Source organism: Marmota flaviventris, chromosome 9, assembly GCF_047511675.1.
Source record: "Marmota flaviventris isolate mMarFla1 chromosome 9, mMarFla1.hap1, whole genome shotgun sequence".
NCBI lineage: Eukaryota > Metazoa > Chordata > Mammalia > Rodentia > Sciuridae > Marmota > Marmota flaviventris.
The window spans coordinates 26,408,522-27,561,954 of record NC_092506.1 but is presented as its reverse complement, the minus strand read 5'-3'; positions in this window follow the sequence as shown (position 1 = coordinate 27,561,954).

The window sequence follows — 1,153,433 nt, the reverse complement described above, 5'->3', positions numbered from 1 at the left end:
AAGACTAAAACAGCTCTTGAAAACAAAATGTCTAAAAACTGTGGTTCTGATATATTTGTATAAATTTTGTTCCTTACTGCACTTTCCAAAAACTGAAAGAAATAATCTGTAGACACATTGCCTCATATATTATATAAGAAAGTTGATGGGGAACTCAAATCAGCAGAGCCAATTGTACTTCAAGGGAAATGTCAGTACAATAAAAAAGAAGGGCTAACAACAAACTCTAAATATTTTAAATAAAAAGGTATTGGAAGTATGTATGCATTGTTTGCTTTCATGTTTCCTAGTGGTTCCATTTTAAATTTATTTTTAATTATACATCAAAAACATAAAAACTACTTTTTAAGAAGTATGTTTACTGTTTTAATACATAGACATTGTATAATGTTTAAATCAGGTTAAGCATATGTATCTCTGCATTTATCATTTCTTTATGTTGAAAACTTTCAAAATTGTACCTTCTAGCTTTTTGCAATATACATTAAATGATTGTTATCTATAATCACCCTCCTGTGTAATAGCACATACTTGCCTTTCCTATGCAATGGTAGTTTTGTACCCATGGAACAACCTTCCCCTAAGTCCACCCTTGCCAACCTCCCTGTCCCCTGTTACCACCATTCTCCTTTGCTCTTCCATGAGGTTGGACTTCACATATGAGTCAGATTGTGGAGCCCTCACACTTTTGTACCTGGCTTATTTGACTTGACACAATGATTTCCATGTGTTGTTGTTACCGCTGTTGACCGGTGACGAGTCCTTGCTTCCCCAATGTTGAAGAATAACACCAAAGAAGCAGGCCGAGGCAAGGTCAGAGTAGAAATTAGAAGTTTATTAAAGGACAGCAGAAAAGACTTCTCCCGGAGGAAGAAGGGGACCCAAGAGGTGGAATCCGTGGAAGTGCGGTTGTTTCCCCTTTTTATAGTTTTGGTGATGGAATGTAGGTTGGAAGGCCTGAGGGGTGGGACACAGGTGGGCCAAAGAAGTAATCTGGTCAGGAAGGACTTCTGAGTCAGCACCTTTTTGCTGGGGGCTGTTCATTAACATTTCTTTGAGGTGGACTTTGGCCTAGGGCCTTTTCGGGACTTCATTAACATTCCATGAGTTGTCCTGTGTTTTCCCTGAGTCATTCCCCGCATGGCCTCCAATTTAGATTTCACTCGATATTAGACCCGATTTACCTAACTACACTGACTACCTAACTTTAAATCTGGCTTCATTGTCACACATGAAAAGGTTTTTCTTATTGCTGACTAGCGTTTTATATGTTTGTGCACCATATTTTCTTTACTCATTTATTAGTTGATGGACACTTAGGTGGATTCCATTTCTTGGCCATTGTGTGCAGTGTGGTGCTGGACAGAGGAGTGCAGATATCTCTTCAGCATCCTGGTTTCATTTTCTCTGGATACGTACCCAGTATTACTGGATCATGTGGCAGTTCTATTTTTAATGTTTTTAGGACCCTGGATGCTGTCTTTCATAACAAGTCTACTAACCTCTTCACATTCTTCTCAGCACTTGTTGTCTGAAGAGAGATACCTGAAGACTAAAGTCTTTTTTGTATGATAAGCATTCTTTCTGGAGTGAGACATTATCTGATTATAGTGTTAAATTGTAATTCCCTAATGGTTATTGATGTTGAGATTCTTATTTCTTTTTACATATCTGTTGGCTGTATTTCTTTTTAGGTCTGTTGACCATTTTTTTAGTGGGTTAGTCATTTTATTCTTATTGTTTTTGCTACTGAGTTTTTTGATTTCCTTTTATATCCAGATATCAGCCCCTTGTCAAGTATATATTTTACATTGTTTTTAACATATCATGTTTTAACAATATTTGAAATTGATCAAATACTAATAATGTTATACTTTTAATATTACAGTTTACAGAATTCAGCAATCATATTAAAAGCCTTAAGATTAATATGCTTCAGTTTACACAGAATCAGTAATTTTCTATTTAAATGAACTTAATTATAGATTATTTTATCACTTGGTCCACCCAATAAAGCAAAATAGTTTGTATCCCTATGGATAATTCACCTTCTGAACTTGTATCAAAAATGGAAAAAAAAGTTATCTGAGAATGGGCAATTCTCTAATGGACCCTGGGGTTAAATAAAAATGAAAATATAGAGTTCAGAAGTGTCAGGGGCTGAGATTGTGGCTCAGTGGTAGAGCACTCTTCTAGCATGTGCAAGGCCTTGGGTTCAATCCTCAGCACCACATAAAAATAAATAGTAAAATAAAGGTATTGTGTCCAACTACAACTAAAAACAACAACAAAAAAAAAAAACAGAAAGAAAACTGAGTTAAAAAAAAAGAAGTGTCCTGACAATTTTTGTCTCCATTATTATTTGAAAAACTCCCCTCAAATACCTTAAAAATGAGTTTGCAATGACTTTGGGAGTGATGATTGTAGGATATTAAGAACCCATTTCAGTACTAAAAGGCATACAAATATTTAAAATTTCTCTTATTTGCTCAACTTTACTCCTCCGTATTTCCTCTTTCCCTCCATTCCTCCCTTTCCCACTTCCCTTCCCTTCTATTCATATATAGATTTTAAACTGGTACTTCACATATATACATGAATGTAAATATCACATATACATTGCATAGCACAATTTAATCAATTTCACTCCATTATATAGCCCATACCTGAATCATGATGTCAAAATAATTCCCAATACTATATGTAACTATAATGGACTAAAAATCATTTTTAAAATATCCCCTTTGCCTGAAGACTAATTAAATAATCTCAAAGGGAATTTTTAATACTTTATGTAAAACCTACTTTCAGATAAAAAATGGTGGAATTTTAAAACAATAAAATGGGGTTACTATTTAGTGTATTGGTACAGTTTTTCACCCATTAGTTAAATCTTTTAAAAATTCTGAAAGAAGGAAAGCAACCTATGGTATTCTTGACAATCTAACATGCACCAAAATTCATATTTCATGTTTCATGCATTACCTAATGTAATTTTGGGTGTAAATTGCATGAACCAAAGGCTCACCATTTGTGTGAGGAAGAAGAATAAGCATTTTACACCCATAATATCATTTTACACACAAAATAGCATTTAATTATCACAGTAGCCTTGTGCAATGGGTGCACCATTTCATTCTCACTTTCTAACTGAGAATATTTACATTAAGACGTGTAAATATGAAACAATTTTCTTAAGGAGACATAGGCTTGGACTTTGTATGACTCACTATATTGTCTGTTTAAATATGTGCTTAAATTATAATTATAATGTATATTATAATATATATAATATATAAACATATTTATATATATACGTATAACATATATATTGTAATAGGTATTTGTTGTATATATATGTGTGTGTGTGTATATATATATATATATATATATATATATATAATAGGTATTTGTTACTTTCTTTAATAGTGAGTAAATGAAGTCTCTCAAAAAGGCAAGAATACGAATTAGTTTCGTAGCAATCTATAATAGTTCACCCTAATTAAATGCAGATTTTTGTTTGATACTTAAGTTGCTCCATACCTCCCAATTTATACCATCCACATTCTTGGTCTATATTTTTCCATTACTTTTACACTTAGTAAACTGTTAAAAAATTTAACTCAATTTTAGAAAAGTATCAATAAACTTCCAGACAATTGAAGTGAATCTTTTCATAAAAGATTTGTCTTTAATAAAAAAGAGGACAAATCACAAAACGTCTTACACAAGAGACTTTCAAAAAAATGTTATTGGAGAATAACCTGTTTCAGGAGATTTTTGACCCATCTATTCATAAAATTCTTATTTCCATTAAAAATGAGATGTGAAGTACACAGAAATAATAAATTCAAGGCACTTTAAAATTTGTGCATAATAAAACATTGTTATATCCACTGAGTATCAAAATAGAGATGAGCTTACACATTTAAAATTTTTTGACAGGGTTAAAATAAAATACATTTTAGATAAAATAAATTTAGGGATATAATTAATTAGATTTATCTTAATTGACTTCTATCAACTAGGTGATTTACATTATACTTCTTTCCCTTACTGCCTAAGAAAATTTCTATCAGACTGATAGAGGAATTCCAAATTAGGACAAAAGTTTCAGGAAACAGAAGAAAGACAAAAAGAGTTCTTGACTTCTAATTCCTTCCCTGCCTCATTTTTATTATCATGTTATATATATATTGAATACATCTCTTAAATTTTAGCATTTCAGGTACAAATTGTTTTAGGTAAATATCACTAAGAGAAGAAATATCTAAAGTGCATGTAAAATGGATAGTGGCTGTGATGATTAATTTTGTGTGTCAACTGGGCCTAGATACAAAGTGTTCAGGTACTCGGCAAAACATTATTCTGTGTCTTGAGGGTTTTTGGACCAGGACAGCATTTGAACATACATATGTGCAAAGCAGACTGCCCTCCCTAATACTTTTGGTTCTCATTTAATCAACTGAAGACCTGAATAGAAGAAAAAGGCTTCCACTTCCTTGCATAACAGAGAGCTCCTGCCTGACAACCTTGAGCTGGACATTTGTTTCTTCCTATGTACTTTGTTTCAGTCAGCTTTTGCATTACTGTGACCAAAATACCCAAGAAGAACAATTTAGAAAATAGAGAAAGTTTATTTGGGGATCATGGTTTCAGTCCATAAATGACCAGCTCTATTGCTCTGGGCCCAAGGTAAGGCAGAGCATCCCAAGGGAAGAGCTCAGTAGAGGAAAGCTGATAAAGTCATTCCCAGATCAGAAAGAAGAGAAAGAGAAGAAGATGTCTCACTAAAAACAACCCTGCCAGTGAGGCACCTCCAGGGCCTCCAGTCACGCCTCACCTACCTACAGTTGTCAACCTGTCAGTCCATGTAAACTAGGGGGGACCGATTTGATTACAACTCTCAGAGTCTAATTATTACCTCTTAATATTCTTGTATTTAAAGGATATTGTGTGGAACAAGTCATATCCAAACCATAAGTTTGAGTCAGATTTGTTCTATTATGATCCATAAGACCTGACAAGAACAATTTTAGAGGAGAAAAATTGGTGCTCCTTAGCTTCAGAGATCTCAGTCCATAGACATCAGAATCCATTGCTTGTGGAATGGGGTGAGGCAGAATATTGGGTGGAGGGGTATGGCAGAAGAAAAGAATCTCAGGGCTGGGGAATCAGGAAGCAGCGAGAAGAGTCTGTTCATCAGGGACAAAATATAAACCCAAAGCCAAATCCCCAGTGACCCACCTCCCTTCATGCCTGTAGTTACCACACAGTTAATCTCTATCAGTGAAATACTGCACTGATGAGGTTAAGGCTCTAATAATCCAATCATTTTACCTCTGAACTTTCTTGTGCAAGCTTTTGGGGGAACTCCTCATATCTAAACCATTACAGTAATATACTCAGGTGAAAATATCAATGATTTTGTGAGTTTGTTTGGGGGGGATCATGAGCTTTGTAGCTTTTGGACCGAAATTTGTACATCGTTTTTCTAGGTTCTCAGGGTTTCAGACTCACACTGGGCCTGCATCAATAGTTCTCATGAAACTTTATCTTGCCAATTGAGTGTCCTTAGAATTTTCAACTTCCATAGTGACTTGAAGCAGTTCCTTAAAAACTAATCACTTTACAAATACACACACACACATACTTTGGAGAACCCTGACGAATGCAGGGACCATGTTCAGATTTCTTTTTCTTTTTTTAAAATATGCTTGTAAATCTCTGATAGTGCTTCATTAAATGTATTCTTTCCATAAATATTCTCTATACTAATATACATTTTCTCTACATAAATTATATGCTTAAAAGTATAAATGAATGGGTATTCTATGTAAATTCATAAAGGTGTAAAGCATCCTGGTATATAATAGGCAATTAATATTTTTTGATATTGTTAAGCAAATTATGCACATAATATTTTTCCTGGTACTGAAATCATTCTTGATTATATCCTTTTTATTACAAAGAAGAAGAGAGAGGGAAGGAAGGAAGGAAGGAGGAAAGAAAGGAGGGGAGAAAATAAGGAACAAAGGAATTAAGAAAGAAAGGGAAGACTGAAAATTTAGTTTATTTTGAAAGTGACCTCAGCCAATTCCCAGAAAACAGCTGGAAGGGATCCAACTTCATTTTAGAGATAAGGAAAAATATAAGGCTTAAGTAACTTGTCCCCAATCACAAGCCTTTGGTGGGGTGCATCTGTGGTCAATATCCAGAAGGCCTAAGGTTGCTCCATACTCCAATTAGACAGGCCACATTCTGGTTATTCACTTGAAGATCTCATAGAGTTTCTATTTGCTTGGTTGTTCTGTTTCTTTTTCACTCACTTTTGCCGGATTTGGGACCATGGCAACAGCTGCTACAGTGATGCTCCTTGCTTGCCAGTTCTCTGGGATGGCTGGCCATGCACATGATGGTTGATTATCCTGTTGGCACCGTTTTTGTGCTTCTAACATCTCTGCCATATGGTTGTGTTTTCCCATTGGAAAATCTGACTAGTTCGTAAACTTTTTTCCTCAAGAGCAGAGACCGTGACTCCTGCTTCTTTGAACATATATTTTGGCCTGAGGATACTACACCCAGGAGCAAAAGCTTAATAGACATGATGATGATTCAGGCCCCTCCTCTCACCCTACTGTGTACTTAGTGCATATGGCTCCAGTATTAGCTGTGTATTGGGTGTACCAAAAACTCAGTTGCTTAAAACAATGCAAATATATGATCTTACAGTTCTGGAGGCCAGAAGTATCAAAGTGGCTCTGGCTGGGCTAAAATCCAGTAATCAGCAGGGCTGTATTTCTTCAATTTGTATTCTTTCCTTTTCCATTCTCCAGAGCCTGACATCCCCTCCCCTTCAGTCTTCAAAGTCAGCAATGGTAGGTGGAATCCTTGTCACCTTCCTTCATCTCTCTCCTGTGACTCTTAACTCTTCTTCTTCTCTCATTCGCTTGTAAAGAATCCACTGATTACTTGAGCCCACTGGATAACCTTGGATATTCTCCTTATTTTAATGTTAATTAAGGAGCAACCTTAATTACATCTGTGATTGTAATTCACCCTTGCTATATAATGTGACGTATTCACAAGTTCTGAGGATTAGAAGGACTTTTGGAGTGCCTTCTGCTTTTCACAGTTACTTGTATCCTTTGGTAGTGGTTTATTTACCTGTAAGTCTCTACTAATCAACCATTAGCTTTCTGAACAATCTTTCTCTCCTACTATTTTTATACACTTGATCCTAACATGGTTCCTACAGTTAAAAAAATGTTAAATACATTTTTATGAAAACATGGAAGCATGAATAAATATTCTGCTCAAAGATATATATTTACCTAGAAAAAGATGCATTCCACATAAAAACATTGCTTTATTAACTCAATAATTATTCTGAAGTTTTGCCCACATAGCAAGATCTCTTCTAGACTCTTGGACACAAGTGATAGAAATCCTTGAATTTAGATTGCTGTGTTTGATGAAAGATAACAAATAGTTAACAAAAATAAATAGTCCATGTATGTTATGCAGGAAGGTGAGGAGGGTGAGGTCTCAGAACAGGAAATGACTATAAATGAGTATGGGGTTTCTTTTCAGGGTTTTGAAAATGATTTAAAATTAGTTTATGTTCTAAAAAAATGATGTGTGATCTTAAAACAGATAGACTATGAGGTAATTAATTTAATCTCAATAAACTTGATTATTAAAAAGGAAGAGAGAAATGTGCTTAGAGATGTATGACCAGGGGAGTTGATTGGTGCATTTGTCATTTTCACTGGGGAGCACCTACTGGATCTTATTAAGAGATCAAATGTTCTGTGGAAGTTATCAAAGCATAGATATCTAAGGTATTTGCATTCTGGCCTGCAACAAAAAACTGTGAATTGTCTCTGAGTCTAGACTGCATAAGGTCAAATTTGGACCAATAGTAAGTATGCAGTGAGATCGAAGAAGAAAAAGTTGATTAGATGTGGAAAAGTTAGGGGCAGAAAAAATGAGGGACAGAACTTAAGGGTCTTGGATGCCACTATAAGGAATCAGACTTCACTCAAGTTGAAATGAGATAAAATGGAAGATTTTGAGCTTAGGAGTGGCCTTATTTTGCCTAGATTTTTAAGGGATCTTATGACTACTCAGTGAATAATTATCTGCCAATGACTGGGGTAGACAGAGAAGCCGGAAGAGCAAATCAGAGTTCTTAGGATACTCCTGGTAGGAGAATCAAGTGGTTGGAACTAGGGATGTAGGAGGAGATGTAGTGAGATGTTATCTGAGTTTCTGTATATGTGCTTGTAATTTAATATTAAAGAAGCATTTTTCTTTTTTTATAGGAATAACATTATCCTGACTTCACCTTAGAAGTTGGATGTGATTTTTCCAGTCTACTCTTCATTTGTCCTTGGGCAATGTCCTCACCTAACTTGGTCTTTGTTCTCTAAAACAGTAGTGGTTCACTTATGAAACCATCGAAGTTTGAAAAAAAATGAGATAAACATGAAAACATAAAATTCATCAACCTTGATAAAACATCATTTATTTTAGGTAGTAGATCAATCTGTGAAATAAACTCTCAGGATAACCTGAAGAAAAACAACAAAACTCAACTAAACTTTGAGGTCTTAAATAGCAATCTATCTGAACTCTAGCATGAAAAAAAAAGCATAAATTCTTGCATTCATTTGAAAAAGTACTATTTAAGTTTATAACTTCAATTCTTTAAAATTTTAAAACTGATATTTATTTCTTCATATTCTATGGGGGAAAACCTTTAGAAAGATCAGTAGATGTATAGTCAGGCAGAATTATAATTGCTAATTATAATTCTTAGAAAAATGAATTGGCTGTATTGGAGTTTTTTAAACTTTAAATATAAATATTACTTATAATTAGAAATTCATTCTGAAATGTGCATTAAAAAGTTCCATTTGGGTGACTTTGATAATATCCTGATAGTGTGTGTATCCTCATAAAACTCAAATGTTGAAGTCCTAATCCCTAAAGTGATGTGTTCTGAGCTTGGGAGGTAATTAAATCATGAGAATCAAGCTCTGATGAATGGGATTAGCATTCTTATGAATTAGACATAAGGAAAATCTCCACAGATTCCACCACCTGAGGGAGTCAGTGAGAAGCAAGCTCTATGATCCTGGAAACAGGTCTCTAGGAAACTCATAGTCAAACATGTCAGTTCTTTGCCTGTCAGCTTCCTAGCCTTAGGATCAGTGGAAAAGAAATTTCTGTTATTATAAATTACTCAACCTGTGATATCCTGTTACAGAAACCTGAATGAAGGAACACACCTGAAGAAAGGAGAATATGTTTTTTTCATTGAGTGAGAGGTTTGACCAAGGGTATATATGCCTACAAATATATATATATTCTTCAAAATGAAATGAGTTAATACTTTGAATTATTGTATATAATATTCTGATACACATATATTTTAGGTCTCATAACAAACTATTGAGATCCAGAAAAACACAAGAATCAATATAGTAATATTATATTTGAGTGCTTCATTCCAACCATACATTTTTTACATTAGTCATTTTTATTTGTTCTTTTTAGTTATACATAATAGCAGACTATATTTTGACATTTTGTACAAATATGGAGTATAAATTTCCATTCTTGAGGTTGCACATGATGTGGAGGTACACTGGTAGTGTATTCACATGTGAACATAGGAAAGTTATTTCCAATTCATTCTATTCTTTCCTATCCCCATTCCCACTATTTTCCCTTCCTTCCCTTTTGTCTAATCCAATGAACTTCTACTGTTCCCTTCCCGTAATTTGTGTGTTAGTATCCACCTATCAAAGAGAACATATTGCACTAAAATATAAGCCGACCATATTATATTTACTATGATCTGTAGGTAACACTACTTACTCAAGTGAAGTAATGAAGATAATTGAAATTTTAAAGATACTTAAAGCTGCACCTGTGTAGTTAGATTTGTATTTTGTATAAGAAAAAAATGATAATTTATAAAAGGCTGTCATCATAATATATGCAATTAATTTTATATTTAATTTAAATAATTTTAAATTTAATTAAAATATTTTATAAAAACTGTTATGATAAAAAATAAACTTGTGGCAACATTTCTGTAAAACTCAGAGTAAGATATAGACTGAGTGCATCAAAAGGGGAAAAGTGAGAACCAAAAGATAGATGTTAGATTTTAACTCAAGTCTCCTTCAAAATCTACATCTGAATTAGAATATTCACACCTGCATCTTTGATTAACTTTCCTGATTCTAACAAGAAGGATTTTGGTTTTACTTTCATTTTTTCACTCAGCAGCTATTCATTGAGGTCATGATGTTTTTCAGACACTTATTTAGGGGCAGCCAAAGTAAGACTAATAAAGATGTCAGTGTAGGAAGGAAGCATCTGAATAAAAAAAAAAGTATGTTAACATGAAAAATTTATATATATAGGGCCATCTATTTTGATATAATATTAGATTAGCCTTAAATGAACCTTGATTTATAGCAAACTCTACCAAAACACTGTGATATTTGTCTATAAAATGATATGGGTTTTGTTTTTATTTATTGCACTGACATTTTAATCATTTTATTCTTCCTCTCCATTTTGCCTATAAATTGACCTCCCGACTCAGGCAATGGTGCATTGCCTGTAACCCCAGCCAGTCAGGAGGCTGAGGCAGGAATCACAGGTTTGAGGCCATCCTGGGTTCAATCTCCAGGGACAGCATTCACCCCCTCCCTGCTCCCCACTGGCCTTGCCAGCCTTCCATTTAAAGAAAATAAACTTCTTAAAAGTAAGAAGTAGCAAAAATGAGATAGACATGAGACTACATTTAAAAAAAAAGAAAAAAAAAATAAGGCAGCATAACTTAAAGTAATAGAAAAAGTAATGAAATTTTTAATGAGAAATTTTGATGACTACACCCTGCATATTTCAGAGATACAAAATATATAGCATTTGGGGGTATATAACGTTGACTGAGTAGAATATGACTGATCCAGTTCCTTCTCCTTGTATTGTGAAACTGCTTTTCTGGCTTTGGCTTCTCTGTGCTTTGCAGAAGATGGAAAATGCTTCTAGACGGTAAACTAGAGAAATTGTAGGTTTCTCGTCATTTGCTGCCCTTCACCCCAGAATTATTTCCCTCTACCACATGATATATGGTGTCTGAAAGACTTGCTTTGCATAGTTTGTATGGATTTCTACTTATTAGAGTAGGAGGGTGATTATCATTGCATATCTTTTTTCATGATTATCATTGCAAATCTCTCCACTGTATTTTAGCACAAAACATCAGTAGAATGACATTGATGTACACTTTACCAAATTGTGTCTAATTCATATAACATATGCTAAATGTCATATAGTATGACACAAATACATATGTATATTACACTATGTATCATAAATGTATAGTATATGCATTTATTATATATTTATATATACACTACAACCAGTAAAACTTGATAATATAATTAAATATTGATGCAACCACAACACAGTGCACACTGTAATTCCAGTTACTCGGGAGGTTAAGGGGAGAAGATTCTGAGTTTGATGCCAGCCTGGGCAACCTACCAAGACACGATTTCAAAAAACTGACAAACAAAAATATTAAGGTAGACAGGTAGTGAAGCAAAGAATTTTGAATTAGTTTCTATCTCTTGTAGATTCTAACACTATTTGTACTACTAAACACTGGTTAGATTTTAATTCTTGTGCATCAAATATTTTAGTTTCTTCCCAATATTCTCCTAACAGAATTAGAAAGTTTAACCCTGGTGAACTCTAAATCATCCTGAGATTGATCCAGCCAGTAGAATGTGGACTGAAATACCCTGTATTTTTTTTTCTTTTCTTTTCTTTCTTTCTTTCTTTTTCTTTTCTTTCTTTTTTTTTTTTGAGAGAGAGAGAGAGAGAGAAAATTTTTTTTAATATTTATTTTTTTAGTTTTCAGTGGACACATCTTTATTTTATTTATATGTGATGCTGAGGATCGAACCCAGTGCCCAGCATATGCCAGGCGAGCGCATTACCACTTGAGCCACATCCCCAGCCCAACCCTGTACTATTTCTATGAATGAGTTTTAAAAGCAATACATTTTTGCCTTGTCTCTCTCCTTCATAATTGCTAAATTTCTCCTATACAAATTGCTTTGTTAGGTCCCAATCCCTAGTGAAGATGACATGGAGCTGATTTTCTCTAATACAGATGTATAGTAATTCAGAGAGGAAATCGTTTTTAGTTTTTCTAAGCTATGCACATTATGTGCCCATCAGTGCAATATAATCTAGTCTATCCTAATTTATGTAGAATGCAGATTTAATCAGCCTGATAAGTTATTTAGGCTCAGATTCATCAACTGCAAATTTTAATTTTATCTACATATAGCCAATATGTATTTATCACATAAAATATTGTTTGATAATTTCTTACCTGTATGGATTCAAGAACAATTGTTAATTACTGCATGGGTATGGAACATCCTAAACCATATTTAATTCTTAATTTTAGCATTTTAATTTATGCTGTTAACTTTGAGTATGTAAGTTTAATTTTTGAAAAACCTTGGAATTTAATTAATTATAATTCCTACCTAGTAAGTGCCTTATATATTTCCTCTGAAATTTTCCCCCATATATTTATCATTATTCAACCATAAAGTGCACAGAATTATCACACACTCATTATTCACTTTTTGTTCACTTACCTTACTTACTTCTAAATTTTCTGTGCCTCCTGGAAAACTGTAAAACCTATTTTTGCAAAGATTAAATAGATAAGAACCTATTTTTACAAATATTAATGTTTTAATATCCAGAAATATAGATATGACAATTTTTCATTACAAAATATATTTATGTATGATTATTATCTGAATACATACAAAATATAATTCACATGAAACTTTGGGCATATTTTGCAACCCATAAGAAAATATAAGCTTCTTTTTAGAAAGTACTTTCTTATTCATTTAATTCCAATCTTTCTTTCATCTATCTATCTATCTATCTATCTATCTATCTATCTATCTATCTATCTATAGTTGTTGATGGACCTTTATTTTACTCATTTATTTACATGCAATGCTGAGAATTGAACCCAATGCCTCACACATGTGAGGCAAGTGCTCTGCCACTAAGCCACAACCTCAGCCTCTAACCTTTTTTTCAGAGACCAGAAAGGTACTTGTAATTAAATTATAGGACAAGAGCCAGACACAGTGGCACACACCTGTAATCTCAGCAGCTGGGGAGGCTGAGAGAGGAGAATGGCAAGTTCAATGCCAGCCTCACCAATGGCAAGACTCTAAGCAACTTGGTGAGACCCTGTCTCTAAATAAAATACAAAAAAAAAAAAAAAAGGGCTGGGATGTGGCTCAGTGGTTGAGTGCCCTTGAGTTCAATCCATATTACTAAAAAAAAAAAAAAAAATTACAAGACTAGAAAAACAATTCTGAAACCATGCTGTTTAGATAATGTCTTGTGCAATACAGACATATCTACGACAAGACATATTAGAGCATTCAACACACCAACAAGCTTTGTGACTTTTCATTGGGGTGCAGTGGACAACATTTTCTGAAATTATTTGACATTGGTGTCATTTTGTTAGTAGAAAATCTTGCAGAAGTTGCACTCCCTGGATCTTCTTTCATAAATTCAGCACTTGGACCCATGGCAAGGGATTTCTGAAAGAAAACAGTACTTGTTTGCCATTGAACAAATTAAGCCCAGGCACCTTGAGAGGAGCATGTTCTTTAATGCAGGTGGACCCCTCAGAAGTGAGGTGGGTGGGACCTGACATGTGAAGGACTGGTAAGATTTATATGAGGTTTTCTGTCCAAACTGAACAAACTGATCAGAAGTTATATCCTTGCAGCTTCCCTTGAATTAAAACTAATACTTTCATCTATGTGCATTGTACAATGAAAAGAAAATCACCCCCATAGCTTCAAAGAATATTTACATCCAATAATGACACTAATTTCGTTTCAAACAATATATTAATGATTCCTTAAATCTTGTTTTGAAATCTTGTAATGACACCAGTCTGTCTTGTGAATGAACAAATGTAGTTTGTTTTCTGTATGCAAACCTGGCTTTTGGTGTTACCCTTTTATTATTCACATCAGATAAACAAAATCCCATCAGTTTTTATAACTTCTGCCTAAAATATCTCTGGCTTATCGAGCAATTGAGATAAATGAGTTTCATTCTCTTTTTTCCTGAGCTGGGTAGGTGGACATTTATAATATTGTTTTTCCTTTCAGATACAATTCATTAAAGAGGTATACCCAAGTTAGAAGGAAAATTTTTGACTCTTTCCTTTGTATCTTGACTTTGGTTTCTATTGTAAGCTAAAGTACTGATTCTGTTTTTGATTATAGGAACTGAAGGTGTCTGATATTTAATATGTATTTTTTTTGCCCCAACAAAGCCAGTGTTTATGGCTTTCTTGAAAGAAAAGACAACATCAGATCTCATGTGTATTTTTCAAATTAATTTTGTTCTGGTCCTTGTTAAGCTTTACTGCTTTTCAGCAACTGTTGATATGATTTCCCTTTTTGTAGTCACATCACTTTATTTTCCTTCCTTCCCAAAGTTTGTTTTGTATACTTGGTCAGATAAAAAAAAATAGCAAAAGAAAATTACTGAATTTCTACAGGAAACAGAAGTCTAAGGTCTAGTTCATATTTAATTACATTTTTTTTTGGGGGGGAGGAACCAGTGGATTGGACCCAGGGATGCTTTACCACTGAACCTAGGCCCCAACCTCTTTATTTTTTTGAGACAGCATCTTGCTGAGTAGCTGAACCTGGCTGTGAACTTGCAATTCTCCTGTCTCTGCCTCCCTAGCCCCTGGGATTGCAGGTGTGAACCATGGTGCCAGAAATGATGTTCTTACCTTCTCAGCCTGCAGTTTTATAGAACGGGAAAGTCGGGCTCAGAAAAGTCATAGAATTACTCCAACCTCACCAAATAAATCATATCAGTATTTTAAAACTATAGGTCACACTTTTTCTCCTAATAATTATATTCCTTTACAAAAAGAGAATAGGGTAATGTATACAGCCTCAGTCCTTTATGACTCATCTGCCAAGAAAAAAAAAAAAAAAAAAAAAAACCTCTCCAATGGAAAGACTTCCTATCAGCCTAAAATTACCCAGCCAAATATATGGCCCATTTGAGTGTTCTCTTGAGACTGCTAATCATTCGGTTCCTTGTGTGTGAAAACTGCCTTAAACCAACCTAAGTGAAGACTGAAAAATGTAATCCGTGAAAGAGCCACCATCAGGGAGAATACAATTTCATGAATGTAGAATCCATCGTGTAATATTCCAAATCATTGTTTTGTTTGACTGGATGTAGCTTTATTAAATTTTACACATAAATGAGAAGGGATGCTAAACTGTAGGAAAGAACCAGAAAAAAAATAGGCAGGGACAGATCAGAAAAATAGGAAAGTTATCACAAAGTGTTAAAACTCATTCAGGCTACAAATATTGTAGGTCAAATCTTTAATTTTATTCAGGGGCAAACTGTTTCAGAGAGGTTGAACAACTAACTATCATGAGGTCAAGTAGCAAGGTGGAAACAGAACCCAGGTGACTCCATTCCTTGCCCCCTCCTCTCACTCTGAATGCTGTTGCTTTAGAACAAACACAGATGGACTTAAGACACGAAAGAAAACCATTTGTCCTAACCTTCAGGTATTCATGATAAAGAGCCTTCCAAGGATAAAGAGAACTGAGAAATGGAATATTCAGACCTTGGTAGATTTTTAAATGTCATTTAATAGAATATCACTATTCTTCCTGTAGAAGTGCATGCACACTCTCTCTTTGAGGCCTTTTTTACCCCAAGAAATACAAATATATTTTAGCAATAGTAAACATACTCTCTGGAAACATTTGCAATCTTTAATGATAAAAGTTCTATAGAATAACTAGCTATAAATAAACAAAATTGTAGTGTAGTTCAAGATTTGTTTAAATTTAAATTTTTTTATATCAAGAACCAATTCATTAGTAAAACTAAGTATGATATTAATATTAGATGTAAACAATCTACTTAACAATCTACTCCGCACCAATTTCTATAGTAGAACTGATCTATGAATTTTATGTTTGTATGTATCAAATATTTAAAATATAATTTGAAAAACAGAATAAGTTACATGTATCTCAATAAGCAATAACTTCTCACTTTGTTTTGGTACCAGAGATTGAACTCAGAGGCACTCAAGCACTGAGCCAAATCCCCAGCCCTATTTTGTTTTTTATTTAGAGACAAGGTCTCATTGAGTTGCTTAATGTCTCACAATTGCTGAGGCTGACTTTAAGCTAGTGATCCTCCTGTCTCAGCCTCCTGAGCCTCTGGGATTACAGGCATGTGCCACCACGCCTGGCCATGATTTCTTACTTTAAAAAAATATATATAATTCTTCATTTTAATTGACACACAAGTAATGTACATATTTATGGGGTGCAGTGTGACCTTTCAATACATGAAAATACCATGTCATTGTCATCTTAGGCACTTAATATTTCTTTGTGAATTTTTTAGTTTTTAAACAGCATTTGTAAGTTTTTGATTTACAACTCATGCTATTCAGAACATGTGTAGTGTGTTGCTTAATTGTTCTTGGCATTTTCTTAGTGAGCCGAGCAGTCAAACAATAATTTTGAATATATAATATGTACTTAGCACTGTTAGAGATGCCATAGATAAAATTAATGTACAAGATGATCAAAATTCCTGTTCTCAAAGTGTTTATATATTTATGTGTGTGTACTATACAGGCAGGGGGTAGGTAAAGTGAGAAAAAAAAAAAAAGATAGTAGAATCCAAACAAGAATATATCCTCTGCAAACACAAGTTCTATGTGGATGCCACATGCACATTTTTACACACATGCAAATGTGTGTATATACATGCATGTATCTATGCATGAATATATCACTACCAAAATAAGGCATTTGTTACAGCATTTTATTTGCTTTCAAAACGTTTGATACGTCACCAGGCAGATGGTCCTCAATTCTTATCTTCCTGAAAGGAAGATGTCAGTCAGGAGACAAAAAGCAAGTATAGTAAACAAGCACAACAGGTTTACTTAAATAGAAACACAAGAAATTTTACTCCAGAGAACTTGGATCTGTTTATGCCAAGTGAGGGGGTAACCCCTGAATTCTGCATTGTAGGCTTTTATGACCTGATTGGAGTCCTCCCACCCAACGAATTATTCATTTAGGAGGTGTAGTCATTTCCTGCCTAAGTTTAGTATGGCTGTGAAAATTTCACCATGTTGATAATGTTCCAGGACAGGATGTACCTCAGTTCTCCAGACAGACAGGGAGCTGCAAAAAGGCAGTCCTTGAGAGTGAGATAGATACAAACCAGAATTTCCTTTCCCCATCTCCCTTCTCGTGTTTTTCTGCTACCTATTCTAACAGAAAGGCTGAAGAAATACCTATCTGTAAATACTGCTATTAAATTTTCTGATCTACTGATACTTTTTTAGGAAACCACAGGTGATGATTTCAGCAGCCTGTATCACCAAATCAGGTAATTCAGGGGGAAAAAAAAAAAAAAAACCTGAAGAGTCTCACATCTGCCAAGACTCATCCGTCTGCCTGTTGCAGCCAGAATATGAATGCAAATCTCATTTTTCTTCTTCCTTTCAAATTTCCTGACTCCAGGCAGCAAGTACCAGGGTAGGGGAGGGAGACACATTCATAATCCACTGAAGGAGACATATATGTCCACCCGATGATTTCAGCATCCTCTGCAGTATGTCCCCTTACATGTTCCTAGTTCCATGAGATACACCAATAGTAGAGAGACTTCTTTGTCACCAATTCTCCAGTCATATTTTCTTTCTCAAACTCTATCCTGTAGGCAAATGGTCAGCCACAGCACATAGATTGGTACAGGTCCCGATCTCTTGTCATTTTTTCTTCCATAAAAACCAAAATTGGTTACCAGATAGAGTGCTTAATTTTTACCCACTAGACATTTTTTAGTACTATCTGTCAAAGCTACTTCTAAATGGGAATGCTTTTCTGCAGCAGTTTATCAGCAAGTGATATCCGTGTTTTTGTTGAACTGTCTATAATCACAACTGGATATTTTCTTCCTTGAAAGGAAAGAGAGGTGGACTGGATCCAATGAATCCCTAGTAGATCCAAGATTATGATCTTCTGCTGTATGAAATAAAAAGTTTTAAAATCATCCTGCTACCTACTCTCAGCAGATATGGCAGACAGGGAAAGCAGATGTTGAAGAGAATACTGAGTGGAGACATGCATGTGTCAGGACTAGCATATGTGCTTAACTCTACATTCTACTGCGTCTACCTTGAATCGCAAGGAAGGCTGGGAACAGTAGGGAAACACTGGGCTCAGTAAGAAAAGGAAAGTATGTTGATAACCGAGTCAATATTCCACTTTCCAGGTACCAATGAATATAAAACTCTGCTTCCCAGAACTGAATAATTCAGTCTCTCCCTAAGGATTCACTAAACCCAGTAGAGAGCATTGGCTATATACTTCATGCAATTTTGAGTATCCACGTGGTACAGAGTCCTTCTCCTCCCAAGTTTTTCTGTCATCTCATGATAATGACCAATGCAGAATAAAACAAAGAAAACATAAAACCTAAAAAATGGCCCTTTAACCTGTAATTAATAAATGAATAAGTACAGTGTTTAAAATTTTGCTCAAACAGTAAACCAAACCAAAAATTACATAACTTCAATTTTAAATAAATGTAATAAAAATAAACTGGAGTCTATGAGATTCACTTAAAATGGAGGTCATCAAAAAAGTCATAGCTTTAATTCATGTTTATATAAGTAAATGAACAAAATGACAACTATAAAAGTCAAGATGTTTAAAAATCAGTAGTATAAGATAAAAGCATATTAGATATTAATAAGAAGCTAAGCAATATAGAAATAAACATATTACACTCATGTGATCTCAAAATAAAATAGACAAATCATTAATTCTTAACAAGCTCTATAACATTATATAAAATGAAAAATTATGAGCAAATGGAACTCTTGTGTATTTTAAAAATGATCATGGTCTGTTTTGCACATGTTACAAGTAAATTTCCAAATCAGAACAATCTGCATCATTTGTCTAAGAAATTTCATTATGTTGAAATTCAGTCTTAGTTATAGAAAGCTTAAGCATATAAATTTCTGTACAAAACAATTATGAAGGAATAACTGCATGTTGAAATAAATGAAACCATCTGTAGTTGCATATCATAAGACTTTGAATGTGGAAAATAAAAAAAATAACTGTTGAAAATATTATACAGTACAGATGTTCATTAAGGCAGAAGTACATAAAATTAATGAATCAAAATAAATGTTCTTTTTTATGCAACCAATAGTAAATTATACAATACAGTAGAAGATAAATTACTGGCAATAATAAAAATTAAAAAAAAAATATTTACTGATAAAGCCAATTTGAATCATACAAAAGCCAAAATTTCAAAACTTAAAAATATAACATGACCTAGCTTAACCTTTAGAAATAAAATTTAGAAGAGTAAATAGTGAGAAATTGATTAGTGATAAAATGTATCCTATAACTTAGAAAATAAACCTAGGGAGAAAACAATGTATTTGTAGCAAAATAGGTGTTTTACCTCTATAAGTAGCATGACCATATCATTAATCATCTAATTGGAAAGTTTTGTTTAATAATCATGTTGAAATGATGAGAGGGTCTGACATTTTAAAGAGAAGAAAGTCAAGCTGGCATCATACTCCTTGATGATGCTGAAACTCCATCAAATGAACAAGAGATGGTATGAATCTGGGATTTAATAGAGAAAAAAAAAAAAACCTTTGCATGAAGTAGCTACTGAAAAAACATCATTAAAACAGAGGAGATTGAGTAATGTCAATCTCCTGTGTCATTGTTAATGAAACTATCAAAGGGCGAATTTGCACTAATTCAAATATGACTGGGATTGCCAAGGGGGTGATTTAGTTGTAGAGTACTTGCCTATCATGCATGAGGCCCTGGGTTCAACCCCAGTATGAGGGTGAAGATAGAAAGAGAAAAGAGAAAAAAATAAGGAAAAGAAAGGAAAGATGGGAGGTAGAAGAGGAAGGGTGAAAGGAGAGGGGTAGAATGGAATAAAATGACAGGAAAAACTTTATTAAGTGTACTGGGAAAGGTCATAAGCTATGAATACATTCATATGCAAATCTAAGTGTTCAAAAAACATAATCATGATTCTGGTGCTTATCTACAATGGATAGTATGCCATAAACTAAAAATATAATATATCTTATGAAGTATGAAGAGAGAAGAGGAAGGAAAAAAAGAAAGTAGGATAGCTTAGAAATCACTTCATCTATAACTAAGCCAGTTCCAGTGTTTCAAGGGCTCCTAGCTGACGGTCTCCAGGGGCAACTTCCCCCTTCAGTCTTATTTGCATCAAAGATGAGTCTTTTTAAAACATATTTTAGCTTGTAGGTAAAATTGTGCATATTAATGGGAAAACTTGTAATGTCTTGATAAGTGTATACAATCTATAATGTTTAAATTGGGTTAAAGGTATCTATATCCTCAAACACATCATTGCTTTCTTTCTTTTTTGGCATGGAGGATACCAGTGATTAACATTGGGGGCACTCAGCCACTAAGCCACATTTCCAGTTCTACTTTGTATTTTATTTAGAGACAGGGTCTCACTGAGTTGCTTATTGCCTCACTTTTGCTGAGGCTGGCTTGAACTCAGGATCCTCCTGCCTCTGATTCCCCAGCTGCTGGGATTAGAGGTGTGGTTCCTGGCCACATTATTTCTTTTTGGTGAAATTTTCAAAACCATTTCTTGTGGCCATTTGAAATATACAGTATGTTATTGTCATCTATAGTGACCCCGCAGTGGAATGCACACCACAACTGCTTACTCCCATTCATATAGCTTAGCACCGGTAGATTAACTTTCCTGCATGTCCTATCCTATTCTCTATGGAAGATAACTTCTTATTTTCAAGTTCTGTGACAACAATATTTTCAGATTCAGCATACAAGAAGATGAGTCTTAGACCCCATCTGGTGTTCAAGCAGTTTTTTTTTTTTTTTTTTTTTTTTTTGGTGGCATTCTTACAAGATCTATTGTGGGAGCAGATGGATGGCATGGGCCAGATGCAGCCAGGGGGTCAGATGACCAACTGTGCAGACAGTTGGTCTGGCCTGGTTTCCATCTGTATAGTTATTCCAAGTTTGGAGAAATACTTCCCCTATGATGTCCAGGTCAGTTAATAAATGTTCCCCATCCCTTAGGGAATTTAAATTTTTTCTGTATTATTATTATTATTATTATTATTAGGACTGAACCCAGGGGTGTTCTACCATTCAGCTTCATCATCAGTCCTTTTTTATTTAGAGAGAGGGTCTACCTAAATATTATCCCAAATATGATGAAATTTATTTCAGTGAGTTGATATGATAGATTGATAGATCCATAAAAGAATTATTATAATGGGGAGTGGAGAGGGAGAGAGAGAGAGAGAGAGAGAGAGAGAGAGGAATGGAGGGAGAGAGAAACAATCTATTTGTGTCACAATAACAAATTCCCTAAGACTTGGTAATTTGTTCAGAGGACTTTCTGTTTCACATGTGGCTGGGAAGTCCCAGATCAAGTATCAAGTTGATAGTGAAAGCTGGATTCTCCTTAGTGAGAAATTGTCCTCACATAGTGGAAGGTGAAAGGGCAAGGTAACCTAAACAGTGTTTGAAACCTCATTTTTAAGAACCTTAATCTCCTTCATAAGGGAGGTGCTCCCGTAGAAGAATCCACTATTAAAGGCCCCACCTCTTGATGTTATTACTTTGGTAACACCTGAGTTCTGTGTATTGGGGGGGGGCATATTAGGAGAGAGAGAGAGAGAGAGAGAGAGAGAGAGAGAGAGAGAGATGATAGATAAATCTATAACATTATATTTCTCTAGTTATATTTATTGATGTCTTATAATAAGGTTCCTATTGGTTTCTCATTTAAAGACTACTGATTCAAAATGGAATCCTGAATTACATTATCTTTATATCTGTGAAGTGTCCATGCACTTTAGAACCTCATTTTCCTTCCTCTATTTAGATAGCAATAATACCAGTAAGAATGAGAATTACCTCAGTGCATGTAAGTACTCATATGTGGACAAATAAAATCATTGCTCAAAAATGTTTGACACGTAGTTGGTGTTCAATATTTGGTTGTGAATTAAAGTGCCTATGATTTAATGTTCCATAGCACTGAAGACAAAGTGTTGTTTTAACATTATTTCAGCTTCCTTCACTTACAACAGCACTCATTTCCCTGGCCAGCATTCTACATTCTAAGGCATTCTGCAACTTACTGGCAACTGACCAAATGGGAAATATAATTCATGAATAATACAATTGTCCTTTACAGATTAACCCTATGGAAAGTAGAAAATGTCATTTTTAGTGTCCTGTTGTTTTTTTTTTTTTTTTCTTCACATTTCTCATCAAAAGCATTGCTTATTTGCAGTGTGTTTAACCAGGTGTGGAAATATGAGTAATTATTTTAGCAGCTTTGGCCTTGCTTCATCATTCTGTCACTTTTTCTGTTCCAATCATCTGACTTAGTGGCAGCTGTCATGTTAGAGTTGCTGAATGGCTCCCCATCATGAAGTGCCATCTTAGAATCTCAAGCAGAAATGCTGTCAGCCGAGTTGATTATGAAAAATTTACGGTTTTGACAAGATACAAACAGCATGACTTGTCCAAAGGAAACATATGTCCTACTACCTCAGAAAATCTACTGGCCAAATGGCAGCCCATAGAAAAATAGCTAGTATAACCCCACCTTACTAATAATGAAACAAAAGGAATTGAACATTAAGTCAAATTTTATCTACAACGTTAATATATTTTACAATATCTGGAAAGAGCAATGTAATGGTACTGTTTAATGTTGGAAAGGTATGGTGAAACTGAAGCTGTCATTAGGCTGCTGTTGGAACTCATGAACTCATTCTAACAAACAATTTAGCAATATGTACCAATATGTATTTATAGGTTTTTATATATTCATGTCTACAATCCTGGCAAATGTAATGCATGAATGCAAAATAACAACAGATGAGTTAAATCGGATATTAGACCATACAGAATTTTATAAATTGTGAGTCAAAGGTGGAGCAATAGAAATTGTCCAAATTGATTTATACATTATAGCTTGAAATTTTTAAATGAACCTTGTCAACATGTGGGAAGCTCCACCAACATTTCTAAATGAAATGTTCATTCCACAATAGACAAAGACTGGGGTAGAGGATGATATTTTTTGAAATATTGGGTGATAATTTTATAAATTCATGAAAATACTAAATCCACAGATATAAAAAAATTGCATCATATTCCAATAAGTGTAATATAGGGAAAAATACTGAGAGATACAAAATAGTTAAGATACTAAAATACAAAGATAAATGTACAATTTTTAAATCAGCCAGAGCAAAACGACATTCTTCATGTATGAAAATAATGATAAATTATTAGCTAAATTTTCATCAGAAAGCAAGCAAAAAAATACCACGTATTTACAAATGATAAAATTGAACAGATTATAAAAATCCCAGTGAATTATTTCCTTCTCTTTATATACTCCATCTGGTTCTTCCCTTCTACACTAACCAAGCAATGTCTTGTGATTTGCCTTAACCAAACTTTATAAGCAAATGTATTATATACAAAGGCTTGTAAAAGTACTTGTACTAGTAGCTTTACCCTCATGTTATTCTTCAAATACTGACACTTGTGAAGGTCTAGCACAGCTCTCTAGATGATAAATTATATGCATGAAGAAAAAGATAGCCCATTAGACACTTTGTCATTGCAAACTAGAAAATATACTGAGCCTCTAGCTGACCTAAGATAGATTCAAAGATCTAGTAAGTTAACACATAGAATCAGAAGATATATAGAGAAACTATAGAATCATCAGCTAAACTGTGACTGGTCAGCGTGCTTGTTGCTATAAAAGCACTGAAAAAAAGTATTATCAAAGTTTGGAAAAACCAAGGCAAGCACAGCATTAGCAGAGGATAAAAAGTTCAGGAAGAAACAGATACAGTGTGGTGGAAGTACATACATTATCACTGCAATGTTCAGCACTACTATGTTAACATGTAAAAACATCAAAATTCCTACCCTCAGAGAATTTTTGTATATAGGATTTATACTTCATGTATTTATAAATTATTTTAAAATAATTTTCACATAGAACATTGAAAATTTGAGTCAGGACTTTCTGGGTTGGAAACTAAAATGGCTTCTCACCTCCAGTCATCTCAAACAGCCTGGTTCCTGGCTTAGAAATTTGAAAGTCCAGTAGCATTTTTAAAATGTAAATATCTCTATAATACTGACTCTATGAAATATGGGGCTTATATTTATCAACTAATAGTTTACACCATTTGACAAAAAACTCTTCTATACTTCTCTTTGAGACAAGATATCTTGATACTAGAAGATGGCAGGCTGATGTGGGACTTCTCATAATATTTTTAGAAAAAAATAATTCTGCGGGGGGCATTGAGTCTCTGCCAGGTATAACCTTAAATATTGAGAGTCCTTAAGAAAAAATCTTATGTCTACATTCTTTATTTAATCTTTGGTATTAGGTTTCTTTTTGACACTCTTATACCAAGTACTGGTGTTGACTTTTTAACATTTGGTAATTTGGGATATTTATTTCTTAATACCTTTGCTGCTTTAGAGGAGAAAAGAATTTAGAAACCAGTACATACATGTTGAATGTACTCTTGCTGTTAGGGTGTCATTTCTTTAGAATCATCACAGTAGTAGTATAATCCAGTTTGTATTTCATAAAAAGTACACTGTAATTGCCATCATGGACATACAAAATATACAAAGTATTTAAATGATTGTAAATAATTATAAGCAAAAAAAGTGTTGGTGATTTTTGTTTTCCTTTTCATGATGAGTTCTACATTTCTGCCATGTTCACCTCCACAAGGAAAATAGCTTCTATGAACCTAATGCTCCTCAGTCTAGTGTAATCTTTTAAAAATATTATGGCATTGAAATTAGTAAAAAATGATATAGAATTAAAAGTATCCAGGAATACATGGGGATCAACTAAAATATTTATCTAGAAATAAAAATATCAGGAAGGAAATTCTGCAAGAGTATAGAATTTTCTTGAGTAACTAAAAATAAAATGGTCATTTTATTTAATTTATTTTTTTTTAGATATACATGACAGTAGAATATATTCTGACATATTATACATACATGGAGTACAACTTCCCATTCTTGTGGTTGTACATGATGTGCAGTTTCACTTCTCATATATCCGTACATGAACATAGGAAAGTTATGTCTAATTCATTCTACTGTCTTTCCTACTCCCAAAGCTCCTTCCCTTCATTCCACTTTGCTTAATCCAATGAACTTTCATGCTGCTTACAGATCTTGTTATCCCACTCCTTGATATATACCCAAAAGACTTAAAATTTGTGTATTATAGTGATGCAGCTGCATCAATGTTTATAGAAGCTCAATCCACAATAGCCAAACTATGGAACCAATCCAGGTGTGCTTCACCAGAGGAATAGATAAAGAAAATGTGGTATATATACACAATTAAATATTGCTCATCTATAAAGAAGAATGAAATTGTGGCATTTGCAGGTAAATGGAAGGAACTGAAGACTATCATGCTAAGTGAAATAAGTCAATTCACCCAAACCAAAGGTTGAATGTTCTCTCTGATATGTGAATGCTAAAAGGATCATTTTAATAGCAAAACATTAATTAAAAATATGATTGAGGTATCTATGAAAATAAAGCAATCATGTAAATCAGGGGTGTATGCACATTTACACACATGCACACATGCACACATACTGCTTTTTGTATATCTGAAGAATGACAACTGGCCCTACAAAAAACACAGTAAGGTATCTAGCTAGGTTCCTGAAACTGACAGTCACCAATGGGATGGTAAGGCATAGTTTTCAGGAAACTGGCTGCTTTTTGAGTGAGTTGCTAAAAAGCATATTTGCTCTGAAGAAACAGTTGTTGAAATTTGAAAAAACTAACATGATAAAGTACATTTTTTTTTTTACCTTTTTGTAATTCAGATTGTTAGATTTTCCTAAATTATATTGAAGGCAATAAAAATTGACTCTAAGTAAAGTCATTATCCTTTTAAATGAAAATTACATAGCTCTAGAATTGAGATACTTGCAAGACTTGCAATTTCCAGAAAAGATTCACCTTTGACTAAATAAAGCTAAGGGAGACACTACATTTAGTCTCAAAATTACATTATGCCATCTCCCTCAAAATGGGTAGGTTTCAAAGTGTGTGAAATTTCTTCTTTACCTATAATTATTTGTATTAGTTGTTAAGTATGTATATAGGCATGCATGTATAATATTTATAAAAAATTATAAAGATAGATAGATATAATTAAAAAATTAGTCAATAACACTTAAGGAGAACTTCCTAACATGGTAGAGGAAATTTTTCCATGTACCACTTGTATATTTAGATACCTAGAAATCAGAAGCATGGATATAACTTTGTTCAGGACTATCTTTTCAAGGATATTGATGTTGGAAGATAAAAGCAGTGTCTCTGTTTAGACCAGGGGTCAATAAGCCATTTTGTCCATCTATGTATCCATCAATCAGATCTATTTATAATCTATCTTTCTTTCATGGAAGTTTGTTCAGATAGTTGGAAGGTTGACTTGCAATCTATAATAAAAGATTAAGGTTTCCATAGCTTGGGGTTAGTTTGGCAACCCAGTCAGGATTGGTAGAACTTTGCAATTTCTTGTTACTTGAATATTTAGTTGAACTCATTTGTGTAGAACCTATTATTAACTTCTAATATGTGCACTAATAAGATTAGTAGTATTTCAATAGGTAAATTTTACTATTGTATGCCTTATACATATTGGCAGGCATAAATTATTTTATATACACAGAATGGCTTGCACCACCATGCCTGGCTAGAATTGTCTTTTAATGTTGAGGTTATTTACCCTACTTGAAAATAGTCTGACCCTGAATAAGAGTAATTTACAATTAAAACTAAACAATAATATATAATGAACATGCATTTTTTTTATTTTTCTAAACATTTATTAAATTCTGTTTTGTATTGAGGTTTTCAAAAGTTTCTTTGTTGAACCAGACACTTTGCTGGCAAAGTAGTCAGTTTAATCCAAGATCTGGTTTTACTAAGATGTGATATGCCCTATAAAGAATTTCAGCAATGGTGTTATGGTGTTTTTGTTTGTGTGTGAGAAAGACATAAGTTTCCTATTGGTTAACAATGGGATACTTTTATTAGGTATCCATAAAAATAGTTATAAAAAATCAAATATTTTATTATAAAAATCTACGTAGAAATAAGCCAGGTACACGGTGCATTACTATAATCCCAGCTGCTTGGGAAGGTGAGGTAGGAGGATTATAAATTTCAGTCCAGCCTCAGCTACTTGGTGAGACCCTGTCTCCATAAAAAGGGGTGGGTGACTAGGGATGGATCTCAGTTGTTAAATGCTCCTGGACAATCCCTAGGACCATTAGTAACAAGAAAAATGAAAGATCAGAACACTCATTACTATATGCCCTTATCCTATGAGGCTCAGTTTTCAAACCTGTAAACTGAAGTGGCAAGTTTGGACACTATATCATTATATATTCAGTTAAATTACTGCTATATCAGAATTTCCTGAAGAAGACTAAGCACACAGAAATACAAGCCAGCCAAAAGTGGGTTAAAATTCAATGATATTGGGGATGGGATGGTGGCTTAGAGGTAGAGCTCTTGCCTAGCATGTGGAGACACTGGGTTAGATCCTCAGCACCACATTAAAATGAAATAAAGATATTGTGTCCACCTATAACTAAAAAATAAATTAAAAAAATTCAATGACATTTAAATAGTGATCTTTTCTACAGAAAGTGATAAAGTTCACTTATTGTCCTGAAATATTCATGTATTATAAGCAGAGGATATTATTTTGATGTATTCCAAAAGAAGTTTTGAGAAGGACAATGTTTTCTTAGACCCTAAGAGGTATTGTCTAATTATTGACAAAGGCAATTTGACTGTATTTGTGAATATATGACACCAAAATTGTTTCAATCATTTTAATTTGTATTCTCAGAGCCAAGCCCAAAGTTTTTGTTTTGTATTTAATTGTAAGTGTTTTAGTGTCTTGGCTCAATTATCAGCGGTGCTCCTTCAGGAAACTGCTTGAGTGGAAAGATCAATGCCTAGATATGCTCAGTGGGGATGGGAAGAGACCACACTTTTAACTACACATCATCAAAAACTAAAAAGAGTCTTTAGAAACGGGTAGGATCCTATAAAGAGGAACAGGGATGTTTTTGAAGACAAATCTCTTGAAAGACAGTATGCCTGGTAGAATCAAGTTCAGAGCTGCTAGATTTCAATGGAATGACTATCTCAGAATTGAAATGTGAGATTTATCTTAAAAAAAAAAACCTGTATTTTTTTCATGAATAGAAAAAAGAAAATGCCTCATTTCAATTAGAGCAATGTAAAATTCCTCCCTTAAAAAATATCACTGGTGAACTTAGAGTGAACAATTCATTTGATTTCTGAAATTAATTAAAATAAAAAAGAGACTTTGGCTGTTTTTAGTCAGTGTGTTTTGGGATCCATGCTAAGGGGTATATGTGAAATAAGAAGAAAATTTCTTTCAGAATTTATCATCTTTTGATGATGGAAATATGCAGAAAACATGGCACCATAGCAAATGAGAGCACAGGATTTGGACTCAGACATGGAAGTAATTTTTGACTCTGTCATTTAGTAGTCCTGTCTTTGAAAGTGTATTAAAACTGTGTAACCTCATGTCTTTAAATCTCTAAGATGTGTATAAAATAATAATGACTTTATATATTGAGATTATTGTATGTGTTATTTGAGAAAAGTTTATGTAATAGAACTTTCACAGAATCTTGTTGTAGGAAAATGTTCAGAAACAAGAGTAAACTCAACAAAAAATACCATTCATATAACAGAGACAATTAGAATAGAATATGAAATAGAAGAAGAACTCTTTTGAATTCTCACAATGATCCCAAAAGGTTTTGTTTTGCAAAAATTTGCTATCAGTCAAAATTACCTGCTAAATGTTGTGTTGGCATAGGTACTGACTTTAAATGGTAAGTATGATTGATGGAGTCCCTGCTTTCCAGAAATTAACAATTGAGAATTTTTATATGCAAATAAAGCACAGAGAGCATTTCTGTAAAGGAGATTTTGGTAATGGAGTCTGGAAAAACACCTAATTTTGAGGCTGAAATTTGAAAGAAAAAATATAATGGTATTGAAGTTTACTCTAGGGTAGCTGAGTGATATTCTAGACTGAAAACTTAAGTATATGTAGATGAGAAAGAAGTGTGGTCTCATTTGAAGAATCTATTGTATTGGAAAAAGAAGGCATACATCAGGAATGAAGAAAAAGACAGACTAATCCTCTGGTCTATTTTATGTTAGTTGTGCAGACTGTATCTCCACACAACTTACATCATATGTGTTTTGAATGTGTAATTAGGGAATTTTTATTTTCAAGTAAACTTATGTTCAAGCATCTTCAATAATAGGAACATTTTATATATCTTTAGTGTCACAGTTAACTTTGCTGGAAACGAACAAGATAAACAGGAAAAAAATATAAAAGAGAAACTTACTGTGAAACACAAATTAAAGAAGCCTTTTACCTAGCCCATTTTGGAACATAAATTTCTTAAAAAAGTAACACACAATGCACAGTCTTGAAGAAAAGAAATTAAAGCAGACTCATAGGAACTAATATATTGGACAGCAAAAGTTACAAGACAAGTAGATGGCACAGAACTTCTGCTTCCTGTTAACAGAAATGAACTAAGTTTGCTATAAACAACTATGAAACTAATAAGGATAATTCTTTTCAAAGATGGGATCATAATTATGACAGATGTGTGATAATTTATAGAAGGAAATGCACACTTACTCTGAATTTCTACCTGGTGGTACTTCCTAAATATCAACCTAAGGAAGGGGAGTCCAAGGACAGAGTAATTGTCTTGCTGAACTAAAGAGAAGCAAATAGGAATTTGAGCTGCTGTGATAATTAGTAATAGTGAGAGAGTGTTTCAGAAAGGAATATGCTGTAGGGTCAGAGGGTTGCAGAGCTCTGCATGGAGTTTATCACAGGAGCACACGCAAAGTCTTGGCTACGCATGAGCAGAGGGAGAGTGCAAAGCCAAAGAGAGGGCACCTGGTGTAGGACTATGAGTGCAAGATAACTATTAGAGATCACTCGTGCTTGGAAACTTTAGATCCATACCTCCAAATGAGGGGAGATTTTATGATGATTCTTGAGCCTATTTGCAACAAAAAGAGGACATGGCTTTGCAGTGAAAGGCATTACTGATTCTTTACTGATCATAAGGTTTATGACCAGCACTCCTCTAACAAGACAGATTAACAAGAGAAAAGCATATTTAAAAAAAATTTAATGTGATATGGAAGCCTTCAAAAAAAAAAATCCCTAAATTCAGGGGGAAAGTATCTATCTATATATATATATATATATATATATATATATATATATATTGCTTATATTCCATGAATAATGTAGAAATACCATATTTCTACAACTAGGTAGAAATATGATTAGCAAAAAGAGGTGTGATCTATTGGTAATAGACTGAAGCCTTGCAAAGCCTCTCTGTTCAGAATTTTCTTGATCTCTCTGTGTAGTGTTCTCTGTGTAGTGATCTCTCTGTGCAGCATCCCTCTGCAATGATGGTCGTACAATCTACTTCCAGGCAATGTAGGTCAGAACATATCTCTCTGGCTAATTCTCAAAGAAAAAAAAATAGGGGAAAGTCACAGTGACCTTGTTTTTGAGGCTTTCCCTTCTCATTCAGCTCAAAATACCTTGGGTATAATTTTCTGAGTCATTTGTAAGGATTATACACAAAAGTAAGGACAACAACAGAATGAAATTTATCTGAAATTCCATAAAGCCAAGTTTGAAAACATCAAGAGAATTTACATATAGTAATTTATCTGTCTCCCAGAACAAAACTTAATACCCTTCAAAAGCAGATATCATATTTCAGGCTCCTTACAGAATGTCATTCATAACATCCAGCATTTAATAAAACACAAAATAAACATTAGACCCACACTTATAATCAAAGAGGATGAGGAATCATTCTACAGAAGTTAAATGCAATATTCATAGATATTACAATTAGCTTTGTCAGCTATTATGAATACGAACAAGGGCATAAGGAAATAGATGTACATAATGACTCTATAAACTATGAAAGTAAATCAACTGGAAATTGTAGAATAAAAGATTACAACAACTAAAATGAAAAAAAAAATTCAGCATGGGATAACGATTCAATTGAAAAGTAAGAAAGAAAATATGAGAGAAACAGACAAACCAGAGGAAATTTCCAATATAAAAAATATATAGAAGAATGGATGAAATATAATTAAGTACAGTCATCCCTTGGTGTTCACATAAGACTGATTCTAGGATCATCATGGACACAAATGTCCATGAATGCTCAAGTGCCTTATAAAAAACAATGTAGTATTTATATGAAACATGTGCAAATTATCTCATATACTTTAAATAATCTCTAGATTGTTTATAATTCCTAGTATAATATAAATTCCATGTGAAGAGTTTTTAAACTGTATTGTTTAGGAAATGGTAACCAGAACAAAAGGTCTGTACATGTTTACAATATTCTCAACATTTTTTCTCAAATATTTTTAGTCTGCCTTTGAGTGAGTCTGTTGATGAAGAACCCACAAATATAGGCCAACTATATTAATTATCTTGGTCATCATTAAGTTTAATCAGAGTCCTAGTAGATGGATAAATAATAATTGTGCAGAAAAAAATGTATTTAAAATTTTCTTATTTTAAAACAAGTGTATTATAGTTATTTTCAGGATTTTGCAAGAGAAACTGGACATCATTAAAACAAAAGTAGAAATGTCTAAAAATCTTCTGTAGAAAACACAAAAACATACTTTGTTAAATTTATAATGTACATTATTTCATTGTAGTCAAATAGAATCATTTCAATAGTATATTGCTGTATTTTAAAATAAAATTGAAACTCTAATTTTATCTAAAGTGCTTAGAAGTCATTGTTCTGGACTTTATGACATGGAAAAGCTGGACACAGTAAAAATAAAAAAATGTTTATGGATGCTTGGAGATTTGAGTCCATATGGCCAATTGCCTCAATGAAATTCAGAGACACAGGCTAATCTAGAAAGATGCAAGTAAAATATTACATAGCATAGACTGTTAGAACAAAACAACTTCAATATTCATAGATTTCTAGAGATAGCATGTGGACTAATCTGAGACAGCATGTGGACTAATCTAGGGGGTAGTCTTCAGTTCCATGTGTTTTATACCTAGGAACTTCCAAGATTCTTACAGCAAATATCCAAGAAGAATTCCCATGTGAATCTCACAGAAGTAGAAAAGATTCATAATTCTGAAATAAGCTCATATAATGAAAATCGCATGAGAAAAGGTTATGTACCAGGGGGAAGAACCTTGCAACACCCTTAACTCCAGTTGAAAAATATCATTCCTTTAACTCCTAACCTCAAATAGCTCCCACAAAATGGGGAAGAATATTCAACAAGTGTCAGGGCTTCAGAGAAAAAACTGATAATGCTACAGTCATAGAAAGAAGATAACAGATACCTCAGCCAATGGAAAAACACTTGTGAATATTACATAGCTAACACATTGGCCCACTAAAACACATTTAATCATAAAATTAGGGAATGTTCCTCCCTCATCCATACTTGTAAAGTGTGGATGGTTTTATAAGTACACAAGATAACTCTTGTTTTATAATAGAAGGTTAAAAAAAGCCACAAGATAAAGACTTACTTCAATAATACTGAGGCATAAAAGAACAAGGAATAAGATAAAAAAGCAAACTAGAAAAATTCAATACGATCATTAAAGCAGTTCAACTTCTAGCTAGACTACTATCAATCCTTACTCACAATCTGGATTTCCTTAGTTTTTCATTACAAATATGATATATTTGACTCAACAGAAATTATAATGCATACAAAATAGAAAAGAAAAGCACAGTTTGAAAAGAGAAACACAAATTAGAACAATAGTAATGTGTAGGAGAGATGTAGGATTATCAGTAGGAGATTTTAATAGTATGTTAGATGCTATGTTGGAAAAAGTTGACAGAATGAAAAAAATAGTAAATAACATAAGCAGAAGGAGAATTCTAAGACAGAATATAAAGTAAATATTAGTAATCTGAAACAGAATAAAAAATGATTTCAATATATTATTCAACACTAGACCAGACACAGCTGAGGAAAGAATCAATGATCTTCAAGATAGTTCAATAGAAACTTTTCAAACTTAAATACAAAAACAAAGGAGAATGAAACAATGTTTTAGCAAAACATGAATGATGATAAGTGTAGATGTTCTGACTGTGAAAATAGACAGGGAAGCGTTCCCCATAAGCACACTTGGGGGGGTATGGGAGGATAGGGGGGTTGGGGGAATGGAGGGTTAACTGAAGCCCTGATTCCCACAAATGGAATGCCCAGCAGTTTCCACCTGAGGCTATTGAGATAACTATGCGGGTACTCTACCTGGTTTCCATAGTATCATCCTTGGGTGTGAGAGGCTTTGTGTTTGTATTAACCTGGACCTTATTTCAGGTAGCTAAGGCTCAGGGTTAAAGGAATACTGGTTAGAGTGTAGTCAGGTGTGATGGGTAATATGTAACCTTTTTTGAGTTATTAAACTCAGCAAGAGGGAGGAACAGACCCTTTACTTCTACACTTCTTCTTCACCACTTCATTTTTTCCCGCTCCATCCTCTCTGCATGCTTGTATTTTTGTGTCTGTTCTTTGTGTGCCTCCTCATAGGTATTCCTCCACAGGTGTTCCTTTACAGACAATTTTAAATGTGCAATGCATGAATATTTTGAATGCTATAGGAGAATGATGGAAGACAGTGTTTGAGGTAATGTTTGAAGTAAAATGGCTGAAATGTCCCAAAACTAATAACAAAGAAATAGCCACAGATTCAGAGAGCTTAGAGAAAAACTAGCAGGACAAATATCAAAATGCTTTCTTGCTATCTTAAAGCCCACCCCATGCTTAAGTGTATCATAATCAAGTTGTAGAAGATAAGAGAAAAAAAGAAAATCTTGAAATGATGTTGGAAAAGAGCTCAATCAACTAATGGGAGACCAAGTATGAAGATTATAAGAAACTCTTCAGAATCCATGCAAGCAAGAAGAGCATAAAATAAAATAATTGCAATATTAAGAAAGAAATAAAGAAAAAAAAAAACTAAAATTCGGTATTCATGAAATTTTTTTTCAAAGTTGAAAAAGAAATAAAGACTTTCTCAAACAAAAACAGAGGAATTTTATTATCAGTAGATCTGTCTTGCAAGAATTATAAAAAAGTTATTCAATAACAAGAATAATTAAAAAAGATCATCAGAATGAAACTACTTTTAAAAGAAGAATGTTAGAAAAGGAATAAATAAGAGTAAAATGAAATCTATAAGTTTTTGTATTCTTCATTGATCAAAAAAATAACTTGTGTTTAAAGTAATAATAGTAAAAATGTATTAAGGGATCATAACCTATGGATGAGTGGGATGAATGACATTTTCAAAGGAGATGGGAGAAAATGATTTGGAATGGTCTGTTAGAAGGTAGCCCCACCTGATGTGAAGCAGTACAGTATATATGAACAGGGACCTAAATTATTTTGAAATATATACTATGTAATAGAGGCCAGTCACTAGATTTTGTGTTAAAAGTAAACATAACTGATATGCGGAGAGAAGAAAAAGAAGAAGCCCTATCTAATTATATCTATGAATGTGAGCCTATTTGGAGAAAGTCTTTTTGCAATACAATCAAGTCAAGATGAAAATATTAGGGTGGGCTCTCATTCATGATGACAGGCATCCTTATAAGAAGAGAAGACAGAGACACATAGGGAGACAAGACAGAAACACATAGGGAGAACATGGCCATTGGAAAAGGGAAATAGAGAGTTGAAGTGGTTCATCCATAAGCCGTAGGATACCAGGAGGTACCAGAAGATGAAACAGTCAAGCAACTTCTTCCAGATGCTTCAGAGGGAGCCCCACCATGGTAACACCATGGTTTCACACATCACACCTACAGACCTGTGAGAGAATACATCATTGTTGTCTTAGCCACTTAGTTTATGATAGTTTGCTATAATAGCCCTAGGAAGCAAGTAAATATAGAAATCATTAAAAAGTGTGCCCTCTAACAATGCCGGCAGAGAACAGAATATTTTTACTATAAAATAATAATAAAATATTATTTTAATAGAATAAGGGAGGAATCTGGATTATTAATTAAACTGCAATGTCCCCAAATGTTGAGAAATTAAATAATACACTTTTATATAATTTTAAAGCAATTAAGAAATCTCAGGAGAAGTTAGAATAAATATATGTTGGATTAAATAAGAATGAAAACAGTTCATTAAATGTGTGGAAGGCAGCAACAGCATTTTTGGAGGTAATGTTTTTAACTATTTAAAAATATATGAAAGAAAAAAACACAGCCAAAGTCATATGCATACAGACACACAGACACACACACACACACACACAATACAAAACTAGAAAAAGAAGGGCAATTAATTTGAGGCTAAAACAAATAAAAGAGAAAGAATACTAAAATCAAAGTAGGCATCGATGCCATTGAAAACAAGAAAATCTTTTAAAACCAGTTGTGACAAAAGATCGATGATATTGGTGTATGTGTACTCAGGTTAATCAGTTCAAGAATGAAAGAAAAACAAACAAAACAAAGAAGAATGAGAGACAGGTGACTTACATGTCTATTTTGGAAGTGCAAAGTGCTAGACACTCTGGGAGCGCCATTGACAGTTTCTCACAAAGCTAAAGGCAGTCTTAACCCATAGTTTCCAGCAGCTGTGTCTTAGGCATTGTGTAGTTTACCTGAAAAATACATCCACACAAAACCCTAAGCATAGGTGGTGTACCAGGTTACCTATATTTGCCCCAAATTGCATGAAACTAGGTGTTCTTCATTAGGATAATGAATAAATGCATTTCATGTAACTATTCAGCACTAAAAAAACCCAGCCAACTCTTAAAAACACATGGATAAATCCCAAATCCACATGGCTAAGTGATCAAGCCAGTCTAAAAATATTGTATACTGTCTCATTACATTTATATGGAATTTGGAAAAAGCAAATTTTAGGAGTAGTAAACAGATCACTGGTTATTAGACATGTCAGTGCTTAGAGGTTTAATTTGTGAAGCACAGGATATTTGGGAGTTTGGTAAAACATTCTGTATGATCATTTACAGTATATTGATGAGTCTGTGCATTTGTCAAAATCCATAGAGCTTTACTGCACAGAGTTGTCCTTAAAGTATGCAAAAATAAAAATTATTTAGGAGGTTGGGAAACCCCAGTATTGAATACACACTGTGACAAATCATCACCACCATATCACAAAAGTGTTAAATAACCTCACTGAATGACTTGGAAATAGGACCAAAGGGCATAAGAACTGTACCTAATTACTGTTCTCTAGTTCATGAAGTGGTTTCTTGTGGTGTCATAGGTTATCAAAACTGTCAAGGTCATCAAAAAGAAGGGCAGTCTGATAAACTGTCAGAGCCAAAAGGGGCTGAAAGGAAACATGAGAACAAAATGTACATTCTGTAATGGATACCTGAACAGCAAGAGATATCATGAAACATGAATGATGTATCAATTTTAGTTACCACCAATGGGTCAGTATTGGTTCTTACACTGTGACCACACTATCAGGTGTTGAAGGGAACTGGGTGTGAAATTGTAAAAACTCTCTCTGTATCACCTTTGTCTTATTCTGTAAATCTAACGCATTTCTGAAATTAAAAAAAAAAATGTTTAGGATAAAATGTCATTTAGGAAAATATATGTTGTAATTTGTAAAATATAACATAAAAAGCAAGATGGCTGGATGGCTGAATGCCTGTGCTTTTGTGCAGCCATATACATATATGTGTGTGTATGTCTTTAAATGTGAAGAAAAAATGCTGGACGAATAGGCCATTAAAACGCTGTAACTTATTTTAACAAAAAAAAATTGATAACTTTCTTATTTCAAAATATTAAAGAAAAATTAAGCCATAGATTACTTAAATAATTAATTTGGCAGGCTCTGTGTCATTCTATATCAGTTTTATTTAAGTCTGAACATGAATAATTCTCAAACCTATTTTTCCTCTGTGAATAATATAAACAATGACACATGCATTAATGTTGCACCAAAGTCCTTCTGCCTTGCAGCCTGCTCCATCACCCAACAGGCCCCTGCATTTGGAATTATTTTCTAATAGATTGCTACTTTCTCCAAACATTTTATGGAAAGATTTATAATGAAATGAGAAGTTCAGTGTTTTAATGATACCTGGTAGTGTGGTATGAACAGGAGCTGAGAGGATGAATTATTTTCAAAGATTGAAGACCAATTTTAGGTCACAGATAATATTTCTAATAATGGATATGACTTTCTAGTGAAGACAGGTGCTTAATCTCAAACTTCAGTACATTGTTTAAGTAGGTAAAGCATTATCCATTTTATATCATATACTTACATAAAACCATCCAGAGTTTATTGTAATTCACCATGACAAATAAAGGTCACTGTTCTGTATTTACTTATGTATACAGAAATTATCTGTCTATAAAGAATTTATATCTAGCTCCTCATAACTGGAATCCTGCATATGAAGACCAAGTCTTACAAACAGACCAAATTATAAATCTCAGCAAGACTTGCAGCTATGGTGTTTGTCAGGATGCCATTAATTGTTTCCCTTTTAATTTCTTGAAACTCCTTTATGAGTATTGTTTTTAACAGAAGGATTTCAAAAATCCAATACTGTCACATTATGATTCTGAGAAATGGCTTAGAAGTCTTGAATATTTATTAAATTTCATTCACATCCAATGTTGTAAAAGGACTGGTACCCCTGAGGCTGGTCACCTCAAGCCTCAATCCCATATAATTCTCTCTCTCATTCTGATAAATATTTAGTGTAGATATCCCAAAAAGAAAGAAGAAAGAACTAAACAGATTGCCATCGTCACATTATATGATATAGCTCATTATTTAATGATGACTCCAGGTCATTGTTCTGGGAAATATTAAGCACTTTGTAATTTGGAATATTATGACTTACTACTAAGTGGTTCTCAGAGATTTTGGGGTATGGGAAAAACAGAGTCCTTTTAAGATGTGTACAGATCACAGGACATTTTTTTTGGTCTCCCTAGTGTAGAATATCAGGAATAATTTCCATCTATTTTTTGACACCATAATCTTTATCATAACTGGCTAGAAAAAATTGAGCTTCTGGAGAGTTCAAACTTTCTAAACCCCAAGTCAACATCTTTGAATAATTCCCTGTTGGTCTAAAATTATCATATCAGAATGTAGGGTAGTATTATTTTCATACAATGACAAGCTAGAGAGATATGAGTAAGACATGCAAATGATTTTTTAAAAAACCCTCAAGTCAATTAACTTAATTAGGAAGAAACATAAATTTTATAGGAACATATATGTGAAGAACTGAAAAAAATACTCTTCCTCAGGGCAGTTCAAGATTAGTAGTAATGCCCAAAGCACGTTACCATATTTTAGTGTTTATACTTAATTCAGTGTTTATTCCTCTGTATTCACATGCTTCAACAGCCTTCCTACTTAGAACTATGAGGCATACAATAAGTATGGTTTTGGGATGTATTATGCACAACTCTTTCTGAAAGTGTGAGAAAAATATACAAATGAAACCAAGATGATCTTGCATACAGGCAAAACTATCTATGTAACTCTTTTTCCCTTTATGGTATCTCTGGATATCCACTCTTTCCCAAAATATTTCTCAAGGTGTGCATGTTCCTTAAAACCTTTGAAATTATTTGAGTCGTTTCCCTTGAATTCTCTTAAGACAGAGGCAAAAACCAGGCTTAATTTATTACTCTGAAGACTGGGACCTAATTTATAACTCTGAAGTTCACTGGAGATTTTAAGATACAGCAGTCTCAGCTCACTGGCTACTGAATGAAAGCTTCTTTCCTATTTTTTAGAAACAAACATTATATTACAATTGTGTTTAGCCCAGCTGGGGAAGCCTAATGTAGCTTGAAATAAGTTTTGTTATGATGAAGTAGTGATTCTGAGTTGGAATGCCTGATCTTGCTAGCTATGGTGCTTACAGAGCCTAGTGCCATCATGGGAGAAGAAATCTGAAATAAAGGCATGCATTGTAGAGGATTATAAATACTGCTTCAACTGCAACCTCAAGGTTTTGGTTTAATTTATATGTGGCTTTGTATCTGCCCAGAACTTTACTTTTCTCCAGTATTGCTAGCTTGAGCTTCTTTGGTTTCCATAGTGATAGTCCCAGGGACATTCTCTTCTACTAGTTGTTTGGCTTCCTATTGTTGATTTCTGTTCTAACTCTGCATCATAAAACCATTTTCTGCTGAATATCCCTGAAAAGCATTAAGGAATCTATTTGAAGAATCAGTTTGTCAGTCTTGTCTATTTCCTAAACACAATAAGGTTTGAGCTTCTAAAATTCAGTGATTCTTCTAAAAGCATCAGGATATTTTCTTAAGAGCAGACATTCTCAGGTATTTTCCAAATAAATATTTAAAAAAAGAAATATTAAAACCAGATATTGTTAAATGACCTCAGAGGCAATGGGAAAAAAATGACCTGTAATAAGTAGGTAAAGTTTTGATTAGTGATTATTGATCAGCTCTTTATATCATTTAAAATAATGTTATTTTTAAAAAATAGAGTTAATAAGTTTAAAAACAAAACAAAACAAAAATACCATGGAGGCTATTGTGTGGGGCACAGTAGGAATGAATAGGACAGACTGCAATGGAATTTAAACAGTCAAGGCTATTTCTAGTCCAATATGTTACTCAGAAGCTCCATGACCTTGAGCAACTCAGTTAATCTTTCTGGGTAAATTCTTTCTTAGCACCAGTCCAATGTGTTTTAAGTACATTGCATGCAGTCTATAAGTACTATTTTTCCCTATTTTTAAATGATGAAACTAAGGTCCAAAGAGTCTAAATGTCATCTAGGATCACACAATTGATGGAGTGCTTATTCCTGTCTGTAAGCTTTTAAAGGAGTTCTATGCTAAATCCAGTCTCTTCACCAAAAGAATGTGTGTCTTTTGAAGGGAAAGACTCAAGTGTAGAAAATAGTAGAATGAGGTTAAGTAACTCCTGAGGGTAACTGAGGTAGGTGTTGGCATCATTTAGACTTATGCCTTATATGTTTTTCTCAAATACACAATAATATTATCAGAATGTTTAAATATTAGATGTTAAGTATTCTGAAAATATTGTTTAATAGTATATTATTTTTTCTATATATGACATATTACTATGCTATTGTTTGTGTGTGTGTGTGTGTGTGTGTATATATATATATATATATATAGAGAGAGAGAGAGAGAGAGAGAGAGAGAGAGAGAGAGAGGTGGGGGAGGAGAAAGACTCTATATTTGGTCCAGACTAACCTCTTCAAACTCCTGGGCACAAGAAGAACTCCTACCTCATCCTTCAGTGTAGCTGGGCCTACAGATATACCCCACTGTATCTAATTCCTGACTATGATATTTGAAAGTGGAATCTTCATGAGACAATGAAGGCTAAATGGAGCATAAGGGATTGAAATATTAATCCAAAGCGACAGGTAGCTCTTTAAGAAGGCAAGGAAAGATCAGAGCAAGGATGTTCTGTCTTTCCATGTGAAATTCTGCATCACCTCAGGACCCTTTAGAGAGTCCCCACCCCCAAGTATTTTACCAAATGTGACTGCCTAATCTTGAACTTCCCAGCCTCCAAAACTGTGAGCTGAATGACATTTAATTCTTTATATAATCAGACAGTCTTGTAGTTTTTAGTTATAGCAACAGAAAAAAGACTAAGACAGCCAGTGTTTATTTTCAATAATATATGATTATTCACTAATCATGAAGCATTTATTTAAAAATCCACTTTTCCTAGACATTGTTGGTGTGAATTACCAAATGCTTATTTACTCAAAACAACCAGAGGAAAATCAGCAAAATGACAGGAGAAATTCCTTACCTATAAATAATAAACTTGAATGTAAATAAATTAAATTCCTCAATTAAAATTCTAAAAATGCTCATTTATATATCTATGGTGTAGGTCACATACCTTTTACTCCCCCCTCACAATTTCATACCTCATCTTCACTCTGGCCATTTTTGTGGTCACCAATTTCACTGAGCCATGATCTGAGCATCTTGCCTTAACTGAACAGCCCTTTTCTGCCCCAGGTGGTTTCTGATTCTTTATTCTGGGACAGACATCTGTGGGAACCTGCCAGCATTCACACATTTAACAGTTTAGGATCAGTGGAAGACTATGTTTTATCTTTGCTGTAATTACTTCACCAAATATACTACATGCATGCAATCCCTTGACTTGGTCTCTGGAAACCAAAGAAAAAGCATAAAGTTAAAAGGACCAGATACTATAATTTTGTGCATTCATCCTGATTTCTACATATGTTGGAAGGATCGTAGCCTAATTATATTTTCAAAATTTGTACATACACTTTTATTCTTCAATGAATTTGATTCAGAAGTACTTTTGAAGTAATCAATGGCAAGTCATTATTTACACAGTCTCTTTAATTGTCTGATGCATATTAGAGTAAAATATATTATAAACATGAAAAACAAGTTTTTAGAGTTATGCTTGTACTTTTTTATATATTAAATTGAAAACTAAAGGAGAATATGAAATAGAAACCAGTCTATGGATTCATAAAACCTTCCTTATTTATTGCAGGAAAGAGAAAGATAGAGAAATTATGGCCTACTTTTCAGAATTTTGTGATCTCTGTACTTTTCTGAATGGCCCTGAGCCTCAGATAAGTATTTCTAACTTAGCAACTCAGGGAAGGTTACAGAAATTGCTTTTTACCCAAAGGTAAGGCAAGGATAGGCAGAGTCAAAGGTGGTGGGAACAGGTAGGCAATGATCTATTCCCCTTTATTACTTTTCATAGGGAAGAAATTGAGGATCCAAGGCCATATCCAAAAGGAATTTTCCTGATTCTGAAAACTGAAGGGCCAGTTTGTCTCAATATTTTTAAAACATAAAGGAGAGTATGAATTTCTTTCAACAAAATGTGCTTAAAGTGCAAAATTTTTTAGACATTTCATATTTTCAGTTTTTAAAAATAACCTGCCTGCTATGAGAATGAGGATTATTTTATAATTTCACTAATACTACAAATATTCATTTTATTACTAATTATAATAACAGTAACAGAAACTGTATCCAACTTTTAATAAAGGTTATGGAGCATAGCTGTATATTTTAAACATTCATATATACTTTTAAATTCCTAGTTTCTAATTAATTTTCACATACTTTTCAGCTTAGATATGTTTTTATCTCTGTTTTAACACTATAGTGTATAAATGGGATTCTTATAAGCACATAAATTGAATTTACAGTGATAAATTATCTCTTTTAGGCATGAGAAAACTGAGTACAGAAATTTCAAGTTATATATCTTAGTTTATTGTGCTACTATAACTAAGTACAAAGAAAGAAAGAAAGAAAGGAAGGAAGGAAGGAAGGAAGGAAGGAAGGAAGGAAGGAAGGAAGGAAGGAAGGAAGAAAACCGGAGGCTTATTCACAGAACAATTTCCTCACAAATCTGGAAACCCAGAAGTACACAGTCAAGGTGCAAGCAGATTGTTGTCTGTTGAGGATCCAACTAAAGGTTTATTGGCAGATGCTTTTCACCATGTTTTCTCATGGTGCAAAGAGCAATGAACCTCCTCAGGTCTCTTTCAGAAGGGAATTCATTCATTCATTCATGAGGGCTTCACATTCATTACCCAATCACCTCCCAAAATTCTCTCCTTCTAATACAAGAACTTGGAGGGTCAGGATTTCAATGTGTGAATTTTAGGGAGATACAAATTGTAACATTATGAAATACATATTTCATTTTCATCTCCAGTTTCTGGCATACGAGTTTTAAAATCTTGGGAATCTACAAAGAGGTAGGCATATTTTGTAGAGTAATGAGTTGAAGGGTGGATGAAAATCTTTAGATAGTCTCATGTATCTCTGTAAAGCACCAATTAAGGGGCTGAGGTTTTGGCTTAGTGGTGGAGTGCTTGCTTAGAATGTATGAGGCATTGAGTTCAATTCTCAGCAACCCATATAAATAAATAAAGGTCCATTGACAACTAAAAGGGAAAAAAAAGTAAAAACACCAATTAAAGTAATAATAAATTGAAGCAAGTCCAAAGGAATCAAGGAATTGGAATAGCAGGAGGGAGAAGGGGAGGGAAAGAGGAAATACTGAAGAAATAGGAAATACTGAAGTTCCATACCCATTCTCCCATACCTCACCCTATGCAGTGTTTGTGTTTTTGTTTTTGTTTGTTTGTTTGTTTTTTGTTTTGTACCAGTGCTAGGGATGCTTAACCATCAAGAAACTTCCCCAGGCCTTTTTTTGTATTTAATTTTTATTTTGAGACAGGGTCTTTCTGTGTTGCTTAGGGCTTCCTTAAATTGCTGAGGCTGGTTTTGTACTTGTAATCTTCCTGCCTCAGCCTCCTGAGTCACTAAGATTACAGGCATATGCCATTGTGCTTGGACTCATCTAGATTTTTTTTAAAGATATGTTATTGTTTTTTTTTTTTTTTTACTAAAGGATATTATAAAAGATAAAGTCAATAAATGGCACTAAAACACAGAGTGAAGGAATCAGTCTGGGGTCAAAAGAATCCATGACATATTTCAAAATGATTAGAAGAGAGTAAAATTCCCAATACTTAAAAATGACTAATGGTTGAAGAAACAGAAATGCTTATTACCCAGACTTGATCACTACACACTGTACACATAGATTGAATTAAAATAATGTATTCCATAAAAAAAGATACATAAGTTCTTTGCAATAAATATTTTTTACCTTTGAAATAAAACTTAACTTTAGAATGTATTCCAACCTATAATTAGTTCTGTTCAGTTAAATTAGTATAGTTGCTTTTATTTTATCTAATTGGAATTAATTTTTCTAATCTTTCATTTCAGTATGTGGCAAGACCAACATGTCAGTTAAATCAATATTTTTTCTACCTGTGTAAGATTTGGTTGGTATTGTTCCCGTGGATTCTAACTATCAGTGCAATGTTGTGTCATGTTATCTATTATACCTCTCCCTGTCAAAATGTGTTCTTAACTTTTAATCAGATCTCTGTGAATCAGGAAATGTTACTACCTCATCTCCTTACCAATGTGTGTCCCAAGGACATTCTGGTTATCTAAGTGGTTCACACATTCTTAATCGTTATGGGGAACAATTTATGGGGCACATTTGACATGTAAAAAAAAAAAAACTATGCCATTATTTCCTGATTATTGTTGGGACAGATAAGAATTGTATAAACCTTATTTCAAGCTCACCTAGGTAAACATACCATATTAGCATTTATAATTGACCCCTTGACATGCTGAATTAAGAAAATATGGGGCTATTTAGTTTTCTGTGCCACATATAGGCACAAATACCTAATCTCCTTTGCTTTGTTTCCCTCAGTCCAGGTTAGGCTTTCTGCCCTTGTCACATTCACAATGGGTCTTAGATATAATCATGCACTTGCTACCATAATTTTTTGCTGGAGTAAAGCAGCATATATGTGAAATTAAATAATTAATTTACATAAAACAGCATTGTCTTCATAGTCTTTGTAATTTCATGACATCTAGTAGGCTTTTGATTCTTAAACTATATATAATTTAGCCTCACTAAAAGAACAGTAATAATGAGAGTAAATTTCTTTAAGAGGATCTAGATATAATGAACTCATATGATAATGTGTTTTCTTTGTTATAATTTACGCATTATCATTTTCTCTGAATTAGTGCATCAATCAACAAAACCTACCTAAGCTTAAAATTGTCTGTGTTTTAACATACATAAAATCTTCTTCTCATTAGATCAAAGTCTAGTACAATATGACTAAGGAGGTAACTAAGTTTTTCAGTATGAGAGGAAAACTCAAATTTGTTTAATGTTAAAAACCTGGAATATTTTAATGTCTCATAACTTACGCATAAGAATGGCAGTGGAAATTCAGTGTGAGGAGTTGAAGTCATTGTATTTATTGAAGAATTTTGTTATAGTTGTAAAATTATAGCCTGTGAGCTTTGAGGAGTAATAGCTCATCAAAGGAACCAAAGGGTCATGTGTGCCCCCATGGATAAAAATGATCATTGAGTGCTGGATAGTAAGAAATCTTTGTACTGTAACACGGTGATTTGTGTGCCTGGAGGACTATGTATACTCATAAGCTACAAAACTATATTTTCTTTACGCCTAAATGGGGAAGATGCAGAGAATATATATTTTTTTAAATATCAAAAGTGCGCCATTTGCTTTCTGCTCGCTGTCTTGATGGCTCTGTATACATTGTCCAGCAGCCGCACCTAGAGGTTGGAGCTGGGCTGCGTGCGGAGCCCTGTCCTCCGAAGGCTGGACTGCAGCCTCGAGCGCCTCGGTGGCCTGTTTGCCGCTGCACCTTCGGGCAAAGCCTGCTCTGGGGTCGTTCTGCACCCCCCTGCCAGGGGACCCGTGCTCCAGAGGAGGGGGACGGAGAGCCGCAGTGGCAGCCGCTTGGGCCCCAGGGGCCAGGCACCGGGCTGAAAAGCGCGGAGGCCAGGGCGGCTCTGCTATGGTCGCAGACGAGCGCAGCGCCCGTCAGCGCAGCCCAGAGACGGAGGCGATGGCGGCAGGGTTTCATTTCTAGAAATCTGGACTGGAAACAGAAGCAGCAGTTTGTATAATCCCAAGAACTTGCTTATGCCAGGAAGCTGTAAGGGCAACATGAATATCATTGAGGAGATCTAACATGGTGGCAGGCGCAGAGAGATCAAGTCTCCGACATCTTCAACTGCACGGGCATAGGGAGCCGTAAACTGTCTAAATGCTGTTTGCTCAGGATCACTAGGCAATGCTGAGCTGACGTGGATCTGGGGTGTACAGGCTGGGCCCCTCAGAACACACACACAGAGCCCAAATTGGAGGCAATTAAGCTTTGGTTCACCTGCTTCGTGTGACTCAGCACTAACGATCCCACTGAAATAATTGGTCGGCCCTTAGGAACTTACAGAGGTAAAAGCCAACCGAGCCTTCATAGGCAGTGGCCACAGGACTGAAATGGGGATTGGGAGAGACAGTCAGGACCCACCCGTTGCATTTGTCACCCGGCAAAGGGAACGAACGGTCACCATTTGCATGGGAAACCACCATGGCAGAGAAATGGCGTCAGGGGCGGAGGAGATAACTGCATTGAAACCAGCGCGACAGGTGTGTAATCCCCTAGTCATCTCTCTCCACACAGCGGGGAAACCTTAAGGGCCACTCCCAGCTCTCCTGTGAACGCAATAACCAGACCGAGGGAATCAGGAGTGGCGCGGGACTCGCGGCGCGGAACTCCTGGCTACCACTCCCACCAGTGCTGACAACTGAGGTCTCTTGCACCAGCTACTGGGGGCGTGGCTACAGGAGGGCAAGCAAATTCGCTGGGGGATCTCAGCCCCAAACTCTACAAACTTAGGGTCTGAGGGAGGCAAACAGGGAGAGTGAGCCCAGGAGTTCATGAAAACAGGGCTCCCAGGAGCAGCAGAACTGGCGTGTAGCCAGTATTGTGGTGAGCGCCACAGGTGAGCACGGCCTGGCTTGAGGAAACACAAGACAAGGCCCTAGACACTCAAGATTGGAGACCCGCCCAGTCTAGGAGAAAGAGCTGCTGCACAGTGAATGGTTCCCACCTATTGAGAGGAGAAGCTTGGCCCAGTGGGCACAGCTCCACCTACTGGAAGAGAAGTTAATAGAACTCTAGGACTCCATTTATTATTATTATTATTATCATTTTTTTTTCTTTTTCTTTTTTTTTCTTCTTTTTCTTTCATTTTCAATTTTTATTTGTTGTTGTTCTTTAACTTTTTTTCCAATGTTTCTAATTTTTTTAATTTTTTTATTTTATTATTATTTTTTTAAATTTTAATTTTCATTTTTTTATTATCATTATTATTTTTGTTAAAATTTTTTTTCTCGTCTTTTCTTTCTTTCTTTATTATCTAATCTTTGTTATTTTTGTTTCTTTTGTCTTTTCAATTTTCTTATTCCCCCTTCCTTGAATTCTACCTGACTACTCTCATTCTCTTTAGTGACTTCTTCCCTTCCCTTCTAATATCTTTCTTCCCAAGCATCAAATAAATCTATAAGAGTAAACAGAAACTCAGCAGTCAAACAGAACAAGAAGTAACATGAGCAGCATAAAAAAGCAAGGAAGAAAAGGAGTACAAACAATGAAGGACAGCCTAAATATTCAGGAGGACCTAGAGTAAGCAGAAAAATGGTCATATAAAGAACTCAAGGAATACCTTAGACAAATGGAATGGAACCTTAAAGAAGATACGAGACAGCAAATCCAAACAGTGAAAGAACACTTTGAAAATGAATTACATAAACAGATAAAAGAAGAAGTTAAGCATCTTTATCAGGAGATAGAGATTATAAAAAAAAAAAACAAACAATAATTCTAGAAATGAAAGAAACGATAAACCAAATTAAAAACTCAATTGAGAGTATCACCAACAGAGTGGAGCAAGTAGAAGCCAGAACATCAGATAATGAAGACAAAATATATCATCTTGAAAAGAGCCTAGCCAACTCAGAAAGGCTGGTTAAAAACCATGAGAAAAACATCCAAGAGATATGGGATAACATAAAAAAACCAAACCTACGAGTCATCGGGATAGAAGACGGTACAGAGATTCAAACCAAGGGAATGAGTAGCCTGCTAAATGAAATAATTACAGAAAACTTTCCAGAAATAAAAAAGGAAACGGATATACAAATTGTAGATGCATACAGGACACCGAGCACACAAAATCACAGTAGACCAACGCCAAGACACATTGTTATGAAGATATCCAATATACAGAACAAAGAGAAAATATTAAAAGCTACAAGAGAAAGGAGGCAGATTACATTCAGGGGTAAACCAATAAGGTTAACAACGGATTTTTCATCACAGACGCTGAAAGCGAGAAGATCCTGGAACAACGTATTTCAAACACTGAAAGACAATGGATGCCAACCAAGAATTCTGTATCCAGCAAAATTAAGCTTCAGGTACGACAACGAAATAAAAATCTTTCATGATAAACAAAAGCTAAAAGAATTTGCAGCCAGAAAACCAGCATTGCAAAGCATCTTGAGCAAAACACTACACGAGGAAGAAATGAAAAACAATAACCAAAACCATCAGTGGGAAGTGCCTCTATAAAGACAGAGGGCGGGGGGAAAGCTAACCATGGAGAAACAAACTAAATTAAAAAAAAAAAAAGAAGATAAATAATCAAACATGGCTGGAAGTACAAACCATATAACAATAGCAACTCTAAACGTTAATGGCTTAAACTCTCCAATAAAGCGACATAGGCTGGAAACATGGATTAAAAAAACAAATCCAACAATATGCTGCCTCCAGGAGACACATCTGATTGGAAAAGACATACACAGGCTGAAGGTGAAAGGTTGGGAAAAAATATACCACGCACACGGTCCTCGTAAGCAAGCAGGGGTGGCCATCCTCATATCAAATAAAATTGACTTCAAGACTAAATTAATCAAAAGGGATAAGGAAGGACATTATATACTGTTAAAAGGAACCATTCACCAACAAGACATAACAATTATCAATATTTATGCACCAAATAATGGTGCTGCGACATTCATAAAACAAATTCTCCTCAAGTTCAAGAATCAAATAGACCACAACACAATAATTATGGGTGACTTCAACACACCTCTCTCACAATTGGACAGATCCTCCAAACAAAAGCTGAATAAAGAAACTATAGAACTCAATATCACAATCAACAACCTAGACTTAACTGACATATATAGAATATATCAACCATCATCAAGTGGATATACTTTTTTCTCAGCAGTACATGGATCCTTCTCAAAAATAGACCATATATTATGCCATAGGGCAACCCTCAGTAAATATACAGGGGTGGATATAATACCATGCATTTTATCTGATCATAATGGAATGAAACTGGAAATCAATGATAAAAGAAGGAAGGAAAAATCCTACATCACATGGAAAATGAACAATATGTTACTGAATGATCAATGGGTTACAGAAGACATAAAGGAGGAAATCCAAAAATTCTTAGAGATAAATGAAAATACAGACACAACATTTCGGAATCTATGGGACACAATGAAAGCAGTTTTAAGAGGGAAATTCATCGCTTGGAGGTCATTCCTCAAAAAAAGGAAAAACCAACAAATAAATGAGCTCACACTTCATCTCAAAGCCCTAGAAAAGGAAGAGCAAAACAACAGCAAATGTAGCAGAAGGAAAGAATTATTTAAAATCAGAGCGGAAATCAACGAAATTGAAACAAAAGAAACCATTGAAAAAATTAACAAAACTAAAAGTAAGTTCTTTGAAAAAATAAATAAGATTGACAGACCCTTAGCCATGCTAAAGAAGAGAAGAAGAGAGAGAACTCAAATTACTAACATACGGGATGAAAAAGGCAATATCACAACAGACGCTACAGAAATACAGAAGACAATTAGAAATTATTTTGAAAACCTATATTCCAATAAAATAGAAGACAGTGAAGACATCGATAAATATCTTAAGTCATATGATTGGCCCAGACTGAGTCAGGAGGATACTCAAAACTTAAACAGAACAATAACAATAGATGAAATAGAAGAAGCAATCAAAAGACTTCCAACCAAGAAAAGCCCAGGACCGGATGGGTATACAGCAGAGTTTTACAAAACCTTTAAGGAAGAATTAATACCAATACTTTTCAAGTTATTTCAGGAAATAGAAAAAGAAGGAGCTCTGCCAAATTCATTCTATGAGGCCAACATCACCCTGATTCCGAAACCAGACAAAGACACCTCAAAGAAAGAAAACTACAGACCAATATCTCTGATGAACCTAGATGCAAAAATCCTCAATAAAATTCTGGCGAATCGGATACAAAGGCACATCAAAAAAATTGTGCACCATGATCAAGTAGGATTCATCCCTGGGATGCAAGGATGGTTCAATATATGGAAATCAATAAATGTTATTCACCACATCAATAGACTTAAAAATAAGAACCATATGATCATCTCAATAAATGCAGAAAAAGCATTCGACAAAGTACAGCATCCCTTTATGTTCAAAACATTAGAAAAACTAGGGATAACAGGAACTTACCTCGACATTGTAAAAGCTATCTATCCTAAGCCTCAGGCTAGCATCATTCTCAATGGAGAAAAATTGAAGGCATTCCCCTTAAAATCTGGAACAAGACAGGGATGCCCTCTATCACCACTTCTATTCAATATAGTTCTCGAAACACTGGCCAGAGCAATTAGACAAACGAAAGAAATTAAAGGCATAAAAATAGGAAAGGAAGAACTTAAATTATCACTATTTGCAGATGACATGATTCTATACCTAGAAGACCCAAAAGGGTCGACAAAAAAACTACTAGAACTAATAAATGAATTTAGCAAAGTGGCAGGATATAAAATCAACACGCATAAATCAAAGGCATTTCTGTATATCAGCGACAAAACTTCTGAAACGGAAATGAGGAAAAACACTCCATTCGCAATATCCTCAAAAAAAATAAAATACTTGGGAATCAACCTAACAAAAGAGGTGAAAGATTTATACAATGAAAACTACAAAACCCTAAAAAGAGAAGTAGAAGAAGATCTTAGAAGATGGAAAAATATACCCTGTTCATGGATAGGCAGAACTAACATCATCAAAATGGCGATATTACCAAAAGTTCTCTATAGGTTTAATGCAATGCCAATCAAAATCCCAACGGCATTTCTTGTAGAAATGGATAAAGCAATCATGAAATACATATGGAAAAATAAAAGACCCAGAATAGCAAAAGCAATTCTAAGCAGGAAGTGCGAATCAGGCGGTATAGCGATACCAGACTTAAAACTATATTACAGAGCAATAGTAACAAAAACAGCATGGTATTGGTACCAAAACAGGTGGGTGGACCAATTGTACAGAATAGAGGACACAGAGACTAATCCACAAAGCTACAACTATCTTATATTTGATAAAGGAGCTAAAAGCATGCAATGGAGGGAGGATAGCATCTTCAACAAATGGTGCTGGGAAAACTGGAAATCCATATGCAACAAAATGAAACTGAATCCCCTCCTCTCGCCATGCACAAAAGTTAACTCAAAGTGGATCAAGGAGCTAGATATCAAATCAGAGACTCTGCGTCTGATAGAAGAAAAAGTTGGCGCCGATCTACATATTGTAGGGTCAGCCTCCAAATTCCTTAATAGGACACCCATAGCACAAAAGTTGATAACAAGAATCAACAAATGGGACTTACTTAAACTGAAAAGTTTTCTCTGAGCAAGAGAAACAATAAAAGAGGTAAATAGGGAGCCTACATCATGGGAACAAATTTTTACTCCTCACACTTCAGATAGAGCCCTAATATCCAGAGTATACAAATAACTCAAAAAATTAAACAATAAGAAAACAAATAACCCAATCAACAAATGGGCCAAAGACCTGAACAGACACTTCTCAGAGGAGGACATACAATCAATCAACAAGTACATGAAAAAATGCTCACCATCTCTAGCAGTCAGAGAAATGCAAATCAAAACCACCCTAAGATACCATCTCACTCCAGTAAGATTGGCAGCCATTATGAAGTCAAACAACAACAAGTGCTGGAGAGGATGTGGGGAAAAGGGTACTCTTGTACATTGCTGGTGGGACTGCAAACTGGTGCGGCCAATCTGGAAAGCAGTATGGAGATTCCTGGGAAAGCTGGGAATGGAACCACCATTTGACCCAGCTATTGCCCTTCTTGGACTATTCCCTGAAGACCTTAAAAGAGTGTACTACAGGGATACTGATACATCGATGTTCATAGCAGCACAATTCACAATTGCTAGACTATGGAACCAACCCAGATGCCCTTCAATAGATGAATGGATAAAAAAAAATGTGGCATTTATACACCATGGAGTATTACGCAGCACTAAAAAATGACAAAATCATAGAATTTGCAGGGAAATGGATGGCACTAGAGCAGATTATGCTTAGTGAAGCTAGCCAATCCCTAAAAAACAAATACCAAATGTCTTCTTTGATATAATGAGAGCAACTAAGAACAGAGCAGGGAGGAAGAGCAGGAAGAAAAGATTAACATTAAACAGATACATGAGGTGGGATGGAAAGGGAGAGAAAAGGGAAATTGCATGGTAATGGAGGGAGTCCCTCCTTGTTATACAAAATTACATATAAGAGGTTGTGAGGGGAATGGGAAAATAAACAAGGAGAGAAATGAATTACAGTGGATGGGGTAGAGAGAGAAGATGGGAGGGGAGGGAGGGGGGATAGTAGAGGATAGGAAAGGTAGCAGAATACAACAGTTACTAATAGGGCATTATGTAAAAATGTGGATGTGTAACCGATGTGATTCTGCAATCTGTATTTGGGGTAAAATTGGGAGTTCATAACCAACTTGAATCTAATGTATGAAATATGATATGTCAATAGCTTTATAATGTTTTGAACAACCAATAAAAAATAAATAAATAAATAAATAAATATCAAAAGTGCTTTCATAAGATCAAGTTAAAAAATATAATTCATTAATGTTTATGGATGAAAGGTAAGAGGGAATGAGATAAGCATAGGAATGGACTGCATGAACATGGGATGATTACCATTTCCTAGCCATTGATATATGAGACAATACTTTAGGTTACCAAACACTAGAAGGTGGAAAAAAAATTAAAATTACTATTTTGGACCACAAATGATGAAGTAAGGTTGAGCAAAAATAGATTCAACTAAATCTAAGCTCTGCTTTGATCTTTGTATTCTCTGATCCAAATAATTTTGTTAAGCAATTCCAATTCTGATTGAATATTAACACCTCTTGATTCCATATACCCTTGTGTAACTATCATCATTTTGTCATGCATTTTAATATTGTATGCATAATTTAAATTTTATAAAGCATTACAGTTATGTTTTATATAGTATGCATAAAATTCTGTCTGTGAGACATAGATTTAGTTTCTATACTATTATTATTTATTTATTTATTGTTTATTTGAAAATGGACACAACACCTTTATCTTATTTTTCTGTGGTGCTGAGCATCAAACCTAGTGCCTCACAAGTTGGATGCAAGCATTCTACTACTGAGCTACAACCCTAGCCCATAGGTTTTTATTTTATTCTTTATTTCCTTCTGAAAATGCATGTTACTGTTTGAAGTAACTTTCCATCATTTACTCTAGGGTTTCTGTCTAAAAAAAAATTCACTTAGTCTTGCTTCATATGAAAATATCTTCATTTCTTTTTTCTATGGAAGCTGTAGTATCTGAGCATACCATTCTAAGCTGGTAGTTATATTCTTTCATTGATTTAAGGATTTCAGTACATCACCTTCTGTCTTCCCACATTTCTGTTAAAATGTCAGCTGTCAATCTTATTTTTCCTTATTGATATAATGTGTCTTGGTTTCTATCAATCTTTTAGTATTTTATGCTTATCTGATTTTTAAATCTTTTTACTAGAATATGTTTAAGACAGATGACCTTTGTATCTTCCTCATCTTTGCTATGTTCACTGGCTCTAAATACTAATATCTTCGTTTTTGTTCATAAACAAAAACCACATGTCTCAAACTCAAATCTATTCTTTAATTTTTATTTATATCATCTCTCTCTCCTTTCTCATTCTTCTTCCTTTTCTTCATGTTTCATCTCGTGTATTTTCCATTAATCTTTGTTCTGTTTGTTTTGTTTCAATAATTCAGCGTTCTTTGTGTCTAACCTGCTATTAAATACATAGAGTAAAATATTCATTTTGAATATTGCATTTTTCAATTTTAGAGAGTCTGTTGCAATGTCTTCAAAGCTGAAACATGTTAGTGGAATTGTGTCTTCTATTTTTCTTCTGTTTCCATATATATGTCACATGTTATTCAGAAAGTTCTTTTCTTCAACATATCTCCAACATATGACTCATATGTTTTTCACTTTTTCCTATTTATTATGAATATCTGTACCTACAAGTTATATTTTATTATATATCTGACATCATGTACAACAATCAATGCTAACTTTTCTTGCAAACAAATTAAGAGAGCTTACTGTCATCAATCAGAGCAGAAATTGTGTTTAAGTATTATTAAGTTGCAAGTGTAGTAAGATTCAATCTATGTATAATTTCCCCTTGCTATGGGGTAGTGCTCCACCCACAGTTTGGATTGTGATTTTGGTGATTCATAGACTTGTTAGCCATAAAATTGTAACAAATCAAGCCCAAATGTTCCAGGGTACTCTGTTATTAGAAACAGTTTAGTGATATTAACAATTTATTCTGAGATGATCTTCTAAAGTTTATTTGGTTTACTGAAAATTATGACAGATTATATAGTACTTTCAGTTGGAAAAATACTATCTGTGCTGTTGTAAGGTACTTTGTAAGCACAGATCCAATTTTGCTAATTAGAGAATATTTTTATTTCTACTTTCTTTCACATTGAAATGTGTAAATATCTTAGTCTAACATTTTCATGGATACTGAATTTTGCTTTTATCTATAATTTATTTATTCGACATATACCCATATAATATAAAACTCATTAGATAACTAATCTCTATTGATTATTTTGAATATTCTACTAAAATTATTATTACAAAACTGGCTTCCAATCTCTATAAAATTCTAGAATAAAAAATCAATCCATCAAATTATAAAGAGGAACTATTTTAAAAGATTGTTTCCACAATTAGGTATATTTTAAGTTTTCAAAATAAGAAGTATAATCATTTGGTTTTCTATAATTTATTTTTTACCTCCTACATTGACTTATATGCATGAATTTTAATGATGTATTTTAAAAATTCTCTTTAATTAGATTTCCAAAGCTAAAGTTTCTGGTCCTCTACTTTGTGAATATTAAAGCATTAAGATCTCCAACAAATTTTGAAATAAAATTAACACAGAAAGAGACTCATTTTCAAGGAGGATTTCTTTCTAAGCCATTGCAATAGGAAGAAAATATCAGAAGTGATTCAGAACTCAACCATACTGAAAGTGCCAGAGTTTTTAAGATTTGAGATGAGGAGGATCATATGACATCTGTGTTTGCTGCTTGACCTTATTCAAAAGAAAAATAATTGTTTCTAAGTCAGACCTTTATGACAGGAGCTAATTTTACCACTTATAGCATGGAACTCACAAAAGTTAGTCTTTCTCCTTTCACAAAGACTAGTAGAAAGGGCACTATATTCCTTAAAGGTAAAATTTTCAAGAGATGGATTCCACATTCTTGAGAAAGACGATTCTCTTTAAATAGCATGGCAAAGTTCATAAAAAAATTATATCTCAAAACTTTAGAAAAATAATTTTCATTTTTATGTCTTCTAAAAGTTTGTTAGAAAAGGGATAACAGGAGTACAAACGCAAGAAGAATCATGTCTAAAATTGGTTAACCTTTAAGAAAAAAAGGTTATCCTAGTTACCATGTTGTCAAAATGATGCAGTAAATCATCCTAGTTACAAATAGTTTTTTTTTGTTCATTCATAATATTTATAACTAATGTTTGCTAGTAAATATTTTTTATCACAAATTGATAGCTGTTATGGTTTAAATGTGAGATGTCCCCTAAAAGCTCATGTTAAGATAATAAAAAAAGTGTTTAGAAATGAAGTGATTGGGTTACAGTTAAAGAAACTGCTTTGAACTATATGAGGAATTTTAACATATTCATAGAGAAGAAAGGGATGTGGAAAAAAATAGCATTACCAGGAAAACAATTAAAAAGCCAGAAAAAAAAGTTTGGTTAACTTTAATCCTTCCTGAAGCTCATTGTGTTGGTTGTGTGTTTGTTTTAACTTGTTTTATTTTACTGCCAGAGTAGGTTGACCTACTCAATGAAGCAACTTCTCAATCCCCACCACCATGTCATAATTTTAGTAGTAGTATGCTTTCTGCAAACATAAGGGTCATAAATAGAATATTAGTATAATATACTCTGATATATCCATGTTTCACATTATTTGCACAAGAAAATAAGTGTTACTAAAACTGGGTTTCAAAAAAGGAAAATATTTTTCCATGAAACTTTTTCTGCCTTTGTTTTTTTCCCGAGAGAGATAACATTAAAATTATGGATGAAGTATTTGATGAAAAATGATGTGTAGCTTGGCTTTATTATGTAATCTCAAATAAGTAAACTATTCAATGTCTAAAATTTATATTTAATGAGCGGCCAGATGAAATTTTCCAAGGTTACTTTTATAACACATAATAATGTTTTCTTTCCACAAGCTATCTCATATAATGGCATATGCTCTTAATCACTGCAGTTTTTAACTGAGGCAGAAAAATAGCTTCAATTTAGTAGAATTTAAAGGGCATCAAATGATGATGGAACATCTCTAGTTCATCCAAGTCTGTTTGGCTTGTGGAAACTCAATGCATAGAACAGGTTTAAAGCAAATTTCATACTCATTAGAAAAATAGAAACACCGCATTTACAGGTTGATCAACAAGAAAATAATGTAAAATAAGGTCCCTGAGAAATAACCTCATGTGTAGTTCTCAAAAATTGTATTACAGTTAACAATACCACATACTATTCATAAACTTAAATGACCATCAATGATTCTTATTCTTGAAGATGCAGTCTTTTCATTCTTCTTATTTTGGGAATAGAAAGATGTCCCTTAAAGGGCCATTTTCCAGTGCATAGTGATGGAATAGGGCAGCCAGCCATGATCAGTGGTGCTTCATTCCCCTCTTCTAATGATTTAACATTATGCTTGAAGTGAAGTGCACTTTTAAATTAGCAGGATATCAGACAGGTTCCACTCGATAGCTGTAGCTGTCCTAAACTGGTCAGCAGGTGCTATCATCTGTGTCCCATGATGTTCCACTGCTGTGAGATTATCACTGAAGATGGGGCTAAGCAAACCCTAACACTGCACATTTCAGCATCTCATTTTAAAACACTTAATTGATAGTGTCTGAAGGTTCATAGCAACATGTATGCAGTTGCTAACAATTTCCTCACAGTGTACACTCATTAGTGTCCCAGGGATTCTGTCTGATGAATATCTCATAATTTCTGACTGTCTGAAAGTTCTGTCTTCTCTCCCAGCAAATGGTGCAAATGACAGTCAATAGCTAATTAGAAAGATCACCTTTGTTTTACAAAATGCAAACTACCTAAAATCTTGACAACTTCATCATCTTTGGCAATGGGAAGTAAGTTTAAGAAGTCAAGATCAGGTGTGAAGTCAGTAATGCCTGAAGTACTGGTAACTGATATTAAATTTTTTTCAACTAACTTATTTCTTTGAAACTTGACAATATATACAATAGTATAAATGAATTGATTTCATTGTTTGCTAATATTTTCCTCTACTTTTTTCATTATATGTCTTCTAAATCCAATAGACTATATGTTATTAAATTGTTGGCAATATAAGGAGGAATTTTTTGTGTATTTGTTTTTATTGTTGCTTTAGTGTTTTATGTGTGTACATTAAAAATCACACCCATGTCTATAAAAAGGCCATTTTTCGAAATCATTTCATTATTTTCTTACTATTTAATTATATTGGAATAGGATTGCTATTTTTTTTTTCAAATATGCTGACACTGTCTTAAGAATAAGACCTTTTCCCAAGTATTCTCAATGGAAAATGGACAGAATATTTACATAAATAGGCTAACAATATTTTTATAATTACCCAAGTTAGTGTTAATTACCAACATTATACAGATAAAAACTAAGATTAAGACAGAATAAATAATCTTTCAAAGTCAAAAAGCTGATAAAAGATTATCTTTGATTCTAAACTTAATTGATCTGACTACCAAACCCATGATGTTAATCACTGTGCTGTATCATGTGTGTCCAGATATACTGAGAAATAAGAGATATGAAGAGGATGATCAACATTGGTATTAGAATTCAACAAAACTAGAATGAGTGAATAATAGTATATTATCTCATTTCTGATTCTCTATTAAATGTAAGATAGGCAGTCAAAGTATGATAGTGTAGAATAATAGGACTTTCAATGTAGAATCATTCTAAGGAATCAATCACAACTTCCTTTTCACAGATAAAGTAAAATTCCAGAATGGTGACTAGATGATCAACTTTAGTTTTCTAGTTGTATTGTTTCTCAATTCAAAATGAATACCTAGATTTTTTTTTCTGATAATGAGGATGTGAGAAACTTCCTTCTGCCATCCTAAATGGCTAGTTTTTTCTTAAGAAAGCACAATTATATCCTTAAAGGAAACACAAAAATAGCACTATATAGAAGAGCAAAGTGCAAAATAAGTTATTCAATTAAAAAAATGTTATTTGCTCTTTGATTAACTACTTCACATTAAATAACTATTAATTTGAACAAAACATGTAACCTTTCATATACTGGACAACAGAATGTATAAGATAATCTCAGAGAAAACAGAAATAAGCAAAGTGATATTCCTGTCCTGTTGCCTCTGACATTCTGTCTTGGAAATAGTTTCCTGGCTGTAGTTCAGGGTGCCTAGCAGCCTAAGCACATAATGTTAGTATTAATGAATTGAGTTATGTTGATATTCTGAGATTTACAAGACAAGGTACCAAAACAAAATAACAAACAAACTAATAAACCAAAAAAGACAAAATACAGATCTAAGCAGGTAAGAAGTTTCTGAAATCAAACCAGGAAGTCATGTGAGCCAAACATTAATATGCAGTAGCATAGTGAAAGACCTCAGATTTAGGGAAAGTAGATTATCAAAGTGATAAACTGGAATTCCAGAGGTTATACAAAAACAAAAAATGTCAATTTTCTGCAATCTCTTCTAGAAGACTGAAGCAGAATGAACACTTTCTAACTCATTCTATGAGTCCAACATTATGCTCAAGAAAATAGAACAAGAAAATACTACTATTCAATAATATCTCTTACTACACACCAATACTAGAAACAATAAAAATACAGACTAATATATTTCTTATATAAATGCAGAAAAAATCCTTTAAATGTTTAGAAAATTCGTCAATCATGGTGATACACACCTGTAATCTTATCTATAAAGTCTGAAGGCTGATACCATGGTAAGTTTGAGATCAGGCTGGACAACTTGTCTCCAAATAAAATGAAAAAGGGATGGGGGTATAACTCAACGACAGGAGACTGCTGGATTCAATCCTCAAGAATGAAGAAAAAATATTAGAAAAACAAACCCAACAATATATAAATATAATTATGGCTGAGTGAGGTGGCAACTTCGAAGTAATCCCAACTTCACAAAAGACCAGTGCAGGAGAATCCCAAATTGAAGACCAATCTAGGCAACTTACCAAGATACTATTGAAAATAATAATAATAATAATAATAATAATAATAATAATAATAATAATGGATGGGGGTGTAGCTCAATGGTAGAGCACCGTTGAGTTCAATTTCCAGTAGCTTCGGGGCAGAAAAAAATAAATTACGAGCCCAAACCAGTGGATTTCTACAATGTAAGCAGGGCTAAATTGGCATTCAAAAATCAACTACTATAATCCCTTACATCAACAAACCAAAGGGGAAAAACATTCACCTCACAATATCAATAGATAAAGAATTCAACAAAATTCACATCCATGTTTGATGAGAACACTCTGTTAACAAGATTAAGAGTGGAACTTCCTCAATTTGATTAAAAATAACTAATCAAAGATCTACTAGAAAACTTAATAATGTGCAACTAGAAGTTTTCCCACTAAGATCAGAATCTCCGTAATGATGTTTCCTCTTAGTGAAATATTTCAACATCCTTTTTAAAGTCCCAACTAATGCAATAAGGATAGAAAAGAAAATAGAAGACACATTAACTATGGAGAAAAATGGAAAACTGTCTTTTTACTTAAATGTTATGACCATATAGAAAATCATAAAGTATGGACAAAAATTCTGGAACTCAGTAATTATAGCAAGGTGGCAGGAAACATAGTTACTATGCAAAAGTACTGGAGATTAAAATAGAGCAAATTATATTCCATCCATGAATGATTATGTTAAAATGAACCCACTGTTATCTATTATCTAAAGTGCACTAAAGAAATCATCATCAACAACAACAACAACAACAACAAGACAACTGCTTTCTCATATAAGAAATGAACAAGTACATATTGGATCTAAATACATCATATTATTTACAATTAGAAAACTCCTAAAATTTTATACTTAGGTATAACTTTAACAAAATTTTGAAAATTGATATAAGGAAACTACAGAATTCAGATGAAAGAAGGAAAAACTGAATCTTCATGGATATGAAGTGTCTACATTTTCAACATGTGATTTATTCACAACTTGATCTGTATATTTTGTGCTATCCCATCACATTCTCCTCAAGTTTCATTTGTATATTCTAAAGTTTACATGAAAAGGCAAAGCCAACATGATATTGAAGAAGGGTCAAATTGGAGGGCTAACACCGTCAAACTGTTAAGACTTATTATGAACAAATGACCCCCACAAATGACCCCCACAGATATAGTCAACAGAAGTTTAACAAAGTCAAAAGGGCACTGAAGCAAAAACTTCTCCTCAAATGATGCTAGAACAACTGGACTTCTTCATGATGAAAAAGTCTAGATGCAGAATATATGTCTTCACAAAAATAAACTAGAAATAAATGACAGTCTTAAATGTGAAATAAAATTACAAAGCTCCTAGAAGATAATATAAAAGAAATTGTAGATGAGCCTCAATTGATAATAAGTTTTAGTTACAACTCAAAGGCATCACCCATGAAAATTGAATTGATAATCTGGACTTTACTAAAATAAAAAGGAAAATTCTACTCAGTGAAAGACACTGTCAAGGGAATGAGAAGAAAACAACAAAGAGAAAATATTTGCAAAATATATATATTCGACAAAGGCTATTATCCAAAATGGGTAAAGAATTCTTAGAACTTAACAATAAGAACACAAAAACTCAATTTTAAAAACTGCTGGCTGGAGTGCAAAATGGTATAAAGACTTTGAAAGACACTTGGCCCAATCTATTTGCAAACTAAACATGCCTTCACCATAAGTTCTGTGGTATTATCAAATGAATTCAAAACTTGTGCCCACATAAAAACTGAACAAAGATGCTTAGAGGAATTTTACTCATAATTTACAAAATTAGAAGCAAACAAGATGTTCTTTAGTTGATGAATGGGTAAACTGGGACACCTAGAGAATGGCATAGTATTACTTCTACAAAGATATGAGCTATTAAGTTATTAAAAACATAGAGAAACTTAAATTCATAGTTATTAAATGAAAAAAGGTAATACTCTATGATTCCAAATGGATTCCATTTCACAAAGGCAACACTCTGGAGACACCTTAAAAAAGATTGTTGCCAAAGATGAAGACGGAGAGAAAAAAAAAAGTGAAAAGCACAGAGGATTTTTAGGACAATGAAACAACTCTGAATGATACCATGATAGAAAGTATGTGTAATTCATTGCACTTTATTTTAAACCTATATAAATAAACAACATTCAGTAGACCCTAATGTCAACTATGAACATCTGGTGAAAATGATGTATCAGTGTAGGTTCATTAATTGTAACAAATGTGCAACACTGGTGGAAATGTTTTTCATGAGGCAGGCTATGCATGTGTGGGGGCTGGTGTTACATGGACCATCTTCATTTGCTTAAGGATAAACATAATTGTCAAAATATTCTTGCTTAACCTATCTCTAACTGCATTTCAGTATACTACTTAACCTGTTCCCTGACACGTCATTCTCTTGCTCCAATGCATCTTTCACCATTTAGATTGTTCTCTATTTTTTTTGTATAGAATGCATCACAAAAAGGTATTTTTTTAAAAAAAAAAATCTGAGAATTTTTAAATTAAAAAAAATAGACATTTTTGAGGGTTATAATATGCCTATAATTTTGGTCTTTAAGAAAGGAATAACTTTTGCAATGTTTTCAAGAAACATTTTGGGGAATTCTAGCATGAATTTAATTAACCAATGTAACTCTACAGTATTGTGCCTATGATTGGAAAACAGTTTGTAGTATTAAAAAATTCCAGTGGTTTGCTTGATCTTCTTCCCAATCTGCTCAACAACCTGGTATAAAATGAACCAGATATTAAAATACATTAAAATGCAAGAGCAGAAATAGATACCTTATTCTCCTTCATTCCCGCAGGCAATAACTCTTCCTCTTTGACCTACCCCACAGTGCATGCATGTCACTTTTAAGCTGCTTAAAAACCCACTGATTTTTCCATCATTAAATTATTCTTCAACCAGAACTTTCTGAAGTACACATGAGAACTCTCTATGAGGCAACAGGAGAGCATTTAATTGGCTTTTAGGTATTGCAATAAATTGCCTTTAAGATATTTCAAATGCTAAAAGAAGATGCTAAAGACATTTAGAAAAAGCTTTGGGTTTAGAGTAAAAATTGAATATCTCAGCTAGATGAAAATGTTGTTAACTATTGCATTGCAATGAAAGTACCCACATGATCTATTAGCTAAGTATTGCTTTTTTTTCTTTCCAGATGTAGCCAGGCTCTCAAGTAAGGCTAGAAAAGCAAAATCTAGCATAGAGCATAAGTACTCAGTATTTGACTAAAAACATAACCTGGACCTTATTTAATTTCTTTTACTCAGACTTTGTTTATTCTTGGAGGATTTTGGTGATTTCCTTGATGTCAGCACCTCAAAGATTTGGGATATGGCAATGGAGACATGACTGTTTTCCCTCAGGCACAGACATCTTTTCAAGATGCTGCTGCTTAGGCTTCCAACAGACCACAAAGAAACCCTCATCAGATTGTAAATGGCATGAAGTTCTTATAGTTCCTTCCCTTGTCCTAGTAGTAAAACCTATTTTCAGATGTTTTGTTTACGTGTACAAGCATACCCACCCACACACTCACTAAAAGCTTATTGCATTGGAAATAGATGCAGTATTTCTATAGTATAAATCTTGGAACAGTTTCCTTTAGTATTGCACAAGGCTGGTTTGTGTAAACTTACTGCACAGGCCCAAAGTCAGTGTCACTGATTCCAAGATCTATGAGAACAAGGCCTTTGGCCACATAAATCTTCTTAAGCCTTTCAGATAAATCTACTTTTTTGTTTCATCCTGTGAGATAAGAAAATGTTTTTAACCTTTTAAATAATTGTAACAAATCAGGGTAATATTTTGTGAAATTTAAAATTCGAAATTTAATATCAATATTTTTGACTAGAAAAAAAATATACACTTAATATTTTACATGAACATGGTACAATGGTAAGCTCAAATAGCTGGGATAAAGATTGTATCATATAGAACCTAAAACATGCAGCACTTGGTCCTACAGAGGAAAAGATTACTGATATGTCCTTGAAATATAGAATTGACTTTTACTTAATGAAGATAAAGTTAACATTAAATGAAAAAAAGAAACAGTGTCTTCTGGAGTTACATGATTCTGACTATCAAAGAGAACCAGAGAGAAACTTTGGCACATGATAATGAAAATTAGAATCAAAACAAATGTGGTAAAAAATCCACAGGGAGCATTAAGCAAAAATAATAGCATAGGGAATGCAACTGGGTTAGCTGTTGGAAAGATGTCTAGAGGCCATTCAGATAACAAAGATAATGACAACTTTATCCTGTGTTAGGAAAACACCATATGGGTCTTGAGATTTTAAATAAATATAATGATTGAAGGGAGAAAACAGTTAGTCTCTCATATTAGACTGTAGTCATCTTTTTTTTTTGGTAAGCACTAGAGCAGCCTAGGAATGAGGGAGAGTTCTGGAAGATGGAAAGTGCATAATCTTTACTGCCTTAGAAATTTCAGCATATCTAAAGAGCAGATGAAGGAGGTTTCACCTAATTCCAAAATTACATAAATTCTCAAAAGATATTTCAAGATCAGAAATAGAAATCATGTGTAAATATATATGCATATATATTTATACATACATACATATATATGTGTGTATATATATGTATACACACACACACACACATACCTTAATAACCAAAGTGATAAAATGAGGCCGTTCCTAGGGTTGTAGCACCTGGAAGAGTCTTCCTTGCCATGTTAAAATACATTTTTGGATATGCCTAAGCCCAATAACTAAGGGAAGCAAGAAATGGTGAATTGAACACTGTCTTGATAATAGGACACCTTCCAAACTTCATGGCACTTGGAAGTTTCATACCATAGGCAAGCAAATGCGGACAGTTTGCCTCTAGTGCAAACCGTGAGGAATGCATCATCTGCAGAAATGTAAAACAGTAATAAAAAACTGTTGAAGTTAGAGTGTCTTTATTATCTCCAGGTGCCAATACGTAAAAAAAAAAAAAAAAAAAAAAAACTGATCAAATACTGCTCTTCCCAAATATCTCTTCTTGTTCTTAGTCATTTGCTCTGGCTTTTATTGAATTACAAATATGCTTTAAAGAGGCTTTAATCTGTAATGTATCCTGTAGTAAATTATGCCTTCTAATAGAAATTATTAACATAAGAAACCTCAGTGCAACATCTGCACTCACATGGATTTACTTTAAGAGTGAGAGAGCTGGCTTCAGACAGTTTGTCTCCAATCTCTGTAGTTTTATATAGTCCTACTACTATTACACAAATGGTAATCAATTATACTGAAAAAATAAACAATATGACCACAGTGAGTCTAAAAACAAGAAATAGAACTTTAATTATTCAACTGAAGTCATTCTGGTGGATAACTTGGAATTATATTTGGTTGTAAAATTTGAAACAGAAACACAATGGAAACTACCCATGATAGGTTATTGATTTTTTGTTTCCTAGGTATGCATTTGTGATGATCTTTTAAATACTTTACTGAATTTTAATAACATTAATAAAATTCTAATTGTTTTATTTTTGAAATTTGCTTATTTAAAAGTGAAGACCACTGGAGACCCATTTCTCCTGTACAGTAATAAAAAACACTCACAAAATTAACTATATTAATTTTTCCTGAACTTTGGAAGCTACCCAGTCTTGGTAAATTTATAGGGGTACAAAAAAAAAAGGCCGAATCAGTTCAGTAAGTATGGAGACGTTTGTGACATTTAACTTGAATCTAGTCATACCCTTCTCTTTCTGTCCATGAACACGTTGAAAACAAGTAGCCTCAAAAACACGGTGATGTGAAAGCAAGGAGAATTGTAGTAATTGCGTTGAAGATTGCATTTGATGTTCTTCCAAGATTTGTATATACAAAGCCTGTCATGATTTGACCTGTCTTCCACTTCTTAGAAAGTCCCATTCACAGAATATTACCATTATCTGATTGATGCAGAGTTCACTTTCCATGGGAAAAACCCTAGCTCTGGAAAGTTTGTTGAAAAGAATCAGTCGTAATTGTTTAAATTTGCAGTGGCTGGAGGCTCTGAAACCAGTGAAGAAGATAAGAGTCTGAAAAAGTAATAATAATAAATGATGGTGATGATGATGATGATGCTAATAATAATAATTGGGAAATACAATGCTGATTTTTGTAAGTTTTGAGAATTCCTGACATATTCCTGAAGGCACATTCATGTACCACACATGCCTAGGATCTGAGAGAGGCCCATTCTCCCAACTAGCCTACCTTGAGGTCCTGAAGGAAAATGAAGGCAAATGCAGAGGTGTATACTGCCTGAGTTGTGATATGATATGCCCAATGTACACATGCAGGCATCGCCAAACAATGGGAAAAATGACTGATTTAGGCATTTAAAGCAATATATGAGTGATTCATTATTAGTTATTTTTAAGCTAAAGAAGTGGAGACTTCAGTGGCTATCTACTAATACAAATATAGTGTCTAGGAAGATTATTCAACTAAGAAGGAGCAGAAAAAGGGACAAGAACTCAAATCCTTGAGAGAGCAGAGAAATTCAGACTTGATATACTCTAAATGACTCATTTTTTTACCCTAAATTACAAGCTAAGCAAAGAAAAAACAAATAATCATTAATAAAAAAATAAAATTCAGACAATAGAAAAATGTTGCTGAGAGAGTGTAGATATTGGATTTACCAGATAAAATCACTTTAAATTAGCTATTTAACATGCTTTTGAATAACCATTGAACAATTGAATTATCTGGACAATAACTAAACAAGACTCACCCCTCTTTTCACCAGCCAGGAATCTGTGTCCAAAGATTAGGAAAAAGTATAAGATCATTGTGTAACTAATCAGTAGTATCAATAAAAAGAAAGACAAAATATAACATGAGAAATGTAAAATATAACATGAAAAGTTTTCATTTGGAAGAGAACAGTAATGGAAACAAACAACACACTAGAGGGTCTCAATGACAAATCTCGACTTGGTGAAGATGGAGAATTTGTATATGAATTGACTGAGACTATTCATTTTGAAGATCAGAAAGGAAAAATAAATAATTAATAGCAACAAGGAAAGCTGAAAGGATCTTCAGAGACCTGAGGAATACAAAGGGTTGGAGTTTCAGAAGGAGAAAAGAGTAAAAATAATATTTGAAGAAATGATGGCCTAAAATATCATACATCTCCTTATAACACTGGGTGTGCACATCCAAGAAGCTCAACAAACTCGAGGAAGAATAATCTCAAATCTCAAAGAGCTTACACCTGGACACATCCCAATCAAACTGCTGAAAGAGAAAGACCATGAAAAACCTTGAAAGAAGCAAGAGAAAAAAATATATTTATTACGTAAGGGCTCAGTGGAATTACCTGTTGATGTTTCTGTAGAAATCAAGAAGCCCCAAAGATTGTAGAACAACATAGTCAATTTTGGAAGAAAAAGACAGTCCAAACAATAATTCTATATTCAGCAAAACTATCTTTCACAAATGGACAGATCTGGATTCTATCAAGATATACCTGGCCCACCCTCCTAAGATTTTCCCCTTATAACCGAGAAACCCTAAACAGAACACAACAAAGAAGCATACAAAATCTCTGAAATCTTTGTAATTACCTCGCTGAGCAACAAAACAACTGTATGAGTTTTCTGTCCTTCCTATTGTCTCTTTATGTACTGGAGATAGCCCTGCAGATGATACCCACCCCAAACTGATATCAGGCACAGGGAAAATCAACAACTTCCATATGCTTACCTTATTTATTGAGGTGTCTCTTCAAATATTTAGCTCATTTTTTGATTGCTGTGATTTTTTTTTTTTTATGTTGGGCCTCAACAGTTCTTCATACTTTTCCTACTACTATTATTTAACTATAAATTTGTTTTGTAATTATAGTATCTTTGTTATTATTATTTTATAGTGCATGTTTTTATTACCAATAAAATCTAACTTTTTTGTGTGTGTGTGTCACAGATCATGATTTTGGTGCTGCAGTTGAAAGTTGAATTCGTCCTATGTTTTCTTCTAGATGTTTCAGTTTTATATTTAGATCTTTTAATCATTTTTACTTAAGTTTCTGAAAGATCTAAGATTTGTGTCTAAGTTACTTACTTATTTCTTATTAATATAAAATAAATTTTTCACTATTTGGCAAAATGAATTTCTTTGTTGAGTTGCCTTTATAAGTCTATTTATGAGCGTTCTTTTCATTTGCATTGATCTCTTTCTCTGACTAATACAACACAACCTCAGTTTCCGAACCTTTATAACAACATTCAGAATTGATGTGTGTGTCTTGTAACATTGTATTTTTTCCCAGTGGTGTTGACTATTTCAGATTATTTGTTTTTCATATAATATTTGGAAATAGTCCATAAGTATCAACAAAATATCTTTTTTTTTTTGTATTGGGAATTGAATGAAGGGGTGCTTCAATTGGGGAATTGCCTTATTTCACTCAGCATGATATTCTCCAGTTCCAACCACTGTCCTACATCCTTGATCCTTTTACGTGTGTGTGTGTGTGTGTGTGTGTGTGTATTTAGAGACAGGCTCTCGATAACTTACTAAGAGCATCAAGGAGTTACTGAGGCTGGCTTTGAAGTCACATTCCTCCTGCCTCAGCCTCCCAAACTGGTGGGATTACTGGCATGTGACACAACACCTAGCTCAAGAAAACATCATGCTAAAATTTGAATTTGAATCGTGTTGAATCTGCCAACCAAATTGGGAAGCCTTGTCATTTTTACAAAATTATACCCTCTAATTCATGATGGACTGTATCATTATTTATTTAACACTTCTTTCACTACCTACAATGCATGTCTTGTAGCTTTCTGTCCGTAGGTCTTAAACACATTACATGAATGCCTAAGAATTTCATTCCATATTGTTATAAAGTATATTGTTGGACAATAAAATTTCTGTTTTTAATTAATTCTAATCAGTTATACATGAGTCTAGAATTTTGTTGTTGTTGTTGTTGTTACAGGGTGTTGAACTCAGGGCATTCAACCATTGATCCACATCCCAAGCCTTACATTGAATTTTATTTAGAAACAGGGTCTCACTGATTTGCTTAGTGTCTCAACATTGCTGAGCCTGGCTTTGAACTCACTATCCTCCTCCCTCAGCCTTCAAAGCTGCTGGTATAAGAGAATGCATTTTGATACATCATACATAAATGGAGTATAACTTCTCATTCTTCTGATTGTAATGGCGTGGAATTACACAAGTCCGGTAATGATATATGTACATAGGGTAATAATGTCTGATTCATTCTACTATCCTTCTTAAACCCATACTCTTCCCCCTCCCTTCACTAAATTCTGTCCAATCCAAAGTATCTCTACTCTTCCCTAGCAACCCCCTATCCCCTTATTGTGAATTAGTATCTGCATATCAGAGAAAACATTCAGCTTTTGTTTTGGGGGGAATTGCCTTATTTCACTCAGCATGATATTCTCCAGTTCTATCCATTTACCTGCAAATGCCATAATTTCATTCTTCTTTGAGGCTGAGTAATATTCCATTCCACATTTTCTTTATTCATTCATCTTGAAGGGCATCTAGGTTGGTTCCATAGTTTGGCTATTATGAATTGAGCTGCTATAAACGTTGATATGGCTATGTCACTGTAGTATGCTTATTTTAAGTCCTTTGGGTATAAACTGAGGCGTGGGATAACTGGATCAAATGGTGGTTCCATTCTTTCAACATAGATAATTTTGTCATTTGTAAAGAAAGACATTTTTGTTTATTTTCCCATATATATATATATATATATATATATATATATATATATATATATAACCTCTATTGTACTACCTAGGATTATATATATATATATATATATATATATATATATATATATATTTCCTATATCATTGGACAAAACAAATCTTTCAGTACAGGTTTTACTTGGAGTAATGATAGAAGACACTCTTAGCATTTTTTAGTTTTTATTGATCCCTAGTTGTTTTATCATAAATTGAAATTGTCAATGCTTTATCTGCATCAATTGATATGGTTATATGGCTTTTTGTTTTGGCCTCCCTATTGATATTTTGGGTTAAATTAATGGTTTTTTTTCAAATGCTGATTGAGCACTGAGTACCTGGAAAAAAATAACTGATTTCGAAGACTTTTTTCTCACTTTTATGTCCTTTAATATGAATCACATTTAATACCTAAATCGCTTTTGTTGACTTTCTATTAGCTACATCTTTTTCAGCTTCAGCTTCATATATATCTTTTATATAATATGCTGTTATATTCAGTAGGATGGAGACTAGGAAAAATTAAAATTAAAAAAAATAAGCATGTCCAGAAATGCTTATTCAGATGATGTCAAACAGTAGGATTCTTTTTCTTTTCCTTTTTTTTTTTTTTGATACATATTCTGTGGATTATGCCTGATTAGATAATAGTATTACCCCTCTAAATTCCAATACATGGGAAAATGTAAAAGAGTTCTTAAAACACTGATTGCTAATAACCATTTTTATAAATTTCTGAATTTCTAATAGGAATTAAAATATTCTTCTTCATTATTTGTTTCCTTATTAACAATCAAATATAAATAAGACAATCTTTTGCAGTCACAATACATTCTGTAGGCAATTTCTTTGTTCTTTCAGTAAATGGAATATGATTAATTTTACAGGATGTTTTTCCAAATGAATCTTTATACATTTTGTATCTCTGGTCTCCTGTTTAATATATTTTGATACCGCCTCTGCAGTATTCTATATCCAGGATTACCTCTATTGTACTACCTAGGATTACATATCAATCTAATGCAATTAATTATTTCTTTATAGGATGAAGTTTTATGTGTCTCTATATTTTGTGTTTTCTAACATTATTTTTTGAAACTTTTTTGGGGGGTGGGGGGTACAAGGGATTGAACTGAGGAGCACACAACCACCGAGCACATCCCCAGCCCTATTGTATTTTATTTAGAGACAGGGTCTCACTGAATTGCTTAGGTCCTCACCATACCTGAGGCTGGCTTTGAACTCTCAATCCTCTGGCCTCAGTCTCCGGAGCCAGTGGGATTACAGGTGTGAGCCACCACACCGGGCTAGGAGTGCTGTATTTTGTCCAGTGCTTTTTCTGCATCTATTGTGATAATCATATGATTCTTGTCTTTAAGTATATTGACGTTTTAAATTACATTTATTGATTTAGAAAAAGCAATCATGAAATTTATTTGGAAAAAAAGAGACCTAGAATAGACAAAGCAATCTGTAGCAAGAAAAGTGAATCAGGAGACATCACAATATTAGACATTAAATCATACAACTGAACAATAGTTAAAAAACAAACATACAAACAAAAAAACCATAAAATTGACAACAAAACAGATATGTAGACCAATGATACAGAGTAGAAGACACAGAGACAAACTCACATCCATATATTTATCTCATTCTAGATAAAGGCACAAAAACATACATTGGAGACAAGATAGCGTCTTCAACAAATGCTTCTGGGAAAACTGGAAATTGATATGTACCAATATGAAATGAAAACGCTATCTCTGACCCTGCCCAAAACTCAACTCAAAGGGGATCAAAGACTTAGGCAATAGAACAGAGAGCCTGAACCTAGTAGTAGAAAAAGTAGGCCCAAACATTCACCTTGTCGGTGTAGAAACTGACTTCCTCAACAAGGCTCCTAAAGTGCAAGAAGTGAAATCAAGAATCAATAAATGGGATGGATTCAAACTATTTTTTCATAAAAGGAAACAATTAATAATGTGAAGAGAGAACTTATAGAATGGGGGGAAATCTAGACATTAATCTCAAGGATATATAAAGAACTCAAAAATCTTAACACCAAAGCACAAATAACCCAATCAATAAATGGGCTAAAGAACTGAACAGACACTTCATGGATGAAGAAATACAATTGATCAACAAATACATGAAAAAGTGTTCAACATTTCCAGAAATTAGAGAAATTCAAATTAAAATTACTCTAAAATTTTATTTCACTCCAGTCAGTATGGCAATTATGAAGAATGAAAGCAACAATAACTGTCGGTGAGGATGTAGGGAAAAGTGTTCACTCATACATTGCTGGTGGGACTGCAAATTTTGGCAACCACTATGAAAAGCAGTATGGGAGATTCCTCAGAAAACATGTAATGAAACCACCATTCATCCCAGCTATCTCATTCCTTGGTTTATGCCCAAAGGATCAACATGCTACAATGACACAGCCACATCAGTGTGTATAGCAGCTCAAGTCATAATAGCTAAACTATGGAACCAAATTATGTGCTCTTTAATAAATGAACAGATAAAGATAAAGAAAGTGTTGTACACATACACAATGCAATATTACTCACACGTAAAAAAAGAATAACATTATGGCATTTGAAGATAAATGGATGGAGCTGGAGAATATCATCCTAAATAAAGTAAATTAATCCTCTAAATCCAAAGAAAGAATGTTTTCTGTGATATACGGATACTAACTCACAATAAGCAGGGGTGGTTAGGGAATAATAGAGGTACTTTGGATTAAACAGAGGGAAGTGAAGGAAAGGGAAGGGGTATGGAATTAGTAGAATGAATCACACATTATTGCCCTCTTTACATATATGATTACATGACTGGTGTGATTCTACATCATGTACAATCAGAAGAAAGAGAAGTTATGGTCTATTTATGTACAATGTTTCAAAATGTACTCTGATGCCATACATAACTAATTAGAACAAATAAAATAAATTAAAATTACCTGACAAATGCAATTAAGAATGTTTCCATTTAACATTTAGTACCTTTTATCTCTATGCCTAGTGACATTTTATTTTGTAGTTTATGAGTGCTGTTTTAATACAGATAATTATCATTATAATACAGTAGACTTTTATTTCATATTCAGGATCTAAAATTTAACTAAACTTTTGTTTTCTTACTCCATATTTTCAAGTCCCATACAGGGTACTCAGTATTAGAGAATTATTACAGTGGTATGGAATGACATATGATGATATTTCTGTTACTATGAAAAAAAGGCATTTTAAAGACTATATACATACTCACACAGATGCCTACATTATATATTGAAATATATATATTGAAAAATATATATATATATTGAAAAATATATATGTTGAATATATATATAGATAGATAGATAGATAGATAGATAGATAGATAGATAGATAGATATTGGAAAAAGGAGTGAGAAAGAGAGAGAAAGAGATTTAGTGCCTTCGTATCCATCTGTTACAGTTTATACATGAGGTGTTTCCTAAAACGCTCACAAGTTAGGCAATGAGGAAGCATTCAGAAATGAAATTAGATTATGAGAACTCTAACTTAACCAATGGATCAATCCATTCAATGGTTTAGATCTGAATGGATTACTCTGTGGCAGGTTGGGTGTGACTTGAGGAAGGAGGTAATTAGGAGTGTGCAGTTGGGTATTGTATTTTGTCTATGGTTCCTCTCCCTCTCCCCTTGGCTGAGTTGAGAGCACAATCCTCTGACTCACCTTCCACCATGTTGCTCCCTCACACCTCGGGCCCAGAGCAGTGGAGTCCAGTGACCACTGACAGAACCATGCATGATCCCAAAATGAGTGTTTATTCCTCCAAGTTGTTCTAATCAGTGACTTTATTCACAGTGTCAAAAAGCTAACTAACACTCCATCCTATGATAAAATATCCCTATTCATTCACATTTTTAGAGGAAAAGCATGCTGTAGGAAAAGAGGAAAATTGCATTCTCTCCCCTTGGTGTGTTTTCATTGTAATTAGATTTTTCTAGGAATGTGATGTGTGAAATATTTCCATTTTTAGGTTTAGAAGGCTTTTATTTAATCTGCCACTACTTAAAGCATAGGGAAATGATCGAAACCATTAGAATGAAATTATCTGTATCGAATGCATTTTATGTTTACCTTAAAAGTCTCATTTTTGATCAATTAAAATGTCTCACCTGCTACTGAACTACATTTGGTATCTGTAAACTGTCATTCTTTTTTTAACCAGAGGAGAAACTATTATTTTCTCATCCTAGGCTGGGTATGCCTTAACATATTTTTAATTTAAATTCCTTTTATCTACTATTATATGTTGGAAAATAATAAATTACAAAAGAAAACCTCTTCAAACATCCCACTCCATCATATTCTTATTCCAAAGCTCCATGGAATGCTTCCCTCTGCCAAAAGTTGTCCTTTAAAACTGAATTCCAATTCCACCAACTCATTTTCTGAGCACTCTCTCATTGTATGTTTGGACTTGTTGATTGTAGAGTGGAAAAATTTGAAGGTGTTCCAAACATTCTACATTTCTTCTATCTTCCCCACTAACTTTTCTCTCCTCTTACTTTTCCTATTTGCCATTCGGGAGATAAAGTTGGTACTTGACTACTTTCTGTATTTTCTCAATCTTTTTTTCCCTATTATTCTTTAAAAGATAGCTATAATCCTTGTGTTCCACCAATAATTACAGGCCCATCTGCTGAGCTTCATGTGTTCACAGCTTGAAATATCCCTCCTGCATTTGTAGACAAAGTGGTGAGAGGTTAAGGATGGTTTATCATATCTGCATCCATCTTAAAGGTCAGGAACATACAGAGGTCAGAGAGGATCAGACAGCAAGTTAGAAGCTACTAGCAAGGTTGTATGTCTAGACCAACAGCCGTGGTGAGGAAACTCATAAAAGTCATGAAATTTCCTGTGATGTGATTCGTCAACATTTAATATTCTTTCAGAAAAAAAAAAAAAACCAACTTGTGCTAATCATAGTCCTTGATTTATGGACATAGATAATTTTGTCATTTGTAAAGACAAATGACCCTCCCTCCTTTCCCTTCATTCTTCTTCGTCTAACCAATTAACTTCTATACTTCCCCTCCCTACCCTTCCTTGTTATGAATTATCATCCACGTATGAGAGAGAACATGTGGCCTTTGTTTTTTAGGATTGGTTTATTTCAATTAGCATGATAGTCTCCATCTTCATCCATTTAGTGGCAAATATCATAAAGTCATTCTTCTTTATGGCTGGGTAATATTCCATTGTGTATATATACTATTTTTTCTTTATCCATTTGTCTATTGAAGGGCTCCTAGGTTGGTTCCATAGCTTGGCAATTGTGAATTGAGCTGCTATAAACCTTAATATGGCTGTGCCACTGTAGTATGCTGATTTTAATTCCTTTGGGTGTAAGACAGTTAAAATGTGGTTCCATTCCAAATTTTCTAAAGAATCCCCATACTGCTTTCCAGAGTGGTTGCACCAGATTACAGTCCCACTGGCAATGTATGAGTGAACTTTTTACCCACATCCTCACCAACATCTATTTTTACTTTTATTTTTGATGATTGCCATTCTGACTGGAATGAAATGGAGGCTCAGTGTAAGTTTTGTTTGTTTGTTTAATGAACATAAGTATTAGTTTTATTTGTTCTAAATAGTTATACATGATAGCAGAATGCATTTCAATTCATTGTATACAATGGAGCACAACTTTTCATTTCTGTGGTTGTGAACAATGTAGAGTCGCATCATATGTGCTGTCATACATATACCTAGGGTAATCAGGTTCACCTCATTCCACCATCTTTCCTGCCTCTGCCCTCCCTCCTTTTTGCCCAATCAAAATTCATTCATTCTCACCATGTCCCCCACCATTATGGATCAGCACACACTCATCAGAGAGAACATTTGGCCTTTGGTTTTTTGGGATTGTCTTACTTCACTTAGCATGATATTCTCCAGTTCCATCTATTTGCCTGCAAATGCCCTATTTTATTTCCTCTTAGTGCTGAGTACTATTCCATTATGTATATATAGCAAAGTTTCTTTATGCATTCTTCTGTTAAAGTGCATCTAAGTTGGTTCCACAGTTTAGCTATTGTGAATTTTTGAGCTGTTATAAACTTTGATGTGGCTGTGTCACTGTAATATGCCGATTTTAAGTCCTTTGGGTATAAGCCAAAAAGTGGGATAACTTGGCCAACTTGTGGTTTCATTCCAAGTTTTCTAAGGAATATCCATACTACTTTCCAGAGTGATTGCACTAGTTTACAGTCCCACCAGCAATGCATGAATGAACCTTTTCCTGCACATCTTCACCAAAATTTATTGCCACTTTTATTCTTGATAATTGCCATTCTGACTGGAGTGAGATGGAGTTTCAGTGTAGGTTTAATTTGCATTTAGGTTTAATTTGCATTTCTCTAATTTCTAGAAATGTTGAACATTTTTTTTTCATATATTTGTGACCATTTGTATTTTTTCTTCTGTGAAGTGCCTATTCAGTTCTTTTGCCCATTTATTGATTGTTAGTTTGTTTTTCTGGTGTTAAGTGTTTTGAGTTCTTTATGTATCCTGGAGATTAATGCTCTATATAAGGTGCAGATGGTAAAGATTTTCTCCCATTCTGTAGTCTCTCTGTTCATGTTATTGATTGTTTCTTTTACTGTGAAGAAACATTTTAGTTTGAATCCATCCCATTTATTGATTCTTGATTTTACTTCTTGTGCTTTAGGAGTCTTATTGAAGAAGTCTGTTCCTGAAACTATATGATGGAGAGTAGGTGGTACTTTGACATTATGTTGGAATTGCTCAAGAGGATCCCCATCTTTAATGCTTCATTAGGAAGATTTTTTAGGACTCAACTGATAGACATACTCAACTATATTTGCAGAGCAATTCAGAGAAGGACAAAGGCACCTAGCAAGAATTCTGGAAGATAGCAAGTGGAAGCTTTGAAGTATTCTCTCCTGTGGCGGTACACAGGACTTGTTCATCCTGCCAACTTTGAATGGTAACAACATGTATGAAATGTAGTCTGCCAGGAAGTTTTTAGAAACTCAGTGCCAGAGTTTTTATTGTCACCTAGACAACCTCTGCCTAGCATGAGCCAAAGTCCAGAATCTCAAAAAGAAAGCAGGTCTTTCACATAAATCACAGTCTCAGCAGAGTGAACCACTCATAATGTAGGGAAAGTTTTATGCCAATATAGGGAGCTATTTACAATTCATACTCTCAAAATGCTGCAGAGGAAATTTTATTAGTTTTTATTTTCTTTGTCTTGCAGTAAGAAAAGTTTATTTCAGAAAATAGGAAGTATGGTGTACTGAAATATAGCGGGGCTTTGTTGTCAAACTGACTTGGTCTTGACTCAAAGATTCTTCAGTTCCTCACTTTGTAAGCATGGACAATTTAGCTCACCAACCTTATTCTGCTCTAAGTCTCAATTTTTGTAAAAGTTATTAACTTAGGAATATTATGAGAATTAAATAAAAGCAAATGCAGGTGATTATACCTCATATCTGGTATTAAAGGGAAGTTTCCCTATATTATTCTACTTTGGTTTACTTTAGTTTGCCATTCTAAAAAAATTTGTCATTAATTTTATTTTATCATCAGGGAGAAAATAGGAGGCAAGAAAATCAAATGAAATAATAAATAGAATCAAATAACATTACTGTATAAATTGAATTGTGGAAAACATTTTAAAGCCTTAGTATTCAATACTTAATTTTAAAAAATTTTAAAACCATTAATGCTGTATAAAATGAATTGTGGAAAACATTTTAAAGCCTTAAAATTCAATAGTTAATTTTTTAAAAATAGTAAAACCATTAATGCATTTGCCCATTAGGTCTGATATATGAGAAATAGAATCTTTGCCATTTAATAGCATTGCTGGAATGGCAACATTGTTAGAAATCAGATTTGAATTTGAAAATTCTCAAAATATCAAAAACCAACTATTTGGTGGAACAACTGTCTATTGAATATCCCACCAAAGATGTGATTTGAAATTGAAATTTGAAAAGAAAAAAAATGATAGGAAAAAATCTGAACGTTTAGTAATTTGTTATTGCCCATTTTTGAGGTGAAATATTATATCCTTCTAAAAGTTCTTTTATAATTAAATGTAGATTTTCATCTTGTTTGAGTACACCACATCTACTAGAGCTGTACTTGTCAGAGAGTTGTTAATAACTGAACTGAAGAAAGGAAAAAAACATGCCAAGTCACCCCTGGCGATAGGGAGTCCTCTGAGGGCTCCATTCAGTTATTTACATCTTGCTCAGTTGGACTGAATTTGATGAATTCATAGCCTGAGATATTTGAGTGCAAGCTGCTGTAGATAATATTTCAGAATTGTTCCGTTCAAGTTCTTTAATTAACCTATTTAGCAGCATGAAATCCAAAATAGTCTATTCTGGAAATAATTATAATTTTGATCTCTGCAAGAGCTTTCTATATTTATTTTTATTTTTCTATTGTAGATACGTTTTCTTTCATTTAATTAATTTGTTTGAAAGCTGCCACTATGTGGACACCTACATTTCTTACTAAATTTGGAGGATGTGTGGGGTTGCTGGGACTGCACTAGTACTGTAGCAGAACTTACCCATAAATACAACCAAAAGAACAGAAATCAATATAAAAAAGGTGAATCGGCTCTGTTTGGCTGCAGAGTGAACAACAATTATAACATATATTGTGTATATTTCTATTATATATATATCACAGTCTATACATGCTACATTTTTCCTGCATATGTATAGTTATGATACATTTTTATTCCTTAATTTACACAGTAAGAGATTAACAAGAATAACCAATTGCTGAGAGCCATAGCTGAGTCCCGAATGATGCATGGCATTTTTGCCAGAACGGAGTGGTTGAGAGGTGACACCAGCAAGCCATTAAACTGATAATGGTTATGTTAAGCTGTGTATATTAGACCCCCGCTGTCCGCCTCAACCTGCTAATTTGGAGTTTTCTCTACTTTGGAGTTCTTGCAGGGATTCCCGGAGAGTTCCCATTGGTTGGGGAAGTGCTGGAGGCGGGATTTCCGATTGGTGTGTGGTTCCTGGAGGAGCCGCGTGGCGTTCGTTCGGGAGAATTCCCAGGGAGCATGTGTGGAGTGTGCTGGTGGAGTTCAGAAATAAAGTTTGTTCCTGCTTCAGTGGCTTGTGATTTGTGCCCAGCCAGACTGTCGCAATCAATAATGAAATAAAACAAGGTAAATAAATTACTGTGAATTCCATCATATTCTCTCTCTCTCTCTCTCTTCTTCTCTTTCTCTCTCAAAATACCTCCTTATACTGTACTTATTCTTGTGATGATGATGTGGGATGACATGATATCCATGGGAGGAGATGTAAAAGACATAGGCCTTATGACAGAGCTTTAGGCTGACATGGAAGTATTCTTAAACACAGTCTTGCAGTGCTAAGATGATTTATCTGATAATGGGGATGGCTTCTGAATGGCTGGAAGGCAGATCACATGTGTAGTGTGGATGTGCTGCACAAAGGGACTATTTATGTCTTGGGCAGGATGTAGCAGGACAGCGCTAGATATCATCCTGCTACTCAGAATGAAGCTTATGAACCATTAATTTCTGGAATATTCCATTAAATATTTCCAGACCAGAGTTGAGTGTAGGGACTTGAAACCACAATAAGCAAATCTGTGGTTAAGGGAAGAATCTCTGTACTATGATCTTGTCCTTATTACTCTATACTTTTTTCATTTTTATAAATGAATTATTGGCCATGTTGTATATAATACCCAGACTCTGAGATGGCCCCCAGATATGTCTGCTGTCTAGCATTTATACAGTTGTGTTCTGCTCTTGCAGTGTTATCAATAACATAAAGCAGAAGTAAGGTCACTGCTTTCTAAAATAGCTTACTTTTAGGCATGTGCTCAGTCTGTCTTTCTGCTATGGTATCACTCACTCTAGGAGAGGCCCTCATGGGAAAAATTAAGAGCTTCCTGCCAACTACCTTATGAATGAGCTTGGAAACAGAATTTTCAGCCCCAGCAAATCTTCAGACTGATGCCCCTGCCAACAACTTTTTTGCAAGTTCATAAGAGACCTTGAGCCAAAAGCATCGACCAAGATGCTCCTGAATACCTACAAAATATGGAAAATTATTTAAGAAAAAGAAATAAACTGATAAATAAACTCTCAAAGGTTTGCATCATTTACATTTTCAACAAGTTGCTATAAAGTGAGAGAAGTATGAATATGTATTCTTGAGTACCTGTGAGATTATTTTAGTCTTCTGCTAAGATCAGAAGACTTCACAAGAATAATTTTAGAGGAGAAAAAGTTTATTTGATGCTCAAAATTCCCAAAATATCAGTTCTTAGATGGCTAACTTCATTGCTCTGGGTCTGAGGTAGGCAGAACATCATGGTAGAATGATTTGGAGGAAGAAAGCAGCTCAGGACATAGCAATCAGGAAGCAGAGAGAACTCCACTAACCAGGTACAAAATCTAAACCACTAAGATACACCTCCAGTGACCTTCATGCTCCAGCCACAACCTATCTGCCTATAATTAATGTCCAGTTAATCCATATCACTGGATTAATACACTGGCTTGATTAAGGATCTCATAATCCAATTATTTCAACTCTGAAAATTCTTGTATTATCTAATACATGAGTTGGGAGAACACTTCATATCTAAATCATGACAGTGGTATAATCTCTTCTTTGACACAATTCAGGAATTTCCTTTGCTTATTTATTTTATACTTGAAAACACATGGAAAATCTTTGACTCTTTATCTACTCAATTATATATAATGTCCCAATATAACAAATGTGAATTACACATTTAATTTTTTAATTGTGGTTTAGCAATTAAACCACATGCTATTTCTCTTCCAAAATATAATTTCAGTGTGTATTTAGGAGACTAGAACATAGTTTCCACTGCTTAGGAAAAACTATCTCACTGGAACATACTGGTGGATGTTGCTTCATAAATAGCAACTTTACAATATGAAACATTTTGATGTACACTGCTTACCAACATCTTAATACCCAAGATTCATTTTACCGATCACTGCATAGTGCTTGTTCTGACTCATAACATCTATGAGAAACTGTGATTTATCAGTTCAATACACTTCACAAATCATGCAGTTTTATGGGGTAATAGCTGACCATATGTATATGTCTTATATCCATAAATACACATAAACATGAGTATCTCTCTGTCTCTATTCTCTCTCTCTCTCTCTCTCTCTCTCTCTCTCTCTCTCCACACACACACACACACACACACACACACACACACACTTCAAGGGGTTCCCATACTGGTATATGTGAGTATTGGAATAATAAGTTCAAAACTGAAGAGCTAGCCATATTATATGAAATTAGGTGAAAGTACAATGCAATGGCTTAGATGGGAGTTTTACTGAGAATCAGTTTGTAAGCCAGACTCTTCTTTTTACAGTGTCAATATCAATAAATGTCAAAATTACACATTAAATATTAAGAAAAAACTGAAGATTTTAGCCTTAAGAATACATAAAAATATATCAATCTTATTGATGACAGTACAAAAAGGCAAGCTAAGAAAAATTACAGCTAAGAATTTTCTTAGGACTTTATCTTTCCTGCTTTGAATTACTAACACACTTGATTATAGGACAAAGACAGACTTATCTGGCCTCAAAAATAGCAATTTGTGTTTCATAGGGCCTTCAGAATTCTAACACCAGGATTAGATTAAATGAATTGGGAAAGCTATACTAGGCACCTTAGTGACTATTACATAGATGGCAAATTTCATTACAGATACCTTCAGGGAAATAGAAAATTAAGTTCTGATTACAGAAAGCATATAAAATCAAACAGTTCTTGACTGTTTGCTTGTGGATCAAGAAAGAAAATGGACTTTAATCAATCAAAGTTGCTTTGTTTCATAGTTCAAGACAAATGTGTTAAAACCAATAGAAACACAACTCAGGCTGCAGTGAAATCATTGAGGGTATTAGAGTCATCCACACTAGGTAACTCACAGACACTCCAGAGACTAAGGAAGACCAACCAAACCTTGAAGGACTCAAAAGATTTAGCTAGTTAATTTCTTGGCCATAATTATTCTGTCTCATATAAAGTGCTTACATAAAATTATCTTCCAAACATGCAGAATAACCTCTAATAGAACAGTATATTGAAAATTAATGTCACTAAATGTAACAAGATAAACATGCCATATATGCATCTATAATTGGCAGTTATAGATATGAATAATGATATTGGAGTGAGGAATCCCCCACAGCAACAGACATGGAACTAAAAACTTTAAATAACTAGTTGCCTGATCATTTACTCTTTCCTTAAATGGAACTGATACTGACATAAATTGCAAATATATGTTTTTAGCTTTCATCAATTCATAAGACGCATGATTTTTTTGATAAGCTAAATAAAATTGTGTATTACCCAATTCCAACATTGAAGTTATTTTTTGAATCTGTCCTATCCTATTTTAATGCAGATATAAAGCCTTGGCTTGTAACATAGTTTTCAATATTGTGAACCTTTTGTCCAATGTTTTTTCTGTATGTCTCATTCATATTTTTACCTTATCTTCAAACTCATCACTTTTCCTCTATGAATCATATTCATTTCTATATTAGTAAAAGTTCAAGTTGTTTTTTCAAAGAAATCATTTATTGATAAATGTTCTTAGATCTTTAACGACAGAAAATCACCTTTATTAGTTTTTCACATGTAATTCTGCATAACTCTTTTGCTGGAACAATATGGGAAATGTGCATATAAAAGTGCAATGCTAAAAATTTTGACAGAGAATCACTATTCAGGTCAAGAAGGAATATTTTGAAAATCCCATAAATTACCTCATGTTTGTGTCCACTTATGAAACTACCTACAGGAAACACTGCCCTGGCATGTGATACCATTTGCTAGTTTTTGAAATTTACATAAATCTAATGATGAATTTATTATTCATCTTGATTTATCTTATTTGACATTCCTGAGAGTCATGCATCTTGTTTTATGAGCATAAACTTGTTAATTTTCACTCTCAATATTGAAGAACATTTCATCATGTAAATACACTACAATTGCTTTATTCAGTCATTTTTGATGGACATTTTACTATGTCCTCATTTTGACGCTTTCATAGAATGATCACCCTTTATATAGATATTTATGGCTCACATTTTATTGGAATACAAATAGAACAAAATTGTTTATGATAGTATATGAACTTTTTTTACATTTTAGTAGAATATTGGCTGACAGATTTTATTTTATACTCTCTACTAACAGAAGAAAGAAGTCTTTGGGCCATAGTTTCAGTTGAGTTAGAATTGTCAGTTTTGTCAGATGTGGCCGTGCTTTGGAATGTTAGATAGTATAGCAATTATACCATTCATTGTTTTTATTTATAAGAAATATTATTGAATGCCCTTTCATGTGGTTACTGGCCTTTTTGATAAACTCTGGTGAAATATTTTTTCAATAGATTTTGTCCTATCAAATGGGCCTTGTGTATTTTTTTCTTGTATGATGTCTTTTATATTTTAAATATACTAAGGTAGTCTAAATATACTAAATCAGAAATTTGACCCTTCTCATATTCTAAATATGAGTACTTTTTGTTTATATATAGTGCAAATACCTTCTCCAATTCTCTTGCTTTCTTTTCTACTTCTCAAATGGCATTTTTTGATACAAGTTTTTAATACAGCTCAATTTATCAAGTTTGTACTGTCATGATTAAGAAATATTTGCCTACATTGAGATCTTTTTTTTCATATATTTTATTTTTGCCCTTACTTAACCTCTAGATACATATGTAAATTATTTTTAGCATGATGCAAAGTTTTCAGAAATATTATGTATACAGTTGTATAATATATGTATTATATGTAAACTATACATGTGTACATGTGTAGATAGATAGACATTTCTTTCTAAAATGTTCTTTTCTCCTTGGTGCTTTAAGGTGTCTATTGCCATAAATCAGGTGATCAACAATGTTCAGGTCTTTTGCCTAACTTTTCTAATCCAGTGGTCAGTTTTTCTCTCTATGTGCTATTACTTACTGCATACATGTCTTTACAAAAGGCGTAAGTGATGCTGGTATCTTACCTAATAGAATTATCTTTTTCTCTTTGCTAAGTCAAAATTCCAATTTTCTTCAAGTACACTACAGTTATGTGCTTCTTAACTTCATGACCTCCTTTCTACCTCCAGGATATGAAAATGATAGTCTAAGGGCATTCTTGCCAATTATAGCTTCTTTTCTGGAGAAAATGACCAAGAAACTCGAACATATTTTAGTCACAGAAGAAATCTTTCCTTTGAAGTCCTCTTTGCAAAAGGTTAAATATTTTATTTTAAAGGCTTTTTAAAGCTAGATATTTATTTATAGTATTAAGAATTTTAATTGTTGCCATTATAAAATAATAATTATTCCTTTTCTTTAAGGATATTGTAGAAATTGCTTTATTTGTGTCTTTAGTTTGATGAGGTCATTTTTAATTATAATTTATTTTTAAATTTAATTATAATTTATTTTTAGAAACACTGTTTTTGTGGGGCGTGAGTGGGTAAAGGGGTATCTTTCAATGCTGGATGATGTGAAAATTTTGTCTTTACATTTAGTGTCATGAAACATTCTCCATGATTTTGTTTTTAGTCACCTCACCTTCTGAATCCAATTTTCAATTCTAGATAATGTTCTCTCATTGTGGTCTCTTGCCATTAATTTTGTTGTGGCTCACAGAGCAATAGCAATCTTGGCTAATATGGGTTGTGCAGACAGTTGAATAATGGTTACCTAAAGATATCAGGTCCTCATCCCTGAACCTGCAAATGATACTCTATGAGGAAAAAAGGGTTTTTAGGTGTGACTAAATGAAAGATCTTGATAAGGGGATAGTACCCTGAATCATCTGGGTGGGCCCCAAATGTAATCACAAATAAGAGAGGCAGGGGAATATATGAAACAGAAATGAAGGTAGAGACACCAGAGGGGAAAGTGTTGGAAAGATGGGGCAGAGGAAAATTTTAAAATGCTATTCTTGTCTGGACTGAGAAGACCACAGGCCAAGGAGTGCTGGCAGCCACCATAAGCAGGAAGAGGTAGGTGTGGTGTCTTTCTTAGAACCTCAGATAGGGTTGTGGCCTGAGAGTTTGGACCTGGCAACACTGATTTTAAACTCCTGAGTCCGAGAGTTGTAAGAGCATGAATTTCTCATGATAGCAGCCTCCGGGTTAGTAGTAGGTTGTGTTAACGGTGACAGGAAACTATTACCTTTTCTTACTTGGTTCTGATTTTACCATTCTCAGTTTTTCTGTGATAATAATCCTGGCTTATTCTCGTCTTTTCGAGATTTGTCATGATTTCAGATCAACCAACCTTTTTTTGCCTTCTAGCATTTTAACATTACTGTGTGTTTCTAATGAGTATAGCTTGAAAGAAAGACAGGATGTAAAGTTAGTCTATTTCCTTTTTTCCCATTTTGTGCTTAATCATATGCATGAAAAAAAGAAAAGATATTCTTTCCTTTCTATTATTTTTATTGTGAAACATTTGAGATTTCTTTTGTGTGTGTGTGTGAATTTGGATGTCTATGTATGTGTGTATGAGATTAATCAAACATCATGAACATTTTGTGACATGTTTGTGCTTTTCTCCATTTCCTAAACAAAAAGTAGCTATAATATTCTCCTGATCTTGGGACAAGAATGAAAATAAAGTTACTATTAGCTTAGACGAAAAGAAAAAAAAAGAAAAGAAAAAGAAATTAAAAAAAAAGATTCTGTTTAAGAACATGACAATCATTGTTTTTAAATGATAATAATTATTATAATTATTGATTTTATAGCAAAACCCTCTACTGTAACAATGTGCTTATTCTTTATTTTGTTCAGAGACTAGAGCACATTTATTATATAGGTTATCTTTAGTTTCATGTATGTCCATAATGTGGGTACTATTTTCCAATTTATAAATGAATAAATTGAGATTCAGAGTCTAACTTCCCAGAGACAAAATCACTTTAAGCAATCAACCTGCTCTTCTCCATTTTGAGTACAAAGTATTAAAATGTAATTTTATTGATTCTTTCTATTTAATCTAATAACCTGTGTTATTTTGGCCTAACAACTCTGTCCTCTACTAGGATCTACCAAAGTTCTTACAATATCCCATTTCTTAAAAAAAAAAATACAAGTTCCCTATAGAATATTTATTTTCTCTTCTTTCTTTATAAATGTAGTGAGATACAGGCTATTAAATAAAATGCTGTCTCCAGCTGTTAGCTTCTGGGAATTATAAGGCAAATGTATTCTTTAGAAAAAAAATGACATATAGTTGAAATAAAGTAACAACATTTTAGAATGAGATGTGAAATATAGTTAATTCACAACTTAGACATGTGGATTGGAAGTTCAATAGCATTTCATGAATCCTTTTTTCACACTGGTCCCTCTCACCTACTTTCAATGGTCATAGACCATGAGCTGTTTCAAGCCTGAAGCATAAATAAGCCTCAATTTTAAAGAAAGAGTAAGAATACAATATTTTTCCAGGTACTTTGTTTTAGGGTATTATATAGATTAATGGATAAGAAGATCTAGATAAAGATTTTTTTTCTCTTTTATCAACAGATCTCTCTTTTTTTTATGTGAATAGATAATTGATGAGGAAGAAGAGATCTAACAAAATGTCCCCAGGACAGAGAACCCAGCACAGTCCTTTGCTCACTGAGGACATGATAATCCAATTATTTTAAGCAAGACAACTGGAACAAATATACACTGCTAGCCAAATCATTGTCCAACATTCTTAATATTCTACAAGCAAAGGCATAAGAAGAAATGAAAAACAAAAGTGTGTGTGTGTGTGTGTGTGTGTGTATGCACATGTATCTGTAAAATCATACACCATAAGTTATTGAGTCACACCTTATTTGTAGAATGTCCTACAGATTCAGAAATAATAAAATGAGCCATCTACTATACAATCAATTTAATCATAGTTAGTATATTTGCTATAGTAGAACTTCTGGGGTAGGTATAATAGTATCTAATAAACAAATTATCTTTCTGAGTCCAGAATTATATGTGGAAATGAATGTATAGAGAAAAAACACCTTGTACTTAATAGAAAAAACAATATTAAGGAAAATAAGAATAATTGTTTTCACAATGAGAATTATCATGATTATAAAATTATTTAAAACTTCTTATGGCGTACATGTAGGAATTTTATCAAATGCTATTCATGGGTTGCTTCCACAATTTGCTCTAGTTCTTAGCATAGTATTATGAATAAATAGCACATGCTCTGAAATTAAAATATCTTTGTGAACCATGACTTGATCATTTGCTATGAATTTTTCATATTTATAAAAGGTATTTAGCATCCTATGCATCAGTTTTCATATCTGTAAAATGGTACTATACTAACACTATAATCTTAGAATTTTTGGTACATTTATCATGTAAAATGATTAGAAGTGCATTTGGAATTTGTTATTATTCAATTACTATTTTTGTTGTTGCTCTTTTTATAGTTATATGCTATATAAATAGGGATTGATACTTTAATTTTACAGATGAGACTGAGAGATCTTCAGTGATTCACTCAGTGTCTAATTGACCCAAAGTTTCACAGTGAAGAGAAAGGAAAAGAGTAATATAACTTTCTCAGTCTGATATAAAAGTCCTGCTCCCTGACTGTGGTACACTGTCTCCCTATGATGTCAGGTAGAGTACACATATGACACTATATGAATGTATGGAACTCTGGAACTCACTACTACATAACTATTGGACTCTGCAGATAGATTTTTATCTTCTGTAAACTGATGGATATGACAAAGAAATTAGTCTTATTTTTTCTCAGTGTCATGGAATACTACTTTGAATGTAGTCAAGCAACTCTAATTAGTCTGTTAAATTTAAATCTGTGTATGCATTTTGAAGTAGTTTTACATACTTCTGGATAATCATCAGTACAGGTGTTTTTACCAAAGGTCTTCTCCTGCTCAGGCTATAGCTGCTTTGCTATATCCTGCAACAGTGTAGGAAAAAGGAATATAGCTTGCTTCCCTGGGAATCACGAAAGCAACTGTAATTGATGTCCAAATTGGGTAATTTTCACCCATTCAATGTAAAGAAAGGAAAAATGAAGGGGAATTGTTGCTACTTGAAGTTATTTCTTTCTTGAACGGAAAGCAGGGAGAAGAGATCCTTACTCTAATTCTCTTTTGTAGAGAACCCAAATTAGACTTAAAAAGAAAAGTGTTTCTTTTCTCTGTAGGTAGCTCCTTAGTTTTATTGTTGGCACTTGCTCTCCCTTTACTGTGAAGTCACTCATTAGTTGGTAAACTGGGGCTTATTACAGACATATCAAGTGAGAGCAGAAACCCAAACCATCAGCCAGGAACCGGCAAACAGGAGTGTGTCAAGAGACTTTGCAGAAACATGATTCCCTGAGGCACAGGGAGGTTGGCTACAAACTTCAGAGTGCAGCATCATTCTGAATTTACTTTTGTTCCCCCTCTTTGCCTATTCAAAATAATTTTTAGGTACCTCAAAGCATCCTGGTACAAGAGCATACTTATCATTATCCCATTTCCAAAGAGAGAGTTGGAGAGAACACTCAAGAGAGCAAGAGTGCCCACAGACTCTAGTCATGAACTTAAAAACAGGATCTATGAAAAAGAGCCATGGGGTACATCTTGATGATATAAATGAAGCTGCTCCTTATAAAATGGAAACTGGATGATACTTTTTATTTTTTAGTAGATTAGATTTATATTAGTATAATCAATTTCTAAACTGTTAGATGTAAATATATAGTTTTGAGAGCCTATGATGAGGACCAGAGCTGCTACATGAAATACAGCTTCTGAAAAGCTGAAATACTTCTTCAAAAGTAGGGAATGCCACAACTGTCTCCTCATTCCACCTAAATAAGTATAAAAACTCTATATCCTCTTTTTGTTAATAACCCTCCACAAATGCCCTTATTTCATTTTCTGGATGCCAATCAAACAAAAATGTTAATATAGTAATGGATACCTTGTCATATTTAGGAAAAGAAAATATTAAAATATGTCTTTTCTCTGATTTGGGGGCTTTGCTCATTTACTACAATCATAGGTCAGGTGAAAAGTAATTTATAAAAATTCCTCTGTTAGGCAGTATCCTAGAGCCTAAGCATATTTATTAGTAAATAAAAACAAATGCACTTGTGACACAATAGTAGATCTATATAACAGATAATCACAGACAATAAATAATAGACATAAAATAGCAAAATTACATAGTTATTGATAGAAATAAAACTTCAGAGGGAAAATACATCAGGAAAATTATAATCATGGGAAGGGCGGTTGAGAGGGTATAGAAATGTTAGAAATTCAGAAAAATCCTCATTAAGAAGGCAGCATTTGAATATAACCTTGAAACTCATGACAGAATTAGTCATGATACTACCTGGGATATATAATTGTTAAAGATAGAAGGAATATCCAGCACAAAACACCTAAAAGCCACAAATAATGTTCCTGAAACATGGTCTCCTGTGTTGTTGATGTTCAAGATAAGAAACAAAAGTAATAGTTGAATAGAGCTAGAGAAAACAAGAGAAAGACAGTATAATGCTAATGATATGGGGCTGCTGACCTTTGTGGCAATTTTTATGGAACTTGGAAATGGAGAGTCATTGTTGTGTTTTGATGAACAGAACATCAATTTTTGACCTACACTTTTTCAGTATGTCAGGATGCTGTGCATGTTGTGGACGCTGGCCAACTAGGTAAGTAAGCTGGTGATAAAAGGTCCAAGTCAAAAATATCTTTTGAAAGAAGATAAGAAAAAAGTTTCTCATACATCAGAGAGAAAACAAGGGACATCCTGAGGTTTTAGTTGCTAGTAATTACATGGTTGAGGTGAAGGACTTGAGAAACCTGAGTGTAGACCAGGATTTGAAAGGTAGAATTAGGAGTTAAATTTTAAATGAGTTATATTCAAAATGTGTATTATATACCTAACTGAAAAATTGAGTTCGTATTTTACATATGACTGAACTTTGTGAGGGAGCTGAGATACATATTTAATAACCTTTAAGCATACTAATGGCATTTCAATATGTGATAATGGATTATATTAATGGGAAATTGAGTAAAGATGGATGTGAAACCAAACACTAAAGTTTGGGTCAGTACAGCTGAAGATGTTAGAGAGACTTGGTGAAACCAGCAAGAGGAAAACCAAAAGAGCCTGCTGACCTTCATGTCAAAGAAAGAAAGAATATGGAAGTTGAAAGTGATTAGTTATGCTAGTTAGTGCCAGTAAGTCCAACAGAAATTTAGAAAATTCTTCTCTGCAAATTAAAGATAAACAGAAAACCAGAAACAAACACACAAAAACTAATAAAATGATTTTCCCAAAATTATGAAAGGGAAAGAAACTTGGAAAAATAAAAGTAATTGATTTTACCATATATAGATTGTATTTCCTTGTTTTTCTTACTTAATGTTGTCATTTTTATTCTAATTTTTTTAATAAAGGAATGTATACATTCTGTAGTAGCTTTCAAATTAAATTGCCTATCCTGCTAGATGTATCTGTGTTAATAAAAAACATAAATATTCAACAAAGTGTGTGTGGGGGGGAAAGGTTCAACATCCCTGCAGATCAAGGAAATGCCAGTCTACACAACATAGAGATTTCATCTGGCTCCAGTCAGAAATCATCAAGAATACAAATAATAATAAATGCTGGCAAGGATAAAGGGAAAAGGGTGCACCCATACAGTATTAGTAGGACTGCAAATTAGTACAACCACTCCAGAAAGCAGTATGAAGATTCCTCAAAAGACTGGGCATAGAAATCCCATATAACACTGCTCTCCTACTCTTTGGTATATATCCAAAAGAACTAAAATCAGCATAGCATAGTGATACAGCCACATCAGTGTTTACAGCAATACAACTCACAATAACCAAATTATGGGACCTGTCCAGGTACATTTCAACAGATGAATGGCTAAAGAAAGCATGGTATATATACATAATGAAGTTTTACTCAGCCATAAAGAAGGAATTATGGCATTTGCTTGTAAAAGGATGAAATAGAGAACTTCGTGCTAAATGAAATAAGCTAGACTCACAAAGTCAAGGGTCAAAAGTTTGCTCTCATATGTGGAAACTAGATTGATATAGTGCAAAAAAAAGGAGCAGGGGGAATTCCATGAAGATAGGGAGGAGTAGTGGAGTAAAACAGAGCATTGATGGGGAGGGAGAAGGGATAGAAAAAGAAAAGAATGGTGGAATGAAATTGTCCAAACAATGCTATATACACATATGAATATACCCCAGAAAATTTAACCTTTATATACATCTGTAAAGCAATAAACAAACAAACAAAAACAACAACAAAAACTACTAATAAATACAAGGAAGACCAGTAGAATAGAGAAAGGGGAAAGAGGGAGGGAGAAAGAGAGAGAGAAGGGAAATATTGGGGATTAAGTGGAGTAAATTATATTCCATGCTTGTATGATTATGTCTAAAAAAATCCCAATACTATGTAAAATTTAATGCACTAATATTTTTAAAAATATCTGTATTTTGTTTACTCATTTTTATGTGGTATTGAGAATCGAACCCAGTGCCTCACAGGTGTGAGGTAAGCGCTCTGCTACTGAGCCACAACTCCAGCCAAAATGCAATAATATTTTTTAAAAACTGCTTGAATGTTTTCTTACGTCAGTTGGTTTCTTCTCAGGATATTTCTAAATATTTTAACCTTTTTCATATGCCTTCCAACACTTTAACAACTCATCTCTCACTGCCTTCATTATATTTTATGGATAAGCCCACACAAAGTTACATTTTGCTCTATATAACGTATTTGGTCTGTCTCTAAATTCTAAGCCATTGCAAAAACTGCTATTTTCACAGCCTGCTTAACACTTACCTATTAGTCAGAATGTATGTCATGACTTCCTCCTAGAAGCCTCTATCACATGTCTGAAACCACAGGAAAACTTTATTTTCCAGGAATTGTGCCAGATGGCAAAATTCCTCCTAAACTCTCAAGATAGAAAGAATTCAACTCTATTTTCTTTAGTGGAATAGGGATCCCACTGAACCATCCTCACAAGATAATATATGTTCGTTGTTCTTTGTTTTTAGGTAACCCTAAAACAGAGGATACTTTTAATGAAACTCAGAGTAATTTAATATTTAAAAAGAAATTGTAGAGGTGATAATAATGGGAGTTCTTTCACGTATTTTGTTACAAAATGAAGAGAAAAAACTATCACTGTTGCCACCAATACAGATGAATCACAGGAGGGGACTTCCTCCTCCTAGTGTGTCCAATTATACTCTCATCACTTGGTCTCAATACAATGTAAAAATAGATGCTTTTCTTGTTCATCTTTGCATCTTGAGAGATGAACACCCTTTCTTAAATACATGAGTAGCTTAATAAATATGTGTTAAGTGGATGACTGAAACTAATAAATATATTACATCTGAAATGCAAACCAGACTCTCAGAGTTTTGCAGACCATACACTTTCACATTCAGATCACAGAGTTCACGTTGGGGATGACATTTAGACCAGGGATGAGCAGTGCTGTCCTTGATGCTGGAGTTCTGCTGACAAGAATGCCTTGTGATGCCACTCTTGGCTGCTTTCAGTGCAATAAACATTGCATGCAGGTAGGTTGGACTGTGCTGGCAGAGGATACACAGAGAAATGTTACTTCCACAGCAAAGTAATTCCACAGCAATTCCAGGAGCCTGAGAAGGTGCTCCAGTGTTTTTCTCTCCTAAGCATCAGAACACAATAAAACTAGTACTATCCAAATTCATACTCTCAGGGAACAAGTCTACATTAACTTTTTGACATATGTCTTTGGAAAATCCAGCAGTATTTATTTCTCATTCGTGTAGAGGAATACAATAATTTTGAAAGCATGTGCAAATAGATGTAGGATCTAGATTTTAAATATTCATTTATACATAATAATTTTCATGATATATTTATCATCTCAATATTATTATGGTTCTGTACATGGAATCATGGCTATTTAAGAGTACTAAATTAATTCATATCAATAAAATTCAATGTATAATTTAGTTATAATTAAAACATAGATATAGGACACAAATTCTATAAATTAAATTTTCACCATTTTTGTTAAGAAAAAAAAGAACTTATTTACCTTAAGGGGAAAAACCACTGGTGGTAAATAGAATAAAGTAATTATTTTGTGTGACCTCAGATAATTGTGATAGAACTATAGCTACTTTAATTTGTATTTCTGGACTTACTTATTTTCTAATTATTTTAAATCAAAGTGCATTATTTTCAAACTAAATGAAAAATTGTTCTTAAGTTGAAATTTAAGGAAAATTTTTTTAACCTCAAATTTAAAATAAAATGTTTAAGAATTTCACTAGGGATTTCAAAAGAATCTATCCTTTTAGTCTTTTTTTTTTTTTAGCCGTAATACTTAAAGTAATTGTATGGGTTACCAAACACATCTTGCCTTCACTTCTCTCTACAGAGTAGTTAAGGCTGAATAACAAAATGGCTTTATGAATTAACATGAAATTGCTACAAATTCCAAAAATGTCCTTTCCTATTATCTCCTGGAGACATCTGCCAATATTTATCTTTTAATAGGCTAAGCCATCAGCCGCAGTAAATAAAATATCAGATTTCAACTCATACCATTTTTACAGAATTGACGGGACACTTAGGGATAAGATATCCCTGGGACTATTAAGTCAAATACCCTTAATTATGCATTTGTTTCTCCACAAAAATTAATGGGTGGCAAAATTGGCAGAACAAAAATGATATTCCTCAGGTCCCCCAACCCTGCCTCATTATCCAACTACTACTTTACTGATATCTGTGAAATGCTTAATTGAAAGCAATTCCATATTGATCAAGATTACAGTTTGTAGAAGGAAGGCAAAACTCAAGGTCAGTTGTTGTCATTCAACTAAAAGAAAAAAAAAAAGCTGTTGCTCATATTTAAGCAACACACTTTCTATGACCTCAGTAAAACTGACTGCTGTGTTACTAGTTATTAAGTGAATCACAGTGCCCAGTAGCCTTTGACTTAACTGTATAAACTCAAGGAGATTACTTAAGCTTTGTGAACCATATCTACAAAATCTGTAGAAAGGGTTTGTAAATATATTGCATACAAATTGATATGATAATCTTAAGATAACATTGTAAGTTATTTGATACAATGTAGAACACTCATAGGCTTCAATATATAATTGTTTGATCATTTGTGAACATTAAGAGAAACCAAGCCAAACAGCAATCACCCAGAAATTAATCAATTTATAAAAGCAATATTACTTTGTTCTATAAAATGATGAGCATTTCAATTAAATTCTGAACTGACATCAGCCTTTTTGACATACTTGTGGATACAGGCAGATAAGGATTCTGATATGCTCATAGTAGTCCTGACCCTCCTACTCAAAGATGTAAAATTTCTAAAAGGGGTTTCCTTCTCTGTGCATATATAAATGATGGTTGTGAGCAGAGCTTGCTAATACAAAATATAGAAAAGTAGAAGAAGAAGAGAATGGCCTTACAATAAAAGAAGTGGAATAAAATCCTACCCACCAGGTTCATTACTTTTTTGAAAACTAGATTTTATTTGAAAGTTAAGGATAAGGGTACCAACTTCTCATAGTTTTGAGGATGATTTATTGAGTCAATTATATGGGATAAGTAACTATCACAGACTTTGTTATAAATAAGTTAATAACTTAGCTCTCACTAAAACTCTACCTTCTCTCCGCATTAAAAAATTATTGATTCCAAATTAAAATTGTCTTCAGCTACTAGTAAAAAATTATACAAATTTATGAAAAAGACACAGTTGATTATATATGTTTTTTTCATGTAAAAAATTAATAACTTCAGTATGAAGAATTTCTGAATACATGGAAGAAAGATTTGTCTAAGTGTTCATGCTTTCCAATAAGTTAATTCTAATTTTTATTTATTAGGGATCCTAGGGCAATAGAAACAAAATTCAGTAATTTATTAAGCATTGATAAGATTAATATCAAGAATTTCAAGTCCCCCTGATTTCACATGAAGCAGTCATTGCTTACAGGATATAAACCTGTATGTACTGTTTCAGTAAAATAAAATAGAAGCTTATCTATTCAAAGCCATTTTTGAAGAGCTTTTAGTGAGATAGTACTTTCATCTATATAGTACTTTTCACAATATACAACAGATTTTTTTCAGAACCTTAAATGTAGTTGTTTTCTAACATATAGATAATGAAATGGCTAATATAGAAAAAAGAGTAAATTTAATCTCATAGTAGAAAAATCAAGAACACTTTGAATTATTCCCCTTCTTGTTGTTTTGGCATTCCCAATTGCATATAAATATGACTATTTTAAAGGGATCATGATGATGCTAAGTCCTAGCTTTTATTCAATATGAATAATAATATGCATTGTAAATATCTACTATGCCACTAATTAGCTCTGTGACCCTGAGTGGGTGACCACTTTGTGCCTCAACCTCAGCACCTTTTTCAAGAGAAACTATGCCACAGATGGTGGTGCATGCTTGTAGTCCTAGTGACTCCAGAGACTGAGGCAGGATGATAGCACGTTTCAAGCCAGCCTAAGCAAATTAGTGAGGCCCTAAGCAATCTAGTGAGATCTTGTCTTAAAATGAAAGGGGTGGGGGATGTGGCTCAATGGTTAAGTGCCTCCTGGGTTCAATACCCTGTACCAAAAAAAAAAAAAAAAAGAAATTTTTAAAGAGGTAGTAATATTATATTAATGTGAGTGTTTGAGGGTTGAATTATTTAGCACTTAGCATTATAACAGTGTGTGGCACAAGACTATTCAATATGTTTTTTTCAATACTTTTTTTTTTCTTATAAACTCAACTCTTTACACAAAAAGTCAGTTTAAGAGTAGTTAAGCATTTAAGTATGAAAAAATATTTTATTTGACAATTTATACACAGTAGGATATATATCACAAGAGTACAATTAGATAAATTTTGACAAATGTTTAATTAACCCTTGAAGTTTCCCTTATTATCCTTCCCAGACTCAATTATTGAACAAACACAGACTTTATTTCTATCATCAGGGACGACTTTTATTTTTTCCAGAATTACATGTGAAAGATGTCTCCATTTTCATTTATGCTTCTTTAGCTTCAAAGACTATTTGTAAGTTTTACCCATTGCTGAGTACTCCATTTTGGGGGAGCAATACCATAGCCAGTTTATCTACTTTTTTGTTAGTGTACCATTGAGTTGTTTGGGTTAAAAACAAATAAACTGCTGTACAACCTTTGTGTAAATATGATTTCATTTCCTTTGGATAAATACTTAGGAATATAATTGCTGGATTATGGGGTAAGTATCTGTTTAAGTTTTTAATACCAAACAGTTTTTACCAAAGTGTTGGATGACCCTTCCCCACAGGGGAGCAAAGAAAGGTACTGACTGCCTTTGTTCTGGACTATGTATATCTTATCAATAGATATAGAAATGCCTTTGCTATGGCTGGGACAAAGAACAGATTTTTTTTTTTACTATTTGTATATTAAAGAAAATTTCTCCCTCCAGTGCAAACCTCTCACTGTCATTATTTAAGATTCAAGTTCCCCTAATATTGAGGTCATAAACACTATATATATTTATGTCACCTGAGCTTGTGAGACTTGTGGCTCAGGGACCCTTCACAAATTCAAATCTGTGCATGTCCACTGGCACTTCTGTAAATAATTAGTCACCCTTGGGCTCCCTCCCAGCTGTCTTACATCCATGAAATGGTGGTATACTTAGTTTTGCCTTTAAAGTAGGATAACATCTCAAATCCTTAACATTTGAGCATTTGTCAAATGTCCTCAAGTTCTTGACCATTTGATAATAAGTGTTCCAAGTTGAAAGAGATTGGGATTGCTAGAAAAGAAAACATGTAGGCTTCATAAGCACATACTGGGCCAGATATCAAACTTTTGACCAGTTCTTGAAAGATGCTGTTGTGGGGGTGCATGACATGTGTTGAAAGAGAATGGCAGTAGCTGAACCCCTCCTGTAATATATCACATCAACTTCTGATCCATTTAGACATGAAACTAAATGTTTTCAAATTGTAGTTTTGACCTTTCATTTGTGTGTATGTGTGGTTGTGTTATATTTGCTATTGCTTTTCATTTCCATTTTTGTTTCTCAATGTTTCTGAATACTATAAGGAAATTTGAATCTCTCAAAGAGATTTATTTATGTTACAGAAAAAAAATATTCTTTTTTGGAATAGCAATTAAAAAACTGGTCTATAAACTCACACTGTTCTAGTTTGGGTTTATAAGGTTGATTAGATGACCTACTGGTGAATGGGCCTGGGTAATGCTATTGTGTTTCCACTGTTTAGTACTATTTATGTTGATGTTTTACATCCTTGACTGGAATGTTTATAAAATCAAGAAGGGATTTATTTGCTCACAGACTGTGCCATTCAGAGAACTGTGGTGAATAAGTCACTCCTCAATCTGTCTCCCTGTCCTCATTCAGGAGGTCCAATGCAACCAGCATGGTATCCTAAGAAAGAATTGAGCACACCCTTGATGAAGGACTTAGGTGCATCATTGGCAGTAAGAGATGCAGTATTACAAAGCCATGTCATGACAAAACCTGTTTGGTCAGCTTTAAAACTGGGGTCTAACAGCATAGAACCATCAGTTGAATCCAGTGGTGGACTCCACAGTCCCAGTAGTTGTTGCTTTTGTGACTGTAAAGATAATGTGACTATAATTGAATCTGTTGCAAAAAGGATGACAGTTGGATATACTGTGTCAGACATGATAGCACTTTGTTTTTCATCTCAAAATCAACTAGGAACCAGGACCAATTTGCACTCATGTGGCAAGGCCTCTAATACCCATTTGCAATATTCTCCAAGGGTCTACAAATTGCAGCATGCCAGTTGTGGCTTGATCATGGTTTACTGTGAATGTCTCTATATTCTTATGGACAATATTTTTTATTATATAGATGATGTTCTAGTGATTGGAAAGCCAGCTGCCTCATTTCCAAAACTCTTGACAGCAGTATCATTTCATAAACCAAAGTAGTTGATGAAACCTGACAAAATTCAAGAGGTACTCAGCAGTTTTGAAAACTACATGAGTGGACTAAAAACTCTCAGTTTGTCTGGCATTCAAGGTAAATCATGTTCTTGTCATTCTACAACATTACCAGAATGGCGATTCAACACTCTTTTTGATATTTTTGCTTTTAGAGAATGTATGTACCTAACTTTTTTTTTTTTTTTTTTTTTTTTGATATTGAGGATTGAACTCAGGGGCATTCAACCACGGAGCCACACCCCCAGCCCAATTTTGTATTTTATTAGAGACAGGGTCTCACTGAGTTGCTTAGCACCTCACCATTGCTGAGGCTGGCTTTGAACTCATGATCCTCCTGCCTCTCTGGAGCCACTGGGATTACTGGAGTGTTCCACGCCCACTTATGTACATAATTTGAGCATTGTACTAATTTTCTTATATAGAATTACCTTTGAATCATCATCCCTTGTGACAGGTTACATTGGAAACCACTCAACAAGGTGTAGTTGGATGTTTACCTCTGGAAATATATAATCCTAATGATTAAACTGAACATAATGATTTTGTGACTAAAGATTTTGCTTATTGGAGCCAAAGGTATCAGCCTCCACTCTGAGGGCCTTTGGGGTTTGGCCTCATCACCACCCTGATGTGGCTTTGAGGTATCTCCTTTTTGGAAAACATTTTTTAAATGGTTATTTTTCTCCTGTTGAAATGAATGCCTGTCTCAAGAGACCTCTTGCCTCTAGCAGGATATTTCCATTTTTTTAAGAGAGAGAGAGAATTTTTAATATTTATTTTTAGGTGGACACAACGTTTTTATTTGTATGCGGGGCTGAGGATTGAACCCAGCGCAGAGCACATGCCAGGCGAGCGCGCTACCACTTGAGCCACATCCCCAGCCCTGGGTATTACCATTTTGTATTGGCTTAATTCAGACTGAATGACTTCGGAGTTGGGAAGCATCCACCAGTGTACTTGTCTAGTGAAAATAATGAACAGAGTTGACCTGACTCTAAAAGCATTTTGGTTTTACATGAGAAATTAGCAGTGTTCTTTTTGGGTAAACTTTGCCCTCTTTCCAGTGCATGAAAAAAAAAAATGCTGGATCCATGGGGCTCTGGATACACAGAAGTTTCTCAAATACCTTGGGTTGTTTTACTGACAGTTCATCTAAACTGAAATGCCATGGTATCCACTGGGACGATGCATCTGTTCAAACTCAGCATTGACTATGCACAACTGAAAATGGATGTGCTAGGAGGGCAGGAGGCAAAGCTATTCCCATAGCTCTGGTAACTGATCTCCTAGATGAATCTTTTTTTATATATATTTGTTTTTAATCTGGGGCTATTGACAATTAACTGTCTGTTTGATTCATCACTTGAAAACTACACTGGCAAATTCATTATACCATTCTTTATCTGTGCTTATCTGTTCCAATTATTTTCATTATTATTTAGTCATTATAATTTCTCTTTATCATTTTAACATTATTTTTCTTTTTTGGATAATGTTTTTATATTGTTGGCTAAGAAAGTTTCGCTTATCCCAAATTGCAGCAATAACATCTTATGTGCCTCTAGAAGCTGTATTGCTTTAGATATTATGTTTTGTTCTATGATGCATATCAAAGTAATCTTGCTTTATAATACAAGATGAGGATCATAGGTTTTGGTTTTTATTTGCTTGTGGGTTTTATATTTTTAATATGGTATCATCTGAAAACTATTGATGAAAGACATTGTTTCCTCCAGTGAATTGCTTTTATGACCTCAAGAAAAAACAATATGGTATATGTGTAAAAGCTAAAAATTAAAGGAAGATATTATTTTACTGATGTAGGATTTCTTAATAAAGACATAAAAAGAGCTAACCACAAAATATTGTGTTTGTATTGTGAAGGAAAACAAAATTTAAAGCTTACACTATTCAAAATTACATTGAAGAGGATAAAAATATGAGTCATGAATTGGAGAAGATGATTTTCAGCATACAAATTGATATAGAATAAGTATATATATATATAAGTATACATACGTACATATAGTTCCAAAAATAAATGAAAATAATATAAGTGTCTTAAAGAAAATGTTCAGAAGGTATTAGCAAGTCATTTATAGAAGAAAAAGCCCTTGTGGTCAATAACTATTTGAAGAAATGTTTCACTTTATTAATAACAAGAGCATAGCTGACTACAACATATTACTGATCATATGAATTATTTCATATGATCATATGAATTATTTACAAACTTGATATCTACATAAGTGACTTTGAAAAAAAAATGACATTGTTTTAAAATTCTGAATATTTCAATAGCTTTGGGGATACATGGAAGTTGGTGGAGAAAGTCTAAACAGCAATTCTCAACTCCTATATAGCACGAAAATGAAGCAGAGAAGGAACAGATGACCAGAGAGGTGGGTGGAAAATTAAACACTCTAAATCTCAATATTGGACAGATTGAAAATTGGACGGGCTTGGAATTTGGTTACCAGAGTAGGAAAGAATGAGATACTTGACCCTGAACTCTGACTAGTGTAAGATCAAGGGGGAGGGCTAATAATGAAAAAGAACTCTGGAGAGGAAAAGGCCATAAGCTCACTTAGTCTCTCTTTTCCTTGTTGTATTACCTACTCTTACCTCAATCCCCCCCCCCAATTTTTTCTTCTTTTTCTCTGTTATTATTTATTAGATCTGTGTACTCTGCACTCACTTTGTCTCTCCTATATTTCTAACCCCTAAGTAGTATAATTCTTTCATAATTCATTTAACAACCTGTTCAAGAACATCACTACAATTTCATATCTGGATTACACAAACTGTGGAGAACATTTTCAATATTTTTTCCTAAGTTTATTAATACATGCTTTTGCTGTTAAGTGACTGCAGTGAACAGGGTTTAGTATCTTCCCTCAAAGTGTTTCTGGATACTGCACATAGCAGAAGACAGTCTTTGAGTGGGGACATCAATACTCAGACATTTGCCCAGCCTGATGCACATGTCTGAGTATTGAAAAAAGAAACAAGAGAAGAAAAGCTCACTAAATAGTTACTCTCACCAAAATAAGAGATAACTATACCAGCAGATTGTAGAACATATAAAGAATATAAAAAAGCAAGGAAACAAGCCACCCTCAAAGACCACAATGTTTCAACAATTGATCCCATTGACATCATAATGAAGGAAATGTCAGATAAAGAACTTAGAAATTTCACAATTTAAAATGGTCACTGAACTGAAGGACAACTTGAGGCACAGATCAAGAGAGAAAATACAGGATTTAAAAGGTCAGTGAAGTAAAAAGAGATTCTGAAAAATCCAACAAATTCTGGAAATGAAAGAACCAATCAAATTAAAAATATAGTTGAAAGTATCACCAATGGATTAGACCACTCAGAAGTCCAATTGTGAGGCCTCAAAGACAAAATAAAGTAAAAATAAAAATATTAAAGCACTATGACCAGAATATTCAAGAAATCTGAGATAACTGTAAGAGACCAGATCTAACAATCATTGGCATAGACGAAGGGACCAAAATACGAACTAAAGAAATGCACAACTTTATCAATGAAACCATTTCATCATAACAACAGAAAAACATTCAAATCTTAAGAATTGAATGTAAATACAAATATAAGAAACACATAAAACCTCAAATAGACAAGATAAAAAAGGATTTTTTCCCAAACATTAAACTTAAAATACCTAATATACAGAATAAAGAGAATTTTTTTAACCTACAAGAGAAAAAATGGCATGTCACATTTATAATAAGCCAGTTTGGATTTCAACTGATTTCTCCATCAAGCCTCTGAAAGCCAGAAAGGCATAGAATAATATATACTAAGCCCTGAAAGACAGCAGATGCCAGTTATGATTACTATATCCAACAAAAATATTCTTTAGAATTGAAGGTGAAATAAAAACCTTCCATGATAAGTAGAAACAAAAATAATCCATAACCACTAAGCCTGTGCTAACAAAACATACTCAATGAAACATTTCATGAAGAAGAAAAAAATAAACATAGAACAAACAAAGGGATAAATGGCATGGAAGAATGTTAAATTGCAAAGTGTCAAGTCTGAATTGAATGTTAGAAATAAATCAAAATGGCAGAAAATAAAAATCATATAATAACATTGAATATAAATGTTCTTATCTCTCCATTGAAAAGTCATATTGGCCAATTGGATTTTTTTTTTTTTTTTTAAAAAGCAGGACCCAACCATATGTTGCTTTCAAGAGACTCACCTTACAAGCAAGACATCCACAGACTGAAAATGAAAGTTTGGGAAAAGGTATACCATGCAATGAAAACCCAAATCAAACAAGGGTAGCTACTCTCATATCAGACAAAGTAGACTTTAAGTCAAAAGGAAACATTAGAGACAAAGAATATCATTTCATACTAATTAATCCCAACAAAATATAATGTTTGCAAATACTTATGCCCCAAACTATGGTTGTAACTCCATACATACAAAACATTTTCTCAATATAAAGAATCAAATGCAAGAATACGAGGTAATTTCAACATATCTTTTTCACTATTGCACCATTAAACAATTCCTCCAGACATAAAATAAGTAAATAATCTTCTGGGAAAAAAATAATCAAATGAACCTAACAGAAATATTTAAATATTTCATGTATCAATAACATAATTTACTTTCATCTCAAATGCAAATGGAACTTTCTCTAAAACTGATCATAATTTAGAGCACAAAGAAAATCTTAGCAAATAAAATAAAATGGAGACAATTACTTGCATCCTGTGAGATAATATTAGAATGAAATTAGAAACCAATGACAAGATAAATGGGAGAAACCACCCTAACACCTGGAGATTAAATAACATGCTTTTGAATGAGGAATGAATTACTGAAGAAATCAGATAAGAAATTTTAAAAAGTTTTTAGAAACAAATGAGAATGAGACACAGCATTTGAAAATCTCTGGGACAGTATAATGGCAGTTCTAAGGGGAAAGTTTATGGCTTGCATTCCTATATTGACAAATAAAAAGATAACAAATAAATGATGTAGCATTATACCCCCAGGCCATAGAAAAAGAATAAACTAATACAAAAATCGTAGAATACAGCAAATAATTCAGAACAGAGCTGAAATTAATAAATTTGAAAATAAATAAAGCAATATAAAGAATCAATGAAACAAAGAGTTGGTTCTTTGCTAAGAAAAACAAGATTGATAAGCCCTCAGGCAAACTAATCACAGGCATGTCAATGTTCATACCTGCTCAATTCACAATAGCTAAAATATGAAACCAATGTAGATGCCCTTTGACAGATGAGTGGATAAAGAATATGTGGTACATATGCACAATGGAATATTACTCGGCCTTAAAGAAGAGTGAAATTATGGCATTTGCAGGTAAATGAATGGAGCTGGAGAATGTCATGCTAAGCAAAATAATCTAAACCTCCCAAACCAATGGCCAAATATTTTCTCTGAGAAGTGGATGCTGATCCATAATGGGGGAATGTGTAGGAAAAAAACAAAGGAATTCTGAATTGTGCAGAGGGGAGTGAGGAGAAGGGAGGTAGTATATGGATGGGAAGGACAGTGGAATGAGATGGACGTCATTTCCCTATATGTATGTATGATTACATTACTGCTGTGACTCTGCATCATGTACAGCCAGAGGAATAAGAAGTGGTGCTCCATTTATGTACAATGTGTCAAAATGTATTCTACTGTCATGTATAACTAATTATAACAAATTTAAAATAAAAACTACATTGAGATTTCCTCTCACTCCCTTTCAAGTGGCGATTTAGTACAGCCCCTCTGGAAAGCAGTATGAACATTCATCAAAAGACTAGGAATAAATTCACCCATGACCCAACTGTCCCCTTCCTTGGTATTTATCCCAGAGAAGTAAAATCAGCATATTATACTAACACAGGTATATAGATATTTGTAATAATGTAATTCACTATAGCCAAGTTATGAAATATGACCAAGTGCCTAAGAGTAGATGAATGGCTAAAGAAAATGTGGTATATAGAGACAATGGAGTTTTAGCCAGAAAGAAGAATGAAACTGTGACATTTGCTAGTTAGGATGGAAATTGAGAACACCATACAAAGTGAAATAAATCATACTAAGTGAAATTCAAGGGTCAAATATTTTGTGACATTTGTGGAAGCTATGGCAAAATATGGGAGAAATGTGGGTATTCATTGGAAATGGGAAATGTCTCAGTTCAATGCGGTAGATAGGGATTGAAAGCCAGAGAGGAGGAATGGGGAAAGGAAAGATCTAAGGAACAAAATGGACCAAATCACGCTATGTTTTTAATATAAATATACCATGGAGATTTCCACTTTCATTCAAATCTATGAAGTACCAATTGAAAACAATGAATAATTAGAGGGGAGACCAGTAAAGTAGAGGAAAGGGAACAGGAAAGGGAGGATGGAAGGGAAAGAGGAGGTACTGGGGAGTGAAGTGGAGCAAAATTATTTTTCATGTATGTATAATTATGTCCAGACAAACCACACTATTATATATAATTATAATGCACTAATCAAAAATACATAAATAAATATATTCTCATTATTCTGCTTTTAATTATATACCAAAAAATTTCTGGTATTTTTTTACTGAGGTATTTATAAGAATAGCTGTAATATCATTATTCATAATGACAATGGATACGAATTTATACAAATTTCCATTGATAGGAGAATTTAACAAATTTTGATCCATTCCCAACAGAATATTACATAGCAGTGAATATTTTTTTAATTAAGCCTCTATGTAAATTTGGGATGATTCTTAATGTCATAAGGCAATATAGAAAAGCAAATAACTAATGGCTACATTAATTTTTAAAAAGCAAAATGAAGACATATACAGGTATATAAAAACACATTAGAAGACAAGTGAATGAAAAATAAATTAATAACTGGCATTACGTTTTGTAAGCAAATAAGAAAAAGAGACACATATCCAATGAAAAGTATAGGTAATGATTTTGTTTCAGGCACAAAAATCACACCAATATTCATAATAATATTTTAAAATAATTATGTAAATAAATACATACTTTAACATATAAAATATGTGGACAATATTCACATGAAAACATTAAAGTATATGTTTTATTTAGTTATGGTGGCCCATTATTATCTAAGGTTAATAATTTTTTGAGATGTTTGGACATGACCATTGCGAAAAAACAATAGACAAACGAAAAACACACATAATAAAAGCATGTGTCAAACACAAAGACAGTAGATATTGCTTTAGCAAAATTCCGATTCATATACTCTTTCCTGTTCTGTATTGTTGAAAAATTTTAGAAAACTGTAAATGGCCTGTATATGGAACATCAGAAGATGCTTGCTAAGTTCCTGCACCTAATCTGGGTGTGAACTTCCATTGAAGTCATTGTTTTCATGAAACATGCACTGAAGTATCTCACCATGATTCCCCATGAGAGTAAGAAATGATTTTTATTTTGTCAGTCACCATATGCTGTTTTATCCTGGCTGTTTGAACACCATGTATCTCCACACCCTCTGCAGGAACAACTTTAGAAACTGTTTAAGTCATAATGATATTCCTAGATGTCAGAGTTGGGGACAATGCTGTCATTTCTAACAAGGGAAAGAGGTAAGGACACTAAGGAAGATTACAGCAATGTGAAAGTGTATGCCTTGTGTTGCATCCATTTATTAGTAGCAAATCCTGGCAAGTAAACAACAGGAAAAAAGAGGAATACCCAAATAGATAGTGACAAGTCCATCAAAGGAAGGAAAAAAAAAAATGAATCACACACAGCAGGTTCAATCAGGTTAATTAGAATCTGGGTTGCACTTTGGACCTGGGAATACTCATCAACAGGCTGTCATCTGAAGAAGGATCATCCTCACTTAGTCTAAGGAGCTTGGCTGGTGTGTAGCATTTGGATAGATCCTCTCACAACAGCTCTCTGGGATGAAACTCTCAGAGAGTTGCAATTTAGCAGGCTGCTTCCACATAAGCTGAAAAATGCCAGGAGCTCCTGTTCTTCCAGTGTTGGAAACATTCATGGTGGACATAGGTGTGGGAGTCCCAGAGAAGAAAACAGAGAGTGGGGAGAACATCGGGGAAATTATAGACAGAACAAAATGAAAAACAAATGGAATGAGTTATAAAAGTAGTCTCAAGGAGGACAGAGGCCAAAGGAACACAAGAAGGACACTGTAGGAAAGTTTCAATAACCCAAATCACAATATATATTAAACACAGCAAAGGTCTTTGAGATAGAACCCTGGCTTCACTTTTGGGAATGAAATCTAGTGACGCTTTTATTCTTTTTCTTTTGGAATGTGTGTGTGTGTGTGTGTGTGTTTAAAATATTTTTCTTTACACAATACCTTTGTTTTATTTATTTGTTTTTATTTTTATGTGGTGCTGAGGATTGAACCCAGTGCCTTGCACGTGCTAAGCAAATACTGTACCACTGAGCTATAACCCCAGCCCCACTTTTACTCTTGATTGAATTCATATCCAAAATTGTGCCTTAGTTTCTTTTTTTTCCCCTCTTGGTGCTGGGGATTGAATCCAGGGCCTTGTGCATGCAAGGCAAGCACTCTACCAACTGAGTTATATCCATAGCTCTGTTAGTTTCTTTTTTTCCCCTTCATTTCTTCCTCTTTCACTTTTTACTCTTTTTCTCCTTCACCTTCTTTTCCTTTTGTGTCCTTCCTCATCCCTCCTCATCCTTCTTAATATATTCACAGTTTATAAGAATTGCCTGTGCACCAAAAACACTTCCTTAGACTTCAAGAATCACGCATTTCAATTCAACCATAAACAAATGATAGGGAACTTGGTGGTATGCACTGATCTTTGTGCACATAAACGTCACACATATGGTCCAATTGTTTGCACCTGTCCTGAAGAGGCACAATAAACACAGAAATACGATTTAAAAAAAAATAGAAAAGGAAAATGAACAAACAGGTTACCATTGCACTGAGAATAAGAAGAGAAGCGGGGAAAAAAATATTTTTACTCTCATAGACACAGAGGATTTATTTTGAATTGCTGTGGATTTATTGCATAGTTTGAATTGTTCATTTTCTTCTCCTTTTAATTTGATTAGATATTTTATGCTCACCTATTCAATCCACTAAGCCAAAATTACAATTAACACTCACTCACACACACACAAAACAAACAAACAAACAAACAAACAAAAAAACGCACACATAAAGTCTTATGAAATGAGAAGATACATGGAAGAAAGTTTGATTTTTTACTCATTTTCTAGTTTCCCATGTATGGTAAATATATATGCTCCATTTCATAAGTTAGACATAGAATTCTAGTGTTTCTCCAAAATAACATTGCTTATTTCTACACTATAAAATGGCTGTTTTGATCTAAAATTTAAATTTGTAAGACACAGAACAGACCACAGATAGCTAATGGTAATTGAAATTCAGTAGTTGTAGTGCAGCTTGTACCATTAATATTTTTGTAGAAATATAACTCTTTAGGGAAAACTGCAGTCCTCTCTCCTCCCACAGCGGTTCTCTGTTTCACAGGAATATTTTCTCTTAATACTTCAAAAATTTTAGGCATTCTTTCCCAATATCAATAATTTTATTTTAAAATACAAACCACAAAATTTTAAATACCTTCTCTTTGTTTCCTTCACTAGCTTTTTATAACATAGCTCTTGACTAAAAGTTTCATATTTATATCTCTTTTCCAATTATTTCCCCATCATCACATTATATGTTTTGATAATGATAATATTCATTATTTTTATTAAATTGTAAAATTTATTAAATTTTTCTATATTAATTTAATTAGCCACTTATAAGTTGGTTGCAGATATATTATGAATAGATATGATGATATTTTATGTCTGCATTTTAATATTTGCATTTTGTCATTCATATACTAGATTTTAAAAATACTCCATCATGATATTCCCCTAAACTCTTCAATAAACATGAAAATGTTTTTTTTTAATATGATTGATTATAACATTTAGTAGATTGCTTCCTATTTATTTAATTGAAGTCATTCCTCATAGAGATCACAATCCACCTGTTCCAACCACTGCATTAAATTCAAAGAGAAGTTATTACATACCTAAAATAAGAATTGGATATTAGAATAAATGGAGTAATCAGAATATATGAATGAATCATGCAAGAAAGAATTAGGTCCACTCAGCAGAGCAAGAACGTAAGTAAATTTTTCCAGAAGACACAGAAAAGAAAACCCACTAAATGAAGAGTGGTAAAAATTGGGCATCTTCCTTCTACAATGTATCAAACAGTATACTGTTTTTTTTTTTTTTTCCCTGCAGAGAACCATCAGGAATGATGCAAAAAAAAAAAAAAGTTCTCGTTCTTACAAAAAGTTTGAAATGTGTCACTTTCTTTACATCTGCAATGATTTTCTTTTTCATATATAGAACTAAAGCTCCTCATTGAGCTTTCCGATTAGTTTGCGAGATAGATAAGTTATCAAACTGTGGGAAGTGCAATGACAGGTGAGTACCCAGTGCTTGGGGGGCAGAAATGGAAAATAGCTATCCTCAGCCTGAGAGTGTTGGGGGTTTGTGTATAGACAGCTAAAAGGAAGCTGCTGAATGGATGGCCCCTTATATTAAAATCTGAAAAGTGAGCAGTTCACCCCTGGAACAAAGTGGGAGAAAGCTTTTCCAGGCAGCGATGTCTCCAGTCAGGACCCTGCACCTCTCCCTGAGCTGCTGTGGGTGAAGGGCACCCGATGCATCCGTGGAAAAATGGTAAAAGTCAGTGGGGCTCATGACAAGCTTGGACAATATAAACTGTCACATAATTGATGAAAATCCTTTGTTGGATGAAGCTGACCAGATCAAGTAAGGTGTGACTAATGTGATGTGATGCTGGAAAAGTGGCAGGAAAATAAGACATCCACCCTGGGAAAGGGGTGGAAAGTGGCTTTCCATCATTTTTGGAAATATGACATCCCTTCTCAAGTCGCTGAATTCTCATTATCTACCTGACAGTCTTCCAGCACTAATGCACCTGTTGAACGAATGTGAAGGGGGACTTGTTCTAAGGACAAAAGAGACTGTCACTTATCAGAGAAAAGCCAAACAAATGGTCTGAAGCCATTAGAGAAGGTTGTGCCTCTGTATAAATATGTTCTGCAGAAAGGCTGCACTTTCACAAAATGTCTAAGCGGCAGAGGGCCTTACGTGATTTACTTCACAATGAGATGAGTCAAGTAAATGATCATTTTGGTAAGCATAACAGAGACTGCAGCATTTTAATCCATTGCTATGTGCTTGAGACAAATTAGGAATAATAACACAGAATGCTGAATTACAAATGTGAACATGTTCCACTAGCTTGTTACATGCATACCTTTCCTGTCTTCAACAAAGCACTGAATTATCCAGAGTTTCAAATATGATGCTTTGTGATTGATTCAAAATTGAAACTAAGAAGTGGAAAAGTTTTATTAGTGACCTTTCCTCATCAAGTGTGACTTTGAGGAGATGCACATACCTGATAGGATAAAAAGGGTGCATGTTCAGACCTACAGGGAAATGAGAGATATGGTCAAAAATAGATGAAATAAATTTCAATCTAAAAAATTTCATATTGAATCACACATAGGAAATCTTTGCAACTGTTAACAAAATGCACACAGCTATTTATGGAACAAACAGGTTTTAAAAGAAATATAAGACATGCACCTAAAGCTGCCATTATCAGAAGTAATACAAGCTGTCAGATAACTAGAAACAGGTAAGAATAATTACATATCTTCATAGAACAAGATTTGGAGAACATTTTGTATTCACAATGGAGCACCCTCAATCAATAACAAAATCAAATTTTAAGAAAGTCCCAAAATGAGCAATTTCATAATTATAGCATAAGTAATATACTTATTTCAATAGTCTTTGCTAAATAAGAATAGAAAAAAATAACATTTCCTTAGAGCAGAAGCTAGGGCACATAAAAATGTAATTTGCAAGCATATAATTTGCAAAAAGATACAAATAGTATGGACAGTTTAAATAACATTTCATGTTGTGAAGGCTGTAAAAATGCACTTTCAGAGTTTGAATGCTAATTTAACCACAACTCTAAGAAAAGACAGTATACAATAATTCAAACTTCTAAGTACTTCTAAGTACTACTCTAGCATAGCTTTCTTCACAAAAAATAACTTCTTTTAAAAAGTATCCTAAGGTCCCAGCATTGGGTGCAGACACAGGACACAAATTGAAAAATAAATAAATAAATAAACCAACAAACAAATAACCTGTAAACAGATTCAAAAGGTCTGGGTGGACTAGAGGGAGAGGAGCCTGGGAGCAGAGTAAAGGTTGGGGGGAAAGTTCTAGGGACTGAGTTAGAGTGGATTGGATTCCATGTTTCGTGATTAAGTCAAAAGAAAAGAAAAGGTACCTTATGGTACATCTGAATAGCAGATTACTTAATGGTCTTTAAAATTAGTAGAAATAACTGGAAAGGAATTTGATATTCTGAGTCTTTCAGATGTCAGAAATTTCACGTATTACTTGTCATCTATAAACATTATTTATTCCATGTGTCATTGGAGGAAGTGATCACATTGTCTTTATTCTATATAGAAGAATGTTCATCCTACATTGTTTAGCCAAAAAATAATTTACTGCATGGATCATACCCAGTGCTGTGAATTGAAGAGGGCTGGGTTTCATTCTAGCTTTGCCACTTTCTAGTTGCTTCTTTGTGATTAAGTTTAGTCTATAGTGATGGGCACCTACCTTGAAAGTGGTTGAAAATTTAGTCTTCATAAAGTATGTGAGACAGTTCCGGATGTTAGTTCCTCCCAAAATATTGGCTATTTTATTTTTTGTTTTAAATTGTCTTAAGTCTCACAGCTAGTGAATACCAAGGTAAAAAGTCAGAGCCAAAATCTGACTAGTATATCACTGAAGTCTATTTTCTTTCCAGAATGTCACACTCCTCCTTCCCCAGAGGGAATTAGGATGTGATTAGAAAAGAGATAGCCCAAAGATGCTGGTTAATAATATTCCCATATTATTGTGTATATCAAAGCAAGCCCAGAAAGGAATTGAAAAGAACAATAAATGGCTTAGGAATTATAGTTAAAGTTAGTGGAATACAAGGTATTTTTTAAAATAGGTTGGTGGGTCAAATATTTAAGCTCGGGTGTTTTCAGATGGATGTAATATTGTCCTAAGACATACTAAGCCATGCCAATCTTTTGCACTATTTCAGAGACAACAGATTAAGTTCTTATGAGCATGACAGCAGACTTTAAGTTGTGTCTCTTTTTATTCCAATGTGCAGTGTGATACAATTCAGGTTCTGCCCTTTCTTGCTCATTCACTCTTGGAATGATTCTACTAAGTCATTGCTGACTTAATGTGTTATATAAAACTTAATTTCTGCCTGGTTTATATTGTACATACTTTATTCTACTGTCCATTTTGAGGTAGAAATTCTGCCCAAATCTCTCTCCTTCCTTCCTTCCTTCCTTCCCTCCCTCCCTCCCTCCTTCCTTCCTTCCTTCCTTTTTTTTCTTTCTTCTAATTTGTTATACAGCACAGCAGAATTCATTTCAATTCAGTAATACACTTATAAAGCATATTTTTTTCATGTCTGGTTGTACACAAAGTAGAGTCACACCATTTGTGTCTCCATACATGTACTTGGTGTAATGATGTCCATCTCATTCCACTGTTTTTCCTATCTCCTTGTCCCCTCTGTTTCCCTCCCTCCCCTTTGTCGTATCTAAAGTTTCCTCCCATGCTTCCCCTCACCCTGTCCCCATATGGATCAGCACCCTCATATCAGTGAAAACATTTGGCATTTGTTTTGGGGGGATTGTCTTACTTCACTTGGTATAATATTCTCCAGCTCTATCCATTTACCTGCAAATATCATAATTTTATTCTCTTTTAATGCAGAGTAATATCCCATTGTGTATATGTACCATATATATATATATTTTATCCATTCACCTACTGAAGGGCATCTAGTATGGTTCCACAATTTAACTGTTGTGAATTGTGCTGCTATAAACACTGATGTGGCTATGTCTCTGTAGTATGCTATTTTAAGTCCTTTGGGTATAAACCAAGAAGTGGGTAGCTGGGTCAAATATGCTTCTATTCTAAGTTTTCCAAGGAATCTCCATACGGCTTTCCAAATAGTTGCACCAATTTGCAATCCCAATATATTTTTATAAAAGGAATTATTTTTGTAATAATTTTTATAAGAAGAATTGCTAGGATATTCACATCATGCTCCTTCATCTCCTAAAGTGTCAACTGCAGTTTATCCAAATTCTTTAGATTCCTGAAGGTGCAGAATGAATAGGCAATACTTCTATTGTCTTATTTTCAATATCCCTACACAAGATAAATTTGCACTGCTTTGTCTCATCTGTCATTTTAGACCTCTCTAGCATGAAACCTAAGTTCCCTGTGCCCAGCTGATAATCAAGTAATCACATGCCAGTTGAGGCCCAGTTTCAACTCTCTCTCATTCTCACAGTGTTTGTAGTGCACTGTACCCAAGAGATGAGTCTAGCCTAAAGACATCAATGTTTTGACATAGAGTCATTATCATTTTTTCAGAGACACATATAGAGTTTAAAAGAAAGAGCATCCTTAAAAGAACTTAAACACGTTTAATGTTTATAAGAAATCATTAGCATCAACTATATATATATATATATATATATATATATATGATATATATATATATGATATATAATATATAATATATATCTATAGCTATGTTATATATACATATATATGACTGTTTTATTTACATGTATAAGATACAGCTATAAGGTATGTCATTTTATATTTACCATATATTATATGATCTATGTATGAGTATGTGCATCTATATATGTTTATTTTCAATAGCTCTTGTAGAGAAGCATAGGGTGCAATGTGAACAGGAAAAAAATTTATCCTACATGTAGGATGTGACATTATAATCCATTTTATCAGCTTATCTTAATGTTTCTGAGTCTGTTCTACTTCTTTTAATGACAAAATCATTATTGCTTCTGCTACAGGTTTAAAATTCTCATCACAGTGTGTGCCAAATTCTATCTAAGTCTCATACAATCTAAATTATCAAAGTCCAGTTTTGCTATTTTTCATAATAGTGAGAGGGGAAAAAATCCCACAGTTTACTCTTTTTTTTCCAGATTCCAAATTGGGCATTTCAATATCCATAAGGATGAAAAATAGCCAATATTCTTCCAATCTTCAAAAGTTGTACATGAGTCAGTGAGGGAAAAAAGTGAGATCTATGGTATCCATTTATTACATCACACTTTCTTATTTTAATAGTTATTTATAAAGGACATTCCTCTAATGGGGGGTTTGCACAATTTTCTTTTTGAAAAAGACATGGACACTGCTAACTATTGTCATTATAACCACTTATTTTTAAGTACTGGGCTATTTTCCTTCAGTGTCACTTAAAGAAAAATACAGGTAATTCCCATATCCAGTTCAGTTGTGGATGTTGTTACAATAAAACCACTATTTCTCCTAGATATTCTTCCTGTGAAGATTAATAGTCATATCAAACAAATGTCACAAGGTGTTTGTGACAAACATAAAGTGAAAAGATGCATTTTCTCTGGAAATGTGAATGAGATTTCTTGAAATGTTAATTTTGCCATGACATTAAAGACCTCCCCAATATTATCTGCTCTAGTCTTCCTGTCTATCTTTGTCTCCCTGGTATACCCCAATAAAACTCTTAGTCCCCCTATCATGTTCCATTTATTAAGCACTAAATGCATATTTTTCTCTTCTACCTTCATCTACTCTTACTCTCTGGGAAGGCCTGCTCCTTCCTCATTATTTACACTGATACCCACATTTTTTTACATTCTCATAGCTCCTCGTTAAAGCATCTCTATTTCTCCGCTCTGCCTTGCAAACACAATAGGGAAAGTGTCAGAACTTGCTGACGATTTTCTTCCTCAATATCTGCCAGAATCCTCTGTTCTTCTTTCTTAGACACAGGTAACATTTACTACAAATTGTCTTTCATACCTTATCATTGAAATTCATGTTATGGATTCATTTTCCTAGAGTTGTTAGCCTTTTATTTAATCTCATTTAAACAATGGGAGAAAGTGAGGTTCAAAGAGGGCTATTTAGTTATTCTCATACCTTTAGGTAGTTTGTGAGAAAGCTCAAACAGGTATCTGTTCACACCACTCATAGTCCACTTAACTCTGCATGGAATTTTGCTCTATTTTCTCTATCACCCATATAAGATATTAATTATTACCTTTTTCCCTTTAGTTTTCCCAATGGGTCTTGTTTGTTTCCCACATTTGTGTCCATTATGATTGATTGAAATATATACCTAGAATTTGTGGAGTAGCTAGAAAATCAACATGCATCCTAATTTTGGATTGCAGGTTGTGTTTTACTACTGTGTGTTATTAAGGTAAAATATAGCAGGCCAAAGAGGTTCAGAAAAAGAGGGAATTTCTTCAAATTTCTATTTATATCTTGATGACATGTTTCTACAAGACAATTAGGAATTATAAAATGAATTGGACAAATAAAGACAGGAAGCATTAACTAGGTGATTTTCCAATACCTAAGGGGTATTGTAGAAGGAAATTGTTCTGTTTTATAATACAGAAATACAAAATTCTGGAAGAAGAATGTGTCAGTTTCTCATATCTTTGCAGAAGCCTAATTGTATTAAAAAAATAAGCATCTGGCTACCAAATTTACAGTCTGCATAAAAGATAACCAAATACATTTCTTCCACTGAGACTTTTTCATAACTACCTGATATTACATTATCCTTTTTTTTGCATGAAATTTTTGTCAGGTAAGGAGAATGATTCAAATAATAAAAAAATCAATATGGGATATCATATCTTAAGTTTTCAAAAGTGCTATTTCTTTACAACCTCAGGAGATAGATACATATTACTTAGCAGTTGTCAATGTCTTGTGTACTAGATTCTATGAGTATAGGAACAAAAAATTATGCAGTAAAAATCACTTAATATTCATACAACAAGTGACAAGTGTATTTAGCAGAAATCACCTACACAAAATTTAAATGTCGGTTAACCCTAAGTCCTTGAAACAACATAAAATTCAATTAAAATTAAAATTTAAGGAGTTGGAGGTATGGCTTGGTGGTATGGTACTTTTATATCGTGAATGGTGTCATGGGTTTGATCCCTAACATCACAAGAAATACAAAATTAGTTTAAGTGAGATTAAAGAAAAATAAAACTTATCTCCTATAGCTGAATATTTTATCATATTCATAATATAAACTGCAATGCAGAAAACATTAAAATTCAAAAATCCAATATATTTTCTGGAGGTTTTCAATTTGTATATAAAACAATTGTCACTGATGAAAAATAATTAATTAGGAGACTTTTATTTAGAAAAAAAAATGTTGCAGTGTTTTCTGTTGTACAGAGGCTTAGATTTGAAGAAACAACATGGTATATAGTTATATATATAATATGTAAAAAGTCATAATTAATGGTGAAAATAGGGAGTTTTTTCTCCAAGATCATGAAACACTATTCATCATGTTGGAAGACCTAGACACAGCAATTAGGTATTAAAAAAAAAAAAAAAAAAAAGGTTTATCTCTGTTTCCAGAAAACCCAGGTGCCCTTTACCACTGAACTATATCCTCATCCCTTTTTATTTTACTATTTGAGACAGGGCCTCACTGACTTGCCCAGGATGACCTTGGACTTGTTATTTCCCATGCCTCAGCCTCTTGAGTTGCTGGGATTATGTGCTACCATGCCAAGCATGAAGCTTATAGTCTAAACAATGAAAACAGTTTTTTTTTTTAAAAAAAATCTTAGTCAAATTTTATTATCATTATTAATTTTCATTAAAGAAATATAAAATTTTATCATAATTAATGGTTAGAACTTATAATTAAAGTTATTTGAGGGAAAATAGCATTAACTGACACTGGGACTTGCTGTAAGTAATTAGTAATTTGAATTAGTAATTAGCAATTTTACTAATATTTATTCAAATTCTATGCTTACCTCTTAAAATCAACTTAAGATGTTTTTATTAATGCATATTAAAATGTAGTTTCTCATTTACTCAACATTACTTAGGGAAGTAGATTTTACTATGTCCTAATTTACCAGTAAATTATGGTTTGCCATTTAAAACATGAAATGTGTCTATTTAAATCATGGAGTTTACTTGCTTGTTTTAAACCCTAAAGTCATATGCCTCTTTCATATTAAATACATGCAGAATTTAATACCTTGTTCCTGAAAGAATTTGGTTTTTAAAGTTTCTTTTTATTAATTTAAGCCTCCTTTCATCTCAAAGTGACATCTTCTTACTTTCCTACACACAATTTATTTCTACTATACTAAGACACATACAATAGTCCCTGTCTTGTTTCTCCAACACCACACTGTCTTCATATTATCCACTCTTCCTGGATGTGAAAGCTAAGCTTTAATTTTGTGCAAGCTAGCTACTATGGAATTCAGAACTATAGATGCCAAGCACTAGCCCTTTTGAATAGTTTGAAAATCATGTATTTATGTAGCTTCTCATTGCTGTGAAAAATACTGAAAAGAAAAAAATATTAAAGGAGGAAGATTTATGTTAGCTCATGGAATCAGAAGGTGTAATTTATGGTTGGCCAGTTCCCTTGCTTTGGGTCTGAGGCAAGACAGAACATCATGACGATAAGTTACACTTCAGAACATAGCTGAATTGGAAACCAAGCCTGAAACATATGAGTCTTTATGGACATTTTGTTTTGCAAACTGTAGCAATATACAATATATAAATTGGATCCTAAGTCTTTGACCAAAAAAAATTTAAAAAAGTTTTAAACTGAAGCATAAAACTAAACAACAAAAATAAATTGTAACAAGAAAATTTCTTCTAATTTTAATTTTTTAATGAGAAATTTAATCCCAATGTATTATGTTGTCTTCAGGAACATATTTTCTTTAGAATACCCAAGAAATAAAACATTCAATTTTATACAATTATCATTTCTATTGATTTTCTATCAACATATTTATCAAATATACACAATTTTCTATTAATATTTTTTCAAACATTTATATTTAATAATTAAAAACTAGACTATATAGTTGTATGTAATATAAATTTCATAGTACTTGAAATTTGGGGTAGTTACTACCTGATTATGAATTTTAGCAGTAGTATGAAGAATATTCTCTTTCCTTAAAATTCACAATACTTTTATTTCACTGTCATTGAGATTTCTTCCTACATGAAAAGGACTGAAAAAAAAATGAAATAAGACAGAATAAAAGGCAAATGTAACTTTGAAACAATAAAAGTTTGAGTATCTATTTAACTGACAAGGGTATATAAATGTCAACATGACTTTCAGATAGATCAGTTCTAGTTCAAACATCTTGACAATTTTTTTTTTTTTTTTTACTTTGAAAAATATTGGAGATTCTAGGAAGCTGTTCCCTTGATTTTGGAAAGGATGTTGTGGGGGAAGTAATGATAAAATTGTGTATGCATAAGAAAGAGGCTCCACTATGTATCAATTAAAAAAAAAAAAAAAAAAAAAAACAAGTTCTTTTGGGGAGTCTTTTCTCTGGTTTTATGTTGTAATAAATAGTGTCTCTGCTAGAGGTGACATTTATAGCTCCTTAGAGATCTGCCAATATGGAAGAGTGAGTGGCTGTTGGACAAACTGTATGTCTTTTTCCATATTTTGTTCATACTGGCTTTCAGATCAATTGAATCTGACTGAAAGTCATAAAAATAACCCTATTAAAACAAGATATTCTGTTGTAATAGTTTCATATTTGCATTCTGATTAAATCTGTAGTAAATTCAACCCTCAATTAATACAAAGGTGACTAGTCAATTTCAAAATATTAAAAAATTTGGCTGCAATTCAATTTTCAATGGTAAGTATAAAATTATTGCTTCTGAAGTGAATCCCAAGCATTTTACATTTCTGGTTAATTCTGATTACTACTGATTAGTTTGAAGATATCAAAAGGCATTTATATTTATAGCAGTTCCTTCAAAATAATTAGTTATGCCTAAAATTCACTAATTATTAAGTCATAGGCATCTCCTCTAGTATTCTTAGGTGGATCTAGCTTTTTTTCTGAAGTAACACACTCAATCAAATATATCTCTCATTGTATCCATCACAACCATCCTTAGATGAGTTTCTAGTTCAAAATAACTGAGAAAATCATCTTTGATGACTAAATAGTAATAAAAGGGGCTGTGGGAAGACAAAGAAGTGATCTATTTCTTAATGTCTAATGAGTTATATTTTGTAATTTTAAGTGAAAGTTCTGATTCTTCAATGGGAGCATTTCTTTAATGGTTTCTAGCATTTACTCTTGTTTTTGACTGTACTAAATATGCTTCTCTAATGAATTAATTAAGTTGACCTTTCTCTAAACAAAAGTTTCCTGAAAGATAGACATGCAGCTTATAATACACAGCGGAGGAGAAATATTCATAATATCTCTTTATATATAAGCTAAATCAAAATAGACAGAAAAAATGACCATATACTGAAGGTTAAGTTTTTAACAAAATCATAGAGAAGAGTGATTTGACAATGAGCATTATAGCCACACATTAGTTGTACATAAATTGTACTTTTTTTAAAAAAAAAATGTAGTTGTAGATGGACAGAATGCCTTTATTTTGTTTATTTGTATGTGGTGCTGAGGATTGTACCCAGTGCCTCACGCATGCTAGGCAAGCACTCTGCCACTGAGCTACTGCCCCAGCCTCCACCCCCCATTTATTTTGGTACCAGGAATTTAACCCAGGGGCTTTTATTTTGGTACCAGTAATTTTTATTTATTTTGGTACCAGGAATTTAACCCAGGGGTTAAATTACTGAGCCAGATCCCCAGCCCTTTTTTTGTATCTTATTTAGATCCTTTCCAGAAAAAGAATAAATGTTAATCCTCATCTTAAATTAACATGAACTTAATGTGCACAGCATTTTTTACTGCTTTCAATTAAATATTTGTACATAGGCTTGTTTAATGTATTTGCCACCACTCAAACATTACTTCCATAAGGAACTTGACCACACCCATATTTTAAGTGATGTACATATAGCATGTCCATTACAGTCCATGATAAGCATGCTATTATTTATTCAATAAGGTCAAACAATTTTTTATTTTATAATCAGTTACAAAATGATAGATATGACTGCATGGATGGTGTGATTATTTATCATTGCTAGCCTGTCACATATTTTAATGAATTTTGCCAAATGTGAACTAATACTGGTTCTCTACATTGGGAATTTTCATTCTCCTTTTTTCTTCTCACTACTGAAATCAATTTCTTTCCCAAGTACCGATTTTCTACATGGGAATGAAATTCTTGTAGTTTACCCAATGTGCATTGTCTTCCTAATCTGTGCTAATAGAAACCAAATTATTATATGTTCTGACAACACACTCAACTAAAAACCCTGTTTCCAACCACTCATACAGATATTCCCAATGAAAGCAGAGTAAAAGTGATGGACACTTCTAATGTATTCTTGAAGGAAAGATTTGTCTGGGAAGCATATTTTTGTTTTTCTTTTTCTTCTTCATCCTGCTAGGAATATAATTGCATAGTTCTTTGCCCAGTGACTTTATATTAATCTCTATTTACTCTAGAGGAAAAAACAGGTCTAGTAAGGGCAGAAGAGGAAAATACTGGGTTTGATTCAATACTCAAATTCCTACTGTTTACCATGTGTGGTGAAAGAAAAATCAGACCTTTTATACACTATAAATTAGAATTTCATCATTTTTTTGATTAACACAGATTCTAACTGATATACACTATAGTATCCCTGAGGTATTTTTCTTTTGCTTTGGCTTGTCAATATCTTAAGTCAAGAAACCATTACAAATATATTCTTCCAATCACATTACCAATTACAGAATTTTACTATTCTTTCATGCTGCTCACTTGAGAATGATACTGAAAGATAGTATATATCAATCATTAATCTCTAGGATATATAAAGAACTCAAAAAAATTACCAAAAAAAACCCCAAATAACCCAATCAACAAAAGGGCTAAGGAACTGAACAGATACTTCACAAAAGAAGAAATACAATTGATCAACAGATATATGAAAAAGTGTTCAACCTCTCTAGCAATTAAAGAAAAGCAAATCAAAACTACTCTAGGATTTCATCTCTCTCCTGTCAGAATGGCAATCATCAAGAATACAGGCAACAATAATGTTGGCATGGATTCGGTGAAAAAGGTACACTCATACATTGTTGGTGGGACTGCAAATTGGTGCAACCACTATGGAAAGCAGTATGGAGATTCCTCAGAAAATTGGGAATGAACCACCATTTGATCCAGCTATCCCACTCCTTGGTTGATCAACAAAGGACGTAAAATCAGCATACTATAGTGATACAGCCACATCAATGCTTACAACAGCTCAATTCACAATGGCTATACTATGGAACCAACCTAGGTGACCCTCAATAGATGAGTGGATAAATAAAATGTGGTATATACACTCAATGGAATATCACTCAGCTTTAAAGAAGAGTAAAATTATGGCATTTGCCAGTAAGTGGTTGGAATTGGAGAATATCCAGCTAAGAAAAATAATCCAATTCCAAAAAACCAAAGGCCAACTGTTTTCTCTAATATATGAATGCTAATTCACAATAAGGCGGGGGGCACTAGGGAAGAATGACGTCACCTTAGATTAGGTAGAGGGAAGTGATGAGAGGGAGGGGAGAGGATGTAGGGATAGAAAAGTTAGTAGAATGAAACAGACATTATTACTGTATGTATATATGTGACTACCTGACCAATATGATTCTGCAACATGTACACTCAGAAAAATGAGAAATTATATCCCATCTATGTATGATATATCAGAGTGCATAAATACTTTCTATTGTCATGTATAACTAATTAAAACAAGTAAAAAAATATAAAGTAGATCTTCTGTTTTTTTTTTTTTTTTTTGTTGTTGTTGTTGTTGTTTTGGTGACATAACTAGTTTCCTGTTTAGTGTGACTTTTTCATTCAAGACCATTCGTCCTACTTACATTATTCTTTGTTCCTGCCCATCATCTTTCCTAGTGATGTCCATATCTACAAATGAAACACTGACTCTGACCTCTACGTTACATGTGTGCTTATTTCTATTGACTGTATTTCTGTAAAACTTGTTTAAGTGGAAATATATAATATATATAGAATGGTGATATATACCATCCTAACCATTATAAGTCACAGACCAGTGTCATTAATTATGTTCAAATTATGGTTCAGCTATGAGCACATCACTTTACAGAGTTTTTTTCTATTACCAAAGTAAAAATATATCTCCATTAAACATTAAATCCCATATCAACAGGAAATGAAATCAGTATGACAATAGATGTCTTCACTCCCTTGTTCATTAAAGCAATATTAATAAAAACCAAGATATAGAAACAACTTAAGTGTTTATCAATGGATGAATGAATAAAGAAAATGTGGTGCATATAAAAATGAAATGACAGTGCGAGTGAGCCTGGAGGACATTATGGTAAGTGAAATACATTAGACACAGGAAGACAAACAATGCATGGACACACTCATATGTTGTTTCCATAAAGTTGAGTTCCTACAACCAGAGAGGAGAATGGAGGCTACCAGGGACTAGGGTAGATGGGGTGGGGGGATAGTACAGTTTGGAATATATCACTCAAAGCATAATTCCAGTTAGATAGGAGGAATAAATCCAAGAAATCTGTTGTACAGCATGGTTATCACAGATAATGATGATATAGCCTATTTTTGAAAAAATGCAAAATGGGATGGATGTTAGGAATTGCCTTCAGAAAAAAAATTTTACTATGTAAGGCGATGCATTTGCTAATTAGCTAGTTTTAACTGTTTTGAAATGTGCACATACTCCTGCATGTACTCCAAGACATTACACTGTGATAAAACCTTAACTTCTATCTGCTAATTTAAATTTTTAAATTAAAAACTCCTATTTCCCCTGATACTCCTCTCCAAAGTCTTTAGCAACCATCACAGTATTTTTCTATGTATGCTTTCAAGTACATTAAATTACCTCACCTAAATGGAGTTGCACAGTGTTAATCCTTCCAAGACTGGGTTGTTTCACTTAGCATAATGTTCTCAAGATTCATTCATGTTATTGAATGTGTTAGAATTTTCTTTTTTTTTTTTTAAAAAAAAAAAGCCTGAACAGAATCCATTGTGCATCTATAGCATATCCTTTTTATCCATTCATCTAAGCATAGACACTTGGGTTCCTTCCACTTTTCGGGCTTTATAAATACTGCTGCTATGTCCATGGGTTTCTATCTCAAAGAGCACCACAAACTCATTTAGTTATTATTGGACCCTTCTGATGGATCCATTAAAATTTTTATTTTCAAATATGACATCCCTATCATTCTAGTTCTTGTGTCCAAGTTCTTAAGGTAAAACTACATATACATATACATATATATACATATATACATATATATATATATATATATATATATATATATATATATATGTGTGTGTGTGTGTGTGTGTGTGTGTGTGTGTATATATATATATATATATATATATATATATATGATCACCTAGAACTTCTATGATAATTGTTTTTCTTTTCTAATGATACTTCACAATTCAAGGTTCTTGCTTGTGGAGACTACATATACCTAGCAAATGTCAAAGTTGCTCATTTATTCCTTACCATTTCTTCTTACACCTAAATCTTAAAAATGAGATCACATGTTACTAGAGTAATAAATATTTGGTGTGCAATGAATTGATGAGGTTTGAATAAGGTCGTTGAGATGGTGTAAAGAGCTTGAATATTCAATATCGTATCAACAAGGTGAAATATAAGGCCCAGTGTTTTCCCCAGAGAAAATAACATTCAGATAATCACAAAAACTATTTCTATGGTGGATATCTATGTGCTATCCATTTGAAGAAAATCACATATTAGAAAAAAAAAATAATGAAGTCTACTTAAACCTCCCAAGAATTGGAGTCTTTTTTTGTTAAATCATTTTGCTTAGTTTTGCTATCTTACCTGAAGAGTGATAATTCAGTAAAAATGATAGACAGCAAGTCACACATTCAATACTAGAATTTTTGTCAGTTATTTTACTGTTATTTTTACTTTCCCTTCAAACAGGATGAACTGTGAATGTATCCTCAGCAAATCTGGTTTCAAACACAGAGGAATTCAATCAAGTCTAGGTTCAGGGGGATCACCTTGCAAAAATAATAGAAGTTGAATTTTGAGAAAAAAAATACAGAAAGAAGAAAAGTGTTTGGAGAGGCCTAAATAAAAAGACAGGTGAATCTATGAGGTCTCCAACCAAACTAGCTAGGAACAGATTCAATTTATATGTCACCAAAGAAAGAAAAATTTGCATTGACGCTAGTACTGGTTGCAAACTGCATGGAATTATAATGCAACACTCAGTAGATGAGATAATATGAATTTTCACCATCAGCAATTTTCCATTTTCCATAAAATGTTTTCAGAGTCATATCACTTTAAAAAACACTATTTCTAAAATAAATCTTTAGAGGTAAACGTATATGAATATGTCATCTGCATCTAATCAACCAAAAGTAACTTATTTTTCCCCTCTCAAACGCTCTTTTCATCATTTCTCCTCTTTTATTTTTTTCTGGTACAAAACGCATTAATTGCTGCTTATCTAAACTCTCTTTTGAGATTTTCCAAGCATTTAGTATCTGGAAACTCACAGCCCTCCAATTTGTAAAAGAATATATAAAAATATCCTTAAATAATGATCTTATTATACTACTACAAAATTCAAAATACAGTGCAAAACTTCATTATTTTAATAGTTGTTTCAACAAGTATTTTTAATGCGTACCAAGTGCTAAGCATTGTGCTAGGTGTGTGAAAATAAACAGAGCTAAGAATCTTCAGAATTTTATCTCACTGTATGTGTGTGTGTGTGTGTGTGTATATATATCCAATTTTATCACTAGCATCTAGTCAACCTTTAATCTGTACTCATTATCCCATAACTGTCTAGAACAGAGGTCAGCAAACTTTTCCTTGTAGAAAGACAGATAGTAAATGCTTTATCCTTTGTGAGTATTCAATATTGATCACAACCAGGAACTCTGTCATTGTAGCACAAAGCAGTCATAAACAACTAAAATATGAGTGGGTGCATGACACGTGTGTTCCAATAAGATTTTATTTGGGGAAAAAAATAGGCAGCAAACTAGATTTGACCCAAAAGCCAAAATGTTTTGACCTTTGGTCTGGTACATAAAATGATATCATGTTCATTGGTTACCATATTCAAGTTGCAACTGAAATTCTTTTTGTCCAGGAATGGTTTGGATCACCCTTCACATTCCCTCAGTACACAGTATGCTTGACACTTGTATTTCTCATTAGAAAGGCCACAGTTTTACATCATGATTCTAATCTATATTACCTAGAAATTTCAATACAAAGGATATAAAAATTTCAAGAGTATTAATCTGTGTGCCTTGTTCTAAAAGTTGGGCATCCACTTTTTCTTAAGTGGTTTCCTCATCATGGTCAGAACTGGCAGGATTGACTATTTGACAATTTTATAGATTTGTACTCTTAAAATTACATTCTGGTACACATTTCCTGAGGTTTCAAGACAGGTTACAAGTCAATAAGATGGAAAAGCCAATTCACATCTCTCTTGTACAATAAAGTGGGTGGATCGTACTATTCAGGTTTCATTTCCAGAATGCTTTGCTGTCTTGAACATTTCTGATTATGAAACCATGGCAAATTGGTTTTCTCCCTAATTGGTGCTCAAACTCCCAAAGTATATCAATATCATTAACCAAATCAATTAAATACCTTCATGAACATAGCTTCCCTTCTAGGACCTGACTAATTTATAAATGATCTTCTTATTCCTTTCTGTTAATGATTCAGCCCCATTATTAGTTCTTCTCTTTTGAGAAAAAAACCCATTTCCAAAGTTAGATGTTCAGTTGATGAAAAGAAAATTAGGGAAGCAAATAATTATTATGTAGATTAAAGACATCATTAAAGGAACACATGTGATCAGGATACTTTGTGAGTGGAAAAATAATAGAGCCATTGTAAATGCTAATGTATTCATGAATGTTAATTTGGTAATGTGCAGGGTGGTTTTTATTCTACTTTGATAAGCCTTCTTCAGTGATACCTTTGGTTCTGATCACATAGCTGCTAGGATTTAGAGTAAAGTTAAATTTTCCCTGTGTGGGGACAATCTTTGTGTGAAGCTGAAGGCTGGGAAAATGGATGCATATGCAAATGAACCTCATTTTAGTTGAGAAAAATCCACTTTGAAATAGCTTGAAAGGTATAATGTGAGGCATGGATACTGACAAAAGTTTTCTGATGCTCTCTTCCAATCTTAACAAGATTTACAATGCAGAGATAATGGTCTTCTTAATAAACAGTGGAGATTTTTTATCTCTAAATTACTAAATTCATTATCTTCTGATGCAAATATTCAGATGATTTTTAAGTTACGCTTAACCATTTTTAGACATTAAGAGAATTCCTGGTGCATTTTACCTAGCAGATAATAGTTACATATCTTACAATAAATGAACATGAATTTCCTTCCTCTCATTCTTTCCTTTAAATTTTATAATATAGGAAACATATCATTTTATGTACCATACAATGTTAAACCTTCATATTATTCATATCTTTATCATTAAACATCTAAGTAATAAAAACATTAAAAACGGGCATGTATATTGAGTGTTTATTGAAGTATCAGTGTAGGAGAGAGGAATTTCTAAGTGCCTAATATGGGTGAAAATCTTAATCTACATAACTTTGGAATGGGTAGTATTTTCATATCTATTTTACATGAGGAAACTGAGGAGAGTTTCTTTTATGCTTTCTAGATCTTATAGCTGAGAAATATCCCAGACTTTAATCCTATTAGCTAAATCCATAGCCCATGGAAAATAAATGTGAAATAAGAATCAAAATTGCAAATGATATGTCATACACTTAGAATGATTAGTAGATGAATTTATCAGATCACTTGTAAACATGAAGAATATTTCAAAGAGATTGAGTTTTTTTCCTCTCATATCCTTTTTGTCACCTGGGATCTGTTCAAGACTGAAAAACAACCTTGAAGATGATTCCTAAGAGTGCAATAAAGTGTGGGGAGATGACATGATTTACTTTCTCCCTTTTATAAATGCTGTAGGTGATAGTATGGAAGATGTAACTGGCTGGGCATAATAAGTATAATATATGATGGGTTAACTCAGTGTATTGGAAACTACCTTTGAAAACTGATGTTAAATTCACCATATTGGTTAAACGTGACTTCCACACCTTATCTGGTATAGTGCTGATAGCTTCAATAACAACACTTGCTGTTTTAGTGATTGAAATAATTTGAATGCTTATTATTAAAAAGTGTTTTGGTTAATATTTCTCAGATGTTGAGCTCAAATGGAAAAAAGAAAAAAACTGCCTACGAGTATTTTTTCCAATCTAAATGACTCATTAAGTACTAGTTATGTAAACATCACTATCCAATGTTTGTCATCCACAATCTCTACTGTCCATATAGCTACCAGGAGACACAGGTGGCTATTGAATATGAAAATGTCACTAATTTGATTAAGAAACTCAATTTAAAGTGTGTTTAACTTTAATAAGTTAAAAATTAAAAAAATAGCCACAGATACCTAGCAGTTACTTATTTGAACAGCATACAAATGGAATTTTCTTCTGACCATAATCATCTTACAGAAATTTAAAAGCAATATGAAAGTTAAGACTTTAAAAAAAAAAAAAAAAAAAAAAAAAAAGACTTTCAAATTCAAAAATACTCATTACAGTAAACTATCAATTGCACTTCAAGATATTTCAAAAAGAACATGAAAGCTCTGATCTTTTCTTTCATGAGAAGACTAATTCACATTTTTTTCTGGCACTTTTTTTACAAGAGAGAGCAAATTAGAAACAATAGAAACAATTCAAATCTCTATCAATAGGTAAATACATCATGTTATGCATATAATAGAATATTCAACCATGAAAAGAAATGAACTACTTCATTCAAAAATACCACTTAAATTTATCTAAAAAATAAGAATTGTAGAGGAAAATTCAAACAGTTATTCAAATTTTTAGAAAAACAAACTATAGAGACAAAAAGCTGCTCAGTGCTTTTCTAGTGGTAGTGAATTCACTGAATAGAGAAGCAAGAAAAGATTGTGAAGTCATGGATATTCTCTATAACTTGACTCTGGAAGTAATTGCATGACTCAATGTATGTGTTAAAATAACCAAATTGTATACTTAAAATTTACATACATTTTATATATAAATTATTTTTAAATAAAGCTGATTAAAACCAAGTAGAATAATAAATATTTAGATCAAATTATCAATCAACTTGCCCTAATTGACATGTATAAATCACTCTCAGCTACAGCAATAGAATACATTTTTTAAAATCGTCAGGAGGACATAAGACATTTACCTAGATCAATAATATAGTATGTTATGGGAAAAGTCTTAAAAATGCTGTATAATTGAATTCATACAGAATATGTTCTCCAACTGAAATAGAAATAAGTCAAAAATCAATGGTACCAATTTTAAGGAAAGAAACAGTACACATTTTTAGAAATCCTTCAATGTATAGGAAATCCTTAGAAAGATACAAAAATCTACCTTAATTAGTGAGAAAATTTAGAAAAGTCACTAATTATAAGGTCAATATACAAAAGTCAACAAAGAAAATAATATAAAAATAAAAATCACATACAAAAAATAAAGGTGGAATATAAAAACCATAAAACTTTTAGAAGAGTCAAAAAAAAAAAAAAAAACAAAAACAAAACTCCAGACTTTATCGAGGTTCTTAAAATGAAAACAAAAACACGATGTTTAATCTATAAATTATTGTTAGAAAACATATTTGTTATGAAAATGACCCTGTTAAAAAGGTATCAAAAGTAAAGTCATAGATTAAGAAAATATTTTCAAATAAAATAAAACTTAAGGACTTGTATCTAGAACATCTGAAGAATTCTCAAAAACTAAACAATAAAAAATAGCCTGAGTGGGAGGGAAATGGACAAAAGATATGAAGAGTTTTTTTTTATTCTCATAATGATTGCTTTTATTTATTTTTAGCTTTATTTATTTTATTTGTTCTAACTAGTTATACATGATAATAGATATTTTACTGAATAGTATAGACAACAAATTCCACATGCTGATAAAGATGTAGAGTAGCATCTGCATTATGCATCTAACACAATAGCATGTCATGAGATGAAAGTATTCTAGATCTTGGCCAGTGAATTAGTTACATGGGTAAAATGTATGTGTCAAAACTCATTCACTGTATCCTTAAAAAAATACGAATTAAAATTGTTTATTGTGTATAAATTATACTTACAAGAAAAGTGAAAGTTTGATTTTGACAATGAATTGGATGTGAATATTAGCTGTAGTATTAAGAAATCAAATAAACGTATGTGTTTGTATTTCTGGGAGAATTCTGGACTATAGAAAACACTTAATAATTATCTATATATATATATCAGGAATAAATATAATTTCTTCCTCTTAACTCCTAACTTCCTTCCCTTTTTAAAGTGAGGGTAAGCTACAAGATTTTTAAAGAGAGGGTAAGCTACAATTACTTTAATTGTTTACAAATCTTCCTTTACCACTGAGATGGTAGTGGTAAACAAACAAACAAAAAACAAACAAACAAACAAAACACTTTCTGATATACATAGTGAATTCTACTAAGGCAGTTTTGGGTCAGAAAAATCTATCAATTTGAAGCTTAATTTTTCTAATGAGATCAACTTTATTCCCCAAACAGTCTCTTATCATCCATCTGTGTGAGAATAAAATATGCTGTCCTATTTCTCCTTAAGTTCTTTTTACCAGTAGTAGAGTGAATTTCAAATTCTTTCTTACTTCAGATATTTCCTTATTATAATTGAGCTTAATTACTTGAATAATTATTATTTGGATTATCATTTTCATAATTTATAATAATAGATCACACAAATTTTCTAGTATGTGAGTTGGATTTAGAGGTTAAATTATACCTAGGTTATCAATAATCTCTTCTGGACTTTAAATTATATTCAAGACTGTGAAAAAAAGTGGAATAATTCTTAGGGGATAGAGGAGCAATTCTAGATTTGCCACTAGATTTTATTCATGTCACTTCATATATCTAGTCTTGTTTTTCTTTGTTCATGTAAATGTCTGATTTTCTTTATCTTAAGAAGCATAGGAGGATGGCAGACATTTTGGTAAATCCTCTGCAATTCATTGAAAATTCATAGAGAATATGTATTTTCAAAAGAAAGTTTCTGGACTTACATTCAATAGCAGCTATTGAATAATTACAGGTGAAATGTACTGAAATAGACTGAATATTCAATTGAGGTGGGCTTAGAACAGTGAGGATAGTATGTGTTTGTTGACTAAAGCCTTTACTTTGGATAACTGTTTAAAGTGATTACTAAGGAGAGAACAGTTAAAACCCATTAGTCTAGAGATATTCTAAAGCCCTTGAGAGAAAAAAAATATATAAAATTTGGTACTTAATTCAAATAAAAAAGAGATATCTGCAGTTATTAATGAATCACTTTGGACATTTCATGCAAAGTGGAACAAATGACACACAGGAAATCAGAGATTAAAATGGGAGAATCATCTCTTACAAACCCCAAGCTATTTCAATCTCAAGATCTTGGTTTATTGATGGAGAATTAAGACTTAGGAAGGCCAATAACTTGTAGTCTATTCTAGTTATTACCTATCGATCAGTTACAACATGACAGCATGTACTGGATATATGGGATATAAATGTAAACAGAAATAATGGCTACCTTCAAAAAGCTAATGCTCTTAAATTCTGCTCTCTCAAAGAAGATTCATCTAAAGTTGTGGATGCTGTTGCATTCCTGATTTTACAACTAGGAGTCATTCTTACCTTTCCTTAAAATCCCCTCAAGCATTAAACCCACTTGATGACACACTCATATCTGATTAACAACATTTCCCAGAATTCTGGAGCTAATTTTCAGAATTAGAAACCAGTCTGGACCATGGAAACTTAGAAAATTTTGGCAATACCTTGACAAACAACATCAGAGAATAAAATTTATATCAAGTTTACTAAGCTTGAAACATTCTTCATCTGAGTATCTTTTCTGATCTCCAAACCTCCACTTGCCTCCTGATAATAACACTAAAGACTAAACCAAAGTATAGACAGGGTGAGGGCAGAGACAGTTTTAAGAATCACCTTCAAAATTTCTTTTGAATATTTTATGTTATAATCTGTGTAGTTATCAACAGAGTCACAATAAGCATAAAGAAAGAAGAGAGTTTTGACTGTTTCATGTACTTCAGTACCAACATAAGTAAATCATACTTAAGAAAAGTCGACTACTAAGGTAAGGTATATATGTTAGTCTATGCATGGATGGGAAAATTTATCAGCAAGTGCTTCACATTTGACTTTTTTTATAGTGAAGTTGGTATATCAGATAATATGAAATTGCAACCCTAAGGGAAGTATTTAGCCAATGCAACTCAATTAAATTCTCTTTGAAAATCTACACACAAAAAAGTTCAACTCTGATTTTTAAATTTCACTTAGTTCTACCAAAACATAAGGTTTAAAATGCTAAAAACTGTGAAAGATTAAACAACACTTCAAAGCAATAATGAGCAAGGATTTTATCTCATACCTATTGCAGGTTTAAGTAAACAGAAAATACATACAATAATAGAGAAAAAAAAAAAAGTGCTGCCAAAACCCAGAGCTTAATTTTCTGTCTTGAGGGGAATTTTAAGCAAAGATAAAAAAGTAATAATTATCTTTTAGCAGAATTCCTGGAACATAAGAGCAGCTAACTAAAATGATGCTACATTTAAAGTGACAATGAAAGACAGGAATTATTGTAAAAAAAAAAGGAGTTTTTTGGGGATTTAACTTAGAATTGCATCTTAGACATCATATCAAAAACTTCAGCAAAATGAGAGGAAAGCATGATTTTTTAAAAATCTAAACTTCATTTCTAAAAGCTTGAAAACTGACATAAATAAATAGATAAATGGATGGATGGATAGATAGATAGATAGATAGATAGATAGATAGATAGATAGATATCATAATGGACACTCTAGAAATGAAGCATCCTTATTTTTTTTTTTTTCTGAAGAACTCATTTTAATGTGGATCTGTGGGACAATACCTTATTAAAAAATTCTGCTATTTGTGCAATACCAAATCACTGTCTTATTTGATTTAAAGGTGTATCTTACTGATTCTGGAATGCAATGGTATTCAAATATTAAGTAACAAAACAAAAAAAAAATTACTGTAGTCTAATGTTTATTCTATTTTAAAAACATAACAATCATGTTGATATTGTAGCATATGCACTATATTTTGTTTTCGTTGAACACTGAGAAAAATCTTTACTTGAAAAGGATGAAAGATCTGTAAATACAAAACTTGTCCAGAATGATGCACCCATGTGGAGCTCTGTCACTCCTCCTTTCTCACTTTCCCCAGGTGTAAGAGTTGGGTCATCCTCACTGTGCTTCCAATGAATCATACTAATGGGATTGTTTCCTGTCCATCAGACTCTTTCAAGGAAGGCTATTGGACTTTCAGTTCTGACACTTGGCAATATTCTTCATATACAGCTACTGCTAAAAGTTTTTTACTTGAAAGTGATAGAACCCAATTCAAGGTGACTTAAACAAATTATTTTCACACAATGTGATATTTTTGGTTTGATCCATGTAGAATATATTTCATCGGATTTTTTTAAACACTTCCAGCTTTGTGCTGACTTATTTTTCAGGAAGGATCTTTTAGCCTCCATATGACAGATGCCAGCTCCAGTGGGCTAGAGTTACTCACACACACACACACACACACACACACACCCAAAAAAAAAACAACTTTGTATTTTTATCCTAGCATTCCAGGAGAATGGAAATGGTAATACACAGTAAAAGATCTAATTTATGCCTACCTCTTTACCAATCACTGAACCAAGGGGTCACAGTGTGCTTGTTTGGCTTGGGCCTAAGCCTCGTGTTCTGCTCCTTAAATAACACTGATCAAAGAAATCTAAACTCTCTCAGGGTGCCAATTTTACCTACTAACTTCATAAAACAAATGTTAATATCTCTTCTTACAGAAAGCTTCCTGACGTTGATTTATGTACTAAACTAGAGAAAGCAGTTGAAATTAGTACAATGTATAGATAACAACTAGCTCAAAAATACCAAGAGAAAAATAGAGAAAATACCTTCTATTTTTGACATGATATATTAATATATTTGGATATTTACTCTAAAAATTAAACCTAAAATTAAAAATGCAATAATAATATAGGCATGTTTTGTCTGTTTATTTGAATGTAAAACTTTAAAATCATAAAATCATGAAGGCCAATATCCACAAGTATATTGCATCATTTGCATAGTACATTCTCACCCTCATTGGCAGGAGAGCCATTTGAAAAATTTTCCCCATTATGAAATTGTGCATCAGAATAAACTGTGAGGCTATTTTCTCCTAGCTCTAGACTATCTTTTATCTCTATATCTCATCTCCTACCCTGAAAAATTGCAGTTGTAATGAACCCATAAGATATTGGTAGTATGTCACAGCTGTCATTTCTATGAGCCATTTTGTTATAGAAAAATGTTGGTAACCAGCTCTAGAAATAATATATTACATGGCCCTTTATATGACAATTATGAAGACTAATGAGAAATATTTTATAGGATAATAATACTAAATTTAAAGAAATAGTAGCCTAATACATAGAATATACATTTTGATTACAAACATATGACATTCTTAAAGAAAGGTAATTTAAATTAGGCTACAGATATTAAGGGTGGTTTTACCTGCCAATTTACTTTTGTTAAAATTTAATGTGGTCCCCACAATATACCATCATTCTTTTTAACATCTTTATCATTATTACATACACACAGCAGTGGTAATTTTTCTCTTTTCTACATAAACATATATATACATGATAAAATTAAATTGATAAACAACATGGATTGTAAACTGCTTTGTTCATCTAAGTTGCATTTAATGGTTATACAGGAAACAGTCAATCCCATAATGATAATAATGTTTAAGAGAGCAGATTAGCCAAAAATTCTTTTACAGTAGAAAGATTTTTTTGTCACTGGACCTATTAACACTGGGCTATTTTATCATGTTCAATCACAAAATAAGAGTATTATCCCATGAAGTATGATTTCCTAAATGAAAGCAGGAAATTAGAATGACTATTTTTGCTGGTAAAATGTTTGCTGAATGGTTAATGCCCAGTATCTGGGAGGTGAAAGTCCACACCATTACTCAAACTTGATTGTTTGCTTTTCATTAAAATTATAGCTATTAGAAAACTTGGCTAATTGCAATCATGCCTTGAATTTCCTTGAAAATGGCCAATTCTTGGAACTTGCCAAGTTAGTGAGGGTGATGCGGAACAATGTATAAATTTAGATGAATTACTTTTTTCAAATATCCCTTGCGTTTATCATCCATGAAGGCTAGCAATACCATAACAGCTCAAAAAAGTGTAAAAGCTGTCCTGTCTTTTGTTTTTAATATATACAGAAAGATTTGTAACACTAATTTATATTTGATGTATCTGTGAGTCAATAAATTATTAATTTTTCTCCACCTGGGTAAGGAATTGTTGCCATTGTACAGACTTAAAACCAAAATATATTCAGTGACCCAAGAGTCATCAAAGGGCAGAGTATCTGATGCTAAGGATGGTTTCAGTAAGTGTGAATTATGCTAACTCAGCCCTTCCATTTTCATAGACATCCTAGTTAAGGGATAAAAATCAGTAGTCTTTGAATGAGTTTCATCATGTTTGATGATGATACTGTCATCAGTAAAGTGTATGAACAGTCAGTCATGGTGAATTTAGCAAGGGACTGAGCACAGGTAGGTTACTGCTTCATATACGTGGGATATGCCAGCATGCCCAGGTTTGTCTCTATATTGTAGATTGTAGATTCATTTTAATAAGAAACTTTGCTGGTTATGCCAAGCCTGGGGAGTGCTGCTTCCCTGCCACAAAACATAAATAATAGCTGAACTTAGAGGGTCATGAGCTCAGATACAATGAAAATGTGCATCTCTAGCACAATATGTGAAGGGTGTAACAATATCGCATTAGAACAATGGAGAATGTAGAACCACCATAGGTCATCCAGAAATTCCAATAAACATGAACAGAGTTTGCTAAAATTTAGTAGTGAAGGATTTTTGGAAGATTGCTAAAGGAAATAATCCATTGTATTCCAATGGAGTGCCTACTATATTGCAATTTGGACATATTCTAGAACCTTTTTATTTTTGAAGGCTATTTGAACTAGACTTAGTTGTAATGAAATAAATGGAGTTAATTAAAATTTATAAATGAGGAATATAATATTTCCAGAATCCATCATCCAAACAGATATTAGGTTTATAAGTAAAATTAAAATATCATAGATTCTAAGAGGAACAATAATTATCTCTTGACATTTTAGAAGCTAGAATAGCCTGTGCCTGATCTAATGATGCCCAGGAGTTTATTCAAGGTCATGAGGTCTTAAATATTGGACAAAACTATATATCACCCCTTTTTGTGAGATCAGTTGTGTTAATGTCTCTGCAATAAGCACATCAAATGAATCTCCTTGGGCAAAAAAATGACATGAAAGGGACACCATATCCGTTTTTCTGCAGAATTTTAGGTTAGGTTAGGATCTCGCCTGTAAAATTGAGTTTTGATAATAAAGATATTGTGATACGTTATGGCTATAACAATGCAAATGACAACTGAAAGACACTGAGAAAGGCACCAAAATGAAACATATTAGCCAAATCTCTAATAGCAAAATAAATATCAGTTGATGATTAAATTGACTCACTAATTTTTTTTAAAATATAGGTGGACACAAGATCTTTATTTTATTTTTATGTGGTGCTGAGGATCAAACCCAGTGCCTTATGCATGGTAGGCGAGCGCTCTACCTCTGAGCCACAACCCCAGCCCAAATTGACTCACTAATTTAAATAATAGTAGACTTTAGAAACATAATGGTGGTATCATGTGTGAAAGCTGCAATAATCCACTATGAGTTTCCATTACTTCTTTCCAGGTAAAACAACAGGACAAATAAACAGTGGGGATAATAATGCCTTTTTTGTCTTGTTTGCATTCTTGAAGGTCCTGTTTCAATTTTGTCCATATGTGCATATTCTATAGCTATTGTAACATGACCATAACTTAATGACTTAAAACAATATGCTTCTGTCACATTATAGTTTTGCAATTCACAATTCCAAAGTCAGACGCACTAGGCTAACATCAAGGTGTTTAGAGGAATATAGCCCCTTCTGGAGATTCTAGAAAAGAATAATTTTCTTTGCTTTTCCCACAGTCGGCAGAATATCTTCCTTTGCACATGGTTCTTTTTGTGAGTCTTAAAACCAGCAATTCTGAGTCAAGTTTTGTCACTTCACATTGACCTGACTTCTTCTACACCCACCTTCACATTTATGAATCATTGTGAATATGTTGATATACATAAACAATCCAGAATAACATGACTCTCTTAATGTCAGCTGATTAGCAAATTTCTATTGCTTTAGTTCTCCTACATTTGCAACATAATATACTCAGAATTTCTAGGGTTAAGATGTGGACATATTTAGGGGACCATTTTTCCACCTACCATAGGCCATATAAAGTATTCTAATGAAGGAAGCTCATGGAATCACACTTTATGGAGATGATTTTAAATGCCAAGCACTCCATTTAATTTTAATATGCTGTTTATCATATCATAAAGCCCATATTTGCTCTCAGGGTAATGGGTTCCATGAATATGCAGAATTTAGGCAAATCAATAATTCTGATGGTTAATGTGAGACATTCCTGTTTATTCTCATTTCACGTTTGACAACTTCTTGAAGACCATAGGTGATAGCTTCTTTCAATGTAGAGACAGAGGTATAACTGTGATTTTAAGACCCAGTGTTGATTAAGAAAATGAAGGTTTAACATCTCATGTATTTAAGGAGCTGTTAAATATGGAACCTGTATTTTGAGATACAAAGCAGTGTTCTTTTATCTTTCTGTTGTACAAATGATTGTAGCACATTTAAAATTTCCAATTGAATCACATTACTTACTTTTTTAATAGAGGTATTTCCCTCTCACTCTATTAAGGTTTTTATAAATTAATTTATCATTTCCCCCTCCCCCCCGCCTTTTGCGGTTACAGAATATACTGCAGGCGTGGCTCCTTGTTCTCTTGTTTCTACTTAAAAGTCTCTTCCTTAAAAAGACCCAAGTTAGTGTCATGATTAGGCACCTTCTCTGTGGCAATGTTTGCTTTATTGGGTCTGAGGACCCTGGACTTGATTCAGGTTTAAATTAGCCTCAAAATATGGGTTGTGGCATGACATTTTTTTTTTTCTTTCATCCTGAGCATTAGAAGCATCAAAGACATTTTGTTGGGTCCTTTCTAGCTATTTCTTTTCTGGAGTGTAGACCTCAGCATGTTATATGATGACTTTCTTCCTCTGTACTAGTGAAACCTGATGGACCTGTGTATAACACACCGATTTTCAGTGTCTCCCTAGAGTGCTATGTAGAATGACCCCAAGGCCTAATTCAAACGACAAATGACAACATACTGAAGGTGCATAAGGTGCAATTTCCACTATTTTGTTCACTCTATTTGTGTAAGAAAAAGCCCATTTTTGCACTTCTGTTCTATATTACACTAGTAGAGATCTAGAGGTATTTTTTAATGTTTCTTCTTTATGATTTAATAAATATAACTGAATATGGAATCTTTGCCAAACAAATGCTCACTAAATATCTGTGGAATTGAACAAGCATTTGGGCATAGTATTGAAAAAAAAAACAAAAACCTTCTGGATTTTAGAGTTGCTGGAATATGAATGTTACGAAAAGAGAATTTTGAGGAGAAAAATCTCACAAAGAATAAAATTAAAGAAGTGATTTCCAAAAATTGTGGGGCACATGAGCTATTTTTAGTGCTTTCATAGGAAGCTCTGCTCCCATATGTAGATTAAGGAAGGTTCTGTTCTTCTCACATTTCATAATGGAATGTGCCACCACCATCCTCCGTTCTCTTTTCTTTTGTCTCACTCAGGTAGGACAATGTAGTGAGAGATGGAGAAGACATTTTGGATTCAGAAATAAAGATAGTAAGTGGAGCATGATAGAGAAAAAAATAAAAGTAAAGAGGAGGAAACATGGCTTAGATCCCTATACCTTATTTCTTCAAACTACTTTATGGTCAGAATGTTGTGCACAGAAGTTCACTTTAATTTTTTAAGTTAATTTTATGTCCTTATTTTATCATCCAGAATAATTATATTTTGATGACCTTCTTAAACAAATTTCAAAGACATAATATAATCAACTTTTTTTAAGAATTTGATGTTTTGTTTTTTAAAGATTTTTTTAGTTGTAGATGGACCTTTATTTTATTCATTTACTTTTATGTGGTGCTGAGGATTGAACACAGTGCCTCAAACATGTTAGACAAGTGCTTTACCACTGAGCTACAGCCTCTTTGTAAATATTACCTTCTCTAAACCCTCTTCTATATAGAAGGCAAGATTTTCTGATTAAAAGGCAAAACTGACCATGTTTAATGACAGTGAGTGCCTGTCTACAGATGGAGGATTTCACCTGCAGCATCTGGCCCTGCCCTTCCTCCCACTTTATCACAAGTGCTCACATGGTCCCACCCTGCAGTCCAGCTCACAGACTTTCTCTTACATTGTTAGGGGAGCAGAACTGGTCTATACTCTCAGTGCTCTTGTGCATATACTCTGTAAGCATGCTTATTCTTTCTCTCCCTTCTCTTTGCTTGCTTCCACTTCCCCGTCATTCCTCCCCTTAAGCATTATCTTTCCTGAAAAGGGATTTTTGAACACTTTCCCTTCTTAAAAAGTTGAACACACATTCCTACATTGCGACTTTAGTGTTTGTTTGGATCCTGGCACACCTTTAATGAAGCAATCTTGTCTTTATTTTCTGCATCTATTTGATCTTAACTACATGATGTACCACCATGACCCCATAAAATGTCCGAGAGAGTGTAGTTACTTATTAAAAAATAGACTGAAAGAATGTTTGCATGGAAGTGTAAAATGCTTGTAAATACATTATATTCTTTATTAAAGTAATGCACTGAACTTTTATTCATCATTTTGGTGGAATCTATCACTGATCAAAGGGTGCTATTTGGGCATGAAAAACAAAAGTAAAGGGACAAATTGCTTTTGATTGTTGAAAACAATCTGCTTTTTTTCAGTATTCTAATTTCAGCAAAAGTCTATAAGACTTTCTATGAGAGAACATATAAGTTACCTTGTTCCAGCCAACATCTCTTGGGAGCAGTGTAATTTGCTTGGCCAATTGGTTGTGTGACCACAACTGAAAAACAGATAAACTGGGAGCTTAAGGAACTGTGGCTTTGGGGATCTACATGATAAACCACTGCAGAATGGATAGGAATTTGAGCCAATAACAATAGCAGTGGATACACATATTTGTGTAGGTCTCCATGGCACTATTATGCTATTGGGAAAAATATTCCTAGAATTAAAAATGAAAACTTTCAGCTTCTAAGAACAGTAACAATAATGAGATTTTTAAAAATTTTATTATATCTTATTCCTGTATTTGAATTTTGAGCCATTAACATGAACATATTTTTTATTAAACCTTCCAGCAAGAATAATCTGGGGACATTTTACACTTGTATGGGACCAGAACATTTCGGTGCATGTTTGTATCTTTATTTTTTCTCAGCTTTGCTAAAGTAAAATTAACAAATAAACATTGTATGTATACGTATATATAGACCATATAGTGTTTGCATATATTGTATATATAATCAGTATACTGTATATACATTATGTGTATATATATATATATATATATATATATATATATATATATATATATATATAAATTTGTGCACATATATGTCTATTTGAATATATATTTAAGGTGTGCAATATACTGTTCTGAAATAAGCATACATTGTGAAATGGATGTGTCAGTGAAGCTAATTAACCCATCCATAAGCTCACATAGTTGCCACTTTATGTATGTTTGTGTGTGTGGTGAAATATTAATTACATTTTTTATTGCCAAATTTGAAGCATACAATATTGTTAACTATATTCATCATGCTATTCATTTGATCTTCAGAAAATATTCATCTTCTCTAACTGAAACTTTCTCCATGTAGCCAACAATTCCCCATTTCTCTCAACCCTCTGCCCCTGGAATTCACCTTTCTACTCTTTGCTTTTGAATTCAACATTTTTAGAGTCTATGTGTGTTTGAATCAGTGCAATATTTGTCTTTCTATATTTGGGTTATTTCTCTTCATCTCTTCCATATTTACAAATTAAATTATTATTATATCACAGATTATAAAAATCCTTTCCTGAGGCCTAATAATATTTCATTGTGTGATAAATGTGTGTGTGTGTGTGTACATGCATATACCTCATATTTTCTTTACCCATTCATGGCTGCACCAATTTATATTCTCATTTATCCAAGAGTTGAAATTTCTCTTCCTCGTCACCAACAGTAATATCTCATTGTGGTTTTGATTTGCATTTCTCCAATGCTTAGTTTGTTGAGCATTTTCTTTCTCTTTTAAATATTTTTTTTAGTTATACATGAACACAATATATTTATTTTGTTTATTTATTTTTATGTGGTGCTGAACATTGAACCCAGGGTCTCACACATGCGAGGCAAGTGCTCTACCACTAAGCCACAATTCCAGCCCCTTGTTGAGCATTTTCTATATATTTCTTGGCCATTGTTTCTTTTGAAAAATTTCTTTTCAGGTACTTTGCCCATTTCAAAGGGCAAAGTTTATCATTTTATTTAATACATATAAAATGTGCACATGAATATCGAGTTCCTTTATTGTACAGTCTGGATTTGGAATTTGGACACAGAAGATGGGATTTGGACTCAGAAGACTAAGTGATGTCTTGAAGTTTCTGGAGAAACTTTGTGAACAAATTTAGCACAGTAAGATTCTTGCACATTGGCTGGTGACAAGTGGCCCATGCCTGTAATCCCAGTAGCTCAGGAGGTGAGGCAGGGGAATAAAGAGTTCAAATCCAGTCTCAGCAATTTAGTGAGGGTTTAAGGAAATTAATTAGAACTTATCTCAAATTTAAAAAGAAAAATTTTTAAAAAGGGGGGGCACTGGGGATATAGATCAGTGGTTAAACGATGCTGGGTTCAATCCCTAGTTAAAAACAACAACAACAACAACAACAAAACCATAAAACAAAATCAAAACAAATAAACCAGCAAAAAAAAAAAAAAAGGTTGTTGCATGCTAGCAGCACTTTCAGCTCCCAAACATTAGAGATAAAGAAATTCTGAAAGCTACTAGGCAATATGTGCACTATTCTCTTATTGCTATAAACAATGTCAAGCATCAAGATTGGGCCCTTAAATCTGTTCTACACACTATTGTCAATGCCTCTGGGTTTTCAACACTTTTGACTAATTTAGGCTTATCAGTCTGACTCAAGCTGAATGAAATTCTCATTTTTGGTGATTTGGGGCTTCACAGAGGTTTGAAAAGATTTATTTTGAATTGGATTATTTGTTTTCTTGCTATTCAGTTGTGTAAATTCTTTATATAATGTGAATATTAACATTTCATAAAATATATGATGTGTAAATATTTTCTCCAATCCAGAGGTTATTTCCTAGATCTGTGCATTATTTCCTTTACTTGACAGAAAGTTTTTATTTAGAAGCAATCTCATATGTCTATATATGCTTTTATTGTTATGTGTAGAAAAGAAAAAAAATATCATTGCCCTGATCAATGTCAATGGGATTTTCCATATCTTTTTGTCTAGTAGTTTTACAATTGCCAATTGCAGGTTTGCTTTTGTTTTTGTTTTTGCTTTTTTGGAACTGAGAGTTGAACCCAGGGATGCTTTACCACTTAGTCACATCTCCAGAACCCCCCACCCCCATCTTTTTAATTTTTTTTCTAATTATGAGACAGGGTCTTGTTAAATTGTTTGGAGCCTCAGTAATTTACAGAGACTAGCTTTGAAGTCACAATCCTCTTGCCTCAACTTCCTGGGCCTCTGTAAATCTCTTACTCTATGGATATTTAGTGTCTCAACACCAATGTTTTAGAGACTCTGCTCATTATGTGTTTTTGACAATATTCTTAAATATCAGTTGAAGTCTATAGGTGGATTATTTATGGGCTGTTCATTATTTTCCATTGTTCACTATGTTTTGGTTTAAAGTTATATATAAAGATGAATACACAATATTATGTCTTATATATTTATATATAATGTTAATAGTATAAACAATAATGTAATAATATAAATAATGCTATTTCAGATGACTGGTTCAATAGCCACTTTTGCTCTTTTTTGGTTACTCTTTGTGTGAAATACCTTTTCCCATCTATTCAGTTCCGATTCTGTGTGTCCTTAGGGATAAAGAGAATGTTTGTAAGCAGCATAGACTTGGATTCTTCCTATTGTTTTTCTTGTTTGTATCTATTCAACCCATTTATATTTAAAGTAATTATTGGATGTAATGGGTCTCAGTGAAGCTCTCTTTACCTTTAATCTACCTGGGGTACCTTTGCTTCATGAATCTGGACATCCATTTTCCTTTCCAGATTTGAAAAATTTTGTCATTTCCTTAATATATTTTGTTCTCCTTTGTTTTTCTCTGTTTGGGAACTTTGATAATGTGTATTTTATTTGCTTGATGTTGCCATATCATTTCAACAGGTTATCTTCAGTTGTTTACATTATTTTTTTCCACTTTGTTCTTCAGAATAGATAATTTCAAATGACCTTCTTTGAGTTCACTGATTCTTCTACTTGGTCAAGCTCTCTATACTTTTTTTATTTTATTTAGTGTTCTTTACTTTCAGAATTGGTTTGTGTGTCTTTCATAGCTTGAATTTGTTGAATTCTAATTTTGACCATGATCTATTTTCCTCATTTCACTTAATTGCTATTCACATTCTCTCATAGCTTACTGAGCATCTTTAGGATGATTACTTACAGTTTGGGTTGAACCATTTTGTAGATCTGCATTAAATTAGAGTCAGTTACTAGACTTTGCTTCTTTGATTATGTCATCTTCCTTTTATAATTGGTCATCCTTGTGGCTTTGCATTGTTGTCTGTGTACTTTAAAAAGAAGTATCCTCTTCTATTCTTTATAGGACGAACTTAGACGGGAAACTTCTTCCTTATTCTACTTGTACAGATGTTCTGAGTAAGCCAGCTGGTGGTATCACAGAAAGCCATAACCTTCTCAGATGATTAATGTATTTGATAGATTAATAATCCAAAGAGACCAATGGGTTTTCACTGGGGGAAGGTGAGGCATGGTTGGAAGTGGTTGCTCACTGCGGGTGTGGTCATGGAAGATATCTATCGCTGACCCCTTCTTCTTTCTTTGTCTCTATTTATTGCCATAAACTGAGCACTTTTCCTAAGCCATGACCTTCCACCGTGATGTACTGCCTCACCTTGGGCCCAAAGCAAAATCACACACGACCATGGACTGAACCTCTGAAATTTTGAACCTAAAATAAACTTTTCCCCGTCTAAGTTGTTCTTGTCAGGTATTTTGGCCATAGCAATAACAAACATACTAATAAAGATGCACAGGGACAAACCTTACATTGTTTTAGGCCTTGAACCTGAATCTACAAAGACCACACTGGGAATTTGGGGTCATGGCTGGTTCTTGGCCCCCACAGCCACTGTGCTAACGGGAGAGGTCTGACGCCTGTGCCTATAGGGGCTGACTTGGGACAGAGCTTGGCCTGGAGCCTGAGTCCTTAGAAGCCATGGGATGGGTCTATGGTTACAAGGCATGGAAAAGCTGAGTGTTCACTTCGCTCTCCTTACACCAAGATTGTCTTCCTCTGCATTGCAGTGTGCAGGCTGAGAGAAGGCTGAAGTAGATAATGTAAAACTGTCCTTGCTCCTTCAAGGGGTATTTTCTGTGGTAAACCTAGATTTGTAATACCTTATTTAGATTTCTTAGCTCTTGTGAAAGTGCTTATATGTGTGGAAGTTTGTTCACATTGATGTGCATATGAAGGGGCAATGGCTTGAAAATTCTATTCTGCTACCATGTTGGTCATTAGTTCACATGATTTGATCTTTAAAATCAGAGTAAAACTTATGTGTCTCAATATTATTTTTAATTTCATAATCTCCCAAGTACTTGGTGACTTCCAGTGTTCCAATGGTGAGCTTTGTCCTCTAGTCATAGCTTGGCTGGGCTTTTCACCTTCCTGTTTAAACCTTTAACAGATTTAAGTGTAATTCTGTTTGTGTGTGCATGTGTGTGTGTGTGTGTTGAATGGTGTGAGACTAAAGTATAAACTCAGATGGAAAGCTGTCCTCCTTTAAAATATTAAAATTGATAATAAACACCAATTTTATATGTATATGATATATTACAAAAAAGACATACCATACAAATTGAGAGAGTGAGTTTTCTTCTCAGAAGCTGCTTTTTCTTGCTGTTGTTATACCCAGCTACCCTGTAGATTTTGTCTCATAGGCATATTTATAATATGAGTTTTGACTTTCAAACATTTTGATTCTTCATCTCTGACTTCCTCAATATATAGCCAAACTTATAACTGTTAAAGAGTACATTTGTGTTTGTTCTGAGGAAAGAATAAAGCCAATACTCTCTGAAAGTCTGGGGGGGAAAAACTCATAAAATGAAAGGACATTAAAGAAAATATATTAAAATGCAATAATCCTAGCATAGTAAATTTATTTATTTTTCTTTCTATTCTGTACTGTGTACATTTCATATGAGGATATTAACATGTATTCACAGGCATTTGCAATGTGACATACCTGTCAATTACTGAAAAATTCCATGCAGGAACCTTCATTCCAAATATTATGTGCATTATAGAATAATTGTTGCACAGTCCATATTATAACAATATACTTATCAATAACGTTGGATCTTTTAGTCATAATGCCAAGTATATAATGGAGGTAATTTGATTTAAAAAACACCTAAACCAATGTGAATCTGTAATTATAGTACAGCTGATCTCTCTTTCACACACTCAGAATATAGATAAACATGTGTACATGTATAAAAGCTGAGGAATGCAGTGAGCATAAGTTCTTCTCTTAGTCAACTTTTTGTTTTTGGAATAAAGTACTAGGAAAACAAATTTAGAAGGAAAGATTTATTTAGGCTCAGGGTTTCAGAGACTTTTGTCCATGTTTGAGCAGCTCCAAAGCAGAAACATCTGACAGAAGGGGACAGCAGATGAAAGCTGCTCACCCTCACCTCATGGTAGCTGTGAAGCAGAAAGAGAGAAAGGAAGAGACTGGCAACAGAATAGAACCTTGCAGAGCATGCACCCAGTGACCTGTTTCTTCTAAGTAGGCCCTTATCCCCACAGTTTCTAAATCCTCCCAATAATATTAGTCCTTCAGTGGATTAAGCCACTGACATCAGGCTACCATCACTTCCTAAAAGCCCCAGCTGTGAATCAAGCCTTCAACACATAAACCTTCCAGGGACATTCCAGATTCAAACCATAACACCTTCCAGTTGGATTTAATTAATGAATTTGTTAGGAATTAGTCTTTTCAAATGAGACATAAGTGAGCATAATTCAGAAAAAGTGTATCTATTGAGAGTTTATGAAAAAATATATGTATTTATATATTCATAAACACATGTATATGCACATATGCACAGAATATATAATCTACACATTTGTGCACACATGCACTGACATACACAGAAGCATAAACATGCATACCTACAGATCCATGTATATGACTGTAACAAAGATGGAGGTACAGGTGGAGCATTTATAGAGAGATGATGTGTTTTGACAAAATAAAAATAATGTAAATCCATAAATGGGAGAAAAAAAGCACAAGGAAATTGGAAGCCCTGTCAGTTTTAATCATATTCATAACTCCCAACAGGTAATGAAATGATAATAAGAAAGCAAGGGAGGAACATATTAAAGAGCGAAGAAGCATGAAGGTCATCACTAGTACAAAAAACGAATTTTCCATATACGAAAATAGCAATTATTGTATAATATACACAATACACATAAAATTAAACATCATATGGTTGAGACAGAATTGTTTTGTTAGTGAAATCAATAATATACATAAACTGAAATTAAATGTTACAATTTTGAATATTCTAAGTCAAAAAGGTATAGTCTATGTCATAAAAAAAGATTAAAAAAATGAAACAAAGTGATTAGGAAACGTATAAATAAGTATATGGGCAAAGATATACCAGGAAAACAGATACAATGAGAAAAAATTAGGAAAACAGGTGGTTTTTGTTCCTAATAGAACAAAGAGATTTGCAGCTTCAAATTTCTACTTTCAGTAGGCACGCCTGCTGTGTGACAAAGTCCTGGTTCACTGATGACACACATGGCTCAGCCAAAGCCAGCAGCAGCCACCAGACATGTAAATGAGGCATCTCAGGAATCCCAAGAACTATGGCCCAACAGCATCACAAATGCTGTCTTAGCAAGCACTACCAAAACTGTTGGCCTGGGAATTGGGCAAATATAAAATTGATGCTACTTCAGTCTATAAATTTTAGAGAAATGGGATAAACAGTTATTGATAATGGGCACAGTGATTCCTTTTCAACCCCCATAAAGGGTGAAAAGGAGTGATTTCTAACCTTTCTGTAGTTTTGAAATGATATGAAGATAAAAGGCAAATAACAATAATCAGAAAGCATATCTGATTTCTCCCTCTCACTGCCACTGACCCTTCCCACATCCTAAGACCCACTGGTAATCATACTGAATATCCTCCTTTCTGTCCCCTGAGAAACTGTCTACATAGGGAATCAGGTGTGTGTAGGTTTGTGTGTGTGTGTGTGTGCACGCACACACAGAAAAAAAGTTCTTTTGCAGGGACTTGGAGGAATAGATGAATAATCTATACAGGAAAGCGGGTATGTGAATGAATAAGGATTTCCTTTAAGTCTTAAAAAAAAGTAAATATTATAAATCAATAACTGAAGGAAACTTTAACTGATAGGGTAGAAAAAATACGTAAATATAATAGCATAAAGGTTAATGAAAACTTGCAAATTTTTGAGAAGCTTGAGCATCATTTTTTAAATTAATTTTATTATTTAACGAAAATAGATATAAAGTAGAAAGGAAAAGGAGAAGGCAAAGGAGACAAAGTCAGGTCCCCCAAACTCAAGCCCATCCCATATAATACATATAAGGTTAAATGCTGGGGCTGGGGATGTGGCTCAAGTGGTGACATGCTCGCCTGGCATGCATGGGGTGCTGGGTTTGATCCTCAGCACCACATAAAATAAAATAGAGATGTTGTGTCCACCAAAAACTGAAGGATAAATATTGGAAAATTCTCTCTCTCTCTTCTCTCTCTTTAAAAACAAAAATGGTTAAATGATGAATGATCCTCGATATTCTTGAATGAAACAGGGTCTTTAGCGGTGCCCTATGCCTTTCTATGAACTCTGTAGAGTATTTGAGTAAATTTTAAAAGCATCTGCAATTGTTTTTTTCTCTCCATAGAATTAGAGTATATATATATATATATATATATATATATATATATATATATATATATATATATTTTTTTTTTTTTTTTTTAACTTCTGCAGTCTGAAAATTTCCTGGTGAATGTCAGCAGACACTTGAACATCATCAAACGTGAAGCAAGCAGAAGGTTGATTAGTGGATAAACATTATAAATTACTCATTTGCTGATAAATTCTGCAACAACCAGGAGAAGAAGTCCAGCCAGCATGCTAGAGGTTGAAAGGCCATGTGGTCATGCTCTCCCATAAATCCTGTCAAGGACATAAAAATCCTCAAACCAAACCAACTACAGTAGATGTACAACAAGCTCAACGAAGATTAGCTAGTCTTGTTAGAATCAGAACAACTACCCAGCTGATACCATTCCCAATTGCTAACCTGTAGAATTATAAGTTTAAAAGATTTTGATTTAAGTCATTCAGTTTTAAGATGGTTTGCTACATAGCAAATAGTGAAGTGATGTAATAACCAAAAATACATTAAATATGCAGCATACTCACAAAGATGTAGAGTGATTTCCTGCTTTAGTATTCTAAGGACACAATCTTCTATGATCTATAATTATTTTAGTCATTATAATTTCAATCATATAAAGTGTACCCAAGTCATATGGAAAATTCAGGACCACTGGCCCAGTTTTAAAAGCAGGAAATATCTAATCCAACATAAATATCTATAAAGCCTCATAATCACTTTATTCTCATACTGAAATAACTTCACAACTTAAGCATGGCTTTGCAAAAGGGATCTAGAAAATTGCATGTCAAAATGATAAATTTGTCAATTTGTCCAGCTTTTTATTGTTATGGGCATGACAGTGATGATAAAATGAAGAAGTGGGAGAAAAACTTTATCCCTGAAAGTCTTATCTAAGATGAGCATGGTGCACCTGCTCCTCATTTTCATTTTTTAAGTACTTTTCTGAATTATTGTAATTTTTCTTTCCCATGTTCAGATCTTTTATTCTTTCCTCCCTTATCCCTTCTCTCCCTCTAACTCTCTTTCTTTGTTTCTTCTTTCTTCTCTTCTTCCACCCTTCTATGTCTTCTTCTATGTTTTTAATTCATTTTATGAGTCTACAAGCACAGATTCTATCTGTCATCATGAACTGGTTCACTTATACTTTTTTTCTATATAGCTTATTGGAGGTTAAGCTCATTATCTTCTGTCAGAGCGCTTAGAGAGTACCTTCTTCATATATAGCGAACATCAATTTTTGGAAAAAATAAAAATGCTCCACTTTTAAATAGGAAATGTCATTATTAAAAAGTATATTAATTGAATCTTGAATTAATGAAAGGGAGGATGGAATAATGGGGAGATTATTCCTTCAAATTACTTTTGAAAATATGCTCAATTTTATGGTTTTTATAGGATGTTTTTACTTTACTCAAGTGTTATTCATTGTTTTTTTAAAACTTATTTAGAAAAGAGTTATTAAATGATTATTTAATTACACATCTTGAACTAAGTATTGGAGATACAAATATTAAAAGTAACAGTAAAACAAAATACTTCTACTCTTCCCTCTTAGAAGGTAGATTAGGAGATGGATAATCCAGTGTATGTGCTGGATAGAGGGGAACACAGAAAAAGAAAGTGCTAACTTTTAACTGTTTGGGTAGCATCTAAAGATTTGTAAAGATCACCTTTTCTGCTTTTTTTTTTTTTTGACGGATGGCAGGGGACTATCAAGTCCAAGAAAGACATCAGTTTAAATTAAATTTAGAAGCAGAGATTGTATTCTATATATCTGGAATTTTAACAAGAGATGAGAGTTTTCTTTTGTATTATGGCATCTTGAGAGCTTTGCTCTTATGAATGAAAAGATAAAATGTATCTTCCCATGACAATTAAATGGAACTATAGATTGGAGTGTTCAGAAGAGACCTGAAGGGGAGGTATGGAGAATGTGAAATAAGGTTTGCTCCTAGAAAGCTAGAGTGACAATCACTGATCCCTGATGTTCCGTGTACTTCAAATTCTTAACGCATTTAAAAACGTTAACTCATTATCCACACTGAATCATTCCACAACAGAATTGAATGACAAAAAGAGGTTAAATCTTAGTCTTGGGAGATATATAGTAGGGGCTGGAATATTGAGCCAAGATCCACTGAAGATTTCGCACAGAGGCTATAAAAACCACGATTACAAAAAGGAGACAACGGAAAGACTCCTGAGTATTCTACTTGAGGTGTAGCACAGAGCAAGTACAGGTACCTGGGAAATTTGTACAGAGCTGCAGTACTTCATTCTTGGGTATTTTTGTTTGTTTTTCACTAATTAATAAACCATCTCTTTCCTTCTCTAAAATTCAGAACGATTTCATTTTTCTGTTTAAATATGTGGTAGTCTATATGGAACAGAAATCAAGTAGCTGTAAAAGACTGAAATATTCTATCACACATTTTCAACATATTATGCACAAGACAATAAGTATGATAAGAAATAACACATTCTAATGTTCCAGAAACCACAGATAAACAACACTCCATTTTTCCTTTGTAATTCTCTTTGTCTTTTCCAATGTTTTAGCATTTTAATATGATCCGAGAATTTTAGACTTGGTAACAAATATATTTTTGACTGTGAGTTCACATTTGTGACTTTCACTTAACATCTCGATTTCATTGGCAACTTTAAGAAACATTTCTTAAACAGAAATATTTAATACTTTGATGATACATAATGCAGTCATCACCTAGCATGGCATTAAACAGAAGTAATTCACAAGGTCAACTCTGTTTTCATAGCACAGTATGATGAGACACCACAGATGCAAACAAAAGAGCCTTACAAAAGTTTGTATAATTTATAGCAACCTTTCATGTTCAATGCTAACATTCAAATACTATCAAATACTGTATAGAAGTTCTAATAAACTAAAAAGTTTTAAAAAATTCCTTGCAGTTTATTTTTTACAGCAGATTATCTAGCTCATTGCAACTTTTTTGAGGGGAAACTTTTGCCATATGTATAATACATTCATTTTAATTCATAAGATAGAACAGAATATAATGAACCTAAAAGTAAAATGACCTTGGTAAAACACAACTAATTACAAGATCACTATCTTAAATGCTTTGTCACAAATGTAATATAAAAATATGATTAGTAACATTTGTAAATATCAAATATTATTATACACTAATAAATGCCTTGAAAGAGAATAAGATCAGGAATGTCTGCCTTAGTAATCAAGTATGGATGGAGAGTATGTAATTAAAATACACACACACACACACACAATCTATAATATTTGCAAAAACATCAAAGTGATTCCCCAAAGCCTTTGCAACATTAACCTTGACCAGATGTTGGACTTGAGCTACTGACCCTTTATATTCTACAAACAACTTTCAACTTCATAAGCTCAGATGAACTTGAATTACCCTTTACAAGGGAATTTCCTTGGTTTCCATAAGAGTTTTCCTTAGAAAGTGACAGCTGCCATATTCATGGTTATTTACATTTTTAAATGTTAAGTGGAAGGAAATATCACATCAAATTATGGAATATTAATAGATCTCAAAGATAAACTGGAATAAAACTTATACTTCTCTTGGGAATATCAAACCTATGTTTGCTCAGATTCTTCACTTATTAGAAACCTAATATATTCATATTAAGCTTTTATACAGCATAAAAATTATGTTAAATTCCTCTCCATCCTTAACCACAAATCCTGAAATTCATCCTAGTCCAGGGAATAGATAATCTCTATTTTTCTGATTAGGTTCAAGGACTGGATGACATGAGTTGTTAGAATATCCCCAATAATACCATCTAACAAAGAGATAAAACAATTCTATCAGACACATTACATCAAGGAGAAAATATAAACATATCTAATTAAGAGACCAAAATTTTATTTTACTATGTGTAGACTTTTGTCATTTCTGAACTCTATTGTAAAACATATTTTAACCAACTATCCAGCCAAATTAGTTTTCTTTACCAAATAATTTTATATTAAATTTCTTATTCTTCCAGATGATTTTTTTCCCTCTTTGGTTTGATGTTCCACAAGCATGCTGCTGCATGTCTTAGTTTGAAAAGTCTCACAGCAAAACAGATAAGAAATTTTTTGCTCATTAGAATAAAACTGGTTTATATTACCTAACAACAACTGGTGAAATGTATTGCTTAGTAATTTTGAAAGCAAAATTACTTATAAAAATTACAATAGCTTTCAAAATTAGAAAAAAAAAGTTAAGTGTTTTATTTCATATGTATTTAATGATTACCTGATTGATTTTTTATGAGAAGTTAGAATTTTTTTTAAAAAAAGGAAAATTACCTCAGAAAAATATATCTCCTTTGTCATTGCTAAAAACAGGCTGACTGTTCACTTCATTTTTTTTTCTAACAGCCAAATTAAAGTGCAAAACCAAATGTTGCAATCATCCTATCCATAAAATTAAAACAAACAAATTGAGCTAAAATGTTTGACTTCTTCATACTTTTTTATATCTAGGTTTGCCAAGAGTAGGTAATATAAAATACAGATGGATTTTATGATTTAAAAAAGTTGGTTTTTTTTCTACACTGTACAATTTAGGTTCTTAAAAAAACCCAGATATTTACTCTTTCTACAGGTTCACAAGAGTGTTTTATGTATTATTCTGACAGCCACAACAAAAGAATCATTCTTTTTGTTAGCTCTCCCTATAAATTGCATTAGTTCTGAGCAGTAATAAAGGGAAACAGTATGAAACATAAAATATCCTTTCTGTAGAAACTCTTATATAGCAACAAGACCAAAAGTTCCTTCCTTGAATTTCAGAGTAAGTTGGAATAAAATAGGCTATCTAAAGACACTTTTATCTACTTTTTTAGTTATTACTTGATCATTGTGTTTTAGGCACTCTTCCAGCAACAGTGAAATCAGTACACAAAAATATAAAAGCTATTATACACAGTTTTAGGCAGTAGACATGAAATTAAAGACATAGGTATGTATGTCAGATGGTGGTAAGTGCTGCCGAAAAGAAATCATAAAGCAGGGTGAAAAGGAAAGCAAGTGCCCTTGAGTGGGGTAAGGCTACTTTATAAGGAGTGTTAATGAATAGTTGCCCTGAATGGTTCAAACTGGCAAGGGATACTTTATGGTAGACTACAGCAATCCTGGAGACAAGTTAAACTCTGCTTCACTGAATCAAAAGGGAGGAGAAAGACTCAGCTCTAGGGTGAGTGGGTAGAAGAGAACCAGAGGGCAGTTGGTCAATGTGGTCCTTCCTTACATTTTTACAAACAGGCTCCCAGCCCATGGAAGTTAAGTTCCTACCTTTTCAGCACTTGGAGATAGGGGCTTTGTGTTTCTAGATGATCAATTTCCAAGAGGAAGGCCTGTAGCTAACAGGTTCTGCAGGAAGACATTCCTGATATGTAGAACGAGAAAGAAGGAGATAGAAGATTTGCTTTTCGTAGAGGCTCAGGAGGTATTCACTATGGAAAGTTGTCTAAGGGTGAGTGATCTAGGAAAAGGGAGGTCAGCAAACTTCTATAAGGAAGAAAGAAGATGAAAATGTAGTCAAGCTGAGGGGAGTGTTCATATCTCCTGGTCAATAGACTCTTTCTCCACATGACAGATAAAGATAACTTGGAAGAAGTGTAGGGGACTCAGTCTGGTGTGACTTCTTAGCACCATATGCACCCAGAGGAAGGATAAGTTGTACCCCATTTGTGTACAATGTATCAAAATGCATTCTACTGTCACATAAAACTAATTATAACAAATTAAAAATATATATTTATTTTTTTCAATAAAGTATTGATTAAAGTTGTTTTTACAAAAGAATAATAATAATAATAAAAAGACCAGACTACAGATGTATTTTGAAGGTAGAACTTGTGGGGTTTCTCTAAAGATGGCATGTGGAATGTGAGGAGAGAATAAAAATGTTTACAGTGGTTTTGGATGGTAAAATAGAAGGCTTCAATTTACTCTTACTGAAAATATAAAGATAATTGATGATAAAATTCTGTATGGGAAAGATGAGAAAGAAAAACAAATCTATATATTTAGAAACACAAAATGTTCCATAGTCTAAAACTCTGGGTCTCCTCCAAAAGTTGTATGTGGGGAGTAATACCAAATCCTCCTATCAGGAGTGAGGGCCTTGAAAAGCAATTAGGTATTGGTGTCCTTATAAAATAGGTCCAAGGAAGTTTGTTCGCCCACTTCTCCATGTGAGGACATAGCCAGAGGTGTCTCTGTATGAGAAAGTGGGCCCACACCAGTCACTTGGATCAGCTGGAGTCTTGAACTTGAACTTTACTACCTTTAGAATGGTGAGTTATTGTGGGAACCATATTTTGTTATATCTGACTGAGAGGACTCAGGGGAAAAATGAACATATTAATCACAAAGAAAAAATAACAACAGTGGAAAAATTCCAAGAGATTTTCTGTGTAGCCCCTTATTAATTGCTAATTACTTCTTTTTTTATATAAACAATATCTTCTTTTGTTTCCTCTTAAGCAAAAGTTCAATTCCATGGCCTTCATTATCTAATTTTACTCAAAATTTGTGCCCTTCATTTGGAGAGCTAATCAGAACATCTCTTACAGATTAATTACAGAATGTAAATTTTGTGTGTGTGTCAAATAAGCCATGAGAAATTCATTCTGCACAGGCAGAGGAAAGAATTGTGACTTCAAGAGTTAAGTAGACTTTACATTAATGAAATTGTTATGTTGATTTTGTGTGAATATTGGTGATTATTTATATTAAATAAAAGGAAAAGGAACAGAAACAGAAGATTAATAAACTAGAGTGAAGAAACACTGACTAAGGAAACACATCTCTGAGCCACTAACAAGTTTTAAATCTACCCTGCTAGAAGATGAACTGTTCCATTTATTCCTTGGTTAATACTTTTAGTGACTTAGGAAGTCACCTCTCCTGAAGGATTAGTATTGTAAAGTATATATCTTACAATTATTTTTTAAATGGAGAAACTACATTCCTCCGAGTAAGATGTATATTTCTTTCTGTATATGATAAATACTTTGCATATTGCTTAATACAATGATGGAGTTACAATGGAATCTAGTATTTTTAGAGGAGAATATTTTCCATTAGTACATCCAAATTTGTCTAGCCAATGCTAGATATTAATGAATAAAAGTAAAGACTAGATTTTTTTTTAACTTAACCTTGATCCTGGTTGCTATTCAGTGGGCTTTATAATTTTACGTATTTACATACACACACATTTACTTTATGTTTGTAATGGTCATAGATGTCTATTAAAACAATCTTAATGAATAAAGTCAATGAAAGATGCACAGCTAAACACAATTTAAAATCTCTATGAAGGTCCATAACCAAAAAAATCTGTTAATATTTTAGCACCTAATCTTATTTTTTTTGTCACTTCTTTTGCTCATTTGGTATTTTTAAACTTGATTTTGTTTTCAATATTTTTGCACTTTCTGTTACCTGTGTTTCTATCAGGAAGTAGGCTCTTACAAATCTACAAATTCAACCTAGAATAGTAAAGTGTTATGGATATTTTCACATCCTCACCATTGCCTTCAATGTCAGGTCCAAGAGATCCACTCAATACTTGTCAATTATTGACTTAAATAATTCATATGAGTGTGTAATAACGATCTCGATTTTTAGAGTAAACATCTTAATTGAACATTTTGCTAATTATAAAATGATATTATTATTATCTGGGTCAAAAGTTGAGATTTACATGTATGCATAAACTCCTATTTCTTGAATATCACTACTCTTTTTTTCTATATTCAGTTTAATGTGAAAAACTTAGCATGAGATTACTCCCTTTAAGTACTCTCCACTTTCATGGTGGTTTTGATTTTCTTAACATGATATTTGCAGCCAGATTACTTTCATAAAATTACTTACATAATGTAATATACTTTGTTAGTAATTTTTCACTGACATCCTGTTTTGTAAGTACACATATGACTCGGCTAAATTAAATTTTGCATCATTCCTTTTTTTTCAAAACTTAATAATAATTGCTTTATGACAGATTAACAGAGTTATTCTGATTTTTTCTTAATGTGCTGTGTCTTTGAACATTTTCTTTTCATGAAGATTATTGAAGGAGGGATTTACCTGAGCTGTTTCACATCTAAGATTGTTTCTTCTATTGAACAAGAGCTGGATTAATTTAGAAATATTATTTTTATAAGAACTCTGTATATGTGGCTTTATTTACTTTTGATCACATTACATTATGTGGGAAAAAAATCAGAAGACAGGGAGGTATTCATTCATATAGGTAAATTGATTTTATTTTGTATACATTCAACATATTTCTTTCTCTGTACTTTCTTCCTATATATTATATTTATGTGTGTATGCATATGTATGTGTGCATATTTCTACACTTTGAAAGTTCAGAATTACCAAGTTATATTTAACATGGTATTCTGTATTATTACTCATATATATTTTGCTTTTTTTTCGTGACCCTGAGAGGGCATGATCCTATGACCAACTGATATTGAAAATGTGGCCATATGATTCTGTTTCATGAGTGAAATGTGATGGGAAATGATGTATGAAACAGCTGAGCCAAACCATTTAGTGTTATTAAGAAATTTGGTTCAACTTCTTGCTTCCATATTTTTGTGCACATTACCACCAAATCATCTGTGTTAAACAGTATCCTGAAAGGAGAAGACTCAGGGCGTTAATATGAACCCACCCTGCAACCCAGAGAAATTATACAGGTGTAACACATATGCTAACAGCAACATAGGGCCTGAGGAGGGGAATGCGTGTTATAGAATCGTGAGCCCTTGAAATTGTTATAAAAGCATAATTTTGAAAAGAGCAATTTATAGGTTAGAGATTAAGCCTTTTAATATCTTGGCATTACATAGAGGGGCCTCTTAAATCACCAGAATCAGACTTTAATTACATTGGCGAAGATTTCTTCAAATTTCCCTTTAATTGTTGGTTTTTATTTCCATGAATATTTATGTTGGTGTTTTCAGTGATATACATGTGGAATGTATATTTTCTGCCTTCCATAGACCTCATCCTCTGTAGTATCTCTTTTCTAACTTTATCAGTGCCTTAAAAAATAGATGTTAAAATTTAGTCCTCCATTTGTGTGTAAACATTCTTAATGAAGTCATGTTCTATACTTCTCTATTATTATATCAATATTAACAATTCATTTGCTTGATATTTGTAAAATATTTTAAATATTTTATCTTGTTTTAATCCCCATTAATTTCTGCCTATAAATACTTATCTCAGTTTCTTTTCTCCCTTCACTTTTCTAAAACTTATGCTTTTCTGAGTGTATTGATAAAATGGTTTTACTGTGTAAAATGCATCATACAACCTATTATGATCAATTTTTGCTTCTTGAATGCTTGTTCTCTAGATTTTGCACTGAACATTTTGAGACAATCTTAGATTTTAAAAAAATGAACTTATTTTTATTTATCCCTGTAGAAAGTTAATGGATACTTCACTTCTGGCTATCTATTTTCTATTGTAAGAATATCTTTAAATATTAATCCAGATGACTATTTATAGTTCAGTACTTATTAATTTTAAGATATTCTCAAGCCATCTGACTTTGGTTTTTATGTGGATGCCCAGTAGCAATAACTTCACCCACATTCAAAGTGAAGTTACATTGGGATAATCCAAGCAATCTGTGTCTCTTTTGTAAAACATTCACATGGTTAAATCTATTTCAGTAGGGATGCTGCCTCACAAACTCTATTAAACCAGCTGTCCTACAGCCAGTGACTTCCATTTTGAAAAATCTAGTGGATCCATCAACTAGAAGGATGCTTGATTTTTCTGCCACCCAGGGAGTAGTTAGTTAGTACTTCAAAATTAACACAATGCGGTTCCTTGGTGTCTGTGGTAGCACAACCTCTTCTTGATTTACATTTACTTCTCTGACCATGCATTTTCACTTTCATCTTGTGTCCTTTATTAAGTATCAGATTCCACTACACTTATGCTGTGATTACTCTACTCAGTAGATTAATTTCTCCCTAAGCTTCTGGTGCTAAATAAAACCAAGGGCTCTCAAATTTAGGGAGTACTTATTTGGTGAGATATCTCAAATTCAGCATGTCTAAAATTGCATTATATTTTCAGGTAACATCAATATATCTGCAACATGCATATTAAAATATTAAAATAGATAGCTCCAACCTATCCAGTTACTAATACCAGATATTTGGAAGTTATATGAAACTATGTACTCTTTATGTTCCACTTAAATGAATCTTCTTGACCAGAAAATAATTCCACTTTTTCTTTTATCTGTATATTATTGTTTCTTAAATTTAAACATTACTTCCTCTAGTTCTATGGTAACTAATATATAAATTATCAAATATAATGAATGGGTCATATTGATGTTTAACAAATATTTTCATTTATCTATAATGTTTAATATGATAAGAATCAGATGAATCTGCATGGATGGCAGAAAGATCAAGCATACTTCTAGTTGATGGGTCCATTAAATTTTCAACATGGAAGTCACTGGCTGTAGGACAGCAGTTTTGATAGAATGTGTGAGGCAGCATCCCTCACACATGGAAACCCATAAAGAACTTGTAGCTTCTAGAAAAATTTAACAATTCATATATGAATTGAATATCATCATTAGGTCAAGATTTTGAGGAAAAAAAATGAGATCAAGGTTACAACTGCATAATTACTAAAGATAAGGAACATAAAATGTCATCTACACTCCTGGTTCTTGTTTTCTTCATTTTCTTGTTGCATTATTCATCAGGAAATCATGTTTGCTTTAGTTTTTTGTATAAAATGAATAAGAGGCTGGATATGAAGGCGGAAATTTCTAGAGAAAAATGAATATTTATCAAATGTCTCCAACATATTTATTCAATACAGTATAAATAGGTGAATACCATTGATTCTAATAATATATTAGGATATATAGGATCAATCTTTTTATTCATATAAGGAAATTTGTTTTATATTTGCTAATTAGCATTCTCCACTATACATCTTATTAGTCATGGATTAAAGATATGTAAAAACATCCAAACTTAATTTTTTAACTTCTAGAATTATTCAATTTTGATGGACATAGGTATATATATATATATATATATATATATATATATATATATATATATATATAAAATATATATATTTCCTGAAATCTATATTCAATAAGCAACAACTTCAATATATTTCATTTGATTTTACATATTTTACAAACCATAGTTGAACACCCTTCTCTGCCTTGTATAATTTAATCAAATAAAATATTTTATAAATTAATTCTGGGGACTGCATTTTTAATATGTGTCAACCAAGCAGGGATACCAATTACAATGTTAAACAGATGAATGAATAAAAGTAAACACAAGATAAATAATTCAATGTTCATTTTTTAGAATATTTTCTTTAATGATGAGCAGAGAAAAACACTTGGAAATCCAGGGAACATAATGGATTGGAGAAAAATCAATGTTATAGTTTATTCATGGATTTGGTAAATTGTGCTTCCAGGGAAAGTAGAACAGGAATGATTGAAGTGGAATTAGTATTTCATTATGACACATTTTACTAAACCTCTTGAGTTCTTATGATTTTGCATTTCATCTGTTGCTTGTTTTATATACTAATTTGGGAACTGTAACAAATCAGAATTTAATATTCATAAAGTGTTTTATAATTAGTGATGACCCAGTGTGTCAAGTCAATGTTATTTTACTTGATTTTAACATATGTATGGATGGTCAAGCCCAGTAACTGGTATTATTATAACAAAGAATCTTTTTTTTACTTACTCAATTTAAACTCCTATTTACTCAATTCAGTCAAATCAGGTAATACATAGAGGAAAAATAATCACCAAGCTATTGAGAAACTATTAACAAATTGGCATCCTTCAAAAATATGTTGTGAATAAATTTTTTCTTCAAAAAATATCTGAATTTAATGTTGATTAGACTGAGAAATATTGAAAAGTCTTGAACACCTGAATTACAAAATATTTTTCTTTTTGTTCTTATTGTTTGACAGTTAAACAAAAACCCTACTGAAAAATTAAGTAGAAGTGTGACATTACAGAGGTAGCTTCCTGTCCTTAGACCTTACCTCCTTGGTGATAAAATGAAATGCTTTGACTCAAGGAACATTTCCCAATATGGTCTTAACATACTAGTCATGAAAAGCACTCTGATTAAAAAAAAAAAATTTCTTGTCAAACTAATTGTAAAGGTCTAAAAGTTCTACGTTAATTACCTTCTTGGATAATCCCAACATAGTTTTTTTTTTTTTTTTTTTTTAATTCAGTCTGTATTTCATTCAATGACTAGTGATTAAGTGCTATTAACTATTTCTAAATGTGGTTGGACACTAAAATTTATGTTGCCATAATAAAAGGCTGCAATATACTAAATCATAAAACAAAACACAATAGCATTAAGAAACTTTTAAACTATACCTCTGTCATGAGAGGTTACTGCAGACTCAGTCTGAGGCACAGTTAGATTCAATCAAATATATTTAATTGATGCTAATCACACTTCAGACACATCCTAATTCTAAGTCCTGAGTCTGCACCCAAGAGTCCAAGACTCTCACTTGTGATATGTCTTAAGTCTAGGTCGCTGGAAATGGGGCTAGATAAGTCTGGTTCAGGAGGGACAACAGCGATAGAGGCCTCAGTCTCTCTGTCCAGGTCCATTAGTCCCACTGCCCCTCAGAAATCTGGGTTTTTAAGTTCTAGTTCAGTTGTGTTTGCAGCTGAAAACTGGGTTAGGTCTAGGGTTTATGTCCCAGGTGTAGATCTTACATAAATAAAATAAGTCTATCTAAGTTCTACAGTTATCTAAGTTTTGCATTTCATATTACATCATAGGCACATTACTTATAGTCCTTTATTTAACAGACACACTGATTAATATATTCAACAGTCAATAATTCTATAATATTTCTCATATTCATATCAACCTCATCAAGCATTCTTTTAATTTTTTTTTTATTTATTAAACTATGTTTTCTGATCCTGGTGATTGAAGTCAAGAGTATGCTCCCACTAAGATCATCTCCAGACATTTTTAATTTTTCATTTTTAAAGAAGGCTGTACTAAGTTGCCCAGGATGGCCTTGAACTTGTGATCCTCCTGCTTCAGCTTCCTGAGTAACTGAGATAACAGAAGTGATCTTCAATATGCAGCTGCATTTTTTAAACTTATTTGATCATAGATGATGTTTTGCATCATGGAATACTTCTCTAGGTTTCCTACAGTAGAAAATATAATGGGAAATACTGTATACTCTGTAAACCCCACCTTTGCTCAAAATGCTAACTTTAGTAGTATTGAAGCTTTTCTCTTCTCATATTTGTACTGCATGATATTGAAACCAGAGTTTTGAGATGAAACTAGATTCCCTGCTTTACCAATTTACTTCTGGTTTTTTTGATCTCACAAATTTAAAGAATTAAATTCATGGAAAATAATGGAAGGGAAGAATAAACCAAAAAGTATTTATTTAAGTGAGAAGACATAGAATTTTTCTTATGCAGGAGGGGCCAGATAGCAGGGGAACCCATTTTGGTGTGCTAGCTTATGGCTTTGTATGGTTTTGGTGTATGAGCATGAATCAAAATCTATGTTAAACAGGCATTGGAAAAGTATGAAAGTTTATGGTTGTGCCCTTCAGACTGAATTTTAATCCTTCCTGCAATTCTCATTTGTGATCATCCCCAACTTCCATTTTTTTCCATAGTCTGAGACCAAGGAGTTACCTGGAATTTTCACACAGATGAGCATAGGATCTTTTACATTTGAAATAGGTCTTGATGGTACCCATTAATGTGTGTATGATTAGCCTCCAGGTATGGTCTGTGCCTTTGAATAAGACCTCAACTGGGGCCCATGGCTTCTGATTGCTGGTCAATGACTATTATTATTATTCAATATGAATGGTACTATATATATATATATATATATATATATATATATATATATATATATATATATATATGTATATATATATATATATATGTATATGTATATATATATATATATATATATATATATATATATATATGTGTGTGTGTGTGTGTATCTTTTTGTACCTTTTCCTTTAGAAAAAGAGAATCATGCCAATCACAGATATAAGTGCCAAATTTGTGGGGTTTTTTTTCCTAGTAGAATAACTTATCTAACTCTCTTTGATCTGTCACCAAAAGCCACATCATTATTCATAGTCCAACATCACTATTCATAAGAAAACAGTCATAGAATACATATGTGATCTGATTTCTTAAGTTTTAAACTCTTTTGCCCTATACTTATAGGGTCCCTTTTAAAATTATTTATTATTTATGCCATAATTTATTCTTCTATATCTTGTTCATCATAAGATATATATATATATATATATATATATATATATATATATATATATATATATATATATATATATATATATATAAAATACACACACACACACACACACTTAAATTCCTCTAGCAATTCCCTGTGACTCAGCAGGCTCCATCATTTTGGATAGTAAAAGTAATAGATAATATGTGCCATTGCTATATCAAGTAGGCTAATACAGTAACTGATCCAATCTTTTTCACAATTTCAAAATTCAGATTAAATAAAGAAATTACCTACATGTACTTGGTATGAAAATTTGTGTGGATTTGACAAATCATATGGAATTCTTACTATATGGTAATTGTTCAAATGGTGATAGTTATGGTGGTGATGGTAATGAATATGTGGGGTTTGAATCACTTGACATAGATCAACATTACTTGGACTCTCTTTATTCCAGGAAGCCCATTAGTTTCATATGATAAAAATTACTTTGGGCAAGTACCTATGACAAAGGTACTGAAAAAGAATAGATTATGGTCAGGCAATGGTCTCAAATTAAGGTCTTATTCAAAAATAGAGCCCCTTTAGGAGGTTAGCCATAGAAATAATAATGCACACCATTAAGACCCATTTCAGATACATAAAACCATAGGCTTACCTGTGTGAACACTCCAACCCATTCTTTTTGTAGCAGAGAGGAGGTAGGGGGATTAGAAGGTGGGAGTGAACCCAAATGGAAGTTACAGAAAGAATTACAGCTCAAGCTAAATAACTTTGATATTTTTTGAATGCCTGTTTAACATAGATTTTGATCCATGCACCTACATATGATACCACACCAAAATGGATTTCCCTGCTTTCTGGCCCTGTCTAGTTATTCCATGATTTGCTACTACATTTTCAATACTAAATGTTATATACAGTTGAAACAACAACAACAACAACAACAAAAACAATGTTGCCTACAGAAAAAAGAAATGATTAATAATATGTATTTAAAAAGGACATGTACTGATGTAACAGGGCAGCCACTTTGCATATAAAAAATATTAAGGGGAACAGTGCCTAAAAGTATCATAAATGATTCAACTTTCAAAGGTGTGAATTATCCTCACTTCAACATGAAGTTGTTTGTTCCCTGATTGTCATTCACCATGAACTATACACATTTGATATTGCCTAGTTCTACACGGCAAGTCAAAACATCATTCTAAGTAAGTCAGAGACAGTATCTAATATGTGGAGATATCATATCATAGACATAAAAATAAGATGGGAGCCAGGTGCGGTGGCACACTCCTGTAATCCCAGTGCTCAGGAGGCTGAGGCCTGAGGCTCACAGTTCCAAGCTTGCCTCAGCAAAAGTGAGGTACTAAGTAACTCTGTCAGACCCTGTCTGTAAATAAAAAAAAAATGCAAATAGGACTGGGGGTATGTGGCTCAGTGGTTGAGAGCCCCTGAGTTTAATCCCTAGTATTCTTCTCCCAAAAAAGGATGAAAGCTAAACATAGTTTAAAGTTTATTTTTAACTTTGTAGAAACCAAGAGGATAGGGTATATAAGAACACGTTGACAAGTGTCCATTTGAGCTTTATTTTAACGATTCGTGTAACTTCAGCCAAGATAGAGGAATGTTATGATTTGGATATGAAGTGTCCCCTAAAAGCTCATGTGTGAGACAATACAAGACAGTTCAGAGGAGAAATGATTCGGTTGTGAGAGTCCTAACCTAATCAGGGAATCCCTGATGGGTTTAACTGGGTGGTGACTGGAGGTAAGTGGGGTGTGGCTGGAGGCAGTGGCTAATTGGGGGAATATATTTTATATCTGGAGAGTGTAGCCTCTCTCTCTGCTTCCTCTGCCACATTCTTCCGCCAAGTTGTTCCTGTCTCACTTGGAGCCATGAGGAATGGAGCCAACTATCTATGGGTTTTGACCTCTCAAACCATGACCCCTCAAATAGACACTTTCTCCTGTACAGTTGTGTTGGTCAGGTCATTTAGTCTCAGCAGGGACAAAACTGACTAAAACAAGGAATTATATTATAATGGGAAAGTGATTTAAGTAGAAAATACCTTAGGGTGGTTAACAAAAGGTGTATGGGGTTGAGGAATAGGTTTAGAGTAGAAAACAGGTACTATTTGTGTTGAGCATATGTAATGAAAGGAAAATATTTGTGTTGTTTTTTTTTTCATTACATTTTTCTCCATGTTTGTATTAAGTTCATAAATATATGAACCTTCTAGGAGCTTTTCCTAGCATCCAGTACTCTATAAATATTATATAGCTATCAATATTAATGCTGTTCTTGCAAGTAATAGACTATTTTTTGGTTTATCATGATGAAAAATAAAGTAAATATCTTTAAAACTAAGTAAGCTCCAAAATAACTGATTCAGATTGGTGTTTTCCTTTTTATTTTTCTAAATAATTGAGGAAAGAATAAATGTTTGTCAATGAAATTCTTTAACTGCCCATTTAATTATATGCATTTCCTACTGAGTAAATTCTATATAATGTGTGAGCAATTTAGTTTTAAGTTTCTTAAAACTGAATAAGCTGCAACTGGTAGTGACTTGGATCAGTTTCAAAAAATCTTTTTGAATACCACATGGGAATTGATAATGAGACCAGAAACTAAATATTTAATTAAGATTATGTAAAAAGACCCTAATAAAGATAACAAAGTGATGACCACACTCTCCTAGGAGATTCTTCTCAATTTCCTTAATTATTTCTGTCTCCAGAAGAGAATGTTAATATTTTCTTCTGAACTTTATAACATGCACAAAGGCGAGTGTCCTTTTATTAGTATGGTTTAAAGGACAGCATAATCATATGCTGCAGTTTGTAAAAGAAAGCTAAATCAGGGGTTGGGGGATGCTACCAAATGACAAATTGCTTAGCATGTGGAAGGCCCTGGGCTCAATCCCCAGTAGCACACATTCCAAGAACAACAAGCTAAATCGAATTCCTGAAGAAACAAATGTACTTTTCGGTGTAACTTCTTGTCAGTATCTTTTCACAAGGGTTTTTCCCAGATGCTTAGTTCTGTGGATTATTGACGGGTGATATATTGTCTCTTTGCCATCTGGGAATATTTGAAAGCAGGACAAGTGTGGGCTTATAGTAGGAAGTTGAAATAACATAGGTCTCGTAATTCTTATATCCAGATGAGAACTTTAACTGAGAATTCCTAGGAGTATTCTCTCAAAATTTGGCATTTGGGGGAGAATTACTTCTTCATTTAAGATCAATAGCATTTCCACTTCCCCAGACTTCTGGGATTTTTGGAAGAGGTCCTCAACTAAATTCAGACTGAGGTATCTTTAATGGCATTTGATGCTTGACTTTTTCCTCAAAGTATTTGATAAATATTATGCATTGCAAAATAAAAGCTATAGTTCCCACTGATTGTCTACCTTCCCTCAGTTCTTAACTCGTGCTTTTTCTCTCAATCCTGATTCCCACTTTTTCTCCATAGTTTTTATATTTCACTCTACTTTGGTCTTTTAGGAATCAATTGTCTTTCTGAGATGCCTATATCTATTCAAACTCATTGGTTTTGTCCCATGGATAATATCCATTCATTGATTTCTATAGAATGCAAAGGACTTTGTTTTTATTTCATGTAAGTAAATTTCTTTCTTTAATTTTTAACTGACGTATCTATATCCTATTGCTTTTAAGAGCCCATAGAACTCTTTATTTTCCAACTAAGTCACATCCCCATTATATTGAGATAGAACCAACCTCATGCTTCTGTGGTTTGATCTACCTCTTGACAGTTGAGTTATTTATTGTTCATCATTCCATTAGACAGAAAATTAAGTCCCCAAATCACTTAAACATTTCCATCATCATTATTAACATCATATCTTCTAATATTAAGTACAGTCATGGATATTTTATTGAACTTCACAGATGTTGCATTATTTTGCAAATGTAAGGTTTGTGGCAACCCTGAATTGGGCATAACTATTGGCACTATTTTACTAACAGCATGTGCTCACCACATGTCTCTAACTAATGTTGCTAATTCTCACAGTATTTTAAAATTTTTCATTTATATTATATTCATAGTGATTTGCAACTAGTGATCTTGATGCTACTATTATAATTGTGTAGGAGCTTCAAGAACTGTGTTTGTATAAGATAATGCCATTAATTGATAAATGTCTGTTCTGACTGCTCCTTTTCCCTTGCTCTCATCTGTCCTCTCTTCCCTATTATCCAAGACACAATAATATTTAAAGTAGGCTAATTAATAACTTATAATGGTCTCCAAGTTTTTAAATGAAAGGTTCGCACATTTTCCGCTTTAAATCAAATGCTAGAAATGATTGAACTCAATGAGGAAGTTTTGTCATATATCAAAATAGGCTAAAATAAAGCATCTTCCAGGAAACTACTCACCAAGTTGTAAACACCAAGACAAAGTTCTTGCAGGAAATTAAAAATTAAAACACACCTGGGCGCAGTGTCTTACTCCTGTGATTCCATCAGTTTAGGAGACTGAGGCAAGAGGATTGCTAGTTCAAACCCAGCCTCAGTAAAAGAGAAGTGCTAAGCAACTCAGTGAGACCCTGTCTCTAAATAAAACAGGGCTGGGTATGTTGCTCAGTGTTTGAGTGGCCCTGAGTTCATTCCTAGTACCACAGAAAAGCACACAGAGTGAAATAGTCATTTCTAATGTGGAGACAGTTTTAGTGGTCTGGTTGGAACATTAAACTTTACCTAATCCAGACTAAGGTGTTTTCTTTCTTCAATTCCAAGAATGCTGAGCAAGATGAGGAAGTTGTAGAAGAATATTTACAAGCCATCAGAAGTTTAAGGTAGAAAAGTCTCCACATTGTATAAGTGGAAAATGAAGCAGCAAGTGCTGATGTAGAAGCTACAGGTTGATAATTGATGATTTTGGAAAACAGAAGATTTTCAGTGGAGGTAGAACAGGTTCATACTGGAAGAAGATGCCTTCTAGAACTTTTACAGATAGAGACAAGAAGTCAATGCCTGACTTCAAAGCCTCAAGCAGGCTACCTCTCTACTTGTGGGCTAAGGCAACTGGTAAATTTACTTTGAATTCTATGCTTATTTATCATTCTGAAATCTTTGAACCCTTAAGAATTATACTGTTTACTCTTGCCTGTGCTCCATAAATGAACCAACAAAGTGTGCATGACAGTGCATCTGTTTATTACATTATTTACTGTATAGTTAAAGTGCACTGTTAAGAACTACTGCTTAGAGAAAAAAGATTTCTTTCCAAATGCTACTGTTCATTGATAATGTTTTAGGGTATCCATTAGTTCTGAAGGAGATATACAATGAGATTAATGTCATTTTCATTCCTGACAACATATTTGTTCTTTGGTTCATGCAACAAGGAATATTTTTCACTTTCAGTCTTTTTTTTTAAGAAATATGCTTTATAAAGCTGTAGTTGACATTATTAGTGATTCATTTGATTGGTCTGTGCAGATAAAGTTGAAAACCTTCTGGATAGGATTCACCCCTTAGATCTCTTTGAGATCATTTGTGATTCATGAGAAGAGGTCCACATATCTACATCAGGAGGAATTTGGAGGAAGTTGATTGCAGCTCTCATAAATGACTTGAGGGGTTGAAGCCTTTAGTGAAGGAGTGACTGCGGAGTGGTGGAAATGGCAACAGAACTTAAATTGGCATTGAAGCCTTGAAGATGTGTTTGAATTGTTGCAATATCATTGCAGAATGAGGAGTTCCTTATGAATGAGACAAGAACATGGTTTCTTGAGACTTAACCTACTCTTGTTGCCCAAGAAATAAAATTAAGAATCAATAAGTGGGATGATATCAAACTGAAAAGTTGCTTCACAGCAATTGAAATAATCAAGAATTTGAAGAGACAGCCTAGAGAATGAGAAAAAAAATCTTTGCACCTGCACCTCAGATAGAGCATTAATCTCCAAGATATAGAAAGAACTAAAAAAACTTACACCCCCCCCCCCATAAAACAAAGAAAACCCAAATAACCCAATCAATAAATGGGCAAAGGAACTGAATGGGCATTTCACAGAAGAAATACAAATGGTCGACAAATATATGAAAATAAAAGTTCAACATCTCTAGCAATCAGAGAAATGCTAATTAAAATGCTAATTATAGGCATGCAGGAGGACATGCCTATAATCCTGGCATCTCAGAAGGCTGAGGCAGGAGAATTGCAAGTTTAAAGGCAGCCTCAACAAAAGTGAGGTGCTAAGCAACTCAATGAGACCCTGTCTCTAACTAAAATACAAAATAGGGCTGGGGATGTTGCTCAGTGGTCAAGTGCCCCTGAATTCAATCCCTGGTACCCCAAAGACAAAACAAAACAATACAAACTACATTGAGATTTTATCTCATTCCAGTCCAAGTGGCAATAAATTAATAAATAAATAAATAAACAAACAAACAAATAAATAAATAAATAAGAATACAAGTAACAATAAATACTGGAGAGGATGTGGAGAAAAGGGTGCAGTCATTGGTGGTGGGACTGCAAATTGGTAAAACCACTCTAGAAAGCAGTGATTGGAGATTCCTCAGAAAATCTGGAATGGAATAACCATTTGATCCAGTAATCCTACTCCTCAGTATATGGCCAAAGGACTTAAAATCAGTAAACTACAGTGACACAGCTGCATCAACGTTCATAGCAGCATAATTCACAACAGCTAAGCTATGGAACAAATTTAGGTGCCCTTCAACAGATAAATTAATAAAGAAAATGTGGTATATAAACAGAGCTGAATATTACTTGGCCTTAATAGAAGAATCACTTTATAACTTTTACTATGGATTTGTCTGAAGACCATTATGCTAGATGAAATGAACCAATACCAAAAAATCCAAAAGTCATGTGGTTTCTAACTGATAACAAAAGGGAGAGAGTGAAAGAATAGAAGTTCATTGGATTCAATAAAGGAAAATGAAGGGAAGGGAAGGGGAATGAGAATAAAAAAGACAGTATAATGGATCTGACACAACTTTCCTAGGTACAAATGTGAATACATCACAATGAATCTCCACATCATGTACAATCACAGGAATCTAATTAGATATGTCAACATACTCTACTGGCAAGAATATCTAAAAAGAAGAAGTAAAATTAAAAAATAATAATGATAAATTTAAAAAACAAACAAAGAAGACCATAAGCTACAAATTATCTCATAAGTTTTGCCTCTATTTTCCATTCATCTCTGTATATTTTAGTTATCTTATGATTATTATGGCATATTTGTTGTTTAGGAAATCATTGTTCAACCTTATTAATTTCTCAAAACATTTATTTTATTGACTTCTCTTGTAGTTTGCAACTGGAATGCTCCCCCCTCACCCCAATATAGTTTATACGTTGAAGGCTTGGTTTTGTGCTAGTGGTGCTATTGTGAAGTGGTTGAGTGTTTGGGAGGTGGGGCTAAGTGAGCAATGTAGGTCATGAGGACATGATATGAAGAGTTTATTTTATTTTGTGTTCCCTGTCTCCCTCTCCCTACCCCCCACCCTCTCTCTCTCACTAATTCCTGGCCACTATGGACTGAGGAGCTTTGCTTCACCATGGCTTCCCTGCCATGGAAGTTCTGCCTCCCCACAGGTCCCTGGAGCTAAGCGATTATTGACTGATTCCTCTTAAACTCTCAGTTCAAATAAATCATTCCCACTTTCAGTTGATTTTCTCAGGTATTTTGTCACAGTAACAGAAAGCTAACACAACTTCTGAATCCTTTCTATTAAGTTGGATAATATGTCTTATATGATTTCTTTCATTTTACAAGTACTGAGGCTTGATTTATGGCCTACTATTGGTCTATTTTAAAGAATATTTCTTATGTACCTGAGATATATGTATGGCATGTTATAATTGATTATAGTATTCCAGAGGTATATGTTAGCTTCAGTTGTTTTATGAATTTTGTAATTATTCTATTTTCCTGATAATTTTATGGCTATTTTTACTATTCATTGCTGACAGAAAGGGGGAATACTGATATCTTGACTATTATTATTAAATTTTGTAATTTTAAAATTTGTATCAGTCTTTATCTTATGAATTTTAGCTATATTGCATAAGTACTTATAATTGTTGTACATTTCTATTGTATTCAACCTTTTATTATTATAAAACATCCCATTATCTGTAGTAATATTTATATTAAATTTTCTTTTTTGATCTTAGTACAGCTATTCCAGCTTCTTTATAATGACTGTCTGCATGAAATGTCTTTGCATATTTTTATTTTATATACTTATAACTTTTAATCTGGAATAAGCATCCTATAGACACCCTAGATATCTTGAGTGCTTCAAGCCAATAATGCAAAGTACAGTTATTAGAAAAGCATAGCTATAGATGTGAACAGGCAAGCCTTTGTGACCCTCAGTGGAAACCTATCCTCCATGTAATATTTAAGGAAAAAAAAGAGAATAGCATACATGCTTGTTTGCTGTTATTTCAGTAAAATTGTACAATCCTGTCTCTGTATGCACAGAAAATTGGTTTCAAGATGCCTGCAAATACCAAAATCTGTAGATCTTCAAAGCCCTTATGTGAAAGAATGACTCATTTGCGTACACATCTTTCTAAATGATTTAAATCATTTATAGATAATTCAACACTTCATATACAGTAAATGTAGCATAAAAGTTTGTTATATTGTATTATTTACAAAATAACAAGAAACATGTCTGCACATGTTAAGTACAAATGTATTTTTTCTTCACATTTTCAATCTGCAGTAGGTTGAATCTGTGAATACAGAGGCTGCATACATTGTGGGCTAACTGCATGTTTATGGGTTCAGGGAGAACTGAAGTATGATCACCAAAAGAAACAAGAGTTTAAATCCTATAACATTTCAACACTTATTTTCAAGATATAAATTAAAGACAATGTGTAGTAGGGTCAATGATGAAAAATAAGCTAATAAATCACAAAAGAATCTAGATGGAGGGGTAAATTGATCCAATTTAGAAAAATAAATCTTTGTACCTAAACAATGGATAGAAAACAGGAATTCTTAGGACAACATTGTCCATATGAACCATAAGCTAGGAATAACTTCAGTGTCCATCAGCATTAGGATGATTACATTCGGTATCTTAAAAGATGGAAAATAGTACTTAGCAAAATAAATAAAATAATTATAGCCTATGAAAAATGGGTAAAAATTATATGTTATATAAGTCCATTTACAAAAGCTTTGAGATTAAAATGTGAATATCAACATTTATCAATAAAGAAATTAGGGGGATTTAAAGAGTTTGCCATTAACTTTGTAGGCATGGAGAAGAAATTTTCATTGAGAAAGGTGAATATCAAGGGTGGGGTGATATTCCACAGTTCTGACAATATGAGAATACTGTTTTCTGAACTGAATTTTAATTGCCTTGGTGTTTCATTTATATATATATATAAAGAATTTGGTGCTCTGAAAAATAAAATACAGCATCAGTTAGAGCATTCTACATGCTTGCTTCTTCCGGATTTATGAATGATGGTGTCTGCATAGGCCCAAGCAGTTAGCGAAGCCAAGTGTCACATGTCACTTTCAAAGCACCATAAAATCTATGTAAGCTATTGTTTATATTACCACGTACCTAAACTCAACACATCCTGTCCAGAAGAAAAAAAAAATTGGATTTTTGAAAACTGTTTCTCAAATTTCATGAGGTTAAAATGTCCTTTTATTTTTCAGATACTTCAGTGTAAGTATCAAAAGAAGGAAGGCATTACGAAAAGAGAGATTGGTCATCTAAAAGATTCACAATTTTTATGTTTATTTTCTAAGATAGTGATCACTAAAGAGAGCATCATTCATCATTAAATCCCTATATTCAGATGGCATCAGATATACATATGACTAAAGCTAGAGTGAAAATTTTGTGTATGCTGTTTAGTACTTTGGAACATTTGATTATAATAGGCTGTATTGAGGTGATTTCTATTTGTGGTACTATAGGCTTACTGTCACTGAATGTCCATTTCACACGAGAAGGGAAGTTTTCTCCTAGTATATTATTGAAAAAGTTTTCTATGCCTTTCTTCTTTTTCTGTATTATAAGATTGTAAAAATTCAAATATTTGTCTTTCAATACTTTATCAAATGTCTAGGAGGCTGTCTTCATTCTTATTTATTATTATTTTGTGTCTGACTGGAATATTTCATAACACCAGTCTTCAAGTTCAGATATTCTTTCTTTTATTTGATCTAGCCTATTGTTGAGATGATCAGTTATATTTTTATGTGACTTATTGCATTCTTCATTTTCAAGATTTATGCTTTATTCATTTTCAGATCTCCATCTCTTTGCTGAATTTTAATTCATATCATGAATTGATTTCCTAGTTTTGCTGAACTGCCTATGTTCTCATATTTTCTTGAGTTTTTTTATTGTTATTATCCTGAATTATTCATCAGGCATTTTTTTCAGTGTTCTTTTCTTTTTCTTTCTTTTTCTTTTTTGGTGGTGGTATATTGATAAAGAGCTACTGTGTTCCTCTGGAAGTGCCATATTGCCTTGCTCACACCTGGCAATAGAGCTAAGGTTAGGGTCATGGGAGTGCTTACTTGTTGCCCCAGTAAAAGTGCAAGGGTCCCAGTAGTGCCAGGTGATGCTACCGGTGGCAGAGGAAGGAACACAGCATGGGAAGGTGGGCCATAATTTAAAAAAAAAAAGAAAGACACCCTGGCATCTCAGGTCCTGGGGTAAGCAACCAAATCCCCCTGCCATGCTCAATCACTAGGTGGCTGTAGTTCAGTGCACAGCTTGGCTAAGGTGCCAAAGTTCTGGTTGTGCTGAGGGACTTATGAGGCTATAATCCTTGTTTTCAAGTGTGGTGAAATATTTCTGGGACCACAGGGATGGAGATGTGGAGCCATTCATCTCCTTGGGAAACATGAATTCTTATTGTGGTTTCTTTCTCAAGATGGTTCCATGTTGCCATAGGTTTTGCCCTGGGAATTTCGGGGGTAGGTAGTATGAATTCATTCTCTCAAGCAAAGCTACTATTAAAACTCCAAGTATAATCCTCACACAGTCTCAGGTCTCTGATACTGTGGATTCTCAGTGAGCTAGGTATTCTGTATCCAGGGAAACAAAGTCTTCTGGGGCTCTCTTATCTTCCATTACCCCTGCATCAGGGATGCTCCCTACGACCAGGTTTGCATTTGATAGTACACTTGATTTTCTCCATTTTGCTAGGTTTTAGTGTTATCACTTAGGCACTCACATCAAAACATAACTGGTGATGTGTTGTTTTGTTTCTTTTAATATGAACAAGGAGGTGAATTTTTGGTCTCTTGGTAGAACCATCTTTTTCTTCTTTGCTAACTCTCTTGCAGTAAGTTCTATTGTACATCAAAGTGATCAGTATTCTTATTATCTCTAATTTTGGCACACAGAACTTTTTTCCCCTTAGTATTATTTAAATTATTGTTGCATTTTGATCACATATAATAAGGGATTAATTATTATATAGTCATATCTGCACATAACAAAATTTGTTCAAATCCATTCCTCATTTTCTCCCCTTTCTCTCTCTCCTCCTACCTCCCATGGATTCCTTCTTCTACTTACTGGTTTCCTTTGTTCTTGAGGTCTCTATTATCTTTTTCTCTTTAGCTTCCATATATAAGAAAAAAAAGCCCACAAATTTTGACTTTGAGTTTGGCTTATTTCACTTAATATCATATTCTACAGTTGCATCCATATTCCTACAAAAGACATAATTTTGTTCTTTTTATGGCTGAGTTGAACTCTGTGTGTGTATGTGTGTGTGTGTGTGTTATAAATAAATAAATAAATATATAGAGAGACAGATAGATAGATAGATAGATAGATAGATAGATACCTAGGCTGGTTCTATAACTTGACTATTGTGAATTTTGTACTCCTTTACAAAAATACCTACATGAGAAAGAAGACATGCACAAATACTTCTGGGAAAACTGGGCATCCATTTATGAAAGAACGAAACTAGATCCATATCTTTCATCCTACACAAAGATGAACTCACAGTGTATCAAAGACCTAAGAGTCAGTCAGAAACCGCAACTGCTGGAAGAACTCACAGGATCAACACTCTAACATATAGTGCAGGTGTAAACTTCCTTAATAAGACTCCTATATCTTAGGATATAAAAGCAATGATTAATAAATAGGATAGTTTCAAATAGAAAAGCTTCTACACAGCAAAGGAAACAAGAGTGTGATGAAAACTTAGCAAATGGGAACGTTTCTTTGCCAGCTACTCTTCTGACAGAGGGTTAATATCCAGACTAACAAAGAACTCAAACACTCAACTTACAAAACAAATAATACAATAAATACCAGGGTAAATGAACTAAATAGACGTTTCTCTAAAGAACATATACTAATTGCCAACTAATATAGGGGAAACATGTTCAATATCTTTAGTAATCAGGAAAGTGGAATTTAAAATTGCACTGAGATTTTATCTAACTGTATTTAGACTGGCAATCATCAAGTATACAAATAGTAAATGCTGGTGAGGATGTTTGGAAAACAGATCTCATATACTTTTTTGGGGAATGTAAATTAGTGCAATCACTATGGAAATCTATATGGAGATTATTCAAAAGACTAAGGATGGAACCCCCATATGACCCAGCTATTACCACACCTAGGAATTTATCTAAAGGAATTAAAGTCAGCATACTATAATGATACATAATACATATATAATAGAACCTTGAAAAACTAGACATTATTTATACTTTTTTCATAACAGTTATCTATTTTTAATAATCTCTCTTTTAAAGATGAGAAATCAACTCACAGAGGTAAATCAATTGCCCAAAGCTACATAGCCGATACTTAATAGCAATGATGTTTAAAATAAGCAGTCTCATTCGTTATCATAACTGCCATACCAAACTGGCTGAAAGTGTTATAAATCTTGCAGCATCCATTTTGTTTAAAGATTTGAGGAAAACACATTACTTTTGTACTAAAATAAGCAAAGACATACTATGGAGCAGAATGTAAAAAAAAATACGTGAATTTTTAATACGAAGAAAGGGACTTCAAACAACGTTTCTTCTATATGATTTGCTTCAAGTTATGGCACTTGATCTCAGAGGGTACGCATTCACTATCCTGTGCCAATTGAAGCATTTCCATGAAAAACACGAAAATTACTACATTGCATGAAGTTTCTCCTTGCTGTTTGCTGAGACTATTAATATTTATAACATTCTGTTAGACATGTGGTTAAACCAAACTCTTGATAACATATAAAAATATATTGAAGGAACACAAATATACAAAGACAGTTGCATGCAGGATTTTGCATTATCCAAAGTGGTGTGGTTTCATGTACTCTGCCAAATTATCAGTAATTTTGGAGGTTTCACTGGACTTAAAAGGAGTCACTGCCACTAAGAAAATGCCAGGGTTCCAGACTCCAATCACATTTCCATATGCAGAGCACTGAAGATACCATCATTTCTAAACTTTTTTAAATGGAAAACATTTTATTTATGGGAAACACGCTGTGCTGAAACTATACACATGTTCTAAGTAAGAGTTCATCATTTTCATTGTAAATGTCTTTGATCACATATTTCTGAGTTTTACTCACATCACTCCAAGTGTGTTTACCATAAGTAAAGGAGAGGAACTTAATTAATAATAACTATTCTGAATTCTCTCAGTGATTTCTAAAATGTCTTTGTTCTCTGTATAGCACTATCTAGATAGAGATACCCGTGTATACCTAAGTGGTATATACACAGGTATATCTATCTAGATAGTGCTATACAGAGAATTTTGCCTAGGTATAGGTATCCATAATGGATTGATTTCAAAGGCCCTCACAGATGCAAACACATGAAGGTGTTCTTATATGCAATGACAAAGTATTTGACAAAGTAGTGTCTTATATGCAATGACAAAGTATTTATGCATTACTTAGGCATATCCTCCTGTACACTTCAAATCATTTCTAGTTACTGATAATATACAATTCCATGCAAATAATATGTAACTCATGATTATATGCTATGTTTAGGGAATGATGGCAAGAAAAAATATGAGCGCATTAAGTATAGATTAAACTATTGCAGGACCAATTGATACATGAGGCTAATGATTCTCAAAACGGTGAAACAGAATTGGTGGAATGATGGCAGGCTGCACCAGGGTGTGTCTATATGTCACTCCATTTAAGTAGATTCATTTCTAAACTTTTTAAAATGGAAAACATTTTATTCTTGTGCAATGAATTCAAGCTTTGTTTTTTGGAAACTTCTGGAAATTTTTGGAAATGAATATGTTTGTGCATTCAGAGGGGCCACTATTTTAATAAGATAGATGTCTTAAACACTGATTTTCAATTTTCTTACTTAAAAATATATGTGTTTCATATATATTTCATATACATTTTAAGAAAACTGAAAGTCATGATCAAATTTGTCCTGTTTAATACATATATAATCTTTTTAAATATATATATATTTGACATAGAATTTATATAGTAAAACTTAAAAAATAAGTATTTGCTTGTTGTATGAATTCCTTAGGTAAGTTTAATTACTATATATTTATAAGCAAGTTCAATTATACAAATGGAATGTCTTACATTACTATCACAAAATTTATGAGTGTTCATCATTAGCATCCAGAAGTACCTATGTGACCTGATTCAGTGATTCTTTAGTTACCCCACATGACCCAGACAATACCAAAAATTGACATATTAGACCACACTGACACAGCTGGTATCATCCCATTTTAAAAAATACTAATAATGCAATTTAAGCAACTTGAAAATTACTGGAAGACATAGAGAGTTCAAAGGATAACTTTGAAACCATGACAAACTGATTGCAAGATCTCTATTCTTTCAATAAATTCAATAATGCAAGGAGAAAGGAGGAATTGTCTTTGTTTTCTTGAGTGATGAGTCTGTCATAAAGTGTTATTCATTATGAGTCAAAACACCTATCACTGAGACAACAATTACACATGTGCTGAAGTATGCAGTTTTGTCTGAAACTGTCCATAAGGATTATTGGCTTCCAAAGCAATAAAGAAGAATAACAAGAAGAAAACACATGGGTTCATTTGACACTTGTAGATTCAGTGGGTTTCATATTGTGGTATCATAGCTCATGAATCTACATTTACATTTTCTAGATTTTTTATATTACAGACACCAAACTAATAGTTTCACAAATCATTTGGGGAAGTTTGGAACATTGTGGCAACTTTAGGACAAATTAGATAGAAAACAGTGAGTCAGATACTTGGAGATTATTTTATTTAATTAAAACATTGAGCAATTTGTTTATTTTGAAGACCTGTCATTGATCCTTACATTAGTTGATATGTAATAATTCACTGAAATCACTCTCTTTCTACTATGTATATACTTTCATACCCAGATTCTATTGCAAAAGAAATAGATGCTTTGATTTTTGAAAGTATGAATGGGTTTTCCAGTCTATTTAGGTATTTTTTGTGAATTATTTTCATAAGCTCAGATTAAACATGCTTCAGGATTGGTTTTAGTAGCCATATTATACTTGGACATTTTGACATGACTTCACAGAAAGTGTATTTCTCTGGCCTTGGACTTTGAATATGTCATGTGATTTTTGTTGACCATTGAATGTGGATGAAAGAGACTTTATTCCACTTACAAAGGTGCCGCTTACAAAGAAAACAGTAGGTCAGAAGGACAGCTCAAATATACTTACTGGTGAAAAGTCATCTTATACTAATTTTCACAGTGATAATAACAAGAATGAGTTTTATAGGTAATCTTTGTATTTTAGAAAATATTCTCATGTAAAGTCTCTCATTTACTCTTTGAAACACTTCTCTAGGGCAGAATGGGAAAGTTCATTGTTCTCATTTTAAAGATGAAGAAGAAGTTGAGGCTCAGGATGGTGAATCAATGTACCAATTGTCATAGGATCCTGAAGCACAAAAGTCTATCTTCAACTCATCCTTATAGTCATCATATGTAGAAGAGTAAATTCAGGGACTAACTTAAGCCATAAAAGATTTATATTTGGTTCAAACAATAACTATAAATTAATGTGGGTTGTATACCAGGGACTATTACTTAAATGTTAAGTTACTTTAAATATTTATTGTTGATATATATGAAGAAAAACTATGCATCTTTTAACATGCAGGTTAGCATTCTAAGTTATTCATGTTCAATCTGGGTAGAAATATATAGAAATGTGCCAAACTAATTTCATATGAGATAAATGTTACAAAAGTCTTGCAATAGAAATGGCCTGAATGTAAGATAATATTATTAGTTAAACCAGCTCTGTCCTTTTAGAGCCACTGGATTTTTGGATACTACAAGGATGAGAAAATGTTTCAAAAACAAATAAATATTTAAATTTTAATATTTCATTTATGACAATATTTTTTTTTGTATGGAGTGGGAGAGGAAATAGAAATTCTAGTATTTAAATGTCACAATGTACACTTTTGCAGACTGAATTTTCCTAAAATCCCGGAGTTATGGTATATGTTAGAAAATTCTTTAAGATGTAAAATTAAGCTGGGAATCGAGAAAGATGACACATGAAGTCTCGAATCCAATAGACATTGTACAGAAGACACAAAATTTCTGTTGGCTTCTCTACCAGGTCTGACTTTGTAAGTTCACAGTTATTGCCTAATTCAAGTTAAATTTTACTTGTTTAAATCTTTTGACTGGATTAGTTCAACACCCCCCAGATACATTCTTCCCCATCCTTTCCTCCATTACTTCCTTCCTCCCTGTATCTTTTCTTCTTTCTTTCCTTCTGTCTTTTCTTTCTTATATTTCCTCAGTTTTTCCCTCCTCTTCCTTGTCTTTCTCCTTTCCCTCCCCACCTTTCTTCTTGCAAAGTCATAGGTAAAAATCCCAAATATTAAAACAAAACTGCTTCATTGAAGTATGATTGATATGCAAAGTAATGAGCTTATAAAATGCATACCCGCTTGATGCATTTGGACATGTGAACCATGGTTTTACTACACAAGTGAAAATTTCCTTTTGTATTTTGTTCTTGTTTTTATTTTGTTTTTACTTTTGCATGTGTATATGTTTGTTCTGTGGTAAGAATCCTCACATCAGGAGATTTACTCTTTTAACAACTAGATAAGTGGAAGTGGATAATATCATTTTGCTTACTATAGGTGAAATGTTTTATAATGTATGTCCAGAATTCTTTTTCTTTTTCTTTTTTTTTTTTTTTGGACCAGGGATTGAACTCAGGGCACTTGACCACTGAGCCATATCATATTCCCAGCCCTTTTTTATTTGGAGACAGGGTCTCACCGATTTGCTTAGTGCCTCATCATTGCTGAAGCTGGATTTGAACTCACAATCCTCCTGCCTCAGCCTCCTGAGCTGATGGGATTCTAGGCATACGCCACTGCGCCCGGCTCAGAATTTATTCTTTTTATGTAACTCTCTATTTCCTCTAACCACGAGTTCCTGGCAGCCAGTAATATATCCTCTGCTTCTATGCATTTGCCTACTATTACCACTTCAATTTAAGCAGAATAATAGATAATTTAACATTTCAATACAGTTTTATGTGACTTAGTATAATGCTCTTCAGATTCATCCATATTGTCTCCAATACCAAATTTACCTTCTCTTTTTAACATGAGTAGTACTCCACTGCATACATATGCCCTATATTTTTTATCCATTCATTGTTGATGGCCACCTGGGTCAACTTCATATACTGGCAATTATAAATGCTTGAATAAACATAGGTTTTTGAAATGTTGATTTCAATTCTTTTAGAATTCAACTGCAGTTTCTAGACATTCAGTAGTCCCAATTTTTTGAGACTTTACACTGCTTTGTGTAGCTGTAGTGTCATTTGAAATCCCACCACAATAATACAAATGTTCCAATTTGTCCACATCATTACCCACATAGTTACCTTTGCTTTTTGTAATAATAGCTATTCTAACAGATGTGAGGTAATATTTCATAACAGTTTTGGTGTGGATCCCTGATGATGAGTATACTGACCACATTTTCATATACTTGGTGATCATTTTATATCTGTTTTGGAGAACTATCTGTCCAAGTTAAGCTTCCTATATTTTTTTTTTTATTTTACTTATTTGGTGTTGAGTGTTAGAGGTTCTTTCCATATTTTGGATACTAACCCTTGTCACATATATGGTTTGCAAATATTTTCTACCATTTACAGGTTGACTTTTCATTTTGCTGATTATTTTCCTTGCTGTCCAAAATTTTTAAAATTTGGTGTAGTCCACTTGTCTATTTTTGCTTGATGTCTGTGTTGTTTAATCTTATCTGATAAATAATCAATGTCAAGATTTTTCACCATATATTTTTTCTAGAAGCTGTGGATTTTAAAGTTTTATTTTAAAATTCTTCTGCCTAATTATTGTGAGTCAGATTTCCAGGACTCTGTGACAGATAAATGCTGAGAATGGGCAACCTTGTCTTGTCTTGTTACTTATCTTAGAAAGAAAAATTTCCATTGTTCTGTTAATTATAAAATTATCTATGACTTTATAACGTCAAAGTTGACTTCTGCACTAGTTGGTTTAGCAGTTTTACAACAAAGGGGTGTTGAGCTTTAATACTTTTTTTCTGCATCTATTGAGATAACCAGAAATAAGGTCATTGAAAATATTCTTGCCTAAAAACCATCAATGTTATCTTATTTTCCTGGAATAAATATGGAATTATAGATCACAATATCATCAAGACTTTTATTGGAAGACTCCATTAATTCCAATAAATTTAGATATATGTATATTTGTTTTGCTCTAGGTTCTTCTATAAGTAGACCTTTATCATGAGGTAAAGCATGAAGCATGATTACATTATTTGGGAGCTCACATAAATAATGATAGGGAAATGAGAATATATTAGAGGAAAGGCATAAAGAAACTGGTGTGTTTTCTAAGAGGCTGTTAGTGTAGCTAACTGTTGTCCAGTAACTTTGTAGATTTCTCCCTAAAACCGTTGAATATAGTATGAAATTAGCAGCATGTTATCTGGTCCCTGGGTGAGCAAGCTGAGCTATTTATCTATCATCTCCCAATGCATCATTTGTGGAAAGCTGCTTCTAGCTTTAAATCTTTAGTAGTTCCTCAATGCTAGTGTCACAAAAAAACAGCCTTTGAAGGAAAGAGAGAGAGAGCGAGCGAGAGAGAGAGAATACTGACGAGCTCATGCTCCATATGCTATGATCTTGTCCTGACCGTTGATCATTTCCTACATTCTGCACTTTGAATCCTTGTAGGCCTCCATCATTTTTAGAATTCCTTTCCACAAAGTACATTCTTAGAAAATGTATCTATACCAAAAGACAGTATTTTCTGAGAGTGCTACTATTCCATGGCATGCTTCTTTCCATCACCAAGAGACAAAGTGATTTTCAACTCCTTATTCCACCATGATGCAGAAGTTCTCTACACTTAATTTTTTAAATGTTTTTTAGTTGTCAATAGACCTTTATTTTATTATTTATATGTGGTGCTGAAAATCAAAACCAGTGCCTTGCACATGATAGGCAAGTGCTCTACCACTGAGCTACCTACCACCCCAGCCCCATGCACTAAAATTTAATTTGGACATAATACAACAAAAAAGCTTAAGAACACTCTTAAAGGTAAGAAATAGAAGGTGATCTGAGGATTTTATTACTTGAGGAATAAAACAGCAGTGAGTTCCTTGAGTTTCCTTACAATGTAGAAACCTACGCTACATTGGGAACCACTAAAATAATACATAAAAATAACTTTTAAAAAAGCATGATCCCTTAGTAACTAAAATATCAGGAAAAAGGTGATGTAAAAGCAAAACCACCACAGATATTTTCTGGAAATACCTACTGTACTCCATGCAAACCTCAATGTGAAAAGCATCTTTACCCATGCAATTGTATTAAGCTGTGAGGGAAGTAGATCTTCCATCCAACCCACTCTCTCTCCTACTTTGTGATCACAGGTCTCATGTTCTAATTCCTCTGCCAGGTATTATCAACAGGCCAAATGTGGATCAGAACCTCTACATACTGCCTAGAATATTGAGGTGGCAGTCCAATTCTTCTTCTAGTGAGGTGTGTATATCAGGGGTAGTAGGAGTACTTAGTTAGCATACAGCTCCTCTATCTATCACCACTGGGTGGAAGCTAGAAATGTTTGCTTTCCCCCAAGGTAATATCATCTAGGTGCTTGTATGAGCTGAACCTTTACCTGCCCTATCTAGAAGCTGCAGTATTGAAGAAGACACTGCAAGCTGGATCCAGTAAGCATTCCATTCCCCTTATTCTTGGTGTCAAAAAGCTAATTAGACAGCTGTGCATGCACAGATTCAAGAGTCTGAGTTAATTACAAATTGGATAGACTCAAGAAAATCCATTTCAAGGCATCCCAAATTAAACTTCTTAAAAACTGGAGACCAAGAAAAAAGTTTTGGAAGCAGCCAAAGATAAACAATATCTTAACTATAGGGACATAAAATTAGAATGACAGCAGATTTCTAATCTGAAACCATGAAGTCCAGAAGGGAGAGGCACAATGTTTTTAGAGCTCAAAGAAAAGTTCTATCTATTGCATATATTATATTGGACAAAAATATCCCTTCAGGAATTCAGGAGGAATCAAGACATTCTCAGATGAAGAAACAAAAATAAGAGAATTTGCTTCTAGCAGACTAACCTTAACGAATGGATAAAGAAAGTTTATAAAAAATCCACCCTTTTATTCAATTTAGAAAATTCTGTGTACCCCTAATGTATCCTGGTAAGTGTCATATGTCATTATGATTTATCATGAAACTCTCTGAATGTGTGTAATATCTTAAGCACAGATACTCTGACTGAAAATATTGTGCCCCAAATGAGCTAAGCCATACCTTTACAAGTAGGACCTCAGTGTTCTTTGATAAAGCTCTCTTGAAACAGTGTGTCCTTATGTGCTAATTCTTTTGTAGCTGTTTTTGACCAGTATGAAATGAATAGTCCCAAAATTAATATTAAAGCAATAATTAGCATTTTGGGTTGTAACTACCTAAATGATGTTTTCTATCTCCAGTGGGCTTCTTCATATCTCTGTGCTCAGCTTCAGGTTGGTTTTAATGCTCTTCTTTTTTCCTTTGCATGCCTGGGATTTTGATTGGGGAAAATGGGCTAAGTCATCTTTAGCTCTATGATTTCTTATCCCCTGTCAGACTACTCTGAACCTATTCATGCAATTGTTTCTGGATAACCATTCAGTTGCTGTGGCAACCACTCAGTGTCTAGGTGAATTACTACCATCTTTGAGATGGTAGATATTGTATTAGCATTACTCCAGAGGGAGGGCAGGATAAAGAAATGTTCTAACATTATTCAGAATCATATTTTTGTTCTTTAAGTCATTATTCTGTGTTATTTTGTTATTGAAGTGTATCCTTACCTACCCTGACTCATATTTACATGTAATTGGTTCCAAATACATGTTTATTGGATGAATATTATTTTTCTATTAACTTATTTATAAGTGCAGTCCAGGAAATCTGAGCTATTCAAAATATGTAGACATTTCATGAAACACTTGTCCCTAAGGACCAAAAACAAATAAACAAACAAAAATGTTATGAGCCAACAAGAATAGTCATTAGCAACAAACAACAAAATCACTTAACACCAAATTAAATCAAGACAGATATTAAGGAACTTCCTAGGAGTCACCCCCAAAAGAAGCCATATTGTTCTACCTAATTTTGCAAAGACAGGTTTGGGGTCTAGAAGAATCACATAACACATGAATGAAGAACATATAGAAGAACACATGAAGGGAAGATAAAATAGCATCTCAGTAAGAATACAAAATCATAATCCCTTAGTCTACTATCAAAGGGGCATATGCCATTTGCTCAGGAACATGTGCACTGGTTAAAGAGGGGCATTTTGAGGACTATAGAATTCAGGGTCAAAGATGACACTGACATCAAGACAAGCATTAAGTATGGTGCCAAGATTAATCTAGGATTTTATATATTTCTAGGAGATACCTCTCAGTATTCCCACTACTGCTCTTATCCTCAAACAATCCACTCTGATATCAGTTATTTTATAAATATGAATTACATAATATGATTCTTCTGTTTAGCATTTATCTCTCAATACTTTAAACATATTACCTCACTACCTTCTGAAGTTCATAATTGGTATTGTGAAATCAGCAATCATTTATCGTATTTCCTCAAACTTCACCTGTGTAATTTGTCATTTTTATCTTCATTGGTTTCAGGATTTTCTATTGTCTTGAATATTCAGCAGTTTCATCATGAGTCTTTTAAATATGTTTCTTTTCTTATTTATTCTGCTCAAGATTAACTTTTTTAAATGCATAACTTTATACATATTTAAAAAGTTGGTTGAATTTTGAGGATACTCATATAAGTATTTTTCAGCCATTAGTCACTCTTTTTCATTATAAAACATTATGGATTTCTTGATATTGTCCTAAATTTTTTAACAGTTTTATTCAGTTTCTTCATTTTTCTTCTGTTTTCTGTCTCTCAAAGTACAGGGTTTTTTTTAATGTGTTTATTAGTGAATTATAGTTTTACATTGTAGTGGGGTTCATTTTGACCTATTCGCAGGTACATATGACGAGATTATATTTTTATTCTTATGTTTTTATAAATATAATTTTAAATTATATTTATAAAAATATAATTGTTCATTCAAAAAATGAATGTTTAATTACATAATTACATTAATTCTTTCTGTTAGATTTAGAAAAATATTAAATCTCAATTATTGTATTTTTCAGTTTTAAAATTGCTACTTTTGCCCTTTCCAATAAATCTTATTTCTTTACTGAGATTTCATATATGTCTGTTCATTATTAGCATATTTTCCTTCCTTTCATTTGGGTGTAATTATAATAGATGTTTAATATTCTTTCCCACTCAGCTCAGCATTTGGGCTAAATCAGGATTGCTCTATATTGATTTTCTCTTAAGAATGGGTCATGTTGTTTTGGTACTTCATTTGTTGAATAATTTTGCATTGATCCTAAACATTTTATATATTCAACTCAAGTCCCTAGAATCTGTTTTATTCATCTAAGTAGATTTAAATTTTCTGTTTGTTGTTTATTTTCAGGCATAAGTTGTTGGACTCACACTGCAATCTGTTTCTAGAGTCAAATTTCAGCTCATCTCTTTTATCCTTCCCTGGGATGCTTTGCCTTTGCATTGTGCATGTGTAGTTTGGGGTAACCAGACATTAGTCCATTAGTCATGGTTCATACACACTTTTTTTTTTTCATACCAGGGATTGAACCCAAGGGTGCTTAACCACTGAGCAACATCACCAGCCAGTTTTCTTTCTTGGTTTTTTTTTTTTTTTTTTTTTTCACTGTTTGTGATGGAAGTAACATTCTGGATTTAAGAGTAACTTAAATTTATAATATTTACTCCAACTAGTCTTTAGCACTGATAGCATTCCTCTTGCTTGCTTTCTTTATTTCTTAATGGGTAAATTAGGATAGGACTTAAATTTATGAAATAGATAACTTGAGGAAAGAAATGTGTTCAGTTTTCTCATTAGGAATACACTGAGTAACTCCACTCAAATATATGCAAGTAGTATTTCAGAGAAATAGTTATTTATACACATTTACACATACCCAAATCATTTAGTCAATGAAAGTACACTGTTTTGTTCATTAAAAAAAATAAATTTTTAATTACATAATAATGAATTAATGTTTATTCACATAATTATCATACCTCCTCTGCCCTGTATGTACAGTGAGCCATGATACTCTGCATCCATTTGTTCTGTGACAAGTGATGTTTTCGTACAGGGTGTTTACTGCTTCGCACTTTGAAATCCAGCTCTGGGTGACAAAGCTCAACTGCTTTTTTTCAGTACATTTTTCAAAAAGGGTCTCACTACGTTGCTCAGGGCCTAAATAAATTGCTGGGGCTGGCTTTGAACTTGAGATCTTACTGTCTCAGCCTTCTGAGCCTCCGGGATTATAGGCATGCACCACAGCACCCAGTTTACTTCTTAAATACATTGTTTTACTGTTCCATTTGCTCATTCCCAACCAAAGTGGTCTTCTTTAAACCTTCTTAGATAATTGCAATTTAAGGATATTTTACTTGTTACATTTTCTACATCAGCTCTCTGATTCGATCTTTCTATCTAAGTAGCTCTTGTTTTTCATTATGCTATTATTTCATATATCTCTCTTACATCCCTTATATAAATATCCATCCTCCAGAAACGAATTTTCCATGGGCTATTTGGTTGCTATCATGTGTTTTTTTTTCATTTTTCTATTTTTATTTATTACTATGTGAAACCATTTTATAAATTTATTTATATTTAAAAATATCACTTTTCTTCCTCTATAATTTAAAATCTTAGACCCACATTCAATCCACTTACGATTTTTACTGTACGCTCACAGTAGAGAACAATAACTTTGACACATTAGGGATAATTCATAGACAAATTACAAATTACAAATTAACTTTGAGGAAAACTTGATAAGGGAAAGCGTTTTTGAATGAACAAAAGAGTGTACTTTCATTGACTATAGGATTGTATATGTGTAAATGTGTACAAATAACTATTTCTCTGAAACACTACTTGCATATGTTTGAGTGGAAATATCCAATGTATTTCTAATGGGAAAACTGAACATATTTCTTTCCTCAAGTTATCTGTTTCGTAAGTTTAAGTCCTATTTTAATTTATCCCATTAAGAAATAAAGAAGGAAAGCAAGAGGAATGCTATCAGTGTTAAAGACTAGTTGGAATAAATATTATAAAATTGGAGCAAATGTTACTCTCAAATACAGAATGGTGCTTGGATCACACACAGCGAACTCACTCCAAAGGTATTAGGAGAACAACTGGGATAATATATTCTGAACAATGGTGTTTAATGTTTAATTATGTGATCATCGTACCTCCTTGCCCTGTACAGTGAGCCATAATACTCTGCATTCATTTTTTTCTGTGACAAGTGATCTTTTGGTACAGGGTGTTTACTTCTTAGCACTCTGAAATCCAGCTCTGGATGACAAAGCTCATCTGATTTCTTTCCTGTCCTTCCATCATATTTACTAGTTTACATATAAATGGTTTGCGCCAGACAAGTTCTTATTTGAATCTGAATTGTGCTGACACCAGAAATATTTGCAAATATTTCTTGACATGTCATCAAGCATCTTGTCAATTTGTACCTTCCAAATTTATATACATACAGACATTCCAAATGCTGTCCTCGGTGCAAGTAAAATGCCAAATTTACTTTGCAAAAGGGATTTGTCAACAAGATCTATGTGAGGGCTGAATACTGTTCACAACCTGGAGTGATTTTCGTCTTTTAAAATTTTTCATTGCTTTCTGTACTAATCTCACATAAATATTACTTTAAATGAATTGTAATTACACAAAATAAGATATTTATCATTTAAGAAGATATGAGGAAATCTTTATTTAGAAACCATATTTTATCTCAAAAGTCGAAGTAGAAAAATCATCAAATCAGATATTAAAGTATACATAATTTCTTACCCATTCTTTTAAAAATGGTATTTAAGATAACTAATATCTTCTTATGTCTGTTTTACTATTAAGAATTTTTTTCTACCTTTCAAATAGATTCTATGTGAATCTCTAATAACTTATTTTTATCTTTAGTTCTTCAATAGTATAGCTATAATGCACATATATTTAATGGCTCCAGGTAATAGTGAACTATACTTTTAAATTTGTTTGTTTGGAGAGATTCTCCTCTAAGAAAATTAAATAATTATAATCCCCATTTTACAGAAGATATATATATATATATATATATATATATATATATATATATATATAGATATAAAAGAAAATAGAAAGAAGATAAAATATTTAAATGAAAAGCACATTTAAATTGGATTCTTAAAAATAACAGATTTTGTTTATGATTTATTGTTCATCTGTACAAATAATAATTTTTTTCTGAAATGGTACTTGCATATGTTTGAGGGGAACTACTCATTTGCCCCACGGTTCAATTCACTGATCCATTTGGAGGTATACTGATTTTTTGAAAAAGGCTTATAAAATTAATGGAAAAAATATACTAAAACATTTATATTATTTTCCAACATTAAGATTCTCCATAGTGACCAGATACCATATCCAGTTACTCAGGAATCACACATAGATGATTTTCATTGTTAAATTACTGTTGATCGATAATTTTGTATCTCCCAACATGTGAAGTTATGAATTGAATTATTTTTCTCTCAGATTTATAGATTGAAGACTTCATTTTTAGTGCCTCACAACATGACCAAATGGAAAATGGGGCTGGTATAGATGGAAGTTTGTAAGAAGAACTTATACTGGAGTAGGATGAGTCCCTAATAAATTGTGACTACTGTCCTTACCAAAAAAGGAGTATAAGAAAACATATTTGCACAAAGAGAAAACACCATGTTAATTGGACTTTTGCAGCTTCAAGCCAAGTAGCTATCAGAATCTAGAAGTGGCTTGGAATCTTTACCTAACACCTTCAGAAGAAGCATGTCTACCAACAACTTGGGTCAACTTGAGTAACCTAGAGCTGTATTTCCCAGAAATTACTTTCCTTCATGTATGTTGTCTGAGAATTTTTCTTGGGATATAGAAGGTGGAAGTGAAATAACACAACACTTTTTCTTGGGATATACAAGGTGGAAGTTAAATAACAGAACACTTCTGTGGTTGCACTAATTATCAACCATGAAATCCATGGACAGAGATGCCAGTGAATTATTGCACATCCTAATTTTTTTTTTTTTTAACTGCAGGGTCCACCACCAGATGCAGTAGCTGCAGCTTCTGCAGACTTCTCTCCAAATCTTCCTTCCTGGTTTCATTGTGGAAAGTAGATGAGCTTGGTTTGCCACATTTCTTTTTAAGTTCTGACATTTTCACCTATATCATCACTTCAAGAAAACTGGTTGCTGACTTTTTCCCTCAATTTGGGACCCTTACTTTCCCACACCTTCACCCACAATTATGCAGGTGTACATAATTGTATAATGTTCACTACAACTCTGCTTCTGTGATGGATAACTTTTGAGGCATGATTTATCTACTCAGTAAAATAAAGATGTCAGTTAAGCTGGTATTTTCACCCAATGATATCTCAGGTTGAAGGAATTTGCAAGGAGCAACTCAGTGACTCTCACTCTGAAGTGGGTAAAAATAGTGAAAAAAATCATGCTTACATGCTGTACCAGAACAGAGTAGCTATTATTTTTATCTATTTTATATGCTGAGTTTCTCTTATGATTTCCAGAGAACCAAGTGATCTCTGCAACAGACTGCCCTATTGGAAACCACAGTACAAGATATCTATTGTTCTTCCATTTAACTCAAAATCTTGTGCAATATGCATCCACTAAATTCCAAATAGTGTCTTCAAAACTCCTCCAACTACCATGATAGTCTCCATAGTTTTGTTTTCTTTATTGTTTTACATAAATACCCTTTCTGGGAAAGTCTATCTATTGACATTTTGGTTTTCTTGCATACCTCATCAATAGTGACATTTCATTCTACTGCCTTGATGATCTCTCCTAAGATTATATATATATATATATATATATATATATATATATATATATATATATATATACACACATATATATATGATTATATAGTATAAATATATATGATTACATATATATTATGTATATTAAACAACCTACAGATGATCATCGTACTTATCAAAAAACATAAACTCAAATGACAGTTACATAATTATTATCATATTACATCCAGACATTCACAGAATTCCTGTACACACTCTTCTATTATTGAAATCAATGTTGCTCCATTACTTAGGAAATACATAGAGTATCTTCCTTGTCTTTTCCCTTATTCTTCCCTTCCTTTTGTTCAAATGATCCACTTGATCATAAAGCCCTTTAAATTGCATTTGCTAGCTCTCTTAGCCCACTCATCTTTATCCTTAATGCTGTATCCTTAATTCTATGTCTTTATTAAGGATTTTATAATTTTTATTATCAAGTTTGAGATATAATTCACATAACATAAATGTCATCTATTTATAGTGCATGGTTTGATGTTTTTAAATATATCCATAGATCTATTAATCACCAGAGTAAATTTTGGACATTTATTCCCTCATAAACACCATATATATACCCTTTATCTATCACTCACCTATTATATCATCTTCTCCAGTCCTAAGCAAAAATAACTTTCATTTGTCATTATACATACTTTACTATGAACTTCTGTATTAGTGGAATTATGCAATATGTTGAGTTTTGTGACAGGTTTCTTTCAATTAGCATATTTCCAAGATTCTTGTAATTTGTAGTATGTACAAGCATTTCATTCTCTTTTGACAACAAGATAATATTCTAATCCATGGTGATCCCATTGTCCACTCATTTTTTGATGAATATTTGGGTAATTCTATAATTTGGATATTAATGCTTAAATATACACATTTATAACAGCTTTTGTGTGGGCAAAGGTATTCATTTCTCCTGAGTACATATGTAAGAGTGCAACTGGGTTACACAACAAGTTTACACCTAATTTTTCAACATACTGTCATATTCTTCTGTTAAGTGGATGCACTATGTTAATCTCTCACTCATCATTTCTAACTTGGATTATGCTGATAGATCTCCAGCCTTTAATCTCATCACCATTCCCTCATCCTACATTTCTAATCCATCATTAACCATTGTGTTCAGTTTAACCCAGAAACTGTTTTACTATTACTGCATAAAACCTACAGAATTCCTATTATGGTCAAGTTAAATGTAAACTAAATTTCAAAGCCTTAGAATAATTTTTTACATGAATACCTTTTTACATTTTGTATCTTTTTTTAAATGTAAACTTATTTTTGGTAATATTAAACAAATAATTTGTGGAAAGGTGCCATGCTTGTTATATACCTTCATTCTTTCACACTTGGTGATTGTTCAATCCTGTTTTCCCACTTTCTACAGTATTTTTAACTAATTACTAATACCTCCAAATTTATCTGTTTATTAATTATATGTACCATAATATGATCTAGGTCAGCATCCCTGAACAAAGGACTTTTGCTTAATTCTAATTTTTGGTGTCTGTGAAATATCTTTAAACTATACTGAAAATTCATTGACTCATAGACTCTGTATTTTACCTCAGACAGATGGAAAGAATGTTATAATTATGTGTTGAGTAAATAAATGAATGAAAAAGATATTATTTAGTTGTATCAACGTAAGAATTTTTTAATCATTCTAATTGATAAAACTACAATTTTTGCAGATGTCTATACTAAAATAAATATAATGTATAAGGAAAATAAGAACAGAGATATTTGAATAATTATACCATTTGGACAAAATAATTATTAAGGTTTGTACTCTGTTATATTGATCTCATCTCAAAGTATTATTTACTAAATGTAGGGGAATTGGGAGCAACATGAATTCAGCTCAATAAACTGTGGCACCAACATTTGATATACTGAAGTTTGGATAATGGTTTGGAAGTTTAGAATTTGTGTGTGGCTATTTTCAGGAAGAGCTGCCAACACTGTGTGAATGTTGGATGAATTCCCAGAAGGCAGTAAAGGAGTTCCATGAAACAAAAATAAATAAATAAGCATTTGACACCTGTGTATTCCAAAATAGCCAGCTCTGAAAAGTTCCTGAATTAGTCATCACTGAAGAAAGACAATTGTCTTTTATCAAGACAAACATAACTGGATACATGGTACTACAGTGTGAAGTCTCCATATTGTTAATATAGGTAAGCTGACATGTCAATAACCAACTACAACAAAGATTGCAGGCTGCCAGTCCCTCAAAATGAGGTCAACACTTTAAGTGAGACTTAAAGGATTTTAAAGGGAAGGAGGTGGAGAAAATGAGAAGGGATACAAATCATAATGCATTTTAATTATTTGTCTTGGTTTCAAACTCTGTATTGACTGATAAAAATAAACATTTACAAAAATGCTTAGTTTTAGATGGTCCAACTTAGGGACTTGTGCATGTGAGGCAAGCATTCTACCTACTGAGCTACATCCCCAGCTCATCAGTCCTTGATGGTCAATTTTAAAGTTCACATTATTTCACTGTTTCCATTTAAGTGCATTGAAAATCTCTCATGAATGGAATTTGGTCTAACATACAAATGAATGTATCTATGGTCAAAATCACATAGCTATAATACCAGCTTTGAAAATATGAAAATATGGTTTTATGTACTTCATTCTCACACTATCTATACTATATGGTTTCCAAATACAAAACAACTGCAATCTCTTATACTACATATTGCATTCTAGAAATTCTTTTTTTTTCATAATTTTGAAGTTAACTTTGTTATATGGTTTGTGATAAATAACATTTTTTATGTTAAGAAATATATCAATTAATAATTAAATCTTAATGCTGGTCTTTTATTTTAACCCAATAGCAACAAATTTTTAATTGCATGTAGTTGAATTATCTATTCATTTGAGAATTTGTAAATGATAATATATATTATTTTAAAAATTTTGGCTAGGGTGTATCTTAATTCTAACCAATTTTCCATTTTGTTTATCTATTAAAGTGTGAAAGAAACAGAGGGTTGTGGAATGTGATAAACATTATCCAAAGTGGATGTATGAAGACACGAATTGGGTGTCAAAATACTTTATATACAAACAGAGATATGAAAAATTGTGGTATATATGTGTAATAAGAATTATAATGCATTCCGCTGTCATTGTTTTTAATCAATGAAAAAAAATTAAAAATAATAAAAAAGAAACAGAGGGTTACTAGTCCAATATTTTAGGGTTTTTTTCAATGGAAAAAAAAGTAATATTATTTAGCAGATAATTTTAGGGTTTAAAAAGCAAACCAGGAAAGTAATATAATTTCTAATTTTCTGTTTCTTTTGACCATGTTAGCTCTCATGGTTGATACAATAAGGGAATCTATAAACTCTTGGTTTTTATTTTTTCTACTCTTTTTGTAGAAAGCTTCAACTATTTTGCCATTTAATGTATGTTGTGGAAAAAAATGGTAAGCTTGAAAAAACATTTTCAATTAAGTCCCTGAATTAATGGCTAAGACATACATTGTAGAAACTCAATACTGTACTCAAATGTACTCAAACCTTGACAATGAGACCAAGCTTCAACAATGCAGCAAGGATTTGAACAACATTCAGAAGCTATAAAGGCCTTTGTATGCAATGTCTTTTTATAATGTGCCTAATTTATGCTTTCACTAAAGTGTGTTATTAAAATAGTAATATTGGCACACTAAGGTTGATGGACCTTGCTCTATTTTGGTAATAATATTATCATGTTAAAAACATACTAAAAAGCTTTCATGATTGTGTTTAAAATAAATTCAGCTGTACTCTAACTTTCTAAGAATAACTTCATAAGTGATATCTACATTCTCATGCTTTGCAAAGCAACAAATTGAGCATCTTAGAACAGCAGTTATCTTTTGAGGATAAAATATTTGCCAACCTCAGCTTCATGGGTTATTTTTCAAAATGATGAAATGATAGCATCTAACTAAAATCCCCATGCCAATATTGACTGAATCAAAGCAATCCCAATATTTCATCCTCTTGCTAACCTCAGTTTGTTGTAGTTTAAAGGGAAATCATAATTTTTCCTGAGACTTGTAACCTGTGTGGACCATTGAGAAACATGAGCACCTGTTACTTTCCAGGGAGATCTGCCAAATTGTCCATTCTTAGCTTCTGCTTTGAAGTTCATTTTAGTAAAAATTATGATTTTCTTGAGTCCAAAAGCCAAGCTACATATTTAAAATAATTTCTAATTCATATCACAGGTTTGAAAGGTAAAAGTTATTAATATCATTTAATAAATAATTAAGGTAAGATTCAGAAAGAAGTGCTCGAAGTAGGACAATAGAAATCAATATAAACCAACAAGTTATAATTAAGTAAGTATGTGTATTACAAATTATTATTAATATTTATCAGAATTAACATACTAAACAAAAAGGGTTTACCATATGTCTGATAGTATCCTAAAAACATTCTGCCCATGTCAAATGTTGCCCCTTTTCAGAAAATAAAACGGAAGTACAAAGTGTACAAATATCCTTAGAGAGCTATTTTTGACAAATAGGCTAAAACCTAGATATTCTGTATGCCAAATATGTGCTTTTACCATACTAACAGTTCCCAGGACTTAACTGAATTGAATTTTAATTGCATCTCAGGACCAAAGCCTTACCCAAACCCTGGCCTGTGGCTAAAAGACAAAGAACTTGCCAACCACCACATGTTTGGACCTGTGTGATTCTACCACAATTTGCTTGTCAGAGAGCAGCTCTAAGAATAAATACTGTCTAACTCATGGGTATCCTTGTCATATTGGTTAGATTCACCTATTCAAGGAACTTAAGAGACCGCTTTTCCAAGCCCATCAAAAATTACTGGAATCTCTATCCTCTTGAACATCTATGATTATTTGATGTAGCTCATATTTTATGCTCTTCTGGGTGAGTAAGGGAAGTGACTTTTATTCACTCATCAAGAGGAGCATAAAATATGAGCTAGTGAACTAAATGGGTTTTCTTTATGAATATATGAGAGAAGAAAACATCTGCAACTTCTGCTAGAAATGTGCTTGCCTAATATTTGAAGTTTTATAATGTTCAATTGGTATCTGATTGGCATAACTTTCTCTTAATTTTCATCTGTAGTGGTACATATTTAGACAAAAATTTAAATTCAGGCAAAACTGACATTCAGAATTCTTTACTATGACAGAAACATCTAATGCAGGTCACACTGATCACTTTCCACAATGATGACATGTCACTTCCATGATTAGGTTATAGAGACTAGCTTCCAATTGTTCATGGTGGCACCTGTTAAAATCCCAGAGACTCAGGATGCTAAGTCAGGAGGACAATTTTGAGGACAGCTTTGGCAACCTAGACTCTGTCTCAAAATTAAAAAAGGATCCTAAGGTATGGCTGAGTGGTACAGCACCCCTATTTATATCCTTGGTGCCACAGAAGGAAAATAAAACAACTTTTACTTCCATCTTGTTAGCATTCTCTTATTTACTGACATCCTCCTTTCTTGCTCTGGTGAATACTGCAGCCATACTCTGTTGAAAGATGGTTTAGGTAGAGGTCTGTGTTTCTAAGGACTGAAGAATGAATGTGGACAACACTCATGGAGAACTAAGTCCTTAGTCTAACAATCAATAAAGAATCAAATTTGTCCAAAAAGCATATAAATAGTTAGGAGTACATTCTCCTTAATTGAGGCTTGACCTAGCTGCAGACTTGTAACATGACTCAGAGCACTAGATCCCATCTCCACCTGGACGATTGACAAAGAGTATAAGATTGAAGAAAATTATTTATTGTTTTAAGCCAGTAAGTTTCAGGGCACTTATTATATAGCAGTAGCCAACTAAAGAATGTAGGTCAACAAATGGACTTCATTTGGATTCATCCATCTCTATGAAGATGGATGGAAGCTGGGTAAAGTGCTGAGCTATGGAAATGCCTCACTTTCTGTAGAAAATGTGTAATGCAAAGCATGTAAGTGACCTTCTTATTTTTCATGTTTTGTGCACGATATCTAGAACACTCATATAAAAAATTAAACATAGTAAATAGAAACAAACTCACAGATAACTAACTAGTTATTGAAATTATTTGACCTAGACATTAAAACAAGTATAAATGGTGAATAATTCACATAAATATATGAATAGACTTGGGGAAGGAATTAAGTATTTCAGGAAAGAAAAATGACATTCATCCCTCATGATTTAGTCAGATTTTTTGTTGCTGTGACCAAAAGACATGACAATAACAACATAGAGGAGGAAAAGTTTAAGTTGACTCACCTTCACAGGTCACAGTCCATAAATGACAGAGTCCATTGCTCTGGGTCCAAGATGAGACAGGACATCATGGAAGAAGGGCATGGGGGAGGTATGCACCCAGTTAATCCAAATCAGTGGATTAAGCCACTGATCAGGTACAATGCTCACGACCTAGTCATTTCACCTGTGAATGTTCTTGCACTGTCACCCACATGAGCTTTTAAGGGACACTAAATATCCAAACTATAACATCTCATAAAATTGATGTTTGATTTTAGATTTATGAAAAGTCATGAAATTAATAAAAGATAATAAGATATGTTATTTGTCCTCACAGTGTCATTTTAAGTTCAGGTGCATTTGATCTTACAGATATTTATTTTTTATTTTTTTAATTAAAACATGTTCATATGGAAGTCATACTTTTTAGGTTAACTGAACAAAAGTTTCTGGATTATGCACTGGGAAATTGGATCTTAATACTTGCTCTTGAATCCGTTATGTACTCAATAGTTGAAACTCACAACTATTCCTAGATGTATGGGTAGAAATATGTGCTAATTTGTTCATTTTGACATCTCTTGGTATGTTCTTCAAATACTATCAGTGATTAGCTTTCTTTTACATTTAACGTCTGATTAATGTTTAAATAAAATTTTCTAACTCTATTGCAGCAAAGTATATTTCATGTTGCAGTTCATTTAGCAAGTTAATAACTCATGAATTGAATGATTTATAGAACATGAATCATAATTTTAATATGGTTGGCTTTATGGTTGAAACCATTCTCTGTTCGTTCAACCCTTCAAAATAGGGTAGAATATGTTTTGTCAGAAAGTACCTGATGGAGAAATAATTGGAATATGATTTTCTTTCTTACTTGAAAAAAAATGTTGAGGATTGAAAAGAAAAGCACTAAAATTAAAATATAATGGAAAAAGAAAAGTAAATCCTAAATTTATTTGGGTAGATATTGTCATATTTCTGGGAAATTCATGAAGCCAAAGATGATAAAAGGTTTTCTTTTGAACAAGCATCTCTTACATTAGGCAGTCTCTAGGAGAAAAGAAGTTTGATCCTAGATGAGGGAAAAAAAACCTCAAATAATATTACTAAAACACCATTAATGATATTTGTGGAATGTGGAAAATATCTGAGATATTGAAACATGGCAATATCCGAGATATTGAAACCTTGTTATCATCAACCTACATTTTATAGATCAATGACCTTAGTATTACAAAAATGCAAAATTTGGACATGATTTGTATGATACTTGTACCTGTGAGTTTTTGAAGGAGGAAACAGTGATCCACAGGTCACAATCTATTAAGAAGTCAAGTAAATCACCCTTGAGACTTATCATAAGTCAGGTAGAAAAAATAGATGAAAATATAACTGGGCAGCAGGAATATTTACATGAGGGCTTTTTTGATTTAGTGCAGGAAAATGGTAGAAAATTGCAGTAGACATACAGAAAACTGAATGCAGTTTTAAAGGGCTGAACCTCAGCAACATTGTTACCAGCTCACACAGTTCTCAAGTGACAGGTTGTAAGGACCAACTGACAACTATTTACTATTGAGCAATTTTTAACTATATATTAGGTAAACATAAAAATGGACTTTTCCTTATACAAGAGAATTGGAAGAATATATCATACAGCAAATTCAAGATAAAAATAAGTTTGATTCGCTTGAAGATAGGCTTTTTACAAGGATGATATATTATTTCTTTATTTCTGTGAAACAATTTATCTCTAATAGCAGTGGATCAAAACTACACACAGTTAATATCTCACCCATTATTTGCATCAGAACCCCACTCAGAGGTTAACTGCATCATTTCTTCTAGGGTTGGGTTGTCCAATTAGAAGCCACTGTCTAAATATAAACTTCAAGGGAACAACATTCTTTCTAGTATATCTGTCCCCAATATTTTATTGCACCTACTAATATAAAAAAAAATATTTTTTGTTCATTTGAAATTCAAATGCAACTGGGCATCTGCATTTGGGTTTGGTTATTGTTTTCTAAGACTGGCAAATCAACCTCTGGGTCTAACTCATGACAACAATCAAGGGTTCAGAGCACAGTGAAACTTCCTCTTGAAAACTTGCTGCCTGCAGACTGTGATGCAACTGTCAGAATTCATGTCATAGGAAATTACTGGAAGTGGAACTTGATTTCCAATTTGGGTATTGACATAGGACACCTTAGCCCTTTGCCAGATGGGCCTATAACAGATGATTGTTAGCAGGTACATGTGGAAAGTCTTTTGCTAGGAGCCCTCTAATCAACTACACAGCTTCACAAGGGAACTTGGATGACTACAGGAAATATTCAAAGATAATTTTAAGTGCTTATTTTAAGATGATTTCATAGTATCATGATACTATTTTCTGAAGAAATAACAAGTAGAATGTTAAACTCTTCTCTGAGTATTGTGCTTTACAAGGAGGATTTATAAAATGGGTATATCCCTATTGGCAAAACAAACAAACAAACAAACCAAAACACAAAATTATAAAATATATGATCTCTTATTTGGAAGAGTGGAAGTTCTTTGCCAGTTTCTCTAAGGATTAAAAACCTAAAGGTAACATGATAAGTATTCTCCATTCTCTCATAGGCTGTAACATGGAAAAGAGACTAAAAGATTAATATGAATTTTGAAATGTGGTTAAAAATAAGGAGATAGAAATTTCCAATGGAATATTTAGATTTGAAAAGTAGAAAATTTTTCTAATAAATGCACTCAAATTAAAACGTGATATAAAGAGAAATAATACTATTGAAATTGATACTGGCAGATAAAAAATATGTGGTATAGCCAGGCTCAGTGTTGCATCCCTGTAATCATAGAAGCTCTGGAGGCTGAGGAAGGAGGATCACACCTTCTAAGCCAGCCTCAGAAACTTAGTGAGACCCTGTCTCAAAATAAAATATTAAAAAAGGGGTGGGTATGTGTCTCAGTGGCTAAGCACCCTGGGTTCAATCCCCAGTACCAAAAAAAAAAAATGTGTTCTGTACATAATGAAGTGTTACTCAGCCATAAGAAGAATGATTTTTTGACATTTGCCAGTAAATGGATGGATTTGGAGACTACCATGCTAAGTGAAGTAAGCCAGTTCCTAAAAGCCAAAACCCAAATGGTTTCTCTCATACAAAACTAACCTACAATAAGATGATGCAGTGAGGTGAAGAATAGAAGTTCAGTTAATTACACAATTGGGAATGGAAGGAAGAAGGGAAGGGACATAAGAAAGAAAATACAGTGGAATAAATCTGACAAAATTTTCTCATGTACCTATACAAAATTACAGAAAATCCCACCATGATGTACAACTCCAAAAATGGAATACTAACTAGAACAAGATATATTCAATGCTTGAGTAATTGTATCAAAATGGATTCTGCTGTCATGTATAAATAAATAGTACCAAAGACTTATGTAAATTAATTATTTCATAAAGTTTCTATAGATATTTAGTTATTAAAGCAATGTTTGGACTACATACTTTTCAACACATTTTAAAACTTTGAGAGTCTTTCATTCTAGATGATATTCATAGCAGACCACAAAAACAAAAAATCAATAAGAATTATAATAAGGAAGAAAAGCCTTAGAGAGATAAAATAAAATCCCCAATTAAAAGAAAAAGAAAAGTAATACCCATTCTTATGGATTACACATTTTAGAAAATGGGCAAAAGAATAATGAAATAAAACTATTTGGTTTAAAGCATGAATAAATAAAATATGTATATAGAATATATATATATATATATATATATATATATATATATATATACATACATACACACATATTTTCTTTATTCATTCATCTACTGAGGCGTATCCAGGTTGGCTCCACAATTTAGCTATTGTGAATTGTGCTGCTATAAATATTGATTTGGCTGTATCAAACAAAACAGTTTTTTTAAAAAAACATAATGCAGGAGGATTGCAAGTTCGAAGCCAGCCTCAGCCAAAGCAAGGTGCTAAGCAGCTCCATGAGACCCTGTCTCTAAGCAAAATACAAAATAGGGCTTGGGATGTGGTTCAGTGGTCAAGTACCCCTGAATTTAATCCCTGGTACCCAAAACAAAACATAAGTTTACAGAGGTGATATCAGTAAGATGGTGGAGTAGCACATTCCAGTTCTCACTCTTTAAGAGAAGCATCAATTTAAACAACTGAACATGCCTTAATATCTCTTCACAAGGTCTAAGGGAGTCAAGTCAGTGATGGTGGCAGTTTCAGGGAGCACAGAAATAAGTAAAGATACATGAAAAGGTAGGACTTTTTACACTGCCCATGTCTCCCCTCTCAGCCCTGGGTAGTAGTACACCACTGAAAGTCTCCCAATATGGTAGCAGGAGAGTGAAAAGAGCCTCCATTCTGCCATGAAATGCAACACTGGGCTCATGTAGTAGAACATAGCAAGAGACCAGCCCCCATGGCCCAATCTCCAGCCCACTCCCACAGGCTCAGTCTCCTGGTCCAGCCAACACTGAGCTGATCTCATAGCCTTGATTCCAGGCTGGTGTACCAACAGACTAGACTCCACCAGCAGGTGCTCAAGGTTCCACACAGCCCCAGAACCATTCTGACTCCAGAAGACCCAAGCTTCATGTCTACCCAGGCACCAGGTTAGCCTCTGCAGTCCTAGATTCCAAATCACCACATGTAGGACTGTGCCTCCAGTCCCACCTTAATGTCAGTCTAACTGCCATTAGCTACAGGTTACAGAAATGCCCCAGCTAATAAACCTGGGAACCCAGGTTCCCGTCTAGCCCCTTTGGACCCACACAATGAAATCGGTATACTGACACACTAGTTACACTCCCATGTTAGTTGCAACATAATTCTAAATAGCTAATATGTAGAATTAACCTAAGAATCCAGTAGTATTAATGAATAAAGAAAATGTGATATGTGGAATACACTTTGGCCTTCAAAAAGGAAATTTTGTCATTTGTGAAAATATGGACAGAATTAGAATATATTATGTTCTTTGTAATGAGCCATAAGCTATAAATAGAAAAGGTCACATGATTTCACTTATATATGGAATATTAAAAAAAATAAACTCAGAGAAACAAAAAATGTATTAGATATCAGGGCCTGAGGACAGGGTGGTGGGGCATGGATAGGGGAGATACTGGACAAAGGATACAAACTTTAAGTTAGGAGAAATAAGTGTAAGTAAGAGATCATTTATACAACATGGTTACTGTAGATAATAATAATGTATTATAGTCATAAAATATTAATATTAATGTATTATAGTGTAATTAATTTACTACATTATAGTGTAAAATAATAATCATAATAATGTATTACAGACCTAAAAAAGTGGATTTTAAGTTTTCTTACTACAAACAAGCATGTGAGTTTAAGAAAAGAAATGTTTAGTTATTTCAATAAAAGAAAACACATTGAATATTTAAACATGTTTTTTATTTCTATTACTACTACTAAAATCCTCAATATTATATAGTTTTCATTATTTGAAGGCCTTAAATGTTCCTGTTAATAATTTCACTTCATTTTGTCCATTCTTTGATTATGTCATCACAATTTTACATTTCAGTTCTTATTTCTACAAGTAGAATAAGAAGGTAATTCATTAAATTTTTAAATACGTTTGGTCTAATATATTTTTAATAATATTTGTGAACATGAAAAATGCCCAACACATTTTCTAATTGAGAGAGAGCATTTATAAATGTTAACATTTATAACTGCAGATTAATTTACAATAATGTAGTTCATGATGCCCAATTATTAACCAATGGTATGCACAATGAATGGGATGATTTCTTATAAGAAAAACTTTTTCTTCTGATTTCAAGTAAACAATGTTTCATTGCAGATCTCATGTTAAAGTTTAGAAAGTTGAAAACTATGGAGTATTTCTGCCAAATGTACTTTATACATAAGCGATGAAATTTAAAAAAAAAAAATGACACCCTTCATATATTTCTGACCTTCAAACCTTTGGGACACAGGGAGGTGAAGTGTTGCTCACTTGTAATCTCAGTGACACGGGTGTTTGAGGTAGAAGGACTATAATTCAAAGTGTTGGGAATGGAGCTCAGGGTGGAAAGCTCCATCGTTCAATACTTATTTCAACCAAAAAAAAAAAAAAAAAAAAAAGAAAGTGTGGACCAATTTCAATTTCTTACCCTGAAAGGAATGAATGTGCAGTCATGGCTGGGAACCCAAAGGATGAAAACAATTCCTTTAGTGGTAAAGTTAGCAATATCTTAGGCCATAAGTGTATGAAAATCACACACACACACACACACACACACAGTATGAAGAAACCTAAACTTCACTTAATCTAAACTCAGTGCCCATCTTCATCCCAACTTTCCGTTACTGGGATCCCAGATATGTCTAGAGACATTTCTGAACCACTTACCAGGAAGAAAATTGGATAAAGGGAAGATTAGAATGGCAAGAATTTTATCAAGTCTTGCCTAAAATATTTTGTTTTTAAAATTTTATTTAAAAAAAATCTGTACATGTGAGAACATTGCTTAGGCATCTCCCAAATCACCAGAAAATAACTAAACAAGTCAGTAATCCCCAAATTTTGCTTCTACTTCAAATATTGTGTGGTCAATGCTGTGGCCAAATTAGTCAACAAATGCTGCTTTACTGAAAGTAATTTCTACAGTATATAAGATAAAGTTGGAAGAAAATAAGGACAATACCAGATACAGATAGGTGCTGGATTCACAATGAAGGGAGTAGCTACTTCTAGTGAGAATCAATTCTGCAAACTATAGATAGGAGAAAAGTAATGGTGGAAATGTACTTAATTCAATTTATATCAACTGAAAGTAGGAAAACTATTATCCATAAGAAATATTTACAATCAAAACTGGATTTGATCTAGTGCCTAAGTCTTTGATCCACTTTGAGCTGATTTTTGTGCAGGGTGAGAGATACAGGTTTAATTTCATTTTGCTACATATGGATTTACAGTTTTGCCAGCACCATTTGTTGAATAGGCTATCTTTTCTCCAGTGAATATTTTTGGCACCCTTGTCTAGTATGAGACTACTGTATTTATGTGGGTTTGTCTCTGTGTCCTCTATTTTGTACCATTGGTCTACAAGTCTATTTTGGTGTCAATGCCATGTCATTCTGTTACTACAGCTCTGTAGTATAGTTTAAGGTCTGGTATTGTGATGCCTCCTGCTTCACTTTTCTTGCTAAGAATTCCTTTAGCTACTCTGGATCTCTTATTTATTCCAAATAAATTTCATGATTGCCTTTTCTATTTCTATGAAGAATCTTATTGGGAATTTATTAAGAATTGCATTAAATCTATATAACGCTTTTGATAGTATGGCCATTTTGACAATATTAATTCTGACTATCCAGGAGCATGGGCGATCTTTACATCTTCTGTATTTTCTTCAATTATTTTCTTTAGTGTTTTTTAGATTTCATTGTAGAGGTCTTTCACCTCTTTTGTTAGATTGATTTCCAGGTATTTTATTTTTTTTTAGAACAGAGATCCTACACACCTAATAGAAGAAAAAATAGGCCCAAATCTTCACCATGTCAGCCTAGGATCTGACTTCCTTAACAAGACTCTTAGACAGCAAAAAGTAAAGTCAAGTATCAATAAATGGGATGGATTCAAATTAAAAGCTTCTTCTCAACAAAGAAAATAATAACAGAGAAGAGAACCCACAGATTGGAAGAAAATCTTTACCACATGCACCTCCCATAAAGCGTTAATCTGTAGGATATATAAAGAACTCAAAAAAACTTAACACCAAAAAAAAAAAAAAAAACTAATAACCCAGTCAATATATAGAGTAAGGAATCGAACAGACACTTCACAGAAGAAGAAATACAATTGATCAACAAATATATAAAAAAGTGTTCCACATCTCTACAGTTAGAGAAATGAAAACCAAAAATACTCTTAAGATTTCATCTCACTCCTGTCAGAATGGAAATCATCAAAAATATAGGCAACAATAAATGTCAGCAAGGATGTGGTGAAAAAGGTACACTCAAGCACTGCTGTTGGGACTGCAAATTGGTACAACCACTATGGAAAACAGTACGGAGATTCCTCAGAGAACTGGGAATGGAACCACTATTTGACCCAGCTAACCCACTGCTTGGTTTATACCCAAAGGACTTAAAATCAGCACACTATGCAGCCACATCAATGTTTATAGCAGCTCAATTCACAATAGCTAATCTATGGATCAATAGATAAATGGATAAAGAAAATGTGGTATATATACTCAATGGAATATTACTGAGCTTTAAAGAAGAGTAAAATTATGGTATTTGCCAGTAAATTGTTGAAGTTGGGAGAATATCATGCTAAGTGAAATAAGCCAATCCAAAAACACTAAAGGCCAATAGTTTTCTCTAATATGAGGATGCTAATTCACAAGAAGGCAGGGGGCACTAGGGAAAAATAGCATTACCTTAGATTATGTAGAGGCAAGTGATGGGAGGGGAAGGGAGGGGATGTGGGGATAGGAAAGACAGTAGAATGAAACAGATATTATTACTGTATGTATACATGTGACCATATGACCAATGTGATTCTGCAACATGTACACTCAGAAAAAAATGAGAAATTAAATCCCTATATGTATGATATATTATAGTTCATAAATGTATTCCACTGCCATGTATAACTAATTGAAACAAAAAAAACTGAATTTGGTGAAACAGCACAAATAGATATCATACAATCATGTGTGGTTTGACAATTTCTTATGAGATAAAGTGATCATGATGGAGATTTATGACATAGAGGAAGACCAATTTAAATCTTTTACAATCCCATAGGAGACATTAACTTCCATCTATTCAGGAGATTTTTCTGTCACCAGTATCATGGGAAAAAATCGATTTTCTTTAGAGGAAATATGGTGTTCATTTGTGGATTACTTGTTAATAATTAGATAAGTATGGGAATACCCTCCTGTAGAGTAATAATGATTGCTGACATTGATAAATGATTACTGCAAGTTAGGAAATGAGTAGGGCCTTATTTATGTATAATCTTTTCTAATACTTTAAATAATATTATGAGAACCATGATTATTACTTGAATTTATAAATGATGAGGACACAAACAGGATTGCTTTACAACTTACACATTTTCAAATTATGATTTAAAAGTTTATCATAATTTCCCTGGGAATTTCATTTTAGATTGCACAAAAGAAAATATAGCAAATTCAATGTCATCACAAATGAAGTTGACATTTATATTAGACTTTCCATGTACTCTTATGGAAACAACTTATTTCTGGTCTTAACGGTGAGATTTCATGGTGGTAATCACATTTACTCTTTTAGGTTGAAAGGTTTTCTTATAATGAGTCAGCTCCCTTTCTGTGGCCCGGCTCCCTGTTATTATGCTCCTAGGCCCAGTTTAGAAAACAGAAGCACTGTGAAGACTGAGTCTAACTCCTTTAGATCTGTTTAACCCCATTCTTCACTGGGTCTTCTGTTTATTTTCTTCTTTACATAAATGTCATATTAAAACCATGAAAAATAAGGTCCTGAAACACTCCATTGCATGGAGCTGAGAACAGGAACATCATGATTGAAATAATAACTTAATCTCTACCTTGAAATTAGTCTTCCCTGAATAGGCTTTTTAGTTGTCAATTTTAATACCTATCTCCATGATGTGGAAACAAATTTTCTGTATAACTACCTCATTAATCAATGTGTTTAAACTAGTATTCACAATCTTCATCTATATGAATTGCAGTCATGCTTTACCTAAAAGAGCAGATTAGAATGACCTAGTGTTCAAATAATGTTCGAAAACAGAATTATCCTATCATATTTTTAAACTGACAATGAAAATGTTTAAAATTCTACTTTCCTTTTATTCCTGAAAAGTAAAAGATGAAAATCTTCATGAACTGAGAACACATTAAAAAATCACAAATCCTGAGCTAAGATGAAGCATAATTTCAATAAATAAAAGCATTTTGGATGTTGAAAATGTCAGAACAAACAATGGAAAGATAAACTTTGAAGAAAACATTTGAGAAGTTGTTAGTGCATTCAAATATTTATTTTGTTTCTTAAGGCATATATGGTAATAAGACTGTAAGATTTTGTTGAAATCTTAGCTTAGTTTTTCTCTTGACCTTGGGTTCACAGTATATACTTTAGCCCCATGTCGCTTACATGACTCACTGAGTTTAAAAAAAGATTGTCAAGCAAGTTCTTGTACTCAGTTGCACAAATCTTTCAGAGTAACTAGCAAGTCACTAAAATAACCTCTGTTTACAAAAGAAAACATTAATACAGATTTCAGTGAATATTTAATTTCTATTTTTCTTGATATATGTCAAATTGCAAACTGTATTCTCCATCTCTACCGCTAATTCTTATATTTTATACAGACACTTCAAGATATGACTTTCACTCCTACAACTTTAAGATTTCAGTTTCTCCATTCATGTTACCCTGTAACTCAGTCTAAGCAATTTTATGACTCAATGCATTTATCTCCTAACTAAAAATAGATTTTATCCATTCTTCAAAAGCACAATACACATAACTCCTTTCTTCTACCTGTGTGAAGACTAGTTTTCTTTACTTCTTGTCTTACTAACAGTCGATTCCCCCTCAGAGCTTGCTGTTTTGTCTTAAATGTATTTAATTAAGTAACATCCTCTAACAAATGAGGCCATCTCCTTGAGTGACTAGTGGGTGGGTGCCTGCCTTTACAAATGTCAAAGAACTAGAAAGCCATGGAACAGAGCACCTTCAGTCCAAAGGCAATGAGCAGTTGAATTAGAAAATAATTAAAGGATGAAGTGTATTTTCTTGAAAACAGTACTTTTTTTTTTTTTCAATTTAATCTTGTTACCAAACTTGAAAGCTCACAGATAATGATTAATTTGTTTTTGATTTAAACCAATTGGTTTCATGGTATAAAACACTCTCCTGAAACATAATGGAAGATGGTTCTTTGATTATTATTCAATGATTATTTTAACTTACTACATTTATCCTTTTCTTTTTATACCAAACCATGGGTAAAATATTTCACAAATACTATAAAGTAGTTTAATTCATTTGTTATGAGATATTTTTAATGTGTGAATTTTTTATTCTTATGAGTTTTTTATAATGAATAATACAAAGAATGCAACTTGAATTCGGAAAAAGGAATTTAATTAATTATCTTCACTTCATGAATATTAGAAAGATGACATACCAACACTATAAAATAAGTAAGTACTCTCAATCTTTCTGAATAATGTGTTCGACAGGCAACTTTAATCATATGAACATAAGCACACACAAGAACATACATTTAGTTGTGTAAATGTTGTGAGCATAGCTCAACTTCTCTGAGCTTCAATTTTCTTATGTAAAAATTCCAAGGACCACAGGAAAAAAATGGAAGGCTTGACAGAATTTTAGAATATAATATTCAAAAACATGGAAAATACATCTAATTAGCAATTCTCTGTCTGAAAAAGAACACAGGTAGAACCAATACATAATACAGCTATCTTCACACCAGATGATTGCTAAATTGCATCATATACAGATAGCAACAACAATATTATATAATAAAACCCAAACCCTCTCTTTGCAAAATTATTAGTGATTAATTATCATATAATTTGTGTATGATTCATGCAATTAAAATATTGGTCATATACTTTTTTATAAAATGTAATAAAAAAGTGATTTATATGCTATCAAATCAAGAAAATTATGATTCTAAAATACTAAGATTCTAAGACATATAGTATCCTATGTTAGACTTGAAGTGATCAAGAGCAGGTCTTAAATAGCAAAAATAGCTTTTAAAAACATGCTCAACAGCTAATACTACTACAACTAGCACTGCCAATAATATTAATGTAGTTAAAATGCATCAACTATGTGATATTTACATAGCATTCCCTTTACTTGCAGTGATTCATTTAATACTAAAATACTTTTTGTAATTTTTTCTAATAAAAATGAAGAGTTTGGGACAGTGGTGTGACACAGGAGCCTGAGGCAGGAGGATCACAAGTTCAAAACCAGCCTCTGCAATTTAGTGAGGCTCTAAGCAACATTGTGAGAACCTAAGTCAAAATTTAAATTAAAAAAAAAAAAAAGGCAGGGGATGAAGCTGAGTGGTAAAGCTTTTGGTTCAATCCCTAGTACCATTCCCCCCACAAGATGAAGAAATTAAAACAAAAATCTTTGAAGAAAATTGGTCCATGTCTCTCAGTAGTAATGCTTGCTAGAGTCATTGCCTCTAGTCAACCAGTAAGTTGTAATGCCATGTTTTATGATAGATGGGAGTCTTTAACAATAGCAATAACAACAAAATATATGTATTTTAAAAATTACATTTGTTTACTATTGCTCTCATAACAATTAACTATAAATTTAGCACCTTAAAACCTACACATTCACTCCTTTTCAGTTCTGAAGGTCAGAAGTCCAATAAAACTAGGCTGTTAGCAAAATGCTATGGGACTGTGTTCTTCTCTGAAGGCTCTAAGAAAGAATCTCTTTCCTTGCAATTCAGAAGATGGTTTTCTATAAGTCTGAGGTCTCTACACTTTCATTGCTGCCCTGGGGCCACACACAGATTCTTGAGACTGTGCTCCATTTTTGCATGGAGCCACATGAATCTCAGAGGCAGCACATCCACTGTCATGGTTCTGTTGCCCTTTAGTTCCCAGATGGCTCTCCAATCTGAAAAACAGCATTAGACCTCTGTCATCACCATTTCCTAGGGAAAATTATAAAGTTTTTTGTTGTAAAATACATGTCAGTTAATTAACAAACATTTAGAACATAAAATATTGAATTGTTTAATGCTTATAGTGAGTTTTCAGAAAATATCTTACTTAATCTAACACTTAGCAGTGTTAGGTGCTGGCAATTTGGTTCAGTGAAGGTAAAGAAAGCATTTGCATTTGCATTGAAAATGCAGAGGGCCAGTGGGAGGGGGAGAGGAAGAGGGAGAGGGAGTGGGAGTAGGAGTGGGAGAGGGAGAGAAGGTAGTATGAGAAATACATAAGCATTTTATTTTCTTGCAGACAACACTCATGCCCTTGAGTCTGAAAATGGTTTTGGATATTGTATTTTCTTTAGTAATAAAAATACAATACAATTTTTTGTAGGGACTTAACTTTCAGAAAGAAAGTCATTTACAAATAGAGACTTTGACTGGGATGCTTGTAATTTTTACGTGACAAATTCAGTTTAAATGAAGAGCTTGCTGTTGACCTGTAATGATTGTATCATACAAATTACCTTCATTCAATCAAATAAGATGATTTGGGGAAAATAGTTTTGTTGGGTACCTCTGAGAGTAGTTTCTATCAATACCTGAGCATGAAACAGGGCTCCAGAGTCACAACATAAGAAAACATGTTGTTCTCATGATTAATTCAGACTTTTAGGCAGTACATTTAATACCAACCACTTCAATTGAGCTAGTCACAATGGAGGTTTGTGGGAATATCAGGGAAAAAGGATTTTTAGGAAAATGATGGTGGAAGTTTGTAGTCATATTAAAGGGCTGAAAAGGTAAACAACTTTTTATCATAAAAGTCCCTATCTCTCAATGAAAACAAACAAACAAACAAACAAACAAACAAACAAAAAACAGGAGAGTAAAAGGTAGGCACCTAAAACATATTACTCTGTAACTAGCTATATTTAGGTTCAGGTGTAAGAACAAAACACAACAAAATGTTAAAAGAAGTATAACGGGTGTTCCATAGCACACTATACATACATGGTAAATGAGAGTAGTTTCTTATATATACAGAAGCTACTACCAATTAAGAAACAAAATCATCCAATCTGTGTTGAGTTCAGAAGCTTGACAGTCAAACAATTCTATGATTTTACATCTGGCATTACCTGTGAGTTGCAATCATGTGATGATAGTTACAGATAAACAACTGACAAAGTACTTAGGTGCCCTGAAAACAAAGCATCTGACAATGGACCACATTAATAGGAATTCAAGCTTTACACCGTAGCTACTAGTATTGCAGATCACATAAGGCAACCGCATCTATTCATTTTTTATCCACATCTTTTCCTTTGGGAAAGGAATGAAAGAAATGAGTCCATTTCTAAGAGTAAATTTTGCCTTCATTGAGATGGCCTAAGCATGTTCCCAGAAATGGAGTGGTTTCACAGAATAAAGTAAGGAGGAATTAGAAAAAAAAAATGGAGAACTATATTACAGGTTGTTGTCTATCTAGAAACTACTGAAAAACAGAATTTTTTATAAGGTCAGATTAAAATAACATTAGTTGTTCAAGTCTAAGAAAGCCATACATTTATAACTCTTTGTGAGAGGAAAAAAATCAAGACAATCATCAATGTATACTGTGTGCTGAATAAGACTAAATACCATTACATATACCCATTACAATTCAAGTGAACTTACCAGTGTATTTTACATTGACAGCCCCATGCTTGAACATGGGCTCTAACTATTGCATCCAGCAGACTTCTCTCATTTGATGGAGCAAGGATATCCAAATCCAGAAAATCATCATATCAAAGAGCATGGGGGCCATTGACTTTAATACCTTCCCTGTTCCCACCTCCACAGAACTGCAGGCAAACTAAGGACATTAGAGACCCATCTAGAGGGGTTGCTAATACCAACACTTGAAGTCTTTTCACTAAAGGTGAAGGGGGGAGAATATGCAGTGACTCTATGAGAGTTGAGTTCCACCTTTGATTTCCATCAGTAGTGTTTTAAGCCTATCTCAAAACTCACTGGCACAGAACTTGGGGCATATCAAAACCACATTCTGGTATTAGCCAATTTTGTCTTAGCATTCAGAAAGATTCAAATTAAAGACAGTAGGATAATAATAGCCTACTATTACACAGATCTTAGCAACAGTTATTAAGTATAGGCACATTCAGTAGTAAAAGTAAAAAGAAAAAAATAAAGATTATTGTCTTGGGTGCTCAGGTAGAATTTTTAACTCAAGGGAATAATCTCTATTCTGGCTAGCATGTAAAGAGAAGAAAACAAGAAGGGCAACTGTATGTCCACTACTGAAGGGAAAATGCTCAAAAGAGATCTCAGAGTTTTAGGAATTATAAGAGCAAGGAATTCAGAAAAACCTACAAGCATTTCCCCAGTTAGGAAATACATGGCAAATGCTTTAATGTTGATAAATTGAGGGACTTTCAGAGGTGGAAACTGGTAAATTATTTGCATAATAACTTTTCATCAGGCTAATCTATATTTCCCTTTTTCCTGATAGATGGCAGTGCTAATTATTCATTGATTCCCATGGAAATGTCTCACTTCTATTTGCTGATAAAGCAATACAGGTTTCAGTATTGCTGATAAGCACTCTACTTTTATTTTTCCCATTATGCATTCAGATATATTAACCAACCCAGGAATATGCATCATTTTTTTTCTCTTGATTCTCCTGATTCTCTGTAATGAGGAGAGACCTGATTTGAAAACTTAAGATTTTCATATTCTGTATTCTATATTCACTACCTGTGGACCTTCTTGGGGAAAACCATCTAAGTGATTACAATGTGCCTTTTAAAAGAAAAGTGGAGCCTAGAGAATGAAAGTCTCAGTGTGCTGAAAAAGCACTCTGGTGGGAAACAAGCTAATGAATGAGGACCTTATAACTAACAGAAAATGATATTGGCTTCATCCAAGAAAGAGAACCAATACAAAAGGATAAGCCATGGTCATATTCTAGACAATATTCTTTGTTCAGGTCTCAATTGAAAGGAGTAACACTTGTTATAAAATAATTAGAAAAACAAGGTGAAGTTTGAAAAATGAAACATTTACCTTTCTAATACTCCCAGATTTTCACTAACCAAGGAAGGCTAATTTGATAAAGATGATTGAACATTGTATATGTTTGCATGAGATCTTAGCTACTAATCCCAGTAGTTCCCAACCCTGAAACTATTTTGATTTTGTACTTAGGTATTATTTATTGTGAACCATGTTTTTTTCTGTAATTGATCTATGCTCCTCAAGTTAACTTTCCTTTCATTATTCTTTTCCCTTTCCTATCTTTCTTTCTTTCTTCTATGCTAAAGGATAAGTCCAGAGTTTTGTCTGTCTTTATGATAGATCTAAAATTCCCTAAGTGTTCTGGGTTCTTTTATAATTTTCTCATTTGTAAGAAAGAAGGACAGAAAAGAAAAACAAAAAGAGAAAATGAGAAAAATTGTCCCACTACATGAATCTGTAATTACTAAAAATGTAAATGTCTGCTGGTATTCTCTGAAAACAGAAAGTAACACAAAATTCATACCTTGACCTTGGTATAATTCCTTTCCTCACAAGGTTATAAAACTTCAATGGACAATTTGCAATATGGTCTCTAAGGTATAACATTTAGTGTTACTTGCTTTTCACCATTGGCTGCAAAGTGTTACAGTTTGGAGTCAGTTTATTTTCAAGATAAATCAACCCAATACAAAAAGAGGTGGAAGGGAAAGAAAGGAAGAAGAAAATAAAGGAAAATAAAAGGCTTAGAAAATTTCTGGGTGTAGGGTAGTATTGTAGACAGTGGATTCAGGCTTTCATGAATAGACAAAATACATGAAGGAACAATTGTATGATAATGTTCTAGTTACTCTGGTTTGTGTCCTGTCATCTGAAGAGATTTCTTAGTAACTGAAATTGGCTGTAGCCTCTCCAACAGCTCCAAATTTTGAAAAAAAAAAAAAAATCTAGCTTAATTTATCTGGTATTCCTTTTCTTATTGTATGTATGATAATGTTTATTTAGGACAAAGGTGACCCACTTTAGACTTCTAATGCTATGGTGATTTATAAAATATGGTAAGCTTATTTTTTCTTTAGAGTTAAACCTGTGCAAACAAACCAATTAGTAGCAATTACTAGAGCTGCAATTCTTGGTTATAGATTTAATATGAATATATACTACTAAATGTATGTTTGGTGTCTGTTATAGAACAACATTTTTTAATAGAGGGTTTTTCACTGCAGTAAGAACTAAAATATCTCATAAAAATGATAGCTGCTTTGTAAGAAACTTTCCACCTGCATACTCAGGTATCATTAATTCATTATAAAGCTCAGGGAAGAACGACAAAAACCTCTAAAGGTAGTAGATAATCTTATTTATAGAGTGGCAGTGACTACTGCTAAAATACAGCAGGTTTCAAATGTAAAATTCCAGTTTTAGTCCAAAAAGAAACTTATGTTCATTTATGACAAAAGAACCAAACACTTACATCTGTTAAGCAACAGATTCTTCCACAGAGAAATATCCATGAGAAGTAAAAATATAATCAGCCATACATTCAGAACTGGAGTGGGTTTTAAATATGAGAGCTGGTGGTACAGGGCTTAAATGTTTCATAATACTAGGCAATAACATAAGAATGAATGCCATCTATTTTGTGATTCAGTGGATGCTTGTTTCCCCAGTTTCTTGACTGTATGTCATGCCTGTGTGGTCTCTGGATGGGTAAGGTATTGCTATAGTATAACAATGCATTTACAGCTAACTAGTTACAATCACAGAAGTCTTCGGGGGGTGGGGAAACAGTAACAAATTGCTTGTGAAAAGTACTAAACTACTCCAATCTGATTCATAAAGAGTTTTTCTTTAACTTGCTGCAAGGAGGCATATTTACAGAAATGTACAAAATCGGTTCTAAGTGCATTTCCAACAGTTCCTGACACTAGCTATTACAAAGCAGTCACAATGATTAGTAGGCTAAGTTCAGTCACACTTCCTCTTGCATCGCTTTCAAATTGCTCTTGAGGCCTTGCTTATTCTCAGGACAGCATTGCCAATACAGTTTAGCTAAGTGTGAGGCCTGTCAGTTACCTCTGCTCAGTTTTGCTAAATGTTAGGAAAGTAATTACTCCCCAGAGGCTGGAGCATGCCCTATGCAATATGTGCTGAGTAGTCTGTCCAGAAATTCTGATAGACTCAAGCCTGGTCACCTGCCAACTCAAACAGTAGGAGGATTCTTGTCTCCTAAAATATTATATGTAATCAAAAACCAAGAATGAGTTTCTACACACCTTCCTTCGATTTTAGAATTTAAAAGCAGTGCGGTCCTTGAACAGCTTAGTTTACATTCCAAGAGAGACCTGAAAAAATACTGACTAAAATTGATCTTTTAAATTTTCCTAGGTAATCCAGGATATTGGAGATAAGAAATTTCAAGTGGCAGCAGTCATGTAGTTTAATTGGATTATTTTTGTCTAATAGGATTCTATCAATAGAACTTAATATGACCTGCCACCTATAGATTTCAAAGTTTAACCTCTGATAGCATATAAACAGATCAAATAAATTGGTCAAAACTTAGAAAACATAGCAATAAAATGCATATTCTCCCTGAAACTGTATAATACACAGCACAAAATCAAATGAAAGGCAAAAATAATTATCTGAAAATCAGTGAATGTGTTTGACTTTTTAGGTAGTATATGATGCAATATTCCCCATCAATTGTTGACAAACTAATTTTTTAAAAAAATATTAATACAGCACATAGGTTTGTATCAATAATATAATTGCTTACTAAATAATTTTGTTATTTTAATGTTACTTTGTTTAAAGTTAGTTACATAAGATGCCTTCTAAGAATAATACTATATACACATAATTGAAGAAAAGGAATCTTTGTGATGAAAATAAAGGCCTTAGTTATTATCTTTCTTGGTATCATTAATGAAGTCTAAGTAAAGTAAAAATGAAAACTCTCATGAACATTTTTGGAAAATGTAGCACTCAACTTAAAAATACTTAAAAATATTACAAAATATTGGAAAGACATTTTGATCCTATAAACTTATAAAGCATTAGTGGGAATTGCATGTCACGTGTTAACAAGAATAAAGTATCTAGAAATTAATCGTACTTTTTATTCACTTTCATAGCAAGTAAAAACTAGGCTTATGTGATTAAAAGCCATTTATTCAATTAAGATGTATTGAAATTTAACTGAATATGAACTGTTATAGGTCCAGAGGTGACAGCACTGGCAATGGATAGAAGGTTCCTGCTCTTACATATCTTTCTATTCACAGGAAAGCACATATATGCTACAATCGTATTCCCTCTGCAAAATATTACAGTCTTCTACTCTTATGCTATTTCCCATATTGTGCTAAGCGATTGAGGATTTTCAGCAGAAGATTCTATTGGTAGGAGGTGGAAGGATGTCTACCTAGAAGTGCCATCTTTTGAAGGAAGAATTGTTGAGCAACTTTTCAGGGACTTTTTTTGACTAGTACTATTTCCCTATAATGATATGAAATACTATAAAATACTGCCTTGTAGAAAAAGATGAAACATTGAAGCAATATTTTAAAGCACCTATGCTTTAATATATTCAATTATCTCCCTCTTCTTCAAACAGTCTTTGTAATTGAGTTACACTGACTATTTTTTTCATTCATCGATTATGGCAAGTAATACTCATCAATGATAGGAGAAAATTCTCGGCTTTAAGCTGTCGACATATGGTGTTCCCTGATGATAATTATGGGTTCAAGATTAGACATGATTTTTTTGTGAGCACAATCAGACTTTAGAATATGGTTTATATTCTTCAATTAAATCGACACTCCTGTGCTCCACTAGATGTAAAGAGAGAATGTAGATCTTTGATGCTGGTGGCCATTTTTAAATCAAAGCAGACAGTCTAAGGGAAGAACCCAAATTGTCAATAGGTTCTTCAGTACTTAATATCATATTACATGTGAAGAATGAATTTTTTCAGTTAATACCACATTAAGTTGGATTTGTTAAAACCCAGTTCTTTATGACTGAAAATCAACTTATTTGTTATGGCATTTGAAATAAATGGAATTTACAAAAGAAATATATTAGTTAAATCAGTGATGTCATGATCTAACAAATTCTAATCCACTATGGTATATCACATTATATCCTGTTCTCATATTTATCAAATAATGAGTTATTCAGCTCTCTGACAAATCACTAAAAATATATGATCACCTTGCCATTTAGGAAACCTTAACAAATGAAGAATTTTTTTGGAGAATTCAATGGAGATCTAATTAATAACTCAAATATCAAGCATTTTAATTTTTTTAACTTCTTATAAATAATCATGCAGATTATGGTTAATTTTGACTCCATATTCTAATACTCTTTTCTCTTCCTATGAATAATAGACTTGAAAATGTGTTTTAGGTTATATATTTTTTGAAAATGACAGAAATTTTTTGTACATTCATTAAAACATATATATTATATAATATATAATATAATTATGTATATATACACATATATTTGCACAATTAGGAACTTAAGGAAGGAAATTTAGTTAAAAGGAAGAAGAAGGCAGAATGAATAAATTGATTCAAAAGACTTTATCCAACACCTAGTGGTCAGAAACATATCATAGGATCATTAAACCTTGTGATTCATTCTGGAAAAGTTGATCAGATGAGAAACTGATAGGCAATATTAAACATAAAGGAAAATTAAAAGTCAAAATTATTGTAATTATGGGTTTAATTTAAGAGGGATTAAATTTTAGAAAGTTAAATTGATAAGGAGTAAGTGTTGGGTTACATTTCTAGAATAAGGAGAAACAATAGGACTATTCTTAATACAAGGAAATGTGTTTGTTTAATGGGATTGCAAATTATTTTACTTATCAGGTAAAATAATAATAATGTGAGACAACAATTTTGGGGGGTGGGCAAGGGATTGGGGATTGGAGCCAAGAGTGCTCTACCACTCAGTGAGGAGCTGTAACCCTAAGCCTTTTTAATTTAATTTTGTTTGAAGACAGAGTCTTACTAAGTTGCGGAGGCTGGACTTGAACTTTTGGTTCTCCTGCCTCTGTATCCCCATTTGCTGCAATTAATAGACATGTCTTCCTGCACCTGGATTTCCACATTTATAAATATATAAAACAAATCTCACAGCTATGCATAACTATGATTCACTTATTAAAAATTTAATTGAAAAATTCATGTGAGCTAAGAACAAAGGTGCATTTTTCAGAAATGGAAAAGGGGATGTATCTGAGGCTGGATCATTGCATAGTTAAATCTTTGTAGTTCTGATAGTGCTATCAGTGTATCTCAACACTGATATTATAATAAAAGAGTCACTTAAAAGTGAAATTCATTACTAACATGAAGGGAAATAACTTTTATTAGGGAATCTTAGAAAATATTTGGAAGAACATTGTACATATGGTAATCAAAAGAGAATTTGTAATCCAGTGGCTTGGAGGTACGTGAAAGGATGAGCTCAAACTTCTGGAAAAATTCTTAGATTTCACAGACAAATTCTGTTTCCTTCTGATGTTTTAATAGTAATTTAAAATTATTACCAACTATTTGTTAACTAATGCTTTCTTATCTGTTTTTGGTCACACCACTATAGAGGAGGGTATAGTAGATAGGCCATTTTGCATATTTTTTTTTTTTTTGTTAAAGTGTAGACTGTGGTGCAATAATATAGGTCAAGTTACTGATGTTCCTTTTTCCTCTATAGCATTCCAAGCATGAGTAGTTCAGATTTAAATAATTGCTCCAAGAATCAAAAATCATTTATTTCTATTTTTTAATATTTTGCCTTGCAAAACTTCACTCACATTATTAAATTTATGCTCTACCTCTTGTCATCATACCTGACTTGAGAACAATATGTGAGCCCTTAGAAGATCCAACACTGGAAGCCAATGTTATATGAAAACACATTTCTTTTACTAGAATGGCTTAATGTTAGGTGTGTTTCTTATATTTCCAGTTGAAAGGATTTAGGTTTTCAGTCATTTTCAATTTTGAAGCCCCTAACGCTGAAACATTATGTTTTTTTTTATACTCAAAATATAACCCAGGCCACTAGCCTGATTACTATAATACAGTCAAGTATTTAAAATTACAGTGACACAACAATATCCCTAGAATATCCCATAAATATCATGTGCTTCATTGTTGTGTCATTTGCTCCTTGTTCATGCTTGGAATGCCCTCTTCTTCACACTTACTTTTCACTTCTTATTTTTAAATCATCATGTCACTTGACCTCAGAAATCAGTTTCTTCATGAGTCTTTCTCTGTTTTCCTCAAAGAAAGTGCATTTTTAGTATCTTCCCTCAGTAACAACTTGGAAGCATATGGATCATTACATCTTCTAGAGCATGCTATGATTACCTGGTGATCACCCTCTCCCAGAGTCAATGCCTGCTAAAACTACTGAACACATAAACCAGGTAATGAGAATTGGAGGATTGAACTTGTCAATGGGACCTTCTAAACTGGCTTGATGGGGAGCGGGGATCTTGATTTGGAAATAAAAAGATTACAATTGAGTTTGTCTTCATAACTTGCCAGTTCCCCAAACCTAAAACCATCATGTTATCTGAGCTTACATTTTCATAACAGGAAGATTTATTATGGGAATTAACAACCTTGGTTTCTCTTTCTGAAATTTACTCATTCTGCACTATGAATTATGAATCTAAATAATTCTATTTATATGTAACATCATTGTTATTATGCACCTATAAAATATTCTCATATGATTGTTCAATTTGAATAATATCAGTATTTTAAATCCCATAAGGCAATTTATGGTATTAAAAAAAAGTATCCATAAAGATTCTCAAAATTGAATTTATTTATTTTATTAGTATTTGATAACTATGACAATATGAAAAATAATTGTAAATAACATAAAGACACTGAAAAACTCTTACAAGATGAAAATCACACAAACTTTCATCTTAAAATTATAGTCATTTGAACTTGTTCAATCATGAAAAGAATATAGAGATTTTTAAATGTCTTCTTTTTTAACATTTGAGCTAATTGGATAAACTTATTATTTTAAACTGCCATTAAATTACCATTACTATTATGCCAAGAAATTAAATTTTTTTCCTACTCTATAGTAAAAATTAAAAATTTTAACAGTGCCTTTAAAATAGAAATTGTAGATGGATAAATACATGGTTGAATTACTTGCTTAAAATTATATAGCTAGCACATAATACAGGCAATACAGGTCCCCTGAACTCAGTGAGATACTTTCTGTGACCTTAACAACTAATCCCAAACTAGGATTCCAACTGAAAGGTTATTCTTTAAAAAAATATATATATCTAATTCTACTCATCACTGTAAAGCTAATTTCTGAATAATTGATACCAACTGGCAGCCAGTGCCAGAAAAAGAAATAAGAGAAGTCACACGTAAAGATTTATGAACCAAGATTTTCAGAACTATTTTTAGTGGAAAATGGGCAGCCTATCCCTGAATTTCCTTTTGCTCTTTGAAGAGAAAGGTTTGTAAACACTTTATTATAATCACTACAAGTTTCTTTTTCAAATGTTATTTTGCTTTTCTAATACATTCCTTTTTGAAAACGGTGGAACATCGAATGAACTAGTCTGCCTTCCTGACAGAGTAGACAATGTAGTCAACTGTGTATTAGCTTTATTGTTCTACTGTATTTTGAGTTATTGTTCTATATTTAGAGTTTGGGGAAATTGAATGAATATTTTTTGAAATAAATTATTGGTTCAAATGGAAACATATAGATTACATATATTTGTACAAAAAAGTACACATAAATCACCCACATACTACAATTTCCAGTCATTCCCCTTTAATAAAAATTCTGAGCTCATAACAAAAATTGTTAAATATTTTCCCTTAAAACAGAATTGGTAAAATTTTTCCTGTAGTCCAGAATTGAAGGACTATTTATCTCAATATCAAGATCAATGTGTTGTTTCTTTATGGAACAGTTAGTCTTGACAGTCTTTATTTCTTTCGACAAGTATTTATTGATCCTCTACTAGTACTCTAGGTGCTTTGGCAATATCAGTGAACAAAGATGCTTGACTAACTGACTGCTCATCCCAAATGGAACAAGCCAACCAGAAATAAGCAGTATATAAAATGCATAATACATTAGAAAAGTATATAAAAAGTTATAGGTAATATGTGCATGTATAAATGAATAAAGTTAAGGCACAGTACCATAGTTGTATTCAGTTGAGGTGAATTAAGAGTATTGGACAGGTGGTTAGATTCAGCATCAATGAGAAGACAGGGCATGAGGGAAGAATAGAAGGAGGTAATAAAGTAAGTCAAATAAATATTGTTCTGTGAGAACAGCAGAGTAAAATCCCTGTGGTAGGAATACTTGTAAATATAATGGCACAGTCAGAATTACAAGGGGAGTGGAGTGAACCAGAGGAGGTTACTAATATACAAGGCCAGAAATCAAAGTGTGTGGGGGAGCTTTCTAAACCATTGGAAGGACTTTGGCATATACTTCAATTTAATTGGAAACCAATGCATGGCTTTAAAGAGACAAATGAAATGCTATGGCTTCCTTTCAAAAAGGCCTATTCTGGACTGCCATACTGAGAATGAGCTGTGGGGGAACAGTAAGATAAAGAGGGCATTGGTTAGGAGACTGCTGGAGTATTCCAGGCACAGACACATGAGAGGACAGGAGAGAGTGCAACTAGGCAGGAGGATACTCCCCTGGTTTTTTAGCTGACTTGTTCTCCTGGGTTTAGGAGTGACTGTATGTTAACTGTTACTACCTTTTACTTTAGAAAAGGCAAAAGCGTTTCATGCACTAGACAGGAACACTGCCTTCTTTAAGTAATGCACTCCTGAAGAGATGGACTGTAAAAGAGATGAAAGCTAAATAAATACACATGCAAACTTAGGTAACTAAGTTTAACTCAAAAATCAGTTTGATAAGGAGGATTTTTCCATCTGGACTCTCTATGTTAATCATTCAGTATCATAACCAACCATAGTGTCTCAGAAAGGATAATCACACACTGGTTCCCTATGTTTAATATTAGATTCATGGCTTATTTCTACAAGAGCTTAATGATTTAATAAATCCATGTAAAAAAGAAAAGAACGTATAAATGAATAGTTTGTTAAATAAGATGCTTCTTTTTCTTGACATTCATTTTCATTGACTATTTCTGAAAATTGATAGATACAGTATAATTAATGGAAGTCTCCCAGTAAACCATTACTTTATGCTGTGTTGATGTGACTGGAATAAAATTGGTATTTATATAATTATTTCTAGTTTTGCTCTAATTCTAGGAACCAAAGATGACATTACAAGGATTACAAAGTAAATTCAACAAGTGTTGATAGAATATTGACTATGTGCCAACCCCATGCTTAATTAGTTAATGGCATGGTCCATTATGGCATGATTGTCTCTATATGCATGGTCACTGATGTACCATACACATACCAGGGATTTACTGAACAATTTTTGAGAGCATTAGCTAATAAATAAATTTAAAACAATCTAAAACTATGGATATAACACTCAGAGCCTATAAGTCTCTTTTTTTTTTAGGGAAATTCAACAGCCTAACTTGTCTCATGTGACATGATCTGTTTTCAGAATGACTGACTCTTATCTCCAGAGAACCAAATTACATAAAAGACTGAAGCAAAGTCAGCTCAGGCAAAAAAGAAAATCATATGTGCCCAACTGCTTGAGTGAGATGGAGCTACTGCAGCAATCTAGCCTCTTCTAAAAGAAAGGAAATTATATAATGAACACCAAGGACCTGAAATGCTGAATATTATTATTTTAAGGAATTGGAGATTTCAGGATACATGCTTCCTTTCTCTGGTAACTGTAAGACTTTATGATAATATTTATTTTTATAATATCATCAATAAAATCCAAAGATAAAATGACTTCATTAGAAGACTATGATTTCAAAAGTATCAAATATTCATTTTAATACTTTTTAATATGCAATGTAAAGCAGCATTTATCAAAATAACAGTCAGAAAAATAAAGAAAATAACACATGGAATAAAAGTAATTTTAAAATAGACATTATCTGTTACTTTTCAACAGAGCTATATGAATAAATTAATGACAGTTTAGGCAGCTCTTTAAAAGTCATTAAACATTAATATCACCTTGATGGTATGTTATAGAGCAGTTGAAACTGATCCATATTTATGGAAGCTCTCTCATTTCAAGAAGTTTGAATCACGGGAAAAGTTTCTGACAGATTCTTTGATGTTTTTTTTCTATCACAAGGGGAAAACAAATAAATATTTTAAAAACATCAATGGGTGTGTTTGTATGTGTGTGTGTTTCTGGGCAAAATTTCCAAAGATTTTGATCAATGACTTCAATAGCATAATCTTTTATTCAGAACTTTTAACACCAATTTTGAAACACATGTCATGGTTTAGATATTAGTTGTCCCCCAAAAGCTTTTGTGTGAGACAATGTAAAAAGGTTTAAAGGATAAATGCTTGGATTAATTAATCCGCTAATATTTGGATTAGGACAACCTTAACCCAATCAGTCAATTAATCCTATAATGGGATTATCAAGTGGAAACTTAAGTTGGGTAGGGCGGGGCTGGAGGAGATGGATCATTGAAGGCATGGTTTGGGGGTATATGTTTTATATCTGGTAAGTGGAGTCTCTATCTCTCTGTGTTTCATGATCATCATGTGAGCCACTTTCCCCACCACACTCTTACACCATAGTGTTTGGCCTCATCTCAAGCCCTGAGGAATGAACCTGGCTGTCTGTGGACTGAGACCTCTGAAATTGGAAGCTCCCAAATAAACTTTTTCTCCTCTAAAATTGTTTTTGTCATGTCTGTTAGTCACAGCAGCGAAAAACATGACTAAAACAGTACACTTTATGATTTCTATTCTATTGTGGGAAAGTAAATAACCAAAGACAATGTCAGAAAGCCAATGAGTGAAAGAAATAGAAAATGAAGACTGACTGCTAAGTATACTTGATACAACCAGGTGGGAAAAGACACTCAGCTGTATGCAGCAGCAAATCTCATGTATGTAAGAAAATAAAGGTCACTAACTAGATTTAGTATATAGAATTGAGCAAGTCGCTATTTCTTTTTTATTAGCACTAATTGTGTACTGGAAGTAAATCTAAGCCCTGAAAGTTCAGATTAATTGATTTCTAATTTTTTAACATGGACAATCATTCTCAGCAATTTATTCTTTACCCTCAATACCAGAGTTTGGAGAGAGAATCAAAGAATAATTACTACCCAACTTCTTCACTTTCCATTTCCCCTTCCCTTCCTGTCCCTGTTTCTCCTCTTTTTCTTTCTCCTCCAATCACCTTCCCTTCTGTACTTTGTATCTTCTTATCTCCACTTTCATGTTCATTGCTTTCTTTCTAATCATTCAGTAATTTATGTTTTAAAAACTACTTTCACACATCATGTATGATTTCTAATGTGTGGGGAAAAAAAGGTGCATGAATGATGGAAATGTACCTGGATAAAAGAGGTGAAGACAGAAGTAGTGAACAGTCATTCTCTGAACTACCTGAAAATCAACAACATACTGAGATGGAGAAAATTTTGCCAAGCCCTTTGTAAGAACTGCAACCACATCAATAATATCAGTGCATAGATACTCTTCGTTTTACATAGTCCACATTCCTTCCTCCACTAAGAATTTTTCATAGAGTTTAAATCATAGAAAAGTGACTTGTATGTGGTGAATAAATAGATAAATACATAGATAAATACATAGATAGATAGATAGATAGACTGAAGAGATGTTTAAACTCAAGTTGCCAAAGACAATAAATTTATTAAAGGCGATTATGTTCTCATTGTTGCAATAATCAAGGGTAGTATAGTAGGAAAGAAACTTCTGATTTCATAAGCATATGGAGTTTCATGGAATAGACAATAAACTTTTATGTTATAAAAGATAAGCAGATAAGCAGGAAAATGATTACAATGTGATAAGAGCTTTACATGTTAGGTAGTGCTTAACTGTGGAGGGATTAAGTGATCTTGGAAGAACAATGTAAAATACCCTCTCAATTATGAGAGATGTTGCAAAATATTAAACTTCATGGATTATTGACTCATTGGCATTAATAAATTTCCAAAAATTATTTATCCAATATCAAGTACCAATACAGTACCTAAATTGATCTTCACATTAAAATCTCATAGTGATACTCAGAGACATTTTAACAACACTCACAGAGGAAAGAAATGGATGGAACTGATACTAGGTCGCAACCAAAAGAAGAAGTAATAAGTTGATGCACTTTCATTATGCATATGTGTATACATAAGATATGCACACACACAAACAATAGACATTATATGTATGTTACATATACACATATGTACATAAATATGTGTATATTCTATATGCAGTTAATTACTCATAACATCTAATTTATATTTTCAGGCAAATTTGTGATTATTATCATGGTAATGGTTACCTATGCATAATTATGGAAGAGCATACAATAAGTGAGAGTACTTGCTTCAGCTTGAGATGCCCTACATCATTTTACTCCAGTTCTGCATTTAAAAATATGCATAATGAAAATAGAAGACTGGAAGAGTCTTGTGGAATGAACTGAAATTGAGTTTTGATTTGGATAGACAGTAGTTGAAAAGTAGAATTCATCAGTAAAGTTTACAGCTTCAGTTTCTTGGATTCAAATCCAAAGCAGGTTTTAAAGTTTGTGTATGTGAGTGTGAGTGTGTGTGTGTGTGTGTGTGTGTGTCTGTGTGTGTGTGAGAGAGAGTGAGAGAGAGAGAGATGTCTCATAAAAAAAGCATAATTTAAAATAATTTAATTCTTTGAAGTACTCGGCTATGCACATTAACAAATATTCTCAATTAAAAACTCTACAAAACATCTGCAGAATCAATTTATTGCTAAGCTCTTCTTATAACTCTATTATATTTTTGTCTGTAAAATTACTGTTGTGGTTTTTAAACTAGCCTTATCAGTGGACATTGTTTTAATGAGACTGGAGCTTCATACATTTTACAATCAGCCTCTAGGTGTTATAAATAACCATGTAGTGTGGGGTTCTCATGAGAAGTGTCTCCTGTAATTGAAGAGTAGAATGAATTTGGTGACCTCTTCCTCTTACTGGCAGAAAACAAGACCCATTACACCTCCTACTCTTTACTTTCCCATGGAATCTTTATTGCACCTTTTAATTTTTTTTTCTCTGAATGAAATTAAGAACTTACAAAAGGTAATTCCGGGATAGCTGCAGAAAATGCAATGAGATGTCATAGAGTCTTCCCTTTAAATTGGGTATATTTTATTCTAAAATTCCTCCATACTTCAATACTGTATAACTATATGGCAGAGCAATAATTTGGATCAATGTAAAGAAAATTAAATATATAGCCGAAAAAATGAAAATGTATATCTATCATTATAACTTTCTAAATTTATAATCTTATTATGTAAGTAAACTAGTTATTAGTTTTGTGAAGATGTATCTCAACCTGTATATTTTCCTTTCCTTTTTTTTGTGTGTGTATGTGTGTGTGTGGGGGGGATCTGACCTCTCATTTTTCATAAATAAAATTGCTTTTACCATTGTTTTTCAGTCATTTCATTGTTGCTTATGGATACTGCTGCACAATGTTAGAATATAGAATAGAAGATCTACAGCAGAGGGTCTGGGGATGTAGCTCAGTTGGAAGAGTGCTTGCCTTACATGCACAAGACCCTGGGTACAGGATCTGTATCTCAAGATACTTATTATCTTTAACCATACAGAGGGTAAAGATACAATCTCATACATGGAATATCAGTTGTCAATGATGAAAAGAAGCTACAAAACTTTGTAATTTAAAACAAACATCTTGGATAGTTTATGTGTATCATGGACTGAGGAATGGCTCAGCTCAGAGGTTCTGGCTGAAGGTCACTCACAAGATTGAAATTGAAACAGTGTTTGAGTATAGACCTCCGAAGATAAAGAGGAATCCATGATTTTAAAATTTTCCATCCACGAAAGTCAGGAAACTTCATTTGTATAGTATTGCATTGGTCACATGTTTAATTTAGCAAGGGAAGGGAATGTAGAAGGGTCTGAATCCCAGGAGGCAAGGGACATTGGTGTCATCTTGGAATCAGTCTGTCACACATGAAGACATGATGTATTGTGAAGGGATATTAAAATGATAAAGACTAAGACCCTGTGAACACAAAATCTATGTAGAGAAGTGACTCAAATTTTCTTTTTTTTTTTTAAAGGCATGTGATACATACACACACACACAATACTCACACTCAAATTTAGTATAGCAAAATTTATCAGAGTAAATATTGTTCTTCACAGGCAGGAAACTTATTATCATATTTTATGTCTATGCCAGGAAACAGTAATTTTGGCCCAAAGACCAAATCTAGCCCACTGCCTTATTATGAAAATATAGAATTATTGGAATATAGCCATGCATGTCTGTTTATGCTTTTGTGCTACAACAGTAGAGATGAAAAACTGTGAAGGAGATTGCATGGTCAGAAAACCTAAAATATATTCTACCTGGCCCTTTACAAAAAAAAAAAAAGTTTATGGATCCCTGGTCTATTCTATATATTGCCTGACATTCCCCAGGTTTGAATTTATCACTGAATAAACTTGGAACTATATAACAGTGTGACCTAAACCATCAGTCTTAGTCTCCCTAGCTCCACAGAAAATACCCCTGGTTACAAAATATGTCATTCTCTAGGCAGATCCCACACTCACAAAACAAATTATTTTCAAGTCCCAAGAACAAAGAGTATTTCAATATTTCAGAGATGTGGAAAACCCTGATTAAGAACAAAAACAAAAACATAAAATACTCAGTTCCAGTAAAACCAGTGTCTCCTTTCGTTATCTAATAAATATTGTTACAAAGATGAGATAAAACTGTCTGGAACATAGTCTGTCTTCAATGACTGTTAGATTCTTGTAAGATTTGACATTTTGTTTGTAACTATTTTTTCATATCATAAACATAATCAATTTAGCATAAAGGTATCTACTCCATCTCTGTTGTTTGGTGTATGTGAGCATTTTCTTACCAACTTGATTCCTTTGGGGATGAAATGAGGTCTTTGAAAACTATTCAAAATAAGCCTTAGTGGAGCATTCTTTACACAGTTGTTTAAAAAAAAAGCCTCTTGAATAATTGTAATCAAACAGAATATAATAGAAGTTATTATCTCAATTACTTCACAGGCATACAGTAATTCAGGTGGTTATTTATATAAATGTCTCCAAAATAATTATTGACATGGACCATTGAAAAATAATCGAACACTAAGCACTTTTACACTTTCCACTTTCTTTGACACTAGGGGAGTTGCAAAACTAAACTATGCAAATCCTAAAATGAATGAATGAAGATAGAGATTCTCTCTTACAGAGTTTAATTTCCACAGCTAACATTTCCCCTGATTTTTAGTTCAGCATAAGCACATAAAAATACTCAGGATTCTTTCAGTGAAAATATGCCAGTTAAAAGTCAAGATAACAAGGTATCAAATGCATCATATTATGTTACAGAATAATATAGAAAGAGGAGTTCTAACTATATTTCCCTAATGGGAATAATTATGTTTTCAAACAGATGAGTATTAATTCTTCCATGTCAGGAAGTTAAACAAAAATGAACAAGTTATCATAATCTATAGCCAGAATAAAATTAATAGCAAGAATACTCTGGAACACTTGTCATTCAAGAGATCATTTACTCAAAGGAAAAGATTTTTCTACTGAAAGTGAATGTCACATTCACTGAGGCAGTTTGATTATTTGGGTTCATATAACATTTGTTCACTACCGACACTATTCCAGGCATTTTATGTAGTCATTTAACTTAATCATCTCAAATTTTTTGAAGTGGATATTATCCCATTTTATAACCAAGGAAATGGAATCCAAGAGCATGAGTCGCCTAGAGGGAGACATCTTATCAATAATACAGCCAGATTTCACACTCAGGCCTTCAGCTCTGAGTGCACTAGTCTTTCCTCTTCTATTTTATGTCTTCAGAATAGGTAATATACCTCCTACCAGGATGCATAGGGAAGAGTGATACAGATATTTTTCAGAGTGTAATGTACATAATAAAAGGCAGCTCCAAATTTGGATACCTAGTCTTTACTCAAAATATTTTTATTTCATCAGTCTGCACAAATCCAGACACACCTGCATTTTCAGTTAGCAACCCTGATCATTCAGACTAGTTTTTCTATATTCCATTTCATCCTCACCAAAGGAAGGTGATATTATGGAGGAAAAGCAGCCTTGGCTACTGGCTTTTAAATAAGAAAAGTACACTACTTGTAGTGTGATGAAATATAAAACAACATATTGTATATTAAATGTAAATGCTGGTTATTCAAATTTAATGATTTTGTCTTGACTGATTAAAAATTATAATTGTTATGCTTTATGAATGTAAGAACAATTGTATGTTCCCTAACTCGGAGAAGTAGGCTTTTAGGAAGAAATGATCAATTACTCTATTTTTTTATTTGGTTAATATTCTCATGAAATGCAAAAATCCCTTTATCTATAGGGGACACTTCATCTTTAAGTATTTTAATTGGCATGTAAAATTGTCCCTATTTAGTGGGGCCATGTTACTTTCTGTTACATGTATATATTATGTAATATTCAAATGAAAATAAGCAAAACTATTTCCTAAAACATTTGTCATTCCCTTATAGGGAAAACATTCAAATCTTTTCTTACAGCTATTTCAAAGAGAACACCAGGATTTATTTCTCCTATCTATCTGTAGCTTAGTGTCCATTGACTGACATTTCCCTATGTCTCTTCCCTCCTGCTTTCACCAGGCTGTAGTAACTATTACTCTCTTTTCAACTTATATGAGATCAACTTTCTAGATTCCACATAGGAGTCAGAAGGTATTCATTGATCTTTCTTTCCATGCCTACCTTATTTTACTCAACATTATTACCTCCAGTTCTGACCAGCATGGCAAATGGGAGGATTTCATTTTTTATGGCTGAACAATATTCCATTTCGTATATATAGGCAACACTTTATCTGTTCATCAATTAGTCGGCACAAAAGTTTCGGAAGTATACTGATTTCATTTCCTTTGAATATACACCAATTATTGGCTTGCAACGTCAGTCATGCAGTAGTCCTGCTTTTAATTTATGAGAAATTTTCATTTTTTCATGGCAGCAGCATTGATTTATGTTCTCACAGCAGTGTGCATGTTCCCTTTCTGCACATCGCAGCACTTACGCATGTCTTCTACATGTGTGTTTTTATATCATCAATAGTGAATAAAAGTTATATCTCATTGTTTTTTTATTGATTTTAAATTATATAAAATAAATGACAGTGGAATGCATTACAATTCTTATTACACATATATACCACAATTTTGACACCCAATATCTCATTGTTTAGATTTGCATTTCTCTGATGACCACTGATGTTGGCCATTTTCACATGTACATGTTGATCAATTGTATGTCTTCTGAGAAATGTCTGTTTAGGTCTACTGTGGATTTTTTATTATATTATCATTTTTTGGGAGTAGTAGGGCTTGAACTCTGGGTCACTCAACCACTGAGCCACATCCCCAGCCTTATTTTGTATTTCAGTTAGAGACAGGGTCTCACTGAATATCTTAGTGCCTTACTTTTGCTGAGGCTGACTTTGAACTCGCGATTCTCCTGTCTCAGCCTCCCCAGGCAATGGGATTATAGGCATGCACCACTACACTCAGCTTATATTCTCATTATTGCTATTATTTATTTTTGGTATTGATTTTTTTACTTCATTATAAATTCTGGGTATTAATCCCTTGCCGAATGTATAGTTTGCAAATATATTTTCTTATTTTGTACATTGTCTCCTTATACTTCTGATTTTCTTGCTTGTAATAACTTTTCATTTGGATGGAATTTCATTGTCTGTTCTTTCCCTGTGCTTTTGGGTTGTTATTAAGTACTACTTGTCAATTTTCATGTCCTAAAGTATTTCTACTATGTTTTCTTCTAGCACTTTAATAGTTTCTGGCCTTGTATTTAAATATTTAATCAATTTTGAGTTGATTTCTGTATGTTGCGGGATGTAGGCATCTCTCTCTTTTTTTAATGTGTTATTTTTATATTTTATTTTATTGGTCGTTCAACACATTACAAAGCATCTCTCTTTATTCTTCTGCATGTGGATATTTGATTTTCCAACTCTATTTATTGCACAGACTGTCATTTTTCCAATTCCTGTTGTGACACCTTTATTAAATATCAGTCATTTCTTGACATGACAGTTTGCTTCGCACCTTTCTCTTATGCTCTGTTGGTGTGTGTGTGTGTGTGTGTGTATTATGCTGCTTCGATTACTGTAGCTCTGTAGTACATTTTTGAAGCTGTTAATGAACTTAATATTTTTGTGCCAATTGAGTTTATATTCATTATAGACCTTATACTTCTTTCTAAAATATTACATGGACTGTGTCATGATTATCAGAATACTTTAAATTTCTTATATAGGAAAAAACATTCAAAACAAGTTTTTAAATTCATGTTCATTTATTCTTATTTATTTACTTATTGGTGCTGGTGATCCAACCCAGGGCCTTTCTTCCATGGATCTTAACATTTAGACTCCATTTATCTATTTTAAAATATTTTTTTAAAATTATTTTATTGGTTTTAATTAGTTAGGCATAACAGTGGAATGCTTTTGGATAGAAATATAGAAGAATAGGATATAACTTATTCTAATTAGGACCCCATTCTTGTGAGTGGGCATAATGGTGTGTTTCACTTAGGTATTTTCATATGAGTACAGAGGAATATTATGTTTGATTGATTGTACTATCTTTCCTATTCAGATATCCCCTAACTTCCTTCTGTTTTCCTTTGTCCAATCTATTAAACTTCTCTTCTTCTTATTCCTCGTCTTTATTGTGTTTTAGCTTCCACATATCAGCAAAAATATTTGACCTTTAGCTTTTTGGCCTTTATCACTTAGTATGATATACTCCAGATTTGTCCAATTACTGGCAGATGTCAAAAAGTTATTCTTCTTTATGGCTGAGTAATATTTCATTGGGTATATGTACCACAATTTTTGTATCATTTCATCTGTTGATGGACATCTAGATTGGTTCCATAACTTAGCTAATGTAAATTGTGCTGCTATAAACTTGATGCGGCTCCATCACTGTAGTATACTGATTTTAAATCCTTTCAATAGACGCTGAGGAGTGATGTAACTGGGTCAAATGGAGGTTTCATTCCTAGTGTTTTGAGGAATATTCATACTGCTTTCCGAAGGGGTTGCAACAATTTGTAGTCCTGTCAACAATAATATGAACATTCTTTTTTGTACATCCTTAGAAAATATTTTTTGTTATTTTCTCTGTGAAGTTTTAATTTTCATTCCTCTAATTGCTAGAGATATTGAAATTTTTAAAATATATTTGTGGATTGTTCATATGTTTTAGGATAGGCAGAATCATCATTATCAAAATGACCATACTACAAAAATTGCTATACAGATTCAATATAATTCCCATAAAAATTCCAGTGATGTACTTCATAAAAATAGAAATAGCAATTATAAAATTCATTTGAAAAAACAAGAGGCACAGAATAGTCAAAGCAATCCTTAGTGAGAAATATGAAGTAGGAGGAGTTGCAATACCAGATCTTAAATTATACTGCCAAGCTATAGTAACAAAACAACATGATATTGACACTAAAATAGGCAAGAAGACTAATGAAACAGAATAGAAGACACAAAGAAAAAAATTCCACAAAACTGCAGTCATTTCATACTAGACAAAGGTGCCAAAAACACATACTGGAAAAAAAGATACTTCTTCAACAAATGGTGCTGGGAAAACTGGAAATCCAAATGTAACAGAATGAAAGTAAATCCCTATCACTCACCCTGCACAAAAATTAACTCTAAATGGATCTTATACCTAGGAAGTACACCAGAAACCCTGCACATACTAGAAGAGAAGACACGAATGGTGTTACACTATGTATAATCAGAGACATGAAAAATTGTGGTCTATATGATATGTGAAATGAAATGCATTCTGTTATCATGGAGAATAAATTAAAAAAAAAGAAAGAAAGGGTAGGGTCAACATTTCAACATATTGGCACAGGAACTGGCTTCCTGAACAAGATTCTTAAAGTACAAGAAATAAAATAAAGTAAAATAAATGAAAGAAATGGCAACAAACTAAAAGGCTTCTTCACAGCAAAGAAACAATCAAGAGTGTGAAGAAACCTACAGAGTGGGAGAAAATCTTTGACACCTGCACATCTGATAGGTCATTAATTTTCAGGATATACAAACAAATCAAAAAATTAAACACCAAATAAGTAAATAAATAAATAACCCAATCAGTAGAAGGAGACAGAAACTGAAAAGACTCTTCTCAGAAGAAGAAATATGAAGGATCAACAAATTATTTTATTTCCTATAGGGAGGCAATTCATTAAGGACACCATTAGTAGAATATTTTATTTGAAAGAAAGATCCTGAGAAATAAAACTATAGTTTCATCTGAAAATAAGTTCATCATTTGGAAACATTAGACATGCATTTATGAAAAGAACTTGCTAGAATACCAGATCAGAGTTAAGAGTAATACTTATGAAATATGTTTATGCAAACAAAAGACAGCAAAGTAAAATATTGAGAGTAATTATTTTCAATAAGAAATATTTGAATGATTTTTAAATTTTGCATTTAATAACATTTTCAGCATTATTCTCTAAATAAGGACTTTTTCTTAATTTCTGTCTGAATAAAATATCCTTCTTAATTCAACCCAAACCATATTGCATCCTCTAATAATAGACTCATTTTATAACCTTCTCTAATTCAGAACATTTTAACTCACTTCTCATATATCCCTTCATACATTTTCAATTTTAATTTGATCTTTCAAAGCATAATAAACTGTTCCAGTTCAAACCAACCAATAGAATAAAATTTATTTAGTATGATTTAAGAGCTATGGTTTGTGCCTCAAATGTACCTATGCTGGAAATATGATTTCCAGGGTGGCAATATTGAGGGGGCAGAACCTTCAAGAATTAGGGTAAGTGGAAGAACATTAGGTACATCATCTAATCACCTTATGAACATATTAATGCTGCTTAATGGAAGTGAGTGTGTCTTGTAGTGGTGAATTAACTTCTAGAACAGCAGGTTGATATAAAAATGAGTCCTGATTCCTTTCTTCCCAGATGCTCCTTCTGCACATGGCTGGCTTCATCCTGCTTGTCTACCACAGGGTATGAAGCAGAGATTTCTCACCATGATTCCAATGCCTGCTACCAGGTTCGTGAGCAAAATTAATTTCTTTATTTTATATGTAACTTAGTCTCAGATATTTTGCTTTAGTGTAACAACATAATGTAAAAACAAGTGAAAGATATCTTTTATTTCCTGTGAATTAAATTGAATTCAATTCAATCATACCAGTCCTGACATAGTAAGTCTCACTGTGATCACTAATAAGTTCATATATATTATACAACATGTAATTCAAGGGACCTGAATTTAATCATTCTGTTTTGTTAATTTGGAACCAAGCTATTACTGTGATTATTAAACCAAATCCTAATAGATTTTTTTAAAGAGAGATAGAGAGAGAATTTTCTAATATTTATTTATTTATTTTAGTTTTCGGTGGACTCAACATTTTATTTTATTTTTATGTGATGCTGAGGATCGAACCCAGTGCCTCGCACATGCCAGGCAAGTGCACTAGTGCTTGAGCCACATCCCCAGCCCAAACCAAATCTTAATATTATGCATACATTACCATTAATAGAATAAGAAGCTTAATCTTTTGGTACTTTATCATAAATCCTCTTTTATAATTTTTTTAGGTTTTCTACAACTGAAGCTCTCTTTTTTGTAAAAGTCTTTATTCACAGAATTAACTCTTCTATATTCTCAACTACCTATGATTGCATGATACAATAATTATAGCCTTTTGTGTGGCAGACACTAGGCTAAGTACTTAACAGTATGTAATTCAATAAAAAAGAAAAGGAAAAGCATAACCTTCTCTAGAAGCTGCAAAAGAAAGAAAAACCTAAAATCAGAAAATATTGTAGATTAGGTGAATTACTAAGTACATACCAAAATAATTATAAAGAAGTATGGAGGTGAAAAGATAAAGAGAGAAGAATGTTGAAAATGAGGAAGTAAAAAATAACATTTTTCCATTATCTTTCTCAAAATCACCCCAAAGCAACCAGAGAAATGAGAAAATGCACAAATGTATTAAGAGACAGTGAAATTATTAAACTGAATTTTTTTATAAGTTGAAATTGAAATAAAATACCTCCAGAAAAATGTTCCAAGAAGGATATTTCTAGTTCCACATGATTTTGTTTGTGAGTTTTATAAAAAAAAAAAATTTTCATGAAATACTAATGAAGATTTTCTAGAAATATTTCAAGCCTAGTAAAAAGGAGATAACTGACAAAGTAGATTGAATTGATTAATTTCCCTGCCCAAAATAACCATAAAATGTACAAAAAATATATAAAACTATCCCCTATCATTACTGATGAGGCACAGTATGTAGGGTTGACATCCCTGGGAGAAGAAAAAGACAAGGTGAGGAGCTCCTTGTTTGCCCTAGCACTTTCCCTATGGACAATGCAAGTTTGGAGGAATAAAGAAGAAAGCAACAGGTTTATATAAGGAGACAGAGACTGAAATTTTGTATGTGAAAAGACCTAAAAAATAGGAGATAGAGAAGTACAACCCCAAACCTGTGCATTATCCCTATAACCTTTGGCTACTTATGCATAAGGCAAAGCTCTTAGCAACCTAGTAGAATATAGAAACTGTTTAGCTAATCAAACATATGCAATTTTAAGCAGCTATATTTTCCTGAGGGAAATATTGGAGTTAAAACTCTGCCAAGGAGTAGCTGGCTCACCACATTAGGCTTTTAGATGAGAGTACAGAAGTTCTATTCTCTGAAGGTAAAGAGGCAAGGTCACCTATCCAACTGTTCAGGTGTGATGGCAGAAGTCCAAGGTGTATATGACTTCAGTCAAATGATAATAAAAGTAATGACTAAAGTCTAGAGACAATATATATATATATATATATATATATATATATATATATATATATATATATATATATATATATATATTTAATGTAGAATGCACAGAAAAAAAGTTTGAAAACTTGAAGTTAAAAAGTATGAGTAAAAGAGTAAAACTGGGGCTAAGAAAGTGGCAGTTGTTAAAGATATTAATGTTGTTAAAGACATTAGTGTCACTAAAGAAATGCTAAAGACTTTTCCGAGAGAGAGAGAGAGAGAGAGAGAGAGAGAGAGAGAGAGAGAGAGAGCGCAATAATAACAAAACCTAAAATAAAACTTTGAGGAGATCAGAACACTGATCTTTACTCAAGAGAAAATGTGTTCTATTTGTAAGAGAACATAATGCAGTTCTTTAAAACCTCCATGTAACAATGTTGTCACATAGTAAGAAAAGGAACTAATAGTGAAAAATGAAAAGGGAATAATACACAAAAGAAATATGTAGCTTATTTAAGTGTTGGGTTTTTATGAGGTTGTTTAAAATAATTATGAATAATAGAGTAGGTGTTATGGTTTGGATGTAAAGAGGTGTACCCCAAAAGCTCATGTGTGAGAGTCAGAGTGACAACATTCACAGGTGAAATGACCGGGTAATGAGAGCCCTCACCCAACAAAGGAATTAATCCCCTGAAAGGAATTAACTGGTAACAGACGGGGTGTGGCTGGAGGAATTGGGCAGAGGGGGCATGCCTTTGGAGATATATTTTGTATCTGATGAGTGGAGTCTCTGTTTTCTGATCATCATGTGAACCACTTCCTTACATTGCACACTTCTACTATGATGTTCTGCCTCACCTTGAGCCCCAAGGAATGGAGCTGGCTGTCTATTGACTGAGACTTCTCAAATGTGAGCCCCAAATAAACTTTTCCTCCTTAAAAGTGTTCTTTTTGGGTATTTTAGTCACAACAGTGAAAAAGCTCTCTGAAATAGCAGTTGGTACCAAGAAGTAAGGTGGTTGCTATTACTAATGTGACCATGTGGTTCAGAAGCTTTTTGGTGCCGTTTGAAATTTATGGGAGGAATTTTGACATGTTTATCAATGAAAGCTGTAAATATTTTTAGATTGTTGTGAGCTGAGTTTAGTGGCCAATTCTGGTGGGAGCTCAGAAGACCAGAGTGTCAAAGGACCGTGAACATTGGAGAGAGGGTTCAAGAGGGTTCGGAGAAGGACCAGAATGCCAAAAAGACTATGGACAATGAAGACAGGACTCAAGAGTGTTCAGAGAAGAAGGAATCTATTGAAAATTGTACTAGAGGGCACTCGTGTTATGTTTTGGCTGAGAAGTTGTCTGAATTTTGCCCATGTGTAAGAAATTTCTAGGCAAAAGAGCTTGTGGCTTCCAGCCAAGTCTATTGTGGTATTTCGGAGTAGAATGCACAGAAGAAAGATTTGAAAACTTGAACTTGAAATGTGTGAGTAAAACTGGGGCTAAGAAAGTGGCAGTTGTTAAAGACATTAGTGTCACTAAAGAAATGCTAAAGACTTTTCAGAGAGACAGTAAGACACATGATATCTCAAGAACTGGCAAGATCAAACCCATTTCCCAGACTTAAGGGAGTAAAAGTAAAAAAAATCTCTTCCGAAGAGATCTGTGAGTCACCTTTCTTACACAAAAAGGCCTGGGAAGTGTTTTCAATGTGTTCAGCCATCAAGGACTCTCTGAGTCCCTGAAGGCTTGGGTATAGCTCCACATGGTGGCAGAACTTGGTTTCAACCATGTGTTGCAGGTTCTGCAGGAATGCAGAATGTTGGAGTGAGGGAGTCATGAAAGTGCCCACTGATATCTCAAAGGAAGGTCTGAGAGGTCAGGCAAAGTCCCCCAGGAACAGATACCTTGTGGGCTCCACTGAGAGGAGCAGTGCTTGCAGATGTGAGGAGGAAGCTGAAGCTGTGGAGACCCCTGAAATTAACAATTAACAGTACCTTGGATTGTTGCCCAGGAAAGCTGTAGGCATCAATTAGAGACAAGCCAACAGAAGGGCTACTTGGTCTGCAACTAACAAGGCCACAGAGGCAAAGCTACACAGCCCCCAGGAGAGGACATCATGATGCCATGTCCTCCAGTTGCTGGACACAGAACTACAGGACTTATTTGCCCAGCTGGATTTTGGTCTTGCTTTTGGTCCATCCCTTCATTCTCTGCCCCTATTTCTCTGAAAGAAAATGTTTACTCTGTATGTTTATATATATATATATAGGATACTTGTAAATTGCTTTGGATTTTTTTTTCAGAGGTGACTTTGGACTTAAATTTTTGAGTATTTTTGTCTGGTGCTGTGGCACACGCCTATGATCCCAGCAGCTGAGGAGGTGGAGGCAGGAGGATTGCAGCCTCAGCGAAAGTAAGGTGGTAAGCAACTCAGTGAGACCCCCTCTCTAAATAAAATACAAAATAGGGCTGGGATTGTGACCCAGTGGTCAAGTGTTTCTGAGTTTAATCCCTGGTACCCACTGGAAAATCAAAACAATAAACACTTTTGAGCATTTTTGAAAGTGTTGAGACCATGTGGACTCTTGGAAATGAACAAATATATTTTGCATTGTGAGACTGTCATAAGCTTTTGGAGGCCAGGGGTGGAATATTATGGTTTGAATGGGAGGTGTCCCCCAAAAGCTCATGTGTGAGACAATGCCAGAACATTCAAAGGTAACGTGATTGAGTTTTGAAGGCCTTAACTCAATCAGTGAATCATTTCCCTGATGGGACTAACTCATCCATAATTTAAGGCAGATAGTGTATGGCTGGAGGAGGTGAGTCAATGGGGACATGACTTTGGGGTATATATTTTGTATTTGATGAATGGACTCTCTCTCTCTCTCTCTCTCTCTCTCTCTCTCTCTCTCTCTCTCATCACTATGTGAACAGCTTTCGTCCACCACACTTTTCTGTCATGATGTTCTGCCTCACCTCTGTCTCTGAGGAATGAGGCCTTGATGTCAATGGACTGAGACTTCTGGCACCATCAGCCTCCAAATAACATGTTCCTCTTCTAACTTTGTTCTTGTCAGATAGTTTAGTCACAACAGCAAAAAAGCTAACTATAAAACAGTAGGAAAATAGTGGGAAGTTGGATAAATTCACCACAGATTGTCAGTGTATATATTTTTAAAATGCAGTTAGGAATTCTATATATTAAAGATAAGTATAACTAAAATTAAAAATCAATAGATGCATTTGATAGGAAACTAACCAAGGTTTAAAAAATAATAAACTTATTGGACTCAAGTTAGTCATCATAGAGGTCAATTAGAGGAGATAACATGGGAAAAATGGGTTAGAACTAGGGCACTGGATTTTACTGTGATTAAGAAAGGCGTATTCAGCAAAAAGTTGTAATAGTAAAATCAGTTAATACAAATGTAAACAAACAGTGCAATAAAAAGAGAAAAATAATTGGTAGAAGACACAAAGGGTAATGTTTGAGATGATTATTTTTAATTATAAATAAAATGTAAAGTGCTAAACATGAGATTTAACATTGACACCAGGGGTTTAACTTTGGCCCAAGAGAGTGAGAAATAAATAAATCAAGTAGAAGCCTAACTTCCAGTAGCTCATAGAACATATCGTGTCTAAACTCAAAGTAGCATTTAAAGAATATGAACTTGTAAATTACAATTTAAACTGTGGGAGTGTGAATAATGATGGAGAGGATAGAGTGTTCTCTATTATGAGCAATGGATGATTTCTTAATGCCAAACCTAAGAATGAAGATGTCATGATGAGAACTGGTTAAAAACAGAATGGAAGAAGCCTAGTTTTGGACAGGCTGATTGATTTTAAAAAGCCAGCAGAATTATTAGCTGGTTAATTATTAGTTTTGTCTTATATTAAAGATTTAGTAGATATCTTCTTATGGTAAAAGTTTATCAAGAAGAAACTAAATATTTGAAGTAAAACACAGACCAAAAGCTAAGGGTGACTTATTAGAAAATATGACTTTGAACTGGAAATAAATCAGCAGAGTAAAAATAAAATAAAATAAGAGTTAGGTAGAAAAGAGGAGACTCAGATATTATAGATATAGAGTAGCATTTGAAGTGTGCATTTTTTTTTCTCCTTAGATCTGAAGGTAGAGAGATACAAGCTAATTTATAGTATAGAAGAAAAGTTCAGAGTCAGCAAAGTGAATAATTGTGTGTGTCTTAATATTGGATAATGAGCTCAGATGGTCTCATGAGGGTGGACATGTTTGGGCAGAGAAAGAAAGGAGAAGTAAATTCCCCAAAGAGAATGTTTCTCGCTATGTATGGAATAACAATGGATACATCAATTGATTCTCTAAAGCTGGGGTGGATGAAGTCAGCCAGGTCTAAGAGGAGTAAGTAGGTGTTCTGCAGCACATCTTTGGCTAATTGACTAGGGGAGAAGCAGGGAATAAACAAAATGATTGTCAAATTCCAGTGAAAGCATGTTCCTGGAATAAAATAGCTTTGCCATTTAGCACTAAAATAAAAGTACTGTTTTGTGGCACTATACAGGTGAGTTTTACCATCCAGGAATTAAAAAGTAGACTTAGTTTACCACAAAGACGCCATTGTTTGAATTCAAAGTTAACTATTTCTTTCCTCTTCCCCAAAGTAAATTTTTCACTGTCAGACTATAATATATAATTGTCCTAGTCATATTATTGATGAAATATTTTTGAAATTATTTTATGTGCTAGTGACATCTGAGAACAAAATACTTGTCACTTAAATAACACTGTTCTATAAATATGTAGATATTATGACATATAAACAATCACAAAAGGAGAAAGTCATAAAATTACATGAAAAGAAAAGCTTTACACCAATATAAAAATAAAACTTTTGTTTTAAAAAAAGGAATGGGGGGCAAATTAGCTACGCAATACCTAGATTTACAACAACTAAATAAATAAATAAATAAATAAAACTTTTTTTTACTTACATCATAAGTTCTACAGCCTTTGCTGTAGATATATTTAAAAGGAAATTTCTTTAAGCATTTATAAAAGTTAATCACAATTATTGTGAGCATTCTAGAATTGTTTCCTTGTTTTTTAAACGTTTTCTTATAATTAAAATGAAAAGAGAAATTTAAAGATTCAAAAGTATAGCAGTTAAGTTAAAAGATGTTTTGAAATTTAATGTAATTTCTTTATTATTTGTTTGGCTTTCTCATGAGAAAGATGTTTCTGAAATATATATCTTTGCAATTTAACTATATTAATTACATTGAAGCCCATTGACTGGAATCCTAACAGACATACCTTTGAACAATGTATCAAGTGTGATGAGTACAATCAATCCTCAATTTACATGACTTTATACTGTTTGCAAACTGTGATGAGCCATTTCAAAAAGTCTGTTAGATAGTGTTTTGTGATGGGAAATAAAAAATACCAACAAGGATTCATTAATGAATTAGTAATGAAGTTAAGTTATTGGTAGCTGCTGATCTTATATTTGGCTTATCTTTATATAATTAATATTTTAACTTTATTTTACATGGAATGAGCAAGTTACAATTGCTAATACATACAAAAATTAGGGAATATAAAGTAGAAAATAAAGTAAGGATGGTTCAATTAATTTCTAATTATTTGGCTTTTAGATATTTTGAGAAAATTGTATATTTCAAATACACTTTTTTTTCAACACATACTTTGTGATATCTTGTCCTGGAATACAATAATGCAAGAGCAAGAGAGGATGCAGTCCAAAATCCCTAGTGAATGGGGGGAAGCCACCGCTCTTGCCAAACCATGTATGTACTATGTTTTCTATACCTACATTCCAATGATAAAACTTAGTTTATAAATTCAGTTCATTGAGAGACAATAACTATCAAAAAGCTAAATCAATTTAAACAATGTGATATGATGTTATGATGTAAATTATATGAATATAGTTTTTTCCTTTTCTTTCAAACAATCTTATTGTACTTCTAACTTTTCACTTCAAGGAAGCATGCTAAGTTTTATCTCGGGTATATCCAAAATACCCATATCACTAATCCTGCATTTGGGAAATCGTATTAAGAAAAATAGTGTGTCAATTGAGCACCACCCCTACAATATCTGATATCCTTGAGGACTGTTAAATAACTAACAGGGGCATCACATGTATAGCATGGATACATAGATAAAAAAAAAAGTGACTCACATCCCCAAACAGGATGAGACCTGTGTGACATTTCAATATAGAACTCACAACTCAGTATTAGAGTAGCTGGTACAAATATCCATGAGACACATCTCTAACTCAAGCAAAGATTTATTGACAGAGAGTATCTTCTAGGCTGCTCTTCTGTATGGTGCAGCCATGACCTGCTGAAAAAACTTCTTAACTATATAGTCATGTACAATTAAGTAGTCATTCCAGTTAAAAAACCCATCCGGTCCTATGATTGTTACTTGTCTTTGTTGTGATTTCTGTATACTGTGGCTCTTTGGGGCAGGCTTAACAAGAAGGTCATGCCTGGGTGGACTTTTCAAAATGGAGTTACTTTGGCCTAAGGACCTAACACTCAGCATGGTGCATAATTTTAAATATGTGTATTGTATATTTCTGGAATTTTGCATGTAATAATTTCAAACTGCCACTGACCATATGTAGCTAGAAGTGAGGAAAGAAAAGTGTAAATAAGGGATGACTACTGTAATTTCCCAAGTTGATTAAAATTTGAATACCATCTTAATAATGTCTGAATGTTACTATCTGAGACAACAGAAGAGTTGTGCTGTATTTCTATTCATCCCTGTTAGACTTGAATTTCTCAAAACATTGTTTCATATTTTCATGTATATTTCAAAATCCTCATTTATTTTGCAATTGACTCCTGTTAATTGTTTTTAATATAAATAATTTTAGCAATTTGTATTCAGTTTTCAACAATATCTGACTCAAATTTTGCTCACAAATAACATGGAAAGCCTGAACGGAGAAATAACTAACAATGAGCTTTGAAGCAGTAAAAAAAAAAAAAAAAAAAAAAAAAAAAAAAGTCTTATGCTAAAGAAAAACCTAGGACCAGATGGATTCATAGCTAAATTCTACTAGACCTTCATGGAAGAACTAATGTCAATGCTACTCTAATTATTTATGGAATTATAAAAGGAAAAATACTTCCAAACTTACTCTATAAAACCTGTATAGTTCCCATACCCAAAACAAGATGAAAGCATTTTGAAAAAATCAAACTAGAGACAATTTCTCTGACGCATAGTGTAAGCACAAATGAGCAAGGTGGGAAGTGAGAAGCAGACCACAGTGCAGCAAGCTCTTCTTTACTCATTGGGAGAGTCAATTGGCCTGACTCATTTTCCAGGTGGAAAATAGTGGTCTGAAACAAAGGTTATATAGTGTTCATTTAGGGTAGGACAGGAGGGTAGTTCTTGGGGTTCATTATATTGGAGTTGGCTGATCCATTAGTGTGGAACAGATTGTTAATAGGGAATTTTATGGGGGCTTATTGTATTGGGGTCACTTGACCCTTTAGGGTGTCAGGAGCCAGTCAAATGCAAGTTCCTGTTGTGTTCCTTCCCTCTAGCTGAGGCCTGGGTTTTTAAAGGACACAACCTTCAATTTTACCCAGACAAGGCGGGTTGGGCAACAGCTGCAGATGGGGAAATGTCCTGAGACTTATTTCCATATTCTTCAATATGGATGTGAAAACTGTCATGATATATTATCAACTATCTTCTAAATCACATTTAAAATGTTATATGTCATGATCAAGTGGGTTTCATTCCAGGGATGAACGGATGGTTCAATATTCACAAATCAATGCATGTGATAAACCACTTAAATAAAATCAAGGACAAAATGATCATCTCCACATTATTATCTTCGAAGATGTAGATAAAAAAACCTTCAAAATTCAACTCCTATTCATGGCAAAACCCCTGAAGAAAATATAGTTGTAGAAACTTAGCATTAGAAAAGTTACATATGACAAACCCTAAGCCTACATCATACTGAATGGAGAAAAACTGAAAACATTTCTTTCTAAAATTAGAATAAGACATGAATACCTACTCTCTCCAATCCTTTCAATATAGTAACTGAAATTTTAGCCCGAGCAATTATGCTAGAGGAAGAAATTAAAGGCATAATCCATGATAACATAAAAAATATAAAATACTTGGTATAAATCTAACTAAAGAGATGAAAGACCTCTAAAAGGAACATTTCAGACCACTTGGGGAAGAAAATAAAATAGATAAGGAAACCATAAAATAGAAAGACCATCCATATTTGTGGATAGGAAGAATCAATATTGTTAATATGGCCACAATATCAAAAGATATCTAGCGATTCAATACAACTTCCTTCAAAATGTCAATGATATTTTCTCATATAGAAAAAAGTATACTAAAATCTATAAGGAAGGACAAAATATGCAGAATAATTAAAATACATCTGAGAAAAAAAAAAGTAATGCCAGAGGCATCAGAATACCCAACTTCAAATTACACTAAAGAGCCATAGTAACAAAAACAGCTTCGTACTGTTATGAAATAGGCAGGTAGACCAATGGAACAGAATAAAAGACACTGGGACAAAACCTTGTCTGGGCAATGCTACCAAAAACTTACAGTGGAAAAAAAAGAAACCCTCTTTAACAAATGGTGTTGGAAAAACTGGATATCCATATGTAAAAGACTGAAAATAAATCCCTCAGACTGTTAAAAATTCAAGTCAAAATGTATCAAAAACCATTAAATAATACCAGGAATTTTGCAACTCCTAAAAATGAACGTAGGGGAAACTCTCTAATATATTGGCACAAGCAACAACTCTTTGAATAGGACTGCCATAGCCCAGAAAATACTATAAAGAAACAATAGATAGGATGCCATCAAATTAAAACTCTGCATAGCAAAGAACATACAAAATGGGAGAAAATATTTGTCAGCTTTTCTCCTGACAGAGGAATAATATCTAGAATATATGAAGAATATACACACAAAGGAACTCAGAGCCAAAGGGGGAAAAACAATAAATGGGAAAATGAACTCAACAAACACTACTGAAAAGAAAATTTATAATAGCCAACAATTTTATATAAAAAATGTTCAATATCTCTAACCAACAGGTAAATACAAATCAATACTACACTGAGATTTCATCAAACTGGAGTTAAAATGGTAATCATACAAATAATTGTAAATGTTGGTGAAAATGTGGGGGAAAACAAAAATTATACACTGTTGGTGGGAACATAAATTAGTATAGCCACAGTAGAAATCAGTATTTAGGTTCCTCAGACTACCAAGAATAGAACCACATTTTCCCCAAAAGAACTGATGTCAGCATACTATAGCTGTAAACACGTAACTGGGTTTATATTAGCACAATTCACAATAACCAACTTACTGAACCTGACTGAGTGTCCATCAACAGATGAACAGATAAAATGTATGCACAATGGAGTTTAATTCACAAAGAAGAAAAATAAACTTGATTTTTCCCCCACTAGGAAAAAGGGTAGAAGCAGAGTGTATCATGTTGAGTGAAATGAGCCACACTTAAGTCAAGGGTTATGTTTTCCCTCATATGAGGAAGAGGCATGGGAGGGAAGTAATCTCATTTAGCTAGAAGGGAGAGGAGCAAGTGGGGGAAAGGAATCAGGGAGAGAGAGAAGGGGAGGGGAAGGGAAGATGTTGTGGAATGAAATGGATCAAAATGTGTTATCTGCCTGCAGGGGGATGCCACAATGAAAACTGCTATTCTGTATAATGATTATGCACTATTTAAAATAACAATAATAATAATAGTCATTAGATTTGTCTAGTTCTACCCAATGAACAGCACTCACTCACTGACACACCACAGATGACTCTGACTGAGCATTTCAGCTTGGATCAAAGGATAAAGGTGTACAGCTTTTAGGCTATCTATAGGATAGACAGGGACCCGATTTCTTCATTTCATCATTTGTAAATGTGCGTGTTTCTATGTCCCTGTGCTCTTCTACATCCTCCGCCTTCCTGCAGTGTATTTGAAGTCTCTGCCTTGGGGTGTGCTTTTCACTGTGGCAACAAAGTCAAGGTAACTGCAGATTACTTTAGTGACTTCCACACATGTTTGAGCTCACCACCTGGCAATCTCCTTATCATCTGGGAAATCCCTAATATTATTTTCAGAACAGGAAAGACAACTTCCCTGTCCCAGTGACCTTCTCTTGTCTGGTTCTGGCTTCTTGATATTTCTGCAAACCACGTAATCTCAGAAGACTGAGCTGATTTTTTTCAACCTCTTGTCTCCTGGTATTTCATCTTAATTCCATGGCATTGGAAATTAGCTCCACTAATTTTCTGGTATGTCTGTCAACTGCATAAGACTGACAGTGAATTTGCCTGTCCTTTTTCCCACTCAGAGATTTTCATCCCTTAATCTTAATGGGTCCTATTTTTTTTTTTTTTTTTATGGGAGAATCACCGACTTTTGTCAATTACACTTCAAAGGAAACACTAAAATTTTTGAGAAAGGTGCTTAAGTTTTGCAAGAAATATATACTTACAACTCTAAGCTATTTATATTCATGCCTAAAGAAAGGTAGGTTAGGTCCATTATAAGGTATGTGTTAGCAAGAAAAATATCGTAAAATTCCTGTCAGCACAGAACTTTTTCACGTAAGCCCTTCAGTGGGTTCTGGGTCATAATGGGCACAGAACCTAGTGCTGCTAGAAGCCATGACAGAATTGGGTCAGGTCATTTTAGGCAGGAGTTTCGACAAAAGTGTTGTATACATATTCTGAGTTTCTCACCCTAGTCAACCATGTCAAATATGATCCTGAGTATTAGCTCTATATCATGAGTGGACGTTGCCTAGTGGATGGAGTTAATGCTGAAACTAGGGCATAAAAGGAATTGCTGCTTCCTTCTTGTTCTCTTGAATCAACTTGGTGGTTGAGTTCTCCAAATTTGATTATTCCAGCCAAGGTCCTGTACATAACCGCAGAAGTGAGCCATCCCACAATATTTATTTTAAATTACAAATCCTCAGACACTGTGAAGTAATAAATAATTATTATTGCTTCAAGTCACTAATTTGGGGAAATTGTTTGTTAACTAATAAATTAGTAGATAACTAATATGTTACAAAATGTATGTTTAATGCCAGATGTCTTACATCATCAATATGTATACCTTCTTTTGTATTACAGAACAACATCCTACCAATGTAAAAATAAAGTTATAACTTTATTTTACTTATTTTGATGTTATTTTACAACTTTTTGCATACATTTTGCCCAAGTCCATGTACAGCAACTCACCAATGAGGTGTCAAACTCTAGAAGTAATTTTTGGAGAAAGTGTAACTATTTCTTTTAGCTACAGGAATATGAAAGATTCATGTTTTAACTACAACATATACATGTCTTAAAGCCTTGCTGTTTGAAAATTATAGACCACAAATATGCAAATATACACCAGTTAATGTTTTAGAATAAGGCAAATAACCAGTAAAATATTTAACAATAAATGATTTATAGTTAAAAGATAAAAAGTCAGCAATAGAAATTAAGACAAAGTCAAGATGATGCAGTATTAAGAAGATATTTTTGAATAAAGCATAACCTCTGGTTATGTGATTGTAAATGTGCTAACTCATTATATTATTGCAATAGGGACTCAATACCTTCAATAATAAAAACAGAATTTAAGAATACTAAGTCTGTGTCCTTCAATAACTTATTAAATTATTAATATGTTCTTAGCTGCATACAAAAAAGAAAATCTCTTCAATTTTGTGTATTTTAAAAAATTCTCCTTTAAAAAATGTGGTTGACTTATGAATGAGAACTTTTAGAGACCACAAGCACTGGAATTTGAAAATCCTGATTCATACAGATTATACCAGGCCACTGTTCGACAGAAAGAGGACACTTATTTCTTGTCTTTATTTACATTTTTTCCTTTTTTATATTTATAGGAAGCATCCATCCAGCATCAAATACTTCTTCCCTCTCTTAATATTTTTGAAGAAATTCTCACAAAGCCATGTGACCAGTCTTGGGTTACACTCAGCCTGGTCACAAGACTTTAAAATCAATATGGAGATATTATAAATGAAGAGAAAGCCTTAAGGATTTCACAGGTTAGCCTAATTGTTTCTACAGGGATCATGGCAAGAGTGTGGAATTTGAGATCAGTTATTCCAGATTCCATCTTGCCCCTTTCACCTGTGAGAACTTGAAAATAAAATGTTGTAGGCTTTAGCTTCCTGATATGTAAAATAAACATTATTATAACACATTTTTAAAAGATTAGATGGGGCATAGGTGGAAATGTGGAACTCCATAGAACACTTATCAAATGAGGTTATTTGTCAATATTATGTCTTGGGTCTATTATATTGGCTCATTTTATGATAGTGTTCATATTTCATATTTGACCTAAGCATCCATATTGTAACAAAATGGCAATTTAACCCTCAGACTATACTTAGGTTAATCACATTAAAAACATAATTACCTGAAAATATGGATCATTGGATGGAATTCATGGGCTGCTTTATAACATGTAGAGTCAAAATATTTAGTAAAACTGAAAAATCAATTACTCCAATTCTCCTTGACTCTAAGGTCAAACTTGAAAAATGGGGCTGCTATTTTCAGGACTTGGCTCTATGGATTACAATAAACTGAAGAACCACAATAAACTGAAAAATCACAACACCTAAATAAAGTGAAGAGTTTAAGTGTAGTAATATCTAATGGAAAGTTTATTAAGAGCACAATGCTATGCTTTTGAGTGTCTAATAAAATAGTTTATTTTCTACTACTTTTGTCTTCTTCCAGTCAATGTTGAACACTGTGAACTATTTTAAATTTTGGTGCCTGATGAGTTTAGCCCTATTATTTCTCTGTATATATGGTTTCCATAAACATAATAAGCTGATAGCACATATGCATATTTTGGCATATATTTTCTTCAGTTTTCCTAACAGTTTTCCACTGTTCACTTTTATGTAGATAGAAATGATTGGTTAAAGCATGATGTATTTTTAGGGGATTTTGATGCAATCTTTCACAATGCCTGTCAGAATGTTGCTGAATCCTTCATATCACAGGAATTAAAACAATCCTTAATATTGTGGCAAAATATTAAAACTACAATTCTTTTCTATGATTATTCATCTAAATTCATATATAAAATTTCTTAAGTGCTGAGCAGAAACTGCTATTACAGGTATGTTTAGGTTTGACATTTAAGTAAAAAACAAGTGTAATTTTTAAAATGTATTGAAAGAGTAGCAGTGAACTTATTTTAAAATGAGTTTAAAGCCTATTTATGGACTTCCTTAACAATGCCAATTTTGGGTAGGTTTTGTTATGTGTTTTCTGATATTGTGAATAACACTGCTTTGGACTTACACTTCTATTTAAGCATTTTTTATATATGAAAGCTACAATTTTTATATTGAATTTTAATATATTCATATTTCTATCTTTTTACCTTTATTTAATTAATTAATTAATTTTTATGTGGTGCTGAAGATCAAACTCAGCACCTTTCATGTGCTAGTTGAACCGCTCTACTTCTGAACGACAACCCCAGCCCCCATTTCTATTTCTTTTGATTTTTAATGTTTATCTATATAATAGCAATACAATTCCACCAAGTGTGTTTCAAATGCTCTATGGTCTTAATGCCTGGTCAACTCAAAATATGTTCATTAAAAACCCTACTCTTCAAGGTGATAATATTAGGAGACAGAGCCTTGGAGTGGTGATTATATCATGGTAGCTAAGCCCTCTGAACAGAATTAGTGCCCTTATGAAAGAAGCCTCCAAGAGTGACCTTACCCTTTCCACCATATAAAGATACTGTTAGAAGCCACTGTCTATGAGAAGGCAACTCCTTTCCAGACATCAAATCTCTCACAATGCCTTGAATTTGAAATTACCAGACTTCAGAATTGAGAGACAACAATTAGTTTTTATGACATATCTACTCTATGGCATGATGTTACAGCAGCCCAAACAGTCTAAGACAGTTGTCAGACTCATGGCAGACCCTGTTGAAAGGATGCACATTTTAAATATTATTTTTTTGTTTACTATGGTAAAGCACTTGAGGGATATGGGAGCTTATTTCTTGCAATAAATCATAGCTTTCTAAAAGGAAATTATTCACTGCTTCCCTGTAGTTTCTTTCTCTAAGCTGTTTATGTTAAATCCCCAAATGTAATGATTAACTCAAACTTAGAGATTTAGAGAGGAGTCAATAATGAAAATTTGGGAGAGAAGGAGAAGGGACATTGTGGAAAGTAATAATTTTAGATGGACTTAACTGATAGAAATGATACTTTTAGATTAGAAGTTAAGAGTGTTTATTCCAATCTCAGTAAGATATAGATTCTTCTACTCCTTCACTGAGCAAAATTTTAATGGAGACCACATGTCAAGTTTTGAAACAATAGCCCTTTAAAATGTTAGACTGAATCTTTTGCTTCTAATCTTACATGGCACATAAAATTTTTATTTATTTATCTATTTAAATTTTCTTTCATTCAGGAATTTCCATTCATGGTATATTCAGAGTTCAGATTTATGATGAGTCTTTGGAGAAAAGCAATGGATGTGACAGTCATCTTGACATTAATGAACTTATGATTAACTTTCTCACATAGACCATAGACTATAAAAGACTATAATAAATACCCTTAAGCATTTTGCCCTTAAGTATTCAATAGAATTTATCTATCTGCATTGTTATTATAAGTAGCAAGAGGTAGCTGGGCTTTATTAGGAATATTAACAATAATGGTTAATATATTTATGAATAAACTAATATTTCAGTTGTTATATTAAAGGTTTTATCATTTGATAACTCAATATTATCAGATGTTGTCATTTATTATTATGTTCATAGAAAAGGATCATTGAATGAATAATATGAGTATGTCCTTTTACTTAGAAATTTATTTTAATAGCATAGGAGGGAAAGCAAGAGTGATCACACCAAGATGGAATTAAAAGTAGCTAAACTTAAGAAGGGATCAGGACAAACAACTGGAATGTGGAAAAAGAGTAAGGGAAATTATGTAGGGAATGAATGGTAGATTTCTGATCTATACAAGTAGGTAGTGATTTTCCCATTAACCAAGAGAATAGTAGTAAAATGGTATCTGAGAGTTTAGAGGTGAAAAATAATGACCGAATTGTGGACTTGTAAAGTTTGAAGTTCACATAAGACAAACAGATAAAGAAGGCAAGTAGGCATTTGGATATTCAAACATGAGAAGCAGAAAAGATAGTTGGATTAAGATCAGAGGTTCTTTGAGTCTTTGGTATATGAAATTGTATGAACATAGAAAAAGTATTACATGAGGTTGTTTAACCCATGCGTTTTTAAATATGCATACTTATTCAAATTCAGAGGTAAAGAGATAATATTTTAAATTGTTTATGTATCATGCATAGTATTTCAATGATTGTAAAAATGTACCAAGGAGAATGTGATGTGGGATACATAAATATAATAATTAGTATTACGTTTTCCCAGTTTTTTTTTTTTCTATGAAAAACATAGCATCTTGCTCTAGTGAGTGATTTCATCTTTGGATAGATAAATTATTTCTTTAACATGTTTCCTAAATGGAAGAAAAATAGTTCATTTTATATTCAACAGAAGAGCAATAATTAGAACCTAGCTCTATGACAAAATGATAGGTAGATTATTTGATTGGATTGTGGATCTTCCTAAAAGATTTACATGATCAATTATGGCATGCACACTTTTCAAAACAATCATTTTACCACCTTCATTTTACTTACTTTAAGGAGTATATAATCACATGTAATATGTGGCATATACCAAATGAAGGGATATAGAAACTACTTTAGAAGAAGACATAATCTGCCTCAATGTAAAACCTTGAATAAGACAGGAAGAGGTAATGTTTACCAGCAAAGGATGTTCATTTTTATCCCAGTAATTTCTATTTATTTTTCTTTAAAATGTATTCAAAATCTGTTGACTTAACCTCATCTTATGCTACAACCTTGTTCAGGCCATCACCACCTTTCTTCCAAACAGTTCAAATTTTTTTTCCTAAAAGTTGCTTATGGTTCTTGCCTGCTCCTTTAGGCTGGATCTCCATGAAGTGGCCAGAAGGATCCCTGTAAAATGCAAGCCAGTTGATGCCATTATCTACTCAAAACTTTCCAAAACTAAGAACTTACTTCCAAGTTCTACAAGGACCTTCTGTGTCTAGACTATCATTACTATTCTACTCATCTCAGGTGACTTTTCTTGTTACTTTTGCTTCAGTACAATTCGCCATTTCTCTGTGAGATCTTCCCCAAGAACTCTAACTGTTCCAATACCTTGCCTCCTTTCTTGTTTTACGGTTCTCAGAAAATGACAGCATGTTCTGACATAAGAGGTCCCTTATTTATTATTATTATTATTATTATTATTATTATTATTATTATTATTATTATAGCTTTATTCACACACCAAAATTCACTTCCTTCATCTATACACTTTGAAGGACTTTGGTATTTTCAGTTTTTCAACTCATCACCACAATCTAATAAAAAAAGATTACAGGGAGAATCCTAGGCAGCACGTAAGCTGTTCTTGTCTCTATAGAGTTAGATTTTGTGGAGATATGGTATGAACAGAATAATATAAAGTCTTTTGTGACTAGCTTATTTCACATAGCACAAAGTTTTCAATGTACATCCATGTTGGGACACATCACCTTTTCTTCATTTATGAACAGTATATAATATTACATTGTATGTATTTATTATATTTTTTGTATCTGTTCATCAGAGCATATTCATTTGGGTTGTCTGCACTTTTTGTTTCATGGATAGTGCTATTATAATGTTTGCATACATATTTTTGAGTGGCTATCAGAATATGTGTGGTACTTATCTCCATCAATAAGAATTGATGGACAGATTTTAACAGATTTATTTACCTATTAATTCCCATTAATAAGAAAACTGCCATCAATAAGAATTGATGGACAGATAAGAGGACAGATTTTATCAGATTTATTTACCTATGAATTCCCATTAATAAGAAAACTGCCTATAACCCAATAAGAACACAACAGCATTTATTCAGTTTTACAAAATGACTGGAGATAAAAAGGGCAGAGTTCTGTAAAGATGCAACAATAAGTTACATGCAATTTAACATAATTGCAGTTGGATTGCAGGCAGGTGAAAGAGAAAGTTGTCCATTTAGTAGGATCATAAATTTACTGATGTATTGTTCTTTATGGTTTTATTTATTCATTGTAGTTATATACAATATTAGGGTTCATTTTGACATAAATACATTGCATAGAATATAATTTGTTCCTGTGATTGCAGGAACCTAGGAGGGAGGCTGAAGGAGATTCATTAACTTACCCAAACTTACATGTCTTAGAAGAGATAGAGCCATATTTTTAGCCTATGTGTTCTGGCTCTAATATCTAGACTCTTAGTCAAAAATTTAGATGGACCACTTTAGTAGATATCACATCATATTCGCCTAAAAATATTGGTGAATTTTCGTAATTTCTCCCCTGTCCATTTGCCCCTAGATGTCTACATTTCTATTTGGTATATGCATTAACACTTATGACTTTCAGCAGAGTATACAATGTTCATGAATCCTGAGTCTCCTTCCTCCTGCAGAGTTTCTCAGCTAAGAAGTATTATGAAACTAAATATAACTTATTTTCTTTGATATTCCACTAGCACCACAAACCAAGCATACCAGAAGTCAAATTCACTACCTCTCACTTAGCGTATGTACCATTACCAATATCTCTATTTTTAGTTATTAATGACAGAAAAAATATATTTGTCCAAAATAGAAAAACTAGAATTGCATTTGCCTTCTGTATTCTCACAACGTCTTCTAAACCTTCTATTGATCAAACTCTATAGCTTTTGCTTTTTGAATAATTCTCAGGTTTATCTCTATTCATTATACATTAATCTCTTGATTCTTAATAATTGGGTCAGTACAATAATAAAGATAATAAATTTGCAGCTTCTAGTAGTACCTTCATTTCATACACAATACCACAAACAGGATAATTTTTTTTTAAAATGTATCATCATAGTTATATTCTATTGTAATCTCTTGGGGGAATTCCAAATAACTTTCATGACCACTTCCACATATGCCATTCCTCAGCCTACCACTTCCACATATGCCATTCCTCAGCCTCACTCTTGCATCACATTTAAGTTTATGATGTTTATCATAATAAATGAAATAAGGATTATTAAGGAAGTCGCATAGTTTGAGTCAACTATGATTTGCCACAGACTAATTTTTTATGGCTTTAAATTATACATTTGATTGGGAGAAGATGGCGGCGAGGGGAGTGCATTGCCCCCATGTGCTGCGTCACTGTGTGGGAGTATGACAAGTCAGGATGGCTAAAGGCTATCTTGTTAAGAATTTAGAGCAATAGTGGGGTGGTCCAGAACCTGGAGGAAGGATTTCCATCGCACGAGGATCGGCTACGGGAACTCAAACGCGAGAGATTTGTTGCACGGAGGGTAACACTGCTTATTCAGCAAATCGCCCCGCGGCTAGAGTCTGCAGCGTGCGCTGGGAAACGAGGAGGAGATAGTGGCGCAGGGATACAGCGCTGCAGTTTCTGCCAGCCGTGCAAGCACCGTACTCAGTGCTGAATTCTGGGTTCGAGACGGGGGAAGGAAGCGGTCCATTTCGGTTCTCCACACCGGTCTGACCACAGAGGAGGCCAGCGGCCACCATCTTGGAGAGCTGACGTCACCATCCCTGTTTTCGACTGACCGCAGCTCATTCAGCCATAGAACAGGTAATTTCAGGCTGCCATTCGCCTGCGGCTTGCAGACAGATTACTCAGGCTCAGTGCCTGAGTGCTTCTTGGAGCCTGCTCTTATCAGAGCATACACCGAGCACGGAGCAGCTGAGTTCCGGCTCCCGGAACTGCTCTGGCCCAGGGCCAAGGAGCCCGCGGAAACTGCTTCTCGGTCCGGGTCCTGCTGAGGGCCGGTCAGGACTCACCCATTGCTTTGGTTACCCGGCAAAGGGAACGAAATGCTGCCATTCGCATAGGATACCAACATGGCAGAGATCTGATGTCATCAGAAAGCGGCGGAGGAGAGAACTTCATCAATACCAGTGGCGACAGAAACAGTTGGTCTCCTGGTAGGGAGGGTGAGGCACAGACACCCGAGTCTCTCTCGATTTGTCGTCAAGCCAGAGGGGAGCAGCCGGGCCGCCGCCCGCGCCCGGAGCAGGCCCAGCGGCTCATCAGCGTGGTGATCGCGTGACCCCAATTGGAGAGGGGGCGGAGCGGAGCCGCCACCCGCGCCCGCAAGGTGGGCAGACCCGCGACCCAGTGGTACACGGGTGTGGTAGGATGGGCAGGGCAGAGCCGCCGCCCGCACCTGCAAGGTAAGCAGACCTGCGACAGACTGGCGGGTCAGGCCCAGCGGCCTGCCAGCGTGGTACACACGTCACCCCAACTGGAGTAGGGGCAGAGCAGAGCCTTTGCCCGCGCCCTGATCAGGCCCCGCCGGTGTGGTGGTCACGTGACCCCAATTGGAGTGGGGGCAGAGCGGAACCGCCACCCGTGCCTGCAGGGTGAGCAGACCTGCGACCAACCTGCAGATCATCCCCAGCGGTCTGCAGGCATGGTAGGAGGGGCAGGGCAGAGCCGCCGCCCGCGCCTGCAAGGTAGGCAGACCTGCGACAGACCGGTGGATCAGGCCCAGGAGCCTGCCGGCGTGGTACACACGTCACCCCAATTGTAGCAGGGGCAGAGCAGAGCCGCCACCCATGCCCGAAAGGTGGGCAGACCTGCGACCGACCAGCGGGACAGGCCAAGTGGCCTGCCGGTGCGACAGACACGTCACCCCATTTGGAGTAGGGGCAGAGCAGAGCCGCCCCCGCGCCTGCAGGGTAGGCAGACCTGCAACCGACCGGCGGATCAGGCCCGGTGGCCTGTCAGCGTGGTACACTCGTCACCCCAATTGGAGTAGGGGCAGAACAGAGCCGCCGCCCGCGCCCGAAACAGGCCCAGTGACCTGTCAGGGTGGTAGTCACGACACCCCAATTGGAGTAAGGAGAGAGCAGAGCCGCCGCCCACGCCTGCAAGGTAGGCAGACCGCCGCCCGACCCTGCAAGGGAGACTTTTCAACTATACAAGAGCAATATAAATATATAGGAGAAAAAAACATTTCAAAAACACAACAGTTTCACCAAGCAGAAAGAAATGCAAGCAGTATGAAAAGACAAGGAAAGAAAGGACCACAAGCAATGCAGGTCAACTCAACTTTAGAAGAGGTAACAGTTGCAGCAGATGGAATGTCATGTCAGATAAAGAATTCAGTATATACATGCTTCAGATAATCTGGAGTATCAAGGAAGACATTAGACAGCAAAATCAGACAATGAAAGAACACTTCGACAATGAATTACACAAACAAATCCAGGAAGCAAAGGATCAACTATACAGGGAGATAGAGGTTATAAAAAACAAACAAACAGAAATCCTAGAAATGCAGGAATCAATAAACCAACTTAAAATCTCAATGGAGAATACTACCAGCAGAGTAGAACACTTAGAAGATAGAACATCAGACAATGAAGACAAAGTATTTCAACTGGAAAAGAACATAGACAGCTCAGCAAGACTGTTAAGAAATTATGAGCAGAACATTCAAGAAATATGGGATAACATTAAGAGACCAAACTTAAGAGTCATTGGGATACAGGAAGGTACAGAACTCTAAACCAAAGGAATGAGCAATCTATTCAATGAAATAATACGAGAAAACTTCCCAGACTTGAAGAATGAGACAGAATCCCAAGTCCTAGAATCCTACAGGACGCTGAATGTGCAAAATCATAAGAGATCCACACCTAGACACATTATAATGAAGATGCCCAACATACAGAATAAGGAGAGAATTTTAAAAGATACAAGAGAAAGGAAGCAGATTACATTTAGGGGTAAGCCAATCAGGATAACAGCTGATCTTTCAACACAGACTCTGAAAGTTAGAAGATCCTGGAATAACATATTTCAAACACTGAAAGAAAATGGGTTCCAACCAAGAATTGTGTATCCAGCGAAATTAAGCTTTAGGATGGAAGATGAAATTAAAACCTTCCACGATAAACAAAAGTTTAAAGAATTTGCAGCTAGAAAACCATCTCTTCAAAACATCCTCGGCAAAACATTACAGGAAGAGGAAATGGAAAATAACAATGAAAACCAACAGTGGGAGGTAGGTCAGTAAAGGGGGGGATAATCAAAGAGGAAAACAAACCATGTTTAGTAACAGAAATAAACAAATATGGCTGGAAGAACAACCCATATCTCAATAATAACCCTAAATGTTAATGGCTTAAACTCACCAATTAAGAGACACAGGCTAGTAGAATGGATCACAAAACAAGACCTAACAATATGCTGCCTACAGGAGACGCATTTGATAGGAAAAGACATACATAGGCTGAAGGTGAAAGGTTGGGAAAAATCATATCACTCATATGGACTTCGGAAACAAGCAGGAGTGTCCATACTCATATCAAAAAAAAATAGATTTCAAGCCAAAGTTAATCAAAAGGGATAAAGAGGGACACTACATACTGCTCAAGGGAACCATACACCAACAAGACATAACAATAATAAATATATATGCCCCAAACAATGGTGCAGCTATGTTCATCAAACAAACTCTTCTCAAGTTCAAGAGTCTAATAGACCACCATACAATAATCATGGGAGACTTCAACACACCTCTCTCGCCACTGGACAGATCTTCCAAACAAAAGTTGAATAAGGAAACTATAGAACTCAATAACACAATTAATAACCTAGACTTAATTGACATATATAGAATATACCACCCAATATCAAGCAGTTACACTTTTTTCTCAGCAGCACATGGATCCTTCTCAAAAATAGATCATATATTATGTCACAGGGCAACTCTTAGACAATATAAAGGAGTAGAGATAATACCATGCATCCTATCTGATCATAATGGAATGGAACTGAAAATCAACGATAAAAGAAGGAAGGAAAAAGAATACATCACTTGGAGAATGAACAATAGGTTACTGAATGATCAATGGGTTATAGAAGACATCAAGGAGGAAATTAAAAAATTCTTAGAGATTAGTGAAAACACTGACACAACATATTGGAATCTATGGGACACATTGAAAGCAGTTCTAAGAGGAAAATTCATTGCCTGGAGTTCATTCCTTAAAAAAAGAAAAAACCAACAAATAAATGATCTCATACTTCATCTCAAAATCCTAGAAAAAGAAGAGCAAAACAACAGCAAAAGAAGTAGAAGGCAAGAAATAATTAAAATCAGAGCTGAAATTAATGAAATCGAAACAAAAGAAACAATTAGAAAAATTGACAAAACTAAAAGTTGGTTCTTTGAAAAAATAAACAAAATCGACAGACCCTTAGCCATGCTAGCGAAGAGAAGAAGACAGAGAACTCAAATTACTAGCATACGGGATGAAAAAGGCAATATCACAACAGACACTTCAGAAATACAGAGGATAATCAAAAATTATTTTGAATCCTTATACTCCAATAAATTAGAAGATGGTGAAGGCATAGATAAATTTCTTAAGTCATATGATCTGCCCAGATTGAGTCAGGAGGATATAGACAACCTAAACAGACCAATATCAATTGAGGAAATAGAAGAAACCATCAAAAGACTAACAACTAAGAAAAGCCCAGGACTGGATGGGTATACAGCAGAGTTTTACAAAACCTTTAAAGAGGAACTAATACCAATACTTTTCAAGCTACTTCAGGAAATAGAAAAAGAGGGAGAACTTCCAAATTCATTCTATGAGGCCAACATCACCCTGATACCTAAACCAGACAAAGACACTTCAAAGAAAGAAAACTACAGACCAATATCTCTAATGAACCTAGATGCAAAAATCCTCAATAAAATTCTGGCGAATCGGATACAAAAACGTATCAAAAAAATTGTGCACCATGATCAAGTAGGATTCATCCCTGGGATGCAAGGCTGGTTCAATATATGGAAATCAATAAATGTTATTCACCACATCAATAGACTTAAAAATAAGAACCATATGATCATCTCGTTAGATGCAGAAAAAGCATTCGACAAAGTACAGCATCCCTTTATGTTCAAAACTCTAGAAAAACTAGGGATAACAGGAACATACCTCAATATTGTAAAAGCAATCTATGCTAAGCCTCAGGCTAGCATCATTCTGAATGGAGAAAAATTGAAGGCATTCCCTCTAAAATCTGGAACAAGACAGGGATGCCCTCTCTCTCCACTTCTGTTCAACATAGTTCTCGAAACACTGGCCACAGCAATTAGACAGACGAAATAAATTAAAGGCATAAAAATAGGAAAAGAAGAACTTAAATTATCACTATTTGCAGGTGACATGATTCTATACCTAGCAGACCCAAAAGGGTCTACAAAGAAACTATTAGAGCTAATAAATGAATTCAGCAAAGTGGCAGGATATAAAATCAACACGCATAAATCAAAGGCATTCCTGTATATCAGCGACAAATCCTCTGAAATGGAAATGAGGACAACCACTCCATTCACAATATCTTCAAAAAAAAAAATAAAATACTTGGGAATCAACCTAACAAAAGAGGTGAAAAACTTATACAATGAAAACTACAGAACCCTAAATAGAGAAATAGAAGAAGATCTTAGAAGATGGAAAAATATACCCTGTTCATGGATAGGCAGAACTAACATCATCAAAATGGCGATATTACCAAAAGTTCTCTATAGGTTTAATGCAATGCCAATCAAAATCCCAACAGCATTTCTTGTAGAAATAGAGAAAGCAATCATGAAATTCATATGGAAAAATAAAAGACCCAGAATAGCTAAAACAATGCTAAGCAGGAAGTGTGATTCAGGCGGTAAAGCGATACCAGACTTCAAACTATACTACAGAGCAATAGTAACAAAAACAGCATGGTACTGGTACCAAAACAGGCGGGTGGACCAATGGCACAGAATAGAGGACACAGAAACCAATCCACAAAACTACAACTACCTTATATTTGATAAAGGGGCTAAAAGCATGCAATGGAGGAAGGATAGCATCTTCAACAAATGGTGCTGGGAAAACTGGAAATCCATATGCAACAAATTGAAACTGAATCCCTTTCTCTCGCCATGCACAAAAGTTAATTCAAAATGGATCAAGGAGCTTGATATCAAATCAGAGACAGAAGAAAAAGTTGATAGAAGAAAAAGTTGGCTACGATCTACATACTGTGGGGTCAGGCTCCAAATTCCTCAATAGGACACCCATAGCACAAAAGTTAATAACTAGAATCAACAAATGGGACTTACTCAAACTAAAAAGTTTTTTCTCAGCAAAAGAAACAATAAGAGAGGTAAATAGGGAGCCTACACCCTGGGAACAAATCTTTACTCCTCATACTTCAGATAGAGCCCTAATATCCAGAGTATACAAAGAACTCAAAAAATTAGACAATAAGAGAACAAACAACCCAATCAACAAATGGGCCAAGGACCTGAACAGACACTTCTCAGAGGAGGACATACAGTCAATCAACAAGTACATGAAAAAATGCTCACCATCTCTAGCAGTCAGAGAAATGCAAATCAAAACCACCCTAAGATACCATCTCACCCCAGTAAGATTGGCAGCCATTATGAAGTCAAACAACAACAAGTGCTGGCGAGGATGTGGGGAAAAGGGTACACTTGTACATTGCTGGTGGGACTGCAAATTGGTGCAGCCAATTTGGAAAGCAGTATGGAGGTTTCTTGGGAAGCTGGGAATGGAGCCACCATTTGACCCAGCTATTCCTCTTCTCGGTCTATTCCCTAAAGACCTAAAAAGAGCATGCTACAGGGACACTGCTACATCGATGTTCATAGCAGCACAATTCACAATAGCAAGACTGTGGAACCAACCTAGATGCCCTTCAATAGACAAATGGATAAAAGTAATGTGGCATTTATACACAATGGAGTATTACTCTGCATTAAAAAAATGACAAAATCATAGAATTTGCAGGGAAATGGATGGCATTAGAGCAGATTATGCTAAGTGAAGCTAGCCAATCCCTAAAAAACAAATGCCAAATGTCTTCTTTGATATAAGGAGAGTAACTAAGAACAGAGTAGGGGATGAAGAGCAGGAGAAGATTAACATTAAACAGGGATGAGAGGTGGGAGGGAAAGGGAGAGAGAAGGGAAATTGCATGGAAATGGAAGGAGACCCTCAGGGTTATACAAAAGTACATACAAGAGGAAGTGAGGGGAAAGGGAAAAATAATACAAGGGGGAGAAATGAATGACAGTAGAGGGGGTAGAGAGAGAAGAGGGGAGGGGAGGGGAGGGGAGGGGAGGGGGGATAGTAGAGGATAGGAAAGGCAGCAGAACACAACAGACACTAGTATGGCAATATGTAAATCAATGGATGTGTAACTGATGTAATTCTGCAATCTGTATATGGGGTAAAAATGGGAATTCATAACCCACTTGAATCAAAGTGTGAAATATGATATATCAAGAAATTTATAATGTTTTGAACAACCAACAATAAAAAATTAAAAAAAATAAAATAAATTATACATTTGATTAAAATTTTAAATTTGAAAATTCAGGAAATATACTATTCCTCTAGAAATTTAACCTGGGCTCTAGAATTCACTTATTCAGAAGTTTATCTTTAAAAAACTTATGTAATTCAATCTCATGGCTTTGTCTTTTATTGCACCTTTTTATAAGATATTGTTTAATAGGCTATCAATTTATTGAGGGAAGATGCCATATATTATTTAAGCTGGTATCCTAAGGACTTAACATTATGCCTGCAATACAGTAGACAAAAACACATAATTGCTTGTTAAATGAATTTAATGTTGATTCATACAGGTATTGAGAAATTCTCACTTACTGTGAAGATAAGTACTTTGTTTACACATAACTGGATAATAAGTTAAGTCTGGAAAAGAACTCTTCATCATTGGATTTCTGCTCTAGGAATTACAAACTGTGTTTTAGGTTAGCCCATAAAGAGGAGGCTAGCAAAACATCATTATTCCTTGTCATGTGTTAACAACAGTTACACTCTTTGTTATCTTCTTCTTGGAAGTAGTAGTGCTTCTTAAAATATTCTTAAGTCTAGAGAGTTTTACAGTAACTTTATTTCAGGAAACACTGCTTATAAAGTGCTCAAATAGAAATAGTTGACTTAATCTTGTGGTAGAAATTAAGGCATGAGCTCCTCTAATAACTGTGGGAAATGCAATTATCAAATTGTAGCATTGTTCATGCAGAGAATAACTGAGTGCTTCTATATTTATTTAAAAAAACTAGTATAGATTATACATAAGTGACTATGTATAATCTATACACAGAGTGAATTTTCTTTTCAGTGTTATGTAACTGGCATACAAATTTCCCCCTGTGTGTGTCACTGAAAATGCTCCAAGGCTGAAGAATTTCATAGCTGTAATTATTTCCCAAAGTTTTATTTCTTATATAATTTCTTTGTTAAAATCCCAGTGTATAATTCTGTGATAAAGGATCTAACATAAATCTTTAGATCATTCCCTAAAACTCATATTTCAAGATTCAGTACTTAATAAGTGAAAATGGACAAGTTATTTCTTTTGTCTGTGCTTTGCTCTTTTCATCTGTAACTAGGGATTACTACTACTACTACTACTACTAATAATAATAATAACAATAACAATAACTATAGTATGCAATTATCTGAGGCTTAAAAGTATGAATCATATCAATCATTGAGGAGTTTAAACATACTACTTTTGTAAATGGGTCAACTACGTTAGTTATCATTGAGGTTCACCATCACTCTATATTCCATATTTGCTGGTGCTCCTCATTGTAAGTAAGTATAGTAACCAAGAGATTACTTCTAATAAAAATACGTATCTGCATTAATACTGTCTTTATGCCAAAGAATTCCACAAATGTATTAGTTAAATGCAAAAATTAAGAAGAAAAACCTGCATGGAATAGGTAGATCTTTAAATGGGCTTTCATATCTAAATGACATCTTCTTAGAAGAATGTTGTTGTCTCTATCTCTCTTTTTCCATCTCTCTCTCTCTCTCTCTCTCTCTCTCTATCTCTCTCTCTCTCTCTCTCTCTCCCTCTCTCTCTCTCTCCCCTTGCCCTCCTCCCAACTTTCTTTCTGTGCTCTGATCTCAACACAATCCAATCTCCTCTGTGCATGGGTCAGAGTGTGGGAAATGCATGTAGGTACACTTCATAGGTACATGCAAATGGATCATCAATGTAAATGAAGCACATCAGAGTTCATCTGCTTTATAAGTTGGTTTTACTTAGATTTCGTTTTTCTTTTCACCAGGTTCCTCATTTAATTTAAAAAAAAATGAAAATCATGGGAAACCTTGGAAAGAAATCTTCTAATTAAACTTACAAAAAAACCCTTTTCTAATCTATGCATATTTCTTGAAAACTACAAATAATTTATTCCTTACATGTCAGATGGGTTTCCTCAGTCACACATAAGTTAGTTTCTGTGACTAATTTTAATGTCCAGAAAACAAAGTATTTCCACTAAATTGCAGCCACATTTCTTATGTTCATGTCACATGGTCTGCTTTTGCAGTAACCCTATATAAACTTTTGCACAAAGTAAATTTACCTGATACAATAGAATATGCTGGATGTTTGAGCCCAGGAGATTGAAACATGACTAGCATGACTGTAGAAATAAAATTATTTCATGGTTACATAGTATAATTAAATCCTTTTTTAAAAAATTAAGCTTAAATTTAACTAGTATTCCATTTTCATCCTGTTTTCTGTGTACTGTTTAATAAAATATTTCCTAATTATCAACTATTTGTCTCAAGCACACACACACACACATTTTTGTTGTCTTATAGTAGAGTTAGTGGGTAATTAGTTTTTTTTTCACATGGTTATTTCTTTTTGTGATAAAGAAAATTTCCAATGCTATTTTTCTGTCTTCTCTGTTAATATATGCATCATCAACTATAAAGAAACATCCCACTAAGAAGTGCACAAATCAACAACCAGTTTGTGACTATAGTTATGAAGTTGAATTTTATACTCTAGCCATGGAATTAATGCCATCCCCTACCAAAAAGGAAATCTTTGCTTGGTAAAATTTGCAATTAGCAGTTTGGTTGTAAGAGCTTCTTTCCATGCTCATACAATTTTGTTTTGATTTTGTGATTTTTGTGTAGAAATCTTGAATTTGACACTACCATTAAGAATTGGGAGCTAAAATTTATCTCTACAAGTTGCCAACAGAACCAATCAACAGAGTAAATGCAGACACAGCATCGATCTTATTAACTGGTATAAGACATCTGTTACCTGGGACTCTTTTCCAAGGCAATTGCAAAGTAAACAAGACTCCAACCAAACCTACTTTGACATTGACTACCTACCTAAATGAAGACCTGATTTATGCATATGTGCAAAAATATTAGTTTTGCAGACATTGCCAAATCAACCATCTGAAAGAAAGAGCCCCATCATCCAGGAAACATTTGAAAGAGGCCCAAGAGTCTAAAATTAGAATCACATGTTAAAAAAGGACAGAAATAAAAGTGTGATCACTAACCCTTTGAGATAACAAAAAACAATCAAATCACAAATCCATGATTTTTATAGGAATATCTCTATGGTATCGGATAGAGAACATCCAAGAATTATCAAAAGTAATATCAATAACATAAAGAATAAGGAAGTAAATATAGCTCTACTAGAAAAAAATAGGAAATAAAGGCAAGAAGGGTACTAGAAAAAAGTTTTCAAAATTTAACCAACTTCACTCATAATCAAAAATAACATTACTTATAATACTGGAAACAAAACAGAAATAATTTAAGTATGGGTGAGCGTGATTTATTATGCATATTCAAATGTGTGTCCTATGTGAATTATAATTATGACAGTATTTCTTTCTCAAACTTGGAATAATGTTCTCAAATCTAACTACACAGTGAAATTAATATAGCTTCATAAATATTATCTATTATAGTACATTATATCATATAATTTTACACCATATTAATCTTACTCTAGGATAGTTGTGTATATCACAGCTTTTCCTTTGCCTCAAATTAGTAATTATTCTCAGGTTTTGTTAGGCATCTTGAAAAATGACTACTTGCTTTATTATTATTAATTATTATTGGTATCATTGCTATTTTATTGTGATAATGACATGTAACATAAATTCTCTTACTAAAGTTTTAAGTCTGTCCTACCATAGGCCACAACCTAGATAAATCTTTAGTATATTATGGTGAGAGACTATCCATCTCTGCTGATAATTATCATTTTGGCTGGTTTCTGATTAATTAATATTTATTTATGCTTACATTCCCTCTGTTTTTCATAAAGACTTCATGAAAATATCAATAATCAAACTCGTTTAGCATGTGAAGCCACGTTTCATTTTGGCTGATGTTCAATGTTTGCATGTCATAATAAATAGCTCTGCCAAAAATGTTACAGCCTGGAAGGTATATTTTTAGATTGTTCATCCAAGGAGATTTTAAAACAAAGTCAAACAAGTTCTGGATACATTCATCTGTGTTTTCTCACCACATAATAAGAGTGCAAAGAGCAAAGGGAACTGATCTTTTAGCTCTGGGCAACATGTGGTTATCACTAGAGTATACAGTCTGAAGATTGAAGTGGGCTTCAACTTGTCACTGTCCCTCTGCCTGCTGTTTAGCACAATAAAGGGCTAGAAAGGCAGCAGTAAAAAGTACAGCCCTGGATAATAGAGGAAAACATACTGTTCTCTTTATGTCTGTTAATAGGGCATGACAATTGTTCCCAAACTGCCTGGAAGCCATTGTTCCCTGCTACTCAGCAGTGCTGCATTGAAGCAAAGACAGACACAGTTACTTAACTAATGCAAGCAAAGCTTTTGCCCCACCCTGGAGATGCCAAATGCTCAGAGCAGTCTTGGGTTTCAGAAAGTATAAGGGATTTTTTTTTTTTTAAGGCAGGCAAACAAAATGGCTTATTTTAACTCAATTTATTTGAAGTAGATCATTCTGCTTACACTTGAAAAAGAGGTTTCGTTTTAGATACTGTAATTGCTGTATGAAATGATGCAAGACAAGGGCTTTGTTTCTTATAAAGGGGAATGCACATTTATCAAAACATTCAATAATTAATATCACTTAATAGAAATGTGTAGTTTTCTATGTTCTTGTTGAATTTTCATTTAGTTACAAAATTCTCATAGTAATATTGTATTATGTGTGTGTATGAGTGTGTGTGTACATATATTACTATCTATTTTACAAGAAAAAAAAAAGAAAACTCAGGCAAACTAAATAATTTGCCTACCAATATAGAGATAATAATGAACACATTAAGGGTTCAGCTCACGAAAAGCATTCAGAAGGAGAGCAAGATGCTTCTACTAGATTTCATTATTATTTTTTCCAATTATTTAATTTTGTAAAAATAAAAATAACATAAGGTGTAATGCTGTACCCATTTTCAGCATACCATTCAGTAGCATTAAATATATCTATAATGTTGTATAATCATGACCAATATCATGTCCTTAATGCTTTCTATCTTATAAAAGTGAAAATCTAAACCACTAATGAATAATTCCCCATTCACTCCACCCTCCTGCCACTGGAAACCACCATTCTGCTGTTTCTGTGGTTTTTAACTATTCTAAGTACTTCAAATTAATGGAAGTATATATAATTTCTGTATTTTTTTCTGCTTTTTGTTGACTGACTGAATGGAATAGAATATACAGCCTAGAAATAACATCATGTGTATATCTCCTTAGCACAACATAGTCAAACTTCATCCACGTCATAGCATATATTAGTACTTAATTCTTTTTTAAGGCTTCCTAATGTTCCATTGGATGCACACATCCATTTATCCATCCATGGACAGCTTGGATTTGTTCCATGGCTTAGTAATGCAAGCAATTCAACAATAAACACGACTGTACCAATATCTGTACTCTGCTTTTGATTTGGGGGAGGCACAAACCCAGTGCTGAATCCTATGGTAAATTTATTTTTATTTTTTGAGATCCCACTATATCCCATTCAGTATCTGTGCTGTTTTACATTCTCCCTAGCAGTGCACAAACTTTTCAATTTCTCTGTGTCATTATCAAAGCTTATATTCTATTTATTTTATAGTAGTCATTTTAATGAAAGGGAGGTGGTATCTCCTTTGTGGTGTGAATTTGCATTTTCCTAATGGTTACTGATGTGGAGCAATCTTTTCAAATGCCTATAGACCTTCTGATATGTCTTCCTTAAAAATGTCTATTCATGTCTTTTATTCAGTTTGTTTTGTTTTGTGTTACTGTTAAGTTTTAGGAGTTCCTTCTACACACTGGACAATGATAATTGATTTACAGATATTCTGTCCATTTGTGTTGGTTGCCTTGTCACCCTCTTCATAATGATGTTCAATGACAATTTTCATGGCATTCAGGTTGCAGATTTTTTCTTATTTGAGCCCTTGGTATTATACACAAGAAATTATTGCCAAAGCCAATGCCATATATCTTTTACCCACTATATCCTTACCAGAGTTTTTGTAGGTTTAATTTTTAGGTTTTTATCTTTGTTTTGGGGGGAATAAATTTGTACATGCTTTTAGGAAGAGTTCAAGTTTAATATTTATATAGTTAGTTATCCCAGTCCTATTCGTTTAAAACACTATGTTTTCTCTTTTGAATGGTATTGGTTTGCTTTTCCAAAATCTTTTGTAGATATACACATGATATTATTTTTAGGCTCTCTATTCTATTCCATCAGTTTATATTTCCATATTTATGCCAGTACAACACTATTTCAATGTGTACAGCTTTGGAATATGTTTTGAATCTCAAAGTGTGAATCTTCCAATTTTTTTTTTCAAAAAATTGATTTTGCTCTTCAGAATCTTTGAGATTTCATTTAAATTTGGATCATTTGAAAAAAAAGACACATGAACTTGAGTCTTTAACTACCTTGATTAATTTCTGAGTATTATATTATTTTCATTTTTAGAATCTAGGGATCAAACTTAAAGGTGCTTTAACACTGAACTACATCCCAATCCCTTTTTAAAGGTCTAACTAAGTTGCCTAGGGCCTTGCTAAGTTGCTGAGGCTGACCTCAAATGTGCAATTCTCCTGCTTCAACCTCCCAAGCTGCTAGGATTACAGGCAGGTACCACCATGCCAGGTGTACTATATTCTTTTTGATGCTACTGTAAATAAAATTGACTTCATACTTTCCCTTAAGAATTGTTCCTTGTTAGTATATATACCCAGCCAATTTTTAACATATTAACATTTCATCTTGCTATTTTGCTTAACTCATTTATTATTTAATGTCTTTTTTTAAACCATAATTCGGGTTCTAATGGAGATTGCTTTGAATCTGTAGATCAATTTGATTAGTAATGATGTCTTAGCATATTGTCATTCAGTCTATAACATGGAGTGTATTTCCTTTCACTTACGTATTCTTTGTTTTTTCACCAATATTTTATAGTTTTTTTTATAAGTTCATAATAGTTAGATTTGTTTTGACACAATCATACATACATAAAATTTAATTTGCTCCATTTCAGTCCCCACTGTTTCCTCTTTCTCTTCTCTTCTTTCTCCCCCTATTCCCCTTCCTATACTGGACTTCCTTCTATTTATTTCCTCATTTTATTAATTGGTACTTTATATATATATATATGTGTATGTATAAATATATGTTTCTTTTTTCTGTTTTTAAAATTTTTGTTGTATGAGTCTTCCACATTCTGGTTAGGCTATTTTGATGTCATTCTAAGTGGAATTGTTTTTAAAACTTCCTTTTCAGATTGCTTATTATTACTATACAAAAACACTGATTTATTTATTTTTTCTTTTTTAGAGAGAGAGAATTTTTTAATATTTATTTTTTTAGGTTTTTTGGCGGACACAACATCTTTATTTGTATGTGGTGCTGAGAATCGAAGCCAGCTCTGCGCGCATGCCAGGCAAGCACGTGTACCGCTTGAGCCATATTCCCAGTCCCACTGATTTATTTTTTCAACTGGTGGCAGTATCCTAACCCTCTGATTAATCCATGTATTATTTCTAACAATTTTGGTTTGTGAAATCTTTAGTGTTTTATACACAAATGGTTTATTATCTGTAAGTAACATTAATTTTGCTTCTTTCTTTTTAATGTGGATTTTAAAATATATTGTTCTTTCCCAGGTGCTCTGGCTAGAACTTGCAGCAACCTTGTCTTGTTATTTTTCTAAGGAAAAATCCTTTAGTCTTTCCCATTGAGAATGATGTTTCTTTGGATTATTCATGCATGGGTTTCATTAGGTCAAGACAGATCTTTCTATTCCTTCTGTGTTGGTCATTTTTATTATGTAAGGGTATAGAAACATATCAGTTTTATTTCCTGCATTAATTGAGATAATCAGATGTTTCCTCCATAAAAATATTCAGAAGGAGCTGTATAATTTTTATTATTGGAAAAGTTAGAGAAGAATCTATATGAACTAGTAGCATGAGTTCCTGTTAGAAGTTTGTTAGGCTTCATCAGTTAAGCTGTCACTTTAAAGTTTTTCTTATTTAGGAGGCTTAATCAATAAATCAATCTATTTATTGTGATAGATTTATTGAGATTTTCTTTTTCTGAATGATTTTCTCTAAATCTAAAAGTTGTGGGGGTTACTAAAAATTTTTCCATGTCATTAAAATTATTCATTTGTTAGCCAGTAATTTCTTATTGCACTTGCTTACAATTTTTTTTTAAGTTATGGAAAATCGCTATAAAGGGCCTTAGATTTTTTACTGATTTTAGTATTTGGGTTATCTCTTTTGTTTCAACCAAACTTGGTAAAGGCTTGTCAATTTTGTTAAACTTTTAAAAACTTTTAGATGTTATTAATTTTTCTGCATTTCTATCCACTGTTTATTCATTAATAGCTTTCCTAATATTTATTATTTTTTTTCTTTCTTCTAGCTTTGGACATAATTTATTCTGTCAAATTTTTTATTTTTAAATATTTTAATTGAGTATTTATTGTTTTTTAATGTGAACATTTAAAGTTACAGAATGTTCTCTTAACACTTACTTGTCTCATTTCAGTAGAATCTTTCCAGGGCAGTTGTTAAGGAAGTAGCAGAAAAGAAAAAAAAAAGTGCCTAGAAAAAGCATGGGAAACATGAATAATCAGAAAAAAAGTTTTAAGAGATCAGAGACTCTTCCAAGACTTCAGTGTTGACAGGCTGATGACATTTCTTTTCTGTCATGGTTCTTGGCCAAACAGTGCCTCCTCTCCTTCGTGATGTTTTTTCCAGTGCCAACTGGCTGGAAAAGAGACACATCCCATTTTCACATTGTTTTCAATAAAATACAGGGGTTCAATCAAAACAGACAGTAAACCAATGGTACAGAATAGAGGACACAGAGACTAACCCACAAAATTACAATTATTTTATATTAGACAAAGGTGGCAAAAACATGCATTGGAGAAAAGATAGACTCTTCAAATAATGGTGATGGGAAAACTGGAAATCCATATGCAGCAAAATGAAATTAAACCCCTATCTCTCACCATGCACAAAACTCAACTCAAAGTGGATCAAACACCTAGTAATTAAACCAGAGACCCTTCCTCTAATAGAACATATAGTAGGCTCTAATCTTCATCATGTTGGATTAGGCCCCAACATCCTTAATAAGACTTCTATAGTGCAAGAATTAAAATCAAGAATCAACGAATGGGATGGTTTCAAACTAAAGAAGTTTCTTCACAGTAAAATAAACAATATGTGAGGTGAATAGAGAGCCTATATCTTGGGAGCAAATTTTTGCCCCTCACTCATCAGATAGAGCACTAATCTCTGGGTATATAAAGAATTAAAAAAGCTAAGCACTAAAAAAAAAAAAAAAAAAACCCAAATAACCCAATCAATAAATGGGCCAAGGACCTGAACAGACAATTCTCAGAAGAAGATACACAATCAATCAACAAATATATGGAAAAATGCTCATCATCTCTAGCAATTAGAGAAATGCAAATCAAAACTACTCTAAGCTATCATCTCACTCCAGTCAGAATGGCTGCTGTTATGAAGACAAACAACAATAAGTATTTGTGAGGATGTGGGGGAAAAGGCATACTTATACATTGCTGTGGGACTGCAATTTAGTGCAGCCAATATGGAAAATAGTATGGAGATTCATTGAGAAACTGGGAATGGAACCACCATTTGACCCAGCTATTCCTGTCCTCAATCTATACCCAAAGGACTTAAAAACAGCATACTACAGGGACACAGCTACATTAATGTTTATAGAAGCACAATTTATAATAGCTAAACCATGGAGCCAACCTAGATGCCCTTCAGTAGATGAATGGATTAAAAAATGTGGTGTATATACATAATGGAGTATTACTCAGCAACAAAGAATAAAATCATGGCATTTTCAGGTAAACAGAGGGAGTTGGAAGAGATAATGCTAAGTGAAGTTAGCCAATTCAAAAAAAAAAAAAATCGGAATGTTTTCTCTGATATAAGGAGGCTGATTCATAGTGGGGTAGAGAGGGGGAGCAGGGGAGGAATAGATGAACTATAGATAGGGCAGTGGGGTGGGAGAGAAAGAGAGAGACATGGGGTTAGAAATGATGGTGAAATGTGATGGAAATCATTATCCAAAATACATGTATGAAGACACTAATTGGTGTGATATACTATGTATACAACCAGAGATATGAAAAATTGTGCTCTATATTTGTAATAAAATAATAATGCATTATGCTGTCATATTTTAAAAAAAAGATTAAAAAAATATAGAGGTGTTCAATAAACTTCAGGAGCAGTGTAATATTATTAGCATTAGCTGGCTTTGTCTGCTTCTATGACCAGCATCTCAAGGAGCAATTGTCCAGGCATACTTGCAAGAAAGTAACTTTCTGCTGATTACACTAATGTACATTGTCCTTTCATTTCACCATACATGACTTTTTAAGAATAATTTCTTACATGGAAGGCCTGTTTTTTTTTTTTTTGTTGTTGTTGTTGTTGTTTGTTTGTTTTTTTTGCTGTGGGGGGTGGGTACTGGGGATTGATCTCAGGGGCACCTGACCACTAAGCCACATCCCCAGCCTTATTTTGTATTTTCTTTAGAGACAGGTCTCACTGAGTTGCTTAGTGCCACACCATTACTGAGGCTGGCTTTGAACTCATTATCCTCCTGCCTCAGTCTTCTGAGCAGCTGGGACTATAGGTATGGGTCACTGTGCCCAGCTGTTCTTTCTCTCTCTTTCCTTCTCTGTAAGAATATCTTAATTTCTTCCTCTCACTTACAAGACACTTTTGCTGGATGGAGGATTCTTCATTCATAGATTTTTTTTTTCCCTTAAGCACTCTTAATATATCAGCCAACTGACTTCTGGGCTCCAAAATTGCTGTTGAGAAATCTAATAATCATATGTGATTAGTTATGTCTCTTGCTGTTTTTGGCTTTTTCTATTTGTTTTATCTTCAAAATTGGACTTCTTATGTTTCTTAGTGTGAGTCTCTGTTGCTTAGAATTTATTAAACTTCTTGCATGCTAATATTATATATTCTAAAATGTCTAATTGAAAAATTAGGGCCGGGGTTGTGTCTCAGAGGTAGAGCACTTGCCTATCATGTGTGAGGCACTGGGTTTGATACTCAGCACCACATTAAAATAAAACATAAAATTATTGTCTCCATCTACAAATAAAAAACAAATGTTAAAAAAAGAAAAATTAATATTCTTTAAAACTAAGAAAACAGGTACAGTGTTTATATGTTATTTTCTTAAATAGGAAAATAAAATCTATTATTTGTACATAATTTTGAGGTGAAATGTTTTAGTGAACTGTATTTGGATGGTTAAAGTAATATTTCTAATGAACTGTTGAGTTATATCCATTCTCTATTAGGAAAAGCAATTTTGCAAAAGCTCTGTCAAACAATACAATAATATAAATATGTTTTAGTTATAAAAAGTTTCAGTAATGTGGATATGACACATTCACAAATTCTTAACTACTGCTCTTATTCTCTTTAAATTGTAAGAAATAAATTAGTCTAATGTACTATTTATGAAAATGGAAACTGGAACTATTATACATTCAATTAAATTTAAAACATCTTTCTATGTTTCTTGCAAAAAAATAACTTGCCTCACATGACAAACATGTTCAGCAGGGTTTGTGGCATGTACCTGTAGTTTATCCTGCTTTGCAGTAGGAGGTAGGGAGATCACTTGTGCACCGGAATTCAAGACTTCACTGGGTATCCCAGAATGATAAAAGGGAAAAAATCATAAGTTCAAATAAACAAACTAGTATATGCCAATGATGGACTCTATCAGTTTTTTTTTTTTTTTTTTTTTTTTTAATGAACCTTAGTAAGTCATAGTCTCTAGTTAACCAATCTCTAGTCTGAGTGGTTCTATGAAGACATTTTCTAGAAGTGATTAAAGTCCCTAATCAATTGACTTTTGTAAGGGATATTACTGTGGACCTGATTCAATCAAGTAAAAGACTTTAAGATTAAAATGTAAACTTTCAAAAGAATTTCACCTGTAGATAATAACTTCAACTTATGTAGGAGAGTTTTATTCTATCCTTTACGGCCAGATTTAGAACTTCAGTTTGCCTTGCAAGAACCCACAATCATGTAGTCTGATTATATGTAATGCATCGGCTAAAACACATACAGATATATCATATATATATGTACACACAACCTACATGTATATATCCTGCTTATTCCATTTATATAAGAGTTATAAGGTAAATTTGAATTTCATTCATAGATGATGATGCTGGACACACATACAGCCTTATTTGGACATTTTCATGTATCTTCTTGGGAACTATAATTTTAAGGTTTCTATGTTGAATTACTTAATTTAAAATTTAAAATGTAATTTATGTATAACAAAATCTATCTGTTTTAATATGCAGTTCTGTGCGTTTTTACAAATGCATATAGACAGTGTATCACCACCATAATCAAGATTAAAAGAATTATATAATTCTTCTGAGTCTTTCATGTACTTTGTAAACAAATCTGCCTTATACTCCCACCTAGCCCTTGGCTAAAGACTTATTTGTTTTTTATCCCTATACTTTTAATTGTTGGAGAATCTCATATGGTAGAGGTAATCATATAATATATAATTTGAGTCTTCCTTTTTCACTTGACATTCTTTAACATTCATAATTTTGCTTATATCAGCAGATTATTCATCTTATTGCTGGAGAGTATCTCATTGAAGGGATCAAATAGTTTTTTTTTTTTTTCTTTTCTGGGAGTTGAAAGGCATTTAAGATTATTTCCAGGATATTTTTGTGATTAATAATTTTATAGTTTCATGCAAACATAACTTTTCATTACACTTTGGTAAGTATCTATGAATGGAAGACCATGTGTCAAAGTTATGTTTATTAGAAATTGTCTTTTTTTATTGATTTCAATTTTTATTGTCTATTTTAAATATATTTTTTTTTTAATTTTTATTGTTGGTTGTTCAAAACATTACATAGTTCTTGATATATCATATTTCACACTTTGATTCAAGTGGGTTATGAACTCCCATTTTTACCCCGTATACAGATTGCAGAATCACATCAGTTACACATCCATTGATTTACATATTGCCATACTAGTGTCTGTTGTATTCTGCTGCCTTTCCTATCCTCTACTATCCCCCCAAACTTTTCAAGTTTTCTTTAAAATGTTGCTGTCACTGCAGCAAAATGTGAGGGTTTAAATAGTTTATCATGTTTAGCAGTGTTTGCCATTATAAAGATTTATTTTTTTCCAATTTTGTTCATTTATATAGATGTATATGTAATAGTACATAATTTGGTTTCAATTTGCATTATACAAATAATGAATGATCTTTGGCAACTTTAAATATACTTATTTGTTATCTGCATAGTTTCTTTGGTGAAATATTATTTTAAATGATATCATTATCTATTTTATTGGAATGTTTGTTTTCTAATTATTAAGTTTTAAAAGTTATTCAAAAATATATATTCTTGATGCATAAACCTTACAGGATATATTTTAATTTACAAATATTTTGTCCTAGTACAGAGTTTTGTCTTTTGGGAGTCTTAACAGTTAACATAAGATCAGAAGTTTATTATTTAGTTGAAGTTCAATTCATCAATTTGGATTTTTGAGGCAATTCCTTGTAGGGTATATAAGAAATCTTTTAATTTTTGCTAGATCATTAAGATAGCCCCTCTTTCAATTCTGATATTGTTCATTTATATCTTTGTTGATTTCCCTTGCTTAATCCAACTAGACTTATCAATGTTACTGATCTTTTTGAAGAACTAGCTTTTCTTTTCATTGATTTTTTTTAGTATTTTTTTCCTTGTTTAAATGCTATTGATTTCATTCACTTACTTTTATGATACCCTTCCCTACCTTTGCTTTATGTTCAATTTACTCTTCTATTTCTTGTTTCCAAAGTAGAAAATTACATTAGTTTTTAGAACATTCTCCATGTCTCATGCATGCATTTAGTGCAATATACTTCACTCTATGCATTGCTTTAGCTGCATTCCACAAATGTTGACATATTGTGTTTTTATTCTCCTACATGGAACAGTATCTTGTATCTTGAATATTTTCTGTGTCTTTGGTTTCCTCCAGTTTGGGGTCTGCCTAGGCTTTGCACTTTTGCTATGCATCTTCCTCCCTGTCCTCTTAGCTTCTGGGATCTAGGGTTTTTTGTTTGTCAGTAATATAGGGATTAAAAATCTTGGCCATTATTTCTTCAATTTCTTCTGTGCTGTTTTCTCTCTTATTCCAGTTATGCATAGGCTTTCCTGTCTGAAGTTGTCTTAAAACAATTATTTTATACTTTTTATGTTTATTATTATTTTTTGTGAGGCATCTCCATAGTGAGGCATGGCCAAGTTTCCTTCTCACAGTTCTGATGGTATCTTTTCAGGTAATGTTCTTTCCCTTGCAGACTGCTTTGTGCTCTCTAAGGGATACATATCAGCTAGGATTTCCCAGAAAGAAACTGTTGTACTCTTTCTCCATCCAAGGCCATCGAAGGTGATTTCTTAACCCATCCAAGCTGTACACACACTAGTTGTAGTTCCTGGAGGAAAAAAGCCCACTCAAGTTTGAAAAGTTCCCTGTGGCTGTTGCCACATTCTTATCCTTCAGCAGTTCTTCCAAAGTTCTAGTTTAAAGTTTCCATTGCCTTTGTGTGTGGCATGTGAAAGCTTTCGTTTCATTTAATATGGTGCTAAGATTCCATTTCTTTCTGTAGGTACTTGTTTCTCTCCAGTTTTGGGTATGGTTTTCTATCCTGTTTTGGGAGACAGAACCCTAGAATGATATCCATAATTCCTGTCCTTCTTGTGCATATACCTTATATAATGCTGGAGCTAGCAAAATAATGAAATTTGTCTTGTGGTCCAGTAACATGATATGTACAAATGAATTTAAAAAGGGGATTTTATTTGGATGAATCTGATCTAAACACATGAGCCCTTTAAACACACATCTAGCATTCAGAGGCAGGGAAGTAGAACAGAGAAAAGAAGTCAACCTTAGGAGTTTCTGTGTGGGTGGGGCTGAGGTTAATGGAGTGCATGATGAGCAATGCCAATGGGCTGCAAGAGTGGAGGGTGGCTCCTGATTGACAGCCTGCAAGAGAACAGGGGCTATTCCTTGAACCTCAACATTTGGATTCTACAAAAAACTCATAAAGAACAATGATTGCTCAGAAACTGACTTCTCACTCCTGAGTGAAGAACTCAGTCTGGTCAGCATCTTAATTTCTGTCTCGTGATACCTTCACAGACAACTCAGGTGCACCTATAAACACTGCCTTGAATAACTGCAAAACAAAAGTCATTGTTCTTTAATTCATCAAATTTGTGGTCATTTTTCATATAGCAATAGAAAAATTAATATACCCATCTTCTTCATTCTCATAGGTTTACTTAATTTGCTGCCTGTGTAGGATTTTTATTGTTGTTCATATTGTTGTGGTTTTAAGATGTAAACTTATTTATCTTCATCCATGCCCAAACTAGATCCTAAAATGTCTTGCCCTTTCATATAGCCTCTAATGTTTTCTTCAGTATCTTAATGTTTTAAATTTTATCAACATACTTATAGTGCCATTTTATATATTCATTTTGAAATATTATTGTTTATTTCATTTTATGTCATTTTCATTGCTTCATTTCACCTTATTATGGGTAATAGTGTCTTATTCTTCATGTATCTAGTAATTTTTATTTCATGACTAAAATTTATACTTTTTATAACTTTGTGTGGAATTTTATTGTATTCTTTTGAAGATATTTGGAGTTTTTCCATATTTTCATAAAACTTAAATGGGATTTTTTAAAGCTTATTTTTTTAAAATAAAATCATAAGTAGAATACCATTTTTTCTAGAGTTAACTTCTCATCACTTGCAAAATATCTTTCTTCTGGCTCTTGTATTCAATGAGGTGCTTTTAGTTGACTACAAGAAACAAAACTGAACTTAAGCTCTCAGTTAATTCTAAGAATTTTTGTTTCACAGTTCCCTAGAAAAATTTATTTTACTTACAGTTCTACCTTGAATGTCCTGTTGGCTCTCAGCCTACGGAGGTTCAGATTAATATTCAGGCAAAGATGCAAGAGCTCTTTGGGGATACAGTTCTTTTGCTGATATTCTGTCCTGCAAATTCTAGCCACATTGAAATCTAGAAAATCTCAAAACATCAATAAAACAACAACAACAGCAGTGGCAATAACAGCAACAACAATAAAACAGCAACCCATCACTTACAAGACCATCTCAATGACATTAACCATGTGGTATTTTTGTTGTTGTTATTTGTAATAGTGATTGAACCCATAGGTGCTTAATCATTGAGCCTAATGTCCAGCCCTTTTTACATTTTATTTTGAAAAAAAAGATATCACTATTTTGTTTCCAGCCTCACTAAGTTATTGAGGCTGGCTTTGAAATTTCGATCCTGAAGGCTTAGCCTCCTGAGCCTCTGGGATTACAGGTTTGGGGGACTACCCAGAAACCACGCAATTAAAGATCCAGCAAGGCTATCAACCTGTCCTGCCTAATTGAAGGTAAAAGAAAATTTTTCTGATTGAAAGCAAGTTACTTCATGTAGCACTTCAAGTCCATATATACAAACACAAGCAAATAAATCAAAACAAAATTAAAGAAACATAACACAGCAGTAAAGGTAATATTTAGTTACATAAATATTTACAGTATAAATCCATATTTCTTATTTTTTCTTCTATTCAATGATTTAAAATTTAATTGTGTCAAGTAAAATGTATGTAATGGGTTAATTTACTTTTAATGTTTATGTGGAGTGTATTTCAACAATAATGAGGTTGACAAAGCTTTATTGGATGGAAGAAATAACTCAGAAAGTAACCTAAATTTGCAGGCACAAATGAAAAATAACAGAAATTATGAATGCAAAAGTCAATGTCACAAAATCTTTAAGTATATACTTGCTCTTTTATTCTAGTGAGTCTTTAAAAAAGACAAAAATTCACACAAGGTAATAATTAAGCAATGTGGTGCTGGATTTGTAAGATTCATAAACGTAAAAAGTGTAATAATACCACAAAAGAAGGAAGTGGGGTGGATCTCTGTGAGTAACAACTCTGGACCCTAGCACAAATTACTCTGCATGAATTCAAATCTTATAAAGGTATTTATCAAAACCCTAGAGTAATCAGTATATGAATAACTGAAAACATTAGAAAAATATTAAGGAAACCACACACAAAAACAATAACAGAGGACGAGATATGTAGGAAACTAAGCTAAAGAGACAGATGTACATGGAACTGTATTGATCACAATGTTTAATGAGACTGTATTAAACAAACCATCAAAAGACAGAGAGGCTGAGTAAATATATGATACAACTATGCTGTTAGAGATTTACTTAAGAATTAAGATGCAGATATATTGATAGAAAATTGGGGAAAAAAAGCCTCTTACTACAACCACCATAAAGGTGGGCACCTATATGGAATCTAAAACAATCAAGCAAAATACATCTGCATTTATAAATATATATGCATATGTATAAATAAATTAAACTGGTGATAAAAAGAACATTTAAAATTATAGAGAATCTAATCAAGAATCTATGGGAGTGATACAAAATACATATCAACTAAGAGAATGCCACAATACATGAAGCAAAAACTAAAAAAAAAAAGAAAGAAAAAGAAAAATTGACAAATGAGAAAATAAAAATAATTACTGGAGACTTTAATTCCTTATTTTAAATACTGAATATATCAAATACCAAAACTAGGCAGAAGATCAGCAAGGTATTTGGAGACAAAATTATACTCAAAATAGACTTGAAAGTCTACACAAGAATAATGAAATATGTTTACCTCAAGAACACATGAATCATTTTCCGGGATGAAACATATATTATTTCTTCAAAAGACAATTCTAAAAAAATTTACATGGACAGAAAGAATTAAGAGTATGTTCCTTACAAAATTAAATCTAATTAGAAATAAATTTCAACCTAGATGCCCTTCAATAGATGAATGGATGGGGAAACATTGGTATATATACACAATGAAAAATTACTCAGCATTAAAAGGGAATAAAATCATAGCATTTGCAGGTAAATGGATGGAGTTGGAGAAGATAATGCTAAATGAAGCAAGCCAATCCCTAAAAACCAAAGGTCTAAGGTTTTCTTTGATAAAAGGATGCTGACTCATAATAAGAATGGAGAGGGGGAGCATGGGAGGAATGGAGGAACTTTAGATAGGGCAAAGGAGTAGCAATGATGGCGGAATGAGTTAGACATCATTACCCTAAGTACATGTATGAAGACACCAATGGTGTGAAAACATTTTGTGTACAATGACTTGAAAAACAGTCCTTTATATGTGTAATATGAAATAAATTGCATTCTGCCATCATGTATAACAAATTAGAGTAAATTAATAATCTAATAAAAAAGGAAAAATACAAAGATACAAAGATTAAAACATGAAGATATGAACTATTAAAACAATCCTCTAGCTAACACAGTACTTCCATAGAATTATGTAGTTGTACAAAAAGACCAAAAATCAATATCCTAGCTTTGTAACAAAAGATATTGTAAAAAGAGCAAACTGAATTTAAAGCAAGTAGAAATAAGAGCAAAAATTAGTAAGCTAGACAATGAAAGAGAAATTATTTCAATTAAAAATTAGTACTTTGGAAATAATTAACAATACTGACCATCATTTAGTTGGATATTTATAAGCCAGACTAAGGGGGGAAAGTAGAAAATACATTGGTAAGATAATTAATGTGAAAAGGGGCTATTATTATAGACTTTTGAAAATAAAAATAATTTAAAGAATATTAACAACAGTTGGATTCTGATAAATTAGACAACTTAGATAAATTGAACTAATTACTTGAAATAAACTACACAAACTGACCCAATAAGAAACAGAGAATCTATGTAGATCAAAAACATTTAAGGATCCGAATTCATCCATAAAGAATTCAGGCCCAGAAAAATATACTGAAGAACCTACTGAACATTTAAAGAATGATTAATAATTTACAAAACCTTGGGGAAAAAAAAAAAAAAAAAAAAACTAGAGAATAGCCTTCTATGAATTACATACTTAGCCAGGTTGCAATGAATCCCTGGCCTTCAAGTGTATGCAAAAATGGAGATGAATGTTCATAGCACAACTATTCACAATTATGTAAAGATGGAAACCATCCAAGTACCTATTCACAGACGAATGGATTAATAAAATGTGGTATATCCATGCAATGGTGTATTATTTGGCCTTACAGAAGAAGGCACAGATGCATGTTTCAATTTTGATGAACTTTGAAACACTTATGCAAAGTGAAAGAAGGCAGTCAGATAGAATCATGTTGTATGATTCCATTGGTATGAAGTGCTCATAGTAGGCAAATGAATAGAGAAAGTAGATTAGTGATTGTTTATGGTGGGTGGATTGGGTGGAGGAGATAAGTGGATAGGGAGATAATAACTTAAACATGCTCCTTATGATGACTGAGGTGTTATAAAACTTATTGTGGTGATGTTTACATATGCACAACAAACTAAAAGCCAGGGAATCATGCATTTAATGACTTCATTGTTTAGTAAATGAATTAAATCTTAATAAAGTTGTTTATTTTTTTCACCTGTAATTAGCTTGGTTTATTTGTGTAAAATCAATTCAAGTAAAATACACAAATGCTGTTTGCATTCCTGCAACACAAGACGCTGTACTGTAAACTTGGAGAAATATGAAGAAATATCACATATTAACCCTGCCTTAAGAGGGAACATTCTGAGGCATTAAGAAAGTCAAATATTTAGAATTTAAAAAAATCAATAAAATAATTTTTTTTAAAACACAGTCAAAGTGATATTACTGAACAACATATAACTGATTACCTGATGGATTATAAAGGCAATCTTTATTTTAGTAATTGGGTGGGGGGAAACCACTTGATTAGGAGGCAGAGGGAGATAAGATAAATTGCAGACAGTAAAGCTGTTTAAATTTTAGACAGTAAAGGTGTTTAAATATGGACCATTTTATTCTTTTGTCTGAAGATATCTAGTTTTCCCAATAACATTTGTCAATGAGACTGTGATTTTCCTGAGGTATACTCATGACTCTCTTGATGAAGAGCACTGGCCCATGTGTACATGGGTTTATTTCTGGATTTTGTATTCTGAACCCTTGGTCTATTGTTGGTTTGTGTGCAAAAATATTACTGTGTATATTACTGTAGCTTTGAAATATGATTTAAAATCATGAAATGTGATTTGTGCTGTGTTCTTCCTGCACAAATTCCATTGTTTTTTCAGAGTTTTTATTATATGAATTTTAGGATTGCTTTTTCCCCCTAATTCTGTTTTTTTTTAAGTCTTTGAAATTTTGATAAAAATTGCATTAACATTCTAGATTGCTTTAGGCATAATATACATTTTACCAGTACTTAGATTTCCAATCCATGAACACAAAATATATATTCCCATTTATTTGAATACTTTCAAATTTCATTCATCAATGATTTATAGAGTTTGATGAACAAGAGATTCACCTCCATGGTTTCTCAAAAGACTAGGCATAGAACCACCTTGTAACCTAGATTCACCATACCTTAGTATTTATCCTAAAGAATTAAAGTCAGCTAGGCATCATGGCACACACCTGTAATCCCAGTGGTTCCTGGAGGTGAGGCAGGAGGATTTTGAGTTCAAAGCCAGCCTCAGTAACTTAGTGAGACCCTAAGCAACTCAGGAGAACTTGACTCTAAACAAAATATTAAAGGGGGTAAGGATGTAGTTCAGGAGTTATGTACCCCTGGGTTCAATTCCTGATGCAAAAAAAAAAAAAAAGAATTGAAATCACATACTGTAGTAATACATGCATACACATGATTAGAGCAGCACACTTCACAATAACCAAGCTTTGGAACCAGCCTAGGTGTCTGCCAATGGATGAATGGATAAAGAAAATGTGGCATATATACACAATAGAGTTTTAGTCAGCCATAAAGAAATGTGAAATTACGGCATCTGCAGGAAAATGGATGGAACTTGAAAACATGTTAAGCAAAGTAGGCCTGACTCAGAAAGTCGAGGATTGCATGTTTTCTTTCATATGTGGGAGCCAGAGAGGAAAAAGGAATACAAAGGCGAGGAAATATCATGAAAATCAAGGGAAGATCAATAAAGTAGAGGAAAGGGCCAAGGGGAAGCATGGAAGGGAAAAGGAGAATACTGGGGAAAATACTGGTCAATTTTTATGGCTGTATTGTGTTCATGTATGAATACCTGACAACAAATTCCACCATTATGTATAATTACAATGCATGATAAAAGTATGAAAAAAGAGTTTTACTTCTACATTGAATTTATTGCTATGTATGTTGTTGCTTTTGATGCTTATGGAAATTGGGTTAATTTTACTGACATCTTTTTTCAGATAATTCATTGTTATTGTACAGAAACAACTGAAATTGGGTGCTTATTTTACACCATAACAAAAATTAATTCACAATTAATTAAATAATTATTTAAATATAAAGCCTATAACTGTAAAACTTAGAAGAAAATACAGGAAAAAACCTTCTTCACTTGGACCTTGACAAAAGACATTTTGGAGATGACATCAAAAAAACAGACAATAAAAACAAATTAGGAGCTGTATTTGTGGCTTAGTGGTAAAGTGCTTGCCTAGCACGTGTGAGGCACTAGGTTTTATCCTCAGCACCACATAAAAATAAAAAAAAATAAAGGTATTGTATCCATCTACAACTAAAAATATATATTTAAAATAAAAACAAAGTAGATAAGCAGTATCATATCAAAATAAAAACCTTTTGCACAGCAAAGAAAAATATTAATGATATCAAATGGCAACCTATAGAAAAATACACAGCTAACAAAAAGTTAATGTCCAAAACATGTAAGCTATTTACACAACACAATAGCAAAATAATAATATAATGATCTGATTTCAGAATTGGAAGAAACTGAATCAACATATCTCCAAAGCAAACATTACAAATGATGACATGTGAGAAGGTGGTACTCAACAATAATTATTAGGGGAATAAATATCAAACCACAAAGAAACATCACTTCACACATTTGAGTACAACTATTATAAGAATTTAAAAAAAGATACATGTTTGGTCAAGATTGAAGAAAAATGATGGTGTACGTTCTGCGTAGGAGTGAAAATTGGAGAAGCCATTATGGAAATAGAATGGAACAACACCAAAATATAAAAAAATAAGACTTTCTTATATTTCAGCAATACTACTTCTTCACAACCCCAAAATAAAAAAAAATAAGACTATCTTATGTTTCAGCAATACCACTTGGTACTACATTCCCAAACAACAGGAATCATGATCTCAAAGACATATCTGCACACCCCTGATAATTACAGCATTATTCACAGTAACTCAAACAGTGAAGTCACCTAAATATTCAGTAATGGACAAACTATTGAAACTCACAGAAGCAGAAAGGAAAATGGTAATTTCCAAGAGCTTGAATAAGGAGAAACAGACATAATACTTAAAGATTAATAATTTTAATTATACAAAATGAAAAATGTGCAGCATGAATAGTTCATTAAAATACATAAACAATATCATATTCGATGATTAAAAATTGCTAAGAGAATATATCTTTTGATAAATGTTCTTATCACAAATTTTGAAATGTGATTTTCCCAATTTCAATTGGTTAGGAACAACATTTGACTGTATTTTTAACCATTGTCAAAATTTTGGCTCAGAATAAAATGGTGCATGTATATTCTAGCCAGTTTAACAGGGGTTCAAATCTATGATAGAAATAATTCATCATAGTCATTAGGGCTTCACCATGTAAGTGTTTACAATGAATATGCTTCACTTGAACATATTTGTTAATCTATTTGTATAATGTTCATCTGTAAATTAGAGTTGACTTTATTATTTTTCTTACTGCTTGATTATTAAATAATAAAGTATATTCAAAAATATATGTGTATTTTAGACCTCTTTCATCCTTATTCTAACTTTACTTTTGTATTCTCAGAAGCCCTTAAAGCAAATTCTGACCTAAGGATTTTAGTTATGGAGAATTCTTATTTTTTCAAAATTTAATTACACAAAACTCATGAACTATATGTCCTAGTACTGTGATAATAGAAGCACAAAATGTTCACCTAAATTTCCAGGTAGGATGCTTGCCTTTACATCATATAAATAAGTTGAAAACAAGAACTGGTAAAGGAATCTAAGTAAAATGATTTAGATCACATTCTTGTTCTTCTTCTGCTCAAATTGCTTAACATCCAAACTCCACTATCCTAGTACAAACAGAAAGTGATGTGTTGAACTGAAAGTAGGGGTTTCTGCTCGGTTTAGATAAGCACCTCAAAGGTTGTATGCTTATCATGACTATCTGCCACTCTTGAGACAGCAAAATTACTTTGGATATCTTGCCAGACCAGCTTTTCTTATGATATATATATTTTTCTCTTTCTAAAGTCTTCAGGATAAAAGCACAATAAAAAAGCATCAATCTCTCTTCTTCTGATCCAACCAGAGTCAGAAATTCTACAAATTCAAGGTCATGGGTACTTTAGAGGTTAATGGAAGATTATAAATTTTCTGAATTCATCAAAGCAACCACTCTGTTCATACAGTAGATTTTCAAATTAGGTTGCTGTTTAATTATCAAAAATATCCCGTACTGTGAATTTCTAGAAATACTTTAGTTTTATGAGGAAGAATAAAACTAAAGTATTTCTCAGTACCAAACATTTATTCTTCTTTCATATATATATATATATATATATATATATATATATATACTTTCATATATATATATATATATATATATATATATATATATATATATATATATGTTGTGTGTGTAGGGGTTAAATAATATGAAAGAGAATTTCAAAGTTATTTCTAATTAACAAGGAAACAAGACCTGCAAAAAATTTTCGTAATCATGAATATTTTAAAATATGTTTTCCCCTCTCTCCTTCTCCCGCCTCCCCCACACAATAATTTTAACATTTATACATAGCTGGAAATATGATATTTTCAATACTGTGATTTTTAGTCATTAATTCAAAATACAAAATCTTGATACAATGGTTTTGTAATAGTTCATGCCATCCCAAATTATAAATTAAATCAGAAGTAAATTTTTTATTCCCTCTACTGACATTCATTTGTCCCCCTTGTATTATTTTTCCCTTTCCCCTCACTTCCTCTTGTATGTACTTTTGTATAACCCTGAGGGTCTCCTTCCATTTCCATGCAATTTCCCTTCTCTCTCCCTTTCCCTCCCACCTCTCATCCCTGTTTAATATTAATCTTCTTCTCATGCTCTTCGACCCTACTCTGTTCTTAGTTACTCTCCTTATATCAAAGAAGACATTTGGCATTTGTTTTTTAGGGATTGGCTAGCTTCACTTAGCATAATCTGCTCTAATGCCATCCATTTCCCTGTAAATTCTATGATTTTGTCATTTTTTAATGCAGAGTAATACTCCATTGTGTATAAATGCCACATTTTTTTTATCCATTCATCTATTGAAGGGCATCTAGGTTGGTTCCACAGTCTTGCTATTGTGAATTGTGCTGCTATGAACATCGATGTAGCAGTGTCCCTGTAGCATGCTCTTTTTAGGACTTTAGGGAATAGACCGAGAAGGGGAATAGCTGGGTCAAATGGTGGCTCCATTCCCAGCTTTCCAAGAAATCTCCATACTGCTTTCCAAATTGGCTGCACCAATTTGCAGTCCCACCAGCAATGTACAAGTGTACCCTTTTCCCCACATCCTCGCCAGCACTTGTTGTTGTTTGACTTCATAATGGCTGCCAATCTAACTGGAGTGAGATGGTATCTTAGGGTGGTTTTGATTTGCATTTCTCTGACTGCTAGAGATGGTGAGCATTTTTTCATGTACTTGTTGATTGATTGTATGTCCTCCTCTGAGAAGTGTCTGTTCAGGTCCTTGGCCCATTTGTTGATTGGGTTGTTTGTTCTCTTATTGTCTAATTTTTTGAGTTCTTTGTATAATCTGGATATTAGGGCTCTATCTGAAGTGTGAGGAGTAAAGATTTGTTCCCAGGATGTAGGCTCTCTATTTACCTCTCTTATTGTTTCTTTTGCTGAGAAAAAACTTTTTAGTTTGAGTAAGTCCCATTTGTTGATTCTAGTTATTAACTTTTGTGCTATGGGTGTCCTATTGAGGAATTTGGAGCCCGACCCCACCGAATGTAGATCGTAGCCAACTTTTTCTTCTATCAACTTTTTCTTCTGTCTCTGATTTGATATCAAGCTCCTTGATCCATTTTGAATTCACTTTTGTGCATGGCGAGAGAAAGGGATTCAGTTTCATTTTGTTGCATATGGATTTCCAGTTTTCCCAGCACCATTTGTTGAAGATGCTATCCTTCCTCCATTGCATGCTTTTAGCCCCTTTATCAAATATAAGGTAGTTGTAGTTTTGTGGATTGGTTTCTGTGTCCTCTATTCTGTACCATTGGTCCACCCGCCGATGTGATTCTGCAATCTGTATATGGGGTAAAAATGGGAGCTCATAACCCACTTGAATCAAAGTGTGAAATATGATATATCAAGAACTATGTAATGTTTTGAACAGCCAACAATAAAAAATTAAAAATAAATAAATAAAAATAAATAAATAAAAATAAAAATAAAATTTTATTCCTCTATTGATCCTACATCTTTTTAGCTTATTACTGATATACAGAAAGCCCAGGTATAAATTGCTCTGAGATATTAAAAGTAAATGTGGTTTTACCTATCTTAATGTTTCTTAGTTCATTATTTCCCAAGTTTTTGATTTCTTGGATATGTCCAAAAATTGACACAGTTGCGTTAAAACAGGTGGTAAATCATAATCTAGACCTTCTATATAATTTATATTTTTCTCATGTGTACGTGGAACTATATGCTGTTTTTCAAATGCTCTAATCATTCACCTATCACTTTTCACAAAGAATGTAATATTTATTTCAAAACAGTCGTAAATGGGATAAATGTTACTCAATTTAAGTTTTTGTAGGTGTTCTAGGTATGGGGTGATGGGACACAATGTATTGAAACAAACAGCAAGGAAATTATAAGAAACTTTCTGCTAAAGAAATACGTTCTAAGGGTCCTGTGACATGTTCTTAGACGACAGAAACTCAAGAAAGGGAGCACAGTGTCCAGTTTCCTAACATGCATCATGAAGAGTTTTGCCTAGGGGATGGAAGAGAAAGCTCAAATGTAGAAGAGGGATTTGCACAACCAAGCATGAGTTAGATTTAAGGAAAGCATGGCTGGGGAAAAAAGTCTGCTGTTGAAAGCATGCAGAAAAGAAAAAAAAATATTATCAATGCGATCACCCTGAATAGTTTAATTCAGCAAAGGTTGGAGAAGCCCAGGAATATCAGGCTGGGAAACTTTTACTTTGTTCTGCAGATAATAGAGACTTGTTGACTACTTTAAAGCTCCTACATGAAGTGTAGTTATTGATTGAATGGTACCTATGGGTTTTATTCTTTGTTTCTTCCTTATTTTTTTTTTTTAATAAAGTACTGATGAAAGAATAGTGTCAAGAGAAATAAAAACACTTAGGATAAGCACACACAACCCCAGTATCAACCCCAGTAAATTTCACAACTGGATCATATTTTGGGGAACAGTTTTCTTCTTTCTCCATTATTGACCTTTGGCTTCAATCAATATAGGCCGTTGGAATTTTATGTAGTGACACCTTTTCTTTTGGCCAGATAAGCAGGTTTTTTTTTTTTCCTGAAGAATAGCCAAATCCATACCAAATTAGAAGAGTGTCATCTTGATATATTTTACCTTTAGATTTAAGAAAAGCTAACATTTAAACTTCTAAAAAGAATCTTAAGTGACAAAATATGAATCATTTATTAGATGATTCAATAAAAGTCTCTCACTTCCTTCATTGCAAATTCCTGTCAAACTTCATGACCATTCATTTTGCATGTCCTCTCACTTTAAGTTACCTGGTAAACTTAAAGGTTTAGTGAAGATTAGCTCTCTACTTTTCATTATTTAGAATGTGTTGAGCTGTGCATGGTGATGTACACTTTTAATTCCAGAAACATGGGAGGCTGAGGAAGGAGAACAGAAAATTTGATGCCAGCCTCAGCCATTTAGAGAGGATCTAAGCACCTTAGCAAACTCTATCAAAATGGAAAAGTCTGGGGATGTGGCTCACTGGTTAAGCAACTCTTGGTTCACTTTCTGGTACCAAAAATGAATGTGTGAATTACTGAATGAATTAATAAATAGAATGTCTATTTGATAAGCACTCAACCACAATTCATTCACTGGTAATGAGGAATACATAGATTCCCTTTTCACACCAAGTGTCTGTCTGTTCTGTCTGATAAGCGCAGTAGAAAGAAAAAGGGCTTTAAATCAACAATAGGATCTTGTTAAGAGATTAATAGTTATGACTATAGTTTACAAGATTACAAACTATACTTGTGTTAGTCAGCCTTTCATTGGTGGGAGCAAATTACCTGAGAAAAACAATTTACAGAAGGAAAAGTTTATTCGGAACTCATTGTTGCAGAGTTCATTCAGTTCATGGTTGGCTGACTCCATTACAGAAACATCATGGCAGAAAGGTGTAGTGAAGGAAAGAAAGGTGTTTAGCTCATGTTATATTAAGGAGAGAGAGAGAGAGAGAGAGAGAGAGAGAGAGAGAGAGAGAGAGAGAGAGAGAGAGAGAGAGAGGAGTTAGGAATAAGATATATTCTGCAAAGGCATGCAAAAATTGATCTACTTTCCTCCAGCTATGCCACATGTGCCTAGGGTTACCACCCAGTAGACCATTAAAATTATTGTTATCAAATAGATAAACTATCCATAATAACTAGCATAATCAAATCATGCCACCTTTGCGTACTTCTGCATTACCTAATACATGAGCTTTTGTGAGTTATCTCATATTCAAACTATAATAACATATTTTAAATGCACTCTTATGGAAAATATCAATTGTTAATATCATATTTAATTGCCTCCATCTACGTGAAGGTAAACTTTCCTGTAATTTAGGGAATATTCTATAGATAAGACTAGGGTTGTTTCTTTGTTAAACTATATTTATTTCCTTATTGGTTATCTGGCATCTGTGTATAAGATTTCAATGTAGAATATATTTTTTGGTGTTTTGGGGATTTTATTCTCAGATATTCTCTCTAAGAAAAATAACTCAAAGGTCTGTCATAAGTATTCTAGCACATTTTTGAGGTGCTATGATTATTATTTTTGTTGTCATTGTTTTTCTGTTGTTACTATTACATCTCCCAGAGAGGTTTTTTTATAGACTCATAATACTGTCACACTTAGAGATAGAATTTATTTATTTATTTTTTTCTGATTCATACAGGGGATTCAGGCGGGATGAGGTTCAAGTATTATTTAATTTAAGGAAGATGTACTATTTATTGAAACATACGAAAACAAGTTTTTAATTTATAATCAAATCATATTGTCAGCAAGACAAATATTTTTCAATGATCAACAATTGAATTTTTTAAACTAATAACTTAATACCAGGAGTATCTTGAAAAGATGTAATCATATTTTCTTTCCCTAGCTCTTTCTCTATTAAAGGGCACCAATTTATACAGCAGAAGCTTGAATTGCAATGATATTGTCTATTCCTGGATCTGCTGTTTCTGTAAATCTGGACCATACCACATTGTTTATCTCCTCAGAAGTGACCCCATTCTTCATACTAAAAGTGACCTTTATATTTCCAAGGTTACTTTCCTTGAACAACCACAAGAAAAATGTGCTTCTTTATTTTTCACAATTTTTCAATCCTGGACAGCTTTCAGAGAACATACTCAAAAAGGTTTTAGAAGCAAACATAATCTGAGAATGCCCCATTTAATTGACAAACAGATTTTTAACCTGCTATCTCCTTCTAATTGGAAAACTGCTTTTTGTTTTTCTACTCAGGTCTTTCTGTCAATACAGTCATAAACTGACTTATTCATTTATATTTGTAAAATAGCTTCAGAGGTGGCAACTACATGATGATGTTTTACAGGAGCAAAAGTAAATTAGTCACACTATTCCTCTCCTTTGGGGGGCTTTGGGAAAGATGTTTCTTAGAAGTTTTTAGCAGGTTCCACACTTATCATTTTAACCAATTATTTTTTTTTCTTTTCCTTTCCATGCATATTAATTTAGGCACTTTTCCACTGGTTTTCAATTAACTAACTTTCACTGTAGCCAATTTGTTACTAAAAATATGAATGAAGTCCAAATTTCATGTAGTATCTTTCTCAAATCTGCAATGCCAATTTTTCTTTTCTCTTCTTTTCTTTCTTTCTTTCTTTTTTTGTTTTGTTTGTTTGTTTGCACTAGATACCAAACCCAGGGTGATCTATCATTAAACTACACCCCAGCCTTTTTTTTTTTTTTGAGACAGGTTCTTGCTAAGTTGGTGAGACTAGCCCTAAACCTGTGATTCCCCTATTTATCAGCCTTCCAAGTAGTTGGGATCAGAGCTGTGCACCACTATACCTGGCTTTTAATGTCATTCAATTTTTAATTTAGAGTTTCAACAGCATGTTGAAATTCATCCTCATTTCATTTTCTAACCCTTAAGTTATTTTTGCTTTCTTTCTCACATTAATCACAATTCTTTGAGAAAAAAAATAATGTTGTCTGCTTCTACACTATATTTCACCAAGACCTTGACCTGACTAATGCTTCTCATTTATGATTTAGGAGAGAAAATAGTGTAGTATGAGGTGATTCTTGCTTAGGACTTGAGATAATATAAAACCTATAATTTAAAACTACATATTGCAATCTCAATGAAACATGCAATTCTTTATTTTCTATACAACCAATACCTCTATCATCTGTGCATCTGTTTCATTTTTATTTATATTAATTGTTATTTATATTTTCTTCCAGCTTCCCATGAAAAAAAAGGAGCAGCAAATAATCTGCAGGTGATGTTCTATATCTCCAGAGACTATTTTTTTTCTTTTTCATAAGCAAGTAGTTTGGGTATATCAGTCAAAAAGTATAAAGGATTGGGTTACATTAACAGTAAGGCTCTGTCTACCTGTTTCAATATTATAGATCTTTCTAAACTGCTGAAGTTTTTTAGGGAACATGGTATATTGCCCATTTCTTTACCTTGAAAGTCTAAAATAATACTGTTTTCTATTTTCTAGAGTACCTCACAACCATTCCATTCTATATAGCTCCAAATTAGAGAGATGTTAGAGACTGGTTGCATGTTGGAGGCTGGCTTCCTCCCTTGCTCATCCCATTGCTAAAGGCAATACTCCATAACTTGTGAGACTGAGGGGTCCATCACTGTGACAAAGCTCTCAGCTTAGCACCCCAACCTGCTGCCTTGAAGCCCAATATTCAACACAAATGTCTAGGTGAAGCCAACTGATCATTTCAGGTCTCTAAGTCTCCAATTTTTTATGCCAAACCCGAATGACCACTAAAAGGCTCCCTGAGATAAACCTAATCTTTAGCCCACATTCAGAATTAAAAAAAAAAAAAAAAAAAAAAACTTACTGGGAAAAAAAATGTTTATATTTATAATTTGTAACAGTGAAATTATGTGAAAGAAAAATCAAAGAGATCATGGAATCCCAGAATTATGGTGGCTAGAAACAAAGCATATGAGTATCCTAAATCTGGGAGTCTCACTGCTCATGGAAACAAACAGAAAATTTTGCTGTTCAGTCTTCCTTCTTCCCTTTCTGTTGTTGAAGTCTCTGAAAACAAACTGTGAACAGTCTCTAATACTCTTAATTTCATCTTGGTGAAATCTAAGATCAGAATCTGAAGCCAGAATTTGCAAAGTTAGGAATCATGACAAATTGAGAGCTTATCATATTACTAATTAACCATTAACCTTTGTCCAAATATACAAAGACAGTGAATAAGATTTGCATATCACTATTCCTTATTCTGCATTTTGGTATAATCTTTTTAGATTTCTGTTTAGATCCATATAGTAAGAAAGATACTAAAGCAGTGACATTATTATTTAGTCCTGTGTTTTAGTAATTCTCTGTAGAATTCAGTATAAACTTGAGATATAAATATTCATCATGTGAAAGTAGATATGGTCTAATATGGTATGTAATTTTTTTTCGGTAAATTCCCAGCTCATATGTCATGAGTAGGTGCTCCCTCTCAGAATTTTTCACTCTTGGTTGTGAACTTACTGAAAAAAAAATAAATATGACTTAATATAAAGGGCTTTAAATTATATTCAGAGTTGAAAATATGTCTAGTTTTTTATTAAATTATTCTTTAAGAACAACAAATACATGGTTCTATAGATTTTAAAACACAATGGCAATCTATGAAACTAACATTCTCTGAAAGACAATTATCTATTCTTCAATAGTTTTCACTCAAATATGTAGATATAGAGTCATAAAAGTTAAAAAAGATGTGGGACATTGTTTAACATTTATTCCCATCTTTCTTTTCCAGTAGTAGACTAATGAGCATATGGTAAATTTCCCCATTAAAAATCTTGTGATATGCATGTGTTTAGGTTGTTTGTGTATGCAACCAATAATATTCTTTCATCACAAAAAAACTCCAATGTGAACTACTTGTACCACTGCATGATTCCAAAAAATTATAATCACCTTTCTACCACAATCAATGAAATATTTGCAATACAAATAAACATAATATTCACAAAGTTTAAAATTGAATGCAATCTCATTTATATAAACTAAATCATTTTATATTAGTTGTATGTATATTTAAAAGCAAGGATCTTGCCTCATGCTTTATATTGCACCTGCTCCAAACCTTTTTTGTAAAGGACCAATTTCAAAAGTAAGAAAATAGTGATAGTACTAATTTTAAAATTGATGTGCTCATTTTCACACTTCAATTAAAATTAGAGAATTCAAAGACTTAAACTCAGAGATAATCCGTCTTCCTGCCCAATACACAAGAGAAGAAGATTTACAAATTGAATTAATTGCTTGCCTTTTAATTTTTAATAATATTTTTTCTTATTACAATTTTGATTTGTTATTTTTAGTTATACATGACAGTAGAGTCATTTCTAACATTTATAGAAACATGGAGTATATCGTATTCTAATTAGGATCCAAGTCTTGTGGATGTGCATGGTTTGGAAATTTAAAATCACATCAATGTTTACTGCAGCTCAATTAACAACAGCGAAACTATGGAAGTAACCTCAGTACTCTTCAATAGACGAGTGGATAAAGAAAATATTATATATGTATTATACATGATATATATCATATATATGATGGAACATATATGCAATGGACTATATATCATAATATATATGATATATATGATGTAATATTACTCATGCATAAAGATGAATGACTTTATGGTATTTACCAGTAAATTGGTGTATCTGGATACTATCATGACAAGTTTGAAATAAGCCAATCCCCAAAAAACAAAGGCTGAATATTCTCTCTGACATATGGATGTTAACACAACAATGGGGCAGGGAAAGATTTTCAATGCATGCCTTTGACTACTATTCAGATGGGGGAAATGTGATTTCATGAGATTGCAAGGCGAGAGTTTGGGCAAAATTCTTAAATTCTGCTTTCCCATGATTCTAACTTTATTATTATTAATTTTTTGATCCAATCCATGCTCCTTTCATTTATTTTGACTTTTAAAATATAGAAAGAGCATATTCTGTTCCTAATCACTATAATCTTGAAGAGACCTTTACTTGTTTGATCTTTAATTCAAAATAAAATGGACAAAACTCAAACACTAAAATATAAATCTTGCAATTGTGTGTAATCAGGTGAGATCAGGGAAACTTTAGGCTGAAATTCCACCCAGTTTCTGGCATTTTATTTCAGAACTCCCAAATATTGGCTGATATCTGATTTAATGACTTACCTAATCCTAATACTGGATAACATCCCTATGTTCTTCTGTTGATTGAAACTAAATGTCAAAATGATAAAAACAATCAAGTCTGTCTGACTCCATTGAAATGTTAAAAATCCCATAAACCTAAAATCCACAAACAAAAGTTGTCCTTATGTTAAGGACACCAGATATTACCATTTTTATGATTATTCAATTTCCAGAATAGCAATGAATTCACATCAGAAGCCTATAAATGTTCCAATTTTATGTTTTCAAAAAAGGAAGACTGCCAAAAATCTACTACTATTTCAAATAACTTTCCTCACTTATAATTTTTTTAAATCAAAAAATTCCATATTAGTGAGCAGCCACAGTATAACATGAAAGTTGCAAGATAATAAGCCCAATGATTAAATACAGTTGGTATTCATGATTATTTTGAAATTACATTTGGTACCAATCACTAAGTTTTTAAGTTTTCATTTATGAAGACAAAGTGGCTATGAGGTGATTAGTCATTTGTGAAGCATGACTGCCTGGAAGGATTTTTATGGAGCTTGAAATTTACAGTAAGTGGAACTTAGTCATCCTTACATTCTTTTAGAATGAAAGGTGATAAATCTCAATGTGTATGTGCTATGTTGATGGGATGGCCCACTGTTCCAAGGTGGTAAATGAAATCCTTTAAGCTGTGTATTTAAATATGCATCATTCCACTGAGAAGTAGGGGGCACTGGTTATGAATCAACACGACTTCAAGATATGTGTTTCCTCTTTTATTTTTCTTTTTATCTCTTAATCTAATTCATGATATTCAACCATGTAGAAAACAACATGGCTTGAATAAGTAATATCTTATTGTCAAAATAGCTACAGGAGTAATAAAGCAGGACTGCCTTGCTCTGAATAGAATATGAGATGAAAAATAAGAAGCAAGCCTGAGTTAACTTCCTTTAGGAAATAGGGACAGATGTGTAAGAAGTAGCATGAAAAATATCACACAATTTTGCTTGAAGACACTTATATGCCCCTCACACATTTATCTTTAACTTGGAATTTTTAGAATAATATTTTCCTAAATAACTAATAGCTCTGGGCTGGGGTTGTAGCACAGTGGTAGAGCACTTGCCTAGTATGTGTGAGGCCCTGGGTTTGATTCTCAGCACCTCATATAAATAAATAAAATAAACATCCATTGAAATTAAAAAAATATTGAAAGAAAAATTTTAAAAATAGCACTGTCTATTGGCATCCTTTGTATTATACTATGAAGGATTCCTTGTTTGGATCATTCTCTTAATTAATCAATATGGCTATAGGCAAGAAGGAAGAAAATGCTCACTAATGCTAATAATCAGACTTATTTAAAAATGTGTTCCTTTAAAGAATTCAAACCAAAGGTTGATATAAACTTCATAAAATGGAAGAAGAATTAAATGACACTCAATAAAAGGCAAACTTCTTGCCATGAAGTAGTGTTAAAAAACCAATTCAGATATGTAATATAAGCAAAGATCTTCTCAATCTTTGGGCCCCATAGGTAAGTAAAAGTTTCTGCCCAAGGTGAAATACAGCCACATAGACTAAGATTATGTGGAGGGAAGAAAAATCTATACTCTGGATCTTATCATTGTTATAATTCTTTTATATTTGTTGCTGATTTTAAGAATCAAATGTATTAAAATTCAAGCTGAAAAGTGTTTGTTCAATTAAATATTTGTGTCAAGTATTTCCCAATTCCAAATCAGAACACAAGGTTTGGCAAACATGCTAATTTGTATACTTTAGAAAAAGTATTCAAAATATATTATTTGTTGGCTTTAATCTAATACATTGTCTTTACTAGACATATTTTGATTACAAAACCAAAAATATTAGCCAGATATTTTCCTTTTTCCAAACATGTTTGAAATGTTAACCGTCTGTTTCTCTAGATCAATACTAGAAAGGCTTCTCCAGAACTAAGATAATAAACTTTTACATGGTATAGTGCAAGTAATACAGACACCCAGTCAGCAGTTAATATTTAAAAACCTAAATAAGTACCATCAATTAGATATCCTTCCAAAAGCTACTTTCAAATGATTATTCAAAATATACACATCTTATCCATTCTTCTTCTACTGTATATCAAGGTTTTAAACTACTGATTCTGGTCATCTAAATAAAGGAAATGTTCCTCAGGCCCTTTTTTCTTTCTTGGACAAGGCATATCCAATGACAGACATATTCTCCATCATCTCATGTTACAGGTATCTTCCCTTTAGTTTGTAAAGCCAAGTACATTAATTGCCAATATTTTACATCTGAAACAGCTGTAATAGCTTTTAGCATATATAAATTTTCCCCGAATACTTCCTCTTCTATACCTTACTGAGATTATTCTATAAGGTGGTGAGAAAAAGGGATAATAAGATTGTAATAAAAAACTTAGTCTTAATTTCAATACCATGAGTATTTTAGGGGGATCTCTTCATATATCTGGATTACAGTTTTCTCAGTATTAACATAAACAAGTCTAGATAAACTTACACAAGTTATATATTATATGATTCTATACTTCTTTGGAAAGGTCCTTGGTTTATCACAATTATCCTGTATTCAAAAAGGGTCAAAAATTATAAACCAGGTTTCAAAATCCAATTTCATTATGTATTAGTTAAGTTCACTGTGATACATTATTGACTATTTCTAATGTAGAAAATGAAAATAGTTTCAAATGTCTTATATACCTGTTTTGTGTTTGATGTGATGGATTATAGATCAAGGCTAATTAGTATTAATTTCTTTCCCAATTTATTAAATGTTTAATATAAATCTCTTGCTCTTTTGAATCGTTCAATGACTGATTTCAAGGCACATACTAAATGAGGCACTAACCTTTTTTCAATATACAAATAATTATGTGTATGTTGAACTCCATTAGGTGTCAGCTACATATTTCTGATGTTCCTTTCCACAGTCTATTACAATAATTTATCCAGCGTCATATTTCCCCTTTCAAATTTTAAATTCTCTGACAGTAGTAGTAACCTCATGTGATTCATCTTTATATACAAAAAATGTATATTTTGCTTTATTGCACATAATAGAAACTCCATAGATACTTAAAAATAAGTAAATTCACACTATGGTAATAACCAGCATCACAACCCTATCACTCTGAGGCACTATTCTTCTTTTTTCTCCTTCTTATTCATTGTACTTTATTTAAAAAAATGACCTTCTATAGAAAACTTATCTCTATAGTATTGGAAAACATCATAAATCAACTTACAAGTAAATTTTGAAATACAATGTTTAAAATTCTATTTTAGAATTCATTTTCAAAAGTTAGTTTACATAAACCTTTTATTATTTTAAAATTATAATAATTATACTAAACAGAAGATTTCATTAGGACAAACTAATATATTTACATAACAAAATTTGACCAGTTTTGATCAATTTCATAGCCCCATATTATCTCAGAATTTAGCATATCTTGAGACAATTTAAGAAATGAATGTGTCATTCAAAAATTTATTTTCATATCCAATACATTGTAAAATCTAGTAAAATAAATAATAGGGTTTATTATTTTCCTATAGTAATAATAAATACATTGTTAATTTTTATTTTCTCTAAGGAATAATTGTATTGATATATCTTTGTGCCGTTTTATCAATCACTGTTAAATTAAATTAAGAGTGTCCTAAAGATGCTTCCTTGCATTACAAACACTAAATTAAATGCACAAACTGCTACCAAACTTGATAATTGTATAAAAAAGTAGCTAATTATTAGGCAATCATAACAGATGGATTTTCTACTATTAATGGGCTGAAAGCTACTAAAACATGTCCAAATATGGCATTTGCCAAATTGCAGCAAATCCAGTTAGGTATGCATATAATTTTGGCTCCTCTGTATGTAGTTAGGGCCTGCACCTGTAGGCAGGAGTTGTTAGAGCTGCTTTTGATTTACAGTGCTGACCAGTTTGTGAGCCTCTTTTTTCCCCTCTTTCAGTTAAATTCTGCTAAATTTAGTGTGCCAGGTTTTTATTTTAACATTTCTCTGACACACTTTCTTTCAATGTGTAACTAGGATAATAGGGGCACTTATTTTTAGTATTGCTTGAGGATGGGAAGCAATAATTCATGAAAATATTTGGCAGAGTGTCCTACAAAGAGTAAGAGCACAATGGCAGCTAAATCTTATTAAGAGAACAGAAACCAAAAGGCTTATTTGGATCCATTATCCTAAAACATAACTATTTCCAGACTTGCTTGGTAACTATGCGGTATCATGGTTCACAATATTAAAATGTTAAAAAATTAAACAATGCAACTCCTCATTCTTACCTACAAGCAATATTTACTCTGGGGTTTATAAAAAAATACAACACAGCTATGCATGAATAATTGTGAAAAATCTACTGAAGGAAGCTGTAAATTAAACAGAAGATACTGAGAGATGATTGATAGAAAAGTGAGTCATTGGATGAGTGGGAAGGACAAGAAGGACTTAGTTATACCAGATTGGAAGTTGGGCAGATCATTATGAAAAGATTGAAGAAAAACAACAAAACTAAAATGATTTGAGTTTGCGGCCCTGGCAAGTATTATAATCCTTACTATAAAATGAAAATATCTGCAGTAAAAGAGATAATTTTGTGAGGGTGATAGACACTATGAATTACTAATGATCACAGTGTAATAAGAAGTGTGGTATTGAGTTAAATTGATTTCATAATATAAGTATTGTTATGAATGTTGTGTTTAAGACTAATAAAACGGGTCATAACTTTGTCCTACATAATAAAAATGGGAAGAATAAGTGAGCAAAACAGCCCTGAATATAAATCCATTGCACTGAATGAGAGATTTTAATTATAAAGGAGTCAGAGAGCTAGTAAGAATGTATGAATGACGGTCTTGGTTCTGATCTTGAAAAGAGTTGCTGAAGCTGCAGAAGTCCAGAAATCCACACTTGGAAGATACGTGGGTTTTAATTAAAATACAATCCATGCGTGGGTTGTGTTGTCAATCCATGAATCCTAGACAACAGAATTTAACAATAGGAAGAGGATTATATATGAAACCATGATATCAAATTAATTCTGAAGAATGTGTATTGTAGGAAGACATGACATTGACATAAAGCCACAGGCATAGAGAAATCCTTCATTGGATTTGCTATATTTTTTTCCTTTAAATCACTTCAAGTTTATATTTGTATAAGCAAAGGAAAAAAGCAAACTATAAGACTTAGAATGGTTGATCAGAAATAAGTTGCGGTGTAGTCCAAAGTGTGTTGTACATTTAGGCTAGCACTGCTATAGTTATAGAATCTTACATATATCTGAAGAGACATGCTATATTCATCATATCAGAAATTATTTTAACTGAAGGATAATTATTATTTATACTTGAATGTTCTCTTAATTTTTTTTATTTCAGATTATAAGAGTTTGATTTTCATCTAAAATTTTTTCTTGCTAAGAGAAATAACTTGAAATCTCCCTTCAGATGTTACTGTGTGCTACAACATTGTTGTTGTTGTTAATAAATCATTCAGTCATACTTGATGGACAAGTATGGGTTCAGAACATTGAGACAATTTCTGTTCAAAAACTTAAAATGCCTTCTAATGTTTATATTTGATTGTTCAATAATTATAGAACAAAACGTCACTGCCAGTGTATAGTCCACAAAAACATGGCATTTAACCATTTGTTTTTAGAAGTTTGGAAAAATGGTGGTTTAAATATGTGGCTGTTGATCTGATCATCCTACACACTATTATGTTTATTTATCTACTACTGCTTGAATTTTCAAGGATGTGTAAGTTTTTTTTCATCCATAAAGCACAGGAAGATAATCTAGTTATGAATAGAGGTTATTTGAAATTAATCCAACAAGGAAATCCACAGCTGTTCTAAGTATCAACACTAGAGAAGTTCAAGAGGTTTTTGAAGGAGATGGCCCAGAAGTCAATCAAAGACACAGATGCTGCCTCTGGAAGCACACTGGATCCATCTCCATCTGGGCCCTTGGTGTGCCAAGTTTGTCTCATAAGTGGTCACAGCAGTTAGGTTCTCTGCTCCAGATGAGAGAGAAAGGCACCAAAGGGAACTATTCTCCACCCTGCAATCAACAAGAAAATGCTGTGCCAAGTGAAATTGTAATTATATATACACTGATGCGTTAATGAGCTTTGAAAATGTTCGGTTGGATAAAAGTGTCTGGATCTGTCTAAAACAACTATGTATCTGGAAATTCAATACACATTATTAATTACAAGGCTGTGTGCCAGAGTGTGTTTGCCTGTATGTGCGCTTTTGGAGCAAAACTGTGAGCATAGTACATAGATGTTACTATGTTTGCTTAGACATTTAGCTCCTTAAAATGCTTTCATCTGAATTAAGAAACACTTCAAAATGCTACCATTATATTGAAATTACCTAAGGGAAGCACCATGACTTTCATCAACTTTTAGATAGAAACTCAAATCCAACAACAACTATCTTTGAAAAATAAACTTAACTTGGAAATGTTTTCCCTTTAGTATGGATCAAATCCTAGTAATAAAGACATGCTGGGCTCTCTGCCCAGAGAGCATACAGTTCTCATAGCGAGCGTCCCTCAACTGTTTTCTGTAAATTAAATTAGTTCAAGCTGCACAATTAAAAACTAAATAAATCTCTTGGGAAACAAATAAAAGAAAATCTGAATCCTTCATAGTATAACTTACATTACTTCAGACTCTAATCAGCATTACATATATTTTTGTTAAAAATTGAGAACAAATTGTGCAACACCTCTGGAAAGCAGTGTGGAGATTACTCAAAAAAAAAAAAAAAAAAAAAAAAAACTAGGAATAAACTGCCATTTATCCCATTCCTAAGCATATATCCAAAAGATTTAAAATCAGCATACTATAGTGCAACAGCCACATCAATGCTTAGAGCAGCACAATTCACAGTAGTCAATTCCTGTATAATCCTGCATATTCATTTGATAAATAAGATTTATCATTTATTTAGCTTCATCCAATTACAACACTAACTCCAGTACCACATTTCCTTGTCTAGTATTCAAATTTTAGAATTGATAACTGTCAAGTTTTTAATATAAAATTTGCTATTTGCAAGGTTTCAGCATAAAATTATCTCTATGCAAGATCCATGGCCAAAGTTCCAGACTCATTAGAAGGAGCCTAGGTATTGGAGATCAATTAAGACACATCATTGGCTAGCCTTTAGGTAGTTCACTGAAGATCCATTAAGTGGCCAAATATTTATTTTTTAATAATTAGAATAAACTAAATTTGTCTCAATACAATCTTTATGTAAAAAATACAGTATTTTAAGTAGGAAAAAACATGGTAAAATCAGTAGATGCCATAATCTTTATTCATACAATAGGCAGAATATGCATATAATACTTATTTTTAAGATGATAAAAGAAGTACCACAGATCTAGAATAGTAGATTTCAATTGAAAGAAAAGGCCTGAAACTCAGTGAAATTCAATAGATTTCATCAACACTGCACTTGAGGCTAAAATTACTCAACTACGTTCCATTTAGCTACAACCATAATCTGTCTTGTTATGTAAAATCTGATTCATAGACATATAGAACCAGAATCAGCATTATATATATTTTTGTTAAAAATTGGGAAAAATTAGTGCAACACCTCTGGAAAGCAGTGTGGAGATTAACCCCCCCCCCAAAAAAAAATAGAAATGTAACCACCATTTATCCCACTCCTCAGCATATATACAAAGATTTAAAATCAGCATACTATAATGAAACAGCCACATCAATGCTTATAGCAGCACAATTCACAGTAAAAAAGCTATGGAACCCAAGGAGATGTCCATTAGCAGATGAATGGATAAAGAAATTGTGGTATATATACACAATGGTATCTTACTTAGCCATAAAGAAGAATGACTCTGTGACATTTGCCAGTACATGAATGGATCCAGATAATATTATGCTAAGTGAAATAAGCCAAAATATGGAAGCTATCCCACAATAAAAGTAAGGAGGAGAAGAAGAGAAGTTCAGTACATTAGACAAAGCAGAACAAAAAGAAGGAAGGGAATATAGGAATAGGAAAGACAGTACAATAAATCTAACATGAGTTTCCTATGTGCAGTATGAAATTACCTAAGTAAACTGCACCATCATGCCCAGCCACAACAATGGGGTCCCTATTAGAAAAGATAAAACATTTGCTGCTATAATTTTATCAAAATGGATTCTCTTGTCATGTATAAGTAATAAGAACAAATAAAATATTTTTTTAATTGAGAAACTCAATTAATCTTGTCCAGGTCACCTAAATGCAACACCATTTAACAAGACCTTCATGCTATTGATTACCCATTGAAATCAAAATACCACTACTCTAATATGCAGTTTCATAAGCTTCCAAAGCTTTCTATTTTATTTATATAATTGGGCTAGACTCTAGGTCTTGACACAACTGGCATACACAAAACCAGGGGGCAAAAATGAAATCACAGTGAAACAGGCATGTGGTCAATTTTGTATATAAATATGACAGGAAATATTTAGCAATATTTCTAGACCTGGGGTTCTCATAATTGTTTTCACATAAAAATCACCTAAAGAACACTTAAAATTTCCTAGTGCAGGAGCCTAACACAAAGACAATTAAATTAGGATTACTACAGGTGAGTCAGGGCTATTGGCAATTTTGAAAATCTTCCAAAGAAACGTTAGTTTTCAGCCAAAGTGAAATCCGCCACATCACAGAACATTTAGCTGGGATTCTAATTGAATTAAATTGATCTGGGTCAATGATTTTCAAATTTTTCTAGAAAATTTTTAGCTATATAAAGACACATTATCCAAAAAATCCAAAAATATAGGTGCCGCCCTTATTTCTAACAACACAAAAATATTGAAATACATTTTTTTCATAGTTAATTTTTATTCAATTATGCTGAAGTGAGATTTTCTGTATGAACAATTTACCTCTTTACCATGGAATATAAACTATGGCTGAAATTTAATTTCAAGCACTTAATCTGGAGATTGAATTGAGGTATATTGGGTGATAAGGAAGGTTTTTTAAAGTTTTTTTATACTTCTATCTAATCTTTATATAATTTATTTATTTTTTTCTTAATACAATATAGACTGCTTCCAGTACAATTTTTTTTTTATTATTTTATTTTATTTGTTCTAATTATTTGCAACAGCAGAATGCATTTTGATTCAATGTACACAAATGGAGCACAACTGTTCAATTATCTTGCTATACATGATGTACAGTTGCAGTCATATGTGCAGTCATACATGTAACTAGGGTAATGATGTTCATCTCATTCCACCATTGTTCCTACCCCTGACCCCTCCCCTCTTATCCCTCCCCTTTGCCCAATCAAAGGTTCTCCATTCTTCCCACACTCCCTCCCATTTTGGATCAGCATCCACTTATCAGAGACAACATTTAGCCTCTGTTTTGAGTGGGATTGGATTACTTTGCTTAGCATGATATTCTCCAACTCCATTTACCTGCAAATGTTCAGTGTATGTAAGTCAGTCAGCTCCATGGCACTGTAACAAAATATCTGAGCCATCATATTCATGAAGAGAAAGAATTATTTTGAAGTATTTTTCTAGAGATTCCAGTCCAAGATTGGATGGCCTCATTACTTTGGATCTTTGGCAAATTGCAGGAGTTTTTGGCAGAGTGAACTGTTCATCTCAAGAGAAATAAAGAAGGGGAGACTGAGGCTCCTTATAGGCACACACTCAGTAACATAAGGATCTCCCACAAGGTCCCACATCCCCAGGGTACAACCACTTCCCAAAAGCAATATTCTTGGAACCAAGACATTAATACTTTGGGGGGAATTTAACATCCACACTCTATAAGTATGTGAACAGAATGAATCTCAATTATTTTTATTGATTTTAGTTTATTTAAATACATTATTACAGGACTAGTGATATTTTGATATAATTTCATTTAAATTAATTAACACTTTTAAATCTTTAACATTGATTAAATCTATTACATCTTATCTCTTTGACTTTCATTATATTCAGGTGTTTTGGATAGTGTGGATTACATTAGTATCTTTCTTCTTATTATAAAATACTTTAAAATATTTTATTTGACAATTGGCTTATTTTAAATTATATCCTATGGATAATTTTTCTGTCTAAAATTACTTGAGTTAGTTCATTTGATCTATTTTTAGTTTATTTCATTTAAATTAATTTTAATAATAGATAAATTTATTTTATGGCATGGCCAATTTTTCTGTGGATTAAATTGTATTTAATTCAATTTCAATCTTTTCTCATCATAAATTGACAGATCCTGGTTTGTCTTCCACATATCTAGTGCTTTGCTGTTGATAGATTATAGGAGGATGAAAAGAGTTTACAAAATGAAATTGAGAATAGAATAGAATGGGGAAAAAAGCAGTTTGGGTCTGGTATTTTCTCAAATGAACTTAATTGAAGTGACAGCTGAGACCATTCTTTTAGCATATTTCAGTCAAAATATGCATTTTTATATCTAAGAAATAAAATACTAGCAATGATATACTCTATTCTTAGCCACATTTCAATATGAATTAGTCTCAGACCCTGTGAACTTATGTGTTTAGGTCTGAGCTTTGCTGTTTCCTTGGCATCCCAAAGCAACAAAGTGAAATTCAGATTCTTCATCCAACAGTCAATTAAAATTTGGTCTCAATCTTTCTATGTCTTTCATTACATGAACTCTGTTCCCTGCTTAGTCTGCATTCTTCACAGTCTTGCAGTATAGAGTCTATACACTTGGTCCCAAATAGTTGTTCCTAGTACTCTGCTTGAAGACTCAACACAATAGCTCATTCCAGTATCATATTTGCTATTTCATTATAATTTTACATTGGTCAACACACATGGTTACTCACACATACCACATAATTTTTAATGTTTTATAAGTGCATTATTTTAAAAATAAAGAGTGCTTTTCTTGTCATAACATAATTTTCAGGAATATTTATTGTATTATTGACTGTTAATATACCTCATGTATGTATTTAAGTACTATGAATGGAATAATTCATCAACGTCCCCCAAAATATTCTAGTTCCAGCCATTTCTTCCCAAATGCTTTAAAACAATTTAAAAACTTAGTCATGCCACCCAAAAAGTAAGTGATATAGATAGATAGTGACCTAAGCAATCTAAAGACTATATTTTTAAACCACCAGTCTCTATTATATCCATTGCAACTTAGGATAAAAATTCAAAGGAGAAATTTGATCTTCCAGCATATAGTGCAGCCATCATGCAGTGCTCAGGTTCTGGAACTCTGGTATTTACCTAGGTATAAATATGTGCACCATCATCTTTTATCTATGTTACATATAGACAATTTTTTGTTAACAAATTATTTATTTTTTTGAACCTCAGATTCTTTATCAATGATAAGTATTAATTCCTTGTCAATAATTCATAATACTAAACATCATAGAATTGTGTGATGGTATACATATAAGTTAATGAATAATATGCTTTGAACTTTGATTTTTAATATGCAATGAATGAATATTATGTGTCATAATTAGAGAATGCAATTTCATATCAATTCTTACATGAAATCTTCATAGCAATCTTAAGTAGACTTACTACTATATCAATTTGACAGATCAAAATGCTGAAGTTAACATATATGAATTATTTTTCCCACCATCAAACAAGGAGTAATTGATAGAGGTAATACATAACAGAAACCTAACTACTCTCAATATTTCTACTGAGGATCTTGCTGATTGTCAAGGTGAGACTTCAGGGTCAGAAGCACTAAAAAAATATTGGAAGATTATATAAATGTAAATCATAGGTTCAACAAAAACCTGGAGAGGGTTAGGGATATAGTTCAGTTGGTAGAGTGCTTTTCTTGCATGCACAAGGCCCTGGGTTCAATCCCCAGCACCACACACACAAATACACACACACACACACACACAAAAAAAAAACCTACAGAATTGAACTCTGTGGAACTGGCCTGCAATGTGTTTTAAACAGACCACATTGAAATACACATGCATCTTCAAGTATGAAAAACCTAGAAGTACACTAAAGGGTTTTGTGACTTGAAAAATCTGAAAAATGCAGTGTTTAACTGGGACTGGTTTAGCCTTTGAAATTCAAAGGAAAGGAGCATAAATCTCTATTTGATAGGAAGATCCAAACACACTCTCTCTCTTCTCTCTCTCTCTCTCTCTCTCTCTCTCTCTCTCTCTCTCTCTCTCCTTGAGTTGGTATGTAGTGTATCTGTATGTTGTGAAGAGGCATGTTGAATTTCTTTTATATTTAATTAATTTTTAAATTATATATGACAGCAGAATGCATTACAATTCTTATTAGAGATAAACAGCACAATGTTTCATATTTCTGGTTATATACATAGTATATTCACATCAACTCATGCCCTCATATCTGTACTTTGGATAATAATGGTCATCACATTCTACCATCATTAGTTACCCATGCCCCCTCCCTTCTCCTCCAATCCTTCTGCCCTATCTAGAGTTCATATATTCCTCCCATGCTCCTTCTCTCTATCCCACTATGAATCAGCCTCCTTATATCAAAGAAAACATTCAGCATTTGTTTTTGTTTTTTTTTTTTTTGGTATTGGATAACTTCACTTAGCATTATCTTCTGTAACTCATCCATTAACCTGCAAATGCCATGATATTATTCTCTTTTATTTCTGAGTAATATTCCATTGTGTATGTATGGCACATTTTTATTATCCATTTGTCTATTGAAGGACATCTAGGTTGGTTCCACAGTTTAGCTTTTGTGGATTGTGCTGCTATGAACATTGATGTGGCTGCATCCCTGCAGTATGCTGTTTTTAAGTCCTTTGGGTATAGAATGGGGAAAGGCACAGCTGGGTCAAATGGTGGTTCCATCCCCAATTTTCCAAAAAATCTCCATACTGCTTTCCATATTGGTTGCACCAATTTGGAGTCCCATCAGCAGTTTATGAGTGTACCTTTTTCCCCACATCCTTGCCAACACTTACTGTTGTTTGTATGCATAATACCTGCCATTCTGACTGGAGTGAGATGAAAACTTAGAATGGTTTTGATCTGCATTTCTCAAATTGCTAGAGATGATGAACATTTTTTTAATCTATTTGTTGATTGATTGCATATTCCCTTTTGAGAAGTGTCTGTTCAGGTCCTTGGCCATTTATTGATTGAGTTATTTGGTTTTTTGGTGTTTAACTTTTTGAGTTCTTTTTATACTCTAGAGATTAGTGCTCTATCTGATGTGTGAGGGGTAAAGATTTGCTCCCAAGTTGTAGGCTCCCTGTTCATCTCACAGATTATTTCTTTTGCTGAGAAGAAACTTTTTAGTTTGAGTTTATCCCATTTATTGATTCATGATTTTAATTCTTGTGCCAAAGAGTCTTATTAAGGAAGTTGGGGCCTAATCCCACAAGATGAAGATTAGGGCCTACTTTTTTCTTCTGTTAGATGAAGGTCTCTGGTATTATACCTAAGTCCTTGATCCATTTTGAGTTGAGTTTGCGCATGGAGAGAGATAGGGGTTTAATTTCATTTTCTTACATATGGATTTCCAGTTTTGCAGCACCATTTGTTGAAGAGGCTATCTTTTATCCAATGAATATCACTTTTTGGCACCTTTGTCTAATATAAGATAATTATAATTTTGTGGGTTAGTCTTTGTGTCCTCCATTCTGTACCATTGTTCTACCAGTCTGTTTTGGTGCCAATGCCAGGGCTTTTTTGTTACTATTGCTCTGTTGCATAGTTTAAATTCTGGTATAGTGATACCACCTGCTTTCCTCTTCTTGCTAAAGGTTGCTTTAGCTATTCTAGGTCTCTTCGTTTTCCAGATTAATTTCATGATTGCTTTTTCTATTTCTATGACGAATGTCATTGGGATTTTGATTGGAATTGCATTAACTCTGTATAGTGCTTTTGAAATATTAATTCTGCCTATCCATTAGGTATTCCACACAAAAGCTGAACAAAGCAAGTATAGAACTCAATAATATAATCAATAACTTAATACCTGACTGATATATATATATATATATATATATATATATATATATATATATATATATATAAATAATATTTTATCCTTCAAGGAGAAAATACAGTTTCTCTTCAGCAGCACATGGATCCTTCTCTAAAACAGACCAAATACTATGCCACAAAGCAAGTATTAGCAAATATAAAAATAAGTAGAAATACTACTCTGTATTCTATCATATCATAATGGAATGAAATTAAACATCAATGATAAAATAAGAAATAAAAGCTACTCTAACAACTGGTGACTAAATAATATGCTACTGAATAAACAATGGGTTTCAGAAAACATCAAGGAGGAGATTAAAAAAATTTTAGAGGTGAATGAGAACACAGATACAACATACTGAAATCTCTTGGACACTAGGAAAGCAGTTCTAAGAGGAAAGTTTATTGCTTTGAGCTCATTCTTTAAGAGAAGAAAAAGTCAACAAATAAATGGCTTAACGTTATATCTCAAAGCTCTAGTAAAAGAAAAACAAATCAACACCAAAAGCAGTTGAAGACAGGAAATAATTTAAATCAGAGCTGAAATCAATGAAATTGAAACAAAAGAAACAATTGAAAAAATTACAAAACAAAAAGTTGGATCTGGAAATCAGTATGGAGATTCCTGGGAAAGCTGGGAATGGAACCACCATTTGACCCAGCTATTGCCCTTCTTGGACTTTTCCCCGAAGACCTTAAAAGAGCGTACTACAGGGATACTGCTACATCGATGTTCATAGCAGCACAATTCACAATTGCTAGACTGTGGAACCAACCCAGATGCCCTTCAATAGATGAATGGATAAAAAAAATGTGGCATTTATACACCATGGAGTATTACGCAGCACTAAAAAATGACAAAATCATAGAATTTGCAGGGAAATGGATGGCACTAGAGCAGATTATGCTTAGTGAAGCTAGCCAATCCCTAAAAAACAAATACCAAATGTCTTCTTTGATATAATGAGAGCAACTAAGAACAGAGCAGGGAGGAAGAGCAGGAAGAAAAGATTAACATTAAACAGATAGATGAGGTGGGATGGAAAGGGAGAGAAAAGGGAAATTGCATGGTAATGGAGGGAGACCCTCATTGTTATACAAAATTACATATAAGAGGTTGTGAGGGGAATGGGAAAATAAACAAGGAGAGATATGAATTACAGTGGATGGGGTAGAGAGAGAAGATGGGAGGGGAGGGAGGGGGGATGGTAGAGGATAGGAAAGGTAGCAGAATACAACAGTTACTAATAGGGTATTATGTAAAAATGTGGATGTGTAACCGATGTGATTCTGCAATCTGTATTTGGGGTAAAATTGGGAGTTCATAACCAACTTGAATCTAATGTATGAAATATGATATGTCAAGAGCTTTATAATGTTTTTAACAACCAATAAAAAAATAATTTAAAAAAAAAATACATTTAAATAAAATTGATAGACCTGTAGCCATGTTAACTAAGAGCAGGAGAGACAAAACTCAAATTACTAACATTTGTGATGAAAAAGAAATTATCACAACAGACATTATGGAAATACAGAAGATAATTAGAAATTTTTTGAGAACTTGTACTCCAATAAAATAGAAAATATTGAAAGCATAGAAAAATTCCTTAAATCATAGAATTGCCCAAATTGAATCAGGATAATATACACAATTGGAAACAGATCAATTTCAAGTGATGAAATGGAAGACACCGTCAAAAATCTTCCAACCAAGAAAAGCCCGGGACCAGATGGATACACACCCAAGGTCTACAAGACCTTTATAGAAGGACTAATATTGATACTGTTCAATTTATTTCAGGAAATAGAAAAAGAGGCAGCACTTGGAAACTCATTTTATGAGGCCAATATCACAGTGGTTCCAAAACCAGGCAAAGACATATCAAAGAAAGAAAACTTCAGACCAATATCTCTCATGAACATAGATGCAAAAATTCTCAATAAAATTCTGGCAAATTGAATACAAAACACATCAAAAAGATTGTGCACCATGATCAATTGAGATTCATCCCTTGGATGCAAGGTTGGTTCAACATATGGAAATCAATAAATTTAATTTTCCACATTAATAGATTTAAAGATAAGAATCATATGATCATCTCAATAGACACAGAAAAGCATTTGACAAAATACACAACACCCCTTCAAGTTCAAAACACTAGAAAAAATAGAGATAACAGGAATATATTCAACATCATAAAGGCTATCTATGCTATGCCCCAGGCCAACATCATTTTAAATGAAGGACAATTGAAGGCATTTCCTCTAAAAACTGGAACAAGTCAGGGATGCTCTCTTTTACCACTTCTATTTAACATAGTTCTTGAAACATTGGCCAGAACAATTAGATGAAAGGAATTAAAGGGATACACATAGAAAATGAAGAACTCAAATTGGCAAATATGCTGATGATATGATTCCAAACTTAGAAGACCCTAAAAATTCCACCAGAAAACTTGTAGAATTAGTACATGAATTCAGCAAATTAGTAGGATATAAAATCAACACTCATAAATCAATGGCATATCTGTATATCAGTGACCAATCCTTAGAAAGTGAAACAAGGAAAACTACCCCATTTACAAAAGCCTCAAAAAAAAAAAAAAATACATGGGAATTTCTTTGAGTACTATTATTTCCACATCAGTTTTATTACTGTTTCGTACAACAGCTTCATGTCACAGAGGAATTTCAATGTCTGATTTTTAATAAATTTATATTCAGTCATAAGCAGATTATTTTCCCTTACATTTTTTATGCTGGCCATTTTTAGTGCACATAATGCATATTTCAAAGTTCTATAGAGAACTATTAAAATTTTGAGCTAATTCAGGTAAGCTCATCAAAAAATGAATCATGCCAAAATATTTATATGATAGCAAATAACTGTCAATATTATTTCCCATGTAATAATTAGAGTACACTAAAGATAATAGTTATAGATTATTATGTGTAGCAGATACTTTACATATAAAATACTATTTTATCACTCTAAAAGGTAAAATTTACATAACAAATAATTATTTTACCAATATAAATGACCTATTCAGTGACACAGCATTTTCATAATGTGATCAGCCTTTGGCACTGTCCAGTTCTAGAACATGGTCATCCAAACAGAAAGGTACTCAGTATCTCTTAAGCAGTTACTCCATTTAGCTCTTCCTGGAAGCCACATATATGCTTTTATCCTTATGAATTTGCATATTCTAAATATTTCATGTAAATGAAGTTAAAGACATGTGTCCTTTTGTGCCTGGCTTATATCACTTAGCAGAATGTCTTTGAGGCTCATTAATGTTGATTCATCTATCAATATTTCATTCCTTTCTATGGTTTCATAACATCCCATTGCATGGAAAAAAAAAAACTTTTTTCATTCACCAGTGCACTGCCATTTTTATTATTTCCACTTGTGGTTTATTGTGGGAGTATGAACACTTATGTACAAGTGTTTTTTTCTTTCTTTTTTTTTTTGGAACACCCCTTTTAAGTTCTTTTGAACATGTACCTATGATCAAGTGATCAAGTGGCAATTCTTTTCAAACTGCTGAGTAACTGCCTGTTTTCTGCAGTGGCTGAGCAATTTTGCTTTCATCACTGTAGAGAGCTCTTTATCCCAGGTTCCAATTTATTCACCTTCTTTCCAATACTTCTTATTATCTTATTTCATAATTATAACCATACTAGCGCTTATGAAGTGACATTTCATTCTCGTTTTGATTTGCATTTTCCTAATGATTAATATTGCTAATCATCTTTTCATATGCTTGCTTTCAATTTTGTACAGCTTCCTCCTGGAATGGAATGTTCGAGACCTTTCCCTATTTTTAAATTGGATTTTCTTACCTGCCTCTGAGCTACAAGATATCTTTTTTTACTAGAGCATTATGTTTATATATAGTTATTTGGGTTCCTTTTGATGTAATTATACATGTATGGAATTTGATTTCAATCTCTATTCTTTCTCTCCTTTCTCCTCCTCCCTCCCCCTTGAATATATCCTTGTTTCTATTGATATTCCTCTCACTTCTCTATTTCTTTATTTTTTATTGGTACTTTAGACATAGACATAAAGAAGGTATTCCCATTGGTAGGTTCACATATGTATGCAACATGGTTCTGTTCGAATTGGTCCATAATTCTTTCCCTTTTGCTTCCTTCCTCCCTCCCTGTCTTTCTCTAATTCTACTCCACTGATCTTCCCTCTATACAAGATATATGCTGGATACTAGACCCCTATTGCACTTTAATAATAATCTCAACAGGAACGTGAGAACTGACAGTGGAAATTTAAGTGTTTTTCTCAAAATCACATAGTCAGTTAGTTGCTGAACTGGGGTTTCTACTTATTCTTTTCTAATAGAATAATAAAGCCACTTAGATGTGACTGCATGAGATGTGTACCACACTCTCATGCTTTCCTAGTTACTGAGTAGCATGCTTTCAACATGCAACTGCTTTATGAGTATTCAAATATTTCTCTCTGAAACATACTTTTAAAATAAGAATAATAGAAGATGACTGTTTGAATTCCTTTCTAGTATTTAGTATGTCCAGATACCAGAAAAACTAGCCTACTTTAAAGTGTTATAAGTTAAAATAAGTAGTCCATGTAAAATCCTTAATACCATACCCAATACATGTTAAGCTATTACTGTCATTAATTTTAAAGGAAGATGGGCTTTGCATTTTTCTTTGTTTTTCCATGGATGTCAGGTAGTATAATATCTGTCTAAATATCCAGGCAGACAAAACATTCATACATAATAAATATAATTAACTTTTAATTTCCTATTATTAGTAGAATGTAAGCACTATGAGGGCAGGGAATGTTTACTATTTAGTGCACAATTATATCCTTAGCATCTATACCCTGTGCCTAACAAATGAATAAATCATGAAGGAATCCTACATATTCATGTCACTTTGGATTTTCTAGGAACTCTTTCACATATATAAATACTATTGCCTGTTAGCCCTTGTGATAGCCCTGTAAAAGTTAACTTCATTATTTTCATTTTATACTTGAAAAACTATTACTCGGACAAGTGAAGGCAGCTGCAGAAGATGCCCTGAACTTCAAGTTTTCTGATGTCTCTGCCTTCACAATTTTGTAGCCTAAAGTAAGTCTAGGCTATAGTAACTGTTCGTAATATGCTGAACCTAAATGAGAACAAGACATTATTAATTGGTAAGTTTTTGTTTTGGAAGGCCTATATCTCTCACTTCCAGTGACTATAGTTAGAGAATACATTGCTGTTGGATTATCAATACACCTAGATCACTCTTTTTGGTGAAAAATTTCACACATAATACATCAAAAGGAATCATGGGTAGCTCTAGGTTACAATGCAAAATTTGCATTAGCTTAAATGGTAAATCAAAAGTCTTTCAAGGAAATCTGTGCATTTCTTGCTTCATTCTCTCACTACTTATGTTCCTGTGACACAAGTTCATTCTCTTCTCTGATTAACATTACATTGCTAGACACTTAGAAACTATTGACTGAAGCTGAGGTTGTGGCTCAGTGGTAGAGTGCTTGCCTAGCATGTGTGAGGCATGCATTGAAGTCTCAGCATCACATATAAATAAATAAAATAAAGGTCTATCAATACTAAAAAAAAATATATATTTAAAAAAAATCATTGACTGAGATATGTTGGATATGAGGTTGTGGCTGAAAATGATTTCACTGAAGTTTGTTTCTTACATTGTTATCAGATCATAATGGAATGAAATTAGAAATCAAGGATAAAATAAGAAAAAGTTATCTCTGTCTCTTGTGTGGTTATTTCCTTCAAGTCTTTTTCCTGTAGAAAGTTTGAGCACATGGACACAGCCTGTTCCTTTTGTTTTCACTTTTTGTTTGTGAATTTGGAGAAGTTGTTCAACATCTATAAATCTTAGGCTCTCCTCATTTATAAAGAAGACAGGAGGGCTTGGTATCTGAAAAATTAATCATCATAAGTCACTTTTGAAATTTTCACACATGCCTAATTGCAGTAACCAGCAAAACACCATTAATAATAAGCACATTTTATAAGACCACAGATATTTTCTCATTGCCAGTGGGTATCATTTGTGTTCACTGATTAATGTATTAGGTAAACCTTTTTCATTAATGAGAACAAGAGAGAACAAAGCCACATTAGGGAAATGTGTCTCACAACCTCACAAAATAAGAACCTAGGTCAAACAGGCTACATTTTAAGGGAGATAGAGGTCAGATATTACTCTGGTGGCTTTAAATATTTGCTTCATTTGTACTTGAACAGGCGACTTAAGAGTTCATCAAGAAATTAATTTTGAAATTGAAGTACTATATCCACATTTGACATATATTTATCTTTTTTTTTAATTTTAAGAAGAGCTCAATATAAAAGCTCATAGATACATATATCTATGCAGTCTTATTTTGCATTGTAAAATGCCTAAATTCTTAACAAGAAATACACATTGGTATTAGAAGAAGTATGGAATATTCCCCATTGATAATGTGTGATTTTAGTTAAAAAATGGTATATAATAAAGACAGAAAATTAGGAGATCAAAGAGTGGTAATACCAAAACATGGTCATTTATTTTATTTTGTTTTAAATAGCCTTTGCTAATGAATTAACCTTTTTCTGTTAATGAATTTAATTTCTTTATGTAAGTGTTGTGTATTCCATTGTTTCACTAAAACTAGATATTTGGTAAGTGCATTAATTCCATTTTGACCCTTTTGAGTCTATGTACTTTTACCCAGCTCTTTCCTGAGGTTATTTCATGCTGTTGTTTCTAAAAGTACTTTGTTACCTGCATTGCTATAGAGTTAGTCTTGTTGGATTGCATATTAAAAAAACTTATTTTTAATACATTGTATGTTGATGGGTATTTAGCTTGTTTCCTCTTAGGGATCATGTAGGATAATGTTGTTATGATCTTTCTTGTGCATGTCTTTTCTCGAATATGTTTTCTCATATTTTAGGAAATGCTTATAAGTTCAATTTGGAGGCCATATTATGCTCTCTCTCTCACACACACACACACACAAAAAAAAAAAAAAAAAAAAACTTTAGTACGTATTTCCTGATAAACGTTCAATGTATTACTGCCATTATCTTATTTGTAGTTCCAGATGTTCCATGTGTTCACCAATATATCAAACCATCATTCACTTTGGTTTAGAAATTCTAGTGAATGAGCCCTATATTCATTATTGCATTAATTTGCATGTTCTTTGTGAGGTCAAACATCTTTTCATATGATCATGGGTCATTCAGACTTTCTGTTTTTAAATGCCCAAGATTGTTGTGCATTCCATGGTGTTTCCTCCCTCTCTCTCTGTTTCTCTGTCTCTGTCTCTTTCTGTGTGATAGGATATGGTCAATTATATCTATTGCAAGTCTTTTTATCAGTATGTCACTTGCCTTCTTTCTCTAAAATTACTGTTTTTGAAGAAAGCTCTCAATTTTAACAATGCATAGACATTTTGTTATCCTGTTGGAGAAATGTTTTTATATTCCCAAAGGATATAATGTTCTAAATGTTCTAAATTCCTTGTGTGGATCTTATTTAGCATGGGCCTTATTTAAATAAAATATTTTTTAAAAGGGCTGGGGATGTAGCCCAGGGGTTGAGTGCCCCTGAGATCAACACCTGGTACAAAAAGAAAAAAAAAAAAGTTCTAAATTTTCTTGTGCAGAACTTTTTTTAAAAAAAAACCCTTTTTAATCCCAAATATCTGAAAATGATTTTTGTGTATCATATGGAGTCAAAATTCACAATAATCCCATACAACCATCAGTATAGCATCACTTACTGAAAAGGTCATCTTTTATCCATTCAGGTTATGTCACATTTATTAGAATTCAAGTGATTGCATAACTGCTTTATGTCTTCCATGCCCGTATGAGAAACATACAATAATTCAGAATACATTATATCAATTTCTTAATGTTTTACAAAATGACTGTGTAACATTGATCAAGTCACATGATGACTCAGTTGAAGGAGAAATTATAGGCCCCCTGGTAATCAGTGAGTAAATTTAATACAGTATTGTCTTGATACAGTTTGGGCTTCTCACCGTGTCTAATATTTACTTAGTTTGTTGGTAACTGTACACAGTAGAGAATTTCATTTTCAGAGAGAAAGAAAGGCTTTAGTCAGTATGTTATCTCAACTAGAAAGCTATTGCCTTGTTTTGAAATCCCAATTATCCAGGAAGATGTTTGTAGGACAATTTAATTGGCATAACAATAACCTTTTTTTAGATTAAAATAAAGATTAAGTGGTGCTCTTCTTATACTGAATGCAATCTTATATAAATTGCACCAATTTAACTTTTAAAAATTTTGAAATTTACTCTCAAATATCCTGCAAAGTAGCAATGCAATTCTTACATTGCTACTTTTAAAAACTTTAAAATTTTCTTTTTCAAGTATTCTAAAAAACTTGTGACATAAAAGTCAATTTGTAGATTATAAAGGTGACTAATATTGGATTATTTCCTCGAATGAACTTATATTCATGTTAAGAATTTGCAAGATAGCATTTACCAATTATTTTTAATAAGTTCATGGCAAAAGGGAATTTTAGAGACTATGGGAGACATTTTCAAATCTAAATAATATATAATAAAAATGAATGAATCTTAAAATATACGTTTGATTTCTATAAGCCCAAGAGCATTGTTTGGAGTATGGAATGGGAGATAGAGGATCCTGTATGGAGATGGAGAGATAGATAAAACACAATGAATCATATACCATCTAAATTGCCATGTGGAAGAGAAATAGTAGGGTCACATGAGAAAGAGGAAATTATTGAGCTGCTTTTTAATTGGATTGGATATGTGAATAAGACTTGAATTTTTCCTGGCTTTGAGTCTGAGTTATACAAAAATTCAGTGGGAAAAAGACAAACAATAGAGAAATGCTTCTGATTTTGTAGATCCAGCAGAAAGGGGAAGAGGAAAAAAAGAGGATGATTTTGATATTAAACAAACTAAATTTGATTTATTTTTTTCTTGTGGTACTGGGGATTGAACCCAGGGACTCTCTGTCATTGAGTTATACCCTCTAATTCCCCTTGACTTTTAAATTTTGAGATAGTCTTGCTAAGTTGCTGAGGCTGACCTTCAACTTGCAGACTCCCTCTTCAATCTCCTAAATTTTGGGGATTAAAACATCCGCCATAATTCTTGGCCCAGAAATATCTTCATAAAGAATAAGATGTTTAGGTAGAAAATTTTAATAAAATATTTATTATAATTCAAGTGATTTTGTATTTGGTTTTTGTCTTGTATGCCCATATGAGAAACATACAATAAATCAGAAAATATTATATCAGTTTCTTAATACTTTAAAAAATGTTTATACATAAATCATACATATATATAATATACATATATATATATATATATATATATATATATATATATATTGTTTATTATAAACGATAATATTTGGAGATAGGAAAAATGTTAGAGTAATCATATGAGTAAAACCAAAAATTGATTTCAAGAAAAAAATTTTAAAAAACACCTTGAGTTTCAAGAGACATAGAAAGAGAGAAATCACCTTTGACCAGAATTCTGAAAGTCATCTTACATTGAAGGAAGAAGAGTGAAGGAAGGAAACAAGGACCAGCATTTCACAGAAGTCTCCTAGAGCATTTTAATTTTTAATATATATGGCTTTGAACTTTCCTACATTTACTGTAGAATCCAAGATACTTTACACTTTAAATATACTTCTTTTGGTTAGGGTATCAGATTAATTATTCAGACCAAATCATGCAAATTTTGTCTATGCTGTAGACTGAATGCTTGTTTTCTCACAAAAGTCCTAAGTTGAAGCCCTGATCTTGGAAGTGATGGGATTTGGACCTGGGATCTTTGGGAGATAATCAAGTTCTGATGAAGTCATGTGGTTGGAGCGTCCATGATGAGGTTAGATGAGATCAGACTTCTCCCCTCCTGCATACAGATTACTTACCCTACCAAGTAAGAATATAGCAAACTCAAAAGACTTTTGCAAAACAGAAAGTCCTTTACCAGTCTCCAGGTACATGGTATCTTGAACTTGAAATCACCAGCCTTTAGAAATGTGTTGTTCAAGCTACCCGGTCTATGATATTTTATTAAAGCAGCTCAAAATGACTAAGGTAGAATTGTTATTCAAAATGAGACTGCTACTATAAAAAATACTTAAGAATGAGGAGGCAGTTTTGGTACTAGAAAATGAGTAAAGGCTTGAAGAGTGTTTAAAGACATGCTAGAAGGAGTTAATAATGTCCTAAAATGATTGCCATAGAAGTCTTAGAATACTAATATAAGACTGTCCAATGTGATAACCTAAGTTGATCTTGTGAATATAAATGATTCTTTATGTATATGTGTGTGTTTCTGTGTGTATCACACATAAATATAAATGGATTTTTTTTCCTTTATTTTACACTTAATTAGATCACAGGGCAATATATATTTGTTTCTTTCTGACTGCAATTTAATTTTTATGTATTGTCAAAATGATTGATTTGCTACCCCAGACAGACACAATGTGTAAGGGAACTAAATAATTAATTGTGCATAATCAATTTGCTAAAAGTTAGATCCTAATGAGCCTCTCAAAGGAATATTTCTTTTAAAGAGATTTTAACAAATGACACCAATCAGGAGGAAATAACATTACAACTTAATCAGAAATGCTGTCTTGCCATTAAATCATTTTGAAAGACTCTCATAACACCCATAACACTATGTATTAGCTATTGCAATAAAGGGTTTTACAAGTACTGTGCGATCTTCATGGAGGAACAGACATCATAGAAAAGACAACTTTGCAATTGGGTCCAGATGACAGAGAATACTAGTTATAATTGGAAAAATTTTCTCTTGGACCAAAATTATGTTTGGGTTCTGTTGGGAACACATAGAGTACCTGAAAATAGGGTGCGATTTTTGTTTTATTTTCCTTTGTTTAATTATTTCCCTATTTTTCTTTAAAAATAACTTCACAGAATTTTCAATAAGTAAAATCAATGTACATTTTAAATCCATTCTCACACAATCTTTTTTTTTATGAAAAGCAAGAATAAGATATGCACTTGTTTTATTTTTAGATGTGTCACATACTGTTGATAATTTTATAGTTTTCCCAAATTTATCAGGTATAAGTAAGGGCCAGAGCCTAGTATTAGATCAAATAGATCATAGAAGTCACTGACTCTTTGAGAGTTTTAACCAATGATTTTACTGATCTAGATGTTAGCATTCAGTGGAAACCATTAAACTTCATAATAGAATAGCTGGAAAAAAAATGGAGAAATTTAGGGGTTTATTATTTCTTCCAGTGAACATCTGTAATGATGTGAATATGTCCCTCCCAAATTCATTTATTGGGACTTAAAACCCAAGTTTGTGGTATGAAGAGGTAGGGCACTGGTAGTTGATCAGGTCTTGAGGCCACACCCTCATCAAAGGAATTGATGCTCTCATAAAAGAAGCTTCAGAGAGGTTTTGGGCCATCCATCTCTTCTGCCATTTTGGCCCCCTTACATGATGTGAACACCTGACAAGAAGGTGCCAAATGAGATCAATAGACCTCTGTGAGAGTATCCTGTCTCTGTTATCATGGACATTTCTTCCCCCAGAGCTATGAGAAATGAGTTTCTGTTGTATACAAATCGTCCATCTAAAGATAATATGTTTTAGTGTAGAAAAAGAGTTCAGTGATTTCATTTGTACCATATTTGAAAGGATTCTTGAACTCAACATCACATAATTTTGTTTTTCAACATCAATTTATCAGGGAGTATTATTCTCATTGCTGTGGAGTTTGGCCAAGTATTTAGCATGCATTAATTATTTTACTTTGTTGTTTAATGAAATATCCTAGAAGCCTTACCCCCTTCTTTTAATGCTTCTTTGACTCCTGCCTTTTTTTTTTTTTCATACTATTTTTTTCTTAGTGAAAATGACATTTTGGATGGTAGGTGTCATATTGGTATGTTTCGGGTTTGTCTTGGCAAATCAGGCAGGAACAAGAGGTGCTTGTAGGTAGCCTGGTTTCTCTTCCATCTTTCCTCCTTTATTTTTCTTCTTTCTTATTTCTCTTTCTTCTTTGTCCCAAACATTATCCTTTGTAGGAACTAATGATTCCAGCTTGGGGAAAAGGGTACTTACACTTTTGGTGAATGAACCAAATGATATTAGCTTTCATACCTGTAAAGTGGCTATTTCTAAAAATATATGTAAAGAAGTACAAATATATTTACATGTGTGTGTGCTTATATTTACAATTATATATGTGTGTGTATAAAATATGTAAATTAGATGGTAGAGTCTTATTATATTTTCTTTTGCTAATATAATATCACCAACTGTGTGAGGTAAAAATAAAAGAGATTTATTTTATCTCAAATTTCTGGTTTAAGTTTGAAGGACCACATTTTGTAATTTGCTGGCAGAGTCCCAAGGCATTCAGGACATTACTTGGCAAAAGACATAATCTTTTGTTATAATGTCTCTCCCTCATCATATATAGACACAGGAATCCCATCCCAGGGATCCATCCACATGATTTTACATAATCTTAATCATCTCCCCCAAGCCCTACCTCTAAATATTATAAGCAAGTAACTTTCCACTCTCATAATACCTGTTGTGGTTTTGATTTCAAATATCTCCCAAAGGCTGGCATATTAAATTCTTTGTCCTTAATGTACTAGTGTTCATATGGGGAAGTGAATGAATCATCAAGTCTCTAATCTCATCTGTGGATTAATTTATTGAAGAATTCATAATTTGAATATAGTATTGAGAAGTGATGGAAACTGTAATAGGTAGGACCTAGTTGAAAGTTGTGGATCCTTGTGTATGCATTTAAATGAAAGATCTTGTACTTGTTCGTCCTTCCTTCCTCTCTTAGTCTCTCTCTCTCTCTCTCTCTCTCTCTCTCTCTCTCTCTCTCTGTGTGTGTGTTTCTCAGGCACCTGATATTGATCAGCTAAGTTCCACCACTCCCTCTCCATCTACCCTGATGCTCTGCCTTACAAGAGGCCCATACCAATGGAACTAGCTGACCATGGAATGAAAACTTTGAAACCATGAGCCAAAATAAATCTTTTCTACTTTGAGTTGTTTTTCTCAGGTATTTTATTACAGTTATGAAACTATGACTAACCTGATGTCTTACAATGGGAATTAAATTTCTACATGAGATTTTAGAAGGGACAAATCATATACAAACTGCAACAGGAACATAGGTGATAAATAAATGTCCACTAAGGTAGAATAAAACCAATAACACCCCAAGAGCCATAAATGTATCAATCACCAGGAGCTTGGTTTGTAAATTCTACAATAAAAGTGCCTAGAGCTCTTTTAAATAATAACTGTCTCCAGACCTGGGAAGGGAAAGTATAAGACCACCCAGGAACACTTAGTTCCAGAAAGTGAGGATTTGCATAGAAGAAAACGGAAATATATCAAGAAGAAAAAATAGGACAATTCCACTTTCATCAAAGACAAATAAGTTCTCAAGAAATAACAACTTTGAACCTATCATAATATAAAAACCCACTACATAAAAATATATTGTGGATGAGATTAGATATTGACAAGTGGCATCCCTACAATGTAAGTTTTTCATGTCTCTACAATTATTTTACTCTTTTGTTTCATTTTTATTGATTCTTTTAAGTTATATATTATAGTAGGATTCATTTTGACCTAATTATAAAAAACATGAAATATAATTTAGTCCTATTCATTCCCCATTACTTTTTGTCTCCTTCCCCTCTTTCCTCTCTCAATTTCTTTCCCTCTACTGCATTGATCTTTCTGATATTTAATATTTTTAAATTAGTGTTTTATGGATGCACAGCTGAGGAAAGACTGCAGTCAGTTCTACAAGGAATACAATAAACTATACAGTTTCAATTAAAAAAAGAGAGGATGGAATTTTGGAAAACCAAAGCTGCTAAGAAACGAAGAGAGTCTATCTGAGTGAAGATAAAAATGAGTTGGTTTTCTGAATGTAGATTCTTACTGCTGAAAGATGCATACCAGAGGTAGACTCATAGCTAAGGTAGATGGACAAGAGAGAGATTTCTGGTTCCCCACAAAAGACAGTGTGAAATTTGAGTCTAATCAAGTACTTTCTCTTAAATAAACAAACAAATAAAAAACAGATTTATTTTTGGAGTAGTATCAGAGTCCAGAAAGGCCACAGAGAAAACACACACACACACTCTACAGTGCAAAGAACCAAGCACATATATATTTGGTTCATTTTATCTCTTTCTCTCTCTTTCTCTCCTCTCTCTCTCTCTCTCTCTCTCTCTATATATATATATATATATATATATATATATATATATATATATATATATATATCGATTATTGATTACCAAATGAATTCTCAAAATAGTAATTTATCATTTTATTATTATTATTGTTTATATCACTTTATTTTTTATAAATACATTTTTTAGTCAGTTCATTGCCTGATGACTACTTTCTATTATTCTTTATTTTGTGTTCCTTGCGGTTTTATTATGTTATTCACCTTTTATTTTTTATAAAAGTGGAATTTTAATTAAAAAGCCAGTGTGATTCTCCAGAATTAGATGACCTCACTGATGAATCAGCAAATGCCAAAATGGGAAACATCTTCAAATAGTATAATGTATTCCTCTAATTAGCTGTCCTTGAGAGTTGACAGTTCTATTGGCTTGTTATCTTTATTTACACACAGAAATATTTGCTCCAAAATAAATCAATAAATAACTAAATTAAGTCACTTACTGCATATTCTATCCTATGTTCTGTGGAACTGAGGCTCATTTTAACCCAAGAGGTGTAAGAGCAATGTCAAGTTTTCTGCAATTAGATACATGTGTTGGGACCTAATATGCATGCATTGTTTACACACATCAGGGCATAACTGAGGAAAAGCCGAGAACAATTTGGAAATTACAGACAATTGAGAGCTGTTTGTCACTTGATGATGAAATAATTATGCCATATAGAAATTTGTTCTTCTCAATCTCAAGAAAATTGCCAAGTCTCCAACAACCTTGAAGATTTACATTATGATGGAATTATCACTGGTTTCTCTATCAAAACATGAAGATGTTTTAAATTCCAATACAGCCTATTTGTATTGAAAAATGAAACTTACTTCAAGTTAGAACAGTGTGTGTGGGTGCACATGCATGTGTGTGTGTGTGTGTGTGTGTGTGTGTGTGTGAAAAAGGGAGAGAGAGAGAGAGAGAGAGAGAGAGAGAGAGAGAGAGAGAGAGAGATGCTTTAAAAATTGTTAAGAGAATCAATTGGGGCACACCTTGTGCCAATTCAACTTTCCTCTAAAACATCCAGAAAATGTGTCTCCAATAACAGTAAACCCCGAGACTTCCTACTTGTTAATTTTAATCTTTAGATAGCTCTGATCTCTTGCACAGTATTTGCTTATAGTGAAATCTGAATTCATTGCCACTGACTTCCAACTGCTCATCTGAGTACTGATGTCAGTCACATAACATAGAAAATGTCTCATGAATAAAATACATGTTCTGAAGTTAAATTCTTTACATGGTTTTCTATGTACCTTTTTCATGCTGTCAAAACCTGGATCCTCCCCTCCTCCCTAGAAACACCGAAATGAATATGTATATATGGATTCAAGTGTGACTCTTATTAAATAAATACACAAACCATTAATAACCTCAGGGGCAATTTTCTTTTTCCTGGTCACTGTATCTTCTGAAAATGATCTTTCTTCTTAGGTCTTATTTTCCTGTTGTAACATGAGGATAACAGTAGCAAAAATACTTCAGAGGGTTGTCAGAAGGTTTAAGTGAGATAAATAGGGTTATGGAGAGATTTAAATAAGGAGTAAATGATTTTTGTCACATAACAAGAGACTTGTAAGTGTTCACTACTAGTCATTCACTCAATCAATATATAGTAAGTACGATTATTGGTATTCTACATCATGTACAACCAGAAGAATGAGAAATTATACTCCATCTATGTATGATGTAACAAAGTGCATTCTATTCTCATGTGTAACTATTAGAACAAATACTACATATATAGTAAGTACTCATAATTTATATATATATATATATATATATATATATATAGAGAGAGAGAGAGAGAGAGAGAGAGAGAGAGAGAGAGAGAAAATACTCATAATGTCACAGCCCCCATTATAGGTGGTGGAAATTCTAGAGTGATCAGATATAAAAAAAATTGTAGTCCTCACAGATATGACTTTCTCTCAGACACATTCAACAACACTTGAGCATGCACAGAGTGTAGGGGAAATCTTGGCATAGAGAACATACTTTCTCATTTTGCATACATTTGTTTTCTGAACCTTAGTGAAGAATCATGTGTATGGTTATGTGTATGTGTGTGTGTGTAAATATATATTCATATATTTAGATCATTGTCTTAATGATTAAAGTTTCTTCAGGTTATTTTATTTATACGCCATTCTCTAACAAAATAAATAGACAACTGTAGACTTTTAAAACTTAGAATTTGATTGAAACCTGAGACATTATTCTTTGGTCAGATTTCTCATATTAAAGATAAATGAACTGGGTGTGCTGGTGCATTCCTGTTATCACAGCAATTCGGGGCTGAGGCAGGAGGATTACAAGTTGGAAGCCAGCCTCAGCTACTTAGCAAGACCCTCAGCAACTTAGTGAGACCCTCTCTCAAAATAAAATGTAGAAAAGGGTTGGGAATGTGTCTCAGTGATAGAGCACCCCTGCGTTCAATATCCAATCCCCTCCCCAAAAAGAAGAAAGTGATAGGCTGGAAGTATCCCCAAAGTGTTCCCCAAAATAGAGGAAAACACCAAAATTAGAGTTCCGTTAACTCTGATGGAAGAAGAGAAATGGGAGCAATAAACTATGATGCCTGAGCTTAAACTGTGGTGTACTTCCACAAGAAGCAATGATGAAGATAGCCTTTCACCAGGACAACCTGGTGAAATGTTCTCTGAGCAGTTTGTGAGAAGGTACATTCAGTCACACCAGCACAAAATCTTCATTTCTCCATAATGATTGAAGAGATTTTTTATACCTCATTTCTGAAACACAGATATAATTGTTGCAGAAATCTCCAGAGAACCATAAATATCTGTCAGTAAAACAAAAATCAAAATAATTAGCATTAATCTCTTTATTCTTAACTTTAAAAAGAGGTTTTGAACACATAAACTAACATCAGAAAAACATTATTTTAAATGTTGTTTTTACTACTTAGTAGACAAGAGATGTCAGGAAATTATCTTCCCTGTATTTTATATTTTTTGAGAACAAAAGAACACATTTAAGTATTGTTGCAGAATTGAAAAAATAATTGATGTTTTATGCTTGATACTAACAAACGACTTGGTAAATCTCATTACTACCTTGAATACTTATTTGAATATTTGAACTTATGCTGTTTGTATGCATGCATTATCTCATGAAATCCTCACTTCATTCTTTTGGTTAGGTTTGAAAGATGTTATTTTCACATTTTATAGAAGATGTAATGGAGGCTAAAATGATTATAAATTTCTTTCCCAAGATCACTTTTTTTATTGAATGCTGTCACAACTAAATCATCCCTCAGTGTTCCCTCCAGGATCATACACTGACTCAAGTTATGTGTAGGATGCTTCCAGTTTTATTCATGCTCTTGAGCTGTACCAGAGTTGACAATCTCTTTTCTACAAAGAGGAGGTCCTTCAAAGCTGTTTAGGGGGCTTTTACAGCCTCTTGATGGATCATTCCAGTGGAGCCAAGTTTCAATTTCCCATAAGTTAGTATCACATCCCTTGAACTCTATTTCTTTAATTATTTCCTGTTTTGTAATTTTGTCTCCACAACTTCATTTTAAATCTCCTGACGAAGGAAACCAGGTTGAACATATTTTTTGGAAATATTCAATAAACATTCTCTATTTATTTACTGATCTTTCACAGCTCTAAGAAAACAAAACATTTCCTTTAGCCAGGTGATTTTCATTGCAGTTTTCTTTACTGTACAGTACACTTATAGGGAGAGTGAAGTTTAATCCCCAACTCCTCAGCCTTCCTTTTTGCTTTCTAAGGGCACTATTTCAAAGCCACCTGTGAAGAGCGACTTTTCTACTCGAATTGATGAATGTTTTCATATAGAACACACTGAGTCTCTATCTCAATACCATCTTTGTGTCCTCTAAAAAACTTTCTCACTCATAAACTGGTCACTTTCTTTTCTTTTTTCTTTCTTTTTTTTCTTTTCTTTTTTTTTTTTTTTTTTTTTGCCAGTTTCATTTTTTGGAATGGAAGTTCCCAAAGAGAAGTTTTTATGACTGTTTAAAATTGCATTCTAAGCAAAAATTGTGACATTAAATGTTTCTATTATGAATTTACCAGTATGTTTAAAGAATATAAATATAAGGATATGTGATGTGTGTATATACATGTACACACAGTATTTAGCCTTAAATGTGTGATTTATGTATATGTATATATATATATATATATATATATATATATATATATATATATATATACCATAAATGAACATATAATTATAGTATTGACAGCATTTATTAAATTATCTGTGTGTCTGGAGTCATTCAACTAATTCTTAGGTTTTGATTATATTTGTTTTAATATAAGTCTTATCTGAATATGTTTCCATTTTTATTAAGGAAAAATTATTCATTCCTTACGGTCAGAGATGGATATTCTGCTGTATCTGCACATCTTTTCTTAAAATACAAAATTATATTACCTTGGCAAATAACTGCTCACCAAAAGATCATATTTCACCTCCACAGAAATACATGCACAGCCGTTGATTTAACCACTAGTATGGTCTAAGTTTTATAATTAAAGTATTACAGCAGATAAACAGCATTTCAAGAAAGTTTATTTGATTCTAGTTTTCTATTCTTAATATTACTCTAAATAATGCCATTTAGCTACCAAAGTTGATAAAATAAATTTATTACCCAAAACAATTTATATGTTTCTGTTTTGGACAGGATGTATTTGGATTAAATATTGAAAAAATAAGAAAGGAAAATATTTTTCTGAGCACAAACAACGTATGGAGTGCTATGTGTAATAAACCACCTTCAGTTTATGATATGATTGCCTTAATCAAAAAAAAATCAAAATTCCTACATGGAAATTGTCTTACTGACAGTTATGTACAGGCAGATTCACAGGTGTGAAGCATGGGTTAGCTAAGTACGAAATGAAAGAAGAAGAAGAAAGATAAAGATTAAAGATAAGGAAAAGCAATTAGTTAGGGGTAAGGAGAAGTGTTAAGAAAGAAATGGAGAGACAATGGATGTGATGAGAGGTGTCCCAGTGTGCTTCATTCAATTAAAAAGAAGTGTGATCACATTTTCTATTAATACTTCACAGAAGAGCTATCAACGGAAAGAAGTACTAAATCTAAAGGATCTAGATTTATCTCTATCATATTTTTTCCTGAGCTTTCAACACTCCTCCCCATAACTTGCTTACATATAGCTCCCTTTCTATTTATTCCTGAACTCTTTAAAATAAACTTTAGTGCTAATTCTACAGTCCAATGCTAAATTATATATTATTACTATTGTTCTATGTTTTTTTTTTTTAATTATTCCAAATTTCACAATGAATCTGTCAATTCTTTCTGTTTAGTAACCCTTTTAAGAATCTGATATCTTACCCTTAGGGGGAAAAATATGTGTTCTGAGTTTTGATACAAGCACGTGGATTAAATATGACTTCAGACAAATTTTATTCACTGCTTGCTTTCAGAAGGAAAGCTCTATCCAGTAATCAAATATTGTATGAATTTAGGTACAAAACTATTAAAACCATCATATTATCTTTAAGAATTTGAATACTCTAAATGGATGGAGTTAGAGAAGATTATCCTAAGTGAAATTAGCCAATTCCCCCAAAAAACAAATGCCATTTTTTTTTTTTTATATAAGGAGCCTGATTTATAGTGGGATAGGGAGCGGGAGCATGGGAGGAATAGACGAACTCTAGACAGGGCAGAGGTGTTGGAGGGGAAGGGAAGGGGGCATGAGGTAATTAATGATGGTGTATTGTGATGATCATTACTATCCAAAGTACATGGATGAAGACATAAATTGGTGTGAATATACTATGTATACAACCAGAGATATGAAAAATTGAGCTTTATATATGTAATAAGAATTGTAATGCATTCTGCTGTCATATAGAAATAAAAAAATACATAAAAATAACAATAACAATAATAAAAAATAATTTGAATACTCTGTTAGAACTACTTCTTAACAAGTTATACAATCAAATTTCAAATCTGAGACATCACGGATTCTTTTTCATTATAAAATGTATACCAAACAATGTACATATAATAGGGTTATGTGAAAGTAAAAACTATGTTGCCAAAAGGTGAATTTAATATGAACTTAAAGAAATGCCATCTTTTACATAATATGTCCTTCTTTGTGACCACTTGATTTTAATTGCCAGGGAAATGTTAAAAGTAATTCAGTTTTTTTTTTTTCCATTTGTTATACAGAGATTGCTCTAAGTATTCTCACTCCTACATCCTATCTCATTGCTTTGCCTAATATTACCTGTACATATGTAAGTATATTTGTGTAACATTCACATTTCCTAAGGATAATACAAATATGAAGAAATTGCAACAGCTAGATTGTGCTTCACCATAATCCCTTAAGATAATTAAATACTGAAATATCAATCTTATGTATGGCCCATCCAAGAACACGAGATGCTGTTTGGACAGTGTGTGGAAACATAAAATGGAAAAAACTTCTAGTTTTTATCTCCTCCTTTCTTACTGTTTCAATTTGATCTAGATCTTGCATCTAATATCAGTGACTCCATAATGCGATGCTCAGAAGTTTGATGAGATAGCAGGCAGTGATGTTCAAAAAATAATAATGGCAATCAATGGATGTTCAAGGAATAGTTACTGTGGTGTCAGGGATCAGTCACCAGTTTTTCTTTTCCTTTCATTGTTCAAATTCCATTCAAAGGCTGGGGATATAGCTCAGTTGTTAAAGTCTTTGCCTCACATGCACAAGGCCCTGAGTTAAATCCTGAGAAACATACAAACACACACACAAAAATTCAATTAAATGCCCTTAAAGGCATATCTACCAAAGGAACTACATTTTGTTTATTGCTTTGTTTTCTGAAGTGGCATTATAAATATTTTTCAACAAGTATACTGTTTCTGTTAATTGACAGCTACCATCATATTTTTGTAATTTTCATAGGGTCTGTGAAAAATGCTGGCACTAATTGCTTGTAATTTTATATACTGATTTCATCCCAACAGGACATCCCCTGTCATAAACATTTCTAGGAGAGGCTTCTAATGGCATCAACTCAGCCAGCTGTTTTGGGGAGGTAATTAAAATTAATCCTGTTGAAAAAATCTATCTGTTTATATTCTTACCCCTAAAGCATAAATTCAAAATGGTATCTATATAACATTTTATAGTGCCATTAGCATGTATAGACCTTATTTCAGGAAGTGTTCCTTGGTGACCAAATATCAAAGATGTTTACAGAGTAAAATGTATGAAGTCTTCCAAGAACCACTTAAACTTAGGAAACAAAATGAAGGACAAACTATTAATCTTAGTTTTATCTAATTCAAAACAATATAGTAATATGATTACCAAAAGTAAAAGCCATACATAATAATTTAAATATTTGGAAGTTAAACGTGCTTTGGATTTGAGTAAGGTTTAGGACACCAATTACAGTAGATCTGATAAAATCTCAGGTAAAATTAGTCACAGTAATCAGTGTCGAGTTTATTGTGCAACATTGTGATCAAGAGTAGTATATGAAACAAATGGTAAAGGTGTGTCAATTTATTAAAATATTTTAATTTGACTTTATCAAATCTATATGTAAAATTACAGAAAAATAGAAACAATAGATTAATACCTAAGTGTTTTTTATTATACAGCATAACTTTAAATTCTTCAAAACATTCTTTAAATTTTTATATTACTTTTGTCTGAAAAAATCCCACACATTAAATATATACTATTAATTAATTGTCCCTTGATAACTATGGGGAACTTCTTAAAATAGATGAAAATGTATCTAGAAAAGGTTTTCAAAGCTCTTGTTTATAAGACAAAAGTTCTACAATTTACTAAAAAAAAAGTTGGGTGTTTTTAGACATTGAAAAGATAACTTCCTATAAAAACTACATTCTTATGGCAAAGGGGTGGAGAACATAGTTTGTATCTACTCTATCTTCCACATTTGAAAAATAATAAATCCTACTTGGCATCAGGAAGGTTTTACAAGATCTATGCTTTGAACTAATAGGGCCAATTCCCCCAGAGTACCCTTTCAATTCTATTTCCAATTTTACAGAGAGGATTAGCATAGATTTATCCTCTGATAGACAGATATACCTTTCAAGATGTGGTGGCTTAACATCTAACACACAGAATCAGTGCAATTGGCTGGAGCTAAAATACACTGTCAATTTATATAGTAAAGAAAAACTGTGTATTTGTTCATTTCCTTCTTATAAGAGGTCTGCTTAAACACATTATGAGACTTTTTCTTTCTCTAATTATATTTTATAAACTCAGAGGCACAAGATGTCCCCAATTGTTCTGGTGCAATCCCCCCTGTCTAAAGAAACACAAGTGGAATTAAAAAGCAGCATGGTTTTATGGCTTTGCATACTTTAATGCTGTGGAGAAGAGAGACACTGAGTACTGGGGCAGCTGGAGAGGATTCTCAGCTGCACCAAGGATCTCAGCTGAACAGTCTAACATCTGTAGTTTGAAAGTTGTGGGTCATAGAGGAAATTCATTCAATAACTATGCATGACCTAATGAACATGAAGAATTATTTCTAAGAAGATGATATAAAATAGGTTATGTGGGATGTCTGTCTAATTACTTAAAGGTCCATCACAGATTTCCATTTAGGTCAACAATGTTGTTGATAGATAAACTAAAATGTAGCAGAGAATAATTCTAATGGTATTCATTTTGGCTTGATTTAACGTGATCAGCTCACTCACCAGAATTCTGTTGTGTGCTGTTGTGTGCTCTGTACATTCAAAAAAGAAACACAAGTCTTGTTTTGTTTTTGTTTTTTCCCAGATGCTGGGTTAAGTTCAGAGTCAAAACCAATTGTTGTTGTCTCAAATTGTTTGATGTTGGAGACAGAAATAAAATTAATAATAATTTCTATCATGAAAACTTAATTGTGTTTACTTAATATATTTAGAGAACATCTAATTTAATGACACTAAGAGTCTCATAAATAATTTTTTCTTAGTCCTCACAACCAGAAATTTAAATAAGGACAGGAAGGAAATGAACACAGAATGAAATTTGGGGTTGCTGATAGTTTCAATTATGTAATAGTTTTTACTAGATTTTAGTTAAGATTTAATAAACATAAGGCACAATTTCTTTGATGGATTGTGTTATGGAAATACTGATAAATAGGAATGTGACCAAAATTAAGGAATTAAAGTGAAATAAAGTAATGCCACTTCATTTGGAAAAGACAAATTGTTGAGGTGCACAATAGCTATATAATATATGTTGGTGACTGGTAATAACAGCAGCAGAAATAAAGTGTGTTGCACAAATTCCTGAAATAGTAACATGTATATTTAGAATGATTTGGTGTTAGAATAGAGGAAGGAGAGGGAAAATTCCAAGATAAATCTAAACTGGATGATATTCTGAACTGAGAAACAAAACACAGGAATAAACAACCAGTCTGCAAACATGATGAATTCAGTGTTTGAAAATATTAAGAATAAAATATCTGGACCCAGCATATAGTAATACCACAAAAATAGTTTTCAAGTGAATATACACTAGCTGGTCCTAAGGAGCATTGAACATATGAATCTTGCCTTTAAAGATGAAGTGGCAGGAGAATATGTGGTGTAACTAGATGTAAATAAATGATGAGGAAAAAAAAGTAGTAAATACGTGTCACTTGATCTTATCCAATATTTAGTTGGCTTTCATGTTTAGAGAGTATCCCATTTTATGAAATGCTGAAGGGATACAGTAATATAACCCTTTACTTAAGAAATGAGGTGGAAAGACCCTTTCATTGTTGACTTTCTATCAGGAAATGCCTAATATTCAAATACTTGATTGGTTCCACTTTAGAATTTATTATGCAGTTAGCGACACAGAGTCCAAGGTTTTGACTTCTGTAACTACTGCGGATAAAGAGAGAAGCCTTATACTGCAGCACCCAGCCACAGTGTGATGTTGAGAAACTGTCATTATACTTCTAAGCTTTGCATATGCCCTAGAAATGCCTTAGTTCCTGATCAGTTTCCAAATAGGTTTTGCAAACTCTGATGAATTTCAGGAGCTCTTGATATTCAATACACTTCTCCTGGCCTTAAGACATTTCATTTTTCGTTTTTTGCAAGCAAGAACTTTGACAGACACAGAAAGAAGGAGAATGAAAATAATAGAAGGCTCAGAACACTACAGAAAACTCAATTGCCCACAACCAGTTACAGAAAGCAAATGGACAAATAGAACATCAATTGAGAATAGATCACACTGTTCCTAGTCCTCAGTCACCTCCTGTCTTCATCCTCCTGTGTCCCTGTTCCTAGTCCTCAGTCACCTCCCACAGCCAGTCAAAAATAATTTTATTGTTTTTTTTTTTTTTTACTCTGCCTTGATCTATATGTTATTATGAGGACCCCAATGCAAGTTTGCCAGACCAACTTCGGGTCTTGAAGTAAGATGTGAGTAAAGGCATATATGCACGCATATATCAATACGTATCTAATTCCATAGAATTATTAGATAGCACAAAGTCAAAGGGCATCATTTCTCTTAGCTTTCACACACACACTAATATTCACAATGATTGAATTAACAAAAGTTGATTTTTTTTTTTTTTTGGTACTTCTCTCTGGGTCTTTGTTCTGCTTCCTTGAGATAAATGTAGGTTTCTTATTCTTCTATTTCATTAAAAAAATTATAGTTGTAGATGAATAGAAGGCCTTTATTTTATTTATTTTTATGTGGTGCTGAGGATTGAACCCAGTGCCTCACATGTTCTAGGCAAGTACCCTGCCATTGAGCTACAACTCCAGCTTTTTTTTAATTTATTTATAGCAAATTTCAGAAGAAAAACAATTTTTTACAAGTCTGTTTATTGGGAAATTTAAATATTAATAAATAAATGGTCTTTAGTTGAAAAATAACAGCAGTATCTCAAATCACATTTTCAGCATCAGTCATGCAAGACCATGGTCCTGTCTCTTGAATATTAGAATCAATTACATTTTTCCTAAGATGAAAGGGGATTAGACATTAAACAAAATTGTTATTTCCCCATAAATTTCATTTAAAATGATTTCTTCTTGCAAACCACATTACCAAGAATCTAGGAGTATATCAGCTTCTAAAGCATCATGTGTATATGATGAACAGCAACAACTGAAAATGGATGGAGATCTGTACCTTGGTGGAGTTCAATAACTCACTGTTAGTAAAGACTAATTCATAGCTTGGAAGTGCTATGGTGTCTCCTCAAGATTTTACTTTACTTATGGATAACAGAATGAATCTTTTTCCATTATCCTATGGAAGGCCATATCTACCGTTCTACTTTCACTAAGGTAATATTTATCAGACAATTGAATAAGAAAGAGCAAATTCTTAATTTGTTTTTTTTTATTTAGGAAATTTATTTACTTTTTTAAACCAGATAATTTGTTTCACTTGTAGATATGTTTTCTTGCATTAAATTAAAAAAAATCTTAGATTTATTTAAGGTTTAGTAATAAAGTATGGACCCCCCACGCCCCCAACCTCTTCTAGGATGTGACTTTGGCTAGCTCATGGTCCTCCACCAGGACCACAGAAGCCAAGGAAGAGCAGAGATATGGGCACTCAGTATGCTTGCTCATGTATTTAAATGAGACTCTGTTAACAAGTCTGGAATTCCCTGCTGCAAAGCTTGAAATAAAACCTATTCCTCTAGAGGTCGCTAATACAGACAAAGGTATCAAAAACATAAATTGGAGAAAGAGTAGCCTTTTCAACAAATAGTGCTGGGAAAACTGGATATCCACATTTGGAAGATTGAAAATTGTTCTTTTTTATTTTATAAGGAGATTTAAAGAGTTATTATACAGTATGAGAAATTTCAGTAGTACTTTTTAGAAGAAACTACTTTCTCAGAATTTCTAATATAAGCCATTTAAGCTGAAGTTATAGTTTCAATAAGAAACAAAGAAAGAAATGGAACTGAATTCAACTAAGCAGTTGGATTTTCTGAAACTGATGGGATATGTGAAAACTTCTGCTGAAAGTCTGATTGTTCCTAAATTCCTTCTAACACTGCTTTCTAAATTTGAAACTTTAAAGAAAGAATAAAATAAACCTCATTTTCACAGTTAGATCATATTTCGCTGTTACTTCAAGCCAGGATTTTAAAAACCTTATGACCAATTCAGATCATTAATTTGTTTCAGCTTTTAGGTCATTTGAGTAAGAAAATTTTGGACATATGTCATTAACTCTAGTCTCAGGTGTCAGCCTGTTAATTGAAGTTCTCTTTCTAACCTTTGATGACAATTTGACATTCACTTGAACAGACTCGAGACAGAAAATGTTGCTCTTCAGGATTTCGTTAACTAATAGGTCTGACCCTGCAAATAATTTTGTGTTGAACATGACATAGGCATTGATGGGTTGCAAGATTTTACTTTTATTTTCTTTTTGAGAGGAGATCTTTGTTTGGAAATCTGAGCTATAATTGATTTTCTCACCAAATGTCCTGCTCTGTTGATGGAGTGGGCCAACCAAAGAGTTCCATCATTCTTACTGTGTTTGTCAAAGTAGGGTGAATTGATGCAGGAAATGATACAGACTAAAATCCTAAATGCCTGGCAGCGTGAAAGTAACAATTCTAATAGAAAGTGTTAACAAACATGGATACATATTGAAAGTTGTGTTTTATCAACATACTCATCTAAACTCACACTAAATTTAAAAATACATGTTATTATCCTGATATTTTTCAGATTAATACTAAATGTTAATTAAAACCTTAATGAATGCACTGTCCAGGGCAGAGAAGGGAAATGGATACTATTCTCAGGGATTTGAAAGTCTGTGCTCTTTGACTATGATGGTGAATTTTGTTTGAAAAAATCAAATAATTCCATATAGTCATTCATTTATTTTTTGCAGGTTTTAAAGACGACTGTTTTCATTGAAGACATTAGTGTTATAGCAAGAAAAAAATTAAAAATATATAATATATCTAACCTTTATAATCTCCTTAGAGCTGGAAGGACCTGGGATAGCACCTGATCCAATCAAATTTCTTTGAATAAGGAAAACACGGTTAGAACATTTAAAGAATTCATTTAGGAGCTACAGTTAATAAATGACACATCTGAGATTAATAAACTGAGGTACCCTTGATTCCTCTAGAGTGACTATATACAGACAGCAATACCATTTTCTAACATAATCACATGCCACGTTTGAAATAGAAAGTGGTTTAGTGAGATTTAAGGTGCCTTAGAAAGTCAATTAGGGAGCTGGTGCTATGGTGAATGCCTATAATCCTAGTGACTTAGGAGGCTGAGACAGGAGAATCGCAAGGAGGAGACTAATCTCAGCAACCTTATGAGGTCCTAAGAACTTAGGAAGACCTTGTCTCAAAATAAAACATTGAAAAAAAAAGACTTGGGTTGTGTCCCTGTAGTATGCTGTTTTTAAGTCCTTTGGATATAGTCAGAGGAGAGGGATAGCGGGTCAAATGGTGGTTCCATTACAAGTTTTCCAAGGAATCTCCATATTGCTTTCCATATTGGATGCACCAATGTTTATAATGCACAATTCACAATAGCTAAACTGTGGAACACACCTAAATAAATGTCCTTCAGTAGATTAAAAAATGTGGCATATATATACAATGGGATATTACCCAGCAATAAAAGAGAATAAAATCATGACATTTGCAGGTAAAAGGATGCAATTGTAGAATATAATGCTAAGTGAAGTTAGACAATCCCCAAAAAACAAATGGCGAATGTTTTCTCTGATATAAAGTGACTGACTCATAATGGGGTAGGGAGAGGGAGCCATGGGAGGAACAGAGAAAATCTAAATAGGGCAGAGGAGTGGGAGGGCAAGGAAGGAGGCAGGGGGTTAGCAATGACAGTGGAATGTGATGGACATCATTATCCAAAGTACATGTATGAAGACACGAATTGGTGTCAACATACTTTATATGCAAACAGAGATATGAAAATTGTGTTCTAAAAGAAAGAATTTTTAAGTTTAATAAAAATGATGACAAGAAAGTGAAAATTCATTTAGTAAAATATATCCAACAACCTAGTAGTTATAAACAACATATAGTTGATTAGAAGAAAAGTTTTTTTAAAGTGTATCCTGAACTCTCAATCTGTGTCTGTAAAAAGTTTATTTATATATATATATATATATATATATATATATATATATATATATATAGTTTTAAAAATTAAAGTCTTATGATGTTAAAAAAAGGACTTGGGATGTGGGTCAGTGGTTAGGAGACTCTGGATTCAAACCCTGGTACCAAAATTAAATAAATTAATTAATAGATAGATAAGGGGAAAGGTTAGTACTGGGGAAAGAATTGGAGTAAATTATATTGTGGCCACATATGAATATGTCACAAAGAATCCAGTATTATATATAACAACAATACATTAATAACTACATTAAAAATAAAAGAAAAAATAATATCAATTGTGATTTTTGTGTGAGTAACAAAATGGTAGATTTCTTCCAAATATATATGAGATATGGAAAGGTGGAATTTTAAAATATTCTTGACAAACTCATTTAAGAGTTGCAAACACTTTAAACCACTCTGTAGCCAGTAATAAAATACTGTAGCAAATTTTTCTTGCAGAAATGCTATAATTTGTTTTCTTTTAAATGCAATCCAGTTGCAATTTTAGTTTCCTCTAAAATCTTGCTAAATAGTACAGTTGGTTTGAAAAAGTAATGGAGGTTTCTACTGCCTCTTTCTCAGATCCTTAGCTTCTGACAGTAAAATGTTATATTAAAATTATCATTTCCAGTGAGAAATTTATTATTTGTTAATTTTCTTACAATTAAGTCAATTTTGATCAGTCTTATAAATCCAGTGCAGGATATAATTAATGTTTCAAAAGATGAAGAGGAAGCATAGGTTATAGAAGGCATTAGCTATCATTTATGAAAATTCCAACCTAATTATACATTATACTGGAAAGTTAGGTTGCTATGTAAGTGATGATTTTCTTGATAACACTGTTGAAATATCCATCAAAATTTAATCCATATCTGCCTTTTAAAAAATTTATGCTATGGAAATATTCAGATGTATGAGCCAAGATGCTCATGAAAGTAGTCACTACAGAAATATTTGTAATGCTTTGAAACAAAAGTTCATCAATAAGGAATTACTAAATAAACTGTAGCATATCAATATTATAAAATATGTAAGTCTTTACAAATATGAGGTAATACTATTTATGATTACACAGAAACTTATGCTAAAATACAAACTTACCTAACATAAAACTATACCTCAAAATACATAGTAAGTAAAGCAAATTACAATCCAGAGAAAATATAAATCAACTTATATCTTTAATATGTGTAATATATGACATGTTCAACAAATAATAGATATTTGTGAATACAGACACAAAATTATTTGCTGGTAAATTTATAGGAAGAAGAAGAGGATTAGAAGAATAATTTTCATCTTTTGACAGCTCAATATTCACATTTTGTCTAAGTAAAATAACTATATTGGTATCTTAAGGGAATTTATTTATTTTTCAAGGAAGAATTAAAACTATATTTAAGGCATCTTAAAGTTTGAAATTTGTTTCAGAGAAACCATTTTACCTGTTACTGCCAAAATAATTTACATCAGAAATTATGGAAAATAAAACATTATTGAAAAAAATCCCTTCAGCTAGTACATATTTTCTTTCTGGCTCTGAAATTGTGGTAATCTATGATTGCCTTTAGATGACCAAATTTAACATAACCAACTAAGAAAATATTCCAAAAATATTTCTTCCAGAATATAACTCTTTCAAAACCCTTCTTTTTCAAATTACCATTTCAATAGGCATCTGAGTTTCTGCTTCACTGGCTAGAGAGATTCCTTTATATCCCATTTATATATGATAATAATGCTATGGAACATCAGCTTTTCCATGTCTTCTATGAGATATTTAAGTTTCAAAGTGGTTGAATGGTTTGACTGCCTACTTCAACAAGAGGATTGATAATCACAGAAGACAAATCTATTACAGGTGAATGAGGATTTATTACTTCTTTGGAATGGCAATGTAATAGTTATGACCAAGGGGTCATTTTCATTGTGAATATCAAGTTTGGGGTTTTTGTTTCATGGCAAAACTATTGATAAGGCTGCAGTTTTCAATATTTTAAAACATGTTTTTAATTATTTCATCAATACTATAAATCAAAAATTTAAGTTAAGAAAAATTCATGATACCCTTTTTATTATAATTATTCAGTAGCATCTAAATCTCATTTTAAAATAATTTGAGCATTTTAGAGCATGATGTATACCTAGAATATCTAAATACTCCAGAGTTTTACCATATTCAAGTAATACAAAAAAGTGAAATGTTTTGAAAAATAACACAAAAGTGGCGATTTCAATTTATAAAATCATGGCAAGGCAAAGAGACCATTTTCTTTAGAAACTATCTTTCATTAATCTTGTCTTCTAATAATTTTTCATTAAACAATCTGAAATCATTGGTCACAGATGTAAGTTGTCATTGACTAACTTTGATGTCTATAAAAAATAACTCTTTTGCCCTGTTGCTTTCTAAAATATTTATTGGTGTTGAATTTATATATGATACTAAAGGATATTAAAGAGTTTTGTAAATAGGTTTGCTTTCCATCAATACTGAAACAAATTTAAGACCATGGTGTTTCTAAATAAATGTTTGTTCTCTCATTGAAAGTAATTCAATTCACAAATATGTTACAAAGATACATGCTTTTAGTCTTTATGATCCACAATTGATAGAAACATCTGTTATCAATTATCATACAATCATGGCCCAAAACTTCAAACATGAAGGTAATTTATTCTGGGAAAAATATATGAATAAATTAATATTTGGTGAGACTTGTCAGGAAGTTTATAGCTTTATCTAGTGTTTTTCCTATGATAATCTAAATAGTAAAGAACTGAGCAAAGTCCAGTCCCCACTCATAAAAAATAACAGTTTTTTATGATTTCTCTGTTTTTCACCATATATTTAAAGACCTGCACTTTATTCTTTTTTCTAATAACATCTGTATCAGTTTCTTATACTATTATAACAAATTTCTATAGACTAGGTGTTCTAAAACAACAGACAATGATTCTTTCATAGTTCTGATGACTAAAAGTCCAAAATCAATGTGTTAGCATTACCCTGCACTGTTTCAAGAGTCTTCAAGGTTGAACTCTCTGTTTTGTGTGGATAGTGAAAACAATTAAAAAAAAAAAAATCAGACCTCACTGTAGTAAGTTTCATTCTCAGATATCTGCATGAAAAAGAAAAAAAAACAAAAGATGTCACAGTAGAAAAAATAATATATTTCTGTTATACTGATCTGGCTACTGACTTGTTCCAGCAGATGCAGAATTGCTCCATTTTTTTAAACACCTTTGAAAGTCCAACATATTTGTCTAGATCCAATTGCTCTATCACATCCTTCTTGTTCCTTATGAGATTAGTAACCTTTTTTTTTTTCTCTTTTTTATACAATCAGGATGAAAGTATTTAAGATTTTTGTATTCTTATGTCAACACAATGCTCTATTATGGATACTTTTGCATTAACTCATTTAATCTTCACCAAACACACAAAAACATAAGAGCTATCATTAACTTCAGTGTGTAATGGAGTCAAGATTCCAACCCAGATACTCTGACTCAAAAAATCAGCGTCTTAGCTCGAGGTGATGCTTGGCTGGCCATGGAGATTTTAGCCTATGTCCACTTCTGACTACTGTAGCCCCTATCATTTAACATATGATGGGGTTTCTTAATTAATTTAAAACTAATTATCATCCCATTATAATGCCCCATTATGTATATTATTTGTAAAATATGATGTGTCTGATAATAAATTCTAGAATCAAACTGTTTAGGTTTAAATCCACTTCTTGCAAATTATATAAATTTGGCAATTCACTTGATCTCTCTGTATATACCCATAATAAATGTGTAGTCCTGACAAAGTACTTGACACATAGTAAATTTCATACACCTTTTAGGCATTAATACCTGAAAAAAAACATAACTGTAGGCTCAATCATTTTTCTACAGGTCTATCTGGAAAACTTGATTCAAAGATAACAAATTTTAACAGTGAATATATCCCAGAATACACATAAAAAAACTCTTAATATTGTATTTAAAACCTTTGTTGGTCATTCGACTGAAGTAAAGGTAACTTTTATTCTTATCACTATTATTATTAATTGTTATTATTATATATGTCCTTATATTCTTTAAGAATTCCAAACTTTGATACAGGGATGGTAAGTCCCTGTGTATCAACCTGAGCTGTAAGTTATCTGGTGCTAGTTTTGACATTATTACTCTTGAGCTGGATATTTTTTATATAGAGAGAGGAAAATTGAGAAAGCCACAGAGAATAAGCAGAGGACACTTTTGAGAATCACCAGAAAGAACAAGAGCTTCGCAGATTCCATTCAAATCTGACACCAGTTAGGGAGGGCAACCCACAATCACAACTACACACAGCATCTATTGACTTCAGTTCTCTGGCTCTGTCTCCCTGTAGAGCAGATTGAAGCACAAAGCTCCCACTGTCTACAAAAGGAAGTTTTGTGCTTGGATGGGCTCAGCAGGAAAAAGATGAGAAGCTGACCCTGGCCCCTGTTCTTTTCCCACATGCATTTGCCCAGGAGCTACTGTGCTAAGATATGAGAACAGCTATGCAGTTTTTAATGTGTTCATACTCAGGATGTTTAAGAAATGGCAGTTGTGATAAGAATTTTAGATTCCGCTGTATTGAATTATATTAAGCAGCCTGGAAATTGTAACTTTCATTTACTTATTGTAATAAAAGTTGATATAGATATATATGTATATTTTTTTTCAGTGATTTTGGAAATATTACATACAGCCTACTTTCAACTGCATAAAAATATAACCTATATTTTCCTAATTTAGAGTAGAATTCTCATGGTATTTTAGTTTGACTTTGGAGTATTTAATAAGTAGTTTGGATATTGTTTCGATTCTTACTCAGTTCCTACTTGGTTTCAAATCCACAAGGGAGAAAATAAACACACCTCTTTGGTAAATCCCTGTCTTAAGTTTAAATTTAAGTTTGCTTCTTTAGGTGCAAACATTGCCATAAATATTTTCCAGTCTCTAAAGGGAAGTTCCCGATTTTCAAAAATGTCTTTGGGCATATATGCATTACAAATTAGCTTTCTTCCCTATTCTATGTCCTACAATGAATAAATATTGTTGGCATTTAGATCACAGAGAAGAAAAGAAAGTTGCCATTAATTGTGAAATTTTAGTTGGATTTTGCATAGTTGATTGGACCAGATGCAATAAGAAATGCTGGACCAATGCTATAAATTAGCAGAGTTTCTGTATGCCATAATAATGCCTAGCCAGCCTGAGAACTTTTCATTTGTAATAACAGGCTCTAATCATTGAGATAATTCAAACATTTTCACATTCCTTATTTGGTGGTGTTATTATAGACAGTCAATAACAACTGACTTTAAAAAACACTGGACTGTATTTTCACAAAAATGAAAAAAAATTAATCTAAGGTGCTTTAAGCAATAGCGTTGTCATTGAAGATACATTAAATAATATTCCAAGTTTTTTTTCTTATATTTCTATGAATTCCTAAAGACCACCCTTTATTAATCAAGTCTGACTAAAATTCATGCTTTTTGCCCAGGGTGGTAATTATTAAGGGCAATTCAATCTTGGAAAGATCCAAAGAAAATTACACCACACACACACACACACACACACACACCAGACACACATGCGCGTGAAAAAATGTGTTGAAGTTTGAGCCTTTTCCTTTTCTCTCATATGATATATTTATATTTGAATTGTATTTTTCAGAATTGAAGAAATAAATTTTTGCATAAACTTATCTGTACTAATAAAGTGGTATAAGTCTAAGAATGAAAATTCAAAAAAGTATGATGTTTCCAGTATTTAATGGTAAAACACACTCACACATACACACATACACGCCATACACACAAATATTATGTACATTTTTGTTCTGACTCTGGAAGGAGACACTTTTAATCAACTTAACAAAAGAGGTGAAATCTATACAATGAAAAATACAGAATCCTAAATAAAGAAATCAAAGAAGAACCTTAGAAAATGGAAAGATCTGGTTTGCTCTTGGATAGACAGAATTAATATTATCAAAATGACCATACTACAAAAAGTACCATACAGATTTAATGCTAATCAAAATCCCAATGGTATTCCTCATAGAAATTGAAAAAACAATCATGAAATTCATCTGGAAAAAAATAAGAGACCCAGAATAACTAGATCAATCCTTAGTAGGAAGTGTGAGGCAGGTGGTATCACTATACCAGACCTTAACAATACTATAGAGCAATAGTAACAAAAACAGCATGCTATTGGCACCAATACAGACTGGTAGAACAATGGTAAAGAATAGAGGACACAGGGACTAACACACAAAATTACTATTATCTTATACTTGACAAAGGTGCCAAAAACATCCACTGGAAAAAAGATAGGCTCTACAACAGATGATGCTGGGAAAACTGGAAATCCATATGCAACAAAATGAAATTAAGCCCCTATCTCTCACCATGCACAAAACTCAACTCAAAATGAATCAAGGATTTAGGAATAAAACCAGAGACCCTGTCTCTAATAGAATAAAAAGTAAACCCTGATCTCCATCATGTGGGATTAGGCCCCAACTTCCTTAACAAGACTCTTTTGGCTCAAGAATTAAAACTAAGAATCAATAAATGGGATGGACTCAAACTAAAAAGTTTCTTCTCAGGAAAAAATAAATCTGTAACATGAATAGAGAGCCTAAATCTTGGGAGCAAATCTTTACCCCTCACACATTGGATAGAGCATTAATCTCTAGGGTATATAAAGAACTCAAAAAGTAAAAGAACAATAACAAAACCAACAAAAACAAATAACCCAATCAGTAAATGTGCCAAGGACCTGAAGAGACACTTCTCAGAAGATGTTATACAATCAATCAACAAAAATATGAAAAAAAATGTTCATCATCAATAGCAATTAGAGAACTGCAAATCAAAACCACTGTAAGATTTCATTTCACTCCCATTAGAATGGCATCTATTATGAATACAAAAACAATAAGTGTTGGTGAGGATGTGGGGGAAAAGGCACACTCATTCATTCCTAGTGGGACTGCAAATTGTTGCATCCAATTTGGAAAGCAGTATGGAAATTTCTTGGAAAATTTGGAATGGAACCACCGTTTGACCCAGCTATGCCTTTCCTTGGTCTACACCCAAAGGACTTAAAAACAGCATATTACAGGCACATAGCCACATCAATGTTTATAGCAGCACAATTCACAATAGCTAAACTGTGGAACCAACCTAGAAGCCTTCAATAGATGAATGAATAAAAAATGTGGCATATATACACAATGGAATATTACTCAGCAATGAAAGAGAATAAAATCATGGCATTTGTATGTAAATGTATGGAGTTAGAGAAGATAATGCTAAGTGATATTATCCAATGCCAAATGCTTTCGCTGATATAAGGAGGCTGATTCATAGTGGGGTAGGGAGGGAGAGTATGGGAGGAATAGAAGAACTCTGGATACAGAAGAGAGGTGGATGGGGAAAGGAGGGGACATGGGGTTAGAAATGATGGTGGAACGTGATGGTCATTATTAACTAAAGTACATGTATGAAGACACAAATTGGTGTGAATATACTTTGTATATATACAACCAGATATATGAAAAATTGTGCTCTATATGTGTAATATGAATTTTAATGCATCCCACTGTCATATACAAATAAAATTAATTAAAAACCATTTCCTGTTTTCTATATAGTTCTCTTTTTCTCCCCTGTGGCTTATTGAGAAGTATATTGCTTAATTTTAAAACATTTGGAGATTTTCCCAGGTATCTGTCTTGCATTGAATTTTACGTTATTTCACCAAAGATGTTTTTGTCAATTTAGTCTTTTGAAGATTACTTTATGGATCCTTCTATTGATAATTTTAATACATGTTTGTTTGCAATGAAAAAAATGTGGGTTATGATGCTTTTGTTGTAAAACATCTTCATCTCATTTAGATTAATTATGTTAATGTTGTGGTTGAGATATTCAGTATACTTTTAGATTTTGTTAGTTGTGCTTTCCTTTATTAAGATATGTACCTTGAATTACTTCCTTGTAACAGCAAATATAATCTTAAGTTCATTCAAACTTTTATTTCAACATTTCAAGTCTATATTCCTGGCCACAAAGACATTTAAAAGCATTATATGTAGTACATTGGTCCATTTCTTTTTCTGAAATGCTATCTTTGTGGATAATAATACATCTACCTTAAACTCTAATTTGGAAAATATTAGTACAGAAATACCAAATGTGAGACTTCTATTGTACGGCACATCATTTTCCATCCATTTACAATTTACTTTATCTTATACATTTAATGTCTTTTTTATGTAGCACATATATTAGGATTTTATAATTTTAAAAGTAATATATTTTACTTATCAGTACTTAGAACATATACATTTAGTGTAACTACTGCAATTTTGAGTTTATCATTATTTCTTTTTTTTATGATTGGCTCAATTATTTAAGTTCTCCTTTTCATCCCTAACCCTCCCCCTGTTTTTCTTACACTGTATATTACAATTGTTTGTCTACTAATATTTTATTTCTTTTTTCTTCCTCTTAATTTTTACCCTGGATTACAACATACATTTCTTACCACACACTAAATGCATCTCCTGATAATATTAGAATCTCTCTTAGAAAATATTTCCTCCATTAAAGTCTTGCAGACTTTTACATTATTATTGGCATGAATTTTAATGCTACACACATTTTAAACACCATGAGACAATACATAATTTTCTATATTCATACAATTATCCTTTCTTGCGGTTATATTTACTTAAACTCACAAGTTGAAGGGTATTTGAACTGAGTATAGAGTTCTAGGCTGTCATTTCCGATTGAGTCTTACCCCACCCTCTACACTATAAAAGTATACTTCCTTTTCCCATCCATCTCTGACTTTCATTGAAATTAATACTGTGGGCTGGAGATGTGGCTCAAGCGGTAACATGCTCGCCTAGCATTTGTGCGGCTCCGGTTGGATCCTCAGCACGACATACAAACAAAGATGTTGTGTCTGCCGAAAACTAAAAAAATAAATAAATAGTAAAATTCTCTCTCTCTCTTTAAAAAAATTTTAAAAAGAAATTAATACTGTGTCTCTGGTGTTATTGTTAATTTAAAATAATGGTATAAGCCCCACTTTCTTTATATTGCCCTAATGGAATTCAAATTTCAATTCTTTCAGAAAATTTTCTTGATTCCCAATATGTTTTACACTTTTTTGAAAATTATTCTTTTAAAAAATATTTATATTTTAGTTTTAGGTGGACACAATATCTTTATTTTTATGTAGGGTTGAGGATGGAACCCAGAGCCCCACGCATGCCAGGAAAGCACTTTACTGCTTGAGCCACATCCCCAGCTCCTGAAAAAGTATTCTTTATGTTGCATTTTGTAATTGCTTTCTGGAAATTTGATTTCACTAATCCTCTTTGATGTGTTCAATCATTTAATCCTATCTGTTGCTAAAGAGAGGCCCCTCTACCTTTCAGCCAGCTTTTCTATCTTACATAACTTGGGGTCATTTTTAAAATTTAATAAATAAGCATTAGTGCAATAGTATTAACTGAACTGTAGGAGTTAACCAATATCTTAAAATATTTTCTACTAATGTCCTTTCCTGGTCCCATGTTACCATTTACAATATTGCATTGATTCATGGCCCTTTGTCTCCTTTATTTCCACTTATTTGATAACAGATTCTTAGTTAGTCCTTGATTTTTTTTATGACTGTAAGAATCTCAAAACATACTGGTCTGTTGGTTTGTAGGATTTCTTTCCATTGGGGATTATTTTTTCATCAGTAGACTAGATTTAGGAAGACTAGACATATTATTTGGCATTACACATGTATTATTTGTATCACTTATTCTGTGGGGAGAAAATTTTTAAACATCTCTTCTTTGTTTAGTTTAGTTTATTCACATTATCAGTACAGACTCATAAACATGGTGTTTGTGCTTGGCTTAACAGACACTTTGCTATTTATTTTGTTGCTCTTTGGAAACTTTGGGAATCTGTTTATCTGTCTTCATACCTTTTAAAACTTTTGATCCCTCCTTAACTTTATTGCACTCTGAGGTGCTCCAGGCTGTCTGATACTCTCTCTGCTCCCCTTCTAGAATAAGTCATTCCTCTAGGGAGTTCTGGTTCATTTGTTGGAAGATGGTATTCAGAAACTGACTTGGATGCTACATCAGCTGTTTGCTACTGAGCTATAAGGTCTCTATGCTCTTTTAGTGGATGGAAATTAAAAATATATTTGTCAATAATAAATTTGTTTCTCACTCTACACTAATGATGATAAATATTTATTTAGGCTGATATTCCCAACTCTAATTCAGCAACACATTCCTAATTGTAGTTTTCTATACCTGTTTATTTGTAACCTTTTCACAGGCATTAAGAAACATGGCTGTTGCTATCTATAATTTGTTTTCTTGCTTGTCCAATCCTGGTATGCATGCTAAATAGTTTCATAATTCTCAATTTATATCCTGAAAGTAAACGAATTTACTAATAAGATTATAGTGAGTACATATAATAAAAAGGGATTGTGTGTGTGTGTGTGTGCACACACACACACACATGCAATACTGAGGATCAAATCCAGGTCACTGTAATGCTTAGCTACATTTTCAAACCCATTATTTAATCATTTGTTTTTATTTCAAGACAAAGTCTCACTGAGTTGCACAGATGGACCTGGAGCTTGTGATCCTTCTGTGTCAGCCTCCTGAGTCACTGGAGTTGGAGGTGTGCACCAATGTGTCTGACCAATACAAAGTGATTTTTGACAAGGATGCCAATTAATATAATGAGTACAGTACAGAAGTTTGAAAAAGAGTGGTAAATATTTGGAAAGCTATATGGGGAAAAAAGATGCATGATGCATCTACGATATACAAAATGAATATGAAAAGAATTAAAAAATAAATATGTAAGAGCTAAAAGGATAAACTGTCTAGAAGAATGTATAGAGCAAAATCTAGGTGATCTTGTGAAGGTAAAAATTTATTAGGATACATAGAGAAGAAAACATGATTTTATTAATAAGCTGAACTTTCTGAAGACTAAAAACTTTTGTTAATTGATTACAAGAGATGATGCTTCATGTAATCATGTATTTGTTAAAGACTTATATTGGAAATATATTTAAAATGTATAACTCTGTACAATAGAAAAAATCCATTTTTAAGAAGGAAAATATTTCTCTCTCTCTCTCTCTCTCTCTCTCTCTCTCTCACTCTCTCTCTCACACACACACACACACACACACACTCACACAAATTCACACTACCAAAGCACAAATGAATATATATGAATGACAGATACATAAAATATGCTCATTAGATTTAATCTTCGAAAAACTCACATTAAAACTATACTCATAACAATGTTACAAGTCAAAAAGATTAACGATTGAAAGTGTTAGTGAGTATATATATAAAATTTTAATTCTTATTCTCATGTGTTACTTGAGCTCAAGTATGAGATAATGCCAGAAGGGCTAAAGGAGAAATGATTCAGTTGTGAGTGCCTTAACCCAATCAGTGAATTCATCCCCTGATAAGATTAACTAAAGGCGGGTAGGTGGAGGTGGGGATTGGGAGCATGATTTGGGGGCATACATTTTGTATCTGGCCAGTGGAGTCTGTCTCTGCTTCTTGAATATCATGTCGTGGCTTCCTCTGGCACACTCTTCTGCCATGGTGTTCTGCCTCACCTCCAGCCCTGAGAAATGGAGCCAGCCTCCTTTGGAATGAGACTTCTGTAACTGTGAGTTTTTCAAATAAACCTTTTCTCCTTTAAATTGTTTTTTTTTTCCAGATCATTTAGTCACAGCAGTGAAAAAGCAGAGTAAAAGAGTAACTTTGGTTTATTTTAGATTGTTTATTTGTTCTAATGAGTTATACATGACAGTAAAATGCATTTTGATACATCATACATAAATGGAGTATAACTTCTCGTTCTTCTGGTTGTACATGATTTAGAGTAATACCATTTATGCAATCATACATGTATATAGGGTAATAATGTACAATTCATTCTACTATCCTTCCTCCTCCCATACCTGCTCTCGTCCCTTCACTTCCCTCTACCTAATCCAAAGTACTTTTATTTTTCCCTAGCTCCCTGCCCCTTACTGTGAATTAGTATCCACATATCAGAGAAAACATTCAGCCTTTGGTTTGGGGGGATTAGCTTATTTCACTTAGCATGATATTCTCCAGCTTCATCCATTTACCTGAAAATGCCATAATTTCATTATTTTTTTTAAGGCTGAGCAATATTCCATCTTGTATATGTATCACATTTTCATTATCCATTCATCTGTTGAAAGAAATATAGTTTGGTTCCATAGTTTGGCTATTATGAATTGAGCCACTATAAACATTTCTATGGCTGCATCATTATAATATACTGATTTTAAGTCCTTTAGATAGATATAAACCTAAGAGTGGGATATCTGGTCCATTCCAAGTTTTCTGAGGCATCTTCATACGGCTTTTAAGAGTGGTTGTACCAATTTATAGTCTCACCAACAGTGTATGAGTGTACCTTTTCCCCCACATCATCACCAACATTTATTGTTGCTTGTATTCTTGATAACTGCCATTCTGATTTAAGTGAGATTGAATCTTAGTTTTGATTTGCATTATCTAATTGCTAGAAATGTTGAATATTTTTTTCATGTATTTGTTGATCAACTGTATATATACTTCTGTAAAGTGTCTGTTCAATACCTTAGACCATTTATGGATTGAGTTATTCATTTATTTTGGTATTGAATTTTTTTAGTTCTTTTTATATCCTAGAGGTTAATGCTTTATCTGAGGTGCAGGTGCTAAAGATTTTCTTTCATTCTGTAGGCACTCTTTTTACATTAGTGATTGTTTCCTTTACTGAAAAGTAGCTGTTTAGTTTGAATAAATCTCATTTATTGATTCTTGATTTTACTTCTTATGCTTTAAGTGGCTTGTTAAGGGAATCAGTTTCTAAGCCATCATGGTAAAGATTTGGACTTACTTTTTCTTCTCTTAGTCTCAGGGTCTCTATTCTGGTGCCTAAGTCTTTGATCCACGTTGAGTTGAGTTTTGTGCAGGGTGAGTGAGAGTATTTAGTTTCATTTTGAAATTCCAGTTTGTCCAGCAACATTTGTTAAAGAGGCTATCTTTCTCCCATGAATGTTTTTGGTGCTTTTATGGAGAGGGAGAAAACTGTATTTATGTGGGTTTGTGTCTGTGTCTTTTATTCGGTACCATTAGCTACATGTCTATTTTGGTGCTAGTACCATGCTGGTTTTGTTACTATGGCTCTGTAGTATAGTTTTTGGTATTGTGATGCCTCCTGCTGCAGTTTTCTTGATATATATTGCTTTGGCTATTCTAGATCTCTTATTTTTCCAAATGAATTTCATGATTGCTTTTTATAAAAATAGGAAGAATGTCATTTTGATTTTAATAAGAATTTTGCACTAAATCTATATACTGCTATTGGTAGTATGGCCATTTTGACAATATTAATTCTGCCTGTCCAAGAGCATGGAAGATCTTTCCATCTTCTATGGTTTTTTGTTTTTTTTTCCAATTTCTTTCTTTAATGTTCTGTAGTTTTCATTGTATATGTCTTTCACCTTTTGGTTAGATTGGATTCCCATGTTGTTCTTTTCTTTTCTTTCTTTTTTGAGACTAATGTGAATGGGGTAGTTTGCCTAATTTCTCTTTTGGTTGATCTATCACTGATATATAGAATTTTTTTTTTGAATTGTGGGTACTACTTTTATATTCTGCTACTTTGCAGAATTTATTTATTAGTTCTAGAAGATTTCTGGTGGAATTATTTTGGATTTTCTAAATACAGAATTACATCATCAGCATATAGTGATAGTTTTGATATTCTTTTCCTTATTTGTATCCCTTTAATTTCTTTGGTCTGGTTAATTGCTCTGGCTAGATTTTCAAGGACATTAATGTGGTGATAGAGGACCTCATTGTCTTGTTCCGGTTTTTAGAGGGAAAGTTTTCAATTTTTCTCCATTTAGAATGATGCTGCTCTTGGGTTTAGAACTTTTACAATGTTGAGATATGTTCCAACTATCTCTAGTTTTTCTTGTGTTTTGAATATGAAGGGGTGCTCTATTTTGTTAAATGCTTTTCCCACATCTATTGAAATGATCATGTAATTCTTGTCTTTAAGTGTATTGCCGTGATGAATTACATTTATTGACTTCTGAATGTTGAACCATCTTTGGATCCCTGAAATGAACCCCACTTGATCATGGTGCACTATCTTTTTAATAAATTTTTGTATGCAATTTGCCAGAATTTTATTGAGAATTTTGGTGTCTATGTTCATCAGGGATATCGGTCTGAAAGTTTTCATTCCTTGATGTGTCTTTGTCTTGTTTTCACATCAATGTGATACTAGCCTCATAGAATGAGTTTGGAAGGTTTTCCTCCTTTGTTATTTGATAAAATACTTTGAAAAATGTTGGTGTTAATTATTGAATGTCTTGTAGAACTCCATGAGTATCTGTTCCTGAGCTATTCTTGGTTGGTAGGTGCCAGGTTTCTGTTCTCGTGACTAAAAGGCTCAGGGGTCACTCTAGTTGAACTGGGCTGACTGTGCTATACAAAATAACCACACAAGAGACACAAATACCTTTTTCTTTGGGGTCGCTGTGATGGTTCCTCTGACCTTAAGGGTCCGCAGAAAGAGAGAGAGAGCGAGAGCACCTGCTGACCCCTTTTATTGAGGAGAAGCTATTCAAATGAGGCAAGGGGTCAGGTTTCAGGGGGCTGAGTGTCTTCATGATGTCCACTGTCAGTAGGTTGACTGACACCTGGGTAGACCACACCCAAGGGCACAGTAAGAGAAGGGGACATACTCAAGGCACTTCCATGGAAGTTTCTATCCTAAACATGGCAAGGGGTTATATTACAAAGTGTCAGGGGCTAGAAGGAAATTCTCCTTCAAAGAATAGCCTGACATTTACAAGAAACAGCCCCCTGGGAGACATCCTGCCTGGGAGACATCCTGCAGCTACCTATCTTCCTGAAACATCCTGCGGTTATCAGGATCATCAGACATCCTGCAGCTGGCAGTTTTACCACCCACATCCAGCAACTGCCAATAAGAGAGCTTCCCCATCCCCAGCATATAAATACCCCTGTGTGAACAATAAAAATTTGCAGCTTGATCAGAACTCCTGTCTTGCTGTCATCCCTCATGTCTCTTGTCCCTTCATTCCTCCCCACCTAGGTTCACTGCCCTCATTGATGTGTCCTGCCGGTGGGGACATTTGGTGCCCAACATTGTGTGCTTGAGCCTTTGACTGAGGGGGAATGCCATCCTCCGGGGAGACTTAGCCAAGCGGAGCTTGTGATTGCCTTGGCAGACACCACCGAGAGACAGGTCCAGGAGGAGAGTGGGGACGACGCACAGTGAGTGACCCACCATGGGACAAGCAGTTTCGTCACATGGTTCATTTTTGTCAGGCCTTAAGGAGGCCCTCAAGACACTGGGGGGGGGGGGCGTGTTAAGAAAAATGACTTAAAATTATTCTTTTCATACATAGGAGAATTGTGTCCGTGGTTTCCCCTTGAAGGGACCATTGATGGTAAAAGATGGCTTAGAGCAGGAGACTGTTTAAAAGATTATTATGAATCCTTTGGCCCAGAAAAGGTGCCTGTTCCCACCTTTTCTTACTGAAACTTAATTAATGAAATTCTTAAAAGTTCACCCTTTGACAATGGTACCTTAAAATGTGTCAGGATTGGGGAAGAGGCTATGCAAAAGACCTCTCATCCCCCCTCGGCATGCCCTTCAGTGTCTCTTGTCCCTTCATTCCTCCCCACCTAGGTTCGGGCCCTCTTGATGTGTCCTGCTGGTCAGGACAATATTACAAAGGAACAGGTGAGCATAGCTCCACCCATGGGGCTGTAGCAAGACACACCCATGCAGGAGACAGCGACCCTCAGGCCCAAGAAGGGTGGGGAAAGCTCTGCCACATTTCTGGGACTGAGTGCCTCAGCACCCAGCCGGGGAGTGTAACCCAGTCACGTGTGAGGTTGGTCTCCCACAGGTAGGCTTTTGATGATGTCTTCTATTCGTTGCTTGAAATGGATCTGTTCAAATTGTTTATGTTCTTTTGATTTAGTTTGGGTAGGTCTTTAGAAATTGAGGATGTCTTCAAGATTTTCTATTTTACTGGAGTATAAATTTTCAAAATATTTTCTAATCATCTTCAGCATTTCATTAGCGTCCATTGTGATATTTACTTTTTCATCGTGGATTTAATAATTTGAGTTTTCTCTCTTTTTCTTCATTGGCATAGCTAAAGGTTTATCAGTTTCATTTACGTTTTTCAAAGAAACAACATTTCATCAATTTTTTGAAATGTTTCTTTTGTTTCAATTTGATTGATTTCAGCTCTGATTTTAATTATTTTCTCTCTCCTACTGCTTTTGGTGTTAATTAGTTCTTCTTCTTTTAGGGCTTTGAGATGTAATGTTAGGTCATTCATTCATTGACTTTCTATTTTTTTTTTTTTTTTTTTTAATAATTGAGCTCAACCTTTACTCTTAGCACTGCCTTCACAGTGTCCCAGATATTTTGATGTTTTGTATCATTGTTTTCATTTACCTCTAGTTTTCTTTATTGCATCCCTGATATCTTCTCCTATCCATTCATTATCCAATAGCATATTACTTTGTCTCCATGTGTTAGTGTAGCATATGTTTTTTATTTTATCATTGATTTCTAATTCATTACATTATGATCTAATAGAATGCAGGGTAGTATTTCTAATTTTTTTTGCATTTGCTAAGAATGCTTTGTGTCATAGATACGGTCTATTTTATAGAACGATTCTTTCTTTCTTTCTTTCTTTCTTTCTTTCTTTCTTTCTTTCTTTCTTTCTTTCTTTCTTTTTCACTTCCTCCTCTTGGAATAGTTTGCTGAAAATATCTGTAGGGCTTTGTTTTTAATTGTGAAGTCTTTTTACTTTTGTTTCTCATGAAAGGTTTTCATTTCAGCTTCAAATCTGAAATTTAATTTTGCTGGATATAAAATTCTTGGTTGATATCCATTTTCTTTCAGAGCTTGAAATATATTATTCTAGGACCTTATAATTCTGAAGCTCTGAGCTGAGAAATTAATTAAGATCCAAATTGGTTTACCCCTATATATAATTTGCTTTTTTTCCTCTCACTGTCTTTAAGATTTTATCTTTATTGTCTGTGTTAGTCATTTTCATTAGAATGTGTAGAGGTGTGGGTCTGAGGTAATTTTGTATATTTGGGGTCCTGTAATTCTCTTGTATTTGATTTTTTTTTCATTGTTTAGGTTTGGGAAATTTTCTTATATAATATCATTGAAAAAATTGTGCAATCCTCTGTTTTCTTCCTCTGTTCCTTCATCTATCCTGATAAATTTTAAATTTGGTCTTTTCAAGTTTTTCCATAATTCTTGGATATTCTGTTCATGGTTTCTTACCATCTTCCCTGAAGGGTCAACTCTATTTCCAAGATTATTTATTTTGTATTTGTTGCCTACTTTTCTGTCTTCCAAGTGGTCTAGCCTGTTGGTGATATTTTTATTTGAATTTTTAATTCAGTTTATTGTTTCCTCAATTTTGAGGATTTCTGCTTGGTTTCTTTTCATAATCTCTATCTCATTATTGTAGTGATCTTTCACCTCCTGAAATTTATCTCTGATTTCATTCCTTACGTCCACATTTTGTTGCAGAACAGTTTAAGTTTGTACATTCTTAACTCTTTCTCTGACATTTCTTCTACTGTGTTTTCAATGTATTCTATTATTGAAGCACCTTAGTTTATTTTCGGTACTTGTTTTCTTGTTTTCTCATGTTATTCATGTGTCTTCACATCTAGCACTGTGGATCTAAGGTTGTACAGTTTCTTTCCTATAGAGTTATAGTGTTCTTGAAGGTCTCCAGGACTTCAAGTTTAAGGGGGAGATTAATATTAACAGCACCCAAAGCAAACAATAAACCAAATAGCTCCTATTAAGATGACACACACTTCTCCCCCAGGTCATCCTGAGGGCTGAGCACTGGGACATGTGTGCTTATTGCATAGAGCTATATTCTATAGGGCAGATACAAGCACAGAGAGTTGCTGGTTGGCCACATAACTGTGCATGCTTGGCCAGGTTGGTGGAAGGAGAAGGGCTGGAATTCTGGGGATTAGAGAGCTGGAGGGCTCTGTTGAGAGCCAGACTTATGCCAGACCTGGTGGGGCCAGAGGATTGGTAGATGCCTCACTGGGAAGGGAATAAGGAACAGGGCTGATAAGAGCCCAGCAAATTCTGGCCTGAGTAGGCCCTGGGAATCTGGAGGGTGCTGGATTGGCTGGGTGAACCAAGAGCAAGATGCCCTCCCACTCTCATCCTACCTTCTGACCTGCTATTACCAGTCACATGAGTTACTTTGCACTTCACGACTCAGGGACTTGGGGAGAGCCCTGCTAGCACAGCCACCAGAAAGATCTCAGGTGTAACCAAACCTTCAGAAACCCTAACATTCAGCCTCCAGGCCCCAGTTGGTGTCCCAAGATGGAAACTGCCATACCTCAAGATAGCATTGATGGCTGTGTCTCAAGATGGCGGTGACCACTTTCAGAGATGGGATGGCAGTGACTGGAAGTGGCCTGTCTTGGTGATGGGACAGCTATGGTGGGTGGGATGGTGGCCTTGTGATTATTTTTTTTTAGTGTCTGAATTTTGAGGTGTCTGTTCATGCAGCCTTATTTTCCTGGTCAATGGCTTTAACAAAAATAAATCCTGTTTTACAGCCAGAGATTCTGCTTTCCCTGTTTAGCATGTATTCTTGGATATTTCTTTTCTAGATAATATATCAGAATAGACTAGTTCTCTGAGAAACTAATCTTTTAAGATTCTTTGTCTTTTATACAACATCTGTCTTTCTTCTCTTAGCTAGCTTACTATTTTTGGTACATGTTGATGATATTTTTGTGGAATGTTTGAAGTGTAACTTTACTTTACTAGGCTAAATAATAAGCCCCACAATTTTTTTTTTTTTTTTGTACCAAGAATAGAACTCAAGGGAATTGAGCCACATCCCCAGCCCAATTTTGTATTTTATTTGGAGACAGGGTCTCACTGACTTTCTTAGCACCTCACAGTTGCTGAGCCTGGCTTTGGACTCTGGATCCTGGATCCTCCTGCCTCAGCCTCCCTAGCTGCTAGGATTATAAGTGTGTGCCACAGCACTCAGCCCCACAATTATTTTTAAAGTAACATTTTTTTCTTCCAACATGAAAACGAAATATTTTTGAATAAAACAAATTTTTTACCACTCTCAAATTTGAAGGAATATCCACTTAGCAAATTACATACATGTATACTTGAAAATCTTCAGTTTGCAAAACAGACACACATACAGGGTTTCTATCTTTTCCAAAACTATTTAAACAAAACCAGGTAAATTCCCAAAATGTTGGTCATTAGTTTAGTACATGCTTAGATTTAAATCAAGGAAATAATAAAAAAATCATGTGATTTTTAAATTCAACATGTAATATTTAAAATGTTCCTCAATTATATTTCATTTTAATAACTATTATAGTATTGAATTAGAAATTAGTTCTAAAATTGAGTATGGTGAGCAGCTATAGTCCTGGCAAATCTGGAGGCTGAGATATAAAGGACACTTGAGAGTAGGAGATATGGACCAGCTTGGGCAATATATTGAGATCATATTTCAAAAAATATTATTTGTGTTCTCTCCTTTATCATGTCATGGGCTAACAGCATTATTAAATAAATGTACATGGTTTCCTCTAGACTACCACATGCCTTCCACCTCTGAGTCACTATCTTTGCAAACCTCCAAGACAATACTCTGTCAAACAACATTTGATTAAATGGAATGACCATCTATCTTCAAAGCATGATGATTAAAACATCCTCCATTATCAAAAGCATCATCCATTAGTAAAAGGCAGGATTATTTCAGCAGTGAAGGAAAAATCAAGTAAACGAAGTGCTACAAATTTGATTAATCAGGTTCTAATTACCTGAGACTCAGAGCACTTCAGAAAGGCAAAGAAAATATCTTAGCAGAAAAATATCAAAGCACAACCAAGGAAACGTGGGTAATACTTGATATAGTTGCATCTTCACAGTGACATTTATAGACTTTAAATGTGAGCAAACTACTGTCAACCTTTTTGTTAACACTCTGCATTTAGCAAAGACATGCAGGCTTCATCTAAGATAAAACAAGTTCCTTTTTGTTTACAGAAATACTGTCTAGGATAACAAGAACTAATTTTAGCAATAAATGTTATAAACCTTCTAGTATTTAATAACGTGATTACACAGTTCTGAAAATTCAAAGAGTTCAAAGAAGATAGTTGGGGATGTCATTCCATGCAGGGAAGAGATCCAGGAATGCTACGATAGCTGCTGACATAATTCAATTGGGAATTTTTTACCCTAGTTCCTCCATATTTTCAAAAGGACAATGTAGCTTTCAGTGTATGGTTAGTCTACATGTAAATTGATTTCCTGTAAAGATCAGCAAGTGATTAAACTTAAGCTATTCACTTAGACAGTTTCTCAAAAAAAATCTATTTAAAAACATACCAATAAATAATTAAATTTCTGGAAATTAGAGCTAACCAATGGATATATTCACAAAATGTTTGGTGTTTGGATTCACTGCTGTGTAAATTTTAAGTAGCTTTGAAAATTGCTTGTTTGGGCACATTCCCTCATGTGATCTGTCATAAAAATTAGAACATTTCTGAACTAATCTGCTGGAATGGGTGAAACACAAGGCCTAGTTGTCATCCCTCCCCATTGAGCACAACATGGCTTGGCCAAAAGCCTTCTCTGTGTGTGTCCCAAGACCACATGAGCCACTCCATCTTGCTCACCCTAACTCACTAAGTGTAGGATCATGAATAAAAAGTATTGAATGTACTACCTACAGAATGAATTCCAGATTTTATTGACAATGTCTGAGCTGACCATCAGTTAAAACCCCAGTGCTATACCACACTGCCATATATTTAATACTCCAGTGTCACTAGTTGAGACAAATACTGTTTTCCCAATGTAACTGGCACCTTCCTAACTCAGGACTTTGTTCATTTTATTACTCTTGCCTCGAAGTACCATTGCTTGAAGCCTGTGTCCCACAGAACAACCTATTTCTAACACTTGTATCCCTTCTCTTCTAGGCAGCCTTTCCCAGTTCAGGTAAAATTGCATCTGCAATCCTTTCATTCTGACCCTTTGCTTCTCTGGTGACTCCCAACCTGCTCTTCCACTGGGCTTTGTTAGCATTTATGATAAATTTATGTTGGCAAAGAGCCCTCTTATATATGAATCACAAGGCAGTTAGCACTCACAACTGTTTTGGGTTTTTTTTTTTTTCTGTAAGCACAAAATAAACATCTAACATTGTCTGAAAGAAATGCATGAATTTTATTCCTAGAATATTCTACCAATCTCCTCTACAGGGAGTAAAGAAGGCAGTAACTAAAGTATAAGTGTCATGACAATTATTGATGGCAAAAAGGTTTCCTACAAGGCTGGAGATGTCTCTGACCCAGAGAGAGAGGTCAGGAAGTTGTCAGTGCAGATTCACAAAACAGCAGGCTTCAAGCAGAGTGTTTAAATTTTTTTGCTAGGATCTTAGGGCTGAGAGGTATGGAGCAGATATCACTAAGTAACTTTCTTGTCAGAAGAGTTTTGGTGACATTTTAATAAAAGTCAACACTTGATTCACCAAGACAGTTTTTTTGTTTTTTTTTAACTTTTCTTTGTATGACAACACCAGCATTGGTGAATTTCTAAAATGGCAGAAGCCTGAAAAATCCAAATCTTCAAAATGTTATTGAGTTTAGAGAAGACACGCTTTGCCTTATGATTTAACTTAATATTCTAATTAGTTGCATACTATTATATATATATATATATATATATATATATATATATATATATATATATATATATATATATATATCTTGACCTGTTATATGGTCTTTTACACAGTTCAGTACATGGCTTGTTTTCCATATGCCAGGTGTGTTGCTGGCATGTGGAAAAGTTGCTTTGCATGCTTTTATAGGATTATTTTGTTGCTTTGAATTAATTGACTCTCTCACCAGATCAAATATTCCTATAGTAATGGGAGTGATTTAGTTAAGTGATTTTAGGCTATCCATTTATTTTCTCATAGTTATCCTTAAAAAGGCTAAATCAGTTAGAAATATTGACATGTTCTTGTACAAATGTAGCTGAAGGATAACAAAAAAAGAATGAACTACTAAGATTTTAGAATTGTATTACTATGATTTTAAAGAAGAAAAGATCCTCCCCCTGATAACAGAATATTCTTTTGTGTTAACACATATGATTCATTCCTTTTCTGATCCTCATTTTTTTATGATTATTTTTACATTTTCAAAATGAAGTAGACTTCAAGAATCATTATTGTTTGTATTTACTACAGCAGCAGCAAAGGGTTTCTATTTGATAAATATTTGTTGGTGTGTTGATACTCCCCTTTATCATAATGAAAACAAAGCAACACAAACAAAAATAAAACTCACTGTATTCTCATCTTTCTATTCTTGCCTTTCATCTAAGTAGAAGTTTATGAAGACAAAGATACAAAAAAGACTGTAAGTCTAATATATCTAAAAGGTTAAAGTGAATAAAATAAGCATAAAAATAAAAGTAAAACTATAATCCTATAAGAAATATGAATGCACGCCTTACTTTGGCACATATTATAAAAAGACTTAACTTAGAGAGGTTCAAAATTTTTGTTTCAGAAAGAAAAACATGAAAGATGATGTTAGTTAACTAAGGAGAAAAACAAAATGCGATATCCAGGTAGAAAGACAGCTAATTCCTCAGGTGCACACGAAGACACTGAATGGTATTGTATATATGCAAAATCAGAGGAAAGGTGAAGTCACCTGTGTTGTATCTGAGAAGTAGAAGCCAAACCAAGCAGGGTTTTAGAAGTCATATCAAAGTCATGGTAGGCCTGTGAGCCTAAAAGCAGAAGAAAACCAAGGATATGTTTTAAATTGGATTAGGGCATATAACACTCTAATTTGTGTAGTACAAAAGTAACTGGTTGTAGAAGATGAAAACATATGCAACTTGACTGATTAAGGCTTCAGTGGTTGTAATATAATCACTCTATGAGTAGATTCAAAACATATTTGAGAGAAAAATTAATAAATAAATAACAACAACAACAACAACAAAACCCCACATGGCTAAAGCAACAGAATGAATGTGAAAGAGTGAAGGGAAAGGAGGTGTGACAATTTGATCCTTAGCCTGCCTGTCATTGCTGAGGGCCTGAGGGGTGTAGAGGCACAGGACAACACAATCTTATTCAATGCAGGAATGCAGTTCTACAAAGGTCCCCCTAATACTCACTATGTGCTATTTACATTTTATATGCTCCCTTCTCCCTCCAAATCATGACTGACCCAGGAAACCAATGGAGTATTGACAGATGAGACAACAGTGCCCAGCTTGTCTCTCCTATTGCTCAGTCTGCAGGAAGCCATCCATCATGTTGTAAGGATGTTTGAGCAGTCCTCAAAAGCATTCCTCAAAAGAAGCCCATGTGGTGAATAACTGAGGCCTTAGGAGATCTGCCAGCACCAATTGGCAAATCATGTTAGTCAGGTCAGGTACTTTGGTAAAGAACCCTCTATCTTTCATCAAGTTTAAATGACTATAGTCATGGGCAACACTTCACTCAATCTCTTGAGAGACCTCTCAATAAAATATCCTAGTAAAGCCATTCCCAAATTCCTGGTTTAAAGAAGTTTACCTCTCTCTCTCTCTCTCTCTCATTTCCTTATGAATGTATGTATGTGTGTATACAACTGTGATACACACACACACACATAAAATTACATTTTTTTTTTCATAAAACCTCAGGTTTTGCAGTACATTGTTACATACTAATGGATAACTTAACAATGACGAAAATCTCTAAACTTGGTTTGGGGCATGCTGTCAAGCATCCCAAGAAGAGATTGTAAATCAAAAGTTGGCTAAACTCCAATTTGAGAGTTCTGTGTTTGGTATGTAAAATAAAGAATCACCTACTTATCACTAATAGTTGAGATCACCTACAGGTAGAAAATAGAATAAGGAATTAGGCCTATGAGAGAGCTTGGTGATTTATCACGTAGTTGCTGAGAGGAAGAGAAAACAAACACAAAGGTACATAGACCAGTAGTGATGAGTGAAATAGGAAGAACACAAAATGTTCAGAGGAGGAGGTGATTTAAAAGGAAGGTATGCCCAATAGGACCAAATGTCAAAAGGTCACAAAATTAAGCATCAGAAAAAAGCATTTTGAATATAAAACATGGGCTTGTGACATTTTTGAAAATTGCATTAATGAAATATTAGGGGAAGCAACTAACTGGTTCACTGGAGAAAAATGGATACAGTAGAGAAAGTCAGTAGAATATAGCTCATTTGCTATATTCAAAGGCACTGACTATGTAGTAATTCCAAATGCTTTCCAATTTGGCTTTCTGGAAGTCATGCTGAATTATTTTCATGGTTCACTTGTATAAGAAGTACAGATCAATTCACGTTTATAAGTGTGAATTGATTGATCTCTACTCATTACTCTTGAATTGGGATTTAAAATGTTGATCACTTAATATTAAAACCATCAAAATAAACAACTATAACTTCAGGAAAGCAAAGCTAATGTTAATATTTTATATTCCCCAGTGTAAGCATTTAGAAAAAAATCATCCCCAACAGATTCACAAACTTTATAATACTGGAAGAAAAATTGAGAATAATGAAAAAATCAGATATGAAATTCAAGGTGTTATTATTATTTCCCATGAATCTGGGACATGGATATATTTGATTTGAACTGAGGAGCCAAAATATCAGGAGTGAGATTTTTAAAAATACATAAAACACATTGCTGTCAGAAAAGAAATGAGCAGAAGGGCATACAACAATGAGTTATTCAAACCTAGAAATTTCACATTAATTTTATATTAAATATCTTAATTATAATGTTGAATTATAGCAGAGTGATTATATTTCTCCCTTCTTCACCCATTACTATTTTCATAAAACACTGTCAACTCACAAATCTCCATGTTACCACCTGCGACAGTACACCTGATATTGCACTGTCTTAAAAATGAGAATAAGTACTTATTTCATAATAATTTTTGTAACTTAAACACTTTTTAAAAATTTTATTTCTTTCTTTATTAAGGATATATGGAAATACATTTATTTCCTTATTAAAAGTCAAGGTCTTCATGAAGCAACTGCATAATGAAAATACACTTCTTTCTCTCAAGAGTGCAAATGAATTTCATACCTAATAAATGGCATGATAGTAATTGTTAGAAAACACAAACATAGAATTTACTCTTAACTACATATTGCATTTCATTATTCCTTGATAAGTCAGACCATATAAGTCAAAGACGTTTTTTCAAAGCACTTTATTCTCAGTCAAACCCCTAGCAACCCAAGAAAAGACATGTGCCAATTCCTTCTTTCTAACCATATTCCTTTAAAATTAAACTGAGATGATGGTGCACCATCATTTAGCTCATTCAGGGCTATTCACATTTTATATTTATAATGATTTAAGTCCTTATTATAAATATTTAAAACATGACATAATTTCTGGTCTTTGAGCCCAATATAATCAAGAATTTGTTCTAACAGTGTTTATTTATTTATTTTTAATTTTTTTAAAGTCATAGTTCTATAGGTAAGAAATCCAATTGGGCTTGGCTCTGATCCATAGTCAAGGCCTCACAAGATTAAAATCAAATTATCAGCGAAGTTCATTCTCCTTGGAGACCGGGGTCCACTTTCAAGCTCATTCCTTCATTTAATCAATTCAGTTATTTGCCAAGTGCAGCAGCCAAGTTTTCTTTTTCAGCCAGCAGCTTCTTCTGGTTCCTTTAGGCCACTGCATTTTTGACATGGCCCAACTCTATCATAAATCCATTCAAAGCATGCCCTTTCTTTTTTATCATTTAAATTTTCATGATTTTTTCTCTCATCATATGATGAAGAGGTTTTCATCATATAAAGAGATTACTCAACAAGGTAATCTGCCCATCCAATTGTTCACTCTCACATAAAACTTCAAACATGGTAGTGATATCACACCTTACCCAGAGAGAATTGAGATGAGTCACTTTTGGAAGTGATTTTAGATTCACGATGCCAGTAAAAACCAAAGTTGAGATGCTTTCAAAAAAAAAAAATTACAATGGTTTCTTCAAGTGAGGCTTGACATATCTATTATCTTACCTGTGTCTGGTATCTGTTGCCCAAAGACTTGGCCAAGTTTATAGCTGTCCCCTGTGTCATTCCTACCACAACTATCTGTCTTTAGGTAGTATTTAATTTTAATCACATTCTCTTGCTTTCCATTAGGGTAATTGTTTGTCTCTCTCCCTCCTGTAGAAGATTATTATGTCTACAATCTATCTACATAAGTGTTACGGGCTGTAAATGTATATCTTCTCCCTGGGTGACTATTATGTACATAATCTGTTACCTTTTTCCATTAAGCTAATGAATGGTTGACACTTGTGGCTAGAACAATCTGGCATCTTTAAATATCTTAAAAGTTAAAAGAAAGGGGGGAAATGGTCCACAGTCAAATCCACTGAACAGCATCTGTTTTCACATTTGCATTCAGTAAGATGTACCTCTAGCTTCTTATGCCAGTGGAAGGCATTCCACGAATTATGACTTGATTCCTCTCCAGTTTCCGTCAAAGAAAACTTGCTGATTCCATAAATTTTGTATTGGTTTGTTTTCAAACAATTACAAAAAATATATACACTAGATAAATTTTGAATAGGTTGAACTCTTATTAGTTACCATTGATTTGTACCAAAGACCAAAGTTAATCACAAATAATGGCCATAAATAATGACTGCAAGTAATGGCCACACAGCTATGCATGTTTAATAAGATGGATTCCAATCAACAGCATCACTCTGTGAAAAGACATTTTAATTCTGATCAGAGATAATTTTCAGTGTTCAACAAGAGGAGACCTAACAAAAGGAGATATTTTCAAAGAGTTTTCTTGGTCTGAGATTCAAAATCCTAGGATAACAAGTCCATTTTTTGCTTTGAAATGTGTAAAGAGAGAGGTGACTCCCTGAGATGCTCCAGATGGAACCTGGCACACAGACCTCACTCCTGTCTGTCCAGCAAATTCTGCATTTCTCCACTTTCAATCTTTACTTTCAACCAAGCAATTAAAATGGGCAATTATCCCTTAATAATATTTCTCCTTTTCTCTCTCTCTCTCTCTCTCTCTCTCTCTCTCTCTCTCTCTCTCTCTCTCTCTCTCCTCTCTCTGTGTCTGTCTCTCACACTCTTTTTTTTTTATGAGCATGAAATGAGTTGTTATATCTAAAACTAAACTCCCTGGAAATATCAGTCTAGATATATGCCCTTCGTCTTCTAAATTCAATTTCTCATGAAAGCTCATGCTTTATTATTTATATTTATTCCACAGCTGCTGCTTCAGTTCACTGCTCTATCATTTCAATCCCAAATTATATAGTTTAAGTTGATAACTGGATACTGCATCTTCAGCAGTCTCTGTTCACTTCAACCAGACTGGTCCTTATAAAATTCTCACTCTATCACGTCAGTAAAGACTCAAGGACTTATTAAGTCTTCTCACCTGGGATGAAGCCGTATTTTTTTTTTTTTTTGCTTGACTGTGAAGCCCATCTGTCCTTCGACTTTGTTTTCTCCTTCTTTTAAAACACACTATTATTGCCATCTTGTTTAGGTTCCCAGTATCTTCCTGTGAACTTTAGTTGTCTATTTGCTGTACCTTATTGTAAAATGTTATGCTGCATCATGTTCTCCATTTCAAACTTTTCCAATTCTGTTCCACTCAAAGCCTGCTCTTTCTCATCTCTATATAAAAACATCAAACAAAATCAATCTGTCATCTCTTTTAAAACACATGCATTTTGACTGTATATTTATACACCAATACATTCTCATACATTATTAACTAATAGGCTCACAAAGATTAGACCAGCTAGTGGAACATAATATTGCATTCAGCACAGAATATAGAGAATACTTGGTAAGCCCTCATATATTCACGTATTGGAATACACTAATACATACATAAAACATTTGAAACTTGGGGTAGAAATGTTTTGGTCCAGCTTGTATTGACACTGCTTCTAACTCTTTAGCATTGAGTCTGATGAGATTAAGTCAAAAGGACTTCATTTGGGATAATGAAGAGAAAATTTTAGGAGTCTTGAGGGCTATAAAAAGAAAATTGCAGTCTTATTTGATGAAAAATATTTCACAAAGGTGAAATTTCAAAGCATCAATGTCATTTTCTAACCATGGTAACGATTGAGAAATTATATCTTACTTTCCTATAGGACTTATGCTATATCAGAGACTTAAATGAGACTTAACTTCATATTTGTTACAATTTATTCACTTTTCTCGGTAATGTTATAAAAATTTTATTGTCAAGTTCCCAGATAAAGATTTTGTGCCCTAATGAAAAAAAAAAGTAAAGTAGAGATAAGAAAATGAAGGCAGCAATTTAAATATTGGCAACTAATTGTAAAGTCTGAGTTACTAAACATACCACATATTACACTTGTAATAATAATGTAACAATCACAGAAGTGGGATAGAAAAGAACTTCTTTATAACATGGTTTGGGGTACTTCATCAAATACTGCCTGAAATTTTATACATTTTCATTGCAAAAATTTTCTACATATCTAATGTGAAATCAAAACCTAAAGCTACAACTCTGCCTCAGAAAATACAACTTTTAATGTGTCCTCATGATTTTTATCTTCCTGTTTTGATTCAAAGAAATGGCTAATTGCTCATGTTTTCAAAGCACAACACATGACAAATGAAATCTTCTTTCTACTTCTTTTATCTCACCTGTTACTTCAGAATTGAATGATATAATTAGTACACAAATATTGCAAGACAAATCATTTAAATACGGCTTGATTCACAGCATCATTACAGATTCAACACAACATAATTTGTTTTCCTTAATTAAACATATCAATCCCAGGGGATTGAAAGAATGCTATTGGCAGTTGATTTATTTGTCTGTTGTTTGGTTTGGTGGTTAGTCATTTATTACCCACAGGTCACTGAGCCTGATCCAATTGTGGTGGGAAGTTGTTATTTTAAGATGGGAGTCTCTCGATTTGCATGAAAGACCTGGCTGCACGAGTACTATTCCTTCACATGAGGCATGGACATCAATATCATTAATGTAGATACTTATATTAACTCATTATTTCAATGAGTTATTATAAGAATTACAAGTATTATAAGTATTTCACGCTAGTCCATTAAACAAAAAATTTGACAGTATTTTCAAGTAAACTAGCCTCCCCAAACTGATTAGAGTATATTGACTTAGATAAAAATGTCTTGCTGCAATGATAGGGTTGGTCTAGGAAGACAGGACAAGGTAGGAATAATGTGCTTCATTTCAGCCTTCCCTATATAAGTCATTATCTATCCCTGGGATTTCCTAAACAATTCCCATTAAAATTTATACTGGTTAAAGGTGAACTATTGTATATACTTCTATTATTTAGTTGTATTCTGTCTTTTGAGTTGATTATGTACAGGTGCATTTGTTTTCTTGTGGAGATATAACCAAAAGCTCTAAAATGACAAAGTGATTAAATGATATTATTAAAGTCATTTAAATACAGTAACACATATTTGAGACTATAAGTATTTAGACTAATGTGAAGCATGTGTTACCTATTTATTTACAAATTTTGATTATATTTAATAAAATATGAATTTCCGTGTTTCTCATGTTGTGGAAGATTGATAGTAGTGGTCATACAGTAGTGGTTAATGAATAATTGCTAAAATGATATCCAATGTACCAATGTATATTGGATATTCAACATATAGGCATTCATTGATATATATATATATATATATATATATATATATATATATATATATATATATATATATATATTGTTTTGAGGTCTATATGATGTCCTATAATACATTTTTCGAATCCTGCTTTACTATTTTGAAACCAAAAATAGTTTGATAGTCTTCACTTTTTACATATACTGGTTATAAAAGTTTATCATCATCTTAATTTATGACAGGAACCAATTTCTTCTACTTCACCATCAAAAGCCCTCCCAGTTTGACTCAGCTGATAAACAAAGGACCATGTTGTTTTCATAAAAGGTATGAGGCGAGATGATAAAATAGGTTTCTCTTTTGGCCTGTCTGGTCTGGCATGTACAGATGGCTTTATTTGCATGTGTGACTGCTGTGGTTGGATATGAGATGTCCCCCAAAATCTTCTGTTAGTGCAAGAATATTCAGAGGTTTAATGATTAAATTAAAAAACCTATAACCCAATCAGTGCATCCTAGTTTGAATGCAGTCCCTCCCCTGTCCTTCTATTTATGTTTCCTTGCTCCCATGAGGGGAACAGTTTCCCTCTACCTCAACCTTTCCCCAGGATGTGCTGCCCACCTCGGGTACAGAGCAATGGATTTGAATGTCTGTGGACAATGACCACTGAAACCATGAGCCCCAGATAAATTTGCTCTCCTCTGGGCTGCTCTGGCCCTGCAGTTTGATCATAGAAACAAAAATTTAAGTGAAACAGTAACATCTTGGTAGGAGAGATGTATGAAGGCAGAGCTACATGGGCTTTATCTTGTACCCTTAGCTATCTGTAGGTTGATGTACTTATCCAGAAAATGTTTTTGTTTAAAATTAATTAAATAAATAAATAATAAACTAACAACCAAACCTGAAAATGAGGCATGAGGCATGTTGTGATATCAACGTCTCAATTTTTAATCTTTAGTCACATATAGAATATGGAAATTGCACTAAAAAACAGAAAAGGAATCTGGATTTGTTTTATTCCCATATACAAATTCTTTAGGAAGGAAAAAAAGAAAGCTGCTTTGATGTACACATGCAATATTGTGAAACAAGCTGAAAGGACAGTATGTGTTATTCTTAATTAGGTTGGAGACTGCTTTCTCTTTCTCTCTTTCTGTGTTAACTGAATATCCAAAGTACACTCAAGAGAAGCCAAAATAAGAGAATCCTATTCCTCTAGTCATCTTATTCCCTACCTATTTAGTTTTATACATTTGAGAATACAAACAAAATGAGTAACCATCTATTGATAAAAAGATCTTGTATAAGTTTTTGCTTGGCTGTAATTTAATTTCCTCTGCTCTTGAATTTCTGTAACCTTCTGCAACCTTCATTTTATGTTTGGAGTGTCTTTTATATATATATATATATATATATATATATATATATATATATATATATATATGCCAATTTCAAGTAGTCTGTTTTCTAGCAGCTCCTGATAATATTTGAAAAGCTATCTTCTTAACCTTATTGGATTTCAACTTTTGATTGTGTAGACCTGAAAAATGGGACACAAAGCCTGGGCTGACAAGTATGTGACATTTTGTTTTCAAGTCATTGAAGATGCTCCACTTGGTGGGGCAGGAGGGGGAGGGGTGTTGTTTCCAAAGGAAATATGATATTTCTTCACCTTTTTCAAAATTCCAAGAGGAAATGATGCAAATATTTCTGCTTCTGATTTAATTAAGTAGTTTTATATTTAAAAGTATGGTATGTATTCCACAATTTGATTTTTCCCTTAATTTTTATAAGAAGTAACAAGACTCTTCACCAAAACTCTTTTCTGCTCTTTTTCAGCTTTCTATCCATCTCAGAATCTAATTCAACTATATTCATTTTTAATGATCATTGTAAGGCCTCATCTCTTTGGTACCCGATAATTTTTTTAATCATGGTATATTTGGAAAAATCTTTCTACAGGACCTGAAAGTTACTGGGCAGACATTAGATCCTAGTTTTACAAAAATAGAAGTCATTCTTGTTTCAGTGAGTTGGAAGTAACAGGTTGTGCTTTAATGGTGCAGTGAGTTGTCTGATTTATCCATGAATAATTGTGAAACAAACTATCATCATTACAGTACTTTCCTTACCAGTTTGAAATGAATAAGACTACAACGTATGTAAAAGTAAAGGAATAATAATAGTCATAGAGAATAAAATTAGAAAGTGTAAGAAAGCTAAGAGTCAAGAAGACATACAAAGACGATTGAACTTAGTTTGGTAAGTAAATCAACTTATATGGAAATATTATCAATTTTCATAAGATTTCATATTACCTGCATTCTGAGCATTTGCTTAATAATATAAGCACAATCAGGAAATCATTATAAACATTCTTTCATTATGTTCAATACAAATAATCTTTTTTCTTTCTTAATTTTAAATACTTATTTAAAAAAATCAAGGAGCCTATATTTAGTTTTAAAAACCAGCTTTAAAAACAGAAAAATCTATTGAGATACAAACAAATCCATATTGAGATAATAATATCTAATTTTGGTAAGTGGTGAAGATTTCTTTGACTTAGTCTTTACCCAAACTGTACATTGTGGATGTTTTCTCAAGACTGTTCTCGGGATTATAATTGTATAGCCAGTTTCTCAAAGACAGACACTATATCCCCAACTTGATTGGCTGTTACAGAAGAAATAAGTGATTGGATCTAATTATATTATCTGGAAAAGAGCTCCATTCGATACCATTATAGTCCTTATCATCATCCTCTTTATCATCACCTCATCAACAGCAGTTATGATATCTCGTCTATGTCCTGCAAGGGGTATGAAATTTGGATTTTCTCTGTGTGTAACACCTGGCTGAGAAATAAAGCTAAAAAAGAGAAAACATTGAAGAAACCACAGGACATAAGAAGTAGTTTTAGAAAGTGGGGATGGAATGGCTCTTCGTCCTTAAGGATCAAGCTTCCACACTGGAAAGAGAGAGTGTGAGCCCATTTTCTTTATTTATATGGGGGAAGCATCAAGTTTTTCACGGAATGTTCTTTTGCCAAACAAGGTAGGAAGTAGGCTGTCAAGTATCCAATGGGTTATACCTGACTCTGGAGCTAATAAAGCTGTCTCCCTAGCTGATGGAAGACAAAGGTCAAGTGCATTGCAAAATCATGTGGGAGTGGGAGGAGCCACAAAATAGTTTGCAATGCCAAACCTAAATCTCCTTGGCCCAAGGCCAAGTGAAGGCACTCAAATAAACTCAAATAATTCACGGGCGGTGTCTCACTATGATATTTAGAGAAGAGCAGCAAAAGTTAAAATAAAATGAGCATTTATGCAAGAATAAAGGACATCATAATACTCAGGCATATACAACATAGCTAAGTCATCCACACATTTATTTAAAGGCCCAGAAAAAACTACTAGACATATCCCATTTTAAGGAAAATAATAAGAAAGTAGAGGAAATTCTCGATTTCAGGATATTCTCAGAATTAGCTTTAAGGGGTCTATTCTATTTGCAGGTTGTCACACTGGAATCCCCATATGCACGTTTCAATTAAATCAGATGCTGCCCTGTAAAAGCTGTAGTAATTGCTTCAAGTATGGAACACAGCAGCTAATTTTTTTTTTTCTGATCAGTATTTTCAGATAGTACTTAGCCTCAAGAAGATTTGATCCACCACATGCCAACTGTGAGTTGAGCATATTTTGGAAGTTCTCTATGCCTTCACTTACCTTGGCATTAATCACAACTGTGTGACGTAAGAAAACTCTTGTTAAAATGTTTAGCAAGGTAGGTGGCATATAATCATTGCTTAAGTTCCTTTATTACCATTTCCCAAATTATGCAGTCTGCACTGAGTCCTAATTTTACTCCTGTTCTCTCAGTTGAATGTTGAGACCTTAAAGGCAGTTACCACATACTTCTGCAATTTAAAAAATTATTTGTGCAATCATCATGTGTAGCCCCAATATCGTCATCTGCCTAGTTTTAAGAAAACGGCATCTCTCAATACACAGGTTTGGAATTAGGTTTGGAAAATGGTATTCAGGTTTCTGCCCCTCCCCTATGGTGAAGACCTAAACTTGAGGTAATTATCCAGGCTATGAACATTATTAACAAATGAAAGACAAAACAATGAATACAGTAAGAAAAATAAATAACATAAGGAAAGAAATTGATCTTTAATAGACAAAGTAACTGTATGGTTGACATTTGAGATATAGACAGAAAATTAATCATGGTCAGCGACTTCCCCAGACAAAGTAAATAATGTTCAGCCTGTCTACCCAACATCATGGTCTTGGGCATTATCATTTTAAAAGCAGGAGTTTCCTCAGAGGAAACAGTACTGGTATCAAGAATAGTTTCATTACACAGTAAAAAAGGTCGTTTTATATTGTGAAACTGCAGGTGTATGATAGTTGGACAGTGTCCTTCCTTCTAACAAAATGGCTGTGCCAGTTTCTCACTCTTCATTTGGATAAAAGTCCACAGTTGGTCATGTGCACATAGATGAAACATTATGAATTCAATTTTCCTCTCATGTCAAGAATTTTTCCAAAGAGCATCACTATTAATCACAAAATTACTTAAAAAAAGTCATAGACACTGGAGGATACTGATGATGCTGAACTTGCCAAAGGCTATCTATTTAATAACATGTGGTCACATGAGAACTTACAAATTTTTCTGTTAGGGTTAAGCAGTGAAAACAGCTGTTTAAGAATTTCTAGTACAAATTCTTACAAATTTGTAGTACATTCTCTACTATTGTCTCATCAAAGTTCTGGGATTATCTTTCTACTCTAAGCAACAAACATCCTACATAATCAAAAGAGCACGGGATTCAATCATTTGAGTCAAGTGAGGTAACTGCTGGTATGTTTGCTCCTATCAAACAAAGAATCAGATTAATGAGGATGTTTGATACAAGTCAAAGTCCACAACTGCTTAATATTCCTTGCATGTAAAATTAGTAGGTTCATCATTAATCACGTTTAGTTGCACCCGATTTTTTTCTGTAGAATTTAATATGCCAGTTTTATTAGTGTGACTGCTCTCAGGAGGTTTATAACAGTGATTACAACTCTGTTAATTATTCCACACATTTTGGGATAGTTTCAAAGTTAATGTAATTTTTTTAAAGCAATGTTATATGGGGGTAAAGACTAGATAATATAGTAGAAATCATGTAAATAAGTTAAGAAAATTTCACTATGAGATTTGGCTATTTAAATCCTTATATTATACCATGATTTAATTCTTCAGTTTTTATTATCTTCAAAGTGGATAATTGTTTTTGCATAATATTATCTTCCAATTGTGGATAATATTTTATATACCTTTGATTCATTTAGATGTGAAATTTAGAAAACCTTAATTAATTTAATAATCCTCATTCAGCCTCCCAAGCAGTGAGCCTTCTTAGAAGAATCAAGGAGATGATTAATTTGCAATAAAATCTATTAAAGACCTCCAAGATCACAGAGATGCAAACTTGAAGATGCAAAGTGATTGTTTCCAAAATAACTTACAGCAAAATAATAATTTCCATGTATTTATATAAAGATGAGAAATTTTTAAAAATCAGTCATTATATATTCCCAGTGAAAAGAACTCAGTAAATGTCCCAAATTCTCTTGATTTTCTCACTATCCATCAAAGTTAAGGTATGATAGTTATAAAGAAAGTTTTCTGTTGTTTGATAGCCTGGCCTCATGTTTTTGGACTTACAAGGACATGTGACAGTGAGGCCATAGTCAAGAACTGAATCAAAAATTTGAACCAAAATAATAGAATGGATGTGGTACAGTCAGGGGACAGTTATAGGATCCAGCTGTGATGTTTTAGACTGAAAAGAAATAGCATAAGCCACTTATAAAGGATGCAGAATGTATATGGAATAAGAGCAAGGAACTCTCCTGAGAAGTTAAAGCACTTAGGACAAACAAGCAGAGTTTTCATACATCACCTTCTGGTTTAAACCTAAGCAGTAGTGCCCTTGGCTAGTTCATCTTAGGTTTCATGATTACGTACTTCAGGTGAACAATGTTTATATTGGGGGACTGAAAGTTATTGTTAACAAAAGTAAAATAATAAGGATTAAAGAAATTAAACTCCACAAAACCAAATCATTGTTATATATCTCAGATTAGAATCAGGAACTGGTTCAATTTCTTTTTCATTATATTGATCCCTGATTTCTGCCTGCACTGGTGAAATTTTTATACTTCCTGAACATTATGTGTCTGCGATTAATTGTGAGAATAAAGGAAGTTATAAAAATATGTTTCCTAAATTTTGCAACAAATTACAACACAGATCTATAATGACCTGTAGATATGTGGGATGAATTTAAAGAAAATGAAGTTTATTAATGCATCCCCAATTTTGTCACAGATATGTGTCTAGGTTCCCTTCAATGATTTTGATTTAGGAAAAAAAAAAAAAAAAAAACACCTGGATATCTGTATGCAGGTAGATGAGACTACAGACTCAGTGTATATTCACTACATTCAATATAGGAAATTGAGCTTTTCAAACTAGCAGCTTAAGGACTCTCCATGTGATTAACAAAGTGAATGTTTTATGTGTGAGAATACCTGATAAATTTAAAAATTTAATCATGACTCATTCACATTATAAAACTGCAGTCCTCTCTCTCTCTCTCTCTCTCTCTCTCTCTCTCTCTCTATATATATATATATATATATATATATACACACACACACACACACACACACACACATTTGGACATTGGCCTATTTGGATATAATTCATTTCATCATTCATGTCTGATGCCTGCTGTTGGTTAAAGGCCATAAAATCTAAAATAGATGCTAAGCAAGAACTTGGCAGAGTTTGCTTATAATGCAAACATACAGCTCTTTATATGTGATGTTATTTATTTATCAACTTGAATATTTTATAAAAAGATTTCATCCTTGTTAAGTCTATGAAAAATAACAGTTGTTATTGTTTCAAATTAATAAATAAGAAGATGGGGTACAATTTCTTAAGTTACTTATTTACCACTCTAAACTATTCAAGAAGCTCCTTCCAGAGTTTTCAAATGTAAGTATTTGTGTTCACTGTGATGATTTTTGTACTCAACTCATTTAAGTATTTTAAAAGGATCCTCAGCAAGGTTAGCATTAGACAAGGAAATTAATTCAGTGCTGAAAATATAAATAGAATACTGTAATCATAAAAATAATATAAATCAGCTCTTTTTATCCAACATAAACGTTTTTAAAAGAAAAAAAAATCATCTAGCTTCTGTAATTACATTTTTATTGTGTTTTTCATTTATATCATATTCCTCTTGTAGGTAAGCATGTAATTGCAGACAGCTCTACCTTATGTATTTAAATTAAAGTCAAATAGATTCAAACTCCTAGGACTTTTTCTTTGTTTAGTAACTGAAGAGAAAATGCATTTTTATTTGGTTCTTAAGAAAAAAGAAAACTCTTTGATTGATTAAAATTATTCCCATAATTCAAAACACTGAGTAAAAAATGGTGAAAAAAAATGTTGATTAAATTTCATACACTGTGGATAATGTTTTCTACGAATAATCAAATATAGTCCTTGAAACAACCTTAAAAACATAGATTTTTAAAACTCTTAATTTTACTAGTATCAGAAATTTCAATTTAAAGACATTTAGAAAACTAAGATGTATTATTAGCTCTCAATATAGCCTGTCCAGAAGAGCTAGCTTCAGTTGTAGGTTGATCCAATGCCATGAGGCCATCACTAATGATGTAGTTTTGTTATCCATTTGCTCTGAGCTCTGTATCATCAGTCGAATGCTAAGTCTCATGCTTCCCCTACTCAAAACATGCTACATGCTTCTTTGCTTATATAAAGAAATGTCTTTCTTGTCCTGACATTCCAAGTGCTAATAAATTTATTCTGTTTGGCTTGGTGTGAATCACAGGTCCAGCCCCGATTTCATAGTTTATGCCAGAAGAGAGAAATATCATAATTGGTTGAGTCATAGAGGCCTAAGGTAGGATGTTGGAGAACGGGCAGTTCCTCAAACAAAATTTGAGTCTACTAGTTGAGAAGAATTATAAGATAGATGCTAGAATGCTGTTATAGCTTGGGTCTTTAACATCCCCAGCAAAGCTCATGGCAACATAGCAATGTACAGATGAAAAGACTGGGATTATGAGAGCTGTTATCTCTTTGGTGGACTAGTCCATTCAATGGAATGATAATTTGACTGGACGACCTGGTGGGAACTCTAAGCAGTTAGTGAATCGCTAGAGGAAGTAGGTCAATAGCCAGTACCAAATGCTGACTAACCATGTAAGTCAGCCATTTTGGACATCCCAGGTCAATTGTTGGTTGACCTGATCCTCTCACATTCTTGAAGACTATATCCTGTCCTTATCTCATACCTCCCTTACCCTCTCTGGCTTTCTCTCTCTGTTGTCTAACTGTAATGAGATGAGTAGCTCTCCTCCATCATGCCCTTCCAACAGGATGTTCTGCTTCACCTCAGAACAATGGAGTCAACCCCCCATAAACAGAGACCTCTGAAATGGTTCTGAAATAAGCTTTTCCTTCTCTGAGTTGTTCTGCTGAGGTATTTTGGTCCCTGTGATAGAAAGCTGACTAGCACAATGACAAATAGGAAATATCCACAAGAATATTATTATCCTTGCTTAAGAAATGAGAAAACTTAGATTTTAAGACATCAAGCAACTTAACAATCATTATTTAGATCTGAAGCCAGCTCTCTTTTGATGTTTTCCATGAAAAAGACCATGGGTTTTATACATTGCCATGAATAACTATATGTCATACCATTCTGTAAGTATTTTGTCTATTCTTGTTGACATTACCACACTTATTAATTGACTCATGTTAGGAAACTATCTTAAAAAATCAATAGAATTATTTTAATTTCATATTTTCTAATAAAAATTAAAATTAAAAAATTTTACAAATTTAGAAAATACAAAAGCATAGTATGAAATGGAATGTGTCCAGATTATTAAACTGTGAATTTAAATATAAATAAACATTACTTTCCATCATAACTATTCTTCAGTACCTCCAAATTATTTCCTTGTCTTTATGCTCACATCACCCTTCACATCAATAAGTGGGACCTCCCCTAATCTTGATTCTGGTCCAGCCTGTGTATAGGCCCCAACAAAAAGCATGTTGCAAAAGTGATATTCTAGAAAATCAGGCTGTAAGATCATTGTCATTGTCTACTTTCTGCTCTTTGAAAGAGCAGTCTCAGAGAGGGAAATACAAGCCACAGAGGGGGGCTACTGGAAAAATGACTTGTTCTCATTCCCAGCCAACAGCCAGTACCAAATGCTGACTAACATGTAAGTCAGCCATTTTGGACATCCCAGGTCAATTGTTGGTTGACCTGATTCTCTGACATTCACAGCTGCTTGACCATGTTTCAGGAAATATCATATGAAGCAGAAAAGCTTCCCAGCTGAGCCCAATCATTTTCCCAAATAACAGGACATAAGCAAATAGTGGCTTTCAATTCATAGATAGACATGGATAATAATGCAACAATAAAAAAAGGAAAATAAACAATATGTATGATGTGTTTTTCATATTGATTCACAATCCTTCTCATTATGCCACTGGTTAAAAAATAAGATAATTTTTTTTCTTGTGCCTGGATCTTATCTTTTTTTAAATAGTAGTTAAAATTTTCTGCTCTTTACCATGTTACTTCAAAACCCAGTTTGATCTACATTTCTTGTTCATGAACTAAGGTGAAATCTATAGAACATCCTCAGAGTATCTTCAAATTTTGATCAGTTCATAATTTATAGAATAGGTTCATATTATTGTATTGATAGTTACTTCTTTTTCAGCAACTGGACATAATCATGTAGCACTGCATTAAAATAAAGACCACCCTCTTCTGATATGTAGTTAAATAAATCACCTGAGGTCATTTTTCATAATTTTTTTAATTGCAAGGTTGGGTTTTCTTTGAAAATTTAGAGACCTTCTTGACTTCTGAGATTAAGAAATGAGACTACAAGACAAGAATCATTTTGAATATAATCCTCTGAACTAGAAAAAATGTTATAAAAAACTTTATCAATGACTATAAACACCCCAACCCTACCTTTCTTTACCACCCTTTATTTCCAGCAATGTTGCTTATGATTATGTCACATCCACATGGAACATATTTAAATTTTTTTTGAATGAAGAAATGATTCCACTTTTTCATCTTTAAGTTTTCTGATCTATCTGAACACAGTAAAGAGGACAGAGTTGAATTAGGAAAGAAGACATTAAGTACATGATGCTCTGAACACCATTAGTGGCTGATATGAGATTTATTATTTTCAGTATATTTTTCATATAAAGCACAGTATTCAGTGCACCATAGAAATTCAGATCTCAAGTCATAGTTTCCTCATATGCTAAGGAAATACTTTTTTAATTATGTAAACAAAAACTATTTTAAGAAATTCATCATAGCCATGTTAGATGAGAATGAGTGGATGTTGTTTTTTACACAGAACAATTTTTCAGCAGATAGATATTCTGTATAATATCTATCCCTTCTCTGAGCAACAGATAATAATCTCAGACTACCATTGATTAAGAACCTCTAATCCTAATTAAAGCAAATTTGCTGATCAGCATATTAAACAAACCTTCATATTATCTGAATACAAACAGCAAATAACAAAGGACCCCTAACTCAATATAAAGCACTTCAAATGTCATTGAATTTCACCTTAAAAAATGAAACAAAATTTAAAATTTCAGAAAAAGATATTTTCCTATCTTCATGTTTTTCTTACTCCCAGTTATTTTATTTACTCTACAGACTGCTTAAATTTCCTCACATTTAGCCATTAGAACATAAAAACATCTATTATTGCTGCTACCAGCTGCTCACAGGAAAGGGTGTATGTGTGTGTGTGTGTGTACACACCATCAAAATTTGTGTATATGTGTATGTACACTTTCATAGATATATATTATTCTAGCAATAAGGTTAAAAAAGCAATATCTATCCCAGTAATACTTTGTTTTAATATGATATGCTTAAAGTTAAATATTAGAGAAAAAATCTGACAGTATTCTTGTCTGATTGGCAATTTCCTGTAACAACTCTCAGTTAATCTTATATGAGATCATTTTAGTTTTTTTTTTTTTTTTTTTTGATTTCCTGAGTATTCATTTAAGATTGCTCCATAAGGATTCTTATGAAAAGCCCATTTTATCATAAGGTGTTTTGTAAGCATCAATTATGCACTCAATCTTGTGCCAGTCATGGGGTCATAAATGAATCATGCAAGACCAAACTCAGGTAAAGCAATGAAGTTTTTTTCCTTAGTACATTGCATTTAAGAAGACACCCCCCCCCCAAAAAAAATGCAACTCTTAAGTGTGGCATAAGCTGAGCTTATTATTGTTATTGCTGCTGATGTTAAATTACTTCTATGCAAAGAAATACCTGATACCCAATACCCAGATTTATGGGGAAAAAAAAACCCTCAAAAAAACAAAAACAAAAGTTATTGCCACTTCAAACATCTTCCCTGTCATTATTAATTGGTCAGGAGAAAAAAAATTAATTGTTTCTCATTTGAATTTGATGTGCTCCTATCTAATTAGCAATTAAAGAGGTTTTACAAACCTAATCAATCTTCATCCCCTTCATCTGACTGTCTCTTACATTTTTGCAAACCAGCATACAAACAAAATGAAATGTTTTCATTGAGTTGTCTAACCTAACAAGCTCTGAACATTTTTGATCTCATTTCTCTGAAAGCTTCTGTGTTTTGGTACTGACATATTGCTAATGTGAGGACATATGACTATATTCTGCTGACTACTAATTAATCTTTATAATTATATCATCTCCCATGCATAATCAAAATCAAAAATAGTGGCTAGGAAGTAAGAAATATCTTTATCTGCAGGAACGCTTCACAATCAGAAAGGACTTCAATGGAAACTGCACTGTGAGATAAGTGATTTATTTGGTAATTATTGTTATCAAATTAAAAGTCATTTAAAAGAAAAGAAATTAATTTCCAAGTGCATCTTACACAATGTGCTTCAATGAAAAATTGAGCAGCTCCGGAAAAATGGTTTTAATAGAAATAATTATATTTTAGATCACACTAAAAATGTTCATACCAGGTATCTTAAAACAAACAAACAAACAAAAACAGTAATTTATTTTTTCACAGTTTGGGAGACCAAACTCTAAAATCAAGACAAGCATAGTTGATTCCTTCTGCAAGCGTGCTCCTTGTCTTCTGGTTCTCAGTATTCTTGGCAGTCCCTAGTGTTCCCTATCTTGAAGCTACACAGCTCCACTTTCTACCTCTGTCTTTGCATGGTCTTCCTGATATTTTTTTCCTGTTTCTTAAATCTCTGGCATTTTATTCTTCTCCAAAGAGCAGCTATTGGATTTAGGGCCTACCCTAAATCCAGTATGATCTCATCCTAAGACCTTTAGCTTAATTACATCTCCAGAGACCATATTTCCAAGTAACATCTCATTCCCAGGTATCAAGGATTAGGACTTGGACATATATTTTTGTGGGCCACACTTCATCTAGCTAGATAAGTTTTGTTTATTTTTTGTTAGTAATGATAAAGAATATAAATGCAGTACTCAATTATAAAAAAAAAGGCCAGTAGAAATCAACTTGTTTCTAATATTTTATTGGTTTCATAAATTCACAAGAGGATGCTATTCAAGAGCTTCAAATCACCAGAGACAAGTATTTAAAGAGATTGTATTAAGGGAGGAAAAAAAAGATCTTGATTGGGTTTATTATGTATTTTGCTTCAATGACCTATTGCTGGTGAGAATGAGATCATTCTTAAATGTCAAAAAGCAGACAACAATAAACTATACTGGATACTAAGGAGAGGGCTTATTTTCCTTTCTTTTTCACATTACACACAAAGTACAAAGAGTTCTGTGCAGGGCAGCAAGGTTTGCAATTAAGGAACAAAAGCATAAGATTTAACTGGATGGAATGGTTAACTAGCAAGAGAAAGAGTGAACTTGCTGTCTTATTTTAGAACCACAACTCATAACCTTTTAGAAAGTTCTTTCCAACACCTGCATCCTATCTCTTTCCAATCATGTTTGATACTTAGGTTCATCCATGCAGAACTAACAGTTATTAAGGAGAGAAATGTGTGGCAGGCAAGCTTTCCGTTAAACAGGAACCTGACAAGTATACCTGAAAAATCAGATGAATGTCAGGAAAGAGATATCTATAGATGTTGGAAAATGTTTAAATTTGATTCCCATGGTGAATTCACGGTTTATTAGAACATATTCATTTTGATATATTTTGTGACTTAGACCATCCTTGTATTGGTTTCTGACTGGTTGGTTTCAGAATCCGATTGCAGTTTGAGTTATTTAGTATGCTAATTGGTTAAGAACCTGAAATTTAAGATAAAGTAACTTGTAACCTTGTATATAGAAGCAGCATGTTGAAAGATTTAAATGAGATGACTGTTAATTTATTTGGAGAAGGGGAAAAAGAGACTTTTGTCCTTTTCCAATTGGAGATTTACTATAGAAAGGACTTTGCATGAACTAGCAATTATGAGGAAAGGAAATGATAATGACCAACTGTTTAATCACAAAAAAAGAATAAATTTTCATGAAAAATTTGTGAAGGAATTGAGTCAGCCTTGCTAGTTGTTTGAGCAGGGTACAAGGTCAAGGATCAGAGATTCAAAGATCACTTGATAGATGAATAACCATCAAATGTACTATAGTGTAAACCTTTAGATTAACAACAGAGAAAATTTGTCATTGCCAGACATTATAATATATCCTAAGATTATGTCTGGTTCATCTAGGGATCCATAAGAAGGAAAATATTGTAATTTCAACTCAAGTGAATGAATCATTGAAAAGTTCTGATTATGCATGACAGTATGGTTACCATTCTGTACTAAACCTTTTTTTTTTTTTTTTGTTCACCACCTTAGCTTCTTAAGCCTGCCCTTCAAGGCCTAACTATTAATTAAACAATTATCAACAATGCCTGTGGTTCCAAGGTGCTATACAGTTGCAAAGAGGAGTAAGATAAAATCCATTTCTTTTGTATTTTGAATCTAGATAAAGGAATTTAAAAATATATAAATGCCAAGAGTTAATAATGGGGTGGCATCAAATTAAAAACCTTCTGCACAGCAAAGGAAACAATTAAGGATGTGAAAAGAGAACCCACAGAATGGGAGAAAATCTTTGTTAGGTACTCTCTGACAAAGGAGTAATATCCAGAATATATTAAGAGCTCAAAAATCTTAAAAACAAAAACAAACAAACAAAAAAAAAACCAAAGAAACAAAAAACAAAGAACACAATTAATTAATGGGCAAATTAACTAAACTGACTCTTCTCAAAAGAAGTAATACAAATGACCTACAAAGATATGAAAAAATGTTAAATATCATTAGAAATTAGGGAAATACAAATCAAACCACACAGAGATTTCATCTCACTCCAGTCAGAATGAAAGTCATCAAAAATTCAAATAATAAGGGCTGTGGTTATAGCTTAGTGGTAGAGCACTTGCCTAGTATGTGTGAGGCACAGGTTTCGATTCTCAGCACCATATAAAAATAAATAAATAAAAGTATAAAAAAATCATTTAAAAATACAAATAACAATAAATGCTAAAGAGAATGAGGAGGAAGAAGAACAATTTTATACTGTTGAATGGATTAGAAATTAATATAACTACTACAGAAATCAGCCTTGAGGTTCTTTAAAAGATGAGGCATGGAACCACCATATGACCCAGCCATACCAATCCTCAGTATTTATCCTAAAGAATTAAAGTCTTCATACTAAAGAGGTGTATCCATACCCATGTTTCTGTCAGCAAAATTCCTAAGAACTGAACCAGCATAGATGTCCCTAAATAGATGACTAGATAAAGAACATGTAGTAAATACTACATAATGCATAATGGGCTTTAATCAGTCATTAGAAAGAATGAAATTATGTCATCTACAGGAAAATGGAGGAATCTTGAGAACATTATGTTAAGGTAAACAAGTAAAAGTCATATTTTTTTCTCTCATATGTGTGACTTAGAGAGGAAAAAGAAAAATATATGTGTGGGATGGAGGGTGTCTCATAAAAATTGAAGGTAGATCAGTAAAGTAGAGGAAAGGGACCAGGGTAGGAGAAGGGGAGAAAAAGGAAAAAAAATGGGGAATGATACTTGTCAAATAATATTGTCACATTCTGTGCATGGATGAATATATACAACAAATCCTACTATTATGTACAACTATGATATACTAATAAAATATGAAAAAGTAGGAATAATTTTAAATAATTAAAACCTGCATATAACATAGGAACATCTGGGACCCCATAGCATTAGCACCATTCAAAATTTTTGTTACATTTACTTCATATTTTTGTTTTTCTTAGAGAAATAAAATACTCAGAAACAAAAGAAAAAGTTTGTTGAAAAGTAGATATTTGCATAACCACAAAATATTATCTCCCATATAGATAAGCATGAATTACAAATTTAAAAAAATGTACTTTTATTGTGGAGGAAATTAGCAGATACCACCTAACCAAAGCTGACAGAACTGGTAAAGAAACATTGACATTATATATCTCCTGATATGATATGTTGAAAGAACTTATTGTGGTTCAGGCAAAAAGAAAAAAGCACAACTTCAATGTAATTATAAGAAAACAATAGACAAATTCAGTTAATTATATTGACAGATGTTGCCTTCTTAGTTTTGGTCTCAGATAGATATTCATGTAAGATACTAACACTGGCAGAAGCTGGAGGGAAGTGGAGTTAGGAATTATCTCTATTATATTAGCAAGTATTCCATATGTCTGATATTATTTGACAATAAAACATTAAAAATGTAAATGAATAAAAAATATGGAAGATAATTCAAACAGAATATAAAGATTACCAAGTATTTCAAGAAAGGCAGATGAATTAATGGGTTTTGAGTTTCATAATGTGAGGTATTAGTTTCCTTATTAGAATATGGAATGATATTTATTTCCTTTCTAGAATATTTCCTTTCTCGAATATGTTCATGAAGTCTTACTATTTTAGCAAAGCTTGTAATGGTAAAATTATTTGGATCTAAACATGTAAAAAGAAGACTGGGAAAACATTTCAGAAAGAAGTTCAATCACTATTTCTCTGGCAAAATACAAACTCCAAAATGATAGTATAAATAAATAGACAGGATTGGAGGATGCCGATGGATTTCTTTGATGGTAGAATTAAAGCAATTAGAAGTAACTGCAGTTATATTTGTAAGAAAAGCACGGCCTGCTGTTCAGGACACTCCATAGAAACCAAAATGCTGAGTTCCCTCATTGTAACTGGATTTCTCAACTTTAACATTGACAGCATTTATATTCTCCCTTTCTGAATTCTAAGGTAGTAAAGTTGAAATGTACACTTTTCAGATTCAAGATGGATTATTGCATATTTTTGTGTACAGTTATTTTTAAGGTGCTATATATTGATAGTTTTTAGTTTTACCTGCTACTCCAGAGGCTCTGCATATATATGCAATGGCACTTTTCATGAACTCTACCAATGGTGCAAGCATCTTAATACTTGTATGAGAATATATATAATTCAGAGAAAAATCTTTCATGAATATTCCCTAAAGAAGTGGAAAAATGCTATATGAAGCAAGATATCATGGGAGGATTATATTGTGCACAGTGCTTTAGCAAGCTTTGAAATACAGTCATTAAATAGGAGGGCTATAAATTTGTTTAATGGTGAATTAAATCCAAAGTGTTTGCTGGAAAGGTTGTCATTTTATTTTGGATTTTATTTCTTAAAATACATTGATCTTGCAGAATTTGTTAATGGGTTATGAAAAGGTATTTGGACAATTGACGGATTTTTACATGATTTCTTTTTAATGCAAGTTTGGTGCTCTGTATTAATTTAAATTTTCTGATTTGAAAGGGAATGCATTGTTTTTACTGTTGTTTTCTTTTGCATTGCAGAGCAATAGATTAAAACACTCCCTGTATTCTCTTGGCATAAAATCACCAAGGAAAAATGTCTTTTCAAAAATCCCTTAGGAAAGCAAATAGGGCATTAGCATTTATAAGACCTTGTTTTTGATTATAAGACCTTGGTTTTGAACAAGAGACAATGCAAACTATATAAATAACCTTACTGAATTCTGCTATGGCCCTCAATGTGAAGTAATTGTCCTCCCATTCCACTGTTCTATTTTACTTTTTTTTTGGAGAGGAGGATATCAGGGATTGAACTCAGGGACACTCAACCACTGAGCTACATCCATAGCCCTATTTTGTATTTTATTTAGTGTTGTCAGCTGGCCGGGCTGGTGAGATGACTGGGTTCAAAGGAGCTGGCTGCAGCAATAACTAAGAAAATGGTGAAGAAACCATGCAGCACATGAACATGAGTTTCTAAAAATGAGGAAAGGATGGCTTGGTGACCCCAGTCAGCTCCAAGCTGGGCAGTTCTGGAAAGAGCAAGAGAGTGAGCACATTTGAAACGCCCCTATTTATTGGGGAGAAGACATTTGATAGAATATACCACCCAAATAAGACAAGGAGTAGGTTTCTGAAGGGAGGAGTCTTGCTTGGTGATGTCTTGTGGTCTGTAAATTGACAAGTCCCACCCATCTCAGGTGCTGTGTGGGATCACAGGTAGAGCGAAAATAAAGGCGTATTTGAGTTGCACAGCCCAATCAGTGCACAATGCCAGACCAGTCCCCTCATAGCCTCAAAAGTGCAAAGCTCACACACACATAATGCCCATGGATGGCTCATGACAATTTAGAGACAGGGTCTCATTGAGTTGCTTAGGGCCTCACTTTTGCTGAAGCTGGCTTTGAACTTGAGATCCTCCTGCCTCAGCCTCCCGAACTGCTGGGACTACAAGGGTGCACCCTATTTTACTGTTAATGAAAGTAAAATCCAGAAGAACAAGCCACTTGACCAGCATGACATTTTGTTCTCTGGTGAATTTAAAAATTGAATTTTAATTCCTTTAAAACCAAAGAAAACATTTTTTTCTTATTCCACATCTATCTTTTTATATTTAAATATCTTTCTTTAAAAATGGAAACTCTTTGACTTTAGAGTAAGAGAAACAATTGATAAATTAAAATATAGAATCTATTGACCCTTGTACATTCACCTGTACCATGTTCTTTCATTAACCATCAACTTATCAAATCCATTAAGAACACTTTCCAGAAATTATAAGTTGAGGTATCAGAAATATTTTTCCAGGCTAAATATTTATGCAGTTGTAGAGCCATTCAGATGATATGCAATACAGGTGATAAAGTTATTCTATCATATTTAAACATAAAACATATATTTGGAAAAATTACATACTGAAATGTGGAAGAAGATATACAGTTTTGTGCAGTCTTGATGACTTTTTGATTTATTTTATCTAAAAATAATATTTTACCTTAATCACATTCTTTCAATTACATGCACATATATTTCAAAGTAGCTCCATGTAGATACATGTATTGAAAAGTAGAAAAGATAAAGACATGAAAAGGGAAAAAATGTAAATCCAATATTTATAGTGTTGCAAAAGCTGAAAAACAAATGGTACTCTTCTGTATGTCACAGAAGTCTGTTATTATTTCTAGTCTTGGAAACTGCAAGCAGTCTTAATGCTTAATCTTTTCCATGTCTGAGAAAGCTATAGCAGATATGTGTGAAAATAGAACTGTCTTATCTTTGCTTTCTTAATATACATCAGGCAAATAGGATATTGCTAAATGTCATTTCTGCAGAAAATATACTCTCTTCCCCCAAAAGTAGGACTGACACTCTGGACTTGCAAGGAATTAGTTGGTATATTGAGAGGCATACAGTTTATCTTAGATAACTATGCTTACATTATTTATATTGTGAATATTCCTTTAACTATAGGTTCCTAATTGTTTCTTAACAGAAAAAAAAATACAAGTGGGTGGTAAAAATAGATTAGTTAAGAAATCTGAGGCTTCTAGCAAAGAAAATGTTCCTTGGGAATTTAATTTTAGGTTTGAAAAAGAATATGCAATATATCCATAACAGTGAAATAAGCAACACTGAATTTAGTTTTAAAAGAGAGAAATATTTCAGAAGGTACAAGATATAACTAGAAAGAGAAAGAGAAATAAAAAATAATACTTTTCAAGTGGTTCCTTTGTTCAAGAACCACACAGGGCACTTTATATTAATTAATTCATAATCATCATGATGGTTCTTAGATGAAAGTGAGATTGGTTATGTTTTGCCTAAGAAGAAATTATATTTCCATTTCCAAGAGGTTCTAACAATATAAGTAAATAATCATCTCAGGTTACAGATTACTCAATTTATAATTAGAAAAGTAAAATAACTTAGCCAGGAAATAGAAGGTAGAAATGAAGTTAGAAGCCAGACCTTGTACTTACCCACATTCTTTGAAACAATTTTTCAATTGAATAGGTTCAATTATTCAGGATTTGATGATCCTTAGCATCTGTTTTATATATATATATATATATATATATATATATATATATATATATATATATATAATTATATGTTATATAATTTATGTTACATGTTATATATATTATATATATATATATATATATATATATATATATATATATATACTTCCCACCACATTGACCTGATTTGAATACATTTCCAATTTTAAGTTAAGATATTGCATTTGTCATAGAAAAAGAAAGTATCTAGCAGAACCAAGAAGCTCATCTTCTCAAGCAAATCCATATTGCTATTGTTCTCATTGAGAAGTAAAATCAAAATGGAAAATAGTTTTTGGAAAAAAACTATATATATCAAAGAGCTATTTGTTATTCATTTATTGGCATCCTTGTTATTGGTTTAACAATTCTGATATTATTCATTTGTATACTTCCATGAATATTTAAATAAGACATTAAGTTACGTATTTAAAAAGTAAATTATCATGTAGCATAGATCTAAAAGGTCACTGCATCAAGTTTGATAGTGATTTAATAAAAAAAAATTGTTGCTTATAGTGGGTAAAAGTGCTAGTAATAACATTACGTTCTGTGAGCACTTAAAAAGAGCAGATGCTGAAGAATTTGAAATACCCTCAAGAGTCAAACGCTTGATTCCAGGCACTCCTTGTACCAACCTTATTATGCTCAGGAGTATGGTTAAGGTACCAAAGAGAACTTACTAAATGTGCTGCTTGTCTCAAAACTTGTGATAACTTGAAACACAAGACAGACAAGCAACCCTATCTCAGAATTCACTAGGAGCCACCTCTTTTATGAAATGACTGACCCTATAACTGAGCTTTCATCCTATTCACAGTAAGATGTTTGATACAGTGGTGACTCAGCTTTCAAAGATTTAAAATAAGTTAGCAGCATCATAGCATGTGGTGTAGATTAGCCAAGACATTTTAGTCCTGTGTTTTAAAATTATATAGATTGTTGAATAAATCAAAGTTCCATAAACTGTGCTGTGTATTTGAGAAAAACAGGTAGGGCAGGAGGATAACAAAGACAGCATGTTTCTTACTTAGAGAAAATAAAGAGTAGGCAAGAAACAGAACTTTTGTCACAGGTTTACTCACAATTGATATTTTCTGAAGAAAATAAAATAATTAGCTTTTTTGGGACAGACTGATGATAGGAAAGAGGATGTTGAAAGTCTAAGTGTAGGTGATTTTGGCCGGGTAATGTTAAGCCACTGAGATTCTTGAAAGAGGAATTACATAATTATAGCAATATGTTAGAAAAGTAAATATTAGTCCTATTGGATTAGAAGAAGCAATACTAGCTCTTATTTATGGAGAATTTTCTTTATTCTATATATTGTGCTAAGCATTTTATCTACAATATAATGTAAATACTCTCAATCTGTATTGTTAGTATTCTAGTCAACCAAGTCTTCTCTAAGAGGAAGAAAAACTCACCTGAAATAGCTTAAATAAACAAGTATAACTTATTGTAAGGGACATACATACAAAGGACATATGTCAGGAACCCAATAATAGGGTTTTGGTTTCATGAAGCAGAGGATTGGATTGTAAATGCACATGACTGTGCTAGACAGCTTTCTGTAGCTGTGACAAAATTCCCGAGGTAATCAATTTAAAAGAAGGACTGATTTATTGTTTTTTTCAGAGTTTCAAAGTTTGGGTCCATAGTTGACAGCCTTCATTGCTCTGGGGCCTGGGGCAAGGCAGAACTTCAATTGTGCTAGGAAGTATGTGATGAAACAAAGCTGCTCAGCTCATGGCTCCTAGGAAGCAAAAGAAAAAGGATGAGGCTGGGTCCCAATAGCTCCTTCAAGGACATGCCCCCACTAGGCCCTGCTCCCCCAAATTCTACTCCCTCCCAATAGTGCCTATGCCTGGTGACCAGGCCTTTATCACAGGCCTTTGGAAGACCAAACCATCACAATTGCCCATCTCTCAAGACTGCACATTCTGTTTCATATTTGTTTCTAATTTTTATATTTTATTTTACACACACTTAGGTATCACCTAGTATCCATTCCTTTTTAATTTTCATAAAACAACCATGAAGTAGAGACAATAGCATTATTTTTATATAGGTAAAGGAGGCACAGAGTAGTTGAGAAGCTTGCCCAAGTGTGCAGAGCTAGCATGAGAGATGCTTTGATACAGACTCAGGCATGAAATTTCATTTCCTGGTCTCAGTGACCCTGTAGGCGCCATTGCATTGGGTAATATGAACAGTAAGTAAAAATCTGCAACAGATGTTAGCAGTCACCAGATAGGCTTCATCATGTGGGCATTCCAGCCCAAATACTTGAATGAGTAGAATATTCTGGACTTTAGCATGAGGGAGTAAAGTAGGACTCGAGTAGGTGCAAAGAGGTGTGATCTAAGTCTTTCATCTATAAATTCTTTGCCAGTTTTGAGAAACTTCAAACTAATCGGTAGTAACTTTGCCCAAGGATTGCTCATAGGTTAAATATAGTTATAGTAAAAGATATCAATGTAAATAACAAAGACACTTAGCAGAAATGATGCTAGAGGTGGAACCCTTTGTAAAATCATGTATCATTATTACAAACCAGAGCAGATAGCCTGAAATAGCCCAGAAAAATGGGTACAATAAACCATGTTTACAAAGTTTGTTGAAAGCAGAGAGAGGAAGAGAAAGTACATAGATTAAAAAAAAGTTAACATCATTCCATATGTAGATATCATGTACAGTATGACATAAAGCACAGAAGTCTGGTTTTGAGTCAGATTGTCTGTGGAATTTATCCTATGCTGTTTAACCTTGGAAAGCTATTTACACTCTATACCTCTACCTACCAATTTTTATTACTAAGATCAATAATGACTTATACTTCAAAGGATTTTTGAAAGTGTAATTGTGGAGAACCTGCTTAAAAATGCATTGCTGTTAAGAAATCAAATAAATATGACCATATTTAAGTCTATGCTGATTCTGAAGTAAAGAATACAGTATATTGAAACTTTTGTTAAAGTGTCTATTGTAGCAACTGAGATTGGCCAAAGAACCTACAAAGAGATAATTTGGATATGAAATTGGATTAGATACCACATAACATAGAAGACTCCTTATGTGCTTTCTCAAAATAGTTTTTTTTTTTAAAGATGACTCTGATTTTGTACAAAATAAATAAATGAATAAAAATGGAAAATATTTATATAATCAAATATTTAACTTACCTCATTTTATCTATGACAGAGAAAATATCTTTTGCTATGTACTTCCTCAATTATGCACTAACACAATAAGATTTAACATAATTGTCTATTATTTAAAAGTAATTTTTCAATTAACTTTACAAAAAGAATATCTTCCAATATTAGTGCTGTAAATTGACTCATTTTTTTTTTGTATAATACACCCCAGTTACAATTTTAAGGTAAAATTACATTGGAAAGAGCCACAAGCACTAGAATTAGTGTTTTCTACCATTACAGACTATAATGCAGGGCATCTTTTGAATTCATGCTTTTACATTTCGTTTGAGTTTTTTTCATCTCTCTTTTCAAAGTCTGTCTGTACTTTCTTAAGGATGAACTGCAAAATGGAGATAAGACAAAGGAAGTTTTTAAATCACATGCAGAAAATAGTCTAATGTGGTTTACCATAGCTGTTGACTTCATGTCAACCTGTGGGGTGGTAGATATTGGATATGACCTGTAATCTATGTAGAGTAAGACAATTAATTATAGGTATATGTCATATACCTCCATTATATGTCAGTTCTTCTCTAGTCTTCCACTGCAGCTTAGCAAACTTTCCCAAATTTATTGGCTTAATTCAGGTCATCTCCATATTTCTTTAAATCAGGAATCTAGGCATAGCTTACTTGGATTTTCTAACTTATAATCTTTTAAAAGATTATAAAAATCGTGTCAGCCTTCAGTCTAGAGTTGCATCTAAAAGCTCAGCCCAAGAAGCATAGAATTTTAAGCTCACAAGGGTAGAAATAGACAGAATTGTTTTCCTCAAGTACTATTGGACAGAAGGCCTCAGTTTTTACAGGATACTGACTGTAGAATATCCTCAGTTCCTTGACATGTGAACCTCGTGTTCATGGCAGCATGCTCAAAATGTCAATGAAAGAAGAATTTGCCGTCGACTAAGAAGTTACAGTTCTTTGTAACTTTATCATGGATGTTATATACCAACACCACTAAGATATTTTATTTGTAGAAACAAGTTACTAGGTCTAGCCCACACACCAATAGGACATGACAGGTATCATTGGTGTCCACCTGCAGAGTTTTCTTATTGTAACTACCTTCAGTTTATTGCATTATCATTGTTGTGTGAATAAAACCTGGAAAACCCCTTATCACTAACCAGCTCATCTATAAACAAAATTTTGAAAGAAAACATTTCATTAAGATTCATACATTTTGAGGCCCAACATGGTCACCTACATCTGTAATCTCAGTAAGTAGGGACACAAGAGGATCCCAAATTAAAAGCCAGCCTCAGGAAGGGAGAGGCACTTAGCAACCTAGTGAGACTCTGTCTTTAAATAAAATACAAAATAGGACTGGGGATGTGGCTCAGTGATTGAGTGCCCCTGAGTTCAATCCCCAGCACCAAAAACTAAAAAGATTTATAAATTTTGTACATTTATACGTTTTATGTCTCTATACACATTTAGACCTCTGAGGTAGTGCTTCTGTGCTTGATAAATCTTCTACTCTCCTGCCTTGTTCAAATGAAAGCTTAACCATGCAAGATTCTATTTTGCTTTTGAGTTATGTTACATCCAGCTTGCTTCCCAGGTTGCTAATGAGGAGCTCACTTCTTCTGGAACAGAGCTCTTTGATAGCACAGCATTCATATATTACACAGAATCATCATTTAGCAGCAGGAATCACAATGATTCCCAGTGAGATCCAGAGTCTACATATGTCAAATGGCCCTCCCCATGTTTGAATGGAACTTCAGATTAGTAAACTCTGACCAGAGTTATAGAGCCAGACAGATCTGAATTAAAACCTCTGGATCAACCACTTTGCGGCATGGTGACCACAGGCATGTAACCTCATTCCAAAAGCCCCAATTTCTTAAGTGCTAATTAAAATGTTATCTTTTAAAAAATAATATTTTAATTTTATTAAAAGCTATAATTTATGTAATGCATCACCATCTTCTTGACTTGATTATGCTATGGGGATGATTTCTTTAGCTACTGACTATCTTGTTTCATTTTTTTAGACTTATTTGAGTGGTTATTATTATTTGGAGGTATACTTCAAACTTATTGCCTTTTTGTCTATTTTTTTCTGAAGGTGACCAGCAACTTAAAGGCAATTGTTACTTCTTTTATCACTTTCTTAGTATTTATTCTGTGCAATTTTGTTGACCATCTACTATGCAGTAAGTATTGGCCTGGTTACTTAAATGCACAGAAAAAATGCACGTTAACTATTCATTAACGTGTCATGAGATCAATTCTCTCTTTTACCCTAAAATTACATGATATTTCTTGGTCAGATCAAATTTTAACTTGTGTTTCAGCCTGGTAACTTGATCCTGGTCTTTCTAACCCTATTTCTTGGTTGTGATAATGCCTCTTTAAATTCCCTTTCCTAGTTGTGCAAAGCCATTTCCTATACCCCAAGTTTGACTTATTGCTCTGTTCACATCTAACACACATCAAAGAATCCCATTATCTATCAAAGAGAATGAACACTACCTGCATGATCTTTCCAAACTCCAGAACCCATTTACTTGTTGAAAAGGGTTTCAAAATGAATCCAAGATTTCGCTTACAAAATCTGAATCATTTGTTTTCTTGCAATTTATAGCTAAATTGCGGGTGAATTGTGTTCCCTTGGTTTTCACCATTAGGTAAGTGAAATGTTCATGTATTATATATCTCAGATAAATATAGTTAACAGACATCGCCAATGGTAATAAGACCAGAGCAGAGGACAGATAGAGTAGGTGAAGAAGGATTGGGTCAGAAAGATTTGGGCTGATTCAAAAGGAAATAAAATGCTAATACCTCCAGAATACTTCCTCCTCCTTGAAACCTGTTGCCAAGTTTACCTGGCTTCCAGGGAATTGTTCCTCCCAGCAAGGAGTTGTTAATTAGTACCCCTGGGTAGCTCCTTTCCAGACTTTTGGTCACCATTTTTTGGCAGTATGGAAGGTAGTGACTAGAGAAGAAAGAAACCCAAAATCTATAAAATTGGTAAGACATCCCCACTTCCTCCAGCACCGGATCTGGAACCCCTCCTCTCTGGAGGAGTCTCTCCCCCTCCCTCTCTCTTTCTATCTCTTTATCACCATCTCTGTTCTATCCCTTGAATAAAGAATTTTTTTTCTTGCATCAGGGATCATCATGTTTTTAATTTTCAACACCAGGGGAAGGAGACACAATTCTGATTTTCAAGACTGGTTTCACTAACATTAGCCAGCATGAATATTAGCTGTTGGATATATCATACAGATGTCAAGCTGGCATTGAAGAATTTTGGTTTAACATAGAGACATTTATGGTGACAAGTTAGAGAAAGGGCAGTTGGTACTGATTAGGCACACTGATAACACAAAAGTTTACCTACTGTAAAAAAGAACAACAATTAAAGTGCCTTTCAGGGGAATTAATCAGATAATTGCAAGTCATGAAATATATAAATTCATATCTGTTGGTCATTATGAATGGAAAACAATACTTCAAAAAAAATCTATTAAAGCCTAAGCAAGGGCTATGTTTATAGTCACAGTAGGATGCTACACACACCATGTTTGTTGAAATCTTCCTGTTATTCCCTGAGTTTCAGCTTAGAAAGAGCAATGTTTTGTGCATAACTTGCATTCCTGCATTACAAGATTGCTTGTGGTCTTTTTCCACTGTTCCTTCCTACAATATGCAAAATATTGTTCTGAAGTCTGCATATTTATCTCTGCTGCACACTTAGTATAGAGTAGATATTTTTTTTAAAGAGTGAAAGAAAGAAGAAAGGAAGAAGTAGCCCTCAGGGAAAGAATTTAAGTGGGTGATATTTGGATGCTCTTTCTGTGTCTCATGTTTATAATGATGTCTTACTCTTCCCATGCTCTCTCTTGCCTTAGGTACTCACTCCTCATTCCCTGCCTACTCTTTTGCCTTGATTTTATTGTCAAGGTATTGTGTGGTGCTGAATAGCATCTCAAATATCAGTGTCACAAAATAACCTGCAGCTTTCTTCATTCTAGAGACTCCTACTATCTAACAATATTTAGTTCACAGTCAGTAAAATAGGTTCGTTTTGCTAAGATTTTTTTTCCCTTATTACATGACTTTAAATGTTGACTTAGTAAATTTTGTAAGACCTCCTGTCAGTTCTAACACTTTCAATTCAATGAGTTTAGAATGACTCACATTAAAATTTAGCTGCATATTGAAAGGCTGAACCTTAAAGATAAACTTAGTAAATAAGCAAAAGTTGATTGGTCAGGTGTGATAGCATATGCCTATAATCACAGCAGGTTGGAAGTCTGAGGCAGGAAGATTACAAGTTCAAAGCCAGTTTCAGCAACTTCACAAGGGTCAAAGCAATATAGCAAGACCCTGTCTCAAAATAAAAAAAAATCAAAAAGGGTTTAGCTCAATGTTTAAGCTCCCCTACATTCAATCCCTGGTACAAAAAAAAAAAAAGAGTTGATTTGATTATAGACTAAAAATAAAGAAGTGAACAGGTAAATAAAAAACACTATATCCATAAATGTATAATACACATACAAACATACCACACACAATTAAATTTTTAAAAATTCTGAAGGGATTATGGAGACATAGATAAACTGAAATATAGAGTATGAATTAGATTATACTATGTACCAATGCTTAATTTCCTGATTTTCATAAATGTGCTTTGGTTGTTAAAAAAATAGATAAATCCTTGATTTCAGGAAATACTACCTAAAAATTTGAGGGTTAAAGAAATTATTAGTTTTCACCACAAAATTGTGATGGGAACCCAGAAAAGAATGTATCCTGGGGACTGACAATTTCAAAAGTATTGTTAAGTTGCATTCCAGTTCCTTCTGGGGATTCTTTCTTTGTAATGGTCTGGGCAATTGGTAAGTATGTATATAGTTCACTGAAATAATTTGCCCCTTTTCATCTTTACTTTAGCTCCAATAATTTCCTATTACTTGAAATCCAAAGAGAACTAGCAAATATGGTATCTATGGTTGACTTTTTAAAGTAGTTGATAGATTCCGGACATGCAAAATTATAACTACCTCTTATGTAAAATTAGAATATATGTAGTTTCACTGCCCACAGTAGCCATAACAGAGCTCACATACCACAAGTGCTGTCAACTCTGTCTAGCAAACAGAAGCCCTTGTGCCCGTTTACCTCCAGAACCATTGTGCACTGCCACAGTCTGGCTGGGCAAAATAACCAGGGGGCAAGTGACAAGGAACTTGTGAAGATTGATACAGCTAGAGCCGCTTTATTGCAGGACAGCAGAGGTATATATACTTAACTAATTAAAAACAGCTTATGTTAATTAACATAAACTAGATACAGCAGTCAACCAATTAGGAATCCTCATCATCTTAATGATTATACACAGCTTAACTTGATTGATATAATCTAGACACAGCAGTCAGTCATTAAGGAATCTATCATCTTAATGGCTTGATGGCTTTACTTCTCAAACCACTCCTCTTGGCAAAGTGCCAGGCACCATCTTGACTTGTCTGTGGCTCTCAACAGTGCACAACTTTAGAAAAACTAAACTTCAAGAGCAGTAATTCCACATTGCAATAAAACACATGGGCCCTCAAACCAGATATGTGTATGCTGGATCCATCCCTTGAAAGCTGTGTAGCCTTGGATAAATTTTTAACCTTTTGGGACTTTTGTTTATTTATTTGAAAAAGGAAAATGAGCAGCCAAGTTAATACATACAATACACTATCATATTAAGACTACCTTAAGGTTTAATTTTGAGTTTCCTAGTTGAAAGTACACTTGCAGAGTCCACTCAAAGTCCAAAGGCCACGCCATATACCTGAATCTCACACAAGAGATATATTGTCAGTAGCAGGAGGCAAACCAATAAGGCTGTTCCTCCGAGGATAGCAGCAGAATGTGAGCACTCAAGAGCAGCTTTGAAGTCCAAAAGAGGAATTTCATCATCTGCTTAGGAGTTCTGTCATAAACTGAGGTGGGGTTGAGCATTTAGCAGGCACATGTTCTTATGGGAAGGTAAGCAGCATTGCCTCAGAATGGAAACTTTGGAGCCTCTAGATAAAATGACTCCCAACTTAAAATGGCAAATCTGATGCCAATATTGATCTGATGCCAATACCAGTAGACAAGAAAAAAAAAAGAGAGAGAGAGAGAGAAACATTTTTATGTTCTCTAGTCTTTTATTAAGACAGAGAGCTCTCTTAGTATAGATGACTTTTCCATATATTAAAATCTAAAATATAGGATACTTTCTCATATAACTTTATATTTTAGATCTTAACCTCTGTTATAGGTAAGGTTTTTAAGAATTGTGGCTTTATAGTAAATGGAGGCGCCATTAACAACAAGGAAAATGGTAATGACATTTATTTCATAGGATTATTTGGAGAACGCAATGAGTTAAAATTGCAAAATTACAAATTACTCAGAAGAGTAAGTGTTCATAGTGTCTTCTGAAGTCCTCAGTCCAACTTCACAAAATCTGAAAGAAAAGATCCACTCTCACCATTGGGATTGCACCATGTCATGTTGTCCTTAAAGCATGACCTAGAGTTTTGGAAAAGAACATTTTCCCTGAAAGTCTCTTCATAGTAAAAGCTATGAAAGTCTCTTGGCTACTCACTCCACACTGAGCTAAAGCTTAGTGGTCAGCACCTCAGATACATTAGCTTTCTTCCTAAGGCATCACTAGCTCTTTAGCCCCATGGCCTCAGTTCAAACCCTGATTATCATAGATTATGTCACAAAACAGGCTTGTAGCTTTATTTCTTTGTTTAATCCTTGTTTGTTTTAACACATTGAATCTCAGACTCCTCATCTATGTCATGCAGGAATAATATTACCTGACTCAAAAAGCTGATAAGGGCCTAGAATCAATCGGCATATAGAATGTTCACAGAATGTTGATAAACAATGTGAGTTATTAGCTACTGCTTCATCTAAAACATTCCTCTCATATATCTGACAAGACTCACTTTAGTTTAAAGTTTCACAAAGGAAAGATTCTGTTTTAATGGCAACCCTAACAGTTTATGAATGCAAAGGACAAAAAAAAATCAAAATTAAAAAAATAATAATAATGGCTTCTTCAGTTTAAATGCCATCAGCTTTACTATGCAGATTGTAAAGTTGAGCCAAATCACTTTTTGGATTTACTCTCTGAAACCTCATCCTAGTTGTTCATTTTTTAAAAAAAATAAATTTATAAGAGAACTTTCTGAATTTGAATATTATACTGCAGAAGAGAGTTAAGACTTCTATCACACCTTTTTGGACACTATGCTTTTATTTCAAAGTTCACAAAACACCTTTATGGGCAGCTTCTTAACACTGCTTTTAATACTGAACAACAGTTTTACTTGCTTTTCTTGTCTTAAACACTTATTTCCCCCCTCCCAAACTCATAAAACTGGTTTTTGCATTATATCTAGGATTGAGGTTTACTACTCCACCATAATTTGTCTCTAAACAAGGAAAGTCTAACCTCATGCTCTCAGAACATTCTTGATTTAGTATCTTTATTACAAATTGTAATATTTAGTCTAGCCCTCATTTCCAGCAGGTGGAGATATAGAACAGTAATTTTGTCAGGCAACCTATTACACTAACTCTTCTTTTCAGTCCTGTGCTATAGAATATTTAATATTCTATATATCTTCAAGCAAGACTACAATTAGAAAAAGTAATATTAGAGATACTAAGGACAGGAAACCAAAATAGGCCAGTTATCTAGTCTGATCACTAACCTTTACTGTTCAGGATCTGAGAGTTTTTGAAGACCTACAGTGTGTCATACGTTATTTACAAAATTGATTCTGTTTTGTTTTGTTTTGTTCCCTGATGTCATATTTGGATAAATGCCAGTGCTGTTACTTTCTTAAGTATCTATGGAAGGCTTTTTAATTTTTTTTTCCTTATACCCTCTTCAGAACTAATTTTGAACATGTGGATTCAAAGGTGCCTCAGAAACATAAGGTCAGATAGAAAAGTGTATAAAATTCAAGTTGAACATTAGTTTTAAATATCTATATTTTGTAATTATTCTTAAGGAGACAAGAAAAAATGTCCTTGGGACAAAGCAAGGTGAAGGTGAGTAATGCAATTTTTCTTGTTGTTGTTTTGGCAAAACAGAAGCTTTCTGAATTTCCATCCCATTGTCCTTGTCTACCTATTTGGGGAGGAGGTACTTGAGCAGCAGTAGGCGGCCTCTTTCCTCTCTGGATGTGCTCCTCTCTGGATGTGGCATAAAAGAATCAACCTCTCAGCTACCCTGCTGCTTTGACAAAGCAGACTGTCCACATGGCTCCCGAAGAAATATTATTTGATCTGAACTTCCTCTCTGGAACATTTTGGCCTGAATGTTCTGTTGCCCCTTTGTTGTCTGTAAATAAACTGATGTAATTAAAAAGACAGAGAAAGGCCTATAACTAACACGGATGTTTATTGTTAGGTGGCCTGACCTTTCCTTGACAGGGTAATTGACTGCTCTTGTGCTAGCCTTTATTTTCTTTGTTTTTCTTTTTCTTTTCCTTTTTTTTTTTTAACACAGCAAACCTTAAATATTCTTTTAATTCTAAGATGACAATTATATTCTCATTTTTGCAAATGAAGTTTATTAAGGTTTTGAGGGACAAGGGACCAGAGAAAGATAGGAGCCTGGGAATCGACACTATTTCTTGACTACTTAACTGGATTAGCCAATGTACTTGGTGTGTTATATTCACTATACCACAAAATTGCAAAAACTTCTCAGGGTGATAGGTATGGCACGTGTATCACAAGTTCAGAGGAGTTTAACACTTGGCCTATTGTTGTTATCTAGCAGCTTATGATTTGGGATTTGAGTATAAATGTTCCAGGTTCTATAATCCATTCATTTTTTACTTCTCTTATAACATGTTTACACTTTAAAATAATTCAAACCATGTTTGAATTAGTTCCATGCATTTTATTGAGAACACCTAATATAATTTTTTTCTCCAATTTATAACAAGGTATTTGGGATAAAGACATATCAAAATAAAAATTTGAATTTTTTAGGTCAAGATCTAAAAATCATGTACATTCCAATATATGGACAAATCCTTTGTTATACTCCCACACATGGGTGTGCATTGACTTTGTGATTGTCATTAGTGCTCCTCTACCAAATACTTATAGGTTCTCCAACATTCCAGACAATAGAGTAATCAAAATTTTATGGGGTAAAGTTGTGTTTGACTATTCAAGATTAAGTGACCTAAGCCTTTTCCAGGTGTGAGTTTGAAAAGCATTCCCAATTCGCTCCATCTCTTTTTTGCTTTTATGGTATTGTTGACAATCACATTTAGACAACATTATTGTTTTTAGCCTGGGTCCTGAGTAACTGGACAGATCTCCTTTTTAAATCAGGTTAGATTTTGCTGTGATAATAAAACTCTCCCATATGCTGCATGGCTTACCTCAATAAAGGGTTTCTTCTCACTTATAAAAATTATCCTTGGACCCCCCTATGAATTCAGCCTCATGTTTTAACATCCTTTATGGCACCTGGATTGATGGAGAAGCTACTACCTATTAGATTGCTTGTAACCATGGAAAAAGAAAAAGAGAACATGGACAAGTGTTGACAAGTTTCCAGCTTTTCTGTTAATTTTGTTTCAGCCAATGAAATTTATATGCCCAAACCTGATTTTAAGAGATGGAGAAGTGCAATTGTGCCATCCCACCTAGAAAACAAGATGGCACCAAATATCTGAAAATGACCTAATATCAACCACAGCCTGCAGCCCACCTCCTTGTTAGATAAATAATATCCTGTAGGATTTATCTGGGAGGGCTGTGGATACTATTTATTACTGTAGCAAAATCTGGCTTAGTTGTACCCACACATTCATGTAGAGAAGTGATGAAGAAATCATGATTCACAGGACTCTAATGTCAACTGATACTAGATAAACTTTAAATTAAAATATAGTTTTTCTAAAAATATTGCATTCATGCCTTTTCATTCACAATATCACCAGAAACTTAAGCATGTCCTAAGTGGGGACCTAGGCCTTGACATATCTTTCTTTTTTCAATCTCCAAAGATTCAAATATGTACATAGAGTTGACAACCATTTAAATATGCAATTGAATATTTGGGCTGGGACAGAATTAGAGATAATGATTTGCAGTCCCACACTTTATCTATAAAAATCTATTTAAAATTTAAATTTTAGTTCTAAAATGACATCTATTCAACTCTATTTTTATATTTATGTGTGTATATATATAAATATCATATTTATAATGGGAAAATTAAATGCTGAAAAAATGTTAATTTTCGTCAATGAAATTTCAAATGTAAATATTAGTATTCCAAGATTTTGTGGTAGTGGGCTTGGGAGATTTTAATTATTTAAAAGTTTATATGAAAGAAGTATCCTCCAAAGATAGTAAAAGTGTATTTGATAAATAAAGACAATGAAAATATGTTTATTCTAAGTTAGTAAAATCTTAAATATGTAGAATATTGAAAACACTGTGGTACAACTGAAAGTGAATAAAGGCTATCATAAAGAACTGAAAAGGAATGTCTGTGGCAGACACAAAAATACAGAAGAATCTAGAATATGGTAAATGTGTTTCAAAGCATGAAAAGCAATAGAGTGTTTAATAAACAGGACTGAGAAAAAAATATTGAAAAGCCAAAGATTAATTTATTATTTTATGCCATAAACCAAAATAAATTTCTTCAGTACTCAAAATTTTAAAGGAAAACATATAAAAATAACAAACAAATGGGAATGATTATATGAGTGGATAAATACAATGTGATTTTATATATACAATTATATACATAATTTATATGTTTAAATAAATATGTGTGTATGTATAAAGACAATATGATTATATATAGTTTATATATTTACATATATTTGTATATGTATTTACATATATATGTATATGTATATATTTATATAAGGTGAAGTATTATTCAGCCACAAAGAAGAATACAATCTTGTCATTTGTAGGAAGACAGATAGAATGGGAGGACATTATGGTAATTGAAACGTGCTAGTCAAGGAAAGAGAAGTATTACATGGTTCCTCTGGTATGGGGAAGCTAGAATAACTGATCCGAGGGTAGAAAAGTGTTTGCTGGGGATTGGGAATGGTGTGGGCAGAGAGCAGGGATGTAAAAATGGGGGTTGGATATGATCAAGGCATGCTGTGTCCATGTATGGAGATATGATGCTGAACCTATTAATATGTGTAGTTAATATTTGTTAACAGTTGAAAAAAAGAAAAAAAAAAACTTCCTGGAAATGTTATCACAGAATAATAATATAAGTAGACTATTTCCAACCTTGTATAAATAAAAGTCTAACATATGCCATTATATATTACAAATGCTCATCAAAGACTATAAATGACCTAGGATATTAAAATACATTTTAGAACAAATAAAATCATAAAGTATAAATTCCCATATAAATTTATTAGAGCAAGTATAAATATTTTTAAAAGGCTAATAACTGAATAGAACATTGGTAACAGGAGCACAAGGTAATATTTTTCAATGTTTATTATATATTTAGACTTTGCCCTTTATCACCTAGGCACTGTTCACAACTCAGCAATAAACTGTACAGAGCATAAGATAATCCATGCCCTGGAGTGTATATTGTAGGAGAGTGAAAAAAGGGAAAAAAAAAATAATCAAGCTTTGTGTGCCACAGAGCTAATGCTGAATAATGAAGCAGAGCGCTGGTATTAGAACATGTGATGTGGAGTTCAGCGGTTGAGCATCCCCATGGATGGTCAGAAAAGCTTTGCTGAATATAATAACACAAATACGATGAATCATGTGGGAGAATTTCCCAGGCAGATGACACAACTGCAACGTTGAATGTGCCTAGTTAAGTTTCAGCCACTGAGTTTGAGAAAACAGTGAAAAGTCAGGGGCTTTGGAGATTTGAGAACAGAGAAGAAGTGAAAGAATAACCCGGGAGAGGAAAACAGTAAGTAAACTTCAAAAATATAGTAAAATTGCCAGGATACACTAAAGAATGGCAGTTCATAGTGGTCACAGGTTGAAAGTGAGACTCTGTTTTTTTTTTTTTTGTTGTTGTTGTTGTTGTTTTTCCCTCCCATGTTCAACAGCAGGCTCAGAGAAGGCAGAGATAAATTAAATTAGCCTTGGGGTTTTCTAGGCCAGAAAAGTAACAAGAAAAGCAAAAAGATGAATGAAGTACTTGGGGGTATACACAAGGAAATTATTCAGACCAGCAAACAAACAATGAGAAAGAGTACTGAGTGCAAGTAAAAATCATAATGATACAAATTGCCAAAATATTGACATTAACTTTTCACCAAGTCACCTAAAGTATCTTCATATTTGAAAATATTAGTAAAATATTCTAAGAGTCAGAGAAAGGAACACCTTTGTGGTGTATTAATGGATTAATATTATTGAATGAAAGCTTATAATATATATCTAAAACACTAAAATATCATTCAGATACCTTAGTACTTCTAAAGAATGTTTCTATTTTGCTAAAATAATGTTTAATATCTGTATTAGTCAGTATTTTTTTATTGTCACTGTGACCAATATATCTGACATGAAAAATGTAGAGGAAGGAAAATTTATTTGGAGCTCACAGTATCAGAGGACTCAGTCCATAGTTCATAGATTTGGGGGGATACCTCATATCTAAACCATAATAATATTCCATTTATTAGAAAACATGTTGAAATACAACTAATATGTTTTTTAAGTGTCCAATCCTAAATGACCAAAATAAATGACTTTGGTATGAACTCAATTACTTAGAATATGTTCTATATGTATGCAGCATCATTGTAGAATATTTATATTTATATATATATATATATATATACATATTTACATATATTGTATACACATATACATTTATATAATACCATTATTCATATAAATGTACAAATGCATTTTAAATATCTAGTGACAATATGAAGGTATAGCAAATAGTATAATTTAAGTTTTTAATCAATTCTATTTGATACACTCATACATATTTATTTTATATCTATATATTCATGTGTATGTGTGATGTATCTGTATTTGTGGTTATATGAACACATAATTTGCATTAATTTATATTTACATATGCATAAAAATAATCACGTACGTATTAAAATATATAAGACAAGATTAAAGAATTAATATTAATGATACATTAAAGACTAGTAAGGCAGACTTTATTCACGGAGTCTACTATCATGGTTTTTTAGAGTAGGATCAAACTCAATTCTGAATAGAACAAGTAAACAAGGTAGTTTATTGTTGGGTTAAATTTCTGTTGCTATGACAAAATACCCAAGAAAAAACAAAATAACAGAGGCATTTATTTTGACTTAAGGTTTCAGAAATTTCAGTCCATATTCACTCGGTTGTCTTGTCTTGTTTCTGGGCCTGTTGTGAAGCAGAACACCATAGTGGGGAATATGTTGTAGAGCCAAGCTGCTTACATCATGATAGAAAGCAAAGAGAGAATAAAGAGCGATGATGGCTTTGGGGATAAGATATCACATTCAAGAGCATGCCCCCAAGGACCTACTTTTTCCAAGTAGGCCTGACCTACTAAGGTTTCTACCCACTCCTAATATCCCATTAGCTGAGGACCAAACTGTCAACATGTGAACATTGTGTCACCAAAAGACCAAAACCATAACAGCAAACAATAACCAAGGAGGGAGATGAGGGATACTAGATGGAATATTATGAAGAGGAAACAATAGGGATAAGGGGAATTCTGACTAAATTAACATAAGAGGATTCTTGATGAATGCAGACCAGGGCCATTACACATCACCTGTAAGATAACCAAGGACAGAGAACCTGATCAGAAGTCAAGAGGGGTGAGACGTCCTGGTGTGGAATTCTGACTAGTAATAATTTTTACTACATTGGATACACAGGGATGAATTCAGAGACCCAAAGTTAAATCTAATTGAGTAAAGATGAGTCTGACTAAAGTTTGCCAACATGTGTTAAACTTTGTCATGCTTTATTTCCCCAGAAATTTCAATGTACACTGCAGATATACATATATATGTGTTATCATCACCTTCTTACCTCTAATCTTTATGCCTTTCATATCTCTTTTAAAATTTTAGATACTAATTTTCACATCCAGAGTAAGGGCATGTCTTCTTCAAACCTTATGGTTTCTCTTAATATTTAATAGGGAACCAGACAGAGAAATTTTTATGACCAGAATCCTATGAAAACATCATTTCAAAATATCAGACTGAAAAAAAAAAATACCTGTGATGCTAAAAACAATATTTGAGCCTTTCTTCCTTCCTGTCTTCCTTTCTTTTTAATAAAAACAAGCAAGTCAGAGGAAGCATAGACCTTCCTGACTCTTCAACTGTCAGAAACAACATGGAATGGAAGGTTGTAGCAGCAGAATTTCTTGTATAACATTAGAAAGTATATCCATGACAAGGAGAATAAAGAAAAAATATTACAAAAGCAGTAGAGAAAGAGGAATCTTAATTTATTTTGCTTTTTTATTGTTTTGTATAAAAGTTGAGAATTTTTTCATTAGCTCATTATAGTTATTCAAAATGTTGGTGTACATTTTGACATAATTGTACAAGCATTACTATAATTTGCTCCAATTAATTTTCCAGTATTTCCACTCCCCAGCCCTATTTCCTTTCTTCTACTCTACTAATCTTTCTTCCATTTATTTATAGTGATTTAAAAAAAAAAACAAATAGTGCATTATTGGTATACATAAATGTGAAATTCACTGTGGTATATTCATATATGTACATAAGAAAGTTTGGTTAGATTTATTCCACCATTCCTCTCTTAAGGATTGAAAAAATAATGATCATGAGAAGTTATAGAGTAGAAATCTCTTTTTTCTTAAAATGTTCTTTTTGGCATGAGAAAGACAGTAACAAATTGGCTCAAATACCTCAAGTTTATTGTATTCTTTAGCAAATACTGACTCTACTAGACATATGAATATTGTAGTGGGACTTATAGTTAAGTAGGTTTGGAAATGTTATGGATCAGTGAATACATTTTTTTCTCATGTAATGAGATAAATAGAAAATAATAATCCTTGTATAGTCTGATACACTGTAAGAACAAGAACACTTCAGCCTAAGGGAACAATGATGCCATTAGCTGAAAGCTACCACAAAGCTTATCTGCCCTCCTTGAAGGCTAAAGAGAACAATATTTTGGCATTTATCAATGCCTTCACAGTAATGGTTTGTAATGCTCCCTTTCACTCGATTCAAGAGGGATTTGCAGAGTAACATGCCAAAGTCAAAGAAAAAGAGTTTAAAATCTAATTAAGATTTTCTACCAGCATATTTCAGCATTAGAAATTCTTGGAAGTTCATGCATCTTAGTATATGAAAAGGGACTCAAAGACATAATAACATAATGTTTTTCATTTCTATGAAGGACTTACTTTCTAGAATCAATTATTTCTCCCAGTAAAATTTGTCTACTGCTTATGTGTTAAAACCATGTAAAAGAAAAAGTACATTCTGTTCTGTTCAAATTTGGAAAAGCTTTTACAATACTATCTCTGAGATAAAGTACAATAAAACTTGATGAATGAGTAAGAGGTCACATCTCTGTAGGAGCAATCTATGGAAAGATTTGCTATAGGTTATTGTTTTCATTTATTTCATTTTATTTTAACTGATACAAAAAATATACAAGATGTACATATTAATTGGATACCATGTGATGTTTGACACATATGTATATTGCACGATATTTAAATCAGGTGAAGCATATTTATCTCCATAAACATTTATGAATTTTAGGTGGTGAAAACTTTCAAAATTTTTGCTCTAGCTTTTGGAAATGTAAGGGACATAATTATTACCTACAGACACAATACTTTGCAATAATACCTCAGAGCTTCTTGTGCATATCTAATAGTAACTTAGTATCAATTGACCAAATTTTCCCTTTCCCTCCCACCACCTCTTACAATTGCTGGTGACTCACCACAGTATTTTCAACTTTTTTAACACAATTTTTTTTAAATTTCACGTATGAGTGAGATTATTCAGTAATTGTGTTTCTGTGCCTGATTAATTTCACTTAACATATGATCTCTTAATTTCATCCATGTTATCACAAATGACAGAATTTTGGTCCATTTTCATATACACATGGTATTCCATTGCATATGTATACCACATTTTCTTTGTGTGTTCATAAATTGATGGATATTCATGACGTTTTCATTTCTTGGCTATTGTAATAAGCCAGTGGGAATTGGCTAAATCTCTTGGGAATGTATAATTCTCTTTGACAAATTGATTTTATTTCCTTTGGACACATACCCAGTAGTGGGATTTCTGTATTATATGATTTTATTTTAATTTTTTTTGAGAAACACCATACTCATTTCCGTAATGTTTGTACCAATTTACATTCCCCAAAACTGCAGTGTTTCCTTTTTTCTGCACATCCTCCACAACACTTAAGTCAGAACACTTAAGAATCCTTTGAATATTATCCATTCTTACTTGGTGGAGATGGTATTTCCTGTGGTTTTGATTTATAGTTCCCTGATGAGTAGTGATGTTGAATTTTCTTTTTAATATAATTGTTGGCTCTTTGTATGTCTTACTTTTAGAAATGTCTTTTTAGATCTAATGCCTATTTTAAAATCAGGTTATTTGATTTTTGTTTTTGTGTGGTGATTTTTTTGTTTGTTTTTGTTTTGCATTTTGCTTTTTTGTGTTGAGCTTGGGAGTTCCTTATATATTTCTATATTCTGAATATAAACTTCTTGTCAGCTGTATACATTGCAGATATTTTCTCTGATGCTTTAGGCAATTTCTTGACTCTGTTGAGTGTTTCCTTTGCTGTGCAGAAGCTTTTTAGTATTGTTATTCTACTTTTTTTTTATTTTTGCTATCGTTTCCTGGTTTTAATTTAAAATGAAGGGAGGGATAAGATTGAAGAGAAGTTTGAATTTTGGTTGTTTGTGAATTCATCAAAATGGAAAAGAGAAACATGGAAAACAAGACCACAGGTGATTAATTTCACACTTGCTTCATGAGAGCAGATTTGGAAATGGAGATACACAGAGGACATCTCAACTGCCTTTGAATTTGCACTTTCATAAGTGAGTGCTTGACAAGAAGACTAAATGGTTCTCCAATTCTGAGGATGGCATTTTATTCAACGCTTAGTTTATAGTCTGTTTCCAGGATGAATCGAGGGGAAGCAGTACCAGCACTGTGACCACTCCAGTACACAATTTCTGGCATAGTAAAGAAATAGCAGAGGTCAGGCAAATTTGATGATTGAACTTGGACTTCTCAGAATTTGGGAGATGTAACCTTATGCCAATCTTAACTGTAAAACTGATGACTATTTATGGAGTATTTGTCCTAACATACAAAGTTTCTTCAGTGGTGTCAGTCATTTGTTGTAAAGTGGGTAGGGATTAAACTTTCACTGGCTGACATGTTTCCTTCTAACTTTTTCTGAGTTTACTATAGGGTTTTATGATAACCACAACTAACCTAAACCTGACAGTGCTCCCAGAACTGGTCAAGATGAATTACCCTTATCATAGCATTTCAAAGAATAGAACAGGGAGGGCATTTGCCTGCCTTTCCCTCCAGGAGGTCCTGTTCACATCTGTCCTGGAAGAACAAAGAAAGACCAGGAGGTAAAGAGCCAGCCTGGAGTAGCTGGAAGTCAGTTTTGTCCAAGACATTCTGCAAATGCAGCATGATACAAGGGTGGGTGCAGAAAGAGGAAAGTCAGACAGTTGCATGGAAGGCATTTTGTTGTGGGGGATTTCTGGAGAAACCATGGCAAATCAGGGACTGAGAAACAAGACTTTAAGGGTTGTTCCTCTGCTTTACTGATAGAGGGAGAAATGCAATACACTTTTCTTAATCCATGTCAAAGTTCATAACCTCACTCTCAATAACAACAACAACAACAACAACAAAAATGCATGTTCATTTAATGCAAGTTTTATATTACATGGGAGACTTCAGAAACAGGGAGAACTTTTGTGATTTTATGGGAAGCCATCTAGATGTATGGTTGGAGGACAAAAGGGTTAATCTGATGGCAATAAACTTAATGAAATTTAGCAAAACTTGTTGGCTCAGATTCTTCTTAGTGTTTCCCTGTGTTCAGGAGGAGCACATCCCTCTCTTCTAAGTATAGGGAAGAACCCTTTAGAATGAGGGTTCTAGGTTTCATGTTTATGGGGTGGTCAGCTCCGTTTCATGGTCCACTTCAGGGAAGAAGTGGGTACAGATGATCAGAATGACTTTTGTGCTTCAACTGTGTTCTCACAGGTCAACGTGTTATATTTTAGGGCAGCATGTCCTGAACCCTGTCACTAAGGTATTTATAATGTTCTTAAAGGTATAAATAACAATAAGTTCCCTGTAATTATTTTTGTTTACTAATATGTGTATTTTTTAATAACTCCATGGAGGAACTAGGTTTAGTGAAGTCCTAGGATGCCCTCAGGTTGTAAAACCACTCTCTTGAAAGATATAAAAACATATCAAAATACTGATGACTACTAAGTCAGCAAAGAGGCGTCATTCAGAAGTTTGAAAGTATTTTATTTCAAATCGGACCACAGCCAGAAATATCAATAAGGTAATCTTAGACCAATATCAGATAAAATTAATGGTAGTGCTCAATACATGATAAACTTAGCAAAATACACACTTATATAAATCCACTTATTAGATATGTTCTGTTTCCAATGTGGGAATGTAAAATCTTAGATGCAAAATTGTGAATCACTGGATCACTCTCACATACATAATTGTCCATATCCTAAATCGTACATCAACCAAAAAAGTTTCTCAATATCATTTAACTTGTAGCAAAATGTACACATAAACCTTCCTCCACTTCTCTCCTGTATTTTGTTCCCTATTAACTTTTCCCATTTTTCTAGAAAGCTAACTATTCAGATTCTACCTTTTAGGATTAATGGACCTTTAGAAAGCTTTTTTCACAGTAAATTTCAATTCTTCAACAAAATGTTCATCAGGTAAAAAATATAACTAAATATATCTTCTTTTTCAGTACTTTTCTCTGATATTTCACTTTTTAAATATTTTTAAATAAATTATGTTCCTGGTTTTTGTACCTGATTCAGAGCACTGGAAATTATAATTCCAATGAAATTACAATAGCCAATGAAATGACAAAATTAAAGAAGTGATAATGACTTTGATGAAATCTGATATGGGACCCAGTACTGAGGTGATTCTGTTATGATTAACACAGGATGTCTTAATGTTTCTATAGACTCTCAATTGGATGCTGGTTTATCAAAGTTGCCCATCTTGACCATAATTAATGTTTCTGCTAATTGGCAGTAGGAGAAATATTAAGACATGTTTATGCCCTACACCTTGTTAGGCAACTGTTTCAACCATCAAGCTGAATTTAAAAAAAAAAAAGTGCTAAAAGTCAAGGTGCTAATAAAATTCAAAGAAAAAGAAGATAGAATTCAAAGGAAAGCACCATCTGCTGCAAATTGTTATATGACCTAGTTTATATATTACTTTCTTTCCTCTTCTTCTACCTTCTCTGTGCTTTGCATTCCAATATGCAGAAGCCACACAGCTACAAGAATACCTTATACTATTTGACATGCCCACATCCTTTCCTGTGCTGCTCCTTTGCTTGCATGGCTATTAAGTTTGTAGAAACTTCCAATGATCACTCATATCTTATCTCCTTTCAATCTAAGTCCAGAGTAAAACTGGTCCCCTCTGCATTCACTCACTGTTGGTTGAGGCCATATAACTAGTCCTGATCAGTGTTCATGAGAAAATTCTAGGCATTTAATTAGAACAGAATAATTCTATATATCTGTGTAATATTTGACTAATTATGCCCCACACATTGTGGAAAGAAATGATGTAATGATTTAGTGGTGATTAAACTGGGCTTCTGATTGACAGTCCTATTCCATCCAGCTTTCTTAAGAAAGTATATGTTGAATGGAGATTCAGTAAGATCCATGCAGCTTGGAATCTGAGCAGTCAAATGGTATACCATTGATTTGAAGAATTTTTCATGCCCACAGGACATGATGTGTAAGCAAGAAATACTTTTTTATTTTTCCAATCACTAAGCGTTTTTTTTTTTTTTTTCTTGCAGAGGGGTCAATCTCTTCCTGACTTTTCTGCACTTTGAAACATGTTTCAAAAATTGTCTTTCCCTGTTATGAAAACTGATTGTCTTAGTTAGGGTCCTGGGCTATAATCCTGTGAGAACTCATTCTTTTCAGTCTTAACATATATGCCTTTTGTTGAATGATAGATAGCAACACCTTTTCATTACCTAAAATCTAATGTGAACACTCCTCCAAGTAAAAGATTGAAATATATTGTCAACACCAATGTCAATCAAAGCAACACATTCTCACTGATCCATTCAGATGTGGGACACTAACTAAATAATTGTAAATAACATAAATCTAAAAGCTAACAATTCTGAAAAAATCCTCTTTTGAATAATTTTAAGGACTTAAACTTGAAATAAAATAACTCTAGATGTACTGGATGTCATTTTGTTCCTATGAAGAGATTAACCATTTTACAATTAGGGGCAACATATGAAGTCTTACCACATTAGAGAGGAGTTCCATACCCTGGTATGTCACAAAATCTTCCTGCAATGCCATACACTAAACCCACCCTACTTTTTTGCTGTTCTAATTTGACAAACTTATCTTTTCTTAGCTTTTATATCATTTTTATTTTTAAAAATATTACCAACCAGGAGTGGTGGTTCATGCCTGTAATCCAAGCAACTAGAGAGGCTGAGGCAGGAGGATCTCCAGTTCAAAGCCAGCCTCAGCAATGTAGTAAGGCCCTAACTTAATTCAGTGAGACCCTGTCCCTAAATAAAATATAGAAAATGGCTGGGGATATGGCTCAGTGGTTGAATGTTGCTGGGACTGATCTCCAGGACCAATATATACATTATATATAACACCAGTGCACATTACCTAATTACCATTCAATTAATTCTATGAGAGATCCAAGGTGCCATTTACTATATATTTGAATATCTGCATCCCTCTCTAAACTGTATTTCTTATAGCCAGAGTCTCTATTTTTGTAGCCACAATCTTATTTTTTTGTAGAACTGCCTTCCAGTTGATGTTAATGAATGCTTACGTAATTTAACTGAAGAAATTAGGAGATGCAAATTGTGCAGGAGGTTCCAGGAAATCCTGGGCTTTAGAGGGGACCAGTAGTCAGTCAGAGGCAGAGAGGTGTCTACCAGGGTCGCAAAACAGAGGAATGGTCAAAGCAAACTGCCCCCATTTGCCAACATTGCTTGGGGCCATTCTGATGTTTTAGCAGAAACTGTAGTTGTTTCACCACTTTGAGACTGTCTAAAAGATGTCAAGAGAAACTTGCTACAATTCTGCCACTTCAAGTTTGAAGAGGCCACCGTAGGTCTTAAAGAATCATGACTTACTAGCAAAATGTAAGAAGATAAAAAAAAGAAAACATAAGGGTGACCTTATGACAAAAGAATAGAGACAACACCAGAATAGTTTTCTCTGAGAGAAGAGGACAAAAAATTAAGACATATTCTATATTTAATGAAACATCTTAAAATATTATTCATCATGAAATGCTTCAGTAATTCCTCTCTGCTCAGGTGCTTCTTGGAGATGAAGCTAATTCCTGTTGTGAGCTTGGTAAAACACTGTGAATGATGCTCTCTCATTACCTGTCACCTCAGGGACAAGGATCTCTGGAGCATGACAGAATACATCCTCCCATTCTCCACTGGAGTTGGTGTCACTTTTCTCTACCTGACCTTTTTGTGGAACTGTGAAGGCATCATTCTTGACTGACAATGATGCTGTCAGACACCTTGCCCCCAAGGACAGCACCCACTGCTCTTTGACTGTGACTAATGCTAACTTTCTTCTAACAGGAAAAAAAAAAATGCTATAAAAGAAAATATTGGCAATTACTATGGTGGAAGAGACAGAGATAGTATAACATCAACCAACATGCTTCTTCTGAATGACATCCTTCCCTTTTCTCTGTCAGGGGTTTCTTCTGTTTCTTTAAAGAAAAAGAAAACTTCAATTTACTTCTTTTTTTTTTTATTTGAAACTCTGATGTCTTTTTCAAAACATAGGCATGATGTATTTAACTTTCATTGACCTTTTGTTAAACTACATTACAACCAGACGCTTGCTAATTTATTATACCATTTCTCAAAACATGGTCCATGGAGCCTGGACAACAGATAGATTTACCTGTATCACCTGTTCAAAAATGCAAATATAGGGTCCTCACAAAACCCTCTGAGCTTTTGTGAATCTCCTTTTTAAACAGTACCCAGTAACCCAGCTGATTATTTTAAGAAATGACAATGTCTAACCACTACATTTTTATTGCCTCCTATGAATTAAGCACTGTGTTAGGTTTTGGCACATCAAAATGAATTGAGTGTTATCTTGAATAGAAATATTTTATCTGAAAATAAACATGAGATAGTCAAAAATCAGCAGTATCTTTTTGCAAAATGCCATGAAGATCAGAGCAATTAGAATTCGCTACACTCAACTTCCTCCTGTAATATCCACAGTGGAGAGTGGAACTTCAGAAAATTTGTTTTGCTGTTTAGAGATTGCATGTGTTTTAGGATCTCAGCTTATAATCACTTTTTAATATTTTTACTAACAAGTGTTAAGTAGGCATATCAATTAGGTACACTGTGTTATTTTAACATATACATAGAGTAGGCACTTGAGACAGAGCAAGAAGGGGGCCTGGTACCTCCATCAGAGTTTCCCACTAAATGCAAGCTACTTTTGAAGGATCATTTCCACCAATGTTACCAGCTACAGGAGTGGATCCTGGCTCCTTTCCAAACTTTCCAGAAACCCCACATGCACAATAGGCCTGGATTTGACTGTTGTATGACCTTTCTGGTTTGGTGGTAGTGAGCACCATTATCATCTTTTACAAATGAAGTACAGATGAACCCAACATGAATGCATGGATCACTGCATCAATCGCAAACCCTGGTGGCAACAGCAAAGAAATGACATAACCTTTTCAAAAACCCTGCCATCCTATGTAACTGCCAGTTGTGCACCTGTGTGAACCCACCCTTTCTGTTTATACTAGCTTTGTAACTCATGTCCTCACCAAGCATTCTGGAGACACTATTCTGTGCACTGTCTCCCCTGTCTCCCTTGTGTTGGATCACAAGCCCCAACAAAACCATGTCTGGATGGTATTCCTTGCCTTTCTTTCCATGATTTTCATCTCAAGTTGAGCAATAGATATCTTGTAAGAGATGGAAACACTAATAGCTGGGAGATGGACACATCAAAATGAGCAGCAACATAAAAAAAAAAAAGATCTGTACTTTCCCATTTCATGATTTCAATTCTGAATTGAGCAAATGAACCCCATGCTGATTGATAACACACTGATTAAATTACAGTACTTAGCACAGCCTCTCTTTATAATTTTTTTTTTTGATTCTTTGAGCTCCTCTCTTTCTGATCTTCACAAAACATATGGTAGGTTAACGTGAACTATAGTTATTTCACTCTGCTGTGAAGCGTTAGAACTTATTTCTTCTAAATGATTTGATACCTGTTATCCAGCCTCATTATTCTTCAGATTTTTTCACATGTCAAAATTATTCGGTACCTTTAGAGGGGTGTGGTATAACCATCCCAGATACTTGGGAGGGTGATTCAGGAGTATCTCACATTTGAAGCAAGCCTGAGGAAGCTTGGGAGACCCTGTCTCAAAATAAAACGGTTTAAAAAGGGCTGGCATGTTGCTCACTGGTAGAGTGCTTGCCTAGCATTTGTGTGGCCCTAGGATCAATCTCCAGTACTACAAAAATCTTTTAATTAAAATTTTAAAAATACTTAGATGGGCGCAGTGGTGCATGTCAGTAATCCCAGTGGCTATGGAGGCTGAAGCAAGTGGATCAAAAGTTCAAAGCCAGTCTCAGCAAAAGCTAGGCACTAAGCAACTCAATGAGACTCTGTCTTTAAATAAAATACAAAATAGGGCTAGGGATGTGGCTTAGTGGTTTAGTGTACCTGAGTTCAACCCCCAGTACCCCACCCCCCCAAAATACTTGGAATCTACATGCTTTATAAATATTTGAGATAACTTCATTTTAATTAGAATCTCATCATAAGAATAATAAATGGATACATTCCTTTACATTCTTATGCCATAATGAAGATCTTTATTGTACTAAGTGGCTGAGTTGTTTTAATCAATGTATAAGTAGCTATAACTAGTAATTTCAGTGGGTATAAGTACAGCTCTTATTCCCATTGAAGTTTTAAAGCCATGTTAAAGGGCTGGTCTGTAGTTCAGTGACAGAGTGCTTGCTTAGCACTTGTGAGGCACTGGGTTCAATCCTCAGCACCACATATAAATAAGTAAATTAAATAAAGGTATTGAATTCATCTACAACTAAAAATAAAAATAAAAAATAATAAAGACATGTTAAACCATATTAAAAAATTGAAAATTCACTTATATGACAAACTATTCAGTCAGGTATGGTGGCTTATGCCTACAGCTCCAGCAGCTCAGGAGCCTGAGGCAAGGTGATTTGGTCAGCTTTTTCACTGCTCTGACTAAAAGCTCTGACCAGAAGAATTGTAGAAGGGGAATTGTTTGAGAGCTCATGGTTTCAGAGGTCTTACTCCATAGAAAACTTGCTCCATTCCTCAAGACATAAGGTCAGGCTGAACATCATGGTGGAAGAGTGTGGCAGAGGGAAACAGCTCACAGGGTGGTCAAGAAGCAGAGAGAGAAACTCCACTCTCCAAATACAAATATATACCCCACAGACACACTCCGATTCCTTCCTCCTCTGGCCACACCCTACTACTTTAGTTACCACTCAGTTTATCCCTATCAAGGGATTAATTTACTGATTTGGTTAGTACTCTTACAACCCATTCATTTCTCCACTGAACTTTCTTGCATTGTCTCACATGTGAAATTTGGGGGGACACTACATCTCAACCATGACACAAGGTGAATGCAAATTGAGGCCAGTGGGAGCAATTTCAGGATACCCTGTGTCAAAACTAAAAAGGATTGAGGATGTAGCTCAGTGATACAGTTCCCCAGCTTTAGTCTTCAATACTGTACACACACACACACACACACAAATTTAATAAGAGTGTTTATACATAGGACGTCAGAGGTTTCACAACTATTTTTTTCAGGTTTAGATATACTAAAATCATAAAATATTCATAAAAAATTACAGAGTTAAAATAAAGCCATTCCCAGTAGATGAATTTTTAGGCATAAATAAATTATTTACCAAAGAAAACAAAAGAAGGAATCAAAAAACAACAGCAACAAACTCTTTAAACTTAGATTGCTGGGTCTTGCTCTGTTCTGCAAAGTCATATTCAATAATGACCTATGAAAAGGCAGGCTGAGCAACTGGTTGTGTTGATATTTACAGATAGTGAACTTCTCCCTGAGACATTGAAAGCAAAACAAAACCAAATATAAGTTATACAATGATAAAGTCAAGTTGAGCTATCTGGCTTAAAGGTGACATAGAGAAACAAAAAAATGAAATTTCCAAACCCATACCAGCAATACATGTTGTAATGTCATCAGTTCATAAAGGTGAATTAAAATTTTGTTGTAATTCCTCAAAAAGAAAATTCAGAACAGTAGAAATTTACATAGAAGCTTAAAATGGGTGAAATATCTTCTGATAACTCTAAATATTTTTAATAGGTCTAAACATAATATTGTTTAAATCACAACATTTTGTATAAGGAAGTTGAAAACTCTTGTCATGTCATACTGCAAAAATAATTCTTATAATATGTTTATTATTGGAATTTAGCAACTACGAATGTATCCAATTAATATAATCCCAAACCCAAAGACAATCACAACTGTCTAAATTGCTTTGGCCCAGATTATTTTTTAGTTTTCATACCTGATCATGCATGTAGAATGTTTCATCTAATGTTTTTAATATTGTCATTTCTTAAGTTTTTGTTGTGGTTGGCTTACTTTTTTCTCTGGTGATTGCCTTTGGAAGCAGGACTTATAATTTGGTAACGGAAACTTAGATCTCTGACTTTGAACCTGTCTTATGTAAACACAGGTATTTTACTGCTTTGTAGCTATGTGACTTGAACTTGTGGGACTGTTCTGAATATTAGTTCAAATGTAATCAATTTTTCTTTTAAATTACTAACACTTAAATTATTAACTTTTAAAAGTAGGGTTTTGTTTGTTTGTTTGTTTTACATAGGAAGCCCTCAGTAAATGTTATCAATTGACTTAGCATGCTGATGCACATTTGTAATTCCAGCCATTCAGGCAACTGGGGCAGGCAGAAGACAACAAGTTGGAGGTCAGTCTGGGAAAGTTAGAGAGACCTTATTTCAAAAGAAAAAAATAAAAATAATAGGCTGGTGATGTAGCTGAGTAGTAGAATAACCCTGGGCTCCAACGTTAGTAAAAATAAATAAATAAAAGGGGAAAAAATCAACATTAGAAAAACATGTACTTAGCCTGACAGTTTTCATATATAATCATCTGAAGACTGATGTTTCTATTAATTTCATTAAAATAACTAAATTTGTCACAATAATAGCTTATAGATATTGTCATATGCATTAGACATCCTAATTCAAACACTGACCTAATTTTCTTTGAATACTCATTGATTTCAGTTTCTGGTGTTCTTTGTGGTTTGACATCTATGAACTCCAGAAGGCTTTGGTCAAGGATGTACAATTATTATGTTTTTACTTTATCCTTTTGTGGCTTAAAAAAAAAAAAAAAAAAAACTATTGATTGGATTCCACTGAGTACTGATTTATTAGTTAATAAAAGATTCCTTAGTAGTTTTTGGGTCACTGAGGTTCTCCATGCACTATGTCATGAATTAGGAAAAACTAGAGGTTTTACTGTTCATACAGAAATAGGCAAGAAAAAAAAAACTTAATAATGTTATTTTATGAAAAACAAATTTACTGCAATCGAAGTTAAAATAAATTGACCCCCACACCTGACTTTTTAAAGTATATAATCGTAGACAAATAATGCATCACCCTAGTTTTAGGTTTCATGCATAATTTACATGGGTCATAGTACTTGTTTACTCTAATTACTAGAGCACACTCAAAATCCAACCATTTGGATGAAATATAAATGGGACAATATTAATTAATTTTATTTATCCTGGAAGGTTTTATTGTGTAAATATTACACGTGTTACTGGTTTTATAAGATGGTTTTTAGTATCTCCATTTATAAATTTAAAAGGAAAGATTGAAGAAGTTATCTATTTGTATGGAGTAGGTCTTTAATCTTTGGTTTTTCTTTGAGGTGTGAGCTCTTTTCAGAATTACTTGCAAGAAGTGTATTATAAGTAAAGTTTACTTATTTTTTTATTAATTTGAAATCAATATCCAGGACTTTAATTTTATTTTTTATTTGGATTAGTTTATATTAATTATTATGTTTAAGTTGAAGAATATAATTACTTTAAATTTATTTATTTATTCTAATTTGTTATATATGACAAAAGAATGCATTTAAATTCATAGTACACATATAGAGTACAATTTTTCATGTCTGTACACAAAGTATAGTTATGTCTTCATACATGCACTTGGGGTAATTATGTCCATCTAATTCCACCATCTTTCCTAGACCCTGCCCCATCCCTTCTCCTCCCTTCCCTTTTTCCTATATAAAGTTCCTCCATTCCTCCCATCTCTCCCCCTCCAATCCCCATTATGGATCAGCATCCTCATATCAGAGAAAACATTTGGCATTTGGATTTTGGGCATTGGCTTACTTCACTTAGCATAATATTCTCCAACACCACTCATTTACCTGCAAATTCCATGATTTCATTCACTTTTAATGCATTGTGTATATAAACCACAGTTTCTTTATCCATTCATCTATTGAAGGACAACTAGGTTGGATCCACTATTTAGCAATTGTGAATTGTGCTGCTATAAACATTGACATGGCTGCATTACTATAATAAACTGTTTTTAAGTAGTTTGGGTATAAAGCTAGAAGTGGGGTAGCTGGGTCAAATGGTGGTTCCATCCCAAGTTTTCCAAGGACTCTCCATACTACTTTCCATATTGGTTACACAAATTTGCAGTCCCACAAGTAATGTATGAGTGTGCCTTTTCCCCCACAACCTCACCAATACGTATTATTGTTTGTCTTCTTAATGGCTGCCATTCTGACTGAAATGAGGTTAAATCTTAGAGTAGTTTTTATTTGCATTTCTCTAATTGCTAGAGATGTTGAATATTTTTTCATATATTTGTGGATTGATTACATATCATCTTCTGAGATGTGTCTGTTTAGTTCCTTGGCTCATTTTTTGATTGGGTTATTATTATTATTATTATTATTATTATTATTGTTAAGATTTTTGAGTTCTTTATATATTCTAGAGATTAGTGCTCTATCTGATGTGTGTGGGGCAAAAATTTGCTCCCATTCTGTAGGTTCTCTATTCACCTCACTGATGTTTCTTTTGGTGAGAAGAAGTTTTTTAGCTTGAATCCATCTCATTTATTGATTCTTGATTTTATTGCTTGTGCTATAGGAGTCTTATTAGGTGTGTCAGGGCCTATATTCAGACTCTAATTTACACAAGACTATCAGTATTTTTATGTGCTTCATGTGGCTATCTTTCATGATGCCCAACATTGGACACCACTGATTTAGAACTGTAGACTTTGGTGAAGAAAACACAGACCCTCCATTATTGGTTTCATCCCTTGCTGGTTGATTGAGTTAAAAATTCCATATTACCCAACAATAATTTTATAATTTTAATCATTCCTCCAACATACACAAACTAAAATATTTTCCTTCATCAATTGTAAAAGTTACACATAAGTATATAGGATTATAGAATAAAGGCAAAATTATTTCTTTTCAATTACTAGAGATATTAGGATGACTAAATGTTTATTGATGGTGTTTCCTCAACTGTTGTGATGCTTTCTCTATTTCTTTCTTATTTGTAAGGCATAATTACAAATTTATGTATTTTCATATACCATATATTGCATATTAGATGCTTTAGATTGTTTTTCCATGCTACTCAAATCCCTTTGTAAGTCACTTTCTCTCCTGAACCACTATGGTATATCTATTCTAACCCTGATTTCAGATACCATTTATACCTTTTTTAGCCTCAACAAAATGTATCAATTGCTCTGAAATGATTTCTACTTATAGGATCTCTTGTGAATGACTATAGTAAATACTTCAAAGTTGAAATTCTTTGTCCTAGGAAAATCAAATATAAAAGGTTTCACAGGCTGAGGTAAAACCAACATGCAGTTCTATGAAGAAGATGGCCTTTTACTCTACTCTGACGCACTCATCAAAGTTCTGATTTCTGTAGCATACTTTATTTAAACCATCTTTGAACTGTTGATACATCCATACTCAATATTTTCTTTGTGTAATTAAAAAGCATCAAAAATAATATTTTATCCAATTATGCAAGTCTAGAGAATTTGGAATACATCCTGTAAATCCATTTATAGTTATCACAGCCCAGTGTAAGTCAGACATGAGGCTGACAGGTTTCCCAGGCTGCTCACAATGGGATGTGTTGTGATGTGTGATAGATTAAATGGTGGGGGGATGAAACTTGTGTGAACTATCTCTATGTAAGGATTCTAATGACAGAAAAATGATTAGGAATGTCTATGCAGAATAAAAGTGCAGTTGATACAGAGTTATGGATTGGTTCTCACTTGGTTAGGGTGGCTGGTAGACATAAACTTTTCAACCAGTCAGTCTATACTGAGAGGGCACAGAGTTCAAATGATAAAAACAGAGAATTCTATTCTTTATTGGGATTTTGAAAAGGATTTAATTTCTTTTTATATAAAATTTTTATTTATATATGACAGCAGAATGAATTACAATTCTTATTACATACATAGAGCACAATTTTTCATATCTCTCATTGAATACACAGTATATTCATTCCAATTTGTGTCTTCATACTTGTACTTTGGATAGTAATGAACATCACCTTCCAACCTCATTAATTACCCCAAGCCCCCTGCCTTCCCCTCCAACACCTCTGCCCTTTCTAGAGTTTGTCTATTCCTCCCATGCTCCCACTCCCTATCCCACTATGAATCAGCCTCCTTAAATCAAATAAAACATTCGGCATTTGGATTTTTTGGGATTGACTAAATTCACTTAGCATTTTCTTCTCCAATACCATCCATTTACTTGCAAATGCCTTGATTTTATTCTTTTTTATTGCTGAGTAGTATTCCATTGTGTATATATGCCACTTTTTTATCCATTCATTTATTGAAGGGCATATAGTTTGCTTCCACAGTTCAGCAATTATAAATTGTGCTGCTATAAACATTGATGTGGCTGTGTCCCTGTAGTCTGCTGCTAGAGGATGCAGAGACTAAACCACAAAACTACAATTATATTATATTAGACAAAGGTGTCAAGAAGATGCATTGGAGAAAAGACAGCCTCTTTAACAAATGGTGCTGGGAAAACTGGAAATCCTTATGCAACATAATGAAATTAAACCCCTATCTCTCACCATGCACAAAACTCAACTCAAAATGGATCAAGGACTTAGGAATAAAACCAGAGACACCGTGTTTAATATAAGAAAAAGTAGGCCCTAATCTCCATCTTGTGGGATTAGGCCCCAACTTCCTTAATAAGATTCCTGTGTCACAAGAATTAAAATCAAGAATCAATAAATGGGATGGACTCAAACTAAAAAGCTTCTTCTCAGAAAAAGAAACAATTTGTGAGGTGAATAGAGAGCCTACATCCTGGAAGCAAATCTTTACCCCTCACACATCAGGTAGAGCACTAATCACTAGAGTACATAAAGAACTCAAAATGTTAAACACCAAAAAAACCAAAAATAACCCAATCAATAAATGGGCCAAAGACCTGAAGAGATACTTCTCAGAAGATGATATACAATCAATCAACAAATATATGAAAAAATGTTCATCATCACTAGCAATTAGAGAAATGCAAATCAAAACCATTCTAAGATTTCATCTCACTCCAGTCAGAATGGCAGCTATTATGCACACAAACAACAGTAAGTGTTGAGGAGGATATGGGGAAAGAGGTACACTCGTACAGTGCTGGTGGAACTGCAAATTGGTGTAGCCAATCTGGAAAGCAGTATGAAGATTTCTTGGAAAAATTGGGAAAGGAACCACCATTTGATCCAGCTGTTCCTCTCCTCAATCTATACCCAAAGGATTTAAAAACGGATTTAATTTCTCTTATTTGATATACCATAAATCTACATTTGCGGTAGAGATAATTAGTATTAATTGTGGGGGAAGACAGTAAATGGAATGGATTTAGAATCTGAAATCTAGCTTGGCCTTGTATTAAATAGATGATATTATGAAAGAGATCTCACTGCCTTTCACGGTGTAAGCCTTGGTTTTTGCATCAGAAAAAAGAATAACAATAGTTTATTCACTGCCTACCCTGAAAGGTTTTTAGTAAAGCTCAAAATCAAATTTACACAGAAAGCTAAAAGACAATTAATTAGGAATTATTTAAATAAAGTGTGGTCCTTTTAAACATCATGATTTAGAAAATTATTTAATCACAAGAGACACTAAAGTAATTATTATAGACAAATGAGATTTGTAAAATATGTTCTCACTTCCTACTTTATTTTTAGAGAAAGAAAAATGAGTAATGCCTACACTTATAACAGTTACATCAGATATTAATAGTGGTTATTGGTGACTATTTTTTCATCTTTTATGTTTTTTCTTCCCTTAATAAATTTCAATAAATTAGAAAAATATATTTAAAAATAGAGAAACAGCTTAAGGGAATAGTGTAGTGAAATCAGAAACATTTTCAATCATATATAGTCATTAGCATCATAATGACATCTTGATCAATTAATCAGCTATGGTATGGTTTTCTCATAGGATAATAATGGAGCTGAAAAATTACTACAACTCAATGACATCATAGCTATGGTAACATTGTAACATTGTTGTGCAACACATTGCTCCCATGATTGTGGTGATCCTAGTATGCACATACCTACTGTGTGGTCAGTTGCATAAATTACACAAAATACATAATCCTTGATAAAACTAAGAAATGACTGTTACTGGATTGAGTATTCCCTCTACTCAATTGTCCTATACTATACTATTTATTGTTTATTTTGGAGTGTTCTCACTTATATAAAATTAATTTACTATAAAAGAATACACTGTATTATACAAGCAGTAGCTTCATATATCTTGTGTTTACTGAATCTCCTGATTGACCTAAACCACATAGGCTTGATGTTTGAATAATATAAAAATCACCTAACAGCATTTTGCAGAAATACCTCATTTTAAGTGATACATGACTGTAGGATCAATTGATAGTTGACATACAGCATGGCAGAGCAGTTGAGAGAATAGATTTCGTACAACAATAATGAAATTAATGCATCAAGAAAACAGAAAGAAAATAAAATAGACCCCCACTATATGCCGTACATGATAATTAGTTCCATCAGAATCACAGACCAAAATAAAACCTTCTAAACAAACAAACAAAAGCTTTCAAAATACAATATAGGAAAGTATATCCATGTTATCAGAGTAAAGGAAGTTTTATTAAAAAAAATTATTTTTAACTATCTTAAAAGAAACAGAGAACATAGCATCTGAAGCAACAAGGTGCTTTTATATAGGTAACATATAGACATCTCAGCTATCTCTAAGCATAAAGAGAAAGCACTATTAAAAGAAGTCAAAGAACACTGAAAGGCTCTGCCCATTGATGTCCAGTCATGTAACTAATCGGATATATTAAAATTAATATTAACATTGATTAATAGATTAATTAATGGTGGTTAGCAGTAAAAACCTAACTCCAGATGAGTTTCAGAAAGCAAGGCTGGGTTGTGGCTCATCAGTAGAATGCTTGCCTAACACATGCGAGGACCTGGGTTGAATTCTCAGCACCACCTATAAATAAATAAATAAATAAAATAAAAGTATTGGGTCCAACTGCAACTAAAAAATAAATATTTTTTTAAAAGAAAACAGGGAAAACAATGGAATGCTAACATGACAAGGAGATACGTGATTGTTTGGCATTATCAAAAAAAGTAGAAGACACACATACTTCATGACTCATAAAATAGATATAAACTTAATAATTACACACAAATGTACCCAATGATACATGAACTAAAATGTTTATAGCAACTCTTTCCATAATTGTTGAACACTCTAGAGAGTCTGCTGCCTACCAACAGAGGAAGGATGAATGTTTCCTGAAATGTTATGCAGCAATACAGTTTTTTTCCACAGTCTTTGGGAAAAAAAATAAAATTATACATTCACGAAGTATATTGTAGCTTAAATATTATTTCTAGAAAAATACAGATAGAAATAATGTATCATTAAAAGTTTATCAATTAAGAATATTCTATTATTTATCATTATGCATGGCAAAAGTTATTTGAACTACATGTGGGAAGATATTCTAAAACATCAAATATGTTTGTGATAAATGATATCCATAATAATATGACTAATATATATATATATAATATATAATATATATAATATATATATAATATATATATATTATATAATATATATATATAATATATATATATATAATATATATATATATATATATATCATATGCAATATAAATTACAAATATCTGCTCATAAAGACTAGCTCAATGATAAACCTCTTCCTTCAAGGATCATACATATTCTGTCAATCAGTTCATCATTTATCCTAAACTTAAAATTAATTCAAGATGGAGTAAAACAGAATGGATTATTTCTGTTTTAAACAATTTATATTTAAAACAATTGCTTTTTCCTTCTTTACTTCATCAGGTTATTTCATGGAAGTTGAATTGAAAGTTATGACTGAATAGTATTGCTCAAAAAGTACCCTTCCCTTTTCTCCCTGTAGCTTTCAGGGAAAGACCCTGCAAAACAAGTCCAAGAGTATTCAATTAATTATTTTTTATGCATAGGGGAGATCAAGGGGAAATTAGCAGAAGTAATTATTAAAAGAATAGGTAACAAATGATTTAATTTTTTCATATATACTCTTTACTTTTCTCCTCTTTTATAATATTACCTTTCATTTACCTTTGTAAGTGTTGGCATTTCTCAAACAATCCTTAAATATACTTTCATTGTACACTTCTATTATTTTATTTCTGGATTGCAGCAGTTTGTTATTGCCTGAAATAGAAATAGAACTAAATAGTCTTTCATTGACTCCTTTCTTCTCCATCCTCCTTTTTAAGTTTGAAGAGAAACTGCAAGGCTAAGTTTAATAATAATTCGAATTTCAAAATTAAACTGCTTAAATTGTTTGGGAAGAGGAACAAGTTTACCCTTTTAAAGCACTCAAGAATAAAAATAAATAAATAAAGAGGAATTGAACTAACATTAAATTTGCAAGGGAAATACCCCTGTGGAAGAGAGCTGCAGATGTTTCAAAGAAATGGGATACATGACAGGGTAGAATACTTCAATTTTAGTTACATTCATTGATGTGTGAGGTTTCAGTGAAGTGGGACTGAAAGCTAATTAAGCATAGTTCTGGTAGAAAATTTCATAAATTGTCACGACTTTGCTGAATACTCATATGCTCACATGATAGTACAAATGAGTTTGTGATTGTTCTAAAGGGAAAAAATATTTATTATGTGATATCCTTATTGAATATTAATGCTGATTTTTAAGGGTTTATGAATTCACAAATAACTTAAAACTTTTAATCTAAGAAGTTTGAAGATAGATGAAAAATTTCTATGGTATATCACAGGCAGGAAGAGTGGTTTGAGAGTAATTCAATGACCCATAGGTGACATAAAATTAAAAATGGTGGAAGGTTGATTTGGAATTGATTGTTCATACTCTTATATTTGGTTCATAAAAGAAAATAAAATAATTGGTTGATTTTTCCCCTCAAATTTGGTTAATAAATTATTTTAAATAGTTGATAAATTTGAAAGATAAATATTTCATATTTTCATCTTGTCAATGAAATGGAGAGGTGAAATCCAAAGTGCATTGCAAACAATATTTATAAAGACTGGCATTGCTGTTCCATAGATATTGTACACAGTGACATTTATATTTGTAGGCAGGTGAAGTTTAAACATTTTTAAGTGGTATTCTACATTAACTATGTAGTTTAAACCTTGATAACTGTTTAGAATTATACAGACCTAAATATACATATTTGGAAAATTTACTTGCATTCTTTATTTATCAGATTTATTTTCAATATAATTATGTATTATACTAGTGTGCTACTTCATTAAATTATTGGGAAGAATATATAAAATAATGTATGGAAATATACACATTCATTGTTAACACTATTTTTTTTTAACTGGGGATGGACCTAGGAGTGTTTTACCACTGAGCTACATCCCCAGTCCTTTTTAGTTCTTATTTTAAAACAAGGTCTTGTGACATTGCTTAGGACCTCTATAATTTGCTGAGACTGGCCTCAAACTTGTGATCCTCCTGCCTCTGATTCCCAAATTGCTGGGATTACAGGTGTATACCACAGTATCTAACTTTCCTTCTTATTAATAGTCTTCAGTCAGATTAAACATTATATAACTAGTGTTTGTGGGAGGACTAGAATGTAGATAGAACAGATAATGGATAATTTTATCTTTGGCTTAAATGCCACTAAAGAAAAATTATGTATAGATAGAGATAAAATGACAGACAGAAATCATCACTGAGGTCTACTGTAAAAGCCATAAGGTGAGCTAATAATATCAATTATAGGTTTACTTTTAGTAGCATGCAAGTTCTTAAAGAGGATTTTTTTTTTTTACCAGAAAATAATTAAAGTGAAAATAAATATTATTCCAGGAACAGAATTAGCATAATACATTTTATGGAATTCTGAGTTTCTGCATCCACACTTCAATTAGTGTGTTATTAATTTTTAAAATAAAGGTGTAAAGCAAAGTGAAACACAATGTAACACCTTTCACAAATACATAATGTGGTCCATATATACAGAATTCCTTCCATTTCTTACTTTTATGAGCATGTCATTGTTGAGACAGGTTAATGAATACTCATTCTCTTTTATAAAGAAAGGCATTTTAATAACTAAAATATAGGATTTCAACTGTAGTTGTGTGTCTACCTATTTATTTATGCAGTTTTTATTTTCTTTTAAATCTTTTCTACTAATGTAGATGTGTTGTTTACATTCAGCCATTACATCCTAATTTACTGATTGCTAGAAATTTATGCCAATAGAGAGGGGGATAAAAGAAGAGAGCATAATTTGTATTTGTCATAAAATAATTTAGAAACTAGTATAGAACACAGACCCATAAACAAATTATTTTAATGTATTCTTTAAATAATATTAATGATATTTTATATTTCTTGAGAATTTCTGTGCAGATATAAATTTTTTATTATATACTACTCTTTGACATATCTATCTCAGTTAAGACTTAAAACCATTAATTGGTAGGTATTTTTAGAACTTAAAAAATTACTATATATCTATCTGTAATGTATTTGTAGAAAGATAAGTTCTTCTAATTCGGTTTTCCGTCTTGAGTATCAAAAACAGGCTCTTTCAACCTTGGTATAGGTGATTATGAACTCCCTATACTTCATGAATTGCACACATTGTCTCATCTTTGTTTAAGATAAATATGGTTATTAAAGAAAAGAGAAGATTAAAAAACTACTTTGATGTAGTTTAGAGGGAGAATAGCAAAGTGCTCTTGTGTGGAAGAAGAAGAAAAAAAAACAAAAACAGTTGAGAAAGACTTGAAAAAGTGGGAACATGGAGCTTGAAACTTGAGGACAATTAACTGAACATTCTCAATTTTTTTTGTTAGTATTTTTTCTTTTCTGAATAGGGTAATGGGTAAATTTAGGGGTAACTCATATTGGAAGTCAGAAAATTTTATTTGCATCAGCACACTGAAGAATATCCTTCCGGCTGTGCTGAGCTATTACATGAGTGAGACAATAGAAAAAGTAGTCTTGGAATTCCAAAAGGATAGAATTAGAAAAGAACGCACAATGCAAGTATGCATCAGGAAAATAATTATCCCCTCAACTTTTTTATTCCTGGCTTTAATCCATACACAAACAATTTCGTCACAGATGATTATATGGTCTACAATGAACCACAGATTACATGAATACCTGTCAAATGTCAATTTTGATTTTCAGTTTTATTTTGCATTTACCTAAGAAAACTATTTACTTATACCCTTTTAATAATTAACAAAAAGTAATGGATAGTACCAGAGATAAAAATGTTTTCAAATTTATTCCTAAGGATGATGTTTGGGGCTTTTTTCCTCCTGTATTCTTGTAGGTTGCATCTTACCCCTGAACATATCTGTTGCTAGTGCCATTTTGCCAATTACAGGGGATCATGAAGGTAAGGATAAAGCCAGGCATATTGTACTCATAATCATCTGGACTCTATCTCCTCAGTCCTTTTTCCATGACATTCTTCTTTTCATGCCTACCTTGCCATTTTATTCATTCATTCAGCAATTAATGAGTAGTCCAGTGTTTGTTCATACAATGATTACTGAATAGCTCTCTTCTGGTGACATCACAGCCAGGGTGGTAGATGAAGGTCATGCCCTTCTGAGGTAGGATCAATTACAGAAGACAGACATTTGACAAACTGTTTCAAATTGCCAGTTGTGGTTGTGTTCTCTAGACACCAAGAAGTGAGATGATCAGTTTTGAATGGTAAACACTGCTCAATTCAGTTTATCACAGGATTTTTACCTAATTTTCATGCATTGTGTTCATTTATAAAAATGTGACAAATTTAGTGCTAAGTTCTCATTACAGGGAGATGCAACCTCAAGTAATTTTTTTTTTTTTTTTGTAAAAGAGAATTAAATACCAAGTTACTGGGTGTCAAGTGTTTGCACAAAGGTGACCTCAGTTTTAAATAGTGGTTTGTTAAATTTATATTAGTCTTTTTGAGATTTATAAATACACGTGAATATAAATGAGCATCCTATTTGGATTTATATTCCTGTTTTCACTGACAGAGAAGGATCCTAGCATTTTTGTCCCTTATGGGGAAAAAAGAAGCAGACGCATTAATGATCATTGAAAAATACTGAAAGCAGGAAAAGCACATCTTCCTTTGATCTCTTCAGTCATTTCCAAAATAAGATTGTACAGTCATGTTGTTACTCTGAACTATGTTAAAACATGGTATTGAAATGAAGGAAACACTTGCCATCCCAAAAGATCCCTGGGGTGTCCCACTTTTTAAGGTTTATTTGTATTTGTTAAAAAAAAGGACAGAGACTTGAATTCAAGGAAAGAATAAAGGCCCCCAACTATGAGTTATTGTGGAAATACTGCCCAATTAGTGAACATCTCATTCACTCCACTTCAAAAAGGAAATTCCTCCCGGAGGAGGCTATGTGATATAAGAAACTGCTTTTCTTTTATGAGAGGGAAGTAGGAGAACCTAAATAGAATAACTTAATTATGTTATTTATCTACTTCTTCCCTTTCTCTTTTTCTCCCTCTCCTATATCCCCTCATTGCCTTCTTTCCTTTTCCCCTTCTCTTCCTCCCTTCCATTGGACCCTAGTATGTGGGTAAAAACACACACATAGGAGCAATAGATCATTTATTGATCTATTATTTGATACTTGTTTTTTTTATTGCTATTGAATAATGGACCTATTCCCCAAAACTCAGAACTTCTGTCACAGAGGTATATAGGTACCAAGATGTAAACAAGAAACCTATTACTTGAAGCCACAGGAATGAAGGATGGGCTCCTTTAAAGATGGTACCGTAGAGAAGGCGGACTGTGACTGGATTCTTGTAATGATCTAATGGGTATCCATCCAGTGGGACCATGATGTGTGGAAGTCCAGAGCTTCTCATGAAAGCTCTTCAAATGTTTGTGGCATGGTTATTACATGCAAACACTGCTTTTCATGTTTAGATCCAATTTTCATGGAATCCAGAACACTTAAGAAATATGGCTGATTTTATGCTCAAAGCTGTGGAATGTATTTCTGTTTCCAATGGGCTAAATATTTCTATGGATTCTACAACCCTTTGTGTTCCACACATGGGCGATCCTGAAGCTGTTAAAGTCTTGAACTTCACAAATAGCAGCCTCCTTAAGTAGAATTTGATGAATTGGAACAAGAAAGTAGAACAGCCTAGGAGAAGAAACTTTATTCAACTTGGTTATTTATATTTACCATATGCCTAATTATAAATAAAAACAAAAGCCTATCAGTGGTTTGATTTCTTAGAGAAGAATGATGAAAATATAGAAATGTCAACTAACATAGACATTTAACTTTGAAAATAAATAATCCTGTTGACTAAAATATTAAAAAAAATTAGTATTGAAACATAAGTGAGACAAATGAGTAATATTTACATTCAGATGAACTCAGGAGCTCAAGGATTAAACAATATTAATTAGATTGGGTAGCAGTTATTTGAGTTGAAATTCATACCTTACTTTGGAACCATGTTTAAAATTATTCCAATGTTTCTTGAGTAATAAAATGAAATTTTCTGAGTATGCAACACTTTATTTAGATTATTTTAATTTTCCCCAATCCAAATTTTAAAGTGCATTTATTAAGAAATTGCATTTGTTACTGTATATCTAATATGGAAATAACATTTATTTAACTGTTATAAGAATTTGGATATACTCACTCAAGCTGGAAAATGAAGCCATTAGGCTTGTGGAAAGTAATCTGAAATTTAAGGCCTCAATAGCTTCATGTTTATTAATTCCACCTTTATAAAGATGGAGTTGGATCTCTTACTAGTAAGCAAGCAGTCTTGGTTTTCTTCTCAAAACCTATTTGTTTGAAATATTAACTATAGAAAATATAATTCTCCATGGTAGGCAAAATCCCCTTTCTTTCACAAAGTCAAACCATAAAGACTGATCTCATCATTCAAGCCCATGCCCTACCTAGTCCAATACCAGGCTGATTTCAGTTACTGTTCTTATTGTGATGCTAAGCCTTTCAAACAGAGGAAAGTGTACTGCACTGTGATTGGTTTTCTCAAAGTGTGATCCCAAGGTTGCAGTAGCAACAATTCCTTTTGACTTAAGAGAAATGTAAATTTTGGAAACTCCTGTCAGACCTACTGCAGCAGACACTCATTCTGACTCATCTTAGAGTTCAATAGCCACTTCTCCACTCCATTTAGCAGACCTGTGCCCTTTCCCATCATTGACAAATGAGCCTCTCACATTTCCTTTCCCCTCATTTTGTTGAACTTCTCCTGTACAGCATTCAAAGCTACTCTCCTAAAGCACACTGATTTTTCTCAACATTTCAGGGAATAAAGTGTAGTTTCTCTGCAAAAAAAAAAAAAAAAAAAAAAAAAAAAAAAAAATATATATATATACATATATATATATATATATATATATATATATATATATATATATATATATTTGACTCCTTTTACACCTGCATTTTATAAAGATAGGGTGGCTACATCAAAAATATGCACATAAATATCTCAAGGGCAAACTACCTATCTAAAGACGTTTTTATTTTGCTTTAGTTTACAGCCAAGATATCAGCATCCTTTTAGTGTTATTTGCCAAAAGATCTGGCAATGCAACAAATTCATTTCTCTGAGTGTTCCCATTTGATACACTTAAAAAGCAAAAGGGGGAAAGAATAGAAGTGCCTGTGTGAGCACATTTCCTCAGTAGCTGATGTTAATGTTTAATTCACTTCTGGGGGAAAATGATGACAAACACGAGCCTCTAATTTAGTAGAGGCACAGCTGCTTTTAATATTATACAATTAAGATCTTGTCAACAAAATATGATTAGCGTAGTTTCTTTTTGAGAAAAAAATTATAACAAGAAAATGTAGAAAACAGTGAATGTGTCTGAAACATGGGTGACACAGTGTGGTTCAGTTGGAAAATGCATGACCTCATATGATGTACTTGTGAAAAGAACGTGAGTTCATGACAGTAGTTATTTTTATTTTTTATTTATTTTGCCCACACATGTTTAGCTTTTGTTATGTGGTGATGATTCTTAAATGAGTAAGTAAAAGAAGGCATAAACACACAAATTGGGATTTGGAGATCTACATGAATCATTCCCAATATTTATATAGATGATCTGTTTCTTCATCTGTGAAGAAGGGTGGAAAAGTGAGAGACTGAATATATAAATCAACAATGGCCAGCTCACATGTGAACATAGGATTCTGACCCACAGTCCATCACATTAGTTCAAGAAGTCAAACCACAATCTGTGTAGCAGTGTGATCAAGTTAGGCTGAATCAACTGGCCAGGACTTCATCACCCATTGGTTTCTCTAATTTGTGCCTCCCCTTAAGTAACAACCAACCAGAAAAAGACAAATATAATCTCATAACCAGTCACACAGGATGTCTTGCTTATATTTAGCCTATCTTCATTTTCTCCAGGGCAACAACGTTCAATCAGGACATACCTAAACTGTGCCCTATTTTTCCAATAAAAAACTCTTACTCTCCTTGATATGGCCTATAAGTCTGCATTCTCCCCAAAATTCTTCAGTTGAACATTGATCCCCATTGTGATAGAGTTAAGAAGTGGGAACCTTTGGAAGATGATTAGGTCATGAGGTCTCTCCCTTCATGAAGGAGATAAATGTTCTTACAAAAGAGACTGTAGGGAGCTTACTAACACGCATTTCTAATCCTTTCACCTTGTGAAAATACATTGAGAATGTGTTATCTTTGAAACAGACAGTAAAATGATGCCAGATATCTCATATGTTAATGCCTTGATCTTGACATCCCAGCATCCAGAACAGGGAACAATAAATTTCTGTTTTGAATGACTATTTTATACTTATACCCAGTATAAGACATTTTGTTATAGAAGCTGGAATGGCCTGAGACACTCTTTTGCCTGTCATTGAGTCTCTGCCAAATGCAAATCATGGCAGGAAACTCTCTTGCTTTAAAAAAATAACATTTATTCATTCTAATTATGGTGATTCTTATTTCCAATCAAGCAATTATATAATAGTTAACATGTTTTCAACACCATATTTCTATGAAATTCTAGAAACTTTGACCTCCAATGAAAAATTTCATAAATGTAAATGCCATTTTTCAACCCCGGATAATAAAAAACTGAAAGCTCTTAATGAAGATGCTATAAGAGCAACATTTAAAAAATAATAAGTACTAATTGGAGATTTAAAAGAAACATTGGTTTGGTCACACAGAATAAAGAATCACAAAGTTCAGGGGGAATTACTTAACAGGATATTGTAGCATATTTCAAGTTGTTTTTAAGTGATTATTTGTACTCATTGAATCAGCCAACCAAAGTGTTCAAACCCCTCATTATTCATTGCAAGAGAGGAAAGCTCTAAAGAATGCAGCCAGGGCAGATCTTAGGGCAATGTGTCCAGAGACACCAGATAATGAGTAAGCCTCTGGTGTATACCACTGACATTCCAAAGATGTGGTAGTAAAAAGGGTCTGATGGGAAAGTCTACCCTGGGCACAGAGTCTAAAGGGGTATTCATAGAGTACTTAAAAAACAAAAACCAAATTGAGGGAAAACTGCTCTAGTTTTGATTATAACCATGCACTTGCAGGTGAAACAATGTCAAGGTTTAAAAAATTCCAAATAATAGGGGAGCTTGGATATTTGCTGGTCTAAATTGAAAATGATATCTGTGGTTAACACTGAAATTGAGTTTAGCAATATGTATGTGAACTACATATTAAGATGCTTTTATTTATCTTTAGCAAAATCAAATTTTCCTAAAAGTAACACTGGATAGAAGTTATTTTGCTAACTTAACATACACAGGCTCAACCAGGTTCATTTCTTTCAGGCATAAGGTCATAATTGTGAAGTTCTTCATCCTCATTTTCTGTATGTATTTCATATCTTGAACTACATGCTTGTACATGTCATTATGTTTAAATAAGAGATTCAAAATAAGAAAAGAGAACCTAAAGATTTTCAAGATGAAACAAGAGAATGAGATTCACTTCAGTTCTGTCATTCCATGTTATCACTTAGTGTTTTTGTTTATGTTAAAATTTAAAACATTTAAATGAAGTGTGAAAAATAAAAAGAAATATTTTTCTCTGGTAAGTGTTTGAGGGTTGACAGATAAAAAGCAGAAGGCTTAGATAAATTTGAGTTAAGATAAAAATTTTAGTATGATGTGTCACATGTACTATTTACGAAATACTTACAATGACAACAATATTTTTTATGTTCAGAAGTTCAAATATAACTGATTATAGGGCATTTTTATTTGCTATATCTGTAGTATGAATAGGACTTCTCTTCAGAAATAACATAGTTTGCTGAATTAAAAAATTTGTAAAGTGAAAACAAAATAGAATAATGTTTAAATATTGAATTGTCTATGATTTGAACACTGAACAATGTATAAATGTATTGAGACATCATATCATATTCCTTCCTCTGCCCCCCCAAACCAAGGAAAATATTAGGGAAATAAAATGTATTATCACCAGTGCAATTACTATTTATAACACTGAACCTATTGCATGTATTTTAGTTTTATTAAAATTCACTTATTTCTCAACAATTATTTCATAAAATATTATAAAGCTATAACCAAAAAAAATCAAACTTCAAAATCATGTATATATACTGTTATTGGGAAATACTCACAAAAATATGACTGATTTTTAATGGAGGAACAAAGATAAACAGGGGATCAAGGGTAAACTTTTCAACAAATGATGCTGAAAAACCTGAACATCTGTATTTTAATATGAATCCAGTATCTTACCTTTGGCCTATTACATAAACTTACTGCAAATGCATCATAAGACTCAAATGCAAAGCACACAATTATAACATTCAAAAATAATGTAGAATAGAAGCTAGCTAGGTGACTTGGGGTGTCATGCTGTTTTAGATTTTAAAAAGGCAGAATTCATGAAGGAAACAACTGAGAAGTTGGCCAGTCACTGAAATAAAAAAAAAAAAAAAAAGATATGATCTACAGAAAATAATGCCAATCATATGAGAAAGCAAGCCAAACAGACTCTGAAAAAATTGTTGAAAAAGACACAACTGATAAAAGTGTGGTATTCAAAATATGTAAAGAATCTTTCAAACTCACCAGTTAAAAATAAACAACTCATTTAAAAAGGGGGCTATAGACCTGAATGTACACCTCACCAAAGAATATATTCAAATAGGAAGTAAGCAAGGAAAAGTTTTCTAACATATATGTGGTTAGGGAACTGCAAATGAAAATAAGGAAATAGTGCTCTATCCCATTTAGCGTTGTCCAACTCCAAGATACTGACACCAAATTCTGGTTAGAGTGTTGAATAGCAAGAACTCTCATTAATTCCTAAAGGTAATGCAAAATGCAAGAGCAATTTTGGAAGATAACTTACATTTCTTGACAAAACTAAGCATACTATTACCATACAATCCAACAGTCTCACTCTTTGGTACCTACACCAAAACCTACAGTCAGAGATTAATAGCAGCCTTGTTTACAATTGTCAGCACTTGGAACCAACCAAAATGTCCTTCATTATATGAGTGGATAAATAAACTGTGTTACATCCAGGAAAAGTAATGTTATTCAGTGTTAATAAGAAATGAGCTATCAAGTCATAAAAAACCATGGAGAATGTAAATGCACACAAGTAAATAAAACAAGCAAATCTGAAAACTGTATATAATTTGTGTGATTATGACCATAGGGCATCTGGAAAAAAGCCAGCTATGGAGACACTAAAAAGATGATTTGTTGCCAGGGCTTAGGGGAGAAGGAGAGATGAATAGGCAGAAAGAGCACAGGATACATTAAGGACAGTGAACTTCTGTGTATGGTGAATATATGTCATTATGTCTTTGTACAAATCAAGAGTGAACTCTAAAGTAAGCTAGGATTTTGGTGATGATGATGATTCTGTATAGATTCATCACTTGTAACAAATGTACTACTTTGTACATAGCAGAGGAATTGTATATATATGGGGGAAGCAGGGGTACATAGGAGCTCTGTATTTTTCACTCTGTTTCATTGTTAACATAAAAGTATTCTAAAAATAAGTTAATTAATTTTAAACCTATCAAATACTAAGAGTTGGAGTTTTCTTTTGTCTTTGTAATTTGTATTAAAAATTGTAATTTTTAATTTATTTAACAGGCACAGTTTTCTATGTTAAGTTCAATAAAGAAATTTTAACATTCTGAATTTTTGTGGTAATTATTGTTCAATACAATTTATGATGATTATAGAAAATAATTATTCATATAGAGAAAGTGTATTATGTGAATGTGACTTAAATGACAAATACACCAACTTCCTGTTGGCTTTTATAATGTTCCTATAACAAAAGACTACATAAGAAATAATATTTACCTACAAGTGAATTCATACATAAGAGCTTTTTTTATATGCCAGGAACTACAGGAAGAAACATAGATTAACACTACCACAGATAGTTCAGTTCTATCTGCTTATGTCAACTTAATATCACTTGGGTAACTGATGATTTGCTTCAGAAAGGGAACTCTTTTGAAATGCTTTTTGTAATATTCTTACTTACCTTAATGTTCATTGATCTCACAATAAAGCTTCCCCCCCCCAACATATTATAGCCATATATTTACTTCTGATATAAAATAAAGAAAATATTTTCAAAGGACAATGTTTTCATATTCTCCCACTCTCTAATCTGGATCACCTCTTTCTTGAAGATTTTACTGCCCTTTCTTAGAACAATCAATATTTCTCCTGCCTGCTCTCCATACTTTGTATATTTCTGTTGATAAGATCATATTATGAAACAATTATGTGTTTGTATCTTCTCCTTGTTAAAACAAAATAGCATCTTAAGTTAAACAACATATATGTAGCCAAATGTGGTCACTCATGCCTGTTATCCCAGCAACCCAGAAAGCTGAGGAGGAGGATCACCAGATCAAAGCCAGTCTCAACAATGGTGAAGCACTAAGCAACTCAATGAGACCCTGTCTCTAACAAAAATACAAAATAGGCCTGGGGATGTGGCTCAGTGATCCAGTGACCCTGAATTTAATCCCTACTACCAAAAATAAATAGATAGATAAATAGATAGATATGTATGTCCATGGGGCTAGATAATAGTACTGATCTTGCAGATAGATGACTGAATATTTCTACTACTTCATATTAATAACTAGACAAAGAATCATGTTAAATTAGACTTAATAATTCACAATCAGGACTCAAATAACTCTTCAGGAAAGTTTGTAAAGAAACAGAGCTAACTTATTGGTCCTATTCAGTGCTGAAGTGCTAGCTCTTCCACCTTTCACAATTATGTGTTCTTTTTTTTTTAAGTGCTAAACACTTTACAATTAACCTAATGAGACACATTCTTTGCATTTATGTTTCATGTTCTCCAGAAACTTCAATTAGGATGCCTGGTCATGTTCCTTAATATGTTTTGATGTATTTTGGACCAGCATAATCAATTTATTAAGGATCTTTGTGAAAACAAAAAAAAAAGTTGAAACATTAGAAATCTTAATATATTTGCAGAAGCACCTCCTTTTGGAACAGAGGTTGCTGCTTATTAGTTGAGCATTTACTTGGCATGCTTGAGAGACTGAGTTCAAACCTCAGCACACCATTCCCAGCACTCTATCCTCAGTGCCAAATGCAGAAATAAATAAAATCCTGTAATATTCCCTCATTGCAAAAAAAAAAAAAAAAAAAAAAAAAGAATTGGAGTCTGAGTCATATTTTTAGTGTATTTAGATTGCTCTACATGTACATATAGATTATACATACATATAGTATATGCAATTATGAACTTAGTCTAGGAAAGAGAAAAGACTTGAATTCCCAGTGTCCTCATTGTCTAAAATACCTAGTGGGTTGTGTATGAAATCTATAAAAACCACTAACTCCTCCTTTACTTGTATATATTAATTTACTTTAAAAATCAATTATCCCCATATTTCTCTTTATTAGCAATTAAAACATAAATATATAGTGGATGTCTTTCAAATCCCAAGAAATAAGTTATTATATGATGCAAAGAATGAAAGGAAACTAAGTTTTATGTACCATATAGGTAGACAGCACCACACTAAACATTTTACATGGCTACCCCATTTAAACTGCAGGTCAATCCTGTGAGAAAAGTAAATTTATATCCACTTTTTACATAAAGAAACTGAAACTAAATTATAATTTATTGGGTTATATATCAGCACAGTCAGTAGCTGAAAGAATTCAAAGTTTCAAAGGATAATGTGAATAAAAGACAAAAGTATGTTTCTCATATGAATATTAAATGGGCATATTTAATGATATGATTTACTTCTTTATAAAATGAGATATTCTAAGATGCTACAATGGGTTCAAAGAAGAATAAGAATTAAAGATTGCTAAGAGCCAAGTATATGATGCATGGCATTTTTGGTCTAAAGGTGACACCAGCTAGCCATTGAGATGATATAGTTATGTTAAGATTTGCATTCATATGGATATTGGACTCCTGCTGTTCACCTAGGCTGGCTACGGGACTCCTGGAGAGTTCCCATTGGTTGGGGAAGTACAGTAGGAGGGAGTTCCAGGGGAGGAGCTCTCTCTGCGGGTCCGGGAGGAGGCCGCGTGGGTGGAAAAAATCTTCCCGGGCGGTACCGGACATTGGCGGCAGTTTCAAAAAATAAACTTTGTTCCTGCTTGAGTGGCTCGTGATTTTGTGCCCAGCCAGACTGCGGCAAAAGATCCCCATACAAAGGCAATAAGGAACAATGAAATAAATTTACAAATAAATGCAAAACTAGCCAATATCCACAGGGCAATAATCAATCATTTTCAACTAGACACAATTTGTTTGCATTTATATATAAAAATAATAATTTGAATTTTTGCCAGTTTTACATAGCTTACAAAGTTGTAAAATAGCTCAATGACAATGAAATTTTCAAGATGTATAATTTTCAGAAACCCTGCAAGATAGTCTAAAATATAATCCACTTTTTATTGAAAAGGTACCAAGCAATATTTGCCCATTTTAAATAGATGACATTTATTCTAGCACTCTAAAAGTGTTGAACAGCCTACCCTCAATTCAGTTGGAATGTCTATCTATTTCTAAACTAATATATTCATGGTATTTATTTTTTCCTCTGAATTCCATTTCTCCTGATGTAGATGGTGAAAGTCTTAATTAGGGTATTTTTAGTTAATTCAGAACAGTTAACTGAGATGAAAAGGATGACTCCTATGTTATACAAGTTATTGTATCTATTTTCACACCAAAAAAAATCATTACATTAACATTTCCATCCTTTTGGTTTTGCTTTCTCACACTACAGAAGGTGTGTACTGAAAATACTGAAAGCATGAAAATTTTGGGCTTGGATAGTCCCTGCTTGGTTAAAAGCTCACTCTTCATTATGGGTCAGTCACTAACATGTTATATGAAATTATTTTCATCTTTGATCATATTGATTATGATATTTGTAAAAGGATACAGAATTATATTTGCATATCTGTATAGATATTCTCCAAGTTCAAATGGTAAAATCATTGATTTACAGATTCTTTCATAGGAGTTGTGCCCATTTGGTCATCATTTTGTCTGTTATTACATTTTACTGTTATTACACAAAATAAACAATGACTCAAGCTTTTTAAACCACTTTACCTAATATAGGTGCCTTGGCTTTCTAAATTTCACATACTTATCATTGACCAATTTGCAATTGCTTATATAAATTATTGTAAAATAATAATAATTATAAATGATTCATATAAATAGAATAATTTATAATAACGCAAAACAATTGTATGGCACTTACCATTTGCTAGTTATCTGTCTTAAAGCTTTCCGTGTATTGACTATTTACTCTGTCAGAGCAGCATTATAGAATAATGCCATTTTACTACTAAGTAAACAGGAACACAATGAGAAATTATGCAAGGCCACGAAATTGTTCTCTATTACTTTAAATGTGGATTTTTTTTTATTTTAAAGTTTTCCAGCATTTATAATAGTTATTTTTCTAAGTGTCACATCTCCATAAGGCATTATACCAATTCCAGGACTAATTGTTTATTTATTTCTGTAGTATACTTTCACTGAATGTAGAATTTTATATTGACAGACTTTTTGTTCAGTTTTTAAATATGTCATCCTTTGTGTTCTTATTTCTATTAAACTTGAGAATTCAGTTCTCAGTTTTATTGTTGCTTCAACAAAGGTAAGTTTGTTTTTCTAGTTATTTTAGATTTTTAGCTAACACTGACTTATCTTTTATTGGATTCTCTTTTCTTTGATGAATTCTCAGATTTAAAAAAAAGTATTTTGTTGTGTGATATAGATTGATTATGTATTTAAAATAATTATGGAGGTTGCTGCAGATTTCTCATCAGGAGAGAGAACATTGATCATTAGCTACAGATGGAAGCTGATCATCTCAATCCCTTAGCAACTGAATAGAGACAGAAATGGGTTGTAGTCTGGGCACAAGGGCATGTCTGCTTGAGGAAAATTGAGAAAAATCAATGAGCCACATTACTAAATTTTTAATGTAATTTTGTGTACTTTTAGTGCCTTAAATTTTTTCCACGTTATAAAGAAACAAAGGAAAAAATATGCTTTGGATAATATTGTCATAATTGATGAAGCAAGCTCTTACCTTGCCTAGTTCATGTGTGCATATAAGAATTGCCGTAAATATATTCTATGATAGATACTTATCAGGTTTCCTTCTCTTCCTCTCTTTGGTAACACCTTGATAGAAATATTTTATGCAGAGATATACATTTTGCTTATGTAATGATGTCTTATGGTAAATTCTAAGAAGTGAAATCCTCATACATGGTTCACACCTAAATTTGATGGTAATAAAGTCAGGAAAGTTTTCAAAAATAGGTTTTCTTATTCAATACTGGATATTGTCAATTTTAGTCTTTAACAAGAGCATTTGGAAATATATTGTTTTCCACCCTATTGTTAACATTGTTATTTTTATACCTTAAATTTGGAGACCACAAATATCTTTTCATGGGTTGATGTGCAAATTCTTTCATGAATATTTTCAACTTATTTTTGTCCTGTTTTCCACAAGACTATTTTCTTTATTCTTATTGAACTTAAAGTTTTAGCAAGACCATTAATTTTTCTCTGTACACTAGTTTTCTTTTTTTTTTTAAATACATGATTCTGTGCTCTAAATCTGACTCAAACTTAGATGAAATCAAATTTAATTGTTTCCTATTACTTAGGAACTTAAATGGTACGTTTAGAAAGCCTTTCCTTTATCTAATTTAATATATATACTCACTTGTTCTTAATTGATTTCAACTTTGAAATCTTGATCTATAAGTGTTGTTTTCAAATACTCATCTGACTATCAATTTTCAAGAACATTTGTACACATTGTTCAACATTTTCGTCATATGCAACACATTCTTACGTGGGCATTTTTTTCCTCTTTTCTCATCAATGTTACAAATTTACTTGCTTTAGCCCCACAGAAACTGTGGCATTATTCAGTAATATTAGCACTATTTATTTATATTATTTTGTTCATCATTGTAATAAATCCAAAAAATTCTATAAGCCCTAATCATATAAAATTTAAAAATATTTGTCAATAAATACAGAATGATTACATTTTATTGTGTTTAATGTAATGCAATTTGATAATTGCAATAATTAATATTTTATTTACACATATTATGCTGTTCTTCTGGGTTTTGTTAGATTGATTTTAGGTTTTGTAGATTCATATTGCTTACTAACTTCTTCATATTTATTTCTTCTTAATATAAAAATTCTAAGTATTTTAAAATCTGTGCTAAGATCTCCTATAACAAAACCACCTCTATTCTGTTTATTTTTCCCATGTTTTTCTTTCTTCTTATTATATTCTGAGAAATATAATTTTAATTATTCAGAAAATCCAATATCTTTTCATAAGAACTCTGAACAAATTAAGTAAAGAAAGAAAATATCTTGACATAAGATATGCATAATATAAAAAGCCAAGATATAACATATCATGGAGTGGGAAAAATTTGAGTTTCTTCTCTAAGGTTTCAAACAAGACAGAAATGCTCACTTCCACCATTTTATTCACTATGTGTGGGAAGTCCATATTGGAATACTTAGGCAAGAAAGAGAAATAAAATAATCCAAATTGGAAAAGTTAAAGTCACATTGCTACTTTTTATAGATAACATGGTCTTATATATAGAAAAAAAAAATACCCCAAACTCCAGCAAAAGTCTATTAGATCTAACAAAATTAGCAAGTATGTAGAACACAAATTGACATACAAGTATATTTCTTCTATTATTATGCAGTGTTATTTATCTTATACAATTTTTTTTGTATTTGTGCATTCATTCATTTTGTTTGGATTTCTTTGTCTATTATCAAAAATTCCCATCTGCAAAATTAGCAAGACATTTGTTTTTGAAAAGCCATTGCTTTGCTTGTGATTTTTTTTTCCCATATATGTTTTTAAAAGCTCAATTATATTAAGGTCACTGTGGTTCATGTCCATGCTGAGTCATAGTATTCCGCTGTCTAAAGAGTTTGTGACCTAATCTTTTGAAATATAGTACACACTTATTGGAAATTTGCCTAGAAAACCAAATTGAAAAATACCTCAAGTATATGAGGCATATGCCCCTTAGAACCACATTCTAGTTAGAATAAATTTATAAATGGATTTTAGAGTTTCAAAAACCTTAGACTCTTTCTGAATTCTGAATTAGACAAAGATACCAGCATTTCTCAATGCAAAAGGTTTTGGACCAGTTAATTGGGGGAAGTGATATAGAAGAATTGGATTAGTTCAACAAGGTCTGTTTGTTCAGATAAATCTAGGCTTTGGCATTATGGCCTTCATAATAAGAGTGCTATTTTCCTTCTGGTTTAGGGAGAATATTGTCCTTTGGGTAATCTCATCTCTTGAAAAAAAGCAGAGGTTCAGAGTACTCTCTTCTGTTTTTTAAGTGACTTTACTTGAAATAATCTTTATGCCAAGGCAGCTTCTTTCAGGAAGCATATTCTGACACTCTTCTGCATCATAGCATTTATACCCTTTCAAGATGGCTTCTTTTACTCAATATTGTATTTCTGAGATTCACGACATTGATATTATTGTGTGTTGTAAATCATTCATTAATGTTGTTGCATAGTTTCCCATTCAGTGAATATCTATCCAAGCAATGCTAGGCATTAAAATAGTTTCTAACCTTGGACCATTATAAATGTTGCTGATAAAAGCATGCTGGAATATATTTCTTCTGGTGAACATGTGCACAATTGAATTTATATGCTGTGGTATCATATGTATTCAGTTTTAGAAAAAGCTGCCAAACACATTTTAGATTAGTTTTTCTATATTCTTACTAGAAATCTATGATAATTCTGGTTGCTCCATGTAATTGTAACATTTTATACCTATCATTTAAAATAGTTATAATAGTTACTATTCAGTGAATAGACAATTTGCATAGATTATCAATAATTCTCATAATAACCTTGCAAAGTAGAATACAATTTTCACTTGGCTGATGATGAAATTTATGTCAATAAAGTTAATAAATTACTCAAGGAAGGTCAAATGGCAGATATCAGTGCAAGGACTCCAAATGAGTTCTCCCTGATCATAATGTTTCATAATCTCAATATTATCATAATTCTATTAGTAGAGAAATTAGCAAGATAAAGTCTGTGACAGCCATCTGTAAACCTTAAAATTGGCTAGTCATTGTTGCTTCAATTGTTATAGTTTCCTACATATTTTACATGTTATCTACATAGCAACCTTGTGGAGAGGGTTTTATTAATTGAACAAATTAGAGTAATGATATTTAGTAAAGATAAGGAACATTCATGTCCATATCAAATAAAATCTCTAGGTAAGAATACATGAAGTATAAAACATAAGCCAGTTGAAGACAGGGTCTTTTCTGGTTCACACTGCATTCCCAGGACTTGGTAGAGTTCTGGTAATTGATGAAAAATTGCATGAATAAATGAAAAACTAGCCTAAACAGGATTACATGAAAATATTTTACAAACTATTAAGTTGTTAACTTGACCTTCAGTTGTCTGCCCCTAATCTTCAAGGAAAAAAAAAATATATGTATCCCTCCTTGAGAAGGTGTTTACTGGTTTTATCCAGTTTTTTTTTTTAAATAAAATTGTTTTCAAAATGTAGAAAATAATATCTTTCCTTCTGCTAGAAAAATATACTCTGAAGTTGAAGTGACATATTTTAATCTAAAAGTATGACAAATCATCTGGGAAAGTCTGTTCTCTTACCACTCATTCAATAAATATCTCTGTTTTTTAGGTGCTAAAGACCATACCATGTGCTAGAGATAACTGATGGAAAAGGAAAAAAAAAATATTCCTCATAATTATAAACAATATTACTACCGTTCTATGTTCTCCTTGGAACTTGGTTTACTAATTTATAAATTGGAATGATAATAATATTTCTTCATTACAGCATTTTGATGATTAAATGAGATGGTATTTCCACACGGCAAAACATACAGCTGCTTCGGAAACAGACTGACTAATATTTTGAACATTTCTGAAAGACTTTTAGCATTCATTAGTATCAATATATAAAGTGTGAAAGATGGTGTTTTAGGCATAGCATTATATTTTAGTTGTGATGTGTCACCCTATCATCCTTAGAAATATTCATTGATATCCACTTGCACTCGCTGATTAAATTAAACAATTAATCTTCAAACAAAAATCCCATGTAACTTCTATGATGGTTTATCCAACTACTTGTTTATACATTTTTTAAAAGATAATGTCAATAGAAAAAATTTTGGACAAATTTAGTGGGAATTAATGGAGCGAGGAACTATTCATAAATCGAATGAGTGGAGACTGATGAGCTTCACTGAGCACAGTGAGTTTTTACTGCCTACAAATAGCAGTAAGTTGGAGAAACCCTTGGACTGGCAGAACTAGGTATCTCTCTTATTTGTGCATGATGTGGGAAGTTGTTGCCTCTGTTTCGTAGAAATGCAGCTGTATGTTACAAAGATATACTTGCATTAGGCTTTCAGTTTGTTATATAATATTAGTTTGCAGTTACTACCTAGGGACCCAAGGTAGAGATGCAGCCTTAGGCCAAATTTAATTTAAAAAGAAATTGGTCATCTGTGGAATAAAATGCCACATTTTGACATTATGAACGTTTGCACACATCCTACTCACATGCCATCTATCTAAAAATGAGTATTTCCTAAGGGCTCACTTTCTTTGTTTATCAGATAGTCCCCAATTATAACCATTAGGACTCCCTGCTTTGTGAACATTTTTTTTTTCCCATTTCATTTTTCAAGAACATTGTTAAACCTCGAGTTTTTGCAAGCAGAACACTCCAGGACACAGAGCAGTCATTTTTTGCCCCATCTGCACTCTAAAAACATTGTTTTTCTTTCTAGGGAAAACAGGGGCTCAGGGAGGTGAACGGAAGCAGAGGGATGATTCTGCACAGCCTGAGGTAGGAGTCACAGTGGAGTTCCTGTTTTTTTTTTTTTTTTTTTTTTTTCTGATGAACTTTAGAGGCTTCTACCTTGGCCTTCCTTCAGTTTTAACACTGAGAAGCCAATGTCCTCAGAGTACATTGATAGTTGTTAGAGCACAGTGTAGCCAAACTCTACCAGGCAGAAACCTGTTACAATGCTAACTTCATTATGAATGAGTAGGATCCGTTCACTCATCAGTCATCTAAGAAAGTTCTTGTTGGTGCCAGGCTTTGTGCTAACATTTGGCCTCACCATTGTAAAATAAGAGATAACTCATAGCCTGTAATACTACAGAATCCTGTACCCATGGGTGGTGTTACCAAGAGACAACTTTGTATTTTTTTTTTTTTGAAGAGTTCTGAAAGGCCTTTATATTTCGATCTTATATATCTTCAACTTCCCAAAGGTAGCAGTCAGAATATTCTCTTTCTGAAGAAAACTTGTTTTCAGATCTGTTCTTCATTTCCTTAACTGATTTCCTATCCATCTCAAATCTCTTTCGCATGGTTTTAGTTCTCTTTATAAGCCTTTATTTGTTCCATTTTTTCTTGAAATTGTTCTTATTTCTCATAATAGTTCTTCACAACATATAGTACTTGTGGGATCACAATAAAATTATTGAATAATTTTCCTTTAAAGTTTATTGCATTTTCCTTGACACTTCTTCATATGAATTCTTATCACATGATCTTGAAAATGGTTTAGCTAAGAATGTTTCCCTGAGGTTTGCTGATTCCTTTGTTTCTTTCTCTTTTCCCCATTTATGTTGTATTACTTCTAATCCATTTAAATAAAATAATTAAGATTATGTGAACCACCAAAATCCATTCCTTGTATAAACACTTGTTGACTACATATTTAAAATATTTTCTTACTCCTGCAAGGTAGGCGGGCCTGCGACCCACCTGCAGAAGAGGAGCAGCAGCCTGCTGAGAGGCAGAGCCGCCCCCTCCCCCCGCGCCTGCAAGGTAGACGGAACTGTGACCACCAACAGAACAGGCCAGACCTGCAACCGACAGACAGAACAGGCCCAGTGGCCTGAGGAAGGGTAGAGCCGCCCCCCCCCGCGCCTGCAAGGTAGGCGGACCTGCGACCCACTGGCAGAACAGCCCCAGAGGCCTGCAGAGGGGCAGTGCCGCTGCCTGCGCCTGCAAAGTAGGCAGAACTGCGACCACCGACAGAACAAGCCTAGCGGCCCGCAGAGGGACAGAGCCGCCGCCCGCGCCTGCAAGGTAGGCAGACATGCTACCGACCGGCAGAGCAGGCCCAGCGGCCTGCCGACATGGTAGGCACATTGCCCCAATTGGAGGAGGGGCAGAGCAGCCGCCCGCGCCTGTGAGGGAGACTTTGCAACTATACAAGACCAATATAAATATATAGGGGGAAAATTCAATAGCACAACAGTTTCACCAAGTAGAAAGGAACGCGAACAGTATGAAGAGACAAGGAAAGAAAGGACCACAAGCAATGCAGGTCAACTCAACGTTAGAAGAGGTAATAGCTTCAGCAGATGGAATGTCAGATAAAGAATTCAGGATATACATGCTTCAGATGATCTGGAGTCTCAAGGAAGACATCAGACAGCAAAATCAGACAATGAAAGATCACTTCAACAATGAATTACATAAACAAATCCAAGAAGCAAAAGATCAACTATACAGGGAGATAGAGGTTATAAAAAACAAACAAACAGAAATCCTAGAAATGCAGGAAGCAATAAACCAACTTAAAAACTCAATTGAGAATACTACCAGCAGAGTAGAACACTTAGAAGATAGAACATCAGACAATGAAGATAAAGTATTTCAACTTGAAAAGAACATAGACAGCTCAGCAAGACTGTTAAGAAACCATGAGCAGAACATCCAAGAAATATGGGATAACATCAAGAGACCAAATTTAAGACTCATTGGGATACAGGAAGGGACAGAGTTTCAAACCAAAGGAATGAGCAATCTATTCAATGAAATAATACGAGAAAACTTCCCAGACTTGAAGAATGAGACAGAATCCCAAATCCTAGAAGCCTACAGGACGCCGAATGTGCAAAATCATAAGAGACCCACACCTAGACACATTATAATGAAGATGCCCAACATACAGAATAAGGAGAGAATTTTAAAAGCTACAAGAGAAAGGAAGCAGATCACATTTAGGGGTAAGCCAATTAGGATAACAGCTGATCTTTCAACACAGACTCTGAAAGCTAGAAGATCCTGGAATAACATATTTCAAAGACTGAAATAAAATGGGTTCCAACCAAGAATTGTGTTTCCAGCGAAATTAAGCTTCAAGATGGAAGATGAAATTAAAACCTTCCACGATAAAAAAAAGTTAAAAGAATTTGCAGCTAGAAAACCATCTCTTCAAAACATCCTTGGCAAAACATTACAGGAAGAGGAAATGGAAAATAACAATGAAAACCAACAGTGGGAGGTAGGACAGTAAAGGGGGGAAAATAATCAAAGAGGAAAACAAACCATGTTTAGTAACATAAATAAACAAATATGGCTGGAAGAACAACCCATATCTCAATAATAACCCTAAATGTTAATGGCTTAAACTCACCAATTAAGAGACACAGGCTAGTAGAATGGAACACAAAACAAGACCCAACAATATGCTGCCTACAGGAGATGCATTTGATAGGAAAAAACATACATAGGCTGAAGGTGAAAGGTTGGGAAAAATCATATCACTCATATGGACTTCGGAAACAAGCAGGAGTGTCCATACTCATATCAAAAAAAATAGATTTCAAGCCAAAGTTAATCAAAAGGGATAAAGAGGGACACTACATACTGCTCAAGGGAACCATACACCAACAAGACATAACAATCATAAATATATATGCCCCAAACAATGGTGCAGCTATGTTCATCAAACAAACTCTTCTCAAGTTCAAGAGTCTAATAGACCACCATACAATAATCATGGGAGACTTCAACACACCTCTCTCACCACTGGACAGATCTTCCAAACAAAAGGTGAATAAGGAAACTATAGAACTCAATAACACAATTAATAACCTAGACTTAATTGACATATATAGAATATACCACCCAACATCAAGCAGTTACACTTTTTTCTCAGCAGCACATGGATCCTTCTCAAAAATAGATCATATATTATGTCACAGGGAAACTCTTAGACAATATAAAGGAGTAGAGATAATACCATGCATCCTATCTGATCATAATGGAATGGAACTGAAAATCAATGATAAAAGAAGGAAGGAAAAAGAATACATCACTTGGAGAATGAACAATAGGTTACTGAATGATCAATGGGTTATAGAAGACATCAAGAAGGAAATCAAAAAATTCTTAGAGATAAATGAAAACACAGACACAACATATCGGAATCTATGGGACACATTGAAAGCAGTTCTAAGAGGAAAATTCATTGCTTGGAGTTCATTCCTTAAAAAAAGAAAAAACCAACAAATAAACGATCTCATACTTCATCTCAAAATCCTGGAAAATGAAGAGCAAAACAACAGCAAAAGAAGTAGAAGGCAAGAAATAATTAAAATCAGAGCTGAAATTAATGAAATCGAAACAAAAGAAACAATTGAAAAAATTGACAAAACTAAAAGTTGGTTCTTTGAAAAAATAAACAAAATCGACAGACCCTTAGTGATGCTAGCGAAGAGAAGAAGAGAGAGAACTCAAATTACTAGCATACGGGATGAAAAAGGCAATATCACAACAGACACTTCAGAAATACAGAAGATAATCAAAAACTATTTTGAATCCTTATACTCCAATAAATTAGAAGATAGTGAAGGCATAGATAAATTTCTTAAGTCATATGATCTGCCCAGATTGAGTCAGGAGGATATAGACAACCTAAACAGACCAATATCAATTGAGGAAATAGAAGAAACCATAAAAAGACTACCAACTAAGAAAAGCCCAGGTCCAGATGGGTATACAGCAGAATTTTACAAAACCTTTAAAGAAGAACTAATACCAATACTTTTCAAGCTACTTCAGGAAATAGAAAAGGAGGGAGAACTTCCAAATTCATTCTATGAGGCCAACATCACCCTGATACCTAAACCAGACAAAGACACTTCAAAGAAAGAAAACTACAGACCAATATCTCTAATGAACCTAGATGCAAAAATCCTCAATAAAATTCTGGCGAATCGGATACAAAAACATATCAAAAAAATTGTACACCATGATCAAGTAGGATTCATCCCTGGGATGCAAGGCTGGTTCAATATACGGAAATCAATAAATGTTATTCACCACGTCAATAGACTTAAAAATAAGAACCATATGATCATCTCGATAGATGCGGAAAAAGCATTCGACAAAGTACAGCATCCCTTTATGTTCAAAACTCTAGAAAAACTAGGGATAACAGGAACATACCTCAATATTGTAAAAGCAATCTATGCTAAGCCTCAGGCTAGCATCATTCTGAATGGAGAAAAACTGAAGGCATTCCCTCTAAAATCTGGAACAAGACAGGGATGCCCTCTCTCTCCACTTCTGTTCAACATAGTTCTCGAAACACTGGCCAGAGCAATTAGACAGACGAAAGAAATTAAAGGCATAAAAATAGGAAAAGAAGAACTTAAATTATCACTATTTGCAGATGATATGATTCTATACCTAGCAGACCCAAAAGGCTCTACAAAGAAACTATTAGAGCTAATAAATGAATTCAGCAAAGTGGCAGGATATAAAATCAACACACATAAATCAAAGGCATTCCTGTATATCAGCGACAAATCCTCTGAATTGGAAATGAGGACAACCACTCCATTCAAAATATCTTGAAAAAAATAAAATACTTGGGAATCAACCTAACAAAAGAGGTGAAAGACTTATACAATGAAAACTACAGAACCCTAAAGAGAGAAATAGAAGAAGATCTTAGAAGATGGAAAAATATACCCTGTTCATGGATAGGCAGAACTAACATCATCAAAATGGCGATATTACCAAAAGTTCTCTATAGGTTTAATGCAATGCCAATCAAAATCCCATCGGCATTTCTTGTAGAAATAGAGAAAGCAATCATGAAATTCATATGGAAAAATAAAAGACCCAGAATAGCAAAAACAATGCTAAGCAGGAAGTGTGAATCAGGCGGTATAGCGATACCAGACTTCAAACTATACTACAGAGCAATAGTAACAAAAACAGCATGGTACTGGTACCAAAACAGGCGGGTGGACCAATGGTACAGAATAGAGGACACAGAAACCAATCCACAAAACTACAACTATCTTATATTTGATAAAGGGGCTAAAAGCATGCAATGGAGGAAGGATAGCATCTTCAACAAATGGTGCTGGGAAAACTGGAAATCCATATGCAACAAAATGAAACTGAATCCCTTTCTCTCACCATGCACAAAAGTGAATTCAAAATGGATCAAGGAGCTTGATATCAAATCAGAGACGCGCCGTCTGATAGAAGAAAAAGTTGGCTACGATCTACAGTCGGTGGGGTCTGGCTCCAAATTCCTCAATAGGACACCCATAGCACAAAAGTTAATAACTAGAATCAACAAATGGGACTTACTCAAACTAAAAAGTTTTTTCTCAGCAAAAGAAACAATAAGAGAGGTAAATAGGGAGCCTACACCCTGGGAACAAATCTTTACTCCTCACACTTCAGATAGAGCCCTAATATCCAGAGTATACAAAGAACTCAAAAAATTAGACAATAAGAAAACAAACAACCCAATCAACAAATGGGCCAAGGACCTGAACAGACACTTCTCAGAGGAGGACATACAGTCAATCAACAAGTACATGAAAAAATGCTCAACATCTCTAGCTGTCAGAGAAATGCAAATCAAAACCACCCTAAGATACCATCTCACTCCAGTAAGATTGTCAGCCATTAGGAAGTCAAACAACAACAAGTGCTGGCGAGGATGTGGGGAAAAGGGTACACTTGTACATTGCTGGTGGGACTGCAGATTGGTGCAGCCAATTTGGAAAGCAGTATGGAGATTTCTTGGAAAGCTGGGAATGGAGCCACCATTTGACCCAGCTATTCCCCTTCTTGGTCTATTCCCTAAAGACCTAAAAAGAGCATGCTACAGGGACACTGCTACATCGATGTTCATAGCAGCACAGTTCACAATAGCAAGACTGTGGAACCAACCTAGATGCCCTTCAATAGACGAATGGATTAAAAAAAATGTGGCATTTATACACAATGGAGTATTACTCTGCATTAAAAAATGACAAAATCATAGAATTTACAGGGAAATGGATGGCATTAGAGCAGATTATGCTAAGTGAAGCTAGCCAATCCCTAAAAAACAAATGCCAAATGTCTTCTTTGATATAAGGAGAGTAACTAAGAACAGTGTAGGGACGAAGAACAGGAGAAGAAGATTAACATTTAACAGGGATGAGAGGTGGGAGGGAAAGGGAGAGAGAAGGGAAATTGCATGGTAATGGAAGGAGACCCTCAGGGTTATACAGTGGAGGAGGTAGAGAGAGAGGAGGGGAGGGGAGGGGAGAGGTGGGGAGGGGGGAGGGTGGAGGATGGGAAAGGCAGTGGAGCACAACAGACACTAGTATGGCAATTTGTAAATCAATGGATGTGTAACTGATGTGATTCTGCAATCTGTGTATGGGGTGAAGGTGGGAGTTCATAACCCACTTGAATCAAAGTGTGGAATATGAAATGTCAAGAAATTTGTAATGTTTTGAACAACCCACAATAAAAAAAAAAAAAAAAAAAAAAAAAAAGAAACCCTGCAAGATAGTCTAAAATATAATCCACTTTTTATTGAAAAGGTACCAAGCAATATTTGCCCATTTTAAATAGATGACATTTATTCTAGCACTCTAAAAGTGTTGAACAGCCTACCCTCAATTCAGTTGGAATGTCTATCTATTTCTAAACTAATATATTCATGGTATTTATTTTTTCCTCTGAATTCCATTTCTCCTGATGTAGATGGTGAAAGTCTTAATTAGGGTATTTTTAGTTAATTCAGAACAGTTAACTGAGATGAAAAGGATGACTCCTATGTTATACAAGTTATTGTATCTATTTTCACACCAAAAAAAATCATTACATTAACATTTCCATCCTTTTGGTTTTGCTTTCTCACACTACAGAAGGTGTGTACTGAAAATACTGAAAGCATGAAAATTTTGGGCTTGGATAGTCCCTGCTTGGTTAAAAGCTCACTCTTCATTATGGGTCAGTCACTAACATGTTATATGAAATTATTTTCATCTTTGATCATATTGATTATGATATTTGTAAAAGGATACAGAATTATATTTGCATATCTGTATAGATATTCTCCAAGTTCAAATGGTAAAATCATTGATTTACAGATTCTTGCATAGGAGTTGTGCCCATTTGGTCATCATTTTGTCTGTTATTACATTTTACTGTTATTACACAAAATAAACAATGACTCAAGCTTTTTAAACCACTTTACCTAATATAGGTGCCTTGGCTTTCTAAATTTCACATACTTATCATTGACCAATTTGCAATTGCTTATATAAATTATTGTAAAATAATAATAATTATAAATGATTCATATAAATAGAATAATTTATAATAACGCAAAACAATTGTATGGCACTTACCATTTGCTAGTTATCTGTCTTAAAGCTTTCCGTGTATTGACTATTTACTCTGTCAGAGCAGCATTATAGAATAATGCCATTTTACTACTAAGTAAACAGGAACACAATGAGAAATTATGCAAGGCCACGAAATTGTTCTCTATTACTTTAAATGTGGATTTTTTTTATTTTAAAGTTTTCCAGCATTTATAATAGTTATTTTTCTAAGTGTCACATCTCCATAAGGCATTATACCAATTCCAGGACTAATTGTTTATTTATTTCTGTAGTATACTTTCACTGAATGTAGAATTTTATATTGACAGACTTTTTGTTCAGTTTTTAAATATGTCATCCTTTGTGTTCTTATTTCTATTAAACTTGAGAATTCAGTTCTCAGTTTTATTGTTGCTTCAACAAAGGTAAGTTTGTTTTTCTAGTTATTTTAGATTTTTAGCTAACACTGACTTATCTTTTATTGGATTCTCTTTTCTTTGATGAATTCTCAGATTTAAAAAAAAGTATTTTGTTGTGTGATATAGATTGATTATGTATTTAAAATAATTATGGAGGTTGCTGCAGATTTCTCATCAGGAGAGAGAACATTGATCATTAGCTACAGATGGAAGCTGATCATCTCAATCCCTTAGCAACTGAATAGAGACAGAAATGGGTTGTAGTCTGGGCACAAGGGCATGTCTGCTTGAGGAAAATTGAGAAAAATCAATGAGCCACATTACTAAATTTTTAATGTAATTTTGTGTACTTTTAGTGCCTTAAATTTTTTCCACGTTATAAAGAAACAAAGGAAAAAATATGCTTTGGATAATATTGTCATAATTGATGAAGCAAGCTCTTACCTTGCCTAGTTCATGTGTGCATATAAGAATTGCCGTAAATATATTCTATGATAGATACTTATCAGGTTTCCTTCTCTTCCTCTCTTTGGTAACACCTTGATAGAAATATTTTATGCAGAGATATACATTTTGCTTATGTAATGATGTCTTATGGTAAATTCTAAGAAGTGAAATCCTCATACATGGTTCACACCTAAATTTGATGGTAATAAAGTCAGGAAAGTTTTCAAAAATAGGTTTTCTTATTCAATACTGGATATTGTCAATTTTAGTCTTTAACAAGAGCATTTGGAAATATATTGTTTTCCACCCTATTGTTAACATTGTTATTTTTATACCTTAAATTTGGAGACCACAAATATCTTTTCATGGGTTGATGTGCAAATTCTTTCATGAATATTTTCAACTTATTTTTGTCCTGTTTTCCACAAGACTATTTTCTTTATTCTTATTGAACTTAAAGTTTTAGCAAGACCATTAATTTTTCTCTGTACACTAGTTTTCTTTTTTTTTTTAAATACATGATTCTGTGCTCTAAATCTGACTCAAACTTAGATGAAATCAAATTTAATTGTTTCCTATTACTTAGGAACTTAAATGGTACGTTTAGAAAGCCTTTCCTTTATCTAATTTAATATATATACTCACTTGTTCTTAATTGATTTCAACTTTGAAATCTTGATCTATAAGTGTTGTTTTCAAATACTCATCTGACTATCAATTTTCAAGAACATTTGTACATATTGTTCAACATTTTCGTCATATGCAACACATTCTTACGTGGGCATTTTTTTCCTCTTTTCTCATCAATGTTACAAATTTACTTGCTTTAGCCCCACAGAAACTGTGGCATTATTCAGTAATATTAGCACTATTTATTTATATTATTTTGTTCATCATTGTAATAAATCCAAAAAATTCTATAAGCCCTAATCATATAAAATTTAAAAATATTTGTCAATAAATACAGAATGATTACATTTTATTGTGTTTAATGTAATGCAATTTGATAATTGCAATAATTAATATTTTATTTACACATATTATGCTGTTCTTCTGGGTTTTGTTAGATTGATTTTAGGTTTTGTAGATTCATATTGCTTACTAACTTCTTCATATTTATTTCTTCTTAATATAAAAATTCTAAGTATTTTAAAATCTGTGCTAAGATCTCCTATAACAAAACCACCTCTATTCTGTTTATTTTTCCCATGTTTTTCTTTCTTCTTATTATATTCTGAGAAATATAATTTTAATTATTCAGAAAATCCAATATCTTTTCATAAGAACTCTGAACAAATTAAGTAAAGAAAGAAAATATCTTGACATAAGATATGCATAATATAAAAAGCCAAGATATAACATATCATGGAGTGGGAAAAATTTGAGTTTCTTCTCTAAGGTTTCAAACAAGACAGAAATGCTCACTTCCACCATTTTATTCACTATGTGTGGGAAGTCCATATTGGAATACTTAGGCAAGAAAGAGAAATAAAATAATCCAAATTGGAAAAGTTAAAGTCACATTGCTACTTTTTATAGATAACATGGTCTTATATATAGAAAAAAAAATACCCCAAACTCCAGCAAAAGTCTATTAGATCTAACAAAATTAGCAAGTATGTAGAACACAAATTGACATACAAGTATATTTCTTCTATTATTATGCAGTGTTATTTATCTTATACAATTTTTTTTGTATTTGTGCATTCATTCATTTTGTTTGGATTTCTTTGTCTATTATCAAAAATTCCCATCTGCAAAATTAGCAAGACATTTGTTTTTGAAAAGCCATTGCTTTGCTTGTGATTTTTTTTTCCCATATATGTTTTTAAAAGCTCAATTATATTAAGGTCACTGTGGTTCATGTCCATGCTGAGTCATAGTATTCCGCTGTCTAAAGAGTTTGTGACCTAATCTTTTGAAATATAGTACACACTTATTGGAAATTTGCCTAGAAAACCAAATTGAAAAATACCTCAAGTATATGAGGCATATGCCCCTTAGAACCACATTCTAGTTAGAATAAATTTATAAATGGATTTTAGAGTTTCAAAAACCTTAGACTCTTTCTGAATTCTGAATTAGACAAAGATACCAGCATTTCTCAATGCAAAAGGTTTTGGACCAGTTAATTGGGGGAAGTGATATAGAAGAATTGGATTAGTTCAACAAGGTCTGTTTGTTCAGATAAATCTAGGCTTTGGCATTATGGCCTTCATAATAAGAGTGCTATTTTCCTTCTGGTTTAGGGAGAATATTGTCCTTTGGGTAATCTCATCTCTTGAAAAAAAGCAGAGGTTCAGAGTACTCTCTTCTGTTTTTTAAGTGACTTTACTTGAAATAATCTTTATGCCAAGGCAGCTTCTTTCAGGAAGCATATTCTGACACTCTTCTGCATCATAGCATTTATACCCTTTCAAGATGGCTTCTTTTACTCAATATTGTATTTCTGAGATTCACGACATTGATATTATTGTGTGTTGTAAATCATTCATTAATGTTGTTGCATAGTTTCCCATTCAGTGAATATCTATCCAAGCAATGCTAGGCATTAAAATAGTTTCTAACCTTGGACCATTATAAATGTTGCTGATAAAAGCATGCTGGAATATATTTCTTCTGGTGAACATGTGCACAATTGAATTTATATGCTGTGGTATCATATGTATTCAGTTTTAGAAAAAGCTGCCAAACACATTTTAGATTAGTTTTTCTATATTCTTACTAGAAATCTATGATAATTCTGGTTGCTCCATGTAATTGTAACATTTTATACCTATCATTTAAAATAGTTATAATAGTTACTATTCAGTGAATAGACAATTTGCATAGATTATCAATAATTCTCATAATAACCTTGCAAAGTAGAATACAATTTTCACTTGGCTGATGATGAAATTTATGTCAATAAAGTTAATAAATTACTCAAGGAAGGTCAAATGGCAGATATCAGTGCAAGGACTCCAAATGAGTTCTCCCTGATCATAATGTTTCATAATCTCAATATTATCATAATTCTATTAGTAGAGAAATTAGCAAGATAAAGTCTGTGACAGCCATCTGTAAACCTTAAAATTGGCTAGTCATTGTTGCTTCAATTGTTATAGTTTCCTACATATTTTACATGTTATCTACATAGCAACCTTGTGGAGAGGGTTTTATTAATTGAACAAATTAGAGTAATGATATTTAGTAAAGATAAGGAACATTCATGTCCATATCAAATAAAATCTCTAGGTAAGAATACATGAAGTATAAAACATAAGCCAGTTGAAGACAGGGTCTTTTCTGGTTCACACTGCATTCCCAGGACTTGGTAGAGTTCTGGTAATTGATGAAAAATTGCATGAATAAATGAAAAACTAGCCTAAACAGGATTACATGAAAATATTTTACAAACTATTAAGTTGTTAACTTGACCTTCAGTTGTCTGCCCCTAATCTTCAAGGAAAAAAAAAATATATGTATCCCTCCTTGAGAAGGTGTTTACTGGTTTTATCCAGTTTTTTTTTTTAAATAAAATTGTTTTCAAAATGTAGAAAATAATATCTTTCCTTCTGCTAGAAAAATATACTCTGAAGTTGAAGTGACATATTTTAATCTAAAAGTATGACAAATCATCTGGGAAAGTCTGTTCTCTTACCACTCATTCAATAAATATCTCTGTTTTTTAGGTGCTAAAGACCATACCATGTGCTAGAGATAACTGATGGAAAAGGAAAAAAAAAATATTCCTCATAATTATAAACAATATTACTACCGTTCTATGTTCTCCTTGGAACTTGGTTTACTAATTTATAAATTGGAATGATAATAATATTTCTTCATTACAGCATTTTGATGATTAAATGAGATGGTATTTCCACACGGCAAAACATACAGCTGCTTCGGAAACAGACTGACTAATATTTTGAACATTTCTGAAAGACTTTTAGCATTCATTAGTATCAATATATAAAGTGTGAAAGATGGTGTTTTAGGCATAGCATTATATTTTAGTTGTGATGTGTCACCCTATCATCCTTAGAAATATTCATTGATATCCACTTGCACTCGCTGATTAAATTAAACAATTAATCTTCAAACAAAAATCCCATGTAACTTCTATGATGGTTTATCCAACTACTTGTTTATACATTTTTTAAAAGATAATGTCAATAGAAAAAATTTTGGACAAATTTAGTGGGAATTAATGGAGCGAGGAACTATTCATAAATCGAATGAGTGGAGACTGATGAGCTTCACTGAGCACAGTGAGTTTTTACTGCCTACAAATAGCAGTAAGTTGGAGAAACCCTTGGACTGGCAGAACTAGGTATCTCTCTTATTTGTGCATGATGTGGGAAGTTGTTGCCTCTGTTTCGTAGAAATGCAGCTGTATGTTACAAAGATATACTTGCATTAGGCTTTCAGTTTGTTATATAATATTAGTTTGCAGTTACTACCTAGGGACCCAAGGTAGAGATGCAGCCTTAGGCCAAATTTAATTTAAAAAGAAATTGGTCATCTGTGGAATAAAATGCCACATTTTGACATTATGAACGTTTGCACACATCCTACTCACATGCCATCTATCTAAAAATGAGTATTTCCTAAGGGCTCACTTTCTTTGTTTATCAGATAGTCCCCAATTATAACCATTAGGACTCCCTGCTTTGTGAACATTTTTTTTTTCCCATTTCATTTTTCAAGAACATTGTTAAACCTCGAGTTTTTGCAAGCAGAACACTCCAGGACACAGAGCAGTCATTTTTTGCCCCATCTGCACTCTAAAAACATTGTTTTTCTTTCTAGGGAAAACAGGGGCTCAGGGAGGTGAACGGAAGCAGAGGGATGATTCTGCACAGCCTGAGGTAGGAGTCACAGTGGAGTTCCTGTTTTTTTTTTTTTTTTTTTTTTTTCTGATGAACTTTAGAGGCTTCTACCTTGGCCTTCCTTCAGTTTTAACACTGAGAAGCCAATGTCCTCAGAGTACATTGATAGTTGTTAGAGCACAGTGTAGCCAAACTCTACCAGGCAGAAACCTGTTACAATGCTAACTTCATTATGAATGAGTAGGATCCGTTCACTCATCAGTCATCTAAGAAAGTTCTTGTTGGTGCCAGGCTTTGTGCTAACATTTGGCCTCACCATTGTAAAATAAGAGATAACTCATAGCCTGTAATACTACAGAATCCTGTACCCATGGGTGGTGTTACCAAGAGACAACTTTGTATTTTTTTTTTTTTGAAGAGTTCTGAAAGGCCTTTATATTTCGATCTTATATATCTTCAACTTCCCAAAGGTAGCAGTCAGAATATTCTCTTTCTGAAGAAAACTTGTTTTCAGATCTGTTCTTCATTTCCTTAACTGATTTCCTATCCATCTCAAATCTCTTTCGCATGGTTTTAGTTCTCTTTATAAGCCTTTATTTGTTCCATTTTTTCTTGAAATTGTTCTTATTTCTCATAATAGTTCTTCACAACATATAGTACTTGTGGGATCACAATAAAATTATTGAATAATTTTCCTTTAAAGTTTATTGCATTTTCCTTGACACTTCTTCATATGAATTCTTATCACATGATCTTGAAAATGGTTTAGCTAAGAATGTTTCCCTGAGGTTTGCTGATTCCTTTGTTTCTTTCTCTTTTCCCCATTTATGTTGTATTACTTCTAATCCATTTAAATAAAATAATTAAGATTATGTGAACCACCAAAATCCATTCCTTGTATAAACACTTGTTGACTACATATTTAAAATATTTTCTTACTCCTGCAAGGTAGGCGGGCCTGCGACCCACCTGCAGAAGAGGAGCAGCAGCCTGCTGAGAGGCAGAGCCGCCCCCTCCCCCCGCGCCTGCAAGGTAGACGGAACTGTGACCACCAACAGAACAGGCCAGACCTGCAACCGACAGACAGAACAGGCCCAGTGGCCTGAGGAAGGGTAGAGCCGCCCCCCCCCGCGCCTGCAAGGTAGGCGGACCTGCGACCCACTGGCAGAACAGCCCCAGAGGCCTGCAGAGGGGCAGTGCCGCTGCCTGCGCCTGCAAAGTAGGCAGAACTGCGACCACCGACAGAACAAGCCTAGCGGCCCGCAGAGGGACAGAGCCGCCGCCCGCGCCTGCAAGGTAGGCAGACATGCTACCGACCGGCAGAGCAGGCCCAGCGGCCTGCCGACATGGTAGGCACATTGCCCCAATTGGAGGAGGGGCAGAGCAGCCGCCCGCGCCTGTGAGGGAGACTTTGCAACTATACAAGACCAATATAAATATATAGGGGGAAAATTCAATAGCACAACAGTTTCACCAAGTAGAAAGGAACGCGAACAGTATGAAGAGACAAGGAAAGAAAGGACCACAAGCAATGCAGGTCAACTCAACGTTAGAAGAGGTAATAGCTTCAGCAGATGGAATGTCAGATAAAGAATTCAGGATATACATGCTTCAGATGATCTGGAGTCTCAAGGAAGACATCAGACAGCAAAATCAGACAATGAAAGATCACTTCAACAATGAATTACATAAACAAATCCAAGAAGCAAAAGATCAACTATACAGGGAGATAGAGGTTATAAAAAACAAACAAACAGAAATCCTAGAAATGCAGGAAGCAATAAACCAACTTAAAAACTCAATTGAGAATACTACCAGCAGAGTAGAACACTTAGAAGATAGAACATCAGACAATGAAGATAAAGTATTTCAACTTGAAAAGAACATAGACAGCTCAGCAAGACTGTTAAGAAACCATGAGCAGAACATCCAAGAAATATGGGATAACATCAAGAGACCAAATTTAAGACTCATTGGGATACAGGAAGGGACAGAGTTTCAAACCAAAGGAATGAGCAATCTATTCAATGAAATAATACGAGAAAACTTCCCAGACTTGAAGAATGAGACAGAATCCCAAATCCTAGAAGCCTACAGGACGCCGAATGTGCAAAATCATAAGAGACCCACACCTAGACACATTATAATGAAGATGCCCAACATACAGAATAAGGAGAGAATTTTAAAAGCTACAAGAGAAAGGAAGCAGATCACATTTAGGGGTAAGCCAATTAGGATAACAGCTGATCTTTCAACACAGACTCTGAAAGCTAGAAGATCCTGGAATAACATATTTCAAAGACTGAAATAAAATGGGTTCCAACCAAGAATTGTGTTTCCAGCGAAATTAAGCTTCAAGATGGAAGATGAAATTAAAACCTTCCACGATAAAAAAAAGTTAAAAGAATTTGCAGCTAGAAAACCATCTCTTCAAAACATCCTTGGCAAAACATTACAGGAAGAGGAAATGGAAAATAACAATGAAAACCAACAGTGGGAGGTAGGACAGTAAAGGGGGGAAAATAATCAAAGAGGAAAACAAACCATGTTTAGTAACATAAATAAACAAATATGGCTGGAAGAACAACCCATATCTCAATAATAACCCTAAATGTTAATGGCTTAAACTCACCAATTAAGAGACACAGGCTAGTAGAATGGAACACAAAACAAGACCCAACAATATGCTGCCTACAGGAGATGCATTTGATAGGAAAAAACATACATAGGCTGAAGGTGAAAGGTTGGGAAAAATCATATCACTCATATGGACTTCGGAAACAAGCAGGAGTGTCCATACTCATATCAAAAAAAATAGATTTCAAGCCAAAGTTAATCAAAAGGGATAAAGAGGGACACTACATACTGCTCAAGGGAACCATACACCAACAAGACATAACAATCATAAATATATATGCCCCAAACAATGGTGCAGCTATGTTCATCAAACAAACTCTTCTCAAGTTCAAGAGTCTAATAGACCACCATACAATAATCATGGGAGACTTCAACACACCTCTCTCACCACTGGACAGATCTTCCAAACAAAAGGTGAATAAGGAAACTATAGAACTCAATAACACAATTAATAACCTAGACTTAATTGACATATATAGAATATACCACCCAACATCAAGCAGTTACACTTTTTTCTCAGCAGCACATGGATCCTTCTCAAAAATAGATCATATATTATGTCACAGGGAAACTCTTAGACAATATAAAGGAGTAGAGATAATACCATGCATCCTATCTGATCATAATGGAATGGAACTGAAAATCAATGATAAAAGAAGGAAGGAAAAAGAATACATCACTTGGAGAATGAACAATAGGTTACTGAATGATCAATGGGTTATAGAAGACATCAAGAAGGAAATCAAAAAATTCTTAGAGATAAATGAAAACACAGACACAACATATCGGAATCTATGGGACACATTGAAAGCAGTTCTAAGAGGAAAATTCATTGCTTGGAGTTCATTCCTTAAAAAAAGAAAAAACCAACAAATAAACGATCTCATACTTCATCTCAAAATCCTGGAAAATGAAGAGCAAAACAACAGCAAAAGAAGTAGAAGGCAAGAAATAATTAAAATCAGAGCTGAAATTAATGAAATCGAAACAAAAGAAACAATTGAAAAAATTGACAAAACTAAAAGTTGGTTCTTTGAAAAAATACACAAAATCGACAGACCCTTAGCCATGCTAGCGAAGAGAAGAAGAGAGAGAACTCAAATTACTAGCATACGGGATGAAAAAGGCAATATCACAACAGACACTTCAGATATACAGAAGATAATCAAAAATTATTTTGAATCCTTATACTCCAATAAATTAGAAGATAGTGAAGGCATCGATAAATTTCTTAAGTCATATGATCTGCCCAGATTGAGTCAGGAGGATATAGACAACCTAAACAGAACAATATCAATTGAGGAAATAGAAGAAACCATCAAAAGACTACCAACTAAGAAAAGCCCAAGACCGGATGGGTATACAGCAGAGTTTTACAAAACCTTTAAAGAGGAACTAATACCAATACTTTTCAAGCTACTTCAGGAAATAGAAAAAGAGGGAGAACTTCCAAATTCATTCTACGAGGCCAACATCACCCTGATACCTAAACCAGACAAAGACACTTCAAAGAAAGAAAACTACAGACCAATATCTCTAATGAACCTAGATGCAAAAATCCTCAATAAAATTCTTGCGAATCGGATACAAAAACGTATCAAAAAAATTGTGCACCATGATCAAGTAGGATTCATCCCTGGGATGCAAGGCTGGTTCAATATACGGAAATCAATAAATGTTATTCACCACATCAATAGACTTAAAAATAAGAACCATATGATCATCTCGTTAGATGCAGAAAAAGCACTCGACAAAGTACAGCATCCCTTTATGTTCAAAACTCTAGAAAAACTAGGGATAACAGGAACATACCTCAATATTGTAAAAGCAATCTATGCTAAGCCTCAGGCTAGCATCATTCTGAATGGAGAAAAATTGAAGGCATTCCCTCTAAAATCTGGAACAAGACAGGGATGCCCTCTCTCACCACTTCTGTTCAACATAGTTCTCGAAACACTGGCCAGAGCAATTAGACAGACGAAAGAAATTAAAGGCATCAAAATAGGAAAAGAAGAACTTAAATTATCACTATTTGCAGATGATATGATTCTATACCTAGCAGACCCAAAAGGGTCTGCAAAGAAACTATTAGAGCTAATAAATGAATTCAGCAAAATGGCAGGATATAAAATCAACACGCATTAGGCATTCCTGTATATCAGCAACAAATCCTCTGAAATGGAAATGAGGACAACCACTCCATTCACAATATCTTCAAAAAAATAAAATACTTGGGAATCAACCTAACAAAAGAGGTGAAAGACTTATACAATGAAAACTACAGAAGCCTAAAGAGAGAAATAGAAGAAGATCTTAGAAGATGGAAAAATATACCCTGTTCATGGATAGGCAGAACTAACATCATCAAAATGGCAATATTACCAAAAGTTCTCTATAGGTTTAATGCAATGCCAATCAAAATCCCAATGGCATTTCTTGTAGAAATAGAGAAAGCAATCATGAAATTCATATGGAAAAATAAACGACCCAGAATAGCAAAAACAATGCTAAGCAGGAAGTGTGAATCAGGCGGTATAGAGATACCAGACTTCAAACTATACTACAGAGCAATAGTAACAAAAACAGCATGGTACTGGTACCAAAACAGGCGGGTGGACCAATGGTACAGAATAGAGGACACAGAAACCAATCCACAAAACTACAACTATCTTATATTTGATAAAGGGGCTAAAAGCATGCAATGGAGGAAGGATAGCATCTTCAACAAATGGTGCTGGGAAAACTGGAAATCCATATGCAACAAAATGAAACTGAATCCCTTTCTCTCGCCATGCACAAAAGTTAATTCAAAATGGATCAAGGAGCTTTATATCAAATCAGAGACACAGCCGTCTGATAGAAGAAAAAGTTGACTACGATCTACATACTGTGGGGTCGGGCTCCAAATTCCTCAATAGGACACCCATAGCACAAAAGTTAATAACTAGAATCAACAAATGGGACTTACTCAAACTAAAAAGTTTTTTCTCAGCAAAAGAAACAATAAGAGAGGTAAATAGAGAGCCTACATCCTGGGAACAAATCTTTACTCCTCACACTTCAGATAGAGCCCTAATATCCAAAGTATACAAAGAACTCAAAAAATTAGACAATAAGAGAACAAACAACCCAATCAACAAATGGGCCAAGGACCTGAACAGACACTTCTCAGAGGAGGACATGCAATCAATCAACAAGTACATGAAAAAATGCTCACCATCTCTAGCAGTCAGAGAAATGCAAATCAAAACCACCCTAAGATACCATCTCACTCCAGTTAGATTGGCAGCCATTATGAAGTCAAACAACAACAAGTGCTGGCGAGGATGTGGGGAAAAGGGTATACTTGTACATTGCTGGTGGGACTGCAAATTGGTGCAGCCAATTTGGAAAGCAGTATGGAGATTTCTTGGAAAGCTGGGAATGGAGCCACCATTTGACCCAGCTATTCCCCTTCTCGGTCGGTCTATTCCCTAAAGACCTAAAAAGAGCATGCTACAGGGACACTGCTACATCTATGTTCATAGCAGCACAATTCACAATAGCAATACTGTGGAACCAACCTAGATGCCCTTCAATAGATGAATGGATAAAAAAAAAATGTGGCATTTATACACAATGGAGTATTACTCTGCATTAAAAAATGACAAAATCATAGAATTTACAGGGAAATGGATGGCATTAGAGCAGATTATGCTAAGTGAAGCTAGCCAATCCCTAAAAATCAAATGCCAAATGTCTTCTTTGATATAAGGAGAGTAACTAAGAACAGAGTAGGGTCGAAGAGCATGAGAAGAAGATTAACATTAAACAGGGATGAGAGGTGGGAGGGAAAGGGAGAGAGAAGGGAAATTGCATGGAAATGGAAGGAGACCCTCAGAGTTATACAAAAGTACATACAAGAGGAAGTGAGGGGAAAGGGAAAAATAATAAAAGGGGGACAAATGAATGTCAGTAGAGGGGGCAGAGAGAGAAGAGGGGAGGGGAGGGGAGGGGAGGGGGGATAGTAGAGGATAGGAAAGGCAGCAGAACACAACAGACACTAGTATGGCAATATGTAAATCAATGGATGTGTAACTGATGTGATTCTGCAATCTGTATATGGGGTAAAAATGGGAGCTCATAACCCACTTGAATCAAAGTGTGAAATATGATATATCAAGAACTATGTAATGTTTTGAACAGCCAACAATAAAAAATTTAAAAAAATAATAAAAAAATAAAATAAAATATTTTCTTAAAACTACCTACATGGTTAAAAACACAAGTCATTAAACATTAAGTTCAATATAAATAAAGTATAATAAAAATACTATAAATTATTTTGTCAGTTACCATTTTCAAAACATATCTAAAATATTACTTCATATAAATCTTCTAACATACCTACAATATAATAAATTTTATAAACAGAAAATAAAGGGTCCAAAAAATTTAGGTAACTTTTCTAAAAACATAGCAGTAACCAGTTATAAAATTTATTCTTCTTACTGTGTAGTAAGTATAATTTCCATTGTATATGAGATACTGGAGTTTAAAGCAATGCTCTTTTAAAATTAATACTTGCCTAGTTTCTAGCTTAATAATAATTGGTATAATTTCTGATTAGTTCGCCCTTTGTTCTGTTATGGGGAGATTGCAATAAATCACCAAATTGATCTTAAAGCAGGAGATGGAACCTTTATTCACCAGCTGGCAGTCCGGATCCAACAGCTGGTAGGTCAAGGGGCAGGCTACAAGTCTACACTCTTTGACACCCTCCTGGGGTTTTAGTATACCTTTTATAGTCCAAAACCATATTAATCACAAGTGGCTATTACTATGAATTGAAACCATAAATAAATGTCATGAGATCTAAAATCATGAGCAGAAGGCAGAGTAGGTCAAAATATCCCTGGTTGAGTACAAATTAAAGAACGGTTACTAAGCTCTAGACAATCAATCTTTGATAGGGTACATTGTTCAAGAAAAATGGGAAACAATGAGAGAATAATTTCACATTGTATAAGACTTACCATTTTGTGTTGCGAAACATGCTATGCTAAGCAACAACTGATGGGTACTGAGGTGGGGCTTTCCCCTGGGAGATGCAATTTTTATATGACGTGGAGTGTCAGGGCAAAATGGATTCGATTTGGTCATTGACCATATAGCCTGGCCCATAACAGTTCCATCATAGCCAAGAGAGAAAACCTCTCTTGTTGTGTATTATACATTGGGAGATATTCTGGACTAAAATTCTGTCACAGTTAATTAATATTATTTTCAGAAAAAATAATAATATTTTCAGAACAAAATATGACACAAAATTCCAGATATCTAAAGACACAACTTATTTAGGTTCACATCTGGAATGTTGCCTCAAAACTCATGTGTTGAAACATGGTCCCCCAAAATGCAAAAAGGTTCAGAGGTCGGGGTGGCAATGAGTGAATCATGAGGACTCTGACCTCCTCAGTGGATTAACAATTTATTTAATGGATTAATAGCTTGAATGCACCTAATGGAAAGTGGAATACTATAGGTAGGTGGATCATGGCTAGAGAAAGTGGGTCACTGGGGGAATGTCCATGGGGACACTGTTTGCCATTTGCCTCCCTTATCTATGTATTCTCTCTCTCTCTCTCTCTCTCTCTCTCTCTCTCTCTCTCTCTCTCTCTCTGTTTCTCTCTCTTTCTTTCTCTCTATCTCTCTCTCCTCTTCCCTCTCTCTCCTCTCTCTCTTTCTCCTTCCTGGCTGCCATTCTTCCTGGCTGCCATGAGCTGAGCACCTTTCTTCTGCAGCTTTGCCGTCCCTTCTACCATTTTTTTCTGCCAGGCAACCATGGACTGAATGTTCAGAAATCATGAGCCAAAATAAATCTTTCCTGCCATGAGTTGTTCTTACCAGGTATTGTATTTTAGTCATAGCAATGAAAAGCTGGCTAACACACAACTCCATGCTTTACTAACAGTCTTGGTATCAATAAATACTAAGGTTTTGTTCATATGAACAATTAGCACATAGATGTAGTGTCTAATGTATGAATATTTTGGGGTACGCACTATAAAATTTTGTTACTAGGTGAAATGAAATTGTGTAGGAATTTCTATGGGAAATAAAAAAATTCACAAGGATTTTCAGTCAAAATTTTGTTAATGGAGTAAAATTTTGAAGAACTTTCTATATGAAAAAAAAAAATACACAAGGATCTTAAATCAACCATTCAATTCCATAGGACCTGGAGTTAAACTGAAATATTCTAACTGATTATGAGTGCAGTAATTTACACAATATTTCCTCTTTCACATAGAGGACAACTTAAACACAATTGAGTCAAAGGAAAAATATGAAGAATAAATACAACTGTTTTTCAAAATTCATAAGAAATAATAAATAACAGGTATCAACATTGGAAATTTTGTAATCTTTATTATTTTAAGTATTAGGGTAAAACCTCTATCTTAGTCCTGTTAGTGGTCAACATGCAACAGTGGATCTGTCTTAAGTGTCCTGACATCCACCCAGGCTATGGGATCACTTTGATCCAGCACTATCATAACCCAAGCAGCTGAGCTCCAAGTTTCTCATCCCTCAATCACATAAAATTCATTTAGCTACTCACTCCATTTAACAGTGCAGAATTTTTAATACTGTGCATATTAAGTAGGTAAGCCTTTTTAACTTAATACTCAAAAGCTTCGAATAAATGATTTAAAAATAGTTGAAATGCATGGTGTTAATTTTAAAATGACTAAAATGTGAAGTCCAGGCTTTTTTGTGCAATGAAATATATAAGAAAAATGTCTGATAAAATTTCAAATATGTTTGAAACTTCTCGTAATTACAATTTAATTGTTACTTCTTAATTTTTTTCTCTAAAACAGATATGTTTCTGTTGTACTGAAAACATATTTGGAGAGATATGTGAAGGTAAAGTTATAATATGCACATGCAAATTATTTTTATGTGGGTATGATATTTTCATTCATGCTTAATTGTAAATATTTTTAAAAATCTCTTACTGAAATAAAATTAGCAAACATAATAGTCTACTCTTATAGAATGTGTATATAATTCAAGATCCCCATTTTATAGTTGAAACCAAGGATGGTAACCAACCTTATAATTCAATGTAATTTTCATCTTAACTGAGCATTTGTCAGACATTGTTGCCATAACTTTTTGAGTTTGAGGTAAAATAACAAAACTAACATCTTTGGGTCTAATTTTAAGTAAGATTAGGATCAATTGAACATAAACATTGCAATTCTCTATCAGTCTAGTAATTGAGGAACTACTAAGTGACTGATGAGTGGGTAGCATATACAATATGGATACTCTGGACAAAGGGATGATTCACATAATGGGTGCAATGTAAGAAGATCACCATGCTCTCCATAAAAGACATGAAATTTAAAAAATGTTCAATACTAGAATTTTCCAGTTAATATTTTCAGACCATAGTTGACCAAGAATATCCCAAACCTCAGAAACTGAATATATGAATAATGGTATAATGTACCTAAACTAAGATTAATTGGAATACCTAATATTGTATCATGAACTCTATTTTTTTTGTTTGCTGTCATCACTAAAAACATTTTGTAAAAGGATTAAATAACAAAGCAAATATTTAAAAAAATACTTCAAATTCATTTTTGACATTAGCCATAAGATTTCCATCACAGTTTTCAAGAAATAAGTGGCAGAGGCTAGACTATTACTAACTAAAAATTTTAACCTTGCATGCATAGTTTTTGTTTTGCACAGAATGCTTAATAGAGAAGCCAAGAAGTCTTCTAGTGAATTTGGGAAGATTCTGCCTTCCAGCTAAACAAGCTCATGATTGAAATTAGAATGCTTAAGAGGATTCAAGAGGTCTGGCTGTGATTCTCTTTGAATTTAAGAAATCATTTGGAACATAGCCACCAAAACTCAAAGAAAGTTTAACCATCCAATTCATGCACTGAGCTCATTTGGAAGTTATGTATGAGTTCAGTTTACATTCATTCCCCAAACAACAGTTTTTATTTCTCATTTCTTTGTTATTTATGTTCCTCTGTTTTTGACCAAAACCTTTCTAAGCAAGAAGAGATCAGCTTATATAAGGAATCAACATCATGCTTGGAGATTTTACAGTCTCTGAAGTACAGTAAGAATAGCAGACTTGGTTCCAGGCCCTATGGCAAGAGGATGAGGAAGGCATATGCTGCAGTGGAAGAACTCGCTGCTTCTGCCATTTTTTTCACTCTACTGCACAAATTTCCTGGCAAAGAATTTACACAAAAAGAGAAGAAGAGAAAGAATCCATTACATAGAAATTTTCTGTGTGCTCTTAGAAGGTGCATCAAAATCTGCATGCATTATCTCCTATTATTCTTGTGGCTACAAAGTTTCATTAAATGAGTAATAGATGACATTTTAGGAAATTTCTTGGCAACTCTAAGACATGTGAGACAAAGGGAATTAAGACCCAAAACAGTGATAAATTTAACAAGGTAGCAAGGGCTGATAAATAAAATCAACATCTAAGCCAAACCTGTGAAATATCATTTTTTGTCTCTGTCATTAAATGGGCTATTTGATAGGAGCTCTCAGAAATCTCCAAACAAAGTCATTAAATGCAAAACCCCACTGAGATTGAAAAGTAACTGTTCTCAAACTAATGCTATTATGCAGGCTCAAATGCCTTAATGAAATTAGGCACAAAAGAATGAATTTGTGCTATTATTGGATTCGGATTATGGTCCAAAAACACTAGACCAATGCTAATGTCAATGTTCATGATTGTTGAGGAATGAACAATGCTTAGTTACACTCACTGAGAAATTTCAGGGACTCGAAAGTATCACCTCGTTGCTCTTCCTTCTTCAGTTACATAACTTTTAAGTTATTCAGACATGTTTTTTCAGTGGCCAGAGTGTCCTTGTACCCACTTTTGATTATTCACTCTCAGCTACACTGAGATGACTCATGTATTTCCATTCACTTTTCCGTTTTCTTATTCTACCCAAAAGCAATCATAATGGCAATCTCCTGATTTTTCCATACCTTTAAAAAATGCACAAGCCTTCCATAATTGTAATAAGGGCTAAAGCATAGTTTTGAATTACCACAATTTCCAGAAGCTGAAATAGTCCAATCAGGACTGAATAAGAAAGAACAACATAAAAGTGTTAGTCTCAATAAAACTTGATGACAAGAAATCATGATGAACTTCAGAACACGGGCGGCTTGGTTACCTTGAGATCAGGAGTACATAGAGATAAAAGGGACATGGAAGGAAGTTCTCAATAGATCCTATAAACTAATATAGTGCCAAAAGATAGACCCTTCTGAAAGAAAGAGCTCCATCATGAGTGCAAACTCAGGTCCTTTTGTGAAGCTGGTGAGTGGTTCAAAATCTAATCAGTGAAAATAAGAAAATCCTTACAGATTTTATGCTGCTAGTGAGTGCAAAAACTCATGTTTGTGAACATAAAACAATATATAGGAGATTTTATACAATTGCTTTGGTCTAAGTTCTTATGATTCTCACAAGTATCCATTAGATATTTTTTTTAAATGACAAGTATCTATGCATGAGGAAATAATATTAAAAATAGAAGCCAAATTTATTATGGTAAAAACACTTGAGTCAAGGGTGAGAGAGACTCAGGTAATTATAGAGGGTTATAGTTACATAAATTATTATCAAAAAATTCAAATCCCAAAATAAGAAAGGAAACTCTAAGTAGAGCTATTTTAGCAAAATATTAAAGAAATGTGTAAATAGGCTTCATAATCATACCAAAAAAATTTCCAAATAAGAGTGTTCCTTTACAGACTTTTTCACAGAAATATTTTCCTAGATCTTATGGGATCATACAGTCACAGTTATCCTAAAGCTATTCCAGAGCCTAAAAAAGAAAAATCTTTAAAATTCCTTTGATGAAATTAGCACAGTCTTCTTTCTGAAACCTGGTAAACACTGGATTAAAAAATAGAGTGCTACAAATCAATCCCAATATAAATAGCAATTAAAACTCATAACTGTAACTTATTGAGTAGAACATAAACAGGGAATCAATATATACATAGTGAGTGAGTAGAATTTTTTTCAAGACTGCAAGTATGATTTGATGAGGGTGCCTTTTAATATAATACATTACATCAATATATCAAAGGAGGAAAGGCTTTGACAGATACTGGAAAGGCATTTCACAAAAATAAAAACAATCCCTGTTAATTCAATAAGAATAAATAGAAATTTCTATAATGGGCTTAAAAGAAAAAATATTACTCCAAAAATCAGTGTTTTACTTCTTGGATACATACTGAAAGAATTTTTCCTAAAGTTAGATGAAAGAAAAGGAAGCACATAGTTGTTTCTATAGTTGAAAGTATAATCAATGTAACTAGATAAAGGAAAACACAGAAGTTAGAAAGGAACAGACAAAACCATCTTTTATTTCAGATATTATGATGGTTTCTATGTGAAATGGCTAACATGATCTAATGAAGAAATACTGAAAATAATAACAGAATTTAATAAAGTAGTAGTGTGATAGAATGCTCATGTTGTAAGCGAAAACTAAGCTTTTCACATTCTAAAATTGTTACAGCGAAAAGTGAAAAAGACATTTATGATATAAATAAATTATTTAAGTGCAAACTTCATATAAACAGCCCAAATAGTGCACAAAAAAATCAAAACGATACTAAACGACATAAAACAGAATTGAACAATGGAAAAAATGTCTCACATTTTTGGGGGATTTAAAGGCTCAGCAAAAAAAAAATATCAATTCCACTTATATTGGTATATAAATTTAATATGATTATTATCATGTAAAAATTTTTCTCCAGAGGAAAATTCTCATGGAAAATTGATAGAATTGACATGACATAAAATAATGAGCAAATAAATCATTGGGGTACTATCCAAATTCAGTGTTGGAATATACATTTGTATAATTAAGGCAGAGTGGCATCAGGGATGGTTTTAACATTTAGTGACTGAATAGAAAAAAAATCATGCAGAATAATAAAGAGGTGACCATGTATGTGGAAGTTTTATATGGTTTGGATGAGCGATGTTCCTTTAAGCCTTATGTATTTACAGCTTAGTTCCCAGTGCAGCCATGTTCAGAGGTGGGGATTTTGGAAAGTGATTGGATCCTGAGGGAGCTGACTCCATCAGTGGATTAATCCATTGATAGATTGGTAACTTCAGGACATTGCTGAGAGGTGATGGCAGCTGTAGTAGGCAGGGCCTATTTGGAGGAATTGAATCACTGGGGGCATTCTCTGGAAGGCTATAGCTTTTCCCTGGCTTTTCATCTTCTCTCTCTCTCTCTCTTTCTTTCTTTTTTTTCCCAACTGCCAAAAAGTGAACAGCTTTGCTTTGCCTTGCCCTCTGCCATGATGTTCTACCTTAACATCAGGCCCAAAGCAATGGAGCCAGATGATCTAATAATAACTAACACACATTTTCTCACTGAGCCTGTCCGGAAGTACATGTTTCCATATTCTCACCCAGCATCTTTTCACATCATCAGAATTTGAGTTAATATTTTTTCTACTCCAAAACTGGGGATGTGGCTCAGTGGTAGGGTGCATGGTTAGCATGCATGAGACCCTCCCTGGGTTCAATCTCCAGAAACACACACATACACACATACATACACAGCTTTCTCAGTTTTTCTACTCTAATATCTTTGTATCTTTTTTAAAATTTCTAGAACTCCAAGCATTATATTGCTTTGTAAGATTATCCCAAGTAGGAAGAAAGGTATCGTAATGGGAATTATTACTTTCTTGCCTCTCTTGTTTTTTTTTTTTTTTTTTTTTTTTTATGAAAAGATAAATTTTCAAAGAAACTACTGAAGATTTCCTTTATGGGGCATTGAACAGAAGTAAGTCACATGTCCATTCCTAAATAAATTATTGAAAGAATAATTGGATCACTTTGCAATTTTTCTCTCAATCCTGATTCATTCTCTGGGACAGACTGTATGGCCACCAGACATGAGGGTCTATCAATGAATAAAGTCAGTATGTTACTTGTTTGGTCGACTGCCAGCAATGCCTCTGTAGCACAGGATCATATATCTAACAGGGATGATTTTAACTACTTAAAAATCTCAGGGCAAATCATATTAACACCATTTATGCAATCACAAAGAGAAAAGAGTTAAGTGGCTATCTTTTCCTCTATTCCAAATTTTACTGTTTAAAACTCCATAATCTGAAAATTTAATGTTTTACAAAATTTCCTTAAGCAAATATTTTAAATCCACTACAAGGTGAGTGTTAAGTGAGAGATTTTTGTCAATTTCTTTCTCTTATGCACTTGTTCCCTAGAATTGCCTCTGGGTTGTAGTAGATGTTCAAAATTATTTGTTAATTATGTTGAATGATGACATAGATATTTATCATATCCATGGTATATTTTTCATATGAAAAGGAAAGTAAAAAAAAAACAGGGCTTAAATATTTGAAAAATAAAATACATGCCCCATGAATTTTTATAGCCAAATATGGAGTATTTGTATATATTTTGCTCCTCAACTTGTTATGCTTTCGTCTCTGAAAAACTGCTCCAGAAACAGATGAGACATCCCACCTAGACTCATGAAAGCATTTAGCTTGTCCTGATGTGTAGACTGAGATGTGGGCGTATCAATGAAGACAGTGAAAGTGATGACATCTCTAATACACATTTTGCTTCTTTTTCTTCCTCTCCCTGTATAGTCCTGCTGAGACATTCTTTTCATATATTATTTATATCAGCAGTGCCATATTTGTAAACACATGAGAAAACTTGATGCATCCTTTGGGATAGTGTTACACTAAGCCTAGAGTTTTACATTTTTAAAAGTAGTAAAAGACCCCAGACAACAATTTAGAGAAAAAGGCGGGGATGTACAATATCAAAATCAATCTACTACGTTCTAGGTCTGCTCATTCATTAGGGAACTAGAGACATTTCTCCTGGATTTTCTGATGTATAATGGAAATGTAAAAAAATCACATCAAAGTTCATTTTGCATGTTGGGAATTGAAAACCCAAAGCAAAAATTGTTAGTGTTGTGGTACCGATCATTTTCTTGCTGCTGTTGGAAACATCACTGTTTCTACTATAGCTAATTTATAGATAATTAAAAATATCCTTAAGAATGTATTAAAGTAAAAATAATTAATAATCATCAGTGGGTTGGCATCTCTCCTGGGATATATGCTATAGCAAAGGCTGCAGTGAGTGAGAACCACCAGAAACTTGAAGAAATTCAGGACCCTGTTAATCTATTTGAATACTTGCAAAGTACAAGAACATGACTCTGAGTTTCCTTTCTCTGGGAAGATTTGCAACTGTAGAAACAAAACAAGAACTAGGAAAGTACTAGCCTTTGTAAAGTTGTAATTGGAGTTTGTCCAGTTATAAGAGAATGATTCTTCTATTTCTTTCAGAGTAATGTGATGGAGAACATGGTCCTCAGGTGAATAAAGGCCTGGGATGGAGGCGCTGGACAAAGTGGAGCTGTGAGCCAAGAAACCAAGTGATGATTACACCCTACAGCACGAGGTAATGTTGACAGCAAAATTTATGAGACCCAGATAAATCAGGAAGTATTTCATTTTCTATGTCATTAGAGTATTTGAATCTGAAGATCCTCTTTCAACTATTTTTATTCCACTCACTAATCTTATATATCTTTTTTTAAAAGACTTTCAGAATTAAAAGCTATAATCTAAGGTTAGATTTGTTATCTTCTAGGTGAACTGCCCCAGAGTGTAGCCAAAAGCCACACACAGTACTTATATTTTACGTTTAAATTACTTAAAACTAAAAATTTAATTCTTCAGCTCTGCTAACCATATTTCAAGAGCTAAATAGCCACACATGGCTCCTGGATACTCTTTTGGACAGTCCACTAACAGATCACTTCCAGGGAATATTCTGTGGGGCTGTGCTGCACGTTATGCATTTCAATCTCTATATCAAATATGTTTAAAATTTTCTCATAGAGATATTAGAATGAGGATGCTCTTCTACAGTGAGCACCAGGCATCCTTTTCAAATAAACAGGGGTCATTTTTAGTCTTTTTTATACTTATTGCAAATCCATTAAAATATTCTCTCCAAATGTGCTTAGATTTCTTCCCCTCATAATAAAACCATATGGGTTCAGATGTCATTATCCCAAGACTCTGATAATGCCCTCAATTTCTGGATCAAAAATCATCACTCTTACTATATCTCTACCTCTCTCAGTGTCTCTATAAATTGAATATATCCAACACAGTCACCTGGCATTTATGGTCTTCTGCAACCAATTTCTTGTTTGATGTTTCTGCCTTTTCTATTTTTGTGCTTCTACACAACTCATTGATTCTAAGTTAATTGCTAGTGTCTTTCAGTGCATCAGCCTGACTTCTCTTTTTAAATGCAATTCTGTGATCGTGCATACTAAAAAGTCTATCAATTATGTCATTAAATATTATCAAATGCCAATCCTATACAAGGCACTAGAATATGGATAGCATCCTTTTCCAATCAACACATAAGAAACCAATAAAATTCTAAGACTTAGCATTCTCATTTAAGTTATTCCTGCTCTGGCCCATTCTGTAAACTTTAATGGTACATAGAATAAGTACCCATCATTTTATAATTTTTGTATGCTATTCCATACATCATATAAATACTTGAATCTTTAATTCTCATTTTTAAAAATCTAATTGAAAACATCTGGATGTTGCAAGAGATCTTTTATATTTAAACCTCTGTGTCTCTTCACCTGGCATCTTACAACCATTTACTTCCTTTGGTCAATAAACTTGTTCTACTATTTACAATGTTGAGTTTAATTTACCATGAATGAATTGAAATTTTACTCAGCCAACAAATTTCTTTGGCATTTAATCATAATTGATAATTCGTGATAATACTTAAATATGGAAAATGTTCCTATAGTATTTTTTGAGGGGGGTGGGGGGCAGAAATACTATTGGTAACTGATTTGACAGATAATGCATCTGTGATATTGTCATTTCTCTCTTAACCATTTCCCTATAATCCAACATCATCAGTGCACTGCTCTTCTGGTAGCTTAAACAAAAATAAAATGAAAAGATCCCACCAGTCTTTGCTTATGGAGAAAGCACCCAGTCAGAGCTCACTGAGGGAACACTTCCTGAAGTTTCCTATACTCTCTGAAGAAAGGAGGCATTAGGGAAGTTATCTGTAGGATTTCTTTACAAACTCACCTGAAATCTGATCTCAACTCTGCCAGTCTTCCACTTCTAGAAATGGAATAAGAGGAGAGGTAGGAGAAAGCTAGTTGTATTGCTGTTAGTATAGTAATTCCTCTAGCTAAAATTCATGAGTATGCCTTTATATGGAATTCTAGCTGTAAGAATGTAGCAGATATAATTTTAATATGGCTGGATGATATTACAACCTTGATTAAGTTACATTTTGTAGCGAAAGGAATTTTGCAGATTTGCAGATGTAATTACATTCCTTTAGTTGACTTCAAAATGTAGTGGTTATATCTTAAGCAGGTGGACTTCGCCAACCACGTGAGCATTTTTAAAACAGAGTATTCTCTGAATGGCAGGAGAAATCCAAGAGATTTGAAGCAGGAGGGATTTGCGCCTGGCTGAGAAGACCATATGGCAAGATTTAAGCAAAGTCTGTAGCATCTGATAGAATCCCTGGCAATAATGAAACACTTCTACCCTACAACTAAATAACCGAATTGTGCCAATAATCTGAAAGAGATTCAAGGTAAGTTATTCCACAGGGCTGAGAGCTTCCAAAAAGAGCTAAGCCCATCCAAAATATTGCTTTTCTTAGCCCTTAAGCAGAGCACCACCCAAGTTTACCCAGACATCTTACTTACAGAACTGTGAGGTAATAAGTAGACCTTGTTTTAAGTCACTAAAACTAGTGGTAGTTTGTTCTGCAACAGGAAAAATTAATATAATACTGTATTCAACCCTAGTACTCCTATGACTAGCAAATATTTATACTGATGTTTACTAAACACCAGAACTCTTTCACACATTGCACAAATGATAATCAATCGTCATAAAACCCATGCAAAGGTACTATCATCTTTCCAAATACAGATGAAGAAATTGAGGTACATAACAAGTGATTCCCTAAAGTCACAAAGGTCATAAGTGGTGGAGCTGGCCTTGAAACACAGGTGATCTGATGACAGATGCTGTCCTCTAAGTGACACATTATATGAACATATTTTAACAATAATATTGGACTTACATACCGTACATTTATCTAAGATAATTTGCATCTGGTTACTTTAATTAAAGTAGTAAACTCACAGATGTTTGGTTGCTACCCTGACTGAATTCATTCATTCAGCAAATATTTGCTCAGTGATTCAGTTGCTAATATATGAAAAACAAAACAACCTTCAAAGCATCAAGGATAAAATGTTAAACAAAACAAACACAGATACTCTTGCTTAAATTGGAAATCTAATAAAGGAAAGAAGCAACACATAAGAACATTAATGCTATGGACTATTTTTTCATTTTTTGTCATATAATTGCCAGCTCAGTTTCCCAAACCAACTTCCTTTTGCCCTTTATCCACAATAATAACAGTCCTTTGTTGCTGTTCTATGGAACATTTTTTTCCTTTACCTTTTAATTTTGTTTGTGGATATTATTTTGCTTTTTGTCCTTTTTTAAAGAGAGAGAGAGACAGAGACAGAGAGAGAGAATTTTTTCAATTTTTTTTTTTAGTTTTTGGCAGACACAACATCTTTATTTTATTTTTTATGTGGTGTTGAGGATCAAACCCAGTGCCCTGTGCATGCCAGGCGAGCATGAGCCAGATCCCCAACCCATTTTTGCTTTGTCTTTAGATAAAGACAAACAATTTGGTTATTGTTATCTTCTAAGTACCTAGAAGAGGAGTTGGAATATTTTATTGTAAATAGATATTTTCTAGAGTAAATAACATAGTACCAATGAATAAATAAACAAATTACCCCTACATCACTGATTAGGCAACAAACAAATGCTTATTAGCATTTAAGAATGCATATATTTTCAGATTAGAAACAATAAACTTCATATCAAAGTGATTTGCAGTTGGCCTCTTCTGGATACCTTGTAGAATGTTGCGAAATTCTAGTATTTCTAACATATGATTAAGGAAACATCAGATAAGCTGACATATCAATTATTCAAAAAATTGATAAATTATACAACAGATGTGAGAGTAGATAACAGAATCCAATTCCAAAGAATGAAAATTTACTAGGCAAGTCAGGAGGCCACTTTAAACTTTAAGGGATTGGCTGTGTCTGGGGCACAGAATTTTTGAAGGTTCAGTCTGTGCTGGTTAGGAAAAAGCAGCTGAGATAAGGAGATAGCAGGTGAACAATGTCTAATGGCCACACTTGAACTGGTGTGGAGGCTGGAACTCAGAGGTGTCTGATACACAGAATTCATCTTTCCTGCACTTCCCAATTCTTCCCTACAGACATTTTCTTTGAGCGGAGGTATCAGGGTTTGAACTCAGGGCCACTTGACCACTGAGCCACATGCCCAGACCATTTTTGTATTTTATTTAGAGACAGGGTCTCAAAGAATTACTGAGGACATCGCCATTTCTGAGTCTGGCTTTGAACTCTGGATCCTCCTGCTCAGCCTCCTTAGCTGCTGGGATTGCAGGCGTGTGCCACTGTGCCTGGCCCCTACAGACTTTTACTGAATAAGAAAAGGGAATTTTTTCAAGATGGAGAATGGAAAAAGATAAGGAGGTTCATGGTCCCTAGATCCCAAAGCACTGAAAAAAAGACATTAAAATCATTCAAAAGACATCAGAACTTGCAATTATCAAAATGTTTTAATTTCAGTCAGACCCACTGCAATTTCAAACTAAGAGGAGATAGACAAACCCTCATCCTAGTTAGCTGACAATAGATAAAAAAAAAAAGTTCTTTTTTATTCCCCTGGAGGAAAACTGTTTTGTACTATAGATTTTATCATTTATTTTTATACAAAATTTACATTATAAAAATGCTAAAAATTATGAGAAATGAAAGGAAGGAGGAAAAATAAACCACATTTAAGGGAATCCACCAGTAATCAGCAAATTAGAACTGTAAATAAAGAGTTCGTATGAAATAGCTATGAAAGAAGAGAAATAATTTAAAGGAATGTATGAAGAAAGTGACAGGAAAGATGACATAATAAAGTACAAAAACATAAATCAACTGAACATCTGCCTACAATGAAGAATTTGTTGAATGCAATTAATAGCAGAAATAATAAGAATGACAAAGCCGAGGTAAATTCTGAGTGACAACAGATCAGTGAAAATTCCCCAGACTCCAGAGATGGTTAAAAAAAAAAAAATAAAGACTTAAGAGTAAATTAAATATCACAGATATTTTTGATACAGGCATTTATTGCTATGAATTTTCTTAGCACTGATAACATTACTGGATGTCTGAAAAGTGTGCAATTATTATCTGTCAATCAAAAAATATCAGAGACAGAGTCCTTTGGGACAAGTTTTTCCTTTAATTTTGATTCACAGGTGTTAATTGTACATAGCATGAGGTTAAGTGCGATACTTCAACACATGCATACAGCATGCAGTGATCCAACCAGCCTCCCTTTACCTACCCACCCTCCCCCTATCCAACCACTGGTAATTACTAGTCTACATTCAGATTGATGTTTTTAAGCTTCCACCACATATGGGACATAATATGTAGTACTTGTATTTCTATGTCTAGTTTATTTTACTTAACATAATGTTTTCTATGTCCAACTATTTTACTGCAAATGACAGGATTTGAATTTTCTTTATGGCTGAATAGTATTCCATCTTGTTTATATAGCACATTCTTTTGTTTTTTCCATTTATCTCTTAATGGGTAACTAGATTCCATGTCTCAGCTATTGTGAATAGTGTCACAATAAACACAGATAGGCTGATTTCCTTTCTTTCAGGTATATAGCCAGAAGTAGGGTACCATGATCATATGGTAGATCAGTCTGTAGTTTTTTGAGGAATCTCCATACTGTTCTTCCTATAGTATGTTTACATTAACTTGCATTGCTGCCAACAGAATATGAGCTCCTTTTTACCATACCCTTGCTACTATTTGGTGTTTTTCTTTCTGTTTTTGTTCTTTTTTTGATGACACTTCTAACTGGGTGATATGATATATGGAACCAACCTAGGTGCCCTTCAACAGATGAATAGATAAAGAATATGTGGTATAGACACACAATGGAATATTACTCAGCCATAAAGAAAAAAGTGAAATTATAGCATTTGCTGATAATGGATGGAACTAGAGATTATTATACTAAATGGAATAAGCCAATCCTCAAAAACAAGAGGTCAAATATTCTCTCTAATATGTGGATGCTGGCACACAATAAGGGGGGCAGAGATTTGGAAAGACAGCAGAATGAATTGGACATAACGTTCCTATATTCATTGTGGTAATAATATTGTGTGGAACACACACACAAATGGAGTCTAAGAAATACAAAAGTGAAAGGGAAAATAATAAAAACTTGACAGTCAAAAATTTCCCCAATTTGATGAAAGATATCAACAGTTTCAAGAAGCTTAATTAATCACAAGTAAAATAATTACAAAGTAAACCACCTCTAATAGCTAATCTGCTGAAAAAGAAAAGTAAAGGGATGAATTAAAATAAAATAAAGAAAATCACATATGAGGGATGTCAATAAAAATTAAAATGGACTGTGTATGAACACTGGGCGCAAGATGTTGTTTTAAAATATGAAAGAAAAATTCATCCTAGAGTTAATTATGAAGTAATATAATCAACAATATTAAAGACGAAGGAAGATCTTCTCAGACAAACCAAAACAGTGGGTCATTTAACATATGTGGAAGTAAAATAAACAATTATAGGAGCAGAAGGTGAGTTGGAAATCCATCAAGTAGATACCCTACACTGCTGATAGTTCCAAACTGCCTCTATACTATGTGGGGGTTTTTTTGTACATATATAACTACAATAAAGTTTAATTTGTAAATTAGGCAGAGTAAGGGATTAACAGTAACTCTTATAATAAAATCAAATACATAACAATACAAGTTATGTGAAGATGGTCTCTCTTTATTTAAAGAGCCAATGTAAATATCAGTATTTTTGAACTGTGGTCGACATGAGTCACTGAAACCATGCAAAGAGAAACCACAGATAAGAAGGAACCATGTTATTTTAACTTCCGTGCACATGATCTACAAATAATTCACAGTGGACTATGGTGATTCAAGGGGTTCATTTTAATTTTTAGACTGGCCATGAAAAGGACAATTAAAAAGCTATATTAAAGAATGATTGAACAACTAAAATACAAAAACCATTAAAATGATAAAACAATAAAGCTAGCTGAATCTAAAAAAAATTAAAGAGAATAAAAAAGATAAAACACATAATTGAAAAAGAACAGGGAGATGAAATTAATCCCAACCATATTAATAATTACATTAAATGCAAAGATACTTAACACTTCTATTATAAGCCAGAGACATAAACAAAAAAAGCAAGACTTAATGCAATGCTCTTTTTAAGATCACAGGATCACTTTAAATATAAAGTCACGGAATGATTTAAGGTAGCCAAAAAAAAAATAATAATGATAATACAAGTGCTTAATTTCAATATAAGAAATATCATATGGTTATATGAATAATCAGATAAACAGATGGTTTAAATATTTTATATTGATGAAGGGATTAAGAAACTAAATGCTATAAAATCATAAATATGTATATAAATGGGTCTTAATGTGAAAAACTCAAATTTATTCAGCAGTCCTGCATTCTTTCCTGAAAGATTTGAAGAGAAAGTCATGCTCTTACTTTTAACTTTTAATTCATGATCTTAACTCTTTCCAGCTGCTAGAAGCTCTACATACCCTTTGTCTCATAGCTCTCTTGCCCCATCTTTCAGGGCAACAGTGGTGGACTGAGTCTCTTTCACATCACATTGAACAGTTTGATTCTTTATCTGACTACCTCTTTCACTTTTGTAGATCCTTTGGCTTACATTGGGTCAATCAGGATAATCTTTTCAAGTGAACAGCAACCTTAATTACATCTAAAATTTCAACCTCACTTTCCCAAGTACATCACGTATTTGCAAGTTTTGGGTATTTGGATATGAACCTCTTTGAAAGGAACTTATCCTGTCTATCAACCAATATTAACACATGCATCTTAGCCAAATTTATAAAACATCGCTCCCAACAATGGAGACTTGTATTTTATATAGGCACAAATAACAGTGAGTAAAAGTAGATCATTGGTGGAGTGATAAAACATACATGAAAGATTTCAGTAATCAAAACATAACTAAACTGAAATCCAGTAAAAAGAAAAGATGTAGACACCCCCTCATCAATACTTGAAATGTAGAAAGCTACCTACTTCTAATTAATTCACGATTCATGTTTATTTTCTAAAAGTTTTTTTTTTTTTTCTTTTTCTACTGGGGATTGAACTCAGGATCTCACACATACTAAGCAAATGCTCTACCACTGAGCTACATCCAGAGCTAAAGTACATATTTAATGAACTGTTCTATCAAAACTTTTGCCATTTTTTTAAAAAAATTAGGTTGTTTGATTATTTTCAGTGTTGAGTGCAATTTATTATTACATTCTGGATGCAAGTTATTTTTTCAGACAGGTGATTTCAAAATGCTTCCTCTGGCTTTTATTTTTATCTCTCAGTATGGTGTTTCACAGAACTAAAAGTTTTTCATCTTCAGAATTTCCAACTGCTAGCATGTTTCTCTTCTGTGAGCCTTGTCCTTGGTGTCATATTGAGGAATTCTTTGCTGAACTGTACTTCAAAAACTTATTTCCTTATATTTTCATTTATACTATTTGTTGCCTGGCATTTTAACCTTGCATTAAGTTTCTGAAGCTCTGTTCAATTCCTGGTTGGGTGAGGGTTTTATCATGAGTGTGTGCCGGTTTGTCAAATGCTTTCCTGCAACTATTAATGTGATGTCTTTTTCTTCTTTGGTCTGATAATACAGCAATTACATTAAATGATTTTCCAATGTTGAGTCACTCATTCATTCCAGGAATAAAACTGAATTGATTGTGTTATTATGCATTTTTACATATTGGTGTGTTCTTTTTCCTAACATTTTATTAGGATGTTTGCATCAGTATTCATGAGGAATATGTACTTTAATTTTATTATAATGACTGCATCAGATTTTGGCATTAGCATAATACTGGGTTCAGAAAAAAAAGCAGAAAGCATTCTCTCTTCTATACTCAAGAAAAGATTCTGCCAAATTTGTGGGGTTTTTTTTTCCTTAAATACTTTGTAAAAATTGCCACTAATAATCATGGGCTGTGAAACTTCCTTGGAAGGTTTTTTTTTAACTAGATTTAGTTTCTTTACCTTTTTTACATTCTTTACTTTGTTTTCTTAAGTGAGATTTGGTCTTACATTTACAGTCATGAAATTGTTTCATTTCATTAAAATTTTTAAATTAATGTGCCCGTTTTTGTTGTTTTTTGTATCATCTCATTGTACTTTTGCACTCTGCAAATTCTATAGACATAAAGAAGCAGGAAAACCTAGTTAATTAATAAAATTTAATCAATTAATTAAATCTAGCTTTTCTAAAAGACAATTCAACTGCCAATGACCAAGTTGCTTGAATGATCACATAGAAACTTTGAAATACCTATCATAGCCATGTTTCATGTGGAGAACACCTTTACAATAAATGGAAAAGGTGAAAACACCTACAATAAAAGAGATGTGGATAGTCTGCATTGAATAGGCTTCACACTAGAGAACAGAGTGAAAAAGAACTGAAAAATGCAAAATAAGAAATGAAATGTAACTAAAGTTCTCAACAGCGGAATGAACTTGGCAGAGAAAGAGAGATCATGAGAAATTATCCAATATAAGGAAATTAGGAAGGGAACAAAAGAAAGAAAGATCATTAAAGAGAGCCTAACAGGTTTGTGCAAAAATACTAAAACTTCTAAAATTTTGTCACTTTGCATCTCAGAATCAGAAGAGAGATTGGTGCAAAAATATAAGGAGGAAATAATGTTTGGATGCCTTCCCAGTTGGTGAAAGACATGCATTACAGATTCAGCAAATTCCAAAGATAATGTACTCAAAGAAAAACACATGAAGCAGGTTATTTGGAAAGATGAATAGAATTTTTAAAGCTCTATTAAAAAAAAAAAAAAACAAGAAAAAGAAAGAAAACACAATTTGCAGTATTTCTAAGGCAAAAATTTGTAGTTCTCATAGACTTTTGGAAACTTCTTTGGGTCACTTGCAAGTATGCACAATTATTTTGGGAACTTGGCGCTTATATCAGATCCATCCACCATGAGAGAAAGAAAGGCTTTTGTGAATCAAACATTCCTCCACATTTTCCAAGTGCAAGAGAAATATTTCTATTGTTAATGAATTGATAAATTTAATATAATTCTGTTGCTGATAAAATTTATGTATGCATCCGTATACATACCTGTACACATTTGTATTGAACATCTTGGCTAAAAAAAATGAATTTAAAAAGGGCTGTCCTCAGACTTTGTAGCTCTTTTCCCAGTCCTCTCATCAGCAAGCAGAGACTTATTTCAGAAGCAAGTATTGTGTGTGTGTGTGTGTGTGTGTGTGTGCGTGTGCATTTAACTTACAGTTTCATTACTTGAACCAATCTTTGGACAACAACAGAAAATAAAATATAAAGAAGAAAAAAAAAACTAATAGATCATTAACTTCTCATAGTACAATCTGTTTTTCAAAGTTTGCTTTTCCCTCTAAATGCCACTCAGCAGTCTGCTTTTTAGCATCTTCATGCCACTGTTTTTGTTGTTGTTGTTGTTTTCATACCCCATTGGAATCAAATGTATGATATGTCAAGATCATTGTAATGTTTTGAGCAACTAATAAAAATAAATTTAAATAATGTTGAAATTTTTGTTGAAATCAGTGGAGGGAATGATTGTGTAGGGAATTTATCCTGTCTCACCTGGTACTGTAACAATCCCATGCATTTTTAACACAAATACTGGTATTATTCAAATCTGGAAGTTCTGTTAGGGCATGTGCCAGTCCTATCATATTAAATATATATATAGTCATGTTCACCTCGGGTTTGATAAAGTTTTCTTATCTACGTTTAAAAGAAGTTAAAAGCACAGTTTGCTTAACAATTAAAAAGAAAAAGCTAATGCTCTGAGTTTATATGAATTCACTATTACTGTGGGTCATAGTTTGTATTTAATTAGCTTTTTTATTAGTATTCAAATAATTGTTAGTCTTTGCTCAAAAATGTATATGTCGGGGCTGGGGTTGTGGCTCAGCAATAGAGTGCTTGCCTAGCATGTGTGGGGTGCTGTTCCATCCTCACCACATATAAAAATAAATAAATAAAATGAAGGTTTTCTGTCCAACTACAATTTTATATATATATATATATATATATATATATATATATATATATATATATATATATATATACATATATATATATATATATATATATATATATATATATATATATATACACAGATATATTTTTGTTTGTTTTAATGTGTATATCACCAATTGGTATAAACCCAAATTAATTTGCAGATTTGAGGAATCGGCCTGCCTCTTTCATGCATAACCATGTGACCTATGCACATAAATGTTGTCCTTTTTTGTTTTGTTTTCCATTGTTCTTCCCTTTTCCATCTCCCATTCCATTCATTTCATTTTCTCCTGGTTGGGGCTTGAATATGGAAAAAACCCTCCAAAGCTGGTTTTATCTTTAAATTAAATGGTGCAACATCTGATGCCTGAACATAGTAAGTAAGAATCCCTCAGAGAAACGCCTACTTGGTTGGATACAAGATTCTTTTCTTTTCTTTGTTTCCAACTCTCCAGTGCTTATTTACTGATGGATGTTTTCAGAATGAAAGTAATTTCACTCTTTGCTATTTCACCTACTTCTAGTTAGACTTTGATCCAAAAATGACCTGAAAGTTTCTTCCCTTCTGTTTGGATCTTCATTGTGTACTTGTGAATCCCACATTTTAATTTTATTCAACAGAGATGTTTGGTTTAAAAACTATCTGTCCACTGAAGTAAACTGGAATTCTTTCAACCAAGGCTCATTAGGAACAAAGTTAATTTGTTAGAGGACTCGATGCTCATCAATACCCATCAACCATATGAAGTGTGCCTCCCTTAGGGGACAACAGAATCATTTAATAATGTATACCCAAGAAACATCTCTTTTCATTATGCAACCTATTTTTAACTGATCAAAAATATAATGCAAGACATAGTTATGCCACAGGGTTTTCTATCTTCTAAAAATTCTGAGTTTGTAAAACCCTATGCCTTTGAAAAGATGTTCCAAATATACTTATTTTTATGTCTTTTTTAGCTTTGAAATGCTCTTTTTATTCACATTTCTCAATGATAATTTAATATTCAGTTTAAAGTATAATTTACTAATAAGTACTAATGTCAAGACTACAATTGTTAGTGAGCTCTATTACTGAGGATGTATTAAATCAAGTGAGAAAGGAAACAAATTAATGAATCTAATTGTTCTCCACTCCAGGCAGTAATGTTCAGAGGTTAACAAATCAAGCAAGATTTTTACAGAGACTGAAAAAAACTAACTTTGAAAGCAATCCCAAGCAGACTGCTTCTTGACATCTGAAGAACCCAGGGGCCACTTTCAATTACTAGAAGACCCTCTCCTATCTCATCATCTAATAGATTTTTAGTTCTCATTTCTGTCAAGATATTCTGATGCCATGATTATAATTTTATGGCTTAAATCTTTACTAATGCTCACTCTCATTTATTATAAACTTTATTAAGGTTAACAAACACATCCTCCTATGATTTCTAATGTAGCTGTCATTAATTAACAACAAGATTAATTAAAGGACATATAAAAAAAAAAAACAAGAGCATTCTGCATTCCATAACCACACAGAACAAGAGAATTTACTGACTTCAAATGATTCTAAGTTGCAAAGCCTTAAAGTCCAGTGGCCATTCCATACTGTTAAATACTAAAGATAAAACCCAAACTATTGACACTCATTTCAGAATAGAGAAAATGTTTTATTAATTCACTTCTTACAATTCTTAAAATATGACTATTTGACTGCATGCAGCATATATTAATTTTGTAGTATATAATTTATGAATGGCTAAGAATGCAATATCTTTACAAGGAAGATTCAAGAACTCTTTGATTGTTTTACTGAATCTCTACATGTATAAGGGAAAACTAAGGTGCAAGAATAGAAAGAAATGCCTATGGAGTTTTTATTGTTTGGCTCATGTATTAGATTCATGGATTGGGCAGTGGAGGAGTGGTTAGGGTAAAATGATTAGCTTAGGAGATCTGTGACTCATCAGTGGATTAATTCTCTGGATGGATTAATAATTAGAATGAACCTCTGGGTGGTAACTGCATGCACATGACATATGGCTGTAGGAAGTAGGCAAGGTCTGTACTTGGAGATTATATCTTGTCTATGGCCCTTTCTTTCTCTCTCTCCCTCTCTCTGTCCCTCTCTCTCCTTTCTGGGTTCCATGCTTTCCTTCACCACAACCTTCCTCCACGATGTTCTACCTCATCTCAGTTTCCATCCATGAAGCTGGATAGTCATGGACTCAATGTCTAAAACTATGAGCCCCCAATGTACCTTTCCTCCTTTAAGTCATTCTTGTAATGTATTTTGTCTCAGTGATAAACAAGGTACTAATGAATGAATAAAAGGAGAGAGTTGTGGGCAAGACACACAAATATTCAAAAAGTTAAACTTTAAATTTTTATAGGTCAAAAAGACTTCAGTATCCAACAGATAACTTCATTTTTAAAGAATATTTTATATTTTATATGTTTTCTCATTTTTCAAGTTTTTATAATATTACAAAAAGTTTAAATCATTATTAAACATGTTATAATTACATAAACTTCACCATTTAAAAAAACTTGTCTTAAAGAAGGGATAGAATTGTGTCTAGGAGATCATGGTCATTGAATTTTTGGATTTTCCATTTTACACATGCTCATTATTAATAATTCTTAACATTTATTTCAATCTGAATCATTTTATGCACAATTATAGATATAGAAAAATAAAAAAGATGGAGTTCATAAAGATTCTTATGTCAAGTCTAAAATAAGCTCCATGTATATTAAAGTTCCATAGTAAGTCTGAACTTTTCATTGATTTGTTTATTGTTTTATTCTTTTTGACCATTGTTTATTGAGGTTCTTTTCATGTATGAATAACTCGATACAGCTGGGGATAGAAAGTGAGAAAAATTTAATCCAGGTCTCCAGTTCAACAGTAAAATTGTTCAGTAAGAACAAATTAAAATATAAAATTAGGAGAGATTCAAATAAAAGACTCTTTATTCAGAGAGTATGTATGAAAGATTTTAACTAAAATGAAAATGGAAAAAAAAAACATAGTATGGGTATTTTCAAACAAAGTGGAATTGGGGCTATGAGAGAATGAGTAGAACATCATGTCACCTCATCAGCAGTAATGATGGCTGGTGAGAATAAAATCTGAGTCATAAGAATGAAGAGAGAGAAAAATTGAGAGAGACTGAGAGAGAGCATCAGGTAGACATCATCTGACAGTGGGTCAATGGAGAGAAACTGCCATACCTAGGTGTGAAGGGAATCAAAGAAGATTAAAGAGTTTACTTAAATATTCTAAATATGGAAGTAAAAAATATAAGCGAGTTGTAAAAGTTAGTTCCCTGACTAGGGTGATATGGGAATAAAAAAGCAAGGAGGAGAAGAATCCAGTAGCAAAGGAACTGAACTAAAATGGAATACGCAATGATCGCATTTACTAATTTGTTTAAAATTATTTGGGTATATGTACATATACTCTTTTTAAGGTTTTTAAAGTTTTTTTTTTTCTTAGAAATAAGCTTCCAGATAAAAGATATAAAGTAATTAATGTAAAATATTTTATTTCATTGATTTTTTCTTTACCTCCTTCCATTTTTCCTTCAGGCTTATTTCCAAAAACCCAATCAACTTGGGGTAATGACTAACCAACTTTCATATGTGTGATTTCTTATTTGTGTGTGTGTGTGTGTGTATATATATATATATATATATATATATATATATATATATATTCAATTAAAATATTTTATTTATTTTTATGATTTTAGCTTTTAGTACAGGGAATAAAATCAGGCTTTAATCTCAAAGTCTTTATATTAATGTATAATGTCATCTTAGTTTAAGAATCTCAGGGATTTAGGGTTTTTCTTACCATTTTTACATTCATTTAGTCAGTGTACAGTTATTTATTGAATAGCCACCACCCCTAATACTAGGATATTAAAGTTTAAGATATCTTTAAATAGATGCTAAGTAAATATAGAAAGCAAAACAAACTATTATAACTACTACTCTTTGGTCATAACATTAAAAAATGCAGATTTTTAACTATTCAAGGAAAAAAAGACTATATTTTTAATAATCCAAAGTGAAAAATAGCCAAATTCCATAATGTGTCCTTGTGCATCAGTGTGACTTAAAAATATTCCTTATTGTATATAGACATTTTTAAATTCATATGGTCAGTGTGGACAAGCATTTAATATGGGAGTTCTGGAACAACAGATGTGTGTCTAATTGCTTCCATAAACTGAAATGTTTTTACTCTACTCCTGCCACTGAGCAACACAGGAGATATCCTTCAGCAAAGGGCAGGAGCAGAAAAACAATAAAAGAAGCTTTATGCATTTATACTATGATGGGTGGCTGCATATCCCCCTTGGACTTCATAAAGTTCACATTTATCAGAGCAAAATCTTAAAAAAAGAAGTTCAACCGTTATATGGCCACTTGAAATTTAAATATACACATATTTGTAAACACTATTTCTGAAGGAGATTCACTTTCTCTGGTATTGTGATCCTTTCAAAAGGAAAAAAAATATTAACTGATTCAACATGGAGAGGAAACAACAGTGTTTCTTTATTAAGAAATTTTCTCATATTTTTCAGCTTCTATTTACTGAGCAAGTTATATGTGCCAAGTACTGTGCTAGCTTCTAGGGACACAGTGGTATAAAGGAAAAGCAGTACTCCCCTCAAAGACTTCTCTGGCTTACTTCTAGGTAAGGAGAAAGACACCTCTATCATACAATTAGTATGTCAGAAGGAAACATTTGATTTATCCAGGGGTCATCCATATGTCTGCCCTGTCTTAGAGTAACACTGTCTGACCTGAGTTTAACCTCAGCAAGTGAGACTACTCAATTCGTTTTTGTTGCTCAAAATTAAAGAATCCCAAAAGTGTTACATAAAGTTTAGGCTTCAACTTACCATCCATCTTTGGGTGCAAGCATCCTTCTGTGGTCTACGTATGACATTAGAAACTACAATAAGAGAATGTGGTGAGGAATGTAAGGCACAAACTTGGCCTAAGAACTTTCATACCTAAGTACGACCTGTTTCCTGATCATATCCTGAAAAGTCTATTTCATCAGGTAGAACATATATATTATTTCCTTCATCTCTAGGTACCCAGTACTTAGACACTCAAAAAAAAAGTGTATTAAGTGATGAATTAATATCTTTTAAGAGTTGTTAGGGTGACCACCATCTTATTATGTTTGATTTTCTTTTTTTTTCCACATATAACTAAAAACATACAATATTTTTTCTTTCTTTGTCTGGCCTACTTTACTCAGGAAAATAGTCTCCAAGTATCTATGTTGTGGCAAAAGACAAAATGTCTTTCTTTTTAAGACTAAATAATATTCTCTGTGTATGTGTATGCTCTTTACCTACTGTTCACTAGATGGACATTAAGTTTGTGACCATGTCTTGGCTGCTATGAATAAATGGTTCAATGAACAAGAGAATGTAGATACCCTCATGAGGTAGAAATGTCATTTCCTTTAATTAAATATCCAGAAGAGGGATTTCTGGGTCATACTGTGGTGGGGGGATGGGAGAATGGAGAGATATATGTCAAAGGATCCACAGGTATGTAGGAAGAGTCTAAAGATACAATCACTATACAACCTGAAAACTGCAGCTCAAAAATTATTTATATTAAGCATATTTGTTAAATAAGTTTATTTTAGCTGCTTTTGTCACACAAACAAGTAACAATGTGCTATTATAGGTACGTTAATTATTTTATTATGATAACCATTTTGTCATGTATAAGTATCCCATCATACCATAGTGTGAACTTTCCGTAATAAAACCTTCTTTTTGAAAAGTCATTAGGGTGGTACATTGGTATCACTAAGCTCATTAAAAAAAAAAAAATCTAATGTTGTTGACCACCTATCTCTTTCAGTAATGTAACTCGATTATCTAAGTCTTTCCTATAGAGCCATCCTGTAAGAGCAAGGCCCTGCCTCCATCTCTGCTGGACAAAATATATAAGAAGCAAAGCTACTAAGACCCTATTCCCACCATATTCAGAGAAGTTCATTTTCAGCTTGACGGCTGTTAGAACAGGGTGTTACACAAAGCGAAGTCTGCAGAACCACACTGATCTGTGACTTGTTTGTCTTCAGTCCGTGCACAGTAAAAATAGAGAAATTGAAAGTCTGTTAATTATCCAGAAAGTTCATGTTTGGGTGATTTTAGAGACAGCAGATACCTTCTACAATGGCAGGTAGGACAGAGCTCGGGGATAGAGTTTATGCCTCTGCTTTGTAGAGACAGTTGGACACTCAGATGAAAGGAGAGAATGCAGGGAAGGAAGGTGGGGGCTGAGTGGCAGGCAGGGAGAAAGGGAGTCAATTTCCTGCTTCTTTCAAATTGCCTTAGAGACTAAGAATTTAAGCATCCCAGCAAAGTGGCAAAGTTATTCATGTGTCCTCTTCCTGAGGCATATGAAAGAACATGATCAACACCCCTGATCAATTGATTTGGCAGAACTTTCTAGCTTTCATCTAATGGGCTTAAATCTCCTTGTTGGGGTTCATTTCAACCCACTTGAACTTTCTGAACTACTGCCCACTAAATACACATGCATTTTCCTCTCGTAGTTTATTTTTTACCACCCCTTTTCCAGATGACATACCCCTTTCCCACTATCCATTATATTAACTTATGTTTATAACTGCAGTGTTTAAAAATATGCTAACATTGCTATGAAATGATAAGACAATTATCCGGGTCTCCTTCCAGCCCTCCATTCTGTATTTCCATCAATCATTAAGCCCTGTCAAGTTTATCTCCTAAATATTTCTCGAAAGTATCCATACATCTTAATGACGTTAGCTAATTCTCTTTTTCATGCTTCCAATTTCTAAGTTGATCTCTTAAAAGTGATTATCTTGCTCCTGAATTTTCTCTCTCTGTTAAGACTAGCTGTTCAATCCTCCCTCTACTCAGTGGCATTCCCAAACCTGCAAGGTACAACTGCAATAATTGACTATTATGAAAATTATATCTTCAGTCCTTGGTACTGAAGAACAGTGCCCTGGGTTGTGGGTGGTTGTCAGAAAGTGAGCAAACAATGTGGAGGATGTCATTTTGGAAACAATTTTTGAAACAACTGCAGGACCCAATGTAGGTTTTCATAAATCTGTGGTAAGAATTGCATGTATAAATTAAAATGTTTAATATGATATTTTGAGGCTTTCTGTGACCTAGATACTTCTCCATTGTCATTTCCCACCATTTCCTGATGCAAAATTCAATTTCTTGTGACTTCTGTACTTCTCCATGTCCACGTGCTCTCTACTCACCCTATAATATTTATCTCCAGGCTCTCAGCACTTATTCAATCAAGAGTCTTTTCCTTCATATATAAAAAAATGCCCTTTTCTTTTCTCTCCCCATCTGGATTAGATAAAACCTTATTTTGTATCTGTAGGACTCGGTATTTTTCTATGCTCTTATTATTCCACATTGCTTGACAATTTTTATTTTGGGGTTTGTTTCTTATTTCTGATCTCTGTATACAGGGTTCAATGCACTCAATAAATATTTTTTAAAAGGATTAATATGCTCACAGGTTCACCATATAACATTCTATAGCCAATGAATTAGAGTTTCAATTTCAGAGATATATAAAACAATCTCAGAGAAATTAAATAATGAAAAAGAACCCCAGGTAGCTCATTAGATTGTGCATAAACTACATCTTTTTCCAGTTTTATTGCATAGTGTTAAGATGCATATTCTGTTAATTGGTTCCATAGTTTTAAGGCCAATTAGTATCTTTGCTTCTTAAACTTTCTTACTCAATGGGTTGGCTGGGAGATATAACTTTGATCCTTTAAGCTTGCAAAATAATAAACACTCTTTTCATGAAGGTAGTGCAGCAAGTGTTTTCAGCAGCTTCCTTTTCAGACCTTCTCAGGTGTAATGCATGCCTCTGTGAAATGCTATCCTCTGAAGCCATGAAGGAACAAACAGATCATTGTGTTTGAACCTGCATCAGACATCTAACCTCCCCTGAGCCAATCAATTTAATTTTCTTTGAGTTTGGAATCCAGATAAAAGAGGCTAGAAAGTTTAGATTTTATTAAAGAGGTCTTCAGATTCCCTTCTGCTTGACTAATTTTTAGGTAGGTTCCTTCCCATAGACTCCTGATAAGACAGTCTATGGGACTTTTCTTAAAGCAGTAACATGTCATTGTACATTTTCTCAGATATGTGTAGATTTCTTCCCAGGCTTTTGCTAGTTTTACAATCCACTAACATTTCCATCATATATGTGGGAGCCATTCCTTTGAGTTGTGATTATCAAGAAATACAGTATCCTATATTCCATTTTCCACAGAAGAGAGTAGCCTAACTTCAGTGAGCACCAATTAGCAGATATAGTCTAATTACTGAAGGATGGGGGGAAACATCAACTCAGGAATAGTGCATTAGTGCATTGGGCTCAACATGCTACTTTCATCTACTTCTCTTTAATATCTTCCAGTGGTTTTCTACTAGTGCATTCTAACTCTTAGAAATCTTTCAACAGAATTCACTTCAATCTCTCTCTCTCTCTCTCTCTCTCTCTCTCTCTCTCTCTCTCTCTCTCTTTCTCTCCTTTCTCATTAAAATGATCTTAAAAAATTATCTCTTGTCTGTTTAACATAGGCTTCCAAGTGGACTGATCACCTTCATATGTAAGGTGATAATTTGGGATGAGGAGGTAAGGAAACTGAAGTATTTACAAAAAAAAATAGATGTAAGATAATGCATATATTGCATTAAAGGAAGAGAAAGAGAGAAAAATAAAAAAGAAATGAAGGAAAGAAGGAAGAGTTGCTTCAATTTCTGATAGTTTTTCTAATACCTGTCAACCTTCAGGATACGTTCCTGCAGTTGGAATAGGTAAAACATTCCTGTATTCCTGGGTTTATAAAAATAATTTTCATATAGGTTTCTGTTATTAATAACTAACACAATCTTGAGTTAAAAGGTGGTTTATTCAATAGGGAAACATGTCACTTCGGTGTGTTGACTGCGTGTTAACATTTTTCAGCTGATGTGTAAAAAATCAAGGAATGGAGTTATTGTGGGAACATGGATGGCATTTTGTCAAGGGTTTTCTGTAATATGCCTTTTTCATTTTGAGAAACAGTGAATTCTGGAGGACATCTTGTCATCACCTCTAATTGCTACTTCCATCATGTGGAAGTGATAAGAAGCATAATGTGATTACAGAGTCCACAGCGCTGCGGGTATGTGTCACTTTGCTTTTCTAGCAAACAACACTGACTCAAAGCAAAGTTTTTTTTTTTTTTTTTTTCTTTAAAGGATTGGGTAAAAAAAAAATACAAGCCCATATAAAATTAAAAGCAGTGGCAAAACAGTGCATTCATTCATTGTATCTTCCCATTGAAAATTGCAAGCCTTATATATTTTCTCCAGGAAGGATTAGGACTTGTGAAAAAGGTGAGGTTGGAACTAAGGATGAGATGGGGGAGGTAAATTAAAATAGCCAGTAAACATATTCAAACAAGTCAGAGAAGATGAAACTTGACAACGTAGGCATTCATCTTCTCATGAAGTCAAAGTAAAGCACATTGCAGTTGGTGAAAGTAATGATGAAAATGAAAGAATTTCCTTGGACAGTTTGAATATTAACTTGTTATTAAATATATGTTTTTAGGTATATTAGATATCTGGCTTGCAGATATTTTCTCTTATTCTGTGGGTTGCCTTGATGTGTTATGTATTTTCTTTTTGCCACGGAAAATGTTTCTTCTGTTATATAGAGCTGTTTAGTTTGTAGTCCATTGGTATATGTTGCTTTTGTTGCCTATGATTTGGTGCCATAGCTGAGAAAGCTTACAAGATCAAACTCTTGAAAGACATATTTGTTTTCTTCTAGGAGTATGATGCTTTCAAACTTGTATTTAAGACTGAAATCCACTTTAATTTTTTTTATTTGCATGTGATATAAGATAAGGGTACTATTTCATTTTTTTTTGCATGTGGATATGCAGCTTCTTCAATATCATTAATCGAAGAGACAATCATTTCTCCACTGTATATTCTTGGCAGCCTTGTTGATAATCACTTAACCTTATATGCATGCATTTTTTTCCAAGCCCCTATATTCTGTTCCATTTGCCTATATATCTGTTTTATGCCAGTACCTTACTATTTTATTACTATAATTTTGTAGTATATTTTGAAATCAGGTAGCACAATACCTGCAACTTTTGAGTTCTTTTGGCTCAAAATTGCTATTTGAAGTCATGTGTGGCTCTATAGCTCAACATCAATTTTTTTTTTCTAAAAAAAGATCCATTTATTAACGGGCAAAGAAACTTAATAAAATTCTTCCCAAAACATACAGTAATGACCAAAAGGTACATGAAATGTGGTCAAAATCACCAATTATAAAGAAAATTCAAAATCAAATAACAATGAAACATCATCTCTTGTCTGTTAACATTGCTCTTAATAAGACAGATGACAAAGATCCCTAGTGTTGGTGAGGATGGTAGAAGAGAGAACCTTATATAAACATTGTTGGTAGAAATGTAAGTTGTTGGAATCACTATTGAAACCATTATGGCTAGTCCTCAAAAAAAATGAAAACAGATGTATGAACTTATGTAGAATCTCACTGTGAAATGATTTTCTGTGAAAATGTGGCAGAGGTTTTCTATATTATTGCATTCTTTGCAGTATTATCTACAATAGCCAAGTCATGGAAGCAAACTAAATGGATAAAAAAAAACGTGGCATATATGTATAACAGAATATCTCACCTTATAAAAAGGAAATTCTTTCATTTGTGACAACGTAGATGAACCAAGGAGACATTATGCTGAGTGAAATAGGCCAAACACTCAGAGAACTCACTACATAAGACTTTGTATGTGAAAATCTAAAGTAGTCAAACTCTTATAAGCAGGAAGTAGAATGAAGATTGCCAGTGCCTGGGGGATCAGGAAACAGTGAGGTATTCACCAAAGAGTAAAAATTCTCAGTTAAGCAAGACAAAGAAGTCCTAGATATTTGTTACACAATGTAATTTTTATTATTAACAATATTACATAATTAAAATTTTTAATACCAAGATAGATCTTGGTATTCTTATCCTCATCGTCATCATCATCATCATTATCAAAATAAAAAATGAAGTGAGTTAAAGATAACTTTTGGAAGTGATTTTTATTTATTGCATAACTTGTGGTGATGGTTTCATTGGTATATACTTATATACAAACTCATCAAATTCCATAAATATGTACAGCTTTTTGTATGTCAGTTATATCTCCATAAAGTGAAATGAGAGTAGAATCTAATCAAAAACACAGACAATTGATGGAATTAATAAAAGGTTTAAAACCAGTAATCAGAAAGTGTAATTTTAAACACAATACATTTGCTGTACACATCACATTGGCAAATAAAAAATAAGTAGTTTGATAATGTCAAGATAAAAACATGGTAATAGAGTGCAAATGGACCTAGGTTTTTTTGAAGGAAGTTTATTTATTTTTTTTTTAATTTTCAAGATACAAACCATTTTACCAAAAAGTTACATTGATGGTCATTTGTTCAATAATAATAATAATAATAATAATAATAATAATATCATTTCATGTGTAGAACATATTTAAAATTAATTCACATCAGCTTTGTTTGTTCCCAAACTTTTGGAATCACTCAACATTTTTATTAGCAGTATTCTTGGTGAAACCCTTGAATTTCTGTTCCATGTAAATTATGGGGTATTGAAAGAAATTATAGTATTATAATGAAAGTGATCTACATAAACTGACAGAAGGATTTGGGGGACATATTGCAAAGTGTAGTATATAGTAAAGCAGCAAATTATAGACCAGGATGGTTACTCTTATTTTTTCCTATAAAATAAGAAAATAACAGACACAGAATTCTCATCAGAATGAAATCATTTATACTCTTAGAGTATTTATTTTATAAGTTGTTTTAATTAATTAAAAATTACCTATATGATTCTAAAACGGTAAATGTGATCATCTGGATAAAATGGATAATTTGCTAAGACAATCTATTTTAAAAAGTGACTTAAAATGAGGTAGAAAAATCAGTAGGGCAATATTCATAGAAGTTGAAAATGTAAAAGCAGATTTAAAATCTCCCCAAAGAAAAATCTACCAAACATTAAAAAAAAAAAAAACAATTATTGGATTTTTTGCTTAAACTATCACAGAATATAGAAATTAAATAAAAAGAAAATAACCAACTTCTATAACAAACTTTTGGAAGTGATTTATTTATGGCATAGCTTGTGCTGATGCTTTCATTGATATATACTTATATCCAAACTCATCAAATTCTACAAATTAAATATGTACAGCTTTTTGTCAATTATATCTCCATAAAGTGAGAGTAGAATCTAATTAAAAACACAAATAATGGATGGAATTAATAAAAGGTTTTGCACTTAGAATTGAAATAAAAATAGACTAAACTCAAATACTAATTTAGACACAAAAAAAATCTAAATAAAATATTTCCATCCTGATCCTAAAGGTTTATTAAAAGAACAACACATAATTTAAAATAATACATATTTTATATCAGAAATGTATAGATAACTGCACATTAAAATGATTGGCAAAATTTCCCTAAACTGAAAGGTTAAATAAGATAATTTATGTCATCTTGATAGGTATTATAGATGATAAATTGATAACGTTTTAATAACAACTTGATTAAAATAAAAACCTCATAGCCAAGTAGTATAATATGTATTTTTTAAATCTGATAAAATTAGATATAATTTTCCAAAAAAGTAAAAGCAACAATGCTCAGACACATAAAACAAATACCCATCAAGATTCATGTACTTCATTATATAATGAGGTAGTAACAAGTGAGATATTATGGCCATGTTACAAAGAATTATGATCTGAGCATATATAAGAAATGCGAGAAAAAGTGTTGATAGATACAAAACTGGTTTATGTATGACAGAGCCATAAATTCTTTTGGTTATCTGCTTTACCAGAGGCAAATTATTTGCATCTTTACTGGACCCAAAAGTCTGCAAATTAACACGAAATCTGAGTCCTTAATAAATAGTAAACTGAAGCTAAGCTAACCACATTTTCCTAGACAATCATTGGGTGGCATTTGACCCTTCCAAAATAATATGCTGCCACTCTTATGTCTTATTTTAAAATTTCAGAATATTTCTTCTTTGTTTTTATTTTGAATAATGTAGAGTATCAGCTAGAAACACCCAGAAGTTATGTTTGCAACACATATAAACATTTTAACTGATGTTGGGATCATTAATTTTCTAGTATCCTTCCTTATTACACTGAAATTTTGGATATTAAATTCTACATGGCGTAGGCTGATGCTCATTCACATATGTATATATACCTAATGCCTGGTACAGTGCTGAGTACACTTTTAGAACCCATTTTACTTACATACATCCCCTAGGAAAAGATTAGATCTTTTTAGTGGGAACATTGTGTATACAACTTTAAGGATGGCCTTTTCATAAAAGGTGTGATTCATAAATAAATTGAAGAAATGAATAAGCTAAGGGATAAATTTTACCACTAATGCATTTAAAAGTATGCTGCACAGAGTACAGTAATTTTTAAGCTTAAGAAGAATTTCAGCGTTGAGCCAGAAGGTAATAAGCAAAGATGATTCTGAGAGAAAGAGAAAAAAAAAAAAAAAAAAAAAAAACTGCCATAAGCTAATATAACAAGAAATACAAGTAAAGTGCCCTAAAAAGGGAGGAATGAAATCCAGAAGTGGCCAGTGAATAAGTCCCACTCTGCTTCTTACTGATATTCTTAAATTCCTTCATTGCATGCAACAAGAAGATATTTAAAAAAGGCATTGGTAGCTGTGCCGAATGTCTACTTAGCTTATTTAAATCCATCAAGTCTTTCTTGAAGTTGCAAACTTCACTTAGCCACATTCCTCTGCCACTAGGCTCATCTTCCTTAGCCACTTCCTTCTTTAGGCATTGAGTTATCTACCATCCACTATCATCCGCAGTTAGTGGAGCATGGATACAAACAAAAAGCAATGTATTCTTTTCCTCCAGTGTCTTCTCAAATCCAAATTTTGGGCTGTTTCTTCCTTGTGTCTTGAGTAAAATCTCTCATTTGGGGGATATTTTTGGATAATGAAAATTCTTTCACAATAACTTTAGTCTTTAAAACAGTTTTAATCCAGCAACTAAAAATTAATTACCCAAACCTGACTCTTTTCTTCTCCCTCAGCCTTGCTTTGCCTGGAGCTGAGAGGACTACAGTTGAGTGGGAAGTCCTGGCTGACTTCTGTTTTTCTGACATGTACTTTTCCACCTTTGTCAAAAGGCTGCCTTTGCTCCTTCAGGGTGGCGTGGAGTAAAGGAGGAAATGAGAGGGCCAAGGAGCCCATGATTAGAAGGGTTGCAATTTGACATCACTACTGTTTGGATGAGAAGGTGTTCTTTCTTTGATCCATGCTTTCTTGAGTTTTGTGGGGAGAAAATAATTTCTCCATTCCTTGACATTACTCATTTGCAAAATTTCCGTTTCAAATAGACCCAATAAAGACTTCATATGGAGGAATTCTAATATGACTCCTGGGAAACTCACATTCCTTTGGTCTTTAAAGCATGGGTTTTCTTGTTGTGGTCCTCAGTATCACTTGGCTGTCTGAGCAGCTAGTTTTAAGCATTTCTTTTACGTATGTACTTCTCAGGCACAAGTCAATTGCAGGTCCCTTTGACTCTTCAAATTTAAGAGACAAATATTATTTATCTCCCTGGACAGAAATTTGAAAATAATGTAAAGGAAACCTGAAGTTTGGGGAAAGAAATCCTATCTTCATAGTAGAGATAAAAATTCTACATAAATACAACATCTTTTTCCAAACCAGTTGTCATTCCTGACTTCTCCTAATGCAGTCCTTCTGTAATCATGAGATAATGGTTACACTAAGCCAGGTTTTACAACAATACAACCTTTTGTGCTGAGTAATTCTTGTTATGGATGGTCATCCTGTGCATTATAGCATGTGTAAAATATCATTGGCCTCTGACCAATAGATGCCAGGAGCAACCTTTCTCCACTATTCAAATCATGACCACCATAAATATTTCCAGTCATCCTCAATATCCCTCTAGTGGGGGGAAAATGCTGTTGGTTGAGAATCACCAGGCCAAGAGAATATATGAGAAGCACCTGTTTTCCAAGTTCCATGTTGAAGGCTGTGTGCTTGATTTAGAAGGTGTACTGTGCACCAATGAATGCTTCATTCTCTGACTTTGTGCTTCAATAGAGAAATACTGTGAAAATCTCATCTTATAGCCTTCTATATATGATAACTATGTTTTCTTCATCAAGCTCTATTTCCAGTGATGTTTTATTTGCTCCACGATATTTCTGTGCTCTAAAGACTGTTGCTGTGGGTAATTGCCCTTTGGCCTGCACCTTCTTGCTGCTCAGCCAGTAGCCACTGGCCATATAGATCTGACTTCAGAAGCAGGAGCTGTCATGTACTAAAACCCAAGTATTTTTTAGTTTGTAAAAAATAGTATTTCTTTGAAGCTGCAATTTTAAATGGTTCTAAAATGTGGGCCATCCACAGGGAGGAAAAGCCCTTTCACACTCACATGCAACATCCTCAAATTGTGGGTTTATTTTTATAAATATAGTTACCTCTAATGCAGTCATACATGAAATGATAACTATGGCATTAAAAAAAAACTATTTTAAAATATCAGGAAACACATCCATTAAACCTGTTCTGTCCTATAAGACTTCATATTTAGACTTGTTGCTACAGGGTAATAAGACATTGCAATAATTATAAGAGATTTATATTATTATTATAAGGTATTTCATATATATATGAAATCCATAATTATTTCTATTATTGAAAAATATAATATATGTGGCATTGACATTGATGGTGGGTATTTGTTAGTGCTCCTTTGCAAAGTTAAACTCTCAAACCTATGATTAAGTAAGAATATTGCTCATTAAAATGCTTATCTAGATTAAACTATTGTTGTATTTTGACATAGTCAAAGGATGTAAGTCTAATTAGAATTTAATTTTTTTAAATGTGGTTTTTAATGGAATCTGACCTGTGATTGCTAATCTGAATCGTTATGCATTAATCTAGATCATCAATGTGCTAATGGCTAATTGTCAAACAATGGCAGTATCATGACTCTTTCAGAAATATAAAGTGAACCTATATTAAAAATGTAAGTCAATAATTAATGAGGAAACAATTACAACCAGTTCAAAGAACAATCCCAAGATGTACACATGCACAGAACATAAGAAATTCTAAGTTACACTATAAGCATATATACACTACAGTGAGTTCCACCTTTATGTATATCTATACAGCACCAATTAAATATATATATATATATATATATATATATATATATATATATATATATATATATATATATTATATCAATAGAGTTAGAAGAAGGGGAATAGGGAGGCAAAAGAGGAGAAGGAAAGTAGGGGAGGCATTGGGGAAAGAAAGAAAGTAAATTAAATTCCATACATGTGTTATGTCAAAGTGAATCCAAATATTATGTACAACTATAATGTATCAATAAAAGTAACAAAATTGAATAAAAAAGAAATTCTGAATTAAATTTACAAATGCATTTTTCTAAAATGGTCCATCCACCAGCCAATAAGTAATTGTATTTCACTAGACACAATTAGCATTATTTGCATTATTTTCATTTTTCTACATTTTACATATTTTGAAAATATGTCAAAGACAATGAAATACATAGATAAAGTGAATGGTCAATCTAGGAAAGATATCACATTTTTCTCCATTTTGAAGACTTCCAAACTTTTTCCTGACATTATCGGAAACTAAATACTCTACTTGGAGTTTTATATTAATCATTTAGTGAAGTTTTAAATTTTTGTTTATTTCAATAAATGCTTAAATATAAGAAACAGTTGGTTTAATTACATTGGTCCGCATGGAAAATAATCTGTTTTTTTCCTATAAAATTGAATAAGTCATTAATTTTTAAAGAAATGCCATACTACAACATTATAGTAAGCTGCTTATTCCTTTGGAGTGGAAATGCAATATAAAATATGATTAAAAGCAAAATATTAAGAATGTTTAAGATGGCATAGCATATTAACAAATACAAGAATAAATTCTTTACATGGGTGATACTATTTAATAATTTTAAATTAGAGGGGGCAACAAGTTTTATTTTCACAGTGAAATTTGAACATCTTAAATATCCTAAGAGATGTCATAATTTTATATGTTTTCAGAACTTATGAAAAATAAATATAAGCAACTATGTAAATGAAAAAAAAAGATGCTACAAGTGTACAAAGGTTTATGTCTCCTGAGAAATCTTGAGTTTAAGCAAGTGCTTCTACTTTTTCATCCTTTTCAAGATGTCGAAATTGACAGTACACAGAAAAAGTGGCTTTGCTTCTCTTAATGAAGAATATAGTGATGCCAAGTCCTTAGGCCAGAAGTTAAAAAAACATAACAAGAGCAAAGCAGTTTCAGATTTACATGAGCTGAAAGGAAAATTCAGAGCGTGGCATTCCTGGTCAAGATCGTCCCGGTAGCGGTAGTGTAGCAATATGTGCAGTGAGGGCACCCCCTAGTGGCCAGATGCTAACGTGGCTTTTTAGATGGCAACCATAAATACATATAGAGACGAAAATAGGAATTTATGAGAAAGCCATCAAAATAGAAGCAATAAACAGAATGTTATATTTACAAATAGCAATATCAGTAAAAAAGAAGAAAAAATATCAGCTTTCTGCGCTGCACCCCACTGCCCAAGCCTTTCCCACTGAGGTACACAGAACACCTATGCAATGTTCTGTTTTGCTTTCTTTGAACTTTTCTCCCAATAGTGACAATAGTCATATACTAATACTTTATCCTTGTTTCCTCAACTTTATACAGTATTCAACTTCTGTTTTAAAGTATTTGAATTAATCCAGACAAAAAGTAATTTTGAGGTGTGACATTCTTTTCTTCACTCCTTTCTCCTTAGAGTTACTGTTTGGATTTGTTTTAATTTTCTCTGCCCTAAGCTTGCTGTAATGTCTTATGGTGTTCTTTCCTGAGAGTTTATACAACATTATCCACTTTCTCAGATACTTTCTACAGGGAGAAGGAAAATATTACAGCACTCTTTACGTTTGGAAGGCTGCTCTTAACAGAAGAAGAAAGACCACCATGTCCATTGTACCCACAAATGGTCTACCTTCATGTTTCCCTAGAAAGACTAATAACTACATTGGGTGCCTTTTATTATAATTTACTTCTGCATTGTATGCATGTGTACCAATACCATGCCATCTGCCATCTGTTTTCTGTCATCCATAACTCCTGATTTTGTTTTATTAGTTTTATTTTTGTAATTTCATTTGGGGTTTGAAACAGAAGCTTGGGCAAATAAAATATACCTTGAATTTAATTTCAATTTTTATTAACTTGTCAATGAGAAATCAACATTGTATTGAATTCAAAAGTTTGAATATCACAGATTACTTAAAATAGTCTAGTCAATGTTTTTAATAATTGATTACCCTGAGTCCAAATAAAAATTTTTAAAGGATTATAAAACTGAATAATTACAGAACTTTAATGTAGGATCAATAAACTTGTCCTTGAGGAGTCAAACAAAGTAGGAAGCATATAATAAATATTTGCCATACAATATATTTTTCATACACTTTTAGATGTGTTTTCCTTAATCACCTCTTCTTACCATTCTAATTTTGTCAATTCAGTCACCTGATAGAAAGCACAGTGTGACAAATGGAAATTAGATTATTACAATATCCTAATTTGTCTGTTACAAAGTCGCTTGACCATAAGAACGTATTGAGAGGAAATGTGTAGGGCTTATACCAGTGAGATATCTCAAAATTTTACCTCCATTTCCTTAATTATAAATACCAATTGATCTGATTTTTAGATAGGATAATTTTTTATCAACTCTTCTTTATTATTTCATGTGGGATACTAATTATATAAGTTATCAAACCAGTTTTTGTTGCTATTCCTTTAAGAACTACTTGAATATGGGCAGGAATGAAAGAGAATAGAATTAATAATATAAATAATAGTTTTGCTAATTATCACATAAAATAAATATATTATTGCTATATTCATCATTGCTAACATCCTTTGGCTTCCATTTATTTGAAATAAAGCAAAAGATTACCAAGTAATGATAATATTATCAAAAACCCACTATAATAATTCATTGTGGTCCTTTACAAACTTCAAAAGAGAATGTTCAGTTAAAGTATAAAGCAAAATTTATGTGAAGTACCTACAGGAAGATTACTGAAATTTGATTTTTTTTCCTGCAAAACTTTGTTCTACAACCTTGTCCCCAAGCATTTCTTCAAGTGATAAAATGAAGAGAATTTTATTCACTGGTTTTTGTGGTATTTAGCCTATATTTAAGGTATATATTAATGACATAATTTTTGCAACTGGCACTTCAAGTTTCAAGTTTGCAGGTATTTTCAAATCTTCAAATACAGCTATCAAGTTTGCCTACTTCTCTTTTTAGTTGTCATTTGTTTAAGATATTTTGTTAGTTAATGTTATTCTGCATTTATGTAATTGAAATAATCAAGTTTCTCTCCTTATCTGGTATTCCTATCATAGGAAGATTTTATATATTGATATATTTTTAAAATCAATCAACTTCAGCTTGGAATAACAATGCTTTTATTTTTTCATGACTATAGATTTTTTTTAAAGCAAATATTTTACTATTTAATAACTCCTTTTTTTCTCCAATATAATTGTTTCATTTGATTATAAAAGTCAATTTTTCTATTTAACCTTTTAAGATATATAATCGTGGAAGTAAATTCTTGGTACTCAATGCATATCTCATCCTTAGGACACATTGTTATTGTTTTTTTTTTTTTTTTTTTTTTTTTTTTTTTGGTAAAATGTGAATCACAGATCTAGTATTTCTGAAACACCATTAATACTCAAAACCATACATCTCCTCTTCACCCCAGATATGGCTTATTTTCTCCAAAGGATTATCAGTTTTCATGGTAATCTCTGTCAATTATGAAATGATGTCAATTCCTCAATGAAATATTTAGTAATTAAATCTACATAAAAGGGAATGGACTAAAGTACTTTATGACCAATTCATTATAAATTCAAAAATGAAATCCAAAATATAGAATGCAATAATTTTATATTTTGAAATCTAGATTTAAACTTTGACTTCTTTATTCAAGTTATATCAATGGTACTTGTAATACTCAAATTTTCTGCTTAATTCTTTTAAAGTGATATTTGGAAACATTAGCAACAAAATATTGCGGGGTTTTTTTCTACTGACATGAGGCTTTAAATGTTATGTTTGTTTTTCAATAATGAGATAATCCATTTGTATTTTTTTCCTAAATTTCCCCCTAAATGTCTCTACTGTGTTATTACTTACCTTCATGTATTTTAGGAATTAAGTTTAAAGATCCATTATTAATTTTCTTTTTTCCCCTGATATAAACATTACAGTATTTAATTTAATTTTGATTACTTCCTGAAGTTTATGCGGCATTACAATGTTGTAATATACACAACGTTGCATAAGTAAACTTGGACTTCATATTTCAAATGTGTGGGAAGTCCTCATTGCTATATTGTTAGTTGAACATTTGATTTGTGCTCTAGGGTTGCTTTGTAGAGCAACAAGTATTCTAAATTAATTTTTCCTGAGATATAGTATATCATATTCTTCACTGCTGGGCTCTCAATAAAATATAAACATTTTCAAATCTTCAAAATATAAATGCAAATTTCCATAAATTTATTTTCTTCTTTTTTTTTAGTTATACATAACATTAGGATTCATTTTGATATTATTATGCAAGCATTGGCTATAATTTGCTCCAATTCAGTCCCCAGTACTTCCCCTTCCCCTTCCTTCCTCCCTCCCCCTGTTCCCTTTCCTCTCTCTACTGATCTTTATTCTATTTACTTATATATGTTTTAATAGTGCCTTGTGGATATAAATAATGGTGAGATTCACTGTGGCATATTCATATGTGTGCATAGGAAAGTGAGATCAGTTAAAATTCCAAAATGAAGAAAATGCCTGATTAGAATTTGGAGTAAATCCTGAAATTTTGTTGGGAATTGTAATCACCATTTCCCTTCTCTTAGAGTCTCCACCACTGATAATAATAGCCCATCTTTATCTTCCTACCTTTGTAATTAAGGCTGCATGCTTTTTTCCCAATTGAAAAATCTACTGGACATCTTCACATTCAAATAGATAGTGTAAATCTAATCCTAAGAGCCCTGCTGGGCAGATAAATATAACATTACAACACAGAAAAAGAGCCTATCAAAATTTTGCAAAAGATAAATCTGTCATTTCTTTCTCTCCCCTTATATTCTTCTTTTTTTTCTGTTTCAAGGGACCTTCTACTCCTTTTCCCAGTCACCCTCTGTGCTGCATCTCTATGCAGCTTTACTATAGCCTACTTTGGCTTCCAGAATCTGTTCTGTCCCTAATCACCTCCTTATACAAAATGATTTGATTCTGTCAAAACTTGTCTAATTTCCATACTAGTGACTAAATGGAATCTAACAATGTATTGATATTTGTACTAACACACCTTCTTTAATCTGTCGTCCACTGGTCATTACCAATTACAAAGAGCGATCATGTCCTGAAGAACAATATTCGGTTAGTAACATTTACCAATTCACATTCAGAGACTCTTTCACTCAAAGACAAAAATGAGCATCAGCTATCTTAAAAGCAATCTCATGTTATAATGAGACTAACTTAGACTTAACTTTGTGACTTATTAGGTATTTGGCATTGCTATTTAGAATCAAGTTCTTTCTTTTTCCTTTTCTCTTTTGTTATTGTTCTTTGATTGGTTGGTTGGTTGGTTGGCTGGCTGGCTTAGCAGAGAATGACTTTCATTTTCGTTGTCTGTAACTATTTGAATTGCTGGACACCAATGTTTTCCTGAATGCCTGGACACATCATTGCATTATTTTCCCCGTGAAAAATTTAGGTCAATGAACCCAGACTTGAGTTTGTTGGCTCAGAGTTTGCATTCCGGCCTATTTCAGTAGTTCAGTTTGACAGCTTGGCTAGAAGTAGAGAAAAGTAGACTACCAAACAAGGTCAGAAGTATTTATCTGAAGACTATAAATTTCAAAAGGTGCTTAGCCTTCCTAAATGGCAAATGCCTAAGACACATATGCTTTCATCATTTACCACTGATGAAACAAAGTGTTTCTCTTCCATTTCTTGGGACAGTGTTTCCTCATCTTTAATTTACAGCAGTGCGTTAAATTATCTTTGATACATCTTCCAGCTATAAAATATGACCTTTTCATTTTTCTGGAATGTGCTTAGTCCTGTACATCAAATAATCCAATTCTTGTTTACCTTTTGTCCTAAAAGACTAACATTTTGCTCTATGCAGCCACATCTCCAGTGAAAAAAGCAAGTGTGGCAAGAGAGAGAAATTGAGATCTTCAATTTCTCCATGATAAACTTTTCTCAGCCAGAATGAAGTCATCTCGTGATTTTCTACATGTCTCTACCTGTCCATATCCATGCTGTTTGAAGCCAATATTTTAGTTTCATAATAAAATCAATTATTTTCCTAGGAACTGTCAACTTCTTATTTGCTCCATAGAATAATTGTTTTAAAGGATCAACTCTTCTAGTTTTGTAGAACATTCAAAATACCACAGAAGACAATATACACTTTTGTTTTTTAAAGTTTTTTTTTTTTATTTTTACTACCAGATATTGTTTTTTATTGCTATTATTATTGTTTTGTTTTCGTTAATAAATACCTCAGGTAAATTCCACATTTGAATTTATTGCTTTGCAATAAGAAGACTGAGCTACTCATTCTTCCTTTAAGGTATTGTTACTTCTTAAATTGTAAACTCAAGGTCTTAAGAAAAAAATCCATCTGTCTTTTTCCAAAACCTGTCAATTCAACTTATCTCCAAAATTTTCCCTTTTCTTCATAATGCCTACTATAATGCTTACTTTGGTATGTCTGATTGCTTTCTTGCATCACCTTTAGTCATATTTCATGTTGATGATGTTGATAGTGATCACTTCCTATATAAAAATGGAAAGAGAAAAAACTCACAACAGAACAATTCTTCTTCGATCTGCAGCCAATAATTGGAATACTTTTGTATTTGTAGCTTCATAATTTTAAATTTTGAAACAGGGCTTTCTTTCTTAATAGCTTCATGCCAGGCTCATCTGTCCAAAGTTGTTATTTCCCTGTAGTCTGCCTAACTGACAAATGTTATAAAACTATCATCTGGCAGGTGTGTACCTCTACAATTGAAAGAGGATGAATAGAATTATACTTAATATATATAAGTATTTGTTTATTTATTTACTTGACAACTGTTACCAAAATAAGGTCATGTTATAGTTTAGATATTAGGTGTCTCCAAAAGTTCACATGTGAGAAAATGCAGGAAATTTCTGAGTAAAATAACTGGGTTATGAAAGTCTTAATAAATGAATTGATCCTCTGATAGGGATTAATGGGTGGTAACTGTAGGCAGATAGGGTCTGCCTTTAGGAGGTGAGTCCTTGGGGACATATCTTTGGAGTATTTATTTTGTCCCTGTTGAATGGAGAACTCTTGTTCTGCTTCTGGTTGACAATGTCCTGAGCCACTTTCCCCCTTCACACTTTTTTCTCCAGATGTGCTGCCACAAAATGGGCCCAGAGCAATGGAGCTGGCTGTCTATAGATTAAGACTGCTGAAACTGTGAGATCCAAAAGATTTTCCTCTTCTAAAATAGTTCTTATCAGGTCTTTTGGTTGCAGCAGCAATAAAGTTGACAAAAACAGGTCATTTCTGTGTAATTGTGTTTTAGTTAATAAAAGCTGGTGACACATTGCATATGCAAGTTATGGAATGAGCCTTTACGTTATGGAAGGAATGATTAATATCACAAAGTAATTCACTGTGGGGTTTCATTAAAAAGCAACTAGTGCTTTTAAAATGATACTTTCATTTGAGTCAATTGATAACAAAACTCAGGCACTCCAAGATCACATTAACTGGGGTTCTCTCTCACTATACTTGCTCCAACTGTATTGTAATACCTATAAGTGAAAACACACACACACACACACACACACTTTAAGTAAAGGTAAAAAAGAAAAAAAAAGGTATCATACAAAGGCCAACAATGATTTAATTGTAACAAATGTTTATCAAAGGAAACCAATTTTCATATTATTTTTGAAATCATTTTGTTGAAATGTTAAGATTAATGATAATTAATTTTCCTGTTTGTATAAGCTGTGTTGCTACTAGAAACTGAGAGAATATTTGAATCAGGGATGAAGTAAAAGTGTGTGACATGATCATATCTCTTAATTATTTTTATGAATAGGTATAGCATTATACCTCAATTAAATTATGCACCTCAATTAAACCTCATACTCAGGAAAGGAACTTGGAGGAATCTGATGTTAAAAAAATGAAAAAAAAAATTAAAAAGTGTTCCAGGTTTCAACAAATGAAAATTTGTGAAGTTGAAGATATTTTCAAAATGAGTAATTTTTAAGGAATAATTTATTTAATAAGTTCCCTAAATGTTTCTTCATAAAAATAATTTATTTTACACAAAGTGATGCATGATAGAGCCTCATTCCCACCTTACTGGTAATTTTTAAATAATGAAATTTGTTAAAATTCAGGACTTTGTTGAAAACCATCTGGCAAGTGTATCTCCCATATTGGCCAAATCATTCAGAATAAAGACATCTCTTTTCATGAAAGTACTGGAGAAAGGTTTAAAATTTAAAATATGATATAGTTAATTCCACAAACCTAAACCTTTTTAAGAGTTTGTTTGAAACTCATATCTAAATGAAGAAACATTTAGGGAACTTATTAAATAAATTATTAAATAATAATTATTAAATAACTTATTAAATAAATTATTCCTTAAAAATTACTCCTTAAAAATTACTCCTTAAAATTACTCAATATGAATAACATTATTATACAGTGGGACTTAGAGTTAAGGATATCGAGTTCATCATCACTGTTATGCCATTAGACCCTGAAGGAAATCATCTTAAAATCGCTCTTCTTTCCACACATGTTGTATGATGATTATATCAGTCTGTATATATGACAGATAGTTATGATGACCATCAGACATTGGTCAGTAAACCAATTTGAAACCATTTGAAAGTACAAATAGCATGTCCAAAAGAGGGTTCAAAACAAGGAAAACGATGTATATAGATGCTTAAAGTAGAAGCCACCACCAGCCATTTATTTAAATCTCCTACAGAAAGATCTTCATGTCTTAAAGATGCAGAGCAGCCATTAACCATTAACTTGAATGTCTAAACTTCAGAGACATTCATTAAGATATTAAGAAAAAGAGAGTCCTCAAATTTCCCAATAATCTTACATTATTCACAATATGTATACAAATAAAATATGAGGTGGTGGGTTTCCTAGGTAGGCACACTTTTGGACTATCAGAATTTAATCATAATCCACGGACAGCATAGATTTTTAGAAATATGCACCAACTTAATGGTACCTACCTTGACAGAGAAAAAATTCAAAACAGTATTATGCCAGGAACAACAGATGAGAAAGCTGATATATTCATGCGGCTATGACTTTCTACTCTTGTTTCCTGTTTACTTATAAATTAAATGTCTTCCCTGAAAGTATGTATTGTCCTGGATGGCAACCTCAATTGGTTAGAACAGGTTGCCTCAGAAACCGGAGATAAGAGTTTCATGAGCAGTGTCAGATGGCCTTTCACTATTCCATAGTGGGTTTGGGTCAGAATAATGTCAAGCACAGATCGAGGGAAGCAGTTCAACTCAGGAGCTTGACAGTGCAGGTCCTTGGTACCTACAGAGTGTACTCTGGAACAACACAGATGAAATCTCTTACTATTCCACCCTTGTACTTTGTATACATCTCGATAGGCTCTCATTGAGGCTTGTGTTCTACTAGCATTCTGAATAAAGGTCATTGAATAATGTATATTCCTCATATACTTTATACTAACATCAATTTGTTCAGAGTTATTCCTGATTTATCACTGAGCTTATTTTACCTTATATAATTGTATTAGCTTATATGTGTATATATCTAGTTTATATATTTCTGCATGCATATCTTGATTCTTTATGCAGCTTTCCTTCTATATAGTCACTCTGAATATTACGTACATGACACAGTACATATATTTATTTTGTATGTGAATATTTATAATTAATCCTGTATGTATATATATTTACCATTATAACTAAGAATCAATGGATGTGCATATATAAATTGATGATGATATGTTAAGGTATAATAAAATATATTATGAATAAAATAAACTTTAAAAATAAATGCATGCTCTGTAATTTTTCTCTCCATCTTTGCCAAACATATATATTATAAAGAACTCATTTTTAAATAGGACATTACTGGCTCATCATCTCTGGTGATAGAAAATTTCAATTGCATAATATGTCTTTATAAGGTAATACCGTCTCCAAAATATTCATGAGATATATATATATATATATATATATATAGTCATCTCATAAGAGAAAATAAAAATAAAATTAGTACATTTTTTGTGTTAATTTCAGCAATTCACAAAACATGATGAATGATCAGAAATCATAATTTCTGTTCATGTATCAGTTATGCACTTTAAGTTGCAAGAAACTCAACCCATTCAGGACCTTCCCAGTATTGTCATGGCCTTTTGGGACAATGTGTTTGGTTTTTTTTTTTTTTTTTGTATTTGAGTACTGAAAACAATCATACTTCGTACAACATATTTCTTTTCATTATAAAGTTTTATTTCAATTAGTGGGATCCTTTGAGCCTTATACATGAAGCAAACTGATGGAAGTTAATGCAGTAGTTAGGAGCCAAGTAAAAGTCAGTGCTGACTTGAATGCATGATAGAGTTTCATCATGTGTATTTCAAAACATCACCTGTGTCTACATAGCCCCAAAGTCCCTAAAAACCTGGATGCCTAATTAGGAGGCAAAACTAAACTCAATTCTTCTCAGAAACAGAGTGCCTTAAGTCTTAGTTTTGAAGCTATCTGAATATCACATCATGTCTCTATCTTTGTCATTCTATTGTATTAATGACACCTAATATTTTACTCTGTGACAGTTAGGAACTGGGTTATGTACCTGTAAACTGAACTCTCAAAAGAGGCAGTTAAGTGTAAACTGAGTGTGTGTCAAGAATAATCTTCATGTAAGCATTTACCATTTACTCTTTTTGTAAATCAGAAATATGTAAGTGGCTGGAGTCTGACATTGCTTCAACAGCTTCATAAACATGACAGATCTGGTCTGTGCAAGAATCCTGGCCTTTCTGTCATGAAAATGGATAATGCCACTTAGGCTATTATGGCCACATTCTAGAAAACAGGCAGAAGAAAAAGTGGATGGGCTAGAGGTTTTCCTGAGCATCCCCAACCTTCAACTTGTGTTAATATCTTATTACCCACACCATTCTGCAAAGAGACCAGGGAAATAGGATTTTTTAACTGGACGTGTCATCATCTCCAATAATTTGTACCACAATGGCAGTGGTGGTCATGGGAGATCTCCTAGTTGAAGGGAGAAAATGATGTTTTAGAAAATTAGGCTTCTCTACCATGAAGCTAAGTCTAATAGAAGACACTAATAAAGTGGCCACAGGTGGGATAAGAACAAGGCCTGTCTTTTTCCTACTTTCTTCCTCTAATCAGAAAAGAAAAGTTATAATCCCCAATGCATTATTTTCTAAAAACCTCCTATTTCTTCACCAAGATTTCAAGAAAAGACAGGAGGCATCAATCAAGTTTCTATTTGCTTTATCCTGCACTTGCATTTGAAGGTCTCCATTCAACTGTCTACTTGAACATATTTTAGTTCAGTTTGAACTAAATAAATTTTTCTGTGTTGATCTAACATGCAACTGATGAATGTTTTACAAGGGTAATAGAATAATAAGAGAATTCAAAATTTCAAAGAAAGTCTTCATAAAAACTGAAGCATAGTTCAGTAACATTTAAAATCTTTTAGGCAGGGGAATAGCATAGTGCTAAAATATCCTGTGCTTCTGCTCAAACCTGTGTCCATTGCTTCTAATTTTAGTCAAGTCTACTTTTCTACCAGTGGAAGTGATTCAGTGAATCTGATTTTCTTTTCTTCTCTATTTTTTTCCCTTATTGCCAAGGATTGAACCCAGGGACACTGAACTACATTCTCAATCCTTTCTATTTTTTTTTTTTTTTTTTTGAGACAGGTTCTCACTAAATTGTTTAGGGCTTACATAAGTTGCTGAGGCTGGTTTTGAACTTGGAATCCTCCTTCATCAGCCCCCTGAGATACTAGGCTTATAGGTGTGTACCACCATGCCTCATTTGTGAATCTGCATTTTTAAAAGAAAACATTCTTCCTATCTCTTTCTCATTCTTCTTAATATTTCAGTATTTTCTAAAATACATTCATGCAAATATCATGCTCAATAATGTGAGGATCATTTAAGGAGGCTCCTGAGATTTACAGTCAAATTTTTGAGAAATCCTCTCCATAGAGTTTCAAAATCTTTATTTTTATTTTGATCATTCTAAATAATCGTTTAGGGAAAGATCCATTCAGGCCAGGCACTATGTAATTCACAAGGCTGAGGTGGGAGGATCACAGTTTGAGGCCAGCCTGGGCAACTTAACAACACCTTATTTATATGCCTTTACTCTTGATTGATCTCTTCCTCTCTAAAGACAAAATCTAACAAGATAGCTTCATTGCTTATCAGTGGTGTTTTTGTGTTAAGTACTTAAATATTTTCCACTCAATTCTGGCTTGAGTGAAAGCCACACATTGCAAAGTTTTCCTAACCAAAGTATATGACACTTCCAAAGGAAGGTTGCCCCCAAAGGCAACCCTGTAGTGCCTCATTCACTCCTGGATCCTTTGTTCCTTTTCAGTACACACACTCTGATGTCCCAAATAAATCTGAGGCCCTGTACCCTCATGGTGCACTTCTCCCAACTGTAAGTCAGGTTTGGGAGAATAAGTTGAATGAATCATCACAAATATTTTTCAATAAAATAAGAACAGAAGTGTCACTATAGCATAAAAATTACATGTAGATTTACTAATCTTTGGGGTCTTCGTGGTTGAAATGTATTTCTGAAGGAAAAAGAAAATCAGTATTAAACTACATTTGATATATTTCTTTGCTAAAAGCCACAACTTCCAGTATTCTAGAGAGGGATGATTTATAACTATTACATCCAGCAAAATGTTCTTTTTGGCCCTGAAATCTGATAATTTGGTTTTACATGGTGACTATGCTTCCAGAAATAAAATTTCTGTCCATCACCATTGTTCTTATCAAGGATAACCCAAGAAGTGCGGCAGAAAGCACAGTTCATTTCACTACTTTACTCATGTGTGATAATTGCAGAGTTTTGGAAAAGTATTAGATAAAAAAAAAAAAAAGAAGAATGAAGACCTTAAACCTGTTTTAGGTAGAAATGAGCAGAGAACCTTGGTTTTCTATCTTGGGAACACTTTTCTTGGTATACTCTGTATAATATATTTCCTTTTGGCCTTGCAGATGTATTTTTGAATTTATCAGCCTGAAAACATTTCACTGCCTTGCAAATGTTTTATCAGCCTGCTTTCGTCTCCACCTCAGAATACAATACAGATTGTAAGTGAAAAATGGAGAATGAGAATATAGCATTCATTTTTAAATTTTTAATTATATTTCATTTGGGAGGGGAATCTTTTGGGTTAGGTCATGGTTGTTTGGCTGAATAGGAATGTTTTGACACAAAAGGATTTTCTTTAAGATAGGTGCCTTACTGTGAGAAAAGCAATAACTTTAGGCCCTCAAATAAGCATTATCAAGAAACTAGTTGAGTACGGAATGAACAAAGGGATAATTTTCCTTATGTTATTGTAACAGCCCTGTTGACAGACCCAAAGATGACCTGAAACTGCCAAGAAAAATGTATAATTTTATTTCTAAAGTGGGTTTGTTTCTTAAAGAAGAATCAGTTTGTAACTCATATTGCAATTAAAAAAAATATTCCCTTCCAAAAAAGGGAACTACTCTCTTTCCATTGAGCCATAGAATCCTCATAATTTGAGTACTGAGAGCAGAAAATTAACTCCACAAAGCATGTATAGATCAGTTCCAGTATGAGGAAGTGTAATATATAAACATAGGTAGGAAAGATTCCTCAAGTGCTTATGTTGATAAGAATTTACTAGAAAAATTTTATGATAATTAAAATATTTGAAAACATTGATAAAGTCTCAGTACTCAGTACCTTATAAATGTCATCTGACCCAAGGTTAAAACTATTTTTAAGAAGTAAAATAATCTAGTATTAGACAATGATATCCTGCCAAAGACTTATAAAAGTTAAGTAGAGTACAAGGCACAGACCAATACCAGCAAAACTTGGAAAACCAACACAGATAAATAACTCAGGACCAAAAAGAATGTTTAGAACAACATTTTTTTTGTGTGCCAATTCTAACTGATGAAAAATTAAATATATATTATTGATTACTATATTGGAAATTCCTGAATATTCGTTTTATATAATTTTAATTTCAGAATAAGCCTAAAGTCTGCTTTAGTTAATTATTTGTTTGTTTATATGTAAAGATGTGCATGAATATGTGTCTTATTTAGACTCATATTAGGAAAACACCACTATGATTATATAGAGAAGCACATAACAGCTAATGGAAGTTGTATACTATTGCATTCAAGATCTGAGGCCAGGGAGGGAAAAACAAAGACAAAAAATGCTATAAAAAATCCTTCTTGATCTGTATGTTTTAGTACATGGTTTGATTTTTAATGTGTGTTGAGCAGGTGTCTTCCAGCCTTAGTAGTATGCCTTATTGGCAAGTTACCTGGAAGTCCCTTTGTCTTGAGAAGGAATACAGCACAGTGTCTAGCAAATTACATACATGTTTTTTGTAAAGAATTTTTTGTTAGGGCTGTGGATGTGTCTCAGGGGTAAAGTTCTTGCCTGGCATGATGCATGAGATCCTGGGTTCAAATCTCCAAGCACCAAATAAACAAACAAATAAATAAATAAAATGAATATTTTATTAAAAGAGAGTCACCTCCACCATTTTTATTTTATTTTATTTTATCTTTTTGATACTAGGGATTGCATTAAGGGGCACTAGACTACTAGGCGACATCCCCAGCCCTATTTTGTATGATATTTAGAGACAGTATCTCACTGAGTTGCTTAGTGCCTCACCATTGCTGAAGCTGAAATTAATTTTATTATAGTTTAGTTGTAGATGAACATAATAACTTTATTTATTTTTTATTTTTTTAATGTGGTGCCAGGGATCAGACCCAGTGCCTCATAAAGTACTAGGCAAGCGCTCTACCCTACCTCCAAAAGCCACCCATTTTTAAGTTGAGTAGATGCACTAGAGCTGTTTAATGTGCTGAGCATAAAATAGTTAATATTTGACCCTTTGGAGAAAAAGTTGCCAATGTCTAGCATAGCAAATTTTAACAGTCTTTGGTCAGGCCTGTTCACGAGGAGCTATATGCTCTAGGTTGGGCCATGTGTTTTCATGCCTAGTTTGATAATTCCCACATTTTCTATGTTAAATAACTGAACTTCCTCTTCTATTAAGGAAGTATTTTCCCAGGAATCAGAACATTTTCTTAGTATTCCATATGTAGAATTCTCTAGTAACACTAAAACTTGTTCAATCTCTAGTACTTGTGGCAATTGAGGTGACAGACAGAGGCTTATATGAGACTCAGGTCCTACTCACCTAGCATTTGGTCAAGAAGAGGATCCTAGGCTCAAGATATATCCCTTCTCTTGATGCCATGGAATTCTCACTCTGTTGAAGACATGAGTTAAAGTACGAAAGCCCAGACCAAACCCTCTAAAATCTTTTCTCGGGACCAGCAGCATGAATATTCCCTACACCAGTGGTTCCAACTGGGGTGACACAATCCTCTAACTTATGTTTTTAAATTTCTAGAGACATTTTAGATTGTCATGATTGATTAGGGGAATGCTACTCGTATTCAGTGGGTAGAAGCCAAGGATGCTTCTAAAACAACCTACTAGGCACAAGCTCGTCATCCTAAACAACAAGAACAAATAATGATAGCTTCTACTTCATGTATAATGAGACTATGTTTCAATAAGCCCTTCATAAATCAAAAATATTGCAATTAACTAACTCATTTAATATGCCTAACCTAACAAACATCATAGTTTAGTGTCGCAGCACATGGTAGAGTACTCCTGAGAACTGTTGCTTACTGCCACTGCCCAGTTTCCCAAAAGAGTATCATACCTCATAAAACTAACCAAAGGAAATACCAAAACTAAAAATTCAATCTGCACTGTCTTCTGAATGATGCCAGTTTTAAACCATAACAAAATCAAAATATCTTAAAATACCACCCATAGTTGGGAACTGTCTGTACATTGTTCAAAATGTTAATGATGCTAAAATCAAGAGAACCTCTATAAGAATCTTTTTTAGAAATGTAAAAGACAAGGCCTATCCCAGACCAGAAAAATAAAAATCTGAATGGTGAGAGGATCCAAGTAGACTTAACAGAGATGCCCTTTTCCAAAGAGGAAAACCAGGGGAAATACAAATATTTTTAGGAGAGTAGCAGGGAGAATACTAGACCTTAGGAAGGAATGATGTGAACCCTAAGTAAAGAGGAGACTCCAGATGGCAGCCTAGAGAGAAGATCAAAATTTACTACAACTTGTGTCCCCAGTGCCTTAACATGGCAGAGTTCATGTTGCTGAGGAAAGTTAAGTGGGAAAGCCTCAGAGGCCTTCATTACTGTTGCAGCCAAGCAACATAAATGAAAATGAGTTCTGTTGTTTGAAAGTGAGTTCAAAAAGACTTTGAACCTAGTTAGGGAAGCTGCCTGGGTTCCTTTCAAATGTTTTTCTCTAGAGAAGTTCATACCCCCTCAACAACCTCCAGAGCCCAAGGTGCTATTATGGTGCCATCTTCAGAAGAGATATGCTATTAGAGTCTATATTATCCTAGTGACCAGAACAGAATCCTGGAATCTCTGATGCAATCACTAGCTGTAGTATCATTGGTGTTTGCCTCTGCAGAGCATGAGGACAGATCCCACTGTAGTACATAGCCTCAACATGAGCCTGTTACCATCATAGACCTTGGCATCACTGTGCATAATACTGTGGAACCTGAGTGCAGGCTCTTGAACATAATGTGGGCCTAGCATCACAGCTGCCACATCCAGAGGCCCCAGAAACATTGGTAACACCAGAGCTCACCTCTGTTGGGAATTTAGGCGTAGACTGTCAAACTCCAGGATTTTCCCTCTAAGACACAGAATACATTGCTACCTGGGCATGCCACAAGACTATCAGAGCTTCCTATATTTGTGCCATAAGTAGACAGGTAAGGTCTGTGTAGAAGAATTTAAGTATTTTTGGTATTAGTGTTTCAAAATTTTTTCACTGGCATTGTCTTCTGTGTTGAAGGGAATGCCATTCTTATGGTATTTAATATTGCATATTTTGATCCAATTTTATGTATTGAAATGTATTAATTTGCTATAGTCTGATTATCTTTAAAGAAGAATTAAGACCAATTAAACCAGAAAAAAAGAGGGATTGTTTCCAAATTATTTGTAAGATGCAAATATCAATATGGTTTCAAAACCAAATAGGGTTCTAAACATTAATGCATGCTGTATTTTGTCAAATGCTTTCTCTGCATCTATTAAGATAATCATGGGTTTTTGTCTTCAATTCTATTTATCTGATGAATTACATTTACTAATTTCTGTATGTTGAACCAATCTTGCATGCATGGGATAAAACCCACTGGATCATGGTGTAGCATTTTTTAATTTTTTTTTGTATGCAATTTGTTAGTATTTTATTGAGAATGTTTGCATCAGTATTCATCAGAGATCTTGGTCTGAAGTTTTTGTTCCTTGATGTGTCTTTGTTTGGTTTTGGTATCAGAGTGATACTAGCTTTGTATAATGTCTTACACATAATTCCCTTCTTTCTATTTCATGAAATAATTTTAGGAGGATTGGTATTAGTTTTTCTGGTAGAACTCAGCTGTGAATTCATCCACTCCTGGACCTTACTTTGTTGGTAGGCTTTTGATGGCTTCTTCTATTTTATGAATTAAAAATTATCTGTTTAAATTTTCTATATCCTCCTGGTTTAATTGGGATAGGTAATATATCTCTATAAATATGTTGATATCCTTTTGATTTTTTTTTAGCTTTTTGGAGTATACTTTTTCAAAATAGATTCTGGTTATCATCTATATTTCAGTAGTGTCTCTGGTGATATTTCCATTTTCACCATAGTTTTAACAATTGGAAATTTTTCTCTTTATTTTAGTAAGCTTGGCTAAGTTTTTTCAATTTTTTGTTTATTTTTTAAAGAACCAACTTTTCATTTCATTGATTTTTTGAAATGCTTTTTTAGTCTCAATTTCATTGAGTTCAGCTTTGATTTTATTTTTTCCTGCCTTCTATTGATTTTGTTGTTGATTTGTTCTTCATTTTGGAGGGCCTTAAGATGTAATGTTAGATTTATTTGTGTGTGTATGTGTGTGTGTGTGTGTGTGTGTGTGATTTTTGATTCTTTTAATGAATGAGCTCAATGCTATAAACTTTCTTCTTAGAACTGCCTTCATAGTGTCTCAGAGATTTTGATAGGCTATAACACCATTCTTATTTTCTTGTAGGTCTTTAAAGTTTTACCTCTGATTTCTTCTGCTATCCATTCATCATTCAATAGTAAATAATTTAGTATCCAGGTGTTAGAGTAGTTTCTGCTTTTTGTCTTATTGAATTCTAATTTCATTCCGATATGATCTGATAGAATGCAGGATATTATCTCTATTATTATTTTTTTATTTGTTAAGAGTTGCATTGTGGTCTAAAATGACAAGAACCACATGATTACCTCAATAAATGCACAGAAAACATTTGACAAATATAGAATCTATTCATGTTAGAACACTAGAAAAACTAAGTATGGAAAATGAACATACCTCAAAATTGTAAATGCTACATATGACAAACTAAAGGATAATATCATTCTAAATGGAGTAAACGTGAAAGCATTTCCTCTAAAAACAGAAACAAGACAAGAATGTTTACTTTCACCATTTCTATTCAACATAGTCCTTAAAATCCTAACCAGAGCACTTAGACAAAAGAAATAAATTAAAGGGATAAGAATAGAAAAAGGAGAGCTCCAGCTATTTGTTTGTCAATGACATGATTCTATATTTAGAAGACCCATTAATCTCTACCAATAAACTTCTAGAAAGCATAAAAGAATTCAGCAAAGTAGCAGGATACAAAATTAATACCCATAAATCAATTTTATTCCCATACTTCAATGATGAATCAACTGAATGAGAAATTAGGAAAAGCATCCCATTCACAATAGCCTCAAAAATACAATACAATATAAACAATACAGTACTTAGGACTGAATGCAACAAAAGAAGTGAAAGATCTATATTGAAAACTACAGAACACTAAAGAAATAAATTGAAGTAGCATTAAAGGATGGAAAGACATTCCATATTCTTGGGTAGGCAGAATTAATATTGTCAATATGACCACACTACTAAAAGAATTGTGCAGACTCAATGCAGTTTCCACCAAATTTCCAATAGCGTTCTTTACAGAAAAAAGAAAAAAAAATTATAAAATATATATTGAAAAATAAGAGAAACAGAATAGCCAAAGTAATTCTTAGCAAAAAAGTAATAAATAAATAAATAAATGGTGGAATAAATAATAAAGCAGGAGGCATCACAATGCCAGACCTTAAATTATACTACAGAGCGTTAGTAACAAAAACAGCATGGTGTCTGGCACCAAAACAGACATGACATGTGGACCAATGGTGCAAAGTAAATGCCACAGAAACAAACCCACATAAATACAGATATTGTGTCCTAGACAAAGGCACCAAAAACATATACTGGAAAAAACATTGACTCTAAAAAATTGTGCTGGGAAAACTGAAAATCCATATGTAATAAAATAAAAATCAACCACTATATCTCACCATGTACAAAAAAATCAACTAAAAGTGGATCAAAGATCTAGGAATTAAATGAGAAACCCTACACAAAGTAAAACAAAATGCAGACCCCACACTTCACATATTGGCTCAGGAATTGATTTCCTCAACAAGAGTCCTAAAGTGCAGAAAGAAAAATCAATAATCAATAAATGGGATGTCATCAAACTGAAAAGCTTTTTCATGGCAAAGGAAACAATCAAGAATGTAAATCAATGGATGTGTAACTGATATGATTCTGCAATCTGTATACGGGGTAAAAATGGGAGTTCATAACCCACTTGAATCAAAGTGTGAAATATGATATATCAAGAACTATGTAGTGTTTTGAACAACCAACAATAAAAAATTAAAAAAAAAAGAATATGAAGAGAGAGTCAGCAGAATGGAAGAAAATCTTTGCATCTGCACTTCAGATAGTGGAGGATATATAAAGAACTCAAAAACAAACCCACCAAAAAAAAAAGCAAATAATCTGATCCATAAATGGGCAAAAGAACTGAACAGACACTTCTCAAAACAAGAAATATGGATTGTTAACAAATATAGGAAAAAAATGTTCAACTTGTCTAGCAACTACAGAAATGAAACTTAAAATTACACTGAGATTATACCTCACTAAAGTCAGAATGGCAATTATCAAGAATACAAATAGCAATAAATTTTGGTGAGGATATGGGGAAAAATGTACACTCATACATTGGTGGTGGGACTGCAAATTGTTGCAGCCATTCTGGTAAGCAGTATGGAGATAAAAAAAAATAAGAATGGAAGTACTTTTCGAACTAATTACACTACTCCTTGGTATATATCCAAAAGAGTTAAAATAAACAAGCTATAGTGACAAAGCCACATCAATGTTTATAGCAGCACAATCACAATACATAACCTGTGGAACCAAACTAGGTGCCTTTCAAAAGATGAATGGATAAAGAATTTTGTTATATATATACAATGGCATATTACTTTGCCATAAAGAAGAATGGCATCAGAACATTTACTACTAAATGTGTGGATCTGGAAACTATCATGTTAAGTAAAATAAGTAAATCTCAAAAAAATCAAAAATTAGAAGATATCATTGATATGCAAAAGCTACACCATACTAAATGGAGAAGTTCATTAGGTTGGACAAAGGGGAATGAAAGGAAGTGAGGGTATGTAGAAATTGGAAAGACAGTAGAAGAATGAATCTGATATAATTTTTCTTTACACACAAATGAAAAAAACCTAAGTGAATACCACTATGGTAGACACACACAAGAATGGGGTCCTAATTGGAATAAGATATAAACTATGCATGTATAATTTATCAAAGTGTATTCTATTTTCATGTAAAACTAAAAAGAAGCAATAAAAATAAAATTATTTATGAACAAAAAGAAAATAATAGGAACACATCAATGACAGTAAAACTACAGCCCAATAGCCTTGACGAATATAGGTGTGAAATATTTCTTAAATATTTTCATATTGAAGGCAAGAAAACATCAAATTCAGGAAAGTAATAGGATATAAAATCATCAGACAAATATCAAGCATGTCTATATACCATAATAAACTTACTGAGAAAGTAATCAGAAAAGCAATTCCATTCACGTGATCTTTAAAAATTACCTGGCAATAAATATAGGTGAGAAAGTAAAGGACCTGTACATGGAAAATTACAGAACATTAAAAATAAATTGTAGAAGATACTAGACAAAGTAAAGATTTCCCATGTTCATGGATAGGCCTAATTAATATTGCTAAAGTTGTCATATTACCAAAGTGATTAAATGGAATCCCCATGAAGCTACCAATAATTCTCATCTCAGAACTAGGAAAAAATTGTAACATTTATATTAACGAACAAAAGAATTTGAATAGCCAAAGCAATCCTGAACAAATAAAGAAGTACTATAATACCCAATTTCAAGTTATCCTGCAGATAAAAATATAGCAAGGTTTTGGCATAAAACACATAGATCAATGGAATGAACAGAGAAAAAAATCACACAGCTACAGTCACCTGATTCTTGATCAGTTGCTAAAAATATAAATTGGAGAAAAGAGAGCCTCTTTAATAAATGGTATATCTACATATGGTTCTCTAGGAAGGAAGAAACTAGATACCTATCTCTTACTCTGTACAAAAGCTAAGTCAAAATTTATCATAGACCTAGGTATAAGATTAGAAAATTTGCTACAGCCAGAAGAAAACCTTTCAACATATACACATTTCTGAACAGAACTCCAACAGCTCATGAAACAATACCAAAAATCAATAAATGAGGAGGCATCAAATCAAAAAATAGTTTTGCACAGCAAAGGGAACAGTAGCCTAAGGATATAGCCTTTGATATGGCAGAAATATTTGTCTGTACTCTTCTGAGAGGATTACTATCCAGAATATGTAAATAACTACAAAAACTCAAAAAGAAAAGAACAAAAAAAAAACCATTCAATTATGAACCAAAAAAAAATAGACACTTCTCAAAAAAAAAAACACAAGTTGCCAAAAATTTTATGAAATAGTGTTCAGCATCCTTAAATATCAGAAAAAATGTGAATCAAAAAACTACAGTGAGATTCTATTTCACCCCAATAAAAATAACAATAATGAAGGACACTAATAACAATAAATGTTACCAAGGATGCAGGGGGAAAAGGAACTTTTGCACACTATTGAATGAAAAAGAGTGAAGCTACTTTGGGAGTCAGTATGAATGTTTCTCACAAAACTAAAAATGTAACTACCACATGACCTGCTATACCACTCCTTGGCATTAACCCAGAAGAATTAGAGTCAGTTTTCTTTACCAATACATGCAAATCCATGTTTATTACAGCACAATTTACAGTGTCCAAGTTATGAAAATAGCTTAGGGGTCCATCAGCAGGTGAATGAATAAATAGAATATTGTGTGTATACACATGATGGACTTTTTTAAAGCTAAAAGTAAGAATAAAGTTATGCCATTTTTAGGAAAACAGATGAAACTGGAGGTTATTTCATATATAATATTTGTATTTCTAAATCTGGGTTATTTCATTTCATATTAAATGAAATAACCCAGATTCAGGAATACAAATATTATATTTCTCTCATATGTGGAAGATAGACAAAAGAAAAAAACTGGAAGACCATTGTATGTAAAAGGAAGATTATTGGGGTAAAGGAAGGGGGAAGGAAAGAGGTGAATACCTAATATATCAGATGAAGAATTTAATAAAATTGTTTTAAGCATGTGTTAATGTCACAATGAAATTAACCATTCTATACAATTAAAAGTCACCAACAAAAAATTTCCCCAAAGTCAATTGGTCCATAAATTATATCTTTGAATTTTGTGAGATAAAATAAACAAACATAAAATTCAACATTTAATATTTTCTAGGGTACAATTATAAAGAATTTGGCACACCCAAAATGTGCAACCATCACTGAAAAGCCCACAACTTCCCTGTCACTCCATTAAAAAAAAAAACACATCTGTGAACAGTTTCTACTCCCTTCATCCCCATTTTAATATCAATCTGTTTTCTATCTTCATGCATTTGCCTATTCTAAACATGAAATTCAAACAATATGTAATGCTTTGTAAATGCAGAAAAAAAAATTTTTTTCAATTAGCATACTCTTTTCAAAGTTTATACGTACATTAACTTGGATCAGTATGCATCATTCATTTTTATGATGGGATACTATATCATTGTATGGAAGTACCAGATTTGTTTATGCATTTATATGTTGATAGCCATTTGGGTTATTCCTCCATTTTGGCCATAATAAAAAGTGCTTCTATGAAAAAAAAATGTTCACACTACATAAAGTGGTGTATGATTCAATGTAATTCCTCTTAAAATACCAAAGACATTCTTCACTGAAATCTGAAAATTAATTATATTATTCAGTTTAAACCAAAGAAGACCCAGTAGAGTCAAAGAAATATTGAGAAGAAAGGACAAAAATGAAGGCATCATAATACCTGAGTTTAAGATATATTTCAAAGCCATAATAACCAAACCAATAAAGAACTGGGACAAAAATCCATGCACAAACCCATACATGGTACTGAGTAGATAAAATCCAGAAAATAATATAAATATATTCAACAACATTTTTTTTTTTTATTTTCCTGTGCTGGGATTGAACCAAAGTCTTGAACATGCTAGGTAAAAGCTCTTCCACTGGATTGCAACCTAAGGTTGAGGCAATGAACTTGTGACAAAGGCACCAAGGTCATACTTTGAAAAAAAGAAAAGTCTGTGCAATGGGCAATACTGGGCAACCTGGATATCCATATTCTCAATAATTAAAGCAGATTTCTACTCTTACACATAAATCTATTCACAATGGATCCAAGATCTAAATCTAAGATCTGAAACTATAAAACTATTAGAAGAAAACATACTGGAATCACTTCAAGATATTAGAGTGGGCAAGGACTTTTGGATAAGATCACAACAGCACCAGCAACAAACCAATTACATCATTCTGAAAAGGTTCTGTACACAGACGGAAACAGTTCACACAGTGGAGGTACAAACTGCAGAACAAAAGAAAATTTTTTCAAAGTATCCAAGAAACAGGGATTAATATTGAGAATATAAAAGGAATTCCAACAACTCAACAACAACAAAAATTATATTAAAAATAGGCAAATAATTTCAAGATATTTATGAAAAGAAGGCATACAAATGTACAACAATTATGTGTAAAATTAGTCAATATCCTTAATAATCAGAAAAATGAAAACTGAGACCACATTGAGATAGTATCTCACTCCTGCTAAAGTGGATATTATCCAAAAGACAAAAAGTGCTGGTGGGAATGAAAAGAAAGAAGACCTCTTATATATTGGTGGCAATAATAATCAATAGAACCTCTGTGGAAAACAGTATGATTCTTTCTAAGCAAACAAGTAAGTAAAGAACTACAGTATAATCCAGAAATCCCTCTACTAGGAGTATATACAAATGAAAAGAGATAAAATCAAAGATTTACCTAATTTCCCATGACTATTGCAGTTCTATTCTAATAGTCAAGATACAGAATTGATTAAGTCATTCTGTGAAAGATGAAGGGATTAAAATAGGTGATATAAAACACAATGGAATGTTATGCAGTCATAAAGATTAATAAAATCCAGTCATTTGTGGCCACATGGATTAAATTGGAGGATAATCTATGTTAAGAAAAATTTGTAAGGCTATATCATTTGTGGAAAGCAAAAGAGTTGATTTTTTTAAAAAGAAAGAAAAAAAATAGTGGTTATTACAGATTAGGGAGTGCAACAGGAGAGAGGATAGAAAGAGGATAGATAATGAGTATCAGGATACAGTTACATAGGAGAAATTAGTTCTAGTAGTTGAATAAAACCTTAGAAGATGAAAAGTTCTCCCTGTCCAAACAGGCAGAATTAATATTATCAAATGACCATACTGTCAAGAGTATTATATGGATTTAATGTAATTTCTTTTAAATTTCAAAGACATTCTACATAGAAATAGAAAAAGCAGTCATAAAATTCATTTGGAAAAATAAAAGAACCCAAATAGCCAAAGCAATCCTCAGCTAGAAAAGTAAATCAGGAGGCATCACAATACCAGACCTTAAATTATACTACAGACCTGTAGTAACAAAAATGGCATGGTATTGTCACCAAAACATACATGAAGACCAATGGTACAGAATAGAAGACTCAAAGAAAAATTCAAATAAATAGAGTTATCTCATACTAGACAAAGGCCCCATAAACATACATTAGAGAAAAGATATCCTCTTCACCAAATGGCTCTGGGAAAACTAGAAACCCATATGCAACAAAATGAATTTAAACCCCTATTTCACCCTGCACAAAACTCAACTCAAAGTGGATCAAGGACATCAGCATTAGACCACACACCCTGAACCTACTAGAAGAAAAAGTAGGCCCAAATCTCCATCATGTCAGCTTAGGAACTGAATTCCTCAATAAGACTCCTAAAGTGCAAGAAGTAAAATCAATAATCAATAAGAAAGATTGTATAAAACTAAAAAGCTTCTTCTCATCAAAGGAAACAACCAAGAACATGATGACAGAGCCTAGAACGAAAGAACATCTTTGCTTCCTGCACCTCAGATAGTGCATTAATCTGCAGGATATATAAAGAACTCAAAAAGCTAAACACTCATAAAAACAAATAACCCAATCAAGAGATAGACAAACAAAATGATCAGACACTTCAGAGAAGAAGAAATATATGAAAAAAATGTTCAAAATATCTAACACTTAAAGAAATGTAAATCAAAGCTATAGAAATTCCACCTCACTCCAGTCAGAATGGCAATTATCAAGAATATAAGTAACAATAAATTTTGTTGAGGATATGGGGGAAAGTGTGCACTCACACGTTGCTGGTGGGGCTACAAATTGTTGCATCCACTCTGGTAAGCAGCATGGAGATTCCTTAGAAAACTTGGAATGGAATCCCCATTTGACCCAGTTATCTATCCCTTCAGCATATACCAAAGTGACTTAATATCAGTCTACTATAGTGTCTTGGTCACATCAGTGTTTATAACAGTACAATTCACAATATCTAAGCTATGAAACCAAACTGGGTTCCCTTTAACAGATGACTAGATAATGGAAATGTGATATATAAACACAATGGAAAATTACTCAGTCATAGAAAGAAAGAAATTATGGTGTTTACTGGTAATGAATGGATCTGGAGACTATTATGCTAAGTGACATAAGCCAATCTTGAAAAAAACTGAATGTTCTCTCTGATATGCAGAAGCTTAAAACACAACAAAGGGATGGGGGAGAATATAATTTCATTGGGTTAGACAAAGAGGAATGAAGACAAGGAAGTGGGGATAGAAATAGGAAAGACAGTAGAATGAAGTGGACATGACTTTCCTATGTTCATGTATGAATACATGACCAGTGTATTCCGCATAATGTGCAACTTCAAAAATGGGAACTTACACTCCATGTATGTATGGTATGTCACAATACATTTTACTCTCATGTATAACTAAAACTAGAAATTAGTTCTAGTCTTTTATCACAGAATAACATGACTGTAATGAACAGTGATTTATTGTACATTGCAAAATAACTAGAAAAGAAGAATCTGAAATTCCCCAATACAAAAAAATATATATATTGGGTGTCTGGGAATATGGTGGTGCTAATGATCCTGAATGGATAATTCCACATTAATTTTTTGTAGCAGATCACTCTATTCATATCCTGTAAATATATAAAATTATTATGGGTCATTTAAAAGTCAAAAAGTTAAAGTTACATTGTATCCAGTTCAAATTAAAAAATACTTTACAAATATACCAGTTGGATCAAGAAAACAGAAAGGTCTGAGTTTGTAGAAAAAACCTGCAATGTCCATTTGACCTTTTGGAAGCACTGCTAGAAGGTCAGGTGGGGGTGGAGGTCTTGCCCTATCAAAGGGGATGCTTTCTGCAACAGACCTCTTGCACTCTTATGGCACTTTCTGAGACTGATGTTTGTTGTTATGTTTCCCAACACTGGTTTGTTCCCTATTGGTTTATTCCTTTTATAATAGAATCAGAAATAAAATATGTGTCTCCTATTTCCATTTTTTTTTCCTATACAGTGAGTATACAGCATGGCAAATTCAATTTAGAGGAAAATTTTTGAAGGATCTTTGAAAGGTTATATCAATAAAGCTCAGAATTCCTAATCAGCCATCAAGTGGTTTAAAACATTATGATTGTCCTAAAACGAACCCTCCTGGTTGCCTTGACTCATATCCTGAATTTTATGAAATGGGAAAAAGAAAACATTTCATAGACAAAATGCATCATAGCTTTTTTAGAGGATTTCATTATCTGAACAGGGCACAGAGAGGCTTCTGGGACTGGACTCTCCTAACATGACTCATTTACTGATGATATCAAATGTTTTTCTCAGACTCGAAACTGCTGCTGAATAAAATAAATTAAATCAATTTTTTAAAATAGTCATAAATAGTTTAATTTATTAAACTATTTAAAACAAAAATCTGTGCTTAGGTTTATTCCTGTTTGGCTCATGTATGTACAGCTTAAGGAATATTCTATTTTGAAAATCAAAAACTTTGGAAATGTATTTATCTCATCCACAAGGAGCATATTTCTGGAGGCAATAGGAAAATTATAGGGACCGATACAATGATTCCAAGGGGCTGTGATGGTTTGGATCTTGTTTTGTTATGGAATTTTGTGCTAGGGCATGAAACCCAGTGCTTACATATGCTAGGCAAGCATTGGGCCACTGAGCTGTACTCCAGTCTGCACCTTGAATCTTATTTATTCCCCAAAGGTCCATGTCTTTCTTAAAGCTGTGGTCCTGGAGTGGCACTATTGGAAGGTAGTAGAGACTCTAACAGGAGACTCTAAGAGGTCTAAGTGGAGAAGGTCTTTAGGTTATCAGAGGCTTAACCTACAGGGAATAGTAGGAACCTGCCCCCCTCTTCTCTTTTGTCTCTTTTTCTTTTGCTACCTGGTGATGCTGTCTGGGGTTCTGTTCTACCATATGGCCCATTATGTGCTGCCTCACTCAAAAAAATAGAGCCAATTGATCATGGGTTGAAACTTTTATATATATATATATATATATATATATATATATATATATATATATATATTATTTTTGGTACTGAAGACTGAACCCAGGAGTGCTCAACCACTGAGCCACATCCCCAGCTCTTTTTATATATTTTATTTAGAGACAAGGTCTCCCTGAGTTGCCAAGTGCCTCAGTAAGTTGCTGAGGCTGGCTTTGAACTCAAAATCCTCCTGCCTCAGCCCCAAAATGCTGGGATTACAGGCGTGTGCCACTGTACCTGGCCCACAATCATATTTTTGAGACCCATTATATATTTGGCACCCTTAGCTTTCTTAGTCTCATGTGTATACATGACTCAATTTACTTCATCCATCCCCCGAGGGAATGCAGTCATTTGGTACTTTCATTCCTGACCCAATTTCTGAATTTTGTTTTTATATTTACCCAAAGTAAAAGTTATACAAAAATATTAATTGAGAATCTTCAGCAGGTCAAACAGTGTGCTATTAAATACTGGAAATAACAGAATATTTATGTGTTTCTCTATGGCTGACAAGTTTCACGTGTTTATGAGGGTTTTTTTTTTAAATTTTAATACCTAAAAATATGTTCCCTATTTCTACAGCAATTTTAAAAGAGGAGATTTCAAACTTAACAAGAAAGTACATACTATATATATTTTTTGAATTAATTTATGCATGAAAACTTGGAGGATATCATAGAGGTTTTATCAGAATTTTAGGGTCTTGAGATTATCAAGTATAGACAGTCACCCTTTTTCAACCTCATGATGAAGCTGATTCATTTGGAACTCTCACCAGAAGTTTTATTTATTTATTTGGTACCTGAGATTGAACCCAGGGGCTTTTAACCATTGAGCCACATTTCTAGCCCTTTTAGTGTTTTCTTTAAAGACAGGGTCTTGCTAAGTTGCTTAGGGCCTTGCTCAGTTGCTGAGGCTGGCTTTGAACTTGTAATCCTCTGCATCAGCCTCCTAAGCCTCTAGAATTACAGGCACCTGTGACTATGCCTGGCCAGAACTTTTTGCTATGTTGCTTAATCAGTTGTTTATAAGTATATTTCAGAGATAATGTGTATTCCATTAATCTCTGGAAGCAGCATACACGGCTTGATTGTTGTTCAGACACTTCCCCTGCATAGATGTATTTGTTTCAAGCCTTGAGTTACTTGAAGAAGGCCTTTCTGAGTCACTGTAAATTAATGAGAGACAAACCTCTGAGATTCCCCATCTAGTGACTTTTGATTAGGTGGCACCCTTGACTTTTGACACACCTCTAAATTAATTCTTTGTTTAGACTTTTCCATCAATTTCCAGCAGAGATCCTGGTTACTAGTAGATATAGTGATGAACACATTCTTTACTGAGAGATAATAAGTGCTGGTTTTGTCAGATGGATTTCTTTTTAATTAGGCCAAAGCCTATCTCCTCCATTTTGATTTAACTAGGTAGGTCATAGCCTAAAAATATATGTATATGTATGTGTGAGCACACACACATATAATATTTAAAAACACTGAATGCTGCCCTCTCATTCCCAGCCTCATGATTCCAGTTTCTAGGCAAGAATTTTCAGTATAAGATGAATTAAATTTAAATGTAAGTGTATATTTTTTTAGAATCTTAAGGTCAGACATAATTTTATTTCTGTTTATTTAAATAAATTGTTAACGTATCTTGACATAGGCTTTGTTATTGTTTCAGTCAGTTTTTTACATCACTAAGTCTAAAATATCTGATAAGAACAAGTTTAGAGGAACCAAAGTTTATTTAACAGTCAAGGTTTCAGAGATGTCAGTACATAGAACAAAGAACATTATGGTGATAGAGTGTGGTAGGAGAAAGCAGCTGAAGACATGACCAGAAAGCAGAGAGAGAGAGAGAGAGAGAGAGAGAGAGAGAGAGAGATCTCTGATCAACAAGGACAAAATCTATACCCCAGAAGCTCATCCCCAGACCCACATCCTTCAACCACACAACCTCTGTAACAGTTACCATCCAGTAAATTCCTTCCAGGGTATCAATGCATTGATTAGGTTAAAAGTCTCATTACCCAGTCATTTTACCTCTAAACTTTCTTACCTTGTCTCCTAGGTGACCTTCTGAGAGACACCTCATATCTAAACCATAAAGGTAATAGATATTGTCATTCAGAGAACTTGAAAACTAGCATGTAGTGGACAAGAAGACATAATTAATATAACAATTGTAAATGTATATGAAATGGCTTTGTCCTTTATCCAAGTAAACAGGAGCTGACGTCAAGAAATCCCTATGATTTGTGTTCACATTAAGAATTGGAAGTTGGTGCTGATGACTCATATACAATGGATTGCACATTGTTATTTTTCAAATGACTTTATTTCTTTTGTCTGTCCTTTCCTCTGATTACACATCAGGAAGGATTGTTAGGCAGATTATTTTAAGATGCTGAATAATATTCCATTGTGTATATATATATATATATATATATATATATATATATATATATATATATATATCACATTTTCTTTATCCATTTATCTGTTTAAAGGCCCATTGGTTAGTTCCATAGGTTAATGTCTTGCTGCTGCTGAGGATGGCTTTGAACTTGTGATCCTCCTGCTCAGCCTCCCGAATCTCTGTGTTTACAGGTGTGCACGACAGAGCTTGGCTCCAAATTTTAAATTAAAAAATAGAAATCAAGAAAGCAAAATAAAAAGAACAAAAGAATAAATTATAAAATGATGGTATTTTTTCTTACTATAATTACAAAAAAATAATAAATTCTGAATGTAATATCTATATCATCAAGAAAAAAAATAACAAAACAGGCAGAACCTTGAAACTTGAAACAAAATCAACTCCCATTATGAAAAAGAAAAGTAATAGCAATGGTTCCCACCAACTATGAACAGCACTACCTCATCTCAGTCTCTCTTTTTTCATCTCTTTATTAAATGTTCTTCCCCATGTTTCCATTGAAGTTGATCACATCAAAGTCAACAATGGCTTGGTTTCAGAATTCAAAAGTGAAATATTTGTTCTTATCACACTTGAACTCAGTTTCAAACACCACTGAGAACTTCATTTTAAATCAGAATTGTCTGGCATGGCATACCTAACAGTCTTGTTTACTTCTCACTTGGCCACAAATTCTCTTTCTCCTTTCCTGACTTCTCCTCCGCTTCCAGCTCTCTGCACTGTCAGTATGTCTCAGAGCACAGCCTGCATGTAATTTTTTTTTTTTTACCACTAGCTCTACTCTATTCTATGTGACATTATTTAGATTCATGGTTTCAAATGCCATCTAAACTATTGATTTTCCAAAATAGATTTCTGAACTACAGATTGATATCTTTAACTGCCAACTCGAAGTCTCTATTTGAATATTTAATGGTATCTCAAACACTATATGAATGAAGCAGAAGTTTTGATTTCCTCCTTAAAAGAAGCCTTCCTAGTCCACCACTGCCCTTAATGATATCATCATTCATCCAGTTGCAGAGGACAAGGACCTAGGAATAATTCTTGCTTTGTATTTTTCTTTGTATTAATTTCCAAATGAACTTGTCAACTTCTAAAATTTACTCCCTTTTTCAATCACTTCTCAAATATCTACCACTGTTACTCTAGATCTATATCTTGCCTGGGGAATCAAGTTCCTTCTCAGAACTTTTTCCCCTTTAAAAACAGACTTGATCATGTGCCAGATTCCAACATACAATTAGGATATTTTGTAAAACCTCAGGGTGATGACTACAGTTTCCTTTGTCACCTTATCTGATTACCACTTTTTCTATCCTTCTCGAAAGTTTTCATATATCTGCACACTTTCTGTTATTATCATAAGTGAAGTTCATCTTTTTTTCACGGAATATTTGCTATTATTACACTTGCACTCTTCTCCATAGATATTTTTATATACCTGGTTTCTTCTTAACTTTCAAATCTATACTCCACTATCCTCTGCCTAGAGATAATTTTGTTGACCATTTCTCTCTAAATTTACATTCTCACAAACATTCTGTTGCATAACTCTCTATCCCATGTTGAGGGAATGTAATTAAAAACAAATGTGTAATTCTACTCTAGAAAACCATTCCCCAAAGGTAGAAGAGAAGCCACATGATTTTATTATTGAATGATCATTAAACCAGAGTGTGAAGTGCATCACAGGCAATCTGCTAAGAGATTGCAGATACAGAAATAATTTTTTCCCTTCTAAATAGCCAAATGAATAGAAGCCATTACATACATATTCTCAAAATAAATAGCAACCATTCCTCGCCTCAGAGGAATTGACAGCAGCATTTGTCACACATATTTTATCCTAAAATATGGGTGTATCCTCCCCACTTGGTAGTTGTTGTGACCATCTGTGTTAACTGGGTGGTTTTATCCAACAGAAAATTAGACCTTTCATACATTTGTGATCAAAGATAGTTTTAAATTTCAAGCCAAGTGCCCACTGAGGTTCATCTCCTACACACCTCGCAAAACCAAGAGATGAAGTGTTCTTTTTTTCTTTGCGATTAATTTCACAGAGATAGTTCCTAGCTCCTTGAGAAAGACATCTCTGGGTCTTAAAGCTGTCAAGAGGCTTATTTAGCTTTTAAAAAGATTTACGTGCATTTCAAAGAAACAGAAAAGAACTTGAAATTATGATTTTCCTAAAATAAATGCCCTAAGAAAAGGACAGGAAAATATCTCTTCCCTTATTTGCAACAGGAAGAATTACGACATTTATTTTTAATTTGTATTAGAACTTATATTCATTAACATTTGGCCATTATTATTGTTTTTATTTATTTTTATGTGAGAAAAAAATTCATCTTTAACCACATTAAGAAGTAAAGAAAGAAAATATTATAATTTGTTTTAAAAATTTGAAGAAGATATTTGGTAACATGCAACACACATTCATATTATAAAACTTTGAATAAACCTGAATAAAAACAAAATTACTTTTTATATGATAAGTGGTATCTATGAAAAACCTAAATCTAATATAGACCTTCATGAAATAGTAAACAGTTCCCCTAAAATTGTGGAAAAGATCAAAATAGAAAAAAAATTTGAGATATGCAAGAAAGTATAATCATGATATTTAGTATGATAAAATGATAATTTTCCTTAAACTAATCTATAGATTCAGTGTAATTTCAATCAAAATATTACCACCTATTTATAGAAATCTATAAGTTAACTTGGAAATGCCATCAGAGTGGCAAGAATATATAATAGGCCAAATAACATTTTAAAAAAAGAAATGTTTGGAGGAATTAATTATATTAGTTGACTTCAAGAGTTACTCTAATGTTATCATGATCAAGATGATGATTTAAGTAAAAACACAGAAAAAAGTCAGTAGACAAAATAAGGAGTCTAGAATTACTTCACATAAATATGACCCAGTTATGATTTTTGACAAGTTTACCAAACTGATTCAAAGAAGAAAGACATTTTTTTTTCAGTAACTGATGGTAGAAAAACTGGATATCCATTTGTATAAAAGTAAATTTGAGCATTAATTAACCATTCATGTCACCAATATGAGATGAATCATAAACTTCAATGTAAAAATAAATTAAGTATATAGTTAAGACAATAAAGATACTGGAAGAACTTTTAGGAGATTATATCATTAAATTATGGTAAGCAGAGTTTTGTTGTATTTTTTAAGAGGACAAAGGCATACTAGAAGAAAAAAAATAATATATTTATATTCAAATGTTTAAAATATTTAAACATATTGTACTGATCAAATATTCACTATTGTCTATGCCTTACACCATCTCACCCGGTTATAACACTCCTTAGTATGTACCTAAAGGTATTAAGTTCAGCATTCTACATTGATGCAGCTATATCAATATTTATAGGAGTTCAATTCATAATAACTAAGCTATGGAACTAACCCAACAGCCCTTAAACAGATGAATGGATAAAGAAAATGTCTTATATATATACAGAGTAGAATATTATTCAGGCATAAAAAAGGATGACTTCATGACTTTTGCAAGTAAATGGATGGAACTAGAGACTATCCTGCTGAATGAAATAAGCCAATCCCCAAAAAACAAAGGTCAAATATTCCTTCTGATATGTGGATGGCAACATACAATAAGGAGGGGAGGAGAAGAATAGAAATTCAGTATTTATACAAAGGGAATGAAGAGAAGAGAGGGGTAGATAGGAATAGAAAAGACAATGGAATGGATCTAACATACTTTTTCTATGTACATATATGAATACAACACTGTGATTCTTCACATAATGTACATTACAGGACTATGATGCTAATGAAAATGACATATACATGATGTTTGTATAAATATGAAAACATACACTTTACTGTCATGTATAACTAAAAAGGACAAATAAATGTTTGTAAAAAGATAAAATAGACTGTAGCACATAGACAGTATTATTGTTTTTAGAAAACACTGATCAGCAAATAAAAATATATTATATTAGATTATTCTTTTAATTAATTACATTCCCTTTTCATGGGAATTCCAATTTCATGAGCACTGATAACTTCTATTACAAGTTTACAATGGAATTCTGATTACCTGAACGAGTTTCTTAGTTGTACTAAGTGTATAATATATATTTATTGAATTAAAAATTGAATATTATTACTTAATAATATTTAACAGCATTTACTTACATAAATTATGTGGTGTTTATTAAGTAGGAAATTGGGTATATGAAGAAAAAATACACTGGTAGGCTGGGCGCAGTGGCGCATTCATGTAATCCCAGAGGCTCAGGAGACTGAGGCAGGAGGATCATGAGTTCAAAGCCAGCCTCAGCAATGGTGAGGCAATAAGCAACTCAGTGAGACCCTGTCTCTAAATTAAATACAAAATAAGGCTGGGGATGTGGCTCAGTGGTCAAGTGCCCCTGAGTTCAACGTCCACTACCCCAAAATAACTAAATAAATAAAAGACTGAGAAAGATTTTGCAAAGTGCTTTTTAATGATTTTATTAGTACATTACAGTTCTACATAAGAGTGATATTCATTTTTTTCAAAATCATGCAAGCATGGAATATAATTTGCTCCACTTCAATCTCTACTACTTCAACTTTCACTCCCCTTCTTCTTTCCATTGCTCCCCTTTCCTCTACTGCACTAGTCTTCTTTCTATGTGTTTATTTATTTATTTATTGCTATTATTTGTGCTTCATAGATATCCATAAAGGTGATATTCACTGTGGTATATTCGTGTACATTTAATAGCACATTTGGCCAGCTGTGTTCTGCGGTTCCTTTTTCCCTTCCCTTTCTCCTTTGATTCCCCTTCCTAGATGCCACTGTTCTACTGTATGTTTTCATAAAGTCCCCTCTTTTGTCCCCTTATTTTATTCTAGCTTCTGCATATAAGAGTAACAATTAACCTTTAACACGCTGAGTCTGGCTTATTTCACTTAGCGATGACGTTCTTCAGTTCCACCCACTTACCAGAAGGTGACATAATTTCCTTCTTCATGGATAAGTAAAACTCCTCTTTTCTGTATGTACCACATTTTCTTTATCATTTCAGCTGTTGTTGGGGCACCTGTGCTGGGTCCAAACTTGGCTACTGTGAATTGCACTGCAATAAGAATTGATAATTGATATTCTATATCACTGTACTAGGCTATGTTTATTTCTTTCAGATGAATGCCAAGGAATGGGGTAGCTGGATCATATGATGGTTTCATTCTTACTCTTTTGGAGAATCTCCGTATTAATTGTCAAAGTGGTTGCAATAATTTACAGTATCCCCAACAATGTATGAATGTACTTTCTTCCCAACATCCTTGACAGTATTTCTTACTTTTATTTTTGATGATTATCATTCTAACGGGAGTATTATGAAATCTTGGTGTATATTTGAATTCCATTTCTCTGATTGCTAGAGATGTTCAACATTTTTCTTATATTTGTGAGATATTTGCATTTCTGGGTAACATGATTTTTTTTATTGGTTGTTCAAAACATTACAAAGCTCTTGACATATCATATCTGTTTAGTTCTTTGGCTCATTTATTGATTGGGTTATTTGATTTTTTTTAGTTTTAAGCTTTTTGAGTTCTTTATCTATTATGGATATCAACCCCCTACTGGAGGAATAGCTGGCAAAGATTTTTTTTCACACAGTGTAAGCTTTCTCTCCATTCTCTTAGTTGATATATTTTCAGTGCAGAATTTTTGATTTGATGCTGTCACACTTGTTGATTCTTGGTTTTATATATTGAGTTTTAGAGGTCTTGTTAAGGAAGTCAGTATCTATAGCAATATATTGGAGTGTTGGCCCTATGTTTTCTTCTAGCAATTTCCAAGTTTCTCTTCTAAATTCTTCTTTGATAAACTTTGACTTTTGTAAAGGATGAGAGAGGTCAAGTTTTAGTCATCTACATATTGATATCCAGAAATGCTCTCTTTCCTCCAACAAGTTTTTGTCACTTTTTAGCGTCAGATAACTGTATCTGTGCAGGTTTGTCATCATGTATGTTTTGATGGTAGTGCCATGAGTGGTTTTTCTTTCCTTTGTATTTACTATAGCTCTGTAGTGTAATTCGAGATAAGGTATAATGATGCCTCTATCATCAATCTTCTTTCTCAGTGTTGCTTTGACTATTCTGTCTTTTATTCTTGGATATGAATTTTAGGTTGGTTGTTCTAGTTTTGAGAAGAATGCCATTGGTATCTTCATGGGAAATGCATTGAGTCTGTAGGTTGCTATGATAGTATGGCTATTTTAATGATATCAATTCTGCCTATCCATGAATATGGGAGATATTTTTGCCTTCTAAGATCTTCTCCACTTTTACAGTGTTCTATAGTTTGCATTGTAAATAACTTTTACCTATTTGGTTAAATTTATTTGAAGGTTTGTTTAAATTGTTTTTGAGGCTATTGTGAATGCAATAGTTATCCTAATTTCTTTCTCAGCAGGTTTGTTATTGGAGAACAGGTAAAGTGTTGATTTATATATGTTGATTTTGAATATTGCTACTTTGATTAATTTGTTCATCAGTTCCAGAAGTCTTTTGATGGAGCTTCTTTGTGTCTTCTACATATAGGATCATGCCATCTGCAGAGACAATTTGACTTCTTCTTGTCCTGTTTGGATCTCTTTAACTTCCTTACCTTGCCTGATTATGCTGCTTAGAACTTCAAGAATTACATTGAATAGGAGATGTGAGAGTAGACATTTTTAACCTTTTCCTGATTTTAGAGGAACTGCTTTCAGTTTTTCTCTATTCAATATGATGTTAGCTTTGAATTTGTTGTCTATCTTTTATAATGTTGAAATAATTTCCTTCTAGCCTTACTTTCTCCAGTGGTTTTAACATGAATGAGTTCTGAATTTTGTCAAAGGATTTTTCTGCATCTCTTGAAATGATCATGTGATGCTGGTCCTTATTCTATCAATTTAACATTTAATGATTTGTACCATTTATATATTTTGAAATAAGCTTGCATTACCAGCATAAAATACTCTTGATCATGGAGTAAAAACTTCCTCCTCATACTCTTCCTCTTCTTCTTTATCTCCTTGTCCTCCTTCCCCACTTGTACTGGGAATTGAACCCAGGACACTTAGTCACTAAGCCATATCCCCAAAACTCTTTTTATTTGTTTATTTTTTTATTTTGACACAGGTCCTTTTTAAGTTGCTTTAGGATTTACTAAGTTGCTGAGGCTCTCTTTGGACTTGTAATGTTCCTACCTCAGCCACTTGAGCCACTGGGATTATATGTATGTACCACAACACCTAGAACAATATTCTTAATATGTTATTGGATGTGGCTTGCTAATATTTTATTATTTAAACTATGTTCACCAGGGATCTTAGTCTTAGTTTGTTTCTTTGATATTCCATTCCCTATTTTGGGGACAATGGTGTTACTGGCTTCATAGGATAAAATTGGAACTTTTGTCTCCATTTCCATTTAATGGAGTGGTTTGAGGAAGATTGGCTTTACTTATTTAAAGATCTGGTAGAACTTGGCTGAAAATAATTCTGGTCCTGGGATTTTCTTTGTTGGAAGACTTTCTTAATTGCTGCTTCAATCTCATTGCTTGATATTGGTCTTGATATTCTTTATTGTCTTGAATTAATTCGGGCCGGTCATATGTCTCTAAAACTTTGTTAATATTTTGTAGATTTTCCAGGTTATTGTAGTGTAATTTTTCAAAATACTTCCTAATGAGCTTCTAGATTTCTGGAATGTCTGTGTTGATATGACATTTTTCATATGTAAATTTGTAATTTCTTTACTTTTCTCTGTTTATTTTGTTAGTTTAGATAAAAGTTTATCAATATTTTTATCTCTTCAAAGAATCAAGTTGACACTTTGTGCAGGGAACAAAATTTGAGAATTTTATCCTCAATTTCACTGATTTTATCTCTGGTTTTATTATTTCCTGTCTTCCACTGATTTCAGAATTAGTTTGTTCTTATTTTCCTCAAGCCTTGAGGTGTAGCATTAGATCACTTATATGGGATCTTATTTTGTATATAGAAATTCAATGCCATAAACTTTACTTTTAGAGGTGCCTTCACACCATCCCAGAGATTTTTATATGCTGTATCTCTATTTTTTGGGGGAAAGGGGGGAGGTACCAGGGATTGAACTCAGGGGAACTCAGCCACTGAGCCACATCCCCAGCCCTATTTTATATTTTATTTAGACACAGGGTCTCACTGAATTGTCTAACTCCTAGATTTTGCTTAGACTGGCTTTGAACTCATGATCCTCCTGTCTCCTCCTCCTAAGCCACTGGGATTAGAGGTGTGTGCCACTGCACTCAGTCAAAGTATCTCTATTCTTATTTGTTTCTCAGAATTTTTAAATTTCTCTCAATCTCTATAATAACACTGAATACAAAATGATCTAAACTCCTCAATCAAATGACAGATTGACTAATTGTATCAAAATTTGTCAAAGACACAGACATATGTTGTTTACACTCACCTTACAGAGAACAACATCTACAAGTTGAAGGCAAAAAATAGCAAAAGATATGCCAGGCAAATGGAGACCAAAATCAAAGTAGACTTTGAGTCAAAATTAATTAGAAGACACAATAAAGTTCACTTCATAGTAGTTAAGGAAATCATACAACTAAAACAAGATATCATGTTTATAAATAATTGTACCCAAAACATCAGGGTATCTATGCACATAAAACAAGCCATACTCCATAAAAAGACTCAAATTGACCCCAGTACAAAAATGATGGGTAATTTCAACACACCTCTCTTACCCAAAGTTAGGTCATCCAGCCATAAACTGAGTGAATTAAAAAATTAAAATCTTCAGAATTAAAAAATACTCTTAATTAAATAGATCTAACAGACGTCCATAGAATATTTCATCCATCAGCAACTGAATTTACTTTCTTTTCAGCTACACATTGAATCTTCTCTAGAATGGATTGTATTTCAGGACACAAAGCAAGTCTTAGAAAATACAAAGGATTTCTTATAATCTATCAAATCATAATGAAATGAAATTGGTTATCAACAATATAAAAAGCAGAAACAATTTTACCACATGGAGATTGAATAGTATGCTATGATGAGTCTTTCCCCTCACATTTCCCTAACATATTTATTGGTATTCCTTTAATACATACTACTTTTTATCTGTTTTGAGATGGTTGCAGTCTAAGGGTTGACATTTTAGTGGGTGTGCAGTTTGATCTGTGTTTGAGAGAAGGGTTATTTGTCTTTATCTCCAGAGTCTTAGGAACCTATAGAGTTCTATCAAATTGTGTACTTCACATTCAATCTTCTACACTGCATTTGAAACTTACCCAATATTGCTTTAAAAGTTTCTGTGAAAAGCCCAACCCTGTAGTATTGTTTCTTTAAAGAGTAAATTTATTTCTTCAAACATTATCAATAATTAATTATTGATAGTCTTGAAAGGAAGTGTCAGAAAATATAAACTGATCTCATTGGGTGTTTTTTGAATGCAAACATGAAAAACATTATCAAATTAGAAAAAAAATGTCAAATCCATGGCATTTTTCCCATTTATTATTTCTGCATGCTTCATGTCTCTCCCTAATTTTATTGTATGCCAGAAAAAAATAAGTATTACATATTAGCTGTTCAAAGTCCACAAATTTCATTTCAACATCCTCTATGTGTAGTAGTAGCAAATTTTACATTGATTGAGGTCATGAGGGAAAAAAAATCTTATGAAGTAAACCATGTAGAAATTTTACTAATTCTGAGTAGAACTTTTCCTATTCCATTTCTTAATCTGACTCATTGGTTTATATAATTATTTTAACACCATATTTTTAGGGCTCCAAAAATGATCTACCATCATCTTTCATATTATGGAAGCTATACAACTGGAGATCATAAAATGCAGAATATGCTTTTTAGTCATATAAAATTTCTAATGGTCAAAATTCTCTGGAAGTGATATAGATGTAATGAAAAACATGAAGTCAATCATTTTATAAGTTCAAGATCCAACAGTTTTATCAAAGAATAAGTAAATCATTTATTTCAGTTCTGTCATAGTCCATGAGTCAGAATGAGTAGGTCTTCAAACAGTAAAATCTCAACTGTATTGGGTTAAATTGTGCCCTGCCAAAAAGACAGGTCCAAGTCTGAATGTGACCTGGTTTGAGAATAGGATTTTAGCAGATGCAATTAAGTGTCTATATATAATGCTTTTCTAAATTTCAATTACATATGCTATGCATTTGGTAGGTTAAATTAATAGAGGGGTAGGTTAATGAAGAAATTCTATAAGGGAAAGCATTCATGGGAAATTCAATAAGCAAAGCATGAGGCTAGACCTATTCACCCAATGTGTAACGCACAGTTATTCCATAGCCATTGGGCAACCTAGATGGATTTTGAATCTTGCTACAACTTCTAAAAGCATGCTCTCTCCAAAAGAAATTCTTGGAAAATATTATTGTTGACAAGAATATGTTACTGATAAATTATTTTGCTTTCATTATTTATCCGTAGACTAAGAACCACAGTCTCTAAGCTGATATTGAGGTGTAAGAAAATTACTGTAGTTCAAGTTCTACAGAGGCAGAAGTAGGTGAGCATTTGCATTCAAGTGAATTTTTAAATTATTAGGAAGAACTCCTAAGATAGAACCCCGAAAGAAGCAGCAGCAAAGGAAGAGGAAGAAGCCAAACAAGGATGTGATTGGAAGCAAGGCCCCATGCAAGTAGGTTTTGTCTAGTTTTACTAGAGAATATTTCTTTGTCCTAAGGCCAGAGAACTGACTTTTCACACTGCAATCTTTGTCTCACTGGCTAAAAACTGCTTCAAAAGGATGTAAGCTTTCTGTGCTTACAGGTCAAAGTAGGTCCAGTAGCCTGAGGGTAACCCAGAGGAAGAGAGCTGCAAGTGTAGACCATTAACAAATACACTGAAGCTCTGAGAACAGACTACAGAATTAGAGAAGAGGTTCAAAAGCACCTGGATAGAGAACCTCGTGTTTTGGTGACATCGGTTTTATACAAAAGCAGTAATGCATGAATAGAAAATCCAAATCAGAAACTCTCCCCAAAACTATATTTAAAATAGATACCACTGAAGCACTAATTCTTAGATTACTGAACACCTCACAATTGCATAGATTCCAGGTCAACAATCTGTTGATAAGGTCAAAATACACTAAATGTTTCCTCATTTTGCAAAAGGGTAAGTGTACATTCTTTTGAGTGATAAATAAGAGCCTACATGTCATCAAAACTGGATCAATTTGAACTTCCACCACCATCTCCCAGGGCTTAGTTTGAGAATTGTAGAAGAGGGGCAATTAACAGGATAAATGGATTTGGGACCACATTTATGATGTGCAGTTGCTTTAGTTTATGGCTTACAGAATTGTCTGGGCTGTTGCAAATTGATAATGGGAACTTATGTAGCCCTCTAAATTCATGGTTTGGCTTTCAAGTCATTCTGGAAGTAATGTCCCATGGTATACTGTTATAAACATCAGTTGGTATATAAGAATTGATGGTACAGAGTTATTTGGAGTTCCTTTTAGCAATGAGTTAGCTTCAAATTGAAAAAGAAAACCACATGAAGTTCCTTAATAATGTAGGATGAGCTTGATTGAAACATATTGCTAATATTATTAAGTGTCCCAAAGAGTAACTGAAATATCACATTGTTGATGTTCATATTGCAGTTTTTGTAGCACAGGGCTTATAAAACACTTACAAACACATTACTGTATGCAAAACATAATGCTTTTTTCTGGAACTCTGGTTTTTATGGACTTTTATGGCTAAACAATTGATATTTACCTATTGAGATTGGCTTAGAAGACCCTACAGCAGCACAGCAGAAGATAAACTATGACTATTTGCCTATAATATGAGAACAGCAAAATAGCTAAAAGCCTCTTTAAATATTCTTGGTATTAAACCAGCATGACTGCTTAAAAGTTCAACATTTTACTTTCATACTAAGCAGTCTGCATTCTTTCCTAGTTGTGATAGGCAAAAGGGACCCCAGGAGATCCTTTGAGGGAGCTATGTGTCTTCTGTTGTTATTAAATGCATCAAGGTATTTTCTTTTTACATCTCAAACTGCCTTTATCAGTGTTAAAGACACTACCTGCATTGACAGGTGCTAATTGGCATCCAATAATCTCAGATGGTCTGAAACAGACTTAATATGAAAGAGGGTTTTAAACAGTGATTTAAAAGTGAGACTAAAGATAGTTTTCGGTGTGAAGAAAGAAATGAAGAAAGAGTCTCTTTTTAAATATACTCTAATGTGAAAGCCTTTCTCAGAAAGGGTATGGTCACAGGTCCCAAAAATATTAATCAATCACTATATTTTAGAACCTAAGAGGATATATTAGAGTTAGAATAACTAGAGCCAGAATAAAGACAGTTATATTTTTCTTGGCAGAGAAAAAAAAATCATGAACAAAAACAGAACAATTTACCTAGGCACAAGTAAGCACTACACATAAAGATATGAGGCTTCCCCCAAACCCAAGGGTTGTTTGGAATACTTTTGGGAAAAGGTGGTATATTAAAGTGACCATGTGAAAGAATTAAATTCACAGAGGTAGAAGAGTTGTGAAGGTGTTTACGAAAGATGCAGTAAGGTTTAGAAAGGGGAGGTGCGAGGATATTTTTAATTTTTACATTTGAATGTAATTTTGCACATTCATTTATTTGTATTTGCTTTGGAAACAAGGGACAGTCTTGACCTAGGAAATAAAAGAGCTTCAGAGTAGCTGTAGTGAAATCAAGACTGTGAAGCCAAGCCCAGCTCTGTACCTGAGGATCTCAGGCAGTGTTAAAGATTTTTTCTTGTTGGTACTGGAAATCCATTAAATGCGTCTCAGTAGAGGAGTGACAATTACAGGCTTTTGCACCACTTCATGCCAGAACAGAGACTATCAATTACCAAAGATTCTATTCTCTCTCTCAGTAGAATGGTGGCTGGATGGGACAATTCCTGTTGTGGGCAGAGAGTGGGAGGAGAGGGGGATGGAAAGCTTTCTGAGCAGTCAATATCCCCAAAGGTTGCACAGCTTGTTCTTTTCTGCACATAAAAGGGAATGGTTAGGCCCAGTGGGTGTTACATCATAACATGCACTTTATTACTGGGTTTACACAATGCCAGATGACGGGAGAGCATTGTTTTATTGTTCTAACTGCTCATTTTAGTTCAGTGCAAGCTAAGCCTAAGGCTAATGCTTCTACTAATGCAGCTGGGGGCATTTATATGATGGAATTTTCCACATTAACTTTCAGAATTACATAAAACAAGAGGTCTTTTTCTGTGATATCCTCATATTCAAAGCATCAGAGCATAGGGAGCTACAAACATATTGATCAGGACTTTTCTTTTTTTAATGTTACTGAAGATTGAATTCAGAGGTACTTTATCCCTAACCAACATCCCAGGGCCATTTTATTCTTTATTTTGAGAAAAGTTCTCAGAAGTTGCTGAGGGTTTCTCTAAACTGCCTAGGTTGGCCTCAAACCTGTGGGCCTCTACCCTTAGCCTTTCAAGTTTTGAGAATTATAGCCATACACCACCATGCCCAACAGGACATTCTATTGCATAAGTGGGAAAGCACATATGAATGATCTACTTAAGGTACAGCATTGACCTTGTCTTTACTTCCTAGAAAGATGTGCCTGGAGAAATCACATGCATTCAAATAATTAGAAATTCTATGTTAGAAAAACCAAACAATGTTCAGTTGTGGGAGTAGCATGGGCTTTGAAAACAATAAGATCTCAGTTTACTTTACTTTTTCAATGCTTATCATAAGCATGACCTAAATAGTTATTTCCTGGAACTTCACTTTTATAGATCTTTTAGCAGAGAATTAAAAAACTTTTTAAAGTAAATTCACACTCACAAAATTGTAACCATTTAAAAGACAATATGGATGTATATTTTCCAGTATGAAATTTTTCCTATCATTCATAGTACACAGAAACATGTTCAAAATGTCACACGTGCACTTTGAAGTGTAGTACATGCATGTGTACAGACATACAACACTGGTATCGTGACTTTACAGAAGACACCCCTGAAAATTCAATGATTTCTGTCTTTGTAGTGAGGTTTGAACATTTTTCTTTTGTTTGAAATTTTATGTGACTTTCCTTTACTGCTAAATACTTGTATGTCTTAAAGAATGCCAGACTTTTGAAAAAATAATAACAAAAAGAAAACAAAACATAACCCATGAACCAGAGAGTCTCCCCTTTACTCTTTGTATCTTACCTACAGAAGGACCATTGACATGCAATTTACATTGAAGATGCTCAAAGTGATCACACATGTTTCCCAGAAAGTTCAGTTTGGCTGACTGCTAGGATAAGAACCAGAAGTCTGAAAGACTTGAATGTCCAAAATGGAAACAGCTTATGAGAGATGTTTGTGATGTGGTCACCTCATCATCACAGTGAGCACGTACTATAAATATAAGTTTAATAGTACCTGCTCACTGTGATGATAATATGAGGAAAGGTGAGGCTCACTGGACAGAAGTGAAGCCAGAATTAGACAGGCAGTCAGTATCAATAGGTAAATTGAGTCAGGTCATACCAAGGAGGGCAATTTGAGTGAGACCAGGAAGTTAAGAGAGGGATTGAAATTCTAATGCCTTCAGAGTCCTTTCTCCACCCTTATCAAGATAACCTGTCCCTGCTCCAACTTGCTGCTAAGGTAACCTGGCCCAGGGATTATCCCTCCCTACAGGGAATTATTAATGTTGCCCCCTTCAAGACCAGATCATGCCACCTTGACCCCTCCAGCCCATCTGCTTCTCATCTTTTGGCCCTCCCACCAAGTATCCCCGGGCCTAGTCATACAGGTAGGAAGGAGAGAGATAAGGGAAGAGACCAAGAAAACAAAGGAAGCTTAGGGCATATAAAAAAAGGCAGAACCCCCTCACTTCTTGGAATACTAGGATACCAGCTATGGCCCCCGTCTCCCTACCAGAAGAAGTCTATGTTACCCCTTTTAAAACAAACCCTGCTTTATATTATCGCCAAGGCAGGCTTCTCTAATGTTCAAACTTCAACAGGCGAGGGAGCAGAACTCATCGCCCATAGCCAGCAGTATCTGAAGGCAGGAATAAAACTTATAGATTTGTTAAAATGTCGAGACGGGGTGGACCCCTGGCAAATTTGATCTCAAATCCTGTATTCTGTCAATAAGACAACAGTGTATTGCTTTTCTGCTTCTCAGTTTAGCATAATATAAGAAAATATAACCCTCAGTGGCATGGGAATATGCTATGTTTAGGTAATCCTATACGATTAGTTCTGAGCAGTGTTTTTTTTTTTTTTTTCCCTCAAAAATAACACTGAATATTTGAATATCATCAATATCACCATTTTTTTTTTCTTCTAACAGGAAAAGATATTAGAATGACAAGGAATTTCTCTGCACTTGAAATTATAAACTTGCAAAACAAAACAAATAGTCACTAAATCCTATGGATTCCCCGTCACAGAAATATTTGAAAGCAGAGGTTAAAATGACTTCAACTTGGCTGTGATAGGGTCCCCAAAAGTATTGGAATATACACAAAACAAACATATACGTAAAAACACTGAGAAAATAGAGAAGATGATTTAAAAAGCAACAAAGAAATACCTGCCTTTGCCTAATATTCCTGTGCCTTTGGGATTGCTTAGATTGCATGGGTGAAATCTTCAGATGGTCTTATGTAATGAAACTTCACTCATCATTAACTAAATGAGTGTTGGGCCTAGAGTTTGTAAATGCTTTGTAGTACTTAATTCTCCTCTGGCAACCTGGTATTAATTTTAATAGCTCTAAGTTAAAGAATGAAATTTTAGAAGCTTCTGGAATTTAAATAATTATTCCAATATTTTCACACATTCAGTATGCTCTGTCTTCTTATCCAATTGGATTTGTTCTATATTTACTTATTAATGTTGGGAACAGGAGGCAAGGACCACCTCTCTTGAATGTAATTTCATAACAGTCCGTAATAGAACAGAGGGGTAGAAACATCTAGGCATTAGTGTGAGAAAAAGTAACTTTTTATTTTTGTGTATTTGATTTTTATTTTGTTTTGAGTGATCTTTGTGTAGTGCCTGAAATAAATGAAATGTAGATGAGCCATGAGATTTTCTTCTATGCCTACTTTATTTGGAGTCATTTTTCTTAATGGACAAAAAAATACACTTAATGCTTTGTGATATAACATAATAGGATCCGGTGTAAGTTCTCCATCATGTTTATACTTATTTCTGTTGATACAAAATCATGGGCCATGGTTTGTTTAGTGAGGACTCTACAGGGAATTTTTAAATGAGACTCTTATGTGAATATTTAATAGCAGTGGGTCCATGTAGCATCTTATGTCTAGGATACATTAATTTTATTATTTTTAGTTAAAAAAAGTAATAAAAGTGAGGGAGAAAGAATGCTGTGGTGGAGAGAGAAGGAGAAGTTTGTACCACTAGTCTTCCAACCAAATATGCACTATTTGTAAGTGATGGTAGAAATGAGATGCTGGTGTGTATACTGATAACTCAAGAGGAAAGAGATAAAAGGCTGAGTAAATCCTCTACTCCTCAAAAGTCTGACAGTTTATCCCTAATATATTATCAAATGATTTCAACTTATAGTGAATAAAAAAAAAAGTCTCCCAACAATAAGAACACACATGCAAATTACATACAAAGTGAAAAATAATGCTTTGGTCTCAATCATAAAACCGTAACCTCTGCTCAGTCCCCATTCCCCCAAAATACATACACACAACAATAGCCACAGCAACCATTAAAAATAGGCTTTTTTCTTGACCTGAATTTAGTAGAAGAGCAACAAGATATCAGAAGTCTATAAGCATTCTCTGAAGCAGTTGCCCCATGTGTCTTAATGTGTATATTTTAGATCTGATTTAGTGTTGTACTTAAATTGAAAAATGAGAGACTTTTCCAGTGCCTGACTACATTACCATTTTCTGATCTTGGCACTGGATGTTTTCGGATATTTTTGTGAATTCAGAGCCATCCAAATATTATGGGGCACACTTGGTTTGCCATTTGTTTCTAAATGTATCCTTTTTTCTAGTAATGTTGTTCTTCATAGGTAAAAGGCTCTTCCATCAAAGAGCACATTTGCATACCTTTCAAATCTCATCACCCTGAAGTAATCATCACTTGGTCATAAAATACAATTCCAAGCATTCAACAGCATGGAGTAGCTTGTCATTTTAAATATGTGGGAAATAAGCAAAAATATGTGTTCTGTGTCTTAAAGACTTCTTTTGAGGGGAATATATTGTTTTCTGATAGATTTCTGTGCAATCTGCCCTTTCAAGAAGTATTTGTATCTTCTGCTTTATATAAATTAAATATTCTATAATTTAATTTCTTTGTTTATGCAACACTTTATTTGCATGTATGAATTCACACTCTAAAAACATTTCCAAGTATAACATAAGCAAGCTAATACAATACTATTTGAAAGCTGGAATTTCTCATTATTTTGCAGTATGCTCTTCTATAATTTTAAACAAATATGTTATATGTAAGTACTTATCTATAGAGAGAATTCTAATAAATTCATGAAGGAACAAAAATTTTATAAAACATACACAGATATTTATTAGGAAGAGTGGACCAGCATCAATGTGGTGTTATAAACAAAAATGACTTTTCAGAGCTATTAGGGTGAGACTCTCCTAGGTTTGAATTTACCATATTTTACTTATTAGCCCTATCACTCTGAATGCCAAAACTAATTTTTATTCCATTTTCTCATACACAGCAAACTAGGTTGCACAACACACTCTTATTGAATAACAACTCTCATTTTGGTTATTAATTATGTTTGTTCTCTCCCAATTATATTTCCATACCTTTCTGATTTCTAAAGAGAATGGCAATTTGGCATGACATTACCTAATACATCGTGTTAAGTAATCTTCCAGAAGTATTACACAGACTGGTACATACTTCGCCACATTTGCTTACTCCTCCAACTGAGCATATAGGTTATTTACATTTTTTAAACATCCCTGTGATTTTTGTGACTAAAATAAGAGGTATATATATTTTTAGGTCCTCGTCTATAAGCCTTATGCATGTGATGTTCTCTGCTTTTTTTTTCCTTTTCAAGTTGGTTGTGATAACGATGATGCTAATGGTGATTTTTAAGCTCTGGTATAAAATATAGTGGAATTGCTCAATGGAAGTTATGCATTGCGATAACCAACATCAAAGAGATCTCTCAATGATTTTCACATTGGAAAAAATTTTCCAAACTGAATCAGAGTTGAACAATATGATAAGTAATGTGAAGGTGATGATAGGTGACCCCTAAAGCTAGGTCATAAAAAGATTATAAGTCCCACTTTGGTTCTCTACTTGCTTCTTTTACCAAAGAAAGTATGTGGAGAAACCTATGTGGAGGAAAAAAAAAAAAAAAAAAAAAAACTTTCAGTAGCCAGCATTTCTAGCTATGTCAGAGTCCCTTCAAAGTAGCTGCAAGTTCTTATTCTTCTTCAATTCCTTCAGACAACTGTATCCCCTGCCAATATCTGACTCTGCATGAGGAAACTCTTAACTAAAACTGACCATCCAAGATGCTCCTAAATTTTTCTTCATAAAACCTATAAGATATAATTAATTTTCTGTTGTTATTTTTGTTATTTAAGCCACTTAGATTTTTGAGTAAATAAATCTGCGGAGTAACTTATTACATAGATAGATAATATATCTGAATCTGAATCATACTTTGAAGGATAGTTTCCCAGTCATAAACAGTTGCACTGGGCTTCAATAGAAGGATATACATTTGTTATGTAATCAACTAAAATTTGATTTTACATATTGCATTAGCCTAATTAACTCAGCTAGTGTCTAGAGTGAGTGAGGCTAATGCAATGATATGTGACCCCTAAAGCTAGGTCATAAAATTCTGAATTTTGGACTTACTGATATATTGGACTGAATAATGGTTTGCTGTGAATCATGTCCTGCACCTTATAAGACATTACAACAGTGTCCTTGACTTCCTTACTCCTGATACCAATAGAAATCCCTTTCCCCAAATGATGCCAATCAAAAATGACTCTCCACATTGCCAGATTTTTCCTGAGGTAAATTTAAAAAAATAACTCAAGGTTGGAAACCACTGAACTAGAGATGGGTAGCATTAATTGAAGTAAGTTAATATAATATTGGCCAAATTACTTTATGGAGAGTTGTGACTTGGATCATGATCTCTGACTGCCTCATGGTTGTGTTTGCACTGGGAACTTCTTTTGCAAAGATGCAGGTCAAGATTTCCCGGTTGCTATGGTGATGTCCTGCCTGAGGAGGCTTTGTGTAAAGGCACAGAACTATATCAATCTGGACCTTGAGCTCCACCACCAGCTGCCTGGGATAGAGACTTCTAGACATAATAAGATAACCGCAATATCTTGCAACTGACCACGACCTTCAAGTCTGGCTGCTTTGAAGAAACTTTCCCAAAAATAAACTTTTGATAATGAAACCTATATAATAAGGGTGCTATACTAGCTCTAGGTCAATGTTTCTCTATCAGAGGATGATGTTGCACCTGGTACCAGCCTTCTATCTATAAGTGTTTTGTTGTTGTTGTTGTTTGTTTGTTTGTTTTTGACTTTCTTAATCACTTATTGCCCCTCACCAGTTTCTAATTAATGATTATACATTATTTAACGTTAGATTATTCATTTATAAATTCAAAGTTAATTAATTCTGAAACTTGAAAAATCTTTCTGAAAGACCTCTTCTTCATCATTATGAGATCATTTAGTAATATGACAGTATCTTTGGATGGAGCAATCTAAAAAGTTGTCTTTTGGTAAAGAGAAAAAAAAAAAGAAATTCCCAAACTCTGTTTATATTACTCATGGTCATAGGGGTCATGCTTAGGGAAACCTATTGGCTTGATACATTGTAGGACAATATTTGAAGAGGAAATTGTAGATTATTTTTGCACATTCTGATCGTATTCAACATGATTTAATAACTCCATTTTAGCTTTTATTTGTAGAGTTCATACTTCATTGGTAATCAAAAACCTAGGCTCAAAGTCAACTTATCTATTGTTACATCAAGGAGGATTTCCATTCTCCCCTCTCTCCAAAGTCTGTGAAATTCTAAGACTATGAAAACCCAGGAAAATGAAATCCTTCCTGTTCACCAGAAATCTTTACCACTATGGTATTTCAGAAAGGGAAATTAACATATCTCCTGTAGTCAGTCTGACTCAGTCTGGTTAGAAAGAGGCCCTTGGGGACATGAATAATTTTTAATTGTCCTTTTTCGTGACTCAATAAAGACAATAGAATGTTTTTGTTGAGATCACTAACTCTGGATTCACAGTGCCTGGACAAGTCGAAGCTCTATTGCTTACCAGTGGGAAAATTATTAACACTCCATGTGCCTCAACTTTATCATGTTTGACCTAGAGGAACAAAAAACACCCACCAAAGTTCTCAGGCTGTCAGAAATTCTCAAAAGTGCCCAGGTTTACTTCCATTTCCTTGCTTTGATCTTTAAATAGGAGAAAGCAGCATTCTTGTAAGGACTCTGTGTTGTCAGAGAGTGCTGCAGAGACAAAAGCCCTCTCACCTTGGTCTCCCAGGCTCAACTCCTGCTCTCTGACACCTCATCCTCTATCTCTCCTGCTCTCTCCCTCCATAACTGAGTAATATGCAGGCTGCATTCTACAACTTAGTTTTTCCAGTGAGATATCTGATTATGTAATTATATCATTTTTCTTCTTTTTCGGTCATATTTGAATAGAACTTAAAAATCTTAAAAGTTCTCCTTTATATTTGTGCTCATTAGTTCACTTCCAATATCCAGCACTGGTTATCTTTTGAAATTATATTTTAACTTTTAAATTAATTATTACTTTAATAGTAGAGATCTGGGGTACATGCTGTGATAATGTTGTGTATGTATAGCACTGTGTCATGTTCAATCAGGGAAGTTAACATTTCCATTTTAAACTTCATTATAAGGTACAATGTGACATTTCAACATATGTATACAGTATGTACTGATCAAATTAGGGTAATTAACATTTCTATGTCCTTACCATTACTTTGTTATTAGTGACTTTAAGTGCTCCTGTTCTAGCCATTCATAAAGTATTCAACAGATTATTATGGTGAAGTATAGTCTCCCCTCCACACATTGGAGAACACTAGAACTTAATTATTTTGTCTGGCTGTATTTTGAGTAGAACTGCTTTTGGGCTATCCCAAACTGCTTTACCTACAGGTAGTGTGAGAGAACTATCTATTGGATTTATTCCTCACCCAGTAAGGGGCCTATTGGGAGCTAGAAGCTCAATTTCACTTGTCCCCAGGGAAATACTGTATTTATTTATTTATTTATTTATCCCAGGGCTAGAATCCAGGGGCAATCAACCACTGAGTCAAATAATGCCCAGCCCTTTTTATATTTTTATTTTGATTCTGTCTCAGTCTACTAAACTTCTGGGATTATAGGCATGAGTCACTGTGCCCAGCTAAATATTTGATTCTTTTTCTTCAAGACTATTCTGTGAAATCAAGCCAAAATTTCTTTCTATAGAACTATATTTGCAAGTTATCTTACTAGTGGTCTTCAGGTGTTTGCTGATCCATCTAAGCTGAATAAACCCCTTTCTTCTCCACTTCAGCCACTTAGGTTCATTGATATCCTTCCTTATACACAAAAAGAAAAAAAGAAATATTTGGAAATCTTTCTTATGGTACCATAGTAGGGCCAGGATATAAAAGCCACACTGTTTCTTCATAATATATGACAATGACAATGTTTATTCCACCCTTCAAACTAGGATCGGAGAATGAATCCAATGTTTTTCTCCATAATTCTGAAAGTGAGCAAATTTTCAGTCAATGTAAGTGTTAACATTATTACACTTTCCTTTTGATGGCCTTTTCTCTTTTGTTCTCTTAGTAACTTGAAAGTTGGTAGCTATCTTTTAACAACACAGCTAATGCCTATCATATTTCTCTCACTGTTTCAGTAATGTTCGTCTCCCACATTATCAATCAACATAAAACATTCCGGTGGCATCAACCTCATGTCATTTCATAAGCTTAACTAGTTCTTGGCTCCTACTTTGTACAGGAATGAAGGAAAAATATTTACTGGAACAAATGTTCTTTGTGCATAGAGCAACTGATTTACTGTTGGAAGTAGACATCCATCCAAGTTCCATCTCAGAAAGAGTAGGAGAAAAGAATATAAATTCCAAGGAGTCAGCAAAAAGTACAAGAAAGTCCAGAAACTTGGCAAGAGAGGCAGGAGATGGGTTGGAGAATAAATTTTCACATAGCACAAATTTGAGTATCTCTGAGTCACTTTCTTCTGCTCTCTCTAATTTTATTTCTAAAAGAATGGGTCTATGTGGGAAGTAAAGCACTGACATTGGAATAACTTGTTAAATGCCTTAGGGTACTACAGAAAAAATTGATTTTATAGCTATAGCTGAAGTAAAAAAGAAAATCAGGAAATGAATCATCTTGTAAGATGATGGTGTGGTCTGATGAATTTACTCTTTATCTTTCTTATGCCTTATTGCTTATTTTGATATTTATACCACATTTTGCTATACAGTACCCCACATAAAAATAAATGCTTTTCAATAAAGAGAGATAATGTCACATAGCTGTGTTTTAAGGTATTTGAGATTTGGAAGCGTAATAAAATCTAACTGTATTTGAGCAATTTTAACTATGATCAAATGTACACTTCATAAGAATGAATTGTTAAAGTACAAAATGAACTTGATTTTGAAACTCCAAATCCTGATCTGACCATTAATAGAATGTGATATTAGTCAAATTCCTTAAATTCCCTTGGTTATAATTTCAGTTTCTGAAATGACAATTAAATACCTTAGAATTTTTATGTAAGGAATCTAGTACAATTAGTGGAATAATAATGACTTACTAAACTTGTAGTGATTTTAGGAATTGTAATGTCGTGTACTTTTTTATATATGATCTTTATTATATTTACCATTAACATTGTCTCATTGTGTCCATAAATAATATAGTTAAATAGTTATCCACTCAATTAGAAAGTAAATATTGTTCAAATGCTTAGTGACATAAAAAATTTTGTATACCTAATTGGAAAAATAAAATCCTTTGCTTATAGTAAAGAACATATATTTCTGTATTTTGTCTATGGAGAATTATATTTATTTTTAGAAATTGTTTTTGAGTATAGGTACTTATAATGAACCATCTATTTTTTTTTCTACTTTACCATTGAGCTTTAGGAGAAGAGGAATGTTTACATAGATAAAGCAAGGGGATTTTTGTTTGTTTGAATAATGAGTCAGTTCTGTAAGATGTTTCAATGGTAGATTGATGACACTATGTATTTGTTAAAACCTATAATACTTCACAACACAATCAGTAAATTTAATAACTTGTTTTTTAAATCTCAGAAATTGAAGAATCCATGAATGGATACAGAATGTCACTAAACCATTCAACTGTATTACAATGTACAACTTCATTGAAGGGAATGGTTAGGAAGATGCTAATGTAAGTAAGAGCATTTATAAATAAAAAAAATCATATAGATTTATATTCCAGTTAATAACATTGTTTTCCAAGAGGGAGAAGTTAATAATTCTGTCTTAGTTATAAATGTATAATATAACTGAACACTTAAGCATATGGGTGGTAGGAACTCTGTGGTAGAATTTTATAGATAAGCAAGGGGAGGGTAGAATGATTAATGAGGCAATGAACTAAAGTTGAGGACATGAGAATGAACTCATATAAGTTGTTTATATACAGACTATTTATGCATATGTGTGTATACATGGTTTAGAGTATACAGGTGAATCTTTTCCCTCTATCTGAAAATAGTGAGTTTCCAGTAGCAATAAGCACACCTAGAACCCAGATTTTGGTTTCTAACACCTTTCTCAAATAAAAGGAACCAGGGATCACTGTAAAAATGTCTGACTCTGGAAAATGGACAGGAAATTTTCAAGACGAGTCTGGGGAAGCTTCAACTCTAGACAGCAAAGAAATGCTCAATCAAGCAAATAAATAAAAATACCATGTACACAAAGACAATGACATTAGAATACTAACACAACACAGAATCCAGCTGTAGGAGCACTCATTGAACAAATCTGGGAAATTTGAGCAAGAAAAGACACAAAACAGTATTATAATTTTTGTGTAAATTACATATATTTAAGTCTAAACTGATGTAAATAAGTGGCTTATAAATTAATTAAGGAAGAATAATGGACAAATTTCTCACACAGGAGAATGCCTTTTAATTTATTTTGACAACCTTCACTCAGAGTTGTAGGCTAATTCTCTATTCCTAAAATGTGGGAGGCACATATTACTTTCAATAAGTATACAATGGAAAACGGGGGAAAGCATCACTTGGAGAATGCTGACAATATTCAGGTATCAAGGTCAACATGACTTATCCAGATATCAAGGTCAACATGGTCATTGCTAAGTTATGTATATAACATGTGTGTTTGGTTCTTTATTAAAATGATACTTTGTCTTCCTGGTCTTTCTCTTCCAAATCCACAACCCCAGTGTAGTTAGGGGAATAAAATTATTTCAGTCAAAATTGAAGAATGTTCTGTAAAATAACTGATGAGTACTCATTAAAGCTGTCAAGATCATTAAAAATAAGAAAAGCCAGTGGACTGTTACAGGATGCAATACATTTATAACAAGGTACAAAACTTAAACTAAGGCATGGCTAATGAAGAGTCATATACATAGAATCTTCTTGGATATGAAGAGACAAATTCAGAAAAAAGAAAGAAAAAGAAAGAAAGAAAGAAAGAAAGGAAGGAAGGAAGGAAGGAAGGAAGGAAGAAAGAAAGAAAGAAAGAAAGAAAGAAAGAAAGAAAGAAAGAAAGAAAGAAAGAAAGAACCATGTCACTTTTCCTTGAGACTCAATTGAAAATAATTAAAAATGCTGAGAATATAACTTCAGATCATGAAGTGCCTTGTCGTACAAAGAACTTAAGATATTCTTTTATTTTACACTGAGAAACTCATGAAAAGCATTGACATTAGACATGTGATAATAGTTAAATATAATAACAAAAGTTAATATTCCTCACAGCAAAGGTGAGGTATTATACCAAACAGGAAAAAGAAGAAATATGGTGGCCCAATTATTAAGCAATCCAGTATGAATAATGAAAGACAGGCCCTAGAAATGGGTTGGAAACTATTTTACCTGTAGAATTGGGTTTTAATGAATCCATAAGGTGAAGGAGAAGGAGAAATGAAATGTAAATTAAGATTAATGCTTAGGAAGTAGACCAAATGTTGATACAATTAAGTAACATGAGTACAGCTTTGGGTTGTGAATGGAGAAAGGGTAGAGAAAAATAGGAGTAAAACACTGGCAAGTGAACTGAGATGTTTTATTTGTGATAAAGATTTCAGAGCTATTAAGGTTGGGGGTGCATTTGAAGTACATGGAACAAATATGATGACAAGAGTCTGAACACAAAATTGAGGGCCAACACCTGAAATATGGAAATAAAAAGGAAGATATAATCCATAAACTGAGTTGAGATGAGAATGAGATAAGAGCATTAAGAACAGACGCAAAGAAAGCAAGACACTTTAAATGTTTTCAACAGTTGGCAACTGTTGCAAGAGCTGGTCAAGTTCAAACTGCTTATGGGATAGGGCCTGACAATACAGTAACACTGAATGGGCTGTTATAACTCTTAAAAAATAAAAGAACACAATTTCCTAATAAAATTTTGCTGCAACATTTATGGAAAATTCATGGTAATGATGCTTAAAAATAATGACTGAAATAGTCAACAACATCTTAATATAAAATATAAATTTATAGAATTTTTTTCAAAACATCATGTCTTTAAGATTACTCAATCAAACCACTTGAGTTTTGTGAATAGAAGTACTTTTGTTTTAATTACTTCCATTTTTTTCTGTTTATTTAAAATTCAACAGAATTTTGTTTTTTATCAACACCATCCACTTGCTGATAGTACACTGATGCCAGTCTTCATGTGGTAGGTACTGTCTCAGGCACCAGGTCTTCACCTCTCCCTGTGCATTACATTCACTAATTGGTATTTCCCATTAAAGAATGAAGGACAATTGTGGGCCTTTTAATTAATAAATTTATTTATTTATTTATTTATTTAGGTAGGTAGCAATGGATAACTGGCATAGGTAATGAGAATATTTTATATGTAAAAAAGCCATTCAATATTACCCAATTTCTAAGTTAAATTCAGCATTTCTTTCACCTGTTTTAGACTTGAAAGACACTATCTTTTAGAAATCAACATAAATGTTCTCAGTTTATGGTGTCAGCCTTTGTGCATGAGTTTTGCATAAAATATAAAGTAATTTTAAAAGGCTTCTGCATTTTTCTCCAGATAAGTGTACAGCAATAGGTCCAGAAAGGTTAAGTTTTTTTCCATATTTTAACATTGAGAAAAATACTAGATCAAATCGTAGAGTATCTTCTTGAATAGATGTAAATTCCAAAACAAAATACCAACTCACAGTGAATTAGCATACACTAATATTCTTGAAGAAAATTGAATATACATTCTCATTTGTTTTGGGGCTATTAACCCAAGTATTATCTAAATATAACCATAACAAGCAGTTTGACTTATATTTACCAAAAAAAGGAACAGCTGCCTCTGTTTTTCTCATAACAGTAAAAATACAAAATGAAATTTATTCAGAATTAAATGCATAGGAACTATTACACACTAATGCAACAATAATGATGTTGAATGTAAACAAATGATAAACATTTAAAAATGTATTCCACTTACTACTTTGGCAATTATTTTAAGATAATTATATACAGAACATGTTTTATCTTGTATTATCTGGTTATTTAGGAATTTATTTAAATCCATTGCACATAGGATACATTAAACAAGTATTTTTTTTAACAAACAAATAGTAGTTCAAGTGTCTTGTTATGCATCATGTTAGATCTAAAACTAAATTACAACCTAATAGTTTAAAATTAGTAAAGAATTTATTTCACTTTGTGGGGATTCAAATGTTTGTTGTGAGATTTCTAAATGAAATTGTAAGCATTTTTCAACTTCCCATCAAATGTTTTCTTCATCCAACAAAGGCCTAAACCATGTCATCACTAGGTTACTTTTTATAAATTATATTATTAGTTTACAATACTCACAAACATGATTTTAGGAAATTACCAATTTAAATATGGTCTGAGGGTAAAAGTTCAAGATTTTTTCTTATTTTAAATGAACCCATCATATCTAATAATTATTTAATCATGTGCACACATCTTAGCAGCTGTTCCGATTTTAAAACATTGTGAAACTATTTCAGAGCATCACCTTGAGCTTTTGTTTTATATGTTTGTTTTTATTTTTAGGAATTTACTCTTTGAAGTTTTGAGACATCAAATATTTCTGTGGTCATAGCTTTGTACCAAACCTTGTGATTGTGTTTATATGGCTGGACAAAGAATGTTATGTGTTTTCAATCTTATTAGCATTTGAACTTTAGAAAATTTCTAATTAGCTGAGGACCTTTTCCTGTCCTCTGAAATGAAGAAGTCATGCTTCATGTAACCTTTAGAGTCCTTAAAGAATAAAGTCATTACTAACCAATGCTCACACTTTACATCATTTGAAGGCTAAGGATGGTAAAGGTAAAAGCATTCCGTGGGGACAATATGAGAACAGAATGGTTGATTAACCATTTATTACTTATGGCCCGAATCTGTTTTATTTACATATGTATATAGGCATACCAAGTATATGTTTGTAAAAACAGCTTCATTAGTTAAATGTCTTGGAAAATTGTTCTAATGGAACAAGAATGTTTAGTAAGGGAAAAGACAGAAAAAAAACCCTGCTAATACATCAATGAAGAAGGGAAAATACTGGATTGCCTCCAACCACCATCTGCTGTCAGTTTCAGCTTTATCTATAAAACATATTTAAACTGCTAGGTGATGAAAAGATAATACTTCTCAGTTTAAAAACAGAATTCTGTAAAGTTTAAGTGGTGGGACCTAAAATTTAATGTTCCAAAAATGTTCAAGAAAAATTAAAAAAAAAATTGTAGAAAAATACAGGCTGGGTAAACTGTGTGCTGGAGATATTCATCTATAAATTGGGGGTGACAGAATAAAAATCTTCAGGTATTATTCTGAGGTTAAATAAGTTAATATACATAATGGACATAGAATAATATGTGTCTTATGCTAAACATTATATCGCCATGTACTTTGTCTTATTCAGGTTTCCTTAGGATTAGTCCTGCATCATGTGTCTCCACTTTCTCATGAAAAACATAACAAAATTTACTTTTGAGAGAAAGATTGAAACCATCACAACTGTGGAACACATGTATCTAAGCAACAAATACCATCTTCCAATCATGTGAACAATTTTGTTTTCTTATATACATCCATCACCAAACTAGACTCATTCTCTTATAAATTTGATTTCTTTTATGTTTCTCTGTATACCCGTCCTTCACAATTTAAACCATCTTCCAATCATTATCTTGCCTTTTCCATTGTGTATCATTTAAAGTGAATATTTTTTGTAGTTCTGGATAGCACTTATATAACCCAATATTATAGTTGCCAGTTATATTTATAGCCCAAATAGAAAATACAGAAAACTCTGAAATGAGTGGAACAGCTCTAGACAATTCAGAGCATTCAAATGAGAAGAGAAAGACATACAAGAAATTATAGAAGCATTTTCTTATAGGTATCATCATAATTGAAGTAATGTTGTGGCCACTGAATATTTGGCTATATTTTTCAAGTTTAAGAGAATTTGAATCTGCATTATATGGATAAAGAAAATGTGGTATATATACACAATGGAGTATTACTCAGCCATAAGGAAGAATGAATTATGACATTTTCTGGTAAATGGATGGAACTGGAGAATATCATTATAAGTGAAATAACACAATCACAATAGACAAAGGCCTAACATTTTCTCTGACATTCATATGCTAACTCACAATAAGGGGTGGGAGTAGGGAAGAATAGAGGTACATTGGATTAGACAAAGTAAATTAATGAAATATAAGGGGAATGGGGATAAGACAAATAGTAGAATGAACTGAAATTACTATCCGATGTGTATATATGAGTACACAATCATTGTAATTCTACATCATGTACAACCTGAAGAATGAGAAGTTATACTTCACATGTAAATAAAATGTCAAAATGCTTTCTACTCTGATGTATAGTTAATAAGAAAAAATCTATACATATACATAAAATAATTATGCTTTTATAAATTTAAATCTTAGTAGAGTCACCTTCCTTCTCCAAGCATGAATTCCCATACCAAGAAAATAAACATATACTGATTCAAAACTTCCCAGCTGTGGACCTCTTTGATTTCTGATAAAACTAATAATGAAAACTTGTGATTTTAAGGACCCAAGATGATAATGAGAAATTTGGACATTCACCTGTTTACATAATCTTGGCACACCTACTACTTATTGCTTAATTCAAGTTCAAGTGAAGAACACAAACAATAACATCACTTTGTAGATTATTTTTACTCTTATTCTTCACTTTCAATGTGATGAATCAAGTATTTAATCACAACTTTTATTAATAAATAAATTTGCCTAAGAATAACTATATTATAAATGCATTCTGTATTTACCTAATTGTGCTAAAATAAGAAGTGCATTTTGATCAATTAAAGGGATAAGAAACTGAATAGACACTTCTCAGAAGATGATATACAATCAATCAACAAATATATGAAAACCTCATAAACATCCCTAGCAATTAGAGAAATGAAAATCCAAACTACTCAACTACTCCAAGATTTCATCTCACTCCAATCAGAATGGCATCTATTAATAATACAAATATCAGTAAGTGTTGGTGAGGATGTGGGAAAAAAAAGACACATTCATACATTGCTGGTTGGGCTGTAAGTTGGTGCAACCAATATGGAAAGCAGTATAGCGATTACTTGGAAAACTTGGAATGGAACCACAATTTGACCCAGCTATCCCACTCCTTGGTTTATACCCCAAGGACTTAAAAACAGTATACTATAGTAATGCAGCCACATCAGTGTTTATAGCAGCACAATTCACAATTGCTAAATAGTGGAACCAACCTAGATACTCTTCAGTAGATGAACATCCAAAGAAACTTTGGTATATACACATAATGGAATATTACCCAGCATTAAAAGAAAATGAAATCATAACATTTGCAGGTAAATGAATAGAGCTGGATAATATTATGCTAAGTGAAGTAAGCCAATCCCCCCTCAAAAAATGCTGAATATTTTCTCTGATATGTGGATGCTAATCCATAATGGAGTTTGGGGGAGAGCATGGGTGGAATGAAGGGACTTTAGATAGGGCAAAGGGGAGGGTGGGGAAGAGACGGCACATGGATGTAGGAAAGATGGTGGAATGAGATGCTCATCATTACCCTATGAAGACATGTATGGTGTGATTCTACTTTGTGTATAAACAGTGACATGATAAATTGTGCTTTATATGTGCCCTATGAATTGAAATGCATTCTGCTATCATGTTTTAAAAACTTAAATAAATAAATTTTAAAAAGAGATGTAATTCAACAAAAAGCCTCAAGGTTTACAGGCTGAGTTTAAATCAGATTTCTCATCTCAGTTTGCACAGATCACTTTATCTGTGCCTCTGTTTTTCTGCATACATAAAAAATGGGCTTATAGTACCTGATGGGTAAGGTTGTTTTGAAGCTACAATAAGATCACCTATAAATATATAAATTTAAAAAGTACATTTTGGATTCAGTCTATAATATAACATAAGTAGGGGTAATATAGTGGAATATTTCTGGGTTTTGGAATATGATTGACAGATGGGTGAAAATTGACTTTGTCATTTTTAAATGTAAAGTCATATAAATATTTCTCAACACTGAGTTTACTTTTACCTGAAGCTGAAAATGAAAATGATAGTTATTTATTGGTTTGGGATTAAAAGTAGTATAACATTTAGCTCTGGTATATGAGAACCATATATTGACCCATTTCTACTTAGAATTCTCACATAGTTAAAAAAAAAGAATTGTCACATAGCATAACACAATTATAATACACTGGATTTAATTTCTACTTTGAATTTCTCAGAAAGCCAGTTTTTAAAAAAACAGACAAATATTTACGATTGATCTAACATACGGCTACACTTAAACATATTACTTAAAAAATCCTTAAACAGAGATTAAATTGTTTTAAATAAATGACTGCCTGATGGGACTTATCTCCATCTCCCTGGAGAAAGGCACTGTCTTACTTATTCATTTGCCTTTGTATTACTGCACAAAAATATAGTCATACTCGTCAGCAGAGTCATAATTTGATGATATAGGTGATTTCATAATAGAGTTATTGTTGTAATAAATTGAAAGCCAATAAGTATTACAAGAGATATGTGTTATTTGTTCAGAGCAAAGAAACATGTTTTTTTCCCTTAGCTGCTGTGTACACTGTCCTGCGGATTTCTGTTTTAAATTGATTGAACCAAAAAATGAGCACTTTCGTAGGCCTTCAGAATTGCAGATGATTAAATCTGAGGTTCAGAAATAATTGCTTTCAGAGAGAGAGAATTTAGTTTGTCATCTATTCAATTCCATATTTTTATTATAACCTGTTTACTTTGGTTTAGAATCAAGATAATCTTATTACCTTCACTGTTGCTGTCTGTCACTTAGCAAGTCTGGCTGGGGATAAGAACTACCAAGAATGCAATAAAAAAGGAGCCCAAATCTCCGACTTTATTGACCTGCTCTCCTTTCATAAATAAATGAGACAAGAATGAGAACTTAAAATATGTGCAATGAATAGAGGACTGAGGAAAAGGAAAATGAACATTTGTTTAGATTTTAAAATTGCCATAGTCTATGTGGAAAAAGCTTCAGGAAAAAAAAAAATGTTTGACCTGTGACAATTCATACAATGATAAGAAGCATCAATGATGAGGATGAAGGTGGCATATAATTTCTCAGTGCTTCATGGGAATGAAGAGGATGCTTAGTAGCCTATGTAGGCAATGATGGGAGCTATCCTTTAAGAAATTTGGATCACTGGTGCCAAAATTGGATTTCATGAAGTTTTGCTCATGCACTGCTGCTGTGTTCATTATTCTTGGAATATGCCAAGATCTCTGGCCTCATATATTTTTGGTCAGCAATTAAGCTTCATCCACTCATGATAAGCACGTGTGTGTGTGTGTGTGTATGTGTGTGTACGCATGTGTACAATTAACCTATTTGCACTGACAAAGACATGGTTTGAGAACTAAGTCACTTCTACCTCTGTTGTGGCAGGAAAGTCTGCTTTGAAACCAAATATCAGTAGATTTATGTAACATAAGGAAAAGACCTGAGTGTATTAAGAGGTGGTGGAAAGCTGTATGGAAATTCCTCAGAAAACTTAGAATGGAACCACCACTGGATCTGGTTATCCCACTCCTCATTATATACTCAAAGGACTTAAAATGAGCATACCCTAGTGATGCAGCCACATAAATGTTTATAGCAGCTCAATTCACAACAGATAAACTATGGAACCAAACTAGGGGCCCTTCAACTGATGAATGGATAAAGAAAATGTGCTACATATATACATTGTAGTATTATTTAGTCACAAAAATGAATGATTTTATGACTTTTTCTGGTTTATGGATGGAACTGTAGACTATTATGCTAAGTGAAATGAACCAATCCCAAAAAAACAACAGCCAATGTTCTTTCTAATATGTGTATGTTAACACATAAGGTGGGGGCAGTTAGGGGAAAAATAGAATTTCAGTGGATTAGACAAAGGGGAATGAAGAAAAGGGAGGGGGATGGGAATAGGAAACACAGTAGAATGAATCAGACATAAATTTCCTATTTTTACAAAGGAATGCACCACAGTGAAACTGCACATTGCTGCAACACAAAACTGAATCAGTCAGGGTCACTACAGGTGAATTGGACTGGTTACTAAATAACCATCCAGAGACAGAAAGTACTTTTTTCTTGGGGTTAAGTGCTGGCTCGGTGACCTCAGCTCTCACAAAGGAGGCAAGAGAGTCAGGAAAAAGAGCACACGCTCCTGAAACCCTATTTATTGGGGGGGGGGGGGAAGACACTCAAGAAATTTCCACCCAAATGAGACAAGGGATTGGGTTTCAGGGGAGTGTAGTCCTCTTCCACTAGGTGACACCCACTCCTAGAGCTGTAATTCCTTTCTAACTGTGAGTGGAAGCCAGTTCCACACCTTCATTGCTCAAGGCTAATGGTATGTGCTCAGCTCCTTCCTGTTCCTGGAAGCCCCCTACACCACATCATGTACAACCACAAGGATGAGATCCCAAGTAATACCCTATATATGGACAATATATCAAAATACATTTTACTGTCATGTATGTTTTAAAAAGAACAAATATTAAAAAGAGCAGGTGTTGATCACTTACATTAACTAAGGATGAAATCAAATTATTACCATCTGATATGCCCATTCCACTAACAATGGATTGTACTGAGGACCTAAAAATTAGTTGACCACGTGTCCCTGTTGCCCAGGAATATTCTGCTTTGTATTTAACTGTTTCAATATTCCTTTCACTCTCAAATATTCTAGACTTTGGATGCTTAAAAAATTCACCCACATAAAATTTTGTTAAAAGTGTGAAAATCATGACAAATAATTATTTGGTTTAGGTAGGAGATTTCAAGTAAATTTTTATTATTATGTATTTGAGTTTCAGTGCATTGAGAGTTTCTGTTTTTTAAATTATCTTCTACAGATACAGAGCTTATGACTCAGAAAGACTTTAAATTTCATATTACAACATATATATAAACTACATTATTACCTCCTTGAAGTTTACTCATTCTAACCTCTAACATCTCTGGCGTTTCAATCATGAATATTCATTACTTAACTAGATTTTCTACAAACAACTGTTCACCATTTCTTCTTCCAAGAAACATACATGTCTTCTGAGTTATTATTTTTTTTTCTATTTGAAATATTTTGGGGAATAATTGGGGATTGAACTCATGGACACTCGACCACTGAGCCACATCTGTAGCTCTATTTTTTTTTTTTTTTTAATTAAGAGGCAGGGTCTCACTGAGTTGCTTAGAGTTTCACTTTTGCTGAGGGTGACTTTGAACACTTGATTCTTTTGCTTCTACCTACTGAGCTGTTGCGATTACTGGTGTGAGTGACTGTGCCTGGCTTTTTTTTTTTTAATTCTTAATGTCCAATTACTAGAACATTTTTGCATAAATTTTATCTAAATACTTATTAGTACTATTATTATTATTATTATTACTATTTTACTGATCCTGAGCATCAAACCCAGGAGAACTTTACCATTGAGCAACATCCCAGTTTTTGTTAAGTCTTGCTAAGTTACTGAGGCTGTTCTCAATAGGGCAAGCCTTCTACCTCAGTCTTCCCAGTTCCCGGGCTTATGCATAGGCATGTGAGACCCTGTTTGTTGACGTATTTTTCACCCTACATGTTCACATGTCTTCTGGACAGCAGAAATTGCAATCTCAGAGGTAACTCAATTCAACATGATCAAACCAAATTTAAAAAAAAAAAAAATTAATTTTTTTTAGTTTTGTAATTAAATGTAGATACTTGCATAAGCTGGCTATGGGAGCATGTCCAAACATGCTTGTATAAATAACACCTAAAGAATCAAGAATGTATAGCTAAAATTAAATCAAATATACATAAAATATTTTCAGAAAATAGTTAGTTGGCATGAAAGAAAAGGTCCTTTCAAAGAAAGTCCCAAGGTGGTGCTGAATTTAATGAAATGGGGAAGAATTATGAGTTGTAGAATTCAGAAAAAAAAAAAAAACTTATTTAAAAAATAAGCCCACTGAGAAGTAAAAGTAAAATATACTAATATAAAAATTAAAAACATTTTTGTAAAATTAAATGAATCTAGAGGTGCAAGTATGTACCAGAACACAAAAATGTAATAAGAAATAATCAGCAGGATTAGATACAATTATAAGATATCTATCTGAATTTTAAAAAATAAATCTGTCTTGTGCAACTGAAAAGCATCATTCTATCATTCATAAAAAATTGTGATTGAGTTACCCTTGAATATCTTAAAATAATCAATGTGTATGCACCTAATTAAATAGATCACTATTTAGTACAGAATAAATAATGGTAATAGAGAAAATAAAAATACATCATTTGCCAATAATTTAATTAATCTTTTTAATCTTTTTGAGGTCCTTTTTGATGGAATTGTCTAAAAATTAATGAGGACATTTAAGACCTGGAAACATAAGTCTTTAGATTGACGTGATTAATACATTTTAAATGTGTGTTCGATGAGCACAGACTGCCACTTTTTAGTGCTTGTGTAGCATTCATAAAAATCAATATCATATTATTGAGTACTAAATAAGACTTTAATAAAGTTTCCAAACAACAATAATATCTATGAATAATTTATAATCAATATAAAAATTAATAATTAATTATAAAAAATTGCCCAATTAGGTCCCAAGTACTTCACAGAAAAATAATACCAAGCCTTTAAGAAAAGATGATATCCAATGATATCCCTAAATAATTTTGTTCTGTGATTTAATTCACTCAAAATCAGTCTCAGAGATAATAACAAATAAATTAAATAGAATTAAACAAACTTGTCTATGATTAATAATGGAAAATCAATAAATATTAACAAACATAATTCAATACCAGAGTAAAGAAAATTATATATGGCCTTATAGCACTAATTACAGAAATGCAAGGTTGGTTCAATGCAACTAAATGTTTTAAGATAATTCCTTATAAGATTTATGTCTCAAAAAAAAATCATCCCATAAAATAAACTAATGGCCATTTCCAGTAAAAATTACCTGCTATTATATTAAATTGAGTTAATTATAAATAATAATATTTTATTGAAATACATAGTTATAAATTGTTAATAAATCCAGGGTAAATAATTATGTTTCTATTTACAAATACACATCATCCAGTTGAGCATTCTTCTCAGGGAAACTATACAAGTTGATTTTTATTTTTACCCTACACTAAAATAGATTTCAAATTAAAAACTTTTAAATATTTAAAAAGTCACAAAAACTGAGTCAATTTTTGTACTGGTGTTGGACAATTACTAAGATGGAGACTTAAGTGAATAGAGACAGCTGCAGAAACAGATATATACTACATTTCCAATCATAGATTTTTTAAAAAGTCCTCAGTGAATAGACTCACTAATGATGTTATGAATTTAGATACATGGTATATTTATGGACACAGTTAAAATCTTAGAGTTGGCAGTTGCTGAGTAACAAGTGTAGGCATGAGGCAAGAGAAATTGCCCTTTCATATTATATATCTTTTGAAATCTCCTAACATTTTCCTGTAAGCACATGCTGGCTTCTGTTACAATATTTGTACTGTGTATTTTTTCCATATGTATTACACAAACTAGTGGAATGAAATCACCAAAATGTAAATTGGCACCAGCACTTGATTTTTACACCAAGTGAACATGCTTTCTGTTGCCAACACCAGCCAGTGGCTTAAAATGCCACTCAGCTGAAAGTGGTGAGCAAGGAGAGAATATTCAAAATAGGTGTATACTCACTTGCCCTTCCTCTTCTTCTTCTATATCAGTTAGCAATATATACTACCCTACAATATATGTGGAAAATTCACCCAAATTTGCGTACTTTTTACATGAAGATCATTTTAAAAATCCAAGAATAAGCACCATAAACAAATATATAAATCCATGGCTATAAAGGACATTCAGTGTTAACATGTCACTAGCAACATGTTAGTAGAAAGATAAGCACTTTCAAAGAATTAAGAATGAAGTTTAAAATGCTGGGAACATGAGAACAGCATGTAGTAGCATCAGGTTTCACTTGGTGTTATAAAAGCCTCCCTTAGGAGGGGAAGTAGCAGGTAAGGGTAGCAATACTTCTGTATCAAACCAGTGAAACAGAAAGTAAAAGAAGGCAAGGATCCCCAAAAGCCTTCCTTGTTGACATAGCATTTGTCCTAAAAAATGATGGAGTTGTTTCTGATCTCGTTTAAACTGTAAAAGCTTCAAAGACATTACTACACCCACTTTCACAAAGCAAACTTCTTTTGCAAGTAAAATGCTATACTTACGAAGGGTTTCTCTACCAAAACTGAAATATGCTTACCACCCGGGTTGCATCTTCTGCCCTTTCTCTCTACCTATCTCTCCTTCTTGTCTTCCCTCTCATCCTTGTTCCTTTCACTGAGAGTTTGATCCCAAACCAAACCATTCTCTCCTTAGGAACCCTTGAATACCTGCTATCTTTATTGTGTAAGTCAATGATGCTAAGATGTTTGCACATAAATACAGCATTAGGGTAAAAAAATCACATTGCATGTTTAAAAATTTTAAATATATATAATGTTAATATATGTAGATATTTTTATCCTTTTCTGATATTAAAATTATATCTTGACCCCCTTATTTCCTATCCAAAAAAAAATTCTTTAAATGGTCTACAATGATTTCACAGGTGATCCCATCGATATTTCTTGTATGATCTTAGTTTTTGTTTTGTTTTGTTTTGTTTTTTTTGTCTGTCTTCTGTATAATAGAAGTCAATTATGATTCTGTGAATATGTTATGCTTTTTAAATGCCATTTTCTTTTTCTGGAAAATACTGCTCAACTGGTTTCTAAAAGCCCAGTTAAAAAACCACTCCATGCATCACTATCACCAGGCAAGAACAAAACAACAATAGTTTCAGGGTATAATTACATACATCCCTCCTTTTCACTGAAAAGTTATTTGCATACAGTTACACAAAAATATATTTGAGAATTAATTATTTCCTCAGATAGGTTGCCTCAATTAGTAGCTGGAGAGAGGATGTTATAACTAAAAGCATAAGATTTTTTTGGTGAGGGCAGTCTTTTCTACATATCAAAGTACCATATATAATTAAATCACATTCTGGGACATCTTTCCACATGTACAAAATGATAATATAATCAAATTCATGTGTTTAATGTTAGGAAAAGCAATACATATAAAATGCAGGAGTTTAGTGTCTGATTTTTCTTCGAATGCCTGTTGCTAGATTGTTCCCTTCTGAAGAATAAGAAATGTATTTTATTATTTTATATGTGTATGTCTTTGACACCTTTCTTGGCACATATCAAGTAGAAGATAAATGCTGGATGTAGAATGAGAAACAGCACGATATTATTCTTTCCCGACCTCCTTCCATTACTAAATGCTGGACACCATAGATACCTGGATGTTTGAAATTTGAACTCCTTTAACCCGTTTGATTTTATGTTATGCTGAGTTGAGTTTCATGACATCTCACACTGTGAATGAGGCAAGGTTTATGCCAAGATACACAATGTCAAAACACTGTTGCTCTTTTCAATTCTAATATTACACTATCTTTTCTGACCTGAATTTCAAACAAGCTTCAGAAAAGAAAATATCTAAAGAGCTCAGATACTCCCAATCCTTCTGCAAATAGCTTTTGTATTTTTTAATACCTGGGGTGAAGAAAGTGCAAATCTTTTAGAAAATTGTATGCACTTTTGCAACAGCCTGGGAAAACATTTGGGTGGAGCCCATATCCTAGAATGTGAAACGTAGATGCATAATCTAGTCACTCCAGGCCACCAGCATGTCTATCACTCAGAATGCAAACTTGCTACCAGTAAGGGGGGACTTTTATATTAAATTTATAAATAAGAAATAAGTGCAACTGCTGTTATTTACCTAACGACTTTCCATGTGGACAGTAAGTCATATTCAACATGTCATTCACCTACCTTCCTTCTGAACTTCCTCTTTCTTCCAACTTGAAAAATCTTAGTATTAGACATTGTTTCCTCATTTTGGCTTCTAATTGAGTTATCCTATAGAATTATTATGTATTTAGGAAATTTCAGTTACCTAAAGGCAATGGCAAATTAGAAACACCATGTTATTAACAATATTTAGAATACTGAGTTATGAAATGGGTACGTAAGATGTGTACTTGAATCTCTAAAAAGTGTGTGTTCATGTTGTGATATGTGTGTATATACATATTTGCATGAGAATTTTAAATTAACTGCTGACATTTTTAATATGTTGAAGTTTATAATTTGCAGAGTGGTGTATTAATATTGTTGTTTTCAAGTAGAAATGTGTTTTACAAATACTGATGTGAGATTCTATATTTAGCAACTCTCTAATCACTGTCCATCTGGTGCTGATGCATTAAAATATTCATCTGGCCCAAAGCAGTTCATTACATTGAAATATCTATTGTGATATTTACAGAAAGGATTAAATCTGATATCACCCCAATCATTTCACATTTAAGCACCTTTTGTTAAAAAAGATGACCAATGCCTAGCCTGTTTTAGCAAATGTTTATCTTTATCTTTGACCAAATTTACTTGTGAGTATGCTCTGCTTTTCATTTTAAATGCTTTGATGTTTCTCTTTAAGGTCTTTGGGATAGAGAGGAAGAGAAGAAACATTACTGAAAAATATATCCTTGCTCTTACTTATTTTCTTTTCTTCCTTTCCCTCCCACATCTCTCCTTCTTCATTGACTCCTCTTCCTCACCCCTCCCCTTTCTGCCCCCTTCTTCTTTATTTAGGGGGAAATATGTTGTAATGATTAATAGCCGCTGGTATTGGTTGGCGTCGGTTTGAATCTTACTTCTATCAGCTTCTGTGTGACTCTTTGCCTCAGTTTCATTGTTTTTCATAATCTGCAAGTCAGGATATTAATAGTGTGTACTCCATATGGGACCTGAGATTACATGTCTACTGATCAGAGAACAAACCTTTCTCCAAGTATGTGCATAGCACACTACATTTTATTAAAATTACTGAAATTATCTGTTTTGCCTCCCTTATAATCTAGGATTTATCACTCATTTAAGAAAAGTTAAGAGTGGTTACTTAGTGATTGTGCATAAATAAAATATATAAGCACATTTGGATCATAAAACAACATAAAATTATATAAATTAAAAAAGTAAACAAAATACTATATGAGATCTCAACACTCTTGACTATTTGTTACATTGCCTAACAATATTATGAGGAGAATGCATATCTTACTATAACAGAACAAGCCTCTTAAAATTTTATTTAGAAAAGCATAAAAATATTAGAAAATGCAGATAGAGATATTTAATTTAACTGTACTGACATCTTTTCCAAACACACACACACAAAATCAGGCTATACAAATTTGACTACACCAAACATAAATTATCTGATAATAAATTGAATTACACTCACAAAAAATCGAAACTGGACTTGGGAAGGTTGAATATATATTGAAAAGGCTTTTTAATACATAAAAGTTCTGTTTTTAAAAGAATTTGGAACCCCAATAGATAAACAGGCAGACATAAATTAATACATTAATAAAAGAAGATATACAAAATACCAACAAACTAATGAAATGTTCCCAACATCACCAATAATCAAAGAAATGCTGAGTCTCTGATATAATATATTTTTTTTTACATAAGACTAACATAGCCTTTTTATAAATAGGGTTTTTATCCAGTTTTACAATAATATGGATAGGTATATGGGTGCTGTAACATCCTATGAGAGTATAAATAGGTAAAGTTTATGGAAATTTAGTAACATATCAAAAACCTAAAAAATAAATATGCTTTTAACTGAACAAATCTGTTTTTTTTTTTAATTTATTACAAGAAAGTAAGAAGACACAACCATAAAGTTGTGACTGAAAACATGTTCATCAGAGCATTGTTAGTAAAATTTGGAAATAAGAAGTATCCAATAAAACACAAATAGTAAAATAAGTCCTTTCAAGAATGTTTCAAACTAATGCTATGGAAATATATGATTGAATATGAAAATGTTCATGAAAGGGAGGAAGTATGCTATAAGTAGATGTGTAGAGAAAGATAACAAGCTTAAAAAATTAAATAACATAAGCAAGAAAGAAGCTTCCTATTTGAACATGTGTATAATTAAAAGATAAAAGGCAGGCACAGTGGACACAAGCTTCTATTCCCAGAGGCTCTGAGACTGAGGCAGGAGGATCCTGAGTTCAAAGCCAGCCTTAGCAAAAGCAAGGTTCTAAGCAACTCAGTGAGACCCTGTTTCTAAACAAAATACAAAATAGGGTTGGGGGTGTTACTCAGTTGTCAAGTGCCTCTGAGTTCAATTCTTGGTACCACCTCCTTCAAAAAAAAAAAAAAAAAAAAAAAGAACAGGAAAAACATTAGTTATACTTGTTTGGTTTCTATTGAAGTTGCAAATTTCCACTTTCCTGGAATGGATATTATCATTTTAAAATTTAAATTTTAAAAAGTCCATTTCATATTAGGTCTAAATGTGGGAGATTATTTAATTAATAAAAACAAATGTAGATATTTGTTTCTGGTGGTCCTGAATATTAATAATATTTCTGCCATAAATTATCAGTGAGATTAACTTTTACTTAGTATCTGCTCCTCAATTACCTCAACTTTAAAATGAACCCAAATTTTCAAATTCCTGTTTCAATTTGTACTTATTAATTAAGTTTCTCCCATTTTTAATACTATGAAGTAATTAACTCCATGATATTCTCCCATGGGCAAAATATTTTTAAATATATTGCTGGATATACAATGGTCACAATGAGTATATTGTACTATTTTCTTCTCAGCCTTGAAATCTACACATGTACTTGTTTTCATAAATTTCCAATAAATTGATTGTAAGGTTGCCTGTGTCTTTTGTTCTCCTTATATTTCTCAGCATTACTCATTGTTTCATTAATCTCACCTGGAACAATGTCATTTTCAACAAATTCTCACTGACTGATGTGTTTGTCACTTATATATATGTACTGCTTTTCTCAGCATGGGGCATACTTGATTCTGAATCTCCTAAGATAGGATATTGGTTTCTTCTAGATTTTCCAAGTTATAGATTCTTATATTTTGTAGTTTGTAACCATCTTATCCGTCTTCTCCCACTTTTCCCAGCTTGCACTGTCAGTTCCATGACACCTGTCATGTGCTTCTGCCCTGCAATGTATACTATTTCCATAGTAAACTCTATAGTGGCAAAGCTGATGTCAAACTTTCTTCTTATTTCTGATCCTTGTTGGTGCTTTCAAATTAGTCAGAATGCTCTGAAATTCAGTGAAAAGTGATGACAGATTAATCCAGATACCTTAGGCATGTAGCCAGAGTGAGCCAATCAGGTCTGATGGCCTTATAGATGTAGAATTATAGTACCATATACTTTTGAATTATTCATCAGTGACACTGTCACCCCTTCACATTTTGTATAAATGCACAAATGTATGTGAACAGGCTCTTTGATTGCAGAAAAACATTTTACACTTTTTTTACAACAGAAATCTTCCAATACTTTTTTAAAATAAAACTTTAGATAAATAGATAGATGTCTATAGATATCTATAGATAGATATAACTTGATAAAGTTTTAAATAGATTTGCTAATTGAAACTTCCTTGAAAAATGTTACTTTATATTTCTGTAAAATAGGCAACCAACAGAATAAAATTAAGCCTAGGATGCCACCAAAATACCCACATATAAAATAGTATGCAAATGAGTATTCTATCAGCATGCTCTTTACAGTAGTCACAAAATATTTCCTAAACACATTTGTAAGAGGTAATATTTGGAGAGGGAGAAACAATTATAAAATGTCAATCCTAGGTTGTCAACTCATTCCATAATAAATTTTATGCTCTAATTTTTTAACTTTTCTCTTCTTCAGAATTGTTATTATTAAATCTTAGATATGAGAAGTGTTAGAATATATTTATTTAGGTAACATCTGGACCAAATGAAATGAATCTGTAATAATGAAACCAAAAAGTTAATGTTGGTAGGAATACTTCAAAGCTCTTCATTTTATAGCTGACAAAACTGAAATCAGATAGATTTAGTGTCTTACCTAAGATTTTGAAGAAAGGAAATTTTGTATTGTTCCTTCTATTGTTTATTTCTTTTGTCAATAATATCTGAAAATTTTAAAGATTTTTAAAGTATTAACAAAATCAAGAAATTATAAAATCAAAAATATGTTCACACTGTGTTTTAATAAGCCTTTTTACTACTGTGACTAAAAGACTTGAGGAGAACAATTTTAGAGTAGGGAAATTTCATTTGGGAGCTCATGGTTTCAGAGATCCCAGTCCACAAACAATCTGACTCTATTTCTCAATGCTCAAGTGAGGCTAAACATCATGGCAGAAGAGTTTGGCAGAGGAAAGAGGCTCAGGATATCACACCAGAAAGCAGAGAGAGGCTAAATTCAGCTCAACAAATATACAATCCAAAGGCTTTCCTCAATGACTCTCCTCCTCCAGTTACACCCTAATTGCCTATGGTTACCATTCTGTCAAATCCTATCAGAGAATTAATTCAATGATTAATTTTCATAACCCAATCATTCATCCTCTAAGTTTTCTTGTATTGTCTCACACCTGTACTTTGGGGGGTACCTAATATCTAAACCATAACACACTCTAAAATTAATCGACACTTATTATAAGAACTAAATTATTTGAAATATTTTACAGACATGATGCCAAGATATGTGGATTATTTTTATAGGTATTTGTAGCTGTTTATTTTAAAGTCAACCTAGCTAGCTTCATTGGCCTATAAGTATAGACCCAGCTACTCAGAAGACTGAGGCAGGAGGACCCATTGAGCCCAGGAATTGAAGACCAGCCCAAATGGCACAGTATGAAATCACCTCAATAAATAAACAAATGAATGAATGGAGAGAGAGAAAGAGAGGAAGTCAATCTAGAATTAAGCAGGTATTAACTAAACAATGAATGATAACATGGCCCATTGAAAGCCAGTAGAAGAAACCATACACACACTCCCACACATGCAAACATACACACTACATAGAATGGCCTACAGAACATGGAGGAAATGAAGAATACATGTGGAAATATCTTGTGAATCATGTGCAGAGCTTAATTTGCAATGATGCTAAACACAAATAAGCACTACTATCTTCATAATGATTTGTTCTGAATGTGTTTAAAGTGTGTATCTCCTCCTTCAGGAAGGCTTGAAGACTGCATGATTTCACTATCTTTCCAAATTAGACTCCTCTATTTCTATAGTTTGGATGTCCCACAAAGGTCCATGTAGGCACTATATGAGAGGTGTGGCCTTGTGAGACACATTGGTGACATGGCCTTGAAAGAATTGGAGAGCCCTGGACTCTTCCTCTTTGCTCCCTGACTCATGATGTAAGTGTTTTTGCTCTGTCATGTATCCCTACCACAATGTGCTGCCCTGCCACAGGCCCAAAGAGAAGGGGCTAACAAATCCTGAACTGAAAACTCCAAAACCGAACCAAAATATTTTTTTCTCTTTATAACTTGATTATACTTTGTATAGTAAAAATGATTTGTAGTAAAGGGAAGCTGATGAACACAACTGCCTTTGCAAAAAGATACACATAGGTCCAAAATACATTCCTCCATTGTCTTGTACTGCTCTGTGTTTTCCATCTCCTGGTTGTCTGCACCATTAGTGTTTTACATAGCGTTTCTGTTTCAAACTGCTTTCTGTTTCCACTATAAAGTTTACATTGGCTGCAATATATTTCTAGTTCATCTTTTCCTCACAAAAGTTGACTCTAGTTTAGCAAACACACCCAAAAGGTTGAACAGAAATTGGATTATTTTAAAAATATGTATGAGAGCTTAGCAATTAGGCTTCAGACAAAGCTTCCAGCAATAAGTCCTCAAGCAATAATGCAGAGCTAGAATAAGAGGAAGCAGCTGCCAATTCTTGCAGGTGGAGAAAACTGTGTTTTGTTTTAACTCCACTTCTGCTTTGAGGATGTGACTTTGCAGGTGCGTGGTTCTGTGGCTAGAGTTACTATCCTTGTAGTAAGAAAGGGAAAACTCCCTACCCTTTCCTTCGTTTGTATCATAGCTCGTGACTCAATCTGTCATAGGCCTCTATCATTTTGCCTCATTCTACGGGCTCTGGCAAGGAGGAGTACAGATTTCCTAGCTTAGGCAAGTCTTTGGCTTTCAACAAGATACATGGAATAAGGAACTTCTCAAACATAGGCTGTTATTATGAGTAACCATATTGAACAAAAAATGTTTACCTCATATACAGCTATTACTATTTTCAATTTGTGATGAACAATGATATATCATCATTATAAGTTATTTAAAAAAAGACAAAATTCAAAATATTGACTAATGTCCTATTATGAACCTTCATGATAACCTTGAACACAATGTAATTGTATGACAAACTTATCACCACTTTTAAAATGACATAAAACAAGAAAGATACGATTAAATTCCTGCCTGTAATGTTTATTTTCTTTTTCTATTGCCTTATTAATAATGTTGATATGTATTATCATGTAGGATTATCTAATTTCAGTACAGATGCATATAGCAAGAACAATGGTGCTTGGTATGTGCATAAATTTTAAATAGTAACAAGTTAAATATATTATTATTTTGAATATTAATTTTTCTCAACACCAATTTTCACTTTTCCTGGGCATATATGTAGGTCTGTTTCCTTATTTTTAACTGACTACAAGCAGTTATGTTTGCATCCCACTAATTTATGCTGACTAGTTCCAATTTATTTGCTATTATAGAGTAGGTCCTGTGCATAGTTTTTTTGTCTTCTATACTATATAAGTTTTTGGAAGGACCTACATCTGGAGTAGAATTTGTAATGCATAGGATGTACTCATGCTAATTTTCCAAAACCTTCCTTCTTTCCTTCTATGTAATAACATTCTGATTTTTAATCCATGTAGCAGTGTGCCCATCCAGGGATGTCTGTATTCTAGGTAAGAATCACCAGCAAAACACATAGAGAGCTTTTTGGACAGAACTTTTGGAAAATGGCCAGAACGGCATAATGATTAAGAGGATGGCTTTGGAGTCAGAGAGTCTGGATATGATTTTAGCCTGTGATACTCTTGTCAGTTTTAGACCTTGAAAAGTTATACTACTCCATATTTAATTTTTCTTATTTCTGGTATGTGTACAATAATAGCACAATATCGTCATTGGTTGAAAGATTTTATATAAAATTTTATATGCAGAACATACATAACAATTTCTAGGACTTGGCAAGCATTTCTAAAGTATAGAATTTATTCATTTGTTGTTGGTCTTTTGGGCTTCCCTTTTCCTGTTAGCCTTCAGTACAGACATGAATAGATGGATGGTTTTATTAATATTGTCATTATTTTATTGATTGCCTTTAGGAGGAGGTGAAGGCAACAGGATCCTTATCGTACACATTAAATTTTCATTGGGACATGCTTTAAATTTTACTGAAATATCATCTTAAAAAATATTATTTTATACAAGTAATTGTTGCACAAAGTTTACAGTAAACATTGAACACCACCAATCTTAAAATGAAAATAACACAGTCCTGTATTCCATCATCTACCATACCCAATCCCACTTCTTCATACTGTTTCTTTATTTTTTTTTATTTTTAGCTATTATATATTTTGGTGCTAAATATTATGCATCAACGTGGGTAGAACACAGTACCCATGTATTTGTTCAGCATATATCAAGATATTGAGGACAGATACCTTTTAGATGAGATCACTCTAATATTAGAATGCTTTCAGTAAAGCAGATTATCTTCTATACCATAGGAAGGATTTACCCAGTCATTTTAAGGTCTTAGCAGAAAAAGTTTGGTGGATCCATGCAAAAAAGGAATTCTGCCAGAAGAATGCCTTTGAACTTGAACTGCGTTGTTTCCCAATGCCTTCTGCCTATTGTCCTGTCCTGTGGATTTTGCACTTACTAAACCTCCCCAATAAGTGAGCCAAGTCCTCAAAATAAATTATGTCTGTATCTGTCTATCTATCTATCTATCTATCTATCTATCTATCTATCTATCTCTATCCACCATCTAGTTAGTGCCTGTTGGTTCTATTTCTTTGGATACCCTAATAGGTAGATAGAGACTTAGATAAATAGAATGATTTTCATATTTGGAAAATAAAGTTCTAGTTTTCTCACTGTCTTTCATTTAAGAAATAATTTATTTTCCTCATTCTCACAACATCGTTATAACATGATTTTATTTAAATCCATGTATTTAAAAAGCATTTTTAGGACTACATGTTTATTGTTCTCAGATGTATGTGTTTCTCTTAGTGTTAATTATGAGATCAATTTTAGCTTGATTGTTTCCTTCCTACTTTTCTCAAATTTACATCAATGTTAGGACATGATTCCCAGTATTTTCTTCTATCACTGCCACTGGAAACTGGATATAGTTACTACTGACTCATCATTGACAGAAGGATATATCATTTTTCTTCTTCTCTAAAACCTTCGATTTACAAATCTAGTTTAGGATAGATGCCTCTGATTGATTGAGTCTAAGTCATGCATTTATATTATACATGGAAGACCAATATCTAGCTTTACAATCAATATCATGAGACAAATACTCAATTTTACATGACTGGGCATTTCCAAAATAGTGGAAAAGGCTTCAATTTCTGAGCCATTAAAATTACTTGTCTATTATCAATTCATCCTATCACTGGCTCATATTAGGAAACCCCTTGGTTTTGATAATCAACTGCATTCATTCATCAAGATTCATGCATATTAACAGAAGGATAATTGAAAAGAATTTGAGAAACTAAATTTCAATTCTACCTTAAAGGTTTATAGAATACAGATTGATACAGACCATTGTACATAATCAAAGTTTGTTATTCATAGTGAAAGTCAGAGTCTGGTTTTAGTGTTCAGTTCACCTAGTAATTTGCCATTTAGCATCCTTTTAAAAATTATCAATATTTTATATGTCACAGTAAAAAAAGTTATAACTTAATAAGATAGACCAAAATCGTATCTTGTATTAATATATTTTCAATGCTTCATCTTAGATACTAGTTGAATATAGAGGGGGCATAATATTGGAAAAGGAAAATAATGAGGAAGTAGTGATTAAATATTTTTAATTTGCAAAAATATTTGAATTTTGAAATATTAGATTTCAAAATGTGAGCCCATTCATAATGTTCCCATTTATGTTTCTTAAAGCATCAGTTAATCATAGACTTCTCAGACAATCACATAGGTTAATGAATAAAGGAAATAGTTAATAGCAATAACCTTAATTTAGGAAAGGAAATTTCAGAAATAGAGGAAGTGTTTTATTCTTGGAAAAAGTGAGAATTTAATTTTAATGTGCATATCACAAATTTCAAATTGTTTCAAATTTAATGCTTTTCATGTATGAAAATTTTCTATTTCCTTGTAATGTAAGCCAATGGAATTGCTTACAAATGAAGAGGGAAGATTTCATAGTTAATGTTTAAAAGTTTATCAATTATTAAAAATATATAATAATTTGAAGATCTGGAATTTTATCTTAGCAGAGTGATTGCCTAGCATGCACGAGTCCCTGGGTTCAATCTTCAGCACTGCAAAAACAAACAGACAAATAAAAAAAAAGAAAAGAAAGAACCAGATCCTGTGTTAGGTCCTGGGATACACAATGAATACAACAGACAAGGTCCTGCATTTGGGCAATCAATCTATCTATAAGGGACAAGATCAAGCATTTGTAAAAGACCATTTTTCCTAGTATTTAAGGAGGATCCAATAGGTTTCTCTGTAACTCAGCTGAGTGCTGTCCTCTAGAGGCAACACTGAGAAGATGGTACTTAGTCCAGAGTAGAGGAACAGGTAAGGGAACAAGGGTTTTCCTGGGGAGGAAGTCCTGTACAAACACATAAAATTAGTATAGTGTAAACACATAAAATTAGTATTGATAAAAAATAGCACAAGGATTAAAAAGGTGTTGATTTATTTCAATCTATCTATTGATTATTTTTAAAAGTTGGATATCAAATTGGAATTTTTCATTTGTGTTTGAATATGTGTGTTTCGTTTCATTTTGTTATAAATGACAGATAACTCTACGTAACTGTACCTAGGAAGTTGTAAATTGGTATTGTGTATGTGCATTTATTTTCCTTTGAAAAAAGCATGCATGCTTTTTAAAATAAAACATGTTTTCTTCTATGGTTATGCTTCAAATATAAAATTGTGCTTAGCAATTGCAGTTTCTTAATCACTAATGAAACTGCTGAAATAGATTATTGATTTGTATAGTGAATTTACTTATTCATCTTACAAATTTTGAATATCAGTTATGAGCAGGGCAAAACTCTTGTATGGGGAATCTACTGGAATTTAACATATACACAAACTATATATTACAGAATACAAATTTGACTATGATGTAAAATTTGAACAGTTGATGCTTTTTTGAAAACATAAATTTTAATTATTTTTTTCTGAAAAGAGATGTAAAGATGTTCATAATAATCTATCATGGACAGATATGGTGTGCATTTATATTATATTAAAAAGGAAGTGTTCTAAGCAGAGACAATATGTCATATACTGAGCGTATAGATTCAGGTTGAAAAGTTAGCAGCATGTGGTGGTATTATTTCAAGTTTTAAGGTGATAAGGGTCATGTATTATAGATGAAGGACAAATATAAAAAAATAATTACCATTTAAAGGAAAGATCTTTGAGGAAAATATTTACATTCACTCAAATATTTCACAATACTACATAAGTATTGCAATTTGTACTGACAGCATCTGCTCTTTGTCCTAGACTAGAGGGTGACAAACTAGGTATAAATTTAAAAATGCAAATTTTATTGCTGCCTTTCAAAGCTAATTTTTTACATTATACCTCAAACCATGAATAAATTCTACAGATTTATACTTTCTTCCCCTTCATATGATCATTAATCCTCTTTATTTGTGAAAAGTATGCTATGTGTGTATGCTTTAAATTTCAATTCAGCTAAACTGTTGTACAGATGTTTGTTTATAATTTTGATAACAATAATGATGATGACAGTGATGACCGACCATGACAGCAACAACAATCACACTGATGATGTTGATGAAGACATAGATGATCACATGGATGATGATGACCAAAAACGACATTGATGATGATTATGATGATTATTTTCAACAGCCATTCCTGATTCTTGTGTTTACATTAGTAATTGGAGAGGAGCTAATGAAAACCAGTAATATTATTGGACAGTTTTAGAGAGTTAGTACATTAGAGAAGATACTATGGTAAATAAACTTTATAGTGATTCTTTCCATTCCAATTGCCATCATTAATTTCTTTACATAATGGCTTGTTTGTTCATGTAATAATGCATATTAGTCACAAATAAGATGCCAAAATACCCTTGGGAATAAACATAGGCAAATCTATTGCCTACACGGACCATCAATTTTGTGTCATTCATGGATGCTAGTTCTATAAAACTCAATGAAACTTTGCCAATGTGGTAGGTACTATTTATAAAAGTGGCATGAGGCTGAAAATTTTGTAAAAGTAGATTTTGTTAAGATTAATGAGCAGGGTATTAAATGACTTCATAGGAGCAAAAAGGAGAAACAGAAGAGAAGAAGCATTTCAGGAACAGGAATCAGAGAAAATAAATTATAAATGTGAAGAATTCAAATTCATTTTATGAGAATAAGAGAATGTTAGAAGATGGTTCAAGATATGGGCACACAAGCAGGTAGGCCCAATCCAAGCCGATTCAGGTCCTCTTTGTATTAAGTGAAAGAAAAATGACCAAAATATATTGTGTTGGAGTATGCCCTGATAAAATTTTCATTTGAAAAAATGCACTCACACTTGGCTGCTTTCTAAAGAATTAGTTGGAAGAACATATAGTTACTCTATAATGTCAATTTTTAAATTATTCAAACCTGGGATGCTCTATAGCCAATTACACTGTAATTCAAGTCAGAGGGACATAATCACTTTTATAATTAGTAACAGAATTAAGACAAACAACCAAAACTTAGATTATTAGTTTCAAATATTTGATTTCCATGATTCTCAGCCATGTATACATTAGATATTTCAGGTAAGTTTTCTAAACTGTCTGCTCTTGGATCATTCATGTCACATTTTACTTTTGGTATTTCTTCATGTAATTCTCTTATGTTCACCAACTGGTGCCTCCTCTTTCCAATGTCAAAGTGACCTGTTACTATTTTGAACTTCAAAGAAATTTCTACATCCCCTAAAGCTTTTCTTGCATATTTCCATGATGCAATAAATTATTCACAAAGATTATTTTTATAACAAATTGATAGTTTTCTAAGTATAGTAGAATAATTTGATAATTATTTGTTAATTTGATAGTAATAATTTGACAATCATAATATCCTCTCACTGATTCTTATTTGAGCTTTTGTATATAACAGGTAGGAAAGAAAGATAGTACTTTGAGAATTATTAAATTCTCTGTGAATACATTACATTTTATTGACTATATTACTAAAATTATTACTTTCATGTAAAACATTTTGCCATTAAATAACAACAAAAAGGGAGATGACCAATTTCTCCCAATACAGAGATCTTACCTGGCCATATTCAAAAATCATGGAAGGAAGAGAGAAAATAGATTCAGGACAGAGAGTCCTTCAACATGGAAGAGAAAAAATTTCAGATTAAATAAAATCCTTTTGTGCGTGAGAAACATTTGTTTTATGGTCAAATACAGTTTGATCATACCGTGAATAAAAACTTACAGCGACAAAATTAAATTATTCAAAAAGTCAAAATAACATTTTAAAAAATGTAAATACAGTAATATTTTAATTAAAAAAACCCCTAAACTTCAATGAATTACCATTGTGCCTAGAATAAAAACCGAATTCCTTACTAGGTATTGTAGGACCTACATGAAGAAGCCATGCCTGAGTTCCCATCCCACTCTCTAAGGCACTAACTTAGATCACTGGTTTAGCTGATGGACATTTTTTCAAACTCTTCCTACAGTCTTGGCACTTACTCTTTCCCCTCTAAAATTTCGTTTCCCACAAGTCTCATGGGTCCAAATTGCCATCATCTTCTCCTGAGCTGAACTATGAACTGCTCATGGGGCCTGACCATCTCTCCATTTCCAGTCACCCTCCAACACATCACACTGTTCTCATATTTCCTAGGACTCCTATTACTTAAAATTATCATTTTTATGCATTTTCCAATTTTCTATATTCTCCTATAAGACCCATGAAGACAGAAAATGGCTAGTTCACTATTTTACCTCCATAGTATAGAATATCACCTGTTATTTAGCAAGTACTCAATAAATATTTGTTAGATAAGGAAATAACGGAGTGACAGAAGAAACCACAGCTTTCTCAGACTTCCTCTATACCAGGACGTCAAAGCAGCCTTAGGCACACAGGATTACAGGCCTTTCTTTTATTGACAAAATTCATAACACTGATACTACTTTTCAATTTTTCATTAGATGTGTTCAGAGAAAGAAATACGAAATTTTATGGCTTTGCCTGATAAAGAAAAAATTAAATGGCTTAGAATAATAACTGTTTTTCTCTGATGGGTGTTAAATTTCTATCAATATACTTCAGACAAATTCATTTAGTAATCCATTCTTTTACAGAACTATGAAAAGCAGTTATTTTTTAAAAAGAAAGTTTGGATACTGTAAGTGTAAGAGAAGAAAGACTGAGAGAGTGAACATTGTCAGAATAATTCAAATTACCTGCTGTACTGGGTTATATTAATAAACAAACTATAGCAGTTGCAGCTGCTTGAAAATAAAAGAGTGTCATAAAAATTCTCAGGTACAAAATTTGTTGTGTCTGTTCATTCTATTTGTATTACATAGAAGTTGTAGTGGAGCCAGTGGTTCTCCAAATGCACATCCAACAGACACCAAGAGATACTTCTACACTGAGCTTGGTTGGTTATCATGACAAGAGCAACTGTTTTATATATGTCTCAGTTACTGTTTCAAGTGTGTGTGTTTATAAATTTAATATATATGTATGTGAATAAATTTATTCTTCATGATAACCCTCTACAATAACTTCTTTCTCCATTAATTGATTAGGATAAGTGACCTGCCCAATATAATTTTCAGAGCCTGATTTTGAACCCAAGTAGTCCAACTGCAGACCAACACTCTTGATCACTGTACTACAATTCTCACACAATCCCTGTCTGAAAATCAAATTATGTGTGTACAAATTCAAGTCAATTGTGGCCGATAGATTTGGGGAATTTTGTCAGTAAGTCAGAACATGAGAAACCAGAGAACTAAGGAAAATTACATTAACTTTTAAATGACTCAAAAAACTTTAATTGAATTTCACAGGGCTAGATTTTGGCTGTTTTCTCTTGAACTAATTTTGCCCAGCATAATTTAGACTTGAAAACATATTTGTCAAGTTCTCCAAAAGAGGGCTAATAACTTTACAATAGCTAATGAACTCTGCTGTACCTGTTCTTTTAGGTAAGTGCTTCATGCATGAAAGACAGGACTGTGTTCTAAACACATTTATTAATTTGGTACTTATTAAAATGCTAATGCACTTATTAGTTTTACCAAAATGCCTAGCTCTCTTTGAATACAATTTTCTTCTCTTTACAGTGAGGTATAGAATTCATCAATGCTTTTGTCTTCTTAGTGTTATCTTTCTGGGGAATTTTTCAAATCCTATTTTTGGAAATTCTATGGTTCTTGTAAGATTCTTCTCTCCTTCCATCTCCTTTTCTCTCCCATTCTGGGGATTTTAATCTTTAGGGATTTGTGCTGGGCAAGAAGGAAATTGAAAAGGAGTATTTTGTAGCATCATGGAAGTGGAAGTGGTTAACTTGCCTCTGCTGCTAGGGTCCCTGAAGCTGTCTGTTGCAAGGACTGGCTCCTTCCTCCAGATGCATAATGTACATGATACCCTTCCCCAAAGTCATTAAATCATCAAGTTTCTTCCTGCTACTTACCACCCAGGAACCTAAATGATATTGGGAAATAATTCTTATCCTAACAATCTTTAATTAGTCTCAGGCATATGAATTAATGCTTGTGGAGGTATCAACTAGAAAAAGTTACATAAACAGTCCTTTGAAAATCATCCTGATAATTTATGGGATTCAATGCAAAATAAAATTGTAGGATCTATGTTCAAAATCCACAGAAATTTCATATTTTGACAACTGTGCATTAAACTGAGTGTATCCTTAAGCACAGGGCTCTATGGGGCTTCATGGTTTATGTACTCACAAAGCTGACCCTGTATACTATTATACGCACTTAAAATAAGAATATTCCATGGCCTTTCTGATCTTTTTAAAAATGAAATTGATGGCTAATCCCGCCTATTCCCCCTTATTAATTGTAAAAAAAAGGAAAACTAGAAGAAATAATTTATTTTAAGTATTATATGTAGTTTTAGAGTAGTTAATTGACCTTGTGCTAGCTATAATCAGAATAGAAAAATTAAATGTATATCTTACTAAGGAATGAAGAAAAACATAAATATTCTAATTATCAAATGAACAACTAATCTATAGAAAAACCTATAAAATATGTTAGTATTTTTATCTTAATAAATTTTATCCATTCGAGTGCATAGATATATTTCATTTACAACTATCAAATATGATAATTTATAATGATAAAATTATTTTTAATAATATATAATCTTAAACATCTAGACCTATGATACTGAAAATGTTTAAAGATTGTCTTTATTCCCTATGCCATACTTCAAAAAACATATTCATTTTTTCTCTTTTCCCTCATTAACAGTGGAAAGAGTAAAATGGGAATTAACTGAAAAATGCAAAATGAACTGTAAGACTAAGGAAGTGTCAACATTGTGACTTCTATTATTATGGTCTAATGTCATTCTTCACATACTAAATACCCAGAATGGGGGCAGTAAGCTCAAATATTGTGATATTTAATATTTTTGTTATAGCATTTTAAATTAAGAGCTAGAGGGAAAAAAAAAAAAACTTTGTTGAGTGACTTACAAAGACCAGATAATAAGATATATTTCTTTGAACAAAGATTGTGAATTGATTATGTGTCATTATCAGCACTGTCTAGGAGTTTTATGCATGTAGTCCTGAAATATCATAAGCAACTTTCTGCCCAAAGTACCTCCATAATCTAACTTTAAGATAATCCTTTGCCTATTGAATTGGATTCACTAATGTTCATGTACATATTAATCACCTCTGAGATATTACTTTAATAATCAAAATACTTTACCCAGGAGCACTGAATTCCATGCAATGTTTTCTATTGCACTTTTATTTGCCATTTCTGTTTCTTTGTTCTTGAAATAGAGGTTTAAGCTTTTTAATTTGTACAAGTAGTTATAAAACAGCATTGCATGTTCTGATTCTCCATATGGTGAATTAATGCCAGTAGAAGTTACCATGAAAGAAGTTGAACCCATATTAATCATACAATCATACTGCTGGAAGGAAACTTCAAAGGTCACATAGTTAATTCTCTTGACTCCAAGTACACTGCCTTGAAATTAACCTAGACAAATAGGTGTCTGTCTGAGAATTTAAAGGTCAAATGGCATCATGGATATGTGAACATCTACAGCCAAGTGGAGTATGAGACGATAATTTAGATAATTCAAATGCTTTGGTTGAATCACCTGAATAAATGGCTATTTCTATTTTGACTGAAGAGGAGTTTAGTAGAATAAAGTGTTTGGAATCAGGAAGTTCACATTGAAAGATTTTGTTTAAAAATGGAGAGTCTACATGTGAAATGCCTTGCCTTAGTCAATTTCTGATCTATAACAAACCAGCCCAGATTTCAAAATGACAATTTAAAAGAATTGAAAATCACTTTAAACAGTATCAATTGAATATTCATTTGATTACATGTTAGAAATGGAAATTCTCTACTCCAGCAGTATTGTGTAAGGCAGGTTTTAATATTTGTCTCATTGACCATTTTGCCAAGTAAATAACTATCATAATATTTGATTAATTAAGAATAACTGTGAGTTATTATTTCTCCCAATTCCATCAATTCCATCGGGATACATGCCTTTGATGGGGAAGTCATTTTTTCACCTTCACTTTTACTATGATGAGATTCAGAGTCATTTCACAAAGTACCTTCAAAGCTCTTTTTCTAATGTTGAGAAAGAGACTATGAAAGTGTGTTTTTCCAAGAATGGCAGCAGAGATCTCTGCTCATCTGAGCCTTATGGAGAAGGGTAGAGAACTGTGTGTTGATTTTTTTTTTTCACACTTGCTTTACACAGCTCATGCTCACCGAGCTAGTAGAAAAGAGAAGGGAGAGAAAGTCATATTAGGACATAGTGGTGATGGGTGCCAAGTGAGTCTCCAGTGAATCTCATCCATGTGCACTGATTAGAAAGCCTTAGTGTTAAAATAGGAAGTGAATTTTGGGTGATTGAAGAGAAAAGCCTCAAAGGACATTTCTGTGCAGTTGGGGTGAGCCAAGAAAGGAGCCCTTAGTCATATCCTTAGAAGGAAAGAAAATCTCAAAAAACTATGACTCTGTGTTTATATAAACAATGTGTAAAACCTTCAAGGGAAGAATTAATGTAGGATGTGAAAGGCACGGTCAAGAGATTCCTTGGAGCAACCGAAAATAAAGTGCAGGTTTAGGCAAAAGATAAAAAGAAAAAATGTGAGTGCTTTAAGCTAGTCATATGAAAGCTGTTATGTTTTCTTCATACTAAAAAAAGTATTACCTTCTTCCTGCAGTGCAGACAGTATACTAGGCATAAAATAGAAAGACCTTTAATTTTGAGTCAGTCACTTTCCACAGTGTGAAAATTGACATGCAAACAAATAATTATTATTTAGTGCTGAGAATAATAAAGCATTTAAAATTATGAATTATCATCACCATCAGCTCACAATTCTCTCCATATATATGTATAAATATACATTATATACATATGCACATAAATTTTAAAAATTAAATAAATTATATTTTTAGTAGAAAAGGCTATGTTTCAAATGTAAAAATGTCAATATAAAAATAAATTTATGTAGTACTAGTGAATTATTGTCTTCTCATAAGCTCAGACTCCCAACTCATTTTTTATTTCTCTGCTTAAGTTGTGATAGAGCATCGTATCCACGGGATTTTCCCATCTGAGACAAGATTTTTTAAAATTTCCATGTTCAAGTTTTAAATTTTTACTCTTACAAGTAGAGCTTGCCTATAGAAATCCAATACTTTTTTAGCTCATCACATAATATTTAAAGTGATGCCCACATTATATACTTGAAACTGAAACTCATCTCAATCAGTTGAAGTTGCCAGTTGCCAGTTCAAAAACTATACACTTAAAGACAGAGTGGAAAAAAGCGGGATAACTTATATACTAATGAGAGTATTAGCATATATACTAATAAATTGACATTATAACTCTCTTTAACATTTCTAAAACCTGAGTTCAATTTTATATTTTTTAAAAATTTTCATTACAAAAAGAAAATAGAACTTTGGTGACCTAAAGCAAATGGATCAAATCTAAAGTTTTAGCAAGTTGCCTATTTCTAAAAATGTATATGCTATGTCACAAAAGGTCACTTATTTTGCCCACCTTAAATTTTTATCATGTAAAATTGAGAGTGGAATAAAAGAATTGATGTTTCAAAGATAATATTCAACATTCTTGAAAAAAGAAACTATAGAACATTTGGATCTCCTGCAGTAGGGACATAATTCAGGTGAATGAAGAGAAGTGTGTTCTTCAGGAAACCAAATTTCCAGTTGAAGGTGACAAGATCTATATAAAATTAAATAATATTTGTCCTTCCAGAAATATAAAGTAGGCATACTTTTCCCCATTCATTTCCCTAAGTAGCTTTTTTAGGTTTAGCCCAACTCAAAGCAGTGGTCATTATATTAACAGAAGAAAGAGAAGGGGGCAGAAGTGGAAGACGAATCTCAAAGTGGGAAAGGGGAACCAACACCAGGTGGGGATCTCGGGACTCAGAGAGAGTGGTGACAATTTTCCTGGGTTTTCTTTTTGTTTCATAAGATGCATGCTTGGAGATAAGGAAGTTGGCAACCCAGAAGTACTAATGGACACAGACCAAGTGAAACCTCATCAAATATCTGCTGTCTTATTGAAGAGCTAGGAAAACAAAACAAAACAATAACAGCAAAACCTTTTAGACCAGTCCAATCTCATGGAGAATAAATTTTGATTTTATTCTCCCATGCAGAGAAGCTGAAACCATTTCAGGCTTTAAATAGGATTTAAATTGAAGTTGGAGTCAGGGGAAGCTAGGTAGGCATTCATCCCTGCTCCACACTTAATAAAACTTCCCCTGTTCAGAATCAAGGGAGTCAACTGACTTCTACTCTAGCTAACAGTAACAAATTGTTCCTTCCTCTCCTCACCAGGTATTAGAAAAGTCTAGTGGAGAGCAGCACTTTCATTACCACCTGAAGTAAGGAGACATGAGCAACAATGACACCAATAGTGAGCAAGTGTGAAAATGAATGCCTATACCACATCGAAAAAAAAAAAAAAAAAAAAAAAAAACCTGCTTTCACCTTCCTGAATGTTATAGGTGGCAGAGTGGGGAAGCCGGCCTTCTGCCTTCTGTTTCCACCTGAAAATAATGAAATTGCACTTTCCTCCCTTTTCCTGATGCAGCAGTGTCAGAAACATCCATTGACCAATATGGCCATATCATTTCCCTCTCCTTGACCAGATTTGTGACACTATTTTTCTGCCTTTAGGCCCTTTACTTTAGTTTCCTAGAGCATGTACAAAAATAAATAAATAAATAAATAATAAATAAACAAAACTCATATTTGCAAATTCTATCTCTGTTCCTTTGAAATGTTTTAAAAGCTATTTGCCCATTATACAGACTTGAGGGCTATCTTTCTCAATGTCTTGGGACCTTCCCTTTGAAATGTAATCATCCAGGGACTTAACCCACCTATCCCTTAATTAGGTTCCCTGATTGGCACTTGCTCCAACTTCTAAAACTGCCTTCTGTCTTGAGGATTCTAGAAAGTCTACTTTGCCTTTGAAAAATGCCAATTAGCAACCACAGATGGTCTAAGATTCCCCAACCTGTAGTTCTTAATGACTCTCCTAGCAGTTGAGTTCAAAACACTAATTTTCTCTCTTCTGTTGCAATGACCTTATAAAGCCTTTAAGTATCTGTCACCACTGAAATTTCTGTGCAAGTTTCGCATTGAAACCAACTAAGAGTTCCTGTTTCATAGCATACTACAAAAATTAGAAGGTTTTAGACAAAAATCACTACCAAGAACAGATACTGAAAGCAAATGAAAAAAAAAAAGATAATCATCAAACACAGCAGTAAGATGACAGAAATATTAGAATTTTCTGATAAATATTTTAAAGAAACCAGGATCAAAAATACTTCAATGATCAAGTTTCTTATTTATGAGAAGAATAGCTGAAGTAAATGGAAAAAATAAAAAAGAAATACAAACTGTCAGGAAAGAAAAACAAATTTTAATCAAAGAAATGAAGAAAGGATAAGAAAAAGAAAATGTAAGAACTAAAAAATGGAATAAATGGGAAAAAAAATACAACCCTTAGTGCCTGGTGTGAGAACTAGAAAGTCCAGTGATCCATATTCAGAAAGTAGTATTTAGCTTTAAATGTAAAATTAGGATGTAAGATTCAATCAGCCATTTTTATCTTCCAAACCTGTATCCAGTCATAGCCATTTTAACTATAGTCTTCCGTTTTTGCTTCTCAATTTAAAATTAGCCAACCACATAGATTATAATCTCAAATTGCTCCTTTCAGAGCAAAGGGCAGTGCTATGTCAGAAGTAAAAACAGGCTGACTGCCTGCCCAAGTGTGCTTGCTTGCCAAATTTTGTCAGGTAGCACACCCTTCTGCCTTGCGGAATAACTTTTGAGCACATAACTGATTTCTGGCAGCACCCCAATATTTCTAAGAAGCATAGCAAAACTCATGATGAAATCTTACTCATGTAAGATTTAATAATTATGTATTAACTCATTAGCTCTCTCCATAGCTATGTGAATCCTATCTCAGTTTCACAAGTGTGGAAACTGCAGATGAGTAATTTATCACAGGTTTTACAAATAATTTTAGCTAGATCTTAAGTTTTCCAGAAATATTATCTTGGCCAATGCCGCTAGTTTTTGAAACAAGGCCTCCATTTATAATGACTTCTCTACTACAGGAATTCTAGGCCAGGTTATGTGGTTCATTTCCTCTAACATTGATAAATATGTCAAACTTCTCCTTTCTTCTAGAAAAAAGAATGTGCATTTTTATTAGCAATCAGTGAGTTGGAATTAGAAAAATGATATAGAATAAAGACACTTGTTAATTTGCTTGAAGGACATTTCAGGTGAAATGTCAGGTCGATAGCAGTAACTTAGGAACCAAGCACCAAGCAGCTTGTGCACAAAAGAAACATCAATTAAGCACCCATGAAATGACCTGTCAATCACCAGGGTCTCCTGGCCATTCCTGGATCTCAGCCAGTTCCCCTGACCAACGCATGGGAAAGGAACTCTAAAAACACCCTTTCCTGTCCCAAGCCCTTCCCTACCTGCCTTAAGCACCATAAAATTCTAGTACATTCCAGCCCCCGTGTGGTTTCTCCTCAGACCCTCTTCCTATCTGCTGTGCCAGTATGATAGAGTTTCATCCAGGAGTGACATCTCAATAAAGCCTCCTTAAGTGGCCTTTTTAAATCTGCCTCCTTTTGGTTGCCACTATTGCCTGACCTTCCTTACAAACTTATTTTGTTGATTGTCATAATGCAGATTACTTAATAAAACTCCTGGCAGGCAATAACTAAGGCATTCTTATGGTATTTCTTTTTGATAAGTCATGCATCTGTGAAGAGTGTCACACAGAAAAAATAATGAAAATAAAATATCCATTAAGAGTAAAGCCTGAATATATCCAAAATGATGCATTTATTAAGCATGGTCTAGATAGGCTAGGATAGAAAGTAAAAGAATACATTTGCATTAGTTTGTTCTAGAATTGAATTAGAATTAGATGTTACATCTTCTAAAAATTTAGGACAAAAATCACAGATACAGCCAAGATTGAGGAATCCAAGTGGATAGCCTGTCTTATTCAAAAAATAGACATGATATTAATCAAAGGAACCAGTGATTCCATTTCACTTAATTGATGAACATATTTGAACAGAATTTAGTGGACAGAATGAGGACAGCTTCATAAATTTTTTCAGTTTCTTCTGTCATATCTCTTCCTGGAGAAATAATTTTTAAAATCAATTCCACTTTTTTCTATAAATTTTTTGAAATTACATGTAAAATATATTTTTAATAGATTGACTTTTATCACAAATCCAAAAATTATATCCATAGTTTATGATTAATTACATTTTCATCAAAATTCGCATGTTATGTATTACTTTAAAATAACAAAAAGCTCTACTACTCCCAAGAGAGGAAAAAAAAAGTAAGTCAGTAGATTTCAGTAACTAGAGAGAAAATTTCCTAAGTTTTCATTTTTCACCTTTGGTGGTAAACTTATATATTGTCAACTTACATTATTAACATCTGAATATATACATAGAATAAATAAGTGAATGATATACCTTTGGTTATATTTGTAAAACAATATCAGTAAACCTATCTGTGAGTTTGAATAATTTCAGTGAATAGTACATTTAGGAGTCTATAGTTATAATTAAATTATTACATAATGTGTTCAAACCTATCCTTATAAGGGATATGGGCCTCAATGGCATTAAAATAAAACAGAATTGCCCACTTGTACTTCATAAATCTTAAAACAATTCTAGTAGAATCAGTATGTGCTCAATACTTTTTGCAAACTAGCAGAGCTATTTGAATAGCTGAAGTATATAATTTCATAGCATAAATTGTAGTGCAAACATGATCAATCAAATTTTCAAAATCATGTGCAGTTTAAGTAATTAAATGGAAAAGAAATATGACAGACTTGCATTTTTTTCTGAGTGACTACTCATAAAATAATTTTCTAATGCCTAATTTACTCTATTCCCAAGGAGAACTGCTTTGATGTTTGTCCTACGCTAATGCATAAAATTTTATGAGAAGGAACAGTATTTCAAGAATAAAATGAAATGAAATTTAAAATACAATTTAAGATACATAATAAAATATTTTTTAATACTAAAAATTTAAGAAAAATGTTCTTTCATGAAAAAAGATCAGGTAGTTTACACATCACATGAAAATGATTAAAATTTAGTCAATTTGATACATCAAGCCAGAAAACACAAATGAGATGTCCTACTTATTTTAATTCAAAGTTTCCCTTGTTATCATCATTTCCACAAATGATAAACAAATTTCAGCTTTGCACCAATCTGATATATATATCAAATTGGTGATACATGGAACACCCAAAGTATCATTTGATACTGAAACAGCATGGGGAATCTCTGATTTGATCTGCAATTGATTTAATAATACACTGGTTATGATTCAACTAGAGAGACAGAGATGAACTTCATAAAAAACTTGCCTAAAGCATAAAATGTCTCACCAAAGGTTGTGATTTTACATTCAAAGATATTTCTGGGGAAATTTTACCTGGAGGTAAGGGAAATGATTGGATTATCATTAAATTATGCATTATTTTTCAGCTCTTTGAAAAACATACCAGGAAAGTGTTGGAAGCTATAAAATCAAAGATCAATTTAACCAAAATTGGTTTGGTTACAGATAAAAGAGAAGGGTTGAAATCAGGTATAATGTCATAGACAACAAAGTATTAATTACCAAACTATTGATTATATTGATTAAATAAAATATTTTAGGTAAAACATTGATGAGGTTAAGTTACAATGTGTAATAAATTTTCAGGAACAACATAATGTTTAATATATATTTTAAAATTTCCTTTACAATAATAACACCTAACATTATCCATTCATATTGAACAGTAATAGATAAAGAGAAAATTACTAAAGAAAGTTAATTTTTGACTTTCAAGTAGGAGTAAAGGGGAAAAATTTAACATGAAGAGATTAGGAAGTCATTATGATAAAAACCACATAATATGTATGTGATAAAGAATAATATAGTAAGTTTTTTGAAATATATAGAGGGTAGTAATATTTTCAAATTTGATTGTTTTTGTATTCTTTGGAAAAATTCAAGAAGGATCATGTTTACTTATAGCCACAATAAGACAAAATTAATTTCTTATGACAGCAAAAAGGGAGACATGGAAGAGATAGCGATAAAAAATATTTTTAACTTTTCTCTTTACCTTTAACATAAAACCTCATTATAAAGTTCTAAAAGTTAAGCAATTTCCCTACATAGTTTTCCCTGCAACTTTCGTGGGGTTTTCAGTTATTCTTTTCTAACCACACGTACAACCTGATTATGTCTACTTCATTTCCAGAGCTCAGAAAATTTTCATTTACATAGCACTCTTTTATCATGCTTATTTTAGACTTTATTTTCAAATTAAATTTATTTAAACTTATATAGAAAACATAAAAACTGTACATTTTAATGGGGTATCATTTAATGAATCAATTATATTTACATTATGCTGTGCCAAATCATGTCACACGTTCAATCTCTCACCTCAAATATCCAAGACATTCCCATGATGAAAAGATTCAAAATTCTTTATTTTTGAGTTTTGAACTATACAGTACATATGTGTTAGCTAGAGTCATCCTATTGTGCAATAGCACACCAGACCTTCTTACTCCTATGTATCTGTAACTGAATATTCAGTGATCAATCTTTCCCCATCTCCATTTTCTCCCTAGTCTCTCTAACCTTCATTCTACTCACAACATCAACATTATCAACCTCAATAAATATGAGTTTGATTATATGGTACTTCTTTTCTAGGTCTTGCTCATTTCATTTAGCATACATGTCCAATATTATCAAGAATAACTGTGGCAGAACAGGCCCACGGCCTGCCGGCATGGTAGACACATCACCCCAATTGGAGGAGGGGCTGAGCCGCCACCCGCGCCTACAAGGTAGGCAAACCTGCAATCGACTGGCAGAACAGCCCCAGAAGCCCACCAGCATGGTAGACATATCACCCCAATTGGTGGAGGGGCTGAGCCATCGCCCGCTCCTGCAAGGTAGGCAGACCTGCGACCGACCAGCAGAACGGGCCCAGTGGCCTTCTGGCATGGTAGACACATCACCCCAAATGGAGGAAGGGCCCAGCTGCCGCCCGCAAGGTAGGCAGACCGCGCATCCTGGAGAAGGGGCCCAGCGGCCCGCTGGCCTAGTTGAAATATCACCCCAATTGGAGGAGGGGCAGAGCCGCCACCTGCGACTGCAAGGTAGGCAGACCTGCAACCTGGGGAACAGGCCCAGCGGCACGCCAGCGTGGTAGACAGATCACCCCTATTGGAGGAGGGGCCCAGCCATTGCCCGCAAGGTAGGCAGACCACGCGACCCAGAGAAGGGGCCCAGCGGCCCGCCGGCGTGATAGTCAGATTACCCCAATTGGAGGAGGAGCACAGCCACTACACGCGCCTGCAAGGGAGACTTTGCAAATATACAACAGCAATATAAATATATAGGGGGAAAATTCGATAACAAAACAGTTTCACCAAGCAGAAAGAAACACAAGCAGTATGAAAAGACAAGGAAAGAAAGGACCACAAGCAATGCAAGTCAAGTCAACTTTAGAAGAGGTAATAGCTGCAGTAGATGGAATGTCAGATAAAGAATTCAGGATACACATGCTTCAGATGATCTGGAGTCTCAAGGAAGACATCAGACAGCAAAATCAGACAATAAAAGATCACTTCGACAATGAATTACATAAACAAATCCAAGAAGCAAAAGATCAACTATATAGGGAGATAGAGGTTATAAAAAACAAACAAACAGAAATCCTAGAAATGCAGGAAGCAATAAACCAAATTAAAAACTCAAATGAGAATACTACCAGCAGAGTAGAACACTTAGAAGATAGAACATCAGACGATGAAGACAAAGTATTTCAACTTGAAAAGAACATATAAAGCTCAGCGAGACTGTTAAGAAACCATGAGCAGAGCATCCAAGAAATATGAGATAACATAAAGAGACCAAACTTAAGAGTCATTGGGATACAGGAAGGTATAGAGGTCCAAACCAAACGAATGAGCAATCAGTGCAAGGAAATAATACAAGAAAACTTCCCAGACTTGAAGAATGAGACAGAATCCCAAATCACAGAAGCCTACAGGACACCGAATGTGCAAAATCATAAGAGATCCACACCTAGACACATTATAATGAAGTTGCCCAACATACAGAATAAGGAGAAAATTTTAAAAGCTACAAGAGAAAGGAAGCAGATTATATTTAGGGGTAAACCAATCAGGATAACAGCTGATTTTTCAACACAGACTCTGAAAGATAGAAGATCCTGGAAAAACATATTTCAAACGCTGAAAGAAAATGCGTTCCAACCAAGAATCATGTATCCAGTGAAATTAAGCTTCAGGATGGAAGATGAAATTAAAACCTTCCACGATAAACAACAGTTAAAAGAATTTGCAGCTAGAAAACAATCTCTTCAAAACATCCTCGGCAAAACATTACAGGAAGAGGAAATGGAAAATAACAATGAAAACCAACAGTGGGAGGTAGTACAATAAAGGGAAAAAATAATCAAAGAGGAAAAACAAACCATGTTAAGTAACATAAATAAACAAATATGGCTGGAAGAACAACCCATATCTCAATAATAACCCTAAATGTTAATGACTTAAACTCAACAATTAAGAGACACAGGCTAGTAGAATGGATCCAAAAAAAAAAAAATCCAACAATATGCTGCCTACAGGAGACACATTTGATAGGAAGAGACATATATAGACTGAAGGTGAAAGGTTGGGAAAAATCATATCACTCATATGGACTTCGGAAACAAGCAGGAGTGTCCATACCCATGTCAAATAAAATAGATTTCAAGCCAAAGTTAATCAAAGGGATAAAGAGGGACACTACATACTGCTCAAGGGAAACATACACCAACAAGATATAACAATCATAAATATATATGCCCCAAACAATGGTGCAGCTATATTCATCAAACAAACTCTTCTCAAGTTCAAGAGTCTAATAGGCCACCATACAAAAATGATGGGAGACTTCAACACACCTCTCCCACCACTGGACAGATAGTCCAAACAAAAGTCGAATAAAGAAACTATAGAACTCAATAATACAATTAATAACCTAAACTTAATTGACATATATAAAATATACCACCCAACATCAAGAAGTTATACTTTTTTTCTCAGCAGCACATGGATCCTTCTCAAAAATAGATCATATATTATGTCACAGGGAAACTCTTAGACAATATAAAGGAGTAGAGCAAATACCATGCATCTTATCTGATCATAATGGAATGAAACTGAAAATCAACGATAAAAAAAGGAAGGAAAAATCATGCATCACTTGGAGAATGAACAATAGGTTACTGAATGATCAATGGGTTACAGAAGACATCAAGGAGGAAATTAAAAAATTCTTAGAGATAAATGAAAACACAGTCAAAACATATCAGAATCTATGAGACACAATACAAGCAGTTCTAAGAGGAAAATTCATTGCTTGGAGTTCATTCCTTAAAAAAAGAAAAAAACAACAAATAAATGATTTCACACTTCATCTCAAAATCCTAAAAAAAGAAGAGCAAAACAACAGCAAAAGAAGTAGAAGGCAAGAAATAATTAAAATCAGAGCTGAAATCGAAACAAAAGAAACAATTGAAAAAATTGACAAAACTAAAAGTTGGTTCTTTGAAAAAAAAAATAAGATCGACAGACCCTTAGCCATGCTAACGAAGAGGAGAGAGAACTCAAATTACTAGCATACGGGATGAAAAAGGCAATATCACAACAGACACTTCAGAAATACAGAAGATAATTAGAAATTATTTTGAATCCTTATACTCCAATAAATTAGAAGATAGTGAAGGCATCGATAAATTTCTTAAGTCATATGATCTGCCCAGATTGAGTCAGGAGGATATAGACAACCTAAACAGACCAATATCAGTTGAGGAAATAGAAGAAGCCATCAAAAGACTACCAACTAAGAACAGCCCAGGACCGGATGGGTATAGAGCAGAGTTTTACAAAACCTTTAAAGAAGAACTAATACCAATGCGTTTCAAGCTATTTCAGGAAATAGAAAAAGAGGGAGAACTTCCAAATTCATTCTACGAGGCCAACATCACCCTGATTCCTAAACCAGACAAAGACACTTCAAAGAAAGAAAACTACAGACCAATATCTCTAATGAACCTAGATACAAAAATCCTCAATAAAATTCTGGCGAATTGGATACAAAATCATATAAAAAAAAATTGTGCACCATGATCAATTAGGATTCATCCCTGGGATGCAAGGCTGGTTCAATATACGGAAATCAATAAATGTTATTCACCACATCAATAGACTCAAAGATAAGAACCATATGATCATCTCGATAGACACAGAAAAAGCATTCGACAACGTACAGCATCCCTTTATGTTCAAAACTCTAGAAAAACTAGGGATAACAAGAACATACCTCAATATTGTAAAAGCTATATATGCTAAGCCTCAGGCTAACATCATTGTGAATGGAGAAAAATTGAAGGCATTCCCTCTAAAATCTGGAACAAGACGAGGATGCCCTCTATCACTACTTCTGTTCAACATAGTTCTCAAAACACTGGCCAGAGCAATTAGACAGATGAAAGAAATTAAAGGCATAAAAATAGGAAAAGAAGAAATTAAATTATCACTATTTTCTGATGATATGATTCTATACCTAGCAGACCCAAAAGGGTCTACAAAGAAACTATTAGAGCTAATAAATGAATTCAGCAAAGTGGCAGGATATAAAATCAACACGCACAAATCAAAGGCATTCCTGAATATCAGTGACAAATCCTCTGAAATGGAAATGAGGACAACCACTCCATTCACAATACCCTGAAAAAAATAAAATACTTGGGAATTAACCTAACAAAGGAGGTGAAAGACTTATACAATGAAAACTACAAAACCCTACAGAGAGAAATAGAAGAAGATCTTAGAAGATGGAAAAATATACCTTGTTCATGGATAGGCAGAACTAACATCATCAAAATGGCAATATTACCAAAAGTTCTCTATAGGTTTAATGAAATGCCAATCAAAATCCCAACAAAATTTCTTGTAGAAATAGATAAAGCAATCATGAAATTCATATGGAAAAATAAAAGACCCAGAATAGCAAAAACAATGCTAAGCAGGAAGTGTGAGTCAGGCGGTATAGCGATACCAGACTTCAAACTGTACTACAGAGCAATAGTAACAAAAACAGCATGGTACTGGTACCAAAACAGGTGGGTGGACCAATGGTACAGAATAGAGGACACAGAAACCAATCCACAAAATTACAACTATCTTATATTTGATAAAGGGGCTAAAAGCATGCAATGGAGGAAGGATAGCATCTTCAACAAATGGTGCTGGGAAAACTGGAAATCCATATGCAACAAAATGAAACTGAATCCTTTTCTCTCGCCATGCACCAAAGTTAACTCAAAATGGATCAAGGAGCTTGATATCAAATCAGAGACATGGCGTCTGATAGAAGAAAAAGTTGGCTACAATCTACATACTGTGGGGTCGGGCTCCAAATTCCTCAATAGGACACCCATAGCATAAGAGTTAATAACTAGAATCAACAAATGGGACTTACTCAAACTAAAAAGTTTTTTCTCAGCAAAAGAAACAATAAGAGAGGTAAATAGGGAGCCTACATCCTGGGAACAAATCTTTACTCCTCACACTTCAGATAGAGCCCTAATATCCAGAGTATACAAAGAACTCAAAAAAAAAAAAAAAAAAAAAAAAAAAAAAAAAAAAAAACCAATAAGAATAACCCAATCAACAAATGGGCCAAGGACCTGAACAGACACTTCTCAGATTCTCAGAGGAGGACAGACAATCAATCAACAAGTACATGAAAAAATGCTCACCATCTCTAGCAGTCAGAAAAATGCAAATCAAAACCACCTAAGATACCATCTCACTCCAGTAAGATTGGCAGCCATTATGAAGTCAAACAACAAGTGCTGGCGAGGATGTGGGGAAAAGGGTACACTTGTACATTGCTGGTGGGACTGCAAATTGGTGTGGCCAATTTGGAAAGCAGTATGGAGATTTCTTGGAAAGCTGGGAATGGAACCACCATTTGACCCAGCTATTCCCCTTCTTGGTCTATTTCCTAAAGACCTAAAAAGAGCATACTACATGGACACTGCTACATCTATGTTCATAGCAGCACAATGCACAATAGCAAGACTGTGGAACCAACCTAGATGCCCTTCAATAGACGAATGGATAAAAAAACTATGGCATTTATACACAATGGAGTATTAAAAAATAACAAAATCTTGGAATTTGCAGGGAAATGGATGGCATTAGAGCAGATTATGCTAAGTGAAGCTAACTAATCCCTAAAAAACAAATGCCAAATGTCTTCTTTGATATAAGGAGAGTAACTAAGAACAGAGTAGGGAGGAAGAGCATGAGAAGAAGATTACCATTAAACAGGGACGAGAGGTGTTAGGGAAAGGGAGAGAGAAGGGAAATTGCATGGAAATGGAAGGAGACCCTTATGGTTATACAAAATTACATACAAGAGGAAGTGAGGGGAAAGGGGAAAAAAAAACAAGGGGGAGAAATGAATTACAGTAGATGGGGTAGAGAGAGAAGATGGGAGTGGAGGGGAGGGGAGGGGGGATAGTAGAGGATAAGAAAGGCAGCAGAATACAACAGACACTAGTATGGCAATATGTAAATCAGTGGATGTGTAACCGATTTGATTCTGCAATCTGTATATGGGGTAAAAATGGGGTTTCGTAGCCCACTTAAATCAAAGTGTGAAATATGATATGTCAAGAACTATGTAATGTTTTGAACAACCAACAATAAAAATTAAAAAAAAATTTAAAAAAAAGAATAACTGAATTTCACTCCTTTATGTGACTTAGTATTGTTACATATAAATTAAAATATTATATTAAAACACATGTTATGTATTTCCATATATATAAATTATATGTATTCCAATATGCATACATATGTGTGAATATATACACATACATAAAAAATTTTCTTTATATATTTGATGCTGGAATTTTTTTTTCATTTCTTAAATATAGTAAACAATGTTGCAATGAAAGTGAAATTGCATATATTTCCACATTTTTCTGTTGTGTTTACTTTGTATATAACTCCAGGAGTGGTATTTCTGGATACTCTAGTAGTTCTAGTTTTAATTGTTTGAGCCAGCTCCATACTGTTTTTCATAATGACAGAACTAATCTACATTTTCACCAAGTGTACAACGGTTTCTTATTCTTCAAATCCTTGTCAGTGCTTAACGTTTGTTTGCTTGATAATGTTCATCCTTATGAGGGTGAGATGTTATCTTATTGTGGTAGGTATTGACTGATGTTTAGCAATGTTAAGCATATTGTCATATTCATGTAGACCATTTGCAAGTTTTCTTTTGAGAATTGCCTATTTAATTTTATTTTCCATTTTTAAATTAGTTTATTTTTTTATTGCTATTAAGTTCTTGAAGTTTCTTACATATTCTGAATATTAAGTCCTTGTCAGACTTATATTTTTAAAATACTAGAGATTGCCTCTTTAATCTTTTTTTTTTTTCCTTCTTCTGAGCAGAAGATAGTATCTGTGATCACAATCAGATCCCATGATTCCATGTGTCTATATTTGCTTTTATGTGCTGTGCTTTTGGAGTCCTGTTCAAAAATTCCTTGTCCATTTCATTTTTCTAAAGTGATTCTTCAATGTTTTCTTTTAATAGTTTCACAGTTTTCTGTCTTACATTTAACTCTTGAATCAATTTTTAATGGATTTTTGTAACTTGTAGAGATAGTGGTCTAGATTAATTCTTCTACTAAATATGATTTCCTCACCTCAGATTTTGCTTTGTGATTACCATGATGGTTACAAAACTTCTTTTGATTATAATAAACTATTTTCAAATGAAAGTGGCTTAACAGGATTATAAAGATAAGAAAGTTTTTAGTCTTTATGCTAAATGTATGACTGATTTATACATCATGTTTAGGATATTGGATCATTCTGAATTTACATGCCTTTTTAACAATGAGTTTTGTACTTTCTTCTCATTCAGTAATTTTTCTTTCAGTTTGACTCATTTCCTTTAGCATTTGATAGGGCAGTTTTTTTGGGGGTGATTTAGTCAGCTTTTGTTTACCTGGGAATGTTTTTGTCTCTTCTTTATTTCCAAAGGGTAGCATCACTTCTTACAATATTCTGGTAGGCCATTTTCTGTTTTCAAAACTGAGAATTTTAGGCAACCTCTTCCCGGAAATTAGATGCCTCTTGAGAAGTCTGTTGCTGGACAAATTGGGTAAATCTTATGTGTTACGATTTTTTTTTTCTTGCTGTCTTGAGAATCTTGTTTTTATATTTTCCTGTGGATAATTTGAATGTAACATATCTTGAGGTAGATACCTTGGTTGAGATAATCTGTTGACCTTTGACCTAACTGTTCTGGATATAAGCCTTTTCTTAGTCATCTCTTTTGAAGACCTTTTCTTTCACTTTAGCATTCTCAAGGCCCTCTGGAATCCTAATGTCCCAAGTATTTGCTCTTTCAGTGCTGGCTTAAATCTCCTCTGGGATATTCCTCTCATCCTTTCTTGTATTTTCTTTCCTTCTTTGGTACTGGGAATTTAACTCAGGTTTGCTTGACCACTGAGTCACATCCTCAACCCTTTTAAATATTTTATTTGGAGACAGGGTCTTGCTGAGTTGTTTAGGACCTTCCTAAATTACTGAGGCTATCTTTGAACTTGCATTCCTCCTGCCACTGTCTCCCATGCTAGTAGGAGTACAGGCATGCGCCGCCACACCTGGCAACTTTCATCAAATTTTCTATTAGATGATTTATTTTTTTTTCATTGAAATTGTAGTACTCTTTATGTCCTTGATAAACTACACTTATTTTGGTTAGTGACATACTGCATCAAATATCTTTTTCCTCTATTTAAGCTATCTTTTTACTTCATTTACATTAGGTTGTGATGAACCAAAGACATTAATATTAATATAATTATATTCCCCAATCTTTTCTGTGATTAGGTTTTACTGCACATTATTAGATAAATTAATTTGTTAATAAATATTTTTAAAACATGCTTATATAATGTCCTCTGAAAGATAATTTATTTCTTTTACTTTTTTAAAATATGTTTTTAGTCATAGATGGACACAATACCTTTATTTTATTTTTATGTGGTACTGAGGATGGAGCCCAGTGTCTTTCATACGGGAGGTGAGCACTATACCACTGAACCACAACCCCAGCCCTCTTTACATTTGTCTTCAATTCAGCTGCATTGTTTTCTAGAAGCTGAATTTGTTTTGTCTTTGCTCAGAAGATTTACTAAGATGAGTGTTGGTGAGGTTTTCTTTGTATTTATTCTGCTTGTTATTTAAAGAGGTTTTCAATCTCTAGAATGATTTTTTTCATCAGTGTTGAAAAAATGATTAGCAATTTTATCTTATAATATTCCATTAGCCTCACATTCTTTTCTCATCTTCGTCCTGAATTCCACCTCCATTTTGGGTTTGTAATTTCTTCAGATTCCATGTATATTTTCTTCTTCATTTTTATCTATTTTCCCCCTCATAATTTAGATGTTTTTAGATTTTCTTATCAGCTGGCTATATATTTTCCAATCTACAATATCTTCTGGAAATTGAATTTCATAGTCAATGTCATAATTATTGATTGAATTCTGGACATTGACTATGAAATATTATATGGTAAAGAATTCTGGACATTGATTATGAAAGTTATATGGTAAACTTTAGATTCTGAATAAAGTTTTGTTTTTTTCTAGTAGGATTTATGTTTTCTTTTGGCAGGTAAGTTATGTTAAATCCTTTCCATTCATTCTGTGTTTGACCCTATTTCAAGATGAATTTCAGGCTCTGTGGTTGTTAGCATTTAGATATATGTTGTTGGCTTTCAAGAATCCTAAAACAAATATTTAAATGTTTACCCACTTTTCTGAACTGTACATATTTGTTTCATACAACATTAAGAGAAGATCAAAAACTCTGATTAGTTTCTCCGATTTCTAGCCAGGGTCTAACCTCTCAGCTAATGCTTAAGGATCAATATCTTTAGGAGAAAGCTATGCAAAATAGGTAGGGACAAGTTCAATATTCAACCTCTCTCTTTCAGGATTGTGCTTTTCAAACCTTTGCTGCCTTAAAAATCTGCCACTAGTAAGTACATATGGATTTCAATTTGAATTTCTTCTTCTAATTGTTCTCAGTGGGAAGCTTTGTCTTATAAAAGTTATTTAACTACATAAAGAAATTGAAGCATTTGGTTCCTTATTATAATTTTGAGGATCAACTTATAAAAATTCATTTTAAAATGCTGAATGAATATTATTTTGAATTATTCTGAAACCTTCGACCTATTTGTGAGCAATGACATTGCCACAGCATTTGAACTTTGTATTCATCAATGATATCATTCTCTAATTATTTATATATTTTTTACTATATCTGAATAATATTTTACAGTTTTCAACTCTAGATGTCTCAGAGGTTTTTATGATTATTTGGAGATAATTTATGTTCTCACAAATGGCTTAAATTGTGTCTTTGTTTTGACTACATTTTCTAGTTTCATAATATTGACTTTTTCTCATCAATCTTATGTATAGCCAGCTTATAAAAACTCTCTTCTGATTTTCAAAATTGCCTATAGATTATTTTGACCATGTCTAAATTATAAAATATTATGAAAAATTGTATTAATTTGTTTTCAATATATTAGGGATGTGATTTTACATGCATTTAATCAGAGATATACTCATAAACATATAAATTATATATAATAATATATTGTCATACTCTACCCATTATCACAATTCACAAAATATCTTTTTCAATCTCTTATATTCATTTTCTCACCAGCATCTTCATCATTACAAGAACCATTTTTTAAATAATATATCAGTTTTACAATGTACAAGATGTTTTCCTCTACTCAAAACAGTTGACACATGGCAGCTTATAAATCTATACATAGTACATACTTGAAAATTTATCCAAAATGCCACAAGCACCTACTCATATGTCTTTAGAATAGTTATTTTCAATAGTCTTGCATACATATTCAATAGTCTATGTTACTGTAAATAATATATACACATGTGCATGTGTATAAGCTTGCAATGAATTGCTCTTAATAGGCTTTATTATTATTTTTTTAGCTATTTTAGGTTCAATACAAGAGTAAGCAATAAGTACAGACAGTTACCATAAACCATCTTGCCTGCATTTAGATTTTGTATTATTAACATTTTGTATCATTAGTGAGATACAATTGTTAAACGTGAGGAGCCAAATTGATACATGATGAATAACCATGAAGAGTAACTAAAGTTCATATTTATCCTAGGGTTTACCTTATGTTGTGCATTCCTGAATTCTGACAAATATATAATGACTTACATCCATCATTACTATATCAGTGCAGAATATTTCACTGACATAAAAATTCCCTGTGCACTACCAATTATTTTTTTCCTTTCTCTTCCTGAACCCTTGGAAATTACTGATATTTTTTGTTGAGTACAGTGTTATTTTTTTCCAAGATGTAATATTGTTGGGATCATACAATGTGTAGCCTTTTCAAATTGACAATTTCCACAAACAATATGCATTTAAGATTTTCTCATTTCTTTTTATGCATTTTATTTCACTGTCTTTTTACTGACAAATAACATTTTCTTATTTTTGTGTGAATGTAAGTGTTCCACTCTTTGAGGTAAATACCAAGGAATGCAATTCTTAGATTATGTTATGAAAACATATTTAGTTTGGTAAGAAACTGCCAAATTCTCTTTCAAAGTGACTATACCTTTTTGCATTTACACCTGAAATAGAGTTCTTGTTGATTCACATCCTCAACAGCTTTGTTAATATAAGTGTTTGGGATGTTAGCCCTTTTAACTGGTGCATTGTGGCACTTCATTATTTTAATTTGCAATTCCCCAGAAATATATCATGTTGAATGTGTTTTCATATTTAATTTGCCATATGTATATCTTCATATCTTTGGGCCATTTTGGGGTGGTTGGTTGTTTTCTTAAGCTGAGTTTAATTCTTCTTTGTATGGTTTTATGCCAGTCTTTCTCTATACCAGTCATCAAACAAATCCTGTTTTTTTTAAAACTGGTCTTTTTTTTTTTTTTTTTAATACTAGTCCTTTTATACCAGTCATCAATCAATAGATTTAAAAATACATTCTCCTGTTTGTTTTCATTATGTTAAAGAAAGTACTATAATGTTTTAATTCCATAAATTAACTTTAAATTATTATTATTTTAAAACAAATATTCATGTTAATTTTTTAAATATTTTTTAAAGTTGTAGATGGACACAATTCTTTTATTTTATTTATTTATTTTTACATGGTTCTGAGGATTAAACACAGTGCCTCACGTGTACAAGGCAAGCACTCTATCCCTGAGCCACAATTCCAGCCCCTTTATGTTGTTATTTATTACCATTCTTTCTTTCCCTTCAGACAGTTCCTCTAGGGTTATTATTATTATTATTATTATTATTATTATTATTGAAATTAATTCTTTATAGTTTGTAGTAAACTATCCAAAGTTTGTCTATCTAATGTTTTTATATTTTAGCAGATTTTACAAACATGAAGAAGCCAACCTGAATTATTGTCTGCCATGTTTCTGAATACAAATGTTTCTGGAGATTAACAACATCTTTTCTGTCTTCCAAATCTCATGTGTATTCTAGTCTTTGGTAAATTATAATCCAGAATCATCTGAGAAAGAGAATCTTTAAAATGCAGTACTCTGTTTTTCTCTAGTCATTCCCAAGATATCTTAAAACAGATGAAGCCAAGGAAAGTGTTAGAAGAGAAGTTTAAAGAGATAAAGGACAGGACACTAGTTTGCATAACTTTCTTTTTGTGGTACTGAAAATAGAATCCAGAGGTGTTTTACCATTCAGCAACATCCCCAGTTCATTTTTTATTTTTATTTATTTATTTATTTTTTGAATCTTGAGACTGGGACATGCTATATTGCTGAAACTGGCCTTGAACTTGTGATCCTCCTGCATCAGTGATTCTCCTGAATCTCTGGGATTACAGGCATGCACTACTGTGCCCAGTTTCTGCACTATCTATGTTTCATTTTATTGTTTAGTAAAATGATAAGTAATTGGAAATTTTTAAGAGTGAAGAGATATTATTGGTATAATAATTTTCCATTCATTTATAAGCAAATAAAGACTTATCTTCACATTCTGAAAAAATGTGTTTTTCAGAAACAATTCTAAACCCCAAAGCTAATATTTTTGAGAAACTAGGTATAATAATATATATACTATTTCATATATGTTTGAATTATTTTTTTTCTATTCAGCCCGATAATATATGTACTTTACATGAAATCAACTCTTTCTTGCTAATCTGCTATAATAACTGCTAGTATATTACTACTAATAATAATGTTACTGAAAATAACAATAACCCAGTTATTATTACTACCACACATTGGCTAATATTTTCTGGTGTGTCTGTGTGTATACACACACACACACACACACACACACATATGTATTGAATTCATTTGACTTATAAACGGATATCAGTTACCAGTATTCCATGGTAAATAACAATCTTTGATGATTACACAAATGTTCTCACATGCTCATTTAATTTCAAAAATAGAAATTTTGTTCATATGCCATTCTCATTTTCACAGATTAAGAAATAAAGTGACAAATCCTATAGAAGGTGAATTTAAGACTTAGGATAGAACAACCTCACTCCTGCGTCCTAAATTACACAAAATTATATTAAAAGTTTCTTATGTATGTATTTAACATGCTAAATACAGTACATTTTCCCTTGAGATTAAAGCTCAGCATTACTGAAAGCAGATAAGATTTTTTTTTTTTTTTTGCAAAATCAGGTAAAATATACTAAGAACATTTATGTCACATCACAGCCAATATCCTACTTTCCATATGTGTTTAAAGAAGATAATGCACATTTAGGTAAAAAGATTCAATCTGAAAGTCTTGAACTTCTATATATGGTTTCAGTTTAGTAGCATTCCATTTATTTATTATTTTTCCTTAATTCTATTTTCTCTCATTTGACTTACTTTTTGCAAACGTTTAGATTGCTTAATATTGTTTAACCTCCATTGGGTTGAACACTAATCAGCGCCTAGGAAGCTAGCAGTGAGATAAGGACTGTACAGAACATGATATTAAAGGAAATGAAGACCAGAAGCTGGCCACATCTCTTATCTCCATACTTCAGGAGAAGATCAAACAGAGTGACTGTGGTCATAAAGTAAAAGTATGTACTTTAAAAAACAACTGAAGAGCTCCACCTGTGTCTTGGGTGTGAAACTTCTTCCAAACAGTCCTGCTTACATCTCTTATCTCCATACTTCAGGAGAAGATAAAAACAAGTGACTGTGGTCATAAAGTAAAAGTATGTACTTTAAAAAACAACTGAAGAGCTCCACCTGTGTCATGGGTGTGAAACTTCTTCCAAACAGTCCTGCTTTTAGGTACAGTGTGACCCTCCACTGTGCCTGGCTCACTGCCAAGACCAATGAAGAAAAATGAAGTACCCCAAATCCTCTGTTGATTCCTCCGAGTTCGAGTTCTTCATTTGGGTTGAGTAAACAGTATTCTGCAGCTTTTGAAGCCCTGAGGATGTACAGCCTCACAACTCAATTAAGTCTTCTTCAAATGATTTCCAATCATTCTCGCCCTGTTGTACAGATTATGTACCTCTCATTTTATCTATTATCAGGGTGATTGACTGATTGTTGCACCATCATCAATCTCCTACTTAAAGCTACTTAGAACTATGTTTCTTTGTTGTGTATTTCATTTTCAGTTTTAAAATTTTACACTCTTTAAAAAAAAACATTTTTCTTTCTCTGCATAATTACTCATTAAATCAAACAAACTTTCTCTTTAATCTAAGAACATGTATTTAAAAGTTACCATTATTTCATACATCCTGACTTTGGTTACAGTTGGCTGTTATTTCTCTTTACAGACACAACATAACTCTTTTCTTCTTCGTTTTTTTTTTTTTTTTAATTTCTCTTTCTTTCTTTCTATTTCTTTTTACAGACACAACATAACTCTTTTCTTCTTTTTTTTTTTTAATTCTTCCTCTCTCTCTCCCCCTCCATCCCTCTCTTCCTTCCTTCCTTTCTTCCTTCCTATATTGTAACTATTTTTCAAAAAGTTTGAGATATGACTCACATGTCACGAAACACACTCATTAAAGCATAGAATTTAATGGTTTTATTTTATTCACAGATAAGTGCAACCATATCCACAATCAACTTGAGAATAATTTTTATTAAATCAAAAGGAATCTAGTACCATTTAGCTATCAGCAGCATAACCTCCATCATCCCCCAAGTCCTCAGCAGTCATTAATCTGCCTTATGCTTATATAAATTTTCCTCTTCAGTACATTTCATATATATTTGAATTATATAGTATGTGGGCTTTTGTGGCTTTTTTCACATTTCATTTTTTCACTGTAGAACTATGCTAATGGATGAATACATTGCATGATTTCATAATATTTTATGCATTTTTCAGTTGATGAGCATTGTATTGTTCAGTTTGGGTAACATTTTATGTCTTTATTTCTTTAAAATACATGTTGTTGTTTTTAATTCATATGTAGTAATTATATCTATCTGTGGAGCATAGCATGACACTTCAATATAGTCATACAATGTGTGACAATGCAAGGTAATAGGCATATCTATAACCTCAGATATACACCATTTCATCCTCTTTCACTAGTTATTTTAAAATATTCAATCTGCTGCCATGAACCACAGTTATCCTACAACACTCTAGAACATTAGAAGTTATCTCTCCTGTTCAACTGCAGCCCTGTGTCCATTAGTTATCCTTTCTCCACCTCTCCCTACCTACTACATCCTTCTCAGACTCTGGTAATCACCATTATATTATCTGCTTTCATGAGGTTGACTTTTTATTGCCTATGTGACAATATGCAGTATTGTCTTCCTGTCCCTAAAAATGTAATAAAGTTACAAATATATTGTTTTATGTATTTCTGAAAATTTAATTATCTGAAGCATTAATGATATGCTACAGTTGATTTTTCTTCTCAGTCTCATTTCGTATTCATTATTCCATTTTTTAGGTAAGTTTTGGCTGTATAATCATGTTTTTAGACCTACGTCTTGGAAATTTTTAGATCTACTTTAAATATTAATTTCACTGTAAAGGGATTTTATTTGTCTTTGTCAGGTTACTTGTAGCATTATCAACCCCATTCTATCTTAAAGTAAATTTTCAATTTAAGACCTTTTTTTACAACAGAAAAATATGAAGAATGAGCATCATGATCATCAAAGAATACAGAGCCCTCTTCTCACAATAGGGGTAAAAAATGATAAAGATACACAAAGTTGTGAGAGAAATGTTTTCTTCTTTTAAATCATTCATTTATAATGTATTTTTTAAAATGTAGCTTGTATGTTTTTAAAGGTATTTTTATCTGGGAGGTATAAAGTGGTCCATCTATCCTATTATAGAGTATGTGGTTACTGTGAATGTTTTCAAATTTCAGCTCTTTTCAGTATAGAAACTTACATGTGTAGAAGTAAAGAAATTACTAATGGAATATTTTAGATGCATACTCAAATTACATTACTATAAGTAGCTAATTATCATAAATTTTATACTTGAAAAATGTATGCCTGTTTTACTCAGCTGTTGGTTTCTGTGACCAAAATACATGACCAGAACAACTTAGAGGGTGAAAAGTTTATTGGGATTCATGGTCTCAGACATTCAGTTCATGGTTGGCTGATTCCATTTTTCTGAGTTTGAGATGAGGCAGAACATTATGGTGGAGGAGTGAGTAGAGGAAAAAAATGTTTAGCTCATGATAGCCAGAAAGCAGAGAGAAAGAGAGCAAGAATCCAGGGACAAAAAATATCAATATCTAAGGTCCATCCCCTGTGACCTGCTTCCTCTAGCCACATCCATCTTGCCAATGATAACCACACAGTTCAGTAATCTATTAAAAGGATTACACCACTGATTAGGTCACAGCTCTCACAATCTAATCATGTCATCTCTGAATATTCCTGCGTTAACACATAAGCTTTTTAGGGGACACCTTATATCCAAACCATAACAATGAGTCCATTTAAACAAATTAATCTGGGACTTGATTTAGCTCTATTTTCAATGACATATTTATTAATTAATGGCTCACTCTCTTTTCTCATTCTCATTAACAGTATTACTAAATTTAGAAAATTCTAGAAGGAGGATTACAAATCTCTGGGCAAATCCTCAAACAAAAATTATATTTTGGCACAAAAATTTAAAAAAAAATAGTGACTTAATGAATATGTTATTACTTGTTCTCTTTTCTGGGTTTGAAAGCATTGAGTTCTTTATTTAGTTTATTAGTAAATGGAGCAAAATAATGGAATTGAGCTTTTCATATGTATAAACTAATTTAAAAATGTCACACAATTTATTGATCTATCTTAAATTATGTTAAATTATCTTAAATGTATCTTAAATTATGTTACTAGTATTAACTTGATAAAAATACTTCTTTTTAAGTTGTGACTACAAGTGAAATAAGCTTTCCTAACATATAAAAAAAAAAGAGTGCCCCAAAAAAGGTAGTAAGTCTTGATACATGTATTTAGTCACCTTGCTTTTCCCTTATATATGGAATGAGACAGGTCCAAACAGGATTTGAATTAAATTTTTCAGCCTTATTACTGTGAAAAAATATTTTTAAAAAACTGAGTGGTATCAGAATTTGTATTCGTACTTATATATTAGAAAAAAAGGATGCAACTTAAATATTATGGAAAAAATTTTCATCTTATCATTCAGTACATAATACAAGATATGCTTAGCATGGCCCAGGTTCATTATCAAGAGACTACACAAATTTGAAAATTTTTGAATTAGATTAAATTATCTAATATTGTGTATTTTATTTTATTAGCATGTACCATTCCTAATACTACTTATGCATTTTTGACTGTAGGAAGATTAGTGAAGGAATATAGTAAACTTGTTAATTAGAACATGCATTTTGAACCAGCCTTTCCTTGTCAGTCAAAACCAAGTGAACTGGACTGAGCAGCTAATAGAACCCAGCAACAGCCCAGGCTCCCTGCGTAGGTAATGAACTGCAAATGGAAAAAAACAATGAGCAAAATAAAGGACCTGTATTAACCCGAGAATCACAAAGAGTATGACTCTAATATTAACTAATATGTACTAAGAGTTGACATGGTACGTTTTCACTCCAATGTCTCCTAATTACTGTGTGGCTCCATGGCACTAAAGGAAGTTTTCCTTGATTCACTATCACTTTTGTATGTTTTTAGTGACCTTAAATGTACTTATCACTAAAAAGTGTATTACACAAAGGATTATACTTATATGAACTGAGAAACTGAAAAATATAATAAAGTTTGACTAAATAAGGAAACTTCTGTTAAGAGATTCACAAATAATTAAAACACCAAAGTTAAAAATTAAGATTGATGTGGATTTCATGTTTTATATTTCTTGAAACTTCTGCAATTATTGTAAATTTATGGGTGAAATTTATTAATTCTTCAAATACAGTTGAGTAAATTAGAAACTCAGATAAATTAAAAGGATTTCACTTAAGAAAATTCAGTATATTCCCTGTGAAAATGAGGTAGTTTGGGCATTAAAAAATAGTTTGGGCAAACTGAAATAGTTACTTATGTACCAATACATTTTATAATTAAGCAGTGAAATGAATTTTACAAGTATTTCTGCAACATAGTTATCAACTTGCTAAATTCCTAAAAACATCAAATTACCAACAAGTCAATCTGTGTCCCTGATACCATCTTAGCTTCTTAAACTCTGAGTAGGAAAATACCAACCAGTGATGAATCCTGAACATTTCTCATAAATCCTGGATATTTCCTCTTGGCATTCAAGTGAATTGCTGACTTGGCCTCACCTTCTTAGTTACTGAACTGAAAGAGATTATGACTTAAGGCAGCTGTGCTGCATGCAGACATCAAAAAAGAGACTACTGAAGAAATGTGGAATTTAGTTACTTGATCTTCATGAGATTAAGGTCTAATCCTTTCCTTTGCCAGAGTCAATGGCAGTTTTCTAAATTTTACCTTATTTTTAGAATGATATATGGCAGAGGCTGTAAAACCGCACGAAAATATCTTCCACAAAATTCCTGGTACAACTAAAACTGGAGGTCTAAAAAGAAGATTTTATTGTCATTGTATAACAGCTTAAACTCAATTTTAAGCAAGCAAAGAAAATACCTCATGATTATAACAGCATCAGGTATTGAAAACTTTTATTTTCCTATGATATCATAAGTGAAATTAAAAAATCATGCATAAAATAATTATATTTCAACTAAGCACATGAAAATTTAGTTAATAATAACTTTTTCTTTATAACAATACATATAAAGGAAACCTTGATACTACATTGAATGAGTGCCAGAAATAATAGGCTAATTGTTATAAGGACCAAAATTCTAAGTGAACAAAATAAGGCAGAAATTTGTTTTAAATATCTCAAGTTTTCAGAGTATATGCCAGAGGAAGATTGGAGCTCTGTCTCGCATAGGGTCTTAGCTCTTACTTTGTACTAAAATAAAATGTCTTTCATGTAAAAAGCTTACTCATTACTATTTATTTAAACCATATGAACTTTAAAAACTGGCATATGTAATATATTTTTCCCATAAAGCACCAATTCCCTCACTAAACAATCTGAGGAATTTATAAAATATCCAATGTAATAAAATTTTCAATTGTCAGGGAAGCAAGTAATTGACAAGAGATGAAACATACAAAAAAAATAAAATACGAAATTATTAGATAATATTCAAACACTTTATAACATGTTTCAGTCCATAGTTACTCTTGCTTTCTCTATATATCACTACATGTATGTACTTGTTACTAAACAAATGTGTATGTGTGTGTGTTTGTGTATGTGTGTGTGTGTGTGTGTGTGTGTAATATATGTAACTTACTGTAACAAAACACCTAGGGTTCTGTATGTTATTCAGAAAAGGGGTTTATTTAGTTCACAGTTCTTTAGGTTTACAGGCACAGTATCTGCATTGTCTTAGCTTTGGTGAGGACTTCAAGGAAGATAATATTATAGTGAGTGTACATGTGAAAGCAAGCAAGTATAAGGACAAGAATCAAGAGATGGAGAGAGACCTGGGACTAAAGGGAGTCCTGAGTAGAAAAAAAAAAAAAAAAGAATAGCTTCCTGCACTTCCTGCACTTACATTGATTTCAATAAAGCATGTGTGACTTTCCTACAGAGATGGAGTTGATGAAATTTATGCAATGAAGACAAGAAAAACTCATGGTCATTATAATGACAATGATGATATAAAATTTTTAAAGCAAAAATGTATATTAAAGAGCTCTGAACATTATGCCTGAGAACTAACTGGTAGCAATTACTATACACATTGCCAATGTGTTATGGTTTGGATGTGAGGTGTCCCACAAAAGCTCATGTGTGAGACAACACAATAAAGTTTAGAGGTAAAATGATTGGGTTTTGAGAGTCTTAACTTAATCAGTGAATTAATCCCCTCATAAGGATTGACTGGGTGGTAACTGAAGGTGGGTAGGGTGTGGCTGGAGGAGGTGGATGCTGAGGGAATGCTTTTGGGGTATATATTTTGTGTGTGGCAAGTAAAGTCTCTATCTGCTTCCTGATCATTGTGTCTTCCTGCATTCCTGCACCACACTCATCTGCCATGATATTCTGCCTGGTCTTGAGGTCCAAAGGATTGAGCAGCTGTCCACAGACTGAGACTCTGAAACTGTGAGCCCCAAATAATCTTTTCCTCCTCTTATTGTTCCTTTCATGTCTTTTGGTCACAACAGCAAAAAAGCTGACTAAAACACAATGAAAGAATGGAAATAATGGGGAACAATCAGAAGATAAGTTAATGAATCAGACAGTTAAATAATATCTAAAATTCCAAAGAAAAAACGTACCTGTAATTCATAAGCATAGTTTTGTTTTAGTGTTAGAAAACCATATAGATCATCAAGGCAGTAACATTTGAACACTTACTTTTTAATCATCTGGTAAAAAAAATCATCTAGGAAATCTAATAACATTGAAATAAAAATTTAATTTAACAAGAATTTCCAAGAACTCTGAAAAGTTTACAGATATTACTTAAAAAGAAAATTGTAAATTTCAATATCTTTAAGGCAACCTTAAAGGATGTTAATTGTTAATTGCTAATGTTAAATAATTGTTCTTTGAACCCTCCAAAATAATTTGGAAATTATTTTTGAGAGCACAGTTGTGTTGCTGAAAGAATAATTGTTTGAAATTGAGACATATTATTCTTTCACATTTATACGATTTCAAATGAAATATACTAATGCATTTTAAAGTAAAATAAATAAAATGACATTGCCAGTAATTTTATAAAATAAATATTTACAATCATAGCTCTCATAATGAAATGTGAGATTTATCTGTTCCCTAAGTATTAAATTAGTTATCTAAATATGTAAGTAAGTTTAAAAAGGCCCCCTAAACAATGAATTGTAAAAGCAGAAAAATTGGTTGCATTAAGAATAATTTCATCAATTACCTTCGTGTATCATAAACTGGGGTTTGTGTAAGAACAGCAGGTTATATATACCATAGAAGTCTTATAGACGACATAGTCAATGCATCCATCTGTGTAATGCTTGGTCATACAGAAAATCTACTGAGCTCATTAAAACTCTGAGGCACCATTAAGTGCTTTCTGACATACATTTTAGCTGAAATGCCAAGTGGCTGCTTTATTTAAGCGTCAATTGGATGACTATTTATCCACTCCAGACTGGATACTTTAAAGAGAAAGGATGCAAAGATATTATTATCCCTCATTATGAGCATTGTTTCGTCACTGGTATCTGTTGGGCAATCATTTATTTCATTAAAGATCCTACACATTTCCATCAGAGTCAATGGAATGAATAACTAACTAGTGTTTAAACAAGGTCACTCTCACATTACTGAATGCCTTAGCCTCATTAATGGTAATAAGAGGGAGGCCTTCAGGCCTGCATCAGCGCCAAATAGGCTTAGAGGGAAACATTCAGAGATCAACAAGTAAATTATAGCTTTTTAAAAGTTATTATTAAAGAATTCATTCTCTCTAGGAAGCAAAAGTCAAAGCAATTAAATGGCTTATTTTTATTGGATATCAAAATACACATATTCACCAGGTAATGCTACATGCAAAACTTCAAAATGAATAGTAGCTGTTTTATTTTTATTGCTGCCTGTGAGATATAGGGAAAAGAGGAATTGCTTCCTTCCCCTCCGTGTTCCAACCCTACTTATGTTTTTGCTTTTGAATTCAATGTCATATATTTGGGGCCCTGAGATACTATTAAACTTGGGTTAGCTTTGTTTCTGTCCTGAGGCTCTTCTATGTAAGTGTTGTTTTTATTTTTAAATCTAGATGTGAATTGAGCAGACACAGATGGGGGTTAATGGATTGTGAGTCCTCATTGTGTGAAACTGAAAGCTTCTTTTAATAAGGTGCCTATTAAACATTTGCCAATTGCTGAATTTTTATGATAATTTAATCGAGCTGAATGTTAATTTTACCTTAGAAGTTTAATAAATTGGTTCTCAAACAAATCCATTGCAGTCACCTGGGGTGTTTGTTAATGATACACACTTCTGGGTCTCAATAATCTGCTTTGATTTAGAATGGGTCTGGGACCAGAAATCTGCGAGTTCATCACAGAAGAACTATATTTTGAAAAACATTGTCTGAAACTTGTCATTAGTGTTTCATTATGTTTGTACTGAAACAAGCAAAAGGAAAAAGAAAATGACAGGTGATACTTTCTATTTATTTATTTAATTTTAAGATTTGTTTCTATCAGTACCTTCCTTTTCTTCTTCTTTCTTTACTATGTAGTTAATGATATATTTGCCAACAGAAGCATCACTAAACTATTTTTCCTAGGAAGCACCAGCATTCATAAAAATTGCCAAATCAACAAAATTACATATAATATTTTTGAAAGATGATTTAAAATTTATACTGTTTTTTTTTCTATGCATAAAGACACATTGAGCCTGTAGTCACCACTTTTTCATCTTTGTAAGAAGTAATTTTTTTTTTTTTGTAAAGAGGATCATTTTATTTTCCTGTTTTATCATGCATACATAGCTTCTTCTTGGTACATTCAAATACAAAACAATTTCTGATACTTAGAGAGCTCAGACTAGCTTAGACTCCTGCCTTGGCACTTAACAATTGTATGATAATCTACATTTTTGTATTTACTTCTCACTACCAGTTTTTATTTTTTAAAAAATGGAGTTTATAAGTCATCATAATATTGCTGTTAAATATCATGGAGCTATTTTATGTAAAACACTTAATGTAGCTATAAGCATATATAAATATTCAATAAACACCAAAAAAGCATTATTACAATCGCCATATATTACCTGTAATTATTAAAATGTATTTTATGACTATAATGACATTGTATGAATATATATATATATGGTGTATATATATATATATATATATATATATATATATATATATTTGAAGGAAATTATTTTTAACTGAACATATTTCTGTTAGCATAATAATCTCTCACCAACTTGAATTTTATTGAATGATTCAGCTCCTATGGAAAGGGCATATCACCTGCATTTAAGTCCAAAGCCAGACAAATAAGGCCAGGAGAATCATTGTGTAAGTAAGTAGAATTCTGACATGACAGTTAAATTCAAAACAAAAGAACTATTTGGTAGCATTACAACTTATTTGAAAGAGACTGTGAGAACAGAAAAGTCTACATTTATACCACTTAAAATGACACATGAGAAAAGCACAGTGAGGATGTATGAGGACATCAGGTGGGGGGTGTGAAAAGAGGTAGAGTGCTCTGTGGCTGTTGTGACCTCACCTGTGAGAGCTGGCAATGTGCACTGTCAGAACCCAGATCCAGATCCACTGCTCCCCTCAGAGGGATGTTTATAGAAATTTGCAAAGAAAACAAAAATATGTTAGGAATTATTGAAAACAAGAAGGTTCCATCTATTCATTTTGAAAAAGATTTTGAAGAGACAACCATCAGAGAATCCATTAATTAGAAATAAGTTTTCCCATTAGTTAACACAAATTAAACTGGGAACAATCAACATAAGTAATGTTCACATGACTTACTAATTTAACTTTCTTTCTATTCTTCTGAATAATGTCATTATTCAAACAAATATGTCTGTGATATTTTTGTGGCTGTGTCTTCTTTTCCTGAATAATATTAGGCATATATGAGTTTTTAATGTATTGTGTGCCACAGTCAATTGTAGTTTATTTAGAGTGAGACATAGCATCATTAAGTGTTAAAAACATCAATTTTGCCATCTTAGACAATGTACACTCCTAAAATCTTATAAATCTAAAAGTTCTTCAACTTCCAAATTGGGAACCTTATTAATATTAGAATAAGCAGAATTTGGCAAAACATATAAGAATGTAGTATTGGCCAAAGGGTTAAAGAATTACTCTGCACAGTGTTTAGTTAAAATTGCTAAGTTTGAGGTCAAGGAAAATGGAGGTGGGAGAAGCATTGATAAGGAGGAAGAAAGAGAGGAATCAAATTGAGTGATTTTTCTCAGGGAGTTCCTTAGTATTTTTGTACAGTTTAAACTTAATAGCCCATACTATCAAAATTTTCCTATGGTTACATGTACATAAGTATTATATGTATTACATTATATTCTATATTACAGCATGCAGAATAAATTGTATTATACTCAAACATTTCAAGCTTAGACTGATGAAGTAATTTTTATAAGATTCAAACCTAAGTTGTATAGAATAGAGCTTCACAGGTTAATTGAGTTATAGGGTTATTTCATAAATAGTACAAAAATCTGAAAAAGATAAACAAAGAAAAAGCAATGTCACCTGCCTGTGATGAGAGACATTTTAGTCTCTACAACAGGGAAATTGGTTTAACGTTAGAATGGGAGCAAAATTGAGAAGTGCTACAACAAAAGCGACTTGATTATAACACTGAGATAAAACATTTTGAATTCTTGTACCTATGAAGCTTCGATGACAATCTAGAATAATAATTTTTTTATGTTTTACTTATACAACTATTTTTATACATTTTGGAATTAGATGCAGTCCTATCAAAACCTATATAGCTAAGTGTTAAGTTGCATTATGGAATTTCACATTCATAATTAAAAAAAACAAAAATAACAATAACAGAAAGTATATTAAACTACTGCTAAGATCCTTCCACGAAGCTAAATAAAGCATAATGGTTTCAAAGCTAGAGGAGAATTACTTGGAAATTCAACTCAGAATCACAAAAAATACTTTGTTTCAGAATCTTTGTCAGTTTCTTTGCCAACAACAGACTTCAGGAAGCCCAGGCTTAATGAGAGTTCTTTACAATCTTTTCATTGTTTTTCAAAGTCAGCTGTTTTAAACACAAAACAAGGCAGAAGGTGTATGCAGAGAATTTGTGATATTTGCTAATTAAATCTTTTGTTTTCTGACTTGGTTGAAGTATTGTTTTACATAAAATGAATAACTAAACAGTTTGATTTTAATCTACTTACATTTCACAAAACTTATTTAGAAATTTTCCTACTTTCTCTGGCAAACAATGATATATCCTTTCTATCTTGCAATATACGCTTCAATTGTACAACATAATCATTATTAGAAACTGAGAACAAATTAAAGAAAGCAAGAGTGAATGGAACTGTCAATTTTTTTTGGCCCAAATTACGATTATTTATTTAGGAAAGATGATGCCTTCTTTGGTAATAGTACAATCATAATGTGAGCAAACTTTTCAATAGTTTAAATCATACTATATTAAAATGTCAATACTTAGAATGATAACCCTAAGTATAAATTCATTTAGATATGCAGATTACCAATGATAATATTAAGCCAAAGTAAAACTACCACTACTATCTAAATTAAAGCACAGCAGAGATAATAGGATAGAATACAATTTGGCTCCATATACAATAGCTCCCTATCTACTGAGCCTGTCAGCCTCTCATTCACAGTCATTTCAAAAAAGAGACATCAATTCCAAGTTTTTAGAAGACACAGTTGGTCCATTTTCCCTTTGAAAAGCCATTTTCCGTCACAAATTTAAGTCTTTTTCATCCTCTTAGAGGACATATTTGTTCCATTCTCCCTTTTGACAAATAATTCCTTCTGCTACCACTTCAAATCTTTCTAGAGCTATCTCATGTGCATCTTCAACTTTTTCTACACAAATAACACCTCCTTCCATTTTTTCTTTATATAAGCAACTTGACAACTTCACTATTTTATGAAGCTTCCCTAAATTGAAAAAAAGATTTATTGTTGACTTATAAGTAGAATATACCCATGATATAATTCAATAAACTAAAACTCTGTTAGTAAACCAAAGTTGACTTGTAAATATTAGTGGCAAACTCAATTATTTTGAAGTTTCCTTAGTCAACTTAAGCCTTATAAACCCCTTGAGTCTTTCGTGTATCTTTGTCTATCTTTTCCTGGGATATCTCCCTTTATGTGCTCATTTTTAGGTGCCCAAAGCTATGGAGAAAGCGTCTACAAAGAAATCGTGTGTGTGTGTGTGTGTGTGTGTGTCTTTTCATTGCCGACACTATTGTAAGCCACATGCCATTTTCTCTATTCATACCTGTGACCCTTATTACATGAAGAACAAGAGTCATCTCTATTCACCATCTGGAAACCATGAACTATTGTCATTTTTTATATGCCATAATCATTTTGCATAGAATTTACAGATGACTAGAAGGTATGTTTTAAAAAATCATTTTATTTCAATATTGGCAAACTACATTAAAAAAACATGTTAAAAAGATTCTGCACAATGATCAAGTGGGTTTCATTTCAGGGATACAAGACTGGTTCAACATATGCAAATCAATAAATGTAATTCATCACATAAAATCACTTAAGGACAAGAATCACATGATTATCTCAACTGATGCAGGGAAGCATTGGCAAAGTGCAACATCCATTCAGTTTTAAAACACTAGAGAAACCAGGGATGCAAGGATCTTATCTCAACCTTGTAAAGTCCTTGAACTCTGAGCCAAATTGACATGGAAAGTGTGGTATCTGGGAACTCACAGTAGCACTCCTGCTGGTTTGAGACTGCCCACTACATGTGACTTGCTATTCAGCTTTGTTTGATTCAGCTCTGCACTGGAGATGGAGTGACCTGAAGGAGCCACACAGCCACACAACCTCTCAGAGACGGGTGTGGCTTGCCAAGATGACAATCAACCTGTTTGCTTCAAGAGCCCTGCCACACCCAAGCAAGACTCCTCCCTGCTGAAACCTTATCCCTGCCTTTGATGTGCTGCTCTCCCTTAAATAAAGAACCCAAGTCATTTTCTAGTTGTTCAGTTCCAGCTCCAAAAAGGACTGGAGAATCTATCAGGTGTTGTGCTTTCCATTCCAAATCTAATTTCTGGCTCTTCGTTATTTCTTTACTAATTATTTCAGACTTTCTTTTTCTCAGGTGGTTTGCCCCTTCTGAGCAGGCACCTACACTGGCAGGGTGCTGGCCATCACTCAATAGTATAGCCTATACATATGACAAACTCAAAGCCAACATAATTCTTAAGGGAGAAAAGCTGATAGCATTTCCTCTGGAAATAGGGATAAGAGAAGGATGTCCACTCTTACCACTCCTGTTCAACATAGTCCTTGAAACTCTAGCCAAAGCAATCAGGCAAGAGAAGGTAATGAAAGGCATACACATACAAAAAGAAGAACTTAAATTAGCTCTATTTACTGATTACATGATCATACATTTAAATGACCCCCCACTAAAAAAAGAATGAAAGAAAACCCTCCACCAGAAGACTTCTAGAGATGATAAACAAATTTAGTAAAGTAGCAGTATACAAGATCAACACACATTATCAGTACACACAAATCAATTGCTTTCCTGTACTTCAAGAACAAATTTGATGAAAAATAAATTAGGAAAAACAATCCATTCACAATAACCTCAAAAAATAAAGTAATTTCATCTAAATAAAGATGGCAAAGTCCTCTACGATGAAAACTATAAAACACTGAAGAATTAAATTGAAGAAGGCCTTAGAATATGGAAAGACCTCTCATGTTCTTGGACAGGCAGAATTAATATTATTAAAATGGTCATATTATAGATTCAATGCAATCTGCATCAAATATTCAATAACATTCTTCACAGAACTAGAAAAAAAAACAATTCTAAAATTCATTTGGATAAATGAGATACTTATAATAGTCTAAGAACTACTGAGTACAAAGAGTGATCCTGGTGACACCACAATACCAGACTTCAAAATATACTAGAGCTATAGTAACAAAACAGCATGGTACTCTACAATGAAAACTATAAAACACTGAACAGATATGAAGTACCAAAACAGATATGAAGTTCAATGGAAAAGATAGAAGACACATAGTTAATAAGTACAATTATATGATACTAGACAAAGGTGCAAAAAGCATTTATTGGCGATGTGGTATATTTTTAACAAATAGTTCTGGGAAAATTGGAAATCCATTTGTAGAAAAATGGAACTTGACCTCTATCCCTCACCCTGCACAAAATCAACTCAAAGTGAATCAAAGACCTAGAAATTAGACCTAAAACTCTGCAACTGCTAGAAGAAAATGTAGGCTGAACACAACAATATGTTGGCACAAGAATCTAAAGAACAAGAAATAAAAAAATCAATATGTTGAATGGCATCAAATTAAATTAAAAAACTTATGCACAGCAAAGGAACCAATTAAGAATTAAAAGAGAAAGCATACAGAATGACAGAAAATCTTTGCCATTTGCACCTCTGACTTGGCATTAATATGAAGAATTCAAAAAACCTAATACCAAAAACAAAACTGAATGACCCAGTTAATACATGAGCAAAAGAATGAAACAGACACTTCTGAAAAGAAGAAATACAACTGGCCAACAAATATATGGAAAAAATGTTTAACATCCCTAGCAATCAGGGGCAAATCAAAATTACATTGTAATTTTATCTCACTCCAGTTAGAGTGGCAATTATTAGGACTACAAATAATAATAAGCATTGGTAAGGATGTGGGGAAAAAGGTACACTCATGTTGGTGAGACTAAAAATTAGAGCAAAATTAACAGCACAATTCATGGTAACCTAAGTATGAACCAACCAAGTTGCCCTTCAACAGATGAGTAGATAAAGAAAATGTGATATATAAACACAATGGAGTATTACTCAGTCATAAAGAAGAAGGAAATTATGGCATTTGCTGGTAAACATGTAGAAATGGTAACTATCATGCTAAATGAAACAAGCCAGATTCAGAAAGCCAAAGGTCAAATGTTTTCCATAACATGCAGAAAGATGATGGTCCAATTATGATGGAAAAAAATAGAGAAAGAAAAAGGGAAAAGAGGGGTGGGATTCCATCAGAATTAGAAGAAAGACTGGTGGACTAGCTGAAGGTGACTGAGAGGGAGGAAGAAAGGATAGGATAAGTACAGAACAGAGGAATGAATCTAACCCAACTTTCCTGTGTATATATTTGAATATACCAGAGTGGATCTCACCATCATGTATGTACATAAGACATTAGCCAAAAGGAAAATGAAACTAAAAGTAAAATAGTAGAAAAATTAATAAAGTGAAGGGAAGGGAACATGGAGAGAGAATAGTGGAGGGAAAGGGGAAATACTGTGAAATGAATTCAAGCAAATTATAGTCCATGTTTTTTTTAATTATATCAAAACTAATTCTAATAAATGAAAAGAAACAATAAAAAATTGAAAATAATCATATTATTTAAAATTTTAATAAACTATACATGTATTTTATAGTGTTCCCTGCTTTAATTTTATTTAAACACTAGATGAGAAATGTTTTTTATTACATCTAATTTGTCATCAGCTGTCCTATGACAACCTAAAGCATGTGCATCTAGATTATATTGATTCTAGAGCATAAAAATTTTTTCAAAGTTTACATTACTTCTGGATCATTTTGCCCTTTAATTATCAAGGTACAATATTTGCAAGTGTCTATAGCTCCGGATTTGTTAAAGAGAGTGCTGTTATTTGTGTAGGATAAAACTAGCTAATTTTTTTTTAAAAAAAAATTTTGGTCATCTATTTATCCATAATCATATTTAATTATGCATGCCCATTTTAAGTATCAGATAACATGACACTACTAAGAAAAACTTAATGCAAAAAAATGAAAGAATATCACCAAACTACAACCTCTGTCATAACTGTTTCTTATTATAGAATATTTTATGAGAGAAATCTCCCTGTTGAAATAACAACTGGATAGCAATTCCATATTTTCCCCCAGTAATTCTGTTAACTTTCAATGATCCTTGGGATTGAGAAATTATTTCAGTATATGATCATCTGAAGATGTATAATGTGAAATTTTATTTACATGGTAAATTTCACTATGATATTAGAGTCTGGAGTGCAACTCTCTCTTTACATTCATCTTCACATTTGTTTCATATTTACAAAATGTATATGTCTGCCTATTATTTTGTTGACTATTATGGATCGACGATGCAAGTTTAGAATGTTCATACACATAAAAGAAAAGCACCACCCCCCAAAAAAGAGAAAAGTTAAAGAGAAAACTTTGTCTTGAGATCTTTTCATACCTTCTTAAAAGATACTATATAATATATAAATTACACAATAAGAAAACTAAAGGATGATTATAATGGTGATGGTTTATTTCAGTATTTCAGCATCATTCTACCGTTTGCTTATTTTTAATCTTTTTGGCATGTTTGGGGATAATTAATTAATAAAACTGAAAGAATTTCAAAATGATAAAATAATGAAGTGTTATGGAGAAAAACATAAATTTAACCTAGTAAAGATTTCTACTTTCATGAAAGAATACATTGGACCCATATGGTAACAGAAAGATACAATGAGATTTTTCAAGTTGAAAAACACATTTCCCTTTTCTATTTTGGAATAACACACATTCAGACATTCAAATTATAAAATATTAGGAATACTCATGAAAAAGATGCCTGAAACCCTAAAATTAAATTTAAAGCACTCTATTGTATGGGGAATGTTATTGAATGCTCTATATCCTAATTCTACACTTATGCAGATTCAACATATACTTAGCCAATTACTTAATATGAGTGATTATTTTTATCTAAGAAGGACGTGAAGACAGTACATTTTGATAAGATTTTTGGATGTTTTTTGCACATTAAAGGTAAGGATTGAGAAAAAGAGGAAAGAAAACATAATTGTCAGATTGGAGAATAAAGAAGTAAGATCACTTTTTATTTCCTAATCTGAATTCTTGGCAGGAAATTTGTTGTCAAAACTTTTGTTTTGTCACCAGCAGACACCATAAAATCTATGAAATTTTGTCATAACATACTTTGGTCATTCAAAGTCAGCATGGAGTCTGATACCTTAAATTTCAAAACAAAAGTGTTGTTTCCTGCCTTAAACAAATTTACTTGGCATAGGTCTTATGACACGTAAGTTTTCCAAGAACAAACCCTGCTTGAAAGATTTGATGAATGCATAACATTATTGACAGCTGTATACAAAATATTTTTTATTTGATTCACTCAAGGTCTTAGGTGGGATACCACTTTAGCTACAACTAAATGAAGGCATTCCTGAAACAAGTATCTTCTCACTGATAGTTGGCATTGCTTTCACCAAAAAAAAGTAAAATTTTGATGAATTGATCACCTGCTCTAGTTATATACAGCTAGTGCTTCCTCTGACTACAATAGGTACTCAGAATCTCTTCACAATTATTTATTCTTTAAAAAAAATAAAGTCACATTAATATATTTATTTTATTTCACATTGTATAGTTCCTCAGGGAAGCTACAAGGACCCACTCTCCACAATTTACCCCAAACAGAAATATCAAGATATCAAGTTGTCTTTCCTCTGTATTATTTTATTTCTGTTGAAGACTTCTGCAAAAAAAAAAAAATGGCTATTAAAGGAATAATCTTTTTAAAAGTTGTCAGTCATTCCTGCTTTGTGCTGTGAATTAAATCAGTAAATATTTATAGAAATCCTACTATTCTGTTGCTCTAAATGTATGAATCAAACTAACAGATTTTATGCAGGAGCAGTAGAAGATGACATTCAAATTAATATTAGTATGAGACCTGGACATTGAAGTACTAATGGAACACACAGAAAGCATACTTTTCTGCTTGAAATGAGAGAAAAGATTATAGGAAGAATCCAGTGAACTGCTACTCTTTTCTAATGCTTACACAGAAAATAGAATATGAGAAAATGAGAATTTTGCATATGAAATGGAATAGAATTATTTTAGCTCCCTGGTCATTGTCTGGTGAGGGCAGGTCTGTGTAAGATGCTGATTATATCTAGTTTTATGTTTGTTTGTTTCTTCTTTTTCATGGTTAGGTTGAGCCCCATAAAGGCAGGAAGCACATCTTATTCACGTTTAAATCCCTTCATCTACCAAGGAATAGTCTCAAATAAGTGCAGAATTTACTGTGACCTCTCCTTTTGAATTTTTCTTATCAAACACATGCTAGAAGGCTGAACGTCCTCTTTCTGAAATTAATCTCTGAGCATCAAGCTTAAACTACTTTAAACTGCTTTCTTTTTAACAACAGTAAAGTATACGTCTGGGCTTATCTTTCATTTGGGGCTTAGTTGCTTTAGTATCATTCCTTCTTGAAAAGCTTGAAATTAAAAATGTTCCATCTACATTCTGGAAGAAAGAAGGTAAAACAAATTATTCCCTTACAGTTTTGTCATAAGTCTTACTGGATTTACAGAGGATCAAGGATCGTTGAATTTGAAGTGGAAAGATCTCAGGGACAAAAAAATTGATAAGGAAAAGTCTGCAAAATATATCATCCTGGATTCTCTAACCTCTTAGCAACTGATAAGTACACATCCAGTGACATCAAGAGTAATGACAGAATTGTAGTTTTGGATACCTCTTTTGTCTACTTTTAGTTGGTGAGATGGCAGGAATTTTGCATGCCACAAAACCTCCAAAACCTGGAATGGATCAGGGCTCAACACTTGCACTTGAGTCTCTGCATTGACATAATTATGTTGTGAGGCCATCTCTTGCACTCTTCCCTTAGTCTGCTCATATGGTGCAATGAGCACATATACAAACGTGCACTGAAGGAAAACAGGAAGAAGATAAGACCACTCATATTCTCCCCACCCCATTTTATCACATAAACCACCTATTCACCAAACCTTTAGATCATGCGTACCAATCCATGTGCTCAGTCACCAGTACAGATATTCCAGGATGCCAGTTTAGGTTCCGCATTGAATCTGCAACCAGAATCTGAAGCGATTAGTAGTCCAGGAAGAAATCAGTGAAATAATTAATATAAAACGTTTCAAGTCCCTGGCCCATCCTCAGTATCTCTTTCCATAGACATAATCGGATGAACAATTTGGGTTTATCATGATAATTACTAAATATATGTCACAGAATAAATCTTAGGTATAATGATTCTTATATAGGAATATATTTGAAAGTCACATATTCACCTACTGCTTGCATTTTTGTTTTTCATTATCTTTCAATAATGTTTTGCAGACTATTGATGCTTTCAACAGAAACACCATATATATATATATATATATATATATATATATATATATATATATATATATATATACATAAGGTTTTTTGCTGTTCATCAATTTGCTGGAGCTCACACTTTGGCCATGAGTGTTAAGATCTTTTGATGAATTCTAATTTTCTTATTTCACAAAGAAGCAGACTGAGAGGCCTTGCTAATTACTTTATAAAATAGTATGTGCAGTACTTGAACCCCGAATCTGTGAGAATCAAGTCATTGACTTTTCCACAATACATTTTATTTCAATTTATGAATGAAAAATGACTTAATGAAATAATTATTGTAATGCTTAGTAACAGAGGAATCATTCAAAGCTATTATGGTCTAAAATAAATGTTACCATTTTTACTAATGGTTCCGAACAATTTAGATGTCACACATCATTGTCCTTTATGCAGAGCAATAACATACAACTGACCAGAATTTCCTGAACATCAGGTACTTAATTAATTGTGTCCATCACTGTCTCATGTACTTAAAGAATACTCCCCTTTTGTCAGTAGTGGGAGGTGACAGAACCATTTTAAACATTTTAAAGATTTTGTGTGAGTTCTATTTATTCAATTTAGCAACTTCCCATCATATTATATTAATCAAAAGAAATTCATTCACATTCTACATGAAAGAACAGTTTGGTGGGCTTTCATAAGAGTTGGTTTGTGGTATTAGAGTCTGATTTATATTTTTCAGTAAATGTTTGATTACATATTCATGAATTTCATTTTATAATGCTCTTCCTGTTGTGAACCAATTTTCAGGATCAAACATTGTTCTGCAGCTATGAAAAGCAATTAGGTCTAAGACTGAAGTCAAATGACAAAGGAGTGAAGCAATCCTAACAAGAGGTGGCTGTCCACAAGGAGGGATACACAGAGACTTTTCAGTTTACCATATATTAATGTAAAAATTTACTGACAATAAACATATGGAAGTGAAATATTCTTCTCTTTGAACATTAAATTCAAACAAGACAATGAGTTGAAAGATTGGTTTAGAAAGGTCAAGTTTGTAAAATTAAACATAAATTGGTGTCCTCTGTTAAGTTGGCAAATTTAAAAAGTAAGTGAATACAGATACATAACTAGCCTGTTTGTTAAACACCCTAATTGTAGCTCACAAGGGCATAGTCTATATGCATTCATCATTTTCATAGCATTCTTTGTTATTTACATCAATTAATAAACATATGTTGAATCAGCGTTTTGCATTTGACCTCATGTTATGTGACTTTTAAGACACTGCTCCAGCCTACTTCCCATGTGATAGGTATATAATTGACAATGATGGTAACTGAATACATCGTTTTGTTTCCTTTAATGATGCTCCTAATTTACATAAACACTATCACTATCAGACATTCACTTCTTTGCCACTGAATGTGTGCACAAAGGCAAGTTACTTTAACTTACTCAATTTCAATTTTTCATCAATGATGCTATCTCTCTTTCTATGTTGCTGTGAGGGTTAAAGATATCTCACCTAAAAAATCTAGAACCAGGATTTCATCAGGAGATCATATATGAAATAAGGATGGTGGTATTCATTCTCCTTTTTCAGTGGTAAAATTCCACTGGTGGAAGTTATTTTTCCTCCTCAAATTGATTTTTATCTTCTTTCATAATATGTGTGCCCAGCCACAAGGGTGTGGCATTGTGGCTGAGATCTTCTCAAGGAAAAATGAACAGGACTGATGTGGACCACCTTCAACTGCTGTCATCAAAATCAAACTGCTTACCTGAATCATTGTGTCTTTTTTCTTTCTGAAGTCTGGAAAATGAATCAGAAGAAATCTCAGCTCATCATTTAGGGAAATGGTGTTCTAGAGAAGGATGGAGAAAAATTGGGGAAGAAAAACAAAGCCTTAGATGATTTATGAAGCAAAGCTTCTCCATCCATCCAAACAAGGAAGTGGAATCCTTTAATTTCCACCTATCTTTAATTTACATATCTTCTAGATCTATACCATTGATTATTTTCATGAATTTGTGACATTTGCTCATAAAATAAGATGTTAAATTAGTTATTGGAAGTTTATGAACATATTAGGGGAAAATATTTTCTATCTTCTCTTTTACTTCTCTTTGGACAATCAACATACAATGACAAAAATAATTGGTAGATTTTTTGAAAAGGCATTATATGCAAGAAATCATACTATAGTTTCTTGTAGTGCTGCTATGTGTTACTATGTGTTATACCACTCGCTCTATAATAATGCTATGCAATACACACTCTTTTAGAATAATTTTCCAAATGAATCACTGGTCATTCCAATGGTCTACAAACAATGGTTTACAAACAATGGCACTAGGAACCAGAATGTCTAAGTACAAAATCATAGTTCAGCTTTTAAACCTCTCTGTTTTTCAGCAGAGTCAATGGTAATTTGGTCAAACATTTTATACAATAAGCAATTCCAATTTAAATGACTGGTGGAAGATCCACTGTGCATTGGATATACATGATCTGAAGACACACAAAAAAAACTACCTCTAAGGCACTGTGACACATAAATTTTGTCCATGGTATGCAAGTAGGATTTCTTTGTGTCACTCCAGAAAAACAGAGCAGAATATAGGCTAAACTGAGTGCACAGGAGGTTAAAGAAGAAACACTTTCAAGAATAGTGACCACCCCCCACCAGGTATGACCCGACTTGCCCAAAGTCATGAGCTACTTTTTACTATCCACGTGTTAAAATGCTATGAATCTCCAGCAGCTTGGGAAGCTGAGGCAGAAGGATCTCAAGTTCAAAGACAGCCTCAGCAAAAGTGAGATGCTAAGCAACTCAGTGAGATCCTGTCTCTAAATAAAATACAAAATACGGCAGGGATGTGGCTCAGTTTCTGAATGTTCCTCGGTTCAATCCCTGGTATCTCACAAAAAACAAATGCTATGAATCTGTGTAAAGATTTTGAAGGAGAGAATATTAACCAAAGGGAAAACTGACTTAATCTTTTGTTGAATTTACATAATTCTAACTTGAGAAACATTAATTTTAGTTATTATCCAAACTTGTATGAGGATATTATTGAACTGTGATTATGCACAACTCCCAGCTCTGTGCCAGATAAAGAGAATACCATTTTTATTAGTTTAGTTGTATTTTCTTCCCCTGAACTAAAAAAAAAAAAAAAAAAAAAAAGCACAGCTAAAACATTTTATATGATTGTTTCTGGAAGATGAATTCAGTTAAAATACTTTCACTTTTTTCTTATTAATGTTATACTTTCTATTTGGATATGTTTAATTGTATGCTATATATGTATGCTGTACTAATACATAATTCTGTAATTGTATATGAATGTATATGATTCATTCACATGATCTGATTCACTTAATTAGGACATTAATCTGCAGACTTTGACCTACCTTTGATTTTGTATTTACTTGGAAAAACACATGCTTATTTGCAATACACTAAGTTCCTCATACTGCATACATATTAATCCAGAAGCATTTTTCTAGGATTTCCTTTGTCTTCAAAATTGTTGATATCAGAAGATCCCAGTCCTATTAAAGATGAGCACACACATGCACTAAATTATATTTTCAGAGTCAATCAAATCCTGAAATTCAGAGTTCATTTTTGTTCACACCTTTGACTGATGAACAAATAGTTGCATATAGCATAACCATATCCAGTATTATATCATTTTCAGTGTAAGAAAATATGGAATGATCTAAGAAGGCATGGGATACATACACACTAACTGTTATCATTTTGTAATAAAATTAACTATGCACTTTATTTTTTGATTGTTATGGTTCAGAGATGAGGCATACCCCAAAAGCTTATAGATAAGACAATATAAGAATTTTCAGAGGTAAAATGATTAGATTATGAGAGGTGTGACTTAATCAGTGGACTAATCCCCTGATATGCATTAACTGAGTGGTAACTCTAAGCAGGTAGGGTGTGGCTGGAGGAGTTAGGTCACTGTGGGCTTGTCTTGGGGGTTATATTTTTGTCCATGGTGAGAAGAGCTCTCTCTCTCTCTGCTTCCTGTTTGCCATGTGTTGAGCTGTTTTCTCCTCCACACCCTTCCACCATGATGTTATTCCTCTCCTGGGTCCAGCGATGAAGACAAATAAAATTTTCCTCCTCTAAACTTGTTCTTGTCAGGTATGTTGCTCAGAGCAATGAAAAAGCTGGCTAAAGAAGTGATATACTATCATTTTATAATATACAGTGGTTGTTTTGTCTTTAAATACTATGTCGTAATAGAATACGCAAAATGACATTTAGAGACTTTAAAATATTTTTCAAAGCCATAGAACATCTGTGTAACAAAAAGATATCTTTCATTACCTTACTGAAAGTTTAATGTCTACTAAGATACATTTTATAGATTTATTTATTATCATTTCTCTCATAATGAAATAACAAATTGTAGATAATTACACATTTATCGTCTGTCTTATTGTTTCCAAAAAATTAGTTATCATGAGAAATTTGTTAAATTATCAACCATAAAAGGCATATACACTCTTTCCTGATGTCCATATATGTCTTTGAACATTCATGCTACAGAAGTCTGTTTTCTAGTAAAATTGAGAAAAAGTATATATAAGGATCAAAGAGTACTGAAGATGCATTCTGTTTTTCTCTGGTAATGTGAAACGTGTTTTAAAATCTAAAACATAGATTTGAGTGAAATTTTAAGTTATGCAGACTGTCAAAGATGCCACAATAACAGCCAGCAGTAGCATATTACAGTATTACAGTTGAATTCCTTCTTTTATTTACTTTTTTGGTTTCTTCTAACACCACAATCAAGTTTGCTTTTTTATTTCCTCCTCTTCACTCACCTTTTCTCCAACACATAGAATGGAGCTTCAATTATTTTAGCAAAGTGAATTTTTCATATCGATATTGAAAAATATGACATAGGTCTATGTTTTCATGTTTAAAATTATCTTGTTTCTGTTATCTAAATTACATTTTTTACCAAAATAATCTTGAATTTATTTCATTCTAATGTACTTTATCAGGTAGAAAGTAATCAACTAAAAATAAATAAGAAAAATATCAATCCTTTTATGTGACTTTGAAATAAATGTGCAAAGGAGTCTAGAACTACATACTTATACTGCATAGAAGTGTGTAAATTTGTTCCTTAATTTTGGTGACAATTGACCTTGGTAATTATCATCATTATCATCGCACCATAAATAAATCATTTATATGACTTAAATGAAGATTATGGACTTAATAAAAACAGAATACTTTTGGGAGTGCCAGTTTTGTTTTTTTAAATATTTAAATGTACCTTAGAAGTTTTAATACATGATTTTCTTCATTCATATTATCTGCCTAAGCATTTATCAGACTCCTTTCAGTATAATCTGATAAATCTGTGGTGAAACTTATTGGTCATTAAAATGAGCTATGCTCATTGTGTTATATCAGAGTCAAGTTCTTTGGGGGGATGTTTTATTTTCAAAGTGATAGTTTAAAAAATCAATTCAAAAGTATTTGAATTTGTACAGAAAGTGTTCAAATTAGTGATAATCTGTAAACTACCTGTATTTTTTTACAATCTATTTTTTGCAATCTATTTTTAATATTTAACATTATCTGTTAGATGGAATATGTAACATACACATATTATTGCTTTGAGAAAACATTCCTAAGACACAAAGTGATCAAAATAATTATAAAGTTTAAGGTTTTAGAAAATCTGGCCTTGGTAAGACTATTTAAAGTTTTGCTCTAAACAACAAGAAACAGGTTGCAAGAAGAGAAAATTCTATAATTATTCTTAGTGTCTATGAGAATCCCATCACAGTGGGCTTCAACAAACTAGAGAATTTTTGCTATTGAGATTCAACTCATGTTTTTAAAACCATTTCTGTTAAAATAGTTAACATTTCTAGGCATGCTTAGAGTACATTTAATTTTATTACCTTTTATTCTTTAAAATCCATTAGTAGATTCACTCCTGTGACAAATGGCAACTCAGATAAAAAGTAGTCAATCTCTGGTTGGGTTTATATAATTTCATAAACTTGTGATCAGCACATATAATACAATGCAATAATTAAACTCCACACATTTTTTTTTTCAAATAGAGTTGGGTAAAGAAGAACTTCTTGATACTCTCATTCTGTTTGGGAAGATCACTTTGCCATTGATCTTTGAATATTTAATGCTGATTTTACCTTGAGAACCCTTTCAGGGTTTCTTTGAGGATTTGCTCCTGGTCCAGGATGTCTATCCTTCAACTAATCAGGTAAATAAAATTCCTATTCCTGTTTGTCCAATCCTTCTCTTGACATTTGCTCACCTCTATTTTCCATTCCAGGATCCTTCTTAAAGAAAACAAATGGGAAAAAAAGAAGAATGAATGAATGAATGAGAAGGAGAAGAAGAAGAGAAGAAGCAGCATAGGAGAAGATAAGAAGAAGGAAAAGGAGAAGAGTGGGAGACGGAGGAGGAGACAAAATGTCTCCATAGCAATCTTCTCTCCCATATGAACAAATCTTATATTTGTTGATCATTCATATTTTTTCCTTGAGAAGGGTATCTTCAGTTCCTTTGCCCATTTATGGATTGGGTTATTTATTTTTCTGGTGATAAGCTTTTTGAGTTCTTTGTATATCTTGGAAATTAAGGCCCAATCTGAAATGCAGGTGGCAAACATTTTCTCCCATTCTGTTTTTCTGTCTTCAGGGTCTTGATTATTTATTTTTCTGTGAAGAAGATTTTATTTCGATGCCATCCCATTTATTGATTTTTAATTTTATTTCTTGTGCTGTAGGAGTCTTGTTCAAGAAGTCAGTTCCTGAGCTAGTATGTTGAGATGTTCTTCTAAGTAGATGCAGGGTTTCTGGTCTAATTCCCAGGCGTTTGATACACCTTGAGTTGATTTTTGTGAGGGGGAGAGATAGGAATTAACTTTCATCCTATTACATATGGATTTTCAGTTTTCCCAGTATAATCATGCTCACCTACAAAAATGGAGTCCTAATTAGAATAAGATATACCCTATGTTTGTATAATTTTATCAAAATGGATTCCACTTTCATATATAACCAAGAGGAAACAATAAAATAAAATTTTAAAAAGCACATCTTAACGAGTTGCTCAATGAAGCAGCAACCTCTTCTTCATTCCAAGAGTGGAAGAGTTGTTAATAATGATAGTTTCTCAGATGTTTGTATATCAATTGAATAATTTGCTCACTTCTTTTAGTATTCTCCTTGGGCACCAATTTACAGTTTGGTTTTAGCTGAAAGGAAGGATATTACATGTAATGATATGATTGAATTATGTAATAATTCACTTCAAAGATCTAAGACACCCTTGTTCAAAAACCTCACAATACAGATATTTAAGAGTCCCATAATAAGATTTCATTTTAAAAATGCAATTACTATGCATTGTCTGGCACCAACATTTCAGTGTCATTTATATTGTTGTTTTGTCTTTAGTAGAAACTTTCCTTTTATTATCATAGAATTGTACACACTGATGGTGATCATAAAGTGGTTCATTTTCTTCTCATTGTGGACTCAATTTTGCCCCACAAAATATATGTTGAGTTTTCTGTGCATGTGACATTTTTTTGGAAAAAAAAAAAAGGACTTTGTAGATGTAATCCAATGAAGATGAAGTCATACTAGAGTTGGGGGGGGGCACCCACTCTGTTCCACTGTAGTCTCACAGGACATTGCTATGTAAAACCACATATGCAGAGGGAACACAGCCACAAAGGCTAAGCTTGGTTTTACAAATTGTAAGCCAAAAAATGTCATTAATGATTGCCGGTAACAACCAGAAACTAGAACATGACCCTGGCATCTTCATGATTTGGGATTTCTAGCTTCCAGAACTATGTGAATGTTTTAAGTCACTTTTTTTTTTTTGCAGTTTAATATAACAAAATTAGAAAATGAATATATTCTTCCAATTAAGCAGTTGATGTATTTTATTAAACTGCTTTTGGTATGAAGTAGCATGATTTAGATATAAATTCTTGGGATTTTTTTTCTATTTAGCTAATTTTCAAGAATCATACTTGAAAGAAAATTTTCTATCACTCATCTAGGTAATATCTAGGTCAAAGCCTCGATGCACTAGTTGTTGAGAATGTGAATAACTTTTTAGACAGAGACTGCCTTATTTTCTTATTCTTTTTGTGTAAGAGACTGAATGGTGTATAAGGCATCAATTTTGAAAGAAATAAATGTTTCTGAAAAGGAGATTATATAAATAGCTTTGAGTTAAGGAATGGAACCTGAAAGCATCTGTTATTTTTGTCTGCCTAAGACTCCTTCCCTCTTATGAATAAAAGCAACCTAATTTTTGTATAGAGAACTTCTTCGCTTTTTTTTCTGTGTACATATATTTTTTGTTGAGCTCAATCTGTTTTGAATTTTAAAAATAAGAGCAAGAGTCCAGTCTCGTTAATCATAGAACAACATTCAGTGCATAGAAATGGTTAAAAAAGAATACCTCTCTAAAGGGGCAAAGGACTTGACCAGACATTTTTCAAATGAAGACATACAAATGGCTAACAGGCACATGAAAAAAATGCTCAACATAAATAACCATTAAAGAAATGCAAATCAAATTCACAAGGTCATATTATCTTACATATATTTTTATATTTTTATCAAAAAGATAGAGTGACATCAGGCCAATCATAGAAGCATATGTCTACATGTCACTATTTCCATGGAAGTTGTATAAAACAGAGCTTAAAATTTATTTTTTCATTTCTTCATCTTATTTCATTATTTGCATTTATCTGATACTTTTAAAAGTCACTAGGAAGCTACTACCTGAGAATCTACTATTTTTTTGAAAGGCAAGTTTGAGCTTGTTTAATCTTACACATATTACCAAAGTCCAATTTACTTTTGGCAGTAGATATCTATTAGCAAGAAAGTCAATAAAAGCTGTACAGTTAAATTATAATTGTTATACTTTGGAACTAAAATATCAGGCCATTACAAAAGTGATGCCATAGTTTTCTAAGATATAGATTTTTTGATATTTAGAAGATATTTGGAAAATACAGTCATAAAGTGAAATAAGCTATAGTAGATCAATATTCAAGGTAAATAACCTTAAATCATTTGGTGTAATTGGGTTTTAGAAGTTGTAGAAACAATTAATTAAATTTAGAATTCTTACTTACTTGGCTGTTTAGATGTCTGGCTCTTATATAGCTAAGTGTTTCACTTTTAAGCCAATAAATACAAATAACTTAAATTTATTTTTTACATAGCTTGTTACACTTCATTCAATAATTGGTTTGAGTATGGAAAATAACTGGCTCAATTTATCAAAAAAGTTAGGACTAGTTTTGAATATTTAAACCTAGAAAAGTTTAACCAAAATGGCTGTGTTATTGGAAGCAAAAAGTGTATAAACACATTAAAATTGCTGATGCATATGCCTTAAACAATATAGCAGTTATCTTCCAATAACTCTGGACATTTGTAGACAAATTAAGAAAATATGCATTGAGTAAGTCCAGTTCAAAATTATTATAGTGTTGTCTATGAGTGATAATGCTCACCGATTGTTACCAGTTTCACTGAGTTCTTATACTTTTTGTCCTATGTTTCACTCATTGTTTTACATGCATTGCCAGCTATTGCTATATTGCCTTCAAGATGAGACAGCATTGTTATCCTGTTCTGAGATACATTCAGCCATTGCTGAACTTTATGAAATTGTGAATAACTGAGCCAAGGTCTGTAATTCTGAAAACTATGTTCATGTTCACTATGTTCTAGTCACTATCTTGCAATATCTTTCATATTGATTTGTTTAATACTGAAAATGGTAGAGAATTCCTTGCTGCCCTGAAGATGTATGTAATACATTTGAGCAATCTGCCATAAATATCGACTCATCAGGGTGATTAAAAAGAGCTGATGATTTGTGAAATGGAAGGAGAACAAAGCCAGAGAACAGACGCTACTCTCTACATACAAGGTGATAAAACCCAAGAAGGTATTAACTAAGGCTTGTCTATAATGAGTTAGGACATGTTCATTAAAACCTCTTCTGCTCAAGCTTAATGCCAAGTTCACCTCTAGAAGGAGGTCAAGTGGAAATAGCCAAAGGCTTTATCTCAATCCTTCAACTTTATAGCATTTACCTCTTCTTTCCAACTCCCGTCTGCTTTATTGTTGCCAAAACACAGTTCCAAGTATCACAAAGAAATGAGAGCAAGTCATCTTAAATCTCCAATAGAAAGTGGAGTGAAAGAAAAGATAGGGAGGTAGAAGGCGTTGTAGTAATGACACTTTAAAAATCAAAAAGCATTCACGGCAAAAAGATTAACCAGGAAAGATGCATGTTTCCTTGTTTTCACACTACAAATTACTGTAAGAAAAAAGTAATTTTCAAGAGTTAGACTGTGACTCTTCAATACCACTTTAGAATCCACACTGAGAATTTTTTTTTAAAATATCACATTCTCAGCATCATAACTCCAAGCTCTAATTACATAGTCATCTTAAATACATACAAAATAAGTAACCAATTCCATGCTCAATTACTCATTTTTCATGGGCAAGTGCCCAATTTTACAAGAAATAACCTCTTGAAGGTGAAAAGAATATTTTTTACAAGATAGTAGAGAGAAAATATTTCATTAACAGAGTGAAACTATAGATGATGGCCATTCTGAATATTTTCGGTATTTTTTGCCTTGTTGTTGCCTTTAGATAATTTTCCTTCATCACAATAAAGTCCATGGGCTGATGTTCTATATGATCATAAATAAATGTCACAGAAATCTCTGCCTATTTCACAGTAAACTTTAAGGCCTCTAATTAGGTATCACATGGTGGATAGTGGACCTCACTTTCTGTTCCCACACCACTAAATCTTATACTCATATGAGGACTTAGATTTTAAAGAATAGTGGTCACAAAACCATATAACATAAATGAAACATCAAGTTTAAATTAAACTCTAGTCATATAAATAATAGTTCTATTTACAAAAAGGCAAATATACATTGGAGAAAAGTACAAGTGATCTGATCTGTCTCCATGCCCCTATTCCAGGAGGGATGATTCATAACTATACATTTTATAAATTATATATTCACATAAAGATATACACACATATACATGTATTCCATATGTTTTATGGAGATAATCCTAGAACATACCATGTATAGTATTCTATAGCATTCTTTTCATATTAAAGTAAGATGTAGATAATTTTCATGATACTACCTGTGTACTTTATCCATTATTTGAAGTAACTGCATAATACTCTATTAGCTTACATGTAAAAATTTACTTCATTACTTTTATAGTAAAAAAAAAAATAAACAAAAAAGAACAACAAAAAAATCTTTTTTTTTCCTTTCATACTATGGAAGGAAAATTAAAACATAGGGTATTCTTTAATTTTAAAAATATGGAATATCAATAAGTTATATGTTTATATTATGTATACAATGACATGGTATTGGAAAAAAAAAGTTTAAAAAGGGTTGGCATTAAAATGTTCAGAATAATAGACTCTACATACACCAAAATTTCTCCCATTCAAAGTCATTTGCACTAATCATAATTTTGACATGAGCAGAAATATCTGTTTCTTAGAAATGTGAACAAAACTAATTGTTCAGTCATGAAAACCTGTAACTATATATTATTGCAATTGCACCATCACTAGGTGATCTAATATAAGTTCAAAATAGGAGAAAAAATATGATGAATAATATCTGCAGTGGGAATTAGATTTAAAAGGTAGAAATTTTAAAATACCCTCTATTCTTTGAATTGAATTTTAGACATCTTCTAGATGAACTCACCTATAAAATTCTATTGCGATTCTCCTGTTCATTCCGAAATTGTATAGCACTGTACTGTAATAATCAGATGAAAAAATCATGTATATTAGCAAACTCTGCATAAAGGGAAAATGCTATTCATTTCTTTAGTGAGAATATTATAACAGTGCTCTCTACTTTTTCCAATAAACAGAAAATATTTACTCAATTTCATGTTTCTTCAACTATTAATATAATTCGAAGATAGATAGTGGAAGCTTAAGTTCATCGTTCTTTGATTTTCCTCTATGTTAAATTGCTAATTTTAGGTTGAAAAGCGTAAAATATTTCTTTTTTATTTTTATCATGTGCTTAAATTTTTTTATAATTATTTATACATGACAGTAGAATGCATTTTATATACATAAATGGAGCATAATTTATTATTCTTCTGATTGTGCATGATGTAGAATCACACCAGTCATGTAACTCATACATGTACATAGGGCAATAGTTTCAGATTCTTTACATGTACGTAGGGTAATAGTGTCACATTCTTTCTACTATCCTAACTATTCCCATACCTGCTCCCATCATTTCATTCCCTTTTACCTAACCAAAGTAACTTTATTCTTCCCTAGCTCCCACCCCTTATTGTGAATTAGCATCTGAATATCAGAGAAAACATTTGGGCTTTGGTTCTTTGAGTTTGGCTTCTTTCACTTAGCATAATATCCTCCAGCTCCATAGCATCTCAACTTGTGAGTTGAGCTGCTATGAACATTGATGTGACATCACTGTACTATGCTGATTTTAAGTCCTTTAGGTATACACCAAGGAGTGGGATAGCTCGATCAAATAGGGGTTCCATTCCTAGTTTTCTGAGAAATATCCATAATATTTTCCATAATGGTTGCACCAATTTGCAGTCCCACCAGCAATGTATGTGTGTCCCTTTCCACCCACATACTTGCCAACATTCATGGTTGATAATTGCCATTCTGACTGGAGTGAGATGAAGTCTTAGAGTAGCTTTGATTTGCATTTCTCTAATTGTTAGAGAGATGGAACATTTTTTCATATATTTGTTGATTGATTGTATTTCTTCCTCGGTGATATGTCAGTACAGTTACTTAGCCCATTTATTGATTGAATTATTGATTTTATTGGTGTTAAGATTTTGAATTATTTATATATCCCACAGATTAATGTTCTATCTGAGGTTCATGGGCTAAACATTTTCTTCGATTCTCTAGTCTCTCTCTTCACATTATTGATTGATTCCTTTACATGGAAGAAGCTTTGTGGTTTGAATCCATCACATTTATTGATTCTTTTTTTAAATTTGTAGTTCAAGACAATACCTTTGTTGTATTTATTTATTTTTATATGGTGCTGAGATCGAACTCAGGGCCTTACACACGCTAGGCAACTGCTCTACCGCTGAGCCACAACCTCAGCCCCAACATTTATTGATTCTTGATTTTATTTCTTGCACTTTAGGAGTCAGATCTTAGGCCAACATGGTAATTTGGGCCTACTTTTTCCTCTATTAGGCACAAGGTCTCTGCCTAGTGCCTGAATCTTAGATCCACTTGAGTTGAATTTCATGCAGTGAGAGATAGGGGTTTAATTTCCTTTTGCTACATGCATATTTCCAATTTGCCCAGCACCATTTGTTGAATAGGCTATCTTTTTTACAGTGAATGTTTTGGGCACCTTTGTCTAGTATTAGATAACTCTATATATGGTTTTGTCTCTGTGTCTTCTATTCTGTATCATTGATCTATGTGTCTATTTTGGTGCCAGTACCATGCAGTTTTTGTTACTATGGCTCTGTAGTATAGTTTAAGTTTTGGTGTTGTAATGGCTCCTGCTTTATTCTTCTTGCTAATAATTGCTTTGACTATTCAGGGTTTTGTATTTTTCCAAATGAATTTTATTTGAAGAATGTCATCGATATTTTAATTGAAATTGCATTAAATCTATATAACACTTTTGATAGTATTGGAATTTTAACAATATTAATTCTGTCTATCTATGTACATAAGAATTTTTCCATCTTCTAAGGTTTCCTTCAACTTCTTTCTTTAGTGTTTTATACTTTTAATTGTAGAGGTCTGCCACAGTCTGGCTGGGCACAATTCAGGAGCCACTTGTCAAAAGAAACGAACTTTATTTTTAGTACCACACACGCCAAACAAAACAGCTCCTCAGGAAAAACCTTCAGAGCCCAACTGCCACCACCAGCTTCCCACAAGCCTCTCAACCTCCCCCACTCCTCCTGCTCTTGAGGCCAATTGGCTGGGTCATGTGGGCGGAGCCAAAAAAGTCCCCCAATGAGCAGCTCCAAGGTCTGAAAGGGCGGGGAAACAGCCCAATGAGCATCACCGCAGAGGAGCCAATCAGTTGGCAACTAGAAGTTGCTGGGGCTGCTGTGAGCCAATCATCAGCTGGCAGCTGGAAGTTTGCTGGCAGCTGGAAGTTTGCTGGGGCCCCTTTGGCTGTGGCTCTCAACAGAGGTCTTTCACCTCTTTTTTTAGATAGAGTTCAAAGTATTTTATCTTTTGAGGTTATTGTGAATGTGTTAGTATTCATAGTTACTTTCAGAAGATTCATCACTAATGTACAGAAATGCAAATGCAAATTTATGGGTATTGTTTTTATATACTGTTACTTTGCAAACTTATTTAATAGTTCTAGAAGTTTCCTGGTGGAATTTCTTGGGTCCTTTAAATATAGAATTATGTCATTGGAAATAATTTTAATTTGAGTTCTTATTTTTCTATTGGTATCCTTTTAATTTCTTCTTTATGTCTAATTTCTCTGGCTAGAGTTTCAAGGATGATGTTGAATAGAAGTGGTGAAAGAGAGTATCTTTGTGTTGTTCCAGTTTTTAGAGAGAATTATTTCAATTTTTCTCCATTTTGAATGATGTTGGCCTTTGGTTTAGCATATATAGATTTACAGAGTTTAGATATGTTCCTACTATCCCTATTTCCCTAGTTTTTCTGGAGTTTTCAACATGACGGTGTCCTGTATTTTGCCAATTGTGTTTTTCCTGCACCTATTGAGATAATCATATTATTCTTGTCTTTAAGTCTATTGATATGATGAATTACACTTGTTGATATCCATATGTTGAACCAACCTCACATACCTGGGATGAATCCCACTTGATCATGGTGCACTGTCTGTTTAATATGTTTTTGTATGAGTTTTACCTGAATATTACTGAGAATTTTTGCATCTTTATTAATTAGGGTTATTGGTCTGATAATTTCTTTCCTTGATGTGTCTTTCTCCAGTTTTGGTATCAAGGTGGTAATAGCCTCATAGAATGAGTTTGGAAGGTTTCCCTTCTTTTCTATTTCATGGAATAATTCAAGGAGTATTGGTGTTAATTCTTTCTTTCTTTTTTTTAAGTTCTTATAGAACTTGACTAAGAATCCATCTGGTCCAGGGCTTTTCTTCATTGATGGGTCTTTGATGGTGTCTTCTATTTCATTGCTTGAAATCGATCTGTTTAAACCATGTATGTCCTCCTGATTAGTTTGTGTAGTTCATACATCTCTATAAATTTGTCAGTTTCTTCAAGATTTTCTATTGTATTGAAGTATAAATTTTCAAAATCGTTTCTGATTATCTTGTGTATTTCAGTAGTGTCCATTTTGATATTTTCTTTTCCAGCATATATTTTAGTAATTTGAATTTTCTCTTTCTCTTCATTAGCATGACTATGGTTTTATATATTTTATTTATTTTTCAAAAAACAACTTTTTGTTGTGTCAATTGTTTGAATTAGATCTTTTGTTTCAATTTCATTGATTTCAGCCCTGATTTTAATTATTTTCTCTCTTCTGCTTTGGTTGTTGATTTGTTTTTCTTTTTCTAGAGTCTTGAGAGGTAATGTTGGGTCATTTATTTGTTGACTCTCTATTATTATATGAATGACCTCAATGCAATAAACTTTCACTTTGCACTGTCTTCATAGTGTCCCAGAGATTTTGATATGTTTTATCATTATTCTCATTAACCCTGAGTATTTTTTTTATTTCATCCTTGATTTCTTCTACTATCAACTCATCATTGAATAATGCATTATTTCATCTCCAGGTGTTAGAGTAGCTTCTATTTTGTTTATTTTATAATTGATTTCTTATTTCATTCTATTATGATCTGATAGATTAAAGGGCATTATCTCCATTTTATTTTATTTTATTTTTTTGTAGTCACTAAGAATACTTTGTGGCATAAAATATGGTCTATTATTGAGAAAAATCTGTGTGTTGCTGAGAAGAAAGTGTAGTTGCTTGATAATGAATGAAATCTTCTATATATGTCTGTTAAGTCTAAATTATTCATTGTATTATTGAGTTCTATAGTTTCTTTGTTCAGATTTTGTATGGAAGATTTATTCAGTGGTGAAAGAAGTGTGTTAAAGTCACCCAGTATTATTGTGTTGTGATCTATTTGATTCTTGAATGTGAGAAGGTTTTATTTGATGTACATAGATGCTCCATTATTTGGGGCATAAATGTCTTGCTGATGTATGATACCCTTATGTAGTATGTAATGTCATCCTCTGTCCTTTCTGATTAACTAGCTTGCACTCTATCTGACAAAAGGATGAAAACTCCAGCATTTTTATGTGATCAATATGAGTGATATTTCCATTCTTTCACCTTCAGCCTGTGGATGTCTTTGCCTATGAAGTGAGTCTCTTGGAGAGAGCAAACTCTTGGATCTTGTTTTTTTTTTTTTTTAATGCAATCTGCCAGTCTATGTCTTTTAATTGATAAGTTTAGGCCACTAACATTCAAGATTATATTTGAGATGTGATTTGTGTTCCCTGTTATCTTGGTTTATTTCTGGTTTTTAATTTGATTTAGTTTCTCCTTTGATTGATTATTCCTTTAGTGTAGTTCCTCCCTTTGCTGGTTTTCCCTTTTATTTTTTCATTTAATCTTCATGGAATAGTTTATTGAGAATGTTCTGTAGTGCAGGCTTTGTAGTTGTAAATTCTTTTGACTTTTGTTTTTCAGAGAAGGTTTTTCTTTTACGTTCAAATAAAAAGCTTGATTTTTCTAGATATAGAATTACTGGTTGACATTCATTTTCTTTCAAGTCTTGAAATATATTAATCCAGGACCTCCTAGTTTTGAGGGCCTCGGTTGAGAAATCAACTGAGATCCAAATTGGTTTCCTCCTGTACAGAATTTACTTTTATTTTTGCAGTCTTTACAATTCTGTCCTTATTCTGTATGTTAATCATTCTCATTATAATGTGCTTTTGTGTGAATCTGCTGTAATTTTGTATGTTTAGGGTCCTGTAAGCCTCTTGTAGTTGATTTTCCATTTTATTTTTTAGATTTGGAAAATTATCAGATATTATGTCATTGAAAAGACTGTGTATTCCTTCAGTTTGTATCTCCACTCCTTCATTTATTCTGATAAATCTTAAATTTGGTCTTGTAATATTATCCCATAATTTTTAGAAGTTCTGTTCATAACTTCTTATCATCTACTTTGCTTTTTCAACTTTATTCTAAAAAATTATATATTTTGTCTTCATTGCATGAGGCTCTATCTTCCAAGTAGTCTAATTGGTTGGAGATGCTCTACATTGAATTTTTAATTTGGTTTATTGATTCCTTCATTTTGAAGATTTCTGCTTTTTTTCAGAATCTCTGCCTCTTTATTCAAGTGATCTTTTGCTTCTTTTATTTTCTCTCTGATTTAAATTCTTATTCCATCATTTAATTCACAGATCAGTTTAATTATGTACATGCTATACTCCTTCTCTGACATTTCTTCTACTTCGTTGTCAATGGAATCTATTATTGGAGCATCTTGTTTGAGGTGTTTGTTCCATTGTTTTTTCATGCTGTTTGTGTGTTTTCCCATATAGCAGTATGGATCTGAGGCAGTACAGTTTCTACTCTGCATACTTATAGCAGCTCTGAAGATTTTTAATACCTTGCATTTAACTATTTAAAGGGGACCAATATCAATAGCACACAATTAGTACATCTGTAGTTCTGTTGCAATAAACATAAATGATGTGTTGAATTACTGTCTATAATATAAATAGTAAATTTTCTAAAAGATGTGCCATTTTAAATTGTGTATAAAGTGATAACAGAAGTGGTGCAGGATGTGATATTTATGAGAGAGGAGGGAAGATACAATTAAAAATTTATAGCAAGAATGAAAGAGGAATTGACAGAGATTCATTATTATCAGAAGAAATGAAAGAAAAGAGAATCTATGGTAACAAATAAGTGAGAGAAAAAATATACACACAGTGAAAAAAGAAAAAAAAAGAAAAAGAAAATAAATACAAGAATACACAAAAAAACTGTAAAATGAGGCTCATATATCCCAGTATTCAATAAACTTTTGAATAAAAACTACTCAGTTTCAACATGGTATAGATATTAGAGAGAAAAATAATCTCAATGGAAAGTTGAAAACTTGTTTTCATTGGTGTTTAAAAGTTTCTCAGCTTCCCTTCTCTGCTGACAGGTGTTGTTTTCTGGAGTTTGATGATAGCTCCTGTGTGGTGGGAGCCAGACAAGATGGCTGGGCAAGCTGATAGCAAGATGCCCTGGCTCTCCGCAGCCTCTCCAACCTGTGTTCCCACAGGGCAAAATGCTCCCAGTGAATCACTTTTCATGGGATTGCCAGGCCCAAAGCAGCCCACAGAGACCCAGTCACTATCTGATGGATCTAGGCTTAAGATACTTCAGGCTCAACCACATTGTGGTCCCAAGATATCAATGCTGTTCCACCTTGAAGAGAGTCCACCAGGGATAAGCTGGCAAAGAGAGCAATCAGGTGAAGAAGCAGGAAGATGGTGGCCTCTAACATTCTCAGCAGGAGTACCTCAGGTGCAGGTAATCCCACCGGCACCCTGATACTTGACTTCCAGGCCCTGGTCAGTGTCCCCTGATAGGGGTAGCTGTCCACAAAGATGGTGAGAGTGCAAACCTGCAGGCACCTTGGCTCTCTAGGACCCTTGTCAGTGTCCCAAGATGGAGGCAGCCTTGTGTAATCAAATCTGCAGACACCCTGGCAATGGATTTCCAGGTGACAGCAATAATGGTGGCAGAGGCACCCCAAGACCATATCTCTGGGTAGTGGTTCTGGCAACAGCCAAATACTTTTAAATTTTATGCATCCAAAATCATAGTCCATGAAGGATATGGAAAAAAAAACAACAACACCCAGGGAGAAAGGAGCACAGTGGTTTTCTGGGGAAGAAGGAAAACAATGGACTCTGGACTTTCACCATTTCCCTGCAATAATTGGCTTTAAACTTGCACAACTCTTCCTATGCATTCTATTATGATACTTAAGTCTTAAACCCTACAAAAATCAGACCCCTCTTATAACCAGTCACTATCTTTTTGCCTGAAAACATGTGTCATTCTTCTGCTTAATGAAGAAAGCCTCACTGATCCATCCAGGTCTGTCTCCATTGCAGTTGTATTTGCTTTCAATACAAAATGTAATTTAGCAGAAATGCCAAATTTCCCCTTAAAATAGCTCTAGTCCTAATAATGTTGATATGCACTGGTACAGTATATATACAAAATATATAGTTTTTGCTTATTAGGGACCAGTGCTATTTTTAGAATTATAACAAAAACAGCGATTTTCTTGTAATATATACATGTAAATAATGCCTTTACTGTGTTGTGGCCTATTTGAGAGAGAATGTGAATGGCCCACCACCCCAGGCAGCAGCAAGTTCTAGTCCATTGAGATAAGGGAATGAGAATGTTCCTCCTAAACCTGAGAAACTGTAAATAAAAGCACAATTATAATCAAATTAATAATCTTTGGTCACCAAACTAATGATCTAAATGTGACTGAAGAATTTGGAAATCGTAAAATATTCCACCAGACTGAGTTGGGTGTGATTTCCAGTAGGCAGGACTGGTATATGACAGAGCTTAAGTAAAATACTTACTAAATTTATTTAGTATTTGGAATAACTTGCTGGACCAATTACAAAAGTCTTCTAAACAATGAAAGACAGACTCCCAAAAATATTTAAAGGGGACTATACACAGTGTACAGGGTCAGGATTTCAGGGTTATCATTTCTGCACACTCTGTCAGACTCAGGGTCCTCAGTTTGTTTAAGAAATTGGAAATTATGTGCATGGTCATAATATTGATACTGAGTCATGTAGACTTTAGACTATAACCCATGGTATAACCATCAAGACAGAAGCTCCCAGAGAGATACATTCGACTGACCAGTTTCCTTTCCCCAACCAAGTTTATCTTAAGTATTTTCCATGCATCTCATCCTATGACACTCATGAACATTGGAGATCATGTTTATTTTTTTAAAATCAGTAAATGAGGCTGGGATTGTTGGCTGGGGCAGGAGGATCGCAATTTCAAAGTCTCTCTCAGCAATTTAGTGAGGCCCTAAGGAGCTTAGTGAAAGCCTGTTTAAAAATTAAAAAAAATAATAATAAAAAGAAACCAAAAAAGAAGCCAAAAAAGAAACCAAAAGAATATATACATAGATCAGTGATTAAGCACCCCTGGGTTCAATCCCCAATGCTATACATATATGTAGCATATATACACACACACATGTTGTATACATATATTTTTATGTATTTTTACATTGATATATAATGTAAATGTAAAAATACATATAAATATATGTATACAACACAACATTTGACCAAAAAGTTACTATTAGTACATCTGTTCAAGGTAGAGAAAACCACTGACTTCTCAAAATAATGACCAATTTTATTTTTTATTGTCAGTGGTTTTCTCTACTTTGAACACTTGGTCAGAGGTTTTCTCTTTAAATAAAAATTTTGACTGTTATGTATCAAAAGCCACAATATCTGGAAAGCAGCAAGATTCCTTATTGGTTCCCATACTATTAGTATTTGTTTTCAGAATAGCTTCAAACTTATTTTCCACAAACAAAACACCCCTTTATGATTTGCCTTACTGAAAAGCTATTTTTCTTAAAGCAACACTTCACATAAGAGAGCTTCTTAGATGACTTTTCAAAATGATATGTGAATCTTTGTATATTTTCTGGAAATTATTATTTAATAAGACAATTTTCATTATAAAAATGGCATTAATTTTGAGTACATTTATGTATGTTTCAAGGACCCAAATATGTATTATTTTGTATTGTATGTAATTTTTATAATTTAAAAACTTTCATATATATATATATTCCAAAAACTTTGGCAATTTATTCACAAAAATTCAAAACATGTTGACTTCCCCTATTCCAATAGTATTTTCCTTCTCTCATCTTGCCTTCAAAAATACTTATGAATTAGGTATTTCACTTGTATTTTGTCAATTGAAACAATGATAACAAGAAAAGATTGCTAGAATCAAGCTAGAATCACAGCTACTAGACAATGGAGGTAGTATTCTGACAAATTGGTTATCTTTCCACTATAGAAGGTTTGGTGACCAGAAACACTGAACTAAAAGAGGAGTAAAAAGCTCCAGAACACAACAAAAGGATAGTAATATCATGGAGAAGTTCAAAGAAAATTATTTTTAAGACACATCTAAATGTAGGAGGAATGCAATTTTGAAAAGCAAAATATTCCAAGAGGAGTGATCAGTAAGTGTAGGTAATGACAAGGGGAGGAGTATGGAGATGTAAGATGTCAACAAGTTAGTACTTCTGCCATTTTGGTGGCAGCATATGGGAAATGAGGCCAAAATCAGTAGATGAGGTAGAGTTATTTCATGGGAGGCTATACTGGGGAAAAGATTTGAGAGCTGGAAAGGTGGTTCAAAATTACCATGTGAGCAATCATAATAGGATTGCACATATAGTTGATATACACTCTTAGATACATTTTTTGAAGACTATTATGTTAGAGAGCAAAATATGAAATATTGCCCCATGAAAAAATATCAGAGTTGATCAGAAAACATGATGTCTTCTTTCCTCTCATATGTGGAAGACAGAGGAAATAAAAGGGGGTGGGTAAGTGTTGTCCCATGAGAATGGAAGGGAGATCCCTATAGTATAAGAAAGGGACCAGAGGGAAGGAGGGTTGGGAAGGAAAAGGAAATCTGGGGGAGTGATATTAGCCAAACTATATTGTTATATTTTGTGCATTTACAAATATGTAACAACAAATCCCACCGTTATGTACAACTATAGAGCATCAATAAAATATATGGGAAAAAGAGAAAAAAAAAAGATATTAGCTCTTCCCAGGTTGAAAGGAGGGGATTGTTGTCATTAGCCTATTAACTCTGGAGATCCACCACCTTCCTAATTGCCTCCCTCAACCTGAAATTTGCCATAAGAGTCAATGAACACAGCAGTTGTGTTTGGTTTGAAAATCCAACCTTCCTATGAAGTAGGTTATCCTGGGGAAAGACTTGAGAATGAGAATAAATAAACATGTTTGGCTGCATATTTAAATAAATGTTCTTTGATAAGTCATATGATTATTAAAGTTGGGTTTTTTTTATACTTTTGTTAGCTTCTGTCCTCTGTCTCGAATTCCATGTGTTTTCTGCCTCTGAACACCTGCTTTTTACTTCTTTTAAAATTTCCAGTGATTTAATTTATTTTCATTAGCCAGTTGACCCTAGCAGGACAGTAAACACAGTTTAAAATACAAATACATTGGAGACAGTGAGAGAATATGGAAGGTTCCTGTGGAAGGTAAATGGCTGTGCGGAAAGAAATTGAATGAACAAATGCTTAGAAAGACACTGCAAAGTGGGTAGACTAACTGTATTATTAAACTGAATCACTTTGTAATTTACACTCCTGCTTAAAATTCTTAAACAATTTGTACTCAAAGCTACAGTTTTCTGAATTATTGACAGGAGTCTTAAGGAAAAAAAATATAGCACAGATATTTTTAAATTTGTTTATTTATTTATTTTTTCTTATAAGTAAATAGAATTAGAGATGAATATAAGGGAAACCCACCTGATTATTGTTGCAATTCAACTGTGAAAAAATATCAGAGTTGATATGTAATCAAGTAATATTATTTGAGTCTATCTACAATGCTTATTGTTAACTAGTTGTCTAAGTAATTGCAATAATTGTTCCAAACCCATTTTTAGTGGATACTCCAAAATTTAATACTCATACATATTTTAGCTGATTATTGATGTTAAGGAAAATATAGATTAATAAATAAAGACCTTACATTTTCCATACATCTCTCTTTAAGTTGATATTATAATTTATATTATAATTAGTTTAAATTGATACTGTAATTAGTTCATCTTTATAAGAAGTTCATTGTTTCTGTCATGAAAGTGGTCCATTATAAAGTTGTGATTAAACTGAGCTATTACAAACAAAAATGGAATTAAATTGTATTTGACAACGCTATGTATTTTCTATAGTTTAGTAAATTATTTACAAAACAAGGCATTTGTTATTATCACTATGTTAAAGGTAATGGAATGGGCTCACAGTTAAAAATGGATTTCCAAGACCCACGGGCTGATCACAATATGAATACAAAATACTGATGCTAAAAATTTTAACAAAAGAATGAGTCAAGTCAGGGATGGCCTTTAATTTCCTTTTTTTTTTTCCATCTGCTAATACTTTATAATTGACAGTTCTCTCTGAAACTGCCAGAAGATTGTGTCAGGAAGATGAATTTATGGATTTCTATCAAGTTTCAACAACTACAATTATTGAACTACTATAATCTGCATTGACATTGAAAGCAAATTTCAGTATAATCCATAATCACGAAAAACATATCAGAGATCACTCATTTTTCTTATGCTAAAAGCAGTCCTTTCGCACTGAGATGATAAAGTTTATAGGTGGGAAGGATATAAGAGATTCTGTAATTCTGCTGCTAACCAAACATTTGATTTTGCCTGGAATAATCCTGTTCTCGTCACTATTGCTACAAACTTACAACAACCTGAATATGAAAGTAATTCATTCAAGATCTTCATTAGAACCCAGGGACATGGTATCAACTAAACATATACATCTGTTCAACTTATCAGCAAGACAAACTAGACAGTAACATTTATGATAAAAAATGCAATCCAGGAAGAACCTTCTGAATGCATAGAGACTGACAGAGGAAAAGCATTGACCTATGGAGACATGTAGGATTGTTGGAAGAAATACTTTAGGCAAATAATATTTAGAACAGTTTTCTTGAGCACATAATAAATTATGAATGAGGCAGGACTCAGAACCAGGAGAATTTCAAAAAGCTCATGTTGCAACATGGCAATACAGTATTTTTAGACAGAAAGGGGAAGCTATATGAAGAAATAGTTTGGTTATAGCTTGGCATGTGCCTTATTTTGCATGATGTGATGATGATTTGCCTTATATACTCATCAGTCCTCAGTCTCTGTTGGACTGAAACTCATCCACTATGATTGGATGAGACTCAGGTATTTTTTATTAAATGAATATACACTTATGTTAGATTGCAGTTCATTTATAAAAAAAAGTTTGGTTTCAATTTTCTGCATGGGGATTCAAAGTACAAATGCAACATTAAGTTGAGTTTAATTTAAAAGTATACATATATGTGAGTATATGATATATATATATATATATATATATATATATATATATATATATATAGAGAGAGAGAGAGAGAGAGAGAGAGAGATACAGATATATATATAGAGAGATAGATAGATAGATAGATAGATAGATAGATAGATAGATAGATGTGTGTGTGTTTAATTTAATAGTATATAGTTTTAATGGCAAAGCCATATTGAAAGTTCAGTTTCAGAAGAAAAGAGAGGGAAAAATAAATAGATCCTGATATTGAGACTAACTTTATTACAGGAAGATTACTCTAAGTTAGATATTTGTAAGACTAGTTGTGTAAGTTGTGGAATCTAGTAAAAAAAAATGAAGATACAGAAACCCTTGCTTAAAATTCAGGGTTGGGAAAGTGCTGTAGAAGGCCCTACAAATAAAGCTTTGTTCCTTCATTGGTCTCTTGTATAATTTACAGTGTTTTCATTTGTTATTTAATATTGTTCAACGTGAAAAAAATGGATGTTAACATAACATTTCTGATCAGATCTATAGTCTGCAATGTTAATTCTAAATGTAAATATAAGAACATTTAAGTCATATGTGAAGAAACCAAAGTGATACAATTAGGGATTGGGCTCTGGGGATTTGAAACAGTCATATACAGCTTCTCAGAGTTGCCAGTCCAGTTTATGGCAGTTAGGCTAGCCCTACCCATAGATCCCTTGGTTACTGACCTGCTGGGGAAACACCACCAATCCCACTTTGAGATACTCTCAAGCACAAGACTTAAGGTCTGATTCAGATCACCTGGGTTACACTCGGGTTTCCACTGAGAGGCAGGGTGTGAAGGCAGAATGTGATTCTCCTGCTTCCCACCTGCTGATAGGACCAGATGCTGCCCAGAGTTGAGGAAAGCAGAGATAGTGGCTGGGCTTGGAGTGCAGGTGGCTGAAAATCTACATTGGGTTACAGGAGGGCAGCACTGTATTTCAAATGAGACCCCACGTTTCTCCATGCCTTCAACTACTACCCCCACCTTCAGTGGATGCACTGAATGCATCCATTGGAATTCAATTACAAAGCACATGTTCAAAGGTAATGTGAAAAATTTCAAAACAGTGATACTAGAGCTTTAAAAGCAAACAGTATGCCCTTTTGAGTTCAGGGCCCTGTGTAAATGAGGAGGTTAGGTGGCCATAAAACCAGCACTGGCAAAGGTCAAGTAATATTTTATGAACATCTGAACATAGAAAATCATCATGTCAGACTGGTGACAAATGGCAGGAACTCAGAGCTGGGATACCACACATCAGAGACTATGGCTCTTATTAGAGGTTCTAATTCCTCTTTTACTACCTCTAAGTGGTTCAATAACATCTCAGCAAAATCATCTATCATATTTATATTTTCCTTACTTAGGACAAATTTTGGCATCAGAGTACTATTGCTAGGTCCAGATTCAAAGATACTTATAAAAACAATCACTTTTTGAGTTTAAACCCTGTGAAGTTAGAAGTATAGTCATCTTACTAAATCCTAAACATGCTAAGAATTTATCTATATGACCACAAAATCCAAGATTTCAGAAATTCATGTGAACTAGGCTCTATCTACATAGCTTAGTTTCTTTAATATGTTGTATATTACTGTGTTAATAGAGTACATATTCCAGAGCATATTAAAATGATGGTGAGGGACATTAATGGAAATATTTAGGAAGGTCCATTATGTTACATTTTGACAATAATTAAAAGCTCATTATAGTGATAATTTATCAAAACAATTATTTCAACAGATATTTGTTTACTTAGTTTGACAAAGTATTATAAGGAAACAGACAAATAAAATATAATCTTCAGAAATTTTATAATATTTAACTTCCATCAGTATTTGGAAGAAATTACAAATATGTTACACACGTTATGAAGTATATCAAAAGGATGCATTGATGAAGAAAGCCATCTGATATTTGAATGCCATTCTTTAGTAATTCTGATTTTTCAATTTCTTTTGTCATATCTGCTTTAAAAGTTGGTCTAATGCTGAGTTTGGGAAAACCACAGGGTATAACATGACTCATCTACATATATTTGTGACAGTGTGATGGTAATTTTCAATCAACACTGACAACTTTATCATCATGAGTAGAATAAGTGTTGGTTTCTTCAGGGTACTCCATAGATGTTACCTGTTCTCTTATCTGTCTTCCATTCTCTACTCAACCCCTCCTCTTCACACTCCTCTACTCCCTCAGTAACTGAGAGTCCCATTCAATTTGGACTTGAAATAATAGTCTCAGTTATAGGAAAACTAATCATAGCTCTGTCTATTTATCTAGTGGATATTTATCAGAATTGTTTGTTAAGTAAATTGATCTCTTTAGAAAAACAATTTTAAGAAGAAATATTTATGCACTTGCAAATACATATTCTGTGCAAGCCTGTGAACCCCACAATTATATAAAATTTAAGTTAATCAAAATTATTTTTCATTACCTATTCACAATAATGGCCCAAATTGTCCACATTTTTTCTCTTAGCTATTTTTAAACCTACAATTTAGAAAATTTATGAAAATCTAGGCAATGATAGAGTATTTTGTAATGATTATGTGTTCTGTCTTGTACATAAACTCATAAAATGAAAAATGCCTCAAACATAATTATTTGTTCCTAACAAGTTGAATTACCAAATGGGAAATGAAACTAGTAAATGCAGGCCTCTGAGATCACAAGTGATATAGAAATCTGAATTACGTTTTCATATAAAAGTTAATTATTTTCTGCTGTGATAGCATACCCCTTTAGCTACTTCAAAATATTTTTAAAAATGAGATGCTGTCAGAAATCTGAATTTTTTTAAAAAATGAAAGCTGAGTGAACACACATTTAAGAGAAGAGAATAAACTATTGTGCAATAACATGTTTTTAACATCCAGATACAAATGACAGATGACTTTGATCTCATTTCGGCATAAGGAAAGCTTTGAAGAAGTTAGGTTCCCCTACCTAATTGTACACCAAAGGTCACCGCCATACTTAAAACGACCTCACTACCTTGGCCCTCTTCTTTCTACACTGATTTTATCTAGGGATGATTTCAGTGACATTCCCACAGGCAAGTTAAGCCTTTTCAGTGTGCTGAGCATCGTTTTAGATTTCTCAAAGACTTAGGCTAAATTGTCTTGTTCTGTTTATCAGTGTAATAGTTTTTCTGGTGTGATATCTTTCACGTTATCTTTTAATTTCTTAGTGCCACAGGGTATGAGCTGTCTGTGATTGTGTCTGTCCCGAATGTCTCAGACAGAAAATACTGTGGCTCCGGCTGAGTGCAGCAAGACTTAGTTCTGCCATTTTCTGTATAACAGAGATGAGGGCAAGAGTTTATATTTTGGGGGTACTATTACAATGAGAGAATGTCACCAACTACTTCCAGAATCATATGAGTGAAAGGGAATAAAACACATTGAAAGGATTTTACTTGGTGATGATGGGTCTTACAGAAATATACAATAAAATAAATGTATTCCAAATGAGCTTTAAGTCCTTGTGGGAAGTCAGTTAGTGTGGAACTAAACTACTTAGAATGTTATCCAGTCCTTTACTCTGTAATTGTATTGAAAAGCAATGGAGAAATCAATTTCCTTTGATTTTATTTTTTTAATCTAAAAATGGTATTGGTTTTTCTTTTATAAAAAGTAATTTTTCATCATCCTCTTCTAGCAAGTTCATCAAGAGCTTTCCAGAATCATAGTAGTTGACTTATTTAATTTTCTCTATATATCCTGTTTTAAAAACCAGAAATATCTTGAAAATACATATTACTAAAGGAGGGTTAATTTTGTAATACTGATAAAAAATCATATACATATATATGTATATATACACACGCATTTATATATATATATATATATATGTGTGTGTGTATGTGTGTGTGTGTGTGTGTATACAGTAATTTTCCTTCCTAGATGTTACAAATTGAAGATGTTATTTAAAAGTGTACATTTTTTTTGTACACAACTATATATAATTTCCAAATCTGAGAGGCACGTCTTTGTCCTTTCAGGATGCTATCATAAAGTGACATTGACTAACAAACTTATAAATAACCAAAATTCATTTCTCATGCTGGGACATACAAGGTCAAGGTACTGTCAGTCCCAGGCATCAGGTGATGTCCTATTCTTCATAGGCACAGCCTCCTTCTAACTGTGGTGAACTCACATAGTGGAAAGGGCTACATTTATAAGGGCACTCATCCCATTCATGGGAATTCTTCCACCATGACAGGTTTGTGCTGTAGTTAAGAAAAACACAAACCCGAGCACCATCATTCCAAATATTGAAATGCTGAGAGATCAAAATCCCAAAAACATAATTCTGGGAAAATAATTTAAAAATTGGAGACATTTCTGTTTATTTAACAGGAGTTTATTTAAGAAACATATAAAAACTCAAACTTTACACAATAGTTGATAATTGTGTGGACTCATCTTTATAACTGAGGATAATTGAAATCCTGTACACCCCTACTCATTTGACAGGACTGATCAAAACTCTACAATGAGTTGCTTCTGAAGTTTCTCCAAGAGCTGAGATTTTGAGAAATTTTATATTTCACTAATGTAGCTGCAAAACACCAACCAAGCGAACAAACAAACAAAAAATACTTCTTCATTTATTGAGGAAGTTCCAGCTTTTTAAGCCACATGCACAGGACTTACACACAAAATTAGCATGGTGATAATGGATTTTCACGGAGTCAAATTTGCAAGAAATGCATAAAATGAATTAGAACTCTCTAAAAGTGTTTACATTATTCATACTTCTAATATTGGAAATGATTTGAAGATGAAATACATGACACAGTGAGTTATAAAAATATAATGCTGACATTTTAAAATTGAAGCAAATTAAAGACAGGGCTATAGTTGTAGCAAGGCCATGATTTTAACCTCCAGCAAGAAGACAATTCCAAACAAAACAAAAATTAACAACAGAAAAATAATGTGGGGAAAACCTCACAAAAAAAAAAAATTGAAAGAAAAGGTTGACATAAAAAAAAACATGTTAAGGGTATGTATTTTTGGCCCAAACTGAACATGTGTAACTATATTTTGAAGCTTTATACTGTGATGAATATGTGGTTTGTTTGTTTGTTTGTTTTTGTTGCTTGTTTCTCTTAGGGGATACCTCTACTCAAGAGATTGTGTTCTCATTCATTTTCTACATGGCACTGCTAGGTTTTGAATTCTTTTGATTCAATATACACTAACATGAACAATCCCTATTAAAATTTCACATTATCTGTAAAATGAGCCTATGTTGTTTTGGTAGGTATAAATTTATCATGAATGAGGTCATATACTGATCTTAAATTTATCAAAGGTAACCCTAGGGATCAAACAGCAATGGCACTGTGTAAGTTTTCACCTTTATGTCCACACAATTATTTTTAAACCCGTTGGTAACTTTGCCAGCTTCTTTAAGAAAACACAGCTTTAATTCATTAAAAGATCATAAATTTTAACAGCTGAAAGAAATGTCAGCAAAAAAATTATGTCTTTTTAAATTGGAATTTTTATTGTTGCCACATCATGGGGCCAATCCACTTATCTGAATTTTATGCCAAATGCATTGGGTTGAATGGAAAAAAAAATCTCTATTGGTAAGAACTTGAAATTCACATTTAGAAAGTATCATATTTAGATACTTTGATTACAAACAATCCCAATTCTATATTTGTGTCAGACAGATTCACTTGGAATAATTTTTTTTTTCTGAAATGTTTATCAAACTTTCAATTATACCCTTGGAGGGGATACTGGGAACCTGGTCCTTTCCTTTCTCTCTGTGCTTCTTTTCCTCTCTCATAAACTACCTACATACACATGATGTATTGACATTCTATGGGCCCAAATACAATAGGACAGAAAGAACTTACACTGGAATCATAAGTCAAAATAAATCTTTCTTATAAGTATATTTTCTCAGATATTTTGTCACAAAGACAGAAAGCTGACTAACCCACTTATAATAAAACACACCATTTCTTTATTGTGAATTCAACTTTCTACTCATCTTACATAGATTTTTTTTTCTCAGTGGGAATTGTTGTTTACAGAATTAATTATTTTTTAAAAAATTTCCATGCATAATTTTGAAATTATGCAATTGTGATTTGGGGATTTTGATCTTTATAAATTTTAAGATATAAGGATTTTGTTCTTTCAAAATTGCAACATTCTGTATCACAGCATCTGGGATTGTGTCTTTTGAGAATATCATCCGTGTTTTTTACGGCTTATCTCCTCTTAAGAGTCCTGTATATTAGTACTATTGTTTTGTCAATTAAAATTCAACATATACATTTTGGGAAGACATAAACATTTATACAATAGCAAGCCTAAATATACATTAATAAGATGTAGGACAACTACATTGTATTACATCTCTAAAATAGAATTTTATGCTAACACAGAAAATAATGAGAATGGGTTGTATTTTTTGGTAATCTATGACCAAAAGACCTAACAAGAACAACTAGAGGAGGAAAAGTTTATTTGGGGGCTTATGGTTTCAGGAGTCTCTGTCCATAGGCACCAACTCCATTACCTGGGGCTAGAGTTAAGGAAGAAAGCACCTGAGAAAATGGCACCAAGAAACAAAGAGGGAAGGAGAGAAAGCACCTCTTCATTCTCAAGGGACAAGATATATGCTTCAAAGATAAGCCCCCAGTGACCCACCTCCTCCATCTAAACCCTACTGTTAGAGTCTGTAAACAAGTCTGGATGGCGCCTGACAAAATGCCAGAGGGAGTGGTTTGAGAAGTAACAAAAGCGAGCCATTAAGTGTGGAGATTCCTTATTGGTTGACTGATGTATCTAGTTTATGCTAATTAGATAAGCTGTGTGGAATGTATAAATACTGCTCCTGTCCTGCAATAAATGGCTCCTACTACTGCTGTATCAACGTACACAAGTTATTCGTCTCACACACACACACACACACACACACACACACACACACACCCTCGGTTATTTTGCTGCAGCCGGACTGCGGCACCCTACCTGAGTAGAGTTACCATCCAGCTAAGCCCTATCAAGGGATTAACACACTGATTAGGTTAAGGCTATATAACCCAATCATTTCACTTCTAAACTGTCCTGTATTATCTCACACAGGAGCTTTGGGGAAACACCTAATATCTGAACCATAACAGGTTGTCTGTACTGATCCTCAATACTTCCTAGGATTTATAATTGAATGAAAATGCAAGCAAAGCATAGAATCTCTAAGATATTTCCAAAACAGGGAAATTATGCACATTTTATTTTATGTGCATAAATACTTTGGATGAATACCAGAAATTAGTAATGAAACTGACCAACTCTAGCTAATGGTACAGAGTCTTTTGGGATCAAGGGTAAAATGTTTTCCATATACTTTTATGAATTTAAATTTCAAATTATATAAATGTATCACATTAAAAATTTTAGTAAATTTTTTTTATACAAGGGGAATATCATTATAAAGTTGTGTAAACTATTATATGCTGCAAATGTAGGGGATTATTTTATACCTTATTAGTCATTTAGCCTACTTAATTATAAAATGTTTGAAATGACTAGGCAATAGAAATTATAGATCACATTTATTTAATTATGAATATTATACTCTATTCGCAAGAATTGTGGAAAGATACAATGCTAATAATTTTAATATACAAAGGATTTTATAAATTGTCTAGAAGAAGAATAATTTAAACATAAAAAGACAATTTATGAAGGAGGAAATGTAAATGGCTGATAAACATATGAAAATGGTGTTTCATCTCACTTGTAGACAAGATAATGAAAATCACAACAATAATATAATCTTTTTCATCTTATAAAATGACAATTATAAAGATTAATAACATTGAGTGCTAATAAATTGCAGTGAAAGAGGTAACCTCATGAATTACTCGTGGAAATTTAATTTGCTAGCATATATCAGGAGACTAAGTTGGGAAAAAGGAGTTGTATTTTCCTTTCTTCTGTTTGGATAATTAATGCATTTACATAATTGAAATAAATTCAAAGGGTATCAAGAATGAATAGTGAAAATTATAACTGGCACCATTGTTCCTTTATTACCTCTTAGATCCTCTGTCCAAAATAACTAATATCACCATTTCCTTTTAAATATATATTCCAGAAATATAAGAATAGACACAAATATATTATACAGGTACACATAGGAATATAATGTATTACTTTTCCTTTTGATAGACTGGGATTGAATGCAAAGGCACTCTGCCCATGAACTTTGTCCCCATTCCTTCTTTTTCTTTTTCTTTTTTTTATTTTAGGGCAGGATCCCACTAAGTTGCCTGAATGCCCTAGAACTTATGATCATCCTGCTTTAGCCTTCCGAGTAGGTGGTACTAGAGGCATGGGCTACCATACCAAGCCAAATATGTAATATAATTATTTTCATGTTATATATTTACTTACATAATTTTAAAAAGTTTTACACATTGATTCCCTTTCTTATACATGCAATGGCATTCCAAATATATTGTTTTACAATGATTCTGTCATTTATTAACAGCACTCATTTCTGCTGGTGGTTTGTTGGTGGCTGCATATTATTATCTATGGACATACTATAATTTATTTTCATTGTCTTTCTTGGATATTTGGTCCTATATCCTGATGATATTTCAATGAAAGTTGTATTAAAGAAATATATACATACTCAATTTATAAATGGGGAAAAACAAGAAAAAATTTACAATAGGAAGATATTCAGTCAATGGTAAAAAAATAAGAATTCTTGGTTAATATTTTGCTCAACTTATCTCCATGGATTTATAAACCTTAAAGATATATATATATATATATATATATATATATATATATATATATAGAGAGAGAGAGAGAGAGAGAGAGAGAGATTTCAATATATGAAATATATTGAATATTGATAATGACATAATATAATTTAATAAAATATGTACAATTACCATGGAAATAATTAAGAATGCTATTTCAAAAATTTCTCAATTCTTTCATTTCACTAGTTCTACTTTCAATTGTTTCATTTGCCAAAATAAAAGATATAAATCTAAAAAAAACTCCAGAAATGAATTCTTACACGTTAATAAATAATTCTGAAGAATGTTCTGAAATTACTGTTCTCAAGTCAGAAGAACAGTGACTACAAAATCTATATTAAATAACATGTGTAAATATTATACTGAAAGAAAAATTATAATATAATTCATCTAGCTATTAATCATATTAATCAATATTATATGTCATTATGTATAACTGTACTGCATATGAGTGAGTACATTAAAACATGGCCAAGAAACTATATCAGTAAGATGGCAAAATAAGTTTCTTTCATCATTCAACAGAATCTTCAATTTTGACGTTCAAGGAAGACAGTACCTTTGTGAGAGAGTCTGGGAGAACAAGGAAAAAGTTATATCAAACTATTGAAGCGAACGTTTAGGTGCAATGGGAAGTTTAAGGAGAACAGTTTAATTTTACCGGCCTCATGACTTCTTCATAGTGGTTTAGTTCAGTGTGAAGAGACTTCTTTTGACAATGATTTCTTTGATGGGAGAACATAATGAGAGGACACGATTTATGTAGGATACTGTCCAAGCATCTCATTCCTAGTTCTTCTTACCCAGAACACTGTGGTGATCAGAATGTTAGAGGGTTTGGGAATAGCTGAGAGCAATGAGAGGCAGAAACTCGGCGTAAAGAGGACTGAGAACCTAAGAAAGCTTCTGCCATAAATCCTATTGATGCTTCACAGACTTGATCAAGTTACCCAACTATGCAGCAGATAGAATGTTTCACAGGGTTCATGCAACACTTGGACACTACCAATATTTTGTGTTCCTCTTTTCTGTATGTAACTATATCCTCAAGTACATTTTCCTGGGTGGTAAGTGTTAGCATTTACATATGGCTTGAATGTAGAGAGCCCATAGGATTGGGAAAAGAAGTCTTGAGCACATTAGGACACTTTTCTAGGAAAACAAGTGAGAGTCTCTCAGCACCCTCCCTATCTTTGCAAAACAGAGGAATCATGTAGTCCTATGAGGTTCCCTACAAAAAGAAAAAAAGAGGTACGAAGTGAACACTGCAAAAGAGGTATAAGAGAGCCTAAGTAGTTGTAGCCAGGTTGATGGTAATGAATGACCTTACCCTCCTGAAGCCAGTGAAGACTGAAAGAATTAATGTCTTTCTTCAAATGCAAGAAATTCAAGGAATTCAACTTTATATATATATATATATATATATATATATATATATATATATATATATAATATTATATTATAATAATTCAAAGGAATTATTTTAAAGAAATTCATAGAGATGGAAGGAAAGAACAAAGGTAGACAACTATATGAGCCAGTAATATAGTACATTTTTGGAGCTGTTGAATATGAAGAATAAAATGAAACATGCAATAGAAAGACCAAAAAAAGACTTAATCAAATATAATAAAGAATCCATGAACTCTAGAGATTAAATTTTTTATCCAGCTCAAACAGAAAAAGAAGAGGAAGGGAAAGGAATGAAGAAATCTTAATGAGGTTTATAGAACACCATCAAGAGAGCTAACATAGATATGATGAAGGTTCTAGATAGAGAAGTGAGAGTGTGAGAGAGAAAAATCTCACTTAAACAATAATCACTGATAAATTCCAAAATCTGAGAAGAGATATGAACACACAGATATAAGAAGCTTAATAATTTCTTAGCAGGTTCAACACAAAGGATATATCACTGAGATACACTATGTATTATAATTAATCTTTCAAAATTCCATGACAATGAGAATTTTGAATACAGCAAGAGAAGAGATTCATCACATCAAAGAAAATCATCATAAGACCATTAGCATATTCTCTGTAGAAACCTCTCAGGCAATGAAAGAGTTGAATAGCCTTTTCAAAGTACTGAAAGAAAAAGAGAGAGAGAATAAAAAAAAAGGAAAAGCAAAACCTTTCAACCAAAAATACCTTACCCAATAAAACAGTCAGAAATAAAGTATATCTACAAGAATGCAGTTCTAATTTGAATAAGATAATTCCATGATGGTATAATCATATTAAAATGGATTCTATTGTCCTATATAACTACAAAGAATCAATAAAAATTAAAAAGAAAATATTTTCATAAAAAAGATAATAAATATTATCTCAGAGGGGGGAAAATTAAGGAATTTAATCTGATTTCACCTGTCTTACTAGGTAGGCTAAAGGAAATTTACCAGCTACTAAGAAAACACATTAATTTTTTAACATGAAAAAATTAAAAAAGTAGAAAATACCTAGTGATCCCATACTCAAAATTTAAAATACTCAAAAAGTACTAATGGTGCTTTTTAAATCATGTTTACCACTATATAATTTAAAACACAAAGTATTTTAAATAAGTTAATATACTCAATAATTGATACACAATATAAAATAGGTAAATAATGATTTAAAAAGCTGAGGGGAGATAATAGTATGATATATTCATACACAAAAATGAAAAACTGTTGGGCTGGGAATATAGTTCAATGCACAAGTGAGTACTTGCTTCATTTGAACAAAACTTTAGGTTCCTTCCTCAGCATTACAAATAAAAAAAATTAATTAAAATTAATTGTTGTTTAGGAGACAGTTTAGAGTGAACTATCCAAAAAAATTAAAATTCACTATTTAAAATATTATGTTCAGGAATCGATGAAAGTTTCAGGAAACTTTCAAGGTACAAAGTCCACATAAAATCAGTTGTTTTTATATACCAATTGTAAACTACATAATAAATACTTTTAGAAAACAATCCTATTTACAACCATATAAAAAATACCAAGGCGTAAATGTAGCCAAGGAAGTGAAAGATCTGTACACTGAGATCTGTAAACAATGGATGAAAGAAATTGAATAATACCCACTTTTATTAGAGCACAAGGGATATTCTCTCAGATCACAGATTTCTTGGCATAGTTTCAGAGAGAAGTCATATCATTTATCATTTCTGACCAAAATAATACAAAACTAGAAATCAACAGCAGAAATTTTTGAATATTTATAAATATAGACAAACAACATGTTCTTGAACAATCGAAGGATAAAATAAATCAAATTGAAAATTAAAAAAAAAAAATATTGTAAGACAAGTGCAATTGGAACCACCACATACCAAAACCTGAGATGCAGCAAAAGCATTTCTATGCAAGTGTTTTATGGCAATAAATGCCTACTTTAAATTTTTAAAAAATCACAAATAAATAGCTTATTATTATGTATCAAAGGACTACAAAAATTTGTGAACTAAACCGAAACATAGTAGATGGAAGAAAATAGCAATGGCAACAGCAAAACAAAAGTAAATATCAAATAATGAATAAAAGTCAATAAAACTGAGTTCCTTTTTTGATAAACTAAAGAATATTAAGAGTTACATAGAAAGAAACAACAAATTGGAGAATCCTGAAATAAATAAAATAAAAAATAAACGTGAAGACATTACAACAGATGCATCAGACATAAAAAGGATCACATTGTCTCCTATGAACACTTACATGCCAACAAACTAAATGGCCTAGAGGAGATGGCTGGATTCCTAGAAAAAATAAAACTTCCAGATTGAATTGTGAGGAAACAGAAAGTCTGAACAGACCAATAACAACAGCAATAGCAACAACAACAACAAAGTAGATTAATATGTTACTTAAAAATTAGAACTAGAGAGAATATTTTTAATACATTTTATAAGGTCAGAAACATATTGGTGCATAAGTCAAACAAAGACATGGCAAAATATGAAACTATAGGCCAATATCTCTAATGAATATTACTGTAAAAATCTCAATAAAATATTAGAAAAATAATGCCAACATTTATATATTATAACCAAGTAGGATTTGTTCTTTGTAGGCAAGAATGTTTTAACATATGCAAATCAATGAATGTTGAACATTATGCATACAGACTAGAAGAGAAAAAAAATACATGAGCCTCTCAAAGGACACAGATACAATTATTTGGCAAAGTTTGACAACAGCATGCTTTCTCACTAGAAACTGTGAATAGTTGAAGTATGGAAGGAAAGTTCTTTAACATAATAAAGGCCAAATATTAAAAACTCACATCTGGTATCATAATCAATGGGGAGAAAATTAAGTTCTTCTTATAAGGTTCAGAACAAGGGAAATATTCCCACTCTTGTTGACTCTATCCAACATACTAGCAAAAGCAATCAGGCAAGAAAAATAAACAATATTAGATTCAGAATAGAACAAATAAAATTATCTCTATTTCCCCAAGACATTACCCAAAAAGCCTGGATCTAATGAATGCATCCAGTAAAGAAACATAATACAAAATCAACATACAAATCAGTTGCACTTTTAAAAACATGTAATGATCTAGCCAAAAAATAAAAAATAAAAATATATCAAGAAGCAATCCCATTTATGATAGCATTTTAAAAAACCTATACACACTGGAATAAATGCAATCAAGAACATAAAGATCTATATAGTGGAATCTATAAAACGTTCATGAAAAAAAATACAAAAAAATGGAAAGATGTCCTGTGATTTGTGATCAGCTGTTAAAATGTCCATAGTACCCTAAGCAATTTATAGATGTGATGCAATCCCTATAAAAATCCTAATGATTGAATTCACAGAAATAGAAAAACTGCTGTTTCTAAATAGCATGTAAATGGGTATAGTTTGTTGATGATTAATGTATGATCAATCGTTTTGAAGTACCTCAGTGTTACTTTTTTTTAAAGAGAGAGAGAGGCAGAGAGAGAGAGAATTTTAATATTTATTTTTTAGTTTTTGGCGGACACAACATCTTTGTTTGTATGTGGTGCTGAGGCTCGAACCCGGGCCGCACACATGCCAGGCGAGCGTGCCACCGCTTGAGCCACATCCTCAGCCCCCTCAATGTTATTTTTTAAAAGAGAAAATGTAGAAAGCCCCTACTACCAATAATAACTTAAAAAATATACTTTTATTGAGTACCTAATATGTACTGGGAACTATACATCCACTATTGCATTTTCCAATTACCATAATTATTCATGGTCAATGCTAACTTATCACTCCCACCTTACAGTGAGGAAACTGAGGCATATGGAGGTTTAATATCTTGGCTACTGCTATATAGATAGCAAGATTAATAAATGGAGTTTTGAACTTATACATGATCTGTGATTTTTAGCTCCTAAACCAATCGACACTGTTAAAAGTTTGAAACTTGAAAATGTCATTAATAAAACACATTTATTTAGCAAGATTTATGACGATCCTGCTATCATAGCACAGAATGATATTTTCTATTTTAAAGCAATAATTCATCCAGTAAAAATAAGCATTTTTTCCAAAGACATAAACCTTTCTACTTTAGGAGCTTTTATATGTTGTCTAAAGGAATAAAGCATCCCATTTCTAAACAATCCATTAGTATTTCTGATTAATTAGCATGAAGAATAATGAGGTGACTAAGACCAGAGCACTCTTGCCTTAATTGATTGCCTGAGTTCCTGGATTAATAAAATCCAATTATTTTCTTATGTAATTGGCCCAAAGATTATTTGTATCTCCTTTTTAATAAGTGTGCTAATGATATAAGAAAGTAAACAAAACAAACTAATTGTAAATGAACACTAAGTTCAATTAAATCTTCCAGCCTGACCAAATATCTCTATGTACAGACTACTTTAGAAACTTTATTTAATCTAGAAAATGCACACCTAGTTAATTGCCCCTGCCATCCTAACATGTGTATTGATGTGGAAGCAAAAATGTATTAGAAATTTTTAAATAGAAGAAAAATATCACATCACTCTAAAATATAAGAAACACCAATTAGAAACCAATCCCTGGTATTTTGGAGACTGTATTTTAAGTAAAGGCCACAATGAGGTTGTCGCAATAGAATTTTTTTTCCTTCTATGACCTGCACATGTCAGATTACCATACCCTTAGTCCTACCCAGCTTAGATATTGTTGCACACAAACTCTATGATCACACTTACCAGATATTTGTAGAATGTTGATTCCAGAAGATTCCTGGAATCATTTGAGTGGAGGTGAGCCTTTGGCACTTTTATGCTCAGTTAGATCTTATCATCAGCCCAACATTCCCTTTTTTCAGATCATTTGATTTGCTTTCTGTTGCTCACTTAAACACCATTTCCAATGTTCTAATAGAAATCCTTCCTTAACTACAAAGTCATTTGGTTGTGACTTACATAAAGTTATAAGGATCTTACAAGACATTGAAGAATTAAAAAGGCATTATTTTAGATGGTTTAGGCACTCTAAGCAGTGCTTTTAAGATATACCTATTTAATGTATCGATATCTTAATATAATAAAATTATGTAAGAATGTACTTGAGAACCATGTCCTGAATAACTACTGTAGTTTCAAAAATCCTTCAGGATGATGGAGGTTTAATTTTTTTAGCATAAACCTCCCCACTAACATTTTGACTTAGTACATGTGGGTCTACCTGGCATCTCCACTTTCATAAACACCTATGAACAAACTCTTAGTCATCATCCAGAGTACAACTCTTTCCATATCTTTTCCAGTTTTAATAATGGTCATTTTTGCATTATCATTTCTCAGACTAAATTTTTTTTTGAAAGAGAGAGAGAATTTTTTTAATATTTATTTTTTAGTTTTCGGTGGACACCACATTTTTATTTTATTTTTATGTGGTGCTGAGGATCGAACCCAGTGCCCTGCACATGCCAGGCGAGCTCGCTACTGCTTGAGCCACATCCCCATCCTTCAGACTAAAATTTTTAATGACAAATTTGTTTGTTTGTTTGTCTCTTCCTTATTAAGGTCCAATTTACTACACAAAACTTTCAGCTATTCCTTAAAATGAATCCAGGTTCAAGCAACTTGTCACCATGACCACTATCATGGCCCCAGTCTAAGGCTCAAGCCACCCTTCTACCTCCTCTCAATTATTGTGATAGTGTCTCTATATCTCCCTTATTTGGACAAACCACACTTTCTTCTCATCAGAACAGACAAAATGATTCTGTTATAGATGGCATCTAGTCATACCACAAAATCTATCATTGCCTTGGGTCTGAAAGTCAAAGTCTTGCACCAGCTACCGGGGGCGTGGCTACCAGAGGGCAAGCAAAATTCGCTGAGGGTTCTCAGCCCCAAGCTCCACAAACTTAGGGTCTGAGGGAATGGCAAACAGGGAGAGTGTGCCCAGTCGTTCAAGAAAATAGGGCTCCCGGAAGCATAAGACCTGGCGTGTAGCCAGTATTGTGGTGAACATTACCGGTGAGCAGAGCCTGGCTTGAGGAAAAGTGGGGAAGTGACTAGACACAAGAGAAGGCCCTAGGCACTCAGGATTGGAGACCCGCCCAGTCTGGGAGGAGGAGCTGCTGCACAGTGATTGGTTCCCGTCTATTGAGAGGAGAAGCTTGGCCCGGTGGGCACAGCTCCACCTACTGGGAGAGAAGTTAATCAAACTCTAAGACTGCATTTATTAATTTTTTTTATTATTATTTGGGTTTTTTTTCATTTTCATTTTTTTTAGTTTTTAAATTTTTAATTTTTTTAAATTTAATTTCATTTTTTAAATTTTTTTAATTTTCTATGTTTTTTCTTTTGTCTTTTCATTTCTTTTCAATATCCTTATTCCCCCTTCCTTGAATTCTGCCTGCTTACTCTCATTCTCTTTAGTGACTTCTTCCCTTCCCTTCTAATAACTTTCCTCCCAAGCATCAAATAAATTTATAGGAGTAAACAGTAACTCAGCAGTCAAACAGAACAAGAGGTAACATGAGCAGCATGAAAAAGCATGGAAGAAAAGGAGTACAAACAATGCAGGACAGCCTAATTATTCAGGAGTACCTAGAGGCATCAGAAAAATGGCCAAATAAAGAACTCAAGGAACACCTTAGAAAGATGGAATGGAATCTTAAAGAGGATATGAGAAAGCAAATTCAAACAGTGAAAGAACACATTGAAAATGAATTACATAAACAGATAAAAGAAGCAAATAAGCATCTTTATCAGGAGATAGAGATTATAAAAAAATCAAACAATAATTCTAGAAATGCAGGAAACTATAAAACAAATTAAAAACTCAAATGAGAGTATCACTAACAGAGTGGAGCAAGTAGAAGCCAGAACTTCAGATAATGAAGACAAACTATATCATCTTGAAAAGAGACTATCCAACTCAGAAAGGCTGGTAAAAAATCACGAGAAAAACATCCAAGAGATGTGGGATAACATAAAAAAAAACAAACTTTCGAGTCATCGGGATAGAGGAAGGTATGGTTCAAACCAACGGAATGAGCAACCTGCTGAATGAAATAATTATAGAAAACTTTCCAGAAATAAAAAAGGAAATGGATATACAAATTGTAGATGCATACAGGACACCGAGCATACAAAATCACAGTAGACCAATGCCAAGACACATTGTTATGAAGATATCCAATATACAGAACAAAGAGAAAATTTTAAAAGCTACAAGAGAAAGGAGGCAGATTACATTCAGGGGTAAACCAATAAGGTTAACAACGGATTTGTCATCACAGACGCTGAAAGCAAGAGGATCCTGGAACAATGTATTTCAAACACTGAAAGACAATGGATGCCAACCAAGAATTTTGTATCCAGCAAAATTAAGCTTCAGGTACGACAACGAAATAAAAATCTTTCATGATAAACAAAAGTTAAAAGAAATTGCAGCCAGAAAACCAGCATTGCAAAGCATCTTGAGCAAAACACTACACGAGGAAGAAATGAAAAACAATAACCAAAACCAACAGCGGGAAGTGCCTCAGTAAAGACAGAGGGCGGGGGGAAAGCTAATCATGGAGAAAAAAACTAAATTTAAAAAAAAAGATAAATAATCAAACATGGCTGGAGGTACAAATCATATATCAATAGTAACTCTAAACGTTAACGGCTTAAACTCTCCAATAAAGAAACATAGGCTGGTAACATGGATTAAAAAAACAAATCCAAAAATATGCTGCCTCCAGGAGACACATCTGATTGGAAAAGACATACACAGGCTGAAGGAGAAAGGTTGGGAAAAAATATACCATGCACACGGTCCTCATAAGCAAGCAGGGGTGGCCATCCTCATATCGAATAAAATCGACTTCAAGACTAAGTTAATCAAAAGGGATAAAGAAGGACATTATATATTGTTAAAAGGAACCATTCACCAACAAGACATAACAATTATCAATATTTATGCACCAAATAATGGTGCTGCGACGTTCATAAAACAAACTCTCCTCAAGTTCAAGAATCAAATAGACCACAACACAATAATTATGGGTTACTTCAACACATCTCTCTTACCATTGGACAGATCCTCCAAACAAAATTTGAATAAAGAAACTATAGAACTCAATATCACAATCAATTACCTAGACTTAACTGACATATATAGAATATATCAACCATCATCAAGTGGATATACTTTTTTTCTCAGCCGCACATGGATCCTTCTCAAAAATAGACCATATATTATGCCATAGGGCAACCCTCAGTAAATATAAAGGGCTGGAGATAATACCATGCATTTTTCTGATCATAATGGAATGAAACTGGAAATCAATGATAAAAGAAGGAAGGAAGAATCCTACATCACATGGAAAATGAACAATATGTTACTGAATGATCAATGGGTTACAGAAGACATAAAGGAGGAAATCAAAAAATTCTTAGAGATAAATGAAAATACAGACACAACATATTGGAATCTATGGGACACAATGAAAGCAGTTTTAAGAGGGAAATTCATCGCCTGGAGGTCATTCCTCAAAAAAAGAAAAAAACAACAAATAAATGAGTTCACACTTCATCTCAAAGACCTAGAAAAGGAAGAGCAAAACAACAGCAAATGTAGCAGAAGGCAAGAAATAATTAAACTCAGCGGAAATCAACGAAATTGAAACAAAAGAAACTATTGAAAAAATTGACAAAACTAAAAGTTGGTTCTTCAAAAAAATAAATAAGATCGACAGACCCTTAGCCATGCTAACGAAAAGGAGAGAACTCAAATTACTAACATACGGGATGAAAAAAGGCAACATCACAACAGATACTACAGAAATACAGAAGATAATTAGGAATTATTTTGAAAACCTATATTCCAATAAAACAGAAGATAGTGAAGACATCGATAAATTTCTTAAGTCATATGATTTGCCCAGACAGAGTCAGGAGGATACACAGAATTTGAACAGACCAATATCAATGGATGAAATAAAAGAAGCAATCAAAAGACTACCAACCAAGAAAAGCCCAGGCCCGGATGGGTATACAGCGGAGTTTTACAAAACCTTTAAAGAAGAATTAATACCAATACTTTTCAAGTTATTTCAGGAAATAGAAAAAGAGGGAGCTCTTCCAAATTCATTCTATGAGGCCAACATCACCCTGATTCCGAAACAAGACAAAGACACCTCAAAGAAAGAAAACTACAGACCAATATCTCTAATGAACCTAGATGCAAAAATCCTCAATAAAATTCTGGCGAATTGGATACAAAAACACATCAAAAAATTGTGCAACATGATCAAGTAAGATTCATCCCTAGGATGCAAGGATGGTTCAATATATGGAAATCAATAAATGTTATTCACCACATCAATAGACTCAAAGATAAGAACCATATGATCATCTCGATAGACACAGAAAAAGCATTCGACAAAGTACAGCATCCCTTTATGTTCAAAATATTAGAAAAACTAGGGATAACAGGAACTTACCTCAACATTGTAAAAGCTATCTATGCTAAGCCTCAGGCTAGTATCATTCTGAATGGAGAAAAATTGAAGGCATTCCCCCTAAAATCTGGAACAAGACAGGGATGCCCTCTATCACCACTTCTATTCAATATAGTTCTCAAAACACTGGCCAGAGCAATTAGACAGACGAAAGAAATTAAAGGCATAAAAATAGGAAAAGAAGAACTTAAATTATCACTATTTGCGGCAGACATGATTCTATACTTAGAAGACCCAAAAGGGTCTACAAAGAAACTACTAGAACTAATAAATGAATTCAGCAAAGTGGCAGGATATAAAATCAACATGCATAAATCAAAGGCATTTCTGTATATCAGCGAAAAAACTTCTGAAACGGAAATGAGGGAAAACACCCCATTCACAATATCCTCAAAAAAAAAAAATAAAATACTTGGGAATCAACCTAACAAAAGAGGTGAAAGATTTATACAATGAAAACTACAGAACCCTAAAGAGAGAAATAGAAGATCTTAGAAGATGGAAAAATATACCCTGTTCAGGGATAGGCAGAACTAACATCATCAAAATGGCGATATTACCAAAAGTTCTCTATAGGTTTAATGCAATGCCAATCAAAATCCTAATGGCATATCTTGTAGAAATAGATAAAGCAATCATGAAATTCATATGGAAAAGTAAAAGACCCAGAATATCAAAAGCAACTCTAAGCAGGAAGTGTGAATCAGGTGGCATAGCGATACCAGATTTCAAACTACACTACAGTGCAATAGTAACAAAAACAGTATGGTACTGGTACCAAAAGAGGCAGGTGGACCAATGGTACAGAATAGAGGACACAGAGACTAATCCACAAAGTTACAACTATCTTATATTTGATAAAGTGGCTAAAAGCATGCAATGGAGGAAGGATAGCATCTTCAACAAATGGTGCTGGGAAAACTGGAAATTCATATGCAACAAAATGAAACTGAATCCCCTTCTCTTGCCATGCACAAAAGTTAATTCAAAATGGATCAAGGAGCTTGATATCAAATCAGAGACACAGCGTCTGATAGAAGAAAAAGTTGGCTACGATCTACATTTGGTGGGGTCGGGCTCCAAATTGCTCAATAGGACACCATAGCACAAGAGTTAATAACTAGAATCAACAAATGGGACTTACTCAAACTAAAAAGTTTTTTCTCAGCAAAAGAAACAATAAGAGAGGTAAATAGGGAGCCTACATCCTGGGAACAAATCTTTAGTCCTCACACTTCAGATAGAGCCCTAATATCCAGAGTATACAAAGAACTCAAAAAATTAGACAATAAGATAACAAATAACCCAATCAACAAATGGGCCAAGGACCTGAACAGACACTTCTCAGAGGAGGACATACAATCAATCAACAAGTACATGAAAAAATGCTCACCATCTCTAGCAGTCAGAGAAATGCAAATCAAAACCACCCTAAGATACCATCTCACCCCAATAAGATTGGCAGCCATTATGAAGTCAAACAACAACAAGTGCTGGCGAGGTTGTGGGGAAAAGTGTACTCTTCTACATTGCTGGTGGGACAATGGTGCGGCCAATTTGGAAAGCAGTATGGAGATTCCTGGGAAAGCTGGGAATGGAACCACCATTTGACCCAGCTATTGTCCTTCTTGGACTATTCCCTGAAGACCGTAAAAGAGCATACTACAGGGATACTGCCACATTGATGTTCATAGCAGCACAATTCACAATAGCTAGACTGTGGAACCAACCCAGATGCCCTTCAATAGATGAATGGATAAAAAAAAAAAATGTGGCATTTATACACATTGAAGTATTACGCAGCACTAAAAAATGACAAAATCATGGAATTTGCACGGAAATGGATGGCATTAGAGCAGATTATGCTAAGTGAAGCTAGCCAATCCCTAAAAAACAAATGCCAAATGTCTTCTTTGATATAATGAGAGCAACTAAGAAGAGAGCAGGGAGGAATAGCAGGAGGAAAAGATTAACATTAAACAGAGACATCAGGTGGGAGGGAAAGGGAGAGAAAAGGGAAACTGCATGGAAATGGAAGGAGACCCTCATTGTTATACAAAATTACATATAAGAGGTTGTGAGGGGAATGGGAAAAAAAAAACAAGGAGAGAAATGTATTACATTAGATGGGGTAGAGAGAAAAGATGGGAGGGGAGGGGAGGGGGGATAGTAGAGGATAGGAAAGGTAGCAGAATACAACAGTTACTAATATGGCATTATGTAAAAATGTGGATGTGTAACCGATGTGATTCTGCAATCTGTATTTGGGGTAAAAATGGGAGTTCATAACCCACTTGAATCTAATGTATAAAAAAAAATTAAAAAAAAATCTTGATGGTATTTTACAAATCTGGGTTATTCCGTGTTCTGGTTTTGTAACAAATAGCAGAAATAGTCAATTCATTAAGAGAAAACATTTTGGCTGACAGCTTTGCATGTCTTAGTTCATAATTGGTTGACCCTATTGCTTTTAGTTTTGTGGTGAGGTGGTGCATCTTGGCAGGAATGTGGGGCTGGGTGACACTGCTTACCTCATGATTGGGAAGGAATAAAGAACACGTTCCTATAATCCCCATCAAGAACACATGAGCCAATGACCTAAAGACCTTCCACTAGACCCCAGCTCCTAAAAGTTTCACTGTTAGCCAAGATACAGCCTGGGAAAGTTGTTTTTATAATAAGTCTTTTTAAAGCTGTTTTTTAGATATAATGTTCCATAAGCTATCCTAAGGAGCATGTGTCGGTGACTAAGAGGTGAATTTTCACTTCACAGTACTACCAAAGTCTTCATCAAGGGAGAGCTGAAGCATCATTTCTGTAACATGAAATGTGTATTCCCTCCTAAATGTGTATTTCCTGCCCCCCAAATCTGCAGCTTTCCCTAGCTTTGGGGAGTCCCAGCTTTGGAAGCAATTCCTCACAGTCTCCTTATGTGCTATAAATCAACTTCACTTTCTGTAACAACTTTTCTTGTTGTTCCATTCTATATGCTACTTTTTGAGTTGCACACCAAAATCTCCCAATAGTGAGTCCCTAGGGACTAAGACTGATTCTTTGACACATGGACATTTGAGGGAGACTTAAGATCTAAAGTACAGCATTCCAACCCTGGCTTCTAAAGATTTATATCCATCTTACCATGCAAAATGCATTCAACACATCCTGAAGAGTCATCACTCTTAATTATTGCAACACATCTCAAAAGTTGAAGTCCAAAGTCTCCTAAAAGACTCTCCTAAAAGAAAACTTCAGTGTTGATTCCATGTATGGAAAAGAAAATGTTACATGCTTCCTAGATGATTACACAAGAACAGGGTAAACATTCCTACTCCAAAAGGGAAGATTAGGGGAATAAGGAGAAGTAATTTTACCAAGTCAAAATTGAAATATAGCAGAACAAACATTAAGCCCAGTATCTGGGGCACAGTGGGGCAGAATGTGGGCTCTCAAGACCTTAAGTAGCCCCATTCCAAAGGCTTTGCTGGTTTCAATCCATAGGATCTCTCTCTTGGACAGGTTTCACCATTTTCTGAAGTTTCCCTCAGGAGGTATTGCTCATTGCTACCTTTCTGGAGTCTCAAATGCAGCCTCAGGTTCATTTTCCAATTCCATACATTGCCTCATCAGGAACTGCAGAGATTCTAACCCTGCCACATATTGCTTTGCCTGCATTACTTTCTTCTGAAATCTTAGTGGGATCCTACCAACTCCTGCATTGTAAATTCCTGCAAAACTAGCACCACATGGATGATGCCAGAAACTGCCTCTAGTAAGAGATCCATGTGGACCTTACCCACAGCTGCAGCAGCCTGAGTGGTGGGACAGCTGATCCCAGAGAAATCATTCCCTAAGTGCTTATGGATTCACATTGGGCCCAGAGTCTCTTTTCTCAAATGAAAGTCTTTGATGAAATCTTTTATTCCTGCACTTTAGAGCCTGTGGTACGTGGGGTGGATCTGCAGATTCCTGAGATGTCCTTACAGCATACTTCCATTGTTCCAGTGGAAAGCATTTAGCTTCTTTATAAGGATGCTAGTAACCACACTCTACTTCACACGTTATGAACATTACTTTTCTGGGTGAAATCCATTTTTTTCCAAACATTTCAGCTAAACTCCTTTGGCTCCCAATTCTCAAAGTACATTTAACTAAGAGCAGCCAGCAATATCCATGACACTGCCAAAATACTATGCTGCTCCCCTGAAATTTCCTTCACCAGAAAGACTGGTCTACCACCTTGATGCTCAGCTTCTTACAGAGTCTTAGGGTATGGATAAAATCCAGTCAATTCTTTCCTATGGTGTAATTAGGATGCCCTCTAGTTTGATTCCAAATATAGTTCCCATTTCCATCAGAAATGTCATTAGCATTGCTATAGTGTTCACATTCCTTTTAGCATTCTGAGTCCCACCAGAGTTGTTCCTTAAGCTCCACTTACAACATTTTAGACTTTTGCTAGCCTGCTCCTCTAAAATTTTTCAAACTTCTGAAAATCAATTCTAAATTCCCTTCCACATTGTCAGGTATGTAGTAATAACAAAGACCCTACTTCTTGGTACCAACTTTCTGTTACTATGCTTATCATTATGGCAACATGTACCTGATACAATCAACTCATAAAGGCTTATTTTGACTCACAGATCTGGAAAATTCATTCCAAGATTGGTTTTCCCTGTTGCTTTTGGATCTTTGGTGATACAGCACATTATTCAGGAGCACATGGCATAGAAAAATGACTAACTTTAAGGCTAGGAAGCAAAAGAGACAAATGAATATACCAATTTCCCATAATCTCACTTAAGAGTGTACCCCAAAGATATAAAGACCTCTCACTAGGTCCCAGCTCCTAAAGACTCCACTGCTTTACAGTAGCACCTCCCTGGGGTATAAACCTTTCACATATGGAACTTTGGGTAAGGTTTAATGCCCAAACTATGACAAAAATCTATATTTTCCCCTCTTTCATTCTCACTTCTCTGATAAAAAACTCTTAGTTAATCCCGTTGTTTCCATAACTTGGCAGCCTTCAGTTTTGGAGTCGTTGCAATTACAGCTTTCTCAATGAATTATTAGCTGACTTTCTAGTTTCCAATAAATTTAGTACCTTTACCTCTTTTGGTCCTTCAGTTAAATGTCCCCACTTTAATATGTCTTCCTCTTGTCATCCTATTTTAAATATTAACTGCCCTCATATTCTCTATCCTCTGATTATAAAGTTTTCTATAGTTTTTGTCACTAATTTGTATCTTATGTGCTTCTTTTATGCATATTAAGTAAAGAACTCCTCTAAATATTAATAATGTGAGGCTAGATATATATATATTTTTTTCATTTTGTCCTCTATAATGATAATAGTTCCTGCTACATATGTTTTTAAATGATTGTTAAGTAATTGACTGGATATGGCTATGACCAAAAAATAGATTGGTATTATGATTCTCCACTTCCTTCCAGATGTCCACACGTTTCTCTATGAATCTTTGTACTGTTCTACTGTGAGTAGTGGAATAGGAGGCATTCCATTCCTTGATTCCAAGACAGACCAGTTATTTATTTTGGCCAATAGGCTATTGGTGGAGAGTACAAATACAATTTTAAGAAGCCCTTAAATGTTCAATTTGTCATCTCTCTCATTTCCATGTTTGTAAGAGAAAAACATTCCCCAGGCTAGAGGAAAAAAAAAAACTTAGCTACACCAAGTGCAGATTGAATTATACCAAATAAACTTCCAGATATAGGAGCTAAGTAAATGCATATTTTTTAAAAAACAATAAATCTCTGAGTTTTAACCAGGCAGTAATGGCCTCTTATACAAAGGGACAAAGAACCAAATTTCTAGACGTTAAAAACAAAAGAAAGAAAGAAAGAAAAAGAAAGAGTAATGGATCTCTTTATGAATTTGAATTCTATGTAAACGAAGCAATAAAAAATAAATAATTAGTATTTTACATTTTTACTTGGTTACTGGGAAACTCAAACTATGTTAGGTCCTCAATTTTAGTTAGATATTTTAGCCTTATTTTCAGAATGCAATTTTCTCTTATAAATGGTTCATCTGTTACTTGACTATTAGTTTAATCGTTTTAGTAGGATGTTCTTTTCTTTTACATTAATCCATGTCAATTTTTTTAAATAAATAAGAGATGTGGGAATTCATAATAACAATTATTATACTGGCATACTTGTAGAATCTATATATGGATGCTAAAAGAATATTAACTACTTACAATTTAAAATATGAAAGTCAAATAAAAGTTGATTGATGTAAATGCTACATTAATTTAAGTATTTATAGAGTTACATTAATGATTAAATTAAAATCTGTTTAATTTCTCTTGTTAAAATAGTAAGTTTTAATTAATAAGACTCCCTGAGTTCACTTTTCACCTTTTTATTAATATTAAAAGTAAATTCCATGATCTATCTTCTACATCTCAATCGTGTAGATTTGAACTAAGCAGCAAAGGACATAATATCTTGCCTCAACCCTCTCATCTCTCTTGGCTATGTCTGTATGTTAAGGTGATACCAGATGAGGGGTATCAACAAAAGAAAACATATGCACTAGGGAAGAAAAGGCTTGGGCCAGTTAGTAGTCAAGCCCTGGTGAGGCTTGGCTGATTCAGAGCTAGCTCAGCAAGTTTATTATGCAGCTTTTATTATCAAAAGGTTAACTGTGGGAAAATTTCAGCAAAGCAGGCAATCTGAAGGACCCCAAACTAGTGAGACATTAGGGTCATCTTGTTTTGTTCACAATATTCTATTCCTGGGAGAAGATGCTGTACTCAAGGTCTCAACTGATCAAACTTCCCTGAAGTGAAACTCCTTTGCTCTACAGAGCCACCTGGCCAGCATTACCATGGCCAATGGGGTATCTTGACCTGCACCTTCACCCAGGCAGCTCCCTCGCTCCCAGGGAAAAATGCAGCCAAATGAAGCAGTCAACGACAAACCATGTTCTAGATCACCTCTCCTTCAATCTCTGTCATGTCTATTCTGAAGGGGTGGGACTGGGATTAGACAAGCTTGTAGTTGACTGTCTTTCATTTTGGTCTCATTTTTCCCCTGCGAGCGAGGGACTCCTCACTGCTGTAAGGGGAAATGGGCAAAGACTGCTTGGGCTGCCTCAGTCTCAGAGAGGATGGTGTAGAGCAAAGCAGGAGTTTCCACTCTCAGGAAAGTTTGATCAGTTGAGAAGTCCTTGATAAAATTCTGGTTTGGAAACAACAGGTTGCTAATTCATCTGGCAGGTGGGTGCTTCTATGAGAGAAACAAGAAAACATGAGTAGTGAGATAAAATCAACACAAAATAAATGAATACGATGATGAGAGAGACCAGCAATTTTTTTTCTTCTACTAGGAGGTGTAAGAGCTAAGAAATTATCCTAATAGACAAAAACAGATTAATGTTTTGAGAAATTCTAATTACAAGAACAGGTAGAGGATTAAACTTTGGTTTATATTATTACATTGATATTTGATCTTTGGAAAAGCCTTGAATAACTTTAACTGATTGTACTAATTATACATCCAGTTTAGTTACAACCAAACCCTTTGTCACTCATACAAACCTTCTTATCACTTAACTTGAACATTATCACTTACACAAACTTTCTTATCATTTATACAAACTTCCTCTCAGTTACACAAACCTTCTTTTCACTTACTCAGACTTTTTTTTATCTCTTACTCAGAACTTTTATTCTCTCATTCAGACCTTCTTATTACCTACTCAGACCTTTTTGTTACCTCTTTAAACCTTATCTCTTTCCCTTTTTTCCCTTCACAAGCCTTATATCTTAGTCTCTTCACAAACCTTATATCTAATTCCCATCAAAAGCCTCATATCTCTTATCCTTCACAAACCTCATCTATTTTCTATCAGGAACCTTCTTATCTGTATCCTTTCTTTAAAAATATATTTTAAAACAATCTTTATGAAACTTTTGAATTTACACAAAATAAGATGAAATTCATTGTTTTTAATGGTATTTTAATTGTAACCTCTCAAAAATTATTATATAAATTACACATGATAAAACCTTAGCTCTTAGTAATGTCATTTTAGTGAAGACACAGACACAAAACAATCTCAAACTTCCATTTACCAATTCATAAAAACACATTTAAGATTGAAATATATTACCTTAGCAGTTGATGTTCAGCACTCGAACTTTGTTAATTAATCAGATGTCTCATTTAACAAACATGGTTATGAAGATTAACCCCTAATTACTTATTTTTAACTGTAAAAACCAACATATCAGACAAATGTACTTAACAGCATGTATAAAATCAGAATTTACTTTTGGCTCAGATTAAGGAGACTTTAGCTAAGAAGGCAGGGTGGCAGAGTGCCAGAGGAGGACAAGATAGCCAACCAGAAGCAGCTTGAATTTAAAAGTCCTCTATTTTTTTTTTCCTCTTTTGGTCTCAAACCAGTTTTGAGACCAAATGTATCCCTCAGAAAGATAGAGATCTAGCAGAAACTAAGAACGCAATAGAATCCCTTTCTCTGGATTCAGAATTTCCCATGTTTTGCACCTGGCTAAAACCTTGCTCTGTAACTTCCTTTAATGCCTGTGTGGCCTCAGAAGCATCTCTCATCTGACCAGTGAAGAGAAGTTCCCCTAAGTCAGGTCCCTGTTCAGTCCCTGACTGGGGAACCTCTTCATGTCCCTGTTTGGTTGTCAATTACCATGACCCCTCACCTTTTTCAGAACTTTGGCCACTAATTAAGTGAGATAGTAGAGGAGGGTAGATGGGGGATTAAAAAAAAAAAAAAAAGACAAACAGACACAAATAGGAAGAAAAGGCCTGGGCAAGGTGAGTAGCCAAGCCCTGGTGAGGCTTGATTGAGTCAGAGCTGGCTCAGCAAGTTTATTATGTAGGTTTTATCATTTAAAGGTTAATTATGGTAAAGTTTCAGCAATACAGGCAATCTGAAGGACACAGGGCAGGGAGACATTAGGGCATTAGGATCATTTGTTTGTTCAGAATTTACTATCCCTGGGAGAAAGCGCTGAACTCAAGGCCTTGACTGATAGTAGTGGGCCTTTTCACATAGCCACTCCTGGCTGGCATTACCATAGCAATGGGGCATCTTGACCTGCACCTTCTCACAGGCAGCTCTCAACACAAATGCAGTGGGGAGAGTCAGATAGACCATGATGCAGATCATCAATCTCCATAATATCTCAATATGAAATTAAATATTTTGCTTATATGTAACTTATCATTTTTCTAACTGGTGTCTACCTCATGGTTGGTAATTATATTAGTTCTTATGATTATTAATATAATAAAATAATATTGCCACTTCAAACATTCTGATATGAATAATAAATTTCAATACAAAGAGTCTAAGTAATTTTCAGCCATATTCTTTTATCTGAAATGAATGAAAATGTTCCCAACCCACTAGTTGAAAACAGTATACAGCCAAATGTTGCTAAAATGATATATTTGCCTTTGATTTCCATAGTTAATTCACAGCAAGAAACTCATTGTGTGCATGAACACATAGACAAACACACACACACATATAAATTCACTTACCTAGAAATTAATCTTTGATAACTTTCCTTTGCCTTTTTGAACAATTGCTCTTAAGTATCCTGAATGCATATTAAGAACATACACAAAATAACTTTTATTTAAAAATTGATCTGTCATTACATTTATTATGTGAATAGGCTGGATCTGTGTAAGCATACTATAAATTCAATTCAAAAAATTTAAAAAATCATGTTTAATTAAACCAAAGGAGTGAATCCAGAAAACTGTGAAATGAGAATCAAATTATCATGCTGAGATTTTTTTCCCCCAAAGTAATAACTTATTGACTCACTGGATACCTTTAAAATAATGTACTCTTTTTTAAGTCACTCCTTTTAAATTCAGTTTAATGTTCAAAAAGGAAAGAGTAAGTCTCCTTTATTCTAAAGCTTGGCTCAGATTTTCAGAGATTCTTTCAGATTGTGGTGATCCATATTCAGCTTAGTGATTAAATATACTTGAAGATTTATGTCATACATATTCTCTGTATGATTTATGAGACTACATTTGTGAACTTTTATGGACATAAAAATGAGAGAGTGTAAAATCAGAGCTGAGTATTTGAACTGATAATAGAACAACCCACCAAAACATGATGGTCAAAAATACAATGTAAATATACAGAGGGAACAAATTAAATTGCTATGGTCCAAGTGGTAGAAAAAATTATTAATTATTTAAAATATTGGTTATACTCACAGTATCAAAACCATTCAGTATGTCTAGTCATTTCTTTTTGGAATAGAATATTAACAATTGTTGAAGTTGAGTGGCTATGATCTAATATTTTTTTCATAAAATTTTAGTTTCCATTATTGGTGGAAGAAATAAGGATGTCTCAGTGGAAAACTGTGTATGAAAAGGAAACCAAGACATTCTGATATACTGAAATACAGTCAGATGGGAAGAACAACATTGTAGAGGCAATAACCGTTTGTGACAGTAGTACAAGGTAGCTTGTCTTCTTTTTTTCATTTTTAAAATTTTAATTTGTTATATATGACAGCAGAATGCATTACAATTCATACTGCACATATAGAGCACAAGTTTTCATATCTTTGGTTGTACACAAAGTACAATCACACCATGCGTGTTTTCATACATGTACATAGGGTAATGATATCCATCTCATTTCATCATCTTTCCTATCCCCGTGCCCCCTCCCTTTTCCTCCTTCCCCTTTTCCCCTTTGCCCTATCTAGAGTTCATCTAATCCTATCATGCACCCCCCCAACCACATTATGAATCAACATTCTTAAATCAGAGAAAACATTCTGCATTTGGTTTCTTAGGATTGGCTAACTTCACTTAATGTTATATTCTACAACTTCATTCACTACCTGCAAATGCCTTGATTTTATTCTCTTTTATTGCTGAATAATATTCCAGTATATATATATATTACAGTTTCTTTATCCATTCATGTATTGAAGGATATATAGATTGGTTCTACTGTTTAGCTATTGTGAATTGTGCTGCTGTAAACATTGTTGTGGCTGTGTCCCTGTAGTATGCTGTTTTTAAATCCTTTGGGAGAGGAGAAGGATAGTTGGGTCAAATGATGGTTCCACTCCCAGCTTTTCAAAGAATCTCCATACTGCTTTCTATATTGGCTACACCAAATTGCAGTCCCACCAGCAATGCATGAGTGTGTGCTTGTCCCCACATCATTACCAACACTTATTGTTGCTTGTATTAATAGCTGCCATTCTGATGATGAAATATTAGAGTACTTTAGAGTAGTTTTGCATTTTTCTAATTGCTAGAGATGTTGAACATTTTTTTTCATATATTTGTTGATTGGATTGTATATCGTCTTCTGAGAAGTGTCTGTTCAGTTCCTGGGCACATTTATTGATTGGGTTATTTGGATTTTTGGTGTTAAGATTTTTCAGTTATTTGTATATCCTAGAGATTAGTACTCTATCTGATGTGTGGGGCAAATATTTGTACCCAAATTGTGGGGTCTCTATTCACCTCATTGATTGTTTCTTTTGGTGAGGAGAAGCATTATAATTTGAATCCATCCTATTTATTGATTCTTAATATGAATTCTTACACTATAGGAGTCATATGAAGGAAGTTGAGGTCTAATTCAACATGATGGGGATTTGGGCCTATTTTTTCTTCTAATAGATGCAGTGTCTCTGGTTTAATTCCTAGGTCCTTGATCCACTTTGAGTTGAGGTTTGTGCAGAGTGAGAGATAGGGGTTTAATTTCATTTTCTTGTATATGGATTTCCAATTTTCTCAGCACCATTTATTGAAGAGGCTATCTTTTCTCCAATGTACATTTTTGGTGCCTTTGTCTAATATAAAATAACTGTAATTTGTGGCTTAATGTCTGTGTCCTCTGTTCTTTGTCATTGGTTTACAAGTCTATTTTGGTGCCAATACCATTCTATTTTTTTTTTTACTATTTCTCTGTAGTATAGTTTAAAGTCTGGTATAATGATGCCACCGGCTTCACTCTTCTTGGTAAGGATTGCTTTAGCTATTCTGGGTCTCTTATTTTTTGAGATGAATTTCATGATTGCTTTTTCTATTTCTGTGAAAAATGTCATTGGAATTTTATTGAAAATTGCATTAAATCTATATAGTGCTTTTGTTAGTATGGTCATTTTGACAATATTAATTGTGCCTATCCAAGAACAAGGTAGATTTTTCCATCTTCTGACGTCTTCTTTAATTTCTTTCTTTAGCGTTCTGTACTTTTTGTTGTAGAGTTTTTCGCCTCTTTCATTAAGGTGATTCTCAAGTTTTTTTTTTTTTTTTTTTTTTTTGAGGCTATCATAAATGGTGTAGTTTTCCTTGTTTACCATTCAGAGGATTATTTGTCACTGATATACAAAAATGCCTTTGATTTATGGGTGTTTATTTTGTATCCTGTTACTTTGTTGAATTCATTTACCAGTTCTAGAACTTTTCTGATTGAAAATATTTGCGTCTTCTAGGTATAGAATTATATCATCTGTAGACAGTACTAATTTGAGTTCTTCTTTGCCTAGCCATATCCCTTTAATTTCTTTTGTCCATCTAATTGCTCTGGACTGTATTTCAAAAACTATGTTAAATAGAAGTGGTGAAAGAGGGCATCCCTCTCTTGTTCCAGTTTTTAGAGGGAATGCTTTCAATTTTTCTCCACTTAGAATGAGTTGGCATGGGGCTTAGCAAAGTTTTTACAATGTTGTGATATGTTCTTGTTATACCTAGTTTTTCTAGTGTTTTGAACATGAAGTGGTGCTGGATTTTGTTGAATGCTTTTTCTGCATCTGTGAGATGATCATATGGTTCTTATCTTTAAGTCTATTGATGTGATGAATTACATTTATTGATTTCCATATATTGAACCAATGGTGCCTCCCTGGGATGAACCCCACTTGATCTTGGTGTACTTTCTTTTTGACATTTAAGCTTGTCTTCTTTATTATGCTTCATTTTAACTTATTTTGGCAATGAATATGTAAAGAACTTCATTTCTCTGCTCAAGTCAAAGATACAATCATGAACAATATGTCATTCTTGCTCATCCTTGCTGAGAGCCATAGCCAAGTAGGAATGATGCATGGCATTTTTGGTTGAAAGGTGACACCAGCAAGCCATTGAGATGATAATGATTATGTTAAGATGTGCATTCAATTGGAGATTAGACCCCTGCTGTCTGTCTCAGCCTGCTACTTTGGAGCTCTTGCAGGACTCCTGGAGAATTCCCATTGGTTGGGGAAGTGCGGTAGGAGGGAATTCCGGAGGAAGGATTTCCTGTTGGTGTAGTTTGTCCTGGGAGAAGGCCGCGTGCGTGGCATTTGGGGGAGTTTTGGAAATAAAGTTTGTTCCTGCTTGAGTGGCTCATGATTTTGTGCCCAGCCAGACTGCAGCACACCCTATTGAAGAAAAATTGTCAAACGATTAGACCACTATAAGTCCTCTTTGTGGTGATTCTTGATAACAGAAGTATAATTTGTGACCAAATCCTTCCACTGTGGGGTGGAAACTTTTGAATTTCTTTCTTTCTTTCTTTCTTTCTTTCTTTCTTTCTTTCTTTCTTTCTTTCTCTCTTTCTTTCTTTTTTTAAATCTATGAACAGAACTTGCTAAGGAACTGGTTAGAACAGAGTAAATCTAGTAATTTTCTTCTTTACTAAGATGGAAAAATTGCTACTGCTATAACCTCAGGTTATCCCATTTGTGAAATGAGTAATGGCCTTATTTATATCCTTGAACTGTTGGGGATATTAAGTAATGGTACACATTGCAATAGATTGGTACACTGCCAGACATTTTAATCATGCAATATTTATTAGGTTACTATTTTACATTATGATTACAATTAGCCATAATAGAACAAACCCACAGAAGAAGGGATTGTATACAAAATATTGTGGATAAACTATGTAAAAACCTGGAAGAGTTGAACACTCAGGAGGAGTTTTCCATAATTCATGTGAATTTTTTTTTAATGCTGAAGGGAAAAGCTAATATTCTTCATAACCTGATCACAAAAACATTAATAAGCATTTTACCATGATTTTGCATTTTCTATTTTTATTTAAATCTCTATTGCATGAACTATGCAAGTTACCCCTACCTTTTTTCCCCTCATGAATAAATTCATTCCCTATATAACTTTGCTTCACATGATACAGCATAATACATTTTGGAAATATGAGGTTGCCGAAGTGGCACAGAAATATAGAGGTCTAATGCTTTCTGATCACTCAAAACCCATGTTTAAAAAAAAATAATAATAATCCTAAATACAGATGGGCTGATATTATGCTAGAAGTTATTTCTGCTGCTAAGTTTAATAAAATTTGATTGACATGCTTAGTTTTATCATGGTTTGATCACATTTTTATAACAATCCAAAATGTAGAGCAAAATTTACCACCAGTAAGTGGAATGAGAAACACAATGCTCTGTGTTCTGTGGCAGACCCTTAACAACTCCACATTCCAAGACATAATGCCTTATTATTGCAGAGACCTCACAGCTTCTTCCATGAATGTGACCTTTAGGACCTGTTCCTGTGATCCAAGCCTTTTCACTCTGCTGCTTTGCACTTTGCTCTCTCCCTGACACTCAGGCTATGATATGGTTTGCCATGAGGGCATTGGTTCTTATTCCTAAAAGCTTTTCACTGAACAAGTTGATTTTCAGAAAGATTGCAGAGGACTAAAATCCCTAAAGACTGAAAAAACTTTTTGAGAGAAGCTTGTTCTTATTAGAAAAGTATCCAGATTTTAGTGTCTACATTACTTAGCTGGTATTTTAAGACCCATTGCTTAAAGAAAAATGAGAATTTAAAGAGAAACTACTGGAAACATCTTTCTAACTACACACTTCGCTGCCTTTACTGTTTTCACTGATGCAAATAGATCAGTACCTCATCCCTCTCGTGTGAGACCAGACAAATAAAAGAAACATTGGAGTGATTTTTCAGCTTATTGTTTAGAGAATTTGCATTGATAATCTCTTATAAATATTAAATAATGTTATTGTATTTGCACATATTAAAAATAAATTAACAGTTTTTAAATATAGGAAATATTTGCAGATATAGAAATGTCTTTAGCTCCATCATATGAAAAGAAATTGATTAACAGAACAAATTTAGATCACAGATTCTAAAATAATAATGAATCTCAAATGAGTCATCTTAGACTTCTTACCTGTATAAACTTGGTAAGAGACTTTCTAACACTTGGTCTTTTCCCTAAAATTATATTAATAACTGTCAAAATATCTGAGTAGACAATTCCTCAAATAAGAAATTGTTCAACAAATACACACACAAAATGATGCTCAACTAGCATTCATCAAGGAAATATACATCAAACCACAATGAGGTACCACTTCACATCCACTAGAATGGCTTTAATTGATAACAGAAAATAGGTTTGAGTGAGGAAGTGATTAAAAGAAAAGTGGATCCATTGTATACTTTGAGTAGGAATGTGAAATCATGCAACCACCTTGAAAAACAGAACATTTAACAGAAGGACAAACACTGAGTTACCATACGACACATAAACTGTCTAGTAAAGAGACATTGAAGATTGATCTATAGTCCTCTTACATTAAAAAAAAATTATTTTCCAGATGTAACATTGCTCTATTTTAAAATGTATGAATTTTGATAACACTTAATGGGAGGTACAAAACATTATGAACCATTTCTTGGAGTTTTATTAGGCTGATTCATATAGTGTCTTCTTTGCTTCAAATTCTTCAATCTCATGCTCACCATAAATTAAATTTTGAGTGTTATTAGGCCTTAAAATAATTATTTTTAAAAGATTTTTTGGTGTAATAAGTAAAAATATTTCATTCTATGAGTTTACTGGTCATCAGTTTTATTTATTTTTTGTCTTGTTTGTTTCAGTCAAAATAGATGTCAATACATATCAATTATAAAATTTTGATTATTTTTTTTTTTTAAATTTCTATCACACAAAGCTTATTTGGGAGGTCAGTATTAACTTTTAAAAAGAGAAAACACAATTGAATTTATCACAGTGTTTTAAGCTAAACTAGCTGTTTAGGAAAAAATACTTTCATTCCTTCTTTCCCTTTAAGGAAAGTCATTTACAGTCTGTCACAGAGAGAGTTGGTATACTCCATAAGTGGAATCTGTAGCAAAGTTTGGTGGGTTTTTATGTTAGTTATCAACATAGTTTTTAGAACCATGTAAAAGTACAAATCATCCAAACTGATTCTTTACTTGTGAATAAGATATGGTGACAGGAGTTGGTCCATTTATCATTTGACTGGATTCAGTAATTGATTTTTGACCTATGACTTATGAATATGGTAGTCCCAGTCACACAGGACTATTGAATTTAAATGAATTAACATTAAGGAAAATTACAAATTCTTTTTCTCAATATCATCACACTTAAAATGATACTGTGTGGAATGCAGATATAGAACATTTAAATTATTATATAAGTTTTTGTTGAACAACATGTCTTGATAATCCAGAGTAATCATTATTAATTACTTTATAGATCTGGTGCTTTTTTGGAACCTTGAGAAAACCTTATCCAAAATAATATATTAAGACCTTGTCCCATTTAGGCAACTATTTATATTATAGTTTGCTGAACTGAGCTTTAGAGATTACAGAAATAATTGTTCAAATATATTTCCAGAGGGTTATCAGACATTCAACTACTTTCTGTTACCATCTTGTGAGCTATAAATAAAATAAAAAACTAAAATTCAGATTTTGATTGACATCAAATCCTAAAATTTTTAATAACTGTCTAATTAGCAACTTTAAAAAGGCTAAAATCTAATGGAAGGATTGATGATGACAATTTAATAACAAAACTGAGATTTAAAGTGTGAATTGTTGTCCTGAATGATTTACATATATGACTTTATCTTCAAAAATTCAATATGTCTGGCACTATCATTACACCAATTTCAGAGATGAAAAAACGAGCCAAAACTAGGGATAGTAAATTGACCAACACATTACATCTACTAATAGGTTATCTGAGGATTGTACTCGTTTTTTATTCCCTTAAGATTTAAGGTTGGTTCTATGTATGTCATTATTGTCAAAATTTTCTTGTGGAGGAAAATTTTAAAAAGGATATAAGCATAAGACCAATGTGCTTGTTAAAGGTATAACATCAAATTACATTTCATATTTAACTTGAAATATATATAATTTCATTATTATATATTTGATATGCATTCTATATTTGTTATATAATATAAATTACAAATTATATATGAAATTGATTATATATTATAAAATATATATATATATATATATATATATATATATATATATATATAAACAAATCATATAGCTTATAATAGATATACATTAGATAAGATATACCTAATGATTTTATGCTTTGATTCCTCTCAAGAAAATGGATGGCCAGTGAATTCTTTGTAATCATCTACAGTTTGTTGAGAAAAAGAAAGAGTTAAATTATATAATATATGTGTAGACTTTCTGAATAATTCTAAAGCATTACATTTAGATTGCTATAATTTATTTAATTTTTTGTTTATTTGTTTGTTTGTTTGTTTGTTTGTTGTTCAGTTTACTTTGTTTGACTGCCCAGAATATGATGGTGTAAGAAGTCAATATATTACATTCTATAAGTCTACTGGACATCAGTTTCACTTTTCTGTTTTGTTTTGTTTTGTCAAAATAACTTATAATTGAAAAATAATCACATAACAACTCAAAACATATCCTTGTTAGTTCTCATCTCATATACACACAAAACACACAGAAATTGGTCATATAATGCATTAATTTATATATGTAAACCCATGCAAAATGTACAGAAAAACATTAATTTGCCAGTGGCCCACTAGGTAATATAAATTAAGAAGTTAACATTTTCCCTGAATTATATTACACTAATTACTCAATATAAATGAATGATAGAAGTCAAATATCTTTTAGTAAACTCTCAATTATTGCCCAAATTTATATGTTATACATAATAATAAACTCTAAATTTAAGCCAATGTCATTCCTCCACGCAACCCCCAAATAATGAACCCTTCAGAATTTTCTTCCTATGTAAATAACTTAATGACAAAGTTTTTATTAGTTATGCATAAATCAGGAAAGGAGTACATATATGGTACTATTCTAAAAGTCTTTAATTTAGGAAGAGGATAAAATGACTGATGGGATTTATATTTTGATAAGGGGGTTTGCATATTGGTATTTCTCATATGATCACTAAAATGATAGAAATAAAGATATCCCATACTGTGGACTTTGATTGTATTCAATCAGCCCAAATGAAGGGAAAAATAAAAGGGAAAAATGCAGAATATGCAAGACATATAGAAAGCATAAAGTAGGGTAGTAGTTGTAAAGCATGAAAAATTACATTAAAGGTGAACACATTAAATCCTCTGATAAAAACACAATGACTATCACAAAGGAGACTCATTTGAATACTGTTAATAAGAAATACAATACATATATCAACTTTATATATAAATATGTGAATATAGCATAAATACAAGTAAAATCTTAAATTAGTAAAAAGTAATGTAGGGTATGCTAAACAAAATAATAGTGTAATTGCTTGTTAATGTCAGCTAAAATAATTTTCATAGAATAAAATATTACCTAAGGAAAGTGAATTATTTTATAGAGATAAGTCTAAATTAGACAAGAAAATGAGAAAATTTTAAAAGGTGCACAAACTCAATGACATACTCTCAAATTATTTTAAATGAAACCCAAACAAAATATTATTATAAATTGACAAATTCTATCTGTAATGTGAGATTTTTTTCATATTTCTATCTATAAGTATAAGAACAAGAAAACTAACAATGGGAATAAAAAAAACAGCAAAGATATAGCAGATTTCAAGAGCACTACTAAGAATTTTACTTGTATAGACATAATTCATGGAACATTTGTGCAAGCTAGGTTGTTGTAAAGATTATAAAGATAATAAAAGGTTTAGCATGCATAGTGAAGTTTTTTAAAACATAGTTTACATTATATATATATATATATATATATATATATATATATATATGAATTTAAAATACCTCTATGAATTTTCACCTGCCTGCCTCACTAATTTTTCTCTTGCAGCTTCTTTTTTTCTCCTGACTTAATGTTTCAAATGGATTTTTGCCAATTTTCTGGATATCTGAAATTACATTCTATTTCACATTCCTTTGTCTTTGTTATTTTATATTCCTTTGTATGGAACATTCTAGGTTAATCTTACCCTTGAATATGTTGTATTGTGCTACTATCTTATGTGAATACTTATTTTTTCCTTTTAACCAGCATGGTGCAAAAGGCTTCATGGGCATACTCTTCCAATGCCTAATTTAGGCAATACTTCCTAGTATTACTTAAATCACAACATTTCATTCTTGCTTGGCTGCATAAAATAGCTGGTTCTTATTTACCTCTATGCCTTTGATGAACTTATATTCTAACACTAATCCTGCTCCTAAATTTAGAAATGTTTACAAAATATCATTTGTACTGTCTAGAAACTTCCTATCCTTCATATTCAAACCTATACTTCCTTTTTTTCACTGTTTAAGGAATTTTTATTAAAGCAAGAATTTTATCATCCAAATTACCTTTCCTTGCTCAGTTATCAATTCTGTTACTTAAAACAGAACTGACATCCTGAGCTATTCCTCAGTAAAGATTTACAAAATTAAAGAGAGGAATGCTTTAAATTTTTGTACTTTGCTAAAAATTCTTTTTCCCAATGTCCATAAAACATTAATTTGCTTTTATATTTTACTACTTTTTGTGATTTTGTTTATTTTTTTAATTGTTGTTGTTGCAATCAAGTAATCTAGGACTAGCACTGTTTGCTAGACCTGGCATTTCCTCAGTACATAAGGTTCAAGTTTCCTTTCCTTTTTGTATTTATTTTATATTTTGCATTTTTCCATAATATTTAAATTTTTCAATGTTTATATAATTTTTCTTCCATGAAGCACCAGTTTCTTTTCGTGGGCAATTTTAAACTGTTGGAACACCAGTGACACTGTTAACTGCTTTCTGGGCAGCCTCTTTAGCAGCTACCCCTGCTATCCGCACCATTCCACAGTATAAATATGCTATGGGAGTCCCCAATCCTCAGCAACATCTTAATACACAGTCACAAGTTACCATGCAACAACAGCCTGCTATTCATGTACAAGGCCAGGAACCTTTGACTGCTTCCATGTTAGCATCTGCCCCCCTTCAAGAGCAAAAGTAAATGTTGGGTGAATGGCTGTTTCTTCTTGTTCAAGCCATGCACCCTACTCTTGCTGGTAAAATCACTGGCATGTTATTGGAGATTGATAATCCAGAACTTCTTCATAAGCTTGAGTCTCCAAAGTCTCTCCGTTCTAAGGTTGATGAAGCTGTAGCTGTACTACAAGCCTATACTTCCTTTTTAATCCAAATTCTTTTTTTTTCTTTCTTCCTCAATTCCAGGGGCAAACAACTCCCCAAAATATGCCCTCTAATGAAACTAGGTCTTATAAATTGAAAGACACTGGCCACAGTGAGCATATTCTCGCTTTTCAGAAACAGATAAGTAAAAAATGCAAGACCAATTTCTTAACAAATATAAAAAGTATGCTTAATACATATACTTAATTTGAATAAATCTTATTATTTATGTTTTGAACTTATAAAATCACAAAATGATTCATACTCTAAGTGTAATGCCTATATGTTAAATTATTCAATCATGTTGGTGGATCTTTCTTGCCCCTTGTTTCATCAATCAGCATCTGTCTACGTTCTTCTCTTTCCTCACAAAAGAGTAACAGATTAATCATGGGTCTCTGATATTTCTATTACTATTATATTGCTTACGTTGAACTGTTGTTGTGCATGATTTTAAGAAGATGATTTTAAGACGAAATACAGATGAAATTGGTAAAAGTGAAATGTCTTTTTGTTTTTAAATATTGACAAGTGGTCTGTGGCATAAAAAATATTCATTTTGTTATATTGGTGAAGATGACTTCAGGTTAAGTGGACAGAAAAATTATTTGAGAATATCTAATTAATGTTTTTAAGTATAAATTGTGCCCTTTAAATTGGCAGATTATAAATATGTAATTTAACAATAATGGTAGCTGCTATGTCTCTGTAACACTGGGACAGAGAAAAATCAGTAGCGGTTGTGAAATACTGACAAATGTATTAACTAGCTTTCTTATTATTCTTCATCCAAATAGCAATTAAGTTCATAGTCCTGTGGTAATTAATATAATTTAAATTTAGTTATCTGGGGATGTAGCTCAGTGGTAGAGTGCTTGCCTAGCATGTATGAGACCCTGGGTTCAAACACACACATACACACACACACACACACACACACACACACACACTTAGTTATCTTCAGGTGGAGATTAGAGGAATGTATATTGAATTTATTTTGCTAAGATATGAAAATATCCATCTTCTTGTTATCAATGTATTCATTCTTAAAACTCTCTTTGCCTTCAATTCTCTATCTCTAGCACAGTAATTATTTTCTTTATACAACTCTTTTCTCAAATCAAAAACCCAGGGGTTATTTGGTTTACATTTTACTTTTCTCCATAAGCTACATTTGACTCATTAGTGAATTGATGGTTTCACCTCCTAATACATACTACATTTCACAGCTTTTCCCCAAGTTCACTGCAATGACTTTAGCTCAGGATAAGAAATTTTATATCAGACTCTCAAATACTCTTTCCAAGCTACCTTGATAAATAAATATGCTTCAATTTACAATCCTCGAGTGATTTCTTATTGCACTGAATATATAATTAAAATCTTCTTGACAAAGTCAACAAAGGACTTGCAACTTTATCCTGTATTTCTTTCCCTCACTAACAACCGGAGCAGTTTCACTAGTGTTCTTTCTGGGTCTTGATAACATACAACTTGTCAAATACAGACATCAGAAAACTACTATCTGGATATTTTACTTTAAGTAACCTCCCAAAATACACAATGAACAGTTCATTTATATATCACATGAATACTACATTACCTTGTTTTACGTGATATATAAAATATGTGACTATCTGAAAATAGTATCTTCCCTCCTTAAAATGAAGATCTTCTTCACCATAAATCTTATCTGTCTTGTGGAGTGCATTATCAGGAAGGCTAGACTAATGTCTAATGTCTAGCAAAAAGACATCAAACAACTTTTTAATGAATGGAGTTTAATATTTTAAAGAACAACTACAATCTAACTTGATTAAAAAAAAATTAGTTGTAGATGGACATAATACTTTTATTTATTTATTTATTTTTATGTGGTGCTGAGGATCAAATACAGTGCCTCCCACAAGCCAAATGAGTGCACTGCCACTGAGCTACAATCTCAGCCCCTTAACTTGAATTTTGAATAAAGAAATGTAGTTTCCACAAAAAAACTGTGATTCATAAAAACTTTCTATCTCAGCTTATGCATATGTAAGTTGAAGTTAATTTTTTTTTCATTTTCTCAGTACATGAGTACTAATAAGCCTTTGGATATCACTGATGCTTTGAATCTTTCATCCTATTTCTCCTAAGCAAGGGGGGGAAAAATCATCATTCCATACAGAAAATACCACTTTACTAGATTTGGAAGCTGTTAATAAAACAGCTCTCAAACGAAAACCTGTGAAAAGTGGCAGAGAGCCTAATCATGCAGAGCAAGGTGAAAACGCATGCTCCCTAACATAGAAAGATGAGCAAAGTGTCACAACTCATTGCAGCTGAGAGCATCTGAATGACAAGGCCTCTTTCAAAGGCCTGGCACATGGTGACAAACAGGCCTGAAGATGCTGTACTTAGAGTTGCATCAGCGGTGACTGCAGTCCAAAATTTCCAATTTCCCATTCTTGCTACTACTTCTGACTTCCTATGACACTGTAATTTCTCATTGTTGAAAAAAAAAAGGCAAAAGTGCCAAAAGGAATCACATTTTTGCTAGTAAATAGTGTAAAAAAAATTAAAAAGCTGACAGCTACTATGTAGAATAAAACTTCACTTTATCTGATCAACTGATCAACTTAACCCTAAAGTTTTGATTCATGGTCAGAAGGAATCTTAGCTATTACCATTCCTTAGTTTATAGTACTATCTCCTCCTTCCAATTCACTAATCTCTAGATTCTTCAAAAGAAACTTTTTAAAACTTAGCTATAATAGTTAAAAATAATTTATAGAATCAATAGATAGTTTTGCTTATTTTATGTTACATTATTACTCTATTATTGTGACTCTAAAATACTTTCTTATATTTGAAATTGTATATACTACAATAAATTAGTATTATGGTTTAGAGATAAAGTGTCCTCCAAGAGCTCATGTGTGAGACAATACAAGATGGTTCAGAGGTGAAAAGATCAAGTTATAAGAATCTTAACTCAATCATTGAATTAAACCCTTGATGTGAATCAACTGAGTGGAAGCTGAAGGCAGGTAGGGTGTGGCCAGAGCAGGTGGAATTGGGGGCATGTCTTTGGGGTACATATTTTGTATCCAGTGAGTGGAGTCTCTCTCTGTTTCCTGATGAGATGTCCTGGGCTGCTTTCCTCCACCACACTCTTCCACCATGATGTTCAGACTCAGCTAAAGCCCCGAGGAAAGAAGCTGTCCTTCTATGGACTGAGACCTCTGAAACCATGAGCCCCCAAATAAGCTTTTCCTCCTCTAAAATTGTTCTTTTTAGGTCTTTTGGTCACAAAGTTAAAAAAAATTAAAAAAAAAAAAAAAACAGCTGAAGAGTTAACTCACCAGAACATAATTTCTATCAGTGCTGAAATGATGTTTCCTGTTTGCCAAGTAGCTGATAAGTTAGAAATAATACCTAGGACAAATGTAGCTCTCAAAGATTTACTGATAGGATAGTGTATAATTAAAACCTGTATTATTTCAAAGATCTGTTTATAGATCCCCAGCCTATCAAAACCCTTAAAGAGAGATTTTTATTTCCAGACATTTAAACAAATCCAGATTTAGCAGGAAAAAGTGAGGATTCAAAAGACCTTAAGTGAAAAACAAAAAAGAATTCTTTCAGACAGGTGCTGTGGCACACTCCTTTAATTCCAGGGGCTCGAGAGGGAGGCTGAGGCAGCGGGATCCGTGAGTTCAAAGCTGGCCTCAGAAAAAGCGAGGGTCTAAGCAACTCAGTGAGACTTTGCCTCTAAATAAAATACAAAATAGGGCTGGGGATGTGGCTCAGTGGTTGAGTGCCCCTGAGTTAAATCCTGGGTCTCCTCCCTTCAAAAAAATAATCCTTTTGTCACAGAGCTGGGGCCTTCTTAGAAACTGGGGCAATGAAAAAACCCCTCTTCAAACCCTGATTCTTGATATCAAGTCAGAAAGATTTCAGATATGTCACTCAGAGTAACATGAATGAGTTTATTGAAGGGATATGAAGTGAGGGGGACACTCTCAAGGGAGAGAGTGGGTCCTCTTAGGGTAGGAACAATATGCCTCTCATCCATTCCAATTTCACTGGGGAGATCAGAGAAGTTTCCATATAGTCCAATGCATGTCCACCTCTTGAATTTTGACTGACATCAATATGACAGTACATGTACAAAGACACCAATTGGTTTGAATATACTTTGTATATAACCTGAGATATGAAAAATTGTGCTCTATATGTGTAATAAGAATTGTGATGCATTCCACTGTCATATATATTAAAAGAAAAAGGAAAGACAATGGTAGATCTTCACGCATCCACTCTCATGGGAACTCTAGGTCCCCTTGACCTATTTTGGATTCTGAATCATAAATACTCTCAGATTATATGGTTATGAGAAACTACCCTTGTCTCCCATATTTTCAGGATCTGCTCACAAATTTCTCCTGAGTTCTTCCCTTTGACATTATCTTGGGCCTGCATTTCTCATGCAGTTAACAGGTAGCTTGCTGAGCAATGTGACATACCTGTCCACTTAGGCCAGGCAGGGCTGCAGGTAAATTACTTCTTGGAAAAGATAGCATGTAGAGATTAGCACAGTGGGCACATTTGATAAAATTATTCTCTTAACCTCCTGTTCCCACCATGGTCATCCTTTTGTTCCCTAACAATCTCATCATGAGGTATACAGTACTGCAGTTTTCTCCCAACATTTGTGGAAGAACTTTGATTAGAAAGGCCACTTGGTGTGGGAGGAATAGGTGTCAGTGGTTGTGGCCTTTGAATTAAAGATGTATTTTTTTCCCATAGAAAATGTTACATAAGAAGATAATGCACAAATAATTTCCAATTAAACAAAGAAGTCTCAGAGAAGAGATTAGATAACAGGGGTAGTGGTGTTGGAGGAATCAAGAATCAATCATAAAATGTTTGTTTGTTGATAGGAGTGGAAGCATCTACAGTAGGTGAAGCAGTTTAAAAACTGATGAATATATCAGGGAAGTAGTGATGAGCCTACTCTCTGAAGAATCTTCCTGTTATGTGAGAAAGAAGGTAATAAGGTAGAAAAAGGCATATCACAGAGCATCCTTTGCATATTCCTCACAAGTTTATGTAACAATGAGAAAAAGAACCATGCTGTGGGATGAACCTACATTACAGAAGGATACCACTAGCAGAGTTTATTATTATTATTATTATTATTATTATTATTACAAATGACAGAAAATAAATCAATTTATGCAAGGAAAAAAAAAATAACGGTTCATTATATAAATGAAAGAGGTGACATAAGTACTCCAAGACAATTGATTATATTTTTCCACTTCAATTTCCAAAATCTGCAAAATGTACGAAGTAATAATATTTACTTCACATGTCATAGGGAGAATTACATGGATTGATATAGCAATGTAGTTACACAATGGCTTAGTACAGGATGTTAGCTGTCGTTTTATTGTGTTCTTAAGAAAGATTTTCTCCAAAATTATAAAATAATTTGTTAATGCTCTGTTTTTTTAGACTCTTGTATTAAAGAAATCAAACATTTCAGTGAAGTTAAAATAAAATTTTAGCACAATTTAGGAGGGAATGATATTGAATGAAAAATATCTATAAAATGTTTAATAATTTGGCTACTTCCCTATGGTAGGATCGGCTTTCTTTAACAATAGTCTTCATAGAAACAAAGGTTGTATTTAATTTTTAAACTAGAAAATTACATACTTTATATACAGATATACGAAAAATTGTGTGTGAATGGATAATTATGATTATAATGCATTCCACTATTGTCATGTATGTACGAAATAAAAATTAAAAAATAAAATAAAATAAAAATTTTATTTTTGATTATTTTTTCCTGTTTTCATGTTCACAATCATTACTATTTACAAATACATTAGCATAGGATATAGTAAAAACAGATGAAATATACATAGTTTCCACAAATTTGGTAATATCTTGCTGTGTTCATCAAAATCAAAATAATACAGACCATAAATCTGGCAAATTTCTTTTGCACACATGCTCAAAGCACAAGTGTTAAGATTGTATTAGATGAAAGATCCGTAATCTGTCAGCTTCCCTCGCCTCAAGCACAAGGACCACAGTATTTGCATAATACAAAATTTTCTCCTTATCTTTTTTTTTTTTTTAAGAGAGAGAGAGAGAATTTTTTAATATTTATTTTTTAGTTTTCGGTGGACAAAACATCTTTATTTTCATTATTTTTTTTTAAAGAGAGAAAGAGAAAGAAAATTTTTCTTTAATATTTATTTTTTTGTTTTTTGGTGGACACAACATCTTTATTTTATTTTTATGTGGTGCTGAGGATCTAACCCAGCGCCCCGCACATGCCAGGCAAGCGTGCTACCACTTGAGCCACATCCCCAGCCCTCTCCTTATCTTTCATTTCAAAGAATGATTTCTTACAATCTGACCCAGTTGGATCTCACCCACAGATGCATGAATTCCAATCCCTACCTACTGCATCCAAAAACATGGTTAAACCTTTATTTTTTTCTTTTTTCTTTTGTTACACTTTTTAAAAAATTTTAATTTGCATTTGGTATTTTATTTTCTCTTAAAATTTTTTATTTGCGTTTGCTCTTTTATTTTCTCTTAATTATCACCTATTCTTTCTCATTTAGAAACTGTTTCTCCTCCTTCCTCTAATGTCTTTTCTAATCTATGTCTTTTCAAATCTAAATACCAGCAGATGGCTCATGGTCTCTTGCTTTGCTGCACTTTGGCCGTTCCTTCTTCTTCCACTACATTCTGATTTTCAAATCCTCCAACACCTAAGCATCTACTCTAACCTTGAACAGTTTGTATCACACTTCTAGCCTTAGCTTTTCCTTTTGCAAACAGAAATATTAGCACTCACTTCTGAGGTTTATTGTGAAGATTTAATGATGTAACCTAAAAGAGTATTTTGTACAATGTCTTGCACAAGAGAAGCAGAGCAGAAAATAATCTTCATTAACTAATAATGATAACATAGTTTCTAAATACATTTAAAATTATTCCTATGAAATTCCACTAATCCATAGAATGTACATGGAAATCTGTGAGTGAGAAATGGCTAAATCATGAATATGAGTAATTATTTTGTTGTTATAGAGATTAAAAACTTCTTTTAATTGGTTTCATTGAACCTCTCCAAGTTTCCACTCAAAACAGAGAATAACAACTGCCTGTCAAAGACTCTTGTTCCCTTACTCTTCTGCAGACAAGTTTCTGAGCACTCAACCTGAGGATACCTTTAGGGTTTATACATGCTAATGATAAGGGGCAGAGTGATATGAATGGTGGGAACATAAAGTTAACAGAAAAATTCTACAAAATGGGCCCACTGTGCTAAACCCACATGCTTCTTTTCCCAGAAGGATATCACTTGTAGCCCTGCCTAGCTTAAGTTATATCAAATTTCTCAGCAAACTATTTGTTTTCTGCAGGAGAAATGCAGGCCTGAAATAACCTTAATAAGAGGAATCCAAGTTATCCTGAAGGAGGGGGCTTTTGTGACCCTTTTCACGGACCAGATTCTGAAACTCAGGAACATTAGTATAATTTCTCCTAACAATAAAATCTAAGAATTTATGGTTAAGAATCCAATTAGAACTGGTCAGCATAAAGTTGTCATGGCAGTAGGGACTTGAAAGTTTGATGTCATCATGCTGTCAGTCAAAAGTCAAGAGGTGGGCCTGTTTGGCACCCTCTGGTAACCTCTGCAGGATACTCAATTAAAATGGAGTGCAGAAAAAGCATGTTGTCCCTCCCCTCTCTGAGAGGATTCTCTCTCTCTCTCTCTCTCTCTCTCTCTCTCTCTCTCTCTCTCCCATTTTCTTTCCTTATGCCTTCAATAAATTTGTGCCTGTTACTCTGAACCACATATCTAAAATCTTTTTTTGACTTGATCTCAAGAATCCAGGTTTGAATGGGGAGTTATTGCACTGCCTCAATTTATCAGAATGCCCTGGATCTGTAACATATCCTTTTAATTAATTTTTTTCCAAAGAATTTTTAGTTAAAGTCATATTTCTGTTTTTGTTGTTGACATTGTGTGCCTGGATGGAGATGGTTAAGAAAAAGATTTGCTTTTCCTCACCATCCTTTTCCCTTCCCATTGCTCTCTAGAAACAACTTGTGGAAAGTATTAGAACCACACTATGATAAGTGCTTGAGTTTTTGAGTGATGTCAATGCTATCTGGAATACCTCAGCACCTGGCTGTTGTTCAAATAACAGATAATCTCAATTCTGTTAAACCCACATATTTTTTGGAGTAAAATGACTTAACAATAACTAATATGCCCTCTTTCCTTCTCATGAGAACATGCCCATTTTCATGATTTTAAGTATAAGAAGGGTTTTCTCTCTAGGCAGTGAAATTGACATTAATCACTCTTATTTGATTAATATATCATAGGAGCAATTTCTTTTTGATAAATTTTCAGATGGTTATTTACAAAGTATATAACTACGTTATCTATACAATCTTAGACATTTGTACAGCTAAAGGAAGCATTGCTGTTTTCTCTCAACTTTATATCTTAGGAAATACTAAAGTAACATTTTGTCTAAAGGAGGCCACTGTGAAGTGACAGAATGTTGCTTTTATAAGAAAAATGTGCTTACATCAACTATCTATGTTTATGGTTGCTTTTCATATCACCAAGAGAGTTAAGAGCATGTCTTCAAGCCACATAGAGTGATCAGTTTGTGTAGACACAACTTGATGTGTGATATTTTGAAGAAGGTGATGTAAATGCATGTATATACACACAAAAATAAAAATACAGCCTAACAGGAAGAAAAAAAATATGTTTTGCTACAGTTTGTTCCTCATTGTATTATTATAGGACTTGTCATTGATTGAAAATATCAAAAATAAGCTAAGACAAAACAACATAAAATGAAATAGAAAAAAATAAAATAGATAAAGCAGCCATTGCATTTCTCAAATATAGAAAAAAATGCATCTCTACTCGTGTATTTAGATAATTTTTTAAAATAAATCTGCAATGTTGCTTATTAAAGTCTATTCAACAAAATTTCACAGATAATTCTATTACCATCTTTAATTCATGAAGAATGTCATTGATATTTTCAGCATATTATTATTTATGAAGGCATAAAATAGATACTGAGAATTTGCAATTCTGTTTTACTGATATGGAAATATTAATGCTAAATAGAAATTAAAAATTTAAATTTTATTGGCTTTTATTAACTTAATTGGGTATTTTTAAAACTCATTAGTTCATTTATTATTTTGTTTGTCCTAAAAGTATACTGTATGTTTTGTTTTCATTAATTTTTCAAGCACATAAACTAACTGATTGATGTAGATATTGAGTAATGCAACACTTTTAATAAATTACAATAAAATTGTAAGAATTTACTAAGTGGTTTTATCACTAGGCTAAAGTGTAGCGAAAATATAGAGGTAATAAGAACCAGTCAAACAATGAATTCCAAAAACAAACAGACAGTTTCAAAACATGGGACATACCTACAATCATATATTCTGTGAAAGATATCAAGGTCAGTTTAAAATGTGAGAGCTGTTCTGTAGTAAAAGTCAAAAAGTGTTAATATCTTAATTGGACAATGAAAAGAAAAGCTTTAACAAAGACTTGGGCATAATTGAGAATAATATAGCAATAGATGGCATTAAGGAATCATTAATAATATTTTTAACTGTGGTAATATCTTTAATGATGTCACATAATATCCTTGTTTTTAGGAATACATGCTGAAATATTTGGGAATGAATTGATGTCAACAACTTACATTTTAGTGATTCAGCAAAATATATTCAAGTGTCCATATGGGCACTCACATATACATACTTTGAGAGAAATTATAGCAATATATTAAAATTGCTGAATCTAAATGCTTGGAATTTGAGAGTATTAGTCTACTATTTTTCACATTTCTATACTTTTTAAAAAATTTTCTTCCACAATAAAACTTAAAATATACAGCTACAGTATTTAGGAGTTGAAACTACACAACTGAAAAAGAAAAAAAAAAAAAAAAAACCCTTATGAAGTAACTCACATGTGTAGTATAAAGCCAATCAAAGTTGTGTATATCGATGATCAAAATGTAATGATCAGTTCTGAAATTCTATGTTACTAAACACAGAAGCACACCTGAACTTTACAGGATGCCTCTTTGTACGTTGTCTAATGGTGAGCTAAGCCCTGCGATTGCCATTGACCTTTCTAAAGATATTGAGTTTCTTAGATTCTTAAATTCTTTTTTCATCCATCCATCTATCTATCTATCTATCTATCTATCTATCTATCTATCTATCTATCTATCTATCTATCATCTATCTATGGTTCTGGGAATAGACCCAGGGACTTTACTTGCTAGTTGAATGGTCTATACTGAGGTACAACTTAATGATCTTATTTTCATTTTCATTTCTTGTTCCAGATTGAATTATCAGAACTTCATGAAATTATCAGAACATGCACATAGTATCCTTAAGTCCTCCGTATTCTGGGGTCTTTTTATTCACATTCTCATTAACTTCAAAGATGAGGGTCTAGATTCATTACTTTTTATTATAGGTGTATTCCTGGTATAAAACACTTTAGTCTCTGAAAATAGACCCAAAGAAAAGATTTTTTATCCTTTTTGCCTTGCAAATGGTTATTCACATACTCTTTCTAAAAATAATTGGGTCCCAATGTGACTATTTGAATTTCTATGTAGGACAAGTGTTGGAAGCAAGATTGAGGATGAGAATAAATATTGAAAATCATTATTAATAAAAATGTTGAATCTAAAATAATAATGAACAAAAGTGAAAGTTGTGATTTCATTTCCTGTGACAGAACTTGCACAAAATGTAATTTAGTTTTTAAAATTATTTGTTTTTTATTTATATATGGCAGTGGAATGAATGCATTATAATTCTTACTACACATATATAGCACAATTTTTCATATCTCTGGATGTATACACAGTATATTCAAACCAATTCATGTCTTCATACCTTTACTTTGGATAATAATGATCATCATATTCCACCATCATTAATTACACCATGCCTGCCCCATTCCCCTCCAAACCCTCTTCCCTATCTAGAGTTCATCTATTCCTCCCATGCTTCGGCTCCCTATCCCACTATGAATCAGCCTCCTTATATCAAAGAAAACATTTGGCATTTGATTTTTCGGGATTGGCTAAATTCACTTAGTATTTTCTTCTCTAACTCCATCCATTTACCTGAAAATGTCCTGATTTTATTCTCTTTTATTGCTGAGTAACATTCCATTGTGTATATATGCCACAATTTTTTTAATGCATTTATCTACTGAAGGGCACCTAGGTTGGTTCCACAGTTAGCTATTGTGAATTGTCCTGCTATACACATTGATGTGACTGTGTCCCTGTAGTATGCTCTTTTTAAGTCCTTTGGGTATAGACCAAGGAGAGAGATAGCTGGGTCAAATGGTTGTAACATTCCCAATTTTTTAAAGAAATTTCCATACTGCTTTCCATTTTGGCTGCACCAATTTGCAGTTCCACCAGCAATGTATGAGTTTACCTTTTTCCCCACATCCTTACCAAGACTTATTGTTGTTTTTATGCATAATAGCTGCCATTCTGACTGGAATGAGATGAAATCTTAGAGGGGTTTGATTTGTATTTCTCTAATTGCTAGTGATGATGAACATTTTTCATGTATTTGTTTATTGATTGTATATCATCTTCTGATAAGTGTCTATTCAAGTCCTTGGTCTATTTACTGATTGGGTTATATATTTATTTATTTGTTTTTGGTGTTTGGCTTTTTGAGTTCTTATATACCCTAGAGATTAGTGCTCTATCTGATGGATAAAAATGAATTTTGGGGGAATTTTGAGGGGTAAAGATTTGCTCCCAAGATGTAGGCTGTCTATTCACCTCACAGATTGTTTCTTTTACTGAGAAGAAACTTTTTAGTTTGAGTCCATCCCATTTATTGATTCGCAGTTTTAATTCTTGAGCCAAAAAGAGTCTTGTTAAATAAGTTGGGGCCTAATCCCACATGATGGAGGTTAGGGCCTACTTTTTCTTCTATTAGATGCAGGTCTCTGGTTTTATTCCTGAGTCCTTGATCCATTTTGAGTTGAATTTTGTGCATGGTTAGAGATATGGGTTTAATTTTATTTTGTTTTATATGGATTTCCAGTTTTCCCGGCACCATTTGTTGAAGACGCTATCTTTTGTCCGATGAATGTTTTTGGCACCTTTGTCTAATATCAGATAATTGTAGTTTGTGGGTTAGTCTCTATGTCCTCTATTCTGTACCATTGATCTACAAGTCTATTTTGCTGCCAATACCATGTTGTTTTTGTTACTATTGCTCTGTAGTATATTTTGAGGTCTGATATAGTGATGCCACCATGCTTCACTCTTCCTGCTAAGGACTGCTTTAGTTATTCTGGGTCTCTTATTTTTCGAGATGAATTTTATGATTGCTTTTTCTATTCTTATGAGGAATGTCATTGGAATTTTGATCCAAATTGCATTAAATCTGAATAATGCTTTTGAAAGTATGGTCCTTTTGATAATATTAATTCTGGCTATCCAAGAACAAGGTAGATCTTTCCATCTTCTAAGGTCTTCTTTGGTTTCTTTCTTTATGGTTCTGTAATATTTCATTTTATAGATCTTCCCCCTTTTTCATTGTGTTGATTCCCAAGTTTTTTTTTTTTTCGTTATTGAAAATGGAGTGGTTTTTCTTGTTTCCCTTTCTGTGGATTTCATTGATTTATGGGTGTTGATTTATATCCTGCTACTTTGTTGAATTCATTTACTAGTTTTGGAAGTTTTCTGGTGGAACTTTTAGGGTCTTCTAGGTATAGAATCATATTGTCAGCAAATAGTGCCAATTTCAGTTCTTCTTTTCTTATGTGTATCCCTCTAATTTCTTTCCTCTGTCTAATTGCTCTGGCCAGTAGTTCCAGAACTATGTTAAATAAAAGTGGTGAAAGAGAGTATACCTGTCTTGTTCCAATTTTTAGAGGGAATGCCTTCAATTTTTCTCCATTTAGAATAATATTGGCCTGAGGTTTAGCATAGATAGTGTTTATGATGTTGAGATAAGTTCCTTTTATTCCTAGTTTTTCTAGTGTTTTGAACATAAAGGAGTGCTGTAAGTTCCTTTTATCCCTGGTTTTTCTAGTGTTTTGAACATAACGGGGTGCTGTATTTTGTCAAATGCTTTTTTTGCATCTATTGAGATGATCAGATGATTCTTTATTTAAGTCTATTGATGTGATGAATTACATTTATTGATTTTTGTATGTTGAACCAACCTTGCATCCCTGGGATGAATCCCAGTTGATCATGGTACATGATCTTTTTGATATGTTTTTGTATTTGAATTGCCAGAATTTGATTGAGCATTTTGGATGCATGTTCATTAGAGATATTGGTCTGAAGTTTTCTTTCATTGATGTGTCTTTGATTTTGAAATCAGGGTGATATTATCCTCACAGAATGAGTTTGGAAGTGCTGCCTCTTTTTCTATTTCCTGAAATAAATAGGAGAGTATTGGCATTAGTTCTTCATTAAAGGTCTTGTAGAACTCAGCTGTATATCCATCAAGATTTTTCTTGGTTGGTAGATGTTTGATGGCGTCTACTATTTTGTCACTTGACATTGATCTGTTTAAATTGTATGTATCATCCTGATTGAATTTGGGCAAATTATATGACTCTAGAAATTTTTCCATGCCTTCGATATATTCTATTTTATTGGAATGCAGGTTTTCAAAATAATTTCTAATTATCTTCTGTATTTCTGTAGTGTATGTTGTGATATTTTCTTTTTCATCATGTATTTTAGTGATTTGAGTTTTCTCTCTCCTTTTGTTTGTCAGCATAGCTAAGGGTCTGTCAATTTTATTCATTGTTTCAAAGAACCAGCTTTTTTGTTCTGTCAATTTTTTCAATTTTTTATTTTGTTTCAATTTCACTGATTTCAGCTCTGATTTTAATTATTTTCTGTCTTCTGCTGCTTTTGGTGTTGATTTGTTCTTTTTCTAGGGCTTTGAGATGTAGTGTTAAATAATTATTTGTTGACTTTTTCTTTTTTTAAGGAATAAACTCGATGCAGTGAACTTTCCTCTTAGAACTGCTTTCATAGTGTCCCAGAGATTTCGATATGTTGTGTCAGTGTTCTCATTCACCTCTAAAAACTTTTTAAATCTCCCCCTTGATGTTTTCTGCAACCCACTGTTTATTCAGTAGCATATTATTTAGTCTCCAGGTGTTGGAGTGGATTTTATTTCTTATTTTATTATTGATTTCTAATTTCATTCCATTATGATCTGATACAATGCAGGGGAGTATCTCTACTTTTTTATATTTGCTAAGAGATGATTTGTGGCACACCATATGATCTATTTTAGAGAAGGATCTATGTGCTGCTGAGAAGAAAGTATATTCTTTTGTGGAAGGATGAAATATTCTATACATGTCAGTTAATTCTAAGTTATTGATTGTATTATTGAGTTCTATAGTTTCTTTGTTCAGGGTTTGTTTGGAGGATCTATCTATTAATGAAAGAAGTGTGTTAAAGTTACCCAAAATTATTGTGTTGTGGTCTATTTGACTCTTGAACTTGAGAAGAGTTTGTTTGATGAACATAGCTGCTCCATTGTTTGGGGCATATATATTTATAACTGTTAAGAATTGGTGTATGTTTCCTTTGAGCAGTATGTAGTATCCTTATTTATCTTTTATGATTGACTTTAGTTTGAATTCTACTTTATTTGATATGAGGATGGAAACCTCTGCTTGTTTTTGCAGTCCATGTGAGTGGTATGATTTTTCCCAAACTTTCACCTTCACTCTGTGAATGTCTTTTTCTATGAGATGAGTCTGTTGGAGGCAGCATATTGGCATGTTATTGTATCTTTTTTTATCCAATCTGCTAGCCTATGTCTTTTGATTGGGGAGTTTAGCCCATTAACAATCAGGGTAATCATTGAGACACGATTTGTATTATCAGCCATTTTTTTTTGTTTAGTTTTGGTATTTAATGTGACTTGGTTTCTCCTCTGATTAGATTTCCCTTTAGTGTAATCCCTCTGTCTGCTGTTTTTCATTATTGTTTTTTATTTCCTCTTGTTGGAATATTTTGCTGAGGATGTTCTATAGTGCAGGCTTTCTAGCTGTAAATTCTTCTAACTTTTGTTTATCATGGAAGATTTTTATTTCATCATCAAATCTAAAGCTTAGTTTTCCTGGATATAAGATTCTTGGTTGGCATCCATTTTTTTTTCAGAGCTTGGTATATGTTGTTGCAGGATCTCCTAGCTTTGAGGGTCTGGGTTGAAAAATCTGCTGAGATACGAATTGGTCTCCCTGTATATGTGATCTGATTCCTCTCTCTTGTGGCTTTTAAGATTGCATCTTTATTCTGTATGCCAGGCATTTTCATTATAATGTGCCTTGGTTTATATCTGTTGTAATTTTGTACATTTGGTGTCCTGTAAGCCTCTTGTATTTGGTTTCCCAATTTGTTCTTCATGCTTGGGAAATTTTCTGATATTATCTTGTTGAAGAGATTGTGCATTCCTTTGGTTTGAAATTCTGTGCCTCCCTCTATCCCAATGACTCTTAGATTTGTTCTATTGATGCTTTCCCATAATTCTTAGATGTTCGGTTCATGATTTCTAGCTTTCTTCACTGTGTGATCAACTTTATTTTCCAGATTATACACTTTGTCTTCATTGTCTGACGTTCTTTCTTCCAAATGATCTCAACTGTTGGTTATGCTTTTTATTGAGTTTTTAATTTGATTTATTGTATCCTTCATTTCAAGGATTTCTGACTGTTTTTTTCCAGAGTCTCTATCTCTCTCTTGAAGTAATCTTTTGCTACCTGTATTTTCTCTTTTATTGCATTGTTGGAGTGATCAATTTTTGCCTGTATTTGCTCATTAAAGTCATTCTTTAATTCACAAATTATTTTAATTATGAACCTTCTGAACTCCTTCTTTGACATTTCATCAACTTTGATATCCATGGGTTCTGTATTATAGTGTCATGATTTGTTTGGAGCATTTTCCTCCCTTGTTTTTTCATGTTATCTATGTGTCTTCCTTTCTTGCAGTTTGAATAGCAGATATTGCAGTTTCTTCACTATATTCTTGCAGTACCCATGCAGATTGTCTATACCTCACCTTGATGATGGTCTTCCAGACCCTGCTGGTGGCCCTCAATGAATGCTACTGCATTCTAAGTCTGGGTCCTATGTATGTTGGAATGGGTGGATCTGGGCTGCTAGGCTTGACCTCCCCTGGTAGTCTGCTGGTCAGAAGGGGTGGTCCTGTGCCAAAGGCTAGGCTCTGGAGGTGTCTTCCCTCCTGGGAAAGTGGTGAACAGGGCCTACTGAGAGCCTTGATCCTTGTGGGCTGGTGTGGGTGTTTCTGGGCCTCTGGGCTTGACCTCCAAGGGTAGTCTGCTGGTCTGAAGGGACATAATGTAATTTATATCATATGTGCTCATAAATAAATAAATATATATATATATATATATATATATATATATATATATATATACACACATATATATATGTGTGTGTGTGTGTGTGTGTGTATTAAACATAATTAAAAGGGCCATCTTCCTTTTCTCATAATCAGGATTGGATATTATTAAGATCAGAAAATAAATACAAAATTATGAGATATATGAAATAATAAGTGGAAGAGCAAATAAACCTGCCCTCAAATAACTGTTTTAAAAAAATCATGTCACTCATAGTCATGACATAATTCCAGTAGCTAGTTTGCTTTTCTTTATAATATTTTAAAGCTTTACTGGAATTAAATAGTTAATTGATTTCAAGGACTCTTTTCTTCACTTTTCACATTAGTTCATCAATATTAAATTATGCAATTAATATTTAAAATACTTGACTTCTGTAGAATATATAGGAAGGAGAATGTGATAGTAATCCATTTTCTATTAGATAACTTTGCTGGGAAAGTGTCACTTGTTTTCAGTCATATTTTCAAAATGGAAATTGGTTCTTGTCCCTAATCTGACTTAATGGAAAGGAAGATCAAGTTCTTGACACATCTGATAGGATATCAACACAATTTGCTGGAACACTTGCCACTTGATGATGAAACTGTCAGAACTATACTAATGAGAAAGGGATGCTTTGATTAGATGCCCTGTTGAATGTTAATTATAAAGTTAGGAAAATAGAGAGTTCATATTCTGACATAAAATTCCTGGTAGGATTAAATTGATTTTTAAAGAGACAGAAAGTCAAAATGAAACAAAGTGTCATTTATCCATATTGGCCAAATAAATCTCTTCAGTATGACCTTGAAAAGTCATGTCATTTGCTAATCTCAATAAATAACATTGATCCAGAGTTCTAGTTATAATGCTTAGGACGACAGATTTAATAACTGAATCCACAATCTAAGAGCAATAGTGGCAATTTTGTGGGTGAGCAGAGATGAATAACCAGATAAAAATATCAGGGGAAAAATTACATAAGAAATATACAAAGTAGTGCAATATATTTTGTTAATACTCAAATATATGTTAACCATCTTCATGTGCTTGTAATTCTGTGCTGCAGAAGATAGAAAAGGCCTTCTTTCTATTTGTTTATATTTGCAAATATGATTGATACCTCAAATGGAACTGTCCAACAATAAAAAGAACAATGACTGCTAAAGAACAGATGTTAAGAGATTCTCCTATAAATTATGTCTATGATTTTTTTGAACTTGATTTTTATTTGATTTGCTGAAGTCATATTCTAAGTTACAAAAATATGGACTTTGACAATGGAACTTGTTTAACTGACTGTTACCTTCAAGGGACTATAATATACTTACCAGAAATTTTGCATTTGGTTTCATTAAAAAGTTATCTTGAGCCAATAACACCATTTTTATATTTTAAAAAGTAATCCAGTTTTCTACTTTCTATGGTAAGAAAATTAAAAGACAAAAATATGACCATTTTTATATGATCATCATTCAGGGAAGAAAATAAGATTACATCTATAGAAAAACTGAGGCAGTTGTCAAGTTATTTTATTTCACAAACTACTTTTCTTCCACATTTCATGCAACTGAAGATAAAGCCATTTTATTTTTATTTAATGTGAAGAAGTAAAAAATTGCATGAATGTTTAACCTTTACTTTATAATTTCAACATTAATTAATGTGAGTAATTTGATATTATTGTATTTATTTAAAATTTTTTGCATGCATGCTTGTGAATGTGTTTTTTTCCTTGTTTCCCTTGGTCATGATTGAAATTTAAAGGATTACATAATAAACTACATATAACATTTTCTATATGTCTACTGTAGCAATTTATTTTCTATATTTTACTAATAGTAATAATTTTCATAGAATGCACATAATTAACTCCATCCTCCTACAGAAATTTCACCTAGAGTAGATGATGAAACTCAGTTAATTGCAATCTGGGAGAGAATGTTCCTTAAACAGGTGCAACCTCCTGCATCTATTTTGTGACTGTGTTTATGAATAAACATAAATTTTAGGAGATCATGTTTAGTCTCATTCTATCTTGTTCTATACACAAATGATAATTTATGGGTTTTTTATCCAAGCCTTTGGTTACTGGTGTCAGGTTATTATTAGAAAAACATGTAGAAATTAAATCAAGTTACTTTGCCTGTAAGGGGTATTTCTAGGTATTTTAATTTAAGCAAATGCTCTATCAGTTTCTGCTTTTAATTTAGAAAGCAGCCTAATCAAATGTCTGCTCAAAATCACAGCTGGTAAAATGTTATTGCTCAATATATTTGGCAAATGCCCTTACTTTCCCTTGTGGCATAAGATATTTAAAGAAATTAGGATCATTATTTCATAAGGAGGCAAAAGTATTTTGAATACTTTTCAATAAAAACTATACATTGTCAATATTATAATACACTTAATATATTTAACCATATAATGCATATCTACTAGAACAGAACATATCCACTACATTATTTATTTACTCATGCTAAAAGAAGAAATTTATATATATTTTCTAATGTTATAAGTGTTTAAACAATTGCACTTACAGGAATGTAAGAAATTACAATATCACTTGTATCATCCACATGTAACTTAAAAGTAAGCAAATTATCAATTAAAAAGCAAAATAAAACAGAAGCAAAACAAAAGCATAAATGCACACAAACAAAATTGTAAAATAAGTGCAACAAATCTCAATAAGATTTTCATATTTCCTATGAAGATAAATCAGAATAGTTTCAAATTTTCAAGTTATTCAAGGAATATATTTTTTCTGATGCTTCTGTTTCATTGACTCCATAGTTTCTGTGATAAAGAAAAAATTCTCAGATGGTTCCAAAGATTTCTTGAGGAAATAAATTTGGTGGGCTTTTAGTTTTCAGATTAGATTTTGTTACGTAAAACAGTAGACTTAAAGAAAAGGTTATCCAAATGGGCCTAACCTAATCACAGATCCTATAAAAGTAGAGCTCTTCTCTGGGAAGTAGAAGCAGAAGAGAAAATCAGAGATCCATAGGATGAGAAGGATTCCACATGACACCATTTGCCTAAAATGTGGATAGGGCTATTTGGGGAGGAGTGTAAGTTTGCTCTATTAGCAGGAAACAATCAGGACCAACAGCTGTTAATTAAATGGAAACCTCAGATCTATTACAGCAAGGAACTTATTTCTCCCAATAGCAAGAAAAATTATTGGAAGCAGATTTTCCCTCAGAGCTTTCAGATGAAAGTTTATCTTGAACAACCCCAGGACACGAGCCAGTGAGTCACTTAGCTATCAACCCAGTTGAGTCCAATGACCTTCTAGCATATAAAGCTATGAGATAGAATATTGCTTTTGTTAAAGACATTAAATTTAACTCAGCACAAAACTGATATGATAGCTATGAAAATCACAGTAATACAAAGCAAATACAGCTAATATTACAATGCCATAGTGCTCTGCTGCTATGGGCCAAGGTATTGGTTTTCCAAATTATTTTTGCAAGCATTGTTTAATTTTGAGATGAAAACCTGACATGTACTCTCAATTGACACAGTAAATAAAAGTATCACCACTATGTTCCAATTACAACAATTCTGCCAGATGGAAGCAGGTTCTGTTCAATATTAATTTCCTACAAATATTAATTTCCCTGATTTTATATAACAAGTCATATTTCACTCTATTTTTCAACATGTAGCTGATACTCAATCATCTTTCTCAAAAAGTAATAATTATCATAAAGCAATATGATAAAGAGGAACTGTTTTCAATGGGTAGTTAAGGAAGGCCTACCTACAAATTTGATGGCATTGCGTATCTGGTAATCTTTCCATTTATCGCAAGGGGATAACTGACAACTGCCAATTATTGTTTCTTAAAATATGACAACAAATAATTTTTACAATAATTATGAACTTTGTGTTGACTTTGTGAATACATGCATACAACAGCTCCCGTGGTGTTATGATAGGCTTAGCTGGAAGAGGAAGTAGAGGGCAGCTCATAGGTGGAAGTATGGGTACTGGTAGAACTTAACATTCTATGCCATCCTAGAAGAGAAAAAATTTTACATGTAGCAAATTCTATATTTTGTCAGAGGGGCAAGAAAGACCTTAAAGAGATCTTCTTTGATTCTGTTCTTCAGAGTTTACTCTCAGTGGTTCTTTGCACACATATATACATATCAGAGAACTTACATTTACTGATTTATAAAACTAAATACCCTTCCCAACATGACTGTGAATGCTTCCAAGGCAAATACCGTTTGTGATTGTATTTGTTCCACCATCCTGTGTTGCAAGTTAACCATGCATATTTGTTAAATGAATAAAACCTAATTTGTGCTGTGATGTTATCTGAGGATGAGAGTTCCCTCTACTTTTTTTTTTCAGAGCAATGGAGATTGACATAAATTTGGCCATTAATACAAGTGTACAGAGTGAATGAAGATATGTAGACAAATATGGTTATATGCATTTCTTCTATCAAGTGTGTCTAATAAATATACATAAAATGTTTTTCTATATATGGAAGTAGATGGATCATACTGGAAGTTATGAATAATTGAGAAATATAAGTAGGAATCATAGATTGTTGGTATTTGATACACACATACATATTATGAATACACAATTATCAATATATGTGTATACATAAATACACATCTCTGTGTGTATTTGTTAGAAAAAGTAAACTTTTTTTTGCTAGTATCAAAGTATGTATACTAACCTACACTCAATTCTAGTTCATAACAGAATCTATTTTGGTTAACCAGTGATTGAAATTGGGTGGAAGATAGAAAGCAACTGAATAGAAAATTATTTCAATCCAAAAATATTGGAAAATAGCCAAGAATTCTCTACTTTATTTGTGGGCCAAACAGGACAGATATCAAGTTATCTCAATGAGAAAGAAAATTAAAAAGCTGAATGATTTCTGAAAATCAGATGTAAATCATTAACTGTATAGTGTTTTCATCAAAGCATTTCATTCTGTCTAAACAAGGTATTGTGTATTTCTTTCTTGTTTTTCACTTACATTTGAAATGTCTCTGATTTTTCCAAATGTTAGCCTCTCAAAAGTGCAACACTTGATAATCTTTCAAAGGGAATTTCTCGCTGAATAATCTGCTAAATATAATGCCTAGGGAAAAAATAATGCCTGTGTCCAAATTGTAGAGTAGAATACATATAAATAAGTCATCTTGTGTATTAAAGATAAGAAACACATTTCTTTGTAATTATTTTAAACATTCTATATTCCAAAACAGGCTTTATTTGCCACTGTTTTATATCAGTTTAGTCTATGATGTGTCCTGATTCCATGAGAAAACAGATCTTGGCTTTCTTGTCTTGAATTTTTCCTACATGTTGACTCTAATACTCTAGTGACCAGTACATTGTGTAAACCAAAGGCAAAACAATAGTAGTATCATTTGCAATTTTTATATTTAGATTTTGTTCAAAGAAATATTTTTGGCCTACCAAAATTATGTTCTTGGAATATACTAGATAATATGGAACATACAGAAAAGTGTGACGAGTCAATATAGCTGAGTGAGTTATGCAAAAACACATGTAGAAATATTCCATTTAGGTAAAGTCAAGTCTAACTCTACAACCCTGCACATTGCACACTGTCTGACAAATTTCAGCATTCTTAGGCTTCCCTTAGGGATGACCACAGCTTGGGGATCTTTCCTAAGATGTGATGGAGGAGCTGGTTCTGACAAGGTATCATCCATCCATGAAAGTCAACACTGAGTCATTGAGTGTCCCCATGAAATGGATCAGTTTAGTCTAACACTCTATTGCTAGTTTCAGGCAATAACTTATCCCATGAATGGGATAAGCTTTTATATGACCACTTCTGGTTTTGTTTTACTGAAACCAGCCTCTCTTCTCAGTGTCATGTTGTTAGTTGCCCAATCTTACTGCTAAAATTATTCTCTCATGTCTTCGACTTCCAATGTTTCAAATCTGTAAGTATCTTCTTTAAGTTGGAGAATTCTTTCCCTTCCTCAGGCTTGTTAGTTTCTCAAAATTCTCAGCAAGCCCACTTTAATTTTATTCCTCTGGAGTAGATTTCAATGGCCCATTAGAATCCAAATCCCAATTAGCTAAATATAGTTGGCAGTTTTCTTTGAAGAATAAGGAAAGATTTGACCTGTAAACATTACTAACTCATCTAAGAAAAAATGTAATTTAAAAATTTCCATATTAAGTCAGATGGACTGTTCAGATCCTACAACACAATCTGCTTGTATGTCTAACAACAAAATAAAATATTTTCATCCAAATATTTGTTGCCTAAAGTACTTAATGAGGGAAATATGTAGACTTTGAATGATACTGTATTCTAAGATGATAATTCCCATATTAAGCAGCACATGTAACTGGCTGGTTTGTTTCCAGATTCCTTTGATTTTACTCTAGATTCCAAATGATTCTTTGTTCTCAATTTTCTCCATATTAACTTGTTTTGGTCATTTTTCTCCTTTCTCAGTCTGGGGTCTCTTTGAATGAGCTAAAATTTTTATACAATACAGTGTATCTTAGTTAAGGTTTTCATCAGTATTCCCTTATAAATATAGTTGTAGATAAGGCTTCAATCAGTGTCCCAGTTTGGGTCAGGTAATATAGACTAGTTCTGCTAATTTTTTATTGCTCCCCTTATATCTTTAGAATAATTTTCTTTCCTCAAACTCTGAAACTCACAAGGTATAATGGAATCCCTAACTTACATTTGGCATGATAGGAAGATGAACAGAGGCCAAATCTTATGTCCTGTTAGGTGACATAACAGGTATGTTACATCCTCTGGTAGGTGACAGTTCTTATTTTCCACATTTTCTGACTTCCAACTACATGTGGGGAAAAGACAAGGTACCAATAAGTGTAGGATCTCATGAAAAGGGAAGGGATCCTCTCTATGATCTATATCCACTTCTCAAACCCCCAAGTTCTCTGTATCTTTTTTTTTTCTTTTATATTTGTTCTTTTTAGTTATACATGACAGTAGGAGTATATTTTGATGTATCAAAAAATATATATATCAATAAATAATCAATAATATATATCAATAAATATCAATAATAAAATATATATATATATATATCAAACATGGAGTATATCTTATTCTAACTAGGATCTCAGTCTTGTGGATGTACGCCATGTTCAGATTCACTATAGTGTTCATATAAGTACATAGAAAAGTTAGGTCAGATTCATTCTACTGTCTTTCCTACCTCTATCCCATCCCTTCCCCTCATTCTCCCTTGTCTAATTCAAAGGACTTCTATTTTCCCCTCCCCCACCTTTTGTATGTTAGCATCCACATATCAGAGAGACCATTAAACCTTGGATTTGGGGGTTTGGCTAATTTCCTTTAGCATAATAGTCTCCAGATCCTTCCATTTACCCACAAATGTAAAAAAAGTCATTCTTTGTATCTGAGTAATATTCTGTTGTTTATGTATACCAAATTTTCTTCATCCATGTATGTCTTGAAGGGCACCTAGGTTGGTTCCATAGCTTTGCAATTGTGAGTTGAACTGCTATAAATATTGGTGTGGCTTTGTCACTGTAGTATGCTGACTTTAACTCCTTAGGATATAAACCAAGGGGTAATATAATTGATTCAAATGGTGGTTCCATTCTTAGTCTTTTGAGAAATCTCTATACTACTTACCAAAGTGCTTGAACCAGTCTTCAGTCTAACAAGCAATGTACAAGTGTACCCCTTTCCTCACATCTTCACCAACATTTATTATTACTTTATTATTGATAATTGCCATTCCTACTGGAGTGAGATAAAATCTCAGTGTAGTTTTAATTTGCATTTCTCTAATTATTGGAGATTTTGAACTTTTTAAAAATAAATTTATTGGCCATTCATATATTTTCTGAATTTTCATATTGATTCTTGTGTGTTCTCTAGGAAAATCATCAAAAAAAATTTCACTGTTGCTATAAGAAATGTGTGAGCAATCGCTAACAGTTGTTATGAGGATAGTAACAAACTATTAGGATATATGATAAACAGTTTGATATTCCTCAATTTTTTTGTGTCTTTTGCATTTTAGAAACTTTAAGTATAATTTTGTGTTAATTTTATGGTATAATGGTGCAACAGAAGGTAGAATATTAGTATTTTAAAAAAATAGATCATTTTCCAATATTGTACAAGTAGGAAGACTTATATATTTGTGTCTTTTCTTAAAAAGAAAATCATAGTAATTAGAAACATTGTGTATGTATCTGAGTAAAATTTGTAATATTTGATAATAACAATGTAAGGCAACAGTCTTACTATGGTTTAGACATGATTAAAGTATATTCTCTAAAAGTTCATGTTTTGAAATTTAATCCCTATTGTGGGATATTAAGAGGAAGGAAATGTAATCCAACAAAATGGTGTTTGAGGTGGGGCTTTAGGGAGCCGATTAGATTAGATAAAGTCCTCAGGGTAGCCCATCATGAGTGAGAACTGGTAGGTTTAGAAGGGAGAGAAAGACCAGAAGAAACTCCATATACATGTTCAGTCCCTATCTCTGGCCATGTGATGACCTGTGCCATCTTGAGACTCTGCCAGTAAGAGGTCATCACTAGCTGCATTTTCTTAAAATTGGGTTTTCAAAACTAAACTCAATAATCTACTGAGTTTCAATTATTTTGTTATACTAATGTGAAATGAAATGATACTAGCCTCTTTTAATTGGAGGATATGCTACAAACTTCCCATTTGTCTCTACTGGCAGTTTCCACTTACTCTGCCTGTATCCAGAAACTTTTTGTGCTAAAATCCCGATTACTCATGGGTTTCTTTAAAATCACATATCCATTGTAAAAATAGTATACAATGGACTATAATGTTGCATATCAGTCTAGATTTTTGTTTAAAGAGCAGAGTTTCCCTATGGGTGTCAGGGGCTTTCACTTTGCTAGGAGACATCTTGCAATGTCTGGAGATGTATTGTTTATACAACTGTGGAAAGTGAATTGGGTAATTTTATTAGTATCTTGCAGATAGAAATCAGAGATGCTGATATACATTTCATAAAACAGAAGATGGTCCCACAACTTTAAGCAATCTCACTCAAATATCAATAGTGCTGATGTCTGAAAGTCTAGATTCAAGACTGTACATACTGAAGTGAAAGTATTTCAGGAAATAAAGTAGTTTACTTTATGGAAGATCAAAGAATATGGGCAGATTTTGTATAATTGGGGGTCACAGTCAATTTTCCCTAAAAAAATTGTTCAATATGCCTTGTTTTGAATTTTTAGTTGTTTATTTAATAAGTAGAAATTTCATAAATAAACACAAGATAGAATACAAAAGAATTTGAGACAAAACTCCTGGGTCTATTACCTTGCCTTGATGCACTTCTGAGCGGGAAAATGTCTTTGAAGTAGAAACATTTCCAGTACTGTCTTTATAGCGTTGAGGACGCACTTCAAGTTCAATAAATATTTAATCAGGATAATGGGACATTTTGAGTCTGCCTGCTAGAAAAACAATGTAGTAAGCAGTTCAGTGTTAATTAGCATTCATGGGCATTAACAATGCCTGGGGATTACACATAGCTGAGAAGTTATGACATATTTTAAAAAGTAATTTCAAAATAATACGAAAAGGTTCTCTTTGCCTTTAGCTTTTTTCTTTTTCTTTTTAATTTTTTTTCTCATAATGGTAAAGTTCAGGATATTCTGAAATGAGGTGTAGGAATTAACCATAGATAAATTACAAGAATATCTACTTTACACAGATAAAGGAACTGAATGAGAAAGAAGGACATTTCAGTTTGGATCATTGCTACAGGCTGAACCCTGGTGTAAGTTCAAGTGGATCATATACATAAAGGGGAGAGGGGAGAAATTAGCGGTAACAATATCCTGGTGTAGGGAGTCAGAGACCAAGCCAAGAGGGTAGGGATAAAGAAAAGGGGCAGACATCATATGGAAGCCAGGAGGGTTGAAGAGCATTGGTTTCAGGAGGGTAGGTATTGTTAAGTAGACATCCATGCATCTGTCATAATTGTGGGAGGGGGAATTAGTGGCATGTGACATAGGCCACTGTTCATGAGTGCAATGGATGCATCTGTGTAGCCATGAGCATGTTATGCTGGTGTCAGGGTCATCCATATTTAAGTGATTGGTAGTGCAATAGCAGCCTTGCATAGTTTGTCTTTTGTGTGGTTGAGTATGGAATACTGGACTTTGAGCAGGTGCAGAGACTCACCTGCGGTGGACAGGATAATCAAATTGATGGGAGATTATTTCTACAAAGAGGATAACTCAAACAAAGAAATAGATTATTTTGACTTTTATGGTGGGTACTTGCACATATGAAAAAGGTGAAAACTAGAATGAAGCCTGTATAATGAATTGAAATTGGGAAGTTATTGTTATGACTCAAGATTTCTGTAAACATAGGGAATACCTCAATATGTGTATGTATTAGTGGAAAAAGTTTTACAGTAAGTAAAATTCAGTTCTCATCAAACTGAAAAAAAAAAGAGAAAGGCTTTCCTAAGGGTAAAAAGCCATTGAATAAAATTAGAAAGAAAGATCAATTTATAAAATCACAATTTAACAACTATCAAATAATAATTCAGTTAACCAACATCGGTAGATTCTTAGAAAAAAAAAAGTGTGTATAGCCAGACACGGTGGCACATGCCTGTAATTCCAGTGGCTTGGGAGGCTGAAGCAGGAGGATCCTGAGTTCAAAGTCAGCCTGAGCAAAAGCAAGGCACTTAGAAACTCAGTAAGACCCTTTCTCTAAGTAAAATACAAAATACGGCAGGGGTTGTAGCTCAGTGGTTGAGTGCCCCTAAAATTTAAAAAAGTGAGCACAAGTTTAAGAAATTGGATGATTTCTTAGATATTAGTAAAGTGAAATGTAAGTGTTCATAAGTAGATGGATGGATAAATAAAATGCACCACATATATTTATATGATGGATTACTATTTATCATAAAAAAGAAGGAAATGCTTTCATTTGTATCCCATGGATGAACCAGGAAGACATTATGTTAATGTAATAAGCCATACACCAAACAACAAATACTGTGTAGTATGTTAAAACATTGATTTCATAGAAATAGACAATAGAATGGTGGTTACAACAGGCTGGGACATTTGGGCCAGGGTGATTGGGGAGATGTTGATAAAAGAATACAAAGTGTCATTTAGATGGAAGGAATAAACTGTAGAGGTCAATTGTGTGTCAGTGTCACCATGTCCATATATAATGATAATATGTTGTCTTCTTGAAAAACCCTGAAAGTGGATGCCAAGTATTCTTATTAAAAAAAAAAAGATAATTATATAAGGCAATGAATATGTTAGTTGGCTGAATTTAACCTTTTTTTCCATTTGCAAATACATATCAAACATGATGTATAATATGACAAATATATACAATTTTGCCAATTTAAGAATTAATAAGTATATTAAAATGAAATTAGATATTAACTTTCATAAAACACATACTCATAAATGCTTATTTGTTATTATAGAGAAAAAAGTAATTTTTCAAAGAAGAAACATGGAAAAGATTTCTTAAATACTAAATGTTAATACATGACAATGTAAATGGGACTTGGATCAAATAAAAATGATGTGCTACATGACAGACTGCCATTAGAAGAACACAGCATCACTCTGTTAGATTCATTCCAAAGATGCTAACATGAAAACTTACCATGAGGAAACATTATATAAAGTACAAATAGAAACATTCTACAAAGTTTTGTCTATGATTGTAAAACTAATCTCAATTTTTTTTTTTTTTTTGGTCCCAGGGATTAAACCCAGGGGTGCTCAGCATCTGAGCCACATCCCCAGCCCTTTTTTATTTTATTTTGAGACAGAGTCTCTCTAAATTGTTCTCACTTAGTTGCTAAGGTCGTTCTTGAATTTGCTAGTGTCCTGCCTAAGTCTCCTGTCTTTGCCTCCTAAACCGCTGGGGATACAAGTGTGCACCACTGAGCCTAACAACTAATCTCAATTTCAAAAGTTAGAGGAATATCAAAGTGTTCCTGATTGAAGGACAACAAAAAGAAATGACAATGAAATGTGGCCCATTTTGAAATAGATTATTTTGTTATACATTATCTATTGAGACCATGGATAAAAGTTAAATTAAGTCTTTGAATCAAAGGATAAAAATAAAATTTTCTTTCATATATTGATGATGTATTGTAGTTAAATAAGATATTTTGATTTAGATTTCTGACTTTTTATAACAATTTACATTTATTTCCAATATATATCTAATGTTCACATGTTTATACACTATGCATACATATAATATATTGTTTATTAAGAATGTTGGGAAGTTTATAAAAGCTAACTCTATTATTTTTCCTCAAAAAGTCATTAAACCCCTAAGGAGCAATAGTAGAGATAATATCCTCTATTCAAAGGAGGGAAAATATTCTGAAAAAGTTTTTTCTTCTTACTCTTTAAGAAGATTTCATTCACTTCCTTTTCATTATTATTATTATCAACACACATTAATTTTGCAAATAAGTAAGTTCATTGTGTCATTTCCATACATCCACAAATAAAGCTTTGATCGTGTACACTCTTCATTCTCCTATTCACTCCCCCACTACTCCCAAACCTCCATCTTCTTTCCCTTCTCCCAATCCCTAATAGTCTATCTTTTAATTTTAGGTCATATTTGTTTTTTGTTTTTTTTCCAGATATGAGAGAAAACAAGGGATACTTGCTCTTCTGTGTTTCTTTACTTATTTCAACATGACATCTTCTTGTTCCATTCATATTCCTCAAGTGACAGAATTTCCTTCTCCTTGATGACTGAATAATACTTCCTGATTTGTATATATGGTATTTTCTTTATCCATCAATTGACAGACACCAGGGCTGATGCCACCTATTGGCTATTGTGAATGATGCTGGAGTTGTCATGGAGATGCAAGCATTTATTTTGTATCCTGAGAATTTCCACCAGATTTAAATCATATGGAAATTCTATTTGTAGTTTTTTGAGGAACCTTTACTCTGTTTTCTATAGAGACTATACTGATTTAAATTCTCATGAATACTCCTTTTTCTAGACATCCTCAGCAGTCTTTGTTTATTTTTAGCTTTTGACAGTGGACATTCTGAGTAGGATGAGATGGAATGTCAGTGGAGTTTTGATTTGCATTTCCCTCATGGCTAAAGATATTGAGCATTTTTTTTTTCATAGGTGTATGGGCCATTTGTACTTGTACTTTTCAGAAATGTCTGTTCAGATCATTTGCCTCTTTATTAATTCAATTATTTGGGAATTGTGTTATTAAATTTTTTTTGGTCTTTATGTATTCTAGATATTAATGATACGTCAGATGGATAGTTGACAAACATTTTTCTCCCATTCTGTAGGCTGTCTCTTCACTCTATTGATTGTTTCCATTGTGTTGTGGAACCTTTTACTTTGATACAATCTCATTTGTCAACTCTTACTTTTGTTTTGTGGGTTTTTGGAATCCTATCTAGGAAATCCTGCTCTTGCCAATATCTTGAAGTGTTTACCCTGTTTTTTCCTATTATCTTAAAAATATTTCAAGTCTTATATTACAGACTTTGATCCATTTTGAATTGATTTTTGTACAGGGTAAGAGAGAAGTCTAGTTTCAGTCTCCTACTTACTAATATTATTTTTCACAGCACCATTTGTTGAAGAGTATCGCTCCCTTCTTCAATGTATATTTTGACACTTTTGTCAAGAATCAGTTGGTTGAAGATGTATGGATTTATTGCTGAGTCTTCTATTCTGTTCCACTGGTCTACAGATCTTTTTACACCAATACCACACATTGTTTTTGTTACTATGGCTCTGTAGTATGTCTTGAAATGAAGTATTCTAATGCCTCCTGCATTATTGTGCTCAGTATTGCTTTGACTATTCAGTGCCTTTTGTGTTTTCATATGAGTTTAAAATTGTTTTTTTGTCCCCTTAGCTGTATAAAGAATGTTATTGGCATTTGATGGTGATTGCATTGAATCTGCAGATTACTTTTGGTAGTTTTTTAACAATATTTTTTCATTTGTTCTTCTTAATCACACATGACAGTAGAGTATATTTTGACATATTTATATAAACATGCAGTACATCTTATTCTAATTTGGATTGTTTTAGCAATATTAATTCTCCCAATCCATGAACATGAGTGATCTTCACAACTTCTAGAGTACTCTTTAATTTCTTTCTTTACTGTTTTGTAGGTTTCATTTTATTGCTCTTTTACATCCCTGCTTAGGTTTAATCCTAGGTATCCCTGTGTATGTTGTGTGTGTGCATCTGTGTGTGTGTGTGTGTGTGTGTGTGTACTGTGAATGAATTTGCTTTGACAATTGAAGTCAGGAGCACTTACCATCATTGAGCCTCATTCCCTATGTTTTTACTTTTTGAAATTTTGAGTCAGGGTATCATTAAGTTCTTGAGGATCTCACGAAGCTGCCCAGGGTGGCACAGAACCTTCAGTCCTCCTGTCTCAGTCTACTAAGTCATTGGAGTTATAGATAAGTGCCACCACATCTAGCTAAAGTGCTATTCAATTTGACTTGCAAGCAAGGTGTTGAGGAAGTTTGCATCTATTTTTATCAGAAATATTTGTCTATAGTTATCTTGTTCATTGTGTTCTCAACAGGTTTTGATATTAGATTAATACTGATTCATTGAAAAAGTTCCTTCACTTTCTATTTTGTAGATTAGTTTGAGAAGCATTGGTGTTAGTACTTCCTTTATTTGGTAAAATTCAGTAATGAATCAATCCAGTCCTAAGCTTTCCCTCCTTGAGAGACTTTTCCTTATTGCTTCAGTTTCAGTGGTTGTTATTGGATCTATTTTTATAACCTCTTGATTCAATGTTGGTTGGTCATAAGTGCCCAGAGATTACACCATTTCTTCTAGATTTTCTATTCACTGCCATGTAGTTTTACAAAATATTCTCCAATGAGCCTTAGAATTTCAGTGGTTATCTGTTATAATATCTTATTTTCCACATCTAATTTCATATATTCATATATTCTTTCTGTTCCTTTTAGCTACTTTAGTAAAAAATTTATGAAAATTTTGTTGTTTTGTTTCTACTTCATTTATTCCTGCTTTGATAGTTACAATTTCTTCTGTGATTTTTTTCATCATTTTGTTTTTTACTTGAGATTTTCCCTTTTTAGTATTTATTATGGTAAAATTTTCTCTTACTTTTATTTTATTTTTTTTAATTTTTTAAATTTTTTTATTGTTGGTTGTTCAAAACATTACATAGTTCTTGATATATCATATTTCACACTTTGATTCAAGTGGGTTATGAACTCCCATTTTTACCCCATATGCAAATTGCAGAATCACATCAGTTACACATCCATTGATTTACATATTGCCATACTAGTGTATGTTGTATTCTGCTGGCTTTCCTATCCTCTACTATCCCCCCTCCCCTCCCCTCTCCTCCCATCTTCTCTCTCTACCCCATCTACTGTCATTCATTTCGACCCCTTGAATTATTTTCCCCTTTCCCCTCACTTCCTCTTGTATGAAATTTTGTATAACCCTGAGGGTCTCCTTCCATTTCCATGCAATTTCCCTTCTCTCTCCCTTTCCCTCCCTCCCAGTTTAATGTTAATCTTCTTCTCATGCTCTTCGTCCCTACTCTGTTCTTAGTTACTCTCCTTATATCAAAGAAGACATTTGGCATTTGTTTTTTAGGGATTGGCTAGCTTCACTTAGCATAATCTGCTCTAATGCCATCCATTTCCCTGCAAATTCTATGATTTTGTCATTTTTTAATGCAGTGTAATACTCCATTGTGTATAAATGTCACATTTTTTTTATCCATTCGTCTATTGAAGGGCATCTAGGTTGGTTCCACAGTCTTGCTATTGTGAATTGTGCTGCTATGAACATCGATGTAGCAGTGTCCCTGTAGTATGCTCTTTTTAGGTCTTTAGGGAATAGACCAAGAAGGGGAATAGCTGGGTCAAATGGTGGCTCCATTCCCAGCTTTCCAAGAAATCTCCATACTGCTTTCCAAATTGGCTTCACCAATTTGCAGTCCCACCAGAAATGTACAAGTGTACCCTTTTCCCCACATCCTCCCCAGCACTTCTTGTTGTTTGACTTCATAATGGCTGCCAATCTTACTGGAGTGAGATGGTATCTTAGGGTGGTTTTGATTTGCATTTCTCTGACTGCTAGAGATGGTGAGCATTTTTTCATGTACTTGTTGATTGATTGTATGTCCTCCTCTGAGAAGTGTCTGTTCAGGTCCTTGGCCCATTTGTTGATTGGGTTATTTGTTATCTTATTGTCTAATTTTTTGAGTTCTTTGTATACTCTGGATATTAGGGCTCTATCTGAAGTGTGAGGACTAAAGATTTGTTCCCAGGATGTAGGCTCCCTATTTACCTCTCTTATTGTTTCTTTTGCTGAGAAAAAACTTTTTAGTTTGAGTAAGTCCCATTTGTTGATTCTAGTTATTAACTTTTGTGCTATGGGTGTCCTATTGAGGAATTTGGAGCCCGACCCCACAGTATGTAGATAGTAGCCAACTTTTCTTCTATCAGACGCCATGTCTCTGATTTGATATCAAGCTCCTTGATCCATTTTGAATTCACTTTTGTGCATGGCGAGAGAAAGGGATTCAGTTTCATTTTGTTGCATATGGATTTCCAGTTTTCCCAGCACCATTTGTTGAAGATGTTATCTTTCCTCCATTGCATGCTTTTAGCCCCTTTATCAAATATAAGATAGTTGTAGTTTTTTGGATTGGTTTCTGTGTCCTCTATTCTGTACCATTGGTCCACCCACCTGTTTTGGTACCAGTACCATGCTGTTTTTGTTACTATTGCTCTGTAGTATAGTTTGAAGTCTGGTATCGCTATACCGCCTGACTCACACTTCCTTCTTAGCATTGTTTTTGCTATTCTGGGTCTTTTATTTTTCCATATGAATTTTATGATTGCTTTCTCTATTTCTACAAGAAATGCCATTGGGATTTTGATTGGCATTGCATTAAACCTATAGAGAACTTTTGGTAATATTGCCATTTTGATGATGTTAGTTCTGCCTATCCCTGAACAGGGTATATTTTTCCATCTTCTTAGATCTTCCTCTATTTCTCTCTTTAGGGTTCTGTAGTTTTCATTGTATAAGTCTTTCACCTCTTTTGTTAGGTTGATTCCCAAGTATTTTATTTTATTTTTTTTGAGGATATTGTGAATGGAGTGGTTGTCCTCATTTCCATTTCAGAGGATTTGTCACTGATATATAGGAATGCCTTTGATTTATGCGTGTTGATTTTATATCCTGCCACTGTGCTGAATTCATTTATTAGCTCTAATAGTTTCTTTGAAGACCCTTTTGGGTCTGCTAGGTATAGAATCATGTCATCAGAAAATAGTGATAATTTAAGTTCTTCTTTTCCTATTTTTATGCCTTTAATTACTTTCGTCTGTCTAATTGCTCTGGCCAGTGTTTCGAGAACTATGTTGAACAGAAGTGGTGAGAGAGGGCATCCCTGTCTTGTTCCAGATTTTAGAGGGAATGCCTTCAGTTTTTATCCATTCAGAATGATGCTAGCCTGAAGCTTAGCATAGATTGCTTTTATAATATTGAGGTATATTCCTGTTATCCCTAGTTTTTCTAGAGTTTTGAACATAAAGGGATGCTGTACTTTGTCGAATGCTTTTTCTGCATCTATCGAGATGATAATATGGTTCTTATTTTTAAGTCTATTGATGTGGTGAATAACATTTATTGATTTCCGTATATTGAACCAGCTTTGCATCCCAGGGATGAATCATACTTGATCATGGTGCACAATTTTTTGATATGTTTTTGTATCCGATTCGCCAGAAATTTATTGAGGATTTTTGCATCTAGGTTCATTAGAGATATTGGTCTGTAGTTTTCTTTCTTTGAAGTGTCTTTGTCTGATTTAGGAATCAGGGTGATGTTGGCCTCCTAGAATGAAGTTGGAAGTTCTCCCTCTTTTTCTATTTCCTGAAGTAGCTTAAAAAGTATTGGTATTAGTTCCTCTTTAAAGGTTTTGTAAAACTCTGCTGTATACCCATCCGGTCCTGGGCTTTTCTTAGTTGGTAGTCTTTTGATGGTTTCTTCTATTTCCTCAATTGATATTGGTCTGTTCAGGTTGTCTATATCCCCCTGACTCAATCTGGGCAGATCATATGACTTAAGAAATTTATCGATGCCTTCACTATCTTCTAATTCATTGGAGTATAAGGATTCAAAATAATTTCTGATTATCTTCTGTATTTCTGAAGTGTCTGTTGTGATATTGCCTTTTTCATCCCGTACACTAGTAATTTGAGTTCTCTCTCTTCTTCTCTTCGTTAGCATGGCAAAGGGTCTGTCGATTTTATTTATTTTTTCAAAGAACCAACTTTTAGTTTTGTCAATTTTTTCAATTGTTTCTTTTGTTTCGATTTCATTAATTTCAGCTCTGATTTTCATTATTTCTTGCCTTCTACTTCTTTTGCTGTTGTTTTGCTCTTCTTTTTCTAGGATTTTGAGATGAAGTATGAGATCATTTATTTGTTGGTTTTTTCTTTTTTTAAGGAATGAACTCCAAGCAATGAATTTTCCTCTTAGAACTGCTTTCAATGTGTCCCATAGATTCCGATATGTTGTGTCTGTGTTTTCATTTATCTCTAAGAATTTTTTAATTTCCTCCTTGATGTCTTCTATAACCCATTGATCATTCAGTAACCTGTTGTTCATTCTCCAAGTGATGCATGATTTTTCCTTCCTTTTTTTATCGTTGATTTTCAGTTTCATTCCATTATGATCAGATAAGATGCATGGTATTATCTCTACTCCTTTATATTGTCTAAGAGTTTCCCTGTGACATAATATATGATCTATTTTTGAGAAGTATCCATGTGCTGCTGAGAAAAAAGTGTAACTGCTTGATGTTGGGTGGTATATTCTATATATGTCAATTAAGTCTAGGTTATTAATTGTGTTATTGAGTTCTATAGTTTCCTTATTCAACTTTTGTTTGGAAGATCTGTCCAGTGGTGAGAGAGGTGTGTTGAAGTCTCCCATGATTATTGTATGGTGGTCTATTAGAATCTTGAACTTGAGAAGAGTTTGTTTGATGAACATAGCTGCACCATTGTTTGGGGCATATATATTTATGATTGTTATGTCTTGTTGGTGTATGGTTCCCTTAAGCAGTATGTAGTGTCCCTCTTTATCCCTTTTGATTAACTTTGGCTTAAAATCTATTTTATTTGATATGAGTATGGACACTCCTGCTTGTTTCCAAAGTCCATATGAGTGATATGATTTTTCCCAACCTTTCACCTTTAGCCTATGTATGTCTTTTCCTATCAAATGCATCTCCTGTAGGCAGCATATTGTTGGGTCTTGTTTTGTGATCCATTCTACTAGCCTGTGTCTCTTAATTGGTGAGTTTAAGCCATTAACATTTAGGGTTATTATTGAGATATGGGTTGTTCTTCCAGCCATATTTGTTTATTTCTGTTACTAAACATGGTTTGTTTTCCTCTTTGATCATTTTCCCCCCCTTTACTGTCCTACCTCCCACTGTTGGTTTTCATTGTTATTTTCCATTTCCTCTTCCTGTAATGCTTTGGCGAGGATGTTTTGAAGAGATGGTTTTCTAGCTGCGAATTATTTAAACTTTTGTTTATCGTGGAAGGTTTTAATTTCATCTTCCATCCTGAAGCTTAATTTCACTGGATACACAATTCTTGGTTGGAACCCATTTTCTTTCAGTGTTTGAAATATGTTATTCCAGGATCTTCTATCTTTCAGAGTCTGTGTTGAAAGATCAGCTGTTATCCTGATTGGCTTACCCCTAAATGTAATCTGCTTCCTTTCTCTTGTAGCTTTTAAAATTCTCTCCTTATTCTGTATGTTGGGCATCTTCATTATAATGTGTCTAGGTGTGGATCTCTTATGATTTTGCACATTCGGCGTCCTGTAGGCTTCTAGGATTTGGGATTCTGTCTCATTCTTCAAGTCTGGGAAGTTTTCTCGTATTATTTCATTGAATAGACTGCTCATTCCTTTGGTTTGGAGCTCTGTACCTTCCTGTATCCCAATGACTCTTAAGTTTGGTCTCTTAATGTTATCCCATATTTCTTGGATGTTCTGCTCATGGTTTCTTAACAGTCTTGCTGAGCTGTCTATGTTCTTTTCCAGTTGAAATACTTTGTCTTCATTGTCTGATGTTCTATCTTCTAAGTGTTCTACTCTGCTGGTAGTATTCTCCATTGAGTTTTTAAGTTGGTTTATTGCTTCCTGCATTTCTAGGATTTCTGTTTGTTTGTTTTTTATAACCTCTATCTCCCTGTATAGTTGATCCTTTGCTTCCTGGATTTGTTTGCGTAATTCATTGTCGAAGTGATCTTTCATTGTCTGATTTTGCTGTTTAATGTCTTCCTTGATACTCCAGATCATCTGAAGCATGTATATCCTGAATTCTTTATCTGACATTCCATCTGCTGCAGCTGTTACCTCTTCTAAAGTTGCGTTGACCTGCATTGCTTGTGGTCCTTTCTTTCTTTGTCTTTTCATACTGCTCGCGTTTCTTTCTGCTTGGTGAAACTGTTGTGTTTTTGAAAAAATTTTCCCCCTATATATTTATATTGCTCTTGTATAGTTGAAAAGTCTCTCTTGCAGGGTTGTGCGGCGGTCTGCCTACCTTTCAGGCTCGGGCGGGGGCTCTGCTCTCCCCCTCCTCCAATTGGTGTGACGTGTCTACCACGCCCGTGGACCCCTGGGCCTGTCCTGCTGGTCGGTCGCAGGTCTGCCTACCTTGCAGGTGCGGGCAGCGGCTCTGCTCTGCCCTTACTCCAATTGGGGTGACGTGTCTACCACGCTGGTGGGTTGCTGGGCTTATTCCGGGCGCGGGAGGCGGCTCTGCTCTGCCCCTACTCCAATTGGGGTGACGTGACTACCGCACCGGCGGGCCTCTAGGCCTGTCTCGGGCGCTGGCGAAAGGTCTGCTCTGCCCCTACTCCAATTGTAGTGTTGTGACTACCACACTGGCAGGTCGCTGGGCCTGTTCTGGGCGCGGGTGGCGACTCTGCTCCGCCCCTACTCCAATTGGGGTGACGTGTGTACCATTCTGGCAGGCCGCTGGGCCTGATCTGCCGGTCTGTCGCAGGTCTGCCTACCTTGCAGGTGCGGGCGGGGGCTCTGCTCTGCCCCTCCTCCAATTGGTGTGACTTGTCTACCACACCCGCGGACCGCTGGGCCTGTTCCGGGCGCGGGCGAAGGCTCTGCTCTGCCCCTACTCCAAATGGGGTGATGTGTCTGTGGCGCCGGCAGGCCACTGGGCCTGTTCCGCTGGTCGGTCGCCCGTCTGCCTACCTTTCAGGTGCGGCTGGCGGCTCTGCTCTGCCTCTACTCCAATTGGGGTGTCATGACTACCATGCCGGCAGGTCGCTGGGCCTGTTCTAGGCACGGGCGGCGGCTCTGCTCTGCCCCTCTGGCTTGATGACAAAGTGAGAGAGACTCGGGTGTTTGTGACTCACTTTCTTTACCAGGAGACCAACTGTTTCTGTCGCCGCTGGTTTCGATTAAGTTCTCTCCTCCGCCACTTTCTGATGACATCATATCTCTGCCATGTTGGTATCCCATGCGAATGGCAGCATTTCGTTCCCTTTTCCGGGTGACCAAAGCAATGGGTGAGTCCTGACCGGCCCTCACAAGCCCCGTCTCAGTCCTGTTGCCACTGCCTATGAAGGCTCGGTTGGTATTTACCTCCACAGTATTCAGCAGGACCCGGACCGAGAAGCAGTTTCCGCGGGTTCTTTATCCCTGGGCCAGAGCAGTTCCGGGAGCCGGAATTCGGCCGCTCCGGGCTCGGTGTATGTTCTGATAGGAGCAGGCTCCAAGAAGCAGTTTCCGTGGGTTATTTAGCACTGAGCCTGAGTAATTTGTCTGCGAGCCGCAGGTGAATGGAAGCCTGAAATTACCTGTTCTATTGCTGAATGAGCTGCGATCAGTCGAAAACAGGGATGGTGACATCAGCTCTCCAAGATGGTGGCCGCTGGCTTCCTCTGTGGTAGGACCGTTCTCTTACTTTTATTTTTGATGTCCCCCACAAATTTTGCTGTTGTCTTCATTTTTGTTTGATGCAATTAATTTTTAAGATATTTATCCTCCAATTTGACGACCCATTGTTTACTCAATAAAATGTTGCTAATTCTTCATGTTTCGTATAAATTTCTCAATTTCTCTTGCTGTTGATTTCTAGCTTAATTGAATTTTTATTCAATAAAATGCAAGAAATGAGTTCAATGTTTAAAAAAAGATTGTCAACACGTGATAAGTGGCCTAATATATAGTCTATTTTGTTAAAAATTTTCCTTTGATAATGAAAAGAATGTTCAACTTTTGGATGGAATGTTCTATAGATATTTTGTTAAGTTCATTTGATTTTTAATGTAATTTAATTCTTTTATGACTTATTTGTCTAGACGATCTATCCAAAGTGAAGTGTTGAAGTGCCCACTATAATTTTGTTATATTACAGTTCTACTGTCTAGATGTATTTGATTTACAAAATTGGGTGCCATGATATTCAAGACACATCTATTTATAACTTTTTGATGCTCTGTTTATTTGACCAGTGTATATGGCCTTATTTTTCTCTAATCAACTTTGTCTTAAAGTTTATTTTTTTAGAAGTACAGCTCCTCCTGCTTGCTTTAAGATTCTGTTTTCATGAAATGACATTTTGCATCCTTTTCCTTTATGCTTTTGCAGGTTTTGCAGGTTTTTAAAAATTTTGGTATGCAACATATCGTTGGGACTTGGTTTTTAATGCACCCAATCAATCTGTGTCTTTTTAATTAGAGCATTAAGACAATTTACACTCAGAGTTATTATTGAAAGGTATATTTTTGTCCTTGTCAATTTGGAATTATCTTCCAGGTGTTTTGAATATTTTCTTGTTTCTTCCTCTTTCATTTATGTTGGAAGTTTGACGGTTTACTCTATTGATTTTTTTCTCTATATATGTACTCTTTTATTGGGATTTACTCTTTCACACACTCTCATGATTCTGTTTATACAGAATTGTATTCCGGGTATACAATTCCCTTCTGTAATGCTGGTCTGTAAGGATAAATTCTTTTATTTTATGCCTCTCTAGAAAGTTCTTTATTTCTTCTTTGATTAAGAAGAATAACCTTGATGGACACAGAATCTAGATTGGCAGTTATTTTCTTTCAGAAATTAAATGCATTTTTTTCCTAAGCCATCATATCCTTCCAGAGTTTCTGCTGAGAAATTTGCCATTATTCTAATTGGTTTGCCTTTTAATGTGACTTAACGCATCAAACTTCCCCTAGCTCTGACCTCCTAGGAAAGAGTTAACAGCTGTTAGCTCATGTTACATCTTCTCTTTAAGTAGAAGTGTCTTCCAGGTTTCCAGTGGGATTGGTTTGTATCCAGAATTCATCTTAATCTCTCTCAGTTGAGCTGGGAGTATGGCTCAGAGGTTGAGCATCTGCCCAGTGTGCATAAGACTAAATTCAATCTTCATCACTTAAAGAATAAAAGAGAGACGATTATAAATAAATAACAAATATAAATATCACAAAGGAGATAAATAAGAAGTAATAAAAATAAAATTTAATGAATTAAGAAAAACAAGGACAAAAATAAATCAAGCTAACAATTCAAACAAAAAGAGAAAACAACTATAAAATTTTTAAAGAAAAATAATGATAATAATAATAATAAATAGACTAGATGGAGAAAAAAAAATGAGCCAAAAAATTCTTGGAATTGCAAGTAAGTGGACTGATTGTGAGCTATTCTAATTAATCTTGTCTCATGTCTTTTGAGGTTGGAATCTACCATGTATTATAGGCAAATACTGGGTTGCAGCTGCATTTTTTGAAATTCCTTTCAGCTCTTTCCAGCGTAATTGGGACAGAATGAAGACTGTGGCAGTGGTATAGTCTTTTCAGAGGGGTTTAGTCTATGCATCTGCAGGCATGTCAAATTCTGGGGACTTTGTGGCTGTGGTTTTCTTGTTGACTGAATTTGGTGGAAGGCCACCTGTTCCAGCCCTATATTTACTTTTGAGCATTTTAGTCAGTGAGTCCAGTGTTGCAGCTAATGCCAAACTCTGTGAAGGTGGGGGAGCAATTAAAGAATGACTTGTGTGCTAGAGGGGTTTGCAGGAAATAGGCGATCTACAAACTTCAATTCTTGTACCTTCAAATTTAACCCCTACATGAAGCCACATGACACACCTGCCACTTCCAGTCAAGGAGGACAAGTTTGCTGCAACCAGAATAAACTTCTGAATGTATTTGTGTAAGAGGCATTTCCGCATGCTGAGAGTGTGTCCTCTGGCCACTTCCCACTTAATCCATGCAATAGGGGATCCTGAGATGTGATTATGGGGATAATGTTTTTGTGTGTGGTGCTAGGGATTGAACGTGGGGCTTTGTACACAGGAGGCAAGCACTCTACCAACTGAGCTATATTCCCAGCCCATATGCCAGATATTTTAGCACTCAGAGCAGGATTGTCTCAAAAAATAGTACCCTTATCAAAATGGCTCCTGGATTTTGTACTCTGAGAGTTTGCTGAGATATGCAGGGAAATTTCTTTTCTAAATCTAATTTGTTGTACAGACTCTAAGTCACTATTTTAGCTATGTGTCTGAAAGGGCCAGCCTTCTGTACCAAAATGACTATTCCTCTGTCACCCTCAAATCTTCCTAAGGGAGAGTCCCCTTTCCCTGACTGAAGTGCAGAGTGCCTGGTGCTGGAGTATTCTGCTTCTCTTGCTTTGCTATTCTCCTAAGTCTCTGGATATCAGCAGGCTTTATTTTCTTTGCTGTCAATTCCCAGTGCTCACTCTTGGCCACTCACCTTCACATGCATTTGCCCACCTCTTGCTTTGTTTCTGTCACATGAAGAAGACTAGAGCTGGGTACCTCCATCCACCATCTTTCCAATTTCTACTGAACAACTTTCTTAACACATCTTCGAAGTCTCTAATAAAGTATTGTCACATGAAAAGTAGAAGAGTGAGAAATCAGCAAGAAGGACATAAGGGAAACAAGCTTTCTGTCCATCTATCAAGATGATTTTTCCTGTGTTCTTCCACTCCATCAGGCACTCCTTTCAGATTTATTTTCATTGTTAAAATTTTAGGTTCACAGCATGATATTCTGATATAAAAACATGTCTAAAATGTTTATTCCATTTAAACAAATGAATATATCCATCATATTCCAATTATCTTATTATAGGGGAATATTCTTAATGAAGGCCATCATGTTGGTAACCTACATTCAAATTGTGCAGGGAAAATAATTTCATCTTATTCTTGATTTTTTTTTTTTTTGGTAAATTTTAAAACTGCTTTTCAAATTATACAAAGTATTGTTTACTTTAGAATAAGATTCTATTGCTTTACTTTATCTTGTTAAGAAAATAAATGTAATTGACAGAAAAAAATATCTTTTAAAGCAAGTAGAATGGGAACTAAATTGTTTTATCCAAGTGCTGCAGGTTGTCTACTTTGCAACAAAAGATATTTCTAGTTTTAAAGAACATGTTAATATGTACTCAAAAGCAAACTCTCTTTATTGCAAAGAATGTACAATGTTTTCCAAGAAATGACAAAAATAAGACAAAAGTGCTTAAACATAGTGAGAAGTTTTAGCATCATAAAAGTAATATATATTAATCATAACTATCTAAAATATTAACCAAAGTACATGAAATTCTTTATCAAAAATGAAATAGAAGTTATAAAATAAAGGCTTCAGATACTGTGACTGATATTTAAGGGGGGGAAACAAAACACTGGTCCATAATATGTAACTCATTTGATCTCAAGAGGCTTTGCAGCTAACCCATGGTTCTTGAAAGAAAAGACTTCATATACCACCATGGCATCTTTTGAGGGACTAAGTACAGAGGAAACCTCCCCCTCCTATAGGTAAAACATGCCAGATGCCTCAAGTTTGGCTCCATCTTCTAGGAAGGACAACTCAGTAGTCCTGCCTAGTTTGGGGTTTATTGCTTCCATGACTTGAGGTATAACAGTAGTGAGGCATGGTCTCGGGTTTTAGAAGAGCTCAATTCTATGGGCAGCAATTGCTGCTAAAGTTTAATGGTTATAGTTAAAAGTCAAGGAGAGCCGTTCCTTGTACCAGAAACCAATGGGCAACATAGATTTTCTGTGATGGTTCAAAGATTCCAAGAGGCATGAAAAGATGTTACTAAATTCCTTCAGAGATGAACTCTCTGGGGCACCAATGGAATTCTTTGTGTTACATTTTAGCTTAAGTTGTAAGGGGACCCACTCAAAGTAGTTCAATTTAAACATTGTAAATAAGCTTAAATCAAACTTATATAAGGAATAGGTTTTCCTCCAAACCAGAATGAACCTAAAAATAGTTTGAGTCCTAAGAGAATCACTACATATCTGTAAGGAATGTCAGGATGGAGCCATACTTGACTTACCAAATAAGTTACAGGTAATCAAGCAAAGTATTGTGACTTTATATTCTGTGTGAAGCAATAAAAATAGATTATTCTCTTTTTGCAAACTCCTGTATCAGGATTTTTATGTTCTGAACAAGTGTGTCAAATTAATGTTCTCAAAGAAAGAGGCCATCAATGTAATGCCATATCTGGGGTCCTGTAGAATGTGTGTACAGCTAAGATGTTGCCTAAGATGACTCTTTATGATAGCAATGCTTTTGAGATACCCTGTGAATGCAGCCAACTCAGGGCATACTGTGATCCTCTGGTGATGAAGACAATCTAATCAAAAGGCTTTTGAAACCAGCACTGAATAAATATATTGCCCAAATCTGTAGTAGTAAAATGAAGTCAGTAGTTTCAAAAATATTGGCCGTGAAATTCTTGATAAGTAGTACTACAGTACCAAAATTACTAAAATGCATGAAGTGTGACTCTAATGATCTTAATAGGGGTTCAAATTAGAGTTATCAATGAAAATTCCACTCTGTATTTCTGTGGTTGGAAATAATTTTACTGCTTTCAAAAATTTTAACTACAAAAAAATTTTTGGTTATAACTTGAACATATTCAGAAAACCAAAGAATCATTTGAATTATGTTTGATTTAAGCATCTAAAATTTTATTTTAAATTTTTAAAATTATTTTTTATTTGTTCTAATTAGTTACACAAAACAACAGAATGCATTTTGATTCATTGTACACAAATGGAGCACAACTTCTCATTTCTCTCGTTGTACATGATGTAGAGTTGCACCATATGTGCATCATACATGTATCTAGGGTGATGATGTTCATCTCATTACACCGTCTTTCCTGCCCCCATACTCCCCTCCCCTCTCCCAATAAAAGTTCCTCCATTCTCCCCATGCCCCCCATTATAAATCAGCATAATTTGATATTATGTTTGATGCTATTACACACATACCAACAGAGAATGAGACTGTTTATTATTTACTTAATGTTGGATTTCTCGGCAAAAAAAGATAGGATTTCAAAGGTAGTCCAAATCTGACTTGAGAAAGCAAAAGAAAAGGGCTGTTTAAGGGCTTTCACTTGTTAAGATGTTAAGGTCATTGTGAAGGACCTCACAGAGAAGTGACTTATTTGGTTACTATCTTCTTCCAATATCAAAGTTACGAGCATGTAGGCTTTTTTGTAAGTATTCTTAGATGTGAGATAGTGCAATAAGGAAGTGGGATTATGGCTTAATTTTGTCAGCAGTCAACAATTAAAATTAAGTTCAGCCATGCATGGTGGTGCACCTGTAATCCCAGCAACTTAAGAGGCTAAGGTAGAAGTTTAGGACCAGCTTGGACAACATAGCAAGATTCTTTCTCTTGAAAAAGGAAATAATGAAAATCTCTAAAAACTCTCTATATTATCAATAAATCCTAATATGTAGGTCTAAAATATTTTTTTAAATTGAGTCTCATTCTTTAATAGTTTATCATGAATTTTTGCATTAAAATAGTTCCCATTTTAGTCGTGAATTCATCAGTCATTATATCACAAAAATAATGTGATGAATTAATGCTAAGACTATTGAATAACATGGTTCTAGAAACCTTCTGAAATAAACTTCAAATTTTTGTGTGTGAGAAAAAGTGTTCGGAGGTTTAGTGTCTTTCCTAAAAGATATGAGTTCAATGAATATTTCACCACAGAGCTAGTCAATATCTTCCACAATAATCTGTATATTTTTTCTGAAGGAGATTCTTGTGTTCAGGTACTTTTGTGTTCAGTGGAGGAGACAGACCAAAACAAAATAAACCAAAACAAAGGTGTTTTATTGGAAAGAGAAATAATGAAGCTACAAACACATGTGATTTGAGTAAAGAAGAAAGAATGCTCTATTTGCAATAGTGAGGATGTGCTTCATAGAGAAACATCTGGACTATAACTTGAATAATGAATAGAAGCCTTTGTGTCAAGACTTCTGCCCCCTGTAGAAAGTACAAAAAGCATGAATAGTTTTTCATTCTCACTATGAAAAGAAAAGGGGGGGGGGGCGTTATAACATGTTTTTCAAGCATGCAGTGCAAACTCTCCATCCCTAATGCTCTTCTCTTTTGCTGTGTGTCCTGGAATTCTTTATTATAGAGTAGGCAGCCATGAACAAAAGGTGACTTTAAATCTTCCTTGTCATATTCCCCAAAACAATAAGATTATTATCTTTGTTGAAATTCAGTTACACAAAAAAACCACAAAATTTTAGGTGAATTTATATACATTTTTACATATAGGCGCATGTTTTATGTTCTTACATTTGCATAGTGATTGTACTAAATTTATCATAAACGTTAAGTTAAAAATGTTCCATGTGGTTTCTATTCACAAGAGGTGATACCACAGCTAAATAAAAAAACAATCATGTCATTATTTGAAACCAAGAATAATCCATGAAACTGCTAAAGCTGTTGTATTTATTTGTTTTGCCCATTTTGTTCATTTATGGAGTACATGGTGAGTTTATAGCCTTAAAACAGAAATTTACTCTATGAATTCCTGTCAGATTGTTGAGAAATTTTTTTAAGATTAGCATTTTACCTTCTGGTATGTTTCCCTGCAATATCCTTTGTTAATTAATTCACTAATGAATCAATAATAATAAAAAGTATAGAAATCAAATATTATTATTATTAATAATAATAATACTGAGAATTGAATCCAAGAGTGCTTTAACTTTGAGCCACATTCCAGCCCTTTTTATTTTTTTTTTAATTTTCGGATTGGGTCTTGCTAAGTTTTTCAGGGCCTCTCTCAACTGCTGAGGCTGACTTTGAACTTGAGATCGCCCTGCCTTAGCCTCCTGAGCTGCTGGAATTACAGGCATGCATCACCATGCCAGCTCAAGATGTTTATTTCTTACTAGGTGCATGCATCATAGTGTATTACAAAGTGAAAATGAGCTGGAGAACAAGATGGTCTCTGTCCATTTTTCTCATCTTTAGCATGTTAAAATATTAAATTAAAAATTATGCTAATGAATGAAAGTATTATTTTCCTTTAAGTTAAAGTAAACTCAAATCAGTACCTGAGTTTTCTTGCTAAGCCAATATTTCCAAAGTTTTAGTTTTATACTTAAAATTCACATAGAAGTAATAAAAAATTTCCAGCCACAGAAATCTTAATTGAGGAATACATTTATGCATTCTAAGAGAATTATTAGAACATAAATATCTTTTCATTGAGCACTAAGTAAATTAGTTATTTCTGAATAAAATCATTCTGAGTGCTCCCTCATCTATTCTGAATAAATTTTTCCAGACATAGATCCTAGGCTTCAGCATGCAATAAAAAAAAATGGTTAAAGTTCAAATTTATATTAATGATTTATTGCTTCATAAAAATATTCCAAAACTTTGTACCTTAAAAAATGAAGTTTGTTACTTTATAGTTTTGTGATAACTTTAGATAATTTACCTGGTTTTGGATCCATCTACACCTTACTGTTTCTTGCTGAAGTGTTTCATGTGATTGTCATCAATTTTTTGGCTGGAATACCAGTCATCTCGAAACTCAATTGGAATCACATATACACTTCCCAGCTCCTTCACAAGTTTTCTAGCAAGCCACAGACCCACTTTCAAACTTATTACTTCATTTTCCCATGGTTTACTCTTACAGCATGGAAGCTAGTTTTCTGCAGGGTTTATAATCTATGAGAGAATTCTATAATGCAGTTTGGAAAGGTAGTCACAGAATTTTTAATAGTATAATTTTAAATGTAGCATACCATCACAGTCCACATATTCTATTCATTAGAACCAAGTCAACAGGTGTAATCCGTATTCAAGGGGAGGGAATTAAAAACAAACATGCCTACAAGGAGAGGGGATCATTTTACTGCCAACTGCAATCAAAGCTGGAATAATTCATATCCAATCTACATGTAGCACACACTGACCTCCTAAACTTCCCAGCATCTCATGTCATTATAGGATCAACTCAAAATCAGAAATTGCATCTGCTAAATAAAGTCTAGCTATGAATGAGGCTTCTTGGGTATAGCTTCATTAGTGTAAGCATTCATGTACAGTCCCATTTTAGCTATTAACTAAATGAATAACTATCAAATTCAGAAAAATACAATCTTCAGTGGTCAAACGGGCAGAGAGCAACTTCTATACACATTTGGATTCAAAAGAGGGCAATGGAGAACACTTTTGAGGGTATCTAGGATTTGTTTTAAACAGGTATGCTAAGACATGCAGTCATGGACATGAACTGTCAAGAATGAAAATGTTAATACTCTTGATTCCCTGGAAAAAGAAGACATGACATGTCATGCACACCACACAGGAAAGCAACAGCTATCAGTCTGGAGGCAGAGGGAGCAAGGGAGCATCTGTGCTGAAGTCTTTTTATTGTGGTTTCTGTGTGAAGAAGAGGTGAGGTAGTATATTTATGTTTAGAATTGTTAGTTTGGATGACAGTGGTCTTTAAATTGTGGAGGGATTAGGAAGGTGGATAATGGGCCAGAGTCCAAGAGCCATTCAAGTGAGGTACATAAGAATATGGACTCTGGATTGGTTATTTTTCACTGATTCCTAATAGATATTTTTTTTATTATCTCTAAAAATTAGCTAATTCTGAGTAAGGATGTTCCTCTAAGCTTAGAAAGATTCTAGATGTCAATTTCTCTAATTTATTAGAATACAGAAAATAATTAATAATAATACTAGTCATATCAAGACATGATTCATCTAGAGATAACCTGGGGTCATTGGTTCATAGCAACTCTGAAGTTCACTTTGTGTCCATAGAAATTTCCCTGATAAGTTCTTTGAGAATAACACTTCATTTTCCTTGACTTTGCCAGCTGGGGTTTTGGTTCTGAGCTGAGTTATTTTTTTTCTTTTTCATAAAAATTGACAAATCTCTCAGACTCAATTTTGTCAGCAGTACTTTGAGATCTAAAGGACTCTTCTTCTGTATCATCTCTATGCTACTACATCCAGGCAACGATATATAACTGCATAACTAACTTTTTGAAGAACTTTGTGTGTCTTCTCTAAACCTTTGTGTTCATTCTGTTTGACAACAAACAAACAAACAAAAATAAAGCATACTTACAAACCTTTGGTAGGGATGCACTCCTTATTTTGGAATCCTTCTGGGATAGCTTAGAAACCATGTCCTTAAGCTTCCTGATTTCCCATGTAGGATTAAGAAGACTATGGGCTCTGGAGGCTGAGGTTGGAGTATTCCGAGTTCAAAGCTAACTTCAGCAAAAGTGAGGTACTAAGCAACTCAGTGAGACCCAGTTTTTACATAAAATACAAGATAGGGCTGGGGAATGTGGCCCTATCTTGACCCAGTGGTCAAGTGCCCCTCAGTTCAATCCCCTGTACCCTCAAAAAAAGAAGACTGGCTGCACACCTTTCCTCTACTTTAAGATACTTTTATACATGACTGGATGTGCTGAGGTATCACTTTTGATATTTCTCAGGTCTAAAAGATTTTATAATCATACCCTTTGCTTTGCCTTTAGACCAAATTTCCCCAGCAGTGTATTGTATTTTATATTTGTTTAAGAGCTGTTTTAAAAATTGTTTTCGTATTGTCAGTTTTCTGAACAGGATGAGTATTTATAAAACCATCCAGCGTTTGCTCCCTCTTGTTTAACAGTCTTTCTTTCCACTGATTTCTTTCCTCTTGAATTTTACTGCAAGTGCTAGAATAAACAAGGTAATACCTTCAGTACTTTGCTCAGACATTTTCTTAGTTGATAACCCCCTTTGATAGATATGTTTAGTATCTAACACAGTTTCAGGCAATAATATTGCTGAATTTCTTCCACTAACAAACAATGTACTTTCACTTTCTTTTGAAACTTTACTTCCAGCATTCTTAAAGTTCAGTGAGGATTAAACTTTGTCTAATAATTAACTGAAAGTCCTTCAGCCTCTCTCAATTTCCTGGCTCCAAAATTATTCCAATTTTTTTTCTTTTTGGTATTTGTTCTAACAGTACCCTTCTTCTGAAATCAACATTTGTATGAGTTATCTATTGCCATGTAAAAATTTCTCCCATACTGAATAACTTACAATGACTATATTCAGTATCTCTTAGTTTCTATGGTGAGGAGTTTGAAATTTGTGTGCAGGTGGCTAGATAACTGTCATTCATTGTAACTGCTGTCCAGTTATTCTTGTGGAAGGCACAGTCAATTATAGTCTGAACTAAGACTGAAGGGCCTTCCTATAGCTCTCCAGGTAATCTGCAATATCTGGATCCATTCCCTACCCATTTCTAGGTGTCTTTCTGAAAGACTGCCTCATCATACACAGCTGGCTTCCCCAGGGAAGGTTAAAAAAGAGAAGCTGGAAACAATATTCAATTTAGTATCTCTTACACAATCATCTTTTACACTCTAATTGTTTGACATAGTAAGTTCAGTTCATAGTAAGGTCATTATATATGTTCATGAATACTACAAAACAGAATTCCCAGGGACCACTTAATTGTTACCAACAAATAAAAATGTTGCTAGTGAGATAAAATTCACGTCCATGCTCTACCTTGAATAAATTATATTTGTGTATTTATGTGTCATTTCTAGAATTTCTATACACTTAAAAAGTCTGTCATACAAGTAGAAATTTGCATAATTGTTAATTTGGACATGTAAAGTCTTTGTTTCACCAGTCTTCTCCCAGTGAGAAAGAGACAGTTAAATCAGAAGAAAAAAATAGGATTTACAGTTGCTATCACAATTTTGATTGGTGTCAAAATCTGTAGTTAAATTAGAAGTACAGTGTCCCTGTCCTCACTGAAAAGATAGAGAATGTAGGACAGCCAAACCTCTTGCCTTTGACTTTCAACAGAGAATTATCTTCAGCATCTCCTTTATGGTAGAGAGTGGATTCACTTGATATAAGAAAAATATAAGAAAACCATGCAGGACATTCAGATGGACAACTATTAAATATGTAGGTCCTGTTGGGATGATGGGAAGTGGAACATTGGAAAAGAGGCTTCCTGACTACTGTAATATTTTTTTTTTCTGTAGTGCAAGCATATCATTTGAGAACAACTCAATTTCAAATAGAACAGAGATGACCTTATTTTCCACTATGGCCATGTCAACTTTTTATATCTGGAAAGATACAAAGGTAGTGATTTCTATTCTCAAATGTATGCTAGCATTCAGTACCCATCAGATGATTTTTCTAAGTTACAACTATAAGGATTCACACATTATATAGTATTACACAGGACGCTTAGGAATATGCTCAAGACAGATGTTTTGTAGTATAATGTTTTGGTAAAAACAATACAGTGTTTATAAAGAGGCAGATTCTGGTTAAAATGTGATTTTCCGGTTTATTTTAATGTGTGGATATTTATGTATTTTGTATTAGATAAGATTGGGAGTTAAAAAGAGAAAATTATAAAGTTCCAATCAAAACCTTAAAAATTAACTTTTACTAACTTTTCTTCCTAGTCAGCTAAGCATTAATTAAGGAAATCTGTTTGCCTGCACTTTCTTCTCTAGATGCCAGGATTTTTACTAATTTGTCTGTTTAACCTTTAACCACACGATACCTGATATTTATCCTCTAATTTATTTCATTGGCCATTTCTTACTAAAATACAACATACTAAGCTTAGAGAATTTGAATCAGATGAAAATGACCACAAATTAATTTCTAGAGATGGTAAAAATTGGTAGGAATCTTTGGCATGCACTTGGAGGGCTAAAAAATTGAAAATCTTGTGGCATGGGGCACTTCACCTGCAAGGGAGCACAGATAAGTAAGCATGTAGCTCATGTTCACACATATATTTGTTGAATTAAATTTTAACTTGGGTTTAATATAACTTTAAATTTTAATTTGCTTCAGGTCCTGAATGAGCAAATGCCAACATGAAAATGTAGTTCAAGGAAGATTTTTCTAATAGTTTTTGAATACAATGAACATGATAAAGAAAAAGGGCAAGAGAAAATGAAAAATTGACATATCAATAATTGAAAAAGGAATACATATAACAGACTCCCTGGTGCTTAAATCAGTGAATGATTCATATCACGTCAGTTACAGTTGATCAAAATAATAACTCATATAAAACACCAATCTAATTGTGAAATTATCATGTTTATATGTGCCATTTGAATAGGTACAACCAAACCTCCTCCGTAGTTGTGGCTTCTGCATTTGAGGATTCAACCAAATGCAGATCCAAAATACTTTAGAAAACATTTTGTTTGCACTGAACATGTAGAGGCTTTTGTTCTTGACATTAATTTCTAAACAATACAATATAACAACTATTTACATATCATTTATATTGTATTAGATATTATAAGTCATCTTGAGATGATTTAAAATCTACAGGGGGACATGTATAAGTTGTATGCAAATAATCCCATCATGCATAAGGGATCTGAACATTTGAAGATTTTGGTATCTTCAGATATCCTGATAACAAACCCATAGATTCTGAGTGATAACTTTTATTATTTTGTGGCATGTTATAGAGTGATTAAAAGTTCAATTATGTTATATAAATGACCTAGTCAAGGAATTAACTGACAACATGGTTTTTTCTGAGAGATTCTAGCAATTAAATGGATAATGCACATAACCCATATTCTAGGTAACAGTTTTTCGATAAGCATACTGAGTTATTGTTTCCAGAGATTATCTCTCTGACAGAAATTATTGGCACCAATTGGCAGGTCTATAAAACCACATTCACTCATTAATAGACTGCTTTATTGGAATTGTCTACTGCTTAAATCGTTGAACAGAACAATGGAAAAACACACAATAGGAGTGGGTAAGATTTCAGGTGATCATGCTGTTCAGAAAACACAGAAGGCATTTTTGTATCATCACTTAGAATATTTAGAAGCATCTATTTCTGAAACTGAATGGACCTGATATACCTGGGTTGAAACTCAGCTTGAAGTGTATCCTTTAGATCATTATGACTTGGTAGGATATATTCTTTCATTCCAATAAAATGCTTAGGAAATAATATCTCCAAACTCCTGTTGAATTTTTCCCATCTCTGTTTTAAACTGAATCACTTTTTGTGGATGATCACAAAATTCTCTTCTAATTCTCCTTGGACAATTTCCAACAGCTCTTCTGTGGTATTTTCTCCTTCACTTGTTCTTGGCTTAATACAATATGCCTTGGAGTCCCAAATGATTTTAGTGTTCACAGGAAATCTTTATTTTCCCTCTGTCTTGACAGTAATTTATATGAGTACTTTCATCCTTCAGATTTTTATGTGTTATTTTCAACTGACTTTCCCTGTTTCATTCAGTCTTTTGATGAAGGCAAGTTGTCAAACTGAGTCCTTCTCATGTAAACCAGTAGAGTAAAAGTTCACTTGTTTCCAGAGCCCCATCCATTGAACTGTAATTTTCCAGTGAAACATGAAAGCATGTCTAGATATAAACACACTAGGAATGAAATTCTAACTTTGAAAAGTGCTATTCAAATTTAAGAGGCTCAAAAATGATTCATGATGTTAATAGAAACTAATTTTTGTTGAATCCCTATGGATACAGTAATGGACAGTATTTTCTACTTTATATTATTGCCTTTTTAAATGTTACTATAAGTGGCAGGCTACTTTGTCAGTGAAAACTCTAGTAAAATAATTCAGAAACTGTAATCCATTTATTTGATGCACCACCTCCCTTATCCTAAGTGGATCTTATGACACTATGTATTTTAAATGGGAATATGAGCCTGTGAGTATAAAAATGACTTACTTTCTAAGCAAATAATCTGATTTATCAGCTTATTTTACTAATGAGGTAGTATAGTCCAGAGAGGTTAAGTGATTGTTCAAAGACTACATTCTTTTGGAGAAACTCATTTGAATTCTTAACCTTCAGTTGATTTTCCTCCAGTGCTCTTTGCTGTGAACTTTTTGCTGAGATCCTTATCAGTGATGAAAATAGGTCATTATGGCACTTTATCTACATTTCAGTCATCTGGTAAACTTAACTTTCTTTGTACAGAGCAAACACAGAAAGACAGAAATTTGGAAAATGAAAGTGATATCACACACACACACACACACACACACACACATGTTTAATTCAGTCTTTTGATGAAGGCAAGTTGTTAAACCGAGTCCTTCTCATGTAAACCAATAGAGTAAAAGTTAACTTGTTTCCAGAGCCCCATTCATTGAAATGTGATATATACTTATATATACATATATATCACAATATATATGTATATATATCACAGTTCCAAAGAGACTTATTTAATAGGCCAAGTGTTTATGCATTAACTCTTATCCCAATAGAAATGAGATTGTATTTGACTGTTTTCAAGCAATACTGTGTGTGTGTATACTTTCACGTGCTTGCATATGTGTGTTGTGAATTGAACCAAGGACCTGTGGTGTGTTAAGCACATATTCCACTACATAGTCACACCTTTAGCCTCTCAAAGAATATTTCTAACTATGCCTCTTTAATATTTTTTACTCAAAGTGTGGTCCTTAGCATGACAACACTCTATGAACTATGTGTTGCTCGTCCATACCAGTACAGAAACCAAGAGAATGTATATAGAAAGTTGATCATGGAGAAAGAAATTCTGTCATTTTTGCAACTTCTATGAGTATAATCAGAATATTCCTATTATAGAATAGTGTATAGATTATTCAATTGTCAACTTCACCTAGCAAGAAATATTTAGTTGTGTGCTACTCATGAATGGGAGGGTCATTTAAGATAGAATATTTTAAAAATTGTGCTTTAGTACTCTGTATGTGTGTGTTGCTGATGATTTAACCCTCACAATCCTGTGGCCTTCACACATGCTACTCCACCATTGAGCTACATGTTCAGCCCATACACATTTTGAATTGCATTGCTTTAGAGAAATGACAATGCAGGGTGTTTGGGAGCTTCTATTGACACTGCTTGGTTGCTTGTTTACTTGGTTTGAAACCTCTGTAGTCTCACTTTCTTAATGTAGTACACAGACCAAGCGTTGGGGTATACCCTGCAGCCTTAGATACTATGGAGAGAGCTGCAGGAGGATCCTATGTTGGAGGGCAATCTTGACAACTTACCAAGAACTGTCTCAAAATCAAAAAGGTCTGGGTAGGTAGTTCAGTGGCAAACTGCCCCTGAGTTCAATCCTCAGGACCTCCACGTCAAAAAAGCACACAGTTCAGACATTTTGGTAATTATGGAAATCATTGCCTTAGTACAGAAGGTCTCATGAATGGGAGACTATGGTCTTAATTCACCTGTGAGTCTCACAGAAATTGCTTGTTCTTAAAGAATAAATTGTTAGAATGATAGAAAACTCCAACACAACTCAAGATTCTTGTTTTAATTTTCTTCCTGACTAGAGGAAGTAAAAATAATGAAAAAATACTGTATATATTTTCTAATTCTTAGGCATTAGCAGTCCTTTACTTGGAAGAAGGAACACATTGTAATAGCTGCTGTTTCATAAGCAATTTGGATAAAAGAATGGGAGGAGGAAGGCAGAGAGAATTTTCCTCAGTAATACCACACAGCACACTTTGAAATGAACTTGAAGTATGCAAGTGTCCTCTCAGACAAACTCTGAATATGTGGTCAGACCTTAGAAGATTTGTAAGGTTTGAAAGCACACTCTTGAAAATTAAGGCAATGAATAAAATATCTGATCTGCATCCAATGACTATTTCATGATCATTGTGAAATCAGTAAGGTGAGGGTAAGTGATGGAATATTGTGTTGGAACTGAAAGAATTGAAAAAAAAAATCTGCTTGGGCAGCAAGTACTTTCAAGGAGGATCTGAGAGAGCGTAACCTCAAGGAAGGAGAACCCAGAGACAAAATCCAGATTAAGAAAGTCATAAAGGCTACTTGTAAGATCCACTTAATGATCTGCTAGGCACTGTGCAAAGACATGTAAAATTTGTAGTATGTTTAATTTGTATGCCTCATTATAGTTTGAAAGGATGTTCACATTTATTTTCTCATCTCATGTGTACACTTTATTCATATATAAATATATAAATGAGATAGTATTTCCATCTTACAGATGAAGAAATTAGAGTATCAATATGAATTAAAGAAGCAATATTTAGCAGGGTGCAATGGTGCACGCCTGTAATCCCAGCAGATTGGGAGGCTGAGCCAAGAAGATTGCAAGTTCAAAGCCAGAATCCGCAACAACAAGGTGCTAAACAACTCAGTAAGACCCTGTCTTTAAATAAAATACAACATAGGGCTAGAGATGTGGCTCAGTGATTGAGGGCCGGTGAGTTCAATCCCTGTTTTTTTTTTTTTTTTTTAAAGCAGTATTTCACGTTCTTAATTTTGCTTTATTTGTTTTTTTTTTCCTATAATATCTCCAGAAAGAACATTAAAATCCTTTTAAAGTTTTCATACACTCTCTCCTTCAAAATCTAGGACACATGAAATGACAGAAATTTCACTATTCAAAAACACGTATACTAACTTTGTTATTGTTTGCGTGCATGTACTTTTGTCAAGGTGTCCTGTTTACTGTCACAGAACATTCCATCTAAAGATATTCTAAGTGTATTCAATCTATTCAATCAAAGAGCTGTGACAGTCCAGATTACATTTCAACTTGAATTTTTTATGTTATGACTATTTTTTTGATGTCTATATTTCACCACTTGAAAAATGATAACCTAAAAAAGTTCAGGGAGATTTCAAGTGTATTTTAAAAATATAGGAAATCTTATTTTGAAAACGGGAATTTGTCAAAAAGATGCATAGAAGAATAAAATTCAGCATTTCTACCTGATTAAATGCTGGTAGCATTTAATAACTGTTTTTTTTAATAAGTTCATTGGGAAGTGATAAAATGTGCATAATAAAAACCATAAAGAGTTCATTATAAAGAAATGATGAAAACTCTCCAGCTTATTTTCTGCTTTTGTGAAATGGTTATATTGGAAATAATTAATGTGTTTAAAAAGTAAATCAGGAGTACAAATGATTTGATTGAAGTAAATAAAACCTAGATGACATTTTTCAATTCCTGTGTGAGAATTTTTTGCATTACTTTCATGTCTCATGGTGGTGATATTTTTAATAGTCAGTAATTGTGTTACATTTCCAAAATTTTGTGGCTACCTGTAATCATTCCTTTGCCTACTAACTGCAGTACCTCAATGTCATTATTACACTTGTAACCATACAAGTTTGTCAAGATAGTTTGAAATCAATACATCCAACATACTAGCTATCCATAGCTATAAAAATCTAGTGACTATTTTATGATTAATATGTCAAGTTTCAAAATACATTTCCCATAATAAGATACGTGGTAGGGAATTTTATGTATTGTATTAAAGCCCTTGAATCTTTTCCCAATGAATATAAGTAGTGGATTCAGACCATTGATTTCATCCCTTCCCCATGGAAAGTCTGATTTAGGCACATTCTATAATTTCCCAGGAATATTCCTGTGATTTCTTTCTGCAGACACCTGCTGGTGATTATGACCCACATGCACTACTAGATTGAGTTGGAAGCAACACTGTGGAGTGGGAGAAGAAGAAAGAGAATAAATAACAGGTGAATAGGCAATGAGAGCTAAAAAAGAGTAGGCTGAAGTCCTGTATTTAGGTAGGCATGGTATGGAGAGTGGGAGGAATGGAAAATTTTGCTGGACAATTTCCATCTTCCATTTGGAAATCCCAGTTCATTGCTTCTACAACAAACATTGACAGGCTAATGCATGCTAAATATTATGCTAGAAAATAGAGGTCCACATTTCACAAAGCACTCTTCCTCAGCTCTTACGCCTAATCAAGCACGCATCTTATTTTATCCATCTCTATATTTTCTGTTGTCCAATTCCTCCTAATGTCTCACCCAGATCCTTATAACTACCTATTTGAAACTTTTTATTCTCCTACTGTCCGCAGCACTTTAATCTCTTCTCCAGGATAATTTTTGTTGAAAGACTGTAAGATTTAAAAATATCACCTAAGTGTTTAGACATACCCGTAATTTTATGAATGTCAAGGTCAAGGTCATACTACTTAGCTTTATATCGGAGGGATACTAAAATGTCAAATCTTCCTCTACATTTCTGAACTCTTATTTCCAGGTATTATCTTACTTCTGCTCTCCTTCCCTGGCCATGTTAAACTTAGGATCCTTACTTTAGATGACATATAAACTACACTTCTGCTTCTGTCTTCATGGCATTAATAATATTGTTCTTTTTGCCCTTAAATAGTTCTCCTTGGTGTGCCTTGATCCCTCACAAAAACTTTTTATTTTTTTTTTTACTGAAAACTAAAAATTTAATGCAGGGGTATTTTATCACTAAGCACCCTCCCAGCTAATTATATATACACATATATAATTTTGAAGCAAGGTCTCAAGATCTCACTAAATTGCTTAGGGCCTTGCTAATATTGCCAATGCTGGCCTCACACTTGTGATCCTCCTGCCTTAGTCTCTCAAGTCACTAGGAATACAGATGTGTGCAACATGGAGCTTCCAGTTAGTTTTCAAGTTAAAGCCTGTTTATTCTTTTTGCTGAATCTCCCCTGCTGCCTAACTGATCCATATTAATTGCTTTATCTCATGGACTCCATATCCATAGTTTATATGTACATGCCTCCACTATAGCTCAACGCATTGCACTGCAGTAACATGACTTCTTTGAATTCCCCTACTTTGGAATCTCCTCGCTTTTCTGTTTTTTTTTCTTTTTTTCGGGGGTGGGTGGGTGGGCGTGGGGGGTATCTAACCTTTCTGAATAATATATATAAAATGAATGAATGAAAACCTCTTACAATAGAAGCTTTAGTTTTTGTGTCTGCATGAATCAGTATCCCTGTAGCAAGAAATTATCTTTTTCCTTATATTTCTTATAAAGCAATCAACTGAGATTAATATACAGCTCTCTTTCTATGCAGAAAGGAAAAAGCCAAATCAAGTAAGTCTTTTAACATGATTTGTACACTCCCACACACATACAAGGAGAACTACCATTTGGATGAGATAATATCCCTAGGTGAAATTCTGTCAAGGTGTCTTAGGTCAAGGTGAGAGGGTACAGAAGTATCTATTTTGTGGGGAGACTAGCAAACCCACAAGTCTTTACCAACTCTTCCCTCAGTATGTCATTTATGGTAACCTGATAGCATTCTGTAACTGCCAAGAAAAATAAGAAAACAGTGACTGTCTCAAAGTACTAGAGGCAAGAGGCAAGAGAAAATTAGACCAGTTTTCTTCCAATCCATCATTTCTCCAGGTACCTCCACTTTCCATCTGCTGCACATGTCAGGTACCACCCACCTGCCCCCAAACTCCCAATGTCCACCAGAGCTAAAGTAGACATCAATCTGTTAAGGATGGAATCTATAATTCTGTTTCACTTTTCTAATTTTGCAGTGATGTATTTATTGGAGGGCAACAAGGGCCCATGCCAGGTTGTCTTGAAAGAAACAAACCAAAATGTTAATGGAGATAATGTGCTGGTGAATGAAACTTAAGAAAAGTCAAGGATTTAATTTTAATTATTTTTGGCATTATGATGAATCATAATTTTGCATAATCTTATTATGAGCTAAAAATCCATTAAGAATTAGAGTCTAGAATTTTATTTTATCTATACTGAGGCCCAAATAAATGATATTATTTAACAAGAATTACGGAACTAGTTGATGTCAGGGCTTGATTTCAGATTATTTTAGCTCGCTAAGAGCAGTTTCCACTGCACCATGTAGCTTTCTTTAAAAAGAATATGAATTCTTGAAGAAGTAATTTAAATCAGGTGAATTAAATTAGGCAAAATGATTTGAATTAAGAAAAATGGACCTAAATTTTCCAAATGTACTTGGAATCAGGTGGCTTTTAGCTTATTGAACTCTCTTTTAATAAATTCTTTAGAATGAAAAGTCATCTTCATTTCAATAATTTTAGGTAGATAAGATTATTTGTGTTAGTCAATCTATTTTTTTAATCAGAGGGGAACAGTAAAAAATTAAAGCCACTCAAAATTTATGAATAAATGTAGCCTTGTTTTTGCAAATTCAACATTTAAGGTGGCAATGGTATCAGGTGGGATGTGAATATGCATATGTTGTCCAATGTAATTATAATTTATTTGGTTAGATAATATTTTTGTGGGTCCCATTTTATGGTGAAACACAATTAGAACTTCTGAGATAGATTATTTATTCCTGCCTATTTGGTTGTTTGTTTGTTTTGATGGGAAAAAAAATAAAAAGAAATAGGGAAATTCTCAACCACTGGTTTTATTTTTTTAGATGCACAGACCTCCAGCTTTTGGTTCATTGGTGCTGATTATGTTTTACACAAATTACTGTGGAAAATGATTCTTTGATAGGTGATTGCAATCAGGATGATAATATATAATTTTGATTAATCAAGGAAGTTTGATTAATTTTAGTGTTGATCATAGCATAATCTTATGCTAGAATGAGTTGCTGTTGTTTACCGTCATTTGGGATGAGAAATATCCCATAGTGAATTGAGAACTTGTTGAAGTTTTTCAAACTCTGAACCAAGTTATCTAACATTTCTATTTATCTACTATAAATGCTTTTTCAGTAATTTCCAAAGTCTAAATCCCCAAACTCATTATAATATGTTAAAAACCAATAAGGAAGATTTTTCCCAAAACACAGTGTGTAAGACCAATCCTGTTCCCTACCTTACTTCCTCCAAAATCTTGTACCTCTAAAGTTTTGTTCAATGTCTAATGATTTGCCAGATATTCATGATATTAGGCTTATTTTTTCTATTGCTTTTTAGGTAGATAAGATTATTTACCTAATTTATGTAATAGTCTATATTCCACTGGTATGAGATATGACTTCATCTCTTGAGATATAAAAAACATATGAACCATAACCATTAATAACTGATGAAGCAATTTAGCTTGTGTTTGACCTAAATCTTTGCTAGACAATCCTTTTATTAATTCCAGGGTATAACAAGGGTCATTCTCCCCTGTAATTATTTAATCTTTTCCTATATTCTTCATTTTATATGCTACCTGATTCCCAATTAATGGACAAATCTCTTACTTTATTAAAAGTAGTTGCCTACTGGATTATTTCAAAACCAAATCCTTTCCAGTTTTCAGGCTCAAATTGAAATATCTCCCACTAGGAGATGCCTTCCTCATTAGTAATCTAAAACAGCACCCCTCCACCTGTCATCAGTGTCCATTCGCCCTCCTCTATCATTGTTCATAACTATTCTTTTCCATAATTTGCAGTGTAAATTTTATATCTGTATTCATCTTCCTCATGCAAATAGCAACTTTTGATAGAATGAAGATTTCTGTCCCATTCATGGCTCTACTTTCAGGGTCAGGGACAAGGTTGGATCTGTAATAAAAATTTAAAAAGAGACCGTGAAGGATGAACAGCTGAAGTTTGTACTACTCCTTTATGAACTCTTAGGTTTACCTAAGGCTTCTATTAAAGTATGTAGATGTTTTACTTTTCATAGTATCTGAGGATTCATTAATTTTAACCCTGCATATAAAATTTGAATCAAGATCTTCTGAAGATAATGTCCTTCATACATATATACCCTCTTTTTCATAATTCTAAAATTCTCTCTTTAGATATTTAAAATATAGGTGATGAGTACTTAAATTCGACTGCTTGGCATCCTATAGATCATTCCCTGACTTATCAGTTGGCATCCTTGCAAAAACCCCTCATTCCAGCAGCACATTTTTCAGCACCTAAATGTTGATGTCAAGAAATTAACTCACAGGTTTATTCTGAGTATTAAATAAATGTAGCTTTTGGGGTGCTTGGAATACTACCTGCCTCCTAATGAATTCACAATAAGTGTTGATATTTTTATCATTTGCTCCTTATTTTCAGTCTTTTAGGGAATTTCTCAGACTCATCTCTTTCTTTTAATTTTTACTTTCCATAAGCTGTCTTCAAATATGATATACTCTTTCTTTTTAAATACCCAGTAAGTTCTCAGAAATTCAGCCCAAACCTCATCACTGTGAAATGATCTTCTAACCTGCTATTGAACCTGGTGTCTCCACTCATGTAGACTTATCTCATGAATATGAATTGGGTATGATACATAAATTGTATTTTTAAAAGAATAATTTACTTGTAGGTTGTTTCTATTTTATTTAAATATTTTTTTTTCTTTCCCTTCATATTGAATAATAGACGTTCACAAAACAGAGCACGTGGATGTTTTTAAAATGAGAAAACAGTGTAAAAGTTAATGATGGCATATCAAGAACTATGTAATGTTTTGAACAGCCAACAATAAAAAATTAAAAGAAAAAGTTAATGATGGCAATAATTTGAGTATTAACTTATTAAATCCATTTATTATATCATTCATTAATTAATATAAACTCATAATTTAAATTATTCATTCATTTATTTAAAAAAAAAGCATGTATCTTGAGCAATGACTATATGCCAAGCATGGATATTGGCAGTGGGGCATTTTTAAAAAATGCATTGTCTGTGACCAAGTGATCTTCAAAATTTGTTAATGAAACAGTAAGTTTTAAGAAGATGGTTTTTCTCTGGTCTTCAAAATTGATACTCTACTGTCAACAACAGGATGTTTTGTGAGGAGCTCATACGAATAATGTTGAAACAAGATAAAAAAATACTTCTAAATTTTTGATGATCTGTAATTAAAATAGCACAAGTGAAATAGCCATAACTATCTTATGAGAAAAAAAAATACGTGTGAAAACTGTAGATATTGTTTCTGGTAATCATTGAAAATAATACATTTTTTAAAGAGCGAGAGAAAGAGAGAGAGAATTTTTTTAATATTTAATTTTCAGTTTTCAGTGGACACAACATGTTTATTTTATTTTATGTGGTGCTGAGGAATGAACCCAGCGCCCCATGCATGCCAGGCGAGCACATTACCACTTGAGCTACATCCCCAGCCCAATAATACATATTTTTAATATTATTTATTTTTACAGGTTAAATTAGAAAATTGATTAAGAATCGTAAAATATTTATAATATAAGTGGTTAGAAATACTATTTAAAAGTTTTACTTCCAGTTTAAATAATTTAACAGCTGCACATCAGATACATGTCAAGTCTACTTAACTATTCATGTTTAGGGAAAGTTTTCCTATTGCTGATCTCTCTTATGATTTTGTATGCTGCTTTTTTGCTGATATTGATACTTTTCAAAGATTTTACAAACTGCTTCTAATAAGCAAACGACAGATTGAATTACTTTTCCTCTAGAAAAGACTTTTATTAATTCATTTAGAAACTTATGATATAGGAAATAATTGAATTTGAAGTTCAGGCTGTTTGTTTATTTCTAAATAACAGTGCATTTATATCTCCAAAATCTTTATAAGGTTTCTATGTTGATTTTTACGATGGATGGAAATGAAATTGAGACATATATTGTATTTTCACTTCAATAATGATACACTCCCAATAATTTATCAATGAATTGATTCATAACCATTTCTTTATACTTGATAGAACTAACTTCTGGAACACTTTTCCAAAATTTGTATTTGATAATCCTTAACCTCTTTTCCAAATTGTTTTATCTTTTGAATTGGTAGTTTCTCTTTATTCCTTTCTGGAGTTTTATTGTGCTACAAATAAACAACCTTATTTACTTGTTCATATTTAGCAGATGTGGTTCTAAATGAAATGATGACCAATGCTATGTTTAAAAACTAGCATCTTTTGATCTTCATCATCCTTTATTATGATACACTTGTCAAAGGCAATCTTAAAGTAGGTGAAATGCATATTATAAAAATTTGTGTATGATATCTTGTTAAGAAAAAAATGAATATTTGTAAAGCAAATAACTGATTATAAACAAATAAATTTACTTAGAGAATTACTATTAATATACAATATAATTTTCTGGAATATCTAAAGATATTAAATGGAAAAACAACTTTAACTTCTTCTATAAATATTTTTCTGTCAACTGAACTATAGTCATCTGAATCTTCAAAGTTTCTTTCCTCTTTAACAAATCAGTGAGCATAGGTTAATCAGAATATACATTTATGAAGTTAAATCCACTCTCTTCACTTGATGTCCAGGCTTACTTTTATTCAATGGAACCTGAAAATGTGGAGTTCAGTTTCTTTTGTAGAGGAAACTACTATGTTCATTACTTCTTTGCCCCAATAGAGATCATCAACATCCTATAGCTAACAATTATAGCTTCAAAATAAACCATTAAGACCATTTGAAACTTAATCACATAGAAGTTTGAATTCCCTAACAGATACGCAATTTGTTTTCTAAAAAACCACATGAACATATGATCGGGTAATTTTATTTTTGGCATGGTCCAGAGCAAGGACTCACCACATGAGTAAAGTGAACTTGTACTTTATTCTTGAAAATGAGAATTCAGCAGAATGAAAGTGTTTATTCAAATACCATTTAATTATATCTTCAAGGAGATGGAGTGCTGTATTAAAAATAAATACTGTTATCTGAAAGACACATTATTTTCAGTTGAGAAACTTGGCTTTTGATAAAAGAAAAATAGAAAATAAAAGACATAATAATAATATTTTAAACACTAAAGCAAAATTGTTAAGATTTCATATACAAGTGGATGTATCTTTTTTCCCCACATGTTCTAATTTAGCTTGGAATTGCTGTGTTCTTGAGCAGGTGCTTTTCAAGCAAGGAAAAGGATTTAATTGGGTCTTTTACAATGTAAAAATAAAAACAAGTTTAATTGCACTCTCAGTGTAATAGTTTTATGAGTCTTGTATATATTAACTTAAAAGAGAAAATATAATTGAACACAGAAAAAATAGTCTTTATGACTAAATTATAACTGGAAAAATTGACAGATTATTATGTTAAAAAAATTAAAACACTCAGAAATGTTTTCCACCCTCCACACTGAGAAAATTCATTTTTTCAGATGAAAGTAAAATGTCCTTTACATCAGAGAATTTATTTCCAATTTATTTGAAGACAATTCCCCCTCACAAAATTTGAATCTAAGAATTTAATCAAGTACCTCTTTATTCATATAAGGTATCAATGCAAACATTTTTATCATTATAGATATGAAATCTTCCTTTGGAGAAAGAATATTTAAAAATAACTGCACAAGCTAATTTCTTTAACTTGGGTTTTATACTTAAATGATTTTGTGAACAATTCCCACAAACTTAGTGTTTAAAACAAATTGATGATCTTCTGGTTTTGAATGTCAAAAAGGTGGTTTAGATTTCACTGGGCTAAAATAAATTGGTAGGTAGGTGGGTTTCCTTCTGGATGCTCTGGGGAGGACCCACTCCCTTGCCTTTCACAGTCCCTAAAGGCCACTCATTTTCCTTGCTCTGATTTGGACTCCTTGTCCATTCCTAAGGTGAGAAATCTCTCTCTGACCCTTCAGTCATCATAGCTCCTTTGACCCAGTGATTCCCTTTCCTTTCTCCTAGTTTTATCAAATCCCCTTTCATCTAGAGTTGGAGGGGAAGGTATGGGGCAGGGGGTTAGCAATGATGGTGTAATGTGATGAACATCTTTATCCAAAGTTCATGTATGAAGACACAAATTGGCATGAACATACTTTATATACAACCAGAGATATGAAAAATTGTGCTCTATATGTGTAATAAGAATTGTACAGCATTCTGCTGTCATTTATTTTTTTAAAAAACATCAATTAAGTTTTTTTAAAAAATAAATATCCTTTATTACTTTAAGGACATCTGGATAATCCACAATAATCTCCCTATCTCAAGATCCTTGATTATCCTCCCCAAATCTCTTTTTAAAATAAATTAATATATTGACAGATTTCAGGGTCAGGAGTAGGAAAATCTTGGGTTTATATGTTTGGGGGATCATTATTCAGTTTACAGCAATTACACATATGGACAGGTTATTTAACCATCACTGAGGTTTCAATTAATTAATTTTCTTTTATGGTAATATAATGGTATAAATACAATGAGAAGAATATTGATACTTATATGGTTGGTTGTCCCTGCATTTCTCAGCTTGTGACCTAATAAAATTATAAATTTTAATGGCATATTTTGATGCCCTTATACATTTCAGATGAATTAAGTTATGAGAAATATTTTCAAGAAAGAGATAAAATATCAACAAAATTAATTATCATTAGAATTATATTAAATATTTTAAACAATTGTCAGAGATTGTTTTAAATATTGTGAACTTTTTATCCTAATTCTCTACATTTTACAGGTATCAAAAGTAAAGTTTTGAGAGATTAGTGAATTTGCTAAAAAAGAAATTATTCGGGGCTGGGATGTGGCTCAAGTGGTAGTGCGCTCTCCTGGCATGCATGCAGCCTGGGTTCGATCCTCAGCACCACATACAGATAAACATGTTGTGTCTGCCGAAAACTAAAAAATAAATAAATAAATATTAAAATTCTCTCTCTCTCTCTCTCTCTCTCTCTCTCTCTCTCTCTCTCTCTCTCTTTAAGAAAGAAAGAAAGAAAGAATGCAGGGACTAAATACAGGAGAAGCCAGAACTTGAGGGAAGAATGACTATTGAGACTAAGTTTTGAGTGAGTTTAGCATACTCTTGGTTACTCTGATATTTATCACAAGTGAAAATATTAATGATCTTTGTAAATTTGTAGTCAATGTTAAATATATTATCTGATAATTTTAATTTTGAAATGCCAAGCAAATGCCCTTAGATGTTCTTGTACTTGAATACTGCATCTCTCCAAAACTGACTTTGAATTAAAGATGGAGGAGTTACTCCTTTAAATTTATGCTTAGGAGTATTTTGCTAGAAAACTTTATATCACCTAATGAAGTAACAGTATAAATGATATAGATTTTAGTTTACTTGAGTTGTGTGTGCATATATTACCATTTCCTATGGTCTGATATTATTTAAGCATACTATTATATTTCTAGGTCTCATGTTCCTTTTTGTTGTATCAGTGATAAAACATGTTTTGAAAATGATTTGATCTTTATGAACTACATAAAGATAACAAATAGTTGCTTTTTCAAGATGATTACCTGGGTCTTTTGGTTTAATCCATCATTCATTTTAAAAACCTTTGCTAATTAAAGAATAATTAAATATATAAGAGAAGTTACTGTAATAATGCTGGAAGACAGAAGAAATAAAATATGTATAATGAAACTCACAAATAAGTTTAAAATATTATTGAAGATCAGAGATTACTACCTACCAGTTTGGGAAATTATGAACAACTCTGGGTGTGCAATAATTCTGTATTGGTCAGTCTTAAGTTTTTAAATTTCCCAGCTCATTTTAAAACTTATAACACCGTGAATTAGCTAATATAGTTAGCATCATTTGTAGACAAGAAAATTGAGGCAAAACAGAGTAAAGTAATTTATGTAATAGCACACTAAGTGACATAGTAAACAAATGACAATGCTGAGATTTCTACCTGGGAAGTTTATCTTCAGAGGTCATGATTTTAACCACTAAACTTCTGTTTCTGCACAGTCATATGAGGGGTCCTTTGAGTGATAAATAAATAGCTTTATTCATCATAATTATCAAAACCTATCACACTCACAGAAGCACTATCAGGGAAAGATGGTGTTTCTTAAGGTACTTGGTGCTTTTTGGTGTATTCCTGTCAAATGCAAATATTTGTGGATTTTTCCAGTGCTCAGCCCATGTTGAGTATCCCTGAGATAAATTTCAGCATTAAGAGTCATTGAACTCAGAATTTTTGGCTAAGTTACCTAGGAAATTAGGTGCCATTATATATTAAATTAGGTGAAAATAAAGACTACATATAATATGAATACAAAGGAGTAATTTGAATAGAAAAATATATTTATAAGGAAATGTCCTCAACTCTCATCATCACATGGACTGGTATCCTTTTTTGAAATGCATGATAAGGGTTCTGATAGCAAGAAAAATCTTCATGCAGAAATAGTTCTATCAACATTTGTGTGAAACAGAGAAAAGATCATGAGTGGTTAATGAACACAAAAAGATTTTAGAATTGGTTCCAATGTTTATCAAATATAGTGGTTTAGAATAAAAAAAAAAACAGAAAATTAGAAGTTTTGTGAAATGCCTTGATAATGGGTAGAAGTCATAGAGTGAGATGTTTGATGGTTGTGGTAGAGGAACAACCAGCAGTCATTAGGGCACAATTAGAAAGATCTAGAGTATCTATAGTTCTCCTCCTAGAGTCTCCCTGTGTAGTCTCATTTGGCCATGCATTCAGGAGAACTCATCTTTATGTTAGGTCTCTATGGTCCCCACCATATGTTCTTGACAACTTTATATTTCGGCTTATTTTATGAATGAAGCCAGATGGAACAATGGATTAGGAAGTGAACAGAAGAGATCTGTGCCATGCCTGTCTCCTTGCATTCATGGTCACTCTGTTCACATAAAAAATCCAAAGTGCCCTAAAACACAGAATTCCTATGAACTCATAATGTATACAAGTTCATCATAACTTAAAACGGACACAAGGTAAGTGCATTGCAACCATCACTGCACAATCTAAATGTCCCACAGGGCTATGTTTTCTGCTGTAAAAGAAACTTCTAATGCAGTGAGGAGACAATGACAACCTGAGAAGCAACAAAGAAGCTCTATCCTTTTCTTTCTTATTTGTGTTACATCACTGCCTTAAGCAGTCACATACACTGAAAATAATCGTATAAAAAGAAAAGGAAAGATAGAGTAGCCCATGGTTCATTTGTGTTCAGTCCTTCTTTATTCTTAATAGAGCAAAGGTAACCTATGTTGGTAGAATATATGTATATGAAGCTGTGAAAAAAAAAACACTAAAGTACTTTTGGGCAGCATTTTCATTGTTCTGATAATAGCATATTTCTTATAATTTGTGTAGGAGTTTCTATGCACACATTGCCCAATATCAGTGATTCAATACATGCATTGAATTCTCTTATATTTGCATTTGAAAGTGGCATTGCACAATATAAAGATGAATAGTAAAATTCATACTAAGATTTAAAATGTTATTTTTTTCTTTAATTACCATGACATTAAATAGAAAATAGAAAGTACCAAGGCAATTAGAGAGAGGCCACAGAGAAGTGGAAAAACTTATTTTATTTTTGTATCTTTAATAGGAGTATGGTTCTGAATTTTAAACATTTTTATTTTTGTCCTAGGCTCCACAAATTGTGTAGGTGGCTTTACATCCAGGGAAAACTGAGTGTTTACAATCCCAGGAGACTACAGACTGGTGTGGATCATTCCATGGTCATGGAGGAGCTAGAATAAACAGAATGACAAAGTCTTTACAAAAGAAAATTCCTTAGTTGTAGCAGTTTTACAGAGTCAACAATTGAATAATGCTAAGCATGGGAATTGCAAAAAAAAAATAATAATAATAACAGGATTGAGAGATGATCAAGAGCAATGGGGAAGAAGCTTCCTAGTCAACCAGCTAAAGTTTGAGATGTTTTTGTGTTTGGTTAAGTTTAACCATGGGATTATCTTTTGCCAGGAATAATTACGAGCATTGATCAGAAAACTATCTGGTTTAGTGATATGAAGCTTAATTAACTCTAGCATACATAATTGTTCAAAACAAAGTTAAAATTTAATTAATAAGTTTTAATTATCATTATCATCATTATTGTTATTATTTAACCCACAAACCAACTCAGTATTATCATTTTATGTACAAGTTTAAAGACTAGAGAGATTAATGACCTTATCTAAGACAATAAAGCCAATAGATAAGCACAACTGGCCATCAAGCCTATATTCATGAAGAAGAGCCCTTAATAACCTTGATTTCATCAACCTTCATGATCTTGTTTTGCACACCACCTTAACCAATGCTATCATAATATATTGATCTCTGTAGCTATGCCTTAGTAACTACTAAATTTTCCTCCATAACTTTCAAGCATCTCTTTACCATCCATTAATATTTCACATAACTTCTAATTTTCTGTTCTTTCTATGATTCAAAATTATTTAAAACCACCATAATTAATAAATATCTGAACCAATTCCATCATTTTTTTTCTGTCCATTAACTGCCTGCCTCATGGTATTGCTTCATTTTTGTATTCATATAGAGTTCATTTGTATCTCCCCCAAACACCATCAGACAAAATTTCAGTTCTCTTTTAAATCATAGTCATGGCTGCAGCACATTTACAACATGGCCATGTTTACTTAAATCTGCTTTCATTTATACTTAAAAATTTAAGTTTTCCCTCTGGAATCTTGACAATCTTACTTAGTCTCCTTAGTTGATTTGCTTGCTGTACTCCAGAGGCAATGATATTTTATTTACTCCTCAACATCCAAATCCCCCTCCAGCCTTCATTTTCCCACTACTCATTTTGTGATTCTAATATCAAAGGGGAAGTATGGACAGCTAAGAGAGATGTTTTGTTTCTGATGTAGTCAATCCCTATTTTCTTTTATATTAACTTATGTTTCCACTTCAACCAGATTGTTTGTATCACCAACGCATTATGACTTATTTATCAATTATTAATATCATTTTAAAAGTAATAACAACAAAACATTTAATTTCACTTTGATTCAATACCAAATTGCTACACCCTAACTGTTCCTGTCTACAAATAATTCTAAAGTTTTTTACAATTACTGCATCTCTTTTTTTCTTCTTGATCATTCAAACTATTATTAGATTCTCATCTACACTACTCCAATAAAAGAGCCCTTAAGAAGAATATCAATATCTCTGTTACAGTAAATTGAAGCTAAGTTTGTTTGTTTGGTTGTTTTCTTTTACTGGGAATTGAATCCAGGGGCGCTCAACCACTGAGCCACATTCCTCGTCTTTCCTTTTTTTTTTTTTTCTCCTTTTTTAAAATTTTGAGGTTGGTGTCTCATTAAGTTGTTCAGAGCCTTGATAATTTGTTGAGGCTGGCCTTGAATTTGCAATACCCTTGCCTCAGCCTTCCCATTTGCTAGGATTACAGATGTGCACCACTATGTCAGCTTAAAGCTGTATTTTTATATTGTACCTCAATAAATTAGCCTTTATGGTTCCCTTTGACTGGATTTATTCCTCCAAATATACCTCATTTTTTTTTTAATTTTTTATTGTGGGTTGTTCAAAACATTACAAATTTCATGACATATCATATACCACACTTTGATTCAAGTGGGTTATGAACTCCCACCTTCACCCCATACACAGATTGCAGAATCACATCAGTTACACATCCATTGATTTACAAATTGCCATACTAGTGTCTGTTGTGCTCCACTGCCTTTCCCATCCTCCACCCTCCCCCCTCCCCACCTCTCCCCTCCCCTCCCCTCCTCTCTCTCTACCTCCTCCACTGTATAACCCTGAGGGTCTCCTTCCATTACCATGCAATTTCCCTTCTCTCTCCCTTTCCCTCCCACCTCTCATCCCTGTTAAATGTTAATCTTCTTCTCCTGTTCTTCGTCCCTACACTGTTCTTAGTTACTCTCCTTATATCAAAGAAGACATTTGGCATTTGTTTTTTAGGGATTGGCTAGCTTCACTTAGCATAATCTGCTCTAATGCCATCCATTTCCCTGTAAATTCTATGATTTTGTCATTTTTTAATGCAGAGTAATACTCCATTGTGTATAAATGCCACATTTTTTTTTTATCCATTCGTCTATTGAAGGGCATCTAGGTTGGTTCCACAGTCTTGCTATTGTGAACTGTGCTGCTATGAACATCTATGTAGCAGTGTCCCTGTAGCATGCTCTTTTAGGTCTTTAGGGAATAGACCAAGAAGGGGAATAGCTGGGTCAAATGGTGGCTCCATTCCCAGCTTTCCAAGAAATCTCCATACTGCTTTCCAAATTGGCTGCACCAATCTGCAGTCCCACCAGCAATGTACAAGTGTACCCTTTTCCCCACATCCTCGCCAGCACTTGTTGTTGTTTGACTTCCTAATGGCTGCCAATCTTACTGGAGTGAGATGGTATCTTAGGGTGGTTTTGATTTGCATTTCTCTGACAGCTAGAGATGTTGAGCATTTTTTCATGTACTTGTTGATTGACTGTATGTCCTCCTCTGAGAAGTGTCTGTTCAGGTCCTTGGCCCATTTGTTGATTGGGTTGTTTGTTTTCTTATTGTCTAATTTTTTGAGTTCTTTGTATACTCTGGATATTAGGGCTCTATCTGAAGTGTGAGGACTAAAGATTTGTTCCCAGGGTGTAGGCTCCCTATTTACCTCTCTTATTGTTTCTTTTGCTGAGAAAAAACTTTTTAGTTTGAGTAAGTCCCATTTGTTGATTCTAGTTATTAACTTTTGTGCTATGGGTGTCCTATTGAGGAATTTGGAGCCCGACCCCACCGACTGTAGATCGTAGCCAACTTTTTCTTCTATCAGACGGCGCGTCTCTGATTTGATATCAAGCTCCTTGATCCATTTTGAATTCACTTTTGTGCATGGCGAGAGAAAGGGATTCAGTTTCATTTTGTTGCATATGGATTTCCAGTTTTCCCAGCACCATTTGTTGAAGATGCTATCCTTCCTCCATTGCATGCTTTTAGCCCCTTTATCAAATATAAGATAGTTGTAGTTTTGTGGATTGGTTTCTGTGTCCTCTATTCTGTACCATTGGTCCACCCGCCTGTTTTGGTACCAGTACCATGCTGTTTTTGTTACTATTGCTCTGTAGTATAGTTTGAAGTCTGGTATCGCTATACCGCCTGATTCACACTTCCTGCTTAGCATTGTTTTTGCTATTCTGGGTCTTTTATTTTTCCATATGAATTTCATGATTGCTTTCTCTATTTCTACAAGAAATGCCGTTGGGATTTTGATTGGCATTGCATTAAACCTATAGAGAACTTTTGGTAATATCGCCATTTTGATGATGTTAGTTCTGCCTATCCATGAACAGGGTATATTTTTCCATCTTCTAAGATCTTCTTCTATTTCTCTCTTTAGGGTTCTGTAGTTTTCATTGTATAAGTCTTTCACCTCTTTTGTTAGGTTGATTCCCAAGTATTTTATTTTTTTTGAAGATATTTTGAATGGAGTGGTTGTCCTCATTTCCAATTCAGAGGATTTGTCGCTGATATACAGGAATGCCTTTGATTTATGCGTGTTGATTTTATATCCTGCCACTTTGCTGAATTCATTTATTAGCTCTAATAGTTTCTTTGTAGAGCCTTTTGGGTCTGCTAGGTATAGAATCATATCATCTGCAAATAGTGATAATTTAAGTTCTTCTTTTCCTATTTTTATGCCTTTAATTTCTTTCGTCTGTCTAATTGCTCTGGCCAGTGTTTCGAGAACTATGTTGAACAGAAGTGGAGAGAGAGGGCATCCCTGTCTAGTTCCAGATTTTAGAGGGAATGCCTTCAGTTTTTCTCCATTCAGAATGATGCTAGCCTGAGGCTTAGCATAGATTGCTTTTACAATATTGAGGTATGTTCCTGTTATCCCTAGTTTTTCTAGAGTTTTGAACATAAAGGGATGCTGTACTTTGTCAAATGCTTTTTCCCCATCTATCGAGATGATCATATGGTTCTTATTTTTAAGTCTATTGATGTGGTGAATAACATTTATTGATTTCCGTATATTGAACCAGCCTTGCATCCCAGGGATGAATCCTACTTGATCATGGTGTACAATTTTTTTGATATGTTTTTGTATCCGATTCGCCAGAATTTTATTGAGGATTTTTGCATCTAGGTTCATTAGAGATATTGGTCTGTAGTTTTCTTTCTTTGAAGTGTCTTTGTCTGGTTTAGGTATCAGGGTGATGTTGGCCTCATAGAATGAATTTGGAAGTTCTCCCTCCTTTTCTATTTCCTGAAGTAGCTTGAAAAGTATTGGTATTAGTTCTTCTTTAAAGGTTTTGTAAAATTCTGCTGTATACCCATCTGGACCTGGGCTTTTCTTAGTTGGTAGTCTTTTTATGGTTTCTTCTATTTCCTCAATTGATATTGGTCTGTTTAGGTTTTCTATATCCTCCTGACTCAATCTGGGCAGATCATATGACTTAATAAATTTATCTATGCCTTCTCTATCTTCTAATTTGTTGGAGTATAAGGATTCAAAATAGTTTTTGATTATCTTCTGTATTTCTGAAGTGTCTGTTGTGATATTGCCTTTTTCATCCCGTATGCTAGTAATTTGAGTTCTCTCTCTTCTTCTCTTCGGTAGCATCGCTAAGGGTCTGTCGATTTTGTTTATTTTTTCAAAGAACCAACTTTTAGTTTTGTCAATTTTTTCAATTGTTTCTTTTGTTTCGATTTCATTAATTTCAGCTCTGATTTTAATTATTTCTTGCCTTCTACTTCTTTTGCTGTTGTTTTGCTCTTCTTTTTCAAGGATTTTGAGATGAAGTATGAGATCATTTATTTGTTGGTTTTTTCTTTTTTTAAGGAATGAACTCCAAGCAATGAATTTTCCTCTTAGAACTGCTTTCAATGTGTCCCATAGATTCCGATATGTTGTGTCTGTGTTTTCATTTATCTCTAAGAATTTTTTAATTTCCTTCTTGATGTCTTCTATAACCCATTGATCATTCAGTAACCTATTGTTCATTCTCCAAGTGATGTATGCTTTTTCCTTCCTTCTTTTATCGTTGATTTTCAGTTTCATTCCATTATGATCAGATAAGATGCATGGTATTATCTCTACTCCTTTATATTGTCTAAGAGTTGCCCTGTGACATAATATATGATCTATTTTTGAGAAGGATCCATGTGCTGCTGAGAAAAAAGTGTAACTGCTTGATGTTGGGTGGTATATTCTATATATGTCCATTAGGTCTAGGTTATTAATAGTGTTATTGAGTTCTATAGTTTCCTTATTCAACTTTTGTTTGGAAGATCTGTCCAGTGGCGAGAGAGGTGTGTTGAAGTCTCCCATGATTATTGTATGGTGGTCTATTAGACTCTTGAACTTGAGAAGAGTTTGTTTGACGAACATAGCGGCACCATTGTTTGGGGCATAAATATTTATGATTGTTATGTCTTGTTGGTGTATGGTTCCCTTAAGCAGTATGTAGTGTCCCTCTTTATCTCTTTTGATTAACTTTGGCTTGAAATCTATTTTATTTGATATGAGTATGGACACTCCTGCTTGTTTCCGAAGTCCATATGAGTGATATGATTTTTCCCAACCTTTCACCTTCAGCCTATGTAAGTCTTTTCCTATCAAATGCGTCTCCTGTAGGCAGCATATTGTTGGGTCTTGTTTTGTGATCCATTCTACTAGCCTGTGTCTCTTAATTGGTGAGTTTAAGCCATTAACATTTAGGGTTATTATTGAGATATGGGTTGTTCTTCCAGCCATATTTGTTTATTTATGTTACTAAACATGGTTTGTTTTCCTCTTTGATTATTCCCCCCCCCCTTTACTGTCCTACCTCCCACTGTTGGTTTTCATTGTTATTTTCCATTTCCTCTTCCTGTAATGCTTTGGCGAGGATGTTTTGAAGAGATGGTTTTCTAGCTGCGAATTCTTTAAACTTTTGTTTATCGTGGAAGGTTTTAATTTCATCCTCCATCCTGAAGCTTAATTTCGCTGGATACACAATTCTTGGTTGGAACCCATTTTCTTTCAGTGTTTGAAATATGTTATTCCAGGATCTTCTAGCTTTCAGAGTCTGTGTTGAAAGATCAGCTGTTATCCTGATTGGCTTACCCCTAAATGTAATCTGCTTCCTTTCTCTTGTAGCTTTTAAAATTCTCTCCTTATTCTGTATGTTGGGCATCTTCATTATAATGTGTCTAGGTGTGGATCTCTTATGATTTTGCACATTCGGCGTCCTGTAGGCTTCTAGGATTTGGGATTCTGTCTCATTCTTCAAGTCTGGGAAGTTTTCTCGTATTATTTCATTGAATAGACTGCTCATTCCTTTGGTTTGGAGCTCTGTACCTTCCTGTATCCCAATGACTCTTAAGTTTGGTCTCTTAATGTTATCCCATATTTCTTGGATGTTCTGCTCATGGTTTCTTAACAGTCTTGCTGAGCTGTCTATGTTCTTTTCCAGTTGAAATACTTTGTCTTCATTGTCTGATGTTCTATCTTCTAAGTGTTCTACTCTGCTGGTAGTATTCTCCATTGAGTTTTTAAGTTGGTTTATTGCTTCCTGCATTTCTAGGATTTCTGTTTGTTTGTTTTTTATAACCTCTATCTCCCTGTATAGTTGATCCTTTGCTTCCTGGATTTGTTTGCGTAATTCGTTGTCGAAGTGATCTTTCATTGTCTGATTTTGCTGTTTAATGTCTTCCTTGATACTCCAGATCATCTGAAGCATGTATATCCTGAATTCTTTATCTGACATTCCATCTGCTGCAGCTGTTACCTCTTCTAAAGTTGAGTTGACCTGCATTGCTTGTGGTCCTTTCTTTCCTTGTCTTTTCATACTGCTTGCGTATCTTTCCTGCAGGTGCGGGCGGCGGCTTTGCTCTCTCCTTATTCCAATTGGGGTGTCGTGGCTACCACGCCGGCAGGTCACTGGGCCTGTTCTGGGAGCTGGCGGCGGCTCTGTTCTGCCCCTGCTCCAATTGGGGTGACGAGTGTACCACGCCGGCAGGCCACCGGGCCTGATCCACCGGTCAGTTGCAGGTTTGCCTACCCTGCAGGCGCGGGCGGCAGCTCTACCCTGCCCCTACTGCAAATGGGGTGACGTGTCTGTCGTACCGGCAGGCCACTTGGCCTGTCCCGCTGGTCGGTCGCAGATCTGCCCACCTTTCGGGCACGGGTGGAGGCTCTGCTCTGCCCCTACTCCAATTGGGGTGTCGTGACTACCCCGCCTGCAGGACGCTGGGCCTGTTCCTGGCAAGGGCGGCGACTCTGCTCTGCCACTACTCCAATTAGGGTGGTGTTTGTACTACGCCGTCAGGCTCCTGGGCCTGATCCGCTGGTCTGTTGTAGGTCTGCCTACCTTGGAGGCGCGGGCGGCGGATCTGCCCTGCCCCTCCTACCACGCCTGCGGACCCCTGGGCCTGATCTGCAGGTTGATCACTGGTCTGCTCACCCTGCGGGCACGGGTGGCGGTTCCGCTCCGCCCCCACTCCAATTGGGGTCACGTGACCACCACACCGGCAGGGCCTGGTCCGGGCGTGGGAGAAGGATCTGCTCTGCCCCTACTCCAGTTGGGGTGACGTGTGTACCACACTGGCAGGCCACTGGGCCTGATCCACCAGGCTGTCACAGGTCTGTTTACCTTGCAAGTGCGAACCGCGGCTCTGCCCTGCCCCTCCTACCACGCCCATGTACCACTGGGTCGCGGGTCTGCCCACCTTGCGGTTGCGGGTGGCGGCTCCGCTCCGCCCCCTCTCCAATTGGGGTCACGCGGTCACCACGCTGGCGAGCCACTGGGCCTGCTCCGGGCGCTGGCGGCGGCCCGGCTCCTTCCCTCTCGCTCGACGACAAATTGAGGAGACTCAGGTGACTGTGCCTCACCCCCCCTACCAGGAGACCAACTGCTTATGTCACCACTGGTATTGATGAAGTTCTCTCCTCCGCCGCTTTCTGCAGACATCAGATCTCTGCCATGTTGGTATCCTATGCGAATGGCAGCATTTCGTTCCCCTTGCCGGGCAACCAAAGCACCGGGTGAGTCCTGACCGGCCCTCAGCAGGACCCGGACCGAGAAGCAGTTTCCGCGGGCTCCTAGCCCCGGGCCAGGGAAGTTCCGGGAGCCGGAACTCGGCCACTCCGTGCTCGGTGTAAGCTCCTATAAATGTAAGCTCCAAGAAGCAGTCCCCGCGGGCTCAGTTCCGGGAGCCGTAATTCGGCTGCTTAGTGCTTGTTGTATGCTCTGGTAGGCGCAGGGTCCAAGAAGCAGCCTCCGCAGGCTCAGCAGCCCTGGGCCAGGGCGGTTCCAGGAGCCGGAACTCGGCCGCCCCGCGCTGGGTATTCACTCCGATAAGATCAGGTTCTAAGAAGCACCCAGGCGCTGAGCCCTAGCAATCTGTCTGCAAGCCGCAGGCGAATTGCAGCCTGAAATTACCTGTTCTATGGCTGAATGAGCTGCGGTCAGTCGAAAACAGCAGTGGTGACGTCAGTTTACCAACATGGTGGCTGCTGGCCTCCTCTGTGGTCTGACCGGTGTGGAGAACCGAGATGGACCGCTTCCTTCCCTCATCTCGAACCCAGAATTTAGCCCTGAGTACGGTGCTTGCGCGGCTGGCAGAAACTGCAGCGCTGTAACCCTGCGTCTCTATCCCAGCGCACGCTGCAGATTCTAGCCTCGGGCCGATTTGCTGAATAAGCAGTGCGACAAACCTCTCGCGTTTGAGTCCCCGTAGCTGATCCTCGTGCGATGGAAATCCTTCCTCCAGGTTCCGGAGCACCCCACTATTGCTGGAAATTCCTAACAAGATATCCTTTAGCCGTCCTGACTTGTCATACTCCCACACAGTGAAGCAGCACACGGGGGCAATGCACTCCCCTCGCCGCCATCTTTCCCCTCCCCTCTCTTAGATTTTTAAACTCGGGTGCTCCAGCCATATGGGCGGTCCCAAAAAGCCTCATTTTTTTTTTATTGCTCATAGTTCTTTTTAGTTTTTCTATTAGGTCTTGTATCCCATTGATATATTTGTAGATCTCTCTCTCTCTCTCTCTCTCTCTCTCTCTCTCTCTCTCTCCACATACACACAAACACACACACACACACACACACACAAGAGTGTGAGTATATTGCTTATTTTCTGATGTTTCAGGTTCATCTAGTAATATTTCCTACCTGACTCTTAATATCACCCATTTCTTCAAGAAGGGCTGATTTCTTCCTTTTCCTAGAGAATGATATCAAAGATCATACTAGGGTATCATCGCCTCTGGTTGCTTTCTGCTTAGAATAAGGAAACATATGTGTGAATAGTAAGTCAGGTATATACACATGTAGTCACTACTTGGTATCCCCACATTCCACATTCAGAGATTCAACAAAGTACAGCTGAAAAATATTTTAAAAACATGTGTCTGTATCAAACATGTACAGATTTTTTTGTCACTATTCCCTATACTATACAGTATAACAACTAGTTGAATTGCATTCACATTGTATTATGTATTGAAAGTAATTTAGAGATAACTTAATGAATACAGGAAGATGTGCATAAGCTATACATAAATACTATATCATTTTATATAAGAAAGATGAGTATCTGTGGATTTAAGCTATCCATTGAAGTCCTAGAACCTATCTCCTACAGATACAAGAAACAAATGTATATACTAATGTTTCTATAAAAACAATTTAATAAATGTCAAATACATTGTATATTAATATCTTAAGCTCTAGAACTATATGGATTGTTACAGCCTACTATTATTTTTTTAATTTGTAAACACCCAATGAATCATTGAAAAACTTGGCTTCCATCCTCAGCTATTCATTAATTTAATTTTCCTTTTTTAGTATATAAGCATTATAGTATCTGAATTACTAATTAGTCTTCCTGTAGGAGAAAAGCGGTGTTATCAGCTAACCTGCATGTAAGGAATTTAGGTTTAGTTTCACAGAGTCAGTTTATTTTCAAAAATACTTATATCAGTATCTTATTCCTGCACCATTTTTATGAGATTATTTCATGCATTAGTAATACAACAGATTGTTTTCTCACATTCTGTACACCATCTTGGGTCTTAACCTTGTAAATGATTTTATTTTTTTAATTTGTTTTTTGTTTTGTGGGGTAGCAGGGATTGAACACAGGTTCACTTGACCACTGAGCCTCATCCCCAGTCCTATTTTGTATTTTATTTAGAGACAGGGTCTCACTGAGTTGCCTAGAGCCTCACTTTTGCTGAGGCTGACTTTGAACTATCAATCTTCCTGCCTCAGTCTCCTGACCACTGTACTTACAAGCATGCACCAGCATGCCTGGCTGATTTTATTTTATTTTATTTTTTTTAATTTCATGCACTCGAGTTCTCTCTTTGTGTCTTCAAGTTCAATATGTTTTGATAAATGCATGGTTTTATGCACCCATAATTAAAACATACAAACCAACTTCAGAAGCCTAAATCATGTGTTCATACCATTCTCCCACTATCCTGAAACTCTGGCACCCATTATTTTTTCCTGTCTCTATAGGTTTGTCTTTTCTTAAATGCCACTTGATTGGAATAATCAAGTATAGAGCTCGTCACATTGTCTTTCTTTACACTAACATGCATTTAATATCCAATAAACAGTATAGAGCTCGTCACATTGTCTTTCTTTACACTAACATGCATTTAATATCCATCTACATCTTTCATGGCTTGATGGATTACTTATTTTTACTGCTGAATAAGATTTCATTGTATGGATATGCCACATTTTACTTGTCCATGAATATGTCAAATTACATCTTCGTTACACTCTGTATTGGGCAGTTACAAATAAAGCTGGCAAGCTTATTTGCATGCAGATATTTGTGTGGACATAAACTTTCAAATTAGATGAACAAGTACCTAAGGGCATGATTCCTGCATCTTATGGTAAGACTATGTTTAGCTTTGTGACACACTGCCAATCTGTCCTCCCAAGTGGCTAAACCATTTATCAGTCCTACCAACAGTGAAGAAGTGTTCTTGTTTCTCTGCATTCTCACAGAAATTAGTACGGTCAGTTATTTTTACTGTGGTAAAATGCAGATCATCAAATATACCATCATAATCACTTTTTAGTGTATAGGTCAGTAATGTTAAATGTATTCACATTGTTGTGCAACCAATCAACAACACTTACCCATGTTTCAAAGCTGAAACTTTGTGCTCATTTAACAACTCTTTATTTCCACTCCTTCCAAGTCAATAGCAACCACCACACAAATTTCAATTATTGGACTGCTTTAGATATCTTGTTTCACTGCAGATAATGTCTATAGTATGTGTTACAATCTCCTCTCTCTTTTTTTTTTTTTTTTTGAAGGGGTGTGTGCTGGGGACTGAACCTAGGGCCTTATGCATGCAAGGCAAGCACTCTACCAACTGAGCTATATCCCCAGGCCCTACAATCTCCTGTTTTATGGATGAGTAATATTAATTATTGGTATATACCATATTTTTTTCCATTTATCTGCTGAAGGACACTGGGTGGCTTTTACCCTTTGATTGTTGGGAATAGTGCCTTCATGAACATAGTTGTGCAAATATCTCTAAGATCCTGCTTTCAATTCCTGTTGATATAAAGTCAAAAGTGAACTGGGTGAGTCATAAGGAAGTTACATTTTGGTTTTTAGGCATTATCATACTGTTTTCCTAACAGCTATATCATTTCAAATTCCTATCAATATGCATAAGATTACTATTCTGCCACATTCCTCCTCTAACCAGTACCTGTTATTCTGGGAATTTTCTGATTTTTTTTTTCTCTTTTTTGTTAGTAGCCATCCTAATGCACATGAGATGTTACCTCATTGTGGTTTTAATTTGCATTTCCCTAATGTTTAATCATCTTTAGCTTTTTTTCATATGCCTCTTTGTCATTTATATAATGTTTGGAAAAATGTCAATTTAAGTTATTTGCTGATTTTCTTTTCAAAATTCTTTCTTTGTTGTTATCATCAAGTTGTAGAAATCATCTGCATATAATTTGTAACTGTTTCATCACATATTTTGCCAATATTTTTCCAGTATATCTTGCTTTTCTTCCTTACTTCAAATTTAATTAATAAATAATATTTGTAGATGTTTAAATGTTGCAGCAGTATAAGGTAAGATGATTCATGTATACAATACAGAATGATCAATAAAGGGTAATTAGTACTTGAATCTCCTCAAATATTAACCATTTCTATGCATTGGAAACTTCTGCATGAATATTCATTGATTATGTGAAATTCATTAGTGTTCCCATTGTGCTGTAAAAAAAAAAAAAAAAAAAAAAAAAGGAATTGCTCCTATTCAATTGTCGTTTATTGCTCCTTATCTAATTTATTTCTGTCCCCTCTCCCTGCTGCTCTTCTCAGTCTCTATTGACCACTATTCCACTCATTTCTTCTTTAGTTTTCACAAATGCATATCTGTCTGTGTCAAGGTTATTTCATTTAACATCATTTCTTCCAGTTCTACCCATGTTGCTGCCAATGACAATATTTTATCTTGTCTTTTAACTGTCTTAACACTCTTTCACCAACCAGAAGCTTTGCATTTTAAAATGTCCAAATTACATATATATTTTTTTTTCATTTTCAGATCATTGTTTTGCATTCTGATTCATTTTTTACTTTAAAAATGTATTGCATCTTGTTATGCTAGATAAATATTTGATTTTTTCCCCTTATTAGAATTTAGACTGCATGAATCTCTACACTTGGTCCACCATCTGTCACATAGATGCACTTAATAAATAGTTGACTAACACATGAATAATTATATATGAGCATATTAATATTGAAATACAAAAACATGTTCTGAGCCAATTGTTTCCATATATTTAGCATACACTTCTAGCAATACAAATTTAGATCTATGCAAACATATTTCAAAGTATTGTACTCATAAATACATGAACTTTTATTTGTCAAGCTAAAAAATTAGTCTTCATACCATGATGTGTGTGCATCTTTAATATAAGTAATAGCTTTTTCTATATATCTGACATATACATGTATATGTGCTACTGTTCTAACAGAAGCCCAGAATCCATAACAACATAATTGTATAAGCAGAAATAAAATAGAATTTTTAAAACATTTTCTTCTGAAATATCCTCTTTAGAGATATTGCTCCAAATCATGTTTTATTATTATCCATTTCATATAAAAGAGGGTATTGTCACAGCCTTAATCTAGATCTTCCAAGATTGTAATTACAGATACCATAAAATGAGTTTTGTTGAGTGAAGGATCATGAAGTGTATATTCTTAAATCGATTGTATACAATCTGTCTCCAATTCCACACCTTTCATTGACTCTGTTTTCTTTTCAGAGTGTCAGGTCAGATGTTTACCTATACTGAGAATATTTGATATCCTGTTTATTTAGGTCACTTCACACATGTCAGAAAATGTTAGAGGTCAGTTCTGAGGATTAGGGGGAGAAAGAATTAAAATTTAGTCTGAGGCCCCAAAATCATTTCACATAATCTTAAACAGAGTGCTTAGATCTAATGCTTTGGAAATTACTATATATGAAATATCATGTATATTTTATTTAGCAAAGCAAATATATATGTATATATGTGTTTATGTTTCAGTAGTATTCTCCCCAAATTCATATCCATCCAGCACCTATGAGTGTGACACTCATTTGGAAATATGGTGTTTGTAGATGTAATTAAGATATAGCGTATTGGATTAGCGTACACCTCAAATCCAGTGCAGTGTTACTGGTGTTCTTATGAGAAGACGGACACAGACGTGTAGAGGAGAATCTCATGAGAAAGTTCAGGCAGAGATTAAAGTGATTCATCTATGAGTCATATGATCCCAAGATTTGCCAACATTAATTGGAAACATCTTTATAAAAGTCAAAGAAGGATTTTTCCTTAGAATGTTTGGATGAAACATGTCCCAACTGATATTTCGATGTTGAATTTCTAGTCCTAAGAAATGAGAGAATGTACACACACACGCACATGTTTATTTTTAAGGCTTCCAGTTTTGTTGTAATTGCAACAGTCATTCTAGGAAAGTCAGTCAGTCAGTCTGTCTCTTTATCTATCCATCCATCCATTTTTCTATCTTAGGATTAGCCTTCGTGAATTTTTTTAACCTGGGTTTTTAAATTATTAGAAAAATAATAATAGTAAATGCAATAACAACTAACAGTTTACTAACATTACAAACAACATGATTTTGCTAAAATACTTTAAAATGTGAATGTTAGCTAAAGGTAAAACTGTTAAGCACTGCTTTCATTTTTTAGTGGGTTAAACTGAATGTAGAAGATACATAATTTTAAATAACCAGCAAGAGGGACAGTATGGACTTCCATCCCAACCCCTGTTACTGTAAGGTTCAGGCTTCCAATAGTAATACTATATTTGAAGTGCAGTTTTCAAGATACTATTAAATATTCATTTTACTGTGGTATGTCTAAATATATAGCCATACTTAATATTTAGCAAAAGTTTTGTCACATTAGGCAATCTGTAAATACTTATGGATTAATAAACACTTGGAGCAATGTAGTATCTTTATATGATAAATTATTAAAAAATGCAAAGTGCAGAAGTACATTTTAAAATGGAAAGAAAAACTGATTTTATGTCATAGTGTCTGCCACCCCCAAACCAGACTCCTTTTCTAATGAAAGCAGTTGCCTCCGAAAGTACAAAAATCAACACAAACACTTATTGGGGCCTCTAAGACCCATAAACTACTCACCAAGCAGAAGAGCTTTTCTTCTAAGAATACTCAGATGGATTATAAAACAATACATTACTTCTTTTATGTTCTCATGGCCCATTAAATCTTTTTTAACTCAGTATTCTTTTGAATCAGTAGTTTTGGGGTATACCAAAGCAGTGGTACTTTCATTACACTGACTTTCATTAAAGTGAGTGTCTATCATTCAATCACTCCTATGTTCTATGGTTACCTCCATAAATAGTATTAATACCTCAGTTTAAAACCACCAAAATAATTATATCTATTTTCCCTAAAGCTAAGAATACTTTTTAATCTAGTTCTTTTAAAAAGAATATGTAATCTGAAAGGATGTTAACTTGAAAAGCAGCAAGCGGTTGATAAAGTGGTTGAATTCCTGAATATTATATTAATTTTATGTAAATGTTGCCAGTTGTGGTGATGCACCCTTGTAATCCCAGCGGCTAAGGAAGCTAAGGCAGGAGGATCTCAAGTTCAAAGCCAGCCTCAGCAAAAGCAATTTGCTAAGCACTCAGTGAGACCCTGTCTCTAAATAAAATACAAAATAGGTTTAGGGATGTGGCTAAATGGTAGAGAGTCTCTGAATTAAATCCCCAGTTCACCCCCCACTCAAAAAAAAAAAAAGAATAAAAGTGAACCCGTGGGGAATTTAACATATACATAAAATGTCTGGGTTGACTTGTCCCTTAAAATGATATTTTGAAGTCTTAACTCCAATCCCTACAGATTGGAAACTAAAGCCTTTTCACATGTAATCAATTTAAGATACAGCCATACTGGTCTAGCGTAGGCTCTAAGCCAACATGACTTTTGTTCTCATAAGAGAAAATGAAACCACATATTGGTGAATGCCGTGTGAAGATACAAAGACAGAAATACAGAGCGAAGATGGCAGCAAAGCTTGGAGTTATGCTGCCACAAGCCAAAGAATATGTGTGGCTTCCAGAGAATAGAAGAGACAAGAGTTTCCTCCTGGAGATTTCAAAGGGAGCATGGCTCCAGAAGCACCTTGACATTGAATTTCTACTGTCTAGAACTGAGGGGGAATAAATAGTGCTTTAAGCCACTCAGTTTGTAATACATAGTTAAGGTAGCCCTGAGAACCTAGATGATATCTAAAGTTTAGTTAATACTTCCAGATTCAGATGACTACATGTGTCAAGAACCTTAATGCATACAATTCTTATCATTCTAAAGAATGAGTGACCTTAAGTCCAAACAAGACTGCTTCTAGCTGTTGTGTATTGCTCATGTTTCAATCAAGGAGTGAATATTTATTATATACACGTTAAGGCCTCTGAATTGCTTTAGCTGCTATGAGAAATCAAATATAGGCCATGGAAACTTTCTTCAGAAATATTAGAAACATATAAAAAATATATTAAGTATACTGGATTTAAAAAAATATATTTATTTTTATTCTAATTTCTTATATATGACAGAAGAATGCATTACAATTCATATTACAGTTATAGAGCATAATTTTTCATATCTCTGGTTGTAAATAAAGTATTTTCACACCATTTGTGTCTTCATGCATGTACTAGGGTCATGATGTTCATCTCATTCCACCATCTTTATTACCTCCATGCCCCACTCCCTTTCACTCCCACCCCATTGTTCTATCTAGAGTTTGTCTAATCCTTCCATGCCCCCCCTCACAAGCCCATTAGGAATCAGCCTCCTAATATCAGAGAAAACATTCAGCATTTGTTTTTTTGGGAATTGGCTAACTTTACTTAGCATTGTATTCTCTAACTCCATCCATTTGCTTGCAAATGTCATGATTTTATTCTCTTTATTACTGAGTAATATATCAGTGTGTATATATACCACAGTTTCTTTACCCATTCATCTACTGAAGGACATCTAGGTTGATTCCACAATTTAGGTATTGTGAATTGTGCTTCTATAAACATTGATGTGGTTGTGTCCCTGTAAAAATGCTGTTTTAAAGTCCTTTGTGTATAAACCGAGGAATGGGATAGCTGGGTCAAATGGTGGTTCCATTTTCAGCTTTCCAAGGAATCTCCATATTGTTTTCCAAATTGCCTGCACCAATTTGCAGTCTCACCAGCAATGTATGAGTTTGCCTTTTTTCCCACATCCTTGCCAATACTTATTGTTGTTTGTGTTCTTAATAGCTGCCATTCTGACTGGAGTGAGATGAAATCTTAGAGTAGTTTTGATTTGCATTTCTCTAATTGCTAGAGATGTTGAACTTTTTTTTTATATTTGTTGATTGATTGTATATCATCTTATGAGAAGTGTCTGTTCAGTTCTTTGGCCCATTTATTGATTGGGCTATTTGTTTTCTTGGTGCTTAGCTTTTGAGTTCTTTATATACCCTAGATATTAGTGCACACACCCAAGATTTGGAACTGGAAGAAAACAAATAATATTTTTTCTCTGTCATATAAGTTGTAAAAATAGAAATTATAATCTGTTTAAAAAAATGAGAATGAAGACAACATACACAGAGGATCATAGATTAAAAAAGAAGAAGATACTTCCCAAGACCCAACTATATCCTGCTTAGATCTTCATAATCAATTCCTGATCTAGTTCAAATGAGTTTCAATAAATTGTAGCCAAATTAGTGTTAAATAATACACTGACCAAAATGAGTTGAGGATGACCTTTGTATGTTATTTGGATGTCATGATTCCTCACTCACAATGTATTTTTCAGAAAGTTATTTATTTATTTATTTTTATTCTGATTGTGAAGGTTCCATTCTGATTGTGTATGATTGGGTCCTTTTCCTATCTCTTGTCATAGCACCTAATGCTCCTGACCTCTCCCTATCATTTTACTTATGGTTTTATGATTTTTTAAATTTGACTTAATTTTTGGAGCATGTTCCAAATCTTAGTAAAATTGAACTTATGATAGAGGAACTTCTATGAACTATCTGCCTTACCTTACTCATTTTCACCAACACTAAGAAGGACTGCGCTAATTGTCAAGTGTGGAAGAAGAAACTAAGCAGCCAACCCCTGGTTTCCCCTTTTTCTTGTTATATACTGGAAGGTAGATTGTGTACTTTCCACCACACCATAAGTTTCCTAGTATCAGCCTTTTCTCTTGGAGGTGAAGCCAATTATAGGAGGAGGGAGAAGGTAAGTTCAAAACACCACTGTCTAGTGTATTATGCAACATATTTAGAAACCTCAACAGAGGACCCAAACTTGTAGAGGTAAGAGATAAATAGCCCTTGGAGACAGATGCATTAAAGGTCTTTGATTTTGTTAGTTTGCAATGACTTTGTGGTACAGTTTCTGCAGTTATAAAGCTCGTGTTCTGGTTTTCCATTGTTGCTTAATGAGCTATCCCCAAAATGTATGGAATGTATTCTTGAGATGTCACCCAGGATAGGTGAGTCTGGAAAAATGACTTCCAAGATGGCGTATTTACACATACACCTGGTTCCTCCCTGACCCATGACTTTTCTCTCTCCTTAATGTGTGATCCTTCAGAACTTCTTAACATTGCTTCAGTATCTCCCAATATGATGGGCTTCACTTAGTTATAGTGGAATCTATATGACTTATGAAAAAGAGGACTCGAAGAGATAGAGATGGAAGAGGGGAGGCTTCTCATAACAGATTCATAAGTTCCAAATTTTCCCACTGCTGTATTTTATGGTTAAGTCCACAAGACCATCCAGATTCAAAAAAGATGAAACTAGTCTCTATTTCTTGATGAGAAAGTGTAAAATCATAATGCAGAAGAATGTGGTAGTGGGGGGTGGAATATAGGGGAGCTCTATGAATGATCTATCTCCCCAGCACTTTTTCTTTTTGACACAGAGTCTAACTAATTTGCCCAGGTTGGCCTTGAAATTAAAATTTTCCTGCTTCAGCCTCCCACCATACCCAGTGTTTGAATTTATTCATTAATATGATGATGTCTCAAATTGGCTTATCTCTATAATTTAAATCAAAATTCATGTTTAAGATAGGTCATACTATATTATCCAAAATGAAGGATGACTTACCTTATTGGCTTACAAAATTTTTATATATTCTCAATTTTATTACCTAGTATACTGAGGAAATAGCTGTTCACATTCATAACAGTTATCAGTCTAAAGTTTACTCTTCTTGTGATATCTTTGACATTGATTTCAAAGGTATCTTGGCCTAATTTGATGAATTGGTATATATTCTAAGTTTTTAAGAATTTTTGAAAAATGAGTATAAATAATTTTTAAATATTTGGTACAGACATACTGGCCTGGAGTATAATTTTATGGGATACATTTGAACACAAATTCATTTTGTTTGTTTGTTTTTTAAACCAGGGATTGTACCCAGGGTGCATAAACACTGACCCATACCCTTCCTCCTTTTTTTTTTTTATTGTGAGAAGACAGGGTCTTGTTAAGTTGCTCAGAGTCTCATTGAGTTACTGAGGCTAGCTTTGAACTTGTTTTCCTCCTCCCCCAGTCTCCTGAGTTACTGGGATTACAGGTGTGCATCATTCAGACTGGATTTATTCTACTCAGGTTTTCTACTTTTTGAGTCAGCTTAAGTTGTTCTTTCTTTCTAGGATTTGCCCATGTGATCTAAGCTTTCTAAATTTTGTCAAAAACTTCCTATTATCTTTTACTTTTGTATGGCCCTTACTGGTCTTCCCATCTTCATTCATAATTTTAGTCATTTTGGTTGTCTTTCTATTCTGTCCACTAAACAAAGGTTTCTTAATTTTTTATGAGGTTCAAATAACCAATTTCTGTCTTCATGATTTTTTTCTGTTCTCTATTTCATTTACTTTCACTCTAGATTTCATCATTTTCTCAGTTCTGCTTGCTCTTAGTATACTATTTTTGGTTTCTTAAAATGGACGATTAAATTCTTGATTTGAAATCTTTCTGCACTGCCAATATAGGCATTTATGCAATACATTTCCATGAGACTCTATTTTAGCTGCATAAGTTTTGTATATTATTGTTTTCATTCATCTCAAAGTAATTCCTAGTTTCCTTGGTGATTTCTTGCTTGACCTATTCATTATTAAAAAGTTGCAACAACCCAAGCATTAAATATTAATCATTCTTTAATTTCCACATATTTTTAAACTTCCTAAATAGCCTTCTATTATACATTTATAACTTATAACTTTTAATGATTAATGCTTTCAATAAGTTTTAAATTTATGGAGGCTTATTTTCTGGCATAACTTATGGCTTATCTGAAAAATATCAATGTATGCTTGAGAAGAATATGTATTCTGCTGTCTTTGAGTGGATTATTCAATAGGTGTTTGCAACTTCCAGGTAGCCCATAGTGTTATTATAGACTTTTAATTGAATTTTGATCAGTTTAGTTTTTCATCTATTGAAGTGGGATATTGATTTTTCTGAGTACTATTTTTGAATTATTTGTTTTGTTCTTTATTTCTATACATCTCTGTTCCTTTGTATTTTGAATATCTGTTGTTACATGCATAAATTATTATGATTGCAATGTCTTCATGTTTGAATGATTTTCTTCATTATAATAGTCTCTTCTTTGACTCTAATGAAATGGTTTATCTTAAAATCTATTTTAGGTTCTATTAATGTATTAAAGTACTCTCTTTGGTTTACTCTTTGCACAATATATGTTATAGTTCCTTTCCTTTTGGCCTGTTTATAAAATTAAGTGTTTATCCTATAGACATTATGTGATTGAATGATTTTATAAAAATCTAATATATAAATCTGTATTTCATTGTAGTATTTAATCCATCTATATGTGATGTAATTACTGATAAAGCTTGGTTTTTACAACTGTCATATTTGGTATTTTCTTCCTGTGTCTTACAGGCTTTTCATTTCTGCATTCTTTAATTTTTTTCTCCTACTAAATATATATTTTTCTGGTATACTTTTTAATTTATTTTGCTATTGTTTTTGAATAACTAATTTCTCCTCCTCTAATGTTACAAGTAGCATTTAAACATTACAGTTTACTGAAATTTAATACTAAATTTTACTAATATGCAAAATTTTGCTGCATTATACTTCTGCCCTCTCCTATTTTTTTTGCTATTATTAAAATTTATCTTTATTCAAGTACATCACTGTGTTTTTAAATATATTGCATTATGAAGCTATGTTTTAAATTACATAGAAAAATTTCATCAGCAAAACATTTATACCCAGCTTTATATTCTGTATATTTTTTACTACTATTGATATTCTTTTTATATGTATGTGTGTGTATGTGTGTGTGTGTGTGTGTGTAAATAATATTCCTTTAGTGTTTTCTGTAGGCCACTTAATAATTGCTGTAAAGTTTTTTATGTATTTTTACTTCATTTGGGAATGTCTTAATTCCTTCATTTTTGAAAGATAGTTATGCTAGTTGTAGAAATCAGCTTTGATAGTAATTTTCTTTCAGTAGTTTGTATGTGCCTTTCTACTGATCTCTGGCCTCCAAGCCTTTTGTTGATAAATTATTTATTTTATCAAGGATGTCTTCCACGTGGTGAGTCACTTTTCTCTTGCTACTTTCCATATTCTTCTCCTTAACCTTTGAAATGTGAGTAAGATATGTCTAGGTGTCGATCTTCATCTTTGAGTAAAGTCCACAACAAGATCTTGTAAATAAGACATTTCAAGAGAACATTTTCATAGATGATTCTCTGGGTAGAACATTCTGGGATGTTTAAAACCATTTACCTCTCAAAAAACTGCTTTCTAGTTGGTTCTTTTCAAAGATACCAAGGTCTGAGGCCTATATCTTTTCATGATATAGCAGAACAAATTTAGACACACCAAAGCTCACTGTTCTTACTTAGAGTCAATGTTTTTCCTGAGCAAGCACTTTTTATATTATTGAAACCCTTTATTTAGTTCTTTTCCTAAAATTCTAATCACTTTTATGGAGGAAGAGATTATGGTAATCTAAATTGTTCCATTCTGTATATGCTTCTCACCCATCTTGTTGGAATTTTAATTTGGGGTTTGTCTTTGTGTATTGTATTTTATTTGGCAATAACCACTGATAGCATTAACATTGAACCTGTGGCCAAATGTAAATGCTATGAAATATAAAAATCAGAGAAGTTTCACCCCTAGACATAGAATTGCCTTGAATTTGTTTTAATTAGCATATTCTTCTGACAAATTTTAGAGCTTTTAGAATGCAAAAATATTTTATATTTCAACTGTAGTCTAAGGAAACTAAATTAAAGAGTGGTCAACATTAGAATGCAAAATCATGAAAACATTAACAGTACTGGAAAGAGCAGCAAATGATCTCTCTTTTCAGAGAAATAGCAGTTTACTTGGTCAAAAATTGCCTTAAATTTACTAATGTTAAATTAAGGAAACAAAACCTTAAAAATACTTCTGATAATTATTTCTTCACAACTTCTAATATTTTCTTCTGCACAAAGGTACTTGCACATATGTAATGCATTTGGCCCATTGTCAACCAATATTCTAATCAATACACCATGAAAGATGAGGAAATTAGTTGATGTGGGGATGGAAAGGAAAAACTTGGCCACTCAACTCACAATATTTTACCCCTTTTCTTTTTGGAAACAAACCTGCTTAAAGCACCAAGGTTGATTCTGTTCCACCATATTGTGAGTATTGTGGAGAGTAACTTCTTGGAGATAGTCATTCAGTAATGTTTGAGTGATTGTTCATTATTTACTTCAGTATTAATAATTCCAACTGATTCTAGCCCCTAAGTAACATTCTTATATATCAGTGTGAATTTTTAGTTGGCTGAGAATTTGTGTGAAGAAGTGGGGAGTTATTTAGTTATTTTCTGTGCCTTTCTAAAGACACTGCGTTTAATTTATTTATATTTTTATTTGTAATTTATGTGTATATTTTCATATAGAGAGATAGATACACATATATATTCTGTAATTAACATAAAATTAAAAGTACAGTGCAACAAACAACTAATGTTATCAGTTCATCAAAATAATAATAATTTTTAAAGTTTTCCCACAAGAAACTAAGCTTGAGAAAATAATCTGCTCTTATTAGTTATCATGGTTTTGAATATCTCACATAAACATTTCAAATCTCCAGACTCACCATTTTTACATTAAAATATAGTAATATTAATTTATCATAGTTGGGAGCAATTGAAATGAGCAACTGGCTTTGAAAATGTGTTCTGAAACTAAAAATAATCACAAATATTAGCATATTGGCAATGAGTTTGTCAACCAAAATAAAAAAAATATTAGAGTTTATCCAAAGAATAATGATATTTATTTGGAAATAGAAGAAAATTGCAATGGAAATATGCATGTCATATTAAACTATGGGCATAATCAAAGAAGTTGAGGCAAGGGTAATTTTTAATGATAAAAATGTGGAGGATTACATTACATATTTTGAAACTATAATTCTTGACCACAGTAATTAATAACATGAGTGTGTTCATCTGGGGTTGAGCAAACAGATGTCCTTGGCCAGATATCCTTGTAGAAGTACTTTCCATGTAAGATTGCAGTGATTTTTATTCAAGGTGTATTCTGGCAGAGTTTATGTTAGTTATTTTGAGGCAATATTGTATATGAAAAGCTCATGTTTTATAATTGTCCATGTTCTATAATCTCCTGTCTTTACATGATGTTGCTCTTGATAGGACTGACATAAGAAACTCCATTGTGATTCTTACAGATTAGACTTTTTTTTCCCACAGGAGTTGGTGGGTAGAATACAACTTATATAGGTAAATGAAATAGAAAGTATTTGTCAGGCCAGGCATGGTGGTACATGCCTGTAATTCCAGCTGCTTGGGAGGCTGAGACAAGAGAATCTTGGGTTCAAAGCCATCTTCAGCAATACTGAGTCACCAGGCAACTCAGTGACACCCTGTCTCTAAATAAAATACAAAATAGGGCTGAGGATGTGCCTCAGTGGTTGCATGTTTGTGAGTTCAATCCCCAGTACCCCTTACCCTGCAAAAAAATATATTTGTAAGAAACATTGATTATGCATGAATGTAGGATATTAAATGGGGAAAGTACATCTAGCTAAGTAGTAAGTGAGGCATAAATCTTAAGACTTCAACTCTTGGTTTCAATGTCTCCTTGACTATGAGAAAAAAAAAAAAGAAGTCTTATTTACCTTTGTTTTTCAAGTGCCTGACAAAGGGCAGGTAGTCAATAAATTTGGCCTAATTTAATTGACTGACTGAAGACAAATAATCAGGCTAATGAATTCTGCCTGACTCACTTTACTTACAGACTAAACTGGGTAGACAAGCAACTGTGAAAGACACTAGAGGTGAGGCCCAACTTCTGGATTCAAAGCCATCTTCAGCAAATGGGAAGAAAATAGTATATTCTGTGCTCCTCTACTGCCTATACCTCCATTTCCATTGCATATTGTATTTTAGATATTTTGATATTTTTTTAGTCAATTATTTTTGGTGTTGTTGTTGTTTGTTTGTTGCTGATTTGACTGAAAGACTTATCAAGAACATTTAGAGGAGAAAAAGATTGTTTGGAGTTCATGGTTTCAGAGTTCTCTGTCCATAAATGACTCTTGCTCTGGGCTCAAGTGAGGCAGAATATCATCACAGAAGGGAGTGGAAGAAGAAAACAGCTCAAGACATGGAACCAGGAAGCAAAGTGAGACTCCCCTCAAAAATGGCAAAATGTATGCCTCAAAAGCATGCCCCCAGAGACCAACTTCTTCTAGCCACAATGTACTTGCCTACAGTTATAAACCAGTTAATTCCTAGCAGAGGATTAATTTACTAGGTTAAGGCTCTCACAAGCCAATAATTTTTCCAGTAAATTATCTTACATCATACCATACATGAGCTTTTGGGGGACACCTTATATCTAAATATTAACAGTATTCCAGGTACTGAAGACATGGAGAAAACTTTAAAGATTCTTTTGACCTTAAGGAGTTTATATTTTTGAAGTTAAAAAATTGCACTAAGCAAAATTTTTGAGATACACATGAGAATAACAATTTATTTTGTACCACACACTGTGTACATACATTTTAACCATTTTTCTTTAGATAAAAAGCCAAGTCTGTGTGATTAGTAGTCAATACTCTATTTTATATTGAAGGAACTCAGACTGGAGTATGAAGCCTTAGAAGAGGTAAGTCAAGATTGGGAAATACATTTTCTAGAACCTTCCTTCCTTCTAATGGTAAGCACTGAATCCCATGAAGAAATTATGAAGGAACTTAGGAACAGAGAGATGAAACTGGAAAGATAGAGGTTGATAAGTTTAGTGATAGGACGGATACAATGATTCTCAAGGAAGCATGCATTTTAAAACATAATGTTTTAAAACTCAGTAGATTAACTATTGAATCATTTGCTTTAGAGGTTCCTATGTGAGGTTCCTCATTTCATCATATGCAACAATTTCCCTTTAGAGACTAGCCCACTGGGAGACCCTACTGGGGAGGAATATGGCATGGAGTCATACTGCTTCCTATGGGATTTCATGCCATAGAGTTGCTCATCAGTTTCCTGCTGGGAAAGGCTGTGGTTCCACATTATTGGCAGCATGGTTTCTTCCTTGATCCTTGGTATAGAAGATTCCTCCCTGGACTTCCTATGATAATAGCTATCCCAGGAGGGAAGGAGTCCATGGGGTGAAAGGACTATAGCCATCACATCATGTGGTTTCTGCTCTAGGATATTACAGGACCTCAGGATCCCCAGACTCTTCTAAGCAGCTATCATGCACTATCTAGTCCCCAGTGGTGTCAAAGAGGACATATTTGTGGACTTGGTGACTTCACATATAGAATCCACATACAGTGCTAAACAGAGTGTGTGGAGAAAAAGAGAAGAAACATGAGAGTTGGAAACTAAATTCTAGCTACCCATGGGGAACTACAGAAGACTTTGAAAAATTCTAATTTTAAACTTGGCCTTTCAAGTTTTCTGTGATGTTTGTAAATGAAGCGAGATTAACACATTTTACTTAATATCATATCAACTACAAACACACATGCAAAAACACACGTGTGTGTTTGCATATCACACACAGATTTGTTGCATGCAGTCATATAATTGCTAAAGGCACAACTGGTGGAAAGAATTTAGTTCACTTCACTGAGAAAATCTTACCCTAAAACCAAGAATGTGAACTGGAAAGCTATTTGTATTGCAATTTTTAAACACCTGAAGGACTACTTTCTTAATTTTTTCCTCGCTCTGGGGCCTGATATTTAAGCCTATGGGAAGGCAGAGTTTCTTGTAACTTAGGTTGTAGCATTTTACTTTCATTTCACCTCTAAATTCTAAATTACTCTTTCTTCTGATTAATTTTTAATATGTTATTTACTTGAAAATTAAGTACAGTGTAATGGAGTTGCCAAGAAGTAGGCCAAGGGAATGAGTGGATAGTAGATTTCCTGTTAACAATTCTGCATGATATATAGCATGAAAATATAATCAATTTTGATTGGAAATATTTTCTCCAGGGAAGCTAGTAAAAATGAGCTTTCCTTGCTGCTGGTAGCTATATTATTATTGAAGCTATTGAAATTGGGGTCATAAAGGTTTGACAGTATTCTTTCGGGACTTCCTCCTCATTACATCTCCAAGTCTACATATTTTTTTCCTAAATGTGTACTTACTGTATTGTTTCTGAAAATTTAAATATGTCTTTAACCAAACAAGGAGGTCTTCCTATTGCTACAGATTAGAGGCAGGGACACAGAGAAAATCTGAGAATTTACTGTATCATAATCATTTACTAATGGTCAAGATTTATCTTTGTTAGAGATAAAAATATTCACCAAACTTGAAAATTATAATACTTAACCATAACCACCACCAGGAAGGTGATCTCATGTTAGTTCTAGATATATGTCTTGCTTAAGATTATCCTTTGAGATGGACTCTCCACATTTCACCTTGTATATTTTTGCAGACTTGTTCATCATCAGCTTATCACACTCTATACAAAAAGGTATCCGTATTTTTATTTCTTTAGCACTATATGTCTTGCTGCTTGCTTTATTTCTTGAGATATCATATATAAAACCTGTCTTAAATATTAAAAGACATGGTTTCAGTATTATCATAGATAATGGCATGCTCAGTATTTTGGGATCATTTGTTTCACTTCACTGAATTCTCAGTATTCAATATTTAAAGTCAGAGGGTCATATAACATTGTCTTTTAATTTCCTTTAAAGTAGAAATATTTGTTACCAAGAGTTTTGTTGTTTAGGTTTAGCAACATATCCTGAGATGAATTTTTCTTCATACTTGTATCTTTGTGATGTATGTTATGGATTTAGCTCTTTTACAATATAAACATAGATCAGAGTAAATCGTTTAGAGATAAATGAGATCAAAATAGACAAAGCAGAACTTGATATTAGTTTTGAGTATCATGTCACTATGACTTTCCATTTTGTCAGCGCATGTCAAGGGATTTTACAAATTTCTTTGTGACAGTAATGATGCACTATACTGACTTTATTGTGGGACATTACAGCATGAGTTGATTGGATTATTATTTACTTACTTGTTGTATTTGAAATGTTTGTGTTCCCATTCATAAGTTGAAGACCCCCAATATTAAGATAACAAGGCCTTTGGGAGATGATTGTGTGGTAAGGGTAAAGTCCTCCTCAATGGGATTAGTGCTATTAAAAGAGAGAACAGAGAGCTGGCCTGATTTCTTCACCAGTTTGAAGAAACAGTGAGAAGACAATCCTGTGAGAAAGAGGGTCCTCTCCCAGCACCAAATCTTCTAATGCCTGATGTTCAACTTCCTAGCCTTCAAAACTGGTAGAAATATACATATACACTACTTATACACTCCTTGAATTGTGTTATTTTGTTATTGAAGCCCAAATAGACTAAGATAATACAATTTTCAATTACCTTGGAGGTATTAGTCAGGATATCTGTTCAGCTGCAGCTGACGCCTCTACATTACCTTACTCTCAGACATCTCAAATGTTTATATCAGTCTAAAAATACGGTTCTAGTTTTATGAATGTGGGGACCTACTTTTATATTTGGGCTTAAATGTTTAGGGGGAAAAAAAAAAAAAAAAACAGTTGTCAAATGGCCTTAAAGAACTAAAGTTTGGACCCTGGTCCAGCTCTACCATCGCCATCTGTCGCGTGCGCCCGCCGCTCCCGTTACCTGGGCAACCGTGGCGCCTCCTCCAGGAGGGCCTAGACCATCTCTCCGTGCCATTTTCAAATTGCTCTAACACTGGAGCCTGTGTCCCGAGCTGAAGGAGCCAGCGAGGGAGACGACGGCTGAAGGAGATGCGGCCGCAGGTGGTGGATGCAGAGGCCGGAGCTGAGGAACTTTAACTTTTAGAAGTGAATAAAACTGGTTTTGGAAGACAAGATGACTACAACTGCAGAAAGAAAGTATATTAATATTAGAAAAAGATTGGATCAGTTGAGATACCGCCAGACTCTGACATTGGAGCGTTTAACATTGGTGGAAAAACTCAGTGACTTAATTCATCCAACAGAAAGCCTTCGACAATCAAAATTATCTACTGTGAAAGCTGAAAAGGAAAGTGCCACTTTTGATTTTGTATTGGAACCCTATAAACTTGAAAATGCAAGATTGAGTAGGGAAAATAATGAATTAGACCTGGAATTAATGAAACAGAGACAGTACTCAGACCAACACATTAAAGAGTTTTAAACTACTTTGAAAAAGTGTGCATGTGAAACCGCTGATCTGACATTTCTAAATAACCAATATGTTCATAAACACAGACTTTTGGAGAAAGAAAGCAAAGCTAAGAATGAAAAAATTCAGCAACTTCAAGAAAAGAATTTTCATGGTGTAGTACAAACTCCAGGTGGCAAGAAAAGAAGCAGTGCTTTCAGTGTATGCAAATAGATGAACCGGTCCCTCCCTCTGAAGTTGGTGGTTATCCAGTTCCACAGCCAGATGACCCTTACATTGCAGACCTCCTGGAAGTGGCTGATAATAGGTGCATTAAATTATTCTCTGTTGGGGGCTGAGGGTGAAACTTAATGGTAGCGTGAGTGGTTAGCTTGGGCAAGGCCCTGGATTCAATCCCCAGCACCCAAAACAACAATAATAATAACTTTTTGTTGGCTTTATTGATCACTGGGTTAACTGTAAGTTTCTTAGTAGGAAGACTTGTCTTGTTAACTGTTGTATCCCCTGTAACTAGCACAGAACTTTGCACAGGCACTCAATGAGTACTTTCTGAATGAAAATAATTTTTTTTTTTTTAAGAACTAAAGTTTGGACACTAACCAAACAAATTCCCCAAATGAGTTAAGCATAATAGCTAATACAGAGCCCTTATTATTTTGTAGACTTCTAAACTTTTAGTTCACCATGGACTTTTCCATCTGTCCAGTACCCCAATTCTGTACTTTTATTTCTCAAACTTTTTTTTTACTACTCACTCCACAATTTCTCTATATTAAATGATCTCAAATATGTTTAATTGCACTAAAATGAGACTTGAAGCCCTTGCAGTGTCCCCCGATAATGTAAGATTATTATTTTTTGCTGATTCACTATGGTCCACATACAGAAGACAAGCTGATATTCTTTATAATTCTTGGGAAAGAAAATTCATTCATACATTCCTGCCTGTGTATTACCTTTCATTATGTTGAGAATGCTTTTAGACAACCCATCCAACATTAATTCTCGTTTATCTCCATCACCATACCCTTAAGACATAATCTTTTTATAAATGGTTTATTTATTCATTCTGCATCCCCATTTTCTACCTCTCAAGAATTTAATGTCATTTCAGAAGAAAATTCTCTTATTCACAGCTCTATCTTCTGCATCAGGGGGTCTCTGCTAAATATTGTATGCTCAATAAATGTATTTTGAGTAAACAAAAAAGGTTAACCAGATATCACCCCTCCCTATGCACACATGTACACACCACGCACTCACACATACACACACTTCCTTTTTCCCTGATCAAAGAAAAATAATGCTCTTAAGTGAGGAGGTTAGAAAGCAAACTGATGCCCTGTGCACAATCACAGGAAGAAGAGCCTGTCTAGATCAGATCATCTCAAGCTTTTCTCATAGCAGGTGTTTCTTTCACTGTGTCTCAAGGGAGATCTTATTCTTTACGTTCTGGTTCTGTGGAGTTTCAATGGTTATTTTGTAGACAAGACCTTAAGTATCTCTGCTTTAAGAAACATCATGAATTACAAGGACAAATGGAGGGAAGCATTATACCAAGTACACTGACAAGCTAATAGCAAAAGAGGAAAGATGGGAAATTTTTTCTTAAAGCTTAATGAAAGTAAATAGAAAATAATGTGCAAGAAATATGGAAAAAGGTAATGATAGAGATTAATCAATCCCACTATAAAATAAGAGAGAAACATAAACTTGTAATTATACTAAGTACTGAACATGTTAAAAAGATCTCAAAAATCTACCATTAAGGAAAATATCAAAGATAGGCTTCAAATTAAAAAAAAGAGTGTTGTTAATTTGTGATAAAAATAGGTAAAATAATACACATTAAAAATAATCTGCATCAATAATATAACTTAATATGCAATGAATATCTGAAATAATTAATTGAATCTGAATCTCTAAAGAATTTGTTGATGTAAGACAAATAAAGACTAGTGTTTTGTCTATTTTTAAAATATTTGGAGGTCTATCTTTTCAAAATATAAATCAAAGACTTATATGATTTTTAAAAATGGATGATCATTAATATTAAAGACAACCATTTGAGAAACAACGATTTTTGGAAAATCCACAGTATGTCATGAACTGTGCAAAATATTCAGAAAACAAAAGTAGACATGATTATTATAAGACCCATGCCCACAAAACTTTTCAAGTCTATGAAAGAAATTAAAATATATTCAAATTGGTTTATAAAACAAGGCTAGAAAAAATCATAGAAATTCCCACATGAGAGGTAAATAAAGAAAGTGATTTTGAGGTAGAACAATTGGAAGTATGAGAAGTAATGGTACAAGTTTGGGGTTAGGAGGAAGGTGGAGGTGAGGCTTCCAAAGACAAGGGATTTGTGAAGTAGTGGCATGCACATTTTTCTTTTCAATACACTTTAGAATACTACCTTATTTTAGCAACACAAAGTAATAAAAAATTTCATAAAAACATTATTTGCGAAAATAATAATAATAACACCATCACCATCACCATCACACTTAAGCAATTTCCAAAATTGTCTATAAAGGCTTCCACTATTATTGCACAGTTGACTTGGTACTCCTTCAGTACAGCGTTAGTGTTTGGATTGAACTGTTTACTACCCTGACCAAGCTTTCTTATATATTCCACAAGACTGTTATTATTGATTTCAGGAACAAGATTTATCTTTGGTGGTAGGTATTGCATTTCCTATGTCTGCCTTCAGGAAAATCATGTCCTTCTGTACTTTGTATTGAATAAGCTCCTCCACTCACCAGTCTGACAGACATCATCATAATAGAAAGCAGCTTCAGTTGTATGAAAAATGCATTTTTATAATATATGAAAATTTTGCAATATATATGAAAGGTTTGCAGATCACTGATGAAGAAACAGTGTACATTTTGCAATGAAGCCTGAGAAGTCCAATATTTTTGAAACCAGAAAGAAGCTCAGAGATTGACATTCATCTAGAATAGACATAAACTTGAGTGGTGGTAGTTTGGATGGAAATAAAAAGAGATCAGATTGTAAAGTTTCTTGACAGTCCCACTAAGAGAATTAAATTCTCTTTATTAAGCAATGGAAAAGATGGCCAATTAGAAGAATCAATCCACCAAAACTGCTTTAGGAATATTAACTTATGATGTGAAGTATGCAATGTTGGCCAGGAAGAAACTGGTAAATCAAAGACAGGGAATAACATTAGCATGTTGTCTTGACTCCAATTACTTTACATTGAAGAAATGGCAGAAGTGATAAGATCAAAAGGAATACCTGTAAAAGTCACAATAAATTAGATTTAGCAATCTCTGGAATGTAGAATGTAGAATATCTATGTAGAATATCTACAGTGTGTTTGGTAGCATTTGTTGTAGAGATGAAATGATTAGATGTTATTTTCATCTTTATCACATTGTTTTAAATCTGCATAAAGTTTAAAAAGATTATCAACAAGTTGAACATATCTAAAAATTGTGTCCAGGAGTATATTATCTATTACCATACTCTTCGAAGTGACTTATTAGGTGGTCTGTGGCCTGTGGGCAGCTAATCATTAACACTATCCTTGTACAAACTTGATGAATCCCGAAAACTACAAGTTAATAGCATTGTTCCTCTGTTTGATGTGATTTAGTGGTAATCAATGTCATTTACTAATTCATTAAAAAACCATCTTCACAGCTCATCAAAAACTAGAACTTGGGGGCTAAAACTCTGCAATCAATTAAAATAAAAAGGTACACAGCATTTTTAAAAAAAAATTCCAATAAACATGTAAACTAATAGCTAAACAGGAATGTTTGTTAAAGTTTGAAAACTCTGCCTTGACTTACTTCCACTTTTATATATTTAATCCTACACAGAGAGTAGAGAGCTATTTCTAAAAGAGTCTAAACTTCCAGTTTACATGACCTACTTCAGAAAACTTAGAATAATCATGCCAAGTTTACCTTCTAAATACCCATTCTCAGGATCTTTTAAGTTTAATCTTATTCAAAGAATTACTGTGCTACTTTTCAAGGCTGCAAGGTACTTACAATTATTTTTTTAAAAAATGAATGTCTTTGAATATTATCAGTTACAATATGACAAATGTTTACCTGGAATTAAGAATTTTTGTTGTATCCAGTGATCTTACTAAACAAATCAAAGTGTTCATTGGGAATTCAAATATAATTTTAAAAACATTTCCTCTAATTGGCTCTATGGGGTATACCACTTGTAAATACATATAAATAAATGAAAATATGTGAATATCTTCTCTTCTGGGGCCATTCATTTTTGTTGAAATTGCCAGATAAAAATATGTAAAGAAACTTGAAACAGTTATTCCAACAGCCCATATTTTACTTTTGAACTGTTGGAAGACATTCCTGTATAATCTTTGTTGCAACATATATAAAAATCTGACAACAGTTGGGTGCAATCCCAGCCGCTGGGGAGGCAAAAGCAGAAGGATCTCAGGTTCAAAGCCAGCCTCAGCCAAAGCAGGTGCTAAGCAACTCAATGAGACCCTGTCTCTAAATAAAATACAAAATAGAGCTGGGATGTGGCTCAGTGGTCAAGTGACCCTGAGTTCAATGGGGGTATCAGCACAAACAAAGAAAATCCTGACAACATTGAAAGCACTTTAGTTTCTTCCTCTTTTCTAAAACGTAGTCTAGACTAAAAAGCTAATTCTTTGGGAACTATCATAAGAGAGTTAGTGTTGACATTCACAACATTTAATGAATGTGTGTTTAAAATTTCCAAGAAGGTAATTATAAATTAATGTTCTGCTACAAGTTTGTAACATGCAACTAGATCCATAAAATTACGATAACAATTTCTTCCATACACCTACTTTAAAACTGTACTGGAGAGTAAAAAAGGAAAAGCTTATAAGTTAGCATTGTGTCCATGGCACTAAACTAATGCTATTTCTGAAACTGTTTGTTTTTGTTTTGTCTCATTTGCTTTTCTGATTAAAAAAAAATAAAGTTTCCTATACATTCTGCCATTTAATTTTCACTACAAATAAACAAGAGATGTGTTTCACTAAAACTGACTACAGAAGTGCACTCCCTGTCAGTGCCAGAAATAAATCCTCTGTTCTGTTTCATTCCCAGTAGTTCTTCTCACTTGGAAGCAATAGGGAATCTTCAGAACTCCATAACACAAAGCAGCTTGTTATGCAGCTCTCAGAACCCTTTATTTCATACCTTAAAAAAAAAAAAAAAAGTTTTCCTTTGAACAAAGTTCATGAAACCTTGAGGGTTAGAAAAAAGTAAATTTAATTTATTTCTATAAATCACACAAATGTTCCCTATTGTTAAGACAATGTTCCTAATATAATAGGTGAGTTTTATAGTCATATGGATTCTGGAGGCTAATCATAAATCAAAATCAAAAACTGTGAAAAGTTATCTTGTCTGAGTAGAGCAAGACATTTTGTAGAGGATAGCATATTATATTTGTATCAGACTTCATTAACAAAGATAATTATATAATTCTTTTATTATGTAGCTCTCAGATCAAATCCTTCACCCTAATTATTTTTATTCAGTGAGTCATTGTATTCTGTACAGTATTCAAAAATGAAGGAAGAGGATATATATATATTATATATATATATATATATATATATATATATATATATATATATATATATATACATTCAAAAGTTTTTGGTATTCTGAATTTTTAATATGAATGCTACATTTTATTGTTTCTTACTATTCAATCATTACTAGAAAAATGCAATTTGCTAGATTACATTTATTCTGCTTCCAATTTTGTCCTTCCTGTGTGGAACTCTAGAAATGGTGTTAATATTTATTAGTATCATTCAAGTTTGTTTTCATGTCTATACCATCATGAGAGCTAGCTGGAAGAATTTCTAGCACAGTTCATATGAACTCTAATGATTATTTTAAAAAGTTGAAGCAAATAAGTGTTATCTCATTGATTCCTTCCCAGTTTTTAAAATATTCACTGTTTAGGAAATGGTGATAATCTAAACAAGCAGATTATTGTTTTGTATTATTTTTATAATTATACACATAGAGTAAAATAGAAATATGCACATAAAACAAAAAAAATATTTTATGGAAATGTGCAATAAAAGCTGTGCCCCATCCATTCTTCACCTCCAGACCCATGGTAGCAATAAACATATAACAGCCTTCTCAAAAAAATTTTTTTTTTGGAGGGAGCTTCCAGGGATTGAACTCATGGGCAAATCACTGAGCCACATCTCCAGTTGTATTTTGTATTTTATTTAGAGACAGGGTCTCACTGAGTGGCTTAGTGTCTCAAGGCTGCTGAGGCAGGCTTTGAACTCATGATCCTCCTGCTTCAGCTGCCTGAGCCACTGGGATCCATAGGCTCCTTAATCCAACAACAGGTATGCACCACCACATCCGGCCTCAATTTTTATTTAGGGTTAGCCCCAGTTCCTCTTCACACATACCCCTACTCCCTTGTCTGACTTCTAGGCCAGCAATAAACAGATTGTGGGAATTGGGAATACAGACTGCTCTCCACCATTGGGATATTGCCATTGGCAACTGAAAAGTATTAGACATCATTGCTAGCAAATAAAATTTGTGTCACCCCCAATGTGAGAAACTTAAATACATTTTCTCTTTTACCATTCATAGCAACTCAACAAAGTGGATGTTATGACACCCATTTTGTAACAACTCAATCATTAGCAATAACTAAAATAAATTGATGGTTTACCATCACAAAGTTGTTAAACGTACAGGTTAAATTCATGTCCTGATCTTTCTAGCTATCATGGCCATGCTACTTAGAGAATCTATTCACCTTTTGCTCTCACTAATTTTTGACAAGAAATTTGAATTTGCATTTATTTGGTTACTACTATGCATAGTAACCATGTTTCTTCTTGCGATTGTTTAATTTTATAATATTTCCTTGAGATATAATTAGGGTAAAATAAATTTAATCTTTGATGTGTGCAATTCACTGAATTTTTAATATAGCTATGACAGTGTGTAAACATCCCCATATGTAATTTTAGACCATTTTCATAATACCCCAAAAAAGTTCAATGATCAGTAGCACTCACTACTCAATTTCTCTTTCCTCCCAGCTTCTGGTAACCACTAATCTGCTTGTTGTTCCTATGGATTTTTCTATTAGGGACATTTCATGTAAATGAAGTCATAAGATATTTGGCCTTTTGTTCTCTTTCAACATAATATGTTTAACTTTATATTTTAGAATGCATCAGAAGTCCCATCATGTTTATGATAAATCCAATTTGAAAAAGAATCATCCAATGGTTGTGTAACAGTCAATTTTCTAGAGTGTTTTCCTAAAAAAGCTTGTTCCAGACAGATATTTAATAACCAAGAAAAAGGGTATGGGTCAAATAACTTTAGAAATCCCTTGTTGAGATGAAATTCAGTTCCTGACTGCAGAACTTCTCAGAGCCTTAATTGTGCTCATACACTCAGTTCATATCAAGAGGAGATGAGCTGAATGTTTCATTGCCTAAATATATTTAATTATAGAAGTTATTTATTTATTTGGTGGAAGACCCAGAAGTAAAACTCTTTTGTGAAATATACTTTTAGATAAAATGGAATAATGAAAAGGACATTTTGTTTAGTAGGACTGTCCAAAATTCATTGCCTTTTTTGTAGTTATTAAATATGAAATGTTGCTATTAAATATGACAAGTTATTAAAACTTTGAGATAGTCTTTCATCTTTAGAAAAACAGAAATAAAAAGCCTTAATAAAAGGTAAACACACAATGTGTGTGATAAATTATGTGTTATCATATGACAGAATAGTAAGTGTGGAGTTGAAATTCACTCTGTGTTGTGGAAATTGAAGTTTATGCAGAGATGTAACAAAATCATAAAGCTTTTCAGTATAAAACATGGAGAAAAGATCTTAGAAAATTCACAGGAATTTAATTAATATTTAGTCTCTGATTTTATTAACATTCCTAATTTTAGAGGATATGAAGATTGTTGTTCATGAAATAAATTTTTGCAACATTAACCATCTGTAACCCAATAATTGAAAAGTAACTCTTCGTAATACTATAACAGTCCCAATAATTTGGTATATTATTTCATATAAAGAATATAGGGATATATCTAGAGACAGTGATTAGAAGTGGGTTAAATGCATTTTGTGCACAATTATGTAATCAACATTGCACTTTACAAATATTGTCATTAGTCCTTTGCTTTTGGAGTAAGAATTTTGTTCATATTACATTTCTGATATTGTGGGAAGATTACAGAATATTTACACTTTTAGCAATTTGCACTGTGTAGTACAGTATTGTCATCTATAAGCTAATGTTATACAGTAGCTTTTCAAAATGTTTCTTGATTGAAACTTTATTATACACACTGAAATGGAACTCCCCAACCGTCAGCCCTGGCAGCCTCCATTCTGTATTCTGCCTGTGAGTTTACCTAATTTAGTCACACCTTAGGTGAAGGACTTAAGCTTCTCTGACTCACTTTTTGCACTTAGCATAATGTTCTTGAAGTTCATACATGTTGTCATACACAGGAAGATTTTCTCCTTTTTGTGTTTGATTAACATTCCATATTATGCATGTACCACATTTTCCTTATATATTGATCCATCAAAGAATATTTGAAAGTTTCCACATCTTGGTAATGGTAAATAAAGATGGAATGAACACAGGAGTGCAAATATCATTTTGAAATAATTATGTAAATTCTTTTGGATAAATGTTCACATGTGTGAGATTGCTGAATATTATGGTAATTCTACTTTTGATTTTTTTGAAGAATCACCATACTGCTGTAATTCTTAATTTCATAGTTCCACCTACACATACAAAGTCTATTGATACTTAAAGTTTAGGGAAGAAGCCAAATGGTTGTCAGTACTGTTCATATTAAAGTGAAAAATAAAAAATAGAAAAATAATAAAATGACTAGCTACATTGTGGGGAAAGCAGCTGTATATTTCAGGAGTTATCAAAAGAAACTTTTTTCACTAAATAATGTCAGGAATTACTAAAATAGGTAGGATAATTTCCAACTGAAAATTTACATAGCCTTCATGCTTAGGGTCAAGTTCAAACATTGGAAAAATGCAGTTGAGTCATATTGCAAGGGAAGTAGATCTACCACAAATCTTGAACTAATAATAAAAAAGTAATCTCAGACAAGTTTAAGAAGGACTAAAAAGTGGAAAAGTGGACACATTTATTAAGGGGTGTGTCATTAACAATGAATGAAAACATTTAACTTCATAATGCATATATTACATGCATTGCGGATCCTCAGTATGCAGCATTCTGTGTGTTTCCTTCTCAATAAGCATAAACGTAAAGGCCAGATGGTTTGTGCTAATGCCAGGATTGCAAAATGTTATGGAAAGCAGAAGCACTTTATAATAACTAGATTAATCATTGCTTGTCTGGTGTTCATCAAAATTCCATTAATCCTTATAAATTGAACTGTTATTAATGTACATGAAATATGGTTTTACAAAAATAAATCTTTGTAATTTCTGCCATTATTGCTGTTCTCCATATTTAGGTGTCATTTTCCAGGGAGGAAAACAACCCTGTTTTCAGATCCTTAGCACAGTCCCACTTTCAGTCAGGCCATACAACTTGTTTATTTTCATTCATTTCATTACTCTGAAACACACTCACTTCTGAAAGATTACGCCGTTGGCTTTCTTGTCTCACAGAGCCTTGCATATCTTCTATATTCCACCCTCACTTCAGACTTGCAGAGGAGGCAAATCTATGATCCTCAATGACAGCGAAGCATAACCCTTTTCTTTTGATGCCCTAACTCCCTATTTCTTATTCTTATGAATTGCATTTTTTCATTTTTAACTGAGATATCACACACATACAAAACACTTCACCAATTCAAGTACACAGATGTGAATTCCCACAGACTTGGATACACTCAGGTTAATATGAATTCAAGAAATGATTATCTACAACCAAATAGATTGCTTGGCCCCCTTCTAAGTAAGCCCTGTCCTACTTCACCCCACAGGAATCATGCTCCCTATTTCTAACACAGTGTATCAGCTTTGTTTTTCTTTTAGCTTTATTGAAATGGAAACCATGAAGTGTTTTGTTTTTTTTTAATTCTGTATATTTTGAACATTATTTGATGCGATTTAATATTGCTTTGTGTGGATATGGCGTGATCAGTTTCTTTATAGTTCTTAATGTAAGTTTAATTTTTCTGCAACAGTGGCTATAAAACCAGCTATGAATACTCCTATACATGTGTTCTAGTTATGTGTATACTTAGTTATATTTCTACTGGGATAGACCAAAATATGTTCAAATTCAGTAGATAAAGGTTTTTCAAAAGGAGTTGTATCAGTAAACCTATACACAGTAACAAAGATTTTCTTTTGTTCCATGTGTTAAATAACACAGGATATTATTATTATTTTTACATTTTATTTTTGATAATTTTATAATGGCACCAAATCTGAGATGATTTCAGCAATAAAATAGATGAAATCACACTTCTATATAATCCAAAGCCTAATATTAATATCCATGACTTGGGACTAACATACCTAAATGACAAAATAGAAAAATAGGGTGACAAAAGGCATATTTCTCATGCAGAATCCAGAAAATTTACATGAACATTATGGATACTCTTCTCTCAACAAGGTAGAATACAATACTTCTCTACTTAAATGTGAGTTTCTCACAATGTCTTCCTTCCAACATGTATAGTATGAAAGAGGAGAAGAGAAAAAGGAAAGAAAAAAAAAAGACTGGCTTTACACCAAATAAATCTGGGCCAGATAAGTCAACAATCATCAATCATGTTAACATTTCACATTCTTGATAGGATATGATGAGAATGGAACTTTACTTCTCATATTTCTTTTTTTAAAAAGGAGATAACCTTAGATTAAACATGAGAAAAATCACATAAATTTCAATATATCTGTCCATTACTTCTTAAAACGTCCAAGGTCATAAAAATTGAGTTTTGAAAAATGTCAGCATCATAGAAGCATAAACAGACATTAGAGTAAATGTACTGTGATATCCTAAATCAGATCCCTGAAATGAGAAAAGTACTTTGAGTAAAAACTAATAAGATCTGAATAAAGTTTGATTTATAGTTGATATATCCATATCAGATCATTAATTGTGATAAATTCACTATACCAATGTAAAATATTGATATATAGTATTGGATAGGAAAAACAGGATATACAGTATTCTCTGTACAATATGTGTAATTTTTATAGATCTAAAACTGTTCTAAATAAACACCTATTAAAAATTATACAAGAAAATCAATACTCATAAATCAAATTCATTTCTATACATAAGTGATGAACCCACTACAAGAGAAATTAAGAAAACCACTCCGTTCACAAAACAAAACCTCCGGAATTAATCTAACAAAATAGATAAAATTCCTCTACAATGAAAATTATAGAACACTAAAGAAAGAAATTGAAGAAGACCTTAGAAGAGGGAAAGATCTCCTATGCTTTTGGATGGGCAGAATGAATATTGTCAAAATGGCCATACTACCAAAATTGTTATACAGATTTAATGCAATTCCTATTAAAATCCCAATGACATTCTTCAAAGAATTAGAAAAAGCAATCATGAAATTTATTTGGAAAAATAAGAGACCTGGAATAGCTAAAACAGTCCTTAGGAAGAAAAATGAAGCAGAAAACATCATAATACCAGACCTTAAACTATACTACAGAGAAATAGTAACAAAACCAGCATGGTATTGGCACCAAAATAGAAATGTAGACCAATGGTACAAAATAGAAGACACAGAGGGAAACACATACAAATATGGTTATCTCATACTAGAAAAAGGTGCCGAAAACATACACTGGAGAAAAATTAGCCTATTCTACAAATGGTGCTGGGAAAACTGGAAATCCATATGCAACAAAATGAAATTAAACCCCTGCCTCTCACCCTGCATAAAATTCAGCTCAAAGTGGACCAAAGACTTTGGCACTAAAACAGAGATACTATCTAACAGAAGAAAAAGAAGTTCCAAATCTTCTTCATCATGTCAGCTTAGGACCCCACTTCCTTAACAAGACTCCAAAACACAAGAAGTAGAATTAAGAATTAATAAATGGGTTCGTTTCAAACTAGAAAGCTTCTTCTCAACAAAGGAAATAATCATATGTGAAGAGAGAGACTACAGGATCAGTGAAAATCTTTACCATATGCACATCAGATATAGCACTAAAGATATAGCATATAAAGAACTAAAAAAAAAAAAAAAAACTTAACACCAAAAATAAAATTAAAATAAAAAAAAAAAGACCCAGTCAGTAAATGGGCTAAGGAAATGAACCAATACTTCACACTTCACAGAAACAAAAATACAATCAATTAGTAAACATATGAACAAATGTTCAACATCTTTAGCAATTAGAGAAATGCAAATCAAAACTAATCTATGATTTCATCTCACTCTAGTCAGAATGGCAATTATCAAGATTACAAGCAACAATAAGTATTGGCAAGGATGTGAGGAATAAGATACAGTCATACATTGCTGGTGGGACTGTGAATTGGTGCAACCACTATGGAAAGCAGTATAGAGTTCCTCAGAAAACTTAACATGGAACCACCATTTGACCCAGCTACCCCACTCCTTTGTTTATACAGTGTAGTATGCTGATTTTAAAGGAATTAAAATCAGCATACTACATTGACACAGACACATTAATGTTTATAGCAGCTCAATTCACAAAAGCTAAACTAGCCCTTCAAGAGATGAATGGATAAAGAAAATGTGGTCCATAAACACAATGGAATATTACTCATCTTTAAAGAAGAATGAAATTATGGCATTTGCATATAAATGGATGGAACTAGAGAATATCATGCTAAGTGCAATAAGCAAATCCCCCCCCCCAAAAAAAAAAGGCCAAATGTTTTCTCTAATAATGCTGATCCATAGTGAGGGTCAGGGAAGTAGAGAAGAATGAAGGATCTTTGGATTGTTTACAGAGGAGTGAGGGGAGCAGTAGGGCAGCGGAGATGAAAAGGATGGTAGAATGAGACAGACATTATTACCCTATATACATGTATGATTACACTAGTGGTGTGAATCAGCATCATGTATAGCCAGAGGAATGATAAGTTATATTCCATTTGTATAAAATGTATCGAAACGCTTTCTGCTGGCACCTGTAACCAATTAGAACAAGTAAGAGAAAAATGATACAGGAGAGTGAAAAGTCCAGGCATCTGCTGTGAGGATATGCTAAAATATATACAAATATAAAGAATTGTACCTGGACTATATAACACAAATTATTATTTAAATTTTTTTTGTTGAGTTATAGAGTTCATCTGCTTTTAGAATACAGCTGGGTAAATTTTGAGTTAGGTAGTTATTTAACTAATACTGAGACTATGATTAGAAATGTTCTTGTCACTTGCAGGTCCTTTGCAGTCATCTTTTTCCTCATTCTAGCCCTGAACCCATTGTATAAGATTTATATTATTATTATTATTATTTTAACAATTGTTTAATTCCCTCTTAATATTGTTATATAGTATGTAATCTTTTATAACAGGTTTCCTTAGAGATTAACTAATTCATTTATTTTTCTTTTGTATGTATAATGTATACCCATTCCTTTTTATCCTTAGTAGTATTTCATTATATTAAAAGCAATGGCCAGATACAAATATTACATGCACATACATGAAGAATAGAGTTAGTAAATGCCTTGTAATGCTCTTTTCTTGTTTTGGTGTCAAGGAAATTTTGACTTCATAAAATGATTTGACCTGCCCTTTTATCTTTTTCTCTGATGGAGTTTATGTGGGATTTGTGATATTTCTTTATTAACTGCATAATGGAACCACCCAGGGAAATTCTCTGGATATGGTTTGCTTTGTAGAAAGAATTTAAAACAAAATTTAATATATTTTATAAATTTATACAATTTATCTATTTCTTCTTCAATCAGATTTAAAATTCTGTGGGTTGTAAGTAATTTTTTTCTATCCTCTACATTGCGAAATATATTGGCAAAATGTTGGAATAATTAATACAGGAGAATTCCAAACTAGTATACATTATTAGTTGTATTGCACTGATTATATTGTTAATTTATGCCCCCCCACCCTTTTTTTTTTTTGTTCCCTGTGACAAGAGTTTCATCAATGTTATTGGTATTTCAGAAAAGCTATTTCCATTGTATTGATTTATATAGTCTTTCTGATTTCTTTTTTATTGTCTGTTCTTATTACTTTTTTTATTTTTAAATTTTTATTATACTGAAATTTTTCAAGTTTTACTAATTTTCTGAAATAGTTTATAATATTGATTCTAGGCATTAATTTTATTTCTTTTAAAAAATATAAACACTTCTATCAATCTCTCTGCAAACATTGCTTTACCTGAACCTCACATATTTAATTAGATATATTTTCACTTTTATCTCTTTCAGATTTTTTTTTTTAGTTTTCCTGGTGATTTTGTTTTGAAAATATGTCTTTTAAAAAATGTGTTTTTTTAAATTTTCAAATATTTAAAATTCTCCATTTTTTATTGACTTATATTATGATTCCAGTGTTGTCAGAGAACATACTCTCTATAGTTGCAATCCTTTTAAATTTAAGAGACTGAATTTTATGACCTAGTATACATTCTCCTTTGATCAATGCTCCAAGTACAGTGGGGAATGTTATGCATTCTGTAATGAACATATACAAGGTTCAATAAACAGCAAATGAGTTGAGTTGCTGGTTGATCAAGTGTTTTGTATAAATATTTCTTTTTTTGGTTTCTTGTTTCAATTATGGATTGAAGAATGATGAATTCATAGCTATAATTGTGGATTTTCTCTCTTATTTCTTTCAAGTTATTTTAGTTTTTATTTCTTATGTTTTAAACTACCTTCATTAGACTCCCACACATTTAGAATTGCCATGTCCTTTGGATGAACTGACCCTATTACTAATGCCTTAGTTAACTTTTTGTCTCTGTGACTAGTATATCCTACAGAAATAATTTAGAGGAGAAGGAAAAGTTTATTTTGGCTCTATCAGAGGCTCCGTCCATTGCTGGCTAACGCCATTGCTTTGGACCCATGTGAGGCAGAATAGCATGGCAGAAAATATCATAAAGGAAAGTTTCTCAGTTTATGACTGCCAAGAAGGAGGGGGGGGGCACAAAATGCAAATTCCAAAGGCACACTCCCAGGAATCTCCTTTCTGCATCTGGATACTACCTTTCTATCATGACCACTCTGCAAAAAAAAGTCCTTTTAAATTATTAATCAATCAAATTAATTATTGCACTGATTATGTTACAGGTCTCATAATCTGATCATATTATCTCTGAAGATTTCTGCATTGCCTTACACATGAGTTAGCAGGGAACACTCCATATCTAAATGACAACAAATTTTTCCCTAGTAGTCATCATCATTCAAAATTCCAATCTGTCTGCTATTAGTAGAGTTCCTCAAGATTTTTTTTGGGGGGGTGGGTAGTGCTTTCATGTATATTTTCCTTTTTTGTCTTTTTATTTTTTGCAGTACTGCAAAGGCATGTTCTACTACTGAGTTAAACTCTCAGACTTTTTTTATTTTTTACTTTGGGACAGTGTCTTGCTAAGTTGCAGAGGTTGGTCTGAAACTTGTGATCCTCCTGCCTCAGTCTCCCAAGTCTTTGGGATATGTTATTTCATTATTTATATTTGTTTTATTTTTATCTTTGTATTTGAGGTCAGTTCCTTATGGGCAGTATAAAATGATTAATTCTCTCTAGTTGAAATCCAAAGAATTAGAAAGAGTAAGAAAGAAGCAAAATCTTTTTTTTTTTAATTCATGTCATTGTGAATGGAACCAATGACATTTTTCTGTTTATTTCAAGAACTTACATGTATCCGTCCCCATAACTTGTTCTTCTCCCAAGTATTTCATTTAAATCACTTGGCCTTTTATTATGTTTCTCAAGTAAGACTCCTTGGAATCATCTTTGAATTTTCCCTTTTCTTCTCTTCCTCCTTCTGATACTGCTCATGATGAAAAATCAATCAAGCCTGAGTTCTGTTTCCCCAGATGTGAAGATCTAACACCTGAGAAATGCCAAGGAAAGCTTAGAAAGCAAGTTTTATTCAGAGGATAAAACAGAGACAGACTACATGGAAGAGAAGGGGTCCCAGAGCTGAGTATCCATGGAGGGAGAGATCCTGTCCCTTTTATATATCTTAGATATTTTTTTTTCTTTGTTGATGTTCTCTAGGTCTCCTCCCCTCTTGCCTACTTCCTCTGCCCCTCCTGCATTTGTGAACAATGGTCAGGGGATGAACCAAAAGATGAGAAGCAAACAAGCACGGAAAGGGCCTCTCAGGAGGTGCTTCCTTAACAGTCTTTTGGAAGGAACAATCCCCTGTCCGCAGGTAAAGGGTGGAGGAGGGCGAAGGGCCTTGGAGATGCCAGCATTTGATTTCCTTTCCTCTCCAACCAGGACCCATCTTCCTTTTGTCCCTCAGCTTCAGCTCTACTATAAACTGAATTGTATTTCCTCTAATATGTACATTTTAAAGCATAACCCCAGGTGAGTCCAAAGAGATGGCCTTTATTAGCCCCATAATGGCAAGCCCCTTGTGATGGGATTAGTGACTTTTTAAGTACAAGAAGAAAAAGCTTGTTCTCCCTTCAGTATGTGACACAGTAAGAATGAACAATCCACAAGCCAGGAAATGAAACCTCAACAGAAAATAAGCCAGTCAGCACCTTGATCTTGGTATTTTCAGTCTTCAGAACAGTTGGAAATCAATATATGTCCCTTGATCAAATCAGTGTTAGTGTAGATTCATGGGCCCAGCAATCCAGGGGAGGAATGAGAGTAGTATCATTCCTTATTACCGTAAATGATCCACGAACAAAAGTTTTGCTTTATGTTACCAAGACCTTATGTGATGCTGTCCTAAGATGTCCTAGTTTCAAAAAGAGGAAGACTTCCCTGAGGAGACAGAACAGGTTCCACTGAACAGAAGTTAAATCTGCCACCCAGTCACTATGGGCTCCTTCTGCCCCTGAATCAACAGGCACAGAAGGGGGTTGCTGGGCTGGCTAGAGTGATTTATGCTGTCTTCCAAAGGTAAGTTAGACTGCTACTTTAAAGCGGATGTGGGGGAGATTTCATCCAGAACACAGAAGATCCCTAGGAATGTCTCTTGGTACTACAATTCCTGTGATTAGACCAATGCAAAAACTATAATAACCCCATCGAGGCAGGAATACTAATAACCTAGACCTCTAAAGAATGAAGGATTCATCATATTCAACCAGATTTTTAAAAAAGTGACTAGCTGAGATGCTTGCTGATGGCAAATGGAATATAGAAAATATATGAATGAAGGTCATTATATCTACCAGCTATGACCATATGGCTAGTGGCACAAAGAAGGACTATAATTGTCATGAATACTCCCTTCTCATTTTCTTGGAATTTATCTTGTGAGCAAATAGGTACATAGAAGAATAGGTCAAGTGATTGATGGATTAATATATACATGAAAAGTAATTATAAAGATCAGCTATGACAATGTACTCAGAAGAAAGTCTGAAGTAAGAAGATTTTTTTTCTCTATGCCTAATGGTGTTTGAGGTGAAGCAAAAGTCTTCTCCTTTCAAAACTGAAATTGGTGTAGAATTTATTGTTTTTTTCTATCTTTTGGGTGCAAACTGGAATTATAAAATTATCTCTTCCGTGTCTCCAGCTTGCAGAGTATAGATCTTCAGACTCAGCCTTCACACTCTAATAGAGAAGCCAATTTCTTATAATAAGTAACTTCATACACACATGTACACACATGAGTATATGACTCCTGATTTAGTCAGCTTTTCTGTTTCTGTGACTAAATGACCTGACCAGCACAACTGTAGAGAAAGAAAGTTTATTTGAGGACTCACAGTTCCATGGGTCTCAGTCCATGGAGACCGGCTCCATTCCTTGGGGATAGAGATGAGGCTGAACTTCATAGCAGGAGAGTGTGGTGGATGAAAGAAGCTCACATCATGGTGATCAGAAAGCAAAAGAGACAGGTCTCCACCAGATACAAATATATATATATATATATATACCCAAAGCCACTCACTAGCTCCTACCTCCTCCAGACACACCCTACTACTTTAGTTGTCATTCAGTTAATCCCTATGAGTGGATTAAATCACTAACCATGTTAAGACTCTTAAGAACCTAATCATTTCTCCTCTGAACATTTTTTCATTGTCTCACATGTGAACTTTTTGGGAACACCTCAATTCCAAACCATAACAACTTCACACACACACACATAAACATACATACACACACACACACACACACACACACGTATGTTTTCCCTGGAGAACTCTGAGCAAGACACCTTCACAATCTACATGTTCTCTTATTTCAATGTTAAAAATTATGAAAACATTCAAATATCATGCACGGTGTCCATTATACCATTGTGTCTTAGTGACTCAGGTTTGAAATAATGAGTAAGATAATTGATGACTAAGGGCACAGGAAAATTATTTCATTATAATATTGAACTGAAGGATGGATCTATAAAACTTGATGGGAGGATACAATAGATGATGTATACTGAGAAGCCAAAACAAATGGTGGAGTTGGAGAGCTGGCCTTGGGAGCCTAATACCTAGCTTATTTTGGAGATACCTGGGAGTTTATGTCATCATTCCATACTTCCTTAGTTGGGTTATTGATTTGTCCTGCTTGTGTGATTTATTTTCTCATTGTAATTAAACCATTGTTGATATGATACTGAAAATACTTACAGCATTTCCTAATCCAATGAAAGACAGGAACGACCTGGAAACAATTGCCAGATGGCTGTTTCTGTTGTTTTGTTTTTATTTTCATTTTTACTTCTCAGACTCCAGCTGTCTCTAGGTCCATCTGTTTTTATTGCCTTCACCATATACTGTTCAGCATGAAGCTTACTAAAATCACACTCATGGAACTCTGCAGGTGCAAATTTGACACATTTGGCACCTGCAGATACTTGAAAAACTCACCAACAGGCATTTTCAGTTGTTTTGGGATAGAGAAAATAAAACAATTAGTGGATAACATAAACCCTAAATATTGTTATTCTTATTATTTTTTTCGAACCAAATGTCTTCCAGTATGTTTCCTACAGGACCAAATCTAAGCCAAATCTGAATTAAAATAAAATAATAACTTGTTTGGGGTTCTCTGAACACATTAAAGCACTGGAAATTCTCTTAGCTGCTTTGGTAAAGGAAACCATTCTTCTTAATGATCAGATAATTAAAATTGGCAAAATACATTTTTACAAAGCTCTTTGTAAGTAAAAATTAACTCTGAGAAAATTGTATGAGATATTTCCATCTGAAATGTGTTTTTCCAAATAAAGTTCTTTCTAAATTTCAATGCCTTCATCAACTAAGGCATTGAAATAAGCACGTGTCCCAATCACTTACTAAAAGATGAGAATACTCCAAACAATAAAAAGAGTAAGAATTGAAATTTCTTATCCAAATTGCTTTTAATTATCCACTATTCATGTTTAGCATGTTTTTTTTTTTCATTTTTTTTCAGACACAGTGTTGTAGCTGACCTTTAAAAATATACATAAATCAAGAAATGTAGAGTTAACTTCTTTGGAAATCAAGAAACCTTATTGATATTTTCTTTCATTTATTTTGTTTTATGTATCTGTAAAAACTCAACAAAATGTATGGATGAAATACATTGGGTATTTTAATAGATCCAATATTCTAAGAAGTGCTTTGGGCATTTGATCCCTCCTGGCTTAACTAAAATCATGATAACCAAATAAAATCATATGCCAAGATTTTTCTTATGATAATGTGAGTTTCTTATGTCAGATAAAACAAATCAACTTTAATGTAAACATTTATTTATACCAATATTATTTTCAGTAACCAGCCACCAATATGTAATATATGAATGTCTTAAATTTTATTGCAATAAAAATGGGAGACTGAAGAAAAAGGTGTTACTTCTTATTAGAAACAATATGTTATCACGTACCTGCTCACATATCTCCAGAAGCTTGAATTAATTTACCATGTTTTATTAATACAGCCTCTTCATATTATATACTTATCGCATTTCATGTATGTAAAAGACTTACATGGGTTATCCTTTTAAGATGCTTATTTAAGAGAGAGATACATTATAGTGTTCACTTTGCAAGTGAAGAAACTGAGGCTCAGAAGAGTTTTTCAATTTGCCTAAAGTCACACACCCAGGTAAGGATGGGATTTGATGCCTGGTGATCTTGCCAAGCAGCCCTATGCTTAAACAACTTAACAAAAACAACTTAAACAAGAAGCAATGGTGCTGAAGAACCTGATCATGAATCATTCAAATTTACAAAAGATTCATTATAAGTAATAGAAATACTAACAGAGTTTTATTTAGTAGATCTTTTCAAATGCCTTATGACAATAATATTGTTAGCACTACATGGCAGGTTACTGCCATACTGGGAGAGTTTTGACAACAAAATACTGCAGAAGGATTTTTTAATTCCATTGATATAACCTGAAACCTAGCATATAATCTAGGTACAATCTGCAATGTAATACATCAGAAAGGTCCTTAACTTTTCAGAATTTAGTATATGATCTTTTTGTGGGTATCAATGAAAATAATTTTTCAATAGCAAAAATATTCACATTTATCTCTTATTTTCCTGAATTATAGAGATTCTTTAGGTCAAAATGAGGATATTTAATGAAAAAAATAATTTAATAAAAGATAAATCGCTTGACCTGGTAAATAGGAACAAATGAGATCAAAATATGATAATAGAATTTAATTTATTGGACTCTTAAATGTCAAATATAAAAATAATGTTCAACATCATTGATTATTACAGAACTGAAATTAATGATATCATAGTAGTATAGAAGTATCTAATATCACAATTAGATACAACTATATTTCACTTTAAAATTTAACATAGTTAAATTTTAAAAAGTGATTATAGCATGCATTGAAAAGGACATGTAATAACTGAAAGTTTCAAACACCATTTACAGATTTTTAAAATGATATCATTACATTGGAAAAAAGTTCATCCATTCCTCATAATGCTAAATGCACAACTACAATATAATCCATATATAAAACTTCTAGGTAGCACTTAAGAAAAATGAAAGCATTTGTGCCGTTTACTTAGGTTATGAGAGCTGCCATAACAAAGTAAAAACAGACTCTAGAAGGCTTATCAAGAGAAATGTATTTTCTCACAATTCTGGAAGCTAGATGTCTGAGACAAGATGTATTTTCTTTTGGAGCCTCTTTATTGGCTTGTAGATGTTCATATTTACCCTGAATTTTCATGTGATTTTTCCTCTGAAATTGTTTGTACAAATTTCTCCATTTTTAAGTACACCTGTCACATAGATTGGGGCTCATATTAATGAATTTATTTTAATACCTCTAAAGATTTAATATCCAAATGCAGTCATATTCTAAGGTTCTGGAGGTTAGGGCTTAAATATATAAAATTTGTGGATACTCATCTTAGTTTCTAACACCCGAACAAAACCTTGTACATGAATGTATGCAGCAATTCTATTAGAATAAGTCAAAATGCCCATTGACAGGTAACTATATAAACAAACTGTGTTATAGCCATACAATTTAATAATATACTATTATTCAATAATAAAAGCAATAAACTATTTCAGAAGTAGAAATCAGATAAATTACAAACTGGCTTAGCTACATGAAAAAAACCCAGACTAAACTATATACATACTGTATGTTTTCTTTTATAAAACAATGTAGGAAATGCAAACTATAGTAATAGAAAAAAAAATTATGGTATCTTGGGACTCTAGATGGGGGAATAAGAAAGAAATTGCTTGGAGGCATGAGGAAACATTTAGATGTGAAAGTTGTGTACTTTATATTAATTGTGATGCATTCATGGATATCTATATAAATTTTTGAAAAATCAAATTTCATACCTTAAATCTTTGCAGCTTATTATGTAAATTACAATTCAATGAACAGTTAAACACTGCTGAAAATCGGGTTAATATATGGTAGTTCTATTGTAGAAAAATTTGTCTTGTATATAAGGCAAAATCATGTGGAGAAGATTGCATGACTAATCTGGCCCAGTGGTATCATCTCACACATCATACAGCTATTACTTTTGTGTTACATTTGTTAAAGTACTGAAGTCACCATTAGTTTCAGAAATTAAACTTTGTTCATGTTTTGGACTTGGGCATCTTTTTCTTAAATACATTTTACTCTCTCTTCTGCTCACAAGAAAGCACATTTATCCTTAAAATCCAATTCAAATATTTCCTCCTCCAAGAATTCCTCCTTTATCTATTCTGCTGAGGCTGTAATATCCAATTACCCCACACTTCGTGGCTTAAAACCATAAAAATGTGTTCTCTCATGTGGCTAGAAACTAGAAACTGAAATCAAGGTGTCAGGAGGGCTCTTCTCACTCTAGAATCCCTCAAGAAGGTCATAACCCTTTGGCTTCTTCAGCTTCTAGGGGTCTGGGGGCTTCCTTAGCTTGGGGCAGCACAACTCATATCTCTGCTTCCATGTTCAAGTGGCAGGCTTTCCCCTGTGTTTCTCTATACAGATTTCTCAAATTTTATAAGGACACCAGTGGGACTTCTACTTAATTCGCCAAAATAAATCTGCACAAACACTATTTTGAATTAGCTCACATTCTAAGATTTTGGATGGCATGAATTATTTATTTGGGGGTTAATATTCAACCAAGAATTCCACCTCCAGCCACCAAAAATTCATGTTTACCCAATGAAAACTGCACATAACACATCCCAACCTCCCCAGACTTTTAATCAATTTGAGAATTAACTCTAAATTTAAGATTTTCTAAAACATCAACTAAAAAGACCCACATTAAATCATTTAAATAATATAAAACTTTGTGGTCACATTGTGGATATGATACATCATGAACAAAAACTTCTATCCCTCTGTGGAACAGTGAACTAGAAAACAGATAATCAAATTCCAAAATATAATTGGGATGCAGACATAGGAGAGACATTTCCCATTTCAAAAGGGCAAAAATTAAAAAAAAATAATAGAAAATTGACTGTTTTAAAGCAGATCATGAATCCTGCTGGGCAAATTCCTCAAGGTTTCAGGCCTTAAGAATATTTCTCTGTGACCCAATCCACCTTGGGTCCATGGTAGTAGCTTCACTCTCTGGGTTCAGGAAGGCACATTATTCTCTCCTCTAGGCCTACAGGACTCCCAGTCCAGGGTCTGCCTATCTGACATCTGCCTCTCTCCCCAAAGTTACTTTTGCTTTTTCATAAAGGATAGGACATGTTTGTACCTAAGTAGTTTTATAAGTCCATTTGCTACCTACATAATTCCAAAATGTAACAATGTTCATTTATTTCATTCTGTCTCTCACCTCTTCCATTCAAGTGGTTGAGTTTCTGCTGACACAACATTATTAGAAAGGCTCTCAGTCTTCCACATATGTCAAAGAAATCCATGTCATTACACATGAGGGTTCTCTGCAATTTTTTTTGTGTGTGTGTGTGAATAACCCATTTATATTGATGAGTTATCTCAAGATGAGGGGATTGAATCTATTCATAGTACAAGCTCTTCTTTTAACAAAAGTTGTTTGGCCATTCCCCTCAATGAATTTCCAGAGTACATTATCTGTGATGGGAAGAAAATTGTCTAAGCAATTATTTTGATTTACAGTTTCTTCCTCAATTATCTCTTTCCTCTTGCAGTTTGGTATTAGTGCAAGGAAAGACAAGGCCACACCTTTTCCAAATTACTTAGGATCTCCTCTGTGTATATAGTTTGGAAATTCTAAACTCCACCCAATACTATAAGTTAAATCAGCCAAGTTTTCTTCCACTTATAATAAGGATTATATTTCAATCAGATTCCAATAACATGTCTTGTTTAATGTTCTGAGATCTCATCAGAAGCACCTTTACTGTTATTTATATCAACATTGTGTTGATAATATATGCCAATGTCTAACACTAAAGGAGGTCTCCAAATACTCTTTATTTAATTCCCATAACTCACCAGAATTGCGTTTAGCATACATATTTCTATCAACCATCTCCTAAAGTTAAGCTAAGTTTTTTGTTAGTGGATCTCAAAATTCTTTCAGCCTTTCAACTTATAACCCAATTCCAAAGCCACTTCCACATTTTTAGGTATTTGTTACAAAACCATCACATTTCCTATACGAAAGTCTGTATTTTTCCCAGAGGCCACAGTGAAAATTGTCTTAACTGGTGACTTAAAAATGAAGTTGATTCCTTCTTAGTTACAGAGACTGAATTATAAATTAAGGTGTCAGCAAGGCCATGCTTGTTCCCTCCAAAGTCTCTGGGAGGAACAGTGTCTTGACTCTTCCAGTCCCTGGGGACACCTGACATTCCCTGACTTGGGGCAACGTAACTATTGTCTCTGGGTTGTCTTCACAAGACTATATTATTCACTTGTGTCTCTTCGTTTCTGCATCCAAATTTCCCTTTTCTTGCGAAGGACATCATTCTTATTGGATTTAGAGCCTACCACGTAATCCAATATGACCTCATCTTAAGTAATTACATTTGCAAACATTCTATTTCCAAAAAGGGTCATATACTGATGTGCCAGATAGACATGAATTTTGGGTGGAAAATATTCAACCCACTACAAACACTAAGCAAAATTAGCTCCCCCATTTGAATGCCTCCATGATATATTGTATCAAATTATACAATATCCATGATATTTTGCTGTAACTGTATAGATATCTTTATTCTACTAAACAATAGGACTATTAATGACAATTTATTTTAAAATTCTTACCTTTTGCTATATCTTCATTATTTGGCACAGTTTCTAAGACACAATTAATAAATGGTCATGTAATGACTAACAAAGGAATGAGTGTTACATAAATTCTTGTTCACTCCAAAGTTTATATCATGGTCATGCTAAAGTTTAATTTAACAAAAGGATTTACAGTTACTAATGTTATACAGAATATATTTTGGAATCAAATATATAATCTGAATAAATTTCTTTTAAAATGTTTATAAAGTAAATGCTGATATTGCATCCAAAGTAAATGAAATTACAATGAAGAATGTGACCTATTTTATGTCTTATTGAAAATAAAAAATAGTTTTATTGACAAAATAAATAGTTTTAAGCATAGAAAACTCTTCATCAATGCACTAAGGGTAAAAAAGGGAAAAGAAAGAAGCAAAATGATGACAGTGAAAGATATGAAAAATTGTACTTTATATGTGTAACATGAATTGTAATGCATTCTGCTGTCAAATATAGCATAATAGAATAAAAAAATTTTAAAAAAGCAAAACCACCAATGTATCAAACTTCTCAAGTTTTTGAAAAATGTATTAAATTTACAATTTTATAAATTGTAAAGGTTTATTTTTTAATCTTATTTTATTTTTTTTCTAAAATTAGTGAGGAAACATGGTTATCATATATATCTTGTTCACTTATGTGTTTGCCAAGCATTTTGCTCATTCAAATGAGAAATAGATGCAAAACCAAAAGTATAAACTCTTAAAAACATCTAGATGTTCTCCTAAACTAGTCATCATCATTTCATTGAGGGATGAGAGTTTGAGGAGTAATTATATAATATAAATTAACTTTTGTTTGTATTTTCAAGATATTTTTTTAAATTTATGGGCACATAGAACAGTATATTTTTCTCTCATATATCTATCTAAGTCAATATTTGTTTCTGAGTCAGAGTATGTGAAAGCCACATTGCATTCAGTTTCAGTTCATACCCCACATTTATTACATGTGGAATCTGAGAAGATACATTCTCTTATCTTTAATTCTTCATCTGCAAAATCTATGTAACAGTTCTACTCAAATAATTTGGTTTAAGGAATGAGTCAATGAAATAGTCATTTCTAGTGCCTATCCCATAGAAGATAGTATTTTTTCTTTTCTTTTTTTTCTATTTCTTTCTGACTCATTACCAAATAGACTTACATAATAGGTATATTGTGATTACAACCAGAGATATGAAAAATTGTGCTCTATATATGTAATAAGAATTGTAATGGATTCTGCTGTCATATATAAATGAAAAAAAAAATAAAAAAGATTCTTATCAAACCCAAACCATCACTGTTTACATTCAATTTGGTTGTTAAATGTCATGCTTATCTTATGCTAAATAAGCACTGAGATTGGCACTTATATATGGCTTTGGTGACTAAATAATGGTTCATTCATAGGATGAAATATTATGCACTATTATTTCAAAAATATTGTAATGATACTGCAAAATATCTGAAAAAGTCTAAGCAGACATTTATATTATAAAAGCTAATTTCTTGGGACTGGGGTTATGACTCAGTGGTGGAGCACTTGCTTAGCACATATGAGGCACTGGGTTCAATCCTCAGCACCACATAAAAATGAATAAATAAATAAAATAAAGTTATAAAAAAGCTTTTTTCTTAATGACATCTATGTAAAAATCATGAAACATATGACTTAAGAAAATATAACCAAATTATGAAATATAAATTGTGATAGGTTCTGATGGGATTATATGGTTTTTAATAATTACTGATAAATTAACTTTCAAAATCTGAACAATTAACATGATTTTTTAAGTGCATAAAATATTTTAGATATTAAATAGAAACACTGCAGTCTAACATAAGAAGGAAGGTAATGGGGTCAAATGCATTTTTTTTCAGCAAATTCCAGGAAAATAGTGGCAAATCCTAGTAAAAATAAAATGTAATATTTATAGCTATTAATATTATCTGCACATCTATTATACTATAAAAATATTCTAAGAAATTTGCCTGTTAATTATTATAGAGATATGATGACCATATTATTCTAAACTTCATTCAACATTTTGGTTAGGTGAAACAACTCAAGAATTAAAAACTGTTCAGCAATAATTATTGGAATTAAGATTCAAACCCAGGCAGCCTGGGTTTGAAAAGCTAAATATGGCTAGAAAATAATCAATGTTTATGCTTAATAAGTTCTTGTATTGTGTATTACTTTTCTTTTAAACTAAAATAACAACAACAAAAAAATCCTGACTCATGGAATTTTAACCTTCAAAGCTTCATTCTGATAAAGAAATGAAGACAACATATACATATTCACTTACACACACATATATACACAAATATAACCAAGATGATTAATTTTCATGAATGTCTATATGCCCTTTGTGAATAATTTACAATGAATGTCTTGTTTGCTCTACAGAGAAGATGTGCATTTGTTAATTAAACCTGACTTCATTTATATGACTGCTTTTTTAAGGGTCAACATTAGCCATATAGTTTGCAATAGTCAAGACATTCAGAAATTGAGGATGATAATGTGAAAGATGTAAGGACAAAGTAAAACAAAACAGAAAGGTTCAGTATATTCAAGCATCCATTCTAGACAACTTGAGTCTAGACATTCAGGAATCATTATGTTAACCCTACAATTTCTTAATTTACATAATGTGTTTTACAAGGATCTTACATCACTAAATTCTCAGACATTTCTAGACAGGAATTCTTGCCAAAATGTAGTGAAATAATCTGAAATTTCCATTACTTTTTTTTAAAAAAGCTTCAGTTTTAATTAAAGCTATTAATACCACATGAAAGAACTTTCCTTTACTAAGTAATTAATTACCACTTAATCTTGAATCTTAAAGTGCATACAAACACAGACACACACACACACAGAGAAATACACACAATTGCCTTTTAAATACTCTAGAATTTACTCTATAAATGAGGGGACTCTCTATACAGAAATCTAGTAGTAGTCAATTCTCAAATATTAAGCATATTAAATTTAGTTCATATCATAAAATGCAATATTGAAATCAGATGCTTCATGTATTTTACGTATGTAAACAACTACTAATACGGAGAATTGGGTTGTATAAAGATTAAGAGAGTGGATTTTAAGTCTTCTCACACCTCTAAATAAGCATGGGTTTGTTTTAGTCATCTTTTTAACACTGTGATCAAAATACCTGTGAATAACAATTTAAAGAAGGAATGGTTGATATTGGCTCACATTTTCAGCCCCATGGATGGCCTTCTGTATTCTCTGGGTCTAAATTTAGAAAGAACATATTGGTGAAAGGATATGATGGTGAAAATCTTGTGGCAGGATGGAAAGAGAGAGAGAGAGAGAGAGAGAGAGAGAGAGAGAGAGAGAGAGAGAGAGATGGAGCGCCACACTAGGGACAAGATATAGTCCCAGAAAACGGGCCTTCAAGGACCAATTTCTTTCAGTTAAATTCTACCTCCAACAGTTTTCACCACCTCCCAATAGTACATTCAAATGTATCTGCCATGAACAGATTAGTCCTTGTCAGAGGATCACCACGTTAGAGCCCTAATGATACAGTCACTTACCAAGAGCCCCACCTTTGAACACTGTTGCGCTGGGGACCAGGACTGAACCCATAAGCTTTTGGAAGACCTCCCATATCCAAACCATAACTGTGACATAACACATTTGTTAATTAGGCTTATTAGCCATTCCACAATTTACATGTTTCAAAATATTATATTGTACACTCTAACTATATCAAATTCTATCAATGGAAACTTTTTAAAAAGAATCTTTATAGTCATCCTACTCTCAGTAGCACACAAAACTTCTTTCTTCTGACTATAATGTAGAATCCATTGGTCAACCTTTCTTTGTTCCTCTCCTCCTCAACTTATTGGGTGGCTATGAAATATGATAACATTATATCTCTCATTAACTATCTACATTCATTTAGCTTTCTATTTTATTTGTATATTTTTGCATATGCATGTGACAAAATCTGATCAGCTTTACTCCCCAAAATCTCACCCTACATTTCCCTCCTCTCTCCCATTTATCCCCTTTTCCTACCCAACTAGTCTCCTTTCTACTGTATGTATTTATTGAAAAGATGGAAAAAAGAATTTTGAAAGGTTTTATAAAAAAAATTATAAATATTCCAGGAGATACATGTTACCCTCATTTGAAAATTCACATTTATTTGTACATGTTTTAAAATATCACATTGTATGCCATAGATAAATAACAAATTTTATGAACTCATCAAAAATTGTGAAATTAAAAAAAAATCATGTTAGTTTGGTTTTAGAAGCATTCTTTTGAACTTTCCCCCTAGACCTGGTGGTATTACCTTATTCATTGAACAGTTATGCTTAGTGGGGCTCTAGGCAACTTACAGAGTCAATAATATTTCCAAGTGACACAGAATCAGCAAACAATTTATTATCAATTGAAAGATTGTAGCAGATTATCCATTCCCAGGGTAAGCCTTTAAAGAACAACACAGGTATTTTCACTTCAACTCTATCTTGAAAGATTAATATCAACTTCCTAAACATAGCTGCTCTGCATTATTGAAATAAAGATACTATTTATTAGGCAAATCTTTAAGTGATTTCCCTCAGACTTGTAATTGTAGGAATTATATGCTCTGAGGAAAAGGTTTTTAAACTTCTAGCCTTCATATATATATATATATATATATATATATATATATTTTTTTTTTTTTTTTTTTTTTTTTTTTTTTTTTTCTGAAATAAACTGGTTTCATGGTTTCTATTTGGTTGTATATTCAGGAGTTTATTTTATATTAACATAACATTTATCAATTTCATTAAATATGGATATAGTACAGAACGAATAAAATGTGTCATTTTTTTTCAAGAAGTAAAGAAGATCTGAAACCAGTATTCTTTTCCCACATGAGTTAGACTTACTTTATATGCACACCTATGTCATGTATTTAGCCTCTCTTTCTAATCATAAAAGATGCTCAACATCCACTTGTGCAGGGGACTGGTCAAGTACAGGATGAACAGGGATCCATGAAGTTACAGATGGATGGCGGGTGCAGGGGTGCAGGTATGGCAATAGAATAAAGGATTAGGCTAATGTGTTCTTAAGTGTGAAGTAAGAGAAACAGAATAGCAGAATATGGAAGCATGCCAGTATATTATCTCATATCAGTGAGGCATTATCACTTGCTACATGTGAATGTTGTAAAGATACTATTTGCTTCATAGCAGAAGTTCCTGGTAAGAGGTACTTTTACATCATAGGAAAGGTATAAACATGGGAGCTAAGACAACTTATTGTTTTATTGTACAAGTGTGCAACTTTGTACACAGACAAACTCAAGTGACTCTCTTAAAATTTACAAGACTTTCTCATCTGCAAACAAATCTTTATGCACATTGCTGTTATACAATCTGGATGTAATATATGAAAAGTGTTGAAGTATGTTCAATACGTGATAACTAGCATTATTTAATAAGAACAACCACTGTAATAAAATGTTACCCTTAGTCAACAGCAAACTTTGAATTCTAACCTTTTCCTTAAAGGGAAATTAAAAGAAAGAAAGAAATCAGTAATATGTCTAGTTTTAAGAAAACAAAACTCATTTTATATAATTTCACACTTACTGAATTGATTAAATAATGCAGTACTTTAGGGAATATGACATTTCATGCATCACCTAGCTCCAGGTTAAAATATAACATACTGGTTAAAACAGGCTTTATAATCAAACTTGTGTTTCATTTCCTGCTCTGACACACAGACCTGTTTAACATTGTGCAAGTTAATTAACTTTCTAAGGCTCAATGATCTCATCTCCAAAGTAAGGATAAAGACACCTACATCTTAGGGTTCTTGTGAGGCCTGAAAGGTATATTTTATACAAAGGCTTTTAACCTACTTAAATGAGTTTACACACATTATTCTTCACAACAGATTGTGAGGTAAATAATTTCACTGTCATTTGTAGAAGAAAATAGGAATCACTGAAAGATGAAGCAATTTGCTCAAGGTCATCAAACTAAGGGAGTGGACGGATGGAATCCTACCCCGGGATTTTGTTCTAGAACACTCTCACCCACTTCCTGTGTTGTCTCCCTCTGTTCTCTGTGTGGGAATATAAAATGACAAAGCCTTTTGAGAAGAGTGTGAGCAAATGTTTTAAAAACTTATAGGAAACTTGCAAAATCCCTGCATATACTTCTTTAGTTGGCGTGCTGTGCCTTTTAAATTAATCTTAGTCTTCTCCAATAAGAGGCCAAACCTCTGCATAATACAGATTGTTTTCAATTTCATTTTAGAATTCTAAGGAATAATGCAATTAACTGTAGTAAACAGTGGCTTTATTTAACCATTAGCTTTTATGTTGTCTGTAATGTGACCAATATTCATACTGATGTATATGGTATCTGGATAAAAATGGGAATTGCCAGAATATTGAAGGAAACAGAAATAAATTTGGCTTCATGACATTTGTATCTGTGGCCATGTTATACCATTGGTTGACTCTGTGAATTGAGGTGATTCACTTAATCTCTGATCCTAATTCTTTGTGTGTACAATCTGAATACCAGCTCCACAGAATTATGTCTATCAAACGAAAGAATGCATACCAGTTTGCAAAACATAAAATAAAATTGATTTTTAAAGAATGATTAGTGATAATTCCAATTTCATTTTTTAATAAATAACATAGCTTAATCACAAACAGCTATTCACATCTCTATCTTTGGGAGATGAATTTTTGTAGGTGGAATAGTTTCTTAAAGACACATAAGTCATAAAATGTACAGGATAGAATAACTTATTTTCCCCCTGAGACACATTCATCTTGTATTTGACACACTGCCGTGCCTTTTTAAACATAATAGATGGGGTATAATTTAGCTTTTTCCAATGACTCGTGGTAATATGTGAAACATGAATGACTGAAATGAATATCATATGATGATCTTATCCAACTGCGTTGGTGAAGAGTGAGCACAGCACCGCTGTGGCAGCTGATGTTTCCTTGGTATGGTGTCTTTTTTCACATTTATTTTTATTATGTAGAGTACTCATTTATAAAAACAAAAATAACATTTTACAAAGATAACCGAAATGATGCAAATTACAAATATTATTTTAGGACTTCCAAAAATGTAATCAAATAAGATAGATGTATAAAAATACAAAATTATAGCACTACAAGGTTTTTCAACATTGGTGTAAATGTTCACTGTTTATTGAAACCATTTTCCTTTGTTGTGTATATGTGTTAATTGAACTTTCCCTGATATAATTTTTTCCATTAACATATTCTCCTCACTACTTTGTAAAAAAAATTTTACGATAAATTCCTAGAAATGGTATTTATGAGAGCACAGGATAAGCATATTTTAAAAATTTATTTAGGTTTCTTTTTTATAAGGAGAGAGAGAGAGAATTTAAATATTTATTTTTTACTTTTCGGAGGATACAACATCTTTGTATGAGGTACTGAGGATCGAACCCAGGCCGCACACATGCCAGGCGAGCGCACTACCACTTGAGCCACATCCCCAGCCCCTTATTTAGATATCTATCATTAATGTTCATATTTATCTCTGAATATATTCCAGAAATTTTTTCTATATTAATACAACCAAATAGCCCTCTAGAAAACTTGAAGTATTTTATTTATATTGTCACTATTATGACGGAATGGGAGATACTTCCATTTTGGTGTAATTATTCCTTTTTCTGCTGTGAAATTTTGCATGTCTCTAACATCTTTTCTAGCATTGGCACATTTTTATGCTTTTATTAAAACATTATAGTTTTAATGTTATAATTTTACATAATAGTGGGATTCATTGTGATGTTGTCATACACGCACACAATTCTCACCATTTCATTTCCCAGATTTCCCCTTCTTCTTTATTTATTTATTTCCCTGACTCCTTTTCTCTACTCTACTGGTCTCGCTTCTATTTAATTTTTTTAATCAGTGAATTATAACAATACAAAAAGGTGGAATTTGCTTCAATATATAAACATATGCCCCTAGCATCAATTCACAATTTGGTCTTCATTTTTGCCATATTTAATGAATTTGTCACTCATCTGAACTCCTATGCCTGGATTCTCCAATAGTGAATGTAGCTTACCGTCAATTCTTCTCTTATTTTCTATAATTTATTGTAGAAAATGACATTTCAAAACAAGTGTAGGAAGATTACTACAGCGGAGTTTGTAAACTGCAAGTGGGAGTCAGGAATTCCTTCTTGAACAAGAATGGTAGGTTGTGGCCCCACGATGATTGAATGCTGTTAAATCTCCACGGAGATAGGAACTTAGCTGTCTGGATGAGGCTGCAGAAGGAAAAGTTACACAGAACTGGAGTGTGTAATGAATCCTCAAATTATCTGCACTATCAAATGTCAAGGCAGAGAGTGAATAGTCTGTGATTACTTCTATAAAAATTACAAAATTTCTCAGAAAATAGACAAAACCCTAGGTTTTGCTGTAGAAAATAAAGTACACAGCTCCTCTGGACTAAAGAGATATGTGATCTTCATATATCAATCAGCTCCAGCTAAACGTTGTTGCCTAAAGGAGTCACCAATTTAGTTTTCACCTTTACAAACAAACATGACAAATGAACAACTGATTCATTTTGAATATGTATGCTAGTTGCATTTAAAGCAAATATTTTTAGGCAATGCAAACATCATTTTCAACACATTAAGATATTTGGACTTAATAGGTGCAAGCAACTCTCTGAAATCCAGAGCAAAGGAGAAAAACATTTCTTTAAAAATGTATATATATTTTTAAATTTCTTGTAAGAAAATCCCTCTTTTAGGCTCTGAGAATATTCTGTTGCTTCTGCCTAATCACTCCCAAATATGACGTAAAAGAGCGTTTGTTTAGACATATTTAGAGTGTGCTCCTAATTCTTAATTGTATGTTTCATTACAGAAATGATAAGGCACATTGATTGTCACTTTATTTATTCCAATCTGGGAATGGAATAAAGTAGATACAAATGTGAATCATTCAGTCATCAGCATAAGTTATTCCTCTTTGTTTTTCAAAGGGTTCATTGAGTTTTCCCGTCAATATTTTATACTGCCCTAATATTGTCCTACTATAAATTTTTATAATTTTTTTCAAGATTATTTTAAAGGTAGAGTAAATATTTCCTTGACAAATTTCCATTATCAAAATAGCTAGAACTGCAAGAATGATTTGAAAAATTTGGGGATAGTAAATGATCAAAAAAACATAAAAGTTTTTGACTAATGAGACAAGAAATATTCAGGACAGCTGACCTACCATGTGTTTGACTTCCTTCTGGAAAATAACCCACTTGCACTTATTTTTGAACTGTTATTAATTTTTAACTTTGTGTCTGGAAATTATTATTATTTTCATGAGATGAATAAATTCTCAGAAGATGTTAAATAACCAAAAAATACAATAGATCCAATTGTATGAAATTGTCAAAGACATGAAATTTTGCATATTGATCCATTGGAGACTTTATTTTGATAATGCAGTTATAGATGATTTCCTGAATTACAGCCATGCATTTGTTGAAAAGTAATGCTGTTAAAAGACTGTAAAGTGATGGGAAGATGTAGGTGTGGCAAAAGCTGTCCTTGCATGACCAATTTTGATTGAAAGAAACTGAAGTTGCCCTGGCAGAACGTGTTTTTGGTCATATCTGTTTAATTTGTCAAGTAGTTATTTAATCAAGTATAAGGGCAAAGTGATGAAGGAGGTATGCTGAATGGTTCATTATTATTCTAACCACTTCCTCCTTTCTTTCAGGACACAAGTAAAGTTCCCGTCACATAATACAACCCGCATAGAATAAACACACATCACACACACCTACACACACACACACACACAAACACACACACACACACACACACACACATAAGCATATACACAGAAGAGAGAGAGAGAAGCAGAGAGAGAGTAGGAGTGAGAGACAGCGGGAGAGAAATGGAAAGACAGAAACAGAAAATGAGGGAAAGAAATAGAGATAAATGATTAGTACATTAAATTTTAATATTAGATCAGGCTTATTTTTTTCTTTAATTTTTTCCAGATATTTTAACACTTTGAAATATTAGAGAAGCAATTGCCCACTGTTATGGAGTGGATGTGAGTGTCCCACAAAAACTCACTTGTGAGAAAATGCAAGAAGGTTCAGAGGAGAACTGATTGGGTTGTGAGAGTCTTAACCCAATCAGTGAATTAATCCCTTGATAGGGATTCACTGAATGGTAACTGTACACAGATAAAGTGTGGCTGGACGAGGTGGCCATTGGGGGTGTAGCTTTGGGGTGTATATTTTGCATCTGGTGAGTGAAGTCTCTCTTTCCTTTCTGATCATCATGTGAGCTGTTTTTTTGCACCATACTCTTCCACCATGTTGTCCTGCCTCACCTTGAACTACAAAGAATGGAGCCAGTCTTCTATGGACTAAGACTTCTGAAACTGTGAGACCTCAAATAAACTTTTTCTCCCCTAAAATTGTTCTGGTCAGGTCTTTTAGTCTCAGCAGTGGAAAACTTACTAAAACACCCACCACAATTACATAGTTACTAAATTAAAACTATCCTAAGTAACTGCTAAAGTTATTGGAATGTCTAAAACAATATTCCCTACATTTAATTTTATTATAAAAATCTTCATAATATCTTTACAACTGAGAACTTCTTGTGCTGGTTTATATAACTATCCTCAAGATTAATCTCCCTCCAATACAGCTATTATTATTACAGTATTTCTCTACTCAAATGTTTTCAGATTCTCCATTGCATAGTAAATAGACTGTGAAACAATAGCATGTGATTCAAGTTTCCTATGCTGTCAGTCAAAATTATCATATTCCTGTTGACCATCACTCCTTTTTCATATTTAACATATCGCCCTTTAAGTATAATGACTTGCCATTTTGTAAATGTACACTGTTTTTGTGTGTCTGCATGTTGATACTTCTAATGAAATACTCCTATTATGTATTTCATAGCTCAGTTCAACTTTCTCTTGTAGTTAATTCTTCTGGTTCATCCTTTGAACTGAAATAATTGCCACCTTTTCTGAATTGTTCTTGTGCTTGAACTCTTCCAAATAGTATAAAGCACACATACAATAGTTTGTGATCATAACATATTCATCCTATTAGTCACATACTAGGTCATATTTTCTTATCCTTAAACGACTCCACTCCAGGTTAATACCATGAACACTTAATAAGTAGTGCATGAAGTAATGAATCAATCCTCCATTTCACAACGTTTACTCCTCAATCAGAGTGAAAGATCATTAGGTCATTGCTTCCTGATTGAGCAACCTGAGTATAAAATGCTACGTTGTACAATGGATGAAGAATAGATAGCACAGTGGTTAAAGGTGTTAGGTCTGCAGTAAGGGTTTAATTCATGATTTATCACCATAATCTGTGAGAATGTGTGTGTACATTCTTTAAGTTCATTGAGCTCAATGCCTACATTTAGAGGACATTATTATTCATGGATATTATTTGAGAAAATATATATTGTAATGTGATGATTGTGTTAGTGTATAGCAGGAGCTCAATAAGTATCAGTTGATATTATTCTGTACCGTATATTTTCCTATTTTATTTGTCACATATATTTTGCATGAATTTTATGAAATTACAGCAAGTTAGTACATTTATTTGTATAGCTGTATTTTGTAATCAAAGTGTTTATATAAATGTCTTCATTTTTACAATAGCCAAAAATATTCACTTTTAAGAAATTTATAAACACTCAAGAATTTACTGTAACAAATAAGTTGTTGTAAGATTTTATCTTTAGTAAATATCTCTTTATTAATAGGCATGTTCAGAGAGAAACACATACACCCACACACAGTTAATACAGTCATCAGAATTAAGATAATTATCGTAGTTAAGTCAATCTTGCACAAAATTAGAGAGTATAACACAAAATATAAGCTCAACCATGTATCTAAAGGCATCCTACAAAACTGCAGATATTATGTGTTACCACTGAGCTCACACTTCCCAGCTTTATCATAAAAAATATATAGAAAGAAAAGTGAGGTGTATCCTCCAGAGAAAACTGTACATTAGAAACTTCACTACTGCTACAGTATAGTATGACTATAATTATAACTAAAATATCTCTAACTAAAATCAAGGATGTTTATTCATTGATTTGTTTGTTTATGTATTTATTTGTAGTTCATGCAGTACTGGGGATTGAATCCAGGAACAATCTACCAATGAACTATACCACAGCCTATTTCTTTAAAGAAATTTGATTCTGAGACAGGGTTCTACTAAGCTTCCCAGGGAGGCTGGCCTTGAATTTGAGCTGTTCTTTGCCCAGGTTCTGAACTAGCCGGGATTACAGATGTGCTCAACCTTGCTGGCTTGTCTATTCTTATTTAAATGGAAGTTGAAATGTACTTGCCTTACAGCCTTATGTATTATAATTTTGTCTGCTTTGGACTTTTTCTTCTCAACTCTTCTCCCACTTCTCGAATCCTTCCACCATGCCATTTATTAAACATGGTCTGCCAGCTGACCTTAGGTCTCCTCTCTGCACATTCTTCTGTTGTTACTCCTATCTGTGAAATCTGAAAGTCATTGCCTCTGTACAGGCCTCTTAAGAGTGACTACTAGACTACTTTATTCCATACCACATACCTAATACAGGCTGAGGTCAGTAGGGTTTGTGAGCTGTACTTTCTTTTAATTTTTAATTTCAGAGAGCATCTTCTTATTATTTTCTTAAATCTCACTTCTCATGAAACCCATGTCATCTGGTTATTGCTAAATCCCTTTCTAAATTTTGTAGCCAAATACAATGTTCATTTATTTCTCAATGCCTGAGTCTTCCTCATTCTGTGTGTAGCTAATAATTGTTGCTTATGATGCTGTCCTCAACATTTAGTAGATAGAAGGTTAATGACACTTGAAACTTCATGTCTTTATAACCTTGTTTGAAATATTCTTTCTTCTATTCTGTTCATCCATAACATCTCATACCTGTCACCTAGATGTTTTTACTTCCAAAAAAGGTATGACATCCAAAATCCTGGTTTAAATCAGGCTTTTTTTTACTATATCCTCCTAATATGTTAACTCATTTACTTGCACACATGTCAACATGCCTTTTATCTCCCTGGATTACAAAACTTGTGGACTATGTGACTTTTCAAAGTGTTTACTACCATTCCCAGGTCTGTGATTTACTATGGATGAAGCTAAGATTCCTTCGCTCATGACCATAATTTTTCACTCAATACAAGCAAAACACACAATCCTCTCCCATTCTGTTTTGCCCACTTGGAAAATTTCTAACTACTAATATATCAAAAATTCTACTTGATTTGTAAAATTAAGTGAAAATGCTAACTTGCCTCCTTTTAAATTTGTGCCTACAAATTAGGTTTGTATGCTCAAAGGGGGCTGTCAATAACACATGTTTTTATTAGTAATTTACTTCTCCAGCATTCGAGACAACAGTTGTAAAGTTTCTCTTCTTAAGGTGTAATTCTAGGTTCACTCCCTATAATTTCTTCTAATTGTTCAGTAATGCATTCATACATGTGTTTTGAGGTCATGGTTTCTACTCACTATTTCTGAAGATTGCTTTGTATTTGATCTTTCTATTCTTATACTGAACATTGCTTATTAGTAATATCCTTCATTCATGTTTTCCTTTTTGATCTTCTCTGTCATTTACTTACATCTGTCTCTCCCTATGTCTCTCTCTCATCTCTGACATGGTGCGGAAGAGGGTGAAATATTTGTTCAGAGCATCCTCAATGGTCCAATCTGGGTTAAATATTCTATTCTCTGGGCATAATTATCTGCATTCAAATGACTCTCAAATCTACTGAGCTTTGATATTTTTGTTTCTCCCTACCTTGCATGTTGTGCATTACTACTTAGATTTTTCCGAATCACTTTGTACACTCAACTAGAGCTAAAATCAATTTCTTCTTTCAAAACTTATTTACCTTTGAAACAAAACAAAAACAATAATTCCAATAATGGAAACATAATCTCCATTTGTCCATTTCAGAAATCCAGTGCTCAACGTTGTAAATAACAGTCTTTGATGTTGTTATAACAATGTAAGTAACATCCCTGATGTCTCCTCTCTGACACTCTCAGTTCTTACACTCAGCCAAACTCCGTCACTATTGTATACTGCCACATGCTTCCAGGGCTATGGAAATAGCCTCCTAAATGGACTTTCTTTTAGTCTTGCTTACCCTTGGTACATTTTTCTAAGCAATTAGAAATGCTAGTCTAATATAAAATTTGATCAATCTAATTTTGTACTTAATAGATGCAAGACATTTGTAATGCTCTTAGTCTAAATCTCACCATTGAAAGTATTATTGGTTGTTTAACCAGCATGGGTTTATCCCATTTTCCCTACCAGCAGGGCCTGTCTTTTACTGTGTCCACTGAAAATGTCATATATCTCTTCCTCAGATATGGTTTCAGTTTAAAAATAAGTAAATAACTCAAGTTTGGCCAACCAAACCTGAAGTATGATCTATTAGAGGACATTTTGCATTTACGTTCCTGACAAAATAAGAGACGAGCAAAGATTATTGTATTAGTTTCTACTGCCTTTTCTGTCTCTGTCTTGATTCTCTTAGTCCATTCAGAAAGAAGCAGTCATTCAAAAATGTCCTTTAAAAGGAAGTACAATCATAACACTCCTCAACTCACAACCCAATTTGGCTTCGTACCTCATTCTTAAAAACAATCTAGGCTCACACAGTCATTTGTAAATTTTAAGTAACATTTGAAGTAGTATGCTCACCCATTCTTGCCCCGTTTTAACTCTTTGCTGTCATCCTGTGCTTTACTCCACCGAACTCTGCCAACACAGCATCTGTAATGGCATAGGTCATTGTGATACAGACACATTTACTATCAAAATCATTTCCGATTTCTCAATGAAGCAATCTTTTAAGTAGCCCCTTGACAAAACAGTGCTTTATTTTTACAATTTATTTTCTTTCCATGGATCTCTATAATCTTTATCATTTATAAAATAATTATTCATGAGAAAATCAAACTGAAAAAGAAACCTCCCAAATAGAGGCTGGGGAATGAATTGAACCACATGAAATCACACGTTTAGTACAAAGCTGCCCCAAATACTTTACTTATTTAAACTAATATTTCCATCTTAGCTTATAAACAGATTGTCATGTGCAGATGCTCTATCAACTTTCTACATAGAGAATCTTAAATATCTGCAGTAGAAATATTTTATTATGTTTTCCTTATAAATATGAAGTGTACAAAACTTTTTAAAAGAAATTTTTTTCTATTTCTCAATATGGTGGTTGGATTGAAGAGACCAATGTTAATAGCATAAATAACCCTTTGAAGGACCCTGAGAGATATCCACATAGAACTATCCAAAGAGGTAGGTAGGAGGGAGGTGTAGAAGGATCAACAAAATGTCTCCATTTTTCTCTGGAGGCAACCACAGACCTTTCTGTTGTAGAGGGACTGAAAAGATCAGCAGAGTATCTAAATCATGACTTTCACTGTCCTGCTGAGGTAGAAAATGGACCTCACAGCTGCTAAGGTTGAGAGGGTCTGAAGACAACCCAAGGCTAGAAGAGATGAAGAACTTTAAGTGAGTCCTTTCTGGAGGAAGACAACACCATTCAGAGCCTATGATGTTATATTAAAAATCAATAAAGTTCATTAAAAATTAATCTGGCAGTTTGAAGTTATTTACAAAGAACATTAAAATAAACATGAATAAACTATTCAATAAAATAGCACATGAGATGAAGAACTACAGCAGAGAATGTGAATTTATAAAATGAAAAATAAAATAATATGTGTGTAACTGAAAAATATAATAACTAATACTAACAATAAATTGAATGGGTTTAACAACAGAATGGGCATAGATGAAAAGAGAATCAATTAAATAAAAGACAAATTAAGAGAAAATATTAGGCAGAAAAAAAATTTTCCTGTTTGATTCATCACTACAAATACAACCATTAATACAATTCCTGAACATGTTAGATATGCTAAAAGATAAATACTACTTGTGCTTTCACAACTTTGCAATTCCTTGAATCAATATTAAAAATACTGGTTAATAATACCAGCAATACTTACTATGTTCTCAACACAGTATAAAAACTATCCTTTTAATCTAATTTATTCATATTGTATTTTTTTTTTATTTTTTTTATTTTTTAAAGAGAGAGAGAGAATATTTTAATATTTATTTATTTATTTTTTAGCTTTTCGGCAGACACAACATCTTTGTATGTGGTGCTGAGGATCGAATGGGGGCCGCACGCATGCCAGGTGAGCACGCTACCGCTTGAGCCACATCCTCAGCCCTCATATTGCATTTTTAAGATGAAATTAGTATCTTTCTTTTATAGAAGTGAACATGGAGCACAAATGTGTCTTGTTTGAAGGCACATAGTTTCTAAAGTATTAATAGCAACTCAGTTTATTTAATATACTTATTCTCAATATATAATTATTGAAAAAAAAATAAGAAGAAAGAAAGTCAGGAAAAATTTCAAGAATGAAACTAGAAGGATGCAGAACATCTAATTACTTTCCAAAATGTCTTTGCAAAACTTCCCATTTACTTATCACTGATCAAATTGTTAAAGATTTTTTTTGTGCCTGTGAAAATAAATTGTTGTTAATTTTGACTGCAGATCAGTTTGGGGCAAGGACAGAAAAAAATGGTATCTGAGGTATCTTTGCAACTTTGCCATTTGTAATACTTATTACTTATTCTAACTTTTGATCTTTTAAGTTACAAACAAATCAATGCTAAATTTTTACTGTGGATGTTTGCATTGGGAATAGACTCATTGTTCTACAAATTTTTTTGAAAAGCTAACAGATTATGTCATGTGAGCTAATGTTGAAAAGGCTTATCAAAAACAGAATGCACCTTTATAGGCACTACAGATTTCAATAAAGTATGCATAAAGAATTGTGTTAAAATCAAATAGAATATACGCAGAAATTAAGTAGTGACACTATTTTCATGGTTCTCAGCATCCCTAACTAAATTTAAAATTCCTGATATTAAAGATTCAGTGGAAATACAAACAGTTAGCATTTGTACATTTGATGTTTTCTTAAAATATTTTGCCACAAGATTTAAGATTACAAACTAATTGAAGAATGCAGAGATTCAGAAAAAATATTACATTTCTTTAGATATCCTAGGGTATCTACTTCTTTTGGGAAACAACATTGAAAAGGAAAACACAGACTTGAAACCTATAGAACTCATGCAAGGAAACATTTTGTAAATCCCTTGAAAACTTAAGGCACACCTTCTAATTTTGTTTGTCTTTCTAAAAGTCTCTTCTAACTTTCAATTTTTAAACAAGTTGTTTAAAATGTACTATGGATGAAAAAAAAGTAGAGACGTTCTCATAAAAGTATCTGTAAATCTAACAAATGGATATTATGTTCATTTTATATATTACTTCATTTTAAATATACTTTTTTAAATAGTAAAAATAGAAACATGCATACTTAAATGGAAAGGAGTCACTGAACTTTATACCCAGCTAAAACTAAATATACAAATAAATTAACATTTAATCATCCAAAAACATTTGGGAAAAAAAAAAAAAAAAACAAAAAAGAAAGAGAATTTTCTTCTTTGAGAGTTATCAGGATTTTACCTATACATAGATTTTTAAAATGTAAAAGATCATTTAATTCTGATTTGAGTCTATTAATAACATTCCAATTGTTTTTTAGTCAGCTTGTTCTCTTCTGCGACTAAGAGGACCCAGACAGAACAACTGTAGAGAAGGAAAAGTTTATTTAGGAGCTCAAGGTTTCAGAGGTCTCAATCCATAGACAGCAAACTCCATTCCTAGGTGCTAAAGTGAGGTTGAACTTCACAGCAGTAGAATGTGGTGGAGGGAAGCAGCTCACATGATGATCAAAAAGGAGATTCACTTGCTGGGGAACAAATATATACCCCATGGCCACGCCCCCAACTCCCACCTTCTGGAGCCACACCCTACCACTTTAGTTACCTCTCAGTTAATTACTATCAGGTGATTAATTCACTAATTGGGTTAAGATTCTCACAACCCAATCATTTCTCTTCTGAACCTTCTTGCATTGTCTCACATGTGAGCTTTTTGGGGACACTTCACATCCAAACCATAACAAGTCATTTAATATTTTAGTTAATAATAATTATCATTGTTGATATTTTTATGCATTTACATACTAATGTCAAGAAAAGTAACAAGGAGGATCCAACATGGCTGTGGGAGCGGAGAGATCAAGTCTCTGACCTCTCCAGCTGCGCGGGCATAGGGAGTCGTACATTGTCTAAATGCTGTTTGCTCAGGATCACTAGGCAATGCTGAGCTGACGTGGATCTGGGGCGAACAGTTTGGGCCCCTCAGAACACACACATGGAGCCCGGATCGGCTGCATTCAAGTTCACCTGCTTCTCGTGACTCAGCACTAATGATCCCGCTAAAATAACTGGTCGGCCCGTCTGAACATACAGAGGTAAAAGCCAACTGAGCCTTCATAGGCAGTGGCCACAGGACTGAAACAGGGCTTGGGAAAGTCAGTCAGGACTCACCCGTTGCATTGGTCACCCGGCAAAGGGAATGAATGGTCACCATTTGCACGGGATACTACCTTGGCAGAGAACTGACATCACGGGCAGAGGAGATAACTTCATTGAAACCAGCGCAACAGGTGTGTAATCCCCTAGCCATCTCTCTCCACACAGCGGGGAAACCTTAAGATCCCCTTCCAGCTCTCCTGTAAGGGCCCCTCCTAGCTCTCCTGTGAGCTCCATAGCCAGACCGAGGGAATCAGGAGTGGCGCGGGACTCGCGGCGCGGAACTCCTGGCTACTGCTCCCACCAGTGCTGACAACTGAGGTCTCTTGCACCAGCTACCGGGGGCGTGGCTACTGGAAGGCAAGCAAATTCGCTTGCGGTTCTCAGCCCCAAGCTCTACAAACTTAGGGTCTGAGGGAGGCAAACAGGGAGAGTGTGCCCAGGTGTTCATGAAAACAGGGCTCCCAGGAGCAGCAGACCTGGTGTGTAACCAGTATTGTGGTAAGTGTCACAGGTGAGCGGGGCCTGGCTTGAGGAAGCACAAGAGAAGGCCCTAGGCACTCATGATTGGAGACCCGCCCAGTCTGGGACGAAGAGCTGCTGCACAGTGAATGGTTCCCACCTATTGAGAGGAGAAGCTTGGCCCAGTGGGCACAGCTCCACCTACTGGAAGAGAAGTTAATCGAACCCTATGACTGCATTTATTATTTTTTTTTCTTCTTTTTCTTTCATTCTCATTTTTTTGTTGGTGTTGTTGTTCTTTAACTTTTTAAAATGTTTTTATTTTTTTAATTTTTTTATTTTATTATTATTAGTATTATTTCTTTAAATTTTAATTTTCATTTTTTTATTATTATTATTTTTTTAAATTTTTATTCTTTCTTTATTTTATATTTTTTCTTTTGTCTTTTCATTTCTTTTCAATTTTCATATCCCCCTTCCTTGAATTCTACCTGCCTACTCTCATTCTCTTTAGTGACTTCTTCCCTTCCCTTCTGATATCTTTCCTCCCAAGCATCAAATAAATCTATAAGAATAAACAGTAACTCAGCAGTCAAACAGAACAAGAAGTAACATGAGCAGCATAAAAAAGCAAGGAAGAAAAGGAGTACAAACAATGAAGGACAGCCTAAATATTCAGGAGGATCTAGAGTCATTAGAAAAATGGTCATATAAAGATCTCAAGGAATACCTTAGAAAGATGGAATGGAACCTTAAAGAGGATACGAGACAGCAAATCCAAACAGTGAAAGAACACATTGAAAGTGAATTACATAAACAGATAAAAGAAGAAGTTAAGCATCTTTTTCAGGAGGTAGAGATTATTAAAAAAAAAATCAAACAATAATTCTAGAAACAAAGGAAAGGATAAACCAAATTAAAAACTCAATTGAGAGTATCACTAACAGAATGGAGCAAGTAGAAGCCAGAACGTCAGATAATGAAGACAAAATATATCATCTTGAAAAGAGTCTAGCCAACTCAGAAAGGCTGGTAAAAAATCACGAGAAAAACATCCAAAAGATATGGGATAATATAAAAAAACCAAACTTACAAATCATCGGGATAGAGGAAGGTACAGAGATTCAAACCAAGGAAATGAGTAACCTGCTGAATGAAATAATTACAGAAAACTTTCCAGAAATAAAAAAGGAAACGGATATACAAATTGTAGATGTATACAGGACACCGAGCACACAAAATCACAGTAGACCAAGCCAAGACACATTATTATGAAGATATCCAATATACAGAACAAAGAGAAAATATTAAAAGCTACAAGAGAAAGGAGGCAGATTACATTCAGGGGTAAACCAATAAGGTTAACAATGGATTTTTCATCACAGACGCTGAAAGCTAGAAGATCCCGGAACAATGTATTTCAAACACAGAAAGACAATGGATGCCAACCAAGAATTCTGTATCCAGCAAAATTAAGCTTCAGGTATGACAATGAAATAAAAATCTTTCATGACAAACAAAAGCTAAAAGAATTTGCAGCCAGAAAACCAGCAGTGCAAAGCATCTTGAGCAAAACACTACACGAGGAAGAAATGAAAAACAATAACCAAAACCATCAGTGGGAAGTGCCTCTGTAAAGACAGAGGGCAGGGGGAAAGCTAATCATGGAGAAACAAACTAATTTAAAAAAAAAAAAAAAGATAAATAATCAAACATGGCTGGAAGTACAAACCATATATCAATATTAACTCTAAACGTTAATGGCTTAAACTCTCCAATAAAGCGACATAGGCTGGTAACATGGATTAAAAAAACAAATCCAACAATATGCTGCCTCCAGGAGACACATCTGATTGCAAAAGACATACACAGGAAGGTGAAAGGTTGGGAAAAAATATACCACGCACACGGTCCTCGTAAGCAAGCAGGGGTGGCCATCCTCATATCGAATAAAATCGACTTCAAGACTAAGTTAATCAAAAGGGATAAGGAAGGACATTATATACTGTTAAAAGGAACCATTCACCAGCAAGACACAACAATTATCAATATTTATGCACCAAATAATGGTGCTGCGACGTTCATAAAACAAATTCTCCTCAAGTTCAAGAATCAAATAGACCACAACACAATAATTATGGGTGACTTCAACACACCTCTCTCACCATTTGACAGATCCTCCAAACAAAAGTTGAATAAAGAAACTATAGAACTCAATATCACAATCAACAACCTAGACTTAACTGACATATATAGAATATATCAACCATCATCAAGTGGATATACTTTTTTCTCAGCAGCACATGGATCCTTCTCAAAAATAGACCATATATTATGCCATAGGACAACCCTCAGTAAATATACAGGGGTGGAGATAATCCCATGCATTTTATCTGATCATAATGGAATGAAACTGGAAATCAATGATAAAAGAAGGAAGGAAAAATCCTACATCACATGGAAAATGAACAATATGTTACTGAATGATCAATGGGTTACAGAAGACATAAAGGAGGAAATCAAAAAATTCTTAGAGATAAATGAAAATACAGACACAACATATCGGAATCTATGGGACACAATGAAAGGAGTTTTAAGAGGGAAATTCATCGCCTGGAGGTCATTCCTCAAAAAAAGGAAAAACCAACAAATAAATGAGCTCACACTTCATCTCAAAGCCCTAGAAAAGGAAGAGCAAAACAACAGCAAATGTAGCAGAAGGCAAGAAATAATTAAAATCAGAGCGGAAATAAATGAAATCGAAACAAAAGAAACTATTGAAAAAATTAACAAAACTAAAAGTTGGTTCTTCGAAAAAATAAATAAGATCAACAGACCCTTAGCCATGCTAACGAAGAGAAGAAGAGAGAGAACTCAAATTACTAACATACGGAATGAAAAAGGCAATATCACAACAGATGCTACAGAAATACAGAAGACAACTAGAAATTATTTTGAAAACCTATATTCCAATAAAATAGAAGATAGTGAAGACATCGATAAATTTCTTAAGTCATATGATTTGCCCAGACTGAGTCAGGAGGATAGTCACAACTTAAACAGACCTATAACAATGGATGAAGTAGAAGAAGCAATCAAAAGACTACCAACCAAGAAAAGCCCAGGACCAGATGGGTATACAGCGGAGTTTTACAAAACCTTTAAAGAAGAATTATTACCAATACTTTTCAAGTTATTTCAGGAAATAGAAAAAGAGGGAGCTCTGCCAAATTCATTCTATGAGGCCAACATCACCCTGATTCTGAAACCAGACAAAGACACCTCAAAGAAAGAAAACTACAGATCAATATCTCTGATGAACCTAGATGCAAAAATCCTCAATAAAATTCTGGTGAATCGGATACAAAGGCACATCAAAAAAATTGTGCACCATGATCAAGTAGGGTTCATACCTGGGATGCAAGGATGGTTCAATATACGGAAATCAAAAAATGTTATTCACCACATCAATAGACTTAAAGATAAGAACCATATGATCATCTCGATAGACGCAGAAAAAGCATTCGACAAAGTACAGCATCCCTTTATGTTCAAAACATTAGAAAAAACTAGGGATAACAGGAACTTACCTTGACATAGTAAAAGCTATCTATGCTAAGCCTCAGGCTAGCATCATTCTGAATGGAGAAAAATTGAAGGCATTCCCTCTAAAATCTGGAACAAGACAGGGATGCCCTCTATCACCACTTCTGTTCAATATAGTTCTCGAAACACTGGCCAGAGCAATTAGACAGACGAAAGAAATTAAAGGCATAAAAATAGGAAAAGAAGAACTTAAATTATTACTATTTGCGGTTGATATGATTCTATACCTAGAAGACCCAAAATGGTCTACAAAAAAACTACTAGAACTCATAAATGAATTCAGCAAAGTAGCAGGATATAAAATCAACACGCATAAATCAAAGGCATTCCTGTATATCAGCGACAAAACTTCTGAAACGGAAATGAGGAAAAACACTCCATTCACAATATCCTCAAAAAAAAAAAAAATAAAATACTTGGGAATCAACCTAACAAAAGAGGTGAAAGATCTATACAATGAAAACTACAGAACCCTAAAAAGAGAAGTAGAAGAAGATCTTAGAAGATGGAAAAATATACCCTGTTCATGGATAGGCAGAACTAACATCATCAAAATGGCGATATTACCAAAAGTTCTTTATAGGTTTAATGCAATGCCAATCAAAATCCCAATGGCATTTCTTGTAGAAATAGATAAGGCAATCATGAAATTCATATGGAAAAATAAAAGACCCAGAATAGCAAAAGCAATTCTAAGCAGGAAGTGTGAATCAGGCGGTATAGCGATACGAGATTTCAAACTATATTACAGAGCAATAGTAACAAAAACATCTTGGTACTGGTACCAAAACAGGCAGTTGGACCAATGGTACAGAATAGAGGACACAGAGACTAATCCACAAAGTTACAACTATCTTATATTTGATAAAGGAGCTAAAAGCATGCAATGGAGGAAGGATAGCATCTTCAACAAATGGTGCTGGGAAAACTGGAAATCCATATGCAACAAAATGAAACTGAATCCCCTCCTCTCGCCATGCACAAAAGTTAACTCAAAGTGGATCAAGGAGCTAGATATCAAATCAGGGAATCTGCGTCTGATAGAAGAAAAAGTTGGCTCCGATCTACATACTGTGGGGTCGGGCTCCAAATTCCTTAATAGGACACCCATAGCACAAGAGTTAATAACAAGAATCAACAAATGGGACTTACTTAAACCGAAAAGTTTTTTCTCAGCATGAGAAACAATGAGAGGTAAATAGGAAGCCTACATCATGGGAACTAATTTTCACTCCTCACACTTCGGATAGAGCCCTAATATCCAGAGTATACAAAGAACTCAAAAAATTAGACAATAAGATAACAAATAACCCAATCAACAAATGGGCCAAGGACCTGAACAGACACTTCTCAGAGGAGGACATACAATCAATCAACAAGTACGTGAAAAAATGCTCACCATCTCTAGCAGTCAGAGAAATGCAAATCAAAACCACCCTAAGATACCATCTCACTCCAGTAAGATTGGCAGCCATTATGAAGTCAAACAACAATAAGTACTGGCGAGGATGTGGCGAAAAGGGTACTCTTGTACATTTCTGGTGGGACTGCAAACTGGTGCGGCCAATTTGGAAAGCAGTATGGAGATTTCTGGGAAAGCTGCGAATGGAACCACCATTTGACCCAGCTATTGCCCTTCTTGGACTATTCCCTGAAGACCTTAAAAGAGTGTACTACAGGGATACTGCCACATCGATGTTTATAGCAGCACAATTCACAATTGCTAGACTGTGGAACCAACCCAGATGCCCTTCAATAGATGAATGGATAAAAAAAAATGTGGCATTTATACACCATGGAGCATTACGCAGCACTAAAAAATGACAAAATCATGGAATTTGCAGGGAAATGGATGGCACTAGAGCAGATTATGCTTAGTGAAGCTAGCCATTCTCTAAAAAACAAATACCAAATGTCTTCTTTGATATAATGAGAGCAACTAAGAACAGAGCAGGGAGGAAGAGCAGGAAGAAAAGATTAACATTAAACAGAGACATGAGGTGGGAGGGAAAGGGAGAGAAAAGGGAAATTGCATGGTAATGGAGGGAGACCCTCATTGTTATACAAAATTACATATAAGAGGTTGTGAGGGGAATGGGAAAATAAACAAGGAGAGAAATGAATTACAGTAGATGGGGTAGAGAGAGAAGATGGGAGGGGAGGGGAGGGGGGATAGTTGAGGATAGGAAAGGTAGCAGAATACAACAGTTACTAATAGGGCATTATGTAAAAATGTGGATGTGTAACCGATGTGATTCTGCAATCTGTATTTGGGGTAAAATTGGGAGTTCATAACCAACTTGAATCTAATGCATGATATATGATATGTCAAGAGCTTTGTAATATTTTGAACAACCAATAAAAAAAAAGAAAAAAAAAGAAAAGTAACAAAACTCAGTTTCACTTGTGTTTTTTGACACCCAGTTAAAAAATTTAATTAAAAACAATTATTGTTAGTAAACTGTTTGATTCTCATAAAATACATACCCTGTATGATTATTCTCAACAAGAGAATTCCTTTATTCTCTGAAACATTTTAGGTGGAGGGGGATGTTGGTGATTGAACCCAGAACTCTTTTTTTTTAATTGGTTGTTCAAAACCTTACAAAGCTCATGACATATCATCTTTCATACATTTGATTCAAGTGGGTTATGAACTCCCATTTTTACCCCAAATACAAATTGCAGAATCACATCCATTATACATTCACATTTTTACATAATGCTATATTAGTGACTGTTGTATTCTGCTACCTTTCCTATCCCCTACTATCCCCCCTTCCCTCCCCTCCCATCTTCCCTCTCTACCTCATCTGCTGTTGTTCAATTCTCTCCCTTGTTTCCCGCCCCCCCCCCATCCACATCCACAGTTTTGAGATTTAGCTCACCTTTTCATTTTGAGATAGAATCTTTCTAAGTTATTAGGATCTTGCTAAATTGCTGAGGCTTGTCTCAAACTTGCAATCCTCTGACATCAACCTCCTGACACTCTGGGATTACAGGTGGGTACCATTGTGCCTGCTGTAGAAGACATTTTTTAGAAGCTGTTACATCACAGGCATTATTTAGAAAAATCAAATATAGTAGTAAGTAAATCAGGAAAGTCCTTTCTCTCGTGGAGTTTATATTCTCTAAAGGAAAAATAGACATCAAAAACCTAAATGTTGGGCAAGGGTTGTGACACAGGGGTCGCACACTTGCCTGGAATGTGTGAGGTACTGGGTTTGATTTTCAACACTACATTAAAAAACAAAAGGGTCTATCAACAACTAAAACAAACAAACAAACAAAAAAAAATGAAATGTTGTGAAGTCATAGAAAAGTAAGGGTGTAAGTTGGGTTGGTGGATAATTTCCATGGAATTGTCTAGGTAAATTTGCAGAAGTGGCAAACAGAGATAAAACTGGTAAGAAACCCAGCACGTGAACCTGGGCACTGCCTGTGCTATGTGCAAAGAAGCTTCTCATGTTTAAGTAACAGAAGTAAAGACACTGTGGCTTGAGCAGAGAGAAAGCTCTATGGGAAACACATCAAAGAATAACAAGGGAGGCAGCAGCCAGAATGTTTTGAGACTATTGACATTTTCCAGGTGAGAAATGATGACACATGGCCCAGATGGTAATAATAGAGATGGAGCAAAGTAATTGGTATTCATAGCAGATTAATTTGTTGACTTTTAAAATCTTTAATTAAATTGAACCTCTGTAAGTGTTTGCAGCCGATATTACAATTTTAGATTCTGGTGTATCCCTTCAATTAGTTTTAATTCTTAATTAATATAATTTATTTGTGTTTCATTTAATAACTAACAACACTTACCAGGTTGGAATGAAAACCACATCTGGATCTTAATAAATCAGCAAATCTGAGACTATTGATATTTTAACTTTGCAGGCAGGGTAATGGAAATGGATGAATGTAATTTTAAAAAATTAATTTTCTTCCATATAAATTAAAAATGGCAAGTTTGGCAGCTCTTCAGATATTTGAAGCCAATAAGCTGAATAAGTTCTTTTTACAAACTGTGATTTGAAATATTTCCAAAAATGTTATTTACAAATTTGGAGTTTTCCTCCTTGAACAAAGGTTTCCAAATGCTTCTTCAAACACTCTATCATGAAATCTTTAGCTTTAGATATTTTTAGTGAAAAATGTTTTACTTGCCAGTATTATTGTCATAGTTTTATTTAATATATATCAGCATTCCATTTCTAAATTCTAATTACAAAGATGTAATTTCACATTGTATATATATAAGAAAAATGGTGCATACATATAAAATAAAACACATTTATCATGAGAAAGAAGAAAACAATGTGTGTTTGTGGTTTTAAAATTAAGTCCAAGCCTCTTTCCTCTAGCTCTTTCTTTAAGGCAAAACTTGTTTCAAAACATTTAAAATATGTTCCTATTTTAGCTTAAAACATTTTAGCTTAAGCTTTATGCATTATTATATATAATGCATATAATAATGTAAAAAATGAAGAATAAAATAATACACATTGTCCCATACTGACTTTAATTTAAAAAATATTTAATGAAATATTTAACTCAAGAAGCATATTTGCATTTTTTAAAAATCTAAGATACTTTAAAATATCTTTATGCTTTGGATATGTGGTGACCCTCAAAATCTTATGTGTAATTCAATGCAAAAATGTTCAGCGGTGAAATGATTGTGAGTGCTGTATATTAATCAGTGGATTATTAGTTTTAATTGGTCAATGGCTTTTGCCTATAGGCAAGTAGGTTATGACTGGAGGAATTAGATCACTGGAGGTATGCCTTTGGGTTTAGATTTTGTCCCTGGTGAGTGGCATCCTGGTGAGTTTCTCTCTCTCTCTCTCTCTCTCTCTCTCTCTCTCTCTCTCTCTCTCTCTCTCTATCTCTATCTCTCTCCTAAAGGACATCTATCCTGGGTGATTTTATTCTGTCATGACCTTCTGACATGAAGTTCTGCCTCATCCCAGACTCAGAGATATGCAGTTAGCCAACTGTGGACTAAATCTCTGAAACCATGAGTCAAAGTGAACTTATCCTCTTCTACGTTGTTCTTGTCAGGTGTTTTGGTCACAGCAACAAAAAGCTGACTAAAACATAAAGCTCATTTACACTTTATCTCTGCATTTTCAGTACTTTTCAGCAATTTAAATTTCATGTTGATACTTCCAATAAAATTTCAACATGGACTTTGTTGTTAAACTCATCTCAAGCTACTTTATCTAGATTTTCTCATATATTCAAAATCATATGGAACAATGTCAGTATTTCAGTCTCTGAGTTAGGACCTAACTACAGAATAATACTCTCTACTTCTCTAGAGCCTTCTAAATACTGTTCTTTCAAAACTGAACTTAGGTTCTGCCTCTATTATGACATTTTCCTTGAATCTTCTTCCATGAGTAGTATCTCTTCCTCCACCTTGTGATATTAAGATTCATGTGAGACATTATTTATTGATGACTACTCTTTTTTTGTTTGTTTGTTTTTGTATGTGTTTGTCTTTTGTGTCTAAAATGCTTTCTTTCTTGTTTTAAAATTTGTACATGTTTAGTTGGAACACATACTCTCTGTTCAATCAGAATCTATAATACTTCCCCTGGGCTTATACTGATTTTCCTTTATTTTTTTTATATTTTCTGAGCCCTGTATTTGATTTGATAAATCCATTTTCATTCATGCCTTGGAGAACAGACTGGAAATAAGTTTTCCACCTAACAAAACAGAGATGTGACTCATTTTGCTGTTTCTTACAGTTCACATTCAGTGGGATGAAGATAGTAAACTTTAGTCCTAAGAAAGGAAGTATCTTGCCCTAAGGGTAAGATAGGGAGTGGCCAGGTGTCCTTGCTTTCTGTTCCTGCTATTACATCATTGTTCATCTACCAAGCATCTATTAATGCTTCCTGTCTCTTCATAAGAACAAAAGCTTCCCTCTTTTTTCTCCACCCAAAACCCAGCATATAGTAAATATTTAATTTACAAAATATATAATGTTTCTTCTATAATATCAGATGTATTTGAAGGTGCCTGAATGTAGCCATCATTCTATGGTTCCTTTTAATCTTTGTTTGATCCCATTTTATAATCATTTCTTTAGTTTACACTGCATTTCTCTTAGTTTTAGAAGGTGGAAATAAAAGGAAAAAAAAATGTTAACTTTTTTGGGGTAGCTTTTATCATGTTAGTGCATCATCTGGATAAGTCTAAACATACAAATTCTCTCTCTCTCTCTCTCTCTCTCTCTCTCTCTCTCTCTCTCTCTCTCCCCCCTCTCTCTCTTTCTCTCTATTTTATTGGCTCTTTTTAGTAATACATGGCAGTAGAATCAATTTTGATATAATTATACAAGCATGGAATATATCATATTCAAATTAGTATCCCGTTACTATGTCTGTACATGATGGTGGATTCACTATGTTGTTTCTGTATAAATACATGGGAAAATTATTTCAGATTTATGCCAATCTTGTTCTTTTTCCTATTCCCACTCCTTTCCCTCCATTATCCATAGACTTGTCTACTGAGCTTCAATTCTTCTTCTCAACGTTCCCCTTATTATGAGTCAGCTTCCACATATCAGAGAAAACATTCAACCTTTGGCTTTTGAGGACTGGCTCATTTCACTTAGCATGATAGTTTCCAGATCCATCCATTTCCTGGCAAATGTTGTAGTCATTCTTCTTTATGGCTGAGTAATACTCTATTTTATAATCACATTTCTTTATGCATTCATCTGCTGAAGGGCACTTAGGTTGGCTCCATTGCTTGGGGAGCGTGAATTGTGCTATTCTAAATATTGATTTGGCTGGGTCACTATAGTGTGCTTATTTTAAATTATTTGGATATGTAATGAGTAGGGGAATAACTGGGTCAAATGGTAGTTTAATTCCACCTTTTCTGAGGAACCTCCGTATTACTTTCCAGAGTGGTTGCAAGAATTTGCACTCCCACCAGCAGTGTATGAGTATATCCCTTTGTCCCCACATCCTCATCAACATTTATTGTTACATGTATTCTTGATAATTGCCATTCTGACTGAAGTGAGATGGAATCTGAGTGTACTTTTAATTTGCATTTCTCTAACTGCTAGAGATGGTGAACATTTTTTCATGTTGGTTGAGCATTTATATTTCTTCTGTGAAGTGTTTGTTCAATTTCTTTGCCCATTTATTGATTGAGGTATTTGCTTTTTGGTTGTCAAGTTTTTTGAGTTTTTATATTTCCCGGAGATTAATGCTCCATCGGAGATACTGATGGCAAAGATTTTCTCCCATTTCTGTTAGCTCTTTCTTCACATTCTTGATTGCTTTCTTTGCTGTGAAGAAGTTTTTTAGTTAGGTACCATTCCATTTTTCTTTTCAAAACAGCATATATTTTTCTGTCAATTTCTGCTAGTTAGAAACATATGTATTTCACTGCAAACTTGCAATGAATGAACTTGAAGCCAAGAAACAAGGCCTCTGCTTTCCCAGCCAACTTGTATTATATCTGTGCATTTGGAACAGAAACTATATTTTCTTCCTTTCTATCCATAATGAGAAGCTGAATTGTTCTACAATGCTTTTCCATGCAGGTTATTAGTGAAGTTCAATTCAGAACTGTTAAACATGGTTTGACCATGGAATGTGGAATCATTGCATGAAGTCCCCTGAAAATGCACTAATTTTTAACAGAATGATACATTTAGCACCTCCTAAAAGAAAGATTAGGGAAAACTACTAACCCTAACCAAAAGTAATCATCATGGATACATATATCACAAATATCATAGACTCAGTATCCTTATGATCTCATCCATGCAAGTGTAACATGGTAATAATAACATGAATACAAAGCAAGTGTTTGATAAGTGCCATTATGAGCCTCTGAAACTAAAAGAACTAAGTGAACATTAAAAATGTATTAATTGTGTACACTTTTAACAATTACAAACCACCATTTAGGACCAATTCCAGTAATTGCATCTAACTCAATAAAATGGCAGGGTCTCATGTCTGCAGCACATTGTGTACTGACTCTGTGTATAATACTAACCCCTGAAGCCTGACATTGTGATAGTCCTAAAGCAGAAAATACCCAAGAAAATACTCTGAATATTTTGACTCGTAAATATACGAACTCACTTTCTGTATTTACTGTTATGTGTATGTATGTGTGTGTTTAAAACCAAATATCTTCTTTACATTTCAACCTAGGAGACAGGGCCTGCCATAGATGTTAATTGTTACTTTTCAAATATTTTGTTTAAAAACTTCTTTAAATTCAATTGCTTTCAAATATTGTTCAATGCATTATTTTAATAAAGGAGAAATTAAAATAATGGCAAGATTATTTAGTTAGAATTTCAATGAAAGACACATGATTACATATTTTAAAAAATCTATTAAAATTCACTTAAATATTTTATATTTCGTACTTGATGTTTATTATACTCTATTATCCTTCATACCATTAGAGTTCTCCTATTTTTGCCTTTATAATTTAGCTTTTGACTTAAATAATTTTAGGTGAAGATGTCATATTGTGTTGATATCAGTGACTGAAACTTGAACCAAGTAAAATTGAAAAAGATAAACAAATTGTGTCTGTAAAATTAAGAATATAATTCTTACAAACATTAAAAATCCTGAGATGATATATTACAATTTCTTTTGTGTTTCTGAAAAACTAACATGTACGTCCGGGTATGGATTTTTTAAAATATAAACAGAAAATTATGTTATTTCTTTATCCAGGATTAAATTAAATTTTACTCCATATTAAATAAAAAAATGTCATATTAAGTAAAATAATTTCTGTATTGCTTAAAATATATTTTTTCATTTTTTCCATGTCAAATGAAAATTTACATTTTTTTCTTTTACTAGTATAAATTCGTCTATAACACCCTAAAATATGATGAAAAACTAATTTAATATTATGTAATATGCATGTAACGGCCAAAATAAATGATTTATAAATACGTAGTATCTTACTATACTGTTAAATATTTACAAAACATCAGTGAATATAAGGAGAAAATGAGTTGGACAAATGATTCTTGAAGTGTGGTCCAAGACCATAAGGAAAAGCATTATATGATACTTGTCAAAATATAGTTTGCCGTGGCTCATTCAAGACTATTAAGTCAGAATCTCTGGGACAAGTGCCAGCAATATTCTTTTTAAGAAAAAAAGAAAGGTTGATTTGTAGTGCTTACCTGTTTCTATGGTATACATATTCTCATTGGCATCAAATTTGAGAGTCCAAGTTCACTGAGAGCAATGTTGGAAAGTGAAATTCTCTACTGCTTTAGGTGATTCTGACACAGTATGCAGATTGATCACTAAATTAGACAATCAATTATCCTCAACGCTCTATGTTAAATCCTGACAAAGTCATTGTACAATAAAAACACTGTAAGCCAAAAATGCATTTAATACATGTAACCTGGTAAGCTGCATAGCTTAGCAACACACCACATTGTAGAGTATCATCTGTTTAACCTGGTGATTGCATGGCTGACAGTCTGTGGGTCATTCTTGCTGCCTAGCATCAGAGGAGTATCATACTGAATATTTCTAGTCTAGAAAAAGATCAAAATTTAAAATTCAAAGTATGTATTTTTTTCTGAATATGTATCACTTTCACATCACCATAAAGACGGAAAAAAAAAAAAAAAACATGTTAAAACCATGTTGAGATGGAGACTATTCAGGGAAATGAATAAGAAGACAAGCTTGGATATCAAGAGAAGTTGAGGACTGAATAATGTCTATTCCACTTTATCAGATGACAAATTTCATCTTGGGTAAGTTGAATGTCTTCTCTATTATGTAATTATCTTCTCATAAACAAAGTCAATGAAAGTGTCATAGTGTGAGATTAAAGGACTTAATTTTAAATGAAGTGGAGTTGCACTTCACATAGAAATCCTAAATTAAACATTTAAACAATAATTGTTGAAAAAGTTATCTAAACAAATTTCTTAAGCAAGTCTATATGAGTAAGATAACTTTCCTTTTTTTTTCATTGTAGGAAAAGATATCTAGTACTTCAATAAAACAACGGTACAGACTTTCGATTGCAATCACAGACTCCATGATGTGAACATTGCTTATTTTTACCAGCAAACTAACACAACTCATTTTGTGTAAAGTCCATGAAATGAGATCAATGAGGGTATAGGTAGTTCATACCTCACAATCCTGGACCACTTTTAGGCATAATGAAATTGCAATTATTTTTATTGATATCATCACTGTTATTGGTATTATGTTGCTGTTATTATTGATCTTTGTTTATCCTCTATTTTCAGGAATGGAGAGTACAAATTTTAAAATTTATTAATGTTCAAGTACTAGAATGCTTTATGCCAAAATCATTGATACAGTTTAATCACTGTAATTTCTTCAAAATTCAAGTAACCCATAGCAGGTTTTCCCTATGTAATTTGTTAATATTATTATTGTTATTGTTAGTGGATACATTTTACATGGAATACCGAATGTGGCATGTGAAAAGAGCTTGCCAACCTTGTGTGAGACCCAGGGTTCAAATCCAAGCAACACACACACACACACACACACACACACACACAGAAGCAATTTTAGAATAAACAATCTCAGCAGTTCTTCAAAGACCCTCCTCATTTCCCTTAAAAAAAAAAGGAAGAAAGAAAGAAATTTTGTAGAGACAGCAGAGATGCAAAGCATAACACATCATCTGTTTTCTGCCCACTCCTTGAGTCAAGTTAACACATTTCTTACAAGTAGGTCAGTCCACTTTAGTTTACTGCTTTTGTGCAAAGACTGCATCTATTTTACAGTTCACATTTCCCTAGGATACCCCCTTTTCTATATTACCTCCCAACATCCCAGCTGCATGATACCTTGTACCCAAATAAATAACTTCTCTTTACTCTGACATCTTCTCTATTCTAATATGTGTGCAAATTAACCGATTCCCCCTTTAGCTTAGCTATAAAAACATATTCCCTTTAATCTTTCCTGATAAGTCAGTCCAATAATCAATTTTGGTCCTCTCATTTCACAGTTAAATTCAATAGATTCTGTAATTTAACTCTTATGAAAGATCTGACCAGGGAGAATGTAATGTATTTTTGTCAGAATTGGAAGGTTTGGGGGCCTACTTAGAGAGGCACTCAGTACTGTAAATGCATAATGAGGATTAACTGAAAGACATTGATTTTTATCTTGATATATATTCTGAAGCTCATTGATGTTTGAACACTTTTAACTCCTGTGTACCTAAAAGCAATAATACATTTTTCCTTGTCCTCTCAAGAATTAATGAAGCTTCTGATGTCTATCATCTTTGGGCAAAATCAATAAACCTCAGGTTTTTAAGTCTGCTGCAATGCTTGTCGGAGATATTGGCTATTCAGATGTTTCCATCACTGGGGTTGGTGACTGGTCATTCTGAAGAAACTGAGAGGCTGACACAAGGAGATTTCTAGATTAATTTGTATTTTATAAATACATTTATATTCATTTTATTGTATAAAGAGATAATTATAAATGTCCAGTGATGCCTTATATTCTAGATCACCAAAACACAAAAATCATAGTATCTAGTGACAAAAAGTTTCTGATCCTACTTATTTTCACAGGGATTTGTAATTCTTTTATTGTTACATATTCTATTTGAAAAGGAAAAAAATGTTTTATTAGTCATGAGACATGCACATTTCCATTTTTTCCCTGGTGGGTAAGCATCTTCCTAACTAAAACCATGGTAAGATTTAAGGCATCTTTTAAGAATAATTCTAAAAGATAGCAGTAGTAGTGATCACTACTACAGTTAAGAAGTTGTTAATTTGCTGAAAAAACAAGTGTGAGAATGCCTAATTTACAAGTAAGGTGTAGAATGGAAATAGTGCAGTCACAATGGAGCCAATGCGTTTTTGAAGTAAGACAGATCTGGATTTGATCCTTCCTAGGTGTATGATCTTGAATATATGAATTAAGACTCTGATTTTAAGCTTCTTCATTTAGAAAATGTGGATAATCTTGTTACTCTCTATATCAAATGACAAAAAAAAGAAAGAATTAGGATACTGACATGTCACTTATATATGTTCAACAAAATTAAATAGTTAATTTACCTGCTTAGTTTGTAATTTTTTTAACTCAGTAAAATATTTTATCAAATTTATGTATAGGGGCTGAGGCTGTAGCTCAGTGGTAGAGTGTTTGCCTAGCATGTGTGAGGTACTGGGTTCAATCCTCAGCACCGCATAAAAATAAATAAATAAAATAAAGGTATTGTGTCCAACTACAACTAAAAATATTTTTTTTAAAAAAATCTCTGTATAAAATAAAGACAAAAAAGTCTTCTGGACAGTCTGGTAAGAAAAATACGAGAAGATAAGTAAGATAAATATAAATCACTTACTTCACTTTCATGCTTAGATGGATCCTGAAGAGTTTTAGTTGCAATCTGGTCCTCAAGGAGATGTGACTGATACATGATCTATAGTACTGGCCACAGCCTATAGCAGCGGATGACATCACTGACTGGCTTTCTGATCTCATTTTCGACATTTTCGCCCTTATTCACCAACACAAACTATGTCTGCCTTCTTTTTGTTCCTGAAACATCTTTATTGCGTTACAATTTCTGAGATTTTACACTTGTTTCCTCTGCCTCAAACACCCTTTCATTTATTTTCATTTTTCTCCTAGAATTTCATTTTTAGAGTGACCTTCCAAAAAAAAACCTAAATGATACCTCACTACTCTCTACTCTATTATTGAACTCTATTGTTTCATTAGAGAATTGGAAAATTAAGACATTGTATCTTTTATATGAATACATTCCCTGTGCTTCTGCATTGTCTGGAATAATACAGGATCCCCAAAAAAGCTATAATTACAGAATCACATTTTCATGAATAATTGCATACTACTGGAGAAAGGTAGAGCATACAAGTCATTTATTTATTCATGTGCAATTGCGAATGCGTACATTCATATACTGGCCAATATGAATTATAATATGTCTTAATATATACTTTAGAAAAAAACATGTTATACAGGTTTTGTTCACATGTAATAAAATATTTCCTTTCTTAGTGAACATTCTAATAGGTTTATTAAAATACCTGCGTATATCCATCATTTTAACTATAGCAAATCCCCATTAATTCAGAAAGCTGCTTGTGGCCCTTCTGACTTGATCTCTCCTCCATGCCTGGTTTTACACAACCACTTTCATTCTGTCCCTATGGAAGATACTTTTCTTTATAAATATGTGCATAAGTTGGATAATATGATGTTCATTTTTTGAATTTGCTTCCTCCAAGCAACATAATATTCTTGAAATGGCTACATATTATTGTAAGTTAATAAATCATTACCTTTCATTGCTTAGTAGTGATACCACCAGTTACTGGTGGTGAGTTCTGCTTCCTCACATGTTAAATGTAGTCACTATGTGCCGCAGTCTGGCTGGGCACAAAATAACCAAGCCACCACAAAGCCTTGTAGATTCAAACAGCAACTCTTTATTCCCGAACTCTCATCGGCAATCTACACGCACGTTCTGGGAAAATACACTCCCTCCATCGGGCTCTGCGTACCAATACTCTCAGAACCCCGAGAGAACTCAACAGGAACTCCAAGGAGCAGGTGCCTGAGGCAGCAAGATACACCCTAATCCTGGAGCCACCCTAATCCCTGAGCAGGGTCACCTTTCAAACCAAAATGCCATGCGTCATTCCTACTTGGCTATGGCTCTCAGCACCTATGTTAATCTCCCTAACTATGAAATGCTTGGGTTTCTTATTATGTCTACAGTTAAGAAGTTGTTTTGCTGAGGAAAAGAAGAATGATTATGGGGCTTATTTTTTTTTTCAAGTTCCCTCCCATATTTGCTCTCCCAGTTCTCTAAAGTCTAAAAGCAGGTTTTAATATGCTCTTTCCTAATTTCTAATTATATTACAGAGGAAATTTAAGTGTGATCCTCACTTTCCATCTTCGTTTCCATCAGACATTTGCTGGAGATTTAAGTCAGGGGCACTTGACCACTAAGCCACATCCCCAGCCCTATTTTGTATTTTGTTTAGAGACAGGGTCTCACTGAGTTGCTGAGTGCCTTACTGTTGATAAGGCTGGCTTTGAACTTGTGATCCTCCTGCCTCAGCCTCCCAAGCCACTGTGATTACAGGCATGCACCACTACAATTTGCTCAGCCATTTATTTTGATTTGTTTTCACCTTGACAGTCTTCACTATTGACAGTTATTGAGCATCAATTCTGTGCAGATCACTCTGCCTGACCCTCAGAATGCAGTTATGAAGACCCATCTTTTAATACAATATCACATTCTATTTATTAAAGGATATAGAGTAGGTGGTTTAAAAGATATTTATACAAGGATACACACATTGAATGATTAATGTCAAATTCATGTAATTCAAAATAGAATGACAATGTGATCAGATAAATAATATCAATATATAACAATAGCATAAGACGTCAGATCATTTGACATTGATAAAGGATACAGAAATAATGCTGATTTGGAGACAAACATTTCTACTCTTCAAAGTTCCCCATAAGGCAATAATACCACCATATTCTTAGTATTTTGTCAGCCCTTACTCTTGCAATTCCAGATGGATTTTTGGTTTTCAGTAATCCTTTCATCTCATTTTTAATTCTGCCTGGCGTATTCATGATCACCAAGTGCAGGTATCTGATTAAATATTTCCAGAATATCTCCAAGACACAATTATACAAATAGGGTGCCTCAAGGTAAATTTTACAAAATAAATTTTCTAGTATTTCATTTCTTTCAGGAACTCTCACTGAGGTATCTTTGAAGCCTTTGAAAGGTTTTGCTCTCTGTTCATGTTATCAAGCTGAGGAACAATCTCCCAACAAATGACTCTAAGAGGACAAATCACATTGGAACAATGACAGTGGTCCTGAAGAAAGAAAGCACTTTCTGTAATAAGCAAAAATAAATGTGCAATATTCTAGAATTAATAATTACTCTGGAGGATTTTCAGTATTCTCTTAAGATAAAATTGATGTACTTTTGATTTTTTGATTTACAAAGAAATTATATTATCAAATATATGTTAGTAACATGTAGAACAAGAAAATCACAACTGAAACAATGAAACCCAAATCATTTCATTTTATGTAATTCTTGCTTGTAGCTTTTGTGAAAAGACATATGGAAGGAATTCTCTCAGCTGTGTTTCATTTACTGCTTTCCCACTAATAAAAATTATCACTTATTAATTCCTGATTCCAACTGTTTTAAGCATGTGCCTTCATATTTATCATAAATAAGAACAATGTTTTACTAATAGGTTTTTAATGAGAAGTAAATAATTGCTCCATTAAGATAAGCACGCTACCATTTACTCATGAACTTAATCCTCAACATGTCTTATAATCCATTTATAGGATTTTAAATCATGCTCACTGAGTTTATTTTATATATAGGCAATAATCTTATAAATTTAATTTCATGATCAGTGTTTACAAGACCCCACTTGCCATATTTTTTTCTGTTCTTTGGAAATTGATCCTCTAATTATGTGATAATTACTATTCAGTGATGGGGTAATTATAGAATAACTGTTAAGTCATTACTGAGTAATAACATTGTAACACCATGAAATTACAGGGTAGATAAATACATGACAGATTTTACATACTAAAGCATAGTAGAGGAAATCAAACAAGTTATATTTCATTGCATTTGTGAAAAGTGTACAACAAATTACACTAATCAGTTTTCCATGTTTATATATTGCAGAAAAATTGCTTTAAACAAAACTTTTATTACTTTTCTAATTAAAGAAACTGGTTTACTTTTATGCAAACCTTTGTAATGGAGACAGAGTATATGATCAAGAGTTTATGTTTTCTCTATAAATATCACTACTTATATTACCTTTTACATTTAAGTAAACTATATTATACAACACAAATGAGTTTTCTCAGAAACAAAAAAACTTCAGTGGTATTACTTTCAATATAGTTATCCCAGTGAATTGGAAACCAAACTAAAAAAGAACTAGCTTTATGCTTTAAATATATGTACTAAATCTACATATACCTTCCCACTTATATGAAATAAGCAAACAAACAAACCCCAGTCTGCTGTGGAAAGTCCTATTGCATTTCTTCAATAACAAGAAAAGTCTTATAAAAATATGGTATAACAAAGGAGACTTAAATTCATTATAAATAAATGTAATGAATGTTTCTAGACTAAACTGTGGTCATAAATTTGTAGCTGTGAGCAACATTACTGAGAGAATTTTAAAAATGTGCTACATATCAAGTAGAAGTATTGCAATGATGCTAAATTTACCAATCATTTTGATTACATTGCTTTTAATAAAGAGAATACAGCAGTTGTCTATTGACAATTCATATTTGCATGGGGAAAATACATGCACCATGGGACCAGTATGGGGGAAAGAAGGAGACTGAGTAACGGTAAGCTGCTAACAAAGACACTTGACATTTTTTGAATTGCATTTTAGGTCTAATTGTTTAAAGAAAATTTCTTTTAAAGTTTAGGGGAAATTCTTCACCTGTATTTCAAGTGAAGAGAGCTTTTAGTGAGAGAGCTCATTTCAAATAGTATATTTTGGTTGCATAGTGAGCACCCAGAAGAAAAATGCAGGGATTTCTTTCCAATCAGAAACAACTGTTTTCTGATTACCATAGAAATCATCATATTATACAGATTAATGTATTACTCATCTTGAGCTTGCAAGTTGCTTATGTATGACTGCCTGTCCCCATTAAAAAAAAAAAAAAAACTGAAAGATCCTGAACAAGTCTATTGGTACCAAAAGAAAAATAATGAGGAAACCTGGGGATATCGAGCATAAATAAATGCCAGCAATAAACCACAAAGTGTCTAACTGTGCATTTTCTTTAATCCAAAGTGCTTATTCATGTGTCCCAGAGCATCCCTTAACTTGACTTCAGTCCTTTCCCAGTTTCTACGCCTGAATATTCCACTCAGACTCTGGATTGCATAATTTTTCTCATTATACAGGATAGACCAATACATCCTTCAGTTTAGTTCTTAGTGTATTCATTGATAGATAAAACTGACTGTAACCTGAAGATACTGCTTGAGTTTCAGTTGTTCAAAGTGGCAGCTTTCATACCCCTTCTCCCTTAAACCCAGAGTTCTCAGAGATGAATTTCACATTGTTGTTTATAGAATAGTGAATGGCAAACTTTTACTACAAAGAGTTAGAGAATTGTGCTTTAGGCATGGCAGGCGATATATTCTCTGTTGCTGCTACTGTTGCTGCCTCCTCCTTCTTTTTTCTGTTTTGCTTCACAGCCCTTTAGATATACAAAAGGACATTTTTGGCTCCATGGACATATAGGGCAGAGTAAGTGTTATTCCCACAAGCTTGTTTCACAAACTTGTTCTGAACTATAATTTTTCTTCATTTTACAAACACAAAATCCATGTAATCATTATCTTTCAAGTTGACATCTACTATTCTCCCAGTTACCTACCTGCCCTCATCTATTTTATCATCTCACTTAATTTCCATCCCTACTATGGTCAGGGTCCCAGCTGAATTATAAATCCATAAAACATAGATGACCCATGCATCCAGCTTGCCTCTCAGTTGTGGATATACTAGTTTTTGACTTCTCCCCTCCCTTATAACATAAAACATCACCACTTCCCAACCTCACGTTCAAATGACCACTATATTAATCCCACCTTTTCAGTTTCCGCCTCACTGCCTCTATTAACCCTACTTACTAATGATTGTACAACTTTGTTTTAACTATAAACGTTTCTGCATTTGTCATTTTCCTCATATACCTGCTTTTAATATCATGATTTCTTGATAAAACTATTCCCCGTTCACATTCCCAATTCTTCTGCTCATTGAACTCTTTTTCTTCATTGTATTCTACAGAAAAAAAATGCAACCTATATTAAAATCCAGTACTCTGATTTCTCTATATTTGAAACTGGAACCAGCTTTAGAGAAATGCATAGCTAGACTGAATAAGGTTACTTCTCAAGTAACTAAAACTATCTAGATTTTAGTGTCTCTCTTCACATTGTCAACAACCCCCTCATCTCATTCTCATGAGTTTACTTATAATATCACTGAATTAAGTCTATAACATACAGTCATGAGTCCTTATCAATAAATTCTTTACCAGTTGATAACTTCTCCATAAAATCTACAAGCCATCCCATTAATAGGATGAAAAAGAAATGAATTTTTCACACATCCATCTGAGAATGGGATACTTTTCCTGATTTCACTCTTGGTGGATTCACTATTGGAGTATAGGAAAATTATTGACATTTAATGTTGATCTTATATCCTGTTTCTTTTCTGAATTTGTTTATCAGGTCTAGATTTTTTCTTGTGGAGTTTTTTGGGTCTTGCAAATATGAAATTATATCCCCTGAAACTTATACCGCCTAAAATAAAATATAGGGTCAACAACACAAAATAAGGGCAGAGGTACCTACAACTTCTATACCAAGACCCTGAAAGTTTAAGAAATAAAACCAAGAATCAATAAATGGGATAGAATCAAATTTTAAAAAGCTTCTGCAGGGCTGGGGATGTGGCTCAAGCCATAGTACGCTCGCCTGGAATGCACGGGGCGCTGGGTTCGATCCTCAGCACCACATAAAAAATAAAATAAAGATGTTGTGTCCACCAAAAACTAAAAAAAAATAAATATTAAAACTCTCTCTCTCTCTCTCTCTCTCTCTCTCTCTCTCTCTAAAAAAGAAGCTTGTGCAAAGCAAAAACAAACAAAAAAACACAATCAAGAGCATCAAGAAAGATGCTCAAAACATACCTACATACCCACCAACACACACACTACCAATTAATTAATAGTCAAAGAACTAAACAGACATTTCTTAAAAGAAGAAATGTAAATGGCCAGCAAATAAATAAATAAATAAATATAAAAATATGTGTGTGTGTATATATTTTTTTTTCAACCTCCCTAACCATCAGGGAAAATACAAATAAAACTACATTGCAATTTCATCTCACTATTGTTAGAATGGCAATCATAAAGAATATAAGTAATACTAAATGCTGGTGAGGATGTGGAGAAAATGGTACACTTATATGTTGTTAGTGGGACTACATATTAATACATCTACCTTGGAAAGCAATGTGGAGATTCTTCAAAAGGCTAGACATGGACTTACTATATAACCCAGTTCTCCTAGTCCTTGGTATTTTTATCTAAAAGAAATAAAATCAACACATTATAGTGACAGAGGCACATTAATGTTTATAATAGTGTAATTAATAATAGCCAAGTTTTGAAACCAGTCCTGATGCCTGTCAAAGATGAATCAATTGAGAAAATGTGATACATATAGACAGAAGAATGAATTATGGCAATTCGTGGTAAGTAGATAGAGCTGTAGAACATTATGAAATAAGTCTGACTCAGAAAGTAAAGGGTTAATTTTTGCTCTTCTATGTTGAAAATGGGGCAAAAATAAGGGGAGAGGGAACATAAAATTTCACAGTTACCGAGGGAATATCAGAGAATAAAGGAAGGAAATTGATAGAAGGGACAGGAAAAGGAAGGAAATACAGAATGAATTTGGCTATATATATGCCACAGTGAAGTCCATCTTTATGTAAATGTATAAAGCAGCAATTTAAAAAATCAATAAATAAATAGAAAGAAGATCTGTAGAGAAGAGGAAGAGGGTGGAAAGTTGGTGGGAAAAAATGAAGCACTGGGGACTAAAATGGAGCAAATTAATCACAAGAATTTGTGATTATGTCAAAATGAACAGTAGAACTATGTATAACTAAAATGCACTAAAAAATTAAAAATTGAAAAAAAAAGATCAACTCTAAATCCTTACTGTGCTTAAGTTTTCAGCAGAAGCTGAAACATTTGAGAATTTTCTCATAAGTGTTGTCCTTGCTCAGAATTCTAAACCACTTATTCTTCTGCATTTCCTCCTAAATTGTTGAATGTTTCTTCATACTCTGATTCACCTGCCGCTTTTAGTCTTTTTGACTTTAGTAGTGTTTGTAAAGTTTGGTTGTGGCACATTTTGTTTTGAAAGGGGTTTTTGCACTTAAACTCCAGTTCATGGATTTCCACATGAGCTCTTTGTATGTTAAGGGACCACAAGAATACCTCCTGAGGAACAAAGAAACACGTAGTTGTAGTTTAAGACATGTTTCCTCAGTTCTCATCCTTAGTATACAACTCTACTGAACAAAATCTGCCTGGGTACTCACAGATAGATATGATTTGCCAATTTTTTTTTCCAGTTCCTGGAGCAACATTTTCCACTGTTACAAAAATCAACAACATTCCTCCCTTCAATCCAAAGTCTTAGTATTGCCTTAGGAAATACAATCCTCTAGATGCTTAATAGAGATTTAAAATATTAGCATTATTGAAGCCTTTTTCATTTCCAACAATACAAAAATAGAGGACAGAAATTTTATTCTCTGTCTTTTACGTATTCCCCTTGAAGTAAAAGTGGGATGCTAGATATTGAGGTTTATGGCCTGTATTGGAAAATCTTCAATTATGATTGTGATTATGTATGTGTATGTGTGTGTGTACCAAACACTAATACTCTATGTACACAATTATGTGCAATAGATATATATGCATTATCAACTTTTAATTGACATAATGTTTAGACAATTTAGTAGAAGACAAAGTGCATCCATGTTTCAATTTTTTTCCTTCCCTTGTGTCTTGTTCTAAGCCTTTCTCCTTTGAGACTAAAATATTCCCACTCCTCAAAACCGAATGAGAAAGAGAGAGAAAGAGAGAGAGAGAGAGAGAGAGAGAGAGAGAGAGAGAGAGAGAAGAATGAGAGAGTTGAGAGATTATTTAAAAACTCAGCAACATCCACTTTCATCTTGGGATGAGAAAGTAGCACATCACCTTTACAATATATCTGATAACATGTGTCCCACAATTTCACAGAAAAAGAAGGTTCAGTAAATTTCAGAGAAACTAGCACCAGGGAAATCAAATTTTGGATCTTTGGATTTTGTACTAACTCTCAAGGTGCTATTGTAATCAAGGGGAAGGACTGGTTTCTAAATAATTCTATTCTCATTACTTGAAATAGGTGTCCATATGTTGTGAAAACAATAATGTCACATTGTTATTCTAGGGAAAACAAATATTTTCTGAGAAAAATGAAAACTTGAGAAAAGGTTTTGAAAAAACAACACTTGAAGTAGAAATAGTGTATTAAAACAAAAGAAAAAAATGACTAGAGTTTGATTACACAGATTATAATCACTAATATATATATGCAAACTCACATTAAATTTCTCATAGTAAAATGCACTTAGCTATTGTGTAAAAATCTCTTTAGTTACCTTAACTACAAGATATTGATGATAATTTTACTACCATTGTATTTGGTAATTATCTTGCTACCAGAAATATATTTAGAAATGTTTAATATCTCTTACAGTTTTTCCAAGTCATAATGCCCATTTTTAAGAAAATAGGTATGATTCCTCAAACTAAAAGGACACCATATAAGATGGAAATTATATCGTCTGCTTTTATCTTTCAAAGGCAAATTATTCACAGTAAATGTGATGTTATAAAGATAAGCAAACACTATTAAAATACTATTGATAATATTCTGATTAAAATGATATGATAATAAAATTAATATTACTTTCATGTGGCCATATGAGATTAATTTGATACTCTTGAAAATGAAATTAGCTATAGGTAGTCTTGGTTATACATGTTCTATTTTTTCTTTTTTTTTCACAATTTGTCTTGTTTTTCCAACATGGGCATTTGTTTGTTTTTTTTTTTTTAATTTTCCATTACTGCTATATGTTTTATGTATTCTTATTGTCTTTTCCCCTTAACTAAATGATTAAAAAGCTATCATTTTCATCTACATTAAAAAATAATTTAACTAAGAGCATCTTTTAACCTTTTTTTGAAATCTTAGGGATGTTTTCATTTTAATAATCTACATTTTCAATCAAATTTATATCCATCATTCACATACAGCTAATGTGAGAAGAAATTTAATGGCTCTGAGTGCTCTGGTCATAGGTTCTATGTTCTCATATAGCTTTTGTTCTTTCATATACTGTATTTTCTTCTCATTTGCAACTTAGGGTGTTTACATATTTGTTCATCATTTTACTTATTAAACAGAAATGGAAGCACTGCCTATCAATATAAATAAATATACATATGGACACATATTCACAAGCAAAATGTATTTTCCTTGTGACAATATATACTGCATATCTTTTAGATAAAATTGAAACTTATTATCCCTTTATTCAGACAGAAGTATTTTCAAGGATGATTAAGAGAAAGCTAAGAACTTCATTATTAGTATCACTTGCAACCATCCATATTTTTGCAAGATTTCAATTAATCTGATTGAGTTATTTCTGTTTGTCCGGAAAATAACCTGATTAAACTGAAGAGTATGTTTTGGATATCAACTTTTTACAGGTTTTTAAAATGAAGTATTTATGTGCAGAGAAAATGCTGTGAGACATTTTTGATGTCAGATTCTTTCCCATTGTGCAGAAAGATGAGGTAGTTTGGTCCTATTTGCATATTCTGAAATCATTGGTATAGGAGGCATTGTGAAAGTTACCAAACAGCAATTTAAAAACAATCCTACCCTTTAAGAAATATAATTAACTTGGGAAAATAGCACAGAGAAGACACTATAATCACATTGGCTTCAGATATTTATAAATCTGTAACAATTTATGATCTTTTTGATTCCCAGATTTTTAAAAATCTGGTATTGAGGCATCTAAACAATATTGAGGCATCTAACCTACTCCTTTTTATTTATTTTTATTTTGAGACAAGGTCTTCATAAGTTGCTTAGGGTCTTTCTAAGTCTCTGAGGCTGGCTTTGAACTTGCTATCCTCCTGCCTCAGCTATCTGAGCCAACAGAATTACGGGCATGTGCCACAGCACCAAACATGAATTCCTGGAAATTTTTAAGGTTATACCCACTTTATGTTATCTAATTTGTGGGTATAGAATGCTACCCAATGACTTTCCACAATGACAGGCCTGTTATCATCATAGCTAAGGTAGAAGCAGAGGTCTCTTGCCTCCTGAGCTGAGTGCTTTCAGTTACGTTGCTCTAATATATGCTTTAGAACTTAAAATAAATTCTACTGTATATAGACTTTTGTTAAGACTATTTTTATTGCTTAGAATAAGAAAATAAAAACTGACAAGTACAATTCTATGTTGTAGCACAGTAATGTATTTCTTTAATAAAGTCTTATTCTGAGAAAAAAATATTATCATTCTTATTAAAATGTTTAAAGAAAGAGTAACAGAGTAAGATAACCTAAAAGATAGACATTCTGCATTCTACTCTGCATTTTATCCTGAGTACATGGCACTTGGCAAAAGATAAATATTTGTTAAGCAGCACTGCTCATTTGTTTAAACCTCACTGACTCCTTGTGGAATTCAAAGTACTCAAGTCCTTTTACCATTAAGTATAGTTTGACTGACATACTAATACAAGATGTGCTTGTTTAATTATTTAGGCATTTTTTCTTCCACAAATTAGCAGAAAAAGTGCTGCATACGTCTTGCTACCAGTAACCTAGAAGGGTGAATTTAACATAGGTAAAAGAGATATTGCATAAATCTTGTGATCTCTTCTGCTTAATACTGAAGCGTGTTTGAAATTTTAACAACAAAAAAGGTATGCAATGGCTAAGAAACATCTATGAAGGCTAAAAGTAGCAAAATAACCTATGATTCATACCTAAAATTAGATCATGAATCAACCTGATCTTGATAATTAAACAGATATATGTGAGATTGGAAAAGAACATAGGCTTTGAAAATTCTCAATTCTAAATGCTGCTCTTCTTTTACTAGCTGCTACTTTCACTGTCTAAATTTATGTAAAGAGTTTCCATATAAAACAATGTAAATCTATTTCTTGGAAAATTTGTATAAATCTTGCATAAAGGATTTCATAATTCGATGTGGAAAAGTCATGGATTGGGGGTTATAAAAAGAGTCAGAAAGTAAAATCTGTGTCTACATTAGGCAAACTCAAAATATTTTTGCATTTTCCTTTATGAAGAATGTTTGGGGACTCTTTTGAGAGATGTAATGGTGTGGTATTGGAGTGGGAAAATTGGTCTTTCACATGGAACCTTTTTTAAAAAAAAAAAAACCCTGAGGTGTATTTGAATAAAAATAGGGGATGGGGAAGAGAGGTAAAGAAAAAGTTTTGGAAGCTTGAAATGAAGCAAATTATATTCCATGAATGAATCAGTATGTCAGAAGGAACCCCAATAGTATTTACAACTATAATGCATTGATAAAAACAGAAAAGAATTATGAAATTTAATTGATATTATGTGTGTAAACATATTTAGAATGGAAATTAATACAGAACTGGTAAATTATCTTATTTTAAAATTCATGTATACAAAATGATAGAATTTTCTAATTCAAGTAAAATTAGGACATAAATTTTGACCTGGAGGAGAAAAAAAATTTGCTTCCTTTTTCTGTCTCTCTAGTGAACTTGATATGTCACATTATTTGACATGTCTGTGTATTGTCAATTGAGTGAATGTTGCTGCTGACAAGCAATTATAAAGAGATATTTAAAAATATCCTGGTTTTTCAGAAAATCTACCTATCATAATTTTGGAGAAATGTTTAGATAAGAATTTTCTTATATATATCACTATTATTTATGTAGAAAGAAAAAACAATATTACTGTTTCATAACAAATTTAGAAACTCAGTGTTGAAATGCACTATGAAATCTTTTCAAACTCATGCTTAATTATTCCAATGCAATATGGGTCTGTGTGTTCTCAATTACTCAGTTTTATCTTAAAAATAATCTCTAATAACTTAATTTTGTTAGTTATAAGCCAGTTTATGATGGAATTACAGCATGAAGAAAGGAAATGGGGTCAAACAAAAAGAGTTTTCAAATTCTGCCTTATTTATCTAATAGTGTGTATTTCTAGAGTAACTTACTTAGCACTTTATAAAAATTTAACCTAATTTATGCTAACCTGCAGGTTAGGAGTCAAGAGTACTAAGTTTTTCACACTTAAATTTTAGTTAGTTTGGTGTGAGTTACAGCTAATATATGAATATATATACATATATATTCATGTATATTTATATACATATACATATATTAAAAGTTTCAGTAGAGCATTTTCCTAGTATGTGAGGTACTAGACTCAATTTCCAGTACACACACAAAAAATTAAAAAATAAAAGAGAAAAATGAAAGTTTTCATCCACAGTAGAAGGGGAAACAATAGACATTATGATGATGACATCATACTATTCTTTTATAATTACTAAAACATCATGGACTACATTGTAATATGTTGTAATTGATGAAAAACAAAGTTTATTTTAAAATATTCCCTATTAATATAGGCCTTAACTCTAGAAAATCAAGCAAAAAAACATGAACCTCCTCTGATTTTCTGCTCATTTAGAGCATACTAGTTTGCATTCAATTTAAAAGACCTTAAAGTTAAAATATATGAAGATTTAAATTGGAAATAAGACAAGCTAGGCCTACTGAAGGATAAGAAAGGAAGATGTCTCTATGATAATATGGTAATTGACATAATGAGAAAATTTTCCAAAGAACTATTATGTTTGAAAATAATATAGAACTGGCACTACTAAATATGTTCTTCTAAATAATTAAGTCTTTAAAAAATAAAGTCAACCAAAGAGTTAATATGATATTGAGACATTTCTGAGTTACAAATAAGCAGAGAAATGGTCCTGAGGATAATGGGTTCAACATTTACAATTAAACTTGCATTAAATATTTGCAATCAATAAGAGGCAGCTGAAAGAGTAAGCTGTATGTTTGACAGCCTCATAAAACTACCACAACAAAAGTAAACACAAATGCCAATAAAGAAAACAAACCTATATAAAATATTTCCTCCTTCAAGCCCTAAGGAACCCATTTTCACAGTAAAGCCGAAAGCAATAAAATTGACATTCATACCTAATGGAGTTTATTTGAAATAATATGAATAGGCAAGGAAATTTCAGACTATGCAATTATAATAAGAAAATTAATGACTGCTGAAGTCCATAGAGGGTTAGCAAGTGTAAATGACAATCCTTTTCTGGAGTAAAATATGATCATAGATAATTTAACTTCAACCCTCAAATTACTTTTTTTAATAGTGACATACTGCACACACAAACAAATGTAACCAGGCAAATAATGTAGCAGAAGGGCATACATGTTTTAGAACTGAGAATAAGAGGGATAGACTCACAGAAATTAAAAATACTGGAAGTAACTGACATGGATGGAAGACACTGTTTGTCATTTATAGAAAATTTAAAAATAGACAAGAGTAAAATAATGTTTTTAAAAAACAATAGTTAAGAGATAATTATAACAAAATATGCAGAGTACTAAACATAGACTCAAAAAAAAAAAAGATGAAGAAGAAATTGAGAAGGGCAAGGAAGGACACTTGTGAGGACATTTTTTTTCATAAATGATGACATGAGAATTATTTTATAATACTTTTTAAGCTACTAATTTATATTATGTATCCTTTTGCATTCATTGTGTATCTCAAGAGAGAGGTGCAAAATTATACATTTTACCTTTACCCTCAGAAGTGTGCAGATGTTGTTGAATGTGTAAAATTATTCCCAGGAGCACATTCCAAGAAAGCACAAGGTAAATTTCAACCACAATGGCCTTATTTTGGACAGTGTTTAATGCATAAATAATCAATTGAATTTGAATTACAAGTAAACATGTCTATTCTTATTAGACATGTTTTATTGCAGAGAATACTATTCACAACCACAGTCTTGACTGCCCCAAAGATTTCTTCTCTCAATGCTGTGAGTCCAGTTAATGGCCAAACAATATTATTTTTTTTTTCTGGTACTAGGGCTTGAACCCAGAGACACTCTATCATTGAGCTATATCCCCAGACAGGGTCTGGCTAGGTTGATGAGATTGTTCTCTAACTTGAGATCCTTCTATCCCAGGCTTCTAAGTCACTGATGTGGGCCACAGCACACATGTGCCCCTATACTTACTTTGTTTTTGGATCTGGGGATTTAACCCAGGAGTGCTTAACTACTGAGCCACATCCCCAGCCCCTTTTATACGTGTGTGTGTGTGTGTGTGTGTGTGTGTGATTTTATTTATTTATTTTTTAATTTGTTTTTAATTAGTTTTACAAGGCAGTAGAATGCATTTATGCACTTTGATATAGCATACATAGATGGGATATAATTTCTCATTTTTCTGAGTGTACATGTTGCAGAATCATATTGGTCATGTAGTCACATATATACATACAGTAATAATGTCTGTTTCATTCTACTCTCTTTCCTATCTCCACATCTCTTCCACTCCCCTCCCATCACTTCCCTCTAACTAATCTAAGGTAATGCTATTATTCCATAGTGCCCCCCCCGCCCGGCCTTATTGTGAATTAGCATCCACATATCAGAAAAAAAAAAAAAAAAAAAAAACATTTGGCCTTTGCTTTGGGGGGATTGGCTTATTTAACTTACTATGATATTCTCTGACTCCAACCATTTACTGGCAAATGCCATAATTTTATTCTACTTTAAAGGTGAGTAGTATTCCATTAGGTATATATACCACATTTTCATTATCCATTCATCTATTGAGGGACACCTAGGTTGGTTCCATAGTCTAGCTATTGTGAATTGAGCTGATATAAACATTGATGTGGCTGTGTCACTATAGTATGCTAATTTTAAGTCCTTTAAGTATAAACCAAGGAGTGGGATAGCTTAGTTAAATGGTGGTTCCATTCCCAATTTTCTGAGGAGTCTCCATACTGCTTTCCATAGTGGTTGCACCAATTTGCAGTCCCACCAGCAATGTCTGAGTACCTTTTTCACCACATCCTTGCCAACATTTATTGTTGCTTGTATGCTTGATGATTGCCATTCTGGCAGGAGTGAAGTGAAATCTTAGAGTAGTTTTGATTTGCATTTCTCTAATTGCTGGAGAGGTTGAACACTTTTTAAAATATTTGTTGATGAATTGTATTTCTTCTTCCCTTAAGTGTCTTCAGTTCCTTATCCCATTTATTGATTGGGTTATTTTGTTGTTGTTGTTATTGTTGTTAAGTTTTTGAGTTCTTATATATCCTAGAGATTAATGTTTTATTGGAGGTGGATGTAATAAAGATTTTCTCCCAATCTTTAGGCTCTCTGCTCTCTTTATTTTTTCCGTTGTTGAGAAAAAAAGCTTTTTAATTTGAATTTTTCCCATTTACTGATTCTTGATTTTACTTCTTGCACTTTAGGAGTCTTTAAAGAAAGTCAGATCGTAGGCTGACATGGTGAAGATTTGGGCCCATTTTTCCTTCTATTAAGTGCAGGGTCTCTGTTCTCATGCCTATGTCTTTGATCCACTTTAGTAGATTTTTGTGCACGATGAGAGATAGAGGTTTAATTTCATTTTGTTACATATGGATTTCCAGTTTTGCCAGCACTGTTTATTGAAAAGATATTTTTTTTTTCTCCAGTGAATGTTTTTGGCACCTTTGTTTAACATGATATAACCATATTTATGGGGGTTTTTCTCTGTTTCCTCTATTTTGTACCATTGGTCTACATGTCTTTTTTGGTGCCAATACTGTGCCGTTTTTATTACTATAACTCAGTAGTATAGTTTAATTATAGTTTAACTATAGTTTATAGTTTATTACTATAACTCTGTAGTATAGTATACTTCTGGTATTGTGATGCCCCCTGCTTCACTTTTCTTGCTAAGGATTGCTTTAGATATTCTGGGTCTCTTATTTTTCCAAATAAATTTCATGATTGATTTTTCTAATTCTGTGAAGAATGTCATTGAGATTTTAATAGGAATTGCATTAAATTTGTATAATGCATTTGGTATTATGGCCATTTTGACAATATTAATTCTGCCTATCTAGGAGGATGGGAGTCTTTCCATCTTCTGAGGTTTTCTTCAATTTCTTTCTTTGGTCTTCTGTAGTTTTCATTATACTGGTCTTTCACCTCTTTTGTTAGATTGATCTCCAGGTATTTTATTTTTTCTGAGGCTATTGTGAATGGAGTAGTTTTCCTAATTTCTCTTTCAGTGAATTCATTACTGATGTACACAAATGTGTTAGATTTATGGGTGTTGATTTTATTTCCTGCTACTTTTCTGAATTCATTTATTAGTTATAGAAGTTTTCTGGTGGAATTTTTTGAATCTTCTAGATATAGAATCATGTCATCAGTAAATAGTGATAGTTTGAGTTCTTCTTTACTTACTTGTTTTCCTTTAATTTCTTTCTTCTGTTTAATTTCTCTGGCTAGAGTTTCAAGGATGATGTTAAATAAAAGTGATGAAAGAGGACATCCTTGTATTTTTCCAGTTTTTAGCAGAATGCTTTCAATTTTTCTCCGTTTAGAATGATGCTGGCCTTGGGTTTCACATATATAGCATTTACAATGTTGAAGTATGTTCCTACTAACCCTAATTTTTCTAGTGTTTTGTACATGAAGGTGTGCTGTATTTTGTCAAATGCTTTTTCTGCATCTTTTGAGATAATCACATGATTCATGTTTTTAAGTCTATTAATATGATATATTACATTTATTGAGTTCTGTATGCTGAACCAACTCTGTACCCCTGGGATGAATCCCATTTGATTGGGGTGCACTATCTTTTTAATATGTTTTTGCATGCTATTTGCCAGAATTTTATTAAAGTGTTTGCATCTGTAATCATCAGGTATATTTGTCTAAAGTTTTCTTTCCTTGATGGGTCTTTGTTTAGTTTTGGTATCAGGGTGATATTAGCATCATAGAATGAGATCAGATGCATCCCCTTCTTTTCTATTTCAGAAATATTTTGAGGGGTATTGGTGTTAATTCTTCTTTGAAAGTCTTGTAGAAGTCAGCTGAGAATTCATCTGGTCCTGGGTTTTTCTTTGTTGGTATGCTTTTGATGGCATTTTCTATTTCATTACCTAAAGTTGATCTATATAAATCATGTATAACCTCCTAATTTAGTTTGGGTAGGTCATATGTCTCTAGAAATTTGTCAATGTCTTTGATATTTTATCTTTTATAGAGTATAAATTTTCAAAATAGTTTGTAATTATCTTCAGTATTTCAGACATATTTATTGTGATATTTCCTTCTTCATCTTATATTTATTAATTTGAGTTTTCTCTCTTTTTTTCTTCATTAGCATGGCCAGGGGTTTATCTATTTTATTTATTTTTTTCAAAGAACAAACTTTTTGTTGTGTCAAATTTTTCAATTGTTTCTTTTGTTTCAATTTCATTGATTTCAGCTCTTATATTAATTATTTCCAGTCTTCTACTGCTTTTGGTGTTGATTTGTTTTTCTTTTATTGGGCTTTAAGATTTAGTGTTAGGTCATTTATTTGTTGACTTTTTATTCTTTTAATGAAGGCACTCAATGCAATAAACTTTCTTCTTAGTACTGCCTTTATAGTGTCCCAGAGATTTTGATATGTTGTATCAATGTTCTTATTTACCTCTAAGAATTTTTTTATTTCATCTTTGATTTCTTCAACTATCCATTCACCACTCAATTGTGTTTTATTTAGTCTCCATTTGTTACAGTAACTTCTATTTTTTTTATTTTATTGTTGATTTCTACTTTTATTCCTTTGTGGTCTGATAGAATGCAAGATATTGTCTCTGCGTTTTTGTATTTACTAAGACTTGCTTTGTGGCATAAGATATGGTCTATTTTAGAGAAGGAGCCATGTGCTGCTGAGAAGAAAGTATATTTGCTTCTTGATGGATGATATATTCTATATATGTTTGTTAAGTCTAAATTATTTAGTTCTATAGTTTCCTTATTTAGTTTTTGTTTGGAATATCTGTCCTATAATGAGAGCGGTGTGTTAAAGTCACCCAGTATTATTATACTGTGGTCAATTTGACTCTTGAAATTTAGAAGGGTTTGTTTTATGTACATAGATGCTCCATTTTGGGGGGCATAAATATTTATAATTGTCATGTCCTGCTTATATATACTTCCCTTAAGAAGTATGAAATGTCTTTCTTTGTCTCTTCTGATTAACTTTGGTTTGAAGTCTACTTTATCTGAAATGAGAACGGAAACCCCTGCTTGTTTATACAATTCATATTAGTGATGAATTTTTTCCCATTCTTTTATCTTCAGCCAGTGAATGTATTTGCCCATGAGGTAAGTTTCTTGAAGAGCATATTGTTGGGTCTTGCTTCTTAATCCAATCTGCCAGTCTGTGTCTTTTGATTGATAAGTTTAAATAGCATGTTTGTTAAAACGATTTACAATTTAAAAAATGGTGGATGAGAGAACAGAGGTAGTGTAGAATGCAATATTTGCAAGGGAGGAAGATAGAAACTAAAAATAAAAATTCACAGGAAGAGTAGAAGAACAGCCAACAGAGATTGGCTATTGGTTGGAGAAAAGTTGGAAAGAAAATAGACAAGGGAGAGAAAGAATACAAAGAATAAAAATTAAAGACATAAGAATACAACAAAAATGCAAAACACCAATAATATATCATTGTCCTCCACACACTGATGCATAAAAAAACATCTGTTCCAAATGTGGTAGAGAGATTAGTGAATCAAAAAATAACGTAAAATAAAATAAGACTTTCTGGAAAGTCGAACTATTTCTGTCAGTGTTCAACAGTTTCTCAGCCCTGTCTTTGACATCTCTTGGGTTCACCAAACCCAGATCAGCCCTTGCAAACCCATCCTCTATCCCACTGATCTAGGCTTCAGATACCTCAGAATCAGCCACACTGCAGTCCCAAGATCTGAATGCTGCTTCTACTTGCAGAGAGACTACCAGAGATACACTCATGCAGAGGAGAAACCCTGAGATGCAGCAGCAAGACAAGGGCCACCAGCACTCTTAGCAGGAAGACCCCAGGCTCCTCCAAACCTGCACGCACCCCCATACTGGACCTGCAGGTCCCAGCTGGAGTCCCCAGACAGAGGCTCTTGTGATGATAAACCTGCTTGCACCCAGGCCCCCGGCCCTGGCTGATGTCACAAAATGGGTGCAGTCACATGCAACCAAACTTGAAGTCTCCCCCAAAGTAGTCCTCTAGGCTATGGGAGCAGCAGTAGTGGTGGTGGTTGTTGGTAGCAGGCAGTGGTTCATTAGTAGTGGTGGCTGCAGCAGCAGCTATGGCAGCATTGTCTCTAGGCGATCTCCAGGGGTCAGCAGCAGTGTGGGCTTCAGGTGCATCTAAGGCAGTAGGCAGTGTTTTTTTCCTGTGGAGGTAGCACCCAGAAAGTAGACCTCCAGGTGATCTCAGGCTGGCAGCAGCGGAATCAGAGGCAGCAGAAAAGGAAGTAGTGGTGCGGGCGGTGGTTGATTCCCTTTTATATTTTATTTAGAGGAAGGGTCTCACTAAGTTGCTTAGGGCCTTGCTAAGTTGCTGAGACTCTTTCAATTTGTAATCTTCCTGCCTCATCTTCCAAGCAACCGGGATTACAGCACTGTACCACCAAATCTGGCTGCCCTTATGTTTTTAATTAGACAAAACATGTTTTGTTTTTGTAATGTCCATTAATATGCCTTTCTTTTCATTCCCATTGCTCAAGTTCTCATTACTAATATCTTATTTTCTAAACAGGCCTCAATCCTTGACCCTAAACTCTATACTACATGTACATAAATATCCTACATGCTGACATGAATTGTTAATACATCATTATTAATACTCACCATTCATTAAACTTTTCTGTTATTCTCAGAACTAGCTATTTTCTTTTTTTTTATTTTTAATTTTTTTATTGTGGGTTGTTCAAAACATTACAAATTTCTTGACATACCATATTCCACACTTTGATTCAAGTGGGTTATGAACTCCCACCTTCACCCCATACACAGATTGCAGAATCACATCAGTTACACATCCATTGATTTACATATTGCCATACTAGTGTCTGTTGTGCTCCGCTGCCTTTCCCATCCTCCACCCTCCCCCCTCCCCACCTCTCCCCTCCCCTCCCCTCCTCTCTCTCTACCCCCCCAATGTATAACCCTGAGGGTCTCCTTCCATTACCATGCAATTTCCCTTCTCTCTCCCTTTCCCTCCCACCTCTCATCCCTGCTAAATGTTAATCTTCTTCTCCTTCTCTTCGTCCCTACTCTGATCTTAGTTACTCTCCTTATATCAAAGAAGACATTTGGCATTTGTTTTTTAGGGATTGGCTAGCTTCACTTAGCATAATCTGCTCTAATGCCATCCATTTCCCTGTAAATTCTATGATTTTGTCATTTTTTAATGCAGAGTAATACTCCATTGTGTATAAATGCCACATTTTTTTTTATCCATTCGTCTATTGAAAGGGATCTAGGTTGGTTCCACAGTCTTGCTATTGTGAACTGTGCTACTATGAACATCTATGTAGCAGTGTCCCTGTAGCATGCTCTTTTTTAGGTCTTTAGGGAATAGACCGAGAAGGGGAATAGCTGGGTCAAATGGTGGCTCCCCCAGCTTTCCAAGAAATCTCCATACTGCTTTCCAAATTGGCTGCACCAATCTGCAGTCCCACCAGCAATGTACAAGTGTACCCTTTTCCCCACATCCTCGCCAGCACTTGTTGTTGTTTGACTTCATAATGGCTGCCAATCTTACTGGAGTGAGATGGTATCTTAGGGTGGTTTTGATTTGCATTTCTCTGACAGCTAGAGATGTTGAGCATTTTTTCATGTACTTGTTGATTGACTGTATGTCCTCCTCTGAGAAGTGTCTGTTCAGGTCCTTGGCCCATTTGTTGATTGGGTTGTTTGTTCTCTTATTGTCTAATTTTTTGAGTTCTTTGTATACTCTGGATATTAGGGCTCTATCTGAAGTGTGAGGACTAAAGATTTGTTCCCAGGGTGTAGGCTCCCTATTTACCTCTCTTATTGTTTCTTTTGCTGAGAAAAAAAATTTTAGTTTGAGTAAGTCCCATTTGTTGATTCTAGTTATTAACTTTTGTGCTATGGGTGTCCTATTGAGGAATTTGGAGCCCGACCCCACCGACTGTAGATCGTAGCCAACTTTTTCTTCTATCAGACGGCGCGTCTCTGATTTGATATCAAGCTCCTTGATCCATTTTGAATTCACTTTTGTGCATGGCAAGAGAAAGGGATTCAGTTTCATTTTGTTGCATATGGATTTCCAGTTTTCCCAGCACCATTTGTTGAAGATGCTATCCTTCCTCCATTGCATGCTTTTAGCCCCTTTATCAAATATAAGATAGTTGTAGTTTTGTGGAATGGTTTCTGTGTCCTCTATTCTGTACCATTGGTCCACCCGCCTGTTTTGGTACCAGTACCATGCTGTTTTTGTTACTATTGCTCTGTAGTATAGTTTGAAGTCTGGTATCGCTATACCGCCTGATTCACACTTCCTGCTTAGCATTGTTTTTGCTATTCTGGGTCTTTTATTTTTCCATATGAATTTCATGATTGCTTTCTCTATTTCTACAAGAAATGCCGTTGGGATTTTGATTGACATTGCATTAAACCTATAGAGAACTTTTGGTAATATCGCCATTTTGATGATGTTAGTTCTGCCTATCCATGAACAGGGTATATTTTTCCATCTTCTAAGATCTTCTTCTATTTCTCTCTTTAGGGTTCTGTAGTTTTCATTGTATAAGTCTTTCACCTCTTTTGTTAGGTTGATTCCCAAGTATTTTATTTTTTTTTGAAGATATTTTGAATGGAGTGGTTGTCCTCATTTCCATTTCAGAGGATTTGTCACTGATATTCAGGAATGCCTTTGATTTATGCGTGTTGATTTTATATCCTGCCACTTTGCTGAATTCATTTATTAGCTCTAATAGTTTCTTTGTAGAGCCTTTTGGGTCTGCTAGGTATAGAATCATATCATCTGCAAATAGTGATAATTTAAGTTCTTCTTTTCCTATTTTTATGCCTTTAATTTCTTTCGTCTGTCTAATTGCTCTGGCCAGTGTTTCGAGAACTATGTTGAACAGAAGTGGAGAGAGAGGGCATCCCTGTCTTGTTCCAGATTTTAGAGGGAATGCCTTCAGTTTTTCTCCATTCAGAATGATGCTAGCCTGAGGCTTAGCATAGATTGCTTTTACAATATTGAGGTATGTTCCTGTTATCCCTAGTTTTTCTAGAGTTTTGAACATAAAGGGATGCTGTACTTTGTCGAATGCTTTTTCCGCATCTATCGAGATGATCATATGGTTCTTATTTTTAAGTCTATTGATGTGGTGAATAACATATATTGATTTCCGTATATTGAACCAGCCTTGCATCCCAGGGATGAATCCTACTTGATCATGGTGTACAATTTTTTTGATATGCTTTTGTATCCGATTCGCCAGAATTTTATTGAGGATTTTTGCATCTAGGTTCATTAGAGATATTGGTCTGTAGTTTTCTTTCTTTGAAGTGTCTTTGTCTGGTTTAGATATCAGGGTGATGTTGGCCTCATAGAATGAATTTGGAAGTTCTCCCTCCTTTTCTATTTCCTGAAGTAGCTTGAAAAGTATTGGTATTAGTTCTTCTTTAAATGTTTTGTAAAATTCTGCTGTATACCCATCCAGTCCTGGGCTTTTCTTAGTTGGTAGTCTTTTTATGGTTTCTTCTATTTCCTCAATTGATATTGGTCTGTTTAGGTTTTCTATATCCTCCTGACTCAATCTGGGCAGACCATATGACTTAAGAAATTTATCTATGCCTTCACTATCTTCTAATTTATTGGAGTATAAGGATTCAAAATAGTTTTTGATTATCTTCTGTATTTCTGAAGTGTCTGTTGTGATATTGCCTTTTTCATCCCGTATGCTAGTAATTTGAGTTCTCTCTCTTCTTCTCTTTGCTAGCATCACTAAGGGTCTGTCGATTTTGTTTATTTTTTCAAAGAACCAACTTTTAGTTTTGTCAATTTTTTCAATTGTTTCTTTTGTTTCGATTTCATTAATTTCAGCTCTGATTTTCATTATTTCTTGCCTTCTACTTCTTTTGCTGTTGTTTTGCTCTTCTTTTTCAAGGATTTTGAGATGAAGTATGAGATCATTTATTTGTTGGTTTTTTCTTTTTTTAAGGAATGAACTCCAAGCAATGAATTTTCCTCTTAGAACTGCTTTCAATGTGTCCCATAGATTCCGATATGTTGTGTCTGTGTTTTCATTTATCTCTAAGAATTTTTTAATTTCCTCCTTGATGTCTTCTATAACCCATAGATCATTCAGTAACCTATTGTTCATTCTCCAAGTGATGTATGCTTTTTCCTTCCTTCTTTTATCATTGATTTTCAGTTTCATTCCATTATGATCAGATAAGATGCATGGTATTATCTCTACTCCTTTATATTGTCTAAGAGTTGCCCTGTGAAATAATATATGATCTATTTTTGAGAAGGATCCATGTGCTGCTGAGAAAAAAGTGTAACTGCTTGATGTTGGGTGGTATACTCTATATATGTCAATTAGGTCTAGGTTATTAATAGTGTTATTGAGTTCTATAGTTTCCTTATTCAACTTTTGTTTGGAAGATCTGTCCAGTGGCGAGAGAGGTGTGTTGAAGTCTCCCATGATTATGGTATGGTGGTCTATTAGACTCTTGAACTTGAGAAGAGTTTGTTTGACGAACATAGCTGCACCATTGTTTGGGGCATAAATATTTATGATTGTTATGTCTTGTTGTTGTATGGTTCCCTTAAGCAGTATGTAGTGTCCCTCTTTATCCCTTTTGATTAACTTTGGCTTGAAAACTATTTTATTTGATATGAGTATGGACACTCCTGCTTGTTTCTGAAGTCCATATGAGTGATATGATTTTTCCCAACCTTTCACCTTCAGCCTATGTATGTCTTTTCCTATCAAATGCGTCTCCTGTAGGCAGCATATTGTTGGGTCTTGTTTTGTGATCCATTCTACTAGCCTGTGTCTCTTAATTGGTGAGTTTAAGCCATTAACTTTTAGGGTTATTATTGAGATATGGGTTGTTCTTCCAGCCATATTTGTTTATTTCTGTTACTAAACATGGTTTGTTTTCCTCTTTGATCATTTTCCCCCCCTTTACTGTCCTACCTCCCACTGTTGGTTTTCATTGTTATTTTCCATTTCCTCTTCCTGTAATGCTTTGGCGAGGATGTTTTGAAGAGATGGTTTTCCAGCTGCAAATTCTTTAAACTTTTGTTTATCGTGGAAGGTTTTAATTTCATCTTCCATCCTAAAGCTTAATTTCACTGGATACACAATTCTTGGTTGGAACCCATTTTCTTTCAGTGTTTGAAATATGTTATTCCAGGATCTTCTAGCTTTCAGAGTCTGTGTTGAAAGATCAGCTGTTATCCTGATTGGCTTACCCCTAAATGTAATCTGCTTCCTTTCTCTTGTAGCTTTTAAAATTCTCTCCTTATTCTGTATGTTGGGCATCTTCATTATAATGTGTCTAGGTGTGGATCTCTTATGATTTTGCACATTCGGCGTCCTGTAGGCTTCTAGGATTTGGGATTCTGTCTCATTCTTCAAGTCTGGGAAGTTTTCTCGTATTATTTCATTGAATAGACTGCTCATTCCTTTGGTTTGGAGCTCTGTACCTTCCTGTATCCCAATGACTCTTAAGTTTGGTCTCTTAATGTTATCCCATATTTCTTGGATGTTCTGCTCATGGTTTCTTAACAGTCTTGCTGAGCTGTCTATGTTCTTTTCCAGTTGAAATACTTTGTCTTCATTGTCTGATGTTCTATCTTCTCAGTGTTCTACTCTGCTGGTAGTATTCTCCATTGAGTTTTAAGTTGGTTTATTGCTTCCTGCATTTCTAGGATTTCTGTTTGTTTGTTTTCTATAACGTCTATCTCCCTGTATAGTTGATCCTTTGCTTCCTGGATTTGTTTGCGTAATTCATTGTCGAAGTGATCTTTCATTGTCTGATTTTGCTGTTTAATGTCTTCCTTGATACTCCAGATCATCTGAAGCATGTATATCCTGAATTCTTTATCTGACATTCCATCTGCTGTAGCTGTTACCTCTTCTAAGGTTGCGTTGACCTGCATTGCTTGTGGTCCTTTCTTTCCTTGTCTTTTCATACTGCTTGTGTATCTTTCCTGCAGGCGTGGGGGGCGGCTCTGTTCTCTCCTTATTCCAATTCGGGTGTCGTGGCTACCACGCCGGCAGGTCACTGGGCCTGTTCTGGGCACTGGCGGCGGCTCTGTTCTGCCCCTACTCCAATTGGGGTGACGAGTGTACCACGCCGGCAGGCCACCAGGCCTGATCCGCCGGTCGGTTGCAGGTTTGCCTACCCTGCAGGCGCGGGCGGCGGCTCTACTCTGCCCCTACTCCAAATGGGGTGACGTGTCTGTCTTACCGGCAGGCCACTGGGCCTGTCCCGCTGGTCGGTCGCAGATCTGCCCGCCTTTCGGGCACGGGTGGAGGCTCTGCTCTGCCCCTACTCCAATTGGGGTGTCGTGACTACCCCACCTGCAGGACGCTGGGCCTGTTCCTGGCACGGGCGGCGACTCTGCTCTGCCCGTACTCCAATTAGGGTGGTGTGTGTACCACGCCGGCAGGCTCCTGGGCCTGATCCTCCGGTCTGTTGCAGGTCTGCCTACCTTGGAGGCGCAGGCGGCGGATCTGCCCTGCCCCTCCTACCACGCCTGCGGACCCCTGGGCCTGATCTGCAGGTTGGTCACAGGTCTGCTCACCCTGCGGGCACGGGTGGCGGTTCCACTCCACCCCCACTCCAATTGGGGTCACGTGACCACCACACAGGCAGGGCCTGATCCGGGCGTGGGAGAAGGATCTGCTCTGCCCCTACTCCAGTTGGGGTGACGTGTGTACCACACTTGCAGGCCACTGGGCCTGACCCGCCAGGCTGTCACAGGTCTGTTTACCTTGCAAGCGCGAACGGCTGCTCTGCCCTGGCCCCCTACCATGCGCATGTACCACTGGGTCGCAGGTCTGCCCACCTTGCGGGTGCGGGTGGCGGCTCCGCTCAGCCCCCTCTCCAATTGGGGTCACGCGGTCACCACGCTGGCGAGCAGCTGGGCCTGCTCCGGGCGCTGGCGGCGGCCCGGCTCCTCCCCTCTGGCTCGACGACAAATTGAGGAGACTCGGGTGTCTGTGCCTCACCCCCCCTACCAGGAGACCAACTGTTTATGTCGCCGCTGGTATTGATGAAGTTCTCTCCTCCGCCGCTTTCTGATGACATCAGATCTCTGCCATGTTGGTATCCTATGCGAATGGCAGCATTTCGTTCCCCTTGCCGGGCAACCAAAGCAATGGGTGAGTCCTGACCGGCCCTCAGCAGGACCCGGACCGAGAAGCAGTTTCCGCGGGCTCCTAGCCCTGGGCCAGGGAAGTTCCGGGAGCCGGAACTCGGCCGCTCCGTGCTTGGTGTAAGCTCCTATAAGTGTAGGCTCCAAGAAGCAGTCCCCGCGGGCTCAGTTCCGGGAGCCGGAATTCGGCCGCTTAGTGCTTGGTGTATGCTCTGATAGGAGCAGGGTCCAAGAAGCAGCCTCCGCAGGCTCCGCAGCCCTGGGCAAGGGCGATTCCGGGACGGTTCCGGGAGCCGGTACTCGGCCGCCCCCCGCTCAGTGTTCGCTTCGATAAGATCAGGTTCTAAGAAGCACCCAGGCACTGAACCCTAGCAATCTGTCTGCAAGCCACAGGCGAATTGCAGCCTGAAATTACCTGTTCTGTGGCTGAATGAGCTGAGGTCAGTCGAAAACAAGGATGGTGACGTCAGCTTTCCAACATGGTGGCTGCTGGCCTCCTCTGTGGTCTGACCGGTGTGGAGAACCGAGATGGACTGCTTCCTTCCCCCGTCTCGAACCCAGAATTCAGCCCTGAGTACGGTGCTTGCACGGCTGGCAGAAACTGCAGCGCTGTATCCCTGCGTTGCTATCTCCTCGTTTCCCAGCGCGCTGCAGACTCTAGCCGCGGGGCAATTTGCTGAATAAGCAGTGTTACCCTCCGTGCGACAAACCTCTCGTGTTTGAGTCCCCGTAGCCGATCCTCGTGCGATGGAAATCCTTCCTCCAGGTTCTGGAGCACCCCACTATTGCTGGAAATTCCTAACAAAATAGCCTTTAGCCGTCCTGACTTGTCATACTCCCACACAGTGAAGCAGCACACGGGGGCAATGCACTCCCCTCGCCGCCATCTTCCTTCCGGCTTCAGAACTAGCTATTTTCAACCTTGCCTTACTTAATAATTATTTATTCCTTGATAATATCCTTAATTTATATATTTAAAAGTGAAGAAAATGGGCAAAAAATATTAGGTAAATTTTCAAATTTACCCAGTTGAGAAGTAAAAAGCTGTAACTCAGACTCATGCTCATGCTATAAGAGTCCATATCCTCTTGCCTTCATAATAAAGTAAAATGATTTTTTTTGAGGGAAGAATTTCTGGATATTCACAATTCTCTGTGAACTGGCCCCTTTATTTCGTACATCCAACTTTGTTCTTTCAGACAAACTATTCACAGTCCATGGTGTACTGGCCTCCTTTTGCCACCTGTTCATCTCACCTCAACTCTTTAGTTAAAATCCTGCCACTGGCAGGTGCACTCCTGTAATCCCAGTGGCTCAGGAGACTGAGGCAGGAGAATTGCAAGTTCAAAGCCAGCCTCAGCAAAAGCAAGGGCTAAGCACCTCAGTGAGACCCTGTCTTAAATAAAATACAAAATAGGTCTAGGGATGTGGTTCAGTGGTCGAGCACACCTCATTTCAATGCCCGGTACCCAGAAAAAAATAAATTAAATAATTTTTAAAAATAAAAAAAAAACACCTCTGTCATGTCTTAAACAAACTGAAGCCTTCCTGAGCTTGCAGGTAGGTCATTTGACTATCTTTTACTAGGAGTACCTTCATGAAGGAATTGTCTTTGACCTCCAGACCTTACACTCTTACACTGACCTTTGCTTTGATTGTACTTCCCCAAATACCACTATCTGTCCTTACTTATGCCACTAATGTGAGGTTTTCTACTGCTCCTTAAAACCTTGTATCAAATCTTATTTTTCAGGGCAGCCTTTTTTCCCCCCACAAACTGACACTGATTGGAAATTCTCCCCTAACTCTCTATTGACTCACATGGTACTTTGAGATATTACTTGGTAGGTTTTATCAAAGTTGTATGGATTGATTTAATTTAAAGAATTGTTATTTTAAATAATTTCTTCCTAACTAACCTGGAGCTGCAAAAAAATTAAGGACATTTTTTTTTCATTTTTCTAATTTAATTTTAGCCACATCAGATCGCAAAAAATAAATAAATGTGACTATTTGTTTATAAATATTTGCTGAATGGTCTGTTTCCCATGGATCTAGAAAATGTTATCCTCTAGTATAGCAATCAAATGTAGGAACTCACAAGTAGATTTTCATAATGAGAGCATCACAATGTCTGAAAACTCAGGTAACTTTAAGCAGAACCGAACTGTTCCATTGCAGGTTTAAAACTGGTATCAATTCCTTTCTAAGTAATGAAAAGTACACAGGCCTATCTAAAATGGATAGAGCTATCTATTTAGATGCCATTACATGAAGCCCAGTCTCCACACATCAGATTTTATTTATCCTGTTTTAGATAGGCCCTTCGTAGTAAGGAAACAGCATCTGCATCATTTTCTTTCTCTTTTTATCCAATTTCGTCTACAATGTATCTATCTTTGTTTCGTATATTTGAGAATATTTCCTGCTTTCCTTCTCACTGTTTTCCTTTAATTTCCTGTTTTCCTTTTCAGTTATTCGGCACTATAATCTTTATTGCATTGTAATAATTTCACTCCCAACTTGCAGGACTTACTCATAAGTTATAGGATTTGTGCACCTGACACACTTGTATGAATGCCTTTTATCCATCCTGGGTTGGCCATCTGTCTCCATCACCTGTCTTTTCCCTTTTCTTCCCCCTCTATCTCATCTGCCAGCTGGTGTTCTACTAATGTTTTCTCAACTCTTTTCTGCTGTTCTAAATAATCTATATATCTCTTCTTTGCTAGCAAATGGTCCAGCTGTGGATTTCTAAATGGCTGAAACTCTACCACAAGAGTTTGAACTAAAGGGTCTGGAGCGAAACTTGGCAACAGAACATATGTACTTGATGTGTCCTTGCATACTGCCTCAGATATACTGGGGACACTTGGACAGGGTCTCTCTCCTTGCTCCAATTTCAGTGTGTGCATGTTCTTGTGTGTTTTATCAGCTTTATTAGATAGTCACCTGAGGAAAGAAGACTTAAACACTGTTTGACTACAGTCTATCCCCTTTTTGTCCTATTTTTAATTTTTTTCTTAAAGATCTATAGATTTTCTGTGTTGATACACAGTGATCCAGAGAGCACTGCACTAATTTCAGACTTGGCTTCAGTGTTAGACAATCAAGAAATGAATTGAACCATTTTACTAAATCTCATTCACTCTAGATCTAAAGGTGTTTCATATTTCAAGAATACGATGAGGACACAAATACATTTTCATTTTTCAGGAGAAGCAGTTTACGGCCAGCTGCTGAGTTTGGAAAAGGTCAGAACTCAGGGGAAACTGTGATAAAATGTGATGAAAATATAAGTGAAGAAAGAAATGAATGGAAATCCAAAATTTTGCATCCAAATGGGAATTAAGCTAAAATAAGCATGTGTGAGAAGTTATAATTATATTGTGAATATAAAGAAGGTTGGTCGGAGATGGGCATGGTGGCACATATCTGTAATCCAAGTGGCTCAGAAGCCAGACTCAGCAATTTAGGGAGGGCCTAAGCAACTTAGCCAGATGCTTTCTAAAAAGGGCTGGATACGTGGCTCAGGGCTAAGTGACCCTGGTTCAATACTTGGTACCAAAAGCAAACAAAAAAATTGGTCAGGTGTCTTTAAAATTATGTAAAACTTTATCTGTTTTAAACAATTAGGAATCACTGAAGACTTTGGAAATATAGGCAAATTCATAATCATTTATCTCTTTCTCTGTTTCTCTTTCTTCCTTCCTGTCTTTTGATATTTAATACAATTTTACTAAGATTCTTCTAGTTTAACTTCTAGTAATCACACTTTACAGAAGTCATTTACTCTAAACAATAAACTGACAACTACACCTAAAGATATTTTCATACCAATGTAACTAATTTCACTTGGGATAAAAGGTAATATTATGTTCAAATTAAAAACAGCTGTCAGTCAAATGCTGTTTTATCATTTATTGAAATGCTTTAATATTCTAGTGTCACAAGTTTCTCTTGTCAGTCCCTTGTTGATTACTATATTGTCACTTGAAATGAAGCCAGCTGTGGCAATTAGCTTCATTTTCTCTCTGAATGATATCTCAATTGATAAGCTTATATCATCTTCTACTTCATATTTACTGGAAAAAGATTCCTTTTACCAATCAATATATGACTTATTACAATCATATCATATTATTATTTAATTGCTTTAGGTAATTTTTAATGATTTTTTCTTGAAAAAATGCATCTTTGCTTTATCCAATCTTTCATCTAAGAAATAAGTGGAATAATGATGGCATGCATCTATCTAATTATATAATCTAATCTTGCAAATATGTAATTTCAACTAAAATTTTTTAGTTGGATTTTCTGTGATAACTTCATTGTAATTGTCATTTTTAAAATGTCTTTTTTCAAAAAATCTATTTCCAGGAAGCAGGGAATCCAGAAAGCGTACTGTGTTACAACTTTATTATACAACATCTGGATATACCAGCAAAAAATAAACAATTTGTCTCATTTGCTCAGTAGTTGCAATGGGTAAAATATTGATTCAAAATATTTTGTCTTAACTTGGGGCAAATGGACTAGTCTAGCTATAGCTACAATTTAGAAAAAATGACAGGTTTCCAGAGATGTGGAGTATTATAAATTACTAGCAGGAAGAAATTTTGGTTGGTGTGTAGGACACTCTCAGAAAGAAGAAGGGGAATACATCACTAGTAAAGGATACAAAAGTATGTGAGATGTCTAGCATACACTTTTGATATTGAGATCTTCTCACCAAGGATAGAAGTAATAAGTAATTTTATCAATTAATTAATGTGCCAGAATATAGAAAGGGAGGACCTTAGTATAGAAATAAATTGTATACCAAGCATAAAATAGAAAATAAGGACTTTTTCTTCTGTTTTGTAAGTAAACTGAAGCTTAGTAAGTTACATTGGCTCTACAGCTATTATGTCAGAGTGTAGATGTCTATCCATGTCTTCTAACTCTAAATCACAGGTAAGAATATTTTAGATCAGCTGTCTCTACTCAAAAATTATGAAAATAATAATGATAAAAACATTAAGTTACTTAATTAAATGCTTTACTTGACATTTTATATATTTTATGTGGAATTTATTTCATGACTTGTGAAGATACATGCTATCCACATATTCAAGATAAGAAACCTGAGGATCAGAGAAATTGAGAATTAAACCCAGGCCTACTGATTGCAAAGACCAAGATAATAATCATTAATAAAAACTTTCAATAAGTAAAGTAAGTATCTGAATTGGATTTGAGGGCAGCTTTCCTATGAACATGAAATTTTAATAGCATCTGTCACATGTTCTTCCCTTGCCTTGAGAAAGACTGCATAGTTGGTTCATTGAATCACTGGAATTAAGTTATCTCTTTAGTCTCATTTTCTGAAAGGGCCCCGAGATGGCACCCTCCATCAGTTTTGTCAAATTTAGCTCCTTCATAAAATTTCTCACTGAAATCATGTATTAACTGAAACTTTTATGTTTACCTATTTGTCTTCTTCAACTGACTGTATGCTCTAAGACTTCTCTTAGTTCACTGTTCACATCTCTATTATCAATGACTAGCAAATAACATATACTCAATAACAATTTGATCAATGAATAATAAGAAAGGATTTATTCATTAATTAAATGATAATAAAAATAAATTAATAAAATTAATTAGTTAATAATAAAAGGAAAGTGAGAAACTGCATGATGAATTTTCATGCAATATCTTAGAAAACTTTATTTAAACTGATGATATTCAAGGTATGCAAGTGCAAGAAAAACAGAAAACCTAATTCCTTGCTGGAAATGCAGGTTGGTTAAATAGCTATAAAATAATTGGAAAGTACAAATTAGAATGTCTTGAATATCCAAGAGCTGTGACCAATATTTCTTTTTTTAAGCATATTTCTGGAGTAATAAGATAAAAAATTGTAACTACATGTAAAAACTCTGTATGCTATACTAAAATGTATATTTATGGTTGTGAAATTTGAAAATTTAAATAAGTGTAGATAAATTATATAATTAAATGGCTCACAACCAAATAAGTTACATAGACAATTATGTAGCCTTAAATGACAAAGTGCATTAAAGAATCCCATTTTTATTATCCCTTGTTTTTTCTTCATAATGAGTAAAACAAGTGAAATTATAATGTTCAAGAATATGAAGGATTAAAAATGAGAACGTATAGTCAGCTAATTATGAAATTTTGATATAATTTTAATTTTAAAAATTCCTACAATGCTTGGGAGATTGTTGTAAAAAAACACAAAATGTTAATTATATAATTCATCAATATTAATAACATGAATGTGATATAATAGTTGGGGAAAAAGACATGAAGGGAAAAATATTATTTATTTTGACTATAGGTAAGGCAATAAGATTTGTCTAAAAATTATTAAAAAACTGAAAAGCTAGAATAATACAAGAAGATTGGTGTTGGCATAAAAGGAAACATGGAGAAAATTGAACTACATGAATAAACTATGAACACATCACGTTACATAAAACAATTTAATGTGGTATATGTTATACCTTTCAAATATGTGATGAAGACAAGTATTTGACAAGTGATTGTTTAAGACAGCAAACTTTATTTTATATTGAAAACATATTCTAGGTAGATAAATTAAGTGCAGCACAAAAATAAATTCTTATGGATATGGAGCTGAGTAATTATGTATCTCTGAAAAAGTGGTACTAAATTTTTAAAGTGGAATAAATTATGGGAAAAAGTTTAAGATAATGTGAAAAAAGAAGTGACTATTATTGAATAAAAAGTTTTATAAATTATAATATGAGAAATAATATCAATAGTAAAACACATTAAAATTAAACTTCTATACACAATGTTTTGATGATAAATTAGAAAATAAATAAATAAATAAATGCTGATATGTTATTTAAAGAATAAAGATGGGAAGATAAATCAGTATAATAATGGGGATAATATTTTGGTAGCACATAACTGAAATTTTGGCCTATAAAATTTGTTACATAAAAAATAATCTATTACTCTATCTAAAAAGAACTATCTTTCTGTGCAAACTGCATTTTGGGGAGGTTACATAAGAATTAAAAGGATGTAGGCTCCCTATTCACCTCACAAATTATTTCTTTTGCTGAGAAAAAAACTTTTTTAATTTGAATATACCCCATTTGTTAATTCGTGGTTTTTTTACCCCTCACACATCAGATAGAGCTCTAATCTCTAGGGTATATAAAGAGCTGAACAAGATAAGCACCAAAAAAACAAATAATCCAATCAACAAAAGGGCCAAGGACCTGAACAGACACTTCTCAGAAGAGGATATACAATCAATCAACAAATATATGAAAAAAATGATCATCATCTCTAGCAATAAGAGAAATGCAAATTAAAACTACTCTAAGATAACATCTCACTCCAGTAAGAGTGGCAGCCATTATGAAAACAAACAACAAGTGCTGGCGAGGATGCAGGGGAAAAAGGTATACTCATACACTGCTGGTGGGACTGCAAATTGGTGCAGCCAATTTGGAAAGCAGTATGAAGATTCCTTGGAAAACTGACAATGGAGCCACCATTGGACCCAGTTATTCCTCTTCTCGGACTATACCCAAAGGACCTAAAAACAGCATACTACAGGGACACAGCCACAACAATGTTTATAGCAGCACAATTCACAATAGCTAAACTGTGGAGCCAACCTAGATGTCCTTCAGTGGATGAATGGATAAAAAAAAAATGTGACATTTATACATAATGGAATATTACTCAGCTATAAAAAAGAATAAGATCGTGGTATTTGCAGGGAAATGGATGGCATTAGAGAATATTATGCTAAGTGAAGTTAGCCAATCCCCCAAAAAAACAAATGCCGAATGTCTTCTCTGATATAAGGGGCTTGACTCAAAATGGGGTTGGGAGGGAGAGCAAGGGAGGAAGATTACCTCTCGATAGGGAATAGGGGTGGGAGAAAAAGGGAGGGAGAAGGGGAATAGCATGGATGGTGAAAGGAGACCCTCATCATTATACAAAATATATGTATGAAGATGTGAATTTGGTGTCAACATACCTTATATATAACCAGAGATATGATAAATTATTGTATAATGGTGTATTAAGAAGTGTAATGCAAAAATAAATAATTAAATAAATAAATTTAAAAATTAAAAAAGAATTAAAAGGAAACCATAATTACATAATAATAGAAAAATAGAGAAATAAATTATAACACATAAACCCATTTAAACATAATTGATCCAGAATCACTATTGTTAAGGAATAAGTATGTTTATAATGTTTTTAAAAATAAATAGTACTTATAATTTTACAGAGTATGATGAAAAACATTTTACATTACATATAATTAAATAAACTGTAGAATTGTATAAAAGTGTTAGCATTGATTCCTGTGGAGTATGGAAGCATAATATTTATTTTCTTTTTCTTGCTTGTGCTTTTCAGGTGAATTATGGGAACAACTAATTAGAAAAAAAAAGTATTTTATTCTTTAGGTAATTTCTAAGTGAACATTTATTCTTATGTTTTATCCCTAGGGACAACTTTACATTTTTGCAAGCATAGTATAAAATTATATATTGAGAAGGTTCTACCATAAATGTGTTATAGGAAGTTCACTAATAATATCTCATAATCTAAAGACCTGATCTTCAAAGTTTTTTGATTTTGGCAAATAATTGTATCTTACGCCATACGGATTGGATGCATACAATATGCTACTCCTTCTGTTAAGATTTTTGTGTGACTATTTATCTCTTTCATTACAATCAAGGTTAAGAAACATTGGCATCAATTTCCTGAATCCCTGCCAATAGAAACTACTTCACATTTGTTTCTGACTAATGTTCTTGTCACTTGGATTTAGATATTTTTCTTTCTTTAAAAGAGAGAGAGAGAGAGAGAGAGAGAGAGAGAGAGAGAGAGAGAGAGAGAGTATTGTTGAACTCAATTAGAAAACTACTTAACATGATATATGCATTAACTTGTGACTATCTTATTCAGGACAGACTTAGCTTTGTTTGATCTTTTTTTTTTTTATGTTTTTGTACTTTAAAGGCCTGACTTTTACCCTAACAGTCACCATTGTTGGAAAGAGATGAAAAGAGATTTATATTACATACAACAACAATGATAAAATTCTCTACTTTCTATAGATTATCTCATAGGAAACATATGCTTCATGAAGTACCACAGGATTAAGTCCAGATGAACTCAACCTAGATTGGAAATATTTAAATAAAAGCTGAATTCAATATACCTCTACTATGAAGGGGCATCTTTTAGCAGCACAAAGTTTTGTGGAAGACCACTGTTTTCTCACATCATTATGAGCCTGGCTGGAGCACCTTGGCTGCTGCTTCCCAGCATGGGAAGAGTAATTCTTACATCATATTTTTAACCCAGAAATAATTCAAAATTCAAAGTATGTTTCTACTAAAATTATATCATTTGGGGTCTATTATAAAGTCTAAAATCTCATTAGTTGAACCTGGATAATCAAGAAACATCTGTATGTGGAGACAAACCTCACAATTACTCCCTACAACTCAGAGTTGGTGAAAGTTTCCTTTGAGATACCATATTATAAAAACCAGAAAGGGAGGGGAAAAAAAAAAAAAAAAAACCTTTTCCCCAGGTCTTAGAACCATAGTAGTTGATATTGAAGAACTGAAAATTTAAAGACAGGGTCATAAGTTGTCTCTCACATATGGAAGCTCAAGGGAAAAATAGAAAAATAAAAAGATAGTATAAAATTAGAAGGGAGGGAGATCATTTGGATCAGGGAAGAGAATAAGAAGGAGAGACAAAAGGATCGTAAGCAAAGGTATTGAAGGTGAAACTGATCCAATGATGTTATAAGCATGTATAAACATGCTATTATAATACACATTGTTCTGTGTAACTAATGTGCACCATGAAAAATAATTAATTAAAGTCAGAGAGAGACTACAAGAAATGAATGGAGTGATTTTGTTGTTGTTGTTATAGAAGATCCAAGCAAAGGTTATTTAGAAAAGGGGAAGTGGATACAATCATAGCTCATATTACAGACATAAAATATTTTTATCTAAATAATATTGAGTTATATTTTTAAATTCACATTCAGTAGAGATATGATCAATTCTGTTATGAAAATGAAACTTTAAAATTATGCCAGGCATAATTGTATTTTATATTTTTAATACTAAGAAGTTGCATTTTAAAGCTGAAATTACTGATATACACATTTCTAGGAATATGATGGGGTTGTATCTCTGAGTTGACTACCCACCACCTTGCTAATCCAAATAAAACAACTAAATCATTCTCTGGGTTTCTCACTTTTATGTCTGTAGAAACAGTTTCAAAATACAAGTGGTGTCACAAGTAATAATTTTACAGACCAGGTAGAGATATAAAATGGAATTGGACTGAAGATTTGATAAATAACAATTTGACTTGATCCTAGTAGTAACTAGTTTTTATTTGAGGAAAAAATAAAAACCTTAAACATATATAAAGAAAAGAAACCTCAAAACAAGTATACCACCATCTTCATTTAAAGTGAAAGCTCTAGAAAAAGAGCTACGGTATGTTTTTTTTTTTTTTTTTTTTTTTTTTTTTAAGAGGATATCTCTTGAGGTTAAATAAGATGGAGGCATATTAGCACTATTATTGCCTGTTAGTTACCTGCATATTTCTAGAACTCAACCAATAATAAACTCCTGAAGCCAGTGAACAATGTAAATTGGGGACTGTTACAAAATTTAAACTCTCATTAGTTGAACCATGATAATCAGGAACCATCTGTATGTGGAGATAAACCTCACAATTACTCTCTACATCTCAGAGTTTCTGAAAGTTTCCAGATGAAATTATGTAATTTTTTTACAATACTTTAACTCACATAAAAAAGTTATACAAATTACAAAAACATTTATTTTAAATAGGATAGCACCTTTAAGATACTTTAAATGACAACTAATACAGATAATGATGGAAGAAGTCAGGCTGCTGTACTATACAGCTGTCCTTAAATCTCAGTTTGACTCTTCTACAATTACTATTATGTTTCTTCAGGAGAACAGAGATATGTGCACAAGTAAAGGAGATAAATTTTGGAGAACATATATACTTCCAAACATTTGCTTATGTTTCTTCCTCTCTCTCTTTTCTGGTGGAATGTTTTATACTGAGTTGTTCGGAACCTTATGTTAATGAAATTCATGGTGGTAGATTGTGGCATATAGCAGGATGGTTTTCAGTTATATAGTAAAGGAAACTTATTATACATTTATGGAAAGTAACCAAAAAAAATCTATGCTCATATATGAAGAAAATACCTCAGAGAAAGGAGTTTGAGGATTGCTTAGAGGAAATACTTCACATGAAAAACAATTAAATTTTATCTGGTGCTATTTTTTATTGTCAGTGAGATAATTTATTGTTATGCTAATATCATATGTATGGAATATTGAGATAAAATTGGCCAAGTCATACCATGAGGTAAGTAAAGACAGGGGGCACAAAGAAAAATAAAATGTGTTGGAAGAAAATGGAAAGCCTCCACTCTAGAGATTTTAAGCCATGAAAATGCAGACTTCCATGACAAAGAAAGAAAAAACTATTAAGAGCTATTGAATGACTAGTGTCTTTTCAAGCATACTACAAAAATGTAGGGGTTTCAAAGCACTCAGAGGATTTTAAAACTTTGAGAATTCTTACACGAAATTAGTGAAAAAGGAGTACAGTCAGAAATTTAGAAAGCATGTTTCAAATATATTAACTATCCATAAAATAAAAGAATGTGCTTGTTTCTATGGGGGCTTCACTAAATGAGAGAGTCCAGTATTTCAGAAGAAGCAAGATGATGTGTGATTTGGTGACTGAACTCAGAAATAAAGATAAAGGGCATAACAACAGCTTAGTAAAGTATACTATAAGTAATGTAATATAAGGATGAAAAAAATAATTCAGCCATCAAAAGTCATTCACACAAGCACAATAAGCGATATTAAAATGGAAATAGGAGAACTTCCTGTTTCATACACAAGCCCTGAATTAACTTGGCTTATATTAATTAACTTTATCAATGAGCTTTGTAATAGAGAACCCATCCTGAATTTCAATTATTACCTTTGTGCTCAGGGAGGATAATATGCCAACTCGGCGACATTCCATGATACTAATTACCTGGGGAAATGAGTGCAGAATGCATAGACATGGAAATTACAGCTAGCAAAATAGCTCTTATTTTTACTCCCACATAACTACAGAAAGATTTTGAGGCTGACGAAATATAAAATGTATGTTGATATCATTTCATAATGAGTGCAATTATAACATCTACTCACTTTTATAGGTATGGTAGCTCTGAATGGAAAAAAAAAAGATGACAATGAAGTTCTTTATAAGGGAATCTTATCTGATCATAATACATGAATCACATGATACTTAACAGAAAAAGAAAATGTTCAGGTCTGGTGATTTCTTTTCTTTCTTTTTTTTTTCAGGTTTTTACTCCCCATATTTTTTTTTATCATTTTATGATTTTTAAAATTTCATTTTTAATTGTATATTACCTATTCTCTACCTTCCACTTCTATTTAAATCAGATTAGTTACAGTAGCATTAATCAAACAGCACTCCAATGAAATAAAACAGATATATTTTCCATCAATATAAGTCAATTAACAAACTAAAACCCATGGTCACCCCAAAATTTTATAAGTCAGTGTCTATTCAAAACTGTTTTTTTAAAAAAATGATCAAAAGAAATCAAATAGCTCTGTTTGTCTTTTAATAAATTAGCATATGTTAACAATGTCTTTCTCCACAGAATCTTTGTAAAAAAATTTATAGAATAATTGCAAGATAATAAGAATATTATGGGCATATCACAAAAATTGGTGGAGAGTAATAAATTAAGTATCAATCTCAAGCTGCTTGGACACCATACTTTGTACTGTAGTCCAATGTCTGCTCAACCATTTTTTCTAAAATATAAATTATCATTAATTAACACTTTGCAGGATCATCTCTTATTATAGCACAGTGTTTTTCATTCTTTTATCTCAGTGAAGTACACTCATACTTTAACTTCAAAAATTAGAAGTCTAAAACTAGTGAGACAGTCTCTGATAAAACTGAATTGTGTTTCCATATAATGCATTTTTTAAGAGAGAGACAGAGAGATCGAGAGAGAGAGAGAGAGAATTTTTTAATATTTACTTTTTAGTTTTCGATGGACACAACATCTTTATTTTATTTTTATTTGGTGCTGAGGATTGAACCCAGTGCCTGGCGCATGCCAGGCGAGCCCACTACCGCTTGAGCCACATCCCCAGCCCCCATAATGCATTTCTTGATGTCCTAACCTTAGGATCTCAGTAAGTGACCTTCTTTGGAAATAGGATTGTTACAGAAGTAATTATTTATGATGAGGAACTTAAAGCTGTTTTCATAAGATTCAAAGCTGATTTATTCCTAGAATAATTCTAGTTTCTTTTATGGCAATTTGTTTTTTAAACCATTAGTATGAAGGCTGGGTTCAAAACTCAATGACAAAGCGATCACTTCATATAATTTTGAATCACAAACTGATAAAAAAAAACAGTAAGTAAATTGATGGAACTTTAGAGGAACTTTATTTTTTCAATGTATTTTACTTTATCATTTCACCAATTTCATAGATAATTGCCATTTATTTACCTTAAAAATAAGCACTTTTGGAATCATGAAAATAAAAATTATGCTGGATAGTAAAAAATGTTTTCATGATTCACATCTATTAAGAGAAGAAGGACTGGATTACAGAGAAAATCATGTAATTTTTTTATAATACTTTAACTCATATAAAAAAGTTACAAAAATTACAAAAACATTTTTTAACATAGAATATCACCTTTAAGACAGTTTAAATGACAATCAATACAGTATTGAAACAATTCTTTTTAGATTATAATGAAATACATGAATTCAATTTCGTGCTAAAGACCTGCCATGAGAAAAAAAAAGATGTCAGTGTCTTAAAAGAAAGAGATGTGAATAAAATACAGTTCTACAGATGTGAATAAAATACAGATATACATCAAGAAATAAGAACTGAGAAACACAACTGCTGTCAGAATTAACAGATATGATAATGTTTTATGTTTTAATTTAGTGTTTACTATGCAATCCAAAGTATAGTATATATTAAAAATGTCACCAAACAAATAAAACTTTCCACTTTAGAATTACACTTTTTCTAGAGTGTCATCATTGACCTTCACCGGAAAAATATTCTAAATTGCACCTGAAGCACATGCAGGTGAAAAATATCTAATTTTATTGCTTCAGTAACTCAAAAATGGAGAATGGAATTTGACCAAATATTCATTGAAAAATCCTCATTTAAGAATGAGGAGAAAAATGATGATGAATTTCAAGCTAATGCATTTGTGAAGGCTGTAAGTGGCTGAAAATAGGACTTATCAAGAAATTCCTCCTAAGCCCCTGCATTAGAGTGATGCATGAAGCTCTAACAAGTGAAAACAATTTTTATTAAACTAAATGAAAAAAAAATAAGTTCATTTGTCAATCACATCCTCTCTTTGGTCCCCTTCAAAATATATAAATCTTTTAAATATAATATTTTTCTTGAGTTTTGTTTAATAGTACAAGTTTTGCTAAGCTTTGTGATGAATAAAAATACTTTCGATAAATTGAACAACTGGGATCTTTTCATAATTAATACATTGGTATAGCACTATTCGCCAAGACTTCAAGCCTTACTTATAATATACAAGCCATTTTGTTACCTCTCTGAAATAGTAGCATATATAACTAAAGTTATTGGGCATATGGATCTTAAACATTATATATTTCTGTGTTTATACTGTGGTTTTATAAGTACTTTAAGAAATATCATTATAATTCCATATGTCAACAGTTAAGTGAAGTAGTTTTAATCACCCACAAATTCTCTCCTTCTCAAAGGCTTCTTAACTTAGTACATTACCACTCCAGACCACTCTCAGGGACAATACAAAAGTGTCTAAGACAACACTCAGGCCTTGCCAAAATTCCCAGTCTTACAGAGAATTTTCTCATCCTGGAAAGACCTATACTGGTGACTCACTTCATAATTCAAATCCAGTTTTACTGAACGTATCTCTTCCTCATTTGAACATTGAAAAAAATAGCATAACTTCTTCAACATTCATTTTATCTTTTTTCTTTACTTATATTTACTTATTTATCTTTATTTTTTGACGATAATGGGTATTAAATTCAGAGCCACAAGTATGCTAATCAAGCACACTATCACTGAGCTATATCAGGACGTTTTTTGGTTCTTGTAATAAAGAGGTGAACTCCATTTCCACATTTCTTCCTTGCCTGCCTCACTTGGATGAAGAAAGTAAGATTAAACAATGTGCAGGACTTATCTTTTCAGACTGATGAGGGTCCCACTGGCTATCTCCTTCTGTGCATCTGCAGTTTGCTCCAACTCCAGCCCCCAACCATTCCAGGAATCCCAGCACACAGAAGCTCTCTGCTTCTGTGCTGCTTTTCATCTCAGGCCTAAGTCTTGAAAGTGAACCTATCACAGGGAAGTACTTTAGTAGTGTACCTTGTGAATGATGCACTTTCTTTCATAAATTAAAAAAGTTTGTATTTGGAATCAAAGAAGAATGCTAACATTGAGCCTCTCCGATTCTAATTACAGATGTCAAAGGGAAATCAGTGAAAATAATTTAACTAAATTTATATCTAACAAATATCGATTTTTTTCAAATGTCAAAGAAAAATTGCATCTAATGGAGCTAAACACGGAGGAAGGATTATATTTGGTAAGAGACTGACAATACAAGAAAAAATACAACTCAACATCTAGGAAACAAAAGGCGGCAGGGTACTATCTCTTGTTTACTTTAAAATAAATAACTGATGCACAAAAGTATATACAAGTTAGTGAGATACCATGGAGTGTTTCAATACATGTATATATTGTGTAATGTTTAATTCAAGTTAAGTTTATTTACCTCTTAAACATTTGTTATTACTTCATGGTGAAAACTTTCAAAATTCTTTCTTTGCAGCTTTTGGAAAGTGAAGTAAATTATTGTGACATATACTTACCCTACCATGTGCTAACACAACATAACTTTTTAGTCCTAACTATATCTTAGCCCCACTAGCCAATCTTTTTGGGCACCATCCCCCTCATTTTCCCTGGTCTCAGATAAGCACCATTCTACTTTCAACTTATGTAAGATCTACATTTTTAGAGTGAGATCATGCGGTAGTTGTCTTCCTATACCTGGCTTATTTCATTTAAATAACAATATTTGGTTCTATATATGTTGTTGCAAATGACAGAATTTTCTTCTTTGTGTGATGGAGTGGTATCAATGTATATATGACTTCTTGATTAGAGTTTAAAGGACAGTTCCCAGGCCTTTTAGAAAGATATTTTGAGTTGTACATGATTTTTTGACTCTAAGGGGAAGAAAAAGAATTTACAACAGCAAGTTTTCTAAGGTTAAAACTCTAAGTAAAGGGAGAACAAGAATGTCTACTCAGGTAGAAGCCTGTAAAAAGTTTAGTCAAGCTGAGGGAATATTATCATTTTGGTCAAAAGATAAAAATGATATTTGTTTGCTAATAAAAATAGCCAGATTATCTTCAAAATATACATAAAATATTTAATCAAATTATATACTTTAACAAAGCATTTTCTGATTGTGTATGTCTCTATGTGTCTTACTTAAGCCAATTAAGATGTCCAAAATATTGTTTTGGTAAATGTCATAAAATTGAATATATTGTAATGGATTAAAACACTTCACCTTTATATCCTTGTTCTTTCTTGTTTTTCTAAAGATTGGTTGTGACTAATTTTTCTATGTCATCAAGTCACAATTATTACCAAAATAATATTGGAAATTTGTATTCTGAATATTTTGCACCCAAAGTTATTTAAATCCTGATGGTATTTATTATTTAACATTTGTGCAGTAGAGTGATAAAGATAAGATTTCCAGAACTGTTTTTAACCTATTACATGTGTGTATAGTAGTGTGTGTGTGTGTGTTTATGTATGTGAGTGAGTGTTTCAAATAGCAGCTATCAATATTATTGTTTTTTTGTTTTTGTTTTTGTTTTTTGTTTTGTTTTGTTTTAACTTTGGGTCCTAGAACTGGATAGACCTTGGTTAGGGTCACAACATTTGCTGTCCAGTGCCTAGGATATACTGAATAGTTTATGTGAACTTTCTGAGAATTATTTTCCTTATTGGAGGAATGGTGTTGATGACTATGACATGATTTAGTTTTAAGATATGGCTACAATAATATCTCCTATGTGTTGTCATATAACTCCAGTCAATCCACAAACATGTGAAAAGTTATACTGAAACTTTTGTTTACAGTGAGACAAGCTTTGGATAATTTTCTCTGCAGCAAGAGAAAATTGGAGTGATATTGAACTGTTGGGTTTGACCTATAAGTCCTAAATTTACTTTATAAATTGGAGATAGCCACTTCCACTGAGTTAAACATAACACTTGTACTTTTCTAAAACTTTAATTTTCTTTTCATTGATTATAATTTTCCAACTTCTCTGTGACTTTTTATTGCCCTTTATTGCAAGTGATTAAATTAAAATAGGCATTTTTGAAGGCTTCTGAACAATGATGAACAAAAAAAATGAACTTAAATTACATAGGATATATAAAGGAAGGTGACGCTTGCTATTGTTTGGCGTAGCTAACAAAGGTATGACAGGCTTTCAAAGTAGCAATCAGTTATTTAAGCAAGGCTACTTCAGCTGGAACTAGATTCACCCTCTAAATTTTGCAAAACACAGGTATACAAAAGAATCAAAACTTAACAACCCACATACCAACACTGAACATGGTGACATTTAACATGCATAACAATACCTTAATAACTGTTGGGGAAATTTTCAAATTGGCTTCAATGTATCTACTCCAGTTAAGAGGAGTTTTTGTTTGCCCCTTTCATTATATCTGATTGGTCTATGACTTGCTTTGACAAGTTCTAAGTTTGCACAATGTCATTTCTGACACATTTTGTTGTATTTCCTTATCTATTATATTTACTTATCTGATTATATTTTTGTCAATAAGTACTTGTTGTACATATTCATGGGGTTTTGTGTGTCATTTCACAGTTTCTACTCTTGATGTTCATGGGAACCCAGATGTCAAATAAATTTGTATGGACTAGCCTGCTGGTCAATGTCAAGGAGATCATGTGGAGCAGGAAAAGCCATCCCAGAAGAGCACATCCTAGACCAATCAGCCCCCACTGACCTGGGAGCTCATCCCAGAATCATTAGTGAGCCCATCCAAGAAATCAGCACAAGAGTCACCGTGTTGAGGCCATCCCAACTGGCTACCCCACACAATGTGACCTCAAAGAAGGTCGTTTTTACTAAATATTAGGATGGTTTATTTTGAAGTATAAGTTGACACACTGCATTAATTAATTTTAAAAATGAAAAATATATTTATGAGAGTGTTTAACACTTTAGCAAAACTTGATCTCTCAGTAAGCATTGACAATTAAAAATTTAAAAATAAAATTAGGTAGGGTGTAGACAGATAAATGAATTTGAATTTGAATTAAAAATTAGAAAACTAATTGCAAAAAGAAATCAAAATTATTTTTAGAATTACATCTAACATATACTATTATTTTTTGGAGTCCCCATTTTCACAGCATAGGGGAGTAAGAGTTGGGAAATTATTTGCTCAAAGCTTGGATCAAAAACGTATAATTTCTGGGGCTGGGGATATAGCTCCATTGGTAGAGTCCTTTTCTTGTTTACACAAGGCCGTGGATTCAATCCCCAGCACCCTAGCACCACAAAACAAAAAAGAAAAAAGAAAAAGAAAACACTTATAACTTCTGTTTAGGTCCATACTTGTCCATTTCAAATGATATCCTACAAAATTTGCCACTTTTGTTTGCTATGTTACCATAGTGAACATTTTGGACAATATTTACTATGTATTAAAACTTTAAAAATGTATTTAAGCAATCATTAATGCATATTGTAAAACATACCAACACTTCAAATAAAATATTATTATAACACTATCAAACCTACATAATTTCAATTCAAATAAAATTTTATTAAAATATATAACAAAATATAAATTCTTAGTGTTGGTGGAAAGTTATTACATGAATATCTTTAATGGAAATAATTTTACTTTTGCATCAATAGCAACTCTTTTATCTGGGTAACTAGCAATATTTTTTTTTACTAAGCTTCATTAAAGTTCAAAAAAGATAAAATGAGGTGTCTGCTATGTTTTGCTTTTATTTTGATTAACAAGTTAAGAGACACTCATTCGAGTAAAAGAAATAAGGAACATCTATAATTGTTAGGGTTTTGATATTTAAATGCAATGATATTTAGACAACTACAGTTATTTCCTAAGGTAGACTATAAAATTGTTAAATTCTCTTCTCAGATTATGATTGTCTACAAAAAAATGTTTTAATCTTATGTTTTGGTGTTTGGTAATTATCTATCTTTATTGCCTTTCTTATTTTTTTAATGGCAAAATAAAAATAAAAACTCTGTGTTTTTCAAATGACTAACACAGTTCCTAAGCAGTGTGTTGTAATTCATTATGAGATGCTGTTTAGGAAAATGTTTTTCCTTGTTCTCTAAATGTCAAATCTTGGCATAAGAAATGTAACAATTCTTTCTGATAATCATGGTGAAGTAATAAACTGTGTGCTCAGATGTCATTAGTAAAATTGAGACTTTTTCATCGCTTCCCAATTTCAAAGATTTGCCGGTTTCTCAATTCCATAGCAAAATGGCCACCTTAACTCTCTCATATTATACAACTCCAGAGAATGACTACAATACATTTAACTTTACTCCATTGAAGTGGAGTCCTGGTTAAAAGATAAAAATGGGAAAAAAAATTGTGTAAACTAAACAATTTGTCAGTCATTATTTTTATTTAGAATTTCAATTTCTGTTTCCAGAAAGATAAATGCCTATGTATTTTTGTTAATTACATATTTGTATATCTCATAGAATCATGAAATATACAAATATGTAATATAAAGGAGAACAGGAAAATGAAATCTTCACTTAAATTTTTCCTAAATGTATCCATTAAGAACTCAAATGTTGGGCTGGGGCTGTAGCTCAGTGGCATAGCGCTTGCCTAGCATATGTGAGTCACTGGATTCAATCCTTAGTACTACATAAAAAAATAAAAAAATGAAGGCATGCTTTCCACCTACAACTATAAAAAAAATTAATAAAAAAACATTAAAAAATTTTAAAAAGAACTCAGATGTGTTAGATAATGTTGTTTTATATATAAAAAAAATACACATAGAGGCAGTATCCAGAGGAAAACACAAAAGGCAATTAGTACATTTTGGAAAAATAAAAGGAAGGAGAGTTTCCGCCTTCACTCTGAGTTTACTAATGCTGAAGGGTAATGTTGGAACACTGGTGAAAGACCTAAGACAGCCAAGTGACATGGGGTTAGGTCAGGGTACAGATGCTTCCAGTATCAGAAAAGAGAATGGAGATGAATCTAGCACTATTCTGCATGGAACAACATAAAAACTTAATGAGGGAGATCATATAAGAAGGTTACTAGCAAAGGAAATGAAGAGTTTTTTGAAGAGTGTATCTTTAGGTATATAAAAACAAATGAATTCAAGAAGGCTATGCATCTTTTACAGGTAGGAACTAATCAGACATAATTTCCTCAATGGACTTTCTTGAATATGTGGATGAAAATTCAGGAGTATTTTATTGTATTTTATGCAATGATAGATATCAATGTTCCTTTTAATAATACAGGAATATTCTACCTAGTCTTATTTTACCAATCCCATGTATAGTTGTCATAAGATGGCACAATTAAAGCAATGTTTCCTTTGAAAGAGAGGCTGGGGCACAAACATAGACAGGAATATGAGCTCTGAGATTCTGGATGTGAGTTACACAGAATGGTTAACCAACTGTTAAAATTAATGGGAATAATCAGGGGTTGGATGAAATTGAGGAGTAAATCCATAAATTCACACACTGAAAATATCACCCTGATTATCAATTTTGATCTAGGTAGCAGAAAAAGGTACCAAAGACAAAGTTGGATAAGAGACAGGGCTGTATTTGAAAGAACATAGAGAAAGGATGGAATCAAATGCAACTGTTCTAAATACGACTATAGTTATTCAGCTCATTTTCCCCATTGTCTTATGATCTATTTAAGAGTTTAAAAATAAATTAAATGAATGCAATACTTTAGGTTTTGTTTACTTTCAGTGTGTTTAATTTCTATATTTTTGTTTTTAATTGAAAGGACTATAGTCAAAAGTCATGACACTAAAATAAATATAGAGAAAAATTCTTTAAAATTAGGCAGATGTCTAGAATATATCTCCAGCAACTTTGATATATATTATGGTTTAGATGTTTAGATGTGTGAGACAATGAAATAAGGTTCACAGAAGAAATGATTAGGTTACAAGAACCACAGTCTAATCAGTGAATTAATCCTCTAATTGGGATTAACTGGTAACTGAAATGGTAGGGTATGGCTGGAGGAGGCTGGAATTGGGGCATGGCTTTTGGAGGTGTCTTGTAAGTGGAGAACTCTCTCACTGCTTGCTGATCACCATGTGAGCTCTTCTCTCTGCCACACTCTTCTGCCTTGAGGCCTGCTTGACCTTGAGCCCCAAGGAATAGAGTCTGCTGTATGTTGACTTAAACCTCTGAAACCTTGAGCCTCCAAATAAGCCTTTTTTCCACTATAGTTGTGCTGGTCAGGTCTTTCAGTGGCAGCTGCAAAAAAAAAAAAAAAAAAAAAAAAAAAAAAAAAAAGCTGTCTAAAACAATGTAGCAGACATAGTATCTGCCTTTTATTTAATAAACTCTTCAGAATTGGTAGTGCAGTTTTACATAAATTATACTGAGGGGAAAAAATGTGATGTAAAGGCCCAAAGGAGAACATCAAATGCTCTTCTGATAAGCCCAAATAAATAAATAAAAATACATCTTTTCTATTCTTCCTATTTGATATGGTTTGGGCATGTGGTGTTCCCCAAAAGCTCATGTGTGAGGCAGTAAAAAACGTTTAGAAGTCAAATGATTAGGTTGTGATAGGCTTCACCTAATCAGTACATTAATCCATTGATATGGATTAACTTGGAGGTGACTGTAGGCAACAAGGATGTGACTAGGGGAGGTAGATCACAACTCAATGCTTTTGGGGTACATATTTTTGTCCCTGGTGATCAGGGCTCTCTCTCTGCTTCCTAAGTTACAATATTCTGAGATGCTTTACTCCACCATACCCATCTGCCATGATGGTCTTCTTCACCTGAGGCCCAGAGCTATGGAGTTAGCATTTACCAACTAAACCTCTGAAAATGAGAGCCAAAATAAACTCTTCCTCATCCATGTAGTTCTGGCCAGGTCTTTTCATCACAGCAATGAAAAAACTGACTAAAGCACTGGCAATGTATCATAATTCCATTATTAAAAAGATCCACTCCTTGAAGAACTATCAGGTTAATGCTTGCTAAAATATCATGTTCTTAATCTCTAATTCTCAAGTAAGTATCTATGATTTCTCTTTTGTGTGTCTTACATGATGTGCATTCCACTACACATCCATGCATATATTAATTGACCAAAATTAGTACTCTATTTTATGCTTATATTGTATTTTTCCCATAAATATATGAGCTCCTGTTTGATAATAACAAATGTGAAATAATTCATGTGTATTTCTCTTATTAATTATATTTGAATTATTTTTCTCCTAAGATTAGTGAGAAAATTATATATATATATATATATATATATATATATATATATATATATATATATATATGAAACAATTCAAAACAAAAAAATCAGTTTAAAATGATCTCATTTTTGAAATGAATTTTTCATTTTACAACAAATTTGTGGTATAGAGACTTTAAAACACAAACTATGTTAAACTACTAAATGAGTGTTGGCAGATGGGAATCAGGATATCTGGTTTTGATTTGTTTGTTTGTTTGTTTCAAAGACACGCACACAATATATATGACACTGTGAGTTTTGGGCAAAAACTTTAATTTTATCTCTTTGGAAGAGAATTTTCCTATCTGAAATCTGAGGGAGATGAACTAATTGATCTTTGTTTATTCACAAGCTGTACTTCAGAGACACTACAGATTTACACAAGATGTATCAGGTGGCAGGAAAGAAAAAAAAATCACGCTAACTGATTAGATCAGCCTAATGAAGAGCGAAGTGACATCAGTAATGTGATGTTTTCACAGTTGTGACATTCCTGCAACAAGCTGCTTTTTCCTTTTAACACACTGCTTGAATTCATGTTCCTGTAAAGATAGCAATATTATGATGGTAGAAGATACACCAACTCTAAATACTGAAAGCTTGTGAACAAATAGACTGGGAAAGTGAGAGTGCAAATGGAAATAGTAAACGAAGGCAACAAACAAAAATTATTCATTAATAGCAACTACGTATTCCACTTTTCAATCCTCACCCAAATACTATGCACACTAAAAGAGATTCTGGCAACAATTTAACCTCATACATTGTAAACAGGAGCAACATTCTCAGAAGGGCATTAAATAACAATATAAGTATTACCTGTGAACATCAGATTTTCAATGACTTTGATGTGAAATTTTGGACTTTTGTACTTTCTGTACTCATGAAATTAATCCAGAAATGAAAATTGATCGAACTTTTCTCTCCCTCTCTTATGGAGTGGTTGTTGAGAGAGGTGTCTTGTAGACTATGAGTGATGGCAAACATTGGTACTTTTATGCCTTTGGGGAGCCTACCGGTAGAGCTAATGTCCCATAGAGAAGATAATGTTCCTCAACACTGTTCAGAGGCCCATCTAGCTTGTCACTTCACTAACCTGAGAGTTATTAATTTTTTATTACATAAAGTCTACTCTTCCTCAGAAACCAATTTATTTTCCTGCTGAACTAATGCTTGAGTTTTGTTTTGTGAAGACGTGACCAACTGTAGTTTCAAATCAGTATTTTCTTAGATAGCACAAACATAATGCAAATTCTGTAACATAATTTCTATTTTTTCCAACATTGTTTAGCAATTTACAGTATAATGCATCTTAAGTTGAAGTTTCAATTAAGAGCAATGAAAAGTGAAAGGAAAATGTTATGATGTTATTATAAGTTTGAAGTCTACACACACACACACACACACACACACACACACACAGAGTGAGAGAGAGAGAAAAATATTAATGAATAAAACTAATTAAGAATTTTGAGAAGTGCAGCATTATTCTTGAGTTTTTTACACAGTGAAATTGATAATGAAGATGATGATGTTCCCCAGAAGTAAATCTGTAGAAAGCCTCAGCAGTACCTCCAAAAGCTTCAGGTATACCTCTTTGCTTATATCCAATATGGATTTTATATTGGAAAAGATCTGGGTGAGTCTAAAATTTGCCAACTTTAACAAGCTGTCCTGAAAAGATATTTAACAATCACCTTTACACATTTTGAATAAACAATATTAGAAATGTTTGCAACCAAAATGAGAATTCTTTGCTATGTAGAAGGCAAAGAAACTAAAAATTATATATAAACATTGATACTTTCTTTTATGTCACTTTCTAAATCATCTTTGAAGACCGGACTTAGAACATAAAAGAAAATCTCACTAACTTATAAATATGACAAATCTCTTTTGACTTAAATTAAGGATATGTGGCTATAATAAAGTGAATTTATCCCATAATGTTATAATTAGTACATTTTAACATACATAAAAAACCATTTTGGACATTGGTTTAAAAAATAGAATTTAAATGAATTGTCTTAAAGTAGGAGAAAATGGAGACATTCTATTTTATTGATCAGAATAAAGAGGTCTATGGAGATAAGCTCTTTTTTAGTATTAAATAATAAAATAACTAGTGATTTTTTTAGTAGATAAAAGAATATTTTGGTGTTCGCTGTATCCTCTAGAAAATATATAAAACAACTATTGATTTTTTTTTTATTAGATACATGAATATGTTGGTGTCTACTTTATCCTCTAGAAAATGCATACAGAACTATACTGTAGCATACAAAGGTACTGAATTGGTGATCTGAATCAATGGAATTTCATAGTTTGAAGACACTACCATTCAATCCATCATTCATTGTTATTGTCTCAAAAAATATTTTTTATCCCCCTATGAGGTCAATGGGATGGAAACAAGAAAAAGATTATACAGAAAAAATTATGAGTTTATAAACTCATTTTAGGCTAATTTGTAGCAAAATTGGAAGTCTGCTTATCATCTTATCATCTAAATGTATGATGATTTAGTGGCATCAGTTTTTAAGATTAAGAAGTAACAGGTCATTATCTTTCCATCACACCCAACTAGTAATTTTCCTAGAAATAAAACAGATCACCATAGCAGACAAATATCTGGCTAAGTTAAATAAACACATGCTAACAGTAATGGTAATCAGTAGCTCTGAGAGTTGTTTTATTTTGAGACTTTTCTCCCAAATCCAAATACTCTCAAAACAAACCTACATGGCAAATTTGTAAAATGTTAGTATTTCATGGCAAGAAAATAAATTTCTGAGAGTAGAAAAAAAGGATTGTTGGCGTAAAGTGATAGAGTTTAGAGATAAAAATAAGGGAATTCTCTTTCTTCCCTGTCCCTGTGGAAGCTCTAAGACAGCAGTAATGCTTTTTACTGCATGGATATTTTGTTTAAAGGTCTTGTTTGTTCCAAGTATCTGTCTGGTGCTACAGAATTTAACATGGAGTAAAGTAGATATAAATACTGCTCTCACTAATGAGAGGCAGAAATGACTCACAAAATCACATAAGTTAAAAATGAAATTCTAGGTGTGTTTTGTTTTCCAAAGAGAATAGGGTACCATAAAATCACTATGGGGAGAGTGCCTTGAGAATAATTATAACTAACATATATTGAACTTCTTCTCTGTGTGAAACACTTTTCTAAATACTACACATTTATAATATCATTGAATCCTCACAACAATCCAAATAACAGGTATTATTTCGATTACCTCAATTTTATACGTAAAAACCATTTTGAAGAAAATGGTTATGCAGCTTATTCAAGTTCACACGACTAATGAGCAGCAGTCTAATTTAGGGCTCACAAAATAAAATCTAAAGTATTTTACTTTATCATTGTGATATATAAAAAGAAGGTCATGTTTCAACACTAGGATATTCAAGATTCACTTGAAGGAGAAAAGATGATTACAGATATTATTTGAGAATTTGTAGTGGATGAGTAAGGGTCCAGAAAATATTTTTTGAGACACTACAATACTTGAAAGTTGAGTACAAGAAAAGAAGCCATAAAAAGGGACAGGCTGGATTAAAGGAAGGCTGCATTTCTAGTTGCTTCATTGCTTCTGACTCAAACACCTCAGTACTACTTTTCATGAGGTGAGTGAAAGAGAAAATTCACTGAAATTCAATATCAGACAATCTGAACCTCTTAGAGACTCAGAAATTTGGATGTATTTGACAAAGAATAAGAAAGAATATATTGGAGTAAAGCTAGTTGCGGCAGCAGAAATGGCAGTGGTACTCATTCCCTGCAGAGGAGAGGGAAAATATCAATACAGAGAGAAATACAATAAAAGAATTGGTGCAGAAAACCTGTGGGACAGAAAAGCAACCTAAACTAAGCTGATAGAATCAACACAGCAAACTTCTGTTTAAAAAAAAAAAAAAACTGCTCTGTTTTTTCAACTTACAAAAGAAATAGTTGAGGCTGGGAGACATCTTGATGAGGCCACTCTTCAGCTTGCCACTATGGGCACCAATGACCGAGGAGATCATAGCAACTATTGGCTATGATCTATAGCCAATATGGTTATTTCTATCAAGCACCTACCCTGTAGCCTAAGGTGTAAAACAGAACATAAATGAAACTGGACTAGAAAAAAATTATGTCAACACACATCTAGGATCATGCAGATTCCAATTTTGGGGAGATGGGGAGTCTGGATATCAAGTTTCCTACATGTTCTACTCATGATGCAGGTGAACCAAGTACTTGCACATCTCACTCACTGTGCTGCCCATGAATATGGGTTTCTCAGGCTTAGTCACTGAGTATAAGCATACCTGCTGTTCAGGTTTCTGACGCTATTCAGCCAGTTATATGAACCATTAGACAAAGGTAAAGTGAGTTGCGCTCCCCTCCATATCTCTGACTTAAGTCACCTAGGGTAAAAATCTCAATTTAGATCACTCTAGAATACTTTGGCAAGAGAATACTGTGCCATAAAACGGTCCACACATAAGAATGGAAGAGAAATAAATGCCCACAGATGCATAAAGCCCAACACAAGAATACAGAAAATATGGCAAAATGAGGTATATAAGACAGACAAGATAAATGTGAAAAAAAATTCATAATTCACCAGCAAATGACTCCAAAGCTATTAAACTGATTGAAATATCAAATGAAGCATTAAAAAGAAAAATTATAAACATGACTAATGAATTACAAGAGAACACATAAAAACAACTAAATGAACTTAGGAAGTCACTACAGGATGAAAACAGCAATAAGATGATATAGATATTGGAAAAGAACAACACAAAAATCTTGGAAATGAAAGAAACAGTACATCATATAAAATGCTTTGTTTTGTTTTTGTTTGATTCTTTCTCTGGTTGCTTTTTCTTTCTTCTCCCTCTAAGAGAACATATTCTCTCTCTCTCTCTCTCTCTCTCTCTCTCTCTCTCTCTCTCTCTCTCATGATAAGGGAAGGTATAGTACTTTATTTTTTTGAAAAAGCTTAATATTGTAGTAAAATCACTCAAGTTAAAAATATTAAATTAAAGGAAATGACATAATCATTGGAATAGAGTAAAATATATGAACATAAACTACAATTAGAAGCAGTATTCAAACTGAGAAACAAAAATAAGAGTATGTAGTATGATTCACATGTCCTTGTACTTATTGGATGATGATTATTATTTGATTTTGTTGATCACATGATCTTGTGTTAGATAGAGTTTTCATGTTAGTTTTGTAAAATATGGACTTTTAGTTTGTTTTTTATTCAGCATTGAACTTTTTAAACATTCTGTAATATTTTGTCTTCTCCTGATAGAGTTTTCTTTTGGAAATGCTGTATTGAGCATAAATAGACACTGAAAATTATTTGTGTGTGTGTGTGTGTGTGTGTATGTGTGTCCAAAGCACATTCTCTCTCTTAATCTTTTTGTATACATTTTTCCCTCCTTTTTTTTATTGCCACCACTTTATAGGTCTGTCCTGCTTTCTCACATTTTGAAAACTATCAACTTTCTTTTACCTTCCTGTAACATTGTATTTTTCTTAGGCCACTGTATTTTTATCATCTTTTAAAACTATTTGGTTTATATAACTTCTGTCTTCACTACTCAAGAGCCAAATAAATTTTTTTCTTAGAAGCTCATCATCTTCCCCTAAATAGACCATATTTTAAGCCACAAAATAAGAAGGGCTTAGAATAATATATACAAGCTCTGAAAGATAATGGGTGTTAACCAAGATTATGCAGCAAAATTAAGATTCAGAATTGAAAATGAAATAAAAAATTTCAATGATAAAGAGATACTAAGACATTCATAACCATAGAGCTTTGACTACAATGTATACTCAACAAAACATTTCATAAAGAAGAAATGAAAAATAACATTGAACATCTGTATAGGGATACATGACACTAGAATAGTTAAAGAAGACTGAATTAAACATCATAGATATATTAAAATGGTAGAAAATAAAAATCTCGCTATTGGTTATCTATTTTTTAGAAAATAAAAATCTCGTTATTGGTTATCTATTGTTTATCTGGAGAATGGAGTCTTTTTCTGCTTCTTGATCATGATGTGAGCCACTTTCCTCCACTACACACTTCTTCCATGATGTTCTGCCTCACCTCAAGGCCTGAGGAATGGAGCTGGCCTTCTAGGGATAGAGACTTCTGAAACCTCAGAGTTAAATTTCCTCCTCTAAAATTGTTCTTTTCAGATCCTTTAGTTACAGCAGAGAAAAAGCTGACTAAAACAGTCATAGAACAAATCTTAGCAAATACAAAATAATAGAGATAATGGAGTGAAATTAGATATCAATAATAAGATAAAAACCATAAATCACTCTAATACTTGGAAACTAAATAATGTACTTTAGAGTGATGAATAGATAGCAAAAAAAAATCAGGGAGAAATAACAAAATTTTTATTTTGGAGTATAAAAGGAGTAAAGGAAGTTGATAACACTGAGTTCACACACTAAAAAATTAGAAAAAAAACAAATAAATAATCTAACATTACACTTCAAGGTCCTAGAAAACAAAACAAAATAAAACAAAAATCAAACTAACACCAAAGCCAGTAGAAGACAGGAGATTATTAAATCAGAGTAGAAATCAATGAAAAAATGTTATAAAAAAGGCAAAGGACAAATGAAACAAAGGATAAGCAATAATGACTAAAATAGAGAAGACTCCAACAAATACAATCAGAAACGAAAAAGGAAAATACCACCACATACATCAATGAAATCCAGAAGATCATCAGAAACTATTTTGAAAATGTATTCTCTAATAGGCTAGAAAATCTTGAAGATATTGACATATTTCTAGTGAAATACTACCTATCTAAATTAAATCATGAGGACATAGAAAAGATAAATAGATCAATGTCAAGTGGTGAAATTGAAGCAGTTAAGAAGGTCTTCTAACAAAGAAAAGTCCAGGACCTGATGGATTATCAGCTTAGTTCTACCAGACATTTCCAGAAGAATTGATATCTTTTCTCTGATATGTGGAAAGCTATTTATTTTTTCAGGGGGAGGGAGGAAGGGAGGAGGTATAGAGAAAGAGAAAGGGAGAGAGAAGAAGGAGGAGGAGGAGAAGGAGGAGGAGGAGGAGGAGGGTGGAAATACAGTGGATTCCATCAAAATAGAAGAAAGATGGGTGGAATAGATTAAAGAGATTTGGGGTGGGTGGGAGAAGGGACAGGATCAGGGAAGAATAGTGTGGAATGAATCTGACCTAAGATCCCTATGTGTATATATTATGAATATACCATCATGAATCTCACCACAATGTGCATCCACAAGACACTAACTAAAACAAAACTACACTAAACTAAACTAAAAATAAATGGCAGAAATATCAGTAGAGCAGAGTGAAGGGAACAGGAGAGGGATGAAGGGGAAGGAAAGGGAAAATACTGGGGACTTTATTAGAGCAAATTATATTCTATGCTTTAATAATCATGTTGTATTGAATCATAATGTTATGCATGATTAAAAAGAAACAATAAAAAAGAAAATTAAAGGGCTTGAGGTGTAGCTCAGTGGTAAATTGCTTGCCTTGTATGTGTGAGGCACTGGGTTCAATTCTCAGCACCACATGAAAATAAATAAAATTAAGGTACATCAACAACTAAAAACAAAATTTTAAAAAGATTATGATGTTTAAAAAAATTAAAATCAAATGTATGCTGAGATTTCATCTGACTACATTAGCATAGCAGCCTTTGAGAATACTAACATTAATAAATTCAGGAGAAGAGGATTTGGAGAAAATGGACAAGTTTAAACTGTTGATGGAATTGTCAGTTCAATCACTATGGAAATGAATATAGAGGCTCCTCAAAAGTCTAGGAATGAAACCACCATATACCCATCTCTCACTTTAGCATTTATCCTGAAAAATTAAAGTCAACAATTATAATGGTACATGCATACCCATGTTTATAGCAGCAAAATTCACAACAACCAAGCTATGGAACCAGCCTAGATATCCATCAATGGATTAATGGTAAATAAAATGTGATATATAAACACAATGAAATTTTATTTTCCCTAAAGAAGAATAAAATTATGTTATTTGCAGGAAAATGGATGGAAATGAAGAACATATGTTAAGTGAAATAAGCCACACTCAGAAATGTAGAAACTAAAGAGGAAAAAGAAAAAGAAAGGTGAAGTGAGGGAATTCATGAAAATAGAAGGGAGATCACTAAAGCTGCTAAAAGGGACCATGAGGAGGGAAGAAGGGAGGTAAAGGTGAAATATTGGGGAATGATATTGACCAGATTATAATCTTATATTGTGTGCACTTGTGAATATATAATGATGAATCTCATCATCATGCGGAAGTGTAATGCACCAATTAAAAAAGAAAGAATAGCCAGAGATATAGGAAGAAATCCCAGACTTGTACTAAAATGATATTACCCAAAATGTCAAATAAGAGATTTTTAATTATCTTAAATTTAATGAAATGTTATATGTTAGTAACATAGAAAATATTTAGAATGTATGAGTTCAGTTTGGAATAGACTGAGGTTCTCACAAAATATGAGAAATTTGAAACTCAAGTATGTAAATTGTTAAAATGATTGCAATAGAGAGTAGTAGCTGGGGAGGCCCTAAGAAGAAAATAAGGACATTTTTTAAAAAATGTAATATTATTACTACTAAAATAAAAATGATCAATGATAGTAAAAACTGCAATATATAAACATGAATATGCATATCAAAAAATAAGTCTGAAAGACATCACAAAATAAGTGTTTAATTAATGTTATCACTATCTTCTTGCTAATTGCTATCTTAATGTACAGTAAAAGCAGACTATTTCATTAAAATACCCATGTACACTGAGATTTGTGATTGGTTTTAGAAATTAGATGAGAACTAAGACATAATCATTGTGGAAAAAAATAGACTTCTCCTATTTAATAGGAGAAAACATTTAAATTAGCCAACATACATTGAAAATTTAAACATATTTTAAATTTTCAATAGCATAATCAGTAAAATGATAAAAATAGATATAAACTCAGGTAAGACAGATTTGAGTGTAAGGAACTTTGTAGAACTAAATCAATGAAAGTTTCAAAGAAACAATTGTAGTTGGTCTGAAGGCTGTTGGACTTCACCAGAAGATACAGAGAAAAAATGTTTTTGCACAGCTGAACTGAGAGAGACAGGGAACATCACAGCAATTACATGTAGTGCAGATTATTTTTTCCTGTGGACTAGTAAGCTCAGAAGTAGAAGTCACAGACTTGGGAATTGAGTCTAAAAGAATAAATAGAATGACTATGTATATACTTTTTAGCTGATTTCCTGACTGAAGAAGGTATAGGAAACATTGAGTAGTAATAAGCAGAGAATAACAGACACATTTTCATTTTATAAAGATCATCTGTCAGCTTTTGAAAAGGCATGAGGTAGGTGTTGGTTCCAATGACTCAGTTAATTTCTCCTACAGTTTACCTCGTTCACCCTTAGAGATTTGTGGTGTTCTTATTTGCAGCTATCATGATAATAGGATGGTACCATAAAAACATTAATCTAGGACTTTCTCAGGTACTTTGCTCTAGTGGTTCAGGGGAAAAGATATCATGCCTCAACCCTTTTGTCCACCATAAGCATCACATAGCCTATTAAGATATAAATAATACAGCATAGGCTTGGATAGAGTTTTAAATATGATTAAAAATATTATTAAGGAACAATAATGGAGATTTGAAGTGACAAGTACAATATATAAACAATGGTCATCTTTTTATTTTCCTGCTTTACTGTTTTGCTTTGAGAGTTAAAGGGATCAATATATTATAGTAGCCTGCCCCAAGCAGTTTTTTCTACCCCATCTGTTAATCCAAATGTTAAATTGTAGAAACAGCCATAAAACGGTCCCCTTGGTAAGCCAGACTAAAGCAATAGTTTTTCAACAAAACACAAACTGTACATAATGCAACAGACATCTAATATTTATTTGGAAAAGGCAAAGCTCCAATATAGGAAGATAGCAGAAAACTAAAAAGAAGAGTCAAATTGACAAAATAAAATATATAAATTACAGAGTGTTACATTTTAGTGTTTCATTCTAAAAAATGAAAATCATCGACAATCTATCAAGACCTCTGCCCAGAAAAATTGAAAGTGGGCCAACACTTCAGAGAGGCATGATGTATACACGCAATCCATTTTCAGGTCGTTGGAACTCTACACAAAGTAGTTAAGATATAGAAAATGCTGAGGTAATTTTAAGTGAACTAACAGAACTGGTACTTGTTAGCTCATGCCTTTACTTCCAAATTACTTGGCAAGCTGAGGAAAGAGGATCAGAAGTACCAGGCCAGCCTGAGCAACCTAGAAAGACCCTGTCTCAAAAAATAAATAAATGAATAAACAAAAATAAATAAATAAGTAGAGCTGGGGGGCGTACCTCAGTGGTGAAATGCCTCTGTGTTCATCCCCCAATAACAAAGGGGGAAAAAAGTGAACTACTTGCAACAGGTGGAGATAAGGCAGAGAGGATAAGCTGCCTAGGCTTTGGTCTTCTTCATAACTGCTCCCTTTGCTACCCCTCTAAATTGACTGATTATGTTCCTGGAAACTGTTGGTACATTCTGCTCAATGAGATAAGAATTTTGATTTGGTATCGCAGGTGAGCAGCAAACTTTTGACAAAGCAAATGTAAGATCAGAGTCCTATAATAAACCATTAGTCTAATTATCAATTTTATATTTAGAAGAGTATCAAATATAATGAAAAACACCCATGAAATTACTTTCAGTGAATATATTGATGTGGTCTGCCATTTTCTGAATTTACATCTATGAACGAGAGAAATAATTGAACATTATTACATTTTGTAGCATAAAGTGTAAATGTATAGGTAATCAAATTAGTTGATTTTGATTGAGAATTTTAGAAATTAAGAATGAAAGTTCAAGGATATAATACTTACAATTAAATGATAGAACTTTTATCTTTTATGTAATGTAGAAATTCAATTTAAATTTTAATGTATGTTTTTTAAACAGCTTTTTTGCTGCTGTGACTAAAGGATCCAACCAGCACAATTGTAGGGAAGAAAAAGTTTATTTGGGGTCTCATGATTTCAGAGGTCCCAGTCCATAGACAGCAGGCTCCATTCCTCAGGACTTGAGGTGAGGCTGAATATCATGGTGGATGGGTATGGTGGAGGGAAGCAGCTCATATAATGATCAGAAAAACAGAGAGTGGGGAGGGAGTGCTCCATTATCCAAATACAAATATATACCCTGAAGCCACACCCCACTGCCCCACCTCCTCCAGCCACACCCTACCTACTTTCTGTTAATACATATCAGGGAGTTAATTCACTGATTGGTTGAAGGCTCTCATAATTCAGTGATTTCTCCTGTAAACATTCTTACATTGTCTCACACATGAGCTTTTGGGGACCTCAAAACCAAACCATAACAATGTAGGTGCTAGATATCACAGTGATTTCTTATCAAATGAGGTTGATTTTCTGAGATAAATTAAAATTTAGCTTCCAGAAGTAAGCACAAATTCTATTTGAAGAGTGTAATTACAAATATCTTTCAATGTCTCAATGAACATTAACTTTCTTCATATTATTTTTACTGCCCATGAAATATTAGAAGCTTCAGTTAATTAATTTATTTATTCATTCCTTCATTTACTCAGTCACTTGCTAAATTCTTGAATGTTCGTTTTTTGTTTTGGGTGATTTGAAAATAACTAGTTTTTTTTTTAATGAAAAGTGCTAAGAGCCAAGTATATGATGCATGGCATTTTTGGTCAAAAGGTGATGCCAGCTAGCCATTGAGATGATATGATTATGTTAAGATTTGCATTCATATGGATATTGGACTCCTGCTGTTCACCTAGGCCGGCTACGGGACTCCTGGAGAGTTCCCATTGGTTGGGGAAGTACAGTAGGAGGGAGTTCCGGGGGGAGGAGCTCTCGGCGGGTCCGGGAGGAGGCCGCGTGGGTGGAAAAAATCTTCCCGGGTGCTTACCGGACATTGGCGGCAGTTTCAAAAAATAATAAAGTTTGTTCCTGCTTGAGTGACTCGTGATTTTGTGCCCAGCCAGACTGCGGCAGAAAAGTACATTGATAACTCTGCCAAAAGAAAGATGATAACAAAATAACAGAAAGACCAAGTTAATTTAGGAAAAATGTCAGCAAGGTGGAGAATTAAAGAGTCTCTGATAATATTTCCCCACAGCAACAATAATTTGATGTCTGTTTATGGGGAGAAAAAGGTTTTAGGGAGCTTTATGATACAGGTAAAAGTTTACAAAAACCTGGAGTAGCCCAAGACTGAGGCAGACCATTATAAGATGGTAGATCCAAGCCCAGGAAGTATGTTCACTGACTGTGGTCTGAGGTCTGACTGTGAACTGGTTTCATCCCCATTTGACACTGATCCTGTCAACAGCACCATGAACCAAGGAATGTAAATGTGCCAAATATCTCATATATCAGTACTGGCTCTAAACCTTGGGTGACCTGTGACACAGTACCAGCTGACCTGTTGAAACTAAGTCAGATACATGCCAGGCTATTCCTCTGGAAATAGTCTCACCAAATACATCCTCACAGAAAATCTTTATCTCAGCTCTAGGTTCTCTCAGCTAGAAGTCCAGGAAAGAAAAATACTTCCCAAAGGAAGTTGTGGAAGAAAGGTCTATCTGAGTGCAGACCCCTCAATCTTGATCCAACTGAAGATCATGAGGTGGTTCTTTAAATTGTTTCCCATCCTTCTCTTCTTTGGTTTGGAATCAATCCTTGCCTATAAACCTATGAGTGACATGCTCATTCAAGCTCCTGGGAACAGGCCTGCCTTATGTGGACTCAACTGCAGACTTTGAAGGGATGTGTGCCTCAATTATACTTCTGTGGACCACGTTCTTGAGGCAGTCCAGTTCACCCTAGTCAGTTATCAAACCTGCTGAGGCACTGCTAACTTCAAACTCGACCACAAATTTAGCAACAGCTGTACAATCTAGATTCAGCTGCACCCAGTTGCATTCCTGGAGGCAGGCAGTCTTGTAAGATACACCCCTGTCAAACTTTCATTGTCCCCTTATTAATAACAAATATCCTGGAGAAAATTATCATCGAACTATGCAAATACTTTGCTATTATAAAATAGCTGTTTTATCTCAAACTATAATAGGACATTTTCTTGTTTCTACATTTTTTCAATAGTTGGACAAAGATGTTCTGTTTGCTTGGAATGCCATACCACATGGTTATGATTCCAGAAACACATGTGTTTTATCCCCACAATAACTACCACCACAAAAACTATGCTTTGGGTAATATTACTATCAATACTGTAAATAAAGTTGAAAATCTGATGGTGCAATGCCTTAACCAACTTATTGAATTAGTTGCCAGTGGGTACAGATTTCAAACCCAGGTTGTTAGACACAAGGGACCACTTGGTGAACTATAATTGGTGGAGAAACTCTTGAATGAATGTATGATTACAAACTATGCTAAGTGCTAAGAGGAAACAATATATGAAGATACTAGATTACAAAACTAGAGAGATGTGATCCACTAGTAAAATTTCTCTGAGCAGGGTACCATGTTAGTAAACATTAAGGCCTCAAAAATCTCTATCCTGTCCCTTTATCTGTGCATCCTTAAAAATGAAGATAACAATTATTTGTGTGATGTAGAATATCACAGATATTAAGTAAGTATAAAGATTTTAAAAATAGCATATATAAGCATTCAATTTTTTTCTTCTTCTTTTTTTTTTTTTTTTTTTTGGTACTGGGGATTGAGCTCAAGGCATTCAACCACTGAGCCTCATCCTCAGCCACATTTTTAAAATTTTATTTAAAGAAAGGGTCTCACTGATTTGCTTAGAGCCTTACTGTTTCTGAGGCTGGCTTTGAACTCGCAATCCTCCTTTCTCGTGAGTTACTGAGATTACAGGCATGCACCACCACACAGCATTCAATAATTTTTAATAGAAATGTTGAGGAATAGAAAGGGAGAAAAAAGTTTTAAAAAAAGAAGAACATAAGAATTCCAGTAAAGGGCTTAAGAATAAGAAGCAGTAGGAATTACATTATAATAATAATAATAATAATAATAATAATAATAATAATAAATCTGCATTGGTGGGGATGCCTAAACAGAGCAACAAGTAAAAGTGTTGGGGCATAAAAAATTAGTTAGGAAAGATTTTGCATCATTGCTAAGGATTTGGGTCTTTATTCTTAGACCCATCCCTTTAACAATTTTAAAACTAATCAGTTACATGGTTTGCTAACTAGTTTTGAACTATTCTGTGTTAATGTAGAATATTAAAAGGGGAAAATTCTTTTACCCTGCAGCAAATTCATGACATAACTTCTTTTATTATATTAATTATACAGCAAGGAAGCAAAGTGTAAAATGATTAAGCAATCCATTATAATCCTAAACAATCTCTATCTGTATAAACAAAGGAATTATAAAAAGTAATTAAACATATGATCACCTGAATAACCTCACCTCAGATAAAAAGTACTTATATCTCATCAATTCTAGTTTATAACTATATTATTTTAACTTAAACTATTTTAATCTTATTAATTTGTGACTTACTTAGGTATTAATAATATGACCACCATTAAAATATTGTGCCAATATTTAATATTATATTGATAGACCATATATTTTTTTCTTTTTTTCATCTTAATCATTTAGAGAATGACTTTTCTTTAATTACTTATTCGAGACTTTCTGTTGGTATTGTATCACCCTTTCTAGAACCAAGATCTAGAATATAATCAATTATGGTTACTGATCTTTAGCCCAGCAGTTCATAATTTGGTTACTAAAATTCCTTTTATTTTACTTGGAACAGGAAGATTTGAAGTGTGTTCCTTGGCTCATTGCATAGGAGCATAAAGTGGTGTGAACAAGAGGGTGACAAGGAGAGACAGCAGGATTGGCATTAGAAGCAGCAGCATCAGGAGCCGCAGCAGGGGTGACAATATTTCCAGGCACTTCACAAGCTTCTCATCATGAGTCCAACCTGTTCAAGTCTCTCCTGCCTAAAGAGGCTGGTTCTTGATTAATATCAAGTCAAGTGTTTTGTCCTTGTGAGATTTAACTTAGTAAGTCTGAGGTTACAGATGAGTTTTTCTTCTGTCTGTGAATAGTTTAACACTGTTTACACAGGGTGGTCCTTTTCCTCATAAGTGAATTTCATCCCATTAAAATTTTTTCAAATATTGAAGAAAATGGAATAAACATAAATATAATAATAGCCAAAGATAAAATAATCTCAAGTAAGTGTCAATGTAGAGGTATAAAATTCACTTCTCCTATCATAAGTGGGGTTTTGGACATGCAATACATTTTACTCGTTCAATGAAGCCATGTGCAGAAGCTATTGATATTGTCCTCTTGTATAGTGGCAGCATAAACAGAACAAATCAGCTCTTGTTGGATATGCATGAGCAGAGGTCCTGAAGCCTGCATATGGAGTTTGTAAGTAGTGACATCTCTGGCTGTGTAACCATAGACATTCCATGCAGATACTTTGATCATCAGATTCCTGAATCATCTTCTATTGTTTTTCTGTGGCCAACAACAGATACAATTTATCAATGAAAATGGGTGTTTATCATAAGGGTATGTGGAAAGTATCATCATTATATAATGCCCTAGTATCTAGAGTATCTAAATCTGTTATTATGTAATTAAAGAGAAATAGAAAAATAATTGAATAGCATGTAATGTAAAAGCAGGAATATAATATTTTAAACTTTCCTTGGGAACTTAGTATTGTCAAGATGTCTCACATAATTAGGTAAGTTAATTACATTCAATATGATCACTCCAATTAGAAATATTTTTGTTTCAAACTATCTCAAAAGTACCTGTTTTTTTCTTTTCTTTTTTTAGCTATCTAAATAAGATACTTTACTCACAAAGAAATTCTTACTATCACCAGTTTGACCAGAATGAGAACTTCAAATTCATTTGATGAACAGGATATGTAATCATGATTTGTTCAGCAAAAAAGTACTTGAAGGCAATTTATTCAGATGTGAACTGTATATATTTCCTCTTAACCCATAGAGATTAAAGTACCAAACTCAGAAATTTTCCATGGATATTAAAATACACGTGAAATGAATGTATAAATATTTACTATTTGTAAATAGTAGAAATGTAAATGATTATTGTATGGTAACTGATAAGACATTTTAAATAATTTTGCTTATTATTAGCAATGAGAAACAAATCCCTTTTAACTGATTAAAACATATTGCATCTTGATTTTTATTAGTGTTTCAATAATATTTTGTTTTCCAGGGAAAAGATTTCATGAAAATAAATTGTGTCATTTGTGCAAGTCTTTACTACTTGTGGATTTCATTCTTGCCCATTCACCAGTTTTTTACTTACTTCGAACAATATGACCAATACACGGCATGCTTTTGAGGTCATTTGCAGACTTGCAGAGAGTGATTAAAACATCTGTTCCACATTGAAGACAAATAAGAAGACATTTGGGCATCCTGCCTTCTTGCTTCAGCTTTCCTACTGTGAACAAGTGTCCTATTTGTTACCCAGTGTCCCATCATTCACATATTTACATTTTTTGTTAGATTCCTTCTATAAAGTGGTCCCCTCAGCATAGTAGAGAAATGTTGTCTAAGGGATCCTAAACTGATAAAGGCTGTGGAGACACTAATGTGTTTCATGTACTTCATTCAGGCATGAGTTATGTGCTGTTGGCTATAGGCTCAAAGAATGAATCAGCAATATATATTTGATAAGGATCCTTTAACAGAAATACATAAAAGCAAAGTTATGCATTATCATAACTTTGTTGTTATTGTCATAACAATGTTGTGAGGCTTGCAGGAACCTAACCCAGTATTTCTCCTAGCAGCAATATTTCAGTACTTGCTTGATCAGTGTTTTTGGCACTTTATAGAATACAGTTGCCAGAAATAAAACAAATCAACATCAAGGATATTCATTTCTTCTGCACAATTTTGTGTTCCTTCATAGCCCAGAATGATAAAGGAAGAAAATTCATAAAATGTACAAGAAATTTGACCTCATGAACAAAGATATTGACATAATTCAAGCAACATAAACAGTCAACCAGAATAAAAGGGAACTTTTGAGAGAGGTGCTGCAGAAGGAGGTGGATTGTTGAGAGCAGGGAGTCAATCATCTTCCTGACCGATTGTGTTACAATTTGTGCTGGAATACAGCTCAATTATAGAGCCAAGGTTCAAGTAAACATTTGCGTCTGTCTCACCTGGGTTTTTTTAGGGCAGAGATCTGACCTGACTTGTGGCAGTACTTGAGTTTTGCAAGGCTGTACAAAGATATAAATAAAATCAGCATCAGAATCAGGGTCATTATCCATATTTCAATAGCTTTTGTACTGCCTACTAAAATAATTCCACAAGTGCTCCTGAGAATCCTGGTACAGGTTGTACATGAGCTCATTAACACTTCTGGCTCATTACAGTTACCCTGAGACCTAATTTGTTGATTGTATGCTCCTTTGGCTTTGATTCTCTTTCTGTATGAATCACCATGTCTATCTACATTGTAACATGTTCACACATCACTACTGATTCTATTGGTTACCTACACTGACACAACTTTGTCTGAGAAATATCATCCTCAATCCTGGTACCCTTGCTGAATTGGACAGATGATTCTGCTACTCTCCATGTGGAACATGATTGCTCATTTTTGCAAGTATTATTGTCTCCAGCCAGACACTGTACCCATGAAAGCTTTCTAGGTGTTAAAGTTGTATGATAGTCTATGGTTATGAGAGAGTAGACTGCTCTTTTTGTTTCTTTTTTAAGTTCAATAAAAATGATAACATAAATTTGCTTCCTGAACCCCAAGTTTATAAAGTTTACAGTGAAAAAAAAATCTCAATTTACTTAAATACTCCTCTCAAAAGGGAACTTAGCAGAAATCTATGAGAACCAAACAATGAACTAAACTAATTGTCCATCACCATCCTAGAAATGAAATTTTTGCAACTCTTAATTATGATAACTTGTTTAATATCCAGAATTGATTGCATGGTATTATGGTCAGAAAGATGTAAGTTCTAAGCCTCATTGACTGTGTCTGAACATTACTTACACAGCATCACTGTTAAGTGACCTCTTGGATATCAGTTAATCTCTCCGGCATCATGTTCCATATATGTAAAATCAATGTAACTATGGTACTAAAGTCATCAAATTTCATGTATTAAATATGTACAGTTCTTGGTGTATCAATTGTATTTCTATAAAGCTGTTAAAAAATTCAACCATGTAAAATGTGAACTCAAATTAAAAAATAATAGAATAGCACCTGCAGAGGTCTGTGGGTTCAAACTGGCTAGCCTATGTACAAGAGCACTGTTTATTTAGAAATAAATTTTATTGTTCATATTTAAGATATGAAATATAATTATTTTATGATATAAAACATTATTTTATATGACATATAGATAGTAAAAAAATTATGACACAAGTGAGAAATAAATTAGCATATGCATCATCACACATAATTGCCCATTTTTGCTGTTTTTTTTTTTTTTTTGCAAGAGCAGATAAAATCTACTCATGTAGCATGAATCCCATTCTCAGTACAATCTCATTCCCTACAATGCTGATGTTATATATTAGATATCTTGATTTATTCATTTTACATATTTGCTATTTTGTGTCTCCTGACCTACATCTCAGAATTTCTTCCCCTAACCCCACCCCTATAGCCACTGTTTTGTTCTCTGGTCATGAGCAGCATTTAAATCAAAGAGGCATTATTAAACACTCATTGGGTTTTAGTTATTCATTTTTCTTCTGATCTTCTCATGCAAATTGATGTGAATTAAATTTATCCTATCAGTTTCCCAGACATGCCCAGATACGTCTTACTAGTAGACTTAGACACATATTCCATAAGCTTGCAATACCTAGCAGCTAGCACATAATAAGTGTTCAGAAGCTGTGTGCTGACTAAATGACGCTTACAGATAGATCAAAAGCATAAAAATGTATACAAAGAGTATATGTCCCCAACACATAGAAATGATTTAGTCCCAGAAAGGCAGACCTATTGCCTTCCTAATGAAACACAAATTGTGTGGCATGTCATTGTGCATTTAAATCTTTTTCTTAAATAAACAAGAAATTCTAACACTTATTGAATAGTACCCCATGGCATGCACTGTTCAACACGTGTTATCTCACTTACCATTCCTATGTGACATTCTTTTATTTTTCCTATTCCCATCTTTGAAATTGAAAAAAAAAACCTAAGAGAAAAATAATCTGCCTAGAATAATACATCTAAGATAAGGCAGAATCAGATATTGTGCATTATACATTTAGATTTAAGAGCACGACCTTACCTATTTATGAGAAGGACAAAGTGAATGAATGAATGAGAATTTTGAAAAGGTATGGGTTTTAAGACAAACTCATGGGGCTGAGACTGTTGCTCAGTGGCAGAGCACTTACCTGGCATATGAGAGGCACTGGGTTTAATACTTAGCACCACAAAAATAAGCAGATAAAATAACAACATGTTATCCAACTACAACTACAAAAACTTAAAAAAAAAAAAAGACAAACGCATATGTCAACTTGCTTGAATTTCACACAAATTTCTTTTTTAGTTAAATGACTGTGGTAAATTACATAATTTCACAGTTTATGTTTCCTTGCCTAGAAGAAGGAGACAAGCAAATAGGTCACAGGGCGTTATGAAATTAAACGGAGAAAAAAGAAGGAATGCATTTTTGTGGTGTCTGCGCCTGGTATATAAGTGCTTAAAAATAGCTGCAATTTCCAGTATTTTATTTGTTTTTACTTTTACTTGTATTCATATTTCTTATCCTAATATTTTGTTCACATAATATAAGAATATATTGCATTCATGATATATATTTATTTTAAGTGTTACCTGTTTAAAATATTTAGAAATAATTTATATACTATAGTTTGATGGTTAAAAATGTAGACTTTAATTTTTTGGAATATTAACTTACATGAAACAGTTTTTACCTAGATATTTTAGAGAAATTTGGTTCTATTTAACTCTTGTGCACATAAATGTTACAACAAGATAAATACACTATTATATTTTTTAGTTTACTTCTTCTACTTACTTTTTAAAGAGATAGAAAATATAAATCAGGTTTTTCTGAGCACTGTCTGTGGGGGAATAATAGCAAATCCTTAGGTTTTCATTTGTTATGATCCTGGCTATTGCTACAGTGGCACTTTAAATAGCATATTTTTGTAATAAATTGGCTTAAAATAGAAATAATACATTTTACTGTTTGTTACACAAAATAGAATATTTGTTTCTCCACCATTACATCTTTGATCATTTTTCCTTCATAGAGTATAGACATCAGCAAAGATGCAACAAGCCACAGCAAATAGTTCAAGACGCTTGTTTAGAGCAGAGAGACAATTGTTCCAAGATAATCTGCATGTTGCCTGCAAAAAAATAAGCAGTCTTTTCGTGGCAGAGAAATTATTATAATTATCCCTTAGTTACTTTATGGAATAATTGATAGATTTTTGAAACATGAGTTCATATACACTTAGCTGATCAACTTTTATATAAATGTATGTTCTAATTTAAATCTAAATTATGAATTGAGACTTCATTGGTAAAAACTTCAAGTTTATTTAAGCCTGCATTAAGAATTCCCATTATACCTAATCATGGACCTCCACAACCACTATCTTTTTAGATTTGTATATTAATATGTATATTGCCTTAACCCTCCATTTATATCATTATTTGTAAGATGTATTCAAATATTTTGTTTCTCCTAAGAACAACTCAGGGAAAGGATTTTTGTCTATGCTTCTAAATCTCTTCCCTAATTTGGCATATATAAAGTCTGCAATATCTATTGAAATAAAATTGATAATGTTGCAATTAGTTAATTTATGGAAAATGTAATTATATGAGTGTGAAGAAAAATTTGAAGTACTTATTTAAAAATATTGAATGTTATTCATGATATTACTGCATACATATTTTGTAATCAGCACTTTAATTTCTAATAAAAGTAGGTATGTTCTGGAAACTTATTTCATTTTCTATCTTGGTTAAGGTACAGCTGGTTTGTCATGTCACTGATTTGATAGTTTCAATGATAAATATTAGAAAGTACAGTCCAAAACAGTTTATCTTTTGTGATATGAAAATCTTCTTTTATGAGTACCTGATACTGTTGTGTAACAATATATAAGGAGATATATGTAGTTAATTTAAAGTAGTAATAATTTCTATGAAGAAAGAATGAAAAGAAGACAGGGAATAGGGGTGGGTGAAATTGTAGTGGGTTTTTATTTTGAGTAGGGTTATCAAGAAAGACCTCTATATTTCAATATGGACTTAAGTGAAGAGAGAGGAAGGGAAATCTACCACGAGAGGCAGAAGAACTTTGTAGGAAACACAAGTCTCTGAGTAAGGAAATAAGTTGGACTGTCTAGCAAATCCCAGAGTGTTCAAAGTGAGCAAGACAGGGTTAAGAGCTAAAGCAAGAAGGAGTTTAATTTGGAAATTAAATCATGAGAGGACTTGCAGCCTGAGTTAGGAAGTTGAGCTTTGTTCTAAATGTAATAAAACCACTAGAAGATTCTGTATGTTGGAGTGATATTGTAACAGTTGTCCACTTCACCTCTTGAATATAGTTCTAAGCTTATTTTTAAAAGGGCCATGTTTTCTATTTCCTCTTTTCCCTTTCCCCTTCCCTAACCTGGAGTGGAGAACAAGATTACCTTGAGTTGTCTGTGCTTCACTAGAAGAAGATGTCTGCCAGGAGATCTAGGAAGTGAATATCTCCCAAATTAACAAGTGAATCCTAACACACCATCAGGGCCCCATGGAACCCCCTACCAGAGCACCCTTGAAATATGGCCTTTGAATAGCTCCTTTACAATCCCTGCATTTTCCCCAATGGACAGAATCAAGTCTCAGGGACAGGAATTCCCTGTGTTTCTCCTTTGCTAGCAAAGAAATAAAAATTTCTTATTCCTTTTTCTCAAAACCATGTCCTCATTATTAAATTGGCATTAATTGACATTGGAGACAAGGACCGAGCTTTCGGTTACAATACAATCTTACCAAGATTTTAATAGGCTACACTGATGGCTAGACAGAGATTGAACTAGATTGAAAGAAATCAGACAACAAAGGTTACCACTAAAATTGAACATGTCACAGATGATGGGAGCTCGAACTAGGGTGGTGGCTAGATTCAAGTTATCCATTGAAATCTGTAAATCCAAAGGCAATGAAATCAGTATGCTGCTGACATGTCTTCACTCCCATCTTCATGGCAAAATTATGCATAGTGGTCAATATATGGAATTAAACTAGAGTTCATCCATGAATGAACAAAATAAGAAAATGTTGTGCATACAAAAAATGGAACACTATTCATTGTTAAGAAAAGGAAATCCTCCCATTTGTGATAACATGGATGACCCTGAAAGACATTATATTCAGTGAAATAAAATAAAAAATGGAAAGACAAATACATCATGATCTCATTTACATATAGAATCTAAAAATGTTCAAATTACAGAAGCAGAATGCAGAGTAGTAATTACCAGGCACTAGGGTTAGGGGATGGGAAATGTTGGTCAAAGGACACAAAATTTCTGTTAGAATGAATAAATTAAAGAGATCTGTTGTGTATGGTGAATATAATTAATATAATGTATTGCATACTTGAAAATCACTGAGAGTAGAATTTGTACTCTCATCAAAGAAAATATGTGAGATGACTTATGCATTAGTTTGATTTAGTCACCCCATATTGTATACATATTTCAAAATACCAACCTATATGCCATAAATGTTTAGTTGTAATTGTCAATTAAACAAATTAAAATAAAATTGATCTGATCTGTTGAAACCTTTGGATGGTTTAAGAATGAGAATGAGAGTAAAAAGAATCAAGGATGACTTGTAGTTTTGAGCATCTGGAAGAACAGTGAATGTTAAGAAAAAGACAGGAGGAGTTCATATATATAAGAAAGGGTATTTGTGTTTTGAAAAAGTTAAGACAATTTAGTGGAAATGACAATGGATATCTTAGTTTGTAAGTCTCATGACCTTGGTGAAATTATGCATGCAGTTTTATTTATATATAGTGGAGCTTCAACTTTAAAACTCCATTATATATAAATAAAACTGGATGAAATCAGAAAATAGGAAGGAAGGAAGGAAGGAAGGAAGGAAGGAAGGAAGGAAGGAAGGAAGGAGATGAGTGAGTTACTTGGAGGTTTGAGTGAGCCTGGTCTACTCCAACACTTAGGAATAAAAAAAGACTCCAAAAAACAACAACAAATAAATAAATAAATAAGGAGAAAGGGACAATATATCAGAATGATGCATACAATAATCCAATAAGAATGCCATCAAATTTATCAAAAAGCTACTGAGGAAAGCCATGGGATGGAAAATGAAAACAGAACATTGGATTTGACACATGGTCATTATTGATGACTTTGAATGGTGAGTGATGGTGACAATGCATTTGGACTAGAATCAAGTGTGAAGAGAGCAAGTTGATGCAGGAAATATTAAATGTCTTGTGCATAAGTTTTATGTAAAGGAAATATACAAATAAAACTGGTTTAAAAGAGACATGGATTGCCCAAAGGAAATAAAGTCAATATGCTGCAGACATGTCTTCACTCTCATGTTCATGGCAGAATTGTGCATAATGGACAATATTAGAAATTAAATTAGAGTTCATCAATGGATGAATAAAATAAGAAAATGCCTTGTGCCTATGAAAATTGAAATGGAAGGTGTTTTGTGCTTTGTTGTGTTTCCAGTGATTATGCTATTTTTCTAAATTTGAGACTTATTGAAAATTGAATTTTATTTCTTCAGCACCATGAATACAGGATTTCCTTTCTGTTTTACAGATGTTAACAGTTTTAGAAATTGCTCACTCTGGACCTTGCAGAATTAATTTCTTCCATTATCATTTTCCTTCTAAATCCTACACATATCCACTAAGGATGGTCTTTCCCTGCCAACCCAGGGAAGCCCTCTTTCATCATTCAAGCCATTGTAATCACTCTTTTATGTGAAAACAATTTTTGTAGTTTTCATATGTCTTAACACATAACTACATCGTATTATCAACTGCTTGCAGACTTGTTCACTGTATCTGGACCCTTGATCTTATCCAAGTCAAGTTGCCTATGTTCAAATCCAGGTTTTGATAGTACCACTTAAGATATCTTTAGCAAATCTTTTATTGTCATTTGTGCAATCTCATTTTTTACATATCCAGAGTAATAAAGATAATGGTAAACATATCTTAAACTTGTTTTAAGACTATCACAAGACAATATGTGAAGCATATTGACACAATGAAAATTTTAACATTAAACTTTATTTTTATACTTTTATTATTATATTATTACATGTTCTTAGTTCCCCAAATCCTTGATAATAAATCATAGGTAAAGGAATCAATGTAATTTGCCCATATACTCATTCAAATTACCTTTTCAGAAAGTTATTTTTGGAATCTCTATCTTCCATTCATTGCTATTGAATTTTGATATATATCAATTAACAATAACAACAAAACTGAGCCAAAAAGCAAAAAACATGTAACTTCCAGTGACACTGTATTTTATTCAATATGATGTATATTCTAAATAAAAAATAAAACTCAAATAACAGTATTTTTTTTCCCTTGAAATACAATGGCAAATAAGAGTGTCACTGGATGTTAAAAGTATTTTAGTAGAGCATCAACAACTTATTAAAGAGTGTAAACACATCCACAATTTCCAAATGTAAAAAAATCTCAAAAAATAGAAGATTGGTTCAAACTCTGATAAAATTAAAATGAGTTTCCACGTATTTATTGTTTCACAATTACAAAATGCTAGAGATATATGTCACATGTAATATATGACTGTAATATCTTTATAAAATTTATGAAACTCTTAAGTTCAAATTATATCTGGCCCTAAGGGTTACATTGTGTACCTTTATTGAGTTTGGTTATTACTCAGCTATTATTTTTTAAAATGCTTTATCAGCATGCTAATTTAAGCAATCTAGGGAAATGTCTCAAAAATGTGGGTAAAAGGAACAAATATCCAATCTTTAATTTTGAAGTTTTTAAATCTAGAATTTATTATTAGAGTCAAGAAAAGCATCTTGTGTTTTTCAAATTTCAGAAAGCAGTTATAAAAGTTTTTGTTAGAATAAAACGATAAGCCAATTTATTTTGGAGATTTGTTGAGGATAATACCCGTAAAACTCAAGACTATTCCTTTATGGGACCACTTTTTAAAGAATAAATGGTCTTAACACAAAATATACATTCTGGTGTTGATTGGAATTGAGAAAGGATTCCATATGGAAAAGATTTACTGCAGAAGCAGAGAATACCCATAGTGACAATGGCTGCTATCCTAACCCAGCAACAATTTTTATTCCCATAACTCAAGTTGTGAGGAAGGTCTTACTTTTCCTTACAACACTAAAAAAGACTTTGCCACCTGCGTCTCACTGCATATCTGTAAATAACAGATTGCACCAATTATGTTAGTGTTCTGTTGCTGTACATTAAAATAAAATACAGCAGTGGGAAAGATTTATAGGCAAATGCCTCCTTTAGACTTCTAAAGCTGATAAGCAGAGAAGTATGAATTATTAAACTGAGTAAAAGCTTTATAGAAAGGTTTGCAATCAAGCTTTGCTTGCACAAAACAAGAAACCTGTGACTAATTTCAAATAATGTTGTTTACTTAACAAAATGAGACATTTAAAGGTCAACTTTACAGGGGAAATCTGATTTCAAGGGAAGAAAATACTGTTATTTGAGTCTTATGTTTTATTTAGAATATACATCATATTGAATAAAATACAGTGTCACTGGAAGTTAAATGTTTTTTGATGATAGTCTAGAAGGACTTTAGTTATATGCTGGGCAGTGATTGAAAAAAATAAAATAAAATAAAATCTAACAGTTAAAACTTCAAATTATAAGTGATTGTTGGATAGCAAAACTTAGAGAAACACCAGTTTTTACCTTAACTTTTAGTTTAAAAAGTAATAACTTCCAAACAACTGCATTATTATTAACTTGGTATGATTACCCCATATTCTCTGCAATTTTCTCCTAGGAAAAATAAATTGAGGCAGCTTGTTAATAATGGGGATAGAAAAGGAACTCAGAATAGAGCAATCTGAGATTTCACATGGCTTCAAGAACTACATTAGCCATATTTATTAAAGGGAAAAATTTTCTCCTAACAATGCTGTATAACTTAACTATCTTGATCTAAATTTGTAGAGCAGATGGAATGACATTTTTTTAAGTACTCACATTAAAAAGTGAATAAAACTTGGCATTCCTATACTGCTTTCTCTTATCCCATTCACTACAACTTTCCTCACACCTTTAAACACCCACACAATAAAATGTATTCTGCTTTTAAGAAGTATCAAACTTCAAGTCAATCAATGTAATTATATTTTCTGAGCATCCTTAAAATCTTGCTGTCACTACGGAGAAAAGTGAAGAATGTAGATGCATTAGGGCAAAGGAGAGATTAATCATACAGATTTATATGCACAATTCATTCTGGAGCTCAAGAAAGCCCATTCTATCTTGGATGCTTTTTTCTCTTTCCTCTTTGAGGAAGAAAAAAAAAGGTTTTAATATTCACACATGAACATAAAAAATCATGAATTTTCTGATATTGTTTTCTTTATGTAATGTCACTGACCACATAGGTCTGGTGTTTATCTATGCCATTATGTTTCTTTTTGGGGGGTGGGGGTGCTGGGGATTGAACTCTGAATCACTCAAACGCTGAGACCCAGCCCCAACCTTATTTAGAGACAGGGTCTCACTGAGTTGATTAGCACCTTGATTTGACTGCCTCCTAAGCAGCTGTGATTACAGGTGTGCACCACTGTGCCCAATACCATGATGTTTCTTGATTCAAAATTTCGTGGAGTAAAAATGAAAAAAAAAAAAAAAGGATTTGTTGAGATTACTAAATTCTTAAATGAGGATTGCATTATTTTTCATACAGAAGGTAGAAAACATTACCTTAAATTATTTTTGAAATTATTTGAATTATTTTTGAAAATTTGAAATCCAGCTATTTTGCTGCAAGAAGTTCAAGGCAGGTGGAAAGATAATGTGTAAGAGAACCAAATGTTCTGTTCTACAGTCCAGGTGAGTTCCCAGACAACTGTCCACACTGATGGCTATTATTGAACCTTCTCTTCTGGAACCCAAGTAAAACTGTCACCTTGCTCACACTAGCCATACCAGCATAGAAAAATTGGTTCTTTTGATTTCAGTAGATATTTTTTATATACATTTCTTTTTTTAATGGGGGCACTTTGAGCTATAACTTTAGCCCTTTCTTTTTTATTTTTTATTTTGGGACAAGTTCTCCTTAAGTTGCTTAGGGCCTACAATGTTGCTAAGGGTGACCTGTAACTTGCTATCCTCCTGTCTCAACTTTCCAAATGGCTGAGATCACAGGTGTGAGTCACTCTGCCCAAATTAAATTCTTGAAAATAAGTAAAATAATGCTGACTTATTATTATGTAAATTTTGGGTTAGTATATTTTAGAGCAATAAATAACTCAGTTGTATATATTTAAGGCAATGAGTTGACATATTTAGATTATTTATTGCTAAATCCTTCAGAGTTGATGTGCTTTTTGGGTAAATATTTCTTTACCTGTTAAAATATATGAAATCTGTACTTCTTTTTCTTTCTTTTTTTATTTCATTATTATTTTATTTTTATATTTTTTTTTTATTAGTTGATCCTGTAATTCTTGTGCTATATTCCATGTATGCTATGGATGCCAATTTAGAAATTAAATTATTCAGATTTATTTATTTATTCATTATTTATTTTATTTATTTATTTATGTATGTATGTGGTGCTGGGGATTGAACCCAGGACCTTTTGCATGAAAAGCAAGCACTCTACAACTGAACTATATCCCAAGCCACAGATTTTTTGTCATTTTTAATACTTTCCTCCTCATTGGGTAAGTCACTAAAAGAAGAGTTGTAGTCCCCAATTTGATGAGAGACTTGTGGGTATGTTACTTCCATTAATGCTTTACAATTGTGCTAGTATGTTTATAAAAGCATTGTACTGATGATTGTGTTGTTGTTGTTTTTTTTAATTTGTTATTTCTGTATTATTTTGAGATGTCTTTTATATCTCCAAACAAGCCTGTGCACTGGGTAATATTTGGTTGGATATTTGTATAGTTTCTCTAAATTTTTTAAATCTTTGTTTTACACATCTTCTTCTATGTTTTTATTCACTGTTCCTTTTACCATTTAAAATATCTTCCTTCCACAAAGAATATAATTTTTCCTTATATTTTATTTGAACCTTTGATTTTGTAAGAAAAATTTCATTCTAATATAAATTAATTTATTTGTACTTACAATTACTATCTTACTTGTGGTTTGATTTTTCCACATGTGATATGCTATTTTCTTTCCTTTTGATTATCATGACATCTGTCATTATTAAGCTTTTATTATTAAAATTATTATTTTTTTATGATTTCATGTACAAATATGCCCTTGACTTATTAGCATCTAATATAAACAAATAAATCATCACTTCCCAGATAATTTCATGACATCAGTATATGTTGTTTATACCTTGATTTTTCTTTTGGAAATTTTCTATGTGACTGGGTTCATAAATTTTATTTCTATATTTATTTAAATCTGTTTAATTTATCATAGTTATTATCTACAAAAATATTAATTTAGATGTATTTACTCATACAGTTGCTATAGTTACTTTCTCTTCCTTTTTACATTTTCATGGGACTGCCTTTGATGATTTTTCTTCTGTGTGAAGAATATTGGTATTGCTTTAAGTATGGAATTATTGGTGATAATGTTTTTTTTTGTGTGTGTGTGTGTGCTACTAATATTTCTGCCTTCACTTGTGAATAAGGTTTCATTGGGTATAGATTTCTTAGTTGGTAGCTATTTCATATCAGTTTTAAAAATATTTTCTTCTACATTAATGGGTAGTAGGATTGACCATTGTGCTATTGCTCATTTGAAGGCGATTCATGTTTTTTCACACTCTTGAATTTAAGATACACACACACACACACACACACAGTGAAAAAATCTTTGAGATTTAGGAGTTTTTTACTATAATATCAAAAATGTAGCGATTTTGCATTTATACTATTGGAACTTTGCATACTTGACTATTCAGATTAATGTGTTGTAAATTTTTGAAAATTCTCAGTCATTATCTTTTTGATTATCAATTATTTTTAACCTTTCCAAATCTTATGAAATTCTTTTGTTATGCATTTTAACAATATCCCTTATGTCTCTTTCATATCTGTCTGTATTTCTTATCATTTTTGTTAATGTGCTTCGGCCAGGAGAGATGCTACTAACTTACCCAAGTTCACCAGTCATCTTTTCAATTTTTTCTAATATATTCCCAAATATACCTTCTATGTCTTAGTTTTATACTACTAATCTATTTTGTTTTAATTCATATTTATGAATCCCTCCATCTTATCATTCATATTCCTGACATATCAATCACAATTATATTAAAGAATAAGTCTAAATATATCAATATCTGGGCTATTTCAAAACAAATTCTGTTGTCATTTTTTTTTCCTCTTGGTCCTAATAATATTTCACTATATCAGAAACTGTGTTGTGAATGATTGTAGATGACTTGGAGGCTGCTATTTTTATCCACACAACATCTATGCAAGCCTCTTTTTTAAAAAAGTCATTTTAAGTAACTACATAATTGGCAAGGTTTGATAGAAAGCCAAGGCAATAGATATTTCCTTTATGAAATAATGCTAAGGTCTCAGAACCTATACTGATTTTTGTAAAACTCTTTATATAGGGAATATTCAATTTAAAACAAAGATTCTCAAAAAAATCTTTTAGATATGTTAATGTAGCCTATATCTGGATAATGCTTTGGTTATAAATATGACCAGTGTAAAATAAAATAAATAAAACAGGAAATGAACATGCATATGAAGGTGTCAAGGACTCCTAAAGGAGCCACATCATGAGGTGGAGAGATACATACCCAATTTTCTACAAGACACAATAAAAAAGGATCACCTTAATACACGCTAGACTAATCGAAAGGCAAGTCACTTTTCACATATGAAATCCTGCTCTATTTTAGGTCCACTCCTTTCCAATTTGCCAGATTCTAAACTCCAATTTGCTATCAGATTTGTTCAATATTCAGCATTGTAAAGTGTCTAAGCATCCATTAAGCATTTCAGCTATTTTCTACTAAGATTCTTAGTATTTGCTTCAATACATGCATATGAAGAACTGGAAAATAACTTGAGGGAAGATCCAGGCAGTGTGTCATATTCAACCTCATCTCTACCCTCTAGGATCCTGGTTCAACAAGTTTTGTTTGTTAAGAAAGCTAGGCTCAAATTCTGTTTTCTTTCTCCCTATTTTTATGAAACTACTGGCTTTTCTGCGCTACATTGACTGTCCTTTGACAAACTATATAGCCTCTTCTCTGTGCCACTTAAGATTTGGAAAAGAGAAAATTGAGGTGTACATTGGTGAACTAAACTCAATAAATTTTTTCTTCTTTCAAGGGTTGTGGCGTCTACTCTCTTGAATACTTCAGGAATCCTTGATATCTTTATATGCATGTTCATTTCCTGTTGTATTATGCACATTTCCAACTGTTCATATATAGAACCAAAGCATTAGCCAGATAAAAAGGTACATTAGCATAGCTAAACAAGAAATTTTGAGACTCTCTATTAAATTGAACACACTTATCCATATACAATTTTGCAAAAATCAGTTCAAGTACTCAAACTTTAACATTATTGTATAAACAAAATACCTTTTCCCTTGGTTTTCTATCAAATTCTAGCCAGTTATGTAGTACCTTAAAGTGACTTTTATAATTTTTTTATAATAATACATTTTTCCTTGGAAACTATTTGCAACTCTATATTTTTCCTTGTTGAATAAATTGGATTAAGGGATTATAGTATGTACTGTAATAAATTCAAGTAAAAATCCCTGTTTAATTTATTAAGACAATGTATATTTGTGGAAGGATAAAGTAATTGACTAATGGAGCAGAATAAAAGTGGCTCAAATAGACTTGTGCCATATGGAAACTTGCTATGGGGTAAAGGTGGCATGGCTTGTCATTGGCAAAATAAAGGACTGTTTAACAAAGCAGGGAATAATCCTAGAGGACTACTTACTTTAAAAAATTTGAAAAAATAAAACATAAATAAAATTACAGAAGTCAAAGCAGCAACTTATTATAGTGGAGGTAGTAGGATGGGATAAATGGAAATTTCAGTAGTTAAATATAAGTTGTTTTTTTTTTTCTTGAATCATCTAAGTCTCTCTCTGGGTGTGCAATTAAAATTGATCTTCATATAAATGAATTGATGAAAATCAAATTAAACAGTCATGAATGATCAAAATGTGATTGTTAATTTATGATTAATTTAATCTGTGCAACTAAGCTTCAAGACAATAAGATTTCAGTAATAGCTGTCATTGCGTACTCTTACCACATCCTCAACTAGCACTTTAATTACTGCAATCCTCAAACTCACATAAAGCATTTAGGATATGTATATATGTTGTAAAAACGCATACCTTAAAAATTGAAATTTGCCCTGATAGAAGATATAGGATTTCATCTTCCATGACCTCGTGAAGCACAATATAATATTGTATATTTTACTGGCAGGAAGATAGAACATACTAAGAAGTCTGTGACTGAAGTTCTCTACCTTCATATTAAATAGATAGTTATTGTCCAAAGGAAAGATTTAATTTATGTGTCAATCTTGGCAGTTTAAGATTTGATGGGTATATTCTACTGAATGGAGAATGAGGTTCTTTCTTTTCCTCCATAAACAAACACCGCACAAAAACACTGGGAAATAACATTAGTAAGAATGAAAACAGGACAATTCTCCCATGGGTTTCATAGTTAAGGATTTGTTTAAATAAAACATTCCAAGCTTTTAAAATGAGTACACAGGCATCTCAGTACTTTTTTAAAAGAAATTTCAAAACAACCCAAACTACTACATATTTAGAATTACTTTTTTTCTTGGTCCCTTTGGACTGGTAGAAAAAAATCTCAAACTCATTATATTTATAAACATCAGAAATTTGCAGCTCTGAAGTCTAGGGAAGCCAAGATAAACTTGCCAGTGAATTTTATGTTGGGCAAAGGCTTTCCCTCTGCTTCACAGATGGCAATTCTTGTTGCATCCTCACTAATTATAAGCCACTAATTCCACTCATCAGGATGGAGCCATCATGATTAATCACTTCCCACAAGGCCTCACCTCGTAACAATATCATACTGGATATTAAATTCCAATATACATATTTTGGGTGGACAACTGACTACATTTATATCATAGCAACTTACAGGTGAACTTGTAATCTCATAATCATCACAGAATTAAGATACATGAAATTTTAGAGCATTTATGTCAGGAACAACAGGTTCTTAAATCCAAAGATATGTTTACTTAATTAATTGATACTTAGTACCACAAAGTATTAAACATATTCTCTGACCATCTTTTTTTTCCTAAATAGTTCTAGAGAGAAGTTAGAAATGTTAATGCCTTAAATTTTTTTGTATATATCAATATTAGGATCATGAATATTGTTAATTTGTATCAACCAGTCAGAAGATTAAGGAGAGTAAGTCAAATCCTCAATGAGAAAATATTGAACTATATGTACACTTATGTATATAAAATACAAAATTTTGGGTAGAGAAGCTTTTAGGGTTTTAAAAAAAATCAGTAACATTTATATATCTTTCCACAATTGTTGGTAATTTTGCATTTAATCTGTTTTAGAAAGAAATATTTCTCTCTTTAAGTAAAAGAATTTCCCCAAATGATAAGCTAACCTATACTTTTTAAAAAAGAAATACATTTATTTTTGGAATTGATCCCATAGAACTTTATCAATATTTTTAATCAAGTAAAACTCTCTCAAATTTCTGAGAGTTTTGTTGTACCTACTAAGGTCTTTTCTTGTTTCATTTTTTATGTAAAATTTCTTGGGCCTTTTATCTACTCAAATCACCTCTATTTAACCAAATCTAGGAAATGAGCAATCACTTATTTATTGATCACTGAGAAATAACAGAAAACTAAAGACCACATATCACTTCTTGTCAAGGTGCCTTGATTTTGTTCCATTCTCAGTGAATTTTTGTATTTATTCATCATGTAATGACTAACAGTTGCATTTCTATCAGTGTCTTCCACATCTTTGTCTATCACCTTTGGATTTTAAACCCCAACTGAGCAACAAAAAACAGTATCCATGTCTTCTATCATTTCTGCTATATAAAGTCTTGCTTTTCTGATTATTCTTTGATGACGGAGGTAACAAATTATTAATTTTTTTTATTGTATTCATACTGAAAAGCTCTGGACTGAAGATTATTTTACATTAATTACTATTTTTCAATTATCATAAAAATAATATTTACTTACCATTTAGTATATGCTATGCAACAATACATGATTTTCAATTAAATGAAATTGCCATTTTGGTTAATAAGCTACAAATTCTTTTAATTGCAATTTATCAAAACTTTTGGATCTTTATTTTACCTATCAAACTATGGATATTAATAATATATGTGTTATTATATCACATACATAATAATAAAAAGGTATTCTTATATTTAAATCCATCTTTAGATTACAGATACTTAAAATAAAAAGCATTGATTAAAGCTTACATTGAATTTGGTATATCTTGATTTCTTAAAGTGACCATGTATCAATTCAAATATACCCATTTCCAAACAGAAACTATCATGAAGATCTTTAATTCTTGGGAAGTTAGCACATGAATCACTAATTACAAACTTTTGTACATGTTTCCCCTCTTACTTTAATCTTGTGTGGAGATTAATGGCCATCCTTGAGATACCAGATGCTTTCTATTTATCAAAGGGAAGCTAGTGGCTGGGAGTTCTCCTAAAGGATTAAGGAAAGTGCACAGGTTGAATTGCATCCTTGGTAACCTGGCAATGCCTTCCAGAAAGTGATGAGTCCTTAATAATTGAGATAACTTTTTTTTTTCATTTTGGTTAATGCATACATAAAATCTTTAGCTGCATTCTGCTCCTTTGATTATTCATCCTTATAGTCTTAGGCAACATCAAACCAACCAACAGTTCTGCCTCATAATGCTTTCATGTAAAACTATATGACAGTATTCTAGTAGCTGATTTTATTGTATTTGACAGCTCATTACAGATTTGGTGATATTTTAAAATAAATTATTCTGTTGTTCTTAAGTTCTTGTAATCACAAAAGTGGTGAATATTAGAGAAAAAAAATAATCAATATTCTATAACCAAACTTCTGCTTGGAATTTATTTATAATAATTGTGCTGTAATCATTTTAAAACCCTTTTGTCAAAAACAAGCTCCCACTCTACTAGTCTTCTCTCTACATGCCTTCTACTCTAAAAGTTTCTTTGTGTTTACTTTTTCTTCCTCTACACCTTGCTCTTGTGCGCTTACTCTCTCTCTCCCTCCCTCCTTCCCTCCCTCTCTCTCTATCTCCATCCCCCCTCCCTTTCAAAATGCAAAATTTGTCGAATTGATAAAATTAAGAACGTTTATCATTCTTTTCTTGAACTTTGACTTGAATTTTCCTTTTCACTTATCACATTAAAAGTTAAATACATTTTCTAATATCATTTCTTGAATTCCTTTTATAGATTCACCCACTCCAGTTTTTATCACAGCTATCAGCTAGACTCTCAGTATCTGAGATATGTCTTCAGTCCTTAGCAGTGCCCACACATCTATGTGGGGAATGAATAGCAGTATGGCTTTTTGCTCTACCATGCTAACCATCTCTAAGTAGATGCTCCACCAAATGGAAATCTGGAGATCTACTGCAGACATCTGCTGAAGAGCACATTACTTATCGTTGTTGACAGGGATGGAATTTACTTTGCAAGAGCTCCAAGACAGGTTCAAAGAGACACATGCATCCAGCTTGATTGTAGAAAGGCTTGTGCAGAAGGAATCCCAATAGAAGCAGTTATAGGCGATGGTCTCCAAAATTCATTCTCTCTCTGGGAACACCTCTGTATTTACATGCTATCTGAATGCCTCATAGGGTTCCCAGACATTAAAATGGCATATTTTAAATTATTCTTCTACCACCTGGGTAGAACTTAACATTAGTGAGCATGTGTATATAATCAATCATTTCACATAATGGCCTAAGGAAATGTGTTTATTAAATGATATCGGGTAAGCAAAGGTTTGCAAATACTGTCTCAGGTATGTCCCTTGATTCAAAATTTGTGTAGTGCCTCTTACTTTGAAAATTAGTTCATATGACCCATATCTCACACAGTATCTTAAGGTCTGGCTCTTTTATACCCCTTAGTGTTTTCTAAGCAACTCTAAATGTCTGATTACTCGAAATGGCCACTTAAGTCATACTCCAAGCATGGGATCAGGACATTACACTGAATCTTTAACCCAAGAACTTATTTGGTTATTCTTCTACAAAGCCATGATCTTCTTGATAGAAATTCTATGTATACTGTTTTCTTTTCACTTCCTCCCATGTACAGAAGCCATATAAATACATTGTTTTTCTCCATTCATTCCTTACATTTTTTTTCTTCCTAGCAAACTGTCAAAAGTTCCCCTGTTCAGTCCTGAAAAAAATAATTTTCACCTTTTATAAAGGAATTAGCTCAATAATTAACCCTTTCCTCTGTGTTATTTTTTTTTCCTTAATTACATTGAATAATCATATTATGTTCTCCATTCTTGTCTTAAAGAAACAGAGCCACTTTCATGCATCTCTCACCCCAGCTCTTCTACTTTTCCCTTATTTTCTTCAAAAAATGCTATTGTGTCAGTAAAATACACACACACACACACACACTATATATATATATATATATATATATATATATATATATATATATATATATATATATTAGTATGTTACTAAGTGATATTTGTATTTGCTATTGCTACTCTCTATTGACTTTATGCTGGTATATTCTAAATCTCTACTATCTCAATATTTCCATGTAATTCTGGATTCACACAGCCTGCATATTACCTGATATCTAATTATAGATGCCTAGCATATTTCTCAAATACTAAAAAAAAAAGAATGTTCTTAAGTTTTCCCTCAAATTCCCCATCCTCTCTGAATTCAGTTTTTCACTAAATAACAGCTCCCTGTATACGTGTGATCAATTTAAATATTTTAAAAGTCATCATTTTCTCCACTCCATTTATCTGCCTCATATCCAAATCCCAGTATGACCCTGTGACTAAATTGATTGATTGATTGATTGATTGGTGCTAGGGAGTGAATGAAGGGGTGCTTAACCATTGATCCACTACCCAAGCCCTTTTATAATATTTTATTTAGAGACAGGGTCTTACAGATTCAAGTTGCTGAGGCTGGTTTTGAACTCGTGATCCTCCTGTCTCAGGTTCCTGAGCCACTGGTATTGCAGACATACACCACCATGCCAGGCCTGCAACTCAATTTTTAAAACACTTTGGATCTGCCCATCTCATTCTTACCTATTGCTAATTGTCCAAGTCACAATCACTGCTTGTTTGAAGAACTGAAGTAACCTCCATAGGAGAATTCTTCTTTTAATTTTGCTCTGTGCACTCAATTATAATATTACCCACAGAGCTCTGAGGGTTATTTTTTTAAATGTAAATTAGATATCTGTCCCCAATCCTAGTTGTAAATTGTCTTCATGCCAAAATTAAAGGTGACATACAATTACATGCTACTTTTTTTTGCATTTGATTATTTTCAAAAACTCATCTGCTTATATTATAGACATAACAAAGGAAGACTTTCTTCTTCAATTTTATCATCATTATTCTAAGATTTGTAGCTTTTACCAATAATTGGGGCTTTTTGAAATACTTAAAATCTTTTGTGAAAGAAATTGCAAAATCACCTGGCAAATGTTATTTATACAAACAGGGGAAATGATTTCAGCCAATAGTGTAATTATTTAGAAACTTGTTTCTATACCTTCAAAATTCAAAAGTCATGTATTAGTTTTTACTGATCTTGATGTGATGTCATGAATATTTGCTCATACATTTTCTTATAAGATATTTATTGTTATAACAATTACATTCATATCAATGGTGTATTTTGAGTTGTATGGTGCCTAATCTGGAGGTCAGTTTTGAAAGTGATACTGTTTTTACATTATTATATCTTCCAAATGTGAGCATGGGATCTACTGTTTTTATTTGGATTCTCTTAGTATCAAGAATGCCTTGTAGTTGTCTGTGTATATCTTATACTTATTTTGTTCAGGTTATCCTTAGGTATTTTATTCTTCTTTATGCTATTATAAATGAAAGTGTTCTTAATTTCATTTTAGGATTGTTTATTTCTAGTGCATAGAAATACAATTGATTTTTTGTGTTATTATTCTTGTATTCTGCAATCTTGTTCAACTAGTACTAATAGTCTGTTAATGGATTTCTTAGGACTTTTGATACACAATATCATGCATCTGCTAATAGACAAATTTTCTTTCTTCCTTTCCAATTTTGATGTCTAATTACCCTGGATAAAACCTTAGGTACAACACAGAGTAAGTGGCAAGAATGAAAATCTTATCTTGTTCCTTATTTTAGGTAGAAAATATTTAGTCATTTACCTTTAAGTGTGAAGTTAGCTGGCGTTGGGGGAGTGAGGGGTTGTAGATGTCCTTTTTACATAAGTAAAAGAATATTAATTTGGGTATTGTTTTAGTCAAAAAGTTTTTAAATTTTACCAAATGAGATTTCTGCAACAATTATGATAATCATGTGTTTTTTTAACATTCATTCTATAGATTTTATAATACATTAAGTACTATAATACATTTGATTTTCACATGTCATCCAATCTTGTATATCTCTAATAAATCCTGCTGGATTAGAGGTGTCCACTCTTTTAGATATTGAAATTGCTTCAACATGCCAGTATGTTTTTGAGCTATGAGATATTGAGCAATAGTGATTTTTTTCTCATGTTGTGCTTATGTGCACTTGTTATCAGTGTACTTATCTCTTAGAAAATTTGGGTACTTTTGCTCATATTTTTAGAAAAGCATATGAAAAGTTCATATTAGTGACTTAAATCTGTGTTATAATTCACTAATTAAGCCATCTGGATCTGGGCTTTTCATTGTTTTAGGGCATATATTCCTCTACTCTTGGATCCATTTAAACCCAGACTCCTCTGCAGCAGAGTTTAGATTTTTAGGATAGTCTACAGCTTGTTTTGACCTCAGGAGGGTTCTTTTAATCTGCTTCCCTAACTTTTGTTTTTCTTAGAGTATCCTGGCTGGCCTAAGGACTAATCTACAGCTCGAGTAGAGAAACATGGCTCCCCTTAATTGCTTACCACCAAAACTTTGTTATTTGAATCTCTTAGATTTGAATTTCTCAAATTTTGTTCTAAACAGTCTGTTCCTTTGGAGGATCTTGTGTATTGTTATGAACTGCCTCTAGCCTGGTAATAATATCTGGGCCACTGTGTTAGAACAATGATGGATGATGTGGCCCATTTGTCTTGGACTGACATCCCTACCTCATGGTCACTGGGTGAATAGGATAGACTCTGTTGATCTCAGTTTGCCTCTTTCCACATGGAATTTCTACCCTTTCTGACAATCTAGTACTCTTGGCCTCCCCTGCCTGGAGCAGAGCCTCTGCCCAAGGAGTGGGCGCTGGGTAGAATAAGGGAATCCTTCTTTTTTACTGGAACTTAACCTATACCATATGCTAGTGCGAGTGTGTGAATGAGAAGTGCTTCAGGCCTGCTGCTTTCACAGGATATCACTGTCCTTCACTGACAGCTGGGAAAGAGGAAGCCTTTGCTTCTTAGCACAACTGCCCAGAGCTTCTGCCATGCTATACTGGGCAAGAGGACAGGTATGGCTTGAAAACCAAGAATATTTTTCATTATTCTACCAAGAGTTGATAGGTTTTCTTGAATCAATGTTACTGTACTTACTGTATAACCTCAGGACATTTTCCAGAGTGTTTATTTTTATTCTTCCCATGTTTGCAAGTTATGACAGCATTGGTGGATAAAGGGTTCAAGGAGCTACTCCTTCTGTTATGCTTTCAAATTTGAAGACTATTTTTGCTAATAAGATGCTAGATTGGTAGATATATTTATTTACCATTTTGATTATGTCAGCTCTCTTCTTTGTGAAATCCATTGATTCTGTCCATAATGAGTTTTCAGTTTCAGTGGTTCTGCTTCTCCTTCGCACATAATATGTAATTTTTTCTCTATTTTTAGCCTTCTGCATTGGAATTTACAATTTACAATGATATGCTTCCCTGTACTTTTTCTTATATTTAGTTTCTTCTGCTTCTTCGTTTTGTGTTCCTCCCATGTTTTGAGAGTGTGTCAGCCATTACCATTTCAAATACTGCTTTGCCATTCTCTTTATCTTATGTTTCTGGGCTTCCAAATCCACATGTGTTAGATCACTTCAACATGTATCCATTTTCTCTCAGGTACTTTTCAGCATTATCCATTTTTTTATGTCAATATGTTTCATTCCAGGCTTTGTTGTTTTGGTTGTTGGTTGTTGTTTATGATTTATTTTCTAGATTATTTAGTCTTTCATGCCTTCGATCTAATGAGATTTATGATTATTTTGTAAATTTCTAGTGTTCTAACATAAGAGAACTTGTGAAAATACTACATTAAGACAGTGAAGTCCAGAGAAGTGTACCCACCATTTGATAATGTATTTCCTAGAGATGTCTGCCAATTCCAACGCATAGAATAAAAAGCAAGTTCTACATAGGGGTACTGAACTAGTATTGGCGGGGTGGTATAAAATATTTCCATTTAGCATTCACCAGAAATATCGCCCTGAAAAACAGCATAATCAACTATTTTTGGTGTTTGCAAAAAGATCTTGGATATATTCTGCCTACAAATATTTACTTATATAAATTCTTCCCTCTAAAACCCATTTTCTTAAAGTTAATGCTTACTGCATGTAATTTATCAATTTATTTCATTTTAAGTATTTTTTCTCTGATGTCACAAAATAGAAAAAATCAAAATTATTTTAAATAAGAGCATACAAGTTCCTATATTACTTTATTTTACAATATAATAAAATAATATAATCATGAAGAAATTCAAATTAATTAAAAATTCTTATTCCAACTATGCTAAGTAGAAGCGTGTTTTAAAGTGAACACAACTCTAATGCAAGTCCCTAAATGGAGTAGATGTGGTTATTCTATGCCAGAAACTATAAGGGCAGCTAAAATTATGGAATATCTCTGAAACTTTTTAATAGTGTCCTACTGAGAGCATTGTATGTTGAAATATGGCACATGTTGAATCAGTGTCTCTCAGCTCTTGTTTAGTGAAAAGATGGTCTTTTCGTCTTAACCAGAGGAAAGAAGCAAACTAATGCAGATAAAAAACATCATCAATCACTGGGTGTCTGCCATATGCATTATCCCATTTAACATTCAGGGTAGTCCTGCCATGATGAGTTCACCAAATTTCCCAGACACCAAGTAAGTAAGGACATTGACAGCACAATCCTAAGGCTGTTTGGGTTGAAAGTTAATATCTACTTCCCCTGTGCTTCTAAAATCAACTAAAATAAAGAGTCCCTTCAAGAGCAGAATGTCATGCAAAGGTATTATTGGGAAATTAATTCTCAAGTTGTCAGAAGAGATTAGAAATACAATAGAGAGGGAAGGCCCTGAAAACACCTTCTATAAATCAAAGATTCAAAGAATTAACTGAGATAGAAATGTTTGAGCAAGCTTAACATTTCAATAGTTTTCTAATATGCTAAATCTAATAAATCAGAAGATAGGGCCTAAGGGAATTGAAACATACTATGAAATTACCAGAGCTATGTAGCACAACTAAGGGTTCATCCATCAATTATAGGCATATCTTTAAAAATAATATCTGGTGACACATATAGACTCAGAACTTGTGCTCAGAATTCAAAAGCCTTTCTCAGGAATTTAGCCTTGGAATTCAACCTAGATGTTAACTATAATTTGGAAGATGATTTTAAGTATCTATTTTAGTTATTGTTACAAATTATCCACTTGGAAATAAAAAAGGACTTTGTCTAAATTCAATAGAGAAAATATGAGGGTGCAGAGGGAACACTTTCTTTGCCTCTCATTCTTGAGAGTGGATGTATTACATGTCACAATTCTGCGACCACACTGGAGTAATTCAAAACTGAAATTAAGTCAATGAATCAGGCTTGGAGTAAAAGTCAATAATGCTACTTTGTGTTATCATATATGAAAGGTTTGTGCCAAAAAGTTGAAAAAATTAACACTATATGTTATTTCTGTAATTTTGGAAAATATGAAAAAAATATTCCATTCATGGAAAGTAATATAAATAAAGTAGAATTTTTAATAAATTTAAAGTTCATCAATTTATATTTTTTTTCCTTTTTGTGATTCTGGGAATTGAACCCAGGGCCTTATGCAAGTGCTATACCATTGTGCTGAACTACAATTCTATCAAGCATTTTTTATGGTATTCGAGGGCAAATCAGGACTAAAGTCTTGATTAACAGATTTATTGAAAAAATAAAAATTTTATATACACAATCTTATATAAAATTATATAAATATACATTATAAATATACATTTTATATAATTTGTATATAATTTTAATTGATTTTACCCAAGTCTTAAATATGAATAGTTCATTCATCATAATAAGAAAAGGGAATATTGGTTTTGCGGTATCTCATATAACCAAATTCTGGCTCAAAATAATTTCAGACTCTACTGGGAAGTTGGTTCTGAGTATGGAACCACCAGCCTTATTTCACATTGTCTTATTAAGCGGGATGTTGTAACCTTAAACAGGGAGTTATTATTGCTGTTGGCCAGGGCAGGTTTGGAAAAACTGATAATGACAATCTCTTTGTGAATGAGAAGCCACTGTGTTCCTTTCAGGGCTTAGTAAACTGAAATGTCAAATAGTGGAAAGGCAGCAGAATACAACATACACTAGTATGGCAGTATGTAAAAATGTGGATGTATAACCGATGTGATTCTGCAATCTGTATACGGGGTAAAAATGGGAGTTCATAACCCATTTGAATCAAATGTATGAAATATGATATGTCAAGAGCTATGTAATGTTTTGAACAACTAATAATAAAAATAAATAAATAAATAAATAAATAGTGGAATGCCATATTGAAAACTAAATGGCTGTGGGGTAATCAGTTTATATCTTTGAAAGAAATCAGTTTATTATAAATTTATTAGAGCTGTATTTCGACATTACATTAATGATAACTGAAACATGAAATTATAGATTATTCTAGATTTTGCTATAAATTAATAAATGTGACAAATGCAAACACATTTGTAATAAAAATTTTGTTAAAATCTCATGTATTCAATTTTCCCCATATTCTTAAAATAGAATGTTTTAACAGTACATGTTTGGGAATAGTTTCTAATTTTCTTCCTTTTGCATCGGGAATAAATTTTAGAACTACATTCACATTTGAGTGTATTCTAAATTAGAATAGAGTGTCTACAGTGAACCAAAACTTTCTTTAGAGAGCACCATGTTAAATACATTCTTCCATGAGAAATGTTACTTATTAAAGAACAGAGATTAATGGATAAGTAAATCAAAAGGAAGTCTGAGAATATACATTTTAGCATTTACTTGTTCATTTTATTGAGAGTAAATTTTGTGGATTAATAACATATCATGTTTGGATTATTCTGGAATTAAAAAGTGTCCAAGTGAAATGTACAATTTATTCAGTTCATTGGTATTATTTCTCCAAGGAAATGTTTATTGTTGTTGTTGTTGTTTAGTTTTATTTTGTTTTTTGGAACCTACATATGAAGCTAAATGATTGCTGTCATTTGATTCAGCTTGAGCCCTTCAGTCATGATCAATGTCCACTGAACTACAGATTCTCATCAGAGAACAAGGCCACCTGTGAAGACAAAGCATGATGAATAGTCCAGCAGTGTTACTCAAAGGAGTCCACCTTGGCATTGGTAAAGCCCAAATTAGTACAAAATCCATAGCTCATCTTTCATTAACTATCATCCCTCATAGGTCACATCTTTGACCAGATGTTTGGCAGGGAAGGAAAATTCAGAGCAATCTCTAATATTTAGCAACTATGCATTTACCCATATAAAACTTTTAACAATATTCAGGAAATAAAAGAGCTAATATAAGATTATTTTTATTTTTTTCCCATTCCCTTGGAACTCAGCTCCTAAGTAACTCCATTATAATATTAGTAATTACATGATTCATGGTACATGATTTTAACTTTCTTGGTTGTTACTTGACAAAAAAGGTGAGGTTTTTCAAAAACATTTCATTATATTTGAAGTAGTCCTTACTATAGAAATTTTTGAGCAAATTCTGGCAAAAAAAAAATACTTACATGGATTCTAGAAAATTTTCCTAGTTGATCTAGCATCATTATCCTCCATTTTCCTTTGAATAGAATCTTAGGGAAAAAAACTCAAAATAATTTTATTTTGCTTTTATATTCATTCCTTTATAAAGTCATCTGTGGATAGTTGAGTATTAAAGTGTAATTGGACTTTTGGATTATTTCTGCATAACATTCTTCTGCAAATGAACAGTGAATTCATTTCTTCGAACGTTTGGATTACTATGAATTTTTCCTTGTTTCAAGTTTTTAAAACTGTAAATGTGATTAGGACTTTTGCAAATATCAGCACAAGAAGTCAAAGGAAAACTCCTTGTTAATGTAATCTGGGAGTCTATTATTAATAAATACATTGTTCTTTCTCATATTTTCATTCTGTTCTTCCCAATTTCCACCTTCATATTTTCCAAATCAGGAAAATGGAGAGATATGTAAAATCTTGGATAATCAATTGAAATATACCTCATTTCATGTTCAGAAAATTTTCTTTCACTGAATTCAAATGGCATAAAAATAAAAATGAATAATAACTTGGCTCCATGATCCTTCTCAAATGGATTACCACTACCAGTTCTATGCATTTGTGGTAAAATTTAATAAGAAAAAAATGTATAAAGCACCCTAGTAATATTTTTATCTTAGACTGTTTTCTGTTTTTATAATATAATGACATAGACAGGGAAACTTACAAAGAATAAAAATCCATTTCCTCATAGTTTGAAAACTGAAAAGTCCAAAGCCAAGGGAGTGGCATCTAGTTAACTTGTTTTACTGCCTCATCCAGTGGTGGAGAACAGAACGTAAAAAAGGATGAGGGGGAATTCAAGTGCATGGAAGAGGAGATCGGATTTATCCTTTAATAAGGTCTACACTTCTGTGATAGCAGTATGTATGTATTTGTGAAGGTTTTGTCCTCACAACCCCATCACCTTCTATTAGGCTCAACCTTACATCACTCTCACATGGGGGATCAAATTTTAAACACAAAAACTGTTGGAAACACATTCCATCCAACACAGCCTCCAAGAAGGAATAATGCTTTTGCTCAAAGCTGTGATTCAAAGCGTAAATTTGTTTCAAGCCATTCCACATAGGTTTGATTCTAAGAGGGAGGTAGGCTTTGACAAAACACCATACAGATTCTCTAAGGTGTTCAATTAATTCTGTAGAGTTCTGATATTACATATCAGGGTTGGATATAGCAATAAGGCTTGGATTCCCATCCATTAAATCAAGGCAAGAACCTGTGCTCTTGAGAATGCTGAAAAACAGATTGGTCAAATAGAGACCAAGACAAGTGTTATGCTCTCCTGATTTTGAATTTCAATCACTGCTCATACCAAGGGTACAACTAGCCTTTCCCTGGTTACAAAACTCTTGGAGTGAGGTCCTTCACGGTATGTGATTTTCCAGCTCAATGATGCTGCCAATTACTCTCAGGAATATAACAATAGAACATATTCTCATTTCAAAAATTACTTCATTTTTAACTTACATTGAAATTCAGTTTTTTTGTTTAAAGTTTTGTGTCTGTGCTCTCTATAGTTCTAGAACAAGGACTTAATAATGATGTATATGAAAATATTTTCCTGTGTTATCAAAGTATTTTGTGAATATTTTGCTTTCCCTTTTCAACCATATATTCTGTAGGAGGTAATAAAGGAATTTGCCTTAAGTGGCTCAACAGTCTTATAAAATATATTTAGATAAATTCACTGAAAAAATAAAAATCTTTCTATTTTGTAATGACTATTTTATAAGAAAAACAATATTAAAAATATATTGGTGATTCACACTCATCCATTACAAATCATTGACACAAATGGAAAGTAGGAACCTTTCCTAATAATTAGTAATCATATCTCAAGGCTATATGTGTAACTGTATTTCCTTAATTTCATGCTTATATACAAATTTGGATTTGTTAATTGTCCTTGCATTTAGATCGGTGTTCCAAACATGTCTATGAGCTTGATAATTTGAGTCAAGCCAATCAGATATTTTATTGATTACAGATAATTTATTAATTAGTGGGTTTCAATAAACATTTGCAAACATCTAGACTCTAGAACTCTCCGCCCTCAGAGTTCACCCTCATCCATACTGGGGATGCAGGAAACATCTGGCATCAATACTAACCCAAAGAAAGCAGGGAAATGATTTATAGACAGTGGTCATGCCTTTTGGAGGTCATATAGCCAATGTAGAGTTTTAAGATATGAAATAGAGTAAGATAGAATAATTAGAACACTAGATTTTAAAAAGGTGAAGGAAATGGCAATGAAAGGATTGAGTTAGGATAAGAATACAGTATAGAACTGGTGTAATGGTATAAAATTAGAAGAGAACTGATAGGACAACATAGAATAAAACACTGCTTAAGATTTGAATGTAATAGAATAAAACCATTATCAGAATGACAATGATTGGAAGAAGAATGTATACTCTGGCTCAACCTATGAACTTTATTTAAGTTCCAGTGTAATAGTTCGAAGGTTTTAGTTGTGGGGAAAAATAAGTGAATGCAAACACGAAAGGATTCAGAGATTTGAAGAGATAACTTCAGCTGATAAAAAATAATGATTATTTAAATGATGTTGATAGGTTTTTATAACAGAAAAGAAAAAAAAACATTTTCTTAGCAAATTAAAAGAGAGAGGCAGGAAGATTGATTTGATGAAGAGGGAATGGATCACATTCTGAATCCTCTGCAAAAAAATGTTCTTTTCGTAAACTTTATTATTACTAAATATGTATATGGAATGAATATTTGTGTTTTTTCACCTTTTTGTTGTTTTAAGTTTTAGGTCCACTCTGAAATAATAATGTCAATACTACCAGTCACTACCGTTTTTCACTCCCTCTTATATCCATAATATCATCCTGGACACTTTGAGTTATTTGAACCGCAGAAAAGCAACATAAGATAGGTTTCCTTATCTTGTCATATCTTTAAGATTTCCCTTTGAGACTTGTCAGTCTCAAGGGGAAAATGATCCCTAAAATTTGGGGAAATTTACCTCATGGTCATGCATGTAACTTCTGAATGAATGAACACAGATTTGTTCACAGAAAATATTACTCTTAGGCTGTTGTCTTAACCTATCACATTCTCCTACTTTCAGAAAGTGTAATCATAAATTGCTTTAAAACTGCAAATATATGAAAATACTCAATTACAATGAAGTGCTTATCAGGTATAAAAACATTTAAAATATGAAAGTATTGCCTACTCTAAAATACCTCCTCTAATTAAATAATCTGTCCCTATTTTTCATAGATTTTCCAAGTTGATTCCAATGAATGTAAACTTTCTGGATCTGATTCAGTAATCCATGAAGCACAATATGGGAATCAAAGCTTAGCCTCACTTTTCTCCAGATGGATCACTGGATGTGAGTTTCATCTTTTTTGGCATCAAATACTTAACCCTCCAACAATCACAATGCAGATGTGCAACCAGACAATTTTAGCTGTAGCTTCATGCATAAAGTATAGCTCAATTTTTATGAAAAAGTTTAGAAGAAACATATTGGGATGTCTGTCTATTTACATTTTAATGGGATATGATTCTGGGGCTATATTTTCTATTATGTGGAACTGGTTTCTTAGCTAAGTATTGTGAATCCTGCTGACATTTTGCCTTAGTGACTCTCAATCATTTAAATAAAACATTTGAGCTTACATAATCTTCCAACATATTTAATTTTCTTCTGAAGCTCAGAAATTAGCCCCTAGAGTATAAGTGCAACATGTAAATAAGTGTTTTACAAGATGCTCAAAAGAAAGAATCAATGCCAATAAAATGAGAGAAGCATGTTTTAAAAATTTTATAACTAAGCCCTTACAGAACAGTTTTTGAGGAGCAGCCTGATAGCAACCCAGCCACTTCCCCTGCACTGTAATCCTTGAATCTGGGGGATATTTAGAGTTATGAGGTCTCTAATATTTTTTAATATGTTCCTCTCCAGTTAGAGCCTTGACTTTTTTTCTTCAAAGTGAAATAAGCCTATAAAATTCCCTTTCATGCAATCCTGCTCCCCTTTATCTAGCTAACACCTGTGAATTTTAAACATAGCTTATGCAATATGCATCTGTATAACTTCCCCAATTCAGCTGAAGTCTCCATGAGCTTGCTCTTTCCTGGTCACTTCCTGCTCACAAGAAATTTATAACCTTCAATTTGGTGTTTATCATTACCTCAAAATCTTTGTAATTTTACTTCCTGGTTATTCTTTTGAATATGTTAAATGTATTTAAGTGTTGTATTACTGTATAAATTCATGTATCCACATGTATATAAACTAAGCTATTTTAGCAAGTAATTTTGAACCATTTTCAAAAGTATAAAGGTAAATTTACTTATTTTAATTGCTCTATAGTGTACCATTGCAAGAATGTTCTTGTTTTTATATAACTGCACTTAATGAGTATTACAAATTTCAAAGTTTTTTTTTTTTTTGATCATGCAAACACCATTCTAGTACATGTCTCCTAGTTAATATAGGTGGAAACTTAATGAACAAAGTGAAATTTCCTAAATTGAAGATTATATGAATGTTCCAATTGACTAGATGCCACCATGTATTTTCTCCATGTATATAGACCAATTTACTTAGCCCAAGTAAATGAATGAGTCTATTTAGTTGCTTTAACATGTCATTAGCACAAATTGTATAGTTTGTATTTTACTTACATGTTATTTATCTTTTTGATGAGCTTTTGATATGTTCTGAGTTAAATATAAGCATTTCAAATATTTTTTTTTCCAAATTTAACTTTAAAACTACTTTATAAACAAGGTACAATGCCATAGGCCTATAATCCCAGTGCTCTGGAGGCTGAGGCAGGGGAATCACAAGTTCAAATACAGCCTCAGCAATCAAGTGAGGCCCTAAGCAACATAGGAAGACCTTGTCTCAAAAAAATATTTTAAAAATGGGGGGGGGGGGTTCAGTGGTTAAGGGGCCCTGGGCTCAATCCCTGGTACAATAAATAAATAAATAAAATAAGGAATTTTTAAAAACCTACTTCACAAGCTTCTATGACAAAAGGTTTTCTTTCTTTCTTATTTTTTATTCTATTTTGGAATAATTTTAGATTTTCTTAAGAGTTATAAAGATATTGCAGGTTTACTATATAACTTCACTGGAGCTTTCATACTGTATATGTTAACTAGAGTATGTTTTTCCAATTAACAAACTAATATTGGTCAAAGACCATTAACTAAATTATAGACTTTATTTTGATTTCACCAAATTTTCCACCAGTTCTATTTTCTTCCCCAGGATCCTGTGTTATAGTAACTCATTGTGTTATGCCTATGGCAGTCTGCAACAGTTGCTCAGTCTTTCCTTGTTTTCATAACCTTAATGCTTGTGAGCAGTAATATTCACGAGTTTTTAGAGGAAAAAGAACTGTTACACACTGTTGGTGAGAATATAAATTAGAAAATCCATTTGTGGAGAACAATATGAGTTTCTTCAAACAACTAGAAACAGAAATCTCTCTGTTGAGTATATGCCCCAAAGAAATTAAATCAGTATTTCAAGAAGATGTCTTCATTACCATGTTTATTTTATTCTAGTACTATTCACAATAAGCAAGATATGGAATTAACCTAAGTGTTCATCAATCGGATAATGTCATTATTTTTATATATCACATTATATTTTTAACAATAATAATATATTATTATAAATATTATATTATTATAAATATAATATATCAATAATATTATATATATAAATAACATTATATATATTTTATACATTTATTTGTATTGTATAATTATTGTGTATATTTGCTGTATGTACATCATATATAATAGTATTGGATATAAGAAAGGATAAAATATTATTATTTGTGAAAACTATAATGAATCTGCAGGAACTTAAGTAAAATAAATCAGGCACACAAATACCACATGATCTCTTTTACATATGGAATGTGTGATTTCACAGGAGAAAGAATAATGGTTACCAGAAGCAGGAAGTTTCAAAAGGAGAAGTTGATCAAGGTATAAGGTTGCAGTCAGACAGAAAGTGAGTTCTGGTGTTATACTGCACAGTAGAATGACTAATCATCAAAAGTGCACTGTATATTTCAAAATAGCTTGAAGAGAGGATTGTGAAGATTTTACCAAAAGAAACAATAAACATTTGAACTTATGGATATACTAATTATCCTGATTTAATCAGCATAAGGTATTCATGTATCCACACTTTACTTTGTACCATATAAATGTATAATTATTAAGTGTCAACATTTTATGGAATGAGAGAGCTCAAATTTGTCTTCCCTGAAGTTTTACTTTTCTTTTTGTGTGTGTGTGTGTGTGATTTGATTGAATAGTTTGGTTTGGAGAGAAGTACTCTTACTGTGTCACATAGGACACATGATATCTATGTAACTTAGAAGGTTTGATCCTTTGCTTAAAGTAGAATTTGTTAAATTGCTTGTCCTCAAAGTCATGATGTTAACTTTTCCATTCTCTATACTTCAGTAATCATCATCCTGTTTAATTTCTACTTTGTATTATTTTAGAAATGCTGTCTACACTTTTATAATAAAATACTAACCTAGCTTTGTTTACAACATGTGTGCAAAGGAAACAATTAGGAGCAGGAAGAGAGCGCCTATGGAATGGGGAAGAATCTTTGCCACCTGCTCCTCAGATAGGCCATTAATATCTACAACATACAAAGAATTCAAAATACTTAAAACCAAAACAACAGCAACAGCAACAACAACAACAACAAAAAACAAAATCAATAAATGGGGAAAAGAACTACGTAGATACATCTCAAGAGAAGAAATACAAATGGTTAACCAATATATGAAAAACCATTTAACACCTCTAGCAATTAGGGAAAAGAATATCAAAACAATTCATCTCACTCCAGCCCGAATAGCAATTATCAAGAACACAAACAATAATAAATGTTGGGGAGAATGTAGGGGGAAAAGTACACTTGTAACTTGTTGATGGAACTGAAAATTAGTGCAACCACTCTGGAAAGCAGTCTGGAGATTCCTCAAAAAACTAGGAATAGAAACAATGACTCAGCTATTCCACTCCTTGGTATTTACCCAAAATGTTTAAAACCAGTATACTACAGTAATGCAGACATATCAATATTTATAGCAACACTATTCACAATACCCAATCTATGGAGCCAAACTAGGTGCCCTTCAACAGATGAAAGGATAAAGGAAATGTGGCGTATATACAGAGTTGAGTATTACTCCGTCATAAAGAAGAATTAAATAAAATCATGTCATTTGCTGGTAAATGGATGGATCTGGAAACAACAATCATCCTAAGGAAATAAGCCAGTTTCAAAAACATCAAAAGTTGAATGTTGTCTCTGATATGTATAAGCTAATATAAAATAAAGGGTGGGGATAAACAAAGGAAAAAAAAGAGATAATTTCATCAAAATAGTAGAAAGATCTGTTGATTAGACAGGGGAATTAAGGAGGAAGAGGAGATGGAAAAAGGGAAGAACATTGGAATGAATCTGACCAAACTTTTATATGTGTATGCATGGATGTGGCCCGGTAGCTTCCAGCATCAAGTACAGGGTGTATCCAGACGACACTAATTTAAAAAAATAAAAAATAAAGTAAACTATAAATGAATTGTTGTAGTGACAGATGAGGGGGCATTGAAGATAGCAGGAAACAGTTTTATTTGGCTGCAGCCAGGTTCAGAGGGCACAGCTTTTGCTGTAGTCAATCAATCCCCTGAACCCCAAGTTCAGGTAGTTTCAGAATTTTATACCCAGCGTGTAAGGAGAGGGGCTCAGAAATTCACAGTCTGCAGAAGTTCACACAAAGGCAGCTTTTTCTTTAACTGTTCTGGGCAACATAACCCTTCAAGGACAACACCTGAGAAGGGGAGAATTTCTTCTCCCTTTTCTTTCCTCCCCCTGCCAGCTGTTACCATGGAGCCCAATTGGTAACTTCTCTTAGAAATGTAGACATCTCTGTGAAGCCCTAGCTTAAGGCCAGAGGCCTTGTTTACACATTTCTACAAACTAATATTCTAGGTACATGTTTGTGAAAAACAAGTAAAGGGGCATTATTCAGTACCTGCAGTGCTGATTTCTTCCCATTCAGTGGCCAAGTAAAATAGAGCAACAGGAAAATAGAAAGTTTAACTACACTGAACTTTTTTTTTTTTTTTTTTTTTGTAGAGACTCTTTTGTTTATAGTCTTAAAATCAATTATGGTGAAGATTTCTGAAGAAGCTTAGTTAAGATGTTTTGTGGAGGAAGAGATGCCACTACAGAATCAAAGAGGGATGGGTAGAATGGGAAAAAGGAGTTGGGGATGAGGGCTGTAGATTGAACTGGAGTGGGTTTGTGTTTCCTGCTTTTGTGATGATGTCAGGATGTATCAGGGTGTTGTTTATAAGTAAAAAGAATTAAAAGAAAAAAAACTACCTGGAATTAATAGTCATCACTGATTGGAGGAGCACTCCCCAGGTTTTCAAAAGAGGTTATCAATTTTCCTATAACTTAAAATTTGCAAATATATTTTCCCCATATATGAAATTTCCATAGACACATGAGTATTTCTTTCCAAAATTTCAGTTCTGCTCCACTGGACAACTCTAATGAACCTCCTGCATTATGACATAATATGTCAGCTAATACTATTTTAAAGTAAGTTTTCCTACTTTGAGGAATAAGTTCCCCATATTGTGCTTCATCAGAATTACCTTGGTTATACTTGGTAGTTTGGCCATGTATCTCATTATTAGAAGGAGCTGATAAACCTGTTTGATTTATAGGTCAACTGCAGAGAATGAATGTTTTTTATTTTTTTTTTTTATCTTGCAATTTGATATCTTTTATTTTTTGGTTCTTTTCAGTTATATATAACATTAAGACACAGTTATATATAACAGTTATATATAACTGTTATATATATTTCAGTTATATATAACATTTGTCATACTTAGAAAAGCATGGACTATAATTTGTTCTATTTCAGACCCCAGTGCTTCCCCTTTCCCTCCCCTCCACTCTCCCCTGTTTCCCTCTCTCTACTCTACTAATCTTCCTTCTATTTACTTTTTTTGTTTTTTATTGAGTCCTGTTCACAAACACACTTGCTGTCTTCCATTCTTGTCATTTTGTTAATTATTTATATTCTGTTACTACAATAATTAAAATTATATAATTTTCTACAGACTATGCAATTTTTGATTTATTAAGTAGTATTTTATATTTTGATGCTTTTGATAGTTGCACATTTAAAATGTACATATTCAAAGAATTTTCTTCTAGAGCAGAGTCATTTATTTCATATGTTAGTGTTTATGTGACACTTAGCATACTTCTTCAATATTCTTGCTAATGTTAAAGATGCTAACATATTTCTCCAAATTTTCTATTTTGAAAGTCATAATATTTGTGAAAAATTACAGCTGTGTCTCTTATGTTCTAATTTCCCTGTCTTTTTCTCATGTTATTTGTCTTATTTTGCTGACTACATCTTCAGGAAATTTTTAAACGGAAGCTGAAATGGTGGAGATTTTTGCCATGTTCCTGATTTTGAAAAAGATTCCTTTAGCACTTATATTTAGCATATCATGTAGATTTTGAAAATCTATATCAGAATGGAAATATTCCTTTCCATTGAGTTTACTAACATATCAAGTTTTTAAATTTATTATGTAAGTTGAATTTTATTAAATATTTTATCTAATAAATTTTCATTACTTCCTTCTTTTTATTCTTATTTTTATGAAAAATTATAATAAAATTTATCACTAAATAGAGTATAATTATGATGTATTCATTTCATATACATCATTGGATAGTATTTTTAATATTTATTTAGTATATTTCCACATATTCTATGTATAAGTTTTATATACAATTTCCTTTTGGAACTGTCATTATCTAACTTTGATATCCAAACTAAAATAATCTAATAAAGGAGAATTTTACTCTTCTCATTGTCTTATTACTATAGTCTTTGTAAGTTTATAATAATTACTTCTCAAGTATTATTTTAACTTTGAAGAAAATATTATTGGCTCAGTATATTTTTCTAGGTAAATGGTACCAGGCACTACATTTTTAAAGAGTTATATAGCTACTGTATTTAATATTCCTTTATCACATAGGGTTGGAATTTTTCATCTTTATTAGAAACTTGCTTAATTTTTATAACTCTTTAAGTGGAAATGCATGTATAGAATTAAGGAAAATTAATATATAGAAGCTAATATTTTTTATATTCTCCAAAATGAATATGTATAAACACACACACAGAAACTCACACAGAAATTTTAAATGTATCTTCAAAACACAGCCATGTTTAATCCCTGGAATTTTTTATTGTTTTACCTCTTATGACAGAGGACTTTCAATGTGATTATGTGGATTGTAGATATTCTCTGGGTACATATCATGTAATCACAATATTCTCAATTATGGAATGGTTCAAAATAGTAGGATATTGGACAACAGAAGCAAGACATGGAGCAATGTGGCCATGAGCCAATGAATGCCAGCCGTCTCACAGTAGCAGATGAAAAAAGGAAGGAATCAAGCATACCCCGGAGTCTCCATATGGAGCCAGCTTTGCCAATACTCTAATTTTAGCTTTTTAGTTTTATTTTGGATTTCTGACCCCCAAACCTGAAAAAACAATATGTATATTTTTAAGCTCTTATGTTGGTTGCAATGTGTTATTGGAGCAATAAAAATCAAATAATTTTTTTGATGATCAAAGTAGAGTGTTGTGGTAAAAAAAAAAATAATATTCATCTTAAGGTAAAAATATGCCTCATGTGTTTGACAAATCACCTAAAAGCAAGTGTGGCTCAAAAAGCTCAAGGAAGATTGTGTTAAGAAATAAAGTCTAAGAATAAGACAGGCAGATTTTGAAAAATTTCTGCATGAGTTATTACTCATGTTGACTTTTACTCTAAGTGAGTAAAAATACAGTAGAAAAATTTGAGTGGGAGAGGGACACAGATGACCTGTACATTATATAACAAACCTTCCAACTACCATGTTGAGAAAAACAAAACAAAACAAACAAACAAAAAAAAAAAAAAACAGTGGAAGGTCAGGAAATAGCGTGGAAATCAGTACAAAAATCACTACTTTAGTAAGAGACAGTGACCTGGACAAGAATAATTATGTTGGAGTTGCTGAGAACTAGCCAGTTTTATATACACTTCTAGTAAAATTCTTTCCTATATCATGAAGAACAGAAGATAAAAAGAATCAAGAATACCTCAATATTGTTGAACTGAGTCGGTGTAGGTCTTAGCCTAAGCAACTCCATTTTAAAACTCCATTTTAAAATAAAATCTGCAGTCTCACCAGGCAAGCCACAGAGCCCTCTGATATGTCAATCAGGCATAGCCTGATAAAAGCAAGTCACTTTCCACAACCCTGATAAGACCCAGAAGGGTATCAGGGTGGAAAACACCAGACCATATGTCCTCTCTATGATGTAAGATGTCACTAAGAAACATGTTAACAGCTGATAGGGACCCAAAAGGCAGGCAGAAGCTCCCAAAGTTTAGTATAAATAATGGAACAAATGAACATTCAGCCAGCTGATACTCATGCACACATGCCTGAGAGCCTGATGAGAACCTGGTCTGACATCCCAACTCTTCTGCCTGATCCTCTGCATTGTCTTCATGGCTCTCAAACTCTACAGCCTCCTCTTGACCCTGGTGAGAAAAGTGACTTCTCCTTATGACTTGTCTTCTCAGCCAGCCATCAACTCCACACAAGAAGAAGCCTCCATTGGTTCCTGACCAGATCACTGTGGTCTGAGTGAGTGTGCATCTGCTGAACTTGAGACTTAAGACTTAAATGACTTTAAATCTAGCACTTAAGCTCAGCATGCAGAGGGAATATCTGTAATAGGTCTGACATGCTTAAGTGTGTTTGCGGTGCTTAGACTTAACTTATAATTGTTTGTTTTGAATTGATTATGTCTATTGCAACGCCCAGCATTAAGAATTGTCATTCCTTGATTAAGAATCTAGAGAGTGAAATTGTAGTAAGTAGTTTGAGAGAATAAAACATTGGAAAGGGCAGAAGTGCATAGACTTTCTTTATTTCTCCCCTAAACTGTATATGTCACATCACTACAGTAGGGGAGCAGATTTGACAGTTCCAAACAACTGCAGAAGACACATATTTGGGGGAGAAGATGGGCATTTTATTTCTGAAAATTTACCTGTCTGATAGACCTCCAAGGAGAGTTATCAAATATACAGTGGTAGACTGTAAATGAGCAAAGTGTTCTAGACTAAATAAATATCTTTTAATCCTTAAAAGAGCATTTTATAAGTTCATCCCTGAGGTCTCCATTTCTTCTGCAGGTTAATGGGTAATGAAAACTCAGCTTATGTAATTAAAATATGAGTTGTTTTTACTACATCACAGAATCACTAATATAGTAATGGAATTTTGGTACCTAAAGGTTAAGATGTAGTATTTAGAGCTTTACAAATTTATTCTATATAATATCAGTGTTTTACAGAACAGTCTTTGAGATTACTGTTTTGAAAGAAACATTTTGTGAAAACCTGTGTCTATAATCCTGAGGGTGTTATTATTTTACAAATGAGACAATCAACACCAAAGAATTTGAGTCATTGCCCATGTTCACTTACCTGGGCTATTAATCAAGGTCACCTCTTAGTATAATTTAATCGAGAGAGAGAGAGAGAGAGAGAGAGAGAGAGAGAGAGAGAGAGAGAAGGGCAATATAGAATATAGGTGCACATAGTTTTGCTTTGCTCTTAAGATGCAGAGAAAGATACCCCAAATTCCCCAGGATTGGATATCAGAGCCATACTGGAGATTAGGAAAGTGGAGAATGTGGACACTTGTAAGCCAGTGTTCTGCTTGATTCCACTCAGTTTTGGTTTGACTGGATAGCCCAGCATATCGAAGAGAGCTTGGGAAATACTAGCATGGAAAATTTCTGTCTTACATATATAAACAGTGTGGGTTATTAGAAGCTTTTCTAGCTCAAGTTATTGCGTATATCCTTAGCTACAATATTCTGAGATGTGAGTCAACAAAGTGAATTTTAACCAATGAGATAAGGATCAAGTCATGGCAGAATGGTGGGGAATGACAACAGCAATCAGAATTTGTAAAAAATAAACAAAATCCAAAGCAAGTTTAGAGAAAATTTCTGTTTTTTTGTTTGTTTGTTTGTTTGTTTGTTTGTTTTAATAGTGCATCAAATGTGACCTGTGGTCTATGTAGAGGTGTGTGAGGGGTTAATGAATTGGGGTATTAATTGAGTTGTAGCCCTAAGTTTTTACTATTGCTAACAACCAGCTCCTCAACTGTAAATATTAAATCCTGAACATACTAAGTGAGTGATTAAGGGTTACCAAAATTTGCTATTGATAAACTAAAGTTTAGCACATTATTAATTTTTACTAGTGATTTTAATTCCATGCTTTACAAATACAATTGGCTGCCACACAATATTTGATAAGTTTATAAATCTATATCTGTTCATGTACTCCAGCAACAAAAATCCTAGTATTTTCAATTTGAATTACAGAAAACAATATCATAAAAAATATATACTACTATGTTTATATCCCAGCCTATACAGATTTTCTTATGCATTCCAGGGTAGACATTGCATTCTCCAACCATCTACTTTCTAACCCTATGAATTCACACTAGATTTTTTATTTTTTTAAAGAGAGAGAGAGAGAGAGAGAGAATTTTAATATTTATTTTTTAGTTTTCAGCAGACACAGCATTTTTGTTTTGTATGTGATGCTGAGGATTGAACCCGGGCCGCACTCATGCCAGGCGAGTGTGCTACTGCTTGAGCCACATCCCCAGCTCTCACACTAGGTTTTTAACATTCCCAGACTTTACTTTCTTCACTCTCGTGTCCATGTCACTTATAAGGAATCTACATTGAAATTATATAGATAATGAACATATAAATAATTATCCACATATGAGATTGTGAATATTAATTCATGGAGGTCCAAAATTACATGTTAGCCATAAAGACAAACTCATATGCTCCTGACATCAAAACTAGAGTATACATCTTGGTGTCAGGAACACATGAGTGAAATCCTGGCCTTACCATTTATAACCTGAGAGTTCTAGGGCTAGTAACCTAACCTAACTTGTTTAAGCATTAAGTTTATGATATGCAAATACAAGTAGAGTCACTGCTTCATAAAGTTTGTGGAATTGAAGAAGAGAAGCCATGTAAAAGTGTCAGCACATTGTACAGGAAGCATCTGGTTGATATCAGCTAAGGACACTAGTCTCCCCATGGCAGACCTGCCTGAGATTCTTTTGTAGGTGTGATCAGTGGTTACATCTAGATGTCATCTGAGGTACTTCACTGTATTACCTTCACTGAAAATTCATGAGAACAAGCTGTTAACCTGTCTCTTGCCTACCTCAGTTGATTCACATTCTTGACTAAAGATCACGTAGTTCAGATGCTCATGGGAAAAGGCTGACTGATAATCATGTACCTTTAGTTTTAAAAACAGTCAATGTCCTACCACTCTACCAGTAGACTGCCTTATGATAGATACGTCCAAGGAAAAATCATGAACTGCTATTGCAGAGGATGAGTATCCAAAATACATAAAAATCTCAAAAGACTTAAAATCCCCAATCAATATATGAGCCAAGAACTGAACAGATACTTCTTCAAAGAAGTACAAAAAAAAAGAATGGAGTTTAAAAAAAAATAAAAATAAAACTGCATATGATCCAACTATACCACTTGATAAATACCTGGAGGAATTAAAGCAGAATAATGTAGAGATACCTTTTTTTTTTTTCTTTGTAAGCCTTGTTTGATCTTTATTGCCTGATTGGAGCCATTGAAGGACCTTAAGCAGGAAAGTGACAAGATTTGATCTGCTTTTTGGAAGGATCCCCATCTCCATGTGGAAGAAACAGATGGAGGACAATGAGGAGGCGGGGCCCCCATGAAGAGTCTGTGCAGGATCCAGTGAATGATGCTGGGAACTCCACCAGGGTACTGGCAGGCAGTGGGGATGATGAGAAATGGGTAAATAGGAGAGACATTTAGGAGGCAAAGGTAATAGGACTTAGGAACTTGTTAGACCATGGAGAGGGTGAGACAGAAAGGCCTCCAGTATAGTTCCTTGGTTTCCAATTTGGATGCTCAGGTGGAAGATGGTGCATCCGGGAAGGGGAGAATGCTGCTGGAGAAGCAGGGTTGGAGGGGTGGGCAGAGGAGACAGTGGGTTCCAAGAACCCCTCTAATGACATGATGTCTGGATAGGCATTTGGATGCAGGGTTGTAGAGATACCTTTGTAACCATATTTACCATTGTATAGTTCACAAAAGCCAAGTCACAGGATTAGCCTAGCTGCCTGCCCATGGATGAATAGATCAATGTGTTAAATATGCACAATAAAGTATTATTCAGCCACAAAGAATAGAATAATTTGCAGGAAAATGGACTCAAGTGAAGATCATCATATTAAGGGAGATAAAGTCAGACCTAGGAAATTAAGAGTGAGATGATTTAGAAATTTAGAAATATTTAGCAAAAAATAAAAAAAAAAGACATGATTGTCTAAGGGAGATTTAGAGAAGAGAAAGGGTCTAGGGTGTAGCAGAATAAGAGAAAATGAAGGGTGGACATGATTAAAGTATGTTATATGAGTACAAGAATATGCCACTATGAAACAGTTTATAGATATTGTGCTCTGATAAAAATATCCCGATACCAACATTTAGTAATACTGGTATTTTTCCTTTCTTAAAATTAAATAGCAAAGAACTATGGAACAATAAAAGAAGAACATTCTTTTTATATTAATGGATAGTATAACACAATATATTTATTTGATTTATGAAAGAGTCAGAATCAAGCTAATTTTAATAATGATACTTCTGTTTTTCCTAAAGTGATGTGAAATAATTACTACCATTTAATTTCTGCAAACTTCAAGGCAGTGAATAGCTTTAGGTCTAGACATTAAGAACAAGTAGATAAAACCTAGCATTTACATGAAATGATATGAGAGCAGAATCATTGCAATTTATTTGTACAACTATTTATTTAAGAATAGATTAAATATCATGCTTAAGAATAAAAGAAGAAGTCTAAGTTAATATTCTCCAAGTAACTGAGTAGGCATAAAAGAAGGCAGGCAAACCAGCAAGAAATAAGACAAATACCATGCCAGAATCAAGAAATATAAACAAGAATGAAGAAGGGTAAAGAAAAATAGTGGTGTAAGATTCTGGATATCTCATGATATCATCATGAGTGACACAAGATATCATATTACAGCTATGAATATTAATGCAAGGACAAGACTTTCTGCTAATGGAGAAAATATATGTTATCTCTGTAATCTTTACGTGATGAAGCATAAATTTATACCGAGTTTTGTTTACTTGATATGGTGTTAGTGATAAATAGGCTATGTGAGTTTGGCTAAATGGTATGAAGACCATTCCTGCAGCAAGAAGGGAAAAGAAATAATAGGAAACATATAATTGAGATAATTACATAATTAATTATAAGAATCATGTTTTAATTTATTAAAAATTGCCATAATTATTTCTTTTAACTTTACATACTTAAGTAAAAATATAGTACTATTCAAGAAATTCTAAATCTTTTTAGAATTAGCCACTTATATCTAAGAAAGTTGCATTTTCTTTAGAATAAAATTACAAGATATTAGTAACAAGGTGAGAATTGATATTATGACTTTTATACAAATTTAATCAGGGAAAGGTTTATGCAATAAAACATTTTCGTTGAAACCACATTTTTGTTGTTTTCTAGGGACCATGCCAATTAAGTGACATACATGAAAGGGCATTTCATCAATATAAACTGATGTAAGAACTTGGTGATGGGAAAGTAATTTCTAAAAACTGAAAAATAATATGTTATAGGAATTGTTTTCCAATGAGACTTAGTTGAATTCTACCTTTGATTCACATACACTTCTACTACAGTCTTAATATTGATCTAATAATAAACATTTCAGTTAAAACAAATCACAAATCATTGGTATTATTAAATTATCAGGTGTAGAAATCTAGCAAGCTACATTATTGAATTATGCCAGGATTTAAATGTCTCTTTATCAGATTTTTATTGAATAAAGTATATGGTGTGTATACCATCCATCAAGAGTCAGCCAATGGCCTTCAAACAGGTACGATATTAATCTTTCCACTTTATATTGAGGCAAGGAGGTTTAGAAAGATTAATGGGCTCAAATCTTCCAGCACATGGGATTTGAATCTCCATAGTGTCCCTGACTACAATGATCAGGTTACTCAAACAGATTTCTCAATTCATGGCAGCAAGGATTCAAATAGCTAACTAGGCACATATAAAGTAAAATAACATCTTGACTAATTTCCTTGTTATCTATGTTTTTTTCTTCTCAAATTTGATATAATAAGTACAACCAAAAAGAAATCCTGTTATAGTAGCATTGATGTGACATGGTCCGGGTTCATTGAAGTTTGAAGGTAATTATATTTCTCAGTCTGTCTTAGTTACTGACATTGAGATTCTGAGAATCAAAGGCAGAGTCATTTTTAACAGATGTGCCCAACTCTGCAACTGTATTTTGTTTTCTGTGGACAAGCACTTCCTAAACAGCATAGGATTAGGGGTGCTATAACCTACCTTGATTTAGAGGAGATGTTCCTGGAAAGAGAGAACATATAAATGTGACCCAAAACACATATCTAAATATGACTTACAAACACCAGTGGATGAGACACATGTGGAGAGTCAAGATAGTTGTGGAGGGAAATAAGGATGAAAAAGAAAAGCACAATTTTTAGGAATATAGTTTTTAAAAAGGCAAAAAGGAGAAAGTTGGAAAGAGAACACAAAAGGAAAAAGAAAGAAGAAGGGACAGAGTATATAGGGAGGGGAGAAGCAAAATGGAGCAAGAAATGCCCAGACTATGAAATAAGCATAAGATAGAAATAGAGTTTGTAGGATGCTATGAGAAACTCAGATTGGAGAATTTGCTTTTAAAGCTGTGGGACAGAGACCTGCAACTGCAAATTGGTGCGGCCAATTTGGAAAGCAGTATGGAGATTTCTTGGAAAGCTGGGAATGGAACCACCATTTGACCCAGCTATTCCCCTTCTCAGTCTATTCCCTAAAGACCTAAAAAGAGCATACTACAGGGACACTGCTACATTGATGTTCATAGCAGCACAATTCACAATAGCAAGACTGTGGAACCAACCTAGATGCCCTTCAATAGACGAATGGATAAAAAAAAAAAATGTGGCATTTACACACAATGGAGTATTACTCTGCATTAAAAAATGACAAAATCATGGAATTTGCAGGGAAATGGATGGCATTAGAGCATATTATGCTAAGTGAAGCTGGCCAATCCCTAAAAAACAAATGCCAAATGTCTTATTTGATATAAGGGGAGTAATTAAGAACAGAGTAGGAAGGAAGAGCATGAGAAGAAGATTAACATTAAACAGGGATGAGAGGTGGGAGGGAAAGAGAGAGAGAAGGGAAATTGCATGGAAATGGAAGGAGACCCTCATGGTTATACAAAATTACATACGAGAGGAAGTGAAGGGAAAGGGAAAAAAAACAAGGGGGAGAAATGAATTACAGTAGATGGGGTAGAGAGAGAAGGGGGAGGGGAGGGGGGATAGTAGAGGATAGGAAAGGCAGCAGAATACAACAGACACTAGTATGGCAATATGTAAATCAGTGGATGTGTAACCAATGTGATTCTGCAATCTGTATATGGGGTAAAAATGGGAGTTCATAACCCACTTGAATCAAAGTGTGAAATATATGTCAAGAACTATGTAATGTTTTGAACAACCAACAATAAAAAATTAAAAAAAAATAAAAAATAAATAAAGCTGTGGGACACAACCCTTCTAAGACTGAAGACCCTGAAAGACAATGTAAAGAAGTTCAAGTTGTCGGTTTTCAATTCATAGTCAATTAAAAACAATGAAGTAGAGTAAAAATATTTCAATTACTCATGATATTCCTTGGTGAAATCAAATGAGATAATTGAAGAAAAACTCTGAGGAAAGTGACTTACGCCTAGAAAGTGCTCAATAATTGTTGAATATAATTTTATGATCTATTGTAGAGATTTGCCAGACTGTGTGGTACTAAGGAATACAGTATTTAGCCTTAGGCAATAATCTACAATTCAAACAGTGCTTTTCACACTCCTCTACATTATGACATACAATTTAACCTTCTACATCTTTCACAAAACAGGAATTAAGAGTCTTAAATTATATTTATCTTTAAATTAATCCATTCAATAACTCTATCATGTGGATGACTATCCTTAAATAAGAATATGCTTTTAAAGTATGACATTACTCTAAAACTGCAATGTTCCAATTTGGGGAAATAAATTACAAAAATCTCTGAACAGACCTAAATGGATCCTTATGTACTTCTAATGCAAATTCCTTCTAGAATGTTGAAAATTTTGTCAAGGGAAGTGAAATAAATTTCATTCTAAGAAAGTACTTCTTGATATGACTAGTACTGTTTGAGTTGTTTTTCGCATGCGGTTGAAGAAATGTCATTAGAGTAAGAATTATGCAGGTATTTTAATGACTGTTATTTTCAGCAGGATCATCGTTTCTATTTTATATGCATCAATTCAAAGACACAGGTGCAAAAACATTTGCTTGTCAATTATTAACAATCAGTGAGTGGTTCCTCAAGCACCTTTCCCTTAAAGAATTTGAGAAAAAAAAAATGGAAAGGAAAAGAAGAAACCAAAGGAGAAATTATATTTGTCTTATATTATGCATGTAATTCTAGGATAATAATGAAATCCAATTATTAATAATGTCTCAGTAAGAAAAATTTAAGTCATTTTAAAATGGAGGACTGCCCTGATTTTTTATGTCTTAAAGCCTTTCTGACTCAAGTACATGATTTATCCCATTAGAGTTCACCGAAACATATACCCTTCATGTCTAGATTGTTCTAATTCTTGTGATAACCTAAAAGAGAAAATGTTATGATTTTTACTCAACTGAAGAGAATTTCTAAGGTCACATTCTCTTATGTTCTTCTGCAAAGTTCCTAGGAACCACTTATTCTGATTGTACTTAACAATGCTTTTTTATGTGTTCTGAATTATCAGGTGCTATTTCCATTCCATGTATTCAGAAGAAGGGAAATGTGTTTGCTGGGCATTATGGGCTAATGACAGTGCTAAAACTTCAACCTGTTGATTTCTCATTCTTACAATATTTCACAGTGAGGATCTCAACCCATTTACCTAATAAGGAAACTGAGTTTGGGATTTAGTGAGTTTCCCAAGATGATTTAACTTGGAATCCATTCCATGGTCACACTTGATTTCAGCATTTTGATGCTTTCAACAGAATACCGTGAGATCATGAATTAACACAGAGTTTTATGATGTAGAATTCAAATCTCTTTGTCACATTTTATACATAACTGATGAGCCTTCTGCTCCCTCAATCTTTTTGTGTTTCTTGGTTCATTCACTGAAATCATACTCTCTCAGCTTAAAATTGGGGATTTTTTGTAGTGTGTAAAATTTATTTGGAAATATATGGCTTAATACTTACTAAAGTTTCATGCATGAAATTTAGTTTAAGAGATAATCCAGGTCAGATAATATACTATAAAATAAGCACAGTCTACAAGCATTCTGCGATCCATTTACCAATTAGGATCCAATGTTCTGCCCATCAATATGATGAGTGCTCAAAAAAGAATTTTATCAATAAAACAATCTTCTGTTGTTTGGTGTGATGAGTGTTAGAAGTGGGATATGCATGTTAGATTAGAGATATACAGATTATTTTAGATTCATAGAAAATATTTTGAAGGCATACCCCAACTGGATTCATAACAATAAAAGTTAAAGAATCCAGTGAAGCCTTCATACATAACTCTCCTGGATGTATTCCAAGTTGATCCTGACAGAGTCCTGATGGTCCTGCTATGGGGGATTTCTGGGATGCTAGATAATACCTATAAGGCAGAGAATATTGCATATGGAAATTTTTTTCTGTCTGTTGTGCAGCTCTTGAACAAAGTTTGGAAAATTATCCAAAAGCTTGTTAGAAAGGTTTCTTTAATAAATGTTTCTTTGAAGAAGAATATTTAACACTTGCTTTTTAACCTGGGGATATGGGGAGCATAGCTAAACCTCAATCATTTCAAGTATTTTTTGGTGTTTTCTATTTATCTGTCAAAAAGAACTTCAGAGAAGTTCAGGGTCAAGTTACCTTAAGGCACTTTGCAATAGTTTGTGCAATAACCCGTATCAAGCTCTGAATATATTCAGAAGCAGGAACTAACATTAAAAAATCTTTTGTACTTGGAAAAAAATTGAATTTTATTCCTTCAGCGTAAACCATCACTAAGTTTAGTATTTAACTACAAACTTAGTAATTTATTTCTTTTTTTATACTTTGTTTTTAATGGCACTCTTATTGGCATAATTCCCTATTATACGGACACACTTATACTACCTAAAGCAATTTACTGACTAAAGGATTCCTTATCACTCTCACTTCCTTACAGCAGGGTTGAGGTTTTCTAACTATGACAACATGGAGAGGGAAACATCTGTGCTGCCAATGCAGAGCACAGCAGCTCTCAGTAAGTGAAGAGAGAGCTTTCAGATATTTGAAGGATTAAATGAGTGTTTCCTACTGATGTCTGCTTAGTAGTCCTTTGGGAGGCTTGGGAGATAGTCTGGGTAAATGTAACAAAGTAAGCAGGAATTTAAGAAAAACAAGAAAAGAGGCATTTATTGTATAATGATTTTTAATATCAGTTTACAGCACCTTGAATTAGGTTTAGTAATCAGTCTTAGACGCACTAAGATACTTCTATTAGCTGCTGTAGGCTGAGCTATTGAATCATAGGACTTGGCCAAGTGGATTAGAATTAAATCACATCCATGGATCAATTTACCCAGTCTGGAATGGTTGTTACCAGTGTTAATTGATCACATTCTCAAAGCATGAATAGCTCAACTGTTTCCTGTATCACTTCAGAAAAATCCTAAACTCTTTCATATGATAAAATTAACTCTGAATTCTAGACTGTTTTCACCCTCAGTTTGTTCACCAATACGGATCTATGAACTTCCCTCTCTTTCTTACTGGGGCTCCAGCTCCCTAGCTACTTCCTGTGCTAATCCCTTAGTCATAGAGCCAGGCTGCATACAACCTTGTGCATGGTGCCCAGTGCCAACAACAGAATGCCACTGACCAACTAGGCAAACCAGATGACTATACCTGAGCCATATACCTTTCCATGGCATCACAAGAGAGTTGTGTGAATAAGCAAGTGAGTGTGTAGATAGTAAACCATTAAAGTTCTCTTAAAGTTTTGCATTCACAGTTGCAAATATATATATATATATAATATATATATATATATATATATATATTATATATATAATATATATTATATATATATATTTTATATATATTTATATTCCAAATTTTATACACTATTAATAATTTATCCAGCATGTTCATAAAATTTCCACACTAATTTAAGTGTCTTCCCCTTACCAGTCATACAAGATATTGAGTTTATAATTTTGCTTAAAAGCATTATATCGATTCTATTTACAATGATGTCTACATATTTGCCTTCACTTTTTTTAAATGATTCTCATTATGATATAGTTTGGATTACCTTTTACAAATATTTTACCTTCTACTATACTTGTACTCACTAAAACATACCCATTCCTACACACCAAATCCACATGAACCCAAAATACAACTCTGTGCTATTCTTAGTTACTCGACATTTCCTCACACCAACATACATTCTGCTTCAAGCTTGAGTATTTCTCAGTAAAAACCAAATCATTTACAAGAAATGTTGAATAAAACTGCTCATATTGTTTTAAATGACATTTTTATACTTGGAGATTTTCTATGAACATACTATAAAACAATGTTCTAATTTAAAAAAAATGATAAGAAAACATGAAACAGTCATAAAAATGTTCAAGTGTATTTCTGCTACAAAATATAACTATTGTAATTGTGATCATCTTTAACCTCTACATGTTCTTTAATCTAATCCTATGCCCAGCTAAGAGTAGCTCAATTCTTTAAAGCACCATATTTCCAAGACTTTTAAAGTAAATATGTAAAATTCTTTGGAGACTGCTTGTATACATTCATATTTACCCTTGATGATTGATTGGACATGGCTTTCCTACTGGATTCCAAGACTATCCAGTGGTCCTTTTCTTTGCCAGCATGTGTGCAATATTGTGCAGATCCATTCTAAGCTCTTTTAGATAAGAGTTATGATTAACAAGTAAAGTGAGGTCATAGCAGAATGCATATTTTCCTGGGGGCCAGAAGGCCTAAATTTGTGTCCTCACGTGTTCATTTTTGTTTGTATGACCTTCATTTTACTTGCTAGAGGTGCAGTTTCTTTGTGTGTAATTTGAAAATAATATTGGTCCTCTTACTCATTTTTATGCAGGAAAAGAATTGATCCTCTATGCCCAAATGCTATGGTTTTATAATATATAATTATATAATATGTTATAATGATTATAATATGTAATATAATATATATTCTGCAATCTCAGTATATGTTTGAAATAGGATAAATCAAAATCATCTCAGTTATATGTTCTGTTATGGTTTAGATAGTACGTGTCCTCCAAAAGCTTATGAGTGAGACAATGCAAGAAAATTTACAGGTGAAATGATTGGGTTATGAAAGCATTAACTTAATCAGTGAAATTACCCCCTGATAGAGATTAACTGGACAGACACTACAGGCAGGTAAGGTGTGGGTGAAGGACTTAAATTTACTGTGACTTAATTTTCTTGTTTGAGACGGACACATAATAATAATTTACTTAACATTTATTAATGATTTGTGAATAAGAGCATACTGGGGGCATTCCTGTGGAGTACATATTTTGTCTGTGAGTGGAGTAATATCTTTCTCCCTCTCTCTCCCTCTCTCTTCTCCCTTTCTTTGAAACTGAGATCCCCCAAATAAACTCTTCCTTATCTAATTGTTCTTGTCAGGTCCTTTGGTCACAACAGTGAAAAGGCTGACTAAAACATTCTATCAGATTGATTTCAATCAGATGGTAGCACTGAGTGCCCAATATGTGTAAGACTATGTTAAACACTTTACCTGTATGTTCTTATTCACTAATTATTAATAACCTTTAAGGAAATTATTTTGTGTCCATTTCAATAAAGAAAGCTAAGTCACAGCAAATTTAAGTAATTCACCGAAATGTTGAACCTGACTTTAAATGAGTTGAGCCATGTTTGTTTGTTTGTTTTTAAACGTAGGCAATGATGCTAAAATCTTTTAATAAGCCAAGCAGGGAAAAGGACATGATTCTTTCAAGTGAGGCAATCATTACTTTACATCCAAAAATTTTTAAAAAATAGCATGTTTTATTACTATAGAAAGGGGAAATAGTAATGAAACTAAGTTATTTTTACATAGAACCTGCAAACAAAAGGAAGGGATCTCCAGTTCAGGGATTTGTTTTATAAATGCGTATATCATAAAATCACAACTCTTAGGGGTTGTAAGATCTGTGGAAGTTACATGCCCAGTGCCTTGTATGATCAACTCATAGATCCAATCCCTTTGAAAAATTCTAGATGACTCATTTTGTGGTTTGTTTCTCTCCACAATCCATGATGAATGATGGTCATGGGCACAATAATGGCACAGGAGTGCAAGAGCGGAGACACTGGCAAAAAGTAAATAATGAATTGTATGCTATTCTTTTTATGAGATAGATTAGAATAGTCCCTATGCTCCTAATTAAGTGACGGCAGTGTCATTATAAAAAGTCATATAGTTTTATTTATTTTAAAAAGAAATCTCTTCCAAATTTTAGTAGACTATAGAAATAGCAAATATTCTCCAATACAGGAGGCCACCCTGATGCTGATGTTAAGAATTTGATTTCTACTCCATATTTTTGCAAGTTAAGCAGTAGGATATGTCACTTTGCTTTTTTATTTCAAGTTTTAAGTTTTTTGATATTAAAATTAAGTCATATAAATACAAATTGGAAACTTGTTTACTCATCCAGTCATTAAATCCCAAAATGTGACTGATTTCAAATATCATTTGATACAGAAGGAGGTGCTTCATCACATCGGTTCCCAATATCTTTTCTATGCTATTCTTTTCTGTTTTTTTTTCCTGTAACTTTTTGATCCTCATATTTCCTCCTCTTTCCATGATGTAAATAGTATGTAGCAATTATTTGCACTAGCTTATTTCTATTAGCAAACTCATCAGTTAGAAAGGAGGACTCATTTGTCCCAAAATTCTCAGAAAAGATCCTAAAACCCACTCTGCTTATATAGGTTTACACTGAGTGCCAAATGTTTGCCAGTTGTTATGACCAAGAATGGAAGACACTGATTAGCTCAATCTTAATCTCATGTTTTACACTAGGAACAAGAAATCAGTCAGTGTTTCCCAAGCCTTATAGAACCCTTCCAAAAATTAGACGCTGTTTGAAAATAGAAAATGAAGCCAATATGAGAAATATAACAGAAAAATTTACTCTTAAAATCTAACTCTTTTGGAAAGACTTCTTTACTCTTTTACCTAGCCTCATGTCCTTCTGTTTCTGAAACATAATTGTTTACTCATAAATTTCCCCATATCTGTGCCCTGTTTTTATAGAACTACAAAACAAATTATATCCTTGCTATATAATCTCTATTATTGATAACTTAGTCCATCTGGATACTATAAAAGATGCTATGGAGCATTTAACTTATAAACGAAATGAATGTATTTCTTCTAGACATGGAGGCTGAATGTACAAGTCAAGATTCCAGAAAATTAGGTATTTGGTGAGGGCCCATTCCTTGCACAAGGGACTTTCTGTTGTGTTCTTACATGGTTCAAAGAGTAGCTAGTTATCTGTGGTCTCTTTTATAGGGTATTGAAGTCAATTATGAGGGACCCATTCTCAAGAACTTATCATATCCTCAGATTCTCCATTTTCTAATACCATTATCGTATGCATTTAGAGGGATATATACAGACCACAGCTATTGGTATTTATCAAAAGAGTATTTAAATTTCATAGTTGAATTTCTCAACAAACCTCTCTTGAACAGTAAAACTGTAGCTTCCATTATTTTGATGCATTTAAATAAGGATATCTCTGGAGGACAGGTTGATCAATGGGTACTCAGTCACAGTTAGATAGGAGCAAGAAGTTCTAGTGTGTTACTATATTGAAGGATAACTAGACATAATGATAATGTCCTTTGTATTTCATAAAGTCGCAAGAAAGGATTTTTAAAAGTTTTCATCATAAAGGAACAGAATTTTTTGAGGAGATAGATAGGTTTTTTAAACTGATATCAACATTTCACAATGTGTATATGAATCAAAAACATTATGTGGTACCCCATAAATATGTACAATTTTACATTTTTTGTGTATCTGTTATAAGAAAACAGAGTGACTTCCCTTATGTGATCTAAGAATCCTCACTCTCAAGGCTGAAAATATGAAAAAATACAAAATGGTAAATAAGGATATCTCAGGAAAACAAATAAAGGCTATATAAATATTCAATTTATCTGTTGATTTACAAAGAAATTTAGAGATTTATGAGGTCCTATCTTGACATTTCAAAGAGGAAAAGTGTTTCTTACATAAGTAGTAATCAAAATGCATTCAGTATTCTCCAGTTTACAAGATAGATTACAGTGAATGTGACTAGCCTCATTATTTTCAGATTGGGAAAAGTAGACTTAAACTTGCGTAATGCCAGGTTAATAGAGGCACATGACAGCAGCTGAAATCCCTAGACCTTGAGTGCAGACATGCTGGGCCCTGGATTTTTCACGACAGAAAGTTGAGAAAGTGTTGTCAATCCTTTGCAGGTAACTGACAGGCCTGCCCACTCTGAAGGAGCTTTTAGACCTCACCAGAGCCTTGCCTCCTTCCAAGACCACAAAATGGCACTCCTTCTGGGTTAATCTCTTAAGATTCCCTTATCAAAGTTCAATCATTCTCTTAGAGGGCTCTGCCTTCCCTTCTCCAGCTCCTATATACCTCTTTTGTGAGAGGAGAGGAAGCATGCCTCAAAGCAAGCAAGAAAGGAGCTAAAACTCAGGAGGCATCTTAGAGAGTTGCTGTGAATTACACCAGATAGAAACCATAGGAGAGTATTTAGGATTACATTTGTGCTTTTTCTTCCTCCCCAAACTGAAAAATAATTGATAAATGTGTCACAAAGCATTTCCTTTCTAGTTAACAGATGGTATATCCCAATTAGATGTTAGTGCATTATGAATTGTGATAGGTCTAGTAGAAAGGAAATTTGTGGTAACTCAACCATAGAAATAAAACTAAAAATGTTTTTGAATGATATTCTCTTTTTCATTCCTGATTTGGGTGGAATCAGTGACTGAAAACAGCCTAGAATAGATACACTTGTGTATTTTCACATCCACATCCACATACATACATGCACACACACACACACACATACACACACACACACACACCAATAACATTACCAATGCATAGTAGGAAAGAGTCATATATTTCACTATATTACCAGTCATGGCACTTACTGAGAATAATGCTAAAAAGCAAATCAATAACTTATTAGGAAATAGATAAACATTACAAACATGGGTTCTAGGTATTTAAACTGTCATTATTGGAAATATGAACAGATGCCAGCTAAAGAACTTAACCATTTAACAATTTGTTCAACCCAGAGTGTCCTAAATGCAAGAAGTTGGCAGATTTTTTAGTATTAGACTATATTACAATTATTGAAAAGAAAGTCTTATAGCTGTTATGTGTCTTTTGTGTAAATTATTTAAAACATTGTTTTTTAAAAAAATATAAGATGATATAAATACATTTTACATTTATAATTAAGTCAAATATTAAAAATTTCAGTACTCTAGAAAGTCTCTTGTGATAGAAAGAGTGAAATATATATCATAATGAAACAAACTTATCACAATGCCTAAGGAAGCAGCATTCTTTACATTCCTGGGTGCTTACGACTCAAAATAAGCAACCTAAATAGTTTGTAACTAGAAAGTAGCCTTTTGTTCAATAGGATGGATTACAATGCTTTTATAAAACAAACAAACAAAAAAAAAAAACACATGTTTTTATTATCATGAAACTAAAAGTGCACTGCTGAGATTTTAAATATTGAAAATAAATTTATTTGTGAATTTACTATAAAATGATGAATTATGTCTTTCAACAAGATGTGCCAAATCCCTCAGATATGTATCCCTCAGATACATACATTATCTGAGAATGTGATCTTATTTGGAAAGGGCATGGTTGTAGATACAATTCCTTTGGGTGCAGACACACTGAAGCAGGGTTAGCTCTTAATTCAATATGGTGAGGGATCCTAAGAAGAAGAATTTGTGAAGACACAGGGAGAATAAGAACAGAGGCAGAAACTGCAGCTGTGCCTCTGCAGGCGGAAGAACTCCAAGGTCTGTGACTGCACCAGAGCTCAGGAAAAGGCATGGGACAGATTCTTCCCTAGGGCTGCCAAGAGACTGTGGTCCTACCACCATCCAGTTTAGACTTCCCATTCTCAATAACTTGAGAAAAGTTCCTGTTGTTCCAAGTCACACTTGTCATATTTTGTTATGGCAGCCCTAGGAAACTATTACAGATTTTAAAGCAAAAGAAATTTATTCTTTCACAGTTCTTGAAGCAAGCAGCCCAAATCAAAGCCTTGGAAGGTTGTGCTTCTTCTAAAGACTCAAGGGAAGAGTCCCTCAGTCCCTTTTAGTTCCTCATGGTTCCAGGCATTTCTTGGATTTTGGTATTTCAATTCTAATCTCTGTCTCCTCCTCACATGGCTGTCTGTCCTCTGTGTTTCTGCATCTGTGTGTCTGTATTCTCATCTAATAAGAACACCAATCATATTGAATTAACACCCACCCTAGCTCAGTATAACATCATCTTAATTTAATCACATGTGCAACAACTATTTCAACATAAGTCTCATGGACAGATACTGGTGGTAGGATTTCAATTTATCTTTTAAAGCAAAACAAGTTAATATTAAAGTGTAAATATGTTGTTTTCCAATGTTCAACCTAATTCCAATGTATGCTTTCCAATATCCCTTTAAAGGGCAGCATAAATGTAGAATCTAGATCATATTTCATAGGATATAAAATAAATTGCTTACTAGATTTACATTTGTTCTTTTGCTACTTGAAAGAAGAAAGACACTGCTAATTAAGCTTTAATCTGGTGTTTATCTAGCATTTAAGTCATAAACTTATTAAAGTCTTACTTTTGTACTAAATTGAATATGATTCTTTTTCATGTATTAATTTTGTGCAAACATGAAAAAAAGAAAATCAGAAGATAATTTGGTTAAAGAATTCTGAAACCCCTCTAGTTCCAAGACCTTATTCTTTGCAGCAACTCAAGACTCCAATACTGGTTTTTCCATTCAAAATTGTCCAATCAATAATACTGCTAGTCAATACTATTGAGAGATAACATTCTTATAGGAATGTTACTAAATATCTGATCATTATCTACTGTTCTTTTCTCACAACTGTTTTATTTCTGGGGGTTAATACCCAGTATTATCTTTTAATCCAGTGACAATCATTCTTTAAGTTCAAAGCTGACATCTAATGATAAGGAATGTTTGTGGAATAATAATTGTGAGAGTGATTTAAAGACTACATAACATAACAGAGACATTCCAATTCCAGAGACATTATAATGTGAAGAGAAAATGTTCTTAAGAAGTAAAGTTTCTGAACATTTTTAGTGACAGAAAAATCCAGCATTTCAAAAAGTAATCTATTCTTTAGATAATTATTTCACTTAGAAAGCTTTCCCAATTGTTGCGTTAAACTCTGACCCAGTAACTTAAAACTTCTTTTTTTTAAATCTGTCAGTTGCTACCTCACCAAAACAACTTAATAGATCTTCTACAAGAAGTCCTTCTTAATGTTTTAAACAATTGTTTAATTTCTACCCTCCTCCTCCTGAAGTCTTTTCTCCGATTAAGCATGATGATTTCTTTAAAAAGCATTCCTCAGTACAGTTACTGAGCAAGCATTTATGGCATAAATAATGCTTGACAAGTATTTTAAACATTACAGTTGCAAGTTTTTTTTTGCAGGGAGGAATACTAGGGATTGAACTCTGGGGCACTTGACCACTGAGCCACATCCCCAGCCCTATTTTGGATGTTATTTAAAGACAGGGTCTCACTGAATTGCTTTGTGCCTCACCATTGCTGAGGCTGGCTTTGAACTTGCAATCCTCCTGCCTCAGCCTCCCTAGTCGCTGGGATTACAGGCATGGGTCACCGTGCCCGGCAATGCAAATCTTGACACAAGTGCTTATACATATGTGTATGAGCATGTGCAAGCATGTGAAAAGTATTTTGCATCTTTTCAGAACAGAGGTTCTGGTTATACTGATGATAGTGGTAGGAAGGTTCAAGGTCAAAGAGGAGCAAGTTTAAAGTCCCTAATTCAGGAATGGACTCCGTGTGCTTAAGAACTAGTAGAAGAACTTATGGTACATGTTCATGATTCAGCATTTCATTCTGAGACCTGTGAGAAGCTAGCTTCTGTTAGCAAGAGGTAAGTATATGACGCTGTTTTCAGGCATCTACCTGTCCTGTTTGTGTCCTACAAAATCTCTTCAGTTGTCAACAATCTTTTAAAAAACGTGACATCCAATTCTGAATGTAGCACTTCCAGGCTTTTTCTGGACATAGCAGCACAGAATGTGATTCTCATCATCTTGCACTTACAATGTTAGAACTGTGACATAAATCTTTTTTTATTTAATTTCTTCTGGTTTGCCTCACCAGACACTTGAGATAATTTTGGATTCTGATTCTTTTATCTCTCAAAACCAAAACAGTTATCCAGTTTCCCACCACCTGCTCATGTCTTTCATTGACATTTTAAGTCATTGATTTTATATATATATATATATATATATATATATATATATATATATATATAGAGAGAGAGAGAGAGAGAGAGAGAGAGAGAGAGAAAGAGAGAATGGGATATAGGTAATAAAAAGTTTTGTCAACATTCCATAAAAGTCTGTGCTAACACTAATCAATAATCCAAGAGTTTGGGAGAAAAGACATTCAAAATTAGTAATTGATCAATTTACACTAAAAAAAATTACTCTGCTCCATCTCTTTCTCAAATAAGTTATAAGTAACCTTTACAGAATTTATCATATTGCATAATTATATTTTTTGATCACTTTATTCTCCCTCCACCACTAAAATTTGAGTCTAACAGAAACTTTAGAAAGCTTATGACTAAATGATAATAAAATGGATGATAAGGTTTGAAAAGTTTATGATTGATATGACTTGTTCTGTTTAAGAAGAGAATGTGCTATCTCAGGGAACATCTCCCTTGGCAGTTTCCCTCAGCCAGTGTTATTCAGGCTGATAGCAGAAGAATGGAATGTTACTGGTGAGGTTTATGGAGGCATGATATCCCAGTCCCTTCAGGAGATGACTCTTCAGGAAGTTAAACTGGAGGATGAGAATATAGTACTGTGTCTTCCATGCACAAAGCCATATTCCTCAGTGATTAGCTGATCAGGGCAAGATCTAGAATTCTACTATTTACACTCAACACAGACTCCTCACATGGGTCTTATTCACTTCAAAACTCCTTATCATTATGCTCAAAATGTTCCCAGAATGATGCCATGCGGTCTCAGTTTCTCTTTATGTAAACTTCCCTCTTCCCATAATTTGTTTCACAGGGATCAGACTGAGGTCTGAAGCTTCTCTCTGCCTAGTCGTTGCTTTCTTCCCTTTATATCCTTCATGGCAACTTCCTTGAAGAATCATCTTTCACATCTAATTCCATCTTGGTGTGTGTTCCTCAGAGGACTCAGTTTGATATGAATATCTTCTGAAAGACTATCAGGATCTAAACAACCATACCTCCCAGAAATTCTTACCCCAATCACCGCTAGATGGGTTAGCCTTTCCTTTAATCAATTGTCTTTCAGACACCTTTCCCATTCTTTCCTCTTAATATGACCAAATAACTTATGCATCATGCATAAGTTATATCCTTTTCCTTCCAAGCCTTTCCATTGTGGTCTTTAAAAGTAATGGTCAAAACATTTCCACCATCTCTTGACTTTAACCAAAATGAAAGCTGCTCTGAGAAAGCATTTTTTTTCCTACCAACACCCAAAGTGCTGGCCATATACATATATATTTTTTTCACATAAATAGGATGAATATTATATGTCTTGTACATTATTTTATACTTCAAAACACTAGCTTTAATAAGATGGCAATCTTACTTTAAAAAAAGAGAGAGAAAGAAAAGAAAAAAAGAAGAAAACCTGTTTCCCTAATATTTACAACAACCATAGATGCTATATTCCTCTTCTGACTGATTTCAATGAAAATTTTAATTATCAAACTAGTTCATAGTTCCTTTCCTTGTGAACTCAAGAATTTTTTTCTGAGGTCATAAATATCTTTATGAATATCCTGGTCAATACTTTGACCAATCCTCTCTTCTCAATTTATTCACCTCTTTATCATCTATCATGAATGACCTTCCCTCTGTCTCCCTAACACATCACATTTCACACACCTAATTCCAAGGGCATTTTCAGAATTTATCATCACCAAGTTCCAAATAATGTCAAATTTTTGCATGTTCGCTTTCTATTCCATCACCATGATTCCTGTCCTTCCTCTCTGTGCTTGCACTTCCACTTAAATACTTAGCATTTAATGATTTCTTCTTAATTCATGTCACTGATTCTATTGGTCAATAAATTCCTGACTTCATTTTCCATTTAATTTGTTAGTCTCGGATCCATCATGTTTACAGTGCCCAATCACATGACCTGCCAGACTGGATTCACTTTAAAACAAAATTCCAACTCTCAACACAGTGCTATCATTTTAGTGATTTCAAGAAACTTCATACTTTCTTCCAAACTTCCAAATTATCCCACTTTCTACCTCCCATCTATTGCTTCCAGTGTATCAACTCAGTTTCCCCAAACCAGGCGGATGAGGAGATTAGAAAAAAGATGAACAAACAGAAATACAGAAAGTAGGACCAGTGGCTTAGCTAACCTCTAATGCAGGAGGACTGACAATCATCATTTTACACCAAGGGATTAATTCTGAGAATGTCCCTTTAAAACAGAACTGAGATGAAAAGTTTGAACAGTTCAGTTACAGCTTGTACCCACACTTTTCCACCCTCCTTAGGTCATGAACTCCATGGCAACCATGGAATTTCCGTTTAAACAGGTCATCACCAGAAAACCAGGCCGACTTATGGGCTCCTTTGCACTGAGAAATTAACAAGGGAGGTGTCAGGTTCCATCTCATGGAAGTTCAAAGCAATGATTCATCCATGGCTTCCAACACCCATCATTCCATCTGATGATGGTATATGCTCATACTTTGACAAGATTAATAACATAGTGGGTCAACATTATCTTTCTAACCCTAATAGTGGGTCAACATTGCCTTTCTAACCCTAATTAAAAACTTAACTATGCCCATCTTTACCTTTACTTACATTTTCATGTGCAAAGAAGTATTTCTTCAAATAAAGACCATTTGCATAATGTATTACCTTTATCCCATTCCCTCTTGCCATTTTAAAACTTTTGAATATTAGATTAACCTATTTATGAGTCTATTCTTATAAATATTTTAAATGTAAGCTAATGTCTTTCACCATAACAGAAAAGCAAGTGGAAAAAAATCATTATTTGGTAGTTATATGCTCATAGGTTTACTCTCCTTCAAACAAAAGTTTCATACTGTGGTGTTTTGAATGTGTTCCCCAAAAAACATGAGTTCACAAAACAGCAGTGTTTTGTTGTTTTGGTTGGTTGTGCTGAGGGTAAAACCAAGAGTTTTGCACATTAAACAAGTGTTCTACCTTGGGGCTACAAGCCCAGCCCCTCATGAATGTTTTAATGCCACTTGTAAAGGGCTTGAGCTTCCAAGTTTGATCTCTTACTCTCTCTCTTATCCTCTTTATCTTTCCATGATAAGATGATGCAGCACCAAGACCCTTGTCATTCTAGTTCTTTGTTTTTCACATCTTAGCTTCCAGACCAGGAACCAATGAAACTCCCATTTGTTATAAATTATCCAGTCTGTAATGTTTTGTTACAGTGGCACAAAATGGGCTAACACTCATACATACTCTATGCACAATCTCACATCCCAGTAACTTCTTGACAAGCTACAAGGTAGCTTCTGTCCCAACCAATAGAATGATATGTCTCTTAATTTTACCTAGGTCTCTAGGCTGATAACCAGATGGGAATATTGGGTATATAGACAAGTATAATAGCAGCCACATTTCATTTTTCAGGGTATATGCAGTGAAGATTTTGGTTTAACACCCCAATGACACTTAAAGCAATGTGAGGTGATGGCCACATTTTTTCAAGATGAGTTTGATTATTTTCTCTGGCCAAAACTCTGTAAAGTTACTAAACTTCCAAGTTCAACTTTGTTAATTTCCCATAGTCTTTTAGTCAGCTTTTTCACTGCTGTAATTAAGGAACTCACAAGAACAATTTTAGAGGTGGAAAAGTTTATTTTAGGGCTCACAGTTTTAGAGGTTTTAGTCCATAGAAGGTCAGTTCCATTCCTCAGGGCTTCAGATGAGGCAGAAATCATGACAGAAGAATGTGGCAGAGGGAACCAGTTCACATGATGATCAGGAAGCAGAGAGAGGTCTCCACTTTCCAAATAAAAAATATATACCCCAGTAGCTACACTCCAGTTCTCACCTCCTCCAGCCACACCCTCTCACTACAGTTAACACTTAGTTAATCCCCATCAGGAATTAATTCAATGAGTGAGTTAAGACTCTCACAACCCAATCATTTCTCCTCTGAACCTTCTTGCATTGTCTTACTCATGAGCTTTTAGGGGACATCTAATATTCAAACCATAACACATAGATAGAGTAAACCAAATCATATTTTAAAGAATTCTCTTTTTGCTTCAACCTGATAGAGAATGTTTGCTTATTTTCAGCTGAGAATCCTAATTAATGGTGTTTTCATCATGCCACATCTCCTGAATTTCTTTTTAATAAGTATATTTACATAAATGTAAAAATAGCAATAATGCTTTCTGTATTCTAAAGATATCCTAAGGTAAAATTCTGCAACTAGACGTTTACTCCCTACTATCCAGATCCTATTTAAGAGGGACTTACTGAAGAGGGTTTACAGTTACTGTACTAACTGTAAGCAGGGGAACAATGACAAAGTTTTCGCCCTCCATGATGAAGAGAAAGAGGAAGGGATTCTCCCTCCTTAGAACAAGTATTTGTCAAAATGGAGATGGAATTTTCCTCTGTATTTAATAATACATTAGATATATTATTATATTATATTACACATTTAATTTATAATAATAAAAAATAACCTGATGGAATAGTTGAGGTGTTGACTATGGAACTGTGGGGAATCCTTGTCCTCACAGTCCTAGGGAGCTTATGAGAGTGCAGCATATGTATCCTGTGGAGTCTGTGTATACAAGTGAACAAAGCATTGAACAATTATTTTTTAAAAAAATGGAAAAATACATGAGAACCAACAGGCAGGGCAAAGACAGAGAGGTCAACAGTTGGCAAGCTACTTGTCTATTCCTTAGAAGAACAGGGGTGGATGAATTTCTCTTGAGTCAAATGCATGAAAGTGCAGATTCCAACTTTATTTAAAGGGCCTTGTGCTGGAAAGTGGCCCGTGGGTGACATCGGAGCCTTGTTATAAACAGAGGCTGTGGTTTGAATCTTCCATGGGAGGAACTACAGAGTATCTGTGTCACCAAGAAAATATATAGTGCATGGGATTCTGTGCCAGATATCCACCTCAAGTCCCTTCACAAAGCTGTTGTTGGAAAAACAGCAGTTGATTGCCTGTAAAAGAGGGTGCTGATAACCAGGTCATAACAGCACATGAGAGTACAACTCAGAGGCTTTTCCTTCTAGTAGTATCTCTCCTTGATGGGTTGTATATGACGCTACAGGAGTAGGAAATAAAGGGAGAGGAAGATCCCAGATTTTCCTTTCCTGCTTTGGGAGAAGAAAAGGACAAGCTTTGAATGGAATAAATAAAGCTTTGATTTAGAGTTGGCAGAATTTTTTAAATCAGTAAATTATATTTAATTTATAATACCTAAAATTATATTTTTCACATAAATATATACAAAAAATTTCATATAATTATAGTTTAATTTGTATTTAATTATAGTTCATGTGTAGTTAAATGGCCAATTATAATTAATAGGCTTTAAAATCATACTTACTATTAAAATGATATTAATATATCCAAGATGTTTAAAAATATTCTATCAATATTTTATTTATATATATATATACACACACACAGACAGTTATATATACTATAAATATAAATCTATTTTTAGTACAAAATATACAATATTGGTATAAAATCACATTATTTTTATAACTGAAAAGAGATGGGAAAAGTGTGAGATTTTCCAATGTGTTTCAAGATCAAAGTAAAGGAAAATTTATCTTACAAGGATACTCAATCATAATAACTCAGAGGCTGAGGCAGGAGAATGAAAAATTCAAGGCCTTCCTCAGCAACTTAGCAACTTATCTCAAAATAAGAATAATTTAAGAAGAAAAAAGAAAGAATGAATGAAAGTGCAGCTCACAAGTAGAGTGCCTCTGGGTTCAATCTTGAGTACCACAAAAAGTATAAATAAAACAGATTTGTTTGTAGGCAGGAATTGGGGTCTAATTAAATATATATATATATATATATATATATATATATATATATATATATATATATATATATATATCTTGATTATAGGAACATACGTATTGCTCTCAGTAGGCTAATTGCATTTATATGTCCATGTTCTACCTAACATTTATACGTGGATTTCTAGTAGACAAGTGAAATTTATATTGAAATCTGAATACTTGTTTTGTTTCCTCTAATATTTTCTCTTCAGTTTTTATTCCAAATTAATAAATAAACTGAACTCACATTTTCAAATTAGAAATATTTTTCCCTGCTTTTTGCTATTAAATGAAATGGTTAATCAAAATTTTACAATATAAAGGTATATCATGTCTATTATACCCATATCTATTATCTATTGTCTGATTCCTTCAGGTCCTTTCTTCCTATGCTTGGACATTGTCTGGGGCCATTTTTGCTTATGTTGCTAGAAGGACTACTACTGGAATCAAGAGGGTAGGTTCCACAGAAGCTATTAGTCACTCTACAACATTCAGGGTTACCCCCTGCCCCAACAAAGTGCTATTTAGTTTTCAGTAGTGCTGAGGTTGAGAAAACCTGTCTAGCAGAAGCTACCGTCAACCTGGACATAATCTTGGCTTCTATTCTTGTCTTACATGGAATGCAACATTTTCTGATATACATAGGCTAAATTGTATTATTATCCTACATAGGGCTCTTAGCTCTTCAAAAATTAATCCAATCATCTTGCTATAATCTAAAATATTTTCATGACCCTTATCTCTCCAATATCAACCAAAAATTTTCTTCCTTTTATACACCATACTCCTTTTGTAATGCCCCCCTTTTTTTAGCCTTAGATTATATCTCACACCTGCCAAGCCAAGAGAGTTAGCACATGTTCATCATTTTTTACCTAGTTGAATCTTGTCCAATCCTAACATCTTGATTTCAGAGTTATCAACTCAAATAAAATCCATTTCAGTGATTTTATCCCCTTTACTCAGTATCATAGTATTTTTCCCTCACAAGAGTTGATATTATGTATTTACTTACTTATTCTCTATCCCATGTCTTAAGTATTAGATTTTAAGCTTTAGAAAGATATTCATCAGTATCCAATAATCCAATTCAGTGACTGCCTCATAATAAATATTAATTAATTTGTATTTAATATATATTTAAATTAGGAACTGTAACAAGCATATTTTTAATCATTCAACAACTATCTGCTTATCTACATAGTATAACTTTTGTATGAGATATATGTCTCTCTAGCAATATTTTATATGGAGAATTTTCAACTCTTGCCCTGTCCTTCTTAAACTAATTTTAAGTAACAGCTTTGGAAATTTCTTAAAATAGTCAGTGAATAGGTAAAATGGTCATATTCCAAAATGCTCAGAGCCATATTTATTATAAACTGTAATCCTAAAAATGTTTAAATAAGAAGATGGTCTAGGCAGAAGTTTCTCTTAAGGATTTTCATGACTTACAGATAACTACAGAAATGTCTTTTTCTTAGTCTTGATATAATTTTGTCATAGTCTTTGTCATTTTGAGCACTGGGAGCTTCTAATGGAGTCTTCTCCTAAGACTAACAATTGGAAAGGAAGTCCTCAAACATGGTCTCATTACAGTTCATCAGGTTTCACTGAGAATCATTTTATGGGGCACAAAAGAGGAGTCTGAGAATTCTGTAGCTGTGGAAGACTGATTATATCCCCACAGTTTTAAAATCTGTACCATTGATAGATGGGGTACAATCTCTTTCTTCTGATCTATAAAAAGGCTTTCCATGACTTTGACAAATAGAATAAGTTAAAATGAATCCATGACAGTTTCCAGATATGAGCCATAAAGATTTGGCAGTGTCCACTTTCTGCGTTTTGGAACACTAGACAGCCACCAGGTAAGAAGTAAACCTGCTCTGAGACATCCATATTGAGAGAAGAGATAATTATGCCACATAGAGATGTTCTGGAGAATGACATGCCTTGTGAAGTGGGGGGACAGAGCAGAAGGTCAAAATCTCAGATATGAAATAAAGCAGAGCAGCCACCTTCAAAGTGAATCTTCCTTCACTAAGAGCTCCAGGGGCAGATGGCATTCCAGCAAGTCAGAAACAAATGACCTAGCAGAGTTCTTCTGGAACTTCTTACCCTAAAAACTATGCAGAAATAAAAACATTAAAGTGATTACTTAGAGCCACTAAGAATTAAGGTAGTTTTTAAAATAGTGATAATTAACAAAATTGTTGGTAAATAAAATTAAGAATTACTTTCAGAGAGTGGAACTTTCTTCATTCTTCTTATTTTTAAAAATTTATTTTATTTATTTATTTATTTATTTATTTTGCTTTTATACCCTTTAGCTATCTTCTTAAAGACTGTAGTTGTGAATAATCAGCCTGGAGACATTTTCATTGTGAATGCTTCCATTTCTATAAAATGGCTATTGTTTAGATCACTAATGCAAATTAAGCAGTTACTTGTAAAATGAAGATAAAGAGAATGACTGTTTTATAGTGTTTTATGATTTTTAGATGTAAAAAAAGAAGATAATGTGATAAATAGACTCACATTGTATTTGGATGTGAATTTTAAACAAAGCTAATTTTACACATAACAGTTGTTCCAGAAGGATTCTATTTACAGAGTTTCTATGGTTAGCAAGAAACTCTCTCTCCTCTATAAGCATACCCAATGAAAATATGCAGTTACAGTCATGCTTAGACAACTAATATTATCAGTAATATGCACGATGGCATATTTGTAAAATAAATAAAAAAGCTTATTTTTGAATTTTAATTTTGAGTCTGGCTAAGTGGGCAGCCATTTTTAAGTGAAGACTGCTGAAAATCAATAATTTGAATTTCTAAATGTGCATGTCAATTAAAACCTTAGCAAGAACAGAGAAAGCTTTTGAATTGATGTAGGAGTTTTATAAAAATTGCTTTGCACAGTGTTCTTCTGTGTCCTATTTACTTGAGATAAGCCTTCCAGAATGCAAGTTAAGAATAGAGATGGGTTGCCTGGATGCAAAGAAGAATAAGAAAAATAGCAACAGCATCTAAAATATAAGACTGCTGATATCACAGTATGGTGTATACAGCAGTGGCTTGTGAGAATGTGGGGGATTAGTAAACTGGGCTTTTCTCCGAGTGTCAGAATATCATCTTCAAGAAGGACATGCATGGCTTAGGTGGTTGCTGTATTATCCAAATCCATTCCTTTGGGGGAGAAAAGTTGTGGCATCGTCACAGAAGTATCATCACAGAAGTATCATCAAGGGGAAAAAATTCTTTAACCTATGAAAGCAGATTATTTTTAGATCTGTCCATGAAAAACTCTAATAAGGACACTGGTGCTTAAAATTGAGACTCTCATGTAAGTCACTTCAATACCATCCTCCCTTAAACCAGGAATAACTGTAACATTACTGAATAAATCATTTTCTGCTAAGAAGCAAAACATTTCAAGGGCTATTACAGTAGTTTAAGGTACTCAATGGCAAGGAAGAGATCAGCAAGACTGTGTCAACTGTATTTATAAAACATGATTTATACACCAAACTCAGAAAAAAAATCCAAACTTCATACTTTGTGAAATACTGTTGGATTTTTTTTTTAACTGCAAATAGGGGTATAGCTATTCACTATGAGATGTCAGGTCTGCAGTTTGAAACCCTCACCAAAGACAGGACACAGCATTTTTAATGTCAGGGGGAATTTAGTGGGAGAGTTTTGATGAGAAAGAAGTCACCCTAGTCAAGGTCTCTTTGTGGGAGACGGCCTTAGTAAATAGCAATCAAAATGTACCACCTCTCAACAGATATTAGGTCACTGGTCTAGCATGAATCATTCATCCAAGGTCTCCAAAGTCCCTGCTATCCCGGGATTGCAGTACTTCATGGTGAATAGGAAATGTATTAAAGTTCATGTCTGCTTCTTCATTTAATGTCTTATAGTTCTTTTCTTAGACAAGTTTAAGCAATATTCACTGAGAGCTGTGGAAGCAAAGCAAAAATTGCTGCTGTTCATACAATTGTTTTCTCCATGAATAAGAACATTTTCTTATCAGAAGTTGTCAATTTTATGATCTTTCAAAAGCACAATGATGTAGAAAAAATAAAATACATTTTTGGTACTGAAAGGGAAATGATAATAGCTACAACTTTTGAAATGGTGAAAAAGTAGTATTTTAGTGCATTTCTTACACTTTTATTTTTTAAGTTTGTAGTTTTACAATACGTGGCATCACTTCTTTCAAAGAAATAACTTGGCCAGATTGAGGTACAACGTCCAATGTCTCACATTTTACACACCAATCAGATTTAAACTATCAAGATCACTACTGGCTTATTGCCATTTTTGGGTACCTGGAGATCTTGGTCATCATGGGGTAAATATCAATTCCATAAAGTCACCAGTTGAATTTAGAGATCTCGCCACAGTAAGTACAGCAGGTCAGCCTTCCTTCCTACTTGGTTCAGCAGATTCTAGGGATGGGGCTAAAAGGTAGATATTTCATAAGAAATGCTACCCTGCCTTTTAGGAGATTGATCATTCATACAGTTTACCCTTGATTGAGATAGCAGAAGTCACACAACATGAGCCTTTTCCAGAAATGTTAGTACCAACAACCTTATAATAAATACTTTTATGTAGCACATCTAGAAATGTACACATAAAACTGAGGAAGAAAAAATTTTCCAAGGAAAACAAAAGTTCTATTTACATTGGGTATTTTATGAAAACAAAAGTTCTATTTACATTGAATAATTTAAACATTATGCTGAATTATATCTCCTACAGTATTTTTTTTTTTTTGTAATGTGGATTGAAGCCAAGGGTACTCTACTACTGAACTACATCTTCAATGATATTGTTCTTTTTATTTTGAGATAGGGTTTCACTAAGTTGCCAAGGCTGGCCTGAATCTCATGATCTTCTTGCCTCATTCTCCCAAGTTGCAACGACTTGGTGGCAACTTAGAACAAAGCAGCCTGTGCAGGAAAAGAACATCAATCAGATGCCAGCGGAAATGCCTGTCAATCAGCCAGATCTCCTGACTAACACTTGTCAATCAGCAGGACCCCCTGGCCAATCCTGGAGTTCAGCCAACTCCCCTGACCAACTCTAAGGGGGCAAGGGACCCTAGAAACACCTTTTCCTTTCCCAAGCCCTTCCCTTCCTGCTGAAAGCCCCATAAAAGTCCAGTCTGGTCGAGCTTCCACGCGGTTTCTCCTCAGACCCTTCCCCTGTCCCCTCTGTGGGTCTGGTCGAGTTCTGCCGGGGAGTGATATCTCAATAAAGCCTCCCCCACCTGATCTGACAGCTAGGACTAAAGACATGGAACATCACATTTGGCCTAATATAATAATTTCCAATTGAAGGATGTTGTCTTTTAAATTAGCATCTTATTTCTGTTTTTTTTTTTCATGATTCATTAGCCTACTCCCTTCTCCACATTTTAAAGTTTTACATGTAATATAATAACCTTCATAAAAGGAACATGTTTTACTTCTACTAAAATTCTACTAAAGTCTTATTTAGATAAATGAAGAAATGATGTCAACTCCTAGTGATTCAGTGAGGGCTTATATTTGTCCTAATATTTAAAGACCAGACTAGAGAAGTAATTTTATAAATTCAACTAGTGTCTCAGATTCAACTAGTGTCAGAATTCAACTGTTGGCTCAGATTAAACACACAAATATATTTAATTGACAAGTGATTTTGAACCTTTTATAGGAAACATGAGAATATTGTCATGGTGATGGTTAGTTTATAGAAGTGCAAAAGCAGGGAAAATAAGAATTTTGGCCACTCTCCCAAAGTACTGCAAAACAGGATGAAAAAGCTGAAGGCGTTTTCACTCTTTTAACAAATAAAGGATTTCCCTTTAAAGGATTGGCACCTTCAAAATTAGAACTACAAGCCTTCTCTCTCTCTCTCTCTCTCTCTTTCTGTGTGTGTATGCCTATAGATATGATAGATACAGATATAGATATAAACTAGATGATACCAGAACTCAATTCTGATGTCATATAAAGCAGAGATATAAAGATAAAATGAATGATGTTAGAACTGATTTTCTGATATCACTATGTTATAGTGCAACATTCAGATCATGATAATAATGAGAATTTTTATAAGTAATACTGTGGGAGGCCGCTCTGCCCATGTGCTGAGCATCCTCTCTCAGCCCTGAGTAAGGGGAGTGTTTGTTCTGACATTGCACACCATGCGCCGAGTGAAGCAAGTGGCCTCTACCTTCACTTGGCAAAAAAGTGTGGTATAGCCCTGTACTTGGGACAACCTCCCTTTTGGAACCCTATTCCCTGCCTTATTTGGTGGAGAACTTGTGTGTCCCTCCTGTAAAATAAAGAGATTCCAGGTGCAAGTTCTCTTGCCTTCCATCATGGAAGACGACCCTTGAGGTCACAGAGCCTGAGAAATTCGTGACCATGCATTGCATGATTTGTTCTCCTCGCCGTTTTCTTAGTTTAATGTTGCAGCTGGCTCCTTTAAACCCAATTCATCTCATCAGCAAGGTCAGCTAGCAGGATAATATGTTAGTTTCTAATGATACTGATCATAGAAGATTCATTCATCTGGTTTTGCAAGGATCTGCTGCTTAGATAAAAGTTAAGGATCAGAACATCTACAGAGCTTTCCCTACACTAATATCTCTCAAGATTCCCACTATATTTTAGTCCACACTTGCATCTTCAGGAAAATGGCAGAAAACAACTTCTTTCATAGAATTGAGCAGGTTTAGGAGACCTGAACCTACCAAGGATAAATGATGGGGATCCCATCATCCTAAAATAACAATGATCTTAGGAAAAGCCCTGTCATGCCTATGTCTGACCAGCAAAAGCCTATTTTCTAATGCATGAATGTGGATTTATTTTTGATAATATTCATTAAAATTAAAATTCAAAGCAGCAATAGCTATTCATGAAGCAAGAGGAAGGTAAGCACAAGATTAACTCCTGGAAGCAACAGCAAACTGAAGAAGCAAGGCTTTGGACAATACACAAATCAAGAATATAGGAGAAAACCCAAGGGAAGAGTTATCCATGCATTGTTTTGCATACTGATTATCAGAGCCTAGCGCCTGAGACTCAAAATGATTGTGGCATTTCTTGATATGGAACAAAGGGGTGAGCTGAAATTTGTAGCTTGTTTCCCTAATCCAGTGAAGTTCTCTGAAATCCTTACCATTGTAATTTGTAGGCGTTCTGAACAATCTTTTCCCCTTAAAACCTCCATTTTTAAGAGAATTTCCCTAGGCTTTTCTTCCCCTCAATGGGAAGAGTCACTTCCAAACTTAATGTCCCATTGGCTCAAGGGCCTTTGTATTCTGCAGAGCTGGACAACTGGCTTCTAGATGCAATTTTTTAAATCTCTAGAATCAAAAATCAGGCTGCCTGGGTGCTAAAGTTAAATTATGTTTGTTCTTTTAAATCTCTGCAAGGGATCTCTCACTCTTAGTCTATGAAAAGAGGAGAATATTAGGAGGTGAAGCAGTGTCTTCTACTGTGATATACCTGCAGGATAGATTCAACTATGACCAAACCTATTCACAATTTTCCATGAGACATCATGTAAATAAGAAATTCTATACCCTTGATGGTGCCTCTGACTCTGAGTTTAGCCTGTACATCCTATATTTATCAAGTAACATCCTATATTTCACTTTTGAAAAGATCCACCCAGGTCCAAAGTGTGATATTAGTCTACTTTAAATGAGTTTTTCACAAAGAAGGATAAAGGAACACAATGCAAAGATCACATCACACAAACTAGCAGACATGACTATTCCTATTTGGTCGAGTAATTATTTTTCTAAAATTGATCTGAAAAATAAGATAGAAACAGATTTCTGTAAGGGAAACACTAAAATTTCACTAATGTGCAATCTTTAAAAGTTCACCTTGGTTAAATAAAATAAATCATAAATATCCAATTTACTTAATTTGCTCATTTAGCTCCAATTATATGAAAAGCAGTCTGGATACTGAAGATACAGGGCAAGATAATTATAATGATTGAATCTTATATAGCTATTACATTAAGTATTTTAAGAAATATTTATATATCCTTTTATATATCTTATATATAATATTATATACATTTATATACATAAACATGGGATGTGCATTTATGTATCTTCTAAAAAATATTCTATAGAATATCCATTTAGCAAAACCATAAAAACAATAAAGAGTAAAGACACCAAAAGTATTAACAATAACATTTCTCAAATTCTTATGTAGAACTTTTCATTCTGCGTGTTAACCAAATTTCTAATAATAAACATCCTTTCATTTTAAATTAATGTGACTATAATTCTCTCAAAAATAAATCATATGTTTTTGGATTTATTTATTTACACCCATCTTTGTGGGTGGTTCATTTGAGTTTGATGATGACAGGATAACCTAGTGGCTAAGCTGGATTAAAATCTCATTTCTGCTTGTTACTGGCTATATAAATTTTGAAAATAAAATTGGCTTCACAGAACCTTTATATTTTTATTTGAGATACAGGAAAAATTAAGAACTTAAATATTGGATCTTCAGCCTATAAAAAGATAATTGGTCAAAATTTTCTCATTTAAAAATAATGGAAATAAAAATATCTAAATTATAGAGCCCTACAGAAGGTATAATAAGCTAATATACATACAGCAGTTTGTGTCCAACATATAGTAAACCATCAGTATATGTTAACTGTCATTTTTGCTGACGAGTTTTAGGATCTGTATCAATCTATCATATGTAAAATTTAAATACATATACATGCTCATTTCACAAACACATTCAGGAAATTCTAAAAAGCCCAACAACTTGATGCTAAATTTTGATATTAGAACCCTCTCCTTCAGGTTTAATTGCCAGAAGTGAATTTTCCTAGGAGGTTCTCATCTACAATGCTGTCACAGTGTGACACCAAATAGTCACCGTGATTCAGGTATGTTTAATTCCCTGTGTATCTTCTAAAAAATATCCTATAGAATATAATCATCCTATATATATGTATGTATGTATGTGTATATATATATATATATATATATATATATATATATATATATATATCATAACTCATAATCATCCTAAATATAACTCATAATCATCCTAAAATAAGAGAGGAATATTTCCTTAATCTTCAAAGAAAAGCTTTTATAACAGCAATAAGTAAGGCCATCTACTGCCCCCCACACATACCCAAAAAGAGTCTTGAACATATAGAACCTTAATAAATATTTTTCAAATGAAAGGAAGTAAAGATTCCTATCTTGGGACAGGGGATACTGGGAATTGAACTCAGGAGCACTCAAATACTGAGCCACATCCCCAGCCCTGTTTTGTATTTTACTTAAGAGACTGAATCTCACTGAGTTACTTAGTGCCTCGCTTTTGCTGAGGCTGGCATTGAACTAGCAATCCTCCTGCCTCTGCCTCCCAAGCCACTGGGATTACAGGTGCCACCGTGCTTGGCAAAGATTCCTATTTTATTCTTTATTGTTTCAGGATAAATACTCCTAATTAATTTTATAGAAAAGAAAACTTGACACCAGCAATTCACACTTGTTTGCCCAAAGTCAAACAGATATATAGGTGTCAGAGCCTGAATTTGAACTTTATTTCTCTAGTTCTAGACCCGCCCCCGCAAGATTCATGGGTCTTAGTAAAAGATCAGAGATTGTCAAACAGTATTGGTTGGACATTACTATAAGATTTTTTTATAAGGTGCACATAGTAGAATCCTTTTCTGCTCCAATAAATTTCAGGGAGAATTTATTTTAGAAGCAAGAGCATGCTCTGCTTGTTTGAATTTCAAATTAAGACCAAGGTCCTTAATTCAGAGATAATCTTTTTTTATTTATTCTATTAAAATAATATTTTATGAGATTATTTATGTTATCCTTGTAAAAGTCTATTATGATGAAAATTTTTAAAATGTATTTCAAAATACATTTCCTCATACCTTGATGCATTTATCAGAATATTAATGCTGAAAAAACTCTGTCTAAAACAATCAATTCTAAAAAAAAAGTTTAAGGAAAATGGCTTTCATATTCAATTGCCTGTCTTTACTCAAAAATACTACTTCAATCACCTGATTTTCTTTTTTTCTTTGCTTCTCATCTGCTCTCTTTTCCATATTCCCATCTCACTTCTTTATGCAGTGTCAATATACCATTCTCTCTCTCTGTTTTTTTTTTTTTTTTTTTTCTTTTAACTGTCTTTGCTCTTCCTATCTTGCATGATTAGTAAGATCTGCAAACAGGACTGAAATATAAGTGAAAATGACTTAATAAGGATTTCCTATTCGCAAAAATTTGTCTTCAGTGGTGTTTGATGATTTCTCCTGAGAAAAAGACATTCAAAGTCTTACCCTAATCATCTCAGAGCAAAACATTTCAAATTGGCCAAGCAGCTGCATAAATGAGAGCAACAAACAGACAGGAACAAAAAGATTTCCAGCAGTGGTAAACACAATGATGCTTTTATATTGGTAACACTCTGGGGACAATTTCTGCATTTTTAGCAAAGGCCATTTAAAGTGCAGGTTAACAAAGAGAAATCTAGTTCTTTTAAGACTGCATTCATGAATAAAGCCTTGGACGTATTCATCAATTTAAGATTTTTCTATTTTTAAAACAGACACAATATAGACTGTGTTACTTGAAATTCCTATGCAATACAATGAATTGTCTTAAAAGAGATTAATGAATCTGAAAGGGATTCAAGTTTTATTTCTTATAAGAAGTTCTAATTGATGTATCAGAACAAAATACCTCAAAAATATTTAACAAAATATTCTCCCCACTATTATTCTGGTGAGAAGGAAATGTCTTCCTCTCCAAGGAGTTGGTCATGTACCCCTAAATAAATCTTTAGTGTTTGCAAGAATGTTTTTAAAATTTATATTAATGATTCAAATGAATTTGCATTTTATTCCTTAGCCATACTCACATGTAATAAAACTATGTTTTAAATAATTTAGCTTATTTTCTCTGCTAATTTTTGAAAAAAAGCTTTTTGCTCAAAAAGGTGTTGTACATCATTTGGTTGCATGCATTCTTCTGGGATGCCTGCTTATACACCAGTTTAAGAAGCACAGGCTAAAGAACATTTGTTTTTCCAATTTTTTTGTTGGTGCATTATAGTTGTACATATTGATGGGTTTTTTTGTTATATATGCATATATGCACATAATATAATAATTTGGCCAATATCACTTCCCAACATTTCCTGCTTCTTCCTGATTTCCACTGCTTGCTCTTTTTCCTTTACTGATCTTGCTTTGATTTTCAGGAGATCAACCCCATCTTGTTTTTTTCCTTATTCCACTCTAGTTTCTCCCTATTAGAGAAAAAAACATAGGAATCTTAAAGTTCTGACTTTGAGTTATTTCATTCAACATAATGGTCTTTAGTTCCATCCGTTTTCTTGCAAATGCCATAATTTCATTTTTCTTTATGGGTGAATAAATTCCACTGTGTAATACATCACATTTTTTTATCCATTCATTTGTTGATGGATACCTAGGCTGATTCCATAGTTTGGCTCTTTTGAATTGTGTTGTTATAAACATGGGTATGCATGTATCACTGTGATATGATGACTTTGATTCTTCAGGGTAAATACTGATAAGTGATACAGAAAAAAGTGGTACAGAAATATTTTTAAGAAGGCAAAACCATGTTGTTATTTTAGACAGGATAAAAATTATCCTTTTTTCACTTATTGGATTGGCAAATATATCTTAAAAGGAATTCCTTCAGTTCCTCAACATTTATTTATTGAATTCTTACTGTGGTCTGCAGTCTGTGAGTCTGCTGAACAAGACAGTCAATAGAGTTGCCCTCCTGATGCTTACATTTTTATGGTGACAAAATAGATAAATGAACAAACAAAATAGCCACCCGTCCAACGCACCAAAGCCAATCATTACTGATTCTAAAAGATCATGCAGGAAATAAATGGGCTGATGAGAAAAAATGTCAGGAACAAATCAATTTGTTTAATGGAACCCTGGAAAGACCCTTTGAGTTTATAAGAAAGCCAAAACTATGGTGTTAAAGAAAAATGTTACAGCAAATTTATTTAGAGATCAAATCTGCTTTTCTTTGAGATTCATAATTCTGGGCAACCTGTTTTGCAAAATTGAATGGGATCTCCTATTGGGCAACAGCAGTTAGAACTAAGGAAATAGTGGTTTTGTAAGGTGGGACAAAGGAAACAGAACAATAGAAAACAAATTGAATTGCCTAACATGAGATTTCTTTGTGTTACTTTTTTTGTAAGGATTTAAAGCAGAGAAGACTTTCTTATTAAGGTGAGTTGGTATACTGAAATCTCTAATTCACAATAGCTAAACTGAGGAACCAACCTAGATGCCCTTCAGTAGATGAATGGATAAAAATAATGTGATATATATACACAATGGAATTTTACTCAGCAATAAAAGAGGATAAAATCATGGCACTTGCAGGTAAATGGATGGAGTTAGAGAAGATAATGCTTAGTCCCCAAAAACCAAATGCCAAATGTTTTCTCTGATATAAGCAGCTATTTCATAGTGGGGTAGGGCAGGAGAGCATAAGAGGAATAGAGGAACTCTAGATAAGGCAGAAGGGTGGGAGGGAAAAGGAGGGGGCAGGGGGTTAGCAAGGATGGTGGAATGTGATGGACATCATTATCCAAAGTACATGTATGAAGACACGAATTGGCGTCAACATCCTTTATATACAAGAGATATGAAAAAATGTGCTGTATATGTGTAATAAAAATTGTAATGCATTCTGCTGTCAAATATAAATAAAAATTTACATAATAAATAAATAAATAATAAAAATTAAAAACTCTCTTTGGTTTGGAGGTCTTCTTTAAAATTTCAGTTCGGTTATGTGACAGACAGCATTAGTGACTTTATTGGTTTGGTCTTGTTTCTTGTGGCTCAGGCAGGAGCTCAATCCAAACCAATGGCCTTCACAAATTTTTCTAACCGTTATAATGTCTGAAAGATAGGAATAATTAAAGTATGAATCCTGATCACATCTTGTAGGTAAAGAAAGAGGAACTGGAAGCCAGAGACAATTTCTAATTAGTTGATATTGGATCTCTTACTTCTTGGTTTAGAGAAAAGTCAAAAGCTGGTCTGATTATGGCTGTTGTATTCCTGATACCTAGATGAAAAACTGGGCTTCCTGTTACTTTCATTACTTAGATTTTTCACACTTCTTGAAGGAATGTCTCTAGAGATAACAGTTCTATACATTCTTTTTTTTTTTTTTTTTTTTTTTGTAGATGGACATAACACAATGCCTTTATTTTTATGTGGTGCTGAGAATTGAACCCGGGTCCTGCCCATCCTAGGCGAGCGCTCTACCACTGAGCCACAATTCCAGTCCCTCTATCCATTCTTTAGAATATTTTAGAGTATTGTAACTATCAGTCCCTCCAGCACAGATTTTACTATAAGGTACCTATTTCAGAACAACTTTATCCTTCATTTTCCCATATTCAGGTCATTATGAATGGTTTCCCAAACAAAATTTGGATAAACAAAAAACAATGTAGTTTTAGCATCCTAATAAAAGAATCATTTTTTACTCCTACTAGCAAAGAGTTAAGAATGCACATGTACATGTACACATTCCACTTCAGACAAATTTTTTAAATGAAATATCAAATGGAAGATGAATGCTCTACAAATGTTATAACACAACAACTCTGACAGAATCTAAAATTGGAATACAGGTTCCTTCTTACAGGCCACTTTCTGCTATAGTTCTTTCTCTTCACCTGCTTCCTGCAGCAGCTGACTCTGAGCAAACTTACACTTGTAAAAATCTACCTGCAGTTCCTGGGTATCCAATATGGACACTGTTTCCTAATTTAATTCAAAGATACAGAAAAATCTATTCTTACTTACTCCTATGATTTCAATAGAAAATATCTGTTCAATGTTAGCAGATACAGCACCATTAATGTCTTGATGGGAATCCAAGCTACTACTGTATTCTAATTCTGTTAAGAATTTTAGTAATGCTTTACAGCATAATGTACCATGATATTTTTCCACCTACATCTTGGGTTGAAACATTCTTTTTTTCCTTCTATAAAGCTGTAATTCTGGTATTTGTTAGCTTAGAATACCTGATAAAGAAAATCACCTTTCCAAGACGTGAAATTATTTCTAATCAGTCTCCTTTCAAGATAAATTTATGACAACCTGTAAAATGTACCATTTGGTTTAAACCAAAAGTCCAAAAGTGATTCTCATCATAATGTTATCAGTAATAATATGTATAAAAACATGATATTAAATATACCTTACAACTTACAAATTTCTCAAGGTAAAAATTTCTTCCTGGAACTATTTAAGTTCTTTTTAGTACCATGAATAAATGCTGGGTTTAAAGAAGACAGAACTGTTACCTGTTTCATTACTGTACATTTTCTAAAATGGTCTCTTCTAGGTGGGCAGTTTTACCAACTTCTACTGTCGGGTTCAGTTAGATAATTCTGTTAGTTTATTTATGTTATCCATGTAAAAGTCTATTATTATAAAAGTATCATATTACATTTTACAAAGTGTCTACAGGGGCTTCAAAAGCACATTTATGCTTCAGAGCATCTACACTAACCTGAAATTGCTTATTGGTCTGTTTTATGGTTGTTGAAACTAGTCTTATGGAGGGAAAATTATGAACACAAATTACTTTTCCAAAAAGCTGTCTACAGTTGATTGTCAGCTTGATTTGTACCTAGAAAAAAGTTAAGAAGGTGCTCTAGAATTAACTTAGTCAATATTGCTTTATGCAAATTGTGTTTCTTTAATGAAAGCTATCTACTGTATGAAGTGGGTATTTTTTTACAATAACCATATTGCAATATAATAATTTGAATCTGATATTTAAAATCCACCACTGAATAATTAGGTCAAATATTATTTTTCTGTGTTGACCACATACTTTGTTTATTTTGTCATAAAAATATATAAATTTCTTCTGTAGGGCCTAAAGAAGTACCCATGCTTATGATTTACAATTGAGTATTTTACAAAGAAGGCTCAGAAAAATTCTACAAGATGAATAGCTTCTTTTCAAAATTGCTTTTCTTTTTCCTCAGATTTTTTTATTATTTATTGAATGCAAAATGCTATATCTTATATACAACTAACACAAGCAAAAAGTTAAAATACTTTCACATATTACTTTGAAAGAGTTTTCCTCCAAAATTTTACTTAGTATTTTCCAAAAAGGAAAAAAAAAGTTGTACAATTGTCCAGTGTTAAAGTAAATAGAAAGAGTACAGTGGAAGAAAAATTCAATGTGTTTTATTCTTAATTTAAAATTAAATAACCTTATTATTATTGTTGTTATTTTTATAGTAATTTATCTTCCAGCTGGTATCTAACTCAAAATTTTTATAGAATTATAGGATTCATGAATTAAGTAAAGCCAGTTTAAGCGTTTGCTTTTAAGGAACAGATTGCAGCCAATCAAGCAACATGAGCTTAATGTCAAAATTTAATAAAAATCGCATTTAAAACCTGATTTAAATCTGATATTATGAAAATGTTCATGGTATATACTAAATTAAGTACCACGTACATGGTTTATTATTAAAATGAGAGTTTGTAAGACTTTTTACTAATATAGAGAGAAATGCAGATAAGCAAAAAAAAAAAAAAAAAAACAACAACAAACAAATTTCTGATCAGTTTATTATTTACTATTCCTGATCAGAATATTCCTGGTATATTCCCAAGGTCTTCATTTACTATTCCATAAACTAGAAAAATAAAAACACCTATATACTATTCTGAAACTGTACCTAGAATAGATTCATGCAAAGAAACTTTTTTTCTTCAAGTGTTTAAGACCCGCTAAATGACATAGATTTTCAGAATAAATTTGACTCATTTAGAAGCATACACCTGTTTCTGTAGGATCATTGAATCTGGTTTTCCAATAGAAAGACATTTATTTTTATTTATTATAATTAATTAATTAATTTTGTATAAATGAAGTTGGAAGGCAGACAGGCAGTGAAAGGAAGCAGTTTGGAAATATAAGGTGACAGGAAGCCTCCCAGAAGAGCTCTATTGCACTTATATGAAATTTTATGACACTCTAGAAATAGACTCCCATCAAATCTATTCTCCTAGCAACAGTTTTAAAATCTTCATCAATGTTTAAATCGGGCTTATTGTTTTGTTTTTCTTCTTTCTTCCTTCCTTCCTTCCTTCCTTCCTTCCTTCCTTCCTTCCTTTCTTTCTTTCTTCTACACCAGGTGCATAGAAATTCACAAACATGAATTTCTTTTAAACAGATGTTCTTCTTTTATGTACAACTATTTGCAGGGATGCTGGCCTGATACATAGCAAATGGAAAAGGACAAAGGATATCCATATAAGAGATTTAAGAAACTTCAACAAAAAATATTTTCTTATCCAAATTCTATTTTTCATGGCTTATTATGCAGAAAAAGGGAGGCAAAGGATAGGAACACCTCCAAAGAGCCCAATACTTTCTTGTGAATTCCCAACAGGCAAATTTGGAAAAAGATGAAAACCAGTTTCATATATGAAAAGAAATATGAATATAAATGAAGATACCTTTTGAATCTAAAACTAAAATTATAAACTATGCAATTGTACAGGAAGATCAACAGCATACATATTTTCCAAAATATGTGCTTCTATGAATGTTTGGAATATGGATATTTTAGTCTTTAGATGTACTTTGAGAAATATAAAGTAAATTTGCATTGAACTATTAGGGGTAGGTATATTCATTCTTAATGAAATTGGCTGATCATAAAATCGTGTAGTTCATGTTTTAATGGTAAAAGATTCCAAGAATTCACATAAAGATTGTAGAGTCAGAGATTTATTTAGGATACCTCTTGTAGAGTACTTTTGAGATCTCTTGATACAATATACATTGAGGAGATAAATGTACCTCTCTAGTTGAAATAACCAACTTCTCTGATAACGAAATTATTATAACAAGTGACCTGTAAATGACTTTTTTTTTTTTTTACTGTAAACTGAATGTTTAAGGTAAAATATCAAAAAATATCATAGCTCTGAACACCTAAACTAAAATTACTTTAAGGACTTAATTACTTGGTAGATTTTCAGTAATTACATTCTACATAAAATTTGCAAGTCCTATGATAACCTACTTGATACTTTTTGCTCTTGTTTTTTATTTAATTTTCTAGCCTCATCCATTGTTTTATTCCTTTGTTTTCAATATGTCATATTTACTGGAATCCCCTCAGTACCCTGTATATTCTCAGGAACAAGGGTTCCACCTCAACCAACCCTCTCCTATTCCTTCTCTCTCTATTTTACACACAAAAACACACAGAGAGAGACAGACAGACAGACACACACCCTTATGATATGCTATGGCCATGCCTGGCCCCTCCTTCACAGCTGATTTCAGCAAAAATAATATATAAAACCTACCATCTATTTTCTGCTTTTCTCCATTCAGTCATTGGGTATTTTGCTTTGTAACTGGAAATAATGAGATTGTGGAGAATAGGCAACAAAGGTGGGGGGGGAGTACACAATCGGTGTGACAGTATTTGTCCAATGCTAAATACGTAAGCAATTTTTGAAAAGCACAGAGAAAAGTGATTGGAGTGGGAATTGTGAGATAATTCCAGAGGAATTTTATCAGATTCTAGGATCAAACAAAGCTGCTTTGGGAGATCTGGTAATAAATTGGAACACAAAGTTTGAGAGTTGTACTCCTTACTCATACATAAAAACAAACACAGACAAATAAACGTCTTTGTAGAAGTCAACACACTTCTTGTAGCCCAAAGATTGAGAACTTCAGGCCTCCAGAGACAGGAGAGGAGAAAATCACTTTGACACTTGCAAAGCAGGAAGCTTCTGTAAATAGCTTTCCAGAAGAAAGGAAGATAAATGAGAACTGGAACACCAGTTTGAAGGCTTTCACCATGAGAAAAATGAAACTGGCAGACGTGTACACAATATAGCATTCATTTTGGAAATTACAATAAGCAACTTTTTGATGAAGAAGGAGAGTTACTCTCCTGCCTCTATTCAAATAAGGGCTTATTAGTAAATAAACCATTGGCCTACACAGATTATACATGGTTATCAAACATCAGTTTTTTCCTTGCCACTTATTTCATTTTGAGGAAGTAAATATTTAATCCTCTGATAAATCTAGAGAGTACAGCACAAACCCTATGTATCATTCAAGTTAGAATCTTTCCTTAATTTTTCCATGTGTATGTATTTCTACACACACACACACACACACACATAAATGAGCAAATACAGCCTCTGAAAATCTCTCCCATGGGAAAAAAACAGACAGTTTCTTAGAGTAGACTTTATGTCTTACTCGTGTCTGCTGCATGATCCAGTATCAAACAAAGCAATTGTCCCTTACAACAGATAAAATGACAATCCAATTGTCTGTCTCATTAGACCTTGCCAGTTTGATGTGCTCCTAAACTTAGAATTACATTGCCTCTTATATTTTACCTAAAAGTTGCATTCTTTTGACAGCATCAGCCTAAAGGCCTAACATGCTACCTTAAAAACTATACAAGTTCACAGGTATTAAAAATCACAGGTTATTTGGACATTTCTTACCTCTCTGAGCAGAGAAGAGAACTTACAATGATTCTTCAAAAAACTGATCATGAAAAGTTAAACCATAGAATTTATGCTTATTATTTTATAATATATTAGTACTCTTTCATAATGCACATTATTACAATGTCTGAATTCTCTCTATATACCATGGGTCAAATTTTGTTATTAGAATATAAATGTCTTTTTGAGCACCAACTCTTAGAGTGGCATATTTTACCTTCTAAAAGTCACATTAAAAATGAATTGCTCATTAATATATTCAACACAAAGTCTCACCAAATGTGCTCATATTATCAGATATAATACATTAAAAGGATTTTGTGGTTAAAATGGGTAAATGTTATATGCTAGATTGAATTAAGCTAAACAAGTAGTATTTTTATCATAAGCTTTCTTCAACCTTTAATATAGCAGTGGACTCCATTTAAATTGGAATGATGAAAACACTTTTTAATATTCCCAGACTTAATTTCTGAATAAATATGTTAGAATTATTATAAATGGACAGATTTTTATGAAGGCTTCCTAAATCTTTTTTGCTTTTTTTTTTTTCGTATTTTCATTCAATTGTATTGTTAAGGTATGAAAATTATTTTATGTTGTGTCAACTTGCACAGTTATCATAATAAATTTTGCAGAATTCAAGCAATGGAATCTAGTTCTCTATTAATTGTGTAGTCGTTTGTCTTCTCGACATACTTTAGGTTGACTATTTTTATGCAATATCTTTTTTTAATAGCAAATAAAAATTTTTCATTTAACTCTGAAAGCATTGTTTTAAGACGCCCCTTCACAATTTTTAGCAGCCTGTTAGTAAAGAAGACAGATTATGAGGATTAGCACTCTGGAGGGAGCACAATGACCAAAAATGGAAGCTAGAGGGTATGATAGATCACAGGATTGCAGTTGGTAAGCAAGGAATGGGTAGGACAAAAAGACTAGGAGGACAGCACAATGTGAAGAGCAAGGGAGAAGAACACAGGAGACAGAAGCAATGAGTGAGTTAGATTGTAGGCGCTTTCTTCCTGAAACTTAAGGGTCTATATTTCTTGAAGTGAGCAGAAGGTTTAGTTGCTGCTGATAAACTACTCAAGTACTGTGGTGATCAAGCAATCTCAGTGACTGCACAGAATCATTTAAATGAAGTGAGTCTCATTCTAGATTTGTCATGTGTAAGTAACATAAGGAGGTTGGATTATTATGGGTGAAATTTTTTTTTTCAGTGCTATATGTTAAGCTTTTTTACCTTGGTGCTCCATCTTTCTTTTAATATTTTAGTTATTCATCTTTTGTCTTCTTTCTATGTCTTTCAGTTATTTTCTCCAATTAAAATCTCATGTCTGGACAGATAATTTAAGATATGGCTGCAGTAGGTTTTCAATTAAGATGGCATGATATTTTACCTACATTTCTGCATTTTTTTCTGATTTTTTGACTACCATGGACAATTAGGTCAACATCTCTAGGGAAAGTCCTATAATGAATTTTGACTATAATTTCTGGGTTGTATGTGACAGATCAGTTTTTTTGTTTTAAGTGAAAATGTTGAAATATAGGATACCTTTATGAATGAAATCTATCAGGATGTCCCAAAGATTCCTTTAGTATCAAAAAATCCTTCCCTGATATGTGCTCTAGCATCAAATTATACATTGTCCATCCTTCTCTTTAAGAGGAATTTTTGCTTGGCTCAAACATAGTGTCCAAACCTTTTTACAGATTCTATACAATTCCAATTAAAATCCCAATGTAATTCCTTTTAGAAATATAAAAAGCAATTATGAAATTCATTTGTAAAAATAAGAGACCTAGAATAGCCAAGAGAATCCTTAGGAAAAAGAGTGAAGCATGAGGCATCATAATACCAGCCCTTAAACTATACTACAAAGCTATAGTAACAGAAACAGCATAATATTGGAACAAAACCAGACAGGTAGACCTATGGTACAGAATAGAAAACACAGAGACAAACCCACATAAATAGAGTTATCTGATATTAGACAAAAGTGCCAAAAACCTACATTGGAGAAAAGATAGCCTCTTCTGCAAATGGTGCTGGGAAAACTGGAAATCCATATGCAACAAAATGAAACTAAACCCCTCTCTCTCACCATGCACTAAACTCAACTCAAAGTGGGTCAAGAACCTAGGAATTAGGCCAGAGATCCTTCTCTTAAAGGAAGAAAAATTGGACCCAAATCTTAATAAAGTCAGATTAGGCCCCGACCTCCTTAACAAGACTCCTAAAGCGCAAGAAATAAAATCAAGAATTAATAAATGGGATGCACTCAAACTAAAAAGCTTCTCCTCAGCAAAAGAAACAATGAGGTGATGAGAGAGCCTACATTTTAGGAGGAAATTTTGCCACACACACATTTAGTTAGAGCACTAAACTCCAGGATATATAAAAAACTCAAAATTTAACCTAACACAGACACACACACACACACAAAAAAAAAAAAAAAAAAAAACTAATCAAAAAATCATTAAGGAACTGAACAGACATTTCTCAGAAGAAGATACACATTTGATCAACAAATATATGAAAAATGTTCAATATCTCTAGTAATTAGAGGAATACAAATCAAAACTATTCTAAGATTTCATCTCACGTCAGTCTGATTGGCAGTTATCAAGAATACAGACAACAATAAACATTGGTAAGGATGTGGGGGAAAAGGCACACTCATACATTGCTGGTGAGACTACAAATTGATGCAACCACTCTGGAAAGCAGTATGGAGATTCCTTAGAAAACTTGGAATAGAACCACTATTTGTCTCAGCTATCCCACTCCTAGGTCTATACCAAAGGACTTTAAATCAGCACACTATAGTAACACAGTCACATCAATTTTCATAACAGTTCAATTCAGAATAGCTAAACTGTGGAAGCAACTTAGATGCCCCTCAATAGATGAATGGATAAAGAAAGTATAGTATAGATGCAGAATGGAATATTACTCAGCAATAAAAGAGAATAAAATTATGGCATTTGTAGGTAAATGAATGGAGTTGGAGAATATTATGCTAAACGAAGTAAGCCCATCCCAAAAAACCAAAGGCTGACTGTTCTCTCTGATAAGTGGATACTGATCGATAATGGGATGGAGGAGGCATGGGAAAAATGTAGGAACTGTGATTGGACAAAGGGGACGAAGAGTGGGGAGGGTGTATGGAGGCAGGAAAGATGGTAGAATGTGATGGACATCCTTACCCTAGGTACTTGTATGACTACACATAAGGTGTGACGCTACATGGTGTACAACCACTGAAATGAAATGTTATGCTGCAGTTGTATACAACGAATCAAAATGCATTCTGCTATCATATATACCTAACTACAATTAATTAACTAATTAAAAAAGAGGAGCTTTTGTTTATTTATACTTGTTTAAATAAATAAAATGAGCCATAAAGAAATAATTCTGCAGTTAAGTTTCCATTTCGCCTTCTCAACATTAGAGAAAATACTCTGAGTGGTAAAAGACTAATGGAATTCAATGAGATCCAAAATCTAATCCTCCACAGGTTTTGTAGAAATGTTGCCTCATGTTAGAGTCTGTAAACAAGTCAAGATGGCGCCTGGCATTTTGCAGAGGGAGTGGTTTGTGAAGTAACGCCAGCAAGCCATTAAGTGTGGAGATTCCTTATTGGTTGACTGCTGTATCTAATTTATGTTAATTAGATAAGCTGTGTGGAATGTATAAATACCCCTCCTGTCCTACAATAAACGGCTCCCACTCCTGCTGTATCAATCTACACAAGTTGTTCGTCACCCCCCCCCAGTTATTTTGCTGCAGCCGGACTGCGGCAGCCTCATACAGTAAAAGAGACTTTACTGTATGAGATTTATTGTAGTGAAATTAAAGACCTCCAAATTAAGTAATTATTCTGTTTTATTTGGGGGGACAAATTTAAACACATAAATCCTTAAGTATAGAGAACTTTCCTGCCTGCCAACAGTCAGAGAGGTAGAGAATGGGGAGTTTTCAAGTCACTGTTGATTTCTTGGTGATGAAGAATGTTTCCATGGGCAGATCAATGAGGAAGACCTCTAGATCCTGGATGTACAAGGAAACAGATTCCCTCACAAAACTCCTTGAAAGGAACACAGTCATAGTGACACCTTGAGTTTATACCAACAGGACTCCATCATATTTCTGACCTATAGAACTAAACACGTTTGTGTTGTTTAATCTAGCTCATTTATGGTAATTTTTTATAGCAATAATAGAAAAATAATATACCTTCCAGAACCATGACCTGGTAAATATTTATTTTTTTTAAAAAAACTAAATGGAAAAGCAGTATCCTCACAACTTTCACAAATGCAAAGCAATACTCATACATCTGTGCTCCTTCATCCTCATTTCCTTAATATAATATGATATCTATTTATGCAGAACTTGTCCATCTATCTTTGAAAATGGAGTTGTCTTTATATAAATTGCCTTTTATTGTACATTAAGTGAGAGCAAATTCTTAAAGGTATAGATTGAAATTTGTTTTCATTACTTCTTTTTCTCTGAAAAAAATATAAGGAAAAAAAATAGAAATCCTAGTCAATATCTTTAATCTTCTCTCTTTTGCTTAAACATCTTTAAGCAGCAAAAGAACAATCTTTTTTTAAAAAAAAATCATTCTAATTGCCTTTATGATCCTTGTATTGGGGAAAAACCAGAAAATGTTATAAACATTTAAATATAACTAAAATATTTGATTATTTTGTAAAAGAGATATTAACCAGTATTGACAGGTTAGCTAGTCTTTTTTTCATTCAGGTTTGATTGTGATATGGATGAATAAAATTCTGAACTGAGTTTCTAGTCATCAGAAAGTTATTTGCCTTTCTAGAAATGGAAGCATCAAGAAATATTATAAATAAGTGTACTTAAAAAACATTTCCAAATATTCCTACATGTATTAGCATTTATTACCTGCCTGCTCCCTATGTAAGTACACTTATTACATAAATTCAGTTTCTCTTATTACATAAATTCAGGTCTTATAAACTTATTGGTTGCCTAATTTCTTTGAATGTTTCATTTAATGGTGAAATAATCTTAAATGGAAGGGAGCATTCGCTTTCTGTTTTCTTCTCCTGAAACAATGAATGCTTTCTATATTGTTGGATAATATTCCAAGGAAAATAAAGTAGAAACCACCTTTCAGGAAACAAAAATTTCCCTGAAACATCAAATACTGCACTACTTCAGCATTATATAGCAACTTTACATGCAATATATAAAGCCATTCCATACTGATCAGCAATCACCTATACATATGTTTGGTATGCAATCAGAATGGGGAAACACACCACATGCATATTTTATTCAACAACCTGAAGAAAACAGAACAGAAAGATCTTTCATATAAGGTTCCCAACTTGAGTATGTCATAATCATTTGAAAAATCCAAATTGTGCAGATTAAAGCATGTCCAGATTAATAATAAAGTATTTTTATTGTTTATTTTTAGTTACATATAATAATAGAATCCCTTTTGATAAAACTGAGCATGCATGTAATATATTTTATTCTAATTAGGTCCTTGGTCTTGTGGATGTATACAATGGGATTCACTGTGGTGTACTCACATAAGAACATAGGATAGGTATAGGAAAGACAGTGTAGAGAATATGGTGTTTATTCTATCTATGGTCAAGGGATCACACTTTGATTACAAGTGAAAAAAAAAAGAAATATGAAGAAAAGAAAAGCAAACTGAGTGAGCTGGAGAATTTTCTTCTAGAATTAAGAGGAACAATTAGGTAAATCTTTTTTAGAAAGCCAAATTTAAACTATGATGGCTAATTTTGGTCTCACTGGTGTTTAGAACACCATTCAAGATATCTTCAATTTCTGCAAAGGATAGCCATGTTCCACATGGTCAGCACAAAGTCTCTTCATTTGCATATGATTGAATGCAGCCTTGTCAAGTTTTAAAATATCACCATGGCTGAAAGAGGAAAATAACTCCTGTAGTTGACATATGAACATGTAAGAGATACTTGGCCATTGCTCTTACTGTGCATAAGGAAGCTCACCTGGTAAGGATAGCCAGTAATCAAAGATGGAATCCATTTTCCTAGGGAATAAGAGAGGGACAAAAACCACCAGTGTGGCAAAAACCGGATTTGAGGTTTCTGAAAAAGACATGTCAGATCAGAGTCCACAGGAAAAGAGAAACATGTGTGAACTAAAAGTCACTAATGATTTTTCTTGAAGTATATGTGTTTCCAGACTCAAGTTGAATATATAGACTCATATTCTGGTCAACCAATCTATCCTTGTTCCACTGCTTTTTAGTAACAAAGTACATGCTCTGTAGCAGATTGTTTAAAGCATAATTTTATTTATTGTAAAAACAAAGAATAAAATGTACCAGAGCATTTATCTGGGTGTCTAAACACTTGAAGAATTACCAAAATAGAATTATCCTAATTTTTTATACAAATATACTTTTACAAAAATATATCCAAGGTAACAGAGTAAGTGAAACTGGATTTTTCCTTTCTGTGTTTCATAAGTTTATTAATAGAAGAACAATTTTAAATACGTGGGCATGTGTATAATGCATTAATTTAGAGCAGGGTTTCTCCTTTAGCTATGCTGATTTCATTTGAGTTTATAGTTACTGCTCATTATGTGCAGCATCTGCTTTATTGAATAAATCAATAAATCAATTAGAACCATAGAGCATGAGCTAGCAAAAGAGAAAACTCCAAAGCTTAGGGACGTGTATATGAATTCTACCGGTTAATTCTAATGTAATTTAGTAGGAAGAGTACTAAATTGGGAGTCAGAGGACCTGAGTTCTTTATTCTAACATCTGTCATAGATTTTTCTTGACAAGTCACTTTCAACTAAAATATGAAACAGTGGTTATGTACAAAAAATTTTATTCATTTTAGGAAATACTATTTTTTCTCCTAAAGAATCAAACTCATGTCTGCTACTTGAATTTAAAAAATGCAGGACAACTCTCCTCTTTGGGGCAGGATCTAGGGGTATGCCTTCTGTTCATTGTACTTTACTCCTTCTACTACTCTCCTGTTATGATCTGGGTACTCATATCACCCAAACCTCCCATGTTAATGCTGAAATGTTCTAAGGTAAAAATGATTGGATTGTGAGAGTTGTAACCTAATAAGTTCATCCTGGTTTGAATGGACTGACTGGAAGGTAACTCTAGGAAGGTGGCAGTGTGGCTGGAAGAAGAGGGTCACTGGAGGTATGACCTGGTGGGCTTCATCTTCCCTACATCCCCTTCTCTGTGTTTCCCTGTTCAAACTGGAATGGAGCAGTGCTCTTTCCCCATGCCCTTCTGCCGTGATATTCTTGCTAAAATTGACACAGAGTAATATACTCAACCTATTATGATCTAAATTTCTGAACCCCATGAACCAAAATAAACTTTTTTCCTCAGATATTTTGGTCACAGTGATTAAAACCTGACTAACACATCATTATAAATCCTCAACCCTGATTTTTCAGCATAAAGAAACAACTGGTTTTAACCAATCTAATCCTAGATATTTGAAAATCACCATCATTTTCTAAACAATTTTGCTTATCTGACTTAAAAATGATTTGAAAAATTAAACTAAAGTGTTTGTCTATCTTATATGTTCAGTTGATGCAAATTTATTTATATACCATATTTTTGACCCATTTATCATCTACATATAGATAGAGATACCTTTGCTCCTTAATAGCAGTCCCCATATTAGAAGAAGGGAAACATTTATAATTTGTTCACCTCAAGTCTACATTTTCCTTACACTCTTCTAGACAAAGTTAGAAAAGAGATGTAAACTGAGTTCATGGTTTATCCTGGAAAATCTATTCAAAGATCCCATATTCAACTCAGTATTTCCCTGCTGATGTGACCTAGACACAATGGACACAAATTTAGTGACCACCTTGAAAACATTAAGTGAATTTGAAGATGACTGTGATATACTAATAACTGTGTGTGTATGTGTGTATGTGTGTGTGTGTGTGTGTGTGTGTGTGTGTGTGTGAATTAACTGGACTAAACTCAGAGGTACTCCACCACTGAGCTACATCCTCAGCCCTTTTTATTTTATTTTTTTTTTCATTTTGAGACAGGTTCCTGCTAAGTTGCCAAGGCTGGCCTCCAACTTGTTATCTGCCTACTTAAGCTTTCCAGATCTCTGAGAACAAATACAGTTTTGTTAACTAAATGCTGAGATGCTAATCTTAATAAGTCATTCATCTTGCTTAGTGAAAATTTTATTATACATATTTGACAGAAACTGCCATTTCTCACTTTCTTCCACAATTCTCTTCTCTTTCTTTAGCTTGGATATGTTACATAATCAAATAGGTCAAATCATTCAGTATTTATCCTTCTGTTACAACCTTATTTCAGTGAGCATAATAGCCTCTCGATTTATGCATGCTGTCCATACATATATGGTAGGATTTTATTCTTTCTTTACCTTTAATAATATTCCACTGTATTTATATACCATATTTGCCGCAGTCCGGATGCAGCAAAATAACCGGGGGGTGACGAGCAACTTGTGTACATTGATACAGTAGGAGTGGAAGCGGTTTATTGTAAGACAGGAAGGGTATATATACATTACACACAGCTTATCTTAATTAACATAAACTAGATACAGCAGTCAACCAATAAGGAATCTCCACACTTAATGGCTCGCTGGCATTACTTCACAAACCACTCCCTCTGGCAAAATGCCAGGCACCATCCTGACTTGTTTACAGACCCTAACATTTCCCCCTTTTGTTTAATTTAAATAATGAGCATAGTGGTTTTTACACAAACTCCATAAATAATCTGCTACAAGCAGAAGGGGAGGATACAAAATGCCACAATACCCAGCCAATTGATTATACCAGCAATGACACCGTTGCAAAGATACCGAGTTACAATTTGTTGTAGATTACTGTTTGCTGTCTCAGTCCAGGTAAAGCAGTGTCTCAATAGATTAACTCACAGTCCAGGTAAATCACAGTCCAGGTAAGTTCACAGTCCCTGTAAGTTCTGCAGGCAGCTAGCTTGATCCGAAGTCTCTTCCGGTTCTCAGCAACACTGGAAATTCTTCCACCCTCGTCCTCACCGACACTGGCACGAAGGCAGGAAAACCAAGAAAATCCTGTAGTATTCCAACAGGTACTAAGAAAACAACCTTCTGAACAATTTAGTACATTACCTCAAGGTTTTTTACATTTGAAATAAGCCTTAATAGTGCTCATTACTCATTAGCTTCCAGGTGTAGGAGAACCATTGTAGTTACTGGCCTTGGAAATGATCAAACTTCAGGGTCGCTGGCCTTCTGCCACCTGCAGGTCCGGGGCAGCCCCAGATGGCCCCGGGGAGAGTCTGGGGAGTGTTCTGGACTCAAACTGACACTGGGCACAGGGAGCAAGAGCCTGCGAGACTGTACCTCGGGGTCAGGTTTGGATTTGGGCTCTTGCAGTGGCATCCTGCTTCCCAGGCGGTGGTCAGGGAGAGCCAGCTGCTGCCACTTGGAAAGTCCTTGCTGCGCCATGACCGGCTCGCACACGTGGCAGCCGCCAAGCCGATTCACGCACCCTCTGGTAAAGAGAAGTATTTAGTAATAGCCTTTTGCTGCAACTTTTTTCCTGATAATCCTTCCTCTTCTGAATTTTCTTTTTCTTTCTGACTAGAGTTCCTGGGCTTTTATCAACACATGCCCTAACTGCTCTTGGTTCCATTGGGGTGCCTTCTTCCCTTAGTAATTTACTTAACACCCCCTTCCATATTTTCGTCACAAAGACAATACAATACACTGAAACAAAACAAGACACAAACATACTGCATCAATCCTCTCCATTTTCTCGAAATGGCCATTGTTCCTCTCTCCCTGTCTGGCTAGGGATGAGCAGATTTACTCCCGTCCTATCTATGCACAGGCAGCTTTTTTTTCGTCACTTACCCCCGAGTATCCCGGGGCTCCCCGTTCGGGCCACCATCTGCCGCAGTCCAGCTGCGGCAAAATAACCACAGGGTGAGGAGCAACTTGTGTACATTGATGCAGCAGGAGTGGGAGCCATTTATTGTAGGACAGGAGGGGTATATATACATTACACACAGCTTATCTTAGTTAACATAAACTAGATACAGCAGTCAACCAATAAGAAATCTCCACACTTAATGGCTCGCTGGCATTACTTCACAAACCACTCCCTCTGGCAAAATGCCAGGCACCATCCTGACTTGTTTACAGACCCTAACACATATTTTCTTCAGCCATTCAAGTCTTGATGAACATTTAGGTTGGTTCCAAATCTTGCCTATTATGAATAATACCACAGTGAACATGAGAATGTAGTTATCATTTCAAGATTCTTATTTCATAAAACTAAGATTTACTAAGTGGGATGCCATCAAATGAAAAAGTTTTAGCATAGCAAAGAGAATGATTATCATCATAAAAAGACAGACTACGTAATGAAAGAAAATCTTTGCTACCTACTCCTGTGGCAGGGGATCACCTTTAACACTGTGCAAAATTCCAGTTGGTCCACCCTCCCGCTCTCCCAGTACCATTTTTTGGAGAGACCATCCTTTCTCTCTTGTGTATACTTGGCAGTCTTCTAGCTTCCTCTCTCCTCTTAATTTAACTTCCTCTACTCTACTGGTGTTCCTTCTATTTATTTGATTTTTTTTTTTCAATTTGGTGCTTTACAGATATACATAGAGAATTTTGTGGAATTCACTCTGATATATTTATACAAGTACAAGCATAATTTTATCAAAGTAATTAGGTTTTTTCAAACTTTTCCCATTCCTCCTCCCTCTCCCTTAATCCCCTTATTCTACTCCACTGATATTCTCTCTATTTTTGTGAGGTACATCCTGCCCGCCCCCCACCATGTATTCCCTTACTTTACTATAGCTTCCACATATGGGAGAAAACTTTCAACCCTTGCCTTTCTGAATCTGGCTTACTTACTTAGCATTTTATTATCCAGGTCCATTCATTTACTGTCAGATACTGTCATTTCATTATTTATAATGACTGATTAAAACTCTGTTGTGTATGTGTATGTGTGTGTGTGTGTGTGTGTGTGTGTGTGTATATATATATATATATATATATATATATATATATATATATATTACATTTTCATGAACCATTGGTCTGCTGATGGGAAGCTGGGGGATTCCATAGCTTTGCTATTGTGAGCTCTGCTGCTATAAACATTGACGTGACTGTATCACTACAGTATACTGATTTTTAATTCTTTTGAATAAATACCAAGAAGTGGGATAGCTGGGTGGTAAGGTGATTCCATTCCTAGCCTTTGAGTAATCTCCATTTTGCTTTACAATTATTTTATCAACTCTTCATAGTTTCAAATATAGAAAGCTTTTATTTATTGGGTTAATTTTATGATTAAGGATTTTATTTTTATCAAATCTTGTATAAATGGAGTTATTTTCTTAATTTTATTATTTGATGAGTTCATTGTTAATGTTTAGAAATTCACATAATTTTGTATGTTGATTTTTGTATACCACTACTTTATCATGTTATTAGTTCTAACAGTGCCTGTGTGTGTGTGTGTGTGTGTGTGTGTGTGTGAGAGAGAGAGAGAGAGAGAGAGAGAGAGAGAGAGAGAGAGAGAGAGAAGAGATTGATTGATTTTGATTTAGGATTTTCTACCTAGAAGATCATGTCATCTATAAGAGGAATTTTTTTTTTTCTTTAACAGTTTGGATGTCTTTAATTTCTTTTCTGTCCTAATTACTTTGCCTAGAAATTTCAGTATTATGTTGAACAAAAGTAGCAAAAATAGAAGTCATTATTTTGTCCCTGATCTTAAATAAAAGTTTTGATTTTTTGCTATTGAGAATGATGTTCACAGCAGATTTTTCAGACATGGTTTCTATTATGTTGAGTTAAAGTTTTTTATGCCAAGTTTTTTGAGAGTTTTTAACAAGAAAATGAACATTTTATCGAATGCTTTACCTTCATTTTTAATATGGTCATTTAATTTTAATCCTTTGTTCTTATAGTATGGTACATCACATTAATTTATGTGTACATGTTGCCCATTCCTTGAATCACAGGAATAAATCCATCTTGTTCATAGTATATTATCCTTCTAATTGTTCCTTGAATCAGTTTGTTGGATTTTTATATCTGCATTCATTGAAGATGTTTGTCATCTGTGTTCTTTATTTGTATTATGTCTGTCTGAATTAGAGTGTGAGGGTGGTTTAGGTGTCATAAAACTAGTGGAAATGTGCTCTTTTTGCTTCAATATTTATAGACAAAATTTGAAAAGTACTGGTGTGAATTATTATTTTTTAGTATAATACCCTAGTCTGATTCCAAGACTTGCTTTGTTGAAATTTTTAAACACTAATAAAATTCCTCACTTGTTTATTTTAGATGTTCTATTTCCCTATGATTTTCAGTCTTGATAGGTTTAAAGTTTCTAGAAATGTACCCTTATCTTCTACCTTTTTAAATTTTTGTTTTGGTTTCTTCCTTCTCCCAGAAGTTTTTCAAGAGTGTGTTCTTGCATATCAACCTTCTTTTGTTGTTGTTGTTGTTTAACTTTCAAATTTTCTTCTGTTATTGATTTCTCATTTCATTCCATTTTGGTAACAAAACACAAAATAATGCATAAGTTATGTTATTCTTTCCAATCTCTCAAAGCTTTGAAGCTCTCTGCAAGACCCTTCCTTTGCCTTCTTAGGTGGCCCAGGTGCCCAAACCAGGGTGGTCCCATCATCATTCCAGCCAAGGAAAAACTCAAAATTTCAGAAAGTTGGAGGCTAGTGGCAAGCTCAATCCAATCTTTTTTGTTTGTTTGTTTGTTATTGGTGGGAGTAGGAGAGTTGCTGATACAGATGAAGTGAAATTTCCCTTCTTGCCTATTTCAGTGAGATAATTCCTGGTTTTATGCTCATCACAGGTCATCGAAACAATTGTTATGATTTTAAATTTTTAAGGCTTATTTTTTAACCTAATATGTGATTTCCTCATGGAGAATGATGTTTGCACTTGAAAAAAAAATGTTCTTACCTTTGTTGTTAAGTGGTATGTTTTATATAAACTTACATGTCTGTTAGGTCTTATTGGTGTTGAGTGTTTTTCAAATTTGGTGTTTAACATCTGAGTGTTCTACCCATTGTTTTAAATGAGCGTTTGGAATCTCTTACTATTATTGCATTGCTTTCTCTTTCTTCTTCAGTACTTTCATTTTGTTTTATATATTCAGCTGCTTGGTTGTTGAACATATGTGTATTTGTAATTGTTATATCCTCCTGATGGATTGACACTTTTTCCATTATAAAATAAGATTCTTTCTCTTTTGTGACAGTTTATGACTTGAAATCTGTTGTTTGTTTGCTTGTTTCACATAAGTGGTTATCATTTGCAAGAAATCTTTCTCCATCCCTTCAATTTTGTATGTCCTCAAGGGTAGGATAGAACTCTGTAGGTGTTATATAGCTGGGTCTGGTTTCTGTGTACTTCTAGCTCCTCTATGTTGTCTGTTGTCCTTGCTGTTTCTGTGGTTGTTGTTGTTATTTTTTCTTTCTTTTTTGAGGTAACACTTCTCTATGTTGCCCAGCATGACCTTCACCTCCTGTGCTGAATTGATCCTTTTGCTTCAGCTTCCAAATATCTGGGTCTATAAGCATGGATGATTCTACATTTGATATTTTAATTACCTTAAAATAATTACAGGTGTGCGCAGATGAACTATTTCTGTTTTTCTGTTATTTGTTTTCTGTTAGTCTCATAGTTCTTCATGATTTCCTCTCTCTGTATCTTACTTTGTGTCTTTTTGGTTTTGTATTCATATACTTTTCTTACTTCTTTCTTGCTGTGTAAGTTCTTGTGCTTAGCTTGAGTCTTATAGGAAATATCTTTAAATGGTCTATCTGAGGATGAAAATAACTTAATTTAACTCACATACAATTACTTTGTACTTTATTTCCCTCAAAATAGCTCACTTCATGTTACCGCTGTCACTATTTTTATCTATTCATGGGTGTTTCATTAACTTATTTTAGTTATAATTATTTCTAAAACTTTGTCTTTTAAATTTTGTACTCAAGTTAAGAATGACTTATCTAGTACCATCATAGCAGTGTATTCAATATTTAAATTTACCCCTCCCTACATGCTGCATGATATCTTAGTGTTCTTGTACTATTCAAGTCATCTGTTGTTTAGTGTTCTTTTGTTTCAATTCAAAGAACTACTTTGGCATTTTTGACAGAATGGCCTGGTAAAACTCCCTCAGCTTTTGTTTCTTGGAAAGACTTCACGTTTCCTTCGTTTTTTGAAGGACAGTGGGTTGAACATAGTACAATATTCTTGGTTGACTTTTTTTTTTTTCATTCAGCACTTTGAATATATCATCCCACTTCCTTCTGGCCTGCAAAGTTTTTGCTTAGAATATACTGCTAGTCTTTAGGGGGATTTTCTGGTATGTGATGGGTTTCTTTTCTCTCATTGCATTTGGAATTTTGTCTTTGTGTTTGACTTTTTATAGTTTTTTTTGAATAATATCTTAGGATTGACTCTTTTTCTTCTTCCTATTTGATCTCTTGGGCTTCATAAATCCTAATACCATTTCCATTCTCAGACTTGGGGAGATTTCAGTCTTAAAGTAAGTTTTCCAGACATTTTCCTTTCTTTTAATTCAAGCCCTTCATAATGGGTATATTGTTTCTCAAGCAGTAAGTCAATCAGATTTTTTTCACTCCTTTTTTTTTAAAATTCATTTATCGTTTTTGCAACTTTAACTGGATAATTTCAAATAACCTGTCTTTGAGTTTTCTGACTCTTCCTTTGCTTCATTAAGTCTGCTGCTGAACCCCTATCTCACATTTTTCAATCACTTGTGTTCTTCAGCTCTAGAATTTCTGTTTGGTTCTTTATGTATCTTTGTAGATACTCTTGTTTTCTTCATGGTTCCTGATTTTGTTAAGTTGTCTATCTGTGTTTTCACTGTTCTTTTTAAAAATAATTATTTTTTATTGTCAGGAAATTAAAACATCTCTATTTCTTTAGGGTCAGTTATCTAATTAAAGAATGCTACTAGTTTCTTTTTACATTTTTTCCTTTTCTTCTCATTTTCGTTCTGTTTTATTTTATTTTTTTTCTTTTTCTTTTCCGAATCCCATAATCTCTTGCTCTCTCTGCCACAAAACGAGCTAAAATGTTGGAGTAAAACTGCACTCCTCTTCTATCATCCTTGTAATTCTTTCCAAACTCTCAAAGCTGGGAAGGCCTCAACAATACCCATCCTTTGCTTTTCTTCCTAGCTGACCCAGGTGCACAAAGCAGAGTGGTTCCATCACCATTCCAGCCAAGCCAAGACTGAAGATTTTAGGAAGTTTGAGGCTGGAGGCCTGCTTACTTCTCTCTGATTTTTTTTTTCCATAGGAGTGTAGGAATTACTGATATAGATGAAGTAAAATTTTCCTTCTTGCCTATTTCAGTGAGACAATTCCTATTTTTGTGCTCCTCACAGATTCTGCAGTTTCTTAACAATAATTTTGTCTTCTCATAAACTTATTTTGTTGTCATATTATTGTTAAACCAGTGTTTCTGTAAAGGAACAGAGGCTGGGATGCCTTGTTCTTCCATTTTTCTTACTGTCAACTCCTCATGAATTCTAATGATTCCTTATATGTTGAATATTCTTGGATTCAGGACAGATGTAAATAGTGAACAGTTCTATACTAAATTACCTCCCATCTGGCTGCCTATGTATTTTATACTTAAACTTTGAAGTATCTCAAATTCCACTAATTTGATTTAAAGTAATGGTAATTTAGAAGCAGTAAGATGTTATATATGTCAGATTAGTAGGCATCAAATTTCTTTATTCTGGGATCTATTTACACTGTAAGCTTTTGCATTGTTTAATAAAAATGAAAAATAGGTGAAGAAATAAGAGGTATCAGTGCATAGAGCTATTTGCAGACAGGGGACTGGGATGAGCAGGTTTGCAACTGAATCTATTCCCTAAATAGAAAGAACTATAATAAAAGAATTAGAAAAAAAAGTAAGTTATAAAACTCAAAATGAACTTATCTGAATAAGGAAAAAAAAAGGTGAAGTTCCTCCTTGAACAACAATTTCCCAGATGATTGAGACTCTCTGAATTGTTCATTAATATATTCTCAGCAATTAACATAACACCTAGCAGGTGGAATGTCATCAAAATTTTTTTTTGTGGGTGAATGTTCCAAAACTTCGCCATTTCCACAATAAGGTTAAATGCCAGGGAGAACCACAGTCTTCTGATTGAAACACTAGTGCTCTTTTGTTTTTATTCCAATGCCTAGCACTCTAAATATCTGAGGAACAAATGAACAAATTGAGAAATATTCCACCTTGCTTTTGTGAACATGCTGTAATACAGAAAGAAGACCAGGTGATAAAAACAGCTCAGAGCAGACAGCCAGCTCTATCCTTTCCTAAGCCCTCAAATTCACTTTCTCTCACCCCAACACCCACACCCAATTCAAGCACCATAAAAATAAATAAATAATCCCCCAATTCAAAAGGCTTGTGCAGGTGTGAGAATGAGGCCTTTGACCTTGGTATTTTTATTTTAATATGTGTACTTGCAGAGGACAAAAGAAAGGCTAGAAAGCAAATAATGCAGAAAGTAGTTTAAAGAAAAATATAATTGTCGGGAAAAATAGAGCTCTCACAGAGGTGACCAAGGAGGAACCAATGTTGAGCAGCTGTTGTCAAGGGAATTCATTTGGACCACAATATCCAGGAGAGTACCGGAGCTGTTTTATGGCTAAATCCATGAAACACACACTGAAAGGTATGAAAGTAAATCGGGCATCCTTGCAGGAGTTCTACAATGTGCCCTCTGCTGCTGCCCGAGTCCAACTCACGTTACCACCCAGAAAAGGCGGCAGGATGCGGAAGAACTTGAATCATTTCCGTGCTTGATGGGGTGCGAACAATTCTCTAAGAGGAAGAGGGTTTCTTTTCTTTTTTAGCCAAAACACATCTAAGTGGGAGTTCTATGCAAAACGATCTTGCAAAAGAGAACAAAAAAGGAAAAGAAAAGGATGGCCCTTGGAAAAGAACACGCCAATTCAGAAATTCAGAACAATGATGAAGCTGTTTCAAACTGAAACACTGAGCTTGTGGGAAAGTGCAGGTTTTCTCCCAGGAAGAGCTGTCCTCCCTCTCCATCTGTGCCGATGTCCAGTCTCCCACAGGTTCTAAGTCCACGGCACTGGTTCACTGTCTGAAGCTCTAATATAAAGACTATTAAAGAAAGAAAAGAAAAGAAAAAGGAGAAGGAAGGAAATTTAGGAAACTCCAAACTTGTTTTTTTTTCCTCCAGTTTTTAATAAACTCTACCTGATATTTTGCCTTAGCTTCACCTTTTACTTAAAAAATAATAACTTTTACTCTTTTTCTTATCACTATACAATTCATATTCATAGAAAGGCAAAATGGAGTTGGGCCAAAAGTTAGCCTGCCTAAACTATTTCTTTCACTGTGCAACGTAATGCCCAATGACCCCAACTATGTAATTTTGTGTTTCTTGACCTCAGTTCCCTCTGATGTTAAGCAAGCATATTAACAATACCAAATTTATAGTATTGCATTTGGATTTAATGAGTTAATTTATAAAAGAATTTGCAACAATGCCTTCGCAAACAAGAAATGTTATGCAAATGTCAGCAATTATTGTATAAAATACAACACTACAATAACAATATTACAAAATTAGAAATAAGTAAGGAATAATAATTATACATGCAATCAAAATGAATAATAATTAAATGTAGCCATTGTAAAATTTTTCCATGTTGGTTTATACACATTTTGTAAGTCCCTCTTCCCAATATAAATGCCACTAATACTATTAATTATGGTAACTATAACACAGTCATCATCTCTTTATTAATACCATGCTAGGGGTTAAGATTCTTTATCTTAATAAATGTTCTCTAAATCCTATTAGATTGGAAATATTATTAGCTCAATTTTAGAAATACACATTAGTATTAGAGTTCTTAGTGGGCATAATTTTAAGATGATTCCCAATAACTCACACCCTTTTCTGAATTCCTTCCCTGGATTGGGGGCAGGGATATTATGAGATTATTTTCCTTTGATTAGGTTATTTTATAGGACAATGGTAAAGGAATTTTGCAGATACAATGACACAAATCAGTAGCATTAATTGAATTAAAAGAGAGATTATTGTGGATGTACATAAGGTATGTAATAACAATGCTCTCTTATTGTCCTTTAGAGAAGTAAAACTGTCATATTTTCTACAGAGCTACATGGCAGAAAGTGAGGAGCACACTCTAGGATTTGGAGGCGGGACTCACTATTACAACTGTTCAAAACTGAATTTTGCCCGCCATCAAGGGACTTGCAGGAGAAACTTAAAGTTTCACATGAGAACACATGTTTGTGAAGCTCTGAGCAAGACTTGGCTAGGCTGTGCACAGACCTCTCACTCACAGAAGTCGTCAGATATTGAATGTGTTGTTTTAAGCCACTAAACCTGTGGTAGTTGCCCAGTTCGCTAACAGTCTAGAAAAGGAATGTATGAAGATTTAAGTACGAACAGCTCAATATGAGCAAGAAATAAGAACAACTCTAGAATGCAATTCTGACTAATATCAAAACAAGTGTCTTTAATAGCTACAAGAAAGGCTTTCACTTAGATGTAATGTATATGTCTTAAATTACCATATCAATTTTGTTTGCTGAGTTTTATACTACTGCTTATGTATTTACTTCTGTCATGAACCAACAGCCTAAAATTGGATATTGTGCCTGTTTATTATTTAGGAAAAGTGTTCCAATAAATGCACTCAAACTAAATCATTTCTTGCATTTCCTCAGGAAATCCTATAGAATTCAATTCATCAAGTAGAAATTCTGAATTTAAAAGCATATGAATTTTTAAAACATTTACCCTACTTCTAAAAACATTGATATGATTGATAACCCCACTGGGATCCACATAAGCGTTGAGTTCATTTCCTCTCTAGAATATATTACATACTAAAATAAACATTGTTTTAAAACTCTTAAAAAACTAACTTACATAAGAATATAGCTTATGAGATTCAAGAAAATGTAACCATGATGAACTTTCCACTTCTACACAAAACATGCTTTAAAATAATTCTGTGACACAAAATTAAAAAACAAAAACATAATTTTGTCTCTTAAGAAGAATATACCAGTCCCACTACAAAGTATGGCAGCCAATTAAGTAACTTTGATGACTGTGGGGTATTACTACGTGCAGAAAATAAATCTGTAGGCACTCTGAAAGCACTATTAGAACAAAAAGTCTAATTTCTATGCCCATGATGTAAGAGTAGTCAATAGATTTTTCTAAAACACATTTTATCCCGCCCCTACCCTTTTGGGGCCATCTTTTATTGACTATAATTAAAGAGGAGGGACATTAGGTTGAAAATCAAGTTTAAATTAGAAAAAAAAAAAGAAGAAGCTTCAAAATAGAAACGGATTATTAACACATGTAGTACCATAAGTATAACCTAGCATGTCTTAATGAGAAATCATTTAAACCAGAGAACTAGAAGCTATTGTGGTTCACTAGGTTGAAATGAAGAATGAGAATTAAAAAATAAAAGGAAAGAAGGAGAGAGGGAGGAAGAGAGAAAACCAAAAGATGTCACATAGAATCCAATGGCAGGAAATACATCAAAAATTAATGTTGAAATAAACATATTAATTGGAAAACCACAGGTCAAAGTTACTCTTGAAGCTGTTCAAATACCTTCACTCCCCTCATCAACTCTCTTTTTGAAGAACTGTTGCCCCTACTTTCATGTACTATGTACAATTACCTCTGAACCAGAACTTTATAATTGCAGATAAAGTTTCTATGACACAATTTCAAATTCATAATAATATTGATTGGTGTGAATTAATGTGCAAAAATGTATCTGTTGTAACAGGTAGGGTCAGAAGATCAAATGTCATGGTTCAATATCCACTGGGCTACAGAGCAAGAACTCTCTCACAGAGAGCAAAAACAAAGAATTCAAAACACATAGCCACACTTCAATCAATATTGCCACTGGGGAAGGTGGTGCAGGCTTGTAATTCCAGTAGCTCAGGAGGCTGAGGCAGGAGGATCTTCAGTGCAAAGCCAGTCTTAGCAAAAGTGAGGTGTTAAACACCTCAATGAGACCCTGTCTCTAAATAAATACAAAACGGGGCTGGAGATGTGGCTCAGTGGTCAACTGTCCCTGAGTTCAATCACTGGTACAAAAAAATTAATATTGCTTTTAAATAACTTATAAACTCTGCAATTTAGCATTTAAAATGGCTTTAAAAGTTTGGGGGGAGTGTGGTGAAAGAAAACAATAAAATTAACTTAAAAAATCTATATTCACAGGAAGTTGAAAATAAATGTACAAGGAATACTGTAATTTCTCTTCCAACATCAGAAGATATTAGCATATTATACAACTATAGGGCAATATTAAATAAAACCTGACATTGGTACAATGTATAACGTTTATTCATGATTCATCAATTATACTTTCACACTTTCATAATTGTTTCTGCATATGTATAGCTTCATGTAATTTTAAAAGGGGTAGTCATGTGTAACTCCCACACCAGTCAAGAAACTCAACTATACTGTACCCACAAGACTTTCTGCTCTAATTCCATTTAGCCACAGCCATCTTCAGCACTGGATATCTTCTCTATTACTTGACAAAATGATTTCATGAGTATTACAAAAAATGTGTAATAATATAATACATATTTTGAGATTGGCTTTGTTTGTTTAGTATAGTTTTCTTAGGATTAATCTAAATGTCACTGGTAACAAGTTTGGTTCTTTATGTTATCAAGTGGCATTTCACTATGTGAATTACTAAAATATGTTTAATTATTCATGTATTGTGGCAAATCTGAGTAGTTTCCAAATTGGGGGTTTTTATAAAAAAAGCTGATTTCATATATATATAATTTTATTATATACATTTATTTTATTTTATTATATATATTCATATTTAAGTTTTGCTTAAGAATACTATTTCTATCTTGCTTGAAGTTTTAGACCACCTTTAGTTTCAGAAGAAACTTGCAACTGTTTTCAGAAGGGACTATACCATTTTATATCTCACTAGTAAGATACAAGTGTGCAAATACTTCTGCATCCTTGCCAGAACTTTCAAAATTTTATTTCATAGACATATATGGCATCTTATTGCATTTAGAATTTGTATTCCTCCAATGGGAAGTGATGCTAAATGTCTTTTTTCATGTTTGTCTACCATCCGTATACCCTCGTTGGTGAAATGTGTGTGTAGGTCTTCTGTTCATATTTATATTTGATGTCATTTATTTCATCATTGAGTTTTGATAGCCTTTTGTCTATCCTAGGTACATATTCTTCATTAAATAGAGAGAGAGATGCTTCACAAATATTTTCTCCAAGACTAAAGCTTCTAATTTCATCTTTTTAACACTGGTAACAGATCAAAACCTTTTTATATCTGATTCAATTTTATCAAATTTATCACTTTTTTTACTTTTATGGATTATGTTTTTAATGTCAAATTTAGGAACCTTTTATCTAATCCAAGGCCATGAAAATTTACTCCTAAGTTCTCAACTTCATAAACACCATCGATAAAATACTTACAACTAACTTCACACATAAGGACAAAGAATGAATGCTTTGTCTTCTAGTAGGCAAAGGCTCTCTGGTCTATTGCCTATGTCCTTAATCTACTTTGACTTGAGTTTTGTGTAGGGTGAGAGATAGGGTTAAATTGTATTCTACTAAATATGGATTTCCAATTTCTCAGCACCATTTGTTGAAGAGGCTATATTTTCTCTAGTATGGGATAACAGTATATATATGCTTGTCACTGTGTCTTCTATTCTGTCTATTCTCTACCATTGGTTTTCATGTCTGTTTTGGTACTAATACCATGCTGTTTTTGTTACTAGAGCTCTGTGTTATGATTTAATGTCTGCTATTGTGATGCCTTCTCCTTCTCTTTCTTAAGGGTTTTATATATGGCTATTCTTTATTTTTTCAGATGAATTTTATAACTGCCTTTTCTATTTCTATGAGAACATCATTGGAACCTTAATAGAAATTGCATTAAATCAATACAGTGCTTTTGGTAGTATGGCAGTTTTGACAATATTAATTCAGCCTATCCATGGGAGATCTTTCCACCTTCTAAGGTCTTTTTCAGTTTATTTCTTTAGTGTTCTGTAGTTTTCACCATAGAGGTCTTTTAACTATTTGGTAGATTCATTATCAAGTTGTTTTTTTTTTTTTTGAGACTATTGTAAATTGGATAGTTTTCTAATTTCTCTTTAAGCTCATTCATCACTGTTGTATAGGAATACAAAAGATTTATGGGTGTTAATTTTAAATCCTGCTACTTTGCTCAGTTTGTTTGAGTTCTAGAAGTTTCTAGTGGAGGTTTTTTTTTTTGTTGTTGTTGTTTTTGTTTTGGGTTTTTTTGTTTTGTTTTGTTTTGTACTGTGAATTGAACTCAGGGGCACTCCACCACTGAGCCACATACCCAGCACAATTTTATATTTTATTTAGATACAGGGTCTGATTGAGTTGCTTCATACCTCACATTTGCTGAGATTTGCTTTGAATTCAAGATCCTCCTGCCTCAGCTTCCTGAGCTGCTGGGATCACAGGAATGTGCTTCTGAGCCAGGCTTCTGGTGGAGTTTAGTGTCTTCTAAATATAGAATCATGTCATCAGCAAATAGAAGCTGTTTGAGTTCTTCTTTTCCTATTCATATTCCTTTAATTTCTTTCTTCTGTCTAATTGCTCTGGCTAGGGTTTCAATGACTATGGCCACCTCTCCATCTTGTTAATGTGGGAACCAACTGCCTCAACAAGACTTCCAAAGCACAAGAAATAAAATCAAGAATCAATAAACAGGACACTATCTAGCTAAAAAAACAGAATGTGAAGAGAGAGCTTACAGAATGGGAGAACATCTTTTCTGTCTGCACCTCAGCTAGAGCATTAATCTCCAGGATATACAAAGAAATCAAAAAATTTAACATCCAAAAAATAAATAATCCAATTAATAAAAGGGCAAAGGAAGTAAACAGGCACATCACAGATGAAATAAAATCAGTCAACAAATTTTTGAAAAAAATGTTCAATATCTCTAGCAACTAGAGAAACACAAATTAAAACTACTCTGAGATTTCATTTCACTCCAGTTATTAAAAAAAAAAGTAACAATAAATGTTAGTAAAGGATGTAAGGAAATATGGGTCACTCTTACCTTGCTGGTGGAACTGCAAGTTGGTGCAACCACTATGTAAAGCAATATGAAGTTTCTTCAGAAAACTTGGAATGGAACCACCATTTGATCCAACAATCCAACTCCTCAGTATAGACACAAAGGACCTGAAAACAGCATCTTACACTGACAAGCCACATCAATGTTTATAGCAGCTGAGTTCAAAATAGCCAAGCTATGGAACCAAACTAAGTGCCCTTCATCAGATGAATAAATAAATAAACTGTGGTATATAGATACAATAGAATGTTATTCAGCCATAAAGAATCAGAATATGGCATTTGCAGGTAAATGGAAGGAACTGGAGACTATCATGCTAAATGAAATAAGCTAGTTCCCCCAAACCAAAAGCTGAACATTTTCTCTTACATGTGTACACTAATCCACAATAAGGGGGGTGGGAAGAATAGAAGTTCATTGGATTAGACAAAGGGAAATGAAGGGAAGGCAAAAGGAATGGGAATAGGAAAGACAGTAAATTGAATTGGACATAGGTCTCTTATCTTCATGTATGAAGACACGACCACTGAACTACCACATCATGTATGATCACAAAAATGAGATCTACATTGGAATGGGTTGCACTCCATGTATATATAATGTCAAAATACACTCTACTGTCATGTATATCTAAAAAGAGAAAATTAGAAAAGAAAATGAGTGTTTTTGTCTACTATAGGGACATCCAATTCAACTAAGTACTATATATTCTCTTTCCTTCAGTAAGTTGAGAAACATAAATAAAATGAATAAAATAGATAGCTTATATCTGGAAATGACATGATTATAGAAAATTCAGTGAATCTAGTAAGCACACAAACAAATTTATAACACATTAATAAGTTCCTAAACACCTCATAGTTGAAAAACAACATGAAAAAATCAATTATATATTTATATACTCTATGATATTCTATGGGAAGAGTATAAAATATTTATAATGGAAATCAAAGAAGAACTAAACACTGGAAGAAACAGACCATGTTTGTATTTTGAAAGACACAACGTGCTTAAAATGCCATTCTTTCCTCAAATGATCTATTAGTTTATTTCAATAATTATCAATTGTCAGAAAATTTCTTTTGAGAGAGATAGCTTAGCCTAAAATCTATATGGACAGGAAATGTTCCAGTAATAGTCAGAACAATTTTTTGAGAAAACAAATATTAAGTCTCATTCTTCTCAATGCTAAGACATATTACACAACCACAATAATTAAGACTTTTCTAATGGCAGAATTATGGGCATACAGAACAGAAGAACAGAATTCAGAATCAGGAATAGATTTTTAAAAAAATATAACAAATCAATTTTTTACAAAGGAACAAAAAGCATTTGAGTAGAGGAGGGGTAGCTTTTTCAGTATTGGTTCAAGAAAAATGTATATCTTATTTTTTTTTTTTAAAGGAAGAAGTTGGGCTTGGGTTAGGGCTCAACAGTAGAGTGCTTGCCTAGCATGTGCAAGGCCCTGGGTTCAATCCTCAGCACCACATAATAATAAATAAATGAAATAAAGGTATTGTGTCCAACTACAACTAAATAATAAATATTTTAAAAATATATTTTTTGTTATACATGGACACAATATCTTTATTTTGTTTATTTATTTTTATGTGGTGCTGAGGATAGAACCTAAGATCTCACACATGCGAGGCAAGTGCTCTATCACTGAGCCACAACCCCAGCCCCCAAAATAAATATTATAAAAAAAGGAAAAAAGTTGACCTAAACTTCACATCATATACAAAAATTAACCCAAAATGGATTAAAGTTTTAAGTATAAAATGAAAAAAAAATAAATTTTCTAGATGACTTGCTTTTGATTATCAAAATCTAAAATGGCTTGCGTGAAGATGAAATTATGAAGTATGGCTAGATTACTTTGAGAGTCAGAATATTTGGGATATTTTGAACAGGTGCATCATTTCTTAAAAATTGTAGAGAATGTTAGTGAACTCCTACATAAAAGAGCAAAAATGGAATAAGTCCAGTCTTTGATACATGAATAATCTAGTCAGAGAAACTTTCTTGATTATGACTCAGGGACAATTCTCCCATTATTTTTCTCAGAATTAGATAGCATGGCAGAAATAGACCAGGGCTCAGCCTGTGAATGGCTTGCTTTGCCAAAACAGAGAAAGCTATAAAATGCCAGCTCTCCCTTGATAAAACAGCACTAGTATATTGAACAATACCTCACCAGCATTGGGAACACTTTATTTTAATATGTGCTTGCTTCTAAAGTATAGATATGGCTAAGACAAATGGGAAAATATCAAAATTCTGTTTCATATATAAAATTCAACAGTCATTTTTGATTACTTAATGGTACAAAATAGAGAAAAGATTCTTAAAGTGAGGGTTAAAATTCCAGCTGTGCCATGTGGATATTCTATGATCTTTGGCAAATTATTCATTTATTTTAGTCTTAGTTACTAATTGAAAAAAATAGATAAATATTATCTTCCCTATACATTTGTGAATAGTAGGTGTAGGGCCATGTAGGCACTTGATCAATGTAGTTATAAGTCTATAATATTTTTATCACTGGAGTTTTAAAAAATCATATTTTAGATACTTTTTTCATGAGAATCTATTAAGGGGCTACCATAAAGCTGAGTTTAATTGGCACCTTTTCTCTATCCACTTGCCCTTTAGCTGAGTGCTAATTACCCATATGCCTATATCAAGTCTCACTCTGAGACTTCAGTTTCTCCCTTTACTGCTCAAGGTATGAGAACTGACAAATATCTGACCTCCTCTCATGATCAGAAGTCTCTAATGTCATTTTCAGCTTTTGCTCAAATTAATGCACATCAGCTTTTCAAAGCATTGGAGTTCAAGCTTCTGAAAGATTTTGCTCTGATTACCACACAATGCCTGCCCCCAGTGATAGCATAGGGACCTCTCTTTACTTCTATTACTATTCACTTATTCACAATTGTTCTTTCAATCAGATGAAAGAAATTGTGTCATAACCTCTGACATATTACTTGACACTATGAACTTGACATTTTCAAATTACTAATTTGGGATAATGATTCTATCTGCTATTCAGAAAAATGTAAAACATGGGGGTATTTTATGTCATCCATTTTATAATATCATCCTTTCAAATGTTTCACAAATAATTTTACTCAGACAGGATGGATGTTATCAATTGGGTACCTGGTTTCATTCATTCATTTAACAGTTATTCATTGAGAATCAAAATTTGTTCAAGGAATGTGTCATATGTAATAATATAGCAATAGATATATAAAGATCTCTGGTTTTTATAACATGCATCTCTCTATTTATCTTTATGTATATCAATATTTTCACAGACTTCACTTCTTTAGAAAATATGAATTTATTTTCTCAATTTGTATGCATCAGAAGTTTGGACATTATACTTTGTGGTGTCATCTGAAAGCTAAAACCAAATTATTGGTTTCCTCAAGACTTCCATGATGAAAGGTCCACTTTGAAGTAGTGCTGTTGGCAGAATTCATCTCCCTAGAGGTTACAGGACTGTGGGCTTTAGTTTCTTGCTTGTTGGCGTCCCACAGTGCTTTGATTCATGGACATCTATATAATGCCTTCACTTTATTAAATAAAGCAAGGGCAGTGGAACTGCTGGCAAAGAAGAAATCACAATTACATATAGCCTCGCCACAGAGTTCCTATTCATCACTTTGCCATATTCTATTGGTTACAAGCAATTTACAGGTCCTTCTCACACTCAATAGACAAGATCAAAGGGTAGGAAATTTTAGACCACAGGAATAAATTTTAGTGGTTATTGCAATGCAAATTAGCCACAATTAATAGTATATATTTTTAAATTGCTAAAATAAAAATTTTCAATTATTCTTAACATGGTAATATACTTAACACATAAAATTTTAACATTTTTACCCATTGTGAAATGACAAATATGTCAATTAGCTTGATGGACACTTTTAACAATGTATACATAGATCAAACCATCACAATTTATTCCATTTGATAGCACTATTATCATTGGCCAATTAAAAATGAATAAGTAAACAAAGATGAGCAAGTACAAAATGTAAAAATACCAGGGGAAATGAAAACCGAGGACCATGTTAGAATCTTTCAACCACAGAATATGAAATTGAATAGAAGTTTCACAAAGTAAACAGATAATCACAATATAATTTTAGGTACATCCAGTTTAGCATTTTCAATGACCTGGTATGAAGTACTCTCACTTCATTTAACAGATGAGGCCAATAAGCCTCCTTGTATCTAAAGCACACAGTTAATAATCAAAGTTAGTGCTACAGTTACCCTTATCTGTGGTTTTATTTCCTAGGGATTCAGTTTCCGGTAGTTAACCATGGTCTGAAAATATTAAATGGAAAAGTTCATAAATAAACAATTCATAGGTTTTAAATTATGTGTCATTCTGAGTAATGTTATGAAATTATGCACAACCCATTCAAAGACCCCTTCAAAACTCATTTGAATAGAAAAGAATAATCTAGGTAATGAAATCTTATAAGTAAATCTTATAAGGATATTGAAAAGCAAAGAATGCAATAAACCAATTTCTTCCAAGCTCAAAAAATTGAGAATTAATCATAAAATGTTACCAAGGTTTAAGTACATTAATATACAAAAGTATAACATATCAAAATGAGTAGATTTATCTAAAAAATGTAACCTGTACGTAACATTTAAAAATCAATCAATGAAATTTATCATATTAACATAATAAAACACACCCTATGGTATTTCAATACACTCAGAAAAAAGCTTGACAATATTCAATTTTAGTAGTAAAAATTTTGACAAATTAACAAAAGGGGAACATCTTTGATTTGATAGAGGGCCTCTATAAAACTATCTACAGGTGACATTATATTAAATAGTGAAATACAGAACATTTTCCTGCTAATATTTTGATTAAGGAAGGAGTGTCAGCTCTCACTACTTCTACTAAACTTTATGCAGTGTTTCCTAAGCAGTTCAAAAACTCCAGAAATAGTTGTAAAGTTTAGAAACAAAGTGAATACATCTTATTTTCAGTTGATACAAATTTGTTGGTAAATAAATAAAAACCACAGAATTACTAGGATAAATATATTCACCAGGATATCAGAATGTAGTCAAATACAGAAATCTACTGTATATTTGCCAATAAACTATTGGAAAGTAATACTTCTAAAAGCTACATGTAAAATAGTATTAAAACATAAAATTCTAGAAATATTTTTAATAAAAATTGTGTAAAACCATGACTGAGAAATATGGCAGACAGCAGTTAAATAGACCTAATAAAATGAGATTCATCATGTTTATGGATTGAAAATATTCAGTATTCTTCAATTATTAACCATTAACAAAATGAATCCTAATGCAGTACTAATCAATATCTCAAGGCTTTTTACTAGAAATGATCAAGCTAATTCTAAACACTACAAGGGACCTAAAATGGCTAATAGAATATTTTTAAAGAGAAAAGTAAATTTGAGGATTTAAGCTGATTTGAAACTATATTAATTAAGACAGCTGTATTTGCATGAGAATATATATATATACATATATATATATATACATATATATATACATATATACATATATATATACATATATACATATATATATACATATATACGTATATATATACGTATATATGTATATATATCAGAGTATAGTCTAGAAATAAACTACACATTTAAAGATGATTCATTTTTACAAAGATATACACAAAAACGAATCTTTTCAATAAGTTATGCTGAATCAACTGGGCAAAGTTATTTGTAAAAAAAAATTTGGGAGGTGAGTAGACAGTTTAGTGGTACAGCAACTGCACAGCATGCGCCAGGCTCTGAGTTTGTGTCCCAGAACCATAAAAATAAATACATGAATAAACAAAAAATTTAATCATTATTCATACCTACATAAATGATTTTTTTCAAAGTAATGCTATATAAACATGAAAGTAAAACTACAAAACTTTTAGAAGTAAACTAGAGGATATTGTGACCTTGGGGTGGGCAAATAAATTTCTGGATTTAAAAAATCACTAACCTAATGAAAAATTAAGAAGAAAATATTTTGAAACACTTTTCACTGTAAAATTTTTATTCATTTAAGAAAATATAAAGTATATGAAAAGGCAAGCTTATGTTGAAAAAATAATCATGATATATATTTCACACAAAAGGCTTATATCAGCAATATTTAAATCCAATCAAATAAATTTTAAAAATTCATAATATTTTATTTTTTAATGTTCAAAAACTTGAATGACCACTTCCCAGAACATGAAATACCACGATCATTAATCATCTGAGAAATGACAATGACATTCTGCAAGTACTGGAATGGGTAAAATTTAAAAAATAATAAAAAAAATATAAGCAATGGTGTACATTGCAAAATTCATAGCACAAAAAGAACCCTCAAATTTGGGGGGTATAGTAAAATAATTTCAATATTTTGAAAAGCTACAGAATAGGATTCTATGGTGGTTGGCACTCTTTATAATAGGTTCCCAATTATCTTCACTTCCTTGAATTCACATCCTGGTGTAGTCCCCTCACTGTGAGTATACACTAGATCCAAATGAATTAAACACAGAAAAATTGATAAAATGTCATTTCCAAGAGTAGATTCCAAAAATACTGACTTCTGTCCTGCTCATTATCTCCCCCTTTCTCTCTACTGGAGTATTCACTATGAGGGAAGAAAGCTGCCCATGGAGAGACACATGAATCAAGGAACTGATGTTTCCAACACTAGCCAGAAAAAATAGAGGACCACAAGAGCCACATGAGAGACCTTATACCCTCCCTTTCTTGAGCCTTGAGATGCTTGCAGTTGTATCTAATTCCAGAATTTCAATCTCATTTCGAATATTTTGTCAGAAGCACATCAGGGTTTATTGCCCACATAAAAGTGTAATCTAATAAAAAATGATGTTTTAAACCCTTAATTTTTTACTAGTGCATTACATTATATTCATTGTGTATATTACATTCATTATGCCATATCTGAATATGCACATATCAAAATCTGATCATTCTGTGTTGGGCATGGTGGCCATGTCTGTAATCCCAGCAGGTAAAGAAGCTGAAGCAGGAGGATTGTGAGTTCAAAACCAGCCTCAGCAAAAGCAAGGTGCTAGGCAACTCAGTGAGAACTTGTTTCTAAATAAAATACAAAATAGGGCTGGAGATATGATTTAGTGGTCAAGTGCCCCTGAGTTCAATCCCTGGAACCTGACCCCTGCCAAAAAATTGACCATTCTCCTTCCTCAATACATTTCCCTCCCCTGATCCATGTGCTATACTTCACTGATCTCCCTTCTATTATTATTATTATTATTATTATTATTATTATTATTTTTATTTTATTTTATTTTATTTTAATGAGTGCATCATAATGACATACAATTGAGATTCATTGTGATATATTCATACGTGGACATTACATAATTTGGTAGATTTTTGTTCCTCATATAATTGCCCATGTCTTCCCCTGCTTCCTCCCTCTTAATCTCCTTCCCTTACTGTGTTGGTTTTTCCTCAAATTTTCATGAGATCCCTTTTATTCCTTCAGTATCTTCCCACCTCCCCACCTCCCACACACATATCCTCTACCTATGAGAGAAAACATTCAACTTTGGACTTTCCAGGTCTGTCTCATTTCAATTAGTATGATGTTCTCCAGTTAGTAAAATTGATGGCAATTTACCATGATATTATATTATTTTATATATTTTTGCGGCTGATTAAACACTATCATGTATACATACCACATTTTCTTTACCTATTCATCTGTTAACATGCACCTAGGCTGGTTACATAGCTTGGTGATTGTGAATATGCTGCTTTAATCATTTATATACATTACATGCACCACTACAGTGCGCTAGTATGCTGATTTTGCTTTCTTATTTTTATGATTTTTATATGCTGTCGTTTTATTTTGTTTTTGTTTTTTAATAAATATCAAGGATTTGGGATAGCTGGATCATATTGTTTTCTCATTCCTAGTCTTTTGAGGAATCTCCATACTGCTTTTGTACTAATTTTCAGTCTTACCAACAATAAGAAGATATAATTTTTTTCTCATATTTTCTTTAGCAATTATTGTTTGTAGTCTTTATGATCATTATTCTAACCAAAGTGAGATGACATCTCACAGTAGTTTTGATTTGCTTTCCCTGATTGCTTAGGGTGTTAAACATTTTTTCATTTTTTGGCATTTAGTGTTTCTTCTTTTGAGAAATATCTGTATGGATCTTTTGCCCTTTTTTTTGGGGGGGGGCAGGGTACCAGGGATCGAACCCAGGGGTTCTTAACCACTGAGCCACAACCCCAGCCTGTTTTTGCTTCTTTTTGAGATAGGGTCTCACTAAGTTGCTTAGGGCCTTGCTGATTTGTTGAGCCTGATTTTGAACTTGTGATCCTCTAGTCTCAACCTTCCCTTTTGCACATTTCTTGGCTGGGTTATTTTTTTTTCTGTTATTGTTGTTAATTTTTTTTAGTTCTTTATATATGCTGAAGATTAATCACCTGTTACACCGTTACAGATTTTCTCCCAGTCTGTAGGCTCCTAACCCTCTTACTTCCTTTGATGTGCAAAAACTTTTAAATCTAATGTCATTACACTTGTGGGTTCTTGGTTTTATTTCTGGAGCTTTAGGAGTATTATTAAGGGAGTTTGTGTCTGTGTCAGTATGCTGGACTCTAGACCATATGTTTTCTTCTAGCAGTTATAATATATTGGGTCTAATTCTTGGGACTTTGATCCACTTTGAATTGATTTTTGTGCAGGGTGATACTAAGAATCTTTTTTCATTCTTCTACATATGGACATTGAATATTCTTAGAAGCTTTTTTTTCCCCAAAAAGTTTATCTTCTCTCCAATCTGTTTTTAATCACCTTTGTCAGGGACCAGGTGACTATCTATATCTTTGTGTTTTTTCTCTATGTCTTCTATTTTGTACCATTGGTCTATATATCTGGTTTTATGCCAGTATCATGCAGTTTGTTACTATAGCTCTGTAGTGTAATTTAAGGTCTGGTACTGTGATACCTCCAGCTCTAATTACTCAGGATTTTTTGAGTATTGGGGGCCTTTTATTCTTCCACATGAATTTCAGTCCTGTTTTTATAGTTCTGTGATGGATTCCATTGTTATTTTGATGGACATTGCATTAAACACATAGATCACTTTTGGTAGTATGAGCATATGACCATTTTACTTCCAGGTATTTTATTTCTTTTTTCCTGAGGCTATTGTAAACAGCATTGTTTTCCTGATTTCTTTCACAGCAAATTCATTACTGGAATATAGAATAGCTTTTCAATTTTATATTGATTTGTTTCCTTATAGTTTACTGAATCTGTTCATCAGCTCTAGAAAGTTTTCTGGTTGAAATTTTTTGTGTCTATTAAGTATAAAGTTGTGTCATCAGCAAACAAGATAATTTGAATTCTTCTTTTCCTGTTTGTATCCCTTTAATTTATTTCCCTTTTCTGGGTGTTTTGGCTAGCATTTCAAGGACCATGTTGAATAAGAATGATGACAGTATGCATCCTTGTTGTGTTCCTGATTTTGGAAAAAGTGCTTTCATTTATTCTTCAGTTAATATGATGTTGACTTTGAATTCTTCATAGATAGCCTTTATGATGTTGAGGTAGGTTCCTCTTATCCATATATTTTTTCATGTTAAACTACTGTTTTAAGGTTATTTATTACATAGCAGTAGATAACTAATTCATATATGCAGCAAATGGGTTTATAAATAGGCTAGAGATTACGTGTTATTTATTACATAGCAGTAAATATGCATCTAGCTAAGGGTCCAGAGATTTTATTCCTAGAAATTTATTCCAGGACTATAAAGACATACATACCACATATACATAGAAACCTTAATTCTTTGTGCAAAACATTCACAGTTGCTTGATTCAGACAAATCAAAAGAATAGGGTGGGGGAAGCAAATCTAAAACAAGTATTCATCAAGAAGAAGATGCCTAGATAATTGTATTTATTAGTATAAAAAAGCTCAAATAACATTAGCAATATATGAAATACAAAAATGGATTAATTATAATGTATTGATTCATGAGACATCATGTATTTGTGGCAAGGATGTCTGGTATTTTTTAATCAGCAGCATCCAGTAGAACTTACATAAGCAACTCTTCCAAAGATTTGGAGGAACTTTCAGAAGAAAAATGCATGAATTTCCACTATGATATTTCCTAAATAATTATGGAACTACTCCCAACTACACTCAGAGTCAACATCTCCAATATAGTTGCTTAACCACTAATTCATATATTTATTTGTTTACAATGATCAATGGTGCCCTCCTGCCACAAGGATTTTTCATAGGAATCTAAACAATGACACATGAAAAAGCCTGATGAAAGGGTATTAGTCAATAAAGTTACAGTAACAAACTAACTACTTGTATATAATTGACATCTGTACTGAGACATACAAAGATGACTGTATGAGATTCTATAAAGGAGAATACCGAATCTAAAGCTACCCTTTCAATAATACCATAATACCACCTAAGAATCATTTAAGGATCCATCTATATTTAGTAGGACCAGAGGGGGAATGAGATTCTGCATTTATAATATTACTCCAAATGAAATTGATAATGCTTGCCTGAGGACCAAAGTTGATATGCAAATATCTAATCTGCAGTAGCTATTTTTCTTCCGAGTTTCCTCTCCAGGACTTTCTAATTCCTTTTCTAAACTATTTATATTTCACCTACTTTTCTAAGTATTGTTTTCCAGGTTGCTTATTTATCAAGTAACTTTTTCATGAATTGTAATTCTGGATCCCCTAGAAACTGTATATAGATATACTAATCAAATGAGGAGGGGTTTATGAAAAAAATAAAAATTGTGTAGACACAAATTTTCAGATCATTCCAATTTCTATTGTTATTTAAGAGTCAGCAAATGAGAAATACTTTAATTTTTGGTTTTGTACTCATGTTATTACAATAGAAAACATCACATTTACAGTCAACCTACATCCATATATTTAAGCAGCTTAATTCACCCAGGAACCAAACATCAACTACATCATAAAAGTAAAAATCAAAATAAGAAGATCTAATAAATATATACATGTATTTTCTTCTGCTTTTCATCCTTACCTATACGTGCACCCAACTGTAAAATAATTGTACTTTAATCATCACTTTAACCCTGTCTCTTGCCTCTGAATATAAAATACTGTGAAATGATCTACATTGTATTTGAATTTCCTTTTTATCATTGAACTGTGCCTTATGCCCACAAGTCCTCTGCAATCTTTATTTTCATTGCTTATAAAGAGTCTCAAGCTAGTTATATGCATTACAAGTATTGCTTTAGAAATACATATACAAAACAAGATTTTTCTTTGTCATAAAATTCAAATTAAACCTAGTGTCCTCCATTTCATTAGCTATATCTGGCAACTTTCCCCTGTGGGACTTGAGGTTATGGGCAACCAATACTAGTAAAGATAAAGCTTAACCTGGATTTGGCTATTAGAAATGTAGCTCTCTTAGAGAGCCACACACTATACTGAAGTGAACAAAGAGATCAACAGAATGAGTCTGAATTCCACAGAACTTCATATCACGAACACATGAAAGTATTCAGGAACTTTGCATGTTTTCTGATAATATAGATATATACATCCTGAAACACTGAAAAATATATTCTTTCATAACACTGTATTCTTATTAGCTGCACCCCATTTTCAAATGGCTTAGAGTAGTGTTTTAAAGCACGGGAGATCAGATAAACTTAGTAGAATTGTTTTGAGGAGACGGTGAATTCATATATGCAGCAAATGGGTTTATAAATAGGCTAGAGATTACGTGTTACATCTGTATTTTATAATATATAATATAATGTATGCATAGCAAAAATCATTGAAAGTTACTATTGAATTCACAGTAGACTTGTACTTATGGGTGAGTTAAATTATGATGCCATGCATCATCAAACTACTGATTTTCTCTAAAGCATCTGATAATATAATCCATTAAGAAAAAAATTCATGAAGTTATTTACAAAAATAGATAAATGTCTTCAACAGTATAAATATCATCTTTTGGGGGTATAGGTCCGAACAAGACATTAACAATACAGGAAAATGAGAAAAGTAAGGATTCATCTGTACTAATGAGAAGAGATGCATAAAATGGTATTTGTTTTCAAAGGAGCATAAAACAGTCATTTAAGCATAGGAGGCACAGGGTGGAACTGCATCTGTTCTCCACTGCTCTTTCCTTTTATAAGAAGCCCCACTGAAGTGGTCACAGAATGGGGAGAGTAAAGGAAGAATCAAGAGGGTGTTTAGCCTTAAAACTTGGTCCAATTGTATTCCTACTTAAAAAAAAAAAAAAAAAAAGAGGAACAGGGACAGACAGCAATCAAAAACAAAGAAGCAGCAAAATCCAAAGGCAACCTTCTTTTAAAAAAGAACAGCACTCCACTGGAAAGACATAAGTGAAATCAATTCTGAGTAGCAGCTGAATTCACTTTGTAGAATACCCAATTGAAAGCCTGGTGTGCAAATAATATCTGACAAATAAAACAAAATGATAAGCCTACTTTATCAAAACTGCCTTCTCTCCATCCAAATCTGAAGACTATATAAATTTACATGTAGCACGATAGGGGTGTGTGAGGAATTTCTGGCTTTTTAAGGTGCAGTGATAATTCTAGATGAATCTCCAATCTCTCCAGTGAAATGTCATTTGATGTCAGTCAGTCTCTCCAGTGCAGGAGCCAGGAGAGAACACATGGGGTATTTGTGCCTTGGTTCATGTGTGCTTTTCTCAAATAAATAATCTGGATTTGACACTGCTCTTCCCTGAAGCAAGAAAAAGAGGTTATTGAAAATTCTATTATTCCTGTGGCCAGTGACAGGTGTTCCCCAGATCTATGTATAATGATCATTGTAAAACATCCTGATAGAATTGTAACCACAAAACAGGAGACTGTGAAGACAAGAAAAGAATGATATTCAATCTTGAACTTTGCTTTAAAAAAATCATCCAGGTTTGAATTTATTAAGAAAGGTTACCCAGGTGCTATTTGAAAGCTCTGCCTAACAGAGTATATCAGGAGATCCAAAGCAAGTAAAATCTTGTGAACTTGTGTCTTTTGAATATTTTAATTTAAAAAATTATCTTTTCAACCTGGTAGGTGTATGAGCTTGCTAGGGCTGCTATAACAAAAATACCACAGACTGTGTGGCTGTAATTTATCACAATTTTGAATATTGTAATTCTAAGATCAAGGTGTCCATGAGGTTGCTTTCTCCTAAAGTCTATTTCTTTGGCTCACAGATGGATGCCTTCTTATTCCCTTATACCATCTTCCCTTTGTGTGTCCAAATTCTACAGCTCTAGTTAGACAGGATTCTGCCTATCCTAATAGCCTCATTTTAAATTATTGACCTCTCCAATGACTCTCTCTACGAATGCAGTCGTATTCTGAGGTACAGGGGTGAGGACATCAACATCTGAATTTGGAGGAGACTCTAATTACTCCATAGTATAAAATCTTAAAAAATGCACTTACTGTCCTGGGTTTTAAAACAAATTCTAATGATGTCATTTTCTATAGTACTTTCAAAATGATTAGTAGTAGAATTCTGCTTTCAGAAGATACTAATAATTGCAAAGGCAGAGGGAAAAATTGGCCAGCGTGTAAAGTCACTGAATTCTTTTCAGATGCTTATTTCATCCATAGATAAGGATAATCCTGTTACTGAATACCTTTGAAGCAAATGTTTCCCCCCTCAAAACGGGACATTGTAATAGATAAGCCTTAACATATACTGAATATCAGGTATTTTTGACTGGATAAGAGAAAGTGCATTTTTTTCTTCTCATAATGTATGCTTTACTGGCACTTATAAATGTGTAATTTAAACTAAAATATATATTTCCATATTACTTCTATATTCATAACAAAAAGGTTAAAAAAGCTACTGCTTATGAATAAGGTATTTTTAATAGGTTTTATATTTTTAAAGCTAGTTTAAAATTAAAGCCTGGATGAGGAAGATGGCGGCGAGGGGAGTGCATTGCCCCCTTGTGCCGCGTCACTGTGTGGGAGTATGACGAGTCAGGACGGCTAAAGGCTATCTTGTTAGGAATTTCCAGCAATAGTGGGGTGCTCCGGAACCTGAAGGAAGGATTTCCATTGCACGAGGATCGGCTATAGGGGCTCAAACGCGAGAGATTTGTCGCACGGAGGGTAACACTGCTTATTCAGCAAATCGCCCCACGGCTAGAGTCTGCAGCGTGCGCTGGGAAACGAGGAGATAGCGACGCAGGGATACAGCGCTGCAGTTTCTGCCAGCCGTGCAAGCACCATACTCAGTGCTGAATTCTGGGTTCGAGACGGGGAAGGAAGCGGTCCAGTTCGGTTCTCCACACCGGTCAGACCACAGAGGAGGCCAGCGGCCACCATCTTGGAGAGCTGACGTCACCATCCCTGTTTTCGACTGACCACAGCTCATTCAGCCATAGAACAGGTAATTTCAGGCTGCCATTTGCCTGCGGCTTGCAGACAAATTATTTAGGCTCAGTGCTAAATAACCCGCGGAAACTGCTTCTTGGAGCCTGCTCTTATCAGTGCATACACCGAGCACGGAGCGGCCGAGTTCCGGCTCCCAGAACTGCTCTGACCCAGGGCTAAGGAGCCTGCGGAAACTGCTTCTCGGTCCGGGTCCTGCTGAGTACTGTGGAGGTAAATACCAACCGAGCCTTCGTGGGCAGCAGCAACAGGACTGAGATGGGGCCTGTGAGGGCCGGTCAGGACTCACCCGTTGCTTTGGTTACCCGGCAAAGGGAACGAAATGCTGCCATTCGCATAGGATACCAACATGGCAGAGATCTCATGTCATCAGAAAGCGGCGGAGGAGAGAACTTCATCAATACCAGCGGCGACAGAAACAGTTGGTCTCCTGGTAGGGAGGGTGAGTCACAGACACCCGAGTCTCTCTCGCTTTGTCATCGAGCCAGAGGGGAGGAGCCGGGCCGCCTCCCGCGCCCGGAGCAGGCCCAGCGGCTCACCAGCGTGGTGGTCGCGTGACCCCAATTGGAGAGGGGGCGGAGCGGAGCCGCCACCCAAGCCCGCAAGGTGGGCAGACCTGCGACCCAGTGGTACACAGGCGTGGTAGGAGGGGCAGGGCAAAGCCGCCGCCTGCGCCTGCAAGGTAAGAAAGACCTGCGACAGACTGGCGGGTCAGGCCCAGCGGCCTGCCAGCGTGGTACACACGTCACCCCAACTAGAGTAGGGGCAGAGCAGAGCCTTCGCCCGTGCCCAGATCAGGCCCCGCCGGTGTGGTGGTCACGTGACCCCAATTGGAGTGGGGGCGGAGCGGTACTGCCACCCGTGCCCGCAGGGTGGGCAGACCTGCGACCAACCTGCAGATCAGGCCCAGCGGTCCGCATGCGTGGTAGGAGGGGCGGGGCAGAGCCACCGCCCACGCCTGCAAGGTAGGCAGACCTGTGACAGACCGGTGGATCAGGCCCAGCGGCCTGCTGGCGTGGTACACACGTCACTCCAATTGGAGTAGGGGCAGAGCAGAGTCGCCGCCCATGCCAGGAACAGGCCCAGTGACCTGCTGGCGTGGTACTCCCAATTGGAGTAGGGGCAGAGCAGAGCCGCCACCCATGCCTGAAAGGTGGGCAGACCTGCGACTGACCAGAGGGACAGGCCCAGTGGCCTGCCGGTGCAACAGACACGTCACCCCATTTGGAGTAGGGGCAGAGCAGAGCCGCGGCCAGTGCCCGTAAGGTAGGCAGACCTGCGACCGACCGGTGGAACAGGCCCAGCAGCCGGCCGGGGTGGTAGGCACGTCACCCCAATTGGAGAAAGAGCAGAACAGAGCCTTCGCCCGCGCCCGGAACAGGCCCAGGGTCCGTGGGTGTGGTAGACAAGTCACACCAATTGGAGGGGGGGGAGAGCAGAGCCGCCGCCCGGGCCTGCAGGGTAGGCAGACCTGCGACAGACCGGTGGATCAGGCCCAGCGGCCTGCCTGCGTGGTGCACATGTCACCCCAATTGGAGTAGGGGCAGAGCAGAGTCGCCGCCCATGCCAGGAACAGGCCCAGTGACCTGCTGGCGTGGTACTCCCAATTGGAGTAGGGGCAGAGCAGAGCCGCCACCCATGCCTGAAAGGTGGGCAGACCTGCGACTGACCAGAGGGACAGGCCCAGTGGCCTGCCGGTGCAACAGACACGTCACCCCATTTGGAGTAGGGGCAGAGCAGAGCCGCGGCCAGTGCCCGCAAGGTAGGCAGACCTGCGACTGACCGGCAGAACAGGCCCAGGGGTCCGCGGGCGTGGTTGACACCTCACACCAATTGGAGGAGGGGCAGAGCAGAGCCGCCGCCCGTGCCTGTAAGGTAGGCAGACCGCCGCCCGACCCTGCAAGGGAGACTTTTCAACTACACAAGAGCAATATAAATATATAGGGGAAAAAAAAATTTCAAAAACACAACAGTTTCACCAAGCAGAAAGAAACGCAAGCAGTATGAAAAGACAAGGAAAGAAAGGACCACAAGCAATGCAGGTCAACTCAACTTTAGAAGAGGTAACAGCTGTAGCAGATGGAATGTCAGATAAAGAATTCAGGATATACATGATTCAGATGATCTGGAGTGAAAGATCACTTCGACAATGAATTACACAAACAAATCCAGGAAGCAAAGGATCAACTATACAGGGAGATAGACGTTATAAAAAACAAACAAACAGAAATCCTAGAAATGCAGGAAGCAATAAACCAACTTAAAAACTCAATGGAGAATACTACCAGCAGAGTAGAACACTTAGAAGATAGAACATCAGACAATGAAGACAAAGTATTTCAACTGGAAAAGAACATAGACAGCTCAGCAAGACTGTTAAGAAACCATGAGCAGAACATCCAAGAAATATGGGATAACATTAAGAGACCAAACTTAAGAGTCATTGGGATACAGGAAGGTACAGAGCTCCAAACCAAAGGAATGAGCAATCTATTCAATGAAATAATACGAGAAAACTTCCCAGACTTGAAGAATGAGACAGAATCCCAAATCCTAGAAGCCTACAGGACGCCGAATGTGCAAAATCATAAGAGATCCACACCTAGACACATTATAATAAAGATGCCCAACATACAGAATAAGGAGAGAATTTTAAAAGCTACAAGAGAAAGGAAGCAGATTACATTTAGGGGTAAGCCAATCAGGATAACAGCTGATCTTTCAACACAGACTCTGAAAGCTAGAAGATCCTGGAATAACATATTTCAAACACTGAAAGAAAATGAGTTCCAACCAAGAACTGTGTATCCAGCAAAATTAAGTTTCAGGATGGAAGATGAAATTAAAACCTTCCACGATAAACAAAAGTTAAAAGAATTTGCAGCTAGAAAACCATCTCTTCAAAACATCCTCGGCAAAACATTACGGGAAGAGGAAATGGAAAATAACAATGAAAACCAAAGTGGGAGGTAGGACAGTAAAGGGGGGGAAAATAATCAAAGAGGAAAACAAACCATGTTTAGTAACAGAAATAAACAAATATGGCTGGAAGAACAACCCATATCTCAATAATAACCCTAAATGTTAATGGCTTAAACTCACCAATTAAGAGACACAGGCTAGTAGAATGGATCACAAAACAAGACCCAACAATATGCTGCCTACAGGAGACGCATTTGATAGGAAAAGACATACATAGGCTGAAGGTGAAAGGTTGGGAAAAATCATATCACTCATATGGACTTCGGAAACAAGCAGGAGTGTCCATACTCATATCAAATAAAATAGATTTCAAGCCAAAGTTAATCAAAAGGGATAAAGAGGGACACTACACACTGCTTAAGGGAACCATACACCAACAAGACATAACAATCATAAATATATATGCCCCAAACAATGGTGCAGCTATGTTCATCAAACAAACTCTTCTCAAGTTCAAGAGTCTAATAGACCACCATACAATAATCATGGGAGACTTCAACACACCTCTCTCGCCACTGGACAGATCTTCCAAACAAAAGTTGAATAAGGAAACTATAGAACTCAATAACACAATTAATAACCTAGACTTAATTGACATATATAGAATATACCACCCAACATCAAGCAGTTACACTTTTTTTCTCGGCAGCACATGGATCCTTCTCAAAAATAGATCATATATTATGTCACAGGGCAACTCTTAGACAATATAAAGGAGTAGAGATAATACCATGCATCTTATCTGATCATAATGGAATGAAACTGAAAATCAACGATAAAAGAAGGAAGGAAAAAGCATACATCACTTGGAGAATGAACAATAGGTTACTGAATGATCAATGGGTTATAGAAGACATCAAGGAGGAAATTAAAAAATTCTTAGAGATAAATGAAAACACAGACACAACATATCGGAATCTATGGGACACATTGAAAGCAGTTCTAAGAGGAAAATTCATTGCTTGGAGTTCATTCCTTAAAAAAAGAAAAAAACAACAAATAAATGATCTCATACTTCATCTCAAAATCCTAGAAAAAGAAGAGCAAAACAACAGCAAAAGAAGTAGAAGGCAAGAAATAATGAAAATCAGAGCTGAAATTAATGAAATCGAAACAAAAGAAACAATTAAAAAATTGACAAAACTAAAAGTTGGTTCTTTGAAAAAATAAACAAAATCGACAGACCCTTAGCCATGCTAGCAAAGAGAAGAAGAGAGAGAACTCAAATTACTAGCATACGGGATGAAAAAGGCAATATCACAACAGACACTTCAGAAATACAGAAGATAATCAAAAATTATTTTGAATCCTTATACTCCAAGAAATTAGAAGATAGTGAAGGATGGAAGATGAAATTAAAACCTTCCACGATAAAAAAAAAGTTAAAAGAATTTGCAGCTAGAAAACCATCTCTTCAAAACATCCTCGGAAAAACATTACAGGAAGAGGAAATGGAAAATAACAATGAAAAAATGCTCACCATCTCTAGCAGTCAGAGAAATGCAAATCAAAACCACCCTAAGATACCATCTCACTCCAGTAAGATTGGCAGCCATTATGAAGTCAAACAACAACAAGTGCTGGCGAGGATGTGGGGAAAAGGGTACACTTGTACATTGCTGATGGGACTGCAAATTGGTGCAGCCAATTTGGAAAGCAGTATGGAGATTTCTTGGAAAGCTGGGAATGGAACCACCATTTGACCCAGCTATTCCCCTTCTCGGTCTATTCCCTAAAGACCTAAAAAGAGCATGCTACAGGGACACTGCTACATCGATGTTCATAGCAGCACAATTCACAATAGCAAGCCTGTGGAACCAACCTAGATGCCCTTCAATAGACGAATGGATAAAAAAAATGTGGCATTTATACACAATGGAGTATTACTCTGCATTAAAAAATGACAAAATCATAGAATTTGCAGGGAAATGGATGGCATTAGAGCAGATTATGCTAAGTGAAGCTAGCCAATCCCTAAAAAACAAATGCCAAATGTCTTCTTTGACATAAGGAGAGTAACTAAGAACAGAGTAGGGATGAAGAGCAGGAGAAGAAGATTAACATTAAATAGGGATGAGAGGTGGGAGGGAAAGGGAGAGAGAAGGGAAATTGCATGGAAATGGAAGGAGACCCTCAGGGTTATACAAAAGTACATACAAGAGGAAGTGAGGGGAAAGGGAAAAATAATACAAGGGGGAGAAATGAATGACAGTAGAGGGGGTAGAGAGAGAAGAGGGGAGGGGAGTTGAGGGGAGAGGGGATAGTAGAGGATAGGAAAGGCAGCAGAACACAACAGACACTAGTATGGCAATATGGAAATCAATGGATGTGTAACTGATGTGATTCTGCAATCTGTATATGGGGTAAAAATGGGAGTTCATAACCCACTTGAATCAAAGTTTGAAATATGATATATCAAGAAATTTGTAATGTTTTGAACAACCAACAATAAAAAATTATAAAATAAAATAAAATAAAATATGCCATGCTGAAAAAATAAATAAATAAATAAAATTAAAGCCTGTATAGTAAGTATGCTGGTATGTAATGTAGTCACATACATTAACCTTGTATTTTAAGAATGGTTCTATGTAAAAATGATTCATATAATGTATAATTAGCCTATTTAAAATATACAAAGCTTTTAATATATTTACAGATACTTTCAGATTTCATAGCAGTCAATTTCAGTACCTGAAAAATGAAGTTATGAGAAATGTTCATGTTAGAGATTCTATCAGTACTTCATTGCTTTCTTATGACACATTCATGTTATATTGTGTGGATATACCACATTGTATTTATCAATTTATCTTATGATAGTCATTAGCGTATTTTGGTTATTATAAAAGACATTGCATAGACATTCACATACAAGTTTATATGTGGATATATGTCTTCGTTTTTGTTGGGAATATAAAGTTGAATTACTGAATCAAATGGTGATTGAGTCTGATCCTTTCAGGAAGTGCTAGATTGTTTTCCTAAGTTACTGCACCTTTTATATTCCAGCCAGCATTACTTGAAGATTTTGACTTCTGCATATATTCCCCAACATTTGTTATTATCTGACCTTTTTACATTTAAGATTACCTAATGAATATGGAGTGGTACTTCATTGTAATTTCGATTGATATTTCTCTGCTGATTAATCATATTGAGTAGTTTCAGGTATCATTTAGTAATTTGCATACCATCTTTTGAAAATTTTACTCAGACATTTTAATAGTTGTTTTTTCTCACTTTTGAATGTGAATTGTTTTTTGCATACTCTATTTTTCTTACAAGATATTACAATTTTAAAATATTTTTCAGATTTTTTCACTTTGTTGATAGTGTCCTTGAAGCATAGAAATGACTAACTTTTGAGTTCCAGTTCTTATATTTTGTTGTTGTTGTTGTTGTTGCTAATACTTATGTGCCACATCCTAGAATCCATTGCCATTGCCCATATCTGAAGTCAGGAAAATCTAACAGTTCTAATAGTTTTATACTTTTACATTTAGATAAATGGTAAAATTTGAATTAATTATTTACAGAGAGAGTGAGATAATATTATGCTTTTAGTATTTTGAATGTGATTATCCAGTTGTCTTAGTACCATTTGTTGAATAGACTGCTTTGAAGTTAGTAATGGTATGATCACCATCAGTTGACTGTAAATTGACCATGGACCCATAGATTTATCTCTGACCACTCAGTTATATTTGTTTTACTTTTATGTGTGTTGTTATGCAAACTCCAAAGTGCCTTGATTGCTCTCATCTCTTGGTAAGTTTTGAAATCAGAAATTAGGCGTCTTCCATGTTGTTTTTGTTTACCGAGTTTGCTTTGGTGATTCTGTAACCCTTGACATTCCATATGAATTTTAAATCAGCATGTAATTTTCTGTAAAGGATCCACTGGGCCTAATTTCTGAATTGATCTTGAGATTACTACTATTTTATCAATTTTACATATTCAATCTATAAAACTCAGATTTTTTTTCACTTCTTTCAACAATGTATCACAATTGTGAGAGTATGAGTTTATCATTTGTTTGTTAAATTTATTCATTAACTTTTTTTTACTATACTGTCCATGGAATTGCATTCTGAATTTTCACTTTTGTATTGCCCATTACAAATCCATAGAAATAAAAGTTATTTTTATTTATTTACCTTGTTTCAACAAGTTTAGTGATTTGTTAGATCTCATAATGTTTCACAAGGTTCTGTGAGATTTTCTAATGCATGATCATGTCATCTATGAACAGAGAGAGTCTTGCCTCATCATTCTAGTCTGGATGTATATGTTTCTTCTTCTTCTAGCTTAATTTTCCTACCTAAAGCCTTCAGCTCAGTATGGAACAGAATTGACAAAGTGAACGTTGTCATCTTGACCTCTGGAAGAAAGCATCTTTCACTATTAGGTGAGATGTTGTCGGTTGAATTTTCATAGAATTTTTTTTTTAATCAATTTAAAGAAGTTTCCTGGAATATACAGTTGTTTTTAGAGTTTTTAATGTGAAATGGTATTGAGTTTTAAAAACTTAAAATATTTTGATATGGTCAATTCTTAATTATTTTTATTTTTCCTGTTGATATAGTATATAACCCTGAAGATTTTTTGCATAGCAAAAGAACTGTTGAACTTTTAGTGTATATTTACTTGGTCCTGGTGTTTAAGATTTTAACATGGTTCTGTATGTAAAGCTGACTCTCATTGATGAACTCTGCACCTGTCTGAACACAGGATACCAATCTCCTCTTCAGGCAGAGTGAGTTTTTCACCTGGATCCTTTGGGTCATGGAGATGATCACTTGACCTTGAGTGACTTTGGGCCTAGGTTTGTTTGCAGTGGCAATGTATTCCAGTTGCTTGCACCTGATTATCTTCATAACCGGACCTAAAAAAACTGGAATCTGCTTTTCATGTCCTTTTTGGTAGCTGTATGTTACTATGGGCTGCCACTTGTAATTTTTAAGTTGTGTTCATCACATTGTGTTATATTTTTATGATGGTATGGGAAGAGATTCTGTACTGCCTCCTGGGGTTGCTGCTCAGTGGTAGATTGCTGGCCTAGCACTCAGCACCACATAAAAATAAATAAACAAAGGTACAAAGAAAACATAAAACAAGACAAAACAAAACAAAAAAATTACTCCCCCAAATGAGTCCTTTTGTCTGCATTAAATGGTGTCATTCATGCTCATGCAAAACAAAACAAAATAAATGGCTGGGAATGTTTGCTATCTTTATTTTAATGCAGTCAGCTTTGCTTTCAGATCATTCTTTGCCCAAATAGATTAAAGTCAATCCTATGAGCTGTTATTACAGTAAATGTAATGAATGTGTTCACTAAGTACAGTTAAATACTTCACTCACTGAAATGCTTATATATTTGATGTAATGAAGTCTAACCAGTTTTTCTGATTTATTTTACTTTGCTGAATTCTACCTGTTTATTTTGAAGTTTTGAGCTTGTTCTGTGTATGCAAGCTTTTTTGAAAAAAGTTCTGAGGCTTTTAATTGTGTGGATAATTTCCCTTTAAAAATAATTGAAGAAATATTTCTTCTTAATTTTTTGTTTGATTGTTTGGTTGTTTTTTGTTGTTGTTTTTTTCCAGTGCTGGGGATTGAACTCAGGGTCTGGTGCATGCTAGGCAAACACCCTACTACTGTGTTACATCCCCAGTCTTTGTCCTTGCTTTTACTATGTAATACAGGAATGTCTTCCAGTGTTTTGGTTCCTGTCCTTTCTCTATTAACTGTATGACTATTGTATTAGTATGTCTAATAATATAATTATTATAGGTTATATATTATATAATATATACTATATATTATATATCTAATAAAATAATTCAGTATTATTTTTGACATAAGCATATTAATATACCCCTAATAATTGATGAAATAAAACAAATCTCTTGAGAATTCCTGGTGTAGAGAAAGGGGAAAAAATAACATGTTTCTGGATCCACTCTTTTAGTACTTGAATTAGGATTTTGATGTCCATGCTCCTAAGAGGTCTGTAGTTTTATTTCATTGTTTTGTCTTTGTTTGGATTTTGTCAGGGTAATGCCTACCTCATAAAATCCTTTGGGAAGTGTTTCCTTTAAAAAAAAAAAAAAAACTTTTGGAGAGTTGGAGAAAAAAACACTAGTAATTATTATTTAAATATTTGTAGAATTCAACAGTGAACATTTCAGATCTGAGGCTTTACATTTGGGGACAGTATTGACTAGTAATTCAGCCTCTTGCCATAAGTTCATTCAGGCTGCTTATTTCTTCTTGTATCACTTTTGGCAGTTTGTGCTTTATACGAATTCACCAGTGTCATTCAAGTTATCCACTTCTTTGACATGCAGTTATTCTTACTGTTTTTCTGTAATCATTTGTATTTCCATAAAATTAATAGTAATGTTTCTCATTAAGTTCTTGTTCTAGTAATTCGAGAACTATTTTCCCCCTTAGTTACTCTAGCTAATTTTGAAAAATTATATTAAGGTTTTCAAAGAAATAGCCTTTGGTATCACTTTAAGAATTTTTTTCATTAATTTATTCTCCAAACTTTATTATTTATTTCCTTCATTCCGCTTCTTGAATTTTAATTTGATTTTCTATTACCTAATGATCAACTCTTAGCCAGAAGTCTTTTTTACTTTAATAATATAGGCATGTGCCTATTAATTTCCTCTTAAACACTGACTTACTAGATTCCATAAGTTTTATATGTCATGTTTTCATTTCCATTCATCTCAAAGTCTTATTTCCCTTTTAATTTCTTCAAACTCTTTAATTGTTTAGGAATATGTTGTTGAATTCCACATATTTTGAGTTTTCCAAATTTTATATTGACTTTAAATTTTATTCTGCTGGAGTTAAAAATCATACCCTGCGTTGTTTCTTTTTCTTTTCTTTCTTTCTTTTTTAATTTACTCAAGTTAATTCTAAGCTAAAATATGCTCCATCTAAGGAAATGTTCCATATTCACTGCAGAAGAATACATAAGAAGGGTGTTCTGGTACTCACCTGGTAACTCAAGCTACTCAGGAGGTACATGAGCAGGATCATGTTTGAGGACAACTGGCTGGCTTGGGTAACTTAGTGAGTTCCTGTCTCAGAAAATAAAATTTAAAAAGGCCTGGGGATGTAGCTCAGTGGAAATGTACTTGCCTAGCATGTTTGAGTCCCTGGGTTTTATCCCCAGTACTGCAAAAAAAGGAAAAAAAGAAAAAAGGAATATATATATTCTCTGGTTCTTAGGTGACCATTCTATAGATGTATGTTGGGTCTAGTTGGTTCATAATGCTGAAAAGTGTGTTCTATTAATATTCTGCCTTATTATTCTATTTTTTTTTGAAGAATGTGAATGAAAAAAATGTTTGCTCATTTCTTAAATTTGAAGTGCTCTTGGATGACATCCTTGGCCTGAGATTCTTTGTCATAGTCCTTAAGGACTACACAAATGCAACCCACCACTTTATGGTGTTTGCTCTCTTGGTCAATTTTACAGAGGCCTGCCCATTATCCTAGTTTCTTGTTGTCAGATACCTTAATTGTTATTCTATCTTTTTTTGAAACTGAAATACTAAAGTCTCTTACAGTTATTTTTGAATGTTCTACTGTTGGCTTCACTTATGTCAGGTTTCACCTCATGCCTGTTAGAATTCTAGTGTTCTTTTCTTTTTTTCCCCTTAAGATTTTGTTCTTAGAGTATTTTCAGATTAATAGAAAAATTAGAGGAATGTATCAAAATTTCCCACAAAACCCCCACCCCTACACATGTATAGCTTCCTCTAATACCAACAATAATTGACACAATTTATAAACCTACATTGACACATTCACCTAAAGTCCATAGTTTGCTTCAGGATTCACTTTTGGTATGGTACCTTCCGTGGATCTTGATGACTACCTACTAGTAAATATCCACTATTATAGTAACACATAGCATTTCAGTGCCCTAAAATTTTTCTTTGATTAGTGTATTCATCCCTCCCCTCACCACATCCCCTGGCCAACACTGATTTTTTTTTTTTTTGTCTGCATAGTTCTGCTTTTTCCATAATGTTAAATAGTGGGAATCACACAGTGTGTGGCCTTTTCACATCAGGTTCTTTTACTGATTCTCATACATGTAAAGCTCCTCACTGTCTTTTCAGAATTGGTTGCTCACTTATTTTTAGCACTGAATCCTATTTCATTGTCTGGATGTATAACAGTTTTCTACTCACCTACTGACAGACATTTTGGTTGTTTCAAATTTTGGCAATTAGAAATAAAGTCACTCTTAATATCTATTTCTGGGTTTCTATGTAGAAGTTTTCAGTTCCACATCTGTAACTCCAGTTACTCAGGAGGCCAAACAGGAGGATAACAAGTTTGATGCCAGCTTGGTAATCTTGACATGCAAGGGGCACTGAGTTTCTCACCAGTACCATTAAACAAAAACAAAAACATAAACAAAAAATAGGAATATGTAAGTAAACAGCAAGGAAAACAATTATTGGAGCATGGGATAAGTATATTATTTTTTAAGAAGCCTACAAACTGTTTTCCAAAATGGTTTTCACTTTTGCATTCTCAAAAGCAATTAATGAGAGATTTCATGTTGATACACATTCTTGTCAGCAATTTTTTTTGTTCATGTTCCAGATTTTGACCATAATAATTAGAGTAATTGTAATAATTAGAGTATAGTGCTATTTCATTTTTGTTGTTTTAATTTGCATTTTCTGATGATAAGTGATGTGGAACATATTTTATATGCTTATTTACCATGTATATTATATAAATATGTGTACACATATATGTATGTATATAAATATATGTGTGTATATACATATTTTTAATTAGTTATCAGTTCAGGTCCTTGCCCCATTTTTAATTGGATTATTTGTTTTCTGTTTGTTTAATATTTTTAATAGTTTTTGTTAAAATTATTTATCATGTGTCTTTTGTAAATATTTTCTCAGTCTATAACATCTTCCGTCTCTCTTAATGTTATCTTTCATGAGGTAGAGTTTTTGTTTTGATGAAATATGATTTATGAATTATATCTTTAATGGATTTGGCTTTTTGTGTTGTATCACAAAAGCCATCCTCATACCCAAGGTCATTATGTTTTTTTATCCACATTAATTTTTGGAACTTTTATATTTTTGCATTTGATATTTAGTTCTATCATAAAGCCGTCTGACCTCTATGAAATAAAATCTGTGCTATTCTTCTGATGTAAAGTGCAGAGATCTTATGATATGCTTGTCTCTGAGTGACACCCTCCTTTAGAAATAGAAGACTTAGTGGCTGAAGTCCAGCAGCTCTAGGTTTCCTTGGGTCATCTCTCTTGGCAAGGAACCTGTATCCCATCTTTCAGAGCAATGATGATTGAGGTCCAAGGGTTCTCAACAGTACTATAGCTCAGGTACTGTCTTCAGCCCTGAGTAGGGGCTTGGGACTAAAAGGAGACCTTGCTCTTGGATGCATTCACCTGAAACGTAGTGTCAACGACAGGTAGTAGCAGGCAGGGTGATAAGTATTGATGTCCTCACCTACTGAGGACAGAGCCTCCCAGCTGACAAAGAAGTCCTCTGTTTGATATTCATTGCATCATTCTGAACTGAAGGTTTTACCTCAACAAGATGGGGAAAAGTATTGCGGGTTTGGGTGTTATATAAATTTCATGGATTTTGTTAGAGAAGGGACTGAGGACCTCCTAATGTTTTCATGCTGAAATAAGAACCTCTTGTTTTTATTCCTTTGCTTCAGGTTTTTTAAAATGAGTTCACAATTACCTTTGATAAAGAAAATAAAGAATAAGAGTAGCAGCCATAATGATAGTAGGTCATATCTGGAGTACCATTTGCAAAGATTATGCTTATTATTTGTAATTTCATTGTTGCATTACAATTATACATAATAGTTGGGACTATTGTGACGTTCATACATGCACATAATTTGCTCAGTTTCACTCCTCAATATCTCCCCTTTCTCTTCTGTCCTCTCTCCCACTCACTCCTTTCTCTTCTGTATGGATCTTCCTTTTATTTTCATGAGATCCCCTTTTCTTCCATTTGTCTTTCTCATTTCTATATAGGAGTGAAAATATATGCCACGTGCCCTACTGCATCTGGTTTATGCTTAGTTTTTAGTATCACTATTAGATAAGTAGTTTTAACTATATTTTTACAGATAAGGAAATCAAGAGACAGAAAGTATTTTAACCGAATTGATTTTAGATTGTATGGCAGAGTCATGTAATTCACTCAAGTCTTTTGTTTAACAGCCATTTCTTACAAAAAAAAAATTCTGACTAATTAACAATACAGTAGGAAAAACGTGAATAATAAACAATTATTGTACCTAAAGTTACCACCCATTAAATAATAAAATTAGATTTTCAATCATGAGATCAGTTTTTGGAAGGTTTGCCAGAGTACTTTCACCTATAGTTGATTTATGTTTAGATGTGTGCTTCTACCTACATACTTAATATTATAAACTATTTACCTTTTTTTGGTTGTGAACAAATATTTATTTTAAAACATCACTGAAAGACCAAGAATAGTTCAGCATAATGCAGCAGATTAGGGATTGCCTGCTACTTTATCTTTAATTGAAATCAGAGTAAGCCACATTACACACTTCAAATTTGCTGGCAGATTTATACATAGTATCCTATTTATTTCCTGCCATAAGTTTGTTGTTCCCCTTATTTTAGAGAAGGGAATGGACTCCTGAAGTATGAAGCTAAGGAATGTTTCTTACAAGACCTACATTGTCATAAGGGCAGGGCCAAAACCTGTCCTATGCAGTAAAAATAATTGTTCATAGTATTAATTTAGTTAGTGTTTTCTCATTTAAATGGAGTTGAATTGAACTGAATACCGCATGTTCAAGTCATACAACTAGGGACTAGATGTAGTTATAATTCAAACTTAGATGTCTGCTTCTAAAAATTAGACATCATAGCTTGTAAAATTAATATACCTAAGTATATATCATTTTTTCATTTTTTATACTTAACAGTGAAGTTAATTTAAAACAGTGAACCAGCCACCAATTCCTAATAAATTTCAAAACTAAACTATAGGAATAAACAAACAAACAAAAGTTAACAGAAACGAAACCCAACCAAACCAAACAATCTAAGTGACAAATAAAAGAACTTATAAGCTAGGAATAGCTAGGAACAAGAAGAAGTGGTGTGTGAGTGCACAGTATGGTGGCACTATATCCCAATAATGTACTTCACATTTCAAAAACCTAGCAGAAAGAATTTTGAAAGTTCACCATCTAGAAATATCAAATGTTTGAGAAAACAAATATATTTAATCTGATTTAAATGTTACACAAAGTATGTGTGTACCAAAGCACAGCACAGTACTCTACCAACTTTTTGATGTTTTTATATATAACTGGTATATGTGTACTATCTTGCAAGTAGCAAGAAAAAGTACAAGAAGAACAATTGGTGATGCGCAAGAAATAGAGCAGAAGGGTCACAGTTGAAATCCTGATTAAATCAAGCAAAGGATAAATTTAAAAAAGAAAATTTGGAAATAGTGATAACGATTGCTAAAGTAAACTCAGATAAAGCACCAAAGTCTGTTTCTTTTTAAAGTGGCATTAAATACATCAACAGAAGTTAAGAACCACATGGATGTCTGTGTTCATTCATTCATTTTATTCATTTAGCAAATATTTATATATGGCTAAATGAATATTTGGAATGCAATGTTCCCTTTTCTAAGGACCCCATATTCCAAGGAGAATAATGACACGATACAGAATATTTAACACTCAGAGTTGAGAGCTCTAGTTATGTCTACTAACCTGACAGCAGCAAGCAAACACAGGCAGAACACATGTGGATGAGAGGGAAGCAGAGAAGGGGCATCAGTTGAGACCATGCTCAAATTGATTAGAAGAAGATGGCTGGAGGAGGGATTTTCCAGATTCAGAGAACACATTTTTAAAAGGAGCAGGCATCTAGCAGAGATTGCAGAGTAGGGCATGCATAAGTACTTTATCTGGCTGAAGCAGCAAGTTAAACACAGGTGATACATGCTGAAAAGCTAAGGAGACAAGCCCAGTGTGCAGGTATAGAGACCTGGAAATCTGAGCCATCTTGAGGAATGAGCTCAAAGCAGAGGGAATAGTGCCATCTATTGAATCTGCCACATATTTTTAACCTGTTTGAATCTTACAAATTGCATGCAGTTTGACCTTCGCAATCTTCTATAAGCCTAATGGTTTAGAATTATGTTAATTCAGTATAAGTACTTTACTTATGCCATTCTTAATGGCCCATGCTCATGTGACTGTTTTGTGAACTGTCACTTAAGAATGAAAGCATATAATGGCTGAAAACCCCATATAAAATTTCACATCAGTAGACAATTACACATCTTTTGTATAAGCTACTGAGACTGCTTGCTCTTTTTTGTTTTTCTTTTGTTTGTTTCTTATTGAAATATTTTTAAACAGTGACACAAAAATTCCTACCTTCAGAAAAATTCGTGGGAATGTTTTTAGGTACCTGCTTATTTGTAAACAGGCTCAGGCTTGAGCTTTTAAAACTGTCACGGACACCATCCACTTCCTGTAGCGTTCAGTTATGTTTGCCATCATTCCAAACTCATTTGCATTTTTTCCCTTTACTCAATTTGAAAGTGAAAATATTTCTGAAAAACTTGATATTCTTTTTATAGGGAGAAGAGGGAGAGAAAGAGCAAAAGCCAGAGAAAGAGAACTTTATCATCATAACCAGAAACCTCCATGTTGTCTCCTCTCACCTTTTCACTGCTGAATATCCTCTACCACAGCAATGATATCCATGGTATACAAATACAAAAAATAATATAAGTGGTCATTATTATTTTTATCATCACAATTATATTAATGGCACCGTGGTGGTACTAGTTATTATTATACAGAAGTGAAGCCTGATGGTTTTGGAATGAGAATGTAGACATTCTGATGGATAAGTGCACACAGGAGAAATGTCACAAGGTAGAAACCATGGAGACACTCTTGTCAATTTGCCACTGTTGAAAGCAGGTTTCTGCTAGGTGCGATGGTGCACACCTGTAATCCCAGTGGCTCCGGAGGCTGAGGCAGGAGGATCACAAGTTCAAAGCCAGTCTCAGCAAAAGTGAGGCACTAAGAGACCCTGTCTCTAAATATAATACAAAATAGGGCTGGGGATGTGATTAGCTGGTCGAGTGCCCATGTACCATCCCCAGAAAATAAAAAAAAAAAAAAAAAAAAGAAAAAGAAACAGATTTCTGCTTCACAGTTTCAAGTGGTCACCTAAGGAAACAATACATTTGACTTAATAAAAGAAATGCAATATTCTTCTCAAATTATCTTTTTCAGGGGAAGTTTACTTGTTTTGCATTGTTCTAAAAGTATGAAAAGTATATATCAGCAGAGTGGGGTTCTTAGAGTTTAGATATTATAAGGGTCCTATCCAACCTATTTATGAATGCACACAAATTTTTGTTACTAAAGTATTTATTCTCTTAATTCTCAATATTGATTGTGAAATATTCTTTGTTGATAGTTTTCCAAAGTGAAATAGTCACTAACTATAAACAAATGTTCAAGGAAGAACATTTTATTTTCTCTTAAAGTTTTCAAAGTAGGCACTTCAAAAAATTAAATTAATATTTTGATTTACATAGATTATTTTTTTTAATTTTTTTTTAGTGGTAGATGGACAAATGAATTTTTATTTATTTGTTTTTATGTGGTGCTGAGGATTAAGCCCAGGGCCCTGCATGTACTAGGCAAGTGTTCCGCTGAGTCACAACCTCAGTCCCCAACATAGATTATCTCAATGACCATTTCATTGCCTAAACAACAGATGCTAAAACCTTTTGTGTGTGTGTGCGCTCGCACGTGTGTTTTATTTAGAGACAGGATCTTGCTGAGTTGCATAGGTCCTTACTGAGTTTCTGAGGCTAGCTTTGAGCTCACGATCCTCCTGCATTGGCCTCCAAAACTGCTACAATCACAGGCATGTGCCACTGTGCCTATCAGACACTAAAATCTTTACCCAAATTAAAGGAGTAACTCCATGATCTGACTAGCACCAAGCCTTTATTTCTCATGGTTTCCAGAGACTCATCCATGTGTACTCATATGGTATTTCAACTGCCTTTAACCTCATTCTATTTATACCTCTGTCCTACTACTCAAAATTATTTTTCCAAGTGTGTGATCCTTTGTTTGCTTAGCCTCTCTCTTTTTTCTCTTCCTCTTCCTCTCTCTCTCTGTCTCTCATCCATCATGTATTTACATGTATATTAAGTGCTGATTCAAGTTTTAGTTCCTCTAGGAATCCTTTCTCCCTGTATCCAAGTTACTTTTTTCTTTTTAAATAATCATATCATTTATTGCTGGTATTTTTATCGCTTCTTGCCCATGACTTTATTCATCAATTAAAAAATTAAAAATAACAAATAATTCCCTAAGTAACAGTTTGTTAAAATATGGAGATAAAACAAGTATGGATTGTGATTTGCTCTCAACACCAGGGGAGCACTATTGTTTTTTAAATAGAAACTCAACATAGTATTTAACACAGAACCTTTAAACATATTAAACAGCAAGTACATATTATATAGCATTTTAAAAATGATTCTTCTATTATATATTCTGTATTAAAGTCTGAATGTGTTAAATATTTCAAAATAATATTGCACAATAGTTCTACAAACTGTCATGTTATAGAGATTAATTTGAATCTACTCGTAACCAAGGTATGAGTCATGGTATGCTATGCTGTGGTAACCATAAACAAGTCTAAAATATATAATAGTTCAAATTCAAATTAATTAATACCTCACTTGCAACGTTCCAAGACAGCTATTCCTGGTCAGAACATGTGAAGAGTAAGGATGGTGTGGACAGCTCCAGTTTGTGTGCACATTTAAGGAATTAGTATAATTTCAGTTTGAACGTTTTATGTTCCTACCTCGGTGGAAGAATCTTTATTCAGGTAAAGAAAATGAGATGCTTAATGGGGAAGTCTGCATGAGCAAGGCCTAAAAATGACATATAGATATCCATTCACAATCCTTGTTCAGAATTGACTCACTTAACTTCAAAAGGGAGGGTAGTGACTAGGAGGAATAGAAACACATTTTGGGAAGACAGTTAAACATGATTTAGGGATCTTTAGAAAATATCTACTATGACCGATTAATACTGTAATGCTTTATGTTATATTTCATACAGTGTGTATAACACTCTATTATAATCATTTACATATATTTTATGACTTATAAGAAAGAGAAAAGAAGTAAGAGCAGATTGACCCTGAAATCAAATTCCAGAATACCTTTATCAATAATATTAGACAGTATTTTATTTTAGAATTCATAAAAGAAACTGTAATAGTCAGCGCTCTCCAGAATAGTGGAATCAATAGAAGGTGTAGATAGAGATGCATTCATTTATTTTAAGGAATTCTCTCAGGTGGTTTCAAAGGCTGACAAGTCCCAAGATCTACAGATCAAGTCAGCAGGCTGGAGACCTAGAAGAGTCAATGGTGTAACTCTGACACAGGAAGAGAAGATACTTCAATTTGAGTCCAAAGAAGGGAAATGCCAATGCCCTGATTTGAAGACAGACAGGTTAGAGGAGTTCTTTGAGAGTCTGTCATTCTGTTCTGTTCAAAGTATCAATGACTGGATGAGGCCCACTTACTGTAGGGAAGGCCATCAACTTTTGTCTGTCCCACTTAAATGTAAATCTCACCCTTCCATAGCCAAAATAAATAAATAAATAGAACTCTCACAGAAGCACCAGTGTAATGTTTGATCAAACAGCTAGGAATCTCCTGGCATCATTGATGCATAAAGTTAGCCATCATAGACACTGGAGGATCGTGTAACAATCCACACATGTGCCAGTATTAGAGGCTGTGTGGAGTTAAGCATCTTTTATGTCTTAAATGTGCATTTACAGAAAATTAGTCAACATCATGTTAAGTAGACATGAAAACAGAAACGTCTGAATAACACAGCTGCTTTGAAAACTCAAAACTAAATAGATCTATCTATCTCTATCTATCTTTCTATCCATCCTTGTGATTATGGTTCTTTTAAATCACTCACAAATCAATGCAGGAAGAGTGAAGGAAAAAAAGCTCTAATGGTTAATAAGGTTTAAATGTCATCACTCATACTAACATAATAAAATGAATTATTTACACAAAATATTCTGAAAATCTTTTAACCAATGTTTGTGAAGAGAAATAATTTAAAAATGTCTCTAGCAAGAAAGTCACAAATGTGTTTTTCATTTTTTTTTTTAGTAAGAACAAGGTTTGTCTTGTCCAACTTGCACCTTATTTAAGGGAAAAACACATTTTGGTATGAAAAACTGCTTGTGAGTGTAAATGGAACAAGAATGAAGTTCACAAAGACATGATAACTGCTGTTATTTGCCTACAGAGTTTAAAAGAAGGCAGGCATTTTCCAAGTCAAGTGTTCATTTTAATTTTCATCAAGTGGTTATTCAATACACACAATCACAAAAGTACTTACTTTGTTGTAGTTTCTTTTTTATCACCTTACTTCCTCTTTGATGGTGAAATGAACTGGAGAGTTCTAAGTGTGATCTCCCATTTACACTTGGTAAAGTGCTCATCATGACTGTTATCTAGCATATTTCTTAATAAATCCATGAGAAAAGACATTTTTTAATTATTAGGCCAAAGTCAGAAATCAGATAAAATAATCAGGGTTAACATTAAATATCATATTTAGCTTTCAAAGAGAAATGTCATTATTAAAAAATAAGAATGATGTTTAATTGTAACTAATGTTTTAAAAGAAACCTTTTAAGGATAAAATTAACCACAAAGTTTGTGTGAAAGATTAGTATAACATAACTGTTATTAAAAGAAACAAGCAAATTATATTTCGTGCTTTCATGATTCTGTCAAAATGAACCCCAATATTGTGTATAACCATAATACACTAATGAAAAAAGAAAAAAATACAAGTATTGTTTTAGACAGAAGATTGAATCTTTGCAAAGTGGATCTGGATAGAGATTCATTGTAAAGAAGGTGTGTTAACCTATCTCATGAAATAAAGAATTACCTTCTAAAGAATTCAAGAACAGATTTTATGATAATGTAATATGATTAATATATGTGACATTCTTATTTTAGATATCACTAAAACATTTTAAATTAGCCCTGATATAATAATTAACATTTTGTATCCCATATCAGTGAGACATTTATTCGCCTTTTTTCCAGGCTGTCTTTCCAAGTAATTTGAAAATAAGCTTAGTACTTCTATCCAGGAAAAAGAACAGGTACACTTACTTTCCAATATTATGAAGATAATACTTTGGGTCCTCTAAGTCCAGAATTCTATTCTGTAATACAGCACTTTAGGGAAATGGTCTCTTTAGGGAAATGATTATTTTTCAGTATTGATATTGCTTTGTACAATAAGTTGTTATTAATTCCTAACTCAGGCAAGGAGTGTCTTCTACCCCTATCAATGATGTCAGGGCAAGTAACTTGCTAGCTTGCAGGTTAGCTTCAAAGTTCTTTATTCCTAACTGTCCAAAATCACATAGCGGTGTCAAAACTCTTTGTTTTAAAAGCAATACTTATTAAAATGTGAAAACCAGTTTTTAAGACACATACATTGAGTGAAAGTCCAATGTAACTGTTCTGTGAACTTTTCCTTGAACAATGGAGTTAGTACAGAATAAATAATTTTATGAACCTTAATATATAATTTTATAGTATTTTGTACTTGCACAATATAAAGTATGTTAGTGTGTATACCATTTAAAATAGATTAAAAGTCTTAACACTACAATAAATAGCTTGTAGAGACAGATTAACATTAATGTAATACCACTAGGATTGACTAGAGGCAAGCAAGAATGGGGGAGGAAACAGTGGGATCCCTTATCACAGAGAGTAACTGGGGAAGTGCCTTCTAGGACCATACATCAAATCCAGATTAACTCAGAGCAAACTCAATTTCAGTTTGAGCTGTTCTCTGGAATATTGGCTCTGTTGGAAGAGACATATGATACATGAAATACAGACTGTTGTCCTCTTTAGGAAAATAAAGTTCAGCGAATGTCCAGAATTTTGTAAACGTTCCAAGAAGAACAAGAAAAAAAAATAACAAAATGAGTCTCAACAATTGGCTTCTGCAAAGGTTCAAAGTACTGAGAATAAGGGGAAAGATTAAAGAGAAAACCAAATAAGGAGAATATTTTTCTCCACCAATCCTTTTCTTTACAGGGAGGCAATGCATTTTAGAAGTAAGAATCCCTGACCATTATATCCTAGATTGATATAGATTGCTGTGATCCCAATATTTTTTATGGAATTTGGCAGGGCATGCAACATATATATGGACTGATTATTCAAGTTCATTATTGCAATACTTATGCAACAGATAGAATATTGAATGAACAACTAAAAGAAGTTGTTTCATTCAATTTGTCACCTTAGTGCCTATGCTAATACTTGGCATCAGAACAGACACCATATCTTTTTCTACTGAATTAATTTACATTTGCTTTGAATAAGAGAATTTTATATGGCAATGGATGGAAATTGTTCCATTTATATCAACCCTGCCTGGAGCCAGAGGTATCTTATTTATAACAGAGATGCACATTTCACTATTGTAATAGCAAACATTGGCTTCTCTGCATACCACACAATTCTGCTAGGTAACATTGTCAGTTGAACTCACACATAACCAGATTTCCCAAAAGAAATAGAATTTCATATCCAAAGTGAGGTAAAAACAGATGTATATCACAATTTTGTGAAACTGTCTCTTTGAATATTTACAATATTTATCTATTGTTGACATTTTATACTGATTTTTTTCCTTACAAAATCCATTAGCTTACCATGCTATCAGGCAAAAAGAAAATAATAGTCTTTTGGCATTAAAAATAACTCATAATATTAAGATGAATATCATTATAGTAAGGGATAAAAATGAAGAAAAGTCACGCAGTAGAGAAGATGTCCTACAGAGAGTAAGCTTCATTGAAGACTGTGTACTCTGGGCATATAAATATTTGAGGAGTTTCTTAGTGCTATGAAGTATATATGCACACATGCAAACACACAAACATCTCAGTTAATATTTTCCAAGATGATGACACCCATCATTTTCTGTATCTTTGATTAAATGAAATCTTGTGAAGGCATGAATATCTTTCTTTTCTTAATATTAAATAATCATATTTTTTTGTAATTCTCAGTCTTTATTTTACTAAGGGATTATATTTTATTTACATTGAATACACAGGGTTTTTCACTTGAAAAGCTTGATGAGAACACTTAACAAAGCATCAGTGCCACTTATTGGTGGAAATCAATGGTTTGAGCTTGGCAGGCTCATTCTGAATTCTGTTCTATTAATTCTCCTCTTCAGAAGGAGACAGGATATGGATACACAAAGCACAGGAAGTAAGGTATGCATCTGAGGACTTCATGCAGTATAACACTTAATAATTATTTTACAAAGAAGAAACTAAGCTTTAAAGAAATTTAATATATATTCAAAATTATATCTTTGAAAATTAGATAAGCCATGATTTAAAATCCAAGTCTCATGTTCTTTTCACTGGTTCAGAACACCTCCACAAAACCTTCATTAAACACACTGTAGTCAGAAAACATGGAGTTAAGAGTCCTCAAATAAATATATATTTGATTTTGCTACACCTAAGTTACTGGTTTGTTTTTTAATTAATCATAATTTTAAGAATGCTACAGAGTAAATCTTAAGCAGTACTAAGAATTTTAATAAATTCACAGAAATATTAATATTTTAGATTTCTTCATGTGTTCCAATTGTTCACAAGGGCCATTTCATCTTTCTTCACTTCTGTATAAAAAAGTATTCTGGTTCAGAGTAGTTTCAATAATTTTATTTTTAACATTTTTCTGTTTTTTGCATTATGTTTTTGCTAATATTTGGGTAATCTGGTAAGGGGGCGGGGGCATGATTTCCTTAAGTAAAATAAAAGCAGCAACAATAAACCTAATACAACTACACACACACACACATACACACAAATAGTATGTCAACAGACTGATTTTTTTCCCTAAACAAAAGAAATTTATTTCTTACAGTTCTGTAGGTCAGAAGTCCAAGATCAAGGTGTGAGCAGATTTGGTGTCTGATAAAAGTACACTTCTTCATAGATAGCTATCTTCTCACTGTAACATCATGCAGCAGAAGATTAAGAGATCTCTATTGGGCCTATTTCAAAGCTTATTCATGGGGGTCCCCATCTTCACCATCTAATTCAGATAGATGATTCTAATAGATATACATTTTAATTCCAGTAACAATGATTATAAACAGGATAATTGCATATGAGAGACTATCTTGCAGAACCAGGGACTAGCCTGAAAGTTTTGAGTGACTTATCCAAAGGTCTCCCAGCTACTCTCACCATCATGTAACCATCATTTCAACTCTGCATATCCAAATGACTTCTTTGTAACATGGTAGTGAGCAATGGTTATCTTGTTCCTTCCCACTTTTGCAATGGAATTTCATTAATAAATACCATAAGTGGTATGAACTATGGGTGTATATATTATTATGTCTTTTCTACCTATATTAAATAATTTTACCATAAAGAAAATAATGAATGTTGGAGGTACTCATTATATTTAACCAGATTTAAACATTGAACAATGTTTATATGCATTAAAACATCACATGATCCCACTAAAAAGTTTCTAAATATCAGTTTAAAAATTAAGTTCATTTAAATTTTAAAAATACAAAAATAAAATGTAAATCAGAGTGACAGCTTAACAAAAACTTAGGAAAATTCTGGAATTGCTTCTATTGTAATTTTAAAAATATTATCTTCTAGAGGAATATAGGTTCTGAAATGTCAATATCTAAGAGCCTTACAGGGCAATATATATCCTACATATTAATACTTAGTACAGTGATGCATTTCTAACTCTTTAAGAAACTTTATAAATCATCCTTCCTAGATAATTATTCTGAATAAGCAGTCTGACTTCTCTTCAATAAAAATTTTCAGTTCCCTGCAATTATAATAAGAGATAAAACAAAGGAAAAATACTACTTCAAAATTTACAAAGGAATAAATGCTTATGGTATACATAATGAACTGCCCAAATTTTGTGAGACACTACTATAGTTTTTCTACCCATTTTATTTATAGAACATGAGAATAATAGATATTATGATGTTATCTAATCTGTGATAATGAAAGGTTTTGATTCAATTTTTGGATATAGTTCTTTATAAGCTGCATGATCCTAGTAATTTTTTTTATTATTCTTGAATATCAATTTCCTCATGTTTACAAAGAAACTTACTTCATAGAATCTCTAAAAGGAAATAAAATACTATAAAAAATAATGGTCATATTAAGTGAAAGCTGTCCCTAGTAGAATGTAGAATATCTAAGCTCTGAGTTAAGAGAGAATCAGTTAATTAACTTGCCAAAGCTCACAGCCTTATTTAGAAGAACTTCAACCCATTACCACATCTGATTCTGTCATTTCTGCTACTAGCTTTATAGATGTTATAAAACTGGCATTGTTTTAGATTCTCTTTTCAACCCTTCATTCAGTCAGAAGTGAAATTTCATTCAGGCTATACTATTTTCAAATGTGTATTCATTATTTCCCTTGTTTGCAAAGTTCTTGCTCCCACTGATTTTGATACTGGCTGGGCCTATTTGTATTAGCAACCAAACTGGTCTTGCAAAACTGTATTATCTATTTTCCAAGTAAATTTATATGTGGCTGCTAAGTTATTTTTGCTAAAGTGTAGGTTTTACACAAAGTTTCTTGTTAAGACATCATCATCATTTAAATGTGTTCACTTATATCATGTGAGAAAGTATATTTCTTGGCATTGAAGTCCATCTGAGCCTATCCCATAAAAGTACATAGTTCACCTTTGCCCACATAACTATCCCCATTTATCAAATGTACTCCCCTTGCTTTTCTCCTAGGATGGCCGTGCTTATACCAATTGCTTTATTTGTGATTCATACATAAAGTGTTTCGTTGATAGAAACACTGTTTTTCAAGGTTGAAGATAAATAATGTCTTTATTAATTTCCTCATTTCTGCAGCTGAATTTTTCACAATGCATGTATACAACACCTTATTCCTTAGTTTTTCTTTAATTTTATTTCCAACTTTGTCCCTTACTAGCTGGGTGGCCTTGGACAAATCACTTTATTTTCTGAGCTCACTTTCTGTTTAAGGTGAATATACCATACTTCATCCAATTTACAGAAAAATGGTGAGGACCAAGTGGAATAATTATGTGACATTACGTTCAAATTACACTGATGTTGTTGTTTTGGCAAGGTAATAAAGAGCTTGGATTTGGAATGATAAAGAGTCTAATGTCCAGTGTGGCTGCCCTTGTCTAACCAAGGAAGTGGAGACAAATGATGAAACCTGGGCCTGAGACCCTCTAAAGTATAGGGATTTTGCCTGTTCAAACCTGTTTCAATATTTAATGTGTTCAAAACTACAAATTGGGTGAACCAATGAAAATGCAGTTTCCATGTAATTAGTGATTATTGAGACCCAGGTTACATAAAATCGCTTTCCAGAATAATCATTAATCCCAAGGAAATCAAATTATTCATTGGTCCATCCCATTTGTGGTTCTGAACACATTAGATATTGAAACAGATATTGAGCCTGGCATGGTGGCGCATGTCTGCAATCCCAGCGGCTCAGGAGGCTGAGGCAAAACGATCAAGAGTTCAAAGCCAGCCTCAGCAAAAGCAAGGCACTAAGCAACTCAGTGAGACTCTGTCTCTACATAGAGTACAAAATAGGGCTGAGGGTGTGGCTCAGTGGTTGAGTGCCCTTGAGTTCAATCCCTGGTTCCCCACCTCCCTCCTAAAAACAAGAGTGAAAGAGATATTGAACAGGCAGAATCTCTATACATTAGAGGGTCTCAACAGTCACAGACTTGTCAACAATCATAACAATAACATAGGTTATTTCAAAAGAAATAAAAATTCCTAGCATGTTTGAGCACCTACTTTGTTTCTTCTATTTGAGTTCTAATTTACAGTTAAAAAGTTACACCAGAATTAGCACAATTTTCACACGTAGTACCTGTGGAATTTGAAATATTAAAGAATTAATATTATTCTTAAAGTTGTCTGTCTGTATGTATTTTTAGACTTAGTAAGTGTGAAGTGTGATATTGCTTTATAATGGCATTAAGATGCCACTGGACATTAGCATTGCAATTATTTTTTATGACATACTTAATATTATTTAGTTACATTTTAAATAATGAACAGACTGTAGTCTCTTAAATGATTTAAAAATTATTTGAGGTAACTAAATGGTGATAGTGGTGACTTGGTTGTTAAGGGTAGAGATAAACATGATAGAATGTTGGTCAAAATTTGGCTACCAGTGCCTACCATTTGAATATTTTACTGGGCAAAGACTCTCAATTGTGCCAACTAATGATGATATATTTCTGAGCAATCAAAGACTATGTATGAAGTCTTCTGGATCTTTCTAAAGACAGAACATAGTAATGAAAAACTTTTCACATTTGACATAATAAGAATGCTGACTAGATTTTTAAAAGGAATGAGGGTATATTTAGTAAATATAAATAGCACTAAAAGAGTAGAGCAAAATAAAGATTCCAAATAATAAAAAGTAACTCATGGTTACTTGAAAGAATAAAATGGATTTAAAATTTCCCTCATTCATTGAGAACTACATTTTGCTATCAGAGTGATTGGCAACTATCTAATAAAACATATTCACTAGGCATAATTCAACCTTAAAAATTTTAAAGAAATGTTAAAATATTTTGAAAAAAAGTAGTTTTTAATCAAAAGAAATTACAAGTTAAATATGAAATAATAATACTTCACTCAATGAAAGAAAATAAGAGCAAGGAAATAAACAAACATTTGCATAACTAAAAAATAGAGGAAGTGCTGAGATTATAATACCAATTCCTGAGTGTTATATATCATGGTCTGATCCCAATCAAAAGGAAATTTGGATATATTGAATATCTTTCTCTTGATTTTATGTTTCATTATAAACTATAAGCATTAAAACTTTGGGATACAATTTAAAATATAAGAACTAGTTTGCAATATGTTAATAATTACAATTTAAATGATAAATTTAAATACTTTATAGTAATTTTCATAATAATTATAGTTAATCATATTAACCCATTGTAGTATTAAGCATCATAATAAATTATTCATTCACCTAGAAATCAATGTGAAACAACTTAAAATAATTCCAGTTGAGATGCTATTCCCTTTGAGATTTTTTAACATGTACTTTTTAGTTGTCAATGGATCTTTTTATTTTATTTATTTATTTATTTACTTACTTACTTATTTATGCAGCACTGAGGATCAAACCCAGGGCCTCACACATGCCAGGCAAACACTCTACCACTGAGCCACAACTCCAGCCTGATATTATATTATAATAATAAATTGTGTTAGGGTTCTCTAGAAGAACAGAACCCACAGGAAGTATAATCATAATATTATACTTTATTATAATTAAATATACATATTATGTATCATAATAAAGGGTAATTTATTAGATTGGCTTATACAATTAGAAGTTGGATAGTCCATAATGGCCATCTGTAAGCTGGAGAACCAGAGGAACCAATAGCTGCATAGTCCAAAATGCTGAAGTCTCAAATCAAGAGGCAGCAACAATGTTACCCTAAGGCAGAGCCTAAAGGCTTCTGAAATTTGGTCAAAACTCCCTGAAGAATCACTGGCAGAGTCTGTTTGAAAGAGTCAAGGAGCCAGAGTCTGACTTCCTCAGGTGATCAAAGCAGCAATCAAGAACCCCCTTCAAAAAGATTTTAGCTTACATCTATTGCTGCTTGATTGTTCTTCCAACTTTCATTCCATCCAAGCCTCCAACCTATTGGACCATGTTGCCCAGGCTTAGGGAGGGTCTCTACTTAAGTTCCCTATCCCACATGCCAATCATTCTTAGACACACCCTCATTGACACACCCAAAGAATCCTCTTAATCTTCTGCATCTCTTAATCCAGTCAACTTGATAATTCAAATTAACCATTACATAAACATTTTAAAGTTTTTTTTTTAATTGAAGAGAGGTTGTCTAATTTTGCATTATTATTTTATCATAGAAGATGTACACATAGGTGAAAATATCATACTTAATTAATGTGTACCATTAACATGCCAATAAAAAAATGAAAAACATACAATCATTGATTATCACCACATAATTGAGGACTTTGTTGAAACAAATCAAGAAATATAAATGCTTTTTAATAAATATTTAATAGCCTATTTATTGTGTATTATTGCATATTTTATTCAAAATTATTGCAAGTTCATCAATAGAACACTCACATATGTGTGATTACAGTGCTCTTTAGCCATCTTTTGCTTTCATACAAATAAAGGCAGACATTATATTTATAGATTTTTAAAATTATATTAATTTTAAAGGAATATTGCCAAGCTAGGAGCACAGAGCTTATTTTATTTCAAAATTCATTAGTATGAGTCATAGCTTCAAATATGTAAACTATGGTAATGCTATTTGGAATCTTGCCACTGTCTCCAGATTTTAATTGGCAAGCCAATGTTGAGTTAGACCAAAATTCTGGAAAGTCTTCACTATAACAGTCCACCTGACTAAGCACATATAAATTATAAGATACGCATTATATAGTGATGTTTTATGAACTTTTACATGTTGTAAAACTATCAGACCTGGATGTGCTTCAATTTCTTGTCTTTGTGATCATTTACTTACACTGCAGCAAGAATTACTCTTCCCAGTTTCTGTGCTTTGTGCATAATTTCTTTGTTAATTTGGCCTTAGGTAATATGGTCATTCATATTACCTAACTTTTGTAAGTTAATCATCATACAAAATCAAGCCTGACATGCTTAGGAAGACACACAGACCTCTCTTGGTTGCTGTGATATATTTCTTTCATTCTCATTCTGAAGCAATTATATCTGATTATCAGAAATCACAATGTAATCTTGGTTAGAACTGCTATGTACCAAGAACTCTAGCAATCCAACCAAGATGGTGGTCAAAGGGTGCAAATGTTCAGTTAGAAAATAGATTTTTTTACAATATTTTTTAGTTGTAGATGGACACAATGCCTTTATTTTATTTATTTTCATTTTTATGTGGTGCTGAGGAACCCAGTGCCTCACATATGCAAAGCAAGCAAAATCCCAGCCCCAGGAATAGATTTTTTTTTAATACCTATTACAAAGCATGGCAACTACAGTTAACAAAAGTATATTTTTATAGACAAACATCATAACATCACTTTGCATCCCATAAATACAAGTCCTTATAATGTTTAACTTATAATAACAAAGATAAAAATGATTTCCGTATTTTATGTAATGCCTTAAGATTTACAAAACATTCATGCCCTCTCTGAACTAGTTCATAAAATTATCTAATAAGGTAGGTAGCATATCCATTTTAGGTTCTTTTCTTTCCTTTTCTTATGGTAGTGAAATATATATAGCATAAAATTTACTGACTTAACCATGTTCACAGTCTAATGGGTGTGTTATGTGATACTGATATGCAACCCTTAGTGCTATCTGTATCTCCAGATACCTATTCTTCTTGCAAAACTGAAACTCCATATGCAATAAACAATAACACATCCCCTACCTGCATTTCCTCAAAATCACCATTCCACCCTGACTCTTATGATTTTACTGTGAAGTACCTCATATAAGTGATATCATTTTTGTACCACTGTAACTAGTCTTTTTGTGACTGGCTTAATGTCACTTAACATGTTATCAAGATTTATCCATCTTGTAACATATGTCAGAATTTTCTGCCTGTACAAGATTGCACAATGTGATATTGTAAGCATGTGCAGTATTTTGCTTGTCTTTTCTTGTATCAGTTAGATGTTCCAGTTGCTTCCATGTGTTAGCTAATGTCAATAAGACTTCTATAAACACTGATGTACACATAGTTTTGAATCTGTACTCCCAATCATTTTCAGGATATATCTAGACATGGAATTGCTGAATCATATACTAGTAATCCTGTTTTTAATTATATGAAGAACTGACATATTATTTTACACAACTGCTATGCTACCTTACTTTTCCACCAACCATGAACAAAGATTCCAATTCCCCTGCATTCTCTCTGAGGTTTTGTTGATATTACTTTTCATAGTATCCATTCTAATGTGAGGTGGTATTTTTCAAAATAGATCTGATTTGCAATTGCCTAGTGAGTAGTGATATTAAGTATGTCTTCGTGTGCTTATTGGCTTTCTTTTTTTTTTTTTGATAAGCATGTTGGGGATTGACAATATTAAATGTTTGTTCAGCATCACTCAGAAGAAGAAATAAAAACAAACATAATCTCTTTCTTTTAATAAGAATTGTTATAATTATAAATTTACTAACACAAGAAGAAGATAATACTTTTAGCAATATTCAACCTTTGATAGTAGTCATTTTCTGGCTTCACTGTATAAAAATTACTGATTTTATAATATATGTTTTAGTCAATATCAATGAATATCTTCATATTAAAATGATATCTGAAATTCTAGTGTACATAAAAACTGAGTGAAACAAAATGTACAGGATGGAAACAAAATCAGAATACTGATATATGTACATATAAAACCAAAATGTTCTTGATAAACCTCACATTATCTTATACTAGCCCTTTAAAACCAATTGGTCATAGGTATGCAGATAGACTGATTAATAGATAGACAGACAGACTGATCTAGCCAGTGGTGAACAAGGAGAGCTGATACCTTTGGTCTTAGTGCGTCTTAAGATAATATCAGTTTTGCTTTCTTCACTGGTACACACCTGAACTATCATATGCTCAGCTGTTCTGTTTCCAGTGGACTTACTTGCTTAAACTCCATAATTCACCCAAGAAGAAACCAACATATATATCTCTTGAACATTCTCCACAACTCTAAATAGATATGCAATGCAGGAAAACAGTGTAGATCTGAACAAGATGAATATGGATTTAAAATTGCTTCTGTGTCTCTTATCTGACCATGTCTGAGTTTTCGCATTTATAAAACATAGATTGCAATAACCCTTTATTACTACTGTAAAAATTAGAATTTATAACTCAAAGTAACCTACAACAGAATCGGGTCTGTAGTAGATACTCAGTATTCATTAGCAAACAAAATTTACAAAACCTCCAGTGCATTTTAGAATCTCTATTTCCTTAGATATTTGTCTTTTTGTGCTTTATGTTTTTTGACAGTTATAATGTGCAAAATAAACATCTTCCTAAAGAACTACAAATTACTTGTCTTAAATTCTCTCACAGAGTCCAACACAAAAGATTAGACAAAATGATGGTTATCAACCTAGTTGAATTTTATCTGTTAGATTGAAGATCTGTGAGGGTGGTAACCAGTTTCTAACAGACTAGGCAACCACTAGATATTTTTTTTAGTGTATAGATTTTTTTTTTAACTAAGATTATTCTGCATCATGTTCTTTCAGTTAGAACTAAAACGAAACACTTATTTAAGATATTCATGATATCCAACTTTAATTTTTTATCAAGTAAAATCTCAATTCTATTGAGAATTCAAGAGACTATAAGGATAATAACATGATAATAATATGAAAACTATTTTTATTTCCATGGAATTTTATTTATATAATATACTTAGAAACTCTTATTTTGATTGTCTCCAACTTTTAGGAAGTAATAAAGTCCTAAGATCAAAGAAGGCAGAACTGGAATTATAACCCAATTTGTTTCCTTTTTTGCCAACCCACTGGACTGTGGGTATGTTTGTCTTCAGGGCAAACTACTGACAGGCCAAACCATAATTGGATGTGTTGCACCAAGGCAGCTTAGAAGAAAAATTCTAAATTCAGACTTTCATATGCAGGCTCATATTCAGAAGAAATGTGTAACACTAAAAATACTGATAAATAAAAATAAAAACTGTGAAAAGTCACTGAATCCATGTCATATCAAGCAAACAAGTAATATCAAGGATCAGAGTATCCATGAGAAGGACTCACCACTCTTCCTTAAGTTTGGATAATAAGAACAATAAACTCTAAATTGATTTAGATGATTTATCAATCACACCATGACATAAGGCTAAAGCTTCATCTTGTGTGGTTCCTTTTTCCCCCACATTCTACTGAGGGTGATATAGAGATGACCTAGAAGGTTTCTGCACTAATTTTTATGTACATTTGAGTTGAAGAACACTAAGCTTTGGAGAGAGATTCCAGCAGATCTTCCTTATGTTTGCATGGGGAAAGACATTGCCTTCATAACCCTGGGGTGTAAGCAAGTCTCTAGAGAAAAAGGAGACTTTACCTTTTGGTTATGTAAATAAATTTGTTTCTGACTCAGAATGAAACACTATGTCTCTACTGTCCTCTGCTCAGAAAACATTAACAAAATACCAGGCTTATCTCCTGGATTCACAACTACACAGTTGTAGGCAAAACAATTCCTAACTCATTCCAGAAACTTAATATTTAAGATTTTTAAATGATCAGGTGAGTTTACCTGTTTCTCTGTTGTGTTACAGTGATATAAGGAGTGAGTTGGAGTATTGCTTTCAGCAGTTCATAGTATATTTTCAACAATGTTATAAATTTAATCACTGCATTAATTACTATTGATATCTGTCAAGAAGATAGAATCTAACACTAGGCACTACATAGAAAAAAATGGATTAATGAGAAAGGTACTGTGATTTATTGGACTTCTATTTCTTAAAAGCTTGTTACACCTGACATTTGACACACTTGTTTTTTCCCTCTCACAAGAACTCTTTGAAGTGTGATCCATAACCTCATCTAGGAGATTTTTTTTAAAAATGGACAGAAATTAAGTTATGCAAATTACTTAAATTTGCCTAGCTAGTAGGGGCAGAAAAAAAAAATATTTTTGCCCTTAGATTCTATGTTGATCTCAGGTTATCTTACTTGACTACTTACTTCACTATTTGGTGAAGTAATTGAATTGATTCATTGAACAGCTTTAAAGAAAACACTACAGTTCTGAGTTAAAAAGGAAAACACTACATTTCTGAATTCAAAGAACCCAGCATCCTTACTAGCAAATGGAAAAAAAATCTAAAGTTGAAAAGAGAAAATTAATCTGGAACTAAAATTTTGCTGGCTTTAAACCATTTGCTTCACTTACTTCTATAGTTATTTTAAGGAATGAGTTTAAATGTAACCTTGTTTTTTCAATACATGTTGCATTTTGCTTTAAGAAATTCACTATTTGAATTTTTTGATATTGCTTTGTATTTAATCAGGTACAAAATAATTAATTATCATAGGACTGCACTGCCAGGCTTAAGATATACAAGAGAAACAGAAGATATGTAATTAAAGTTTTAAATACTTTAATGGGGCAGTCTAAGTTCTATCTATAAGAAAATGATACTCCAAGATAACTTTATTAGTTCTAATGATTTAAACATATCTACCAAGAAATAGAATTCAAACTGCAAAAATAAATATAAAATTCTTCAGTTAAAGATGTTTTAACATTCTAGACCTAAATATATAAAGCCTACTATAAACTGAAGTAAAATAGCCTGTTTATATTCTATAAACTCTATTGAGAAATATAAAAGTCAAACAATCTAAGATTGATTTTTTAAAATAAGAGACTGATTTTTTAAAATAAATTTATAACTGATCAATTTATTTAAATGTCTATCAGCTTAAAACAAAAGATCTATTTGTTTTACTAACTACATTTTTCTCTCCCCACCTATGTGACTTATAAGAGTATATTATGGATAATATTCATTTCTTGAATAATTTCAGGTATACAGATTATCCTGAATTTACTTTTAGCCAAAATATATGATAACAAAAAAGAAGCCACAAGTTTTCTTAAAGTTGAAAAAACAAAAGATAGAACCACGCAAATTGTGGAAAACGAGGTATGAAATAGATTCAGATTCAGAATGAATAATTTTCCTTTTGACATAAAGACCTGTATTTCGTATATTCCTCTTGAAGACTGTATATAGAGAGAATCAAAGCATATTTTAACTTCTGGAATGACAAATGTTGAAAACAGCAAAAAGATTTCCAAATTATTTATGTATTTATTTTAAAGAGATGGCAATATTTATTTCTCATACCATTTTTTTTCCTTATAATGTGCCAGGCACTTTGCAGTGCTGCATTCTATGCATTAGATTATTTAAAATTCACAAGAATCTAATGAAAGACACACTATTAATAACTTCATGTTTTACAACAAATAAAGAATGAGACTTGGAAAGTTCGAGGAACTTGATCAAGGCCACATAACTAATAACAGCAAACAAGAGAAAAATAAAATCATAATTTGGAAGGAGATATGTCTAAGTCAATGACCTATTTCTGTAAATACTATGCAACATTTCCTCCTTGAGGAATCAAATTCCCTAGAATGGAAAATGGACAAATATACTATATATAGGTCAATGCTTTTACATAATAATAGAATTCAAGGAGCTTCCTTCTTAAGACCTACAGTCTTCAGACAATGGTCCAACAGCACATCATTCTATTAAGAAAAGTTTATGGAGCCACAAAATAGGTTCTAAAGTTCATTTTCTACCCAGAGATTGTAAAGGAGGCAAAATGTACCTTTATTTTTATATATTTAGATAGTTATCTATTTGTTTATTGTTGAACTTGAGAATTAAATTCATGAAAGAAAAATATGCATATAAATTTAATAAAAGTTGAGATAACATGAAATCCTTCAAGAAAAAATGAAAACCCAAATGAAATTTTATAATACTAAATTAGATAAAGAATAATTAATGAGGAAAATATGGCAAGGCAAAGGGACCTAGGTAGAGCAAGTTAACTGGGTGGAGAAGTGGCCAGGAAGATACAAAGTTGAGCTTACTAAAGTTTGTTACAGACTTCCCTCACCTCAGAACCTGGTCCTTCCAGGTAAGAAGTCTCCTTTTCTTCCTTCATAAGGAGAACACGTTTCTGGTGGCAATTTCATCTTCTATTAAAAACATGAATGAAGATCAGAGTGCCCTTCTCAACCTTGCTGCTTTTCAAGTGTCTTTAACTTAAAATTGTCAACATGCCAGAGTGTCATATTTTGGGGTTGCATATTCCTAAAATTCTTTCAGAACACTCTAGTTTAATTACATTCCCACATTCTTACACATCTCAGCCATTTCCAGAATTCAAACTCTCCCAAAAATTAAATAAGACTCAGTAGTTCATCTCTATATTTTTCTTTTCATCTTCCTCTCAGATATATTTCCCTAATCTTCCACTCCAACTCTGTGATCATCTCCTCTGTGGGAAGCAATTTTATTAATATTTTTGGAGGATTTGTGCCCTTTTTCCCTTTTTAAAACTAGAATATGGCTGGTCTTTCAGGCATAACTTTTACTTTTATCCTTTTAAAATGTGGCATGTGTAAGTCTTCAAACTTTGCACCTCAGAGATAAGATTGACTTGGTTTCATGTCAAAGCATTCTTTTCCCTTTTTGCTAGGAAAATCGTTGCCTCATTTTAAGCAACTAGAAAAAGAAAAGATGGAATTAATTTAATGATGTATTTGATTTGTGCCCAAAATATAATTTTAACATATGAGTAAAATATCTTTAAAAATATCACTATTTTTTTTCTAAATTTTTAAAAACCTGTTACAAAAGTACATTCTAATTTGGAAGAACAGCATTCAAGTTTTTAGTTATTGCTGCCAGAGCTGGTCAACACAGCATAGGTGTTGGGGGGATCAGTATTGAGTTTAATAACTTTGGAAATGAGTAATACTAAAATAAATTTCAGCATTTCTGAGCTCAAATACACAACCACAACATCCTAAGTTATATTTAACTGTCATATATACCAAATGCATCTTGCAATTTTTTTCTTATAATTTAAAAACATGGATATTCCATGAAGGTAAATATCTGGGTTATCTCTTATTGACTACAATTAATAAATGGCTAAGCAGAGTGTTATGGTTTAATTTGTGCCTGTTTACTTCATGTTGAATGATTTGATTTATATTTTGATAAGTTCCCTTATTTATTTTAAGAAATAGTAGAATTGCTAGAATATAAAAGTCAACTATTAAGCTCATCTATCACTAAATTTCATTGACAAAAGCTATATATTTTTATAAGAAAATTGAAGTCACCCTGATATCAAGGTATTAAAACTTTGTCAGTATTTTAAGAACCATCTGAGATTCAACATATCCTTAAGGTAAAAATAATATTAGCAAGCATATCTTCCGCTATTCATAAAAAGAGAATACACGGTTCATCCTACATATACCTAGATGTTAATAGTACAGTCTGGTCCTTTGTAAGTTATATAAATTGTCTCAAACTCCTTATCTCAATTTCAGCAGAATGAAAATTCCTTGTAAATATTTCTAAAATTTCAGGGATGTGGAATTTTATGTTCATTTTAATGATTAATTTTTACTGAAGCTAAAATTTGTTACTTATTCTCTCTTATATTATATATTATATTATAATTAATATTATTATTAATCTCTTATTATATTTTCTTTTCTTTCTCTAAATAAACACATAAGTGAAACATCTCTTTCTTTCAACTTCTTCCAGGAGATATTGATGAATATCTAAGACTTTAGTAAGACTTGTGATCATAGAAATTGTATCATATAACTTTAAAAAAATGTTCTGGGTTCATTGTTCACATCTCAGGTGATAGTGGCAGAGCAGAACTGTTGGCATCTCACACTTATTCATCTTCCTACCTAATAATTCAGCTCCAAAGACAGAGAAATACAGTAATATCCTTCAAACATTCATATTCATTCTCTCTCTCTCTCTCTCTCTCTCTCTCTCTCTCTCTCTCTCTCTCTCCCTCTCTCTCTCCCCTCTTGCCTATCCTGTATTTATCATTCTCACTTTAGACTTGACAAGATAATTTGAAGAAGATAATTTGAAAAATTTTTTTAACAAAAATACTGCTTGATTGATATTTTTATAGTCATATAGTAGTTTATTCTCTCCTTCAAATAACAATCAAGCTTCTGGCTTCTGGTTCACAAGTCATCATTTCATCATAATATCATAGCAAAGCTGAAAAAGACTGGAAAAATGTCTGTGCTAGGATTTGCAAGAGAATTGAGGACACAGAGCAAAACACTGTCTTCAGGATTGGGGAGCAGCAAAAATATAAGTACAGAAAGAATAGCACAAGGAATCTTGGCTTATGAGCACAGAGAATCTTAAGCATGAGAATGGGTGCCAGGGTAGGAGAACCTGGAGTCTAATTGATAATTTTCCACCTTCTCAACTGTAAGAGTTAAAAACTTCAGGGTAACTCATTCGTTAGAAGGCCTTCATAATGTTGTGATATTTACCACAAAAATATCTACCAGGTTTTCATTATAAATATCAGAGAAAACTTCTTTTTTTGCCTCTGACAGCGAAAGAGGAAAGGGAACCCTGTGAAATATATCAGAGCACTGTGCTGTTCTTAACAAGGTGTATTTTACAAAGAAACTGGTTAATCACAGCCTAATCTTCTGCAGTATTAACAGAGCCCAAGTGACCCAAGAGAAGGAGAATATCAAACCCTAGTAAGTTTTACCCTTCTACATGAATGAAGGGAAATGCTCTACTCCAGTCTGATTAATCCATCCTCCCCTATGTCACTAAAAATAGGACATAATCATAACAATATAATGCTTATCTTACCACAACAATCTAGCATCATATTACTGTTTCTTTTACATAGTACTTCATGTCTAGTTATCAAAAATAAAAACAAGGCATACAAAAGGGTAAAAGAAAATAGATTGAAGACCTAGAACAATCAACCATAATAAGTATGATGAACAGAGCCATAATAAGCAAACATAGCAGGAATAATGGAATTGTCAGATGAGGAATTTAAAACAACTTCCTGGGTCACAGGAGTGATGAAAAGGGGATATTTGTGGAAAGGGCATTGCTAGGGGGTTGTTAGAATGGGTCCTTCAAGGTGTTTTTAAAGATTTCAGTGCCAGATAAAAATTTTCTTTCTCGTGATGGTGGAGTGTTTGCATGATAATGGAGTACTGAAGAGCTTAGGTCAGGCTGAGTCAGAGTGACCGTGTTCTAAAACGGAAGAATTTTTTCAAAAGAGTGTTGCTTGCATCAAGTTCTTCCTAACAAAGCCAATTTACAAAGGAGGGCCAGGGAATTAAAAGATGTTGGGAACAAGGAATGGCTGCTGAGAAACCTGAAGCTTGTGAACACAGCCAACCTAACTCAGAAGCAATATGGCTGGCAACAAAGATGACACGTGTGAGTGTATGGGGGTGAGGTGGGGAGCTGTTCAAGCCCTTTGGCCCCACATCTCACCTCCACATATTGCAGAATATTGCAGATGCTGGATATGAAACTACAGGTCTTAATATTTATCTGACAACTCACAACTGTACAGGGGAAAAAAAAAAAAAAAAAATATATATATATATATATATATATATATATATATATATATATATATATATCTGCCTTTCTGAGTATAATGGAATTAAATTAGAAATCAATAGCAGAAAGATGGAGGGAAAAATACCCAAAGTGAATTTTAATGACACTCTTTAAGTAATAACCAAGACAAGGAGAAAATCACAGGAGAAATTAAAACTATTTGGGATAAATGAAAATACTGCTTATCACAAGTTCTCTGATGCAGTGACACCAATCCTTATGACAAAATTTATAATGATGAATGCACATATTAGAAAAGAAGCGCCAAGCACAGTGGCACATGTCTGTAATCCCAGCAACTCAGAAGGTTGAGACAGGAGGATTACATGTATGAGGCCAGCCTCAGCAATTTGCCAAAGCCCTAAGCCTTGATAAATGTGTGAGACTATGTCTCAAAATAATAAATAAATAAATAAATAAATAAATAAATAAATAGGGCTGGGGACATGGTTCAGTGGTAAAGCACCTTTGGGTTCAATCCCTACTTCCTCACTCTCCTGAAAAAATGTCAATTAATGTAATCTGTCATATCATAAAGCTTAAAAAGAAAAAAAAAGACATTTATTTTTCAATAGATGCAGAAAAAGAATTTTACAAAATTAAGCACCCTTTTATTATAAAAGCTTCTCCCAATGTTGGGTCTAGAGAGGAACTTTCTCAGCTTAATAAAGAACATCTACAAAAAAGAATCCTACAGCTAATTCATACTAATGCTGAAAAACACAAATATTTCCTGTAAATGCACAGTTATGCCCTCTCAACACTTCACCACTCCTTTTCAGTGTTGTACTGGACACATGCAATAAGACAAAAAAGAAGAGGAAGGAGAAGGAGGAGAAGAAGAAAAAAGAAAAGAAAGACACACTGATTTCAAATGAAAGAATAAAGCTATATTTTCAGTGAGCAGAATACTTTATGTAGAAAATCAAAAAGAAATCAACAAAAACTTGAGGAATTAGTAGGTAATTACAGCAAAGTAGTAGCAGATCTCAATACACAAGGTTAATACAAATGCCATACAGAAGTCAGTTTTCCACATGCCAGCAATAAATAAGTGACATTAGAAATTTAAAATAAATACTAATTATATTAGGACCTCCAAATATAAAGATATTTTGATATACCCATATAGCTCTGAGGTTTATTTTATATTTATAATATATAATATGTATATATAACCTATATAACCTATGTTTATACATGTAATAAAATATACACACAATATTTATAAGAAAAACTACAAAATCTGATGAATGAAAGATAAGTAATAAATAAATGAAGAGATAGTCCATAGTCATGCATAGACTCAGATTGTTGAGTCTTCTCAGATGGATCTATTGATTCAATGCAATCCCAATCAAATTCCCAGAAAGATATGTTGTGGATATTGACAAAGCAATTCTAAAGTGTATGTGGAGAGACAAAAGATACCACAAAGACAACTCAATATTGAAGATGAACAAAATAAAAGGGCTAAAACTCCATGTTCATGGGACTCATTGTATGATAAACAAGACACTGTGGGGTTGGTGAAAGAACAAACAGACCAAGAGAACATAATAGGGAGCCTAGAAATAGACCTACATACCCATGGTTAACTGATCTTTGACAAAGAAATAAGGACACTACAATGAAGCAAAATAGACTTCAACAGATGGTGCTGGAACAACTGAATATCCACATGCAAAATGCAAAACAAAAGAATCCACACACAGACCTTACCCTCATCATAAAAATAGAATTCAAAATGGGTCATGTATCAAAGTATAAAACATAAAAATATAAACATCCTAAAAGGTAATATGAAAGAAAAATTGATGTGACCTTGAGTATGGTAATACATTTCTGTAAGTATCACCCAAAGCAGGATCCATGCAAAAATTAACTGATCAGCAAAAATTCATTAAAATAACCCTTCTCTGTGAAAAACAATATAAAGAGAATGAGATTAATTGTGTACTGGGAAAAATGTTTGCAAAATATATATTTATTGGTGGAATATTATCCAAAATATACAAAAAATACTTAAATCTTGACAGTAAGAATAAAAACAAGAGTAAACAGTGCATCAAAGGCCTAAACATACAACATGCGAAAGAAAATTTGTAGAGAAATAAGCACAGTATGAAAAGATACTCCATATGTAAATTGAAATAACAATAAAATATGACCGCACTCCTATTATAACAGCAAATATCTAAAACATTAACACCACTACATACAGGTGAGGATGTATACCAACTGCAACTTTCACTCATTGCTTATGAGAATACAAAATAATACATAGTTTGGGGAAGAGAGTTCAATAATTTCTAATAAAACTGAATATAGTCTTACCAGCAATACTACTCTCTTGAATTTACTCAAGGAAGTTGAAATTTTATTTCCACACAAAACCGCTACATAGCTGCTTTTAGAAGTTTTACTTATATTTTGCAAAGCCTATCATCCACCAAGACATTCTTCAGTAGGCGAGTGGATAGATTGTGATGTATTCAGATAATGGAAGAGTAACCAGGACTAAAAAGAAATGAACACTCAGGTCATGTGAAGACATGGAGGAACATTGAATGAACATTATTAAATGAAAGTATTCAATCTGGAAACATTGAATTCATGTAAATCCAACTATATAACACTATAAAAAAAGGCAAAACTCTAAGGACTCCATCAGCCAGGTGTTGGGGGTCAGGTGAGGCTGAACATGGGGGTTCTGAGGGCAGTGAAAATACTCTTACTGTATTGTGATGGTAAAAATATGTCATATATTTGTACAGTTTCATAGCAAGTAGGATGTACAGAGTGACTCCTCAGGTAAACAGTGTTGAAGAATTTCTATAGTGCATGTGTGAGGATAGGTAAATATATGAGAAATCTTGGTACCTTTCTCTTCATATTGTTGTGAATTTAAAACTACTCTGCAAGACTTAATAATCAACATAGGTTTTCAAAATTCCCTGTAATTTCTGGGTTTCAGGTTAAACATTTTCCTAATTCAGCAATATTTTTATAGTGATCAGTGGTCTTTCTATTATATCTCTTGTGAGGAAAATTAATTGTTTTCTTTGTTATTCAATGTGGTTTTTTTTTGCCCCGATATCATTTTGTTTATTTCTGTAGTTTTCTACTTATTAATATGTAGATGTCTTCGACTATGTGTTTTTGATCACGTATATTTTATCATGCATAACAACCAAAATTAATAGTGCCATATGAGGAGGGATCTCTGGACCTGTGAAAATATTGATTAGTGTCTCTAGGTAAAATGTCCAGATCATTAATATGCAAACCAGCTGCACATTGTCATCACACACACTAGAAGAATGTCCATGGTGACAGCTAAGGCATACTTGGAATGGAACCTCAATTTCTACACAAGGCACATAATGAATTTCCAAGACTTTTACATCTCAATTTTATGGAATAAAATTGTATATCCTACCTAGAACTATTATCCTCAGGTGTTCACTCCATGGGTTTCTCAGAGCAGTTTCCATTCCTAGCTACTCTATTAAAAAAAAAAAAAAAAACTAAAATCATGGAATTCTTCAAGGTCTCAATTCAAAACTGTGCATAGCCTGCTAAAATTTTTAACAATCCCCAATTAATCATTGTCTAACTATATCCAAGAAGTGATTCTTAAGCTCTCAACAAGGATGCATATTGAATTTCTTGTGTGTGTGTGTGTGTGTGTGTGTGTGTGTTGCTGGGGATTGAACCCAGAGCTTTGGGCATGTGAGGCAAGTACTCTACCAATTGAGCTGTTTCCCCAACCCTTGCTTATTGAGTTTCTTCAAGATCCCTGGAACTATAATAAGTCTTCTGTTGAAGTGTGTGTGTGTGTGTGTGTGTGTGTAGGGGACACAGATACAGGTTAAGATAAATCATATTACTCCCTATAACTCAAGTTACTCTTTTTAACTAAAATCTAGAGATACTTCTAAAGTCAAGACATCATCTCATTCATTGATGCTGATGCTAGTAACTAAGTCTGCATTCATCTGTTTTTTTCCCCCTCAATGAAAGTTGCAACCATAGACTTCTGATTTCTCCAGACAGTTTATGGATTGCAATTCAGTTTTATCAAGTAACACAGAATATGCTAAGCACCAAACAGGGAATCTAGTGGCTTTCATTTACTCTACCTCACTGATTTTAATGTTTTTCCCACACTTTATTCTCTCAGAAATCAGGATGGATTGTTTACTTCTTGTTTCCTGCTGTTTCCAAATTAAGCATTAGTATGTATTTGTTCTAATATATTTATATATTTAGAATTTTAGAGGCTTTACTGATGATCATGTCAGAAAAAAACAAAGGATCATTTAATAAGCAGTTTGAAAAGATAAAGTACTTGGAAATCTTACGTTTACAATTTTGCATAGAGGCTTTTGAAATTTCATGATTATTTAATTTTTATTTTTTGGTCCAAATAATATTCTTTTCAAAATCCCCATATATGAGAAGTTTTAAATCTTCACTTGGGAAAAAAATGCACTGGTTAACATTCTTCATCAGGCAATCAACTGAGGATGGTAATTTGCATTTCTGAAAACCTCAGAGAGAGCAACACTAAATTTACCAAGCTTATGCCCCAGTATATTCTCTATCCTTATAATTACCCTTTTTGATCTTTCAATTTAGAGCAGTTCTCTTAGAACAAATTTCCTTCTTTAACATTTTAGATCTCCTGCAGGTTTTTCTATCATTTCTTTCGTGATTTTTTTGTCAGTTAAGAGAATAAAAATTATCACTTAAAGTTGTCATTATAACAAGACACCCAGCAAACAAGGTACAGAATTTATTTTACAATAGGGGGAAATCATTTTCAAACTGGTTAAATCACACATACTCTTTTTGTGTGTATGCAACATGGCTACACCAGAGAAATATCTAGTTAAGTCACAAAGTGTTAATAACTCCCAGATAGACAGATACTCAGATTCTTATAACTTGAACTAGTTGCCCAAGGCCATCCTGAATTGACAGGGAAAATTCTTAACAAGTCCCATTTCCCTCTTTCTCAGGCATCAACAGGACAGGGAGAGTTGATTAAGGTGTATTGAATTCTGTTTTTGTTTTTTTTTTGGTAGATATTGATTATAATATTTATGTAATATAATCACAATAACTTAACACAATTAATTTTCAAATTTTCTAGAAATTTCAGTTCTCATTCTGGTTTAAATGAGAAAATATAATTACAGCAATAATATAATTATATATTATATTATGTTATATGTATATACATATATATGTATACATACTACAATATTTAATTTACATGATAAATGTATAATTTATAAAAAACAGAAGAGTTTTATAATTTTATTATTTTCACTTTATGGTTATGACAACCGAGTTTTGTAAAATATCAGTGTTCAAATAGTCAGTAAATGTTATTTTTATCCAGGACTATGGGCTACTAAAATGAACCCAAGGACTGACCTTTATTTTATAAGCAAATCAAACTGTGTTATGAGCATAGGAATTTTTGTTTCCTTCTTAGATTAGGCTAGATTAGGCCTTGCTCTCTCTTTATGTGGTAATGAAATCTTCCTCACTGCATCTCATAATCTTTATATCTGTTTAGATTTAAGCTCTCTACTTTGAAAACCTTGCACATTACTGGTCACCCAAACACCAGAAATTAGTTGGCATTCAATGACCCTCCTTCATCTCTTTCATATAATAGGTGAACTTTATGTTAGTTTTTTTTTTTTTTTTTTTGGCTGCTGTCCCTTTAGTATTATTATTTACCCTCAAAAAGTAAACTTTTAATGGAGAAGGTGGGTCTAGAAGAACATATTGAACTACAATAATGATAACTTAACATTGATTGATCTACTACTGTGTTTCAAGCTCTATATTAATTAATTGATATTTAATTTAAATTCATTATAACAATGTATATACCATCATCTAATGCTATGTACATGATTATAGTATTAAAAAATATTACAATTAACTTACACATTTTCCAGAAACCTCTATTCTCATTCTGGTTTAAATGACCGATTTTAGTTCTCTGGATACTATTCCAAAAATCCTTCTTCTTATCCAGTTGTATGTCTCTATCATATAATCCTTCTTCTTATCCAGTTGTATGTCTCTATTATATATTTTGACTGAATGGCATGCAGATGTGTGCGTGTGTGCGTGTATATATATATATATATATATATATATATATATATATGAAAGAAAATGTGTGTGAGAGTATGCACATATCTCTGTGTTTGTATGAATTTGTATGTGAGTCAGAGTGAGAGTTTTTCAGCCATAAACTTTTAAAATTATTTCCTTTATTAGGTGCCTATAATTATATTGAAATGCTTTTGCTGACAAGTAGACCATTGGTATTCAAAGTGTGGTTCTTGGAGCACTAGTTTCAAATCAACATTCTAGAAATATAGTGTATTAGGGTTAAACCCAAATGTACTGAACGTGAATGTCTATTTTAACAGAATTCCCAGGTAATGTTTGTATAAATTGTATTGACTATTTTGAATCATTGCAGCCATTTCTCTAACATCGGTTATCTCCATTGCTTTAATCAGTGCCTTTCTATTTCATTACCTAACATATTTAATAACATCAAATTATATTATCTTGGTGGGGTTTCTTATTTTTTAATTTTTTAATTGATTTTATTTTTTTTAAATACATGAGAGCAGAATGCATTACAATTCTTATTACACACATAGAGCAATTTTTTATATCTTTGTATATAAAGTAGTTCATGCCAATTCATGTCTTCATACATGTAGTTTGATTTTTTTTGCATTACCATTCTTATTACACATATATGCCACAATTTTTCATATCTCTGTGTATAAAGTAGGTTGACACCAAATTCGTGTCTTCATACATGTACTTTGGATAATGATGTGCGTCACATTCCACCATCCTTGTTAATCCCCTGCCTCCTCTCTTTCCCTCCCATCCCTCTTCTCTATCTAGGATTCATCTATTCCTCTCATGCTCCCCCTCCCTACCCCACTATGAGTCAGCCTCCTTATATCAGAGAAAATATTTGGCATTTGTTTTTGGGGGGTTGGCTAACTTCACTTAGCATTATCTTCTCCAATGCCATCCATTTACCTGCAAATGTGATGCTTTTATTCTCTTTTATTGCTGAGTAAAATTCCATTTTTTATAAATGCCACATTTTTTTTTGTCCATTCATCCACTGAAGGGCATCTAGGTTGACTCCACAGTTTAGCTCTTGTGAATTGTGCTGCTATAAACATTGATGAAGCTGTGTCCCTTTAGTATGCTGTTTTTAAGTCCTTTCTTAGCCAGTGATATCAAAGTCCTCCGTGATTCCCTGATTATTTGTTTATTCCATTTTGATTATTAACATGACAAACAGTATTTCTGTCACTTTACCTTAAAGAGTGAGTCTTCAGATTTCGAAGACGCTCTGCTAAGAGTACTAGATATCTGAGTCAATTCCATTTCTAATTCCTATGCATCATCCTGATCCTTTCAATCTAGATTACTTTTGTCTACCAACATGCTTCATTTGTTTACCTCGGGACAAGCTATTTATCTGTCTTTCTAACATTTCAGTAAGTCCCACTGAAATATAACAAGAAATATGTTCACATTTTGTGTAGCTTACTATTGTTATTTTTAGTTCTCTAGTTCCTGGAATATGGTAGAAGAAAAGGCCTTGGGACTCAGTTCCCGTTATGCTTTCAAACTAAATAGTCTTTGGCAAGTCACTTAACTTCTCTTAGTGCCAATCTTCAGAATTGGCATAACAATATATTTTGTTGCGAGGAGGAAATGAAGTCTGTAAAGCACCCAGAAAAACACTTTGTACACTGTTGGCTCTCCAACAAAACAGGTCTCCCCCCAAACGTTTTTTGTTTTTTTTTTTTTCCCCTCTCTCCCAATGATTTAGAACAAGAAATAAAATACCTAAGTTTCTTGCATTGCTGACTTACCCTGAACTGCTACCTCCTTGGCAAAGAAAAGGTTTTAAAGCTTCAGTTCTTTGGCTCCCATGTCTAGATTGTAAATGGCTTTTCATGGTCTAAGAACTTCTTTATTCACTGAAAGGTTTCTTCCGAGTTTTCCAGATTTCTGTGAAATGGCAGCTGTGCAAGAAATGAAAAGAAATTTTACTGAGGGACTTAATGAAAATCTGGGAATATGACCAAACAGTATGCTTAAGAGAGTAATGAGAAACTTACACATAGTTGCATTTTCTTTTATTTTCTTTTCTTTTATAGTATATTTTATCAGTTGCTAGAAACCCTAGTATGCAAGGAATTGTTTTTTTTTTTTTTTTTGAGGCAGGGGTGAGCACCTTTAATTTATTTAGCAAAAGACAATAGTTACTGAGAAGGAATTAGAAATATATAATGCCAGTGAGTTCATTCATCTGTCTTATCATTACAAACTTTAATAAATATCTGGTAAAAAAAAATTTAGATCCTGTGGACATGGAGGTCATGAAAACTTAGAGTCCCTCTCTTCAAGGAGTTTAAATTCAAGTGAAAGAAAATAGAGAACTAACAAATTAAAAGACAAAATCCATAACTCCAGGGAGTGGTAAAGATTAGAGGAAAATAAGACACAGTGATGTGGAGGATATTATAGAAAAATTGTCCAAATTCTTCAGCTCCTTCTGCATCGAGGTTCTTTGCATTACGCCTTTGCAGTTCCTTGCACATTTAGGTATGGCTTATTTTCTGACCTTTTAATTTTGGATCGGCTTTGGGATTTGTTTTGGTCCAAGAATGTGACAGAAGTGACAATGTGCCAGTTCTGCGGCTGAGTGTTGAAAGCTCTCACTGGTTTCCAGAAGCTCTTTTGGAACTAGCCTCAGCTAACTTGCTGGATAATGAGAAACATACGGCCCAAACACCAGCATCACTCCATGTAACAGCCATCCAACAACCAGATATGTGAGTTAAGCCCTCCAAGGCTAACTAGCCAACTCTGCAGCCAACTCTTTGGATGATGCTGGAAAGAAGCTAGTCAAGATCAGCTAAGCCTGCTTGGTTCAGAGCAGTAGAGATGCTCAAGGGGCCCGCAGACTTGTGGGCAATAAAGAAAAATTTCTGTTTTCATAATCTAAATTTTAGGATGGTCTATTACACTTATGTAGATAATTGATTGGGATGATATACTGGAAAACAGTGAGAAAGAGAGAGAGAAGGCGGGAGAGAGTTTGGGTGTTGGGTGCATAAATCAGAGAAGTGATGATACTTAACTGAGAAGTGAATGGCAAGAATATGTCAGCCATGCAGAGATGTGAAAGTTGTCCAGGAAGAATTTATAACAACCCCCAAGACACTTAGGAAAAATTACATGTAGTATGTAAATAAAAGAGAAGGTCGGTGTAGCATCGGAAGCCCAATTAAAGGAAGAATCAACAGAAAATGTGATGGAGGAGATAAGCAGATGTCTAATTGTGTTATTCTAGTCTTCCATGAGGAGTAGTAGACTATTTAGATTTTAGGGATATGACTTAAAGAGGACACACATATTTGAGGTCAATTAATATTCTGGGTTTTAATGAAAGCTAACTTGGGATTCTGACTTAGCTTGTGCCATTGTGCCAATAAGAAGGAAAGAATATTTCTTTGCAGTACTACAGAGACATAAAACTTCAGTGGTGCATTTAATTCCAGAGATAAAAGTCTCTATGGAGTTATAATTTCTTTTGATTAAAAAGACAGCAATTTCCAGAGGCATGCTGTGTGCTGCTCCTTCTCCCTGACTTAAAGTTTGGCATCATTAAAATGATCTGGGTGATGTGATTATGGCTGATGATGAGGTTGTTGTGAGACATGGCAGGCAGTCCCCACTGAGAGCTACACTGTCTTATTTCAGGAGGCTGCTTCTCCGTCAGCACACTGTGTCTGAACTTAGCTACCTAGATATTAATCTTCGACAATTAGAAAAGAATAATTAATGCTTTCTAAATCTGTCATATGACCTGACATCATACAGCTCGTGTGACTTAAAATCTGTATTTAACCAATGTATTTCCATTGTAAAGCTGTATGCAAAATCACAGCTGGAAATTCAGACTGAGAAGTCAACGTGGGTAGACTACAAAGCAATATGAATGCCTTGTGGTAATGGATCGTTTTGTTTTATGGTCTCAGCACATGCTCAGAGATGGAATGAACTGATAAATATGAAAATTAAAATCCCATCTTTAAAGGTTCATTTGGATATTTTGAGTGAAGTTTTCTGATCAGCTATTCAAGAAATACTTACTGAATATCCACAAAAAGCAAGGTACCAGAAGAAATAACACAAAACCCATCTCTTCTGAGCCTTGTTCAGAATAAGCATGAAAACAGGCAATTAAAAAAAAAAAAACTGTACCAAAAATATAGTCACAGAAGTACAGATGCAGGTGGCTACCAGTTTAGGGACAATTATTTTTATTCATTTGTCCCATATTTAAAGTACAACAGAATACATGTATGTATATTTCCAAATTTATGTCTATATATCTGTTAGTATGATAGTAGATATAAATTTCAGGTTTAGCAAGAGGCTACCAACCAAACCACTCTTTTTTAAAAATTAGAATATTTCACCTTTAATCAGTAATATAGAAAATTGGTTCTTCAGATCCTTGACAAAACTTAATCTCCAATTATCCACTCCTCAGTTCTTATCAAATGCTCAGCTGAGGAAAATGATAATTAGGTAAGATAGTTTAAGAGACATGAAATCTATGCCCTAATATAAATGGCCAACATTCTTTGACTTATTACATAATTGGCTTCTACAGAATATTATTCATTGCAATGATGTCTCTGAATACTAATCACCATTTCTCTTTGGAAAAGTATGGATCTCATGAATATATTAGATTGAATTATTAAGCGTTAGCAAATAAGTTGTCAACAGATGAGCCATGAAATACTTGGAAAATGTAGTTTTTCATTTGTTAGAGCTTAATCTTTTGTCATATATTTCCAAATGAATAACTTTAGTGACTAGCTAGAAGGCCCCTTTTAGTAAAACTGGTTTCAGCAGAAAATACAAAATGCCCCACTTGCCTTGCATGCTACACTATTCAATGTTAACATAATGAATATAAATTCCTCTGCTTTCTTTCTTCATTTAACATCAGTTCAGCAGACTTGATGAAAGTGTCTTAGAGCAATGGTGGCTCTCAAAGTTTAGCCTTAGATCAGCAGAATAGTGTCACTCAGGAATTTAGAAAGGCACAATTTCAGTCTCCACCTGCTAACTCAAGGTGAAGTTTACAATATGTGTACTTACAAACCCTCCCAGGGATTTCTATGCATACTAAAGTTTGACTGCCTTTTGTCAACTCAGCTGAAGAGAAGTAGTGAATATTGGAGTCATAGGAGACAGAGAAACATCAGGCAGAAAAGAATGAGAGATATAATCCAACTGAATCTCAGGAAAGCCTTCGGTACTTTTTCAAATTACAGTCCTATCAGTAATATAGGAAAATAAGGTCATGAATCCACAAAAATTAGATAGATTAAGAAATTTGGCAGATAACTATGTTTCTAGTGCATAGTTAAGATCAATTCCAGTTCCTTATCTATGATCTTCCCTTATACTGCATAGAGCTGAGCTGTTTAATTAAATTCCTCAAATAGATTTAAATTTCACCAATTCTATGCCTAACCCAATACTAGAATAAATTTTTGAATTGGCCTGTGTCCTAGCTATACAAGTCCACCTGATTATTTTGCTCCCAAGGTCAGTACATTATCCTCATGATTCAAGAACTTATCTGTTCCCAATTGACTATGTGCCTTGGAAGAGGCTGGCTGTCTCCAGACTCCTGAATATGTACCTGCCTTTTGCATATCTTCTTGATCTGACTCATTGTATCTACATAACCCTGTCTTCTTAAATTGACATATTTAAGACCCTCTGAGCTATGTTTTCCTTTGTACAGGAGAATAATTGTGGCATCCTTCTCTTGACTATCTGAGTTGCAAAAATTCAGTCAGTGATATAAGTGATTAGGTCCTTAAAAATAATTAACACAACAAGCACAACAGTACTGATGGCAATAATAATGGCATTCATCCTACCTAAATCTCCGTCCACCATACAAAAGTATGCTTGTGTATGTTCAACTAGGATAAATTTGTATCTTCCCAGTTCTTCATTGTGCTCCGAATGTTTACTTCTTGATCTATTATGACACATGACCCTGTTCGAGATAATCTTGAAAAATTAGAAAATAAAAGAGATTGATATTGAAACAAATTGAATAATTTTTTTGAATTAAAAAAAAGTTTTCAAGGGAATAAGATGAGTTGCCAGCAATAACAACTGCAAGAAAGTATGCAGGAAAGAAATGTCAGATTGACTCTAAAATAAATAAATCAGTCCTATGGTGCCATTGTTAAGGCATAAAAGCAAATACTGAGAGATAGTTTATACTATCCAATAAAAAAGAGCTCCCTGTTGTATTTTGTATCAAACATTATTCAGAAAATATTAAATTTGTACACTTTCATAAATCAACCTAGTGAGCTTTAAGAATCTCATTTATCTTTGTATAATCATCTTCTTTCACCTGTTTACAGTTCTTGAAAGAGGCAAATGCAATAGATACAAGAGAAACAAAGATCTCCCCAAACAGACGTTTTGAGGGAGTGCAAGGAAACAGTTTGTCATTCCTTTTTCACAAACCTTGTGTGTGTGTGTGTGTGTGTGTGTGGTGCAGGAGATCAAACCCACAGCTTCATACATGTGAGGGAAGCACTCTGTCACAGAGCCTCAACTATTTTCTTTCTCAGAATAAAATAAATATTTGATTGACTTTTTTAAGAATAAGTCCTTGAGTGCATGGATGGAATACATGAAATCTTAAATTTACTCCAAATTTTCTAAGATCTTCCTTCATTCAGCTATAGTTTCCTGTTTCTAATTTCTCCCTGTGTGTTATGGTTTGGATATGAGATAGCTTCCAAAAGCTCCTATTAATGCAGCAATATTCATAGGCAAAATGATTGATTGTAGGATCTCTAACCTAATCAGTCCAACCTAGTTTGAATGAACTGGGTGGTAACTGTATGCAGGTGGGGCATAACTGAAGAGGTGGGTCACTGGGCAAATGCCCTGGAAGGCTGCATCTTTCCTGTGGAAAACTTTCCTCTTTGTTTTCTCTCTCTGTCTCTCTTTCTCACTTTCTCTCACGCTAACTCTCCCTCTGTTTCTTTACCTAACCATGAGCTGAGCTGAGTTTTCTACTGCTGGAACCTTCCCCTATGATATCCAGAGCAATGGAGTCAGCCATCTATATATATGGACTAGGAACTCTGACACCATGAGCCTCAAATAAACTTTCCCTCTTCTAAATTATTCTTGTTGAGTATTTTGGTCACAGAATCACAAAAGCTAAAATACTCTCTTTTCCTAGTGAAAAATAAAATAAAACTTAACAAGTAAAAATACTTGTGACAGAATTGGTTTGAGAGATTTATGTGTTAAAAAATCGAATAGAAACTCTTTCTTACATGAAAGGCATTATAATAAAAGAGTGTTTATTTATTTATAGTACTAAAATGCTTTTTTCTTTATTAAAATTTTTTTAGAGCATCATAGTTACACATAGTACCTGGGTTCATCCCAACAAAATCATACATGCATGGAATCTGACCCAACTCTATTGCAGTCCATTCTACCCTCCTCCCACTTCTCCCCTCACCCCATTGATCCTCCCCTTGCTCATCAATTTATCCATCCTTGATTGGTGTTTTTCACATATACCTATAGGTGAAATATCCTGTGGTATATTTATATATGTGTACAAAATTATTTTGTTAACTTTATTCTGCCTTTTATTTTTGTTCCCATCCCTCTCTCCTTCCTCCCTCTGGATCTATTTTACGTTTATTTATTTATTTATTATTATTATTATTTTATGTTTGTGTGTTTGTGTGTGTGTATGTGTGTGTGTGTGTGTGTGTGTGTGTGTGTGTTTGGTGCTGGAGATTGAATCCAGGGCCTTGTGCATGAGAGGCAAACACTCTATCAACTGAGCTATATCCCCAGCCATGGATTTCCTTATTCTACTCCATTGATACTGTCTATATCTTTATGACATTTTTCTCCCCCTATTGTTTCTTCTTTTGTTTTAGTATCCACATATGGAAGAAAAAAATCAACCCTTGGTTTTCTGAGCTTGGCTTATTTCATTTAACATGATCTTCTCCAATTCCATTCATTTACCAGCAAATACTATAATTTCATTCTTATTTGTGGCTGAGTAAAACTCTATGGTGGATATATACCACACTGTCTCAATCCATTCATCTACATATGGGCATCCGGGCTGATTTCATAGTTTGACTGTTATGAATTGTGCTGCTGTAAACATTCATTGACCATTTCACTATAGTATGCTGATTTTAGATTTTGGGGGAAGTATTGAGGAGTGGGACAGCTGGATCATATGGTAATTCCATTCTTAGTTTTTTAAAGGAATTGCTATACTGATTTCCAGAGTGGTTGTACAATTTTTCATTCCTACCAACAATGGACAAGTGTACCTTTCCCCTACATTCTCACTAGTATTTATTTTTATTCTTGATTAGTATCATTCTTACTGGAGTGAGATGAAATCTCAGTGTGGTTTTGATTGCCTTTCCTTGATTCCTAAGGATATTTTACATTCTTCATATATTTGTTGGTCATTTGTATTTTTGTATTTTGATGAAGGTCTGTTGACTTGACTTCTTTTTCCACTTACAATAAAATGCCTGTTAGACAGAACCTCAGCCTCAATAAATTGTCATTGCTGCTTATGTTGAAATTCTATTCAATCAATATGAAATTCTTTAAATCATCTAAAAATATTTTTTTAAAGAATGACTTTATGATTTTTGCTGGTAAATGGATAAATATGGAGACTATCATGTTAAGCGAAATAAATCAATCCCCCAAACAAAGGTTGAATGTTCTTCTGAGATGTGAATACTCACACACAACAAAAGGAGGAGGGGGAAAATAGATGTTAAGTAGACTAAACAAATGGAAATGAAGGAAAGGTAGGAGTATAAGACAGAATGTGAAACTCCACATCATGTGCAACCACATGAATGGAAATCTAATTAGAATAAGGTATACTTTAGGTATGTATACAGGGTGAAGGTACACAGTATTGTCATGTATATCTAAAATAAAAAAAAAATAAAAATAAACAAAAAGAAGATTTTAAAAAATCATTTTTGGGCTGAGGGTATGGCTCAGTGGTAGAGTGCTCGCCTAGCATATGTGAGGCCCTGGGTTCGATCCTTAGCACCACAGAAAAAAATAAATAAATAAAATAAAGTGATTGTGTCCAACTACAACTAAAAAAAATTTTAAAAATTTAAAAATCATTTTAAATGCTGGAATCATTTTAAATGTGTTGTTAATTCTGGAAAAATTAAATAGAAATAAACTGGATTTTTCCTTAAGTTCTGAATTATGACTTGAAGCAAATTCTTGTTATGGTTTATTTGTTTATATTTCTAGGACATCAATGTAAAAAAGGCATAGACGAGATTTTGGTGGGATTTATGGAAAAGAAGATGGAGTACCACTTGTCAAAATTTCTTTAAAACAAGCAACTTAATATATTCAGACATAAATCTTTAAAATACTTAAAAGGAGAATAGAATATTTTCTATACTCTTAGAATTTTGCCAAAAAAAAAAAATCAAGAGAATACAAGTTAAATTTCATAATATCTCCTAGCTCTACAGTTCAAAGATGTTAGATGACATTGTTAATACATTTAAAAGCATCAATTGCTTCAAACAATAGAATACAGTCATATGCGTAAAAACATGGTTTAATAAAATTTGATTGGTTTCAGACCTCTGTCTTTGATAGCCATGACTGCAGTCATGAGCTGTGATGTTTTAAAAAGAATCTTTGTTGGACTATTAGAATACAGAAAATAAAAGTAACTGGGCCTAGAAAAAAACTCACACTTGCAAATAATAGTAATAGTCATTCACACATATGGAAAATGTCTAAATAGTGCTGGAAAAAGAAATTGACTTTTAAAACTCCAGATTCAGAGGCAGAGAAAGCTGATAGTTGTATAAGATCCCTTAATAATCATCTCCCAAAGACAACAATTTGAACAGTTACTCATTTATCAGACTCCCTTCACAAGATCTAGGGAAACCAAGTGAAAGACCATAGTACTTGCTTTTAAGATAACAAAAGAAAAGTTAATTGAAAAAGGAAGGAAAGAAAGAGTTATCCATGTCACTCTCCCCCCAATTCAAACACTGCAGTGTGGGGAGAAACACTTCCCATTTGGGGCCATGACAGGGAATTAAGTCTAGGCCTAAGACTGGAAATCTAGTACCAAGTCGTCTGTGGTGGAGCCCAGCGCCAGTTAGAGCCCCGTGGCCCCTACTGCCAAGCCAATACCCATAGCATGCACCCTGGAATTGTTAGGTGTCAAAGAGACACCATCATGTGACCTCATCTGTTGGGGAGCAGGGCACAAAATCTGGCACAGGACTTTTCTTAGAACTCCATATCAGGTCCAACACAAGTTGGACCTTTGGTATGATGCAGCATGAGAAACCAGGGCCTCATACAGACCAGAGCTCATAGATGAAGTCTCTGGATCTGTTCCAGCATCAAGCAGATATATTTGTGTTGGTTGGACAGACTCAAGTTTTCATCTACCTCACTGTCATCCTTAGAGTGAACCCAGGACATACTCAACTCTAAAACTGTATAGGTCCCTGTAGATGTGAGACTCAATTAAGACTCATCTTAATATCAAACCTCAGGGCAGGACTCTCTCCATCACTTATTTCCTAACCTCAGTCAACACACCTATAATCACCCCAGTGCTCACAGACAGAGGTCTAGATCTGCTGCAGCATGAGACAGACACTTGTGCCACACTGGGATGATTTGTTTTCCAAACTGTATCTCTGAACTATGGTGTGGACCTTGGTGCAACTATACAAGTTCCTGCTCCTGTGAGATTCAGCTGAGGCACAGTTTAATAACAACTCAGATGGCCAAGGTACTGTCTTTATGATACTTCCCCAAACTTGAACAACGTATTGTAGAACAAATCTTTGTTCACTGGGCACAGTACAGGGTAATCATATATGACTTTGCCTTAAACATAGTTCCAGACTGGTGACACTTAACACTGGGAAGATATAACTAGCTCTCGTCCACCTGCTGGCCTGGTAACAGAGCCTCTCTAACAGCCTTAGTACCAGCACATCTGTTGGACTTCTAGTCACCATAACTGGAGGCCCTGAGTCCACATCAATAGGTGATCAATAGCAGTGCCAGTTCTTACCCAGTGCTGTGCTAGTGTTTGTGAGCTGTGCACTCAGAGTGTGACAGCTTTGTGGATTGGGTCACCACAGATATGGCATATGAACCTAGGTTTGGTCCATTCATGATGATTCTGCCCACATCCAGGAAGAATCCTGTAGTACCTTCCTAAAGGTTGGATACTGAGGACAGGGCATGTTGGCTAACCCATGCAGAAAAGACTTTGTATTATATGTTCTTCCTAGGTACTCCCTTGGGCCATTCTGAGGAATACATGAACTGCTTATTTGGCACAAACTTGCACTTAGATTGCCCTCTAGTGACGAAACTGTGACAAAACACCAACAGACAACATGGAAAACCAAGACTTGAGCACCATCCATTACTGAACCAAGAGGAAATGACTAAAGGCTCAGAGAACATTAGATAGCCTGCTCACAATTTCTGGAAAGTCAGGCACATGCAATGCTATATTATTAAAAATGAAATAAAACCCAAATCCTAGCTGGACTCAGTGGTGCACACCTATAATCCCAACTGCTCAGGAGGCTGAGGCAGGAGGATCACGAGTTCAATGTCAGCTTCAAAAAAAAGGAAGGTGCTAAGCAACTCGGTGAGGCCCTGTCTCTAAATATAATACAAAATAGGGCTGGGGATGTGGCTCAGTGGTTGAGTGCCCTGGAGTTCAATCCTTGGTACCACCCCCCCCCAAAAAAAAAAAAAAAAAAAACACCAACAACAACAAACAAATTCTTCAATACTCAAGTGACATTGGTGACATTGCACTTCTACAAGCATCAGCAGTTTGGGGAAAGCATGAATTACCTGAATAGTAAAAATAAGATGACAGGAATTGACCAGAGATAAAGCCATGTGGGAAAACTCACGAGTGAAAAATTTGAAACAGCTCTTTCAGACATGTAGCTCAATGGAATAGGATAAAAGACACAGAAACAAACAAGCATAAAGTTAAATTATCCCATGACAAAAGTACCAATAGCATACATTTGAGAAACTGGATATTCATATATAGAAGAACAAAACTAGACACCTGTGTCTTACCTTACACAAAGATCAACTCAAAGTGGATCAAAGACTCAGGAATTAGAACAGAACTTTGCAAATAGTAGAAAACATATGCTCAACACTTCAATATATAGATGCATGTAATAATTTCCTCAGTAGAACTCTTAAGGCCCGAGAAATAAAAGCAAGAATTCATTTGAGATGGCATCATATTAAAAACCTCCTGTAAAACAAAGGAAACAAGGGTTTGAAGAGAGACTCTACCGATTGGGAGAAAATCTTAGTCAGCTACTCTTCTGACAGGGGATAAATGATCCAGAATGTATTGAAATTAAAAAAAAAAAAAAACACCAACCCCCCCCCCCATGAAACAATTAACCTAAGCCATAAATGGGCAAATGAGTTAAGTGGATATTTCTGAAAACAAGAAGTACAAATGGCCAAAAAATGAGTGATAAAATATTCAATATATTTAGCAATCAAGGAAATACAAATCAAAACTATTCTGAGATTTCATCTCACTCCAATTACAATGGCAATTATCAATAATACAAATATTAATAAATTCTGTTAAGATTTTAAATTAGTGAAATTACTATAGAAATCAGTTGTGGAGGTTCCTTAAAAAACTTGGAATAGAAATGCCTCATGACCCTATTCTAAAGGGTCATGAGTATTTATTTAGTATCCTTTAGTATTTATCTAAAACATGTAAAGTCAACTTTCTGAGTGATATGGGCATATTCATGCTTATATCAGAACAATTCATAATGGCCAAGTAATGGAATGACATTAAGTGTTCATCAACAGATGTAGTAAAAGAAAATGTGGTACATACACACAATGGAGTTTTACTCAGCCATAAAGAGGAATGAATTATATCATTTGCAGGAAAACAGATAGAACTGGAGAACATCATTCTAAGTGAAATAATCCACTCTTAGAAAGTCAAGGGTCATATGTTTTGTCTGAAATGTGCAAGTTAGAGAGTAAAAAGCTGGAAAAAGGACCTCAGACAGATAGAAGGGGGACAGATAGAAGACAAGAAAGGGGCCCAGGGGAGGGAGGATTGAAGTAAAGAGGAGGTACTACGGAATGAAATTGACAAAATTATATTGTGTGCAGATATTAACATAACACAACAGATCCTGCTATTATGCATAATCAAGATGAAAAATAAATAAGAGTAAAGTAAAAATATGTCATTTATTTTTAGGGAACTCAGTGAGCTTGACGAAAATACAGAAGAATGATTTAATATGGTAACAAAGGAATTTAACACAGAAATGGAAGCATTTTCAAAAACCCAAACAGAAATTCTTAAGCTCAAAACCACAAAAAAAGCAAAATCTAAAATTTGATAGAAGACATCAATATCAAAATAGACCACACAGAAGAATTAATAAGATAATCAGGAGAAAATTAAAAAAAATAATGAAGACTAATGAAGAAAACTTACAGGAACTTTGATACAATATTGGAAGAGCTAATCTTTGGGTTATTGTGACACAAGAGGAGCTTGAGAAGGCCAAAGTATTAGAAAATGTATTAAAGAGAAAACTTCTAAACCTTCAGAAGGATAAATATGTGTAGATACAGACAGAATAAAGGTCATGAAGCAGATTTAACAAAACCAAGTCTACTACCCAAGGTAGACAATCTCTTAAAGGTAAAAAATCAATAGAAGATTCACAAGACAGCAAGAGAAAATTAAAAACAAAAACAAAAGTAAAATATAAAGGTAACCCAATTCCCCTGAAAGCAAACTTCTAAGCAGGAAAACCAACCATGAGAGAGTGACATGAGATTCTCACAGTACCAAAGAGGGAAAAAAAATAAAACAAAAAGCTAAAAGCTGCCAACCAAGAATGCCGTACCCAACAAAGTGATCCTTTACAAATGCAGAAGAGACAGATTCCCAGAAAAAAAGAAAAATAAATCAAAAAAAAAATATATATATGTTTCAACCAGACCTGATCTATAGGAAATTCTTCCAAATGTAAGACAGAGATATTTTTAAGAACAAAACATGAAAGGGCATAAAGCTCACAGGTAATGGTAACTAGATAGAATAAATAGGAATACTCTATATTGTATATATGATGAGAAAACCATTCATTTTAAAAGACTAAAAATGAAAATAACTACATTAAAATGCTAATAAATAATATGGATACAAGGCAGAATATAACAACATTTAAAATTTGGGAGGAATCAAAGAGAAGTGCAGTGTTTTATTATCACATTTTCTCTTTTCATTGTTCTTTTCTGTATGATCTTGTTAGATCTCTATTATCTCAAATAGCTTATTATAGTCAAAAGATTTTTTGGAAGCCTCTTATAGTTGGAAAGCAAAAATCTATAACAGACAAACCAAAAATAATAAGACTGAAGACACTGTACTAGAGTAAATAATCACATAGAAAGACTAAAATATTGAGATATAAAGAAACTATAATACAACTAGAAAATGAGTTACAAAAGGACTGTAGTAATATCTTACCTATCAATAACTATCCTCAATGTAAGTGGATTAGATTCTCAAATAAAAGACAGAGTGAAGAATGGATTTTAAAATAATAAACGATAAAAGAAGGAAGGAAAAAGCATACATCACTTGGAGAATGAACAATAGGTTACTGAATGATCAATGGGTTATAGAAGACATCAAGGAGGAAATTAAAAAATTCTTAGAGATAAATGAAAACACAGACACAACATATCGGAATCTATGGGACACATTGAAAGCAGTTCTAAGAGGAAAATTCATTGCGTGGAGTTCATTCCTTAAAAAAAGAAAAAACCAACAAATAAATGATCTCATACTTCATCTCAAAATCCTAGAAAAAGAAGAGCAAAACAACAGCAAAAGAAGTAGAAGGCAAGAAATAATGAAAATCAGAGCTGAAATTAATGAAATCGAAACAAAAGAAACAATTGAAAAAATTGACAAAACTAAAAGTTGGTTATTTGAAAAAATAAACAAAATCGACAGACCCTTAGCCATGCTAGCAAAAAGAAGAAGAGAGAGAACTCAAATTACTAGCATACGGGATGAAAAAGGCAATATCACAACAGACACTTCAGAAATACAGAAGATAATCAAAAATTATTTTGAATCCTTATACTCCAAGAAATTAGAAGATAGTGAAGGCATAGACAAATTTCTTAAGTCATATGATCTGCCCAGATTGAGTCAGGAAGATATAGACAACCTAAACAGACCAATATCAATTGAGGAAATAGAAGAAACCATCAAAAGACTACCAACTAAGAAAAGCCCAGGACTGGATGGGTATACAGCAGAGTTTTACTAAACCTTTAAAGAGGAACTAATACCAATACTTTTCAAGCTACTTCAGGAAATAGAAAAAGAGGGAGAACTTCCAAATTCATTCTACGAGGCCAACATCACCCTGATACCTAAACCAGACAAAGACACTTCAAAGAAAGAAAGCTACAGACCAATATCTCTAATGAACCTAGATGCAAAAATCCTCAATAAAATTCTGGCGAATCGGCTACAAAAACATATCAAAAAAATTGTGCACCATGATCAAGTAGGATTCATCCCTGGGAAGCAAGGCTGGTTCAATATACGGAAATCAATAAATGTTATTCACCACATCAATAGACTTAAAAATAAGAACCATATGATCATCTCGATAGATGCGGAAAAAGCATTCGACAAAGTACAGCATCCCTTTATGTTCAAAACTCTAGAAAAACTAGGGATAACAGGAACATACCTCAATATTGTAAAAGCAATCTATGCTAAGCTTCAGGCTAGCATCATTCTGAATGGAGAAAAATTGAAGGCATTCCCTCTAAAATCTGGAACAAGACAGGGATGCCCTCTCTCTCCACTTCTGTTCAACATAGTTCTCGAAACACTGGCCAGAGCAATTAGACAGACGAAAGAAATTAAAGGCATAAAAATAGGAAAAGAAGAACTTAAATTATCACTATTTGCTGATGACATGATTCTATACCTAGCAGACCCAAAAGGGTCTACAAAGAAACTATTAGAGCTAATAAATGAATTCAGCAAAGTGGCAGGATATAAAATCAACACGCATAAATCAAAGGCATTCCTGTATATCAGCGACAAATCCTCTGAAATGGAAATGAGGACAACCACTCCATTCACAATATCTTCAAAAAAAATAAAATACTTGGGAATCAACCTAACAAAAGAGGTGAAAGACTTGTACAATGAAAACTACAGAACCCTAAAGAGAGAAATAGAAGAAGATCTCAGAAGATGGAAAAATATACCCTGTTCATGGATAGGCAGAGCTAGCATCATCAAAATGGTGATATTACCAAAAGTTCTCTATAGGTTTAATGCAATGCCAATCAAAATCCCAACGGCATTTCTTGTAGAAATAGAGAAAGCAATCATGAAATTCATATGGAAAAATAAAAGACCCAGAATAGCAAAAACAATGCTAAGCAGGAAGTGTGAATCAGGCGGTATAGCGATACCAGACTTCAAACTATACTCAAAAAAAAAAAAAAAAAAAAAGAAAGAAAGAAAGAGACCCCATTCCCTCTGCTCAAATTATTAGGAAAAACAAATCCAAAATAAATATAAGGGAATAACAAACATCATATCTGAAGTAAGTGAAATACATACTATACTACAGAGCAATAGTAACAAAAACAGCATGGTACTGGTACCAAAACAGGCGGGTGGACCAATGGTACAGAATAGAGGACACAGAAACCAATCCACAAAACTACAACTATCTTATATTTGATAAAGGGGCTAAAAGCATGCAAAAATATAAATGAATAAAAAAAAGGTAAGAAATTATTCCAAGCACATTCTATGAAGACAACATTGCCCTGGTACTTAAGTCAATTAAAGATGTGCACAGGTGAGTGTGTGCACAAGCACACACACACACACACACATACACACATAATTACAGACCAATTTTCTTGATGAACACAAATTCAAAAATCCTCAACTCAATACTAGCACATTTAATTCAACAACACATTAACACATTCACCATGATCATGTGAGTTTTGGCCTAAGGATAGCTCAACATAGAAAAATCAAAAAATACAATGCAGCACATTTAGAGAATGAAGGAAAAAATCCATATGATCATGTCAGTACATATGTAAAATTAATTTTGATAAAATTCTACATCCTTCCATGATAAAAATGCCTAACAAATTGGGTTAGAAGAAACATATCTCAATATAATAAGGACAATTTACTATAAGCAATAAATAGACCAAACATTATATGAATGAGTCAAAACTAAAACTTTCTTTCTCTAATCTACCACAAGATAAGGATGTTCACTTTTGCAAATTTTACTCAACAGTATAGTGGCAATTCTAGCCTGGGCAACCAGGCAACAGAAAGAAATAAAGATCATCAAATTAGAAATTCTCAATGAAAGACAAAAATTCTTAGAACTAACACATTAATTCAACACATTTATAGGATTAGAAAAGAGCATGTAAAGACAAATAGCATTATTATATGCCAATCACAAGTTATCTGAGACAGCTATCAAAAAGGAGACCCCATCCCATTTACAATATGTACAAATACGTACCTAAGAATAAATGCAACCAAAGAAGTGGAAAATTTCCATAATGTAATTCATAACATTCTAATGAAAGAAATTGCAGAGGACACATTAAAACTGAAAGATACACCATGGATTGCAAGAATCAATATAGATAATATAGCTGTATTACACAAAGCAATGTATAGAGTCAATGAAATCTCTATCAAAACATTCTCCAAAAAAAAATTAGGACAAAACTTTGAAAGTTATATGGAACTGGAAAAAAAAAAATAGCCAAAGCTATTCTGCACAAAAAGAACAAATCAGAAGGCATCATACCACCTGATTTTCAAATACACTCCAAAGTTATAGTAATCAAAACAGCACAATACTTCCATAAAGACACACAGACTCATGTTACAGAATAAAGAGCTTAGAAGTAAATCTACAGCTGATTTTTGACAACAGTGCTAAGAAATTTCATTGAAGAAAGGACAAAAATTCCAATAAATGGTTCTGGGAAAATTGAATAGCCACAGGCAGAAAAAGGAAACCAGGTTCCTATTTCCACTGGTTACCAAAATTTTACTCAAAATGAATTAAATACTTTTGTGTAAGTCCTGAAACTATGAAACTACTAGAAAAGTAATGTAAGGTAAATGATTTAGGACATTGGAATAGGCAAGGATATTTTTAGACAAGAATTCAACACAAGTACAGGAAACAAAACCAAAACCAGACTAATAGGATTACATAAAACTAAGAAACTTCTGCAGAGAAAATGAAACAGTCTACAGAGGAGAAATAATCTACACAAGGGATATAATATTTTCAAACTCTATACCTGATGAGTCAATTTGAAGAAAAAGAACTCCAAAAAGTTATTAGCAGCCAATTAAAAATGGGAGGTAGAACTTCAGAGACATTTATCAGAAGGAGACATAAAAATGACTAACAGGTACTTGAAAAAAATGCTCAAATAATAGTAATAATAATAATACTTATTATTATTATTATTATTATTATTATTATTATTAGGCACCAGGGAAATGCAAATCAAACCACAGTGAAATTCCACTAAGAATGCCTATTATTAAAAAGACAAAGGGTGAGAAATGTTGGCAAGTTTTAGAGAATAAGGAATACTTGCACATTCTTGGTGGAAATGCATATATATAAAGAACATGAAATCAGTTTATCAAAGACACATATGCATTCCATATTCATTGCAGCATTATTTCCAATGGCCAAGAAATGTCAGCAACTTAATTGTCCATCAACTGATATATGGATAAAGAAAATGTGTTACATATAGAAAATATAATACTGTCCAGCAATATGAAAATGAAATCCTGTCATCTGTGATAAAATGGATTGGATAGAACCAGAGATCATTATATTAAGTGGAATAAGTCAGGTACAGAAAGACAAGTATGAAATCATCTCACTCAGGTGGAATTTAGAAAGGTTGATATCATAGAAATTGGGAGTAGAATGATGGTCACCAGAAGATGAGTTTTATAAGGATATGCGGGGTGGGAAAAGCTGATCAATCTTCAGTAGGTTAGGCACAATAAATTTTTATTTGACTTTGCACAGTAGGTTCACCATAGATCACAATATATTTCAAAAAGCTGGAAGAAAGGATTTTCATGTTTTCCACCATGAAAATATGATAATTCTTTAAGAGGACAGATATGTTTAACCTGCTGGAAACATTACACAATGTATACAAGCATCCAGACATTGCATGGTACTCTATTTATATGTATAATTTTTGTTTTATGTATTAGCCAAAAATGAATTTAATTTTTAAAAATGAGTTATTTATTTTTATCAAAACATTCAATGTATCATAAAGTAGTAGGATATATTCTACTGTATATTTATAACAAGAATCCTTAGAAAAGGAACTGACATTTACTTTATACAGTAACTAATATTACGTATTCTATTACAAAAAAAAATCAATACATCCTCACCTAGACCTTTAGCCACCATTCATTTCCTTGTAGGGATGAAGTACCTTACACTCCACAAATATACTCCTTGGTATTTTACTCTGATTGGTTTAATTATTGTTGCAAGTATCCAAAATATTCCCTGGAAACCTCTTATAGAATCAATACAGCCATATGTTAAACCATAGTGTGGTTGTGAGCATTTCATTGCACTCCACTATAGCAGCATCTATTAGGTAGGCTCCATCCTCTACAAGGAAGCAACAATTAAAGTGGAAATTGTTGGCAGTATATAAAGTCAGATTGTATAGTTTGGTCTTCAAACTCATTTTCCTGCAAGCAGTTTTTCATAGACTTTATTTTTATGAAAATTACAAGATTTAAAAATACACTTATATATATTAAGTGAATCTAAATTGCTCTATTTCCTATATGATTTGAATTATTTCAGTGTATCTTTCAATCATCTGTTGGCTAAATCCTTGTCTAGCCGATGAATTCAAGCGAAAATTAACCCTATTTATTTAAAATAAGGTATTTTTCATATCTTAAGTAGGTTCTCCCTGGTTAATTTGTAATCTAGTTACATGTGAATCTATTATTATAGTGATACTTGGTGTATTTGACAGGAAAGCTAATGCAAATTTTCTTGGGAAGATAAATTTGGAGTATGTAAAAAGAAAGTGAGAAAGCAAGAGACAGGTGAGAGAGAAATGAAGGATGGAGACCAGGCAGAGTTCACACAAAAGTTTATTTGTTAAAGCTGACAAATATAGGCCATCCCTCTATAGAGAGGAGAGAGGTGTTCATGTTCCAAGTGTTTAGCTCTTGTGAGGTAGGGGTTTGGAGTTGGAGTTGTGGTGCTATGGGATAGGCTTGGGGGTACTTGCATCAGAGCTAGGAGGGTGGGGAATAGCATTGGATTGGCTTAGGTTGATGGAACCATAGGCCTTTCCAGAGTCAAGGGGTGGTGTCCTTCTGGGATTGGCTTTGGGTTTGGTACCATGGGGTAGGCCAGTAATGGGGGTGAGGGGAGTTTGGGTAAGAGAAAGTACAGGAAAGTGAAACTTATCTCATAAGATGGCGGTTAACATTTAAGATGGCTGCTCAGATGTTAAATGAACCCTATAGTATGTATCTCTCAAAAGTCTAGATGGTGTGAGTAAGTTCATCAACTAAAATTGTCTCCTACAACTTGAGTTTCCTCTGTTGCATTGGTCTTCATCTATTTTCAGCACCCCAGTACCTAACTTTCCTTTTATGTTTCACATAAATGTCAGCTGGAAGCTTCTCTTCATCATAAAAGAAGAAAAGATTCTGATCCAGAACTCAAATGCAAGGCTTGGTTCTTGCTCATTCAGTAGATAGAGCATTACAATTTGAGAACAAGAAATCTCTATGAAAGCATTTATGGTAACATGGAACTGACACTGTGTACAGAAGAATAGTAGTTAATTATTCCAACACCACAAGTAAATGATGGATGATTTCTTGGGTATTATGGTTTCCATCAAAAATGTTCCCCAAAGGCTCATATGCTGATGGCGTGCTCCTCAGTCCAGCAGTGTTCAGACTTGTGACTTACAGGAAGTGATTGGATCATGAGGGCTCTGATCTTTTCAATGGATTAGTCCATAGTTCATGGCATTAAAGGAAGTTAGTGATATTTTAGGAGATGGGACCTCGGTGCGGGAAATGGGTCACTGCATCCACCAGAGATATGCACCTCAAAATAGTCTTTCATAGACCTCAAAATTCCTTAGAAATGTGCTCTGGAAAATCATATCATTCTTGACTTTACTCTCTCTCTCCCCCTCTTTCTGCTGTCTGGCTACCACGGGGTAAGCAGATATTCATTGCCCTGCCCTTCAGACTTGATTTCCTATCTTGCCTCAGTCCCAAAGCAATGGAACCAATTGACCATGTGCTGAAACTTCTAAAAGCATTAGTCAAAATAAATATTACATCCTTTAAGTTGTTTTCCTTTGGTACTTTAGCATAGTGAGAAAATGCTAACACACTGGAATTCACATAATATTGCATGCTATTTTACACACAAAAGAAAAAAAATATTGCAGAATTTCAGCAGGTTAAAACAACATACATTTATTTTCTAACAATTCGACATGCCAGATATAAAGATAGGCATCTCGGAGTACTCTCATTAGGGTATTATGAATCCAAAGTCAGAGTACTAACTACCTCATGTTCCTATCTGGAGGCTTTCTGTAGGACATTATTTATTTATTTTTTCTATGGCTTAGGGTATGGTACCATGGTAATATATATATATATATATATATATATATATATATATATATATATATATGAGTTTTATGTATATATATACACACTTATTTATATATATTTATATATAAATATATACATATACTTTATATATGTATATATTTATATATATATATATATATTTTTTTTTTTCTTTATGAATATTTCTGTAGGGAGGCACGTAGGATGAGGCCATATCTTGCCTACTGTGAATAATGCCACAGTATAAAAGGGTATACAGATATCTCTTTTGTGTGCTGACTTCACTTCCTTCACATAAAGACCCAGGAGTGGGGTAGCTGGATTATATGGTTGTAGTGCTTTATGGTTTTTGAGGAATTACCATGATATTTTCCATAGTGGCTATACTAAATTTCATTCCCACCAACAAGTATATATAAGCGTTCCTTTTCTCCAGATACTTCCAAGAATTGACTTTTGTTTTGTTTCATTTTGGGTCTTGTTTTATTTATTTATTGGTACCCACGTGCCCTTTACTATTGAGCCATGTCCTCAGCCTTTTTTACTTTTTATTTTGAAACAAAGTCTCGCTAAATTGTTTATAGAGTCTTGCTAAGTTGTTGAGGCTGGTTTTGAACTTGCAATCCTCCTGCCTCAGCTTCCCAAGTTCTAGGATTATAGACATGTGCAACCACACCTGATTTTATTTTGTTTTTGATAATAGCCATTCTTATTGGAATGAGATGGAATTTCAAGAAAACAAATTAATTATATGTCTACAAACCACATAATTTTGCTACCATTTTTTCTTATTAACTCCACATATTACAGCTTTGCAATAAGAAATTGGGAGGATAAAAGTAAGAAATTTTCTATTAATTTTCAAAAGTTTCTGAATAAGTAAATCACACCACATCCTTAGAAACTTTTTTAGCTTTTACAATAAAGTAATTCACTTACCTATAATTTGATCACCTCCTGGAATAATTTAAGTCTGATTTGCTCCTTGGGGGGACCTCTGATTAATACAGGACAAGTCAATTGAAGTTTAGAATAACTAGAGAAGTAAAAGAGCTGATTTGTATTCTGTGATCAATTCTAATGAAAAAAAAGAGCACATTTATGTTATTTTATATCTGAACACACTTAAATTACTTTGAACTGAGTGACATATTCAAAGGGAAGGTACCCCCTTTAGTTTATAGATATGTAGGAATGTGTGGTATGCAAATATTCTTAGGGGATGATATTTACACACATAGCTGTTGAACCTCAGTTTCTTGATATAATTTAACTTTTTGATGTGGTCAAATAGACTTTTCACCAAAAAAAAAAAAAAATCTTCAACTGAAGATAAGAGGACAAAATACAGCTTTCAGAAATTAAAACTAGTCATATTAAAAGAACTTTATTTAACTTTTAGCTAATGGAGCTCTGTGAATAAAAAGCCTCAAAAATAGTTGAAATTATTGTCGAGATGCTAGATGTCAGTTAGAGGTTCATTGCTAGATGTGGGTTTAGACTGAAAAATATTCACATAATAAGTAGATACAGCAGCAGGAGCACTTTCTTAAAAGAAGAATGTATTTCCTTCAGTTTCTTTGGTGCTCCTAATTGGGACAGCTGTGTCAAGTTCTGGTGGTTAAGAGATACAACCCACCTTTCTATGTGAGCAAGAATGTAGGTAAGGAATGTGGTCATTAATTCTGTTACAGAAGAGCACATTATATTCTAGATAGATACTTTCTCTGCTACCTATTATAATCTAAATATCCAGGAGTTTTCAGGTCAGGTAGGGAATTTTGCAAGTACATGGGCTAATTTACATAAAGAGTAAAAGACACAAACACACACACAGAGTTGCCACTTACTGAAGAAAGTTATCTCCCTTGGGTATTTGTCAGGTGATACAGCTGGGTTGTAGAGGTCCAGATAGAGATAAACTGTGCATTCCAAGCTTTGCTACATATTAGAAAAGGTGCTGTTAAGAATTTCATTGCTAATATTGAACTCCATGCCATTTAAGTCAAAATGTCTGGGGATGGAAACCAGGAAAAAAAAAAAAAAAAAAAAAATATATATATATATATATATATATATATATATATATATATATATATATATAAAGTGTACTTGATTACAATGTACTACCATACTTGGGACCCACTGTGGTAAATGTGCAAATCTGAGTAACCATGGTAACTCCCCTGGGTATATTCTTCTTAGGATTTGCAAAACTACAGTTGCTTGTAAATAAAAATTATAGTTGATTTGAAATGGAAAATTAATCAGAGGATGGTTAATGTTCATGCCTTTAACACTTTGAAAGATATTAACATATTTTGTCAGGTGTCAGCATAGGTAAATTGCCGTGGGAAAGAAATTTCTGGAGTGTAGCATGGAGAAACTAAAAGTACCGGGTTCCATCTTCTTTACTTCATGAGCAAGTGAGGCTAGCATTTGTGAATGATCTTGTATTGGGTTATCTTTACAGTACTTGTAATATCTATATATGGAATGGGACTCATCTTAAATAAAAAGACTATTCTAAGGGTTATGATAGAGGACTTATCATACAATAATTTATTAGTTTGTTAGATGTTCAATTAACCTTTACTGAATAGAAACTACTCTCAAATCGAATTGCTTCAAATAACAACTGGTTATATAACTCATAATTCTGTTGATTGGCTATAAATATTTTTTTGTTTTTTGGTTTTTTTTAATCTGGATTAATTTAGCTAGATTACATTAGATTTTTCATGCATTTGGGGGTATCTTGTAGGATGTGTACAAACCTACCTGTGGTTGAATGTCTGTAAGACCCCTCTCACTTATCCAATATTTGGAAGGCTATTGACCAGAATGAAAGGGCTTTCTTCACTATGTGTCTGTTTTCAAACTTCAGACAATCCAAGACATATTCATGTAGATTCTACAGCTTTCAGGGAACATGTGCACATGCTGTAAAGCCCCATGAAGTCTAGGCCAAAACTGTCACATTCTCAATTCCTCCCAATTATATTGAGTGAAATAAGGCAGGTTCAAATTTAAAGGATGAAGAATACATTCTACCATTTAATTCAAAGAGTTTCACATTCACATTGCACATACATAAGCACCTAGTAATTAAAGAAACATTGCTGTCATTATTTATACTACATCATTATAGGTAAGATGTTTTTGTTCACACTTGTTATATTATTCTTGTTAGTGCAGGAATATTCAGAGGTAGAATGAACACATTGTGAGAACTATGACCTAATATGTCCATCCTAGTTTGAATAGACTGACTGAATGATAACCGTAGCAGGTGGTTTGTGACTGGAGGAGGTGGGTCACTGGGTGTATGTCTTGGAAGTATTTTTCTTACTGTGGCTCCTTCTTTGTCTCTGTCACTGTCTCTCATGAGAGAATACTACCCAATATTATGTAAGTACCTTCTTCCAAAGATCTATGTCAGGATATATAAGAAGACTGATATTAAACATTCAGAATTTATCATACCCAAGTAATATTGTTATCTCTTTCAACAAATTCCTCAGATTGTGAAATGGATGGTGGATTTCTATATTTTAATTTGTAGGTCTAAAGCTGGAAAGCAAAAAGTATTATCATATTATTAAATAAGTTTAGGAGTCTATGAATACCATTAAACCTCAGTAGTCCTCAGCTCCCTCAATTGTAACATAGATTTGATATAAATGCATATGAAACATTTATAAATAAGAACAATACATAATATGTAAAATAGATCACAAGTATATACTATGCAGAAGTAATGTTTGATGTATTTGAAGTGAAGAAGTTACTGCTTTTTAGATCAATTGAGAAGAAAAGTCTTTACTATAGATAAGAACAAGAAAGATGGGAGAAATAAATCGCTTAACTAGGTGAAGAATGCCCTCTTCAAAGACTGAACTTCAAACTGGCTATAAATTTCCTAAAATTGTGTGTAGAATTGCATTCTTAGGTATTGGTGGGAAACCAAGTAAGCGTGCGTGGTTGACTGTGCATTTTTCAAGGAAAAATGTACATCATTGTCTTCTGAGACTCAATATACTCACAGCCAAAATAATGCTAAGGTATCCCTCTTTGAAAGATTTCCTGGAAAACTTCTATGTCTAGGAGTATTGTAAATCACATTCCTCAGTTATTCTTCTCATGTAAATAATCTAAATAAATAATATCTTATAGCTGGATAAATAACAAAAACTATATTTTATATGGAAATATAAGAAGATATAAAAACAATCAATAAAAAAAGTTAGAAACTACAAGCAAGAAGAATCTATACATTTATTTTCCAAAGACATGCTCAAGAATATTTAAAATAGTATTTTTTGAAATAAACATAAACTAGAAATCACCCAAGTGATCACAAATAATGGAAATAAAATCTTATTTTATTGTATATACATTAAAATATAATTATAAACAAAAAAACCCAGATTGTCCAATGTATAAGTTTAGAAACTGATATAACCTTTGACCATAATAATTCTTTAAAGATCAAGAGAGTTGTTATCTTCTGAGAGGGATCCCTGGGGCAGGTGTTCTAGAGTGCTATCATCTTTATAATAGCCAGATTTTAAAATTGAGGGGTGTTTTTTAGGTTTATCAAGTTTAGAATATATGTTATAATTCTTGTACTATATGTGTTTTATTCTCCAAGCCTTGTTTTCTATTTTTTCCTCTTTCTTTTGGGTAGTGGGGAGGTTTAGGTTAATAAGGAATAAGACAAAATTGAAAAGAGATAACAAACTGAAAGGTAGCCCTAATTAAATTATTCATGTTAAAGGGAAAAGAGAAAATTTACTGGAAAAAATAAAAGGAATTCTAATTAAAACAATTACAAATTTGAAAGGAAGAGAAAAAAAGACACAAAGTTAATATTTGGAGAAGTAATGGCTGAGGATTTTCCAGGAGACACCTAAGCAGGAATACCCAGTTTGGGGAAATTCCATGAATTCTAAGCTGAGTACATAAATTAGGATTCCATATCTTGATACATCAAAGAGGTGCTTTATTAAGGTAATAAATAAATTAATTATGTTTTGTTGAAATGTTAGAAAAAAAAATCATGACAATCTTGGAATGGGCCAGAGTAGGTAAAACAAGTAATAACTGGCAAGTCTGAAGGACACTGGAAACGTCATTCCAAAGCACCAGAGTCACTGTTGTCGAAAGCCCCTCTAGAAAGAACCCTTAAAGAAGCTGCATCTCTCAGCAATCTGAGATAATCCCTAAGAACTTTTAAAACAGAGTTCTTAACCACTTTCTCATCTTTCTTAACTTCATACACTGCCCAAGGGTCCTTCATCCATATAGGAAAGGGAATTCTCAGAAATCTATTTTTTATTTTAGAGAAGACATTAAAATTAAAAGAGAGTGATGACAAGTTAATATTAAACACTCCAAGAAATTACTCATAATTCTACCATTTTTTGAAGATAAGGAAAGGGAATTATCTTCATGATCTTAGAAAGTTGATGTTAAAAACTTAAAAAAATGAGCCCCCAAAATGTTCTATCATTTATAAGGACAAAATGTTTTCAGTAGCAATATATACCAAAAACTGAAAAGTTGCTCCAAGATTTGAAATAAGGTATTGAAACACTTGTCTTTGAAAAAGAAGTAGTACTGAAAATATAAAAGAATTCCTTTGATTCATGAAGAAAATTCCAAATGCCAGTCTTAAAACAATGGGAAAATATTTGAAAAAAACAACTCATTTTGGAGAAGACCTAAGTATCAATACACATATAAAATACTGTCAGTCTCATCTATTAAATAATTACCAAAAAATCAAAACAAGATACTATCTTATACTTAATGGCTTGCCAAAAATAGTCAAATGATACAAATTCTGATCAAAATAAGTTGAGAATTTATGCACTGTTTGGGGAATAAAAATTGACAAAAATCTCTAAAAAGTGGAAGATTCATCAATAATGAGATGAATGAATGCTATTACACATAATCATGTCATGAATAACCATTCTGTATCAGAAATCCAGTACAATAACTATTTCCAACAATACCTGAGTAGTGAGGTTTCAGTTAATTTGCTTTGATTTTTCATTCTTCAAAATTTCCTTTAAGGTGGCTCTATTACTCTATCAATTCAAATTAGTCTCTGAAAAATATTGTCCAGTATGGTATAGCTTTGTCTATGGGCTACTTGCCTAATCAGAGTAAATTACCTATTCAAAAGAAAGAGCAATATCTAGACTGAGATAGGAGACACAACTCAGACTATTATACTACATACCAGAGGCTACAAAGTTTAAACAACAGATATTTATTACTTATGATTCTGAAAGACAGAAAATCTAAGATCAGGGTACTAGCTTTGTTGGGCTCCAATGAAAACCTCAGGCTTACAGATGATTGCCTTCTTGCTATAGCCTCATATGTTGTGGACACACACAGAGATACAGAAAGGGCATACTCTCTGCTATTTTCTTACAAGAGCACTAATCTCATCATGAGGACCCCATCCTCAGGCTTCATTTAAACTGACTCACTTCTCAAAGGCTCTGTCTTCAAATATTATTATATTGTGGATTAGGGTTTTAACATAAAATATGGTGGGAACACAATGCATAATATCACCTTAAATTTGTATAACATTCTGTAAAATGTAAAAACAAGATCAACGAAAACAATATAAGTACAATGTAAACTATACAGCACTGGATCTGGATCCTAAGATATTTTGAGAAGAAACAATTTATATTATCTAGATATTATATATCTAACCAAGATATACCATCTTGGTTCATTATATTATCTAATCATAAATAGTTCTTGAACAACTAATATGTAACCATGTGTCACACAAGGTAGTAATGAGAAATATAAATAAGGAAGAGATAGGATTTGAAGTTCTGCTTGACTATAGGTCTACTTTGACTATAGGAACAGGAGTATGAATGATACTTGGAAGCAAAAACAGTTTGGAGATCTAGTGTACAAAAGGCTGCTCAGGGTCAATTTCAGTCTCTTAATCTCCCTGCCTAGATTCACGGCACTGTTTCATATGTACTTCCTCTTTAACAGACACTTCAAAATTAGTGGTTCCCACAATCTCTAGCATTGTGTTCTTCTAGCACGACCATTTCATGTCCCTTTCCTGCACCTGATGGCCTTTAGCATTATGTGTCACCATTAAAATCAGGAACTTACAAATTTCCCCTCTCAGGTCCACTCTTCTTTCCCATGTCAACATACCTAAGCATCACCTCTAAACATTCCAGCTCTCTTAAAATCAGGTCATTATTTTAATTGTTTATTAAATATTTTAATTGTTTATAAAATATTAAAAAAAAGGTCTATGTTCCACCTGCCTTTGTCAGCACTATCCTTTCTTGAAGCCCCACTTTAACTGCCAACTATTCTAAGGCAGCTTTCCAAATTGTTTTAGACTGGAGTTAAATCCTTTCTCTGAAACCTGTAATATTTAACTGGAACACTTGAGAACCAAGACACTTTCTGTTTCTTTCACCTCCATAGAAATCTTGTTGAATAAATCATGTCCAGTTAACCAGAATCAAATAGAATCAAACAGAATTGGATTGTATAAAAAACAAATGGTTCTTTTAATATTTGAGCATCAGGCAGACCATAAGGAAAGGAATTTATTTTCTTATATTTTTTCAGATATTGTAATAGAAAAGCTGTACTGAATATTCTACAGAAAATCAGTAGAAAAGTTTGAGATGATTCAGCACTAATAGCCATATTCATGTACAGATACTAACATTGTCAAGTGAGTTTCATCTTTGACTATGAAAAAAAAGAGAATTCTTTAATTCTATTGTTAAAAAATAGGATATATTTAAAGATGGACTAATAGGCTCTGTTTATAATGGGACAACTTGTATTCAAAGTTAATTGGATATTGAAAATCCCAGCTTATATTTAATATGTACCATTTTTCAGAAATCCCAAGATAAAGCTGCTAACTATTTTAAAAATGACAAAACTATACATTTCCCAAAGCATGGATTGCAGCAATCCTCATTCTTGTAATAAAGCCTCCTTTTGAAAAATTTCATCCCTATTTAGCTTATAGACAATGCTGTTCTTTCTTGTGTAATCGACTTAAGCATACTGCGATTTAGCGCATTCATTACTTTTTAATACCTGACCATTATAGAGTAAGGAATATTTGCAAAGACACATTAAACAGAAAATTAAAGGATAGACACTTGGCATGGAAAAATTTGCTCAGTTCTTTTCCAATTCAAAGATTATACATGATATATCATCTTGGTTCATTTGTAAACAAAAGCAAAACAATAAAGTCTTTATGCCACAGACATCATTAACACTCATTTTTTCCCTCAACTTCCATTTATAAATATTTAGCTTGCAACAGCAGAATAAAAATAAGCCTTCCCATGATTACAGGCAATAGTACATGTGAATCAATAGAGTAAGCAATATTTGCTCAGCATTTTTTATACAGATTTCTTTCTAAAAGCTAGGTTCCCATTATTACTCTGCTTGCTCATTTAAAAGACTCAGACAGGTATACATACATAAGTACACAGTAACCCCTTGATCAAAAACTTTTACAAATAAACAAATCAGTTTTTTGTTGTAATAGGAACTTAAATTTGTATTCTACGAACCTTAATTTGATAAAATGAAGGTGGTAACTGGAGAGGGTTAAAGAAAAGGCACCTATCATGGTTCACTACATGTGTTTGCTTCATTAGCTTTGCTTTTTTGAGCGCTTTCCTTTCAGGGTTTTTCTGACATTAACTAAATTAATTCTCAAAAGATCTTCACGTTGTCATACCCATTGATCAGACCAGGCAACTAAGATTTGGGATGCAAATTCATTTGCCCAAGTTCCCATGGTCTGTGATAGCATACACCTAAGAAAACAAAGCCAAGATCCTCTGCGCCCCATAATCAGCAGCAAAGAAATGAGGTTCTAAATCTCCTGACTGCAAATCTCAAGCGGAACAACTGTCAGAGTTTCTGTTCAAGCTTTGCCTTCTACACTGTCCATTTAGTAAGATTCATACAGTTGCTATTGGCTAAGTTTGTCATTTCTAACATTTCAGATTCTCATGGTATACTTAAAACTATGTCGACCAAATACTGCATGAGTTTTCTTTGTCTTTCTTTACTTTACTGCCTCTCTTCCTTCCCTCTTTCCTTCCTATCTTCGTTACTTCCCTTCTTCCTCTCCCTTCTCTCTGTCATCTGTTTTGTTCAAGAATTGCCATTCCCACCCTATTCTAACTCATTCTTAGATCTTTTCCAATCATTGAATCGGATAATTTTAGAAATACAGCTCGCTCATGTTATCCAAATGAGGCACTGAGAAGACTTTTCAGTTTTTAAAATTCAGAGAGAAAACCTAAAGTTGTCAGTGTTATTTATATCCCTTTTCTACAACTGAGATTATGTAACAATGCCTGAGGGAAATCTGTATTCATTACATTCAATCTTCTTTAAATTTTTTCCTTACCATGAATATTTACTTCTAAACATCATGCAGTCAGAGGAACTTAAGCTTTTAGTGGGCTTCTAACAGGTTATTTTGTACCATTATTACTCTTTAGTTCTAAATAAATGTTTTAAAATCCAAGCCTCTGTGTGCATGTGAATATGCGCACACACACGTGTGTATGGTAGTCTATAATTTATGGTTTCATTGTTTATTTGGTGCTAGAGATTGAATAGGTCTTTGTGCAAGCACATGATCTACCACTGAGCCATATTCCCAACCTCTGTGCTTTAAAGATAAATTAGAATGTTATTAATTATATAATCCAAATCACTTTTCATTAAATAAACCCCTTTTGCCATTGAATGTTCTTCATTTTATTGATGGGGTAGGAATTCAAGGACAGGTCCAGAGGTTTTAACCTTTAACCATTTCTCAGAACACAGAAGCCTAGACAAAATAAGTCAATCACAGCCACACAAGAGCATTTATGCAACTTCATGTCTTTATAAGCTTTCAAATATTTTAAGGGATCCAGTATTTAAATATTCTTTTATACTTCCATGCAGGCTCATTATTTTGGTTTCCAAGAGTTCTTATTTTTTCAGGTTATTGATGTTCCTGATTGTTTCACTGACTGTCAAGACACTACCAATGTCAAACAAGGCACTAGGCTCCACAATGGAACAGAGTAAGTTCAGGGCAGGGACCATAGTTCCAAGGGCTCATTAGGGTACTGTGGATATCTGCCACCTCTGTGGTCAACAGTCACACAGTGGCCTGAACTTCTTTTCCTTGTTTGTAATGTGTTACTACGACTTTTGATGGCAGCCTCCCTGATGCCACCAACACTGTTGTGAGCAAACAATGGTGGTTACACCAGGAAGTCAGAAAAATGCTCAGAGAAAACAAACAAAAAAATAAATCAACGTTTTTATATAGTTTTTTTCATCTTCACAATATTAAAACTAGGCCATCAGAGTTTGTACACAGGGCCACCTATAGGCAGATGATTGACTTTTACTGGTGAGCACTAACTTTCTTAGAAATCATTCTCCAGAAGACCCCAAGACTCCATGTTCTCAACTCCAGGGTTGTGTGCCACACTAGGTCCTCATGTATAAGATATTTCCTCAGTTAACTGTAATTTAGGTTGTATCTCAAAAAACAAACTGTTATGTTACAAATAAAAGCAGTCACCACAAATGATAGAATGTTAAAGTCTCCAGTCAACATGTGAAAAAACATTTTAAGGTTCTTATATAATTAGATTTTTTCTGTGTTCTGAATTACTTTGAGTAAAAAAAATCCATTATCTTGATACTCAGTTTAAAGATGGAGATAATCCTAATCAAAGTGAGTATGTAACACAGAAAGATATTAAAATAGAACAAAATTAATATTGTTTCAGAAGTGCCAGGGAGATTTAATATCAGCGAATTGGCACTTAACCCAATGTCTAGCTCATATTAAGCACTCAACAAATTTCAAGCTGTCATTAATGTTATTGCCATCTCTGTATATACTATATCATATATAAATCAAAGGAGGATATTCACAGGATCATCTCACTGAAGGACTTCAAAAATTCAAATTTTCTTTTATAAAAGCTTTCAGAGAATTTCTTAACACTTCAAAATATTTATTTTCAATTAATATAAACATAATTTAAAACAAAGCATTTCTTTTAAAATGAGAATAAGATCAAGATGACCATCAACAACACCATTACCACATATCCTTATTGGCCTGAGAGCTATATCAGTAAAATTCAAAGGGAAAAAGTAGGCTGTTTAGTAGGAAGAGATAACAGTTTCCTTTATATTTATAAATATGTAAATTCAGTAAGATATCTGGCTAAAATTATGCAAAAATGAAAGTCTTCTTCTATTTTCCATATTTTAAAAATGAATATCCACAAAAACTGTCAAATTATAAATGTGTGTACATTAGTTTTATAGCACATATTGAGACCCTTTATGATGATTATTTTTAACACCACAGAAAATTATAAATAATTTTTAAGAAAATTGTAATTTATGCTTTTTGCTGGTAGAAAATTTAAATAGCATAAATTATCATCTCTCTCAGAATCTTAGTTTTAAAAAAATATATTTACAGCTAAAATTTTATTTACCTTACTATATATATTTAAGTAATCACAGTGAATGAATTTTCATGAATTTGCAAGAAATTTTCAAATTAATACTGTAGAGAAAATACTACATTGTGAATATTTGAAAAACATACATAAATTATAATGCAAAGTAATAAAAACCTGATAAAGGTAGAATTATGTTTAGGACATCAACAGATATTTGAATGTACACACATACACACACACATTCAGATATATGAGTGGTTTTTATGAATATAAATGAAGAGAATGTTACAATATAAGATAAACCTAGAGTTTATTTTAATAATTATGTTTACATATCAAAAATATAATGTATAACATTTCTAATACACATAGAATACCAAAATTATAATTATAGGTGCTGAATTAAAAAAAATGGTTGAAAGATGTTTCCGTTATTAGGGTCACAATAGAAAATAAATGCATCTAAAAAATTAAGATAATTCAATAGGGCTGTAACCAAAGCATTTTTTTAACAAAATTATGGACCAAGTATAGATGAATTAACTCTTAGGTGTTCTAAGAGTTGACAATCTAACATAGGCATTAATTAGTGATGAGGAGAGAAATTGCAGAAATTCTAAGAAGTCAGAGCATGCATAGCCCACTGACTACTCTTATTTGATATAAACTGTGAAGTTACAGAAGTCCAAGATACTCTTAGGTTTGATGATTCTTTAAAAATTTTCATAGACTCTCCAAAAGATGTGGTATAGACAGTCATTCACCACAGCAAGATGGTGGAGATTATAATCTGCCAATTTGTTCTAGAATGAGGCAAAACTATACATGACACTCCAAACAAAACAAAATAGATCTACTGGACCCCTTTCAATATTTCTAGGAAACTTTCAGTGAAAATGAAATGCTATTAGGTGTTATTATAATATGCTTATTGCTTATTAATTTATTGAGTTGGCTAATAATTGTTCTATTTTAATATTATCTCATTTATAAGAGATACACATAGAAGTTTTTTGTTTGTTGTTTTTTTTGTTTTTGTTTTTGTTTTTGGTACAAGAGATTGAACTCAGGGATACTCAGCCACAGAGCAACATACTCAGCTCTATTTTGTATTTTATTTAGAGACAGGGTCTCACTGAGTTGCTAGCACCTGGCTTTTGCTGAGGCTGGCTTTGAACTCTCCTATTTCAGCCTCCCAAGGTGCTGGGATTACAGGCATGCGCCACCATGCCTAGCCATATAGAAGATTTAACAATAAAAACTCATGTCTGGTTTACTTAATGTATTTCATAGGCATTCATATATAGTTTTTGACTAAAATAAAATAAATTAGGCAATATTATACAGCCTAATGGAAACATGAATACAGATAGACACAGATGTACATCTGTAAATGAGAAATGCTTTCAATCCTAGAAATCAGTTTTTACAATAATAAATTTGTTTTTCAGATCATATATACAATATTGAGATAACAGCATTCAATATCATAAACTATGAAATAAAATGAGTGCTCTGTATTTTGCAAGTTGAGAAAAAACTATCATAAACTTTCTGGAAAAAAGTGTTGAATATGAATAAAAGAGAGAAAATAAGCATATGCTTTGATTCAGTAATTCCATTTTCATTTACTTATCCTAAAGAATTTAGCAGATAGAGGACTAAAACTAATTCATTCTTTCCTTTCTTCAATCATTAATTTAATAATGATAATGAAGTATTATATGTCAGTTGCCAGACATTGAACACTACAATAAAAACTTCTGCTGAGAAGATGGTGGAAAGGACCTAGGCAGCGATTCCTAATGCCCTCATCAAACAGAAAGAAGTCAGAGAAGAAACAACAGATATGAAAGAACATTAGTACAAGTTTATACCTAGACTAGAGAATAGTGAAGAATACTCTCAATAACTTTTTCACATTCTATAAGGTTGAATGATATGTGGCTTAGCTCTGAAGTGAGCACAGCAAATAGGAGTCAGTAATATCTGTCAAGTGGACCTGATATTGGTATCAACAGAGGCCACACACTTAGCTAAACTATAATGATATCATATATATCAATACCTAGATATTAACCCAAACAAGGGTTCATAAGGCAAAAATACTCACAAAGTAGTCTCATGCTCATAGGAAAAATCAATAACCATCCCAATAGATGAGATGGCATACAAGCAATGTTAAAAACAAAGGGAAAGCACATCAAATAGTCCATTACACTTCAACAAAAATGGATTCCATTGATACCACAGTGGAGGAAATGTCTGAGAAAGAATTCAGAAAATTCATAGTTAAGATGCTCAGTGAGCTAATAGAAGACATACAGAGTAAAATTAGAGATAAGATACAGGAAGTGAAAGATCATAACAACAATGAGATAAAGGTCCTGGAAAGAACCAAACAGAAAACCTGAAAATAAAAGACTCACAAAAACCAAATAAAAAATTCAATGGAAAGCTTCACCAACAGAATAGAACACTTTGAATATATATTTTCAGGCCTTGAAGACAAAGATATAAATCATGAAGACTAAAGTTCAACATAAAGAAAACAATGTAAAGAGACCATGACCTGAATATTAAAGAAATCTGAAATAACATCAAGAGACCAAATTTAAAGATTATTGGAGTAGATGATGGCACTGAGATACATACTGAAGGGATGCACAATATTTTTAATCAGATAATATTAGAAAAAAATTTCAAACCTTTGGATTAAGATGGAAATTTAAATACAAGAGGCATATGGGATTCCAAATATACAAAAATCACAATAAATCTAATGGACATAAAATAATAAAAATGACTAATATAAATAAAGATAGAATTCTGAAAGTCACAAGATAGAAATGGCTGATGACCTTAAGATGTAAGCCAATTCTGTTTCTAACTGATTTTTCAACTCTGACCCTACACGCCAGGAGGGCTTGATATAAAATATACCAAGTTGTAAACATAATGACTGCCAACCAAGATGATTATAACCAGAAAAATCAAGCTTAATAATTGAAAATAAAATAAAAACCTTCCACAAATAATAGAAACTAAAAGAATTCACACTTGCAAAGCCTGCATTACAGAACATACTCAATAAACAGTTCCATAAAAAAGAAATGAAATATAAAAATGAAAACCTGCTTAGGGATCTATTACACTAGAAGAGGAGTCAATTATAGGATAATTAAATTTGAATTAAACACCAGAAATAAATCAAAATGGCAGGAAATACAAATCATTTCTCTATGATAACATTGAATGTAAATGGTCAAAACTCATTAATCAAAAGACATAGATTGGAAGATTGAATTAAAAAAAAAAAAAAACAAGGTCCAATGATATGTTGTTAGCAAAAGACTACCCTAAGAGGCAAAGACATGCACATACTAAAGATTAAAGGATAGGAAATGATATCCCATGCAAATTGTACATGTAAATAAGCAAAGGTAGCCATTCTCATATCAGACAAAGTGGACAAAGCAAAATCAATCAGAAGAGACTAAGAAGATCACTTCTACCAACAGAAAGGAAAGCATCCAACAGCAAGTTATTTAATGTCCCGAATAATGGTGCATCCATGAACATAAACTATTCTCAATATTGTGAATCAAACAGATAACTATACAGTAATACTGGGTGACTTCAACACACCTCCTTCACCACTAGATATATCATTCAGATATAAATTACGGAAATATTCTTTAGATCTAAAAAAATATTAATCAAGTGGACCTAACAGACATCTACAGATTGTTTCATCCATCAATGCCTGAATTGTCTCAGCAGCACATGGAAAATTTTCTAAAATAAATCATATTTTAGTTCACAAAACAAATCTTAGCAAACACATACAAAAAAATCGAGATATTTTTGCATTCCATCAGATTATAATAAAGAGAAATTTGAAATCAAAGACAAGATAAAAACAGAAAACCATTCTAATGCCTGGAGACTAAATAAGACACTTTCAAATGATGAATGAATATCAGGAGAAATCAGAAGAGAAATAAAGAAAAATTCTTATAAACTAATGAAAATAGTGATACAACATATTAAAACCTCTGGGGAAGCAAGAAGGCATTTCTAAGAAAAAAATGTATAGCACTGAGTTCATACATGAAAAGAATAGAAAGATAACAAAAAATAATCTAACATTACACATCAAGATCCATATAAAAGAAGAAAAAACCTAACACCAAAGTCAGTGGAACATAATAAATAATTAAAATCAGAGCCAAAATCGATGAAATACAAGATTTCAAAAAAAATACAAAGGATCAATGAAACAAGGAGATGGTTTCTTGAAAGGATAAACAAGATTGATAAACTATTAGCCAAATTAATCAAAATAGAGAGGGAGAAGACTAATAAATAAAATTAGAAATTAAAATGGATATATCACCAGAGACACCACAGAAATACAGAGGATTAACAAAAACTATTTTGAAAATACATAGTCCAATAAGCTACAAAATACTGAAGATATTGAGAAATCCCTAGAGACATATGACCTACATAAATTGAGCTAGGATGATACAGAGAACATAAACATATTCATACCAGTAATGAAATTGAGGCAGCTGTCAAAAGCTTTCCAAAAAAGAAAAGTCCAGGACTTGATGGATTCTCAGTTGAGTTCTACTGGACCTTTAAAGAGTCTTTCTCAAATTATTCCATAAAATATAAAAGAAGGGATCACTAACAAATTCATTTTATGAGCTAGAATCACCCAGATACGAAAAGCAGATGAAGATACATGGAGGAAAGAAAACTTCCGACCAATATCTTTGATATTCCTTGATGGATACATAGATGCAAAAATTTTGAATGAAATACTAGCAAACTGCATTAAAAAACACATTAAAATGATGTGTGCAACATGACCAAGTGGGTTTCATTCCAGGGATACAACATTTGTTCAAAATACATGAATCAATAAATGAAATTCACCACATTGATTGATTTCAGGATAAGAATCACAGGATTTTCTCAATAGATGCAGAAACAGCATTTGCAAAGCGTAACACCCACTCATCTTTAAAACATAGAGAAACTAGGGCGAGAAAAAACTTACCTCAACATTGTAATGGTTCTATATGACAAAACCAAGGCCAACATCATACTGAATGAAAAACACTGAAAGTATTTCCCCTAAAGACAAGAAAAAGACACAAATGATTATTGTCATCACTCCTATTCACCATAGTGCTTGAAACTCTAGCCAGAACAACCAGGCAAGAGAAGAAAATTAAAAGAATACAAATAAGAAAAGAAAACTTCAACTTATATCTCTGTTTGCTAATGTTATAATTCTATACTTAGAAAAAAAAAAAAAAAAAAAACTCTACCAGAAGACTTTAGAGCTGATACAAACATCATCATACAAAAATCAATCACATTCCTATACTTCAATGACAAACCTGCTGCTAAAGAAATCAGGTAAAATATTTTATTCACAATAACCTAATAAAACAAAATACTTGGAAATAAATCTTACAAAGGATTTTAAGGAACTCTTCAATAAAATATATAGAATTCTGAAGAAAGAAGTTGAGGGAAATCTTCAAAGAGGGAAAGACCTCATATGTTCTTGGATAGGTAGCTTTAATATTATAAAAATGGCCATACTATCAAAACCCTTATACCAATTCAATGCAATTTCAGTCAAAATAGCAATGAAATTCTTCACATAGCTTGAAAAAAAAGCAATTCTAAAACTTATTTGGAGAAATAAGAGACAAATAATAGCCAGAACATATGAGGAAAATGAGTGATGCTATAGGCATCACAAAACCAGACCTCAAAATGTACTTCAAACTGACACTAGGATTGCTGTATGTATACACGTGGATGTATAACCAATGTGATCCTGAAATTTGTACAGGTGGAAAATGAGAATTTATACCCTATTTGAATCAAATGTATGATATGTCAAGATCATTGTATTGTCTTGAGCAACTAATAATAAAAAAAGGCCTAGTAACAGCACCAAAACAGACATCAAAACCAATGGAAAAGAATAGAAGACATACAAATAAAAACCACATATCTACAATTATCTGATACTAGACAAAGTTGCCAAAAATATTCACTGAGAAAAGATAGTCTTTTCAACACATGGTGGTGGGAAAACTGGACATCTATAGGCAGTAGAACAAAACTATTTCCCACTCTGCATAAGTCAATTAAAGTGAATTAAAGATCTAGGAATTAGACCAGAAACTCCATAATGGCTAGAAGAAAATATGGGCTCAATATTCTAACAGGTTGGCACAGGTACCAACTGCCTTTAAAAGATTCTTAAAGCACAAGATATAAGACCAAAATCAGGAAACGGAGTGATGTCAAATTAAAAAGCTTCTGTATAGCAAAGAAAACAATCAATTAAGTGTGTGAAGATAGAGCCTACAGAATACAAGTTTTTTGCCATCTGCTCCTCATATAGCGTGTTAATTTCCAGAATATTAATGAACTCCTAAAACTTCACGCTCACACACACACACACACACACACACACACACACACACTAACCCCATTTAACCCAAATAAAATGAGCAAAAAAATAAGCTGACACTTTAATTTTTTTTTTAGTTGTTGATGAATCTTTATTTTTTTATTTATATGTGGTGCTGATAATTGAACCCAGTGCCTCACACATGCTAAGCAAGTGCTCTATGACTGGGCCACAAACTCAGCCTTAAAATGACACTTTTGAAAAGATGAAGTATATTTGGCCAACAAATATGTAAAAAAGATCAACATCTCTAGCAACCAAGGAAATGCAAATTAAATCTACATTGCAATTTCATCTCACTCCAGTCAGAATGGCAATTATCAAGAATACAAAAACATTAAGTAGTCTGGGGTTGTGGCTCAGTGGTCGAGCACTTGCCATGCACATTGGAGACCCTGGGTTCAATCCTCAGCACCACATAAAAATAAATAAATGAAATAGAGGTATAAAAATTATTTCAAAAAACAGTAGTGGTGAGAATGTAGGGGAGAAGATACACTCAGACATTGGTGGAACTGCAAGTTAGTACACTCTGGGAAGCAGTATGGAGATTTCTCAAAAATCTAGGAACAGAATTACCATATGATCCAGCTATCCCGTTCCTCCATTTCTTAGTATATATCCAAAAGATATATATATTTATATATCAAAAAATATACAGCCACATTAATGTTTATAGTAGCAAATTCACAGTAGCCAAACTGTGGAACCATTAAAGAGGTCCTTTAACCAATGGAGAAATGGATAAAGAAAAAGTAACCTTATACATGATGGAAGCTATAAGGAAGAATGAATTTATGTCATTTGATAGTAAATGGATGGAACTGGAGATGAAATAAGCAAGTGAAATAAGCAAGACTCAGAAAGCAAAATGTCAAATATTTTCCCTGATTTTCAGAAGCTAGTCCAAAATAATGGGCAGGGGGTGGGGAGGAGTGTTAAAGAGAAAGAGATTAAAAAATGTAGGGATATTTCATCAAAATAGAAGATCAGTGAAGAAGGGGAGTGAGGGGTAAGAGGAAGAGACAGTATAAGGGAAGAACAGGAGATCCAATTTTTCTATGTTAGATATGTATGAGTATACAACAGTGAAGCTCACCATCCTATATACCACAGATACTAACTATAAAAACCAACAACAACAACAACAACAAAAAAAAAAACCTAAAAATTAATAGCAGAAAGATCAGTAGAGTAGAGGTAAGAGAACAAGGAGAACTAGTGGGGAGACAAAGGGAAAATGGCACTGATTGAATTAGAGTAAATTATATTCCACACTGTTATGATTATGTCAAAGCAAATCTTAATGTTACATATAAGGAAAAAGAACCAAAAAATAAAAAAAATAATAAAATAATACAGCTAAAAAATAAAGCAGAACTTTCCAGAATCTCTTTAGGTATGTTATTATTTTAAACATTAGGTGTTAAGAATAATATGTGATAGGGAAAGTCAGAGGAATGAATCTGACCAATATGAATAAACCACAGTGAATCTCACCATCATATACATCCACAAGACTGAGATCCTAATTAGAAAATGTAGACTTTATATTTGTGTCAATATGTAAAAATTGACTCTATTTTTATGTAAAACTAATAAGAACAAACAAACAAACAAAAATACTAATGTACAAAATTTTTTGAAAAGATCACAAAGCCTGGATTCAGACCTCCTGCCTAAAAATCTTGGCTGTACCACCCCACACAGTTGTGTGATCTCAGGGAAATCACTTAATCTCCCTCTGCTTCAATCCTCTCATCTGTAAAATGGGGATAATGATCATATGTACTCTGTACAGCTGTTGCAGGATTTCATGGATTATTTTATGCCAAGTGCTTCAAATGGCTAATAATAAGAGATAAAAGAATGTCAGTTATTATTTAAATTATTATGTACCACTTTCGTATATGTTAAAACTCTTAACTCCCAGAGACCTAAGGTAATTTCTCAAAAAAAAAAAAAAAGAATAATAGGTGCTATATGAGACGGTAAACATATTATATATTGAAGTTCATACCCCCGGAGGGGGCTAATACTGAATATATTTATAAAATATTTCTGCTAATGTTAAAAAAAAGATTGAAAATGTCCCTGTGACTTGAGAAGTTTACATTCTAATTGATTTTTAAAAACTAATTAAAATGTTATTATAAAATTTCAAATAAAATATATCAATGAAATTGCTATATTATCATAATATGGTATTAATTATTTCAGAACAAAATAAAGAGTAAATAATGCATGGTTAATTAAAGCACAGCATGTATTATGACATTTTGTTAAATTAAAATTAGGAAATACTGAAATCACATATATTAAGGGCTTTATAGTAATTATTACTAAGTGTTAAAATTATTGGAAAATATTGGTTTTTCTCATAATTTTCAGAGTTTTTTTTACAATGAGTATAATTAAAGCAACATTTATAATTAGAAATAAAATAAAATCTATATTTAAAAATTATATTTCCTAAATAAAGAGACTTCATATTCCTTTAATAACAATGTAAAACTGGGATATTAACAGTCTCTTCCCATAAATAAATCTTGAATGGTGAGAATTGCCAAAGTAGTTATTTGAGAAAGTCAAATAGCTCTTATAATTACACTTCCAAAGTTAAAATGTACTCTGATATAATAGAAACAATATGCATTTTGGACAGAACAAGTTTTAGTATTAAATTTTCTTATTTCTGATGACCTTTGACAAGTTAATTCACCTGGCTTTGCTTAATTTATGCATCTATAATACAAGACTAATTTTAACTGCTTAAAAGCTTTGTTCTGAAGGCTAATGAAATAACATTCCTCGCACAAAGGATTTTAATTACTTACTATGAAGGAAATTACAAAAGAAATATTTTAAGGGGCACATAATGTTTGGACATATTTGTGAGATATATTATGATAATTTCACACATGTATACCATATATATTGCTCAAACAAGAGTAATTAATATTCTCATCTTTTCTATTATTTATCGTTTCTGTGGGCTGAGAATCCTGAATTCTTCCAGTTATTTTCATATATAATATATAATGAATTTTTACATACTATAGCTACCCTGTTTTTCTATAACATGATACAATTTTCATAACTTATATAACCTCTCTCATTTTGATCTTCCTTCTTTCCTACTTGGTCTGTAGTGATGAATATTCTTTTTTTTCCTTTTTGTTTGTTTTAATTAGTTATACAAGATGGTAGAATGTATCTTGACAAATTATACATATATAAAGTATAACTTCTCACTCTTCTGCTTGTGCATGATGTGGAATTACACTAGTTGTACAATCATATATGCACATAGGATAGTACTATCGGATTCATTCTACTATCTTTCCTATTTCCATTCTTCCTCCCTTCCCTACATTCCCCTTTGTCTAATCCAAAGTACTTCTATACTTCCCTAACACTCCCCCTTATTGTAAATTAGCATCAACATATCAAAGAAAACATTCAGCCTTTGATTTTTTGGAATTGGGGTATTTCACTTAGCATGATATTCCCCTGTTCCATCAATTATCAGCAAATGCCAAAGTTTCAGTCTTCTTTATGGCTGAGTAATATTACCTTGTGTATATAAACCACATTTCTTTATCCATTAATCTGTTGAAGAGCACCTATGTTGGGTTCCATAGTTTAGCTGTTATGAATCAAGCTGCTATAAAAATTAATGTGGCTGCATCAATGTACTATGCTTATTTTAAATCCTTTGGGTATAAACCAAGGTCAAATGGTGGTTCCATTCCAAGTTTTCTGAGTAAACTCCATATTGCTTTCCATAATATTTGCACCAATTTGTAGTCTCACCAGCAATGTATGAGTAAACATTTTTCCCTACATCCTCACCAATATTTACTCTTGTTTGTATTTTGATAATTGCCATTCTGACTGGAGTGAGATGAAATCTCAGTGGAATTTTCATTTGTATTTCTCTAATAACTAGAGATGTTGAATATTTTTCATATATTTACTGACTGATCATATTTATTCTTCTGTAAAATGTTTGTTCATTTCCTTTACTCAATTATTAATTGGGTATTTATTTTTATGGTGTTAAGTTTTTTGTGTTCTTTATATGTCCTGGAGATTAATGCTCTCTCCAAGGTGTATGTGGTAAAGATTTTCTCCCATTTTATAGGCTTTCTCTTCAACTTCTTGATCATTTCCTTTGCTGTGAAGAAGCCTTTTAATTTGATTCCTTCTCATTTATTGATTCTTGATTTTGCTTCTTGCACTTTAGGAGACTTGTTAAGGAAGTCAGCTCCAAAGGTGACATGATGAAGATTTGGGTCTACTTTTTCTTCTATTAGGCATAAGATCCGTGGACTAATTCCTAGGTCCTTGATCCACTTTCAATTGAGTTTTGCTCAGGGTGAAAGGGGTTTAATTTTATTTTGCTACTTATAGATTTTCTGTTTCCCCAGCACCATTCTTTGAAGAGACCATCTTTTCTCCAATGTATGTTTTTGGCACTTTTGTCTAGTGTGAGATAAGTGTATTTATGTGGGTTTGTCTCTGTGTCTTCTATTCTGTTCCATTGTGTGTCTTTGTGCCAATACCATGACATTTTTGTTGCTATGGCTCTATAGTACATTTTAAAATCTGGTATTGTGATGCCTCCCGCTTCAAACTTCTTCCTAAGGACTGCTTTGGCTATTTTGGGTCTCTTATTTTTCCAAATGAATTTCATGATTGCTTTTTCTATTTCTATGAAGAATGTAATTGGAATTTTAATGTGAATTGCATTAAATCTGTATAGCCATTTGGTAGTATTGTCATTTTGACAATGTTAATTCTACCTATCCAAGAACATGGGAGGTCATTCAATCTTCTAAGGTCTTCTTTAATTTCCTTCTTTAGTGTTCTGTGGTTTTCATTTAAGAGGTCTTTCAATTCCCTTTTTATGTTTATTCCTAAATATTTTATTTTTTGAGGCTATTGTGATGGAGTAGTTTTCCTAATTGTTCTCTCAATATATTCATCACTGATATACAGAAACACATTTGATTTATGGGTGTTAATTTCATTCTATAAATTTTCTTGTAAAATTTTTTTTGTGTCTTCTAATATAGAAGTATGTTGTTGGCAAATAAGGATAGTTTGTGTTTTTCTTTTTCTATCACTTTAATTTCTTTCTTCTTTATAGTTGCTCTGGCTAAATTTCAAAGATGAGGTTGAATAAAAATGATGAAAGAGGCCATTCTTGCCTTCTCAAATTTTAGAGGGAATGCTTTCAATTTTTCTCTGTTAAGAATGACGTTGGGGGCTGGGGATGTGGCTCAAGCAGTCGCGTGCTCGCCTGGCATGCATGCGGCCCGGGTTCGATCCTCTGCACCACATACAAACAAAGATGTTGTGTCCGCCGAAAAAACTAAAAAAAAATAATATTAAAAAATTCTCTCTCTCTCTAAAAAAAAAAAAAAAGAAGAAGAAGAATGATGTTGGTCTTGGGTTAGCATATATAGCTTTTGCAATGTTGAGTATGTTCCTACTATCCCTATTTTTTCATGTTTTAAACATGAAGGGTGATGAATTTTGTCAATTTTTTTCCAGCATCCATTAAGATAATCATATAATTCTTGTCTTTAAATATATTGATGTGATGAATTTATTGATTTATGTATGTTGAACCAACCTTGCAGCCCTAGGATAAACCCCACTTGATCATGTTGCACTATCTTTTTAATATGCTTTTGTATGTGATTTGCCAGAACTTTATTGAGAACTTTCCCATCTGTGTTCATTAGGGATATTGGTATGAAGTTTCCTTTTCTTGATATGTCTTTGTCTGGTTTTGGATCAGAGTGATACTAGCTTATAGAATGAGTTTGAAAACATTCCCTCTTCTATTTTATGGAATAATTTGAGGAGTATTGGTGTTAATTTTTCTTTGACAGTCTCATAGAATTAGGATAAATCTATCTGGTCTTAGGCCTTCCTGAGTTAGTAGGCTTTAGATGGTAATCTTATATTTCATTGCTTGAATTTGACCTGTTTAAATTGTGTATGTCCTCATGATTGAGTTTGAGTGTCTCTAAAAATTGGTTGATGTTATCAAGATTTTATATTTTATTGGTATATAAATTTTCAAAATATTTTCTGATTATTGTCTGTATTTTAATAGTTTCTGTTGTGATATATCTTTTTTGACATAAATTTTAGTATTTAAATGTCTTCTCTCTTTTTGATAGCTTGATGAAGAACTTACTAATTTTATTTTCTTTTTCAAAAAAACAACTTTCTGGTTTTTCAATTTTTTGAATTGTTTCTTTATTGATTTTAAATAAAGTTTAATTATTTTCATTTAATTGATTTTAGCTCTGATTTCAATTATTTCCTCTACTCTACTGGTTTTGGTGTTGCTTTATCCTTATTTTCCTAGGGCTTTGATGTGTCATGTTGGATTATTTATTTGGTATTTTCTATTCTTTTAATAAATTAGCTCAAGGCAATGTACTTTCCTCTTAGAACTACCTTCATCAGGTCTCAAAGATTTTTATATGTTGTATTGCTATTCTTATTTACTTCTAAGCATTTTTTTTATTTCATCCCTGATTTCTCCTGCTATCCATTGGTCATTCAATAGCACATTATTTAGTCTTCAGGTGCTAAAGTGGCTTGTATTTTTTATTTTATTATTGATTTCTACTTTCATTCCATTATGATCTAATAGGCTACAGGTAGTATCTCTTTTTTTTTGTATTTGCTAAGAGTTACTTTGTGGAATAAGATATGGTCTATTTAAGAGAAGCATCTATGTGTTGCTGGGAAGAAAGTATATTTGATCATTGAGGAATGAAATACTCCATATATGTGTGTTAAGTCTGAATTATTCATTGTATTATTTAGTTCTATAGTTTCTTTTTATAGTTTTTCTTTGGAGGATCTACCCAGTGGTGAGAGAGGTGTATTAAAGTTCATCCAGTATTATTGTATTGTGCTCTATTGATTTCTTCAAATCGAAAGAGCTTGTTTGATGTACATAGATGCTCCATTTGGGGGGTCACAAATATTTATGATTGTTATGTCTTATTGATATATAATTCCTTTAAGCAGCATGAAATATCCATTTTTGTCCCTTTTGATTAACTGTGGCTTGAAGTCTACCTTATCTGATATGAGGATAGAAACCCCTACTTGTATACGAAACCCAGGTGAGTGATATGTTGTTTTTTTTTTTTTTCCCCCATCTTTTCACCTTCAATCTGTATATGTCTTTGTCAATGAGGTGAGTCTCTTGAAGATATCATATTTTGGGGTCTTTTTTTTAAAATCCAATATGCCAGTATATGTCTTTTGATTGATGAATTTAGGCCATTTATGTTCAAGGTTATTATTGAGATATGATTTATATTCCCAGTCATTTTGGTTCCTTTCTGGTTTTTAATTTATATCAGTTTCTCCTTTGATTGATTATTCCTTTAGTGTAGTTACTCCATTTGTTGGTTTCCACTTTTTTTTCATTTCATCTTCATGGAATATTTTTCTGACAATGTTCTCTAGTGTAGGCTTTCTAGCTATGACTTCTTTTAACTTTTGTTTAACATGGAATGTTTTAATTTCATCTTCAAATCTGAAGCTTGATTTTTCTGTGTATGGAATTATTGGTTAACATCCATTTTCTTTCAGAGCTTGGCATATATTATTCCAAGACCTTTTAGATTTGAGGGTATGGGTTGAGAAATCAGCCAAAATATGAACTGGTTTCCCCATAAACATGATCTGATATTTTTTATGACAGTCTTTAAAATTCTATTCTTCTCTATGTTAGACATTTTCATTACAAGTTACCTTGGTGTGGAACTGTTTTAATTTTTTACACTTGGAGTCTTGTAAGACTCATGTATTTGATTTTCCATTACATTCTAATATGTTTGGGAAATTTTATGATATTATTTCTTTAAAATGTTTATGCATTCCTTTAGTTTGTATCTCTGTGCCTTCATCTATCCTCCAAAATCTTAAATTTGGTCTTTTCATTTTATCCCAGATTTCTAGAAATATGTTCTCTTAACATATTTCCTCCATGGTCAACTTAATTTTCAAGATTATATATTTTGTCTTCATTGCTTGAATTTCTGTCATTCAAATGGTTTAGTCCACTGGTGATTCTTTCCATTGTATTTTCAATTTGATTAATTGAGTCCTTCATTTTGAGGATTTCTGCTTGATTTCTTTTCAGAATCTCTATCTCTTTAATGAAGTTATCTTTCACCTCGTGAATTTTATCTCTAATTTCATTCCTTAAATCATCTTTTATGTCATGGATCAGTTTAACTATGTACATTCTAAACTCTTCTGAGACATTTCTTCCAGTATGGTGTCTTTAGATTCTATTATTGATGTACCTTGGTTGTTTGTGCCAATTTGTTCCCCTGTTTTGTTTTGTTGTTGTTTAATTGTTTGTTCTTGTTTTGTTTTATGGCTTTTTTGTCTCTATTCATCTAGTAGTATGGATCTGAGGCAGTACAATTTCTACCCTATAGATTTATAATTTCCCTGAAGGTTTTCAGTACCTGGCCTTTAAGTGGAAGACAAATAATAACAATAACCAATGCAAACAATATAAAGCCTTAAACCAAATAGCTGCTACTATGATGTCTACATTCTGTTGCAATAAATTTCCTACAATAAAAACAGTAAGTTTGCAAAAGGGTTTACAATTTCAAATGGTGAACAGAGCCAGGACAGAATTGGTGTAGGATGGAATGATTATGGAAAAAGAATATAGAAGATAAAAGTAACAAAAATTATAGAAAAAAATGTAAGAGGGAATAGTAGAGGTTGGCTGTTAGCAGAAAAAAAATGAGAGAAAAAGAATCAAGGGAAAAAGATGAGTGAGAAAAATAAAAAGTAAAAAAAGAATACAAAACAAACTGAAATATGCTATTCAGATATATCAGTGCCAAACAAACTGATTCATGGAAAATAATCACTTCAAAAATTATAGAAATATGAGAGAAAAAAGAAAAAAAATTCTCTATGGAAAATTGATCAATTGTTTCAAAATTTCTTTGGAGTTCAAAAGTTTCTCAGCTTTTCTTCTCAGCAGTTAGGTGGTATTATCTGGAGTTTGGTGCTTGCTCAACCTCAGGGTGGATGTGGTGGCCAGGGTGAGCAGGTTAATTCTGGAGGCTCAACTCCTAGAGACAGTATATAGTTTTGCCGCAGCCCGGCTGGCTGGGCAAAATAACTGGGGGGTGACGAATAACTTGTGTACGTTGATACAGCGGGAGTGGGAGCCATGTATTGTAGGACAACAGAGGTATTTATACATTTTACACAGCTTATTTAAATTAGCATAAACTAGATACATCAGTCAACCAATAAGGAATCTCCACACTTATTGGCTCTCTGGCGTTACTTCTCAAACCACTCCCTCTGGCATTTTGCCAGGCACCATCCAGGCTTGTTTAGGAACTTTAACATTCCCCTGGCAAAATGCCAGGTGTTATTTTGACTTGTTTACAGACTCTAACATAGTTTTAGGTATGTTCCAGTCTCTTCATTAAATGCCAATTGGTCTGAAGAATATAAGACAGTGCATCTCCAAGGCCCAGCAATTTCAGCACCCCAGGAATCTACTTTGGGTTCCACTTACGTGGTATAGGAGCATGTTTGTAGCCCACTATATCACCTGCAGACTCCATGATTCCTGGTATTTGATTCGATCTCCAGACTCAATATTTCCTGTCCCTGCCTCTTTGAATTTTTGGTCAGACATTTCATTTCCAGAAGGACTGGCAAATAGGTGAATTGGAAGAGGAGGGAAAATCTACATGTGTTTCCCATCCAGTATTCCGCTGTGTAAACTTCTATCCATGCTTGATTTTCTCCTGAACACTTAGGCGTACTCTCTGTTACATAGTATGTATTTGCCTGCATGTTTTTCCACCCAGACTAGGTTTGCTGGAAATCAGCTCCTCCAGCTGCTGCCCCTATGCCATGCCTGACAAATGGTTCTTCCTACTGCCTTCTGCCTACTACAAGGAGAGGTGGTGGCTTCTTTTCCATACAAGGATATTGTGCTATGCAGCTTACCATTTATTTGGGCAGTGACTCTGATCTCTAAACTCTTGGTATTCTGCCAGGCTTCTGTCCTCCAGAAAATAGAAGTTCCTTTAGTTCCCTTATTCATTTACTGTGTTCATGGATGGACCCTTCTGTCTTATGCCTCCAGCCGCTGCCCCAGCTGTGGGGCTGGGGATTTTCTCCTTATTTTAATTTATTCAATCTCTGGAGTCTCTGATCTGTTTTGAGTGTCCAGTAGTAAATTCCAGTAAAGTCTCCATTAATTTTTGTTCATTAACTTACCTTGATGAAAAGCTGCCTCTCTGCTTTTCTTGGTTTCACACCATATAGGCGCCAGAAAGAGACCTCTCTATTCCACTATCCTGCTCATCTAGTGACCAAAATTCTGTTTTCTAGTTCTACAAGATCAACTTGTTTGGCTTCCACAATTGAGAACATTCAGTGTTTGTCTTTCTGAGCCTGGAATATTTTACTTACACAATATCCTCTAACTCCATTCATATAGACACAATTGACAGGGTTTCATTCTTTGTATGGATAATATTTCATTGTGTACATACAGAACATTTTCTGTATCCATCAATTCATTAATGAAAATTTTGGCTGTTTTCATGTCTTAAATATTGTACATACTGCTACAACAAACTCAGAAGTTCAACTATCTCTGATATGATTTTATTTCCTTTGGCTGGTGAGGGTCTGGACAGGCAGGTCCTACATTGCTGTTGGGAATATAACTTAGTACATCCATTATGAAAGACAGTATGGACAGAAGTCCCTCCATGAATTGAAAATAGATCAACCATATAGTCAAAATTTCACCACTGGGTTTATATTCAAAAGAAAGTTATATTTATTTCTATTACCTGATTCATGTTATCAATCTTAATCATGTAGTGACTTTGCTGAATCTTTTTCATTAATTAAATCTACATTCAAAATGCTGAATTCACTCTTTAAAAGCCATAGACTTATTTCTATATTCATTTCTACACTACCATAATATTTTTTACTGCAACTTAATTAATATCAATTCATTTGCCCCACTATTCACATTGATATCCTATTTACTTTTATGCTTTCTGGAGTTTATTATTAGATTTTCATAAAACATGAACAACATTTACCACTACTGAAGGAAGAATAGTGTTCACCGGAGGGTAGGAAACATAAAAAAAAGGGGGGATAAATTTTGGAAAACAAGTACAAAATCAGATAGGAAGATTAAATCTACCTATTGTTCATAGCACAGTAGGGTAACTGCAGTATACAGCATCATATTGTATGATTTATGTGGGAATAACGAAAACAGATCAAGGACCCAGAGCACATGGAAATGTTTCTCCACACCTAAAAAGTGATTTGTATACTTAACCAATGTTAGAGGGAAGCATGTCTCTACAAAATGGTCCAAGACATGCACTTCCTACTTTCTTTTGCATCCAGATGGTCCTGTCACAGTTCTAAAATCTTTTCCAAGCTGAAAAATCTAAACAACATTCTAATTTCCATGAACTTATGAGTTAAATATTTCTTTTAAATTAAATGCTCTTTCCAAGAACTCAGATTGACCCTCTTGATCTTCTTCCTTTAACTCAGGAAATGAAATGGTTTTCTCTTTGGAGACATGTCTCCTGATCCCGAAGGGGAAAGATAGAAATAATACCACCTCCACTCCCCTTTTCTGAGTAAGAACTAACTGGAGCATTTCTTGTGCAGATTGTGATAATATGAAAAGGAAAAGTGAAAGATAAGGAGTTCAGATAAAACAGTCAAAAAATAAAAATTAATTAAGAATACACATGCTTAAGTGTCTTTACTACATCTAATTATTTATGTAGCCTATGTAATATACTAATGGCTTATACAATATAATTATGATAATAGAAGGTATATGTCATTATAAAAAACTATTAACAAATAGTAGTAATAACAACAGGAAAGCTAAATAACGAAATTGGTTATAAGATTCTTGCAGGACCCATTTAGTAAATGATAAGAGAAAATTAAAGACTTGAACTCTGTTCATGATCTTAGAAAGGGAACAAAATCAAAGCACATCACACATGGTGTTTGGTCTTTTTCTGTTCATACAAACCAATTGTAACTGGAGGACTAGTTTTAGTATTAAATTCAAGTCATGTTGGACTCTCAGTGAGCATAGCATAGCAATTATTTTCTTACCTGATCTTTGTTTACTCTATGACTCTATGCAATCCCTTGACGGAGTAAGAAAGTTTAATTGGAGTTAAGCAAGGAGACTAGAAACACTTGCTTCGCATAAAAAAAAATATATTTTTTTTCTAAATTTTTTGGTTTAATTCTTTGATAATCTAGATTGAAACAATTTTGATGTTTACTCTTATATTGGAGTATATATGCAGTAAACTAAAGAAACCAAAATAGTCATCAAAAGTTGTTAGCGGACAAGAACAGTATAAATATCAACGAATTTTCCACTTTCAAGCTCCCATTTCTGAAAACATGATAAAGATAATTAACTCAAAATAAAGAATAATTAACTCTTTTGCTCCTGTCATTTCTCAGTGATGTCATTGTGAACACTCACACTTCATTAATAATTTCTGCTATTTTTATGCCGTGTCTGTCCCTCAGATCTGAGAAATTCTAAACACCAGATTTACAAAAGAGAAAGCTAACTAGAAACTCTTCTCATATTCATACCAGAATTTCAAACCTAGAAAGATTTAAAACGTGAAATGTAAAGTGTGGTGTGCACTGGGTCAGCATTTTCTTTGACCTATGAAAAGTGAGGACATTCCATCATCACAGGCAGTAAATGCACAGCTCAATAATTACACCTGAAAAAAGAAACCACTATCCAAGCCTGCCTTCTTCTATTGCTTAAAATAATCATGAAAACTCACAGAGATATTCAGTGACTGATGATGAAATGATCATGAAAACTCACTGGGATATTCAGTGACTGGTATTTTGTTTTCTCTTTGAACAGTACAGTGTTCAATGTAGTATTTTTAAGAAGAGGAAACAAAATACCTTTCACTGAAAGCTAAACAACAACAATCCATGACTACCTTATATTTGTAAATGGTTTTAAAATCACAAATATTTAATGTATCTCTGAAGCACCTCACATTTCAACAAATAAGCCACAGAGGGCCAATGTTGTTGTGGTCTTAGGCAGAACAGAAACATTTCTTTCATATTACTCTCTTCCCTTATATTTTATTCTGAGAAACTTGCACAGAGAGCATACTACCTATCTCTTGAATATTGCTGAATGAATGAACTTAGAGAATGAGATGCAGTGTTAAAATAAGAATGGAAATGTCCTGACAACAAGTTTAGAGTTTTGTAACAGGTTCATAACTGGCAATGAACAAACAAATGTAGGGAGGAAGGAGAAGAGAGAGGAAGAGAAGAAAGGAGAAACAGAATATGTGGGGGAAAGGTGGACAGTAATTAAGATGATAGAGAAAATTGGAGATTCAACAGAGGTGATAGAAGAAAAGAATGTTCTCACAAAAAAAATACTATATCAAAATGTACAGGAAATGACATCATTTTTTTTAAAAAAAATCATCCAAAATCACAAATAAAAGTAGAGAAATGATCATTTAGGAGGAAATGCATATTACTTTTCTTGATCAGAGGAACCTTCAACATTCACATTTATAATTTCTCATTTTTTAAAATATCCTTAGTAAGAATGATTCTTTTCTCTCCAGGAGTCTATTCCCATAGTTTTACATCACATCCTCCATTTCAAATAAAGCTGTGGTATCATAATCTTCTTTTCGTTCAGCTCACTTATTTTAATTCCTGACATGTCTTCTTGTCTACTTGTTTTTTTCTGACTCAGGCATGTTCAGTTTGTGCTCAAAGAGTATCAATTGTTGCCTTGTGTTTCCCAGTACCATTGAAGTTAAGTAGATTGTGTGATTGGTTCTTAGCACACTGATTATACACTACTTTCTGCCTGACACACTTCTGAGATCCTGTTCCACTGTCATGGCAAACTTGCAGCCTGGTGATGATATGGCAGTACTCTATTAGCTTTGAGGATTCAACAAATCAAGACATCTCCCAATTTGTCTCTTTGACTGGATGAAAAATAAACTTTGATTTTGTGAAGCCGCTGAAACTGTAGTGTGTGTACATTACTGCAACAAATCCAGGACTAATTATCCTAATGTAACACCCTTCCTTTGGTACTCCATAGAGACTGCCAAAATAAAAAAAGTTTATAAATAAAAGTAGCATCTTATTATACACTTACTGAAAATATTATTTTTTCATTAAATTTGGATAAAATTCAAATATGTGCTGTGTCTTTTAGGGCTCCTACCCTCTATCCTCTGTCAGAATTACCTCCTTCTATTCATTGCTTCACTTTCATTCTTTTCCTTAATTATGACAATCCTTTGTCTTTTCTGCACTTTCTGCTTGCAATGCTCACTTGCAAGATCTTCGCATTTCAGATTCAAGTTTAAATACTCAAGAATTTGAGGCCCACTTAGTTGAATAACTATTCTCAAATATGACATACTCTTAGGGTTCCAGTTATAGTTAACATTTCTAATTTTCATACTTAACCCCTAAATTACTTAGTTTTTCCTCATATTTGTTATACTTATATAATTGGAGTTCCCTAATGGCTGTGACACTATTGTTTAACCTCTGTTGTTTGGAATCACAGAACATTATCTATTGCATAGTGGTCACTCAACATATATTTTCATAACGGTCAATGATTCCATAAGATAATTTTTCACAAAAACTAGTATGTGAAGACTATAAATCCAGAGTAAGTAAATGTGAGGTGATAATTAAATGCTGAATTGTTACAAACTTATAATGTTATGGTGGTCAAAGATTCCAGTGAGATTGATAATAATTGCAAAGTCCTGGAGGCTGGAATCAACAGTGTTTTCCTGGAAGACAAAATCAATGACAACAGGGAATAAGGAAGAGCATTATATTCTTGACTCAAAGTTGTTCCTTTGCTGGGAAGAGACCTGGTCCTCTCCAAAGAACTGATAGCAGTTATATAATTAGTACCCACACATCTAGCCTAGGATGAGGGCACAAATGTTCCCTGCCCATGGCTTTCTTGCTAACAATACCGAAACTGGCCCTAGGCCCAGAAACTTTTACATACTACCTCAGCAAAAGATGTTCTAAGATATATTATTGTTATTAAAAAATGGATATCATAAAAAATATATTTATCCTCAATATTTAAACAAGACTTTTGAACATAAATATTTTAAAAACTAGTTTCAGAACAGGTTTATCAATAAGAGTATCTTCAGGAAGAAAGTAGAACACTCATCACTTCATGCCCTACTTTTCCAACCATTGTGATAAGTAATACCAAAATATGAACATATTAGTCAGTAGGTGTCAGAAGAACTAAGAATTCCATAGAAGTCATAAACATGTTTTAATGTAGAAATAGAAAATTAGGAAAAAAATCTTTAGTTTGAAGTTGTAATTTTGTTGACTCATATGAGTAAGATAGTATGTATGAGAAATAATACCACTTAAAACCATAATGTAAAGACTAGAGATGCATAAAAAGTGAATCTGTACAAATAAGTTTTATTCATTAATTGGTGAGGGCACAACTGCACTACAGAGGTTGACTGATGCCGGTTTGTGAAATTTGGGCTTTTCCTCAGGACACTAGGACTATTTAGAGCTACCTTCAATTATGCAGTGTCAATGGCACCTGTGCTTTTAATTTTTCTCTTCACTTTTTGTTTTGGACATGATTATTTCAGTCAGCTTTTTTCACACTGTGACATTAAGACCCCACCAGCACACTGATAGAAGAGGAAAAGTTTATTTTGGGGCTCACAGTTTCAGTCCATAGACAGTAGGCTCCATTCCTCTTGGCTCAAGGTGAGAGAGGACAACATGGTGGAAGGGTGTGGTCAAAGAAAGAAGCTCACATAATCATCAATAAGAAGAGAGAGGGGTCTTTATTTGCCAGATACAAATATATCCGCCAAAGCTATGCCCTCAATTGCCACCCCCTCCAGCCATACCTTATCACCTCAGTTACCACTCAGTTAATTCCTATCAGGGGACTAGTTCACTGATTGGGTTAAGACTCTCAAAACCCAATAATTTCTCCTCAGAACCATCTTGCATGGTCTCACATGTGAGCTTTTGGGGATACCTCACATCCAAAGTACAACAACAATGTTGGTGTCTAATTTCAGTTTTAGGTCTAATGCCTTGAGATCTACATTTTGGTATATCAACTTGCTTAAGATCTGGTTTTAGCAGTTTGTGGAATTTTGTTTTATTTTGAGTAGGATTAAACTCTGGCAAAATTATTTGTATTAACTAATCTCTCCGAAGACTTGTTTCAACTAGTATAGCAACTGATTAATTTTCACTTGGAAATCAGCCAATTGGACCAAAATATGATGTCAGCTGGTAAGACAATTCTGTACTCATTGAGATGAGAGCATAATGTGAAACACAAAATGAAAGCCAAATGATAGATAAAATAACTGAGTAAGGGGTTTTCAAAGACTGGAATAAATCAGTTACCATGAGCCTGAGAAAAATGAATCTACTTCTTCTAGAATCTAATCTTCTAAAAATATAAGATTGCCATGTTGATTTTTTTTTTATTTCTATGGTCAGAAAGCCCTAGGGAGTCTCAGTCTAGAAGCCAACCTGACAAATTTGCACTTTCCATTTTTTTTACATTTATTTATTTATTTATTTATTTATTTATCTTAAACACTGACAAGAATTTTCTCCAATGTCTTCTTATTCATTGTATATATGGACTTTGGTTTTTAATTTGCCCAATCTGGAAAAATTTGCTATAGTTTTTGTATTGGGAGATTTCTAATTGTATTTGTATATTTCTCATAAAAGAGACTTCTTATTGATTAGGGAGGCATTTTAATTTAATATCAAGCTACCTTCAAGCTTACACAGAATGGGTTATTCAGGGGACAATTATGAGCTCAACTGTGCAGATTCTTTCTAACTTCAATAATAAGAAGATACAATTGAGGAATATCAACATATAGCTTAGTCTCTATTTGACATGTGTTTATTAATACACTCAACTGTCATTTATAGCTCAGTCCACTATTTGCCAAATTTGAATAGGTTGACCATATTATTTCTCTTCCACAAAATAAATCTGTTGAGAAATCAACCAGGAAAAGCAAACATAAACCAGTATTGCCATGAAAAATCAGGAAGGAACAATTTTTTTTAGATGCTGGGGACACAAACAATAATTAAAACTAAAGAGAATTGAGGCATATCAGGATGAGCCAGATGTGACCTTTTTCGCTCAAGGATCCAGAAAAACGGTACTAGATGCATATTCAAGGTTTCTACACATGTCTGTCTTTACTTTTATACACTCCATATTTTTGAACTATGTTCATTATTTTTAGTGATTTTTCTTTCGGAGACATTATGGCCTCAATAAGTACTCCATACCTGGGAATATTTATTATTCTATTATTAAGAGAATAGAACTTCAGATTCAACAATGGGCATTCTTATACTCAAATAATCAAAAGAAGAGTGAATGAGAAATTGTTGTTTGATTTCACTTTGAAATTTCTTTTCAGAAGAAAAAATATTAAGAGATAATCAAAGTCAGTTTTGGGAATGTTAAGTTTATGATTATTAATTTTATATTTACTTTAATTAGAAAGTTTAGACCCCAGTTTTTCTGTGATGCTTCATAAGATGATCCTATTGAACTATGCTCCTGGAGAAAGAGAGCTTACATATGTCTTCCATTAATTATTTCTCTTCTCACCTCATGAATAAATTTTCCTTGCAGACACAACCTTTATTGTTTACTTTGCAGTTTCTGGTATGGCAATGATAAAAGATCATGTATCCCTTTTGATTTTATTGGAATTTACTAAATTATCTCTAACAGTATGCAACGTAGCCTTGTATTCTATAAATACTCAATAAAAAATGTACTCACTCTATCCACTCCTTTGAAAACAAGAGAATTTGCATCTGGAGCACTCATAATTCTTGATTACACAAAACTGTTATATTTAATGTCATTATTTCAGCATCTGATCTAGATACAACCACTTCCACTATCAAATGCATTCTATTCTGGACCATCAATATTAGATCATTCAATCCAAAACTTCTGTATTTACACAGCTAAAGTCTTTTCCTTCAATTGTGTTTTGAACCATTCAATTCAATATGGCATAAGGTAAGAATGGCTTCAATTGTCCTCTCATATTAACATCCAATTGTTCATACTGCATACTCTATTCATTCATACATTCATTCAAGCTTTGTACATATCTTCAATGTAATGGAGAACAAGGAACACTTGTGGCTGTCTGATGGTTAAGGTTAAGCCTAAGGAACACAAAAGAAAACTATACTACTAACTCTAAGAAAGTAATTTCCCAGCCTCAGTCAAGTTCTCTGTCATGCAAGAGAAAGAAAACCTTGTTCCCCAGGTTAGGAGAGAGGCTAACTATTTCCATTCTAATGGACTAAAATCACCTCAATATCCTGTACCTTCCAGAGCAGAATTTCATTTTATCCCCTCACAGACCAATTACTGAATACTGGATTTTAGAACTGTAATATGGCTTCTAAAGTGTGAGAAAGAAAAAATTTCATTTTTCAATCTGGATAAGGTAATAATTGAAGAATATTTTAGTGATTTCCTTTTAGACCTTGAAATTCATTCCTGAACAGTTACTACCAATCGGGGCATATGTGATACATTGTTCTGCCAACCCTCTGGTTCTGTGAGCCACTATGGGCTGTCATAATTTATGAATTTGTAATAACCTTTAGTGAGTAGGCTGACAGAGGAAGTAATGTAGGGTACTGAGATGAGTAGACAGAATGTGTGGGGTAATTGTTGGCCTGAGAAAGGCACCTTTGTGTAACAGGTCTAAAATGTTGAGTTACAGTTTATGTCACTTAAAAAAGGAAAAAAAAAAAAATTACCAGGTACAGTGGTGCACAATCATAATCCCAGTGACTTGGGAGGCTGAGGCAGGGGAATCATAAGTTCAAGGCCTGCCTAGACAATTTAGTAAGATCCTGCCTTAAATTACAAATTAAAGAGGTCTGGAGATAGAGATGTAGTTCAGTGGTAAAGTGTCCCTGTGTTTAAGCCCCATTAGGAAAAAAAAAAAAAGATAAAGAAAAAATTTTAAAAAATACATTTAATACAGCTCTCTACTTCTTTTTTTCCCTTTAAAATATTTCCTATCTAAAATTTAAAAATAGGCAAAAGAGTTGTCAAAATGAGGCAATTTGATGCAAATAACATGAAATTTTACTGTGCCTAACACAGTGGCCACACTGATTCTTCCTTGAATTCTTCAGCTGGGATTGATAAGGGTCTATGAAGTTCTGACCAGCTTACTTAACATTTTAGACTCATTTTGATTTGCATAATAGATAAATATTCTTATTCAGATCTAAATGAATCTTTTATTTTGCATACATTTTATTAAATCTACAATGGATTCATTCAACCATTATAAAACATGCATGGAGGTCTATATTGCATTGAAGAAATAAATGCTTCCACTGATTTTGCTTATGATACAAATTGCAAATGAATAGCAGTAAAAAAAAAAAACTACTATGAAATTAATGACATTTTGTCACTGGAAATATTCAAGTAGAGGACAGAATATAATTTGTTAAAATTACACTTAACTTATAGTAAATGACCAATAACTATTACCAATGAATTTTGAGATTCTCTACACTGATTGGAAAGATATTGTAAATACAAGATGAACAGTTAAATTTTAAATCTTAAAATCTTTAATATTTAAATAGATTAATGCACTCTTACCATCTCCATTTTAAGACACACACACACACTTATACTCAAATCTAATACAGAAACATTTGAATGGGTCTAGAGAATTTATTAGAATTTGATAGACCATAGTTCAGCAATATACCCAAGGAATTTTCTCCTACTCTTCCTAAGTCATCCAACAGACACTGAAGTAGATCTTCAAATTTACAGAAGATAGAAAGATCTTCAATAATTACATAAAAAATCTTTCAGATTGAATTATAATCTATACATTGTGAAGTCATTGTCAATACTTTCTAGCTTAAAGACTGATTAATTATAACTTTCTTTTATAAGACTGTCATAATTTAGCCATTACAAAGATTCGTATTCCACTGCTACCAATATCTGTACTACTTCCATAGTTTATATTTTTTCAACTATCTTTGTCATTTCTGGCCAAAATACATTGATTTAGGGATCTTTTGTATTATGTCCATTTTGAAGATAAGAAAATTGAGGCATAGACCATATATATATTGTGTGACTATATATAAAGTTATAATTTACGAATATGATGATAATCTTCAGCATTTGGTTTTCTCTCATTTCGAGACCTACGGACATGAAACAAACTTTTTTCAGTATTAAATATGTATCCTGTCTTTCTTTAGAATTATTTTTCTGACTAGTGAAAACATAACCAGAGATTGAAAATGACAATCATAATAATAATGATTAATCATGACTGACATTTTGAGTGCTGTTGTCTTAAAATAAAACTGCATCAACAAGATTTCCTGCAGTTTAATTTCTGCTGCTAAAGGGAAGTACCCTAATTTGTATTTCCTGCAGGCAAAGCTTGCAGAAGGCTGTCTGCAAACCCCAGCCTCCAGACACAGTAGTGCCCTATCTGGGGTTTTCATGCAAATGTCTCAATGTACTCAACCAAAATCACAAATTGATTACAAGTCACGTAAACAGGGATCATCTTAGTCATTGCAGAAGTTTAACTGCCTCTGGGCTGAAGCATGGCAGCTGTTTAATCACAAGGCACTGTCCCCATACAATAGTGCAGGACACTGTGAAAAATGGCCTGATTCATAAAGCCTGCATTCTCCTTTGTAGTGGAATAAGTGTCAAAACAGGGTAAATATATTAAATCTACCCCCCAAAAAAGAAAGACTAAAAAGTAGTGAAATGATGAGTTAGCAAGCTGATATTCAAAGAAAGATTAAAATGAAAATGAAATGGAATGAGAGGCAGAATTAAAATGTAATAGGATCCAAGCAGATGACTCCAGGACTCCATTAGCCCAGTGAGCGTGGGAAGATCACAGAAACATTGCAAAGCTCAGCTCTCTCAGGAAGGTACTGAGACTACATTAACTCTGATCATGTCCATAACAAGAATAGAGTTCTTTAGTCATAACAGGGAGTTCCCTAATTGCTTCTCTCTATAATTTAATCCATCTTTTGAAAAATAATGCAAAAACAGAACAGAGATTTATAGATAAAAATAGTGCTCTGACAAAATTTGAAAAATTACTATGCTCTATTATGTGAATTATTAATCTCTGTAAGTGTCCACATCTTCTATTTTTTTTAAGATGGTCAAATTATTTCCAGCTGTTTTTAAATATAGACTATTCCTCAATAAGCCGGTTTTCCCCTGAGAAGTAAAAAGTGTAGTCAATATCAAATGGCTAACCAAAATTTCAAAGTGACCACTGTGAGTCTAGTATTAAAAAAAAAATGAAAAATCAGTGGAATAAAAATTATATTTCTTCCAAAAATAAGTGAATAAATAGTAAACTGTCTTTTAAAAGTCAATAGATAAGCAAAGCCCTAAATAAGACTTCTAAGAAAAGTTGACAATACCTATGCTCAGTAAAATTTTCAAATTATAAAAGGAGACTTCTGTTGCAGTTTTCTTTCCTGATCCTTAAAAATGGATCGTATTCATTAAAAAAATAAAAATCTAGACATCTTTCTAAATTGTGATAAAGCAAAAATTTCACCAGCCAATGTTAAACAAGGTAGGGAAACTTTATTTTCAATAGAGAAAAAGTTCAATTTATATTAAATTTTCCTGAAATGAAGGTTGAAAGAGTTTTGAAAAATGGGAGGATGGGATCTTAGGCCATCTGTGTTTATTAATTGGCCTTAACCAAAGTGAACTTTCTCCAGTCTTCCAGGCAGAGATAGTTTTATAACTGGGAGAGAGAAACTTATCCAAGTGAGCTTCTCCTTTCTTAGCAAATAACAAACATTTATTTTCTCTCGTTTCTGGAGGCTAAAAGTCCAAAACCAAGTTGTCAGTAGTACTGCTTTCCCTCTAGAGACTTTAGGGGAGATTCTTTTCCTGACTCTTTCAACTTCTGATGTCTTCTGTCACTCTTAGGCTTGAGGCCACCTCACCAATCTCTGCCTAAGTCTTCCATCCTCCTTCGCCCAGATGTATGAGGGTAATCTCATTTCAGACATTTTAGCTTGCTTATATTCACAAAGAGTGTTAAAATAAGGTAAGACTTACATTCTAGGAAATAACATTTGACATTTTTCATTATCCTTCATGTATTTTAACCTCAATCCATGCATAATTTATATATAAAATATCAATGGGATTAGTCCATATACAGTGGGTTGTTTTAATTTCTTAATATAAAACACATTTTATTTATTTATTTATTCATTTTTTCAGACAGGGTCTTGTCACGTTCCTGAGGGTCTTTCTAAGTTGCTGAGGATGGCCCGGAACTTGGAATTTTACCTCTGCCTCCAAAATCACTGGAATGACAGGCATGTGCCACTCCACCTCACATAAAACATATTTATAATAACTAGGGACATAGGGACTTCTCTTTGTAGAAGTATATGGAAGAAAAATGGTAACAAATGGGAATTGGTCTTTGAATAGACTCCACCAGATTGTCATTGCCATAGCATTTCCACGATTTGGAGGACTTCTCTATACCACATTATTAAGAGTTGTTATAATATTTTAGCCAAATACATAAAAAGAAATAAAATTTAGTGAACTAAAACTATCAAGTTCTAAGATAATGTTAGTGAAAACAATGAAAATGAATATTAGCATTTCTATTTTGGAAAATTGTAAAATAATTTTATAATTATACAACACTATATTGTTTTTAGTTGTATTTTGGCTTTCATAAGTAACTTTTTTTTGTATTTCACTTAATTGACCATATTATTACTATTATAGGAATTATTAAAATATAACAGCTATTAAGTACCTAGACTTTGGATTTAGATATATCTGAGTTTGAATCCCATCTGCTCCTCAAAATTTTTGTGTTAACAGAGTAATCTTAAATTCTTCTAAGATCATGTTGTAACTTATACTTTTAAGAATTACTAAGTTTTTGAGATACTGCATGCTAAGTGTTTGATACATAAACATCCAATAATGAATCTTTGATTAAGTCTGGAGATGAGCTATCTAAGTTCACATTCAAATTCCACTCTTTACTTTTGTGATGTATAATTAGATCACCTGTCTTCTGGAATCCTTATGAGGATTAAATGATTTTAGTTATATGAAGCATACTCTGGCACATGCAAAGTCCTCAGTGAAGATTATCACCATTGGAATCATAATTATCATCATTTCTATTTATATAAAGATGATTTCTCAACAAAACTTAGAATTACCAAATTTAGGATAATCTAAATTTAACTTTGATGTCAGAAACATATTATGTGTGTTTTAATAAAGGATGATAAAGATGCTTGTAAAAAAAGATATCTGTGCATACAATGCCTATGTTAAAATAAATGAAGGAAAAACTGCTAAGAGGAAACTCAAGGAAATGAATCATATCTGCTTTGATGACTAGAAAATTTAGAGATAACACAATTAACAAGTAAATATCTGAGAAAATGAAGGTCATTGTTAAAGCTATCATAAACAAAAACCTTCAAAGGAAGGCAACCTTTGTGGGTAGAACTAATCAGAACATAAATGCATAGCATTTTTCAAGATGTGATAACAATTCAAGAACACCTGGGGAGAAAATTATATGCCAGGATGCATTAAAGAAAATGAGGAATTTTAGGAAAGCTTCCCATCATAATTAGACAACTTGTATACTATAGTGTTCTCTCATGAGTTGATTTAGGAATTTGACTGTTTATCTCTGATAAGATAAACTGATAGCTCTAAAATCCAAAAATGGTATTTCAAGAATGATTGTATATATGTGTTATTTTTACAAATTTGGAATCCTGCATCCATTGATATTTATTCAAAGCCTACTTCCATGAGCTACATGGTTAAGAAAATAATTATATGCTCAAATAACTGTAATTTGTGATTATAAAAGTTAATCGTTTAAAGTAAAAATAATATCTTTAATTGTGAGTTTGGTACAAGAAAGAAAAGGCAGTATTTAGGAGAGTTTCCATTGGTTCTGGTTTTGATAAGTATATGGATCATGACTGGAATACATGAATGATACTTCTGTACTTATTAAGAAATCATAAATTTAAAAATATGAACAATTGAAAAATGAATATGAGTCCCTTGAATCTTGGTCAACATGGTTCTATTAATGAGAGATGGATATTAAGTGGAAGAAACAGGCAGGAACACAGTGTAATTCTGAACACGTTGACTTCAGTACTTGGGGGAAAAAAAGGAATCTGAATTCAAGACAACATTTAGTAAGTTTTAAACGTTGAGATGATATAAAATTAATAGAAAAAAATTTACCTAGGACTGCTAGTGAATTCCTACTAAGCCTCAGGGAGAAGTCACTGAAATGAATGATAAGTAAGTCATCAATTTGGAGTCAAAATCAGGAGGACTGAAAAAAAAAAAAAAAAAAAAAAAACCTATATTGTCCAGCTCAGGAGAACTTGTTTTACTGTTAAAATATATTTCCCAAGAGCAAAAGAAAGTGTAGCTCTCTCTTATACCCACTGCTTTCTAATTCTACCATGTGAACGTCACTGAGCAATTGTTGTGATCCTTCCTTCCCTTAGTCCTTCAAAGGAACAGTCACTATTTTTTTCTTTATTTGTGGCTTCATATTCTTTGTGCCTAGCCAAGAGTCCAAAATATTATGAATAGTCCATAAATATCTATTAAATATTTGCATATTTGTAGGCGGCAATCATAACAGTACAGAATCTTTCCTTCCCTGGGTTGTTTCTTTATGTGGCTTTATTATTCCTCTCATCTTACCCAAATGCTCATCCATATGAAGACTACTAATTTCTCAGAGTTCTGCAGGTTGTAGCATTTTTCAGTTAGACCATTATGCTTTCCTGATCTTCTGGTCTCTGGAAGGATCAATAGGCATGGAGTTATCACAGAATCACAGGGTCACAGGGGATTAAATCACCTCCATAATAGATTCCTTTCTCTGTCTATGATAATCCTTCTAACTATAGTGGTCCAAGTTTCCTGGTATAATTGGTAATGAAGAAGTCCATTTTCTTCAGGAATTATTACACTAAACTAATATACATCTCCACTCTCCTGCCACAGGAAAAGAAGTTGTGTAAAGGATGAGGCTTATAGAAATTAATATTTGAGGTACGGAGGGAAAAATACATGAAGGAATTGTTGACTCCATAGATAGAGCTGTGCCGAAATCAATTTCAACCCTGGGACTTATATGAGAACAAAAAAATACCTACATTTTCCAAGTTGTATTTGGTGAACATCCTATCATCGTTAATTAAAAAATGAATCAAGAAATTTGGCATCCAAAATAACAAATTAATTCAAAGTGGGGTCTGAACTAAAAGTAGCTTTAATTAGATAAAAATGTAAACAATACTTACCTGCCATTATTATTTGCTAATTGGCAATCATTAGCTTCTTTCCATTTGGTCACTGTGATGCCATATGCATTCACAGAAGAAAGATATTCAGGTGATGAATGATAGATAAGACCCTTGGCTTACCAAGACAATTAAATACATATTACTTTGATATGATTAACATAAACAATTATTTTTCCTTTGTAAAAGAATAATTCAAACTTGCTACACCTTACTCTATGTTTGCAAACTGCATTCAACAAAATCTTTACTAACAAAATAACATTATAAGAAAATCCTTGTTAATATCAACCTGAATTAAAAACAAACAAAAACCAAAAACATGGCAATAGAGCTCAGATGCACTTTTAATTAATTTTGTAGACCAGCAGATGAATTTGAATAATGAAATGGATAAATCCAAGTAAAGGCCATTTTTTGTAAACCAATAAGGTAGTGAGTGTTCTTTGGTGGAGTGGTATTTTATCAATAGATATGTTCAGGTCCTGGAGGAAAGATGTCATTTGTGGGAAATGTGCTAAACAATGATGCCTTAGTAGAATTGTTGTAGTAAACCTAAAGAGTGTCAAAAATTATGAGGCATTTTAATTTGAAAATAAATGAAGATGTCAGAATAAGCAGGGAATTTTTTTCTTCTCAAAGTTAGATTACATTTTCTTTTTTCTTAAGCTTCAAACTGCTTCTTGAGCTTTTCATTTCATTCTAATTGTCATCTTAAAAAACAACTTTAATGAAATTGCTGAAAGCGTTAGAAAAATATATGGAGAGAAGCAAGGTGCTAAAATCATCCATTATTATGAGACTGTGAACTGTAAACATCATACAGGGCACCCATCACTGCAGAAGCAAATTGAAAGCTGAAAGACATTTGCTTTATTGTCTCTCTGATTTAAAATTGATTGAAATGCATATACAAATGGAAAAGCTGTCAAAAGCTGCCCATAGTAAGTTGATAGCTCATCTTTTCCTCCTGACCCAAAGATTTAATGGAATTCCTTTCAGGTGGGGAAGGAAGAAGGTAGGTTTTGAACCCATCATATAGAAGTATGTACTGAGATCTAGACATCAGAGACAAGCATTTCCTGGTGTCTTTGTTGATCACACGGATCATGAGCACAGTATATGTGCCCAGGATGATGAAATCACTGCTTACGCTACATTGGCTGAATTGTGTGGTATTTGTTCTTGTTGTTGTTTGCACAAAAGAAAATGTTCTCAAGTCTGAAGGATATCCAAATGTCATATGAAAATAGGCTGACAATTTTAAAAAGGCAACTCTAAGAAAACATTGTTCACTATCTTATTTCTTTTTTTCCTGTTCAAACCCTGGTAAGAAATATATCTCTCCTCCTCTGGTCTCATCTTTATTTTTAAACCACATTGCTATCTAAATGTATTATTTCCTCTAAACTAGACTAATATTTTGAAGGGATTAATTTTATTTATTTATTTATTTATTTAGGTACTGGGGATTGAATTCAGGGGCACTAGACCACTGAGCCACATCCCCAGCCTTATTTTGTATTTTATTTAGAGACATGATCTCACTGAGTTGGTAAGCATCTCACTTTTGCTGAGGCTGGCTATGAACTTTCGATCCTCCTGCCTTAGCCTCCTGAGCCACTGGAATTACAGGTGTGGGCCACCCTGCTTGGTGTAATTTATTCTTATCAATTATGAACCCCAAAATATTTCAAAGACTCTCAAATGTCAATATCTTAAATAAAAATCACACTGCTTCAAGAAGATATTCAATGTTCCCAGCAACCCAGCTTTACATTCCTACATCATGAACACTTATCAGTCGCCTAAAGTTTCCCATAAAGACAGAGCTAGCTCCCCTTCCAAAACACTCCAACCTTCAGACAGCTATGATTCCTCAGAATGCACTCCAGTTCGTTTCTAAAGCTTTTTGTGAAATATTTTTCTCACATTAAGAACCTATTCTGATTCTCATAGTATTTACAAATTGTATTCATTTTTGAGACTTTCATTCAAATCTGAATGTCTTTATGATTAATATGTTCCAGGAAGTATGCAGTTGTTTCTGTTGGAATAAGTTCTTAGTATAGAAAAATTGTTACTATTATAAGATATAGGTTGCTTGTACCAGAGACAATACATAAAAAATTCAACAGTTTATATTTTTGTAGTTTTTCTTTTGTATGCACATGCATACACACATACACAAACAAAAACAAAACAAAACTCTCAGCTCTTTCAACATAAATTCAGTGTTACCAAAGATTTTTGGTAAACAAAATTTAAATCTGTGCTTATAGTATTGTTAAAAGAAAGCTGCCACCTAACACACAGAAATGCAGGCTCTCGGAGGATATTTTATTAATCTGCTGCTATTAACATTATTACAAATGCATTAAAAGAGCAAAACCTATAAAAATACAATTAGAACATTTTGCTAATTGTATTAAGAACAGAGAAAAGATATGTTAATTTGAAGGCTGAGAATATTTGAATTCTTCATCTCAGATGATTTCAAATATTTCTGTTCTCATAATTTTTCTGGTGGTTATTTGTACCAAGAGTATTTAAATGTAATTATTTAAAAAGAAAAAAGTTCTTTTTAATATTTGCATTTTAAAGTAATCTATCACATTAGATGTAAAAAAAATGCAACAAAAATTGCCTTGAAATTTGAAAATAATGCAAAAAAAGACTCACACACACACACACAAAAAAAAAAAAACTCATGAGGCCTTTAAAATTATGAACCAACACTGTATGTTTCATAGAGAAAGAGCACTTGTTAAGGAAACATTTGATAGATGTATTGCGAGATAATATCATTACTAACTGTATTTTTATTTAAGTTTTAAGGTAGATAATTTTAAGTACATTTTGTTCAATTATTTGTAACCCTATCAAAAGGGAATTAAAATTATATTGATGCTGAATCTATGATGTATCTTTGTGGAATTTTAAAATATAAGAATTTCAAGTAATAATTTAAAATGCTCCCCTTAAGCTCTAGATTTATAGAAAAAAGTTCCATATTTTGCTGCTGTTAATAACCTATATGAGTCAACATCACAAAGGATAAATACTACCAGTATTAAAAAGAAGCTTAAGGCTGGACAAGGTGGCACATGCCTGTAGTCCCAGTGGTTTGGAAGACTAAGACAGGAGATTGGTGAGTTCAAAGCCAGCTTCAGCAATGGCGAGGAGCTAAGCAACTCAGTGAGACTCTGTCTTTAAATTTAAAAAAATGGAAAATAGGGCTGGGGATGTGGCTCAATGGCCAAGTGCCTCTGAGTTGAGTCCCCAGTAATCTGCCCCACCCTCAAAAAAAAGAAGCTTAAGGTTTAATTTCAACTGCTTGAAAAAAAATAATTTTGATTATGTTGAAATATTAAACTTTTAATTAAAAAGACAAGAAGGTAGGTAATTTTATGACATTTTTGAAAGATTCCTAAGTCATGAGTATGTTTGAAAAATGTTTTTCTCGAACAATGTAAATTTCAGTTAGTGAAGAAGCCTTTTCAGATTCAATATTAATCAATTAAGGGAAGCAAGTGGTGGTTACATATTGATAAAGTAGTGATTTAATTTAAAAAATAAAAATCACAGCTTGTCAAACTTCCCAAAGAATTTGATTGGCAAGTTCAGCAAGATAACACATAAATGTCTAAAAGCCAGTTGCAAGTACTTATCTGTATAAATCAAGGATTTCTGTGCAATGAAAGACAAAATTGAGAAATAAATTAAAAGCTGAAACTGAATTAAACATGAAATAACTTGTACCAACAAGAGTCTTGTGGTTCTGCTTTACAGATTAGTGTTCTCTGTAAGGACTCGTTTGATAAAACTGTGTCAGTTGTTAAAAGTAAGAAACTGAGCTGGGGATATAGCTCAGTTGGTAAAGTGCTTGCATTGCATTTGGAAGTCCCTGGATTCAGTCCCCAGCACCATAGGGGTAAGAAATGCATGAAACTACTAAACAAGAATGCCACCAAGGATACAGAACAGATGGAGAGGTAATACAAAAGTGGGGTGAGTTTTGTTTTGTTTTTCTATAAAAGAAAGTGAAGAGTGTGATTGCCAAATTGATTTTATCACCAAACCAAACCTAAAGATATGTGTATCTAGATATTTACATAAATGAATGGGCAATGTAAATGTTTGTTAAAAGATATTTACTATAAACAATTAAATATCTGTTTATATTGGTGTGTGCTATTAACTGCTGTATAGTCTAGATTTTATTTTGAATTGATGCATAGTTGTTTATCTATTTATCCAATATCTCAGGGTAAAATGTTTCTATATTACTGTTTTTTATTAATGTGGTAAATGCTCTGAATATGAAACTTATAAAAATTTTTCTCTATTTTAATTCCAAATTATTCTCCAAAAATAGGCCTAAATGACTCAAGAAATTTTTGTTTTGAAAATAGATTTTATTGTCCTATTAATGTCTATGAATTCTTTTCTTCATTGGTACCATACTTGCATAAAAAGATCCTCTACTCTTTTCTTTTTCCCTTTTAAGTTCACAGGGAAAAAAAATTCTAAAATTGTCTCCCTTCCCAAGGTATGGGCAACAATATCTATTCTCAGAAGACTTTATATACATCGATATGGCAAGCTCAATTCTTAATCCACTCTGGCTGCTATAACACACAATACCATAAACTGGGAAGCTTAACAACAACTGTTTTTGTTTTGTTTTATTTGTTTGTTTGTTTTCCTTCTGAAAGTTCTGGAGACTGGCTGGCCAAGATCAAAGTTCTGGCACATTTAGTGTCTCCTGAAATTTAGTTTCTGTTTCATTCTGTGAAGATAGATATCTTTTCTTTGTGTCCTCACCTGATAAATAGATGAGCTACCTCTCAGAGTTGTCTTTTACAAGTGTACAAATTTCATTCATGTGGGTTCTACCATCATATCCAAATCACTGTCCAAAGTCTGTGCCTCTTAACTCTATCAATTTTAGTGATTATATTTCAACACATGAATTTTGGTGGATGGGCACAGACATTCAGACTGTAGTACATATCTACTGATATACAATGTTCTAATTTATCATTATCATTATTATTACTATTGTTATTATTATTACTATTATTATCATTTTGGAGGTAATGGGTATTTAACTCAGGGTGTTCCACTACTGAGTTAAACTTTCACCTTTTATTATTTTATTTATTTATTTATTTTGAGACAAGATCTCCCTAAGTTTTCCAGGCTGGCCTCAAACTTGGAATTGTCCTGCTTCATCCCCCAGACTATCTGGAATTACAGGTTTGTGTCATGATGCCTAGAAACCTTCTAAATTATTTTCTGTGAATAAATACCTATGAAACAAACTTAGATTTCATCAGGTGGCCCAGTTATTTTCCTCCATTGGCAAACTTTCTGCATCATCATGGTTGGGAAGAAAAGTCACATTGGAGTTTCCAAAAAACTGTGTTACAACTTCTGTTGAAGAAAGAAGTATTTAAAATCCAATTTTAAAACTTAGGTGTATTAATATTTTAACATTGAGTTTAGGCAGGCAAGTTTTTTTTTTTTTTTTTCAAAGAGAGAGAGAGAGGATTTTTTAATATTTATTTTTTAGTTTTCGGCGGACACATCTTTGTTTGTATGTGGTGCCGAGGATCGAACCCGGGCCGCACGCATGCCAGGCGAGCACGCTACCGCTTGAGCCACATCCCCAGCCCCGTAGGCAGGCAAGTTTTTAGGATGCAGATCAAATATAAATACTATTTTAGATTAATTTTTTCTGTTAACTGAAAACAAAAATCAGAATGATAATTGCTTTCATCACCCATATGTCTTAAGTTGATGGAGATCATCCAAATCTTTGTTTACTAACTGATCACAATGAGTGTATGTGGGAAAAAACAAGCAAGCAAACAAACAAACAAACAAAAACCCATATGACTGCAAACCAGATGAGTTTTTGTAACATAATGTAATAGATTAGATGGTAACCTTCAGACTACTACCAATGAGTCTGGCTGTCTTACAATTAACTGAGCAACTAATTAAAATGCAGAGGTGTGAACATCTTGCTATGAGATTCAAATTTAGTAGATTAAAGGGTGAAGTTTATGCATATATGTTTTTTTTTTTTGGCATGATTTCCAAGAAATTCTAATTCACCATTGGAAATGGAAATCATTAAGTAATTGCCCCTATCTTTCCAAAGGAAATTTATACCATTCCATTCCATTTGAAAACTGTTATGTTTGGTTATTTTCAAGCCTATGTCCATTTGGTCAACTGCAACAATAGAAAAGCAAATCTGAGCACTTGTTCAACAAGGAATTCACTTTTATTTAAGATGTATTATGTATCTACCACAGTGATAAATTTTATATAGAGATTATTTCAAACTTATAGCAACACTTTCAGAAAGATTCTATTAATGCTCTCTTTAAAACATAAGGCCACATTCTGGAAAAAAAAAAAAAAAAACGTTAAATATCTTACCCAAAGCCAAGATTAATACCTTAGTTTCCAAAACCCTTCCATACAGTATCATGATTATAACTACATATAAGAAACAGATGTTTAGGGCCAAAATATGAAACTTCAAAGTTATTCAACACAACAGAAAATCAAAGAAACACTGTGGTGGCCATGGTCTCCTTATTATGTTCTCAAGCATTCGGAACTTCACTTTGCAATAAAATGCACATCAGTCTTTCAGTGGAACAGAATTCCATCAATTTCATCTCTTTAAAATTGCAATAGCTTTAAACATGGCTGCAAATTCACTCTTAGATACATGCCTTTGAAAGGAAGAATCTATGTCATTCCCTTTCATTTCAGGTGTGATTCTCCTTGAGTCAACCAATGGAGTAATAAAAATATGTCACTGTGTGACCACAGAGACAAGAAACTAGATTGTTACAGAACAGGGTCATCTGCAGAGTCAAAGCAATGGTAGATGTCCTTAGTTTCTGTTTCTTGTGATCATGTCAGAAAGATTTCAGACAAGTCACTCAGAGTAGTGAGCATGAGTTTATTAGATATTACAAAGTATAGGAAAACAAGAAAAGGGGACACTCTTAATGGAAAGAATGGTCCTATCAGGAGAGTAATGGAACACCTTTGTGGCCCTCCTATTTTATTGTGTGGTCCCAGAGAAGTTTCCAGAGAGTCCAACTCAGATCCACCTCTTTATTTTGACTGACAGCAGGATTGCATCAGACTCATTCATCTACACTGAACATGATCTTACCCTGTGGAGGGGAGATTTTACTACTTTAATCACATGCTAAATGTTCAAAGGAACTCTGGATCGCTTTATACTACATGGAACAGATATAATGGAAACTTATATCAAAGGGGCCTTTGATTTAATGATCATGTCTTCCTGAGTTCTGGAATCTAGTATGTTTAAAGGTCACAAAATGCCCAACTTTCAGGATAACCTGTATTCTTATAGGCAAGAAGGAGTCTTTTTATCTGCATTTCTCCTGAAGATAGAATGTTCTTTGCTGAGGCTGAGCAATGTAACATATTCTTTTGACTTAAACCAGGCAGTGACAAAGGAAATTGGTTTTTAAAGAAAGCATTGGGGGGGGGGAGGTCAGTACAGTAGGCCTAATTTATGGAATCATCCCCTTAACCTCATGTTCCCACTGCTTAAGTCTGCCTGTCACCTATCAAGATCATAAAGAGATAAATAGCTTCCATCTTGTTCATAGGCACATTGAGCTGTAATATAAGAAGTCAAAGACACTGTAGCTGCTACACTGGAAAAGTCACATATAGGAAACCTGGGTGAGAATTTCAGCTGAGATCAA